The sequence below is a fragment of the Pongo pygmaeus genome, chromosome 6 (assembly GCF_028885625.2).
Source record: "Pongo pygmaeus isolate AG05252 chromosome 6, NHGRI_mPonPyg2-v2.0_pri, whole genome shotgun sequence".
Lineage (NCBI taxonomy): Eukaryota > Metazoa > Chordata > Mammalia > Primates > Hominidae > Pongo > Pongo pygmaeus.
Genome location: NC_072379.2, coordinates 100,552,209 through 101,705,641, shown reverse-complemented (window position 1 = coordinate 101,705,641; position 1,153,433 = coordinate 100,552,209). Strand labels below are relative to the sequence as shown.

Genomic DNA, 1,153,433 nt, shown 5'->3' with positions numbered 1-1,153,433 from the left:
ATGGGATTGCTGGGTCAAATGGTATTTCTAGTTCTAGATCCTTAAGGAATCACTACACTCTCTTCCACAATGGTTGAACTAATTTACACTCCCACCAACAGTGTAAAAGCGTTCCTATTTCTCCACAGCCTCTCCAGCACCTGTTTTTCCTGACTTTTTAATGATTGCCATTCTAACTGGCATGAGATGGTATCTCATTGTGGTTTTGATTTGCATTTCTCTAATGACCAGTGATGATGAGCATTTTTTCATGTCTGTTGGCTGCATAAATGTCTTCTTTTGAGAAGTGCCTGTTCATATCCTTCGCCCACTTTTTGATGGGGTTGTTTTTTTCTTGTAAATTTGTTTAAGTACTTTGTAGATTCTGGGTATTAGCCCTTTGTCAGATAAATGATGTACAAATTTTCTCCCATTCTGTATCACAAGGACAGAAAACCAAACATTGCATGTTCTTACTCATAAGTGGGAGTTGAACAATGAGAACCCATGGACACAGGGTGGGGAACATCACTCACTGGGGCCTGTTGGGGGGTGCGGGGCTCAGGGAGGGTAGCATTAGGAGAAATACCTAACGTAAATGACAAGTTGATGGGTGCAGCAAACCAACATGGCATGTGTATACCTACGTAATAAACCTGCAGATTGTGCACATGTACCCCAGAACTTAAAGTATAATTTAAAACAAAAAAAAAGCCAAAATTGACAAATGGGATCTAATTAAACTAAAGAGCTTCTGCACAGCAAAAGAAACAATCATCAGAGTCTACAGGCAACCAACAGAATGGGAGAAAATTTTTACAATCTACCCATCTAACAAAGGGCTAATATCCACTATCTACAAAGGACCTAAACAAATTTACAAGAAAAAAACAACCCCATCAAAAAGTGGGCAAAGGATATGAACAGACACTTCTCAAAAGAAGACATTTATGTGGCCAACAGACGTATGAAAAAATGCTCATCATCACTGGTCATTAGAGAAATGCAAATCAAAACCACAATGAAATACCATCTCATGCTAGGTAGAATGGTGATCATTAAAAAGTCAGGAAACAACAGATGTTGGAAAGGATGTGGAGAAACAGGAACGCTTTTATGCTGTTGGTGGGAGTATAAATTATTTCAACCATTGTGGAAGACACTGTGGTGATTCCTTAAGGATCTAGAACTAGAATTACCATTTGACCCAGCAATCCCGTTACTGGGTATATACCCAAAGGATTATAAATTATTCTACTCTGAAGACACATGCACATGTATGTTTATTGCAGCACCATTCACAATAGCAAAGACATGGAACCAATCCAAATGCCCATCAATGATAGACTGGATAAAGAATATGTGGCACATATACGCCATGGAATACTATGCAGCCATAAAAAAGGGTGAGTTCATGTCCTTTGCAGGGGCATGGATGAAGCTGGAAATTGTCATTCTCAGCAAACTAACACAAGAACAGGAAACCCAACACCTCATGTTCTCACTCATAGGTGGGAGTTGAACAATGAGAACACTTGGACACAGGGAGGAGAACATCACACACTGGGGCCTGTCGGGGGTGGGGGGCTAGAGGAGGGATAACATTAGGAGAAATTCCTAATGTAGATGACTAGTTGATGGGTGCAGCAAACCACCCTGGCACATGTATACCTATGTAACAAACCTGCACATTCTGCACGTGTATCCCAGAACTTAAAGCATAATAAAGAAAAGAAGGAAGGCAAGGAAGGAAGGAAGGAAAGGAAGGAAGGAAAGGAAGGAAGGCAAGCTGGCAAGAACACATAACAAATATCTGTGTGGCTTTACAAAAACACAGGAAGAATACATGAGAAATCATGACGTTGTTTACTCACACAGGATTGGCTAGAATGTGTGGAAAAAAGGAGAGAAGACAATTCCCTGAGTATACATTTTCAGATCTTTTTAATATTCTTTAATTTTTTCTTTTATCCGCTTTTAAGTTCTGGAGTACATGTCCAGGATGTGCAGATTTATTACACAGGTAAACGTGTGTCATGGTGGTTTGCTGCACAGGTCAACCCCATCACCTAGGTATTAAGGTCTAGCATCCACTAGCTGTTCTTCCTGATACTGTCCCTAATATTCTAATACTAAAGAAATGTAATTAAGCCAGCAAGGATGGGAAGGGGGTAGGGGGTGGGGAAGACTCATATTAAAAGTAAACTCATCTCTAAACCAGAAATAATAGCAATATCTATACAAGTAAATACATGTAAAGTACTCAGAACAGTGCCTACTACATGTAAACACTGAACAGGTGTTAGCAACATTGCTATTATTGTGTTAGTATATCAGGTACCTGGTGCTACCGGCAAAACCAGTTTATCATCCACCTGTCTCCAGTGTTGCTACTCAAAGTTTGGTCCTCGTTAGAAAGGCACATCTCAGACCCCACCCCAGACCTGCTGAATCAGAATCTGCATTTTTAACGGGATCCGCAGGTGATTCCTATGCACATTAAAGTGTAAGAAGTACTGGGCTACAGACAGGTATGTGACAAAATAATTTCATAGGATGGCAAAGGCCAAGTGGCAAATGAAGGACACCAGAAATACACGTCCCAGGAGCCCAACTCCTCGTTAGTAAATTACCCTGTTAAGATTTGTTTAGAGACGTTCAAAAGCGTGGAGAAAAGCAAATTTGGTTTCCTCAGCTAGGGACGCGGAGAGTTGTCTGGTGCCCTTGAAGAGATCGCCCTCGTGTGGAGTAGGGAGGGAATCTCTAGCCTTTCCTCTTGGATGAAGAACAGCACCAGCGCTCCAAGCCAAAGGCCTGGCCTAGGTTCTAGAGGTGGGGTCTCCTCGGCAGAAGCCTCTGGTGTCTGCAGGCGTGCATTTACAGCTTTAAGACCAAACAGCTAGTCCACCACGTGTCACTACAGTGTGCACGCGCAGAAATGCACAAAGCAAAAAAAAAGATGCTCTTAATGAACCAACTATAATCCTTGCTAAGACATACAGCCAGAGGGAAGTGTGTATTTGAAATCATTTTCTACCCCTCACCCTCTTGGAGCCCGGCACTCTGGCTGCGGTGCTGTCTTGTATCCGAGTTGTTAGAAGCAAAACAAGCTATTTCCTATCTAATTTTTTTTTAAGAGACGGAGTCTCGCTTTGTTGCCCAGGCTGGTCTCAAACTCCTGGGCTCAAACAATTCTCCCATCTTGGGGTAACATGTTATGTTATTCTACTTAATAAAAAGCAAAAGTTGTTTTATAAATTCTAACTTAAAAGCCCGGAAAATAACCTATCATGCATTGCCTTGATGTGCAATAGTCAATATTTGCAAAGTGTTAACCAAAGGCAGTTCATCAAAGATTTTTGAAAATTCAAAAAAAAAAACAACTCACATTCACATTGTCCTCAGGATTTCCTAAGTTTTCGAATGTTCCTGTACGAAACCGAATCCGAGTCTCTATAATGATTGTAATTGAAAAGGTAAGTCAGGGTTTTGTTTTTTTTTTTTTTTCATTTTAAAATCACAATATGCAATGTTTTCCACTTGAACGATATACCTTGTGTATTGTGCTTGCTTCAGCCTCGAGCCTCTACTAACGTTCCACCTCAAGGCGACCGGAATGCCACCTGGAGAAACTCCTGGGCGGTAGGGGAAGAAAGCCGGTCTCATCAGAGTACATTTGCGGGGCTTGACGACCAAGGTGTTAAATTCCAAACACACTTTGGAAAGTTCTAGGTGCTTGGGAAGACACCCGTGGGGCGGGGCGGGGCGGGGCGGGGCGGGGCGGGGTGGGCTCGGGTTACCGGGAGGCGTGGGGCGCGGCCGGCACTGCCCGCGGCGCCTCCTCCTAGAGCCTCACCTGGAGGCAGCGCGCGCGTCCAAGAGGCAGCGGCTGGGGAGCGCGGCGGGGCGGCTCCGCCCAGGGCAGCCCGGGCTGGTGAGTGCGCGCGGGCGGCCGCGGGGCCTGGGGTCGCGGTCCCTTGGGAGGGGGCTGAGCAGGGGCCTTCGCTGTCACCGCCTCTGCCCCTCTCTTCCGGGCTCCATGTCGCGCTTTTTCCCTAAACGAACAGGTGACAGGGCTGACCTGCCGGCACTCTGCTGGTCTATACGCCAGGAAGGAGAAAGTCTCACTCACGAAGCTCTTTCGTTTGCAACCCCCGTCCCCTCGCCCTCTGCAGCTCCACACAGCATTTTTACTTCACGTTTGCCTCCTCGAATCCCTTCGGTGCTAATCCAGCCCTTTGCCGTTTCCGGTTTGGGTCTGGCTTGTTTGTATCCAAATCGAATTACACAAAACCAGGCCCTCAGTTCTGCCTCTGGCCCTCTCTCCGGAGACCGGCCCTGCCTCCTCCTGTGCCGGGCTGGGCTTTCCCGGCATTGGCCGCCCGGAGACCCCAGGGAGCGAGGCTGTGGTCCCGAGACTGGGCCCTCCGCTCAGCGCCGGGCAAGGTTCGAACCCCGGGTCTCTGATTTCTCCGCTCACGAAGGGACTGCTCAGAGCCTAACAGCCCTAAAATTTGGTATTGGCCCCCTGCCGGGAAATCCTTCTCCCTACTAATCAGGCATCGCGGCAGGTGCTCTGCCATCATAGAGGCTCTGACACGCTGGACTCTCGAAGCTCGCGGCAGTGTTTATTTTTAGGAGAGATTTAGTTGATCGGGAACCAATTGACTTGGTTGACTGCCTCATCTAGTGCGCACCTGGGCCGGGCCCTGCCGGGAAGGCGTGCTGGACGTTCTCAATGAGCTCCGAGACCTACAGAAGAAACAGCTGCAAGGATCCGATCTGCTAGCTATGAAGAAAGCCTCAGATACGCTGTGGGTTGGGCAAAATTCTTTTCCTAGCTTCGATGAGTGCAGTGGATTCTAGAATTTAAACAACATTCATGGAGACTCTTAACAAAAAAATAGTAACCTTTTGCGGGGACAGACTGAGATTTAGCTTTTTCCTGTCTGAAAATTGAACAATCTGCACTAGATATAAAGGTATTATCTAAAGTTTAGGAATTTACAGCATAGAAATGCAGGGGAATTCGGAATATGCAATAGGAAGTATCAACCTTTTTGAAAATGAAATTTAAAATGTATTTTTGCGAGGCATCCCTTCTAATTACTGTAGTATTGCTTTGTATCAGAAGACTTTCAGGCAGAGGACAGGAGGGAGGAGAGAGAAATTCAAACTAATTTGCATTAGAAAGAAACTTAGGGTGAAGAATTCCCAGGTAAGGTTGCTATATCTCATATCTTAAGTGCACTGTTGGAAAGCTTTCTAGTCTATTAGGTAACACTTGAACCCCCAATTCTCTTACGTAGCATTTCTTTTTTTGTCTCTTTAACTACTCTGAAACTGTACAGAGTTACACTTTCCTCATTAATTTATGAGTGAAACCAAAAGAATTGACTCAATCCAACAAGTATTTGAGTGCCTTTCGCATAGAGGCGCTTTGCTAAGAACAGAAGAATGGAAGACTGAGGAAGTTTCTAACAATCAATGGATTGCCTTGTGCGGTGTAGATGCAGGTGTGCACTGCCTATTTAGTTGACAATCAAAATCAGTTGAGTTTTCATCTCATTCTAAATATCATGTGTTGCCCCCTGGTATCTTAATTTTTCTACCGTTGCAGGTAGTCTGCATTTTAGTAACCCAAGTGAAACAGTTTTCTAGGGAAATCATGATAAATGGGAAGTACGTCCATATTCCCAGGTGTTCTCATTATCATTAAGTTAATAAAGTTAAGAAAAATGAGATGATGATTTTCCTTTCTTTTGGTTTCAAACTAGTGAAATCTTGCACAAAAGACACAGCATGGTTAAATTTAATCATTTTGTGCTTCAGAGTACATTTTATGTAAGTCTATTCTTTTGGAGGATAGATCCAGTTTCATGAACTCATTTAATCCTTCTTTTGAAGACTAGTTCCAGGACCAACTTCATAAAATGTTTTATTGTAGGTACCAACAACTATTAACGTCATTATCTTCTCCCCACCTTCACCCTTGAAAACAATTGTATTCTAGATGACTATGAAGGAGGGGACAGGACTCTTTCAAAATCTGGAGGACACTAGGGACTTACCCCAGAAAAAAAATAAAAAAAGCACACCCATTCAAAATCTTGTACACCTTTCAGAGGATTCCTGGTGCCCAGGTTATGAGAGCTTGCTTCAGAACGGGTCAGCAAATTAGTCAGAGGGTAAGTAGATGGAGGGAAAGGGAAGTGAAGCAACGTGGGTAAATTCACAAATTGAGTGGGTATGACTTAATTTACTTTCAAATGGAATAAATACGTGGCCCCTTGAGTAAGTATTCTGTGAATGGGAAGGAATAATTGTATTATTTGTAAAAGACTAAAGACAGATTAGCCTAATTAAGTTTTTAATTGATCAAGATCAGCTCTTATCTTGAACATTATGAGTCTCTCATTTTTCTACTTTTCTTGCTGTTTTCAAGGCAAGTGCTCTAAGAGGGTTTGCTTCCAGTACTGATGATGCCCCATTTGGGACACAATTTCTCATATGCAAACTTGTATTCATGAATTGCTACATATGGGAATGGTTGAGTTCAAAAATTGAACTATAGCTTTCTCACACCCTAGCAGTTCACTCTTAGGAAGAAGATATAATTATATGTAATTAGTCTATCCCATGTAAGCCACTGTGATAGCGGTAGCTGTGCCTTGGAAGGGAGTGGGTTGGTATTAGGAATGAAAGGACAGTGTTAAGAAATATTTTGGACATAGCTTCTTTCAAAAAACAAACCAGCAACTGCTGAATTAACTTCCTTTTCTTCTTCTATACTTAGGGCCAAGGAGCAAGCTCACCCTTCTCCAGCTCTCAGCCCCAGTGATCAAGGCTTCAGTGAACTGCACTGGAGCTCCCAGCGGGGGATCTTGTCCCCTGTCCTGACTTTTGTGCTGCACTTTGGATCTGGGTAAGTAGACAGCCCCCTGGAACTAGTAAATAGGAGAGTGGGTCAGAGGTAGTGATGGATTTTATCCAGATCAAAAGATTCCTCAAAATTTCCAGAGGTCTAAATCACACAACACTATTTGGAAGAAAAGTATAAGAGAGAATGCGAGAACCATCACACCTTACACTTTTAACTTGGATCAGGATCAGCCTAAGATATCCTAAGTTATCAACCAGCTTTGACTTAAAGTATTCTTGAGTAGCAACTAGGTGGTGGGCCAACAACCCTAGAATGTACTTGATAGATGCTTATTGGGTTTGTAAATTAATGGAGATCACGGTTTTAAGCCAAGCTCTGCCACTAACCAGGCATATGATCTTGGGTAAGTCACATGTCAGTTAAATTCTTTGGACCTTAATTTTTCTATGTATAAAATGAGGGTGTTATATGGGACCCGTGGTTCTCAGCAACTAATGTATGATTCCATTGCATTTGCATTGCCTGGGAGTTTATTTAGAAAAAAACCCAACAGAGATCCTGATTAATTATTAATCAGATTTATTCTGAGGATAAAGTCCTTAGTGTTCCCTAGATTTTGAAAAAGACCTGTCCCCTCCCTCATGGCCCTCCAGAATATAATTGTTTTCAATAGTGAAAGTGTGGGCCAGGCTCAGTGGCTCACACCTGTAATCCCAGCACTTTGGGAGGCCGAGGAGGGTGTACCATTTGAGACCAGGAGTTCGAGACCAGCTTGGCCAACATAGCAAAACCCTGTCTCTACTAAAAATATAAAAATTAGCTGGGCCTGGTGGCATATGCCTGTAATCCCAGCTACTTGGGAGGCTGAGGCAGAAGAATCGAACCCAGGAGGTGGAGGTTGCAGTGAGCTGAGATTGCACCACTATACTCCGGCCTGGGCAACGAGAGGGAGACTCCGTCTCAAAGAAAAAAAAAAAAAAAAAAGAGTGATGAAGGTGGGGAGGAGATAATGGACTGGCATAGGCCTAGGCATCTTTATTTTTTAAAAGTACCTCCAGCAAATACTAATGTCCAGTCAGGATTGAGACTCACTGGGTTAAGTGATTGCTAAGAACTGATTCTAAGATTGTGTCATCTTAGGATGGAAAGCAGGCCCACAGAGTCCCTGTTAAACATTGCCTGGCCCAGCATTGCGCCTCCTCTGTGGTAACCAAACCTAAACATGCGTTTCTCAGAAGCAGTCCAGATCAAGCCATTTCAGGTTATTCAGGGGGAGCTGCTGTGCCTGCTCACCTTTTCGATATTCCCACAATCCTTTGCTGACTTTGCAGCACCCAGTAGTTTTTGATGGACTGAATTAGGTGTAAGTCTGCCTATCCAGGATGATCAGCTGTTCCTAAAGGTCCCCAGAGATGATAACATCTCTGCTCTGGGTATCCATGCCAGTGTTTAATAGCCTCTTGAAATTTTCTTCTTGAAGTGATCTGTGACTTGTTGAGGTGGGGAAGAAAGGTGTCAGCAGGGGATAAGCATGATCAACTTGACCGTAGCTGAAATGTGAGCTTCAGTGTCCAAACTGAGATAAAAAATGATCCTCACACCTTCTCAAGTAGTTGAAGACTATTGAGTTACCAGAACTGAAAGAGGAGAAAAAGAGCACATTGTTTACCTTAATTATTTCTTGGGACCTAATCATGTTGCCATTACATTGTAAATTCTTTAGATTTCCACACTTGGAAAATTCTTCTAAATTTAGAGTTAGGACTTACTAAATTGTAATCCATGAAAGGTATTTGTTTACTCTACTTTTCTTTTAATCTCCTACTACCTTTCATTTCCCAAAATACCTAGAAGACAAAAAACAGTGCGTATATGTGACTGTCAAATCGGTAAGAGAGACAGACATGAGGTGACCAAAAATGGAAAGGCATTAAGGAAGAAAAACTGACAAGGGTAAGAGGCACGTGGGTTACCAGGAGCTACACTTAATTTCTCTCTTTTCTTTCTTGATTAGTCTTATCTCTGCTATAAGCCTATTCTCAAGCTTGCCAAAATGCAGGCAGATCACCATGTCCCACCTGCTCCGTGTTGACAAATGTGGGCTTATGGCCCTTGATTCCCGCATGTTCCCTGCAGCCTTCCATACACAGTGCATGCAGTACTGTCTCCAGGGGTGAACTGGCAGCCTGGACACACTTGGTCTAATCCAGCATTGGCCAATCCCAGGGCCTGACTTAATTCTAAATCACAGCTTAGGTTGGAGCATATTTTTTCCTGGAGTGGAAAAGCTACTGGCGTAAAGTTCTTTACCTCTGTATCTCAGAGGACTGGCCTTTACCTGATGTCAAAAATCCAATGCAGACCTAAAAAACCAGCTCAGCCCCCACCTCTCCAGCCACCTAGAGCTGGTTGTACTCATTGCCAGTAAACAAACAAAACAATTCTAGGATTGGAGTCATTTTATATGTTTATTGCTGATCGTTATTCCCAAAGATTTAGTAGTATTGGGCACATGTTCTTTTGTTATTTCATAATTTATTCCTGACCTACTTCTTAAAATGAATTAAAGTAGGAAGAAATGTATCAGGAAAAGGTAGATTTGTCATAATTTCAACTCTACTGGAAACTTAATTATTACTAAACTCAATGGCCCATTTATGTGTTTATAAATAAAAATGTATCCTTACATACATCTAGTTTCTTGATAATAAGAATAAGGTTGTGCTAGTCCTTAGGATTATCATTAGTTTGCTTTTTAAATCTTTACTTCCAAAAAGCATTACAATTTTGCAAAATAATTAGAAACGGTAAAAATTTCTTAGCCAGTCCCTGTTTATTGAACACTTTTAACAATAATCTGAAAGGTAACAGGGTTTTCGTTGCTTCCTTTCTTGCTTTATTATTTCCTTCCTTTCTTCCTAGAGTCACTCATTATCCAACAAATATCTAATGAGTTCCCCCTATGCCCCTGACTTCATGTAGCTTACATTCTTATGAAGAGGGGAAGGGAGACAGAAAATAAAGAAGTAAACCATCATATAGGTTAGATAGTGTTAAGTGCTATGGAGGAAAATACAGCTAGAAAGAAGGTGGTAGAGGTGTTGGCTGTGACGTTTTTAAAAGAAGGTGGTCAGAAAAATCTTCCCCTGAGAAAGTGATATTGAGCATAGACCGGAAGGTGGTGAAGGAGGAAGTTACGAGTCTATCTGGGAGTAGAGCATCCTGGCCAGTGCAAAGCCCCTGAGGCAGACAAGTGCTTGGCATGTTCATAAAACAGCAAGGAGACCAACTGCGGTGGCTCATGTCTATCATCCCAGCACTTTTGGGAGGCCAAAGCGGGCGGATTGCTTGAGGCCAGGAGTCCAAGACCAGCCTGAGCAACATGGTGAAATCCCATCTCTACTAAAAACACAAAAATTAGCTGGGCGTGGTTGTGCACGCCTGTAATCCCAGCTGCTCGGGAGGCTGAGGTGCCAGAATCACTTGAATCCGGGAAGCAGATGTTGCAGCGAGCTGTGATCTCAGCACTGCTCTCCAGCCTGGGCAACAGAGTGAGACTCTGTCTCAAATCAGACAAACAGACAACAACAACAACAGACAGCAAGGAAGTCCATGTGACTGGAGCAGAGTGACAAGGTGGGAAGGCAAAGAAAATGACCACAGCAAGGAAAGGAGCAGTGGGCAAGAGTTTGAGAGGGTGCTAAAGATCACACAGGGCCCCTTTTCAGTGGGATACTTGTAAGGTGATGTGAAGATGGGGTTTCTTACTGTTTAGTTGAAACAGCAGCAGCCTGTGTTCTCTTTCTTCCTTGTTATACCTCCTGGATAGTCCCCCAGCTTTCCTTTCCTCTCCAAATTAGCCTCTTCCCATTCCTACTCTTGTGCTTCCTTTCCCCCAAGGCTGGCTGCAGAGAGGGCTTCAGTTTCCCTTTCTCCTTGTTGCCCTGAAGATAAGTCTGCCCCTCCTATTCTAAGAAATGTGCTGCTAGTTGCTAAAGAATAAAAACTGTCAGGTAGCACCCAACCCAATAGTCATGAAAGAAATCTTAATAAACTTATGCAAAATGTATTCTTAGTTTATACTGCAGACCAGTCACAAAGTGGTTGTGTTGCTGTTGAGCTTAGTTGAACCTGTGTGTTTTGTTGGGTCTGCACATTGTTTCATGAAAATGTGGATTGATTTCCAACATTTAAAAATTGAGAAATTTTTTATTAAAATGTATTTTCAAGTTTTCCTTCCAAATTCATGTTCCTGATAAAGTTCTAGAATAGGCAAAACTGATCTATGGTGATAGAAATCAGAACTACAGTTGCCGACACATCAGAGATTGACTGGGTAGGGACAGAAGGGAAATTTCTAGATAATGAAAGATTATATTTCTAGTAGTCTGAAATGCACAGTAAACTCATTAAACCATATACTGATCTGTATAGTTCACTATGTGTACATGAAATCCCAATATAGCTGGGTGCAGTGGCTAACACTTGTAATCCCAGCACTTTGGGAGACTGAGGTGGGTGGATCGCTTGAAGTCAGGAGTTCAAGACCAGCCAGGCCAACATGGTGAAACTCTGTCTCTACTAAAATTATGAAAATTAGCTGGGTGTGGTAGCACATGCCTGTAATCCCAGCTACTTGGGAGGCTGAGGGAGGAGAATTGCTTGAACCTGGAAGGCAGAGGTTGCAGTGAGTCGAGAGAGAGATTCCATCTCAAAAAAAAAAAAAAAGAAATCTCAATAGAAAGAAAATTTTTTAAAATTATAACTAATATTTTAACTGACAAATTATAATTTTATATATTTATGGATACAATGTGATGTTTTGATATATGTATACAATGGAGAATTATTAAATCAAGCTAACATGTCCACCAACCTGCTTACTTACCTGGTTTTTATAATTTGAAATTTACTCTTAGTTTTTTAAAAATATACAGTTGACCCTTTGTATCCACAGGTTCTGCAGATAGAGAGGGCCAACTAGGGACATGAACATCTGTGGATTTCGATATCCTTGTGGGGTCCTGGCACCACTCTCCTGTGGATATAGAGGGCTGAAGTCACGGTTATGATTTCTATCACCATAGATTAGTTTTGCCTATTCTAGAACTTCATATAGAACATGAGTTTGGAAGGAGAACTTGAAACTACATTTTAATAAAAACTTTCTCAATTTTTAAATGTTGGAAACCAATGCAAATTTTCATGAAGCAATGTGCAGACCCAACAAAGCACACAGTCCCGCTGCTGTGCAATCGCTCTCAAAACCTATTCTTGTCTATCTTAAACTTTGTACCCTTCAATCAACAATTCCCCATTCCTTCCCTCCCACCCATGACCTAGCCTCTGGTCAACACCATTCTACTCTCTACTTCTGTGAGTTTTTTAGATTCCACATGTAAGTGAGATGATGTGGTATTTGTCTTTCAGTACCTGGCTTTTTTCACATAGCACGATATCCTCCAGATTCATCCATATTATCACAAATGACATGATTTCCTTCTTTTTTAAGGCTGAATCATATTTCACTGTGTCTACATACCACATTTTCTTTATTCATTCATCCATTGATGAACACTTAAATTGGTTCCATGTCTTAGCTATTATGAATAATGCTGTAATAAACATGGGAATGCAGATATCCCTTTGACATATTGATTTCAACTCCTTTGGATATAAACCCAGAAGTGGGATTGTTGGATCATATGGTAGTTCTATTTTCAGTTTTCTGAGGAACTGTCATACCATTTTCCATAATGGTTGTACTAATATACACTCCCACCAACAATGTGTGAGAGTTCCGTTTTCTCTGCATGCTCACCAACAATTGTTATCATTCATCTTTTTGATGAAGGCCATTCTAACAGGTGAGGTTATGTATCATTGTGGTTTTAAAGTGCATTTCCCTAAATACTGGTAATGCTGGACATTTTTTCATGTACCTCTTGGCCATTTCTGCATCTTTTGAGAAATGTCTATTCTGGTCCTTTGCCCATTTTTTAATTGTGTTATTTGTTTTCTTGCTATTGGGTTGTTTGAGTTCCTTATATATTTTAGATATTAAGCACTTGTCAGATGTGTGGTTTGCAAATATTTACTCCCATTCTGTGGGTTGTCTCCTCATTTTGTTGTTTCCTTTGCTCTGCAGAACCTTAGTTTGATGCCATCTCATTTGTCTGTTTTTGCCTTTGTTGTCTGTGACTTTGGAGCCATAACCAGAAAATCATTATGGACACCATAATGAGACCCTTTCTCTATGAAGAAAAATTTAAAAATTAGCCAGCTGTGGTGGCACATGCCTGTGATCCCAGTTACTCAAGAGGCTGAGGCAAGAGAACAGCTCAAGTGCAGGAGGTTGAGGCTGCAATGAGCCATGATCACACCACTGCCCTCCAGCCTGGGTGACAGAGTGACATCTGTCTCAGAAAGAAAAAAAAAAAGAAAGAAAATGGCTGCTTCAGGAAATAGAACTAGAGTTGGGGAGAATAGGATGGAAAACTATTGCTTTTCATTATTAGTTCTTTCATAATACTTGCAATTTTATCATGTGTATATTATGTTGGAAAAAGAAATGACTAGTCAACCAGTAGATTCTCCTTTCATTTTTGCTTAGAGAACTTTTTTCTATTAAAGTATCTGTCATTCAAACCTAAGCACCACTTTGAATTACTGAGCTTTTTACCTCAAAGAAAATTCTAAAGGCATATCTTGTGAGTGTTAAAGATCTTTCAAGTGTTTCTGGCTGGAAAATAAATCTTGCTATTTATTAACTTAGGGAGTCACAGCAAATTACTGCTGGAAAGGATTCAACTTATTTAGTGGTATGGAATAATTTATCCGTGGCAGAGTGATTTTGAGCAGTAGTTCTGTATAGGACAAAGGAGGACTGGGGTATGGTCAAATAGCAAGAGCCCATGGCTGCAAATTGGAACCTGCATCCTGCCTTTTATGGACTTTAAAGATCTGATCCTACTTGACCTCTCCAGTTTTATTTCCTGTAACCACCCAAAGCACGATTTCTACCAGTACCTTTGGTATTCCATGAACATGTCATATTAGCGTTTACCTTTTCACATCTCTGTGCAAAATCACGTGCCTGCCTTTTTGCCTTCTATCCATTATTTGAGAGCCACTCAAATCCAGTATCCTCTCCAAAGCCATCCTCTGGAACAGCAGGCAGAAGCCAGGACCTTGGTCACCCTACTTAGATCAAGTAACTCGCCAGATGTCCCACCATAGTGGCAGAACCAGGACTTGAACTGAGGTCTATGTCATTCCATAGCCTGTACTCCCAGTTGCCATTTACAGATAAGGAAATTAGGGTACAGAAATCTTGTATATCTTGCCAAAAAACATGAAGCTCTAAAGTGCCAGCTCTGGCTGGGCGCGTTGGCTCACGCCTGTAATCCCAGCACTTTGGGAGGCCAAGGAGGGCGGCTCACCTGAGGTCAGGAGTTTGAGACCAGCCTGGCCAGCATGGTAAAACTCCATCTCTACTAAAAATAAAGAAATTAGCCAGGTGTGGTGGCGCGTGCCTGTAGTTCCAGCTACTTGGGAGGCTGGGGCAGAAGAATCGCTTGAACCCAGGAGGCAAAGGTTGCAGTGAGCCGAGATCGCACCATTGCACTTTAGGGTGGGCTACAAGAGTGAAACTCCATTTCAAAAAAAAAAAAAAAAAGTGCCAGTTGCAGCCTTCAAATACAGTCCTGAACCCTAGGCTCTGCATGTGATATTGCCTCTACAGATATTAACGTGTAAGAGTCCTTTGGCAGAGGAATTTAAGGGGAGTGGATAAGTATTGTTTTTGCCTCTGAAAGTAATGGCAAAAACCACAATCACTTTTGCACCAACCTAATATAAAAGAAGAGGGAAAGGATGGGCACAGCACAAGACTACATGCTATGGCAACCTTGGCCCCCGCCACTCACTCAAGATCATTCAGCCAACAAATGTCTGGTAGCCGGCTGCATGCCAGGCTGTGCACTTGATGCTCACAAATAACAGTCCTGCCCTCATCGAGCTTACAGTCTACATTCAAAACCAGCTTGCATAGGTCTTAGGGCCTTTTGCTCTTTCTACATATTGAGCCACTATAATTAATCAATGATAGTTAATAAGGGAAAACAGATAGATAATATATTCTAGTTATTGCTAACAGTCCAAAAAGTAATAAGAATGGAAAACAGCTTTTTCTTTTTTTTTTTTTTTTTTATTTATTTATTTTTTTTTTTGAGTCCTTATTTAGTTATTATCTTTTTTATTAGAAATATCTTTATAGAATTTTTCTTTTTTTTTTTTTTTTTTCTTTTATTATTATTATTATTATTATACTTTAGGTTTTATGGTACATGTGCGCAATGTGCAGGTAAGTTACATATGTATACATGTGCCATGCTGGTGCGCTGCACCCACCAACTCGTCATCTCGCATTAGGTATATCTCCCAATGCTATCCCTCCCCCCTCCCCCCACCCCACAACAGTCCCCAGAGTGTGATGTTCCCCTTCCTGTGTCCATGTGTTCTCATTGTTCAATTCCCACCTATGAGTGAGAATATGCGGTGTTTGGTTTTTTGTTCTTGCGATAGTTTACTGAGAATGATGATTTCCAATTTCATCCATGTCCCTACAAAGGACGTGAACTCATCATTTTTTATGGCTGCATAGTATTCCATGGTGTATATGTGCCACATTTTCTTAATCCAGTCTATCATTGTTGGACATTTGGGTTGGTTCCAAGTCTTTGCTATTGTGAATAATGCGGCAATAAACATACGTGTGCATGTGTCTTTATAGCAGCATGATTTATAGTCCTTTGGGTATATACCCAGTAATGGGATGGCTGGGTCGAATGGAATTTCTAGTTCTAGATCCCTGAGGAATCGCCACACTGACTTCCACAAGGGTTGAACTAGTTTACAGTCCCACCAACAGTGTAAAAGTGTTCCTATTTCTCCACATCCTCTCCAGCACCTGTTGTTTCCTGACTTTTTAATGATTGCCATTCTAACTGGTGTGAGATGGTATCTCATTGTGGTTTTGATTTGCATTTCTCTGATGGCCAGTGATGGTGAGCATTTTTTCATGTGTTTTTTGGCTGCATAAATGTCTTCTTTTGAGAAGTGTCTGTTCATGTCCTTCGCCCACTTTTTGATGGGGTTGTTTGTTTTTTTCTTGTAAATTTGTTGGAGTTCATTGTAGATTCTGGATATTAGCCCTTTGTCAGATGAGTAGGTTGCAAAAATTTTCTCCCATTTTGTAGGTTGCCTGTTCACTCTGATGGTAGTTTCTTTTGCTGTGCAGAAGCTCTTGAGTTTAATTAGATCCCATTTGTCAATTTTGGCTTTTGTTGCCATTGCTTTTGGTGTTTTAGACATGAAGTCCTTGCCCATGCCTATGTCCTGAATGGTAATGCCTAGGTTTTCTTCTAGGGTTTTTATGGTTTTAGGTCTAACATTTAAGTCTTTAATCCATCTTGAATTGATTTTTGTATAAGGTGTAAGGAAGGGATCCAGTTTCAGCTTTCTACATATGGCTAGCCAGTTTTCCCAGCACCATTTATTAAATAGGGAATCCTTTCCCCATTTCTTGTTTTTGTCAGGTTTGTCAAAGATCAGATACTTGTAGATATGTGGCATTATTTCTGACGGCTCTGTTCTGTTCCATTGATCTATATCTCTGTTTTGGTACCAGTACCATGCTGTTTTAGTTACTGTAGCCTTGTAGTATAGTTTGAAGTCAGGTAGTGTGATGCCTCCAGCTTTGTTCTTTTGGCTTAGGATTGACTTGGCGATGCGGGCTCTTTTTTGGTTCCATATGAACTTTAGAGTAGTTTTTTCCAATTCTGTGAAGAAAGTCATTGGTAGCTTGATGGGGATGGCATTGAATCTGTAAATTACCTTGGGAAGGATGGCCATTTTCATGATATTGATTCTTCCTACCCATGAGCATGGAATGTTCTTCCATTTGTTTGTATCCTCTTTTATTTCCTTGAGCAGTGGTTTGTAGTTCTCCTTGAAGATTTAGACCAATATCCTTGATGAACATTGATGCAAAAATCCTCAATAAAATACTGGCAAACAGAATCCAGCAGCACATCAAAAAGCTTATCCACCATGATCAAGTGGGCTTCATCCCTGGGATGCAAGGCTGGTTCAATATACGCAAATCAATAAATGTAATCCAGCATATAAACAGAACGAAAGACAAAAACCACATGATTATCTCAATAGATGCAGAAAAGGCCTTTGACAAAATTCAACAACCCTTCATGCTAAAAACTCTCAATAAATTAGGAATTGATGGGACGTATCTCAAAATAATAAGAGCTATTTATGACAAACCCACAGCCAATATCATACTGAATGGACAAAAACTGGAAGCATTCCCTTTGAAAACTGGCACAAGACAGGGATGCCCTCTCTCACCACTTCTATTCAACATAGTGTTGGAAGTTCTGGCCAGGGCAATTAGGCAGGAGAAGGAAATCAAGGGTATTCAATTAGGAAAAGAGGAAGTCAAATTGTCCCTGTTTGCAGATGACATGATAGTATATCTAGAAAACCCCATCGTCTCAGCCCAAAATCTCCTTAAGCTGATAAGCAACTTCAGCAAAGTCTCAGGATACAAAATCAATGTGCAAAAATCACAAGCATTCTTATACATCAATAACAGACAAACAGAGAGCCAAATCATGAGTGAACTCCCATTCACAATTGCTTCAAAGAGAATAAAATACCTAGGAATCCAACTTACAAGGGATGTGAAAACAGCTTTTTCAAATTCCTTTTAGGAAAGGCTGATAAAGCCATAAGTGAAAATATGTTTTTTCTGGGTTCTAATTCATGAGACTTTTGCTATTTGCTGTGTACATTATAGAAAAGTTCACATCCTGTTGCTCAGGGCAATGTTGAAAAAATTCATAGTAAAATTTATTTTTGTTGTTTATATTGAGTCCCATAGAGAAGTCATGTGAAAGATACAGTAAGCTTGGGCATGTGCTTGCATATTTGAGATTAAAAGGTTAATATATGGTTCACAGAGAAAAATACGATTTCAAAACTAAAGAAAAGCATTACTTTACTGATGATGGCTCTTAGTTTCAGACAACTGAATCCATTCTAGCTAGTTTAAGCACCAAGAGATTTAATTGGCATTTTGAAACTTGCCAGATACTGTTCCCAGAATGTTGTCACTGGAAACATTTAAAGATAAGGAAACATAGAAGCAGAGAATAGTATAGTTATTTCCAGGGACTGGGAGCAGAGAAAAATGGGGAGAAGTTAATCAAAGGAAACCAAGTTAAAATTATGCAAGATGAAGAAATCCTAGAGATCTACTGTACAGCATAGTACCTGTAGTTAACCACCCACTGCTGTACACTTAAAAATGCACTAACTGGCTGAGCACAGGGGTTTACACCTGTAATCCCAGTACTTTGGGAGACCAAGGCAGATGGATCACTTGAGGTCAGGAGTTCGAGACCAGCCTTGCCAACATGGTGAAACCCCATCTCTCGTAAAAATATTATACAAAAATTAGCAGGGTGTAGTGGCACACACCTGTAGTCCCAGCTACTGAGGAGACTGAGGCAGGAGAATCACTTGAACCTGGGAGGTGGAGGTTGCAGTAAGCCAAGATGGTGCCACTGCACTACAGCCTGGGCAACAAGAGCAGGTTTCAAAAAAAAAAAAAAAAAGTACTGGCAGGGTAGATCTTGTGTTCTTATCACAAAATAATAATAATAAGAGCAAAAGCAGACTTTTGGAGGTGATATATTTATGGCATAGATTCCTCCAAACTTATCAACTTGTATACACTAAGTATATACAGCTTTTTGTATGTCAGTCATATCTCAATAAAGTGGTTTAAAAGTTAATAAAGGTGAGGAAACTAAGACTCAGGCAAATTATTTTTATATGTTCATTCAGTAAGCATTTTTTAGCCCTAAGTACCAATCACTGTACAGAAATTAGTATTGCGTTTCTCCTTTCATGAGGCTCACAATCTATTTTCCCAGTAGGTTGTGCATCAGTCTCACTCCATGAGCTTTAAAAAAAATACAGATTCTAGAATTACTAAATTAGAATCTCTAGAGGGGGCCGGGCATAGTGGCTCATGCCTGTAATCCCAGCACTTTGGGAGGCTGAGGTGGGCAGATCACCTGAGGTCAAGAGTTGGAGACCAGCCTGGCCAATATGGTGAAAACCCATCTCTGCTAAAAATACAGAAATTACCCGGCCATGGTGGTGGGCACCTGTAATCCCAGCTACTTGGGAAGCTGAGGCAGGAGAATCACTTGAACCCAGGAGGCATAGGTTGCAGTGAACCAAGACTGCACCACTGCACTCCAGCCTGGGTGACAGAGTGAGACTCCATCTCAAAAGAAAAAAAAAAAAAAAAAAGAATCTCTAGAAGGCCTGGAAATTGTGGTTTTAATCTCCCCAGGTGATTGTGACATGCAAGCAAGGCATAGAAAACCCTGGTGTAGTTGACCCTGCCATAACAATGTAGAACGACTGAGACACTTAAGGTACAGAACCAGGGCTCTACCCTGATCATGACCTCCAATTCAGAGCATCCGCCACAGAACCACAGTGAATCTTCATTATTGGCATGCAGCTGACTTTGGCTCTTAGTCTGAAGTTTAAAATGTTGTTACCATTTTGTTATTTTTTTATTTGTAAATATTTATCATGGCAATATTTTATAAGTATCAGAGATGGTGTTTAAAGACTACTTTGAATAGGAGGCAGGGTTTGTGTTTTGTGAATATTTTTGGATAAGTCTCTTACCCCCAAGTGAGTGTAGGTGGATCCATTTTCTCATCTACAAAGGGAGAGAGTTACGATAAATTTAGATTTTAAAATCTATGATGAGGCCAGGCACAGTGGTTCACACCTGTAATTCCAGCACTTTGGGAGGCCAAGGTGGGCAAATCACCTGAGGGTCAGGAGTTTGAGAACAGCCTGGCCAACAAGGGGAAACCTCATTTCTACCAAAAAAATACAAAAAGTAGTTGGGCGTGGTGGCGCACACCTGTAATCCCAGCTACTCGGGAGGCTGAGGCAGGAAAATCGCTTGAATGCGGGAGGCAGAGGTTGCAGTGAGCCAAGATCAAGCCACTGCACTCCAGCCTGGGCAACAGAGTGAGACTCTGTCTCAAAAAAAAAAAAAAAAGTCCATGATGAAAAATGTTCTAAGTTACCTTCAAATTCCTCCCTTCCTGCCTGTGGGGAAATGGACCTTGAAGCTCTAGGTCAATTTGCTTTGCTGTCATTAGTATTTTGTGTTTGAGGACCTGCCAGAAGACGTGTCCCTTTAGGTGATCTTAGTAAGTGATTTTTCTCATGTAAGGATTTGTGTACTTTTACAATTTGGTGATTTATAATTTCAATCAGCACACTGGAAGCTCATTATCTGTCGTATAAGAGTCTGGTTATTTGATATCCTAGTGTTGGTTCCTTGGTTACTTTGCCTCTCTGCCTCTGATAAGATGGTTATTGATAGCCTTTGAGGCTTTAATTATTTAATCATTGTTGATGCAAATAAAAAGTCCCCCAAAAGGACAGCCTTTCATTACAACATCTTCTTCTCCTTTCCTTTCCCAGTTGAAACATCCTTGAACTACCAACCAGCTATCTCAAAAAGGACATAGATTATAGCCAGGGTGCCAGTATCTCAAAAATATTTGAGAATCGTCTCTTCTCTGTGTCTCTTCCTAACCTACAGAGTTAAGGTTGCCAGATTTAGCAAAGAAAAATACAAGATACCCAGTTAAAGTTGAGACAAAGAATACTTTTTAATATAATTATATCTCATGCAATATTTGAGACATACTAAAAGATTATTTCTTGATTATCTTATATGCAAATTTAACTGAGCCGTCTATATTTTCTCTGGCAACCCTACAGATAGTGCATATCTTAATGCTTTAGAAAATCCATTTAATGTTTTGAAATCTAAATTTGTTTGAGATTTGCTCCTAATTGAAACCCACAATGAAATGATTGTGACAGTTAAGACTGCATTTGCCTGAAGTATAGTGGATGTTGCACTGCCCACCTCCACACAACTCTCTTTTGTTGTGAGAACATAAGCATAGAAACAAGACTTTGCTTGAGAAACCTAAGTTAAATAGTACTCTTTTGTAATTTGTATTAAATATTTTGCAGACACACATAAGTAAAGATAGTGCTATAATGCGTTGCACAGAATTTATTTACACCCTATTTAGTTTTTTTCTTTTTGTTTGTTTGGGTGCTGGGTACATGGATGGGTGGGTGAGGGTGTTTGTTTTGCCATCTCCTGTGTCAGGGGTTTTGAGCCTTAGCTGTACAATAGAATCACCTGAGAGCTTCTTAAGCTCTCAATCCCTGTCTGCTTTGCAGACCAATTAAATCAGAATCCCTGGAAATAGACTTGGGCATCAGTATTTAAAGCTGCCCAGGTGACTCCAATGTGTAGCCATGGCTGAGAACCAATGCCCTAAATGAAAATGGTAAATTTGAAAAAGCTCTTTTTACTACTAAATTATGACCTTATATTTTAATCCTCTTCAAAACTGATTTCATGTACTTTTCAGTAAGCATCTTATGGCAATTACATTTATTATTTTGTATTATATATTCTATATATGATGTATAATATAAAGTTTATTTTAAAAAATGATCTCATGAGGCTTTAATCTTGTCACTGATTCAGTATTAATTTCTTCAACATGTATAATTGGTTTCCATTTTCAAATATTTCTTTGTGATTTTTCTTATGTATTTTTCATATGTATTTCTCTCTCTCTCAGATTCTAAGCCAGTGGTTCTCAACTTGAACTGCTCATTAGAATCATCTTAGGATGCTATAAAGAAATGCCCAAGCCTGCCTCCTGGAGGCCATGCTCTAGTTGGTCAGGTGTGGAGCCTAAGCATTAGTGTTTTGTAAAAATACCTAAGGAAGTTCTAGGTTTAGCCAGAGTTGAAAGCCAATGTTTTCAATATGTCAAGTACCTATCTAGCTGATCAACTGCATGTCCTGGGGAACTTTTAATACATAAATATAGCTTAACTTTTAATACATAAATATAATTAATGAAATAGAAGGAATTTTGAGGTTCTGGGAGAAGGAGAAATAAGGGCATGGTAAGTGACCACCCTCTTGCCTTTATACTCTCAGATTCATGGGTGTCATGAGGAATTCCTGATGTTGGGGATAGCCAAAGGACTCTTAAGACTAAAGATAAAGATGCCTAGTGTTTTACGTGTTTTCTCTGCTATGCTTCAGTGTAAACCATTCTGTTGGCCTGAAATCTCCAGAGAAGGTTGCCACATACATGGGTAAGAGACACACGCTTACATCCACAAGTAGTGAATACCCATTGTTCAGGCCTCACCCAATGGAAATCCTAACTGGGTAGGTTCAGGATAAGGCCCTGAACCCAGTAATTCAAGCCCTCCCCAGACCATTGTGGTGATTGGCCACATTTGGTCACCACTGCCTTGTAGGTGATAAAACATCCCTAGACATGATCATCATAATTCACCTGATTGACAGCTGAGCAAACTCCTGTGGGGTAACAGGAAAATCAATGATAAAACTGAGTTTCTGCAACAGGAGAAAAACTAGAGTCTTATTCTTATTAGACCTTCCTCAGGTCTACCTGTTCCTTTTCTCTTCAAGTGGCCATATGTAGGAAGAAATTACCTTTCTGAACTAGGACAAAAGAAGACTAAGAAGATGATACCTACAAAAAATAATAAAAGTTCAAAGCAGACATAATCTATAAGATGAAAGAGAGAAAGCATGGCATGCATTATCAATAATCATAACATACCCATTCAAAGATTTCATTCACCTCCCAGTTACTGAGCACCTGCTAAGATACAAGTACTGAGATAGGTCCTGGGAATTCAGAGTATGATATTGTCTCAAGGAATTTACAGTCTAGAAGAGGAGATCAACGATTCTATTAGAATAGAAGAATGGAAGCGTACACCAAGTAACATGCATAGGCCCATTTCATAAAGGATTATAAATGAGGGGAGACCTCACAGAGAAGCAGAAGACAGAACAAGGGTTTGGAAGATAGAATGATTAGGCTGTGGGGAAAATGGAAGGAGTGAAGGGAAAGAAACAACATCTCTTATTAGAATGAATTGAAACTCTGGATGGGCACAGAGGCTTAAAGCAGCATGGTATGTTGCCTGGATTACAAATGGTTTTATAATGCTGTCATGTAATGATCTGGAGGAGTTAGGGCAGGTGGAAGCCAGTGGTAGGGTTTGTGATGTGTCAAACTCCACTTGTACATCAGCCCAGTCATTCTTGTATTTTGATGAGTTCCTAGAGTGGCCCTAAAGAGCTAGATAAGAGGTGGCCAACCCACCTTGCTAGTCTGAAACAAAAAACATATCATCTTTATTTCTCAGGTTCTGCTGCAAAATTCTTTCTCCAGATTTACCATTTCTTAGTTCATATGAGCTGCTATAACAAAATACCACAGACAGAAATTTATAAACAATAGAAATTTATTTCTCACAGTTCTGGAGGCTGGGAAGTCCAAGAACAAGGCACCAGCTGTTAAGGGCCAGGTGTCTCTGCTTCCAAGATGGTGTCTTATTGCATCATCCTCTAGAGAGGAGGAACACTGTATCCTCACATGGCGGAAGGGACAGAAGGGATGAAAGGGGGTGAACTCCCTCTGCTAAGTCTTTTTATAACCTAATCCCATTCGTGAGTGTTCCAGAGCCCACATAATCAATCACTTCCTAAGGACCACACCTCGTAATACTCTTGTATTGGGGGTTAAGTTTCAACTTGAATTTTGAAAGAGACAAAAACAGTCAAACCATAACATTTTAATATCATCTTTGGTGGTACTTGGTTGCATTTGCTGCCAGAATTTCTTTTTATTATAGGCTCTTGAATTTTCAACCTCTTTGGACACAGGTATTTATTTTGCACAATATTTTGTGGTAGATCATACACAACCCTGATTTCAATTTGTTTTGTTTGATTTGAGATGGAGTTTCACTCTTGTCACCCAGGCTGGAGTACAATGGCACGATCTCAGCTCACTGCAACCTCTGCCTCCCAGGTTCAAGAGATTTTCCTGTCTCAGCCTCCCAAGTGTCTGGGATTACAGGCGTGCACCACCACTCCCCACTAATTTTTTTTTTTTTTTTTCAGTAGTGGCAGATTTTCTCCATGTTGGCCAGGCTGGTTTCGAACTCCTGACCTCAGGTGATCCACCCACCTTAGCCTCCCAAAGTGCTGGGATTACAGGTATGAGCCACCACGCCTGGCTTTGATTTCAATTTGAATGTAATTTCATTTTGATGAAAACCTGAGTTTTCACTGTGAAGGAGTTGTATTGACCAACATTAGTAGCCCTCACAATTCCACAGTCACCACACAAACACTTAACCATGCATTCATGTTAACCTCTGCCTGCTGTGCCATTAAATTCCTTCAGTTGGGAATACTGGCTTTAGTTGTTGTGCATTTAATATTTTATTATGAAGTATATAGTTCAAATGTATAGATAAGTACAATTATGTAACAAGCACCAGTTTACTTACTAAGCAGCATAATCAAATCTTCACATTTTGCTGTCTTTGTGCCAGTTCTTTTTTTTTTTACAAACTAAAACATTGCAGATACAGTTAGTAGAAGCCCTCTACTATCCCTTCTTAGTCTCATTTCCCTCTCTCTAGAGGTAACACCATCCTGATCTCATTATTTATTGTTGTCATGAGTGGTTTTATACCTTTACTACAAATATATGTAATAACATATACTATTGTTTTATGTTTTTAAACTTTAAATAATTGAATCCTCTCAGTATTCATCTTTGCCTTACATTTTTGTTGAAAATTGCCTCTGAGATTTATTGATGATGACACATAGATTTAGTGCATTTCTTTTAATTACTACATAGAATTACATTTATGAATATACCAAAATGTATTTTTTACTGCATACAGGTACTTTTCACTGTTATAAGGCTGCAGAAAACATTTTTGTACACAACTCCATATGCACAAATATGTTGTATTTTTATTCTTTAATCATTCTTTTACTCATATAAGTAGTATCACTATGTAGCAATGAAAAAAACTACCAGTCATTCTAATAATCAAAAACATGACAATGTAATCAACTTCAAAACAGTATTAGAATAGTGTGCTGATTTTTTTTTTTATTATACTTTAAGTTTTAGGGTACATGTACACAATGTGCAGGTTAGTTACATATGTATACATGTGCCATGCTGGTATGCTGCACCCATTAACTCATCATTTAGCATTAGGTATATCTCCTAAAGCTATCCCTCCCCCCTCCCCCCACCCCACAACAGTCTCCAGAGTGTGATGTTCCCCTTCCTGTGTCCATGTGTTCTCATTGTTCAATTCCCACCTATGAGTGAGAATATGCAGTGTTTGGTTTTTTTTCTTGTGATAGTTTACTGAGAATGATGATTTCTAATTTCATCCATGTCCCTACAAAGGACATGAACTCATCCTTTTTAATGGCTGCATAGTATTCCATTGTGTATATGTGCCACATTTGCTTAATCCCGTCTATCATTGTTGGACATTTGGGTTGGTTCCAAGTCTTTGCTATTGTGAATAGTGCCGCAATAAACATACGTGTGCATGTGTCTTTATAGCAGCATGATTTATAGTCCTTTGGGTATATACCCAGTAATGGGATGGCTGGGTCAAATGGTATTTCTAGTTCTAGATCCCTGAGGAATCGCCACACTGACTTCCACAAGGGTTGAACTAGTTTACAGTCCCACCAACAGTGTAAAAGTGTTCCTATTTCTCCACATCCTCTCCAGCACCTGTTGTTTCCTGACTTTTTAATGATCGCCATTCTAACTGGTGTGAGATGGTATCTCATTGTGATTTTGATTTGCATTTCTCTGATGGCCAGTGATGATGAGCATTTTTTCATGTGTCTGTTGGCTGCATAAATGTCTTCTTTTGAGAAGTGTCTGTTCATATCTTTTGCCCACTTTTTGATGGGGTTGTTTGTTTTTTTCTTGTAAATTTGTTTGAGTTCATTGTAGATTCTGGATATTAGCCCTTTGTCAGATGAGTAGGTTGTGAAAATTTTCTCCCATTTTGTAGGTTGCCTGTTCACTCTGATGTAGTTTCTTTTGCTGTGCAGAAGCTCTTTAGTTTAATTCGATCCCATTTGTCAATTTTGGCTTTTGTTGTCATTGCTTTTGGTGTTTTAGACATGAAGTCCTTGCCCATGCCTATGTCCTGAATGGTAATCCCTAGGTTTTCTTCTAGGGTTTTTATGGTTTTAGGTCTAACGTTTAAGTCTTTAATCCATCTTGAATTAATTTTTGTATAAGGTGTAAGGAAGGGATCCAGTTTCAGCTTTCTACATATGGCTAGCCAGTTTTCCCAGCACCATTTATTAAATAGGGAATCCTTTCCCCATTTCTTGTTTTTCTCAAGTTTGTCAAAGATCAGATAGTTGTAGACATGTGGCGTTATTTCTGAGGGCTCTGTTCTGTTCCATTGATCTATATCTCTGTTTTGGTACCAGTACCATGCTGTTTTGGTTACTGTAGCCTTGTAGTATAGTTTGAAGTCAGGTAGTGTAATGCCTCCAGCTTTGTTCTTTTGGCTTAGGATTGACTTGGCGATGCGGGCTCTTTTTTGGTTCCGTATGAACTTTAAAGTAGTTTTTTCCAATTCTGTGAAGAAAGTCATTGGTAGCTTGATGGGGGTGGCATTGAATCTATAAATTACCTTGGGCAGTATGGCCATTTGATGTTTTTAACTTACTGCCTTTCACAGAGGTCACCAGCAACTTCCCTCAAACAGACATGTAAGCCTCAACTCTGAACCATAGAATAATTTAAAGAGTAATCAACCATAAATATAGAATTGGAAATGAGGCTAATATAGCTTTAAGAAACATTGAGTCAATTTAAGGACTGATCGTACTCTTTTTTTCTGTTTCCTTGACATATAGCTGGTCAAAATTGACCTGATTTGCAATTCCTCTTATATGGACCTAGAGGGAACTCACTAGTATTTAGCCATTGCACTTAATATGAGCTTTTGTTAAAAGTACACACATTGACCATTTATTACCCTGGGAGGGAATAAGTCACGTTTATTTTTTAATTGATTTCGATTTCATTAATTACTGCCTCCTATATACAGATCAATACATTAGGTCCTCTAGGGCATCCAAAGAAAGCCTCAGAAGAACTTGGAACACCACAAAGAAGAGATGCTTAGGAAAAGTCATCAGTAGGATTTTGGCAAGTAAAATGGAGTTTTTCTTTTTTCCCCTAGTGACACTCAGGAAATGCTTGTCTCCGGCTGTTAATGAATAATTTCAGAGTACTATGGATCATGCTGAAGAAAATGAAATCCTTGCAGCAACCCAGAGGTACTATGTGGAAAGGCCTATCTTTAGTCATCCGGTCCTCCAGGAAAGACTACACACAAAGGACAAGGTTCCTGATTCCATTGCGGATAAGCTGAAACAGGCATTCACGTATGTTGCCTTTTAACCTTTTTCTGATATTGTTCAGAAAACAAAATTCTTCAATTGTGAGAGGCGCAAGGTCAAATGTGTAAAGAAAATCTGTTTGGTGAAGTGGAGAGAAAAATGAATGCTGAGCCATCATGGTTTGCAAAGCTGTTCACGAGGTTCAGTCAGTGTTAGATATTTGCACACAGGCTTCATCATGAATTTCACCATATTTATTGAATTCCTACTATGCCTTTTGTCTGTGTAAATGTTAACATAACCAACACGCTTTCTAATTCTCCACCTACCTTCAAAATACCTTTTGTCTCCCAGGAATATTCCAGCCACTCTCTTTTTCCCCATCCCTGACTCCTACCCTGTTTGGCAACATCTTGAATCACCAATTGGAAATTTTTCCAGATTGCTCCTGGGAATAAGGAAGGGAAAATGCTTTGGTCTGAATTCTACAGAGATGTTTCTCATTTGTAACTTTATCTCTGTCTGTCTTTGTCCTTTCAGATGTACTCCTAAAAAAATAAGAAATATCATTTATATGTTCCTACCCATAACTAAATGGCTGCCAGCATACAAATTCAAGGAATATGTGTTGGGTGACTTGGTCTCAGGCATAAGCACAGGGGTGCTTCAGCTTCCTCAAGGTCAGTAGATCTTTCTTTCTTCCCCCCCACCTTGCTGTCCTCAAACAATTGCTTGACCTTCTGTTTGTTTCATCATGATTGCAAATTCATAATTTTTATCATGTCTTTCTAGTAACCTTTACCTATCTAAAGGCATTCTTCAGAAACATGTAATCCTTAAACCTGTAATCTCAGCACTTTGGAAGGCCACGGTGGGAGGATCACTTGAGACTGGGAGTTGGAGACCAGCCTGGGCAACAAAGTGAGACACTGTCTCTACCAAAGAAAAAACAAACAAAAACAAAAAACATAGCTGGGCATGCCTGTAGTCTCAGCTACTCGAGAGGCTGACATAGGAGGATCATTTGAGCCGCGAAGTTCAAGGCTGTAATGATCATACTACTTCACTCCAGCCTGGGAGACAGAGTGAGACCCTGTCTCAAAAAAAAAAAAGCTCCAGGGATATTAATAGTAGAAAATGGTGCTACTATTTTGCAGATCAGTACACTGTTTGGGCATTATCTTACCACTTCTAAGTCAGTCACTCAAGAAACATTTTATTGTTGTGGTTGTTGTTAAGGTTTGTGGCTTCTGAGTCCATTTTCTAATTACAAGGGACCATGATATGCTAAATTTCTGTAGTATATTGCAGCAACTCTCTGGTTTTATATGTGATATAAGAACTTAAGAAAATATTCATTAACTTATTCATGTATTCTAAACAGTACATGTCTATTAGGCACCTATCTGGCTCACTGTCCTCATGGAGCTCACTAACCATCCAATCAAGGCATGAGATTGCTAAGCAGAAAAAAGCACATACAAAAATTTTAATTATAATGATAAGCCAAATGAAGGAAAAGATAAGGTATTGTGAAATAAAAATAGTGGATCTAGGGCCGGCTGTGGTGGTTTATGCCTGTAATCCCAGCACTTTGGAAGGCTGAGGTGGGTGGATCACCTGAGGTCAGGAGTTTGAGATCAGCCTGGCCAACATGGTGAAACCCCATCTCTACAAAAAATATAAAAATTATCCAGGCATGGTGGCATGTGCCTGTAGTCTCAGCTACTCAGGAGGCTGAGGCAGGATAATCACTTGAACCTGGGAGGTGGAGGTTGCAGTGAGCTGAGATCGTGCCACTGGACTCCAGCCTGGGCAACAGAGCAAGACTCTATTGGAAAAAAAAAATAGTGGATCCAGGAAATGAGGTTTGAGCTGAGACCTGACTCAGGTCAAGAAAGAGAGAAAATGCATTTCAGGCAGAAGGAATAGCGTGTGTGAAGGCACTGAGCAGGAAAAGAATTGGATGTGGTACAAAGAATGAATGGAAAAGCAGTGTTCCAGCAGTGTGAGGGAGCAGGCGGCAGTGGCAGGCGAGGTGGGCAGAGGTAGGCCTGCAGAGTCTTCTTAGGCCATTTTTGGGTTTCATTCTGAGTGCAGTGAAAAGCTATCGGCATTACTTTTTATTTAGGTTTTCTTTGTGCATAAGTCTTCTCACACTGCTAACAAAGACATACCTGAGACTTGGTAATTTATAAAGAAAAAGAGGTTTAATAGACTCACACTTCCATGTGGCTGGGGAAGCCTCACAATCATGGCAGAAGGCAAACGAGCAAAGTCGCATCTTACATGGTGGCAGGCAAAAGAGAGCTTGTGTGGGGAACTGCCCTTCATAAAATCATCAGATCTCATGAGACATATTCACTATCATGAGGACAACATGAGAAAGACCCGCCCCCATGATTCAGTTACCTCCCACCTGGTCCCTCTCACAACACATGGAAATTATGGGAGCTACAATTCAAGATGAGATTTGGGTAGGGACACAGCCAAACCATATCACTTTGTAAGAGGTCACTGAAGACTGCTGTGGGGGGAATGGATTTGGGTAGTGGGAGGGGCACCAGAATGGATGTGAGGAAACCAGGTAGAGGTGACAGCAGTTCATGGTAGGCAAAGGTGATAATGGCTTGAACAGCTGTAGGTCAGCTGGCCAAAAATCAATTCCCTTCTAGCCAGTTTCCAAAAAAAAAACTTGTCAAAAAAAAATCACTTCCCCTAATGATCAATTAGCTGAGCTTTTTGTTTTCCAAGTGACTGATTTACCATATTTATTAAATCTATTATACAACATCTTAAGGCAGATTTGGGACAGATTCCTACAATCATTTTGGTGCCATCACCCCAAGAACAGAGAAAGGGACAGATTCAAAGGCAGGGGCAAGGGCAGGGTGAGGAGCGGATAAGGGCTCAGTATCCAAAACAGGAAGCAGAAATCAAACTGACATTCAGTCAAGCTGGACTGACAGAGCTGCAGGAATGACTGCCGACAACCACGCAAGCTCACACTCAAAGAACTCCTCAGGATTCTGCCTAGTTGAATTTTCACAGTCATTCTGCAAACTTATTTTCAACCAGCTGACTCTTCCATCTTGAACTAGAATGGTGGCTGTAAGAATGGAAAGACTTTGGAAAGACATATGATATATTTTGTAGGTGAGATCAGCAAAACTGGCTGTTGGATTAATTTAGAAAGAAGGAGGAGAGTGTGTCAACAACAACTTTAAGGCAGCTGGGCTGATGGGTTGGATGTGTGGGGATGGTAAAGAAGAGGGATAGTCAACAATGACTTTCAGGTTGCTGTTTCAACCACCTGAGGGATGGAGGTGCCAATTGCAGACATAGTAAAGATGACAGGGCTGGGTGTGGTGGCTCACGCCTGTAATCCCAACACTGGAAGGCCAAGGCGGGTGGATAACCTGAGGTCAGGCGTTCAAGACTGACCAACATGGTGAAACCCCATATCTACTAAAAATACAAAATAAGCCAGGCATTGTGGCACACGCCTATAGTCCCAGCTACTTGGGAGGCTGAGGCAGGAGAATCGCTTGAACCTGGGAGACAGAGGTTGCAGTGAGCTGAGATCGTGCCATTGCACTCCAGCCTAGGTGACAAGAGCAAAACTCCATCTCAAAAAATAAAAATAATAAAAAAGATGACAGGAATAGGATTGACGAGTAAGTTTGATTATGTTAAATTTGAGATGCTTGTGAGATAGACAAGTAGATATTTCATGTTTGTATTTAATATATGGTGAGCTCAAAAGAGAGGTAGGGGCTAGAGATATCAACTGTGGAATCAGACCTATAGAAAGCATTTAAACCATGGCAATAGACCACGGCGCCTAGGGAGAGAATGTGCAGTGAAAAAAGAAGGGAGCTAAGATCAAGCTGTGTCCAACATTAAAGACCAAATACAGAAGGAGGAACCAGCAGAAGAGATAGAAAAATATCTGGAAAGGAAACTAGGAGTGTATATTATTACAGAAACAAGAGATTCTTTCTTTTTTTTGTTTTTGTTTTTGTTTTTAAGACAGAGTCTTGCTCTATTGGCAGGCTGGGGTGCAGTGGCATGATCTCGGCTCACTGCAACCTCCGCCTCCCGGATTCAAGCAATTCTCCTGCCTCAGCCTCCCGAGTAGCTGGGACTACAGGTGTGTGCCACCACGCCCGGCTAATTTTTGTATTTTCAATAGAGACAGGGTTTCACCATGTTGGCCAGGATGGTCTCGATCTCTTGACCTCGTGATCCACCCGCCTCGGCCTCCCAAAGTGCTGGGATTACAGGGGTGAGCCACTGTGCCCAGCCTAGGAAGAAATTATTTCAAATCAGGGAATAATTCAGTAGGTGGAACACTGCTGAGAGGCACAGATCATCCCACAATCAAATTTGCATTGGAAAGTTATTTTTCTGCTCATTATTAATGAAGATAGATAAATATGAAAAACAAAATATAACAAAGATAGAGATCTAAGAGAAAGTAAATACATTTCTTGTGATTGGTAAATAATTTAAATTACCAAAAAGATTTTGTGTTAAGCATGTCAGAGTGAAAGTATGCTCTTATCTCTAATTGTCTTAAAAATCCCTCTAAAATGACAATAAAAGAGGGGGAAATGGTATAAACTAGCAAAGAGGAAGAAAATGAGAGAGGAAACACAGTGGAACAGGAAAAATCTATATATAGCAAGCAGATGGACAAGGGGCAGCTGAATTATTAGAGTAGAGGAAGCTGAAATGTAGGTACGTACACTACATAACACTGGGAAATTGGAGGCTCCAAGTATTGTCAAAGCTGGAAGCCAGGCAGAAGGCTAAAAGCAAGGGAACTGGTTCAAAGTCTTTGCAATCAGTAGCATCAATACACTCAGGCTCCCACACTTATATGATGCAGTGGATGGTAGGATAAAAATACCAACAGATGTCAAGAAGGTTAACTAAAAGTCTGCACGCTGAACTGTGAGCCAACAAAGGCTGTTCCCTTCTCTACTTTACTTCAAAGTGCCTGCAAAAAAACTTATAGCCCAAAGCAGATGGTGACCTATAAAACACCTATAGTGACAAGTGGGGGTCCCCCAGTGAAGATGCTGGCTGGCAACCCAGTTGTCCCACAATAAGGCCCATCAGTAAACAAAGAGCCAATACACATGAAGCTTCAAGAAAGAGACGAAATCACACAAAAAAGAATTCATAAGGAACAGAAATAACAGGGCAAAATAAAAAACTTTAAAACTATAGTATCCTAAAAGAGATACAAAAACACATTGAACCTATAAACAAAAACAGGATGCTATTTTGAAAAGAGCATTCAGAGAACAATAAAGAGCTCATAGAAATTTAAAATATGATAACTAGAATAAATATTTAGTCAGGGTTGGAAGATAAAGTAGAGGGAATCTCCTGGAAGTAGAAGAAAAAGTAAGAGAGAAAACATAAGAACACCGGAGGATCAAGCCTGATGTCCCATCATACATCTAATAGGACTTCCAGAAAGAAAGAAGAGAGTAAACAGAAGGAAGAAATGATCAAAGAGTAATCCCCAGGATTGAAATACATGTGTTTTCAGACTGAGAGGAATCATTAAATACCCAGCACAATAAATGAAAAATAAAACAAGGTACACCATAGTAAAATATAGAATATCAGGGATAAATAGAGGATCTCAGACTAGAAAGAAAAAAAGTCACATAATGAAAAGCTGAAAAGGTAAACATAATGGAAAATTAAGTTTGCATCTAAAATTGATAAATTGAGAAACCATGATACAAACATATTTAGAACAAACCCCTGGCCTTCACCCACTAGATGCCAGTAATACTCCCACCCCCTATCCCCATCATGTTAATCAAAAATGTCTCCAGACATCCACAAATGTCTCCTGCCAGACGTGGGGGTGGGGGAGCGCTGTCCTTTGAGAATGCTGATTTAGGAAAATGGAGGTAAATAGAGAAAAACAGCTAAACAAGTTGGAAGTGATTGGCTCTGAGGAGCAAAACCTGGAGGAAGAGGGGTGAGCAGAAAAGAGCTGGCTTTTCCAGAGAGCCTTTGCTGCTTGGCTTTTTAAATCGTATGCATACATTTCTTTGCTAGAAATAAATTTTTTAACAACATTCGAGAGACCATGTTATTATACATGAAGTTAGGCTGCTTTCCCAACTCTTGTTTTGCTAAAGCTGTTTTCTCCACAGCATAACAGTGCATTAAATGAGTTTTCTAATTGTCCCAGAAATTTGGCTGAGCCCCCAAAGCTGAGAATAAAAAGAGCTTATTGCCTACACATTCTGAAGAGGGATGCCAGTCAATCTATCCCAAGCTATGAAGGAATGACCCAGGCTCTCTTGAGTGTGTCACTTTAACGGAATATATGAGAGAACGAGGAGACTGATTTGGAATGAGAATTTTCCAGGGAGAGGTTAAAACCCTATCCATTTCCCCTCCACCTGTAGTCAAGTAAGAAAGGACTACAAGAAAGCTACTCAGTGCTGAACAGCACCCTCTGGAGTTTGTGAAGACTGCTGCCTAATTCTTGCATGAAAAAGTACAGCTGCTCTGAAAACTAGTTTTTAAAAAACTTTCAAGAGAACCTGCACATGGATGTTTATAGCAGCTTTATTCATAATTGCCAAACCTTGGAAGCAATCAAGATGGCCTTCAGTAGATGAATGGATAGACTGTGGTACATCCAAACAATGAAATATTCAATATTAAAAAGGAATGAGCTATCAAGCCATGAAAAGACATGAAGGAAACTTAAATGCTTATTACTTAGTGAAAGAAGTCAGCCTGGTGTAGCTTACTACTGTATGATCCCAACTGAATGACATTCTAAAAAAGACCAAACTGGCCAGGCACAGTGACTCATGCCTGTAATCCCAGCACTTTGGGAGGCTGAGGTGGGCAAATTGCTTGAGCCTAGTTCAAGACCAGCCTGGGAAACATGGGGAAACTCTGTCTCTACAAAAATTAGCCAGATGTGATGGTACACACCTGTAGTCCCAACTACTAGGGAGGCTGAGGTGGGAGGATTGCTTGAGCCTGGGAGGTTGTGGCTGCAATGAGCCATGAACATGTCCCTGTACTCCAGCCTGGGTGACAGAGCAAGACCCTGTCTTTAAAAAAAAAAAAAAAGGGGGGGGGGGGCAAAACTTCAAAGACAGTAAAAATATCATTAGTGTCCAGGAGATGGGGGGAGGGAAGTATGAATAGAGCACAGAGAATTTCTGAGCGGTGAAACTACTTTATATCATACTATCCTGATGGCTACCTGTCATTGTACATTTGCATAGACTGTACCACACCAAGAGTAAACCTAATGTAAACTATGGACTTTGGGTGATAATGATAGGTCAATGTAGGTTCATCACTTGTAACAGATGTGCCACTCTGGTGGGGGATGTTGATAGTGGGGGAGGCTGTGCATACATAAGGGCAGGGAATATATGGAAAACCTCTGTATCTTTTGCTCAATTTGCTATGAACCTGAACTGCTCTAAAAAGTCTATTTAAAAAAAAAAAAGTCTAAAGGATGATGTGAACTGCCTAGGACAGCAGAGTGAGGGAAAGAGTCCCCTAGAGGGTATGACCTTCACTTCCAAAGTTTCTTGGGAGTAAAATGCCAGGCTTTCCCATTGAGTAACTGGAAGGTAACGAGACTTGGCTCATTTGATAGGTACCTGCCCAAGAAGACTGCCTACAGGATGAGCATACGCCAGCTGAAAGAACGTGGAAGGCTGTACCTTCTGATAAGAGTTGGACGAGGGATATCTAAGAGTCAGGAGGAGGGAGCATTACATAGGTTAGGGCATAGTAACTGGGAGTCCCTTATTGCAAAGGGGTCTCTAGAGAACCCACAAAACCACCCCATTGGAGAAAGAGCTTGCATTTGTGCATCAACACCAAATTACAATGACACCCACTAAGATAAGACATTTTTCTGCTTTTATCTAATTTGTGAAACAAAGCAGAAAAAAAAAATCACCCACTGGCAAAAAGGAGATGACAATGCAAAGTGTCTCAGCTTGGACTGTATCAGCACCAAGGTAAGATGATGTGCAGGATTGGGGTAGGGCAGGTTGCAGCTTAAATTAAGATGGGCTTCACTCGTTCATCAGAAATAAAGAACGAAGAGAAAAACACATGTAACCCCTCTGTGTTCTAATGATCCCCCATTTCTGTTTGGTTTTTAATCCCACAGGCTTAGCCTTTGCAATGCTGGCAGCTGTGCCTCCGATATTTGGCCTGTACTCTTCATTTTATCCTGTTATCATGTATTGTTTTCTTGGAACCTCCAGACACATATCCATAGGTAAAAGCTTATACTTGATATTCTATTACCTTTCCTTGTGTATTTCCAACCTCGCAATGTGCCAAAGAAATGGCATGGTCGTTATTAAAAATTGTCTTAATAACAACTTTTGTTACTGCATACACAATAGGTGTTTTAAAAACCTACACTCAGCTAGGTGTGGTGGCTCATCCCTGTAATCCCAGCATTCTGGGAGGCCGAGGTGGGCAGATCGTCTGAGGTCAGTAGTTTGAGACCAGCCAGACCAACATGGTGAAACCCCATCTCTTTGTAAAAATACAAAAATTAGCCAGGCTTGGTGATGGGTGCCTGTAATCCCAGCTACTCGGGAGGCTGAGGCAGGAGAATCGCTTCAACCCGGGAGGCAGAGATTACAGTGAGCTGAGATCACACCACTGCACTCCAACCTGGGCAACAGAACGAGACTCTGTCTCAAAAAAACAAAAACAAAACAAAACAAAAAAACACTACACTCCTCCCTAGATTTCTAGAACTTACAATTTTCTTATAATCTTGCGATAATAAAAAAGACAATTTTCTTGTGTAAAAGGGCAATTGTTGAAATCTGTGAAATGAGATAAATGCTTGATTTCATAATGTAATTTGCCAACATCTGGTTTTTATTTTTATACTAATGGTAGTACTTCAAGTTCCTAATCGCTATGCATGTATTTCATTTTTGTCATATTTTGGGCTCTGAATTGTACATATTTTCAGTTTATCAGAGGCATATGGATTTCATAATAGTTCTGGTGCTGCATAAGGCTACCACCTAACACACACATACTTTCCAGATATCTACTGTTTGGTAACAAATACCCCCAAAATGTAGCAGCTTTACAACAACAATCATGTTTATATCTTCCATAGTGCCTGCAGTTCAGGGCTTGGGAAGGGCTGGTCTGGGTAATTCTTCCTCTCTCCCTTTTTCCTCCCTCCCTTCCCTCTTCCCTGCCTTCCTTTCTCCATGCAGTCCCAGGAATTCTCCACTTGGCCTAGTTGGAGCTTTCTTACACATGGTGACTTAGGGCTTCAGCAGAAGACGGAAGCTGCAGCCCTTTTATTACCTAGCCTGGGAAGTCACACAACGTCACTTCTGCTGCATTCTTTTGATTACTAACAAGTCAAAGCCAACCCAGATTCAAGGAGAGAGAAATTAGATTCCACCTCTTGATGGAGAAATGTCAAGAGGAGTATGTGGATGAAAGATATTGCTATGTCTATTTTTGGAAAATACAGTCTGCATGTGCACACACACACACAGTTGCATGCGCACACACGCACACATATGGTTGCTTATACACCAGGGGCAGGACACTAAAGAAGGGAGCGTAGCCTTCCTTCACGCATGATTTCTTGACCTCACCTTTGTCTCTTGGTGTACTGGCAAAAACCATATCAGATTCTCTGAATTAGATAGTGTCCTTGAACCCTGAACAGGGATCTTCATGCTTCATTATTTCAGGTCCTTTTGCTGTTATTAGCCTGATGATTGGTGGTGTGGCTGTTCGATTAGTACCAGATGATATAGTCATTCCAGGAGGAGTAAATGCAACCAATGGCACAGAGGCCAGAGATGCCTTGAGAGTGAAAGTCGCCATGTCTGTGACCTTACTTTCAGGAATCATTCAGGTAAGGCTCAAAGATGGGGAAATGGACTGTCTCATTTGTTAACCTAACAAGTATCTACTGAGTGCTCTTGGCTGGTCTTACTACACGGTGGACGGGGTCAGCCAGAAAAACCCCAGAGCTCTGGGAGTAACTGCATACCAACCGCATGCCGTATTCACAACTATGAGTGACCAGCAAGCAAGCTTCAGGTGGGTGCTTTAAAGATCCCAAAAGCAAGACAAGTTTGACACGGCAGGATTGGTTAGTGCTGGGAGAGGACATTCCTCTCTGCTTAGAAGAAACAGCCAGTGATCATGATCATGCACTTTAGTCTACATGATGAAGCATGCCCCCAGCTCAATGAGAGACAGGGAAAGCATTAGTGTGGTTAATGCACTGTGGGGCACCAAGCCACTCCAGACCTTCCATTGTTTTCTGTATAACCAGTGGTTGATTTGCTAGCTACTTACCCGCTTGAGGTACAAGTTGGCAGTGTTAGAAAATGGTCCAGAGGCTGGGCACAGTGGTTCACACCTTTAATCCCAGCACTTTGGGAGGCTGAGGCAGGCGGATCACAAGGTCAGGAGTTCAAGACCACCCTGGGCAACATAGTGAAACCCCGTGTCTACTAAAAATATAAAAATTAGCCAGACATGGTGGCATGCACCTGTAGTCCCAGCTACTCAGGAGGCTGAGGCAGGAGAATCGCTTGAACCCGGGAGGCAGAGGTTGCAGTGAGCTGAGACTGTGCCACTGCCTGGGTGACAGAGCAAGACTCCATCTCAAAAAAAAAAGAAAATGGTCAAGAAATAACTTGTATATTTGCTGTGGGTCATAACTTCCTGACCTATCATGTGATTCATTTGTTTCTTTGTCATTAAAAAAAAATAGTTTTGCCTAGGTGTCTGTAGGTTTGGATTTGTGGCCATATATCTCACAGAGCCTCTGGTCCGTGGGTTTACCACTGCAGCAGCTGTGCATGTCTTCACCTCCATGTTAAAATATCTGTTTGGAGTTAAAACAAAGCGGTACAGTGGAATCTTTTCAGTGGTGTATGTAAGTAAGCAACTACCTGACATTCGGTACTTTTCTCTTTATTCCCCCCACCACCTTCTCTTCTGTATCTCTTTTTACTTTCAAGACTCATTTTTCTTTTTCTCCAGTAATTTCCATAAAAAGGGAAAAATTCATTTATTCTAAGGTTTTCTGAAAAAAGTGTTACAAAGAGGACTAAACCTTAAAATATTATTAATATGTGATACTGCGTACTTCACAAGGAATTTTTTGCTAGGTCTTTATTTGGTGACTGCACCATCACTCTGATTAGGTAAAGAGACACCTTTTTCTTACAACCAAATCATGGTCTTTTTGGAAACTAACAAATAATTTAAAGGCATGAAGGGAGAACGTATCTCTCTCAAAAGCTGCTAATTAAGGCTGGGCACAGTGGCTTACACCTGTAATCCCAGCACTTTGAGAGGGCGAGATGGGCGGATCACGAGGTCAGGAGATGGAAACTATCCTGGCTAACAAGTGAAACCCCGTCTCTACTAAAAATACAAAAAAAAATAGCCAGGCGTGGTGGCGGGCACCTGTGGTCCCAGCTACTCAGGAGGCTGAGGCAGGAGAATGGTGTGAACCTGGGAGGCGGAGTTTGTAGTGACCCGAGATCCCATCACTGCACTCCAGCCTGGGCGACAGAGCAAGACTCCGTCTCAAAAAAACAAAAAACAAAAAACCTGCTAGTTCAAACTGGCAAAAAAAAACAAGTAAGGCTATAAAACATTTAACTAACATGAATCTTTTAGTTATGTAGACCCCTTACCAAACACAGAGAAAATATAAATTATTTGCAAACACTTAAGGAACAATGGTAATAACTGATCATGTTGAAATCGATCGTGTGAAACTAATCACAAATTCGAAAAATTCAATGTTTTTTCACACAGTGCAATATAATAAAAAAATCAAAAACTAAACATAGCTTTAAAACTCCCATATATTTAGAAACCAAAAAACATTTCTAAATGACCCACGAATAAAGAGGGAATTAGGAAATAATTAGAATTAATTGACAGCAGAAGTACTACATATCAAAACCTCTGAGATGCTGTTAAAGCTATCCTTGGAAAAAGAGGCCTGTAGCCTTTGTAGGTATTTATGTGCCAGACACTGCTAGGTGCCAAGATGCAGCTGTGAGCTGAAAAGATCCAGGCCTTGCCCTCTGGAGCTTTCAGTCCAGTGGGAAGGTAGTAAACCATTAATCGCATACATGTGTAATCAATTACAATTTGTGTTGAGTGCTGTGAAGAAGAAGTACCAGCTGCTCTGAAAGTGAAATAGGGAGTTCTTTAGCTTAGGGGTCTAGGAAAGGCACTTTGACATTTAAGTTGAGTCCCTGACTGATTAAAATGGAATCAGACTTTAGGAATATTCTCTAAATAACAAAATTCTTAGTTTCCCATAATAGCTATTATCGTACTTCTTACTCTGAGACTTGTCGAAATGCCTTGTCACAAAGGAAATAAAACATACTGAGTACTCTAGGCATTGATAGGAAAGGGTGCATGGCCTGGGCTGAGTGGGAAGTCTACTTTATTGGGTTTCAAATGAGAACTGACCATATTTGAGGTGCCCAGTTGGTAACACTAGGATATAATTAAGTGGATTTCTTCTCTAGTTCTCCTAGGTTCCTTTCCCAAACATCAGCACTCTTGACTTCAAAGTCCTGCTAACAATAATTTCTCTCTCTTTCAGCTCCTAAAAGCTTTTCAATGTATTTACCTTTGGAGTACTTTGCTATCAACCCTTAATTCTTTCCAAATGCTCAGGACTCAGCTTCAGGGTTCCTTTTCTGGATTTTATAATATTACATTGAGATATCAGCATATGATAAGAATAATTGTTTAATAAGAATAACTATAAGGCTGGGCGCAGTGGCTCACACCTATAATCCCAGAACTTTGGGAGGCCGAGGCAGGCAGATGACTTGAGGTCAGGAGTTTGAGACCAGCCTGACCAACATGGTGAAACCCCGTGTCTACTAAAAATACAAAAATTAGCTGGGCATGGCGGCAGGCACCTGTAATCCCAGCTACTCAGGAGGCTGAGGCAGGAGAATTGCTTGAACCTGGGAGGGAGAGGTTGCAGTGAACCAAGATCATGCCACTGCACTCCAGCCTGGGCAACAGAGCAAGACTGTGTCTCAAAAATAAATAAATAAATAAATAAATTACAGCTATAAAAAAAAAGAGTAACAACTATAAAGTTGTAGACTGGGTAAAAATGCCTCCTAATTGGTAGAAGCTACAAAGAGACATTTCATCCTGAGAACTTTCAGCTAGAAATATCCAATAACGGAATGGCTGGTGTGAATTAGTGCACTAGAGTGTCTCTGTCTCTCTCAGGGGCGATTTCTTGATGTAAACATCCAGCATTCACTGTGTTACAGAGTACAGTTGCTGTGTTGCAGAATGTTAAAAACCTCAACGTGTGTTCCCTAGGCGTCGGGCTGATGGTTTTTGGTTTGCTGTTGGGTGGCAAGGAGTTTAATGAGAGATTTAAAGAGAAATTGCCGGCGCCTATTCCTTTAGAGTTCTTTGCGGTAAGTCACCTTTGGTCAGTGACCTATTCAGCTTCTACAACTGCATTTACTTATTTCTTTGAGGGATTTTGAAGTGGATGAAAGGAATTTTTTGCTCTCAATTCTGCCAAAAGAAGGTTACAATTTGTCAAAGAAATTTCACAAATTCATTGACAAGAAAGTAAAAAGAAAAAGCCTTAAAACATAGACACAGATGATTTTTTAAATTATATGTAAGACTATGCATGAAAATTTTAACATTAATTTATAAGTGATGGGATTATGGAGGATTTTCTCCTCAAATTTTTATTGGCTAATTGTTTTGTAATGAACACATATTACTTTAATAACCTAAAAGAAAATCCATTTCCATTTTGACAAAACAAAGGTTTCCAAACTTTCTCCATCCCTTGACACTCCTGAGCCAAAAGAAATACCTCACAGTTCCATTTATTAAGTAGTTAGGTCCAAACACTTTAATAATATTTATGATTAACAACTTTGTAGTTGTTTATAAAAATATGCACATAAATTGGAATAAAAATATTTTATTATGTTCTTAAGTAACCACAATTATTTAATCATGGAATGCGTATGCCTGATGGGAACTGCATAGATCCTCAAACGTCAGAATCAAAAAGGACACTGCTACCCTCATTTCCTGTTCACATGAATATGTATGTGGTTCCTGCTTTTTCATCACAGCAACCACTGAACACCTAGCTTTGCAAAGATACGGCAAAAAGAACACAGTGTTCAAACTGTGAACTACTGCCAACTAGAAGTTTGCACAGTGCCCAGTAGATGTCACTGTTTCACTGGGGACCTTTTAATATCCAAAGTGTCCCATAGAGTGCCCTTGGCACCCTGGGACTTGTTTGCACATGTGTGGGAGCTGCAAGGATAAGAAATGAAGAGTAGGCTAGGTATGGTGACTCCACATCTTTAATCCCAGCACTTTGGGAGGCCAAGGCGGGCAGATCACTTGAGGCCAGGAGCTCGAGGCCAGCCTGGCCAACATGGTGAAACCCTTTCTCTACTAAAAATACAAAAAATTAGATGTGGTGAAATGCACCTGTAATCCCAGCTACTTGGGAGACTGAGGCATGAGAATTGCTTGAACCTGGGAGGCAGAGGTTGCAGTAAGCCAAGATCGCACCTCTGCACTCCAGCCTGGGTGACAAAGCAAGATTCTGTCTCCAAAGAAATGAAGAGTACATTTGGGGGTAAAGGGCTGGCAAGATGGCCGAATAGGAACAGCTCTGGTCTGCAGCTCCCAGTGAGATCAACACAGAAGGTGGGTGATTTCTACATTTCCAACTGAGGAACCCGGCTCACCTCATTGGGACTGGTTAGACAATGGACGCAGCCCACAGAGGGCAAGCTGAACCAGGGTGGGACATCACCTCACCCAGGAAGCGCAAGGGGTCGGGGAACTCCCTCCCTTTGCCAAGGGAAGCTGTGAGGGACTGTGCTGTGAGGAACAGTGCATTCTGGCCTAGACACTATGCTTTTCTCATGGTCTTCACAACCCGCGGACTAGGAGATTCCCCTGGGTGCCTACACCACAAGATTCCCTTGGGTTTGAAGCACAAAACTGGGCAGCTATTTGGGCAGACACTGAGCTAGTTGCAGGAGTTTTTTTTCATACCCCAGTGGTGCCTGGAACGCCAGTGAGACAGAGCCGTTCACTCCCCTGAAAAGGGGGCTAAAGGCAGGGAGCCAAGTGGTCTAGCTCAGCAGATCCCACCCCCACAGAGCCCAGAAAGCTAAGCTCCATTGGCTTGAAATTCTCACTGCCAGCACAGCAGTCTGAAGTCAACCTGGGACGCTTGAGCTTGGTGGGGGGAGGGGGCGTCTGCCATTACTGAGGCTTGAGTAGGCAGTTTTCCCCTCACAGTGTAAACAAAGCCACCTGGAAGGTCCAACTGGGTGGATCCCACCGCAGCTCAGCAAAGCTGCTGTAGCCAGACTGCTTCTCTAGATTCCTCCTCTCTGGGCAGGGCATCTCTGAAAGAAAGGCAGCAGCCACAATCAGGGGCTTATAGATAAAAGTCCCATCTCCCTGGGACGGAGAACCTGGGGGAAGGGGCAGCTGTGGGCGCAGCTTCAGCAAACTTAAACATTCCTGTCTGCCAGCTCTGAAGAGAGCACCAGATCTCCTAGCACAGCATTTGAGTTCTGCTAAGGGTCAGACTGCCTTCTCAAGTGGGTCCCTGACCCCCGAAACTCCTGACTGGGAGACACCTCATACAGGAGATCTCTGGCTGGCATCTGGCGGGTGCCCCTCTGAGACAAAGCTTCTGGAGGAAGGAACAGGTGGCAATCATTGCTGTTCTGCAGCCTTCGCTGGTGATACCCAGGAAAACAGCATCTGGAGTGGATGTCAGCAAACTCCAGCACACCTGTAGCAGAGGGGCCTGACTGTTAGAAGGAAAACTAACAAACAGAAAGGAATAGCATCAACATCAACAGAAAGGACGTCCACACAAAAACCGCATCTGAAGGTCACCAACAGCAAAGACCAAAGGTAGATAAATCCATGAAGATGAGGAAAAACCAGTGCAAAAAGCTGAAAATTCCAGAAGCCAGAACACCTCTTCTCCTTCAAAGGATCACAACTCCTCGCCAGCAAGAGAACAAAACTGGATGGAGAGTGAGTTTGACGAATGGACAGAAGTAAGCTTCAGAAGGTGGGTAATAACAAACTCCTCCGAGCTAAAGGAACATATTCTAACCCAATGCAAGGAAGCTAAGAACCTTGAAAAAAGGTTAGAGGAATTGCTAACTAGAATAACCAGTTTAGAGAAAAACATAAATGACTTGATGGAGCCGAAAAACACAGCACAAGAATTTCATGAAGCATATACAAGTATAAATAGCAAAATCAATCAAGCAGAAGAAAGGGTGTCAGAGATTGAAGATCAACCTAATGAAATATAGCATAAGGACGAGATTAGAGGAGAAAAAAAGAATGAAAAGGAATGAACAAAGCCTCCAGGAAATATGGGACTATGTGAAAAGACCAAACCTATGTTTGACTGGTGTACCTGAAAGTAACGGGGAGAATGGAACCAAGTTGGAAAACACTCTTTAGGACAGTATCCAGGAGAATTTCCACGACCTAGCAAGACAGGCCAACAGTCAAATTCAGGAAATACAGAGAACACCACAAAGATACTCCTCAAGAAGAGCAACCCCAAGACACGTAATCATCAGATTCACCAAGGTTGAAATGAAGGAAAAAATGTTAAGGGCAGCCAGAGAGAAAGGTCGGGTTACCCACAAAGGGAACCCCATCAGACTAATAGCGGATCTCTCTGCAGACACCCTACAAGCCAGAAGATAGTGGGAGCCAATATTCAACATTCTTAAAGAAAATAATTTTCAAACCAGAATTTCACATCCAGCCAAACTAAGCTTCATAAGCAAAGGATAAATGAAATCCTTTACAGACAAGCAAATGCTGAGAGATTTTGTCACCACCAGGCCTGCCTTACAAGAGCTCCTGAGGAAGCACTAAATGTGGAAAGGAAAACCCGGCACCAGCCATGGCAAAAACAAACCAAAATGTAAAAAGCATCGATACTGTGAAGAAACTGCATCAACTAATGGGCAAAATAACCAGCTAGCATCATAATGACAGGATCAAATTCACACATAACAATATTTTTTTTTTTGAGACAAAGTCTTGCTCTTGTCCCCCAGGCTGGAGTGCAATGGCACGATCTCGGTTCACTGCAACCTCCACTTCCTGGGTTCAAGCAATTCTCCTGCTTCAGCCTCCTGAGTAGCTGGGATTACAGGTGCCTGACACCATGCCCAGCTAATTTTTGTATTTTTAGCAGAGACGAGGTTTCACCATGTTGGCCAGGCTGGTCTCGAACTCCTGACCTCAGGTGATCCGCCTGCCTCAGCTTCCCAAAGTGCTGGGATTGCAGGCATAAGCCACCACACCTGGCCCACACATAACAATATTAACCTTAAATGTAAGAGGGCTAAATGCCCCAATTGAAAGACACAGACTGGCAAATTAGGTAAAGAGTCAAAACCCATCAGTGTGCTGTATTCGGGAAACTCATCTCGTGTACAAAGACACACATAGGCTCAAAATAAAGGGATGGAGGAAGATTTACCAAGCAGATGAAAAGGAAAAAAAAAAAAAAAGCAGGGGGGTTGCAATTCTAGTCTCTGATAAAACAGACTTTAAACCAACAAAGATCAAAAAAGACAAGGGCATTACATAATGATAAAGAGATCAATGCAGCAAGAAGAGCTAACTATCCTAAATATATATGCACCTAATACAGGAGCACCCAGATTCATAAAGCAAGTCCTTAGAGACCTACAAAGAGACTTAGACTCCCACACAATAATAGTGGGAGTCTTTAACACCCCACTGTCAATATGAGACAGGTCAATGACACAGAAAATTAACAAGCATATTCAGGACTTGAACTCAGCTCTGGACCAAGCAAACCTAATAGACATCTACAGAACTCTTCACCCCAAATCAACAGAATATACATTCTTCTCAGCACCACATCACTCTTATTCTAAAATTGACCTCATAATTGGAAGTAAAACACTTAGCAAATGCAAAAGAATGGAAATCATAACAAACAGTCTGTCAGACCACAGTGCAATCAAATTAGAACTCACGATTAAGAAACTCACTCGAAACTGCATAACTACATGGAAACTGAAAAACCTGCTCCTGAATGACTACTGGGTAAATAACAATATTAAGGCAGAAATAAATAAGTTATTTGAAACCAATGAGAACAAAGACACAACGACCAGAATCTCTTGGACACAGCTAAAACTGTTTAGAGGGAAATTTATAGCACTACATGCCCACAGGAGAAAGTGGGAAAATCTAAAATCGACACCCTAACATCACAATTAAAATAACTAGAAAAGGAAGAGCAAACAAATCGAAAAGCTAGCAGAAGACAAGAAATAACTAAGATCAGAGCAGAACTGAAGGAGATAGAGACAAGAAAAACCCTTCAAAAAAATCAGTGAATCAGGAGCTGGTTTTCTGAAAAGATTAACAAAGCAGATAGACCATTAGCCAGACTAATAAAGAAGAAAAGAAAAATCAAATAAACACAATAAAAAATGAGAAAGGGGATATCACCACTGCTCCCACAGAAATACAAACTACCGGCTGGGCATGGTGGCTCACGCCTGTAATCCGAGCACTTTGGGAGGCCGAGGCAGGCAAATCACAAGGTCAAGAGATCAAGACCATATTGGCCAACATGGTGAAACCCCCTCTCTATTAAAAATTTAAAAAATTAGCCGGACATGGTGGCACATGCCTGTAGTCCCAGCTACTTGGGAGGTTGAGGCAGGAGAATCACTTGAATCTGGGAGGCAGAGATTGCAGTGAGCCAAGATCACACCACTGCACTCCAGCCTGGGCAACAGAGCGAGAATGAGACTCTATCTCAAAAAAAAAAAGCAAAAAAGCAATACAAACTACCATCAGAGAATACTGTAAACACCTCTATGCAAATTAACTAGAAAATCTAGAAGAAATGGATAAATTCCTGGACACATACACCCTCCCAAGACTAAACCAGGAAGAACTTGAATCCCTGAATAGACCAATAACAGTCTAGGACCAGACGGATTCACAGCCGAATTCTACCAGAGGTACAAAGAGGAGCTGGTACCATTCCTTCTGAAACTATTCCAAACAATAGAAAAAGAGGGAATCCTCCCTAACTGATTTTATGATGCCAGCATCATCCTGCTACCAAAACCTGGCAGAAACACACACACACACACAAATTTCAGGCCAACATCCCTGATGAACATCAATGCAAAAATCCTCAATAAAATACTGGCAAACTGAATCCAACAGCACATTAAAAAGTTTATCCACCATGATCAAGTCAGCTTCATCCCTGGGATGCAAGGCTGGTTCAACATACACAAATCAATAAACAGAGTCCATCACATAAACAGAACCAATTACAAAAACCACTTGATTATCTCAATAGATGCAGAAAAGGCCTTCAAGAAAATTCAACAGCCCTTCGAGCTAAAAACTCTCAAATGAGGTATTGATGGATCATATCAAAATAATAAGAGCTATTTATGACAAACCCACAGCCAATATCATACTGAATAGGCAAAAACTGGAAGCATTCCCTTTGAAAACCAGCACAAGAAAAGGATGCCCTCTCTAACCACTCCTATTCAACATAGTATTGGAAGTTCTGGCCAGGGCAGTCAGGCAAGAGAAAGAAATAAAGCGTATTCAAATAGGAAGAGAGGAAGTCAAATTGTCTCTGTTTGCAGGTGACATTATTGTATATTTAGAAAAACCGTTCGTATCAGCCCAAAGTCTCCTTAAGCTAATAAGCAACTTCAGCAAAGTCTCAGGATACAAAATCAATGTGCAAAAATCACAAGCATTCCTATACACCAAAAATAGAGAGCCAAATCATGAGCAAACTCCCATTCACAATTGATCCAAAGAGAAGAAAATATCTATGAATCCAACTTACAAGGGATGTGAAGGACCTCTTCAAGGAGAACTACAAACCACTGCTCAAGGAAATCAGAGAGGACACAAACAAATGGAAAAACATTCCATGCTCACGGATAGGAAGAATCAATATCGTGAAAATGGTCATACTGCCCAAAGTAATTTCTAGATTCAATGCTATCTCCATCAAGCTACCACTGACTTTCTTCACAGATTTAGAAAAAACTACTTTAAATTTCATATGGGACCAAAAAAGGGCCCGCATAGCCAAGACAATCCTAAGCAAAAAGAACAAAGCTGGACTCATCACACTATCTGACTTCAAACTATACTACAAGGCTACAGTAACTAAAACAGCATGGTACTGGTACCAAAACAGATATATAGACCTGTGGAACAGAACAGAGGCCTCAGAAATAACACCACACATCTACAACCATCTGATCTTTGACAAACTTGACAAAAACAAGCATGGGGAAAGGATTCCCTATTTAATAAATGGTGTTGGGAAAACTGGCTAGCCATATGCGGAAAACTGAAATTGGACCCCTTTCTTACACCTTATACAAAAATTAACTCAAGATGGATTAAAGACTTAAATGTTAAGACCTAAAACCATAAAAACCCTGGAAGAAAACCTAGGCAGTACCATTCAGGACATAGGCATGGGCAAAGACTTCATGACTAAAACACCAAAAGCAATGGCAACAAAAGCCAAAATTGACAAATGGGATCTAATTAAACTAAAGAGCTTCTGCACAGCAAAAGAAACTACCAGCAGAGTGAACAGGCAACCTACAGAATGGGAGAAAATTTTTGCAATCTGTCCATCTGACAAAGAGCTAATATCCAGAATCTACAAGGAGCTTAAATTTACAAGAAAAAAACAACCCTATCAAAAAGTGGGCAAAGGATATGAACAGACACTTTTCAAAAGAAGACATTTATGCAGCCAACAAACATATGAAAAAAAGCTTATCATCACTGGTCATTAGAGAAATGCAAATCAAAACCACAATGGGATACCATCTCATGCCAGTTAGAATGGTAATCATTTAAAAATCAGGAAACAACAGATGCTGGAGAGGGTGTGGAGAAATAGGAATGCTTTTACACTGTTGGTGGGAGTGTAAATTAGTTCAACCATTGTGGAAGACAGTGTGGTAATTCCTCAAGGATTTAGAACTGGAAATACCATTTGACCCAGCAATCCCATTACTGGGTATATACCCAAAGGATTATAAATCATGCTACTATAAAGACACATCCACACATGTGTTTATTGCAGCACTATTCACAATAGCAAAGGCTTGGAACCAACCCAAATGCCCATCAATGATAGACTGGATAAAGAAAATGTGGCACATATACACCATGGAATACTATGCAGCCATAAAAAAAGGATGAGTTCATGTCCTTTGTAGGGACATGGATGAAGCTGGAAACCATCATTCTCAGCAAACTAACACAGGAACAGAAAACCAAACACCACATGTTCTCACTTGCAAGTGGGAGTTGAACAGTGAGAACACATGGACACAGGCAGGGGAACATCACACACTGGGGCCTGTCCATGGGTGGGGGGCATGAGGAGGGATAGCATTAGAAGAAATACCTAATGTAGATGATGGGTTGATGGGTGCAGCAAACCACCATGGCACTTGTGTATGTATGTAACCTGCACATTCTGCACATGTATCCCAGAACTTAAAGTATAATAAAATAAATTTAAAAATTTAAAAAAGAAATGAGTATAGGTGTCTGATCCAAATTATAGCAACAAGTTCTAGCTATTGAAACAACTGGCTGGTGTAGCTCACAAGGAAGCAATACCTTCAAACTTTTTCTTTTCCTCAGTCTTGTCTACATGGCATTAGTACCTTTTAACAGGTAAAACAAAACAAAACAAAATATATCTCTAACAGTTTCAAAACCTCTTCTCTCACTGGGGCTAGGCACAGAGTTTCCGTTTTGACTTGGAGTACAGCAAGAGGTTCTGAGCACTTTTGCATGGGAAAGAAGTCAGGCAAGCCCCAATTATGAAGTAAATGACACAGCTTGCCTCTCCTGCTTTGGGTTACTAATTCTGTTTCCCAGATTCCCTTTAAAGACTCTTCCATGTTTCCCAGGGGAATGGTTTCCCAGAATTCTAGAAAGTTTAGGGACAGCATCTTTATGACTCCCTTTAAGTGTCAAATTTATTTTTTATTATAAAAATATTTTTTGAGTTTTGCATTCAATTTTATAATACATCTATTTGTCTTGATAAGAAAACAATGGTTTAAATTACTTACCACTGTATAAAATTATAGCTCCAGGAGCTTGAGCCATATATATTCTGTGGATTTGAATACTCTAGGCACTCCCCAGTTAGAGATGCACAAAAAATGCAATTAAGGGTGATGAAAATAATTGTCATCAACAGAAAAGGATCCTCCCATCAAAAGAGCCAGAATCACCCATGCCCCTGGTCTCCCAGGCTGCTGTTTCTGATAATAAGTTTACCTTATTATTTGTTTCCTGCAGTGGCCATCCTCAGGAGGGGCTGGCTTCCTTCCCTGGCCAGCTCTAACTTCTTCTCTGTTGGGTAACTCACTTAGAAAGCTCTATAGGCAATAGTTCCTGGGCATGGAGCAAATTGCTATCTCACCTTTTGTTATGTTTCTCTTGTAACTCATTAGGGATCGTACTTTACACCCCAAGTAAATCTATGCCCTGCCAATCCAGGATGGGCTTATGTAAAGTGACCCTCTGTTTGATGTACAGTTCTACCCTGACTTTGTAGCTGAAATGGGAGGAGACAGCTATGGGTTGCTGTTGGGGCCCTGTCACCACACTTGGGGCTGCTGTCCCAGAAACAGGATCACTAGGAGGATTCTAAATCCAGACGTACATTTTGTAATCATACAGTGTCATTGTACCACCCTCGAAGTACAGAGTTAAATATCCTTTATTCATAATATTGTGGCCAGAGACTCATTTCACTACCCTAAAGGTGAGGTCAACGTTTGAAAGGCTTTATGGCCTTTTTCTGTAGCAGTCAACTAGCCAGACACCTTAGTGTAGAAAAGGACAAAGCATGAAGAAAATGCCAGGTCATACACTGTAGAGTTCATTTTAATTATGTGGGGTAGGGTCATTAAGAGAAGTTAGAATTGTTGAAGCTAATGGTAAATCTTCTTTTTAAATCTGAGTGTTAAAAGTGAGAATAGATTTGACTTGACTAACATTATTTGAAGCTGATTTTTGCGGTATTTGAACATTCATTTCTAAAGATGCATTTGGATTTGTGTCTTTTTAGGTTGTAATGGGAACTGGCATTTCAGCTGGGTTTAACTTGAAAGAATCATACAATGTGGATGTCGTTGGAACGCTTCCTCTAGGGTAGGAAAGTAGTTTTAAGTAACTGTGTGACTGAAATAATCAATGGATCTATTGTCTCTAACTCTTACATTAGTTCTCTTACAATGAAAAATAATCTTTTTTCTATAAATCAAATAGCTGAGGGCTTTATGGGGGTTGGGTGCATTTTATTTTTATTTTTATTATAGTAAAAAACACATAACAAATTTTTGTCTTAACCTTTTTTTTTTTTTTTTTTGAGACAAAGTCTCACTCTGTCTCCTGGGCTGGAGTGCAGTGGCGCCGTCTCGGCTCACTGCAACCTCCATCTCCCAGGTCGAAGCGATTCTGCTGCCTCAGCCTCCCAAGTAGCTGGGATTACAGGTGTATGCTACCACACCTGGCTAATTTTTTTTTTTTTTTTTTTTTTTTTTTTTTTGAGATGGAGTCTCGCTCTGTCCCCCAGGCTGGATTGCAGTGGCGTGATCTCAGCTCACTGCAAGCTCCGCCTCCTGGGTTCTTGCCATTCTCCTGCCTCAGCCTCCCGAGCAGCTGGGACTACAGGCGCCCGCCACCACGCCCAGCTGATTTTTTGTATTTTTAATAGAGACAGGGTTTCACCATGTTAGCCAAGATGGTCTCAATTTCCTGACCTCGTGATCCGCCCGCCTTGGCCTCCCAAAGTGCTGGGATTACAGGCATGAGCCACCGCACCCAGCTAATTTTTATATTTTTAGTAGAGACAGGGTTTCTCCATGTTGGCCAGGCTGGTCTCAAACTCCTGACCTCAGGTGATCTGCCCCCCTCAGCTTCCCAAAGTGCTGGAGTGCTGGGATTACAGGTGTGAGCCACTGTGCCTGGCTTTTTTTTTTTTTCTTTTTTTTGAGACCAAGTCTCACTCTGTTGCCCAGGCTGGAGTGCAATGGCACAATCTCAGCTCACTGCAACCTCTGCCTCCGAGGTTCAAGTGATTCTCCTGCCTGAGCCTCCTGAGTAGCTGGGATTACAGGTGTGTGCCACCACACCCGACTAATTTTTATATTTTTAGTAGAGTCAGGGTTTCACCATGTTGGCCAGGCTGGTCTCGAACTCCTGACCTCATGTGATCCACCCACCTCGGCTTCCCAAAGTGCTGGGATTATAGGCATGAGCCACCATGCCCAGCCAATCTTAATCATTTTTAAGTGTACAGTTCAGTAGTGTTAAATATATTCCCATTATTGTAAAACAGATCTCCAGGACTTTTTCACCTTGCAAATCTATAACTCTATACCCCTTAAACAAGAGCTTCCTCTTTTCTTCTTCCCCGAGCCCCTAGTAACCACCATTCATCTTTATGTTTTTATGAATTTGACTTCTCTAGATGCCTCATATAAGTGGAATCATACAGCATTTGTCTTTTTGTGACTGGCGTATTTCACTTAGCGTAACGTCTTCAGAGTTTGTCTATATTGTAGCATATGACAGTATTTTCTTCCCTTTTTAAGGCTGAATAATATTCCATTGTGGATATATACTGTATTGTATTTCTCCATGCATCCATTGATGAGCATGTGGGTTGCCTTTACCTCTTGGCTATTGTGAATAGTGCAGCTGTGGATATGGGTGTGCAAATATGTCTTTGAGACCTTTCTTTCAGTTCTTTTGGGTATATACATGTAAGTGGATTGCTGGATCTATTTTTACTTTTTTGAGAGCCTTTCATACTGTTTCCCATAGTAGTTATGCCATTTTACGATCCCACCAATAGTGGCAAGTGGTTTTCTGTTTTCTTTTGTTCTCCTAAATTTAATAGTTTTAAAAATCTCTCCCTGAGTGACATGGGATTTAAGAGCAAAACAACCTAAATCCTATCCTGCCACGTACTAGCTGTGTGATCTTAAGCAGGCCACTTATCCTCTCAAAGCCTCCATTTCCTTACCTGCCAGGTAGGCATGGTAATTAATACTTATCTCAAGGGCAGTTGTGAGAGCTACAGGAGATAATGCATGCAAGGCAATGAGTGAACACCTGAAGACACAGTAAGCATTCAGGTCGTGTTAACTACTTATTAGTAATGGGTTTTAAGGCTGTTATTTCAATGAGTTTTTAGTTTCTAATCATGTTACTTCTTTGCCTCATCTATATTATCTAACTGTACACTTTTAAAACATATTATTGGCCGGGCACGGTGGCAGACGCCTGTAATCCCAGCACTTTAGGAGGCTGAGGCGAGCAGATCACGAAGTCAGGAGTTCCAGACCAGCCTAGCAAACATGGTGAAACCCCGTCTCTAGTAAAAATACAAAAATTAGCCGGGCATGGTGGCGGGTGCCTGTAATCCCACTCTTGGAAGGCTGAGCAGGAGAATCGCTTGAAACCAGAAGGCGGAGGTTGCAGTGAGCCAAGATCACGCCATGGCATTCTAGCCTGGGGAACAAGAGCGAAACACCATCTCAAAAAAAAACAAAAAAAAAACCAAACAAACAAAATACATATATATGTTAAAATCTACTTGTCACTATAATTTCTACTTAATACCTTCCTTTCCCTATTGCATTGTACTCAAACATACTGCTTCCCTTCTGTATGTGACAGCTTAACTAAAAAAAAAAAAGACCTTATGTTTCTGGCAACTGGCTACCCAGAGGAGACCTTATCTTTCTGGAACATTGCCCAAAACCAAGTAGGTAACAAATACCTACCTACCTATCTACATACAATCATACCATTTCAGTTACCTGTGAGTCTTATTGCTCCACTGATAACAGACTACCTCAAAACAGTGACTTAAAACAGCCACCATTAATTTGCTCATAATTCTTTAGTCTAGGTTAGGCTCAGTTGGGTGGTTCTTTGGCAGGTCTCACTTGGGGTTTGTTATGCATCTGCAGATGTCTGCAGGTGTGACTAGTGTTGGAGGATCCAAGAGGGCTTCAGTCATGTGTCTGACACCTCATCTGGAGTGACTGGAACAGGTGAGGGGTAGCGGGCATCTTCTCTACATCTGGTATCTCCAGCGGCATTGCCAGACCTCTTTACATGGTGGCCCAGAGCAACAGGAAAGAAAAGCAGAGAATTTACCAGGCCTCTTAAGGCGCTCATACGGCATCACTTCCACCACATTCTGTTGCTCAAAGCACATCACGAGGCCAGCCCAAATACAGCTGGAGGGGAAACAGATTCCACGTCTAGATTTGGGGAGAGACATGCACATACAAGTATGGGAGGAATGACTAGTGGCCTATTTGGAGGCAAACTACCATGCTTCTAAATACACATACCTACACATATAAATGCGTCTGCTGTAGACAAGCAGGTTCTTCATGGTTTTGTTGTACTTGGTAGATGAGCAGTGCATTTTGCAGTGCCCAGAAAGTGACAGTTGACTATTAAAGATCCCAATCATAGCACTATATCCTGTTTTCTTGTTCGTCTGTTTGTTTACTTTCCTTAACTTGTTCCAAAATATGTCCTTTTCTTATGTTCTTATTCCCTTAGGCTCAAACCTGCTGCTAGGCCTTCCCTCTTAGTTCATGCCTGTGCAGCAAAGAGCAGGGAAGGACAACAGGTTTTATAGTCAGACCCCCCCAGGTTTGACTCCCTGCTGCAGTTTGGGAAAATCACTTAACGTCTGTCAAAATCCATTTTTTCACCTATAAATTGGGATAATAGTAGAACCTATGTAATGGGAGTGCTGTGAGAGAAAATGAGACGACTTATGTAAAGCATATAGCAGGTAAACTCACCTTAACAGACATTAGGTTCCTTTCCCTTTCTTCGTCTGTTTCCTTACTTCATGATGTGAAACATCCCTTCCGTCACTGCGCTATGACATAGTCGAGAAATGGCTGTGGCCAAGCAGGTTCTTCATGGTTTTGTTGTACTTGGTAGATGAGCTGCTTGTCCTTGGACAAGTTGCTGAACCTCACTATGCCTCATTTTCTTCATCTGTAAAATGGGAATTATAATGGTGCCTAGTTCACAGGGCCATTGAAAACAATTAAATGAGCACAGAACCTGGCACAGAGAAGGCACATAATAAATGCTTGTTATTGTAATAATTATTAGTATCAGTTAAGTTATTGTTATTATTGTTTAGCCCAATGCCTTGAATTGGAGGAGAATGTCTGAAAATCCCTATTGCCCCTTCCCCCATAACATTCTAGGGAATCCCTATTCTGTTTCTTTAGGATAAGGATCCCAGACTACAAGTAGGTACCACAAAAGCTGGGTTCTCCATTGTGGGATTCCAGGAGTCACACTTTTATCTCCTCCAGATTCACAAGATTCCCAGGTGACACCCGAGGAGTATAGTCTTCTGCTGCTCCTTTCCCATGTTACAAACTCAGCTAATGGGATAAAAAAACACACACGCACTCACACAGGAAGAGGTAGCAGACTCGGAGTCCTTACATCAGATGACAAGGGGGAGAAGTATGTGGTGCCTAGCATTGCCAGGACATTAATTCTCCTCTAAGGTAGCCCTTAGACTACTCTCCTCCCCACCCCAAGACTTGGGTTCAGATGCCTGGTGGCATCTGAGCACTTTGCTGACCCTCTCTTCTTCCTGGTTTCTATGTCTTACTTACACTTGCCATCAGGGTGCCATGAGGTATGAGGTTACTCCTTTTATAAATAAAATGGCATCTGATCTCTTCTGATAACCCATCCAGGTAGAAAGCTGCACTTTGCAGTTTGAGCCTGAAAAGAACCTCTCTGTGTCAAGGAGGGCGCTCCTTTTTGCCAACCAGAGCAAATAAGTATCCAAGCATTCATTACTTCATTTGCAGATAATGCCCCCCTAAAATGCTTCCCTGCAGTCGCAGGGTTTTTTTTTTCTTTTCCCTTGTGGTCACAACACAAGTTAAAGGCAGCTTGACTTTTCAGGCTGCTACCTCCAGCCAATCCGGACACCAGCCTCTTCCACCTTGTGTACGTAGATGCCATTGCCATAGCCATCGTTGGATTTTCAGTGACCATCTCCATGGCCAAGACCTTAGCAAATAAACATGGCTACCAGGTTGACGGCAATCAGGTAAAGATAATCAGTTTCCTGCAGATGTTTCATAGCAGTACAATCACCAAGGTCTGGCTCATGCCTGTAATCCCAGCACTTCGGGAGGCCAAGGCAGGTGGATCATGAGGTCAGGAGATCGAGACCATCCTGGCTAACATGGTGAAACCCCATCTCTACTGAAAATACAAAAAATTAGCTGGGCGTGGTGGCGGGCGCCTGTAGTCCCAGCTACTCGGGAGGCTGAGGCAGGAGAATGGCGTGAACCCAGGAGGCGGAGCTTGCAGTGAGCCGAGGTCACGCCACTGCACTCCAGCCTGGGCGACAGAGCGAGACTCTGCCTCAAAAAAAAAAAAAAAATCACCAAGGTCGGTTATGGAAGGCACAAGAACTACTCTATCTTGGTAGAAAAACTTTTTGTACTGCTGATTGATGTATCCGAAGCATGTATTTATTCAATCTGCAATGTTATTCCTATTTTTGAAGCTCACAGCTTAGGATTAAATGTTTTTCCAGGGCGTTTTTGCTCCCCAGGAAGGTTTATCTTTGTTCGTTAAACATTGGGTATATGATTCGTCACTAACTCCACAATATTCTCTTTGTCACCTACTTTTATAACACAGCCACAGATAAGGTATTTAATCCAAACACTGTGACCTATAATGTTGACATAACGATGTCTATTTCAATACCTTATGTATTCTAAGGAGAAACTAGATGCTCCACATTCATCTGAGATGCGGTTGTCAAACTAGAAATACACAAAGTAAACCTAAGAGCAGGACTCACTTGCCCCAGGAAGACACTGGCATGTACTCATTTGTGAGCAATAGCCCAGGCATTAAAAAGATGCCAAGAGTCCTATACAACAATAACTTTCTCTTCAGTAAAAATAGTTTATCCCTTTTAGTGCAGTTTTCTTCTTAAGCGTTATTTATGTAGAGGGTGGGTTTGGAAAGGAGGAGGCTGAGCAGGGAGCCCAGCGTTTATCCCTGACAAAATAAAAATTCAAAGTGTTCCCCCCTCTAACTATAAAATATGCCATAATTCCTATTTTGAACTCATGCTAAACAAATTCTTACATCTGAAAGGAAAATGAAGAGATAGGCTGTAGTGCTGACAATGTGTATTAAATGGGCTATTATGCTTTTTTTCCTGAAGAATGACCTATCTCTTTTGTGTTTTGTTTCTACATGGGAAAGGAGCTCATTGCCCTGGGACTGTGCAATTCCATTGGCTCACTCTTCCAGACCTTTTCAATTTCATGCTCCTTGTCTCGAAGCCTTGTTCAGGAGGGAACCGGTGGGAAGACACAGGTGTGTATATAACAGGCCTCTAAGACCTGATGATATGGGTGGTAATTAAATTTTAATCTTTTGATTATATTCTGAACCCAAACAAAGCTACTCTGGCCTGCAGATCCATGCTCCAGTGAGCTGTATAGTGAATCAGAGAAAGGCATGATTAGTTGAAGTGAATCACAAGGAACTGAATCTATAGGAAAGAGGTATATTCTCCAGTTACATTGGAAAGTTATGCAACACTCGGCTACCAGTAAACCTCAAAGTTCAGACATGGAATGTTGTTATGAAAGCCTGAGACTGAGTGTGGGCAGTATGCCAGCACCATCCAGTAGAACTTTCTGCAATGATGGAAATGTTCAATATCTGCACTGTCCAATATGGCAGCCACTAGCAACATGTGGCTCTTGAGCACTTGAAATGTGGTTAGTTCGACCAAGACCTGACTTTTAATTTTCACAAATGTAAATGGCCAACCAGGCGCGGTGGCTCATGCCTGTAATCGCAGCACTCTGGGAGGCCAAGGCGGGCAGATCACGAGGTCAAGAGATCGAGACCATCCTGCCCAACATGGTGAACCTTGTCTCTACTAAAAATACAAAAATTAGCTGGGCATGGTGGCGGGCGCCTGTAGTCCCAGCTACTTGGGAGGCTGAGGCGGGAGAATCGCTCGAACCCAGGAGGCAGAGCTTGCAGTGAGCCGAGGTCCCACCATTGCACTCCATCCTGGCAACAGAGTGAGACTCTGTCTCAAAAAAAAAAAAAAAAAAAGTAAATGGCCACATGTGGCTACTGGCTCCCATACTGGACAGCAGACACTTAGCTGAACTCTTCTGGTGGCCCTTGTAGGTCTCAGGTTAGCACCAGACATCTTTCCTCCACCTCTGGAAAGGACATTTTAATTAGGATATTACAGCATTTCAGCTTCCATTTAAAAGCCATAAGAAGAACCAAAACTTCAGAGAGGGAGTGTGATGGAGCTATAGGTTATGTAGTGGTTTAGTTGATTTATTTGAATCCATATTTTCTTGATCTTCCCATAGTAATTATCAAAAGAATAAAACCAACTTATGCCCTGCCTCTTATTCCAGTCTCCTAAAAGCCCCTTCCATGTGTCTTCTCTCATTCAGCTTGCAGGTTGTTTGGCCTCATTAATGATTCTGCTGGTCATATTAGCAACTGGATTCCTCTTTGAATCATTGCCCCAGGTGTGTGTAATGTGGACGTGGGTGAAGTTTTTTTCATGTGTAGAGATTTTGCTATTTTATTTGTTTATGTTTTTGTGGCTATATTAGGGTTATTTACTGTAACCCTCACAGGATGGTATGAGAAAGGGCCAAGGCTAGGACCAAGATCCTGCTCTATAACCTACTGACAGCTGCCTGCAGGACCTGGGGAAAGCCATCTTAACTCCTCTGAGTCTCAGTTTCCTTATCTGCAAAGTCGGGGTTTGGACTTGCTGATCTTGAACGTCCCTTCTCTCTTTGACCTTCTATAACCTTATACTTTCATAAAAAAATCTGAGATGGCCTACATTCATAAGACATTTACATGATGACATATTTAATCTAGTAGAGATCAGAACCATATAGAGTAGAGAAGATCATAATGTAGAAAGACCATAGGTGAAATAATTCCTTGAGTACCAAGTTTAATTCTGAACCTCTTGGCCACCATGCAGGTTTGCTATTAGGATATAAGACTGATTTCCAGCCGGGTGCAGTGGCTCACGCCTGTAATTGGCACTTTGGGAGGCCGAGGCGGGCGGATAACCTGTGGTTAGGAGTTTGAGACCAGCCTGGCCAACATGGTGAAACCCCGTCTCTACTAGAAACACAAAAATTAACTGAGTGTGGTAGCATGCACCTGTAGTCTCAGCTACTCTAGTGGGAAGGTTGAGGCAGGAGAATTGCTTGAACCTGGGAGGCAGAGGTTGCAGTAAGCCAAGATTATGCTACTGCACTCCAGCCTGGGCGACAGAGCAAGACTGCATCTCAAAAAAAGAAAAAAGAAAGACTGATTTTCCAAGGCCCCTTTTAGCTAACCAGGTCCTGAAAATCCAGGTGTTCATGGCTTCAAAGCTACCATTGGTGCCATATAGGAAGTGAGTAGGGAGAAGGCATGGGGAGAACAGCAGGAGGACAGTGAGGAACCAGCAAAGGACACTCTGTGGACACAAGAGGAGAGGCATGGGGGATGTGCTCTGTTTCAGGCTGTGCTGTCGGCCATTGTGATTGTCAACCTGAAGGGAATGTTTATGCAGTTCTCAGATCTCCCCTTTTTCTGGAGAACCAGCAAAATAGAGCTGGTAAGTAACAAAGGTGATGGCTCTGTTAATATGTCATAGAGCAAACATGATTCGTGCTAAGAAAAATGTGAGAAAGATAAGTTAATGCAGTCGTTGTGTGCAGTATCCAATTAGGCAAGGTAAAAGTAGCATGTGTGTGTGCACACTTGCGTGTTTAACTCTTGTGGGATGTTTAACATGGTTCTCCATCAAGTTTTCTGTCTTTTGCTTAGACCATCTGGCTTACCACTTTTGTGTCCTCCTTGTTCCTGGGATTGGACTATGGTTTGATCACCGCTGTGATCATTGCTCTGCTGACTGTGATTTACAGAACACAGAGGTGAGTGCCTAAATTGGAATAGATGTGAGTGTTCCGGCAGAGATGACAATGTTGACTTTAAGTGTAGACCAAAGTTTAAGTTGGTAGAAGTGGAGCCCTTTGATGGTTTCTAGTTAGCGTGAGAGGAAGCTGTAACACTCATGTAGCCTGTTGACTAAATGAATAAAATGCCAATTTAAAAATTCCATATAATTTTGCCAAATGCTCTTCTATGTCACAATTTATGCTCCCATCAATGGTTATGTTAAAAGAGCCTAATTTCCATCATTGTTTCTGCCATTCCCGGTCTAGTGCTATGCTGGTTTATTTACCCTCTTGCAATTTGTTTCGGCACCACATACTGACATGAGTTTCAATGACATGAAGCAAACTCTGACGCCAAGTTATCGTATGCATTCCTTCCATTGTCCTTTCCTCCACCCTGAACCACTATCTCCTGTTATCTCTTCTCCCTAGTAGGAAGCTGAGCCCACTAGGGAAAGTATAAAATAAATTTTAAAAAAAATATGGTTGGGCGCAGTGGCTCATGCCTGTAATCCCAGCACTTTCAGAGGCCAAGGCAGGCGGAACACTTGAGGTCAGGAGTTCGAAACCAGCCTGGCCAACGTGGTGAAACCCCATCTCCGCTAAAAATATAAAAAAAATTAGCCGGGCATGGTGGCACACACCTATAATCCCAGCTACTTAGGAGGCTAAAGCAGGAGAATTGCTTGAACCCAGGAGGTGGAGGTTGCAGTAAGCCAACATCATGCCACTACACTCCAGCCTGGGCAACAGAGCAAGACTCCATCTCAAAAACAAAAAACAAAAAAAAAAAAAAAACTGTTTATGGGCTGGGCACAGTGGCTAACACCTATAATCCCAATTCCAGCACTTTGGAAGGCTGAGGTGGGAGGATCACTTGAGGTCAAGACCAGCCTGGGCAACATAGCAAAACTACATCTCTACCAAAACACAAACAAAAAAACACCTTTTTGTGATAAATCACCATAAAGATGAAAAGGAAACATTGTCATAGAAATAGCCTGGACTAGCCAGGCACAGTGGCTCTTGCCTGGAATCCCAGCACTTTGGGAGGCCAAGGCAGGTGGATCACAAAGTCAGGAGTTCGAGACCAGCCTGGCCAACATGGTGAAACCCTGTCTCTACTAAAAATACAAAAAATTAGCTGGGCATGGTGGCAGGTGCACCTGTAATCCCAGCTACTTAGGAGGCTGAGGCAGGAGAATTGCTTGAACCTGGGAGGCAGAGGTTGCAGTGAGCCGAGGTCGTGCCATTGCACTCCAGCCTGGGCAACAAGAGCAAAACTCCATCTCAAAAAATTTTTTTAAATAAAATAAAATGAAGAAATAGCCTGGACTTTAGTCAGGTCCTGGCAGCACCTTCTGTAAGCTCTGTGATTTTGCATACCTCTCAGAGCCTGTTTCTGCATCTGTAAAATGATACTAATACTTCCTACCTCATATAGTTACAATAAGGCTTAAATGACAAGGCCTACAAACAGCCAGCACAGTGCCTGACAAGTGCCACCCACTCTACCAATGCCAGTGCCCTTCCTGCTTTAACACAGAGGGAAATGAAAATGAAGCTAGTGTGGTTTTGCCTATGGTTGCAAATCACATGAAATCTTAAAGTTGACTGTGATGTGTTGAAAGGGCACTTTATGAGGATGTTGACCCCTTATCTGCAGGAGATCAGGATGCTCCCTACCCTCAAGGGTGGGAAATGAGCATTTTCATCATCACAAGTGACATAACAGAAAAATGTTAAGAATATGTGAGATTCTAAACTCAGGATAAGAATTTAACTACTTTTAATAACAAGTTCCAACACTGTTGCCCGTATTTACCTAAAAGAAGTGTTTCCCATTTTTATAAAGAACTTTATTAGCATATATAAGAGTTCTTTATCTCAGAACTTTGGTGAACATTATGGTTTTAAAATATCTATAACTTTTGGCTGGATGTGGTGTCTCACACCTGTAATCCCAGGACTTTGGCAGGCTGAGGCAGGCAGATCACTTGAGGTCAGGAGTTCAAGACCAGCCTGGGTAACATGGCTGGTCATCTCTACTAAAATTACAAAAGCGAGCCAGGCATGGTGGCGGGTGCCTGTAATCCCAGCTACTCGGGAGGCTGAGGCGGAAAATTGCTGGAACCCAGGAGGCGGAGGTTGCAGTGAGCTGAGATGGAGCCATTGCACTCCAGCCTGGGCGACAGAGTGACACACGTCTCAAAAAAAAAAAAAAAAAAGAAAGAAAGAAAAAGAAAAAAAAATCTATAACTTTTAACAACCTACAGTATAGAATTTGAGATTTTTTTTGTTGGTGGTGGTGTTTTTTGTTTTCTTTACTGAATAGGATTTTATGGTATCTTATCATAAATTTTATTTATTTTTATTTACTTAGCCTTTATTTTTCTAACACTAGAGAACTCACCTGAGTTATAAAATTTTTTTGTTTGTTTTCTTTTGAGACAGAGTCTTGCTCTGTCACCCAGGCTGGAGTGCAGTGGCATGATCTCGGCTCACTGCAACCTCCACCTCCTGGGTCCAAGTCTTCTGCCTCAGCCTCCTGAGTAGCTGAGACTACAGGCGCGTGTCACCATGCCCAGCCAATGTTTTGTATTTTTAGTAAAGACAGAGTTTTACCGTATCAGCCAGGATGGTCTCAATCTCCTGACCTCACAATCTGCCCACCTCGGCCTCCTAAAGTGCTGGGATTACAGGCATGAGGCACCGTGCCTGACCAGTTATCATAAATTTTAAAGTCCAGCAAGTTTGTTTTTTAATGCTCCAGTTTGGGCTGGGCGCAGTGGCTCACACCTGTAATTCAAGCACTTTGGGAGACTAAGGCAGGCGGATCATTTGAGGTCAGGTGTTCAAGACCAGCCTGGCCAACATGGTGAAACCCCATCTCTACTAAAAATACAAAAAATAGCTGGGTGTGGTGGCGCACAACTGTAATCCCAGCTACTGAATAGGCTGAGGCAGGAGAATTGCTTAAACCTAAGAAACTGAGGTTGCAGTGAGGCAAGATCACACCACTACACTCCAGTCTGGATGAAAGAGTGAGAGCCCATCACAAAAAAAAAAAAAAAAAGCTTCAGTTTGGGCAAACTGGTAAAACCCCATCCATACCAAAAATACAAAATATTAGCCGGGCATGGTGGTGCACACCTGTGGTCCCAGCTACTTGGAAGGCTGAGGTGGGAGGATCACTTGAGCCTGGGAGGCAGAGGTTGCAGTGAGCTGAGATGGCACCCCTACGCTCCAGCCTGGGTGACAGACTGAGACCCTGTCTCAAAGAAAAAAAAAAAGAATACTTCTCTTTCTTCCTCAAATAATAATTAACGGAAGTTGATATTTTTTATGTTCTATCCTTTGTTGGTGATTTTGCTGGATCTTTGTATGTTAGAGTTTAGGAGATCAGCCCTCAGATTATGTGTTTATTTTCAGCTGGCTTCTTCTGTAGTTAGGGCACACTTCTGGAGAGGAGTAGAGGTGCACTGGGTTTGGCCGTTTATTCAAAACCCTCATTTTCCCTCAGAGTAGGCATAGTTAAGAAACAATCATGGCCCGGCCGTGCTGTAATCCCAGCACTTTGGGAGGCCGAAGTGGGTGGATCACGAGGTCAGGAGATCGAGACCATCCTGGCTAACACGGTGAAACCCCATCTCTACAAAAAATACAAAAAATTAGCCGGGCGTGGTGGTGGGTGCCTGTAGTTCCAGCTACTGGGGAGGCTGAGGCCAGAGAATGGTGTGAACCCAGGAGGTGCAGCTTGCAGTGAGCCCGGATCACACCACTGCACTCCAGCCTGGGCGACAGAGTGAGACTCTGTCTCAAAAACAACAACAACAACAAAAACGACAAAAAAGAGACAATCACATCATTCTGCAGATAATTCCTGAACTCAGGCACTTGCATGTGTTATAAATGTGACAGAGGTTCGGCTTCTGCCCCCCAAAGCTCACAATTTGGTTAGCATTATAAAATTTTAAAAATTATAATTTCACTAAATAGATATTTGTTGAGGGCCTATTATATTCCCAGGGAGAAGCTAGACTCGAGGGACAGTGCAGTATATAAGATGTGGTCCTTCCCTTCAAAGGTTGCATTGTCCTAAGGATGACCAGACACGTAATCATGATGATGGTGTTAATAAGGACAATGAAGTAATGATGGCACAAATTATTATAATTACTTATGTGCCTGGCTCTGTGCAAAGATCAATGCTTTATGCCATTTCACATAACCTTATAAACCAATGACAATCAGCAACCCTGTTTCACAGATGTGGAAGCTGAAGCCTAGAATGACTGGGTAACTTGCCCAAGATCACAGTAAGTGGTGAGGCAATGACTCAGATGTGAGTTTTTGCAAATCCAGAAGCTGACAAATCAGCATTTTTTTTTTTAAGACAGAGTCATGCTCTGTCGCCCAGGCTGGAGTGCCGTGGCATGATCTCAGCTCACTGCAACCTCCGCCTCCTGGGTTCAAGCAATTCTCTGCCTCTGCCTCATCCTCTTGAGTAGCTGGGATTACAGGCGCCCACCACCACGCCCAACTAATTTTTTGTATTTTTTGTAGAGACAGGGTTTCACCATCTTGGCCAGGCTGGTCTTGAACTCCTGACCTCATGATCCACCTGCCTTGGCCTCCCCAAGTGCTGGGATTAGAGGCATAAGCCACCACGCCTGGCCTCAATCAGCATTTTATAATCCATCTTCAAAAAATTAGAATATAGGCCAAACACAGTGGCTCATCTCATGCCCATAATCCCAGCAATTTAGGAGGCCAAGGCAGGAGGATTGCTGAGGTGAGGAGTTTGAGACCAGCCTGGACAACATAATAAGACCATGCCTCTACCAAAAAAAAAAATTATTTTTTATTTTATTATTTTTAGAGACAGTTTTACTTTGCCACATGGGCTGCAGTGCAGTTGTACGGTCACAGCTCACTGCCACCTTGAATTCCTGGGCTCAAGGGATCCTCCCACCTCAGCCTCCCATGATGGGCACACACCATCACACCTGGCTAATTTTTAAATTTTTTGTAGAGATGGGGTCTCGCCATCATGCTCAGGCTGGTCTTGAACTCCTGGGCTCAAGTGTTCCTCCCACCTCAGCCTCCCAAAGTGCTGGGATTACAGGTGTGAGACATTGCATTGTGAGACCTACAAAATTTTTTAATTTGCAAGGTGTAGTGGTGCACACCTATAGTCCCAGCTACTCAGGAGGCTGAGGCACAAGGATCACTAGAACCTAGGAGTTCAAGGCTGCAGTGAGCCGTGATCAGTCCACTGCACTCCAACGTGGGCCACAGAATAAGATCCCATCTCTAAAAAAAGAAATAAGTAAATAATAAAACAAAAAAAATTTTTAAAGACTTAGAATACACAGTTATAAGTGCCTCAACAGGTGTAAGCAAGGTACAGTGTGATAAGCATAAGAGATGTCAAATAAAACCCCATGGGATTTCATTAAAAGAGACTTTCTTGCTCTTGGTGTCATTAGGGAAGTAGTAAGGACTTGGCCTTCACTGGGAGCAATAGTATTTAGACTTGCAGAAATGGTGTGCCAGGGCACTGCAGGTCGTCAGGAAGGCCTGTTCATCATCTACATTTGAAATCCTCATCCTTTGAGGCCCAGCTCACCCAGTCAGGGACCTCAACTTCCCCTGTGTACCCACAACGATGCTCTAATCCTTCCCCAGCACCTTTCATGTGTCCATCTCAGCTACTCGTGTACTTGTGATCCATGTGCCCATCCCTTACTCTGCTTCCCCTGTGGTACTGGATTGCAACACATGGATGGCACTTTGAGTCTCTTAGAGGTTTTCTCATAATTGCAAACTCAGCTGAGAGCCTTAGCCCCCTATCTGCAATATCAGTCCTCAGAGCCATATTTGTCCACAGATATCACTAGACTGTGAGCATCTTGTTTGTAGAAGTGATGTTCCTGGAGTCTAGTACCAGGCACATCATTTGTGTTCTCTGAATGCTTATGGAGGGAATCTACCCAGCAAAACAGCTAACACTTGTGTGGTATATTCTAATTTACAAAGTACTTTGACATTCATGCTAAGAAGCACCAGGACATAGTAGCAAAACTGTGGAATGTCAAATCAAAGACCTTGAGCCATATTCTGGCTCTGGCAGGCTTTCTGACATTGAACAACTTACCTAACCCCACTGAGCCTCAATTTCTCATCTACACGATGGCAGAATTGTTAATAATGTTAACTATTATTATAATATTATTAATGTGCCCAGTAGCATTGTTCAAAGTATATAATAACAGGTGTTCAAGAAGTGGTATCTGTCATTATTACAGTATCTAATTTGAGCCAGATGATCCTATAAAGAGTTAGGAATTAGGGGCAGGCACAGTGGCTCATGCCTGTCTGTAATCCCGGCATTTTGGGAGGCCAAGGCGGGTAGATGACTTGAGGTCAGGAGTTTGAGACCAGCCTGGCCAACATGGTGAAACCCTGTCTCTATTAAAAATACAAAAATTAGCTGGGTGTGGTGGTGCACACCTGTAATCCCAACTACTTGGGAGGCTGAGGCAGGAGAATTGCTTGAACCCGGGAGGTGGAGGTTGCAGTGAGCCAAGATTGCACCATTGCACTCCAACCTGGGCAACAGGATAAGATTCCGCCTCAAAAAAAAAAAAAAAGGAATTAAGGCTCTCAAAAAATAATGTTTAAAATCTATTCAGATTAAATTAAGTTAACTTCTATGCTAATTTGAGGTTTTCATTTTCTCCCCACACCCTCAAATGACTACTCCCCTATCATGAGTCAGTGATTCTTGCTAATGACAAACAAAAATTCCCTCTCCTACTTTAGAGGTAGAGCAGAAAGACAGTTCTGTCTACTGAGTGGCATGAGGAGAACTTGTGTTACATATATCCCTGGCATAACTTGAACTCTGCAAAATTCAGTGTTGCCTCCACCTCTAAATGCCCGAACCTTTTGTCCTGACCAGATAGTGTTTGTGTTATGGTGTTGGGGGGAGGGGACGTATAGGGTGTGTGATGTGCATCGTGTATGTGGTGTGAGGTATACGTGATGTGTGTGTGATGTGAAGTGTGAGGTGTATGTGATGTATGTATATGTGCATGATGTGTATGTATGTGTATTATGTGTGTGTTTGTGTGGTGTGTATGCATGTGTGTGGTGTGTGTATTGTGTCTTGCATGAAGGTTGTATATGCATGTGTGTATGTGTGTGTGTGGTATGAAGGGTATGTGATGTGTGTATTGTATATGGTATAGTGTGTGGCATGTAGTGTGGGGGTATGTATGCATGTGTGTGCATGTATGTGTATTGTGTGTAGTGTGTGCATATATGTGGTATGTACACGTGTGTGTAGCATGTGTATTGTATATTGCATGTGTTGTGTGTATGCATGTGTGTGTGTATATGTAGGGGTGTGTGTGGTGTGAGGTGTATGGTATATGTGTATTGTGTATGGTATTGTGTTTGGCATGTAGTGTGTGTGTGCTTTGTATGCATGTGTGGATGTGTATGCATGGTATATGGTGTGATTGTGTATGTGTGATGTGTGTGTATTGTGTGTGTTTGTGTGTGGTGTGTATGCATTGTGTGTAGGTATATGTATTGCGTATGTGGTGGGGTGTGTGTACATTGTATGTATGTGTGTGATATGTGGGGTGATGTGTGTGTATATTTTGTTTATATGTGTGTGTGGTGTACATGCATTATGTGTAGATGTGTGTATTGTATGTGTGTGTGGTATGTGGGTGTATATACATTGTATGTGTGTGTATTGTATATGTGTGGGAGTGTATATGTGTGGTATGAGGTGTATGTGGTATGTGTGTATTGCATATGTGTGTGTATGTGCATGGTGTGTATGCATGTGGGGGGGATGTGCATTGTGTAGTATATATGCGGTGTGTATGATGTGTATATGTGTGGTATGTAGTGTTGTGTGTGTATATTGTGTGTGATATGAGGTATGTATGTGTGGTGTGTGTACATTGTGTATGCATGTGTGTGGGGGTATGTATTGTGTATTATACATGTGGTATGTATGCATGTGTGTATGTATATGTGTGGTATATAGTGTAATGTGTGTGTGTTCTGTATGTGTGGTGTGTGTGTATTATGTGTATATGTGTGTGGTATGTGTGCATTGTGTGTAGGTGTGTGTATTGTGTATGTGTGTGGTGTGTGAGGTAGGTATTGGGATGTGTATGTGTAGTATGAGGTGTACATGGTGTGTGCGTATCATATGTGGTATGTATGTGTGTGTGTGGCATGTGATGTGTAAGTGGCATGAGGTGTGTGGGGTGTTATTAGGCTTGGAATGGCACTGGGAACGTGATATGTGTGGAGCCCTTCTGCAAAGGCACCATGTAAGGTTCAAGCATTCCCAAATGCACTAGCAAACCCCAACCTGACATAAACATACACAACCTCCTGTTGAAATCACACACTGTGCCTCAACACAATGATATTTAACACTCTTTATCTTCAGTCCAAGCTACAAAGTCCTTGGACAGCTTCCTGAAACTGATGTGTATATTGATATAGACGCATATGAGGAGGTAGGACCTTTTTCTATCACTTAAAAAGGTTGTAAGCATGTGATGTGCTTGGCTAAGTACTGTTTTTACTCAGGACAAAAAGTAGGGGTAAGGTGGGAGGTATAGTGGTCAAAGTGAAAAATCTGAGCTTTGATCTACTATATGGATTCAATTTTATAATTTATACTATGCATTAATTACTCAATTTCCAATATTTATTTTTCCTCATTTTTAATGGGGATAAATATATATTGTTGAAATTAAAGTATATATTTATACAGTATTCAAACTGAAAGGATGGTTTGTGTGTGCATGGTTTTTTTCTGATGAATGTATACCAATGGTAAAATAATTTTAACCATGTAAAATGTAGATGGTGAGACTGTGGAATTCTCCCACTTCATTTTAATGGTTAAAATTATGGCTTCAGATTTTCTTGATTTTGAACGTTCTTTTCTTCTGTGGAATCTCGAAGATTTTTACAAAATCTTTTAAAACTAGTTTTGTCTGTCTTGTCTTATGCTTGGGAAGAAAGACTCACTCTAAGGTATTAGGAAATGAGGAAATAAAATTCACTCTAAGGTAAAGGTGTTAGAATTGCTATATTTTTCCTCGATCCAAAGAATTATATGCAGGATTACTTGTTTCCAGCCTGCCTTCCAGAGTTCCACCAGGGTTCTTGATAAAATATTCACTCAATTTCACTTGTATCCATTTAAGCTCCTTCCTGCTTCTGCGACTCAAACCAGTGTAAACCTCTGTTCACTTTATTTACCTGCCTCTCACAGTCTGGGCAGCAGCCTTCCATCTCCTGTCCATTTTCTTTTCTGTTTTTGGGTATTTTTCAGTTTCTTCTTTGTGTTTAATGGTAAAAATAAAACAAAGACAGACTTTTAAAACAAATGGAAAGATGTGCATGTTTAAAAGATCTCTGTCAGTTCTCTTCTATTCAGAGCATGAGTAGATAAGAGTAACTTTTCTTTTCTTATCTTTTTTTTTTTTTTTTTTTTGGTCTGTGTGTGCTAGAGTGACATCATTTTAGCTAAGCCCTGAAAAGGGGACCTTAGCAACTTCTGCATTCATTTTCTATTTGGGGTGGGGAGGCTATGCAGTTTTGATTCTGAAATATTTCCATTTGTTAAATTCAGCAATATTTTACTCTTCAGGTGAAAGAAATTCCTGGAATAAAAATATTTCAAATAAATGCACCAATTTACTATGCAAATAGCGACTTGTATAGCAATGCATTAAAACGAAAGGTGAGTCATGAGAAATTGATTATTTCTGAGGATGGGATTTGTGGGTTGACAGGGATATGAGGATCACTAGTATACCCTTGTATATACTATTTCATTCTCGCTTTGTTTCTCTCTCTTATTGTAAAATATACATAACATAAAATATACTATTTTAAGCATTTTCAAAATATACAGTCCAGTGGGTGGCATTAAGTACATAAACATTGTGCAGCCATCACCATTGTTCATTCTCTCTTATTGTGTATATATATATATTACTTTTCAAACAAAATTTTAAGAAAAAATGAGAAAATAATTTTAGGTTTCTTACTCTTGGGATCATGTAGATTCCTTTGGTCACGTTTAGAACTCAACCCTACACCACCCTGTATATAGGAAAAGCTCCCTGTCAACCCACAGAGTCTCTTAAATATAACAACCTGACAGATCTGAGTTTGATAAAGACTACTCTAAAAATTGTCTTTAATGTTTTAGCTTCTGGTTGTCTTAAATAAAGACTGAGAATAAGAAAGACTACTAATGTAAGGGAGTAACCAGTTCAGGGCCTCTGAGGGAAAGGCAGTGCAAGGGTTGGGGTGATAATCTGACACAGAAAGCAGTTAAATGGGGAGATTAGAAGGGGAGTGGCATCGAGGTGGGTCCCTGAGAGCCATGAAGTGATTTTGCATATGTTGCTCTTCTGTAAAGACTGGAGTGAACCCAGCAGTCATCATGGGAGCAAGGAGAAAGGCCATGCGGAAGTACGCTAAGGAAGTCGGAAATGCAAATATGGCCAACGCAACTGTTCTCAAAGCGGTGAGTGGTCTTTTCATTGAAATGTTACCTTCTGTCTTGTTCTGCAATGTCCTCCATCTTTACTCATGACTGAAGTTTAAACACAGCACAAAGTTACTAAAAGAGGAAAGTTTAGAAACCACCTTAGTATGCTCTGTATTTTACAAGCACCTGATAAGGTCAGTTATGAGGCTGTTTCTGAAAAAAGTAAGGAAAACATCATTTTAAAAAATAAAAATTACACAATACCTTAACAGATTTTACCATTAGCACTTTGTCGTAGATTTATTCAGCTGATAGTTTAAAAAGCTCAAAGGTGGCTTTTGCTGTTCAGGCATGCTAATGTGTGACCCATCATACTAAAGTTAATGGAACTATTTTAGAAGTTAGCAGAAAATGGATAGGATAACTGAGGAGAGTGGATTTTGTTGGACAAGAAAAAAAAGGAGGAGAAGGAGAAAGAGAAAAGTTGACTTAAAATGGAATGTTATACATACATCCTTTTTTTGTTCAGTTACAAGGCTAGAATATGACAAATATTTTACAAGGGGTCTGGTAGAGTCAGTAGCTTAAGAATACACGGGCAGATTTTCCATTATAAATCTTTCTCACAACCAGAAATGTGAGTTGTTCATAAAATTCTGATTTGGTTTAATTTTGACACAGGATGCAGAAGTAGATGGAGAAGATGCTACCAAGCCTGAAGAAGAGGATGGTGAAGTAAAATATCCCCCAATAGTGATCAAAAGCACATTTCCTGAGGAAATGCAAAGATTTATGCCCCCAGGGGATAACGTCCACACTGTCATTTTGGATTTCACTCAAGTCAATTTTATTGATTCTGTTGGAGTGAAAACTCTGGCAGGGGTAAGCATCCTCTTGAATGAGTCATTTAACACCTCTATGCCTGGTGTCGTACTATCAGCAAAATCAGGGAGGTGGGCTAGGCTCTCTTTTCAACAAAAGATCTATCCCCTTTTGATTATGGAAAATTTCAAAAATATATAGAAGTAAAGATTTTAGTATATTGAACCCCCGTGAACTATCACTCAGCTTCAACAATGATCAATTTATGGTCAATCTGGTTTCCTTTATAGCTGACATTCACTTTCTCTTGTTTTATTTTGAAACACATCCCAGTCATAACATCATCTGTAAATATTTTAATGTGTATTGCTACAAGAAGATTCATTTTAGAAAACATTACTGTAATATGCTAGGCTACTCAGGAGGCTGAAGCAGGAGGATTGCTGAGCTCAGGAGTTCAAGACCAGCATGAGTAAACTAGTGAGATGCTGTCTCTAAAAAAAAATTGCTCTTTATTTTAAAATTATAATATCCTTTAAGTTAATGTAATAGTTTTATTATATTTAAGTAAAATTTAACAGTATTTTTGCTACCCCTAATTATCACCGTCCACATAAAAAGCAAAAGAAATACAAAATTATTTTTAACTGATTAGCTCAAAAATACATCATTATTGAAGCAAAGTAGCTCAAGTGAATGAATTAGAGTGTCTTCTATCACTGAAAAACATTGGTAAAAAGAGACTTTCATCTGGCACAGAGTAAAGAGAAACTAAATTTTATTTCAACATTATTACAGATTGTAAAAGAATATGGAGATGTCGGTATATATGTATACTTAGCAGGATGCAGTGGTGAGTATACCTCTAAGATGGGGTGAAGCTTAATATTTTAGTTTTGTTTCTCTTATTTAAATAATTGCACTTGGAAATGTCCTTAATTTTAATTATTTTACCAAAATGAAAATTATTCTTCTGAAAAATCACTCTAAAGCCAGCTTTGAAATTAGCCACATGGAGGCATTCATATTACAAGTTACTTGTGACAACCCTCCTGAACTGGAGTTGGAGGAAAGAAGCCAATAAGCCATCATTTATTATAATATTAATGGCTGCTATAAATATAGTAATTATAATATATACATTACCACAGTAGCAATTATCTAATGGCTGCCATAAACAGTTACATATAATCATTCAGGTTGCTTGTTTCTCTATCCAGTCATTTGGCAATACTTTGCCTGCTATTTTTGTTTTATATTATATTTTGGTTAAAACAATGCTTGAGGCCGGGTGTTGTGGCTCACACCTGTAATCCCAGCACTTTGGAAGGCCAAGGCAGGTGGATTGCCTGAGCCTAGGAGTTCAAGACCAGCCTGGGCAACATGGCAAAACCTCATCTGTACTAAAAATACAAAAATTAGCCAGATGTGGTGGCGCATGCCTGTAATCCCAGCTACTCGGGAGGCTGAGGTGGGAGGATGTCTTGAATCTGTAGGCAGAAGTTGCAGTGAGCCAGCATCACGCCACTACACTCCAGCCTGGGCAACAGAATGAGACTTTGTTTCCAAAAAAAAAAGAAAGAAAATGATCTTTTAAAAAAGGAACCAGGCGTGGTGGCTCACACCTGTATTCCTAGCACTTTGGGAGGCTGAGGCAGGCGGATCACCAGAGGTCAGAAGATCAAGACCATCTTGGCTAACATGGTGAAACCCAGTCTCTACTAAAAATACAAAAAATTAGCCCGGCTTGGTGGCACATGCCTTTAGTCCCAGCTACTCGGAAGGGTGAGGCAGGAGAATCGCTTGAACCCAGGAGGCAGAGGTTGCAGTGAGCCGAGATTGCACCACTGCTCTCCAGCCTGGGTGACAGAGTAAGACTCTGTCTCAAAAAAAAAAAAGTAAAAAAAAAAGTAAAACAGTGCCTGAGGCTGGGTGTGCGGCTCATGCCTATAATCCCAACACTTTGGGAGGCCAAGGTAGGAGGATCGCTTGAGTCTAAAAGTTCAAGACCAGCCTAAACAACATAGTGAGATCCCATCTTTATTTAAAAGAAAAAAAAATTAATAATTAAAAAAAGTGCTTGAAAATGAAATCTGCATAAAGATGCCACTTCTCACCTGTAAGATTGCCAAAAATCAAAAATAAATGACAACATGCTCCATAGGCATATGGTGGGAAAACAGGCTCTCTCAGACATTACTGACGGGAGCACAAAATGCAACAGCCACTGTGGAGGGCAGACTAACATTAGCTTTCAAAATTATAAGTTCATTTACCTTTCAACACAGAAAATCCAGCAATATGCTGCATATGTTCAAAATGACACTTGTATGTCATTGATCATCACAGCATTGTTATAAAACAAAAAACTCAAGTGCCAAACAAAGGGGACTAGTTAAATAAACTAGGAACATCTGTAGAATAGAATATGACGTAGTGGTAAAAAATTAAGCAAAAAGGGTTCAGAATTATCTATATATATTATATATAGATAACATAAATATATATATTTCCCACTTTTCTTATCCCCAAAACAGCATTTTATATATATATGTATATATATTTATATATATGTGTGTGTATATATATATTTATATATGTGTATATATATGTGTGTGTGTGTGTATGTATTTCCCACTTTTCTTATCCCCAAATATATAAAATGTGCTGTTTTGGGGATAAGAAAAGTGGAATAAGAATACATACTTATATTTATTTATATTTACATAGAGAAATCCTGGAAGAACACACAAGAAAATAGTTTCCTGGAATTGAGGGTATGATGGGTGGAGACAGGATTTGGAGTGAAACTTTTACTATAGCATTTTAATATTTAAACTGTATGTGCTTGAACGCAGGAGGTGGAGGTTGCAGTGAGCTGAGATCACACTACTACTCTCCAGCCTGGGTGACAGAGTGAGACTCTGTCTCAAAAAAAAAAAATGAAACAAAAAACAATAACAAAAAAAAACACTATATGGAACTTTTACTATTTTTTAATTGTTGAAGACTGATACCCAGAATGTGGACTAATTTTCTTTTCTTCTTTTAATAGCACAAGTTGTGAATGACCTCACTCGGAACAGATTTTTTGAAAATCCTGCCCTATGGGAGCTGCTGTTCCACAGCATTCATGATGCAGTTTTAGGCAGCCAACTTAGAGAGGCACTTGCTGAACAGGAAGCCTCGGCTCCCCCTTCCCAGGAGGACTTGGAGCCCAATGCCACTCCTGCCACTCCTGAGGCATAGATGAGGACCTCACCCTAGGATGGGGTTATAAGCCTCTCATGAAGTTCATAATTCACACGTTTTAAATACTAGACACTAGATTTTTTTTTCTAAGTGTGAATACTAGTAGTCGAGGCTGGATTTGGAGGGTGAATGACGCCTAGCAAGATGTATTATACTTGAGTTTTTTTAATTGAATATTTCAAAGATAAATTGGCCTTTTGCCTGCATTTATTATGGAGAGACATTTCTGCTACATTCTAGTATTATCTTTGCAAGCTAAGCACTGAAAAATTTATTTCAGTCAAGTATTTTACCTACGAATAAGATATTAAGTAGTGGTTCTTTGTTTTTGTACTTGTTGGTCTACAGATAAGTAGTGGTTCTTTGTTTTTGTACTTGTTGGTCTACAGACTGTCTATAATCAGTTATCTAACAGAAGACAGGAACTGCAATTTTCTAGAAGTTCTTGTTTTAAAATAACCTTTTATTTATTATAGAAGCAATATAAATGCATTGAGGACATTTTAAAAAAATAGACAAGCAAAAATAAGATAAAACATATTTCCACCACTCAGAGATTACCACTGTTTATATCCTTCCAGATCTTTTTCCATACATATACATTTACATTTTTAACCAAAGTAAGACCACATCTATAGTGTTTTATAACTGATTTTTCTTTAATCAACAATCTCTACTTTCTCATTCCAGCACATTTTTGACCTTAGCCCATATTTAAATTTCCCCAATTGTCCCCAGATTTGCAGTTGGTTTGTGCAAACTGATATTCATTCTATGACCTTACATTGCAACTGGTCATGACCTTTAAAGTCCCTTACATCTATCTTAATCTAGCACAGTTCCTTTTTTATGACATTGACTTGTTAAAGAGACTGGGGCAGCAGTCCCGTAGAATCCCGTCTTGTGAATTTGCCTAGCTTCTTTTTCATGGTGTTGTTTAACTTGTTTTTATATTGCCTGTACTACCTGCAATCTGGAAGTTATATCTAAAGCCTTTATAGGTTCAAGTTAAAACATTTTGTGCTAGATTATATCATAGGTAAGATACATGCTTCATATCGCATCACTTCAGAAAACATGTAATATCTAGTTGATCTACCATTAACTAATCTAGTGATCTAAGTTTGATTACTGGATCAGCATGACAGTCTGATCCTCCAGTTAGATTTTTCCCCTTTGTGACTACAGACTTATCTGTGTGGTATTCCTTTGGCATTGAATGAATTACCATTTACCCAGGAGTTTTAACATTAGGTGGTAATTCTTGCCTAAATCATTAACTTTGTTAAAGTTTGTGAGTTGGTTGTCTAGTTCTTTCATTTCTTCTGCGTTGTTAGTTGGTTGTTCTATGTGAACTAAGCTTTCCCTTCTCCACTTGAGCTATTTGGTCATTCTTACCTACAGTTGTACTAGAAGGGCAGGTTGAATGCTTTGTTATTTTCATTTAATTATGAACTTCAAAGTAAATAACTGGTTTATTAGATGGTGACAAATTAGTGGTTTTTTTTTTTTTTTAGATTTCTCTTTTCTGGTGTGATGGTGGTCTTGTGAATTTTTACAGTTTTAATGGGTTTCAATCCATTATGTTCTTTTCAATGCTCAAATTGTCACAACTGTGGCCAGTATAAGTCCTTAGAAGCTTTGCTATTGTTGCTAATCATGAAGTAGCATTAAAGACCATGTTTTTAAGACAACTAACCCCCAGATATAACTTAAATCTTCCTTAGAAGTTCATAACAGCTATCAGTTCATTATACATCAAACTCAATGTTCAGCCTAGGAGTAAGCATAATGCTCATCTTAGTCATTCCACAGAAACATGGAATGTCAAAGGTTGGAGGAGGATGCCTTTAAACCAGTTTGTCACTTTCAGTTGTTTATAATTACCAGCTCACTACAAATCAAAGCACAGGCATTAGCCAACCTGTCTAAAGCCTCCTCTGCTAAGAGTTCCTGCTGATAGTGAGTTTGTCTTTTCTTTAATATGTTGTCTTATTGACATCTTGTTATAGCTTTCATGAATAAGATACTGCCAGGAGAAAGTAGTCAGATCCCAGTAGAATTGTTAGCATGGCCTACTTGCAACCAAAGCCTGTGGTATGTGTTCATGCTAACTCCTATCAGGTTTCTCACTGTCTTTACTAATTTAATTCAAAATAAACTCCTCCTTTTAATCAAAACTTTAACTAATTCTAGAGTGAAATTTAGATTGGCTTAGTTATTTTCTTTGCAATCATCACATGAGATCATATACATCTGCATTCTGATACGGACTGCCTTCTGAAAGAGCATGTAGTTGTAGAACCTCAGCTTACACTAGAAACTTTTGTAAAAGAGCTAATATCATTTCAGCCACTTAAGTAGAATTTAAGGATTTTAAACTATGTTATAAAATACTTCGGCCAGGCGCGGTGGCTCACACCTGTAATCCCAGTACTTTGGGAGGCCAAGGCAGGCAGATCACAAGGTCAGGAATTTGAGACCAGCCTGGCCATCATGGTGAAACCCTGTCTCTATTTAAAAATACAAAAGTGAGCTGGGCATGGTGGCGTGCACCTGTAGTCCCAGCTACTCGGGAGGCTGAGGCAGGAGAATGGAATGAACCTGGGAGGCGGAGGTTGCAGTGAGCCGAGACCACGCCTCCAGCCTGGGTGTCAGAGCAAGACTCCGTCTCAAAAAAAAAAAAAAAAAAAAATTAATTGCACATTCTTTAGCACCAGCCTTCCACTTAGCAGATACTGTGGTTGATAGATTAAAAGTAGTGTACAGGCCGGGCGCAGTGGCTCACGCCTGTAATCCAGTACTTTGGGAGGCCGAGGCAGGCAGATCACGAGGTCAGGAGATCGAGATCATCCTGGCTAACACGGTGAAACCCCGTCTCTACTAAAAATACAAAAAAATTAGCCGGGCGTGGTGGCAGCCGCCTGTAGTCCCAGCTACTCGGGAGGCTGAGGCAGGAGAATGGCGTGAACCCGGGAGGCGGAGCTTGCAGTGAGCAGAGATCGCGCCACAGCACTCCAGCCTGGGGGACAGAGCGAGACTCCGTCTCAAAAAAAAAAAAAAAAAACAGTAGTGTACAAAAAAAGGTATTTGCCTGTTATACATTTGTATTTAACTTTTCTGTTGAACTTTTAAACTGTTTTGAATAGAATTGTTATGTATATTAAAAGCACAAGTCTTAAGGTGGGAAAATATATTTTTATCACTTAGCATCTGAGAACGAGTGCATTTCAAAATACGTTTCATCCATATGTAAATATGTCAGAATGTTTTACTCAGAATTATTTCATACAGCAAAAATTTCCTGACCTTTTTTGTCTTACAGTCTTGTCTCTGCCTTTCAAGGAAATAATATATAAGCCCACCTGTTCTTTCTGGGCCTTAATAGCTCCTACTGTATCTTCTATGTTTTTCCACCCTGATTCAAATTCAGGTTCATATTGTCCTATCAAAATGGGCATAATCTACATAATCTAAGCACTAGCCTTATTTTATGGCAATATATGGGAAAGCACTATTTTGAAGAAGGTCCCATAAAGAAAAGTCCTTTGACCTTCTGAAATCCTGTGCAGTATGACAGTGGTTGATCTATGTCTCATGAATCGATGGAATATGTTGGAAAACATTTGTGAACCAGGGCCCAGGAAACTCCAATCTATGTCTTAGACACTGATTCTGTATTAGTATATGACAGCTGATAATGGGATCCCAATTGCCAATCTCATCTGCAGTGGAACCCCAAGAAACTGTTAAGGGTATGGATCCTCTTCAAGCCCTGGAATAGCTCATTTTGTAGTTGCAGGAAACATCTAAAACATCCACTCTGTATGGTTTGATCCTGTGTCCTTACCTGTTTAGCAGAGAAAGACAGTACCACCCTCTGAGTGTACACTTTGAGAAAATGAGTCTGCTCTCTTGTGTGGATGAAGAAAAGAGAGGGTAGCAAACCTAGTGAATCTGTCCTGGGGTGGGTGGGTATGTTTTTTTGTGTGTGTTGGGGGGTGGGGATGTGCCCTTGTGTGGGGATGAGGGAGGGAAGAGTAAGTGGTGGGGAAGGCTGTATTATGTCTGCCCCTTTAAAGATAGTAAATCAATTTAAATTCTAAAATGAAACAGAACTTCCTTGGTGTGAGCCTGTATGCTTTACTGAGTGCAAAAAATGCTATTGGTCCTTTTTAGTGCACCTTACCTTTCAGGAGTGCCTTTAGGATTCAAGATGTTTAGATTCTTACTGTTTTGAATGCTCATAAAAGTTTGAGAATTGTAAAAGTATTACCGAATTCTTCAAGCATACAGCTAACCAAAATGCATGCAATGGTTTTGAAACTCCCCCAATCCCAACAACACAATGGTAAAAGTTAGCACCACACCAGGTAACGTGCCTGCTTAGTGACTTAGATTTTATCAAGTTTGAGCATCTTAAAACTCCACCTGGCCTTTGAGAAAGGCATACCAGGCTTTTCATTGTACTGGTGTATTGCATTTCACTTTACGTAACAGATAAACCTCAGAAGCATCATGAAAATTGAGTTTTTTAATAAACCTAATCACATTTTTAACACTAAGAAGTTTTTAAACAGGATTCTACAGTATATTTTTCTAAAGTCATAAATCCTTTGTATTCTAACTTATCAGCACCCTGACACGTGTGTATATATATATATATATATATATGTGCATCTACACACATGTATATAGACACATCTATTTTAGGTGGAGGAAGTTACTGGTAAATGTCTGTTTCATCTTTTTAAGTAGAGTACAAACATGCTGACCTAGGCAATGTTGATGCTACCTGCATAAATATGCCTTGACAGAAACACCCAAATTTTTAAAGTAGTCGATGTTATATTTGATGTGTGGCCAATTAGATTTTCCTTATGGACCTAAGTTAATTATCACGATAGTCACTCTGTATCGTTAGAACAGAGTGTGCTCAACATTATCTGAGTTGTCTTTAATTGGTATATATGAGCACGTGGCCATGACAAAGTGGAAAGACTTCAGAGTGTGTTCTAAATGTGTACATTTATTTAATCAAAACATTCAAAAACATACATCTTCAGTCATTTTCTTAAGTATATTTTATTGTAAGCATAACCTGAAAATAGTTCTATTTAATTCCTCAAGAAAAACTAGGGCAGGGTTAAAAAAAGATGAATTTTTCTGATCAAGTTCATAAAAATGAAAAATCAAGAATGTTGGTTGGACTTTATAAAGGGCTTTAATTTCTTGAAAACTTTCATAATTTTAAGTATTTCAGTGCAAAGCAGCATTTTCTATGTTGTCAATTTTTCTATTGTGAATTAAAAATGCATCCAACTCTTATTTTGCAACTTATTTATGAATATTGAACTTCAATAAAAATATTCATTATTGTGCTTTGGTCTTGGCATTGGGGGAAGGGGTAATTGTGGTAGAAGATAGGATTTGGTGGTGGTTACACAGGAGATAATTTTAAAGAGATCTGTTGAGGATTCTAATATAACCTTTATTTTTAAAATACCTCACTGTAGACCAGAAGCCTAACAGAAACTTTACCAAAATTTTAAATTAATTGGTAAAATGAAAGTAATCACTTTTCTGTATGAAGCCAGTTCTGGACTTTCTAAATTAGATCCTATGTACACACATTTTTTTTTCTTTTTTTACTAGTCTTTCACCTCTGGCTGAACATTTTTCTTTCTGCTTTATTGCACCACTTTACTGCCCATTAAAATCACTAATTCTTCCTGATTAATTTGAAATCAAATGGCAATGCAAAACATATATATCCAATGTTTCTCCTACTTTAAAAAAGCTTTGGCCAAAGCTTTTATTATTCAATATGGTGGTGGGAAACTATCATAATGCATGTGGTCATACGCCTAAGTGAGCTACTTTGATGTGGGACAGAAGCGGATAATAGGAGCATAGGTAATGGAGCTGACAAACTTGTACTTGAAACCCAGCTTTGCCACTACAAGTAAGTAGGAAAGTTTATGCATCCATTGGATGAAGATCCATTTGATAATCTTCCTCAATGGACAGATGGGAGGATACAATGAGAATTTATATGTAGAGCACCCAGCCAGCATATGCCTAGGATATAAGCCATCTAAGCAAGCGCTTTGTATGATGTGAAATCCTTAAACGGGTGTGGGTCAAAAAAACAGTCAAAATATATTCTAACAAGCTTTTCTGCCTAATAACATTAGAGATAACCTTTTATTATATTACAAGAAGAGATATGGAAAAAAGCATACAATTTTGAAGCCATTTATTTGTTTATGAAGTGGTTATTAACAAGTCTATATAAGGTTAGGATTCCAATTTGAAGTTTTCACTTGAAAGCCTTCAGGGTTCAGTTGTATGTCATGTAACGAGGAGTAGCACTGAATTTGGCATAAGACTTAATGACCTTATTTACAGCTTCCAAGAAATCCTTCTCGGTAGCGATTTTTCGCCGTGCTCTGATGGCAAACATACCAGCCTCTGTGCAGACACTTCTAATCTCAGCACCTTTCAAACAAAAAGAAAATAAACAGGCTTAATTAAAGCAGCCTGAGCAGACAGACCAGCAAATATAAGCAAGAACTTTCTACTTACCAGTGCTATTTGGACACAGTCGTGCTAACAATTCAAATCTGATATCTCTTTCAACACTCATTGAACGAGCGTGAATCTTAAATATGTGGGTCCGACCCTAAAAATGAGAGAATTGACAAATATTAAAATGGAAAAAAAATCACAGGAATAAAAAACTTCAAAAATCCCTTTCCTAAAATGAAATAGTTTTCTTACCTCTAGATCGGGCAAGCTAAATTCAATTTTTCTATCCAATCTCCCTGGCCTCATCAGTGCTGGATCCAAAGTATCAGGTCTGTTAGTGGCCATCAGCACTTTAATATTGCCTCGAGGATCAAAACCATCAAGCTGATTGATCAGTTCCAACATTGTTCTCTGCACTTCATTGTCACCTCCAGCACCATCATCAAAACGAGCCCCTGAGAAGACAAAAGGAAAGATAAGCTCTTCAAGTCCACTCAACAGTAGCACTATGCATGACCTGAAAGTACCATAAATCTCAGCTCAAATCATGTCCTCAGGAACAAGTGCACATCCCACTTTGAAGCAAATCCTGTAAGAACAGCCTGCTTTATACAAAACTAATTAGAAAGTGAATCTTTGCTTTCAAAAGTATTCATCACAGATTTACTTAACGTTTTTTAAACTGCCTATGGGGCAGTTTAGTGTTTTCAAAGTCTACCACATTTATTACTTAATTTGAACCTCTCAAAAACTCATGAAGTACACAAGGCAAGAATTATTCCCTTTACAAGATGAGCAAACTGAGGCTCAGAGATTAAAATAACTTGTCCTCAGGAGTTCGAGACCAGCCTGGCCAACATGGTGAAACCACGTGTCTACTAAAAATATAAAAATTAGCCAAGCATAGTGGTAGGCATCTGTAATCCCAGCTACTCAGGAGGCTGAGACATGAGAATTGCTTGAACCCAGGAGGCAGAGGTTGCAGTGAGCCAAGATCACGCCACTGAACTCCAGCCTGAGCAACAGAGTGAGACTGTTTCTTTAAAAAAAAAAAAGTCTAGATTTCATGGCTAATACTGTATTTCATCAAATCTGTGAAGCCAATAAGAACATTATTTTATGTGCACTAAGAAAAACAAATCACCGTCAATTAAATTATGCCCTAGTGCTTTCTTATGACATTAGATGATACTTCGCAATTTACGAGTTTAAAGTGTGGAAATAGGTGTTGTATGAATGAAATCAGATATAGATTGAGCATCCCAAATTTGCAAATGCAAAATCCAAAATGCTTCAAAATTTGAAACTTTGAGCACCAACATGATGCTCAAAAGCAATACTCATTGGAGCATTTTAGATTTCAGGTTTTCAGATTTGGGATACTCAATCAGTGTAATGCAAGTACTCCAAAAGCCAAAATCCAAAATATGTGAATTCCAAAACACTTCTCAAACATTTCGGCTAAGGGATATTCAACCCATAGCACAAAAATAAAGGCTTTGAAAAAATGGCAGTGGTATATAATGTGTCTTCTTGCCTTTATAGTTTAGCACTACTACTTATTAGATCTGTGGCGCCAATGTTTCAGAGCTCATAGAAGAGTTTGAGTTAAAATTCTGTACAAGATTAACATATCACAACATATCACTTTACAGCTTTCATGAAACTGAATCCTAAAGCAGTTCTCTAACGTATCATTCTCACCTCCAATAGCATCAATTTCATCAAAGAAGATAAGGCAGGCTTTTTTTGTTCTGGCCATTTCAAAGAGTTCACGAACCATTCGAGCCCCCTAACGAGAAAAATGATTTATTAATTCAAAATTGATTTTTAAATATTTTAAAATAAATAAAAAGTTATGCTTCAAACTTTTCAATATTTATTCCTAACAGTATTCTCACCCATTATTACCTAAATGTTTTTTATTTTTTTATTTTTTTGAGATGGAGTCTTCCTCTGTCGCCCAGGCTGGAGTGCAGTGACGCGAGCTCGGCTCACTGCAACCTTTGCCGCCTGGGTTCAAGCGATTCTCCTACCTCAGCCTCCTGGGTAGCTGGGATTACAGGCATGTGTCACCACGCCTCATTAATTTTTGTATTTTTAGTAGAGACGGGGTTTCAGCATCTTGGCCAGGCTGGTCTTGAACTCCTGACCTCATGTTCTACCCGTCTCAGCCTCCCAAAGTACTGGGATTACAGACGTGAGCCACTGCGCCCAGCTAATTTAATTTTATTTTTTATTTTTTGAGACAGAGTTTCACTCTTGTTGCCCAGGCTGGTGTGCAATGGCACGATCTTGGCTCACTGCAACCTTCGCCTTCTGGGTTCAAGCAATTCTCATGCCTCGGCCTCCCGAGGAGCTGGGATTACAGACATGCGCCACCACGCCCGGCATTTTCTATTTTCAGTGGAGACGGGGTTTCTCCATGTTGGTCAGGCTGGTTTCGAACTCCTGACCTTAGGTGATCCGCCCGCCTCTGCCTCCCAAAGTGCTGGGATTACAGGCGTGAGCCACCATGCCTGGCCTACCTAAACTTTTTTTAAAAAGACTGAAGTTTGCTCCCCAGTCCACCAAATTAATCTTGCCAGCCTTAAAATATTGTCATTTTCATGATTCTGTATCTATTAAATAGCAATAGGTTTCAGATCTGAAGAGGTCAAATTAATAGTTAAATAAAGGAACCATTCTAATTAGTAAAACTTGAGTAAATAAAATCATTTGATCTATCACTTGGAATTCCTGATCATTGAATTTGACTTTCAAGTTTTAGTTAGGGAATAAAAGGATACCTCAACTCATGCAGCTCCGTAGCTAATTCTTATTGTAAATACACGAATCATCAACAGGTTTCAGATACAATACGTATAGCCCTAGACTTATTCTCTAAATATATATATATATGTATATATATGTATATGTATGTCTACAAACATAAAAACAACCTATGTTCTCCCTTTCTCATTAGGACTGAAAACACTGCCCCTGAAGTAAAAGTATACTTTTGAATTCATTTACCAGGCATTTCCGTAGAAAAGCCACATCTGTAGAAAATGTCACCCTTTTGAGGAGGGGGCATACTGGTTAAAATTTTAAGTGGTTGCCTATTTCCAAATGACCACAAAGGCAGCTTCTAAACTACTAATTACAATCAAGAAATTTCAGGTCTCAGGCCAGGCATGGTGGTTCTTGCCTATACTCCCAACACTCTGGGAGGCCAAAGCAGATGGATCACTTGAGCCCAGGAGTTTGAGACTAGCTGGGCCACATGGCAAAACCCCTCTCTACAAAAAATAGAAAAATTAGCTGGGCGTGGTGGCACGTAGCCATGGTCTTAGCTACCTGAGAGGCTGAGATGGGAGGATCGCCAAAGACCAGAGAGGTAGAGACTGCAGTGAGCTGAGATCATGTCACTGCACTCCAGCCTGGGCAACACAATGAGACCCTGTCTCAACAAAAGAAAAAAGAAATTTCAGGTCTGGATCCCTCAATGCAGAAGTACCATTTTTAATTTCATTCATACTGTAAAATCTTTCACAAGGCTATATATTCTTTGATAAATTTACTTTACCTCACCGACGTATTTCTGTACAAGCTCAGATCCAATAACTCGAATGAAGCACGCATCAGTCCGATTAGCAACTGCCCGTGCACAGAGTGTCTTGCCTGTACCGGGTGGACCAAAGAGCAGCACGCCCTTGGGAGGCTCAATGCCAAGGTTCACAAACCTCTCTGGCTGTGATAGAGACACAATTTTCACACTTACCACTTCTGTATAACAAAAACCAGACTACTTCTACATCAACAAAGTGCTTTTATGTTTAGTATTTTATCCTGAAAACCATACTTTAATATTTAAATCAAAATTATTAAGTCCACAATCTACATACTTGAACTAAATAAGAAATTTTACTTATTCTAAGACATAAGTTCTAAACTAGACTCCTATCAATACATAAGCCTAAATGGCTTTTAAAAAGCACTTCTATTATCCAGTCTTAAAATATTTTCCTAATTTAAAAAAAATTACGGTGTTTAAGGAACAAAATTATCTGGTATTCAATATCGTAGTTTTCCATTATCCTCCCAAGTTTAACCTGCTTCAATTTAAGCCCCTTTCTTCTCGATGTCTTTTGAAGAACCAGTTTCTTCTATAATAGCCTGTAACATATTTAACATATTGCTAAAGGTTACAATGTGCCTCCTCTGTCACTGTAAACAGCAGATCTTTCTTTTTTAAATATACTTGACCACTCAATCCTTTTTGCTTGCTCTCCCCTAGAACTTACCAACTCTCCACACCTCCTCTCTCCACCCTCTCAAAAAATTCTCATTAGGGAAAATATTAAAAGCCATCTAATATACAAGCAATTTTAGTGCTCAATACACAAAAGACGTCTTTATACAATGAAATTTAAATACAACACTCAGCTACTTACATGAAGTAATGGGGTTTCAACTACTTCTCGCAGTTTCTCAATCTGTTCCTTACAGCCACCAACATCACTGTATGTGACATCAGGTTTCTCTTCCACCTAAGAGAGGGACAGAAATGTACAACATACAGTCACAGGCTTTTTGGATACTGTCCAAATTCAACAGAATAGACCTAATACCTTAAAAGAAAAACTCATAACAAGTGAGAATTTTAATAAAAATTGAATACATTGCCCAGTGCCCTGGAACTACTTGCTGTATTAACTTGTTATGACACTAATGAATGAAGGACAAACTAGTAAAATAAAGACAGGCTGAGACTCTGTCTCAAAAAAATATATATAAAATACTGCCAGGCTCAGTGGCTCACGCCTGGAATCCCAGCACTTTGGGAGGCTGAGGCGGGCCAAACACTTGAGGTCATGAGTTCGAAACCAGTCTGGCCAACATGGTGAAACACTGTCTCTACTAAAAAGACAAAAATTAGCCGGGCATGGTGGCGGGTGCCTGTAATCCCAGCTACTCGGGAGGCTGAGGCAGGAGAATTGCTTGAACCCGGGAGGCAGAGGTCTCAGTGAGCCAAGATCATACCATTCTACTCCAGCCTGGACGACAAGAGTGAAACTCCGTCTCAAAAAAAAAGACATAGCCTTCCTTTTCCCTCCCATAGTTTCTTACCTGCATCATGGTAACTGTTGGGTCAATCTTAGGAGGCAATGGAATGTGAATTTGATATTTATTTCTATCCACACTAAGGAAGTAAAAAAGATAGTCATTAATACATTCTTTAAGCTTTCAAAGTGGTTTTATGTTTAATCTTTTATCCCCAAAACCATACTTTAAGAAAACAAGAGAGAGACAGAGTCCCTAAGGTTATATAAAGAGAAATAAAGAGAGCATGAAACCTGAGGATACTAAACTACATGTCTAATGTGGCAAACAACATATCCAACAGCAACCAAACCCTTGAGGAAGGAGGGGAGATTTTTTTTTTTAATTTACTGAGTGAATTGTTATTGTATAGACATTGTATTCTATAATTGTATTCTATAGACATTAACACACTTAGCATCACAACTATCCTAAAGCAAGTACTCCCCCAACCTATACCATGTTACCTTAAATGGACTGGTAACCTCAACTCTGAAATTTGAAGCCATTCATAATAAACAACAGTGGGAGTAGGGGAGTCAGGGAAGCTGATGGGAAGTTAGGAAGCAGATGCAGAAGAAAGAATTTTCAACTATAGTACATTACTAGATCATCCCTTGGTATTCCAAGGAACTCAGTTCATTTATTTACTACAAAGCCAAGGATATGAATGTGAGACAGTATCCTTAGTGAAATAAAAGTATTTATTGTAAATAGAAATCTTACCCCACTCTCATCCCTTCTTCAATGTCAGTAGGTGCCACCTGATCACTAAGGTCCACCACAAACTTGGCAAACTGCTTTACATTGATAATGTATTTTGGGTCCTCCGAATCAGCATTGATTATCTTTGTACACCTAACACAGCAAAAAAGCTTGATTAGAATAAGGAACCTAAGCTACTAATAATAAATTCAACTAACTAGATTATATCCTGAGTGTGCAATATATAGGCATAAACTAGAACTACAGAAACTGGGACATTGTTAAAGATCCTTTTTTATACTCAACTCCAAAGGTCCATTCGACTTTAGCCAAGCCATAAAATTTTCAAATACATTCTCCTGGAAAATTAAACCCAAATATCTCATCATTAAGAAGTTCTCTGATTTCTTGATTTCCATAATTTGTATTCCTTTATTATTAGTGATGCTCCTGTATATCTTAAGTTGCTCTCGTTTTTATTTTCCCTACAAAAAGATGGTCATCTTGTCTTACACCAAATTCAGTAATAAATGGGTTTTCATTCTTTTCCTGAGTTTATACTTTAAATCCATTTTTCTTTTTTTTTTTTTGAGATGGAGTTTCACTCTTGTTGCCCAGGCTGGAGCACAATGGCATGATCTTGGCTCACTGCAACCTCCACCTCCTGGGTTCATGCAATTCTCCTGCCTCAGCCTCCCGAGTAGCTGGGATTACAGGCATGCACCACCATGCCTAGCTAATTTTGTGTTTTTTTTTTTTTTTTTTTAGTAGAGAGGGGGTTTCTCTCAAACTCCCAACCTCAGGCTAGTCAGGCTGGTCTCGAAATCCCAACCTCAGGTGATCCGCCTGCCTCAGCCTCCCAAAGTGCTGGGATTACAGGCGTGAGCCACCACACCCGGACTTTAAATCCATTTTTATTGTTTTTGCTACTTTTTTTCTTTTTTTAACTGAGGCAATAGAAGCTTTTTTGTTTTTTTTTTCTTTTTCTTTTTTTTGAGACGGAGTCTTGCTCTGTAGCCCAGGCTGGAGTGCAGTGGTGTGATCTCGGCTCATTGCAACCTCCACCTCCTGGGTTCAAGCAGTTCTCCTGCCTCAGCCTCCCAAGTAGCTGGGATTACAGGAACGCGCCAGCACGCCCGGCTAATTGTTTTGTATTTTTAGTATATATGGGGTTTCACCATGTTGGCCAGGCTGGTTTCAAACTCCTGACCTCAAGTGATCCACCTGCCTCGGCCTCCCAAAGTGCTGAGATTACAGGCGTGAGCCATTGCACCCAGCCAGTAGAAGCTATTTTTAACTTAATTATGTTCATTTCTGTATGGCCCGGTAAAAATGAATTTATAATGCCATGCACATCACAGTATAAAATAGTCAACTGCCTTTCCCCTTCTATAGTCTCTATCTACTAAAGAAAAACAAAAACAAAAAACAGAACTCACATTAGAAAGCTGCTACATAAGCCACAGCAAGAATTACAGAAAAATACAAAAATAGCCTGTGGAGTGTGCACATAGGTAGAACTAAAAGTAAGGTAAAGAATGCTTTGGCTTAGCTGGGTGTGGTGGGATGCACCTGTAGTCCCAGCTACTGGGGAGGCTGAGGCTGGAGGATCACTTGAGCCCAGGATGTCAAGGCTAAAAAAGAATGCTTTGTCCTGACAGCATAATTGTGTGAAGGACTCTGTTTTCTGTTACCAACCACGTTTGCTAGGGATGAAGAATTATACCTATTCTCTACCAAAACAAAAAAAGAGGCTGACCAAAAAACCTGAAAGGAAAAACAAGAACAATAAACAGCAATAATACCAAACCCTGGGGAGAGGAAGAATCTGATTTCCAGAGGTGACACATTACATTATTTTAAATGTCTAGTTATCACCAAAAAGTTATGAGATGCAAAACATTATGAAATGCATTTTCCCGTATGTATGACATCATGGCTCATACATAAGGGGAAAAAAAGCAGTCAATAGAAATTGTCCCTTAGGAAGCCTAGATGTTGGTGTTATTAAACAAAACTTTTTTTTTTTGAGACGGAATCTCACTGTTGCCCAGGCTGGAGTGCAGTGGCGCGATCTTGGCTCACTGAAACTTCCGCCTCCCAGGTTTGAGCAATTCTCCTGCGTCAGCCTCCTAAGTGTCTGGGATTACAGGTGCCTGCCACCACGCCCAGCTAATATTTTTATATTTTTAGTAGAGACAGGTTTCACCATGTTGGCCAGGCTGATCTCACACTCCCGACCTCAAGTGATCCACCTGCCTCAGCCTCCCAAAGTGCTGGGATTACAGGCATGAGCCACTGCGCCCAGTCAAACAAAAACCTTAAATCAGTACAAGAAATATTTTCAAAAAGCTAAAGGAAACCATATTTAAAAAGTTTATAGGAATGATGAGAAGAATGTCTCACCAATAGTGAATATAGATAGAGAAATTAGACTGGAATATTATTTGGCCCTAAAAAGTTCCATCCATTTTAGAATATGGATGAACCTTGAAATATGCTAAGTGAAGGAAGCCATGTACTATATGATTCCATTTAGATGATATGTCCAGGATAGGCAAATTCATAGAAACAGAAAATAGATTAATGGTTGTCAGGGGCTGGAAAGAGAGGGGAATGAAGACTGCTAATGGGTATTGGGTTTGTTTTTGGGGTAACAAAAATATTCTATTCTGGAATTAGATAGTAATGATCAATGCACAATTTCCTAGATATTCTAAAAATCACTAAATTGTATACTTTAAAAGAGTGAACTTCATGATATCTGAATTTTATATCAATAAGATTGTTATTAAAAAATTCATAAGCTGGCTGGGCACGGTGGCTCACACCTGTAATCCCAGCACTTTGGGAGGCTGAGGTGGGCAGATGGCCTTTGTCCTGACAGCCTAGGAGTTCAAGACCAGCCTAGGCAACATGGCAAGACCCTGTCTCTACTAAAAATTAAAAAAAAAAAAAAAGCCAGACATGGGGTGGTGTGCATCTGTGGTCCCAGCCACTTGGGAGGCTGAGGTAGGAGCCTAGGAAGCAGAGGCTGCAGCAAGCTGAGATCATGTTACTGCACTCTAGCCTCAATAACAAAGTGAGACCTTGTCTCAAAAAAAAAAAAAAAAAATTCACAAGCTAAAAATTACACATACACAAATTTTATCAAGAGTTTTAAGCAAAGAGTATGAGACTAAAATCAATGGAAACTTTTTCCAAATAATCTTTGCTTTCTTTAAGGCCTTAAAGGTATAATGGAAATATTGGTATATTTTATCTCCTAAAAATGTAAAACATTAGTACAACAAAAGGTACCAAGAAGTTAAAAGTGACTAGGGAAAAATACTTGTAGCATACTTAAGAAAAGATAATATGTACAATATATGAACTGTTTCTAAAAGTAACAAGAAACAACCCAAGAAGAAAACATGAGTAGTCAAAGAAATACAGATGTTTAGTAAACAAAAGAAGTAGCTATCATACTAGTAATCAGCACAGTACAAATTAAAATTATTTTCCCTCAAATGGCAAAACTGCAAAAATTGAAAACTGCGTATCTTACATTGATCAGACAAATGGACATTTGCCTCAAAGCCTCTTGATAAAAGCATAAACTGGCCAAAGAAATTTTCACAGGATTTTAAAACTATAATATCTTTGACCCCTAGAATTCCACTTGTAGTAAGCTAGCCTACAGAAATGTATGCACATACACTGAGAAACATTTAACATGAATATTCACTACAGCACTGTGTATAGTAACAGAAATTGTTACAGCCTAACATCTACACATTATGCAATTTTTTTGCAATTTTTTAAAAACATGAGAAAAAAGAAATAAGTATACCTATATTAAAGACAGAGAGTCCCAAAACATGTAGTTATGTCTTAAAAAAAAAATCAGGATATGTTTCTTTGCATGCAAACACAGGAAGATACACAGAAAGAGGATTAGGAGGGCCAAACTATTTCAGTAGTTATGTTTGAGGAAAGGGCAATAGGAAAGCAAGTATGAGAAGGGAGTTTTTCATTTCTTGCTCTACATCTTTTTGTATCATTTAAATCTTTTAAATGATTATGCCTTCATGTATTTTTGAATAATTGTTTAAGGCATAAAATTTTAACCCCAGTTTTGTAGAAAGCTTTATTTACTTGGAATTTGGAATAAAAATTATTTATGAACTATTGCATTATCCCTGAGACTCTAAGTGCTTGAAAATACAGACAAAGGTAAGTTGCCACAGAGCACCCATGCATACCTGGCAACCTGTAAAGGCTGTTCACTCTGGAGTGTCTGCTTATCTGCAGCCAAATCCCAGAGTGCTGGTGGGGCCAGGCCAGTGTCAGATTCTTTAATACCTACATAGAGAAAGATGACAAAATTTACTAAAATGTAATGCATCGCCCTATAATAAGCTTTCTAAACCTCAGCACTACTGACATTTTGCACTGAATCATTCATTGTGAGGACTATCATGTGCATTATAGACTGTTTAGTAGCATCCCTGGCCTCTCACCACTAGATGCCAGCAGCACCACCCTCTCTCAAAGTCATGACAATCAAGAATGTCTCCAGACATTGCCCAGTGTCCTCTGGGAGGGGTTGGGAGGGTGGGACAAAATCACCCCAGCTGAAAACTACACCCTGCCCTAAAGTAATTGTCAACCCAAAAATATGCCACATTTCACATTTTTGTGTAGGTCAAATATTATAAAACTTCATCATTCAAGTTCCCCCTAAAAAGTTTCCAACTTCCAGGAAAGAGCCCAATTACTTAAGCAAAACTATGTTGTGAGATCTTATTTTTATCCAGAAAAGTTTTTTGACTTGTTAACTGAAGTTTACTGAACTGGGTTTTGACCAATAGAAACATTACTGGCTTAGAAGATGATATTGTTTCTTATTTTTTAACTGCATAAGCATTAAACCTAGTTGTAAAAAGCAGTGAAAGATATGGTTAAACGAGATCTAATTTCTTAACAGAAAGGAAGAATAATGATTTTTTTAAATCCATAATCATGAAGGAGTAAAATCTGTATTTAAACTCTTGATATTATTCACACATTACATTTAAAGGAAGGAAATGGGAATTTAAAAATACATACCAGTGAGCTCATTAATTTTCTTGAGAAGTTGCTGAATGTCATCTTCAACTTGCTTGATCTGCCTAGAGTAAGTGCTCTGACCCTAGGTGATGAAGGTCAGTTTAGTTAGAATATCAGGATATCAACAATTTCTTAAAATTACAGGTAAAAATTATTTTTAAGTTACAATTTCAATAGCTATCATTATCCCAAAGCTTGTGAAGTAGAGAGGTATTCCTGACCCAATATTTCCCCCTAAATACACAATCCACTATTATGCAAGGTAACAAATGAAAATCATGGCCAGGCACGGTGGCTCATGCCTATAATCCCTGCACTTTAGGGGGCCGAGGTGGGTGGATCACTTGAGGTCAAGAATTCAAGACCAGCCTGGCCAACATGATGAAACCCTGTCTCTATTAAAAATACAAAAAATTAGCCAGGCGTGGTGGTGGGAGCTCCAGCTACTCAGGAGGCTGAGGCAGGACAATCGCTTGAACCCAGGAGGCGGAGGTTGCAGTGAACCAAGATCGCGCCATTGCACTCCAGCCTGGGTGACAACAGCGACACTCCGTCTCAAAAAAAAAAAAAAAAAAAAAAAATCGTGTGAAATTATGCAAAACTATCGATTTCTATGCATTAAAACTTCATTTCAGAACTAATTCAGTAATACTTGTTAAATATAGTAAACTTGTGTAAATGATTTCAAATATCTTTCAATACAGCATCACATTTTAATCACGAATAGTATTCAAATAATACATAAACTGAGACATGCCAAATACTTTGATCTATTCTATAAACTTCAGGTAGGTAACTTCATTTAGTGAAGATTACTATAAGCTGCCAGACATTCTCTTCTAATTATTTTGTTTCTTTTTATTTTATTTTTTGTTTGGTTTTTTAATTTTTGGTTTCTTAACTTCTTCTAATTATTTTGGAAGGACAATAACAAAACAGTTTTTATTTCAACATAAAACATCTATAGTTTGTAGACACTGAAAGGACTTACATAAGTTTTCAACAAGGCAATATCCCCCTCATCCAGAGCTGAAAGAAGAGAGACAATACATGAGATTCAAAAAGAAACTAGAATTAAAATTTTTTTAAAAAGAAAAAAAAGAAACTAGAGCTTTTTTTCTGTTCGATTCAAATTGTTTTGAGTGTCAAAAATCAAGCAAGATTATGATGATATAAATTCAATCAAATAGTTCCTGGACTCAAGTAATTTTTATCTAACTGGGAGGAAAACAGATTTTTAAAAGTACATAATATACATGATGACCTATTTTATATAGTACATACATAAAATACATCCATTAAGGATCTTGGTTAAATTATACCATAGTCATACAATGAAATACAGTGCAGGCCAGGTGCGGTGGCTCATGCCTGTAATCCCAGTACTTTGGGAGGCCGAGGCGGGCAGATCACCTGAGGTCAGGAGTTTGAGACCAGCCTGGCCAACCTGGCGAAACCCCGTCTCTACCAAAAATTCAAAAATTGGCCTGGCATGGTGGCGCATGTCTGTAGTCCCAGCTACTTGGGAGGCTGAAGCTGGAGAATTGCTTGAAACCAGGAGGCAGAGGTTGCAGTGAGCCCAAATCACATCACCACACTCCAGCCTGGGTGACCGAGAGAGACTCCATCTCAAAAAGAAAAAGAAAAGGAAATACAATGCAGCAATTTAAAATGATAACAGAACATAGACATAGAAAGCAATCCAACAAACGCTATTCAGTGAATCAGGTAGGTTTAAAAAAAAGGATATAATGTGCATATATTTTGTTTTTATATAAAAATCACTTAAAATACATGTGGAGAGTAACCTGAAATGGTGTTCTACGGTGATTATCTGGGATTTCAAGTGATTTACAGTTAATCTTTTCTATTTACAAATTCTGCATTTCTGAATTTGCTTAGTTGCTCAAATTTGTAATCCCCAAATCAATACTCATGTGCTTTCATGGTCATTTGCAAATAGCCAGAGTGGTAAAAAATGTAAGTTCACAACTAAGAACAAGTCACTCTACCCCCTTGTTTCAGCTTTCATACAGAGATGACCAGAAGATGGAGACTGTAGGGGAAATGCAGTGTAATCCAAGCAGTTCAGGCTCTGGGGCCAGGTGGACAGGGTTTGAATGCCAGCTCTGGAATCTGTTAGTGGGGTGACCTCAGCCAAGTCACTTAACACTTCTGAACTTTGTTTTCTCTTTTGTGAAATAAAGAAAAAAAGAATCTACCAGGATGAGTTGTTTTTAGGATTTAAGATTATAATCAGCCAGATGCTGTGGCTCACACTTGTAATCCCAGGCCGAGACAGGCGGATTGTTTGAGTCCAGGCGTTCAAGAGCAGCCTGGGCCACATGGCGAAACCGTGTCTCTACAAAAAATGCAAAAATTAGCATGGTGGTATGCACTTGTAGTCCCAGCTACTTGGGGGGCTGAGGCAGGAGGATCGCTTGAGCCCAGGAAGTGACAGCTACAGCAAGCTGAGATCGTGCCCCTGTACTTCCACCTAGGTAACAAAGAGAGACCCTGTCTCAAAAAAAAAAAAAAAAAAGATTATAATCTATGTGAGATGTATATATATATATTTCTCCTAGGATCAAGTGTTCAGTACTTCCTAATTCACCATTCACAGCAACTTTATAGAATATATCTATCATGAAAAACAAGAACCAATCATACAATCATATATATTTTAAGGAAAAAAACGGCAGGCCTTTTTCTTTTTTAACTAAGTATGAGTAGAGTATGCTTAGGTAACAGCAGCTAGACCAGGTAAGCTGAAGCATAGTATACACATTAGGCGGTAATAGGAAATTAGGTAGATGGAGGTTTGGAGCTCTAGTGAGGTAGACCATAAATTCCAGAATAAGGTAATTAGGGCCACTACAGTTGACATTATAGGAACTGTGCCTTAGGAAGAATTAGCTCACTGAGATATGAAGAACAAATTGGAGTGAGGCCATTCGGAAGTCATAAGAACCTAAATAAAAATGGTACCAATGAAAAGAGAAAGGAAGAGTTGGATTTAAAAAACACCCCTCAGAGGAAGAATCTACAGCACATGGCAAATAACTGAACGTGAGAAGCTGAGGGGAGAGGATTAAACATGATGCCCAGGCTTTGGACCTGGGTACCACACAACAAAAGTCACAATAGAAAGTGGTTAGCAGAGGGAGATACGAAGTTCAGTTTTAATTTTATTAAGTTTGTGGTACTGCTATCTGCACAGAAGAGTTAACTGCTATCCTTTGAAAGGCCTGCTTATAAGGTTGGTTCTTGGCTCTTGTCTGAGAACAATTTCAGAGGGTTCCTACCATTCCCAGAACTGAAAAAGGTGGTTCACTGTGCTTAAAATGTTTATACAAACTACAGAGTTTATGCAGAACACTTATCTTCCTTCAGGGAGTCTAGAATTTTGGTATGTTCTAGGCAGAGATGCCTACATTACCACCCCATAATAAAAACCCTGGGTGCCAAATCTCTAACAAGCTACTCTGGTTAGCAACATTTTACACATATTGTCACTACCTGTTGCTGGGGGAATTAAGCACATCCTGTGTGACTCCACTGGAAGAGGACCCTTGGAAGCTTGTGCCTGGTTTCTCCTGGACTTGGCCCCATGTGTCTTTTCTCTTTGCTGATTTTGCTTTGTATCCTTTCACTAAAATACATCATAGCCATGAGTATGACTACACGCTGAGTCTTGTGAATGCTCTTAGCAAATTACTGAGCCTGAGGTTAGGCATGAAGACTATCCAACACACCAGCACATCCTGATGCAGCATTCTAAAAGGCGGAGATAAATCTGGCTCTAGAGGTCAGATGCTAGCTTGAGGTTAAAAAGGTTGACTAGGGAAGCATATAGAGTCCAAGACCAGAATGGATGAAATTAACAGAAACAAAACTAGAGAAACCACGTGAGGACACAATGAAGGAAAGAAAAGAAGCAGGCGGATAAACGGGAAGGTTCAGCAAGAGAAACCAAGGGAAGCTCAAAGGCTCAACAATGTCAAAAACACAATGATTAGGATTGAGAAATACTAAAGATCTGGGAATTAAGAAACTACTGATCAGTTTCAACTGATTTATATAGATAGAAACTAAAGTGCAAGAAGTTTAAAAATAAAATAAGAGCCTGGCATGGTAGCTCACCCCTGAAATGCCAGTACTTTGGGTGGCCAAGGTGGGAGGATCACTTGAGCCCAGGAATTTGAAACCAGCCTAGGCAACATAATGAGACCCTGTCTCTACAAAAAAAAAAAAAAAAAAGTTTTAAATGAGCATGGCAAGGTGGTACACGCCTGTTGTGCTAACTACTAGGGAGGCTGAGGCAGGAGAATGGTTTTAGCCCAGGAGCTCCCAGCCTGCAGTGAACTATGATCGTGCCACTGCACTCCAGCCTGAGCGACAGTGCAAGACTGTCTCTAAAAATAAATATATAAGTAGTAAAGAAATGTACTGTGGGCGAATAGTAATAGCTGCTATAAATTGAGACGATCACTGTATGAGACACCGTGATTAGAGATACATATTGATATTATCTAATTCTATATAAACCTGTGAAGTAAATACAATTATTTCTACATTACAGACAGGAAAAACAGTTCCACAGAATTTATTAGACAAAACTCAAAGCCAAGATTCAAACCTAGGTCTTCCTAACTCCTAAGCCTGTCCTTTCTGCCACTTTTAGGCAGTGAAAGAAAAAAAGAAAATGACTTGTAACTTGGGAGAGCAGGAAGATTTTCTCAACTATGTTTTTAAGATAAAATGGATATTAGCATGCTTACAAGAACAAAAGGGAAAAATTCCATAGGACAACAAATAGAAGAGGTAGTGACTGAAGAAACAAAGCCCAGAGGAGGAAGGCATAAGGTCAAAGACAGAAATGGGGAAGGTTGCACATAACAAAAATTGATACCACTTCCTCTAAGGCAGGATTAAAACAGAAAATGGAAAATGTCAGAGAAGTTAAGAGAACTCTTAAGTGGATTCTCAATCGTCTCAGGAGAGAAAAAAGTCATCAGTCACGAAGAAAGAGACTGAACTGAGGACCTGAAAAACATGTAAAAGGCTTGAAATAACCACTCAAACAAAGTGAGCCAATAGGAGATTCACAAAAAGTTAACGGCAATTAGGACCAAGTTGAGATCTGAAAGCTTAAATTGAAAGTAACTTAATCAGGCTAGATGCGGTGGCTCACGCCTGTAATCCCAGGATTTTGGGAGGCCAAGGCGGGCAGATCACCTGAGGTCAGGAGTTCAAGACCAGCCTGGCCAACATGGTGAAACCCGGTCTCTGCTAAAAATGCAAAAATTAGCTGGGCGTCGTGGGGGGGGGTGCCTGTAATCCCAGCTACTTGGGAAGCTGAGGCAAGAGAATCGCTTGAACCCAGGAGGCGGACATTGCAGTGAGCTGAGATCACATCTCTGCACTCCAGCATGGGTGACAAGAGCAAGACTCCATCTCAAAAAAAAAAAAAAAAAAAAGGGTATGTATGAATAAACGCATAAGATCCTGTATACATGTTAGTCATAACTGTATCCAAGGAATAAATGTATTAATATTTTTAAAGAATAAAAAACCCAGAGAAACACACAGATCACTGTGCACAGATCAAATGATAAATCTCTGTGTCTAAGTTTTCCGATAAATACTGAGTATCTCTGACATTTTCAGTGTCCTAAAATATTTTTAAAAGAAACAGCAGAATGAGATGAAGGTAGAAAGGAAATGCTTTCTTTTGGGGGACAGTGTAAATGGAGAAGGGTGCTAGGAAGAGTTGAAGATGTTAAGAAAGGTAAAAGTAAGAAGAAACATAAGAAATACCAAAAGAACATTTAAAAATAGCTTAAGGAACAAAAGGAGAAACAGCATAAAGATGAGACTACAAACGGGACTACTGGGAAGAAGTTATATCCAAAAATGGTGTGCATATCTCATGCACTGTAAGTTAAAGTGTCAACTGGTACAATCTCCATGGAGAGTAGTTTGGCACTTACAAAATTAGAACTCCACTTCTAGAATTTATCCTACAATTTGTACTTGTGCACTTGGTAAAAGTTACATAAACAAGAGTATTCATTTTTTTAAATGTTTATTTTATGTACAAAGAACTATCATAGTTTTTCATTGGGTCGATGCCTTGGATAATCCTTTGAAGGAAGATCATTTACTCCAACTTAATGAAACCAATATCCTTCGCATACTGACAAAAACACTGGCGGCACATATTGAGGCCATATTTCCGGATCAGACCGTGCCGGTTTGAACAGACGCCGACAAGAGCGAGAACTCTGACCGAATTTTCGCGGGTGGCTCCAGCATAGCTTCTGGTGACCCATCTTGGTCTCAGAGTGCAACAAGGTAAAAGGTATTCATTGTTTTATAACAGCAACAAATTGGAAAAATCTACATGTCCATCAATAATAATTAAATACATTATTGTATACGCATAATACAGGATACTATGCAGATGCAGAGGAAGTGACATGATAGGAAAGTATCTCTAATATATATTAAATTTTTTAAAAATCAAGATGTTGAAGTATGTACAGCATGCTACATTTGTGTAAAAAAAAGGAATAGATAAGCACACTTGCTTGTATATGTATAGAATATGTCTAAAAAGATATGCAAAATAGCAACATTAGTTGTCTCTGTGGAGAAGTTGGTGGCTGGGACCAAGGATGCGAGGCTTTTCAAAGATATCTTTTCTGCCTCTTGAATTGTGAACCCTGTGAATGTATTATCTGGTCAAATAATTTTTTTTTTAAGAAAATTATGTCTCAGAATTGTGGCTACACAGTGACAGCTCCCGGCTGTCACAGGGGGAAGGAGGAGGAGAGGAAAAAGGATCAGGTGACCGAGCACCGCCAGGCAGAACTTTTCAAGGCCTATTAGGCCAAGCAGGCTGAGTGACTTCTTCAAGACCCGAGAGCTGAGAACGAATAAAAATTTCCATCAGCAGATAATACAGAACTTGTAGTGGATGAGGGAGACTGAGATGGCAGGCAAGTTATCCGGCCGGCGTCCAGACTAAATTACTAGGGGCACAAAAGGGCCAGAGCACAGAGCCAGGAGCGGGAATCCAGCTCCTCTCCAGTGCCAAGGCAGCTCCGCTCCAGTCCCGCCCCAGCTCCGAGCTCCGGCCCATGTCAACTGACCTCGGATGGGCTTGTCGTCCTTCTCATCCTCTTTGGTCTTCCGCTGATCGGCACCGAGGTAATCCGGCATTTTAGCAGCTCCAAAAGCCTCCGCTCCTTAATGATTACACAGCACCTTCCTTGCTTCCGGTGGTGTCTTCCCTTTCCCTTCCCCACCGGAAGTAGATTGGGCTCAGACAGACTCCTTTATGCAGGGCTTGAGAGTCCGGAGAGAGCCCTGGGGAAACGCTTTGGCACGCTGGTTTTTGGCCTGATTACCTGTGAGAAGGAAACTTTACAGTGTTTGTAAAACGCCTGGCATATTAGACACAATAAGTAGTGGCCACATCTACAAATATAGTGAAGGTAATCTATTTCTGGTAAAGAGTTAATATCCAGAATATATAAAGAACTCCTACCACACAAGAAAACAACCTGATTTTTTAAATGGGCAAACAACCTGAATAAACGTTGCTCCAAAGAAGATATACAAATGGACAACATCACTGTTAGGAAATACAAATCAAAACCACAGTTGGATGCCACCACATACCCATTAAGATAGCTATTATTAAAAACAAGCAAAAACAAAACAGAAAATAAGTGTTGGAAAGGATGACCCTTGGGTCCAGCCAACCCTTGCGTGTGCTGCTGGATAAAATGGAATCCTGGTGCACTGTTGATGTAAATGTAAAATGATAAAATGGTGCAACTGCTGTGGGAAACAGTATGATGATTCCTCAGGAAATTAAAAATAATTACCATGCCGTCTAGCAATTCGATTTCTGGATATGTATCCAAAAGAACTGAAAACAGGATCTCAAAGAGATATTTGTACATCCATGTCCATAAGCAGCATTAGTCACGATACCCATAAGGTGGAAGCAACCCAAGTGTCCATCTACATATGAATGGATAAACAAAACGTGATACACGCACGTGTGTTCACACACACACACACAAATATTTTTCAGCCTTAAAAAGGAATGAAATTCTAGTATAAGCTACAACACAGATGAACCTTGAGGACATTATGCTAAGTGAATAAGCCAGTCACAAAAAAAGACAAATACTATATGATTCCACAAATATGAAGTACCTAGAGGTGTCAAATTCCTAAAGACAAAGTAGAAGGATGGTTTCCAGTGCACAGTTTTCTCCACTGGCATAGAGTTTCAGTTTTGTAAGATTAAATGGGTATAGAGTTTCAGTTTCGTAAGATAAAAATAGTTTTGTAGGGTGGTTACACAATAATGTGAAGGTACTTAACATTTCTGTAAACTTAAAAACGGTGAAGATCGTAAATTTCATGTTATGTGTATTTTAGCACAATTTTTTTAAAAAACAAAACCCCCGGCCGGGCACGGTGGCTCACCCCTGTAATTCCAGCACTTTGGGAGGCTGAAGCAGGCAGATCATGAGGTCAGGAGTTGGAGACCAGCCTGGCCAACATGGCTAAACCCCGTCTCTACTACAAATACAGAAATTAGCTGGGCGTGGTGGCACGCACCTGTAGTCTCAGCTACTCAGGAGGCTGAGGCAGGAGAATCGCTTGAACCTGGAAGGCAGAGATTGCAGTGAGCCGAGATCAGGCCACTGCACTCCAGCCTGGGCGACAGAGCAAGCCTGTCTCAGAAAAGAAAGAAAGAAAAAAAAAAAACCCTATGACCTTAGAGTTAATGGTAAAATTGAATGGGAGGAGGTGTGAGGAAAAAAATATATTAATATGAAGAAAGTGGAGTCAGGTTACTTTGCACCTTGGAGTTTTAACAGTGGTTGCATTAATAGGGATCAGGAAGAGGTTTTGGGGCAGAAGATTAGTTCTTTTTTTTTTTTAAAGACGGGGTCTCACTGTTACTCAGGCTGGAGCACAATGGTGCGATCTCAGCTCACTGCAACCTCCACCTCCCGGGCTCAACGATCTTCCCACCTCAGCCTCCCTTAGTTCAATTTTTGAAATGTCAGTTTTGAAGTGACAATTTTATCATGCAGCAGATATACAGACCAATTAAATGTATTTAGTAAGTTATTTTCTAATTTACTAATTTCTGGTGGTCCTTGCTAAAGAGTGGCATATCAAGTTTATTTTATTGAACCTGTTTCAGATACTGCTGTTGGGGGTGAGCCTTTACCCACTGTTTGTTTTTGCTAGTTTTGCTTTTGACTGCAGTCTTAGAAGGAAGCATATAGTAGGAATACAATTGATTTTATTATACATTAAACAATTAAGTCCCAGTGTCCTATAATTGGGAATATCTTGAATGAAAACTTCATTAGAACAGGGTAAAAATATTACTGGCCTTGGAATACAATCTAACACACTAGAGAGAGGTTTCTTCTCCAAGTGAGTATTAAAAGATATAATGCAGGTAAATTAGTAATAGCACGACAAATATTAGCTGCTATTATCATCATCAAGTTAAACACAAATGTATCACAAATATACGTACGTAATTCTCCGCAAATGTATATACTAGTCGATACTAGTTCATACAGGTATTTTCATTTTTTACTTAAAAGTATAGCGCTCCTGGGAAAATCACTGATTAGGTTCAGATTAATATATAAAGCAGTAAGAACTTAAAGATAATATAAAAAGAGCTGCTTTTAAAGGTTATGTTCTATGTATTGCACTGGGACGTGGAATATAAGCCCTTTTACAGGAAAACTGATGCGCCTAGGAACCATTCTCTCGTGCGACTTGGTCTCCAGCCGGATCTCAGTCAGTATAGAACTAGGTTGCCGCACACGTTGGCGGGGGTGGGAGGGTGTGAGATTGGCCTCCACGCCACGAAAGATCTATCCCGGAAGTGCTTACTGGTCGTCTCCATGCGCCGGTTCCTGGGCGTCTTAGAGCCAAGGCGCGAGGCTCGGAGTGAGAGGTAGAGCTGGAGGGGACCCTAAGCGCCCTCCGCCCGGGACGTGAACCGCTGCGCCCACCGGGCTAGACCCGGCGCCATCATGCTGCTTCTGCCAAGCGCCGCGGACGGCCGGGGCACCGCCATCACCCACGCTCTGACCTCTGGTAAGTGCCCACCCAACCCCGGTTCCTTCTCACCTCAGCCGCCCCTGCCTCAGTCCTCCGCCTCGGCAACCCTGGGCTCTCTCTACCCTTGACGCTGGCGACTAGTCCCGGGGCCGTGTGGGGTTGCTCCGTGTTTTAAAGTAATCCTACCATAGATTAGAAGGAAGGAGGGTGAGGGGTGCCTTCCTTTTGCTCCTACCGTTGCTTCCTCCTCTCACCGCTGCTGACTCATGGATTGGGCTGAGCATTTCGGGACGGAACCCCCCAGTACCCCAGAAAGGTTCTCATAAGCATCTCCTTGCCTGCGGTGGAAAGACTACGCGCAGGGAGCACCCCACGTGCCTGGGGTCGTACAAAGCTTTGCTACTGGCGCCCTCTTAAACACCTTTCTCCCTCTCTACGTTTGCTCCGGCCTTGTTTTTTAAATGTCACAACTCAGACACCGCTTCTTATACTCGGCGTTCAAAGACTGTGCTGCTGAAAAGATCCGCGTAGACTTTGAAAGGCAGTTATTACAAGTGAAACTTGTCCTGCTGCTGTAGGTTTTAGATTTATGGCCCAGGACAGTCATGAGTATTGTAAACTAAAGAGTCTCCAGGTCCAGTGATCTACAGTAATTCCCATAGCCAGTCACATAGGCGCTTTTTGAATGTGATTTTGAACATAACCCCTGGTACGTGTTGCATTTGTGTGTCTCCATGTGCCTCTTACAACTAGAGGAAAAGGCTTAAAAGGCAGTGTTCTTAAAAGCCACACACCCATACTACACAGGTAGTACCTTTTTGACAGTGTTTTAATCCTTTCCTGTGTAAGGTGGAGGAAATCTTAAAATAAGTTGTTCAGGGATTTTCCTTTTTTGAATTGCTAATATACACATGTACAGTGATTTACCCCCATTTCCCAGGAATAGATGATACCTTTACTACAAGTTTGTAATTTCAGAGAGTTTCTATGGTCTCATTCAAGCTTCCTAGGAACTGAATGAGATAAATAGGTATTGTTCCCATTTTACAGGTGAAGACATCCTGATTCATTTCAGGTCACATAGCCACTGTCAGACTTAGTATAAAACCCAGAGTGTCTGGTTTCAGATTGAGAGCTTGTTCCATTACAGCTTAGCTGCATTAGTAAATCCCCATTTGCTGCTTGGAAAATTGCTTTCAGGACAAATTCTTGTTAGTGAATTCTTAAAATTTTTAAGAGCTATAGTTCAAGATTTTAATAATTAAGACAGTTTGAGTTGTCTGGGTGCGGTGGCTCACGTCTATAATCCCAGCACTTTGGGAGGCCGAGTGGGGTGGATCACCTGAGGTCAGGAGTTCGAGACCAGCCTGGCTAACAGGGTGAAACCCTGTCTCTACTAAAAATACAAAAAAGTAGCTGGGCGTGTGGGGCGCCTATAATCCCAGCAACTTGGGAGGCTGAGGCAGAAGAATCGCTTGAACTCGGGAGGCGGAGGTTGCAGTGAGCCGAAATTGAACGATTGCACTCCAGCCTGGGCAACAAGAGCAAAACTCTGTCTCAAAAAAAAAAGATAGTTTGAGTTGTTTTTAGATTTTTTATTTTTGGTGAGGCTAGCTCTTTGTGACAATTTATCACTATTTATTACTTTATTAAAATTATTTGTCTAGGCCGGGTGCAGTGGCTTATGCCTGTAATCCCAGCACTTTGGGAGGCCGAGGCTGGTGGATCACGAGGTCAGGAGATCGAGACCATCCTGGCTAACATGGTGAAACCCTGTGTCTACTAAAAATACAAAAAATTAGCCAGAGGAGGTGACGGGCGCCTGTAGTCCCAGCTACTCGGGAGGCTGAGGCAGGAGAATCACTTGAACCCGGGAGGCGGAGCTTGCAGTGAGCCAAGATCGCACCATTGCACTCCAGCCTGGGTGACAGAGCAAGACTCCGTCTCAAAAAAAAGAAAATTGTCTAGCTGGGCGCAGTGGCTCACGCCTGTAATGCCAACACTTTGGGAGGCCAAGGCAGGCAGATCACCTGAGGTCGGGAGTTCGAGACCAGCCTGACCAACATGGAGAAACCCCATCTCTACTAAAAATACAAAATTAGCCGGGCGTGGTGGTGCATGCCTGTAATCCCAGCTGCTTGGGAGGCTGAGGCACAAGAATCACTTGAACCCGGGAGGTGGAGATGGCATTGAGCCGAGATCTCGCCATTGCACTCCAGCCTGGGCAGTAAGAGCAAAACTTCATCTCAAAAAAAAAAAAAAAAAAGTAAAAAAAAAATAATTTGTCTAAAAGTAAAGTAGTTTGCAACATTTCTTCTTGTTCCTAACCTTACTCTCATATCCCCAAAAAAGTTCCGATTTATTGTTGACATTACTGAGTTTTTTTGGTTTTGTCAGATAACTGGAAGAGGTTGATTAAATACTCTTTAATACTAGAAAAGGATAATTTCTTGCTAACCCTCATGTAAACTGGATGACTGCAATTATTTTCTTAGTCGGTGGTTTTAAAAGTATATGCTGGTATCACTGTTTTGATTTTATTTCCTGAAAAAATTAATTGCCTTGAAACATATTTATTCCATGCAATACATTGAAGCCTCTCTTAACACTTTCAATCACAGCCTCTACACTCTGTCGAGTTGAACCTGTGGGAAGATGGTTTGAAGCTTTTGTTAAGAGGAGAAACAGAAATGCTTCTGCCTCTTTTCAGGAACTGGAGGATAAGAAAGAGTTATCTGAGGAATCAGAAGATGAAGAATTGCAGTTGGAAGAGTTTCCCATGCTGAAAACACTTGATCCCAAAGACTGGAAGGTATTTAATATCTGAAAATTTTGTTCAGTTAGATGCTTTGTTAGACATAGACAATTTTCTTGCGAGTTTTCCATTAATAAACATGTTTTAAGATGATTCAGCAAGATGACTATAATTTAGCATCTGTTTATTACTAAGTGTTGAGTGGGTTAGCACTAGCCATGAGATACTGTCTCTGCTGGAGAAATCCAGGAAGAGTTCACAGAAAAGATAATGTTTGCACTGGTCTTAAAAGGACAATTAGTGAAGCAGAGAAGTGAGAAAAGTATTCTGGGCAGAAGGAGTAAGATATACAAAGACACAAAGGAGTAAAAGAATATGTAGTGCCTCTTGAGGGATTGATAAGTCATATAGGGTACATGCAGTATGGTGATGAGAAATCTAGTGTCTTTAAAAGGACACTAGACCAAACTCTGTTGTGTCCTTTTTACACCATGCTAACGAAGGAATTAAAATTTATTTTGAGGACAGTAAGATACCATGAAAAGTTTCTTAGCTAATTTGAGAAAAGTAATTCCCTTGGCAGTACAGGAAATTGCTTGAAAGGGGGCAAGGGGCCGGAGGGGAAGTGAATGGTTTACTGTTAATAGCGCTAGTGCACTAAGGCAGACCTGTGACTGAATCCTTGAACTTACTATGTGGCTGGGTTTTGAGGAAGAGGGGTCAGATTTGCCTTTTTTTGAAGGTAGCATTAACAGGCTTTGGTGACCCTGGCTATGTGGCACAAGAGAAAGAGAAGTATTCAGAGGTCCTTCCCAGCATTAGAGCTTGAGTGACCTGCTAGAGTGTGTGGTCAGTAACCAATGCTGGGATGAGGATAAGAATGTTTGTGGGAGGTGCTGTTTGTGTCCAAGTTTGACTATGTGAAGACTGAGGTTTTGGTACCATAGTGGTGAAGCTGTCTAGTAGATGGTTAGAAATTGGTCTATGACTCCGAAAAGAGGTTAGAGCCAAAGACTTTTTGAAGTCATTGGCACATAGTGGTGGTTGCTGTGAGGAATTGAATGACAACAGCAAGGGACAAAAGTATAAACAAATAGATAATGCTTTAGTAGGTACTTGTATAATAGTTAAATGTGTATGCTGTGGAATTGGAGTGCCTGAATTCAAATCTGGTTCTGCCATTTGGGGCACTTGGACCTTGGGAAAGTTCCCAGATATGTGTGTACCTCATTTCCCTTGTTGCTACAGTGAGATTGACAGCTCAAAGGTTTATCTTGAGGATTAATAAAAGGATGCTTATAAAGCATTTAAGCTAGTACTTGCCGCACGATAAATGCCAAACAAATAATGGATAATAAGAGTTCCTATGTCATTGGTTGTTTAGAGGACTAAATAAGCTAAAGCGTATGTATAAAACATTTAGAAAAGTAAGCACTCAGAAAGTGTTAGCTGATTCTCCCACCACCTTATCCATTTTAAAAGAAAAAGACAACATTGAGGAGCATGGATATTTAAGGGGTAGGAAGAGGAGGAAAAACAGCAGAAGATACTAAGAAGGGTGACAGAAGTAGAAAGAAAACAAAGAAAAAGACACTTTGTTATTTGAAGAAATACTTCCTCAACATCAGGCACCGTATTCTTCCAGAAACTAAGGGAGGAGCAAGAGGGAAAAAGAGGCAGGGTGCAGTGGCACATGCCTATAATCCCAGCACTTTGGGAGGCTAAGGTGGGCAGATCACCCGAGGTCAGGAGTTCGAGACCAGCCTGACCAACATGGTGAAACCCCATCTCTACTAAAAATACAAAATTAGCCAGGCGTGGTGGCACATGCCTGTAATCGCAGCTACTTGGGAGGCTGAGGCAGGAGAATCACTTCAACCCAGGAGGTGGAGGTTGCTGTGAGCCGAGATCATACAATTGCACTCCAGCATGGGCAACAAGAGCAAAACTCTGTCTCAAAAAAAAGGAGGGGTGGGGAGAGTCACCTGTGTCACTGCTTCAGAAAGAGGTCAATCACATAACATGAAAAATTATTTTAAAAAACATTGGACCGGGCGTGGTGGCACATGCTTATAATCCCAGCTACTCAGGAGGCCGAAACAGGAGAATCGCTTGAACCTGGAAGGTGGAGGTTGCAGTGAGCTGAGATCGTGCCACTGCACTCCAGCCTGGGCAACAAGAGTGAAACTCCATCTCAAAAAAAAAAAACCATTGGATTTGGCAAACTAAAAGTTTCGGTGTCCTCATTGAAAGCAGTTTGAGTAAAATGATTGGGAAGGCAAGAGATTACAGTGGATGAGGAGTGATTAGGAAGTGATGAAGTAGGATCAAAGTGTAAAGTACTCTTTCAAAGCTGGGTAGTAAAGAAAATGAGAGAAGATAGTAACTTCAGGAGAAGGCAGAGTCAGGAAAAGACAGAACTGGGGAGTGTTGAGATCTATAAGAGGAAGAAGGTCTTTGGTATAGAAAGAAGTAGATTGTATCAGAGTAAGGTAGCAGGGTTCTTTCACTTGTTCAGTTTATTTTCATTCATCAAGTATGGATCAAACACCATGTCAGATACTGTTCTGGGTGCCGAGGATACTGTACTGAACAAGACAGTATTAATGCTTCCACACAGCTTATATTCCAGTGACATAATAAGTAAACAAGAACATGTAGCCATAAGTTCCATAGGATGGCCATAAGCTATCAACAGGTGCTAAGAGATAAAAGGGGTCTTTGGTCAAGTAAGTTTGGAAAATGCTAGGTTTTACAGGTTTCTGTTTGTTTATTTTTTAAATCTAATTACAGGACTTCTCAGAGCCTTTCTTAGGCTTTTGTGCATACAAATCATCAAGGAGGCTATATAATAGTCCATATTTACCTCTTTTTTTAATTTATTTTTTATTTTATTTTATTTTGAGACGGAGTCTCACTCTGTTGCCCAGGCTGGAGTGCAGTGGCGCAGTCTTGGCTCACTGCAACCTCCACCTCCCAGGTTCAAGCAATTATCTTGCCTCAGCCTCCCAAGTAGCTGGGATTACAGGTGGGCGCCACCACCCCCGGCTAATTTTTGTATTTTTAGTAGAGACAGGGTTTCACCATGTTAGCCAGGCTGGTCTCAAACTCCTGACCTCATGATCCACCCACCTCAGCCTCCTAAAGCACTGGGATTACAGGCGTGAGCTGGCATGCCCAGCCTATCTCTTTTTTTTTTAAAGACAGGGTCTTGGCCGGGTGCAGTGGCTCACACCTGTAATCCCTTGGCCCTTTGGGAGGCCAAGGCAAGTATATCACCTGAGGTCAGGAGTTTGAGACCAGCCTGACCAACAAGGTGAAACCCCATCTCTACTAAGAATACAAAAATTAGCCAGGCGTGGTGGTGTGTACCTGTAATCCCAGCAACTTGGAAGGCTGAGGCAGGAGAATTGCTTGAACCCGGGAGGCAGAGGTTGCAGTGAGCCAAGATGGCACCACTGCACTCCAGCCTGGGCAACAGAGCAAGACTCCATCTCAAAAAAATAAATCTTAAAATCATTAAAAAAAAAAAAAAAAAGACAAGATCTTGCTCTGTCGCCTATCCTGGAGTGCAGTGGCATGATCACAGCTCACTGCAGCGTCTACTTACCAGACTCAAGCAATCCTGCTACTTCTGCCTCCTGAGTAGCTGGAACTACAGGTACACACCACCACACCCAGCTAATTTTTTAAAATTTTTTTGTAGAGACAGGGATCTTACTTTGTTGCCCAGGCTGGCCTCATATTCCTGGGTTCAAGCAATCCTCCACCTGGGCCCCCAAAGTGCTAGGATTACAGGCATGAACCATGGCACCCAGCCTAATCCACATTTCTCAGCCTTACCTGACCATAGACCCTGGTTTATACAGAACCTCTTACTGGACTCCTGATGAAATGTCACTTTGGGAAATGCTGTATTAAGGTACCAGAACACAAGGGATGGAATATATTGGCTCCATTTCAAATTTGACTCCCTTTTGTGTTTTTTTTTCCAGAACCAAGATCATTATGCAGTTCTTGGACTTGGCCATGTGAGATACAAGGCTACACAGAGACAGATCAAAGCAGCTCGTAAGTACTTAGTTATTTTGAAATAATCAAATATCTTGTATAGGAACAGGCTGGCTATGCTTTTTAAAAGATATACAGTATCATAGTCTGCAGCCATAACTACATTTAACAGCATGTGTTATACTGTCATAACAAGCAAAAAACCACGGTCTCCCCTGCCTTCAGAATCAGAAGAAAGCAATCCATTTTACATATAGACTTTCCCGTTAGGGATAAGAAATTAGGATGGGTGTGTGTGTGTGGATACAGAATACTCCCCCAATGGCAAGCTTTTAAAAAATAATACTTCACCTCTCTTTAGAAGTATAGCAGCTGCACTTAGTGGATACTGCCTTTTTATTGTTTTTTGGTTTTTGGGTTTTTTTTAATGTTATTTTGTAATCTTAGGTCACACCTTTGTAGATATCACCCTGTCTTCTGTCCAAGAAAAGTTGTCTGATGTTTTATTGTTGTTTTCACTGACAAGGTTAAAATTTGGCATGGGACAGGGTAATGTTGGGACCCCAGTCTTCATATGCCTTATAAAACACCATCCCTTAATGCTCATAAATGTCCTATGCTTTGCAATCCTGTGGACATAATTTCTTATACACGTGATCAGTTCAACTGATTAATAAAGTTTAGTGAAAGAGATAAGAGGTGAAGGTGATCAGTTTTCTGTCTTAGGAGAATGTTCTGCCCTCCACTCTAGAGAATGGATATTGAGGTCAGAGAGGGTAAGAATGTGGCCACATGGAAAAGGAGTAGGGAGTCAGGGCCTGTCAAGAAGAGGAAGTATTATACGTGGAGGAAGATGTCTATGCTAAAAATTATTAGTCAGTACTTAGCATAGTAGATGAACTCAAAATTGTCCCCATTACTGCTTACATTTAGGAAAATCATAGGAAATATTTTTTAACAAAGTGAAGGAATTTATCAGATTATTTTAAACTGGATTTGTTTAAAGGCTGGCATGATTCTAGACAAAGCATATGGTAATGCATGTGAATAGTTATTCCAGTATACATAAATGCCAGAAAAGTCCATTTGCCACGCACAAGTGTTGGCAAAGTTTTACTATATGAAAGAATAGCATTGGCCAGGCGTGGTGGCTCACACCTATAATCCCAACACTTTGGGAGGCCAAGACGGGTGGATCACCTGAGGTCAGGAGTATGAGACCAGCCTGGCCAACGTGGTGAAATCCTGTCTCTACTAAAAATACAAAAAAATTAGCTGGGTGTGGTGGCGGGCACCTGTAATCCCAGCTACTTGGGAGGCTGAGGCAGGAGAATCGCTTGAACCCAGGAGGCAGAGGTTGCAGTGAGCCGAGGTCACGCCATTGCGCTCCAGCCTGGGCAACAAGAGCGACACTCTGTTTCCAAAAAAAAAGAATAGCATACAAATACCAAATATGTCTCAGTACAGATAAATTTGTTAATTAGAATTGATAATAGAACTGTGAAAATAGTTTGTGTTTTAAGGTGAAAGAATTCTTTGTTTCTCAAAAGATTAAAAATGTGCTATTAATTGTAAAAGAAACATTCATATGCTTCTGTTAAATCCACTTTCTATTTTTAAGACAGAATTTCGTACTTGTTGCCCAGGCTGGAGTGCAATGGCATCATCTTGGCTCGCCACAACCTCCGCCTCCCAGGTTCAAGCGATTCTCCTGCCTCAGCCTCTCGAGTAGCTGGGATTAGAGGCATGTGCCACCACGCCCGGCTAATTTGGTATTTTTTGTAGAGATGGGATTTCACCATGTTGGTCAGGCTGGTCTCGAACTCCCGACCTCAGGTGATCCACCCACATCGGCCTCCCAGAGTGCTGGGATTACAGGCGTGAGCCACCGCACCCGGCCTAAATCCACTCTTTTTATTGGCCTTGTAGAAATTGATTTTTAGCCAGGCACAGTGGGTCACACCTGTAATCCCAACACTTTGGAAGACCAAGGCAGGCAGATTACTTGAGGCTGGAGTTCAATACTAGCCTGGCCAATGTGGTGAAACCCCATCTCTTACTAAAAATACAAAAATTAGCCAGGTGCGGTGGCGCATGCCTGTAAGCCCAACTACTTGGGAGGCTGAGGCATGAGAATCACTTGAACCCGGGAGGCAGAAGTTGCAGTGAGCGGAGATTGTACCACTGCAGTCCAACCTGAGCAACAGAGTGAGAGAGTGAGACTCCGTCTCATTTAAAAAAAAAAAAAAGAAAAGAAATTTAGCTTTTGAATATGTATTCTCTAGCCAAAAGTTTTGCAGCACCAATGTAGAGATTGTTAACAATAAGGGTAATTCTAACTTACTCTCTACCACCCTTGTGGAATATTCCGTCAGTCTTTATTCAGAAAGAAACTGTCGTTCTCTTACCTCTGTCACTGTAAAACACAGTTGCTACTCATTGCTTTCTGAAAATCTATCTAAAAGTTAAAATGCAAAGTTACTCTTTGCAAATCTGTAATTCTTAGCACAAACAAACCTAATAAAAATGTAAATCTGGTACTATTTGAGGTCCTTTGAGTGCTTGTTTCATATTACAAGCAAAGTTTTATTTTTGTTGAGTATATTTTGAATGTCAATAATGAAAATTAATTAAGTGTGAAGTAGGAGCCGGGTACGGTGGCTCACACTTGTAATCCTAGCACTTTGGGAGGCTGGGGCGGGTGGATAACCTGAGGTCAGGAGTTCGAGACCAGCCTGGCCAACATGGCGAAACCCCGTCTCTACTAAAAATATAAAAATTAGGCAGGCATGGAGACGCATGCCTGTAATCTCAGCTACTTGGGCGGCTGCGGCACAAGAATCGCTTGAACCTGGGAGGCAGAGGTTGCAGCCAGCCGAGATCGCACCATTGCACTCCAACCTGGGCGACAAAGGGAAACTGTCTCAAAAAATGCCCCAAAAATACCAAAAATATTTGTCACTGTTTCTGAACCCTTGCAGTATATGTTGAAATAAATAATTTTATTATGCTCATGAAAAGATTTCTATAGGCCAAGCATGGTGGCTCATCCCTGTAAACCTAGCACTGTGGGAGACTAAGGCTGGTGGATCACTTGAGCTCAGGAATTCAAGACCAACCTGGACAACATAGCGAGACCTTGTCTCTCTTTGTTTTTTTTAATTAAAAAAAATTTTTTTTCAAGATTTCTTTTTTTTTCTTTTTTTTTTTCAGACAGAGTCTAACTGTTGTCCAGGGTGGAGTGTAGTCGCGTGATCTTGGCTCACTGCAACCTCCATCTCCAGGGTTCAGGTGGTTCTCCTGCCTCATTCTCCTGCCTCAGCCTCCCAAGTAGCTGGGATTATAGGCACCTGGCAACATGTCAGACTAATTTTCGTATTTTTTAGTAGAGACTGGGTTTCACCACGTTGACCAGGTTGGTCTCGAACTCCTGAGCTCAAGTGATCCACCTGCCTCAGTCTCCCAAAGTGCTGGGATTACAGGCATGAGCCACCGTGCCCAGCCAAAAGATTTCTGCAAAAATGTTCACAACAGGCTGGGCACGGTGGCTCACACCTGTAATCCCAGCACTTTTGGAGGCCGAGGCGGGCGGATCACGAGGTCAGGAGATCGAGACCATCCTGGCTAACATGGTGAAACCCCATCTCTACTAAAAATACAAAAATATCAGCCGGGCATGGTGGCCGGGTGCCTGTAGTCACAGCTACTCGCGTGGCTGAGGCAGGAGAATGGCATGAACCCGGGAGGCAGAGCTTGCAGTGAGCTGACATCACGCCGCTGCACTCCAGCCTTGGCAACAGAGCGAGACTCCGTCTCAAAAAAAAAAAAAAAAAGGTTCACAACAGCCTATTCACAATGTCCAGAAACTGGAAATCACCCAAATGTTTAATAACATGGAAATAGATAAGCAAACTGCTATATATTTTGGTGCAGTGGAATACTAATCAGCAATTTTTAAAAGAACAAATTGCCAATACACAGAAAAACATGGATGAATCTCAAACCATGAATAAAAGAAGCCAGACACAGACATACTGTAAGTTACATCTACTTGAAGCTCAAGAACATGCAGAAGTGGTGACAGGCATCAGAAAATGGTTGCCTTAGCTGGTAGAGGATGGGAGCCCAGTGGAAAAGGGTACAAGGGAACTTTTTGGATGATGGAAATGGCCTATATTTTCTTTTGGATAGTAGTTACATGAGTGTATATGATTGTCAGAACTCATTGAACTTAATGAATGCTTAAAATCTGGGCATTTATTTTATTTAAATTTTATCTCCGTTGAATCAGATAGATATGATGAAACAAACCAAAAATACCAGTCCTTGGAAATTAAATATATTCTTTTGAGCCTAGACAGAATTAAAAATTATGCTAATAGACTTCTTTTTTTCCACAAAAGTAAGATTACTGCTTTATCAAAACTTAAGGACTGGCAGCTAGATGTGTACCTTAAGTAAATTCATTGCCTTAACCTATTCTGTTACTTTTTTCAAAAGAGGGAAAAGATAAGGTGGAAATTCAATTCAGAGGTTTAAAAGAATAGCACAAAGGAAGATGTAGGAAGAAAATAAATAAGACAGTATCCCAAAATGGGTTTTATAAGAAGAATAAACAAATAAAAGTTAAGCATCCCTAATCCAAAACTCCAAAGTCCAAAATGCTCCAAATTCTGAGTGCCAGTATGACACTTCAAAGGAAATGCTTACTGGAGGATTTTGGATTTTCAGATTTGGAATGGATGCTCACCCAGTAAGTATAATGCAGATATTCCAAAATCTAAAACAATTTGAAATCCCGAACACTTTTGGACCCCAGCATTTCAGATACAGGATACTCAAAATGTAGTGAAATACACAAAGAGCTAATCATGGTGGCTCATGCCTTTGATCCCAGCACTTTGGAAGGCTGAGGTGGGTGGATTGCTTGAGCTCTGTAGTTCAAGACTAGCCTGGGCAACATGGCAGAACCCCATTTCTACAAAAAATACAAAAATTAGCTGGGCATAGTGGTGCGTGCCTGTGGTCCCAGCTGCTCAGAAGGCTGAGACAGCGCTTGAGCCCAGGAGGTCAAGGCTGCAGTGAGCCGTGATCACACCACTGCACTCCACCCTGAGCAGTAGTAAGACCCTGTCCCCACCCACCCCCACAAAAAAAAAAAAAAAAAAAAAAAAGGATGAAAAACATTAAAGTTACCAAAGAATTTACTCCTAAAAACAATTTTTAGGCCCAGATAATTTTTCAGGTGAATTGTTTCAAGTGTTAAAGAATTAAAAATTCTAATGCTGAATATAAACTTGATGTTTTATTTTGTAATTGGAGAATCGGTTAATCATAAACTGTTTTGGAATAATTCATTTTGTTAAATTGTAAAGTTTAATGTAATCTGAGTATGCAAAACCTAGCAAAGAGAGCCCAAAAAATCCTACAAACAATTCCTATTAATATAATGAAAAAAAAAAACAGGTAAAATGTTAAGAATAATAGCAAATTCGCTGGGTGCTGTGGTTCACGCCTGTAATCCGAGCACTTTGGGAGGCCGAGGCAGGCGGATCATGAGGTCAGGAGATCGAGACCATCCTGGCTAACACGGTGAAACCCCGTCTCTACTAAAAATACAAAAAAATTAGGCAGGCGTGGTGGCGGGTACCTGTAGTCCCAGCTACTCGGGAGGCTGAGGCAGGAGAATGGCGTGAACCCGGGAGGCAGAGCATGCAGTGAGCCGAGATTGCGCCACTGCACTCCAACCTGGGTGACAGAGCAAGACTCTGCCTCAAAAAAAAAAAAATAGCAAATTCAAGAAAAGGGAATTTTTATACACTGTTGGTAGGAATGTAAATTAGCATAGCCACTATGCAAATTAGTATGGAGATTTCTCAAAAAATTAAAAATAGAATTACCATATAGCCCAGCAGTCCCACTACTGGATATTTATCCAAAGGAAAAGAAAACAGTATGTCAAAGGGGTACCTGCACTCCCATGTTTTTATTGCGACTCTGTTTATAATAACAAAGATAAGGAATCGACCTAAGTGTCCATCAGCAGACTAGTGGATAAAGAAAAGTATATGTATACAATGGGATACCACTCAGCCATAAAAAAGAATGAAATGTCTGCAGCAATATAGATGGAACTGGAGGTCATTATGTTGAGTGAAATAAACTAGGCACGGAAAGGCAAATATTGCATGTTCTCACTCATGAGAACAGTGAGAGCTTAAAAAGTTGATCTCGTGGAGGTAGTAGATAGAATGATAGATACCAGAGGCTGGGAAGGGTGTTGGGGGGGAGAGGGATAAAGAGAGGTTGGTCAGTGGATACATACAGTTAGAAGGAATAAGTCCCAGTGTTCTGTAGCAGAGTAGGGTGATGATAGTTAACAATAATGTATTGTATATTTCAAAATAGCTAGAAGACAGAACTTGAAATGTTCACAATACATAGAAATAATAAACACTCAAGTTGATAGATACCCAAATACCCTGACTTGATCATTACGTGGTTTATGCATGTATCATGAATTATGCACAAAATGAGCCAGGCACGGTGGTTCATGCCTGTAATCCCAGCACTTTGGGAGGCCAAGGCAGGCGGATCACTTGAGGTCAGGAGTTCAAGACCAAGCCTGGCCAACGTGGCAAAACCCTGTCTCTACTAAAAATACAAAAATCAGCTGAGCGTGGTGGCAGGTGCCTGTAATCCCAGATACTCCAGAGGCTGACAGGAGAATCGCTTGAACCCGGGAGGTGGAGGTTGCAGTGAGCCAAGATTGTGCCATTGCACGCCAGCCTGGCCAACAGAGTGAGACTCTGTCTCAAAAAAAAGGATTTTGTTCATGTATTATGAACAAAATATCACATGTATGCCATAAGTGTGTACAGATACTTGTATCATGAAAAAATAGTGGCCAGACGTGGTGGTGCAGGCCTGTAATTCTAGCACTTTGGGAGGCCAAAGTGGGAGGATCGCTTGAGCCCAGGAGTTCAAGACCAGCCTGGCCAACATAATGAAACCCCTCCCCTACAAAAAAAAAAGAGCTGGATGCGATAGCTCACAACTGTAATCCCAGCACTTTGGGAGGCTGAGGTGGGCAGATCACGAGGTCAGGAGTTCGAGACCAGCCTGGCCAACATGGTGAAACCCTATCTCTACTAAAAATACAAAAATTAACCAGGCGTGGTGGCGCATGGCTGTAATCCCACCTACTCAGGAGGCTGAGGCAGGAGAATCTCTTGAACCCAGGAGGTGGAGGTTTCAGTGAGCTGAGACTGTGCCACTGCACTCCAGTCTGGGCAACGAGCAAAACTCCGTCTCAATAAATAAAGTTAGCAAGGCATGGTGGAGAGCACATGTAATCCCAGCCACTTGGGAGGCTGAGGTGGGAGGATCACGTGAGCCCGGGAGGTTAAGGCTACAGTGAGCTGAGATTGGGTGCCACTGTGCTCCAGCCTGAGCAACAGAGTGAGACCCTGTCTCAAAAAAGAATAAAATAAAATAACAAATGCAATTTAACAGTACACTAAAAGAATAATAGTGTTCATGAACACATAGAGTTTCTCTCAGGAATCCAACTTAGGAAGTATATTAATATAGCAGAATTATAGCTCAGATAATAATAAATCCATGTGATTCCCTGAGTAGGCAGTGAAAGCACATAGAATACAATTTAACACCCATTCTGTTTTGATAAGAATTTTGAAAAGAAATGTAGTTAATTCCCTACTTTGATAACTGTTTCAGGCCCACAGCTAGCAAAATTTTAGCTATGTGGCGTTAATGCTATTACCTAAAATCCAGGGGTGAAGCAGACTGCTTTTTATTTTTTATGCTATTTTGGGAGTTTGGGTCAGTGAGTTAAGTTATTAAATAAGAGACAACTATTGGAAAGAAGGAAATAAATATATTATTTGTAGATAATATAGGATCTGCCTAGAAAAGCAAAAGAGAGTTAAGTGACTAGACGCAAGAAAAATAAGCAAAAATTACACAGTTTTTGGAAGTTACGATCAAATATATTAGAAAGCTGTGGCAGTTTAAAGATAACCCCAGGGCAAGAATAAGTAGCCAAAACAAGCCCTTGTAAAATTTTCTATTATAAAGATAGTGTCACAAATCAGTGGAAAAGGGAAGGATTATTAAATGACAGTAAGATTTTGAAAAATGACAAGTTTAGATACTTTCTTGACTATATTAAAATTCCAAAAAGATTTAAAAATTTATTCAATCTATAGGAAATGTTAATGAAACCAGAACTATTGTCAGTACTAGAAGAAATTACAAAAGAAATGATCGGTAAATGTAAATAAAGATGACAATTTTTTTTAAAACATAAGTGTTAACAAAACGGGGAAAAATTATTAATAAACATAATGAATTAGGAGAGGCAGCATACAAACACAGGCTGAGGAGTCAGGCTGTCTGGATTAGAGCCCGACTTGGCCGGAAATTTAAGCAAGTTGCAGTGGTAGTGGCTACATAATGTCTCTGTGCCTCATTTTCCTCATCTATAAAATGGAGACAGTAATAGTACTTTCCTCATAGGATCATGGAGAAGATTAACTGGTAAACAGGCCTGGCACATGTCAACTGCTCTGTAGATGTTAACAGCTATCATTATTTATTGTAAGTGACACACAGAGTCAGAAGAAAAACTGAGACAGCCCCTCCTTTTTCCAGTTAAAGGATGAAAAACAAAAAAATTGTTGACCACCAGTGATAATCACAAATTTTAAATAATTAGACCTACTGTGGCTGAGGCTGTGGTAAAAGGATGTTCACGTAGGAGTATGAAATAGTATGCCTTTTGGAAAATAACTTGTTCCATTTCCATTCATGAAGTTCACTTCTGTGGTTATATCCTAAGAAGAAAGAATCCTAAATAAGGAAAAATACTTACATTTAAAATTATTCAAATTGGCATTATTTATAATAATGCAAAATTGGAAATGGCACAAATGTCCAACAGTAGAGAAATGCCTAAATTATAACAAATCTACTTGAAATACTGTATTAAGCAGTCATTTGAAAGAAAAATTTGAAGAGTTTGCAAGGAAAAAACCATGGAAAATGCAAATGCTATAATGTGAAGCTGAAAAAAGCAGAATATAAATTAGTACATACGATTACACCCGAATTGTTTTTTTTTTCTTCTTCTTCTTGACACAGAGTCTCACTCTGTCACCCAGGCTGGAATGCAGTGGTGCCATCTCAGCTCACTGCAACCTGCACCTCATGGGTTCAAGCGATTCTTATGTCTGAGCCACCCGAGTAGCTGGGACCACAGGCATGCACCACCACGCCCAGCTAGTTTTTGTATTTTTAATAGAAACCAGGTTTTGCCATATTGGCCAGGCTAGTCTTGAACTCCTGACCTCAAGTGATCCTCCCAGCTCGGCCTCCCAAAGTACTGGGATTACAAGCATGAGCCACCATGCCCAGCCTACACCTGAATTTTTTAAAGCATATGTTTAAGAAAAAAAAATGTCTATGCAGAAATACACCAAAATGTTAAGAGTCATTGTCATTGGTTAGGGGCACTTTGGCTAATTCTTAAAATAATTATTTCAAGCCAGGCTCAGTGGCTGACTCCTGTAATCCCAGCACTTTCGGAGGCCGAGACAGGTGGATCACCTGAGGTCAAGAGTTTGAGACCAGCCTGGCCAACATAATGAAACCTTGTTTCTACTAAAAATACAAAAAATTAGCTGGGCATGGTGGTGGGCACCTGTAACCCCAGCTACTCCGGAGGCTGAGGCAGGAGAATCACTTGAACCCGGGAGGTGGAGGTTGCAGTGAGCCGAGATCATGCCATTACACTCCAGCCTGGGCAACAAGAGCGAAACTCCGTCTCAAAAAATAATAATAATAAATCAGTTTCTCTATAATTTTCACATTGAATAAGCATATATTTTACTGTGGGAGAAAAGATTCTAATATTAGCCTTATGATTTTAGAAATGGTCTACATGTAGTTCATTCTTTAGTTTTGGTGCTTAAAGTGACAAATTATCTCAATCTGACTGGTTTTGTAGATAAAGCAATGGTTTTAAAACATCACCCAGACAAACGGAAAGCAGCTGGTGAACCAATAAAAGAAGGAGATAATGACTACTTCACTTGCATAACTAAAGGTAAGAAAATGCTTTAGAGTCAGGAATTTCTAATAGTAATTGTTATTTATTAATTGCTGGGATTGGGTTTCTTATGCATACTGTAGTTCACTCAACTATCCTTTGACATTTTAAAACATTTCAGTTATATCAAGTTCTTTCTAATCATCACCCCAGAGCCTCACGACACAAAGTGAGGTTTCCCCAGCCAGCAGCATCAGCAACACCTGGCAGCTTATTAGAAATGCAGTCTCAGGCCCTGCCCCAAACCTACTGATTAAAATCTGCATTTTAACAGGATCCCCAGGTGATTCTTATCAGAAGCTCATCCTACAGTTAATTCATGTAAGTGTTCTATTTAATGATGAGAATACTAAGATTTTTTTTTTTTTTCGTTTCAGATGCTTTATGGGACTAAACTGTTCCTTAGATGTTTTGCTAGCCTAGTTTAAATCAAGAAGTTGATTATATCCTAGTACAGACCCTACAGTTACTTATTGCTATTTACATACACATCACTAAGCAAATTATTGTAGGTTACCACCATTTCTAAATGTTTCCTTAAATGTGATTTTACATTTTGATGCTAATTTTTGAACAGTTGTATGCACACCGTTCAAATATACTCTTTGCCGGTTCTCTTACACAGTGCTCCAGAAGCCTAAGATCCTTCGATCTATTACAACCTTGGGATCTAACAATTAACTTACTAGCTATTTCTTTTTCCCCAGAGTCATCTTTTCTCTTGAGGGGTGGGTGATATTTATTGTTTTGTCACTTGTCTACTAGAAAAATAAAGAAGGAGTTAAGTCCAGTTATATCCAGTAGTGCTAAAGCTGTTGTTACCTAAATTAAATCCTCCCCAACTTGCAAACAGAATTTTCGAATATGAAAATTAATGACTTATATGTTTTAAGGAGGGAGATACTTGTTTTCTTGCAGAAAAAAATAGGTAAAGTTATGGTGATGTGATCTTAACAATTTTTTTCTCAGCTTATGAAATGTTATCTGATCCAGTGAAAAGACGAGCATTTAACAGTGTAGATCCTACTTTTGATAACTCAGTTCCTTCTAAAAGTGAAGCAAAGGATAATTTCTTCGAAGTGTTTACCCCAGTGTTTGAAAGGAATTCCAGGTGAGTTAAGGCATCCCTTTTGATCATAGTGCCCTGTTGGCTTGTTTCTTGTAGTCTTCCAGGTTTCTGCTCTTTCCCTCTGATAATAGCTTCATTTATAGATTATTTCCACTGTCTCTTCCTCCTCCTCCTCCTCCTCTGCAATATTGAGCCCTTCTGGTGAACTTAATTGTTCTCATTTATATTGCTTTCTAAACAGAAGTTCTACATTTGCATAGTAAAATTTCTGTACAATTTATGAGAGGTTTCTCTTTTAAATTTACTTGGGCTGAGCGCAGTGGTTCACACCTGTAATCCCAGCACTTTGGAAAGCCGAGGTGGACGGATCACCTGAGGTCAGGAGTTCAAGACCAGCCTGGCCAACATGGTGAAACCCCATCTCTACTAAAATACAAAAATTAGCCGGCCGTGGAGGTGCATGCCTGTAATCCCAGCTCCTCAGTAGGCAGAGACGGGAGTTTCGCTTGAACCCAGGAGACAGTGGTTGCAGTGAGCCGAGGACGTGCCACTACACTGAGCAAGATTCCATCTCAAAAAAAAAAAAAAAAAAAATTTTGCTTTGAGAGAAATAACAGTATCTGACTTTTATAGTGTGATTCTTACACTTAGGTGACAGTAATTTTCCATTCTTTGATTTGTTCTTTATCAATCGGTATACTACTCTCTTTGACTCATTGTCAGTTGAGAAAATCCTTTGTTCTTTATTTGATCATCTGATTATCATAAGGCTTCTTTGACAAAACATTATTTATATTTACGATTAAAGCATACATATTTTATTTCATTAAAGTTTGTTTTAAAATAGTGTGTACCAATATTATTTTACATCTTTTTTTTCCATCTGCATTGGCAGGTTCCCTTAAAGCACATCTTGGCTGCACATTGGAATTACCTGGAGAACAGGAAGAACTCCTGATGCCTGAGTTCCACCTGGAAAGATTCTGATTTATTGGTTTGAATTTCTGTGGGGATTTTTAAGGCTCCCTGGTGATTCTACTGTGCAGCCAAATTTGAGAACCACTTTGATTAGCGGTTTGGCGCCGCCTAGTATTTCCGCCATCCTTTCTCCCTTGGATTTCACCTGTTTTTTGTTTTCCTTTTTTATTTTGAGACAGTATCTTGCTCTGTTGCCAAGGCTGGAGTGCAGTGGCACAATCTCGGCTCACCGCAACCTCTGCCTCCCAGGTTCAAGCAATTCTCCTGCCTCAGCCTCCTGAGTAGCTGGGACTACAGGCATCTGCCACCACTAATTTGTGTATTTTTAGTAGAGACAGGGTTTCACCATATTGGCCAGACTGGTCTCAAACTCCTGGCCTCAGGTGATCCGCTGGCCTCGGCCTCCCAAAGTGCTGGGGTTACAGGCATGAGCCACCGTGCCTGGCCACGTTTGTTTTATAACAGTGCTGAGGTGGTAAAAAGGTGTAGTATATTTTTCTGTGTAATGATTTCACAGAGTAGAAAACATGGATCAGTAGCAGCTTCAGGATCCTTTTCAGCAGTGATCGATGAAGTGCTGAGCCGAGAAATCTGGCTCTAAGGGGAAGGTGGTGCTGGTGATGGGGTGGACATGAGTTCCCTCTGTGAATATTAACATTTTTAAAGGGCTAGGCCTACAGGTTGTTGTGCTGACTATTTAGGGACAGGAGCTTGGCAAAAGGGGCTAGCTGCCATTTTTTCTAGCCTGCCTAGCAGCTGCTATGGCATTGTATTTTATAGAACTGAAGGTAACCTGTGATTAGAAATCTGTCCCGTTGTTTCTCTCCTCACCCCAGTCTATCTTTGGCCTCACTTTTCGCACACCTGCGTTGTTTCATGCCCCACTGCTGACCTTCCAGCTCCATCTTCGAGTTGTAGAGCTTGTAGGGAAGGGAAATCAGAGGAATTAGTAAAAATTATTGTTTTTAATAAATTAAGTTGTTTGTTGAACTGTTGTACATAATTTTTGAAGAATTGTAAGAATATTTCCTTTGATATTTCAGATGGTCAAATAAAAAAAATGTTCCTAAACTTGGTGATATGAATTCATCATTTGAAGATGTAGATATATTTTATTCTTTCTGGTAAGTGAGTATACTGTTTGTATGATGCTGTCATTTTTTAAAAGGAAAAGTATTCAATAAGTACTTGATTGTTTATAAATTAATTCAGATGGGCAAATTGCAGAACCTTCACTGAAGAAAAGCACTCTGTTACCTATGTGATATTTACGCTTTTAAGATTTTCAGCCTGTTTTCTATTAATGAGATTTCTAGATATCAAGCACATGATAGTAGTAAAAAATGAAAATTGGGGAGTCATTTGAATAAAAATAAGTACATTTTTATTTAGTTACTTTCTACTAAAAGTACTTGAGTTCATGAGGAAGGAGACAGTGCTATTTGTCCCTGTAACTAATTCACTAATTTTTAATATGCACAATAGTTAGTGGCCATTTTATATGTGCTACATTTTCTCATCAAATGTCTAGTAAATACAAAAACATAAAATCACATAGAACAAAAATAACAAGATTTAGCTCTATCAGTTGTAATTGCTTTTACCTTCAGAGGATACAAACTGGAGATCAGATAACCACTACTAGGGTTACCTTCAGACTTGACGGACTAGCAAAATTGAAGGCAAGGAAAACTTAAAAATAGGTCTTGGTCAAGCGAAAAACCTAACAAAGAAGAGATAGCAGGGAGGTGTGGTTTTGATTATGGAGTGATGTGTGCATTTTAGATTTTCATACCAAATGCAGTGTCCTTAAAAAAGGAGAAAGACTTGATCTTAGTTCAATACTAGAAGGGAAGGAAACGTATCTATTAAAACAAATTCATTCACTTGCATTAAAAGGAATTTTTTTTCTTTTGTTCTGTCTTGATTGTGTATTATTTCTGTCTATATTAGGTATAATTTTGATTCTTGGAGAGAATTTTCTTATTTAGATGAAGAAGAAAAAGAAAAAGCAGAATGGTATGTATGCAAATCATTAATAATGGAAGGTATTTATTTGGTTCTCTGGTCTTTGTGATGATGTAAAAATATGTCACATAAATTTTCTTTCATATTTTCTCTTGGTACATCTTTTTTAAACAATTTTTTAATATTTTGAAATCCTTCCTCACAAGTTAAACTAGGTGGGCCCATATCAATAATTGGTTAGGATATGCTTAAGAAATTGCCAAGGAATATAATGTCAGATAGCTCAGTTCAGCAAAATCTTTTTCTTCTGGTTGCTTAACCTAGGTTTTATTAATTTTTTTTTTTGTATGTGTGCAGAAATGCTTTTGACATGAATGTGCAAAAAATAACCAAAATTAATATTAAATAGAACCACTGTTTAGGCCGGGCATGCTGGCTCATGCCTGTAATCCTAGCAGTTTCGGAGACTGAGGCGGGCGGATCACCTGAAGTCAGGAGTTCGAGACCAGCCTGGCCAACATGGCAAAACCCTGTCTCTACTAAAAATACAAAAATTAGCCAGGCATGGTGACAGGCACCTGTAATTCCAGCTACTCCGGAGGCTGAGGCAGGAGACTCACTTGAACCTGGGAGTTGGAGGTTGCAGTGAGCCAAAATCATGCTATTGCACTCCAGCCTGGGCAACAAGAGCAAAAGTCCGTCTCAAAAAAAAAAAAAAATCGTTGCTTAATGTTAGTAATGACACAGCATTTTAAACTCTAGGATGTTATTTACATATAAATATTTTATAAAATATTGCATTTTCCAGTCATAGCATCTATAAGGAGTAGTTTGTTTCCAATATTTTCTATTTTATAGTCGTGATGAGAGGAGATGGATTGAAAAGCAGAACAGAGCAACAAGAGCACAAAGAAAAAAAGAAGAAATGAACAGAATAAGAACATTAGTTGGTAAGTAGAATTGATTTTTTTTAAGTCCCCTAAATGTTAGAAATTCAAAATGAGATTAACTTTTTCTTTTGCTAGACAATGCATATAGCTGTGATCCAAGGATAAAAAAGTTCAAGGAAGAAGAAAAAGCCAAGAAAGAAGCAGAAAAGAAAGCAAAAGTAGAAGCTAAACGGAAGGAGCAAGAAGCTAAAGAAAAAGTAAGACAACATTTAATGAAGGTGGACTTTAAATGTTTATGAAATCTTTAATCTTCACTTTAATCTTCACATCTATTTTTTAAAAAAACTATAATTTGAAAGCAGAGGATTGGGTGCTACTGTGAATGAATCATGACCAGTTGGTATAATTGAGAGAGATCTTCCTTACCAGCAAGTTTTTATTGAGCAAAAAATTGTGTCATAATGCGTCCGGAATTGGTGGGTTCTTGGTCTCACTGACTTCAAGAATGAAGCCCTGGTTCCCGCTCGCGCCTCTCCCTCCACACCTCCCTGCAAGCTGAGGGAGTGGGCTCCGGCCTTGGCCAGCCCAGAAAGGGGCTCCTCAAGTGCCGCCCACAGTGCAGTGGTGGGCTGAAGGGCTCAAGTGCCGCCAAAGTGGTAGCCCAGGCAGATGAGGCGCTGAGAGCGAGCGAGGGCTGTGAGGACTGCCAGCACGCTGTCACCTCTCAATAAGTTCCTTTAATATTATGCTTATTTCTAATATGTCAATTTTACATTTTCTAATAAATGTTTATAGATCTTTACCAGCTGTCTTTCCGAGTTCATCCTTCAGTTTTCAATAAGTTTATGTTGCCTTTTTTCCTAATATAATTTATTAAAAGTTTAAATTTTTAAAATTATAAAACATTTAGGAATTTTACTGTACCTATTAAAATGATTTTACTCCCTTTTTTTAAAGCAAAGACAAGCTGAATTAGAAGCTGCTCGGTTAGCTAAGGAGAAAGAAGAGGAGGAAGTTAGACAGCAAGCATTGCTGGCAAAGAAGGAAAAAGATATCCAGAAAAAAGCCATTAAGAAGGAAAGGCAAAAACTTCGAAACTCATGCAAGGTATGTCAGACTGAACAAACACTAGGCACAAGTAAATCAAGTTGCTTATTAAGCAAAAATATTTCTTTTTTTTTTTTTTTTAGATGGAGTCTCGCTCTGTCGCCCAGGCTGGAGTGCAGTGGCGTGATCTCAGTTCACCGCAATTTCCGCCTCCGGGTTCAAGCGATTCTCCTGCCTCAGCCTCCCGAGTAGCTGGGATTACAGGCGCGTGCCACCACGCCTGGCTAATTTTTTGTATTTTTAGTAGAGACAGGGCTTCGCCATGTTGGCAAAGCTGGTCTTGTACTCCTGACCTCAAGTGATCTCCCCGCCTCAGCCTCCCAAAGTGCTGGGACTACAGGCATGAGCCACTGCACCCAGCCAAAATATTTCTTGAAAAAAAAAAATTATTTTTATTATTTATTTATTTATTTGAGATGGAGTCTCGCACCGTCACCTGGTCTGGAGTGCAATGGCACGACTTTGGCTCACTGCAACCTCCGTCTCCTGGGTTCAAGCAACTCTCCTGCCTCAGCCTCCTGAGTAGATGGGATTACAGGTGCCTGCCACCATGCCCGGCTAATTTTTTGTATTTTTAGTTGAGACAGTTTCACTGTGTTGGCCAGGCTGGTCTTGAACTCCTAACCTCATGATCTACCCATCTCAGCCTCCCAAAGTGTTGGGATTACAGGCTTGAGCCACCTGTGCCCAGCCAAAAAAAAATTTTTTTAATTAAGTTTTTGTTTCTGTTGTTGTTGAGGCAGGGTCTCACTCAGTCACTCAGGCTGGAGTGCAGTGGTGCCATCTTGGCTCACTGCAACCTTCACCTCCCCAGTTCAAGCCATTCTCATGCCTTGGCCACCCAAGTAGCTGGGATTACAGGTGCACACCACCACACCCTGCTAATTTTTGTATTTTTAGTACAGACCGGATTTCACCATGTTGGCCAGGCTGGTCTTGAACTCCTGGCCTCAAGTGATCCCCCTGCCTTGGACTCCCAAAGTGCTAGGATTATAGGCATGAGCCACTGCACCTGGCCAAGCACAAATGTATTTCTTTTCTTTACTATGCAAATGTAACTAAACAAGACAGAGCGAGTCTCCATCTCAAAAAAAAAAAAAAAGACATTGCTGAGATAACTGAAGATATGAATATAGACACAGTTTCAGAATATATATATATATGTGTGTATATATATATATATATATTTTGAGACAGAGTCTTGCTCTGTCACCCAGGCTGGAGTACAGTGGCGCAATCTCCGCTCACTGCAAGCTCTGCCTCCTGGGTTCACGCCATGCTCCTGCCTTAGCCTCCCGAGTAGCTGGGACTACAGGTGCCTGCCACCACGCCCAGCTAATTTTTTGGATTTTTAGTAGAGATGGGGTTTCGCTATGTTAGCCAGGATGGTCTCAATCTCCTGACCTCACTATCCGCCTGCCTTGGCCTCCCAAAGTGCTGGGACAGTTTTAGAATATTAACTTGTTTTTTTGTTTGATAATGGTAAGATGATTATGTTTAGAAAAAAACTATCAGGGTTGAAAACTGAAATATGTACACCTGAAATTTAGAAAAAGTTAAAAACAGCCGGGCGTGGTGGCTCACGCCTATAATCCCAGCACTTTGGGAGGCTGAGGTGGGTGGATCACGAGGTCAGGGGTTCAAGACCAGCCTGGCCAAAATGGTGAAACCCCGTCTCTACTAAATATAGAAAAAATTAGCCAGGTGTGGTGACGGGCGCCTGTAATCCCAGCTACTCGGGAGGCTGAGGCAGCAGAATAGCTTGAATCTGGGAGGTGGAGGTTGCAGTGAGCCGATTTCGTGCCGCTGCACTCCAGCCTGGGCGACAGAGTGAGACTCCATCTCAAAAAAAAGAAAAAGTTAAAAACACTTACATTGAGATAAAATTATATACCTGTTTAGTTGTCATTGTCTCTTTGTTTTTTCGAGACAGAATCTTGCTCTGTCGCCCAGGCTGGAGTACAGTGGTGCGATCTCAGTTCACTGCAATTTCTGCCTCTGGTTTCAAGCGATTCTCCTCCCTCAGCCTCCCGAGTAGCTGGGATTACAGCTTTGTAATTATGTTGATGGATGTATTTTTGAGTGTAGATATAAGATAATTTTTGTGTTTGTGCTTTTAGACCTGGAATCATTTTTCTGATAATGAGGCAGAGCGGGTTAAAATGATGGAAGAAGTGGAAAAGCTTTGTGATCGGCTTGAACTGGCAAGGTATACCTATGGAACTGCTATTGAAGTCTTCATCTGAGCTTAGGATAAAGTTTCATTTCTTCTTTTTTTTTTCTTTAGCTTACAGTGCTTGAATGAAACACTCACATCATGCACAAAAGAAGTAGGAAAGGCTGCTTTGGAAAAACAGGTAATAGAAGAACACGTCACTCCTACCTATATGTAGCATTTAATTCTGCTTTGACCTGTTTCTTCACCTAATATATAAGTCACCAAGTGCAAGGAGTATCTGATTTCTCTTTGTGTTTCCCACTGTTTTGTTGTTGTTGTTGTTTTGTGTGTTTGGTTTTTTGGTTTTTTGTTTTGAGACGGAGGCTCGCTCTGTTGTCCAGGCTGGAGTGCAGTGGCATGATCTTGGCTCACGACAACCTCCGCCTCCTGGGTTCAAGTGATTCTCCTGCGTAACTGGGATTGTGGGGGCACACCACCACACCTGGCTAATTTTTGTATTTTTAGTAGAGATGGGGTGTCACCATATTGGTCAGGCTGGTCTTGAATTCTTGACCTTATGATCCGCCCGTGTCAGCTTCTCAAAGTGCTGGGATTATAGGTGTGAACCACCATGCCCAGCCTGTTTGTTTTTGTTTTTGTGTTTGTTTTTGAGACGGAGTCTCTCTCTGTCACCCAGGCTGGAGTGCAGGTGGGGTTACAGGTGTGTGCCACCATGCCCGGCTGATTTTTGTGTTTTTACTAGAGACAGGGTTTCGCTCTGTTGGCCAGGCTGGTCTCAAACTCCTGACCTCAAGTGATGCGTCCGCATTGGCCTCCCAAAGGATTATAGGCATGAGCCACCATGCCCAGCCTGTGTTTTGTTTATGTAGTAAGTGCTGTTGTTGATTTAAGTTGGATTTAATGTTTATGGTTTTTACCATGCTTAGTGTTTGATTTGTGGTATCGATCACAATCATAGCTTTTGCAAAATCATCATTAGAAAAAAATAATTGTTTTGATTATTCCTTGAATATTTTCATAGGGTAATAACATTTAGAACCAAAAGAGATCTTTGTTCTGTCTAGTCTATACCTTTTATTTTACAGATAAGAAAACAGGCCCAGAAATTCAATTCAGTTCAACAAGTATTAGTACCTACTATATATAGCACTATACCTAGGTTCTTTTGGAGAAATGCCTAATGCTATTGCACCACAAAGGACTTATGCTGAGAAGAACCTGAGAAGAACCTTAAGGACCAAAAGATGGAGAGCCCATAGTAAATGCGGTGTAGGATAGGAAGGGCCACAAGTTTTAGTGACCAGGGAAGGCTCAGTGTAGTTTGAACCAGCCTGAAAGGAAGGACAGAGTTAAAATGAAGGTCAGAAGAATACCACAAACTATAAAATAGAAGTATAAAGTATGGTTCAGCCTTGGCAACATGAACAAAATCTCTACTGAAAATACAAAAATTAACTGGCATGGTGTCCTGTACCTGTAGTCCCAACTTCTCAGGAGGCTGAGGTTAGAGGATTACCTGAGCCTGGGAGGTCACAGCTGCAGTGAGCTATGATCACGTTGGTGCACTCCAGCCTGGGCCAATAGAGCGACACTTTGTCTCAAAAAAATAGACCAAAAAAAAAAAAAGGGTAGAAAGTTATGGGGAAAAGGAGTGGGAAACAAAATCAGTTAGGAAAAGCAGAACCAATGATCAGGTTTTTAATACCTTGTTGACTAGTTTCCATTACTGCAAATCTTTGATTAACGGAAGGTTCAACATTGTACTACTAATCTGACGTTTGTGGATAAGGTGCATCAGATAGATGTAACTAGTTACAAGAATCTTACTTTAAGAACCTGCACTATGAGCGTGGTGGCTCATGCCTATAATCCCAGCACTTTGGGAGGCCAAGGCAGGCAGATCCCCTGAGGTCAGGAGTTCGAGACTAGCCTGGCCAACATGATGAAACCCCATCTCTGCTAAAAATACAAAAATTAGCTGGGCATGGTGGCAGGCACCTGTAATCCCAGCTACTTGGGAGGCTGAGGCAGGAGAATCACTTGAACCTAGGAGGCGGAGGTTGCAGTGAGCCGAAATCACACCACTGCACTCCGGCCTGGGCGACAGAGTGAGACTCCACCTCAAAAAAAAGAAAGAAAGAAAAAGAACCTGCACTATGAACGTGATGATGGGAATCAAAAAAATTTTTCAAGGTTAGCATTATTGGGACTTTACTGGTTCTAAGGGATTGAAAGGGAGAAATGAGCCAAAGATGATAGCAGCTGACAGAAGCAACAAGGGCAAATAAAGGTCTTCTTTTTTTACTTGTGCATGTTTGAAGGTAGTCTAGAAGGAACAATGTAAATGGTAGAGCTTCAGAATAAAATAGAGGCCATTTTGCTATGCCTTCACCTTTTGGTAGAGAATAAATGAGATTGTCTGCAGAAAGGGTGAATATGAGTTTAAAGAGAGGTTTGAAATGGCCTTGTGGATGAATAACTCAGTGACCCACAGACTTGTCAATTAGTGTCCAAGGCTAATGGAAGTCACGTGACATGAGTACTGGGAAAATCAGGCAGGCTGTGGGCAGTTCTTGGTCCCTCAGGCAGACCTATGCAGACTGGAAGCCAGAGCACGAAAAGCCAGAGTGAAAAGCTGGTGCTTCTTTTTGGGTTGGCCTGAGAGGAGTATGGGGTCAGAGTGAGAATGACATTGAGAGTTGAGGACCACAAAGACCTAGCCAGGAAGAAGGTGTAGAATAGCAATACAATATACTTTTAAGTCCCTGACTTATGATATTTGTGCAGATAGAAGAAATAAATGAGCAAATCAGAAAAGAGAAAGAGGAAGCTGAGGCTCGTATGCGACAAGCATCTAAGAACACAGAGAAATCAACTGGTGGAGGTGGAAATGGAAGTAAAAATTGGTCAGAAGATGATCTACAATTACTAATTAAAGCTGTGAATCTGTTCCCTGCTGGAACAAATTCAAGGTACTGGTTTTAATGAAACTTTTCTTCAACTCACGCTGGAGCCTGGAGATAATGTAGACAGACTCCAAATAGCAGCACTTATTATCACAGAAACTTGCAGAGATAAATTCTATGCCACAGTAGAAAAGTGTGAAAAGCGAGGTGCATTTTGAAGCTGTCAGTCTTACCCATTGCATCAGTACACATGCACATATACATATGACAGAATACTTGTTTCTCAGGAAATTGAAGATCATGAGAAAAGTCTTGACTTATGTTGGCTTACTCTGTCATGGCTTGTGCTAGGGATTAGGTTTTCTGTAGTTTTTCTTTTACAGTTTTGCTCTTTGTTTCTTCCCACCTCAAGCTGGAGCTTGAGTTTAACTCCCAAGAAAGCCCTAGAGATCCAGTGTCCCTAATTCTATAGATGAAACCGAGGCTGTTTTCAGAATGATTGATCTTCTGAAGAAATGTATTAAACTGGCAGTACACACAAATAAGTGGTTTTATTTATGTTGATTTGTACACAGAATCTGTAAGATGTATGGACTTAAAACCAAGATTATATAGTTGATTTAAACATAAGAAAAGCAAAAACCGTAGTCCAGGCAACAGGAATTTATAGTAGCAGCATACATAGACCACCAATTTGAGCTCATTCTGTACATACTATAACCTTTCTGCAGTAAAAATCTAATGGTTTTTGTTTTGTTTTTCCTTACTACTATTATATTATTGGTATAATATATCCTATCAGATGGGAAGTTATTGCTAATTACATGAACATACATTCTTCCTCTGGAGTCAAAAGAACTGCCAAAGATGTTATTGGCAAAGCAAAGAGTCTCCAAAAACTTGGTGAGTTTTGAGAAGTCCATTTGTTACTTTAAACACCTATTTTTAAAATAACTTATGCAATTTAATGAAAATTAAATGAGATGATGTTAAGCATTAAATTTTTTTCATTTCTCAGACCCTCATCAAAAAGATGACATAAATAAAAAGGCATTTGATAAGTTTAAAAAAGAACACGGAGTGGTACCTCAAGCAGACAACGCAACGCCTTCAGAACGATTTGAAGGTAAATTTTGCTTTTCTAAATGTAGAAAATGCTAGCCATGTATCTGTGCTGCTTGGATGTACAAGACTTAGGGTCTGTGTTCAGAATGATAGGGAAATAAAATGTTTAGCAGACTGGAAGCTGTAAGCAAATATTTCCAGGGCAAAGATTTACTTCACCTAACCATTAAAAATGGAGTTCTTCCATTTCAGATGCCATTAGAGAAGGGGGCTGTGTTTGTTTTGCTTATCAGGTTTTACAAATCAGTGTTAGAGGATATTATTGGGACTAAAGAATAGTGTTTTATCGGGATAATTGCTTGATTTTGAGAAATGTACTGTAATTATATAAGAAAATGTCCTTATGTTTAAGGAAAAACACAGAAGTGTTAAGGAATAAAGAGGCATCATGTCTGTAACTTATGGTTCAAAGTATGTCTGTACATACAGAGAAAGAATTAGCAAATATGAAAATGTTCACGTTTGGGGAATGTAGACAGAGTATACAGGGATTCTTTCTACTCCTCTAAAATTATTTCAAAATAAAAAGTTAAAAATTGTTAGGGTTCAAAACCAGCCTGGGAAACAAGACTCTCAAAAAAAAAAAAAAAAGTTAGGGTTTGATATTATCTTGGGTGTTCTAATTTGATTACTCTAGCCCAATGCTTTTCATATTACAAATCATGACCCATCGCTGGGTCATGAAGTCAATTTAGTGTCTTGAATAGAAAATGTGTTACACCCATTATATAGGTGGGTATACTTGTGAAACTCTTGATGATGTGTGTCTTTGTGTTTGGGATGTGATATAAATTTTTTTCTTGCTATGACAAGGTTTGAAAGCAGTTTATGTGGAAAAAAGTTCTTTCACTTCATGTTTTCTGAGCCATCAATCCTTTCTTAAACTAATCGCAGAAAGATGCTTTTGAATTAATAAGCTGTTTCTTCTGAGAGTCCCAGTTTTACCTATAGTCTTTAATCTTATTATCCCAAAATTTCAACTTAAAAATATGAGACTTACAGTGTTATATAGGGGAGGAAAATCATTGCAAAAATCAGGGGTGACTTGTTTGGCTGAGTTAGGCATTATTTCAGTTCTTTTAATAAAGGTAATTAACAAGGCAGGGTTTCAGAACACCTGAAAGACACTTCTAAAGGAGTTTATTCTCCTGAACCTTTATCTCCACAAAATACAACAGGTATTAGCACACTAGTCTCAGCTCTTTCTTAGGGGGACTTGTTTCCATGTTGGAGGGAGGTGGGCCCTGATATTTGTCCAGTCTGCTTTCTGTGGAGAGGTGACCCTGTGAAGGCAAGAGTGACTGGCAGTAGTGCTATGTGGGTATGACCCCTTTGCCTCTTTTATGGAAATGGGAAGGCTCCTTCCTCTTCAGTTGTACCATTAAACAGCAAGCTGGCACCATTTTTTGAATAGTGATTTCTCATAGTTTTGCAACAGTATGTTTATTTTGGTATTGTGAAGTAATTGGAGAACAGCAGGAAATACTGCCATGTCACTTCCATCTTTTTTCCAAGAGAGGAAATAAAACCTATGGTATTTAGGGCTTTAAACCAATACAAGGAAATTCAACAAAAGACTTCCCAGAACTTAAAAGCTACCTTCAAAAAAGCTTCTTAGGCACCTTAGGTACCTTCAAATATTATACAGATTCTCTGCTTTGTTTTGAATAGGTGGTGGTTTTGTTTTTTTGGGTTTTTTTTCCTTCTTTAATTGAGAAGGAACTTTGGTTTCTAGGCTTAAATTTGTAACAGATCTCACAAGCCGCAGTTTCTAGTAGTAGTCAGGCTACTGGTAGTATTAGTCTGTGTTGTCACTGCATAGTCTGAAATAACTAAATTGCCAGAAGTCCATTAACTTAACCAAATCAGCTTTCTATCACTTAACATTCTCCTTTTACCTACACAAGTGGACTGTGTAATACTTAACATCCTTAAGATATTTGTTTCTGACACACATCTTAGATGTTTTCTGAAACATACAAGGTTTAGTTGAAGAACCACAATTGCAGTTATTGAAGTGTTCAGCATCGGCTCCCAAGATTTTAGCAGATGTGATGAAGAGACCACCACACTACAACACAATCTAATCTCAGCTTGCCTCTCCAGCACTGGTACTTTGGGCACTTGGCTTAATTTTGCTAGGTTTCCTTCAGTGTAAAACAAGAATGGTTTCCAGGGTTTCTATCCAGCAAAAGTTTAACTGTGAGGAAGCTCTTTTACCTATCCTGTAAGGAAGTAGATTTATCAGAACTCTTAATGAACTGTGATTGTGTTTCTGAGTCCAAGAGTCCAACAGTACTATAAATTTAAATATGGCTTTCCAGTCTGGTGAGTATATTACATTGATTTTTAAGAGATAAACAGTACAAGGCAGATCTTTACTATTGTGTTTTAAAAGCCTTTGAGATTTTCTGGGATGTGAGACATCTGAAATTTTTTCTCTTATTAACACTCAGAGGGCTATATGTATCACTCATCTCTACAAGTTTATTTTCAAAATGACACATCCCAGATTGAAATGGGCACTTAGCGAACACTTGTGGACCACAAGACTTGTCTGGGAACATGTTCAAAGACAGTTTTCAAATAAAAATTTTTCTTAAACAGGTCCATACACAGACTTCACCCCTTGGACAACGGAAGAACAGAAGCTTTTGGAACAAGCTTTGAAAACATACCCAGTAAATACACCTGAAAGATGGGAAAAAATAGCAGAAGCGGTGCCTGGCAGGACAAAGAAGGACTGCATGAAACGATACAAGGTTGCAGACTTAAGAGTTTATAGATTGTTGTATTTTAAATTGTAACTTGGGTTATATAGCTCATATTTTATGTCTATTAAGTGGTTAATATAGTGCTTATTTCAATACCATTAGTTACGGGGCCAATATTATTAGGAAGAAATGAACCACCTTAGAAACTTTCTAGGCCCTGACAGATACTGAAATCAGTTTATTTAGTACTATCTATCTTAGTTGTTTGAATTCTTTACACCAAACACTAGATTAAAATGTCTGTTTTTAAATTCTGACAACTTCTTAAATCACACCTTTCTCCCTTACTAGGAACTTGTCGAGATGGTAAAAGCAAAGAAAGCTGCTCAAGAACAAGTGCTGAATGCCAGTAGAGCCAAGAAATGACAATCTTTGTTGTGTGTGCATTTTTATAATAAAACTGAAAATACTGTAAACATTTTCATTCTTAAAATTATACTCATGGTAATAATTTGAAAGTATGCTGCTTCCAACGTAATTTCTCAGAGAACAAAGACTGACCATTAATACAAAACAACCTTCAGAGGGGTAGTCTTTTTATCCTTTGAAAGTATGATACATTTCCAATCGTTTGAAAGTATGATACAGTATTTAATTCAAATTTCCAAATATATATACATGTTCATTTTTATTTTTTTCTAGATCTGTTTTATAAATACATGTGTTCAAACAATCTTGATTAGGAGCATTTTAATCACGAAGCCAACACATGTTACTGCAAATCTGTTTAAAATCTGGTAGTTGCTCAATGGGACCTAAGGATTAAAAAGAAGACAGTTAATTAAAAGTACTTGGCGAACTTTTTGCACAGAAGAAAAGAAGCCAGGCTTACCAACAGCAGCAATAGCTGGACTCCTATTATAAATATATTTGGTACATACTTCTCGAATTGTCTCAGCATTCACAGCCTGAAATACGGAAGACATTGTCATTCAGCTTTTTGTAGTAAAGACAAAGTCTATATACCTGGAACTTTTTAAAACTAAAGCAAGATGAAAGATACATATTCTCAGCTTTTGTAACAAGGATCTTTTTACACATGACCCAATACTAACTCAGGACTACTTACATCAATTCTTGCTTCAAGCTCAGGGATGGGAATCCTTCTATTATAGCATAACATTTGCCTACCAATATCCTCACAAATTGGAGTTGAGCCTGTTTAAAGAGAAGGAAAAATTAAGTATTGGAATATAGATCAACCATATGAAAACAGAACCTATGTCTTTATTTTTACCATCAAGCTGCAACAACATGTTTGTTTTCAGAAGATTTCTGGCTCGTGCGACCTCACTTTCAGTGACACTTGTACAGAGTCGCATCCTAAAAAACATTTGGAAAAACAGTAGTAGTTGGAAAATGTTGTATTTCATGAGTTAATGACCTAAGAATGATGCCATCGTCTACACACAATATACAGGTGATTACAATTTAATTCCAATGCTAAGCAAAAGCTAAAATGATTATTTTCCCCAGTATTAATTTCTCAAAAATGATACATAAACATGCTTAATTACACATTAGCAGACAATGGCTTAATACAAATGGGCTGATCACATTTTCAGAAATGCTATAAGCATCTTGAGACTTCATGAGTCCTCATCTGTTGGAGTCTGATCTGCTATGGGTTAAAAGTCAGTGGGTCATTCATTGGTTTCTGAAAACAATGAGTAGAGTCTAACTTAAATCTAATTTTTAACTTAATAATTACATCCTAGTTGACTAGATTTAGAAAGATGTAAGCCAATTAAGAGTAGTGGAAGAAAGGAACCAGAGCTGAATGTTTTCCAAGAAGCTGTGAGCCTTTCTGCCCATCTACTGACTCAATATACTTTGTTTTCTTTTAGCAGTGGCAACTTCAGATTTACTTTCCCTTCAACCAGATTACGTTCAGAGATATTTTCCAAACAACTTCTAGTTGGCTTTTAAACTTTTAGGATCATCTTTCTGAATTAACCTGCTTCTGAAAGATTAAAACTTTCAGCCAGGTGTGGTGGCTTACACCTTAATCCCAGCACTTTGGGAGGCTGAGAAGGGTGCATCTCCTGAGGTCAGGAGTTGAGGACCAGCCTGGCCAACATGGTGAAACCCCATCTCTACTAAAAATACAAAAAATTAGCCGGGCATGGTGGTGCACCTGTAATCCCAGCTATTCAGGAGGCCGAGGTGGAAGAATGGCTTGAACCTGGGAGGCAGAGGCTGCAGTGAGCCGAGATGGCGCAACTACACTCCAGCCTAGGCAACAGAGCAAGACCTCATCTCAAAAAAAAAAAAGTTCTATAGTATAAATCAGCTTCACATCTTGAGACTTAGGAAAAACCAACTGCAACCTTTAAAAACATGGCAACTCCTGTTTATCTAGGTCTCTTAATTAAAAGGTAAAATTACCATAGATCACCATAAAGTATAAATAAAAAACTAGTTTAAAACGAATTAAAGGCAAAATTTAAATTTACTTAAAGCTATTTTCTCACCATTCTTTTTGAACAACATGTAGCATGTCTGCAACAGTGGATGGTTCACAAACCATATACAGTCCCCATAATCCTGTATCTGTGTAGGAAGTGTTGAAAGACTGAAAGCTATGGCAAAGATTGCCATGACAAGTGAGCTGGGCCAGCTTGCTAGATAAATTCTGCGAGGAAAAAAAAATTCCAAGAGAATTTTAATTACACATGTCCAAAATACAGGAAAAAAAATGGAGTATGTGGAAAATAGTGAATATCCGTAGAGGCTAAGTTTCCTAGTTTTATTCAACATCTCAGTAGCGGAGTTAAAATTCAGTATGACTAAGAATTGTGCTTATTATCTCACTTACCCAGTGCACCCCCTGAAGAAATTCATGTTATAAAAGCAATGAATCCTTATAATTAATGTAATAGCTATACCTACTTCTAAAACTAGATTGCTATTATCAACCCAATTTCTAGGGCTCTTGGCTACATACGCTTAAAGATTCAAAGTTACATTGCATATGAAGCTTAAGATTATTTAGATGAAATGTATTTTGGAGAAATCTATGAGTAAAGACAAATCTATACAATGTGTTTTGAAATAATTCCAACTTACAAAAAAGTTGCAAAAACAGTACAGAGAATTTCCTTTATCCAGATTCCCTGTTATTTTACCATGTTTCCTTTATTCTCTTTATACAAGTTTTTTCAACTGAGTATTAGATGTGATGCTTCTTGCCCCAAATACTTTAGTATGTACTTGTGAAAAACAAGGAAAATTAATTTTCTTACATCACCTTGGTATAGTTCCTCAGTATCTGTGGAGAATTAGTTCCCAGATCCCTGTGGATACCAAAATCCACAGATGCTAGAGCCCTCATGTAATATGGTATATGTAATATTTGCATATAAGCACATTCTCACTTTCTCCTGTATACTTTAAATCATCTCTAGGTAAATACCCAATCCATGTAAATGCTATGTAAATAGTTGTTATACTACATTGTTTAGGAAGTGACCAAAAAAAAAGTCCATACATGTTTAGTACAGATGCAACCATCCATTTGTTCCCCAAAATTTTCCACCTATGGTTTGTTGAATCCATGGATATGGAACCCACAGATATAGAGGGCCTACTGACTATTCAAATTAGGATATTAACATTGATATAGTACTTCTAGCTAATTCTTCTGTCCTTATTCAAATTTTGCCACTAATAAACTTTGTGGCAAAGAAAAAAACAAACTTTTTCTGGCCCACATGCAATCCAGGATCAGTTTATATTTTTAAGTCAGAATTCACAGTACAAGGCTCTATTCTGCCACTTTAAAAAAGGATTCTTACAAAGAACTTATATTTCAGAAAACATAATCTTCCATCTGTTATGGAAAATTTCTTTTAAAATCACTTACCATTCCTCCCCCAAAAGAGCGATCCCAGTTGCCAATCAGTGTGTTTGCAACCATGAGACAGATTGTATCTGGATGTGCCCAACCAACAGCTTCAACAGCTATTGCAAGGTGCGCCAAAGGCATCTTGTCATCCCTCACACGAATCTAGTTAAGATAAAGCAGGAGGACCTCTAGTTAAGATTAACATTATATAACATGCTTATTAACAAGAAAAAAAATCACCAGTCCCATTAATTGCAAAGTTAAAATGCACACCAGGATTCTACTTTGATTTTTTAACTATCAGGCCTCATTACATTGTTGAGTTTAATCTAGAAGAATTTAGATTAAATTAAGGAAAAATTACTTTTCCCAAAGCATTTTACTACAGACAGGCACCACATGGTTTACCTGGTCAAAAAGGGTTGCATCATTTCACTGGTAGAAATCAACCCTTTATGTTTGTCAATCTGAATTTTTCTTTTTCTTTCTTTTTTTTAAGACAGAGTCTCACTCTGTCGCCCAGGCTGGAGTGCAGTGGCGCCATCTCGGCTCACTGCAACCTCTGCCTCCCAGGTTCAAGCAATTTTGCCTCAGCCTCCCAAGTAGCTGGGACTACAGGCATGCACCACCATGCCCAGCTAATTTTTGTATTTTTAGTAGAGACGGAGTTTCACCATGTTTGAGCATCATCCTTAACATGGCAAACCAAGCCGCTAGTGGGGCTTAAAGCTAGTTGATAACTAGTAGATTCCCTGCACGTTCTGGCTCTAAGAGTTACTACCCTCCTCCCAAAACATACTGTGGGCAAAACTGAGCCAAGAGTAAACCTGAAGTGAAAGTCAAAATATGGAGTTTAAAAGATTACTTCTAGATATTACAATATGTAAATTGGCATAGTGCCAAAGAAAAAGCACAAAAAGACCAAATTATAAACTGCTCTTAAAACTTTGCTTCCTTTCAGACTAAAATGGAGAAATTTAAAAACAAAAAAAAAAACCCCTTGCTTCCTTAGGAAAGAAAAATACGTGGTTAAACAATACGACAAGGAAGGAATGTAAGCAAATGAGTACATCCTCTTCCCTTTTCCTATTATTCCATTCTATTCCTACTGGAAATATGCACATTTTGTTTACTTATGTGTAAATACAACACAAGGAATCCAAAAGGCTAAATACTAGCTGAGAGGCTTGCCCTACCTCACTTCCTGTGAATTTGCAGGGAGGCAGAGCTGGTATTTCTCCTTTGTGTGTGCATAAAGAGTCACCGAAATGAAACTTTGCTAAGTCAAGCAATTCATCATGGGAAACACCTAAATTGAAAGAAAATATTTTCACATGTATCTAGCAGCAATATAGTTTACAATAAACCCTAGGTGGTATAATGTGATGTACATTACACATGAACTGTCTACACTCACTAAAAGCCATTATTTAAGAGTAAGCTCACATAGCACACCTATTTCCTTGGTGTTACAAAGCTTGAGGTTGCACAGCTTTCTCATTTTGTAGAGCAAATGACAGTTTTCATCAACAGACCAGTGGATTCACAGCTAAGAAGAAGACAACTTGAAAACTCCACTTTTTACAAAATCATGTTCTATTAAATTATAAAAACTTCTGGGATCCAAACTAGCAAAAAATGCCACTTTTCAAAAAAAAAAAAAAAATTTTTTTAGTGGAAAATGCAAATATGGGCTCTATCTAATTTTTAAAAAGCTGGAGCTGGGCATGGTGGCTCACGCCTATAATCCCAGTACTTTAGGAGGCTGAGGTGGGAGGATCATTTGAATTCAGGAGTTCAAGACCAGCCTGGACAACATAGCAAGACTCTGTCTCAATAAAATAAATTTAAAAAGCTGGGTGCCATGGCTCACACCTGTAATCCCAGCACTTTGGGAAGTCGAGGTGGGCAGGTCACTTGAGATCAGGAGTTCAAGACCAGCCTGGCCAATATGGTAAAACCCTGTCTCTACTAAAAATACAAAAATTAGCTGGGCATGGTAGCAGGTGCCTGTAATAATCCCAGCTATTCAGGAGGCTGAGGCAGGATAATTGCTTGAACCTAGGAGGCAGAGGTTGCAGTGAGCTGAGATCACACCACTGCACTCCAACTTGGGTGACAGAGCAAGACTCTGTGTCTAAAATAAAATTAAATAAATAAATAAAGCTGGATACACAGATATACTTTATTCTCCACGCTCTGCTATCAGAACTCAGGAACAGGGCCCGGTACGGTGGCTCACGCCTGTAATCCCAACACTTTGGGAGGCCGAGGCAGGCGATCACCTGAGATCAGAGGTAGACCATCCTGACCAACATGGAGAAACCCCATCCCTACTAAAAATACAAAATTAGTCGAGTGTGGTGGCGCATGCCTGTAATCCCAGCTACTTGGGAGGCTAAGGCAAGAGAATCAGTTGAATCCGGGAGGCGGAGTTTACGGTGAGCCAAGATGATGCCATTGCACTCCAGCCTGGGCAACAAGAGCAAAACTCCATCTCAAAAAAAAAAAAAAAAAAAAAAAAAATAACTCAGGAACAAAACAGTGTCATCTAAATTTCTGAATACATCAATAGGTATCCAAATGCAAAATCTCAGGAATTACTTAGACTCTATATCCCTTACTTGAGACCCAAATTAAGATTCTTTAACTTAATTTATAATTAAAACGTTAAATTATAATTTTATAATAAATGAAGCTAGGATACAAAAAACTATTTGGCAAATAAAAGCTACACATCCTGAAGATTAACCTAGAAGAGATAAATGGTAGCCAAGACATAATTCAGAGGTCAGCAGAAACTTAAAACTGGCCTATTTCATTGAATTTAAGATGCAATCATTTATAAGGCACATCACTTATGCAGTATTTAAAATGAATACTAATTAATCTATAAGCCATTAAACTAAAGATATCTCAACTTTAGCTACGTCAAAATGAACCCATGAACCAAAGTAAAACTCATTTTGTCCATATGCCACCAACAATAGCAGAGAGGTCCCAGAAAGCTTGGTTGTTAAGGACCCATCTAACAAGTCTCCTGTCCCATTTCCAAGGCAGTTTCAAACACTTAAGCCCAAGTCTGCAAGAGCCAATTTAGAAACAATGTTACTCAAGAGAATTTCAGAGTGCACTTCCTGCCATGTACAATGAAGGTAGCTACAATGAATAACATGTTTGATGTTTAATGTTTTCATCTTCTCCATTACCCCCCAGGTAATTAGCTCAGAAATCAATCCAGAGAAACTAGAATTTTTAAATTATAATTTCTAAAAAGAAAAAAATTTACAACATGAAAGAACGCTTCGCTTTGCTCTAATATTAAAAAATACAAAGAAATGAAAACTGGAGACCAGGTGCAGTGGGTCACGCCTGTAATCCCCAAGCTTTGGGAGGCCAAGGTGGAAGGATAACTTGAGCTCAGGAGTTCGAAACCAGCCTGGGCAACATAGTTAAGAATCCATCTCTATTTCTATAAATATATTTTAAAAAGAAAAAAAACAACTGGAAACCAATTAAAATGTACTGCTGCCTAGATTCAGACTGCCAGGAAATCTGGCAATATCTGTTGTCAATTTTTGTTTTTTCATTCACTGGCTTCAAACGTGACCTCAAGGAAACCTTCTAAAGTCACCTGCATGTTTGGATTCCCATTCAACATTCTCATAGCTCCCTATGTGCTTCTCCTTCCCAAAAATTAGATCTATTAAATGAATGATTGAACGAATCAAAGAATGAACGTACCCATTCCATGCTTGAACAAGGACGAAGTTGGTTCTCAAGAAATAATTTAAAATCTCAAGAAATTCTCAAAGTACGGAACACTATCTTCCAACTCTCTCCCAGTTCACTCCTTTGCCCTTTTCTTGCACGTTCTACTATGTACACTTATGTAATTAAGTCCTTCTATAAATAAAAACTTTTTTTTTTTTTTTTTTTTTGAGACAGTCTCACTCTGTCTCCCAGGCTGGAGTGAAGTGGTGCAATCTTGGCTCACTGTAAGCTCCGCCTCCCGGGTTCAAGCGATTCTCCTACCTCAGCCTCCCGAGTAGCTGGGACCACAGGCGCATGTCACCACGCCCGGCTACTTTTTGTATTTTTAGTAGAGATGGGGTTTCACCATATTAGTCAGGCTGGTCTTGAACTCCTGACCTCGTGATCCGCCCACCTCGGCCTCCCAAAGTGCTGGGATTACAGGCGTGAGCCACCAGGCCTGGCCTAAATGAAACCTACTTTAAAAAAAAATAGAGGCAAAGTCTGGTTCCAGTGTTCCACATTCCCCTTAGACAATATCAAGTACAGTTATTTGCTATGTAAATAAAAATTCTTAGGATATCTCCCAACAGGATCAAACTAATAAGCATACCACTCCAACAACTGTGTTTAAAACATCTGTAGAAATTTAAATTGACTAACCTCCAGCAGCAGCAAGCACTATTCTTGGCCCCTTATAATGTGTGGTTATATAATCCACTAAGTCCTTACGACTTATAGATCTGTAAATGAAGTAAAACAATTTTTAAAGGAAACCAAAAAAAAACAGATCTTCACGTAATATACCTGAAATCAAATTGGACCATAACTGTATCCTAAAATGCAGTCAGAAATAGGATATAGGCAACACATCGAAGAACTTCAACTTTTTTACATCGAGGAAAAAATACACCATTACTGGTTTATTCCCGAAGTACCTATGAACTCACGTGCTTGGGAGCTAGGTGGGACTAAAATATAGCTAACTACAATTTCACTTAGATTACCAGGGGGAAAATTACTTTTTGAAACATACTTTTTGAAAGTCTGTAAATGTTAATTTTCAAAATTCATAAATTCCCTTATATACCAAGAAATTCTGTTACACCTACTTGATATTTTCAGTTGGTCCCAAAATTGTCCGTCCAAGTGCAGTATTTTGATAAGCTGTGGCATGAAGATAATCAAAAACAACTTCTTGTAAATTGGTTTCAACTTCCTGCATCTCTCTAAGGATTACTCCACGCTCACGTTCAATCTCTGCTTCTCCCAATGTGCTGTTTTGTATTATATCAGCAAGAATTTCTACAGCTAATTGAAAATAAAATATAAGAAAAAGCACCAGCAATCTTAACTTTCACTATTAAAATCTATTAAGCCAAAATCAGAAATCATGACACTGACCCATCACTCAATACTAAATGATTAGCCTAGGAGAAAAACATCAGATATACTTAAGAGGACAAAATTAAAATGTAACATATAAACCCCTATAGTACAAAAGATTTTTTCCTTGGGGAAAAAGTATAAATTTGCCATCACCTTGTAATGACTCTACCTACTTAAAAAATACTATGGAAATTTGCATATTAATAGATTGTTCTATATGAAAATTACAAAGTTATATATATTAGTCTGAAAATACCTAGCTAGCAATGTACAGAGGGTTCATATCACCCAAGTATTTACTATGCAAGTTCCCACAGCAATGACAGTGCTATGTTAAGAAGCAAAGAACTGGTCAGGCACGGTGGCTCACACCTATATAATCCCAGCACTTTGAGAGGCTAATATGGGCTTGAGCCCAGGAGTTTGAGACCAACCTGGGGAACATGCCAAAATCCTGTCTCTACAAAAAATACAAAAATTAGCTGTGTGTGGTGGCATGTGCCCATAGTCCCTGCTACTCGGGAGACTGAGATGGGAGGATGGGTGGAGCTCGGGAGGCAAAGGTTGCAGTGAGCTGCAATTGCGCCACTGCACTCTCGCCTGGGCAACAGAGAAAAGAATCCTTATAATCTAAAATATGCCCCAAATGAATCACAGAATTGTGTGTTCTCAAACCCTAATTTGCAAAAACCCAAAAGTGAAGTGGAAAATGTCCTATTAGGCCATTAAGCAATTTTATCAGAAAAAGCGCATACTTCTCCAAAAAAAAACTGTGCTTCATTCTTCAAGAATTAGTACATGGTTGCAATCATAAATCTAAATTTCATTAATACAATTAATGTTATAAAATAAACTTACAATCTTAAGTTTCTTTTTTTTCCCCTAAGGGACAAGGTCTCATTATGCTGCCCAGACTGGACTCAAATTCCTGGGCTCAAACAATCCTCCTGCCTCAGCTTCCTCCAAGTAGCCAGGACTAAAGGCATGTACTACCATGTCTGGTTTAGGTTTCATTTTTTACTCTACTATAAACTGTTGTTCCTTGTTTTAATTAAGTTCACTTTAAGGAGCACTGTCTCAAAACTGATTATGTTCAAATATTAAGAACATGACAGAACAAACTATTATAGTAAGCTGTGGCTGAGATCATGACCAAAAGGAAAAAATTATCTGTAAAACCAAATAAAACCCATCTGTCCAGATGAGAGAACACAGTCCAGTAAAATGGGTGAGAAAGAGCCTATAGACAAATGGAAGGACAAGAATTCCTGTGTGAAAATCCTCCTTTATGTGGGATTGGTGGTCAACACTGGTAGTTTCCAAAGGTGGGGAGGGGGGCTTCTATTTCCCAGTCTGTTTTAATCTGAATCTTTTTTTAAAAATGTATATTTAATATATGTTAGTATAGCAGCACATGTATTTAACTTACAAGTATACATACATTAAGGATATATGATCAACTTTCTTACCAATAAAAGTAAGTGATCATCATGCACACGTATGTTTGCTGCAGCACTATTCACAAGAGCAAAGACTTGGAACCAACCCAAATGTCCATCAATGATAGACTGGATTAAGAAAATGTGACACATATACACCATGGAATACTATGCAGCCATAAAAAAGGATGAGTTCATGTCCTTTGTAGGGACATAGATGAAGCTAGAAACCATCATTCTGAGCAAATTATCACAAGGACAGAAAACCAAACACTGCATGTTCTCACTCATAGGTGGGAAGTGAACAATGAGAACACTTGGACACGGGGTGGGAACATCACACACCGGAGCCTGTCATGGGGTGGTGGGAGCAGGGAGGGATAGCACTAGGAGATATACCTAATGTAAATGACGAGTTAACGGGTGCAGCACACCAACACGGCACATGTATACATATGTAACAAACCTGCACATTGTACACATGTACCCTAGAACTTAAAGTATAATAATAAAAAACAAAAATAAAAATAAAAGAATAAGTGATCATAAAAACCTGGAGACCATTAGTCTAAACATCTAATTATTACTTCATATACCAGGCTTCACACCCAGGGTGAAGGGTGAAAAACTCCAAATAAATCCCCAAAGTTGGAGCTGCTTCAGAGAGCACTTCCATTTTGTATTCCTCAGGGAGAGCCCCTCTGTTTTTCCACTGCCACTAACAGAGGCTCTGTCCTTCCCAGCTAGATGCCAGGAGAAAAGGGGGGGAAAAAGTCTTTGAACTTCACCCTTCCTTTTTCTGTTTCTCCTTTTTGCCTTCCCTGTTGTTCTGTGTAAATAAAGGAAGAAACTAGGCTGGAATGAACAACTCTTTAAAGAAGCTTGGCCTAGCCCTATGTTCTTGGTCCCTAATTAGTCCTGGAACAAAAACTGTCTCTATTGATTTTGTTATTCAAACCAACACATCCTCCATCGTTGCTGTCATTTTTGTTTTAATGCAAAAGTTAGGGTATCATATTAAGTATTTCAGTTATTTATAGGTGATAGATTTCTTATTTTATTGTTTTGACAAAGCAAATGAATCTGGTAAAAAGACACGCACTTGAGTCCACAGTAAGCCACCTGATAGCTATGTAATCCTGGGCAAGTCAGAGTCTGGGCTTCAATTTCCACAACTGCAAGGTGGAAACACCTATGCAGATCAAATGGATAATATATACACAAAAGTACTTGTGTTAAGTGCCATTTAAACATTATTAATGAAAGTCTATTAGGAATCCAAAATTGCAAAGTACTAACTACAACTACAGAAGGACCTTAAAGGTTAAAAATTTCACTAATGGCCATGCATAGTGGCTCACACCTATAATCCCAGCACTTTGGGAGGCCGAGGAGGGGGTGGGTCACTTGAGGTCACGAGTTCAAGTCCAGCCTGGCCAACATGGTAAAACCCATCTCTACTAAAAATATAAAAACTAGCCAGCTACGGTGGCGGGAGCCTATAATCCCAGCTACTCAGGAGGCTGAGGCAGGAGAATCACTTGAACCCAGGAGGCAGAGGTTGTAGTGAGCCAAGATCACACCACTGCACTCCAGCCTGGGTGACAGAGCAAGACACTCTCTCTAAACAAAAATAATGATTTTACCAATTAGTTCTAAAACTGCTAAATTTTGTTGTTAATTCTTCCATTGGGAAATGTTTTGTGTAATAACTTTTAAGAGAGTCAAAACAGTCTACAAACATGGTAACTAACAAACTGCTGTCCTGTCAAAATATTTTATTCCCACCAAATAATCTCTATTTTATTGCTACATATTAAGAAAAACAATCATCCATAATCTTACTATTTGTCATATTTAGAAAAAAAATAAGATCAGCTGTACCCTCACCCAGAATTCAGTTTCGCTTTTTCACATTTCTGGAACTTACTCTTTTACAACAGACATAATAAAAATAGTACTAAATAATTTCTGATTCTCATGAAAATTATATTATCTGCTGTATAAATAATAACAATACCTCTTGGCAAGTCTTTAGAGAATGCTTTGGCATAGTATACAGTCTGCTCTCTGGAGGTATAGGCATTGAGATGAGCACCCATATTTTCAATCTCAAGTTCCAGATCTAATTGGGATCTCTTCTTGGTGCCCTTGAAATAAAAGAAAAACAAATTATGCCACCTCCCTTTATCCTTCATCTATTCTAAATACTTCAGATAATGAATATGGAGGACATAAGTTCGTCTCATGCAGGGTCAAATTTGGTTCCTAAAGTACATCAGGTAGGGTATGATGGCTCACACCTGTAACCCCGGCACTTTGAGAAGCTGAGGCAGGCAGATTGAGCCCAAGAGATCGAGACCAACCTGACCAACATGGCAAAACCCTATCTCTACGAAAAAAAAAACTATATATATATAAATATAAATTATCTGTGTGTGGTGGCATGCACCTACAGTCCCAGCTACTCCAGAAGTAAATGTGGGAGGATGGCTTGAGCCTAGGAGGCGGAGGTTGCAGTAAGCAGATTGTGTCACCGCACTCCAGCCTAGGCAACAGAGCCAGATGCTATCTCAAAAAAAATTAAATAAAAAAAAAAAGGTACATCAGGCTTCAGAAATGGTATACATTCAGATGACTCCTGCATCCCAAGAGAAAGTTTTCATTTCAGCTTTACAAAGCAATTATCAGTACTTATTTTAGATACTGTCCTGGAAAAATAAACATAAAACATGCTATACTACTGAAAGAGCTCTCCCTGCCTCTAAAGAATGAGACTTTGTGCTTACTATCTCTTAAAGAGAGTGCATTTTTGTAAAGTCTTACAACTCGCCTTGAAAGCCATATGCTCCAGAAAGTGTGCTGTTCCATTGTTCTTCTCATTTTCATATCTACTTCCAGCATCAATCCAGAGTCCAACCTTAATGCAATCAAAGAACAATTAAATAAATCCATTTTATTTATTTGAGGTTGGGGGGAACAGTCTCCTTCCTTTTTCTGACAAATGCTTTCTGGTCTTAACACTAAGATTTTCTTGACCTGAGTGAATTGATAGTTCATTCCTGTGAACTATGAGATTTAAAAATTTTGATCAGGATACTGCTGGGTGCTACAAGTATCTACCTGCCACCTTCACTGAGGATTCTTTGCCCAACTCATTAATCCAGCCAATTAATAACTGTAGTATCAAGAACATCAGAGACTGTCAGAAAACTTCGGTTGAAATCCTGGCTCTGTCATGTATTAGCTGAGTTATCTGAACAAAACCATTTAACTTCTCTCACTTCCTTAACTATAAAACAGGTGTGAGGACGCCCACTACAAACAATTGCTTTTTAGCAAATAAGACATCAGTAAAAACACCTGGCAGAGTAGCCCTGCAAATATATCTCTTTCATTATTATCAATACTACTGACAATAAATAACCAATAATAAGCTACAAGAACAAGATGCAGACAATGCAACAGGACACATATACACCCTGTAACTAAGTACCACTGGAAGAAAAGGTTCACAACTCATGGAAATCTGTCAAGGCAAAATAACTGCCACCAGCAGTTATTTTGAACCACCAGCCAACGAAAAAGCTAAAGATTAAAATCGACAATTTGCTACGCTAAATGAAGAATCACTTAGAGAAGGTTGCCTGAGTCACTTACTGTGCATGTTGAGAGCCCAGAGTCTTCCGAAGCCACTCTGAGTCCGCTTTCTAAACATGTTACTCTTGTTTCAGGAACATTCAGAACAACTTGGGTAGCAGCCTGTGTACTTCTTAATCTGTTCTCTCCAAAATATGATGACTGGTTGGGGGTAGGAAAACACATTACTAATCTGATATTAAATGTTGCTTTTAAAACCAAATATATTTTAAATAGGCTGTCTCTATAAAAGAATCTTTCTTCTTGAATTTTGGTTCCACTGGGATCTCTGCCTGGCCTAGAAACATCTGTCACCAGCCACTGTCCTAAAGCCAGCAACGTGATTATAAACATGCCCTTCCCTCAGGAAGATGAGCAGTTATTATCATTACCCAGAGAGAAATTGACTTTATTTCACTACCTCTTCTAGAAATGTTTTATATTCATTACGGAGAAAACAAGCAGGGAAAAAAAAAAGAGAGGGAAAAGATGTAAAACTACCTACACACAAGACAGAACTGACACTCGGGTTTTCATTGTTCAAGAAAAGCAACAGGGTTTGGAAATGGTTTAAAAAAAAAAAAAGAGAGGATAGGAAGATGGGCCGATGTTCAAAATGCAAATGACTGGCTTTTCGGCCAGGAACTATTCGCCTTTCAGCAGTTTTTCTTTGCCCTTATACAAAAGTCTCACATCCCTTTGCTGAAAGTCAGAGACTCTCTCATGAGAAAAATGCAAATACATAAAAAATTTTACTTCATTGATGTCCAGGTTCGCGGGAAGCCCAGCTGAGGACGAAGTTCAGTCTTAGGCAAAAACAGAACTCTGGAGCGGTACCCATTTCACTTTTTAGTTTTCCCCAATTTGCAAGCACTACGTTTTTAGTGGTCAAACACGCACTCCTCAGTAGCTGGCGGGAGGAGCCGAAAACCAGGGTCATCCCACACGTCACTAGCAGGTCTCCCGGCGGGTGGCCACAAGCCAGACACCCCCGGCCAGTTCAGCAGCCCCAGGCCGCCAGGCGCCCGGCGGGTCCGGGTCGAGGAGGCCCTGCCCGACCCACTGTTCGGATCTGTGGCGCCGACTCTCACGTGCGCTGCGCCGGGTCTGGCGAGATCTCGAGGCCAGGGCCGGCCCGGAGGGAAGCTCACCCGTCCCGCAGCGCCTCGGATTAGGAGACTCTCGCTGAAACCCCAGAGCCGCCGCCGCGCCGCGGGTAACAACACCACTCGAGCCGCCGCAGCCGCCATTTCTGCTAGAAGGAAGTTAGAGGATGAAGGATGTACTTCCGGGGTCGCGACCTGAGGTCCCAGAGCAGGGAAGCGGGCTCCACCTTGTGGCCGTAATGGGAATGACACGCCTCGAAGCGGTCGTGAAAGCAATCAGGGCTCGAACATGATGCTGAGCGGTCTTTACCAAATGAGTTGGGGAATCTGTAGAAGCCCCTGTATCATCAGTTATTTTATCGATCGCCTACTAAGTGCAAGGCACAAATGCGGTGGAATGAAAGATAACCTGATGCAATATATCTCACTGGTGGATGGAATTGATTGAAAACAGTGGAATAATATTCATAAGTCACTGCCTTTAAAGGAAAAGTCTAGTGGGAGAGACAGATGCCGTGAGGGGAGGAAAAGATGTATCCGTGTTGACCACTATCCACTCTTCGAACCTCTACAATATGGCTCATCTCATTCCATAGAAATTGCCCTTGGTAAGGTCACTAATTGCTAAAAGTTGGACACTTTACAGACTTATGTTACAGTCCTGTTGGAGGATTTGACATTGTTTGCTTCTCTGAAATTCTCTTTTCTCAATATATTCTAGAGCTCCACCTCCTCATAGTTCCCTCTGCACCTTCTTGGACTCCTCTTTATTCACAGATCTGTTTTTTGTTTTTGTTTTTGAGATGGAGTTTCACTCTTGTTGCCCAGGCTGGAGTGCAGTGGTGCAATCTCAGCTCCCTGCAACCTCTGCCTCCCAGGTTCAAGCAATTCTCCTGCCTCAGCCGCCCAAGTAGCTGGGATTACAGGCGTGCGCCACCACGCCTGGCTACTTTGTATTTTTAGTAGAGATGGGGTTTCACCATATTGGTCAGGCTGGTTTCGAACTCCTAACCTCAGGTAATCTGCCCACCTCCACCTCCCAAAGTGCTAGGATTACAGGCGTGAGCCACTGCACCCAGCCCACAGATCTCTCAAGGAACTAAAAATTGCAAATGCTTTTCTAACTCAGGTAGATGTTATTGTGCTCATTTTGCAATTAAGACACTGAAGTCAAATAACTTGCCCCAGGTTACCCTGCTAGTAATAGGTTAATCCCAAAGACTGTGCTGTGAAACACTACATTTTGCCCTAAAAGCTGGTGTTTGCCAGGACTCTAAGCCTCTTCTACTGAACATTCTCCCTCTGGGCTTTTCCCTCCACTTCAGGACCTATCTGCCCAACCCAGGCCTTTCTCTTGAGTTCCAGCCCACTTAACCATCAACTACTAGGAAACTACACTTGAATATCCCATTGGAAACTCAATATCAACTTGTCCAAAGGGAATTCACTGTGGCCCCTGAATCTCTTCCCATATTTGCAATGCTAAACAGCCAATCATACCTCCATTCACCCAAAAATCCAAACCACCCGGAAGCTCCTCTCTTTTTCCATCTTCCACATTCAATTGATAACACCCCTTTCCTGCCTCTTCAATCTACTCCAGGCCCATTGTCAGTTTTTTCACCTTACTACCTATGGGATCTTTTACAAATGAAACTGTTACAGCTATCCCGTTATGAAGAATCCACCAGGGAGCACTTGGTCACAATAAAGTAAAGGGTCCTTAGCATGGCAGGTGGGGCCCTTCATGATCTGACTCCCATTTATCTTTCCAGACTCATCTCCCTCCACCTACCCGGCTGCTATGCTTCGCAGGTTCAGCCCACAAGACTCATGATGTAATGTAATAAAGGACCACCAAGGTTATTCTCTCATGTTTCTAAAACAAATGTGTGTTAACCAAAAATAAATACAAACATGCATACATATATACAAAAACATTTAGGTATAATCACAGGAAGCACCTAGGAAGTTTTAGCAAGAATTTGTATTCAATTCTAATATACTCCATGGTATTAATTTATTAGTCATTATTTACAGTCAATATCTTAGAACATAAAGCCTACAGAAATTAAGTGCACCAGAGTAGAGCCAAGAAATCAAAGTACTTTGACTACTCCCAAAGTAGCCCTACACCCACAACAGTATCCACAACTTCTTTTCTTTTTTTTTTTTTTTTTGAGACAGAGTTTCGCTCTTGTTGCCCAGGCTGGAGTGCAATGGTGCAATCTCAGCTCACTGCAACCTCCGCCTCCAGGGTTCTAGCAATTCCCTTGCCTCAGCCTCCCAAGTAGCTGGGATTACAGGCTCCCACCACCACACCCGGCTACTTTTTGTATTTTTAGTAGAAACGGGGTTTCACCAGGTTGGCCAGGCTGGTCTCCGACTCCTGACCTCAAGTGACCCTGCCGCCTCAGCCTCCCAAAGTGCTGGGATTACAGGCGTGAGCCACTGCACCTGGCCTATTTTAAATGATTTCTTAACTGACTGGATTTTACTGGCAGAGTCATTGCTATTTTTGTTGTTTGGAAATTTTCATCATGGATGTCATATTCCTTTAATTCTTTCATGTTTGAGGATGTCTGCTTTTATCTTTATACTTGAATGACATTTTTGTCTGGATTTAATATTGTTGGGTCACAGTTTCATTTTCTCAGAATTTTATAAACATCACTCCATTATGTTCTTGAGTTAAATGTTTTGGAGAAGTCTGAGGCTAGCCAGATTTTTTCTTTTTTTACCACCCTTAAATGTGACCTGTTTTATCTGCCTAAAAACCTAAAAAATTGTTCTTGAAGTTCAGTAACTTAACTAGGCTATATCTTAATGCTGAGTAATTTTTGTGTCATGATTTTTATCAAAATTTTCAAAAACATAGTATGTTTTCATTCTGCAGTTTCACTTCTTCCTTCATTTTAGAGAAAGTCTCTTTGAATACATATTCTGGCATTCCATTCAGTATGTTATCTTTTCAAGGACTGCAGCTCTCCTTATGCTGAATGACTTTATCTGTCCTTCATATTTATTAGCATCTCTCTAATTTTTTAAAGCTTTGTCATTTTCCTCTACTTTTTTTGTGATTATCTCAAGACACAAGTAGGCCTACACAAACATGCCCTACTAATTTTTGGCAAACGTGCAGAAGCAATTCAATAGACAAAGAATAGCCTTTCAACAAATGCTGCTGGAACAATTAGATGTTCATATCCACGGCTCCCCGCTCCCCAACTTCCAATGAACCTAAACCTCACGCTTTATACAAAAATTAACTCAAAATGAATCATGGATGCAAATATGTGACATAAAACCATAAAGCTTTTAGAAAAACACGTAGGATAAAATATTTGGGATATAGGAATAGACAAGGAGTTTTTAGACCTGATATCAAAAATATAATGCTTAAAACAAGATTAAAGCCAGGCGCGGTGGCTCACGCCTGTAATCCCAACACTTTGGGAGGCCGAGACAGGCAGATCACCTGAGATCAAGAGATCGAGACCATCCTGGCCAACATGGTGAAACCCCGTCTCTACTAAAAATACAAAAATTAGCTGGGCATGGTGGCACGCGCCTGTAGTCCCAGGTACTTAAGAGGCTGAGGCAAAAGAATCGCTTGAACCTGAGAGGCAGAGGTTGCAGTTAGCTGAGATCGTGCCACTGCACTCCAACCTGGTGACAGAGGAAAACTCCATCCAAAACAAACAAACAAACAAAAAAAAAACAAGATTAAAAGCTTTTGCTCTAAAAAAGATGCTGTTAAGAGGATGAAAAGACAAGCTACAGACTGGGAGAAAATATTTGCAAACCACATATTCAGCAAAGGACCTGTGTCTAAATTATGCAAAAAACCCTCTCAAAAACAGTGAAAAAAAAGTGGGCAAAAGACATGAACAGACATTTCACTGAAGGAGAAATACAGATGGCAGATAAGCACATGAAAAGATGTCCAATATTATCAATCACTACAAAATGCAAATTTAAATGATGAGCTATCACTACACATGTAGCAGAATGGCTCAAGTGAAAAACAGCAATAACACCACATGCTGGCAAGGAGGTCGAAAAACAAGATCACTCATACATTACTAGTGGGAATATAAAACTCCAGAGTAGTACAGCCACTTATTATACAATCCAGTAATTGAACTCCTGGGCATTTGTCCCAGAAAGATGAAAACTGAAGTTTACACAAAAACATCTACACGTATATTCATAGCAGCTTTACTCATGATAGCCAAGAATTGGAAATAATGCAAATGTCCTTCAACAGGTGAATGGTTAAACACACTGTGGTACATTCTTACCACGGAATACTACTCAGCTCTCAAAAGGAATGAACTACTGATAAATGCAACAACTTGAATGGGCCTCAAGGGTATTATGACAATACCAAAAGGTTATATGCTATATGATTCCATTTATATAACATTCCTGAAATGACAGAATTATAGAGATGGAGAATAGACTCGTGATCCCCAAGGGTTGGACTGGGGAGGGGAGAAGGGCAGGGACAAGAGGGAGATGAGTATGGCTATGAAAGGGTGGCATAAGAGGTTCTTGAAGCGATAGGACCATTCTCTATCTCAGCTGTGCTGCTAGTTACACGAATGTACACAGATAAAATTGCATAGCGTTAAATACACACAAATGAACGCACATAAAACTGGTAAAATACGAATCAGTTCAGTGTATCGTATCGACTTCAGTTTCCTGGTTTTGATATTGTTTCTATTCATGCAAGATGTTATCGTTGGGGCAAACTGGATGAAAAGTATATGGGATCTCTCTGTATTATTTCTTACAACTACAGGTGGACCTACAATTATCTCACAATAAAAAGTTTAATTAAAAGAAAAAATGAGGTTACATTTCCAAAACCTTTTTCTTTTTATGGGAAGGGGACAGTGGGAGAAGAATACTGCTTTCTATCTGTTGACCGTTATGTATTATAGTCATGCATCCAAGTACACACACACACACATCACAAGAGCTCTTACACAAATTGAAATAGGAAGAGAATCTCAGAATTGTTCATCTGGCCGTAACTAATAACATAATAAAGGGAACTGAAGATGAATTGGAGCAAAAAAATCTTTGCATGTTTCATAAAGCGTTTCTGATCCAGCCTTTTCTACAATGGTTGCTGGTGATGAGGGAGCGATTAGTGTGCTATGAGATGTGTAATGTGACAGTTTGAGTAGCTCCCTGTGTCTGACTGTGGTGCTGGCAGCCTTTGTGCACAGTCTGGTGTCATTGAAGTGCTTCGGCTTTACTCCTTTTTGTCTCCTGCCTCTTGATGGAGGTTACACTGAGTAGGAAGCAGTCCCTGAGTTGAATGTATAATCACCATGGGAACTGAGGCTACAGTTAATCCCTGGGAATGTGGCCCATGGCCCCCATATGCCTTTTGTCAAAATCCTTCTTGTGCACTGTTTTTTCCTTTTTCTTTTCTTTTCTTTTTTTTTTTTTGAGATGGGGTCTCTCTCTGTTACCCAGGCTGGAGTGCAGTGGCATGATCACAGCTCATGCAACCTCCGCCTCCCGGGTTCAAGCTATCCTCCCACCTCAGTAGCTGGGATTGCAGGTGTGCACCACCACACCTGGTTGATTTTTTGTATTTTTTGTAGAAACAGGGTTTTGCCATATTGCGCAGGCTGATCTCAAACTTCTGGACTCAACCGATCCACACGCCTCGGCCTCCCTAAGTGCTGGGATTACAGGTGTGAGACACTGCACCCGACCTTCTTGTGCACTTTTTAATGTTCTGAATGTTTCTGAGTTTGAGTGAGTGTATATGTCCCTCCCTATGTGTGTATATGCTTTACTGGTTAGCCGATTTGTCCTTGAGGACAGAAGCTGAAAAAAATATGGGCACTTTATGCAAACAACTTCACATCCTTCAAGCTTCTGCTCTGTGCCCATTAGAAACCAACTATTATATAATCAAGGATTTCTTTAAAACTCCCACTTATCCCCATGCAAGCCACTATATCTCTTCTATAGGAAACTAAGCCCAGCCTGTATGATACTAGTGAAACCTGATTTTTTATCTTCATCAACTTCATTTCCCCATGGTCTATGATGATCCCAAATTGTGAAGCTCTTTCTGTGCTCACTGGTCTTTCTGGGATGGTTGAATCATGAATTGTTTCCTCATTTTGTTCTCCAGAATTCCTCTATTTGGTGCTCCTTGACTGACCCTGGATTGATGTGTACTGAGAGTTTCTGCCCCAACTTCCATTCATTCCACAAACCTTCCTGGAGATTCTGTATATCTGTTGTGGAGACCAGCAGGGCCTTCTAGACAAGTATCTTGCTCTAGATGTCTCCAGGGTACCTTTAGCAAGAGGCTTGGTAAGGTGAAAGTGGGGGGAAGGGAACAGAGCCCAGATCTAATTTCATGAGGGAAAGCTTTAGTAAAGATCTCAACACAAATTTTCAAGAATACCAAATCGCTTGGGTCCCAAAATGCTGTTATTGAGATGAGTATAAGATTCTTACAGAAGTAAACCGAACCTATTTTCAACATCTGCTCAGTTGTTTGGTATCTGAAAACATAACAGGAGATTCAGAAAATGCAGGGATGGTGATTTTCCAATTAAGTAACCTAGAGCATTGTTTTAGTATTGACTTCCAGGGAGAAAAGGTAGTCTACTCAGTTCTATTATCTATCTGCCTGGATCACCTGCATGCATCCTCCTCTTCACTCCTGGCTGATTTCACTAGTTTTGGGTGGAGAGCTCTTATCTTGCAGTAGAAATTTAATGGTAAAAGTATTTTTTTTTTAATTCCCATCAAATCTATAGGGTGGCAAGAAACTCTTCTATTATTGATCTCTTTTTAGTTTTAGTTTGTGATAGGCAGAATTCTAAGATGTCCCCCAATAATCCAAGCCCCTTTATAATCCCCTCCCTATGGAATCTCATTCCTATGATTAGGTTACATTATACAGCAAAGGTGAAGGGATTTTTCAAATGTCAAGAAAGCTCCTAATCAATTGACTTTAAGTTAATCATCTAGGAGGTTATCCTGGGTGGACTTTACCTAATCAGTTGAACCCTTTGTTAGAAGATCTAGAGGTAAGAGATTCTCCCTGCTGGCCTTAAAAAAGCAAGCCACCAAGAGTTCTACAGCTGCCAGGAAATGAATTCTTCCAACAGCTTTGTGAACTTTGAAGAGGACCCCAAACCTTAGGTAAGACCGCTGCCCTGGCTGATGCATTGATTGCAGCTTTGTGAGACCCTGAGCAAAGGACCCATTCTCAGACTCTTGACCCATGAAAACTGTGAAATAATAAATGTATTGCTATAAGCAACTAGGCTCGTGTTAATTTATAATGCAGCAATATAGACAAATACCCCATTTAATCTCCAAAAGTGGCTGGGTGCAGTGGCTCATGCCTGTAATCCCAGCACTTTGGGAACCTGGGCGTGGTGGGGCGGCGAATCACTTAAGGCCAGGAGTTCAAGACCAGCCTGGTCAAAATGGTGAAACCCCATCTCTACTAAAAATACTAAAAAATTAGCAGGATGTGATGGCGCGCACCTATAATCTCAGCCACCCGGGAGGCTGAGGCATGAGAATCACTTGAACTCAGGAGGCAGAAGTTGCAGTGAGCTGAGATCGCGCAACTGCACTCCAGCCTGGTCAACAGTGCGAGACTCTGTCTCAAAAAAAAAAAAAAAAAAAAAAAAAACCTCCAGAAATGTGGCAGGCTGTTGCAGAGTGGCTGTTTTGTTACCTTGCTTTTATTGTCAGTCTCTTTCAATATGTCCTACCAACTAGACAGGGATAGACAGAAAAGAAAAAAAAATACCACTTAATATCAGGTTCTAAGCCTATATTTTGCATATCAAAGAAGTATAAATAGAAATTCTTACCTTAATCTCCCATTTCCTGCCCAAAATATAAGATTTTCCCATTTAATACAAGTCATTACCAGATTCTTTTTTGTTTGTTTGTTTTTTTGAAATGGAGTTTCGCTCTTGTTGCCCAGGCTGGAGTGCAATAGCACAATCTTGGCTCACCACCTCCGCCTCCTGGGTTCAAGCGATTCTCCTGCCTCAGCTTTCCGAGTAGCTGGGATTACAGGCATGCACCACCATGCCTGGCTAATTTTGTATTTTTAGTAGAGATGGAGTTTCTCCACGTTGGTCAGGCTGGTCTCAAACTCCTGACCTCAGGTGATCCACCTGCCTTGGCCTCCCAAAGTGCTAGGATTACAGGCATGAGCCACCAGGCCCGGTCATCAAATTCTGTTAATTCTACCTCCAAAATGTATCCCAAGTCCATCTTTTTCTTTCAATTCCCATTCCATCCTAGTTAAACCACCATCACTTATGACCCAGACAACTAAAACCATTTTCCTACCTGGCTTCTCAGCATTGTCTCTTTCCCTCCTCTAACTCATTCCTGACCAGTCCAAACTGATACTAAAATGCTGAAGGAAAGATTCCATCACTTCAAAGGTGCCCTATTGTCCAAAATCCAGAGTGATCTGGGCCCTCAAAATAATCTTTTTTTTCTTTTTTGAGACAGAGTGTTGCTCTATCACCCAAGCTGGAGTGCAGTGGTGTGATCTTGGCTCACCACAGCCTCCGCCTCCCGGGTCAAGCGATTCTCCTGCCTCAGCCTCCCGGGTAGCTGGGATTACAGGCACATGCCACTGCGCCTGGATAATTTTTGTGTTTTTAGTAGACACAGGATTTCGCCTTGTTGGCCAGGCTGGTCTCAAACTCCTGACTTCAGGTGATCTGCCTGTCTCAGCCTCCAAAAGTGCTGGGATTACAGACATGAGCCACCGCACCTGGCCTCAAAATAATCTTGACCCGTTTTTTTTATACCCCACAATTTTTTAGCCCTGCTGATTTTTTTGTTTGTTTGTTTTTCTCCACCTTTGCACATGTTGTTCCCTAAGCCTGGAATATTCTTCTTTGTCTACCTCTTACTCATCCTTCAAATCTTAGCTCAAAATAACTTCTACAGAGAAGCCTCTGCACATACTCTGTAGCAGATACTCCTGATGGCCCATCTACATCATGTGTACACAGTTAGTGCATCCACCCCTCAACCAGAGCAGGTGTGGCTGCTGTGAGCCACTCACACTTGCACACTTGCACCTTTCTTCAGAGCATAGACTTTGATTGATGGGAATTGCCTTGCTGAAAGATTCCTGGAAGTTTCTTCTAAGGTGGCTCTTCTAAGCCAATTATCGACAGATGTGGGGTAAAACCATTCAGCCCCCTTGTGTCTGAACGGATAGACTTGGCCCTGCAGTTCCTGCTCCAGAACTCCCTGTGGGGTCAGGCTGAGTCTAGAGTTCTCTTGAAACAACAACATTGCTCACATTCTTTTCCTGCCCTATCCTGCTGCCCTCACTCCCTTACAAATTTCTCCGGAGAGCCTGCCCTTCATGAATCACTGCATGAAAATGCCCACCCCAAATTCTGCTTCTAGAAAACCTACCTTACAACATCCCCGATAGAAATTATATTCTTCGGCCAGGCGCGGTGGCTCACGCCTCTAATCCCAGCCCTCTGAAAGGCCGAGGCAGGCAGATCACGAGGTCAGGAGATGGGGACCATCCTGACTAACACGGTGAAACCCCATCTCTACTAAAAATACCAAAAAAAAAAAAAAATTAGCTGGGCGTGGTGGCATGCATCTGTAGTCCCAGCTACTCGGGAGGCTGAGGCAGGAGAATCGCTTGAACCTGAGAGGCGGAGGTTACAGTGAGCCGAGACTGTGCCACTGCACTCCAGCCTGGGCGACAGAACGAGACTCTGTACAAAAAAAGAAAAAAAAGATATTCCTCATTATTTTCTCATATACACCCTCTTTTCCTTTATTGCACTTTTCAAAAATAGCAAGTTTATATCTGTTTGTGGATTTATTCATTTTTTCTGTTTGCCTATTAGCCATGAGGTTGATGAGCTGTGAGTTCTGTGAAGGTGGAGACCACACCTGTTTCATCTTCCTTTGTGTGCCCAGTATCAGCAGGGAGCTCAGAAGTCATTGAACGGATGAATGAAATTGTGAGTTTGGTGTCTTTCTTCAAGACGAGTATGGCTGGCATGGAGCTTAGATAGATCTCAAAGCCCCAGCCAGGCGGGGCACGGTGGCTCACGCCTGTAGTCCCAGCACTTTGGGAGGCCAAGGTGAGCGAATCACTTGAGGTCAGGAGTTCAAGACCAGCCTGGCCAATGTGGTAAAAACCCATCTCTACTAAAAATACAAAAAATTAGCCAGGCATGGTGGCGTGCACCTGTAGTCCCAGCTACTCGAGAGGCTGAGGCAGGAGAATTGCTTGAACCCAGGAGGTGGAGGTTACAGTTAGCCGATATCACGCCACTGCACTCCAGCCTGGGCAACAGAGTGAGACTGTCTTGAAATAAATAAATAAATAAGCCCAGCCGAGGTTTAGTCTTCTAATAGTATTCCCTGCATCCCTGTGGCTCCTATTCACTGGGACCAAGCTAGGAGTCTCTTCTCCCAGAAAACGAGAAATACACCCTGCACTAACAATAATGATTTCTGTGATTCTAATCAATTCATACGCCTGTATCCTATAGAGATTTTACAATAGTATGAGCCCTTTTGTCTCTTTGTTCATTCATATTCAGATCTATGTAACCCCTACTAGGTACAGGCACTGTTTTAGTTGCTGTTGCTATAGCACTGAACAGCAGACAGGACCCCTACTGTCATGAAACTCAGTGTCTACTAGGGAGGGGCAATCACTGACAAAGAAGCAAACGTAACAGGTAATGATGAGTGCTATGAGGAAAAGTAAAGAAGAATAAAGGATGCACTCTGTTAGACAGAGGGGAGGAAAACCCTCTTTAACTACAAGTCATTTGAGTTCAATGCTGCATTATAACACAATATATAGTCATAGAATAATAATATAGTAATAATAAGTACACTATATTTCTTTATGCATTTCTAAGTGGAGGCACTTAGAAAACAAGGCTTCAGGAACTTACTCTTGCTTCCTAAGTAGATACAGATGGGAGGAGAACACAGTTATGGTCAAGTGGTGGTATTTGTCTATTCACCTTATAGTGATGAGAAAACCGAAGTTCAGGGGCATTAGGCCACTTGCCCAAGGCATAAAATAAGTAAAAGTTTGAGCTGTGAACCTAATCGAGGACTTTCTGACTCTAAAACCCATTTCTTTTCTCCCATTAAATTTTACTCCCTCAAGTTACTACTACCACTCTTACTTGAGTAAATCTTTATACTAAATATGAGCTAAATATTTATAAGTAAGTTTTAATACCTAAGCTCCTGTGCTTTAATAAATGTCATAACTAGACATAAACCTTAAAGTTCTGTTGGTCTATATGAAACACTGTTAGTCTATGGTATTCTACTGAACATCTATAATGTGTTAAACATGGATCTCGCCATGAATAAAGGAAGTTCATTGGAGATGATATTTTGTTTCGTTTTTGTGTTTTTCTGGTTTTAATTGTTTTTGTGGTTGTGATTTTGTGGTTTTCTGGTTGTTAATTGATGACTGAATAAGTCAGGGCTTATAAGCTTAATGGTCTGTTTTGTTTCTTTGTTTGTTTGTTTTGTAGAGACTGGGTCTCATGATGCTGCCCAGGCTGGTCTGGAACTCCTGGGCTCATGCGATCCTCCTGCCTCGGCCTCCCAAAGTGCTGGGATTATAGGCTTAAGGCACCACGCCCAGCCTCGACAGTCTGTTTTGTGTCTGGGACAGAGTCATTATTAGTTATTTATTTACTTTTAAAATGTCAAGTTTATTTTATGCTTTATTGTTCTTAAAGCACATTCACATATATTATCTAGGTTTCTTTATATATCTATGTATTCGTGAGACAGAAAAAACAAGTATCTACATCTCCATTTTGTAGATATGGAAATCAGAGCTCTAAGGGCTTGCCCAAGTTTATATAATTAGTAAGGGAGAAATCCAAGAAGAGAAACTAAAGTTGTGCCTCTAAATCCAACGATGCTTCACTATCCACTCTGTTTCAGTCGGAGGAGGAAAAGCTGTATGCCCTAGAGGATAGGGGGTTTGTTCTAGAATGAGACGTTCCCTACTCCAGCCACTTCTAAGTCAGAGTCTGGTCTGGTGGCCAGGAGGTGTGGGTTGGATGAGATCTGTGGTTCTCATCTTGTGCCCCCTCGGAAAAGTAGTGTTGTGTTAACAAGGTGCCCTGCCCTGAGGCCTGTTTCCCAATCCAGATATTAAGCTAATGGATAAAATGTTTCTCCAGGAACTCTATTCTGATCCATGTCGAAATGCATGAACCTAGAGTAAGCAAGTCTTGGTAGCTTAATATTTTAAAATACCATCAAATGTTATTAGGAAACCGTCTTTTGTTTGTTGTCAATTTGTATCAAACAATTGGATTTCCTGCTGGACCAATTGTTCCGGGTTCATCTGATGGAATTAAATATATTGGTGTCTCCAGTCTCATATCCTTAAATCCATCCTTATCCCAAGAGTTTACAGTAACTCTTCATTCTCTTCAGGATAAAACTAAAAACTCTTCTTTTTTTTGGGAGGGGGGACAGAATCTTGCTCTGTTGCCCAGGCTGGAGTGCAGTGGCATGATCTCGGCTCACTGCAACCTCCACCTCCCGAGTTCAAGCAATTCACCTGCCTCAGCTTTCCAAGTAGCTGGGATTACAGGCATGAGCCACTGCACCCAGTCAAAACTCAAGTTCTCTAGCAGGGTCCATCAGGTTCCCATAACCTGGCCTTGCCAGCCTCCTGCCCCATCTCTGGTCACTCTCCATTTTTTTTGTTGTTTGTTTGGTTTTTTTTTTGGCTCTAGTCATGCACAGCCTCTTATACTCCAAGGTACACCCTTCCACAGCTTCAGCCTCTTTGCCTTTGCTTAAACCATCTCTGCTACCTCAGGGCTCTTCCTTTCTTGCCAAGCTCTGGGCTCTTCCTTTGAGATTCAGTTCTGGCAGCACATTCACCAGAAGGCCTGGGCTGATCCTAAGGCCAGGCTACAGATCCCTCCTGTGGGCTCCCATAGGCCTTGTGCCGTTACCATATTGTTTTGATTTTTAAATTTTCATTTTCATTCATTTATTTTTTAATTTGTAATACATTCATGTGGTTCAAAATTAAAAAGGCTCAAGAGAGTAAATGATAACATGCTTCCTTTTTACCCTGTCCTCTGGCCAGCTTTTTCCCTTATACAGAGGCAACCAACATTATCACTTATATAAGAATCCTTCCAGAGATTGACCAGTATATCTCACAAATGTATACGTACATTCTGTAAATTCTGTCTGTGCTTCCTTCCTTTCTTTCTTCTTTCCTTCCTTCCTTTCCTTTTTTCCTTCCTTCCTTTTACACGAATGGTATCATACCATAAAAAACATTCAGCTCCTGTGGTTTTTTTTTTTTGAGACAGAGTCTCGCTGTGTCGCCCAGGCTGGAGTCCAGTGGTGGCTCACTGCAAGTTCCGCCTCCCGGGTTCATGCCATTCTCCTACCTCAGCCTCCCGAGCAGCTGGGACTACAGGCGCCCACCACCACGCCCGGTTAATTTTTTTGTATTTTTAGTAGAGACGGGGTCTCACCGTGTGAGCCAGAATGGTCTCGATCTCCTGACCTCGTGATCCGCCCGCCTCAGCCTCCCAAAGTGCTGGCATTACAGGCGTGAGACACCATGCCCAGCCCAGCTCTTCTTTTTTAAAACAATATATCTAGAGATAATTCCATAACATAGGACAATCATAAAGATCTTCTTCATTTTAAATGTACAGTTATATAGGATTTCACTGAATTGATGCCCCATTCTTTGTTTAGCCAATCCCCAATTGATGGGCAATTAGTTTATTTCTAATTTGTTGCTATCGCAGGCAATGCTACAAGAGATGGCTGCACATATGCATCAGTTTGTACATGCCACATTATATTGACATGATCTTCCTACCAGACTATCTCTTGGCTTAGGCTATTGGTTCCTCTGAGACAAGAAATGATGCTTTATGCATCTCCCAATTCATCTGCTTCTAAGAGGGCGTAACATGCAGTAGGCAGGCAGTTAAAGTTGGTTAGACTGAAGGTGTTGTACAAGGAATCAGCTGATCTTCATGTGCTTTGCCACCCGAACAGGTCTGAGAATCACTAGACGCGTGGCCCTTTAAAGGTTTCTTCTGATTATTCTGTTTGCCTTCCTGCTCCCCCAATTCATTCCCTGCCCCTCTGTAACCTGATCTGTGCTCCCAGGTGGGAGCTGAGCCTTACTGACAGTGTAGTCTAGGTTCCCTGCCTCCAGCTTCCCTTGGGGTTTATCCAGTGGGAGGCACTCACAGGGGATGGAGGGCAGAAGACAGAGACTGAGGTACTTCTTCCTGTTTCTTCCCTGCCTCAGGGGCTGCATCTTCCTCTGCATAGGATGACAGTTCCCTCAGCTCCAGCTCTCACAGTGCTCACAACACTGTTTCCTGCCCTTGCCTTCAGAGCCAGGATAGTGACAGCCACCCTGTTAATCCTGGGTGCTTCCTTAACCCCTTGTGAATATGCCTTAACCATGCCCACATCCCTGTAAATGATCTCGTCAGCTCAGTTAAACTCTTCGTATGCGATTCTGTTTTCTGCCAGGACCCTCATAGATACAGGAATCCGGTGCAGTGGCTCACGCCTGCAATCCCAGCACTTTAGGAGGCCGAGACAGGCGGATCACGAGTTCAGGAGTTCGAGACCAGCCTGGCCAACATAGTGAAACCCCGTCTCTATTAAAAAATACAAAAAAAAAAAAAAATAGCTGAGTGTGTTGGCAGGTACCTGTAATCCTAGCTACTCGGGAGGCTGAGGCAGGAGAATCGCTTGAACCTGGGAGGCGAAGGTTGCAGTGAGCCAAGATCGTGTCACTGCACATCAGCCCAGGTGACAGTGCGAGACTCTATCTTAAAAAAAAAAAAAAAAAGAATATAACAATAGCCTCCGAACCAGAGATCCTACCACTCCATGTATTGGTAAGGAGAGAGTTTCTCAACTGCATTTTGAAATATAATAAAAGCTAGTGACACAGACAGTCAAATTATAACAATCCCCCAAAGCTTTATAACAATAGTAATAAAAAGTGTTGGAAAGACAACCTAAAAATCTCCCTTGTTCCACAGTAACTACTTTGCCAGCACCAGCATTTATGATTCAGCCTGAAAAATGCGGCACAAGGTTTAGAGAGTATTTCAATGGCTTCTGCCTAGAGGTTCTTTATCTCATTGAAGCAGCGGATAGAAACTGAAAAGACAGAACAAACAAGTAAGACCAGAAGGGTTTTGTGTGAATTAAGCAGTGTTCTGCATTATACATTCCTTACAGAGTATATAGTGTTTTCAATGTGTGCATTTCTTGCATAGCTGTTCATTAGTGGGCTGTAAATTGCTTTTTTTTTTTTTAATGTCTATACGTTGCCCTCCAACCGATTAAGTTGAAAATAGTGCTTTTTCCCTCCCCATGATTAATCACTGAGTAACAGCCTGAAGAGTCTTCAGGGCACTGAGATTGATTCTTTGTACTTGTGAGTTGTAAGGAAATCTGGTTAAAGTAAAACATAATGGCTGCAGATTGCAAGTTGTTCCGCTCATTAGTAAAGCTCCTGCTTTTGAAATTGGTGATTAGGATTTTCCTTCAGGGAGGATCAGGCTGCAATGTCTATGCACACAGTTTTTGCTTCTAGACATTAACCACCAAGAATATTAAAAGATATACAAAAAGTAGGCCTGTCACTTTGTCTCAAATCATTCAGCTTCTAACATAAGCAGAACCTTTCTCAGGCATAAAAAAAGAGAATGATTCATGAAATTCTTTCTCCACATTAAAAATAAAAAGATGAGGGGAATGACAAAGCAAATATTTCTTTTATTAGCAGCAAATAAATAGAACTTCCTTTGGGAAATATATGCCATATATACGTACATATGTGTATATGCACACACACACACACATATACACACAGGGAAAGTAAATCCTTTCTCATCTACAACTCTACCTAGAAATCTTTCTTTAAAACCAGTATTCATACAGGATTAAATTTAATAACATGTTTATTTTACTTGTTTTTAGATAATTTACTTGGGTTTACCTCACTTAAAATCTTATGTATGTATCTGTATTTCTCTTTTAAAATATTTCTTTTTTTCTTTTTTTTGAGATGGAGTCTCGTTCTGTCACCCAGGCTGGAGTGCAGTGGCGCAATCTTGGCCCATTGCAACCTCTGCCTTCCAGCACTTTGGGAGGCCGAGGCAGGCCTCCCAACCTCAGCCTCCCGAGTAGCTGGGATTACAGGTGCCTGTCACCATGCCCGGCTAATTTTTGTATTTTTAGCAGAGACAGGGTTTTGCCATGTTGGCCAGGCTAATCTCGAACTCCTGACCTCAGGTGATCCCCTTCCTTGGCCTACCAAAGTGCTGAGATTACAGGTATGAGTCACCGTGCCCAGCCTAAAAATATTTCATTTAGAACGGCATTAACATAGCAATAACAGAATGCCTTTAGTTTTAACTAGGTAGGGATGCTGCATTCACACATTTGATTAATGTACTCTCTTCTGGTTGATTAGAGAGATGAAAATATGAAAAATATGCCAATTGTTATGGTTTTATTATTATTATTATTATTTTGAGACAGGGTCTTGGTCTTTTGCCCAGGTTAGATAGAGTGGAGTACAATGGCACAATCATGGCTCATTGCAGCTTTGACCTCTCCGGCTCAAGCAATCGTCTCGCCTCAGGCTCCCAAGTAGCTGGGACTACAGACACATGCCACCACACGTAACTAATTTTTTATTTTTAGTAGAGACAAGGTCTTGCTATGTTGCCCAGGCTGGTCTTGAACTCCTGAGCACAAGTGATCCTCCAGCCTCGGCCTCCCAAAGTTCTGGGATTATAGGCACGAGCCACCATACTCAGTCATGTTATGGTTTTAAACCTCATAAAACCATAATGTTATGGTTTTAAACCTCATAAGCCTCAAATAATGGTCATTTGCTCATTCTTTACATTTATGTTTTGATTCCCATAACACCTTACTATTTTGAGCTCTATCAAGTGCATATGATCAACTTACTGCAAAGTGGTAGGATAATATGACTGTGTTTCTATGGAAAGCTAGGCCCAATTTATTATCATTATTGTATATCAAACTGTTATTATTATTGTATATACGACAATAGTTTATCTTAGTTTGGGCTGCTATACCAAAGTTGCCATATATTGGATGACTTAAACCCTGGTCCATGGCCTGTTAGGAGCCAGGCCACACAGCAGGAGGTGAGCGGCAGGCAGGTGAGCATTACTGCCTGAGCTTCGCCTCCTGTCACATCAGCAGCAGCATTAGATTCTCATAGGAGTGTGAACCCTACTGTGAACTGCACAAGGGATCTAGGTTGAGTACTCCTTATGGGAATCTAACCAATGCCTGATGATGCAAGATGGAAGAGTTTCATTCCCAAACCATCCCCCTTCTCCCTCATATTCCATGGAAAAACTGTCCTCCACAAAACTGGTCCTTGGTGCCAAAAAAGTTGGGTACCGCTGTCTTAAACAACATTTATTTCCCACAGTTCTGGAGGCTGAGAAATCCAAGATCAAGTGCTGGCAGATCCAGTGTCTGGTGAGGGCCCACTTACTGGTTTGCAGACAACTCTTTGTGTTGTATCCACACGAGGATGGAAGCTAGCTTTCTCCTGTGTCTTCTTCAAACAGCACTAATCCCATGATGAGGGCTCTACCCTCATGACCTCATCTAAATCTAATTACCTCTCAAAGGCCTCTTCTTCAAACACCATCACATTAGGAATTAGGACTACAGCATGTGAATGACACAAACATACAGTCCATAGCATCATTACTCAGTTTATACAGGAGTTTACAGTTTTCCATGAAACCTTTCTTTCCTAGTCCTTATAATTCACCTGATGATAAAGCTAATATTATCACTGCTGTCTTACAGATGAGGAAATCGAGGCTCTGAGAAGTTAAGAAACCACCTAAGATCACATAGCTTGTAAGAAATCAAGGTGTGTCCCAGCACGGTGGCTCATGCCTGTAATCTCAGCACTTTGGGAAGCCAAGGCGGGCGAATCACTTGGGCCCAGGAGTTCGAGATCAGCCTGGGCAACATGGGGAAACCCATCTCTACTAAAAAAACAAAATTTAGCTGTGTGTAGTGGTGCACGCCTATAATCCCAGCAATCCAGGAGGCTGAGGTGGGAGGATCACCTGAGTCTGGGAGGTGGAGGTTGAAGTGAGCTGAGATGGTACCACTGCACTTCAGCCTGGGTGACAGAGCAAGATCCTGTCTTTTAAGAAAAGAAAGAAAGAAAGAAATCAAGGTGAGATGCTTAAAAGAACCTAGGGTTCTGGCCAAATTCTCTGTTTCATTGACTCCACTATCCTAAGACATTATCTCACAAGATGACTACCTAAGGAATTTCATTCCCACAAATTGGGCCTTGAATCTGGTGATACTGAAGGCATAAGTTCATTTAACACAGTGAAGAAAAATGTGTTCAGGAAGACTCTCCACAAGATCCACAAGATATCATTCTTATTCTGTCTTAGAGAATCAATATAGAAGTAGGTGAAGTCTGTACTGGCATAGCACAACTTAGTGGGGTCTGGCATACTGGTCCTCAAAAAAAGAATGTTACCATTTGAATTACTAACACCATTTTCAGTAACTTTTTGTTTGTTTGTTTGTTTTGAGACAGAGTTTCACTCTTGTTGCCCAGGCTGGGGTGCAATGGCATGATCTTGGCTCTCACTGCAACCTCCTCCTCCCGAATTCAAGCAGTTCTCCTGCCTCAGTCTCCCAAGTAGATGGGATTACAGGCATGTACCACCATGCCTGGCTAATTTTTTGTATTTTTAGTAGAGACAGGGTTTCATGATGTTGGCCAGCCTGGTCTCGAACACCTGACCTCAGGTGATCCACCCGCCTCGGCCTCCCAAAGTGCTAGGATTATAGGCATGAGCCATCGCACCCAGCGTCATTTTCAGTAACATCTAAGTAGTCTTTATTAGGTAGACTACACACTTCTATCTTCCTTCATTTAATTATCTGAATAATCCTCTTAAGAATTCTTTGAGGAAGATATTATTGGCCCCATTTTACAGATGAATGCAAACCAATGCCTCAGCCAAGTAAAAATAAGAAAGCATTGTCTTTATGAATGAACCCTCAAAGTGAGGATCTGCAGAACTCTGAGCTTTGGAGGGTAAGATAAATTTCAAGATAACAAGTGGTAAGGATCCCCCACCCCCACCTAAGAAAGAACAGGGACAATTTTTCTCCAAATACTTGTTAGAACCAGCAGAAATACACCTTGATGGTAAAATGGTCGCTGTCTGCAGTCTGTGATTCAACTGTATGATCTGGATTCAACCAATCAGGAAACCTATTACACTATGGACCATTTGTGGATTTTGCTCTAAGAGCCTGTATCATCTCTATTCCCTGAGGCTCCATCCCAGAGTTGAACCCTTCTCTGTTAGATCAACATCCTATTCTCTGTTGGACAGTAAAGTCAGCCCAGTGCTCACTCTGTCTCAGACTGTGTTTTCTTTTAATGTTATTCTTATTCCTATGGTCACATAGTAATTCAAATGGATGACTTATTTTTTAAAATAGCAGCTAGTACACTTTCTAGTAAAGACTGATTTAGTTGGCCGAGCCTAGTGGCTCATGCCTGTAAAACCAGCACTTTGGGAGGCCGAGGCAGGTGGATCACTTGAGGTTAGGAGTTCGAGATCAGCCTGGCCAACATGGTGAAACCCCGTCTCTACTAAAAACATAGAAAAATTAGCCAGGTATGGTGGTGGGCACCTGTAATCCCACCTACTCGGGAGGCTGAGGCAGGAGAATCGCTTGAACCTGGGAGGCGGAGGTTTCAGTGAGCTGAGATCATACCACTACACTCCCAGCCTGGGTGACAGAGTGAGACTCTGTCTCACAGGAAAAAAAAAAAAAAAAAAAAAAAAGACTGATTTAGTCATCCATTTCCTCACTCACCTTTTGGATGCCTGCCTTGTGCCAGGAGCCATGCCAGACCTTGGGGGTCCAGAATGTTGACATGGAGCCTGTTGTCACAAGCTCATGCTCTAGTCAGGGAGGCAGACAGCAGATAAAGAATTCAAGTGCACAAATGTAAAACTGAGATTGTGACACGTGCTAAGAAGGAGAGGTGTGCATTCGGTGTGCTGTCAGTGTCTTAAATACCCACTGAAAAGGAATTTGGCCTATTCAGGGAGGTCAGGAAAGGCTCCTCTGAGAAAATGTCCTCTGAGCCAAGAAAGGAGAATGACCGTAGGCAGCAATGTAGGCAGAGGGTGCAGCAGAGGGTGCAGCAGAGGGTGCAGCAGAGGCTGTCAGCAGGGAAGAGGAGGATGAAGCAGTCGTGGAAGCCAGTGGGTGCGACTGGAAACGGGGCCAACGGGGTTTGGTGGGCCAGGTAAGGAGCTTAGTCATCATCTTGAGAGGTGACAGACCCAGATTGTATTGTACACGGGAACTCTGGCTGTTGTACATAGAAGATGGATGGAAGGATGCCAGAGTGAGTGCTGGTAGACTAGTGAGATAATGACTGCAATAGTCTGTAGAAGCATAATCTAGTCCAGAAGATGCTGATTTTAAATTGCAGTGTTAGAAAGTTCGTCTCAGACCTGTGTTCCACTACAGCTTATTTTCTAGTCACTGTTGTTTCCTTCATTCCTTCCTTCCTTCCTTCTTTCCTTCCTTCCTTCCTCCCTCCCTCCCTTCCTTCCTTTTTTTTTTTTTTTAACGGAGTTTCGCTCTTGTTGCCCAGGCTGGAGTGCAATGGCACGATCTTGGCTCACCACAACCTCTGCCTCCTGGGTTCAAGTTATTCTCCTGCCTCAGCCTCCCGAGTAGCTGGGATTACAGGCATGAGCTATCATGCCCAGCTAATTTTGTAATTTTAGTAGAGATGGGGTTTCTCCACGTTGGTCAGGCTGGTCTCAAACTCAAAACTCCTGACCTCTGATGTTCCACCTGCCTCGGCCTCCCAATGTTTTGGGATTACAGGCGTGAGCCACCGTGCCCAGCCCTTTTTTTTTTCTTTTAGAGATGGGGGGGTCTCACTATGTTGCCCAGACTGGTCTTGAACTCCTGGGCTCAAGTAATCATCCTGCCTCAGCCTCCTGAATAGCTGGGACCTGTAGGTGCCTGCCACCGCACCTGGCCCTTCATTATTTCCCTCTTCATTCAGACTTTTTTGCTTAGTCACTGTTGCTCAGTGTCACCCACAACAGGGCCTGCTATAAAAATAGTTTGAATGCATTAAGGAATAAAGGAATGGACAAAAGATTAGTCATTGTACCATCATTCTGCTTGTGAGAGAAAATGTTGCACTTTGGAGCAGTGCCATGTGCAAATACTAAATTTTTTTTTTTTTTTTTTGATACGAAGTCTCACTCTGTCCCCCAGGCTGGAGTGCAGTGGCGCAACCTCGGCTCACTGCAATCTCCGCCTCCCGGGTTCACGCCATTCTCCTGCCTCCCGAGTAACTGGGACTACAGGCGCCTGCCACCACGCCCGGCTAATTTTTTGTATTTTTAGTAGAGACAGGGTTTCACCGTGTTAGCCAGGATGGTCTCCATCTCCTGACCTCGTGATCCACCCGTTTCGGCCTCCCAAAGTGCTGAGATTACAGGTGTGAGCCACCGCGCCCGGCCATAAATTTTTTTTTTGTTTTTTGTTTTTGAGACGGAGTCTTGCTCTGTCGCCCAGGCTGGAGTGCAGTGGCACGATCTCAGCTCTCTGCAACCTCCACTTCCCGGGCTCAAGCAATTCTCCTGCCTCAGCCTCCTGAGTAGCTGGAACTACAGGCATGCACCACCACACCTGGCTAATTTTTGTACTGATGTTTTTGAAATTAGTGTCTTAAAATGTAACATGCTAACAGTGGCCCTCTAAGTCATGGGATTCCAGGTGACCACTGTTTCTTTCTTTGTGCACAAAGAAGACTGTGTTGGGTAAGAGCACATGCTCTAAACAGGCTGCCTGGCTTGAATCTGCTTTCTCCTTACCAGCTTACCTGGCAGGGCTGTTGGGAAAATTAAATAGGTTAATACACATTGTAGCACTGAGTACAGTAGTTGGCATACAATAAGTGCCCAATAAGTGGTTGTCATTATTTTTATTACTTTTTCTCCCAAATGTTGTTTTCTAATAAAAATATTATTATTATATGCAAACAAAGTTATTTTTCAACTAAAAGCATGATCAGTATTAAAATGTTAGCAGTGGTTGGGTGTGGTGGCTCACGCCTGTAATCCCAGCACTTTGGGGGCTGAGGTGGGAAAATCACTTGAGCATAGGAGTTTGAGACCAGCCTGGGCAACATAGTGAGACCTCATGTCTACAAACAATTTAAAAAAAAAAATTGCCGACCGGGCGCCATGGCTCACGCCTGTAATCCCAGCACTTTGGGAGGCCGAGGCGGGCGGATCACGAGGTCAGGAGATCGAGACCACCCTGGCTAATAAGGTGAAACCCCGTCTCAACTAAAAATACAAAAAATTAGCCGGGCGTGGTGGCAGGTGCCTGTAGTCTCAGGTACTCAGGAGGCTGAGGCAGGAGAATGGTGTGAATCCGAGAGGTGGAGCTTGCAGTGAGCCGAGATCGCGCCACTGCACTCCAGCCTGGGCGACAGAGCGAGACTCTGTCTCAAAAAGAAAAAAAAAAAAATTGCCAGGCAGGGCTGGGTGCAGTGGCTCACGCCTGATCCCAGCACTTTGGGAGGCCAAGGTGGGCAGATCACAAGGTCAGGAGTTCAAGACCAGCCTGGCCAACATCGTGAACCCCGTCTCTACTAAAAATACAAAAATTAGCCAGGCGTGATGGCGGGAGCCTGTAGTCCTAACTACGGGGGAGGCTAAGGCAGGAGAATCACCTGAACCTGGGCGGCGGTTGCAGTGAGCTGAAATTGCACCACTGCACTCACTCCAGTCCAGGTGACAGTGCGAGACTCCATCTCAAAAAAAAAAAAAAAAAAAAAAAATTGCCAGGCATGTTCATACATGCCTGTAGTTCTAGCTACTCAGGAGGCTGAGGCAGAAGAATCGCTTAAGCCCTAGAGGTTGAGGCTGCAGTGAGCCGTGATCACACCACTGCACTCCAGCCTGGGCAACAGGCCCAGAGATTTTTTGAGACGAGATTCTGTCTCAAAAAAAAAAAAAAAAAAAAAAAAAAATGTTAGCAGTACTTACCTCTGGATGCTGGAATAGATGGTAATTTTACTGCTTCTTCATACTTCAATGTATTTTTGTAAGTTTCCAAAGTAAACATGCATTACTTTACCATATAAAATGTTATTTTTAATTGTCTTCTTCCTAATTTGGATGACTGTCACCAGGCAGGTGGAAGAGTTAGAAAAACAACAACACGTGGTGCTGAAAATTTCCCCAGACGCCCCATCAGGAAGAAAGGATGACTGAGCCCAGTGACTTACTGGATCTGAGTTGGGCTTACCTCCAGCACAATGTTGACAAAATAAAACAGTACCAACGATGCCTACTTCTTATTACTTTTTAGCTCCCAAACATAGTCAAAAACAAGCTGGCAGCTGTGTTTTTTTTTTTGAGAATTGGCAATATTACAACACTAATCTACAACCTAAATTGAAACTCTGTCTTCAGCAAACTGTTAAATGCTAAGAACAGCTGAACTCTCCAGCTCTTTAATATATGAACATTCCAGATTAATTTAAAGCAATGACTTGTCTGCAACCCACAGCACTTTAACCCTGTCATTTGCAGCCTCCATTACCATTTACAAGTCCCCAGATCAAAATTTAACCAGATTTTATACACCTCAATGTGACCCTCAATTAAAGGCTTCAGAGTAGTTTTATTACCCTGATACTACTTCCAATATAAATAGGCAGGAGGAATAAATAGCATTCAGGAATTAGACCTGAAACTGGGTTGAAACAGGTATTCAGAAGGCAGTACTGGGAGAAAGGTGCAGTCAGAGAGACAGAACACACTACCCAAACCAGGTGAGGGAAGATCTTACTCAAAGTGACTGGGATAAACCAACTGGTGGGGGACAAGACCTGGAAGTCCAGAGCAAGAGATCCTTGAAAATCCAGGCAGTGCAACCAGGGAGGCTTGTTAGCAGGTGGTAGGACAGCAGTAATGGGCCAACCTAATGAGCAGGACTGTTGTCCTTGATCTTTTTTGTAGGGGTTGGGAAGTTTGACAAGAGGGTTGCAGAGAGAGACTCAGTACTGTGCAGAGCACCAAGACTCAGGACCATGGATACAGGGCGGAGTTCCAGTTCTCATAGCAGAAGCAGGTGAGCAGGAAAACCAGCAGCCTGCATGAGTGGACATGAAGGTCAGAATTGGCCTAAACACTGGCCCAGGGCTAAGCCACCTGGTGGGGAATGGGGCCTGTTGTGGGTGTAAGGTGGCATCAGACTTGGTAGGGAGAAAGAATTAAGTAGTTGGAGACTAGATAGAATCTGACATTGATAAAAATAGCAACTGCTCACTGAGCACCTACTATGTGTTAGAATAAGTAAGTTAGAATGTTGCATTCATTGTCACTAAACTTACAAAACCCCTACAAGGTAGTGATATAGTTTGGCTCTGTGTTCCTACCCATATCTCATCTCGAATTTTAATCCCCAGGTGTCAAGGGAGGTCCCTGGTGGGAGGTGATTGGATCTTGGGGGCGGTTTCCCTCATTCTGTTTTTGTGATAATGAGTTCTCATGAGATCTGATGGTTTTATAAGACAGTTTTCCCTGCTCTTGCTGGCTCTCTCTCGCTTGCCATCATGTAAGATGTGCCTGCTTACCCTTGGATTATAAGTTTCCTGAGGCCTCCCCAGCCATGTGGAACTATGAGTCAATTAAACCTCTTTTCTTTATAAATTACCCAGTCTTGGATATGTCTTCATAGCAGTGTGAAAATGGACTAATACAGTAGGTATTATTATTTTCATTTTATAAATGAGAAACTGGAGCTCAGAGAGGATAAATAATAGCTCAAGGTCATAGAGTTCAGAAGAGACGAGCTGAGGTCCACCTGACTCTAAACTCATGATCTTTCTACTACTCTATAAACACCTTTACTCCTTACTATATATAAGCCCAGTGGATTCCAAATGTTTTTGCTTTTAGAGGCAATGCCATGTAAGTAACATATAATTCATGTTAAAACAAGAACACTTTATTCATGGAAAATCAAGCTCAAGCCTCAAGCTGGTAGTATCAATAACATATTTTTATAATTCCATACTGTAGGTAACAGTGAAGTCTGTCATTAATTTAAGAAGGCATAAACAATCCTGGCCGGGTGTGGTGGCTCACGCCCATAATCCCAGCACTTTGGGAGGCTGATGTGGGTAGATTGCTTGAGGCCAGGAGTTCAAGACCAGCCTGGCCAACATAGTGAAACCCCATCTCTACTAAAAATACAAAAATTAGCTGGACCTGGTGGCACATGCCTGTAATCCCAGCTACTCAGGAGGCTGAGGGAGAAGAATTGCTTGAAACCAGGAGGCAGAAGTTCCAGTGAGCTGAAATCATTCCACTGCACTCCAGCCTGGGTGACAGAATGAGACTGCGTCTCCAAAAAAAAAAAAAAAAAGAGCCGATGCGATCAAATGGAAGAAAGGGTATCAGCCATGGAAGATGAAATGAATGAAATGAAGCGAGAAGGGAAGTTTAGAGAAAAAAGAGTAAAAAGAAACGAGCAAAGCCTCCAAGAAATGTGGGACTATGTGAAAAGACCAAATCTACGTCTGATTGGTGTACCTGAAAGTGACAGGGCGAATGGAAACAAGTTGGAAAACACTCTGCAGGATATTATCCAGGAGAACTTCCCCAATCTAGCAAGGCAGGCCAACATTCAGATTCAGGAAATACAGAGAACGCCACAAAGATACTCCTCGAGAAGAGCAACTCCAAGACACATAATTGTCAGATTCACCAAAGTTGAAATGAAGGAAAAAATGTTAAGGGCAGCCAGAGAGAAAGGTTGGGTTACCCTCAAAGGGAAGCCCATCAGACTAACAGCGGATCTCTCGGCAGAAACCCTACAAGCCAGAAGAGAGTGGGGGCCAATATTCAACATTCTTAAAGAAAAGAATTTTCAACCCAGAATTTCATATCCATCCAAACTAAGCTTCATAAGTGAAGGAGAAATAAAATCCTTTACAGACAAGCAAATGCTGAGAGATTTTGTCACCACCAGGCCTGCCCTAAAAGAGCTCCTGAAGGAAGCACTAAACATGGAAAGCCACAACCAGTACCAGCCGCTGCAAAATCATGCCAAAATGTAAAGACCATCGAGACTAGGAAGAGACTGCATCAACTAACGAGCAAAATAACCAGCTAACATCATAATGACAAGATCAAATTCACACATAACAATATTAACTTTAAATGTAAATGGACTAAATGCTCCAATTAAAAGACACAGACTGGCAAATTGGATAAAGACTCAAGACCCATCAGTGTGCTGTATTCAGGAAACCCATCTCACGTGCAGAGACACACATAGGCTCAAAATAAAAGGATGGAGGAAGATCTACCAAGCAAATGGAAAACAAAAAAAGGCAGGGGTTGCAATCCTAGTCTCTGATAAAACAGACTTTAAACCAACAAAGATCAAAAGAGACAAAGAAGGCCATTACATAATGGTAAAGGGATCAATTCAACAAGAAGAGCTAACTGTCCTAAATATATATGCACCCAATACAGGAGCACCCAGATTCATAAAGCAAGTCCTGAGTGACCTACAAAGAGACTTGGACTCCCACACATTAATAATGGGAGACTTTAACACCCCACTGTCAACATTAGACAGATCAACAAGACAGAAAGTCAACAAGGATACCCAGGAATTGAACTCAGCTCTGCACCAAGCGGCCCTGATAGACATCTACAGAACTCTCCACCCCAAATCAACAGAATATACATTTTCTTCAGCACCACACCACACCTATTCCAAAATTGACCACATACTTGGAAGTAAAGCTCTCCTCAGTAAATGTAAAAGAACAGAAATTATAACAAACTATCTCTCAGATCACAGTGCAATCAAGCTAGAACTCAGGATTCAGAATCTCACTCGAAACCGCTCAACTACATGGAAACTGAACAACCTGCTCCTGAATGACTACTGGGTACATAACGAAATGAAGGCAGAAATAAAGATGTTCTTTGAAACCAATGAGAACCAAGACACAACATACCAGAATCTCTGGGATGCATTCAAAGCAGTGTGTAGAGGGAAATTTATAGCACTAAATGCCCATAAGAGAAAGCAGGAAAGATCCGAAATTGACACCCTAACATCACAATTAAAAGAACTAGAAAAGCAAGAGCAAACACATTCAAAAGCTAGCAGAAGGCAAGAAATAACTAAAATCAGAGCAGAACTGAAGGAAATAGAGACACAAAAAACCCTTCAAAAAATTAATGAATCCAGGAGCTGGTTTTTTGAAAGGATCAACAAAATTAATAGACCACTAGCAAGATTAATAAAGAAAAAAAGAGAGAAGAATCAAATAGATACAATAAAAAATGATAAAGGGGATATCACCACCGATCCCACAGAAATACAAACTACCATCAGAGAATCTTACAAACACCTCTATGCAAATAAACTAGAAAATCTAGAAGAAATGGATAAATTCCTCAACACATACACCTTCCCAAGACTAAACCAGGAAGAAGTTGAATCTCTGAATAGACCAATAACAGGAGCTGAAATTGTGGCAATAATCAATAGCTTACCAACCAAAAAAAGTCCAGGACCAGATGGATTCACAGCCGAATTCTACCAGAGGTACAAGGAGGAGCTGGTACCATTCCTTCTGAAACTATTCCAATCAATAGAAAAAGAGGGAATCCTCCCTAACTCATTTTATGAGGCCAGCATCATCCTGATACCAAAGCCGGGCAGAGACACAACCAAAAAAGAGAATTTTAGACCAATATCCTTGATGAACATTGATGCAAAAATCCTCAATAAAATACTGGCAAACAGAATCCAGCAGCACATCAAAAAGCTTATCCACCATGATCAAGTGGGCTTCATCCCTGGGATGCAAGGCTGGTTCAATATACGCAAATCAATAAATGTAATCCAGCATATAAACAGAACGAAAGACAAAAACCACATGATTATCTCAATAGATGCAGAAAAGGCCTTTGACAAAATTCAACAACGCTTCATGCTAAAAACTCTCAATAAATTAGGAATTGATGGGACGTATCTCAAAATAATAAGAGCTATTTATGACAAACCCACAGCCAATATCATACTGAATGGGCAAAAACTGGAAGCATTCCCTTTGAAAACTGGCACAAGACAGGGATGCCCTCTCTCACCACTTCTATTCAACATAGTGTTGGAAGTTCTGGCCAGGGCAATTAGGCAGGAGAAGGAAATCAAGGGTATTCAATTAGGAAAAGAGGAAGTCAAATTGTCCCTGTTTGCAGATGACATGATAGTATATCTAGAAAACCCCATTGTCTCAGCCCAAAATCTCCTTAAGCTGATAAGCAACTTCAGCAAAGTCTCAGGATACAAAATCAATGTGCAAAAATCACAAGCATTCTTATACATCAATAACAGACAAACAGAGAGCCAAATCATGAGTGAACTCCCATTCACAATTGCTTCAAAGAGAATAAAATACCTAGGAATCCAACTTACAAGGGATGTGAAAGACCTCTTCAAGGAGAACTACAAACCACTGCTCAAGGAAATAAAAGAGGATACAAACAAATGGAAGAACATTCCATGCTCATGGGTAGGAAGAATCAATATCATGAAAATGGCCATCCTTCCCAAGGTAATTTACTGATTCAATGCCATCCCCATCAAGCTACCAATGACTTTCTTCACAGAATTGGAAAAAACTACTTTAAAGTTCATATGGAACCAAAAAAGAGCCCGCATCGCCAAGTCAATCCTAAGCCAAAAGAACAAAGCTGGAGGCATCACACTACCTGACTTCAAACTATACTACAAGGCTACAGTAACCAAAACAGCATGGTACTGGTACCAAAACAGAGATATAGATCAATGGAACAGAACAGAGCCGTCAGAAATAACGCCACATATCTACAAGTATCTGATCTTTGACAAACCTGACAAAAACAAGAAATGGGGAAAGGATTCCCTATTTAATAAATGGTGCTGGGAAAACTGGCTAGCCATACGTAGAAAGCTGAAACTGGATCCCTTCCTTACACCTTATACAAAAATCAATTCAAGATGGATTAAAGACTTAAATGTTAGACCTAAAACCATAAAAACCCTAGAAGAAAACCTAGGCATTACCATTCAGGACATAGGCATGGGCAAGGACTTCATGTCTAAAACACCAAAAGCAATGGCAACAAAAGCCAAAATTGACAAATGGGATCTAATTAAACTCAAGAGCTTCTGCACAGCAAAAGAAACTACCATCAGAGTGAACAGGCAACCTACAAAATGGGAGAAAATTTTCGCAACCTACTCATCTGACAAAGGGCTAATATCCAGAATCTACAATGAACTCCAACAAATTTACAAGAAAAAAACAAACAACCCCATCAAAAAGTGGGCGAAGGACATGAACAGACACTTCTCAAAAGAAGACATTTATGCAGCCAAAAAACACATGAAAAAATGCTCACCATCACTGGCCATCAGAGAAATGCAAATCAAAACCACAATGAGATACCATCTCACACCAGTTAGAATGGCAATCATTAAAAAGTCAGGAAACAACAGGTACTGGAGAGGATGTGGAGAAATAGGAACACTTTTACACTGTTGGTGGGACTGTAAACTAGTTCAACCCTTGTGGAAGTCAGTGTGGCGATTCCTCGGGGATCTAGAACTAGAAATTCCATTCGACCCAGCCATCCCATTACTGGGTATATACCCAAAGGACTATAAATCATGCTGCTATAAAGACACATGCACACGTATGTTTATTGCGGCATTATTCACAATAGCAAAGACTTGGAACCAACCCAAATGTCCAACAATGATAGACTGGATTAAGAAAATGTGGCACATATACACCATGGAATACTATGCAGCCATAAAAAATGATGAGTTCACGTCCTTTGTAGGGACATGGATGAAATTGGAAATCATCATTCTCAGTAAACTATCGCAAGAACAAAAAACCAAACACCGCATATTCTCACTCATAGGTGGGAATTGAACAATGAGAATACATGGACACAGGAAGGGGAACATCACACTCTGGGGACTGTTGTGGGGTGGGGGGAGGGGGGAGGGATAGCATTGGGAGATATACCTAATGCTAGATGACGAGTTGGTGGGTGCAGCGCACCAGCATGGCACATGTATACATATGTAACTTACCTGCACATTGCGCACGTGTACCATAAAACCTAAAGTATAATTATAATAATAATAATAATAATAAAAGAAAAAAAAAAAAGAAAAAGAAAAAGCATTCCTGAAGTGACAGGAACTGGTAGGAGCTTTGACATTCTTGCTGGTCATTTTGCTAACTCTGTAGAGATCTCATAAGTTAACGTCAGCTGGTAGCCATTGGAGCTTTATTATACAAAATTAGAGTCATTTTAAAACAAAGACTATATATTGTATGTTAAGGCAAACTGTCAACAGGCACAGGAATCCTGGTGGGAGGGTTTGAGGTCATGGGCTTCTAAGAAGCATCCTGGGACCCAGCCCCATTCTTCCCAAGCAAAACCAGCAGTGTCATTGCCAACTCCCCTAGCCAAAAAGTACAAAGCACAGCCTTGAGAGGGGAAGTGTCTTTACCATTTGCAATCCCAAATTCCAGGATCTTCGTTTCAAAATTGTATGACTACCTCGCCATGACCCTCTTCAGGGTGATGAAAGAAATGAAGCAGGGAGGGAACAGCCTGAGACTGAAGGGATTGAGACTGAGAGGTGAAGCCAGCTGGACTTCATGGGTTGAGTGGGGACTTGGAGAACTTTTCTGTCTAGGCAGAGGATTGTTAATGCACCAATAAGCACTCTGTGTCTAGCTAAAGGATTGTAAACGCACCAATTAGCACTCTGTAAAAATGCACCAGTCAGTGCTCTGTGTCTAGCTAAAGGATTGTAAACGCAACAATCAGCCCTCTGTAAAAATGCACCAATCAGTGCTCTGTGTCTAACTAAAGGATTGTAAACGCACCAATCAGCCCTCTGTATGCTGAACGCTGGTCCCCTGGGCCCCCTTATTTCTTTCTCTATACTTTGTCTCTGTGTGTCTTTCTTTTCCAAGTCTCTCATTCCACCTAAGGAGAAACACCCACAGGTGTGGAGGGGCAACCCACCACTTCATGTTCGGGTCCCCTTCCACGCTGTGGAAAATCCGTTCGTTTGCTCTTCACAATAAATCTTGCTGCTGCTCACTCTTTGGGTCCGCACTACCTTTATAAGCTGTAACACTCACCACAAGGGTCTGTGGCTTCATTTCTGAAGTCAGCAAGACCACGAACCTACTGGGAGAAACAAACAACTGCAGACACGCCACCTTTAAGAGCTGTAACATTCACTGGGAAGGTCTGTGGCTTCACTCCTGAAGTCAGTGAGACCACGAACCCACCAGGAGGAACAAACAACTCCAGACACGCCACCTTTAAGAGCTGTAACACTCACTGCGAAGGTCTGTGGCTTCACTCCTGAAGTCAGCAAGACCACTAACCCACCGGAAGAAACTCCGGACACATCTGAACATCTGAAGGAACAAATTCCGGACACACCATCTTTAAGAACTATAACACTCACAGCGAGGGTCCAGGGCTTCATTCTTGAAGTCGGCGAGACCAGGAACCCACTGGAAGGAACCAATTCCGGACACAAGACCAGCAGGTGCAACTCTGTGGTCTGATGAAATCAGATTTACTGACTCCAACAGAGGAGACAAGGAAGCATCTTTGGGTCCCCTCTGAAGGATGTGGAGGATGGCAGAAGGGAAGTGGGGATCACCTGTGCAGTGGGTGATGTTTCTTTTTCTTTTTTTTTTTTCTTTTTGAGATGGAGTCTCGCACTGTCACCCGGGCTGGAGTGCAGTGACGCGATCTTGGCTCACTGCAACCTCTGCCTCCCATGTTCAAGCGATTATCTTGCCTCAGCCTCCTGAGTGGCTGGGATTACAGGTGTGCACCACCACGCCCAGCTATATATATATATATGTATATATATGGAGAGATGGGGTTCTATATGTAGAGATGGGGTTTCTCCATGTTGACCAGGCTGGTCTCGAACCCCTGACCTTGTGATTCACTGGTCTTGCCCTCCCAAAGTGTGGGGATGATAGGCATGAGCCACTGTGCCTGGCCAGTGGGTAAACCACTGGTTTCTACAGTGGGTTTATGAGAAGTGGGGTTAGTCCAGGGGCTGGGTGCTGCCATGAGGTGAGGGGTGGCCTAGCAATTAGGATCCCCAGTGAAAGACGGGAATTATAACATGGTTTGGGAGCATCATTGGAAAGAAAGTAATAGTCCCTCAAAGAGGGGACAGTGTGGCATTGTACAGCTGCTGCAAGACCCTGGGACAGACAATGCTTTCTGGTAACTTTATGGCTGGCTTTGTCTTTCTTTGTCCTCTTCTTCCCAGCCTGACTCACAGCAGGGCTGCCTTGTTCTTCTGTTCAAGCTGATTTTTCATCTTTCAGTTTTGGAAACTGAAGGGGTGAAGTCATCTGAGGAGGAAAGCTGGGAGATTGCCTTTTGTCCTCCAGGGGCCGCTCTGGCCAACTGTGAAATCCAGATCTTCCTATCGTCATCATTGGCAGCTTTAGCCCTACATTCTGAAGCAATGTTTATATCATAACCCCAATGAAAGCATGCTTATAAATGTCAAAAACGTGGAGGGATATAACCTTCTGGATGACTGAACTGGACAATTTGTGAAACCTAAGTTCCCACCAGCCCCAAATGCTTTGAAGAAAGCAGCACCAGCCAGTGTCTTCTGATGCTACAGTATTCCCACCTCTGTTAAAACCAGATGGTCTCTCCCACCTCCAACACACTTCCGTATTTAAAACTCTCAACCAGCCTTCTAGTGCACTGAAAATAAAAGCCAGACTTCCCAACGATTGGGCTCTGCCTACCTCTCCAATTTGTTTCTGCCACTCTTCCTGTTCCTCCTGAGGTTCACAACTCTGGCTTTTCTGTTCCCTAACACTGACCTTGTTCCTGCACCCAGGTCTTGGCTAGAATGTGCTGGAATGCTGGTACAAAGATTTTGACCAGAGTAACTCCTTTTCTCATCCTTTGGGTCTCAGTTTAAACTTTATGTTTTCAAAGAGGCCTTTCCTGTCAACCCTATTAGTTCTCTTCTCTCCAGCCTGGTCTCTCCATCTCTTGCCTTATTTTTTACCTAATGGCATGTATCACTAAATTATTATTATTATTATTACTTTTTTTTTTTTTTTTGAGACAGGGTCTCCCTCTGTCGCCCAGGCTGGAGTGCAGTGGCACGATCTCGGCTCACTGCAACCTCCGCCTCCAGAGTTCAAGTGATTCTCCTGCCTCAGTCTCCTGAGTAGCTGGGATTACAGGCATGCACCACCATGTCCGGCTAATTTTTGTATTTTTAGTAAAGACGGGGTTTCACCATGTTGGTTAGGCTGGTCTCAAACTCCTGACCTCGTGGTCCACCCACCTTGGCCTCCCAAAGTGCTGGGATTACAGGCATGAGCCACCGTGCCCAGCCTTATTTTTTAACCTATTTATTGGTTTATTGTCTTTCTTTCCCATTAGAATAAGTAATCTCTGAAGACGGGGTCTTAGTCTGTATCACCAGCCTATAACAACATCTGGCACACAACAGGTACTCAATTTATATCTGTTGAATTAATGAATGAATATGTTGTGGGAAGTCAGGGACCCCAAACAGAGGGACCGGCTGAAGCCATGGCAGAAGAACATGGATTGTGAAGATTTCATGGACATTTATTAGTTCCCCAAATTAATACTTTTATAATTTGTTATGCCTGTCTTTACTGCAATCTCTAAACATAAATTGTAAAGATTTCATGGACACTTATCACTTCCTCAATCAATACCCTTGTGATTTCCTATGCCTGTCTTTACTTTAATCTCTTAATCCTGTCAGCTGAGGAGGACGTATATCGCCTCAGGACCCTGTAATAATTGCATTAACTGCACAAATTGTACAGCATGTGTGTTTGAGCAATATGAAATGTGGGAACCTTGAAAAAAGAACAGGATAACAGCAATTGTTCAGGGAATAAGAGAGATAACCTTAAACTCTGACCGCCGGTGAGCCAGGAAGAACAGAGCCATATTTATCTTCTTTCAAAAGCAAATGGGAGAAATATTGCTGAATTCTTTCTCTCAGCATGGAACATCCCTGAGAAAGAGAACACGCGCCTGGAGGTGTAGGCTTATAAACAGCACCCCCCAGGTGCGCCTGTCTCTTATGGTCAAGACTGCAAAGGTGAAATAGACTCCAGTCTTCCATAGCACTCCCAGGCTTATTAGAAAGAGGAAATTCCCACCTAATAAATTTTGGTGAGACCAGTTGATCTCAAAAACCCTGTCTTCTGATAAGATGTTATCAATGACAACGGTGCCCGAAACTTCATTAGCAATTTTAATTTCGCCTCTGTCCTGTGGTCCTGTGATCTCGCCCTGCCTCCACTTGCCTTGTGATGTTCTATTACCCTGTTAAGTACTTGATGTCTGTGACCCACACCTATTCGCACACTCCCTCCCCTTTTGAAACTCCCTAATAAAAATTTGCTGGTTTTTGTGGCTTGTGGAGCATCACGGAACTTACCGACATGTGATGTCTCCCCCGGACGCCCAGCTTTAAAATTTCTCTCTTTTGTATTCTGTCCCTTTATTTCTCAAGCTGGCCGACGCTTAAGGAAAATAGAAAAGAACCTACGTGAATATTGGCGCAGATTCCCTGATATGAATATATTTTTGTCAAGTGATCCTATTGTGTTGGCCACATCCAAGGGGACCAGGAATTACTATTCAAGTACAAATCATCCGTTAGGCTAGTCATGGTAGAGAAGCAGCCTTGGAGTGGTCTGCATGAAAAATTTGCCCAGCAGTGTGCTACAGATTGTAACTATCAGATTCGTATTCATCAAATTCATATTAAGGGCATTTTGAATCGAAAATATAGAGGGAAGGCAGTAGAAGTAAATAGCTGCACAGGGAGCAATAGAAGCAGAGTTAATGGAAAAGCAGATAGGGGAACAAATACAAATGTACGGCCTAAAAAATGGGGGTGTCACTGGCATTTGAACTAGCTCTTGGTTACCAAAGATGTTTGGGCCAGTTTGGGGTTACCAAAAATGTTTAGAGCTATAGCTGTATCCTAACTGCTAAGTATTTGTCCAGTTTTCTGTGAGGCCCTTACCTTATATATCTTTCAATAACAATAGATTTTTTTTTTTTTTTTTTTTTTTTTTTTTGCCATATGAATGAATACCTTATGGAGAAAAAATTGGGACCTAAAATGCCCTCAAAAGGCTAGGATGGCTGGGCACGGTGGCTCACACCTGTAATCCCAGCACTTCGAGAGGCTGAGGTGGGTGGATCACCTAAGGTCAGGAGTTTGAGACCAGCCTGGCCAACATGGTGACACCCCGTCTCTACTAAAAATACAAAAGTTGGCTGGGCCTCCTGGCGCACGCCTGTAATCCCAGCTACCCGGGAGGCTGAGGCAGGAGAATCGCTTGAACACAGGAGGTGGAGGTTTCAGTGAGCTGAGATTGTGACACTGCACTCCAGCCTGGGTGACAGAGCAAGGCTCTGTCTCAAAAAAAAAAGGCTAGGATGATGGACCTACTGTATTACATTAAGATTTCACAGGCATAAAAGCTCTCCATTTATGTTTAAAGAATCAACTGTACCAATATGAGATTAGTGGAAGATAGGACTAAACAAACTAAAAGCAATTTTTTTTCCCATAACTGCAAGTTCAGTTTATATAAGCAAATCAATAGTATGATGACTAAAAAAAGTAAGTCAATCTTAGGTGACTTTTGTAAAACTATAGTGTCCTATCCTGGAGAAGAGATCCTCCCTGTCCATTCTGCACATCCAGCTGCACATGAAATGGTGTTCAGCTCTTTCAGAGAAATTTTATGGGCGAGGCCCCAGGCTGAGTCTGTTTGTTTCACCTCTGGAATTCAGATAGGTATGGATGTGTCTAGCTGGCTGACAGACAAATGAGCCTCATGGGAGAGAAAGCGGAAAAGAATAGGCAGCTAAACGTGGCCGAGTTACAAATCCTTAATTGTTGATGGAAGGAGTTATCTGGGCATATGTTTTGCTTGTCACTTAAATTTATCTCTTGACTCAGACAACAATCCCCCCCACCCCGAAACCCACACTCCACACACAAATTTACACCTGATTCTTACAGAGAGAGGATGTAAGTAAAACTACTAAAACAGCAATTTCACCAAAACTCTTCAGGACTTTGGGGGCCTTGCGGGGTCTAAGCAACATGTCCTTGGTACTTGTAGAAAATAATTAACCATATGGGAATATGAGTGGTTTTCCAGCTTTGCCACAGAACTCTGACACATCTTGGGCTCTGGGGCATCAGTAATGGTACCCAGAGGCAGCAGAAGTGTCTGATGCAGGCCACAGAGCTGCAGGGAATGGTGATGCTGGCAGGCAGAGCTGGAGCAAGAGGCCCGCTGCCAACACTGGGAGCACTGGGAGCTTCCCTTGCAGATCGTGATGAACTCTGACATATCCAGAAATACAAAAAAGGGTCTGAAAACACCAGCAAATGAATAGTAATTCAAAGAAAATTGAGCTTGGAAAACAGAAAACAAGGAAAAATATGAGATGTCAGCTAAACAGTTAAACTGGGAATAATTGGGAAGTGGAAAGAAAAAGTGGAAAGAACATTTGTAAAGTGCCTGGTCTTCATTGATTTGTTCAACACTAAGCAAAAGGCTTCCACATTTCTTATCTCATTTGATTCCCATAGATGTAATTCCTTCCATTTTTTATTTTTTTTTATTTATTTATTTATCTATTTATTTATTTATTTATTTTAGATGGAGTCTCGCTGCGTCACCCAGGCTGGAGTACGGTGGCACAATCTCGGCTCACTGCAACCTCTGCCTCCCAGGTTCAAGCAATTCTCCTGCCTCAGCCTCCCAAGTAGCTGGGACTACAGGCACGTGCCACCATGCCTGGCTAATTTTTTTGTATTTTTTAGTAGTGATGGGGTTTCACCACGTAGCCCAGGCTGGTTGTGAGCTCCTGAGCTCAGGCAATCCGCCCGCCTCAGCCTCCCAAAGTGCTGGGTGGGATTATAGGCATGAAGCACCGTGCCAGGCCATTCCTTCCATTTTTACAAATGAGAAAACTGAGGCTTGGAGAGCTTGAAGAATATGCCTGATGTAATAATGTACACAATAGGTGGTTGAGATGGGAATTATGCCATATATTTAGCCACATGCTGCTACATGTTTAGCTACCAGCTGTCTGGGGAAAAAGAAGCCCTGGTTTGTAGTGTTTGCTGATTTCTGTGGTGTAAATATTTTTTTTATCAAGATTGGCTTCAAGCTCACAACGTGGCATCATTAAACACAGTGCTAGGAAGAGATGCACATAAACAACTCTTCCAAGTCAGTATGAGCCAACTCCAGTATACTGCCTTACTGACCCCCAAGTCCATGCTCTCCATCCCATCATGTTTCTTCTCAGGCTCAGACTTAGTCTCCATAGAGCAGAGGATGCAATAGTTGATGCCTGGGATTATATAAAAAATAGAATAGGGCCAGGCACGGTGGCTCACACCTGTAATCCCAGCACTTTGAGAGGCTGAGGCGGGTGGATCACTTGAGGTCAGGAGTTCAACACCGGCCTGGCCAACATGATGAAACCCCATCTCTACTAAAAATACAAAAATTAGCCAGGTGTGATGGCACACACCTGTAGTTCCAGCTACTCAGGAGGCTGAGGCAGGAGAATCGCCGGGAGGTGGAGGTGGCAGTCAGCCAAAGTCGTGCTGCTTCACTCCAGCCTGGGCAGCAAAGTGGGACTCCATCTAAAAAAAAAAAAAAAAAAAAAAAAGAATAGGCTGTCCTGAGGTGGTTGGCTTCCAACCCTAGCTCAGAGACTGCCAGGTAAAAAGTTGCAAGAGAAGAAGATTCATACATCAGATGAGAGTTTTCAGCGTTCCAAGCCTTGCTGCACATCAGAATCACCTGGAAAACTTATTAAAATACAGATATGAAGAGCACAGCATAGAGGTTAAAGTGCAGACTGGAGTCAGACAGCTTATGCTCAAATCTGGACCTTCCCTGACCGGTGATGTGACGTTGGGCGAGTTCCTTAACCTATCTGTGCCTCAGTTTCCTTATTGATAGATGATGATGATGATAATCATATTTACCTCACAGGATTATTGGGCAGGTTAAATGAGTAAATGTTTGTAAAGTGCTTAGAACAGAGTTTGGCCGATAGTAAACACTATGTAAGTATTAGCTGTTATTATTGTTATTATTACTGAGACCTCCTCTGAACTTAGGTCCATCTGTCTGTATTTTGAGCAAACTTCTCGAGTAATTTTTATGCAACCAGATGGGCTTACCCATAGACATCTGCAGAAACCATTGAAGTCTATGATTTTTGCTCTTTGGAGAGTTGAGCAGCTTCTTGTAGGAAGCAAGACCAACTGAAGAGGGAATCTCAGAACAATCTTTGAGAATCTGAGACATTCTGTAGGTTCACTGTGGTTGCCTTGGAAAACCTTTCACAAGTCCTCATACTTCCATAGAAACATCAGGTTGCAGGATACCATATACCCCTTATAAAGCGAAATAAGGAATAAATAAAACTGAATCCACAAAGTTTCATCTTAATGATGGCACAGAACATGAGTAGGGGTCATAGGTTAATTTGAATTTCTACAGAGCATTATCATTTCTGCTAATTTTCCCCTAATGTACATTTACATGCACATTATAAGACTATATTTCACTTTTGGCCCAGTTGGATATAGGGAATCCTTAGGCCTCTAGCTTTGCTCTGTCTCTAACTTCAAGAACTAAAATAGAGGCCAAGCCCAGTGGCTCATGCCTGTAATCACAGCCCTTTGGGAGGCCTAGGCAGGGGGATGGCTTGAGGTCAGGAATTTGATACCAGCCTGGGAAACATAGCAAGACTCTACAAATTTTTAAAAATTTTTAAAAACTTGAAAGCTCTATGAAATATTTAAAAATTTAAAAATTAAAAATATTTTTAAAAATATTTAAAAATATTTAAAAATTTAAAAATTAGCTGAGCATGGTGATGCATGCGTGTAGTCCCAGCTATTTGGAGGGCTGAGGCGGGAGGACCTGTGACCCAGGTGTTCCAGGCTGCAGCGGCCTGTAATTGCGACACTGCTCTCCAGCCTGAGTGACAGAATAAGACTCCATCTCCAAAATAAATAAATAGATAAAATAGAGAATAATTTGTTTTATAAGTGATTTAACCACCAGTCTTTGAGGCTGAAGAAACTCTGAACACAATGTAATACACAACTCTATCCACCAAGATGTAAATATATGTTACCTTGGGCCACCAAGATGGTGGTCTTTTGTGCATTAGTCTGCTCAAGCTGCAGTAATAAAATACCGCAAACTGTGTGGCATAAACCACAGAAATTTATTTTCTCATAGTTCTAGAGATCAGGGTGCTAGCATGGTCAGTTTCTGGTGATGACTCTCTTCTTGCTTGCCTACCGCCGCCTTCCCACTGTCCTCACATGCCAGGCAGGGAGAGTTAGAGTGGGGGAGTCTCTCTCCCTCTCTCTATCTCTTTCTCTTTTTTTTTGAGATGGAGTCTGGCTCTGTCGCCCAGGCTAGAGTGCGGTGACGTGATCTCAGCTCACTGCAACCTCCGCCTCCCAGGTTCAAGTGATTCTCCAGCCTCAGCCTCCAGAGTTGCTGAGACTACAGACGCCTGCCACCGTGCCCGGCTAATTTTTGTATTTTTAGTAGAGACCGGGTTTTACCACGTTGGCCAGGCTGGTCTCGAAATCGTGACCTCAGGTAATCCACCCGCTTCGGCCTCCCAAAGTGCTGGGATTACACGTGTGAGCCACCATGCCCAGACTCTTTCTCTCTTTTATAAGGCCACAGTACTATGGGATTAAAGCCCCACACTTATGACCTCATTTAACCTTAGTTATCTCCTGAAGACTCTCTCTCCAAATATAGTCACATTGGGGGATACAGCTTTAACATAGGAATTGAGGGGAACATAATTCAGTCCACAGCACTTGGTTTTCAAGGGAAATTTTGACTTTGGAAGTAAGGGTTACATTTAAAAATTTCTCCCCACAGGCTATTGTTAATTGCTAAATGGCATTTCTTTGGCAATTTAATGTCACATTAGACTTGTGGAAAGCAAGAAAGAAGATCGAATCTCTCCATCCAATAGGCATAAACCTGAGTCCTGCCTCCACATCCCACTAGCCTTAAGGAAAAAGCTAATTACCTCCGTAAATCTCAGCTTCCCCATCTATAAAAAGGGTGTAATAATGCTTAGTGCCTGAATTTGTTATGAGGATTCAATGAGAATTGTAAAGCACTTAGCATAGTGTCTGGCACATGGAAAATATACAGTAAGTGGTACCTTAAAAAATAAGCTGAATCTCAAATGTAAAATTCTAAACCAACACAGATATATAGTATAAAACAGCAAAGGAGCACACGGAGCTAACTACATCATGGGGAGTGATACATGATCAAAGACACACCGTAAGTTAACATCAGTAATTTAATTAACACCATAAACTAACATCTATATATTGCAAAAACTGTGACTTCATAAGTTTTCTAGGTGTGTGAAATTGACAGCCTCATTTCCACTGAAAGGAGGTTTTCAGCGTAGGTTTGTCCTTTGTACTTTGGATCAAGATAAAGGGAAGATACATCTGGAGCACTTGAGGGGTAGAGGGAGGGTATTTTTTATGCCTAAGAAGGAAAACTAAATGTAGATAGTTTTATGAGTTGTTACTCTGAATGGTCTATAAAGACAGAGTTGTTAAACAGCTACTATAAAATCCTAAAGTTGTCAGCCTCTGCCTAGAGCCATTCAAGGATGCAGAGCTCACAAATTGTGTGTGGCTGCTTGCCATCCACCCCAGTTAAGAGCTTCTAATCAGCAGATTGCTGTGTGAGGTAGCACATACTGTTAACTCCACTTAGAAACTGACTTTGAAGCAAGGTCAAGAGAGACGCTAAATTGCATGTATAATGAGCATCTGAGGTAGCCTCAAATTGAATCATCACACAAATCAGCCTCGTCTTTTTCTCCAAGACTCTGGATATCTTGCTGAACCATGAATTTCCTGTTGCCTTGTCCTTTACCTCTATCCCTCCCCACTTACCATCCCTACCCACCCCCAGGTAAGCTCTTCAGAATTCAGGGAATAGTCATTCATCTCTTTATTCAGTTCATAGATAGGAGTGTCTGTGCCAAGCACAGAAGTAGGTACTAGCGGTATAAATATGGATCACACAGTATTTGCATATGCATATTTGCATTCACATTCTGATTTGGGAAACAGAAATGGAAACAAATAGTCACAATGTAATTTGATAACTGTCAGGCCTCTGAGCCCAAGCTAAGCCATCATATCCCCTGTGACCTGCACGTATACATCCAGATGGCCTGAAGGAACTGAAGATCCACAAAAGAAGTGAAAATAGCCTTAAATGATGACATTCACCATTGTGATTTGTTTCTGCCCCACCGTAACTGATCAATGTACTTCGTAATCTCTCTCACCCTTAAGAAGTTTCTTTGTAATTCTCCCCACCCTTGAGAATGTACTTTGTGAGATCCACCCCCTGCCCGCAAAGCATTGCTTCTAACTCCACTGCCTATCCCAAAACCTATAAGAACTAATGATAATCCCACCACCCTTTGCTGACTCTCTTTTCAGACTCAGCCCACCTGCACCCAGGTGAAATAAACAGCCTTGTTGCTCACATAAATCCTGTTTGGTGGTCTCTTCACATGGATGTGCATGACAATGACTACTTTACAATTCTACAAAAGCACCAAGGCAGAGATGACCATTCTGCTTTGGGAAGGTGGGATAGCTTCTCAAAGGTGATGATTCTTGATTTGAGTGTTGAGGGATGTAAAGGCCAGGAATAAAACCCAAGCAGAAGAAAAAAACATGTGCAGAAGCTCAGATGTGCATGCAGTTGACATACAGGCTTCATGGTGAACAGGGAGGCTGAGGAGAGACTGTAATGGCAATAACATGTAAACATGAAATTCAAAGGTAAAATGTTTTGCCACAGTTCTAGCTCAATCTAGAGGTTACGGTATGGAGTTGAGATCTATAGACCTGTGCCTACTTATTAATGTTATACTAATTTGACAAATATTTTATATATCATTATCAGACTTCAAAGATTGCTTAAAGGAAACTGTGTTAGCTTTCTATTGCTGCTGAAACAAATTACCATCAACTTGGTGATTTAAAACAACACAATAGTTCTGATTGCAGACCAAAATCTGAAATCTGTTTCACTGGGCTACAGTCAACGTTCAGCAGGACTGGTTCCTTCTAGAGGCTCTCGGGCAGGATCTGTTCCTTGCCTGTTCCAGCTTCTAGAAGCTGCTCACATGTCTTGGCTCCAATCTCTGTGCTGTTGTCACATTGCCCCTTTCCCCCTTTGACCCTCTCCCTCCCTCTTTTAAGAACCCTTGTGATCACATTTAGGTCCCAGGTCCATCTGGATAATCCAGGCTAATCTCTCCATCTCAAGGTCTTTAATCACTCTGCAAAATCTCTTTCGCAATATAAGGCAGCATTCATAGATTCTGGGGATTAGGAAGTGGATATTCGGTTGCTGGTGGTGATGGGGATTATTCAGTTTGCTACAGAGAATAATATTCTTCGTCTCTGTTAGTGAAAAAACCACACTCACACAGAGTGCTTTTTTCCTATTTTTTTCTCTCAACAACAACAACAATCAACACAGAAGACTTCTGTGACCCCAAAGTATGTGAAGAATTCTCTCCACCAGCTAGCAAGCAATCAATTCTGTAGCAGACATCAGCTGCAATCCAATTCTGGATTATGTCTACTTGGAAATAGAGTCAGATCCCAGAGATTGAAAGCTCAGTCCCCAAGACTGCCTCCCAACTTCAGACACCAGTCACAAGTCCAGGTGTGCACAATGTCTGATCAACCAGCTTCAAGTTGGGGTTCCCACGACCCACTCTTGGTTTGATTAATTTACTAGAGTGGCTCACAGAACTCAGGAAAACACGTTTACTGGTTTATTATAAAGGGTATTACAAAGGACACAGATGAAGAGATGCATAGGGCAAGGTATGGGAGAAGAGACATGGAGGTTCCATGAACTCCCTGGACTCACCACCCTCCAGGGATCTCCACGTGTTCAGCTATCCAGAAGCTCTCCAAACCCTGTCCTCTTAGGCCTTCTATGGAGACTTCAGTGGATAGGCATGATAGTCAAATGTAATTGGACAAAAAAGGAATGATCTAGGCTGGGCACGGTGGCTCACGCCTATAATCCTAGCACTTTGGGAAGCTGAAATGGGTGGATCACCTGAGGTCAGGAGATCAAGACCAGCCTGACCAACATGGAGAAACCCCATCTCTACTAAAAATACAAAATTAGCTGGGCATAGTGGTGCATGCCTGTAGTCCCAGCTACTTGGGTGGCTGAGGCAGAAGAATTGCCTGAACCCAGGAGGCAGAGGTTGCGGTGAGCTGAGATCGCACCATTGCACTCCAGCCTGGGCAACAAGAGCAAAACTCCACCTCAAAACAAAACGAAACAAAACAACAACAACAAAAAAGGAATGATCCAATACTCATAGACTGAGTGGGAAAACTCAGCAAATCCTGTCTGTTTAGGTTCTTCTGGGCTCTTCTGCATGGCCTTCCTTCCTCCAGGGTATCAGGCAGGACCGTTTCCAAAATGAGGGTCTTATGACCCACAGTCAGATTAAAGTCCTGTCTTGGTTAGGTGAAAGGAGGGTAGAAGATCAGAGAGAGAGATTCTGTTCTCTGAGGCCTAAAGCACCCGAACATGATAACAAGGGCTATGGGAATTATGAGCCAAGAACTGTGTGTGTGTGTGTCTGTGTGTGTCTGTGAATACACACACAGAATGCTGGGCAGAAGAAGAGCTCAGAAGAATCTAAACAGACAGGATTTGCTGGGTCTCCCCACTTAGTCTATGATCATTCCTTTTTTGTCCAATTACATTTGACAGCCATGCCTATAATAAAATAATATCACGGTCCCCACATTGGAAGCATGTAGCAGATACATACCTGTTTGTGGCTGGGGACTTGGGAATTCAATTGTAACTGGTAAGTGCTGGGACAAGCAGCCCTCATTAATCACTTAATCTGTGGAGAATCAGATATACCTGAGGGGTTTGGTCTGTTCTTCGCAGGGAAGAAAGCAATAGTCTATTCTTCCTCTGCTCGTAATAAATGCCAGTCTAGTTGAATTAACATTGTGCTGGAAATGTGTTTGGCAATTTTAAATGAGTTGGAGGGCTCCGTCTAAAATTTATTGTTTTCTTCTTTCTTTCTCCTTTTTTTTTTTTTTTTTTTTTTGAGACAGGGTCTTCTGTTGTCCAGGCTGCAGTACAGCAGTACGATCTCAGCTCACTGCAACCTCTGCCTCCCAGGCGCAAATGATCCTCCCATATCAGCCTCTTGAGTTGCGGGGACTACAGGTGCACACCACCATCCCCGGTTTATTTTTGTATTTTTTGTAGAGACAGGGTTTTGCCATGTTGCCCAGGCTGGTCTCAAACTCCTGGACTCAAGCGAAACAGCCACCTCGGCCTCCCAAAGTGCTGGGATTACAGGTTTGAGCCACAGTGCCTGGCCTCCTTCTAAAATTTGTGTTAACTGATCACCGATGGCAGTCACATGACTGAGCATTGGAAGTGAAATTTTTGGTGTACAAATACATGAGGTTCATAGTTTCTGACTCTGGATTGGCTGTGTGTACAATTCAGAACATGTCAAAGTCTCAGAGCAGAACTCCTTTAGACCCAGGTAAGAGGACCCCTGCTCCAAGGCCTGCACTTGAGAACCTACTCTAGCCTCCATTGGCTGTGCCTCTCCCCATGTGTGCCAAGGGGACATGCATATTTGGAGTCCAAGCTCCTTCCCCAACCACTCTTCAGGTATCCAGGAATTTAGGGTCCTGTCCAAATGGTTCCAAGTCTGCTTCCAGGGCCTGTACCAACATGTTCCCCAGGTCCATCCTCCTAAGGTCAGGAGGCAACACTGCTGTGTGTACCCCTAGGTCCAGGGATGGCTAAGGGGCAGCTCTTTGTTGGGGATAAATGGTGCTACGGTCTGAATGTTTGTGTCCTCCAAATTCATATGTTGAAATCTTGACCCAACAGAGGATGGTATCGGGAGGTAGGGCCTTAGAAAGGTGATTGGGGATTAGTGCCCTTATAAAAACAGCCACCAAAAGCTCCCTTGCACCTTCCACCATGTGAGGTTACAGTGAGAAGTACTCATCTATGAACCAGAAAGTGACCCTTCACCAGACACTGAACTAGCCAATCTAGTGCCTTGATCTTGGACTTCCCAGCCTCCAGAACTGTGATGAAAAAAAATCCCTGTTGTTGGTAAACCACCCAGTTTATGGTATTTTGTTGTAGCAACCTGAACAGACTGAGACAGGCTGAACTTAGACAATGGGAAGGGTCTGCATGGATAACTTCCAGGCTGTCACTGAACAGGACAAAGCCTTGAAGACAAGAATTCTGAAGAGTCTGAGAACTCAGTCTAGCCTTATGAAGGTGTATCTGTCAAGGTAGCAGGACCAAATATCTTGTACTTAACAGTTGTTCAGCCTGCTTTATACACTTTAAATAACTAGACATGTGGGATGTGGGCTAGTACTCTTACCTCGGGTACTGTGCATGCGAGTGGCAAGCCTGGCCAGAGCTACACTCACTGCCACAAATAGCAACAATTGTCAGAGGTGGCCACATCCAACCAAGCGGCACAAGCAAATCACCATAATAGGAAGGAACTGAGTCAAGGTTCTTTGGGCAGTAGGCTGAATCTAAAAAGAAGACCAATTAATCTCAAATCATGAGGACAGCAATATCTATCTTAGGGCCTCAACATTCATGAAATAGTTTATTTACTTAGCTGGGGTGAGGAGAATAAACAAGATTTAATGCCTTCAACATTAAGTTAGTCTTCAGTGTTTAGATTTTGAAAAATGTCTGCTTCTTTTTCCTAAGTTCCAATCTTATGATAACTATGTAATTCAGCGGCATAAGAATGCTAGAAAAAATCTAAGAGAACAAAACAATGAGTGATTTTTCCTAAGTGGCATCCTTCCATGAAGATTCACACAAATCATGTCTTTTGAATCACTTAGGTATAGGTTGGATCCTTTCTCACTGGAGAAAACCAGGATGGATTTTCTCAAAATTCTCCCGGCTGGGATGTGAGGGTGATCTGGCTGCGACATCTGTCACCCCATTGATCGCCAGAGTTGATTCGGCTGATCTGGCTGGCTAGGCGGGTGTCACCTTCCTCCCTCACCGCTCCATGTGCGTCCCTCCTGAAGCTGAGCGCTGTCGAAGAGGACTACCATCCCCGATAGTGGAGGACCGGTCTTCGGTCAAGGGTATACGAGTAGCTGCGCTCCCCTGCTAGAACCTCCAAACAAGCTCTCAAGGTCAAAATTCTACCGGTTGATTTAGCAATGAATTTCTCTGGATAAACTAATTAACAAAGACTAAAACTGAAGTCTAATCATTTATTTATTTATTTATTTAAGAGACAGGGTCTCATTCTATTGCTCAGGCAGGAGTGCTGTGGCATGATCAGAGCTCACTGTAACCTCGAACTCCTGGGCTCAAGCGATTCTCCTGTTTCAGCCTTCCAAGTAGTTGGTGTGCACTACCACGCCTGGCTAATGGTTTTGCGTTGCTTTGTTTTTCTTTTAGAGATAGGGTCTTGCTATGTTGCACAGGCTGGTCTCAAACTCTGGCCTCATGCCATCCTCCTTTCTTGGCCTCCCAAAGGGTTGGATTACAGGTGTAAGCCACCACATCCAGCCTGAAAGTCTAATAATTCTTAATCATAAAATATGTATTGGCTACTGTAGTTCCTCTTTTACTAATTTCTTGTCGTTTTTTGTTTTAAAAACACGTCTAAACATTTGTTGTTGTGATGAAAAGTAGCACATTCACTTGTATTATCTTAGTGCTGGGTACTTACATGTTCTTGGAGGCACAAAATTTTTCAAGGTGGAATAGATGATAGATGGTAGACTAATCCCTTCACTTCTGAAGCTCTCCCCTGTATTTTTGCAGTTATTGATCCACATAGAAAATAGTATTTCTAAAAAGCTATAATTTATATTTTTTAAATCACCAAACTAATCAGCATTAGTTATCAAGTTTAACTACCTGGGTCTTACATTTTACATTTTCAAGACCATATCCTGAGTCTTCTAGATTAAAAAAAGAAAAAGAAAAAGAAAGAAATTGGCCAATTATTAGTAAGACAAATATTACTTTTCTCACAACGGAAATACTATAGTATCTGGCTAGCCTGTATTTTCCAGTTTCTGATAAATTCTAGATGAAATTCAAAGTGTGGTGTCACAATGACAGTATGTGAAATTACCCTTTTTTTTCCATTTTATTTTATTTTATTTTATTATTATTATACTTTAGGTTTTATGGCACATATGCACAATGTGCAGGTTAGTTACATATGAATACATGTGCCATGCTGGTGCGCTGCACCCACTAACTCGTCATCTAGCATTAGGTGTATCTCCCAATGCTATCCCTCCCCCCTCCCCCCACCCCACAGCAGTCCCCGAAGTGTGATGTTCCCCTTCCTGTGTCCATGTGTTCTCATTGTTCAATTCCCACCTATGAGTGAGAATATGCGGTGTTTGGTTTTTTGTTCTTGCGATAGTTTACTGAGAATGATGATTTCCAATTTCATCCATGTCCCTACAAAGGACATGAACTCATCATTTTTTATGGCTGCATAGTATTCCATGGTGTATATGTGCCACATTTTCTTAATCCAGTCTATCATTGTTGGACATTTGGGTTGGTTCCAAGTCTTTGCTATTGTGAATAATGCCGCAATAAACATACGTGTGCATGTGTCTTTATAGCAGCATGATTTATAGTCCTTTGGGTATATACCCAGTCATGGGATGGCTGGGTCAAATGGAATTCCTAGTTCTAGATCCCTGAGGAATCGCCACACTGACTTCCACAAGGGTTGAACTAGTTTACAGTCCCACCAACAGTGTAAAAGTGTTCCTATTTCTCCACATCCTCTCCAGCACCTGTTGTTTCCTGACTTTTTAATAATTGCCATTCTAACTGGTGTGAGATAGTATCTCATTGTGGTTTTGATTTGCATTTCTCTGATAGCCAGTGATGGTGAGCATTTTTTCATGTGTTTCTTGGCTGCATAAATGTCCTCTTTTGAGAAGTGTCTGTTCATGTCCTTTGCCCACTTTTTGATGGGGTTGTTTTTTTCTTGTAAATTTGTTGGAGTTCATTGTAGATTCTGGATATTAGCCCTTTGTCAGATGAGTAGGTTGCAAAAATTTTCTCCCATTTTGTAGGTTACCTGTTCACTCTGATGGTAGTTTCTTTTGCTGTGCAGAAGCTCTTTAGTTTAATTAGATCCCATTTGTCAATTTTGGCTTTTGTTGCCATTGCTTTTGGTGTTTTAGACATGAAGTCCTTGCCCATGCCTATGTCCTGAATGGTAATGCCTAGGTTTTCTTCTAGGGTTTTTATGGTTTTAGGTCTAACGTTTAAGTCTTTAATCCATCTTGAATTGATTTTTGTATAAGGTGTAAGGAAGGGATCCAGTTTCAGCTTTCTACATATGGCTAGCCAGTTCTCCCAGCACCATTTATTAAATAGGGAATCCTTTCCCCATTTCTTGTTTTTCTCAGGTTTGTCAAAGATCAGATAGTTGTAGATATGTGGCGTTATTTCTGACGGCTCTGTTCTGTTCCATTGATCTATATCTCTGTTTTGGTACCAGTACCATGCTGTTTTGGTTACTGTAGCCTTGTAGTATAGTTTGAAGTCAGGTAGTGTGATGCCTCCAGCTTTGTTCTTTTGGCTTAGGATTGACTTGGTGATGCGGGCTCTTTTTTGGTTCCATATGAACTTTAAAGTAGTTTTTTCCAATTCTGTGAAGAAAGTCATTGGTAGCTTGATGGGGATGGCATTGAATCAGTAAATTACCTTGGGCAGTATGGCCATTTTCACGATATTGATTCTTCCTACCCATGAGCATGGAATGTTCTTCCATTTGTTTGTATCCTCTTTTATTTCATTGAGCAGTGGTTTGTAGTTCTCCTTGAAGAGGTCCTTCACATCCCTTGTAAGTTGGATTCCTAGGTATTTTATTCTCTTTGAAGCAATTGTGAATGGGAGTTCACTCATGATTTGGCTCTCTGTTTTTCTCTTATTGGTGTATAAGAATGCTTGTGATTTTTGCACATTGATTTTGTATCCTGAGACTTTGCTGAAGTTGCTTATCAGCTTAAGGAGATTTTGGGCTGAGACAATGGGGTTTTCTAGATATACAATCATGTCATCTGCAAACAGGGACAATTTGACTTCCTCTTTTCCTAATTGAATACCCTTTATTTCCTTCTCCTGCCTTATTCCCTGGCCAGAACTTCCAACACTATGTTGAATAGGAGTGGTGAGAGAGGGCATCCCTGTCTTGTGCCAGTTTTCAAAGGGAATGCTTCCAGTTTTTGCCCATTCAGTATGATATTGGCTGTGGGTTTGTCATAGATAGCTCTTATTGTTTTGAGATACGTCCCATCAATACCTAATTTATTGAGAGTTTTTAGCATGAAGGGTTGTTAAATTTTGTCAAAGGCCTTTTCTGCATCTATTGAGATAATCATTTGGTTTTTGTGTTTGGTTCTGTTTATATGCTGGATTACATTTATTGATTTGCATATATTGAACCAGCCTTGCATCCCAGGGATGAAGCCCGCTTGATCATGGTGGATAAGCTTTTTGATGTGCTGCTGGATTCTGTTTGCCAGTATTTTATTGAGGATTTTTGCATCAATGTTCATCAAGGATATTGGTCTAAAATTCTCTTTTTTGGTTGTGTCTCTGCCAGGCTTTGGTATCAGGATGATGCTGGCCTCATAAAATGAGTTAGGGAGGATTCCCTCTTTTTCTATTGATTGGAATAGTTTCAGAAGGAATGGTACCAGTTCCTCTTTGTACCTCTGGTAGAATTTGGCTGTGAACCCATCTGGTCCTGGACTTTTTTTGGTTGGTAAGCTATTGATTATTGCCACAATTTCAGCTCCTGTTTTTGGTCTATTCAGAGATTCAACTTCTTCCTGGTTTAGTCTTGGGATGGTGTATGTGTTGAGGAATTTATCCATTTCTTCTAGATTTTCTACTTTATTTGCGTAGAGGTGTTTGTAGTATTCTCTGATGGTAGTTTGTATTTCTGTGGGATCAGTGGTGATATCCCCTTTATCATTTTTTATTGCATCTATTTGATTCTTCTCTCTTTTTTTCTTTATTAATCTTGCTAGCGGTCTATCAATTTTGTTGATCCTTTCAAAAAACCAGCTCCTGGATTCATTAATTTTTTGAAGGGTTTTTTGTGTCTCTATTTCCTTCAGTTCTGCTCTGATTTTAGTTATTTCTTGCCTTCTGCTAGCTTTTGAATGTGTTTGCTCTTGCTTTTCTAGTTCTTTTAATTGTGATGTTAGGGTGTCAATTTTGGATCTTTCCTGCTTTCTCTTATGGGCATTTAGTGCTATAAATTTCCCTCTACACACTGCTTTGAATGCATCCCAGAGATTCTGGTATGTTGTGTCTTGGTTCTCATTGGTTTCAAAGAACATCTTTATTTCTGCCTTCAATTCGTTATGTACCCAGTAGTCATTCAGGAGCAGGTTGTTCAGTTTCCATGTAGTTGAGCGGTTTCGAGTGAGATTCTGAATCCTGAGTTCTAGCTTGATTGCACTGTGATCTGAGAGATAGTTTGTTATAATTTCTGTTCTTTTACATTTACTGAGGAGAGCTTTACTTCCAAGTATGTGGTCAATTTTGGAATAGGTGTGGTGTGGTGCTGAAGAAAATGTATATTCTGTTGATTTGGGGTGGAGAGTTCTGTAGATGTCTATCAGGGCCGCTTGGTGCAGAGCTGAGTTCAATTCCTGGGTATCCTTGTTGACTTTCTGTCTTGTTGATCTGTCTAATGTTGACAGTGGGGTGTTAAAGTCTCCCATTATTAATGTGTGGGAGTCCAAGTCTCTTTGTAGGTCACTCAGGACTTGCTTTATGAATCTGGGTGCTCCTGTATTGGGTGCATATATATTTAGGACAGTTAGCTCTTCTTGTTGAATTGATCCCTTTACCATTATGTAATGGCCTTCTTTGTCTCTTTTGATCTTTGTTGGTTTAAAGTCTGTTTTATCAGAGACTAGGATTGCAACCCCTGCCTTTTTTTGTTTTCCATTTGCTTGGTAGATCTTCCTCCATCCTTTTATTTTGAGCCTATGTGTGTCTCTGCACGTGAGATGGGTTTCCTGAATACAGCACACTGATGGGTCTTGAGTCTTTATCCAATTTGCCAGTCTGTGTCTTTTAATTGGAGCATTTAGTCCATTTACATTTAAAGTTAATATTGTTATGTGTGAATTTGATCTTGTCATTATGATGTTAGCTGGTTATTTTGCTCGTTAGTTGATGCAGTCTCTTCCTAGTCTCGATGGTCTTTACATTTTGGCATGATTTTGCAGCGGCTGGTACTGGTTGTGGCTTTCCATGTTTAGTGCTTCCTTCAGGAGCTCTTTTAGGGCAGGCCTGGTGGTGACAAAATCTCTCAGCATTTGCTTGTCTGTAAAGGATTTTATTTCTCCTTCACTTATGAAGCTTAGTTTGGATGGATATGAAATTCTGGGTTGAAAATTCTTTTCTTTAAGAATGTTGAATATTGGCCCCCACTCTCTTCTGGCTTGTAGGGTTTCTGCCGAGAGATCCGCTGTTAGTCTGATGGGCTTCCCTTTGAGGGTAACCCAACCTTTCTCTCTGGCTGCCCTTAACATTTTTTCCTTCATTTCAACTTTGGTGAATCTGACAATTATGTGTCTTGGAGTTGCTCTTCTCGAGGAGTATCTTTGTGGCATTCTCTGTATTTCCTGAATCTGAATGTTGGCCTGCCTTGCTAGATTGGGGAAGTTCTCCTGGATAATATCCTGCAGAGTGTTTTCCAACTTGGTTCCATTCTCCCCGTCACTTTCAGGTACACCAATCAGACGTAGATTTGGTCTTTTCACATAGTCCCACATTTCTTGGAGGCTTTGCTCGTTTCTTTTTACTCTTTTTTCTCTAAACTTCCCTTCTCGCTTCATTTTCATTTATTTCATCTTCCATGGCTGATACCCTTTCTTCCATTTGATCGCATCGGCTCCTGAGGCTTCTGCATTCTTCACATAGTTCTCGAGCCTTGGTTTTCAGCTCCATCAGCTCCTTTAAGCACTTCTCTGTATTGGTTATTCCAGTTATACATTCTTCTAAATTTTTTTCAAAGTTTTCAACTTCTTTGCCTTTGGTTTGAATGTCCTCCCATAGCTCGGAGTAATTTGATCGTCTGAAGCCTTCTTCTCTCAGCTCGTCAAAGTCATTCTCCGTCCAGCTTTGTTCTGTTGCTGGTGAGGAGCTGCGTTCCTTTGGAGGAGGAGAGGCACTCTGCTTTTTAGAGTTTCCAGTTTTTCTGCTCTGTTTTTTCCCCATCTTTGTGGTTTTATCTACTTTTGGTCTTTGATGATGGTGATGTACAGATGGGTTTTTGCTGTGGATGTCCTTTCTGTTAGTTTTCCTTCTAACAGACAGGACCCTCAGCTGCACGTCTGTTGGAGTACCCGGCCAGCCATGTGAGGTGTCAGTCTGCCCCTGCTTGGGGGTGCCTCCCAGTTAGGCTGCTCGGGGGTCAGGGGTCAGGGACCCACTTGAGGAGGCAGTCTGCCCGTTCTCAGATCTCCAGCTGTGTGCTGGGGAACCACTGCTCTCCTCAAAGCTGTCAGACAGGGACATTTAAGTCTGCAGAGGTTACTGCTGTCTTTTTGTTTGTCTGTACCCTGCCCCGAGAGGTGGAGCCTACAGAGGCAGGCAGGCCTCCTTGAGCTGTGGTGGGCTCCACCCAGTTCAAGCTTCTCGGCTGCTTTGTTTACCTAAGCGAGCCTGGGCAATGGCGGGCGCCCCTCCGCCAGCCTCGTTGCCGCCTTGCTGTTTGATCTCAGACTGCTGTGCTAGCAATCAGTGAGACTCCGTGGGTGTAGGACCCTCTGAGCCAGGTGCAGGCTATAATCTCCTGGTGCACCGTTTCCTAAGCCCGTTGGAAAAGCACAGTATTTGGGTGGGAGTGGCCCGATTTTCCAGGTGCCATGTCACCCCTGGAAAGGCAACTCCCTGACCCCTTGAGCTTCCCGAGTGAGGCAATGCCTCACCCTTCTTCGGCTCGCGCACGGTGCGCTCACCCACTGACCTGTGCCCACTGTCCGGCACTCCCTAGTGAGATGAACATGGTACCTCAGATGGAAATGCAGAAATCACCCATCTTCTGCCGAAATTACTCTTAAGAAGCAAAGGAGTTTAATTTTTAGTTATTTTCTTGTGTCAGCTGTTTCCCACAGTTGCAAATACTATTCTCTAATGTGGAGACCTATACTGGTCTCCAATTTTTTTTTTTTTTGAGACGGAGTTTCGCTCTTGTTGCCCAGGCTGGAGTGCAATGGTGGATCTCGGCTCAGTGCGACCTCTGCCTCCTGGGTTCAAGTGATTCTCCTGCCTCAGCCTCCCGAGTAGCTGGGATTACAGGCATGTGCCATCACGCCTGGCTAATTTTTGCATTTTTAGTAGAGACGGGGTTTCTCCATGTTGGTCAGGCTGGTCTCAAGCTCCTGACCTCAAGTGATCTGCCTGCCTTGGCCTCCCAAAGTGCTGGGATTACAGGCATGAGCCATCATGCCCAGCCTGAATGTATTATATTTTTCAAAATTGCTAAAAGAATAGGTTTTTAATGTCCTACCACAAAAAAAAAAAAAAAAAGTTGGTGAGGTGATGGGTAAGTTAATTAGCTTTTGAATCATTCTACAATGTATAGATAGAGCAAAACCTCACATTGTGCCCCAAAAATATATAGTTCCCAATTATTATTTGTCAAGTAAAAATAAATTAATGAAGAAAAGAGTTTTCTTACCTATTAGCTCTGCTTTATAAGAAGAAGAGAAAGTTTGGAAAACTTTTTCTTAAATATCCCTTTCCTTCAGGGAGAACACTAAAATCACTGATAATACAATCTTGTCCTGAGTCCTTGACTCTGTACTTTATCTTTTCTTTTTCTGCCCTGCCAGATACTAAGAGGTTGGGGGAAAAAGTGGCTTTACACAGGGGTCAATAAACTTTTTCTGTAAAGGGTTAGATAGTAAATATTTTAGGTAGTATGGGTCATAAGTCTCTGTTGCAACTACTCAGCTCTGCTGTTGTAGTGCAAAAGCCATCAATATGTAAATGAATGGGTGTGGTTGTGGGCCAACAAAACTGGGATTTTAAGTAATTTTCAGTTGTCACGATATATTATTTTTCTTTTTCTTTTTTCCCCCAATCATTTAAAACTATAAAGGCCATTCTTAGCTCACAGAACAAGACAACTGATGGCAAACTTAAAACTATGAAAACACATGGCAGGCTGGGCGTGGTGGCTCACGCCTGTAATCCCAGCACTTTGGGAGGCCCAGGCGGGTGGATCACGATGTCAGGAGTTCAAGAACAGCCTGGCTAACATGGTGAAACCCCATCTGTACTAAAAATACAAAAAAAAAAAAAAAAAAAATTAGCCGGGCTTGGTGGCATGCGCCTGTAATCCCAGCTACTTGGGAGCTGAGGCAGGGGAACTGCTTGAACCAGGGAGGTGGAGGTTGCAGTCAGCCAAGATCGCACCACTGCACTCCAGCCTGGGTGACAGCGAGACTCCATCTCAAAAAAAAAAAAAAAAAAAAAAAAAAAAGAATTTAGCTGCCCAAGATCTACTGCTATTTGGAGTTATCTATAGATTCTTAATGATCAGGAGGACAATCTTTAATTTGACTGGGAGTGAATGCAGTCTTTAGCTGTGTCAACCTGAAATAATGAAAAGGGTCAGAATCGCGTTCTAAAGAGTTTATTCAAGCGAAAAGCTGGTAATAGCCATTCCAGGACACACCGACTCCAGAGAAATGGGGTCAGTGCTCTGAAGTTAAAATTAAGTTATTGCTTTTATAGGAAGAAGACAAAGAAATTTAACAGGATTACAGTTTCTATACAAAGCTGGTTTGGGAATTACAACACATTAATTCATTTGATTTCTTTTCCATACAGCTTGTTTTCTTTTCTTTATAGAGGATGTTCATTTTGTTTCCAACTTAAAAGAGTGTATTTAACATTTCATCTTAAGAAAATGAAATAGCCATTAAGTCTTCGTGTGGGAAAGGTAAGAGGGAGGCTAATCTATAATGAAGATCAACAATGGAGAGGGAAGAGGTTTTCCCTGACACTCTTCAGTCATTTACAACATTTTACAAAACAATACAGGTAAGGAAGAAGGTCTATAATTAGAGAAACAAAGTTTACAGCTGCCTAGTTACAGCTGTCTAGGATATAGCTGCTTTTCAGGCCCCATAATCACATTCTTTTAAGGCTCAAAATAATTTGGAGTTCCAACAACTTAGATTTCAAATTACTTATTTTCACAACTGAATTCTACAGGTGCCACTATAAATATAGACTAAATTAAAAATCCTCTAGAAATGAGTCCTCTAGTCCTCTGTGCTTCTAAAACTAGAGCTAGGAGAAAAAAAAACAGTGCTGATTACAGAACTTACCTTAAAACAATGCTAAAATTTAAGTACCACCTAATACTTTATTAAATGTTAAAATAATCCTATTTAATACAGTACTACTCTCCAAGAAAAAAGTTACATTGGCCACTGGTCACTTTTAGGGAATTGTGTATATCTGTCCTTCTTGACAGAATTAATGAACAACACAGGTAAGGAAGAAGGTCAATGATAGGTACAAAAAATAGCAAGTGAATATTTTAAATTGCTTCTTATTTAAAAATTAAGTAACAACTTAGAAGACAAATAGTTATTATTTTCTGAATGTCTGACTTCCTAGGGGTGGCATAAAAGGGAAGGACAAATAAAGCCCAGTGCAGCAGGCCAGTATCTAAAATTAAACCATGAGTAAAATGCTTAGGGTGCAATGTTCATTTTTTTTGTAAGGTGAAGCAAGGCAAGCTAGAGGTTCTGTCTGGAGTGATATAAATTATTATACTAAACAGCTTCTTTCCATTGTCTAGAAAAAAGCCAGCCAATTACACTTTAGAAGTCGTGTTGAGCTGAGATTCCCACATAATCCATAAAGTTGATGTAGTATTCCAGGAGTTAAGAAAGTATAAACGTTACTGTTTAATTAGTACAGCTTCAATTATACTGTCAGCGTTGTGTTAAAAGACATTCTTCCTGGACTTTTCTGGTGTACACAGAGATACGCTTTTCTAAAGCACCTGTTCTCAGTGAAAAACATCCTGTGAACATCTGTCTCTTTATAATGTCTGTATGATATGTATAGAAAATAGTGAGTGAATACTTTAGATTGCTTCTTATTTAAACATAACACGATATGTATAGAAAATAGTGAGTGAATACTTTAGATTACTTATTTAAATATAATACATAAGTGCAACACACTAGCGTAGGTAGTATCCTAGCTCAGAAAAAAACAGCTGTTAAAGACATTCCTTGATTGTACATCATGGAAACTTGAAAACAGATTGATTATTAAGTGATATTGGGGAATTGATGTTTTCTTAGGTTGAATGATACTGTGGTTATGAAGCAAGTGTCCTCAGTCTTAGGAGAGACAGGCTGAATTATTTAGGGGCGAAGCATTTTGATGTCTGCAACTTACTCAAACAGTATTACAAAAAGGCATATCTATTACCTGTATATTTAGATTTTTTTCACAATAAAGAATGGGAGTGCCCTTTCCACAAGATGGCACAAAAAGATAAGAAGGAAGCTCCTGCCCCTCCTAAAGCCGAAGCCAAAGCAAAGGGTTTGAAGGCCAAGAAGGCAGTGTTGAAAGGTGTCCACAGGCACAAAAAGAAGATCTGTATGTCACCACCTTCCCACAGCCCAAGACACTGCAACTCTGGAGACAGCCCAAATATCCTCAGAATGTAGCAGGACGAGCCACAGACAAAACTCCTCAGACACCGAGTTAAAGAAGGAAGGGGTTTATTCGGCCAGGGGCATCGGCAAGACTCCTGTCTCAAGAGCTGAGCTCCCTGAGTGAGCAATTCCTGTCCCTTTTAAGGGCTCACAACTCTAAGGGGGCACACATGAGAGGGTCGTGATCGATTGATCAAGCAGGGGGTACGTGACTGGGGGCTGCATGCACTGGTAATTAGATAGGAAGAAAATAGGATAGGGATTTTCACAGTGCTTTTCTATACAATGTCTGTAATCTATAGATAACATAACCAATTAGGTCAGGGGTCGATCTTTAACTACCAGGCCCAGGGTGTGGTGCCTGGCTGTCTGCTTGTGGATCTCATTTCTGCCTTGTAGTTTTTACTTTTTCTTTCTTTGGAGGCAGAAATTGGGCATAAGACAATATGAGGGGTGGTCTCCTCCCTTATTCCCCCTCTTTGAGACTCTCACATAATAGTGGGAGTTCTCACTTTCATTTTTACTATCTGTGTCTTCTTGCAAGACAGATAGATAATGATTCATATAGTACATTTGTGCTGAAGCATTTTGGTGAACTAAGGTAGCAATGAAGCTTTCTATCATTTGAAGAAGTACAGGTAGCAAACAAGGGAGCAGTAAGCAGGTTGCTATTACTATTATAACTCTTATTATAAGAGTTTTAATCCTCCTAGAGCTGGGAACTATTTTCTAAACACGGCCCCGGTATCAAATCCATGCCACACTTGCATGGGCACATGTGCCAGTTTTGTCACATCTCTAACTATGTCTTTAACTACTTGCCCTTGATTATCTATGTGTAGGCAGCAATTAGTAAGGTTAAATTTCCTACAGACCTCTCCTTCAGCTGCTAGCAAGTAGTCGAGAGCTAATCTATTTTGATAGATAGCATTTCTCATCTGAGTTTCTTGCTGGGCCAGAATAGTCAAGGCTCTGCCGGTTTTATTAGTTATTATTTTTAAGACAGCTTGTAACCGTATGATTCGGTTGATCATGTAAATGGGAGTCCGGTATCCTCACGAGCCATCTGGTGCCTAAGTAGCAGGCCTCTAACATTGTATGATTCTCTCAGGGGGTTACTTATCATTTTTTCAATTTCCTATAGCTATGCTTCTCTTTTCATGGGAAGCATAGACAGGGAAGCCTAGAAGTTCACCTGTTTTTATGGGCAGTAAGAAGAAAGATGGTTTAATAGTGCCAATAATACAACTACCTGCCTACTGGTTAGGTAATTTGGCAGAAGCTCTATGCATACATATGCAGTATAATCCAGTGGGGGCTATCCAGTCCCAGTGGGACTCCAGGTGGGTCCACATGGTCTGCAACTTTGGGAATTTACTAAATGGATTTCTCACTGTGTGATTTGAACTCCACCAAGTGACTATTTTTGTGATACCATTACACAGTTTCTGTCTCAGACAACTGTCATCCTACGGGGTGAGTGAATTCTTTTCCTTCTCTAGCTATGCAATATTGTCCAATAATCAAGGCTTTTAGGACCTAGAAATTATCAGGGTGATTCTTTTGAGCCAGGAATTCATCAGGAACTGGGTCTGTAGGTACTAATTCTCGGCCTTCCTATGGCCATTGATCGCCTATTACAGTTCCTCCACATACATAACATGAAGTGACATTGAGAGACTGGGCTACATGCTCGGCTAATTGCAAAAACAAATTTCTTGTTTTTCTTGGAATTTCTGGTACTGGCATTTAGTTCATCACAGAAAGTTTGAAACACTGGCTCAGGAGAGCGTTCGTAAACTTCTCAAACCAAGATATTTACTCGAGGATCCAGTCCGGCCCCGTCAATTCCTAAGGTCACGTGCTCCTTTTTTTTCCAGCGAGGATCAAGGGGATTGGTTATTACTAGCTCTAAGGGGTTACATTATCCCTTAGCACAGGAAGGGCCATTTTTTCCTTTCTGAAGGTGGACTGGATCCTTTTCATTTTTTTTTTTATCCAAGTGGCCTAAATGACACAAGACCAGTATTTACATTTATTTCTACACAGTCCTTATTTATGACAGATGTACTTATTTTCTGCCATATAGCCTCTTTTCTAATTAACAGAACCACATCTTATTCTTAACTTATTACTATTAATGACAGCACAGGCATCAAATTTCAAGGTGACTTGTTTGAGCACCCCTTTTTCTTCTGTTTTGGCTAACACTTTTCTCATATCGTTTATGAGCCTCCACCAGTCCTCAGTCCTTAATCTTATTTTAAAAACTGTGGTCATAGGAGGCTCAGATGGGTCATAACACACATCAGGTTGGTCATTTCCTGGGCTACACACCTTGTATAGAATAACATTATACAAACAAGTTCTTTTTAGAGTTCCAGTACACTTATAAAAATCATAAAATAATAGGACTGTAGCAACCTTTTGTCCTACCTAAGTGACTTGATGTGTACACTGGGAACAGCCCTCAGTCTGAGGAAAGTCAGTTGAAGTCCTTACTGTAAAAGTCCAAATTTTAAGGAAAATAAGTATCGCAATGAGTTTTCTCATGCTTCGGCCGTGCGTGGACTAGTCAGCTTGCGGGTGTGACTGCAGCAGGGCTTGTCGTCTTCTTCAGAGTCACTTTGCAGGGGTTGGCGAAGCTGCTCCCGTCCATGTACCTCTCACAGTCTACTGATGTTTAAGGATGGTCTCGGAGGTTGGGCCCACTAGAATAAACTAAGTCCAACACCTCTACACATTTATGTTCAACTGGGCTCTCTGATACTGGGAGCAAGGTGGTGGGGTTTAGGGTGTTGCAAACCTCAATGGTTATGTGGGGATTTTCATATAGCAAGCTTTGGTACTTGGTTAATCTAGCATTTGTTAACTAATGATGTCCTTTGGTAGTCATTAAAGTTACCACAGCATGGGGGGGCCTTTATATTCAGGTTTTGCTTAAGGGTTAGTGTATCTGCTTCTTGTGCTAACAGGGCCATTGCTGCTAGGGTCCTTAGACCTGGGGGCCAGTCTTTGGAAACCTTGTCTAGTTGTTTTGAGAGATGGGCCACTGGCCTTGGCCAGGGCCCTACAGTCTGGGTTAAAACTCCAACTGCCATTTCTTCTCTTTTTGACACATAGAGTGTAAAGAGTTTTGTCAGGTCAGGTCGCCCCAGGGCTGGGGCCGACATGAGTTTTTCTTTTAACTCATGAAAAGCTCGTTGCTGTTGGCTGTAATAGATGTAGTTTATCTAATCTACATTTTTATTAACTGTCACCTACCAAAATATTGACTCAAATCCTGCAGCTATTTGATTTCAAGCTTTAAATTGATCTCGTATTTCTCATGGGACTCCAATTGCGTCTAAATAGACATGAGAGTCGAAAGACCCAAAAGGGGCTTCTCTCACTTTATGATGTCTTATTTTTTTTCCTTCTGGTTGATGAAATGCCAGGGTGAAAGGGATAGCCAATTGGACTAAAGTACAACTGCCACTCCAGTTATTCGGCAGAGTGCCCAGTAAAGGTCCACCACAGTACCACCACACATCCACTCGGGGATGAACAAGGGCTGACTGATTGATAAGCTCTTGAAAATTCTTAAGCTCACCGCATCCTTTCAGGTCTCCAAGGAATGCTAAGTTTCCTCCCTGTCATGAGAGACACGAAGTGAACTTAGTGTTGGGAGACGGAGGCTGGATGGCCCTCGGGGGCTGACCCACAGGGCACTGGACTTTGGGATATAGCAGAGAGAGCTTGGCACAACTTATTACTCCAGGCTGTAGAATCCTGGAAAACAGCTACCATGCAGCCCACACCTGGCCGACTGGAGGACCACCTTAGTGGAAAGGGGACAATTTGGGCCTCTGGCCCTGCCATGTGCACAAGCATAACAATTGCTTTTGTTTAACGTGCAGATGGAATATTTGATCCATTTTAACCAGGCATTTGCATCTTGGTACCCTGTCTTAATTGCTAAAGTTTGTTTTAAGTCTTTAACTTCTATCATCCTCTAGTAAAATAAATGTATGGTTTTAGGAAATTACAAAACCGGTTGAGGCAGTCCATTCTTGCTCTTTAGTGGTCCACAGAACGTTGGACCAACTATGGCATGAAAGCTCTACATCGGGGGGCAAGACTCCTTGTTGGCACTGGGGTCTTTATCTATATCTCCCCGGATTAAATGGTCCTAGTTTACTAATGCCCAGCCTGAGGAGAGTCAGGAGGGACAGAAGTGCTTTTCTGAAGTAGAAAGCTGTCTTTGACTTGGCAAGTCCTCACAGGCCACGCTTCCACTCAAATGGAGTAGGCAAGTTCCCAAGACCAATCCTGTCAAGCTATTCAAACCAAGTCAAAACCAAAACCAAAGTGCCGATAAACGCATGCCGTGGGTGATCAGGCCACAGTTCCACTCAAATGGAGTGGGCAAGTTCCTAAGACCAGTCCTGTCAACCAATTCAAACAAAGTCAAAAACCAAAACCAAAACCAAAGTGCCGATAAAGGCATGCCATGGGTGATCAGGCTAAGCTTCCACTCAGAGTGGACAAGTTCCCAAGACCAGTTCCCAAGGCAAGCATTAAATGCAATAGTTTGAGGTGAAATCAACTTGGTTATGTTAATAACTAGATGGTCAGCAATAGAATGAGGAAAGAAGAAAGGGTAATAGATAGATGAAAAGAGTTAAATTTTTCTTAGCTTTAGTTTGGTAGGATTTTCCCCTGGGACTATGGCCTAGGACTCTGGAGGGGGTGGTGCTTTCTTGACTCAGGTGTGATGAGTCCATCCTTTTTTTTTTTTTTTTTTTGCTGTACGAACAGCAGTCTTAGTGGTTAGCAGCACAAGGTAGGGTCCTTCCTAGGCTGGCTCCAGTTTTTCTTCTTTCCACTCTTTGATGATAATGTGATCTTCAAGCTGGTGCTAGTTTACCAGAAATTCTAGGGGTGGTACATGTGCTAAAAGACTTTTAGTTTTTCTTTTTTGTGAGAAAGGAAAGTGGAAGATAAACCAAGTATATAATTTTTAAGAAATTGACCTTTTGCTTTAAATATGGGGCCCTTGGCAGTGGACTTTATAGTCCTTAGTGCCTTTTTACTGAGAAATTTCCTTTAGCACCTATTTTTATTAGTTTTTAAACCAAAGAAAGCCAAATACCATTTTACATTTAACAATGCTGCTCATATGATTTTTATACCAGATAAGCTAAATTTTATCTTTATATTAGTGTGTTATTAATGTTAAACCTAATTTTAATAAAACCTTGTAGACATATTTATTTAATTTTTAATGTTTGACTACAAGGTAAGATTTTATAGACTCTTTAACCTTCTGTAATTTTTGCTAAAGAGCAGGTTGGTGCTTTAAGAAAAACCTGTTATGCTTTTAATTTAATGTCCAGTTCACAGAAAAACTGGATGATACTTCTTTAACTTTAGCTAATATGTTTACACACATCATTTTCTTTACAATTAACATTTTAAAACTTGCTTAAACCTTCAAAACAATAATTTTTTAAAACTTTTTAATGCAGGTAAAAATGTACATTCTTAGGCCTCCTTATAATCCTTTTACCAAAGGTACATTTTACTTTTCTTATAGATCTTGCACATAAACTGTTTTCTTTTTTTTTTTTTTCAATAGTTTTACATTCAGGAGGCCTAGTTACTTTTAAATTATACAACATTTTTTGCATAAATTCTTTTTTATAACATTTTTCTTTTTCATGACTTTCGCAGATAATTCTTCGACATGCCTCAACTTTCTGACTTATTACAGGTATTTATTTCTTTAAACAACCAGTTAATTTATTTCAGGACAAGAATTTACCACATAATACTTTTTTTATATAAATTCCGCCCCCCCCTTTTTTTCCTTTTTTTTTCTTTAGGATACTTCTGAACTGGTGAGGTGCGATCACAATGAGATTTCCCCTGAAAGTTATTATTATTATTATTTTTACCTTTTTTGTTTGTTTGTTAGCAAAGCAGTTGCCGCTACAGATTGAATGCATTTGGGCCATCCACGGGTTACTGGGTCAAGGATTTTTGATAGGATGGCCTCAGTGCTTTTGGGATACGCCCTTGTTTACACTGACAACAAAGTGGTATTGGAGTGTTATAGAGTTACAGAGAATACCTTCAATTATTAATTATAGGTTTTAAATTTACCTTGGCTTTTAAAGGAATAGGGTACACTTTTTTTTTCTTAACTACTTGTGTATCTCTCTGACTTTTCCTTTTGCCTCTGTCTCTTCTCTCTCTGCCTCTCTCTTTCTCTCTCTCCTTAACTCCCTCTTTGTCTGTCTCTTCCTCTCTCCCTTTGTCTCTTTTCCTCTCTGTCTGTTTCCTTTCTCTCTCTCTGCTGTTCTTTCCCTGCCTCTGCCAGCCCCTTATGCTGCTGTTCTCTCAACCACTGTGTGTTGGGGGTGGGGGGTCTAAAACAAGCTGTAACCAAGTATCTATGTATGGAAACTGGTCTGGGTTCCCTGGCTTACAGGTTACCTTGTGCCATACCTTTGAAACAAGGGACTTGTCCAGGCTTCCTTCTAATGGCCAGCCTACCTCTAATGCTGGCCAGCCTATCTTACACAAAGTTTTAAGTTTTCCTAGTGTCATAGTACTCCATAGTCTCCTTTAAATTTTTTTTGAAAATTTTCAACATAGTTCCTAGTAGGGTGGGCTTATTTGTGCCTGACCTATGCTTCTTGGAGACAAAACACCACACACACCACATGCACACCAGAAAACAAAGAACAGGTAAAAAGGGCACACACACACACACTTTTGCAGTTTGCACCAAACCAAAATCAAAACCAAAATCAGAGTATCCAGAAATCCAAGCCAGGTCAAAACCAAAACCAAAGTATCCAGCAATCCAAGTCAAGTCAAAAAGAAAAACCAAAGTGTGGGTACAGGCACACCATGGGTGATCAGGTGACGTGTCCACTCAAATGGAATAGGCAAGTTCCCAAGACCAATCCTGTCAAGCTATTCAAACCAAGTCAAAACCAAAACCAAAGTGCCAATAAAGGCATGCCGTGGGTGATCAGGCCACACTTCCACTCAAAGGGAGTGGGCAAGTTCCTAAGACCGGTCCTATCAAGCAATTCAAACCAAGTCAAAAACCAAAACCAAAACCAAAGTGCTGATAAAGGCACGCCGTGGGTGACCAGGCTACGCTTCCACTCAAACAGAGTGGACAAGTTCCCAAGACCACTCCTGTCAAGCAATTCAAACCAAGTCAAAACCAAAACCAAAACCAAAACCAAAGTGCCGATAAAGACACGCCATGGGTGATCAGGCCACGCTTCCACTCTAACGGAATGGGCAAGTTTCAAAGACTAGTCTTACCAAGTTTTAGATGTCCAGACTCCAAGTGCCCATTCCTTCCCGGTGTTCAGCCACTGCGTTGATCCTCCACAGGGGCGTGCCACACACTGCTCTGGCAAGGCATCCTACCGGGGCAAATGCCTACCCGGGAGCACTCTCAGGATCCGTGTTGCTTGGGCCGGTCGGAGTCCCCTGCAGGGATGTTCCACAGGACAGGCTTATGCTGCCTAAGGAGCTGCCTCGACCATCTGCCAATCACCTTGCTTCCCAGTCAGGGAACCAAGAAATGTAGCAGGACGAACCGCAGACACAACTCCTCAGACACCAAGTTAAAGAAGGGGTTTATTTGGCCGGGGGCATTGGCAAGACTCCTGTCTCAAGAGCTGAGCTCCCCGAGTGAGCAATTCCTGTCCCCTTTTAAGGGCTCACAACTCTAAGGGGGTGCACGTGAGAGGGTCATGATCGATTGAGCAAGCAGGGGGTACGTGACTCGGGGCTGCATTCACCGGTAATGAGATCAGAACAAAACAGGATAGGGATTTTCACAGTGCTTTTCTATACAATGTCTGTAATCTATAGATAACATAACCAATTAGGTCAGCGGTCGATCTTTAACTACCAGGCCCAGGGTGTGGTGCCGGGCTGTCCGCTTGTGGATTTCATTTCTACCTTTTAGCTTTTACTTTTTCTTTCTTTGGAGGCAGAAATTGGGCATAAGACAATATGAGGGGTGGTCTCCTCCCTTAAGAAGAGCGTCCCCAGGAGAAACAAGCTTGACCACTATGCTATCACCAAGTTTCCTCTGACCACTGAGTCCGCCATGAAGAAGATAGAAGACAACAACACACTTGTGTTCATTGTGGATGTTAAGGCCATCAAGCACCAGATCAAACAGGCTGTGAAGAAGCTCTATGACACTGATGTGGCCAAAGTCAATGCCCTGATTAGGCCTGATGGAGGAAGAAGGCATAAGCTCCACTGGCTCCTGATTACAATGCTTTGGATATTGCCAACAAAATTGGGATCAACTTTGTTGCTGACCCAACAAAACTGGGATATTGCCAACAAAATTGGGATCATCTAAACTGAGTCCAGCTGGCTAATTCTAAATACATGTATCTTTTCGCCAGGTACATGCCTCTTTGTCAACTTCTGGTTGGGCTGGGGAGGCCATTCACAGGTATTGAGGTTGTGTAATAGGGCCTGGGCAAGACTCCTGTTCTACTTATCCTTTTGGAACACTCACTCTGCCACTCCACCATGCTTGATCACTCCAGAGATCTTTATGACCAGAGCTAGTTGTCCTAAGAAAACCAGAACTTGTCTCCATGGTAGAGGTAAGAAAACAGGAAGCTGCCAGGTGGCGGTGGCTCACGCCTATCACTTTGGGAGGCCCAGGCGGGCAAATCACTTGAGGCCAGGAGTTCGAGACCAGCCTGGCCAACATGGTGAAACCCCATCTCCACTAAAAAGACAAAAATTAGCCGGGCGTGGTGGTGGGCACCTGTAGTCCCAGCTACTCAGGAGGCTGAGGCAGGAAAATCTGGGAGGCATAGATTACAGTGAGCTAAGATCTGGCCACTGCACTCCAGCCTGGGTGACAGAGCGAGACTCTGTCTCAAGAAAAAAGAAAAAAGAAGAGGCTTTACAAGAACCCCTTCTTTTATCCCTGGAAGAGGCCATGTGTGAAACCAATGCCCACAGTTTGAAGGGCATTAGCATTCATCTCAGGGGAGTGTAGGTTGGCTGGCTTTCAGGTAGCACTTTGACCTCACACACCCACCTACTATGTCCAACTGGTCTGTCTGCTTCCCTCAGCCCTTACCCAATAAAGGACAAGGACTTAAAACAAAAAAGAGCGGGAGTGAGGGGAACAAAGGGCATCTTTTTTTTTGAGACAGCGTCTTGCTCTGTCCACCAGGCTGGAGTGCAGTGGTGCCATCTTTGCTCACTGCAACCTCCATCTCTGGGGTTTAAGCGGTTCTCCTGCCTCAGCCTCCCTAGTAGCTGGGATTACAGGTGCGCTCCCCTATGCCTAGTTTTTGTATTTTTACTTGAGACAGTGTTTCACCATGTTTGCCAGCCTGGTCTCGAACTCCTGACATCAGGTGATCCTCCCGCCTTGGCCTCCCAAAGTGCTGGGGTTACAGGCGTGAGCCACCACGCCCAGCCTTTTTTTTTTTTTTTGGGAAATGGGGTCTTCTCTGTTGCCCAGGCTGGAGCGTAGCGGCGTGATCACAGCTCACTGCGGCCTTGATCTCCCAGGCTCAATCCATCCTCCTACCTCAGCCTCTGGAGTAGCTGGGACCACAAGTGTGGGCCATCAAGGCTGGCTTTTTTTTTTTTTAAATTATTATTTGTAGAGATGAAGTCTTGCTATGTTGCCCAAGTTGGTCTCCAACTCCTGGGCTCGAAGGATTCTCCTGCCTTGCCCTCCCAAAGTGCCAGAATTACTTCTCTGTTGCTTACTCAAGAACACTATGAAGAACTTTTGAGTAGTAACTTCAACTTACCCTTTGGGTTTGTATGTATGCTGTTACTTTTTTTTTCTTCTGTTGCACAAAGGTATTATTCACCTTGTGCAGTTTCAGTTCCACCCAGGCGCCAGCAGCTCTTAATTACCCTTAAGTTCAGCAGCCACTCTAAGCTAGCCTGAGGAGATAAAGTCCACACTTGACATACAGTTCTTTACATTCTTGCAATGTCACACAGTCACATTCACTTTCAAAATGCAGAATAGTTTGGTTTGCATTTTTCTGCCAGTCTTATCTGCATTTAGAACGTGTGGCGCTGGTTTCTTTTTTGCCAAGATAACCCCAGAGACCAGCTTTTTTTTTTTTTTTGACCCCAGCACACCCCAGGAGGACTTTTATAATCTTTTTGCCCAAGCACCCATTGTTGAATTTTACTTAGATCTGCCTGTACTATACTTCTTGAAACAACTAATTTCATCCAGCAGTTTAAAAAGCAAATCCAGTAAGAAACTCAGAATCACAATTGTATGCTCTTTCGTAGTTATCCTAGCGTTAAAAAAGATGCAAATTTAGATAAGAACCGTGTGTACCAGGAGGCTGTGATATCATTTTAAAAGTAAATGAGCACACAGTGAACAACGCCGTGCTCCCATTAGTATTCAATACCTACTGTACAACATTTCAAATTACAGTTTAGTTTCTTCGCCACCAGGATCCTAGCGCCTTGGGCCGTTAAGTATTCAAATGCTTCTCGACTGTGATTGAAGTTGGCTGTGAGAGTTCGTCAATGGGTCTGCAGTATCCCATTTAGTTTTAGCAACTGTGGCTGGTGTCCAGGAATGTGTTCATGCGATCTGAAAGTAAGCCTCTGGCTTAGGACAGCGGGGGGAACCAATTTGATCTTAAGAGGGTCCCCGCACAGTGTTTGAGTCGCGAGGCGGGCCGGGGCAGGCCGGGAGAAGGCTGCCTGCTCCCAGGCGCTTCCTTTACCAAGATGGCTTCGGCGCCCCGGCCCACAGGGGCGGCCATCTTGGTAACGGCTGGAGAGGCAGCCTGAAGGAGGCCGCCGCTGGCCCTGCTGTCAGATTCGAAGGTCATAATAAGGGAGTGACCCGGCGACGACTCGCCCCAACGATGGCGAGGCGGCGAGCGCTGAAGCGCTGCCTGCAACTGCTGGCGTCCTCGGCGGAGCTGGCGCGGCGGGCTCGGAATCGGAAGAACCCGGGCGCCTACCGCGGACGCCCCTCCCGCTACGCGGCGGCGCTTTGCGCGGGGACTCTATGGCCGGAAGCCGCGGAACAGAGGCGGCGCGCGCTCCCGGCCACCCCAAGCGCGAGGTGAGTCCGCGCCCCCGCGCTCGCACCCCGCCCCTCTGGCCGCGAGCCCGCGGCCCGGGATCCCGAGTGCCCGGAGCTCCGTGGTTTCTGTGGGACCTCGCGGGAGGAGGTTTTCTCCCGCCTGCTGTGCTCTGTGGCGTCTCTGCTGCTCCTCCACCGTCTCTGGGCGGAGCAATCCACACTGCCGAGCCTGGGGTGGTTTGGGATTCTTCGGCGAAGTGCAGCGGGCTGAGAGTGGGTTTCCCGGTCCCCGAGCCCTCCCTCTTCGCGGAGATGCCGCACTTGTGAGCGACAGGGCTTCATTTGAATTTTCGCACCTCGCGAGTTGCGGAGCCTGCATCTCTGAAGCTGCCTGGGTGAAGAGCCACAGCATTATTTTTTTTCTCTTTGGGAGAGTAGCTGTCTGGGATCTGTTTGAGATCCTGTCTTGCCTGCAAATTACCAGGTTGCATCTTCACTGATAGGAATACATGTGGGTTTATCTTCTTTTGGTTGCGTGTAAATGAATGGGTCGACAACTTCCTCGGAGCAACTTACTGTTGCTTCATCTATAGTATTTATCCTCTAAAAATCCATTCCGGGTTTCTCCCCTTTTATTTTGGAATAAGTGTACTTATTTAACTATGGAATGGAAATGAAGAGCAAAAAAAAAAAAAAAATGGGGCTAGCTGGGGAGGGGTGGTGGAAGGCTGTGCTTTCTTGAGTTTTCTGTTCTGTGGTTGTTTGCTTCTTATAAATTGGGTATTATTGTGGGCTTTTCAGAACACGTATTCAGATAGGTTTTTGTTGTTGTTTTGTGTTTGTTTGTTTCAAGCTAGAACTCGATATGGTCCTGGTAGTTGATGTAGATACTCTTCCATGGGTTCCGGGATCACATGCATTCATTATACCTCAGTTAAACCTGGAAAATAGTAAGGGAGTGAGTAAAGTTTAACAGCCTTTTAAAAAGTCATTCCGTTCTTGTCTTTGCCTTTACTGTACGTTGTTATATATACATGTTATAATATGACTGACTCACCTGGTTGGCTTTGGCTTAGCATGAAATGTTTGCTACTTGATAATTCTGATTAATTTGTCCAGGAAGTCATTCCTGAGATGCAGTTCTTCAGACTGAGAAATAATTTCCATGTTTGTTAAAAAATGGAAATCTCTAACATTTCCATTTCTATTTTCAGTTACATTGGTTATGAATTAGCCGCAGACAAGGACATCGTTTAGAAAGAAGTTATGTAATCTTTAAAAAGAAAAGATTACCTATATCCCACAATAGTGTGATTTTTGTTGCAAGAAAATACTGGGTCTGTTAAAGAAGAAATTTAGGGTAAAAGTACTTATTTAAAATAATAATTTAAGAGAGAGATTGAGGGGTTAAATTTGTTTCAAGTCAACTGAAAATATAGTCAGGATTTTCAGAGATTTTATTTTGTTAACATTCTGCAGGCTTTCCTGCTACAAGAATTATGGTAAGTCTCCAAGAGATAAAAATACTTAGTATATTTCTCATACCCTTATTTTCACTCAGAATTCCAAATTATATTGTAGAAATTCTATGTTGCACAATTCTAATTTTAAAATTAGTCCAGTTATAACTATATGAAGAACATTTTAGCATAAGCATTCCATCACAGGGTTTTGGTTATACTTTAGTTGATACAGTCATCCTTGTGTTTGTTCGAAAGGGGTATTACGTTACTTTGAGTATTTGTGAGTTTGGTAAACTGAGGGGATTTTTATGAACATTTAGTCTGTGTTTGGAAAAGCAGTATTTGCCTTTAATTTTGTTGTTTTTGCTTTTTCTTTGTAGTGATGGATAGCTGTGGATATAGTGAGTTTTTCCATTGCTTTCTACGCTTTGTAAATAAGAATATAGCTATAGCTGGAGGACTGTTGATCTGGGCTTTTTACGTTGAAATGCATACACATAAAAAGTGTTTTCATTGAAGTATTATTAGGGAAATGAACTGTATGTATAATTAATCGTTAAAGAGCACTTTTATTCTGGAGGCCAGTGAGGGCATGCATAAAACTGGCATTAAAATATCACCCATGTGATTTCCAGCATAAGGTTCAAGTAATATTTCATTCTAACGCCTATACTACTGAATAATTCTGTCTACAATTTACAGTGCTTTGCTTGATTTGTCTTTTGAATTTATTAACCATTTATTGTGTATTTTAGTATTTTACTAACACACTTTGGAGACAGATTACATATGAACTCATATATCCCCAGGGGCAGTTTTATGTTAGAGATACAGTCTTCTGCCACCTCAGCTGGTTAAATAATGTATTATAACTTTATTATTTACAAAGCTCTTTCAAGTATTTTAAATATATGTATATATATAGAGAGAATTTGATTTTATAGACATAAATCTATGAGCCTTGTTCCACAGATGAGGAAAATAGGACGCCAAGAGCCTGGGAGAGTCTGGTGATTTGGCCAAGGTCCCTTAGCTCAGCAGCCCCAGCCTTCAGCAGAATATATACACTGAAGACTCTTGTTACAGCAGGGTTCCAATGAAGCGAAAGTGGAAGGGTGTGGATCAGCAAGCGTTGGTCAGCAACACACTCACAGATTGCACCCCTGCCTTTGGGTAACAGGTTGTGAATGGCCAGTGCTGTTGGCTCTGGAGGCACAGGTCTGGCATATAGATGGATCAGCATAATTCAGAATCTTGATTGAAAAACAACTCAGTTTGTGCCTGCTACCTGGAACAATCCATTTTTCCCCTTGAAGGTGCAGACTCTTGTGTTTATCTAATTTGGGCACCTTCCCAGATTAAGGGACAGTAATATATTGATTTAACACTGAATGCCTGTAGGCTTCTGCGTGATTTTGTAATCTCTCTCAATTACAAGAATGGATAGAGAAACACCAGGCTTTCTCATTGTCACTAGCACTGTTGAACTGGTCACATCTTTTTTTTTTTTGGAGACGGAGTCTCGCTCTGTCACCCAAGCTGGCATGCGGTGGGGCAATCTTGGCTGACTGCAACCTCTGCCTCCTGTGTTCAAGCGATTCTCATGCCTCAGCCTCCTGAGTAGTTGGGATTACAGGCATGTGCCACCACGCCCAGCTAAAACTGGTCATATCTTAATAGGACACCCGGATGACAGCAGTCATTAGTTTTGAAAGTTGTTATTTTCTGTATTTTGAAGGTCCTTCAATTACAAAGATGTTCAAGTTACTGTGTTTGTTCCTTCGGTTTGTTTAGAGAGCTCATGAAAAGCTCTCTAAGGAGGTACTCAGAGGCAGTTCTCAGAGGGGCTTGTGTTTTGGAGTGGGCATGATTGGACACTTGGAGTTTGGGGTGGAGAGAAAAAAACGTGGGCAGAGGTCTGAGGACAGAAAGTTAAGGCCATGTTTATGGGTCCTTTGGAATTGAAGCCACTAAGGAATGTTTTTAATTTTGTTTTCTCTTGAATTTACAGTCGGCCAATAGTCTTAAGAACCCTTAACTACGTAACAAGTAACTGCTCCTTGTTCCATAGGACAGAAACCCAATTCTTAGGAAGTAAAAGCGTAGTATGGTGGACAGAACCCCGTACTTTTTTCCTGACATGACCGTTGGTCGACCGTGTGATCTGGAATGGATGTTTACCTTTCTGGACTTCATTCTTATCAGCTGTAAAATGAGGATAGTGTTCTAGCTTTGAACTTCTCAAACTATCTGTGGTGAAATTATTTTTTGCCAGTCTGTCACTGACGTTACTAGAAAAATGATCCTGCACTTGGATGTCAGCAGGGTCTGACATCCAGCAACATTTTGATGCTGTGCAAGTTTGTAAGCACTTGCCCTCTGTTCATCTCATTGAGGACAGGTGGCAGTTTGTGGGCCATCAGTGGCTTCCAGACCCCACTCTGGGTGGCCCATCCTGGATGACCCATAGGACCCACCAGCTCATAATGGTTCTTCCAGTCCCCAGAAGAGTAACATGTGAGTTTATGGTCACAGATTCACAATAAAGAGTAGGATTAAAGGGAAAAAATGTTTATTTTCTCTCTTCCAGCATTTATTCACTTAATTTGTTCAGTTATTTTATTTGTGGCTACTTTACTCCTCTATTCTGTGCCTTCTCTCATTTTTTTTCCAAAGTGGGAATGACATAATATTTTTTCCAGATTAGGAATCCCATCTTTTTTCCATATTATGAAAACAATAAATGTTCTTTTAAAAATGCAGGAAAATTGCTTTTGTAAATAATTTTTAATCCAAATAAAAATGTATAAAGAAAAAAGTGAAAATCACCTATCCCACCACTTAGACATCACTGTTATCATTCCCCTTTCCCAGGCATTTTTACAAATACATACAAACATATATCAACACATATATTTTTAATGGGACTTTTTTTTAAAACAAAAATGAGATTTTTACAAAAAATACTGTTTTATAACCTCTCCCACCCACTTCGCAAAATAACATGGACCGCTTCCCATGTCAGTAAATACGGATTTCCATCACTTTGTCCTCCATATTTTGTTACATGGCTGTTTCCTGCACATCTTAGTGTTGATGTGATAAGAATAATTTATGTCAATCATTGTTTAAATGCTTCCTCTCTTATCTAACATGAAGCCTTACCTCATATCCACTCCAAAGTGATAAGAATTTCTGTGAACTTTATGAAGTGTTAAAACTCTGGAAGGATGAGGGGAATAATTCTGAAAAGTGTGTCTCCTACTTGAGCCCTCATATACCATATGATGAGAATGTCGTCTTCACTATGTTTAACAAGTGTTTACTGTGCTCCTAAAATGTACCCATGCCTGTGCTAGATCTGAGGTGAGTTGCATGTCAGATGAGTCTGTGTGAGACAGGACCCTCGGGCCCCTGAGAGTGTGTGGTGTCATGGCAGGAATTCCCTGCCCAGTGTCCCTGAGGAGCAGCAGTGCCCACAGCCCAGGGTGTTCCCTGTGGAGTTGGGGAGCTTAAGCTGCAGGCCCTCATTTGCATTGCCTCTGTCTAATAAATTTTTATCTTTGCATTCAAAAAAAAAAAAAAAAAAGAAAAGCTCTCTAAACTAAGCTGTCTATATATTCTGAACATATATGTGTGTGTGTGTGCATGTGTGTGTGTTTTCCAGAACGTTGTGGTATTTTGTGGTTAAAGTAGCCAATGAAAGCTTAAAGAGTTTCTGGACTCAAATTCATTTTTTTTTTTTTAAACTTGAAGCCAAACTAAGTAAAATACCCCACATAAAGTAAAATGTGTCATTTATCTTCCTATGCTGATTGTATGCCACTTCGGTTCCAAGTGTTTTTAAGCATAATTAGGGTGACAGCATGGCTGATACATAGTCCAGGCTCCATCATCAGCCAGAGCTAGATCCTTGGAATGTCATGTAACTCTCTGGCCTGACTTGCTTTACCTATTAGGTAAAAGGGTCACACAAGTGATGACTTCTGTCATGGAATGTTCAAGTTGGAAGGGACCTTAGAGGGAATGCACCTGGTCCAGTCTCTTTAATGTGCAGATTTTTAATTTCTGCTGTCACAGGAGTTTAGCCTGTCATGATTACCTCAAAATTGAAACATCGAAATTAGGCTTTTCCACCATTTCACAGATATGAAATACTTTACAATTCTTGGCTGAAAGTTGATTTTCTTTCTCAATCTTTCCTCATATAGTGTCTCACTTTTATGTGTAGACTAAATGCCCATTGTATATAAATGTACATGTGCTGTTTGGAGCCTGTTTTTTAGCTGGGTGAATGCTAATACTGGTGCACATATTGAATATCATCAGAATGAAGAATTTGATCTAATAAACTTTTTTGGTATTCTTAGCAACATTGTCTTAGTTAAGCCTGATTATGTATAGCATGATAATTTTTTTTCTTTTGCTTAGCCACCCGAATACCTTCACATCTTACTTTATAATCTTCATCTTCAATTTAGTTTAAACTGCACACATTTATAAATTTTGTTGAAGATATGACTATGCATTTATATGGTCACCTGAGGCATAGAATGATCAACCCTCCAGGTTTTCCCAGAACCAAGGGAGTTCCCAAGATGCAGGAATTTTTTTTTTTTTTTTTTGAGACAGAGTCTCGCTGTGTTGCCCAGGCTGGTGTGCAGTGGTGCAATCTCAGCCTACTGCAACCTCCACCTTCAGGTTCAAGCAGTTCTTGTGCCACAGCCTCCTGAGTAGCTGGGACTACAGGCGTGCACTACCATGCCTGGCTAATTTTTGGATTTTTAGTAGAGAGAGAGTTTTGCCATGTTGGCCAAGCTGGTCTTGAACTCCTGGCCTCAAATGATCTGCTTGCTTCAGCCTCTGAAAGTGCTGGGATTACAGGTGTGAGCCACCACGCCTGGCCTAAGATGCAGGACTTTAAATGTTAACACTGGGAAATCCTGTGGCAAACCAGATACGTTGATCCTGCTACCTGACAGTTTCTCTTTATGGGACTTGACTAGCCATTCTCCCCAGCTTGAAAGATAACATGTTAGGTGGTTTTATGCTGGATAAACTGAGACAACTTTTGAAAGCAAAGGAAATGTCTTCAAGGTACCATGTGTGTTTTGTTTATGTGACTAAAATATAGAACCAATTATTTGTTGATGGTTCTTTTCAGTGTAACTGTAAATTAGAAAAATTGAGTAATAAAAGTTACAGCATTTGAAACCTTCATGTAAAATTAAAGGGGCAATTATATTTATAAGAGAACTAGTATTTATTGAGCATCTCCCAAATACCTTTTACTTTGAAAAAGGGAAGAAAATTTTGTTGAAAGCCAAAAAAACAAAACAAAACAAAAGGCGAGCCTTGTCAGTGAGACCATAACTGTTTGCTAAATGCTACTAACTTTAGAACCTAGGTATCTACTCAAGATAAATTTATTGAATTTTCCTTGTAGATCCAACATGATTAGTGGAAAGAGCATGGGCTTTGGCATCTGGTCAACTTGGGTTTCATCCCTAGATCCAACTGTTACCAACTTTATTGCTTTATGGAAGCTATTAAACTCTGTGAGCCTCTTTTACATCACCTATAGCATGAGGATAATAATTATCTAAAGTGCCTGGTTCATAGTAAGTGCTTAGTAAATGATAAATGGACCAGGTGCCGTGGCTCATGTCTGTAATCTCAGCACTTTAGGAGGTCAAGGCAGGAGGATTGCTTGAGGCCACGAGTTCAAGGCTGCAGTGTGTTGATCAAGGCACCCACATATGGATTAGGAAAGCTGTATTTTGGGCATTTGTTACCATTAGTGTTTTTATAGCTCCCCTAAACCTGAACCTCCCAGTTATGGTGATCGTATCAGTTAGGATTAATTTGCTGTGATTTGAAAGATTGCTCAAATATGTTTTTCCTACACATGAAAGAAGTCCAAAGTTGGACAGTTCAGCCTTGGTATGGTGGGCCCTGAAGTCCTTCTGGCTCTTCTCGATGCCATTCCTTGGATGTGGCACCCTCCTGGCTCAAGATGGCTCCAGGTAGCCAGATGCAGGACAAATCGAGAATAATGCCTCTCTTTCCCTTAAGGAGACTTCTGGAAGCACCATAAAAGGCTCGTATCACATTGTTCAAAGTGTCACCAACTTGGCCATCCCTAGCTAGAAGGCTGGGAAATGTCATCATTTAGCTGGTGCATAGTTACCCTAAGTAAAACGGGTTCTGTTACTGAGAAGAAAAGGAAGAGAAGATTTTTTTTTTCTAAACACATGACAGATTAAAGAACACTAGATTTTATGGTAGGCATGTTTTCATCTTTACCACTGTGCTACCACTTTACCACATAGAATTTAACTACTCAATTATTCCCCAAGACTTTTCCATTTTTATTTATTTATTTTATGTTTATTTATTTATTCTTAGACAAGCTCTTGCTCTGTCACCCAGGCTGGAGTGCAGTGGCATGATCACAGCTCACTACAGCCTTGACCTCCTGGGCTCAAGCAATCCTCCTACCTCAGCCCACCATACCTGGCTAATTTTTGTGTGTGTGTGTTTTTTTTTGTTTTTTTTTTTTTTTTTTGTAGAGACAGAGTCTCACTGTGTTGCCCAGGGTGGTCTTGAACTCCTGGGCTCAAGTGATCTGCCTGCCTTGGCCTCCCAACATGTTGGGATTACAGGTGTGAGCCCCTGTACCTGGCCAGTTTTAATTTTTGTTAGCAGAGTTGGTGGGGATCTCCACTGTTGACTTTTGTCTCTCTGTCTTCTGGTCACTTTTGCTTCTATTATTTGACTCCTAGCAGGAGATCTTTTAAAAAACAATTAACTATATCCCAATGAAGAGTGATTAGGAGTTTAAGCTCTGGTTTTTTCATTTATTCATTCCATAAATATTGTGCACTCATTGTGTACAGGCTGCTTTGTGTTATTGACAGTGTGAATCATTACTGATTATATTTCCTTTTTTTGACTTGGCTTCCTGGGGGCACAGAGTCAAATTTGTGACTCAGTTGGATTGAGTACAAGACTTGCCCTGTCAAACTTTCTTTTTTTCTGTCACCCAGGCTGCAGTGCAGTGGCACGATCTTGGCTCACTGCAACCTCTGCCTCCCTGGTTCAAGTGATTCTCCCACTTCAGCCTCCCAAGTAGCTGGGATTACAGCCACTTGCCACTATGCCCGGCTAATTTTTGTATTTTTGGTAGAGATGGGGTTTCACCATGTTGGCCAGGCTGGTCTCGAACTCCTGACCTCAAATGATCCACCCGCCTCGGCCTCCCAAAATGCTGGGATTACAGACGTGAGTCACCATGCCTGGCCCCTGTTAAACTTTCTACCTAGCAATGTAGTTAGTCTTCCCATCCCACTGTATAGCAGTTTCAGGATGATGCTGCCTCTCTAACTTGGAGTGCTGAACAGAAAGTAAGAGTTGGCTTTACGGTAGGCAGCTGCCAGGCTAGCATAAATTCTGGCATACCAGAAAATCCCTTTGATCCTTCCTAAATGCCTGTCTTACTTTGTGCCAAATGACTAATGATTTAAAGCAGTGGTTCTCAACCCTGCCTGTATATCAGAAACACCCACAGAACTTTTAAAAGTTATCTAGAGAAACTGCCCCACCTGACATTTTGATTCAGTAGCCTCGGGTGTAGTTTAAAAAGCTCCACAGGGGAGCTCTTTCCTTTCGCTGCTGTGGCCGCAGCCATGAGTATGCTCAGGCTTCAGAAGAGGCTTGCCTCTAGTGTCCTCTGCTGTGGCAAGAAGAATATCTGGTTAGACCCCAATGAGACCAATGAAATCACCAATGCCAACTCCCGTCGGCAGATCCGGAAGCTGATCAAAGAAGGGCTGATCATCCACAAGCCTGTGATGGTCCATTCCCCCGCTTGATGCCGGAAAAACACCTTGGCCTGCCGGAAGGGCAGGCATATGGGCATAGGTAAGCGGAAGGGTACAGCCAATGCCCGAATGCCAGAGAAGGTCACGTGGATGAGGAGAATGAGGATTCTGCACTGGCTGCTCAGAAGATACCACGAATCTAAGAAGATTGAGCGCCACATGTATCACAGCCTGTACCTGAAGGTGAAGGGGAATGTGTTCCATGTGGATTCTCATGGAACACATCCACAAGCTGAAGGCAGACAAAGCCCTCAAAAAGCTCCTGGCTGATCAGGCTGAGGCCCGCGGGTCTAAGACCAAGGAAGCACACAAGAGCTGTGAAGAGCACCTCCAGGCCAAGAAGGAGGAGATCATCAAGACTTTGTCCAAGGAGGAAGAGACCAAGAAATAAAAGCTGCCCCTTTGTCTGTACATACTGGCCTCCGTGATTACATAGATCAGCCATTAAAGTAAAACAAGCCTTTATCTGCTTGCAAAAAAAAAAAAAATTCCACAGGTCATTCTGATGTACATTTGAGGTTTAAGGGCTTGTACCCATGTGGACTGGAAATGTTCTAGGGAGGATTTGCACTTTGTTCCTTATCTGTCACACACTGGAAATCAGATCTTTCTTGAAAACCTGTTTTGACCATGGAAAAAGCAGATGAGGGGAACAATATGATAGTAGAGTCACTCGGGTAAGAGAGGCAAGAATACTGAAATGCTTTAGGGGAAACTTAGTTACTCATGATTTATGTAGAGCTGGCCTTGCTTGCCTGTTTTGCCAGCTCCCATTGTGGGAAATTTTTCCTTTGAGCAAAAAAATCTGTTTAACTGGAGCTTCAAGCTCTGGGAAAAGTGCTGAGTCTGCATGTGGCCACCATTAGTATCATGAGTTTTCAGCTTCTGCTCCTTGGGCCAGTGAAGGGAGATAAAGGGAAGTCAGGTAGATTATTACTTTCAGAATCAGGAGACTATCAATGAGTCTTCTGAGCTAATGAGAGCCTTCTGGTGACTCCAGAAGGGTTAGTGAGGCCACAAGGAACTATGAGGTCGTGTAGGAATCCTGTTTTGAATTAAGAGTTCTGCACTTTGGGAGGCCAAGGCGGGCAGATCACGAGGTCAGGAGATTGAGACTATCCTGGCTAACATGGTGAAACCCCGTCTCTACTAAAAATACAAAAAAATTAGCCGTGCGTGGTGGCGGGCGCCTGTAGTCCCAGCCACTTGGGAGGCTGAGGCAGGAGAATGACGTGAACCCGGAAGGCGGAGCTTGCAGTGAGCCGAGATCATGCCACTGCCCTCCAGCCTGGGCGACTGAGCAAGACTCTGTCTCAAAAAAGAAAAAAAAGAGTTCTGTGAATTCCAAGATCAGGCCTTCTCTTACTCAAATAGAATAAAAACACATTCCAGAGTTTATTCTGTTTCAGTTTATTCACACCATTTCCCTCAGCTTCCCTTATCACATTAGTGTAGAAATGCAAAAATGGTATACATGTATAACCTACTATCTCATTAAAACTGTTAACTGTTTATAGCATAATAAAACAGTGGTTTAGTTATTGAGTGCTTACTATGTACTGTGTGCCAGAGACTGGGCTAAGAATTATGAAACAGGCTTAGGATGATAAGGGGCAAAGTTGGGAAGCATTTATTTTAAGATGTTTTCAATTCTTTTGCCCCATCTTCTGGTAATGTAGTTTTTCCTGATAACCCGTTCAAGTATATTTTAGTTATATTCATTTTTAATATGCTTTTATAATTTGCTACAAACTTTCTGCTATTCTTAAACAGAGGCTACTGAATTGAACTCAGGGAACTTAAAGTCCCTTTGAATCTCAAGATTCTGTTAAACTTTTGGGGATGTCTCTAGCCTCACTCTGACCCTGTTATTTACAGTGTACTGAAGACTCAGGAGATGGCTGAACAGGGTCTGATGTAGTCATGTCCTGGGCCTTGTTTTCCTGTAAAAGTCTCACTGTTTATTTTTTGTTGTTTACCTTTTTCTCACAGAGGATGGACCACACATGACACTGCGGGCAGAATAACATGTCTGCCCCTTTGCCAAATTCATTTGTGAGTGAATCAGGGGTTCAAGTAACCTCTCTAGTGACTTTGTTTCTTTCCATCACCCTCTCTGTTGCCATCAGGGCCCTTTAACTTGTTGGCTGAATTCAGAAAGTTCTGAGCTTTTCAGTGTCTCTGACCTGCTGGATCACAGGACTGTTGCTGTCACTGTGGACCGCTCAGCACCTAAGGAAAAGTATTCCTCACCATCTTGAGAATTTGGCCAGTGTGTTTTGGAAATGACTTATTCTAAAGTCTATACCATTTTCATTAATCAGAGCTGACACTTCTGTAAACATGATACTGAGCCAAAATCTATATGGTTTCTTATGATTTTTTTCCCTAATGGATTTTGAATCCCTAGAGGTCAGGGGTTCATATTCTCCACAGCAAACTGGAGAGCTAGGACTTAGATAAAGTAGACATTCTAACAATGTTTGTTAAATACGACTTTTAAAATATTTTAAGTGGAAGCCCTTACAGGTAATATCTGGAATCTTTTGAAGTTTGAAAATCTAATGGCTATTTGTATCAGATTTATATGTCCCGGCTCTTAATAACCTCCTAGCCTACGTGATAAACCTGTGAAATTGCACTTTCTTCCAGTAGATAACTGTGCTGTTCTCAGGTGAAATACTTTGCTTATCCCTTGCCAGTCCAGCCTGGGGAAGGCAGCTGGACCTGAGCTGGGAATTTTATTTGAGGGAGTGGAAATAGGAGGGGTTGGCCAAGGCTGAGTTAGAGGGGACAGCTCTTTAGTGGCCTGAGTTGGCTCTTTGGTGCAGCTGAAGATTGTTAGAATTTTAGAGGTAGAGAGACTTTAGAGGTACAGCCCAGTCCTCTTATTTTACAGATGAAAGTGAGCCTCAATGATGTTAAGTGACTTTTTAAAGGCTACAGAAGGCTGGGCATGGTGGCTCATGCCTGTAATCCCAGCACTTTGGGAGGCCAAGGCAGGTGGATCACCTGAGGTCGGGAGTTCAAGACCAGCCTGGCCAACATGATGAAACCCTGTCTCTAATAAAAATACAAAAAATTAGCTGGGTGTGGTGGCACTTGCCTGTGATCCCAGCTACTCACGAGGCTGAGGCAGGAGAATCGTTTGAACCTGGGAGGTGGAGGTTGCAGTGAGCCGAGATCGCACCACTGGACTCCAGCCTGGGCAACAAAAGCAAAACTCTGACTCAAAAAAAAAAAAAAAAAAAAAAGGGCTATAGAATTCAGTAGGGTCAAAGTTGGAACTGGACTGAAGTCAGAAAGAAGTGCAAAGTGTGCTTTTTTCCCTCTTTCTCTGTCCTATCCAGGAGCTATGAAGATATGTTTCTCCTTTCCGTTTCTTTACAGGTTATGCATTAAATTGGAAGGTTTTCTTTTTGTATACTTAATTATGAGATGGAGATAGTAGAGAGAAAGTAGTCCCATTTGGAAGCTTTTTTTTTTGGTTAAAATCTTGGCTCAGGAACAGTAAATGAACATTTAAGATCATCTACCTGCCTGGCCAACGTGGTGAAACCCCATCTCTACTAAAAACACAAAAATTAACCAGGCTTGGCGGCTCATGCCTGTAATCCCAGCCACTCGGGAGGCTGAGGCACGAGAATCGGTTGAACCTGGGAGATGGAGGTTGCAGTGAGCCGAGACTGCACCATTGCACTCCAGCCTGGGTTACAGAACAAGACTCTGTCTCAAAAAAAAAAAAAAAAGAAAAGGAAGGATCATCTGACATATTTAGGATGTATTTCAAGTTCCACAGGCATCAACTTACTGTTCCTCCTACCTTGTCCTCCCCCAGCCTTTTCTTTTTTGGTTTTCTTTCCTTTTCTTTTTTCTTTCTTTCTTTCTTTCTTTTTTTTTTTTTTTTTTTTTTTGATACAGCATCTTGCTCTGTCACCCAGGCTGGAGTGCAGTGGCTCAATTACAGTTCACTGCAGACTTGACCTCCTGGGTTCAAGCAGTCCTCCCACCTCAGCCTCCTGAGTAGCTGGGACTACAGATGCGCACCACCACACCTGGCCTGACCTTTTCAATTAAATACTTCTGTATATCATTTAGGTATAATTGATTATACCGGAAATGAACCTGCACTTTGTGCTTGCTATTTTTTTTAAGGTATTAAAGACATGATAACTATGTTATTTCAATAAGTATTTTATGCCTGTTTTCCAGATTTGCCGTAACATGATATTTTAATTTTATCACCCTAAGGATTCCAGTCATAAAAGGTATTCATAAATGGGCTTTGTTCTTAAGCCAGCTGTTTCTCTTGTTTTATTGTTTTTGATTCTAATGAAAGCTTTGCTTTCTTACTTACATATGTAAATATGGGGAAAACCTCTTATTGTAGAGGAAACTTCTAGAGTGTTTATGTATTTTGCTGACTTAAAGTCTGTTAATAGACTGTATCCCAAAGATTCAAATTACGTTTTACATTCTTTCCTCTCAGAACTATTTATTTGGGGCCGGACGTAGTGGCTCATGCCTGTGATCCCAGCACTTTGGGAGGCCAACGCAGGCGGATCACGAGGTCAGGAGTTCGAGACCAGCCTGGCCAACATGGTGAAACCTGTCTCTACTAAAAATACAAAAATTAGCTGGGCATGGTGGCGGGCACCTGTAATCCCAGCTACTTGGGAGGCTGAGGCAGGAGAATCACTTGAACCTGGGAGGTGGAGGTTGCAGTGAGCCGAGATTGCACCACTGCGCTCTAGCCTGGGCAATAAGAGCAAAACTCCGTCTCAAAAAAAAAAAAAAAAAACCAAACAAACAATTTATTTGGACTCTTAAATGCTTTTGGTTGGTTGGCATTTCTTTGTGAATTATTTGTCAAAATAATTTTTTGTCTATAATTGGATGAATGCTTTGTGATAAATTTAAAGTTTTAACAAAAGAAAATACTTTTCTTAAAGGATAACAAAACTTAACGTACTTTTATAGTTACGTAAAATTAAGGAAAGAAAAATGAAAAAAATTCAGCAACTTAGGCTTTTAAAGCCATATGAAATTCTAGAATGTTTTATCTTTCACCTGAAAAACAACTCAGTTGGATCAAAAGGTCCTATTTATCATATATTCTTTACTCTTCAATTTAAATTTTTTTTTTTTTTTTTTGTTTTTTGTTTTTTGTTTTGTGAGACAGAGTCTTGCTCTGTCGCCCAGACTGGAGGGCAGTGGTGCAATCTTGGCTCACTGCAACCTCTGCCTCCGGGTTCAAGTGATTCTCCTGCCTCAGCCTCCCAAGTAGCTAGGACTACAGGTTTGGGCTGCCATACACAGATAATTTCTTTTTGTATTTTTTTTTTTTTTAGTAGAGACGGGGTTTCGCCATGTTAGCCAGGCTGTTCTCGAACTCCTGAGCTCAGGCAGTCTGCCCACCTCGTCCTTCTAAAGTGCTAGGATTACAGGTGTGAGCCACTGCTCCCGGCCTCAACAATTTGCATTTTTTTTTTGAGGTGGAGTCTCACTCTGTCACCCAGGCTGGAGTGCAGTGGCACGATCTCAGCCCACTGCAACCTCCACCTCCTGGGTTCAAGTGATTCTCCTGCCTCAACCTCCCGAGTAGCTGGGATTACAGGCGTGCACCACCACTCTTGGCTAATTTTTTTTTTTTAATAGGGTTTTGCCATGTTGGCCAGGCTGGTCTCGAATTCTTTTCCTTGGCCTCCCAAAGTATTGGGATTACAGGCATGAGGCACCACAACTAGCCAGCAATTTCCATATGTATAGCACTTTGAAGTGCTAACTCATGGTCTCCTTGAATGACTAACAGACATTTAAAGTGACATTTAGGAGTTACCATCTTTATTGAACAGATGAGTAAGCCCAAGTTTAGAGAGGCTGAGTTACTCCCCGCAATCTAATATCTCTAGTTAATAGTAGAACTGGAGTCGTTTTTCTGACTCCTAACTAGTGTTCTTTCCACTCTTGTGAAGATAAATTATTTGGTGATATATATAGAGATTTATATGTACACATATCTAAATGTATATTATGAGTGTACATTCTATTTTTGATGCAATAATTGTTATTAAATGTTGTCATACTCTCAGGTCCTCTATATTAAGCTTCTGTTTGCTTTGTTTTCTTTTAGCTTCTTAGCAAAACTTGTTGTTTTGCTAAGTCAATAAAGTGTGGTAAGAATGAAGTTTAGTGATAACAGTGCAGTACTTTTTTGGTTGATGAATGTTGTATACATACCTCCCACAGAACATTCTCCCTCTTATTATCCAGTGTACTTCCTGTGCTTGGACGTATCTGCCCTCCCACTGGTTCCCTAAATGCCTCTGGGAGTAATACCAGTATTGCCTGGAATCTTATTGAATGTGAAGGATGGGAACAGTTTAATTTTACCCCCACTGAAGCCCTTTGCAGATATTTCAGTGAATTGACATAGTTTCATTAGCCATGTTATCTAGCATTGTATCAAAAGGGCCCTTTCTCTTCAATAAGGATAAGGAGAACAAATACAGAATTGTTAAGTTTAATGTTATTTAGTCAGAGATATCTGAAAATACACTTCTGAATACTTCCCAGATTTAACGTCAGCATCTTTGTTGTTACATAATGGACAGGAACTCAATTAGTATTTATTAAATGTCTACTCTGGGAATGATTTGCCGCTTCATAATTTATGAGTATGTTGAAATCCCAAATGTATGTTGTACTACTGTGATTTTTTTCTTTAGCTTTTTACATGATAAAGCAGTGCATTCAATTCTAGGCAGTTGGCAAATCTTAAATGTTGAAAAAAGAAAGCATGAAACATTTGCTTTTGAAATAGAGAATTCTTATTTTTTGAAAGCATTTTACCAATGTGTGCAGTTATTGAGAGAAAATATTTGTACTTGGCTGACTTGTCTTCACCAAATGTCACAGCTCAGACCTCTCTTTGGTTGGAGACATAGGGGTAAGTCCTTCTGCTGTTAAATAGGCAATTAATCTTCAAAAGCTGTAGAGCATGTCCTTGATAATTACTAGATGGAATTTATGTTGTCCTTTTTGTAATACATTGTTCTTTAAAAAAGAACATTTGTTTTATTTTTTATTTTTATTTATTTATTTTGAGACGGAGTCTCACTCTGTTGCTCAGGCTGGAATCTTTGCTCACTGCAACCTCTGCCTCCTGGGTTCAAGCGATTCTCCTGCCTTAGCCACCTGAGTAGCTGGGACTATAGGCATACACCACCATGCCTAGCTAATTTTTGTATTTTTAGTAGAGATGGGGTTTCACCATGTTGGCCAGGCTGGTCTCGAACTCCCGACCTGAGGTGATCCACCTGCCTCGGCCTGCCAAAGTGCTGGGATTACAGGCATGAGCCACCGTGCCTGGCTAGAACATTTGTATTTTATATTTATCACCTGTCACAGGGGTTTGTTACCTTTAAATTTTCTTCTGGATTCTAGTTTTCTAGAACAAATTTAGCATTTGGTATGTTTATAACTAGCTGTTGTTCACAGAGGGAAAGAGGATGAGCAAATTAATTATGCTTCTGATTATATTTAATTACCAAAAGCAGTGTTTTCACTCCTGTCCCAACATATTTATTTTTCAACACAAAATGCTATATTTCATCCATTTTGAGATAGACATTTTATTCACATTTTAACACCACTGATATCAGTATATGTCATGTATAACGTGTGACCTAACTATAATTGATAACATTTTTACTTCGTTAGTGGGACATGACACATCAGGGTGCCTTACAATTCATGGTATTTTTATTTATTTATTACTTATTTGTTTAGATTGCTCTTTCAGAATTCATGGATCTTAAATTGAATCAAAATCAGTACAATGGAAAGATCTTTATCAAGTTTTAAAGCACTTTTTGAAACACAGGTTGTTTACAATTTATGTGTATTCATGTACACATCTACTTTCAGTTGGTGTTGGCCTGAAATCAAGGGTGGATTATTTTCATTTACATTGTTAATTTTGGAAACAGTTACATAACAAGAAATAGTTTGAAATTTGCCACATTTAATTACAGAAACTCCAGCTAGATATGTTAAGGGGTTTGTCAAGCTTGAAAAGCTCAAAGCTAGTTAACACAGGACCATACAGACAACCCACTCTTCCTCATTCCTAGTTTTTCTGTCATTTTATCTGTGGTGTTTGAGGATGACTGTTGCGAGATTGTTGCTGTGTCCTCTACTGAGTGCCCAGAAGACACTGGGGATGAGGAGCGTTCTTGTGCGACCCACTCTCAGGCTGAGGCTCCTTTGTCACTGGAGCACCTGTTGGCAGAGCTTGTCATTTTGCACATTCACCAAATGGGCTTTGAGTATTTTTCCTCCAGAAAAACCAGTCCAGAGTTTCAAGGCTCAGGTTTTACGTGCTTCTGCTCTTTCTTGCCCTTTCAACAGTGCATCGTGTGAAATGGTGCTTCATAGTTTCATCATTTTGTATTGCTTTAACATCTGTCATGGATGGCAATCCATAATCCTGTGACTATACATTTCCCCATACCCCAAGGATATTACAGCGTGGCAGTTGGTCTCCCTGAAATGGGTACATGATACATCTGAGGAAATAGTTTCAGGCCATGTTTATGGAGCAGAAGAGAGTGTGGAGAGTGTGGGTAGGGTTAGAAACACAGACCCTATGAACCATCTTGCTGACCTTTGCCCTCAAGAAACCCTTTGGAGGTTTTTTCGTTTTGTTTTGTTTGTATCAGATTTTTTTGTTTTTTGTTTTTTAAAGAGCATTTCTGAAAACTGGACTTTGTGTGTGTTAAGGGAGGGGGTTTGTTAGGAGAGGATGGCTATTTGGTAATGAGACCTGTTTCCATAGATTGATTGGGGTGAAAGACTGAGTGGATGGGAGGTGAGGAAATGGAGGTCGTGTGAATAGACAACTTTGAAAAAGCTTATTATTTAGCGAGAAGAAAGATCACTGCACCAATTTTTTCTTTTATCTTCTTTTTGTTTCTTTTCTTTCTTTCTTTTTTTGAGACAGAGTCTCGCTCTGTTGCCCAGGCTGGAGTGCAGTGGCATGATAACAGCTCACTGCAGCCTCAACTTCCTGGGCTCAAGTGATCCTCCCCGTCAGCTCCTGAGTAGCTGGGACTACATACAGGCTTGCAACACCACAGTGGGCTAATTTTTTTTTTTTTTTTTTTGCCCCTAAAGCAGCCTGAATCCATTTCCTTTGGGTGTCAATGAGGACTTTCTCTTGGGTTCTTGCTTTCTCATGACCTCAAACCCTTCTCAAACTCACTGGGTCACAATCCACCTTGATTAGTGGTGCTGCCATTTCTGACTCTTCCCACTCTCCTCCCGACCAACCAGCCCTACAAAGTCCAAAATGTGTGACTATCCAAGTACTCTCAAGTCTTATTGATTCATTTTCTTTATTGTCTCTTGGATTTATTCTGCTTTTTCTCTTCTCATTGCACTGCCTCCTCATCTTTTGACTGGGTTGCTATTCACTGTTAAAAAGTGGGGATTATGATACCTACCTTGAGGGTCTGCTAGGAGCATGAGTTTAAATGAAATATGTGAAACATGTGGCATGGTGGTTCAGTGTTATTGGGTGTTCTAGGCTTCTTCTGTTTTCGTTCCATCCATCTCCCAAGCTCCAGTTTTTAGCCACTTCCTTTGTTTTTAATCCTGCTACCAGAGTTGTCTTCCCTAAGTACACCATTTTTTTTTTAGACGGAGTCTCCGCAGCCTCCGCCTCCTGGGTTCAAGCAATTCTCCTGCCTCAGGCTCCCAAGTAGCTGTGACTACAGGCGCGCACCACCATGCCCAACTAATTTTTGAATTTTTAGTAGAGACGAGCCTTCACTGTGTTGGCCAGGCTAGTCTCGAACTCCTGACCTCATGATCCACTCGCCTCGGCCTCCCAAATGGCTGTGATTACATGCGTGAGCCACTGTGCCCAGCCCTTAAGTACACAGCCTTTTAAGTGTGTTCAGTGTTTCCCCATTGCTTGCAGTGTAGCCCAGCCTCCTTAGAGGGAGTCCGTCTTTACTACAATCTAGTCCCATCTTTACTGTCTAATCTTTTAACCCTTTATAGTCTCGACTTTCATAAACCTTCCTTGCTTTTTTTTTTTTTTTTTCCCTTGAGACAGAGTCTCACTGTCGCCCAGGCTGGAGTGCAACAGCGCAATCTCGGCTCACTGCAACCTCTGCCTCTAGGGTTCAAGTGATTCTCCTGCCTCAGCCTCCTGAGTAGCTGAGATTACAGGCACAGGTCCACCACGCCCGGCTAATTTTTGTGTTTTTAGTAGAGACAGGGTTTCACCATGTTGGCCAGGCCAATCTTCAACTCCTGATCTCAGGTGAGTCATCTGCCTTGGCCTCCTAAAGTGCTGGAATTATAGGCATGAGCCACTGCGCCTGGCTCTTCCTTGCTTTTTATGTCCTAGATACATTAGACCACTAGATTTTGTTCAAAACCCTATTTTGATGTTGTCTTTGTGGTCTTTGAATCAAAGTGTCCTTTTTTCCTTTCTCCCTTATCCCTTCATTGTTTAAAACAACGAGCCAAACATTTATTAATGTATTTGGTAGAATTATGATATATATGTGTGTATATATACATACATATGTATATGTATATGACAAATACAGGTATCTCATAAGCTGTTTTATCATGACAAGGAGTAGCATGAGGTCACCTCTGCCATCTGTTGGACATATTATCTTTTTGAGAAGTAACTTAAACTCTCTAAACTTGTACATTTTCATCTGTTAAATGAAATGAGGTTCAGCTGGATGGTCATTGTTTCTGCTCTTTGTAAAGTCCTTGGCCTGAACTTAATTATAACCCAGAAAATGTGATTCTATGAGAGCTTACTCTCCGAGACCACTTTAAGTTCTAGAATAACTTAAAGAATTTAGCTATAATCCTAGCACTTTGTGAGTCCGAGGAGGCAAGCAGATTGCTTGAGCCCAGAAGTTCCAGGTCAGCCTGGGTAACACGGTGAAACCCCATCTCTACTAAAAAATAAAAAAGTTAGCCAGGCATGGTGGCACACACCTGTGGTCCCAGCTACTTGGGAGGCTGAGGTGGGAGGATACCCTGAGCCCGGGGAGGTTGAGGCTGCAATGAGCCGTGATTGAGCCATTGTATTCCAGCCTGGGTGACAGTGAGACCCTGTCTCAAAAATAAAAAAAATAAACAATTTAGATGTATGGCCGGTTAACAAGTTTAGGGAAAAGAATGAGCATTTGTGAGTGCCAAGTACCTTATGTACCTGTGCCATTTGATCCTTTCAGAGAAACCTCCACAGGTAGGTCGATAGTTTACCGGGAGAAAATGGAGGATGAGAAAGGGTAAGCTATTTGCCGCAAGTATAAATCTCGTTAGACTCTTAACTCTTGAGCTCTCACACACACAGCGATGGCTGAGCAACAGCGTGTGCTTTAGCTTTAGTCAGCTGGGGTTTCTTTTCTTCACAGTGATTCTTCTCTAGATTACAGACTGCTTACTCTAGACAGTTTGGAAAAAAAGTTTTGGTTCTGTGTACGTGTTCATCCTACGGTTTGTGTTTTTTCCCTTTCTTTCTGGGGCAGTATTTCCATTTAAACACCATTGTAGCCATAAAAATAATATTTGGCTTTCTGTTACTGTGCTCATTTCCTTATTTCCACTTATAAAATGTGCTATGTGTGTGCATTGTATTTAAACTAATGAAACAGAAAGCAAATGTTTAACAGAATAAGAAAGAAATGAAATTCATGGCAGATACTTTACTTACCACTTTTGTGTATCTGGAGTCCTGTATAGGTCAAAATCAGCGATTTTAATGCCTTGAGTTAAGCAGTAGCAGTAGTAGCAGGAATAACAAGGTCAGCAGCAACAGCTGACATTGATTGAGCTGTGATGGTGGGTTTATGTGTGTGTTACTATGTTTCCAGGTTCCTTACTTGTATTACAGGTCTTCTTAATAAACCTAGGAGGCAAGTAATGTTCTCTCCATTTTATAGATGAGGAAATCAGGGTACAGAGAGGGTGGGAAACTGGCTCAAGGTTGTATAGCTAGGATACATACTCACTGACTTGGCAGTTCTGATATATTTAAATGTATTTTATTGATCAGTTAAATACATTATTGAAATGTCTCTCAGTTAATGTGTTATCTCCTTTCCAGGGATTTGGACTGGCTGTACTTTCTGGGGGCATTGGTTACAGAATATCTTCAGTGTACATATGACTAAGCCTAGTGGTGTATATATTCGACTTGCTTGAATTACTAAATTCCCTCAAGGAACTGAAGCATTCCTTACTATGCATTGTTAACAATACTATTTTCTAAATACATGGATGAAAATATTATAGATTCATGAAGGTGCATTAATTTATTCTACAGAATGTCATTGAAATGGAAAATTTAATATGCTTACATGCTGGCTGGGGAAATATGTTGTTTTGGATTACAGGAGATAAAGGATTTTTTAAGGGCTTGGCAGTTATGTTAATAGGTAAAGCAAACATCCTTCTTTCTTTCGTGGTTTTTTTTTTGTGTGTGTGTGCAATGGCGTGATCTCAGCTCACCACAACCTCCACCTCCAGGGTTCAAGCGATTCTCCTGCCTCAGCCTCCTGAGTAGCTGGGATTACAGGCATGTGCCACCATGCCTGGCTAATTTTGTATTTTTGGTAGAGATGGGCTTTCTCCATGTTGGTCAGGCTGGTCTCGAACTCCCGACCTGAGGTGATCCGTCCGCCTCGGCCTTCCAAAGTGCTGGGATTACAGGTGTGAGCCACTGCGCCTGGCACATCTTTCTTATTTAGCAAGAAGTGATACTGTATTCTAAAATTGTGCCTTGCAAGAAGAAAGTTTCAGCTAATACAGACATAATATTTTTATAAGTTTAGAGAAATTTTTATTGGCTAACAAATAGTACCTTGTGTTATGTTTGAATGCCTTTACGTTCAACTCAGTATTTTTCCCCCTTGTTTTTTTTAGTTCTTCACCAAAGGACATGGATGAAAATGAAAGCAACCAGTCTCTGATGACAAGCAGCCAATATCCTAAAGAAGCAGTAAGAAAACGTCAAAATTCAGCACGGAATTCCGGAGGAAGTGATTCTTCTAGGTTTTCTAGGAAAAGCTTCAAACTGGATTATAGGCTAGAAGAAGATGTAACTAAATCCAAGAAAGGAAAAGATGGGAGATTTGTGAATCCGTGGCCAACATGGAAAAACCTCTCTATTCCACATGTTCTCAGATGGCTGATAATGGAGAAAGATCACAGCAGTGTTCCAAGTTCTAAAGAGGTAGCGCTTGGCTTTTTTGAGTGCTTTATATTTGCTCTTCATATATGACACTCTAGTTATTTGAGCCCTTATATATCATAAGGCATAGAATTAGGTCTGAGGAGATTAAGTGGATAGGTGTAACCTAGGCCCTAAAGTTCATCATTCAGTAACAGAGTACATATAGGAATAACCAACCCTGATCTGGTGGCAACTAGAGGTAGGAACAGAGTGCTTTAGAGGTACAAGAAAGAATGTGATGCTGACAGGCAGAGCTGGAGATGGCTTCACAGAGGAGGTGAATATTTCAGCTGGGCCTAGACAACTAAAAAGTATTTTGACAGTGATTTTCCAGGTAGATGATGGCATGAACAAGGTCATGAAGGTGAGACAGTGTATTACATGCTCTGCAAGGTAGTAGCCTGGTACGTGTGTGGAATATGGATCATGAGGGTGAAGGCATGGCCTAGAGTGCTTGGCTTTTAACCGTTGGATAAGGCTGCCAAAGCTGTGAAAGGGAGCTTCAGATGACCTTTCCAGACCTTGAAAAGTTGACTCTAGGTTCCTAGCCTTTAAATGTACTAGTTTTACTTAAGATGATTCTACTTGGCCTCCTCCTATTCTGTTAGAATAGATAGATCACAGTTTTAGGTTAAGTTGATTTCATGGTTTACACTGAGTATATCAGTATTTTTCATTGGTGAACGAAGTAAGTACTATGGCTGTGTCTCCTTTCCTTATATACCTCTCCCTCTGCCATGTTAACAACATCTCTTTCATCTGCTTGACTTTCTGTGTATTTATGACGATTATTTCCCTGCCTCCTATGGCCTCTCAATGCCATTTTCCTGAGGGAAAGACTCTCAGGTGGTCGTTCAGCACTGGGCTGTAGTCTGAGCTGATGCCTTCCCAGGGTCTCTGCCGACTTCCATTCTAGGGCACCCTTCACCAGCCTCCTGGGCTGCCTTGTGTCTTCTATGGTAGCCCTTATTATCTGCATCCCACTTGTTCCTCTTTCTGTGTCATTTTCTCATTTTGGTGGAGCATATTTTCAGTGAACTTCCTGAGAAAGGGTACATGGAAAGTAAGTTTTTTGAAATCTTACTTGTCTGAAATGTCTTTATTCTCACTCATAATTGATAGTTTGGGTATAGAATTTTTGTTTAGAAACAGTTTTCTCTCAGAATTTGAGAGTATTGCCTCCATAACTTTATTTCTAGTATGGCTATGGGGAGGTTCAGTGCCATCCTTACTCTTGATCCTTTGAACAGGCCCTTTGTTTTCTCTCTAGAGACTTTGAGAATCCTCTCTTTGGCACCAGTGTTCTGAAAATTGCCACGATGTATAGTTCTTTATTTATTCATTGTGCTCTGTGTGTGGTGGGCCCTTTCAGTCTGAAAATCCATTTCCTTCAGTTCTAGGAAATTTCGTCTGTATCTTTGAAAATGTCCTTCCCTACATCTTTTTATTCTAAAATGACTATTAGTTATAGTAGTTCTATTTTGGACCTCCTGGATCAATTCTCTGTAATTTAAGAAAATTTATTCTATGTTTTATCTTTTTAAAAATATTACATGGCCAGGTGCAGTGGCTCATGCCTATAATACCCACACTTTAGGAGGCTGAGGCAGGTGAATTGCTTGAGCTGAGGAGTTCAAGACCAGCCTGGGCAACATAGCAAAATGCCATCTCTACCAAAATAAATAAATAAATAAAATAAAATACAAAAAATTAGCCAGGTGCAATAGAGTGTGCCTGTAATCCCAGCTACTTGGGAGGCTGAGGCAGGAGAATCACCTGAGCCTGGGAGGCAAAGGTTGCAGTGAGCCAAGATCACGCCACTACACTCCAGCCTGGGTGACAGAGCAAGACCCTGTCTCAAAAAACAAAATAAAACAAAAAAAATTGCATTCTGAGGAGTTGGCCCCTGGGAGGAATGATGCTAGGTGCAGATGCAGTGTGGCTTTTGATGGTGACTTATGGACAGTTGTGTCCCAAAGGAGGGATGAGAATAACTGCTGAGGTCCTAAAGAGCAAGCCTAACTTCAGCCATTGGCACATAGGCATTAAACGGAAACCTGGAAGTTGAAATGATAGAATCTTACTTGTCTAGACTAGCTTTATGGTTTTATTACTGGTAACGTTTTTATCTGTTGATTGAGTGCAGATTTTTGGAGACCTTTTAAAGGTATAGAGAATCGGCTTGACATCAGTGCACATGGAGCAAGTTTTAAAGAAGCAAAGAACTCAAAATTCATGCTTGGAGAAGTGCAGGCAGACCTGATTTCCTAAAGACGTCTAGGGTTTTTAATGACCACAGATAGCAAGCAAGCAAGCATGCAGCTTATATTTCACATATATGATAGGGTCTCACTCTGTCACCCAAGCTGGAGTGCAGTAGCCCTTTGAGGCTCACTACAGCCTCAAACTCCCGGGCTCTAGTGACCCTTAGCCTCCCGGTGGTTTTTGTACACAGCCTGATGGAGTTTCATGGCAGAGAAGATTAATTAAACAATGTCTTTCAATTTTAATAAATTTCAGCAATTCAAAAACAATTTACATTCTGAAAAATTTCCTCAAGAATTTGTTTCGTTTTTATTTATTATTATTATTATTTATTTATTTATTTTTTTTGAGACAGAGTCTCACTCTTTCTGCCCAGGCTGGAGTGCACTGGCGCCATCTTGGCTCACTGCTACCTCTGCCTCCCGGGTTCAAGTGATTCTCCTGCCTCAGCCTTGTGAGTAGCTGGGACCATAGGCGCCTGCCACCACGCCTGGCTAATTTTTTTTTGTATTTTTAGTAGAGATGGGGTTTCACCATGTTTGGCCAGGCTGGTCTCGAACTGCTGACCTCAGGTGATCCACCCGCCTCGGCTTCCCAAAGTGCTGGGATTACAGGCATGAGCCACTGTACCTGGCCCTGTTTGTTTCATTTTTAAACCTTGTGTCTCATAGAGTCGTAGGGATGACTGAAAATGTTACCATATACAATTTTTTTATAAAACTAGAAAATATGAATACTCTGATTGCAACCATTCATAAAATAGAACTACAAGTACAGATCATAATGTTAACAGTGGTTATAATATCTGCACGTTGATATAATGATGGCAACTATTTATATTTTTCTGCATTTTCCACATATTAAGAGCATTTTCTCTTATAATCAAGGAGTTTAAAAATACTAAGCCATTTTGATAGATCTTATACTCTTAATACACATGGCAAAAATGTCAAACATTGGCATCAATAGTGAATTGAATTGGAGTTATTTTGGTAACACATGTATCTTTATTCAGTGTTCACATATATCTTATAAATGTGAAAAAGAAAAATGTTATTTTTTAATTAAAAAAATCTGAGTTGCAGATTACAGTATAAGTAGTAAAGTTTTCTAAGATGGTGAAAATGTACCTTCAGTTGGAAGAAAAGTATTACCTTGTCTTCTTTAAAAGTGATATTTTAAAAACATGGTTTAAATGGATTTGAGTCACATCTTTCTTTTTGTCTCATTAATACACACAAACACATACTCTTAAAATAGTAAGTATGTTAAGAAGATATGAGTTTCATTGTTTAATTTTAATGTAAGTTAATATTTATGCCATCGAAGGAGCATGGCTTAGTGAAAGAGAGGTCTTTTGAGTCAGGAAGACCTAGATTTCACTCCTGATTGGGTACTTACCTCTTGCATGACTTTGGCAAGTTTCTTAGTGACCCCAGTCTGCCTTGGTCTGGTCATCTGTAAAATGGCAGTAATATTTGCTTCACAAATTTAGATGACACAGTATACCTAAAGCACCTTGCAAAGAGTAGCTATTGAATGAACGTTAGTATTTTTCCCTTTTCCCGAGAAAAGTAAAACATTAACTAGTGTTCTGGTTAATTATGAGTCTTGGGATTTTCCATTTTGCAGCTTTCAGAAAGGAAGACCAGCCAAGAAAGTCTTGATCTAGCCATGAAAATGCCACGTGAGTGATTAGTTTCCTCAAGTAAACAAGAGTCCATCCTCTCCCCACCCCTTTTTCTATATGCTTTTTCTTTCTTCCTTTTTTTTTTTTTTTTTTAAGACGGAGTTTTGCTCTTGTTGCCCAGGCTGGAGTGCAGTGGTGTGATCTCGGCTCACTGCAACCTTCACCTCCTGGGTTCAAGCAGTTCTCCTGCCTCAGCCTCCGAGTAGCTGGGATTACAGGTATGCACCACCATGCCTGGCTAATTTTGTATTTTTAGTAGAGACAGGGTTTCTCCATGTTGGTCAGGCTGGTCTCAAACTCCTGACCTCAGGTGATCCACCCGCCTTGGCCTCCCAAAGTGCTGGGATTACAGGCGTGAGCCCCTGTGCCTGGTCTATTATTATTTTTTAATTATTATTTATTATTATTTTTAAATAGAGACAGGATCTCACTATGTTGCCCTGCTGGTCTCAAACTACTGGCCTCAAACAGTCTTCTAGCCTAGGCCTCCTGAAGTGTTGGGATTACAGGCATGTACCACAGCACCAGCCTCAAACTTTTAAAAATAGTTTTATTAACATGATATAGGCTTCACATATTTAAAATGCATAATTTAATGAGTTTTGACATACGTATATACCCATGAAAAGATCACCACAATCAAGATAATGAACATATATATTATCCCCAAAAGTTTCCTTGTGTCCTTTTGAAATTCATATCCCCTTATTCTCCCAACCTAGACCCCAGGCTGTTACTTTTTACAAAAACATGTTATTAAATGAGATTTAATGAGAGGAAGTATGGTTTACTACAGTGGGTCTGGCTGGGTGACCTCGCCTGAGTGCTGTAACTTCCCTAATTCATTGTGTTCTTACCTGTAGAATGGAGCTGGTTTATAGGACCTACTTCCAGTGTTGTGGTCGTAGCCAGTAGCAGTTAGTACAGTGTCTAGCACATAATAAGCACTTCATAAACAGTAGCTATTGTTAATAGTATTTTGTTTTGTGTTATGCTAAAGTACTTGATACATTAGGTAGTTCATCATCATTATGTGCCCGATATGATGCCAAGTACGAGTACGTAGTAGGTACTCAGTTTATATTCATTCCGTCTCCCTTTCCTCATTAATTCTGGATAAGTATACCTCTTGGCATATGTCATTGTTCTCTAACCCTAACTACCAAATTTAAGAACTGATTGAAAGTTGACATTCATTCATTTACTCATCCATTCAACAAATTTTGTTGAGCACATGCTGTGTTTCATTAATCAAACTGAGCACTGAATGATTCCACCTTTCATAAGACATGGGATAAATTCTGTGTACATATAACCAGAATATCCAGAGGAGATGTGTGAATAGGGGGACATGGAACTTGAGAGGCAGGAGTGAGTGCTTCTAGCTGTGGGACTCAAGAGATGGCCCAAAGGGATAAGGGGGAAGGTAATTTAACCTGAGAAATGGGATGAGTACCGTGCAGGGTTCTTGAGCTCAGTCTAGGAGTGGGAAGCAGTATCCATGTAGGTGGGGCACAGCACATGTGGAAGAGGAGCATGAAACAGCCCGATAGAATTGGGGCAGTCCCTGGGCAGCTCATTGCTGGGCTGAGGAGGTGAGACAGACTTTGTCAGGCAGTAGAGAGCCAGTGGAGATTTTGCAGCAGAGGAGACTTAAGTTATACCTTAAGTTGGCTGTTTTTGAGGTGGCTTTTGTGCATGGATTGAGTTGACAGGCAGATAGTTGAGCAATCTGGAGAGCTTTGAATGTCTGAATATTTCTTAGCATCTTAACTAGGTTAGTAGCTCCACAGAAATGCAAAAGGGTTGGAACTTGCTTGCTTTTTCTTTTGGGCTACTTGTAGAGTGCTTATTATGTCCCAGCCACTCCTAATTCTGTCCTCACAGGAATGAAGCTAGGTACAATTATTACACCCGTTTTCCAGATGAGGAAACTAAAGGTTAGAGTGGCTAAGAGAAACCTTTTTGTCCTCCACCTGTGCTGCTCCTTCTCTTCCTGTCCAGGCCTTCTTCCCATTCAGACTCACTCTCCCATTGACCTCTCAGTTTCCCTTCACCAGCATCTCCCCATCTGCCCTCTCTTGTCTGTGTCTACCGGTGTATCCTTTGCTCAGGTCCTCATCTCTTCATATCCTGGCAACTGTTGTGACACTCTCCATGCCATCATTTGGACTCTAGAATTGTTTTATCTAAACATAATTGGGTCATGTCTGTGTGTATGTGTGTGTGTGCACACGCGTGTGCACATGCATGCATGTGTACGTGTGTGTGCACGTGTGAGGGCAAAAAGATACTTCCTAGGCCTGGCATGGTGGCTCACACCTGTAATCCTAGCATTTTGGGAAGCAGATCGCTTCAGCCCAGGAGTTCGACGCCAGCCTGGGCAACATGGCAAAACCCACCCTGTCTCTACAAAAAAAAAAAAAAAAAAAAGGTGCTTCCTCATTGTCTTAGAGTGAAGCGTGACACTCAAGGCTCTTACTGTGTTCCCATCTTTATAGATTTAGTTTGTCCCCTGCCCTCAAACACCACATTCCTGTTTGGCTCTGTACCTTTGCTTGGGTAGTTTCTCTACTTGAAATGCCCTTCTTCCTTTTCTCTGCATCATGAGTTTCTCATCATTCTTCAGGAACTCACACAAGTCACTGTGTCTGTGATGCCTTTGGCAACTGGGCTCTTCATTCCTTCTTATCAGGCTATAACATGACCTGTATTTTAACTACTTCTCCAGTACCACACCCTTTCAAAGTTGATTTAGTGGCAACTTGCAAACATACATAAAGCAGTAAAAAAAGAAATGGATGAGGTATAGAATTACTATACCTAGCCAGTCTAGGAGCAAAATGGACTATTAGACTAGAAAAATAAAGCCAAGAATAAAGTTAATATAGAAATACACATTCCATCATGTGCTGCACATTGCTGCAGGTGGCCTCAGCTTTTCCTCTGAACTTCCTAGTTAAAGAGAGAAGTAGCATGAAATCTTAAGAGTTTTCCCAGTGACAGAAATGACAAAGCCAGGTGCTCTGGAGAAGGAGAGTTTTTCCTGAAACGAGATGGGAGAGAAATGTTTCTGGGGTAAGTAGGAAGGTGGAGGTGGTACCAAGTCTGCAGCCTGAACACATACATGGCGAGTTTCATGAGGTGGCTTCCTATGAGAGACCTCCATGCAACTATATAGCATGGTACCAGAGCACAATTCAGTAAAAGAGCTTTATAAAAGCCAGGATTGTGATGCTGCAACCTTACAACTTTTTGTTGGCCTAGCTTAATCCAAGTATAAAATGTAGAATAACCAAGGAATAATACTCTTCACGCTTTGTTATAGTTATTGTTTTATATCCATTTACGGCCCCCCTTATCTCAGTGATCAGCTTCTCACAGGAAGGGATCATATTCACGTTGGTTTGATTAATGGTAGAAAATCAGAAAGGTAAGGAATGAGGAAAACAATTTATGACTGTGATTTGTCCAGGAATCATCACAGCGCTCCATTTTGAATTATAGGTACTCAGAAAGTGAGATTCAGGCCAGGCACAGTGGCTCATGCCTATAATACCAGCACTTTGGGAGGGCAAGACGGGATGATTGCTTGAGCCCAGGAGTTCAAGACCAATCTGGGCAACATAATGAGACCCTATCTCTACAAAAAATAAAAAATTAGCTAGATATGGTGGTGCTGTGTGCCTGTGATCCCAGCAGAGAGGTTGAGGTGGGATGATCACTTGACCCTGGGAGGTTGTGGCTGTAGAGAGCTCTGATTATGCCACTGCACCCCAGCCTGGGTAACAGAGCGAGAGCCTGTCTCAGACAAAAAAAAAAAAAGAAAAAGAAAAATATCAGATTCATGATTCATGTCTGAGAGCCAAGAGCTACAAATAAATGGTCATAAGCTTTCTTTACTATTTCCAGGGACTGACCTGCTTTTAAGGCAGTTTTTAGCAGCAAATACATCAGCTGAGTAGAATGGCAATAGAAAAATGACTGCATCTAGGCCAGTCTACTTCTGGCACTACTGAAGAGAACCTTTAAAAAATTAATACATTTAGCAGCACTCAAAGTTTTAAATTTAATTTTCTCTTTTGCATTTGGGAGGAAGAAGATTACCATATTATCATGATTATTAAGTCAGATTCAGAAAGAAGTATGCATTTTCAAGAAAAAAGCAAAAGTGTAGCAAGTTTATTGAATGACTGTAGTTCTCTGAAAATAGCTCTTCTTGCCATTATTTAGGTCAAAATGTGGACTATGATGATATAATACTTTTTTTTCTAACTACTCTTTTGTCTTGCTTTCTTTATACACAAAGGAACTTGACAAAGAACTCCCAGTGCTTAAGCCATATTTTATCACTAACCCTGAAGAAGCTGGAGTGAGGGAAGCTGGCTTAAGAGTCACATGGCTGGGACATGCCACGGTAATGGTGGAAATGGATGAGCTCATATTTCTCACGGATCCCATCTTTAGCTCTCGTGCTTCACCATCGCAGTACATGGGTCCAAAGCGATTTCGTCGTTCCCCGTGCACAATAAGTGAACTCCCTCCAATAGATGCGGTCCTTATCAGTCACAACCACTATGACCATCTGGACTACAATTCTGTCATTGCTTTGAATGAGCGATTTGGTAATGAGTTGAGATGGTTTGTGCCTTTGGGTCTCCTTGACTGGATGCAAAAATGTGGCTGTGAGAATGTGATTGAGTTGGACTGGTGGGAGGAGAATTGTGTCCCCGGACATGATAAGGTCACCTTTGTTTTTACACCTTCCCAGCACTGGTGTAAAAGGACTCTAATGGATGACAACAAGGTGCTATGGGGCAGCTGGTCTGTCTTGGGGCCTTGGAATAGATTTTTTTTTGCAGGAGATACTGGTTATTGCCCTGCTTTTGAAGAGATAGGAAAAAGATTTGGACCTTTTGACCTTGCAGCTATTCCCATCGGAGCTTATGAACCAAGGTATGTAGACTTCCAAAGAAAACATTCCTGCTACGTGATAAATTAACTGAATTTAAAAGTAAAGCAATTATGATTTTTGTGACACTGTAATTTATGATTTTAATGGTGGACTTTGTTATACATGATTGGGGGTTGGTAGGTCAGATTCAATTAGATTTTATTTTTAAATATTTTAAATTAAATATTTTTTAAATTGACAAGTAAAAATTGTGTATATGATGTGCAACATGATGTTTTGATATATGTATGCATTGTGGAATGACTAAAACTATTTTACATGTGCATTATCTCACATACTTATGTTTTTGTGGTGAGAATTAAAATATTTTAATTATAGTCGTATGAGTTAAAAAAATTACTCAAAATCAGGGATGATGTTACCATAAGAAAGGGATCAAGGTTTAAAGAATTACTTTACCTAGCCAGAAGTTCACATACCATTCAACTAAACTGGTGAGCCAGTAATAAAACCTACTCTTGTTCTTTCACATGGAGAATACTTTCTTTATATAACCACTTTTTGCTCCATAACTTGAGTGCCCCAATCCCCTGTCCTATAGCTCTCCTACGTTTAGCAAAGAGAAAAAGCAAGGAATTGGCCTATAGCATTAGTCTCTGGTGAGGGACTGAAGTTAATCTGGTCATGGTGTTATTGTACTACTCACCACTCATCCTTCAACCTTGACATACTATTGACCTATTTCAGAGCAGCGAAAGGTCACACTCTCATTGGACACCTAGGAGACTCATCCACTGTCTTTGTTTTCCTTAATATTCTCTGTTTAGGGAAAAGAGAAGTGATTTCAAAGAATTTAGATTTCAGTCAACTCTGGTTTATATGTGCAAATAAAGAGAAAACAAAACACTAATAGTAACAAAGCAATGGATAATTTAAAAAATATTTTATTATATAATGCATGGACAGATACATACAAAAACATTTTGTTTAGGTAATTCCATAAGCGGAAGAACAAGTATTTCTCTAATACATAGATGAATTGAATGAATCTAATCTTTTGTTTTCATCTGATTTTGTTATTTGCTAAATTTTTACATTCACTAAGACGATTTTGTCCCTATTTTTATTTACTAATGCTTATTTATCCCTTTTTGTTTTTTGCTAGTTTCCTTATTTGGAGGGGCTAGATATTTTTACCCTTTTTTGGTTCTTGATAATTATTAAAATGATTACAAATCAGTATTGGTGCTTGAATTTTACTTTTCTAATTAAATAGTTATAATTCTAATGAAACCTCTCAAAACCTGTCAATTTATATTTTTAGAACTGTTACAAATCAATTATGTGTTTGTAACATAAAATTGGTCTTTACTCGATGTATGTTCCTTTTTTGGTTGGTTGTTTGAGATGGAGTCTCACTCTGTTGCCCAGGTTGGAGTGCAGTGGTGCGATCTCGGCTCACTGCAACCTCTGTCTCTGGGTTCAAGTGATTCTCCTGCCTCAACCTCCCAAGTAGCTGGGAATACAGGCACCTGCCGCCATGCCTGGATAGTTTTTTTATGTGTGTTTTTAGTAGAGACACGGTTTCACCATGTTGGCTAGACTGGTTTCGAATCCTGACCTCAGGTGATCTGCCTGTCTCAGCCTCCCAAAGTGGTAGGATTACAGGCGTGAGCCACAATGCCCGGCCTGATGTATGTTCTTAATAGATTAGAACATCTTTTATTTGTTATGAAAATAAGTTTTCATATGTAGTAATATATAAATTTGTCACATATATTTGTGATGATAAAATGTGTACAACCAAATTTACTCACATAATCCCCCTTTCCTGCTTGCATTGCAGGCAAACAGGAAACAACTAAGATGAGAAAAAGACAAGGAGGCCATTATTTGCCCTAAGAGAGTTAAATTGTGGTAGCCTCTAATGTGTAGTCTGTTTCTTTGGTTACTATTAACAGCTTTAGAAATAAGATATTGAATAACGCTTGAGAGTGCTCTATAAATTTAAGATGTTTACACCGAAAACAACTTTCAGTAATATGCTTGGAATGTTTCATTCTTACTTTAGGGAATCTCCTGTCACCAGGTATTCTATCCAAGTCAGTTAAGATTTTAAGTTTTTATTTTAATTGTTATATCACAGTAAAAAATTTAAATCTATTTCAGGTGGAAAGGAATATATCTATCCCTTTGATTTGCATTAGGATTTAAAAAAAATCAAGAGAGAAACACCAAAAACCGTTTTCATCTTTCCCTGAATTCCAAGAGTCAGGAGATATGGCAGAACAGTGCTGCTCTCATTTGCTGTTGAGGAGAACACAGTGGCTTTGTTTTCAGCCTTCTGTAGGACCCAGCAACTCCTAACAGTAAATATCTGTTGCAGATGGATAAACTTCTCCATGATGTCTTCTGTAAAGTGTGGAAGCTCCTGTGCTGAATCCATGTCTGTTGGTCTTCACTGTAGTGTTAGTTGTCACTGGCAGACTAGGATATAAATAATGTGAACACAGTGTTGTTCTTCCTCCTTGAAACTGATGGCTTGGAAGGCAAAGGATTTGCTTGTAGACAGTACACTTTCTCCTTTATATCAGGAATAATACGTCTTTCTTCTGAAAGTGTTGGTTTTGTTTACTGTTTTGGGAGAATTCTATGAAAGTAGATGATGTTCTTTATGCTTTCCTAAGCCTTGTCTTGTTTAATCCTCACAATACCCTCACATAGTGGGGTAAAATTTATATTTCACAGACAAAGGAATAGCAGCTCAGAGAAGTTGAACAGGCTTTCCAAAGGCATTCTAAGAACTGCAAGGCTGGGATTCACACCCAAGCCTTCTGCCTCCTGAGCCCTCGCTCTTCCCGAGACATTAGGCAGCCTTTCATTATTTCCTTAATCATTTACCCATTAGTCTGATCTTCTTGCCAAACCGAACACCTCATTGTTCAGTTTTATGATTAAATAAAATTTCTTGAATAGTAATTGGATATTTGGCTCCTGGTCTTTAAATTTTATGTACTAGTTTTTGTTTATTTTTAGCAAGTTTTTACAAATTTGTATCAGCAGGACATACAAATTCTTTTGTAATTGGAGCTTTGGTTTTTATTTCTTTACCAATTATTCAGTTTCTTTGATTCATATCCAGGACTGTAAAATATCTACTTCTAAAGGTAACAGTGAGGCAGGACTTATTTCCCAGTCTCAATTGATAAAGTAAAAAAACTGGCAGCTGGGCGTGGTGGCTCACGCTTGTGATCCCAGCACTTTGGGATGTGGAGGCAGGCGGATCACAAGGTCAGGAGATCGGTACCATCCTGGCTAACACGGTGAAACCCTGTCTCTACTAAAAATACAAAAAATTAGCCAGGAGAGGTGGTACGTGCCTATAGTCCCAGCTACTCGGGAGGTTGAAGCAGAAGAATTGCTTGAGCCCAGGAGACGGAGGTTGCAGTGAGCTGGGATTGCAGCACTGCACTCTAGCCTGGGCGACAGAGTGAGACTCATCTCAGAAAAAAAAAAAGAAAAAAAGAAAAAACTGGCAAAAACCAGCAGATGGTGACAAAAGTGATCCCTAGCTGCCCTCATTGCTTATTAGCCTAAGACACTCCCACCATCACCATGATAGTTTACAAATGGCCATGGCAACAACCTAGAAGTTACTGCCCCTTTCCATGGCAATGACCAAGAAGTTACCACCCCATTCCTAGAAAGTTCTAAATAATCTGCCCTGCAATTTGCATTAACCCATTCCCTAATTTACATATAATTAAAAGTGGGTATAAGTGAGTGTAAATACAGTTACCAAGCCCTCATATGTTGCCAACTCTGAGTGCACTTACTGCCTATAACTTAGCACTGCTCCGCAAGGAGCAGTATCATTTAATAAAAATTGTTGGCCAACACCACTGGCTTGCCCTTGAATTATAATTATTTCGTTTGTGAGGCCAAAAACCCTCCTGGGCTAAGCCTCAATTTTGGGGCTCGCCTCCCCTGCATCATCAGTAAGTTGTATCTTCAGATAGATGCAGTAAAATCAAAATATACATGAAACAAAAATCTCACTATTCAGAGGGGAGTTTGCTTGAGACTTACTTATTTTATAGCAATTTGTACAAAAAAGACTTTTGCTTGTTTTATTTTTCAGCAGAAAGTGTACTAAAGGGAGATGGTTTTGCCTCCTGTGACTTATTCCTGTGCAAAATTTGTTTTGTTTTTACAATCTAGCCTTGACCTGGCCTTCAGACTTGGTTTTTAGCTCATCCTCCCCAAAATTGCATGTTTTATCCCAGTGGTTCTTAATTCTCAATATCCATAGTCCTGTGCAGAATCTTAAAGTTTGGTTAAGTGAAACAGATTTTAGAATTTAGTGTATATCTCAAAGGTCAGAATTAAGAAATTGCCATGTTTCATCAGGTGGTTTATGAAATACCAGCATGTAGACCCAGAAGAAGCTGTAAGGATTCACATTGATGTCCAAACAAAGAAATCTATGGCAATTCACTGGGGAACTTTTGCCTTAGCAAATGAGGTAAGTTTGATTGCAATAAAAATAACTTTGTGTGTTTGACCAATGATAGGATTCAGGCGTCACTGTTCCTTAGTTTTCAGACCCAAGACTCTGCAATCAGATACTGCACAGTCATCACAGTCACTGCATGAATTAGGGTGGTAAATCATACTAATTAGTAGAACAATACACACATATACAGCCAGAAAAAAAAACACAACCTCATTGTGTTTTCTTTTGGCTTATTTCTGAAGTTAGTAAAGCTTGTATTTGTATAACCAAAAATCTGTATGTGGTCTGGAGATGAGAAAAGCAAGCCATCATGTCTTACCCCTCAAGGAGGCTCTCATGCTAGCAGAAGACAGAAGTCATGTATGTGATACAGATGTTAGAAGGGGAAAGTGCTGTAATGTGGAACAGATGAGATGGTCTCAGAATCAGGATGTTTGCTGATGGCAGGGATCAGAGAGGGCGTGATGGAATAAGTGACATTTGAACTTGGCTCTGAGAGAGCAGGGACGAAGGCATTTTCAGAGGAAAGGGCAGAGCATAGGCTCAGAGGCAGCTAGTGTGGGGAATACTTGAATCAGTTCAGCAGGAGAGTGGAGGGCAATAGGGAGAAGTAACGCTAGTGTGGAACTTTCTAGAAATATATTCAGTAAACATTGACTCAGTGTCTGCTATGTGCCAGGCATAGGGATAAATGTGATTTTATTCCTAGATTAAAACAGAAGAGCTAATTTTTCCTTAAGGCAGATGGACCCTAGAACTCTGCCACTAGCCTGGGTTCTGGGATCAAGCAGAGGATAGTATAAAGCTTTCTCTCCTTTCCTGGATCCAAGGTCTTCTCTAAACAAAACTTAGAAATGTATGGTTAGGCCTGGCACGGTGGCTCACACCTGTAATCCCAGCACTTTGGGAGGCTGAGGCAGGTGGATCACTTGAGGTCAGGAGTTCGAGACCAGCCTGGCCAACATGGTGAAACCCCGGCTCTACTAAAAATACAAAATAGCCAGGCGTGGTGGTGCGTGCCTGTAATCCCAGCTACTCGGGAGGCTGAGGCAGGAGAATCGCCTGAACCCAGGAAGTGGAAGTTGCAGTAAGTCGAGATCGTGCCACTATACTCCAGCCTGGGCAAAAGAGTGAGATTTGGCTGGGCACCTGTGGCTCACACCTGTAATCCCAGCACTTTGGGAGTCTGAGGCGGGTGTATCACCTGAGGTCAGGAGTTCGAGACCAGCCTGGCCAACATGATGAAAACCCATCTCTAATAAAATTAGCTGGGCGTGGTGGCAGGCGCCTATAATTCCAGCTACTCGGGAGGCTGAGGCAGGAGAATAACTTGAACCTGGGAGACAGAGGTTGCAGTGAGCCGAGATCATGGCACTTTCTTCCAGCCTGGGTGAAAGAGTGAAACTCTGTCTCGAAAAACAAACAAAAAAAAAAGTGAGACTCTGTCTTAAAAAAAAAAAAAAAAAGTGAGACTCTGTCTTTAGAAAAAAAAAAGTGTGATTAGGACTTGGCTTCTTTACTTTCTGTGGCATCTTCCACATCCCAGAGCCTCTCTGCAGGAACTCAGTGTTTTCTTGCGGTTTTAGTTACTCCTCTGTCTCATTTATGGCCTGCCCTCTCCCAAAGATGCAGTCTGTTCCAGAATTACCTAGTACACTGCCTGCCCATTCCCCCACTCCCTAATCAAAATTCCCATGCCATGAGGTAGCAACCCTGAGCCACAATGCAGCAATTCTTAGCCACTGTTGGGAGAAGGAATAGAATAATGACTAACCATAGGGTTGTGGGGAGGATAAATGAGAATATAAATGTGGGTGTGTAGGTGTGTATTTGGAGAAGGGAGAAGTTTGAGACTGGTTTCCAGTGCCATACCACTATATTTAGTGACAATTTCTTATTCCATCTATATATGTGTGTGTGTACGCACATATTCCATATGTATATTCCATATATATGTGACTTAGATGAAGTAATGGTATTTTATTAAACCTATGCAAAGAAAGGAATCAAGGTTGACTGCTAGATTTTTAGCTTCAATAGCTGGTTAGACAGTTGTGCTCTTTACTGAGATGGGGAAGATGACAGAGGATTAATAAACCTGTCTTCGAGAATTATTGTGTTATTCAGGATTAAAAAACCTGTCTTCGAGAATTATTGTGTTATTCAGCCTTCAAGAATTATTCCTGTTACAAACCTAACCTCCATCTTTATTTCTTAATGAGAATGTTAATAAAAACTCATTTAGCTTTCAGCAATTTGGAATCTGTTCATGTTTTGATGTAGAATAAACCTCATAACTATGAGTTGAATTATAAAGCAGATATAATCTTCAGAGAGGCTATGTTACCCATTACTTCTTTTTTTTTATTATACTTTAAGTTCTGGGATACATGTGCAGAATGTACAGGTTTGTTACATAGGTATACACGTGCCATGGTGGTTTGCTGCACCCATCAACCCGTCATCTACATTAGGTATTTCTCCTAATGCTATCCCTCCCGTAGCCCCCCACCCCCTGACAAGCCCCAGTGTGTGATGTTCCCCTCTCTGTGTCCATGTGTTCTCATTGTTCAACTCCCTCTTATGAGTGAGAACATGCGGTGTTTGGTTTTCTGTTCTTGTGTTAGTTTGCTGAGAATGATGGTTTCCAGCTTCATCCATGTCCCTGCAAAGGACATGAACTCATCCTTTTCTATGGCTGCATAGTATTCCATGGTGTATATGTGCCACATTTTCTTGATCCAGTCTATCATTGATGGGCATTTGGGTTGGTTCCAAGTCTTAGCTATTGTGAACAGTGCCTCAATAAACATAACGTGTGCATGAGTCTTTATAGTAGAATGATTTATAATCCTCTGGGTATATACCCAGTGATGGGATTGCTGCGTCAAATGGTATTTCTGGTTCCAGATCCTTGAGGAATCGCCACAGTGTCTTCCACAATGGTTGAACTAATTTACACTCCCACCAACAGTGTAAAAGTATTCCTATTTCTCCACATCCACTCCAGCATCTGTTTCTTGACTTTTTAATGATCACCATTCTAACTGGCATAAGATGGTATCTCAATATGGTTTTGATTTGCATTTCTCTAATGACCAGTGATGATGAGTTTTTTTTTTCATATGTTTGTTGGCTGCATAAATGTCTTCTTTTGAGAAGTGTCTGTTCATATCCTTTGCCCACTTTTTGATGGGGTTGTTTGTTTTTTTCCTGTAAATTTGTTTAAGTTCTTTGTAGATTTTGGTTATTAGCCCTTTGTCAGATGGATAGATTGCAAAAATTTTCTCCCATTCTGTAGGCTGCCTGTTCATTCTGCTGATAGTTTCTTTTGCTGTGCAGAAGCTCTTTAGTTTAATTAGATCCCATTTGTCTATTTTGGCTTTTGTTGCCATTGCTTTTGGTATTTTAGTCATGAAGTCTTTGCCCATGCCCATGTCCTGAATGGTATTGCCTGGGTTTTCTTCTAGGGTTTTTATGGTTTTAGGTCTTATGTTTAAGTCTTTAATCCATCTTGAATTAATTTTTGTATAAGGTGTAAGGAAGGGATCCAGTTCCAGCTTTCTGCATATGGCTAGCCAGTTTTCCAAACACCATTTATTAAATAGGGAATCCTTTCCCCATTGCTTGTATTTGTCAGGTTTGTCAAAGATCAGATGGTTGTAGATGTGTGGTGTTACTTCGGAGGCCTCTGTTCTGTTCCATTGGTCTATATATCTGTTTTGGTACCAGTACCATTTTGTTTTGGTTACTGTAACCTTGTAGTATAGTTTGAAGTCAGGTAGCATGATACCTCCAGCTTTGTTCTTTTTGCTTAGGATTGTCTTGGCTATGTGGGCTCTTTTTTTGTTCCATATGAAATTTAAAGTAGTTTTTTCCAGTTCTGTGAAGAAAGTCAATGGTAGCTTGATGGGGGTAGCATTGACTCTATAAATTACTTTGGGCAGTATGAGCATTTTCACAATATTGATTCTTCCTATCCATGAGCATGGAATGTTTTTCCATTTGTTTGTGTCCTCTCTTATTTCCTTGAGCAGTGGTTTGTAGTTCTTCCTGAAGAGGTCCTTCACATCCCTTGTAAGTTGTATTCCTAGGTATTTTATTCTCTTCGTAGCAATTGAGAATGGGAGTTCACTCATGATTTGACTCTTTGCCTGTTATTGGTCTTCTGCTCGCTTTTGAGTTTGCTTGTGATTTTTGATTCTGTATAGGAATGCTTGTGATACATTGATTTTTGTATCCTGAGACTTTGCTGAAGTTGCTTATCAGCTTAAGGAGATTTGGGGTTGAGATGATGGGTTTTTCTAAATATACAATCATGTCATCTGCAAACAGAGACAATTTGACTTCCTCTTTTCCTAATTGAATATGCTTTATTTCTTTCTCTTGCCTGATTGCCCTGGCCAGAACTTCCAATACTATGTTGAATAGGAGTGGTGAGAGAGGGCATCCTTGTCTTGTGCTGGTTTTCAAAGGGAATGCTTCCAGTTTTTGCCCATTTAGTATGATATTGACTGTGGGTTTGTCATAAATAGCTCTTATTATTTTGAGATATGTTCCATTAATACCTAGTTTATTGAATAACTTGAAGGGCTGTTGAATTTTGTCGAAGGCCTTTTCTGCTTCTATTGAGACAATCATGTGGTTTTTGTTATTGGTTCTGTTTATGTGATGGATTACATTTATTGAGTTGCGTATGTTGAACCAGCCTTGCATCCCAGGTATGAAGCTGACTTGATCATGGTGAATAAGCTTTTTGATGTGCTGCTGGGTTCGGTTTGCCATTACTGAGGATTTTCGCATCGATGTTCATCAGCGATATTGGCCTGAAATTTTCGCTTTTTTTTTGTTGTGTCTCTGCCAGGTTTTGGTATCTCTGCCAGGTTTTGGTATCAGGATGTGGTATCAGGATGATGGTGGCCTCATAAAATGAGTTAGGGAGGATTCCCTCTTTTTCTATTGTTTGGAATAGTTTTAGAAGGAATGGTACCAGCTCCTCTTTGTACCTCTGGTAGAATTTGGCTGTGAATCCGTCTGGTCCTGGACTTTTTTTGGTTGGTAGGCTATTAATTGCTGCCTCAATTTCAGAACTTGTTATTGGCCTATTCAGGAATTTGACTTCTTCCTGGTTTAGTCTTAGGATGGTGTATGTGTCCAGGAATTTATCCATTTCTTCTAGATTTTCCACTTTATTTGCGTAGAGGTGTTGATAGTATTCTCTGATGGTAGTTTGTATTTCTGTGGGATCAGTGGTGATATCTCCTTTATCATTTTTTATTGCGTTTATTTGATTCTTCTCTCTTTTGTTCTTTATTAGTCTGGCTAATGAATCCAGCTCCTGGATTCATTGATTTTTTTGAAGGATTTTTCGCATCTCTGTCTCCTTCAGTTCTGCTCTGATCTTAGTTATTTCTTGTCGTCTCTGCTCGCTTTTGAGTTTGTTTGCTCTTGCTTCTCTAGTTTAGTTGTGATGTTAGGGTGTCGATTTTAGATCTTTCCCGCTTTCTCTTGTGGGCATTTAATGCTATAAATTTCCTCTACACACTGCTTTAAATGTGTCCCAGAGATTCTGGTACATTGTGTCTTTGTCCTCATTGGTTTCAAAGAACATCTTTATTTCTGCCTTTTGTTATTTACCCATAGTCATTGAGGAGCAGGTTGTTCAGAAGCAGGTTTTTCAGTTTCCATGCAGTTGTGTGGTTTTGAGTTTCTTAATCCTGAGTTCTAATTTGACTGCATGTGGTCTGAGAGACTGTTATGATTTCCTTTCTTTTGCATTTGTTGAGGAGTGTTTTACTTCCAATTATGTGGTCAGTTTTAGAATAAGTGCGATGTGGTTCTGGGAACAATGTATATTCTGTTGATTTGGGGGTGGAGAGTTCTGTAGATGTCTGTTAGGTCTGCTTGGTCCAGGGCTGAGTTCAGTTCCTGGATATCCTTGTTAATTTTCTGTCTCATTGATCTGTCTAGTATTGACAATGCGGTGTTAAAGTCTTCCACTATTATTGTGTGGGAGTCTAAGTCTCTTTGTAGGTCTCTAAGAACTTGCTTTATGAATCTGGGTGCTCCTGTATTGGGTGCATGTATATTTAGGATAGTTAGCTCTTGTTGCATTGGTTCCTTTACCATTATGTAATGCCCTTCTTTGTCTCTTTTTGATCCTTGTTGGTTTAAAATCTGTTTTATCAGAGACTAGGATTACAACCCCTGCTTTTTTTTTGCTTTCCATTTGCTTGGTAAGTATTCCTCCATCCCTTTATTTTGAGCCTATGTGTGTCTTTGCACATGAGATGGGTCTTCTGAATACAGCACACTGATGGGTCTTGACTCTTTATCCAATTTGCCAGTCTGTGTCTTTTAATTGGGGCATTAACCCATTTACGTTTAAGGTTAATATTGTTATGTGTGAATATGATCCTGTCATTATGATGCTAGCTGGTTATTTTGCTTGTTAGTTAATGCAGTTTATTCATAGTGTTGATGGTCTTTGCAATTTGGTATGTTTTTGCAGTGGCTTATACCGGTTGTTCCTTTCCATGTTTAGTGCTTCCTTCAGGAGCTCTTGTAAGGCAGGCCTGGTGGTGACAAAAATCTCTTAGCATTTGCTTGTCTGTAAAGGATTTTATAGTTTGGCTGCATATGAAATTCTGCGTTGAAAATTCTTTTAAGAATGTTGAGCTGGGCATGGTGGCTCACGCCTGTAATCCCAGCACTTTGGGAGGCTGAGGCGGGCAGATCATGAGGTCAGGAGTTCGAGACCAGCCTGACCAACATGGTGAAACCCCGTCTCTACTAAAGATGCAAAAATTAACTGGATGTTGTGGCGCACGCCTGTGATCCCAGCTACTCAGGAGGCTGAGGCTGGAGAATTGCTTGAACCCGGGAGGTGGAGGTTGCAGTGAGCCGAGATTGCACCACTGCACTCCAGCCTGGGTGACAGAGCGAGACTCCATCTCAAAAAAAAAAAAAAAAAAAGAATGTTGAATATTGGCCCCTACTCTCTTCTGGGCTTGTAGGGTTTCTGCTGAGAGATCTGGTGTTAGTCTGATGGGCTTCCCTTTATGGGTAACCTAGTCTGATGGGCTTCCCTTTATGGGTAACCTGAAGTTTCTCTCTGGTTGCCCTTTACATTTTTTCCTTCATTTCACCCTTGATGAATCTGACGATTATGTTTCTTGAGGTTGCTCTTCTTGAGGAGTATCTTTGTGGTGTTCTCTGTATTTCCTGAATTTGAATGTTGCCCTGTCTTGCTAGGTTGGGGAAGTTCTCCTGGATAATATTCTGAAGAGTGTTTTCCAACTTGGTTTCATTCTCCCCATCACTTTTAGGTACACCAGTCATGTGTAGATTTGGTCTTTTCACATAGTCCCATGTTTCTTGGAGTCTTTGTTCATTTCTTTTCACTCTTTTTTCTCTAATCTTGTCTTCTCGCTTTAATTCATTGAGTTGATCTTCAATCTCTGATATCCTTTCTTCTGCTTGATCGATTTGGCTGTTGATACTGTATATGCTTAATGAAGTTCTCTTGCTGTGTTTTTCAGCTCCATCAGGTCATTTATGTTCTTCTGTAAACTGTTTTTTTCTAGTTAGCAATTTGTCTAACCTTTTTTCAAGGTTCTTAGCTTCCTTGCATTGGGTTAGAATACGATTCTTTAGCTCGGAGAGGTTTGTTATTACCCACCTTCTAAAGCCTGCTTCTGTCAATTCATCAAACTCATTCTGTGCCCAGTTTTCTTCCCTTGCTGGTGAGGAGTTGTGATCCTTTGGAGGAGAGGAGGTGTTCTGGTTTTTGGAGTTTTCAGCCTTTTTGTGCTAGTTTCTCCCCATCTTTTTGGATTTATCTACCTTTGGTCTTTGATGTTGGTGACCTTCAGATGGGCTCTATGAGTGGACGTCCTTTTTGTTGATGCTGGTACTATTCCTTTCTGTTTGTTAGTTTTCCTTCTTACAGGCCCCTCTGCTACAGGTCTGCTGGAGTTTGCTGGAGGTCCACTCCAGACCCTGTTTGCCTGGGTATCAACAGCGGAGGCTGCAGAACAGCAAAGATTGCTGCCTGTTTCTTCCTCTGCAAGCTTTGTCCCAGAAGGGCACCCGTCAGATGCCAGCCAGAGGTCTCCTGTATGAGATGTCTGTCGGCCCCTACTGGGAGGTGTCTCTCAGCCAGGATACACAGGGGTCAGGGACCCACTTGAGGAGGCAGTCTGTCCCTTATCAGAGCTCGAATGCTGTGCTGGGAGAACCAGTGCTCTTTTCAGAGCTGTCAGGCAGGGACGTTTAAGTCTGCTGAACCTGCGCCCACAGCACCCCTTCCCCCAGTTGCTCTGTCCCAGGGAGATGGGAGTTTTATTTATAAGTCCCTGACTGGGGTGCTGCCTTTTTTTTTTTTTTAAGAGATGCCCTGCCCAGAGAGAAGTCTAGAGAGGCAGTCTGGCTGCAGCGGCCTTGCTGAGCTGTGGTGGGCTCTGCTCACTTTGAACTTCCCAGTGGCTTTGTTTACACTGTGAGGGGAAAACTGCCTAATCAAGCTTCAGCAGTGGCGGACGCCTCTCCCCCTACCAAGCTCAAGCGTCCCAGGTCAGGGTCAGACTGCTGTGCTGGCAGTGAAAATTTCAAGCCTGTGGATCTTAGCTTCCTGGGCTCTGTGGGGATGGGCCCCGCTGAGCCAGACCCCTTGGCTCCATGGCTTCAGCCCCCTTTCCAGGGGAGTGAACGGTTTTGTTTTGTTGGCATTACAGGTGCCACTGGGGTATGGAAAAAAAAAAAGCTCCCGCAGCTAGTTTGGCGTCTGCCCAAATTGCCACCCAGTTTTGTGCTTGAAACCCAGGGCCCTGGTGGGGCAGGCACTGGAGGTAATCTCCTGGTCTGCTGGTTACGAACACCATTGGAAAAGTGCAGTGTCTGGGCTGGAGTGCACTGTTCCTCCCGGTACAGTCTCTCATGGCTTCCCTTGGGTAGGGGAGAGAATTCCCCAACCCCTTGTGCTTCCCGGATGAGGCAATGCCCCACCCTGCTTTGGCTCACCCTCCGTGGGCTGCACCCACTGTCTAACCAGCCCTAATGAGATGGACCAGGTACCTCAGTTGGAAATGCAGAAATCACCCACCTTCTGTGTAGATCTCACTGGGAGCTGCAGACCAGAGCTGTCCCTATTCAGCCATCTTTTTTTTTTTTTTTTTTTTTTTTTTTTTTTTTGAGATGGAGTCTCATTCTGTTGCCCAGGCTGGAGTGCAGTAGCATGATCTCGGCTCACTGCAACCTCTGTCTCCTGGGTTCAAGCAATTCTCCTGCCTCAGCCTCCCAAGTAGCTGGGATTACAGGTGCCAGCCACTATGCCTGGCTAATTTTTGTATTTTTAGTAGAGATGGGGTTTTGCCATGTTGGCCAGGCTGGTCTCAAACTCCTGACCTCAGGTGATCCGCCCGCCTCAGCCTTAACTGGCGTGAGCCACTGCACCCAGCCAGTTACCCATGACTTCTAAACACTTTAACACTCTTTGCATATATGCTGTTATAGTAGCTGCCTCGTGTAATATAAGCAGATTAAGGATGTCCTTAACTTAGCAATACTCTAAAATTGCATATATGGCAACATCTAATTTATCTAGGGAATGATGAGTGGATTTCCTACATATATTTAAGCACTAAAACTTAAATTACTAGTTTTGATGGAAACGAATTTCAAGCATTACATAATATGTACATTGCCTTTCAAGTGATCAGGGTCTTTATTTTGAATATATTCTATTGTTGTATATCATGAAACTGACCCTTTTAGGAATTTACAAGTTGTGTGTGGCTAGCTGCCTAGACCCTAGTGGATCCAGAGTGCTCGGAGTCTTCTGCTTTTCCCATTTACTCATATTGATCTCTGATCTACTGTCTTGCTTTATACATAGTTGTTTTGTCCCATGGTTATGGGGCATTTTTATCTCCCTTCTGGACTAAAGTGCTTGGACTGTGAGCTCTCAGTCACTCAGAAGCCTTTCAGACCTGCCTCCAGGGTTATCTTCCAGATGGTTGAAACAGCGAAGAATTGATCTGTGAAGAAACTCAGAAAGATACTGCTAAATCTAGGCAGATTAAAGACAGAGGGTCTACTGCCAACTCTAACATATCAGAATTCTCACTAAATCCACACATCGCCCTCCACACTAAAGTTATAGCTTAGCAAATAAGTTACTGATGTAGGGTGATTCTGTGAGTGTGTATTGTTAGCCCAGACTTGTACAGCATGGGAGAAAGAGAATTTAACAAAAGAAGTTATTTTTTAATGGGAAAAAAGCTCATCATTTCGAAATCTCTTAAAATAATTTAGGAAATTATTTCAGGGGAAATTTCTTGACTTAGGGTATAAAGTTAAATTTTATTAGTAATATAATTAGTGATCTTTTTTCTTTATATATAAAATAGACTAAAAGTAAATTCCTGTTATCAACTCTCCATTACTAAGCGGTTAGCTCTAGGAATATTGGGTAACCAACATACAGTTAAAACCAAACTTACTCAGTAGTCAGTTGAAAGGTATCCTTTATCTTTAAACATAGCCATAAAACCTGGAACTAAGCAAGGGGGAAAAGGATGACCTGTGTGTGGCCAATAACTGTTACCAAACCTGTGCATTTAAGGGCTCAGGAAGCTTGCCTGGTTTTCCTTGCACATCATTGGCTGTCCCTTCTTATTTTCGGTTGCTAGTCCCTCCTCTCCGCTTGCTCTGAACAGTGCTTGCCGTAGGAGTCAGTCCACGGACCTCTGCTCTTCTGTAGTTGGTTTCTCCCTTGGGAATTGTATCCAGTCTTATGGCTTCAAATACCATCTATCTGCTGTTCCTCTCTAGCTCAGATGTTTTCCTTCTATGATCCACATTTATATATCCAACTGTCTCCTTCACATCTCCACTTGGATATCCATTAGGTACCTAGAACTAAAGTCTGAAATTAAACTTTCTCATCTTCCCTCAAGCTTACTTTTCAAACATCTCAGTAAAGGGTGACTCCCATTTAGCAATTCCTCAGGGCAAAATCTTAACTCCTCTTTGCCACACACAGCTCAACCTTCATATTCTCTGGGATCCTCTTTCATTCTGTAGACTGTGGTTTCTGTATGTGACTAGACTTTTTGAGGATAACAACCCTTCTTCAGAAAAACAATTTGCTCTAGCATTTGGTTACACACACACATACCACAATTTGATTTCTATATTTTTCAAAAATGTTAGTAACATGTAATTCTCTAATAACATCATCTTTGGCACTGATTCCATCTAGATTGGAATTTCATATGGTGAAACCGTGATGATTTCATGTAATCCAGTGATGTTCAAAGTAAGATGGCACCAAATTTGACATACATGGTGTTGGCATGATTTCTCTCCAACCAAATACCTTTCTGTTGACTTAATTCATGACTCAAAACTATTAGAAAATGTGATAGACCCATTTGCTAATGCTTCAATTAAAAGAAAGGGCCTTATTCTAACTAGGCATCTGTTATTTTAGTTTGAACTGTTATTTGGAAAATCTCCCAAATATATGTTTAATCTTTTTCTATTTTTCTTCTTTCTACCTTTGGCCAGCATTACTTAGAGCCTCCAGTGAAGCTGAATGAAGCTCTAGAGAGATACGGACTTAACGCTGAAGATTTTTTTGTCTTGAAGCATGGAGAATCAAGATACCTAAATACTGATGATGAAAACTTTTAATAAATGTGAGCACAGGCACTTTTAATGAAAAAGGCATCATCTAAGTTTAAAAACAAATGAAAAGACTTAGAAATTCATGAATATTGTGACTATTTTACATTTGGAAACAACTTCTGCAAGTTTATGTTTTATGTTTTGTGTGATAACTTGCTTCCTAATATGATCAGCTCATGTACACTATGAGAGAGTTCAGGGGTGGGTCATTTAAATAATGAATTGGCTAATGTGGATTTTAAATTTCATATCATGATATAAGCACTGCAATGGAAATGTTTTTACTAAAGCATTATACTTTTGTGGTACTAGAATTTCCTGAGGTGAAAAACTGATATTGAAGACTCATTTTTCTTTTTTCCATTCTTCAGGACCTTCAGCAAGGTGAGTCAAGGCTGTCTACCTACCTAGATTTTTTTCAGAGGCCTACAAATACAAGTATCTTTCTTATATGCACATTATAATAAATGATGAAATTCAGTCCAACATGTTTATTATAAACATAGCAATTCTTGCTCTATCAAATTAGCTTATATGCCAAATATTAAATATGGTTTATTTCGGTAAGCATAAAAACATAGGGGCTATCATTTTTAAAGACTTGATTTTCTCTATTGTGGTAAAATATATAAATACGTATTTGCCATTTTAAACATTTATCATTTTAACCATTTTTAAGTGTACAGTTCTTTCGCATTAATGCACCTATGACCACCATTCACTTAAATTTTTAAAAGACAGAACAGTATATTCTTTTTTTCCTAGAGCCTTCAGATGAGAGGGAACAGTATATTCTATTGCACGTCTACAATTCCCAAAAGACCTCTTACTTTGGGAAGCCAAGGTGGGTGGATCACTTGAACCCAGGAGTTTGACATCAGCCTGGGCAACATGGTGACCTCCCGTCTCTCTCAAAAAAAAAAAAGAAGAAAAAGCCAAGTGAGGTGGTGTGTACCTGTAGTCACAGGTACTTGGGAGGCTGAGGTGGGAGGATCACTTGAGCCCAGGAGGTAGAGGTTGCAGTGAGCTGTGATTGTACCACTGCACTCCAGCCCGAGTGACAAAATGAGACCCTGTCTCAAAAGAAGGCCCTCTTCTTAGCTGAGCAGAGGAAGGGAAGGAGTGTGGCTATAAGAATATGATTTATGCCATTTTCTGTTTTTAAATCTAGAAGATCTTCTAAGCACAAATATAGCTACAATGAAATATTTTACAGACAAAATGTTAATAGACCATATTCTTTGAATTAAATTTGTTTTTAATTTTCTCTACACATTTTTTTTTCCTGGAGTCTCTTAGCTCTAAATATACCAATCAGATTTATAATTTTTTTTACCTGATTCAGATGTCTTATATTTTTATATTAAATGAACCTTAAGCATGATTCTTTTGGTAAGCCAGTATGAATACCAGTGGTTGGGGGGGGAAGTCAGTTGACATAAGATTTAGTCCTAATAAGGACTCTGTATTCACTTGATTATTCTGACCCTTCCTAAGGGAGGGAGTTGGATTAGATACCACTGGAGGCCCACTCTGTATTCCTAATCCAGTCTCAGCACTTTATTCATACAAAATAATCAAAATAGGTTTTCTACACCAAATGCTACCCAGGCAGTGCTCTATAATTTATTTGCACATGTGTATGTGTGGTGCCACGTTAGCCACTAAATCTGAACTTTTACCCTGCTTTCATCATGGATTTTTTGTGTAACCTGAAACAAGTCACCAATGCTCACTGTGCCTGTTTCCTCATTTGCAACAAGAGGATAATTCCGACCTACCTCTGAAAAATGTGTAGAATAAATGAGTTTTTAAAGCACTTTAGAAAATATAAGGGAGAAAATGATTTCTTAAGATATCACTGCCTAATACAGACAGGTATATTTGAAAGCTAAATACAGGTTAATGCTTTTGATAATGTATTGTTCCTGTTGCAAATTTAAGCATTATATATTAGGAGACTAAACATTGAAAACTTTATTTCACTGATTTTTAAATTGGAGTAATAGCCTAAATAAGTGTAAATAATCTTTATCAAAATTTAGTGTTTATCTACAAAGATGCGAATCAGTCAAGGGGAAATGTGTATGCAATGTGTGTGTATATAATGTATGTAAATGTATGATTTTGGGGTACTAAAGCACAAAAAATCCCCCATAAAATAAACCTTCCTGAAAAGACTGATCATAAACTTTTTCACTCCAAGCAGATGTGAATCAAGATGTTAGGTTTATGGTGGGTTAGCTTTGAGGTATGTTGCCCTAATACTAGCCAGCGTTGTTGTAGCCATATTCCTTGCTGCTGCACGCCGAATTGAAAATCCATCTCTTACCTCTTCTCTATGAAGCAAGCCAGGTATGTCTTGCTTAAGTATTTCTTCTCCATGAATGGCCTTAACATTATTTTGTATTCATGTGTACTGTTTAACTGAGGGTCTCGAAGCACTTTAAACTGTTGTGTTCTATTTCCACTCGTCTGGCCTGCCTCATTTTTCTAGGCCCTTTCGTAAGCTGTAATTTTTTATTACCACTCACGTTCCTTCTACACTGACACTATTCATTAAGAACATCAAGCTTCATCTCTGCTTACAGAATCTCACCTTATTGAGTGGGTTCCACTTTATTTTTCATTTGTTATCTACATTTTGAAGGGTTTATGTGCAAAGTGAAAACAAATTTTGAAAAATAAGACAAATCCATTCTCTTCTTCAATTCAGTCTAATATGCATTGTAGTGTCTTTTAGTCAGTCTTATCCTCTAAGTCAACTTGATTTTCCTCTTTGTGAATACCCATAGCAATATGTATAAGATTTTATTGAAGTTTCCTGTGATAACTGAGGAACACTTTGCTATGCCTCACTGCCCAATAGGGTGGGTCATCAATTAGGAGAAATCCCAAATTATAAAAGCCAACATATGCCGTGACCTACGTAGGGAAAGATGTATTTGTGCATCTTCTTTCTGGGTAGTTAAAAATTACTCCCTCTTTTCTCTAGCATTTTGACATTTCAGACTCAATGCTCTGATCTCTAGGGAGTGTGATTATTCAAACTAATGAGAGAGGACAAGAAGACACAGTTTTAGAATCCACTGCTGCTAAAGCACATTAAAAACAAATCCTGGTTTTTAATGTATGCATATTTTCATATTTAATGAATATGCTTTCACTAAATAGGGAGGTAGATTTGAAAAAACTTATAAAGAAATGTGCCTTTTGGGGAATGAATACTTTTGTTCATGTCTAGCCCACTGGGAATTTTGTTTTCACCTTATACTGAGCCCTTTTTCTAATGTAAAAATATTTCTTCCAAGTTTGATTTCTGTATCAGGGTAACATTGAGATCACACATATTTCTGTTTGAGGATTTGTGACTTCCTATGGAAACAGTCTTTTATCTATGTATTTACAAATGAAATTTAAAGTATTCTTAAAGCTTTGCCTTAAATACTGCTTGCATACTGATTTACTTAATGCTAAGCATGGCAGGGGTTATAAATTTAAATATATAAGACCTGGCTGAATCCCAGATGTATCAATAAATTGTTATAGTAGCTTATGGAATAAAAATACTATTAAAGATAACAAATTTTCATACATTGTATTTTTAGTCAAGTAAAATATGGATGAAAATAAAGTACTGTCAAGGGAAAAAATATGTATAACCTTGTAAGTGATTTTTCTCCTCTTTATTAAAAAAAGATTATACAATTTGGGCTCATAATAAAAAATTCAAACAGTAGAACAGTGTGTATGTAGAAGGCATTCCCCACTCCCACTCCAGGAGTTTGGGTATCATTCTAGAAGTGTTCTGTCAATACATAAGCATTTTTCATTCAAACACACACGCACACACGGGATCCCATATTCTTCTATAATTTTTGTGTTTTAAAAAACCACCGTATTTCATAGATATCTTTCCATTTAAGCACATTCGGAGCTCCATCATTCTTTTTTTTTTTTGAGACAGAGTTTTGCTCTTGTTGCCCAGGCTGGAGGGCAATGGCGCGATCTCAGCTCACTGCAACCTCTGCCTCCCGGGTTCAAGCAATTCTCCTGCCTCGGCCTCCCAAGTAGCTGGGATTACAGGCATGCGCCACCATGCCCAGCTAATTTTGTATTCTTAGTAGAGACAGGGTTTCTCCATATTGGTCAGGCTTGGTCTCAAACTCCCGATCTCAGGTGATCTGCCCGCTTCAGCCTCCGAAAGTGCTGGGATTACAGGCAAGAGCCACCACGCCCAGTGCAGTCTTTTCAAAGACCAGATAATTTATTTAACCAACTGTCTAAAGATGGACATTGTGATTGATCACACTATTTTATATGTAACATTGAATGGAGTGGGTGAGTCCTAGGAAACATTCTCTCCTAAAAGTTTACATTTTTCATTGACTAGAAGTGACCAAAATAGATTCTACTGATGAGAAAAGACTTTTGAAAGCAGTATGGTCAGGCTGGCAGGTGAGTGGACTCAGGAGCTTAGGATTTCATTGCTACTAAAAGAACAAGACTATTCAGTTGTGAAACAATGATTTAGTCAAATACTGATGCTGTCTCAGATGAGTAACTGCAAATCACTTCAGAAGGTAGAAGGGTAGCTTAAATGTGAAAAAGGTTACTGCCACTTCATGTAGGGAAGATAACAAGCATTTGCAAATAGCAAAATAGAAAGAAATAAATGGTTTCAGTACAAGCTGTTATACTCACTTGGCATCAAAATAGTCCAAAATAAATCTGAGAACCATGGCAAGTTATAGCTGTGTTAATGATACAATGTGATATTTACTGTTTAAATTCAGCAGCTGGGAGAATCCCCTTATATGGAAGACAGAAAATACGTTTATATCCAGACTGCATTACTCTTTGGAAAAATATGACCAATCAGATTTTGGGTATTATTGTTACAACCTTTTCCTTCACCTCTGCATCATGGTGATCAACTAAAGCTCTAATTTTCTGGGCACATTCTTCTCCATGTAACAGGAAAAACAATGAACCTTCAGTGAAAGTAGGCTGCACAGCTAAATGGCCTTCTATTTTGAGGCAGTTATTTATATTCTGAAATAGTGTAAGTACTCGAAGAAGAATCTCCTTTGCTACGTGGCTGTCATAAAGGGAAAGGAATGATGAATCCACCTGAAATATGAAACAATGAGTATTATTTTATAATATATGAAAACATTTTTCATGTATATTTTAACATTTTAAAACTGCATTGAATAACTCACATTTTAAAATTTTAAAATTCACATTTAAAATGTATCTCACATTTAAAAAATTTTGTCATAGAAAACCCAAAATTGCATAACTTAGATATATAAAATCTTATGTACCCCCACACTGTATACTAATGGAAAAAAGGGAGTGTTTTAGCTGGAAAAATACTATTTCCTTGGAATTTTCGAATGTGGTTATTTGGGAAAAACCACCATTTTCTTTTTTAAGATCATACGGTTTTCATGGGAACTCATTATTTCATCAAACATTTAGTGCCCATACACCACAGGGCACAGAGCTGGGTGGGGAATAGGTATGAGCAGATGAATACGATGGTTCCTTTTCTACAGGAGTGGAGTTCCATTCTATCCCAGCATTCAGAACACTTATCACAGCTTTTAATTACCTTGTTCACTTGTTACATATTTTTGTCTCTCCACTAGACTGTAAGCTTCATGAGGACATGTACCATGTCACGCTGTGCTCACTGGTGTGTCTCATCTAGCATATGCTGGGGACTCAGTACTGCTGTTTCAGTGGATACTAAGATACATGTAAACACAAACAGTTCAAGTATAAAATATGGGATGGCACAATTGTACCCACAGTTGGGTAGAGAAAAAAGTTGTAATTTATTGTTGCTAGGGTGAATTTTTAAAAATGTTTTTCAAAAGTAAAAGAGGCTCATTGCAAAAAATTTAGGAAATTCATACATACAAAATGAATTTAAAAAAACCACCTTTAATACTGCTCCTCAGAGAGAATCCCTGTTAACATTTTAGGCTAAATCTTTCCAGATCTGTCTGTCTGTTCAAATGTATATATGTGTATATTTACAAAATAATTATATAAGCTATTTACTTGGGCACGGAGAAGTCCTTCTGTCATGGCTGGATTTTCAGACAAATTCAAAAGCAGTTTCAAAACTTGCACCTGAAAGAAGATGATACTGGCTTATCTCAGACTGGCAAGCATGAATTTTCTCTCTCAGGCATGCTGTTCTCTCACCATGTCTTCCTGTTAAAAGTCCTGCCTAAGCTTCCAGGCCTGGCTCAAATTCTCTCTACTCCAGGAAACCTTCTCTGTTCATTCTACTTTAAAGGTCTCACTCTGAACTCTTGTAACACTTGGCACCACTCTTAGAGAACCTATCACAGAACAGTGTTATTTAAACCTCATTTTTCCAATTACACCATTAGGGAGATAGAGAGAATATTGCAAATGTCTTGTACCACTCTTAGAGAACCTATCACAGAGATACAGGTTTTCTATCACAGTGTTATTTAAACCTAATTTTTCCCAATTATAATGTCAGGGAGATAGAATATTGCAAATGTCTTCACAATCTACCCCCAACTCACATGCACATCTGAACAGATGGTAAGCTTAGCATCTGTTAAATACACGATCTTCATTATGATTACTGGTAAGTGAAGTATGGCCAGGTATGATGGTGTTGGCCTGTAGTCCTAGGTACTTGGGAAGCTGAGGGGGGAGGATGTCTTGAGCCTTCCCATCTCAATGATGTTCAAGTTCAGGGATGTAGTAAGCTATGATTGTGCCTGTGAATGGCCACTGCACTCCAGCCTGGGCAATATAGTAAGACCCTTAGACCCCATCTTCACCCCCCACAAAAAAGAAATAAAGAAATATAATTTTTAAAACAACAACAAAAAAATCTCTCAAAGCTCAGCTCATTTCTACTTAAACTATAAAAATTTTGGAACTGTTTGGTTACCAAGTCTAAATAAATAACAATATGGCCCCTTTTGGTAAGCTACCATGAATTTTTGAGGTCATCTTTTAATGTGAAAGTGTTTTACAATCATATAAACAAGCACAGTGATAAAAACTGATTGATTGGTTGATTGATTGAGATGGGGGTCTCACTATATTGCTGAAGCTGGTCTTGAACTCCTGGCCTCAAGCAATCCTCTCACTTTGGCCTCCCAAAGTAACTAGGATTACAGGCATGAGCCACCATGCCCAGCAATGATATAAATAATAAGCAAATAACTGTTATCTAATGGCTGACTAGCTAAAATATCAGCATTCTTATCACTTATGACTGAAAAGTCAGTAATAACAAGACTCAAATAGAATACCTCTTTTAAAAACAAAGGCCATGTGAAACCATACTTTCTACAAGATACCTGGAACTAAAATGAGCATAGAGCGGGGTACTAACTCAGGGAAATGTGACAAATGTGCTCTTCACTAGAGCTGGGAAGGAACCTGGATATTATTTTAGAAAAATTTTTTATTACAAAGGCAACAGATGTTTACCATAGCACTTTCAAAAAAATAGAAAACCACAAAGAAAAAGAAAATTTACCCATATTTACGTAACAAGAAATGATCACGATTAAGTTTTGGTGTTTTTGGCCAGGTGCGGTGGCACATGCCTGCATTCCCAGCACTTTGGGAGGCCAAGGTGGGCAGATCACTTGAGCTCAGGAGTTCACGAGCAACATGGGCAACACGGCAAAACCCTGTCTCTACAAAAAATACAAAAATCAGCCAGGCGTGGTGGCATGTGACTGAAGTCCCAGTCTTCTGAAGTCCCAGGGAGGCTGAGGTAGGAGGATTGTTTGAGCCTGGGAGCTCAAGGCTGCAGTGAACAGAGATCATGCCACTGCAATCTAGCCTGGGCAACAGAGTGAGATTCTGTGTCAAAAAAAGAGAAAGAAAAGTTTTAGTATTTTCTTTTTGGTCTTTATGCATATATCCTGTATACTCACAATTCCTTTGATCATGTTGTAGATACTAATTTATTTGAGGATGACATAATACTTTGCTTAATTTTACTGTTTTTATCAAATATTTCTTTATTTTTAGAAAATTACTACTTGGTCATGATAAAAATTTTAAGTAATGCAAAAGAGAACAAGGTAAAAACAAAAGCCACCATGCTTTTGGCCCCTTCCAATCCTCAGCAGTGACCACTGGTAACATTTCTTGAATATGCAGAGATTGTCTTTTTCAAACAGATGCTCTTAATAAATTAAGGCCTCTGGGGGTGAGAGAGTAAAGGAGACTTCTGACCCTTCTTTAGTGCAGTCCGTGAGGGTCACTATCAGATCTCATCTGGCCTGACTGGCTATCAGCAACACTAGGAATAAGTGTTAGGAAAAAAACACCTGGCTCCAATGTCAATGAAGTTTCAATTAGAAAAACAGGAACAGGAGGTATGAAATAGGATGGTCCTGAACTTACGAAATAAGCCTGGATGAAGTAAAAATCTAAGACCCACTAATAGTCAATGAGGGCAGGTATACAACCAGGGAATAGCAACAGCAATAGCTATTTGGTATCCTGTATTAAAATCTGATGTTGCTATTCTTTGTAGAAGGGAGTTAAATATGAGAAAAAAATACATATACAGTTAGAATACAACTACAGATTAAACAAATATATGGATTTTGGTTTGAAACCATATTAAGACATGTTTTTTTTTTTCCTCGTCACATGCACCATCTTGTGGTGACACTAGGACATTTTAAACCATTAGTTTTGTTTTCATTGAGGATGTAACAAGCACAGTTTATTTATGTTAATCCTCCACTATCTGCATTATCAATCAGTGGTGTACCCAAAAGGTTATTACAGTACAGTGAGATCCCTGACTTAAGCAAAATAAGATATTTAAAAATTCATTTTAGTGGTTATTTACTAAGAAAATACCTAAATCAGACACACTTTCCCACTAACAAATGGATGACTATCCAAAAGTTCATTTGCAAGTTGGAACTTTAAACTCAATTTTTATGGAAAATCAATGTTGTAATTGGGTATGTTACAAGGCAGACCAAGAACGCAAATTTTCTATCCTAGAAATACTGTACTAAGCAATGTAATGGAAAAACACAACACAACAAAACAAAAATAGAACATAATGTTGTGGTGTGGGTCATCTTTTAAAAAGTCAAAAAATATATGAAAACACAGATGATGTCTGAGACAGATATATACAGCCCCAAGGCCAGACTCGCCTGGCTGAACTCAGCCTGGCTCTGGACTCAGAGTTCCTCCTGAGGTTCTGGGTAAAGCAGCTGCAGTCAGGCAGAGGAGAGACTTCTCCTACAGTGGCAACAACATAGAGTAAAGAGGGAAGGAGTTTCCCCAGGGGTTCAGGGGCTGGAAGTTATCTTGTTCCACTGGAGGCAGACATGTTGATGGATGTTGGAAACTGCCTGGGAATGGTGCAATATTGCTAGAAGACGACTCTTACATTTAATTTTCAATACCTTTTGGTACATCTTGGATCAGATCCAAACAAGTTTGGCTATTGGAAAAGAGGAAAGTCCATGTACAAACACCTTGGAAACATAAAAGCAGGACTACAGTAAGACTCCTGTAATCACATCTTGATAACCTCAAAAATAACTGCAGTGATGTTGAATATTTGGAGTATGGCTTCACATTTGGTCTTTCTAAAATGCTTATGCATTTGTCTCTCAACTGTTCCAGAGAACACAGACTAACATGGTAAAAAGCCTTGATGAACAATCCACCCAACTTATCAGAACTTTTAATTAGCCTACAATCTATTTTTATGCTTTTTCTTGAAAAATGGCAATTGATAAGAATGCACACTAATATGAGAGATTTACTTAAGAAACTTTTTATAGGGCATCTCCTAAGGTCCTACTTAATTCAGCTCAGTATCTGTTGCCTCTTATATCAACCTAACTGGACAGAGTGAAGCACTGAGACATCTTTCATATATTCAATTCACTTCATTTACTACAGTTTAAAAGTTGTTTTAGAAATATTTTTCAACAAATAACTGAATCAAAAAAATGATTTGTTAACCCTGAGGTAAGCAAAATATTCAACTAACCACTACTATTACTCAGACTCCTTTTAATCACAATGTTCCTATATTTGGTGGGGGGAAGCTAGCTTCTCAGAAAACCAAATGAACAGGAATCTGTTGATAAGTGAAAGAACAGATGGTTTTCACAAGTTAATTTTGCAATGGAATATTTGGGACTAAAAATAATATACTTTCTTGGGACCATGTGAGTTTTTAATAAATCTTCCTCTTTGAGGCACATCAACTTAAGATAGGTGGCCTGCAAATACTATTTCAATGTTAATAAGCTTGACACAATAGCTCTTCATACCTTCGTGTTTCCATTTCCAGTAAGTAACACCTGGAACAGGTCTGTAATGTAACTGTGAAGCATGTGCTGGTGGTCATTGGTAACAGTCATGTTTGTCAACAATCTCAGTCCGGCCAGCTGCACAGCAGAGTTCAGAGGACCAGAGAATACATCCTCACAGACTTGACTGATGTATATCTGAAGGCAGGGGATGAAAATGAGCATCTTAGAATCTCCAAAATTTTTCTACTGAACAGCCACTTTTCTGCACAGTGGAATAGGGCTACTGCTCAGGATGGAACCGACTCCTCAAAAAATACATTTCTTTTTTTTTTTTTTTTTTTTTTTTGAGACGGAGTCTCGCTGTCTCCCAGGCTGGAGTTCAGTGGCGCAATCTCTGCTCACTGCAAGCTCCGCCTCCCGGGTTCACACCATTCTGTCTCAGCCTCCCAAGTAGCTGGGACTACAGGCACCCACCACCAGGCCCCGCTAATTTTTTTGTATTTTTAGTGGAGACGGGGTTTCACCATGTTAGCCAGGATGGTCTCGATCTCCTGACCTCGCGATACGCCTGCCTCGGCCTCCCAAAGTTCTGGGATTACAGGCGTGAGCCACTGCGCCCGGCCAAAATATGACATTTCTATCTGGCCCTCAAAAGTTGTTGACTTTTTAAAAGCTTCCTTTGGTAATTCCAGGCACAGTGCTTAGCATTTTACAAATACTCCTCATTTAATTCTGAAGACAACTCTAATGAGTTGGGTGTTATACTATTACGGCTATCTTGCAGACAAGGACTTTTAAGTCTTTAAAGAGCTCGAGTCCCCTGCCCAATGTCAGACAGCAGGTAGGGATGCAATAGCCAAGCCCAGAGATCATGCTCTTAACACCAGTGGCCTCTCCCTGGTTGGAGGCCTCCCATCTTAGTCCACCTTTCTGTTTCAACTGGTCTGCGCACACTGGGATCAGGGAAGAAGATGTGAGGCCATTTTGTATCACAGTAAGTACCTTAGCAGTAGGGTCTAGAGAGCTACATCATTTAGGAAGTAAAGAATAGGAAGATAATGTGAAACAGAATCTTTCCCTAGAATTAATCCTATCAAAAGTAAGCAGAACAAAATTATACTTGGCCTAAGGTTCTTATTTACCTAGGTATATATATATATAATTCACCCCTTCATAATATTGTTAACTATCACTGGTAAAAAGTAATGCAATGCTGTAGTACTCTTGTATCATACATGACACAACTAAACTCAGTGTGATGGAAACTTTTCTGAAACTCTCCTTTCTGTGTCTGGCCATGAGCTTTCTTTTTTTTCCGGGGGGCCAGGGTCTCACTGCCGCACAGGCTGCAGTGGCACAATCTCCGCTCACTGCAGCCTTGACCTCCCAGGCTCAAGTGATCCTCCTGCCTCAGTCTCCAGAGTAGCTGGGACTACAGACATAAGCCACCATGCCCAGCTAATTTTTGTATTCTTTGTAGAGACAGGGTTTCACCATGTTGCCCAGGCTGGTCTCAAACTCTTGAGCTCAAGTGATCTGCCTGCCTCAGCCTCCCAAAGTGCTGGGATTACAGGTGTGCACCACCATGTCCGGCCTGGCCATGAGCTTTCTAGCTTAGAAAAATGATGTTTTACAGATAACTGCGATTCACTTAAGCAAATCTGAACTCTACCAAAAGTTCTAACTGCTAAGAAAATTTTCCTAATTTGAAGTGGTAAGTTACCAATTGTCCCATAAACAATTATTAATTAAAAAAAAATCCCAAATGTGTCCATGTTACCATAGAAACTAAATGGCAGTAAAGCAATGAGAGATTAAACTTTTAATCTAGTTTCAAGATCTAAATTACATTTATTTTTAGAGACAGGGTCTCACTCTGTCATCTAGGCTGGAGTGCAGTGGTGTGATAACAGCTCACTGCAGCCTCAAATTCCCCCTGTCTCAGTCTCCTGAGTAGCTGGGACTACAGGTGCATGCCACTATGCCCAGATAATAAATTTCTTTTTTTTTTTTTTAGAAATGGGGTCTCACCCAGCCTGGTCAACATGGTGAAACGCCGTATCTATTAAAAATACAAAAAATTACAGGCATGGTGGTGGGCACCTGTAATCCCAGCTACTCAGGATGCTGAGGCAGGAGAACTGCTTGAACCCAGGAGGCAGGGCACCAAGAGCGAGACTCCGTCTCAAAACAAAAACAAACAAACAAAAATAAAGAAATGGGGTCTCACACTATGTTGCCCAGACTGGTCTTGAACTCTTGGCCTCCAGCAATCTCCTGTCTTGGCTCCCAAGTGTTGGGATTACAGGTGTGAGCCACCACACCTGGCCCTAATTTACGTTTGAAAGTCAACTGGTTCTCTTTGGTTACAATTTAATTATACGTCCATCCATCTTTTAAAAACATGGCATTTATTTAGCTCTGTATAAATCATATACTTCTGTAAGATGCTGATGTCTTTCAAAGCATTTCCTAAAATGTGTGGACTGTTTACATCCTTATTATATCTGAATCTTTTTACCATTTCAATTATAATAACAAGATTACCAAATGGACCAGCTTAGTTATTCCTGCAGCTGTGTCCACCTCATCTTGTTCTGTTCTCTTGGAATTCTCTCCTTCCCCAACTGTACCTGTAGGGTAACATTCTCAAGAGCCAGGTCAGACTCCAACCTCTTACAGAAACTTTTGGATCAAATCTTTCCTTTCTACGTACTCAATCATGTTTTACTTACATTTTTCCTTAAAGGACTGCATTATGTTCTGCCTTGACTTACAATTATTTAAGGACTTGCCTTATCCTTCCTTCCACCTTTCGTAGAACAAGAGTTGCATCATGCTCATTTGTATACTCTGCACCACAAAGCAGGAGTTTGATAAATATTGAATTGAAATAACATAATTTCCTAATATTGCATTTTTCTGCTGACATTATCTGACCCTGGCCTGGTTCCTTTAGCACCCTTAGATTAAACTGAACCCCAACTCCAAAAGTCTTGTTGGGTGCAAAAGTTAGAAGCAGCCTGGCCAGCCTCCTTCAGTGGAATATGAAGGAGCCCTTGCAGATTTTGATTCCCACTTTAGAGCTTTTATCTAGATGACCATGGCAACTGAACAGAAGCTGATGAGAGCTGTTAGAGTGTTTGAATTTGGTAGACCATAAGTCCTGAAACTCAATCAGATGTTGCAGTACCAGTTCCAAAAGACCATTAGTTGTAATCAAGGTTCATGCGTGTAGTGTCAACCCCATGGAGACATACATTTACTCTGGTATTTATAATAGAAAACCACCTTATTCTATGCTCAGATGTAACTGGGGTAATGGAAGCTGTTGGAGGGAATGCATCTACTTTCAAGAAAAGTGACAGTTTTCACTACCGGCACAATCTCTGGGAACAGATCACACTGTTTACAAACTGCCTGAAAAACTGGACTTTAAACAAAATGCTGCCATTGGTATCCCATATCTTACTGCATATCGAGCTCTGATTCACAGTGTCTGTATGAAAGCTGGAGAGTGTTCTAGTTCATGGGGCTAGTGGAGGAGCTGGAGTAGCAACATGCCAAATTGCTAGAGTTTATGTCTTAAAGGTTTTGGGCACAGTTGGTACTGAGAGGGACAAAAGACTTTTGCAAAATGGAGCCCACAAAGTGTTTAATTACAAAGAAGTTAACTATGTTGATAAAATTAAGAAATGTGTGGTAAGAAAGGAATTCATGTGATTATTGAAATAATAGCTAATATAAATCTTAGTAAAGATGTGAATTGTTTGTCATATGGAAGATGAGTAATAGGTGTTGGCAACAGTGGTACCATTGAAATAAACCCATGGGACACTATGGCAAAAGAGTCTAGTAAAATTGTCGTTACTCTATTTTCCTCAACCAAGGAGGAATCTCAGCAATTTGCAGCAGCCTGTCAAGCTGGAATGGAAATTGGTTGGCTGAAACCTGTAATGGGTTCTCACTATATGTTGGAGAGGTGGCCCAGGCTCATGAAAATATCTCTCACGGCAATGGGGCTACTGTAAAAATGATTCTTCTCTTTTGATGATTAATTCTTTCATGGATTTCAGAGGTTGTCTTTTGCCCAGTTTTACTTACACAATCTTTTGTTTAATTAACATTCATTTGATCCAGTGAGTTTCTTATGTGAAAAAAGTAAGATTTTTCTTTGGAGAACTGAGGAAGTAGAGTAAAATTTATTTTATGGCTGGCAATATTTTTTTTTACCTTCTATTTCAAATCAGGAAACCTTCATAGTACAAAATAGCATGCTAGTGGTCTTTTGGCATTGGAGTGCATTCCAGAAATTCTTAACTGATACTTGATTAATTCTATACCTTTGATTAAAACATGCCAATTCAAAATAAGTGTTCTCAATTTCCAAGGACTTCCAATCCTACTTACTTTTATAAAGGTTTTTTAGTCTCTGATTAGCCATAACTGTATTGGACTCTAAAGATTTTCTGGACTAAAAAAAGACCCCTATTCCAAACTAATCTCATCTGGATCTATATGTCTTGTGGAAGGGCAAGAACACATAATTTCCAGGGCACTTTGCTAGTTTTCCAATATTTCCCCAAATATTAGAATATCCACTTCATTGGATATTCTAATTGATTGTCAATGACCCCATATATTCTGTGAGGACAGCAGCCTTATCTTTGGTATGACACTTGGTACATAGCCTCCAAACTGGTAATACTTCTTGACTGATCAGATTTTCAAAGTAGATTTAGAGTTACCTGTTTGTGTGATGGGAGTCATATATTGAAATTAATAAGCTCACCAATTTGACACATTAAGAATGGTCTGCTTTTGCTTCATAGCATAGTAATCTGTAATTCTGTAGAAAATTAAATTTTCTAGTCTATATAGTACTTGCCTCTCATCACTTCTGCATAGCTCCTCACAGTTACTGCTTAACAGTGTTCTGGGCTGGAAGTCTTTATCTAAACTAAATACAGAGATTACCTCTTACAAATCTTGCCATCAACATTATATTCAAGGAAATAAAGTTTGGTTATTTGTTGTTTTTTTCTTCATATGAGCACATCCTCCTGTCTCTTGTTTCGTGATTGTCTTGACCTGATTTGTTCTGTTGAATGACAATTTCTGGTTTGAACACGGGAGTCCTGTTTCAATAATAAACAGAAAACACTGCTCTTTTCTATAACCAAGGGGTATCACTGGGTTCTGGCTATATATGCCATGGCTGAAGTGTTTTAACCGTTGGCATTTACCAAGTTAACTATTTTTTTTGCAGGTTAACTGCCTCATAAATAACATTTTTGAAAAAGCATTAAAGCAATGTCAGTAATGTAGGTTAGCATTTTATGTGCATCCTAAAATGGAGGATTTCTCCCCATACAACAAGATAAAGGAACAGTTATTCTGTAAAAGTCAGTTTAATCTATTTGCACATTTGCCTCATCCATTGAAAGAGCTAAAGCATACAGTGACTTAACATTTCACAATACACTCATATAGTACACTTAATTTCAAAGGCAAAACTAGCCAAACTGTATGCATTAACAACCATATTTATGAATATGTAGCATCGCATATGCTCCCTGAATGAATCTCTTGTAATACTAGTTCTAGTTCTAGCACAAAGTCTTGTCCCAACTTTCAGCCAACTATATTCACTATTTGGTTGGTGCCTACAGCCTTAAGGCTATTACTGTCACCAATGCCTGTCCCTGATGTAGAGGATAACCTGTAGAATAAACAAGCATTATTTTACTGAAACAAAAGTCTTATTGCACCTCTTATTGGCTAGTTCAGGCCCCTCCCTCTTCTGTCTTATTCTCCATTCCTCTAAAGGTAATCCTTGGCTGTAAAATTACAAAGGATAGTCTACTAAAGTTTCATTACTCATCTTTTTGTTATTTTCTCTTTTATTTATAGAAAACCTTATACATTTGTGATTTTCAGTCAACTTACCTTTATCTTGATTTGATTTTCAACATTCACACTCAGGTTATTTAGTGCATTTAAAGCTTTCTCTTTAGTACTCTGGTTGGAATGGTTGATTTTGTTTGCAACAATTGGAATACCACCCAATTCACGAATAATAGCCTACGAGGGGGAAAAAAAAACAGGACTGGGACTTCAGTATGCATCTCCATTCACTGAATTCTTTGCATCCACAAATACAATTAAAAATGAACGGCTTTTTGGAAATATCTTTCCCATATACAAATATTTAATTCATATTTTAAAAAAATCTCACTACCCATACTTTTATAGGTAAAGAAAATCCATTGAAAATAAGATTATTAAGATATATAATTATTTAAACTACAGTGTTGAGAAATACAATAAAAATTTATAGAGATACTATAATGATCCTGAAGCAACTTACAAATAAAATTATTTTTCTTTGAGATGAGTTATATGACTTCTCCATTATAGGCAAAACTGGAAAAGTGTTACAATTTAGAATACTAAAGTTAGTGTTTTGGATTTAGAATACTAAGGTAGTATTTTGCTAACATGTATTATTTGAAACACTAATCCCTCCAAATGTTAAGAGATGTTCCATAAAAATAAGGGGGGGTGGTTTCCCATGGTTATGTAAGTTTAGGAAAATCTGAGTATAACAAAGTAAGCATGTTTCTTTAATATGTCCATGTGTACCGGGAATCTTGAAGAGGGGTGTGCTGACAATAGTATGTCTAAGAACTAAACACAAAAAAAGGGTCATTTTTTCAGCAGTGGAAGTGGTGGGAACGTACTGATATCTTGCAGAATCAGGTTCCACACAGTTTGAAAAATGGTACCCAGGGCCAGGCGCGGTGGCTCACACCTGTAATCCCAGCACTTTGGGAGGCCGAGATGAGTGGATCACTTGAGGTCAGGAGGTTGAGACCAGCCTGGCCAACATGGTGAAACCCCATCTCTACTAAAAATACAAAAATTAGCCAGGCATGGTGGCCGGTGCCTGTAATCCCAGCTACTGGGGAGGTTAAGGCAGGAGAATCGCTTGAACCTGGGAGGAGGTTACAGTGAGCCGAGACTGCACCACTGCACTCCAGCCCGGGCAACAGAGTGAGACTCTGCCACAAAAAAAAGAAAAAAAAAAGAAGAGAAATGGTACCCAAATATTCAGAGGGAAAATAATCTGGGATGTCTTACAGTTAGTTGCAATACTATGTTACCATGTGCTTTTGGCTCAAACATTGAAAGAATTAAATTGCTTTAATTCTTGTAAGAAAAATATGCTAAAAATTATTCTTGTCAAGTGAAGACATGCTATTCTAGCAGGAAAAAAGAAAAAGACTGCCATCATCTACTTCTTAGAAATAGCTCAATACTCCATTTTACCGTTAAGGGTGATCTTAGCGTTAAAAGAGAAATAAACTTTCCCTTTACAATTTCAAGTTCTTTCGAAGGACTTGCAGTTACTAGAAAAGTTTTTTTTTTTTTTTTTTTAAACTGTATTGTTAAAGCAGATTAAGGTACTATAATTGATGGTGAGGGCACTGACCCTCACTGCTCAAGAAAGTACTTCTTCTCCAGTGGGTACTGGCCTACTCTGACTACAACTTATTTTAGAGGAATACAAAATTATGCCATCAGAAATACTCCTTTAAAGGCAGGCTAACACATTAATCACTAGCTATTGTTTTTGCTTGTCTAGTGGCTCTCTTTCCACGGGGGCAGATGTGGCATCTCCTCTGTCCCACACAGTCCCTGCTGGGATTGTTTTCACTTGTATTCACAGCCATCCCTGCTACTTAGCTGCAGGATGCTCATGTGAACCAGGCCTCAATAAACATGGGCCATGGTCCCTCGACTGATCCAGAAATTGCCCCGGAGATTGATCCAAAGGGTTAACACTGGATCCTAGAAGAACAACTGTACCTTTTGGATAATGAGCTACAGAGATGAAGGCTTAGAGAGGCTAGTGGCTTTCTTTCAACCCTGGTGAAGAAAACCACTTTGTGGCCAGAAAGATAAAGACCAATACATAAAATTGAGCGGCCATAACTCTGGGAACTCTGCAACCTTGAACTGGACTCAGTTGTGCCTGAAATCAATGCCATTCTTCGCTGTCCAAGTTAGCGGAGCTCAATATTTTCCCTTTTAGGCTTAAAATAATTTAAGGTGAATTCTGTCATTTATAACTGAAAGAGTACGTAATGCACAAAGATTCTCTATCTCCCTATATGTTTATAGAGCTTTACAGTAAACCTTGCCATTCTGGAGAAAGCTGGGCTAAACTATAAATTCAAAATAATTTTGTACTTATGACAATGTTAACAAAGGGCATTGGCTGAAAACAATTACAAAATTTTGTTTTAACTATTTTTTCATGCTGGAGGGTTGTGAGGAAGAGTAGGAAGAAGGACATGTTCAAATTAAGCTCTTTAGTCTTAGTGTTAAGTCTCCATTTGCAGGAGCCATTTGCATTGATTAGTGGTTATCAGAGTGTGGTCCAGGGATCATCAGCATCGGAATCATACTCATAAGACCTATATACAATTTAAAGTATGTACTTAAATGTTAGATGCATTCATTGTTTTACTGAAGCACTGCTGAATTTTAAATAATTTAAAAGGCCATGAAATGCTAAATGTTCATTAGATACACTTACGAATGTGATGCCAGTGACCAACTTCATAGGGATCTATAATCACATTAATAATCATCTCACTATTAGGCTGTGTTTTTCAGAAGTAAACAAACATTTTGTTTTAAGTATAAGTAGCCACATTGCACAGATGAGGAAACTGAGGGTCTGAGAGGTTAAGTAATTTATTCAGGGTCACAATTACTGCTAGTGTGTAAGAATGGAAAGAGCCTGCTTGCTGAGTTGAGGTACTTACTTGGTTAACTGAAAAGGCTGCATTGTTACCCAAAGTAATCAAAGCTCTTTCAATAATTACAGGATCCTCAGTTGACTCCAGCAGGTAAAGGAGTTTCTGAAGTTGTTCAGCATTTAGAACATCATCATATGAACCATCAGTTAAGTCTTCTGCATAAGAAGAAAATTATTTGAAGTTAAGCTAAAATCAATAGGAGGTTATTTTTGAGACAGGCTCTCACTCTGTCACCCAGGGTGGTGTGCGGTGGCACAATCATGGCTCACTACAACCTTGATCTCCTGGGCTCAAGTGATCTTCCCGCCTCAGCCTCCCAAGTAGGCAGGACCTGTGGTCCTAGCACATGCACCACACCCGGCTAATTTTAAACATTTTTTGTACAGATGGGGGTCTCACTATGTCGCCCAGGCTGGTCTCAAACTTTTAACCTCAAGCAGTCCTCCTGCCTTGGCCTCCCAAAGTGGTGGGACAACAGTATGAGCCACTGTGCCCAGCCTGTTTAAAATTTTAAAAACAATATCGAATACATACTTGTACGGCCGGCACAGTATTAAGCACTTTACATCCTTAGGAAGAAGATACTTGTAGTACTCTCAAATTACAGCTGGGAAGTGTAGGCTTATAGATTCCAAGAAATTAGCCAATGGTCACTTGGCATATGGCTGTTAGTAAGACACTTCATGCAAATACTAAATACCTCAAATGCTGATCACATTTTCTGTTTCTCCTTTTAAAAACCAGGTACACACATCCAATGAACACTTACCTATAAAGGGATTAATTAGGAAATATGATTTGCATTAAGCAGATCTTTTCTGAGCACATCAGATAGAAGGAAAGCTATGAGAGTAAGCCAATCTTGTTGCTAGTGTGGCATTTTTGTTTGATTTATACAACAAGGCATGATGACTAGGATCCTAGAATAATAGTCCTGATGGTGGTGATGACAAAAGAAAAGCTGACATTTTGAGGAAGAGCTAGGATAGCCAAATGCTGGATCTGCTCAATGATGTTTAAACTTATGGCTTTACCTTAAAAAAAAATCCTCTTTACAGAAATCACCACAGGAAGAACAGAAGCCATTTTATAACACTCTTACTGGGGTGGTGGGGGGAGGGGAAAGGGTAGGTGAGGAGGTTACACAATAAGTGTTATATGATCTCAAATCTGTGTTTTTTCTTAAAACACACAAAATTGTTAGGCTGGGCATAGCAGCTCATCTCTGTAGTCCCAGCACTTTGGGAGGCAGAAGAATCACTTCAGGCCAGTGGTTCGAGACTAGTCTGCACAACATAATGAGACCCTGTCTCTATTAAAAAATAATAATAAGTAAATAAAATTGTTAAAGGTGGTTATTTCTGGGTAGTGGGATTATGAAGGACTTTTATTTTCTACCCTGTACTCAACAGTACTTTTTTTTTTTTTTTGCAATAAACAGGTACTATTTCTGTAACTAAAATAACTAAGTATATTGCTCAAAGAAGAATCACACACACACACACAAATAAATAAAATAAAGGGACAAGTATAGATTATACATGGGAAACAATATGTGGTACATGATATATAATATGTGATGCCCTGAGGAAGCCAAATAAGAAATGTTAAGAAAATGTCACAGCTACAAAGCCAGAATATTCTCACTACCAAGTCTTAATCAAGACCTTTTACTTTTGAATACACCATCGGCCTCATTAACACCTTATAAAATCGGGTTTCACCCAAAGAATACTTGAAAAGATAAAGGAAAGAATGATAAAAACACAGCTTTTTAGAACAGAAAGAATTTGGGGTTCATTCAAACCTCTTGTTTTACACAGGAAGAAACTGAAGCCAGGATTGTTCAAGGATCTGCCTAAAGTCACAGGGGTAGCTAGTAGCAGAAACCAGAGAAATGAAAAATCAAAGTTACAAGTAAGTCACTTACTATTTTTTGGGGTCTCAGTTTTCTCATCTGCAAATAAAAGGGTTGGCTTAATACTGTAACTGGCTCCAGAGTTTCCTACACAGCCCTGAAGTTGTATGATTTCATATACACATGCATACATACATGTGCACATGCATGGCAGAAATGTGATAAATTTAACTCATCCATATTCGAGATATTTCAAAATCATACCACTTTGTTATATGTTATCTCATGAAGTCATTTTTAAAAAGCTTATAGACTGGGTGCAGTGGCTCACGCCAGTGAACTCAGCACTTTGGGAGGCTGAGGCGGGCAGATCACTTGAACTGAGGAGTTTGAGACCAGCCTGGCCAACATGGTGAAACCCCATCTCTACTAAAAATAGAAAAAAATTAGCCGGGCGTGGTGGAGGACGCCTTTTAATCCCAGGTACTCAGGAGGCCGAGGCAGGAAAATTGCTTGAGCCTGGGAGGTGGAGGTTGCAGTAAGCCGAGATTGCACCACTGCACTCCAGCTTGTGTGACAGTAATGAAACCTTGTGTTTTTTTTTTTTTTTTTTTAAAAAGAGAAAAGCTTATAGATGTATAAATTCTTTATAAATAGCCATTGAAAATTTTTCTGGGGATTAAATCACTAACGATAAAATTTCACGGCATTGTATCACAGAATTCTCACTTGGTGGGAAGAGGCACAACGTGGTAGTTAAGACTAAGCCAAGGCTATGGGGTCAGGTTGTCTAGTTCAAATTCCCAAATAAGCTACTTACCAGGTAAGAGACTTAGGCTCTCTCAGCCTCAGTTTACTCATCTGCTAAGTGGGAGTTAATAGTGCCTACCTCAAAGCACTTTTGTACCTAGAATATTTAGAGTGACTAGTATGTTATTTTCATTAATGTGACACACAGCTGATTAATAGCAAAAGTGGCTTTAGAATCCAGATCTTTTTACTCCTACATTACTCTTTCCTCTCAACCATTATTCCTCCTAGTATATTAAAATAATGAGCCTAGCTGGGTGCGGTGGCTCACACCTGTAATCCCAGCACTCTGGGAGGCTGAGATGGGCGGATCACGAGGTCAGGAGTGCAAGACCAGCCTGGCCAAGATGCTGAAACCCTGTCTCTACTAAAAATACAAAAATTAGCCAGGCATGGTGGCACATGCCTGTAATCTCAGCTACTCGGGAGGCTGAGGTAGAAGAATTGCTTGAACCTGGGTGGTAGAGGTTGCAGTGAGCTGAGATCGCACCACTGCACTCCAGCCTGGGCGACAGAGCAAGACTCCATCTCAAAACAACAAAACAAAACAAAAACCATGTATTACTTTTTAGTAAAGAAATGTAAAACTTAAAACTCTAAATATTTTACAGGAGGGCGATCATCAAATACTCAGCTCTTCCACTGGTGAGTTTTTGGACTGCTATTACACAGGTGAGGAGTCAAACGTGTTCTACTTTCCATCTAGCTTTGTGCCAACAAGATTGTGAAAGAATCTTAGGCTCAGTGGTTTGTGGTCTCCTCCAGTAAATCAAGGAGAAATTACAATTCTCAAAGGCAATGAAAAGTAACTACCACATTATAACGTAGCAAGACAAATTTCAAGATAACTGTCATGGTTCAGAATCTTTCCAACTGGGAACACAATATGCCTGTTTATGTAGTCTTAGGCCCTTCAGTAAAATTATCTTCTCACTATAGGAACTCCTAGTTTTTAAAGTGAATTCCTAATTTTTAAAGTTTTTATAGCTATCATGAATGATATATATTTCTTGAAACAGGGTCTCATTCTGTCAAATAAAATATTTTCAATTAAAATTTTGAATTGTTACTGCATGTATACAAGAAGTTATTGATTTGGGTATATTTACTTGTACTCAAGATATTTTATTAAACTCATTGCTTCTAGTAGTTAGTTAATTCTCTTGGATTTTTCCAAGTAAATCATTATGCCACCTACGATTATAATTCTGCCTCCAATATTTATGCATGTTGCTTTTTTCTTATCAAGCTATGACTCCAGAAGAACGTTGAATAGTAGCTGTGATAGCAGACACCCTTCTCTTGTTCTTGAGTTTGATAAGGATGCTACTAACTAGTGTGTCTATTAAATACGGTATTTGCTTTTGGGTTTTGATGGATGTACTTCATCAACTTAAGAACATTTCCTTCTATTTATTCCTAACTTGCTGCAAGTTTTTATCAGAAATCATAAAATTTTTTTTTTTCCCGAGTCTTCAGCTATGCAAAGAAATAATATTTTAATGCCTTTTTATTATGAGGTCATCATGTGGCTTTTCCTTTTTCTAGTATGACTCCTCCTTCCATGTCCATTTGGCCTTGGTATATTATTACTTTAATCCCCTGATAGATTTGACTTGCTAATATTTTAAGATTTTTATATCTTTATTCATAGTTGAGACAGATTTACAGTTTTTCTTACTATCCTTGTCAGGTTATGACGTTAGATTGTTGGATGAATTGGGACTGTTTCCATCTTTTTCAATGCTCTCAAACCACGTTAGTACAAAAATTATTTTTATTTATTTTTTAAGACAGAGTCTTGCTCTTTTGCCCAGGCTGGAGAGCAGCGGCACAATCACAGCTCACTGCAGCCTTGACCTCCTGGGCTCTCCCAAAACAGCCTCCTGAGTAGCTGGGACTACAAGTGCACACTACCATGCCTGGCTAATTTTTCTATTTTTTGTAGAGATGGGGTTTCACTATGTTGCCCAGGCCGGTTTTGAACTCTGGGCTCAAGCGATTCTTCCACCTCAGCCTCCCAAAGGGATTAGAGGTGTGAGTTTAAAACAAAGAAAAGATCGCCACTGCACTCCAGCCTGGGCGACAGAGCGAGACTCCGTCTCAAAACAAAAACAAAAACAAAAACAAAACAAACAAAAAACAAAGAAATCTTCTGAAATCTAAGCGTGATGATGACTGTATTAGTCCATTCTCATGCTGCTATGAAGAACTGCCCGAGACTGGGTTATTTATAAAGGAAAGAGGTTTAATTGATTCACAGTTCCGCATGGCTGGGGAGGCCTCAGGAAACTTACAATCATGGTAGAAGGGGAAGAAAACACTTCCTTCTTCATAGGCAGCAGGAAAGAAAAGGAGTGCACAGCAAAGGGGGAAGCCCCTTATAAAACCATCAGATCTCCTGAGAACTATCACGAGAAGAGCATGGGGGGGGAGGGGAACCGCCCCCCGATTCAATTACCTTCCATCGGGTCCCTCCCACAATGTAGTGATTATGGGATTACAATTCAAGATAAGATTTGGGCCGGGCACGGTGGCTGACGCCTGTAATTCCAGCACTTTGGGGGGCTAAGGCAGGCACATCACCTGGCCAACATGGTGAAACCCTGTCTCTACTAAAAACACAAAAAAAATTCGCCAGGCACATGGTGTGTACCTGTCATCTCAGCTTCTCCGGAGGCGGAGGCAAGAGAATCGCTTGAACCCATGAGGCGGCGGTTGCAGTGAGCTGAGATCATGCCACTGTACTCCAGCCTGTGCGACAGAGTGCGACTCTGTCTCAAAAAAAAAAAAAAAGATGAGATTTGGGTGGGGACACAAAGCCAAACCATATCGATGATGAAATGAGCATTTCTCAAGTCTTCTTCAATGATAAAGGTGTAGCTTCAGGAAGAAGGGACTGTGAGCAAATTATTTTTTAAGCTGCCTTACCTAAGATAACGATGATTATGGGAACTGGTAAGTTTAAGTTTAAAAGACTTTGTCCACATTCATCAGATTGAGTCAGTATAACTGAGAAGATATCTGAGTCCAGGACACCTTCCCAATGTACTTATACAAAAATATCTCTGACATGGGCAAAGACAACAAATTAGGCTTTGTAAATGCTATGATTTGAATGTCTCCTGCAAAACTCATGTTGAAACTTAATTCCCAATGTGGCAGTATTGAGAGGTAAGGCCTTTAAGAGGTGACTGGATCATGAGGGGTCTGTCCTCATGAATGAATTAATCCATTCATGGATTAATAAGCAGGACTGGTGGCTTTATAAGAACAAGAGACCTGAGTCAGCATGTTAACACACTTGCCCCTCTGGCCTTGGGATGCCCTATGCCACAACAAGAAAGCCCTTACCAGCTACGGCCCCTCAATCTTGGACTTCTCAGCTTCCATAACTCTAAGAAATAAATTTCTTTCCTAATAAATTACCCAGTTTCAGGTATTCTATTATAAGCAACAGAAAATGGACTAATACAGTAAGGGTAAATACAAATCTTAAAAAAAAAAAAAAAAGCTGAATTATACCTAGTGGCAAAAGTGAAAGAGACCTTCCCCTTCCATTCCCTTTTTCTTAAAGCATTCCCTCATGCAAACTTGTAATTAAAAATCCTTTATTGGCCAGGTGAGGAGGCTCGATCCTGTAATTCCAGCACTTCGGGATGCTGAGGCAGGAGCACTGCTTGAGCCAAGTTCAAATCAGCCTGGGCAACATGGTGAAAACTCGTCTCCTAAAAAAATAGAAAAATTAGCCAGGTGTCGGTGTGCACCTGTAGTCCTAGTTAGTTAGTGGGGTGAGGTGGGAGGAGCCCAGGGAGGTGGAGGCTGCAGCTGTGATTGCGTCACTGCATCAAGCCTGGGTGACAGAGTAAGTCCCTGTCTGAAAACAAAACAAAACTCCTTTTTCTGTTTCTTTGATACAAATGTAAATCTTTTTAAAAGTGAAATAAGCATTTGGCCAGTTTTACAGCCCAAGAAAGACTTTCTTAAAAGCTTTGGAGCCTACTGTTTGAAAGCGTACTCTTTGAAACCTACTCTTCCAGGAAGATAGAGCCCCAATCTCTCCAACTCTGTGAGTTTTTAGCCTGGGAACCTGGTTCCACATCATAAAGATATTTTTATTTTTCCTCTGGATAAAGGCAATTAGATAACAACCACCCCACTTACCAGTAAATTTAGGATAAACTACATGTAGCAAGTGGTACTGTCAAGTCCTCTTACTTAAGGACAAATTGTTTTTTATCTTGAGAACACGTATGTAATATGCAATCAGTTCTATCTGTCCAGCTACATTTAAAGGAATTAGAATTCTTCCTGCTATCCCATTAGCAAATTGCCCGTGATGTGTGAGGCAATCCAGTTTGTGCTTATTCAACAATGAAACTGTTTAGCTCTCTTCTACAATTGTGGACAGGAGTTTCTTGGATGGCAGATATGATATTTTAAGTTATTTCCCTAACATCTTCCATGATGTGAAACATGCCTTTGGAGGGTTTTAACGTACCGATCAACTTCTGGACAGACACCGAATCACGCATTTGTCCGCTGGGAGGGTGTGTCTCGCGGAGACAACTGTTCCCATTTCCAAAACACACACCAGGCAGCGAGGTGTTGGACCACTGTGACTCCCAGGTACCTCCCCTCTGAGGCCGGGCCGAGCGACCGCACAACTGACCCTCTGACGTCCCTTCTTCCAGGGCACCTGCAAGCAGAGCTTGACCTATGGCTCTGGGCCCCTCAACAGCCCTTCCACAATCGGGAGAACCCCTTTAGTTACACAAAGGCCCGGAGCAAGCTTTAAAATGAGGCCATCAACAGCTTTTTAAGAAATCTAATCCTCCGCTGTGACGCGGAGCTCAGGCAGGAAAGCCAGGGCAAGTTTTCATACCAGTATAATCAGCAAAGGGGCGGCGGGGGCGGCGCAGCACCCTGCACTCACACAAGTACTGCCTCTCCCTCTAGCTCGGCTCCTCATTTTACCCCAAGCACACGCAAGCCACCACCCCGGCCTGGGGAGCCCCCCTGCCCAGTCCCCGCCCACCTGCCGGGAACCCCGCGGTCCCACCTGCGGACTTCGAAGAGCGTATCCCGAGCTCGCGGTCGCCCCGCCGCCGACCCCGGGTCAGCCTGTAAATGCAGTAACAGGCGCCGGCGCCGAGCAGCAGGCCCGCCGCCACCCAGCCCGCGCCCCGGGGGCCACCCATGCTGCCGCCGTGGCAGAGCCGCAGCGCCGGGCCAGGGCAGGAGGCTCGCGGGGGCCAGAGCGGAGGTCTCCAGCGAACGCGGGCCTAGCCGCCACAGCAAACGCCACGCGACCTGGGTGTGGAGAAAGGAAATGGGGTCTGAGCTCCGCCTCCCGGAAACGGCCTAGCTCAAAGCCTATAATCGCCCAATCCAGCCCGGCGCGTTTCGGCGGTTTCTCCCAGGCGAGGCGGTGCGGTGCGGGGCGCTGGACACCGGGAGAGGCGGCTCGGACGGTGCGCCCCACGCGGAGACGCCGGGGCCCGCAACCCACAGCCGAGCTTCCTGTCGCTTCTCCCGGGGCGTGAAGCAAGCCTTCCTCCCTCCTGCTCCTGGCAGCGGAGCACGGGGCGGTGCCACGCCCAGCCCCGCCCCCTGGTTGCCGGGACAACGCCCGCACGCGCCTGGCCCCTAGTCCCAGAGCTGGGAGGGTACTATCGCAGCTTCTCCGTCAGGCCTCGGGCCATGGCGTCGCTACGCAATGCCAACCCGAGGCTGAAGAACTACTTCAAAGAGAACTACATTCCTCAGGTCTGCGAGGTACTGGACACGCGTGAGAGCGGATACAGACCGACGGTGGGGAGTTACAAGGGGGAGGAGTCAGGAAAGACTTCCCGGAGGAGGGACTAGGTTTCGGGGTTGGGGAGGAGTGGAGGGAAGGCGGGGCAGAATGCGAGAAAGTGAAGTCAAATTCGAACTTGTAGGCGATCTGGGCTGTAGACGCTGATTAGAGAGAAGACAGAGGGTGATGGTGGCTGCACGTGGGGAATGAGTGACATCTCCCAGGGGGAATGAGCACAAGGCCCAGATGGGAAACCCCAAACTCAGATTTTAAGGTTTGGACAAGAAGTGCCTGAGGAGTGGAGGAGTGAGAAAGAAGTACCAGAGAGCCTGAGGAGGAAAATCAGCAGACTGGCATTACGAAGAATGTTGTCAGAAGTAGGGAGTAGGCACTAGTCACCTAAGATAAGGAGCTGAATTCTGCCCAAGGTGAGCCTGAGGTTTCCATGGAGCCGTGAGGGCAGAAAATAGATGGAGGTTAGCTAAGGGGAGAGTGGAAGCTGAGACCTTTGGTCAGTGTAGTCAGCCCTTTGTGAAGGTAAGGCCTTTGTGAAGGCAATCTCAACCAGGATTGCCTTTAGACAACAGGAAGGACTGCCCTCCTACTCCCATTGTAATAGGAGAGAAGGAAGACAGGAAGGGGATAGACATTAGGTTTTGTAGGTTTGGGGGTAGGAAGCTGAGAACGTTTGCCTTTGTTGACCTCTTTTTTTCTCTACAAATAGTTGGTGAGATATTTACCAAGAATGTGCATGTTTGAGTGGGGATGGGGCTGTTGGTGCAGTAGGAGGTTCGAGCAAAGATACGTTATGTGGAGAATGAGGGAGAGAGATGTCTAGGGAAAGAAAGAGGAGGTCCCACCTGAGGGTAGTAACGCTCCTAGGCGGTTGGAAGGGCAATTTGGTAGAGACCCCCCACCCCTGTCTCCTTTTTGGATGGTAATTGAGAAATATTTATTAAGATGTTAAATACATGTACCCTTTAACCAAGCATTTCCACTTCTAGGGATCTACTTTAGAGAAATACTTGCACATGTGTTCACGAGGATGTACAAGGATATTCATTATAACTTTGTTTCATAGTAAAAATAGTAAATGACCTAGAGTGACTAAGCGAATGAGGCATTATGTAGAATAAAGTATATCTGTACCTACTAAGAAGAAATGCCCTCCAAGACATATTATTATTATCATCATTATTATTGAGACACGGGGTGTTGGTCTGCCACCCAGGCTAGAGTGTAGTGGCTCTATCCTAGCTCACTGCAGCCTCAAACTCCTGGGCTCAAGTGATCCTCCCACCTCAGCCTCCCAAGTAGCTAGGACTACAGGCATACACCACATGGCTGGCTCCCAACACATATTATTAAGTAAAAAAGAAAAAGTGCAAGTTGCTTAGCAACTGTCCATTCTGCTCTAGCTGTCCATCTGATTTCATATATGTTGTATATGTGTTTATGTACATATATGTGTATATATCTATCTTTAAGACAATAGTGCATGCATAGAACCTATGCCAAACTGTTAATAACAGATGTCTTGTGGAATGGTTTTGGGGGAGGAGATGGAGAATTCTAACTTTTTACTCTGTCCATAGCTGTATTGTTTTAATTTATTACAGTGAGTTTCGTGTTGTACTTCTATACAATTGTGCTTGAAAATATGTAGGGAGAATGGTACCCATCTTCCCAGTTGTGTGATTTTCTCAAGTAGCAGTCAGTAAATCAGATGAGGTACAGAGATAACCAAGTTGACTTCGTCTGGAATAGGAATTTGCCAGGCACATATTAATAGAATGGAAAGGCAGTAGGTTAGGGAGCTAAGCTCCTGAGTATCTGAAGTGATGGGCCAAGGACTCTAAGGACTCAGTGGGAAATGAGAAAAGGATATCATACTGATACATGGACAGAAAGTGAAGACTCCTCTAAGAGGTGAGTGAAGAGAAGTAGAGGGAGTAATTAAGTGAGGGAGCTGGAAACATAGGAGGTGGGGGTCAGAAAGTGGAACGTTTATATTTACAATTCAGGGTGCAGCCATTCTGAGTGATGGCTCAGTCTGTGATATGGCGGTGGAGCAGGTGGCAGAAATGGACTTGAGTTGAGAGTCAGGGTACATCAAGGAAGGGATGGCCTCTTCTCATCTAGGCCGCCAGTTACTATAACATCATAAAGCTGCAATGAGGCAGTCCCCAGTTCCCCCTCTGGGTGAAAGCATTCCTTCCTTACCAGCTTGCCACATTGTTCTGCACCCATAGAGGAGGCCCTTACATGCATTCTCCATTGTCTAAGATCATGTTCTCCCGAGGAGTCCTTCACTCACCTCTGCTACCACACTAGCAGCAAGTGCAAAGGAGCAATCTTCTGGGCCCCACACACCCACCTTAAACTCATTACCCATTTCTCCTAAGAGAATATCAAGATGAATTCCATTCTGCCTCATATCCTGTCTGTACATTTATTTATCTGACTCAATTTCCCAGATGGGTTTTATACTTTTTTTTTTTCTTTTGGAGATGGAGTCTAGCTCTGTCGCCCAGGCTAGAGTGCAGTGGTGCCATCTCAGCTCACTGCAACCTCCGCCTCCTGGGTTCAAGCGATTCTCCTGCCTCAGCCTCCCAAGTAGCTGAGACTACAGGCACCTGCCACCGTGCTCAGCCAATTTTTGTATTTTTAGTCGAGACAGGGTTTCACCATGTTGGTCAGGCTGGTCTCGAACTCCTAACCTCAGGTGATCCACCCATCTCAGCCTCCCAAAGTGCTGAGATTACAGGCATGACCCACCATAGCGTGACCCACCATATCTGGCAGGTTTTATACTTTTCTAAAACCCATCTTCTGCAAGCTTTGGAATACATAAATAACCTTTCATTAAAGTTTTCCCTGTATATTTAACCTCTTCTGAATTTCATCTACCTGTCCTAAATAAAACCTGATTTTCTACCTACAATATCATTTTCCTGCAAATCTCTTGAATAGAGACTGATTTTTAAAAAAATCAGGCCTGGCTTAGTGGTTCATGCCTGTAATCCCAGCACTGTGAGAGCCCAAGGCAGGTGGATTGCTTGCCAGGAGTTCAAGACCAGCGTCGGTAACATAGTGAGACCCTGTGTGTACAAAAATTAAAAAAAAAAAAAAAAAAAAAAGCTAACTCGTTGTAGTGGCTCACACCTGTAGTCCCTGCTACTCATAAGGCTGAGAGGAGAGGATCACTTGAGCCCAGGAATTTGAGGCTGCAGTGAACTATGATCGCACCACTGAACTCCAGCCTGGGTGATGGAGCAAGACCCTATCTCTAAAAAAATAAAAAATTAAAAAACATTTTAAACAATCCTGCTTGGTCCCCTGGGCTTACTGAATCTGTTGATAGATATTTTTCATCCATTTTAGAAAATTCTTGGTTCTTTTCAAATAGTACTTCTATTCAGTTCTCTCTTTTCCTTTTGGAACTCCAATCGTACATATGTTAGCTTTTTTTTTCTTTTTCTTTACCTTGTTCTACATGCCTCTTTTGATCTCTTCTGCTTTTTCCCCATTTTCTTCTTTTTGAGCTCAAGTTTGGATCTTTTTCATTGATGGTTTTCAAGTTTACTAATTTTGCTTTGTGCTGTCTCCAGTCTACTTTTAAATATATCAAATGAAATCTTAATTTTAGACATGTTTTTCAGTTCTAGAATGACAATTTGATTTTTAAATAAATTCTGATTATTAGAATTATGCATCTTTTCATTCATTTTGCCTTTTTCTGTTTTCTTTATTTGTTCTCTCCAAATCTGTTAAAATTTGATCCCCAGTGTTGGAGGTGGGGCCCAGTGGGAGGTATTTGAGTCATGTGGGCAGATCCCTCAAGAATGGCTTTGTGCCCTCCCCTGTGATAATGAGTGAGTTCTCCCTCTATTAGTTCACCCAAGAGCTGGTTGTTTAAAAGAGCCTCCCTCTAGCTGTTTCTCTTACTCCTTCTCTTGCCGTGTGACATGCTGGCTCCCTTTGCCTTCTGCAGTGAGTAAAAGCTTCCTGAGGTCTTCGCCAGAAGCCGAGCAGATGCTGGCACCATGCTTCTTGTACACCCTGCAGAACCCTAAGCCACATACAACTCTTTTCTTTTTAAATTACCCGGCCTCAGGTATTTCTTTATAGCACTGCAAAATGGATTAACACACATGTTGATGGTTGTTATTTTAAAATTATTGTTTGTTGCTCATACCTGTAATTCTAGCACTTTGGGAGGCCGAGGTGGGTGGATCACTTGAGGCCAGGAGTTTGAGACCAGCTGAAACCCTGTCTCTACTAAAAATACAAAAATTTGCCAGGTGTGGTGGTACATGCCTGTAATTCCAGCTATTTGGGAAGCTGAGGCATGAGAATCGCTTGAACCCAGGAGGCAGAGGTTGCAGTGAGCTGAGATCACACCATTACACTCCAGCCTGGGTGATGGAGTGAGAAATAAATAAAATAAATACATAAAATTAAATCATTATTTGTTAACTTGAATATCCAGATCATTTGTGGGTCTGCTTCTATTGCTTATTTTCTTCTGTTGATAATTCAAGACATTTTCCTGTCTTCGTACATACCTAGTAATTTCTTATTTTTATTGGACATTGTGTGAGAAAAGAACAATAGAAGCTCCAGATGATATACTCTTTCACCAGCAAAGGTTCGTCCTCTCCTCTGTATAGGGTACAGAGCTCATGACCTCAGTCCAGGAAGGGACTGATCTGTGTTGAGCTTGGACTGTGGATTTATTTGGGTTCGGTTTACATCTGGTTCATCCCTGTTCCTCAGGCATAGCTCTTCTGGGCTTTTGATTGAGAAGCTAGCCAGTCTGTGTCTCCTCAGACTGAAAGATTGTGAGAGATTTGGTTCTGCTCTTCGGAGGTATTTAAGCTTAGCTCTTTAGTTTCCCTTGTAGGCCCTCAACTTTTATATATATATAAACGTATATATATATTCCCCAATTTAAAACTTTTAAAAGTAAACTTTAATATCAAAAATGCAAACTTGGGGAGGGCATAAAAATCACACACAAGGCTGCCACTTCACACTTGGAGGGTTGCACAACGGCCGGGCAAAGGAGCTCCTCACTTTCCAGATGGGGCAGTGACCAGGTAGAGGCGCTCCTCACTTCCCAGAAGGTGCGGCGGCTGGGCAGAGGCGCTGCTCACTTCCCAGACGGTTGGGCAGCTGGGCGGAGGCGCTCCTGTCTTCGCAGACTGTGGGGCGGCAGGACAGAGGGCCTCCTCACTTCCCAGAGGAGGGGACAGCCAGGCAGAGGCGCTCCTCACTTCCCAGGTGGTGGGGCGGCCAGGCCGAGGTGCTCCTCACTTCCCAGACGGTGGGGCAGCAGGGCAGAGGCGCTCCTCACTTCCCAGATGGCGCGGCGGCCGTAGGCCCTCAACTGTAAAATCTGGCAAGTACATTGAAGGTTATGCTGGCTGTATGTTTGAGGCAGGCTTCCTCTTCCTTCCCTGAGATTATGAAAGACTCACTCTGCCTTGTAGAAGTTGATGTTCTAGCTCCTCAGCCTCCTGTGTGAGCGCTCCCAGAACTCACTGCCTTATGGGAGACAGTGGCCACACTTGGGGCACCTCAAGTTTCTAACCTGTCATATTAGCCCCGTGCCACCACCATAAGTCTATTGGTTTCTCTTCCCATTTGTAGACTTTCTCTGCATGGGCCCAGCCCTGTCCTCTTTCCTATCCAGAGCTGGCACACGTTCCCAGGGAAAAAAAACAGCTGTGCATTGTCAGCTCACTTCAGAAAATTTTCCTTCCCCTGGAGTTCCATGGCTCTCCAATATCTTTTTTAAATGTGATTTTTGTAATGTGTCTGTTTTTTTCTAGTTGTTGTAGCAGGATCATTGGACCATGGTGACTTTCCACATCCTACTGAGATATGAAATCCTATGGAGACTGTCTTGTTTCACTCCTCAGTTTACCTCAGATCTAGAGATAGGTTAGGTGTCTTCCTTGGCTCCCCATTTCCACTTCCAAACTACATATCTTCCCTCCTTTTTCTAAAGTCTCAGCTTCTTTGTAGTTCATAACATCAGATTTAGCACTCACTGTCTTCATTATGTACCAATCTCTATGTTTTGTTGGTAGCATTAGCATCTGGCTCACCATCTTCCTTTCTCTCTACTCCTGTCATTGTTCTTGTGGCTGCAGTATTCACAGGGATGTTCCGTTCACATCCTTGACCTTTCTTCCAGTTATCTTTGCTTCACCATTCCTCAGTCATGTCCTTCTATGGTCATACTCTTAACCATTTTGTCCTAAATTGCTGTACCATCTCTGAAATCTCCATTTCTTCATCCACTTATCTCTTAATTTCTTAGCTCACTCACATTGGAGCTTCTACACTAGCACTTCTTCAACTGACTCAAACCACCATTTCATTCAATTATCTTTGCACTATCAAATATTACTCTTATGTCCTCATTTCTCTCTTTACCCATCTTAGATTCCTTGGTTCATCATTATTGTAGATGTCTATTACCTAAATGTCTTTACAACATTTAGTGATTTAAAATAACAGTATTCATTTTATTATTGCCTCTCACAGTTATGGGAGTTGACAGAATGTTATTGCTTGAGATCTCTCATGCACTTACATGTCAGAGTGGCTGAAGTTAAAATCATCTTGAAGGCTTCCTTACTTACATGCCTGGCAGTTGATGCTGGCTGTCGATGAGGACCTCTCCTGAGACTGACAGTTAGAACATCTATGTGTAACATCTCCATGTGGCTTGAGCTTCCTCACAGCGTGGAGGCTGGGTCCCGAAACAGGTGTCCAAGAGACAGAGCCAAGTAAAATCTCCTTTTATAACCTAGCCCCAGAAGTTACTCAACATCACTTTCACTGTATTCTCTTCATTACAAGTGGACTATTAAGACTAATCCATATTCAAGAGGAGAGGAATTAAACCCCACCTCTTTATGTAAGAAATATCATTTGCAGACATGCTTTTAAAATGCCACCGTCATTATGATCACTTTCAAATACGATTATCTCCTTTACCTGTTTCTCCCTCTGTCCTATTGATGTGACAAACACCTATCCCTGGTAAAACTCAAATATCCAGCAGTCCGTGCTTACCCCTGAGCAATTGAACATTATTTAAAGGAAGAACACACAATTAAACTGACTTGTGTCACTTTAAATCCAATCCTCAGTTGTCAAATGGGCTCTCAATATCCATAGTCCTACATTTCCTAGTATTTTCAGTTTCTGACTATTCCATTACACCCACAGTGAAAGAGTAGACAAAAAAAAAAAAAATCCTTGGGAGGCCGAGGTGGGCAGATCACCTGAGGTTGGGAGTTCAAGACCAGCCTGACCAACATGGAGAAAGTTCGCTAAAAATACAAAATTAGCTGGGTGTGGTGGCGCATGCCTTTAATCCCAGCTACTTGGGTGGCTGAGGCAGGGGAATCTCTTGAACCCAGGAGGTGAAGGTTGCGGTGAGCTGCGATCACGCCATTGCACTCCAGCCTGGGCAATGAGAGCGAACTCCATCTCAAAAAAAAAAAAAAAGTCCTCACAAAATTCTTCCACTGAATATTAAAAAATCAATTGCATTTCAATTCACTAGAACCAAAGTTTTAAATAGTAGCTTTTAAAAATTACATTCATAGGCCGGCGCAGTGGCTCACGCCTGTAATCCCAGCACTTTGGGAGGCTGAGGCAGGCGGATCACGAGGTCAGGAGCTTGAGACCATCCTGACTAACACGGTGAAACCTCGTCTCTACTAAAAATACAAAAAAAATTAGCTGGGTGTGGTGGCGGGCGCCTGTAGTCCCAGCTGCTTAGGAGGCTGAGGCAGGAGAATGGCGTGAACCTGGGAGGCAGAGCTTGCAGTGAGCCGAGATCGTGCCACTGCATTCCAGCCTGGGCAACAGAGTAAGACTCTGTCTCAAAAAAAAAAAAAAAAAAAAGAAATTACATTCATAATAGCCACAAAAATATAAGGTTTCTTAGGACAAGATGTGAAAGACCTGTTTGGAGGAATTTGTAAAATTTTATTGAAAGACGTTTAAGGTGACCTAAAGAAATGAAGTACTCTGCCGTGTTTATGAATGGGAAAATAACAACATGTAATGTCTTCCCAGAAAATGTATAAATTCAGTGCAATTTTAGTTAAAGTCTAAAATTTTTTTCCCTATAAAACTAGACAGCTGATTATAACACTGCAGAAATATTGAGGAGGGGAAAAGTAGCCCTTGACACCTAGAAGCTGGACTGGTGTCATGATCTAGACCTTGGCATTGCTTTGGGCTAGCATGGTGTTAAGCCTTGTCAGTGCTGGAGGGACCCTGGAGGGAGATGGGGCTTGACTTCCTGGTTCCTGTGTGCTTCCTCACTTCTTGTTCACATGACACAGCTTCCAGGAGCATGTGTGTGGTGCACCCAGTGGTGCCCACTCTTCAGCAAGTTTTGCTCACCAGCCTCAGCCCATTGGCACCCCAGCAGGGGGCGTCTGCTCACTAGTGTGAGCTGGTGGGGTCCTGTTCACCAAGCCTTGGACCATCATGGCTGAGAACTATCTCTGTCTCAGGGCAACCTAATGGACTTCCCCACTACACCTCAGCCACACTCCACATTCTCTGAATCTCAGCCTTGGGGAGGTGGCTGCCTCCTTCCAAGGTTATTTCATCTTTGGGTACTCTGTCTGAGCCACAGGGTGTCCTTTAGTGTTCTCTTTTGCTCTCTCTTAGTAGTTACTCTCTTTTTACTAGTTAGAAATTCTTTAAATTGCATTCTTTATTAGAATGTATTTATGAGATAGAATAAATGTTCTTTATTCAAAACACGGGTGTGATTTCTGTCTCTTGACTGGACTCTGAGTGATACAGGAGGATTAACTGGAGAGAGACATGAGAACTTTCCGGAGAGTTGGAAAGAAACCACACCCGGGGTGTGGGTATTTTCATTATCAAAATTATACCAATAAGATTTATGCATTTGAAATAATATAAATTTTACCTTAAATTATAATTGAGAATAGGTAGAAATGGGTAGATATATAGATGATACAAAAATCACAGAATAATTATTGTTGAAACTGGGTGATAGGTACATAAGTGTTCCCTATACTACTGTTTATACATGTTTGAAATTTGAAAATCTAAAATGAAAGATAGTTATGGGTAGGCTTTTTTTTTCAGAATGTGTGTAGCTAGGGATGGATGGAATGACAGCTTTGATTTGGCTGTGTGTTCATTTTCTGTTTGTTTGGTGTATCAATTATCTATTGCCCTGTGACATACAACCAGTTAAAGCACTTGGTGGCTTACAACAACAGGAATCACTTAGTTTGCTTAAAAATTTGAAATTTTGGCAAGGTTTTGCAGGGGGTGGAAGATCCGCTTTTAAGATGATATCTTCTTTTGCATGCCTAGCAAGTTGGTGCTGGCTGTTGGCTGGGAGTTCAGCCAGGACTGTGAACCAGTAGGCTTGGTTCCTTTTCATCTGTACCTGCCCATGGGCTGCTTAGACTTCCTCACAGTATGGTAGCTGATTTCTAAGACCAAACCTTCCCAGAGAGAACCAGGTAGAAGTTATACCATTATTTATGACCTAGGTTTGGAAGTCAACATTATTTTCACTTAGATTCAAGGGGAGGGAACGTGGAACCCATTTCATGATGGGAGGTATAACAAAGGCACATTGCAAAAAGTACATGGAGGATGGGAGATACTATCATGGCCATTGTGGAAAATACAATCTGCCATACTTGGCTTGTTCATATAAGGGGAGTCAGATCAAGTTAGATCTCAAAGCAGTCTCTAAAAACATATAGATCACAACAGCATCACTCAGTAAGTGGATCTCAATTACTGTAATTACTCCCTTTTCTTCTTCCTTTCCCATGTTCTCCAGGAGCAGATGTCTACTGGGCATTTACAAGTTGCCTACATAGCATCTACTTCCCTCTTCCTAATATTTCCTACATTCTTATTCTATATGCTGTCTCTTTCCTCACCTAGCCCATTTGCTTCAAGAAAACTGTCTATCCCCATCTCTGGGGTTGGACCCCAACTGGCTTGCAACAACCGGTGCATTCAGTTTCCCTGGCCATTATGTTTGTGATGACAGGGAGGCAGAAGGTATAGGGTCATGGGGGAGGGCAATATGTAATCCAAGCTGATTTGGATCAGGATGCTGGTTGGATATACCCTCTCTGGATGTTGATGGGGAAGCACTTAATCCTGGGAACATTGGCAATTACCTGTGTGGCCACAAGGAGAGAGAATTTTAGCATGAAGTAGATTCCACAAAAGGCCAATTGGGGAAATGGAAAGAAACCAGGCCCTAGTGACATCAGTGAGCCACTGGATTAAACCCACACTGAAGCTTCATCTACCTTTGAATTTCTTGTAGGAGCTAATAGAGTCCATATTAAGTTGAGTTTGTTACTTGAAACCTAAAGCATCTGAAGCAAGATGAGGGGATTATTTCTTATTTGTAAGACCTTCCTAGGCCCCACATGATGGCTCATGACTGTCATTCCAGCACTTTGGCAGTGTGAGGCAGGAGGATTGCTTGAGGCCAGGAGTTTGAAACTAGCCTGGGCAACATAGTGAGAGACTGTCTTTACAGAAAAAAAAAAAATTGCCTAAGTTTGATTCTAGGCTTCACCAATTGTTAACTGGGTGACTGAGAAAATTTCCAAATCTCTCTGCTTCAGTTTTCTTTATAGTAAGATTCCAGATGGATGTGATAGAGGGCTTTATTTTCTAGAGTGGGAGGAAGAGCCATTGTGAAAGAGAAAAGTAGGAAAAGAAAATAGCAAACTGTGTCCTCAGGCAGATCAATTTAAGTAAAGAATACAGTAATCCCTCAGTATCCATGGGGGATTGGTTCCAAGACCTTCCTTGGAGACTGACGTTGGAGAATGTTCAAATTCCTGATAAAAAGTGGCATGGCATTTGTATATAACCTATACACATCCTCTTCTATACTTTAAATCATCTTTAGATTACTTATATCTAATACAATGTAAATGCTATGTAAGTAGATGGTATACTGTTTCATTTAGGGAATAATGACAAGAGGAAACATTCTGTATGTGTTTAGTGCAGATGAAACTTTTTTTCAAATATTTTTGGTCTGTGGTTGATTGAATCTATGGATGCAGGACCCATGGATATAGAAGGCCAACCTGCGTAGGAAAGGTGAGGATCTGAAAGTGGACTCCGTTATACTATTCTTGCCCATGTAATCCTTCAAAAGTCTTTGTGGGCTCTTGGAGATTCACATGCCCAGCTTAAAGACTACTGGATTCTATGTTCAATTCAAGTTAAACAAGTAACTTAATTTTTTGAACAGATGAGGCTCTTGACACCAGCCAGTCTTTTTTGTCGGGGAACAGCAAGAGTGGTCAGCTGAGGGGGATACACTAGGACATTCTATCAGCAAATATTTGCTGGGTCTCTACCACGTGCTAGTTGAAAACACCTCAATGGCTTCAACCACTTGGAGCTGTGACTCTGAGGCTGTCTCTAGCCTGAGCTTGTCTCCTGAGCTCTCTGAGCATTTATCCATTTGGGATGAGATTATACGTTGATAATACCTTTTGGGAAAACAGTTTTGAGATATGTATGAAGATCTGTAATATATACCTTTTGATTCTATATTTTCATAGAAATCTATCTTGGAGAAATAGAGATGAAGATATTTACATTTCATCATTAAGATTCAGGAAAAATATATTTTAGAAATTCAGAGGTTTTTTTTTTTAAGTCACCTGAAGATAGGTAGAAATTGTAGGAAAACTAAATATTGCCTTCCAATCCCTCACTCTCCCTGTATTCTTCATTTCTGTCTCTCAGAACTCTGAGATACTCTTTCCACCACTGTGGGAATTAGCTTAATGTGCCCTCTATTTTTGGATATACTCCTTCCCAAAGGCATTTGTGTTTTGAAAGAGATTATTAAGATAGGAGCTCACATAAATAAATAAAGCCTTATTGGTAGACCTTCAGACAGTGGGTCATCCAGAAATAACATAGAAACCCTGGTTTCTCCCTCAATTTTCTACTAGGTAGAAGTCAGTACATTGTTTACGGACAAACAAGGACTGCCCCACAGGGACCAAAGATGAGTTAGATATTATGGTCTACAAAAACATTAAGCAGATACACCTAGTGATTGTATCTGAGAGGAAGAAAGTACTTTTCAAATGGTGAGCTCCAATTTCAGTTTAGCATTTAGGGAAGATGAAAAGAGTTTGCAAAACCAGATCTGTTCAGCAGAGGGGGTCCTCAATCTACAAATCATGGTTTTAAAGCCAATGTTGTTGTTTTTTTTTGGTAATTATGATTTTTCTGAGAAGTTTTTATGTTTTATGTTTCTTTCAAGATTAAGTTGCCAATCAGGTTTTTTTTTTTTTGAGACAGAGTCTTGCTCTGTCGCCCAGGCTGGAGTACAGTGGCACGATCTCGGCTCACTGCAAGCTCCGCCTCCTGGGTTCCTGCCATTCTCCTGTCTCAGCCTCCTGAGTAGCTGGGACTACAGGCGCCTGCCACCATGCCTGGCTAATTTTTTGTATTTTTCGTAGAGACAGGGTTTCACCGTGTTAGCCAGGACGGTCTCAATCTCCTGGCTTTGTGATCTGCCTGTCTTGGCCTCCCAAGTGTTGAGATTACAGGCGTGAGCCACCGTGCTGGGCCAGGTATTTTTTTTTAAGAGACTAATTGCTGCACGTATTTATCAGAGATGCAAGAATCAGGAATTACTGATTCTTGAGCAAGGGACTGCCCTGCCCATTTAGGAGAGGAGGAGCTGGATACACTAACTCATTTTGCTGGACCTTGGGCAGGAAGGTTGTGGCTTTGCCGGAGGACAGTTATCTTTGCTGAATTCCCTCAGCCCAGCCAGGCAGTTTACACATGTAGTTCCTGAGGTAAATCCACAGGACACTAAACAAAGAAAAGCACATGATTTATTATTTTTCCAATAACAATTTTCTTAGAGGGGATGAGACGGCTGGGACTGCTTCCCCACTGGGACAGGCCCAGTCCGGCAGGTATCAGAGTCCCTTGTCTCACTCTTACCTCATAGAGCCTGCTGCTCCTCACCTGTCCTGTCCAATCTGCTTTAAAAACCTTCAAGTCTAACAAAAAAAAAAAAAGGAAAAAAACAAAAAAAGCCCCCTTCAAGTCTGGTCCTGAGGGGCATCTTCCTCTTCCTGGGGTCTCATCTGAATGTTGAAGCTAGTTGGCCTCTTTCAGTAATCTTCCAGAATATTCATTTATAGAGTTTCTAAAATAAAATTTTGACACCATCTATTTCAATGTTAAAAAGACATAAAAGCCCCTTTATTTTCAAAATTGTAACTTACTAACTTCCATAAATACAAATTAAGATATCTCCCAAAACAACAGCGTGCTACCTCCATCTCCATCCCACAGGGGGATGGCGATCATTTGTGAGATACTGCTTTAGATATGTTTCAGAGGTTGGGGTAGGGGATAGGGAAATGGAAGGGACTTTGAACAATGTTTTTCTGTTTCTTCACCTGCTGAAGGCTCCCCAAGTATTTGATAATCACTTTTATCTCTGTACTTCTGGAGTAATTATTTTTTATATTATAATATTACTATTTCAGCCCTCAGCATATTTCACTATGTTTATCTGAGTATCTAAAAAGCTAAACAATACTTGCTCTCTTAAGTGTCTTACATTTGTTTTTGTGTGTCCACCAAGGGTTATAATAGTTACTATCTTGCTATTTATATTTGAACTATTGGTCTATTCAGTTCTCTCCTAGCCATTTTCCACTAAATGCTTTTGTCCTAACATCTTCCATTAGGTGTGGTTTAAGTCAGAGTCAGTCTCTGTCTTTCTCTGTCAGTCATCACACTGGACTTTGAGTGGTATACGGGAATATTTTCAATTTCTTTTCTCTATGTCCAAGTGTTTTCCTCTAATGAAGGTGATAATTAACAGCAGAATGGTTAAAAATGGTGACGGACCAGGCACAGTGGCTCATGCCTGTAATCCCAGCACTTTGGGAGGCTGAGAGGAAGGAAGATCACTTAAGGCCAGGAGTTCAGGACTAGCCGGGGCAACAGAGTGAGACTCCATTTCAACAACAAAATTAAGTGAGTTTGGGGGCTATTGCCTGTAGTCCTAGCTCCTTGGGAGGCTGAGGTGGGAGGATTGCCTGAGCTCAAGAGCTTGAGATTACACTGAGTTGATTGTGCCACTGCACTCCAGCCTGGGTTACAGAGCAAGACCTTGTCTCAAAAAAAAAAAAAAAAAAAAAAAAAAAAATATATATATATATATATATATATATGTAATAGCTTGTTGTCATTATCTGTTGAGTGTCTATTTTGTGCTAGACACTGTTCAAAGCAGTTTTTAATTTTCGTGATAGCCCTATAGCGTATGAACCTTTATTATCCCCCTTTTTTAAGGAAACAGAAACAGAGACGTAATTTGTCAATGGTTGCATGGTAGAAGATTGCAGATCCCAGACTTAAACCAAGTGGACTCCACGCTTTGCATTATCTTGCTCTTTGAAAGATAGGTAGCAGGAGAAAGGAGTGGAAGCAACAGTCCTGGTTAAACCCATGTTTGTCCTTAGGACCCAGAACATCCTTCAGAATAGATGAGAAATATTGGGAACTGAGTGTAGGGAAGTAGAGCCAAAAGAAAGTGAGGATTACGTAATTGCTTTGTGAATTTACAAGCTTGAGAGAGCTAATCCAATAATTAACTCATGGACTTTTTTGTCCTTGATTGTGTAAGTTTTTACTGAGAATATTATTAATAATAAGGCCCTGATTAATGTTTTTGAGAGTCAAACATTAATCTTGTGGGAATGTTTCTTTTGCTTCTGCTTACAATAAAGACTAAGTTAATGGTTTTGTGATTTTTATTTTCACTGGGCAGGAAAAAGCTATTGATTCACTAACTGTGCTGTCTTATTGGCATGTAGCTATGCACTGTTCCCTCATTAATACAAAAAATATCATGCTGTGCTATTTTGTCCAAGGGAAAAAGACAAACAGTGAGATTTCTTTCTCTATTATTATTTTTTGAGACAAGGTCTTTCTCTGCCACCCAGGCTGCAGTACAGTGTTGTGATAATAACTCACTGCAGCCTTGAACTCCTGGGCTCAAGCAATCCTCCCACCTCCCACCTAGCAAGTAGCTAGGGCTACAGGTGCATGCCACCATGCTCAGCTAATTTTTAAAACAATTTTTGTATTTTTTAGAGATGGGGTCTCACTGTATTGCCCAAGGTAGTCCTGAACTCCTGTCTTCAAGCAAACCTCCCACCTTGGTCTCATAAAGTGGTGGGATTATAGGCATGAACCACCACACCTGGCCAACAGTGAGATTTCCTATGTGAAAAGTGTGCATTTCACCTCTGCTAGTTCCATATGCCTTTATTAGCATTTCAGAGACTTATCCTCTCAACCTGACTTCTGCAGGATAGCTTTTCAGGAAAAGTAGTTTATTATAAGTGGAGCTTGGAAATATATATAATCAATTTCTAACATACATTAACCAGATCTCAGCTTTTTAAAAAATGTACCATAAAGCTGAACTTCATTTAGGCACACATTCTCAGACATCAGTATGCATAGGAATCACCTGGGGAGCTCAGTAAAATGCAGGTTTCTAGGCCCTATTCTCAGAGACAAATTCATTCTCCAGGTGATTCTGATGTAGATGTCCTCAGGGTGCCAGAATAAGATGGAGAAAAGGATGTAGAGTGAGGAGTACAAAAACTCAGTACTCTGGAGACTCAGGCACAGAAGTGCTGGAGAGCAGATGGGCTTTTCACCAAGGATATTGAGGGAGCTGTGGGAAGTCTGATTGGCCTCCAGATAATAGATGGCTTCAGCCCTTTTTGTTAGGTCCCTGTAGGACCCACTCTTGCTGGCTCTTTAGGTAATAGATGACTGTTCAAATTCAGGTTGCAATAGTGGTGAGACCGTTAGTCTCCTGTGCAACTATAGTCTCTTGGTTTGGGGGAAAAGGAAGTCAGTCTGCAGGTGGCTGAGCACGTCTAAGCAGTTAGTATGGGCTTGGTCTGAAGGCAGAGCTGGAGAGGGAGAGGGATCTAAATCTTACCATTCTGCCATTCTCTAAAGGACTGAGCTTCCTGCTTGCAGGCTGTACACTAAGAAGAGGAGCATGGAGCTATTGCAAAGGGGGAGATTGTTATTATCCAGGGTCCAATTAGGAGAAATTACCCTTTTTAGTTTTGGAGGAACAGTATGAGAATTGCTGAGAGTCTAAGACAAGACCCCAGGCCTAGATCTGCTGACACTTGGCCTATGGAGGTAGGGCGGACTGCTCTGTGTAACTCAAGTGATGGAGTTATTTTGTTCTGGAAATAGAGGATCAAGAGAAAAAGCCAGCAGGAGTGGGTCTGAAGCATCCCGACCACCCCCAACATGCACACTAGACCCCACCAGAAAACAGTGGACAACAAAGGGAAAGAGAAATGCCAATGGAGAATTCCAGGTCGTTTCTGTGGGAAGTGTGCTGCAGACCTTTTCATCTGTCTCAAATGGAGAAAACATCAGTAATTCTGTATATCTTGCAGACACTTTTAACAAGAAGTTTCTTCTTTTGGGGGGACCTCATAAGGAAAATGTGACAGCAGCGACTTTATGAGTTCCATATATGTGCTTTAAACAGTATCTTAGATCCAGCAAGTCCATTGTTTCCCACCTATGTGTACTGAGCTACAATTTTTCAAATGTGTATACTCTGTAGATGTTGTGAATGATAAAATACAAATGTATTTTTAAGAGTTCTTAAATTCACTTATTTTAATGGTGGATTTTCTCAATCTCTTTGATGATTGATTGCCAAAAATGGCAAAACAAAAACAAAACAAAACAATAAAACAAAACAACCCCCCCCAAACCCCAATGAGCTTCTCATACTTTAAAAGGCTAGAAACCCCTGATGTAAAGCATCATAGTTATGTCTTCAGATTGGCTATAAAGAACTTACTCCTCACATAATGCAAACCCTCATGGTACAGTGACTTTATTGTATTGTTTATGATGGATTTTTAGAAAGAGGCAAGATCAACTGCATTTTTGTTTTACTTTAGCAGAATATTAACACTGAATAAATACAGAGGGGTATGTAAAAACACATTTACTTTAAAACTGTCACATTATTTGACTTTTTAACTGTATAAGAAAAAGTTTGCTGCTGCTAGAGTAAACAGACAACCCACAGAGTAGGCGAAAATCTATACATCCAACAAAGGACTAATATTCAGAATCTACAAAGAACTCAAACAAATTAGCAAGAAAAAAGCAACCCCATCAAAAAGTGGGCTAAGGACATGAATACACAGTCCTCAAAAGAACATATACAGATAGCCAACAAACATGAAAAAATGCTCAACATCACGAATGATCAGGGAAATGCAAATCAAAACCACAGTGTGATACCACCTTACTCCTGCAAGAATGGCCATAATCAAAAAATAAAAAAAAAAAAATAGATGTTGACGTGGATGCAGTGAAAAGGGAACACTTCTGCACTGCTGGTGAAAATGTAAACTAGGCTGGGCATGGTGGATCATGCCTGTAATCCCAGCACTTTCAGAGGCTGAGGCAGGCGGATCACCTGAGGTCAGGGGTTCAAGACCAGCTTGGCCAACATGGTGAAACCCTGTTTCTACCACAGATAGAAAAATTAGCTGGGCGTGGTGTTGGATGCCTTAATCCCAACTACTCAGGAGGCTGAGACAGGAGAATCGCTTGAACCCAGGAGGTGGAGGTTGCAGTGAGCCGAGATAGCACCATTGTACTCCAACCTGGGCGACAAGAGTGAGACTCTGCTCAAAAAAAAAGTAAACTAGTAAACAGTGTGGAGAGTCCTTAAAGAACTAAAAGTAGAACTACCATTTGATCAGTAGTGGGATAGCAATCCCACTATTGGGTATCTACCCAGAGGAAAATAAGTTATTATACAAAAAAATACTTGCACACACATTTATAACAGCACAATTCACAATTGCAAAAATATGAAACCAGCCCAAGTGCCCATCAATCAATGATTGGATAAAGAAATTGTGAGATATATATATCACATCATATATATATGATGCAATATGACTCAGCCATGAAAAGGAACTAATTAATGGCATTCACAGTAACCTGGATGGAACTGGAGACCATCATTCTAAGTGAAGTAACTCAGGAATGGAAAACCAAACATTGTACATTCTCACTCATAAATGGGAGCTAAACTATGAGGATGCAAAGACATAGAATGATACAATGGACTTTGGGGATTTGGGGGAAAGGGTGGGAGGGGTTTGAGGGATAAAAGACTACTAATTGTGTTCAGTGTACACTGCTCAGGTGATGGGTGCACCAAAATCTCACAAATCACCACTAAAGAACTTACTCATGTAACCAAACACCACCTGTTCCCCAAAAACCTATAGAAATAAATAATTAAAAAACAAAAAAACCCAAAACAAATTGAACAATAAAAAGTTACCTGCTGCTTAGTAAAAACATGAAAATTCAGAAACATTGATGCCATTTCCCTTTTTTTCCCTAGGCACTGTTATGTGGTATACTTGTTACATGTCCTGAGGATCCGCTGAGGTATTTAGAGGGAATGATCATGGTTATAATCAAAAGTGGTCTTCAGAATCTTCTTTGGTAAGTATTGTTTTGATTTGTGATAGGGAAATATTTTATTTTGAAGGAAAACTTTTATTGTACAGTAACAAAATAAGGTCTTGCCAATGAATGCTTCCAATCTCAAGATTGTTAAGGAATCCCTCCACAGCCTTTTCAGTTTCAAAGACGCAAACCTGAATAATTTGCCCACTGGTTCTCAAGCTGAGAAATACGGTGTATTCTCATCAGTAACGTGTTCATAGGGCCAGTTTATTTCAAGTTGGGAAAGAGGAAAGGGAGGCATATCCTCCTTTGGGGGACACAACAATATCTTGCGAGAGTAGTTTGAAAAAGTCCTCCAGGTGATTCTGATCTGCTTCTCCTAAGGGGAAATGTGTTTTCCTTCCCCTCCCTTTCATTCCACCTACAAGAATCACTGATTTAATTATGGAACTAACTAACTAATTAATGAAATTAATTTTGACTGTATTTTATGATGTTATTAAAGGGATATGTGCATTGCTCCATCAATGAAATCAAACATTCGAAGATTGTCTGAAACTTACCTGGAACAACTTTTTGAATTGGATGATCAGCTGGTAATTATTAGTAATCAAGAATACACAAATATATATTTTAAACTTTGATGGAATTTTCCAAGTAAATTTTATATTTATGGGAGGTGTGAGGTCAGACTGTTTTTGGTGTTGGGGGCACCGAGAAAAGTGAAGGAATAGCCACACACGTACACAGATGCATGCAAAGCCACATTCATAGTAACCTTCCCAAATTTCCAGAAAGTATTTACGAGGGCATTTGTTCCTTCTCTTTCTGATAAAATCTTTCCATTAAGTTTTCCCCCTTTCCTCTTTCTCCTCCTTCTCCTCTCATGCATCTTTATAAAGATAAAAATAGCATTATGGAAAGCTTTACAAGAGGATGTTTTCTTTCCTTTCTAATCTGCTTCCTTCTGTGTTCCAGTCCACCGCCCATTCTCTCTGCTGTCTGCCTTCTCAGATTAGGTTACAGGGAATCATGCTCGTAATGACATGACCAAAACATTATTGACAGCCAACTTAAAAGCCAGATCTCATTGTTACTGCAAACCAGTGCCAGCAGCTAGTTTTGATCCTGTAAAGAGGGCAAGGAAGTAATTCAGGACATGAAGACTTTAGAACAAAGATCGTTTAAGAGAGGCTAACAGAGCAAAAGGCACGTGAAGAGAGAAATACTAACACAAATTAGATATGTGTGGAACCATGTGTGATACCTCTCTTTTTTTTTTTTTTTCCCCAGACGGAGTCTTGCTCTGCTGCCCGGGCTGGAGTGCAATGGCATGATCTTGGCTCACTGCAACCTCCGCCTCCCGGGTTCAAGCGATTCTCCTGTCTCAGCCTCCCAAGTAGCTGGGATTACAGATGCATGCTGCCATGCCACTAAAATATAATTTTTTGTATTTTAGTAGAACTGGGGTTTCACCATGTTGCCCAGACTGGTCTCGAACTCCTGACCTCAGGCAAGCCACCTGCCTCAGCCTCAGATTACAGGTGTGAGCCATTGCACTTGGCCCGTGCATGATACCTCTTGATTACAGGGCTGTTGTCTGGTAGGTCCAGGCAGGACTTGGAGTTGCTACTGAAGTTGGATGTTGAAAAGTGGAATCAAAGCCATGTTCAAGGTGGGGGCTGAGAGGCAAAAATAATTTGAGGCATCTGTTTAGAAGGATGGGTGGAGAGTAACACTGGATCCTAATCAGTGGTCTGCAACAGAGAAACAGAATTAGAGGGATGAGATGATTTTGAGGTACCAGTACACTGGGCAGAACCCATGTGTCCCATCCTACTTGATCTGCATCATGGTGTGTAGGTGTTTTTACTGTACTTTATTAACCACAGACTTTTGATCTATGGAGTGCAGATATCTGCAAATTACTGTGTTTTTGGAGCTGTTTGGGGACAACCTCAGGAGCTGAGGGAGAGGCCTAGGGGACAGGATTCTGGGTCGTGTATGCCTACTCCTATACTCCAGAATAGTTTTGGTTTCAGTATGATTTTTCTTGAGAAAAGCTCAATAACCATTGCTAAAATATACTAAAGTTTTTGAAAACCACTGATTTAGTGTGGTAAACCCTATTGTCAATATTATGACAAAGACCTTATATAAAATCAGGCTGTGTCCAGTGTCCAGCTAGGAGCCCATAGGGAATCATTTAAAAACTGCAGAGAATTCCGGCCGGGCGCGGTGGCTCACGCCTGTCATCCCAGCACTTTGGGAGGCCGAGGCGGGTGGATCACCTGAGGTCAGGAGCTTGAGACCAGCCTGGCCAACATGGTGAAATTCTGTCTCTACCAAAAATGCAAAAATTAGCTGGGCGTGGTGGCGGGTGCCTGTAATCCCAGCTACTCGGGAGGGTGAGCCAGGAGAATCACTTGAACCTGGGAGGCGGAGGTTGCAGTGAGCCGAGATCGTGCTACTGCACTCCAGCCTGGGCGATCAGAATGAAACTCCATCTCAAAAAAAAAAAAAAAAAAAAGAAAAGAAAAGGAATTGTCAGAGATATTTCATGATGTTGAAAATGCAAAAGTTAAAATATTAGAAGCTGATCCAAACTTAAGAGTTATGACAGTTTGCCAAGGTATAGAAAAGGTGCCCACTTCATATAATAAGTTGGAAACAATAGAAATGAGATATGACTTTGCAAAAGCAATGACGAAAATATTTGTTAAGGTTAGACATGAAAATGTGAATCTCCAAGTGTCCTGGGGTTGCTTGTTAGAGGGCTCAACCTAGGTTGGATGTACATTAATTTCTCCTCCACCCTCAGAGAAAAATGAAATTTTTTTTTTTACAAAGAAGCAAAACACTTTAATCCTCAATATTTTTGACATTTTAAAGTATATACATTAAGCCAGGCACAGTGGCATGCACTTGTACTCCCATCTACTTAGGAGGCTGAGGTGGGAGAATTGCTTGAGGCCAGGAGTTTGAAACCAACCTGGGCAACATAGTGAGACCTCATCTCTTAAAAAAAATGTATAGTATACTAAATTAATAATTGGTTTTACTTTTTTTATATGCCTTTCCTATGTGGTTTCCCATACTGTTATAATTGGCAGTAAAATGATTTTTAATGTTTTAACAAAAAACTTCAAAGGTTATGAATAACTATAATTTTTCCCATTAATTATTGATTGCTTAATTGCAGGGTTTTTCAGTCTTATACTACACAGTTCTGCACAGTGAGGACTGCCTATATGTGCTGTTAAAGTGATCTAAATATGTCCTGAGAAGGATTCTGTACTTCTATATTTGAGTTCTTGTGGAAGAACTGCAACCTAGCTTAATAGGTAGACAAGATTGAAAACCTAACTGGGAGTATGTGCCTGTGTCAATAGCTGAGACTTGGCCAGTCCCAGTAGCCGTACTTTAACCATTCATACACTACTGAGTGTTCAAACTGTGTTCAACCAAGGAAAACATCAATCTGTAACCAGTCCAGCTGTTCTGTACCTTACTTCCAATTTCTGTATATCATTTCCCCTTTTTTGTCTATAAATCTTCCACCAGGTGGCTGCGCTGGAGTCTCTGTGAGTCTGCTGTGATTCTGGGGGCTACCTGACTTGCAAATTGTTCAATGTTCAATTAAACTCCTTTAAATTTAATTTGGCTAAAGTTTTTCTTTTATCAGATGGTGTCAGAAATGGGATCTGAAGTAGAGCTTCTATCGACCCCAGGAGCGCTGAGTGAACTGAACAAGCAAGGTACCTGCAGGACCCACTTGTGTTCACTGATCTCTCAGAGCAGCTGGGGATCGTGGGTAAGCTCTCTCTTGGATTTCAGAGCTCCATGGATTTGTGTTTTGAGCTCTCCAAGTTTCTTTGAGCAAATTTCTGATCCAAACAGGGTTTGGAAGTCACGACAGAAACTGAGCTGGGTCCAGGAATGGATTTGATCTGGGAATTAATTGGCTTGGATCCAGTTAGAGGTCTCTTACACCTGACTGGTTCAGAAAGGAACTGATAGTAAGCAGTAATATTACAGGGGTTATAAAACTTGGCTTTTGAAAATTCACAGGGATTTTTATGTTCTACCCCTTTGTTTCATTTTTCTTGCATGCTTAGGTAGGAAAAATCATTGGCTCAGTTAATCAAGAGACCCTGAGAATCAAGCCAATATTTTAGGTTAAAATGAGATCCTTAATTTCTGGAAAACTAAGTTCCTTCCAGCTTATACATTAGGCCTGGGAGGCAGCATAGTCTTAGAGAAATGGCAAAATCTTACTAAAGATAACTTACAGTGGAATGTTCCAAATGAACAACAATGCAATGAAGTGTGTTTAAAAATGAGGGCTCTCAGTAAAGTCTCTTTCAGTTAAGAACAGGTTTGGCACTATGGGATGTTAACTGCTATTCTCTTTTGATTAATCTGTCTTGTACTTTTTGCTGATGGCTGTAGGTGACAGTATTAGGCATGTACAGGACCATGGGACATGGGAAGCTTTTTTTCCCCAAAAGGGGAAACTTGAGAGCTGATGGGATTGCTGGAAAAGATCCCTTCACTACTGACAAGTGGCCGCCTGAACTGAAAAGTTCAGTGTCATTGCAATGAGTGGGTCTTGCTCTAGCCTCCCTGAACTCTTCACCTTCCCCACCTCGCCACAGGCAATACTTTTCTTTCTCTACCTTTCCTTTCCTATCTTTTCTGTTACTCAGGGCAACCATCTTGCCCAGAGACCATGTGTTGAAATTCCTAGTTGGAGGTTGGATTAAAGATGACAGGGGCCATCTGAAGGCAAATTTAAGCCTTACCAGTTTGATACTGGGTGCTAAGCAGAGTGGCTAATGTCTATGTTTTATCATATGTGTTTTGTTCTGGCCAAAACGAAAAAAGATAATTTTCCTTTGTGATGCAGCTTGGCCCCCAGGGCGATGGTGTGGCAAGCTGGGACACTAGGGCTTCTCAGGGAAAGGGAAAGAGAGCCCAGAAGCCTGGCATGCTAGTAAAAGGGTAAGAATTTCTTACCAGTCAGATTTCTGGATTTTTTCCTCTTTTTCTTTGTGCAAAATGGTTAAATGAATCATAAAAATTACTCTTATCTCACATGTAAAGTTTTGATTCATATGAAAAAGAATTCTGAGGCTTGTCTTAAGCTGTAGTGAATCTGATGTGCTTTGTGTGTCTTTCTGTATTGTTCTGTCATAAAGAGGGGTACGTTAGGATAAAATGTATGCCCAAAACCTCATAAGCCTGTTGTTCAAGATGACCCAGCAAACTGGTCAGTTATGTGCTTAGGAGCTTGACCCTGTAGCCACATGGCTATGCTTTCTCTTTTCACAATGGTGGCCTGGGTTCAGAGTTCAATCTGTAGCTTAGGGGTGAGCCTTTTTGATTGATATTTGGGTGACCTTTGCCATTTTTTGATTCTCTTCCCCTCCACGAACTGTCTTGAATTTTCCTTTCTCAGAGCATCTGTGAGGTTACCTTGGGTAAAGTTTAAAAGCCAGAAATATCAGCTCTTTGGCCTGGCTAAAGTCGGGTAATAAGAAATCTTAAAAGGACTTTATTAAAGAGTGCTATGGTTAAAAGTCAGCTTAATTAAAAGTGGATATTCAAGCTCTCACAGCCTGGGACTCCTTGGGAAAAACAGGAGGCACCAGAGACCCTTTCTTGGCCCTGTTCTTCCAAGGACTCCACCCCAAAGCCAGTAATCTAATTAAGAAACTTAAAAACTGGCAAATGGAAAATCTTACAACTACTGTAGTAATCTTTGGTTTGTCTGTATAGTTACATATGTGTTGTGTGTGTAATGTTTGTATAAAAGAACTCTAATTAATTGGTTTAAACAAAAATAAGTGCTTAAATATTTTGAAAGAAGAAAACTGTAATGCCTTTTAGTTCATGTAACTTTGGTCATCTTTGGGAAATATAAACAGCTTTAAAGATTATTGATAAAATAAAGACATTTAGTCTAAATTATGCAGGTCAAATATTAGGTTTGCTTAATATTTTTAAGGCCATAAACTGCTTTGACCTTTGAAAATTGTTCAATTTATTTTGGAGACATTACATTCTAAATAAGGTCTGGGGATATGTGGAATTAGCCATGCCACCTAGCTATGAAAAGAAGGTTATAAAGAAAAGAGATTTTATATAAGAAAGGATCTTGTAGAGTAAATTCTTGTCCTAAAGTAAAATGACTGGTTGTTTAAAAAGACGGTTGTTTAGGACAAGTCAGAAAGACCAAGCATGTTGTAGATGGTCTGTGTAAGTCGTGAAAGGATTCATAGAAAATTTATGCACCAAAAGTGAAAGTTGCTAAGAATTACCATTATAACATGTGATTGAGACTACTGAAAAACTAGGTTTACATGCAAGGTGTGTGAGGAAAATTAAGCATGTTTTTGTTAAGAGATTATAAGAATGCATGGGAATGTAAATTTTTACCTAGCTTAATGGGTTAAAGGATTGTTTTAAATTAAATAGAATAAAGCTAAAGGTTTGAACAAGTTGTGGAAGGTTTGTAAAAATTAACTTTGTAAAAGAAATTCTATGTGTGAAAATATTGACTAAATTTAATGGTGTATTGTTCAGTTTTTCTGTAAATTGAACATCAAAATAAAAGCACAATAGGGTTTTCTTAAAGCACTAATCTGCTCTTTAATAAAAATTGGTAAAGGGTTATAAAAGGTTTATGAAAATCTCACCTTATGGTCAAACTGATTAAGATTAGATAGATTTGTCTGTGAGGTTTTATTAAAAATTGGGGTTGACATTAATAGTCCACTAATGCAAGGGTGAAATTTGGCTTTCTCTCTTGAACAAGATTTTCATGTAATATTAAAAGGTAGTGAAAGATTTTTGTTTTGTTTGCCTTTTAAATACACCATCAAAAAAAAAAAGGAAGGAAAGACAAAAGACAGATTGTTTGGAAAGCTGAGTCTTCCCTCTATCAATGAGTAAAGGTTTTTGCCTTTAAAAAATTTTTCGAGTCATCATTTTGGCTAAATGAGTGACTTACGATGACCTGGAATTCTAGTTCATAATATCAAGTGTTTTAAAACTTTATATATATATTTATATTTAATAGGCTTCCCAAAATTAAATTTCAGCTTTAAAATGGTCTTTTCTGACCTCTAAATTTGGAATGCTACAGAGGGCCCCTGAAGCATCCAAAAGAGAGGTAAACAGAATTATTTAACATGTTAAGTTACATGGGAAGCATTGTCAAGATAAAAATAATGTTCAATCTTCAGGTTATATTTTAGTGAATGATATTAATGTATGTTCTAAAATTGTATGGGGCCAGGCACGGTGGCTCATGCCTGTAATCCCAACACTTTGGGAGACCGAGGAAGGCAGATCACCTGAGGCTAGGAGTTTGAGACCAGCCTGGCTAACATGGTGAAACCCCGTCCCTACTAAAGGTACAAAAAGTTAGACAGGCATGGTGGCAGGTGCCTGTAATCCCAGCTACTTGGGAGGCTGAGGTGGAAGAATCACTTGAACCCAGGAGGCGGAGGTTGCAGTGAGGCAAGATCATGCCTCTGCACTCCAGCCTGGGTGACAGAGCAAGACTCCATCTCAAAAACAAACAAAAAAACTGTATAGGATTTATAAAATTCTAATATGTCTGAGTCTATACTATCAACCATAATTATAGTTATTATGTTAAGTTATTGTATATCACAGAAATAACCAAACTTCCTTGTATAGAACTGCTAACCCAAGTAAAACAAAAAATTAATTAAATACCAAGAAAATACTTTGCCAAGATTTTCATGTTAAATCAGCCGATACTGAAATTGATTAGATATACAATTTGAATTCCATAGTCTAAGTCTAATTACCTCTGATAACCATTAGTTATAAGTGCTATGAATTTAAATTGGAGAAACAACTGGTATTCAAGAGGACATAAGTCCAATATTAAGCATAGACTCATAGAAGACCAGGAAGGCCATCTTGTCCTTCCTGAGCCCTTAAAGCTTTTGTTATTAAAGGCTCTGCATTCCATGACTCATCATGGAAAAGATGAAATCATCCAAATTGAATATATTGATATAATGACTTATACATTTCAAAAATAGTTTAAAACCAATATTTGGTTCCATATTCCTCGGAAGACAACAAACCTTCAGGTACGTTTGGGTATCAGGTACGTTTGGCTATCCAATGGGTCATTTAAACATTTATAAAGGGAGTTCATTCAACTGTCATTTTTAATGCATTTTTATGCTACAGTAATTATTATGCCACAGTATATTTTCACCAGGTAAAGAAAGTTTTTCTGGTTCACTGAGGATAATCAACTGCTTCACAATCTAGAACCTGAAGACTGGATCTTTTGAGAACATCAGAGAAAGACTGTGTTTGCCATCCACACTGCAACAAAACTTTGGAACCTTGAACTTTGAGTTCATAATCTCACAACTGAGAAGGGTCCCTCCAGACTCTTGGAACTGTACACCCATTGGAACCCTTAAGGTAAAACTAACCAGGAAAGTTTCTCCCCAGAAGAAGATGGCATCCTTGATGTAAACAGCTTTTCCTGAGATCACGGATCAAGACATCTACTATTGTGAGACTCTTATCTTTGAATATTTTTTCCTTATTTATGCCTCTACAGCCAATAGAAATGACGAGGGGGTCTATTATGTGCACTTATAGGGTATACTTTTATTCGTGAAGGATTTTGCACCAGCCTTGTACATGAATAACTTTATACTTTGATGGATAAAAGATGAAGGCCCAACGTAGGTGAGAAACTTTAATGGTATATATGTCGCCTCATAATTAGTCAAAACTCCTCTTAACCCACATCATGGGTTAAATAGAACATTGCCAGGAGGCCTTCACTCTTCTAGAAGGACATCATTTGTTAGGTCCTTTTTCCATGGTTTAGAATAAAAGAGGCAATACTTAGAAATGTATCCCTCATGATAGGCTGTATAGCAGATTCTAATGTAAAGCCTATTGTTACACAACAGACTTTAAATTCTCTTGTGAAAGTTATGCTAAATAATATAATTGGCTAAACAGAAAAGTACCTGTGCAGCTTCTGACATTTGTGGCCTATGGAGAAATACATCAAATGTAGATTATAAAAATTCAGTTGTAGATGATTAATGAAAAGACTACTTAAAGCAAGTAGACTCTTTATCCAGCTTATTCTTTAATCTATTTAATTTTAGGTGGTTTGGTTTATGGGTACCCTGGGTAAGGAGCATACTCTAAACTCTTGGCATTATCCTCCTGAGAGTCATAATAATAGTCTCCCTGGTGCACTGTATTCTCTCGAAGGTTTTAAATCTTGCATGCAGCCACCTCTAGAATGCCAAATGGTCTCTCTTCAAATGGAAAGACAAGAGCTGAAAGAAATGTGCGACCATGAGGCTACTATAACCTATGAATGACGTGGTGAGACTGGAAACCCAAAATGATGGTAACTGAGAGTGGCACTAAGGCCCTAAGTTTTGGTCACACTTTCATCTAAGTGAGAACCTGACCAAAAAGGGGGAATCTTTTTTAAACAAAGTTGTGGGAGGCCACTGTTTTGGACTAAGCTCATTCACTAGGCCCCAACAGGCCAAACCAAACTAAAATGGGGTCACTTATGCTAAATGTGACATAATCAAACTAAGACTTTATGGAAACACATAGATCATAGAACAGACTAGGTTTTGTTTTTCTCCTGTAAATAGGATATTCCAGCATAAAAAGGTACCCATAAAGGGTCCCTCTACTCATACTTGTTTTTACCTTTGCAAAACTCAATATTCTACTGTCTCCCAGTGTGTTTCAAAACCAAATAAGTACTTTTACAATGGTGATAGTGGCATTGATAATTAAAGTTTTGGTCAGTCTCTCAAAATTGAGAAAATGACCAAAAGGGGGGAGTTGTTAAAGTGAACTAAATGTGGCCTGAGAAGGATTCCCTGCTTCTATATTTGAGTCTTTGTGGACGAACTGCAACCTAGGTTAATAGATAGACAAGACTGAAAACCTAACTAGGAGTATGCACCTGTATCAATAGCTGAGTCTTGGCCAATCCCAGCAGCCATACTTCAACCATTCATACACTGCTGAGTGTTCAAACTGTGTTCAAATAAGGCAAACACCAATCTGTAACCAGTCCAGCTGTTCTGTACCTCACTTCCGATTTCTGCACGTCATTTCCCTTTTTGTGTGTATTAATCTTCTTCCACCACATGGCTGCGCTGGAGTCTGTCTGAATCTGCTGTGATTCTGGGGGCTGCCCAATTCACGAATTATTCATTGCTCAATTAAATTCCTTTACATTTAATTCGGCTGAAGTTTTTCTTTTATCAGTGCCTATTTATAAAGGATAAATATGTCTCTACTTAAAGACGAGTGAATACAGGAAACTGTGAGTAAGCCAAATAGTAAAAGAAAACGTAGGAACTGCTTTCATAACAGTAGAAGGAAAGACAATTTCATTGTTTCAAGCGTTCCAAGATGAAAGAATCAACCATTGTTAGGAGGAAATGAACTTCACAGACTTGGTTCTCATTTCTTAGGAAATGAAATCTCCAGATGGGCCTTCTAACTACAAGAGAAAGCATATATAAAATTTTAAAAATCTTTTTATTATGGAAACATTTTAATATAACACAAAAGTAGAAGGAGTACCATAATGATCACTCATCATCTAACTTGAACAATCATCAGCATTTTACCAATCTTGTTAATTTATTCTCTCTTCCTCCATTTTTGCTGGAGTATTAGAAAGCAAATCCCAGAAATTATATTATACTGTAGTGTGCATCTCTAATAGGAAATTATATTTTTAGAGAATAGAAACACAGTGCCACTGTCTTATGAATAAATAACTATAATTCCTGAATGCCATCTAGTCCTGATTATATTCAGATGCATATTCTATATTTTAGTTTCCCAGATTGTCTCAAAAATGTCTTTTTACATGTGGCTGTGTTCCAATCAGAATCTATACAGAGTCTACATATTGCACTTGGTTGTTATTTATCTAACGTCTCTTGTAATGGACAGGAATTCTCCTTGTCTTATTTTTTCTGCATGCAACTTACTTATTGAAGGAAACGGGTAATTTGTCTTGTAAAATGTCCCACGTTCTCAATGCTTCCTCTAGTGTCATTTTACTTACTCTGTTTCCTGTATTTCCTGCAAGCTGATAGTTAAATCTAGATGCTTGATTTCATTCAGGTTCCCCCCTATCAACTTTTTGTGTAGACAGTAATATTGCATAGAGGTGTTGTGTTTTTCCTAGTGCATCACATCTGGAGGCACACATGATCTGGTTGACCCACTTTTAATGAATCTTGACTCCTAGAGATCTTAATATCATTCCGTATTAGTTGTATCCTACAATGTGCATATAATGATTTCCGAATAACATTACCATAGAACCACTAACAAAAAGACTACTGAATGCAGTTTAAGAAGATTATGCAATTCTTTTTGCTTTTAAGATGTGTATATTCAGGTTGGGCGCGGTGTCTCACACCTGTAATCCCAGCACTTTGGGAGGCCGAGGCAGGTGGATCACCTGAGGTCAGGAGTTCAAGACCAGCCTGGCCAACATGGTGAAACCCCGTCTTTACTAAATATGCAAAAAAATTAGCTGGGCGTGGTGGCACACGCCTGTAATCCCAGCTACTTGGGAGGCTGAGGCAGGAGAATTGCCCAAACCCTGAAGGCTGAGGTTGCAGTGAGCTGAGATCATGCCATTAGACTCCGGCCTTGGCGACGGAGGTGCCATAATAAACATATGTGTGCATGTGTCTTTATAGTAGCATGACTTATAATCCTTTGGGTATATACCCAGTAATGGGATTGCTGGGTCAAATGGTATTTCTGGTTCTAGATCCTTGAGGAATTGCCACATTGTCTTCCACAACGGTTGAACTAATTTACACTCCCGCCAACAGTGTAAAAGCATTCCTGTTTCTCCACATCCTCTCCAGCATCTGTTGTTTCCTGACTTCTTAATGATCTCCATTCTAATGGGCATGAGATGGTATCTCATTGTGGTTTTGATTTGCATTTCTTTGATGACCGGTGATGATGAGCTTTTTTTCATATGTTTGTTGGCTGCATAAATATCTTCTTTTGAAAAGTGTCTGTTCATATCCTTTGCCCACTTTTTGATGGGGTGGTTTGTTTTTTTCTTGTAAATTTGTTTAAGTTCTTTGTAGATTCTGGATATTAGCCCTTTGTCAGATGAGTAGATTGCAAAGATTCTCTCCCATTTTACAGGTTGGCTGTTCACTTGGATGGTAGTTTCTTTTGCTGTGCAGAAGCTCTTTAGTTTAATTAGATCCCATGTGTCTATTTTGGCTTCTGTTGCCATTGCTTTTGGTGTTTTAATCATGAAGTCTTTGCCCATGTCTATGTCCTGAATGGTATTGCTTAGGTTTTATTCTAGGGTTTTTATGGTGTTAGGTCTTACATTTAAGTCTTTAATCCATCTTGAGTTAATTTTTGTATATGGTGTAAGGAAGGGATCCAGTTTCAGCTTTCTGCATTTGGCTAGCCAGTTTTTTCAGCACAATTTATTAAATAGAGAACCCTTTCCCCATTGCTTGTTTTTGTCAGTTTTGTCAAAGATCAGATGGTTGTAGATGTGTGGTGTTATTTCTGAGGTCTCTGTTCTGTTCCATTGGTCTATGTATCTGTTTTGGTACCAGTACCATGCTGTTTTGGTTACTGTAGCCTTGTAGTATATTTTGAAGTCTCCATGATGCCTCCAGCTTTGTTTTTTTTTTTTGCTTAAGACTGCCTTGGCTATGCGGGCTTTTTTTCAGTTCCATATGAACTTTAAAGTAGTTTTTTCCAATTCTGTGAAGAAAGTCAGTGGTAGCTTGATGGGGATAGCATTGAATCTATAAATTACCTTGGGTTGTATAGCCGTTTTCATGATACTGATTCTTCCTATCCATGAGCATGGAATGATTTTCCATTTGTTTGTGTCCTCTTTTATTGTGTTGAGCAGTGGTTTGTAGTTCTCCTTGAAGAGGTCCTTCACATTCCTTGTAAGTTGGATTCCTAGGTATTTTATTCTCTTTGTAGTAATTGTGAATGGGAGTTCACTCATGATTTGGCTCTCTGTTTGTCTATTATTGGTGTGTAGGAATGCTTGTGATTTTTGCACATTGATTTTGTATACTGAGACTTTGCTGAAGTTGCTTATCAGCTTAAGGAGATTTTGGGCTGAGACAATGGCTTTTTCTAAATATACAATCATGTCATCTGCAAACAGGGCCAATTTGACTTCCTCTTTTCCTAATTGAATACCCTTGATTTCTTTCTCTTGCCTGATTGCCCTAGCCAGAAGAACTTCCAAAACTATGTTGAATAGGAATATTGAGAGTATTGAGAGAGGGCATCCTTGTCTTGTGCCACTTTTCAAAGGGAATGCTTCTAGTTTCTGCCCATTCAGTAGGATATTGGCTGTGGGTTTGTCATAAATAGCTCTTATTATTTTGAGATATGTTCCATCAATACCTAGTTTATTGAGAGTTTTTAGCATGAAGGGCTGTTGAATTTTGTCGAAGGCCTTTTCTGCATCTATTGAGATAATCATGTGGTTTTGTCATGTGGTTCTGTTTATGTGATGGATTATGTTTATTGATTTGCATATGTTGAACCAGCGTTGCATCCCAGGGATGAAGCCAACTTGATCATGGTGGATAAGCTTTTTGATGTGCTGCTGGATTCAGTTTTCCAGTATTTTATTGAGGATTTTTGCATTGATGTTCATCAGGGATATTGGCCTAAAAATCTCTTTTTTTGCTTTGTTTCTATCAGGCTTTTGTATCAGGATGATGCTAGCCTCATAAAAAGAGTTAGGGAGGATTCTCTCTTTTTCTATTGACTGAAATAGTTTCAGAAGGAATGGTACCAGCTCCTGTTTGTACTTCTGGTAGAATTTGTCTGTGAATCTGTCTGGTCCTGGTCTTTTTTTTGGTTGGTAGGCTATTATTGCTTCAATTTCAGAACCTGTTTTTGGTCTATTCAGAGATTCAACTTCTTCCTGGTTTAGCCTTGGGAGGGTGTGTTTGTCCAGGAATTTATCCATTTCTTCTAGATTTTCTAATTTCTTTGTGTAGAGGTGTTTACAGTATTCTCTGATGGTAGTTTGTGTTTCTGTGAGATCGGTAGTGATACCCCCTTTATCATTTTTTATTGTATCTATTTGATTCTTCTCTCTTTTCTTCTTTATTAGTCTTGCTCTCGGTCTATCAATTTTGTTGGTCTTTTCAAAAAACCAGCGCCTGGATTCATTGATTTTTTTGAAGAGTTTTTTTGTGACTCTGTCTCCTTCAGTTCTGCTCTAATCTTAGTTATTTCTTGCCTTCTGCTAGCTTTTGAATGTGTTTGCTCTTGCTTCTCTAGTTCTTTTAATTGTGATGTTAGGGTGTCAATTTTAGATCTTTCCTGCTTTCTCTTGTGGGCATTTAGTGCTATAAATTTCCCTCTATGCACTTCTTTAAATGTGTCCGAGAGATTCTGGTACATTGTGTCTTTGTTCTCCTTGGTTTCAAAGAACATGTTTATTTTTGCCTTTATTTCGTTATTTATTTAGCCAGTAGTCATTCAGGAGCAGGTTGTTCAGTTTCCATGTAGTTGTGCAGTTTTGAGTGAGTTTATTAATCCTGAGTTCTAATTTGATTGCACTGTGGTCTGCGAGACAGTTTTTTGTGATTTCTGTTCTTTTACATTTGCTGAGGAGTGTTTTACTACCAATTATGTGGTCAATTTTAGAATAAGTGCGATGTGATGCTGAGAAGAGTGTATATTCTGTTGATTTGGGGTGTGGAGTTCTTAGATGTCTATTAGGTCCTCTTGGTCCAGAGCTGAGTTCAAGTCCTGGATATCCTTGTTAACCTTCTGTCTCGTTGATCTGTCTAATGCTGACAGTGGGGTGTTAAAGTCTCCCATTATTATTGTGTGGTAGTCTGAGTCTCTTTGTAGGTCTCTAAGGACTTGCTTTGTGAATCTGGGTGCTCCTGTATTGGGTGCATATATATTTAGGATAGTTAGCTCTTCTTGTTGAATTGATCCCTTTACCAATATGTAGTGGCCTTCTTTGTCTCTTTTTGATCTCTGTTGGTTTAAAGTCTGTTTTATCAGAGACTAGGATTACAACCCCTGCTTTTTTTTTTGCTTTCCATTTGCTTGGTAAGTATTCCTCCATCCCTTTATTTTGAGCCTATATGCATCTTTGCACATGAGATGGGTCTCCTGAATACAACACACTGATGGGTCTTGACTCTTTATCCAGTTTGCCAGTTTGTGTCTTTTAATTGGGGCATTTAGCCCATTTACATTTAAAGTTAATATTGTTATGTTTGAATTTGATCCTGTTATTATGATGTTAGCTGGTTATTTTGCCTGTTAATTGATGCAGTTTCTTCCTAGCATCGATGGTCTTTACCATTTGGCATGTTTTTGCAGTGGCTGGTACTGGTTGTTCCTTTCCATGTTTAATGCTTCCACCAGGAGCTCTTGTAATGCAGGCCTGGTGGTGACAAAATCTCTCAGTATTTACTTGTCTATAAAGGATTTTATTTCTCCTTCACTTATGAAACTTAGTTTGACGGGATATGAGATTCTGGGTTGAAAATTCTTTTCTTTAAGAATGTTGAATATTGGCCCCCACTCTCTTCTGGCTTGTAAGGTTTCTGCCGAGAGATCCGCTGTTAGTCTGATGTGCTTCCCTTTGTGGGTAACCCGATCTTTCTCTCTGGCTGCCCTTAACATTTTTTCCCTCATTTCAACCTTGGTGAATCTGACAATTATGTGTCTTAGAGTTGCTCTTCTCAAGGAGTATCTTTGTGGTGGTGTCTGTATTTCCTGAGTTTGAATGTTGGCCTGCGTTGCTAGGTTAGGGAAGTTTTCCTGGATAATATCCTGAAGAGTGTTTTCTAACTTGGTTGCATTCTACCTGTCACTTTCTGGTACACCAATCAAACATATATTTATTTGGTCTTTTCACCTAGTCCCATATTTCTTGGAGACTTTGTTCATTTCTTTTCACTCTTTTTTCTCTAATCTTGTCTTCTTGCTTTATTTCATTAATTTGATCTTCAATCACTGATATCCTTTCTTCCACTTGATGGAATCGGCTATTGAAGCTTGTGCATGCATCATGAAGTTCTCATGCTGTGGTTTTCAGCTCCATCAGGTCATTTAAGGTCTTCTCTACACTATTCATTCTAGTTAGCCATTCATCTAATCTTTTTTCAAGGTTTTTAGCTTCCTTGCGATGGGTTAGAACATGCTCCTTTAGTTCAGAGAAGTTTGTTATTACCCACCTTCTGAAGCCTCCTTCTGTCAACTTGTCAAACTCATTCTCCGTCCAGTTTTGTTCCCTTGCTGGTGAGGAGCTGCGATCCTTTGGAAGAGAATAGGCCCTGTGTTTTTTGGAATTTTCAGCTTTTCTGCTCTGGTTTCTCCCCATCTTTGTGGTTTTATCTACCTTTGGTCTTTGATGTTGGTGACCTACAGATGGGGTTTTGCTGTGGATGTCATTTTTGTTGATGTTGGTGATATTCCTTTCTGTTTGTTAGTTTTCCTTTAACAGTCAGACCCCTGAGCTGCAGGTCTGTTGAAGTTTGCTGGAGGTCCACTGCAGACCCTGTTTGCCTATGTATCACCAGTGGAGGCTGCAGAACAGCAAATATTGCTGCCTGATCCTTCCTCTGGAAGCTTCGTCCCAGAGGGGCACCCGCCTGTTTGAGGTGTCTATTGGCCCCTACTGGGAGATGTTTCCCAGTCAGGCTACATGAGGGTCAGGGACCTGCTTGAGGAGGCAGTCTGTCCATTCTTGGAGCTCAAACGCCATGCTGAGAGAACCACTGCTCTCTTCAGAGCTGTCAGACAGGGACGTTTAAGTCTCCAGAAGATGTCTGCTGCCTTTTGTTCTACTATGCCCTGTCCCCAGAGGTGGAATCTATAGAGGCAGTAGGCCTTGCTGAGCTGCGGTGGGCTCCGCCCAGTTTGTGCTTCCTGGCGTCTTTGTTTACACTGTGAGCTACTCAAGCCTCAGCAATGGCAGATGCCCCTCACCCTGCCAATCTGCAGTGTCGCAGGTTGATCTCAGACTGCTGCGCTAGCAGTGAGTAAGGCTCCATGGGTGTGGGACTCACCAAGCCAGGCGCGGGAGGTATCTCCTGGTCTGCATGTTGCTAAGACTGTGGTAAAAGCTCAGTATTTGGTCAAGAGTGCCCCGTTTTTCCAGGTACGGTCTGTCATGGCTTCCCTTGGCTTGGAAAGGGAAATCCCCTGACCCCTTGCACTTCCTGGGTGAGGCGACGTCCTACCCTGCTTCAGCTCGCCCTCTGTGGGCTGCACCCACTGTCCAACGAGTCCCAGTGAGATGCACCAGATACCTCAGTTGGAAATGCAGAAATTATCCGTCTTCTGTGTCGATCTCGCTGGGAGCTGCAGACCGGAGCTGTTTCTATTTGGCCATCTTGGAAGCATGCCCAAAAGTATTCTTTTACAGACAGGGTCTCACTCTGTCACTCTTGCTGGAGTGCAGTGGCATGATCATAGTTCACTGTAACCTTGAATTCCTGAGCTCAAACAATCCTCCTGCCTCTGCCTCCTGAGTAGCTGGGACTACTAGGTGTGAGCTACCATACCTGGCTAATTTTTTTTTCCTTTGGTACAGACAGAGTCTCGCTGTGTTACCCCAGCTGATCTCAAACTCCTGGCCTCAAGAGATCTTCCTACCTCAGCCTCCCAGAGTGCTAGGATTACAGGCTTGACCCACTGTGTCTTTTAAAATAATAAAATAAAATATAAAATATTTTAAAATAATGATATCACAGAGGAGCACCGTGTAAAAAAACCCTAAAATGTAAATGAAAGATGTGGATTTGAAAAGTCTTACTGATGAACAAAGTTTAACTATGGAAAGGAAACTTAATCTTAGGACCCTTAGGGGCTGGAGTTTTAATCATTTGGGAGAGGCAGACAGTGCCTGTGACCCAAATAAGAATCAGTTGGTTGATAATCAGTTGGTTGATCCTGTATCCTTGTTGGCTCGGCAAAGGTATTTCATTTCTTTTGAAACTGAGTACATTACTGTTATCTGATAAGGCATCAAAATAAACATTACTGTAATCTGGAAGGAGTAAAAAATAGTAAAGTGTGGAAATAATGAAGATATGAACTAGATTCATGTTGTTTAGGATAAGTTTAAGTGTAACATATAATAATAATGATGTGATATTTATGTATATTCTGTCTGCTGTTGCATTTTAGGTGTTGTAAGGAATGGCTTTGTAAATTGTAATTGTAGTTTAAATTATTTCAGGGACTTTACTTAATGAAGTTGGTAACAAACATTAGCATGTTTAAGAAACATTGAGTTTCCAAAATTGTTTTTATTTAGATATGTGTTTATTGATAAAAAGCATTAAAGTACAAATGTTAGTGAGTGTTTCTGTCCAGGCACAAAAGCCCTTTAGGTATTAAAGACTCTTTTGGGCCAGGCACTGTGGCTTGTGCCTGTAACCCCAACACTTTGGGAGGCCGAAGTGGGCAGGTCACTTGAGGCCAGGAGTTCAAGAGCAGCCTGGGCAACATGGTGAAACCCCATCTCTACTAAAAATACAAAAATTAGCTAGGTGTGGTGGTGCACACCTGTAATCCCAGCTACTGAGGAGACTGAGGCATGAGAATCGCATGAACTGGGGAGTGGAGATTGCAGTGAGCCAAGATCGTGCTCCAGCCTGGGTGACAGATTGAGACTCTGTCTCAAATATAAATAAATAAATAAATAAATAAATAAATCAGTAATTTGCAGAAGATCAAGAAATAAGAAAAATGACTCATCATGAAAAATTCAACACTTCATACCATGCCGTGCTGCTATATATAAAGATATGTTCTCTCTGTATTAAAGATATGGCTTCTTTTTGCTATTGTTATTAACTTTTAGGGCTTTTGAAAAATAAAAAAAAAAAAATCAGAGTTGAGAGGGATTTAAATTAGGCATATCCATTCAACACATATTTATAATCCCCATTCTGTTTTGCTAGTATTATTCTAGAACAGTGGTCACCAACCTTTTTGGTACCAGAGACCGGTTTCATGGAAGAAATTTTTTCCATGGACTGTGGTGGGGTGGTGGGGGTGATTAAGGGATGAAACTGTTGTACCTCAGATCATCAGGCATTAGTTAGATTCTCATAAGGAACGCACAACCTAGATCCTTTGCATGCACAGTTCACAGTGGGGTTCGTGCTCCTGTGAGAATCTAATGCTGCGGCTGATGAGGTGGAGCTCAGGAGGTAATGCTCGCTTGCCCACTGCTCACCTCCTGCTGTGTGGCCGAGTTCCTAACAGGCCATGGACCTGTACCAGTCTGTGGCCTGGGGGTTGGAGACCCCTATTCTAGAATGATACTATGTGGGATATAAATGAAGCTCATTAATGAAGTAAAGGCATGGTACTTTATAATATGGTGAATTGTGTTAAGACGATTTCATATATAATCTTTTGATTCGCAGGTTAACTGAGCAATAAAGGGAATTGCTTGCCAGAAGAAAAATAATATTACAATATGCTGAAAGCTAAAAATTATAATATAAAGTTAATGATTTACATTTATTTTACATTTAGTTCTTACCAGATTCTTAATACTTTACTAGGTACTTTAAGTATTTTATAGAACTGAAACTTTTTTTCTATAGCTGTTGTTTAAATGCATTTTTTTACATATAGTAAATGGATATCTTACAAAATTAAAAATTAATGGGACCAATTGCTACTTATATTAAAGAGCCATAGATTTGGTGTCTGTTAAGTCAACAGTAATGATTCGTAATAGTATTTCATTATTTTTTCATTTACTGCAACACTTCCCCAGGTCTCACCAGCCTGGGATATAAGTAGAGCAGTGTTAATAGGAATATCCCAGATTTCACTGCCTCTAGCTCCTGTCTTCGTAACACAAGAGATCAGTTTCCCCTTCAAGTTCTACCCATTTGTGTCTGGGAATCCCAAAGCTATCCCATGTGAATTCAAGAATTCCTCCTAGTGTCTGTCTGGAACCTGTGAGGCCATCTGAAGGGGAACCCTAGAACTGCCACTCTGGTCTTCCTAAGAGCCCCAATGTCTGCCTGAGCTGGTGTTCCAGGCTGTACACCTGCAAATCCTTAAGTGCCAAATACTCTTCCTTTCCCTTGGCCTGCCAACTTTACTCAGACCACACTGGTTGGTCACACTTTTCACAAGATGCTGTATTTTGCTGAAGACTGCTAATAACTCAAACTCATGCTTCAAGACTAAAACCACATTTGTTTACCTGCCGAAATAGTACCACTTTGTGGCAAAACTTAAACTTTTAATTCGTTTTCCCACCAGCTTTGAAAGGAAATACCTCTCAGTAAAATTTTAATTTGAAAGATTGTATTATTTCAAAAAGTGGCATAATGTAAGACTTTTGTAATATTTTTTGTATCACATTAGTTTAAGTTTGCAAAATTTAAAGTCACATTAAATTTGATGGCCTTTTGCTCTGTGTGCTGTACAGTAGTGGGGGACACGCTGAGAGGTGACAGCATGCTGGAAGCCCTCGCAGCCCTCACTCACTCTCGGCAACTCCTCTGCCTGGGCTCCCACTTTGGCGGCATTTTAGGAGCCCTTCAGCCCACTGCTGCACTGTGGGAGCCCCTTTCTGGGCTGGCCAAGGCTGGAGCTGGCTCCCTCAGCTTGCGAGGAGGTGTGGAGGGAGAGGCATGGGCAGGAACCGGGGCGCATGTGGTGCTTGCAGGCCAGTGCGAGTTCCAGGTGGGTGTGGGCTCCGTGGACCCTGCACTCCCAGCGGCTGGCTGACCCCACTGGCCGGGGCAGTGAGGGGCTTAGCACCTGGGCCAGCAGCCGCTGTGCTCAATTTCTCACCAGGCCTTAGCTGCCTTCCCGCAGGGCAGGGCTTGGGACCTGCAGCCTGCCATGCCTGAGCCTCCCTGCCCGCCTTCCGTGGGCTCCTGTGCAGCCCAAGCCTCCCCGACGAGCGCCGCCCCCTGCTCCACGGCGCCCAGTCTCATGACCACCCAATGGCTGAGGAGTGTGGGTGCACGTTGCGGGACTGGCAGGCAGCTCCACCTGCAGCCCCAGTGCGAGATCCACTGGGTGAAGCCAGCTGTGCTCCTGAGTCTAGTGGGAACTTGGAGAACCTTTATGTCTAGCTAAGGGATTGTAAATACACCAATCAGTAGTCTGTCTCTAGCTCAAGGTTTGTAAACACACCAGTCAGCACCCTGTGTCTAGCTCTGGGTTTGTGAATGCACTAATCGACACTCTGTATCTAGCTACTCTGGTGGGGACTTGGAGAACGTTTGTGTCCACACTCTGTATCTAGCTAATCTGGTGGGGATATGGAGAACCTTTGTGTCTAGCTCAGGGATTGTAAACACACCAATCAGCGCCCTGTCAAAACAGACCACTCGGCTCTACCAATCAGCAGGATGTGGGTGGGGCCAGATAAGAGAATAAAAGCAGGCTGCCCCAGCCAGCAGTGGCAACCTGCTCTGGTCCCCTTCCACCCTGTGGAGGCTTTGTTCTTTCGCTCTTTGCAATAAATCTTGCTACTGCTCACTCTTTGGGTCCATACTACCTTTATGAGCTGTAACACTCACCGCGAAGGTCTGCAGCTTCACTCCTGAAGCCAACGAGACCATGAACCCACCAGGAGGAACGAACAACTCCAGACGTGCCACCTTAAGAGCTGTAACACTCACCGCGAAGGTCCGCAGCTTCATTCTTGAGCCAGCGAGACCACGAACCCACCAGAAGGAAGAAACTCTGAACACATCCGAACATCAGAAGGAACAAACTCCAGACATGCCGCCTTTAAGAACTGTAACACTCACGACGAGGGTCCGCGGCTTCATTCTTGAAGTCAGTGAGACCAAGAACCCACCAATTCTGGACACAATGCCTTTCCTTCACTTTGTATTGCACAAATAGTGCTGTGTGCCTCATAGGAGCAGTTCTTTTGGATTCTGCCTGCAGTTCTTTCTTCCCTAAGACTCAGACCCCCAATTCAGGTGGCAGAGACAGATGCCATGTGGCTCCCCACCCCTATCCCTGTTCTTGTTTTTCTTTCAGAGGATAGGAAAAGAAAAAAGAAAACAGAAACAAAAAACAAAAAAACCTTTCTTAGTCTCTTGTCTGTCAAAACAAAAACATTTAAATTGACTTTTAGAACTCTGTGTATGTGAGAGAGAGTGTGTGTGTGTGTGTGTGTGTATGAGGGGGATGGAGAGAGACAGAGACAGACAGAGAGAGAGAGAGACAGCAGAGAGAGAGAGAGAGGGTCTCACTCTGTTGCCCAGGCTGGAGTGCAGTGGCACAATCATAGCTTGCTCACTGCAGCCTCTATCTGAGCTCCAGTGATTCTCCGACCTCAACCTCCCAAGTTGCTGGTACTATGGGTGCATGCCACCACACCCAGCTAATTTTTTATTTTTAGTAGAGACAAGGTCTCACTATGTTGCCCAGGCTACTTTTTAAGTCCTGAGCTCGAGGGATCCTCCCACCTCAGCCATCCAAAGTTTTGGGATTGTAAGTGTGAGCCACCATGCCTGGCTGACTTTTAGAATGTAATATTAGACAGGCCCAGGTAACAGAAACCATTAGATTTAGGCCAATGTTATCCCACCTCCACTGCACACCTCATACTTATTAAATGTTGAAAATATAGAAAAGGAGAAGGAAAAACTAAAACTTTTTTTCTGTAGCTATTGAAATCCTCACATCAACTGAGTTTGCAATGCAAATATATGGTCCTTGTCTGGATTCTAGTTTCAACAAGCCGTATAAGACATTTGGAGGCCAATTCCAGAGAGTTGGCTATAGCATGGGTACAATGATATTAAGCAATTACTATTAAGTGTCTAAGGCAGGATAATGGAATTGTGGTTGCAAAGAAAATGTACTCATTTTTTAAGAGATGGATATTATAAGATTTGGGGGATGAAATGTCATGATATCTTAATTTATATACTTTAAAATAGAAAAAGCAAGTATGGCAGAATGTTGACAATGTTAAACATGGACTGTGGGTATTAGGTGTTTATTTTATTTCTCTGTAAGTTTGAAATTTTAAATCTTATTTTCCTCCAACCCTGGCAGAGGAATGAAATTTTTTTATAAGCTTTTTTTTTTAGGACTGGGTTGTAATCATGCTACATATAATATCTTTTCAAAAAGAAATCAGTTTTATATTTCACTTCTTTTTCTCTCCTAATCTATAAAAATATGTTTCCTTGAAACTAGTGTGTGTGCTATTGTATGCTGCTGGAACTCAGCTTAAAATTTGGGCCTTAACACTCTTCTGTCCCCAGTGTACATGAGGAATAAGACATACTCTCAGTCATAATAGTGACTAACCACAGCAGTAATTCCTAGAGAGGGTAAGAGTGGAGGGCTAAGGAATCTTGGGAAGTGAGCCTGGGTAGTTTACAAGTTTCGCAGGTGATTCCAACTGGCTTCTTGTAGGCCACTGGCCTAAAAAAGTAGTGTTAAACCCTAACTTAATACTATGAAAAATCTTTTGCAACTAATTCATTATTTATTTACACATTCCCACTCTTTAACTTTAAAAATCATCTCTTATGGTAGAATTTTTTCTTTTATTTCCAGACTAGAAATTAACCTTACAGTGTACCTGTACTCTCAGAAATCGTATTGTGATGCACTGTCCATTCCTCCCTCACTTTGTTTATAACTACGGGTGTCAGGGGACAGCAGCACTAGTGGTGTGAGTGTTATGTGAGGGTACTCTGAGGCCATCTGTAGCCAGTGCTAACTTGCTGTTTATCCACTGACTTGCCCACAAAGTTGTTACCAGAATCCTTTGCCCTCCATCTGTGGTAGTCAGATGGCAGAGAATTGGCTTGCATCTAAGCAGTTTTCTAATTCTGTTGATGGATCAATACATATATATTTGTTGAGCTCCTACTCTGTGCAAAACACTGCCAGCTGGAATTAAAAGGTGAGAGGAAGAATATTTTTCATTCAGAAGCGGTTAAACAATATGCAGCGACTATGAAGGGTGGGAAGCCATTGGCTGGAGTGTGGGTGGTGGAAACGTAAATGGAGGAAGTGAAGTCATGTGACTAAGCGGTCCAGACATGTGCCCAGTGGTTGGATTGGCCAGAGATTCCTTGGAGCTGCAGTGAAGTCAACACATCCCCACCCCCAAGTGGGGAATGGGGCATTACTGGGCTGGAGTCGTCTTGCATGTTAGTCCCTTGGAGATGCTCTCTTAAACTTGCTTTTCCCTGTGAAGAAAATAAGAGTATACCAATAATAATAATAATAAGGAAAAATCGTGATTTTAATTGTTTCTTTCTCTCCTTCCTTCCTTTCCCCTCCCTCCCTCCCTCGCTCCCTCCCTCTCTTCCAAACTGGGAGAACAATAAATGTAAAGTTAAAATAAAAATTTTTGAAGAGAAACTCTTAAAAAATGAATATTAGAACAACAAAAATTCTGGTGTATTATAAATCATGAATTAATGAGGATTTAAATTACTTCTTTCAGTAATAGAATAGAAAATACTTTTATGCTGTTTTAAAGAGTTGATCATCAGAAAAGAAAACCTGAGTTCAAATGGTACTTGCTGAATTTTAATAATTCTTTTCAAAGTCATTATTACTATAATGTTTTGAACTATATTCATTTGGTCATATACTCATATTTTTATGACATATCATTTACTGTAGTTATTTATTTAGGACTTTTCAGGTAATATCATCTAAAAAGAATCAAGCTCATGAAATTTAGGGACCTACAACAGTACTGAAAAATTGTAATGTTAATGAAATTTGTCTGCCTCTGCCACCTCATCCCCTTCTTGGTTTTTATCCTGCCTGCTGTAATATCCTCAATACTCCTTCTTTACTCATCTGGATTCCTTTCTTCTATAAAAATCTGAATTTAGTGAAGAATGACTTGAATCATTTATGTTTTCCCTCACTGTAGGCATAATTTGCATTTAATCTCCATCAAAAGTGAGGATTTTCACATGGCAGGGGTCCTATGGGCCTTTCTTGTATGCCTAAAATAAATCTATGATGAACATGTGTATGCCATATCTGTTAATTTAACAAAGTATTTACAGCAATATGCAAAGGAGAAAACATTTGCCTTAGAAAAGTGGAATTCAGAATTCTTGGCTGTTGGTATAGATTTGAACCAAACTTACCTATACACCAAATAGATGTGACCATATGTTTGTATATCTATATAGTAAGCAAAGTGGCAATAAAATAAGAGGAAAACACCATTAACACTTAACAGTAGCCATGTGCATATAATACATATGTTAGTATAATAATATCTTTACTTATTAAAGAATGCACAGAAGGTGTAGATGATTTCAGTTAGCTCTTGCCACATGTTATTGTGAATAGCTGTAAGTGATAAATTTGCATCTCTTTAAGCATATTCCACAGTTTAGACTTCTAATTTATGTGGTTTTCCTATTCCTGCTTGGTAAATGAGGAATTCCTCTATGTTGAAAAGAGAATCTCAGTTTATATCCTTGAAAAAATCATTCTGTTTGATTCAGAATGATTCAGAAAATCATTCTGTTTTAATAGTGAACAGCAGAACTGCAATTCTATACTATTATAAATATAGCTTATCATAACAATGCCATGATGCTTAACTCAAAATGCTTCAAACTAAGTGAGATATAATGGGAAAATATATTAAGCTGTTATTTTAACTTAAAAAAATAGCTTATAGACATACACAAAATTCCAAAACGTAAATGGTATATAGTTATTTCAGCCCATTCCTGTCTCCAACTGCCCAATTCCTTTCCCTCTTGGCATCCATTGCTCTCTTTTTCTTGAGTATCTTGCAGAGGTAGTCTGTGCATTCCATTTATTTCTAATATTTGTTATTTCAATTATTTATTTACTTTAGATGACTCCGGAATTGATGATAAAAGCCTGTAGCTTTTATACTGGACATTTAGTAAAGACTCATTTTTGGTAAGAATGTGATTTTTACAATTTCTTCATCTTTGAGTTTTTATTCTTGATATTCATATTCTCCGTGCAAAGTAAAATTCACTTTTGGCCAGTTGTGCTGATTTTATCTGTCTAATCATGTTTCTACCATTTTGTATTATATATTTCTTTTATATTTAATCAGCTTTTACTTAGTTAAAATATGTATTTTACTTCTTTAAGGTATAACTATCTTTTCTTAAAAAATAAAACTTTAAAATTAAAATATGGTTAGTTTCACAGTCCACTTATCTGAAACCCTTGGAGCCAAATATGTTGTGGAATTTAGATTCCTTTAAAAAAAAGACATCATTAGGTGGTTCTTTTGGTAAATTGGAATTATGAAAACATGATTTTATCCCATGATTTCTTTATTTTATCCAAAAAGAAATATGACTCATATAGTCTCCATTTTTCTCTATAACTCTTAGGAATTCTTCAGGTCATACCCAAGTTGTAGAAGTTTCTTTTTATGCTGTGGCTTTTGAGGTCATAAAGGAGATATCATTCTTTGTTCACCTTAATTTATTTACTGATATATTGCCCTAATATCAAAATATTATTTTAAAAAAAATGTCTTCTGCCTGCAGCACTTGGAGAGACATAGCTCGTACAGATGAAAATGTCGTCCTGGCTGAAAAAATGAACAGAGCAGTGACATGTTACAATTTCAGACTTCAAAAATCTGTATTTCATCACTGGCACTCTTATATGGAAGACCAGAAAGAAAAACTTAAAAGTAAATTCTTACATAGTAGCAATTACTTTTTGTATCCATTTATTGAAATAATAAAAAAACTAACAGTTAAGCATACTTTGTATACTTAGAGAACCTACCATTTTTATGTCTAGATAATTGTCATGAAATGAAGGTAGAGCTGCTAATTTAAAAATACTTAATGAGATTTGTCTCAAAGGATTTTATTTTAATAGAAAACATTTAAAATCAAATCTTGTGTGCATTTGTGTGTATGTATACATGAATATAAATAGAATCTACTATGAGCTTTTTTACATAATAGAGAGCTGGATGGGTTCCAAATAGTATGGACAGGTACCAAAATTGACTATTTTTGTAAAGAGGTTTATGCTTTTTACAAATATTATATTTAATGTATATATGACAAAACTTAAAAATAAAAATTATCTTCTCTTAAGACCTTGGGGGTTATACTGAGTGGGTGGGAGGTACATTCATGTGATCCATGCCCACTCAGTATAACCTCCAAGAGCTCTTGCCTTCCAGTTAGATTTTTTTGCAACTCTCCTGATAATAACTTATTTATGACTGTTGCAAACCAGAGAATCATTTCTTTTTGACTGGCTTTGGTTGGTACCTCAGTTAGAGTGGACCCTCCGAAGATTTTAACATTAGTGTAATGAAGGGTTAGGAACTGGTTAATCATAGGACATAAAATTAAATTCAAAGGCATTGGATCTAAATGCTACCTTATGACTGTATTTCTTATGAAAAAGTTTAGAAGTTCTGGTTTTACAAAGAACAACCTTGTTTAAAAAAAAGAAATGATACATGTCTTGACATTTCTATTGCAGCTATTACATCTTAATTTCTAAGGGGCAAAGGTGATGTTTCCAGGTTAATAAAGTCTCGAGAGTACTAATGCTATCAAAAGTAATTAATTTCAAGTGTAAATAAAACCAAACAAAAACGATGGGATGTGACATTGTCTCATAAACATGATAGACCATTAAATCACTTTGTGTTTTTTGGAAACAGCTATACCTATTAATATATACAGTAATCTAGTAAATTTCCTTCAGATATGCTATTGCGGATACAACAGATCATCTATTGTCACAAGCTAACCATTATCCTAACAAAATGGCGGAATACAGCAAGACATAAGAGTAAAAAGAAAGAAGATGAGCTGGTATTGTATATTGAAACAATTTTTTAAGAATCTGAATTTTTCAGTTGTATTCATGTTGCCTCAAATAATAATGCTGTGTGTGGAAAATACTAAAATCCTGAATATTGTCTACTTTTGATGGGATTCTTGTTTTTTTTTAATATGTATTTTTTTGGGACAGAGTTTTGCTCTTGTTGTCCAGGCTGGAGTGCAATGGTGCGATCTCGGCTCACTGCAACCTCTGCCTCCCAGGTTCAAGCAATTCTCCTGCCTCAGCCTCCCGAGTAGCTGGAATTACAGGTGCCTGCCACCACACCCAGCTAATTTTTTTGTATTTTTAGTAGAGATGGGGTTTCACCATGTTGGCTAGGCTGGTGTTGAACTCCTGACCTCAGGTGATCTGCCCACCTCGGCCTCCTAAAGTGCTGGGATTACAGGCGTGAGCTACCGCGTCTGGCCGGGATTCTTGTTCTTTAACTTAATAATTTAAAATTTACTTCAGCTATTAGTATATCATTACTTAATATTGGTTTAGTATGCTCAGAGTAACACTATGATCAGATGTAGAAACATGCTGGATTTTTTTTCTGTAGTTACATTATTTAGTAGGAGATATTTTATTAATATTCTTTGAAATACAAAGTAAGGGTAGATAGAAAAGAGAATGTGGGGTGAAGTTAAATCCACTTCTTCTGTGGTTGCCCCATGGATCAATGCCTCTACTCACCTGAATTTGGTTCAGATGTTGAGACTGACAATAGCACACATGCAGCAAAAGAGTATGAGGAGATTTATTACTTACATATGCTTAAAACAGTGCTACAGCCTGTGCTGAGCTTTAAACATCTCAGAGGTTACTTGAGATGCTCTCTAGAAGTTTATAATCTATAGGTTTTGAGCTGGTGGTCTTGTAGGCTGGTTCTCTAGGCTTTGCCTTTTGCAAACTACCTTTTCAATATTACCAGTGAAACAGCTCTACTTTGGGTACCTAACACTATGTTAGTCTGCTCATTCACTGCTTTTCACCAGTCTGTATATTAAGCTAGTGTTTTGATAACTGCCCTCTATGCCTGATCACTGATTGTCTAATAGTGAAATAGGTAACTGTACATGACCAGTCCCCCGTTGTACACCCCCTTCAGCTAAACATCCCTGAATATAAAAATTAGCCAGGCATGGTGGCGGGCCCCTGTAATCCCAGCTACTTGGGAGGCTGAGTCAGGAGAATCTCTTGAACCCTTGAGGTGGAGGATGCAGTGAGCCGAGATCACGCCACTGCACTCCAGCCTGGGCGACCAAAGTGAAACTCCTTCTCAAAAAACAAACAAACAAAAAATCCCTGAGAGCAGGCAGTATTGTTCTCTTAGTATTCTCCATATGCTGAACATAATGTTTTGCACACAGTAGTTGATATATATTAATATATATAATATATGTTATATGTACTATAATAATATCATTAAGATATATGTATATTATATATATTATATAGTTAATTGTGTGTTTAGAGAACTTTTTTTCTAGATATATGATTTATTGACCTAACAATCATTCTATATTCACTTAAATGGAGTGAGGATGGCAAGTGTATGCTGGGAGCAGAGGCAGGGAACACCTGTGTGTCAAGCGCTCCACATGTGTTCTTCCTCAGGCTCTAATATGTCTGTGTATATATACACACACACATACATACATACATACACACATATACATACACATATATATATTACATCAATATATATTACACCAATATTGTGTATATGTTTATGACTGAAATACTTACTACCTTTATTTATTACACAGTTTTCAGAAGTGTATCAAAAGTTAAAATGGGGACTTCCTGTGACAATAAATTTGGCAATTTCCAAAATACATTACTTCTGACTTCCCTTTTTTGTTATCTGTATGTTAATCACCTTCACTCCATGCACCAATTACTAGTTTTATCATTGCCAGAGCCTTGACTTTGTGGTCCTCACTTCCTCATCTGTGAAAGAGGAGACTAGATCAGCCTTTCAAGATGGCTGCCTGTGCCAGTGTTTTATGACAACTAATGAAAATGATCTGTAATACTTTGGTGGTTCAGAGAACATTAAACATGCTTATGAAAAATTATAGTTTATGTAGTAATGATGATGATCATAAATAATGTTTAATTGGTCCTATTCTTGTGTCAAGCACTGTGCTTTGTGTCTGTCATCTCTCTTGACCGTTAACAGCAATTCCATGGAATTTTAAAATTATTTTCATTGCAGATATTAAAACATGAACTTCAATTGAAAAAATGGAAAAATAGGTTAATACTCAAAAGAGCTGCTGCAGAAGAATCTAATTTTCCTGAACAAAGTTCTTCTGAAGTCTCTCTTGTAGATGAGACTCTAAAATGTGACATTTCACTGTTACCTGAAAGAGCAATATTACAGGTTTGTATGAATTCCGTATATATTAGATACTATAATCTGCCAGGTGTGGTGGTGCATGCCTGTAATCCCAGCTACTTGGGAGGCTGAGACAGGAGAATTGCTTGAACCCAGGAGGGAGAGGTTGCAGTAAGCCGAGATCACACCATTGCACTCCAGCCTGGGCAACAATAGCAAAACTCCATCTGAAAAAAAAAAAAAATATATATATATATATATATATATGTATGTATGTATGTATGTATACACTATAATCCTACTCTTGATGTATTGCATTCAGTTAGAATAAGGATATTTTTGCCCATTATTTCTTCCTTTACAAATTACCTGCTCCTATCTTGTCTGTTTTTACATTGTAATTCCTATAATTTTCTTACTGGTTTGTAATAGCTCTTTATATTGGCAATATTAGCCCTTTGGAATATATTTGGAAATTTTTTCCCCCACACTTGATGTTTGCTTTCAGTTTTGCTTGTGGAGTCTTCTGGTGACAGAATTTTTTTTTTTTTTTTTTTTTTTTTTGAGATGGAGTTTCACTCTTGTTGCCCAGGCTGGAAGTGCAATGGTGCAATCTCAGCTCACTGCAACCTCCGCCTCCTGGGTTCAAGCGATTCTCCAGCCTCAGCCTCCAGGTAGCTGGGATTACAGGTGCCCACCACTATGCCCAGCTAATTTTTCCTTGTATTTTTAGTAGAGATGGGGTTTCACCATATTGGCCAGGCTGGTCTCAAACTCCGGACCTCAGGTGATCCACCCACCTTGGCCTCCCAAAGTGCTGGGATTACAGGCATGAACTACCACACCTGGCTGATGACAGAAATTTTAAAGCTTTATGTAATAAAGTCTGTCATCCTTGCCCTAATTATTTCTCTCTCTCTCTCTCTTTTTAACTTTTATTTTAGGTTGAGGGAGTACATGTGAAGGTTTGTTATATGTAGGTAAATTGCGTGTCATAGGAATTTGGTGTATAGATTTATTTTGTCACCCAGGTTATAAGCCTAGCATTCAATAGATACTTTTCCAATCCTCACCATCCTCCCACCCTCCACCCCCAAGTAGATCCTGGTGTCTGTTCTTCCTTTCTTTGTGTCCATATGTACTCAGAAGTTTAGCTTCCACTTGTAAGTGAGAAGGTGTAGTATTTGGTTTTCTGTCCCTGTGTTAGTTTGCTTAGGATAATGGTCTCCAACTCCGTCCATGTTGCTGCAAAGGACATGATCTCATTATTTTTTATGGCTGCATGGTATTTCAATGTATATATATACCACATTTTTAAAAATCCAGTCTACTGTTGATGGGCATTTAGGTTGATTTCATATCTTTGTTATTGTGAATAGTGCTGTGATGTGCAGCAAAGATGCGTGCGTGTGTCTTTATGGTAGAATGATTTATATTCCTTTGGGCATATACCCAATATGGGATTGTTGGGTTGAATGGCAATTCTGTTTTATGTTCTTTGAGAAATCGCCAAACTGCTTTCCACAATGGCTGAGCTAATTTACATTCCCACCAGCAGTGTGTAAGCGTTTCCTTTTCTCTATAACCTTGCCAGTATCTGTTATTTTCTGACTTTTTAATAATAGCCATTCTAACTGGTGTGAGATTTACATTTCTCTAATGATTGGTGATGTTGAGCATTTTTTCATATGCTCATTGGTTGCCTGTATGTCTTCTTTTGAGAAGTGTTTGTGTGCTTTGACCACTCTTTTAATGGTGTTTTGTTTTGTTTTGTTTTGTTCTGTTTTGTTTTGTTTCGTTTTTTTTGAGAGGGAGTCTCGTTCTGTTGCTCAGGCTGGAGTGCAGTGGTGCGATCTCAGCTCACTGCAGGCTCCGCCTCCCGGGTTCACACCATTCTCCTGCCTCAGCCTCCTGAGTAGCTGGGACCACAGGTGCCCGCCAACACACCTGGCTAATTTTTTGTATTTTTAGTAGAGATGGGGTTTCACCGTGTTAGCCAGGATGGTCTCAATCTCCTGACCTCGTGATCCACCCGCCTTGGCCTCCCAAAGTGCTGGGATTACAGGCGTGAGCCACCGTGCCCGGCTAATGGTGTTTTTTTGTCTTGTAAATTTGTTTAAGATCCTTATAGATTGTGGATATTAGACTTCTGTTGGATGTATAGTTCACAAATGTTTTATCCCATTCTATAGGTTGTCTGTTTATCTGTTGATAGTTTCTTTTGCTGATAGAAGCTCTTTTGTTTAATTAGGTCCCATTTGTTAATTTTTGTTTTTGTTGCAGTTGCTTTTGGCATCTTCATAATGAAATTTTTGCCAAGTTCTGTGCCCAGAATGGTATTTCCTAGGTTATCTTCCAGGGTTGTTATAGGTTTAAGTCTTACATTTAAGTCTTGAATCTATATTGAGTTGATTTTTGTATATGGTGTAAGTGGTCCAGTTTCAATATTCCGCATGTGGCTAGCCAGTTATCCCAGTATCATTTATTGAATGAAGAGTTCTTTTCCTGTTGCTTGTTTTTCTTGATTGTGCAGATGTCTGGCATTATTTCTGGGCTCTTTATTCTGTTCCATTGGTCTATATTTCTGGTTTTTTTTATACTTTAAGTTCTAGGGTACATGTGCACAACGTGCAGGTTTGCTACATGTGTATACATGTGCCATGTTGGTGTGCTGCATGCATTAACTCGTCATTTACATTAGGTATATCTCCTAATGCTATCCCTCACCCCTCCCCCCACCCCACTACAGGCCCTGGTGTGTGGTGTTCCCCATCCTGTGTCCATGTGTTCTCATTGTTCAATTCCCACCGATGAGTAAGAACATGCGGTGTTTGGTTTTCTGTCCTTGCGATAGTTTGCTGAGAATGATGGTTTCCAGCTTTATCCATGTCCCTACAAAGGACAGGAACTCATCCTTTTTTATGGCTGCACTGTATTCCATGGTGTATATGTGCCACATTTTCTCATTGATGGACATTTGGGTTGCTTCCGAGTCTTTGCTATTGTGAATAGTGCCACAATAAACAAATGTGTGCCTGTGTCTTTATAACAGCATGATTTATAATCCTTTGGGTATATACTCAGTAATGGGATGGCTGGGTCAAATGGTAATTCTAGTTCTAGATTCTTGAGGAATCGCCACACTGACTTCCACAATGGTTGAACTAGTTTACAGTCCCACCAACAGTGTAAAAGTGTTCCTATTTCTCCACATCCTCCCCTGCACCTGTTGTGTCCTGACTTATTAATGATCGCCATTCTAACTGGTGTGAGATGGTATCTCATTGTGGTTTTGATTTGCATTTCTCTGATGGCCAGTGATGATGAGCATTTTTTCGTGTGTCTGTTGGCTACATAAATGTCTTCTTTTGAGAAGTGTCTGTTCATATCCTTTGCCCACTTTTTGATGGGGCTGTTTGATTTTTTCTTGAAAATTTGTTTAAGTTCTTTGTAGATTCTGGATATTAGCCCTTTGCCAGATGAGTAGATTGCAAAGATTCTCTCCCATTCTACAGGTTGCCTGTTCACTCTGATGATGGTTTCTTTTGCTGTGCAGAAGCTCTTTAGTTTAATTAGATCCCATGAGTCAATTTTGGCTTTTGTTGTCATTGCTTTTAGTGTTTTAGACATGAAGTCCTTGCCCATGCCTATGTCCTGAATGGTATTGCCTAGGTTTTCTTCTAGGGTTTTTCTGGTTTTAGGTCTAACATTTAAGTCTTTAATCCATCTTGAATTAATTTTTGTATAAGGCGTAAGGAAGGGATCCAGTTTCAGCTTTCTACATATGGCTAGCCAGTTTTCCCAGCACCATTTATTAAATAGGGAATCCTTTCCCCATTGCTTGTTTTTCTCAGGTTTGTCAAAGATCAGATAGTTGTAGATATGCGGCATTATTTCTGAGGGCTCTGTTCTGTTCCATTGGTCTATATATCTGTTTTGGTACCAGTACCATGCTGTTTTGGTTACTGTAGCCTTGTAGTATAGTTTGAAGTCAGGTAGTGTGATGCCTCCAGCTTTGTTCTTTTGGCTTAGGATTGTCTTGGCAATGTGGGCTCTTTTTTGGTTCCATATGAACTTTAAAGTAGTTTTTTCCAATTCTGTGAAGAAAGTCATTGGTAGCTTGATAGGGATGGCATTGAATCTATAAATTACCTTGGGCAGTATGGCCATTTTCACAATATTGATTCTTCCTATACATGAGCATGGAATTGTTTTCCATTTGTTTGTGTCCTCTTTTATTGTGTTGAGTAGTGGTTTGTAGTTCTCCTTGAAGAGGTCCTTCACATCCCTTGTAAGTTGGATTCCTAGGTATTTTATTCTCTTTGAAGCAATTGTGAATGGGAGTTCACTCATGATTTGGCTTTCTGTTTGTCTATTACTGTTGTATACAAATGCTTGTGTTTTTTGCACATTGATTTTGTATCCTGAGACTTTGCTGAAGTTGCTTCTCAGCTTAAGGACATTTTGGGCTGAGACGATGGGGTTTTCTAAATATACAATCATGTCATCTGCAAACAGGGACAATTTGACTTCCTCTTTTCTTAATTGAATACCCTTTATTTCTTTCTCCTGCCTGTTTGTCCTGGCCAGAACTTCCAATGCTATGTTGACTAGGAGTGGTGAGAGAGGGCATCCCTGTCTTGTGCCAGTTTTCAAAGGGAATGCTTCCAGTTTTTGCTCATTCAGTATGATATTGGCTGTGGGTTTGTCATAAATACCTCTTATTATTTTTAGATACATCCCATCAATAACTAATTTATTGAGAGTTTTTAGCATGAAGCGCTGTTGAATTTTGTCAAAGGCCTTTTCTGCATCTATTGAGATAATCCTGTGGTTTTTGTCTTTGGTTCTGTTTATATGCTGGATTACATTTATTGATTTGCGTATGTTGAACCAGCCTTGCATCCCAGGGATGAAGCCCACTTGATCATGGTGGATAAGCTTTTTGATATGCTGCTGGATTCCATTTGCCAGTATTTTATTGAGGATTTTTGCATTGATGTTCATCAGGGATATTGGTCTAAAATTCTCTTTTTTTGTTATGTCTCTGCCAGGCTTTCGTATCAGGATGATGGTGGCCTCATAAAATGAGTTAGGGATTGTTCCCTCTTTTTCTGTTGATTGGAATAGTTTCAGAAGGAATGGTACCAGCTCCTCCTTGTACCTCTGGTAGAATTTGGCTGTGAACCGTCTGGTCCTGGACTTTTTTTTGGTTGGTAGGCTATTAATTATTGCCTCAGTTTCAGAGCCTGTTGTTGGTCTATTCAGGGATTCAACTTCTTCCTGGTTTAGTCTTGGGAGGGTGTATGTATGCTGGAATTTATCCATTTCTTCTAGATTTTCTGGTTTATTTGCGTAGAGGTGTTTATAGTATTCTATGATGGTAGTTTGTATTTCTGTGGGATCAGTGGTGATAACCCTTTTATCATTTTTTATTGTGTCTATTTGATTCTTCCCTCTTTTCTTCTTTATTAGTCTTGCCATTGGTCTATCAATTTTGTTGATCTTTTCAAAAAACCAGCTCCTGGATTCATTGATTTTTTGAAGGGATTTTTGTGTCTCTATCTCCTTCACTTCTGCTCTGATCTTTCTTATTTCTTGCCTTCTGCTAGCTTTTGAATGTGTTTGCTCTTGCTTCTCTAGTTCTTTTAATTGTGATGTTAGAGTGTCAATTTTAGATCTTTCCTGCTTTCTGTTGTGGGCATTTAGTGCTATAAATTTCCCTCTACACACTGCTTTAAATGTGTCCCAGACATTCTGGTATGTTGTGTCTTTGTTCTCATTGGTTTCAAAGAACATCTTTATTTCTGCCTTCATTTCATTATGTACCCAGTAGTCATTCAGGAGCAGGTTGTTCAGTTTCCATGTAGTTGAGCAGTTTTGAGTGAGTTTCTTAATCCTGAGTTCTAGTTTGATTGCACTGTGGTCTGAGAGACAGTCTGTTATAATTTCTGTTCTTTTACATTTGCTGAGGAGTGCTTTACTTCCAACTATGTGGTCAATTTTGGAATAAGTGCTATGTGGTGCTGAGAAGAATGTATATTCTGTTGATTTGGGGTGGAGAGTTCTGTAGATGTCTATTATGTCTGCTTGGTGCAGAGCTGAGTTCAATTCCTGGGTATCCCTGTTAACTTTCTGTCTCGTTGATGTGTCTAATGTTGACAGTGGGGTGTTAAAGTCTCCAATTATTATTGTGTGGGAGTCTAAGTCTCTTTGTAGGTCTCTAAGGACTTGCTTTATGAATCTGGTTGCTCCTGTATTGGATGCATACATATTTAGGATAGTTAGCTCTTCTTGTTGAATTGATCCCTTGACCATTATATAATGGCCTTCTTTGTCTCTTTTGATCTTTGTTGGTTTAAAGTCTTTATCAGAGACTAGGATTGCAACCCTTGCTTTTTTTTGTTTTCCATTTGCTTGGTAGATCTTCCTCCATCCCTTTATTTTGAGCCCATGTGTGTCTCTGCATGTGAAATTGGTTTCCTGAATACAGCACACTGATGGGTCTTGAGTCTTTATCCAATTTGCCAGTCTGTGTCTTTTAATTGGAGCATTTAGCCCATTTACATTTAAGGTTAATATTGTTATGTGTGAATTTGAACCTTTCATTATGATATTAGCTGGTTATTTTGCTCATTAGTTGATGGAGTTTCTTTCTAGCATCGATGGTCTTTACAATTTGGCATGTTTTTGCAGTGGTTGGTACCAGTTGTTCCTTTCCATGTTTAGTGCTTCTTTCAGGAGCTGTTTTAGGGCAGGCCTGGTGGTGACAAAATCTCTCAGTATTTGCTTGTCTGTAAAGGATTTTATTTCTCCTTCACTTATGAAGCTTAGTTTGGCTAGATATGAAATTCTGGGTTGAAAATTCTTTTCTTTAAGAATGTTAAATATTGGCCCCCACTGTCTTCTGTCTTGTAGAATTTCTGCCAGAGATCTACTGTTATTCTGATGGGCTTCCCTTTGTGGGTAACCCGACCTTTCTTTCTGGCTGCCCTTAACATTTTTTCCTTTGTTTCAACTTTGGTGAATCTGACAATTATGTGTCTTGGAGTTGCTCTTCTCGAGGAGTATCTTTGTGGCATTCTCAGTATTTCCTGAATTTGAATGTTGGCCTGCCTTGCTAGGTTGGGGAAGTTCTCCTGGATAATATCCTGAAGAGTATTTTCCAACTTGGTTCTTCTCCCCATCACTTTCAGGTACACCAATCAGACCTAGGTTTGGTCTTTTCACATAATCCCATATTTCTTGGAGGCTTTGTTCATTTCTTTTTACTCTTTTTTTCTCTAAACTTCTCTTCTCGCTTCATTTCATTCATTTGATCTTCAATCACTGATACCCTTTCTTCCACTTGATGGAATCGGCTACTGAAGCTTATGCATGTGTCACGTATTTCTCGTGCCGTGGTTTTAAGCTCCATCAGATCATTTAAGGACTTCTCTACACTGATTATTCTAGTTAGCTATTCATCTAATCTTTTTTCATGGTTTTTAGCTTCTTTACAATGGGTTCGACCTTCCTCCTTTAGCTCGGAGAAGTTTGATCGTCTGAAACCTTCTTCTCTCAACTCGTCAAAGTCATTCTCCGTCCAGCTTTGTTCTGTTCCTGGCGAGGAGCTGCGTTCCTTTGGAGGGGGAGAGGCTCTGATTTTTAGAATTTTCAGCTTTTCTGCTCTGTTTTTTCCCCATCTTTGTGGTTTTATCTACCTTTGGTCTTTGATGATGGTGACGTACAGATGGGATTTTGGTGTGGATGTCCTTTCTGTTTGTTAGTTTTCCTTCTAACAGACAGGACCCTCAGCTGCAGGTCTGTTGGAGTTTTCTGGAGGTCCACTCCAGACCCTGTTTGCCTGGGTATCACCAGCAGAGGCTGCAGAACAGTGAATATTGCTGAACAGCAAATGTTTCTGCCTGATCGTTCCTATGGAAGCTTCGTCTCAGAGGGGTACCCAGCCGTGTGAGGTGTCAGTCTGCCTCTACTGGGAGATGCCTCCCAGTTAGGCTACTTGGAGGTCAGGGACCCACTTGATGAGGCAGTTTGTCTGTTCTCAGATCTCAAACTCCATGCTGGGAGAACCACTACTCTCTTCAGAGCTGTCAGACAGGGACATTTAAGTCTGCAGAGGTTTCTGCTGCCTTTTGTTTGGCTATGCCCTGCCCCTAGAAGTGGAGTCTACAGAGGCAGGCAGGCCTCCTTGAGCTGTGGTGGGCTCTACCCAGTTCGAGCTTCCAGGCCACTTTGTTTACCTACTCAAGCCTCAGCAATGGCGGGCACCCCTCCCCCAGCCTCACTGCTGCCTTGCAGTTTGATCTCAGACTGCTGTGCTAGCAATGAGGGAGGCTCCGTGGGCATGGGACCCGCCGAGCCAGGCACAGGATATAATCTTCTGGCGTGCCGTTTGCTAAGACCGTTGGAAAAGCGCAGTATTAGGGTGGGAGTGACCTGATTTTCCAGGTGCCGTCTGTCACCCCTTCCCTTGTCTAGGAAAGGGAATTCCCTGACCCCTTGCACTTCCCGGGTGAGGCAATGCCTTGCCCTGCTTCAGCTCTCGCTTGGTGGGCTGCACCCACTCTCTGACAAGCCCCAGGGAGATGAACCTGGTACCTCAGTTAGTGAGATGAACCCAGTACCTCAGTTGGAAATGCAGAAATCACCCGTCTTCTGTGTCACTCACCCTGGGAGCTATGACTGGAGCTGTTCCTATTCAGCCATCTTGGAACCTCCCCCCACCCCCTTCATTTCTGTTTTTGTAACAGAACCATGTTGTTTTGATTACCGTAGCCTTATATTGTAGTTTGAAGTTGGGTAATGTGATGTCTCCAGCATTGTTCTTTTCACTTAGGATTACCTTGGCTATTTGGACCCTTTTGTGGTTCCATATGAATTTTAAAATAGTTTTTTTCTAATTCTGTGAAAAATGTCATTGGTAGTTTGATAGGAATAGCATTGAATCTGTAAATTGCTTTGGGCAGTTTGGCCATTTTAACAATATTGATTCTTCCTGTCCATGAGCATGGATTGTTTATCCATTTGTTTGTGTCATCTCTGTTTTCTTTCTTGCCGTGTTTTGTAAATCTTGTTGTAGAGGTCTTTCACCTCCTTGGTTATAGCTGGTTATAGCTGTATTCCTGTTTATTTTATTCTTTTTTTGTGGTTATTGTGAATGAAATTGAATTCTTAATTTGGCTCACAGTGTGGATGTTGTTGGTGTATAGGAATACTACTGATTTTTGTACATTGCTTTTTTTTTTTTTTTGAGACGAGAGTCTCACTCTGTCACCCAGGCTGGAGCGCAGTGGTGTGACTTGGACGTACTGCAACCTCTGCTTCCCGGGTTCAAGCAATTCTAATGCCTCAGCCACCCAAATAACTGGAATTACAGGCATGGGCCACCGAACCCAGCTAGTTTTTGTATTTTTAATAGAGATGGGGTTTAGCTATATTGGCCAGGCTGGTCCGAACTCCTGGCCTCAAGTGATCTACCTTCCTCAGCCTCCGAAAGTGCTGGGAGCCATGAGCCACTGTGCACAGCCAGTACAGTGATTTTGTATCCTGAAACTTTGTTGAAGTTGTTTGTCAGATCAAGGAGCTTTTGGGCAGAGACTATGGGGTTTTCTAAGTATAGAATCATATTGTCTGCAAACAGGGAGTTTGACTTTCTCTCTTCCTTTGAGTGTCTTTTATTTCTTTCTATTGCCTGATTTCTCTAGCTAGGACTTCCAGTACTGTGTTGGATAGGAGTGGTGAGAGAGGGCATCCTTGTCTTGTTCTGGTTTTCAAGGGGAATGCCTTCAGCTTTTGCCCATTCAGTAGGATGTTGGCTGTGGGTTTTTCATAAATGGCTCTTATTATTTGAGGTATGTTCCTTCAGTGCCTAGTTTGTTGAGGGTTTTTAACATGAAGGGATGTTGAATTTTATTGAAAGCCTTTTCTGCATCTATTGAGATGATTGTGTGGTTGTTTTTAGTTCTCTTTATGTGGTGTATCACATTTATTGATTTGCATGTATTGAACCAACCTTGCATCTTAGGGATGAAGCCTACTTGATCATGGTGGAAAAGCTTTTTGATGTGCTGCTGGATTCGGTTTGCTAGTATTTTCTTGAGAATTTTTGCATCCATATTCATCAAGGATATTGGCCTGAAGTTTTCTTTTTTTGTTGTATCTCTGCCAGGTTTTGGTATCAGGATAATGTTGGCCTCATAGAATGAGTTAGGGAGTCATTCCTCCTCCTTAATTTTTTAGAATAATTTCAATGAGAATGGTACCAGCTCTTCATTATACATCTGATAGAATTCAGCTGTGAATCCATCTGGTCATGGGCTTTTTCTGTTTGGTAGGCTTTTATTACTGATTTGATTTTTTTGTTTGAGACAGGGTCTTGCTCTGTCACCCAGGCTGGAGTGCAGTAGTGTGATCATGGCTCACTGCAGCCTGAACCTCCCAGACTCAAGCAGTCCTCCCACCTCAGCCTCCAAGTAGCTGGAACTACAGCCATGTGCCACTATGCCTGGCTAATTTTTGTATTTTTCTGGTATAGAAAGGCCACTATGCCTGGCCTTTTTACAATCTTACTGTCATCACTTACTCGTTTGATTTTGGAACTCAATATTAGTCTGTACAGGGATTCAATCTCTTCCTGGTTCAATCTTTGGAGGTTGTATGTTTCCAGGAATTTATCCATTTCTTTTAGGTTTTCTAACTTGTGTGTATAGAAGTGTTCATAATAATCTCTGAGGGTTTTTTGTATTTCTGGGGGGCCAGGGGTAATACACCCTTTGCCATTTCTGATTGTGTTTATTTGGATCTTCTCTGTTTTTAAAAATTAGTTTATCTACCAGTCTACCTTGTATTCTTAATTCTTTCACAGAAAAAGCTCCTGGATTTATTGATTTTTGTATGGTTTTTTTTTGCCTCTTAATTTCCTTTAGTTCATCTCTGACTTTTGTTATTTTTTGTTGTCTTCTGCTAGTCTTGGGGTTGGTTTGTTCTTTAGTTCCTCTAGTTGTGATATTAGGTTGTTAATTTGAGATCTTTCTAACTTTTTGCTGTGGGTGTTTAGTGCTATAAACTTTCCTCTTAACAGTGCTTTGGCTGTGTCCCAGAAATTGTGATACCTTATATCTTTTTTCTCATTAGTTTAAAAGAATTTCTTGATTTCTGCCTTTATTTCATTATTTATCCAGAAGTCATTTAGGAGCAGGTTGTTTAATTTCCATGTAATTGTATGCTTTTGATTGATATTCTTATCATTAATTTCTATATTTATTGCATTGTCTGTGAGCTTGATTGGTATGATTTTGGTTTTTGGGAGTTTGCTGAGAATTGTTTTATGTCCAATATGTGTGGTTGACTTTAGAGTATGGACCATGTGCAGATGTGAAGAATGTATGTTCTGTTGTTTTTGGATGGAAAGTTCTGTAGATTTATATTAGGTCCATTTGGTCAAGCATTGAGTTCAGGTCCTGAATATTTGCGTTAGTTTTCTGCCTCGATGATCTGTTCAATAGTGTCAGTGGGGGTATTCAAGGCTCCCACTATTATTGTGTAGTTATCTAAGTCTCTTTGTAGGTCTCTAGGAACTGGCTTTATGAATCTGGGTTGGGCGCATATATATTTAGGATAGATAGGTCTTCTTGTTGAATTGAGTCCTTTATCATTATTTAATGCCCTGCTTTATCTTTTCTTGATCTTTGTTGGTTTGAAGTCTGTTTTGTATGGAAGTAGAATAGCAGCCCCTGCCTTTTTATGTTTTCTTTTTGCTTGGTAAATTTTTCTCCATCCCTTTACTTTAAGCCTAGAGGTGCCAGTGCATGTGAGATGGGTCTCTTTAAGACAGTATACCATTGGGTTTTGCTTTCTACTCTGTGCCTTTTAATTGGGGGCATTTAGCCCATTTACATTCAAGATTAGTATCGATACATGTGGATTTGATCCTGTCATCATGTTGTTAGCTGGTTATTATGCAGACTTCTTTGTGTAGCTGCTTTAGAGTATCACTTGTCTATGTACTTAAGTGTATTTTTATAGTTGCTGGTAATGGTCTTTCCTTTCCATATTCAGTGCTTTCTTCAGGACCTCTTGTAAGGCATGTCTGTTGGTAACAAATTCCCTTAGCATTTGCTTGTCTGAAAAGTATTTTATTTCTCCGTTGTTTAGGAAACAGCTTGGCTGGATATGAAATTCTTGGTTGAAAATTATGTTTTTAAAGAATGCTGAATATAGGCCCCCCAATCTCTTCTGGCTTGTAGGGTTTCTGCCAACAGGTCTGCTGTTAGCCTGATGGGGTTCCCTTAGCAGATGACCTGCCCTTTCTTTCTAGCTGCCCTTTTTTTTTTTTTGAGTTGGAGTTTCACTCTGTCATCCAGGCTGGAGTGCAATGGTATAATCTCAGCTCACTGCAACCTCCGCCTCCTGGGTTCAAGCGATTCTCCCACTTTAGCCTCCTGAGTAGGTGGGATTACAGGCATGTGCCACCACGCCCGGCTAATTTTGTATTTTTAGTAGTGACGGGGTTTCTCCATGTTGGTCAGGCTAGTCTCGAACTCCTGACCTCAGGTGATCCACCAGCCTCAGCCTCCCAAAGTGCTGGGATTACAGGCGTGAGCCACTGCTCCCGGCCCTAGCTGCCTTTTTTCTTTCATTTTGACCTTGGAGAATCTGATGATTATGTGTCTTGGGATGGCCTTCTTTTGTAGCATTTTTCAGGAGTTCTCTGCATTTCCTGAATTTGAATGTTGGCCTCTCTGCAAGATTGGGGAAATTTTCATGGACGATATCCTGAAATATGTTTTCCAAGTTCCTTGGTTTCTTTCCCTCTCTTTTCTCTTTCAAGGATGCCAGTGAGTCATAGATTTGGTCTGTTTACATAATCCCATATTTCTTGGAGGTTTTGTTCATTCTTCTTTATTGTTTTTTTCTTTATTTTCATCTGACTGAATTATTTAGGAGAGCCAGTTTTCAACCTCTGAGATTCTTTCCTCAGCCTGGTTGATTCTGCTGTTAATACTTACAAGTACGTTATTGTGTTTTTCAACTCTATCAGATCAGTTTGTTTCTTTTTTTTTTTTTTTTTTTTGCGACAGAGTCTCCCTCTGTCTCCCAGGCTGGAGTGTAGTGGTGCTATCTTGGCTTACTGCAACCTCTGCCTCCTGGGTTCAAGCGATTCTCCCACCTCAGCCTCCCAAGTAGCTGGGATTACAGGCATGCACCACCACACCCGGCTAATTTTTTTTGTATTTTTTAGTAGAGATGGGGTTTCACCATGTTGGCCAGGCTGGTCTCGAACTCCTGACCTCAGGTGATCCACCCACCTTGGCCTCCTAAAGTGCTGGGATTACAGGCGTGAGCCACCACGCCTGGCCTGTTTCTTTCTTATAATGGCCATTTGGTCTACCACCTCCAGTATTGTTTTATTGTACTACTTAGATTTCTTGGATTGGGTTTTAACTATCTCCTGTATGTTGATGATCTTCATTCCTATCCTTATTCTGTATTCTACATCTGACATCTCATCCATTTCAGTCTGGTTAAGAATCATTGCTAGGGAACTAGGGCAATTGTTTGGAGGTAAGAAGACACTCTGGCTTTTTGAATTGCCAGAGTTCTTGCACTGGTTCTTTCTCATTTGTGTGGGCCGATGTCTCTTGAATCTTTGAAACTGCTGTCCGTTGGATGGATTTTATTTGCTTTTTTCTTCTTTGATGCCCTTGGGGTTTGATTATAGAGTAAGGTGGTCTGTTGACTGGCCTTGATTCTAGTCTACTCCTGGATCTTGAAGGACCTCCCACCTCCAATTACTCTCTCTATGCCCATGTTTCTTTTGTTGGGTGTTCGGTTGCACAGGGCTGAATCAGGCAGGGGCTGCAGTTGGCATACAAGCCATATCCTTGCCAGGTCAGCCCTAATCTTCTGTCTGTGTGCTTCCTGGGAAAACATCAGATTGCTGGGGAACACAGATTGTAGAGAGGAATGAAGCTGGGGACCAGCCTGTCTGGGCTCAGCATGGAGCCAGGAGAACCACTGGAACATGGGAAAGAGTGAGTGGGTGAGTGCCCCCAGGGAGATTCATACTCTCCACAGGGACCTATGCAAAACTGGGAATGGCAGAATCACCTTGGTTTCCCCCCAAACTCCCCTACTGCACTATAGACTGAGGTAGAATTCAGGCAGAAGTGGTACTGCTGGGTTGGAAGCTCTAATGGGTGTAGCCCATCTGGCTATGAGAGGCAAGGGTGGGTGGAGTTGCCCACCCTGCCATCCAGGTGTTTCCAGGGCAATAGGAGGCTGCACTTCTCAGCAAATTCTAGCAGAAGTAGGACTGCTGGTCTGTAGGCTGTAGGAGGCATGGCTTACCTGTCTGCTGGTGGTGGTGGTGGCTGGGGACGCTCACCCTGCCATCTGGGTATTTCCTGGTACAACAGGAAGCTCTGCCCTCTAGCTGAGTTCACATAGGAGTGGGAACACTGGGCCAAAAGCTCTAGCAGGCATTGTCTGCCTGTTTACCAGTGGCGGGGGTGGGTGGGGTTGCACACTCTGCCATACAGGTATTTCCCGGGACAACAGGAAGCTGTGCCCTCCATTCAAGTTCATACAGAAGCAGGGCCACTGGGCTGGAAGCTCTGGCACCTGGTTACCAGTAGTGGGGTGGGGGGGGGGGTCATGGGCTCTGCCTGCCATCCAGGTGTTTCCTGGGCCAACAGGAAGGTATGCCTTCTGGCTCAGTTCACACAGAAGTGGGGCTGCTGGGCTGCAAGCTCTAGCAGGTATTGCCAGCCTGGCTACCAATGGTGTGGGCAGGTGTCTACTGTCCAGGTGTTTCCTAGGACAGCAGGAGACTGCACTCCCCAGCTGAGTTCACACAAAAGTGGGACCACTGTGTTGCAAGCTCTAGCAAGTGTTGCCCAGCGGGCTCCAAGTGGCAGAGTTGGGTTGAGTGGCTGGCTCAGTAAGGGCTGAAGCAGGACTGCTGGGCTGGAAACTGGTGCCTAGCCCTATCCGGCAAGGAAGGGTGGAACAATTTTACTGCTTCCAGGTACTGCTACTGCAGCCTCTATTGGGGCTATAGTGCTGGTGCTGTTCTGCTCCAGGGCCCAAGCCTTGTAGAGGTCCCCTTGCACTCAGGAGTTGCCCCTCAAAAATGTCTGACTGGCTTTCTGCGTCAGTCTAAAGTGTGGTAGCAGGGTGTTGGGGGAAACCAGGGGGATTCTCCCATTCCGAGTCTTGCACAAGTCCTTGTGAACAGTGTGAATCCCCCTGGGGACTCTCACCCACTCACCCTTTCTCATGTAGTGGTTCCCCTGGCTCCATGCTGAGCCCAGACAGGCTGGTCCCCAGCTTCATTCCTCTCTGCAATCTGTGTTCCCCTGCTGCCTTGATGGATCGAATGTGATTTCTCAGATGGTTGGCCTGCAGGGTCAGTGTTCACTAGCCCTTTTGTTTTCTCTCGGTGAGAGTGGCACACATGAGCTGCTTCTAATTCGCCATCTTGGCCCCTCACCTATTTGTCTTTTTAAATGTCGTATTAATATGTCATTCTTAGTTGTTTTTCTAAGCCATATCACACTCCTTCCTACACTCATGCAGCTATCTTTTTTTTTTTCCTGCGAACTCCTATGCCTTTGAGTGCTAATGTTCCTTTGTTTATCAGTGACTGCTCTAGGATTTAAAATATGCATTTTAGATACCATGGACTGTCTTCAAATAATGTTATGCCACTTTACATTAAAGGACCTAACAAGAGTATGCTTTTATTTTCTCCCTCCTGTGCATTGTGCTATTATTGTCATTTATTTTGCTTTTATAGATTTATAAACTCGACAGTATAATTTATTTTTGCTTTAAATAGTCAATTATAAGCTGGGTGTGGTGGCTCACGCCCGTAATCCCAGCACTTTGGGAGGCCAAGGTGGGCAGATCACCTGAGGTCAGGAGTTTGAGACCAGCCTGCCCAACATGGTGAAACCCTGTCTCTCCTAAAAATACAAAAATTAGCTGGGTGTGTTGGTGTGCACCTATAGTCCCAGCTACTCGGGAGGCTGAGGCAGGAGAATCTCTTGAACCCTGGAGGTGGAGGTTGCAGTGAGCCGAGATCGTACCACTGCACTCTAGCCTGGATGACAGAGTGAGTCTCTGTCTCACAAAAGAAAAAAAAATCAATTATATTTTATCCAGCATACGTTTTTCATTTTTAGCAATCTCAAACTTATAGGAAAGTTGCAAACACAGTACAAGGAATGTTTTTTCCTGAATAATTTGAGAGTAAGTTGCCAACATGATGCCATGAATATTATTGATGTATTTCCTATAAACAGGGCATGCTTTTACAGTTGATCATCAAAATCCTCCCAATTCAGGTTTCTTCAGTTGTCCCAAAATGTTCTATCAAGAGGACCCTGTCCAGTTCATATGTTGCAATTGGTTGTCATGTCTCCTTGGCCTCCTTCAGTTTGGAATAGTTCCTCAATCTTTCTTTAATTTTCATAACCTTGACATAAAGATTAGGGATGTTTTATTGTAGGATGTCTCTCAATTTGGGCTTGTTTTATGTATAATATCTGCATGAGTAGACTAATGTTAGGCGTTTTTGTTAGAAAGACCATAGACGTGGTCTCCTGGCATCATCTCAGTGGCACGGGACTTGGATTTGGGCAGTGGACTTCTTCTTGGGCTCCATCTATCACCAGCCTTGGGCGCCAATACCCTGCAATAAGCCATGCCTCCTCATTGCCTTCCTTTTCCCACTTGGGCTCTGATATTTCACTCTGGGCCATTCCTCCTGGGAGACACCCTCCTCACCCTTCTTGAGCTCCAAACCCTGTGCCAGGATGGCCCACTGATTGGATACCCTCCTTTCCATACTTGTTCTGATATACCTGCCCTGGGCCACTTCAGCTCCTCCCATACCCTTCATCTGGCATGGATGTCTATTCTGCTTGGCCCAATCTAATGACTGTAGGATTGAACTCTATGGGAAGGAGAAAGGAAAAGGGTAACGGAAGGGGTTCAATTATTTTTTAAAGAAATTAAAACCCCAGAAAAACTTATTTTATATTTCTCCACAAATTGTTCATTTTTTGTGCTCTTTTTCTTTAGATCTGAGTTTTCATCTGGAGCTATTTTTCTTCAACATAAAGAACCTCCTTTAACATTTCTTGAAGCACAAGTCTGTTAGTGCTAAGTTTTCTCAGTTTTATTTTTCTGAAAAAGCATTTTGCCTTTATTTATAGAATTCTAGGCTGACAGGTTTTTTTAAGTTTATTCATTCTATTTTAAGATATAATTCCATCATCCTCTGGCTAGCACTGCTTTAAATCGGTTAGGGGCTAAATTTTTTTTTTCTGCTTTTGTAAGTAATGTGTCTTTTTTTCTTCTTGCTTTTAAGCTTTCTTTCTTTATCATTGACTTTTGAGCAGTTTGATTATGATGTGCCTTTATGTGATTTTCTTTATTCTTGTCCTATTTGGAGTTCATTGAGCTTCTTGGATCTGTGGGTTTATATTTTTAGCAAATTTAGAAAGTTTTCAGCCATTATTTCCTCAGCTATTTTTCTGTCTCCTTCTTTTTGGGGCTCCAGTTATACAAATATTACATAACTTAAATAACTTAATATTGTCCCATAGGTCATTGAGTTTCTGTTCATTTTTTGTTAGCCTTGTTTTTCTTTCTGTGCTTCATTTTGAATAGTGATTATTGCTATTTCTTCAAGTTTAGTAATTTTTTAATGCAAGTGTCTGATTTGCTTTTAGGCTCTTCCAGTGAACTTTTAAATTACAGATATTGTATTAATCTCTAGAAGTTTCCTTTGGTTCATTTTTAAAATCCCACTTCCCTTCTTTTTAAGTTCATTTTTTTTCTTTGTGTCCTTGAACATTTTTATAATAAGGGACTATTTTAAAGAATCTGTTTACTAGTTCTGTTATCCTTGCAGTTTCTCTGTGTGTTTCTATTTTTGGTTTCTCTCTTACTTATTTGTCACGTTTTCCTGCTTCTTTACAAATCTAGTAATTTTTTATTATATGTTGGATAATCTTATAGGTTATATTGTTGAGTGTCTAAATGTCTCTTCTTTGAAGAGAGTTGAATTTTGTGCTGGTAGTCAGTTAATTTACTTGAAGATAAGTTTAATCTTTTCCATTTATATTTAAGCATTTTAAGGGAAAATCTAGAGTAACTTTCACACTAAGGTTAGTTTATCTCTGTTTCTATCATGGACATTTCTGGGTCTTTATTGAATGCCCCAAGTATTCAATGACACATCTCCATTTTGGTTTGTTTTAACTTATAAATTTCTCAATCCTGTATGAACTGTACTAGTGACTCAGCTTACAGGTCCCTGATACATGTTTTGTCCCTGGTAGATATTTTTTGTTCAGCTTCATGGTGTCTCAATCTGTGCATACACAGCTTAGAATACAGTCAAAGACTCAAGAAGATCCATATGCGTATTTCTCAAGCTCTCATTCTGTGTAGCTCCCACTTTTCTGCCCTAAAATTCCAGCAGCCTCAACAAACTTGAATTCCAAGATCTGTCTTCTTGGCTTAGTGAGACTGTCTGGCACCCCTTCTATCATAAGTAGCTAATATACGCCCCCAAGTAGTAAACCTGGGCCATCATAGATCTTGTGTCATTTTTTTTCCCCTTCTTTTGGAGATCACAATACTGTGCTGCCTTGTTATCCACATCTAAAAGCAGTTGTTTCATATATTTTTTCCATTTTTAATATTTTATATTGGGAAAGATAGCCTGGTACCAGTTACCTTGTGGGTGACTGTTTATAGTTTTCTGAACTTGCATGGTAGCCAACTTCAGCCATAATAGTTTCTGACTGTCCTTCTATGGGTCTCTTCTTTTTTTTTCAATTTCTTACAGAGTCTGTCTAAACTCTTATTCTGAACTGAATGTTGTGTTCCCTCAAAATTCACATGTTGAATCCCTGGTCCTCAATGTACTATATTTGAAGATAGGGCCTGTGGAGAGTTGATAAAAAATTAAATGAGGTCAAAAGGGTGGGGCTCTAATCCAGGAGAACTGGTGCCCTTTTAAGAAGAGAAAGAAACACCAGAGCTCTCTCTCTGCCATATGAGGATGCAATGAGAAGGTGGCTTTCTGCAAATCAAGAAGAGGGCCCACAGCAAGAAATGAATTGACCAGTTTCTTTATTTTGGGCTTCATAGCTTCCAGAACTGTGAGATATGTTTCTGTTGCTTAAGCAATCCAGTCTATGGTATTTTTTTTATGGCAGCCTAAGCAGACTAAAACAACTCTTTAATTTTCATCATGCTAAATCCTCCACTTCACTGCTCTTTGCCTTTACTTTCCATCCTTGTTCACTGAGAAAATATATGCCATCAGGTAGGAACGCCTTCAGCTTTCTTTCTTACCTCCTTCCTCAATCCTGTTTTTCTGATGTCCCTACCCTCTTTTCAAATGTACCTTCATCTGTACCTACTTTTGCTTCCTTTTCTGTTCTCAAGAAATTTTGCCTATATAATGTGCAGTATTTATATCAGATGCTGTTATTTAATTTCTGCCATAGGTAGTGATATTGTCTACTTTTGGGCCATTATTAATATCAGTTCTGAGTAAATGAAGTGTAGTTGACAGAAAGCTGTATAATTAACTTTAAATACAAGATTATTTGTCAATATAATTTTTGTTGCCTCTTAACCAAGGTACTCAATTGTTGACCTATACTGAATCATACCTGGAGGTCTAGGACTATGTTCCTTGATTTACAGGCATATGTAAAATATTTATCAAGTAAGTGAATATATCATAAGATTTAAGAAATTAACAAGTTAGTTGAAGGAGTAATGTCTCCAAACTGGCAGAGTAGAACCAATCTGGCCTTCACTCTCTCCCTCTGAAAATGAGCACCAGGATTATCACCATCAGTATCCCAGAACTCAGGTCTGAGGCTGAGTTGATTCCTGGGTGTACAAAGAAATGAAAAACTCTCAGCAGACAGTAAGAGAAATGGACTGCTCTGTGATGCACTCCTCTAATTTACCAGGGACCATGCAGAAAATTCCTCTTTAACTCAATTTCCACACTGGAAAAAGTGAAATTGAGGCAGCTAGCCAGCCTCCCCACTGTCTTGAGTTTCTTTGCAGGAAAACTGTTCTTGTGAAGGAACAAGAAGCATAGTGAGTGCCTGTAGGGAGAAAAACCCCTGAGAGCGGTTAGAGACAAAGAGCAACCCCAGCCCTTGAAATTCTGCTCTTTATCTTAGCCAAAGGAGACACTAAATCAGAGTGGCTGTTCAGCTGCACCATGCTGTAAGAGGCACACTCCATGGGTCCTCTGGGCACAAACCTCTAGCCAGTGTTCTTCTCACACAGTTGGACTGTTCCCTCTGGGGCCTCCTCCGCCACCCTATGATGGTCAACACTGAATGTTTGCGAGAACTGAGACAAACCTGGATGGACTTACAGCACCATCTAGTGCTGTAAAGGAGGTAGCAATCTAGCATTAATGGAACTCAGCAGGAAAACTGCAAAGAACCTCCAAACAACCGTATCTTAGAAAAAGCAGAACAAGCTAGACAGCAAGACTGAAATAAATTACTAATTCTTCAGTGCAAAGCCACAGATACACATTCATAAAAACAGCAAACAGGGAAGCATGATCTTCCCAAACAGACAAAGCAAGGAGCTAGTGATTGATGGTAATAAGATGGTAATGTGTGAGTTTTCACACTGAGAATTCAAAATAACAGTTCTAAGAAAACTCAGTGAACTCCAAGATAACACATAAAAGCAATTTATAAATTTATCAGAGAAATGTAACAAGGAGATTAAAAACTTTTTAGTGTTTTAAAAACTCAAACAGAAGAGATGGGCATGGTGGCTCAGGCCTGTAATCCCAGCACTTTAGGAGGTCAAGGCAGGTGGATTACCTTAGGTCAGAAGTTTGAGGCCAGCCTGGCCAACATGGTAAAACCCCATCTCTACTAAATAAAAAACTTAGCCAGGTGTTGCACACGCCTGTAATCCTAGCTACTTAGGAGGCTGAGGTACAAGAATCACTTGGACCCAGGAGGCAGAGGTTGCAGTGAGCCGAGATCGTGCCACTGCATTCCAGTCTGGGCCACAGAGTGAGACTCTGTCTCAAAACAAAAAAAAATGGCCAGGTGTGGGGGCTCACACCTGTAATCCCAGCACTTTGGGAGGCCAAGGCAGGTGGATCACGAGGTCAGGAGTTTGAGACCAGCCTGACCAACATGGTGAAACGCTGTCTCTACTAAAAATGTAAAAATTAGCCGGTATGGTGGCGTGCGCCTGTAATCCCAGCTACTCAGGAGGCTGAGGCAGGAGAATTGCTTAAACCCAGGAGGTGGAGGTTGCAGTGAGCTGAGATCACACCACTGCACTCCAGCCTGGGCAACAGAGTGAGACTCTGTCTCAAAAAAAAACAAAACAAAACCCCAAAACAACAACAACAACAACAACAAACACACTTAAACAGAAATCCTGGAACTCAGAAATGCATTTGCTGAACTAAAAAATGCATTAGAGGCTCTCAATAGCAGAACAGATCAAGCAGAGAAAAGAATCAGTGAGTTCAAAGACAGGCAATGTGAAAATACACAAAGGAGAAAAAAGAAAAACAATGAAAAGGAATGAAGAATGCCTACAAGATATAGAGAATAACCTCTAAAGAGCAAATCTAAGAGTGGTTGTCATTCAAAGGGAGTTGAGAAAGAGCAATGGTTAGAAAGATTATTTAAAGAAATAATAACAGAAAACTTTTGAAACCTGGAGAAAGATATAAATATCCAAGTCAGGAAGGTCAGAGATCACCAAATAGATTCAACACAATTAAGTCTACCACAAGGCATGTAATAAACTCTTAAAGGTCAGGGTCAAAGAGGATTCTAAAAGCAGCAAGAAAAAAGAAGGAAATAACACATAAAGGAGGTCTGATTTGTCTGGAAACAGCAAACAGTGGAAACCATATAGGCCAGGAGGGAGTGGGACAACATGTTCAAATTGCTGAAGTAAAAAACTGCTAAATGAGAATACTACATTCAACAAAGCTTTCTTTCAAACATGTAGGAGAGATAGTCTTTCCCAGACAAGCAAAAGCTTAGAGAATTCATCAGCACCAAAGTCATCTTAACAAGAAATGCTAAAGGGAGTTCTTCAATCTGAAAGAAAAGTACACTAATGTGCAAAAAGAAAACAGTTGAAGGTATAGAACTCACTGGCAAAAGTAAGTATTCAGACAAATTCAAAATCTTCTAATAGTGTGTCATGGTGTATAATCAACTCATCTCTAGTATGAAGGCTAAAAAATAAATCTATTGAAAATAATAATTATAGCAACTTGTTAAGATATAGACAATATAAAAATATGTGAATTCAGACAACAAAAAAAGTGGTAATTGAGTTAAAGTGTAGAGTTTTAAAGTTTTTTACTTTGTTTCTTTGTGATCAAAGTTCAGTTGTAATCTGTTTAAAATAACTTGCCATTTCTATAAGTTTTTTTTGTAATTCTCATGGTAATGACAAAACTAAAACCTGTAATAGATACACTCAGAATAAAGAGCAATGAATTAAAACATTACCACCAGAGAAAAGTAAGTATTCAGACAAAGCACAAAGGAAGACAGTAAAAAAAGGAAGAAAGGAGAGGAGTTTCAAAACAACCAGAAGACAAGTAACAGAATGGCAGTAGTCAGTCCTTACCTATTGTATTAGGGCCCTCCAGTGGGACTGAACCAATAGGATATATGGATATATAAAAGGGAGTTTATTAGGGAGAATTGGTTCTCATGATTATAAGGCGAAGTCCCACAATAAGCTATCTGCAAGCTGGGGAAAGAGAGAAGCTAATAGTGTGTCAGTCCAAGTCCAAAAGCCTCAGAACTAGGGAAGCTGACAGTACAGCCCTCATTCTGTGGCCAAAGGCCCAAGAGCCCCCAGGAAGCCACTGGTGAAATTCCCGGAGTCCAAAGGCCAAAGTACCTGGAGTCTGATGTCCAAGGGCAGGAAGAGAGGAAGCAAGTGTCCAGCAGGGAAGAAGAAAGAGAACCACAAGATGCAGCAAGCAAATTTATCCCACCTCCTTCTGCCTGCTTTGTTCTAGCTGTGCTGGCAGCCAATAGGATGTGGCCCACATTGAGGGTGGTTCTTCCTCACCCAGTCCACTGAAACAAATATCAGTCTCCCCTGGCAACACTCTCACAAACACAATTAGAAACAATACTTTGCCAGTCGTCTAGGCATCCCTCAATCCAGTCAAGTTGACACCTAATATTAACCATCACACCTATCAATAATAACGTTTAATATAAATGGACTAAATTCTCCAATTAAAAGGCAATGAGTGGCTGAATAGATTTTTGTTTTAAAGACGCAGATATATACTGCCTACAAGAAACCCATTTCACATATAGGCACATATAGACTGAAGGTGAAGTGATAGGAAAAGATATTCCAGGCCAGGCATTGTGGCTCAAGCCGGTAACCCTAGCACTTTGGGATGCTGAGGCAGGTGGATCACTTGAACCTGGGAATTTGAGACCAGCCTGGGCAACATGGTGAAACCCTGTCTCTACAAAAAAAAATACCAAAAAAAAAATGTAACTGGGTGTGGGGGGATGTGCCTGTAGTCCCAGCTACTCAGGAGGCTGAGGTGGGAGGATTGGTTGATCCCAGGAGGTTGAGGCTTCAGTGAGCCATGATTGTGCCACTGCACTCCAGCCTGGGTAACAGAGTGAGACCCTGTCCAAAAACAACAGCCAACAACAAAACAATATTTCACGTAATTGGAAACCAAAAAAGAGCAGGAGTAGCTATGCTTATATCAGATATAATAGATGCAAGTCAAAGACTGTAAAAAGAGACAAAGAAGGTCAGTGTATAATGATAAAGGAGCAACTCAGTAAGAAGATATAACAATTGTAAATATATGTGCATCCAATACTGGAGCATTCAGATATGTAAAGCAAACATTAATCTAAAGGGAGAGCTAGATTGCAATACAATAATAGTAGGGGACTTCAACACCCCACTCTCAGTAATGGACAAATCATGCAGACAGAAAATCAATAAAGAAACATTGGAGTGATATTACGCCCTAGACCAATGGACCTAACTGACATTTACAGAACATTTCATGTCACTGCTGCAGAATATACAATGTTTTCTTTAGCATGTAAAGCATTCTCCAGGATAGACCATATGTTAGGACATAAACCAAGTCTTAACGAATTCAAAAAGTTGACATTACATCGAGTATCTTTTCTGATCACAATGGAATAAAACTAGAAATAAACAGCAAAAGCAACTTTGGTTTTTTATTGTTTTTTAAAAATTCATTCAATTTTTTTTAATTGAAAAAATAGAGTCAGGGTCTTGCTCTGTTGGCCAGACTGGTCTCTAACTCCTGTGTTAGCAATCCTCCTGCCTTGGCCTTTCAAAGTGTTGGGATTGGATTACAGGTGTGAGCCACCATGCCCAGCCTAAACATGACTTTGGAAACTATACAAACACATGGAAATTAAACAACATACTCCTGAGTAATTAATTGGTCAGTGAAGAAATTAAGATGAAAATTTTTAAATATCGTAAGTTAAAAAAATGAAAATAAAAACACACCAAAACAACATACCAAAATCTATGGGATACAGCAAAATCAGAGCTAAGAGGGAAGTTTATAGCAATAAATGCCTATATCAAAAAAATAGAAACACTTCAAATAAACAACCTATTGATGCACCTCAAGAAACTGGAAAATCAAGAACAAACCAAACCCCAAATTAGTAAAAGACAGGAAATAATAAAGATCAGGGCAGAAATAAATTAAGACTGAAAAAATGCAAATGATCAACACAACAAAAAGTTGTTTTTTTGAAAAGATAAAATGGGCAAATCTTTAGTTAGACTAAGAAAAAAAGAAGACCCAAATAAAATCAGAGACAAAACATGAGACATTGCAACTGATACCACAGAAATACCAAGGATCATTAGAGACTGTTGTGAACATCTATGCCAACAAATTGGAAAACATAGAAGAAGTGGATACATTCCTAGATACATGAAGCCTGTCAAGATTGAACCATGAAGAAACAGAAAACCCAAATACACCCATAGCAAGTAATGAGATTAAAGCAGTAATATAAAGTGACCCATTAAAGGAAAGCCAGGCCTGATGGCTTCACTGCTGACTTCTACCAAGTATTTAAAGAATAATTAATACCAATTCTACTGAAACTATTCCAAGAAATTGAAGAGGAGGTAATATTTTCAAACTTGTTCTATGAGGCCAGCATTATCCTGATACCAAAACCAGACAAGGAGACAACATGAAAACCACAGGCTAATATCCCTGATTAACATAGATGCAAAAATCTTCAACAAAATACTAGCAAACAGAATACAACAACATGGTAAAAAGATCATTCTCCATGATCAAGTGGGATTCATCCCAGGGATGCAAAGATGGTTCAACATACACAAATAAATAAACATAATACATCTCATTAACAAAATCAAAGACAACCATATGAACGTTTCAATAGATGCTGAAAAAGCATTTAATAAAATTCAACATGCTTTTATGATAAAAAAAAAAACCCTCAACAATTTGGGTATAGAAGGAACAAACCTCAAAAAATAAAGACTGTATATGGTGAACCCACAACTAACATCATACTGAATGAAGAAAAATTGAAAGCCTTTCCTCTAAGATTAGGAATAAGGCAAGGATGCCCACTTTCACCACTTTTATTCAACATAGTACTGGAAGTCCTAGCCAGAGCAACTACGTGAAAGAAAGAAAGGGTATCCAAATTGGGAAGGAGGAAGTCAAATTATTCTTGTTCACAGAGGACATATTATATTTTTAATTTTAATTATTATTATTATTATTTGTAGAGATGGCGTTTTGCCATGTCACCCAGGCTAGTCTCGAACTCCTGGGCTCAAACAATCCTCCTGCCTCAGCCTCCCAAAGTGCTGGGATTACAGGCAGGAGCCACTGTGCCCAACCTAATATTATATTTACAAAAACATGAAGACTCCACCAAAAAACTGTTAGAACTGATAATCAAATTCAGTAAAGTTGCAGGATAAAAAAATCGGCATATTAAAATCAGTAGCATTTATATATGCCAACAGCAAATAATTTTGAAAAGAAATCAAGAAAGCAATCCCATTTACAATAGTTGCAAAAAATATAAAATATCTGGGAATAAATTTAACCAAAGAAGTGAAAGATCACTAGAAGGAAGGCTGAAACACTGATGAAAGAAGTTGAAGAGAACACACAAAAAATGGAAAGATAGCCCATGCTCAGGGATTAGAAAACAGTCAACAAAGTGAAGAGGCCACCAACAGAATAGGAGAAAATATTTGCAAATTGCCCACCTGAAAAGGGATTAATAACCCGAATATATAAGGAACTTAATAGCAAAGAGAACATAAAAAGAACAAATAATTTGATTTTGAAATAGGCAAAAGATCTGAATAGACATTTCTCAAAAAATGACATACAAATGGCCAAAAAGTATATGAAAACATGTTCAACATCACGAATCATCAGGGAAATGCGTACCAAAAGCACAATGAGATATCATCCTTTATCAGAAAGACAAAAAATAACATGCTTATGAGGATGCAGAGAAAGGGGAACATTCATACACTGTTGGCGGGAATGTAAATTAGTACAGTGATATGGAAGACAATGTGGAGGTTCCTAACAACTGGAAATAGAACTGCCATATGATCCAGCAATCTCACTGCTGAGTATAAATCCAAAAGAAAGGAAATCAGCATACCAAAGATATCTCACTCCCATATTTATTGCAGCACTATTTACAATGACCAAGAGTATCTGTCACCGTAAGTGTTCATCAACAGATGAATGGATAAAGAAAATGTGGTATATGTACCCAATGGAATATGATTAGGCATAAAAAAGAAGGAAATTCTGTCATTTGCAGCAATATGGATGGAACTGAAGGTCATTATATTAAGTGAAATAAGCCAGGCACAGAAAGACAAATATCACATGTTCTCACTCATTGTGGGAACTAAAAAAGTGGATCTCATGGAGGTAGAGGGTATACTGGTGGTTACCAGAGTCTGGGGAAGGTATGGAGTATGGGGGGACAGAGAGTGGTTAGTTAATGGGAACAAAAATACAGTTAGATAGAAGGAATAAGAATTAGTGTTTGATAGTACAGTTGGGTGACTATAGTTAACAATAATTTATTGTATATTTTAAAATAGCTAGAAGAGAAGAACTGGAGTCTTCCCATAAAAAGATAAATGTTGGAGGTGATTAATATCCCAGTTACCCGGATTTGATCATTACACATTGTATGCATATATTAAAATATCACGTGTACCCTCAAAATATGTACAACTATTATGTATCCATTTTAAAAAAGAAATTACTTCATGGTGTTCTAATCCAATGTTAAGAAAGATGGTGCAGATCTATAATAAAAGCATGAATGTTTTCCCCAGCCATTCATTTTGTGTCTGAAAGTAAAATCTCTAAGCAGTTCTTGATGAACAGACATAAATGGCAAGCTTTCAATAACTATAAAAATATTCTAGTGCTGGTTGGAACAGAAGAATAAAGGGATAAGGTTTTGGAAAATCTTAAGGCTTCACGTTTTTTATGAACACATCATCTTTTTATGGATCTCTCGGTCTAGTAATTCTCAAATATATCAGTGAGCACTGTCTTCAACTACCAATATAATAAAATATAACCAATGTTAAGACTTAAAGAAATAAGGGCTATTTGTTTCATATTACACAATGTGCAGAGAAAAGCAGTCCAAGGCTGGTCATCCACAATACCAATAAAAATGAAGTCTTTCTATCTTGTTAGTCCACAGTCCTTAGGATCTTCTTGCTTGTCTTATGATTGCAATATGTCTGTTCCACCTCCAGCCTCATGTTCTTTTACCAGGCCAGAGAGGGGAAAAAGCACAGTGGTAAAGGCAAGATGTTTGTTGATTTGTTTATGAGGAAATCCAAAGTTTCCCCAAATTCCCACAGTCAGGAATTTCATTGATGTGTTTTAGGTTAGAACTTTGTCACAAGGCCCTGTTAAACTGCTGGGGAGGAGAGGACTTTGGGTGGAGTTTGAGTGAGTTAATCAGTATAGTCTGTCTCACTGAATGTGGATTTGAACTGCCAGTCATCAGTATCTAAAAGGGCATTTTTCCTTGCCAGAAAAGATGTTGTTTGGGTTGCAGTAATAAGGCAAAACAACAACAAAGGAACAATCACAGCAGATAAGAAGTAAACAAGTGTTTAATAAGTCATTATATCAGTGCTGCAAAGGAACTCTGGTCTAACGCTCTTTCCTATCCCAGACCCCTATGGTGAACAATTCAGAGACCAAAAAAGCCAACTACTGAAGAACCACAGCACCCACATTCTAGCAAATCATTTCGTAATGGGATCCAGGGCCTAGAAAAGCTTGTATATGGAAACAGCAACCATTATGACAAACTGTGAACTTATGTATTTTCTCAACAGCAATCTTTTAGTTTGACAATATATTGATTAAAAGTCCAGGCTCAGGACTCAGGGAGAACTGGGTTTAAATCCAGTCTCAACTGTTTACTAGCAATATGACCTTGGGCAATTTCAGCCCTCTTGGCCTTTGATCTTCAAAACTACCTCACCCCCATTTTCCCACCAAACCCTAAACTAATAGCAAAGAGTTTGGATTAATCTAAGTTTTAGGTTCACTTTGGGAAAACCATTTCAGAATATGGGAAATGTGTAGAATTGCTGGGGAATGTTGCTCAGGACAGTGGAAATCATTGCCAGTTTTTGCATTTTAAAGATTACTTTCTGCTATGGTGTTATGGATTATGACTATGCTTTTATTTATTTATTTATTTATTTATTTATTTATTGAGACAGAGTCTTGCTCTGTCACCAGGCTGGAGTGCAGTGGCGCCATCTCGGCTCACTGCAACCTCCGTGTCCTGGGATCAAGCGATTCTCCTGCTTCAGCCTCCCCAGTAGCTGGAACTACAGGTGCACGCCACCACGCCTGGCTAATTTTTGTATTTTTAGTAGAGACAGTGTTTCACCATGTTGGCCAGGTTGGTCTCAATCTCTTGACCTTGTGATCTGCCTGCCTCCGCCTCCCAAAGTGCTGGGATTACAGGCGTGAGCCACTGCGCCTGGCCTATTTTTTTTTTTTTTTTTTGAGATGGAGTCTTGCTCTGTTGCCCAGGCTGGAGGGCAGTGGTGTGATCTCAGCTCACCGCAAGCTCCACCTCCCGAGTTCACGCCATTCTCCTGCCTCAGCCTCCCGAGTAGTTGGGACTACAGGCACCCGCCACCATGCCCAGCTAATTTTTTGTATTTTTAGTAGAGATGGGGTTTCACCATGTTAGCCATGATGGTCTCGATCTCCTGACCTCGTGATCTGCCTGCCTTGGCCTCCCAAAGTGCTGGGATTACAGGCGTGGGCCACTGTGCCTGGCCGACTATGCTTTTAATGCCTTCTTTCACCCCAGCTTCCCCCATGCTCATGGGAAATAAAATAGAGCCCTTTGAGGCCCAGATTTATAAAGTCTACCAGAGTGCTCAAACCATAGCATGATCAAGCTAGAAGAGAGCTTAGAGATGTTTGTGCTAAGCTTTTACCTTTTACAAGAGGGACAGCTGTGGATCTGAGAAATTTTATGTGCGAATCTGAAAGAGCCAGTCTCTCAAGATGAATTTTGAGTACCTAACTGGGCTGAAATTTAAAATAGAGTCAGGTGGCCATTTGCTGACTAGAGCTCACACAGATACTCTGAGTTCCCAGAAAACCTACACATCTGCTTAACTTTGGGGTTGTCATAGCTAACAGTTTCTCTCCACATGGCCTGAACCAACCAATAGAGTGTAGCCTGCACTGACCAATCAGAAGTCAGCAACATTGACCAATCACAACTCAGCAAGTGTCAACCAATCAGAACTAAGCCAGTTTGAATCCTGTATTTGCATAAGAGGACCTGAGTGGAAAGCTGGGTGGGAACTTTAACTATAAAAGCGAAACCTTCCTTTTTTCTTTTATGTATCTTTTGTTTCCACTGAAGGCTTTGTCTTCCCTGTTTGGAAACTGTTCACTGGAATAAAGTCTCTCTTCTCTAAATTCCTTTTCAGATAACTTTTTTCACATCTCCAAAGTCAGATAACTACAAAACTGAGGGCAGGACCTGGTTTTTCTGTGTCCTTGGCTAAGCTTATAGCCTCTATATCTTTCTATTTTTTCCTCTTGGAGAATTCTAAAGAAATAGAATATATATTAATATTTCATTCATGAGACAAAAAGCAATAATTAGGAATATTATACACCTGTTTAGTTGTCCTGTCCTTAAAAAAACAAGGGTAACTTTTTTAAAGTTACTAAATCTTGGTATGACAGAAAAAAAACCCAGTATTATTTTTATAGATATCCTCAAAATTTCCCCAAATAATGTGCAGAATGTTCATTAAAAAATGCACAAGTAATAAGAGTAGATTTATATAATAGCATATAAACCTAGAATTTAATTATTCTAAGACTAATATCTTGAGTGATTGGGTTTGTTATGCTTATTAATGTATAATAGATTTGCAACATTAATTTTTTAAATCATACTTTTTAAATGGCATTTAATCTGGTTCACTAACTCTCAGGGACTTGAGAAGGAAAGGTGTGAAAACAAAAATGTGATGTGAATTTGGTCTGAACCTTATTTAAAATGTTTATAAGTGTTAGTTTTTTAAATAAATTGAGGTTTTTTATATACAGGCTGTTTAATGTTTTGAAGGAATAATTGAAACAAGCAATTTGGATTGGGATGCAATTTGAACTTTCTTGGAATACACATAAAAAACTGTAGTCTTGCATTTTAAGTTCAGTTACATCAACTCATGAAAACAAGTCAGGTTCTGTTTTGCAACCAGTTTTCTTAGTATCATTTACCCGTTAGGAAATGCTGCTTAGTTAGCAGATGGTAGGGCTCATACACTATCAGTCAAACTGTTGGCCAAACTTAGAGCTAGTGGGAGGGTTGGCAAAGACTGTTTTCCGTGAAAATACAAGTTTGTTTTTTTTTCCTTCTGTGTAGTTTGGCAAGCAACACAGAGAAAAGCCTTATGCTGATGCATTTGGAAACTCTAAAATAGTTAAGTAATGCAGTTTCTTAAAATGTAAAATTACTTGATTAGTTTAATAATGTAAGTGTTGCTTTAGGGTTGTCTTCATTTTAAACAACTACTTCTTGTTTGTAAAAGATATATGTCATGTGGACTTGCAAACGGTTATAAAATCACCTTCAGATTTTACTGTGTTGATGACTCATTTTCTCACTTGGAGAAGAAAAGAAACCTGGATAGCTATTAAAACTAGTACCATGTTGTAAAAGAGCCAGATGGTTCAGGCCTGTTTGATTAAATTACTTGGAATTACTTGTAAAACAAAAGAATATTCCCAGTGACTTTTCAGATCTATGTTTTGATAACCTCAGGGGTCAGTCTGACCTTATTTCACCAATGCAGACAGTGGTTCCAGGTTTCATAGCTGTGTACTGTGTGAACTTCAGATAAGGAAAGGTTCCACAACCACATTGCTCTATCAAGGAAGTATGTGGATGTTGGCTCAAGTTGTGGTGTGGGTGAAAAAGCAAATGAAACAAAACATCTAGAAGTCACTTTGGGAACAGTTTATTTTTGGTGGAACATTGCTCTACCCATAGACCTCACTTTCATCACTTTAGTCTTAATCGCTGTCTCTGTTAAAGTGTTTACAGGCTGGGCGTGGTGGCTCATGCCTGTAATCCCAGCACTTCTGGAGGCACAGGCAGGTGGATCGCTGGGGTCCAGAAGTTCGAGACAAACCTAAGCAACATGACAATACCGTGTCTGTATGAAAAATACAAAAATTAGCCAGACGTGGTGGCATATGTCTTGTAGTCCCAGCTACTCGACGGGCTGAGGTGGGAGGATTGCTTAAGTCTGGGGAGGTTGAGGCTGCAGTGAGCTGTGACCGTGCCACTGTACTCCAGCCTGGGTGACAGAGCGAGACCCCATCCCCCTCCCAAAAAGGGAAAAAGTTTACAAGTGATTTTGATCTAAAGTTTTCATGACTTTTAAATTGCAGAAGCAGTTCTATTAATTTTAGCAGGACCACCCTTGCGAAATGATCTAGCATATGAAAGACAAAAAACTATACCACAGTAAGAGGCAGCCACATGGAAATGGGGAGAATGTGCCCTGGATTCTGGGTGGCCGCTTCTGTCACTAGCTGTGTGACAGCTATGGCTGGGCATGCTGCTTAATCTTTTTGTTTCTAAATTGTCTCATTTGTAAAAAGGAGATGATAGAGAGTTTAAGTTGAGAGTAACAAGATGTGTTTGGAAAGGTGGGTTGGGTCTGTGTTGTTGAGGCCTTGAGTATCCACTTAGCAGATGGGTTTTAACCAGTAGACAGTGAGGGACCACTGCAAGCCAGTAACGTGATGGCAGACTTATAAAGCTGTTCTTTTTCCCCCTTCACTGTTCTTCCTTCATCCTCCCCCTGCCCTGGGTGGGTCAAGGGGGTTGGATGAAGTCTGGAGGTAGACAGATTTCTCTAAGAGCATTAGGATAGTATCAGTGGGAAATAAAAAGGACCCATGTGAGAACCAAAGCATTAACAGAATTCTGGGACCCATAGTATGTGGAGTGAAAGAATGAGTGAGGAGGCTGATAGGGCAGCATTGAGACTGGGTGACTGGAGGGGTAGGAGGCTCAGAAATAATGCAGTCAGGAGCAGAGCCAGCTTCTTTATTGATCTTACAGGCATGACTCACACTGCGCACCACTTATTCCTGACTCATGCTTCCTGTCTTGCTAAGTATTTTTCTTTCCATACCATACAATGTTCCATTGGAATGGTTGGTGGAACCTAATTTATTTTAGCAATTTACCATCTGTTTCAGGTAGCTTGTGATTTGCATTGAAGCAATTTATCAATTAACTCAAGAGTCCGTGTTTTATGTTCCAAAGACAGCCCTCCTTTTATTGCACTACAAGGTAACATTAAACAGGAGAGAACTGCCAACTTGCTCTTTCCCATGCCTTCCCTGGTCCTATGATCTTAAATTTCTTTCTTTCTATTGATTTATTCCTTCATGTCTAAAAATGTGTTTGACTCACTCCTTTCCTATAAATCATTTCTCAATGCTGCTCTCTAAGTATTCTATTTTTCTCCTGTTACGTGTTGGTAGACTTCTTGACACTACCTCCCACCTGCCCATTGTGACACTCAAAAACTGCTTTAAACAGTCTCTACCTGGGTGTTCCAAAGGCACAAGCCAATTCATCATTACCAAAACAGAACTCATCATTTTCTTCCTCCAACCTTCCTTTTCCCCTATATCCTGTCCAACCCTCTCTCTTGTATCCTGTTTCTCAATGAATGGCACTATCATCTACTCAGTTGACTTGGCCAGAATATGGAAATATCTTTGACTTCTCTCTTTTACCCCCTACTGCATATTTTTTTCTTTTTAGCATGTAATTTCACTTTCTTTCTTCTCTCCATTCTCTCTGGCATTCATTGTCTATTAGTGACATTACTGTCAAATTCAAAGCTGCTGAATTTGTCTTCTGGCATCTACTCTTGACTGTTGACTTTGACCACCTGACTTATTTTTCATTTGCCCACCAGAGTTGTCTTTCTCAGATAACATTTATTCATGTCACTTCCTGGTTAAAATCTCTCCTGAACTCTGTTGGCTTTAACATGCTGCATGAGGTATTTCCAGTTCTAGCCTCCACTACCTCTCAGCTTCATTCTCCATCATTGCTCCAAAGGAGCCCTTGGCTGTAGCCATGTGGAGTTACTCCCTGTTACCCAAGTTCAAGGCACCTTCTCTGGCCATATGCCTTCACCCATCACGTGCTCTCTTTGTAGGCTCTCTTCTCTTCTTCCTTGCCCTACTCAGTCCTGCTTAGGCTCAGCTCAGATGTCATCTCTTCCAGGAAGGCTACCTTTGATCCTCTGTCCTCTCTCTCAGTCTTGGTTAGTTACCCTTCCTCTCTGTTCCCAGAGTCCCTCTTGAGATACTTTTTACTCTCCTATAATGGCCTATTTTGTGTTTTCTTCTTGGACTATATGTGCCTTGAGGACAGGGACAGTGTCTTACCTGCTTTGAATTCACAATCTGTAGATGCCCAATAAATGTTGGTTGAATGATTGAATGAAAAATGATGTTTTCTTTTCAGCTCCACTATTACAAACTTGGTCTCATCAAGGTCCCAGGAATTTCTTAATCATCAAATCTGATTGCCTATGATCCCTTCTTGTCTTGCTTTTTCAGTAGCACTTGATTCTGGGCTTCTGTGGCATGACATTTCCTGTTTCTTTTCTCTGGGAATTATTTCTCTATCCTCAGGATAGGTTTCTTGCTCTCTCCTCACACCCAGATGTTGGCTCTGGTCTGACTGTACCTCCAGATGTTGGCTTTGGCTCTCTCTCTTTGCCCTACATTCTCACTAGGTCATGGCAGTCACAGCTAGGCTTTCACCCACCACTCTCTGGTGTTGGCATTGCTTTGGAATCATGATAAGGATGTTTCCAATTTACCTATTATTTGGAAACTTTAACCTTTTAAATCTTGATGAATGTGAAGCCAGTGCTACTTATGATGTGCAGTAATGTTGGGAGGGTCAACTGGTTTTGGGGAAAGAGAAACTTAATTTTAGATTCACTGAATTTGAAATGTCAATGAGACATTAAGTTAGAAGGTCCTAGAAGTATCTGAAAAGTAAGAGTCACTGAATTCTACATATACAGCAATTTTAGAGTTATGTGATCCAACCTCTTTTCCAGGAAAATATTCCTCACAGATGTTCTTGAGGTTTTAGAGGGCACCCTCTTCCGTATCTGAGTTTGGAACCAATTGAGAAATAGGTGGAAGTGGACATATTATCTGATACAGCTGATAGGAGACTATGACTTAAGATCAGTGACAAAGGATACTACTTCATTCTTTCATTCCTGAATCAAATAGACTCGCCCCTCGGTCACTGCACAGCTGAACAACTGCAGGCCTCCCTATGCTGCTGAGAGCAGACCAGGATGCATGCATCTTGCATTCAGGTCAAGGCAGGGTGGAGCAGGAGCTGAATTGCAAGCCTAGCTCTTTCTCCCAAACACTCCTCCTCTTCTCCTGGGAAGATATGAGGGGGAGAGAGAGAGAGGCCCAGAGTGTTTCTAAAGTGTTTCTAGGTAGAGATGTGAGGCCAAGGCAATGAAAAATCTCCATTAGCGGTAATGTTTATCCAGCATTTGGTCTAGTATTTTCTGTGCTGGAGAGTCTGTTGACTTTGCGATGCATTCTGTTCTGTCTTGGGAAAGATTAGATAATTAGAAAGTTGTCCTTCAGATCAAAGCAGAGAAAGCGGCCTCCTCATTATCTTTTGTTTCTAGTTCCTTCTTCTGCATTCACAAGGAAGATCAAATTTGTCAATTATTCATGCAAAGCTTTCATTTTATTTTCTAGTGCTTTTGTGGTTACTTGTTCCCAGTTTACTCAATTGTTTGTTCCTCTGTGAGTTTCTAGTCTCAGCCCTCCCTGTCCCCATCCCTGCTACTCCCTTGGCTGCTGTCTTCTAAGAATTCTCTGTTTGTAGCTTCCTCATAAAGTGGGCTGGGCCATGTTTTCTCCCTCATTCTGAGTGGTCTCACCTTCTGAAGGACAAGGAGCTCTCCAGGTTATAGCTTGCCTGGATCTCTTCATACTCTTATACTGAGCTCCCTCATTATTATGTCTGGGGTTTCTCTTTAAGTAGCAATGTGAGAGAAAACTACACAAGATAACGTGAATATGTAACCACATGATTTATTACTTAACATAGTCAGATCAGAATCAGTGGGATAAGCAGCCTAGGGTGTCCCTTGAGCACCCAGGTTCAAGTTAATCCTTTTACATGGAAAGCACTTTCTTCCACATAGAGATACCCAGGTCATTTAAGACTCTACACCAGTTTTGGTTCTGCATCATGAAAGAGTTCTTTGCCTGAGCAGTAGGGAGTAGAGAATGCTCTGTGCTGAGACTCCTAAGTCCCCACTGTGTTCTTGGCTATATTCATTCTTGGGGTTAAAAGAATGTACACCGTTCTACATTTCTGCCCTCTCCCACTTTGTTTTGTTTTTCTTTTTCCCTTCAATATGGCTGATCTGTTTGGGTTTTTCCAAATTTTCTAATTTATCTTCTATTTTCATTACCATTTTTGCTGCTGCTCTGCATCTCCTATACAATGGCTTCCTTCTCCAATTAGTTCTTCATACTCAGCAGTGTCTGGAGATAGAAAAAAATATTCCAAGTGTGATCTGATTAGTGCAGCATCCAGTGCAAGTATCTTCCCTGCCCCTTAAAGTGGACATTCCTGAGCCTATCTTTACCCCTCATTGAAGCAGTGCTAGCTAGACTGACCACTGACCTGCAATAGCTTCTTCAGCATTAATTCTCTCTGGAAACTCATCCTCAGTGACAGTACTCCCACCTGGTTTTCTGTTTGCCTTTTTGATCACTTCTTTTAGGATTCTTTTAGGATAACATATCCCCATTGCTTTCTTGTATCATGGTGTTTGTAAGGACTCTGTCATTCTTTCTCTGTTCTTCTCATTCCATCTTCACTCCCTGGGTGATTTCAAATACATGCTTTAGGTTATAGTTATATGCTGTTTACTCACGATTGCCAAATCTGTGTATCTCCAGCCATCTCTCTCTTCTAAGACCCAGGTCATTTAACAATGCCTGCTGGGTAACTCCACTGGAATATTTCCCAGCATCTACCCGCTAGCATGTTCAGCTTGAAGCCATCACTTCCCCACCTCTCTTATGGGACTACTCCCCACCCCTCTGTATTCCTGGGCTTTCTTGGTAAATGGTGTCATCACTTGTCATCCAAATTAGAATTGTGGGAATCATCCCAGACTTCTCCTTTTAAAAAAAATTCTCCACGTCCCATTAGTGATTAGTGTATGATACCCACTCAAGATGCATTTTCATTTAGGAATAAATATAAAGTGGGATTTCACATTATTTCAAGTTTTGCCATATAGTGAGGCTTATGTTTTTATTTCACTATTTTAAATCCACCAAATTCAAATTCATATAAAATGCATCCACACTACCCTAAGAACTATGCTTGGATTTTTGCTATTAGTTATCTCATGTAATCCTCCCCATATCTTTGTGAGGTATGTTTTTTTTTCTGTTTTGCAAATGAAATAAATGATACTTGGGGAATTAGGTTAAATCACAGTGGTAGGGTTGAGTTTGCCCTACTGTATAAGCCCTTTTTACTTCATAGAGAGTGTGAATTATACTCCCTAATACATGTGGGATTTTTATTTACAATTTTTAAATTTCAATAATTTTAGGGGTACATGTGGTTTCTGGTTATATGGATGAATTATATACTGGTGAAATCTGAAATTTTAGGGTACCTGTCACCTGAATAGTGTACGTAGTACACTATTTTTTTATTCCTCACTCCTGTCTCGCCCTTTCCCTTTCAGAGTCTCCAGTGTCTATTATACCACTCTGTATGCCTTTGAATACCAATAGCTTAGCTCCCACTTACAAGTGAGAACGTACAGTATTTGGTTTTCCCTTCCTGAGTTATTTCACTTAGAATAATGGCCTCCAGTTCCATCCAAATTGCTGCAAAAGACATTATTTTTTATGGCTTAGTATTCTATGGTGGGTATGTATGTGTGTATATGGTGTGTATGTGTGTGTGTGTGTGTGTGTATATCACATTTTCTTTATCTACTCATTAATTGATGGGCACTTAGTTTGGTCCATATCTTTGCAATTGTGAATTATGGTGTGATAAACAGAAATGAAGCTAAATAGTTACAACCAACTGATCTCTGACAAAGCATACAAAAAAATATACTCCCTAGTACTTGGATGAAAATAAATGTTACATTTATTCCTTTACAATAGGCCCATCTGCTGCATGTCCCCACCCATTTAACCAGTAAATTCAATCTCAATCATCACATTCAATTCTAATATCCTTCTGCCCCTGCTGCTTGGTTATGCAAGAGTCTTAGAGGTGTCTCACAGCCAAAGCACCCATGAAGAGAACTGGACTTGAGTCCACATCCACATGGGCGGCTGTGGCTGTGCTCACTGCCTAAATCGATACAGTCCCTTGAAGGCGGGAGACTCCATGATTTCTGAGCCCAGCTTGGGCGCAGGGACCATGGCCTCAAGGCAGATCTTTTGATCATCAGTTGCCATGGCTTTCTGATGGTGTCCATTAGAGGGCCTGCCACATTTTAGGAAGGTCTACATGGGAATGTGGCACAAATATCTGTCATGAGCCTCCATTCCTTCCCGAAGTCTCAGCAACTTTCCAACCTCCCCATCCCTACACACCAGCAACATTTTTCATAGATTGGTCCAATTTCTCTCTTGAAGGCTAGGTATTTTGTGGGGTTGGTTTGGCTTCTGATGGTTGTCAACTTCGGCTTTTGGCTCTGCCACGTAAATGCCATGAAATGACTCAAATATTAGCACATAAACCTTAATGTCTTCCCATTTCTTCTGGCATCCTAAAGTAAAGAGAACAGGCAAAAATGAATGTTTCAATAGATTATTTGGAAAGTGCTATGATGTCTCCTACTAAATGTATTGATGGGGGGGCATCGTCCCAGGTTCCAGGGATGTGGGGTGTGGATTACTGAGTATCTCCCATGCATTCTAGGCACTGTTCACACATGCTCAACATGTGTTATCTTGTTGATACTCACCCATTTTATGAGTGAGTATGCCCATTTTATGAGACAAAGGCTTGGGTCATAGCAATGTAGTGGTGAAATTAGCATTTGAGATTGGGTTTGTTTGAATCTAAATGTTGTTTTTTCCCCGAGTATATGATAATGCCCATCCTTGAGCTTGTGTTGAACCAAAACTCTGAGGTCTTTATCTGAACTGCTGACTGGATGTTCTGCCTTATGTCACTGCTAATCTCAACCTTAGCATAACAGTTTCTGTTATTCCTGTTCAATTTCATCTTGTTGATTTTGGTTCTGATTCCAATATTCAGTGAGTCAGCTATGTCTTCCAGCTCTATGGAATTCACTGATTTCATAAACATGAATATAGCCTTATCCATGTAGAAAAAAAGTATTGAACACAAATCCCATTCACTTCCCCTTTCTGGGGATCTTCCTGCTGCCCCTGAGTTGTAACATGCTTCTATGGGTTGTTAGTTATCTATCCACAGTTTGTACCTTCCCACAATATCTTATATTATGTGGAATGTGGAGTGGTTTGTTTGCTGGTTGGAAGCTCACTCAGAAGCATAGCCACCAGGGTGGTATGGGTTCTGGATAGTATGAAGTGCAGACTGTCACATAGCTGGATGTGCTAGGACATGGTCTACAGAGAATTTGACTATATACTCCAGGGGTTCCACCAGATGCATGCTGGCCAGGTGGTAAGCATGAAAGAATTCTAAACTGGTGGGAATCCTGCAGATAGGTAGAACACAGTGGTGTGGGTATGAAGCCATCAACACATGGTGATCTTAGTGACAGGCAGGTGATCAGAGACTGGGTGATCAGGTGTCAGGAGTGAAGGTCTGTCTGCAGGGATAAAGGAGAGAGAGACCAGCACAAGCAATGCAGGACCCCAATCAAGGGTAGGGTTGCCAGAACTAGCAAATAAAAATAAAGGATTCCCAGTTAAATTTGAATTTAAGATAAAGTTGTTATTTTTTAGTGTAAGTATGTCCTGTGCAATATGTGGCATATACTAATACAAAAAATTTATTTGTTCTTTATCAGCAATACAAATTTAATTGGGCATCCTGTATTTAAGGAAGCAACCCTAACCCAGATAGAACTAGAAAATGGTATGCAGTTAGATTCCCCCATCTTTAAATTAAGATAATAATTGGCACATAGCAGGGTTCTTCTAATAATTAAAATAAAATGCTTAGCACGCAGAAGTGCACAACAAATATAAATCCCTTTTCTATCTCCATACAATTGTTATTTTCTTTCCCTTCTTATTGAAAGTACAGCATTGAAAAAATATCAGTTAAGTAGTTATAATAAATAAAACATCATATAAGCCCCAAGAATAAATGAACTGCCTTTGATCTGGGACATCAATCTTCTCTTGCCTTTGGACTCAGATTTGTACTGGAACTATGCCACCAGCTCTCTGGGGTCTCCAGTTTGCCAACAGAAGGTCTTGGACTTCTTGGCCTTCATTATTGCATAAGCCAAAATTCCTTTAAGTAATTATCTTTCTCTCTCAATATATATCTAATGGATGGATGGATAGATAGGTAGATAAATAGATAGACAGATAGTTATATATATCTTCTTGGTTCTTTTTCTCTGGAGAACCCAGACTAATACAGATTTTGGTACCAAGGGTGGTTCTATAGGAACAGAATTTTAAGGATGTGTTTTTAGAATTGGTTTTTGGGTTCCTAGAATTGGCTTTTTAATGTGATCAGATTTAAAGATGCAAATGACTCTTTTTTCAGTGCTAAAAAGAGCACTGATGTTTCACGGTGTTATCTGGCAATAGAGATATGCCAAATATCTCCATTGGATGTTCCCAGTCAACCACTTATAAGAAGCAAGGAGCTGATAATTGTGCATATGATACTCTCAAACATTTCTGGAAATCAAATGAATATAATTAGGTTGGCTTGTTGCTCCTAATGTCACGAACCAAGTATTGAAAGAAAAGAAGGAGCTCAGGAATTCAAATTCCCAGCTCAAGTACTGCATAAATAACTGAAAGCTTCCACATGTGCCCCGAGGGAGAGTCTTATCTCCTTTAGCCACAGGGCTGAGATTCCTGAAAATCAAATGCAGAATCTCATCCTGTGACCCAGTTTTACAGTTATCTTATCCTGTGACCCACTTTTATACTCTATAAAGTGAAGGCGTTGACTGGGAAAGAATGGGTTTCTCGCTGGGTGCCGTGGCTCATGCCTGTAATCCTAGCACTTTGGGAGGCCAAAGCAGGCAGATCACTTGAGGTCAGGAGTTTAAGACCAGCCCCGGCCGACATGGTGAAACCCCGTCTCTGCTAAAAATACAAAAATTAGCTGGGCATTGTGGTAGGCACTTATAAAACCAGCTACTCTGGAGGCTGAGGCAAGAGAATTGCTTGAACCTGGGAAGTGGGGGTTTCTGTGAGCTGATATCACACCACTGCACTCCAGCCTGGGTGACAGAATGAGACCCCACTCAAAAAAAAAAAAAAAAAAAAAAAAAGGAAAAAAGAAAACCAGAATGGGTTTCTATAAGTTGGAATGGGGACTTGTGGGAAGACCTTGATGAAACTGAGGACATCAAGCCTCTAAGTTCTGGTGAGTCTTCTTTGCTAGTGGAAAAGGCAATCCTACTGCTAGTGGAAGTGGCCTCCCCACTCCCAGTGCTAGTGGCTTCTCCACCTCAGAACGTGGTTAATGCTACACTGCATGAGGAAATTGTAATGGCCTCCACTGAGGCAGTTGCCAAGCAAGACAATATTGATTTTTCTTAGAACTCACCCCTACCACCCCTCTTTGCTTCTAGTCTTATAATTAGACTCAAGTCCCAGCAGGCCCTTGAAGGTGTGGGACAAAATGTGGCCCATGAGAAAGTGCACTACACTCCAAAAAAACTACTTGAGTTTTCTAATTTATACAGACTGAAATCTGAAAAATATGTGGAAATGGATAATGAGGGTATGGGATAATGGTAGAAAGAAGATAAAGTTGGAAGAGGCTGAGTTTATTCACATGAGTTCTCTAAACAGAGATTCTGCATTTATATTTTGGCACAAGGAGTTAGAAAGGGCTCTAAAGCTTGTATTAGTCTGTTCTCATGCTGCTAATAAAGACATACCTGAGACTGGGTGGGTAATTTACAAAGGAAAGAAGTTTAATGGACTCACAGTTACACATGGCTGGGGAGGCCTCACAATCATGGTTGTAAATGAAAGAATAGCAAAAGGACATCTTACATGGTGGCAGGCAAGAGAGCTTGTGCAGAGGAACTCCCATTTAGAAAACTTCACAGCGAAAGAAATGCCTCAATGGGTCCATGCTCCTGGAATTCACTGGTTTTTACAGTGAACACAGTTACACTGTAGTTTTTACCACTATTCTGAAGTAGCTGGTTTGATAGAATGGTGAAGTGGCCTTTGGAAGACTCAATTCCAGTGCCAATGGTGGGGGAGTACCTTGCATGGCTGAGGCAGAGTTCTCCAGGAATCTGTATATACTCTGAATCACAGTCCAATATATGATACTCTTCCTCCCATAGTCAAGATTCTTGGGTCCAGGAATCAAGGGTTGGAAATGGGAGTGGCATACTCACTATTACCCCTAGTAACCCACTAGCAAAAACTTTTTTTTTGTTGTTTCCATAAGCTTATGCTGCTAACCTAGAGGTTTTGGTTCAAAAAGGAGGAATGTTTACACCAGGACGCACAATGATAGTTCTATTGAACTAAAAGTTAAGACTGCCACCCAACCACTATGAACTCCTCATGCCCCTGAATCAACAGGCAAAGAAGGAAATTACTGTGTTGGGTGGAGTAATTGACCCTAACTATCAAGGAGAAGTGGGACTGCTACTCCACAGTGGAGGAAAAGAAGAGTGTATCTATATGTGCCCGGGATCCAGTGTTTGAATTCTTGGCTGTAACCCAGCATTGACCTCATGATCTGCCCGCCTTGGCCTCGCAGAGTGCTGGGATTACAGACCCATATGGACCTGTATAGTCAAAATAATATTTTGGCTTTTAATGGAATTTGGGAAACATAGTTGCTATAGACTGAATGTTTATGTCCCCCAAAACTCAGACGTTGAACCTAATCCCTAATGTGATGGTATTTGCAGGTGATGTCTTTGGAAATGATTAAGCCATGAGGGCAAAGCCCTCATGAATGGGATTAGTGCCCTTATAAAAGAGATCCCAGATTCTCCTTGGTCCTACTGCCATGTGTGGACACAGTGAAATGACTGTGTATAAACGAGGAAGTGGGCTCTCACCAGACACTGAATCTGCTGGAGACTTTATCTTAGGCCTCCAGCCACTAGCACTGTGAGAAATAAAATCCTCTTGTTTATAAGTTACTCAGTGTATAGTACTCAGTTTTAGCAACTCAAATGGACTAAGACAATAGGAGAATGCTCTTTAGGATACTATCTTCTAGAGAAAGTATGTCTTCTTTGAGAACAAGTCTGTGGGATGAGAGACTGGCCTGTGTGGAATGCCAGAAAAAGAGGTGGGTAAGGGGGGCATTTGCACAAGAAAGGTGCGCAGGCAATGGGAGATGGGTACATACAGGGGAACAGATCGAACAAGTAAAAATTTTAGGAAATTCAGAGCCAGATTTCTTGGACTAGAAAGTATTTACCAGTATAAAAAGGAAGAACATTAAAATGGACCCTTTTAAACAAGTTATTTGTTCTTTCTCTGTATGCTCAGAAAATTGGTTCTATATTTCTACTACTTTTCTGTGCTGCCACTTCTCTTTTCTAGTTGCTTTTACCTCTCTGAACATAGGACTAATTATAATACTTCCTCTGTCTTCAAAAATATCCTACAAGTACAGTACAGGTACAAAACTACAAGTACAGCTTTCAGGCCACCCGACCCAACATAATACCTTTCCAAGGCTTGTTGGCCATTTCAACAACTCATTTAATTGCTGGCATTTTTCTTGCCCTCCCAGTACATACAGGCAAAAAGTGAAGTCTTTACTTTCTTTATCATGTTCTTTGACACACAAAAGGTTTTCATTTTGATGAACTCTTATTTAGTTTTTCCTTTGTTGCTCTTGCTTTTGGTGTCATATTCTTTGTTAAACCCAGGGTCATGAAGATTTATTTATCCCTATTTTTTTCCTAAGAGTTTATGGTTTTAGCTCTTTTTTTTTGAGATGGAGTCTCGCTCTGTCGACCAGGCTGGAGTGCAGTGGCACGATCTTGGCTCACTGTAAGCTCTGCCTCCCAGGTTCACGCCATTCTCCTGCCTCAGCCTCCCAAGTAGCTGGGACTGCAGGTGCCTGCCACCACACCCAGCTAATTCTTTGTATTTTTAGTAGACCCGGGGTTTCACCATGTTAGCCAGGATGGTCTCAATCTCCTGACCTCGTGTTTCGCCCACCTCAGCCTTGCAAAGTGCTGGGATTACAGGCGTGAGCCACCGCGCCCAGCTGGTTTTAGCTCTTATATTTAGGTCATTTATCTCATTTTGACTTCATTTTGCTATGTGGTGTGAGGTAGAGGGTCCAAACTCATTCTTTTACATTTGGATATCCAGTTATCCCAGCCCCATTTATTTAAAATACTTTTTTTCCCCCATTGAATGTTTTGCCACCCTTGTTGAAAATCAGTTGGCCATGATGTATGGATTTATTTCTGGTCTCTCAGCTCTATTCCACTGGTCTATATGTCTATCCTGTACCTTGATATTTTGATTACTATAGCTTTGTAGTAAGTTTTCAAATCAGGAAATGTGAATCCTCCAACTTTGTTCTTTTTCAAAATTGTTTTGGCTACTTGGGACTCCTTGCACTTACTGCAAATTTGAGGGTCAGTTTTTTCATTTTTGCAAAAAGAGACTGAAATTTTTATAGGGATTACATTGAATCTATAGATCACTTTATGTAGTATTGACATCTTAGTCTTTTTATTGTTCATAGGGTCTGTTCTTTGGATATTTGATAGAATACTCTTATAAAACTCTTGGCCCATGTTTGTTTGGTGTTTATTCAGAGGCAGATTTTAAATTCTGATTCAATTTCTGTTATCATTATTATGTCTTCCAATCCATGAACATGGGATGTCTTTCCATTTATTTAGGACTTTTTACATTTTTTTACAGCAATGTTTTGTAATTTTCAGTATACTAATCTTTCACCTTTTTAGTTAAATTAGTTAAATTTATTCCTAAGTATTTTTATTAAAAAGTGAGATTATTCAATAAAATATTTCAGGCATGCAAAGAAATTTAATGAGCAACTGTACACTCACCACCCAGCTTAAGAAATATAACATACAATTAAAGCCTCCATGACTGCATTCTCTTTTCTCCCTCAGAGGTATTTGCTGTCTTAAATTTAGTGTTTATTATTCCCTCATATAGTATGGTAGGTAGAACATTACCCCACCCCCTACAAAGATGTCCATATCCCAGTTCTCAGAACCTGTGAGTATGTTACCTTACATGACAAAAGAGTCTTCTCAGATTTGATTAAGTCAAGAATTTTGAAATGGGGAGATTATCCTGGATTAGCTGGGTGGACCTAATAAAATCACAAAGGTATTTATAAGTAAAAGAGAGAGGCAAGACTTCTTAGAATGCATTTCTCCGAGGGCCAGGTAAGCCCTAGCATCTCCAGCTTTTATGACCTAGACATGTCTCCAAGGTCCTGGGACCCATTTCTTATTGAAATGTAAATTAGGGATCTTCCTGACACCTTGGGATCTTGACTAATCCAGGCTGTGACCATTTGACTTTCTTGGGGAGGTAAGAGAAGTTTTATTATTCTTTTGGATCAGAGCAATTAACTGTTTGTCAGACAAATAACTATTTGTCTACGAATAACTACAGATCTAATTTCAATTGTATGTGGAAAGTAAAATGTTTGTAAAGTAAGTGAAGGGTAAAATTACCTATCTTTATATCACGTAGATTTCCATGCCTCTGGAGGCTAGTGCTTTTTACAGGAGCACTGAGAAATTGAAGACATTTCCTTGCATTGATCTATCAAGTATTGAGATCGTTTTGATATTATCTTTCATTATGATTGTGGATTTGTCAGATTCTCCTTGTCACTTTGTGGCTTTGTTATTAGATGCTTGCATAGTTAGGATTGCTATAATCTCTAGTGAATTGCTATCTTTAATTATTATGTAGTCACCCTCTTTGTGAGATAAACTTTAAAAATCCAACTAAAATGCAATGCAAAACTGAAGGGTTCTTGTATCAGTTCAAACCCCGAGATTGTGCCAACAGACAAAACGCTGTCTTAATGAGCGCCTGGGTGCAGGCAGGCTGAGGCCTAAAATGGCGTCAGCACCAAATGAGTACGGGGCAGGGGTTTTATAGTCTCCTGTAAACAGGAAGTGTCCCAGTCTGATGTAACTGCTATGTGGTACCTGGATGGCCTCTTTCTCAATCTTCAGGGGTACGTGTCTTCCAGCCAGAGTAGGTGTCTTCTGGCCAGCTCTCTTCCTGCTTCTGCTATCTTGCTGACTCACGCTGCTGGCACAAGTGGCCTTGCGCCTTGGGACTGGGCCTGAGAAGGGAGGAGTTATTCATTCCTTCAAGCTTTCAGGCCCTGGGGAGAATCCTTCATTCCTTTCTATTTGGTTATAGAGAAAAGGGAAAAGGGGTGACTTTCTTAATAACTACTTTAGGCATGACATAGGGGGTGGCGTGGGCACCTTGGAAAAAGAAAACCTTAATTTTTTGGATATTCTTGAGAGACGGGTTGGTATCTATCTTGTCATTGTAGCAGGAGCATTGTCTGGATTGTCTGGCAGTTAACTGTAGTTTCTTTTTTTTTTTTTATTATACTTTAAGTTTTAGGGTACATGTGCACAACGTGCAGGTTTGTTACATATGTATACATGTGCCACATGTGCCATGTTGGCGTGCTGCACCCATTAACTCGTCGTTTAACATTAGGTATATCTCCTAATGCTATCCCTCCCCCATCCCCCCACCCCACAACAGGCCCTGGTGTGTGATGTTCCCCTTCCTGTGTCCATGTGTTCTCATTGTTCAATTCCCACCTATGAGTGAGAACATGCGGTGTTTGGTTTTTGTCCTTGTGATAGTTTGCTGAGAATGATGGTTTCCAGCTTAATCCATGTCTCTACAAAGGACATGAACTCATCATTTTTTATGGCTGCATAGTATTCCATGGTGTATATGTGCCACATTTTCTTAATCTAGTCTATCATTGTTGGACATTTGGCTTGGTTCCAAGTCTTTGCTATTGTGAATAGTGCCTCAATAAACATAGTTAACTGTAGTTTCAACAAGAGTTTTAATGGCTTTTATTATCAGTGGGCTATCACAGGGGAGAAACAGGAGGAGCCCAATGATGAAGATTACTGTCCTTACCAGCATTTTAAATCCTTCTAAATTAGAGAACCATCTTCCTAGAATGTTTGCCAGGTCCCATCCTTTCCGGGTTTGGACTGGTACATGGGCTACTTTTCTGATGTTTGAAGCGATTTCTAGAACTGCTTTTCCATTATCGTCTATGTTAAGACAACAATTGGAGACATTAAAGTTAACACAGACTCCACCCTCTTCTGCTAGTAAGTAGTCTAGTGCTAGCCTGTTTTGATAAATTGCCACGCACTTTTTTGTCGTTGTGCGAGCATTTCCAGGACTGAGGCGGTTTGGTTACTGATTATCTCTAGAACAGCCTGTAGTCTTAATTATTCTATTTAGCATATATATGGGAGTGCGATAACCCCATGAACCATCCTCCGCCCAAGTGGCAGGACCATAATATTTGATGATCCATTGCAGAGGCCACTCGTCCTCTTGCCATCTTTGGCTTCCTCCTACCTTTAAGGATCGTTTTTCTCTGTTTAAGTGATCATACACAGGGACTCCGTGGGCATTGGGGTTTTCCCACGTAAAGGCAAAGAGGTTTTGGGAATCAGGGTTTAAAGGAATTGTGAAAAAACCATCCTTTAGGTCTAGAACAGAAAAATGGGTGGTATTGGAGGGAATTGCAGAAAGTAAAGTATATGGGTTAGGAGCTACTGGACATACTGGGAGTACAGCTTGGTTAATAAGCCTGAGGTCCTGGACTAAGTGATAAATTCCATCTGTTTTTTTAACAGGTAGAATTGGTGTGTTAAAAGGGGAGTATGTTGGGTGGAGTAGGTGACTGGCGAGGAGGTGAGAAATGATAGGCTTTAGGCCTGTGAGAGCTGCTTGGGGGATGGGATACTGCTTCTGTGATAGGAACTGGGTGGGCTCTTTAAGGGTAATGCGGACAGAAGTGTGGTGTTTTGTGGCTGAGGGTGTGGAATTACCCCAAACATGGGGGCTAACTACAGATGGGGGATAAGGAAAGGTTGCATGTTTTAAGGTGGGAGGTTGGAGTAGAAGAAAGAAGCCCCAGAGGGGTCTGGGTTGATGCGTTGGGTACTATGGAGAACGTGGAAATGGAGAGCAGTGGGGAGTTTTGAAAGGATGCCTTGGAGCAGAGTTGGGCATGAGGGCAGGACTAAGAAAGAGTGAGTGAAGGAAAAGGTGTGCAGGGAGCAGAAAAGTGGAGGGGGGAGCTCAGGATTTGGAGGCTTGTTCATCAACTCCCACAATAGAGACTTGGGAGGACTGGGTGGGTCCTGAAAAATTAGGGAAAGCAGAATAGGTTGCCCTGGTATTAATTTTAAAAACATACTGGCCTACCTGCCACCATCAGGGTTACCCTTGGCTCGGATGAAGCGATGGTAGTTGCTGGGGTATCTGTTTCAAGGCACCATCAGTGTTCAGCGGCAAGGCCGATGAGATCTGAGTAGGAGGTTTTGGTTGGCTCAGGAAGGGATGGGGGTGGTCCTTGCAGGGGCCGCTCACAGTCTAACTTCCAGTGGGGTCCTCCGCAGAGGGGGCATGGCCTGGTGGGCTTACCTGGGTTTGGGCGTTGTGTGGGCCAGTGGCCTTCGTTGCCGTACTTGAAGCAGGCGCCAGGTGGAGGTGGATTGCTAGGAGGCTTCTGTGTGGAGCTGTGGCCCCATGGGCCTGCAGGGCCCCTGATGGAGGAGGCAAGCATTTGAAACCCTGCCTGTTTTTGCCTTTTACTTTCCTCATCACGATTGTTAAAGACTTTGAAGGCTAAATTAAGAAGGTCTCGTTGCGGGGTTTGAGGGCCATCGTCAAGTTTTTGAAGCTGGCGCTGAATATCGGGGGTGGATTGGGAGATGAACTGAAGGTTTAAAATATCGGTTCCTTCTGGGCTGGCTAGGTCTAGATTGGTATATTTTCTCATGGCTTCAGTTAAACGAGAGATAAAAAGGGCTGGGTTTTCGTCAGGACTTTGGGTGATTTCTGAAAGTTTTTCATAGTTTACCACTTTATGGGCAGCCTTTTTCAGTCCTGCAAGGAGGCACACAATCATGTGGTCTCAACAGCAGCGTCCAGAGGCCCCATCTTGATAATCCCAGTGGGGGTCCTGGTTGGGGACTGCCTTTGCACCAGTAGGCTGAGCAGGAGCTTGGTGATGAATTGTATCAGCATGTGCCTGAGCTAGGGTCCAGGTATGGCCCCAGTCTTCTGGGGTGAGGGTGGAAAACAGGATAATGTAGAGGTCATGCCAAGTTAGTTCATAAGACTGGGTGAGGTACTGAAACTCTCTAACGTAAGAGGTAGGGTCTTCTGGAAATGAACCGAGTCTTTTGTTAATTTGAGAGAGATCACTGAGGGAGAGGGGAACATAAACTTTAACAATACCTCCAGTTCCTGCTACTTTCTGAAGGGGGCACTCTAGCACAGGGGCTGAAGTAAGGGTGGGGCATGGGCCAAAGATGGCGCCTGAGCAAGTATGGGTGGGAGAGAAGGAAGAACCTGGAAGTGGTTCCTGCTGAGGGTTTGAAGGGGGAAGGAGGGTTAAGTTGATAGGCAGTGGAGGATAGATAGGGGCGTAAGGTGGTGGGATGGGTTTACAGGCTTCAGGAGAAGGCAGTGAGGAAGGAGAATGAGTAATGAGTACAGGCAATGCTAGAGTTGTCCTGAGGAGAGGACAGTGTAGGAAAAGAAGTGGATACTGCTGATTGGGAAGATGGCGACTGGGAAGATGACGGCTGAGAAGATTGCAGCTGAGAAGATAAAGAGGAGGCTTGGGGGGTTAAAGAAGATGGTTGAGAGGGAGAGGCAGGGGCTGGGAGGAGTGGACAGCAGTCTGCTGGATCTAACGGGGAAAATATGTGGAGTTGGGAGGAGAAAGGTGATCTGGGTGGCGAGAATAGAGGAGGATTTGAACAGGCGAGCAAGATACAGAGGTCGGGTTGTGATCTGAGTGCAAAAAGGGCTGGACATAAGGAGTTTTTCCCCACTTCTCCAGTCATCAGCAATAATTGCTTAAATCAGTTAAAATTGTAAAGTTGAATGTTCCATTTGCGGGCCATTAGGACCCATTATTCAATTCGTATTGTGGCCAGTCTGAATTGCAAAAAAAGACGAGGATGGTTATCTTGCCTGAGGCCTAAGGTTTGCAGGGTTTTTTTTTTTGTTTTTTTTTTTTACGGACTCTCACTCTTGTCGCCCAGGCTGGAGTGCAGTGGTGTGATCTTGGCTCACTGCAAGCTCTGCCTCCCGGGTTCACACCATTCTCCTGCTTCAGCCTCCTGAGTAGCTGGGACTACAGGTGCCTGCCACTACGCCCGGCTAATTTTTTGTATTTTTAGTAGAGCCAGGGTTTCACCGTGTTAGCCAGGATGGTCTTGATCTCCTGACCTCGTGATCCGCCCACCTCACCCTCGCAAAGTGCTAGGATTACAGGCATGAGCCACCGCACCTGGCCAGGTTTACAGGTTTTTTATGAGGCAGCCTAGACGGCTGTTTTTTGGAATGGAGGATGGGGAGTTTCCCATAACTGAGGATAGGCTCGGGAAAACAGGGAAAAAGGAGACCATCCTGGATGGTGGAGGGAGATGATGAAAGGAGCGATCGTCACCGCTGCCTTTTTCGTTCCCGGAACATGATCAAATGGGTTAGAGGCGTCCCTCTAAGACCAGATGATCAGCGAGTGCCTGGCACACGTCGGAGCCTTCTTGGACCAATGTTGGATTTTTGAACTAGAGAAACCAAGAGAGGCTGTGTGGATTTTTCCCTGTTAACCGGGCTCCCGGGAAACTTACCAGTAGGTGAGATCAGTGACTGATGTGCATGCGCAGAGAAGCAACTGGAGGCTGAGGAGCTTTCTTTGTCCAGCTGCTGTGGCCTGCTTTCTGGGGTGGAGGGGTAGGTCGATGGGGGACGAGGACCGGAGCCCCTCCTGGGTTTCGGCACCAGATGAAAGGTTCTGGTATCCATTCAAACTCTGAGAGCGTGCCAACAGACAACACGAGGCAGTGTGGAGCAACCTGCTGTTTTAATGAGCGCCTGGGTGCAGGCAGGCTAAGGCCTAAAATGGCGCCAGCACCAAATGAGTACGGGGCAGGGTTTTATAGTCTTCTGTAAACAGGAAATGTCCCAGTCTGACGTAACCGCTATGTGGTACCCAGATGGCCTGTTTGTCGATCTTCAGGGGTACGTGTCTTCCAGCCAGGGTAGGTGTCTTCTGGCCGGCTCTCTTCCTGCTTCTGCTATCTTGCTGACTCACGCTGCTGGCACAAGTGGCCTTGTGCCTTGGGACTGGGCCTGAGAAGGGAGGAGTTACTCGTTCCTTCAAGCTTTCAGGCCTTGGGGAGAATCTTTCAAAAACAAAATGAACACAAATAAAAGGAAGGCTGATAACCATCATTTTACTCCTTACTTCCATAAGTCCAACATTTTAAAATTTCACAAAGAAGTGAAATCATGGAGAATTTGTCTTTCTGTGCCTGGAAGAGTAGATTTTAAATGTTTTCTTCACACACAAAAATGATAATTATGTGAGGTGGTGATTTCTTAATTATTAACCTGATTTAATCATTCCACATTATAAACATAAATCAAAACATCACATTTTACCCATAAATGCATTTTAATTATTATTTGTCAATTAAAAATAAAAGTAAGAAAAGAAAATAGATAGCTACATTAATATTGGGGGAAAACATTAAAGCAGATTTTAGTGTACCCATTACCAAGTAGTGTACTATTTATTGAGTTTTTAAATCTACCCCCTTTTTTCTACTTTCATGTTTTAGATGATATACATTCTATTTCTATGATTTTACTGGTTACTTTTAAATATTTTCAACATGTTGTAGAAGATAACCATTCTATTTCTACTATTTTACTGGTTACTCAAATATTTTTAATGTGTACATTTATTAATAAGGCCTAAAGTAGATTAATATTTATACTTTCTTCTTGAATAATAATTGAAATTTAGAACACTAACTCTTGATTACTGTCTCTGGTGTTAGAGTGTTATTATTATCTAGTGTTTTTGTTCCATCTTATTGTTCTATCCCCACGTTTGTCATCATGATACTGTTTTATGAAGTTAATGGCTTTACCCATATACTCATTAGATTTTTTGCCCATTGTTATATTTGCATTTCATGCCTTTCTTCTGATTTCAGTGTTCTTTAGAAGTTCTTTTGTGAAGGGTCCATTGGAAGCAAACTCTCAGTCTATGTCTCAAAGTGTCTTTAAATTTTTTTTTTTTTTTTTTGAGATGGATTCTTACTGTGTCTCCCAGGCTGGAGTACAGTGGCATGATCTTGGCTCACTGCAACCTCCGCCTCCCTGGTTCAAGCGATTTTCCTGCCTTAGCCTCCCAAGTAGCTGGGATTACAGGTGCATGCCACCACACCCAGCTAATTTTTGTATTTTTAGTGGAGATGGGGTTTTGCCACGTTGGCCAGGCTGGTCTCGAACTGCTGACCTCAGGTGATCCGCCCACCTTGGCCTTCCAAAATGCTGGGATTACAGGTGTGAGCCACTGTGCCTGGCCTTAAATTTTTTAGAGACAGAGTCTTGCTATGTTACCCAGGCTGGCCTTCAATTCTTGGGCTCAAGTAATCTTGCCTCAGCCTCTCAAGTAGCTGGGACTACAGGTGTACTACCATGCCTGGCAAAAAATGCCTTTTTTTTTTTTTTTGAGACGGAGTTTCGCTCTTATTGCCTAGGCTGGAGTGCAATGGCACGATCTCGGCTCACTGCCACCTCCGCCTCCCGGGTCCAAGTGATTCTCCTGCCTCAGCCTCCCGAGTAGCTGGGATTACAGGCATGTGCCACCACGCCCGGCTAATTTTGTATTTTTAGTAGAGAGGGGGTTTCTTCATTTTGGTCAGGCTGGTCTCGAACTCCCAACCTTAGGTGATCTGCCCGCCTCAGCCTCCCAAAGTGCTGGGATTACAGGTGTGAGCCACTGTGCTCAGCCAAAATATGTCTTAATACTCGTTTTTGAGTTGTAATTTACTTGCATATGGTATTTCACGTTGATAGTTTCTGCTGACTTTCACCTTATGTTGTTCTGTCTATGTGACAGTCTTTTGTAAGTAATCTATGTCCAATTGCCTGAGAAATTTTCCTGTGCTTTGGCCTTTTGCAGTTGCACTATAATGCCATTGATATATTTTCATTTTCCTGCTTGGAACTTCTTGTGCTTTTTGAATCTGAAAAGTGTTGCCTTTCATCAGTTCTAAAACATTTTAGTCTGTGGTATTTTTAAATTTTGCTTTGATTTTATTCTCTTTATTCCTTCCTGGAAATTCTGTAAAGATGTATGTTGGACCTTTTCATGTTATGTAATGTGTCTCTTAACATCATTTATATTTTTCATCTCTTTATCTCTCTACATTTTATCCTGTGTAATTTCTTCAGGTACATATTCATTTGTTGATTCTCTTCTTAGCCGAGTCGCATCTGCTATTTAACTCACCCACTGAGTTTTAAATTTCAATAATTATATTTTTAATTTTCGTGATTTTATTTGGTTCTTTTACAGATCTTCCCAGTCCTGTTTTGACATTTGTCTCAAGAGTTTTATTTTTCTTTTTATGTCTTCATCACTTTAAAGGTTTCTTTTGAATCTTGTTGGAGTTTCTTTTCCTCGTGTGTTTTGCAGTTTTTGATTGGGAGCTTGTTTTTGGAGGGCTTAATCCATGGGTATCTTGTAAGGCCTGGCTTGAATGTGTCTGTGTCTCTTTAGAGAGAATGGTATTTATTTCTGCCAAATGTCCCAGAGTTATTACCAGTGGAACCTCTTTGCACATTAATATATCAAATCCAGTTACAAAGGTAATAAATTCAAATTGGATCCCAGGCATGATAAAATTTAAATCCCAACACACGTAATCACTGGCCTTTGGTTACAAACTGTTTTTTTTTCATTCATTTTTTTTTTAAATGAATTTATTATTATTTCTGTTTAACCCAAATCGAAAATGGTCAATATGGTTACAAATTCTTTGAGAGATTTTATTTTATTTTATTTTTTGAGACAGAGTCTTACTCTGTTGCCCAGGCTGGAGTGCAGTCGCATGACTGTGGCTTACTGCAGCCGCAGCCTCCCAGGCTCAAAGAATTCTCCCGCCTCAGCCTCTAGAGTAGCTAGGACTATAGGTGTGCACCACTATACATGACTAATTTTTAAATTTTTAGTTGAAATGGGGTTTCACTATGTTGCTCAGGATGGTCTTGAACTCCTGGGCTCAAGCAAGCCTCCCACCTCAGCCTCCTAAAGTGCTGGAATTATAGGTGTGAGTCACGGTGCCTGGCGAGAGATCTTTTTGATACCAGGCTAGATACCTTAGTTTTTCTTTTGCCAATAGGTCGATTTCTTTTCTTTTCTTTTCCCTCCCCTCCTCTTCCCCACTCTGCTCCCTTTCCCTTCCCTTCCCCTTTTTGGATAGAGTCTCACTCTATCGCCCAGGCTGGAGTGCAGTGGTGCAATCTCATCTCACTGCAACCTCCACCTCCTGGGTTCAAGCAGTTCTCCTGCCTCAGCCTCCCGAGTAGCTGGGATTACAGACGTGTGCAATAATTTTTGTATTTTTAGTAGAGACAGGGTTTCACCATGTTGGCCAGGCTGGTCTTGAACTCCTGACCTCAAGGAATCCACCTGCCTCGACCTCCCAAAGTGCTGGAATTACAGGCGTGATTTCTTTCTAACTGTTTCATAATCCTGGATTTCTCTCTCTCTCTTTTCTTTTTTTTTTTTTCTGACTCAGTTTCAATTACAGTCACGCATTGCTTAATGATGGGGATACCTTTTGAGAAGTGTGTCATTAGGTGATTTTTGTCATTATGTGAACATCATAGAGTGCTACACAAACCTAGATGGTATAATCCAGTATACACCTGGGTTGTATGGTGTAGCCTATTGCTCCTAGACTACAGGCCTGTACAGCATGTTACTGTACTAAATATTCTAGGCAATTGTAGCACAATGATATGTATGTATTTAAACATAGAAAATGTGCAGTAACAATGTAAAAAAACATTAAAACTGGCACACCTATATAGGGCACTTATCAATGGAGGACTAGAAGTTGCTCTGAGTGAGTCAGTGAGTGAGTGTTGGGTGAATGTGAAGGCCTAGGATATTACTGTACACAACTACAGATAGAGTACTATACTTTATAAACAGTGTACACTTAGGTTACACTAAATTTATTTAAAAATTAAGTAATTGTGCTATGATATTACAATGGCTATAATGTCACCAGACAATAGACATTTTTCAGCTCCATTGTAATCTTATGGGACCACTGTCATACATGCATCCCATCATTGACTGAAATATCATTATGCAGAGCATGACTGTACCAGCTTTGTACAGGCCTGGTGACTTTCTTATGTCTCTGCATGGCCAGTAAAATCTGAACCCATTTTATTATGAAAAGCAGCAACCATCTTAATTGTTCCTCCCTCCCAAGCAACTATAGCATGAAGCACCTTATTATCAGTCTGGGTTTATAAGGATTGGGTCCTTGCATATTTATTTTACTTTCTTGACAACTGAATTATGTTTTTTAAAAATGTTTCTTTTAGCATTTACTGATGTTTTGTGCCAGCAGGATTTCCTGATTTTTTGGTCTACCGCATTTCCAGAAGTAGAAGCCAAAATGTGTTTAGTGCTCTTTCCCAGAAATCCTTTTTTTTTCTTCTCTGAGGAGTCCTGTATCTTTAGAAGGAATGTAGTTCAGTTCAACAGACAGTATTGATTGCCTTCTATGTACCAATGACTATTTATGGAAATCATTAGTTTTCTAGCAGAATTCTATCTTCATTCAAAAAATAAAACAAATATGCTTATCTTTCTCACCATCCTTCTGCAACTATCAATTAAAAGGATTACATTATATAAAAGGAGTCAGCAGGTAAGTTCCAGTACTTTAGATAAAACTCCTATATTCAGATAAAATTCTAGCACTTAAACTCTTGCTATTTGCAAAGTATGGATTACCTTATTATTACTAATGCATGTGTGTGTGCACACACATGCGTGCACACACACAGACAAAAGCTAAGTGGACAAGTTACATCAGAGTTCACATTTTTCAAAGTTGTGTATTTTTCTTTGTGTTTAGATTTTCTTCTACCTCAGTTTAAAAGATGTGATAATATGTGGTCAAGTTAGTCATGCCTGGATGTTGATGACACAACTAAACTCACTGTGGAATGCTGTAAGTAGATACTAACTGAACTGTGTCTTTACACTAGTTCTTAAAGGAGAATGGACTGCTGTGAGGCCAGCTGTTGTGGGGACACCTTCTTCCATGCTCTGTGGTCACCAGCAGCAAGTGAATTTTGTTTTCTTTTGTCCAGGCACAAGCCTGGGGGAAGAGATAAAAAAGATAATAATGCTATTTCAAGAGACACATCATTAGTATTTTAAAATGTAAATGGTAGATATAAATTAATATCATTTTTGGATTGAAACAAAGCTCCATTTTATTGGATAGTTTGTACTCCATTCTGGTATTATTACTGTGTGCCTACTTCCTTTTCATGAGCATAGACTATATGTTGAGTCCATGACTATGGGAAAGATGTTTAGGGTGTGAGGTGTGCAATGGCCTTTTCATAACCCATAATTTTTGGAAGGGTTAATTCCATTAAAAAGAGAGGATTATGCTGGGCACAGTGGCTCATGCCTGTAGTCCCAGCACTTGGAAGGTCAAGGCAGGCGGATCACCTGAGGTCAGGAGTTTGAGACCAGCCTGGCCAAAATGGTGAAACCCTGTCTCTACTAAAAATACAAAAATTAGCTGGGCATGGTGGCAGGTGCCTGTAATCCCAGCTACTCAGGAGGCTGAGGCAGGAGAATCGCTTGAGCCTGGGAGGTGGAGGTTGCAGTGAGCCGACACTGTGCCACTGCACTCCAGCCTGGGCAACAGAGCAAAACTCTGTATCATTCAAAAAAAAAAAGAGAGGATTGGCCGGGCACAGTGGCTTACACCTATAATCCAAGCACTCTGGGAGGCCGAGGCAGGCAGATCACAAGATCAAGAGATCGAGACCATCCTGGCTAACCCCATCTCTACTAAAAATACAAAAATTAGCTGGGCATGGTAGCATGCACCTGTAGTCCCAGCTACTCGGGAGGTTGAGGCAGGAGAATCGCTTGAACCCGGGAGGTGGAGGTTGCAATGAGCCAAGGTCACACCACTGCACTCCAGCTTGGCGACAGAGTGAGACTCTATCTCAAAAAAAAAAAAAAACAAAAAAAACACCAGGATTACAAGGATGACCTTAGTGTACCTGGGTGAAGGTATGCAAAATTGATAAGAGCAGAGGTTTTTAGAGTGGCCAGGGCTGATTGATAGATAATATTGCTAATATTGTCAGCTAACAGTTTATATTTGTGAACACCCAATTTCCTGTGAACAGGCAATTTCTCATTGCCTTCTGAATAAAGTTATTGTTTGTGCTAAAAATGCTGATTATAATTGTGTCACATGTGAACACTCACAAATAAAAGCAGAAATAGGAGGATGGAGCAACATACAATTGTGGAAAGAGAAATTTGCTGAACATAAAGTGGTGTAACTTCCTATCCTGGCTTCGTTCCTCACTGCCATGTGCTTGTAATGCTCTTGGTCTTTATCCAGTGAGGTCTCTGGGCAGAAGTGTTGGCTTTTTCTAACTCCTGCCAACTTCTGCAAGACATTTCATTATCTAAATATTGTATATATTCTTTCTCCTCCAGACCATTTGGATTCATTTTTTTCTTCTTTATAGGTTTTCCAAAGGAAAAAGCAACATCCCCAAATATCTGTAACATAATTTAGAGATTTATTACTTTAAGCCAGTGGTTCTCAAAGTGTGGTCCTGGAACCAGTAGTATCAGCATCACCCAATACCTTGTTGGAAATGCAAATTCTTAGGCCCCATCCCAGACCTACTGAGTCAGAAACTCTTAGGGTAGTAAACAGTAATCTGTTTTAACAACCCACCTAGATGATTCTGATGCAGGCTAAAGTTCGAGAATCACCGTGTTAAACCAAAAATAAAATTAAGACAGGAACACCTAATTTGTTAGCTAAGATAGGTTTGGTAAGATGAAATCAGTTCTTTTCTTGCCATTGTTGCACAGAGTGAGAGTAGTGCAACCAAGAATGGGATGGTGTCCAGATGCGACGCAAAGATGTTGAGTTAACTTATGAAGCTAGAGCCCCTGACACCTTCTCAACTCCTTTTAATTTCTTTGAGTTAAATTTTAGAGCTTCTACAAAATGGCACCAGGCCTCCTATTCATAGGTCAGTCTGGAGCACGTGATATCAGTCCTTCAATCATTAGCAATAAGGAGGGGTCGTGAAGTCAGCTATTGACTGGACTTTAGACAACAGGGAAAATGTTGCCACTGAACATTGGTTGATGGCATAAATGACCATGTTTGTTGATATTAAAGTATCTTACAAGAAACAGATAAGAGAAGTTGTTGGGGGATGTATGCTTATTTACTTATTTTTTATTGTTGGCTGAGACCTCTCCCCAATGTCTCTTTGGAATGAGAAACACAAACATGTTTCAGGTTAAAAAATAGTACTGTGACAAAAATAGTACATAAGTGCCAGCCTAGGAGTTCATATTAGAAAATGCCAGAGTGTATATGTTTCTGCATGCATGCAGACACACTAAGAATGTCAAATATGATTTATGTGTTGTGTATTTTAGTCCTGTTCCATGCTTTTTAAAATTTATGTACTCCATATTTTGTGTGCTTTGTCGTGTATTTTTGAAGTAATAATAGTAGCTAATATTTCTTATATGCCAGATGCTACACTAAGTAATTTATTTGCATTTTCTCAGTTTGTCTCTGCAGCCTCCTGAGTTAGGCACTGTTATTTTTCCCATTTTACAGATGAAAAAAAACTAAGCCTTAGTTAAGTCATAGCCAACATGGTTAAATGGCTAGGATGGGATTCAAATTCTGATTTGTCTGACTACAAAGTGTGTGCTCTTAATTATCAACTATTTATAAGGGAATGCCAGGTCTGCCATTTGCCTTTCCCCTAACTGGCAGCATAGAATTTCTCCTCTTAAGGTTCTTTTACAATGATATAACTTTGAGCTCTGAGACCCAACTCCCATAAAACGCTTGGCATTAACGAGTAATATTCATGAAGGGTTTGGGTCCAGTAAGTCCTCTAGATACTGTGCATTTTGTCCCTGAATTGAATCAGCCAATCAGAGAGCAGCACACTTGGACTCTATTGCTTTGGATTTTCTCTTTCTGAGTTGTGCTTTTTTGCCCTGAATTCAGCTTTTGTCCAGTGGTTTGTTGTATGGAAGTCACTCAATTTATTTAATCTGTCTCCTATCGAAAGACATTTAGGTTGTTTCCTATCTTTTGTTAATAAAATCCTGTGGTGAATATCCTGTTTCTCAGTGTTGCATTGTATACGTGTATGATTATATCGGCAGGATAAATTCTTAGAAGTAGAATTGTTAAGGCAAAGGTTGGATTACATTTATAATCACAAAATTGGCCAGGCATGGTGGCTCATGCCTGTAATCTCAGCACTTTGGGAAGCTGAAGCAGGTGGATCATTTGAGATCAGGAGTTCGAGACCAGCCTGGCCAAACTGGTGAAACCCTGTCTGTACTAAAAATACAAAAATTAGCCAGGCATGGTGGCAGGTGCCTGTAATTCCAGCTACTTGGGAGGCTGAGGCAGGAGAATCACTTGAACCCAGGAGGCAGAGGTTGCAGTGAGCCAAGATCGTGCCACTACACTGCAGCCTGGACAACAGAGAGAGACTCTGTCTGAAAAAAAAAAAAATATATATATATATATAGTCACAAAATTGTATGGAGTTACGGAGTACCTTTTGCCCCCAAATTTCCTTAGCTCCATCTATTTTTTTTTTTTTTTTTGAGATGGAGTTTTGCTCTGTCACCTAGGCTGGAGTGCAGTGGCACAATCTCAGCTCACTGCAACCTCCGCCTCTCAGGTTCAGGCAATTTTCATGCCTCAGCCTCCCAAGTAGCTGGGTCTACAGGCGTGTGTCACCACGCCTGGCTAATTTTTGTATTTCTAGTAGAGACGGGGTTTTGCCGTGTTGGCTAGGCTGCTCTTGAACTCGCAGCCTCAAGTGATCCGCCCACTTTGGCCTCCCAAAGTGCTGGGATTACAGGCATGAGCCACCGTGCCCAACCTCATTGTGGTTTCAATTTGCATTTATCTGATAATGATGCGGAGCATTTTCTCATCTGTTTCTTGGCCACTTGTGTTTCTTCTTTTGAGAAGTGTCTGTTCATGTTCTTTGCCTATTTTTATGGGGTTGTTTTTGCTTGTTGATTTAAGTTTCCTATAGATTCTGGATATTAGGCCTTCGTTGGATGCATAGTTTGCAAATATCTCTCTCATTCTGTAGGTTGTCTGTCTTCTCTATTGATAGTTTCTTTTGCTGTACAGAAGCTCTTTAGTTTAATTAGGTCACATTTGTCTATTATTGTTTTTGTTGCAATTGTTTTTGGGGACTTTCTCATTTCTTAATGCATTTTGTTTATTCTTTTTAGATTGATTTTTCCACAGTGAAAAATGTGATTCCAGATAAATATATAGTGTCTACTTTGCAAAGGTGGCGTTTAAATGTGCTGCGTTTGAATTTTCGTGGTTGTCTTCTCCGACCCAAAACTTTCAGATCTGTCAGTAAGTATGTTCATTACAACTATGTATCTTGTTTTCCTGTATTACAATTAAACAAATATACAGAAAAGGTCATAAGGATACCAATTATAACCATTTAAAAAGTGTATAATATAGTACAGCTCTTACTGTATTGTGTGCCCTGGGAGTTGGTTCTTTGTCTATTCTTTTTTTTTTTTTTTTTTTGAGACAGAGTCTCACTCTGTCTCCCAGGCTGGAGTGCAGTGGTGCAATCTTGGCTCACTGCAACCTCCGGCTCCTAGGTTCAAATGATTCTCATGCCTCAGCCTGCCGAGTAGCTAGCTGGGACTACAGGCATGGGCCACCGTGCCTGGCTAATTTTTTGGTATTTTTAGTAGAGACAGGGTTTCACCATGTTGGCCAGGCTGGTCTCAAACTCCTGACCTCAAGTGATCCACCCGCCTCGGTCTCCCAAAGTGCTGGGATTACAGGCATAAGCCACTGTGCCCGGCCAGTTCTTTGTCTATTCTTGACTACTCTTTTGGGGTCTAGTATTTGTATTTCTATGGATCATCAATTTTTTCTACTAAAAAATATAAAACATATTCTTATTTTTAAAAAACTAACAATAGACAGTAAAGCCATCTTTTTTCACTTCCCTCAAACTTATTCACTTACTCAAAGGCATCCAATGTTATTAGTTTTCTGTCTTACTAAAATACATTTCTATATATATGATTAAAAATACACAATTTTACAACATGAGTCATATTGTTTTATATTTTCTTTTATGTCCTGAAAATCTTTCCATGTCAGTACATATAGATCCACTAAATTATTTTTACGTACTGTAAAATTATTTTCTATGTTATAGATGTAACACACTTTATTTAACCTTCTTCTTTTTGATGGACATTGAGATTATTTCCAATTTTTTCCAGACTGACTGCTTTGTACTTCCATTGTGATATTTGTCTTTAACCTATATATCCTTTAACCTATATATCCTTTGAGGTGCATTTTCTATCATATAAGTATTTCTGGAAATGAAATAAACAATATATTTCAAAAAAGTATACATTCATATTGACTCCAGATAGAATGTCATATACATGTACAAATACCAGTTGGATAAGTCTAAAGATATTAAAGGGTAAAATGAAGTTGCATGAGAGAGCTATATATTATATATAAAATCTAATACCATTTGTATATAACTTTTCAATTTGCAAAATTATATATATTTTTACCTTTAATTTTGAAATGATTTCAAACAATATATATTACTATAGATTTTTAAGTACACACACATATAGTGACATATAAAAAGCATGCATGAGAAAGAAAAACTCCAAATGCAAGACAGTGGTTGTGCAAATGGATAGAGAGAGTTTAATGGAATGGGGAAGAAGTACACAAGGAGTTTCAACTGTGTCTGTACATTTTTTAGTGAAAAAAGAAATTATGCAAAATGGAATAATTCTGATTATTGCTGGTGCTACACAAAGCTGTAGTTTTTTGTATGATGTTATTGTATCTGACCACGTATTAAGCTCTCTTCTTGGTTTTAATAGTTTGTCAATTGATTCTCTTGAATTTTCTAGGTAGACTGTCATATCTGGGAATACTGACAGTTTTATTTTCATTCATGCCTATTCTTATATCTTTTCTCTTTTTCTCATTTTATTACATTGCTTAGGACCTTTTTTTGCAATGTTGAAAAGTAGCAGGGATATTCAGGAGCCTTGTTCATGGCTCCTTTTTCATATTTTTCATGAAAATAATGTTAATATTGATACGTCTTTTAATTTCTGGGATACATCCTGTATGTGGATATAATGCTGTTTTTACCTTTACAGCAGCTGTGTCCTGCATGTTCCTCATTCTCTCTGGTCACATCTGCCTTTGGATTTTTAGGAACTGTTTGTTTCTGATCCACCAAGGCCATTCTTGCTTTGTCTTCCACGCATGTTATAAATTTTTGAAAAAAAATTCATTCTTGGATTTTGGGCAGGTGAGAGAAGCTGAACATGTGCTTAGTCTGCCATTTTTAACCAATTTATTATGTTTGTAGTAGTAAAAAGTTAATAAAATAATTATAAACCTTAAAGTGTTAGCCACCCAAATTTGCCCTCTCTGTTTTATTATTATTATTATTATTATTATTATTATTATACCTTAAGTTCTAGGGTACATGTGCACAACATGCAGGTTTGTTACATAGGTATACATGTATCATGTTGGTTTGCTGCACCCATCAACTCATCATTTATATTAGGTATTTCTCCTAATGCTATCCTTCCCCCAGCCCACCACCCCCAACAGGCCCCAGTGTGTGATGTTCCCCGCCCTGTGTTCAAGTGATCTCATTGTTCAATTCCCACCTATGAATGAGAACATGCAGTGTTTGGTTTTCTGTCCTTGTGATAGTTTGCTGAGAATGATGGTTTCCAGCTTCATTCATGTCCCTGCAAAGGACATGCACTCATCCTTTTTATGGCTGCGTAGTATTCCATGGTGTATATGTGCCACATTTTTCTTAATCCAGTCTATCATTGATGGGCATTTGGGTTGGTTCCAAGTCTTTGCTATTGTGAATAGTGCCACAGTAAACATATGTGTGCATGTGTCTTTATAGTAGCATGATTTATAATCCTTTGGGTATATACCAAGTAATGGGATTGCTGGGTCAAATGGTAATTCTAGTTCTAGATCCTTGAGGAATCGCCACACTGTCTTCCACAATGGTTGAACTAATTTACACTCCCACCAACAATGTAAAAGCATTCCTATTTCTCCACATCCTCTCCAGCATCTGTTGTTTCCTGACTTGTTAATGATTGCCATTCTAACTGGCGTGAGATGGTATCTCATTGTGGTTTTGATTTGCATTTCTCTGATGACCAGTGATGATGAGCCTTTTTTCATGTGTCTGTTGGCTGCATACATAGATATCTTCTTTTAAGAAGTGTCTGTTCATATCCTTTGCCCACTTTCTGATGGGTTTGTTTGTTTTTTTCTTGTAAATTTGTTTGAGTTCTTTGTAGATTCTGGATATTAGCCCTTTGTCAGATGAGTAGATTGCAAAAATTTTCTCCCATTCTGTAGAAATGGAGCTTCTATTTCTCTGATGGCAGTTTTTTTTCCCATGCAGAAGCTCTTTAGTTTAATTAGATCCCATTTGTCAATTTTGGCTTTTGTTGCCATCGCTTTTGGTGTTTTAGTCACAAAGTCCTTGCCCATGCCTATGTCCTGAATGGTATTGCCTAGGTTTTCTTCTAGAGTTTTTATGGTTTTAAGTCTAACATTTAAGTTTTTAATCCATCTTGAATTAATTTTTGTATAAGGTGTAAGGAAGGGATCCAGTTTCAGCTTTCTACATATGGCTAGCCAGTTTTCCCAGCACCATTTATTAAATAGGGAATCCTTTCCCCATTGCTTGTTTTTGTCACGTTTGTCAAAGATGAGATGGTTGTAGATATGTGGTGTTATTTCTGAGGCCTTTGTTCTGTTCCATTGGTCTATATATCTGTTTTGGTACCAGTACCATGCTGTTTTGGTTACTGTAGCCTTGTAGTATTGTTTGAAGTCAGGTAGTGCGATGCCTCCAGCTTTGTTCTTTTTGCTTAGGATTGTCTTGGCAACGCAGGATCTTCTTTCATTCCATATATACTTTAAAGTAGTTTTTTCCAATTCTGTGAAGAAAGTCATTGGTAGCTTGATGGGGATGGCATTGAACCTATAAATTACCCTGGGCAGTATGGCCATTTTCATGATATTGATTCTTCCTATCCATGAGCATGGAATGTTCTTCCATTTGTTTGTGTCCTCTTTTATTGTGTTGAGCAGTGGTTTGTAGTTCTCCTTGAAGAGGTCCTTCACGTTCCTTGTAAGTTGGATTCCTAGGTATTTTATTCTCTTTGAAGCAATTGTGAATGGGAGTTCACTCATGATTTGGCTTTCTGTTTGTCTGTTAATGGTGTATAAGAGTGCTTGTGATTTTTGCATATTGATTTTGTATCCTGAGACTTTGCTGAAGTTGCTTATCAGCCTAAGGAGATTTTGGGCTGAGATGATGGGGTTTTCTAAATGTACAATCATGTCATCTGCAAACAGGGACAATTTGACTTCCTCTTTTCCTAACTGAATACCCTTTATTTCTTTCTCTTGCCTGATTGCCCTGGCCAGAACTTCTAATACTACGTTGAATGGGAGTGGTAAGAGAGGACATCCTTGCCTTGTGCCGGTTTTCAAAGGGAATGCTTCCAAATTTTGCCCATTCGGTATGATATTGGCTGTGGGTTTGTCATAAATAGCTCTTATTGTTTTGAGATATGTTCCATCAATAACTAGTTTATTGAGAGTTTTTAGCATGAAGGGCTGTTGAATTTTGTCGAAGGCCTTTTCTGTATCTGTTGAGATAATCTGTGGTTTTTGTCGTTGGTTCTGTTTATGTGATAGATTACATTTATTGATTTTCATATGTTGAACCAGCCTTGCATTCCAGGGATGAAGCCGACTTGATTGTGGTGGATAAGCTTTTTGATGTGCTGCTGGATTCAGTTTGCCAGTATTTTATTGAGGATTTTTGCATCAATATTCATCAGGGATATTGGTCTAAAATTCTCTTTTTTTGTTGTGTCTCTGCCAGGCTTTGGTATCAGGATGATGTTAGCCTCATAAAATGAGTTAGGGAGGATTCCCTCTTTTTCTGTTGATTGGAATAGTTTTAGAAGGAATGGTACCACCTCCTGTTTGTACTTCTGGTAGAATTCGGCTGTGAATCCGTCTGGTCCTGGACTTTTTTTGGTTGGTAGGCTATTAACTATTGCCTCAGTTTCAGAGCCTGTTATTGGTCTATTCAGAGATTCAACTTCTTCCTGGTTTAGTCTTGGGAGGGTGTATGTGTCCAGGAATTTATCCATTTCTTCTGGATTTTCTAGTTTATTTGTGTAGAGGTGTTTATAGTATTCTCTGATGGTAGTTTGTATTTCTGTGGGATCAGTGGTGATATCCCCTTTATCATTTTTTATTGAGTCTATTCGATTCTTCTCTCTTTTTTATTAGTCTTGTTAGCAGTCTGTCAATTCTGTTGATCTTTTAAAAAAACAAACTCCTGGATTCATTGTTTTTTTTTGAAGGGTTTTTTGTGTCTCTATCTCTTTCAGTTCTTCTCTGATCTTAGTTATTTCTTGCCTTCTGCTAGCTTTTGAATTTGCTCTTGCTTCTCTAGTTCTTTTAATTGTGATGTTAGGGTGTCGATTTTAGATCTTTCCTGCTTACTCTTGTGGGCATTTAGTGCTATAAATTTCCTTCTACACCCTGCTTTAAATGTGTCCGAGATTGTGGTACATTGTGTCTTTGTTCTCGTTGGTTTCAAAGAACATGTTTATTTCTGCCTTCATTTCATTATTTACCCAGTAGTCATTCAGGAGCAAGTTGTTCAGTTTCCATGTAGTTGTGCGGTTTTGAGTGAGTTTATTAATCCTGAGTTCTAATTTGATTGCACTGTGGTCTGAGAGACAGTTTGTTGTGATTTCTGTTGTTTTACATTTGCTGAGGAGTGCTTTACTTCCAATTATGTGGTCAATTTTAGAATAAGTGTGATGTGGTGCTGAGAAGAATGTATATTCTGTTGATTTGGGATGGAGAGTTCTGTAGTTGTCTGTTAGGTCTGCTTGTTGCAGAGCTGAGTTCAGGTCCTGGATATCCTTGTTAACCTTCTTTCTCATTGATCTATCTAATATTGACAGTGGGGTGTTAAAGTCTCCCCTTATTATTGTGTGGGAGTCTAAGTCTCTTTGTACGTCTCTACGGACTTGTTTTATGAATCTGAGCACTCCTGTATTGGGTGCATATATATTTAGGATAGTTATCTCTTCTTGTTGAATTGATCCCTTTACCATTATGTCATGGCCTTCTTTGTCTCTTTTGATCTTTGTTGGTTTAAAGTCTGTTTTATCAGTGAGTAGGTTGGCAACCCCTGCTTTTTTTGCTTTCCATTTGCTTGGTAGATCTTCCTCCATCCCTTTATTTTGAGCCTATGTGCGTCTTTGCACATGAGATGGGTCTCCTGAATACAGCACACTGATGGATCTTGACTCTTTATCCAATTTGCCAGTCTGTGTCTTTTAATTGGGGCATTTAGCCCATTTATATTTAAAGTTAATATGGTTATGTGTGAATTTTATCCTGTCATTATGATGTTTGCTGTTTATTTTGTCCATTAATTGATGCAGTTTCTTCATAGCAGTGATGGTCTTTATAATTTGTCATGTTTTTGCAGTGGTTGGTACTGGTTGTTTCTTTCCATGTTTAGTGCTTCCTTCAGGAGTTCTTGTAAGGCAGGCCTGGTGGTGACAAAATCTCTTGGCATTTGCTTGTCTGTAAAGAATCTTATTTCTCCTTCACTTATGAAGCTTAGTTTGGCTGGATAAGAAATTCTGGGTTGAAAATTATTTTCTTTAAGAATGTTAAAGTGCAGTATTTGGGCAGGAGTGCCCCATTTTTCCAGGTAGTCTGTCACGGCTTCCCTTGGCTAGGAAAGGGAAATCCCCTGACCCCTTGTGCTTCCTGGGTGAGGCGATGCCCTGCCCTGCTTTGGCTTGCCCTGTGTGTGCTGCACCCACTGTCCAACCAGTCCCAGTGAAATGAACCAGGTACCTCAATTGGAAATGCAGAAATCACCTGTCTTCTGTATCGATCATGTTGGGAGCTGCAGACTGGAGCTGTTCCTATTCGGCCATCTTGGAACCCCCCTTGTTTCTCTGTTTTTGTCTGTCCCTCTTTCCCTATAGGTATATGTGTATATACACATATATACACATATGAAATATACATAGAAAATATACTATTAAATACATCTACATTTTCTGAAGGAAGGAAATGGACTCAAGTTGCAACATTCAGGGTTTCAGTTTGACCTAAGATTTTCATGATAGCAATGGTAGTTGAACAGTGGAATGAATTTCTGAGAAATAGCAAGGCATGCTTATCTGGAAGCTTTTGTTTATTGAGATACATTTTATGTAACATAAAATTCACCTTTTTACTCCATTTTAAAGAGTATGATTCAGTGTTTTTTATTATATTAACAATGTTGAGCAACCATCACTATTTAATTCTAGACCATTTTCATCAGCCCAAAGAGGAAGCTCATACCCATTCTCCCTTTTTTTTCTTTTCTTGCACAATTGCTCATTGAGGAGGCTCCCATATATTCCTACTTTGCTGAGTGTTATTATTATAAAAGCCTGATGGGATTTTGTCAAATGCCTTTTCTGAGTCAACTGAAATGGTTTTCCCCTCCTTCCTTCTGTTAACATCGTGTATATTACATTGATTGATTTTTTTTGTCTGTTGAACCACTCTTGAATGCCTGAGATCAGTTTTGCTTGTTCGTACATCGTGGTGTATAATCCTTTTAATATGGTGCTGGATTCTCTTTGCTAATATTTTTTGAGGATATTTGCATCTATATTTAAAAGGAATATTACTCTGTAGTTTTTCCTTCTTGTGATGTCTTTGGCTTCCTTATCAGGATAATATTGGCTTCATCGAATGAGGTAGGAGGTATTTTTTTCCTTCTATTTTTTGGGAAGAATTTGAGGATTAATGTTTGGTTTAAAGTTTGAGGATTAAATGTTTGGTAAAATTTGCCCATGAAGCCGTCTGGTCCTAGGCTCTCTGTTGGAGGGTTTTTTTGTTTGTTTGTTTGTTTGTTTGTTTTGAGATGGAGTCTCACTCTGTCACCCAGGCTGGAGTACAGTGGTGCAGTCTTGGCTCACTGGAACCTCTGCCTTCTGAGTTCAAGTGATTCTCCTGCCTCAGCCTCCTGAGTAGCTGGGATTACAGGTGTGTGCCACCACACCTGGCTAATTTTTGTATTTTGAGTAGAGAGAGGGTTTTGCCATGTTGGCCAGGCTGGTCTAGAACTCAGGACCTCAAGTGATCCACCTGCCTCAGCCTCTCAAAGTGCTGAAATTACAGGCATGAGCCACGGTGCCTGGCCTTGTTGGAGGTTTTTTGATTACTGATTTAGTATTTTTACTTATTATAGCTCTGTCTAGATCTTCTGTTTCTTCTCGAGTCAGTTTTGGTAGTTCATGTGTTTCTAGGAATTTGTCAGTTCCATGTAGTTTATCTAATTTGTTGGGGTACAACAGTTCATAATATTCTCTTATGATCCTTTTTGCTTCGGTAAAGTCAGTACTAATGTACCCACTTTCATTTCTAGTTTTAATAATATTAGTCTTTCCTCTTGTTTTCCTGGTCTGTCTAGGTAAAGGTTTGCAAATTTTGTTGATTGTTTCAAACAACCAACTGTTTGGTTTTTTCTTCATTGTTGTAAAAAATATGTAACATAAAAATTACCATTTTAACCACTTTTATGTGTACAGTTCTGTAGCATTAAGTATATTCACATTCTTGTGCAACCATCATCACTGATGCATTTCCAGAACTTTTTCATCTCACAAAACTGATAGTTTGTACCATTAAGTACATTAAATACTAAATCCGCTTTTCCCCCTCCTCCTAGGTCCTGGCAACCACCATTCTACTTTCCATCTCTATGAATTTGATGACTCTAGGTGCCGCATATAAGTGGAATCAAACGATAATTGTTCTTTTGTACCTGGCTTACTTCACTTAGCACAATGTCGTCAAGGTTTACTCATTTTAGCATGTGTCAGAATTTCCTTTTTAAGGGTAAATAATATTTTATTGTATGTATATAACACATTTTGTTTATCCATTCTTCCAATAATAGACAGTAAAGTTGCTTCAATCTTTTAGGTATTGTGAATAATACTACTATAAATATGGATATTCAAAAAAAACCCTTATTTTTATTAATTCTCTATTTTCTATTTTCTATTTTGCTTATCTCCACTCCAATCTTTTTTTTTTTTTTGGAGAGAGAGTTTCACTCTGTTGCCCAGGCTGGAGTACACTGGCATGATCACAGCTCACTGCAGCCTCAACCTGTTGGGCTTAAGTGATCCTCCCACCTCCCACCTAAGTAGCTAGGACTACAGGTGGCCACACCTGGCTAATTTTTAAAAAAAAAATTTTGTAGAGACGGGCTCTGACTATGTTACCCAGGCTGGTCTTGAATTCCTGAACTCAAGTGATTCTCCTGCCTCAGCCTCCCAAAATGCTAGGATTACAGGTGCGAGCCACTGCACCCAGCCCACTTCAGTCTTTATTATTCTGGTTGACTTGGGTTTTGTTTGCTCTTCTTTTCTAGTTTCTTCAGGTTAAAAGTTAGGTTATTGATTTAAGAGCTTTCTTTTCTTTTTTTTTTTTAATTAACTTTTATTTATTTAGAGATGGAGTCTCGCTCTGTTGCCCAGGCTGGAGTGCAGTGACATGATCTTGGCTCACTACAGCCTCTGCTAGTAGAGATGGGGTTTCACCATGTTGGCCAGGCTGGTCTTGATCTCCTAACCTCAGGTGATCCACCCGCCTTGGCCACTCAAACTGCTAGGATTACAGGTGTGAGCCACTGCGCCCAGCCATAAACTTTATTCTTAAGAGAAATTTCAGGTTCTCGCAAAATTGAGCAGAAGGTATAGAGATTTCCTATATATCTCCTTCCCCCACACATACATAGCCTCCCCACTCTCAACATCACCCACAAGAATGACACACTTGTTACAGTTGGTGAAGCTATATTTACACATCGTTATCACCCAAAGTCCATAGTTTATATAGGGTTCACTCTTAGTGTTGTATATTGTATGAGTTTGGACAAATTTACAATGATAGGTGTTTACCATTATAATGTTGTGCTGAGTAGTTTCATTCCCATAGGAATCTTCTGTGCTGTGCTTGGTCATCCCCCCTCACCCTGCTAGCTCCTGACAACCACCAATCTTTTTATTGTCTATATAGTTTTGCCTTTTCTGGAATGTCATATAGTTGGAATCATACAGTATGTAGCCTTTTCAGATGGGCTTCCTTCAATTATTAATGTGCACTTAAATTTCCTTTATGTCTTTTCATGGCTTGATAAATCATTTTTTTAGTGCTGAATAATATTCCATTGTCTGAATGTACCACAGTTTATTAATTCACCTATTGAAAGACATCTTGGTTGCTTCCACGTTTGAGCAAATATGAATAAAGTTGTTATAAACATTTATGTGCAGGTTTTTATGTAGACATAAGCTTTCAACTCCTTTGGGTAGATACCAAGGAACGTGATTGCTGGATTGTATGGTAAGAGTATGTGCTGTTTTGTAAGAAAGTGCCAAACTGTCTTCCAAAGTTGGCTGTACCATTCTGCATTCTCATCAGCAATGAACGAGAGTTTCTGTTGCTGCACATCCTCATCAGCAATGAATGGGAATTCCTGTTGCTCTACATCCTCATCAGCATTTGGTGCTGTCGCTGTTCTGGATTTTGGCCATCCTAATAGGTGTGTGGGGGTATCTCGTTGCTGTTTTAATTTATATTTCCCTGATGACATTTGTTATGGAACATCTACTCATATGCTTCTATCTTTCTGGTGAGGTGTCTGTTAAGGTCTTTGGCCCATTTTTAACTAGGTTATTTTCTTATTGTTGTGTTTTTGTTTTTGTTTTTGTTTTTTGAGACAGAGTCTTGCTGGTTCACCCAGACTGGAATATAGTGGTGCAATCTTAGCTCACTGCAACCACATCTCCCCAGTTCAAGCAATTCTCATGCCTCAGTCTCCTGAGTAGGTGGGATTACAGGTGTGCACCACCATGCCTGGCTAATTTTTGGACTTTTAGTAGAGACGGGATTTCGCCATGTTGGCCAGGCTGGTCTTGAACTCCTGACGTCAAGGGATCTGCCTGCCTCAGCCTCCCGAAGTGTTGGGATTACAGGTGTGAGCCGCCATGCATAGCCCGGATTGTGAGGTTTTAACCACTATACATAAGATGTATATGTTTATATATGTATCTGAGGTCAAGATAGCCTGTAAACATTTTCTTTCTTTAAATTTTTAATATTTTGTATCTAAAATATATTTCATGTAGTATTTTTCTGGAAGTGTACTTCTTAGTACAGTTATCTTCATCACAGAAACAACTGAGCATTCAAGCCTGAGTAGACCTTGATTTTTTTTAAGGAAGCAAATGTAATGTCTGTCTTATCTTGGTAATATTTTTAATTTACTGAAAATTATTTAATCAAACCCATTTTAATTCCAGCAAACTTGAGTGTATCAAAGATAAAAACCATTCTTAACACATGGACACATAGAGAGGAATGATGGACACTGGGGCTTACTGGAGGGTGGAGGGTGGGAGGATGGAGAGGATCAGCAAAAATAACTAACATGTACTAGGCTTAATACCTGAGTGACTAAATTATCTATACAACAAACCCCTGTGACACAAGTTTACCTATATAACAAACCTATACATGTACCCTTGAAATTAAAATAAAAGTTAAAAAAAATTCTCAGAGATGTTTTAGCTTTTCCATTGTCTCTCCTGCCTCACTCCCAACCCCTACCCCAGCTAAGATCAGTTCATCTATTGGTGTGTTGAGAATTACACACATTTCTGGGAAGATTCGTTTTCTGACTGTTAGATTGAAGATAAATATTGGCTACTCTTTTGGGCTGTTTGGCTGACTGAACACAACAGTTGTAATCCTTATGCCAGTAAAATTTCAGAAAATGAACTGTAGAATGTTATCTTAAAATATTTAAGGCTGGGCACAGTGGCTCGTGCCTGTAATCCCAGTACTTTGAGAGGCCAAGGTACGCAGATCACTTGAGGCCAGGAGTTTGAGCCCAGCCGGGCCAACATGGCGAAACCTTGTCTTTACTAAAAATACAAAAATTAGCCAGCTGTGGTGACATGCGACTGTGATTCCAGCTACTCGGGTGGCTGAGGCACGAGAATTGCTTGAACCCATGAGGTGGAGGCTACAGTGTGCCAAGATCATGCCACTGCACTTCAGCTTGGGTGACAGAGTGAGACTGTGTCAAAAAAAAAAAAAAAAAAAAAAGGCTGGGCGCGGTGGCTCACACTGTAATCCCAGCACTTTGGGAGGCCAAGGCGGGCGGATCACGAGGTCAGGAGATCGAGATCATCCTGGCTAACATGGTGAAACCCGATCTCTACTAAAAATACAAAACGTCAGCTGGGCGTGGTGGCGGGCTCCTGTAGTCCCAGCTACTCAGGAAGCTGAGGCAGGAGAATTGCTTGAACCCGGAAGGTGGAGGTTGCAGTGAGCCAAGATCACACCACTGCACTCCACCCCGGGCGACAGAGTGAGACTCTGTGTCAAAAAAAAAAAAGAAAATAAATAAATCCTTAAAAGGCAGATGAGGGCACAGAGTTACAGAATTTAGACAAGTAGATCCTCATTACTGGCCGGGCACAGTGGTCCTGTAATCCCAGCACATTGGGAAGCCGAGGTGGGCAGATCATTTGAGGTCAGGAGTTTGAGACCAGCTTGGCCAACATGGTGAAACTCTGTCTCTACTAAAAATATAAAATTTAGCCAGGCATGGTGGCGGGCACCTGTAATCCCAGCTACCCAGGAAGGTGAGGCAGGAGAATCACTTGAACCCAGGAGGCAGAGGTTGTGGTGAGCCAAGATGGTGCCATTGCACTCCTGCCTGGGTGACAGACGGAGACTCCAACTCAAAAAAAAAAAAAAAAAAAAAAAGGATCCTCGTTGCTGAATCCCTTCGATTTGCCAATTTGCCAGAGCAGGAGACTCAGATTTCTCAGAAACAGACATGAATTGATCCAGGGCGTAGGCTCCAGAGGATGGAATGGTGAATGAATGAAAAAGCAGTGCTGCTTAACGTTAAATATCTTTCTCAAGTAACTAGGCATTAGGTCACAGCCAACTCAGGACTCAGGAGGACTCTGTTTATAGTAAATCTTGTTTACTTCAGAAAAATCAGAGAATCTTACGACTAGGAAAGGGTTTTTTTTTTTAACTTATTTTATCCAAATATCCAAGTGATATATACATTCAAATATGTATATCTCAGGATAGTAGTATTTTTTACTACCGTAAAATATACTGATTTTTGTAACCTTGTGAACTTGTATTGTCTGTCGTAAAAAAGAGACATCCAAAGGCAAGTTATAAGAGTAACTATCAAGTAAGAAATTGGTGGAAGAGGAAGTGTCTAATTGTTCATTCCATCATGAATCAACTACACTTCCCTGAAAAAGTTTAACTCTGATGTAGAAAAGGGGCAAATCTTAAGATTTGAAAATCCACTTCAGTCTTGACCCTGAGAGGTGTTAGCAATACCTACTGACTTACTTTTGGATGGCCTGGATTAATTTCTGTTTTGATGTGTTCAGGAGCTTTATTTCCAAATGCATCCCTGGGGATTAAATTGAATATAAAAATCAACCAATAAAATCCCTAACTAGCCTCTAAAAATTATACCAGAGAACAACTTGGGCCCTTTCTCTGTATCAGGTTTCATCTCATTTCATTCCAGAATCCTCTTGCTTCCAGTGTGATTCTCTTGTCACACCAGGCTTTTTCCATCATCAAATCTTGGCTCTTTCAGGTCATGTGTCCTTAAAATTCCACTCTGAGGCTCATGAACAATAATAAATGAATTTGTAAATAAATGAACTTGTTACATCTCTGGTAACATTTGAAATGTAATAGCTGGCTTTCATGCCTCATAGTGAACAACGTAGGGATTTGCATGGAGAAGTAATGTCTCTAAGTCCCCACCTCTGACCCAGACCACTGGACAGAGTGGTTAGAACCTCACAATCCAGTCCAGGCTCAGTGGCTCATGCCTGTAATCCCAGCACTTTGGGAGGCTGAGGTGAGCAGATCACCCGAGGTCAAGAGTTCGAGACCAGCCTGACCAACATGGCAAAACTCCCGTCTCTACTAAAAATACAAAAATTAGCTGGGTGTGGTGGCGGGCGTCTGTAATCCCAGCTACTCGGGAGGCTGAGGCAGGAGAATCACTTGAACCCGGGAGGCGAAGGCTACAGTGAGCCGAGATTGCAACACTGCACTCCAGACTGGATGACAGAGCGGGACTATCTCAGAATAAATAAATAAATAAATAATAAATAAATAAAATAAAAATAGAACCTCACAATCCAGAGTTATTTACTGAAGCATTAGCTCTGGCAATTCTTCTGGCTTCCCAGTCTCTTTGTTTCCTATATATAAATACAGATCTAAATGTCTTGGACAAAAGACTTTCTCCTGCCAACTACCCTCACGAGTGCTCCCCCACTTTCCTGGTACCTGCTCCTTTTTGGGGTTTGGTTCTGGAAGTTCTGGTGCCAGACAGTCACGGACAAGGGTAACTTTTACAATGCTGTGCAGCTCTGCATAGCAGAAAGGGCTTAGGCAGATCTGAATCCTGGCCCTGCCACTTGCCAGCTGTGTGACTTTGTCCAAGTCACCTAAAGTCTCCACCTTGATTCCTCACCTATAAAAGGCAGACAGTATTACCTACCTCAGAGGGATTTTGTGAGAATTAGAAGTAGCATATGTGAAGCTCTTAGCACAGTGTCTGGCATGTAGCATGTGCTTTAAAAGTGCATGGCTGAGTGTGGGGCTCATGCCTGTAATCCCGGCACTTTGGGAGGGCGAGGTGGGTGGATCACTTGAAGTTAGGAGTTCAAGACCAGCCTGACCAACATAGTGAAACCTTGTCTGTACTAAAAATACAAAAATTAGCCAGGCATGGTGGCGAGCACCTGTAATACCAGCTACTCGGGAGGTTGAGACAGGAGAATCGCTTGAACCCAGGAGGCATAGGTTGCAGCGAGCTGAGATTGGACCACTGCACTCCAGCCTGGGCAACAGAGCAAGACTCTATCTCAGAAAAAAAAAAAAAAATGCCTAATACTATTTGTTATATACCATCTTCCATGCTTTGGGAGTTTGTGCAGGTATCAGATAAGGTGGTTATTTGCTAAACTTTGTAGGAATACCTTGGTACAATAAATGAAAATGTATTCAACTCAGTATGAAAGGAAAATGCATATTAAAAGGAAAAAGTAGTATCTCACTAAGGACATGCGTATATTTCTTTTCGCTTTATTTTTCTCTCTGTAGAATATGACTATCTAAATGCAAACTGATGGGATCAGGGTCTAAAATCCTCCACTGATTTCCTCTTTTGCTGGTGATCTAGTTCTCTAGGTGAGCTCATTCTAACCTGCAAACCCAAATCAGGGGACTTCTTTTGGGCACCACCTCCTCCCTCAGTGGCCTCATATTATTTCCTATATTTTATTCTGTCTTCATCCCAAATACTGCCCCCAAATCCTAATTTCATTCTTTATTTTATGCTCCTCGACATATTAGCTTAGCAGGAAGGGCCCTTTCTCGCGGACAGGTGGATTCCCAGTATGAACCCTGCTCAAAACAAAAACAAAAACAAACAAACAAAAATGGTGTTTCCACATTCACCAGTATTTATACCACTTCAGGGCTCATGCTTCACACCATCTACAGCTGTTAATCAGGGTCCTAGCTTCCAACCAGCTTCCAATGTAATTCTCACATTCTCTACTTATTGTTTGTGACAATTCTTTTTCAGGTCTAGCTTGACAGTACTTTGCAAGGATCAGTGAAGAGTGGTTGAGAATTTGGATTTATCAGGACCTCATTTTGGAATGCACAGAAATCAGAAATGGAAATTTATTTAATGTATAAGATGACTTACTGATAAAAAGTAGAAGGGTAGGGAATGACATTTTATTATAACAGCATTTGTATAAAATCATTTTGATCATCTTTAGGTATGCACAAACAGCTATTGAAAGGCATGTAAACATGAACCAAGTTTTTTTTTTTCTTTATTTTCAAAAAGCAGTAAAAACATTTATACAGGACATTATGAAAGTCTAATGCCATCATTAGGACCCAACTGCTGCAGGTTACCAGTGTGGAATTGCATATCACCAGATGCTCTTCCACAAATGGACAGGCAAGCAGAATGACAGTATTCCCTTGATTACTATAATAGTCACAATAATACTTATCATAATTAAAGAAAGCTTCCTTTAGCTGGATTACCCTGCATAAATAGGCAACACAGTTAATTAAATGTAAACATATGTTTTCTAATACCAGTATAGAAAATACAAAACTAATTACAATCAGAACAATTTCTACCTTATCCCAGTATAGTAATTATTACGCTTTGCTTCTTTGCGGTGTGATCTCTATGTTTTTTTTCCCATTCATCATCTTCTGTGTCTTGGTCAAATGACTCAGGATATGCTGGTAACTTGTCTTTGGGGCATTCTTCATAGTAACTTCTAATATATTTTCCCACAGACCATCCTTTGTATTCTTCAGGCATTTTGCATTCCAGGCCATTAAAATGGACATTGTAGTGGTGCTTTAACCAGTAGTAGAGGTAGTGAATGTTGTAGTCACATCTCCAAGGGTTATCTCTGAGCCACAAGAGTTTCAAAAAATACAAGTCTTCTAATACACCATAGTCAAAGTTTTGCAGACTGTTGTTTGATAAATCTAATTCTTCTAAATGTGTGAGCCCTAAAAAAGCAGCTGGAAACAGAAAATATTTATTGAGCCTGAGTAATTGAGTTAATACAGTGTATGGTATATTGAAAGGACAAATACAAATTTTAAAAAGAGGCTTAATTTTCCCTTTTGAAAATAAAGATATTTCTTTTCCTTCCTTTTTCCCAGAGCTTTTACTTTAAAAAACTTTTAACTATAAGTAGTTTCTCGTCTCTTTGAAATGTCTTTAAATCCTTTTGAAGACTAGATAGGCTTTTTGTCACCTTTATGATGCAAGAATGTCTTTTCCAAGGACCTGGGAGCTATCTCTTTGAAATGTAAACATCAAGGAAGATGGTACCTCCATCTCCCAACTCTGGTGGGAGGGTGGGGTCCTAACTTTGGTGAGATCTTGCTTCCAGTTGCAAAACTACCTCCTGTCATGAAGATAGAAATTTATTTTTCTCTGAATAAGGCCAATAAGCTAACACAGATGATCACCCCATTTACCAGGTAAAGTTAGGATGAATTATGTGTGACAAAAGGTGTTGTCAAATCTTCTTCCTTAAGGACTTGTTATTGTTTGTCCTGAAAACATGTATGTAATGGGTGGTATCTGCTTGGCTACATAGGGGTGAGATTCCTGTAATGGGTGGTATCTGCCTGGTTACAGAGGGGTGAGAGTCTTTGCAGTCTCTTAGTGGATTACCTGTGATATGCGTCACATTCTGGTTTAATGCTTAGTCAATAATGAAAGTGTTTTCTTTCATTACTACCTTTGTGGAGAGAATTTCTGGATTGAAAGAAGGTTTTGTTTTTAATCCTATTTCTCCACTGTAAACATGTCTAAATGCAAAATTGTGAAATATATTGTTACTCAAAGCTTTTCCCTTGATTAGTTTTACTAGAATACAATATTCAGTTTTAAGTTAGCTTTAAAAAATGTATTTTGGGCTCTTTTTATTTTTATTTTTTTGGTATTTACTTGGGAAAAAAAGATGCTACAAAAAAGAGACATGAATTAAGAAAATATTTCACATGTAAGGCAAGTGCAGATAAAAATGAAAAATGTGCCGGGTGGTGATCTGACAGTTCCTGGGATATCAGTAACCCTGAAAATGCCTAGAAAACAACCTTTTCCCGGTGTTGGGGGAAGGGTTCTATTCCTGTAGAGTCCAAAAACAATTTTTTCCAACATTTTGAAAACATCTGGTTGTATTTTGGCAAACTATGGTAGCTATCAGCTTTGAATCCATATGTATTTAATTTTGCTGGAGGTTGGATAATTAAAACCAATATAAAATATAACTGAAAATAAAACAACAAAAAGCTTTTTTCCCCGTCTAAGAGCAAAGAAATCTACACCTGGGTTATCTGTATTCCAGTTGATATGGACCAGCCAGATGTTCCAGAAATACTCACAAATATTTTGTTTCTATTTCAAACATTATCTCATTATTGTTTTAAAATACTCTTGTAGAGCATAGCGTCCTTATTTTGAATTAGGAAAATATGTGGTCATACCAATCTATTAACTATTTTCATATTATCTGTTCTCAGAAAAAACCCATAATTCCCCCTTAAAAAAATAACTTTCTATTTTGGTACCAAGCAATGTCTTGCGGGTAGGGGACAAAAGATCAGCCCTTGTGCTCTGAAGATACTGGATTTTTTCTATTTGCTAAAATTCTGTGAGTCAGTGATCTCACAGATTTACTTTTCTCAAGACATTAGACTTTGAGATTAAAAGCATTTGTAAACATTCCTAGATTTTATTTTGAAAGTGTTGTATATTGTTATTTAAACCATATATATTCAGGCACTTGAGAAAACTAGTTTTCGTGTTTCTTAAAGGAGGTAAAAACCCCCTAGTAGGGTATCTTCTTTGTCTTTTCCACAACAATGTCTGGCATTTTATATGATTGTTATTCACGTCTTTTAAAGTCTGGCAACTCCGACTGTATTTGTATACTTACCACAGCAAAAATCATTCAAGTAAGTCTACTTGCAGGGTTTCATCTCAAAGACCCTGAAATATAGGAGACCTTTCATTTTAAAACTTCTTTAGGTCATTTTGCCTTAACTGCTGAGATACGTTTTTGTTTCAAAAGAACTTTTTTTGTTCTAGGAAGGTGCTTGGCATTTGGTAGGTGCTCAGTAAATATTTATTAACGTAGAAAATACGTTCCTGAGATTGAATAGAACAAAGGGGGAAAAAAAGAGTACCACCGCTGATGGTAGAGACCATTTTGTGTCAGCAAGGAACACACATTTGGTGAATAAGATTAAAAGGCCTTCAGGGGATCCTAAGGACAGAAAAGGAATCCCTGCAATTATGGAAATTCCACAACTGATGAAAAGTATCAGTTATGGGAAACATGTGAAAAACATCAGTAGAAGCAAGGCGAGTCCATTTTGCACTATTATCTATCTCTTTGCATTGTCTTCTCATTTTTCTCAAGTTTTCTTTGTATACTAGTTTTGTTGTAAGTAAAACATTGCCACATTGTTACTCATTACTTTAATACATTTAACTTAGGACATATAATAACTATTATAATCTTTTTTTTTTTTTGAGACAGCTTTAAAACTTGTTTGCATTGATAGTTGGTAAACTACAGTTTTGCTTGTGGATGACAGCAGAAGGAAATTAGACACTTGCCCAAGGATCTTTGGAATGGCTTTTGCTTGTCCTGCGATTCTTTAGTTTGTAACCACCCAATGGGTTCACCTTGTCCGCTGCCTAGACAGAGTCGATTTATCAAGACAGGGGAATTGCAATGGAGAAAGAGTAATTCGTGCAGAGCTGGCTGTGCGGGAGACCAGAGTTTTATTATTACTCAAATCAGTCTCCCCGAGCATTCAGGCATCAGAGTTTTTAAAGATAATTTGCTAGGTAGGGGCTTGGGAGGTGGGGAGTGCTGATTGGTCAGGTTGGAGATGGAATCATAGTGGGTCGAAGTGAGTTTTTCTTGCAAGAAAGGGTCTCCACTTCCAGATTCTTTACCCTGTACCCTGGCTTTGTGGACATGACACTGGCTACCAGTGACTGACTTGCACACTAATATAATGCTAACTTCATTTGGGAGAAGGGTGTCTGTAGTATTCTTATTTATTGAAAAATGAAAATTGCTTTTCACTTCACAGTTCAAACATACTCCCAAGTTAGCATCATCTGTAACAGGCTAAGGTATAAGTGTAGCATACTGCTGTCCCTTGGGAAATTTTAAAAAATTATGCTTTTCTAATTTTTAAAAAGAGGTTAATTCTAAAATATGCCCTTGTGGCTCCAGAATGTTCATTCTAATTTTTCACTTTTATTGTGTTAAAATTCTAATGTTCTATTAATGGTATTAGATTATCACAAAGAAAAGCAGGGGAAACAGTTGTACTCAAAATGTTTATAACATTACATTACATTATTAATAATTTTAATAATCATTTTCATAGTTAAAACTTTTCAAATTGAAGTAGCCTAGTGAAGGCACTTGTGTTATATATGTTATAAATCTGGTCAATATTGCAGTAATTCTCAGTTCTTTCCAAATCCGATGTGTTTACTTAATTTACCAAGCTCATTTTCGCCAGAGGCTTTGCTTAGCAAATGGAGAAGAGATTTGAAGGATGGGAAAGAGAATTGGTCTTGATCTAGAACTAGATATAATATGTCTGGCTCCGGTTTGAGCACATTTTATCCTAATTTATGAGTTTAGTGCTTAGCAGTTTGTTTCTAATTTATTCTAAACAAGATGGGGCTTAATGAATAGCAAATTCAAATTCCAAATTTGAATTTCCCTTTAAAAATCGCTACATTTAGGACGGGCATGGTGGCTCACGCCTGTAATGCCAGCACTTTGGGAGGCTGAGGTGGGCGGATCATGAGGTCAGGAGATAGAGACCAACCTGGCTAACACAGTGAAACCCTGTCTCTACTGAAAATACAGAAAAATTAGCCGGGCGTGGTGGCGGGCACCTGTAGTTCCAGCTACTTGGGAGGCTGAGGCAGGAGAATGGCGTGAACCTGGAAGGCAGAGCTTGCAGTGAGCCGAGATTGCACCATTGCACTCCAGCCTGGGCAACAGAGCGAGACTCCATCTCAAAAAAAAAAAAAAAATTTCACTACATTTGCCCAGGCGCGGTGGCTCATGCCTGTAATCCCAGCACTTTGGGAGGCCAAGGTGGGCGGATCACCTGAGGTCAGGAGTTTGAGACCAGCCTGACCAACATGATGAAACCCCATCTCTACTAAAAATACAAAATTAGCCAGGCATGGTGGCATATGCTGGTAATCCCAGCTACTTGGGAGGCTGAGGCAGGAGAATTGCTTGAACCCGGGAGGCAGAGGTTGCAGTGAGGTGAGATCACACCATTGCAATCCAGCCTGGGCAACAAGAGCAAGACTCCATCTCAAAAAACAAAAAAACAAAAAAACCCCACTTCATTTTAGTATACTGTTGACCATTTGCCATATATTACTTTAAAAATCTATTCTATAACACACTATTTGGGCTAACTGAATTAAATGGTAGTAATATGTGGTATTACATACTTCATAATGCAGCATTTTGGCAAGTATTTATCTGAGTGCCAAACAACTCCTAGTATAAGTGTCATGTTTAATTAAAATTTGTACTTTATTATTTAGTTCAGTTACTTTTAAACTAAATTTACTGTGTATAAGTGTTGCCATAGAAAAAAATCACAGAACACTTGCCACCCATTGAAGGGGCTATACAGGGGAACTTACCGGGATCGATGAATTCAATGCCATTGCTGCTGAGGTTTAATTTCTTCAGCTCATGAACATCTTCAAATTCCTTGGGTCGAAGTTGGTTGATTTTATTGTATGACAAGTCAAGTTTAACAATATCTGGTGGGATGTTGTTTGGCACTTTTTTCAACTCTGGAAAATTTAATAATATTTACGTTATTATGCTCTTTTTGCCCCCATTTTCTCAGTCACCATTATATCTGTATGATTGAAGAATCAGCTCTTAAAGAGAAGGGGTAAAGGGATATCTAAAGCCAAAGAAAGTCAGTATGAAACAAGCCTTAGCATATGCTAAATTCCATCAAAGCCCAGCAAAGCCTCCAGTGACTTCCCATCTAATTGTGATGAAAGCCAGAGTCCTCACTAAGGCCCTATAAAGCCATTAAGACCTATAGGTCATCCTTGTCACCAGAGTCAGCACCTCCTAGGTTCTAGAAAGCAGCCTGTTTATCAGGACTTGCTTATTGAACCCACATCTGCTGGGCTGGACATGAGGGTGGATGACAGAGCAACCACTGTAGGGCAAGCTAAAGTGGGTTAACCACAAATAAATGGGTAGAAAAAAATGTTTATGAGAATACCCTGACACTAGGCCTAGGCAATGTGGCAGATCTGTGGGTGCTGGAAAAAGAGTATAAACTGCAGAATCCATTTTGGGATTGTCAGCAGCAGTCCTGGGTAAAAATAGCATCCACGAGTAATACCAGGAAATGCAAAGCAAAGGCTTTACTAGTGTGGCTTAGAAAAACACAGGAAAATCTCATTTGCTGTGTTGATAAGTAGAAAAATTCTTTAGTTCTTTTACCTTAGAACTTGAATGAGAATTGCAAATATTGCAAATATTGATACAAAGTGTTTGCTTTTGATAAAGAGTATATAACTATACATTTCCCCAGACCAGAAGGAGAATTTGATCAATGCCCCTATTTCTAGTCCAGGTACTATGTGGTATGCACATTTCATATATACTGCTACCCCAAATTCTTGGTAAATGCCTCAACAAATACCATATTTACTTGATTATTACCCCTTACAAGCTTGCTCCTCCTCCAGCCAAATCTTGTTGATTTTGAGGAGGAAATTAGGAAATTTCTCCAGGTAATTTCCCCATTTAGCAGGCTATATTGGTTGACAGCAACCTCAGAACTACTCTGAAAGCTTGTAATAGTAAGAAAAGAGACATAAATGGCCCTGTTTATTGCACATATAAAATTCTTAACTATTGTTCAAGCTGTAGTAAAATTGTGCCCTTAACTTCGGAGGCAGCTAAGGGTAATTTACCTGCATAATTCTCCCCCATCTGATATTCGAAGTAAAATAACTCCTTAAAAATGGTAAACTATTGTGGTCAATGTGAAGCTAAAGCAGTTTAAAAACTGACTTTCACGTATTCTTGGAAAATCCATTTACTTCAATATGGCATAAATATGCCTTTCAATTAGTCTCACATTTATTGCCTTTGAAACACTAGGATTTCTTGGCAAAGTACCTGTTTCTCAGTGAATAAAGCTATTATTTCTTTTTCTTGCCATTAGATATTTAAGGCAAAAATACATAGTGATCATTGAGGTCTGTGTGGTTGAATGGGCACATATTAGGTCCCCTATACATACCATCTGACTCATTGCAAATCAGCTGGGCAAGGCTCAACTCCGAGTTGGGGAATCTGTATGCAAGTTCTCTATGTGTGACCATGTATATGTGGTATACTTGTACAGAGCCTCAGGTTGTCACACTTCAATTCTAGCCATGATTTTTAACTTCTGTGTATTTTCACTTTCAAAGGTTGCTTAAATTATTGCTTTGAAAGAATAAAGAAGAGCAGTCCAGTTATCATCATCAATCTAAAGCACATGGCTCTGTGGCAGGCACTACCAAAGGGAATTTAATAAACAAGACTCTTCCCTTTGAATTTATGGGAATCAGCAATATAACAAAAAATGAAAAATAAATGATGAAATGAATCACTAGATTTATATAAACCATAGTGAAAGCCATTTGTACTGATAGTATTAAAAGACAAAGCTACCCTTCATTTTTTTTTTTTCTTTTGAGACAGAGTCTTGCTCTGTCGCCCAGGCTGGAGTGCAGTGGCGTGATCTCAGCTCACTGCAACCTCTGCCTCCCGAGTTCAAGCGATTCTCATGCCTCAGCCTCCCAAGTAGCTGGGATTACAGGTGCCTGCCACCATGCCTGGCTATTTTTTGTGTGTGTGTGTTTTTAGTAGAGATGGGGTTTCAACTTTATGGCCAGGCTGGTTTCGAACTGCTGACCTCAAGTGACCCTCCTGCCTCGGCCTCCCAAAGTGCTGGGATTATAGGCGTGAGCCACCGCACCTGGCCTACCCTTCGTCTTATAATCTAAAATAATAGGCTGTGAATTACATAGTCACTAACACTTGGAGGAACTTAAGTTGTTCTTTGATGACCTAATATTATATATGCTAAGTGTGTATGTCATGAAACCTTATTTATACTGTGTTTCAGTAAATAATGTGTATTTTTAAAGCAGGGGGTATGAATTTATGGGGCATTTCTGGAAGGTTGTATTTAGACAACAATAAGTTGAAGAAAGCAATAAAAATATATTTTTATAAGCTGATGTTTTTCAAGAGAAAAATATGGGAAAAAAGGAAAAAAACACAAAAGCAGAAATAGGCTCATTGGGGGAGGGAATGGCCCAAGAGCATAAAAGCAGTGAAAAAGAGATATTTCCTCACATGTTATCTCTTCTTAGAACACAGTGTAGTCTCATTGTAGAAGTTTTACATCTTGTATAGATGGTATTTTTCTCAGATAATTAATAAACTTAATACTATTTACTTTTCTCATTTACACCTGATACAGCAAGTGCAAATTCACTGTAGCTTGAGGTTAGATCCTCAGCAATATCAAGTATTCTAACTAAAATCTAGGAGAGTAGCTTCGTATTAGTATTAAAAATATATAATTCCAGTTTTCAATCTAAGCACCACAAAGGAAATTCTAATAAACATGCTCTTCAGCATGAAGCACTAAGGACTCACCATAACAATATCCGGGAAGTTCTACCCACTCTGGCTACAGAAAAACTACATTTACTTACTCTTCGAAATTCTCTAATGGTTGCATTGCTGAGGCAGCTGATTGTTTGAATATGCTCAGATTAATTCTGGAAGATTGCAGGGTGAAGTAGAGAGCTCATAGGCTGTGGCTCAGGTAGACCAAGATTCACTTTTTAGCTTTGCTACTTACCTATGAGATCCATGGTCAAGTGACTGAACCTCTTTGAGCCTCATTTTCCTCATCTGTAAATGGGAATGTTACTATCTTCCTGGAAGTTGTAGACAGCGTGTGTGTGGGTACCTGGAGCCTAGAATGGCATGTCCCAGGTTATGAAGCTGTATGTAACTGCTCTCCTATGGCACTGAATTATATACAGTTCATAGGGTGTCTTGGTAAGCAAACCTCCCTGTGCCACATGGCCACTGTGGGATCTAACCAGGTGCCATCTTTACAGTTGGGGTGGGGGGGCAGGGGAGCGGGACGCTGGGGCAAGGCTTGAGCATGACTTTGCTGGTAAATGAGCAAATTTACTTCTGGTTCAGGTTGCCTGACAACATTAATAAATTCCTGCCTAACATTCTCTCGAGAGGAGCCACGGCCTCCTCTCTGAACTTCCCCTTTCTCTTGCCCTTAAAGAAACAAAACACGGCAAAATTTCCCAAAATAAGTGGAAGAAATGATACTGTGCTCTATATGAACCTCACTTAATGACATCTGGCTTTAATTTAATATTACAAATAAATTATTAAACCATGCCAGAAATGAAACATATAGACATTGTTACATGGTTCGTTATTGTAGTGTAGATTAGCAGTTCCCAGACCACTCTTTGAGGACATCAATCTTCACTAACATGTCAAGAGCATGACTAAAATCTCCCATCTGTTTTCTTAGCTCATGACTTTATCTTGCATGTGCAAATCCTGCATAATACTAGCACAAGATTGCATCGGTTGCAAAACCCAGTAATGATTTGCAGGAAGCAGGTAATATTCTAGAAAGATTTCCTTAGTCTCATAGTTCTCAGGTTAAATATTTTAAATTTAGTTCTTTAAATTTTTATTGTTTTATTCTGGGTAATTTGGAAATAATTAAGATATAGGACGTTAAGAGGCATTTATTAAAATCAGCTACTCGAGAGGCTGAGGCAGGAGAAGTGCTCGAACCCGGGAGGTGGAGGTTGCAGTGAGCCAAGATTCCGCCACTGCACTCCAGCCCAGGCATCAGAGTGAGAGTCCATCTCAAAAAAAAAAAAAAAAAAAAGGAGCATTTATTAAAACCTTGGGACTAAGTGATAAGAAATACAGAAGCGCCATCATTTTCACTCTGTCTCAGAGTGCTCTCACAGTCCTGTTCTGCAGATGTTTTCTCTTTGAGGTGATCTTCTCACAGATGCACACCATGTTTTGACTTTAATCGGTGTAAGTCAGGTTATATAGATGGCATTTGCACTTATTTTCATACCCCTTGGTTTACCTACCTAAATTAAATTGGAGTTAAGATGAAAGGAATTCCTTACAGTGACAGCTTGCGATGTGCAAATGAGTAGAACCCAAATGGCTGCCCTCCTGAGGATATCTCCTTCCCTCCTGTCATTGTCCTTTAATTACCAACTGCCTTGAGTCTGGACCCCAGAAAAACTTGGGGTAAATTCCATTGTCACTAGGGAAAGATTTCTGTTGGAAGTGACATCAAGAATTCCAAGACATGGTGGGGTGTAGGGAGGATTATAAGATTCAAAGAGCATTTCAAGTTATTCATGAAAATGAAAAAGTAAGAAAAGTACAAACCTTTCCTTTTGCAGTCCAGTGTTTGTATAGGAAACACGTAATTGTGGCAAAAAGTTGAGTCCACCTCAGGCTTGATGACTGGGGGTCTCCCTGACACTTGGGGTTTCGGGTCCAATTGTTCCTTTTCTTCTTCATTACACAACTGTTCAGATTTTATCTGCCGCAGTTTTTTATTTTTTTGTTCTTGTGGACTTTCGCACTTGGCGTAATTCCCCAAATTCCGGTTCCTGGGAATCTGCAACATTGAAATAAGCGTTTCTATCTCACAAGTACAGTGCCAGGGGTTGTCATAAAGACGCAGGTAGCTCAAGAGAGGTGTGTAAACGAACACTTCCTCCGTCAAGACTTTGATCTGGTTGTGCTGTAGTAAGAGGGTGGTGAGTTTGTTTAAACCAAAGAACGCCTCACTCTCAATTTTAGATATCTCATTCTGCTGCAGATCCAGGCTTTTCAGCTTTTTAAACTTGGAAAACATGTTGTTCTTCAATATGCGGATCTTGTTTCTTGCTAGCAGCATGTGCAGCAAATCCTGAGGCCAACCAGATAGCACATAAACTAATTTTCTTTCTTGACAATCTAAGTATTTCTCATGGAGATATGTGTACACGTCACACGGGAGGCCTGGTGCGTAGCGTTTGACCAGGTTGGAGCCTCTCCGGCCTCCACCCGCCCGGCCATGATTCACTCGGCTTCTCACGGTGCTTGGGCTTGCTTTGCGCAGCTCAGCAGCTTTGCAAAAGCAGAGCAAGATTACAATGGTAACCACACGCATCCTGACATCCAGCTGGCCCCAATTACTTCGTGTTACAGATGGAACAATGAAAGTACTTCTTTGAAATCCAAGTTTGGGTAATCTTAACTAATGCAGTTCTGGAACAATGAGATCCAGCTGGGGTACGTAGAGTCCCTAGGTTGGAAGAGAAAAATATATATAATAAAAGTTAAGGCCCATTGCAAGCACTGTATTACTGACAAGTAAGAACAGACTTTTTAAGGCAAAGGACTTCTAGTTCCACAGAACAGTGACGTAGAAAGCTTCTTCCCCTCTTAATTGCCTGGGTTAGAGGCCGAATGTTTGTGCCCTGAGTTTGAATCAAGGCTCTCTTACCTGCTTAACTGTATCAACCCAGGTCATCTTCAGCATCTGTAAAACGGGACCGATGATACCTCCTAATATTGTTGGGAGGATAAAATAGGCTCATGTGCATAAGATGCTTCACAGTGGCCACCCCGGGAGAAGTGGTCACAAATGTTAGGACTCAGCATGATGAAAACTGAAGCCTGTAGTTCATCATCACATCGGATTTAAGAAATTAAAATAATTCTCCTTCTTTTAAAAGAACACAGCCTTGAGATGCACACACAAGGGTAGGACTTGAATGGTTGTCTTCCTGAGCTTTTTTTTTCTATCCTTTTCTGTCTCCCAGTCACCAACCATGTTGGGTGTGGGCTCCAGAGATGCTTGGAGTAAATGGCACTGTCCTTATCATCTCCTGCATTTCTTGGCTCAAATATTACCTTTTCAGTGAAAACTTCCTGTTCAGCCCTATTTTAAATCACACTTCCTCCAACTTGTTGGGTGCTCCCAATCCCTTTTCTTGTTTTATTTCTTCTCCATAGCACTTACCACCGTCTGTCAAAGTAGATACGGTATTTAACTTCTTTTGTTTACTGTTAGTCTCTCCCCGCTAGAAAGTAGACTCCTTAAGGGAAAAGATTTTTGTCTATTTTGTTAACTGCTATATTTCCTTGATAAGTATTTGTTGAACTGATGAATTACTCTCAAATAACTATTCTGGCCAGGTGCGGTGGCTCATGCCTGTAATCCCAGCACTTTGGGACGCTGAGGCAGTCAGATCTCTTGAGCCCAGGAGACCAGTCTGAGCAGCATGGGGAAACCCCGTCTCTACAAAAAATACAAAAACTAGCCGGGCATGGTGGTATGCACCTGTAGTGTCAGCTACTTGGGAATGGGAGTGGGGGTTGCTGAAGCGAAAGGATCGCCTGAGCCTGGGAGGTTGAGGCTGCAGTGAGCCAACATGGTGCCACTGCACTCTAGCGTGGCTGACAGAGCGAGATCCTGTCTCAAAAAAACGAAACAAACAAACAGAATAACTATTGTATTCTGTAAGAACATTTATTTCGTAAACTTATATTGCTTGGGAAATCTGTTTTCTCCTTAATAAATATTATTGAGGACTTCCAGGGTGTGCAGATTTTTAACAATTCTTTTCATTTTTTTAAAATTCTGAAAGTATTTCTGGTTTGCATATATCACTTAGGATGCAGTCCATCCTTGGCAAAGGAATAAATATTCAGAATGGGTTTATAACTACTAACATGTCTGTTGTTATTAGCGTGGGGCTATGTGGTTATGAGCAGCAAATGTGTTTTCTATTCGTTGTGACAGTTTGAACACCAGAATCAACCTCTTGCCTGGAGTTTTCCTGCTTCATGGGGTCTCCGCCTAGAATGCCTTCCCTTTTCTTTGCTTCAAGCCTTCCTCCCAATCACTGGTTTGTGTAGCCTCCCTAGCTGCTTCTCTTCTGTCTCAGATTTGGAATTTTACTTACTGTCTGCTGAGATTCAGGGCACTTGTTGTGAAACACTTTGCCATCTAGCTATTTGTATACATGTCTCATTTTCCCTGAGAGATTATAAGCTGTGCACTGGCCTCTGGTCCCAGAGCTAGTCACTTAGCCTCTCTGGCCCTCTACTTCTCTGTTTATAATTCATTATAAATTTTATGTAAGTCTGACCTAAAAAAAATCATGTCAACTATTCTGTTTATTATTATACATGCTGAATTATTTATGATATACATGTTGAAGTATTTGGGGGGAAGTGTACTGGTGTCTGCAACTTACTTTGAAATGCATACAAAAATAAGATGATTGAGGGATATATATAGAGATGAATGAGTGGGTGAGTATGTGATAAAGCAAATACAGTAAAAGATAAATTAGAATCCAAGTAGTGGTTATATAGATATTTATTGTACAATTCTTTCCACTTTTGTGTATGTTTGAAAATTTTCATAATAAAACGTTAAATGAAAACAAAAAAATAAAAAAGCAGGTACAAAAAACCAGGTTGGTTTTCTTCAAGTGCTTTCAAGCTAAAAGCTCTAAGTATATAGTGTTTTTCCCAAAGTAATATTTTTCTCTTTTCCCCTTACTCCTATAATCCTCAAACAATAATAAACATGTCTATATATTTTAATTCTGATGCCCAAAAAAGCCATTTTTCTGGGAAAAGAAACCATATACTTAGAACATGTTACTTGCCAAGGTTTTTGTTTGTTTTCTAATGAATACATTGCGTTCAATGTAGGATAGAAAAACTTTGTTTAAACATTTGCAATATGTAGTTTAGTGATGTGTAACTTATGTGATTTAGGCCACTGTAGGAACTTGCAAGAGCTGAATGTCTCTGACTGCCCAACATTCACAGTGAGTATAAGCAACCATTTTTACTGCTGTTTATATAGATTGACTTGCTACATTGGGGTGCCAATACACAGAATAGATGCTTGTGTGCTTATTTGGGATTCAATGTGGAAAAAAGCAAACTATGTTAAACATTGACAAGAAATTTCACTCCATCTGTACAATGCTAATATTAATCATGTAGATGTATGCTCAGTGTTGGAGCCTCTGGCAAGTAGAAATTCTTCAATGAATACCCAAAATGAACTGTATTTATATTTAATGGTATGTGTGTATGAGACAGAAAAAAATTGGGCCCCAGTAGACATGATAGGCTCATTTTATCTTCATGGCTATCAACAGCTGTGTCAAAGAAGATGGAAATGAATATGTTTCCCTAGTTGCTTTCTTTCTGGTTCCTGTCTCCAGTCTTTCCCTCTGTCCCCAACCTGTCTTCCATTCTGTGAGCACTTTATACTCTTTGTAAAAGGCAGATATGACTACTTCACTCTCATGTTCCATCAGCTACACACACTCCTGTCATCTACACAGTTGGATAAAGCCAAAGCTCTTTAATATTACTCTGCCTTGAAGACCCTCTGTGGTTTTGCCTCTGCCTCCCTTTCCAGCCTCACTTGCTTCAGTTTCTGTGTACACACTAATTTGCAGCTGCTGAGTTTCCTTTTCCTGCATGCTCCAAGTTGCTCCTTGCAGTTGTGCATTTGCCTTTGCTTAGAATGCCCTTTCCCTTTGTCCCCAAGTGGTGCTTTCCTCTTTATCAGGCTTTAAGTCTTATTATCACCTCTTCTACCAAGACATCACTGGCTCCCAGGGCTGGGTTCACTGCTGCACCTCTAGGTTCCTATGATAAGTATCCTTAACCATAGGGTTTCAGCTTCCTCCACTAGCCTAAGAGACCCAAAGGGCAGGAGATGTATCTTATTCTTTGTGGTAGTCATAGCACAACAGCACGAACTTTGGCATATTATATTCAATAATATTTAGTGAATGCAACTATCTGGAGATGCCAAGTAGGCAATGGACAACATTGACTAGAATTGAGATTCCATCTTGGGTTGATATCTATGTATAAGTCATAATTAACATTATAAGAGTGAATAAGATCAACTTAGAAGGTATGAGAAGAGGAGCAGACTTAAAGTTGAGCCTTATGGAATGCTGACTTTTAGGAACAGAGGATATTCAGAAGGAATAGTAAGAGAAGTAGGTTGACAATGAAGAGGTATCACAAAATGAAAGTGAGTAAAGAGTTTCAGAAAGAACCAAAGTGAACAGGTAAGAAAAGGACTGAACAATGCATTGTAGATTTGAGAATCAGAAGGGACTGCCAGTTATTGCTACAACAGTTTCAGTGGGATATTGGAGCAGAAATCTACTTGCAATGAATTGTGAAGTGGATAAGACGTCAGAAGGTGAGGCATTAGGCATAAACTGATCTTTCCAGAAAAGTGTCTTAGAGAGTGGTAGAAGGAAAACAGGGGCAGGGAAATGGAAACAGGTTTATAGAGGATGATGGAGAGTCAGCTGAAGCAACTCACGGAGCAAGTCCCTAAGGAGAAAGGAGGGAATAGGAGGAAAAGCCTGGCTGTGGAATGCCAATCACGAGGCACCAGCTCCACCATGAAGGCCAAGCCCTCCTCGCTGGTGAAAAGACTGCATGAATTGGCCCCTCCCTGCTACCTCTCAGCCTCACTTTTACAGCCTCATCTTTCTAGTTTTTGCTTTCAAAATTCTACTCTATTTCAATACTGAACCACTTGAAGTTCCCTGTTCATGTCATGCTATTTCATTGTGTCTTTGAACTTGTTTTTCCATCTGCCTAAATGACTACCCTTCCCTCCCCACCACCCCTAGCCCAACCTGGCTAACACCTGTTCATTCTTTAACACACTCTTCAATGCTATTGGGTCTTTCCATTCTCTTTTTTTATTGACCTTTAATAAACAGCTTTATTGAGATATAATAAATTTATATTTATATTGAGATTAAATTTACCCACTTAAAGTGTACAATTTCATGGTTTTGGCATTTTTACAGAGTTGTGTGACCATCACCACAACCAACTTCAGAACATTTCCCTCACCCCTAAAGGAACCCATGCCCATCAACAGTCACCCTTCATTTTCTCTCAACCTCCAGCCCTATGCAATTCTGTTCACTTTTTGACAGTTAATTTCTAACTTAATTTAATTTTTTTTTTTTTTGAGATGGAGTCTCGCTCTGTTGCCCAGGCTGGAGTTCAGTGGCGCCATCGTGGCTCACTACAACCTCCACCTCCCGGGTTCAAGTGATTCTCCTGCCTCAGCCACCCAAGTACCTGGGATTATAGGCACGTGCCACTGCACCTGGCTAATTTTTGAATTTTTTTTGTAGATGTGGGGTTTCACCATGTTGGCCAGGCTGGTCTCGAACTCCTGAGCTCAAGTGATCCACCCGCCTCGGCCTCCCACAGTGCTGGGATTACAGGCGTGAGACACCGCGCCCAGCTGACAGAATTAATTTGTCCCTCTTCTGAGCTACATATGGTCTCAGTACTTCAACACAGATACTTCACACTGTGTATTACACTTACGTTTACATATATATCTCCCGTTTTAGAAATGAGCACTTTGAAAATCCTCTTTTAGTAATTTTTCCCCATGAAATCCATCCCTCTATTTCCACAGTAAAACATATTTTCAAAACATGAAAGGCGTTATACACAAATAGAATGTGTACAGAAAAATGTTAAGACCCTCAGAACTCCTCCACTCCTTACCTCAACACACAGAGTCAGCATTTAAATTAGTTGTTTAATCCCTGTCCAGCAGAACATAAAGAACCACCATAGACTGTAAACTAAGCATCTTCTCAGTGGCTTGTACTTTAACATAAATAAGCTGTTTCTTTATGTTCAAAAGTACCCTTAAGGGTCGTCCGCAAGAAATGGAGGCATAGACAGACATGTCAAAGATGACATCAGAGAAAAAATGTTCTGCTTTCTCTGGTTGCACTCTTTCTCCGGTTGCACTCTTTCTCCACTAGCAAAGTGAACGTGGGCTCCTTCATGAAGAAGGATTTTAAATCTTGACTACTACATTCTCCAGATGTCTGCCTGTTGTTATAACGAAGTTGTTTGTCAAATGGATTTACTCTTTCTGTGGATGTTTTAGCACCTACTATGTTAAATGTGTTCTGCTAGGTGTTGGAGGGAATTAAAAAACTAATCATTTTTTCAGTTCTTGTCCTCAGGGAGCTTCAGTTCTGTACTTGAGTAAAATATCATATTCTTTGAGTTTGGCCCTCTAATAGGGAAGTCAAAACAATGCCATCTGCATTGAATTTGTGAACATCAAAGTCTTGTCTGATTTTGGAGTCTAATAATATACAGGGCTGATAATTTTATCCAGCTACATTTTGCTATTGTTTTTCCCTTTGAGACATAGACGGGGACACAGGCTTACATTTAAGGAGTTGGGTAACATTCATTCAAAGAGCTTTGATTTCTAAGCTTGTCCTATGAAATACATTACATTCAGAAAGATTTGAGTACATTGTGGACAAATTCATAAGTCATTCTGCAATGTAGGTACTCAGTTTTTGCATTTATGTGTTCAAACATTTGGGGATTAAATCTTGAGTTCTTTTAAGTACTAAGAATGGGAGTGGTCTCAATTTGTTTGGATGTTCAAGCTTCTTTAGACAGGAAAATGTAGAGAATGCATTACCTCCTCATCTCAATCTGAGAATGGGAGCAGTCTAATTTTGTTTGGATGTCCAAGCTTCTTTAGACAGGAAAATGCAGAGAATGGATTGCCTCCTCATCTCAAATAGAAAGTCAGATTTCTTTATGGTACATAAAGCTACTCCACCTTCCTCTTCCTGGTCCCCACATTTTCATCTTCTTTGTGGCTGCCTCTCTGAGGGTGTTTAAGTGAGCTCTTTCTCCTTTCTTTGCCCCATCTCATTTGCATTTTGCCAAGGTCTTTCAACAAGTGTATAATCACTTTGATACTTCATTGGCATGCCAAACGTTTTCAAAGACAGATTTTCATTGTATTGAAATACAGTGCCACACATTATGGTTATTCTCTCGATTCTTTTTGGAAAAATTGTACTGTACACATTTTATCTATCCATACCTATTCAAATCCTTCATTTTGGTGATGGGGCATCTAGAAAAATTGCTGACAGCTTGAATACTATAGTTAAGAGTAGTGTTTATCAAAAGCCTGCACTGGCCTCTCATGCAGCATGGGTGCATAGAACCTTCCCTATAGCAGAATCACAGAGATTTACAGCTTCAAATAGAATCTAGTGTTCTCTTTAAGGTGTGGTTTGCTGCCCCTGTAAATCAACCAATTCCTATCTGAGTGTGACAGATGCTCTGACCTGCAGGATTTTATTGTTTTAAAAATCCATGACTACTGGAAATAGTAATGAACGGAATGTTAAACCTCAATGATCCTGCTGAAAATAAGCCTTTACTATCTTTAGTGGTGTTAGGAGTGGTCATATTTCTGATGCAGAATTCTTCTCAGAACCACATCTTCTAGCCTAGTGATGATTTACCTCTTCCAGACAGATAGATACCTGCAATGGTCTATTCTTTTCAGGACTGATGTAGCGTCAAACATTGCATGCACCACTAATACTTAAACTGGCTGCCCTGTTGATGTTCCTGGGGAGATTCATCAATCATTAAATAAAAACCTGCTGCTACTCATTGTATTTTCTATAATGTTACCTATACAAAAAGCAGCTTGTTGAAGTCAAAGCTTGCAATTCATCTGGTCTTGTAAATTTCAACTTAGAATCTGTGCTTGAAACCTCTGTTTTTCTGTCTCTCTTATTTCATGGTCCCACTACTCTCTTACTTCAGTTTTCAGCTTTCTGGGGGAAGGATGCTTGAATCTTTGAGATCCTCCCCCACCCTACTCCCAACATTGAATCTCCTGCCCAACTGGTATGTAGCCTATATTTTATTTTAGCCATCTCAAACTTACCATAAATCTGGTGAAAATCTGTTCAGCTATTTAAAATATTTAGTTAACAGAACCACAGAAGCTTAATTATACACACACATCTATGTATAAATGTATATGTGTATAAAAATGGACCGTTACTAAAGTTCCATTGTTGAGAGTGTTTAGTATTCCTGTCTTTCAGAATAATTTTAATAAGTTTAAAATGGATCAGTTTTTAATTGCTTTCCTGCATATGAAGTCAGAAGTGTTTGACACTTTGACATTTGAGCTCAAATTTCTTGTGACAGAGTTGAACTTGCCTGGGTTCACATTTTAATCAAGTGTCATTGTGATGGAATGAGACTTGATTTCCAAGGAAAGGGAAAAGGAGGGAGTAATGATGCTTTGAGCAAAAGCATTGGCTTCTATTTAATTTCATTTCAACCTAATAGCAGATAAAGAATATGAAGAAACCAACTCTTGCATGTATTTTTTTCTGGAACAGGAAGAGGGATAATAGAAAGATAATGGGGAAATTGCAAAGCCTGCTATAATTTGATAAGCGTCTTCCCTCTGTTTTTCATGCAGGATGAATCAATGAGACACATTTCTGAGGGCTGCCCGGGGGTCCTGTATCTCAATCTGTCTAACACAACTATCACCAACAGGACGATGCGACTCCTGCCGAGGTAATGTTTGTGTTATTTGTATGACACTGAAAATAATTATGCTCCCAAAGTCTCTGGCTTGCTCTAGCATTCTGCAAGGGCAGTGCTCCCTTTATCAACACCCCGCCACTGTGGCACTGCTATTCTGATAAGGGGTCTGCTGCTTTCAAGTCCTTAAGCTGGTACCTGAACTGGTCTGCCTTGGCTAGCATTTTTGTGACTCTTATAGCAATGTGCCCAGTAGCTTGAGTTAGACTTTGCCTGTTTCTTTCTGGTCCCCCATTCTGGGCATTTGAGCTTTCTGGCCCTTACATTCCAGTCCAGTCTGGTGTCTGGGACCTTTTTTTTTTTTTTTTTTTTTTTTTTTTTTTTGAGACAGAGTCTTGCTCTGTCGCCCAGGCTGGAGTGCACTGGCATGATCTCAGCTCATGGCAACCTCCGCCTCCTGGGTCCAAGCGATTCTCATGCGTCAGCTTCCTGAGTAGTTGGGATTACAGGTGCCCACCACCACACCTGGCTAATTTTTGTGTTTTTAGTAGAGATGGGGTTTCTCCATGTTGGTCAGGCTGGTCTCAACTCCTGACTTCAGGTGATCTGCCCGCCTGGGCCTCCCAAAGCGCTGGAATTAGAGGCGTGAGCCACCACACCCAGCGGACCTCTTTATAATAGAATGCCAACATCCTGATTACCAAACTTTGAACACTTTTGTCCCAGATCCCTGTTCCCATGCTCTGGCTACCTGTTGAGACTCCCACCACCTCTAGGGAGCTTGACACTGGTTGTTTTTTGACCGTTTATGGAGTGTTGACAGCATTGGACATGAATATTGCTTCTCTTTTTTGGAGGAGAAGGGACAGAATAACAAAAGAGTTGACAGAATATTCAAATTTATAAAAAATTTTTCTTTTTAGTTTGTTTTCAAACAGGGTCTTACTCTGTCGCCCAGGCTGCAGTGCAGTGGTACAATCATGGCTTATGGCAGCCTCAATCTCCTGGGTTCAAACAATCCTCCCACCTCAGCCTCCTGAGTAGCTGGGACTACAGGAGCATGCCACCATGCCCAGCTAGTTTTTGTATTTTTCTGTAGAGATGGGGTTTCACCATGTTGCCCAGGCTGGTCTCAAACTCCTGGGCTCAAATGATCTGCCCACTTGGGCCTCCCAAAGTGCTGGCATGAGCCACCATGCCTGGCCCAATTATTCTTTATTTTCATTACAGAAAGGCCAGTCAGGAAGGGTATATGATCACACTAGGAGAGATTCAAATTTGACTTTGGGAAAACATTTCTCAAACTATTGTGAAAGAATGAACTATTTTTGAGAATATAGCTTTTTTAAGCTCCTTTGAAAAATAACAGTGATGAGACATTTAGAAAAGCTTACACAGGCCAGGCACGGTGGCTCACGCCTGTAATCCCAGCACTTTGGGAGGCCGAAGCGGGCAGATCATGAGGTCAGGAGATTGAGACCACGGTGAAACCCCGTCTCTACTAAAAAATACAAAAAATTAGCTGGGTGCGGTGGCGGGCGCCTGTAGTCCCAGCTACTCGGGAGGCTGAGGCAGGAGAATGGCGTGAACCCGGGAGGCGGAGCTTGCAGTGAGCCGAGATTGCACCACTACACTCCAGCCTGGGCAACAGAGCGAGACCCCATCTCAAAAAAAAAAAAAAAAAAAAAAAAAAAAAAGAAAAGCTTACACAGAAAATTCTCGGTGATAATTTTCTTTATCTTCTGACTCTAACCATTTTCTGCAAATGTGCCAGCCTAAGCAGTGGCACCATATTTTCTATTTATCCCACTAATTAAGCTGCCACATTTTTAGTCAAATAAAGCTTTCCCTTTGAAATTTCTTCTGATGCTCTTACACATAGTCTTCCTCCTGCCAGGCATTTAATATACATTTGCTTATTTTAGTGTGTTCATGTATTTTTACTTAAATATATAATCAATCTAGAATTAATCTTGATAGATGAATGAAGCGATGATCTAAATCAGGGGTCAGCAAACTACAACCCATGTGGCCCAAGGCCTGTTTTTTTGCAGTACATAAGCTAAGCATAGTTTTACTTTTTTTTTTTTTTTGAGACGGAGTTTTGCTCTTGTTGCCCAGGGTGGAGTGCAATGGCGCGATCTCAGCTCACTGCAACCTTCGCCTTCCGGGTTCAAGCAATTCTCTTGCCTCAGCCTCCCAAGTAGCTGGGATTATTTGGGTGCCACCACACCCGGCTAATTTTGTATTTTTAGTAGAGAGGGGTTTCTCTATGTTGGTCAAGCTGGCCTCAAACTCCTGACCTTAGGTGATCCGCCCTCCTTGGCCTCCCAAAGTGCTGGGATTACAAGTGTGAGCCACTGCGCCCAGCCTAGTTTTACATTTTAAATATTGTTAAATAGGAAACCAATTATTTCAGCATCATTTATTGAATAAAATTTTTATCAAATGATGTGTGATTCCTTCTTATATATCTAAAATTCTTTTTATTTATTTATTTATTTTGAGATGGAGTCTTGCTCTGTCGCCCAGGCTGGCGTACAGTGGCGCAATCTTGGCTCACTACAACCTCCGCCTCCCAGGTTCAAAGCAATTCTCCTGCCTCAGCCTCCCGAGTAGCTGGGATTACAGGCGCCCGCCACTATGCCTGGCTAAGTTTTTCGTATTTTTAGTAGAGATCGGGTTTCACCATATTGGTCAGGCTGGTCTTGAACTCCTGACCTCGTGATCCGCCTGCCTCGGCCTCCCAAAGTGTTGAGATTACAGGCGTGAGCCACCACGCCAGGCCCAAAAATTATTATACAGGCAAGAAATTCTTAAAACTCATTACTTTCTAACATTTTTCTGCATGTTACTTTATCTGTGTTCTTGTAGTTATTTATGTCCGTTGTATCTCTACAGTGAAAATGCTACTGCACATTTTTTCCCAGCTGTGTGTTTGGTGACCTCTCATTGATAGCTTGGAATTGGCCAATATGGAAGTATTCTATACCATGGAAAACATCAAACACTACAAATTGGGGCTTGATTTATTGTTCAGTTGATTGTTTAGACTTAAAGTGATAGAGAACACAATGAATGAAGCAAATTAAATTTAAAAGTAGGTCATATCTGTAGCCACAACATTGTGAAATAGCATAAAATATTGAGGAAATATTCTCTCAATACTTGAAAACTATTCTTTGATTTAGCAAAGAAGGCATTCACATCATTGACAAGCAGATTTTGGACATACCTCTTTGACATATATGACTTGTGTCTTATTAATGTTAATAAAATAATTAATATTGGAACTGTAATCATTCTTCAATTTTTTTTTTTTAAATTTTCTTTTTCTTTTTTTTTTTTTTTTTGAGACGGAGTCTTGCTCTGTCACCCAGGCTGGAGTGCAGTGGCGCGATCTCTGCTCACTGCAAGCGCCGCCTCCCGAGTTCATGCCATTCTCCTGCTTCAGCCTCCCGAGTAGCTGGGACTACAGGCGCCCACCACCACACCCAGCTAATTTTTTTTTTGTATTTTTAGTAGAGACAGGGTTTCACTGTGTTAGCCAGGATGGTCTCGATCTCTTGACCTCTTGATCCACCTGCCTCGGCCTCCCAAAGTGCTGGGATTACAGGCATGAGCCACCGCGCCCAGCCATCATTCTTTAATTTCAACCATTGGTTGGCTGGCTACATTTATAAGAGTTTCATTGACAAAGGTCAATGAAAACATTGTGTGAGAATTGATTGGCTATGTGGAATTAACAGTAAAGAATATGGTATGTTTTATCATTTGTAAGTTGCATGCTACACATCCTTTATATCTGCAAAATAGTAAAATATAAAATTTTATAGTAAATGCACATACATTTATATGCACACTTTTTTTGGAAAGCCAGTCGTTAGATACTTATCAGTAAACCAATAATTAAACTAGGAGCTAATTTATATTTTTGCATTTGCATGGTTTGATTTCTTTCCTTTTAAAAGTAATAAAACAAATATGGTCATGAAATGACTTCTAAATAAGAATTTGGGAAAAGTTTGTATAATTTGATAAGTATTGTTTTAACTTTCTAAACCAACTATTCTATATTTGCTTTCCTCTTTCACCCAGTAATGTTTATTTCTTTATTTATTTAATTGTTTTTTTTTGAGACAGAGTCTTCCTCTGTTGCCCAGGCTGGAATGCAGTGGCACGACCTCAGCTCACTGCAACCTCCGCCTCGTGGGCTCAAGCAAGTCTCCTGCCTCAGCCTCCTAAGTAACTGGGATTACAGGTGTCTGCCACTACACTCCGCTAATTTTTGAATTTTAATAGAGACGAGGTTTCATCATGTTGTCCAGGCTGGTCTCAAACTCTTGACCTCAAGTGATCCACCCACCTTGGCCTCCCAAAGTGCTGGGATTACAGGCGTGAGCCACCATGCCTGGCCTTGACCTAGTGATATTTAGAGCAAAATTTTTGGTTCTAGGTAGTTGAAGTTTCTTCAATTGAGCTTCTGCTTTTAATTAGGCACTCTGGTCAAGAAATGTGGACTGAATTATTTCTACTTTTTGGAATTTATTGAGATTTCTTGGTAGACTAGTTTATAATTAATTTCCAAAAATCATCCATGGATGCTTGAAACAGAGCGTCTTTTATTTTTTATTCTTATTTTTTTTGAGATGGAATCTTGCTCTGTCACCCAGGCTGGAGTGCAGTGGTACGGTCTTGGCTCACCGTAGCCTCCGCCTCCTGGGTTCAAGCAATTTTCTTGCCTCAGCCTCCCAAGTAGCTGGGACTACAGGCATGTACCACAACACCCGGCTAATTTTTGTATTTTTAGTAGAGACGGGGTTTCACCACATTGGCCAGGCTGGTCTCAAACTCCTGTAGGTGATCCACCCACTTCGGCCTCCCAAAGTGCTGGGATTACAGGCATGAGCCACTGTGCCCGGCCCAGTTTCTTATAGAGAACAAAATTTCTGTGTGTATATACATATAAATTCTTGATACGTCATTATAATAGTGATATATTAGTTGCCTATTATGATTAAGCTTCTCTTTATTTTGATGTTATTTTACAACCTTATTAACAAAGGTTAATAAGCATCATGTTTCATTACAGATTATAGCATTTATTCACATAAAATGATATTCTTTATGCTGGTTGATATTTCTTTGCCTTGAATTTGCTTTGTTTTGAGACGGAGTCTCACCCTGTTGCCCAGGCTGGAGTGCAATGAAGTGATCTCAGCTCACTGCAACCTCCACCTCCCAGGCTGAAAGGATTCTCCTGCCTCAGCCTCCCGAGTAGCTGGGATTACCGGTGCCCGCCACCACGCCAGGCTAATTTTTGTATTTTTAGTAGCAACAGGGTTTCACCATGTTGGCCATGCCGGTCTCGAACTCCTGACCTTGTGATCTGCCCGCCTCGGCCTCCCAAAGTGCTGGGATTACAGGTGTGAGCCACCACACCCAGCCTGAAGTTTTTAACTGCTATCAACATAGTTAACCTTTGTTTTCTTTTGCTTGTTCTTTTTGTGGAATAACTACATTTCTCTGTATTTTTAATCTTTGTGATGCAGGATTTTAGGTTTATCTTTTATATGTAGCATGTAGCTAACTTCTATTTTTAAATTCATTCTCTTTGCCTTTTTAAGAGAGCAGTTTAAAAGATCAATATTTATTGTCAAAATTGAGTGTATGGGCCATGTGTGGTGGCTTGCTGTAACCCAGCAGTTTGGGAGGCTGAAGTGGGCGGGACTGCTTGAGCCCAGGAGTTTGAGACCAGCCTGGGCAACATGGTAAAACTCCATCTCTACAAAAAAATACAAAAATTAGTGGGGTGTGGTGGCATGCACCTGTAGTCCCAGCTACTCAGGAGGCTGAGGTGGGAGGATCATTTGAACACAGAGGTTGAGGCTGCAGTGAGTCATGATTGTGCTGTGACAGAGTAAGACCCTGTCTCAAGAAAAAAAAAAAAAGTGAGTGTATGGTTTTATTTTTATCATCTTGTTTTATGTTTTAATTTTTATGTTACTGCACTGTACTCAGTATTTCTGTCTTTTGCTCTGTGAACTATGTTTACTTGTATAATCTGAAGGTATTCAAAAAGTACATACACATTCTGTTGTGTATTCTAATTAGTGGCTATTGGCATGTTTTTAAAAACATACTTTAACAGGCATTTATCTAATTACCAAAGTCAAGATGAAACAATAACTTTTGACTCCTCCTGTGGTACACAATGATCTAATACATTTCAATTGTCCCTCTACTTCTCCCTTGAACTTGACACCCCTGCACACCTACTCCCCTGTATGAACACACATATTATTTGTGGTTTTTGCTAATCATTTAACTTTCTTTTTAATATTGAATTGTAGTGTTTGCACTCAATATTGTAATTATATTTATAATGAGTATGTAGTCTTAACTCTAGGCCATTCATTGATGGTCTTTTTTTCTCACAACTTACTTATTCTTTAGCCTTTTGATTCATCTGATGATAACTGGAAATATAATTTTAAAAATCTTTTTTCAGTAAAGATGCATGAGAGTCAGATATTTTAGCCATTGATCTCTGAAAATGACTATTATCTTGGAGGATAAACAGAAACTTCTCTTCATGTATAGTTCTTGAATCATGTTCTGTATTTTATCTTTAAAACCCTAATGTTTTAGATATTGGTCCATAAACTTTGATATTTCAGGTTATAGAAAGTCTGAAGCTAGCATGATTTTTTGTTCCTTTGTTGGTAACCTATTTTTTCCTGCTAAGAGATGCTTGCAAGACTTTCCTTTTCTCTAAGAAATTAAAGACATTTCCAAGCTTAATTGTGTTCCTTCAATTAATTTTTCCTGGTACATTTTAAACCTTTTGAACACTAAAATGTATTTTTTCTCAGCTAGGGAAGGCATTTTTATTCTTAATGCTTCTATGCATTTGTTCAGAGTTTATCACAAGAATCTCCTTTTATTTTTAGATCCGATTTTATTCCTGTCCTTCAAAGTTGTCTCTTTCATCATTTTTATCTCTATATGCCTTTCCATTAGCATACTGCCTTCTCTGTAGCAGTAATTCTTGAAATATATTTTAGGAACAGCAGTGTTCTGGTAAATGCTTAACAACTGGCTGGTGGCAAGGGTGAGGAGAAGCACCAATTCCTAGTGTTTACTGATTTCTGTGGTGTAAATAATTCCACTGTGGCTGATTTTAAGCTATCAACACAATGTCACTGAATGTGGAGTTGGGAAGAGATGCTAACAATCAACTCCCATGAGCTGCGCAAGCTGGCTCCAGTGACCACTGTGGGAGGTCCCTGAGGTTTCTCTAACACTGTTTCAGGAATTTCTTAAGGTCCTCCAGTCCTGTAATATTGAATACCACTCAGTACTTTCTTTAGGCATTCTGTACTGTGATATATAAGTGTGTGTATATATGTGTGTATGTGTATATATATGAATATATGTACATGTATGTATGTGCATAAACATAGAAAAAGAGTATTATAAAATCCATAAATCATTGGTGAAAATCTGAACTTACAAAGTGGATGATTTGGGAGCCGTTTTTTTGTTTTGTTTTGTTTATAGACAGGGCCTTGCTCTTTCACCCAGGCTAGAGTATAGCTCACTGCAGCCTCAAACTTCTGGGCACATCCAGCTAAATTTTAAAAATCTTTTGTAGAGACAAAGATCTCACTATGTTCCTCAGGCTGGTCTCAAACTCATGGCCTCAGGCAATCCTTTTGCCTCAGCTTCCCAAAGTGCTGGGGTTATAGGCATGATCCATTCTGTGTGACCCAGGCTGTAGTTTATATCACATTACAAATTATTTTTTAACTTAAAACATATTTATTTTCAATCATACATTGAAATAGCTTTTTTTTCTCCTTAGAAATTGAAGGTAATATGACAGCTATGCATATCTTCTTAGGGACATTTATTTTACCAATGAAGTTATACCTTTAGTAGGCAATAGAAAAGTAGGACCCAAAATAAGAATTTTGTTTGGCTTTTCCTTCTAGTTCTTGCCATTGAGAGAATATTCAGAATAGATACTACTTGATACTGATTTTTTTGCCATATAAAAAAGTATACTAAGTTATCTATGATAAAAATACATTTCAATGATTCTCTGTATTTGCTCTATTTTCCATTGTTTCAAATATGCTTGGATACGCAAAAATGTTCTCGAAACTGTAAATAACCAGATAAATGTTGGTTGTTTCTGCTGTCATTCTCTCTTCATTGCTTTTAGTATTTCTTTCCAAAAAAAGTACTTGCCAAAAGAAAAATGTAATTTGTTTGTCCTTGGCAACAATGATTTGCCAGCTTTTTATTTGAATATTTTTTCTCACTTCTTTGGGGACTTGTTCAGTTTTCTAAAGTTGAAAATGAGGGCTGCCTAAAGCTCATGCCCATTCCAGGAAATTTGTTGCCTCTAAATGTTTCCGGAATTAAACACTTTCTATTTATTCCTATTGTCACAACCTAGGTGGCACTCTCAGCACCTCATTTGGCACAGTATCCTGGTGGTGCTGCCTCTGGTCTCTCCTCCCTTCAATCTGCTCTGTCTCACGCTACAAGAAGTGTCATCCTGGAACAATCTTCTTATCATGTCTTTGACATGCTCAAGGTCTAGGTTCTTCCCTTACTCTCCGTTAACATTATCCAACCAAACTTCTCTGCCTAGGTTTCCCAAGAGAAGCCCTTAACTCCAGTCATCTGATTGCTGCATGCTTCACATTCTCTATAGCTGCAGTGCCTTTCTCCTTCTCATGGCTGATCTGCAGCCTTCACACCTTAAGTCTCGCCATCTACCAGAAGTCCGCAGTGATTTTTCCTTTTCCTGAATTATAATAACATTCATTCACTTGTTCACCATGTATTGATCAACTAGTATGTGTAAGGTGTTGTGAACATACAGTGCTGAGTAAAGCTATTATGATCTTTGCTCTTTAATTGAGTCTTAAATGCTATAGTGGAGTGGTATCCAATTGTTTTTTATATAGATGAATTGACCTTTCAATTGGCTTGGAAATTTCTTATTATCAGGAACTATCATGATCTATAGTCTCACCAGTGCCCATCAAAGTGGGGCAGACAGAGTAAGCTGTTGTCTTGGCTGGACAACTTCAAGGTCTACCCTGTAAATAGAAGGCCAGATCACTCCATTTAGGTTTTCTGCAGAATTCTATTACTTGAAATGCTTCTGTGAAACCAGAGAGCCCAACACTCAACTCAAAATAATCCACATGCAAATTTCCTCTTTTACAGAGTAGGCCTTGTCTTGGTGATTTTTTTTAAGAGAATTTTTTATTTAAGTACATACTTTTCCATTCATTTTAGTAGTAAGTCCTTCAGGTGTTAGAAATTTAACACAAATGACTTCAGTTCTTTAATGGAAAAAAACCCAAAAGAAAGGAGAAAAAAAAAATCTTTGTAGTTTCTATAAGAATTGTAATTTCTCTAAAGATTACAGTGGTAGCAGAAAAATAAATAAATCACGAAGAGAGGACTCACACTCCCCCCAATAAGAAACAGTTATCAAATAATTAGAAAAAGATAAAAACAAGCTGTAAACATTGCCTCAAAGCAGAATTAGAATTACCAAATGTTCTCTGGGCTGGGAAAATGATGAATCAGATCTTACTCATGTAGGGGACACGCATCTTTGCCAAAATTCAAAATAAAGAGTATCAGTATTGCACAAAATTTGCCACCTGTGATTTTGCTGTCAACTGACACTTTTCCCATCCCTAGCAGCTTTAAGTCTGCAGAACTGTAAATCCCTAGAAAGGCCTACAGGGCCACCCAAGATTCCTGAGCTTTGCCTTCAAACTGATTGTTCCATGAGGTTCCACTGTGAAAAGAGCTATCCAGAGATTTTCAATCCAGGAGTCACTTAGTCTAATGAACAGCCTCTTTTATCTAAACCAGAGGTTCTTAGCTGGGGAGCAGTGGATTCCCCCAAGAGAATCAGGGATAGAATTCAGGAGATCCATGAATTTTAATGGGGGATATAAAAAACTCATCTTGGCTAGGTGCAGTGGTTCACGCCTGTAATCCCAGCACTTTGGGAGGCTGAGGTGGGCGGATCACCTGAGGTCAAGAGTTTGAGACCAGTCTGGCCAACATGGTAAAACCCTGTCTCTAATTAAAAATACAAAAAAAATTAGCCAGGCCTAGTGGTGGGTGCCTGTAATCCCAGCTACTTGGGAGGCTGAGGCAGGAGAATCACTTGAGCCTGGGAGGTGGAGGTTGCAGTGAGCCAAGATCATGCCATTGCACTCCAGCCTGGGTAACAGAGTGAGACTCCATCTCAAACAAACAAACAAAAAAGAAACTCATCTCTACTTTTATTAAGTGTAATTGAAATGTACATAAAAACTACAGAAGTATTAGCAGTCTCTGGGACATTTTTACTCATATAAATCACAAATATATTCTTATCACATTTCAATTGTTTTAAGTATTTCAAAATATCACTGATACTTCACAATCACAGCAGTTATTAGAACTGCCACAAAATCTTACTTAATATGTTAATAAAGAAGCACATATATTACTATTCTACTCATTTTTTTATTTGATAATTATGTATTTCAATATAAGTGCCTGTTTTTCTAATCTTATATATTTTATTTTATGCATTTAAAAACATTATGCCAAGAAAGGGGCCAGCGACCTCAGCTGACTGCCAAAAGCCAAAGGTGTCTGTGACATTAAAAAAAGTTAAGAGCTCCTAGCTCAATTCTCATTTTTGATATTTGTTAACTGATCACATGGATTTAAAGAAATTGAATACTAGGTGTAGATCGAAGTATACATTCAATGTGAAATCCTTCAAACTCTTGGAATTATTGTACGCACCACTCTTGGAGATAAGTATCCATTTCATTAAATGGAAGAATAATACAAAGTCCATAAAAATAGTTAATGTGTTACTATCATTTCACATAGTAGTAGCAATAATATTGCTTATAGTTTTAAATCTTCTACTATGTCCCTGCTGATTTTGATTCTTAAAATCACCCTCAAGATAATACTGTTACTTCTGTATTCTCATTTAATTGTCACATCTTTAAAGGGAACAAGCAGACCAGATTACATCCATGTTCCAGATGAGAAAACTGAGGTTCAGGAAAGCTGGAGGCCCCACAGTTGATCAGTGTAAAAAAAAAAAAAAAAAAAAAAAGATAATATTTTAATCTCCACTTAACAAATGAGAAAACAATCTCTGAGAGGTTAGGGAGGTTGCAGTAAGTGTCAGGGCTTGGATTTACATCTCATTTGGCTGGATTCAAAAACCTTGTGTATTTTGCACTGTGTCATGCGGCCTGCCTCACAACTCCTTTCTACAGATTATAGAGCTGAAGGATTGCTAGAAATGACACCCTGGTGTGCCTCTCCCCACCCCAAGAAAATTGTACTCAGTTGAATCACAGGGTTTACCCAAGGGAGAGGAAGATAACGCATTTCCAAAACTTTAGCACAGCTCAGTCCACTCGACAGCCCCAAGAGAGGGGGTGTGTCTTTGGGATATTAACACTGCTTTCTCCTTCAGGCCCTGCCCACCTAGTCACTGATGAGTCCAAAGCCTTCCCCCTTGCTCTGTCGAATCTCACATACACAGCCATTCCCAGATCGGGATGTGTGTTCTGAATCAAGTAATTCGCTATGGAATGCAAATCATTATATCATATAGATGTGTTTTTCAAAATCTGATTAATGGTCAGTGCTTGTATATCTTATTTCCCATTTATGGGAAGGTAAACTTTATTCACCTGTGTGATTTTGAGAGGCAGAGAAGCATTTTCTCCTCACTTTTCATTCTTTTTGCTTTCTAATTTGCTATTAAGCTGTTGCAGATCACAAACTAAGAGCATGATTGCTAATTCCATTAGAAGAGCAGATAGTAGTGGGAGTCCTTGACCTCTTAAAAAGTGCCAGGCTTTCTGGGCACGGTGGCTCACGCCTGTTCCGAGCACTTTGGGAGGCCAAGGCAGGTGGATCACCTGAGGTCAGGAGTTTGAGGCCAGCCTGGCCAACATGGTGAAACCCTGTCTCTACTAAAAATACAAAAATTAGCTGGACGTGTTGGCACACGCCTGTAATCCCAGCCACTTGGGAGGCTGAGGCAGGAGAATCGCTTGAACCAGGGGTTGGGGGAGCGGGGAGGAGGTTGCAGTGAGCCAAGATCTCACCATTGCACTCCAGCCTGGGCAACAAGAGCGAAACTTCGTCTCAAAAAAAAAAAAAAAAAAAAAAGTTCCAGGCTTTGGAGGGCTTGGGAAATTGTCCATGGAGTGTCTTCAAACTGCGAGCCCTAGTTATGGTAGTACAGGCTCATCCTAACTACCCTCCTTTTTTCTGGAAGCTGTCATTTTGGTCATTGTGGTAATACCATATTTAATCTGTTTCAACTCCAGCGAGATTTATAGTCTCTGATGTTGCTTTTAATTCTTCTCATGTGTTGCCCACTTATTTGCAAACTGGTCTTCTTAATCCATGCTTAAACTCTGCATATCAATTAGTCTTTCTTTAACTATAAAAATGAAACTGTCACAAACTCATGCATATTTAAACCTATTTTTTAAACTCATTTGCTTATCAGATCTATTTTAAGAGCATGGTCATATTCGTTTTTGCCTTCTGTCCCAAATCCTCACTCTCCTATAACAGTCTCCATTTAAATGTTTACAAAGGATTTGTCCTTTTATATATTTTGCACATTATTTTGGTACTCCAGAGATAAAACCTAAAAGCAACAATAAACTCTGCAAATTTGGTTTCACTTCCAAACGATATGATTGCCTCCCCCACCTCACACACACCAAAAAAGCTTTATCCCAGTCAACTTTCTTAAACATCTAGGCAAATATTATTGAACTATTAATACTTTCACTTGAAATGTATTACAATGTATTAAATGTATTATGTGTTACCTTATATAACACTGTAGTCTCCTTTAATTAACAAGTAGAGAGTTAACAGTAAGTTAAACATTGAACATCTGCAAGAAGAAGAGTTGAATTTACAGTTTTCTTTGTCATAGTGGCTTAAGAAAGATTTGAGAGAACAACTGAAGTATAATACTTTCCTTCCTCTCTTTCTTGCCTTGTCTTTTCAGGCACTTCCACAACTTACAGAATCTTAGTTTGGCTTATTGCAGACGGTTCACAGACAAAGGCTTACAGTACCTGAACTTGGGGAATGGATGCCACAAGCTCATCTATCTGGACCTCTCCGGCTGCACCCAGGTTTGTCTTTCAGTCTTCTCTTTGCTGCGGTGTGTGAGGAAGTTCTGCAGAGAACGGGCTGCATTCAGCCCTCACGTTATACTAATGCTGTGCACGGACTGCAGCACACTTTTCAGAGGTTTTAAATTACATGGCCCCAGCTGCTGACATTTTCCCCAGGATCGCTACTATAGGCTCTTGGCTTCCTTCCACTGGAGTGTCACACAGACAAACAGGCAGAGCTCATTGGATGAAGAAACAGACCACTTTTGTGGAGACAGTCTGAGCACAAGTCTAAAGCAGAGTCCAAGTCCTGAAAACTCTGGAGTTGCTACCAAGACACAAACAAAGAGAATGTTTTGAGGGAGAATTTTGCACGGGATTCCTGAAAAGTCAATTAACTCCCACATGGGTTTTTTTGGGGGTAAAATGCTATAAGTGATAAATAGGAAAAGAAAATACAACAAAAACTTGTAATTTAAAAAATTGCATTACACCGTTGGGCTGAATAACATGAAGATTTGAGATCTGCGTGGGAAAATATTTTAAGTTTGAGGGAACAGGACTTGGAAAGTTGGGCAGAAAATTGGATCAAGTTGTGGAGGATAGGGCATGGCACTTTGGAAGTAGCTACTGCCTCATTGATAGTTTCTTCTGCTTTAACTTCAAAAGATTTAAGCCATAATTCTTTTAACTTATTTTCTTCTGCCTCTCTGTGTATTTTATTAATTTGGTTTCATAGTATGTTCATTATTCTATGAGAATAATATAATAGCACAGGTGAGAACTGGCTGAAATATTGATAGTTATCATTTCTTGAGTCATTACCGTATGCCAAGCATTGTGTTGAGTGCTATACACAGATCAGATTTACTTCTGATACAATGCTGTGGTGGTATGTATTTACTATGCTTATTTACAAATGAAGAGACCAAGGCTCAGGGTGGTTGAATAAGTTGCCGAAGTTTGCACAGCTGATGAAAGCACGTGGTACTAGTACAGTTTTAAGCATCTGTTGGTAGGTACTGGGGCAGGCAGAGTTCCCTGGGATAGCGGGAAATACAGGGGCAGCACGGGTTTCTCCCCCAGCGTTCTTGAATGGATAGAATTCTTACCTAGTCACCTCCACTGACATCTTGTGGTATCCTGATGCACTGGGTGGTCTGGAGGGAGCTGGGGCAAGGAGGGGAGGATTCTAAGTTAGGGCTGTAAACATCTAACATTCATATTTGTTTAAAACTGATCTGCTGATGTATAGCTTTTTAAACATCAACATCTACCATAACTTTGACTGAGATGGCATTGACGTTCTCCTCAGCATGACTGAATTTTAGAGCGGCTTCTTACTGACTGTAGGCCCTGACTTCTTGTTTTCTTGTTTCTTAGAGCACTTGTTTTAGAAAACTTGGAATTGTAAGTTCTTTCTCTGCCTACCTTGAGATATCTTTTTAACAAAAGCTTCTTGACAGTTTTACAACTCAGGAAAGTCTTCCTCAAGGACCTGGGATCTATCCCTTTGATATATAATCATCAAAGAAGATACCTCTCAGTTCCTGTGGGTAGGTAGAAGACTCACTTTGATGGACACCAATTAGCAAACGCCAATGGCCCAATCACGGAGAAAAATATTTGCAAACCCAGGAACAACTTAATGTGCTTGACATATCCCACTGATAAGCCTCCCCCTTAACTGTAAATCCTTCAGTACTTTTCTAACTCGCCCTTGTGCTTAAACCCTCCTCATGGTATGACTTAACTCCTTGTTCTTCTCAGTTTCTCAATTACCATGAGGCAATTATTATAGCAACAACACACAAATGTATACACAAGTGTCCTAAGGATAAATATTCTCAGACACAGTAAAGTTGAAATGAGAGGCTTCAAATCTATGACCTACTGCCCAGATATTCATACAAAACACACATAATTGGAGGACGTGGAGCAAGATGGTGGAACAGAAGGCTCCACCCATTGTTCCCTGCCTAAGGACACCAAGTTAACAACTATCTACAGAGAAAAACACCTTCGTATGCTTTTAGGCTGGGCGCAGTGGCATATGCCTGTAGTCCTGGCATTTTGGGAGGCTGAGGCAGAAGGATCACTTGAGGCCAGGAGTTCAAGACCAGCAACATGGTGGGACCCACGTCTCTACCAGAAATGCAAAAAATTGGCCAGGCATGGTGGTGCGTGCCTCTGGTCCCAGCTGCCTGGGAGGCTGAGGTGGGAGGGTTGACTGAGCTTGGGAGGTTGAGGCTGCAGTGAGCTGTGATCCCACCACTGCGTTCCAGCCTGGGAGAAGGAGTGAGATCTTGCCTCAAATAATTAAGTAAATTTGTTAATGCTTTTCTCTTGCACACCTGTATTTTGTTAGGAGTGTTGGCTGTCACCCTTATGGGTGAAAAAAGGTATCGTACCTTTCTGCCCCATGGTACTAACAGGACAGAGACCTCAAGTGTCTAATAGCTGCTTGGTGGTGGTAAGGGGCAAGAGGAGCAGTGCATGGGGATTCATGTGGTGTCTAAGAAGGTGGCATCCAGCAGGGCATAGGCTGTGTACAGTTGAGAGCCCGTGACAAACTGTAAAACAGAGATTGGAGCCCGAGCCACCCTGAAGCACACACCACGCCGAGAGCTTTCCCAGGGCATCGCATACAGCACTCCATGTGAATAAAGACCCCCTCTCCCCAACACACAAAGAAAAAAAAGAAAGAAAAAGAAAAAACACCTTCATAAGAACCAAAAATCAGACGAGCAGTCGTACCTGGTTTTAATTTCATATGGCTGAAAGAGTCACTGAAGAGATAGAAACAATAGTCCTGAATCGCAAGTGCCACCCCTCCAGCATGGTGCAGAGAGCCTCTCTGGGCGCTGGGGAAGGGAAAATACAGCAATTGTGAGGCATTGAACTCAGTGCTGTCCTGTTGAATCAGAGAGGAAAACTGGACCAAACTCAGCTGATGCCCACCCACGGAGGGAGCATTTAACCCAGGCCTAGACACGGGAATTGCCAGTCCCAGCAGTCAGAACTTGAGTTCTGCAAACCTCACTACCGAGGGCTACAGTGCACTGTGCCTCCAGGTAAACTTGAAAGGCAGTCTAGGCCATCAGGACTGTAACTCTTAGGCAAATCCTAGAGCTCAACTAGGCCCAGAGACAGTGGACTGAGGGGTACATGACATACTGAGACACCAGCTGGAGCAGCCAAGGGAGTACTGGCATTGCCCCTCAACCAGCCCCAAGCCGCACAGCTCATCGATCCAAAAGAGACCCCTTCCTTTCCCTTGAGGAGAGGAGAGGGAGAGTGGGGAGGACTTTGTCTTGCATCTTGGATACCAGCTCAGCCACGGCAGGATAGGGCACCAGTCAGAGTCATAAGGCCCTCGTTCCGGGTTCTAGCTCCCAAGTTGCATTTCTAGACACACCCTGGGCCAGAAGGGAACCTGCTACCTTGAAGGAAGGGACCCAGTCCTGGCAACATTCATCACCTGCTAACTGAAGAGCCCTTGGGCCCTGAATAACTAGCAGCAATACACAGCTACTACATTGAGGGCCTTGGGTGAGCCTCTGTGACTTGCAGGCTTCAGGTGAGACTCAGCATACTACCAGCTAGGGTAGCTATGGGGCAAAACTCTTCTGCTTGAGAGGGAAAAGCAGTGGGGACATTGTCTTACACCTTAGATACCAGCATGGCCACAGGAGGGTAGAGCACTGAGGCAGGTTCTTGGGGTCCCCGATTCCAGGACTTGACTCTTGTATGGCAATTCTGGACCTGCCCTGGGCCAGAGGGGAGCCCACTGCCCTGAAGGATGAGTCCCAGGTGAGGCAGCATTCACCACAAGCTGACTTAAGAGCCCTTGGGCCATAAGAGAACATCATTGGTAGCCTGGCAATACTCTTCATGGCCTGGGGTGGCGGTGGCTACAGGGTAAGGTTCCTCTGCCTTTGGAAAGGGGCGGAAGAGTGGGAAGGACTACATCCTATAGTTTGCATGCCACCTCAGCCACAATGCAGTAGAACACCAAGTAGACTTCTAAGGTTTTTGACTTTAGTCCCTGATTCCCAGAGGGCACCTAAGGACTCACCTGGGGTCTGGGGGACCTCGCCACCCTGAAGAGAAGGACACAGGCCTGGCTGGCCTTGCCACCTGCTGATTGTAGAGCCCCAGGGCCTTGAACGAACAATGGCAGTAGCCAGGAAGTGGTTACAGCAGGCCTTGGGCAAGAGCCAGTGCTGTGATAGGTTCAGGTCTGACCCAGTGCAATCATAGTGGTGGAGGCCACAGGGGTGCTTGTTTCACTCTACCACCAGTTTTCACTCTACCACCAGTGGCTCAGAACAGAGAGAGAGAGACTCTGTTTGGGAAACAGAAGAGAAGAGAACAAGAGCCTCTGCCTGGTAATCCAGAGAATTTTTCCAGATCTTGTCCCAGACCATCAAGGTGGTACCTTGACAAGTGTGCAACAACCACAGCATTACTGGGCTTGGGGTGCCCACTAAAGCAGATACAGCTTAGATTACAACACTCAAGTCCTTTCAAATATCTGGAAGGCCTTCCCAAGAAGGATGGCTACAAATAAGCCCAGGCAGTGAAGACTACAATAAATACCTAACTTTTCAGTGCCCAGACACTGAAGAATACCAGCATCAATACCATCCAGGAAAACATGACCTTACCAAATGAACTAAATAAGGCACCAAGGGGCAATCCTGGAGAAACAGAGATATGTAATCTTTCAGACAGAGAATTCAAAATAGCTATGTTGAGGAAACTCAAATGAATTCAAGATAACACAGAGAAGAAATTCAGAATTCTATCAGATAAATTTAACAAAGAGATTGAAATAATTAAAAAGAAACAAATTCTGGAGCTGAAAAATGCAATTGGTGTGTTGAAGAATGCATCAGAATCCTTTAATAGCAGAATTGATCAAACAGAAGAATTAGTGAGCTTAAAGACTGTTTGAAAATATGCAGTCAGAGGAGACAAAAGAAAAAAGAATGAGTCTTTATAGCAGCATGATTTATAATCATTTGGGTATATACCCAGTAATGGGATGGCTGGGTCAAATGGTATTTCTAGTTCTAGATCCTTGAGGAATCACCACACTGTCTTCCACAATGGTTGAACTAGTTTATAGTCCCACTGACAATGTAAAAGTGTTCCTATTCCTCCACATGCTCTCCAGCACCTGTTGTTTCCTGACTTTTTAATGATCACCATTCTAACTGGTGTGAGATGGTATCACATTGTGGTTTTGATTTGCATTTCTCTGATGGCCAGTGATGATGAGCATTTTTTCATGTGTCTTTTGGCTGCATAAATGTCTTGTTTATTGCGGCACTATTCACAATAGCAAAAACTTGGAACCAACCCAAATGTCCATCAATGATAGACTGGATTAAGAAAATGTGGCACATATACACCATGGAATACTATGCAGCCATAAAAAAGGATGAGTTCATGTCCTTTGTAGGGACATGGATGAAGCTGGAAACCATCATTCTCAGCAAACTATCGCAAGAACAGAAACCAAACATCGCATGTTCTCCCTCATAGGTAGGAGTTGAACAGTGAGAACACTTGGACACAGGGTGGGGAACATCACACACTGGGGCCTGTTGTGGGGTGGGGGCACAGGGGAGAGATAGCATCAGGAGATATACCTAATGTAAATGACAAGTTAATGGGTGCAGCACACCAACATGGCACATGTATACATATGTAACAAACCTGCACGTTGTGCACATGTACCCTAGAACTTAAAGTATAATATTAAAAAAAAAGAATGAAAAACAATGAAGCACACCTATGGGATCTAGAAAATAGCTTCAAAAGGGCAGATCTAAGAATTATTGGCCTTAAGGAAGAGGTAGACAAAGAGATAGAGGTAGAAAGTTTATTCAAAAGGAAATAACACAGCCTGGCCAACACGGTGAAACCCTGTCTCTACTAAAAATATAAAAATCAGGCAGACGTGGTGGTGGGTGCCTGTAATCCCAGCTATTCAGGAGGCAGAGGCAAGAGAATTGTTTGAACCCAGGAGGTGGAGGTTGCAGTGAGCCAAGGTTGTGCCACTCCATCCAGCCTGGGCAACAGAGCAAGACTCAGTCTCAAAAAAAAAAAAAAAAAAGAAAAAAATCAAACAAACAAACAAAAACCAAAGAGATATAATACCAGCGAACCTCCAGAAACCTAGAGAAGGACATAAATATCCAAGTACAAGAAGGTTATAGAACATCAAGCAGATCTAACCCAAAGAAGACTACTTCAAGGCATTTAATAATCAAGCTCCCAAAGGTCAAGGACAAAGAGAGGATCCTAAAGGCACCAAGAGAAAAGAAACAAATAACATACAATGGAGCTCCAATACATTTGGCAGCGAACTTTTCAGTGTAAACCTTACGTGCCAGAAGAGAATGACATGACATTTTTAAAATGCTGAAGGAAAAAAAACTTTTACCCTAGAATAGTGTATCTGGTAAAAATATCCTTCAAACATGAAGGAGAAATAAAGACTTTCCCAGACAAAAGCTGAGGGACTTCATCAACTGTCCTGTACTACAAGAAATGCTAAAGGGAGTACTTCAATCAGAAAGAAAAGCAAGCAATAAATAATCACCTGAAGTTGCAAAACTAACCAGTAATAGTAAGTACACAGAAAAACACAGAATTTTATAACACTATAACTGTGGTGTGTAAACTACTCTTATCCTAAGTAGGAAGACTAAATGATGAACCAATTAAAAATAACTACAACAACTTTTCAAGACATAATCAGTACAATGAGATATAAATAGAAGCATCAACAAGTTAAAAAGTGCGGCAGGGGGACAAAGTTAAAGCATAGTGATATGGTTTGGCTGTGTCCCTGCCCAAATCTCATCTTGAATTCCCATATGTTGTGGGAGGTAGTTGAATCATGGGGGCAAGTCTTTCCCATGCTGTTCTCATGATAGTGAATAAGTCTCACAAGATCTGATGGTTTTATCGGGGGCTTCCGCTTTTGAATCTTTCTCATTTTTTTCTTGCTGCCGCCATGAAAGAAGTGCCTTTTGCCTCCCGCCATGATTCTGAGGCCTCCCCAGCCATGTGGAACTGTAAGTCCAATTAAACCTCTTTTTCTTCTCAGTCTCAGGTATGTCTTTATGAGCAGCATGAAAATGGACTAATACACATAGAATTTTTATTAGTTTTTGTATGTTTATTTGTTTGTTTATGCAAGCAGTGGTAAGTTGTTATCAGATTAAAACAATGGGTTTATAGGCTAGTATTTGCAAGCCTTATGGTAACTTCAAGCCAAAAATCACACAGTAGATACACAAAAAAGTAAAAAGCAAGAAATTAAATAATATCACCAGAGAAAATTGCCTTCAGTTGAAGAAGACAGGAAGGAAAGAAAGAAGAAAAAGACCACAAAACAACCAGAAGACAGATAACAAAATAGCAGGAATAAGTAGGTCCTTACTTATCAATAATAATATTGAATGTAAATGGACTAAACTCTCCAATGAAAAGATATAGAATGGCTGAATGGATGAAAAAACAAGATACATTGATCTCTTGCCTACAAGAAACAGACTTCATCTATAAAGACACACATGGACTGAAAATAAAAGAATAGAGAAAGATATTCTATGCCAATGAAAACCAAAAAAGAATGGGAGTCACTATACTTATATCAGACAAAATAGGTTTAAGACCAAAACTATAAGAACAGACAAAGAAGGTCACTATGTAATGATAAAGGAGCCAATTCAGCACGAAGATATAACAATTTTAAATATATATGCACCCAACACTGGAGCACCCAGATATATAAAGCAAATATTATTAGTGCTGGAGAGAGATGAACCCCAATACAATAGTAGCTGGAAACTTCAACACCCCACTTTCAGCATTGGACAGATCTTCCAGACAGAAAAGCAACAAAGACACATCAGACTTAATCTGCACTATAGACAAAATGGATCTGATAGATATTTACAGAACATTTCATCCAAGAGCTGCAGAATACACATTCTTTTCCTCAGCACATGGATCATTCTCAAGGATAGATCATATGTTAGTTCACAAAACAAATCTTAAAACATTGAAAAAAACTGAAATAATATCAAGCATCCTCTCTGACTACAATGGAATAAAACTAGAAATTAACAGCAAGTAGAATTTTGGAAACTATACAAATACATGGAAGTTAAACAATATGCTCCTGAATGACCAGTGGGCCAATGAAGAAATTAAGAAGGAAATTGAAAAATTTCTTGAAACAAATGATAATGGAAACACAACATACCAAAACCTATGGGATACAGCAAAATCAGTACTCAGGGAATTTTATAGCTATAAGTGCCTACATCAAAAAAGAGGAAAAACTATAAATAAACAAACTGATAATGCATATTAAAGAACTAGAAAAGCAAGAGCAAACTAAACCCAAAATTATTAGAAGAAAAGAAGTAAAGATCAGAGGAGAAGTAAATGAAACTGAAATGAAAAAACCAATACAAAAAGATCAATGAAATGACAACAAAAAAAGATCAATGAAACAAAAAGTGGGTTTTTGAAAAGTTAAACAAAGTTGACAAATGTTTACCAAGATTAAGAAAAAAATGGGGAGGAGCCAAGATGGCCGAATAGGAACAGCCCCAGTCTACAGCTCCCAGCATGAGAGACGCAGAAGACGGGTGATTTCTGCATTTCCATCTGAGGTACCGGGTTCCTCTCACTAGGGAGTGCCAGACAGTGGGTGCAGGACAGTAGGTGCAGCGCACCGTGCGCCAGCCAAAGCAGGGCGAGGCATTGCCTCACTCGGGAAGCGCAACGGGTCAGGGAGTTCCCTTTCCTGGTCAAGGAAAGGGGTGACAGACGGCACCTGGAAAATCAGGCCACTCCCACCCGAATACCACGCTTTTCCAACGGGCTTAGGAAACGGTGCACCAGGAGATTATAGCCCGCACCTGGCTCGGAGGGTCCTACGCCCACAGAGTCTCACAGATTGCTAGCACAGCAGTCTGAGATCAAACTGCAAGGTGGCAGCAAGGCTGGGGGAGGGGTGCCCGCGATTGCCCAGGCTTGCTTAGGTAAACAAAGCAGCCAGGAAACTCGAACTGGGTGGAACCCACCACAGCTCAAGGAGGCCTGCCTGCCTCTGTAGGCTCCACCTCTGGGGACAGGGCACAGACAAACAAAAAGACAGCAGTAACCTCTGCAGACTTAGATGTCCCTGTCTGACAGCTTTGAGGAGAGCAGTGGTTCTCCCAGCATGCATCTGGAGATCTGAGAACGGGCAGACTGCCTCCTCAAGTGGGTCCCTGACCCCTGACCCCTGAGCAGCCTAACTGGGAGGCACTCCCCAGTAGGGGCAGACTGACACCTCACATGGCTGGGTACTCCTCTGAGACAAAACTTCCAGAGGACCGATCAGACAGCAGCATTCGCGGATCACAAAAATCCGCAGTTCTGCAGACAGTGCTGCTGATACCCAGGCAAACAGGGTCCGGAGTGGACCACTAGCAAACTCCAACAGACCTGCAGCTGAGGGTCCTGACTGTTAGAAGGAAAATTAACAAACAGAAAGGACATCCACACCAAAAACCCATCTGTACATCACCATCGTCAAAGACCAAAAGTAGATAAAACTACAAAGATGGGGAAAAAACAGAGCAGAAAAACTGGAAACTCTAAAAAGCAGAGCACCTCTCCTCCTCCAAAAGAACGCAGTTCCTCACCAGCAACAGAACAAAGCTGGACGGAGAATGACTTTGACGAGTTGAGAGAAGAAGGCTTCAGACGATCAAACTACTCCGAGCTACAGGAGGAAATTCAAACCAAAGGCAAAGAAGTTGAAAACTTTGAAAAAACTTTAGACGAATGTATAACTGAATAACCAATACAGAGAAGTGCTTAAAGGAGCTGATGGAGCTGAAAGCCAAGGCTCGAGAACTACGTGAAGAATGCAGAAGCCTCAGGAGCTGATGCGATCAACTGGAAGAAAGGGTATCAGTGATGGAAGATGAAATGAATGAAATGAAGCGAGAAGGGAAGTTTAGAGATAAAAGAATAAAAAGAAACAAAGCCTCCAAGAAATATGGGACTATGTAAAAAGACCAAATCTGCGTCTGATTGGTGTACCTGAAAGTGACGGGGAGAATGGAACCAAGTTGGAAAACACTCTGCAGGATATTATCCAGGAGAACTTCCCCAGTCTAGCAAGGCAGGCCAACATTCAGATTCAGGAAATACAGAGAACACCACAAAGATACTCCTCGAGAAGAGCAACTCCAAGACACATAATTGTTAGATTCACTAAAGTTTAAATGAAGGAAAAAATGTTAAGGGCAGCCAGAGAGAAAGGTCGGGTTACCCACAAAGGGAAGCCCATCAGACTAACAGCTGATCTCTCAGCAGAAACTCTACAAGCCAGAAGAGAGTGGGGGCCAATATTCAACATTCTTAAAGAAAAGAATTTTCAACCCAGAATTTCATATCCATCCAAACTAAGCTTCATAAGTGAAGGAGAAATAAAATATTTAACAGACAAGCAAATGCTGAGAGATTTTGTCACCACCAGGTCTGCCCTAAAAGAGCTCCTGAAGGAAGCACTAAACATGGAAAGGCACAACCGGTACCAGCCACTGCAAAATCATGCCAAAATGTAAAGACCATCGAGACTAGGAAGAAACTGCATCAACTAACGAGCAAAATAACCAGCTAACATCATAATGACAGGATAAAATTTACACATAACAATATTAACTTTAAGTGTAAATAGACTAAATGCTCCAATTAAAAGACACAGACTGGCAAATTGGATAGAGTCAAGACCCATCAGTGTGCTGTATTCAGGAAACCCATCTCACGTGCAGAGACACACATAGGCTCAAAATAAAAGGATGGAGGAAGATCTACCAAGCAAATGGAAAACAAAAAAAGGCAGGGGTTGCAATCCTAGTCTCTGATAAAACAGACTTTAAACCAACAAAGATCAAAAGAGACAAAGAAGGCCATTACGTAATGGTAAAGGGATCAATTCAACAAGAAGAGCTAACTATCCTAAATATATATGCACCCAATACAGGAGCACCCAGATTCATAAAGCAAGTCCTGAGTGACCTACAAAGAGACTTAGACTTCCACACAATAATAATGGGAGACTTTAACACCCCACTGTCAACATTAGACAGATCAACGAGACAGAAAGTTAACAAGGATACCCAGGAATTGAACTCAGCTCTGCACCAAGTGGACCTAATAGACATCTACAGAACTCTCCACCCCAAATCAACAGAATATACATTTTTTTCAGCACCACACCACACCTATTCCAAAATTGACCACATAGTTGGAAGTAAAGCTCTCCTCAGCAAATGTAAAAGATCAGAAATTATAACAAACTGTCTCTCAGACCACAGTGCAATCAAACTAGAACTCAGTATTAAGAAACTCACTCAAAACCGCTCAACTACATGGAAACTGAACAACCTGCTCCTGAATGACTACTGAGTACATAACGAAATGAAGGCAGAAATAAAGATGTTCTTTGAAACCAACGAGAACAAAGACACAACATACCAGAATCTCTGGGACACATTCAAAGCAATGTGTAGAGGGAAATTTATAGCACTAAATGCCCACAAGGGAAAGCAGGAAAGATCCAAAATTGACACCCTAACATCACAATTAAAAGAACTAGAAAAGCAAGAGCAAACACATTCAAAAGCTAGTAGAAGGCAAGAAATAACTAAAATCAGAGCAGAACTGAAGGAAATAGAGACACAAAAAACCCTTCAAAAAATTAATGAATCCAGGAGCTGGTTTTTTGAAAGGATCAACAAAATTGATAGACCGCTAGCAAGACTAATAAAGAAGAAAAGAGAGAAGAATCAAATAGACGCAATAAAAAATGATAAAGGGGATATCACCACCGATCCCACAGAAATACAAACTACCATCAGAGAATACTACAAACACCTCTACGCAAATAAACTAGAAAATCTAGAAGAAATGGATAAATTCCTCCACACATACACTCTTCCAAGCCTAAACCAGGAAGAAGTTGAATCTCTGAATAGACCAATAACAGGCTCTGAAATTGTGGCAATAATCAATAGCTTACCAACCAAAAAGAGTCCAGGACCAGATGGATTCACAGCCGAATTCTACCAGAGGTACAAGGAGAAACTGGTACCATTCCTTCTGAAACTATTCCAATCAATAGAAAAAGAGGGAATCCTCCCTAACTCATTTTATGAGGCCAGCATCATCCTGATACCAAAGTCTGGCAGAGACACAACCAAAAAAGGGAATTTTAGACCAATATCCTTGATGAACATTGATGCAAAAATCCTCAATAAAATACTGGCAAACCAAATCCAGCAGCACATCAAAAAGCTTATCCACTATGATCAAGTGGGCTTCATCCTTGGGATGCAAGGCTGGTTCAATATACACAAATCAATAAATGTAATCCAGCATATAAACAGAACCAAAGACAAAAACCACATGATTATCTCAATAGATGCAGAAAAGTCCTTTGACAAAATTCAACAACCCTTCATGCTAAAAACTCTCAATAAATTAGGTATTGATGGGACGTATCTCAAAATAATAAGAGCTATCTATGAGAAACCCACAGCCAATATCATACTGAATGGGCAAAAACTGGAAGCATTCCCTTTGAAAACTGGCACAACACAGGGATGCCCTCTCTCACCACTCCTATTCAACATAGCGTTGGAAGTTCTGGCCAGGGCAATCAGGCAGGAGAAAGAAAGAAAGGGTATTCAATTAAGAAAAGAGGAAGTCAAATTGTCCCTGTTTGCAGATGACATGACTGCATATTTAGAAAACCCCATTGTCTCAGCCCAAAATATCCTTAAGCTGATAAGCAACTTCAGCAAAGTCTCAGGATACAAAATCAACGTGCAAAAAACACAAGCATTTGTATACAACAATAATAGACAAACAGAAAGCCAAATCATGAGTGAACTCCCATTCACAATTGCTTCAAAGAGAATAAAATACCTAGGAATCCAACTTACAAGGGACGTGAAGGACCTCTTCAAGGAGAACTACAAACCACTGCTCAAGGAAATAAAAGAGGATACAAACAAATGGAAGAACATTCCATGCTCATGGGTAGGAAGAATCAATATGGTGAAAATGGCCATACTGCCCAAGGTAATTTATAGATTCAATGCCATTCCCATCAAGCTACCAATGACTTTCTTCACAGAATTGGAAAAAACTACTTTAAAGTTCATATGGAACCAAAAGAGCCTGCATCGCCAAGTCAATCCTAAGCCAAAAGAACAAAGCTGGAGGCATCACACTACCTGACTTCAAACTATACTACAAGGCTACAGTAACCAAAACAGCATGGTACTGGCACCAAAACAGAGATATAGATCAATGGAACAGAACAGAGCCCTCAGAAATAACGCCGCATATCTACAACTATCTGATCTTTGACAAACCTGAGAAAAACAAGCAATGGGGAAAGGATTCCCTATTTAATAAATGGTGCTGGGAAAACTGGCTAGCCATATGTAGAAAGCTGAAACTGGATCCCTTCCTTACACCTTATACAAAAGTTAATTCAAGATGGATTAAAGACTTAAACGTTAGACCTAAAACCATAAAAACCCTAGAAGAAAACCTAGGCATTACCATTCAGGACATAGGCATGGGCAAGGACTTCATATCTAAAACACCAAAAGCAATGGCAACAAAAGCCAAAATTGACAAATGGGATCTAATGAAACTAAAGAGCTTCTGCACTGCAAAGGAAACTACCATCAGAGTGAACAGGCAACCTACAAAATGGGAGAAAATTTTCACAACCTACTCATCTGACAGAGGGCTAATATCCAGAATCTATAATGAACTCCAACAAATTTACAAGAAAAAAACAAACAACCCCATCAAAAAGTGGGCAAAGGATATGAACAGACACTTCTCAAAAGAAGACATGTATGCAGCCAAAAGACACATGAAAAAATGCTCATCATCACTGGCCATCAGAGAAATGCAAATCAAAACCACAATGAGATACCATCTCACACCAGTTAGAATGGCAATCATTAAAAAGTCAGGAAACAACAGGTGCTGGAGAGGATGTGGAGAAATAGGAACACTTTTACACTGTTGATGGGACTGTAAACTAGTTCAACCATTGTGGAAGTCAGTGTGGCGATTCCTCAGGGATCTAGAACTAGAAATACCATTTGACCCAGCCATCCCATTACTGGGTATATACCCAAAGGACTATAAATCATGCTGCTATAAAGACACATGCACACGTATGTTTATTGAGGCACTATTCACAATAGCGAAGACTTGGACCCAACCCAAATGTCCAACAATGATAGACTGGATTAAGAAAATGTGGCACATATACACCATGGAATACTATGCAGCCATTAAAAATCATGAGTTCATGTCCTTTGTAGGGACATGGATGAAATTGGAAATCATCATTCTCAGTAAACTATCGCAAGGACAAAAAACCAAACACTGCATGTTCTCACTCATAGATGGGAATTGAACAATGAGAACACATGGACACAGGAAGGGGAACATCACACTTTGGGGACTGTTGTGGGGTGGGGGGAGCGGGGAGGGATAGCATTAGGAGATATACCTAGTGTAAATGATGAGTTAATGGGTGCAGCACACCAGCATGGCACATGTATACGTATGTAACTAACCTGCACATTGTGCACATGTACCCTAAAACTTAAAGTATAATAAAAAAAAAAGAAGATGTATTTTAAGAAAACATGTACTTTCTAAAAAAAAAGAAAAAAATAACACCAACGTGGTGCATGTATACATATGTAACAAACCTGCACATTGTGCACATGTACCCTAGAACTTAAAGTATAAAAAAAAAAGAAAAAGAAAAAAAGAGAGAAGATCCAAATAAATAAAATCAGAATGAAAACTGACACATTACAACTGTTACTGCAGAATTCAAAGGATCATTAGTGGCTAGTATGACCAACTATATGCTAACAAATTTGAAAATCTGGAAGAAAGGGACAAATTCCTAGACACATACAAGCTACCAAGATTAAACAGGGAAGAAATCCAAAATCTGAACAGACCAATAATAAGTAATGAGATTGAAGCTGTAATAAAAAGTCTCCCAGTAAAGAAAAACTTGGGACCTGATGGTTTCACTGCTGAATTCTACCAAACATTTAAAGAAGAACTAATACCAATCCTACTGAAACTATTCTGAAAAGTAGAGGAAGAAAGAGTACTTCCAAACTAATTCTATGAGGCCAGTATTACCCTGATACCAAAACCAGACAAAGATACAGCAAAAAAAAAAAAAAAAAAAAAGGAAAGAAAAGAAAACAAAACTACAGGCCAATATCTCTGATGAATATTGATGCAAAAATCCTCAAAAAACTACTAGCAAACCGAATTCAACAATACATTAGAAAGATCATTCAACATGACCAAGTGGGATTTATCCCTGGGATGCAAGGATGGTTCAACATATGCAAATCGAGCAGTGCGACACATAGCATCAACAGAATGAAGGATAAAAACCATATAATCATTTCAGTTGATGGTGGAAAGCATTTGATCAAATTCAACATCTCAACGTAGCATTATGGAGCAGGAGAGAAAAAAAATTAAAAAAAATTCAATATCCCTTCATAAGAAAAACCCTCAAAAAACTAGGGATAGAAGAAACATACCTCAACATAATAAAAACAATGTATGACAGGCCCACAGCCAGTATCATACTGAATAGGGAAAAACTGAAAGCCTTTCTTCTTAAGATCTGGAACATGATAAGGATGCCTGCTGTCACTACTGTTATTCAACATAGTACTGAAAGTCCTAGCTAGAGCAATCAGACAAGAAAAAGATATAAAGAGCATCCAAATTGGAAAGGAAGAAGTCAAATTATCCTTGTTTGCAGATGATACAATCTTATATTTGGAAAAACCTAAGGTCTCCACAAGAAAACTATTAGAACTGTAAATTCAGTAAAGTCACAGGATAAAAAATTGACATACAAAAATTAGTAGCATTTCTATATGCCAACAGTGAACAATGTGAAAAAGAAATAAAAATGTAAACCCATTTACAATAACCATACATTAAGTTAAATAACTAGGAATTAACCAAAAAAGTAAAAGAGGTCTATAATGAAAACTATGAAACACTGATGAAATAAATTGAAGAGGACACCAACAATTGGAAAAACATTCTGTCTTCATGGATTGGAAGAATTGATATTATTAAAATATCCATGCTACCCAGAGCAATCTACAGATTCAATGAAATCCCTATTAAAATACCAGTGACATTCTTCACAGAAATAGAAAAAACAATCCTAAAATTTATATGGAACCACAAAAGACCCAGAATAGCCAAAGCTATCCTAAGCAGAAAGAACAAAACTAGAAGAATCACATTACCTGACTTCAAATTAACAGAAGTAAAGTAAGCAAAACAACATGGCACTGACATAAAAACAGACACATAGACCAATAGAACAGAATAGAGAACCAGAAACAAATCTATACACCGACAGTGGACTCATTTTCAGCAAAGGTGCCAAGGCCATACATATTGACAGTCTTTTCAATAAGTGGTGCTGGGAAAACTGGATATCCATATGCAGAAGAATAACACTATATACATAATGTATGCAAAAATGAAATCAAAACGGATTAAATACTTAAATCTAAAACCTCAAACTTTGAAACTACTGCAAGAGAACATTGGAGAAAATCTCCAGGAGATTGATCTGGGCAAAGATTTCTTGAGTAATACCCCACAAGCACAGGCAACCAAAGCAAACATGGACAAATGAGATCACATCAAGTTGAAAAGCTTCTGCACAGCAAAGGATACAATCAACAAAGTGAAGAGACAACCCACAGAATGGGAGAAAATATTTGCAAACTACCCATCTGACAAGGAATTAAAAAACAAAATATATAAGGAGCTCAAACAACTCTATAGGAAAAAATTCTAATACTTTGATCAAAAAATGGGCAAACGATGCAATAGACATTTCTCAAAGAAAACATACAAATGGCAAACAGGCATATGAAAAGGTGCTCAACATTATTGATCATCAGAGAAATGCAAATCAAAACCACAATGAGGTATCATCTTACCCCAGTTAAAATGGGTTTTCTCCAAAAGTTAAGTAATAACAAATGCTGGTGAGGATGTGGAGAAAACAGAACTGTAGTACACTGCTGGTGGGAATGTAAATTAGTACAACCACTATGGAGAACAGTTTGGAGGTTCCTCAAAAAACTAAAAATTGAGCTATCATATGATACAGCAATTCCACTGCTGGGTATATACCCAAAAGAAAGGAAATCAGTATATCAAAGAGAAATCTGCACCCCTGTGTCTGTTGCAGCACTGTTCACAACAGCTAAGATTTGCAAGCAACCTAAGTGTCTATCAGCAGATGACTGGATAAAGAAAATGTGGTACATATACATAGTGGAGTACGATTCAGCCATAAAAAAGAATGAGATCCAGTCATTTGCAACAACAGGGATGGAACTGGAGATCATTATGTCAGGCACAGAAAGAAAAACATCCCCCATCACTTATTTGTGAGATGTATTAAAAAAAATTGCATATTCTCACTTATTTGTGGGATCTAATAAAAATCAAAACAATTGAACTCATGGGCATAGAGAGTAGAAGGATGATTACCAGAGGCTGGGAAGGATAATGGGGCTTTGATGTTGAGGTGGAAATGGTTAATGGGTTATAAAAAAAATAGAAAGAATAAGATATACTATTTGATAGCATAACAAGGTGACTATAGTCAATAATAACTTCACTGTACATTTTAAAAGAACTTGAGTGTAATTGGGTTGTTTGTAACTCAAAGTATAAATGCTTAAGATACCACAGTCTCCATAGTGTGCTTATTTCACATTGCATGCCTGTATCAAAACATTTCATGTAACCCATAAATATATACACCTACTATGTACCCACAAAAATTAAAAATAAAATAAATACTGCAAAACACACATAATCTGTCTTTAAATTTCGAGCCAATATGTAAAATTTTGGAGTTTTCACAAAACATTCTAAGATTTCAAGCTTCTCTTTAAAAATGGGAAGAGCTAGCAGAATTGGACCTGCATTTCCATATGGCCACAATAGGCTGGAGCTAAGTCAGCCTCACTCCCTCCCTCAAGATGGACCACTGTTTGCCAGCCTCTCCTCCACTCAGTAAGGTCAGCACAAGCATTCACACCTGGACTGCTACCACTTAATCGCATTGCCTGCCTGGCCTCAGTAAGTATTTGAGTTTCTAAATAGGTAAAGAATTGAATTCCTTTCCTAATTACTTCTTAATGTGTAAGCCTCAAAACACAATGAAGTTAGTATTTCACATCATTATGCAAAACAATGTTAGTTTCTTTCATTCATCCCTTTTTCATTTCCATCTGTTCATTTAATAATTCAGTAGTATTTACCTCTAAGTGTCAGGCACTGTTTCAGGCACTAGAAATTGTGGAGTTTGAAACTGAGCCCCTTTAGGCCCAGTGAGAGTAAGAAATGGGTTCATCATGAAGCGCAGATATCTTAGTAATTGCTGCTGCTGTAGCTTCTTGAAGAACCGGTGAAGTTTGAATGTTACTGCTTCTGAGTGACTTATTAAGTCTTTTGTGGAGGCCCTATCCACCTCTTCAGCTCTGGGTGTAGTACAAAAATAGCTTCATAGAAGGAAAATTGACAATTCATAGATTTTTAAGGTTTTCACCTCGAAGAGGTTCTCTCTTGGAAACTAGAATCTATTTTCTTATTATAAATTTGGAATGTTGTATTAGGAAGTTATATGTTAATATATGTGACCAAGAAAAAAGGTCTCAATAAAACAAAAAGCCTTGAGAATAGGAGCTTATACCTAAATGCTTTTTGCTGGCGTTTGTTGAGTGCCTGATGCATACTGGGCACTGTGATGAATAAAACAGCCTCCCCATCCTTTAGGAGCTCTGGATTAACGTAAACAAAATTTGTCACGGACTAAACTTTAATGACCGCTGCTGTTGTCCAAAAACAGGAAAAATGTATTTATATGATATTATGAAAGAAGTTTAACTATATTTCTTAGAAAAAATAAATGATGATGGAGAGCTGCAATAAAAAGTGAAAATCAATTACATATGTTTTAGAAGTATTCTGCATTATTTTGGGATTATTTTATTATTTTATTTAATTTTTTTGAGATGGAGTCTCACTCTGTCACCCAGGCTGGAGTGCAGTGGTGTGATCTTGGCTCACTGCAGCCTCCACCTCCTGGGTTCAGACGATTCTCCTGCCTCAGCCTCCTGAGTAGCTGGGATTACAGGCGTGTGCCACCACGCCCAGCTAATTTTTGTATTTTATTGGCCAGGCCGGTCTCCAACTCCCAACCTCAGGTTGCCCACCTTGGCCTCCCAAAGTGCTGGGATTATAGGCATGAGCCACCGTGCCCAGCCTCTTTGGGCATTAGATACACACTGTAGGTTCTTTAATTAACATGACTGATTTTCTAATGAATATCATAACTTGCAAATGTACTTAACATGTACTGGTATTAGTATTTTCCCATGGCTACTAGTCATTTGATCCAGGCCTGGTCAATCATAAATTCCATCTCCAGGGGTTAAGATTTGTCCAGGAAGGGCATGTAACCCTAACAAAACCATTCAGAATCTTTCGGATACTTAACATTGGGAAATATAAATTCTGTGCTCCCTGAGGTTGCAGGGCCTGGAGCGTATAGGTCTAGGCCACTTCGTGGTTCTCTTCTCCAGCAGCACAGAGGAAATTTGTTTGCTGTGGGAGAGAGAATGAAATGTTCACAAAGAAGCCTACCAAGAGGGAGAGATGATATGTTTGAAGAGAGATGATATGTTGTTTAACTGGACTTGCGATTGAAGACACCATTCATTCCCATTCTAGCTAAGTTAGCTTATGTTGGGTCTCCATCATTGCAATTGAAAGAAACTGGTACAACTCTGGTGAGTCTGTAATTTCTATTTAGCTTTCATTTGGGGTTTAAAAGAATACTTCCAGACTGTGCATGGTGGCTCACGCCTATAATTCCAGCACTTTGGGAGGCCAGTGGACAGATGACTTGAGGTCAGGAGTTCGAGACCAGCCTGGCCAAAATGGTGAAACCCTGTCTCTACTAAAATTACAACAATTAGCCAAGTATGGCGGCGCAAGCCTGTAATCCCAGCTACCCAGGAGGCTGAGGCAGGAGAATCGCTTGAACCCGGAAGACGGAGGTTGCAGTAAGCCGAGATTGTGCCACTGCACTTCAGCCTGGGCGACAGAGTGAGACTCTGTCTCAAAATAAATAATTAATTAAATTAAATTAAATAGATAAAAATAAAAGAATACTTCCAGATGTGCTTTAGGGAGAGCCTTACTCGAGAAAATCACTGAAGTGCAAGAGAGAAAGTTGTGAAGGTTTCTCACCATTATTCACATGCTCATATTTGACGATGTATCTGAATTTGTTGCTTTCAACATGCTTGTGATTGACCACAGAGCAATCCTTAACATCCAAGATGCCAGAAAAAATCTACTTCCCACTTTGCTGGCACTGACAGTTGGGACCTAATGAACAAAGAAACTTCCCTAATGACTTTTTTGGGGTAAGCTTAGCCAAAATATAATACAGAAAAGTGGCCAGGCACGGTGGCTTATGCTTGTAATCCCCACACTTTGGGAGACTGAGGTGGGAGGATTGAGACCCAGGAGTCCAAGACCAGCCTGAGCAACATAGGGAGATCCTGTCTCTACAAATAATAAAAAAAGTTAGCTGGGCGTGGTGGCACATGCCTGTAATCTGAGGCTGCAGTGAGCCATGATCGCGCCACTGCACTGCAGCCTGGTTGACAGAGTGAGATCCTATCTCAAAAAGAGAGAAGAAAAGAAAAGTATACAAAGTTCTATGAACATTCATGTACGTTGCTTTTGGTGAACACAGCAGACATTTTTGTTGGATATATATATGTTTGTGTATTTATATATACATGGATATATATGTATACACACAATATATACATGGGTGTATATATACACATATATATATGTATGTGTGTGTGTATATAGGAGTTGAGTGGCTGAGTTGTCAGGTGTGTTTGTTTGGCTTTAGTTGATATTGTTAGTTTTACAAATTGGTTGTGCCAATCCTAATGACACTTTTATGATTTAGAAAACTTAAGAGATGTGGTTTCTGCAGGAAAGCTGATGCTGTGGCTCCCCATACTTACTCCCTATTTTCACCCATGTAATTAATTTTTATAGCAATGCTATAAGTATATTACAAAAGGAGTGGGAGAACAGCATTCAAACTTGGAGTGGGTTTTTATGCTGATAAGTATTCATTCCTTCTCAGAAACTAGCAATAAGTATTAAAGTCATCTTATATTCACTTCCATAGTAACTAGGTTTCACTCAATTCTCCTTTTTTCAAATATTCTTTGATCAAAGTGTCAGAACTCAATAAGGAATTTCTATGGTGACTATTCTCACTAAAAGAAGTTAAGAAGTTTAAAAATACTGTGTTTCCTCTGCAATATTGTGCAGGAAAGAAAAAGAACTCAAGGGAGAAAAACATAACCAGGGATTTCTATTTTATTTCACATTGGATTTATTTTGTTTATTTTGGAACTCAGATACCAAGAGCAGATTTAATTATACTCCTCAGTTCATGGCAAACTTCCATAATCAGTCTGTGCAAGGCCCCTCTCTTGTTTAATTTTATTTCCTTTTGTTCATATTTCCCATTTATATTCCCCTCCCCCTACACAAGCAACCCCTCTAATTTGTTTTATATGTTTCCTTGAATCTCTATGCATTCTTGTGTTCTCATAAATTATATTGTGCTATAGATATTTCTCTTTTCCTACTTTTAATAGTATTTGTTAAATTGCCTCTTTAAGTTACCTCCTCATCTCTCAATCCCTTAAGCACAGAGGGCCCCAGGGTTCAGTCCTTGATCCATTTCCCTTCTCCGGCTATACCTACTCCCTTGATGATCTCATCTTGTCTCATGGCTTTATATCACCTACAATAACAAGCACTCATATATATATAAAATCATATATATACACACATATACCATATTTTCTCATATAGATACACACATATACATATATAGGTATTTAAAAGTATATGTATCACGTGTATATGATTTATATATCTCCAACGCAGACATTTCTCTCAAAATTTAGACTCTTGTATCTTAAAAAAATAAAAATAAAATTCCTGCTCCTTGCTCCACCTACAGCCCTCCCCATCTCAGTTAATGGCAGCTCCATCTTTATAGATGCTTAGGCCAAAAATCTTGGCACTATCTATTATGGATTGATGGAATCCATTGTTCATTGATTGAATGAACAACATTTATATGTTGAAGCCCTAACACCCAATAGTACCTCAGAACATGACCTTATTTGGAAATAGGGTAATTGCAGATGTAATTAATTCAGATGAGGTCATTAAGGGTGGACCCTAATCCAGTATGATGGCTGTTCTTTTGCAAGAAGGAAATGTGGACACAGACACAAGCATACAGGGAGAATGCTATGTGAACCTGAAATGGCCAACTGTAAGCCAAGGAGAGGGGCCTGGGACAAATCCTTCCTCACAGCCCTCAGAGGGAACCAACTTTGCCAACACCTTGATCTCAGACTTTGTGCCTCCAGAACCAGAGAATACATTTCTGTTGTTGAAGCCATCCAGTTTGTGGTACTTTATTACAGCCTATCTAGCAAACTAAGACATTACCCTTGACTCTTTTCTCCACATCCAGTCCACATCCACTCTGTTAGGAAGTGCAGTTGAGTATTCCTGTAGAATCTAATCAGGATCCAACCACCATCTCCACAGCCACCACCCCAGTCCAAGTCACCATGATCTCTTGCCTGGTTATTGCAATAGCCTCCTAACTGGCCTTTTTGCTTTCACCCCTGCCTCCTGCAAGTCTACTTTCAACATAGTATCTAGAGGCATCCTTTAAAAACCCAAGTCAATGTCCTTCCTCTGCTTAAGTACCTGGCAAGCCTTCTTATTCATTTAATAAAAGAAAAGCCTTGGAAGGACCTACAAGGCCCTGAGAAATCTGTCTTCATCTTCCAGTTGCCCCTTTGACAGCATTTCCTGTTCTCCTTCTTGCCAACTCTGCTCCAGCCACACTGGCTTCTTTTCTATTCTTCAAAAACATAAGCAGGCTCATGCTGCAGGGTTTCACACTGGCTGTTCCCCCTGTCTGGAATCTTTCTACAGATATCTGCATGGTTAACTTCCTCTAAGTCTTTCCTTAAATATTCCCATGAATGAATGGATAAAATGTACTAGCTAAAATGCTCCAAGGAGATTCACATTAGTTCCCAGTTCATTTCAGAGCTCTCTAAAATATGTCCATGTTTCTCTTGGAGTCTCAGAATGGAAAATATGAGTAGGAGAAAGAGTTTTAATGAGGAGAACAAAGCTATCCTACTTGTACATGAGAAAGTGCCAATTGGGAGGGTGATGATTCCTGGTTTTACTTTCCCTTTATCTTCTGCTCTGTTTATGTGTTAACTCCAACAATTCTCCCATTGACATTATCATGGGGTAGCCACTTTCCCTACAGATTCATGTATCTTCAACTGTGTGCAACAGTGGCTTATGGCCCTCTGCAGGAAGCCAGGCATGGAACAACCAGACATGCTGGGAAGCAAGGCTGAGGCCCAGTCAAGCTCAGGCTCAAGCCCAAATGCCTAGAAACCAACAACTCTGAATGTGGAGTTGGAGAAGAAGCTGGATGAAAAGTGAGGAGTTTGGACCATGTTTCAGATTTATATGTTTACATTTAGGATAGTGAAACCAGACAGTAGGGGAGCTTGCCATAGGGGTTTCTGCTTCGGTGCCTCCCCTGTTCTTCATTTCCAGCCTCAGTTGTTTCACTAGGCTCACCTTTTGCCCTCCGCCTGGACATCCTGCTACTGTCCCTTTCCTCCATTCACCACATTAACTTGCACTTATCCTTCAAGGTTCTGTTCAATCATAGCCTTCCCTAGAAGGGCCTCGCAAAGCCGTTCCTTGCCCTATTCCAAGCTGGGTTAGTATCCCTCTTGTGTAAACTTTTATCATTGTACCTTTCACTAAGCATCCTCTACATATTCAATTATCTGCTTGCTTGTCTGCTCTCCTTCCCAAGGTGAGCTCTTTGAAAACAGGGATGGTGCCTTATATAATTGTGTATCTGTATCCTTAGCAAATAATACAATACCTGGCTCATAGTAGGACTTTGACAAGCTTGACAAATGAATGAATGAGACTGGCCAATTTCAGGGCATGCCTCCCCAGGTGCTTCAGGTGGAAGCTCAGGATGCCTGTTACATAGTGGGGAAGTTGGTAACTTGCTGGAGCAAGGCTTGATGATCTCTTTTCTTGGTAAGGTCAAGTCTGATATTTCTTTAAATTTATAGGAAGAAAAGTGCCTAGGAAGCTATGAAATATAAAGTGAAAGTATTTTCTCGCTCTCTCTCTCTTTTTTTTTTTTTTTAAGAGACAAAGTCTTTCTCTGTGACCCAGGCTGTAGTACAGTGGTGTGATCATAGCTCACTGTAGCCTCAAACTCCTGAGCTCAAGGGAGCCTCCTGCCTCAAGCCTCCCAAGTAGTTGGCAGTACAGGCACATGCTACCAAGCCTGGTTAATTCTTTTCAAATTTTTTTTCTAGAGACGGGTCTTAATATGTTGTCCAGGCCGGTCTCAAACTCCTGGGCTCAAGCAATCCTCCCACCTCAGCCTCCCAAAGTGCCAGGATTACAGGCATGAGTCACCATGTGCGCTCTATTTTTTCACCAATTATATTTTAATCACTATACACAAATCAACAAAAAATGAAAAGGGACAGTATTCTAGGAATGTTCAAATGATTATAATACTCAATGCAGTACTAATGGCTTATCAGTTCTTGTACTGTTAAATCTCTCTAGAGCCCACGAAACTTAAAGGTAGGCTGTACAAACTGCAAACTGGAAGATTCCAAGGTCATTTCAGTTCTCTCTAGGTTACATAAATTCCAACCTTCTCCTTTCAGAGAAGCAGAGATCATGGAAGGCCTTACTTGTTCACCCCTGGGATTTGTGTTGGAGGTTGGAGAAAGCCACATAGGCATGTCCAGGGATGAATGTACTAGCCAAATTGAATAGAGATTGCATAAGCAAAGCAAGAGTCGGGGGTGGAATTTCTTTGTCTCTTTCTTTTCTTTCTTCTTTCTTTCTCTTTCTTTCTTTCTTCCTTCCTTCCTTTCTTTCTCTTTCTTTCTTTCTTTCTTTCTTTCTTTCTTTTCTTTTCTTTCTTTCCTTTCTTTCTCTCTCTCTCTTTCCCTTCCCTCCCTCCCTCCCTTCCTTCCTTCCTCTTTCTTTTTCTTTCTTCCTCTCTGCCTCTCTTCTCTCCCTTCCCTTTTCCCCTCCCCTTCTTTTCCCCCTCCCCCAATTCCCTCCTCATGCTTCTCCTTTCTTTCTTTTTTTTTTTTTTTTGAGACGGAGTCTTGCTCTGTTGCCCGGGCTGGAGTGCAGTGGTGTGATCTCGGCTCACTGCAAGCTCTGCCTCCCGGGTTCACGCCATTCTCCTGCCTCAGCCTCCCCAGCAGCTGGGACTACAGGTGCCCACCACTACGCCCGGCTAATTTTTTTGTATTTTTAGTAGAGACGGGGTTTCAGTGTGTTAGCCAGGATGGTCTCAATCTCCTGACCTTGTGATCCACCCGCCTCGGCCTCCCAAAGTGCTGGGATTACAGGCATGAGCCACCTCGCCCAGCCTCTCCTTTCTTGAAGTTAGGAGACCTGGGATCTATTTCTTGTTATGCTACTAACCAGTTATGCGACCTTGGAGTTACTTGGTTTTCCTGCCTCAATTCCTTCACCTGTAGAACGGCTAGGCTGGGCTAAATAACCTCTGAGGTCTTTTTCAGCTTTAGGATTTTGTGTTTCTATATGGTAACTAGAGAAGATAACCAAAAAAGGAGCAAGATTGGAGAAAAAAGAATAATGAATCTTATTTTGGAAAGGCCAAATTTCAGGTTCCTGTGATACATCTGGGTATAAATGACAAGAACAAATTGGAAGTAGAAGTCTGGTCCTTGGAAGGGAGCTGGGAGTGAAGGTATAGATTTGGAAGTCTGTTAATAAACGTTAATTGGAACAACAAGAGTTTTGTGACCAGCTAAACCAGTTGTGAATGAACAGATTATGATCAAGATGAACTGGAAACAGTTAAATTCAAAATTGTAATGCACTTATATTTGGCTGATTGCATTTTCCTTTATTCTATGGAATAATAAAGGGCAGGAAAAGTCTGACTTTTTAGTGTTGGCTGAATTCTATGGTGTAAATGCTCTCACCATGGCCTATTTTAAGCTACCAACAGGAGGTCACTGAACAGGAAGTTGGGAAGAGATACGCAGTAGCACATTATTATGTAATATTCTAGAGAAACGATAGACATTAATATCCTCAAGAACATAGATAATGCTAATGTGGTAAAATAATGAGGAAGTGATATATTTTGAGTATGTACTACCTTGGTTTTTAATATAAGAATATCATTTGTGAAAACTATAAAGTGCTATACTGCATATGGTTAAAAAATTGTTGCATTTTGTATTTGAAAAAATATGTGGTTTTAAGTATCATTTAATAAGAAGGAGTTCTAGTGAAAAAGTAGTCATGAGTCAAAAAAATCACAGTGCAATTCCTGCTTTTTTGGGTCAGTTATTGTGCCTCAGTTTCCCTGTTAGAGGAATGCTTTATGTCCTTTCTGAACCAGACTTCAACCTGTGTTGAAAAAAAATTGTAGAATTTATGAAAACATTTTTATATATCTTGTAACTAGGACTTATATAAATTTAAATGGTTGTTAAAATTATTCATTGGAACATAACAGAGCTATGTTCATAGTGAAAATTAAAAATTAAAGTAACAAACACCTATTGTTTAACATCCACAGCTTAATATAATCTCTTTGTAGGCGAAATGTATAAGGATGTTTATTATATTAAGTGGTAAAAATGAAACATCTGGCAAAAATTTTTAGATCTTGAAGAATCAGATGACAAAGTGATGAGTCTCAGGGAAGTACTTCATGCCAGGACAAAGCTAAAGAGCTAAAGATCATGTTTCCTATTCCTGAGAAAAAGGTTTGAAAAAAATTTTATTCTTTCTGGAAACATACTTACTTTGATTTCTTCTTCTCTTCTCCCTATCTTGTGAAGTGACACAGAATTTCGTGAACTGTTCACAAAACTCTATTTTGGTCTTGGACCTGGGTGAAGCATGTGGTTAGAACTGTAGCTGTAAAGCCACCATCTAGTTCAATAAATCTAGACAAACCAAGTAGCTCTGTGGATCATTGTGTTGTAAGAAAAAAGTATTATGGTTGTGATTCTGTCAGTAATACAAGGGAAACTATGAGCAATTTGGCCACTGGTTGAGGAAAAGAACCGATTAGTGTATTCTAGACAAGAATGGCAAAGTTTAGGATGGATCAGCCTGCTTCTGACAGATCCCAGCTCTGAGTCATTGTGCAGTAAATGCACACAGAGTTGGCAAGCATGCAAGCCTTCCTGGCATCTGTAGGCTTCACTCAGCTTGTGTCCTGGTTCCTCACTCACACTGGAAAATTAATTTTTTTTTTAATGTTTGGTTGTCCAGTGTTTTTATATAAGTATGGCAATGTTTAACAACTGACCATATTGACTGCCATCCCTTTGAAACTACTAATTCTAATTTATATTCTAAAAACAATTCATTCAACAACTACTTGGTCTATTAACAAACACTCTGCACCAGGCACTGTGCTGTACTGTAAAGGATACAGTTATGGCTAAGATGCTGTCCATGCTTCTTGGCAGGGATACTAGACATGTGTGCAGGTAACTGTCATATAAAGCAGAGAATATAAAATGCAGAGAGAGTGTAGACCACAGGCTTTGGTGCTCAGATATAAGAGTTAGAAACATGTCTACCTGAGGTGATCAGGAAGGGCTACCAGGAAGAAGTGCATAGTGAATGGATAGGATTTCCGACCATAGAGATGGGGATGGCTGTGAACAAGATATAGACCTAGACAATACAGGATCATCTAAAGAGGGGTTGGCAGGACCTCAAGAAAGACAATTACCAGACCTCTCTTCCTGTCCCTATAGAGGACATGGTATTTGAGAGTCTGTCAAACCCTCGTAGCACAGTCCCTAGGAAGTGTTGCTATTAAAGATGCTTGTGGTGCATTTGAATGCAATAAAACAATGTTCCATAATAGTTTTGAAGGAAAGCTTTGTTTTTCTCTCCAACAGTTCATTCTACTTGCTAAGTCAGGCTCCTTTGAGTTCACTAAGAGGACATGAAGAATATATGGATATGACTAAAGTCATCACACTACCTATTAGTCATTGGATGCAGTGCTGTGAGAATGTGAGAAACAGCTGGAGGTGGTACAGGAACACAGCATGAGCCATGTCTATCTCAGATGGATATTTCTGGCTGCCTTAGAGGGTCTGGCTCTGCATATGTGTCTTTTATATGCTGCTGAGCTAGCTGACTCACAGGCAGTGTTGTAAAGGAGGAGTGGGAAGTGGAAGCTTCATATGATGTTATCATCCCTGTCACTAAGTCTCTTCCTTCTTTTTACTACCTTAGAGCGGCAGAGGGATCTGAGCTAGTCCTTTGTGCTTTGCACTTTGGTCTTCAGTAAGTATGTGGCTCACTGACAACTCATTTCCTTTACAGACAGGTCTGTCTTCTCATGATGATGGGTTGAGACCCACCCAGAGGCAGCTGGAGAGAATTTTCCTGTGATCACCAAAGCTCCTCTGCCCGCATCAGCAGCAGTAGCTGTCTGCTGGGACTTGTGGTTGGAACACCACTGGTGAGGCCAAGTTCCTCAACTTCCCAATCAGTGGGGGCTTAACCAGCAAAGGACAGGGTGGCAGGGCTCCAGTTGGTGTCAAAATGGAAGCCAAAATCACTTTACAACCAAACAGGGATCAGATCTCAGGTGTAAAAATCCTACACAGAAAATGCACAGATATCAGCTGTGATGAGACCTGGAATTTTAACTTGGTAAAATATTTTGCTTTTTCCTTTAGAGAGGAATTTTTAATTTCAGACTTATATCTCCATTATTTTAGGAAGAGAAAGGACAACTAATGGTTGCTTGGCCTAAAAGATTCTGGGAGGAATATGTGAGTCATAAAATATTAGCCAAATATCTTTTTGGATATTCTAATATAAACTGTGTAGGAAACTAAGGACTTCATGCCAGGACAAAGCTAAAGAGTCCTTCTCAGAGCCCTACCCCCCACCCCCAACTTTCTGGATACTAATCTTATTGGTTGATAGCACCAAGTTTTGGGCTGTGTTCTAAGGAATCACCCAGCTGTGGCTGCTTTTTGCTATCGTTTTCCCTCTTGTTCAGGAAATCTTGTCATAACGTGTTACAAAGACAGCAAGAGAGAAAAGATTGTATATTTTATGGAAACCATTATTAGAGATAACTAGTGTTAGGGTTATGAACTAAGGTCTGGAATAAGGGAGGGAATTTAGAATTGTCATAAAAAACAACAAAGGCTGAGTTCTTGTCCTTTGCAGGGACATGAATGAAGCTGGAAATCATCATTCTCAGCAAACTATCACAAGGACAGAAAACCAAACACTGCATGTTCTCACTCATAGGTGGGAATTGAACAATGAGAACACTTGGACACAAGGCAGGGAACATCACACACCAGGGCCTGTCAGAGGTTGGGGGACTGAGGGAGGGATAGCATTAGGAGAAATACCTAATGCAAATGACGAGTTGATGGGTGCAGCAAACCAACATGGCACACGTATACCTATGTAACAAACCTGCACGTTGTGCACATGTACCCTAGAACTTAAAGTATAATAATAATAAGGAGAACAAAAAACCAAACGCCACATATTCTCACTCATAGGTGGGAATTGAACAATGAGAACACGTGGACACAGGAGGGGGAACATCACACTCTGGGGACTGTTGTGGGGTGGGGGGATGGGGGAGGGATAGCTTTAGGAGATATACCTAATGCTAAATGACGAGTTAATGGGTGCAGCACACCAGCATGGCACATGTATACATATGTAACTAACCCGCACATTGTGCACATGTACCCTAAAACTTAAAGTATAATAATAATAAAAAAAGAATGTTAAAATAGGATATCAGTATTATTATTAAAAAAAATTTAAAACAAACAAAAAACAGTTCTCAAACCTGGGGTTCTGTGTCATAATAGGAAGAGGTGGCCTCTAGCCCTGGCTCTGCCACTGCTATGTGACTCAAGATAATCCATTCATTCATTCATTCAGCATTTCTGAAGCACCCACTCTGTGTCAGACACCATGTTCAGCACTGGGGCCACGTTGTAAGGAATAGATAAAGAACCTGTTCTCCGATCACACAACTTCTCTGAATCCCATTTCTTTGTTTGCAGTAAGAGGGCTGCACTACAGTGAGTTCTCAAGACCCCCTACCCCTGCTTCTTGATTCTTTCCCATGGGAGCAAAATATGCCCAGAAGAACAATAACAGGAAAAGTGATACCAATATTACATGCCAGACATTATGCTAGCTAATTACTTTTATATACATTGCCTCATTTTGTTTTCTCAAGAATTTCCCAAAATGGGTATTATTATGCTTATTTTCCAGATGAGGAAACTAAGAGTCGAGAGGTTAAGCTGCTTTTTGTTATAAGCAAGAAAGAGGTAGAGCCAGACTCAAAACCAGCCCAGCTAACTCCAAACGCAGCATCCTTCTCTCCTCCTCTGTTCATGTTTTGAAAAGCTCATTCATCTCCCCTGGACTTTGCTCTGGGATACTTACAAAAAGTTTACTCAAGAATTCGTGGCAGTACAAAAAAAAACAAAAACAAACAAAAAAACCACCTCATTCTTGCCTTACCAGTCTTCTACTAGCTTTCCCTCCTTCCTTACCTACTCAACTTTTCTTATTCATCCCAAGAGTGATCCTGCCACTTCAGCCAAGACCAGCACTCCCACTGCTTTGCCTCTGCTTGTGCTTACCTTCCACCTGGAATCCTTTTCTTTTCTTTTATTTTGAGACAGAGTCTCGCTCTGTTGCCGAGGCTGAAGTGCAGTGGTGCGATCTCAGCTCACTGCAAGTTCCGCCTCCCGGCGATTCTCCTGCCTCAGTCTCCTGAGTAGCTGGGACTACAGGCGCGTGCCACCATGCCTGGCTAGTTTTTTTTGTATTTTTAGTTGAGATGGGGTTTCACCATGTTAGCCAGGATGGTCTCAATCTTCTGACCTCGTGATCCACCCACCTCAGCCTCCCAAAGTGCTGGGATTACAGGCGTGAGCCACTGCACCCGGCCTGGAATCCTTTTCAGTCTTGTCTGTTGCCAAACTCTGCACTCTTTCCCAGACTTTATCTTACTCCTAAATTTAATTCATTCATCCCCTCATAGTTGTCCAACGCAGTAGGAAATTCAAAAAAAGAGTACCTGAGCATCTCTTTGAAGGAAAATAAGGCACACACAGATTGCAGGAAGAGTTATAAAGAGTCATGGGCCATTTATTAGTTAGTGTTTCCCTGAAAGGAGAGGTCTATGGTAGGAGATGATTCAAAAACTGTCCAAGGGCTTCCTTATACTATCTTTTCCCCAAAGATGCCTTTTTCTGTTTCTCTTTTTCTGACTATACATGGTCACTGTAGAAAACTTGAAAACTATCCTCCACTCTTCAGAGATAATCACTATTAGCATTTGGTGTATTTCCTTCTGTGATGGTTAATTTTAAGTCACCTTGGTTAGGCTATAGTGCCTAGTTGTTTGGTCAAACACCAATGTAAATGTTGTTGCAAAGGTTTGTTTTGTTTTTATTTTTAAGATGAGATAAACATTTAAATCAGTAGACTTTGAGTAAAGTCGACTCCCCTCTGTAATGTGGGTGAATTTCATTCAGTTGAAGATGTTAAGAATAAAGACAGGTCTCCAAGACTGAGGTTTCCTGAAGAGGAGACAATTCTGCTGCAAGACTTGCAATGTAGAAATTCTGAGTTTCTAGCCTACTAGCCTGGTATACCAGTTTCAGATTTGCCAGCCCCCACAATCACATGGCCAATTCCTTAAAATACATTTCTCACTCTGTCCCTTTCTCTCTCCATACACACACACATACACACACTTAGATGTGTGTGTGTGTGTGTGTGTGTATGTATATATACTTGGATGTAAGTATATCCTATAGGTTCTGTTTCTCTGGAGAACCCTGACTAACATACTTTCTTTTTGTTCTTCATTTCCTCCCGATTAGCACTTTTCAAACTGTCATGTCTATGTGTAAATCACCTGTCTTGTTCAAGTGCAGCCTCTAAGTCAGTGGTGGTGGGCTAAGATTCTGTACTTTGAACAAGCTCCCAGGTAATGCCTATGCTGCTGGTCTATGCACCACATTTTGTATAGCAAGGCCTTATATAATCAACTTTTTCTTTTAAATGATATCATGAGCTCAGTTATTCTCCTAAAACATTAACTTGTAACTGTATTGCACTCCATCATACGAATTGCCATAAATTTGTTCAGGCTTTAGAAACATATTTCCCAAAGTCTCTTTAGAAAAATTGTCCAAGTATAATCCCACCCAAAGGGCTGGCTTCTGTAGCACAATAGAAAAACACTAGAAATGTAGAAAAATTGTCCAAATATAATCCAACCCAAAGGCCTGGCTTCTGTAGCAAATCAGGCCTGTATGCTCAGCCCCTGGTTTCAAGGGCTTCCCTTAGCATTTTTTTCTTTTCTTTTTATTTCGATAGCTATAAAAATTCCACTGGCTTTTGTCTGGGTGCTCATATTATTAGTGTCTGCTGAGAAGGGGAACCTACTGAATAGACATGGTTCTCAGAAGCCATTCATACATTCCTCCATTTGTTCATGTAATAATATTACTCAATTATCTCATCAGTTGTTATAGGCACCATGCTGGGAGCTGTATACAGGGGATTCATTTAATAACTAATCAATCATAAAATGAATATAATTGTAGTTATGATAATTACCTGGTGATGTAAGTATATAACAAGAAACTGGTCTAATCTAAGGGTCAGGGACACTTCCTAAGGAAGTGACATTTGAGTTGAGCTCTGGTTGTCCTGGGGCTATGACACTCAGTTCCCTAACTTTTGGCTAGTCCTTTCTGAATAGGTGGAGGCTCTGATGACAGAACCTTGGAAGCCACCTTTAGTGAGAGGTGGCGCACGTGAAGTCTCCAAAGGTCTCCCTAGAGGTCCATTGTAGCTGCTGCTCCTCATTCTCCCTGTCATACTCTTCTGGAGATGACCCTTCAGGGGAGTTCCCCTTCTGTCTGCTTCTGGGCAGCATCTCAATTTCCCTTTACTGAATCTGAACACAATCTGATTTCCTATCTGTGTCCATTTGTTACAGGAAATGCAGTCTAAATAACATATTATCTTAAGGTAATTCATTATAGGCAAATATTTTGATCTTTGAATCAGTCATTATTTCAGACACTCTCTGCCACTGCTCTTTCCATTAATGTGGATAATGATAGTTGAAAAGAAAGAAATCGGTACTACAAAGCTACAGTAATCGAAACAGTATGGCACTGGCATAAGGATAGACATATAGAACAATGGAGTAGAATTGACAGTCCAGAAATAAATCTATACATTTATGGCCAATTGATTTTTGAAAAGGGTGCTGAGACCATTCAATGGGGAAAAGAATACTTTCTTCAACAATTGGTGCTGGGGCAACTGTATATCCACATGAAAAAAAAGTGAAGTTGGACCCCTGCCTCACACTATGTATAAAAATTAACACAAAATGATCAATAACCTAAATATAAGAGCCAAAATAATAAACCCTTTTGAATAAAAAATAGGAGGTAAATCTTCATGACCTTGGATTTGGCAATATATTCTTAAATATGACACCAAAAGCATGAACAACAAAAGAAAAAATAGATAAACTGAACTTCATCAAACTTAAAAGTGTTTATGCATTGAAGTACATGATTTTAAAAATGAGAAGACAACCTACAGAATGGAAGATAATTTCAAATCGTACATCTAATAAGGATTTGGTATCCAGAATATATGAAGAATTCTTACAATTCAACAACAAAAAGACAAACAACCCAACTGGAAAAAAAAAAAGGCAAATAACTTGAATAGACATTTTCCCAAAGAAGATATACCAATGGCTAGCAAGTACATGAAAAGATACTCATATCATTATTCATTAAGGGGATGCAAATGAAAATCACAATGGGGTACCACTTCAAGCCCACAATGAAATTTGTTTTAATGGGAAATAAGTGTTGGCGATGTGGAGAAATTGGAACACTTATAGATTTGTGGTGGGTAGGTAAAATGGTGCAGCCCCTGTAGAAAACATTTTGGTGGTTCCTTAAAAATTAAGCATAGAATTACCATATGACCCAGCAATTCTCCTCCTAAATATATACCCAAAAGAATTGAAACATGATATTCAAACAAATAGATGTACATGCATGTAGATATTCAAAATATCCAAAAGATGGAAACAATCCAAATACCCATTAACAGATTAATGGATTTTTAAAACATAGTTTTTCCATTGAATAGGATATTATTCAGTCATAAAAAGGATTGAGGTGTTCATGCATGCTACAATGTGCATGAACCTCAAAAACATTACACTAAGTGGAAGAAGCCAGGAACAAAAGGCCACATATTGTATAATTCCATTTATATGAAATATTCAGAATAGGTAAATTTATAGAGACAGGACACCGATTAATGATGCCAGGGGCCAGGAGGAAAGGAGTATAGGCAGCAATTGCTTAATGGGTACAGGATTTCCTTTTGGGTGATGAAAATGTTTTGGAACTACATATAGGTGCTGGTTGCACAGCATTATGAATGATTAAATAACTTATGTAAGTGGTTAATTTTTTTTAATTAAAAAAATTTTTTTTAAAGAGACAGGGTTTTGCTGTGTTGCCCAGGCTGGCCTTGAACTCCTGGCTGAGGTGATCCTCCTATCTCAGCCTCCCAAGTTGCTGAGACTACAGGCATGCACTGCTGCATCTGGCTTACGTGGCTTATTTTATGTTATGTAAATTTTACCTCGATAAAAAATTAAATAATAAAAAAAGAAATCAAGACTAGATTCTTTCCCTCTTGTGTCTGCCATATTTTATGGTTAATTTTAAAACATAGTAACAAAATTATGATGTATCTTTGGTTATTACTCCCTTGGGTTTTTATCATGCTAATGCATTCTCCCATTATTTTCTACTCTGTACAATTCAGATTTCAGTCCAAGGCTTCAGGTACATTGCAAACAGCTGCACTGGAGTTATGCATCTTACCATTAATGACATGCCAACTCTGACGGACAACTGTGTAAAAGTAGGTAGTTGGGAAGTACCTTTTCTTTTCTGTCCCATGAGATAGGTATATGTTCTAATGGCTTGAATTACTGAAAAATATGAATGGACTTTTCATTTTAGTTATTTTTAAAATAGTAATAAAATCATTTAAAAGTTTCCACACATGCACATACCCTTGAAAACATTTGAATCCTTAAATATCCTAAGAAACCTTGTTTCACAGTTAGGATTTTTTTTAGTGATGTTATAGCCTAAGCACAAACTTTGAGTTTAGTTCTCCATGCTAAGCTGCCAAATGTAGTAATTTTTTTCAGTAGTCCATTTCTCATATTTTCCCATACTCTTAGTACATGATTTAATTCTGATTCCTCCACATTAGTCAAATGTAGGTGTATTAAAATGTATTGAAAAATCCAGTTTTCTTTGAAATTAGGAAAATTAATAGTTAACATGTCTGTCTCTAATATATTGAAGAAAAAAATGACTTCATTACCTTGCTAAACCTGTTCTGTACACTTGATTAATTTAATCATTTTTTTCTTCTGAAGGCTTTAGTTGAAAAATGCTCTCGTATTACATCGCTGGTTTTCACTGGTGCACCGCATATCACCGATTGTACTTTCAAAGCTCTTTCTACTTGTAAACTCAGAAAGATCCGATTTGAAGGTCTGTTATATTAAAAATGTGGTTCAGCATTATCGTTTACTTTTACTCTTGTGGCATTCTAAATACAATACTTGTCTTTTCTTCTGTTTTTTAAAAACAGGAAATAAAAGGGTTACTGATGCATCCTTCAAATCTGTAGACAAGAATTATCCAAATCTCAGTCACATTTATATGGCTGACTGCAAGGGAATAACAGACAGCAGCCTCAGATCCCTTTCACCTTTGAAGCAACTGACTGTGTTGAATTTGGCAAATTGTGTAAGGTAATGAGTCATTCAGTAATATATTCAAGAAACGTTGATTATCTAGTATGTGCCAGGTTCTCTCCTAAGGAACTTATGGTTCGTAGGGTAAACATGAAAGTCAAGAGTCCACGTGTTAGAGGTAAGTGCAGAGTTCTGTGGTTATAAGAAAGAGGGGCTCCCAACCCAGGTTGATTTTATGGGGTGTAGGTGGAGCTCAGGATATGAGGAATTATGGACCCTTGTAAAATTAAGGAAACTCACAGGAATACTTACAGGCTACCTTTCCTATTGAGGGTTTCCATAGCTAGTTCAGTTAACATGATCTTTTCCCACATGGACTTTCTGACTTGCTTATGAAGAACCAATCTCATTGAAGGTTTTCCTCTTGGGTACTGGTTAGATTTTTCCTCTGTGTAGAATTTCTGACAAATGGACAGAGGGTGGGTTCTTACTGAAATCCTTTCTTTAGCTGGGCCACTATTGGACTATTCTCCTGGTATTCTCAGGAGCAAATTCTGTTTTGTTTTGTTTTGTTTTTGAAACAGAGTCTCGCTCTGTTGCCCAGGCTGGAGGGCAGTGGCACAATCTCAGCTCACTGCAACCTCCGCCTCCCGTGCTCAAGTGATTTTCCAGCCTCAGCCTCCTGAGTAGCTGGGATTACAGGTGTGTGCCACCCCACATGACTAATTTTTGTATTTTTAGTAGAGAGAGGGTTTTACCATTTTGGCCAGGCTGTTCTCGAATTCCTGACCTCAAGTGATCCACCTGCCTCAGCCTCCCAAAATACTGGGAATACAGGTGTGAGCCTCTGCACCCGGCCAAGGATCAAGAGGTTTCTTGCTGAAACCCGTTACCCGGTGGGTAGCTCAGACTCTTACCTATGTAGAATTCTTATAATCTTATAGGGCCAGATAATAACAAAATAGCATTTGATCCACAAAATAGTACTTGATCCACATTGAAGTTGGCTAATATTTGGGAAAGCACAAGACAGCATAATAATCTAAGCTACACAGAATCTTTTATTTATTTATTTATATTTTTTAGAGACAAGGTCTTGCTCTGTTGCCCAGGCTGAAGTACAGTTGCACAGTTACTGTAACCTTGAACTCCTGGGCTCAAGTGATCCTCCAGCCTCAGCCTCCCAAGCAGCTAGAACTACAAGGCACACTCCATCATATCCAGCTAATTTTTGAATTTTTCTAGAGACAAGGTCTCACTATATTGCCCAGGCAGGTCTCAAACTCCTGGCTTCAAATTATCCTTCCACCTTGGCCTCCCAAAATGCTGGGATTATAGGCATGAGCCACTGCACTGGCCCACTACACAGAATCTCAACCTATGTTGCCTGTTATTAAAATGGGGAGGCAGCATGGGTCATTGGGAGCTGGGGGAGATATAAGGGTTTGGAATGGGAAAAACCTGGATTAGGAAATGAGGGCTCCAGCCAAGGGCCAGTGAAGAATTAAAGCCTCCTGCCAACAGCCATGTGAGTGAGCCTGGAAGCAGACCCTACAGCCCCAGTCAAACCTTCAGATGACTGAAGCTCCAGCTGGCATCTTGACTACACACTCATGAGAGACCCTGAGCTAGAACCACTCTAGTTCACTTCTAAATCCCGGAGGTCCAGAAACTGGGAGATAATAAATGTTTGCCATTTAAGCCACAAAGTTTGGATCAATTTGTTACATAGTAATAATAACAGTGAGACACACACGCACACACACACACAGTACATACACAAGTGTGTATCAACTAATTCTATCTGTACGAATATGTGAAATAAAACTGAATTTCATTCTTGTATTTCATGCAGGCTTCTGCAGGTTAATTAATCTTTTTTTTTTTTTTTTTGAGATGGAGTCTCACTCTGTCACCCAGGCTGGAGTGCAGTGGTGCGATCTTGGCTCACTGCAACCTCTGCCTGTTGGGTTCAAGTGATTCTCCTGCCTCAGCCTCCCAAGTAGACAGGTGCCCACCATCATCCCCGGCTAATTTTTGTATTTTTGTAGGACGGGGTTTCACCTTGTTGGCCAGGCTGGTCTTGAACTCCTAACCTCAGGCAACCCACCTGCCTCAGCCTCCCAAAATGATGGGATTACAGGCGTGAGCCACTGCGCCTTGCCTAATTAATCTTAAATGGAAGTTTTCTGCCTCCAGAAGTAGAGGTGACGAGACACTTCAAAGGGCTCTGCCAAAAATATTCAGATCCTTGATTAAATATATTTTCAATATATTGCTGAGCTCACGAAGAGTAAGAGAAATATCCAGTAGCTCTGAATCCCCTGATTCTTTTCTACTCTCTCAATGAACAAATTCCTTGAGATGAATAGTGAATAGCCAGCAAACATAAAAGGTTGAGCAGCTCTGAGCACAAATTTTATGACAATTGCCTTTGAGAGAATCAGCTCTGAGCAAGACTCAAAGTAGGGAGGCAGAACCTGACTTCTGCAGGGTTTGTACCTCTTTAAGAGGGACAGAGTGGTCTCAGGTAGGTAGTTCCTGAGCTCCTGGAAGAAGTTAGCACAAAGCTTCTCAGGCTAGAGATTAAGATCAAATAAATAGATGCTCAAACTCAAAGATTGTCAAAATGCGCAAAGATACAAGTCACCATGAGAAAGAGTCACAGAAACGGCAAAATACATTTGACCTTCAGGTAATTCAGATACAGGAATTGTCAGACATGGATTGTTAAGTAAACATGTATGAAATATTCAAAGAAATAAAAAATGGAATCAGAAATATGAGCAGACAACCAAACATGATAAAACAATTAGATTTATCTGGGAAAAAAACCTAACTTTTAGAAACAAGTGATGTAATATAGTTATTGAAATAAACAATGGAATGCTGATCAGCAGATTAGAACTCACAGAGGAGAGAAGTATAAAGCTGGAAGATCATTCCGAAGAAATGACAACAGAGGGAGGATGAAAAAGTATAACATATAGGGTAAAAAGATAAAGCTTAGTATCAGAGTTTTAAGATTTTAAAATGTATATATAAGAGTTAAACCTAAAATAGTAAGTTGGATAGTTAAAGAATATATGTTTTTCTCAAACACACATCAATCCTTTAAAAAATCATCCATGGACAAAATTTAAAAGCAAGTTCTAGCAACTTTCAAACTATTTTTATCAACAAATGGTATTCTCTCACTACAAAGCAATGGGAATCAGCAACAAAAAGATAAATTAAAAATACGTATTTAAAAGAATTTAAAAGTAAAAATCCTAAGTTGTCAGAATCACCTGAGGAGCTGAATAAAACTATAGATGCCCGTCGGGCGTGGTGGCTCACACCTGTAATCCCAGGACTTTGGGAGGCCCGGGTGGGCAGATCACGAGGTCAGGAGATCGAGACCATCCTGGCTAACATGGTGAAACCCCATCTCTACTAAAAATACACAAAATTAGCCAGGCATGGTGGCAGTCGCCTGTAGTCCCAGCTACTCGGGAGGCTGAGGCAGGAGAATGGTGTGAACCCAGGAGGCAGAGCTTGTAGTGAGCTGAGATCGTGCCACTGCACTCCGGCCTGGGCGACAGAGCGAGACTTGGTCTCAAAAATAAACAAACAAACAAACATACAAAAAAAACTATAGATGCCGAAGCCCCACTTTAGAGCTATTGAGTCTGAATCTTTAGGGATGAAACCCCAGCTTGTGTATTAAAAAAAAAAGAAAAAACACAGCATGGATAGTTTTGGTATCCAGGTTTGGCTCTAACTGCATTAACCAATTAATTTGGATCATTACCTCAGTAATCTTTTCCATTGACTTTTAATCCTTTCTTGACTATAATATGAATTTCTACACACACACACACACACACACACACACACATACACATACACACATCCTTAACTGCTTTCCTAGGTGCTGGCACACTCCCCCTCTTATAGGTGGAAGGTTGATGGGCACAGCAGGCATCACATCCACCTACTATGGCTCATTCAGCTGAAACAGGATATCTTTTGCCTTAACTGCTCAGTTCTTTGCAAATCTGAACAAACAGAGGGTGTAACGGATGTCAGCAATCAGCATGTTTTGCTCCCAATGTTCTTCCCATCTGTACGCCCACCTGTAGAGCTGTTGTGAAACTGCCTCTTAGGATTGCATTGGTGGAAACTCCTGTCCTGCTTTATTTGCTGAAATGCTTCTTAGAAGGATCTGGTGGTTCTCAAATGGAATTAGAAATGAAGATCCCAATGGAAGACAGGGAACTGATGGGCCAAACAGACATCCAGCCATTTATAAAGCAAGATCAACATGGTAGGGGTATGGCAGTGACACACAGAAGAAGTTTCTGATTAGGATAGTTTGGGAAGGCTGAGGTCAACGTCTTCTTCCAGCATCAGGTTTTCTCTGATTCAGAAGGAAAGAAGCCAAAGGTCTCATGTTGGGTTTCCTATCCAGCAAATTGACCTTGTATTTAGTGAAAATTCCTCCAAAATCATGGCAGTAGTTTGACTGTTAGTCTTGGTTCTCACTCTCCTAAGTTTTGATCTTTTTCTTTTGCAGGAAATGGTATCAGGGACTACTTAACTTGATCACTTTTTAACCCAAGAGAAAAAGACCTTGAGGGCCATCTGTCTTATTAAAAATTATGAACAAAGGAACAGAAATAACATTTTAATTAATACTTCTCCCATTCCTCTCATTTATACATTTTATTACATTAAAATCTATATAATCAAATTTGGTTTTAAAACATTGACAAAATACCAGTATGTAGATATTAACTTGCTATTTTAGAAATATATTGGGTATGGTAGCTATTACTTTAATACTATTCTATATGTTTATATATAGAATCACATGTAAAGTTTTTCTCACTCTTTCCTACAGAATTGGTGATATGGGACTAAAGCAATTTCTTGATGGTCCTGCAAGCATAAAGATAAGAGAGCTAAATTTAAGCAACTGTGTGCAGCTAAGTGATGCCTCTGTTATGAAACTATCTGAGCGGTATGATAAAACAGTCTTTTACATCATATCATTAGTATTGTATATTTGATAACAGGAGACATGAGACACCTAAAAGCAAAGATTTCATGACATTTGGGGGAACATCAGAGATGCCCAGAAGCTGGTTAAATGTTCAGTGAAACCATGTGAAAGACATTGAAGTCATAGATTGGACCAATTTTTAAATTATATTATTATATTTAAATTACATCTGAGAGGGAGTCGTTCCTGAAATGATGAATAACTAGATGTGGGTGGCTTCCCTGTACTTTTTCAAGGAGATTTTCTCTAATCTCCCTTTTCAAGGAGATTATCTTTACTCCAGCATTTCCCAAGGGGTGTTCTGGCTGGTTAGTTTATTCTTGACTCCCCTCTTGTCAGAGGTCTTGTACAATTCCTGTAGCAAACTTGTAAGGGATAAGTAGGGTTCTTAACTTGCACTTTTAATGGTCATTCACTGTGGTACTTACATGATAGTTTTTGATATGTGACATATTTTTTCCTTATTAGAAATTGCAATATGAAACTATATAACAGAAAGAAAGTCATATAATAATCTACTGCCCTTTCATGCAACTTCGTAATGTCAAATTACTTTCTACTTTTAGTCTTACTTTTATGTTGAGTAAAGGAAAATCTTTGCTTCAATACCATTTGTTTTCCCGAGATAGTTTTTATATGAAGAAATTGCTTACTGACAATATGATTGACAGCTAAAATTAATTCATGCTACTTTCTTTTAGTTGCCCTAATTTAAACTACTTGAGTTTACGAAATTGTGAACATTTGACTGCCCAAGGAATTGGATATATTGTAAACATCTTTTCCTTGGTATCAATAGATCTCTCTGGAACAGACATCTCTAATGAGGTAAAAAAAATTCAAAACAGTACAATGACTTTTATTGTTTTCTATAATACAATTATTTGCTATTTTGTAAATAATGGAGAGAACAATGATATGTTTTATTTCTTATTCTATTATAAAAGTTAAGTTTAGGGATATTGTTTCTAGAAGGGTGATAGAAAAGTTTCTTTGTGAATCAACAGTCATGTTTCTGTTTAAAAAATAGCAAAATACAGTATTTTGAGGAAAGTCATGACAGATCAGAGTATGTCATGATAATTTGAGATTTGTTTCATTATAAAGTTTGGTCAATGTGGAGATAATATATGTTAGATGGCTTAACTATATTTTTCTTACGGATTGCACATTTTATGAGACTACCTGAATGTCTTGAGATCTGTCTTTAGTTCAAGACTAAACTCTAGCAATGGCCTCAACAAATCTACAAAAGGATATGGAATTCATTTCCTGCAAGCTGCTGATTGTATTCATCAGGGTTGAGACTCAGGCCACATCCATCTTATCCCTCTGGGACTGCCCCATTTACTAATCAAAAGGAGGATAACCCTGAGAGATTTGCCATGTTTCTGAAAGAACTAAATGGGCTATAGTTATATAAGGAATATATGGACTTCTCTTGAAAATCATGCATTTGGAGGGATATAGGAAGACAATATCTTATATCCTATATCTTTCCTATATAGGAGGGATATAGGAAGATATAGGGAGGTAAGGATCCCTCCTCCATCTGCTTGCTAAATCCCTATTCATCCCTGAAATATCAACTGTCTATGAGGGCCTTCTCTGGGAAGCCCTACCTTGCAGGCAAGCACTGGAATTTCTCTGTTTGCATCTCCAGCCCCAGTGCATCCTTTAACATAAACTGTTTCTCACTGCATTGCAGACATCTGTTATGTGTTTATCCTTTGTCAACATTCGGTGGGGTCTTTTAAATGAAGAACTAGATCTGTTCTTTGGTCTAGGTTCTTTCCTTTCTTTATCTATGAATGAACTTGGATTCAGCCTCCTTTCTGCTAGATGACCTCCTCTTCCCTTCCATATCATCCACGAGTGATATGAGATTGTGGGTAGGGAGCAGTACCATGGAATCAACTCATTATGGCAGGGTCAGTGTCTGTTCTTCTCAATGTTGTCTTCTGTCCAAGCTGCAATTCACTGAGATGTATGAGGGCCCATTTGGTGTTTAGTTTCCCGTCCAGGTGGATCCCTGATGTCTCTTCCTTGTTCCAACTCCAAGGCCCCTTCAAGTCTTCAGGCTTCCCTGTCATGTATGCCTTGCTCTGGGCTCCTCTGGGTCTTTCTGGGTCATGGAGATCCTGTGAGGCTGTCTTAGGTCCACAGTCCTAGATACCTGCTGGAGACATTTTCTTGCTTCCACATCATGAATGTGTTTGCCCTCAAACTCATGACTCACCCTCCCCTTGCTTTGCTACAGGGTGACTCACACAAGTCAACTAGATTCCATGTTAGGGTTGATACTTGTGAGACATTTGTGAGTTATTAAAGGGCCAGTAGAAGGGACATTCCAGGGTTTTCCTCTACCTTTCTTTGCATCATCACCATCAGCTGCATTTCCTTAGTGTTCTACTCCCCTCTGAACCACAGGCCTGCTGTGGTTCCAGCTTCCCTGAATGACCTCAGCCTCTGGGCTTCAATAACATCTTATCTTCCCATTGTCCTGTCAGCATAGGGACAGTAGTGGCTTCCTACAGCTGCTAAGTTCTAGATTTTGTCACTGTCCCATTTGGCTTCTCAGTTTCTCTACCACCTATATAGCCACTCCCCCATTAAAATTAAATCTCCTCAGTTTTGCATGCTCAGGGTTGTTTCTGCTTTTCCCATTGACTCTTAACTGATACAATGACGAGCACAGGAACACTCTGTCTTATTGCTTTTATCAACCCTACTGGGAAAGGTGGAATGGGTTCCCATCTACTTAGGCCCCCAAGCCTACCTGGGGGTTCCAACTTTCTCTCTAGGTGGATAGAGAGTGAGAAGGTCTAGAACAGACCCCCATATGATGAATTTCTCAGCATTTGCTTCCCTCTGGCTCTCCCCTCCCCTCCTCTTTTCCCCTGTCCTGTCCTTTCCTCCTCTCCCTTCTCATCTTCTTCCCCTCCACCTCCTCTCTCCCCTCTTCTCATATTTGCTCCTTTCCTTTTGACATAGATTCTTTTCCTAATCTGGGGGTGGAAAAAATGTTCCAACCGATTACATGGTTTTGAAAAATGTTATGCCCCAAGTCTTTCAGGGCTTGGGCTTTGAAGCTTAAAGGCCCAGGATTTTTATCCTGTGTTCTTTTGTAAGAACCTTTTCCTGACACATAGGAGTAGAATCGCCAGCTGTTGTCTGAAGGGTCACAGAGTGACAAGAAGTAGAGAATCAAAGCACATTATAAAACACATCAAAATATAATTCCCCCACAGCACTTACCACAAGGCTGAAGTGCCTGGGGGAATATTTGTTGACTGAATGGAGTAAAGGTTAAAATGCTTTATTTAGTTTTTAGCATTTGAGGAAAGCTCAGATTTTATTTTTAAAGACTGTATATTAAAATTTTATCTACAGAGGACAAGTTAAAAATTTAGGAATATAGGCCAGGCACGATGGCTCATGCCTGTAATCCCAGCACTTTGGGAGACTGAGGCAGGCAGGTCACTTGAGCCCAAGAATTTGAGACCAGCCTGGGTAACATGATGAAACCCCATCTCTACCAAACATACAAAAATTAGCCAGGTGTGGTGATGTGCACCTATAGACCCAGCTACTCAGGAGGCTGAGAGGTGGGAGTATGGCTTGAGCCCAGAAGGTTGAGGCTGCAGTGAGCTGTGATTGTACCACTGCACTCCAGCCTGGGAAACCTGGGCAACAGAGTAAGATCCTGTCTCAAGAAAACAAAAAACAAAAAACTTAGGAGTATAGCCTCGAGTTCTAGTCTCTGTTTTTATTTTCTTCTGAAGCATATATGTAATTTAAGAGAATTGTAAATGGATATCTATGGGGAGGTATACTAATTGTTTTCTGCTAAAAGATTGAAAAAAATAAGTCTTCTGTTGTTTTCTTCCTCCAAGTCAGTTAAACTCTGATCTAAAAGGCAAATGATTGACAATTACATTGCTACAACCGCTGAGGAAGCTAACCTCAAACAGTCAAGTTAAAATGAGTCAGCCCGGATGTCAACTTGGGCAGCTAAACACCAGCCTGATTGATTATAGGTCTGAGTAACTGCAAATTTGACTACAGACGTAACAATCAGGATTTAAACTCTGGAATGTTACAGATACCCACCAAAGATCAAATGTGACCAGTTGTGCCATTTGGGAGAAAATTTCCCATGTTTTCTAATAATTATGTTCATTCTCAATTCTTAATGGTGAATTTTCAGTTAGAATCGCACTACTCATTTAGTTAACAAGTATTTACTCTGACTACATTGTGCTCAGTGCTGAGAATACTGGAATGAACAAAACAGATATGATTCCTCTTCCTAGTACTTACATTCTAGTGGGAAGACAGGAGTAGGGCAAGTGGTTACAAAGTATGATGAGTGTGAAAAACAGAGAGGGGAAAGCTAACCTGGCTCAGAGATTCTTTTCCCAGAGAAGAAAGGGTGTTCTGTGAGCCAAAGAAGCAGCCCGCGCAAAGGCATAGAGGTTTAAAAGTGTGAGATATCAAGAAACCCACACATTTGGGTATGGCCTGTTGGCGAGAAGTATGGTGAGAGATGATATTTGAGGGGTAGACAGGGGTCAGGTCATTGAGGGCCCAGAGGCCACATTAAGGAATTTGATCTCTGCTCTTTGGGCCGTGGAAGGACATTCAGTATTGTCGGTTAGAACAGTAACATGGTCAGATTTATATTCTGAAAAGGTCACTTCTATCTGCTAGACAGATATGGGAATCATAGATGCATAGTGACCAATTATCAAGTAGTCATCCAGGTGAAAAGTTATGAACGCCTGTGTTAGGGAGAGGGCAGTAAGCATGTAACAAAGTCAGCACAGTTGGGAGACACTGAGGAAGAAGAAACAACGAGATAGAGCTCAACTGAATGTGAGGATAAGGAAGAGAGGGAGTGAATCAAGGATGGCACCAGATTTTTGGCTTGAGCATCTGCATAAAGGATGGTGTGCCTTCCTGAGCCGTGTCCCTTGCACAGTCAGGGAGCAGGTTTGCTGCAGGTTGGGAAAACGAACATGTTTGGTTTGATTCACTTGCAAGACAGCTTTATAGAGATGTTGCTCAGGAAGCTAATTGAAATTCACACCTCAAAAGTAGAAGAGCTCTTTGGGGTTGGAGAGGCTAAAGGGACATTGTGTTCTGAAAAATCATGAAAACTCATGAAGAAGTTGATCAGCAAAGGCAAAAAGCCAGACATTTAGAAATCCAGAAAGATGTTTATTGGAGAGAGCTAACTTAAATGGGGAAAGCAGAGAGGAGAACACAGTTATTTCAAGATTTATGTTTCTTATAATAATCTTATTCTCCTCAGTTATTCCTATTGTGGAAAATAGTGAATCATTTATTGTATCATCCATGAATAAAAGTTGTTTAGGAAGTTACCTACCAAGTACATATTAGGGAAAGAGGAAATATGTCAATTTGCCTCTTCTAATATAAACAGGATAGGGTTTCTAAGTGGGAGAAATAGCTTACTAATGTGATAATATCTTAAGGTATCTTTAGAAATCTTTAATCTCCTACAGCTTTTCAAAATGTTCACTTAAATGGGCTATTATTCATTCCCTTCCTGCTGCAGAGGATTATTTGAATATGAGGTTATATCTCCATGTATATGGAAAAATATTTCCTGCTAGTTAATTGGATTATCATTTACTAAAGACCACAGGATCCATGGTGAGGGCAGTTCAGTCTGTTACTTAAGTTGCCTTAGTCACCGCCATATTTGTTGTTTAAAGGAAAAGTGAGTCACAGCAGTGTTCCAGACAGTGTGCTTAGACAGTGGTTTAAGAAGACTCTTTCATTTGCTTGATTAGAATTTTTTATTATGAGTATAAGATCTCGAGCGTCTGCTATGTAGATAATCTCCTGGAGTCCCCTCACTAGAATATCAGATCCATGAAGACTGAAACTTTGTTTTGCCAGAACCCTGGGAAGTAGTAGCCACTAGATTAATTGCTCATTGAATGAAGGAAAAAAATGCTAGGCTCTAGGATTAACAAATGTGAGTAAGACCTATTTTCTGCAGCCCAATTTGGAAGGGTGAGTGTGGGGAATTTAGATGTGATGGGGCAGGCATAGTGATAGAGGTGAGGAGAGGAAAGGATCTCTTAATTCAGCCTGCCCAACACAGAAGCATGTGAATGTATCCTTGTTCAAGGAACTTGATGTAGCTTAGTCCTGCTAGAATACACTATATAAAAAAGAGACATCATGGAGGGAATGTCATGCTGTGTCAAGGAGATTGGACTTGAACCAATGGGTGATGTGTAGGGGAGTCATAGTCATAGTCAGCCTTCCATTTTAGGTAGATTATTTGGGTTGTTCTCTGGGGGACAGACTGAAAAGGAGAAGGACTGGGGGCAGGGAGGCAAATAGGAGGTATTTTAGTAGTTAAAGGAAGAGATGAGGAGTTCTTGAACTAGGTCAGAGGCTAGAACAAGCATGGAAAGGACATATTAAAGAATGTTTAGTAGCTAAAACTGAAAGAACTTGGTGATTGATTATTGTGGAAAATAAGGACCTTGGTGGAGGGATGGGAGGATAAGAATTGACTTAAAAGTTCTGGCTTTGGAATAAAAAAAAAAAAATTGGCCAGGTGTGGTGGCTCATGCCTGTCATTCTAGCATTTTGGGAGGCTGAGGTGGGCAGATCACTTGAGCTCAGGAGTTCAAGACCAGCTTGGCCAACGTGACACAACCCCATCTCTACAAAAATACAGAAAAAAAAAAAATTAGCCAGGCATGGTGGCATGCACATGTAGTCCCAGCTACCTGGGGGGCTGAGGTGGGAGGATCACTTGAGCCCAGGAGGTCCAGGCTGCAGTGAGCCGAGATTGTACCACTGCACTCTAGCCTGGGTGACAAAGTGAGACCCTGTCTTAAAAAAAAAAAAATTAAAAAAATTTTTTTTTAATCTGGCTTTGAGTGGATGGAGGTCCCACCTCTAAAAAGATAGGTAATATAGGAGAAATAACAGGTTTTGAGAGAACGATGGTTTTAGTTTTATCAGATTGAGTTAGAATCTGTGGGATATTCAGGCCAAAGGATTGGGAGAGAAATGATTACCGTACCTGCAGATGGGGGAGTCATTCTCATGGAGGTGTAAATGTGGCCAAGATCCTCAAGGAGGGTGTAGGGGCATGAGGAGAAATGTACTCCCAGGAAGAATATAGCAGAACATCAGTGTTTAAGGAGTGGAAAGAAGAAGATGAATCCATGAAGGAGACTAAACAAAGAAGGTCAAAAAGATTGTAAGAGAACCAGGTGATGTAGTCAAGTGTGGAGTGTAATGGGAATAACAACAGTGTCTAATAAAACCAAGAAATTAAATCACAGAAAGATGAAAATTAAAGAAAAATTTTTTTAGAGACAGGGTCTCACTCTGTCCCCCAGGCTAGAATGCAGTGGCACCATCAAAACTTACTGCGGCCTCGACCTCCTGGGCTGAAGCAATACTCCTGCTTCAGTCTCCTGAGTAGCTGGGACTATAGGCAAGTGCCACTACACCCAGCTATGACCAAAATTTGAAAGAACATTTACTGTTAATTAAAGAAACCCCTGTCTACCACTCCAGGACCACCTCATGCCCCTACTCTGCTCATTTCCTTTCCCTCAGCTACACTGCTTTCATTTAGCTCCTCAAACAAGCCAAATCCCTTCCTACCTCAGGACCTTTCTGTACGTTACACCTTCTGCCTGGGTCTGTGACTCCTTCCGTTCTTCATGTGCCTGGGTAGGGGCAGATGCTGAGCAAGTAATCACTGATGATAATGACAAAAAAGCATCTTGACATAAGTTAATAGTGCCAATTTTTATATTAATGACATTATTTTTTCTATTGTAAATATTGGTCATGTTGTCCATAATTATCAGAAAATCACACTTCTCAATCTAGATCATTTCAAGGCAATATCAATGGGTTTGTATTATGGATTCATTCTTTAAGAAAACATAAATCATATGGTGATGTTAATGTCTCTAGATTTTTAAAAAATAAGTGTTGTTTAGTTCCTAATGTGCTATATATTATCTCTGCCACATTACAGCATAGTTCCCTAGAGAAGTGTTACCTATTACTATTATCACAGTAATAATGGGTCTTAAATTACGGATAGCATACAGATTATTTTCAAATTGAATTGCAAAAAGAAGAACTCTAATTGAATATAGGCATGCCATTTCCATGTTAGTTTTAATTGTATGTGTTATAAGGCTATCTAGTTTCAGCTATTTCTAGCCAAAAAATCTATTACTAAATACTATACTAGAATAGAAAGGAGCCAATGTGAGAACTTTAATAGTCATTGGTAGAGTCTAATCATCTCTTATAACTGCCCATCTGCCTCCTCTCCATCCCCACTGCCCCTGGCTTAGTTCAAGCACTATTTCTCATACTCACCTAAGCTTCCAGCATGCAAATCTTAGTCTGTCTATAAAAACACACACAGACCAGTGGAACAAAATAGAGAAACCAGAAATAAGCCCACACATTTATAACAAGCTGATTTTTGAAAAAGGCACCAAGAACACACATTGGGGAAGGAACATTCTCTTCAACAAATGGTGCTGGGAAACCTGGATAGCTACATGCAGAAGAATGGAACTAGATTCCTATCTCTCACCGTATACAAAAATCAACTCAGAATGGATTAAGGACTTAAATGTAAGAGCCAGAAATATGAAACTATTTGAATAAAGAATAGACGAAACACTTTAGGACATTGGTTTGGGCAAAGATTTTTTTGGATGGTACCTGAAAAACACAGGCAACAAAAGAAAAAAAATAGACATGGTATTACATCAACCTAAAAAGCTTCTGTACAGCAAAGGAAACAGCAGAGTGAAGAGACCACCTATGGAATGGGAGAAAATATTTACAAACTATGCTTACCTGACAAGGGTTCAATATCCAGAGTATACAAGGAACTCAAACAACTCAGTAACAGAAAAACAAATAATCTGATGGGCAAAAGACCTGAATAGATATTTCTCAAAAGAAGATATACATGTATACGGCCAACAAGTACATGAAGAAATACTCAACATCATTAACACCAGGGAACTGCAAATCAAAACTGCAATGAGCTATTGCCTCATGCCAGTTAGAATGGCTATTATCAAAAAGCAAAAAGTAGCAAATGCAGGTGAGGATGTGCAGAAAGGGGAACTCTTATAGACTGTTGATGGAAATTACAGTTAGTACAGCCATTATGGAAAACATTATCGAGGTTCCTCAGAAAATTAACAATAGAACTATCATATGTTCTGGCAATCCCACTACTTGGTATATATCCAAAGGAAATGAAATCAAGCCAGGCACAGAGGCTCATGCCTGCAATCCCAGCACTTTGGGAGGCCAAGGCTGGCAGATCACTTGAGGCCAGGAGTTCAAGACCAGCCTGGCCAACATGGCGAAACCTCGTCTCTACTAAAAATACAAAAATTAGCTGGACATGGTGGTGCATACCTGTGATCCCAGCTACTTGGGAGGCTGAAGCATAAGAACTGCCTGAACCCAGGAGGCAGAGGTTGCAGTGAGCCCAGATAGTGCCACTGCACTCCAGCCTGAGTGACAGAGTGAGACTATCTCAAAAACAAAACAAAACAAAAATAAAAACCACAAAGGAAATGAAATCAGTATGTCAAAGAGATATCTGCACTCCCATGTGCACTGCAGCCAATATATACAATCTTCCTAAGTGTCCATCAATGGATGAATGGATTAAAAAATGTGATATATATAGGAAAATAGAATACTATTCAGCCCAAAAAAGAGTGAAATCTTTTCATTTGTGACAACATGGATGAACCTAAAGGACATTGTGTTAAGTGAAATAATCCAAGCACAGAAAGACAAATATCTCATGATCTCACTTATATGCAGAATCTAAAAAAAAAGGGATCTCATAGAAGTAGAGAGGAGAATAATGGTTACCAGAGGCTGGGGAGGGAGTGGTGAGGGGAGATGAGGAGAGGTTCGTCAATAGGTACAAAGTTACAGTGAGATAGGAGGAATAAGTTCTGGTGTTCTATTGCACAGTAGGGTGACGGTGACTATAGTTAACAATAATGTATTATTGTATATTTCAAAGTAGCTAGAAGAAGGGATTCTAAATGTGCTCACCACAAAGAAATGATCAATGAGGTGATAGGTATGCTAATTACTCTGATTTGATCATTACACAATGTTTACATGTGTTGAAACATCACACTGTATCCCATAAATAGGCACAATTATTTTGTGTCAGTAAAAAACAAACCTTAAAAAGTATCTGGCCGGACACGGTGGCTCACGCCTGTAATCCCAGCACTTTGGGAGGCTGAGGCAGGCGGATCACGAGATCAAGAGATTGAGACCATCCTGGCTAACACGGTGAAACCCCGTCTCTACCAAAAATACAAAAAAAAAAATTAGCCAGGCATGGTGGCGGGTGACTGTAGTCCCAGCCATAGGAGGCTGAGGCAGGAGAATGGCGTGAACCCAGGAGGCGGAGCTTGCAGTGAGCCGAGATTGCGCCACTGCACTCCAGTCTGGGCGACACAGCAAGACTCTGTCTCAAAAACAACAACAACAACAAAAAATACACACACACACACACACACACACACACACACACAGACACACATACATACATATATTCTGAGCCTATCACTCCCTGGCTCAGAGTTCCTTGGGGACTCCACACTGCTTACAGTATCGATGGGCTGGTGGACCAAGCTCTTCCCAAGGCGGCCCTTGGCCACCCCTGCAGCCCTACTTCCAGCTGACTCCCGCCTCTCATCCTCAGCTCCAGAGACACAGAACTGACTCTCCTACAGCTCCTCAAACATGCCGTGTTCTTGTTTCCCCGTCTCTACAAGTTATTCCCTCTGTCTGAAACACCTTCTCCCCTACTTGTCCACCTAGTAAATTCTTCTTTTTTTTGTTTGTTTGTTTGGGTTTTTTTGGATAAAGAGTCTTTCTGTGTCACTTAGTCCAGAGTGCAGTGGCATCATCATAGCTCACTGCAACCTCAACCTTCTGGGCTCAAGCAATCCTCCTGCCTCAGCCTCCCGAGTAGCTGGGACTACAGGCACACACCATCACGACTGGCTGATTTTTCAATTTTTCTTTTGTAGAGATGGGGTCTTGCTATGTTCCCTGGGCTGGGCTGAAACTCCTGGGCTCAAGTGATCCTCTTGCCTTGGCCTTCCAAAGTGTTGAGATGATAGGTGTCAGCTGTCATGCCTGGCCTTGCTTATCTCTTAAGTTTCAGCTGTGGGGAAGCTTTCCTAGAATTTCTGGGCAGGCTTAGGATCTCCTTCTTTGTATTTCCACTGCACTTTGTATATGTCTCTACTGAAGCAGTCAGCTCGTTATATTCTAGTGTCTGTTCCATGCCTGTTTCCCTATAGCACTGTAAGCTTCCCAAGAGCAGAGACTGGACCATCCCATCTTTGGGATGCCTAGCAAGATGCCTAGTTCATAGGAGGCACACAAAATGTTTGATCAGTGAGTGAATGAATGAATCTGGCACCATTTCCTTCCTCTTAACCAAATACTTAAGGCTTCTTTAAATTCCACATTGTCTCAGCTATGCTCTGGGCTGGAGTGGAAGCACTTACAGCTGCGTGTCTTAATCTGATGATACACTTGCAAGAGACCACCCATCTGCATGGAACACACACACAAATAAAGCCTGAGTCCAGTGAAGCAAAACCTCCAAAGCAGGAAACACATGAAATCACTTGGGATTCAAGAAATAGGAAGAATGAGAGTTGAAAGGAAGCACAGTAGTTCAGAGACAAGTGGATTTGCCATGGATTTTCAAAAAGCACATAACAAGAAGTCTGCCCAGTTATGGGCTTTTGGTTTCTTTCATATGGAGCTGGACCTCTCCTAGTCCTCCTCAGGCCCTTCTCTCCAGCCAGTGGCCTTATATGACTATGTTGGTCCCATCAAGCTAGTGATAGTGGTTCCTTCTCACAGAGGTTATGGTCCGTTGTCTCCTGTTTCTAGCAAAGTGCCTACTAAAAACACTGCAAACAGAAGTGACCAACTTGAGCCTGTCACTTCCCTCAAGATGGATCTTTGGCAGCATGACTCTCCTGTCTACCTCCATCAGGTAGAAGGCAAGCAGTCTCAAGGCAAGTTGATCTACTTCCAGGTAACAGAGATGCCAATTTTCCTTCCTTCTATAAGCATCACAATACAGAATCTATGTCTGTGGTGTTCAAAGCTTGCTTTCCTTTAGACTTGTAGGTCAATAAATTAGGTCAGAGAGGTTGATACATTTTAAAATGAAATATGATTACAAAATTCATACTAACAATTGATTAAGTAGAAATAAACAAAAATAATTGAGAAGACTAGTAGTTCCAGCTACCGAGGAAGCTGATGCTGGAGGATCCCTTGAGCCCAGCAGTTTGAGATCAGCCTGGGTGATACAGCGAGACACTGCCTCTTAAAAAGTAAAATAAAATAGGCTGGGCACAGTGGCGCACCCCTGTAATCCCAGCACTTTGGAAGGCCAAGGCAGGTGGATCACGAGGTCAAGAGATCGAGACCATCCTGCCCAACATGGTGAAACCCCGTCTCTACTGAAAAAAAAACAAAAATTAGCCAGGTGTGGTGGTGTGTGCCTGTAGTCCCAGCTACTTGGGAGGCTGAGGCAGGAGGATTGCTTGAATCCGGGAGGGAGAGGTTGCACTGAACCGAGATCGCGCCACTGCACTCCAGCCTGGTGACAGAGCAAGACTCTGTCTCAAACAAAAACAAAAACAAACAAACAACAACAACAAAAAACACAAATAAATAAAATAATTGAGAAGAAAAAGTACATTGTATTTATAAAATCGTAATTACTAACTAGAGTAGAAAAGGGAAGATCGCTTGGGAGATGAAGAGAAATTTTTGAGAACATTGTACATGACAGTATTATCAGTGAATTTAGAAAGAGGATGTGCTAATTGAGATAATACATATTTCCAAGTATAACTTTTGTTCTTTATTTCTGAAAGAATGTGGTAGGCAATACCAAACAGAGCAAATCTTTCAGAAAGAAGCATGTGAAATGTAAATCCCGATTCAAAGAATTCCAAATGAAAATGCATTTCATCCAGAAATTCTGAGAGTATGCCAGCAAGATAAGAGAAAATTGAGTCCGTATAAATAGATAATTTTATAAGTAGACCAATTCACTCAACAAATATTTACTCATTGTCAACTATATATCATACACATTGTTAAGTTCTGGGAGTACCAAACTGAAAGAGTACTGGTCTCAAGGTACAGTCTAATGGCAAAATAACAACAACAAGAAAAGCAACACCACTGTATAGTTAAAAGTTACTAAAAGCATGAATTAGAGTATGGGTTCATGTCTTGGCTGGTGCCACGGCACTTTGAGACCACAGGCAAGTTACTCAATTTCTTTGTGCCTCCATTTCCTTCTCTTTAAAATGGTGATTATAATATTACCTACCTCACAGTGTTGTTATGAGGATTAAGTAAGGCAATGCATGTAAGCTGGCACATGGCAAGCACTATATGCATCTTAGTGATTATTTATTTGAATTATGACATAATGAGATTTGTTTGCTGAAAAGGAGATGGAGGCATTGCACCACAACAGCACAGATGAGTTAGAAAATGAACACTTGGCTGGGCGTGGTGGCTCACACCTGTAATCCCAGCATTTTGGGATGTCAAGGCGGGTGGATTACCTGAGGTCAGGGGTTCGAGACCAGCCTAGCCAACATGGTGAAAGCCCATCTCTACTAAAAATACAAAAATTAGCTGGGTGTGGTGGCGGGTGCCTGTAATCACAGCTATTTGGGAGGCTGAGGCAGGAAAATCGCTTGAACCCAGGAGGCAGAGGTTGCAGTGAGCTGAAATCACACCATTGCACTCCAGCCTGGGTGACAAGAGCAAGACTCCGTCTTAAAAAAAAAAATGAACACTTGTCTCTGTTGTCTCTGTGGAGGAGTCAAGGGAAGCTTTTCAGCTTTTGAGGTGCAGCTGAAAGCTGGAAGAAGAAGCAGGTGATAAGGCCTAGAGGTATAAGGAGGGTTATGTGTTGGGATTCACAGATGACTCAGTGCTGTCAGAGCATGGCTGGAGAAGAGAGGGGATGTGGTGGGAGATGAGGCTGGAGAAAGAGATGGAGGGCAGAATGTGGGTGGCCTTGAGTGCCCTGCACAGCAATTCAGGCTACATGCAGTATGTAGTAGGAGCCATTGAAGAACTCTGAGTAGAAGAACAGGACAGATTTGTGCACAAGAAACATAACTCTGGTGGCAGTGTGGATGATCTATTGAAGAAGGGATGAGCAATTGCAATGATAGCTAGAAATAATGAGGTTTTGATAGTGGCAGCAGAGGGGGCAGATTTGAGAGATATTTAGGAGGTGGCATTGGTGGGGCTTAGTGATTGGCTGAATATGGGGAACAGGGAGGCAGAGAGGAGACATAGATGATGCTCAGGTTTTTTAGTTGGTCAGTTGTGAACATGGTGGTGCCATGAGCCAGGAAAAGAACCTAGGAGAGCAATTAGGGCACGGAGACAAGATACTGAATTCCATTTTGGACATGTTTAATACTAGTACTAGCACATCTCTCTAAACTATGGGCCCCTTTGATTCTGGGTGACAGAGAAGACAAACACCCATCTGACTTTTGCAATCTTTGTTTTTGTTTTGTTTTACTTTGCTTTGTTTTCCTCAGGATATCTGGAACCATAGGAATTCAGTGTGTTCAAATTCAAGCATTTCTGAAAGAAAAGTTACACAAGGATTTTCAATACCATCCCCCTCCAATTTTATCCCCTCTATCACAGCAAAAACTTATACTCTGTTTTATCCTTAAAAACAAACAAAAAAGGCATGAAAGAAGCCTTCTTATGTTTACTGACTGTCGGGGGCCTTTTTAGATTTCCCGTGATCTATACCCCCAGTAACTACATCCTGGAGTCCTGGGTGCCCCATTCCATCTTATTTCATAGAGTGCATTTTCCAATATCCTGAATTCAAATATCAAATACCCTAGGTTATATAGATTTCCCATATAGAGAAATGGGAGCCCTATAAAGAGGGTCATAAAGGTACAAAATGCAGAGGAAGGAGCCATTGTATTTAAATCAAAGGAAAGTCCATCGCGAGCATTCATCTTTCACAGACTCCTGACTGAAGCTAGCAGAAAGAATAGGAAGAGCTCAATGAAATCTCATGGCTTCCAGTTTGAATTCTAGTCCTCTGAAAGTAACAGTGCTGAGTTAGAGGTGCCTATGACACATTCAGATGTCTAGTTATCAGTTAGAGAACAAGATCTGTATCTCAGGAGAGAGATCTGGGCTAGACCTAGAGATGGCTGAAGTGGTCAAAGCCATGGATGAGAGACAGAAAGAGAAGAGAAGGTCAAGTTTCAAGCTCCAGGGAACATCAGTATGTATTGAATAGATTTGGAAAATGAACCTACAAAGGAAACTGAAAACGAACATCCAGAGAAGTAGTTGGAGAAAGAGGTCAGAGTAATATAATGAGAAACAAGGAAGATGCTATTTCAAAAAGCAGGGGATGGTCAGCAGAGTCAAGCTTCAAAGTCGGGTCAAGTAATATGAAGATAGAGCAGTATCCATCAATTTTTGTAAAGTAAAACTGTTCATCTATGTATATAATACTTGTACATGTTAACATTCATAGCTGAGTACTTTGCTTGAATATTAGTGCATTTGTGCTGATAGTTTGTTTAGAATAGAAAGTAAACTAACCAGAACTGTGTAGCTTTGTATAAAGAAATAAAACCTAGTGTAAATATTTTATATAATTCTTTGTTGATATACTAAAATATTCAATAACAGACACGTATTGGGTATTTCCTCCAAATTATGCTATTTTCACAAACACTAATAATACAAAAAGAAATATGGATAATGAAAAAACATATTCATATCATTGCCCACCCTCCAAAACGTCCATTTCTTTTCTTTTTTTTTGTTGAGACAGAATCTCCCTCTGTTGCCCAGACTGGAGTGCAGTAGCGCAATCTCAGCTCACTGCAACCTCCGCCTCCTGGGTTCAAGCAATTCTTCTGCCTCAGCCTCCCGAGTAGCGGGGACTACAGGCGTGTACCACCACGCCTGGCTAATTTTTGTATTCTTAGTAGAGACGGGGTTTCACCACATTGGCCAGGCTGGTCTCCTGACCTCGTGATCCACCCTCCTTTGCCTCCAAAAGTGCTGGGATTATAGGTGTGGGCCACTGTGCCCTGCCCAAAACATCCGTTTCTTTTAATACACATATACATACACTATACACACACATATGCAGATGTGATTTTTCTTTTTTTTTTTTTGGAGACACAGTCTCACTCTGTCATCCAGGCTGGAGTGCCGTGGCACGATCTTGGCTCACTACAGCTTCTGCCTCCTGGGTTCAAGCAATTCTCTTGCCTCATCCTCCCGAGTAGCCAGGATTACAGGCACCTGCCACCATGCCTGGATAATTTTTGTATTTTTAGTAGAGATGGGGTTTTGCCATGTTGGCCAGGCTGGTCTTGAACTCCTGACCTCAGGTGATCCACCTGCCTTGGCCTCCCAAAGTGCTGGGATTACAGGCATGAGCCACCGCGCCCGGCCTGCAGATGTAATTTTGTGTACTGCTTTTTGAACCTAAGTATGGTACTATATATTCTTTATAACAAACCCTTCTCATGTTTGCAGAATATTCTGTGTATACTATAACATCTCAACAAATTACTTTTTAAATAAAAAGGGGTAAATATACCTCTTCTAATAAAGAGATCTATGGTAGTCATCTTCTGAACCAAGTGGCCCAACAGCATCACCAGTTGTGGAACAACTGGACATATGTGCCTCCCAATAGGATGCTATAATAATTCAGGAGTATTTTTGCAAAAAAAGTTTACCTTGAATCTAATCATAAGGAACAATTAGACAAATCCAGAACGTGAGACATTCTGCATAATAACTGGCCTAGACCCTTAAAAAAAAGTCAATGTCTTAAAAGAAAAATTTAAAGAAAAAAAGACTAAAAAGACATGATAACCAAATCCAATGCACAAATTGGGTCTTGGATACAAAAAATTTGAATGTTGACTTTGTACTAGATATTATGGTATTACTGTTAATTTTCTTGGGCGTCATAATACTATAGATGTCTATACTATATATGCATAATACTACATAGTTACATAGGAAAATGTCCTTATTCCTAAGGAGATGCACATGAAATATTTAGGGATAAAGCATCATGATATCTGAAACTTATTTTCAAGTAGTTCAGGGAAATTTATGTATATTTGTGTGTATATATATGTGAGTATATATATATATGTAACTATATATATAAACTATGCATATGTATATAAAATTTTATTCATACATACATATGAACAAAATATATATGTTCATATACACAGTCAACTAAATAAATGTGGCAAAATGTTTATAATTGGTGAATTTATGTAAAGTGTATGTCAGTATTCTTTATAACCATTCTTTAAACCTTTCTGTACATTTGAATATTTTCAAAATAGAGAGTTGGGGAAGCATGTTTTCTGTTTGTTGGTGATAGTCTAAGCCAGATGTAGTATGACTCAGCTGTATAGTAAGTACACACCACACACACACACACACACATACACACACACACACAGCATTCCAACATTTGGTAACTAGTTCATTGCCATTGTCTATGTACATCAGCTAAACAATTCCAGATGAAAAAGTGTGGGGAAAGTGTAGTGTTCAAGGATTTGTCTGCTCTCAAATGTCTGTGTGCATGTGTCTGTTCCTGGCAGTGTTCCATCTTCCCTCCCACTACTCCCAGTGACCCCAAACTGAACTACTTCCCAACAACTCACACTTTCCACATGAAGTCTCTGTCCATGCTATTTCTTCAGCCTGAAACACTGTTCCCATTGTTTCACTTGTCAAAATGATACTTAATCTTTAAGGCTTGATTCAAAATCTCCTTCCTCTGTGAAACTCTTTTCTAGACTGCCACCTCTTTCTTCCAACTGGAAGCATTCATTCCCTGCTGTGTGGTCCCTATAGCTCTCTTGAAACACATACTTCATTCTTTCTGTAGAGAATGAGTTGGTACATAAGGAACCTCATTATAGTGACTTATGTACCCACTCATATTCCCTAGAGAGAGAAAGTTCTGTTTAATTCTGTTGCATAGGATGAAGTCCAGATTCCTTAGAATAATGTACGAGGTTCTTGTGACTTGGTGCTTGCTTCCTTTTGAGCCTTATGTCTTGATATGCCCCTCAATGAACGTGATACTGGAGCTATAATGAAGCCAATTTTCCACTCAGGACTCCTGGGCCCCTGAAGGACTTCAGGCCCCTTAATTCCATTAGCGATGGAGGAGCAAAGTGCTCCCCAAGATTCCTGTGAATTTCTGGTGCCTCTCATTCTCATGCAACTTGCAATGCTGGTGACTTCCCCAGGCCACCACTCCAGCTGCTTTCCTCTGCACTTCAGCTGACCATAAAATGTAGTCCCTTTTTATGCTTTGGGAAAATAAAAACAAAACCTCTCTCCAGCAAAAGCATTCATGAGTTTGGCTGACTTATGAGGGAGACCAAGGATGATTTCCATTGCAGTGATGCCACAGCTTTCCTGAAAGGTAAGCATCGATCTGCCCTTTGCCCCACTGAGACCAAGTCACTCTATCTTGCTGTTACCTCTTGCCTCCTCATTTTTGGCTTGTCTTCCCACTCCACTCTTCCCACTCCACTCTTCCTGTCCCTCCTAGGGCTAAAACCTTGGCATCGGAAATCTGTAAAATGTAAATGTCACTTGTTTCAGAGAACACCTCCTAATTTGGAGCATTTATGAACCTCACAGTGCCAAATAGAATATTTACCTTGCTGGCTCTGACATTCTTTAGGTCACTAATCTAAAAAGTTTCTGAGAAAAAAAAAACACACACATTAAAAGTGAATCCTGTTGCCTGAAATATTGTATTTCACTTATTAGACAGTGAAATTCACTGGCCTTCTGTAACCAGCATGAGGCAATTTTTAGTGGAGGCCTCATCTCTGCCGGCTCGATTTGTTGCTGCTCAGTTACAAAGATGTGTTTACTTACAGCAGAAAGGGCTTCTAGTTACTTATCTAACACATGGGCATGGTGACATCTCTTGCTCCCCATTTTGCTAATATTTTTGTCATCAGGGTCTGAAGTTGCTAACAAAAATATATTAAAAGTGAGTAATATCTATATTCATCTTGGACTGAAGGATGCTATAGGAATATTTTCTGAGTTTTATTTACTTGTACAATTATTACATCAATCTTTTTTTAAACATTTTTTATTGAGACATAATTCACGTACCATAAAACTCACCAATTTAAAGTATACAGTTCAGTGGTTTTTAGTATGTTTGTTTGTGGTGGAACCACCACTAGAATCTAATTCCAGAACATTTTCTTCACTCCCAAAAGAAAAGCCCTTCCCATTAGCGGTCACTCCTTATGCCTGTCCCACCCTGAGCCCGCTCTAGGCAACTGCTAATGTACTTTCTGTTTCTATATATTTGCCTATTCTGGACTCTTCATACAAATGGAATCAAACAACATGTGGCCTTTTGGGTCTGTCTTCTTTTACTTAGGATGATGTTTTCAAGTTTCATTCATATAGTAGCATGCATCAGTACTACTTTTATTACCAAATAATATTCCATTGTATGGACCTAACATATTTTATTTATCCTTTCATCAACTGATAGGCATTTGGGTTTCCACTTTTTTATTTTCTTTTTAGTTGACACATAATAATTGTACATATTTGTGGAATGCAGAGTGTTATTTCCTTATGTGTAATGATCTAATCATGGTAGTTAGTATCCATCACCTCAAATATTTATCATTTCTTTGTGTTGTGAGCATTAAATATCCTCTCTTCTAGTTTCTTGAAAATATGCAATAAATTATGGTTAACCATAGTCACCCCACAGTGCTGCAGAATACCTGAACTCATTCCTCCTATTAAACTATAATTTTGTAATTGTTAACCAACCAATCCCCATCCTCCCTCCCTGCCACTCTTCCCATCCTCTAATTCCCACAATTGTACTCTACTTTTTCTTAGCTCTCACGAGTGAGGACATGTGGTAGTTATCTTTCTGTGCTTATCTTGTTTTGCTTCACATCATGTCCTCCAGGCTCATCCATGTTGCTGCAAATGACAGGATTTCATTCTTTTTTGTGGCTGAATAGTATGCCATTGTGTATATATACTACATTTTCTTTATCCAATTGTCTTTTGATAAACATTTGGGTTGATTCTATATCTTAGCTATTGTGAGTAGTGCTGCAGTAAACATGGGAGTGCAGGTATCCCTTTGATATACTGAGTTCCTTTCCTTTGGGTAAATACCCACTAGTGAGATTGCCGGATCATATGATAGTTCTGTTTTTAGAGAAATTTCTATGCTGTTTTCCATAATCGCTGTATTAATTTATATTTTCACCAACAGTGTATAGGAGTTCTCTTTTATCTGCATCCTCACCAGCATTGTTATTTTTGTCTTTTTGATAATAGCCATTCTAACTGGGGTGAGATGACATCTCATTGTGGTTTTGATGTATGTTTCCCTGATGATGATTTTTCATATATTTGTTGACTATTTGTATGTCTTCTTGAGAGGTTTGGAGGTTCAAGCAGGGGAGTGCAGCTACTTGTATACCCTAGACCAATAACCCATCCTCCTCTATCAGGGTTGGCTATCCTCTTTGACCCAGCACGCAGCTTTGGGGAGGGACACACATGGAACAGTGAGGGAAGAAGGGGACACCTGCCTAGCCAGCCAGATCAGCCGAATCAACCCTGGCAATCAATGGGGTGACAGATATCACAGCCACATCGCCCTCACATATGTCTTCTTTTGAGAAATGTCTGCTTTGTTCCTTTGTTCACTTTTTAATCAGATCATTTGTTTATTTGCTGTTGAGCTGTTTGAGTTCCTTGTATATTCTGGATGTTAGTCCTTTGTTGTATGACTAGTTCACACATCTTCTCCCATTCTATAGGTTGTCTCTTCACTTTGTTTATTGTTTCCTTTGTTGTGTATAATCTTTTTAGTTTGATATCATCCCATTTGTCTGTTTTTGTTTTTGTTGCCTGTGGTTTTGAAGTCTTAGCTGTATAAAATCTTTGCCAAGATCAATGCCCTGAAGCATTCCCCCTATGTTTTCTTCTAATAGCTCTATACTTTCAGGTCTTATGTTTAAGTCTTTAGTCTATTTTGAGTTTATTTTTGTATATGGAGATACAGGAGTCTAGTTTCATTCTTCTACATACAGATATCAAGTTCTCCCAGCACCATTTATTGAAGAGCACCATTTGTTGAAGAATGCATGGATTTTATTATAAATAGTGCTGGTATAAACATTCATGTACAAGTCTTTGTAAACATATGTTTTCACTGCTTTTGGGTATAAACCTAGGAGTAGAATTGCTGGGTCATATTATAACTCTATGTTTAATTTTTGAGGAAATGCCAGACTGTTTTTCAAAGTGGCTGGCTCATTTTACATTTCCACTAGCAGTATATGAGAGTTCCAGTTTGTCCACATCCTCACCAACGCATTTTATTATCTGTATTTTAAATTATAGCCATCCTAGTAGGTATGTTGTGGTATGTCATTATGCATTTATCTAATGGCTAATAATGTTGATCAATTCAATTTTTAGGCCATATGTTTTAATGAACAATTACAGTGATGAGACATGGCATTCTGTTTTAATATTTTAATTTTTAATGATTTTGAATAAAGTAGTAAGCATATATGCTGTTATATGTCATATTTAGCAAATGCACTTCATTTACAGCTCATCTAAAAAATTCTAACTTGACTACATAAAAGTGAAATCTAAGTGAAAACTTCAGAGATAGTTTCATAGGATAAATTTTGTATAGGATACTAAAACATACTTAGCTATTATCAAGTATAGGGTAAAGAGACAAACTTTGCATCTGTTACTTGATATTTGTGTTCAAACAATTTGGATTCTATTGGGGAATATCTAAACTCTTCCAATTCTTTTAACATGAATAAAATAGCATCCACATCTGGAACCCAGACCACATGTGATGGCTCCACAGGATTTGGTCAGACTTTGTTTTGAAACTGGGAGGCAGAAAACATAATGTGTTCCTAGCAAAAGAATCCACAGTCAACAATAAAATTGAAAGAATGAGGTTGTGTAGAAGAAAAAGATATTCCTGAAGAAACTGAAGAAACAAACAAAAACTTATGGCACAGGAATAAATTCAGCATAAAATAAATGCAAATAAAAGTTATTAAAAAGTTAAAAGAATTCACAGATTTTATTTTGGAGTGGTATGCAATACCATTAAAAGAAATTAGAAATCATAGTTTAAGCAGAGGCTTAAATAAAACACATTTTTCTTAATACAGGCTTTTTTTTTTTTTTTTTTTTTTTAATGAGAAGGCCCAATCTGTGCATTGGGAATTAAAACAAAACAAAACAAAACAAAACAAAAAAAACAAGATATAATATTTGCATAGCTCATTTTAAATTGTGGTCCAAATGTTGTATTTAAGATCGATAAAATATAAACCAACCCTGCAAATAAAATATAAAAAGGACAAATCTATGTGTCATTTCTGGTATTTTCCCTGCCAGCCAGCCCTGGAATCATAGAATGGCGGGGGGTGGGGGGTGGGTTGGGGGGTGGTGGGGGGAACAACCCTGCTCTTGTCCACCTAGTTTAGGAAGTACATTGTATGGGATTACATAAAAGTAATGTGATCCTGATTGAAAAACAGAAGGATGGCATCAATAAGCCACATTAGTCAGTTCCTTATCTGAGTGTTGTGCCAGTAAATTTGGGGAAAAAGTACTGAGAAATGGGACAACACAAGCACACATAAAAAAAATTAAGGCTGAAAGTGCAATCTGTTTTTTTAAATTAAAAAAATCCAAGGCCTTTAACCTGAAAAAGAAGTGATCTATGACTGAATGATTATCTGTCTCTAGGCCTTTATATAAAGATCTATTCTCTTCCTCTTCAAGGGACTAATCATTATAAAATGAGCTAAAGATTTTTAGATGTTTTGGTTAGGCATAAATAAAAATATATTAATAGGTTCTTTATCCACATGAAGTGTCTTCAAAATAAATTAGTAAGTTGGATTTGTTTATATTGATTCAGATATTTATCTGGAAACAAGTGGCAAGATAGTAACCTCCTAAGGAGTTTTCTGACTCTGGGATTCCATAAAAGCTTTTGTAAAACATCAGAGACAACCTGAAAATTTTACTTAATGGCATTGCCTAACCTAAGTGGTCTTATGATTTGTTAAGTGTAAAGAAATATGACAGCAGCTAAAATTTTTTAGTTTTCGTAAATGGTTTTTTATGTTGTCAGTTTGTATAAATGGTTATTGGAACTATATATTCCATACTAAATGATAATCACAAAGTGATCTTTATATTAAATATTTTTAGGGTTTGAATGTGCTTTCCAGACATAAAAAATTGAAGGAACTTTCTGTATCCGAATGTTATAGAATCACTGATGATGGAATTCAGGTAAGATCATTAAGATCATCTGTTAAAGAATTAAGATTGAAATTTTTCAAAAAACGGATTAATTCACTTTATTTCTTATTTCCATAGGTTTTTGGGGAATGGGTGGTGTTTGGTTACATGAGTACGTTTTTTAGTGGTAATTTGTGAGATTTTGGTGCACCCATCACCTAAGCAGTATACACTGTACTCAATTTGTAGTCTTTTATTCCTCACTCACTTCCCACCCTTTCCCCCAAGTCCCCAAAATCCATTGCATCATTCACATACCTTTGCATTCTCATAGCTTAGCTCCCAATTATGAGTGAGAACATACAATGTTTGGTTTTCCATTCCTGAGTTACTTCACTTAGAATAATGGTCTCCAATTCCATCCAGGTTACTGCAAATGCCATTATTTCATTTTTATGGCTGAAGAGTATTCCATACCACAATTTCTTTATCCACTCATTGATTGATGGACATTTGGGTTGGTTCCCCGATTTTGCAATTGCGAATTGTGCTTCCATAAGCATGCCTGTGCAAGTATCTTTTTCATACAATGACTTCTTTTCCTCTGGGTAGATACCCAGCAGTGGGATTGCTGGATCAAATGGTAGTTCTACTTTTAGCTCTTTAAGGAGTGTCCACACTGTACTAGTTTATATTCCCACCAGTAGTGCAGAAGTGTTCCCTTTTCACTGCAACCCTGCCAACATCTATTATTTTTTGACTTTTTGATTATGGCCAGTCTTGCAGGAGTAAGATGGTTTTGCCTTGTGGTTTTGGTTTACATTTCCCTGATCATTTGTGATGTTGAGCATTTTTTTTCGTATGTTTGTTAGACACATACAATATTAACTTTAAATGTAAATGGTCTAAATGCTCCAATTAAAAGACACAGACTGGCAAATTGGATAAAGAGTCAAGACCCATCAGTGTGCTGTATTCAGGAAACCCATCTCATGTGAAGAGACACACACAGACTCAAAATAAAAGGATGGAGGAAGATCTACCAAGCAAATGGAAAACAAAAAAAGGCAGGAGTTGCAATCCTAGTCTCTGATAAAACAGACTTTAAACCAACAAAGATCAAAAGAGACAAAGAAGGCCATTACATCATGGTAAAGGGATCAATTCAACAAGAAAAGCTAACTATCCTAAATATATATGCACCCAATACAGGAGCACCCAGATTCATAAAGCAAGTCCTGAGTGACCTACAAAGAGACTTAGACTCCCACACAATAATAATGGGAGACTTTAACACCCCACTGTCAACATTAGACAGATCAATGAGACAGAAAGTTAACAAGGATACCCAGGAATTGAACTCAGCTCTGCACCAAGTGGACCTAATAGACATCTACAGAACTCTCCAGCCCAAATCAACAAAATATACATTTTTTTCAGCACCACACCACACCTATTCCAAAATTGACCACATAGTTGGAAGTAAAGCTCTCTTCAGCAAATGTAAAAGATCAGAAATTATAACAAACTGTCTCTCAGACCACAGTGCAATCAAACTAGAACTCAGGATTAAGAAACTCACTCAAAACCGCTCAACTACATGGAAACTGAACAACCTGCTCCTGAATGACTACTGGGTACATAACAAAATGAAGGCAGAAATAAAGATGTTCTTTGAAACCAATGAGAACAAAGACACAACATACCAGAATCTCTGGGACACATTCAAAGCAGTGTGTAGAGGGAAATTTATAGCACTAAATGCCTACAAGAGAAAGCAGAAAAGATCCAAAATTGACACCCTAACATCACAATTAAAAGAACTAGAAAAGCAAGAGCAAACACATTCAAAAGCTAGCAGAAGGCAAGAAATAACTAAAATCAGAGCAGAACTGAAGGAAATAGAGACACAAAAAACCCTTCAAAAAATTAATGAATCCAGGAGCTGGTTTTTTGAAAGGATCAACAAAATTGATAGACCGCTAGCAAGACTAATAAAGAAGAAAAGAGAGAAGAATCAAATAGACGGCAATAAAAAATGATAAAGGGGATATCACCACTGATCCCACAGAAATACAAACTACCATCAGAGAATACTACAAACACCTCTACACAAATAAACTAGAAAATCTAGAAGAAATGGATAAATTCCTCGACACATACACCCTCCCAAGACTAAACCAGGAAGAAGTAGACTCGCTGAATAGACCAATAACAGGCTCTGAAATTGTGGCAATAATCAATAGCTTACCAACCAAAAAGAGTCCAGGACCAGAAGGAGTCACAGCCGAATTCTGCCGGAGGTACAAGGAGGAGCTGGTACCATTCCTTCTGAAACTATTCCAGTCAATAGAAAAAGAGGGAATCCTCCCTAACTCATTTTATGAGGCCAGCATCATCCTGATACCAAAGCCGGGCAGAGACACAACCAAAAAACAGAATTTTAGACCAATATCCTTGATGAACATTGATGCAAAAATCCTCAATAAAATACTGGCAAACGGAATGCAGCAGCACATCAAAAAGCTTATCCACCATGATCAAGTGGGCTTCATCCCTGGGATGCAAGGCTGGTTCAATATACACAAATCAATAAATGTAATCCAGCATATAAACAGAACCAAAGACAAAAACCACATGATTATCTCAATAGATGCAGAAAAGGCCTTTGACAAAATTCAACAACCTTTCATGCTAAAAACTCTCAATAAATTAGGTACTGATGGGACGTATCTCAAAATAAGAGCTATCTATGACAAACCCACAGCCAATATCATACTGAATGGGCAAAAACTGGAAGCATTCCCTTTGAAAACTGGCACAAGACAGGGATGCCCTCTCTCACCACTCCTATTCAACATAGTGCTGGAAGTTCTGGCCAGGGCAATTAGGCAGGAGAAGGAAATCAAGGGTATTCAATTAGGAAAAGAGGAAGTCAAATTGTCCCTGTTTGCAGATGACATGATTGTATATCTAGAAAACCCCATTGTCTCAGCCCAAAATCTCCTTAAGCTGATAGGCAACTTCAGCAAAGTCTCAGGATACAAAATCAATGTACAAAAATCACAAGCATTCTTATACACCAATAACAGACAAACAGAGAGCCAAATCATGAGTGAACTCCCATTCACAATTGCTTCAAAGAGAATAAAATACCTAGGAATCCAACTTACAAGGGACGTGAAGGACCTCTTCAAGGAGAACTACAAACCACTGCTCAATGAAATAAAAGAGGATACAAACAAATGGAAGAACATTCCATGCTCATGGGGAGGAAGAATCAATATCGTGAAAATGGCCATACTGCCCAAGGTAATTTATAGATTCAATGCCATCCCCATCAAACTACCAATGACTTTCTTCACAGAATTGGAAAAAACTACTTTAAAGTTCATATGGAACCAAAAAAGAGCCCGCATCGCCAAGTCAATCCTAAGCCAAAAGAACAAAGCTGGAGGCATCACGCTACCTGACTTCAAACTATACTACAAGGCTACAGTAACCAAAACAGCATGGTACTGGTACCAAAACAGAGATATAGATCAATGGAACAGAACAGAGCTCTCAGAAATAATGCTGCATATCTACAACTATCTGATCTTTGACAAACCTGAGAAAAACAAGCAATGGGGAAAGGATTCCCTTTTTCATAAATGGTGCTGGGAAAACTGGCTAGCCATATGTAGAAAGCTGAAACTGGATCCCTTCCTTACACCTTATACAAAAATCAATTCAAGATGGATTAATGCCTTAAACGTTAGACATTTGTATAGCTTCTTTTGAGAATTGTCTGTTCATGTCTTTAGCCCACTTTTTGATGGGACTGTTTGTTTTTTTCTTGCTAATTTGTTTGAGTTTGTTGTAGATTTTGGATTTCAGTCCTTTGTCAGATGTATAGATTGTGAAGATTTTCTCCCACTCTGTTCATTGTCTGTTTACTCTGCTGACTGTTTCTTTTGCTGTGCAGAAAGTTTTAGTTTAATTAAGTACAAATTGAATAAATTTTGTGGGTCACATTAGAAAAAACAGAAATGGATTGGAAATGTAACAACACATATGTGATCTTAGTTGAACCAAGTTCACCTCCAGGCTCTTAGTTAGGTTTCCACAGCCAAAGTGATTGAGATTTATTTTCCCATTTTTCCCTGTCTACTCTCTCCCTTCCTCATGTGAGATTCAAAATAAACAGGAATATTTTACATGGAGAGCGATGAACTGTAGTGTGGTAAAAGTCTTCTCATATAAACAAAGTATTCTGTCGATAGAAATGTTATATGATCTAATCATGAAAGTTGGGGGAGTTTGAAAAGTTATGCCAGATACTCAACAATTAGGAACTTAAGTTACTCAAACATAGTTCCTAACATCCTTTATGGGAATGGAAAGCATGAGATAAGTAATTGGCTAGGATAAATGATTACATGCTCAATTGATTCTTCAAGAGCTTGCGAGAAAAGTAAAATTCCTAGACCTAATCTTAAGTGATATGTAGGAAGTCATAAAGTACATATTGTGAGCAAGCCACAGTGTAATTTTTTCATCACTTTAAGCATATCAATATGCTGTTAGAAAAAACCCCAAAGTCATGTGTCATACATGTATTGAACAAGAAGGGAAGCAGTAACCTAGGAATGCAAGCACTGAAACACATTGGAAGTTCTAGATAAATGTGCCTTGAGAGTTTAAAACCCCAACCACTCATAAAAACCGGAAGCTAAAGCAGGAATAGAAAGAGAGGGAGAAAGAAAGAGAAAGAGAGAGAGAGAGAAAGAAAGAGAAAGAGAGAGAGAGAGAAAGAAGAAGAAGAAGGAGAAGGAAGAGGAGGAGAGGAGGAGGAAGAAGAAAAGAAGGAGGAGGAGAGGAAGGAAAGGGAAGAAAGGAAGGGAGGGAGGGAGGGAAAGAAGGAAGGAAGGAGGGAGGGAGAGGGAGGGAGGGAAGAAAGAGAGAAAGAAAAACCTATAAAAGGGTTTATCCCACAAATAGGAAGATAATGCAATAACAACTGAGAAATCCACAGAGCATGGCAAACCTGAAATTATCTCTGTCAATTTGAAGTAGACTTTCCAAGAAGTGTTAACATGACTAATAGGAGAGTGTTAAAATACCATCCCAACTAGTGGGCTGTAGAGGATTCCAGGTCAAAAGATGCTCTAGACCTCTAGCATTGAATTCTAAACTTCTGGAGTTGAAAGAATCTTAGAAACATCTAAAGCAACTCCCTAATGTTAAGGCAGTAAGAATAAAAAATTACCTCAAAGGCCAAGAGGGCTTAAATGACTGGCCCAAAGTCTTATACCTTCTCAGCAAACTAATTCAGTGACAGTTTTATGGAAATGAAAGGTAGAAACGGAGAACTGCTGTTCTGAATGGTTGTTTGACAGCTTAGTGAGAAAAAATGTTTTCAAATTATTTTTGCTGTTTCTCACTGGGTCTGCTGTTTCTCACTGGGAACAATGTAATCATACTTAAGGGAATCTGCTTTAAGGAGCATTAGTGTCACATAATGTCAATTTCCCCCAATTTTAGACCGGGGATACTAATGTTCTAAGAAGTCCCTAAGAAATCTGCCTGGTAGTATATTTAATAGTGTAGAGTTAAATAAATGAACACAAAACAAATATCCCAGAGAGGACTAGAAACTTCCATATTGGAAAGATTGTAACTCTTTAATAACAAAAAGGGTTACGAATCATTTAGATGTATGTAACCTACTAAGAGAAAAAGTTGAAAGATTCCTCTAAAGTTAAGCCATGGTTTACCTGCTGCAATTAACTTAAGGGTTAAACATGCATTTATACAAAGCTTTATCTATGAATATGATATAGTCAGGCTTTCAAAAGATCTTTGACAAGGTGATAGACTAGACAAAACAGTTTAAAATATTAACATTTTTAATACTGGGTTATATTTCTCATATGGTGATCAATTATATTTGACCAATAACTAGAAATCATTTAGAAATATTGAAACGTACCATGGTGATGACATAGCCTCTTAATATGCATCATTGATTAATTTTTAGATGCTCCTCTCATCCTTGCGATGAAGGAGTATTGGCCAAAGTTTTGTGTTAAGTATCAGGAGACCAGTGTTTTCTGTCATTCTTTTTTGATTCTATGGGGTCCAGACATTTTTCTTTTCACTCTTTGGAGCCTAAAAATTGTACTATTTTTAGGTGCTCTGAGATTGTAGATGAAAGCATTTACCCATTTGCTAACTATATGACCATACAGCTGAGTTCTGGCATATCTTTAAAACAATTTAATCTTTTACAAACTGACATGTATTTATTTTCAGTAATCTAAAAGATTAGTTGTTCTATTCAAATTCATGAACAATAAATTTTTCTTTTTTTTTTCTAAAAAAACAAAACAAAACAGGATACATGTGCAGAACATGCAGGTTTGTTCCTAGGTATGTGTGTGTCATGGTGGTTTGCTGCACCTATTGACCAGTACTCTGAGTTCCCTCCCCTCACCCTCAACCCTGAAATTTTTCTTTTTCATCATTTCTCATCCTTCTTTTTCTCCTCCCTGCTTTTGGCACGTGTGTGTCTGTGTTGTGGCTTTTAACCAGTTTTACCTCTTCCAAGGTTCATACTTCTGGGCATATGGTAATCTTTCCCCTTGCCTCCTCCAGCCCAATTATTAAGTCCCAAAAGGCAACAGACAAAGCTGGGGGAGGAGAAAGTGACTTACAAACTAATTTCACAATTCCTTACCTGGATTTAAAAAGAGAGGGAAAGAGAATAAAATAAAGTGAGTAAATTGAGATGTTTAGATTATCTGCACTTTATCAAGAATGCTCTCTCGTTACTTAGAAAAGGTAACTATAGGAGAGATTCTGTTTTTAGCACAAGACATTGAAAATTTACACACTACATAATTCGCTTAATGAGAAAAAAATGAATAAATTTTTTACCCTGGTTAGGTTTTGCAAGAGTTGTGAACATAATAAGAATAAAAAATTACCTCATTTTAGTGTTTAGTGGAAACCATAGCACATGCAGAGTCAGTGTCTGGAGCCTCAGATGTATTGACTTTTAGGATCTGGCTTTAATTACTTTCTCCAACGTTAGTTCTTTTCTGAGAACAACAGACATTCAATGATTATGTTACACTAAAATTATTTGGTGCTCTTGAAAGGCATTTTGGAGAAGATGTTTGATGCAGCTGTAACTGAGCATTTCTTAAGAAATCGTTTTCTTGAGGATTTTATGAGGTCAGTTAAATAACAGACAGCCAAGTATGGCAAAGAAATTGGCTTAAATGCAGTGTTACAGTTCAGACATATTAGAAGTTCCATCTTAATAAGTTGTTTTGATAGAACCAATGGAATAAATCCAATTATTTACTCTGGTTGCTTTTTTTTTGAGACGGAGTTTCGCTCTTGTTGCCCAAGCTGGAGTGCAATGGCATGATCTCGACTCACTACAACCTCCGCTTCCTGGGTTCAAGTGATTCCCCTGCCTCAGCCTCCCAAGTAGCTGGGATTACCGGCATGCACCACCATTCCTGGCTAATTTTTTGTATTTTTAGTAGAAATGGGATTTCACCATGTTGGGCAGACTCGTCTCGAACTCCTGACCTCAGCTGATCCACCTGCCTCGGCCTCCCAAACTGCTGGAATTATGGGTGTGAGGCGCTGCGCCTGGCCTCTGGTTGCTTTTTATACTCTTCATCTAGTTTGCATTTCTCATTCCTCTTTCCTAGAATGAAGCATAATATAAATACATTTATATAATATCCATACACACGAATGTGTATTTTTTATGCAGATTATCTCTAAATGAAAATCTTGCAGCTAGACAAAAATTTCTAATTATTTCAGTGTTAGTAGGTTGAGGTAGTTGATTAAGAAATGTCTGGCCGCTAATGTCATTAGCAGGAGAAAATCAGGTTTCATTAGGATACACCAGAAGGACTCACAGGTGTGTATGCAGTGAAAGTGTGCATATATGTGTGTTTACATGCAAATATATGTAAAGGTACATCTATGTCTAGTATATGTAGGTAAATTAAATATATGTATACACCTTGGTATATATTAGATCATATACATATGTCAATGTGTATATGTATTTATTACACCCAAATTGTGTATAGAGAGACGCTATATGATTATACATTTCTAGGCTAAAACCAATAGATGATGGCCAGTATTCAAAGCAGATAATAAAAATTGGTTTGTTGGTCAGGTGCAGTGGTTCACACCTGTAATCTCAGCACTTTGGGAGGCCGAGGTGGGTGGGTTACCTGAGGCCAGGAGTTTGAGACCAGCCTGCCCAACATGGTGAAACCTTGTCTCTACAAAAATACAAAAAAATTAGCCAGGCATAGTGGCGCACACGTGTAGTCCCAGCTACTCCAGAGGCTGAGACAGGAGAATCACTTGAACCCGGGAGGCGGAGGTTGCAATGAGCCGAGATCGCACCACTGCACTCCAGCCTGGGCGACAGAGAGAGACTCCATCTCAAAAAAAAGAAAAAAAAGAAAAAAAAATTGGGTGTTAAAGAATTACCTTTTTGTCTACATTTTATTTTAAAAATTAATCATCTATTTAAATGACAAAGCTCTTTTTCCTGTGGAAGTGTGTGGATTAGCTCTCTGATAGCAAAAGTAATAATATAATTTAGGGAATGTGGGACTAGCTGTCAAGAGTCCTAATTTTTATTCCAATTCTGCCTCTTACATGGCCACATTTTCTTAAGCAATTCACTCAGCCCACAGCGATTCATTCCCCTACAGTGACTGCAATGCAATTCACTCAGCCCACAGCGATTCATTCCCCTACAGTGACTGCAATGCAATTCACTCAGCCCACAGCGATTCATTCCCCTACAGTGACTGCAATGCAATTCACTCAGCCCACAGCGATTCATTCCCCTACAGTGACTGCAATGCAATTCACTCAGCCCCCAGCGATTCATTCCCCTACAGTGACTGCAATGCAATTCACTCAGCCCCCAGCGATTCATTCCCCTACAGTGACTGCAATGCAATTCACTCAGCCCCCAGCGATTCATTCCCCTACAGTGACTGCAATGCAATTCACTCAGCCCCCAGCGCTTCATTCCCCTACAGTGACTGCAATGCAATTCACTCAGCCCACAGCGCTTCATTCCCCTACAGTGACTGCAATGCAATTCACTCAGCCCACAGCGCTTCATTCCCCTACAGTGACTGCAATGCAATTCACTCAGCCCACAGCGCTTCATTCCCCTACAGTGGCTGCAGTGCAATTCACTCAGCCCACAGCGCTTCATTCCCCTACAGTGGCTGCAGTGCAATTCACTCAGCCCACAGCGCTTCATTCCCCTACAGTGACTGCAGTGCAATTCACTCAGCCCACAGCGATTCATTCCCCTGCAGTGACTGCAGTGCAATTCACTCAGCCCACAGCGCTTCATTCCCCTACAGTGACTGCAATGCAATTCACTCAGCCCACAGCGCTTCATTCCCCTACAGTGACTGCAGTGCAATTCACTCAGCCCACAGCGATTCATTCCCCTACAGTGACTGCAGTGCAATTCACTCAGCCCACAGCGATTCATTCCCCTGCAGTGACTGCAGTGCAATTCACTCAGCCCACAGCGATTCATTCCCCTGCAGTGACTGCAGTGCAATTCACTCAGCCCCCAGCGATTCATTCCCCTACAGTGACTGCAATGCAATTCACTCAGCCCACAGCGATTCATTCCCCTACAGTGGCTGCAGTGCAATTCACTCAGCCCACAGCGATTCATTCCCCTACAGTGACTGCAGTGCAATTCACTCAGCCCACAGCGATTCATTCCCCTGCAGTGACTGCAGTGCAATTCACTCAGCCCACAGCGATTCATTCCCCTACAGTGGCTGCAGTGCAATTCACTCAGCCCACAGCGCTTCATTCCCCTACAGTGACTGCAATGCAATTCACTCAGCCCACAGCGATTCATTCCCCTGCAGTGACTGCAGTGCAATTCACTCAGCCCACAGCGCTTCATTCCCCTACAGTGACTGCAATGCAATTCACTCAGCCCACAGCGATTCATTCCCCTACAGTGGCTGCAGTGCAATTCACTCAGCCCACAGCGATTCATTCCCCTACAGTGACTGCAGTGCAATTCACTCAGCCCACAGCGATTCATTCCCCTGCAGTGACTGCAGTGCAATTCACTCAGCCCACAGCGATTCATTCCCCTACAGTGACTGCAGTGCAATTCACTCAGCCCACAGCGATTCATTCCCCTACAGTGACTGCAGTGCAATTCACTCAGCCCACAGCGATTCATTCCCCTGCAGTGACTGCAGTGCAATTCACTCAGCCCACAGCGATTCATTCCCCTACAGTGACTGCAGTGCAATTCACTCAGCCCACAGCGATTCATTCCCCTACAGTGACTGCAATTGTGAAGCAGACAGGAGCTTGCACCCTAGAGCAGGGGTAGGCTTTTTTTTTTTCTGTAAAGTTTTGAAGGGTCAGGTAGTTTCTGTTTTAGGCTTTGCAAGGCATACAGTCTCTGTTGCAACTTCCCAGCTTTGCCATTGAGCATAGAAACAGCCATAGACAATATGTAAATAAATGAGAGTTGCTGTATTCCAATAAAACTTTATTTATGGACACTGAAAATTTGAATTTCATATCATTTTCACATATCATGAAATATTATTCTTCTTTTGCTTTTTTTTTCAACCATTCAAAATATATAAACACTATTCTTAGAGTGTAGGCCATACAGAACTACAGGTTAGCTGGGCAGGCGGACAGCCACTGTCAGTGAGCATTGAGCCTGTGGCTGTCATAAGCAAATGCTCTTTGTGCTCTCTACCCTGCAGCCTGGTGGGCTGGCTGTGCTCCCATAGGTGGCCTGTAGCTGTCCCAAAGTTCAGCCACTTTGGTCATGTCCATTAAGCTTAGGAACGATTCTTAAGCTTTCTTAGTACAACACTGGGATATTATTTGCAATTAGCAAGTTGGAAAGAGCTTAGATGATTAATTAGGCTGCTCCATACCTTCATGTAAGATCATGCTCAAACCATCTCATTTCAGATTTTGGTTTTTTGAGACGGAGTCTTGCTCTGTTGCCCAGGCTTATATGGAGTGGCACGATCTTGGCTCACTGCAACCTCCTTCTTCCAGGCTCAGACGATTCTCCCACCTCAGCCTTCCGAGCAGCTGGGATTACTGGCATGTGCCATCATCCTCAGCTCATTTTTGTATTTTTAGTAGAGATGGTGTTTCACCATGTTGGCCGAGGCTGGTCTTGAACTCCTGACCTCAGGTGATCTGCCTGCCTCAGCCTCCCAAAGTGCCAGAATTATAGGCGTCAGCCACCATGCCCAGCCTCAGATTAATTAATTTTGTGAAAATGTGACCATCTTGCTCAGTGATTGAACACAAAACATTTTGGATTAGACTTTCCATGTAGAGGACATGGATAATCTGTTTGTTTTTTGAAAACAGAAATCATTATAATTTTTTTTTTAAATGATGAGGCTAGGTTTAGTGGGTTAGGCAGATATATAAGCAGAAAAATTCAATACTATGTGGTGGTTGTCAGCTAATAACAATTTAGCCCTTACTACATGTCAGGCACTGTTGTATTTTCCATGTATTAATTTGCTACTTTATGAGGTAGGCAATACTTTTAATTCCATTTTACAAACTGGAGGTTCCAAGAGGTTAAAAACTTCTCCCAAGTCATGAAACAAGTAAGTACATGAGCTAGTGTATAAAATGTCTAATTCCAAAAGGATGCTTTTAGTCATAATGCTGTGATAAAGGTATGTAGGAGGCTATGGGAGGATTCAGGCAAGGTACCTAATCCAGCATGGGAATGCCAGGGAAGTTTATCTGTCAGAAAAATCACTTTAACAAGGAATGTGGAAGTTAGATTGAAGAGCAGAAGGGGAAAAGGAGAGTGAAGGTAGGAATATAAGAGGTTTTTGTTGTAGTCCAGGGGTGACAGGATAGCAACCTGAACAAGGGAAGTAACAGGGAGGCTGGGGAGAAGGAAATGGATTAGGGAACATTTAGATAGCAAAATCCATGAAACTGTTGACAGTTCAGATGAGGGATGAGTGTGAAGATGTGGTTAAAGACGATGTCCATGCATCTGACTTGGCTGCCAGGAATGTTGGTGGTGTCCCCACTTTCAAGTGCTATGAACTACCAAGATCTATTCAGTATTTTGGCACTTACTGTTGTCAAAATTTCTCTTCTTGTGAGTGTGTGATTTATAGGAAATATATATATTTTGGTCTTTGTCCACAGTCCTGGCATAGAGCTCCTTAAAGGGCTTGTAACTTTCTGAGCAATAGGGGTAATAAGTATCTTTTGTTCTAATATTTGGTCTTTGACCATGGTTCCTGATGCAGAACTCCTAATTCCTTGGAGTTTCCTGGGTGTATCTTCTGTTCTAATGAGGTGACTCTTGGTGAGTTCTTGGTTGGGGGCTGGTCATGAGAAAGGCCAGGCCACGATTAGAATCTTGGAACTTTCTGCTCCATTCTCCATCCTTTGGGAAGGGGAGAGGGGCTGGAGATTGAGCTAATAATTGATGGTGTCTACATGACGAAGCCCCCATAAAAATCCCTGAACTACAGGGTTTAGAGTACTTCCAGTTGGCGAACACATCCATATGCCAGGAGAGGGGTGCACTCCAACTCTGTGGGGACAGAAGTTCCTGCACTCAGGACCTCTACACCTAGCCCTATGTACCTTTTCATCTGGCTGTTCATTGGCATCCTTTATTATATAATAAGCTGGTAAACATGTTTCCCTGAATTATTTGAGTTGTCCTAGCAAATTATCAAGCCCAAGGAGGTAGTTATGGGAACCCAAATATATAGCTGGTTCATCAGAAGTCCAAGTGACAACCTGGGACTTGCGATTGACATCTGAAATCTACTGGGATTGAGCTCTTAACCTGTGGGGTCTGTGCTAACTCCAGTTAATGTCAGAATTGAATTAAATTGTAGAACATCCAGTTGGTGTCACAGAATTGGTCAGTGTGTAGAAAAACCCACACATCTGGTATCGGAAGTGAAGTGTTCTGGAAGTATTGAGAGTGGTGTGACTATAGAGAAAAAAAACAGTTTTTTTTATACGGCATGATTTTGTCTGTGTTTCTCTAAGCTCTCTTCACCCCTCCACTCTTACGACACAGTCTTTTAGGCATTCTCTCTCCCACTCTATCTCTAGGTTTGTGGCAGCCGCAGGAAGGCTAAGGGAGCTCTGTTTGAATTTGTTTTTACTCTACCTACAAGTAATTTGAAGGCTGTATTGTTCTCTTAGTTCTAGTAATGATGAAATGTATGGGTCCTGTGCAGTTTTATTTCTTTTCTCTTTATATTTTCTGGTTTGGAGGGGAGGCGAAGATTCAGACTTAGATAATCGTCATTGTTCTCCAAACCCAAACATAGCTCCCTCTTGTCTTTTATTAACTATAAAAGATAATTAACAAATGACTCTGAAATTAATTATGAAAAAGTATCTCTAATAGAGACAGTTAATCTGCTTTTTAAAGCCCTGAAACCAGAATGCAGTGGGTAGTATTTATAATTACACAAAAGAAGGAAGTCTGTGGTAGTGGTTCAGCCTCATCTGCTCTCTTCTCTTTTCTGCCTGGTTTGTGGCTTATATTCTTCACAAGCTGGTTTACTAATATCTTGCAGATGGCACCACTGATGAATTTTAAGGGTGTAACCTAGGTCAGCACCTTGTTGTCTGATGATCACTTAGGTATCTGACTTCGGCTTATGGAGTATAAATGGCAGTAGAGATACTAGAACCTCCACTTCTCTCATTGTCCTCTTCAGACCCCGTCTTTTTTGAGACCCTCAATCTTGCTCTAGCTGCTTCACATTGGATTTTTAAATTTTTATTATTTTATTTTTTTTTATTAAGATAGAGTCTCGTTCTGTCGCTCAGGCTGGAGTGCAGTGGCACGATCTTGGCTCATTGCAACCTCCGCCGCCTGGATTCAAGCGATTCTCCTGTCTCAACCTCTGGAGTAGCTGGGATTACAGATGCCCATGACCAGGTCTGGCTAATTTTTTGTATTTTTAGTAGAGACGGGGTTTCACCACGTTGGCCAGGCTGGTCTCAAACTCCTGACCTCAAGTGATCCACCCGCCTTGGCCTCCTGAAGTGCTAGGATTACAGACATGAGCCACCATACCCAGCCTTTCTTTAAAAGCTGTGGCAGGTATTTTTGTGTTTTTGTTTTTGTTTTTGAGATGGAGTTTCGCTCTTTTTGCCTAGTCTGGAGTAGCGTGATGTTGGCTCACTGCAACCTCTGCCTCCTGGGTTCAAGTGATTCTCCTGCTTCAGCTTCCCAAGTAACTGGGATTACAGGCATGCGCCACCATGCCCAGGTAATTTTGTATTTTTAGTAGAGACGGGGTTTCAGCATGTTGGTCAGGCTGGTCTTGAACTCCTGACCTCAGGTGATCCACCCGTCTCAGCCTCCCAAAATGCTGGGATTATAGGCGTGAGCCACCTTGCCCGGCCTACCACTTGAAATAACATACTCCTTCTCTCCCTTAATCTTCATAACCTTTTATGTTACATTCTCTTAGATTATAAACTTTTGATTTTTAAAATTTGCCCTTTGGTAACATTTATCTTGATTTACAAATAGAAAAGGAGGTAGAGGAGGAGGGATTTGGAATAAGGGACTGGGAAGGGCGGCAGCCATGTGGCACAATCATAAGCTACTTCATAGTTGGGAGAACAACAGAGCAAGAGTCATTGCTGTTCATTTGACTTTTGGTCTGACCCAGGAATGCTCAGTAAGTTGGGTGGCTCCAGGCATACTCTAAGTGGAAACTGAGGGTTCAGAGTTCTGAGTCTTGTACTCTGGACTATCTGTGCTACGGAACTGAAACCCCTAGAATTTGTATGGAACATCTACAAGGATACTCAGGTCAGAAACGCCCAGGAGTACCTACCTCATTCAGCAACAGTCCAGTCAAAATCTTCCTCCCCGCCAATGGCCTATGACCAGCCTGTTCCAGACATTCCTGTCTGGAGTGTAAGAAGGGTTGAGTTCATGTGCTCTAACAGCAAGAACTGGATTATTCTCCAGTGACTCTCTTCTGATCTTAAATACTTACTTTGAATCACTAAACTTTCTAACTAGTTATAAATGTTGTTTGTGCAAGATTCTCATCAATCATTCTCATCAGTTGATAGACTCCACCCCCTGGTGCTCAACCAAAGCTGATTTTGGTAGCCTTTGACACATACTGACTTGTAATGCCAAAGATGGATTAGATGTGTTGGCTCCATGTAGCAACAATTTTTTTTAAAGAACTCAACATTGATTTCTATTTGTTTTCCAAGATTAAGTCATTCAGTAATTATCAAAGCATGAGATTTCAATAACTCCACCTCTTCTCTAGGGTTACAAGTTGTGTTTATGGTTCGCAACAGAAGCAACGGAGGACTCCTTTCCAAAATGACTTTAATCATTGGCCTTTGTTGCAGCAGAAGCTCTGAAATCTCTTGTATGGGGAGGTGGAACATCCAGACATTTGGATCTTTTGTCTCTTGACCATATTGCTTGGCAAAGTCTCTCTTCTCATCCAATACTCCAGGTTATGATTAGGAAATAATTGACTAAACTGTCTATGATGGAGATTCCAGAGGGTCTCTGGTTTAGAAGTGTTTTACAGGGTATTGGGAGAGGAAACTAAGGAATTCCTCTGGTAGAATGAAGGGGAGTGGGGATATCTGGTACCTTGTGGAGAAAGCAACCCCCTACAAAACCTGGAATAATTAAGAGTTTTACTATGGAAATCTGTGCTGCTTGGCTATCCATGCCAAGGATAGTTTCCTAAACTTTATAATAGAACAACATACCCCTGGAGACCCAAGACACCTGGAATCAACTGGGAGTCACAGATGAACTCTTGCCAAGATACCCAGGCATTATTCTTTCTTCAAAGCCTGTGAACAAAATAAATAAACAGTATTCTTTGTGGCTCCTGACACTAGTGTGTTTCTAATTGTGGGGGCAGTTCAAAAGAATTAGAAATTTGCTAGACTTCAAAGGATGTGGGATTTGACAGTTTGTCAGTTTCCCATTGTCTGTAAGGTTCCGAGGGATACTGGAGTCATGGGTACTATGTTTTCTTGGCTGAAAAACAGCTGAAGCTGAGAACACCCCACACCAGTCCTGGCTTCTTGCCCACTCCCATTGGGGAAGAACCACTCTCAGACAACTAAAGCACTGCTGAACTTGCTAAATTAATGTGCACATCTGTTCTTTTCATGTTGAGCATCCACAGAACAGAACTAAAAGAGAATGTGTTAAAAGGAAGATAATCCGTAGGAGCCCTCTACCACTCTTTAAGCTGCCCCTGGAACATTAGTTTATCCTTTGTAAGATGACACTTGCCAAAAGTTAAAAAAAAAAAAAAAAAAACTGTCAGATTGTCTGAAGGCAAAAATAAAAAAACAGGGAAAATAAACATCAGAATGTTTGCTTCTTTTGTTTTTAAACCTATGTTTAGGTTTTTGATATGTTTTTGATCCCTCTTCTATGTGACACAACTAGGCTTTGCTCACTGTGCCTTGCCTGACACAAACCAAGGGCCTGTGGCATGTCTCACAGGAGCTATGATTTCTCCATGTTATAATTTGTAATAACCCTCCCTATCAATTCCAGTTAAATTGTGTTCGTTATAGTTCCTCATCCTAAAGCCATACATCATAGATAGGATCATTCCAGGATCTGTCTGGTTCACAGACAAAAGCCAGGGTCCATGTCTTCCAAGTGCTTTTGGAATACACATTTTCTTTTCATCTTCTAATAGGCCTATGAGATAGGTAGACAGTTATTTTCTTTCTCCTCTTATATATGAAGAAACTTGAGGTTACATGACTTGTTCCTGGTCACATAGATAAAATTTCAGATTCCAGGCCCTTTTTTTCCACTAGACTGGTAGCCTCCCTTGATTAGATCACCTCTTATTCTATTATGTCTGCAAATGGGAGGTGAAAGCAGTACTGATAATAGTTCATGAACTCATTATTTCTTAGAGATCCTTAAATAGAAGAGGTCATAGGATGGTGTGACTGTCCTTACAGTAAACATTATGAGTTGTCATTTTCTTGGGAAAGACTAAGAACAAAAAGTGAGGTGGCTGGCTGTGCAAATAGACACCCATCAACTCTTTCAGGCTGATTATTTTAGCTTAAGGAATTCCCCCGCCTTTCTTGCCCCACAGAGGACCCTGGACTAGTGCCAGGTAATTGGACCACTAGGCACCCCTTTTTGAAATAAACTTAGAGAAATGTAAAAAGTGTGGGTTATGCCACAGGCAACAAGAAAAATATCTGATTGCCCTTTGGGTAATTCAATCCTGGTTCATTTTTATTTTGGAGAGAAAATCTAAAACCTGAAGCTGTTCTAAAATTTTTCTCAACAAATTCTAGTTACCAAGTACAATTCAAAGATATTTTGTTTTGGTCTTTTCCTGGTCATCTTTCCTTTTGGTTTTCCCAATATACATTCTCTTTCACTGCTTACCCTTTCTGTTCTTTAATTTCTTCCAATTTGCCTTCTTTTTATGCATCTGTCACATTTTATATGTTGAAAATAATTCCTTTATTTTTACAAAATGCTCAGGATCTGTGCAGCCAGTAAGCCATCAAGATTTACTGGCAACCAAAGGTGTGCTGTTGGGTAGGCGTCTCCAGAGAAAGCATGTACTCCAGCAAATGAACAACACAATTTTTTTGGTGTGACGAGAAAATATTAAAAGTTTTAGAAATGTCAGATTTATTTATCTCATACATTCTATTTTATATGTTTAAATATATAATATATATTTGAATAGTTTTATGCCTATATAATTTACAAAGTACATTAATATACATTTACTGAAAGTGTATGCTCAAAATATTTTTACTATGCTAGGCACAGTGGCTCACACGTGTAATCCTAGCACTTTGGGAGGCTGAGGCGGGCGGATCCCTGAGGGCAGGAGTTCAAGACCAGCCTGCCAACATGGTGAAACCCCGCCTCTACTTAAAAATACACAAATTAGCTGGGCGTGGTGGCAGACACCTGTAATCCCAGCTAGAGGCTGAGGCACAAGAATCTCTTGAATCCGGGAGGTGGAGGTTGCAATGAGCCGCGATCATGCCACTGTGAAAGGGGCCAGCCCCTCCACACCTGTGGGTATTTCTCGTCATGTGGGACAAGAGACTGAGAAAAGAAATAAAACACAGAGACAAAGTATAGAGAAAGAACAGTGGGCCCAGGGGACCAGCGCTCAGCATATGGAGGACCTGCACCGGCACTGGTCTCTGAGTTCCCTCATTATTTATTGATCACCATTTTCACTATCTCAGCAAGAGGAATGCAGTAGGAGAGCAGGGTGATAGTGGGGAGAAGGTCAGCAAGAAAATGTGAGCAAAGGAATCTGTATCACAATTAAGTTCAAGGGTAGGTACTATGCCTGGATGTGCACATAAGCCAGATTTTTGCTTCTCTCCACCCAAACATCTCAGTGGAGTAAAGAATAACAAAGCAGCATTGCTGCCAACATGTCTCGTCTCCCGCCATAGGGCGGTTTTTCTCCTATCTCAGAATTGAACAAATATACAATCAGGTTTTATACCAAGACATGCTGTTCCTAGGGACAGGCAGGAGACAGAGGCCTTCCTCTTATCTCAACTGCAAGAAGCCTTCCTCTTTTACTGATCCTCCTCAGCACAGACCCTTCACGGGTGTCGGGCTGGGGGACAGTCAGGTCTTTGCCATCCCACGAGGCCATATTTCAGACTATCACATGGGGAGAAACCTTGGACAATACCCAGCTTTCCAGGGCAGAGGTCCCTATGGCTTTCCACAGTGCATTGTGCCCCTGGTTTATCAAGACTGCAGAATGGCGATGAGTTTTACCCAGCATACTGCCTGTAAACATTTTGTTAACAAGGCACATCCTGCACAACCCTAGATCCCTTAAACCTTGATTCCATACAACACATGTTTCTGTGAGCTCAAGTTTGCGGCTAAAGTTACAGATTAATAGCATCTCAGAGCAAAGCAATTGTTCAGGGTACAGGTCAAAATGAAGTTTCTTATGTCTTCCCTTTCTACATAGACACAGTAACAGTCTGATCTCTCTTTGCCCTACACCACTGCACTCCAGCCTGGGTGACAGAGTGACACTCTGTCTCAAAAAAATATATATTTTTTTTACTATGGTGTTCATGATTTAAAGAGTTTGGCAATCAGAGCCACAGAGAAGCAGTGCATACAAATAATAATACTAGCTACTATCTACTGACTGCTAACTATGTGCAAGGTACTGTTCAACTGCTTTATTCATATTAACTTATTTAATCTCCCCAACAACTCTATGAAGTAGGTGCTACTCCTCATATTAAGCTACTCCTGTGTTATTCCCACGCCACTGATGAGAATATTGAGGGGTAAGAGAGGTTGAGTAACTTATCCAGAGACACAAAACATCTCATGGAAGGATTTGAACTCAAGCCAGTGGGCCCTCAGACTGTGCTCTTAACCAACCCTGTATGTTGCCTCTGGCAGTTACTGAACCGAGTGAGAAGGACTGGGCTTAGTATTCTGAGGGCCACATATGGAAGCTCATTCTCCTCACTCCTGTGCTGAGAAGCATTCTTCATTCATTTTGGATACTCTCTCATCTTGAACTAATTCTGTATGCCAGATGTTGGCAAAGATAAATTAGACATGAATTCTACCCTCAAGAAGCTACAGTCAATGCAGAAGATAAGACACTTATATGAATAACTATAATACAAGCAGAAAGTGAGAAAGTTGCCTGGGCATAGTGGCTCATGCCTATAATCCCAACGTTTTGGGAAGCCAAGGAGGAAGGATCACTTGATGCCAGGAGTTCGAGATCAACCTGGGCAACATAGCGAGACCCTGTCTCTATAAAAATTAAAAAATGAGCCAGGCATGGTAGCATGCACATATGTGGAAGGCTGGGGTAGAAGGATCATTCAAGCCCAGGAATTTGAGGCTACAGTGAGCTATGATCATGCTGCTATGCTCCAGCCTGGGCAACAGAGCAGGACCCTGTCAAAAAAGAAAGAAAAGCTTATAAGAATTTGAAAGCGCATCTCTTCCACAGAGAATTGGGGAAGCCTGTAGAATAAACCACACTTGAGCTGGTTTGAAGCCAAAATTTATCCCTCAAATCACCATCTAATTTTGTAACAAATTTCATCATGAAAGTGTCTTTGGAAATATTTGTTTTGGTCCTTGGCCTTATCCCCCTTTCCCTTTCAGAGTTCTCCCCATGTTTTAAAACAGTGAGCTCCTCTGAGGCTGGGCCTTCACTAAGCCTTGCTCAGCCTGGTTTCCCTGGCAGGGAGGGTGGGAATGCAAGAGTGGCATCTCCAGGAGGGGCAGCTTCAGGCTCTGCAGAGTTTAGTTGTGGTGCCAGGCCATGACCAGTCCCACTTGCTCTGATGCCCAGTGGGAACAAGGCCATTGTTGGTGGAGTGTAGCTCTGCATCTCATGGGATATGCGATGGAGATATTTTGGGCCTCAAATATGAGGCCCAAGAAACTGAAGTTTTTGTATTTAGTGGATATCTTAAAATTGTGGAAGTTGCATTTTAGCCTTTGGGGCAGGCAAAAATGTCTTCATTATAGAAAATGGTTCTTGACAGCACATTTTTTCCAGAATTACCAACAAGGAAAAACTCCCCAACTTTGCAGTAGAATTAATTGGGACCTAATGAGGCAAATAGTCAAGAGATGGTGTTATGAGTATGCAACATGAAGTGAGCTTTTCTAAGGCTAGAAGCTGCCACCTGTCAAAATGGTTTAAATCAGGATTTTGGCAGAAGCACATTATTGTGACAGTCAATAAATATGAGTGAAATTCGGTCTCCTCTACGTACCCTATTTAGGAATGTAGTCATTAAGCCCCTACACCGTGACTCAGCTCAGAAGACACAAGAAGGAATGATCTAACTCGCTAAGAGATATGGAAGTTTTCTTCTAGATTGTTAACCCACAGCAAAATTGGCTGATACATGGGAGAGGAGCCAAACTTGATAAAGTTTGCATTTTATCTCTGTCTTTGCTGTAAAAAATTTTGACTTGGAAGAAATTTAGTGTTGCATTTTCCAAGAAAAGAAAATCAGCAGTATTGATAGAAGTATGATTCTGCAGCACTGGAGCCAGAAGTGTATATTGTAATCTTATCTGTAGGGGGGGAAATGGAATTTCATGAGTGATTATGTTGAAACATGCTTGCAGATTTAAGTACTTAATATGACTTATATGTGTTTAAAGGAAAACACGAATTCTAAGAGAGGAAAAGTTCTGACTTTAGGTCGCCAGTCTGCCACTGATTTAGCATAAAGCCTTAGACCAATTTTTGTGCCTCAGATTTTCCATGGATGAGAATGGTACCATGAATGTATCATAGACCTTGTAATCATTTTTAAGTTAGTTTTAAATTTAAAACCTCTGAGAACATTTGTCTTTAAAGAATATTAGAGCTTTTAAAAAGGCATAAGGCAGAATTGATTCGAGCAGTCTAAGACATTGGCAAATGCTACTGAAGAGGGTTTTCAGACACGAAGAGCCTTGAATCTCCCTTTAAAGCTTGTTTCATCTTTCAATAAATTATTCTTATAGTTTAAATATTCTTTCTTGCTTTAATTTTTCTCTGGTTCATCTAACTGTCCATTCTCTCTAACAATGTTAATGTCTCTAACAAGGGAAAAACAATGTCACCTTACTCCTTGCAACATAAAAATTCTTGTATTATTAAAAGAGACTTCTTAATTTTCTTGAAGACATAAAGGATCAGTGAACCAACTAGTATTTACTGAGCACTTACTGTGTTCTAATATGATGTTTGGGAAAGGGATATGAAAGCTAGCAGATTTCCAGGCAGTACAAGGGGCTTATTGCATTCTTATTGAATCTCCAAACTGAGATTCAAGGCCACTGATTCCAATAATTCAAAGGTAGCTTCCTTTCTGTACCTCCTTGGGTGTGCCCCACTATGCTTGATTATCTCCAGTGACAGGTCCCAAGCTATCTCCTGACAAGCTGCCCCTTCTAATTTTTACCGTCATGTAGTTGCCAGACAAGACAGATTTTCATGCAATACAGGAATGAGTCAAATACCCTAAGTGCTGAATCAGTTGAAAAAGACAAGTTCTGCATGAGATCAAAGAATGAATCACTGTTGGCTGTTGTGGTCAGGAAAAGATGATGACTTAGGGTTAAATAACCAATATCTTTCAGTTTTTCTCAAAGCACAATACATTTGTGCATCTTTGTTATTATTGGTGTCATGTGCAAATCCTGATAGTAGTTAACATTTATTCTTTTTAATGGCTTACAATTTTTAACTGACAAATAAAAATTGTATATATTTATGAAGTACAACATGCTGTTTTGATACACACACACACACACACACACACACACACACACATTGTGGAATGGTTAAATCAAGCTAATTAACATTCATCACCTTACATACTTATGATACTTTTTATGGTGAGAACATTTAAAATCCATTAGCAAATTTCAAGTATACAATACATTGTTACTAACTGTAGTCATCATATACAATAGATCTCTTGAACTTTCTCCTCCTAACTGAAAAAAAAATTGAATGTTTCACAAATCTGTGTCATCCTTGTTCAGGGGACAGGCTAATCTCTGCATTTTTCCAATTTTAGTATCTGTGCTGCTGAAGTAAGCACTTGTTAACTTTTATGGGGTGCTTACTATGTGCCAAGCACTAGCCAGTGTGCATACTGCCTCTCAACTAACACAGTATATAAAATCTTAGAGATAGCTAGAGAATCTATTTTGTGCTAAGAGCCACATCACATATATATATATATATATATATATATATATATAATTTCATATAATCTACACAACCACTCTTTGATATGGGTATTATTATCACCATTTACCCAAGGAGACACGGGCTCTCAGAGGTGCACTAACCCACAGTAGCAGAGCCAGGCTTCTCACCCCACTCTGTGTGATGCCACAGTCCTAGTTTTAACTGTTAGGCTACACTGCCTCTCCTGGAAATCTTCCCTACTCTGTTAACTTGCTAAAGAAAATAGCTGGCTAACTAGTTCCAAACTTCCTTAGGGCTAAAACAAGAGTAAATTGGCATAAGCAGTGGGAGAGAGGCCCACTGGCGGTTTTACCTCTAAAGTCATTCTGATGCCCATGCACTGACCCTTCTCTCATTCCTGAGAGGAAAATAATATGTAGTCCAGTGGACATCCATTTTTATATATAAATAAGAAGTATCTTTAGTAACCCATTAGGGTTACTAAAATCTAGTACTTACAACTAAAATTAATGGTGAACTATCATTTACTGAGGTCTCTAACTTTGTATTCTAAGAGGAGCTGCTTCATAATGAGGCAGAATTCTTAGAGTGATTGAGCACATGTAGATAATTATAATAATTCTCACATTTTGGGGGAGGAAATTTCCTCCTTTTCTTTTTCTCTTCTCTTCTCTTGTCTTTTCTTCTCTTTCTTTCTTTTTTCTTTCTTTCATCATGGTTTCCAATTTCTACTCCTATTGCTTTTTAAATATATTTTTACAATTACAGTTAAGTTTACTGTTGTGGATTGTTTTGTTCTTGTATAACTGCTGAGTTGTAAACTTTTAAGTGTTATTTCCTCATGGATTCTTATCACTGAGTTATTTTCTAACTGAAAAGTAGGAATGAAAATTAAGAAGTATTGATATAAAGGGAATGATTTCCAGGCCTTTTTCTAGTCCTAGATATTTCAGGTGAACATTTCAGCATTTCAAAACAATGCTAGAGAGTAGATATTATTTTCCCTAAGTTAAAAAAGAGGAGCTGGGCACAGTGGCTCATGCCTATAATCCCAGCACCTTGGGAGGCCGAGGAGGGTGGATCACTTGAGGTCAGGAGTTCAAGACCAGCCTGGGCAGCCTAGAGAAACCCCATATCTACTAAAAAAAAAAAAAAAAAAAAATTAGCCGGGTGTGGTGGTGCACGCCTATAATCCCAGTAGGCACAAGAGGCACAAGATCACTTGAACCTGGCAGACAGAGGTTGCAGTGAGCTGAGATTGCACCATTGCACTCCAGCCTGGGCAACAGAGCAAGACTCTCAAAAAAAAAAAAAAAAAGGAAACTGAGGCTCAGAAAGATAGTAACTTGCTAAGATTTCAGAAATAATAAATTGTAGAAACGAAAGTAAAACTCGGGTCTGTCTGATTCCAAAGAATCTGTTCTTTCCATTACATTCCACTGTCAATCTTGAAGTGTCTGCCATATAATCTTACCCTCAGATTTCTTTTCTTCTACTCATTACTGACCATATGAGTCAAATTTCATTAGACCTAACTTCAAGAAAACCAAATTTTGTTAGCAGGTATTTGAATATCACTAAGCTGTTAAGCTGCTTTGTGAATATCTTTTGCTATAAACAGATATTGGATGTAACATGGGTTTTTTAAATTATTTTTTTTGGGCATCAAGATCTAACATCTGTATTTCAGGGACTGAAATGTACATTTAATAAGCTTCTATAAGTAAGACAGTTCTAGATGACTAAAGAAAAGAAAAAATTTGACCTTGGAATTTTTTGCAGGCATTCTGCAAAAGCTCAGTGATCTTGGAACATTTGGATGTCTCTTATTGCTCCCAGCTGTCAGATATGATTATCAAAGCACTGGCCATTTACTGCATTAACCTCACATCTCTCAGCATTGCTGGCTGTCCAAAGGTATGTGCAGGAATCAGGGCTCAAACACATCCAATTTAAGCACTGCCAAGGGACAAGGCAGGACAGCGATCAGGGCTGGACTCAGAATGTGTTTTCTTTGCCATGGTTGAGGTATTCATTGGATTTTTTTCTTGTATCCTCAAATTGGAAATAGCTTATGATTCCACTGGTGTCAAAGTAGAATTTTCCAAAAGTTAAAAACATAATTCTCATACAAATATAAACATGTGTCAAAGATTTCTTTAATTCACTAATGAGAGAACCAACAAAATGACAAAGCCAGTGCGTAGAGCACTTGAATGAACTTAGTATTTGTAGGAACTGATGAAAGAATGTTGCATTAAGAGTGTTAGGTTAGATCTAAAAGTGTTTTACAAGTTATTAAATCCATAACCTTGGGGTTACAGTTTCTACCAGATACAAATAATTTGCATCTTTCCTGGACAAAAATATAACAACATATAACTTCATTGAGCTAGGGCCTTAGTGGACAGTAAATAGTATGTCAAACAAAGGCATGATTTCCTATAGAATTCTCCAGGTAGGCCTGTTAAACAGTGTTCCAGTTTGACACTCCAAGGACATACCATCATCTTTTGTGTTATTTTCAAGCGTTTTATAATTTTTCTGGGACCTCTGTATATAAATGAAGTAAGTACTCATTATGCAAAATTTGGACTACATATAAAAGCTTAAGGGAGAAAGTAAATCACCACCTGGACATAACCATTGCTGGTATTTTATTCTTCTAGATTTTTTTCTATGCACAAAGAGATTAGAAATAGTTACAGAAAGTTTGTGTTTTGCCTTGTTTTTTAAAATAATAGAATCATACTTTCCAAAATACATTGTAACCTACTTTTTAATATACTATGGACTTTTCTCCATGTAAAGAACTAGAGATCTCAGGTTCTGGATTAATAATAGTAGACTGAATATACACATATAATTTTGTTCCTCTTGAAACCCTACCAAAACTAGAGATGAAGAGTGAGGGCCCATATGGATAAGGAAAACAGGAGAGGAGATAAGAGCAACAAAAATTTGGAAGCTTGAAAATAGATGGACTAATTTAGCAGACCAGAGACTCCTTTGAATCCTAAGCCAACAGTACAGAAAGCTGGGAAAAAAAAAATCTGATTTACACCACAATCTTCAAGCTTGGGAGCACTGTGTACCTTTGGAACTGGGTTAAGAGTGGGGATGAAAATGAGGGAGACTGAGTTAGAGATTCTTAAGAAGTAGATAGATCTCTAGATTCCAGCCCCTACTCCATAAATCTGGGCAACTGTCTCTCCCCACCCCAAACAGAAGCCTGGAGATTTATTTCCTAAATTCTGGTTCTTCATCCCTGACACTATTGATATTTTGGACAAGAAAATTCTCTGTAGTGGGGTGTGTGTGTGTGTGTGTGTCCCGTGCACTGTAGATGTTTAACAGCATGCCTGCCCTCTACTCACTATATGTCAGTAGCACATTAGATCCCATCGCTCCAGACCTTACCACATGTTCTCTGGTGGAGGTGAGGGCCAAAATTGTTCTTGAATTACCCACTACTCTAGAGATACTGAAACAGAGGGTTGCTAGGCTAACTAAGTGACTCAATGCTGAGTGCAGAGATATTCAAGCACTTTTTCCAACTGAGCATCAAGAACTTGGCTGCCAGATCTTTTTCTCCAGGTGGGAGATTGGTAGCCTTTTCTCTGGGAACCCTGAGTAGCCCAAGATGAAAGACCTAAAATGACTGACAGGGGTGGTTCCCAACAAATAACCCACCTAGATCATCCTTCATTGAAGCTTACAGTAGAGATGCATGTACTCACACCTTCCGATTAGTTTTTAGTCCTCCACTCTTAATCATGAACAAAAGGATTACCAGACATAAGAGGAAAGTCTCTAAAGTGGAAGATATTGATCAACACAAATTAACAGCAAAAACGTGGAGTTAGCAAAATATGAAGAAGGAAGAAAATTAAGAAATTTTTTTGAAAATCCTCAGAAATTACAAGGTTATTAACAATCGTGTTCTCTTCTATTGTGCACACTGAAGGCTTTTGTTTACTGCAGCATCACACCAACTCTCAAGATGCCCTATGCTTTATTTAATCTAGAAGTTCAGCTTCTATGTTGTATGGTTTGTATGGTTAGCTAATTGTGCTGCAATAAAAAGGAGGAGGCAGCAGGGAAAAAGATGTGGTAAACCATGACAAAACTAAGCCAAAAAGTTCACGGCAAAATTATTTTTGTTTAATAATATACTTGTTTAGAACTAGGGGAACCAGATGTCTTTCTGGTCAGCATCATCTGGTTCTATTAGTGAGCTGGGTCAAGGGACCCAGAACACTAGCAGCGCTGACCAACTCATTCTCTGCAGCTTAAATAGTGATAGTTCACCGGGATTCTTGCGTTCATAGCACACAGACATATGGGCAACACATGGCTTAGTGAGAAGTGAGAACTGCCCTGGCTATAAAGCAGGCACAGATGGAGACTGGGTTTCTTAGTGGCTCTAAAGCAGAAAGTAGGAGAATGAGAAAAGAAAAGGCTTCAGTGCAAACAGAAAATAGGGCAGAGGATTTTGTTTGTTTGTTTGCTTTGGTTTTTTGTTTTTTGTTATGAAGGCTGAGAGAATTCCTTCTGTAAACTGTGCATGGCTATTGTCTTGCAGCCCAGAAGCTAAGGGGGATGTTAAACAAATATACATGAAATGCATCATTCTGTATCAAAGGTTTAGAGGGAGAAAGAGGAAGAAGGAAGAGTCAAGTATTTTAGAACGCTGATACAAAGGAGTAGAAAGGTTTAGCTTTACCATCTGAATTGTTCTGGTCAGACTGTGGGTCAGATGAGTATCCTGATTAAGAAGATGTGGGGACCATCATCTGGACCAATCTGAATACTCCTCAACTCACCCTGAATTCATAAGGCTGTGGTCCAGCCTAACATATTCCACTTATGTTGATTTTGATGAGCCGTAAAACACATTGGTGTCTGGTTCATCATTCTATGCCAGGTTTCCCAAAAATCCACAAGTGAATTTTGAATGGTCACCTTATCTATCCCCAGAAAGGCCAGCTTTTCCTTGCAACCACCTCACCTCGAAGGTCAGTCAGTAGTACTGTGACCTCATCCTACTCGACACTAAAATGCCAAGGAAAACAAATATAGCTACAAATCAGAGGAAAAGCTGGTTGCTCTGGGGCCAGTTTAAAGCACTCAGCAGTGCACTAGGCAGTGGTTAACACTGTCACTTTCGACCCTCATGACTGATGTGAAGTGGGAGTTAGTAATGATTAGAAAGAAAAGGGGGTGGGAAATGAGAAAAATTAAAGCAAAGTCCTGAACAATGACAAAATGTCTCTGCAATGCACCTCTGAGAGGGATAAGGTAAGCGAAAGCAGGCCAGTGCTTTAGAAATGCATTTCTGTCCTACAAGTGTAGGTGATGTGAAGCAGGTCCACTGTGCACTGGTTACCAACTTGTCTGAGTCTGGTGAGACAGGACACATTCATATGCAAAAAGCTTCATGAAGCAGATTTACAGATAGGCGGCAAGTGACAACAGAAGCCGAGGATTCCTGGAGGGCCTGTTTCCCAAGGCTCAGGAAAGCTGCTCAAGGTGGATGAAATCTCAACTGTAAATGTTCCACTTGCACCGCAGCTGAGGGACTCTGGAAGGTGGACCATCTTGGGTTTTATAACCTTGGGTTCACTTGACCCACTGGGCTGAAGCATGGAAAGATGTCCTGTTTCTAGGGGGAACTGGAACAGAGCCTGGCTGTTCCAGTCAGTACGCCCTATCCTCGGTCTCAGGATGTTACATCCCCAGCACATTCTATAGTTATTCTTGAGAATGACAGTCTACAAAAGGGAGAGAACTGGGTGTGCCCAAGGCTACTTGAACTGTCCTGCAGGTGAAATACATCTGAGAAGGTGACTGAGCCAGGTCACAAAGCCTGGCTGCTCTCCCCTAAGGCCCCGGGCTCAGCTAAAGCTGCACAAACTTGTGAGCTGGGCGAAATCCCCAGGGCATGCACAGAATTTCTCTTATACTAATATGGTAAAACATTTTACCCAAAAAGTTCATTATTTGGAGAAATGTCTCCAGACCACTGAAACACTGAGAGATGAGAGTAAACACTATTTTTTGTCTGTTTTAAATTACCCTCATTTTACAGATGGGGAAATTAGGAGTGGAAAGGCATAGAGTACTGAGCAAATAGGATTTAGTGAGGTAACTTTATTCCAATTCTACAGACTTATAATGTAAAGGGAGAGGAGTAAGAGATTTGCTAATTCTGGGATTCCCCATGACAATCCTACCCTTTTCAACCTTTATTTTCTTAGTGCAGCTGGCTAACATGTTTGGAAACTCTTTCAGCTTAGAGGTTTTAAAATGACCATAAGGAAAATCAATTAGAGGTTTCGAAATGGTCATAAGGAAAAGAAATCATCACAATTGCTTCAAAGAGAATAAAATACCTAGGAATCCAACTTACAAGGGACGTAAAGGACCTCTTCAAGGAGAACTACAAACCACTGCTCAATGAAATAAAAGAGGATACAAACAAATGGAAGAACATTCCATGTTCATGGGTAGGAGGAATCAATATGGTGAAACGGCCATACTGCCCAAGGTAATTTATAGATTCAATGCCATTCCCATCAAGCTACCAATGACTTTCTTCACAGAATTGGAAAAAACTACTTTAAAGTTCATATGGAACCAAAAAAGAGCCCACATTGCCAAGTCGATCCTAAGCCAAAAGAACAAAGCTGGAGGCATCACGCTACCTGACTTCAAACTATACTACAAGGCTACGGTAACCAAAACAGCATGGTACTGGTACCAAAACAGAGATATAGACCAATGTAACAGAACAGAGCCCTCAGAAATAATGCTGCATATCTACAACCATCTGATCTTTGACAAACCTGACAAAAACAAGAAATGGGGAAAGGATTCCCCATGGATGAAGCTGGAAACCGTCGTTCTCAGCAAACTATTGCAAGGACAAAAAACCAAACACCGCATGTTCTCACTCATAGGTAGGAATTGAACAATGAGAACACATGGACACAGGAAGGGGAACATCACACACCGTGGTCTGTTGTGGGGTGGCGGGAGAGGGGAGGGATAGCATTACAAGATATATCTAATGTTAAATGATGAGTTAATGGGTGCAGCACACCAACATGGCACAAGTATACATATGTAACAAACCTGCACGTTGTGCACATGTACCCTAAAATTTAAAGTATAAAAAAAAAAAGAAATGATCAATGGGTCATATTTTACCATATATTACAAAGGATGAGATTCTTGGCACATAGTATTGGCTGATCTACTGCTATGTAACCAGTCACTCCCAAACTCAGTGGCTTAAGACAACTACCATTTTATTTTCTCACAAACCTGTGGGCCAGGAATTTGGGCTGGTTTTGGCTGTGTGGTTCTTCTGACAGTGGTTGGCCCCAGGGTTGCCCAGGCAGCTGCAGTCATCTCTTTGCAGTCATCTCTTGACTCCCCTTAGAGCTGGTTGGCCTAGGGGACCCAGCTGGGACAGCTTCCTCCTGCTTCATGTGGTCTCATCCTCCAACAAGCTAGCTGAGCTGCTTCAAGGGCAGTAACACATTCCAAGAGGCTAAGGGCTAAAGGTAGAAGCTGCAAGGCATCTTGAGGCCTGGCTCAGAAGAATATGACTTCTGCTCCATTCCTTTGGTCAAAGCAAGTCACAAGGTTAGCTTAGATTTAAGAGGTGAGGAAACAGACTCTACTTCTTGCTGACAGTAGCTGCAAAGCATTTGTGGTCATTTTTAATCTACCACAGCTATATTCTCACAAATAAATGAAAATAATACAATAGAGCTCTTAGGAAATAGCCAAATATAGCATAATATAACATAATATGCAAGAAGATAATTTCCTAAGAGCCTCTCCCTCTCTTGGAAATATATCTAATATATATTATATATTAGATATATTTATTATATATAAGATACATATATATTATATATTATATATAATATATATTATATATAATATATATTATATATAATATATATTATTTTATATATATAAGATATATATTAATATATTTTATATATATATCATAATATATATATATATGAGACAGGGTCTCACTCTGTCTCCCAGGCTGTAGTATAGTAGTGCAGTCACAGCTCACTGCAGCCTCAACCTCCCAGGCTCAAGTGATCCTCCCACCTCAGCCTCCTGAGTAGCTGGACTACAGGCATACCCAGCTAATTTTTGTATTTTTTGTAGATATGGGGTTTCACCATGTTGCCCAGGCTGATTTCAAACTCCTGGGCTCAAGTGATCCATCTGCCTCAGCCTCCCAAAGTGCTAGGATTACAGGCATGAGCCACCACACTCCGCTTATATTCAAAATATGCTTTTATATTTAAAAGCCCTCCCACAGTTCAAGGGTTTAACAAAAAGCTAGAGCAAAAACTTGGACTCTCTTTTTGGCCTGACCTTTAAAGCACATTATTTCTTACTGCATTAGATTTTCATTAGTTAATATCTCATGAAACCAACTATTATTAACCTAAAAGTTCATTTTGTGGATTATTCAGCCCCTTTCTTGCTGTCCATCTTCAAGGCAGTTTTTTCTTGGGATCGTCACCAGAAATGCTAGTAAAATTACCTGACTTCTCATATAATCAAAACAGGAATTGGTGGAGAGGGGGCAAAGGGGAGAAGAAACAAAAGTATAATTCAGCAAACTGAAAGCCAACAGTCAAGTTCTCTTTTGTATAAAGAGGTCCTACTAAAAAAAAAAATCGCATATATTAATGGCAAAGGAGATGAATAATCATAATTATAGCTACCATTTATTGAGTGCTTACTTTATGCTAGTCACTGGTCACATACATGTTCTCCTTTAGTTCTGTGGCAATCTTGGGTAACCATTCTACAAATGGGGAAACCGAGGCTCGGAGAATTTAAGCAACTTGCGTATGGTCACAATTAAATAGTGCCAGAGCTGGGGAATTCAAATCAGAGAAAATACTACTAGTAAACAATGTGGAAAAAGATCCAACATAAGAAAGAAATCCAAGTTAAAACATTATTATTTGAGGTATCATTTATTACCTACCAAATTGCACATTTTTTAATGGTAATGCCCAGTGGTTGGCAGGGGGTCAGTGAAAGTGGTCCTTATATTGTAGATAGCATTATAGATGGGTATAATACTTTTGTGAAGCAATGTGAAAATTCGTAAACAAGAGCCCACAAAAGTGGTCATACCCTGTCTTAGTCCGTTTTCTGTTGTGTATAACAGAATACCTGAAACTGGGTAATTTATAAGAACAAAATTTAGTAATATTACATTTCTGGAGGCTGGGAAGTCCAAGGTCAAGGTGGAGCATTTGGTGGAGAACCTTCTTGCTGGCAAGGACTCTCTGCAGAATTCCAAGGCAATGCAGGGAATCACATGGCAAGGGAGCTGAGCATGTTAACGGGCTAGTTCAGACCTTTCTTCTTCTTATAAAGCCACCAGTCCCACTCTCATGATAACAGGTTAAGCCACTGATGAGAGCAGAGCCTTCATGACCCGATCACCTCTTAAGGGCCCCACCTCTCAATACTGCCACATCTTGGGTTAAGTTTCAACATGTGTTTTGGAGGGAACAAACATTCAAACCATAGCATACAAATCCACTTTCTGAAATCTATCCTAAGGGAAACAGTCCAAAACTTGGAAAAGACTATATTTATGAACAGTCATCAAAATGTTATTTAAATAGTAAAAACTTGAAAACAACGGAAATGACCAGAAATATGCAAATGATAAACTAAACTACATCTACTAAATAAAACATTTTATAATAATTAAAGATTGTAAATATGAAGACTGTGAAGTAGTATAAGAGTGCACTAGGAAAAACAAAAAAGCAAGATGAAAGCGAGGTTTGGTGGTGAGCAGCTATGGTCCCAGCCACTTGGGAGGCTACGGCAAGAAGACAGTCTGAGCCCAGGAGTTCCAGGCCAGCCTGGGAAACATGGTGAAACCCAACTTGGAGAAAAAAAAAAGGCCGGGCATGGTGGCTCACCCCTGTAATCCCAGCACTTCAGGAGGCCAAGGTGGGCGGATCACTTGAGGTCATCAGTTTGAGACCAGCCTGACCAACATGGTGAAACCCTGTCTTTACTAAAAATACAAAAATTAGTTGAGCGTGGTGGCGGGCACCTGTTATCCCAGCTACACAGGAGGCTGAGGTGGGAGAATTGTTTGAACCTGAGAGGCGGAGGTTGCAGTGAGCCGAGATTGTGCCACTACACTCCAGCCTGGGCAACAGAGCAAAAAAAAAAAGAAAGAAAGAAAAAAAAGAGGATGCAAAATAAATGTAATTACTGTATTTACAAATCTGTTAGTGGGGATAGGAATGAGAAACTAGCAAGAAATACTCCAGAACATTAAAAGTAGTTATGTTAAGGTGATAAATTTGTAGTTGCTTTCCTTTGCTATTATTGCTATTTTTTTGGCAATGTGCTTATATTATTTCTAAAATATAAAATAATTTCATTTAAAAATAAACCAAAACATTTTTTCAAGGAATCAAAAGTAGTTGTGTTGGAAGTAACATAATCTGCCCAGTGAGGCTGGGACCAGGACCTTATATCTGGGAGTTAAAAATGTAGCAAAGTTATTTCCATCTCTAGTTCCCAGCCCTTAATCCATAACTCCCAACAACATCACGTCAGTCATTGAACAACTTGAGCTACTGATCTACAGGAACTGTCAGGCTCCTTTTCAGCTCTCATAGTATCAAACCAAACCTGCTACTCTGAACTCCACCTCCCCTGGACTTTTCCATCACTTTGTTGTCCTTCCTTTCTTCTACAATTCTGTGGGCTTTTTTTTTTCTTTTATCAATGACATCAGATCCTCAGAGATCAACCTAGTATGGCAGGAATGTCTGAGGCATTTTTGTGAGAGTCAGTTGTAATGTTTAACCTTGGTCCTGAGCGTATTCTGGAAACAAAGCATGTTTAGACAATGACAACATCTCTTTTTCCAAACTTAAAAAGTATATGTTCCAAACTGAAGTGCTTTTTCTTTTAACTTTATGTTAAAACAAGAGCCAAGCCTTATGGCGTATGTTTTTCAGAATGTTCAAACATTTAAAATAAGAAATTGAATCCAGTTGGAAAAAAATTCCTTTGGAGAGAGTAATCTAGTTGATTCTGCAGCAAGGCTCAGTTTAGCTATAAATTTGAAAGCTAGTCCTGGAGTAAGTGAAATACTCTAAGTAGTATACTTGAATTACCTCTGTAGGACATCTGGGCAAAACTGTAAGATGTTGGAACCCTTGGCAGGATATTTCAGAGTGGGATTTGTGTAGTCTCTGTGGCTTCTGCTTCTTTCTCCTCTTGCTTCCAAACATCTGTCTCACCTACTTGTCCCTTTCCAGAACCAGGTTACTCCATCTTTTTTACATCTAAACCATCAGTGATGTCCAGGTCCCTTCTCATAGTAATATGAGCCTGTCTGCAGATTAACTTTGGGAGATATATATTTTGTAGTTTTGTAGCATGTAATGTTATTAAACATATGTTTTTAAATTGATGATGCCTTAGAGAGGATTTTAAATTTAAAGCCAAATCCCATCTCTATAGCATTTCGTAAGTTGCTCATATTGGTGTGACAGGTATTACTAAAAAATTTTGATGAAGTTTTCCATCCAAACCAGAGGACTCTTAAATGAAAATAACAGCAAAATCACAACTTTTTTTGTGTGGGGGGCGGGGCAGGGCACAGGGTCTCGCTCTGTCACTGAGGCTATGTCACTCAGTGCAGTGGCGTGATCTCGGCTTACTGCAGCACTTGACCTCCCAGGCTCAAGCAATCCTCCCACCAGAGCCTCCCAAGTAGCTGGGACTACAGGCACGTGCCACCATGCCCAGCTAATTTTTGTATTTTTGGGAGTTTCACCATGTGGCCCAGGCTGGTCTCAAACTGGGTTCAAGCGATCTGCCTGCCTCAGCCTACCAAAGTGCTGGGATTATAGGCATGAGCCACCGTGCCTTGCTAAGATCATAATTTCTATTGGTGCTACTTGAGGCAGATATTTTACTGTTCTGACCTTATTTGGAAACAGTTAAACAACTCACTTGAATTGTAGGCCCATTATGTGACAAGCTGGGTGAAAGAGAATATGCAAGTGTCTGATTTTGTTACTCTATTTGTTATGAATTGAATGTTTGTCCTCCAAAAATTATTATGTTGAAACCCTAACTCCCACTGTGACAGTAATAGAAAGTGGGGCCTTTGGGAGTAAACAGATTTAGAAGAGATCATAAGGGTAGAGCTCCCATGATGGGATTATGACCATATAAGAAGAGAAAGACTACAGCTCTCTCTCTCTCTGCCATGTGAGAAGATAGCAAGAATGGAGGCATCTGCAAATAAGGAGGGACTTCCCAAGACACCAATTGCAGGTACCTCTATCTTTGTCTTGATCTTGGACTTCCCAGCCTCTAGAACTGTGAGAAATAAATGTTTGATGTTTAAGCCACAGTCTGTGGTAGTTTATTATAGTTGCCCAAAGTGACTAAGGCACTGTTCTTCCCTGAGATAGTGTTTGAATAACCAGTATTTACTTTGGCTCTGTGTTCAGATTACTGACTCAGCGATGGAGATGTTATCGGCAAAATGCCATTACCTGCACATTTTGGATATCTCTGGTTGTGTCTTGCTTACTGACCAAATCCTTGAGGACCTTCAGATAGGCTGCAAACAACTCCGGATCCTTAAGATGCAATACTGCACAAATATTTCCAAGTAAGTATGTACCTGACTATGACAAACTTTTGAGAACTACTTTCTGAGAAAACATAGTATATGGATGGCTATAAGGTTCATAATACATAGCAGCTTTCAGTGTTAGGAAGTTTCATTTCATTTTATTTTTTGCCTAATTGAAGTTATCATTGTGAGTTGTTCTAAAATGGCCTTTGTGGTTTCCTATCCCTTTTCCAGTAGGCCTTTTACTTTAAGCATCTTCCCTACCTTGACTAAGCAGGTGTCCAAAGCTTTAACTCTAGCTCTTCCTCTGCTCATTTCTCAACATACAGTCCATTCAGTTAATCTCCCCTAGAGGATTAAGAGAATCATCTGATTAAACCAGCTCACAAGTTTTTGCCTCTTGACTGAGGGCAAAAATGTGCAAGTATTTTAACTGACCTGATAAAGTAACATATGAAATGCTTAAAATGAGAATCCTTGACCATTCCCTGACATAGAAAGTAAGGTTCTATTGGGCAGATGTGAAAAATTAATACTATGAATTAATATTATCAAAGTATAAAGTGTACAGTGTGGCTCAAGCATGTAGATTTCTCAGAGGAACTTTCTTAATTAAGTAGTTATGGCATGAGCTGAACCATGAGCCCTGGTTTCTTGAGGCCTGAGGAAGAACATGGTTTCTTATCCAAGGAACTGTGTGTTAAAATGAAATGGAAAAAAGAAAGAAAAATTACTTGTAAAATAGCCATCCCCACTGGGCCCAGGCCTGCAGGGGTAGGGCAGCCAGCTGGAGTTGGATCAGAGAGAAGGGGGTAGGTCCTTGAAAATTTTTGAGGAGGGGTGGAGACTCAACCCTTCCTGATAGGTCTGGAGATAACTCTGATATGAATACTACTAACCTCATTTAAAGGACATACAATGAAATAGGGTCCTAGGAGTCTCTGCCAAACTTGTTAGATTATTAATAGACAACTTTTGGCAAGATGACAGTGAATGAATAACGTGTTACTCAAAGGAGTTTAGCTTCTAATTTTTTGATTGTATTTTGCCAATCACTATTTATAAGAGGTAATATTATTGAATTTCTAATAAGTAAGATTCTAGAATGAATGGAGACTTTCTGGCAAGGGGCTCTTTGAACCTAATCATGGTGTGATGCTATGGTTTGAATGTGTTCCCCCAAGTTCATGTGTTGAAAATTAATCCTTAATGCAACATTATTGAGAGGTGTGACCTTTTCAGAGGTGATTAGGTGATGAGGGCTCTGCCCTCATGAATAGACTAATGCCGTTATCGTGGAAGTGAGTTAGTTATCATGGGAGTGGGTTCCTGATAAAAGGATGAGCTAGGGCTCCTTCTCTCCTGCCATGGGATGATATTGGACTTCCCAGCCTCTATAACTATGAGAAATAAATTTCTTTTCTTTATGAATTACCCAGTCTGTAGTAGTCTGTTATGGCAACACAAAATGGACCAGGACATATGGGACACTGAAGTGTGATTAATACAGTGACTGGTCAAGAAGACCCAGGATATCCAGTAACATCCGAATCCTGCCTTAACGGCTCAGTCTTCTTGCTAGGTCCCTAGATTTAAAAAACATACGTGCAAAAAAAAATAAAACAAGGCATAGTAAGACTTCACTACTAGCTGAGCTTTGTCCCAAAACCCCAATGCAGAACTCTAATTAACCAGCTATAGCTGTGAAAAATTCCATTGTCTAAGCCATGACAGCCGAAGGCCTATTTTGTCTTCTGCAATCAAACTTGGCTGTCCCTATGCACAAGAAGCAGGCAGAGACTTGGCCCTAATGCTTAGAAAGAGGCTGGTTTGGTGTGTGCACTTCGTTGTCTAAAGAGGCCACACCACTACCTTTTAGTCTCCCTGAAAGCTCCACCCTTGCTTAGCTCTAGCAGGAAAGAGGCCTAGAATCCCTTGATTCCATCTTTGTCTAGCAATGGAAGAAAGACAGTCCTCACTGCAGAGTGGCTTGGAGAGTCCCAGTGTTTGGACTAGTAAGGCTCCAGAAACATCCGTCTTTATGTCCAACATCTAGGATAGGGTGCTACTTGTCAGTTAGGGAGCTCCTGAAATACTCTGGCCTCAAATTTTTTGATTAGAGAAGTGGTAAGGGGGTCTAGTTGCATGCAGCTTTCTGTGATCAGCTCTGGGGGCTCTATGGAGCAGCTTCGTTTTGCATTTAGATCCTTCAGTGGAGTTGGAAATGCACAGTGTATATAGACCCTTCAAAACTCAAGCCCTTGATGATCTCTAATCCCTTACCTATGCTCACTCTCTAATCAGGGCCAGTGTGGCTCCCTCAACTGCAGAGGCTTTGTCTTGTCTGGGTGAAACAGAACCTTTGGCAGGTGGGATAAGAGAGATTTTTCTGGCTTGGGAAGAAGCTCAATGACTTTGAATCACAAAGCAATGCTCTCCACATGCTTGATTCCATTTTGAACATGAAAACAATGTATGATGCAGCCCTTAAGATCCAATTACAGCCATCAGAAGAGTCTGTTTTATACATAAATTCCCTTATACTCAATGGAATCTGAAACTACTGCGCCAGCTTTGCAAATCAAAGATGTCTGCTCAGCTCACCCTTTCTGAACCAGAGGAGTAGCAAACTTTTGGTCAATGAGCAAATTGGCTGTAGCCCTTTTGCAGGAAAGTTTCCTGCAGAAGATATGGCTGGCATTCTACCAACCCCAGAGTCTGAAGGGTTTCCAGGAAGTGACCCCAGAAGCACCGTGTGGATGCAAGATAAAGCCTCCTTTATTTCAAGGAGGAATAAGTAACAACTATGATCAGAAAACATGACAAGCTATTTGTATTTGAAGCAGCTGTGACAGCCAGCCATTCAACTTATGGCCCTCTGTGGGGAAAGGCAACAAGGTAGAAGGAGTGAGAGAGAGGAAGAAAGACCCTCACAATGGCCCCCACAACCCAGGAGGGCCTGAACCACAGAGAACCTGAAGAATCACTAATTGTATAGTTAGCGAAAAGGCTAATCCAAGAACAGAAAACCAAATAATGCATGTTCTCACTTATAAGTGGGAGCTAAACGATGAGAACACATGGACACATGGATGGGAACAACACACACTGGGGCCTGTCGGAGGGTGGAGGGTGGGAGGAGGGAGAGAATCAGGAAGAATAACTAATGGATACTGGGCTTAATACCTGGGTGATGGAATGATCTGTGCAGCAAACCACCATGGCACATGTTTACCTATGTCACAAACCTGTACATGTTGTACATGTACTCCTGAACCTAAAATAATAGTTGGAAATAAATTTTTAAAAAAAATAAAGGGAACTTTCTGATATATTTCTGTCTGGAGCCCAAAACCTTCAATTCTAGAGAACTAGTGGAGAAAGTCTTAGTGGCCTTCAGAGCCCCAAATCACAGTATGAAATTCCTGGAAGGCCTTCTTTAGCAGTTGCTAGAAGCTTAAACTTGGACAGTCCCTACTGCTCAGGCATTCTAGGAGATCTGTGTTGCTAAAAAATAGAACTCTTACCAGAGTTCTCCTCTCTAGCTCATGGAAAGGTTCAAGCCTTTATGATGTGGAGCTGTTGACTTTTATTATCAGTATGAACAAATAATGTTATTTAACAATTATTATTTGCCACGTACTGTGCTAAATCCTATTTTACAGATATTATAGAATCCTCACAAATACATTTTGTCATCAAAATGGATAAGGAAACTGGTTTAAATAGGTTAAATAATGTGCCCACAGCCACACAAATAAGGAGAGCCATACTTTGTACCTAGGTCTTAATCATACTGTTTTGCTGTTTGCCTTTATATTATATTCTCAAGCTTTTAAAAAGCTCTGACATTCAAGGGATGTGGTCAATAAGGGTAGACACGTGCTCTGTTGTGCCCAATTTATGTCTGATGCACAATAAGAGAGGCTGTGGATTATGAGCAATCCTTGGTGGTGGCTCCAACGTTCCCTTTTTTTGCCTACTCAAGAGATTAGAAGGAAATGTGAGCTAGGGCACACAGTGTTACTACAGGGCTAACCCTGAATCCCTTTTAATTTATAAGAAACGAAAATCACTAACAAACTTCAGTACAGTGTTATTATTAACCATCTAAAGTGAAATGTTACAACTATGACATATCATGTTTGAAAATCACTGTTCTATACTGATCCAAAGAAACCTCTCTCACCAGGATAAATGAGTAATGATGACTAACCATTGCAGTAGATTGGTTCAATTCCAAAATCATTTCACACAGGGTCTCACAGTCACTTAGGCCAAAGCAGAATGGAATGCAGTCAAAGAATTCCATATGTGCTCTATGGAATTTAGAACACACAGTGGTTCCTAAGAATACATGTTCTTTTCAATATTTCCTAGCTCCCATGTGCTGATCATACTACAGCATCAAGCTATTAAGAGAGAAAGGGGAGGGGCAGGAGAGAGAGAGAGAGAGAGAGGTTTCTCCCAGAAATATAGTTTCTACATTTTTAACTTTCCTGATACCATTCAAAATACATGTGTAAGAGCTTCTGCACAGCAAAAGAAAAATCAACAGAGTAAACATAATGGGAGAAAAATATTTGAAAATTATGCATCTGACAAAGGTCTAATATCCAGAATCTTGAACTTAAACAAATCAACAAGCAAAAACCAAATAACCCCATTAAAAAGTGGGCAGAAACATGAACGGACACCTCTCAAAAGAAGACATACAAGTGGCCGACAAACATATGAAAAAATGCTCAACATCACTAATCATCAGAGAAATGCAAAATTACCATCACAATGAAGTTATCATCTCGCACCAATCAGAATGGCTGTTATTAAAAAGTCAAAAAATAACAGATGCTGGTGAGGATGTGGAAAAAAGGGAATGCTTTTACACTGTGATGGGAATGTAAATTAGGTCAGGCAAAATGGAAAGCAGTACAAAAACTTCTCAAAGAACTAAAATAGAACTACCGTTTCATCCAGTAATCCCACTACTGGGTATCTACCCAAAGGAAAAGAAATAATTCTATCAAAAAGACACCTGCAGTTGTATGTTTATTGCAGCATCATTCACAATAGCAAAGTCATGGGATCAACCTAAGTGCCTGTCAGTGGTGGATTGGATGAAGAAAATGTGGTACATTCAGACCATGAGGTGGTACATTCAGACCATGGGATGCTACACAGTCATAAAAAATAATGAAATCATGTCCTTTGCAGCAACACGGATGCAGCTGGATGCCATTATCCTAAGTGAATTAACAGAGAAACAGAAAACCAAATACTGCATGTTCTCACTTAAAAGTGGGAGCTAACCACTTGGACATAAAGATGGAAACAATAAACACCGGGAACTCCAAATGTGGGGAGGCAGGGAGGATGGTGAGGGTTAACAAAGTACCTACTGGGCATTATGTTCACTATTTGGCTGATGGATTCAATAGCAGCCCAAACCCCAGCATTATGTAATATACCCACATAACAAACCTGCACATGTACACCCTGAATCTAAATTTTTTTTTTTTTTAAAAAGGTGCATGTGTGCAAACACACAGCTACATAGGATGCTATGATAAAGAACTCAGAAAAACCTTCTGGCAGTCACTTGCCAATCTCTTCTCTTGGCAAGGTCCTGGGTCTTAGGATAGTCAGTCCGTGTGAGGATGTCAAAGGTGGTGAGGACAGCTAGTCATGTCATGGCTAAAGATTTTCTGAAGGGCAGGAAAGAAGTGGAATAGGGAATAGTCTATACTAGTATCCATAGCTCTCTAAAAATAATCCTAGATTTGCTCCAGGACAGATTCATATTTTCTGTTTTTCCCTAGGATCACCCTTGCTGTGAAAGCACTTCAGACTAAAACAGGCCCTAAAGACACACCAGGTGGAGGAAGCCTTAACCTCCCAGAACTTGAGTCTGGAAGGAGAGTGGGTCTGAGATCTGATCCTTTGCTCCCCTCCAGTCAGTAAGCATCACTTCCAATAGTCAGGGGACCCACTGATGTTTGGTTTCACTAAAGCTGTCTGTGGGTGGACTGGAGAGCAGAGCTAGGGTAAGGGGGACAGGGATTAAGGAATGAGCACATTAAAGAAATGCTTATCCCAGTGGGCACTTCACCCATGGCTGGGGTTCAACATGCAGCTCATTTCGATTCTGTCCGATCACACTGCATTAAATGAGTAGTCTCCCTGTTCACTCACTATTTTCCTTATATTAAGGAGTCAGCATTCTCACCTTCCTTTTTCTTGTTATTTTCTCAAACCCCTACTACTTGCTAATTGTTTTATATCACAATTACCATCTAATTTACCCTGGCTTGTAGCTGACTGAGCAACCATAGGACTCAATATTTACACTTTCCCAGACTTAGCATTAGTAGTACTTATCCTCTTACCCGTTATCTAGAACCGTAAAAACTGTTGCTCTTTTGACATTAAAGGTAAGATGTAACTTGGTGAATTAGGATTTGCAAATCTTTTACTCCCTAAAACAAGCATTTCCTTTTCCTATAGGTCAAGATCATTGTTGCCTCTAACTGTGCTACTCTTGTACTACAGTGAACATCAGTGGCATTGAATGATTATGAACAACTGTGAACTGCAGTGTGTGTCCAGAACTCTGGTGTTTGGGAGGCAGGGGGCAGGAGGGTGTTGGAAATAGGAACATAAGAATGCCCCTTCTAGACCAGCAAACCAGCAGAAGCCAAGAGGGTTAAAGGACTTCCCTTCTTGGTGTAAGCTGCTGAAATCTCTCGTTTGAGCTATTCATGATGAGTTTCAGGGAGATGCAAAGAAATGTAATAAACTCTTAAGTAACTTACTACCTTCTTAAACAAAAGGAAAATAACAAAGTTTAAAATTATAAATAATTAATGCCCTGAAGCTATGTAATAGAAATAAATTAATTCTATGATCAACTTCCTGTAGATGTTTAGAGGAGGAGAAGACTGGGTTTGAGCCATTTCCAAGGAGGCTGGATTGGTTTGGAGTTTTGAAAAATGGATAATGTTTAGACTGATAGAGATGGGTGAAGGGTAACAATGGAGCCTTGCTGTTTAGGACACTGTTTACCCACATGAAACTGATGGTGCTAATGTTATATGCCTCAACATTTGGTATTATATTTCAGTAAGTCTTAGGGGGAAAAATGTTCAGAAAATGTGTTGAAAGATATGATAATCTCACCTTCATAGAATTGAAAAGGGAGAAATATCATTAGGAGAATAATATGGGAAAAGCAAAAGATATAAACCCACTACTTTTGCATAGTAATGTTCTACTTTGAGGATATATAAAGATTATATAAGAGGTTTAAAATGCAGGCTAGCACCTTAAAAAAAGATAAAAAAATTAACAGAATGCAAAACATTATCTTTGACAATAAACTTACCATTTTCAAAACTGAGAATAAATATTTCTCTGAAGAGAATAAACTTGTTTGTCAAGTTTTAGTCCATAGGGATTGGTGGCTCCAAACTAGGAATTAGTATATGATAATTGCTTTTACTCAATTTGTTTTTTAAGTTTGTAGAAGTTTTGTGTGAGAGCAAATAATAAGCTAAAAAGCAATGTGCTTAGAGACAGAATTAGCAATGCTTTGGTTACCTCCCTGTTGAGTTTGGTTACAATTATTTTAATACATCTAAAGTTTGATTTAACTGAAACAGCATTTTAAACTGGTATCTCTGTGTTGTTGGTTTTTTTTCTTCCTATTTCATTGCCTTACCTGAACTCATATGGCCAATCAGCACAAACTTAACTCGAAGTGTATGGTAATGCCAGCTCCATATCAATGACTCAGTTTCCAGACTTTTGCAATTAATAACTCAATGTAACATATAGCAAGAGTGGGGAAGGTAGTGCCTTCATGGGTAAACATCATAGTTACTCATTTCTAATCCTACAGAAGTGGTCAATTACTCATCTCCTTTTTAGTACTAATCTCGTGATTCAAACCAACTTTCTAGGAAAGGAAATTCTTCCTTCTGTCCTCAAAATGGCTTTGTTTTCAAGTTAGACGTACTTTTTTTCTGATGCATTCTTTACTTTCTTGTTTCCTGCTAAGACAGACTATAACAGTATTTTTTAATCATTTTGGTCATGGACACCTTTGAGTCACAAACCTTCTCATAAAAATGTGTATTACAGACAAAACTGCATGAACTTTCAGGGAGTTCATGGACCTCCCTGGGTTCAGGGAGTTCATCCATGTAGTCAAAAGGGACCTGTGAACTCTGGGTTAAGAGCTCCTGGCCTGGTGCATGGTCAGCCTTCACAGGTAGGCTGGTTAGGTTACTCCCTCATCAGATAAACTAGAAATACCAAGGAAGGGGCTTACTTAAAGCAGTATAAATAAATAGAGGCCTCAGTGTTCCTCTTCCATGGCGAAGTGTAGTTTCCTTACCCATTCACTGTATCTGTTAATTTCTGAACTGGCTGAATCAGAGCTACTGAGGCTTTGGGACCCTGTTTATTTGTACACTTACCCATATCCTCACTCTCAGCAAGGCAAGAGAGGTCTCATGTGAATTCAAATTGTGACAGTGAATTCTCTAACTCCAAATTTGGTTGAGTTTGAAAATTTTGCACTAGGGATTACTTCTGCAACTAGCTAATGCTAAGCACTGTTATTACAGGAAGGCAGCTCAAAGAATGTCATCTAAAGTTCAGCAGCAGGAATACAACTCTAATGACCCTCCACGTTGGTTTGGCTATGATAGGGAAGGAAACCGTGTTACAGAGCTTGACAACATAACGTCATCTAAAGGAGCCTCAGAATTAACAGTGGAAAAGTCAGCATACAGCAGCGAAGACCAAGCAGCGTGACCTTCAGCCTCAAGCAGGAAGAACAAAAAATCAAGAACTTGGCAAATTTTCTTCATTTGTTGCAAGTATGTTTACTAGCTGAATCTCAATAACAATGTAAACAAGCAACAAACCATCTTCTGATTCTTATTCCAACTACAAATATTTCCAAACACATCAGTAGTTCTTCTGTCTAAATATCATGATTTAAAAAAGAAGCCAGGCCAGGAGCAGTGGCTCACACCTGTAATCCTAGCACTTTGAAAGGCCAAGGTGGGTGGATCATAGGTCAGGAACTCAAGACCAGCCTGGCCAACATGGTGAAACCCCATCTCTACTAAAAATACAAAAATTAGCCAGGTGTGGTGGTGGGTGCCTGTAATCCCAGCTACTCAGGAGGCTGAGGCAGGGTACTCGCTTGAACCTGAGAGGCGGAGGTTGCAATGAGCCTAGATCACTCCACTGCATTCCAGCCTTGGCGACAGAGCAAGACTCCGTCTCCAAAAAAAAAAAAAAAAAAAGAAGCCAAATCAAGTAGTGACTACACAAAATTTCTGCCTAAATTTAATCAAACCAGTAGTTTTGATGAGATTATAAAATCTACAGTTATATGAAACAACCCTGAGAGATGAGACTTTTTTGACAAGAAATTAAGAAATTTTTCTTTAGAAAGGAAAAAGAAAGCAGAGATGGCCATATGTCAAACTAAGAGTTTGAGCCAGGGCAATAACTTTAAGGATCTGTGACACTTTTTAAGGCTTTATAAAGAATACAGACATATATTAATATTTTCAAAGGAAATGTGGCTTTTCTGTGGTTTCCAGACATTTAACAACAAAAGAGAACTAAATGCCGCCAATTAACTCTGGACTTATCTCAACATTTGACTTAGTCGGGGCAAATTAAATAGAAACAAGAACTATCTGAATAGAAAGAATGTCCATGCAATGTCTCAGAAAGATATCTCCTTAATCAAATTTGCACAATGGAGGAATTCTTAAACTACGCTATGCCAAAAAAGATGCTCCCTCAATTTTATGCTAGGAAGTATGGGTTATTAGTTGCATATCTACATATTGGTTTTTAATAAGCTTTAATCCGTGGGTTTTAGTATATGTGCTGCCGAAGTGAGCACATCTGTGAGTTTTTACCATTATTTGATATTATGTAACACTGATGTTGACACAGTCCAAGACAAAGTACAACTCTGTTCTGACTGCCGCAAACAAGCTGTGTCAGCAATATCAGATCAGCCTTTTAACCTTTCTATTTCCTCAATTACTTATCTCTCACGTGGAGTTAATTCTCTTTTTGTATCCCACAAGTTTCAAATAAGGATTAAAAACTTAAGATAAAGCATCGTTATTTTGAAAAGTTTTAAAAAGATTGTACAAAGTATTATTATAGGCTACCTTGTATTAGCTAAATGCTTTTAGTAATTCTCCCCCACTGAGGATGACTTGAAAGTTTTTGAAATAAGGTAATATTACTTAGCTGTGGAAAGGTTCCTAGGAGTGCGCACACAGGCAACAGAATCATTTGAGTGGGAAGTTTTAGAACCATAGCCAAGAGACATAAGATGACATAAGAGTATGATTTTAACCTAAATTTGGAATTCTGGCAGCTGCATTAAAGATGTTTTCAAAAATCTGATCCCTAAGTGCTTCATGCACACCACTGGTGGAACTTTTGAAAGAGGCAATTGCTTTCTAAAGGAATGACACCTGCACTGGGAAGACCCCGGTAAGAAACACACTCTGTTATGTTCTCCAGAAACCTAGCAGGTTGCTTTACATTCAGAGCTTGCTCCAAAGCTCTTTGAGTAACATCCTCTCTTAAACAAGAACAGAAGACACATTCATTCATTCTGGGGAGACAAATTTTACAGCTACATAAATGAAGAAAAGGAGTAGAAAAAGTGAGCTATGAAAGGAGACCAAGAATAGGTATACAGGTAGAGAAATCTTTTAAGTTTTCAATGCAAACTACTCAAAACATTAAAGATATTAGTTAGGTCTTTAGCCCTTAAGCATTTCATATTCATAGGTCTGTGTCCAAGAGAGTAAAATATGGCAGCTTTCTCTTTTTGTCTGGGACTTAACAATATGATCCAAATATGTACAATTCCATTAATAGCTTTAAATATAGTTGACTGCTGTTATGCTTATGACTTTTCTGGCTGTGGTTGGCTAATTTATTTTTAGTCATGAAAATGTTTATATAATTGCATGAGGGTGAAAAAAGATTATCAAAATTGCCTCACTGCCACACAGTTTCCTCTACTTAATAGTATAACACACTACAACCATACCAAATATACCAATGTGTGAGTATCTTTCAGACTTGTATACATTCTGATTTCATGAAGGGTGAACTAAAAGGAGACTCTGAGATATTCTACAAAGCTGACTTTTGTTTCATAAATAAGAAGTTAAAAACAGAACTCTAAAGAAATGGAATATTAATGAAAAGGAGGCTGGGCACAGTGGTTCATGTCTATAATCACAGCACTTTGGGAGGCCAAGGCAGAAGGACAACTGGAGGCCAGGAGTTCGAGACCTGATGAACATAGTAAGACCCATCTCTATAAAAAATTAAAAAATTAGAGCAGGCATGGTGGCGCCTACCTGTAATCCCAGCAACTCAGGAGGCTGAGGCAGGAGGATGCCTGAGGCCAGGAGTTTAAGGCTTCAGTGAGCTATGATCATGCCGCTGCACTCCAGCCTGGGCAACAGAGTGAGACCTTGTCTGAAAAAAAGAAAAAGATCATCATAAATAATAATATTTGGAAAGGTTTATTAAAAATTAGTGTTTAAAGATGGACTTCTCCTGGCCCGGTGCAGTGGCTCACACCTGTAATCCCAGCACTTTGGGAGGCTGAGGCAGGCAGATCACATGAGGCCAGCAGTTCAAGACCAGCCTGGCCAACATGGTGAAACCCATCTCTAGTAAAAATACAAAAATTAGCTGGGCATGGTGGCGTGCACCTGTAATGCTAGCTACTCTGGTGGCTGAGGCATGGGAATCGCTTGAACCTCGGAGGCAGAGGTTGCAGTGAGCCAAGATTGTGCCACTGCACTCCAGCCTGAGTGGCAGAGCAAGACCCTGTCTCAAAAAAAAAAAAAAAAAAAAAAAGAATTGACTCATCTTAATCATAAAAAATACAATCCAAGAGATTTAGGCCATTCTTGTTTTGCTATAAAGGAATACCTGAGGCTGGGTGATTTATAAAGAAAAGAGGTTTAATTGACTCACGAGGTTTAATTGGTTCTGCAGGCTGTGCAAGCATCACACGGGCATCTGCTTGGCTTCTGGGGGAGGCCTTAGAGAGCTTTTACTCATGGCAGAAGGCAAAGTGGGAGCAGGCACATCACATGGCGAGAGAGAGGGGGAAGATACTCACACTTTTAAACAGTCAGATCTTGCAAGAACTCACTATCATGAGGACAGAACCAAGAAGGTGGTGGTAACAATTAATGAGAAATCTGCCCACATGATCCAATCAGGCCCCACCTCCAACACTGGGGATTGCATTTCATCATGAGATTTTGGGGGACAGATATCCAAACTACATCACCAAGAGATAGGTCTGGTCTTATAGTATAGTTATAGTGTTATATAACTTATTTGTTTATTTATTTATTTTTCTTTATCATTATTATACTTTAGGTATATCTCCCAATGCTCTCTCTCCCCCCCCACCCCACAACAGTCCCCAGAGTGTGATGTTCCCCTTCCTGTGTCCATGTGTTCTCATTGTTCACTTCCCACCTATGAGTGAGAATATGCGGTGTTTGGTTTTTTGTTCTTGCCATAGTTTACTGAGAATGATGATTTCCAATTTCATCCATGTCCCTACAAAGGACATGAACTCATCATTTTTTATGGCTGCATAGTATTCCATGGTGTATATGTGCCACATTTTCTTAATCCAGTCTATCATTGTTGGACATTTGGGTTGGTTCCAAGTCTTTGCTATTGTGAATAATGCCGCAATAAACATACGTGTGCATGTGTCTTTATAGCAGCATGATATACAGTCCTTTGGGTATATACCCAGTAATGGGATGGCTGGGTCAAATGGTATTTCTAGTTCTAGATCCCTGAGGAATCGCCACACTGACTTCCACAATGGTTGAACTAGTTTACAGTCCCACCAACAGTGTAAAAGTGTTCCTATTTCTCCATATCCTCTCCAGCACCTGTTGTTTCCTGATTTTTTAATGATTGCCATTCTAACTGGTGTGAGATGGTATCTCATTGTGGTTTTGATTTGCATTTCTCTGATGGCCAGTGACAGTGAGCATTTTTTCATGTGTTTTTTGGCTGCATAAATGTCTTCTTTTGAGAAGTGTCTGTTCATGTCCTTCGCCCACTTTTTGATGGGGTTGTTTGTTTTTCTCTTGTAAATTTGTTGGAGTTCATTGTAGATTCTGGATATTAGCCCTTTGTCAGATGAGTAGGTTGCGAAAATTTTCTCCCATTTTGCAGGTTGCCTGTTCACTCTGATAGTAGTTTCTTTTGCTGTGCAGAAGCTCTTGAGTTTAATTAGATCCCATTTGTCAATTTTGGCTTTTGTTGCCATTGCTTTTGGTGTTTTAGACATGAAGTCCTTGCCCATGCCTATGTCCTGAATGGTATTGCCTACGTTTTCTTCTAGGCTTTTTATGGTTTTAGGTCTAACGTTTAAGTCTTTAATCCATCTTGAATTGATTTTTGTATAAGGTGTAAGGAAGGGATCCAGTTTCAGCTTTCTACATATGGCTAGCCAGTTTTCCCAGCACCATTTATTAAATAGGGAATCCTTTCCCCATTGCTTGTTTTTCTCAGGTTTGTCAAAGATCAGATAGTTGTAGATATGCGGCGTTATTTCTGAGGGCTCTGTTCTGTTCCATTGATCTATATCTCTGTTTTGGTACCAGTACCATGCTGTTTTTGTTACTGTAGCCTTGTAGTATAGTTTGAAGTCAGGTAGTGTGATGCCTCCAGCTTTGTTCTTTTGGCTTAGGATCGACTTGGCAATGCAGGCTCTTTTTTGGTTCCATATGAACTTTAAAGTAGTTTTTTCCAATTCTGTGAAGAAAGTCATTGGTAGCTTGATGGGGATGGCATTGAATCTGTAGATTACCTTGGGCAGTATGGCCATTTTCACCATATTGATTCTTCCTACCCATGAGCATGGAATGTTCTTCCCTTTGTTTGTATCCTCTTTTATTTCATTGAGCAGTGGTTTGTAGTTCTCCTTGAAGAGGTCCTTCACGTCCCTTGTAAGTTGGATTCCTAGGTATTTTATTCTCTTTGAAGCAACTGTGAATGGGAGTTCACTCATGATTTGGCTCTCTGTTTGTCTGTTGTTGGTGTATAAGAATGCTTGTGATTTTTGTACATTGATTTTGTATCCTGAGACTTTGCTGAAGTTGCTTATCAGCTTAAGGAGATTTTGGGCTGAGACAATGGGGTTTTCTAGATATACCATCATGTCATCTGCAAACAGGGACAATTTGACTTCCTCTTTTCCTAATTGAATACCCATTATTTCCTTCTCCTGCCTAATTGCCCTGGCCAGAACTTCCAACACTATGTTGAATAGGAGTGGTGAGAGAGGGCATCCCTGTCTTGTGCCAGTTTTCAAAGGGAATGCTTCCAGTTTTTGCCCATTCAGTATGATATTGGCTGTGGGTTTGTCATAGATAGCTCTTATTATTTTGAGATACGCCCCATCAATACCTAATTTATTGAGAGTTTTTAGCATGAAAGGTTGTTGAATTTTGTCAAAGGCCTTTTCTGCATCTATTGAGATAATCATGTGGTTTTTGTCTTTGGTTCTGTTTATATGCTGGATTACATTTATTGATTTGCGTATATTGAACCAGCCTTGCATCCCAGGGATGAAGCCCACTTGATCATGGTGGATAAGCTTTTTGATGTGCTGCTGCATTCGGTTTGCCAGTATTTTATTGAGAATTTTACATCAATGTTCATCAAGGATATTGGTCTAAAATTCTCTTTTTTGGTTGTGTCTCTGCCCGGCTTTGGTATCAGGATGATGCTGGCCTCATAAAATGAGTTAGGGAGGATTCCCTCTTTTTCTATTGGTTGGAATAGTTTCAGAAGGAATGGTACCAGTTCCTCCTTGTACCTCTGGTAGAATTCGGCTGTGAATCCATCTGGTCCTGGACTCTTTTTGGTTGGTAAGCTATTGATTATTGCCACAATTTCAGCTCCTGTTATTGGTCTATTCAGAGATTCAACTTCTTCCTGGTTTAGTCTTGGGAGAGTGTATGTGTCAAGGAATTTATCCATTTCTTCTAGATTTTCTAGTTTATTTGCATAGAGGTGTTTATAGTATTCTCTGATGGTAGTTTGTATTTCTGTGGGATCGGTGGTGATATCCCCTTTATCATTTTTTATTGCGTCTATTTGATTCTTCTCTTTTTTCTTTATTAGTCTTGCTAGCGGTCTATCAATTTTGCTGATCCTTTCAAAAAACCAGCTCCTGGATTCATTAATTTTTTGAAGGGTTTTTTATGTCCCTATTTCCTTCAGTTCTGCTCTGATTTTAGTTATTTCTTGCCTTCTGCTAGCTTTTGAATGTGTTTGCTCTTGCTTTTCTAGTTCTTTTAATTGTGATGTTAGGGTGTCAATTTTGGATCTTTCCTGCTTTCTCTTGTGGGCATTTAGTGCTATAAATTTCCCTCTACACACTGCTTTGAATGCATCCCAGAGATTCTGGTATGTTGTGTCTTGGTTCTCGTTGGTTTCAAAGAACATCTTTATTTCTGCCTTCATTTTGTTATGTACCCAGTAGTCATTCAGGAGCAAGTTGTTCAGTTTCCATGTAGTTGAGCGGTTTTGAGTGAGATTCTTAATCCTGAGTTCTAGCTTGATTGCACTGTGATCTGAGAGACAGTTTGTTATAATTTCTGTTCTTTTACATTTGCTGAGGAGAGCTTTACTTCCAAGTATGTGGTCAATTTTGGAATAGGTGTGGTGTGGTGCTGAAAAAAATGTATATTCTGTTGATTTGGGGTGGAGAGTTCTGTAGATGTCTATTACGTCTGCTTGGTGCAGAGCTGAGTTCAATTCCTGGGTATCCTTGTTGACTTTCTGTCTCGTTGATATGTCTAATGTTGACAGTGGGGTGTTAAAGTCTCCCATTATTATTGTGTGGGAGTCTAAGTCTCTGTGTAGGTCACTCAGGACTTGCTTTATGAATCTGGGTGCTCCTGTATTGGGTGCATATATATTTAGGATAGTTAGCTCTTCTTGTTGAATTGATCCCTTTACCATTATGTAATAGCCTTGTCTCTTTTGATCTTTGTTGGTTTAAAGTCTGTTTTATCAGAGAGTAGGATTGCAACCCCTGCCTTTTTTTTTATTTCCATTTGCTTGGTAAATCTTCCTCCATCCTTTTATTTTGAGCCTATGTGTGTCTCTGCATGTGAGATGGGTTTCCTGAATACAGCACACTGATGGATCTTGACTCTTTATCCAATTTGCCAGTCTGTGTCTTTTAATTGGAGCATTTAGTCCATTTACATTTAAAGTTAATATTGTTATGTGTGAATTTGATCCTGTCATTATGATGTAGCTGGTTATTTTGCTCGTTAGTTGATGCAGTTTCTTCCTAGTCTCGATGGTCTTTACATTTTGGCATGATTTTTGCAGCGGCTGGTACCGGTTGTGCCTTTCCATGTTTAGTGCTTCCTTCAGGAGCTCTTTTAGGGCAGGCCTGGTGGTGACAAAATCTCTCAGCATTTGCTTGTCTGTCAAGTATTTTATCTCTCCTTCACTTATGAAGCTTAGTTTGGATGGATATGAAATTCTGGGTTGAAAATTCTTTTCTTTAAGAATGTTGAATATTGGCCCCCACTCTCTTCTGGCTCGTAGAGTTTCTGCCGAGAGATCAGCTGTTATTCTGATGGGCTTCCCTTTGAGGGTAACTCGACCTTTCTCTCTGGCTGCCCTTAACATTTTTTCCTTCATTTCAACTTTGGTGAATCTGACAATTATGTGTCTTGGAGTTGCTCTTCTCGTGGAGTATCTTTGTGGCGTTCTCTGTATTTCCTGAATCTGAATGTTGGCTAGCCTTGCTAGATTGGGGAAGTTCTCCTGGATAATATCCTGCAGAGTGTTTTCCAACTTGGTTCCATTCTCCCTGTCACTTTCAGGTCCACCAATCAGACGTAGATTTGGTCTTTTCACATAGTCCCACATTTCTTGGAGGCTTTGCTCGTTTCTTTTTACTCTTTTTTCTCTAAACTTCCCTTCTTGCTTCATGTCATTCATTTCATCTTCTATCGCTGATACTCTTTCTTCCATTTGATCACATCGGCTTCTGAGGCTTCTGCATTCTTCATGTAGTTCTCGAGCCTTGGTTTTCAGCTCCATCAGCTCCTTTAAGCACTTCCCTGTATTGGTTATTCTAGTTATACATTCTTCTAAATTTTTTTCAAAGTTTTCAACTTCTTTGCCTTTGGTTTGAATATCCTCCCGTAGCTCGGAGTAATTTGATCGTCTGAAGCCTTCTTCTCTCAGCTCGTCAAAGTCATTCTCCGTCCAGCTTTGTTCCGTTGCTGGTGAGGAAGTGCGTTCCTTTGGAGGAGGAGAGGCGCTCTGCTTTTTAGAGTTTCCAGTTTTTCTGCTCTGTTTTTTCCCCATCTTTGTGGTTTTATCTACTTTTGGTCTTTGATGATGGTGATATACAGATGGGTTTTTGGTGTGGATGTCCTTTCTGTTTGTTAGTTTTCCTTCTAACAGACAGGACCTTCAGCTGCAGGTCTGTTGGAGTACCTGGCCGTGTGAGGTGTCAGTCTGCCCCTGCTGGGGGGTGCCTCCCAGTTAGGCTGCTCGGGGGGTCAGGGGTCTGGGACCCACTTGAGGACGCAGTCTGCCTGTTCTCAGATCTCCAGCTGCGTGCTGGGAGAACCACTGCTCTCTTCAAAGCTGTCAGACAGGGACATTTAAGTCTGCAGAGGTTACTGCTGTCTTTTTGTTTGTCTGTGCCCTGCCCCCAGAGGTGGAGCCTACAGAGGCAGGCAGGCCTCCTTGAGCTGTGGTGGGCACCACCCAGTTCGAGCTTCCCAGCTGCTTTGTTTACCTAAGCAAGCCTGGGCAATGGCGGGCACCCCTCCCCCAGCCTCGCTGCCGCCTTGCAGTTTGATCTCAGACTGCTGCGCTAGTAATGAGCGAGACTCCGTGGGCATAGGACCCTCCGAGCCAGGTGCGGGATGTAATCTCCTGGTGCGCCGTTTTTTAAGCCCGTCGGAAAAGCGCAGTATTCGGGTGGGAGTGACCCAATTTTCCAGGTGCCGTCTGTCACCCCTTTCTTTGACTAGGAAAGGGAACTCCCTGACCCCTTGCGCTTCCTGAGTGAGGCAATGCCTCGCCCTTCTTCGGCTCGCGCACGGTGTGCGCACCCACTGACCTGCGCCCACTGGCTGGCACTCCCTAGTGAGATAAACTGGGTACCTGAGATGGAAATGCAGAAATCACCCGTCTTCTGCATCGCTCATGCTGGGAGCTGTAGACCGGAGCTATTCCTATTCGGCCATCTTGGCTCCTCCCTCCTTATTTGTTTATTTTAATTAATTTTTTTTGAGATGGAGTCTCACTCTGTTGCCCAGGCTGGAGTGCAGTGGTGTGACCTCGGCTCACTGCAGCCTCTGCCTCCCAGGTTCAAGCGATTCTCCTGCCTCAGCCTCCCAAATAGCTGGGATTACAGGGATGAGCCACCATACCCAGCTAATTTTTTTTTTGTATTTCTTGCAGAGATGGGGTTTTACCATGTTAGCCAGGCTGGTCTCAAACTCCTGACCTCAAGTGATCCATCCACCTTGGCCTCCCAAACTGCTGGGATTACAGTCATGAGCCACTGTGCCTGGCCAGCATTATATAATTTAAATGTTCCAGGAATAGAGACATTTGAAAGAAATGGAATTCATAAAATATCTTTATACAGTATACCTTTATAAAAATCTATCATACATCAGGCTATAAAATAGCTGTTTCTTTCTTCCTAATTAGCTATATCTTAAATTACACAAAAGATATTAAGAATCAGTAGCAACTGCTTCACATATGTGTTTTTTATTTATAGCTTAAATTTACATTGATGCCATAAAAGGTGCTAAGTAGAAAATCTGTCATGTGAGAGCTACATTATAAAGAATTCTAAGCTAATTGTCCCCGCATGATGAATGCCTTTGTATATCTCCTTCCCTTGAGTGGGAGTGAAAACTGAATGTGATGGGCCATCACTCCTATAAATGTTACATTATATGGCAAAACAAAGGTTATCCTGGGTGGGCCTGACCTAATCAAGTGAGCCCTTTAAAGATATGTATTCTTCCAGCTGGCTGCAGAAGAAGTCAGATATTCAAAGCATGAGAAGAACTCAGTGCATCACTGCTGGCTTGAAGATGGAGGGGCAACATGAGAAGGCATGTGGGTGGCCTCTAGAAGCTTCGAGTGATTGCTGGCTGACAGGCAGCAAGAAAATGGAGACCTCAGTCATCCAGTCACAAGGAACTGGATTTTCCCAATAATCTGAATGAAGTTGGAAGTAGATTTCTTCCCAGAGACTCCAGATGAGAACTCAGCCTGGCCAAAATCTTGATTCTAGCCTTGTGATTCCCTGAACAGAGAACCTAGACATAGCTGTAAATGAGTATTATTTTATGCTGCTAAATTTGTGGTAATTTGTTACAGAGCAGTAGAAAATGAATACAATAGCAAAGTACAAATTTTGAAAAAGCCTCCCAAAACAGTTCACCAGTATTCATTCTCAATTTGTTGTTTTCAACCTTTATATGAACGGTGGGATTTACATTTTTGTAGTCACAGATCTGTGAATCATTGTTAAAAATCATAAATCCAACTCAAATCAGTCTTAGTCCTGCAGTTTCAGGGACTGAAACCAGCTTTGCCTTCTAAAACTTACAGTGCCTTCTGGGGCATCAGCCTTAATCCATTTTTCATGTTTGCTTGCTTGATTCATGAGTCCTAAAATACAAAATTGCAAAAAATTATATCAAGAGCATTAATTGACCACATAGATCCTAGCAACACATCTCTAAAACTGAAAAACACCTTAGAACATCAAGAATCTTGGTAAAGACAGTCTGAACTGGGAAGGAGTTGCAAAGAGGTTATCTGGGCTTGCTCCCCTCCATTCATTTTCTCAGAACAACCCTGAGAGGGAGGCTACTCTGTGTTTTGTTTTGTTTTGTTTTGTTTGAGACAGAGTGTCGCTCTGTTGCCCAGGCTGGAGTACAGTGGCACGATCTCGGCTCAATGCAGCCTCCACCTCCTGGGTTCAAGCGGTTCTCCGGCCTCAGACTCCTGAGTAGCTGGGACTACAGGCACACGCCACCATGCCCGACTAATTTTTTTGTATTTTTGGTAGAGATGGGGTTTCACCATGTTGGCCAGGCTGGTCTTGAATGCCACACCTCAGGTGATCCACCCACCTTGGCCTCCCAAAGTGCTGGGATTACAGGCATGAGCCACCATGCCCAGCCTACTCTGTATTTTTTTTTTTTTTTAAGTAGAGACAGGGTTTCACCATGTTGGTCAAGCAGGTCTCGAACTCCTCACCTCGTGATCCACCCGCCTCGGCCTCCCAAAGTACTGGGATTACAGGCATGAGCTACCAAGCCTGACCTCTGTTTTTTATTTGTACAGGATGAGTATCCTTTATCTAAAATGCTTGGGACCAGAATTGTTTCAAATTTCAGATTTTTTTTTTTTTTGAATATTGGAGAAGACATACTAGTTGAGCATCCCTAATCTGAAGATCTGACATCCAAATTACTCCAATGAGCATTTCCTTGTTTCATATTTTGGAGCATTTCAGATTTTGGATTTGGAATGCACAACATATATTATTTTTAAATGCAGTCTTTAAAAAGAGCTTTACTGGAGTATAACTGACAAGATAAACTACATGTACTTAAAGTATACAATGTAGTAAGTTTTGACATAGGTAAAAATCTGTGAACCATATTTCCTTAATCAAGATAGTGAACATATTCATCACTCCCAAAAATTTCTTTGTAGTCAAGTGCAGTCTTTCCCTCATGCCCCTCCCTTCCTGTCACCCTCCGACCCCCACCCCCTTCAATCACTGATCAGCTTTGTGGCACTATGGATTAGTTGCTTTTTCTAAAATCTTATATAAATGGTATAAATGGAAGTATACAGTTATGCACTCTTTTTAAAAAAATCCATCTTCTTTCATTCAGCGTAATTGTTTTGAGGTTCATCCACAGTGGACCATGTATAGGTAGTTTCCTCAGCGCTTGCTCATTAGTACTTTGCTGACTGTTCATGGCACTCTCTGCAATCCCCTCTGTGCAGCTTGTTCCCCTCCGGAACTCTTTCTTATGAACTCTGGGCAGCCCTGTCTCCCCAGAAGCTCAGCTCAGAAGCTCAGTCTCCTCCACTCAGGGAGTCTGCTGGGCTTTGCCTGTGCAACCTCTCCCTGCCCTGCAGCCTGGAAACTCTTTCAAGGTCATAGGCTGTGGCAATCACAAAGCTCCCCTCGTTTGTTTCTCAGATCTATTCTTCTAGTTCTACGTTTTCTTTACAAATCAAAGTTATAAAGGTGTTATATCTCCTCTGGAGTTCCACTGCAGTTCTGGATTTAAGAAACCAGTCAAATTGAGACAGAACAGGGACCGCCTGTAGGGGCCTGTGGACTCTTCTCAAGCACAAAAATTTACAACAAAAAAAACAAAACAAACAAACAAACAAAAACTTGGGTTCATTAAAAAATTCCAGGCACCTACCTAAGTAGCCTTAAAAAGCAAATGAGCAGGCAGGCAAGGTGGCTCAGGCCTGTAATCCCAGCACTTTGGGAGACCAAGACAGGCGGGTCACCTGAGGTCAGGAGTTTGAGACCAGACTGGCCAACATGTTGAAACCCTGTCTCTACTAAAAATACAAAAATTAGCCAAGTGCAGTGCCAGGTGCCTGTAATCCCAGCTACTTGGGAGGCTGAGGTAGGAGAATTGCTTGAACCCCGGAGGCAGAGGCTGCAGTAAGCCGAGATCATGCCACTGCACTCCAGCCTAGGCAACAAGGATGAAACTACGTCTCAGGGCAAAAAAAAAAAAAAAAAAAAAGCAAATGAGCAACTTAATAACCAACAACAACAAAATAACAGCTTAAAACAATAGCCAAAAAGGTTAAAATAGATGTTTTGTTTTCTATAAGAACCAAAGACAAAATCTGAACATATGTCTCTGAGTTGTTTCTCAAAAACCTGGACCCCAACACCAAACAGATCTGCTGGCACATGGACTTCAGATAAGGGGAAGCTAAAGACTAAACTCTGACCATTGTACATTTCTCAGGGGCCTGGAGGAGGTCACACCCACGAGCCAGAACTAACATTCTTTTCTGCGGATCCCAAATTTTTAGATAAAGCTTCACTTCCTTAACCAATCAGAAATCAAAAAATCTTTAAATCCACCTATAACCTGCAGCCCCCCTGCTTCTAGCTGTCTTTCCTTTTTAGGTCAGACCAATATGTAGCCCCCATGTATCAATTTATGACTTTGCCTATAACCTCTGCCTCCCCACCTTTATTTTATTTTATTTATTTTTAAAAATTTTCCATAGGTTTTGGAGGTACAGGTGGTGTTTGGTTGCATGAATAAGTTCTTTAGTTGTGATTTGTGAGATTTTGGTGCACCCATCACTTGAGCAGTATACACTGCATCCTATTTGTAGTCTTTTATCCCTCACCCCCCTCCCAACCTTTCCCCCAAGTCCCCAAAGTCCATTGTATCCCTCTTATGCCTTTGCATCCTCATAGCTTAGCTCCCACATATCAATGAGAGCCTATGATGTTTAGTTTTCCATTCCTGAGTTACTTCACTTAGAATAATCGTCTCCAGTCTCATTCAGGTCACTGTGAATGCTGTTAATTCATTCCTTTTTATGGCTGAGCAGTATTCCATGGTATATATATATTCCACAGTTTCTTTATCCACTTGTTGATTGATGGGTATTTGGGTTGGTTCCTTGATTTTGCTATTGCAAATTGTGCTGCTATAAGCATGCCTGTCCAAGTATCTTTTTCGTACAATGACTTCTTTTCCTCTGGGTAGATACCCAGTAGTGGGACTGCTGGATCAGATGGTAGTTCTACTTTTAGTTCTTTAAGGAATCTCTACACTGTTTTCCATAGTGGTTGTACTAGTTTACATTCTCACCAGCAGTGTAGAAGTCTAACCTGATCACCACATCCACACCAACATCTACTGTTTTTTGATTTTTTTTTTTTTTTTTTTTTTTTTTGAGACGGAGTCTCGCTGTTGCCCAGGCTGGAGTGCGGTGGCGTGATCTCGGCTCACTGCAGGCTCCGACCCCCGGGGTTCACGCCATTCTCCTGCCTCAGCCTCCCGAGTAGCTGGGACTACAGGTGCCCGCCACCTCGCCCGGCTAATTTTTTGTATTTTTAGTAGAGACGGGGTTTCACCGTGTTAGCCAGGATGGTCTCGATCTCCTGACCTCGTGATCCGCCCGCCTCGGCCTCCCAAAGTGCTGGGATTACAGGCGTGAGCCACCGCGCCCGGCCTGATTTTTTGATTATGGCCATTCTTGCAGGAGTAAGGTGGTATCATATTGTGGTTTTGATTTGCATTTCCCTGATCATTAGTGATGTTGAGCATTTTTTCATATGTTCATTGGCCATTTGTATATCTTCTTATGAGAATTGTCTTTTCATGTGCTTAGCCCACTTTTTGATGGGATTGTTTTTTTCTTACTGATTTGTTTGAGTTCGTTGTAGATTCTGGATATTAGTCCTTTGTCAGATGTATAGATTGTGAAGATTTTCTCCCACTCTGTGGGTTGTCTGTTTACTCTGCTGACTGATCCTTTTGCTGTGCAAAAGCTCTTTAGTTTAATTAAGTCCCAGCTATTTATCTTTGTTTTTATTGCATTTGCTTTTGGGTTCTTGGTCATGAAATCTTTGCCTAAGCCAATGTCTAGAAGGGTTTTTCTAATGTTATCTTCTAGAATTTTTACAGTTTCAGGTCTTAGATTTAAGTCTTTAATCCATCTTAAGTTGATTTTTGTGTAAGGTGAGAGATGAGGATCCAGTTTCATTCTCCCACATGTGGCTAGCCAATTATCCCAGCACTATTTGTTGAAAAGGGTGTCCTTTCCCCACTTTATGTTTTTGTTTGCTTTCTCGAAGATCAGTTGGCGGTAAGTGTTTGGGTTTATTTCTGGGTTCTCCATTCTGTTCCATTGGTCTATGTGCCTATTATTATACCAGTACCATGCTGTTTTGGTGACTATGGCCTTAAAGTATAGTTTGAAGTCAGGTAATATGATGCCTCCAGATTTGTTCTTTTTGCTTAGTCTTGCTTTGGCTATGGGGCTCTTTTTTGGTTCCATATGAATTTTAGAATTGTTTTCTCTAACTCTGTGAATGATGGTGGTTTTTTGATGGGGATTGTGTTGAATTTGTAGATTGCTTTTGGCACTATGGTCATTTTCACAATATTGATTCTACCCATCCATGAGCATGGGATGTGTTTCCATTTGTTTGTGTTGTCTATGATTTCCTTCAGCAGTGTTTTGTAGTTTTCCTTGTAGAGGTCTTTCACCTCCTTGGCTAGGTATATTCCTAAGTTCTTCATTTTTTTTGCAGCTATTGTAAAAGGGGTTGAGTTCTTGATTTGATTCTCTGCTTGGTTGCTGTTGGTGTTTAGAAGAGCTACTGATTTGTGTACATTAATTTTGTATCTGGAAACTTTGCTGAATCCTTTTATCAGTTCTAGGAGCTTTCTAGAGGAGTCTTTAGGGTTTTTGAGGTAAACAATCATATCATGAGCAAACAGTGACAGTATGACTTCCTCTTTACCAATTTGTATACCCTTTATTTCCTTCTCTTGTCTGACTTTTCTGGCTAGGACTTCCAGTACTGTGTTGAAGAGGAGTGGTGAGAGAGGGCATCCTTGTCTTGTTTCATTTCTCAGAGGGAATGCTTTCAACTTTTCCCCATTCAGTATTATGTTAGCTGTGGGTTTGTCATAGATGGCTTTTATTACATTGAGGTATGTCTCTTGTATGCCGATTTTGCTGAGAGTTTTAATCATAAAAAGATGCTGGATTTTGTCTAATGCTTTTTCTGCATCTATTGAGATGATCATGTGATTTTTGTTTTTAATTCTGTTTATGTAGTGTATCACATTTATTGACTTGCATATGTTAAACCATCCCTCCATCCCTGGTATGAAACCCACTTGATCATGGTGGATTGTCTTTTTGATATGTTGTTGGATTCGGTTAGCTAGTATTTTGTTAAGAATTTTAGCATCTGTGTTCATCAGGGATATCAGTCTGTAGTTTTCTTTTTTGGTTGTATCCTTTCCTGGTTTTGGTATTAGGGTGATGCTGGCTTCATAGAATGAATTAGGGAGGGTTCCTTCTTTCTCTGTCTTGTGGAATAGTGTCAATAGGATTGGTACCAATTCTTCTTTGAATGTCTGGTAGAATTCTGCTATGAATCAGTCTGGTCCTGGACTTTTTTGGTTGGTAATTTTTAATTACCACTTCAATCTCCTGCTTGTTATTGATCTGTTCAGGGTATCTAATTCTTCCTGATTTAAGCTAGGAAGTTTGTATCTTTCCAGGAACTTATCCATCCCATCTAGGTTTTCTAGTTTATATGCATAAAGGTGTTCATAGTAGCCTTGAATGATCTTTTGTATTTCTGCCCCCATTTTGTTTCTTATTGAGGTTATTTGAATTTTCTCTCTTTTTTCTTGGTTAATCTTACTAATGGTCTATCAATTTTATTCATCTTTTCAAGGAACCAGCATTTTGTTTTTCTGTATTTTTTTGTTTGTTTCAATATCATTTAGTTCTTCTCTGATCTTGGTTATTTCCTTTCTTCTACTGGGTTTGGGTTTGGTTTGTTCTTGTTTCTCTAGTTCCTTGACGTGTGACCTTAGAATGTCAGTTTGTCCTCTTTCAGTCTTTTTGATGTAGGCATTTAGGGCTGTGAACTTTCCTCTTAGGAGGAAAGGTGGCCTTAGGTGGCCTTTGCTGTATCCCAGAAGTTTTGATAGGTTGTGTCACTATTGTCCTTCAGTTCAAAGAATTTTTAAATTTCCATCTTGATTTTGTTTTTGACTCAGTGATCATTCAGGTGCAGGTTATTTAATTTCCATGTATTTGCATGGTTTTGAAGGTTCCTTTTGGAGTTGATTTCCAGTTTTATTCCACTGTGGTCTGAGAGAGTGCTTGATATAATTTCAACTTTCTTAAATTTATTGAGGCTCATTTTGTGGCCTATCATATGGTCTGTCTTGGAGAAAGTTCCATGTGCTGTTGAATAGAATGTGTATTCTGCAGTTGTTGGATGGAATGTTCTGTATATATCTGTTAAGTCCATTTGTTCCAAGGTATAGTTTAAATCCACTTTTTCTTCATTGACTTTCAGTCTTAATGACCTGTCCAGTGCTGTCAGTGGAATAATGAAGTCCTTCACTATTATTGTGTTGGTATCTGTCTCATTTCTTAGGTCTATTAGTAACTGTTTTATAAATTTGGGAGCTCCAGTGTTAGGTGCATAAATGTTTAGGATTGTGATATTTTCCTGTTGGACAAGGTCTTTTAGCATTATATAATGTCCTTTGTCTTTGTCTTTTTTTTTGTTTTTGAGACGTAGTCTCCCTCTGTGGCCCAGGCTGGAGTGCAATGGCATGATCTCGGCTCACTGCAACCTCTGCCTCCTGGGTTCAAGCAATTCTGCCTCAGCCTCCCGAGTAGCTGGGACTACAGGTGCCCGCCACCACGCCTGGCTAATTTTTATATTTTTAGTAGAGACAGGGTTTCACCATGTTGGCCAGGGTGGTCTTGAACTCCTGACCTCAGGCAATCTACCTGCCTCGGCCTCCCAAAGTGCTGGGATTACAGGCATGAGCCACTGCACCTGGCCCCTTCTATGTCTTTTTTAACTGCTGTTGCTTTCAAGTTTGTTTTTCTGATATAATAGCTACTTCTGCTTGCCTTCGGTGTCCACTTGCATGAAATGCCTTTTTCCACCCCTTTACCTTAAGTTTATGTGAGTCCTTATGTGTTAGGTGTGTCTCTTCAAGCAGCAGATAGTTGGATGGTGAATTCTTACCCATTCTGCAGTTCTTATCTTTTAAGTGAGCATTTAGGGCATTTACATTCGATGTTAGTATTGAGATATGAGGTAGCATTCCATTTGTCATTTTATTTGTTGCCTGTGTACTTTGGTTTTTTGTTTTTGTTTTTTAAATTGTATTTTTGTTTTATAGGTCCTGTGAGATTTATGTCTTAAAGAGGTTCTGTTTTGATGTGTTCCCAGGATTTGTTTTAAGATTTAGAGCTCCTTTTAGCAGTTCTTGTAGTGGTGGCTTGGTAGTGGTGAATTCTCTCAGCATTTGTTTGTCTGAAAAAGACTGTATCTTTCATACACAATGCCTAGTTTCGCTGGATACAAAATTCTCGGCTTATAATTGTTTCGTTTGAGAAGGCTGAAGATGGGCCCCAATCCCTTCTAGCTTCTAGGGTTTCTGCTGAAAATCTGCTGTTAATCTGATAGGTTTTCCTTTATCAGTTACCTGGTGCTTTTGTCTCACAGTTTAGATTCTTTCTTTTGTCTCAACTTTGGATAACCTGATGTCAATGTGCCTACGTGAAGATCTTTTTGCGATGAATTTCCCAGGTGTTCTTTGTGCTTCTTGTGTTTGGATGTCTAGGTCTCTAGCAAGGCCAGGGAAGTTTTCCTCAGTTATTCCCCCAAATATGTTTTCCAAGCTTTTAGATTGCTCTTCTTCCTCAGGAACACCAATTATTCTTAGATTTGGTCATTTAACATAATCCCAGATGTCTTGGAAGCTTTGTTCATATTTTCTTCTTTTTTCTTTGTTGGATTGGGTTAATTCAAAGACCTTGTCTTCAAGCTCTTAATTTCTCTCTTCTGCTTATTCAATTCTATTGCTGAGACTTTCCAGAGCATTTTGCATTTCTATAAGTGTGTCTGTTTCCTGAAGTTTTTATTGTTTTTATTTATGCTATCTATTTCATTGAATATTTCTCCCTTCACTTCTTGTAGCATTTTTTGGATTTCCTTGTATTGGGCTTCGTCTTTCTCTGGTCCCTCCCTGGTTAGCTTAATAACTAACCTCCTGAATTCTTTTTCAGGTAAATCAGGGATTTCTTCTTGGTTTGGATCCATTGCTGGTGAGCTAGTGTGATTTTTGTGGGGTTGTTAAAGAGCCTTGTTTTGTCAGAAAACCAACACAGTTTTCTGGTTCCTTCTTATTTCGGTAGTCTCTGTCAGAGGGAAGGGTTAGGGCTGAAGGCTGTTCAGATTTTGTCCCATGGGGTGTTCTCTTGATGTAATACTATCCCCCTTTTTCTATGGATGTGGCTTCCTGAGAGCCGAGCTGTAGTGATTGTTATCTCTCTTCTGATCTAGCCACCCAGCAAGTCTACCAGGCTCTGGGCTGGTATGGGGGTTGTCTGCACAGATTCCTGTGATGTGAACCGTCTATGGGTCTCTCAGCCATGGATACCAGCATAGTATTTCGGGTGTCTCTTGGGTCCTGTAGGAGCAATCTGCTTCCTTCACAGGGTCTGTGAGTCCTCTTAGGTTTCCTGATTTATTCCTATGGTTGTTCTGGAGCTAAAATTCATGATGCGAGCCTCTACACGCTGCTTTGTCTGTCCGAGTCAGAGCTGCAATCTAGTCTTGCCACTCCCGGCCACCAGGCTCTCTCCACCTTTAAAAACCCTTACCTATAAGCCATCTGAGAGTTCAAGTGTTAAGTATAATCTGCCTGATTCTCCTTGCTTGGTCCCTACAAACAAACGCTTTCCCTTCTCTTGCTGCAAGCCTTGGTTTAGATATGGTATAGATACGTAGTCTTATTACGCTGGGCGAGTGGACCTCCATTTGGTTCAGTAACAAAATCTGAACTGAGGAGAGTTGTGATTACACTATTGCATTTCATCATAAATATTTTCCTTGTCAAATCCAAGCACACAAAATACAGAATGATCCTCTTCCTCAGTACAGTTTTTCCCTCTGTTATAATAGTACCATGATATTCTCAGCTGAAGAAAAGGTGCTAGATGCTTTCTACCATCTGATCTTTTTGTCAGGTGCTTTTCTGATGCAAATTATTCTCTGAATTCTTATCTCTCCCTTTCACTCTGAGCCATAATCTTGTCTATGTCCTGGAGCTCATTGCGTTTTTCCCAGAACACAGTTGAGTATTCAAGGACCTCCTGTAAGCTTTTTCCCTCTTCTTCTCTTGCTATATTTTCAATATCACAACCCTGTTTTAATTAGCTTTGATAAGCTGGTTAAAATCTCTTAGTTCAATTGGTAAATCCCTGTGTTAACTCTAACTCTTCATCAATAAGGGGTTCAGCTTATTTAAGCTGTTCTTTTTCTGTGCCTATGCTGCATTTGGTAGGTCGTGATTTTGAGGTACCTTGCACCCAGTTGCTTTTCTGTAATACAGAGTTTCTTTTTCTAGTGATTAAAATAAATGTTGGGCCAGATGCGGTGACTCATGCCTGTAATCCCAGCACTTTGGGAGGTCAGGGCGGGTGGATCACCTGACGTCAGGAGTTTGAGACCAGCCTGGCCAACATGGTGAAACCCCATCTCTGCCAAAAATACAAAAATTAGCCGGGCGTGGTGGCAGGTGCCTGTAATCCCAGCTACTTGGGAGGCTGAGGCAGGAGAATTGCCTGAACCTGGGAGGCAGAGGTTGCAGTGAGCCGAGATTGTGCCATTGCACTCCAGCCTGGGTGACAATAGTGAAACTCTGTCTCAAAATAAAATAAATAAATAAAATTTAAAAATAAAATAAAATAAATGTGGAGGAAAGAACTGGAAATCCTGAAATTTTTGTTTTTTCAACTTTTTCTTCTTTTTTAATACCATTTAGCAACAATAATAAAACATCAATAATAGTAAGGCTTTTCTAAATATCTGAGATCTCTTCTTTAATATGTTATTTATCACCTCCCCAATAATATATTTCTTACTTACTTATGGAGTGAAAAGCCTTCAACCTATTTCCTTTTGCAGCAATAGAGGCCAAGCACAGTGTTACTGCTCTCAAGAAAAAGAACACACAAGCAATTTCAGCTTACAGACAATACTCAAAAGGGAGGACAGTTTATAAAATTCCATCTAGGTTGCTTGAAAATAGCTTTCTCTATCTTGCCAATAAGTAATTTACTGAAACTTCTTTGTACTTTGACCTGAATCTGTGGAGACTCTATTCTGTTAATAATTTGTAAAGTTTATAAATTCCTTCCTACAAAAGTTTTTCAACATATATTGGAATTTGGGGTTTCAAAAGCCTTCCTCCTTATTTACTTCCCTTTGCCAATTAAAATCACACACTGTTTCTTTGACCAAGAAATGGGAAAATGACTACTCTATCCCTATACAGTGTGGCTTCTACTAAGTGGGAGGAAAGGCTTCCTAGGACATGTGTTTAACTCTGTAATTTGCTCTCGAAACTCCTGCCCCAATGTACCCAAATATATGAATCTCTATGTTCTTTTTATTTAACCCAAAATATACCTGATCTATTCTGCAAAAATATCAACAAAGACAGGGATCCAGGAAGTAACTCGCAGAACTGTCTTGTTTAAAAACAGGATTAATAAGCTTCTTGGTAAGGTGAGCTTCTTCCTGCCTCCCTCCCCACTCCCACTTCTAACCCTGTAACATTCTTTGTTTATGTACATTTGGTTCAGAGGGATACTTCTGCTGCTGCCTTATTATTAATAATAGCAGATTAAACTTCAGTGCATCAGGGTTGGAGGATTCTCTTTTATACTACAAACACTTTGGGCCACCCACTATAGGAAGTGCCATGCTAAGTATATTAGGGAGGTTCAAAAGATGTAAAAAGACATGCCAGTGCTCTCACAAAGCTTACCAACTCACTAGGAAAATAAATCATATACTATGAAACAACATGAAAGTAATTACTCTGAAATTTTATTATTTTTAACACATACATTTCACAAACAAAACCTTTAACACCACATACAATTCCATAACAAAATATTTTAATTTTGACAATGTTCTTTTTTGTTTGTTTGTTTTTTGAGACGGAGTCTCGCTGTGTCACTCAGGCTGGAGTGCAGTGGTGCGATCTCAGCTTACTGCAACCTCCACCTCCTAGGTTCAAATGATTCTCCTGCCTCAGCCTCCTGAGTAGCTGGGACTACAGCCGCGTGCCACCACGCCCAGCTAATTTTTTTGTATTTTCAGTAGAAATGGGGTTTCACCATGTTACCCAGTATGGTCTCTATCTTCTGACCTCATGATCTGCCCGCCTCGGCCTCCCAAAGTGCTGGGAATACAGGCGTGCACCACAGTGCCCAGCCTCAACGTTCTTTAACTTTTTACAATCTTCTCTCAACAAAAGTGTAACCCAAGATACCTTGACAAGAAATCTTCCAGATAAAAAAATATTTTTGAGCTAGTTTTAATGATGCCTATCCACTAAATTTTCTCTCAAATACTTGCAATAATAATAAAGTCAACAGTACTCTAGGCAAGAGTGTACTGAGGAAGTATACAATTAATCAGTTCTTCCCAAAAAATAATCGTAATAGTTTCTTCCTCAAATCTTTTCTTCTGCAATGTCTAATCCCATCCATTGTATTTTTCATCTCAGACATTGTAGTTTTCATTTATAGAAATTCAATTTTGGTCTTCTTTTTATATCTTCCATGTCTTAAGTGTTTGAATAAGTGCAATACAGTTATAATAACTTTTATTTTCCTTCTCTGCTAGTTCGGTCATCTGTGTCAGTTTTGGGTTAGTTTCAATTATTCTCTTCATTATAACTCATGGGTTTTTTTGCCCTTTGCATGTCTGATAATCTTTGATTCAATGCTAGACATTGAAACCACCTCTGCAAAAATCATAACTGAGAAAATTATTACAGTGAAAGAGATCTGACATAACCAGCTCCATCTTGCTTCTAATCACCAAGCTGTCCTTGTTCATTTCTAGGTACAGGCTGAACTAACTTTTGGGAGGAACTTAGTTTATAGTTTAGCTTTGAAACTAAGACAATAACAGCCATTTCCCAAACAAACTCCCTGCCTGCCTGGGGACTAGACTCCCTTTTCAGGACAACAAATCAGCCAAAAGATTAGAAATTGTGGTTTAGGAGTCATGCAGCTAGAAGCTGCAAGATTCTAAACCTCCCCAAATTGCTCCTGTGGATAACACCACTATTGTAAAACCTAAGATCAGTGCTTGAGATATTTTGCAGACCCTAAACTCAGTCGATCGGCTGGCATAACCCAGATTGATAAACTGGCTCATCTGATCTTGTGGCCCCCAGTCAGGAACTGACTCAGCACAAAAGGACAGCTCTGACTCCCTATGATTTCATCTCAGACTGACTAATCAAAACTCCTAACTCACTGGCCCCCCATCAAATTATCCTTAAAAACTCAGATCGTCAGATTCTCAGGGAGACTGATTTAAGTAATAATAAAACTGGTCTCCTGCATAGCCAGCTCTGAGTGAATTTCTCTTTCTCTACTGCAATTCCCCTGTCTTGATAAGTTGGCTCTTTCTAGGCAGTGGGCAAGGTGAACCTGTTGGGTGGGTTACAACATTGTGAATTTTACTTTGTTGAGTGCTGGATATTTTTGTATTCCTGTAAATCTTGAGCTTTGCTCAAGGACGCAGTTAAGTTACTTGGAAATAGTTTAAGCCTTTCATCTCTTGCTTTTATAATTTGTTAGGCAATTATAGAGTGGTGCTCAGCCTAAGACTAATTGTTTCCTACTACTAAATGCTCTACCCAATGCCCCATGAGTTATGATTTTCTTTCCAGTCTGGTGGGAAGAACAGGCATTATTCCTGGACCTGTGTGAGCACCAGGTTCTATTCCCTCTGGTACTTTGTCTTATGAACCCTGTCTTGATCTTTATCGACTCTCATCTTGATCTCCCTAACTCAGGGAGTGTTCTAGACTCCAGAGCAATTCCGTTTTCCTGTACTGGAGCCTGGAGACTCTCTCAAGGCAGTAAGCAAGACTCATCTTTTTTGTTTCCTGTATCTGCTTAATTTTTAATTTTTTTTGTCATTGTTTCAGGTAGGAAGGTAAGTCAGACCCTTTAACTCCATCCTGCCCAGAAGACTTCATTATTTCTCTTTCTCCCTCTCCCTGACTTCTTTCCACCCTCTTTTTAAACTTATTTTGAAATAATTTCATACTCACAAGAAGTTACAAAAACAGTAGAGAGGTTCTGCATACCCATCACTCAGTTCCCCTAATAGTGACAGCTTCTGTAACTATACTGCACTATCAAAACCAGGAAATTAGCTGGCAAATTAACTGGACTATAGACCTTACTCAGATTTCACCAGTTTTTACATGCATTCATTTTTTGGGTATGTCTTTGTATATATACTCATGACATTTTAGGTATCACATATGTAGATTCATATATAACCCATCATTTTAATCAAGATATGGAACTGTTCTGTCACTACAAAGGAAGTCCCTTGTCATGTCCCTTTAAAGTCATACTCTCCTTCTCCTTCCCTAACCTATGGCAACCACTTGTCTATTCTCTACATCTTTAATTTTGTCGTTTCAAGAATGTTATATAAATGGAATCGTAGAGTATGGACCATTTTGAGATTGGCTTTTTTCACTCAGAATAATGCCCTTAAATTCCCTTCAAGTTGTTTACATCAACAGATTGTTCCCTTTGTTGGTGAATTACCTTATGTGGACATACCATGAGTCATATGAACAGTCAGTCATGGAAGGATATTTAAGTCATTTCCAGTTTTTGGCTATTACAAATAAAGCTGTGAACATTTGTGTACAGGTTTTTGTGTGAAGATAAGTTACATTTCCTCAGGATAAATGCCCAGGAATATAAATGCTAGGTGATTAATGGTAGTTTCTTTTTTTTTCTATTTTTTTAAGAAACTGCCAGACTGAATTATACAGTAGCTGTATCATTTTACATTCCCACTAGTAATGTAGAAGAGATCCAGTTTCTCTGCACACTTGCCAGCATTTGAATAATCAGTATTTTTAATTTTTGCCATTCTAGTAAGTATGTAGTATTTTATTCTGGTTTTAAAGTGCATTTCCCTAATGGCTAGTGATGGTAAATATCTTTTTATGTATTTATTTGCCATCATATATCTTCTGTGGTTGCCCTGTTTCTTAAAAATTACAAGATTAAACTTTTGTGTGCATGAATCATGTTTTCTTCACTACTGGGGATAGTTCACTTAGGATAAGGATTTGGCTATGGTTTAATATTTCTTGAATGACCAAAATAAATACAAAGACAATAATAAAACAAAACCCCACAGGCATCACAAACAGAACTCATAATGCTGTAAGATTGGGGCCTGCACTTTGAACTCTAGCCTAGGGATCAGCAAACTATAGCTCACAGGCCAAATCTGGCCAGGGGCCTGTTTTTGTATGCCCTGAAAGCTAAGAAGGGCTTTTACTTCTTTTTTTTTTGAGATGGAGTCTCTCTCTATCACCCAGGCTGGAGTCCAGTGGCATGATCTCGGCTCACTGCAATCTCTGCCCCTGGGTTCAAGCAATTCTCCCTGCCTTAGCCTCCTGAGTAGCTGGGATTTCAGGCATTCGCCACCACGCCCAGCTAATTTTGTATATTTGGTAGAGACAGGGTTTCGCCATGTTGGCCAGGCTGGTCTCTAACTCCTGACCTTAGGTGATCCACCCACCTCGGCCTCCCAAAGTGCTGGGATTACAGGTGTGAGCCACCGTGACCGGCCGGGCTTTTACATTTTTAAAGGGTTATTTAAAAACAAAAAAATATATGCAACAGAGTCCATATGTAATCTGCTTAGTCTAACATATTTACTATATGGTGTTTACAGATAAAGTTTGCAGATGAATGGAAAGAAAACCTGATCTTCTTTTTTGGGGCAAACATTAACAACATAGACCTCTGATTACCCATGATACTCTTAAGATCTTACTCTTTAACAAAAAGGTGGGGAAATAAAAACACCATAAAAGCGGCCGGGTGCAGTGGCTCAAGCCTGTAATCCCAGCACTTTGGGAGGCCGAGGTGGGCGGATCACGAGGTCAGGAGGTGAGACCAGCCTGGCCAATATGGTGAAACCCTGTCTCTACTAAAAATATCAAAATTAGCCGGGCATGGTGGTGGGCGCCTGTAGTCCCAGCTACTCAGGAGGCTTAGGCAGAAGAACGGCTGGAACCCGGGAGGCAGAGGTTGCAGTGAGCCGAGATGGCGCCACTGCACTCCAGCCTGGGTGATAGAGAGAGACTCCGTCTCAAAAAAAAAAAAAAAAAAAATCACCATAAAAGCACTATGACTTGAAAACAGTTCCTACATTAACTCCCTGTCAAAGTACTTTTAAGCAGATAGCTATAAGCCTTAGAGCATTCTTCATTCTGTTATTGAATTTCTTCCATGTGGTCCTGAAATATATATACATTGCTGACAAATTCATGTGCTATAAGCTTTGAAAAACCAAAAACTTTAGTGGGTTCTAAAATCAGAGCTATTTCCAAGAGTCAGTCATATCAAAAGACTGGATTTTTCCCGATTTGGAGAGAAAACAGTGTCTCTAGATTTTTAAAGTGGCATCTTATGAGCTTAGTCCCATTTCAACCTCTTTTCCAACCCATGAACGAGTATTCCATTATAAATAACAATTACGAGGGCAGCCGAGATGGCCAAATAGGAACAGCTCTGGTCTATAGCTCCCAGTGTGAGCGACGCAGAAGACGCATGATTTCTGCATTTCCATCTGAGGTACCGGGTTCATCTCACTAGGGAGTGCCAGACAGTGGGCGCAGGACAGTGAGTGCAGTGCACCATGTGGGAGCCGAAGCAGGGCGAGGCATTGCCTCACTCGGGAAACGCAAGGGGTCAGGGAGTTCCCTTTCCTAGTCAAAGAAAGGGGTGACAGACGGCACCTGGAAAATCGGGTCACTCCCACCCTAATACTGCGCTTTTCCAACGGGCTTAAAAAACGGCGCACCAGGAGATTATATCCCGCACCTGGCTCAGAGGGTCCTACGCCCACGGAGTCTCGCTGATTGCTAGCATAGCAGTCTGAGATCAAACTGCAAGGCAGCAGCAAGGCTGGGGGAGGGGCGCCCGCCATTGCCCAGGCTTGCTTAAGTAAACAAAGCAGCCAGGAAACTCGAACTGGGTGGAACCCACCACAGCTCAAGGAGGCCTGCCTGCCTCTGTAGGCTCCACCTCTGGGGGCAGGGCACAGACAAACAAAAAGACAGCAGTAACCTCTGCAGACTTAAATGTCCCTATCTGACAGCTTTGAAGAGAGCAGTGGTTCTCCCAGCACGCAGCTGGAGATCTGAGAACAGGCAGACTGCGTCCTCAAGTGGGTCCCTGACCCCTGACCCCCGAGCAGCCTAACTGGGAGGCATCCCCCAGTAGGGGCAGACTGACACCTCACATGGCCGGGTACTCCTCTGAGACAAAACTTCCAGAGGAATGATCAGACAGCAGCATTCACGGTTCACGAAAATCCGCTCTTCTGCAGCCACCGCTGCTGGTACACAGGCAAACAGGGTCTGGAGTGGACCTATAGCAAACTCCAACAGACCTGCAGCTGAGGGTCCTGACTGTTAGAAGGAAAACTAACAAACAGAAAGGACATCCACACCAAAAACCCATCTGTACATCACCATCATCAAAGACCAAAAGTAGATAAAACCGCAAAGATGGGGAAAAAACAGAGCAGAAAAACTGGAAACTCTAAAAAGCAGAGCGCCTTTCCTCCTCCAAAGGAACGCAGTTCTTCACCAGCAACAGAACAAAGCTGGACAGAGAATGACTTTGACGAGTTGAGAGAAGAAGGCTTCAGAAGATCAAACTACTCCAAGCTATAGGAGGAAATTCAAACCAAAGGCAAAGAAGTTAAAAACTTTGAAAAAAATTTAGATGAATGTATAACTAGAATAACTAATACAGAGAAGTGCTTAAAGGAGCTGATGGAGCTGAAAGCCAAGGCTCGAGAACTACGTGAAGAATGCAGAAGCCTCAGGAGCCGATGCGACCAACTGGAAGAAAGGGTACCAGTGACAGAAGATGAAATGAATGAAATGAAGCAAGAAGGGAAGTTGAGAGAAAAAAGAAGAAAAAGAAATGAACAAACCCTCCAAGAAATATGGGACTATGTGAAAAGACCAAATCTACGTCTGATTGGTGTACCTGAAAGTGACGGGGAGAATGGAACCAAGTTGGAAAACGCTCTGCAGGATATTATCCAGGAGAACTTCCCCAATCTAGCAAGGGAGGCCAACATTCAGATTCAAGAAATACAGAGAACACCACAAAGATACTCCTCGAGAAGAGCAACTCCAAGACACATAATTGTCAGATTCACCAAAGTTGAAATGAAGGAAAAAATGTTAAGGGCAGCCAGAGAGAAAGGTCGGGTTACCCACAAAGGGAAGCCCATCAGACTAACAGCTGATCTCTCAGCAGAAACTCTACCAGCCAGAAGAGAGTGGGGGCCAATATTCAACATTCTTAAAGAAAAGAATTTTCAACGCAGAATTTCATATCCATCCAAACTAAGCTTCATAAGTGAAGGAGACATAAAATACTTGACAGACAAGCAAATGCTGAGAGATTTTGTCACCACCAGGCCTGCCCTAAAAGAGCTCCTGAAGGAAGCACTAAACATGGAAAGGAACAACCGGTATCAGCCGCTGCAAAATCATTCCAAATTGTAAAGACCATTGAGGCTAAGAAGAAACTGCATCAACCAACGAGCAAAATAATCAGCTAACATCATAATGACAGGATCAAATTCACACATAACAATATTAACTTTAAATGTAAATAGACTAAATGCTCCAATTAAAAGACACAGACTGGCAAATTGGATGAAGAGTCAAGACCCCATCAGTGTGCTGTATTCAGGAAACCCATCTCACGTGCAGAGACACACATAGGATCAAAATAAAGGGATGGAGGAAGATCTACCAAGCAAATGGAAAACAAAAAAAGGCAGGGGTTGCAATCCTAGTCTCTGATAATACAGACTTTAAACCAACAAAGATCAAAAGAGACAAAGAAGGCCATTACATCATGGTAAAGGGATCAATTCAACAAGAAGAGATAACTATCCTAAATATATATGCACCCAATACAGGAACACCCAGATTCATAAAGCAAGTCCTGAGTGACCTACAAAGAGACTTAGATTCCCACATAATAATAATGGGAGACTTTAACACCCCACTGTCAACATTAGAAAGATCAGCAAGACAAAAAGTTAACAAGGATATCCAGGAATTGAACTCAGCTCTGCACCAAGCAGACCTAATAGACATCTACAGAACTCTCCACTCCAAATCAACAGAATATACATTTTTTTCAGCACCACACCGCACCTATTCCAAAATTGAACACATACTTGGAAGTAAAGCTCTCCTCAGCAAATGTAAAAGATCAGAAATTATAACAAACTGTCTCTCAGACCACAGTGCAATCAAACTAGAACTCAGGATTAAGAAACTCACTCAAAACTGCTCAACTACATGGAAACTGAACAACCTGCTCCTGAATGACTACTGAGTACATAACGAAATGAAGGCAGAAATAAAGATGTTCTTTGAAACCAACGAGAACCAAGACACAACATACCAGAATCTCTGGGATGCATTCTAAGCAGTGTGTAGAGGGAAATTTATAGCACTAAATGCCCACAAGAGAAAGCAGGAAAGATCCAAAATTGACACCCTAACATCACAATTAAAAGAACTAGAAAAGCAGGAGCAAACACATTCAAAAGCTAGCAGAAGGCAAGAAATAACTAAAATCAGAGAAGAACTGAAAGAAATAGAGACACAAAAAACCCTTCAAAAAATTAATGAATCCAGGAGCTGGTTTTTTGAAAGGATCAACAAAATTGATAGACCGCTAGCAAGACTAATAAAGAAGAAAAGAGAGAAGAATCCAATAGACACAATAAAAAATGATAAAGGGGATATCACCACTGATCCCACAGAAATACAAACTACCATCAGAGAATACTACAAACACCTCTATGCAAATAAACTAGAAAATCTAGAAGAAACGGATAAATTCCTCGACACATACACCCTCCCAAGACCAAACCAGGAAGAAGTTGAATCTCTGAATAGACCAATAACAGGCTCTGAAATTGTGGCAATAATCAATAGCTTACCAACCAAAAAGAGTCCAGGACCAGATGGATTCATAGCCGAATTCTACCAGAGGTACAAGGAGGAACTGGTACCATTCCTTCTGAAACTATTCCAATCAATAGAAAAAGAGGGAATCCTTCCTAACTCATTTTATGAGGCCAGCACCATCCTGATACCAAAGCCGGGCAGAGACACAACAAAAAAAGAAAATTTTAGACCAATATCCTTGATGAACATTGATGCAAAAATCCTCAATAAAATACTGGCAAACGGAATGCAGCAGCACATCAAAAAGCTTATCCACCATGATCAAGTGGGCTTCATCCCTGGGATGCAAGGCTGGTTCAATATACGCAAATCAATAAATGTAATCCAGCATATAAACAGAACCGAAGACAAAAACCACATGATTATCTCAATAGGTGCAGAAAAGGCCTTTGACAAAATTCAACAACCTTTCATGCTAAAAACTCTCAATAAATTAGGTATTGATGGGACATATCTCAAAATAATAAGAGCTATCTATGACAAACCCACAGCCAATATCATACTGAATGGGCAAAAACTGGAAGCATTCCCTTTGAAAACTGGCACAAGACAGGGATGCCCTCTCTCACCACTCCTATTCAACATAGTGTTGGAAGTTCTGGCCAGGGCAATTAGGCAGGAGAAGGAAATAAAGGGTATTCAATTAGGAAAAGAGGAAGTCAAATTGTCCCTGTTTGCAGATGACATGATTGTATATCTAGAAAACCCCGTTGTCTCAGCCCAAAATCTCCTTAAGCTGATAAGCAACTTCAGCAAAGTCTCAGGATACAAAATCAATGTACAAAAATCACAAGCATTCTTATACACCAATAACAGACAAACAGAGAGCCAAATCATGAGTGAACTCCCATTCACAATTGCTTCAAAGAGAATAAAATACGTAGGAATCCAACTTACAAGGGACGTGAAGGACCTCTTCAAGGAGAACTACAAACCACTGCTCAATGAAATAAAAGAGGATACAAAGAAATGGAAGAACATTCCATGCTCTTGGGTAGAAAGAATCAATATGGTGAAAATGGCCATACTGCCCAAGGTAATTTATAGATTCAATGCCATCCCCATCAAACTACCAATGACTTTCTTCACAGAATTGGAAAAAACTACTTTAAAGTTCATATGGAACCAAAAAGGAGCCCACATCGCCAAGTCAATCCTAAGCCAAAAGAACAAAGCCAAAAGAACAAAACTTCAAATTATACTACAAGGCTACAGTAACCAAGACAGCATGGTACTGGTACCAAAACAGAGATATAGATCGATGGAACAGAACAGAGCCCTCAGAAATAGCGCCGCATATCTACAACTATCTGATCTTTGACAAACCTGAGAAAAACAAGCAATGGGGAAAGGATTCCCTATTTAATAAATGGTGCTGGGAAAACTGGCTAGCCATATGGAGAAAGCTGAAACTGGATCCCTTCCTTACACCTTATACAAAAATTAATTCAAGATGGATTAAAGACTTAAACGTTAGACCTAAAACCATAAAAACCCTAGAAGAAAACCTAGGCATTACCATTCAGGACATAGGCATAGGCAAGGACTTCATGTCTAAACCACCAAAAGCAATGGCAACAAAAGCCAAAATTGACAAATGGGATCTAATTAAACTCAAGAGCTTCTGCACAGCAAAAGAAACTACTATCAGAGTGAACAGGCAACCTACAAAATGGGAGAAAAGTTTTGCAGCCTACTCATCTGACAAAGGGCTAATATGCAGAATCTACAGTGAACTCAATCAAATTTACAAGAAGAAAACAAACAACCCCATCAAAAAGTGGGCGAAGAACATGAACAGACACTTCTCAAAAGAAGACATTTATGCAGCCAAAAAACACATGAAAAAATGCTCACCGTCACTGGCCATCAGAGAAATGCAAATCAAAACCACAGTGAGATACCATCTCACACCAGTTAGAATGGCAGTCATTAAAAAGTCAGGAAACAACAGGTGCTGGAGAGGATGTGGAGAAATAGGAACACTTTTACACTGTTTGTGGGACTGTAAACTAGTTCAACCCTTGTGGAAGTCAGTGTGGCGATTCCTCAGGGATCTAGAACTAGAAATACCATTTGACCCAGCCATCCCATTAGTGGGTATATACCCAAAGGACTATAAATCATGCTGCTATAAAGACACATGCACACATATGTTTATTGCAGTACTATTCACAATAGCAAAGACTTGGAACCAACCCAAATGTCCAACAATGATAGACTGCATTAAGAAAATGTGGCACATATACACCATGGAATACTATGCAGCCATAAAAAATCATGAGTTCATGTCCTTTGTAGGGACACGGATGAAATTGGAAATCATCATTCCAGTAAACTATCGGAAGTACAAAAAACCAAACACCGCATATTCTCACTCATAGGTGGGAATTGAACAATGAGAACACATGGACACAGGAAGGGGAACATCACACTCTGGGGAGTGTTGTGGGGTGGGGGGAGGGGGGAGGGATAGCATTAGGAGATTTACCTAATGCTAAATGACGAGTTAATGGGTGCAGCACACCAGCATGGCACATGTATACATATGTAACTAACCTGCACATTGTGCACATGTACCCTAAAACTTAAAGTATAATAATAATAAAATAAATAACAATTCCATTGTATGTTATTACCCTCTGTCCTTTAGACAAGCTAAGAACTCTTTCCTGACTTGGTGGTTTATTTTTATCCCAAATGAATTTATGTTGTATATGCTTTATATTTCCAGTTTTACTAAAATGAGGTAAACCCAGTAGTGCTAGCTTCCCTACTATCCAGACAATGACAAACACCAATTCGTTCACTGGCAACACACTTTACCTCTAATATTCTTTGAACATTTAAACATCTAAATTGTGGAGTTGTAAAGACCAAAGGACTTTGTACCACATGCATACCTGGGCTTGGAGACTTGATGTTTACCACAGTCAAGTTTCATATCTAAGTTGATGAAACAAGTCTAAAACCTAATAGAGAAGCCAACTTATTAGAAGCATCTTACCTAAGCCACTCACAACATGTTAAATTTGCCACACATGGGTAGAGGACAAAACTTAGAATCAAGACTCTCATAAAGATTAGAGAATGCAGCCCCAATACACACTTGTGCATAGCTTTTTAGTAGGTAAATGTTTCAGCCTGAGAGTCTCAGGTTTCCTTTTGACCTCAGAATAGCACATAATACGTGTAAATCATGGTAGGAATTATACACCTGAGTTATTTATCAGTGACAGCAATAGCAAAGGAAACCATTGAGCAGGAAATCAAATAAATAATTATAGAGCTGACACATCAAAACCCTGTGGGAAGCCGGAACCTAAGGGAATAATTTTACTGGCATGGCTTCTTGCAGAGATTATCCAGAAGTCATGCTGCAGATAAAATCCAGGCTCTTCGCAATAAGAGTATTTCTATTTTTATCCCTCATGGGCTCTATGAGGAAGGCCAAGATGAGCTGAGCTCAGCTGCCTATAATAATAGCTCACATATAAAGCTGCTCATTATTTCCAAAATTTGGTTTCAGATTGGAAATCTCCACAGAAAAAAGCAATCTGCCCTGATTTTCTAGGCCTCTTAAATTATTTCATCCAGTTGATACATAAGGCCTGTGGCTGACTGGGTACCAAACAGTTTTAAAACCAAAATGAAATATGGAAGTTTCTCTTAAACCCAATCACCTGTTCATACTCACAGCTCCCTCCAGAGACTGCTGCTCTCTTTACCTGAGGTCCTGTTGCATTATTACTTTAATGGATTTAATTTGCTATCAGAGACAACATACAGATCCATCTGGGGACCAGCCTCATAGGATAGTCTGTGCTACTCTGCAAAATGATGCTGGATCAGTACCTAGATTCTTCCACTGTGAACAGGAAATAAACTCATCATTCTGCGATTTGGCCCTTCCTGGTTCAGGAGGTGGGGCCGGAATATAAGCCATAATAACAAGTAACACACAAAAAGAACTCAATAAGCTAAGGCGCTTCATAATAACCAATGAGGTAAGCATGCATCTTCCTCATAGCATTCATTCGTCTTTAGCTTCAAGCAAAAGTTACTGAAGGCCTATTTATTTGCTGAGTTTAAGATAGCTCACTATGGAGTCCAGGACCCTGTACTCCTTCTGCTGAATTACTGCAGTAACCTCCTAAAAAGCAAAAGTCGTTTTTTAACCCTTCATCCACCATTGTTCTTTCTCATCTATCCCCACTCAACATTCAGAGTGATCTTTCTAACACTCAAATCTGATTATGTGAACCCCAAGTTAAAACCTTCCAAGGGCTTCCCAATGCTCTTAATATAAAATCCAAACTGTCCCATATGATCTGACCTCTCCCAAACTCTCCAGCCTACTTTTATGCCACTTTCCCCTTTACTCTCTATACTTTGGCCATGTTTGACTTCTCTCACTTCCTCACCCCTGTGTTCTCACAGTACAATGTACATACATTTATAATAACGTTGATCCCACTGTACTGTATTCTCTGGTTTGCCTTTCCTCACTAGAATGTAAGCTCCTCAGAAGGCAGTGAGACCATGCTTTATATTATCCTTGCACTCCTAGTTTCTGGCAGTGTTGACTCAAACATTTGTTGAGTAACTGAGCAAATAAAGAAAAATAGAGAAGACAGGAGAAGGAGGAGGTAGGCTAGGGAAAGATAATTTTGTTTTTAAACATTAAGTTTTAGGTGGCACTGGTTTAGTGGAATAGAAATGTACAAGAACAATAGAGATCAGGTCTGCATATATTGACTTGGAAGTTATGTACATAGAAATAATGACTGAAGTCATGAGAATAGTTTTAAAACTAAATCTAAATTTTAGAAAGGCATATGATTCTATGAATAAATGAATAAAAATATGACAAAATAGCTTTAGCTTATAATTCAAACATGCTTACATATGCAAATAATTTTGGTTATGCTATGATTCAGAGCACAGTTAAACAAACTTGTATTATTGTTTTAGATTATTGGGACCAAAAATAGGTAACTCTCTTGGCTCCTTATCAAATTCAGGACATTAGATCACAAGTTGATTCTCACTATATTTGATATCCAGTCACACACTGCATAACAATGTTTCAGTCAACGATGAACTACAGAAATGATGGTTGTCCCATAAGATTATAATAGAGGTAAAAAACTCCTATCACCTAGTGACTTCGTAGCCATCCTAATGGTCGTTTAAACGCAACGCACTACCCGCATTTGTGGTGATGCTGGTGTAAACAAACCCACTCCACTGTCATAAAAAAGTATGGCACATATGTTATGTGTAGTTCATAATACTTGATAATGAGAATAAATGACCGTGTTACTGATTTACGTATTTACTATACTTTTTATCGTTAGAGTGTATATCTTCTGCTTATTAAAAAAAAAAAAGTTATGATACAACAGCCTCAGGCAGGTCCTTCAGGAAGTATTCCAGAAGAAGGCATTATCATCACAGGAGATGACAGCTCCATGTGTGTTATTGCCCCTGAAGGCCTTTCAGTGGGACAAGATGTGGAGGTGAAAGTGATATTGACGTTCTTGACCCAGTAAAGGCCTAGACTAATGTGTGTGTTTGTGTCTTCGTTTTTAACAAAGTTTAAAAAGTAAAATAAAAAAAAATTAACAATTTTAAAAACAGAAAAAAGCTTACAGAATAAAGACAGACAAGTATATCTCTACAGCTGTAAAATGTGTTTGTGTTTCAAGCTAAGTATTATTACAAAAGAGTCAAAAAGTTTTTTATTTTATTTTTTTCTGAGAGGGAGTCTCGCTCTGTTGCTCAGACTGGAGTGCAGTGGTGCGATCTTGGCTCATTGCACCCTCTGCCTCCTGGGTTCAAGGGATTCTTTTTCCTCAGCCTCCCGAGTAGCTGAGATTACAGGCGCCCGCCACCACGCCCGGCTAATTTTTGTATTTTAGTAGAGACGGGGGTTTCACTATGTTGGTCAGGCTGGTCTCGAACTCCTGACCTCAAACAATCTGCCTGCCTTGGACTCCCAAAGTGCTGGGATTACAGGCTGGGATTACAGCCACCGCGCCCAGCCTCAAAAAATTTTTAAAAATGTAAGTTTATAAAGTAAAATGTTCTTTGGGAAGTTGAGGCGGGAGGATCACTTAAGGCCAGGAGCTGAAGACAAGCCTGGGAAACATAGCAAGGCCTTGTCTCTGCTAAAAACTTTTTAAAAATTAGCTGGCATGGTAGTACACACCTGTAACCTAGCTACTAGGGAGGCTGAGGCAGAAGGATCACTTGAGCCCAGAGTTTGAGTTTATAGTGAGCTATAATTGCACTCCAGTCTATGCAACAGAGAAAGCAGCTGTCTCTAGAATAAATAAAGTAAAAAAGTTACAGTAAACTAAGGCTAATTTATTATTGAAGAAACTTAAAAATAAATTCAGTGTAGCCTAACTGTACAGTGTTTATAAAGTCTATAGTAGTAATGTCCTAGGCCTTCACATGCACTCACCACTCATCATACTGACTCACTCAGAGCAACTTCCAGTCCTGCAAGCTCCACTTACGGTAAGTGCCCTATACAGGCATACCATGTTTTATCTTTTATACCATATTTTTACTGTACCTTTTCTATATATAGATATACAAATACCATTGTGTTACAATTGCCTACAGTTTTCAGTACAGTAGCCTGCTGTACAGGGTGTAGCCTAGGAACAATAGGCTACTACACAGCCTCGGTGTGTAGTAGGCTGTACCATCTAGGTTTGTATAGGTTCACTCTATAATGTTCACATGACAACAAAATTGCCTAATAACACATTTCTCAGAATGTATCTCTGTCATTAAGTGACACATGACTGTACTTAGATTTTCATCAAATTTTCGCCACATAACTATGAGTTTGCCCATTAGGCAGCATGCAGTTATATCTGGGAGTGTATAGGTATTATTTTTATTCCTGTTATGTTTTTTGTTAATATTCTATGAATTTTAACAGACAACTTTCTTAATTTTCATGACGTATAACATGAATACCTAAAACTGAAATTTGATCTTATGAAGACCACCCTCCCCTACTCCCCAATTCTTCCTTTTTCTAGTCGGCATCTCATGGGTTTAGCTTGTAGCATTCATCCCTATACACGGTCTAATTGCAATGTCCTCCTTGATGCCATTCTGGTAAAATTTAAAGGAAAACTTCACCAGCATTAATTTTTTTATTCATTAAAACAACAAACCTTGGCCAGGCGCAGTGGCTCATGCCTGTAATCCCAGCACTTTGGGAGGCCGAGGTGGGCTGATCACCTGAGGTCAGGAATTTGAGAGCAGCCTGGCCAACATGGCGAAACCCTGTCTCTATTAAAAATACAAAAAAAATTAGCCGGGCATGGTGGCGCACGCCTGTAGTCCCAGCTACTCAGGAGGGTGAGGCAGCAGATCGTTTGAACCCGGGAGGCGGAGGTTGCAGTGAGCCAAGGTTACATCACTGCACTCCAGTATGGGCAATAGAGCAAGACTCTGTCTCAAAAAGCAAAACAAAACAAAAAAAAACAACCAATGACAAACCTTAAAAAAATAGTATCAGCCACCAGTGTAGCCAAATATAATGAAAAATGTACAAAAATGATTCACATTTGTGGGACTAAGAATTTGTTGTTCTGAAAGAGCAAGTTTAAAATGTACATACCAAACAAAATTCCGATTTACTCCAGTCATACGAAGTGAGTTTTAAATTTTGCATTATAATATATGTATTCAGTTTATTTTTAAGTTCAAGAATTAGAAAGCAGGTCTTCTAGAAAATTTAAAAATCAATTTTACCCAATGACAGGACAAATGAGTGTTCCTAAATGATTTAATGAGGTCTTTTTAAACAAAATGTCTGCATCATATTAATGATAAGCAACTAGAAGAAAAAAAGATGTCAAACATGAGGACGTAATGATGGAAAAATATAAAAAAGCTAAAATTTCTGTTAAGTGTACCACATTTCTACTTATGTATGGAGAATGGCTATTCATCTGACAGAGCAAAATGCAGCCTCCTTACCAGTCACTGTTACAACATCATCTTTACGAGCTTCAGCCATTTCCTGAACATGGACTTCTGAGTTCACATCAACCTCTTTCCCTGATAACTGCAAATGAGCTTGAAGTGAAGATGGGACCTTGACAATAATAGAACCTGTAATAAATATAATGGAGAACTTAGTAATATAAAGAAATCAAAAGTACCAGAGTCTATTATAAATTTGACTGAAAGGGTAGCATTGCCCCTGGGACACTGTTTTTACTCCTCAGCGTACAGTATTTATTTAAACCTTTTCCTTATTCCCAGGTGCCCAAAGTTTCCTTACTCTCAAGGCATTCACAGTAACGTCTGTCAAGAATATGGGTTATTAGCACATTATTAACTACTAGTTCTTCTTTTGCCGATAGTCCTACACAGCTCATCCAACACCAGAAAGTGAGTAATTTACTACACATGTAGCTTATAGATAGGATTTACCATTGAGCATCTAATATGAGCCAGACCCCTAATTACATTATGTTTTAATCCCCATATTAACTTTATGATGTATTATTATCACCCCGATTTTACAGATAAGAACTTGCTCAAGTTCCCACTAGTGCTAGTGCTGGAACCCAGACTCAGCTCAATAATTACAAAGCCCATGCTTTTTTTTTTTATTACACTTTAAGTTTTAGGGTACATGTGAACAATGTGCAGGTTAGTTACATATGTATACATGTGCCATGTTGGTGTGCTGCACCCATTAACTCGTCATTTAATGTTAGGTATATCTCCTAATGCTATCCCTCCCCCCTTCCCCCACACACAACAGGTGTGTGATGTTCCCCTTCCTGTGTCCATGTGTTCTCATTGTTCAACTCCCACCTGTGAGTGAGAACATGTGGTGTTTGGTTTTTTGTCCTTGCGATAGTTTGCTGAGAATGATGGTTTCCAGCTTCATCCATGTCCCCACAAAGGACATGAACTCATTCTTTTTTATGGCTGCATAGTATCCCATGGTGTAAATGTGCCACATTTTCTTAATCCAGTCTATCACTGTTGGACATTTGGGTTGGTTCCAAGTCTTTGCTATTGTGAATAGTGCCACAATAAACATATGTGTGCATGTTTATTGCACATGTGTGCATCTTTATAGCACCATGATTTATAATCCTTTGGGTATATACCCAGTAATGGGATGGCTGGGTCAAATGGTATTTCTAGTTCTAGTTCAAGATCCCTGAGGAATCGCTACACTGACTTCCACAATGGTAGAACTAGCTTACAGTCCCACCAACAGTGTAAAAGTGTTCCTATTTCTCCACATCCTCTCCAGCACCTGTTGTTTCCTGACACTTTAATGATTGCCATTCTAACTGGTGTGAGATATCTCATTGTGGTTTTGATTTGCATTTCTCTGATGGCCAGTGATGATGAGCATTTTTTCATGTGACTTTTGGCTGCATAAATGTCTTCTTTTGAGAAGTGTCTGTTCATATCTTTCACCCACCTTTTGATGGGGCTGTTTGTTTTTTTCTTGTAAATTTGTTTGAGTTCATTGTAGATTCTGGATATTAGCCCTTTGTCAGATGAGTAGATTGCAAAAAATTTCTCCCATTCTGTAGGTTGCCTGTTCACTCTGATGGTAGTTTCTTTTGCTGTGCAGAAGCTCTTTAGTTTAATTACATCCATTTGTCAATTTTGGCTTTTGTTGCCATTGCTTTTGGTGGTTTAGACATGAAGTCCTTGCCAATGCCTATGTCCTGAATGGTATTGCCTAGGTTTTCTTCTAGGGATTTTATGGTTTTAGGTCTAACATGTAAGTCTTTAATCCATCTTGAATTAATTTTTGTATAAGATGTAAGGAAGGGATCCAGTTTCGGCTTTCTACATATGGCTAGCCAGTTTTCCCAGCACCATTTATTAAATAGGGAATCCTTTCCCCATTGCTTGTTTTTCTCAGCTTTGTCAAAGATGAGATGGTTGTAGATATGCGGCATTATTTCTGAGGGCTCTGTTCTGTTCCATTGGTCTATATCTCTGTTTTGGTACCAGTACCATGCTGTTTTGGTTACTGTAGCCTTGTAGTATAGTTTGAAGTCAGGTAGCATGATGCCTCCAGCTTTGTTCTTTTGGCTTAGGATTGACTTCGCAATGTGGGCTCTTTTTTGGTTCCATATGAACTTTAAAGTAGTTTTTTCCAATTCTGTGAAGAAAGTCATTGGTAGCTTGATGGGGATGGCATTGAATCTGTAAATCACCTTGGGCAGTATGGCCATTTTCACGATATTGATTCTTCCTACCCATGAGCATGGAATGTTCTTCCATTTCTTTGTATCCTCTTTTATTTCATTGAGCAGTGGTTTGTAGTTCTCCTTGAAGGAGGTCCTTGGCATCCCTTGTAAGTTGGATTCCTAGGTATTTTATTCTCTTTGAAGCAATTGTGAATGGGAGTTCACTCATGATTTGGCTCTCTGTTTGTCTGTTATTGGTGTATAAGAATGCTTGTGATTTTTGTACATTGATTTTGTATCCTGAGACTTTGCTGAAGTTGCCTATCAGCTTAAGGAGATTTTGGGCTGAGACGATGGGGTTTTCTAGATATACAATCATGTCATCTGCAAACAGGGACAATTTGACTTCCTCTTTTCCTAATTGAATACCCTTTATTTCTTTCTCCTCCCTGATTGCCCTGGCCAGAACTTCCAACACTATGTTGAATAGGAGTGGTGAGAGAGGGCATCCCTGTCTTGTGCCAGTTTTCAAGGGGAATACTTCCAGTTTTTGCTCATTCAGTATAATATTGGCTGTGGATTTGTCATAGATAGCTCTTATTATTTTGAGATATGTCCCATCAATACCTAATTTATTGAGAGTTTTTAGCATGAAGGACGTTGTTGAATTTTGTCAAAGGCCTTTTCTGCATCTATTGAGATAATCATATGGTTTTTGTCATTGGTTCTGTTTATATACTGGATTATGTTTATTGATTTGCATATGTTGAACCAGCCTTGCATCCCAGGGATGAAGCCCACTTGATCATGGTGCATAAGCTTCTTGATGTGCTGCTGGATTCAGTTTCCCAGTATTTTATTAAGGATTTTTGCATCGATGTTCATCAGGGATATTGGTCTAAAATTCTCTTTTTTTGTTGTGTCTCTGCCAGGCTTTGGTATCAGGAAGATGCTGGCCTCATAAAATGAGTTAGGAAGGATTCCCTCTTTTTCTATTGATTGGAATAGTTTCAGAAGGAATGGTACCAGCTCCTCCTTGTATCTCTGGTAGAATTCGGCTGTGAATCCATCTGGTCCTGGACTTTTTTTGGTTGGTAAGCTATTAATTATTGCCTCAATTTCAGAGCCTGTTATTGGTCTATTCAGAGATTCAACTTCTTCCTGGTTTAGTCTTGGGAGGTTATATGTGTTGAGGAATTTATCCATTTCTTCTAGATTTTCTAGTTTATTTGCATAGAGGTGTTTATAGTATTCTCTGATGGTAGTTTGTATTTCTGTGGGATCGGTGGTGATATGCCCTTTATCATTTTTTATTGCGTCTATTTGATTCTTCTCTCTTTTCTTCTTTATTAGTCTTGCTAGCAGTCTATCAATTTTGTTGATCTTTTCAAAAAACAAGCTCCCGCATTCACTGATTTTTTGAAGGGTTTTTTGTGTCTCTATTTCCTTCAGTTCTGCTCTGATCTTAGTTATTTCTTGCCTTCTGCTAGCTTTTGAATGTGTTTGCTCTTGCTTCTCTAGTTCTTTTAATTGTGATGTTAGGGTGTCAATTTTAGATCTTTCCTGCTTTCTCTTGTGGGCATTTAGTGCTATAAATTTCCCTCTACACACTACTTTGAATGTGTCCCAGAGATTCTGGTATTTTGTGTCTTTGTTCTCATTGGTTTCAAAGTACATTTTTATTTCTGCCTTCATTTCGTTATGTACCCAGTAGTCATTCAGGAGCAGGTTGTTCAGTTTCCATGTAGTTGAGCGGTTCTGAGTGAGTTTCTTAATCCTGAGTTCTAGTTTGATTGCACTGTGGTCTGAGAGACAGTTTGTTATAATTTCTGTTCTTTTACATTTGCTGAGGAGTGCTTTACTTCCCACTTAAGTGGTCAATTTTCAAATAAGTGTGGTGTGGTGCTGAGAAGAATGTATATTCTGTTGATTTGGGGTGGAGAGTTCTGTAGATGTCTATTAGGTCTGCTTTGTGCAGAGCTGAGTTCAATTCCTGGATATCCTTGTTAACTTTCTGTCTCGTTGATCTGTCTAATGCTGACAGTGGGGGTGTTAAAGTCTCCCATTATTATTGTGTGGGAGTCTAAGTCTCTTTGTAGGTCTCTAAGGACTTGCTTTATGAATCTGGGTGCTCCTGTATTGGGTGCATATATATTTAGGATAGTTATCTCTTATTGTTGAATTGATCCCTTTACCATGATGTAATGGCCTTCTTTGTCTCTTTTGATCTTTGTTGGTTTAAAGTCTGTTTTATCAGAGACTAGGATTGCAACCCCTGCCTTTTTTTGTTTTCTATTTTCTTGGTAGATCTTCCTCCATCCCTTTATTTTGAGCCTATGTGTGTCTCTGCACATGAGATGGGTGTCCTGAATACAGCACACTGATGGGTCTTGACTCTTTATCCAATTTGCCAGTCTGTGTCTTTTAATTGGAGCATTTAGACCATTTACATTTAAAGTTAATATTGTTATGTGTGAATTTGATCCTGTCATTATGATGTTAGCTGATTATTTTGCTCATTAGTTGATGCAGTTTCTTCCTAGCCTCGATGGTCTTTACAATTTGGCATGTTTTTGCAGTGGCTGGTACCAGTTGTTCCTTTCCATGTTTAGTGCTTCCTTCAGGAGCTCTTTTAGGGCAGACCTGGTGGTGACAAAATCTCTCAGCATTTGCTTGTCTGTCAAGTATTTTATTTCTCCTTCATTTATGAAGCTTACTTTGGCTGGATATGAAATTCTGGGTTGAAAATTCTTTTCTTTACGAATGTTGAATATTGGCCCCCACTCACTTCTGGCTTGTAGAGTTTCTGCCGAGAGATCAGGTGTTAGTCTGATGGGCTTCCCTTTGTGGGTAACCCGACCTTTCTCTCTGGCTGCCCTTAACATTTTTTCCTTCATTTCAACTTTGGTGAATCTGACAATTATGTGTCTTGGAGTTGCTCTTCTCGAGGAGTATCTTTGTGGCGTTCTCTGTATTTCCTGAATCTGAATGTGGCCTCCCTTGCTAGATTGGGGAAGTTCTCCTGGATAATATCCTGCAGAGTGTTTTCCAACTTGGTTTCATTCTCCCCGTCACTTTCAGGTACACCAATCAGATGTAGATTTGGTCTTTTCACATAGTCCCATATTTCTTGGAGGTTTTGTTCATTTCTTTTTATTCTTTTTTCTCTAAACTTCTCACTTATTTCATTCATTTCATCTTCCATCACTGATACCCTTTATTCCAGTTGATCGAATCAGCTACTGAGGCTTGTGCATTTGTCACATAGTTCTCATGCCTTGGTTTTCATCTCCATCAGGTCCTTTAGGGACTTCTCTGCATTGGTTATTCTAGTTAGCCATTCATCTAATTTTTTTTCAAGGTTTTTAACTTCTTTGCCCTGGGTTCAAACTTCCTCCTTTAGCTCAGAGTAGTTTGATTGTCTGAAGCCTTCTTCTCTCAACTCGTCAAAGTCATTCTCCGTCCAGCTTTGTTCCGTTACTGGTGAGGAGCTGCGTTCCTTTGGAGGAGGAGAGGCGCTCTGATTTTTAGAGTTTCCAGTTTTTCTGCTCTGTTTTTTCCCCATCTTTGTGGTTTTATCTACCTTTGGTCTTTGATGATGGTGACGTACAGATGGGGTTTTTGTGTGGATGTCCTTTCTGTTTGTTAGTTTTCGTTTTAACAGTCAGGACCCTCAGCTGCAGGTCTGTAGGAGTTTGCTGGAGGTCTACTCCAGACCCGGTTTGCCTGGGTATCAGCAGCGGAGGCTGCAGAACAGCAGATATTGGTGAACAGCAGATGTTGCTGCCTGATCGTTACTCTGGAAGTTTTGTCTCAGAGGAGTACCTGGGCGTGTGAGGTGTCAGTCTGCCCCTACTGGGGGTTGCCTCCCAGTTAGGCTACTCGGGGGTCAGGGACCCACTTGAGGAGGCAGTCTGTCTGTTCTCAGATCTCCAGCTGCATGCTGGGAGAACCACTATTCCTTTCAAGGCTGTCAGACAGGCACATTTAAGTTTGCAGAGTTTTCTGCTGCCTTTTGTTTGGCTATGCCCTGCCCCCAGATGTGGAGTCTACAGAGGCAGGCAGGCCTCCTTGAGCTGCGGTGGGCTCCACCCAGTTCGAGCTTCATGGCCACTTTGCTTACCTACTCAAGCCTCGGCAATAGTGGGCGCCCCTCCCCTAGCCTCGCTGCCGCCTTGCAGTTTGATCTCAGACTGCTATGCTAGCAATCAGCGAGGCTCCGTGGGCGTAGGACCCTCCAGAGCCAGGCGTAGGATATAATCTCCTGGTGCGCCGTTTTTTAAGCCCGTTGGAAAAGTGCAGTATTAGGGTGGGAGTGACCCGATTTTCCAGGTGCCATCTGTCACCCCTTTCTTTGACTAGGAAAGGGTATTCCCTGACCCCTTGCGCTTCCCGGGTGAGGCGATGCCTCGCCCTGCTTCAGCTCACTCTCGATGCGCTGCACCCACTGTCCTGCACCCACTTTCCGACACTCCCCAGTGAGATGAACCCGGTACCTCAGTTGGAAATGCAGAAATCACCCGTCTTCTGCGTCACTCACACTGGCAGCTGTAGACTGGAGCTGTTCCTATTTGGCCATCTTGGCTCCACCCCAAAGCCCATGATTTTAACCACCATGGTATTTCACACACTCCTACCTCATCGTAGTACAGGACTTGTGACCTCATTATTATAACACAACTAGAACACTGAGCTCTTGTGCTTTCAGATGTGCCTTGTGTATAACAAAAAATAACAATAGAAAAGTATTATTTGAATTCCAACTCACTAATGTTTCTTTTGAGTAGATTACAGGCTTTTGGATACCTAAGGTAAGACACTCAACCTGTATTTCCACACAACCTGGCTGTAATTCAAGCTTCTAAAGGAGTAAATCAGGAAAAGTACTCTGTTAGGTATGGCATCATTTTTCAAATTATGTGGGTTGCAGTGTAAATTCACCAACACACTCCTATTTCAGAAGTTTTTCTTCCTGTTTTTCATTAAATAAAGTAGGTAAAAGGCCCCTGCCATAAAGCATTAACCCCACCTCTGTGGACAAAGATGGTCAGGATGGGGTTTAGAATGCATTTACTTATGGGTCGTGGTTTTCCTTCCAATCTGGCTAGTGTCAGCTTAAGCTTCCTTAAGTAATTTCTTGGTCTTCCTAACTGGAGCTAGAAGTTTGAGATAAGCATGATGAACTGTTCTATTCTAAAAAAAAATTAGGGGACAATGCATATTACTACAACTAGTTTATTTTATTAAGAAATAAATTGCAGCCAGGCACAGTGGCTTGTGGCTGTAATCCCAGCACTTTGGGAGGCCAAGGTAGGTGGATTGCTTGAGCTCAAGAGTTCGAGACCAGCCTGGACAACATGGTGAAACCCTGTTTCTACCTCCCCCAGCTCAAAAAAAACAAAAAAAAAACAACAACAACAAAAAACTGGGTGTGGTGGTGCAGAACTGTAGTCTCAGCTACCTGGAAGGCTGACCTCCCAAGCTTAGGCAATCCTGATGAGGCTGCACTGAGCCATGATCTTGCTGCTGCACTCCAGCCTAGGTGACAGAGTGATACCCTGTCTCAAAAACAAAAACAAAAAACCAAATTGCTTTCCAGGGTTCAAATGTAAACTACAGACAGGAGATTCCCATAACAACATATGAGGGCTTTAGGAAAAAACAAAACAAAAACAACCCTGGAAGATTTCAGGATAAATAGACGACACGTTTTTCTATCAAACATACTTTCAAAAGTAGAAAATCATGGATTTAAAAAACTTTTTTGTAGGGCTTGATATGTCTAAATGTATCAAGTTTCAAGTGTGCTAACTTTATGAACACTTGTCTCTGTTCTTAAATGCATAACATGATCTTAAATTTTTCAGATCTTTAAAAATGTTAAGCAATGCAAAGATTTCTACCCCATCTCCCTCCACATCTTTAAAAGCCAAAAACCACCTACCAAAACTCCATTACTGTTTGTGAATGAAGAATTTTGATGACTTGAAAACCTTCCTAATGTCCCATCTTTAACACTAACTTTTTTAGAAAGGAGAGCTCTTGTTGTGTTCTTTAACCTCTTTTCACTTCATAAACTTCTTCATGGTTGACATCAGTACTATCCTCTTAAAAATTCAAATGTGAACTAACAGCGTCATTTATTGAAGGCATATTATGTTAAAATTAGTGATTTTCCCAAAGACAAAATGTTAAGTGGAAAAGTCAGTACTCAGATTCAGGTGTGACTCCCAGGCCCAAGCATAGCCTGGAATGAATTAAGAAGGTCACCATATTAATTTTCATAAGGTGAAAGAAAACAAGCATTATATATTTTTCCACATCACAAAATGGTGAAGACCTAAGAGACTCAAGTGGCTGGCTCTGAACCCTACAGCAAGACAGTGGCAGAGTTGGAATGGATTCCAGATGTCTTTGCTAACCATTAAGAAAGAGTTACTAAATAACTTTCCATTACTCTCAAAAGTTACTGTTCCCAAGTGTATTGAGAATTCGGAGATGTGAAGTAAGACAGAAATCTTTGTTTTCAGTTGTCTTTAAGCTTTTGCCAGTAACATGGTCCCAGTAGAAGAAAACATAAAACTGTAATCCTAATCAAATTTTACAACATCAAATACTATTTCAATAGTTTCAAATACTATTCCAATATTGTTCCAGCAATATTCCAAATAATACTAAGAAATATTTTAAATGAATAAAGACTAACAATCTTCAAAAGTTTTACAGTTTTCTGTTTGTTTTATTTTGCCTACTGTGCAAAACATTAAATTATTTGTATGTAACAGCTGCTTATTCAAAACTTTGTTCTTACTCTGTTACTAGTTATATTAACAATATATCCCTTTTCTCCTTGGATCTTTGTAATAATGAAGTACAATTATATGACTTACATGCCATTTATAATTTTCCCTGAAGAGTATTACCTGCAGCTCTCAGATTTAGTGAGGACATAAGTTTATCTTATTTTAAAGGGAGAAAATATGATATTGAGAAGTCACACCGGTGTATCAGCAATAACTGAGGTTTCAGACCTCTGTGTTTTGCAGTTTTGACACTGACAAATTCTAGAGATGGATTAAAAAAAACTATTAAATTAATATGGTAAAGAAACTACTAATAGCAGGAACAATCAGTCTCTGTGAGGAAATATTTTCCTTGTTAAACATCTGGCCAACATGCAAGAGCTGCTAGACTATTTTTAAAATTTTTTTATACAGAGCTACAGTTCTTAACTTTCTGCAGCCAAGCCACTTCAGCCCCTATGGCCAACCTACTTCACCCAAGCCACTTGTCAACACATATATGTACATCCATGTGTGCAGAAGAACAGACAAATTCATATTTAGCTTTCAGATGAAAAGTATACCATTTTAAATGAAAGAGTTGGACTCAGAATAAGTTGTGTCAGAAGTTAAATGATAGAGACATATCATAAGTCTTGATACTTCAAGAGACTAAGTAATCACTTTAGAGGACCTTCCTGTGTGATACCTTTATTTAAGGATCACACTTTGAAAACTGTTACTCTACACTGATTGCCTGAGAAGTTCCTTTTACAGGCTGACAGAAAAGCTTCCAAAAGAGTGTATGGCAGCGTTTTTCCTTCAAAGATTATTCTATTTCAGAATAGAATAAACTGAAAAATCCACAGAGTAACATTTAAAAATTCCATAATAACAGTCAAAATATTACATTTTTGTTTGTACTACAAAAGGAAAGATAGTCTGCATGGCCATCTATCCCACAAGTTGTAAAGATCACTGGTCTAGAAAGCTAGCAGACCAGTGCCTTCAAATCAGGTTCTATCAGAAGATATTTTCTTGAAATCACTATGTCAGTATAGATAATTTGACCATCTGTTTCCTGAGTGTTACATAAACCTTCTTTACATCATATGTCAAAATAAAACATTCCAGTTCACTAACCTTTAAGGGATTTCAATTCCACTTTCCCAAGTTGGCTGACATAAACATCTATGGCACCCTGATTAGTTGAGGCTTTTAGACATCCAGAAGATGAATCTAGGAAGAAGAAAAAACCATAAGTAAAATAATTCTTACTTGATAAATGGAATTACAAACTTGAAATAAAAGGCTCTGCTTTAGCATTAGGATAAGGGGCTAAGAATCTTGCAAGTTTTAGTATTTTCCTCATAACAATGCCATTGTTTGCACTTAAACGTAAACAGTATCAGAAACCTGGAAATCTATTAAACAACTAATTTAAAAATCTTTATCTATATTAACTTATCTCTAAACATTTACTCTAAAACTTAATGAGTAGGAAGGAGAGTCTGCAAGTAATGGTTCCTTTGACCACTAAGCATCATTGATATATTTAGTTTTTTATCATGTTGATACATTTAGTAAACTTTCAATAATTACCAAAGAATTCTACCTCATGTATAGTCACATACAAGCAGTAGCAAGGCTAACAAAAATCAAAACCTCTCATAATTTCTCCTTGTAGCAAATTTGCTGATACTAAGAAGTGCTCCTAATAGTAAAAGATTACTCTACATAAAGTTGTTGCATTTCTTTTTTTCTTTTCTTTTTTTTTTTTAGAGACAGGGTCTTGCTATGTTGTCCAGGCTGGTCTCCAACTCCTGGGATCAAGCGATGCTCCTGGGATTACAGACACAAACCACGGTTCCTGGCTTGTTGCATTTCTTTAAGGGGCAGAAGGGCAGGGTGGAATAATTTGAAGAATAGCTTGTTTATATCTAATAGTTCTTTTCAAGTTTCTGGAATTGAACAGTTATCTTTAAGTGAGGATAAGAAAATAATAATTAAGGTAACCCTGATTTGACATTCAAATTTCCCTATGTCGTCGATGACCCCACTTTTGAATCAACCAGTATCTCAAGTTCAAGGGAAAACAGTCAAAATAAAGAAGTAAGGAAATGAACTTGAAGAGTTAGTGCTAAGTGGTTTTTCCTTCTTCTCTTTCTCTCATGGCAATTGAATCTTTAATTTAATATTCTATCTGACTGCCTGGAGAAGGCCAAAGCATATTCTTTTTAGAGAGGACTCTTAAAAAGCGTATTTTATCAGGAGCTTTTATTACTTCAAAGTGGAAACAAAGTAGGGAGTGTGGTGAAAACTATGCCAAAAATTATACTTTTTACAAAACAGAGAGAGAAAACATTGTGTGTATATATATATATACTTGTGTGTATATATATGTGTATGTATATACATATATACACATATATACACATATATATACACATATATATGTGTATATATATGTGTGTGTGTATATATATATACAGGAGCCAACATTTTTCTTTTAAAAAAATGTTAACTGACTTCAAACAAAGACAGTAAATTTGGAATAAACTGTTTAAAATCTGGCTCCAAGATCATTTATAATAATTTACTTCCAATCTATACTGGAAAATGCCCTTTATCAGACTCAATTTATTTAGTTTTCAAGTGTCAAAAGTTAACAGTGACGTTGGGAAATGAAACCCCTAGAGATAAATGACACAGAATAGCTGGACAAAATGAACATTTCACTGCTTACGTACCAACAGAAACTCCTTTTTAAACCTCTTACCACATCCTAAAAGAAGACAAGTAAAAACTACATTATGCTAAAAAAAAGAAAAGTGTAATACACAAGGTGTGTATTATTCCAGTTTGAACAAAGTTAAATAGCTGAAACATTAGTGTGATTTCTCGCTTTCTCAAGGAGGGAAAAAAAACACACAGAATTTTTATGTGGCTCATAAATAATACTTTCATTTATTTTTCCCTCCAAATGAGAAATAAATGACAGCTAAATAATTATATCCCAGGCCACAAAGTAATTATATCCTCATGTTATCTGTATTGATCTCTAACGATGGCTCATCCCTTGGAGGCTGTCAAAAAATAAAAAAATGAAAACTCAAGGTGTTTTCAAAAAAGAAGGCAAAGGTGATATTTTAAAACTATGCAGCAAAACAAGTCCTCCTATTTTTTTGTTTAACACAAATTATCAGAACTAAAATTAATTATCAAGAGTAAAATTAAGGCTTCATCCACAGAATTTCATTCTTTTGGAGTTTACATAATGGAGAAATTCTATAGATCTGGGAGAAAGTCCTGTAGATCTAATGTATAGCACAGTGACTGTAATTAACAATACTGTACTGTAAACTTGATATTTGCTAAGAGAGTAAATCTTAAACATTTTCATCATACACAAAATGGTAATGAGGTGAAGTGACAGATATGTTAACTAAACGGACTGTGGAAATCATTTCACAATATATATGTATATCAAATCATTATATTGCATGTATACCTTAAATATATACGGTTTTGTCAATTATGTCTCAATAAAGTCAGCAAAAGCAGAAAAAAAAAAACCACACACCACAAAAGAAACTAAAATAAATCTACATTGTAACGTGATTAGCTCAGTGCTTGGCACATGGGCACTGAGTAAATGATAGATATTTTAAAGAAAGGGCCAGGTGTGGTGGCTTATGCCTGTAATTCCAGCACTTTAGGAGGCTGAGGCAGGAGAACTGCTTGAAGCCAGGCATTTGAGACCAGTATGGGCAACAAAGTGAGACCTTGCCCCTATTTTTTAAAATAATAAACAAGTAAATAATGTTAAAAGAAAAATCAGTCAGTATAGTTGGTCATATTAATAAAAGAAAAATGATCATTTCAATAAATTCAGGAAATGTGTTTGACAAAATTCAACACTCATTCACGATCAAAGAAAGTAAAAAAAGAGAAACTTTTAAGCAGACAAGGAATAAAAGATTACTCTCCCGATCTGATAAAAGGCATCTGTTAAAAATCTATAGCTAACATCACACTTAATGCATTCCCCCTAATATTGAGGACAAGGATAGGGATCAAGTGCAAGGAATCACACTCTCATCACTACAATTCGACATTATACTGAAGTTCATAGCTAGTCTGATAAGGCAAGAAAAAGAAAAGTAATAAAGATAGGAAGGAAAGAGGTAAAACTCTATTTGCAGATGAAAATGTCTGCTCAGCTAGAAAAGGATTCTAGATTCGAGAAAACCACTATTAGAATAAATTTAGCAAGGTCACAAGATACAAGGTCCGTTTATAAAAATCATTTGTATTTACATATATCAGCAGTAGACAATTAGAAGCAAAGTCTTAAAAACTGTCTCATTTATAACAGTGTTAAAAACACAAACGAATTTAACAAAAAAATGTGCCAGACCTCTACATTGAAACTTACAAAGCAATGCTGAGAAAAATTAAAGAAGATCTAAATAAATGGAGAGAGCTACCTACCATGTTCATTAATTGGAAGATACGATGTGATTCAGTGCAATCCCAAACAAAATCAAAACTGTATTTTTTCGTAGAAATTGGAAAATCAAAGGACCTATTATATCCAAAGCAATCTTTAAAAGGAACATATTTGGAAGACTTCAACTACCTGATTTACAGACTTACCAAAGTTACAGTAATCATGATATTGTGGCACTGGCATAAGGCTCACCAAATAAATCAATGAATTAGGAACAAGAGATCAGACATTGAGCCACACTTATAGTCATTTGATTTTAGACAAGGATGCTAAAGTAATCCATCAGAGAAAGGAAGTTTTTTCAACAAATGGTCATATAAAAAAATTTTAAAACTGACAATAATAAATGTTGATGAGGATGTGGAGCAACTCAAATTCTCATACATTGTTGATGAGAGTATAAAGTGGAACTTTGGGAAAAGGTCTGGTAGTTTATCATAAAGTTAAACATAGAACCTACCTAGTCAGCTCAGCAATTCCATACGTAAGTGTTTACCCAAGAGGAAAAAAAATATACATCCATAAAATGACTTACATTAGTATATTCATAGCAGCTTTATTTACAGTTGCCAAAAAATTAGAAATAGCCCAGGTGTCCATTAACAGTAGAATGAACAAATTAAGCCTTCTAACAGCCTGCTTTCACTTCTGGTACATTATGAAATAACAGCTAGGTTTTTCTTTTAAAATATAAATTATATATCACTTCGCTAACATCCTGTTGTAGTTGGAATAAAGTCTGAACTCTTACCCTGTCTACAAGGTCCTAAGATCTAGCCTTACTTACCTCATATCCTACCACTTTCCTCATAAGCCAGCCTTCTATCCCTTGAAAATAATAAACTTCCATTTTCAAGGCCTGCACTTGCTGTTCCTCTACCTAGGGAGCCTGCATCCAGAACTTTATATAACTCTTTCTCATTTTTCTGGCTTTAGTTTAAATGTACCCTCTCCAGACCACCCCCAATTGCCTAACTGAAGTAGCTTTCTTTTTCCCCGATCTGTATTCAGTTACCCTTTCTTATTTCTTCATTGTACTTACCACAAACTAAAATTACCTTTTGTTATTTATATGCTTGTTGTCTTTCTTCCCAGGGCTCAGAGAAGGTGAGGTCTCTGAGCACAGAAACTATGTCCTGTTGACCAATATGTTCCCTAGTACCTAAAAGAATTCTTAATACATGGCAGGTACTCAATAAATACATGTTGACTAACTAGTTATTAGTATTCACAAGGTTGTCTTCAAATGTTAACACATTTGGAGCCCAATAAACAGTGACATTATTTATATCTTTCTTTCAAGGACTTAATTTAGATATTTGAAGAATTCAAGAAATTTGTAAGATCTTTTTTTCTTTCTTTTCTTTTCTTTTTTTTTTGTCTTCAGAGAAGTTTAGCAAGAAATATAAGACATTTCTTAATACCAGCTCAGGCAATTTTCTTTGAGTGGACATAATTAGTACATTGGTTCTGCCTATATTTGACTTGTGATCCTATCAAGTTCATCAGTTAAACTGTAGAATTCATTTATTCTAATAAAGTCATCATAAATATACCCATTTTTAAAAGTGGACAAAATACACGAACTAGTAGCTTAGCACGTACCTACTGTGATGTTACCCATCTTGCTTTGTAATGTTATATTACCTGCAAAAAAGAAAAAGATACTTTTATGTACTAGAGACAATCTAGAAAGGAACTGTGATACATAGCAATGCTAAAACATGGATGAATATCTACAATGTTATTTTTGTTGGCAATTTTTCCCAATATCACAAATCCAGTCAAAGATTGAGCTGTAGTTCTGAAATAACTAGCCTTAGGTATCTCTGCAAACCTTCTTTCTCTACTACCAAACCTTAAGCTTTTATAGCATAACTACAAATCACCATAACTGCTGGCACAGAGGAAAAACAATACTTCTAAAACCCGTAAGTGAAAAAAATTACTGAAATGTAATCACTATACATTTTCAACCTAAATATCAATGTATTTATCAGACCACACAAAGTGAAGTTTTCAACCAAGTAACACTAAAATATGGTATGGAAAAAAAGAATTATTTTTCGGGCCACTTGCCATGTCTATTAGATTAAAAGTAGTTTCTGGGCCAAGAATTAAAGTGGTTTGAGATAGGAATAATGAATACATGGAGGTATGACTAATAAAACAGAAAAAAGAAGCTTCAAAGGTTTCCGTCTTAGTGAAAATGTGTTTTCCATGATAAGTATGGAATATTGCGACCATTCTTCCCAGCCCCTTTCCCCAATACCAAAAGTAGTAGGATTATTCTTCATATGTGTGTTTGTATGTGTTTATTCTACTGAAAATATAAGCAATAATGTTATCTCTTCTAAAATAATTCCAAAACTACACTAAAAAAGTAAAGGAATAACTTTGGCCTCAGAATTAATCTTCAGTAAACTCATTTTATCTCATTTCATATACCTTATGAATACTGACTTGTATCATTATCTGGGAAAAAGCAAAAAAGGCACTGGATTCATTTACTCAATAGCCAGATCCGCCTAATTGCAAAAATCCATCTTAAGGTCTAATATACCATCATATTTCCTGTGAGTATATGAACAAGGAGTATATCTGTGTATGAATAAAAACTTGGTTTGTGTACTGAAGCTTATAAGATTACTAATTTTTTTTTTCATATTTTAGATTCAGGGGATACACGTGCAGGTTTGTTACCTGGGTATACTGTGTGATGTTGAAGTCTGGGGTACAAATGATCCCATCACCCAGGTACTAAGCATAGTACCCAATAGTTTTTCAACCCTTGCCCCGTCCCTCCATCCCCCATCTAGTAGACTCCAGTTTCTATTGTTGCCATCTTTATGTCCATAATTATCCAGTGTTTACCCCCCACTTATAGGTAAGACCATGTGGTATTTGGTTTTCTATTCCTGTGTTAATTCGCTTAGGATAATGGCCTCCAACTGCATCCATGCTGCTGCAAAGGATATAATTTCATTCTTCTTTATGGCCGCATAGTATTCCATGGTGTATATGTACCACATTCTCTTCATCCAGTCCACCACTGATGGGCACATAGGTTGATTCCATGTCTTTGCTATTGTGAATAGAGCTGCAGTGAACATGTTGCGTGCATGTGTCTTTTTGGAAGAATGATTTATTTTCTTCTGTGTATTGGGATTGCTGGGTTGACTGGTAGTTCTGTTTTAAGTTCTTTGAGAAATCTTCAAACCGCTTTCCACAGTGGCTGAACTAATTTACATTCCCACCAACAGTGTATGAGTGTTCCCCTTTCTCCACAGCCTTGCCAGCATCTGTTGTTTTTTTACTTATTTTTAATAATAGCCATTCTGACTGGTGTGAGATGATATCTCATTGTGGTTTTGATTTGCATTTCTCTGATGACTAGTGATTTCGAACAGTTTTTCATGTTTGTTGGTTTCTTGTATGTCTTCTCTTGAGAAATGTCTGTTCCTGTCTTTTGCTCATTTTGAATAGGGTTATTAGTTTTTTGCTTATTGATTTGTTTAACTTCCTTGAAGATTCAAAGGAACAAAGGATATTAAACCTTTGTCAGATACAGAGTTTGCAAATATTTTCTCCCATTCTGTAGGTTGTCTATTTACTCTGTTCATAATTTCTTTTGCAGTGCAGAAGCTCTTTCATTTAATTAGATCCCAATGAGGCAAGTCTAGGAGGACAGGAACCACATCTTTCTTATTTAGCTTCATATCTGGGAACTTTGCACAGTGCATAGTACACAGTAAACACAATTATTTTGTGAACAAATAAAAAGTTTGGAAAAGTAGGTAAAGAGCAACCTGTGGTAGAATCACAGAGTGCTAAGTCTACTGACTATCCTACACCAAAAAAGTCAGTGAAGAATTTCAAGATGGATAAAAATATAAGAAAACCATGCTTTAAGGAGATTCACCTAGTGTGAGACAGTGGGTGTTTCCATACTTAGCATTCTCTTTACTGCTTGTTGTGGTTTGAATGTTCCCACAAAAGTTCATGTGTTGGAAACTTTGTCCCCAGTGCAGCAATACTGTGAGGTGGGACCTTTGGGAGGTAATTGGGTCATGAGGGCTCTGCCCTCATGAATGGATTAACCCATTCATGAATCAATGGATTAATGGGTCATGGAGGGAGTGGGTTAGCTATCACAAGAGTGGGTCTGTTATAAGAGCCAGTGTGGGTGTCTCTCATGCAGCCTCTCTCCATGTGAGGCCTGTGCCACTTCATGACTCTGCAGAGCCCCTATCAGCAAGAAGGCTCTCACCAGATGCGGCTCTTAGACCTCAGACTTCTCAGCCTCCAGAACTGTAATATATAAACTTTATAAATCACTCAGTCTCAGGTATTCTGTTACAGCAACAGAAAACAGACTAAGACAATGCTCTACCTCCTGAACAATAAAAGATGAAGTAGACAGGTCCCTGATATTCGTAACTTTATTAATAAAGAACTATGATAAAGTTTTACAGTCATTTAGCTAGTGAATCCAGTCACCCACTCATCAAGGCAATGGAGCTTTATTGTTTTACACTAGTCTTTAATAATGCAGTAAAAATTTACAATTTTTTTAAAATAAAAATATGGTCTTTCTCAAAAAGCCAATCATTAGTGCTTGTCATGAAAGTGAGGAGGTCTTCAGAAAATAATGATTCTTTGAACCAGAAAATAGAAGTTTTAGATCTATACAAAATGAGGATTAGTTAATTATAGTGGGACCTATAGAGTCTCAGATAACATTCTTCTTGAATGTTTGAGTTCTACTGTATACTAAAAGCAAAATGGAGCAACAACAACAAAAACCCATGGAATTAAGGAATCGTTTCAAATGCTGTCTAGTTATAAGTAACACTTCGAAATATTTTTGTCAATTCTAAATAAAACAGTAAACAAAAACTTATTTTCAACTCAAGTCAAAATATTTAGAAAATCTCTACCTTAAACAGAAATATTCTAAAGTCATTAGAAAACACAAAATGGATGTCTTGCCTCAAATGCATAGTGGAATAAAGTAGTATATTTAAAAGTATACCAAGCAACAAAATGGGCATTATTAGCAAAATTTTCTATATTTTGATTTCACCTACTTCATCTCCAATCACTGAAAATAATAAATTAATTATTTGAGAGGAGTAAATCTTAGTAAAAGCTTCTTTCCAATAAAGCAGACACCAGATGGTCTGTAATAACTATGTGTGCTTACCCTACTCTCAAGTTATATAAGTTTTCCACAAATCCCAGTATTTGAGAAAATAGATAGTTTTTCTTAGCTTGTAACCTTTCATTCTAGCATGGTCAGAGGAAAAAAAAATGTAATCAATTTAAAGATAAACACTGGTTTATTTTTCTTCACCAAAAGAAATGTGATTATGGTTCAAGCACATATAACTCTTAAAATCCGAACAGAGTAATCAAGTATCCTTAAAGATTAAGTCATTTTATGGTTTTTGGTGGGTAGGGGTGGGGAGGTGGGAAGGGAGACACTTGTATTTGCAAGCCACAGTGCTAAATGCTAAGAATATAGAGATGAATAAAACATAATCTTTGCTCTTGAGGAGTTTATAATTAGGCAAGGATTTATAGAAAACCAGAGATGAGGCAAGATGCTTTAGCTGAGTACCGAAAGATTAAAAAAGTCAACAAGATTTTTAAAAAGCTAGGAAAAGCATTTCAGGCAGAATATAAACAGTATGATCAGTATGATCAAAGGTTCTGATCAAGAACTCAGAGGTATAAAACAGGTAAAAATGTGTATAGGAAAAAAGACTAATTCTGGAAGACAAAGCATACAGTCAGAAGAGGGAAAAGGGAAGTTGCGCACGTCACTAAGGCAGTAGAAAACGGTCCGAATAAGAGAATGACATGTTCAATGTGCATTACTAATAAACTACTATAGCTGCAGTGAGGAGAAATGGATCTGAAGAAGGCAAGGCTGGAGGCAAAGTTATTGCTAGTATCAAGGTAAGAGGTCAAAAGGGTCTAAAACAGAAGTGTAGAAATTAGCAGGAAAAAGGTGAGATAGATTGAAAAAATATTTAGGAGGTAAAACCTGCCTAAACTTGGTAGTTGATTAGATGCAGGAGATGAGAGAGAAACAGAAAGTTAAGACCACTGCCAGATTTATAGCATGGGAATTGGGAACATGACAATATCAGAAACAGCAAATAAAAACAAGGGAAGAGGACATATTACAGATGACGTTCACGGACTGGGGAAGAAGGGAAAAATGGTAGAAATGTGGAGTTTGAGATGTCTATGAAGATCCAAATGGCTATGTCTACCTGCCAGATGGATGTATAAATTAGTCAGGGCTAGAGACATACATTTGAATAATCAGATTTGAAACACCCTTGTAAGGGTAGTTCAGACTCAAAAGTATATAAGATGCCCTAGGAAAATATGTAGATAAAGAACAATAGGACAAGGATGAAATCCTGGAGAATACCAATTATCACAGAGGTGGAAAGAGAAGGAATATAGAGACATTTGTGAAAGAGCAATTATAAATATATGATAGAGACTGCCAGTGTCCATTAATATTTGTGTGCCTCTCTTCTTCCATAAGAGTACTGCTAAACTACATATCTCAGCCTTTGCAGTTAGGTAAAGCCATTTGAAAATATTTTGTCCAAAGATCTATGGGCAGAAGTAATATATGCACTTCTAGGCCTGGTTTCTGAAACTTCTTCCATGATCCTCTGTGCTGCCTCATTTTTTATGGAAGACTTGGAAGCCACAAACTGAGGAAGCCAAGTCTCTGAATGTCTCTAAGGAGCTGCACTTAGGACAGACACTGTAGTAAATGTCAATATTTTGTGTCAGAGGTCTAAACCCTGAAAAACCTACATGGTTTGCACCACAAAAAAAAAGCTGTAATTCCTTTCTAGTATTTCATATAAAAAAGTTGTGGCCAGGTGCGGTGGCTCACACCTGTAATTCCAGCACTTTGGGAGGCCGAGGCGTGCGGATCACCTGAGGTCAGGAGTTCGAGACCAACCTGGCCAACATGGTGAAACCCTGTCTGTACTAAAAAATATAAAAATTAGCCAGGTGTGGTAGCAGGCGCCTTAATCCCAGCTACTTGGGAGGCAGAGGCAGGAGAATTGTTTGAACCTGGGTGGTGGAAGTTGCAGTGAGCTGAGATCGAGCCATTGCACTTAAGCCTGGGGGACAAGAGTGAGACTTCTCTCAAAAAAAAAAAAAAAAAAGTTGTATGTGTCCAGATTCGAAATTAAGTATCAAAATGATAATCAAATTAAAACTTCATAATGACCTAGGCTAGGAATAAATACTAGAATTTCAATAAAACATTTTCATGAATGTCGTGAAAAGATCTATTTAATCCAATAAAAGATTCTGTGTTTTAAAATTGTATATTATTTCTGACTTTCTAAGTTTACAAACCAGATTTATAAATTTATCAGTGACTACAAGTCCTTCTTAAAGCACATTGGGACATTTCTTCTGAAATTTTGAGTGCTATCAAAGTTATCACCTGTGTTTTGTACAGTTCATGTAAATTGTACTTCTTGAAAATTTCAAAAATAAGTAGTTACTAAAGGAAAAGTTTATGCATTATGCCAAATATTTGAAGAACAAAGGACTTTTGAAGTGCAGAGAAAATGAGAGAACTAATACTTAGCAATTTATCTATCAAGATATGTTTCCAAAGAACTTAAAATAGAGCCTAATTTACATAGGAAATCTAAATATTTAAAATAGAGTTTTATTCATTAGTCACCGTTCCAGATCATAACATAAGTTTTTAAAATACACAAAAACAAGTAACATGAACACTCTTACATCTTAATCGAATCAGTTTGTTTAAATCATAGGTTATAAATAAAACCAATCCTAGCAAACCATTTCAAGGAAGTTTTTCATTGTCTCCAATAGAGTCAAGAAAAACCATATTTATATTTAAAACTGTATTTTGTAGAATACATATAAATATATGCATGTATTATACATGCACAGCATTCTTCAAAAAGTATCAATATTCAAATATCAGAATTTAATAAAATATTATTCATATAAAACCAAATTTAATTTTTGATTATTTAGAAGGAAATCAAGATAGTAAACTGTCATAAAATTTTACATCTAAACACAAGCTATCCAAGTACCTATTCTCCCACTAGATTCCCATCGCCAGAAAGTGAATATTTAATAAGTCAATGAATAAACTGGTTTTTTTGTAGTAGAAGGCATACACACTTAATAGATGTGATTCAACCAACTATACAAATAGGAAATATGACTAGTCAATTAGCTTACTCAGTTTCTTACATATAAAATATAGTTAGCTATACTTAAAAATTTCACTTGAAAAAACACTTAGGATAAATTATTTTCTTCTCTATCCATAGGAATCAACTTGCAAGGCCAGGAAAGATATATTGCTCCTTTCATTACTGTTTTCCTCATTAATGGGCATGCTCTAAGTACTCGGCACTAGTATGTTAGATGTTGCTTTGCCATCAGGGTATATAAAAAAAATTGAAAATGCAGACAAAAAATAAATTTCATGCTCTTGCTTCCTTTCATGGAAGACTTAGAAGCCACACACTTAAGACAGCACCATCACTTTTATGGAAGCAGTCCAGTTCCTGAATGCTACCATGGAGCTAAGCCCAAACACTGTATGGAACATCTACATTTTCGGTCATAAAGCACGATAAATGTCCTAAAACTCAAGGAACTTATAATGTAGAACATAGCTGAAGCAGTGCATCTGTGTTATAGTACTGTCTTCTTGGAGGAAACATCTTTAGAGTGAGCCAGGAAGCCCTCAAAGTGATGATGGAATTTGCGGTTGCAGTCAAGTTCACTGTTTAAAAACCCCTCCTAGAAAGCCAAGAAACTAGGATCAAATCCTTGCTATTCCACTAATTAACTTGTGGAGTTGAGAGTAAACAATTAGACATTTCTAAGTCTAGTTTTCCTCATCTGTGAACAGCCAATTGTTCATTAAGTAAAAGGGGCTGGCCAATTTAGGTACTCAATACATGTTTGCTTTCAACCACCCACCCACCCACCTACTGGCGCAAAGGCTCCAAACTCTACTTGTAAATCTACCAAAAAGAAAGTTACTGCATTATATTTGTGTATAAATGGTTTTTACAACATCTATACGTTGGATTTTTTTTTTTCTGCTCTCTCTGGAAAAAAATTGGTTTAAGCCTTGCTTAAGAAAAAAGAAGCTAATGTAAATAAATCCTGACCAAGAACGCACATATTCTCAGTTTGTTTTCTGTAAGTCACGTGTTTAGAAATAGCAATGTATTTTCCCATAAAAACAAGTTTTAAGATTCTTAAGCCAGTTTATTTAAATATAGCCAAAATATATACCTAATTTGTGTTACATAACCATCAGCATTTAGCACAAAGAATTCATTGAAATATATATCCAGAGTTCTAGGTTGGGAAGATCTTGGCAGAAATAATTCCCACCAAAATTCCAGGAACTAGAAAACTGGGACTTCCTTTCACCAGCCATGACTCTAATCTTCTCACCCACCAGGACATGAGACTAAAACACTGCCTGCTCTCCTGTACCCCTCCCATCCCAAACCCCAGACTACAAACTCCAAAAGCATGTTCATACAATCCCTTAGGACAAGGATGGAAATAGAGGTGACAGGGGAGAAGAAGGCAAGAAACTTAGATGTGTCTGAAGGGTGATTTTTTAAAAGTCGAGGCACTGGGGTGTGTCCATGGAATTAAGAGGGGTTTCCTGTCTTAGTTCTCTCTTGTATATGCTGAAAAACCAAAGCAGAGTGAGGGCCAAGGACTAGGTGGAGAAAGCAAGGCTGAACATGGAAGCTTTTCTACAGTTACTTCTGTGAAAGTAACTATAATTTGAAACTGGATTAAATTTTCCCTTCCCCTACTCCTTCTCATTGCTGTACTAGTATTACAAAAAGAAGCTGTGAGAAACATCTAAAAGAGTTCTTTGCATTGAGGCAGGGTGACAATGGACCACTAGAAATGAGGTGGGAAGTAGCATCTCAAAGGGGATGGTAGTGACTGAGAAAATAAAGTAGATTTAATCCTTCTACTCTACTCTGAGTTCTTTAACGACAGGTTTCACCTCCTGCCCAACTTTGCACCCTTGGTGCCTGGAAATCTGGCTCACAGTAGGTGGTCAATAAATGTGTCAAATGAATGAATAAATATAACTGTAGTAGATGCTATATTCCTCATCCAGATCCCACATCATAACCGAAGGGCTTATTTTCCTAGCTATTGGAATACTGCTGGAAGACAGCCCTCAGCTGTCAGCCCTCTTTGGGAATTACCTAGCAAAAAGGAGTCACTTCGGCTCAAGATCATACTCCTTCCTGGGGCAGCTTGCATCTAATGATTGGGGATATAAATGTCCAGCTCCTCTCACCCCAACTTGAGACAACTCTGAGGGACCATCCCAGCTTCAGAGCTCTCCGTGTGGGTTAATGAAACTGTATCACAGTCCAACTTCTCCCATGGAAATCTGGCTTTCTTCCTTTACATGGCATTGGTCCCAAGAGGCCTCCCTAGTAAATTCGCTATGCTCAAATTTCCATTTCAGAGTGTCTGCTTTCAGGGAAATTCAACCTGAAACAATAGTCCAAAAGAGGACCTAGATTTAAACCAGCTAAGGAAAGGTATCTGTTTTCATATTAAAGGTCAGTAAATATAAAAAGGTTTTATTAAGGCTAAGGAATTAACTCTTTCTTTTCCAGCACTGTATTTCCATTTTAGCTACTTTAAGTAATCAACAGACCTAGAGTACTTTGAGGACTGCTTCAAAAAAGACCACCTGTTTTACTACTATGTAGGCAATTAATGATAAACTGTACCAAATTCAATTTATCTAACTTAAAAGAATGCAAAAAAAGAAACATTATGAATTTAGTGTAAACATGGTATAAAGCATTGCAGAGAACAGACTGCTTTTCCTGTGGATGTTAATCCACATCTGACTTGATAAGGAATTGTTTCTCCACTAAAAGCTACTACATACATTAAGCACAGTACTTTTCATTATGATTAAGATAGTTAGAAATGCAATGCTTATACAAAAGTCACTTTTAAAGTATGAAGAGTTACAAATTACCAGATCTACTTAAGGTACAACTGAATAAAAAATAAATAAATGAATAAGTAACAAAACCATTTGCTTCATCTGGATACAGCTCCATATGTACTTAAGCTATTTTGGGCTCAAATAATACCTTAATCTTCCAAGAATGCTTGAGGTTTAACCATTAAATTGAGGCTCCAGAACTATTTCAAAAATATAAGTATGCTTTTTAAAATTTTTTTTTAGAAGACTACTTGCCAAATTGCTACACAGCATGATTAGCACTAACCATGCTTTCTAATGCCACTCTATAACTCTTGCTCACAACTAAAATCTGAGGGTTTTGCCAGAGTGTACAGATACCAATATCCAGCTTTACTATAGAGGTGAAATGAGTGGACTATATATGGAAAAAGTCCGAATCTGTACTTCCTGGAATATGGCTCAAAAGGCATTTAGCAGATGTTTTATACTGGATTAGTGATTATTAATTCTATCTGTATATATTTCAGAAAACATACCTGGATTTGAATCATCTGCTCTGTGGAAATTCAAGAAGCAGGCTGAGTGACACTGAACACCAGCATGCCCTTTGCCATATTACCTCATCATTATACTCTTATTTTCTTTCAATAATGCAAACATTAACTATGTAATATTTCTTGCAGAGACAGGATTTAGAAACCACAAGAGGATATTTATCAAAGAAAATGGAAACAACAGAGTGCTGAGAAAACCTGGTGCCAGTACAAATGCATGCAAAACATTTAAAATAAAATTAGTATCAGAGTTGCTATAATTACATTCCACCAAATGTTTCATTAATTTAACCCTCAGCTTTCTTATGTTAACATAAAAGCAATCAGTCAGTACCCATCTTTACCTAACACTGCTTTTACTTCATCTCCTGCATGTATTTCCTTGCTATTTGTTTCCTATTATAAGAAAACACAGGCTGGACGCAGTGTGGCTCACACCTGTAATCCCAGCACTTTGGGAGGCCAAGGGGGTGGGTCGCTTGGGCACAGGAGTTTGAGATCAGCCTGGGCAACATGGCGAAACCCCATCTCCACTAAAAATACAAAAATTAGCCTAGCGTGGTAGCGCACACCTGTAGTCCCAGCTTCTCGGGAGGTTGGGGTGGGAGAATCACCTGAACGTGAAAGGTGGAGGTTGCAGTGAGCCAGTGTCATGCCACTGCACTCCAGCCTAGGCAACAGAGCAAGACTCTGTATCAAAAAAAAAGAAAAAAGAAATACATTAAAAATTAGACTTACTATTAGTTCCATATATAACAGCATAATCTTTAATCTCTTGCCCAGATAAAATTAAATTAGCTTTATGAGTCATTTTATTTTTATGGTTTTTTTAAAAAAAGATGGTTAGTCTGCATTTCATTATTTAAAAGGCCAGTTTCCTGATCCTTTTTCAACTACAGAGTCATCTCTTAAAATTTATGCTATGTGGAAAGTCTCAGATGTATTATGCCTTTGTCAGCTTACCATGAACACTTCCTAATGTAATATCTCCAGCAGCAGAAGACAGAAATGATGATTCTGTATAAAGATACTTGGCTTTCAGCAAACCATCTTCGGTAGATACAGTAACAGAACTTCCCTGCAGTTTATCTATGGTCACAGCCTAGTAAGAGAAAGACTAATCAGTTCATTATAAAACAAAGACTGGTAAAAAGCCAAAATGCTACCTGTGGAATCAGTGGATAACTACATAAAATGTTACTACCTAGTACACAATCACTTTATTGACTCTGATTCCCTACCTCTAATTACGAGATTCTGAGCAATAGTGCATTCTCTGCAGAATATGGAATAGATCCAAATATTCCCCCATTGACTTAGGTCTCCTTTAATTTCTCTTAATGTTTTATATGTCCTATATAAAATTCTTAATCTTTTATTAGATTTATTCCTTTTAGATATTTTTAAGTGCTATTGTACAAGGTATCTTTTAAAATTTCATTTTATCCTAATTGACTTTGTATTTGATCTTAATCCAATAACTTCACTAAACTCACTAATCCTAATAATTTCTCTGTACTTTTAAAAATTATATATGGGTTATTATACTGTCTACAAGTGATGGCTTCATTTCCTCCCTTCCAATCCATATATTAATACTTTTTTTCCTGCTTTTTCTTTCTTTTTCTTGCCTTAACCATCTGTCTCAGGCCCCCAATTCAACAGTGAATGGCAGCTAGCAGAAGAAATGGGACAGCAGACATCCTTGTCTTATTCCTGTTCTCAAAAGAAAAGTTTACAACATTTCACCATTAAGCATGATGTTTGCTATAGATATTTTTTAAATAATTTTTATCAGATTAAGGACATTCCCTTCTATTTCAACTTTGTTTTATTGCTTTTGCTATTTAAATCATGAATAGGTTTTGAATTTTAGCACATACTTTATCTGATTCTATTGATTTATCATGATTTTTCTCTGTTAGTACATTAATGTAGTGAATATACTATTATTTCTAGAACTTTTCCACTTGACATCTAATAAGGCAGTAGCTTTCCACCAAACTAAATGGAAGGAATTTAAATTTACCTATTTAATGACAGAACAAAAAGTAGATTTAAAAATCAATATCTTCCTGACAGAGGTATTGCTATAAATTTTCTTTTCTACATGAAAAGAAAAATTTTTCACTTAGTTATTATGAATATATATAAATACATATATATAGTTCTTACAAATAATGAAAGCCAAGTTTTAAGGAAGTACTGTGGCTTTGTAGCCCAGACTGAGAGGAAAACTGACAACTATGTCATCAATTCACCAAACAGATGAAATGGGTTTCTGTGTTCTCTGTTAAGTTATAAAACTAAACTTAGATACTGAAATTAACACAATTTAAAAACAGTCATGTAGAATAATGATGCTATTATTTATAGTGCTCATTTGATTCTCACAATCTTGTTAAGTGGACAAAGCAAATATCACCATCCTGTTTGCTGAATAATGAAACTCAGTCTCTGGGAAGCTAACTGGTAGGTCTAGAACCCATTCAGTTATCGTTCCTGTGATTCCTTTACCTTTATCATCATCATCGTGGTAAGCATTACATTAGACTTAGCTATGTGCCAGACGTTGTTTTAAGTATTTTACCTGTATTAACTCATTTAATCCTCTTAATAGAGGATTTTTGAGTTAGTTCTATTACTATTACCCAATTTTCCAAAAAACTGAGACACACAGAGGTTAAGTAATTTGTCCAGTTATAGAGCTTAGTGAATGGTGGAGCCAGAATTCAAACACAGGTAGTTTGGCTCTCAGTATATTCTGTGCTCTTAACTAATTCACTATGTTTGTCTCTCAAATATCCAAATCACATTTCTATGAAAGTTGTGTATTAAAAGTTAACAGATTTCACAAGTATTTATTTTATGTTTTATAAAAACTACAAACTTAGAAATATACATTAAAAATCAATACTATACGTAATAAAAATAGAAAAAAAAACCTAGACTGATTCTTTAGTACATAACAAAACTCAATCAAGAAATAAAATTGTATAATAGCAAGTAAAACACATGAATATTCAATAAACCATAAACATTGGAACAAATAAATAACTGAGAGGAAACAGTGGCCAAGATATTCAAAGTAGCAAATGATTAAGATATTAAATTCTTTGATACTTATATTTGATTGTAAATGTTACAATATTCTAGTAACTTATTTCAGTAACATTAGCCATCATTTACTGAGTTTGAAGGGGCTGTAAATTTGTCTAATTTCCCTCTTGCACCTCCAAGACTACAGCAATCTAAAAAGTAAAACTAAATGCCATCTCAAAAAAGCTGCAGCATAAGGCCACACAGTGTCTTTCAACACTTTCCTAGTTTAATTTACAGAGTATTTTTAAATGTTTAGGTTTAAACAACCTCCCACGGGGTCTAAGAGAAAGGTGATGGAAGATAAAACAACAGAAACAATTACTGTTATAACCTACCTTGTTTAATTATGCCAACAATAATCTACATATAAAATATGCTCACAACTCCTCCCCACCAACTCTCTGAAAATAAAGCTGACCATGGAATATAGCAAATTTGTAGGAAGGTGATGGAAGATAAAACAACAGAAACAATTACTGTTATAGTCTATCTTGTTTAATTATGCCAATAATAATCTACATACAAAATATGCTTGCAACTCCTCCCCACCAATTATCTGAAGATAAAGCTGACCATGGAATTTAGCAAATTTATAAGAAACAAAAAGGCTCTTGCAAATTGTGTAAGTGTAAAATAAAAGGAAACTTTTTCTCAAAGACACATTATCAATCACATTTTTTAAATGACAATTTATAATTCCAAAATTATACCTTTACTCTTAATACTATGCTAAATAACCAAAAGCTACAAAAGGAGTTGATTAAAAAATACAAACTATCTTCCTATAACAACGAAAATCCCAATAGCTACTAAAAAAAAAAAGCTGTGAGAGAGCAGTTAAGCTATCTAATGGTGCCACCTTGTGGAAAATACTGAAGAAAGTTGAGTTTTGAAACATCCTTCAATTTGCCTAAAGGCGAAGTAAAAAGGTCTTAGAAAATACTCAAATAAACCTAACACAAGAAAAATCCAATCCAGTTACTGGTGATATTACTTAATGATCTATTTTAATCTATGATCATAAAAATAAAAATCTTTTCAGAACTAGAGTTAAATAGTAAGCATGTAAGTTTTTATTGATTCCAGACTAGGAACTAAGTAACTGTCAAAAGTATTAAACCACAAACTAAAACTTAAGTTGTATATTATTTCATCACTTCAGTTTCAAATTTGAATTTACTTATGAACAAAAATGCATTAAAAAGGGAATGTTATGCTACGAACTTTGTAGAACCTACCCACTTGGTGAGCCAAATGGAAGCAAAGTTGCAATTACTAAAAAAAAGAAAGTTTCAATCTTACACTTTTGTCTGATGCATGAATATCTATATTTCCATAAACTGTTCCCAGACAGATCACTTTGCCTCTTTTTGTTTGAACATGCAATTTTTGACCCTGAAAGACAAATTAAAAAATACATAACAGTGAAAAAGAGAGTAAGTTTGACTTATACTAGTGAAACATTTTCAATATTTCTGTATTAATACTGACAAAGCAACAAAAGAACAATAAGGAATGAAATAGAAACTCACTGCTTCGAATAACAACATCAACTGGAAAAAAATGTCAACTGCTGTTAAAGGGATTAAATAAGCCACTTGGACTCAAAGGGAAAAACAAGAGATACTTGGGTATTCTGGTAGCTTCACTGAAGAAGGACTTGGGAATCAAAAATCACTGTGACCAGCTAACTAAATATCCACAGTGATGAAGATGACAATAATAATCAATTACTATTCATCATTAATAACAATAATAGTTATCACTTACTTGGCATTTTCTCTGCACCAGATACCATGTTAGCTACTTCACATGAACTATCATTTAATCCTCACGACAAACCAGAGAGATAAGTATTACATTTTTCCCATTTTACAGAGGAAGAATGCCAAGATTCAGAAAGGTAAATCACTTTATCAGGGTGACACAGAAAAAAACCCAAAATCTAAAGTAACAATTAGAATCAAGCTCTGTATGATTCCAAAACCCACATGGTTAATGCTGGACAGGTCTGAAGGACAGAATACACATTAGGGTAACAGCCCACTTAAACCTTCTAGCACGACACATTCCAGAAACTAAGTAAAAATGCCTCCGAGCACAAAACAGCAGTCACAAGCCAGTTAGCCTATTCTGCAAGACAGAAAACAAAAGTATGTGTATGTGTGTGTGTGTGAGTGACTTGATTTTGGACTTGGGAACTATGGCAAACACTACTATTGGCTCATCAAAATCCATTTTTTTCCAAAGTAAAAGCAGTATAGCTTGACCCATGGCAAGACCACATTTTCCAGCTTCCTTTACCTCTTAGGTGTTGTTGTTACCAACATAACGTAAGTGGAAATGCTATATGCCGTTTCCAGGTTGGTGCTTTTAGAACAAGTGTGCCTTCTCTGTGAGCTTCTCATTCCACCAAGTGGGTCCAGAGTATAACAAGGCTCGAAAAGATGGCAGAGCCGGAAGACGGAAGGAACCTAGAATCACTGAATGAAAAAGACCCACCCATACACCTGGACACAAGTAAGAAATAAACTCATATTATATATGAGCCATTAGATGTTTGGTCTATTGCTGTTTTTTTTGTTTTTGTTTTGAGACAGAGTCTTGCTGTATCGCCCAGGCTGGAGTGCAGTGGCGAGATCTCGGCTCACTGCAAGCTCCGCCTCCTGCGTTCAAGTGATTCTCCTGCCTCAGCCTCCCACGTAGCTGGGACTACAGGCGTATGCCATCACTACAGGTGTATGCCATCACGCCAGGCTAATTGTTTGTATTTTTAGTAGAGATGGGGTTTCACCATGTTGGCCAGGATGGTCTCGATCTCTTGACCTTGTGATCCACCTGCCTCAGCCTCCCAAAGTGCTGGGATTACAGGCATGAGCCACTGCACCCGGCCTAGTCTGATTTTTTTTTAGAGTAGTTTATTTTCCCTTAATCATTATATATGTCTTTAGTTTTGTTACATAAAGAGATATGGATCACTTGAGCCCAGATGTTTTCCCTTAATCATTATATATGTCTTTAGTTTTGTTACATAAAGAGATATGGATCACTTGAGCCCAGATGTTTGAGGATTCAGTGAGCTAGGATCATGCTACTGCACTCTGGCGTGGGTAACACGTCAAGACCCTGTCTCTTAAAGAAAAAAAAAATCTGTATTATAGCATGGTTAACTATGTTATGCCCAGAGACATGAGTCTGAAGTCAAATTATATTTAGTATACTCCTTATCAAATATGTGATAAACCTTGGAAAAGACTATCCCCAAAGCACTTGTTTTTTTTAATTTTTTAATTATTTTAATTATATTTATGTACAGAAAATGCAGCAGTGTACATTTAACCCAGTTTAGTGGCAAGTTCTTTAGCCTTTGCCTTTTCGAGCTTGGCAATGTGAGCCACAGACTTGGGACCCAGGACATTGCCATCCCAGTGACAGTGGATCTCATCGTATCTGGCATTGTAATTGGTCCTGATAGCTTCCACCAGCTTAGCCAAAGCTCCTTTGTCTTCTGAGTTAACCTGTGTGAAGTCGACAGTAGTGTAGGTCTTCCTGTGAACTAGACGTCCCAGTCTTGCCTTCCCCTCGATAATGCAGCAAGTGGCCCCCATTTTATGACACAGGACAGGCAGGAAAACAGTCAGCTCAATGGGATCCATGTCGTGTGCAATCACCACCAGCTGAGCTTTCTTGTTATCCACCAAGGTGGTGACGGTGTTAACTCCTGCTTGAAAGACAGGTGGTCTCTTAATGGGGAGGTCCCCTTTGCCCACAACTCGGCCTGGGCCAACAGCCTCTGCTTCTTCTCTTGCTTTGTCTCTGGTCTGTATTTGTGGGCCAGCTTAAGCAGCTGAGTAGCTGTTTGGCTTTCCAGGGCCTGGGTGAACTGGTTAATCGCAGGAGGCACTTTCAGCTGCTTATAGAGTATGGCTCTCTGCCATTGCAACCTGATATAGCGGGGCCATTTCACAAAGCAGGTGAGGTCTCTTTTGGGCTGGATGTCCTGTCCAATGCCAAAATTCTTAGGCCTTTTCTCAAAGAGGGGATTCACCACTTTCTTGGCCTCCTGCTTCTTCACAAAAGCAGGGGCCAGAGCCAACTTCTTCCCCTTGGCCTCCTTTCCTTTCGGCATCTTGGGCAACGGGAGGAGCACACTTGTTGTTTTAAGTCAAGAACTCTTAACCAAGCTCACATGAACTTACAAAATTATAAGCAAAATTTCATAGACATGCATTTTTTTCTTAAGGAGACAATTAGATTTTCTAAGAGGTCTAAGGTTCAAAAATAGTTAAGAGCTACTGTTATAATTTAAAGCTCATATAATTCCCAAAAAAATGTGAAGTTGATTATAGAATTTTTAAAAACATAAAACCAAATAGTTAAATGTTTAAATAAATCAGAAATTATTTAGAAAATAAATTATAGTGCATTTAAAAAATGCAAATGTGTGACATTCAATTAGTTAAGGGTCTGTTGCCTAAAAAATTCACTTATCTTATTCCCTAAGGATGCTGTACAAATGTGGTCTTACCATATGTTTTGTCTGGACAATAAAGAAAGGTGGAAAGAGTATGAGCTTGGAAATCGGAAAGACCCAAGGTCAAATCCCAGCTCAATTTTTTTTAGCTATGTGAACGCAAGTGAGTTCCTCAATCTCTTGGTGCCTTCTAGTTTCTTCCTTGATAAAATGGAGAAAATTCAAGGATTAAATGAATGTTTAGCTAAGATTCCTGGTACATAATAAGGACTTATTAACAGTAGTTATTATTATTGCTATAAAAATTTTATTACGTAGGGCCGGGCACGGTGGCTCACGCCTGTAATCCCAGAACTTTGGGAGGCCAAGGTAGGTGGATCATGTGAGGAAAGGAGTTCAAGACAAGCCTGGCCAACATGCCTGGCCAAAATTAGCCGAGCTTGATGGTGGGTGCCTGTAATCCCAGCTACTCGGGAGGCTGAGGTGGGAGAATCACTTGAACCCAGGAGGCGGAGGTTGCAGTGAGCCAAGATGGTGTCATTGCACTCTAGCCTGGGCAACAGAGTGAGACTCTGTCTCAAAAAAAAAAATTTGTTTTTTATTATGTAGATCAACTATATTTCAAGTCCTTAAGTTAATGAAAGAGAAACATATTAACAAGTGACCACTAATTCAAGGTAACGATATTGTTAAAACTTAAACCAGATATTTTACCAAAGTGTTCTCATTTGTGAATTGAAGTTAGTTAAATCCTATGATCTCAAGGATAATTCTCTTAACCCTTGGTATACCATTAGTATCCACAGGCGTAATTTTTCATGAATTTCTTGTTTTGAGCTATTTTATTTGTAAGAACTCATATTTCATGATTTCTGTTATTTCTTGGGAGGTCTTTCAAGGAATAAATAGAAAATGTACTTACTTTTAAAAAAATAGAACAAAACTCATTCTATCCTGTAATTACCATTAATTGGTCCACTGGACTTTTCTAAATCTGAAATACATTATGGGATAATAGTATTCTTATTTTTAATTTTTTTTTTTTTTTTGCTAATTCATCATCCTAGGAGTTATTTCATCATTATTCATAAATTATTCCCAACTATGTTTTCTAAAAAAACTAAACTAATAAGAAAACAGAAGAATGATGGATTTGCATAAAGCAATCGTTCTCAACTGGAGATGATTTTGTCTCTAGAAGACATTTGGCAATGTCTGGAGACATTTTCCCTTGTCACAACTGAGGAGCATGCTACTGGCATCTAAAAGGTAGAGGCCAAAGATGGTGCTAAATATCCTATACTGCACAAGACAGGCCCCCACAACAAATTACCTGACTGAAAACGTTTATATTGCCAAGGCTAAGAAACCATTTTTAATTTTATGCCTACAATGGCATAAAAGAAGAAAATCAACAGAGAAAGATCTTTCAGAACTATCAGATTAATCAAAACATAAATGCAGAGACAGCAGTATACTAGATTCTAATTTTGATTGTGAAATTGGAAATCTCAAACTCTTGAGTCTTCAGAGGACAAGTCTAGATTAGTTTTCTGAAACTTAAGTATCAATGACTGAACAAAATATTTCTAAGGACAAAAAAGAATTATGATATCCTCACCTAGTCATTCAACATGAAGACCTTATTGCACAATCTTTTACAACAAGAATCTGAACCAACTTATTTTGCTAAAAGGACTTGTGATGGTAATGTTAATCTTTTATGATATTTGTGCCAAAAATTTATTTGAAATGATTCATATGTGGACACATGCTGATGGCAGATACGCAAATAAAGGTGGATGAAAGAAAAAATATGTAAAAATTAAAAATGCATCACATTATTCTAACTAGTGTTTAGAAATCTAAGCATGAAAATATTTTGCAATTATGAAGCAAAGATGACTGACTTCAACAAAATTGCATGCTTTCAAAGTTCACAAAAGTATCAACTTTTGACTATGCAAATGCAAGAAGCACTAAGAGTAACGATAAGCTAGCACCTATCAGAGAGGTATTTCAAACTACTTACAGCTGACACCAGTCTAATCTTTAAAAAATTAAATATAGGTCAATCATGGTGACTCACACCTGTAATCCCAGCACTTCATGAGCTCAAGGCAGGAGGATCACTTGAGCCCATGAGTTCAAGACCAGCCTGGGCAATACAGTGAGACCCTGTCTCTACAAAGAAAACATTAAAAAGAAAAAATTAATTACAGCTGGGCGCAGTGGCTCATGCCTGTAATCCTAGCACTTTGGGAGGCCAAGGCAGGCGGATCACAAGGTCAGGAGATCGAGACCAGCCTGGCCAACATGGTGAAACCCTGTCTCTACTAAATATACAAAAATTAACTGAGTGTGGTGGTGCATGCCTGTAATCCCAGCTACTCGGGAGGCTGAGGCAGGAGAATTGCTTGTACCAGGGAGTCAGAGGTTGCAGTGAGCTGAGATTGCACCACTGCACTCCAGCCTGGTGACAGAGTAAGACTCCATCTCAAAAAAAAAAAAAATTTAATTACAAAACAAGATGAATCATATGTTACTTTGCACAAATAACTACTTAATCCTTAAGTAATGAGCTACCTGGTACATTAAAAATGTGATTAAAGTAATCTAATATTTAAGCACATTTATAATGCATAAGGATTCTTCCTTACTCTTTAATAAAATGGAAGAAAATCATTTGTGGAAACTAAAATTTCTTTAGTAAGATTTCAGAATACTAGGAAAATACTATTAGTTTCACTGTATACTTTGAAATTAAATCAAAAAGAAATTTGAGGCAAAACCTCAAAACTGCTATAACCTCTGTACTTTACTAGAACTGATTTCAAGGCAAAATGTTTGCCAAGGACTTTCTGAGAGATGAATAAATGACAATGTTCTGAAAAACAGAAGAATCTCTTGAGTTTGATAGTATGATTCATAGCTTAAGGGTTTTAAAAAAAAATAGTGAAATAAAATTAGAAAAATGCTATACCTTAACAGACTGCAAGATGCTAGTCCCATGCTCTGTTTCAATTTTGCAATTATCACACTCAATACTTTGAACTTTTACACAGCCAGACCCTGATGACTTGATATCTAAACCTAGAAGTGAAAAAAAGAAAAAAGCAAGTTAGTACTGCAGTTTATAAGCTCCAAAGCATTTTAGTACCCCTAGAAACCCAACTCCTCAGTTATGTCCATAATATTGCTGAATCCTGGAAAGTGCATACTGTAAAGGTAAGGGGTCTTCTACCACGGCAACAGGACCAAATACAATAGCCTTTCTGCCAGTTTTTAGAAACAGAGCAGTTATTTCTACTGGCCTAAATCATCTAAAGAGAACTAACGTAGATGGGAAGTAAAGGAGACTACAATTCTGTTAAGAACTCCTGTGAAAGATTGTAGAAGCCTCTTCCCCAGTATATATGATCATGACTTAGAGGTTTTCAAATCCTATGTCTAACCTTTCATACTTAAAAAATGAAAATATTACCATGCAACTATATCACAAGGTATTTGAAGTAATTTTTAAAAAATGGGAACAACTTTGAAAAACCTAATATATACTATTAAAACTACAAGATTAGGCCATGAGCAGTGGCTCATGCCTGTAATACCAGCACTTTGGGAGGCCGAGGAAGGATTGCTTGAAGCCCAGGAGTTCAAGACCAGCCTGGACAACGTGGCAAAACTCCATTTCTACAAAAAAACAAAAACATTAGCCGGGCATGGTAGCATGCACCTGTAGTCCCAGCTAGTCAGGAGGCAGAGGCGAGAAGATCGCTTAAAACCGTGAAGTCAAGATTGCAGTGGGCCATGATTGTGCACCTGTACTCCAGCCTGCGTGGCAGAGTGAGTGAGATGCAGTCTCAAAACAAAACAAAACAAACAAAAAAACCCACAAGATTGTGGACAAATGGCAGTGGTATATGAAGAAAGTTTGGAAAATAAGGAATCACAAATGCCATCCTTGGCTGTCTATTTAAGATGTAACTGCAGGCATCTCTGTATACAAATTTTAAAAATTAAAAACACTGAAATGTAATTTGGAATTAACATAAATATTGATGATTTCTCTTAAAGTAGGCAAGACCTGCCCCCCCCACTTGATTCCCAAAACCACAAATAGTACCAAATCCTATATATTCTATGTTTTTTCCTATATACATATCAATGATCAAGTTAAATTTATAAACTAGGCATAGTAAGAGATGAACAACAATAATAATAAATCCAGCAATTATAACAATATACTGTAATAAAAGTTATATTACTGTGATCTGTCAAAATATCTTAATATTTTCCTACAACAGTTGAGGCAGGTAACAAACTGAGACAGCCAAACGGTGGATAAGGGAGGACTACGGCATCTACTATTTGGGCAGCTGTAAGCATTATAAAAGATGATCTTAAAAATGCTAAATGCTATTATTATTACTATCATCATCATCATCAATATCTTCCTTCAGTCCCAGGAAGAACGACAGTCTGGGGAGCCCTTCCTAGAAAAGTGTGTGTACACAGTGGCTTGCCATTTAGGAAAACCTAAGAAAGGTATCTTGCAGGCATTATTATTGAAGCTTCCTAGGCAGGCTTACCATGTGTTTTTCTTCAAAGCTTGCTACGCATGGAAAACTTAGGCCAAAAAGAATGGAAACATAACAGTAAGAAGCTGGGCGCCCGTCTAAAACCGAATACTCAAACCAGGTGATACCCGGAACATCCTATTGACAGGGCTGTTTTGGGACAGACCCCCAGGCTGTGAGCAAGGGGAAATGTAGATGGACTGCCATACCATTGAATGGATCGTCAAGAAACTTCAACCTTGAAAAATAAGCCAGTTTGCTAATGACAACGGGATAAAGGAGAACACAAGCGGCTCCAGAAACAGAATTTGACCTGGATTATACCAAATCATGTTTCCATTCGATGTATAAAATTTCTATAATTGGGAACCTAATTTTTAAATACTACTCGGATACTCAAGAATAGAACAGAGGAAAAGGTGCATTTCCGAAGGGGCCAACTGTAAATTAGGTTTAGAAAGCCAGGACCAATTAAAAGTGCACGTCGACCAAATTTAGTAAGTTCACTGTGCGTTCCCTGGGACCCAAACCCGTTTTCACTTCACTTCACTTGCCAAACTTCAGGGGCGCGTTCACCTCCACGGACGCCTGGGGGTGGATAGTATCAGACACAATGGCCATCTCCTCCAGATCCTCGTCGTACTTCACCAGCAGGCCGTCCAGGCCCCGCGCGCCGCCCTCCAAGCCGCACACCGCTACCAGCACGCGGTCGCCATCCGGGTAGGTGAGGGGGTCCAGGGGCCTCACGGCCAGGTGGCACGGGAGCCGCGCCCGCAGCCGACCGAACGGGCTCACCTGCAGGGTCCACTCCTTCAGAGTCCGGCGCGCCGGGCCAGGCGGAGGGACCTCAGTCTCCGATCCGGGCCAGCGCTCGCCCCCACCTGAGCTGTACGGCCTGGCTTGGCAAGCCCAGCAAGCCCAGCAAGCCCAGCGCCCAGCGCCAGCCCACAGTCGGACCTGACGGAGACAGAGACGGAAGCAGCCAAGCTCCCAACCTGAGCAGGGGGCAAGCATGGCGCGCCTCTCTCGCCAGTCCTCAGAACACTTCAGCCACAGAGAGGGTCACTTGCCACGGCCAATCGACCAGGCCACTGTGCCGCCTCAAGTCAAACAGGAGATGTAAGTCAGGGTTTGCTGCAACAAGAGCGAGCCGGTTGGCTTGACTAGGCGATTTAAACGTCAGCCGTGCAATCCCCAGGGGCAAGTTGGGATTTGAAAGCTCTAAACTCTGACCCGGACCCCTTGCCTAAGTACGCCCCCTTTCGCTAAGGCCGACGGGATAGGTAGTTCTAAAGGGGTGGAAAGTCGCAGAGCTCCGCCTCTTAGAAACGACATATCCCAGGAGGCAATGCGCAGGGGAGCACGGGTAAGAGGGCAGGTGTTAGAATCGCTGGAAAGGCGGGCGCCCTTTGTCTCAAGACCATTGGCTATTGGAGGGGCGGTACATGGGCGGGGCAGTACATTCCACTGGCCAATGGGAAGCACGGAAGGGGCAAGCTGCGTGGTCACCTTGGATACCAAGGACGCGACTTCTTGTTTGGAGAGGGTGGAGCTTTGGAGTGAGACCCAGGAGGCCAAATCCCAAAGAGAAAAATAGGAGCCTAAATAAGGATCAGGACCAAGGGAAGGGGTAAGAAACTGCGCTTTTTAAGATGACAACTAGGTGCAAACTAGGAGTAACCTCTGTGGATGTCAAGATCCAAGCTTCACTAACCTAGTGCCGGGCATCTCCAGGGCACGGAGAATGCCTTGGCAAGAGAGTAAAGAGCAAGATTGGTGCTTTTTGAGGGAATTGCCTCTTTGGAAGTGTATTCCCTCCTATATTCCAAATATAGGAATAGAGTACATGCTCCGTCCTGACCCTAAGTGACCTTACTTTGGGTTTTAATTTGCTCACTTTAAAAATATAGATAATAATACCTTCCTTGCCTTGCCTCAAAGGGTTTTGTAAGGATCAAGTAAGAAAATGGGACCGTGCTGCACAGTATACAAAATTACCGTTTAAAGTACTGTATTTTTATTTCGACGTACTTAACATTGATTCTGAGTTACCAAGAAAATTATGAGAGATCAGAACTTGTTTTGAGAATAGGATTGATCTCTTTTTCTACAAATGATCCTCAGTTTTGGAGTGAGAAAAAAAAAAGACACAAAAAAGAGAGTCACCATGGTGTGGTGGAAAGAGCAGGGACAAGGGTCAGATTATTTTCCTGGCTCTGCCACTGCTTCATCTGTGTCACCTAGACCTGTTTCTTTAGTTTTAAAATGAAGAAAGATGGTTCTAAATGACCCTATAAGAGGTGTGTGTGTGTGTGTGTGTGTGTGTGTGTGTGTATGTGTGTGTGTTTACCTTTTATAATTCTATGGGCAGTAAAATAATGGGAACAGAAAGATTTATTTTCTTCTTTCCTGCCTGGTTTCTCTCTCCCCATCTGTGCCCCCACTTCCTCCTAAAACGTATTCCCTAAATTATTTAGCCAAGACACCTGCAAACACTAACATTTCATAAAATGCAAGTGCCTTAAAAAATTGAAGCCCTTACCCAAGTACAATGACCAGAATTCTTGGGACTATCGTGATAGATAGACTGGGCTAAAGTTCTCATGGGTACAAGTCTCAGGTTCTCTGCTAGCCACTACCTTTTTAAAAATTCAGTGTTTTCTTAAGTTATCATTGCCTCTTTTCTGTCCTTCTAGTCCTTCCTCCCTCCTTATTCTTCTTTCGGTGAAGACTCACTCATTATAGGTGCTAGCTCAGGTTCAGCAAGGGCCCACTGCAATAGTTCTTTTCTTGTCTTTGTGTTTCATCAGTTACAATTGTTCAGAATAATCTTCAAATTATTTTTTATGAAAATTGACAGGTGTAACTTTGAAAAGAAATTTGAAAAAGGCACTGGTTTAAGGAAGTTGAGAATGTACTCAAATTTTCTGTAGAAGCACTAGACATTTTTAGATTAAATATTAATTCTTAATAGTTAATTCTGTGTGTATGATATTTTTTCCTTTTCTGAGACAAACTAAGTTAATGGAATTGGCAACTGAACTATAATTTTCTATGTTGCATAATCATTATTTTACTTTTTCAAATAAAAACCAAATAGAATTGACTGAAAATTTACTTTGCTGATCACACAAGGTTGAAAATGGAGAAAATTATTAATATTAAGATTGGTATAAAATATTTAAAGTTATAGACACTTAAAAACAGTATAATGAGTATCAGATCTGTCCACATATCAACAGTGATTAATAAAAGTTGTATCTTCCATCCATATGACATTATAATTGTCAAACCATGTTCACATGCGTCATCTCACTGTATACTCACTAATTAGGAGGGAAATTATTCTCCTCACACTATAGATGAGGAAACAGATTCAGAAACATTAAGATTAAGCAATTAGAAGGTCTGGCCCTTTTATCACTCTACTAAAACGTCCTTCTATTTTCCTGACATCTTTGAAGAAAAAATGAAATTATTCACCTCATAAGTAGAAAATTATATACAACTTTTTTCTCCTTATTTAGAGTTTGTTTCTAAGATATTTTCACATCTTAGTTTTAAAAAGCTATTTCCGTGGTCATGAACATATACTTCTGGTAGGAGTGTTAAGTTAGTACAAAATTTTTAGAGTTCAATTCAGCAATCAGAATGAAAAGCTTTTTCTGTGACTCAGAAATTGTTCTTTTGGGGATGTAAGCATAAAATTAGGGATGCTCAAGGAATTACGTTTTATAGGGTTACTTGTAAGAGAAAATAATTGCATCAATTTAAATGCTTCCTGGCCAGGCACAGTGGCTCATGCCTGTAATTTCAGCACTTTGGGAGGCTGAGACGGATGGATCACCTGAGGTCAGGAGTTCAGGACCAGCCTGGCCAACATGGTGAAACTCCGTCTCTACTAAAAATTAAAAAAATTAGCTTGGCGTGGTGATGGACGCCTGTAATCCCAGCTACTCAGGAGGCTGAGACAGGAGAATCACTTAAACACAGGAGGTAGAGGTTGCAGTGAGCCAAGATCACACCACTGCACTCCAGCCTGGGCGGCAAGAGTGAAACTCTGTCTCAAAAAAAAAAAATGTTAAATGCTCCCAAATAAGACAGTATTACATAAATTAGTATATAGCTGATATATTATGCAACAATTTGAACATTATATCTTGATATGGGAAATATTCCATATATAAAGTGAAAATAATATATACAAAAGTGCACATATAGTATGATCTCAATTGTGTAATAATAATAATAAATTTAACATAAAATTATACTTTACAGAAACAATTCCAGAGGGATATATACCACTTGATAACAGTTGTTATCTTTAAGCAGTGATATGATGAGTGGTTACTGCAATTTTTTGTGTGTTATCAATAGTGAAAATATATTACATTTATAAGAAAACAATTTTAAAGCATTTCTTAGCATATATTGTTTCCTAAAACTGACTCAAATAATCAGATGGGCAGAAGATTTCTTACCATCTAGATATAAATGTCAACGAATATTTTATTTAATGATTTATGTTCAATAAATGGACAGCAGAGGTCACAAGAGAGTTTTCAGAAGAAAAGGTAACCAAAACAAAGAATTCAGCAATTTAGCTTAAGAGAAAAGCCATAAGAATTTAACTTTCTGAATTATAAACTATTTAAAAAGAGATATATCTTATGACTTCTATTATTCTTATGAAATATTAATAAACTCAACAATCTTAACTAATAACTATTAACATTGAGAAGTATTTAATGAATATATATAGGTACTAATTCTATTTGAAATCTCTATGTGAAACTGCAAATAGACACAGTTTTATTTCTTCCTTTCTAATCTGTATGGCTTTTCTTTCCTAGTGTTATTGCACTGGCTAAGACCGCCACTACAATATTGAGTTGGAGTGGCAAAAGCAAAAATCCTTGATTTATTTCCTATTTATGAGGGAAAACATTGGGTATTTCAACAACAATTAGGAAGTTAGCTGTAGATTTTTAAAGATGCCCTTTAGCAAGTTAAGGAAGTTTACTTTCTAATTTGCTTAGACTTTTTATCATGAGTGAATGTTGCATTTTGTCAAATGCTTTTTCTGTATCTATGAAGATGATCACATTGTTTTTCTTCTAATTTATTGATATGGTGTATTACAGTGATTGTTTTTCAAGTGTTTCATTCCCTCAATAAGCTACATTTGATCATGTTATTGTCAGGGAGTTTTGGGTTGTCAATTTCCTGACCAGAAACCTCTGTGGCCACAGCACCTTTGCCTGAATTCTTGTCCTGCATCCAGGAAGAATGAGGTACACAGACAAGTGAAGGGTGAACAAGACAAAGATGAGCTTTATTAAGTGTTACAAGAGCTCAGAGGAGACCCACAGTGGGTAGCTCCTCTCTGTAGGAAGATCATCTGTCCAGCATTCAGTTCTCATTAGAGAGGAGGCCCTGGAGAGGGTAGCTCCTCTCTACTACTGGTTGTCCCCATGTCTGCAGCTCTCAGTGGAGAGGAGGCCCTGGAGAGGGTGCCTCCTGTCTGCTGGCAGATTGTCTCTGAAGCTCTGGGCAGAGACAGTAGCTCCTTTCTGCAGCTGGTCCTTGTGTAGTCTGTCTACCCTCTTCGTCCTTTGGCCATCCTCTGCCCTGCTCTGGCTGAGTCCAGGGCTTTTATGGACCTCAGAGGGAAGGAAGTGCATGCTGATTGGTCCATGGGCAGCCATGGGCTGCTGGAAGAGGCCCCATGAGTCCCCAAACTGGTATGCAGGACTGGCAGTTGGCCCCCAGCCTTCAGGCCCTCCCTGGACTGAAGGTAAGGCCTTACTGGGGATCTGCCCCCTTCTGCCCAAAAATCTGTCTGCCTCCTGCTGCCATTCATCACCCCAAGGCTCAACCCCAACCCCACTCCAAGATCTGAGCCAGCTCCAGGAGAGGAGAGAGGTCAGGCAGCAGGAGCAGACACCTCAAGCCTGCAGGGATCGGGGGGCCTTCCCAGGCCCCAGAGGGTACAGGCTGCAGAGATGCCTGGGTCCCGTGGGTGAGAGGGCAGTGGCAGCTGCACCCAGGGAGCTCCCGCAGGCCAACTCAGCAGGGGCGGGATTCCCCAGCTCCTGCCTGCTCCATGTAGTGGGAGCCCCAGGTCTGCAGATGCTGGTCAGGTGGCTGCAGCTGCACCCAAGAGGGCAGATCCTGCCTGTTCCCAGCCCCACTTCAAGAGCGCAGGGAGGCTCGGATCTACAGCTGCAGTTTGGGCGGCTGTAGCACCATCCAGGAGGGTGGGGCTCCTGACTGCCCCATGGAGTGGGAGGCCTGGGTCTGCAGTCCCAGCCTTGCCTCCCTGCTGCAGCTAGCGTGATGGCACCAGCCACTGCCATCATTATCTTTTCTATAAATTGCTAGATTCAACTTGCTAAATTTGTGAGGATTTTTACATTTTATTTTCATGAAGGATATTGGTCCAAAGTATTCTTTCATGTCTTTTTCTGGTTTTGATATTAGGGTAAAATTAGAAGGGCAAATGTTGCCTCTTTTATTTTATGGAAGATTGTTAGAAAATTGTTAATATGGTTTAGTTTTATTTATCCTGCTCAGAAGTCAATATGCTTTCTTTGTCTAAAGTCTCCAATTTATAAACCTTCAGCGTTTCCTTGCTCTTTCTATTCTTTACTTTTGGAGCTCTCATTTAGACATATATTTTAATTTCTCATTCTGTCGTCCATATCTCTTAACTGTGTTTATATGATTTATGCCTCTTCATCTTTTTGTATTTCATTCTGGATGATTTCCTCAAATCTATGTTCTAATTCATTAATTCCTTCCCAATCTTTGCTAATCCATTGTTTAATATCTGCATTGAATTTTTCATCCCAATGACTATATTATCATTTCTAGAATATTTATTTGGTTCTTTAAAAAATCTGTTTTCTCTTATTTTAAACTTCCCTGTTTATTTTACTGTGGTTTCTTTACCTTCTCTTGCCTTTTTAATTATTTTAAACATACTTATGCAAAATTATTCTAGTTATGAGGTTGCTGTTTCTCTTTTGCTACATAAACAAATTCTGTCTCGTGGTTTATTTCTTGTCATGGCTTATAAATTTTTATTTATAGCTCATCTTCAGCGGGAGTTCTCTTTTCTGAAAATCCTTTACATTCTAGATTACAATAAAATTTTTCTTGTTCCCTGTAGAACAATTTTGGATTTGCTTCAGTCAGAACTCGACCAATTTCCATGGTCGTGGGCCAGGTTTTCGATTTTTATTTTCTTTTATTTTTGCTTCATTTCCTTCTGTGCGAAGTAATTCATTCATACAAAAGAATAAAGTATGAATAAAGTCTAAAGAATAATAGTAAAAAGAACATCTTTATGCCTAACACCCAGTTTAAGAAATAAGACATACCAATAAGTTTCAGTTTCCTTTTTTCTTTTTTCCTCCTTTATCTTCTGGCTTTCACTTAAAAGCAGGCTGAATTGAGAACTGTGTAGAAGAAAAGGGGCTTCTGCCACATAGAAATTGTAGGGAAATCCCAATTTTTTTCTTTTCTTTTTGGTCTGCTGGCCCTGCCACAAGGCCAGCTCCAAACATAGATTTGCACTGCCACTGCCAGGCTGTGAGGTTTCCTAAGAATAAAAGAGAACACTGTCTCTCTGAATAGAGGAACTGGAAAGAGAGTGTGTGGGGGAATCCCGATACTCTTTCTCTTTTTTTCTTGATATTTTACCTCAAGGGCAGCCCCAACTACTTAGAAGTGAATGGCAGCATAAGGCAAAATCTTTAAGACAGCCTGATCCTTTTGGCCATAACAAAGGGGGCCCACAAAAACTGTAAAGTGTAGGAGAAATCCCATGTAGGAGAGAACTGGAGAAGGTGATCCTAATTCTATGTTTGAAACTACGTAAGTAACAGGGTCAGCCCTACTGCTGCACAAACATGGAGTACAGTAGGCCCCTCTTATCTTTGGCTTTGCTTTCTGAGGTTTCAGTTTCCCATGATCAACTGCAGTCTGAAAATATTAAATGGAAAATTCTGGAAATAACTCATAAATTTTAAATTGCACACAGTTCTGAGAAGCATGATGAAATCTTGCACTGTCTCACTCCATCCTTTGTGCAGCCTATCCACACTGTCTACCCTACCCACCCAATTGTCACTCAGTAGCTTAGTTGTTTTGGTTATCAGATTTGCTCTTGTGATATCTCAGTGCTCGTATTCAAGTAACCCTTATTTTACTTAATAGTGGCTCCAAAGCACAAGAGTAGTAATGCCAGCAATTAGGACATACCAAAGAGAAGCCGTAAAGTATTTCCTGTGAGTGAAAAGGTGAAACATTCTCAATTTAATAAGGAAAGAAAAAAACTATATGCTGAGATTGCTAAGATCTAAGGTTAGAATGACTCTTCTGCCTGTGAAATTGTGAAGAATGAAAAATAAATTAGTTCATAATGTATATAGAGTTTGGTACTAATCCTGGTTTCAGTCATCCACTGGGGATCTTGGAACATATCCCCCATGGATAAGGAGATACTACTGTAATCTCTACTGATCTGTCTTCAAGTTCACTGATTCTTCTCCGTGCTCAAATCTACCATTGAACCCCCCCCAGCGAATTTTTCAATTATTATAATTTTCTACTTAGGAATTTCAATTTGGTTTCTTAAAAATTTCTACTTATTGATATTCTCTGATGAATTATATTGTACTCTTCTTTAATTCTTTAAACATGGTTTCCTTTCATTCTTCAAACATATTTATAATATCTGCTTTGAAGTCACTGTTAAATCAGACACCTGCCCACTAGTCATTTAGTAGCCATCTCAGTTATCAGATCAACTGTTGATGTGTCTCAGTGCTTGCATTCAACTAACCCTATTTTACTCATAAGGGCCCCAAAGTACAAGAGTAGTGATGCTGACTACTTGGATATACCAAAGAGGAGCCATAAAGTGCTTCCTTTAAGTGAAAAGGTGAAAGTTTTTGACTTAATAAGGAAATAAAAAAATCATATGATGAGGTTGCTAAAATCTATGATAAGAACAAATCTTCTATTTGTAAAATTGTGGAGAAGACAATTTTGTACTAGTTTTGCTGTCACATCTCAAACTGCAAAAGTTATAGCCACAGTGCCTGTATAGGATATATAGGGTACTATCCACAGTTTGAGGCAACCACTGGAGGTCTTATAAATGCATCCCATGCAGATAAGGGGAGGACTACTCAAGAAAGCATAGTTAAGGCTTTGAGAAATGAACTATGATAAAAATACCACAAAGGTCTCAGAACAACTCATGAGTGTTGCATGTAATGTACAGACCCAAAGAGCATAGCAAAGGCTTTGAAAACTAAATATTGGAATTACTGTCCCTGAAGGCGTGACAGAACTTGTGATCTGAGCCTAACCAGATTGATTACTTACTAAAACAAACAAACAAAAATCAGTATCTTTAGAAGATTTTAACAGGACCCAGAGCTTCATAGCCAGCATACAAATGAAAATCAGTATCTTTAGAAGATTTTAACAGGACCCAGAGCTTCATAGCTAGCATAATTTTTTTTTTTTTTTTTAAACGGAGTCTCACCTGTCATCCAGGCTGGAGTGCAATGGCGCAATCTCGGCTCACTGCAACCTCTGCCTCCCAGGTTCAAGCGATTCTCCCGCCTCAGGTTCCCAACTAGCTGGGAGTACTGGCGCATGCCACCACACCCGGCCAATTTTTATAGAGACGGGGTTTCACCATGTTGGCCAGGCTGGTTTCAAACTCCTGACCTCAAGTGATTCTCCCACCTTGGCTTCCCAAGGCTGGGATTACAGGCGTGAACAGCATAATAGTCAAATTGTCCATCTTAAAATCCCAAATTACTCAACATATCAGAAACAGGAAAATCTGGCCAAAATTTTCAAAGGAAAAGTTACCACCCCCAAATTATCAAAGACTATTTAAAATAGCCAAAAACCTTGAAACAACCCAAAGGTCTCTCAAATGTGAGTGGAAAAGCAAACTGTAGTACATCCACATAATGGAATGCTGCTCAGTAATAAAAAGTGACAATTGGTACACACAACAAAATAGATAAAAATCTCAAGAACAGGCCGGGTGCAGTGGCTCACACCTCTAATCTCAGCACTGTGGGAGGCCGAGGTGGGCTGATTACTTGAGGTCAGAATTTCGAGACCAGCTTGGCCAACATGGCGAAACCATGTGTCTACTAAAAATGCAAAGATTAGCCAGGCATGGTAGTGGGCGCCTGTAGTCCCAGCTATTTGAATGGCTGAGGCAGGAGAATCCCTTGAACCTGGGAGGTAGAGGTTGCAGTGAACCAAGATCGTGCCACTGCACTTAAGCCTGGGCAACAGAGCGAGACTCCATCTAAAAGAAAACAAAAACAAAAAACAAAAAACAAAAACTCAAGATCATTTTACAAAGCGAAAGAAGCTATACTCGAAAGATTACATACTCTGTGATTCCACTTATATGATATTCTGGAAAAGGCTAAATAAAAACGATAGGGAGCAGATCACTTGTTGCCAGGAGTTACGTGTGGAGGTAAAGTTTGACTACAAAGGGGTACTGCATGAAAGAATTTACTTTGGGCCAGGGGAAGGGAAAGAACTGTTCTGCATCTTGATTACAGTCATGGTAACTTGCATACAAGCATTTGATAGAATGCACAGAACTGTAAACAAAAAGAGTAATTTTTACTCTATGTAAATTTAAAAGTGAATTTCAAAAAATCATGCATAAAAAGAAAACACCATCTGTGAAGCAGATGACCTTACAAGTGAATTCTACCAGACATTTTAAGGGAAATAATAATACCAGTTTTACATAAACTGTCTCAAAAATTAGAAAGGAGAGAACTCTTCCCAACTCACTTTATGAAGCCAGTATTGTCTTGATAACAAAATTAGACAAAAATATTGCCAAAAAAGAACTAGAAAACAATCCCTCATGAACACAAAAGCAAAATCCTTAACATTACATGAGCAAATCAAAATCAATAATATGGGAAAAGGATAATGTATCATGACCAAGTGGGGTTTATCTCTCGAATGCAAGATTAATTTTATGACCAAAAATCAAGCAGTGGACGAGGCGTGGTGGCTTATGCCTATAATCCCAGCAATTTGGGAAGCCGAGGTGAGAGGATCACTTGAATCCAGGAGTTCAAGATCAGCCTGGGCAACATAGTGAGTCTCGGTCTCTACAAAAAAAAAAAAAAAAGAAAGAAAGAAAAAAATGAGCCAGTCATGGTGGCACACACCTGTAGTCCCAACTACCCAGGACACTGAGGCAGGAGAATCAGTTGAGTCCAGGATGTCAAGGCTGCAGTGAGCTATGATTGTACCATCACACTCCAACCTGGGTGACAAAGTGAGACCCTGTCTTAAAAAATAAGTAAGTAAGTAAATAAATAAAATTAAGCAGTGTAATTCACCACTCACAAACTAAAAAAAGGGAAAATGTGATTGTCTCTATAGATTCTTTTATTATCTCAATAGATTTTTTTTAAAAGTGTTTGGTAGGCCGGGCACGGTGGCTCATGCCTGTAATCCTAGCATTTTGGGAGCCCAAGGTGAGTGGATCACCTGAGGTCAGGAGTTCGAGACCAGTCTGGCCAACATGGTGAAACCCCATCTCTACTAAAAATATAAAATTAGCCGGGCGTGGTGGTACACGCCTGCAATCCCTGCTACTCGGGAGGCTGAGGCAGGAGAATTGCTTCACCCCAGGAGGCAGAGGTTTCGGTGAACCAAGATCACGCCACTGCACTCCAGCCTGAGTGACAGAGCAAGACTCCATCTCAAAAAAAAAATAATTTTTTTTTGGCAAAACTCAGTGCCATTCCTGATAAAAACTCTCCACTAACTTGAAAGAGAAGAGAACCTCCTCCAACAACAGGCATCTGTGAAAAATTTACACTTAGTGCCACACTTTAATAATGAAAGACTGAATGCTTTCCCTTTAAGATCTGGAACAACTTTTGTTGTTGTTGTTGTTGTTGTTGTTGTTGTTGTTTTGAGACAGAGTCTCACTTTGTTGCCCAGGCTGGAGTGCAGTGGTGTGATCTTGGCTCACTGCAACCTCTGCCTCCCGGGTTCAAGCAATTCTCCTGCCTCATCCCCACTTAGTAGCTGGGACTACAGGTATGCGCCACCACACCTGGCTAATATTTGTATTTTTAGTAGAGACGTGGTTTCACCATGTTGGCCAGGCTGGTCTCGAACTCAGGTGATCCACTTGCCTTGGCCTCCCAAAGTTCTGAGATTACAGGTGTGAGCCACCGCGCCCAGCCTGGAACACCTTTATTTATTTATTTATTTATTTTTTACCACTTTTATTCAGCATTGTACTGGAGGTCCCATACAATGCAATTGGACAATAAAATAGCTTCTGGTTTGGGGTTCTTCGTGTAAGGAACTTGGTGCTACTCCATCCTAACAAATAAAAAGCTGAACAGACTGAAAAATCAATTACATATGCTTAGGTACACACACACACACACACACACACACACACACACACTCTCACACACACATATATGCTTCTATATGAGTAAAATTAATGACAGCAATGATATAATTGGCAGGAGGGAGTAATTATGATTATTGTGTTATTATAAGGTGAAGCAGTACACAATCGTCCCTTGGTATCTGTGGAGCATTCATTCTAAGACCCCTGTGGATACCAAAATCCACACATGCTCAAGTCCCTCTGCATACCCTGCATAAGAGAAAAGTTGACCCTCTTCACTGGGGGATTTTGCATCCTGCAATCTGCATTTGGTTGTGGATGCAGAACTCTACAAGAGGGAGGGTTGACTGGATTTATTGAAAAAAAAATCCTTGTAAAAGTGGACCCATGATGTTCAAACACATATATTGCTATAGCCAAATGTAGTGTCATTTGAAAGTGGACTAGGAGTAGTTGGAAATTAGTACTGCAAATTTAGGGCTACCGCTAAAAAAAAATCATAAATCAAATGCTAAAAAGGAGAGAAAATTGAATCATATAAAATGCTCAGTTAGAACCACAAAACAGAAAAAGAGTGGAAGACAAAAATAAGAACAACAAGGGCAATCAATAAAAAATAGTAACAAATATGATGGATATTAATCCAACTACAGCAGATCCTCAAATAATGTTGTTCAACACTGTTTTATAGTAATATTTATGAAAAAAATAAATTTCTGGCTAAGGCCACTCTGTGTGTGTGTGTGTGTGTGTGTGTGTGTGTGTGTGTGTGTGTGTGTCTATGGGGTATGCATGTTCTCCCTATGTCTGCCTGGGTTTTCTCTGGGTACTCTGGTTTCCTGCCACATCCCAAAGATGTGCATGTTAGGTTAATTGGAGAGTCCAAATTGTCCCTGTCAGAGTGAGTGTGGGTTGGGGGTGTGTATGTGTGTCCTGCAATGGAATGGTATCCTATCCAGGGTTGGTACCTGAGCTGCTGGGATAGGTTCCAGCTAGCTGAGACCCTGAACTACAGTAAGTGGATTGGTAAATGAAGACATAAACAGATACAAATTATTGCAAAATAAAAATTCATAAAGTATGTGATAATTATGCAAATGCACAACAATAAATGCAGTATGAAAGCACTCAGCAAGCCCACCATATTTGTTATTGTTTGTTTTTGAACTGCATAGTGGTAGACAGTGCTTCTCACAATGTTCCCTTTGCAAATATTTATTCCTTGATTTAACCCATCACAACTACAACCACCATTGCTCACTGGTTCACCAAAAATTGAGTAAATAATTATCTTGTTTTTCTTAATCTTTCTTAAATATATGTATAGTCCACATTTATTTCAATTTGTAATGTTAGAAGTGTTTTGAGTCTTTATTTAGAAGTTTGGGCCAGGTGCAGTGGTTCACACCTTTAATCCCAGCACTCTGGGAGGCCATCGTAGGTGGATCGTTTAAGCCCAGGAGTTTGAGACCAGCCTGGGCAACATGGCGAAACCCCATCTCTACAAAAAATACAAAAATTAGCCAGATGTGGTGGTGTGCATCTGTAGTTCCAGCTATTCAGGAGGCTAAGATGGGAAGACTGTTTGAGCCCAGAAGATTGAGGCTGCAGCAATAGAGTGAGACCTGGAAAAAAAAAAGAGAGAAAGAAAGAAAGAGAGAGAGAGCGAAAGAAAGAGGAAGAGGAAGAGAAAAGAGAAAAAAGAAAGTTGGTAGTGTTTTTCCATAGGAACTTGTTTATATCAGTTAGCCTATAGTAATACTGGTTTTGTTATGCATTGTTTTGCTTAAAGTCTCAGTTTCTAGGAGCCTGTCAACAACATTAAGTGAGGACTTACTATATATCAGTAATCACTTTGAACCACAATGATAAATGCACCAATTAAAAGACAGAGATTGTCAGAGTGGATGAAAAAAACAAGACCCAACCATAGGATGTCTACAAGAAATCTACTTTAAATGTAAGACATATAAATTAAAAGTAAATAGATGAAGAAAAATATACCCTGTTAACACTAATCAAAAGAAAGCAGAAGTAGCTATATTAATTTCAAACACAGTTGACTTCAAAAAAGGAAAGTTATCAGTGATAAAGGCATTACATAATGATAAATGAGTTAATTGTCCAAGAAGATGTAATAATCCTTAACACATCTGCACCTAACAAGAGCATCAAACTAGGTGAGACAAAACTGATAGAGCTGCAAGAAGACATATTTAAATCCACTATTATAATTAGAGACTTCAACATCCCTGTATCAGAAATGGACAGATTCAGCAGGTAGAAAGCCAGTAAAGACATAGATGAATTTAACAGCATCATCAATCAGCTGGATATAATGGACATCTGTAGACTACTTTATCCAACAACCACAGAAAACACACTCTTTTCAAGCTCACATGGAACATTCTCTAAGATAGACATATTCTGGGCCATAAAACAGCACTTAACAAATTTAGGAGACTAGAAATCATTTAGTGTCTGCTCTCTGTCTACAAAGGAATTGAAAGCAACAAAAATATAACCAGAAAAGTCCCAAAGTATACAGAGATTAAACAACACATTTCTAAAAATACATGAGTCAAAGAAGGAATTTCAAGACAAATTAAAAAATATTTTGAGGCTGGGCATAGTGGCTCATGCTTGTAATCCCAGCACTTTGGGAGGCCAAGGCAAGAGGATTGCTTAAGCCCAGGAGACTGAAGTCACAGTGAGCTATGATTGTGCCACCACCTGTCTCAAAAACAACAACAACAACTAAAACCCTTTCAATTCAATGAAAGTGAAAACAACACATCAACATTTGTGGAATGCAGTGAAAGCAGTGTTTAGAAAGAAATTATGTAGTATTGAATGCACATTTTAGAAAAGAAGAAAGATCTAAAATTGTTTCCACTTTAGAATACTAGAAAAAGAAGAGCAAGTTAAATCCAAAGTAAGCTGAAGAAAATAAATAATAAGAATTAGAGCAGAAATCAATGAAATTGAAAACAGGGAATCAATAAAGAAAATAAATGAAATGAAAAGCTGGTTCTTTGAAAAGATCAATAAAATTGATAAGCCTCTAGTGAGGCTGATTAAGAAAAAAGGCAGAAGACACAAATTACTAACATCAGAATGAAAGGGGGGACATCACTACAGATCCCATGGACATTAAAAAGATTTTAAAAAGGAATACTATGAACAACTCTGTATCTACAAATTTGATAACTTAGAAAAAATGGACCAATTATTTGAAAGATATAACATGCCAAAATCCATATAAGAAGAAATAGACTCTCTGAATAGGCCTATATCTATTAAATAAATTGAATAAATAATTAATAACCTTCCAAAATAGAAAGCACAAAGTTCAGATGGGTTTACTGGTGAATTCTATAAAACCTTTAAGGAAAAAATTGTACTAATTCACTACAATTTCTTTTGGTAGATAGAAGAATACTTCTGAATCACTCTGAGGCCAGCATTATTCTAATGCCAAATCTAGACAAAGACATTAAAGAAAACAAAATTATGGACCAATGTCTCCCATAAACACTAAGTGCAAAAATCCTCAACAAAATTGAATCAACAATGTATAAAAATAATTATATACCACCACCAAATGGGATTTATTTCAAATATGCAAGGCTGGTTCAACACTCAAAAATCAATAGATGTAATCCATCACATCAACAGGCTAAAAAAGAAAAATCATATGACCATATCAATAGATGCAGAAAAATTATTTGACAAAATGCAAAGCCCATTCATGATAAAAAACAAAAACTCTGAGTAAACTAGGACTAGAAGGGAGCTTCCTCAACTTGCTAAAGAATATCTGTATAAAACCTGTAGCTAACATCATACTTAAAGGTGAGACACTAGAAGCTTTTCCACTAAGATCAAGAACAAGGCAAAGATGTCCCCTCTCACCACTCCTTTTCAACCCTGTGCTGGAAGTTATAGCTGATGCAGTAAGACAAGAAAAGTAAGTAAAAGATATAGATTGGGAAGAAAAAAAATAAAACTGGCTTTATTCTCAGGTAACATGATTGTCAGGTAGACAAAGAATCAACAACAACAAAAAACTCCTGAGACTAGTAAGTGTTTATAACAGAGTTGTAGGATGTAAGTTTATTTTGCAAACATCAGTCACTTTCCTACACAGCAGCAATGGACAAGTAGAATGGGAAATCAAAAACAAAATATCATTTCCATTAGAACTCCTTAAAGTGAAATACTTAGGTATAAATCTAACAAAATAAAGATATATAAGGAAAACTACAAAATTCTGATGAAAGAAATCAAAGAACCTAAGAAATGGAGAGATATTTCATGTTCATGGAGAGAAAGACAATATTTTCAAGATGTTAGCAGTTCTTCCCAAATTGATCTGTAGATTCAATGCAATCCCAGTCAAAATCTCAGCAACTAATTTGTGGATGTCAACAAACTTATCCTAAAGTTTATTTGAAGAGGCAAAACACCCAGGATAGCCAACCCAGTATAGAAGGAGAAGAACAAAATTGGAGGACTGACACTACCCAACTTCGATACTTACATATAACTCAAATATATGCAGGTTCTGTTGTCTTAGTTCAGGCAGCTGTAACAAAAGTGCAATAGACTAGGTGGCTTAAATAGCAGAAATTTATTTCTCACAGTTCTGGAGGCTGGGCATTCTCAGATCACAGTATTGCTGGTGATACTGACCATGCTGGCATGGTCAGTTCTGATGAGGCCTTCTTCCTGGTTTGCAGACAACAGTCTTCTTGTTATTCCTCATATGGTGGAGATAGAGAGGAAGGAAGCTATAAAGCTATACTAATCAAAACAGTATGGTACTGGCAAAAGAGTGGACAAAAAGGTTAATAGAACAGAATAAAGGGTCCAGAAATAGACCCACATAAATATAGTCTGCTGAATTTTGACAAGGAATAAAGGCAATACAATGGAGTAAAAGATAGTATTTTCAACAAATGGTGCTGGAGGGGGGCAGTTGCAAAAAAAAAAAAGAGGTATTGGAAGAACTGGACATGTACATGCAAAAAAAAAAATAAAAAGAATCTAAACACAGTTCTTACACTCTTAACAAAAATGAACTCAAATGGATTTTGACCTAAATGTAAAATGCAAAACTATGAAACTTCTAGAAGATAACATAGGAGAAAACCTAGATGACCTTTGGTTTGGTGAATACTTTTTAGATACAACTCCAAAAGCATGATCCATTAAAGAAATCATTGATAAGCTGAACTTCACTGAAATTTAAAAGTTCTGCACTGTGAAAGACAATGTCAAAAAATGGGAAAACCCACAAGCTGGGAGAAAATATTTGCAAAAGGCACATCAATAAAGGGCTATTATCTAAAAATACAAAGAACTCTTAAAATTCAAAAACAACAACAAAAAGATTTAAAAATGGGCCAAAGACCTTAACAAAAATTTCACCAAAGAAGATATACAAATGGCAAATAAGCACATGAATACATGCTTCACATTGCAGGGAAATGCAAGTTAAAAACAACAGTAAGATACTATCACACACCTATTAGAATGGTCAAACTCCAGAACACTGACAACACTAAAAACTGACAAGAATGTGGAGCAACAGGAACTCTCATGTATTGCTGTGAAAGTGCAAAATGCTATAGTCACTTTGGAAGATAGGCAGCTTCTTACAAAACTAAATATACTCTTAACATATATCCAGCAATCATGCTCCTTAGTATTTACCTAAAGGAGGTGAAAACTTATGTCCATACAAAAATCTGCACATAGATGTTTAAGCAGTTTTATTTATGATTGCCAAAACTAGGAAGCAACCCAGATGTCCTTCAGTAAGTGAATGAATAAATAAACTTTGACACATCCAGATGATGGAATATTATTCAGCAATAAAAAGAAATGAGCTGTCAAGCCATAAAAAGACATGGAGGAAACTTAAGTGCATATTACTAAGTGAAAGAAACCCATCTGAAAAGTCTACATACTGCATGACTTCAGCTATATGACATTCTGGAAAAGGCAAAACTGTGGAGACAGTTAAAAAAAGATAATGATCGCCAGGGAGTTTGGGGTGGGTGGGGAGAGACGCATAGGCAGAGCACAAAGGATTTTTAGGGCAGTGAAAATGTTCTGTATGATACTATAATGATGGATACCTGTCATTATACATTTGTTCAGATACCTAGAATGTACAACACTAAGAGTGAACTCTAACGTAAACGATGGACTCTAGGTGATTATGATGTGTCAATGTAGTTTCATCAGTTGTAACAAATGTGCCACTCTGGTGGAGGATGTTGATGATAGAGGAAGTTATGCACATATGGGAACAAGGAGTATGCTGGAAATCTCTGTACATTTCTCTCAATGTTGCTATGAATCTAAAACTACCCCCACTTCCCAAAAAAATAAGTCTTAAAAAATTCACTTTAGAAAAGAAGTAAAATTGTCTTTATTCACAGACAACATGATTAAGTAGAAAATTGTAAGACATCTATTAAAAAGCTACTAGAACTAAAATGAAATTTTACAAAGTTATAGGATACAAGGTCAAAAACAAAAATCAATTCTCTCTCCTTCCTTCCTTCCTTTTTTTTTTTTTTTAGAGACAGAGTCTTGCTTGTCACCCAGGCTGGAAGTGGCACAATCTCAGCTCACTGCAACTTCCCCCTCCTGGGTTCAAGCCATTCTCCTGCCTCAGCCTCCCCAGTAGCTGGGATTACAGCCATGCACCACCACACCCAGCTAATTTTTGTATTTTTAGCAGAGACGAGGTTTCACCATGTTGGCCAGGCTGTTCTCGAACTCCTGACCTCAGATGATCCGCCTGCCTCGGCCTCCCAAAGTGCTGGGATTACAGGCATGAGCCACCGTTCCTGGCCAATCAGTTGTATTTCTAAGAACTAATAACAGCATTTGGAAACTGAAATCTTAAAGTCACTTGCAATAATGTACAGGATATGTAATAATTAGAGATAAACAACAAATATATTCAGATTCTGTTGTCTTAGTTCAAGCAGCTATAACGAAAGTACTATAGACCGGGTGACTTAAATAACAGAAACTTATTTCTTACAGTTCTGGAAGCTGGGCATTCTGAGATCACAGTATTGCTGGTGATACTGATCATGCTGGCATGGTCAGTTCTGATGAGGCTTTCTTGCTGGTTCGCAGACAACGGTCTTCTTGTTGTTCCTCACATGGTGGAGATAGAGAGGAAGGAAGCTGTCTTCTGTATCTTCTTTTAAGGCCACTAATCCCATCGTGAGGCTCCATACTCATGACCTAATTACCTCCCACAGGCCCCATCTGGAAATATCATCACACTGGGGATTGTGAACTTTTGAAGGACGCATTCAGTCCATAGCACTCGTCCTCTGAAAAGTATAAAACATTACTGAGAGAAATTAAAGCAGAGTTAAATAAGTAGGGGGAAATACCATATTTAAGGAAAATCTAATTCAATATAAGATGTCAAATCTCCCCACATTATTTTTAGTAGACACGTTAATATATTGATATCAATATTGATATATCTATATCACATTGATATATTGATTGATATATATTGAAATATTGATTCATCACCATCCCAGTCAAAATTCCATTAGCCTTTTTTTTTTTTATACTTTCAGTTCTGGGATACATGTGCAGAATGTGCAGATTTGTTACATAAGTATACACGTGCCTTGGTGGTTTGCTGAACCCATCAACCTGTCATCTACATTAGGTATTTCTCTTAATGCTATCCCTCCCCTAGCCCCGCACCCCCTGACAGGCCCTGGTGTGTGATGTTCCCCTCCCTGTGTCCATGTGTTCTCATTTTTCAATTCCCACTTATGAATGAGGACGTGTGATGTTTAGTTTTCTGTTCCTGTGTTAGTTTGCTGAGAATGATGATTTCCAGCTTCATCCATGTCCCTGCAAAGGACAAGAACTCATCCTTTTTTATGGCTGCATAGTATTCCATGTTGTATATGTGCCACATTTTCTTGATCCAGTCTATCACTGATGGACATTTGGGTTGGTTCCAAATCTTTGCTATTATTAACAGTGCTGCAATAAACATACATGTGCACATGTCTTTATAGTAGAATGACTTATAATCCTTTGGGTATATACCCAGTAATAGGATTGCTGGGTCAAATGGTATTTCTGGTTCTTGATCCTTGAGGAATCGCCACACTGTCTTCCACAATGGTTGAACTAATTTACACTCCCACCAACACAGTAAAAGCGTTCCTGTTTCTCCATATCCTCTCCAGCATCTGTTGTTTCCTGACTTTTTAATGATCGCCATTCTAACTGACGTGAGATGGCATCTCGTTGTGGTTTTGATTTGCATTTCTCTAATGACCAGTGATGATGAGCTTTTTTCATATGTTTGTTGGCTGCATAAATGTCTTCTTTTGAGAAGTCTATGTTTGTATCCTTTGCCCACTTTTTGATGGGTTGTTTTTTTCTTGTAAATTTGTTTAAGTTCCTTGTAGATTCTGGATATTAGCCCTTTGTCAGATGGATAGATTGCAGAAATTTTCTCCCATTCTGTAGGTTGCCTGTTCAGTCTGATGATAGTTTCTTTTGCTGTGCAGAAGCTCCTTAGTTTAATTAGATCCCATTTGTCAATTTTGGCTTTTATTGCCATTGCTTTTGGTGTCTTAGTCATGAAGTCTTTGCCCATGCCTATGTCCTGAATGGTATTGCCTAGGTTTTCTTCTAGGGTTTTTATGGTTTTAGGTATTGATGGAATGTATCTCAAAATAAGAAGAGCTATTTATGACAAACCCACAGCCAACATCATACTGAATGGGCAAAAGGTGGAAGCATTCACTTTGAAAACTGGCACAAGACAAGGATGCCTTCTCTCACCACTTCTATTCAACATAGTATTGGAAGTTCTGGCCAGGGCAATCAGGCAAGAGAAAGAAAGAAAGGGTATTCAAATAGGGAGAGAAGAAGTCAAATTGTCTCTGTTTGCAGATGACATGATTGTACATTTATTTATTTATTTATTTATTTATTTATTTTTATTATACTTTAAGTTCTAGGATACATGTGCACAACGTGCAGGTTTGTTACATATGTATACATGTGCCACGTATACATATGCTGCACCCATTAACTCGTCATTTACATTAGGTATATCTCCTAACGCTTTCCCTCTCCCCTTCCCCCACCCCACGACAGGCCCCGGTGTGTGATGTTCCCCTTCCTGTGTCCAAGTGTTCTCATTGTTCAGTTCCCACCTATGAGTGAGAACATGCGGTGTTTGGTTTTTTGTTCTTGCGATAGTTTGCTGAGAATGATGGTTTTCAGCTTCATCCATTTCCCTATGAAGGACATGAACTCACCCTTTTTCATGGCTGCATAGTATTCCATGGTGTATATGTGCCACATTTTCTTAATCCAGTCTATCACTGATGGACATTTGGGTTGGTTCCAAGTCTTTGCTATTGTGAATAGTGCTGCAGTAAACATATGTGTGCATGTGTCTTTATAGCAGCATGATTTATAATCCTTTGGGTATATACCCAGTAATGGGATGGCTGGGTCAAATGGTATTTCTAGTTTTAGATCCTTGAGGAATCACCACACTGTTTTCCACAATGGTAGAACTAGCTTACAGTCCCACCAACAGTGCAAAAGTGTTCCTATTTCTCCACATCCTCTCCAGCACCTGTTGTTTCCTGACACTTTAATGATTGCCATTCTAACTGGTGTGAGATGGTATCTCATTGTGGTTTTGATTTGCATTTCTCTGATGGCCAGTGATGATGAGCATTTTTTCATGTGACTTTTGGCTGCATAAATGTCTTCTTTTGAGAAGTGTCTGTTCATATCTTTCACCCACCTTTTGATGGGGCTGTTTGTTTTTTTCTTGTAAATTTGTTTGAGTTCATTGTAGATTCTGGATATTAGCCCTTTGTCAGATGAGTAGATTGCAAAAAATTTCTCCCATTCTGTAGGTTGCCTGTTCACTCTGATGGTAGTTTCTTTTTCTGTGCAGAAGCTCCTTAGTTTAATTAGATCCCATTTATCAATTTTGGCTTTTGCTGTCATTGCTTTTGGTGTTTTAGACATGAAGTCCTTGCCCATGCCTATGTCCTGAATGGTATTGCCTAGGTTTTCTTCTAGGGTTTTTATGGTTTTAGGTCTAACATTTAAGACTTTAATCAATCTTGAATTAATTTTTGTATAAGGTGTAAGGAAGGGATCCAGTTTCAGCTTTCTACATATGGCTAGCCAGTTTTCCCAGCACCATTTTTTAAATAGGGAATCCTTTCCCCATTGCTTCTTTTTGTCAGGTTTGTCAAAGATCAGATGGTTGTAGATGTGTGGTATTATTTCTGAGGGCTCTGCTCTGTTCCATTGGTCTATATCTCTGTTTTGATACCAGTACCATGCTGTTTTGGTTATTGTAGCCTTGTAGTATAGTTTGAAGTCAGGTAGCATGATGCCTCCAGCTTTGTTCTTTTGGCTTAGGATTCACTTGACAATGTGGGCTGTTTTTTGGTTCCACAGGAACTTTAAAGTAGTTTTTTCCAATTCTGTGAAGAAAGTCATTGGTAGCTTGATGGGGATGGCATTGAATCTATAAATTACTTTGGGCAGTATGGCCATTTTCACGATATTAATTCTTCCTATCCATGAGCATGGAATGTTCTTCGATTTGTTTGTATCTTCTTTTATTTCATTGAGCAGTGGTTTGTAGTTCTCCTTGAAGAGGTCCTTCACATCCCTTGTAAGTTGGATTCCTAGGTATTTTATTCTCTTTGAAACAATTGTGAATGGGAGTTCACTCATGATTTGCCTCTCTGTTTGTCTGTTATTGGTGTATAAGAATGCTTGTGATTTTTGTACATTGATTTTGTATCCTGAGATTTTGCAGAAGTTGCTTATCAGCTTAAGGAGGTTTTGGGCTGAGATGATGGGGTTTTCTAAATATACAATCATGTCATCTGCAAACAGAGACAATTTGACTTCCTCTTTTCCTAATTAAATACCCTTTATTTCTTTCTCCTGCCTGATTGCCCTGGCCAGAACTTCCAACACTATGTTGGATAGGAGTGGTGAGAGAGGGCATCCCTGTCTTGTGCCAGTTTTCAAAGGGAATGCTTCCAGTTTTTGCCCATTCAGTATGATATTGGCTATGGGTTTGTCATAAATAGCTCTTATTATTTTGAGATACGTCCCATCAATACCTAATTTATGGAGAGTTTTTAGCATGAAGGGCTGTTGAATTTTGTCAAAGGCCTTTTCTCCATCTATTGAGATAATCATGTGGTTTTTGTCATTGGTTCTGTTTATATGTCGGATTACGTTTATTGATTTGCATATATTGAACCAGCCTTGCATCCCAGGGATGAAGCCCACTTGATCATGGTGGATAAGATTTTTGATGTGCTGCTGGATTCGGTTTGCCAGCATTTTATTGAGGATTTTTGCATCGATGTTCATCAAGGATATTGGTCTAAAATTCTCTTTTTTTTCTTGCATTTCTGCCAGGCTTTGGTATCAGGATGATGGTGGCCTCATAAAATGAATTAGGGAGGATTCCCTCTTTTTCTATTGATTGGAATAGTTTCAGAAGGAATGGTACCAGCTCCTCCTTATACCTCTAGTAGAATTCGGCTGTGACTCCATCTAGTCCTGGACTTTTTTTGGTTAGTAGGCTATTAATTATTGCCTCAATTTTAGAGCCTATTATTGGTCTATTCAGGGATTCAACTTCTTCCTGGTTTAGTCTTGGGAGGGTGTATGTGTCCAGGAATATATCTATTTCTTCTAGATTTTCTAGTTTATTTGAGCAGAGGTGTTTATAGTGTTCTCTCATGGTAGTTTGTATTTCTGTGGGATCAGTGGTGATATCCCCTTTATCATTTTTTACTGCATCTATTTGATTCTTCTCTCTTTTCTTCTTTGTTAGTCTTGCTAGTGGTCTATCAATTTTGTTGATCTTTTCAAAAACCAGCTCCTGGATTCATTGATTTTTTGAAGAGTTTTTTGTGTCTCTATCTCCTTCAGTTCTTCTCTGATCTTAGTTATTTCTTGCCTTCTGCTAGCTTTTGAATGTGTTTGCTCTTGCTTCTCTAGTTCTTTTAATTGTGATGTTAGGGTGTCAATTTTAGATCTTTCCTGCTTTCTCCTGTGGGCATTTAGTGCTATAAATTTCCCTCTACACACTGCTTTAAGTGTGTCCCAGAGATTCTGATATGTTGTGTCTTTGTTCTCATTGGTTTCAAAGAACATCTTTATTTCTGCCTTCATTTCATTATGTACCCAGTAGTCATTCAGGAGCAGGTTGTTCAGTTTCCATGTAGTTGAGCGGTTTTGAGTGAGTTTCTTAATCCTGAGTTCTAGTTTGATTGCACTGTGGTCTGAGAGACAGTTTGTTATAATTTCTGTTCTTTTATGTTTGCTGAGGAGTGCTTTACTTCCAACTATGTGGTCAATTTTGGAATAAGTGCAATGTGGTGCTGAGAAGAATGTATATTCTGTTGATTTGGAGTGGAGAGTTCTGTAGATGTCTATTAGGTCCACTTGGTGCAGAGCTGAGTTCAATTCCTGGATATCCTTGTTAACTTTCTGTCTCATTGATCTGTCTAATGTTGACAGTGGGGAGTTAAAGTCTCCCATTTTCACTGTGGGGGAGTCTAGGTCTCTTTATAAGTCTCTAAGGGCTTGCTTTATGAATCTGGGTGCTCCTGTATTGGGTGCATATATATTTAAGTTAGCTCTTGTTGAATTGATCCCTTGACCATTATGTAATGGCCTTCTTTGTCTCTTTTGATCTTTGTTGGTTTAAAGTCTGTTTTATCAGAGACTAGGATTGCAACCCCTGCCTTTTTTTGTTTTCCATTTGCTTGGTAGATCTTCCTCCATCTCTTTATTTTGAGCCTATGTGTGTCTCTGCACATGAGATGGGTCTCCTGAATACAGCACACTGATGGGTCTTGACTCTTTATCCAATTTGCCAGTCTATGTCTTTTAATTGGAGCATTTAGCCCATTTACATTTAAGCTTAATGTTGTTATGTGTGAATTTGATCCTGTCATTATGATGTTAGCTGGTTACATTGCTCGTTAGTTGATGCAGTTTCTTCCTGGCCTCGATGGTCTTTACAATTTGGCATGTTTTTGCAGTGGCTGGTACCGGTTATTCCTTTCCATGTTTAGTGCTTCCTTCAGGAGCTGTTTTAGGGCAGGCCTGGTGGTGACAAAATCTCTCAGCATTTGCTTGTCTGTAAAGGATTTTATTTCTCCTTCACTTATGAAGCTTAGTTTGGCTGGATATGAAATTCTGGGTTGAATTCTTTTCTTTAAGAATGGTGCACATTGGCCCCCACTCACTTCTGGCTTGTAGAGTTTCTGCTGAGAGATCCACTGTTAGTCTGATGGGTTTCCCTTTGTGGGTAACCCGACCTTTCTCTCTGTCTGCCCTTAACATTTTTTCCCTCATTTCGACTTTGGTGAATCTGACAATTATGTGTCTTGGAGTTGCTCTTCTCGAGGAGTATCTTTGTGGCATTCTCTGTATTTCCTGAATTTGAATGTTGGCCTGCCTTGCTAGGTTGGGGAAGTTCTCCTGGATAATATCCTGCAGAGTGTTTTCCAACTTGGTTCCATTCTCCCCGTCACTTTCAGATACACAAATTAGACGTAGATTTGGTCTCTTCACATAGCCCCATATTTCTTGGGGACTTTGTTCATTTCTTTTTACTCTTTTTTCTCTAAACTTCTGTTCTCACTTCATTTCATTCATTTGATCTTCAATCACTGATACCCTTTCTTCCAGTTGATCAAATCAGCTACTGAAGCTTGTGCATTCGTCACGTAGTTCTCGTGCCATGGTTTTCAGCTCCATCAGGTCCTTTAAGGACTTCTCTGCATTAGTTATTCTAGTTAGCCATTCGTCTAATCTTTTTTCAAGTGTTTTAACTTCTTTGCATTGGGTTCAAACTTCCTCCTTTAGCTCGGAGAAGTTTGATCGTCTGAAGGCTTCTTCTCTCAACTCGTCAAAGTCATTCTCCATCCAGCTTTTTTCCTTTGCTGGCGAGGAGCTGTGTTCCTTTGGAGGGGGAGAGGTGCTCTGATTTTTAGAATTTTCAGCTTTTCTGCTCTGTTTTTTCGCCATCTTTGTGGTTTTATCTACCTTTGGTCTTTGGTGATGGTGATGTACAGATGGGGTTTTGGTGTGGATGTCCTTTCTGTTTGTTAGTTTTCCTTCTAACAGTCAGGACCCTCAGCTGCAGGTCTGTTGGAATTTGCTGGAGGTCCACTCCAGACGCTGTTTGCCTGGGTATCACCAGCAGAGGCTGCAGAACAGCGAATATTGCTGAACAGCAAATGTTTCTGCCTGATCGTTCCCTGGAAGCTTTGTCTCAGAGGGGTACCCAGCCATGTGAGGTGTCAGTCTGCCTCTACTGGGAGATGCCTCCCAGTTAGGCTACTCAGAGGTCAGGGCCCCACTTGACGAGGCAGTCTGTCTGTTCTCAGATCTCAAACTCCATGCTGGGAGAACCACTACTCTCTTCAAAGCTGTCAGACAGGGACATTTAAGTCTGCAGAGGTTTCTGCTGCCTTTTGTTCGGCTATGCCCTGCCCCTAGAGGTGGAGTCTACAGAGGCAGGCAGGCCTCCTTGAGCTGTGATGGGCTCTACCCAGTTAGAGCTTCCAGGCCACTTTGTTTACCTACTCAAGCCTCAGCAATGGCGAGCGCCCCTCCCCCAGCCTCACTGCTGCCTTGCAGTTTGATCTCAGACTGCTGTGCTAGCAATGAGCGAGGCTCCGTGGGCGTGGGGCCCTCCAAGTCAGGTACAGGATATAATCTCCTGGTGTGCCATTTGCTAAGACCGTTGGAAAAGCGCAGTATTAGGGTGGGAGTGAGCCGGTTTTCCAGGTGCCGTCTGTCACCCCTTCCCTTGGCTAGGAAAGGGAATTCCCTGACCCCTTGTGCTTCCTGGGTGAGGCGATGCCTCGCCCTGCTTTGGCTCACACTCGGTGGGCTGCACCCACTCTCCTGCCCCCACTGTCCAACAAGCCCCAGTGAGATGAACCCGGTACCTCAGTTGGAAATGCAGAAATCACCCGTCTTTTGTGTCACTCACGCTGGGAGCTGTAGACTGGAGCTGTTCCTATTCAGCCATCTTGGAACCACCCCCTGATTGTACATTTAGAAAACCCCGTCATCTCAGCCGCAAATCTCCTTAAGCTGATGAGCAACTTTGGCAAAGCCTCAGGATACAAAATCAATGTGCAAAAATCACAAGCATTTCTGTACACCAATAATAGACAAACAGAGCGCTGAATCATGAGTGAACTCCCATTCACAGTTGCTACAAAGAGAATAAAATACCTAGGAATCCAACTTACAAGGGATGTGAAGGACCTCTTCAAGGAGAACTATAAACCACTGCTCAAGTAAATAAGAAAGGACACAAACAAATGGAAAAACATTCCATGCTCATGGATAAGAAGAATCATTACTGTGAAAATGGCCATACTGCTCAAAGTAATTTATAGATTCAATGCTATCCCCATCAAGCTACCATTGACTTTCTTCACAGAATTAGAAAAAACTACTTTAAATTTATTTGGAACCAAAAAAGAGCCCATATAGCCTAAACAAAAAGAACAAAGCTGGAGGCATCATGCTACCTGACTTCAAACTATACTACAAAGCTACAGGAACCAAAACAGCATGGTACTTGTACCAAAACAGATATATAGACCAATGGAAGAGAACAGAGGCCTCAGAAATAACACCACACATCTACAACCATCTGACCTTTGAGCAACCTGACAAAAATAAGCAATGGGGAAAGGATTCCCTATTCAAGACATGGTATTGGGAAAACTGGCTAGCCATATGCAGAAAACTGAAACTGGATCCTTCCTTACACCTTATACAAAAATTAACTTAAGATGGATTAAAGACCGTCAGGCTTTTTAAAAATAGGAATTGACAAGCTGCTAGCTTCTCAATTTGGAAATGCAAAGTATCTAGTATAGACAAAACAATTTTGAAAAAGAATTAAGTTTGAGGACTTATAATACCTAATTTTAAGACTTATTATAGGCTGGGTGCAGTGGCTCATGCCTGTAATCCCAGAACTTTGTGAAGCTGAGGTGGGCAGATGACTTAAGGTCAGAAGTTCCAGATCTGCCTATTCAACATGATGAAACCCCATATCTACTAAAAATACAAAAATTAGCTGGACATTGTGGTGGGCACCTGTAATCCCAGCTACTCTGGAGACTGAGGACAAGAATCACTTGCACCTGGGAGGCGGAGGTTGCAGTGAGCCCCGAGATTGCGTCACTGCACTCCAGCCTGTGACAGAGCAAGACTCTGTCTCAAAAAAAAAAAAGAAAAAAAAAAGAGAGAGAGACAGAGAGACTTAGTATAAAGCTACAATAATAAATACTATATTATACTAGTATAAGAATAGACACATATGGAACAGAATAGAGTACCAAAATAGACCTACATATATTTGGCCAACTGGTAATTTTTAAAGGTGCCTTGAGAATTCAATGGGAAGAAGATTTTTTTTTCAACAAATGGCAGGAATAATTGTATATATATGCAAAAAAATGAACATCAACCCTTACCATACACAAAAAATTAATTTGGAATAGATTAAAGATCTAACTATAAGAGTTAAAACTATAAAATTTCTAAAAGGAAATATAGGAGAAAATCTTGTGACCTTGGGTTTAGCAAAGATTTTTTTAAATTCAGGATAATCTGTAAGATTTCTTTTATAAAATATAAAAAGTGTGAACCACAAAAGAAAAAAACAATAAATTGGATTTCACCAAAATTCAAAAGACACTGCTAAGAAAATGAAAAGGCTAGGAGACATTGAGAGAAAATATTTGCCAAACATATCTGGTAAAGGATTTATATCCAGCATATACAAGGAACTCTCACAACTTAATAATGGGAAGGCAACCTAATTATTTTTAATGGATAAAAATATCTGAACAGATACTCTACCTAAGAATATATATAAATGGCAAAAAAGCATATGAAAAGATATTCAACATAATAATGCCATTTTGGAAATGCAAATTAAAACCTTGAGATACAATTTCACTAGGATGTCAAAAATTTGAGATACTGATAATGCCATGTGTTAACAAGGATGTGGAGCAGCGGGAACCCTAGTATGTTGTTGGTAGGAATATAAAAAGGTACAGCCACTTTGGGAACCAATTTGGCTGTTTCCTATAAAATTAAATATATGTTTAGATTATGACCCAGAAATTCCACTCTTGATATTACCCAAGAGAAATGAAAACTTGTAGTCACATGAAGACTTGTACTCAAATGTTCATAGCAACTTGATTCATAGTAGCTAACAAACTGGAAACAAATCAAATGTCTATCAATTGGTGAATGGCAAATAAAATGTGGTTTATTTATGCAATGGAATTGAACTCAGCAATAAAAGGAGTGAAATACTGATACCCACAACAATGTGGATGAATCTCAAAAACCTTACACTAGGTGATACAAGCCAGACACATCTATAATTCTGTTTTAGTTTGATCTTCTATGAAAAAGTACTGTAGACTGTGTGGCTTTTAAACAACATAAATGTTATTTCTCACAGTTCTGGAGACTGGAAGTCAGAGATCAGGGTGCCAACATAGTCAACTTCAGGTGCAGGCCCTCTTCCAGGTCGCAGACTGCCAACTTCTCATTGTAGCCTCACATGGCAGAAAGCAAGATAGCTCTGTGGCCTCTTGTTACAAAGGCATTAACCGCATTCAAGAGGGTCTCACCCGCATGGCCTTCCACAGGTCCCATCTCCAACTACCATCACGTTGGGATTAAATTTTAACATATGAATATTGGGGCGGGGGACATAAACATTCTGTTCACAACAGATTCTCTTTACATGAAATTCTAGAAAAGGCAAAGCTACTGATGGTTATCATGTGCCAGTGAGAGGGGGGTAGGAATGGGAGGGGATAGGGTGAGGCACTGATTGTAAAAGGGCATGAAGAAATTTTTAACTTTATTTATTTATCTATGTGTTTAGAAAATGCCTCAGGTGGAAAGAAGTTTTTAAGAGTGAGGGAAACGTTTGTGGTAGTGATCACACAACTGTCAACATTTGTAAAATCTCATCAAATTGTACACTTAAACTTGTGAGTTTTATTGCATATGAATTATACCTCAATAAAGCTGATTTAAATTTTAAAAAAACCCCTTAATTCATGATTCCCTTTCCTCTCCTCCTGGACATAAGGCCTGCATTCAGGGTCATTAGATAGCACCGTGGTTTCAGGCTGGTTGTCTGGCCGACGGTTGGTGTCTGACCATGCAGGCTCCTCCTGAGATGTGCATCCACCTGGGTCTCAGATGTGGGTCTCAATGCTGGCATCTTCTGAGAGTTCTGCATCCCCCCCGGGCTCTCAGTTGTCTGGTCCACAAAGCTTTCTGGAGCAGTGTCCTTTCATCCCAGTTTCAAGGACTTTTGTAGGGTAGTGCTCCCAGCCAACCTCTGCACCTCTCCCATGCCACTCTGTGACTTCTCTTGGGCCCTCTCTGCCTAGTCATCTATGCTTCATCACATAAAGTAATGAAGATGGTGATGGCTCTGGAACCTTGCCACTTTTTCCAAGTACCACCTGGGAAAGGAGGCACATTACCCCCTTGATATTCTTGAATGTTCAGGTTCCACCATTTCCTTACCTAAGACTTGTCCTGGGTAGATGAGGTACCTCAGAGGCTTACACTAATTTGTTTTTCTCACCAACTCTCTTTGTTCTCCAAATCAGAGAGATTTATGTATTTATTTTTACTTTTAATTTCTTCTTCCAATGAAAAGGTAGGAAAATTGGCTTGGTAAATATTATTCTAATTCTATAATTAATGTCAGAGCCGTTACCTTCAAAGGAAGAAAATAAATTGAGTAAGGGATGCTGCCCGAGGAGAGAGAAAGACTAAAGTGGAAATCTGCCAAGGGCCAGTGAAAGCCTGAGACAGGAAATACTTATGCAACAAAAAGAGGAGGCTATGAAATTTGTAGACATGGGAGAGGAAACTTTGCCTACTTCACTTATTATCTAAAGTGGTTCTTCGCCTGACTTAGAGTTGACTTGTATTTTTTAAAAGTCTTTTCTTTAATGGTGTTGCTCCTTTCCCCTGATCCAATAGCCAATGTCCTATACAGCATTTCTTATCCCAGATTTAAATGTCTCACAGTGAGAACTGAAGATAAGGTCTTTTAAGGCTCTTACACCAAAGCCTAAAGGAGTGCTCTGGGACAAATTCATGCCGAAAAGGACCCAGATCATCTTTTCCAGCCTATAGATAACTGAAATATTTGGTCTGGCTCCAGGATGACCTCTCTTTATTTGTTCCTTGTGAAAATAATGTAAGGTACATTATGTATGAAATAAAAAGAACAAGGCACTGGTGGGAGGGAGCTGACATTTATCGAGGCCAATATGCTGAGATCTGGGGAGACATGCATTGTCCAATTTAATCCTCACAATGACACTGAAATCATCTTGCAGCTTACGAAACAGCTACTAAGAGGTTGCATACTTTGCCCAACGTCACCCAGGAAGGAAAGGAATGAGATTCAAGCCTAAACTGATGAACTTCAAAGTAGTTCTTTCCGTTACCCCATGCTGCCATCCTGGTAGACTAAGTAAAAACCACTAGTCTCAGTTTTAGATAAAAGAAGGAGCAAGGAGGAGGAGGAGGTGGAAGAAGGGAGGAACCTGGCTAGTAGAAATCAGTGGTGGGAAGCAGTGATAGTCCATATTTCATGGAGTTCTTTGCTAAGCAAACAGATCCATCTAGGTCCACAGTTCCTACTATCCAGGATGTGAGAAAGAGGAAGAGGATAAATGAAAAAGCAGGTTAGCAAGATATATAGACTAGTATTGTAATGTTATACACATGCTTTTTGGTATCGCCTTTAAAAATTCCAGCAAGGAGGACAGTGGGACTTTTCTTTCTCTCTTTTTTTTTTAACAATAAAAGACAAAATTTAATTTTAAAAATTAGCAAAGCATCTGAACAAATATTTCACCAACCCAAATGTACAGATGGCAAAGAAGTGTATTAAAAGATAATATCAATCATTAAGAAAATGAAAATTAAATGTGTAATGAGAAACACTTTAAGATATAGCTATTGAAATGGCTAGAATTAAATACACATATACATTTACATGACAATATGAAATGCTGGCAAGGGTGTATTACAAAAGGAACCCTCACTCATTGCTAGTGGAAATGCAAAATGCTTCAGGCATTTTGGAAAACAGTTTGGCAGTTACTTTTAAAATTTAACATACACTTGACATATGACCCAGCATTTTCACTCATAGATACCTTTGGAAGGGAATTGAAAAATCAAGTTTACACAAAAATGTATATGAGAATATTTATGGAGCCTTACTAAAAATCACTAAAAACTGGAAACAACCAAGATGCTCTTCAGTTGGTGAATGGATAAACAAATTGTGGTACAATCATAAACTAGAATACCATTTGGCAATTAAGATAACTGTTGATATTCATACAGCTAGGATGACTCTTAAATGCATTATGCTAAGAGAAAGAAGCCATATCCAAAAGCTGACATGTGATATAATTCCATTTATATGACATCCTGGACAAGGCAAAATTATAGGAACAGAGAACAGGTCAGTAGTTGCCAGGGGTTGGGGGAGGTCCGAGGGGTTGACTATAATGGGCTGTACAAGATAATTTTTAGGGTAATGGAATTGTTCTATGCAGTACTATGGAAGAAGACATCTGACTTTATACATTTGTCAAAACTCACAAAACTGAATTTTATTGCATTCAAGTTTTTTTTTTTAAATTATACTTTAAGTTCTAGGGTACATGTGCACAACGTGCAGGTTTGTTACATATGTATACATGTGCCATGTTGATGTGCTGCACCCATTAACTCATCATTTACGTTAGGTATATCTCCTAATGTTGTCCCGCCCCCCTCCCCCACCCCATGACTGCCCCCAGTGTGTGATGTTCTCCTTCCTGTGTCCAAGTGTTCTCATTGTTCAATTCCCACCTATGAGTGAGAACATGCGGTGTTTGGTTTTTTGTCCTTGTGGTAGTTTGCTGAGAATGATGGTTTCCAGCTTCATCCATGTCCCTACAAAGGACATGAACTCATCCTTTTTATGGCTGCACAGTATTCCATGGTGTATATGTGCCACATTTTCTTAATCCAGTCTATCATTGATGGACATTTGGGTTGGTTCCAAGTCTTTGCTATTGTGAATAGTGCCGCAATGAACATACGTGTGCATGTGTCTTTATAGCAGCATGATTTATAATCCTTTCAGTATATACCCAGTAATGGGATGGCTGGGTCAAATGGTATTTCTAGTTCTAGATCCTTGAGGAATCGCCACACTGTCTTCCACAGTGGGACTTTTCTAACATGCACATTTTCATAGCAAGCAAGAGGAGTGGCCTCCAGTGTGACGATTCTAGATTGCACCCAAACAGGCAGAATTTCTACTTTACAGACCTTCTGGAAGACTATCAGCTTTAGACCTACCTGGGCATTCCAAATCTCTTACAGGATTTGGAACTCTTAGGCTCTGCTCACTGCTAAATTATTTGGAAACTAATTAAGGGAACTGATAGCGCCTTTCAGTCACCTTTTGAATTTCTGAAGCCTGCCTAAACTTGCAGAATGACTGTAAATTATTGCGGATATAAGAACAGTGTTTCTCGCCACACTGTGTATATGTGAAGGTTGTCCTTTTGTTTGTAACTATAGCAACAAGTTCTATAGCCCACTGTTTTGCTCAGCTCAGCCTTGCCACCTTATGGACTGCCTGATAATTGCTGCTCAACAATAATTTGTCTCTAACTGATTTACACTGTGTTGGCTTGCATTTTCTAAAAGAGTCCTGGCCTTAACACTGTTGCAGTGACAGAAGTCAAATTGTGTCAGCCTGCCTGTATTGTTGATCCTGCTTTTGGCTATTGAAGGCCAAGAGGAAAGGGCTTTGCTAAGACCACAGAGAGAGTCTTGTATGGTATAATAGGAAAGAGTGAGGGATTTGGAGCCAGGTGACATGGGTTTAAATAAATACTGCCAATCCTTGCTGTGTGATCTTGGGCACATCATTTATACTCTCTGATTGTCAATTTCCTCCTGTACAAAATGGAGATAATTCTTATGGTATGTGGTTGTTAGGACAAAGTGAAGTAATACAAGGGAAAGTTTTGTTTAAATTGTGAAGGGTTATATAAATATTATTATTAGGTGCACTGAACAAGAGTGCTTGCATGCTGACAAGGGCAACCAGGAGGGTGTGTTGGAAACGCATCATGCCTGTTTCTATGGCAGTTCTGCCTCATGTAAGGTGCTGCCCCATCATCAGCCCACGTGCTATACCTACTCAGAAATGAGTAATACAGAGCTTGTTTTGATTATGTAGGTTTCTGAGAAAAAAGGGAAAAAATATATAAGATGCTTTAAAGAGAGAGTGAGGAACTTTTCTTGGGTCTGTGGTTGGGATATGGTAGGAGTGGGCAAAGGAAAGCAAGGGGATGGTGAAATGAAGGAGAAGGCCTAGAGCTCTCTCAGCACCCTTCCATCCTTGGGAGGTGTGCTGATTCTGTAATAGAGCCTTGGGTTCTCCACCATCATGTTGCAATTAACAGATTCCTCATGGATTACACATGCATATAATCTAAGAGGTAACTGTTTAACATGTCTGAACATTAACTTTAAAGGCCAGATATGCACTTGAAGCTTTCTTTCAGAGTTTTGCTATTTGTGTGTTTGTGTGGTTTTATTTGAAGGTAGTTCAAACCCCATTGTTACTTTAACACTTCAATTATGAGGCAATTTTTATTGTACATATTTACTGCAAGAGTTTTCATTTTTCCTTTAAGATTCTTTTTGTTTTTCCTGTAGGATTCTTTTCTTTTCAGGATTCTTTTTTCGAAAGTCCTCTTTATCATTCCTTTTAGGAAAAAAAAAATGTTGTGATTTGATTTTTTGGGTCTTTGAATAACAACATTTTTACTTTCTTTTTTAAAAAAAGCATCTCCATAAATATATATACCTACTATGTACCCACAAAAATAAAAATAAAAAAATAAAATATATATCTATATCTTAAAAGATGTTTCAAGTCTAACATTGTCTTTGTATGGTAAAAATGAGCATTGTATAATTGTACATAGAATATAACATCTAGGCAGGAATAACTGCAATCATTTTATCTGTGGCTTTTAGGACTATTAAGTTAGTTCCATCTGATTTTGTTGTTGTTGTCCATTAAATGGATCTGAGGTATGCCTCATGTCAGATTGGCTGCCCAATATTCTGAGCCTGTCATATAGTGGACCAGAGGCCCTGTAGGATGAGCCTTAAATTTTATAGACTTTTAATGTTATCTCCAAAAGATAATATACATATAATTATCAGAGATACACTGACAGAATTGAAGGCACTTGTCATACAACTTTATACCACAATTTTTGTAACCCTGTTTTGCAGTTTCTATGTTTTTTAACATGTTAGGAAACTAAAACAAAACAAAACAAAAAAATGGAAGTGTCCCAGAGTTCTCCCTTCCTCCAAGGGGTCAGCTCTGAGTTCCTGTAGAAACATGTTGTAATTAACCTTGTAGAGCAATGGGCTGCTGGGGGAAGGAGCACCCAATCTTATCTTCAGGGCAGTCAGAAGAGCCAAGTCACAAAAAAAGAACACTCAGGTTCTGTGTGGGACTTGGAGAGAAATAAATCATGTTGAACTTTACATTACACCCTGCTATTTCTAAAATGAGCAAAACCTGTGCTTGTTTAATGATGAGTAATATCGAAAGACAGTGTGGTTTTTTGCTACAGCTTTCTTGAAGCATTGCCATTTTATTGTCCAAAAGTCACGTTGTTTGTGTATCCTGCCCCATTCTCTGGAGCATGCAGTATTTGGTTTTTACACATGCTCCTTGTAACTATCTAGAAATGTTTCCTTAAGAATTCAAAATAAAAAAAAATGATGATCACCTATGTTTCGTTTGAAGAAGAGGAATTACTGATGTGTATTACAAAACAAGGGGTACCCTGCAATGTTTATTGCTTAATTATTCTTTGTGAAGCTTCCTATTTTGGCTTATTCATGTCCTCTGCTTTCTTAAAATCCCCTTAAGCCCACATCCTCTTCTCTTCAGACTCCTACAGCATCTCATGGTACTGCCTTGCCTCCTTCCAGTGGGGGCTGCTTCTCTGCAGAACTTGCTATGCCAGTGGTGCTCCCTGTAAGTGTGCAGTGTGTGGCCACCCGGTTTCTGTGGTTCAAGTTATCATAGCACCAATTTCAGTGAAAACATTTAGAATTTTATGTCTGTGATTTTTTTATTAACTTATCTTGCTGCCAGTCTCTGGGTCCCCTAAGGTCAGGAACCTTGTCTGGTCTTGCTCACCACAGTACCTATCTCCTACCCATAGCACAGTGGCTGGGTCCCAGCCTCCAGATTGTTTCCTTGCCTCTAAATTCACACCTTTTCCAAGCCATTGTTCTCATTGTCAGCAATATCTTTACAACTCTGCCATGGCTCCCAATGCCTAGAGTTCAAGTCCCAAATTCCAGGCTACCAGTTGCTTTTTCAGCCCTATCTACTCTCCTAAGAACATTGCTTTTTATTTGGGCTTATTTTACCTCAGTTTATGTGACAGAGAACTAGTTCTTTCCCTGCCTTACTTTCTCTTCAGATTATACATTGTTTGCATATTTGTAAATTCTTTATAGGAAAACTCAATGAATATTTACTTAATTGATTTAGGCATTCTGGAGATATAAGTCTCTAGAATTACCATACCTGATAGCTGTGTAGGTCTTCCTATGCCAGGAATTTAAGGTGTTATATTAAACATTCTCTGTTTATATCACCGTAGCCTGAGAATATACTTTATTCTATTATTTTATTTACAGCTGTCAATCATATTGCCTGCAATATGGAACCATTAATACAATGGGCTTTGCAATCCCATATATTAACTGTCTTTGGATATTTGTTTGTTTGTTTGTTTTTTGTTTTTTGTTTTGAGACAGAGTTTCACTCTGTTGCCCAGGCTAGAGTGCAGTGGCACTATCTCGGCTCACTGCAACCTCTGCCTTCCAGGTTCAAATGATTCTCCTGCCTCAGCCTCCTGAGTAGCTGGGATTACAGGCTCCCACCACCACGCCCGGCTAATTTTTGTATTTTTAGTAGAGACGGGGTTTCACCATGTTGGCCAGGCTGGTCTCTAACTTCTGACCTCATGATCCGCCCACACTCTGCCCCACAAAGTACTGGGATTACAGGCGTAAGCCACCGCACCCGGCCAGATATTTGTTTTATCCATTAAACTTTGTTATCTGGTTAAGTCCTTTCCTGCCTATTTAATTAGATTAATTAGTGTTTTTTTGTTTTAATTCACACAGACTTTTTTTATATTTGCCTCTGTTGTATTTTCTTTCACTACTCATTCTTCCTGTCTTTTCCTTTTTTAAAAAACACGTTATTGAGGTATGATTGATGTATAAAATACCGTACATATTTAATGTGTACATCTGAATGAGTTTGGGGATAAGTATACACCCATGAAACCATCAACCATCATCAATCTCATAAACATCTATCACCTTCCAAAGTTTTATCCACCCCCTGTATTATTATTTTTGTTGTTGCTTTATCATAAGATCTAATCTCTTAGTAATTTTAAGTATACAATAGCGTATTGTTAGCTACTGGCACTATGCTGTCTAGTAGATCTTCAAAACTTATTTATCTTGCATAGCTGAAATTTTGTACTCTTTAACCATTACTCCCGAGTTTCTCCTACCCCAAGTCCCTGGCAACCACCATCCCACTCTGCTTCTATGAGTTTGACTACTTTAAGTTCCATATATAGGTGAGATCATATAGTATTTGTATTTCTCTGTCTGCCTAAATATTTCATTTTCTATCCATGATGTTACAAATGGCAGAATTTCCTTTTCTATGGCTGTAAAATGTTCCATTGTATACATATATCACAATTTCTTTGTCCATTCATATGTCCATGGAAATTTATGTTGTTTCCATTATCTTGACTTTTGTAAATAGTGATGAAATGAACGTGGGAGTGCCAATATCACTTCGAGATCCTGATTTTGATTCATTTGGATATATAGCCAGAAGAATTGCTGGATAATAAGGAAGGTTTATTTTTTACTTTTTGAGGAAACTTCATACTGTTTTCTATAATGGTTTACCAACTTACATTCCCACTAACAGCATACAAGGGTTCCTTTTTCTTCACATTCTCATCAACAATTATTATCTTTTGTTTTTTCAATCATAGCCATCCTAACAGGTGTGAGGCAACATCTTATTGTGGTTTTGATTTGCATTTCCCCAGTGACTGGTAATGTTGATGACCTTTTTATGTACTTGTTGGCCATTTGTATGTTTTCTTTGGAAAAATGTCTATTCAGCTCCATTACCCATTTTTTAATGGGATTATTTGAGTTGTTGCTATTCAGTTGTATAAGTTCCTTGTATGTTTTGGATGTTAACCCCTTGTCACATATATAGTTTGCAAATATTTCCTCCCATTCCATAGGTTGCCTTTTCATTTTGTTGATTGTTTCTTTTGCTGTGCAGAAGTTTTTTAGTTGGATGTCATCTCACTTTATTTTTCCTTTTGTTGCCTGTGCTTTTGGTGTCATATCCAAAATATAATCACTAAAACCAATGTCAAGGACCCTTTTCCTATGTTTTCTTCTAGGAGTTTTATGCTTTCAGATCTCATGTTTAATTCTTTAATCTAGTTTGAGTTAATTTTTGTGTGTGATGTGAAACAAGGGCCTGATTTCATTCTTTGGCATGTGGCTATCCAATTTCCCTAACACCCTGTATTGAAGAAACTATGTTGTGCATTCTTGACATCCATGCCAAAAATTACTTGACTGTATATGCATTGGTTCATTTCTGGGCTCTCTATTTTGTTCCATTGGTCTTTTTTTTTTTTTTTTTTTTTTTTTAATGCCAGCACCATACTGTTTTGATTACTATAACTTTGTCCTGCAATTTGAAATCAGAACGTGTGATTTTTTTCTAGCATTGTTGTTCTTGCTCAAGGTTGGTTTGGCTATTTGGGGTCTTTTATGGTTCCATATAAATTTTAGGATTTTTTTTCTATTCCTGTGAAAAAAGTGCCATTGGAATTTTATAGGGATTGCATTGAACCTGTAGATTGCTTTGAATAGTAAACCATTTTAACAATATTAATTCTTCTAATCCATAACATGGGATACCTTTCCATTTATTTATGTCTAATTTCTTTCACCATAGTTTTATTGTTTCCAGTGTACAGATCTTTCATGTCCTTGGTTAAATGTGTGTCTAAGTATTTTTATTCTAAAGGTTAAAGTTTTTCTGATGATCTCTATCAGAACTCTGTTGTAGTGTCTTTTAGTTGCTTCCCTGTGTAAATACTTTACTTGCTCTAAAATATTTAGAATGTTTTCAGAATAATAGAGATTGAAAACTTTAGCAAACGTAGGAATTTGTACAAATTCAGCATGGTACTTATCATTTGTTGCCTAGGTAAGCTGCATCGTATTTAAAGGTGCAGTGCTCTGAGAAATTGTCTGAACCTAAGTTTTCAAAGTTAATACCATCTTGATTATAAAGATTTCAAGGCCAGGAGTGGTGGCTCATGCCTGTAATCCCAGCACTTTGGGAGGCCAAGACAGGTGGATCACCTGTGGTCAGGAGTTTGAGACCAGCATGGCCAACATGGTGAAACCCTGTCTCTACAAAAAATACAAAAATTAGCCGGGTGTGGTGGCACACACTTGTAATCCCAGCTACTCTGGAGGCTGAGGCAGGAGGATCACTTGAACCTGGGAGGCAGAGGTTATAGTGAGCAGAGAACGCACCACTGCACTCCAGCGTGGGAGACAGAGCGAGACTCTGTCTCAAAAAAAAAATACACATATATACCTATTTTAAAATAAATAGATGTACTATACTATGCAACCCTTTTGTAATAGCAGAAAACTGGAAATATTCAATATGTTTATAAATAGGAAATTGAGTAACCTATGGTGCATCTATGCAAAGGAGTGCTATGCAGCTATGAAAAGGGATGAGGTCTATCTCTGTATATTCCTATAAAGTTCTTTAGGATATATTTTTAAGTCTAATTGTCTAGGTTTTGCTTCAAAATAATCTAGAGAGTTCAGAGGGGAAGTGGAAGGGTTATAGATAAAATTGCTCATGAATTGATATTTGTTGAAGCTGGTTAATGGGTACTTGTGGAATCATTGTACTAATCTGCTACTTTTGTTTATATTTGAAACACTTTTTCTTTCTTTCTTTTTTGTTGTTTTTTTTTGAGACAGAGTCTCGCTCCGTCTCCCAGGCTGGAGTACGATGGCGCAATCTCGGCTCACTGCAACCTCCACCCTCAGGGTTCAAGTGATTCTCCTGCCTCAGCCTCCCAAGTAGCTGGAATTACAGGCACATGCCACCATGCCTGGCTAATTTTTTTTGTATTTTTAGTAGAGATGGGGCTTCACCATGTTGGCCAGGCTGGTCTTGAACTCCTGACCTCAGGTAATCCACCTGCCTCCGTCTCCCAAAGTGCTGAGATTACAGACGTGAGTCACCATGCCCAGCCTTTGAAAAACTTCTTAATAAAAAAGTTAAAAATAAGATATAGCCTAATGTTCTGAAGGAAATATTTTTCTGGGATATTCATTCACATTTAATATCCATGAAAGGATTGAGTGTACATATTTTAGTTTATTCACAAAACAAATTTAAATACATAGCCAAACCAGTTTTAGCTGCTTGAAGATTTAAGCAATAAACTGTGATTACCTAGCAAATATAAAGTATTGTAATGCCATAATAATAATAGTTATTTTAAAAAAAAACACTTTAGGGCATTGAAAAAAGCAAACATGTGTTAAAGAAAGGGAAGTCAAATGATACCACTGGCTATTAACATCACATAACAACAGACAATCAGATATTTGGAGCCTCCTGATGGAAGTATATGTTACCACCTCTGAAGTATTCTTGTAGCAGCAGGAAGAGGAAAACAAGTGCATGTATAATTTACAGCTGGCAGAAAATTAGAGATAGAGTGAAGCTCAAATCCCAGAGGCATTATCACATTTAATCTGCACATCTTTTTGAAACATAAAAATTAGTTGTTGTTTTGTTTTACTAATTTTACCCCATTTTAGAGAGGAGTAAATTTAATGAATAAATGATATGTCTGTGACCACCTGACTAATACATTCAAGAACCAGATCCTACCAAGCCTTCTGGCTTCTTATGATGGAACGTGCTTTCCATGTTATAGAGTGAGGCTCAGTGTCATCAAGGAACAGCCAATCCAGGAAGATTTACATGAGAAATGATACATATTCAGCAGAAGATTCAGACCTTAAAAGCATGACAATTGCAGTTATCTTCTCTGGCAAGAGAAGAGTGTAAGTGTAATGTTCTGTTGATTCAGTGAGGATTCATGGATTTCAGAGATCAAAAAGAGCTGATGATGATATTGGCATTCTCTTATGCAATGGAGGCACTTTACTCGCTCTCTCTCCAGAAGGGCAGTCATCCCGATGTCACCAAACTGGACCAGCGGAGGCCTTGCTGACTAAGACAGAGTCCTTTTAGAAACTGTTGTGGATCTATTTGAATACATGACCAAATCGATGGCTAATATACAAGGCCAGCTTCAGCCTCATAGATATATGACCTATGCAGTCACACAAGGACCTGCTCTCAGAGGGGCCCTGCACTTGGTTTAATGCCCTGCTGTTACCATTTTTAAATACTTAAAATTTTATTTTTGAGCTTGAGTTTTGTAAATAAAGTCTGTTGGAACAATTGAACATTCACATGAGCAGCACAGATAGGCCAGGCAGCAGTGTGCACATGCACAGGCCTGAATCGATGGCTGTGGCAGAGGGTGTGGGTGCCAATCAAGTAGGCCTGTGGCCTGGTGCTCAAATGCATGCATCAGGGCAGTTTGGGGTATCACAGAGTCCCAAGGCAGCCAGGCCAGCACTTGAGTGCAGATTGGCAAAAGCAATGGCAGTAATAGCAGCAGAAGCAACATGACAGCAAAAGTAATAGGGACAGCTACATCAGTGATGGCCTCAGGAGAAAGAAGAGGCCTGCATGGGGACAGTTCTGGAACCTATCATGGGAGGCTGGTCCCCAGCACCTGTCTCTGTGGTATCTGCACATATAATAAGGAAAGAAACTATTGGCACTCATGCAGAAAACTTTTTTAGTAAAATATTACAAAATAAAAGCAAACACACAGACATTGCAATAAAACATGTCAAGGAGTTATTAGAATTCTTCAAAGAGTTTAAAATCTCCAGTTTTGAAAATTGCTATAATATTGCAAATCAAATATACATAAGTTTAGGAATAGAAATTAAAGGTGATCGCATGTGACAGAAAATAATACTTTTCTAAGCCTGAATAAAGCTTATGAAGCTTTGAATAAATGAAGTATGAACAAGAAAGACCATTTTAAGTTTTTTTTCTTTGTAATTGAACATACAACAATAGAATGCATATAAGCAAGTATTCTTGTGTATATACAAAATATAAAGCCACTTTTGGATTATTGCACAACCTCCAGAAGTTACAGGAATTGTCAGAGGAAACATTAAAATGAGTGTTGAATAAATGTAGATTTAAAATTAAATTCACAGAGGAAGCTGATTTTTATGAAGAGTTAAATCTTTTTAGAAAATTGTCCTATGAGAATCATCAGCTCAAAAGGTTATATTTTGAAATGATATATCAGAAATTTATTTAAATGTTATCACAGCCTATAAATATTCTTATAAGCTTCAGTGAAAGATGCATGAGCAGGAAGATTCTTCTCAAATTAAAAATTGCCAAAAATTATTTATGATCTTGCATCTCCCAAGAGCAGCTCACATCACTTTCAGTTTGATCAATTAAAAATGAAATTACAATGAGTATAAATTTTGATGATCTAGTAAATTAATTTGCAGAAAAGTGAGCCAGAAAAATCTTATGATCAATCAAGATATGACATTATTGTTTTTTTATTATATAAAATTGTGACATCAAAAATATTTTCTTAGGATTCATTGCTATTCACTTAGTTTTTGTTGCTATTCACATATTACTATTACCCCTATTATATTTTATAAGTAATAAAATATTTTTAAAGGGAAAACTTTTTATATATTAGTAACTTTCAGAGAACATTTTTCTGACATTTTGACAAGGAATCCCAGATTTGTTTTTTTGTACTGGGTCCTGCAAATTATGTAGGTCACCCTGCCAATATGATTTGAGGAAAAAAATGTTCGAAGCTGGTGTTAGCAGTTGCCCACAGCAATTACAGTAGAACCTCAGTTTTGCTCCTGTGGGAATTTGGTTTTGAATAAATTAACTTTCCAATAAGGAGTGAATGAATTATTGTTACTGCACTGATTTAGTATTAAGCATTTTATTTCTGAAAATTCAGGTAAACTATTTGCAATTGTAATATTCTTTGGACATTAGAAGAACAGCAGAACTTGTTTGTCCCGTTGGCAATTATTTTTAGCACACATTCTAAGTATGTTATTTGCTAGGTGTTGAAGGTATATGGGTAAATAAGAATATAGTTTCTGTTCTAAGAAGTCCAATAAGGTAGACAATATGAAAAATAGTAAATTACAATACAGTGTTTTAAGCACTTTTCTACAGAAATATGTACAATGTATAGATTATAGCGGTATCAGAAAGCAAAGTGTGCTTTCTGATACCTCTATAATAGGATAGCTGGAGAGGTTTCTGACTTCTTGTTTCGTAAATGTCTAGGATGATACTGACTTGCATTCTCATTATAATTCATATATATTTTACATATATAATTCATATATATATTTTATTTTCCAATTAATGCAACAGTAGCATACTTTTAAAAATAAGAATGATTGATTTGAATGCAACAATAGAGAGTATCTTTGCAAAAAAGCAGTCTTTTATAATGAGATTATAGCTAACTTTTCTGATTTGTAGTTTCATTGAAGAATAGCTTATTCCAGTTTTTTGCTTATTTTTATTATTTTCCATTAATTTTACTTTATAAGTGAAGACACTCCTAAATAGCCACATATGGATTAATTTTATTTTAGAATCGTGAAAAATGGAAGACAGTAGCACAGACACAGAAAAAGAAGAGGAAGAGGAGAAAGATGAAAAGGATCAAGAGCCCATTTATGCCATAGTGCCCACAATTAACATTCAAGATGAGCGGTTTGTTGATTTATCTGAAACTCCAGCTTTCATTTTTCTGCATGAGGTATATTTTTCTTTATATGTTACTACAGTAAAACCCAACTCAACATGTACTTAAAAATTCAAATGAAGCCAATATCATTATCAAAATTCTTTATTACATATATCCTGTAGGTGATATTTACAACTTGATACACTAAAACAAAATGGTCCCTGCCTTTTCTTCCAAAAATTTATCATGTAATTCTGAACCAGTGCAGTAGTGTAGGTTCTGATACTTTCGTAGCATAAGTATTTGCATATATATTCAGTCAGTTACATACATTTCATGGGTTGGTACATGAAATAAAGAAGATTTCTTTTATTATTGCATATACTACATTTGCTTCCATAAAATTAAAATATCTTGTCATATAATGATAGAAAGAATATATATTTACCTAACTAACTATAGTTACTGCAATGGAGCACTGAAATCTGCTGTTTTCTGTCAGCAAACAAGCAAAAAGGGGAATATGATGAATTATATATTCTCATTATGTGAACTTTAAAAAGCAAGATGAACATTTAGGAAATACCCATATATGAAGAGAGTTTTTTTTTTTTAAACTAATGGCTATGTATTCAACTGTTACCTTGTCATGCCTGAGCGCTATACTCTAGAAAATGATTTAGAGGACATTTGAATTTCAGATGATAAACTTTATATAACTGAATAAAACATTCTAAGAAATTTGATAGTCATAGTAAAAAATAAGTTTAAAAAGTCTTAAAGCAAAAGCAGAGTTTATTATAAACCAAGAAGCAAAACCAAAATGGAACAGAATGCAATAAAAAAGTAATTTTAAAAATAATAGTGTTATATATGTGTATACAGGATCTAAATTGCTAAATTGTTCACTTTTTCTACAGTTTTGACTTTTTCTTTTATTTTGACATAATTTCAGATATATGGGACAGTTGCAAGATTAGTGCAAAAAATTTGCATGTATCTTTAACCCGGATTTCTCAGATGCTAACATCTTACCACATTTGCTTTATCCTTGTCTTTCTATCTTCTTGTTCTCTCAACCTCTCTCATTCTCTCTCTGAAGACACGATGCCCCTTTATACCTAAATGCATCACGGTGTTTCCTAAAAATATATTCATTCTCTTAATCACAGTACAATTATATCAGGAAATTAACATTGATGTAATACCATTTTCTAATCTACATACCTTATTCGCGTCTTGCCAGTTGTCCCAATAATGTTCTTTATAGCAAAAGAAAATTCTAGATTATGTATTGCATTAAGTAGTCATCTCTTTAGTCTCCTTTAATCTAAAGGAAATTCAGGATTTCTTTAGTTTTCGTGATATTGACACTTTGAAGAGAAGAGGCTGGTTATTTTGTGATTTTTTTCAATTTGGATTTTTCCGATTTTCTCATTATTAGATTCAAGCTATGTATTTTTGGTAAAGATATAAAGACGCAATCTTGTATCCTTCTCAAGTATCTTCTACCAGGAACACATGACGTTGCCTTGTCCCATTGCTAGACTTGTTCATCTTGATCACTTGGTTAAGGTGGTGACTTCCAGATTTACCTTCTATTTATTTTTCTGTTAGAAATTAATAAGCACCTCAAGAAGAGATACTCTGAGACTATGTGGTTGTCTTACTCCTCTTAAAATTTTCACCTACAAGTTTGGGATTTATTGGTGATACTTACCCAGATCAACTCTTGTTATGATGGTTGTCAAATGGTGATTTTCTAATTCCATCATTTCTTCTATATTTATTAGGTGGCTTTCTACTATAAGGAAGAACTTTCTCTTCTTTCCTTATTTATTCATCTTTTTATCCGTGTGGACTTATGTTTCTCACTGTCATTCCTCTTCATGCTATCATTGTCCCACATTTGGCCAGTGTACACCCTTCAGGTAGGCTCACTTGTCCTTCTGATATGCTTCTGTGATTTCTTCTGCACTTCCTTACTTTCTGGCACAAGAATGTGTTCTGGGCTCATCTTGTATTTTCTTTGCTCCAGCCCTAGAATCAGCCATTTCTTGGAGGATCCCTAGTTACTGTTACTGGAGAATGATATTTGGAAACCAGGATACTAATGCTGAGCATGGTCATTGCTCCTAGAATGTCATAGCTTCTAGCCCCTCTCAGTGGACAGAGCTAGGAAATAGATTCATGAATATTTATATCCACACAAATTTAAATCTATTTCTACATCTATCTTTATATATTTTTAAATCTAACTTTTATTTTAGATACAGGGCATACATGTACAGGTTTGGTACATGGGCATATTGCATCCAGGTGGTAAGCATAGTACCCGGTAGGTAGTTCTTCAACCCACACTCCCCTTCCTGCCTCCACTCTCTAGTAGTCTGCAGGGTCTGTTATTTGTTCTCATGTTTTTATCCATGTGTGCTCAGTGTATAGCTCCCACTTATAAATGAGAAAATGCTGTGTCTGGTTTTCTGTTCCTGCATTAATTCACTCAGGATTATGGTCTCCAGCTCCTTCTATGTCTCTGTGAAGGACATGATTTCATCCTCCTATATGGTTGCATTGTATTCTGTGGTGTATATATAAAACACACTTTCTTTATCCAATCCCCCACTGATGGGCCACTAGATTGATTCCACCTCTTTGTTATTAATAGTGTGGTGATGAATGTATGAGTGCATGTGTCTTTTTGGTAGAATGATCTATTTTCCTTTGATTTTATACCCAGTAATGGGATTGCTGAGTTGAATGGTAGCTCTGCTTTTATTTGAGAAATCTCCAAACTGCTTTCCACAGTGGCTGAACTAAAGAGCCTCTTCACAGCAAAAGAAACTATCAACAGAGTAAACAGACAATCTACAGAATGGGAGAAAATATTTGCAAACTATGCATCTGACAAAGGTCTGATATCCGGAATCTATAAGGAACTTAGACAAATCAACAAGCAAAAAACAAATAACCCCATTTTAAAAATAGGCAAAGGACATGAACAGACATTTCTCAAAAGAAGACATACATGTGGCCAACAAAAGTAGGAAAAAATGCTCAGCATCACTAATTATCAGAGAAATACAAGTCAAAACCACAATGAGATATTATCTCACACCAGTCAGAATGACTATTATTAAAAAGTCAAAAACAACGGATGCTGGCAAAGGTATGGAGAAAAAGAAATGCTTATCTTTGTATTTTTAAAACCATGATTTCCTTCCTCTAATCTTAATATTTTAAGTGAAGAGTTCACATTTCTGTCAAAATCCATCATATGTCGAACTTTGCAATAGAATTTCTACCTCTCCAGCACTACCCTTAATAATCAAATCAAAAATAAGGCTAAACTTGTGTCATACATTTGTTTGATATAGTAGCTACCAAAGACATTGACTCAACATACACTTATGCTGTAAGCTCATGCATTTTTAGTTCTGACATAAGTTGTTTGAAACCCAATCATACCCGATCTTTGTACTAGTTAAAATAACTCCTCCCCATGTGGTTGAGATATAACCCACTTGTTTCTCATTCTGCTAATCCCAAACCAAAAACACCCCACAGCTCCTGACCATGATAAAACTTAATGGTCAACACCAGAGTCATATAAATAAGTTTCCCCCTTCTGGCGTGTTTTCCTTAAACCAGCCAATCCACAACTCCTGTGAGAAGACTGGAGGGATTAATACCCATATACCTTAATAAAGGTGAGCTCCCACAGCTGCTGTCTCACTCCCCACCCACTGCTGAGCTCCCTGCCACCCCCAGACTTATCCGCGCTCCCCATCAGCACCCTAAGCTGTCAGATCTGTAAGTAATAAATTTTTTCTGTTTCATGAGTTTGGTTTCACCTTCTCATTGTTGTCATTGTGTCTCACCTGACTGACACACAGGAACCTGACGCCCCGCCCGTCAGGGCTCTTCTTAAAAGCAGCTATCTTGGCTTATAGCCACTCTTCACAGAGTGACCTTAAGACCAGTTTATAAAGAAGCCATAACAGTAAAAATCACAACAACTTGAGTTTATTTGTAGCAAAAGTTATGCTCATAGTAAAGATTATCTTCAAGGTTTTCTAAGCCAAAGATTAAGGTTTGTTTTGCAAAATTAAAGAACTTAGGACAACTTCTCATGCATATTGATCCTCAATCTAACAATTAATAAATATTTCAAGAATGTCTCAATATACATGGATGCATAATTTATAGTTATTAATTGCTGGGTATAACAGGCCTCTGATAATTATATCCAAGAGCTTTCAATAATAGTTTCAAAGAACTGTGCTACCTACCCTTTTGAGTAGTATCAATATCAGCAATTTTACTGCCTGAGAACTCCTCCTCAAAGCAGTGATAAATTGCAAACTTTTGGAATATTCAGAATTATTGGCTTCAGAAAACGTTATTTCCATAACAACACCACTAAGATACTGTTCCTAATTGGCATCTGTAAATTTATTTTCTAATTCTTTTAGGATTACTCTAAAATTTATGGGTCTCACAAGTTTTTAACATACTGTGTATAACCTACTTTATCTTCCTTCAGTTGTCTTTGTCTTTTAACCTACTTTGTCTTCCTTCAGTTGTTTAAACGGAAACTGTATCTACAAAAATGGCAAAAGTGCAGATGACAACTGAAGAAAAGCAGTCAGAAATCCAGTTCCAAGGGTCCAGTTGCTTGGCATAACATTGGAAAACACAGAAGCTGTTTATATCATTCGTTGTTATTAATGCTAGTTGCACTGTTGTCCCAGCACTGCCAAGTTGCAATGCATGGGTGTCATGCTCTCATCTCATATTGCCTGAAGAATGTGTTCAGTATGACATTCACAGGCCTCTGCAATTTATACCCAAACTACTTTCACAATCTAGTCATTCACTTAGATTCTCAGGATCTACTCTTTATGTTGTTCCCCTCAGCAGGGACTCTCCCACATTTAGAAGGAGTAACTTCAGATGTCTAAGGAAACTGGCATAAATTCAAAATACATGATGTAAGATCATGGCTATCCACCAATCTGCCTAGTCCTATTGCCTCCATTGCTTTTAAGCTATGCCATTCGTACTAAAAAACCAAACAAAATGCTTGCATAGACTGTACTTTGCAACCCCTGGGTCTGTTCCTAACCTTTGAGATCCTGGCTCAAATCTCATGTCCTTCAGGGAACTGCCTGAGTAGCCAGCTCACAGGGGTTTCTCCAACCTCTCAACTCTTCCCACATCACTTGACTAATCAGCATAAAATAGTTTGCATAGAAAATGTAGAGTTCCATTGAGAACACGTGGACACAGAGGAACAGCACACACCAGGGCCTGTTGGGGGGTTGGGGGCTGAGGGGAGGGAAATTAGAGGACAGGTCAATAGGTGCAGCAAACCACCATGGCACACGTAGACCTGTGGAACAAACCTGCACGTTCTGCACACCTATCCCTTTATTTTTTTTAAGAAGAAAAAAAATTTAGAGTTCTCCACTGACATTATGATCACATTAAGCAATAAGACCTAACAGGGCAGGAACTACACTGTGTTAATTCACTCCTTGGAATGAATGTTCAAAGTGATGCTTGGGGCTGGGCGCAGTGGCTCATGCCTGTAATCGCAGCACTTTGGGAGGCCGAGGTGAGCAGATCACCTGAGGTCACGGGTTCCAGACCAGCTTGGCCAACATGGTGAAACCCCATCTCTACTAAAAATACAAAAATTAGCCAGGTGTGGTGGTGCATGCCTGTAATCCCAGCTACTCAGGAGGCTGAGGCAGGAGAATTGCTTGAACCTGGGAGGCGGAGGTTGCAGTGAGCCGAGATCACACCATTGCGCTCCAGTCTGGGCAACAAGTGAAACTACGTCTCAAAAGAAAAAAAAAAAAAAGTGATTAAGTGATGCTTGGAAACCAAGCCACACAACTCCCATCAATGGGATGTGTGGGTTAATGTGGGACACCTGCTCCCCAAATTGGCCATTGCTGCCTAATTATGAGGCCTGGTACTCCAGACTTTTTTTTGTCCTATTGGATATTTAATCCTGTCCCATTTTCTTTATATTGTTAATTTTTTTTTGTTAAGGTATAACATATAGAGTAAATCTCACAAATATTAAGTGTACAGATCAGGTTTTTTACGTATGCCTATAACCAACATGTCCATAACTGAATTTGTCATTGTTCTCCCAATCATCTGTATTCTCTTTGTCAGTTTGAGAGTTAAATATCTCCTTTAAATATGTATCTCATTGATTGATCTCTTCTCCCACCATATTCTCAGTCTGATCAGGATCTCCTTCCAGGAACCTAAGGTCTCCCTTGAGACCTTCCCAGTCATTGCTCCCACCCAAGATAACCACTATACTGGCTTATCATATGTTAGTTTTTCTCTTCTTGAACATCATATAAATGGAGTCATACAGTATGTTTTTCTTTGTGTCTGGCTGCTTTTGCTCACTTTTATAGCTGTGAGGTTCATTAATAGCATTATGCATGGCAGTAGTTCCATTCTTTTTTTATTGCTTCTTAGTATCCTGATGATACAGGACAGTCAAGCCCCCAAATTGAGGCTTGCCCTTGAGAGGGCTGTGGTGTTAAACAGCAACTTTTATTGAAGTGGCAGTGAACTGCAGCAGCAGAGGTTCTGATCCTTGTGGAGCAGGGCTACCCCATAGGCTGTGTACCCGGAATAGTAGCTCAGAGGCAGTTCTGCACTCAAATTTATAATCCACTTTTAACTAGATGCAAATTAAGGACTGGTTTATGCAGAAATTTGTAGAATGAGGGTGGTAACTTGCAGGTTGTCGGGTTGATGCCATGGAAAGGGGCAATAACGTCCCGGTGTTACCATGGCAACAGTAAACTAACATGGCACATTGGTGTCTAATGGGGGAGGTGCTTCTGCCTCACATCTGTTTTAGCTAGTCCTCAATTTGGTGTGATGTCCAAGCCCCGCCTCCGAAGTCAAGTTCTGCCTCCTACCTCACTACTGTGTAAATGTACCATAATTTGTTGATCCATTCTGTTTTGTTTACAAAAATGGATTATTTCCTGTTTTGAAGATTATGAATAAGGTTCTGTGATCATTCTTATGCAGGCCTTGTACTTAAGAATGAACTTATCTTGGGTATATACACAGGAGTGGGGTTAATCTGTCATAGTCTAGGTTTATATTCAGCTTTAGTAAAGACCTTCAATCAGTTTTCCAAAGAGGTTGAACCAGCACACACTCCGATGGGTATTATGTTAGATGCTGTCACATGTCCAGGGTTAATATAAGTGATAGCTTTCATGGTATTCCCTAGTTAGGATTTCTACTTCTATCTGTATGTGCTTATGTAAAGCAGCACTGTGACCTCACAATAAATGTGACCTCACTTGTCAAGGGTCAGTGTGTCAGACGCTGAACTTTTCCAAGACTTGGAGGCCGTAAAATCATTTTTGTCTTAATGCTGTGAGCCAAAATCAAAACATTAAATTATTTCACCTAAGCGAAATAATTGGCTCTTTGCTTTTTACCAAGGGCCAGGCATCTCCTCCCTTCTCTTTATTTCCTGAAAATAATTATTGTGCCAATCATTGTTAAGTAAGTCTTTGACCTGACTTAGCCAAGGGGTGGAGAAAAGGAGGCATAGGAGCATTGCATTTGGGAGGCATAAAAGGGAGAGCAAACATTGTAGGGAAACACCGAGGAAGTAAAACTATGAATCAAAATAGAATATGAAACTAAAAGTAGAATGTGGATGTATACAAATCATCATAGGCAATGATGAAGATGGATTAAGTTTGTCAATATATGACCTTTTCATGAAAACAGGTTATATATAAAACTATGAGTGGTTGTACTTCTTACAAAATATGTAATAGCAGCATTTGTGTCCAAGTTTCAGTTGCATGTCAGATTTGATGAGTACTAAGATGTCAAGAACCTTGTGAACAATAATTTTGGACATTAAGTCTTAATCTATTTAAAAGATAAAAGATACAGCATTCACTACGTGCCAGGCACTGTGCTAGATGTTTATAATTATTATTGCTAAAGCTACTGAAATTCATCCCTTCAACTCCTCCTTGGTTTTGAGCACCTCCTGTGTACTGGATTGTGCTAGATACCATGAGAATTTATGGACGTAAAGCATAAAAAGGTTCCAATTCTTTAGAAGCATTATTTGTGAACAAGAAGATTGAAATATTAAATGTCAACAAAAGGCATATGATTTTGGACCCAGAAGATACAAGCAGTGTTATCAAAAGGAGGCCCAACTGCTGTGGGATGAGATGGTCTAGAAAGACGTTTAAGGCAGTAAGACATGAAGGGGGACATTGCATCCATATACACAGGGTCCACTATGAATCTGGTTTTTTGCCCATACCCATGTATGCACATACTTGGAATATCTTCATGTAGATGACCCCAAAGTACCTCAAACTAAACATACTCACAGCTAAATCCATTATCCTTCTCCGGAACCTAACTCTGCTCCTGGGTTCTGTCAGTTGGTTCTCTCTTGGTACTATCTCTTGAATTTGTGTTTTCCATTCCTACCATCTCACCAGTTAGAATGCCATTTCAGTGATGAAGATGTGAAGAGAGACTGCACAGTGGCAGTGGAAATGAGGAAAAAAGGAGTGAATACATTTAGGAGAGATATTAAGGAAGTATAAAATTCTATAGCCTTAGTGTCTGAGTGGATGGAGTGGGTGAGGAAAGGATTCTAAATTGATGCTTGGCATTCTGATTTGGGAAATCAGCCAAATTATGGCACCATACATAAGAGTTCAGAACAAGCAACAGGTCTGAAGGGAATGTCCAGTATGTGGATCTGAGCCTATGGGGGAAGTCTCTGGCTAGAGGTGTAGTAGACACAGTAGGTTCTTGATACAGTATTCAGAATGCCTTCTGAAAGAATTGCAGCTTGATACCTATGTATTTTTAACAACACAGTCTACCACTGTGTATTGAAAAAAAGATGCTGCCATTGTTTACCTAATTTCATATTTGTAAAATTATCTTTTTTTATGAGGATATTTACATATTCAAAAGATGCTTTATTTTCTATATATTTTGTTCTCTTAAGGCTGGTACCAGATAAATAAATGTTGGTTTTTTAAATAAATTTTTTTTGAGATAACGTCTGTCTCTGTTGCCCAGACTGAAGTGCAGTGACACAATCTCAGCTCACTGCAACTTCTTCCTTCTGGGCTCAAGCAATCCTCCCACCTCAGCCTCTGGAGTAGCTGGGACCACAGGCACATAACACCAGGCCTGGCTAATTTTTGTATTTTATGTAGAGATAGAGTTTCATCATGTTGTCTAAGCTGGTCTCAAACTCCTAGGCTCAAGTGATCTACCCACCTCGGCCTCTCAAAATGCTGGGATTACATAAACCCCTGCACCTGGCCTAAAGTTTTAATTACTGAATGTATTGGTGCTTTGCCGACGCTACTAAAGCTTCATTTATTTTGTAGGTTGGACCTTCTATAGAGTTACTAATGAGCTTGAGATAATCCCTAATGACATTTCAATTTTTTTTCAAGGAATTAAATATTTTCTTTTTTTTTTATACCTTAAGTAACTGGTCATAAAGAGGAAAAGATAAGAACCCCACCCTCAAGGAGCTTACGAAATAGTTTCAAGTGTGTAAACTTACTTTTCAGAATGATTCTGTAACAGGAGTTTTGAGATATTGCTATTTCCATCTTAAAGATTCTGGAAGATTGAGACTCGTCCTGGGTTACACATCAGGGTGGAATTTGGAACCCAATCTTCCGTTTCCTGCTTCAGCATGCATTTCACTTGACATTGTTCACTTGACATTCACACATTTAAACACTGCTATTTTAGGTTTTACAATTTGACTTTTAAAGTAGACTGTGTATTAAAACAAAGATAAATATGTACACACTGTTTAAATATTTCTAGTATGTTTCCCCAACCTCTCCTTAGTTATCACCCCTCACTAACAGCTGTACTTATAGGCTGTGCTTTAAAAAATGACTAAGTTTCTTTTATAAACCTTCCTGCAAATCTTGCTATTATTGGCATGTTTTCACTTTTCCTTCAGACATCCAGGCACCCTTGCAAGAATAATTTTTCAAGATTTTCTTTGGCCGTCAAGAATCTTTAAAGAGACGGATAGTTTATTGAACAGTACAGATAGGTTTTATTGTTCCCATATTTTTGTTATTATTGTTTTTACTCTGACAGTGGGGTGGAAATTTAAAAATTTTTCCAGTATGGAAGAAGACCTTGTAATGCACTTAAATATTTGAGATATCAACATTCCTTAAATCCATTTACAAAGATTGAATATTGACGCTAAGATTATAAGAATACAGGCCATATTCCACTTTGCAAAGTAGATTAATACCCCTCAATTCAGTTAAATTGTACACTGCAGAAGAGGTCAGGGTAAGAGGAAAGAAGGCACTGTGTTAGGGTGTCCTCCTCTTGGCACCTTTAAAGTGATAAACATGGAGATTGATTTTGGCCAGGAATCTGGGGTATTGTCAGACAACTCTATTTGAACAACTGTGCTTAGTGGTAAGAGGAGTCAGAAGGATGTTGAAAAGGGGACAGAGAAGAAGAAAGATAAAGAAAAATTGGTCCTTTACCTCCTCACATACAACCTGTGAGATCATCTTCCTTTACTCATTCTGAAAAATCTTTCCTGAGCATCTACAATATGCCAGACCCAAGGCTAGGAATGGGAGGAAAACGCAGCAGTGGCCCTACCCTCAGTGGCCCATCTGTCCCTCTGTTTGTGTGGTTTATTTGCTTCTCTTCTCCTTTATCCTTTTCTAGTTCTTTACTGACATAATGAGATCCTAGTTTGCATGTGTATGTGCATGTGTGTTTAATTACATAGTTAATACAGTTTTAATCACCTCTTTATTTTTCATTGATTGTTTACTACCGTTGTAGCAACTTGATTAAATATTAAAAATAATAATCTAAACTTTGATACTGGCTTTCTAAATAGTCGCTGAACAGATGTTGCTCTTCAAAATAAGTACTAGGAGAAATAATAGTATTTTCTCCTTTGAGAGAAGGTTGGCTTTAGAAAGCTGGTGGCTCTTAGTAGGTGAATGTGCATCTTGTAAAACAGTGCCTTTAGTAATGCAATCACTATTTTAATACATTGGGGACTAAAGATGGAAGCTTAAGGATTAAAATAAAATACGTTTTTCAACAAAAAATGTATTACTATATAGGTAGACAGAGGGTACTGTTGTCTGTTGGGTAGATTCCTTGGCAAATAAACAGAAGGGAGTAGGATTGGGAATTTGTCCATCTGGTAACTGATTTACGGGTAAATCAGTTAAATGAGTTAGCAGGAGTCAACCCAGAAAAGTTAGCTAAGACAAGACAATTACTAAAGTTTTCATTAGGCAAGCAAGATCAGGTTCTCAATGGTCAAGCAGTGAGATGCAAGCCAGACTGGGAAGTTAAGGAACAGAGTATCAGGGAATCATAATAAAATTGTAATAAAATTTATTCAGCCATGGGGCTAATTTTATTTATATAAAGCTATTTTAATATATAAAATATATAGATAGTACAAAATCTAGAAGGTGCAGAATAGTAAACAATGAAAAGTCAGCCTTCTACCCCATTATACAATCTAAACTCCCCCTCCCAAGAGGCAACTATAATTAACAATCTTTTATATAGCCTTGTAGAACATCTATGCACAAAGAAGTAAGTCGTAGTATAATATACACTGTTTTTTTCACATATTTATACAATTTTTATTTTTTTCATTGTATAGTATTTCAAGGCATGAATGGAACATGCTTTTTAAAACTAGTTCCTTATTATGAGACATTTAGGTCATTTCCAATCATCTGCTATTACAGATAATGATAGTGACTAACTTTATACATGCATCATTTAATACTGGAGTAGTCATCTTAAAAGGTCAAATTCCTAATAGTGGGATTGCTGGGTCAGTGGATTTGCTGATTCAAAAAAAACCTTTGTGATAAAATTATACTATTTTAACTGTTTTTAAATGTACCATTTGTGTTAAGTATATTCACATTATTGTTCAACTAATCTCTAGAACTTTTTCATATGCAAAACTGAAATTCTACACCCATTAAACAACTCCCCAATTCCCCTTTTCTCCTACTTTGTTTCCGTGAATGTGTCTACTTTAGATATACCTCCTGTAAGGAGAATCATACAGTATTTGTCTTTTTATGAATGGCTTATTTCACTTAGCATAATGTCATCAAGGTTAGTTCATGTTGTAGCATGTGTCAGAATTCCTCTCCTAAGATGGAATAATAATTCATTGTGTGTATACCTATATATACACACCATATAGATACAATATACCATATATATGCACCACCATACACAGGCACACCCCCCCCCCATATTTTGTTTATCCATTCATCCACTGATGGATACTTGGGTTGCTTCTACCTCTTGGCTATTGTGAATAATGCTGCTATTATGATAGGCATGCAAATATGTCTTCAAGATCTTGCTCTAAGACCAGGTATGGTGGCTCACACCTGTAATCCCAACACTTTGGGAGGGTGAGGCAGGCAGATTGCTTGAGCTCAGGAGTTCAAGAGCAGTCTGGGAAACAAAGTGAGACCCCACCTTTACAGAAATACAAAAATTAGCTGGATGAAATGGTGTGTGCCTGTGGTCCCAGCTACTTGGGAGGCTGAGGTCAGAAGATGGCTTGAGCCTAGGAGGCAGAGGTTGCAGTGAGCCGAGATCACTCTACTGCACTCCAACCTGGGTGAGAGTGAGACCTCATCTCAAAAAAAAGATCCCTCCTTTAAAAATTTTTGGATATATACCCGGAAGTGGAACAGCTGAATGATGGGTTATGGGTTTGTGTATTTAAAAATTTTGTTTTTATTGCCAAGGTACTCTTTATAGACGTTATAGCAATTTGCGTTCCTACCAGTAATAAATGAGTGTCTCAGTACTCATACCAGCACTGTGTGCCATCTAAGTTTTTGACCATTGTCACTCTGATAAGGAAAAAAATTGTTATTTCATCATAGTCTTTTAAAATATTTTTCTTAAAATAAGTGGAATGGAGTTTTTCATACGTTTACTGTTTAAAATGTATATGAATAGGAAATTTGAGATATAGGAAGGTACACAGATCAGGGGATAATTGTCATTGAAATGATAGTTTATTACTGACAGTTCCTGAAGGAAGGAACACATCATGTTATAGTGGTGAGTAGGGTGTCACATGGCAAAGTAGTGGGGTTGGTCAGAAGACAGAGGGAGAGGGTTGAACTGTGGGCAAGAGCCTTTATTATGGTTTTCAAGATAAGGAATAGATGAGGTGGGGGTAAGCAGGCTTAGGATTGGCTAGTTTGAATAATTTCACTGGGCTCTGGGCCCATTCATAAGGTCTGTCCCTAGTTGTCTAGAACCTGGCACTGGGGTGATAAAGGTCAGTGGGGGTGTAGACTCTGGATTAGTTGGCATTTGAAAAGTGTGCCCTCAGGAGGGAGGAGGAGATGAAGAAGGTAGGTGACTCAGACATAATATATTATCAAGTTTTCCAGAACAAAGTGTATGCAGGCCACGTATGTAGGGCAAATGTTAAAGCAGCAACTATGCAGAAGCTAGAAATGTAGAGCCTTAGTACGTGTAGGGTCTTAGTACAAAGACCCACTTGTAATTATTTTTTGTGTGAATTCTGCTCACATTTTTTCCCATTTTTTCCACTGGGAAGTTTAGTTTTTTCTTGTACATTCATAGGAACTCTTTATACATTTAGAAAGTAGGCCTTTGTGTACAACATGCACTGCAAAAATCTTCCTGTGAGTTTATTGTATTTTGTTTGAGTTTGCTTATGATAGTTTTTTTCCCCTATGTGGAAATTAATTTTTTTATATGCTTGAATGTATTGACCTTTTCCTTTGCAGCTTCAGGATTTTGTGTCATACCTTAAAGACTTGTTTTTCTGAGGTTATAAATACGTCTCCTGTGTTTTTTCCTAGTACTTTGATGGTTTGCATAATCATATTTTCACCTTTGTTCCATCTGGTATGTACATTGATGTAGGGGAAACAAAAAGGAGATATAAGCAACAAGGTTAGACCCTAATGCCAAGTTATTACCTTCTGGGGCAAAATTTCTTTACCTCTTTTCAGCCTATACAATCCAGGTGGAGACAAACAGATACATCTGAGTAGCAAAATACAAAATAAAGAGGCACAAGAATTACCTGACATTAAACCTCAGATTAGGAAGATAGGAATTCTGCTGTCTATAAAGGCTACAACTAAGAATGGACAGGCTCAAAATATCTTAAATCTTAATGATTTGGAAAGAAAAAAACCCTGATCATTGGGTGGGAGAGTGATTGAGTAAAAATGGGTCTTAGGTCTAGCTTAGTATGTTCTAGCTGTGCAAACTTCAAGTCATTTAAGTTCTCTGAAACTCACTTTATACTAATAAAACATTTTTCAGCTCATAATACTTCAGGGATACTTCACTGCCTACCATGATTGTTTTACCATCTTTTAAAATTGCTTTTATCACTTTTTCCCAGTGGCAGTCTTACACAGAAGCACTATATATAAAATAGATTCGAGGCCAGGCATGGTGGCTCAGGCTTGTAATCCTAGCACTTTGGAAGGCCAAGGCAGGTAGATGGCTTGAGCTCAGGAGTTTGAGACCAGCCTGGGCAGCACAGTGAGACACCATCTCTACCAAAAAACAAACAAACAAACAAAAAACTACAAAGAAAAGACTACAGGTAGCATGGTGGTGCACGCCTGTAGTCCCAGATACTAGGGAGGCTGAGGTGGGATGACTTGAGCCTGGGAGGCAGAGGTTGCATGAGCCAAGATCAGACCTCTGTACTCTAGCCTGGGTGAAAAGGCCAGACCCTGTCTCAAAGAAGAAAAAATTTGGATGTGGTGGATATAGAGATGAGGGATGCAAAGTGAAGGCTCCTTGTTCTCCCCTTCACCCTATCATCACCACCAACCCCACCACTCCCAGGCCCCCCACCTCAAGGAACCACCGGAGAAACCCCTGCTCTGTACAGATAATTTGTGAACTGAATAAAACCGAGCCTTCTCCCTCCAACCTAAAAACCCATCTCAACACAGCCTAAAGGAAACAGAAAGCCTTGGAAAGCAATATGGCTATGCTGAAGTCTCCTTCAGGAAATGGAGGCATGACTTTCACAGCATATCAAGTGGCAAAACTTCCCCAAATTCCTCATCACAGCAGATGCCTCTCCCACACCTCTTTCTTCCTCCTTTTAAAATCTCAGAAACAGGCCTTCCCACCCTCAGGCTATATATTTCTTCTCTGTATCTTTGTCCATCTTCTCCTTGATCTCTTTGGCCATTTCATTATTTTGTAAAGCAGTCTTCAGAGTTCTTTCCACTTTTCTTTCCCACCCAGTATCCCATCATCACCTCATAGGTGCAGACACAGAACTGAGCAATTAATAGGTGGCAGAGGGAGATTGTAGATACTTAACTTTGACATTTTCTTTGCCTTATTATAAGGATTAAATGTCACCATCTTGACCTCACAGTCAAATCCCTCTACAATCTGATCCATCATTTCTTTCTCCCATGCTCCAGCCAAATTAGACGTATTATTGTTTTCCTAACTAGTGCCTGGTTTTCCACCCTGCTGATGTCTTTGCTCATCCTGCACCCAGGCCAGGAGTGCTTTCTTCCCTGTTTCTCTGCTTCAGAATGCTACCCATCTTTCAAGGATAGCTGAGATCTCATCTTTTCTCCTGAAGCATCTCCCTTCCTGACAAAATGTGATCACTTCTGCTTCTGCATCCTCTCCGCATAGTGCTTGCACTTACCTCATGTCACTTATTTTCTTTCCTGTTTTTCAAGCTAGTTGACAATAGCTTTAGGAACATTGAGAACAGGAAGCACATAGTATTCTTTTTGGTGCTCCTTGTGAACTCTTAGCTCACTGTTTTGCCTATAGTTATGCTAAGATTTTCAAAAGAGCAAATATACCCAGTAATTAGTAAAGCCGCTCGCTAAAATGATCACATTACTGCATCACTGTTTTAAAGGAAACTTAAGAAATTTCTTCTGGATTACTGAATGTATTTCCTATATCAAGCCAACCTAAGTTCTTAGTGATTTAAAGTTTAGACCTATCGTACATCTCTTCCAGTTTTATTTTGGCAACTGAGCCCCCAAAGGGATATGTGATAGGCAGGCAATGATTTTCAAATATTTTTTGAAAGATAAAAAATCCTTTGCTTCAAGTGAAATTAGAAATGAAACCTCATGATACAGAATAAAAGCAGAACTATTCCAGCTAAATAGTGTTTCACACATTATACATTCTCCTGGCTTCTTTTCCAACCCCGCTTCTTTCAGTGTTTTGAAAATATGTCTGCAGGAGCTTAGGGTCTCTGGAGACACAGTAGGGTCTCGACTCTAGCAGCGCAGCATGTTAAATACCAACCCTGCTTTCATCATGAAAGTATTGGTCTTTCCTATCCAACTTTCATAGTTATCCATGATATCAGGGCCTTTCTAGGTTTCTAATAGTTGGCTTCATCAGGTTGAATAAATTTATTCCATATATTTATTCCACCATTTGGAATAAATATATTCCAAATAAATTTATTCCACCAACACAATTTACTTGTAAATGACACATTCTGAAAGAATTATTTTATCCAACAAATGAAAATAAGGACTTTGCTGTTTACACAAAAAGTCTTTGGCTTCCAGAGAACTTACAAAGTCTTTGTGCTTAAGCAGAATTTGTTCATCAGCAAATTCTGCCACGTAACCAGGGGAGTAGAATAGTGTTTGGAGAGTGTAGGAACTTGTTTGCCCTTTCTGTCTTGGTGGTTGTAAATTTTGACTTAGCTGCAGGAAGAAAATAATTTTTAACCACTAGGTTAAGTAGAGACATTAACACACTTGAAAATATATTAATTTTTGAAATATCTCCTGTTAGCAAAATAACATATAATTGTTTTGATAAAATACAGAAAGAGATGTTTTACCTTAAGCTGAGATACAACTGGAATCATTTTCTGCTTCCTGGATTCACACAGAAAGTCATGGGGGGATGAGACTTAGGTTTACTATGTGTATTTATTACCCATGGAAAATTAGTCCACTTCCTGACCAAGGATGTCAGGACAGCTGAAAATGGATAATTATCTACAAGTGAAAAACAGTTTGTAGATAACAGAGGCTTTTTTTATTTTCCAGGGAAGATTATTACTGAGTATAAAGCATTGCCTCCTTATTCCAGCATTAATCATAGCAAACAGAGATGACGTTGGAAATGCTCCTAGGGAAGTGTCCAGCCCATGGTTGGCGCTCAGCAAGTAACAGCTGTTTATCATTATCAGTATGCAGAAACAAGAATCTCTGAACAAAAATTGAAACAGGTTAGAGTCACTGAAAAAAATATGATATTACATTACTGAATGTGACAGAAATATAAGCAAATAATTTTGTGGACCGTTTGATAAACTTTTAAACATAAACACAAGTTGCTTGCCTCTTGCAGAAAATGGGAAAGTGATATGGTTTGGCTGTGACCCCACCCAAATCTCATCTTGAACTGTAGATAAGAACTTCCAGATCTTGTCCAAAACTATCAAGGTAGTATCTCAGTGAGTCTGCAAGAACCACAGTGTTTCTGTTCTTGGGGTGCCCCCTAAAGCAGATATGGCTTAGATGACAATACCCAAGTTCTCTTTCAAATATCTGGAAAACCTTCCCGAGAAGGATAGGTACAAACAAGCCCAGACTGCGAAGACTACAATAAATACCTAACTCTTCAATGTCTAGTTGCAGACAAACATGCACAAGTGTCAAGACCATCCAAGAAAACATTACCTCACCAAATGAACTAAATAAAGTACCAGGGACCAATCCTAAAGAAACAGAGATATGTAACCTTTCAGACAGACAATTCAAAATAGTTGTTTTAAGGAAATTCAAGATGACACAGAGATGGAACTTGGAATTCTATCAGATTAACAAAGAGATTGAAATAATTAAGAATCTGTTGATCATGAGAGAAGTGCAAATCAAAACTACAGTGAGATATCATCTCACCCCAGTTTAAATGGCTTTTATCCAAAGGACAGGCAATAACAAATGCTGTGAGGATATGAAGAAAAGGGAAGCCTCATACACTGTTGGTGGGAATGTAAATTAGTACAACCACTATGGAGAATAGTTTCCAGGTTCCTCAAGAAACTAAAAATAGAGCTACCATATGACCAAGCAATCCCACTGCTGGGTATATACCCAAAAGAAAGGAAATCAGTGTATCAAAGATACATCTGCACTCCCATGTTTATTGTAGCACTATTCATAATGGCCCAGGTTTGGATACAACCTAAGTGTCCAACAGATGAATGAATAAAGAAAATGTAGTACATACACACTATGGAGTACTATACAGCCATAAAAAATAATGAGATCCCATCATTTGCAACAACATGGATGGAACTGGAGGTCATTATGTTAAGTGAAATAAGCCAGGCACAGAAAGATAAACTTTGCCTGTTCTCACTTATTTATGGGAGATAAAAATTAAAATAATTGAAATCATGGAAATAGCAAGTAGAAGGATGGTTACAAGAGGCTGGAAAGGGTAGTGGGGAGGGCAGGGTGTAAGTGAGGATGGTTAATGAGTACAAAATAAAAATAATGAACGAGACCTACAATGGGGGACTACAGTCAAAAATAATTTAATTGTACACCTTAAAATAACTAAGAGTATAATTGGATTGTTTGTAACACAAAGGATAAATGCTTGAGGGGATGAATGCCCCTGATAAACACTTCATCTGAATTACATTTAAAGGGGTTTCATTGAGCAATGAACAATTCACGAATCAGGCAGCCCCAAAATCACAGCAGACTCACAGAGACTCCAGGGGTGCCTTGTGGTCAGAACAAATTTATAGACAAAAAAGGTAAAGTGACGTATAGGAATTGGAAGTGAGGTAACAGAAACAGTGAGATTGGTTATAGTTGGGTGTTTGTCTTGTTTGAATGCAATTTGAACACTCAGCAGTCTGAGTGGTTGAAGTATGTCGCTGGGATTGGCCAACACTCAGCCATTGTTATAGGTGCATACTATTAAGTTAGGTTTTCAGTTTTGTCTGACTATTAACCTAGGTTACTGTTCATCCAGAAGGACTCAAATGTAGAAGTATGGAGTCCTTCTCAGGCCATATTTAGTTTGCTTTAACAATTCCCCACTTTTGGTAATTTTCTCAATTTTGAGAGATTGACCAAAACTTTGTTCATTGATGTTACCATCACTATCATAAATGAACTTACATAGTTTTGAAACCCACTGGGAAACAGTAGAACAGTGGGTTTTGCAAGGAGGGAATAAGGACTGAGTAGAGGTTACTTCCTTATGCTGGAACATCCTGTTTACAGGAGAAAAAACAAAACCTGGTCTGTTCTAGGAGCTTTGTGTTTTCTTAAAGCCTTAGTTTGATTATGTCACATTTAGCACGAGTGACTCCATTTTAGTTTGGTTTGGTTTGGTTTGTTGGGGCCTAGTACATAAGCTCAGTCCAAAATAATGGCCTTCCATAATTTTGTTTAAAAAATTTCCCCTTTTTGGCCAGGGTCTCACTTAGGTGAGAGTGTGACCAAAACTTAGGGCCTTAGCGCCACTCTCAGTTACCATCATTTTGGGTTTCTGGTTTCAGCATGTCATTCATAGGTTACGGTGTCCTCATGGTCACACATTTCTTTCAGCTTCTGTCATTCCAGTTGAAGAGAGAGCATTTGACGTTCTAGAGATGGCTGCATGCAAGCATTTAAAACCTTTGAGAGAATACAGTGCACCAGGGGGACTATTACTATGACTATTGGGAGGATAATACCAAGAGTTTAGAGTATGCTCCTTACCCAGGGTCCCCATAAACCAAACCACATAAAATTAAATAGATTAAAAAATGAGCTAGAAGAAGAATCTACTTGCTTAAGTGGTCTTTTTATTAATCCTCTACAACTGAATTTTTATAATCTACATTTGATGTATACCTAACTTAATAGTATGGACCCGTAACAATAGCTGAGTGTTGGCCAATCCCAGAGGCCATACTTCAACCACTCATAGATGCTGAGTGTTCAAACTGCGTTCAAAATAAGGCAAATGCCGAGCCGTAACCAGTCTTATAGTACTAGTTTCTGTTACCTCACTTCCGATTCCTGTACGTCACTTTACCTTTTTTGTCTATAAATTTGTTCTGACCATGAGGCACCTCTGGAGTCTCTGTGAATCTGCTGTGATTATGGGGGCTGCCTGATTCGCAAATTGTTCGTTGCTTACTTAAACTGCTTTAAATTTAATTCGGATGAAGTTTTTCCTTTATCACCCCAGTTACCCTGGTGTGATGATTATGCATTGCATGCCTCTATCAAAATATCTCATGTAGCCCATAGATATGTATACCTACTATGTACCCACAATTTTTTAACAAGATCATTAGTGTCTCTAAGGAAAAGGGGAGTAAAACTAGTCTCTGCCCAACTCAAGGTTTATAATCATAGCAAACTAGTACTCTAATGAATTTAAATGACCACAAATGATTCCTCAAACTTGGGCAGCACACTGCTAACAAATGAAAAGGTTTTTTGATCTGTGCCCTAGTTCATTTTATTTTGCTATATGCATATGTGTATCTACTTATGCACAGGTACACACACACTCACTGTAATTACATCACAACACCCCACTCTCATAAGGTGGTATCTCCAAGAAGATGCAGTATTTGAGGCTTCAGTCAGTCATCACCCCCTCATTTTGCTGTCAAGTGTCTTCCTAAGTTAAGAAAAGTTTTGTAGAATACCATTGTGTAACACCATGATGATTTTTTAAGATATCCAGTAACTCAACAAAAATACCGTTGCTGGCAGAAGCAAGGAAAAGCAAATCTATATCTAACATAATCTAAAATAAGTATCTATTGCAATGGGAATGAATCTCTGCCCTCACCATAAAATGTCACTGGCACCTCTCGAATGACATCATTACAGGGTGGATGGGTGGGATGCAACTGTGCTGGCTCCTCCTCATCTCCAACTTCTACAAGACCAGCTTGTGCCAGGACTGTTTCTGTAAAAGTCTGCTGCACATAAACTTACTTACTAGGTTATCTAATCCCATGGATTCATTGCCATGGGATTCCACATTTCTCAAATGTATTTCTGAGCCCTAGATGTCTTTCCTGAACTTCAGACTAACATTCAAATGCCTATATCCACTTGGATATCTTTGAACTTATAATGTTCAAAACTTCTGATTCCAGCCTCCCACCCCACTCCCTTCCACTCCTCACACACTTTCCAGACAGGCTTCCCCTGCATACTTCCCCATTTCTGTTCCTGGCAGCTCCATCCTTCACAGTCGCTCAGACTAAAATCTTGTGGTTTTCTATAATGCCTCTAATTGTTATTATCTACCACTGGCTGACCTTTGATCAGCAAATTTTGTCACATCTACCTTCAAAATAGATGTATCTCAGTGCAACCTTTCATCATGCTTTCGTCATCACTTACCAAGAATATTGCAAACATTATCAAACTGATGTCCTTGCTTCAATCCTTGTTTCCCTACAGTCTGTTTTCTACTTGGCTACAAAAGGGACCCCTTTAAAGCTGGTTGAGATCATCTCTTTCCTCTGCTCAAAACCCTTACGGCTCTTATCTACTCAGTGTAAAAGGCATAGTCCTTACCATGGCTTAAAGGCCTAGGTAATCCGGTATACCACTCTTATCCCTTGTTCATCCCCAACCACCCAAGCTGTCTCTGATCTCATCTTCTCACCACCGCAAACCCTCTGCTGTTTCCCACAGACCTCTTTGCTGACCTTCAAACATGCTATCCACTCTTCCAGGCTTGGGGCTTTTGCACCTAATGTTCCCTTTGTTTGAAACACACTTATTCCAGACATCTGCCTGGTTTGTGCTCTCATATCTTTAGGTCTCTGTTCAAATTTCACCTCCACAGACAGGCCTCTTCTGACTGCTGTATAAGAAACAGAACCCCCTTTTCTACTACTCCCTTATTCTCCTTAATTTTTAATGGTATTTATCGTGTATTTGTCTCCTCTGATAAATATTTACCATATATTTGTCTCTAATACCCGCTGCATGAGTGTAAGATTTTTATCCATGTTGGTCGCTGATAAATCTCCACGCTCCTAGAAGACTGACACATGGTGTGCACTCAATGAATAATCGATGAATGAATTAAGGCTAACTTTACCCCAGCATTTCTATCTCCATAAGTCTGAGTTCTAAGACATTTCTGGCTTCTCAACTTTAGTTACCATGAGCTGCTATTGAATGTAGGTTTGTGTTAACTAAGCAAGCAAACTATTAGACTCAAACATGTCTTCTCAAGATAGCCTGTTGAATCTATAATTTCTGGTAAATATACCTATACCAGTAAATTCAGTCACATCTAAAATTATTTCTTCCTTAGTCAGGCAACCTCAGTCTCTCTCTACATGTCTTCTCTAGCCTTCTGCTGATATAAGTTAGCAAAGTTGTGCAAAGCCTTCTCTTTCCATTAGACTTTAGAATTGATACCGGGGCATGCCCTGATGACAAATCTGGAGATGCTGATGAATGGGATGAAGGAGCCTAAGGGAGAATTTGGAGTGTTCCCCCAGGAAAGAAAGCAACAGTGCCCTCCAGCAAGAGGACATCCTCATCAATGTCAGGGGAGGGACTACTTCAAAAAGCAAGGGGAGCCCACTCATGTTTGGGAATTCGGGACACTCCAGGTTTTCAAAGTATACCCATTTCCTCTCATTTCCACCTTTTCCAGTCAATCAACAAAGGAGACTTGGCAAGCTTATGACTTAGCAGACATTGTGGTCTGGCAATGCACAGAATGAAATTCAAGTTGGGAATTGGCCACCTCGGCTTGTTACCTCTGAGGAGAGGGACAGGATTGAAATTGAAGGTGGTTTGTGAAGGAGTCTTTATTTTAATCTGTAACTTTTTAAAAAATTAAAGGATTTATGGATTTTATATTAAAATTAATTTCAAAATTATAAGCAGTATGAAAAATACTGCTTTTTTCTTCAGGAATTCAGTAGGGTGGAACAATCACTATTGGGCAGGTACAGCAATATGCCTCTGTGTGACATGTCCCCACAGGCATGTTCCTAGGACCCCTTCTAAAAGTTTGCCACTGTTACGTTCCCAGTCCTATAGTATACAGTAAGTCCTCACTTAACATCATGGATAGGTTCTTGGAAACAGCAACTTTAAGCAAAAATAACATACTGTATGCCATAGGAACTTCATTCTTGTTTATGTCAATTAGCTTATGGTAAAATTGGTTTTGTTACATGGTATGTTGTTTTAATGTCGCTGTTTCCGAGAACCTATCAACAGCGTTAAGTGAGGACTTACTGTATTTGATCCTGTCTTGCCATATTCTCCCTGGCTGTAATTGCTTCTCACCTATGTTCGCAATCTCTCATATCCTCAGATTTGACTCTACCCACGACTTTCCCAGTCATAACTGTGGCCTCTTTAGACTACAACTCTTTCTCTGTGGCAACGTATTATTAATCACTTTGAATAACAATACTCATGTCTCAAATTTCCTTTACTCCTATTCAAACAGATTGATTTCAGGATAGAACTTAGACAATATTGAATAATATATAATAAGGAATATATAGGATGGCATAAGATCAACGAGAGGTGCCAGGACCCCACCTACTGTCATCAGAGAACTCTGCCTATAAGAGATAACTATTTAGGGCCTGGCGCAGTGGCTCATGCCTGTAATCCCAGCACTTTGGGAGGCCAAGGTGGGTGGATCACGAGGTCAGGAGATTGAGACCATCCTGGCTAACACGGTGAAACCCCGTCTATACTAAAAATACAAAACAAATTAGCTGGGCTTGGTGGTGGGCACCTGTAGTCCTAGCTACTCGGGAGGCTGAGGCGGGAGAATGGTGTGAACCCAGGAGGCGGAGCTTGCAGTGAGCCGAGATGGTGCTACTGCACTCCAGCCTGGGCGACAGAGCAAGACTCCGTCTCAAAATAATAATAATAATAATAATAACTATTTAGGATGATGATGATTTTTTTTCTCTGTCACCCAGGCTGGAGTGCAGTGGCGCGATCTCCACTCACTGCAACCTCTGTCTCCCAGGTTCAAGCAATTCTCCTGCCTCAGCTTCCTGAGTAGCTGGGACTATAGGTGTGAGCCACCACACCTGGCTAATTTTTGTATTTTTAGTAGAGATGGGGTTTCACCTTGTTGGCCAGGCTGGTCTTGAACTCCTGACCTCACGTGATCCGCCCATCTCGGCCTCCCAAAGTGCTGGGATTACAGGCATGTGCCGCCACACCCAGCTGGTAATGATGATTTTTAAATATGTATGTTCTAGGTGCTTTATATATGTTATTTAATCCTCTCAATAATTTTATCAGGCAGATTCTATTACTATTCGTATTTTATAATTGAAGGAACCAAAGAATATTAAGTGACTTGCCCAGGATCGTACAGCTTGCAAATAGTGGAGCTGAAATTCAAACCAGGAAGGGCAGCTCCTGAGTTCATGCTGTTAATCATGGGTGATAAGACAAAACCCAGTGAGGAAAGAGGACGGCATTCTATCTAGATCAAGGAAACAGTATACTAAAGGCAGTGAAAACATTAGAAAACATTGTTTGAGTACAACAAGGCGTTTAGTATGGCAGAAGTATAAGTAGTGGTAAAAATCAGTTCATGAGGGGACTTATTTGCCAGATTTTATCTTGTAGAAAATAAGGCGTTGTTGGCCAGGCACGGTGGCTAATGCCTGTAATCCCAGCACTTTGGGAGGCCGAGGCGGGCAGATCACGAGGTCAGGAGATCAAGACCATCCTGGCTAACACGGTGAAACCCCGTCTCTACTAAAAATGCACAAATTAGCTGGGCGAGGTGGTGGGCGTCTGTAGTCCCAGCTACTTGGGAGGCTGAGGCAGGAGAATGGGGTGAACCCGGGAGGCAGAGCTTGAAGTGAGCCGAGATGGCGCCACTGCACTCCAGCCTGGGCGACGGAGCGAGACTCTGTCTCCAAAAAAAAAAAAATAAATAAAATAAGAAAAAAAAAAGCATTGTTGAAAGTTTTAAGCAGGACAATAACATGATCAGAATTGTACTTTTGAACAATCCCCCTGGTAGGGATGAAAGTTGGACGGGAATACACTGAAACCAGAGGTACAGACTATTCAGATGTGTTTGTGTTGTCCTAAGGAGATGAAGAGGGCTAACCAGAGCAGCAACACTAATAACGGAAAAAGAGGAGAGGAAGTTGAATGCCACAAAATGAAACTGAAACTTTCGTATTTCAAATGTTTCAACAGTATTCTAGAGGGAAGTAAGATAATAGTGTTCCTCTATTTGCCTCTGACTTCTTGTTAATGAAATAGTACTCATTAAAGTCTTCAGAGTCACAGATATTGTATAGCTTAGGTAAGCATTTTACAACTTTTCAGACACAAGTAAGTACATAAATATTATTTTACAACCAACAATATTTAATATTTCCACATTGAAGAATAGATGTGATAATTAAATCTTTTATAAGGTTTTAAAAAGACATGAAACATAAACCTAATTATACATAAAAGAATTTTAAACAAGAGCTTATTGTGATGACATTACTCATAACTTGTACCTTTAAAACCTTTTCTTGGGTAGCTATTCAAAAGTAAAGACCGCAAATTTTGTTGCTCAGATTTCTTATGTATTGTATATTTAAGCTCTTTATTTATTGAACAGATGTGTCATTAATTCATTTGGACCATTACTATTATCAGTAAAATTTGATTATTTTTTCCCTCAGTCATAGGTAAATCAGCTCCACCTGGAATTTCTAAGGACCCAGTTTTAGTCAATATTTTCGAGGAATGATGACATCAGAAATAAAGTCTTAATTAAGATAACAAATATTAGCCATCAAATGGAACCAAGACAAGATTCTAATGTTTGTAAACAGTCAATCCATATTTATGAACATTAGCATATATTAGTGAATAGTTAAGGCAAAAGTTTCTAGCAGATATAATCTATTTCCATCAACATGTTAAATATTATAAAAGTCTAGAATTATTGGTAACATGAAATGATTCCAAAATGGAATTTCTGTGTTACAGAATTTACTAGAAAAGTGCTGTGAAAGTATAATGAAAAATAAAATGATCCCTTGAAATAATGTGGAAAGATACAACAAGCTTTTGAATATTTACATGGATTAGTGAATTATTTGCCAAGTTCTCCTGAAGTTATACCTAGTTCCCATTAAATCAATGGACACTGTGTATATGAGCATATACCTTTCTTTAGAACTGTGTTTTGTGATAAGTCCATTTTTACTCACAGGAATTTACTTAAACTTGTACATATATTAATTATATATACTAAATGAAAATGACCTTATCTGAAACAAATACATTGTATAATATCAAAACGTTTTTAGTCTTTTTTAAAAAGCAAAAAGTGAAAAACAATGTCAGTTACATCATTTACATTTGGTATCCCACCTAATAGATATACAGCTTTTGAAATCTACAATATTTTACATTTTGGTCATCATTTAATGCTATTTGCATTTCTCTTTAACATTTTAATAGTATTTGTGATATATCATGTTTAACTGAAAGCTTTGGGTTATATATTTTAAAGGAATATCTTACTTTTTGACTAAATAGTTCTGTAAGGGCCTAATATTTGAAAAATTAGCTTGTTACCTGAAGCAACTATCCTCCTTAATCATTTTAAAATAATGGGTAAAGATGCATCTTTGTAAATATATTTTGAAAACTTGGTTAGTGTATTAGAAACAGACACCAGAAATTTTAAAAAATTATTTCTAGGACTGGCATACACTACAGTGAAGTACTTCAAATGTTACTCTAGAGCATTTTTAAAAATATGCAGAATACTGCTGTTCTCTCTGAGATGATCCCTTTTTACAATGATGAAATTAAACACATTTAAAAAGTCTTTTAAATATTATATATAGCATTCCAGAATTGATGAATTATAAAAATTACAGATATTTCTGTTTGGGTAAAAATCTATCTTTTAATTTCTGATAGTAAAATAAGCAATCTACCAGTCAGGGTTGAAATATATAGTATTTGAACTACTGTTCTATATACTTCAAAATTCATATTTTCTATTTGTCCTAGAGAAACTTAGCCTTCTATGAAGTGAATCACTTAATGATATCATAGCTTTGCATATAAAATTGGCCTCAGAGTATTATAGCCTGTAAGTAAATGCTTCATTACCCACGTATCCCTACCCACCCCCCCAAAAAAAACCTACCAGTAGTCTAGTACAGTAGTGAGCAATCTTAAATTAAAAACTATTGTTCACACAGAGCAGAGGAAGATAATTTTCATGTTAAAGCAGTTTTCAACATCAAGCATCTAAGGAGTTATAAACTGTAAATGAATTACCTTTAAACCCTGGTCTTCACGGTTACATTGCTTTCTGAATGCTTTTTGGGGTGACATTATGCTACCACATTTTTAAACGGTTTAAATGACAAATATTTTACATTTCATGAATGATAGATGAACAAGTTTAATTATATATATTAGTTCCCTTAGTCTGGGAACCAAAATGCTGTAGGGTCGTTCTGTTGCAAAGTAAATGCTATAGATTAAGTTTGTCTCAGAATGAAGATTACCCAAATAATTATAGCCTGAAAAGAGTGATATACCTTCAGATGTGCTTAAATCACGGCCCAAATACAGATTACTTTGTGTAGAATCCAGCCTACTGAATAAATTTATTATTTTTTTGTTTGAGACAGAGTTTTTCTCTGTCACCCAGGCTGGAGTGCAATGGTTCAGTCTTGGCTCACTGCAACCTCTTCCTCTCAGGTTCAAGCGATTCTTCTGCCTCAGCCTCCCAAGTAGCTAGGATTACAGGCATGTACCACCATGCCTGGCTAATTTTTGTATTTTTAATAGAGACAGCGTTTCACATGTTTGGGCAGGCTGGTCTCAAACTCCTGACCTCAAGTGATCTGCCTGCCTTGACATTCCAAAGTGCTGGGATTACAGGTGTGAGATACCACACCCAGCTAACAATTATTTTTTAAATGTAGCAAGTAATACAAGCAATAGAAAAAGTTTCAATTAATAGAAATGAAAAGAATTATAAATCTAATGTATAAATCTCAGTATTCCTAATTGCTTGCAAGTGTTCATTGGATAACAGCATAACCACAAAGGACTCCTTTAAAATGCATTGTTTTTCAGCTTTATTTCAAATGCTGTGTAGCATAAGAACCTAGCAGTCAGACATCATTTTTTAGCTATGAAAAATATGAAACAAGGCATATTCTAAAGTGCTGAAGGAATTAATTGCCCTATTAGATAACGAATACCTGGAGGAATGAACAGAGTGATTTATGGCTTAAAGTGCTTGGGTCTGATCATCATCTTAGCCTCTTTGAAGGAGGACTTGTAGCCACCAGGGTGTGCCTCACTTACACCAGGCCAGGTGCCCCAGAAAATCCCATTACGGACACCTCTGTATTTTTGGTGATAATATTTGCCATTTAAGTTTGCAGAAAGACATGCATCAAACCACCAGCCTGAGCTGTAGTACAGCCCACAGTTCCCAGAAGGATATCGATCATTGTCTTTATCTGGGGTGGTGAAAAACTTCAGATCATGGTTGTAATGTTTGTTGAAACGTAGTGCATCTCCAGCTGTGCCATTATAGTTACCAACATGTAAACGATATTTGAGAAACTCATTAGCCACATAAAACTGATCATACAAGGCATATAGTTTGACACCATTAAAGTCTTCAAGATCTATTCTCAGAATCATTTCCTTACTCTTGGTCAGAAGATGAATTTTGTCATTCCCCAGCCAAAATTCCCTTCTGAGGTTTCCAAAGCCTGCTTTGTAGTCTTGCCACGTTCTGGTGAAGTTGGTGCTCCCATCGAGACGTGTCTGCAGCACTGTCCAGCCTCCCCCCATGGTCTCCATGTCACAGTAAACTTCAAAGCTACTATTTTTGGGATCAGGTGTAACTCTGTAGGTCTCACTGCTTCTTTTGCCTATTGCGTAGTAGTCAGAGCAATCTTTATATATTAGATGTTGAACTGAAGGGGGAATAAAAGGAAGGTATTGGATCTTGTTAATAGAAACCATGCATCTGAAGAATTCTTTATATGTACAAAAGCAGTTTGATAATCAATGGCAGTAATGAAACTTTACTAAATTACTTGAACCTGTTTAGCAAATGCTTAAGGCCTCACAAGAAGAATCTAATGTTATAAAGCAGAAAGGACCTCTAATATACTCTTGGTTGGTAGTAATAATGACAGCATCAACAGCAAACAACAATAAGAAAATAATAAAAGTACAGTTTTAATAATTTAATATTATGTAGTGAGGCCTACCTATACGTTCTAGGCATGCTGCCAGACTGGGTAACATTTTCATACTGAATCTGAACATTGACCTTACGATGTAGGCATTACTGCCAGTCTGCATGTGAGGATATTTAGGCATAAAGATCAGTGGCTTGCCCAACTTCACCTGAGCTTTAAGTGGCAAAGCCAGGACACTAACTCAGATCTGGCTGGCAGCAAAGCTTTGTTCTCATAATCATTGCATCCCTTGGTCCTAAAAATCAGATGATTCTAACTCTCCTAGAACTGTATTCCTTGCATACAGAGGAAGCACAGGCTTCTATTTTCTTTCACCTAAAGGGGCTGATAGCCTCTACTGTCAGAAGGTTTTATAGCATATATTCCAAATGATGTGTTAAAATCCTAATGCATAGGATTGATCATAAATTCATATTTATTTTACTTGACAACTATATAAAGAAGCTCAAGTGAAAAAGAAATATCTTTTTCAATGATATACCAATATTCTTATTCTGTATCTATTATCTAGGAAAGTACTTAGCCACTATTTCACATGTTGGGTTTCTAGAAAGAAACAACAGGTGACTATATTGAGGATAAGCATAATAATCAGTTAACAAAGTTCTGTATGAATCAGACAGATATTTACTCCCAGATAGTTTTTATTAAAATGTGTGACAAATAAGGTAAGTTTAATATGAGATACCCTAAGGCATAAAAATCTATTCCTGTATATTTAGAGCTCAGAATATTCAGTTATTTCCCCCAAAATGTTTAGGAGAAAAATAGACAATAGCCTTGTTCATATCATGACAAGTTGCCATGCAGCCTCTAATCTAATGTGTACCCACTGATGTCACCTAAGCAGTGAACCTTGGATTCCCAGTGTGCCAGGTATATTCAGATGCAGGTTGCCAGGAGTATTACCAATAGAAGTCCTTGAAAATATGACCCTTCCCTCCTTCACTGGCAGATGCCCTGGGGACGGAGCATGCCTAAGATACTGTCTCTAAATGAAAGTGATCTCTGCCCTGTCCTTTCAACCTCACATTCATGGTAAGTAGAGGTCTAAACGCGGAGATGGCTTTCCAAAGTATAAGGAGACAGTCAGCAACAGCGGTCCCAGTGACTCAGGTGAAAACCCAAGGTTTGGGGAGCCAATGCCACTGTTAGTTCGTGGGTGGAGTAGGCGATTAAGTCTGTGGAATTTCACATGTATTTATTAAAGTTAATTCAAGTAATTTGGATGGTGAGGATGGGTTCTACTTCTTGAATTCTAACTTCAGGTAAAAGAGAAATATGAATATCTTCCTTCCCTTAGTGGCATGCCAAAACTCTCCCCTTAAAATATTTTTTGTGCCACTAGGTCTCAAAGCAAAAATTTGTGCGCACATATGAAACTGCCTTTATTCCATCTGTAAACTCTCCCATTTTCTCCAGATATTTGGGATTAAGAACTAGATTACTTGCTAAAATCTTTCAAAGACCTCTTTAGCCATGAGAAGTGGCAGTCAGCCAATCACAAGAAAAACTGATTTCCAACGAACAAGGCACAATTGTGAACATCACCTTATCTTTATTGTTTTCAAACACCTCAATGAAGAGACAAGTTAAATGCACTAAAACATCAAGAAATTCTCTCTACTTCTGCTTGCAAGTAGGTCTGGCATTAACAAATAAGATCTAAAAATTGAAAGTGACTTCCAGTGGATACAGAACTAACTATGATTTTTGTAATTAGGTCATATTTATGTGGTCATATTTGAGAAGATATTTATTTTTTCCTGTGCACCTTGATAAATAAGACTTAATCTGTCATCTATTTAACTTACTGACTCAGGTTGATGTTTATAGATACTCTCTAGCTGTATAACATTTATGAACATATGATAAGAAAACATTATTATACATACCTGGACGTGACTGTATTTGTTCTTGGCTGGGACACTTTGAACATTTGCCATCCAAACTATTGACAACAAATGTTAGATTTGCCACTTTGCTGTCAACATAATTTTCTATGTTGTTCATATTTACAAGATTCAGCTTTTCCAGGCGACCATGAAGTACATTGATCTCCTCTTTGGCATTCTTTAGCTCAGAGGACAGCTTGTTAACCTCACTCTCTAATTCTCTAACTCTGTTATCACCAACCTCTCCCGGGGCTCCTGTACTGGGTAACAGCAGTCCGTCTCTGCCTGGGTCTCCGTTGTCATCAGCCTGCAGCTTGCAGTCTTGGCAAGATTTCTTTAGACTATTTACAATTTCCTTGAGGTTCTGGACTTCTTTGAACACCTCCTCGATCCTGCTGAATTGCTTCGGGAGCTGAATAGTCAAGGGGGGCAGGCTTACCTGGTAGGGGCACTCCCCTGCCTCTTCGCATTTCCCTCTGCTTTCTAGTCTCACTGGGCAGACGTCCTTTGCTCTTTCATCTTTAATTTCCTCTGTTTCATTGTTTGCCACAACCAAAAAACCGTAAGTGGCAAGAACAGCTGAGCTCAGCCAGTACCAGTTAGCCAGCTTCATCTTTACAGTGCTGCTCACCCCAGCAGGGAGTGTGCCGGGCTGGAGCTGCTTTAATAGCGGCAGCTGCCTGAGTCAGGCTGTCTGTGTTCCCAGGAAAGGGTGGGAGCGTTTGCATCACAAGTTTTAGAAACGCACAGGAAGAGGAGATAGCCCTCATCAAACGCAGTTTGCCAAAAACTGTAACTTACTCTCAATAGAAATAATATGCATTGAAATTATTATAGTCAAATGTACATAGTCAACAAGATTCACTTTCATAATGTATTTTATGAAGCATAAGAAAAGTCTTGCATTTCTAAAATAATTTGGTATACTTACGCTTGAAGTAAATAATTATACATAACTTCACTGGAAAAAGTTTTTAAAGATAAAAAGTAAGAGCTAGTTATCCAAACTGTCTATAGAACAGAAACGTTACTAAAATGAAAATGGTCCTTTTTCCTTCTTAGAATGGGGCATTGGGGAGCCTGTATTTTCTTCATGTTGGACTTTCAGGTGAAATCTTAAGCACTTTTAGAAGTTTCTAAGTGTAACAAAGTACAGCTTTCTGACTATTGCAATTGACTTTTGCTTCATCTACTTGAAAAAGAGAAGAAAACTAGTGGAGAAAAAAGTGCTACTTTCTATTCCTTTGTCCGTAGCATAGTGTATATAAATGTCTAAATGCCTAAGACCCATTTAAAAGGACATAATTGTCTTTCATCAAAACCAGTAGCTGCCTCCTTTGCCCTTCGACATTTTGGTAATTGTACTGTCATCTTCCACAGCTGCTCAAATGTGAATCTTTGAGCTATGCCAGTGTCTGTCCTGAACTTCTCTTGCCTACAGCATCTTTGCCCTTTCTTTCAGCAGGTAGCCCTGGCAGGCGGGCCTCTTGCTTTCTGTCTCCACGCTGCTTCTTCCACCTGCTCTCTGGGCCACTTGGTATATCAGCTTGTTCCAAACATGTAGCACTAATGATAATAGTTTTCTAACTTTCTCTTCAGAGGCTGAAGGCAGGAAAGAGGAACAGCTTCAGTTAGAGAAACCACCTCCTTTTGTTTTGCATATTGACATCTCATAAGATTTCTTGTTTAAAAAGCATTTTTTGCTTTAAAAATAATTTCAAAATGACTGACATGGGCAAAAATCTAAATGTTTTATTGTATTACTTAAAACACTCTGTAGCCTATCTCATATTTATTTCTTTAACCTGATTTCCTATGACTTTTCTGTATATCCCCTTAATTTTAGCCAAATCCTATTCACGTTCTCAAAATTTTGGCAGACTCTCTTTACACTTCCATGACTGTATTTATTCTCGCATACTCAGGAGACCTGGCTTCCAACCCTAGAACTACCTCTGATCATGTAAACAGATCATCAACTTTACTGAGGCTTTTGTTTCTGTAGCTATAGCGGAGGAATTTTGCTATTTCTTCCCTCATACAGGAATGATAGTCATGCAAACTTGGAGCACTTGGCTGGGCGTGGTGGCTCACGCCTGTAATCCCAACGCATTGGGAGGCCGAGCAGGTGGATCACCTGAGATCAGGAGTTTGAGACCAACCTGGCCAACATGGTGAAACCCCATCTCTACTAAAAATACAAAAAAAAAAAAAAAAAAATTAGCCAGGTGTGGTGGCGTGTGCCTGTAATCCCAGCTACTCAGGAGGCTGAGGCAGGAGAATCACTTGAACGCAGGAGGTGGAGATTGCAGTGAGCCTAGATCGTACCACTGCACTCCAGCCTGGGCAATAAGAGTGAAACTCCATCCCGCAGCCCCACCCCTCACAAAAAAAGAAAAAAAAAAACTTGGAGCACTTAAGAAAAAAAAAATGCAGTGTATAAATGTAACATTCTTCCCAAATAAATTTGTCAAATATGTTCTACACACCTTATGACTTTTTTCTTCCATCTTCATATAGCTCTTTCAAAAATTGTTTTTCTCTTCATTCCATTCAATATATCCAATTTTAGACAAAAACTTTTTAGCTAAAAATATCTATTTAATCCCCTAACTCCTAACCTCATTTCTTTCTCCTCACCTATTTTCAAGCTGTGACACTTCCCTGTTGGGAGGTAAGAAATAAATGAAACAATAGATAATTTAAAAAAGGAGAAATGGTGACAACATAGATTTAAAAAAACACATTTTGTAAAGCAGAAATATATAGGAATGATATTTAGTTCCTAGTCCTTAAGGATATTGTTAAATGTCCTTGACTGACTAGAGTATAAATCCCTACATTTAGTTAGTAAAGTATTTATTAAGGATCCTCTGTATACTCAGCACTATGCTAGAGCTATATAAGATGCGTGCCATAGGCACTTTCATTCATTTATTCCTCATACATATATTGATATACTATATATTTATTCATCATAAATTAACTCTGCGCCCTCTGCATGCAAAACCACTATTCTAGGCACTTGGGCCACACTGGTGAACAAATCAGACAAAAATCCCTTTTTCCTTCTTAGAAAGGGGCATTAAGGACCTGGTATTTTCTTCACATTGGACTTTGAAATGAAATCTTAAGTACTTTTTAAAGTTTCTAAACCTAACAGAAGTACAGCTTTTGGACTCTTGCAGTGGGCTTTCGGTTCATCTGTTTGAATCAGAAATTTGCGTGTCAAGCACTGCTGCTAATTTTTGGCTAGTCACACCCCAGTTAACCAAGGGCCAATGGCACAGTTTCACCTAAAAAGCTTGGATGTGCTTTGAGAACTGGCTTCTGTTCCTTCAGGATGCATAAAAAATTCCCCGACATAAGGGTAGAGAACTCCTCTATTGACCAGTTTCATTGACACTGATAGGTGATCTGCTAGGTTCTGGGTTTAGAAAGTCATTTGGCCACTGACTGGAAGGCAGATGCTGAGTGACTACTGCATGAAAGAGGCTCAACTCCCCTAATGAGTGTATAACTCATGGAGGGCAGAGAGTGTTGTACCTCCTCTACGGTTCCTACCTGCACTTACAGATAAGAAAAGAAAGGGCTCAAAGCAATAAATGACTTGCCTGGTCATTTTACAGTTTTCAGTTTTGGTTTTAGAGTTTTTAAGAGACAGCTGGAATTTGAACCTGTATCTGATTCGAAGTTCATATCTTTTCTCTTTGCCACATTGCCACGTAGGAGGAAAGATAACATGGGGAGGGTATGTGAGAACTATGTGGAGAGCCTGTGCTTAAAGCAATGCTTAGATCAATGGGGAGCCACTAAAGGTTTTTGAGCAAGGAAAATAAAATCCTTCCCCCCACCCCTAGGACTACTTTTAGGAATGAATCTTCTGCTGCAAATCAGTGGGAAATGGCATTTTAGGTGAGAGCTAGTAGTGTAGTAGCAGGCACTAGATAAGAGGTGAACCAGTGTGGAGGCAGGAGGGGTAGGAAAGGAGATGGAGGCATTATTGCCAAGGCGTGATAGAAGCCATGGGATCTGATAAGTGGTGAGAACTGGAAAGAGAGGGAGAACTCTGAAATTTGCCTCTGATTGCAGTTAAATGACAGCATGCTAATGACAGAGGCAGCAGTAGGTTGGAGAGAGTGTAGTAGTATTTCTGTTTTCAGTACATTGGGTTTTAAGTATTGACGAGCCACCAAATGCAAATATCAAGCAAAGAGTGGCACATCTAGGTATGAATGTTGACATAGAATAGATGTGGATGTTAATTTGAAATCACGGGAATCAAAAGGATGGTCAAAGAAATAGGACGAGAACCAGGAGAGTACAGGAGCGTCATGAATACCAGGAAAAGAGAGGGTTTCAAGCAGGACTAGGCCATCAGAAAATCGAAACCTGAAGAGCTGACTTGTCCTTCACTACTAGGAGTTCCCATCTCATGACCTGACCTTCTGCCTCTTCCCTCTTGCTGAAAGCCCTTCTGGATTCTCTCATGCTGAGTCTACCCTGACTCCTGGTATCGGCTGCTTATTCCTCATGGCGGTGTCAGAATCTTCCTTTCTACCCCGAATCTGTCCTTGACCCAGCACTGACACATTACACTCACTCACAGACTTGTTTTTCAGATTTAAACAAATTATTTAACATCAATACATGGTGAGATTTTAAAGTAGCAAAATTTATTTCTATAAGCCACATATGAAATTTTACTTTCATTAGTCTATATTCACATGTTCAGACTTCCTTTTTGCTTACACAAAGTATATTTAAGAGAAGATCTGCATTTTCTGTAACTGGATCAGATTCCTAAAGTAAATTTTTATTTCCCCTAATACAGTTTTTTTTTTTTTCAAGGAAACCCTTTGTGTTTCCATTTGTACCAAAAGAAGAAAGTAAATTTAATGATAGTCATATTTATAGTATTGAGAGCCTTTCATTGATATTAAGCTTATTAATTTAACATTTGTAGTTTCTGATTTATTAAACTCAGGAACCTTTAATTGCTCTTTAAAGAATATGTGCTTTTCTGATAAGAAAATTAAAACATTCACTTTTTAAACTACTTAATTTGAAATATCAACAGTAAATATTTATTTTAATATTCCTTACAGGTCTTAGTCCTTTTTCATTATAAATTTCATGAAAAGAACTTTAAAAAATGATTTCCACAACCCACAGAACAAGAATTGCCTGACTTTTAGTTAAAGCTAGAATAATAGTTGGTAGGTTCTGTTGTATGACTTGCAGGTACTTCATTCTGGCATAGATGAGAGATTCAGACTAGAAATCTTCCAATATGGACCTACAATGAAAGATCTATTATGGGAATCCTTAAGATTTCTGGATCAACTGAAGTATAGGGCAGAAATATACAGATATCCACTATTAATGAAACTACAGAACATAGTTATCCAATATGCTAATGGCACAGGTCTTATGTGGGAGTATCCAGGGCTTCTCAGATTGAAACTTTATGGAACTGGAATATTCCACAAGAGTCTCAGAAAGTTCATCAGTCAATACCTATCAACAAAATCAATTCTCATGTACTCCACACCAAGCCAGGGATCATGAAGGATCCAAAAGGTTAATGGGATATGACATCTAATTTACTATCATTTCCCTAAATTTCCAGAGACTTAGGAAGTTTCATATAGCCAGCCAGGTGCGGTAGCTCACACCTGTAATCCTAGCACTTTGGGAAACTGAGGTGGGCGGACCACTTGAGGCCAGAAATTCAAGACCAGCTTGGGCAACATAGTGAGACCTTGTCTCTACAAAAAATTTAAAAATTTGATGGGCATGCTGGCGTGCGCCTATGGTCCCAGCTGCTCAGGAGGCTAAGGAATTTTTATTTCTTGTATTTGAGATTGATCTTAAGCTTCTTATATTCCCAAGACAAAACAAATAATAAAATCAAAGTAAAGAAATTAGGAGAAGCAAATTGTGGCTTTCTATATCTTGCCTTCATTTCTCATATTCGTGGTAGTTGTTTCCTATAAAGTCACTGTGAATACTGAATTAGCAAATACTGAACCATTGCTCCTAAGGTTAGGTTTCTAAGAGCCTCTGGTCACATCATTTTTGTTAACCAATCAATATATAACCTTATTTTAAGTGTGTTTCTGTTTAAAGACACACTTTTTAACATATATTATTTATTCATTAATGCAGAACTCATGGCCAGCAGAACTATAATTCAAACCTGAAAGAAGTTTATCTAATATATGTGTTTTCTCCATAAGACACATCACAGCCATCTGGAGCTTAAGAACTTGGGCATGCTGGCTCAGGCCTGTAATCCCAACACTTTGGAAGGCTGAGGTGGGTGAATCACTTGAGCTCAGGAGTTTGAGACCTGTCTGAGCAACATGGTGAAACCCCATCTCTACCAAAAATACAAAAAATTAGCCAGGCATGATGGTGCACACCTGTGGTCCCAGCTACTGGGCAGGCTGAAGCAGGAAGATCACTTGAGCCCAGGAGGCAGAGGTTGCATGAGCTAAGATCGTGCCACTGCACTCCAGCCTGGGCAATACAGTGAGACCCTGTCCCCAAAACAAACAAACACAACAACAACAACAACAACAACAAAAACCCTCTATAGCACTTCAACACTATGCTCAGGGGCCATTTTATTTTATTATTTCTTAAAATGTCTTTTCTTTCAGCCACATTCTCCAGATGAGTCAGAGGCCATTTTAAACAGTGAAATCACCAATAAAAAGCACAAGAATGTGACAAACAAGGCATTAATTAAATAGACTGCAAAGTGGACACCAGTTTACAGTATGAGATCTAAAAGAAGGCAGAAAGTTGCCTTCTTTGACTTCAGCTGGGTATATATGTATTTGGCAAATCAACATATTTGCCACGCTATGCATGTCCATAGATGATCCACAGGTCCCACAAGTATTAATTTTGGGGTTACAAAGAAATTTTAGAGAGTAGGCAAATCACCAAGACAAGATCCATGAATAATGAGGATTGCCCATATATTGTTACAAAATCCAGGGCTTTTAAATTCTTGAAACTGCCTATCTATTTATTCTAATATGTTTAATTTGTTTTTACCTGCTTATCACTTGTGTTTTTGGGGGGTTTTGTTTATCTGTCTTTCTTTGGCATTTTAAAATAATATATAAGCAGGCGCAGTAGCTCACACCTGTAATTCCAACACTTTGGGAGGCCAAGGCAGGCAGATCACTTGAGGTCAGGAGTTCAACCATGCCAGCCAACGTGGTGAAACCCCATCTCTACTAAAAATACAAAAATTAGCCGGGCGTGGTGGTGTGTGCCTGTAATCCCAGCTACATGGGAGGCTGAGGCAGGAGAATCGCTTGAACCCAGGAGGTGGATGTTGCAGTGAGCTGAGATTGCACCACTGCACTCCAGCCTGGGTGACAAAGCGAAACTCCGTCTCCAAAAAAGAAACATATATATATATATATACACACACACACACACACACACACATGAATTTATATAATATATAATCTATTACATATTTATATATTATATGTTATATAATGTCATGCCATATAGAACATTGTGAAATGTTATATAATCCATTAAATATAAGTTTAATCATAAAATATAGCTTAGAAATTTGTTTTAATATTTCAGTTTATTCATAATAATAGTGTTGCTTAAACAATTAAACTATTATGGTAAAGTGAAAATATTAAACTTCTAATTCCCCACTAACTAAATAATTTCATGCCAAACGCATGTCTTTTAAATGCTGGCCATTGCATTCTTTGAAATTCTTTTTTTTTTAAAGATTCTTAACTTTATCTTATGAGACATAGATGTCGTCATGTGAAATCTCAATAAATGTTAATTGAAAGGCCATTTCCACTGTGCTGGTAACTAAAGAAAATTTATTAAATGGAGTAAATGTTGTAGTTCTAACAGTTAACATTGAAATACGTGGGTATCTCCTCATCTAAGTTCTTCTAAGGAAGTCTTTTAAAACATGATTGAAAGTATAGCATTCTGAGGTATAGCATTATCTTATTTATTTTTTCTTGTTCTGCTTCTAGTTTGATATTTTGTATGATTTAAGTCATTTTCTGTTATTTGCAGTGAAAACTTTTCAGCGTAGAAAAAACTACTTCATGATTATTATCAACAGATGTAAAATTGCTTGGCCCTTATTTTGTTTATTTTAAACTACCCACCATTATTTGACACAGCTTTTTCTGCTTGTGTATTTAACACAAAATTATTTTGATAGTGTTTATTTGTAGGCAGTATTTTGACAATTGATACAAATTTCAGCTGCAACAATTGCTATTGCACAAGAAAACAGCAAAATAGACACAAATTGTCAGTCATATATAAATATAGATTTAAAATAAATCATTTATTACTATGATCATCTCAAAAAATAGAAAGATATAATAGAATGAAAAGAGCCTTAGCGTAGTAGTCATTGAATATATGTTCTTAGTGAAGTGCCTTCCAGTAACTGTCTTGCCACTGAACTAAGCCTTAACAAGCCAGGCCTTAAGTTTCTTATCTGTAATATGAGATGGTCAGATTAGAGATCTGTAAGGTCCTTTTCAGGTGTAACATTTTATGATTCTAAATGTTATTAATTAGAAGCAATATAATAGCAAAGCAGATCATCAAGATATAAATTCAGACTGTACTTTAAATCATTAATTCTCCTAGAAAATGTACAGATCTACCTCTTTTTAGGTATTCATTGATTCAACAAACACTTACTTTGCATTTATTGGACTAGGCTGTATACTAGCCCTGGGAATAACAAGGGTGAAAAACGGACACATCCTTGACTTTGTGGTGTTTTAAGTTGTAGATGAATGCATTTCAAGCCAGACCCAGCCTTGGGCACAGGCAACATGTTTGGCCTTATGTGGGGTTCAGTAAGGACACCTTTTCTGAACCTCTCATTCCCTTTCACTTTGCCACATCATTAGGTTCTCCTTTTGCTAACTCCAAAATGGACACTTTTAGAGTCATTAATTCCAAATTAGACCACAAAGTTGGCACAGTATCTACAGTCATGAGTCTATTAATGACAGGAATGTGTTCTGAGAAATGCAATATTAGGCAATTTCTCTTTTGTGCTAATATCATAGAGTGCACTTAAACCTAGATGGTATAGCCTACTACACATATAGGCTATGTGGTATAGCCTGTTGCTCCTAGGCTACAAATCTGTACAGCATGTTAGCATGTTACTGTACTGAATACTGTATACAACTGTAACACAATGGTATTTGTGTATCTAAAAAGAAAAGGTACTGTAAAAATATGATATTATAATCTTATGGCACCACCATCCTATATGTGGTTCACTGTTGACCAAAACATCTTTCTGCAGCACATGACTATAACTACTGCTATATTAGATATATGCTGCCTGGGCAGAGAAGAGAGCTTCCTGTTTCTGTCCTTCATTCTGTTTCTCTTTGTCTTTTAACCTACTTCCCTAACTACTGCCATTCCAAAATCTCCCATATACAAATCAGAAAAATGAAGGGTCTCACTCTGTCACCCAGGCTGGAGTGCAGTAGCATGATCACAGCAGCTCCCTGTGGCCTTAACCTCCTGGGCTCAAACAATCCTCCCACCTCAGCTTCCCAAGTAGCTGGCACTGCAGGCATATGCTACCATGCCCAGCCAATCTTTTTAAGAGATGGGGTCTCATTATGTTGCCCAGGCTAGTCTAGAACTCTTGGGCTGAAGGAATCCTCCTTCAGCCTTACCTCCCAAAGTGCTGGGATTACAGGCATGATATCTGGGCAGGTACACAAAGCCAAACCACATCATTTCACCTCTGGCCCCTCCCAAATCTCATGTCTCTCTCACATTTCAAAACACAATTCTGCCTTCCCAACAGTTCCCCAAAGTCCTTAACTCATTCCAGCATTAACTCAAAAGTCCAAATTCAAAGACCCATCTGAGACAAGGCAAGTTCCTTCCACCTATGAGCCTGTGAAATAAAGAACAAGCTAGTTACTTCCAAGATACATGGGAGCACAGGCATTGAGTAAATACACCCATTCCAAGAAGCAGAAATCAGCCAAAACAAAGTAGGTACAGGCCCCATGCAAATCCAAAACCCAACAGGGCAGTCATTACGTTTTAAAGCTCCGAAAGAATCTCCTTTGACTTCATGTCTCACATCCAAGCTACACTGACACAGGGGTGGGCTCTCAAGGCCTTGGGCAGCTCCACCCCTGTGGTTCTGCAGAGTACAGCCCCTGCACCTGCTTTCATGGGCTGGCATTGAGTGCCTGCGGTGTTTCCAGGTGCACGGTGCAAGCTGTTGGTGGATCTACCATTCTGGGGCCTGGAGGACGATGGCCCTCTTCTCACAGCTCCACTAGGCAGTGCTCCAGTGGGGACTCTGGAGGTTCCAACCCCACATTTTCACCCTGAACTGCCCTTGTAGACGTTCTCCATGAGGGCTCCACCCTTGCATCAGACTTCTGCCTGGACATCTGGGCATTTCCATACATCCCTTGAAAGCTAGGCAGAGGCTCCAAAACCTCAACTCTTGCCCTCTGCACACCCACAGGCCGAACACCACATGGAAGCCATCAAGGCTTGGGGCTTGTACCCTCTGAAACAACAGCCCATGCTGTACCTTGGCCCCTTTTAGCCATGGCTGGAGCTGGAGCAGCTGGGACACAGGGTGTCACGTCTCGAGGCTGCACAGAGCAGTGGGGCCCTGGGCCTGGCCCACAAAACCATTTTTCCCTCCTAGGCCTCCAGGCCTGTGATGAGAGGGGCTGCCGTGAAGATCTGTAAAATGCCCTTGGAGACATTTTCTTCATTGTCCTGACTATTAACATTCAGCTCCTCTTATGCAAATTCTCACAGCTGGCTTTAATTTCTCCCCACAAACTGGATTTTTCTTTTCTACTACATAGTCAGGCTGCAAATTTTCTAAACCTTTATGCTCTTCTTCCCTTTTAAATATAAGTTCCAGTTTCAGATAATCTCTTTGTGTACACATATGAGTGTATGCTGTTAGAATCAGCCAGGGCACATCTTACATGTTTTGCTGCTTAGAAGTTTCTTCCACCAGATACCCTAAATCATCTCTCTCAAGTTCAAAATTCCACAGATCCCTAGAGCAGGGGTGAAATGCCACCAGTCTCTTTACTAAACCATAGCAAGAGTGACCTTTACTCCAGTTCCCAATAAGTTCTTCATCTCTATCTGAGATCTCCTCAGCCTGGACTTCACTGTCCATATCACTATTAGCATTTTGATCACAACCATTCAACAAGTCTATAGGAAGTTCCAAACTTTTTCTCATCTTCCTATCTTTTTCTAAACCCTCCAAACTCTTCCAACCTCTGCCCATTACCCAGTTCCAAAGCTGCTTCCACATTTTTATTTATCTTTATAGAAATGCCCCACTTCTCTGGTACCAATTTTCTGTATTAGTCCATTTTCACATTGCTATGAAGAACTACCTGAGACTGGGTAATTTATAAAGAAAAGAGATTTAATTGGCTCATTGTTCCACAGGCTGTACAAGAAACATGGGTAGGGAGGCCTCAGGAAACTTACAATTATGACAGAAGGCAAAGGGGAAGCCAGCATGTCCTATATGGCTGGGGCAGGAGGGAGAGAGTGTGAAAGGGGAAGTGCTACACACTTCCAAACAACCAGATCTCATGAGAACTCACTATCATGAGAACAGCAAGGGTGATATCTGCCCCCCTGATGAAACCAGCTCCCACCAGGTCCCTCTCCGAACAGTGGGGATTACAATTCAGCATGAGATTTGGTCAGGGACACAAAGCCAAACTATATCAATCTTGTAATAGTTTTTAATCTTTTAAAATTGTGAAGTATATTATATATACATTAAAGTATAAATGTATAATTCAGATTAAATACCCAAGTAACCACCACCCAGGTCAAAAAAATAAAACATTAGCTCTCAGTAATTCCTCTTATCCCCCCTTCCCCCCTCACCCACTCTAACATAGCGACTATCCTAACTTTTATTATCATTTTTTTCTTGTGGTTCTTCATAGTTTTACCACCTAAGCATGAATCTCTAAACACCCTCCTTTTGCTGTGCCTGTTTTTTAAACTTGATGTAAATAGAATCATACAAAACGTATTTTTTGTGTCTGGATTATTTAACTCAATGTTATATTTGTAAGAACCATTGACATTATTGCATGTATTTTTCTATTGTATGTTTAGTCCTCTATTTGTTGTATCTCCAATTGACGTTAGGATTGTTTCCAGTTTTCAACTATTACATATAATGCTACTTGAGCATTGTTGTACATGTCTCTCCATATACTTGTACATGCACCTTGAAGGGTTATTCACCAAGAAATGGAATTGCTTTGTTACAGGGTTTGTGCTGCTTCTACTTTATTTTTTTATTTTTATTTATTTATTTATTTTGAGACAGAGTCTCACTCTGTCACCCAGGCTGGAGTGCAGTGGCGTGATCTCAGCTCACTGTAACCTCCACCTCCCGGATTCAAATGTTTCTCCTGCATCAGCCTCCTGAGTAGCTGGGATTACAGGCGTGCTTTTCCATGCCTGGCTAATTTTTGTATCTTTAGTAGAGATGGAGTTTCACCATGTTGGCCAGGCTGGTCTTGAACTCCTGACCTCAAGTGATCCGCCTGCCCCAGCCTCTCAAAGTGCTGAGATTACAGGTGTAAGCTGCCACATCCAGCCTATTTACTCTTTTAAACACTAACTTCAAACAAATAGCCAATGTCATGCTTAATTGTGAAACTCCAAAAGTGTTCCCATTAAAATCAGAAATAAGGAAAGGGTGCCTGACATGAACATGATCATTGCATATAATTCATTTTCAAAAAATGAATTATATGCAATGCACTTAGACAGAAAATGATGCATACATATGGGAAAGAACAAATGACCGTTGTCTGTAGCTGACATAAATGCCTACATAAAAAATACAAAATAATATTATAGTACAGTAAGGTGACCATTTTCAAAATAAATATACAAATATATAGATTTCCTAATTAATAATAAGTTCAAAAACATATTGAAGAAAAATATATAGCTTTCCTATTATAATAAGAATAAGCTTTCCTATTTAATAAGAATAACAAGTTCAAAAACATATTGAAGGCTGGGCGCTGTGGCTCACGCCTGTAATCCCAGCACTTTAGGAGGCCGAGGCGGGCGGATCACGAGGTCAGGAGATGGAGACCATCCTGCCTAACATTCTCCCACCTCAGCCTCCCAAAATACTGGGATTACAGACATGAGCCACCTTGCTCTACCCATAGTGACGTTTTGATACATATAATGTATAGTAATCAGATCAGGTTAATTAGCATAGCTGTCATTTTCAAACATTTATCATTTCTTTTTAATTATTATTTTAAATTCAGAGGTTGTATGTACAGGTTTGTTACACAGGTATACTGCATAATGCTTGGTTTGGCTTTCTCTTGAACCCATCACCTAAATAGTGAATATAGTACCCAATAGGCAGTTTTTAAACCCTCACTGCCCTCCCTCCCATTCTGAAGTCCCCAGTGTCTATTGTTTCCATCGTCATGTCCATGTGTACCCATTGTTTAGCTCCCACTTAGAAGTTAGAAAATGCAGACTTTGATTTTGTTTCTGCATTAGTTCACCTAGGATAATGGCCTCCAGCTGCATTCATGTTGCTGCAAAGGACATGATTTCATTCTTTTTTATGACTGCGTAGTATTCCATGGTGTATATGTACCACATTTTCTTTATCCAGTCCTAATGGATGGACACTTAGGTTGATTCCATGACTGCTATGGTGAATAGTGCTGCAATAAATTTGAGAGTGGAGGTGTCTTTTTGATAGAATGGTTTCTTTTCCTTTGAGAATCCCAGTAGTGGGAGTGCTGGGTCAAACGGCAGTTCTATTTTTAGTTCTTTGAAAAATTTCCATGCTGTTTTCCATAGGGGCTAAACTAATTTACATTCCAACCAACAGTGTATAAGGATTCCTTTTTTTCCACATCTTTGCCAACATATTATATTTTGACTTTTTAGTAATAGCCATTCTGATTGGTGTGAGATGGTATCCCATTGTGGTTTTCATTTGCATTTATCTGATGATGACAAGCATTTTTTCATATGATTGGTTACTCATATGTCTTCTTTTGGGAAGTGTCTGTTCATGTCCTTTGCCCACCTTTTAATGAGGTTATTTGTTTTTTGCTTGTTGATTTAAGTTCCTTATAGATTCTGGATATTTGTCCTTTGTCAGCCTGATAGTTGGCAAATATTTTCTCCCATTCTGTAGATTGTCTGTTTGCTCCATTGATTGTTTCTTTGCTGTGCTGAAGCTCTTTAATTAAATTTCATTTGTCAATTTTTGTTTTTGTTGCATTTGCTTTTGAGGTCTTAGTCATAAATTATTTTTCTAGTCTAATGTTTAAGAGTCTTCTTTTAGGATTTATATAGTTTGAGGTCTTACATTCAAGTCTTTAATCCCTCTTGGTTAATTTTTATATATGATGAGAGCCAGGGGTACAATTTCATTCTTCTATATATGGCTAGCCACTTTGTCCAGTACCATTTTTTTGAGTAGGACGTCCTTTCCCAATTGTTTATTTTTGTCAGCTGTGTTGGAGATCAGTTGGTTGTAGCATATGGCTTTATTTCTGAGTTCTCTGTTCTGTTCCATCGATCTGTGTCTATTTTTGCACCAGTACCATGCTATTTTCATTACTACAGCTTTGTAGTATAGTTTGAATTCACAAAATGGGATGCCTCTTGGTTACACGAACTTTCATCAGGAGGCACATGATATTGGTTGTCTCCCTTTTAGTGATGTTACCTGCTATTAATAATCCTTCCCTGGGTCTATTAATTCATTAGGAATATTAAATGACAATATTATAATACTATTATTTTCTCTTCATTTATTAATTAGAATCCTTCTAAAAAGAGAAGCTTCCACTCAGTTATTTGGTTACCCTGTTGTAGAGGCATGATAAATACTTGATTTTCAGGTTTTCAAAATGATTAATTGATTCCCCAGTATCCTTCAAAGGTGAGAGGTGTTGTGGGGTGTTTGTTTTTTTGGTGTTTTTTTTTTTTTTTTTTGAAGTATTACTGTGAACTCCTTTATTTAAACATAGTTATCCCCATCCTTTATAGTTGTTAGCTCATTGCCAGTCCTCCTGGCCCATTTTTTGGGTAGTGGGAGCCTTTTGACATGACTCCAAATCCCTTTGACATGACTCTAGTAGTCTTGGGTAGATGTTTTGCTTTTCTAATATGATAGAAGCATTGGAGGCTCATTTGTTTCCATGCTCAAAACTTGGAATCAGTCATTTCTCCAAAGGAGCCTCCCCTTTTTCTTTAAGTGGGAAATGGTATTTAGAGACTAGAATCTTGGAGTAAGTGGTACTCATTGCTGCTAGGTTAATCTTTGTTTCTATGCCTTTTTAATGAACAGAACTAGGAAAGATAGATTATGTATACATAAAATATATCATAATATTGCCGATTCAAAGTCAGTAATTACACAGGGAATTTATTTAACCTCTTCAGTCTTACAGATGTCTCTTTTCTCCACATCAAAATCCTGATTTTCAATGACATTATGTAATTATTAATTTACTTTATCCCACAGTGTACACATAACTGTTTCAGAATAACACTACTACCAACAATGTGATTATAAAAAAATAGTTGCAGGTCTTTTTGTGCTTGGGGCAAAATCTACTTAGGATTCCTATTCAAATTGGAATGGTTCCTTCCCATGAAGTTATACTTTGATACATAGTTATATTCAATTGGTTTATTTTTTTCTAATTCTAATAATTGCTTCTTAATTTAATAAAGTACTACATTGTTAAACAAAGTATATTTTAAGAATTCTAGTTTGTATCCCTAACTCCACCACCCTGTTTCCTCCCTCTTCCTATAACTCGTTTTAAGGTTTATCCTTTCTTTATATTTATAAATAGTCTTTTTTCAACTCATAGTATAGCTTCTGTAATTTAGGAAGATTTGTGCTTTTGTTATAATGGTTATTTTTATATTCATACCATTATATAATGCCTTTGTCCCCTCTTTTTTGTAATTTTGACCATTATCTCTTAGTTTTATACAATAAGTTATAGTGAAATTAGCTTCTTCCCTCTCCATTCCTCACAGCATTAATTTGACATAGTATTCTTCTTTGGATAGTGTCCACCCCCAGATGGTGTTTTATTCCTGCCAACCTAGACTACCTAAAGTTTTCTAAATGTGCTTCACACTGCCTCTATGCCATCGGCAAGATTATGTTATTCATTTATAAAAAAAAGTTACTGATTGACTAATAGAATCAAGTCCCTACAAAGCCTCAGGCCAGCTTTGTGACCTTGCTCAAGTTTCTCAACCATCTTGAGTCTGGGAATATAATGGTGAAAAAAAGATGGAAATGGACCCCTCTTAATGGAATTGTCAGTCTTCCATCTCACCAGAAGCCAGAAATTATGCAATTTCTCAAGTTTATTTTTGTCTGGGTAGCTCCTCTCCTAGAATCCCTAGTCTGCTGGTGCTTAACTTGCCTGGAAATAATTTTCTCATTTCTCTACATTACTGGATGTTTACTTCCTATTTGGCTCAAACCTTTGCTAAAATAACGGCTGGGAAAAGTTGTTCAGATTTGTCTGCATTTCCCTTACAAATTATAATTTGCTTTTTTGTCAAAGCTCATAAAGTACAGTGCCAAAGGGATCATTAACTGCAAGGATAACATATGCAGATAAAAGTTTTCATGTTAACTGAATGTTTCCTGTTTTTCAGCCCTAACAACATTTAGCTGACCAACACATTTTCTCACAGTGTCTTCATAATCTTTTTAACCTTTTTTTGTTCCACAGTGTATGTTTTATTGTATTGAAGGTACATATTAATATCCAAGTAGCAAAATATTTTGATTAGTGAACAAAGGATCAGATTCATGTTTATATGATCTTTTCATTAAGTTATCAAAGGTTAATATGGAAACAGTAAGAAAATCTCTAGAATTTTAAAGTATTAAGTTCTAAACCTCAAATGATATGGTCATATAGCCTTATGCTCAGGTAGGTACAGAGATGGGCAAGAGAGACAGACACAATCCCAAGGAATAAGACATTCCAAAAAGCTTGTGCAACAGTTTTAGAACCAGGGAGCCATTCTTTCAACAAGGTGAATGACATTTTCTACACACACACACACACACACACACACACATATGTATACATATATGTGTATGTATATGCATATATGTATACATATATATAAAAAATAGAAATTCAGCTACATATTCATTTATGTTTTAGAAACAAAGCCATGACATTATAAGTATATACGAAAATATATACATATATGTGGAAAATGTCAGTCAACTACAACTTCGAAATATTTTCTACATATATATCCCTGTTAACTATATATATATATATAGAGAGAGAGAGAGAGAGGGAGAGAGAGAGAGTTATATAAATATATAGTTCTATATGGGTGTAGTCATGTGTCACTTAAGAAGGATGTGTTCTGAGAAAAACATTGTTAGGCTATTTAATCATTGTGCAAACATCATAGAGTGTACTTACACAAACCTAGATGGTATAGCCTACTACACACTTAGGCTATATGGTGTAGCCTATAGCTCCTAGGCTACAAGTCTGTACGGCATGTTACTGTGCTAATATTATATGCAATTGTGATACAATGGCAAGTATTTAAGTATCTAAATGTATCTAAACATAGAAAAGGTACAGTAAAAATATGATATAAAAGAAAAAGACATACCTGTATAGGGCACTTACTGTGAATGGAGCTTGCAGGACTCAAAGTTGCTCAGAGTGAGTCAGTGAGTGGTGAGTGAATGTGAAGGCCTAGGACATTACTGTACTGTGCTATAGTGTTATGCAACTGTCAGTATAATAAGTTTGTTTACACCAACATCACCACAACCACGTGACCAATGTGTTGTGCTACAATGTCAGGACAACTACAATGTCAGTAAGCAATAGCAATTTTTCAGCTCCATTATAATCTTATGGAACCATCATTGCACATGTGGTCCATCATTGACTGAAATGTCATTTTGCAGCACATGACTGTATGTATGTATGTATGTGTGTATATTTATATACCTATATATAAATTATAACCTTTGTAATTTATAAGGTTATAATTTATATATAAATTTTATATATTAAATATTATATGCAATAGATACATATGTATGTATATATAAATTATAAAGCAAGGTCCCAATCTCAAATGCCCACAAGGCCCATAAATATATCATGAGTGAGTCAAATAGTTGTCTTGGTATGTGTGCACACATTGAATGAACGGGGCAGACTGTGCCCCTTTTTAAAATGGTACTGTTATGGTAGCTCTGAAAGTCATGCTGCATTTGCAAGAGTGAATCCAGTGGAATATGAATCCAGTGTCATCAAACATCATAATTTTTGAAGAAAAGTGGAAAACTCAGATTTTTATGGTAAAATCTACCAATTCTCTCTTTTTTTTTTTTTTTTTTTTTTTTGGCAGGGTCTCACCCTGTCACCCAGGTTGGAGTACAGTGGCACAATCACAACTCATTGCAGCCTCCATCTCCCAGGCTCAAGCGATCCTCCCATGTCAGCCTTCTAAATAACCGCCTTTTTTTTTTGTATTTTTTGTAGAGATGGGGGTCTCACTATGTTGCCTAGGCTGGTCCCTAACTCCTGGGCTCAAGTGATCCTGCCTCCTCAGCCTCCCAATGAGCTGGGATTACAGACATGAGCCACCATGCCTGGCCCCAATTTTTAAGTGTTGCCAATGAATTCTCTATTTTTTTAAAAAAACTTGCGCACACTAAAAGCACCTGCAGAGTGTATTTATACTGTTGGTTGTTAATTTGTAATCTGTGGCATGAAATACACTACCACGACATGAGTAAGGTCTATTTTACATATTTTAAGAGATTTAAATACTATCTTACCTTCTTTTTCTGATATAGAAATCTATAGAAATTGTTTATATATCCTTAAACTGTTATAAGCTATCAGTAATAACTGGAAATGTGGCATTTCCATGAAATGAGGCAATTTATGTTTGCCAGAAAACACATTAAAATATTTTGTAATGGTCAATTTTGTGAACTAGAAACAGCTGTGTTTGGTGAAATGTTTGTTAGAATCTATTTTTTAGACTTAAAAAAGTTTTCTTTCTACTTTGCTTAGGTATCAAAGTCTGGTATCAAATGAAAAATTTAAAATTATACTTTGTTATGTATGGTTCTATCTGCTTTTTAAAAAACCAAGATAAGCTGAAGAATTGTGTCTCTAAATATCATACAAAACAGATTTCTTGGAAAACTGTTAATTTCTGAATATTCCCACCCTTTTCCAAGGAAATTCCGGGATAATCTGTTATGAAATTATGATGAGTAATAGCCATTTCTGTTACAAGTCAATTATAGCATTTAAAGAAATTTATAAGGTTGCTAACTGGTTCACATTAGTACATAAACTAAAAGATTCTGAGGCTCTAACTTTAGAACTTTTAAATGCAACACTTTATTATCGGGGGAACCAGCCCCCAGTATTTCAACGTAGGTTCTTTTCTATTTTCCCTAAGTATCAGCTGGTCTGAGAAACAGAGAAAGAGTACAAAAGAAAGAAATTTTACAGCTGGGTCTCCGGGGGTGACATCACATGTTGGCAAGTTCTGTGATGCCCCCTGAGTTGCAAAACCAGCAAGTTTTTGTGACGGACTTCAAAAGGGGAGGGAGTGTATGAATAGGGTGTGGGTCGCAGAGATCACAGGCTTCAAAGGTAATAAAATATCAAAGGGCAGAGAGGCAGAGAGAGATCATAAGGCCAGGGCAAAACTAGAATTACTGATGAAGGTCCATGTCCTGCTGGGCACACATTGTCATTGATAAACATCTTTTTTTTTTTTTTTTTTTTTTTTTTCTTTTATTATTATTATTATTATTATCATCATTATTATACTTTAGGTTTTATGGTACATGTGCGCAATGTGCAGGTAAGTTACATATGTATACATGTGCCATGCTGGTGCGCTGCACCCACCAACTTGTCATCTAGCATTAGGTATATCTCCCAATGCTATCCCTCCCCCCTCCCCCCACCCCACAACAGTCCCCGAAGTGTGATGTTCCCCTTCCTGTGTCCATGTGTTCTCATTGTTCAATTCCCACCTATGAGTGAGAATATGCGGTGTTTGGTTTTTTGTTCTTGCGATAGTTTACTGAGAATGATGATTTCCAATTTCATCCATGTCCCTACAAAGGACGTGAACTCATCATTTTTTATGGCTGCATAGTATTCCATGGTGTATATGTGCCACATTTTCTTAATCCAGTCTATCATTGTTGGACATTTGGGTTGGTTCCAAGTCTTTGCTATTGTGAATAATGCGGCAATAAACATACGTGTGCATGTGTCTTTATAGCAGCATGATTTATAGTCCTTTGGGTATATACCCAGTAATGGGATGGCTGGGTCGAATGGAATTTCTAGTTCTAGATCCCTGAGGAATCGCCACACTGACTTCCACAAGGGTTGAACTAGTTTACAGTCCCACCAACAGTGTAAAAGTGTTCCTATTTCTCCACATCCTCTCCAGCACCTGTTGTTTCCTGACTTTTGAATGATTGCCATTCTAACTGGTGTGAGATGGTATCTCATTGTGGTTTTGATTTGCATTTCTCTGATGGCCAGTGATGGTGAGCATTTTTTCATGTGTTTTTTGGCTGCATAAATGTCTTCTTTTGAGAAGTGTCTGTTCATGTCCTTCGCCCACTTTTTGATGGGGTTGTTTGTTTTTTTCTTGTAAATTTGTTGGAGTTCATTGTAGATTCTGGATATTAGCCCTTTGTCAGATGAGTAGGTTGCGAAAATGTTCTCCCATTTTGTAGGTTGCCTGTTCACTCTGATGGTAGTTTCCTTTGCTGTGCAGAAGCTCTTTAGTTTAATTAGATCCCATTTGTCAATTTTGGCTTTTGTTGCCATTGCTTTTGGTGTTTTAGACATGAAGTCCTTGCCCATGCCTATGTCCTGAATGGTAATGCCTAGGTTTTCTTCTAGGGTTTTTATGGTTTTAGGTCTAACATTTAAGTCTTTAATCCATCTTGAATTGATTTTTGTATAAGGTGTAAGGAAGGGATCCAGTTTCAGCTTTCTACATATGGCTAGCCAGTTTTCCCAGCACCATTTATTAAATAGGGAATCCTTTCCCCATTTCTTGTTTTTCTCAGGTTTGTCAAAGATCAGATAGTTGTAGATATGTGGCATTATTTCTGACGGCTCTGTTCTGTTCCATTGATCTATATCTCTGTTTTGGTACCAGTACCATGCTGTTTTGGTTACTGTAGCCTTGTAGTATAGTTTGAAGTCAGGTAGTGTAATGCCTCCAGCTTTGTTCTTTTGGCTTAGGATTGACTTGGCGATGCGGGCTCTTTTTTGGTTCCATATGAACTTTAAAGTAGTTTTTTCCAATTCTGTGAAGAAAGTCATTGGTAGCTTGATGGGGATGGCATTGAATCTGTAAATTACCTTGGGAAGGATGGCCATTTTCATGATATTGATTCTTCCTACCCATGAGCATGGAATGTTCTTCCATTTGTTTGTATCCTCTTTTATTTCCTTGAGCAGTGGTTTGTAGTTCTCCTTGAAGAGGTCTTTCACATCCCTTGTAAGTTGGATTCCTAGGTATTTTATTCTCTTTGAAGCAATTGTGAATGGGAGTTCACTCATGATTTGGCTCTCTGTTTGTCTGTTATTGATGTATAAGAATGCTTGTGATTTTTGCACATTGATTTTGTATCCTGAGACTTTGCTGAAGTTGCTTATCAGCTTAAGGAGATTTGCGGCTGAGACAATGGGGTTTTCTAGATATACTATCATGTCATCTGCAAACAAGGACAATTTGACTTCCTCTTTTCCTAATTGAATACCCTTGATTTCCTTCTCCTGCCTAATTGCCCTGGCCAGAACTTCCAACACTATGTTGAATAGAAGTGGCGAGAGAGGGCATCCCTGTCTTGTGCCAGTTTTCAAAGGGAATGCTTCCAGTTTTTGCCCATTCAGTACGATATTGGCTGTGGGTTTGTCATAAATAGCTCTTATTATTTTGAGATACGTCCCATCAATTCCTAATTTATTGAGAGTTTTTAGCATGAAGGGTTGTTGAATTTTGTCAAAGGCCTTTTCTGCATCTATTGAGATAATCATGTGGTTTTTGTCTTTGGTTCTGTTTATATGCTGGATTACATTTATTGATTTGCGTATATTGAACCAGCCTTGCATCCCAGGGATGAAGCCCACTTGATCATGGTGGATAAGCTTTTTGATGTGCTGCTGGATTCTGTTTGCCAGTATCTTATTGAGGATTTTTGCATCAATGTTCATCAAGGATATTGGTCTAAAATTCTCTTTTTTTGTTGTGTCTCTGCCAGGCTTTGGTATCAGGATGATGCTGGCCTCATAAAATGAGTTAGGGAGGATTCCCTCTTTTTCTATTGATTGGAATAGTTTCAGAAGGAATGGTACCAGCTCCTCCTTGTACCTCTGGTAGAATTCGGCTGTGAACCCATCTGGTCCTGGACTTTTTTTGGTTGGTAAGCTATTGATTATTGCCACAATTTCAGCTCCTGTTATTGGTCTATTCAGAGATTCAACTTCTTCCTGGTTTAGTCTTGGGAGGGTGTATGTGTTGAGGAATTTATCCATTTCTTCTAGATTTTCTAGTTTATTTGCATAGAGGTGTTTGTAATATTCTCTGATGGTAGTTTGTATTTCTGTGGGATCGGTGGTGATATCCCCTTTATCATTTTTTATTGCATCTATTTGATTCTTCTCTCTTTTTTTCTTTATTAATCTTGCTAGCGGTCTATCAGTTTTGTTGATCCTTTCAAAAAACCAGCTCCTGGATTCATTGATTTTTTGAAGGGTTTTTTGTGTTTCTATTTCCTTCAGTTCTGCTCTGATTTTAGTTATTTCTTGCCTTCTGCTAGCTTTTGAATGTGTTTGCTCTTCCTTTTCTAGTTCTTTTAATTGTGATGTTAGGGTGTCAATTTTGGATCTTTCCTGCTTTCTCTTGTGGGCATTTAGTGCTATAAATTTCCCTCTACACACTGCTTTGAATGCGTCCCAGAGATTCTGGTATGTTGTGTCTTGGTTCTCGTTGGTTTCAAAGAACATCTTTATTTCTGCCTTCATTTCGTGATGTACCCAGTAGTCATTCAGGAGCAGGTTGTTCAGTTTCCACGTAGTTGAGCGGTTTTGAGTGAGATTCTTAATCCTCAGTTCTAGCTTGATTGCACTGTGATCTGAGAGACAGTTTGTTACAATTTCTGTTCTTTTACATTTATTGAGGAGAGCTTTACTTCCAAGTATATGGTCAATTTTGGAATAGGTGTGGTGTGGTGCTGAAAAAAATGTATATTCTGTTGATTTGGGGTGGAGAGTTCTGTAGATGTCTATTAGGTCCGCTTGGTGCAGAGCTGAGTTCAATTCCTGGGTATCCTTGTTGACTTTCTGTCTCGATGATCTGTCTAATGTTGACAGTGGGGTGTTAAAGTCTCCCATTATTAATGTGTGGGAGTCTAAGTCTCTTTGTAGGTCACTCAGGACTTGCTTTATGAATCTGGGTGCTCCTGTATTGGGTGCATATATATTTAGGATAGTTAGCTCTTCTTGTTGAATTAATCCCTTTACCATTATGTAATGGCCTTCTTTGTCTCTTTTGATCTTTGTTGGTTTAAAGTCTGTTTTATCAGAGACTAGGATTGCAACCCCTGCCTTTTTTTGTTTTCCATTTGCTTGGTAGATCTTCCTCCATCCTTTTATTTTGAGCCTATGTGTGTCTCTGCACGTGAGATGGGTTTCCTGAATACAGCACACTGATGGGTCTTGAGTCTTTATCCAATTTGCCAGTCTGTGTCTTTTAATTGGAGCATTTAGTCCATTTACATTTAAAGTTAATATTGTTATGTGTGAATCTGATCCTGCCATTATGATGTTAGCTGGATATTTTTCTCGTTAGTTGATGCAGTCTCTTCCTAGTCTCGATGGTCTTTACATTTCGGTATGATTTTGCAGTGGCTGGTACCGGTTGTGCCTTTCCATGTTTAGCGCTTCCTTCAGGAGCTCTTTTAGGGCAGGCCTGGTGGTGACAAAATCTCTCAGCATTTGCTTGTCTGTAAAGTATTTTATTTCTCCTTCACTTATGAAGCTTAGTTTGGCAGGATATGAAATTCTGGGTTGAAAATTCTTTTCTTTAAGAATGTTGAATATTGGCCCCCACTCTCTTCTGGCTTGTAGGGTTTCTGCCGAGAGATCTGCTGTTAGTCTGATGGGCTTCCCTTTGATGGTAACCCGACCTTTCTCTCTGGCTGCCCTTAACATTTTTTCCTTCATTTCAACTTTGGTGAATCTGACAATTATGTGTCTTGGAGTTGCTCTTCTCGAGGAGTATCTTTGTGGCGTTCTCTGTATTTCCTGAATCTGAATGTTGGCCTGCCTTGCTAGATTGGGGAAGTTCTCCTGGATAATATCCTGCAGAGTGTTTTCCAACTTGTTTCCATTCTCCCCGTCACTTTCAGGTACACCAATCAGACGTAGATTTGGTCTTTTCACATAGTCCCACATTTCTTGGAGGCTTTGCTCATTTCTTTTTATTCTTTTTTCTCTAGACTTCCCTTTTCGCTTCATTTCATTCATTTCATCTTCCAGGGCTGATACCCTTTCTTCCATTTGATCGCATCGGCTCCTGAGGCTTCTGCATTCTTCACGTAGTTCTCGAGCCTTGGTTTTCAGCTCCATCAGCTCCTTTAAGCACTTCTCTGTATTGGTTATTCTAGTTATACATTCTTCTAAATTTTTTTCAAAGTTTTCAACTTCTTTGCCTTTGGTTTGAATATCCTCCCGTAGCTCGGAGTAATTTGATCGTCTGAAGCCTTCTTCTCTCAGCTCGTCAAAGTCATTCTCCGTCCAGCTTTGTTCCGTTGCTGGTGAGGAACTGCGTTCCTTTGGAGGAGGAGAGGTACTCTGCTTTTTAGAGTTTCCAGTTTTTCTGCTCTGTTTTTTCCCCATCTTTGTGGTTTTATGTACTTTTGGTCTTTGATGATGGTGATGTACAGATGGGTTTTTGGTGTGGATGTCCTTTCTGTTAGTTTTCCTTCTAACAGACAGAACCCTCAGCTGCAGGTCTGTTGGAGTACCTGGCCGGCCCTGTGAGGTGTCAGTCTGCCCCTGCTGGGGGGTGCCTCCCAGTTAGGCTGCTCGGGGGTCAGGGGTCAGGGACCCACTTGAGGAGGCAGTCAGCCGGTTCTCAGATCTCCAGCTGCGTGCTGGGAGAACCACTGCTCTCCTCACAGCTGTCAGACAGGGACATTTAAGTCTGCAGAGGTTACTGCTGTCTTTTTGTTTGTCTGTGCCCTGCCCCCAGAGGTGGAGCCTACAGAGGCAGGCAGGCCTCCTTGAGCTGTGGTGGGCTCCACCCAGTTCAAGCTTCCAGGCTGCTTTGTTATGTAAGCGAGCCTGGGCAATGGCGGGCGCCCCTCCCCCAGCCTCGCTGCCGACTTGCTGTTTGATCTCAGACTGCTGTGCTAGCAATCAGCGGGACTCCGTGGGCGTAGGACCCTCTGAGCCAGGTGCGGGCTATACTCTCCTGGGGCACCGGTTCCTAAGCCCGTCGGAAAAGCACAGTATTCGGGTGGGAGTGGCCCGATTTTCCAGGTGCCGTCTGTCACCCCTGGAAGGGGAACTCCCTGACCCCTTGCGCTTCCCGAGTGAGGCAATGCCTTGCCCCTGCTTCGGCTGGCGCACAGTGCGCTCACCCACTGACCTGCGCCCACTGTCTGGCACTCCCTAGTGAGATGAACACGGTACCTCAGATGGAAATGCAGAAATCACCCGTCTTCTGCGTCGCTCGCGCTGGGAGCTGTAGACCGGAGCTGTTCCTATTCGGCCATCTTGGCTCCTCCCCCGATAAACATCTTAACAGGAAACAGGGTACAAGAGCAGACAACCTGTCTGACTAGAATTGGCCAGGCTGGAATTTCCTAACCCTAGCAAGCCTGGGGGCACTGCAGGAGACCAGGGCATATTTCATCCCATATCTACAACTGCATAAGACAGACACTCCCAGAGCAGCCATTTTAGAGGCCTCCCCCTTGGAATGCATTTATTTTCCCAGGGCTGTTCCTCATTAAGAAAAAGAATTCAGTGATAATTCTCCTGTTTGCTTTTGCAAGAAGAGAAATATGACTCTTCTGCCCGGCCCTGCAGGCAGTCAGGCCTTATGGTTATCTTCCTTGCTCCCTGAAATTCACTGTTATCCTGTTCTTTTAGGATGCCCAGATTTCATATTGTTCAAACACACATGTTTTACAAACAATTTGTACAGATAATGCAATCATCACAGGGTCCTGAGGTGACATACATCCTCAGCTTACGAAGATGACGGGATTAAGAGATTAAAGTAAAGACAGGCATAGGAAATTATAAGAGTATTGATTGGGGAATTGATAAATGTCCATGAAATCTTCACAATTTATGTTCTTCTGCCGTGGCTTCAGCCAGTCCCTCCGTTTGGGGTCCCTGACTTCCTGCAACACTTTATAATACCCATTTAGTTATCTTTAAACTTCTATTCTTTTGCTCACCAAAAAGTGTTTGTTAGGATTCTAATACTCAGGTGTTGAATTTTCTGCTTTACTCAGGGATTTGAATCTCTTTGATACTTAAATTTGGCCCACCAATCTACTGAAGTGATTTCTGTTGAGTAACTATAGGCTGAGTTGTGTTGTTGTTGGAGGCAGATCACATTGAGTTGCAGACTGTATTAGTCCAGATTCCATTGCTATAAGGAAATACTTGAGACTGGGTAACTTACAAAGAAAAGAGGTTTAATTGGCTTATGGTTCCACAGGCTGTACAGGAAGCATGGAGGCATCTGCTTCTGGGAAGACCTCAGGGAGCTTTTACTCATGGTGGAAGGCAAAGCAGGAGCAGGCATCTTACCAGGCAGGAACACAAGCAAGAGAGAGAGGAGAGGGAGGTGCTACACAATTTAAACCAACCAGATCTCATGAGAACTCTATCACGAGACAGCAGCAAGCGGACAGTGCTATACCATTCATAAAAGATTCACCCCCATGATCCAGTCACCTCCCATCAGACTCTACTTCCAACACTGGGTATTAGAATTCAACATGAGATTTTTGACAGGGACACAGATCCAGACCACATCATTGACTTTGCCTGGGTAGAAGTGTCAGGAGGAAATGTTTGACAAGTTTTCAATTCAAAGGCTTTTAATATCCATTCCAAACTGTATAGCAAGTGTGTATTCTACGTACAGTCAACCAGTCCATATGACCCATGATAAATATCAAATTTATGTTCTTTTTCCTTCATACACAGGCATGCACATATACATACTGTTTAATCTGCTGGTATTAGTTCTATGAGTGGCCCAAATCACATGTGGATGTGGAAAGGGAACACCACACATTGAGATTTCCTTTGGTGATATGCTCAACCCTTCATGCTGCACCCCCACCCTGATACACAGCCATAGAGTCTTCAGGCATGTGCTGAGCACCTGGTGTGTGACATGTACCGTGCAGGGTTCTTAGGACACTAGAATGATCCCTGGCTTCAGAGCACTTCCCATCTGATGGACAGACATGTGAGCATGATTTCAACACATAAAGATAAGTGCTCTCATGGAGGAATGCATGAGAGATGGTGGCCTGATTCATTCAACATTTTCAAGTACCTGAGTGTCAGGCAGTGTTCTAGATGCTCAGGATCTATCAAGTGAACAAAAGAGCCAAAGATATTCTGCCCAAAATGAAACACTTGCAGAAAACATAAAAGGGTTCATACCTGAGTTCTGAGGTTTGCCCTGCATTTACATGACAAATGAGAATTTCAGCGAACAAAACTGAATGGCTTCTATACACTAGCAATAAATGAGCCAAAAAATGAAATTGAGGGGAAGATTTCATTTGCAACAGAATCAAAAAGAATAAAGTACTTGGGAAATAATTTAACAGAGTAGACTTGTCTAAATATGCGGCCAGGATTTCAAGCCCCCTTACCAGTGAATTAGCAAGAGTAGAACTCAAACATCCTCATATTCTGCTCCCAAGTTCCATTTTGTGGTATCAGTGGGGAAGTTCAAGTTGCAATTTTGAGTTCTTGTTCTTTTTTAAAGACTACTTCTGTGAGTAGCCGTGAAAGGCTTCACTGTTCATCACAATCTGCCTGGCAGAAAGGGAAGTGAAGGGCGCTCGGGGATGCCTCCATGCTAAATGCACTATTACTGATGAATACTGGAAAGAATGCTGGGTGAAACAGCATCTTCAAAACATGAAGGTGGGGTACCAGAGGTCCCAGATTTTGTTGTGGGGAGCACCTCTGTCCCCACACTGAAGTCTTGCAGCCTAGAGCTGGGGTATACTGACAGACAGCTAAGAAGGGAGGTGCTCTCAGCACATAAAAGGGGTCCTGAAAGGTGGGTGTCCACTACTACTTGGCAGCATAGAAAGCAGCCAAACCCAGGGATCCAGCCCACTGTTCTCTGGGCTCACCCACATTTACAATGACAGCCCCTTAGGACAAGGTCAGGGAAGTGGCTTTTGTCTGTGATCAACAAAGTGAAGTAACAAATGACCAGCTATGGACATCTTCTTCATACATGTGTAGCCCTTGTAGGAGAGATGCTCTGGTCTCTAAGGCCCCAGGCTCCATTTCCAGTTTCTCACTGCCTGAGCCCACTCCAGGCCTTTACAGGTGCACTGGTGGTGGAGCCTCTGCCTAGGAAGGATTAAACACTGATTAGTCTGTCACATCTTGCAACAGAATTCCTTCTGGTACCCAGGCCACTCCCTGCCTCTTCTGGTTAATGTTTTGTGACTTTATTCTAGTGGTTTTATCCTGGCTCTGTTTCCTGACTCCAACTGTGTTCTGATCCTTATGTGAATACGCTTCACGGCTTTGGCCCTGTTAGGTTCTTTGCTCTTACCATTGGTTCAGTCTTTGAAGTTCTGACGGAGGCATATGGGTTTCAGTCTGGCTCATTTCCTGCCTCTTGGGCTCACAGCCACTCCAACCTGCTACCATCTCCCCCCAGGATCCTTGGAGGTAGAGAGGAAATAATTTTAAACATGGGTTAAATGATTGTTAAAGGTCTAAGCAACTGCAGTTTCACTAGGACAAATGTGGGTGCCTTAAAGGGAATGACACTTATTGGCATGGATGTGTTTAGGCACGCTTTTTATTTATTTATCTTAAAATTATTGCAACTTTGAAGTCATACATGTGGCTAAGCACCTGCATTACTCACCCACCTTGCCCATCGCATTTGCTCCCTTAACTCTTGGGAGGCCCCGTTTGCCTCCTTTGACCTCCCCCTCACATTCCTGTGGTGGCCACCAAAGAAGGAACAAACAGCTGTGAGAGAACAGTCCCAGAGTTCTCTGCTCATCCTGTGAACCTTGCCAACCACACAGAAGGCAGAAGAGCTGTGAGCAAGACAGCTAGTTTTGTAAGGCACACTTTGCTCTTCCAGGCCTATGGACAGGCCAAATTACCTTGCTCTGCTCCATCTCTTACATTTGCCTTATGTGACAGATAAATTGCAGTGGAAGTGAGTGAATAAACATGAATTCTTTTAACTGCATCATTGGTTTTAAGATAAGCTTAGATCAACAACAGTTAATGGAAATTATTAAACACTTATAGGATGTCAAATTATGTGTGAGGACTCAAAGATGAATAGAGCAGGGTTCCTGTCATCAAGGAGTGCACAGTCTAATGGGGGGGTAAATGTTTAAACATGTTGACCACAGTGTACAATGTGTGCAATAATAGAAGCATCTGAAAATACAGCAGCAGTAGGGAGAACTAATCGATTCTACCTGGAGGTGTCACTTGAAGGAGCCACAGGTGGTGACCACTGAGATGCTTTAAAGGAAGAATAGGAGTAATAGGAGTGTTCCAAGTAGATAAGAGAGAAAAGAAATTGCAGATAGGTAGAAATAACATGTAAAAACATGGTATGGTTTAGGAACTGTATTAGTTTTCTGTTGCTGCCATAACAAATTACCACAAACTTAGTGGCTTAAACACAAATTTATCATCTAATAATTCTGTAGGTCAGAAGTCCAACCTGAGCCTCAGCTGGCTAAAATCAAGGTGTAATCATGGCTACATTCCTTTCTGGAGACTCCAGGGGAGCATTTAGTTGCTTGCCTTTTCCAGCTTCTGGAAGCCACCTACGTTCCTTGACTCATGACTGCCTTCCTCCATAGTCAGCAACAGTGGGTCAAGTCCTTCTCATATTTCAGATCTTTCCTCCTTCTCCTTTCATTTCATGTCTCAAATCCAGCCAGGAACAATTCTCTGCTTTCAAGTACTCACATGATTGGATTGGGCTCACCTGGTTAATCCACAATAATCTCCCCATCTCAAGGGGCCATTCTTAATCATATTTGCAAAGTCTCTTTTGTCATGTGAAGAAAGCCATCCACAGGTTCCAGGGATTAGGACATGCACATCCTGGGGGATGCAGGGGATTATTCTACCTACCATAAGAATTGTAGTTGCTATTACAGAACCGAAAGCATCATGGGAGATAAAGAGAGGGAGGAGACAGGTTTGGAGGAGGCGGCAGCTACCAGATAATAAAGACCCTTGTATACCATGTTGAGGAGCCTAGACTTAATTCTGAAGGCGATGAGGTCCTTTGAAGGGTCTAAAGCAAGGTGAGAATTGTGTTTTGATGGAGCATTCTGCTGGCAGCGTGCAGGACAGACTCAAGGAAGACAAGTGAGGAAGTCCTCAGTCAGTTTACTAATTTATAGTGTACTGGCAGTCTGGTTACTACAGGTTGGTGAGTGATGAAAGGGGAGGAAATGAAGGGACAGAGCAGAGACTACTCTTTTGAGAAGAATTGAAATGAAAAGTCAAGGAGAGAAAGAAGGTAATTAAATGGGAGCACTATGCCCAAGGTGGATTTTGTCTTGTTTGTTTTTGAAATGAGAGAGATGAGCAAATTTATAGGTTGAAGATAATGATAATGATTATAATGAAATAGCTAACACTGATTAAGACTGTATTTGTGCAGTAAGATACTATACTACATATGTACATTGATTCATTTTTTCTCTTACAACTGAAGAGACTGAGGCAAGGACTAGTTAAATATCACTTCAAGTTACATAGTTTTAAAAAATAGCAAAGCTGGCCAGGCATGGTGGCTCACACCTGTAATCCCATCACTTTTGGGGAGACCAAAGCAGAAGGATTGCCTGAGACCAGAAGTTCAAGACCAGCCTGGGTGACGTAGTGAGACTGCATCTCTACAAAATATTTTAAGAAAACCTAGCGGGGCATGGTGATGCACACTTGTAGTCCTAACTACTTGGGAGGCTGAGGCAGGAGTATCGCTTGAGCCACAGGAGTTCGAGGCTGCAGTGATTTATGATTACACCACTGTACCCCAGCCTGGGCAACAGAGCAAGACCTTGCCTTAAAACAAAACAAAACAAAAAAAACTAGCAGAGCTATAATTCAAAACAAAATCCACTTGACTTGTGATATACTTGACTACTAGACTATGCTAGCCAGTAAAAAAGAAGTAGGGCCGGGCGCAGTGGCTCACACCTGTAATCCCAACACTTTGGGAGGCCGAGGTGGGTGGATCACCTGACGTCAGACGTTCAAGACAAGCCTGGTCAGCATGGTGAAACCCTGTCTCTACTAAATATACAAAAATTAGCTGGGCATGGTGGTGGGCACCTGTAATCCCAGCTACTCAGGAGGCTGAGGCAGGAGAATCGCTTGAACCCGGGAGGCGGAGGTTGCAGTGAGCTGAGATTGCGCCATTGCACACCAGCCTAGGCAACAAGAGCGAAACTTCATCTCAAAAAAAAAGAGGAAGGAGTAGAGATTAAAAGGAGAGAAGCTATCCCTGATGACTCAATGCCTAGGAAAAGGTAGGAGAGCATATATTTGAAAGCACAGGTGGAGGAGAAAAGGAATATGTGGCCTAATATTTTCTGTGAATGAGTTAGGTGTGTGAGAAAGCTAAAGCTTGAGATAACCTATGAGAAAAGTCAAAGGAAGCAGTGTTGAGAGCTCAATGCATTTGGAAACTACTTCAAATGGCTGTGTTGTTTATTTCCAGCAGTGAGAGGGGAGCAGGCGAAAGGGAGATAAGAGTGGTAACCATTTATGCTTTCACATTTATATTACATTCCAAAGCATGCCAGCCATTTCCCAGAATGAAGCCAACCCACTTGGTAATGTCAAAGAAGTCACAAGAACAGGGTAGGCAAATAGCTATGATCACCTTGGACAAATCCAGGTTCCCTGCACACACCCACGCAAACACCTAATTGTTTCCTCATGCTGACCCCCTTCCAGATAAACTCACTTGGTGAAAGCTCTTACTGAGCTATTACTTTCTTGAAATGTCCTAGAATTTCCATTTTTGAAATTTTTTCCATATTATTACATGTCATCCATGAATCATGAACTCTTTTTAAACTTTATCTCTAGAGTAAATGTTTCCTTCCAGTCACATAATTGCCAGCAGGGCAATTCAGTAACACAGAATCTATTGTGAAATCATATTTATGAACTTATGACATTATATCTAACCTTTCATTGTGTATGCTCTTTGACAATTTAAGATTGAACTTTGTGCTATATTTCTTAGATTCTACATTTTTGAAACATGACAAACTTGAGTTCTGTACCTACTTGTATCATGCAATGTGAAAATGCAACCATTTTCCATGTATGATATTGTTTATGAGTGAAGCATTTTTATCTGGTAGAACTTAGATTGACCTGCTTAAAGAGACAGTTTATAATTTCACAGAAAAGTCACTTTTTGATGAATGTTGATATCTATATTATGATTTTTTATGTTTAAGGCAGCTAAAATCTATTCTCCACAGTTTAGTTTTTTTAAGAGAGTTTTTTTTTTAGAGGAGACTGAAATAACAAAGTTTATCAACTAACATTCTGAACATCTATGACTTTACCTTTTCCAATTTATGTAGAAACTGCAAGAACATATCAGGTGTTTTACCCTGTCAGCTTTCTTTGCAGGTTTGTAAGGCACCAAAGGCCAGCAGAATGATAGAGACAGAAAATAGGAAAGAAAACCTCTGTAGTTTTCCTGCTTTTCTGTGGCCATAAAACTAGCCAACATGTATCCTTGGCCCACCTAAAATTAGGCTTCAAACCATTGCTGTTTTTTTTTTTTTTTTTTTTTCTGAGACAGAGTCTTGCTCTGTCGCCTAGGCTGGAGCGCAGTGGTGCAATCTCAGCTCACTGCAGGCTCCACCTCCTGGGTTCATGCCATTCTCCTGCCTCAGTCTCCCGAGTAGCTGGGACTATAGGCGCCCGCCACCACGCCCGGCTAATTTTTTGTATTTTTAGTAGAGACGGGGTTTCACCATGTTAGCCAGGATGGTCTCGATCTCCTGACCTCGTGATCTGCCTGCCTCGGCCTCCCAAAGTGCTGGGATTACAGGCGTGAGCCACCGCGCCCAGCCACCATTGCTGTTAAAGATGGGAAAATACAGTTGAGCATTCACTAAGTCAGAGCTAGAATCTGCCTATATCTACCACTAGGACCTGATCACAGTACTCTCTAAATTCCAATTCTCTCTAAATTCTGCTCTAATTCCCTCTTGTTTACAGCGATAGTCTGCAAGCACATTTTTAATAGCCTTTTGTTATTAAAAGTAATACATATTGGAAAAATTAGAAAACACAGGCAAGCAAAAATAAAAACATAAAAGCAGCACATTCTTACTACCCAGAGCACATCATTTTAACATCTTAGTTCTTATCCTTCTGGATCTCTATATATTCACATACTCATATGTAAAATAAGATCATCTTCTATGGACAGTTCTTGCTTTCTGGCTTAACAAGATGCCTCAGCTTCACTTTGTGTCTTCCCTGTACCAGACCTGAAATCAACCATTTATAACACTTGCTGCTTCCTTTTAGTGGGAAATAAGATTAAAGACCAAAATGTATTAGGGGTGCTCATTGTTGTTAATGTGGCATTGTTTCTAGACCATTATATATTTTTTAACCTTTAAGTTTAGTGGTACAAGTGCAGGTTTGTTACACAGGTAAACTTGCATCATGGAGGTTTGTTGTACAGATTATTTCATCACCCAGGTATTAAGCCTAGTACCTATTAGTAGTTTTTCCTGATCCTCTCCCTTCTCCTCCCTTCCACCTTCTGACAGGCCCCAGTGTGTGTTGTTTCCCTCTATGTGTCCATATGTTTTCATCATTTAGCTCCCACTTATAAGTGAGAACATGTGGTATTTGATTCTCTGCCCCTGTGTTAGTTTGCTAAGGATAATGGCCTCCAGCTCCATCCATGACCCTGCAAAGGACATGATCTCATTCTTTTTATGGCTGCATAGTGTTCCATGGTGTATATGTACCACATTTTCTTCATCCAGTCTGTCATTGATGGACATTTAGGTTGATTCCATGTCTTTACTATTGTGAACAGTGCTGCAATGAACATACGCATGGATGTGTCTTTATAATAGAATAATTTATATTCCTTTGGGTATATACTCATTAATGGGATTGCTAGATCAAATGGTATTTCTGTCTTTAGATCTTTGAGGAATTGCCACTGTCTTCCACAATGGCTAAAATATTTACACTCCCACCAACAGTGTATAAGCATTCCTTTTTCTCCACAACCTCACCAACATCTGTTTTTTGACTTTTAAAAGATTTTTATTTTTAGTTCTGGGATACATATGCAGGAGGTGCAGGTTTGTTACATAGGTAAATGTGTGCCATGGCGGTTTGCTGCACCTACCAACCCATCACCTAGGTATTAAGCCCAGAATGCATTAGCTATTTTTCCTAATGCTCTCCCTCCGCCAACCAATAGTAGCCATTGTGACTGGTGTGAGATGGTGTCTCATTGTAGTTTTGATTTGCATTTCTCTAATAGTCAGTGATGTTGAGCTTTTTTTCATAAAATTGTTGGCATTGGCCACATGTATGTCTTCTTTTGAAAAGTGTTCATTTCCTTTGCTCACTTTTTAGTAGGGTTGTTTGGCTTTTTCTCGTAAATTTACATTCCTTATAGATGCTGGATATTAGAGCTTTGTTGGATGCATAGTTTGCAAAAATTTTTCCCATCCTGTAGGTCATTTACTCTGTTGATAGTTTCTTTTGCTGTGCAGAAACTCTTTAGTTTAATTAGATCCCATTTGCCAATTTTTGTTTTTGTTGTAATTGCTTTTGGTGTCCTCATCATTAAATTTTTGCCTGTGTCTATGTCCTGAATGGCATTGCCTAGGCTGTCTTCCAGGATTATTACAGTTTTAGGTTTTACATTTAAGTCTTTAATCCATCTTGAGTTAATTTTTATGTATGGTGTAAGGAAGGGGTCCAGTTTCAATCTTCTGCATATGGCTATCCGGTTACCCCAGGACCATTTATTGAATAGGGAGTCCTTTGCGCATTGCTTGTTTTTGTCAGGTTTGTCAAAGATCAGACAGTTGTAGGTGTGCAGTCTAGGCTATTTAATGGACAAAGCTAGGAAAAAAAATTTTAAGCATGAGTTAATACTTGTATTTGCAATTCAATTTTAACTTTGTAGTGTTTTCACTAATTTGATTTTACAATTGTATCTCTTTTACACAGAAAATTGATTTCTAATATAATTGACATTAAAATTAAGTTTTCTTGAGTTTACCATAAAAATCACTCTTTTAAAGTGTTTTTAATGGCTTTTAGTATATATACAGAGTTGTATAATCATGGCCTAATTGTAGAATATTTCCGTCACACCAAAGAAACCTTGTGCCCATTAAAAGTCATTCCCCTCCCACCAGTTGTCTTATGTGTAGGAAACTACTAAATCAACTTTCTGTCTCCAAAGATCTGCCCACTATGGATATTTCATATAAATGAATAACACAATATGTGGCCTTTGGTGTCTTGCCTCTTTCACTTAGCATATAGATTTCAAAGTTCATCCATGTTACAGCAGGTATCAAGACTCCATTCCTTTTTATGACTGAATAGTCCATCCTATGGATATATATTTTGTTTGTTCATTTGTCAATTGATGGACATGTAGGTTGTTTCTTTTTTTTTTTTTTTGCTACTATGAATGATGCTGCCATATTCGTGTCCAAGCTTTTATATGAGCATATGCCTTCAATTCAACTGAGTACGCTCTTTGTTTTTTCACGTGGATTTGAGTTATTCTTCCTTCTTTCCAGCATGAAGAGCTTACTTTATTATTTCTTATAAGGCAGGTGTGCCAGCAATGATTTTCTCTATTTTGGTTTATATCGGAATGTCTTTATTTCCTCTTCCTATTTGAAAGATATTTTTGATGGATATAGGATTTTTGGTTGACAGGTGTGTGTGTGTGTGTGTGTGTGTGTGTCTGTTTTTTCTTCACTTTAAATGTGTCAGCCACTGCCTTCTGCCTTCCATTATTTTAGATGAGAAGTTACTCTTACTGTGATTCCCTTGTACATAATAAGCTGGGGTTTTTTGTTTTGTTTTTTGCTGCTTTGGAGGTTTATCTTTATCTTTGGCTTTCAGCAGTTTGTGATGTATCTGAATGTGAATATCTTTTTGTTGATTCTACTTGGGATTCTTTGAGCTCCTGAATATGTTTTTATCCCATTTGCAATTTTTTTTATTTAAGTATGTTTTCTGTTCTCTTTTTCTGTAGTTCTCCCATTACATGTAATTTAGTGGGCTTAATGTTCTCCATTTCTGTGACAATCTGTTTGTGTGTCTTCATGCTTTTTCTCTCTGTTATTCAAATTATATACAGCAGTCCCCCCGCCATCTGCAATTTTATGTTCTGCGGTTTCAGGTATCCGTGGTCAACTATGGTCCAAAAACATTAAGTGGAAAATTCCAGAAGTAAACAATCCATAAGTTTAAATTGCATGCTATTCTGAGTAGTGTGATAAAATCTCTCATGGTCCCACTCCATCCCACCTGAAATCATCCCTTTGTCCAGCATGTACACACTGTGTATGCTACCCACCCATTAATCACTTAGTGCCTGTCTTAGTTACCAGGTCCACTGTTGCAGGATTGCTGTGCTTGTGTTCAAGTAACCCTTATTTTACTTAATAATGGCCCCAAAGCACAAGAACAGTGATAGTGGCAATTTGGATACGCCAAAGAGAAGCCATAAAGTGCTTTCTTTAACTGAAAAAGTGAAAGTTCTCAATTTAATAAGGAAAGAAAAAAAAGTTTGCTGAGATTGCTAAGATCTACAGTAAGAACAAATTTTATCTGTGAATTGTGAAGAAGGGAAAATAAATTTGTGCCTAGCATAAGTGGGTTTGGTACTATCCATTCAGGGATCCTCCTGGGGTCTTGGAGCACATCTGCCATGAATAAGTGGGCACTACTGCCTTCTCTACTGATCTACAAGTTTACTGATTCTTCTGCTTGCTCAAATCTACTGTTGAACTCCTCCAGTGAATTTTTCAATTATGATTTTCTACTTAGGAATTTCAGTGTAGCTCCTTAAAAATTTCTTCTTATTGCCAATCTCTATTTGATGCATTGTCATCATATTCTCCTTTAATTTTTTAAACATGGTTTCTTTCATTCTTCAAACATATTTATAATATTTTCTTTGAAGTCTTTGTTAAATCTAACATCTGCATCCTCCCTGAGAAAGTTTCTGCCTGTTTGTTTTTTTTTTTCCGTGCAAAAAGGGACTGGGGATCTCACTATGTGGGATAGGGTCATACTTTCTTGTTTCCTTGCATGTCTCATAATTTTTCATTGAAAATTGGACATTTTAGGTCATATATTGTAACAACTCTGGATTCTGATCCTTCCCCGGCTTATTGATGCTGTTTTGTTCTTGTTATTGTTGTTCATCTATTTATTTGTTTAGCGACTTGGCTGGACTAATACTGTGAGGTATATTTTTCCCCCGCAGTAGGCAGCCTCTGATGTCTCTGCTTAGATGGTTGTTCCTTGTTTTTTTGTTTTTAAACTTGAGTTCCTGGGGGTTGCCCTGGGTCAGTCACTGATCGGTCAGAGGTCACACTTAAGCCCCCTGAGCCAGTAAGGTTTTCATCCTTTTCCATTGGGTCTGTGTGTGGCTTGGGAACAACTTTTGAAGTTCGAGGAGTTTATATATCTGCCACTTTTAACTCAGGGACTGATAGCTTGGAAGTACCCTGTCTGGTTGATCTTGGGTGGTCACAGCCGTGGGCTTTTCCACAGTCTCCTGGACCACCAGTATCAAGTGTGAATTTTTTTTACTGTCCCTTGTCCCAATTTCTGTGTTAAACTTCTGCTGGTCTGCATCTATTAGCATCACAAAACTATTACCCTACTCTGTTAGCCCTTATGATATCTGTTTTTCTATGTCTGTTATTTTTTACATTGCTCTGGGACATGAATATCCTACACTCTGTTCCAAATAAAGTCAAAGGCAGGGCTGCAGAGCTGCAAGTCCTCACAGCTTGCTCAGCCCCCAACCTGGTTAGAGCCTCTGTGTTACTGAGCAGGAGCTGGGGATATGGGGAACTCTGATCTGTTTTGTTTGCCCTGCCCAGGGTCTCCCTGTAGAGCAGGACATTAGGGAGTGAGTACTGGTACTACCGAACAGCTACAGCTGCCCATGGGGAAGAAGGGGAGGATGAGTGCTGAGTGCTACCATTTCTTAGATCTTCACCTGGGATAGATCCTGATCTTCAGCAATAGGAAAGTAGGGGACATGGGCACCTCACTGGCTGCAAGCCTGCCCAGAATAGTTCTGAAACCTGAAGCTAGAGGGATGGATGCAGCCCATGGTTCAAATGCCACAGTTTCTTGCTGACCTTCAGTAGATTTTATTGAATAAGTGTTTCTCAATTTATTATATAACCTTAGGTCAATTTCCAGAGACTTTAAATGGTTGTCTTAGATTATTTTGACCAGTTAAATCAACGCTTCAATGCTTCTTTTCTTTTTTTTTTTTTTTTTTTTTTTTTTCTTTTTTTGAGACAGAATCTCACTCTGTCACCCAGGTTGGAGTGCAGTGGCATGATCTCAGCTCACTGCAACCTCTGCCTCTGGAGTTCAAGCAATTCTCCAGACTACAGGCATGCGCCACCATGCCCAGCTAATTTTTTTGTATTTTTAGTAGAGATGGGGTTTCATCATGTTGGCCAGGCTGGTCTCAAACTCCCGACCTCAGGTGATCTGCCCACCTCAGCCTCCTAAACTGCTGGGATTACAGATATGAGCCACAGTGCCCGGCCAAATCAATGTTTCTTTGAAGGAGAGAATTCATCAAGCTCTTCATCTCACCATTTTGGAAGTCCCACCCACCCCCTGGATTGGTCTGTAATTTATAATTTTACTTATTTGCTTTAAATCAGCAGCCCCCAACCTTTTTGACACCAGGGATCAGTTTCGTGGAAGACAGTTTTTCCGTGGGGCAGAAGGAATGCTTTTGGGATGGAACTGTTCCACCGTTAGATCATCAGGCATTACATTCTCATAAGGAGTGCACAACCTAGATCCCTCACATGCACATTTCACAATGGGATTTATGTTCCTGTGAGAATCTAATGCCACTGCTGATTTTTTAGGAGGCAGAGCTCAGGTGGTAATGCTCACTTGCCCGCTGCAGCCCAGTTCCTAAAGCCCAGGGGCTGGGAACCCCTGCTTTAACTTGAAATATTAAAACATTGCAAAATGCTAAATACAATCATTTGCTTAAAATAAAACTACAGAATGTAGTTTCAGTATTCTGTCATTTTTTTTTTTTTGTATCTATCTCTTCAAACTTTGACCTACCTTAAGGCAGAGGCTATGTTATATTCATTTCTGTTTTTATTATGCAGGGAGCATTAAGTAGGAAGTAATGGTCTTTTTAGCTTAAGAACAAAACTAAATACTATCTGTTTTTTTGAATATTTGAGTCCACAATTACCTTACCCAGTGGTTTACCTTCAGAAGATGGCTAGTTAGCTAGTTACTAGGCTAGCCTCTAGTTGGTCTTCATTGTACACATATACATACAAACACACACTCACATATTTACCTTTTCATAATCTTTTCCCAGCAGCTTTTCTCTTTTAAGTGTGTCCATTTGTAAAGGCTTTTTTTTTTAATTTATTAGATTTTAAAGCCATAGTAACTATGGTCTGTACACTTTGGGAAACCAATGAAAATGTTTGAAACAGGAAATAAATAATATATTGGCTAAAAAATACTGCAGAACCAAAATAAATATCTGTAAAATGTAACACTAAGTCGACTTACCAACAGCAACTCAACAGTTAAAAAGTTACAAATAGACCGGGCGCAGTGGCTCACGCCTGTAATCCTAACACTTTGGGAGGCCAAGGCAGGTGGGTTGCCTGATCTCAGGAGTTCGAGACCAGCCTGGGCAACACGGTGAAACCCCATCTCTACTAAAATACAAAAAATTAGCCAGGTGTGGTGGCATGTGCCTGTAGTCCCACCCACTTGGGAGGCTGAGGCAGGAGAATTGCTAGAACTCGGGAGGTAGAGGTTGCAGTGAGCCGGGATTGCGCCACTGTACTCCAGCCTGGGCAACAGAGCGATAATCCATCTCTGGGGGGGAAAAAAAAGTTATAAATAAATTATATTTAAGGTGGCATATGAATAGATTTTAAGATATTTGATATAGGTAGAGTATCCTCAAAGGTCTTAAAGATCTTGTTCACCATATTTCATCCATAGATTAAAAAAATAATTAGGGTTGTAGGGATTGGAAGCCAGGCCTGGCACCAGATAGTATGGCCCTCATGAAAGATCCCCAACACTTTCACAAAGAAGAAATGGTTTCATAATGCATTTAACATTTTTCTACCCTGATGTGGGTAGAAAGACCATGAAACCCCACTGTATAGACTCAGACTTTTGCATTTTGATAGCTGCATTCATTTGCTAACAAATATGAGCAATTTACCTAGCACCTATACTGTGCCTCGGATTCTAGTAATATTTGGCTGAGGATACAGTGAAGGACAAGGTAATCTGGGCCCTTTCCTCATAGGTCTTATATACTAGCTGGGGAAGTATAAAAATGTTTTTAATAATGTAAGTAAATTTATTCTTACAGATTGTAATGTTATGTTACGAAGCTCAGCATTCTTTAGCAGTAGGAGCAATACATGTGGTTATCTTCTTTAGATCTGGAAGTCAGAGAAGGCCTTCTTATGAATTCATATTTGGAGTGAAGTGAGGGGAATGAGGAATGACTAATCAGAGGCCCTGGAGAAAAAGAGAGACTCATACATCTGTGGAAATCAAAGGCAGCCAGTGTGGCAGAAGCACTGAAGCACTGGGAGCTTAAAGAGGGTGTTGTGAAAGGAGGCTGTGGGGGTGTTGGGGTCAAGCAGGACCTCAAGGTCTTGAATACCAAGGGTCTTGAATTTTATTCCACTTGAAGTGTTTTGAGCACCCAGCATAACATAACCTTGACTAATTTTTAAAAAGATCTCCCCGGCAGAAGGGCAGTTAGGAGGTTTTGTAATGGTCCGAGAGATGATGAGACTTGGGCCAGTGGGATCAGGGAAGGGAGAGGAACGTGGATGAATTCAATAAACACTTTAGAGGTAAGGGCCAGGCTTTGACGCCTGTAATTTCAGCACTTTGGGAGGCCAAGGCAGGTGGATCACCTGAGGTCAGGAGTTCAAGACCAGCCTGGCTAACATGGTGAACCCCCATCCCTACTAAAAATACAAAAAATTAGCTGGGCATGGTGGTGCATCCCTGTGGTCCCAGCTACTTGGGAGGCTGAGGCACAAGGATCACTTAAACCCGGGAGGCAGAGGTTGCAGTGAGCCAAGATTACACCACTGCATTCCAGCCTGGACGACAGAGTGAGACTCCGTAATAAATAAATAAATAAATGTAAGAACAACAGGGTTGAAAAACACAAATATTCTCTTTAGTTCTATTTTGATACTGTCACTAGCAGTTGAAGTCAAACCTAATACAAATGCTCATTGCATTATGATTTTAGGATGGTAAAACTTCAGTGTCTGATGATGTTTTATGATGTCTGTTAACTAATTATCACCTAACTCAGAGAACAGATCAAAAGTCATTTTAACTAGAAATAAAATGGGAATAAATAGTACGTCTTTATGCATTGGAAAACTTACCATGCTTCTTTGACAGCAGAGGCAAAGGCATCACGGTACAGGGGAGTGACCGTGGGCTTTTGGAGCTGAACCACTTGGGTTTAAATTCTCACCCTGCCTTTAACTAGCTCTATAACATTGAACAAATCATTTTTCTAAACTTTAGTTTCAAATGGAGATGATAATCTTTATTTCACAACATTTTTAAGAATGAAATAACTGATGGGCAACACATACTCTAATAGCTGTTCAATAACCATTCATTTTCTCAACTTACAAATAGCCAACATATAATCTACACTACTCAGATTGTTTGTTAAACCTTGAAATTTTTTTTAGAATTAGAAGAATTTAACTCAATCCTCTCAATTTCCAGACAAAGAAATAACAGCCTAGGGAGATGAAAAGACTTGCCTGAGGACACAGAATGTACTGGAGGCAGAATAGAACTAGCACTATTTTCTCCAAACACCCGGCATGTTTCCAGGACACTACATTGCCTCATATGTATCCTCTAATGTTTAATGGAGGATTTTATAAGATATCCATATATCCATTCCATCCCCTGCTTAAGCCTAAAGAGAATGGTTATTAACAGTGACCTTATGTTCTCTTTGCTAGTTACATGCTATGGGAAAACTTCCTGGAACCAGAATGGCAGAGTTAAAAGCCAAGTATACCTTGCTGCATGACGCCGTGATGAGGTATGCAATTTACCAACATGGAGACATGATTAATCATCTTTAAATTTCTTACTGGTGATGAGACCTGTCTTCATTTGCATTCCCCCATAAGCAGACCCTGAGGCAAGGATTTGCGTTCAGGTAGTTGGAGAAGTGATACGAGAAAGCATCGTGAGAGAGTGGGGAAGTGCGGCTAGGAAGGAAGGAATCTAGCCTTGAGCGGGCCATGTTCATCTGCAAGTTTATATGATGGGCTACTGGGGCTCAGCCTCACAGAGGAGCCTCTGAGTGGCTCACCTCAGCACTCTCCCACTGAAGAGTGGGGAAACTGGAATATTTGCCCACCAGTTTCCACCACTCATTTATTACAAATTACTTCCAGGGAGATTAGCTCTTGGCACTTCTAGCTTGCCCTTTGACAAACCAAGCAAACTTTGATGGCCAGAGACAGCTCTCAGGCAGAGGGACACAGGTGCTGCTGGTACATATGGTAACTGTCCCCTAAAGCTGCAGGTGGGCAAGAGGATTCTGGTGGGACACTGACAGTCTCTGCATAGGACACACCTGCAGGACTCTTCTCCCATGTCTGTTCATCACTCAGAGGTGTAGATTCTCCAACAACCCCAGCCTGAGTCTGCTGAGACCCTGTCTTTACTTCTCACCTCCTCCCCATATCACAAGCTACTTACACCTTGCAAGTCCCACTCAGCAACAGGTCAGAAGAACAGGCTACCACAGAAGAGTCCAGCAAGCCTGCCTGAGCACTGGCTATTAGTCACTGGGAATTAAGAGGGCAGGGGAGTGAAGAAAGAGGGAAAACCCTAATGTGCTGTGATTCTTTACCACTCCCAAGCCTCTTTCTTTCCTTCTCCCCCATCTTGTCTCATGGCCTTGCATCGTGTCTTCATCAAAAGCCAAGGAGCAACAGCAACAGATAGAAACTCCATGCTGCCTCTCCCCAGCCATCCTCTCCCCGCAATTCCCAATCACTTCTCCTTCTTATCTTGCCCAGAGATATTTGGCTACTTTGAGGGTAAAAGCATGAGGGAAGAGTGAACAACTTGGAGAAGAGCAGAGCTGCATTCCTATGCAAACTTCAAGGGCACCCAGGTTCCTCACACCCCTCCAAAGCCCCCAGCCTTGGTTCCTCATCCTCAAGCCCAAGCCAAGTCCTCACCCCTACACCTAATGGAGGTTCCATTCCCCTGTAGCTGGTCACGCCAGCCAGTGTGTTCTCAAAGTTCTCAAGGCTCAGGAATTTTGAGACTTTAAGTGGAAAGTCTGGAGTAATCTTTTACAACATACTTCACACTGCTTAACTGAGAGGAAATGCCATGCAGTTCTCTGGGCATCCCTCCGATCCTCTTTGCAGATACAAGGAATATCAGAGTTTCCTGCCCTCTGGATAGCTCTTCTTTTTTTTTTTTAGACAGAGTCTCCCTCTGTCACCCAGGCTGGAGTGCAGTGGCCTGGTCTCGGCTCACTGCAAGCTCCACCTCCCGGGTTCATGCCATTCTCCTGCCTCAGCCTCTTGAGTAGCTAGGACTACAGGGGCCCGCCACCACACCCGGCTAATTTTTTTGTATTTTTAGTAGAGACGGGGTTTCACTGGGTTAGCCAGGATGGTCTCGATCTCCTGACTTTGTGATCCTCCCGCCTCGGCCTCCCAAAGTGCTGGGATTACAGGCGTGAGCCACAGTGCCCAGCCTGGATAGCTCTTATCTAGAGCCCAGTGGAGATTTGCAGGGTGCTTTAACTTAACTTCCTCCTCCCTTGGCCCACAACTCAGCTCCCTGGCCCCTAGTGACAAGTAGCAATGCAGGACCTCAGCTATGGCATTATTTCTTCCTCTTCCAGGTTGTGTTGCAAAACAGTTAACTTCCCTTATGCTACCCACATTTTACATCTTGACCACTTAGTTCCCTCTAATGCCATTGCAAACACTCACCATTCTCTCCTACTCCCAATGCCTGGCGAGTGGGAAAGATATGAAGTAGACTCTTCATTCGTGCTGCTAGGACTGCAGCTGGGCAGATATAGCCTGGAAATATTGAACTGAAACTGAGTGAGTCTTCCATAGAAACCATGTTATAAGAGTTGTTAAAGTCTCTTCTACTGGTATCATGTTTTAAGTACATGTGGGTAAGTTACGATTTGTGTTCTGGCTGGAACCCTACCAGCCTGTCCTTTCTGTGGAAAAACAGGCACTGTAGCCTGGTCCAACAGCTTACAATTTCAATAGCTGAAGCCTGACCTATTAAAGAGATCAGATAACTTTAGATTTACAAAGTTTATTAGCATACATGGAAATTGAATTATAGGAGAATAATTCCAGCTTTCGTTAATGAAAATTATTTGAGTTATCATTGTAACTATTGTTGTAGCTATTTGGTACCTAACATCATGCCTGGAACGTGTTATGTCCCAGTAAATGTTTTGCTAGATGCTATTGAGCAAATGACATTATAAAACCTGGGAAAATGGATGTATCTGTACTGAATTGAGAATATCACAAAGGTGAGGCAGACACAAGGTTACTTCAGTTGAGATTAGGCTTGATCAAGTCATTGGGTGTGTCTGCAAATGAGCTGGATCTTGAAGATTTCTCTTGGTGAGGACAGTTGGTGGGGAGCACACATCAAAAGAGAGCTCTGGCTCTAAAACAGGAAGTGGTGAGGGCTTACTTCAAATAGGGGAGGTAGCTAATATAAGGGTTTCTGGGAAATAGGAATCATATCTACTGGTAAGATTGGGGCTGATGCTTGCTGATGCTAGCTTGCAGCATAGAGGAGTTCTACAAGATACTGGAGATTCCACCATGTCCTTTTTCTACATCCTCTGACAGATGTTTAGTCCTTTTCCCTACATAGGGCCAAGGTCATAGAATATAACTGGGGTTGTAGGAATCTCCCTCTACTGTGACCTTCAAGTCCAGCTCTAACCAGTGTCCAACTTAGAATCAGAAATCTATAAATTTATTTATATTCATAATTGTGTATGGGAATTTCTCTTCTTAGTTTCCTAATAAAGTGTCATTAGAAAAGTTTCTGTTTTTTCTTAGTTCACTAAGTGGGGAGAGATTTTCCTACAATTCTGTTACAAGAATTCAAGGGAGCTAGGGTTGTTTGGGGAGTTCAAGGGAAAACCTCCTCTTTCCCTATCATTTATCCCCTTCTAGTAAGTCATAATCATTCTTCAAAGTCAAGTGCAAATGTCACATTCCCATTGAGCGATCCTTTCTCTGTTGTCTCCTGCTGTCTTGATCTGGACACCAGCGGTAGTACTTGTCATCTGATATTCCTCCCCATCTGCCAGATTATAAGATTCTTGAAGCTAGGAGCTAAGCCTTATTCACCTCTTGCACCTAGCATAGTACAGTCATCTCTTGGTATCCTTGGGGGATTGATTCCAGGACCTCCTGCAGATACCAAAATCCATGGATACTCAAGTCCCTGATAAAAAATGGTATAGTATTTGCATGTAACCTAATCACATTCTCCTATATACTTTAAACCATTTCTAGATTGCTTGTGATACCTAATACAATATAAATGCTATGTAAATGGTTGTTATGCTGTATTGTTTAGGCAATCATGACAAAAGTCTGTACATGTTCAGTAAATAAACAATTTTAAAGTAAACATTTTATTTTGGAATAATTTTAGATTCATAGAAAAGTTGCAAAAATAATATACGAAGTTCCCATCTATCCTTCACCCATTTTCCTCTAATGGGAGCATCTTACATAACCATGGTCCATCAAAACTAGGAAGTTAACATTCGTATATTACTATTAATTAAACTCCAGATTTTCAACAGTTTTTCCACTAATGTTCTTTTTTTGTTCCAGGACCCAATGCAGTATACCCCACTATATTTAGCCCTCATCTCTCCTTGATCTCTGTGACAATTTCTCAGTCTTTCCTTGTTTTTTAAAATCACGTTGACATTTTTTGTTTTTTTGTTTGTTTGTTTGTTTTTTAGGGTTTTTTTTTTTTTTTTTGAGACGGAGTCTCACTCTGTCGCCCAGGCGGGAATGCAGTGGCTCAATCTCGGCTCACTGCAAGCTCCACTTCCCGGGTTCACACCATTCTCCTGCCTCAGCCTCCCGAGTAGCTGGGACTACAGGTGCCTGCCACCATGCCCAGCTAATTTTTTGTATTTTTAGTAGAGACAGGGTTTCACTGTGTTAGCCAGGATGGTCTCGATCTCCTGACCTTGTGATCCGCCTGCCTCGGCCTCCCAAAGTGCTGGGATTACAGGCATGAGCCACTGCGCCCGGCCATGTTGACAGTTTTAAGAGTGCTAGTCGGGTATTCTATAGAGCATTTCTCAGTTTGGCATTTTTCTGATATTTAGACCAGTGTTAGGTGTTTTGGAGGAGAATACCACAAAGCGGAAGCAGACTCAATTTTTTAACAAAAATTTTCCCTCGTGGTTGGTTGAATCCACAGATGTGGACTCATGGACATGAAAGGTCAACTGACTTGGCACAAAAATGTCACAGAGTTGAGCTGATCCGAGGAGTGGGGAGCAGCTATCCTCACTAGACCCCCACAGGAGCCACCGAGGGTGTACATGTCTCATTACATGAGTCTCTGTTTTTCATGTAACCCAGCACACAAGAGTCAGAGGTCCAACTGCTACAGAACGCCAAACGTTTCACTGAGCAAATACAACAGCAGCAGTTTCACCTGCAGCAAGCTGATAATTTTCCAGAAGCATTCTCCACGGAGGTCTCTAAAATGAGAGAACAACTTCTCAAGTATCAAAATGAATATAATGCAGTGAAGGAAAGAGAGTTCCATAATCAGTACAGATTAAATAGGTAAGTGCACAATTCTCTCCAGCACACTGAAAAGTCTTTTCCTCATAAATAGAAAAAAATCAGATTAAGTTGGAGGTAATTGAAGGAGTAGGAGATAGCAATACGATGATGATTGCAAACCTAGTTCTCTTGAATCCTTAGAATGGAATGGGAAGTCCCTGAACAAGAAAGTTACACTTCTCGAATAAAAGCTCAGGTGACAGAGATGCCTGCTGTGTTTTTCATGTCAGGAAAGCCATCTCATTGAGAGCTGCAGTCAAAGAACACACTCCACCAAACCAGTTATTAGCATTCCCTTGCCCTTCCCCTGCCCTGGCAGTGGCCCCTCATCCCGTGACTATAGCAGTACCAGAGCACGCATCTGCATGGTGAGTGCTTCTCCCCACATGCATTTTCCAAACAAGCCTCCATGAACCAAGGGTCACATCTCATCTGGCTCACTCTATTCTTCTAAGAGAGCAGCAACAGGACCACATATGCAAACTTCATCTCCTACTACTAGATTATTCCTCAGGATCAAGGAGAAAAGGTATATCCTTTTGGAAGACACATTTACTTATCCAAATTTAGAGGACGTCATTTAGTGAACTAAAGCAGACATTAAGTGCTAAAACGGGAAATGTTATTTTCAAAATCTCTTCTAACATTCCCCCCATGGAGTAGCAAGTCACTGGAGGAGTTTGTTCTGCAAGTCATACTATTTACATTGAATTTGAAAATGATTGCAATTCAAGTTTTCTGCTGTGGTGTGCTGTGTGCTGTGCCTGGGTACAGGAGAGAAAGCAAAACCATTTCTCCTAGAGTTTGTTACCATTTAAGGTGGCAGAACTTTCTCTGGCTATTTTTAAGAGTAGGTGGACTTCTGACAGTGCAAATATAATTCAGTCCTTCCTAGAGATAAGCAAGTGACTTGAGCAACCTCTCGAAGACCTTGTAAGCCCTGTGTTTAAAATCCTCTCTTTGGGGCCTATTTTTTCACTGGTGGTGGGTGGGGGTGGGGTGTGAATAAAGAAGGTAAGTTTAATCAAGAGATCCTATTCAGGGGGGAAAATTGGAGGTTTTTTTGTCTTTCAATCTAAACTTGTTTCAGGCTTACCAGTGAGATCTATAAAAAGAAAGCTCAGCTATTTCTGTGCTCTGTAAGTGCTCTTTCAGTTGAGAAAATAATGAAATTAAAACAATTGGTGGTTGTTCATTAGCATTGAAAATATGAATGCTTGACATTTCCATGAAAGAGTAAGAAGAAAGTAAGTCAGTTGATATTTAAATTGTTTAAAATTTCCAACTTTTCCTGCCAAAAGAAAAAAACAAAAACAAAAACCAGAACTGTTGCCCTTTAGGTATAGACAGGCAAATTATTCACTGAGATGGGAAGGAGACAATGCATACTGACCTGCGGTGAATAAGAACATTCAAAATGCACATTTGCAGAAATGTTTAGTGTGTATTCTTTTTGAATTTATAATGTATCATTCTTAAGCTTGAGAAGATTCCCTTGCATTCTCAAATATTAACAGCTAAAGAACTAACAAGCTTATTTTCATAAAAGTAATGGTGATGCCAAAAGAAATACCAGTAAAGAATGAAGGGCTATGCATTTCATTGGCTTAACATATTTAGTATCACAGTCATGCACCACATAATGGTGTTTCAGTTAACAATGGACTGTCTCTATGGTGGCGGTCCCGTAACATTATAATGAAGCTGAAAATTTACTTTTGCCTAGTATTTACTATTCAATACATTTTATTTTTATTTTGGAGTGTACTCTTTCTACTTATGAAAAAAATATTAACTGTAAAACAGCCTCAGGCAGGTCCTTCAGGAGGTATTCCAGAAAAAGGCATTGTTATAGAGATAACAGCTCCTAAATACCTTCCCGTGGGACAAGATGTGGAGGCAGAAAATAATGACTTTGATGCTGACCCTGTGTAGGCCTAGGCTAATGTGTGTGTTTACGTCTGTTTTTGTTATTGTTGTTGTTGTTGTTTGTTTGCTTTGAGACAGAGTCGTGCTCTGTCGCCCAGGCTGGAGTGCAGTGGCGTAATTTTGGCTCACTGCAACCTTCGCTTCCTGGGTTCAAGCAATTCTCTGCCTCAGCCTCCTGAGTAGCTGGGATTACAGGTGCCCACCACCACGCCCAGCTAATTTTTGTATTTTTAGTAGAGACGGGATTTCACCATCTTGGCCAGGGTGGTCTTGAACTCCTGTATGTCTTTGTTTTTAACAAAAATGTGAAAGTAAAAAGAAATTTAATTAAAAACCTTATATAATAAGAATACAAAGGAAGAAAATATTTTTACACAGCTCTACATTGTGTTTGTATTTTAAGCTGTGTTATGAGTCAAGAGCTGAAAAAAGTAAATTTTGTAAAATAAAAAAGTTACAGTAAATTTATTATCAAAGAAAAATATTTTTTATAAATGTAGCCTAAGTGTACAGTGTTTATAAGGTCCACAGTAGTGTAAGTAACATCCTAGGTCTTCACATTCACTCACCACTCACTCACTCACCCACTGACTCACCCTGAGCAACTTCCAGTCCTGCAACCTCCATTCATGGTAAGTGCCCTAGACAGGTGTACCATTTTTTATCTTTTATGCCATATTTTTACTGCATGTATTCTTTGTTTAGATACACAAATACTTATTGTGTTACAATTGCCTACAGTACTCAGTCCGGTAACCTGCTATGCAGGTCTATAGCCTAGGTGCAGTAGGCTTTACCACATAGCCTAGATGTGTAGTAGGCTACACCATGTAGGTTTGTGTAAGTGCACTCCATAATGTTCACACAATGATGAAGTTGCCTAACGACACATCTCTCAGAATATATTCCCATTGTTAAGCAGCACATGACTGCACATGACACAGAAACCAATTCCCTCCACACCCTCCCACTGATCTCCTTCCCCCTGGAAAAAGTAGATATTTCCATCCCCACATAAAAATAAAGAAATGAAGCTAATGAGAGAAAACTATTCATCCACATATACAGATGATATTTGTCAGACCAGCACAACAAACTCTTATTGAGTGTCTAGATAATAGAAGCCCAGATAACTAGCACTCCTCCACCCCAATATCTTCAGGAACTTCTGAATCATTGGCAACTGCTAAGAACAACATATTGTTCAAATACTCTAGAGAAAGGATTTTACTGTGTAATTTTGTCAATTTTTTTGTGTATGTTCACATAACATAAATCTTTTAATGTTAATAAGTCTAATTATCTGGTTGGTTAGTTGGTTAGTAATTAAATCTATGTTGCAGTAGTTTCTGTTTCTGGATTAATATTTATGACTTGATAAGTATGCAGTTCAGGAAATAATATGTAATCTATTTAAAATTAAATTAATACATTGTAAATAAATAATAAAGTAATTAAATACTGTTGAACTTATTTTTTGAAACAAAACAGGAGTACTTACCTCTCTAAACAGTTTGAAAAGATTTTTCAGTACTCTCTTCAACCTCTTCCTTGCCTTGACTGTGTTATCTTTTGGGGTTTCCCTGTTTTCTAGTAATTCCTAAAATTTGGACAGCATATACGTTATGTCTTTCATGCGAAATCTGACGCATTCTGACCAGTCTTGGTCAGTTGGGGGAAACAAGGCTGTGGTGAGCTCGCACTGTCTGTTGCACTGTGAACATGGAGAGTGGGAACACTCAGGCCGCACACGTGCAAGGCTGTCCTGACGTGACCCTGACCTTAGTGACTGTTTAGTCTCCCGTGGCTGGTTCCTGTGGTCCCTGTTGCACATTCAGGGTTTATTAGTTGTTTTCCATTCTTGGTCCAGTGATGATAGCAAAGTTGGAAGCAAGAAACAACAGATCTGGTAACAAAGGAAAGGAGGAATGATCTTAGCAACACATCTGGAATTCCAGAAAATTAGAATGTGACAGAAGAGGCATGTAGGTACTCAGGAGTAGTCACAAGGAAAAACTCATAGCTAGAACAGATTTTACCTTAACTTAAAAAAAAAAAAAAATCTTTGCTCTTCTTTGGCAACAAATATCTTAGAAGAACTAGCTTAGAACAGGTTTCTCTGAATGTGTTTCTCATTACTCAAAGAGAAGCACCTGAGACACTTGTTTAAAAGGAAGATCCCATCCAAAAAGTAATGATTATGATTTTTGCCCCAGCCCACCGCCCCCACCCAAAGTGACATTTGCTTATGTGACTCTGACTCACGTCATAGTTAGAGGACCATGGGTTCCAAAGGTTGTTCTCAGCCCTGACTGCAGGTCAATCACCTGAGTCTCCTCTCAGTGATCATTCAGTCTATGCATAAACACTTCCGGTAACAGGAAGCTCTCAGCCTCCCACAGAGGTTCATGCCAACTTTGGAAATGCTCCTACACTTAAATGTTGTTGGATTTATTTATAAACCTACCTTCTTGCAACTTTCACCCATCCATGCTGTTTCTACTTCTGTGGTGAATGATGCCTCTCACACATGTCAGCATATCCGGCTTCCTGCATTATCTCTTCACCCATAGATCCTTAAAACCAAAAGCCTTTTGACCTTGCTTTAGACAGGAAGTAAATCCTAAGGAGCTTTGATGTCGAAGCACCCCTTAGTCAGGAAAGCTGAAAAATGTCAGATTTAAGTTTTAATGAAAGTTTGAAAGGTTAAGAGTTAATACATACCAGGAGGCACAGAAACAAAAACATGTTTTTGCCCTAGTAATCCCATGCAAAAGTGATAACCCAAAAGGAGAGAAAAAGATATAATGCACAAAGATATTGATATTTATGAAAGTGAAAAATTGGAAGCAATCTGAATTCTAAAAAAATGTAGAATATTTAAATAATGCATTCCAGAAATACCTTGATACTGAACCTCTGTAGTCAGAGCTGTATTTGTGTGTCAGTTTAGCTTTGACTGTGTGACTTTGGAAAAGTTGCTTAACTCCTCAGTTTCTTCATTTGTACAACAAAAATAACAATTCCTACTTAGCAAGGTTGTGAATTTTAGATGTGATGCATTTAAAGCACCTGGCACACAGTATGTTCAGTATATGCCAAATAATATTTAAGATTATTTTATTATGGTACATCTACCCAGTAGAAAACCTTGAAAATAGCTATTATTATAAAGTCTGTTTAGCAACTTAGGAAAATATTTTAATTAAATGTTAGGTAAAAATGGATTCAACCACACATATACATTTAAAATAAGTTTATTAAAAGATAACAGGGAAAATAAAAATGATCAACCATGTATGATGGAGTAGGATTATAATCTTTAAAAATAGAAAAGTACATTCCTTTTAGAGGAAATAAATCAGTATTTCTTAATAAAAAAAAATGTATCATAGAAATGTAAGTTTTAAATGTCCTAAAGAATTAGTCATTTTGTTTGTTTAAACATAAAAATATATTTAAAGAAAAGACCATAAGTCACATCTTGTGAAAGAACTTGCTGTCACCATTTTGAAACTCAGAAATACTCAGGTTGCCTTTATAACCAAAAGATAGTAGCACACTACCACCCCCTGGTGGCAGCATGCCCAAGGTGTAGGATCAATACCTGGGAAGTAAAATATCGCTAATGTATATGCAAGCTCTAAAAGCAAAGGCATAACTATTTAAAGATCTAAACTCAGCTTCAATTTATGGTCTAGACAACTAACCTATATTAAATTCAATGTGACACATGTATTACAAAATTCATCTACATTATTGCAAATAAAATTTCATAAAAATAACATAATCCCATTAAAAAGTGGGCAAAGGACATAAATAGACATTTTTCAAAAGAAGACAAATGGCTAAGAATCAAATGAAAAAATGTTCATCACTAATCAGAGAAATGAAAATTAAAACCACAATGATATATCATTTTATACCAGCCAGAATAGCTATTATTAAAAAGATAAAAAATAAGATGTTGGTGGAGTGCTGAGAAAGGGAACACTTAGACATTGTTGCTAGGAATGTGATTGGTACAAGCTCTATGGAAAACAGTGTGGATATTTCTCAAAGAACTAAAAGTAAAACTACTAATCAATCTGGCAATCCTACTACTGGCTATATACCCAAGAAAAAGAAATCATATCCAAAAGATACCTGCACTCATAAGTTTATTGTAACACTATTCACAATAGCAAAGATAAAGAATCAACCTAAGTGTCTGTCAAGAGATTGGATAAAGAAAATGTGACATATATATACAATGGAATACTATTCAGTCTTAAAATGAAATCATGTCTTTTGCAGTAACATGGATGGAACTGAAGGCCATTATCTTAAGTGAAAAAAACTCACAAACAGAAAGCCAAATAGCACACGTTCTCATAAGTGGGAGCTAAGTAATGTGTACACGGGGACATACAGTGTGGACTAGTAGATACCGGAGACTTAGAAGGATGGGAGGGCAGAAGGAGGGTGAAGGATGAGAAGTGACTTAATGGGTATACATGTATATAATTTGAGTGATGGTTGTACCAAAAGCCCTGATGTCACCACACTGCAATATATCCATGTAACAAAACTGCACTTGTATCCCTTAAATGTATACAAATGAGAAAACGTGGTGTACGTGTGCTTTTAGCTCATGTTCCTGGATCTATGGGCTAGTGGGATCTGGTTATTTGTTATAACCAGTGGACATAATTGTCTATGTATTCATTTATTTCATATGATTTTCCAAGTGTGATCAATACAAACTTTAAAATCTTTCCATATTGGGAAATCATATGACTTCTTTGGCACTTAATAGTCATTAAATGCAGAATAGCAAGAAAAGTGAAAAATATTTCTCTAGATTTCTTCAGGAAATCTTGTCGATAAAACAGTTCAAAATATGGTTATTGGAAGAAATACGCAATTATATCGAACTTATTTTGTTTAGAACGTTCAAGCTATTTGAAGCAATTTCCAAAATGTCATTCTAGCATCGTGTCCTCTCATCTTGTTAAAATAAAAATATAAACTTTTTTTGTATTTTCTCATGAATAAGTGAACAAAACCATATGTTCCCATTCACTGTCTGTACTTTCTAATGTTTTTATTTCTTTTGTTTGTTAATCTCAATTTACAATGATGACTGGCTTTTAGAAAAACTGACATTTCTTTCTATAGATGCCAAGTATATCCAATTGATTGATGGGATTATTGAGTTTTGACTATGTCCTTAACTGATCTTCTGACTTCTGGATCTGTGCGCTTTTGATAGAGGGATGTTGAAGTCTCCAGCTGTGAGAGTGGATTCATCTACTTCTCCTTGTACTTCTATCAGTTTTGCCTCATGTATTTTGATGTTCTGTTGTTAGGTGCAAATATATTAAGAATTCATTGGCGGGGCACTGTGGCTCTCACCTGTGATCCCAGCACTTTGAAAGGCTGAGGATAGTCAGATCACGAAGTCAAGATCAAGACCATCCTGGCGAACACGGTGAAACCCCGTCTCTATTAAAAATACAAAAATTAGCTGGGCGTGGTGGTGCACACCTGTAGTCCCAGCTACTCGGGAGGCTGAGGCAGGAGATTCGCTTGAACCCAGGAGGCGGAGGTTGCAGTGAGCCGAGATCACACCGCTGCACTCCAGCCTGGCGACAGAGTGAGATTCTGTCTCGAAAAAAAAAGAATTAATTAGGTCTTCTCAGAGGATTGACTCTTTTATCATTATATAATGCCCCTCTTTGTCTGTGATAACTTTTCTTGCTCTGAAGTCTGTTCTGTCTGAAATTAATTTAGTGACTCATCTTTCTTTAATGTTAGTGTGGCATATCTTTCTCTATCCATTTACTTTTAATATATATGTGTCTTTATATTTAAACTGGATTATTGGCAAACACAGCATATAATTCGAGTCTTGTTTTTGTTTGTTTGTTTTCTTTTTGGGTCCATTGTGACAATCTTTTAACTGACATTTAAAATGATTACTGTTGTAGTTGGGTTAATATCTTCTGCCATATTTTTACTGTTCTCTATTTGTTGTGCTTGTTCTTCATTCCTGTTTTTGTTCCCTCTTTTTATGCCTTTTGTGGTTTTAACTAAGCATTTAATATAATTCCATTTTCTCTCCTTTCTTAGTATATCAGTTCTACATTTTTTTTTACTTTAAGTGGTTGCCATGAAGTTTGCAATATACATTTACAACTAATTTAAGACCATTTTCAAATAACACTATACCACTTCAAGTACTTTTTAAATAACCAGATAGTCCTATTCCTCCTTCCTATCCCTTGTATCATTGCTGTCATTCATTTCACTTACACATGGGCATACATAAATATATATGCATATGTAATTGAATACATTGCTGCTATTATAAATTTGAACAGTGTTATCTATTATCTCAAGAATAAGACAAAAGTTTTTCTTTTACCTTCACTGATTCCATCTCTAATGCTCTTCATTTGTATAGAACCGAGTTTCTGACCTATATAATTTTCCTTCCCTCTAAAGAGCTTCCTTTAACATTTCTTGCAAAGCGGGTCTATTGACAAACAAATGTCCTCAATTTTTATCTGAGAAAGGCTTTATTTCTCCTTTGCTTTGGAGAATAATTTCACAAGGTACAGAGCTTTAGGTTGGTGGTTGGTGTTTTTTTCTCTCAACACTTTAAATATTTTACTCTACTCTCTTCTTGCGTGTATGGCTTCTGAGGAGAAATCGGATGTAATTCTTTGTTCCTCCATAGGTAAATGTGTTTTTCCTCTAACTTCTCTCAGGAATTTTCATTATCTTTGACTTTCTGTAATTTACATATGATATGCCTAAGTGTTCTTTGAGCTTCCTAGATCTGTAGTTTATTTTCCTGCATTAATTTGAAGGAAATTCTCAGACATTATTGCTTCAGGAATTTCTTGTGTTCCTTTCTTTCTTCTCCTGGTATTCCTGTTATGAGTATTTATGCCTTTTGTAGTTGTCCCAGAGTTCTTGGATATTCTGGTTTTTTCCTAGTCTTTTTTTTTTTTTTTTTTTCAGTTTGGGTAGTGTCTAGTAAGAGATCCTCAAGCTCAGAGATTCCTTCCTCAGCCAAATTCGTTCTGTTAGTAAGCCTGTTAGAGGCATTCTTCATTTCTGATACAGTACTTTTGATCTCTGGTATTTTGTGTGTGTGTGTGTGTGTTGTTGTTGTTGTTTGTTTGTTTGTTTTTGAGACAGAGTCTCACTCTGTCCAGGCTGGAGTACAGTGGCACAATCTCGGCTCACTGCAACCTCTGCCTCCCAGGTTCAAGAGATTCTCCTGCCTCAGCCTCCTGAGTAGCTGGGATTACAGGTGGCCGCCAACATGCCCAGCTAATTTTTGTATTTTTTGTAGAGATGGGATTTCACCGTATTGGCCAGGCTGGTCTTGAACTCCTGACCTCAAGTTATCTGCCCGCCTCAGCCTCCCAAATTGCTGGGATTACAGGCATGAACCACCACGCCTGGCTGAGTATTTCTTTTTTATTATTTCTTAGAATTTCCTTCTGTCTACTTAAACTGCCCATTTTGTGATTGAGTTTATCTGTTAGCGTTCTTAGCCTATTAGTCATAGTTGTTTTAAATTCCTGATAATTCACACATCCCTGCCATATCTGGTTCTGATGGTTGCTCTGTCTCTTCAGACTGTGTTTTTTGCCTTTTAGTGTGCCTTGCAGTTTTTTTCTTGATAGCCAGACAGGATGTACTGGGTAAAAGGAACTGCTTTAAATAGGACTTCCGGAACATGGTGGTAAGGTGTGGAGGGAGGGGAGCATTCTACAGTGCTGTGATTAGGTCTCAATAGCAGAGGTCATATGTAACGGGAGCCCACAGGAGCCAAAATTCTGGGGGAAGGGAACCTTTGGAGCTGTGATTCTCTAGAGAATTAAAAAGTCTCTTTTGCTCGCTCGCTCTTGTGCTCTTTCTCTCACACAGATGTTAGTAAATTTGAAGATAAAAATTGTCCAATCTGAACAGAGAAAAAAAATTTGAATAAAAATGAATAGATCCATGGCCGGGCGCAGTGGCTCACGCCTGTAATCCCAGCACTTTGGGAGGCCGAAGCAGGCCAATCACCTGAGGTCAGGAGTTCAAAACGAGGCTGGCTAACATGGTGAAACCCTGTCTTTACTGAAAATACAAATACTAGCTGGGCATGGTGGCATGTGCCTATAGTCCCAGCTATCCGGGAGGCTGAGGCAGGAGAATTGCTGGAACCCACAAGGTAGAGGTTGCAGTGAGCCGAGATCATGCCACTGCACTCCAGACTGTGGAACAGAGTGAGACTCCAGCCTGGGGAACAGAGCGAGACTCCATCTCAAAAACAAACAAACAAAAAAACAGGTCTATAGGCATCCATGAGACAATAACAAAATATCTAATTTATGTCACTGGAGTTGCAGAAAGAGAAGAGAAGGTATATGATTATGAAAAAAAATTGGAAGAAGTAATGGCTGAAAACTCCCCATGTTTGGTGAAAGAAAAGCCCACAGATTCAAAAAGCTCAATAAGCCCCAAACAGGGTAAACTCAAAGAAATATGTTCCAAATGCATCACAGTAAAACTTGAAAATTAAAAATGAAGAAAAAATCTTGATAGAAGCAAGAAACAGGCTTCAAGAAAGATGCTCATGTTTATAATTTTGAAAATTAAGTGAATTGAAATGCCATTACCAAAAGAAGGAATAGAAAAACAGTAGGTTTCAGATGGGAAGATAATGAGTTTTAATTTGAGGGGCCTTTGATATACACAACTGGAATTGCCCAGTAAGAAATTAAACATAAAAATTTGGAGCTCCAGGGAAATTCTGAACTGAAAATAAGGATGTTCAACTCATCACTGTAACTGGCACTGTGGAAACGGTATACAGAATAAGAAAAGGAGAAGTTAGGCTTCAGCTAGACTATGCAATAAGAACAAATCTTAAAATCTCGCAGAAGAACTCAATGGAATTTTGTTTCTCACTCATAGCACAGTCCAGTGCAAGTCATGCAGCCACCTCTGTCCTTAGCTTTGCCAGCTGGAGCACGTGCCTTCCAAGTTCAACATGGCTGGAGAAGACATTTGTTACTTACTTCCACTCACCTTCCTTGGGCAAATTAGTCCAATGGCCCCAATCCAAATGCAAGGGAGACAGTGAAATATAATCCCCCTGTGTGTCCAGGAAGGGAAAATGGTGCAGCAAACAATGGCAAGGTGTCTGTCACAAGGGCCAAAGGCAGATCCTTATAAACTTAGCCAATGACAGGATAGAAGTGTAGACAAGGTGTGCCCACCTGGACTGCTTATGAGTTCATGTTACAGTTTTAATAGCTTGTAGTGGAAACAAAAGTAAAAATAATTGTCCTCAAATACCCATACCTAATAACCACTTAGACTTGGCTCCTGGTCTAAGTCTGCCCTTCACCTGAAATATTCATTCAGTCTCTTATGTATCCATGTCCCTATCACATCTGGATCTCTGTAAAGTTTCTTCTGGCTCTAGCATTTGTTATACCTCAGGAATGCAATTGTCACACAAAACTGAAACTGAGCTCTTTGAATAACCCTTCTTCACACCTTTGAACACTGTGGACTCTTCCCTTCTGTGATTTCTGTGAGGGTTTTCTGCAATCTGGATGTAGAAGAATGTGGTACAATAGGTCATTCTGAGTGACGATCTATTTCCATATGCATGCCCGTATCTCATTCAGCACATACATTATTTTAAATAATGAAGATGGGAACAAAACTAATTTCAGTTCCATTTATTCATATTAATTTTTACTGGATGGCAACTATATGCAGGTACTTTTTAAGACAATGATGATGCAGTGGTAAACTGGGAGCTAGGTTTTCTAGTGGGGAGATGTGTAATATAATGTCAGGTCATGATGAATACTGTATAGGAAAGTAAAGCAAAACAAGGAAAGAGTTTTGAGGACTATTGGTAGTGTTTTAGATAGATGGCCAGGCACCTCTATGAGAAGGTGATATCGGTACAGGTCTGCATGAAGCAAGAAGTGAGCTATGCAAAGATCTGTGGCAAGAGCATACCAGCTGGAGGGATCAGATAGGGCAAAGGCCCTGAGGTAAAATCAAGCTTGGCAAGAAAGCCATTGTGACTGGTGCCAGAGAGTGGCAGGCTGTGAGACTAGAGAGGCTGATGAGGCAGGGCCATGTAGGTTTGGGAAAGCAGTTCAAATTTTGGTCCAGTTGTGATGGGAATTTATCAAGCAGGGAAGTGAGGTGATCTTACTTACATGTTAAAAAATCACCGTGGTATGGGTGGAGAATTGACTTTAATGGGCAAAGGTGGATGCAGGCAAAGTAGGAGATCGATTGGGAGGCTGTAGCAGGAATCCAGGCAGGCACCCGCCCATTCCAAGTGACATGAAGGAGAAAAAGCCCAGAGCCTGCTGGGAAGGACCCTGTGTCCCAGGGGGGGAGGCCTGTGGTCCCCAACATTTATAATGTGCTGAGATAACTCCTCTAAGTGGGTGTGTGTTCACAAAGTTGTGGTGGGAGTCCTGGGGAGGAGGAAGCACCCCAATGCACCTGTGATTCAGGAAAGCCATCATAAAGAATGGACACCAGGTTGCCTGGCAGAAAACATGGGAATGACATTCTGGGATGAGAAGATGGCAAGTTGTTATTACAGAAAGAGCTTATTTCTTTGTAGTTTTTCAAACTTGATTTTTTTTTTTTTTTTTGCAGCTTAAAGGAAGAAAAAATCATCATAGTAAAAGAATTTGAGAAGATACCAAAGCCAGGAGTAAGTCTTAGATGATATAGAGTTTCTTAAATACAGCTGGATTCAATCATCCCTTTTTATAAATATTAATGTTTATCACAACCACCATAGCCTGAAACATTTTAAAGATTCTAAAGTCTTAACTGTGAATGATGCTGAAAAGACTAGCTACATAACTTCTGGAGTAAATATAAGTGATGCCTATTACAGACTTTAGCAACCTGGCGTCTAATTTAGGCTGTATTTAGTTGGACAATATCTGCTTTGTTTCCCGAAGAAAAAAAGATTCTGTGGTTGACACTAAAAATATTATCTTGCTATAGCTATTACCCTCATAGCTCTCTGAACATCTCAAGTTATTACAATACATTTTTACAAAGAAAATGTATCACTTATCTATTCCTGCCTAACAAATCATCCCAGAACTTAGTGGCTTAAAACAACAACCATTTCATTTTTTCACAGTTCTGAATTCTTCTGGTCTGAGCTGGCCGAATTGGGGCTGGGTAATCTAGGATAGCTCCATTCATATACCAGCCATTTGGCAGGCTACTTGGTCTAAGGTCACATGACACTAGCTGGTCACATGATGGTGGAAGGGTTTCCAGCCTCAATAAAGAGCAAACTCCAATATGTAAGACCTTTTTGGGCCTCTGCTAAAATCATTTTTGGTAATACCCCATTGGCCAATGCAAGTATTATAACATGGGCAAGTCTAGAATCAAGTTGGCCCTACCTCTTAATGGGAAGAATGATGAAGACAATGCAAAGGGACATGCATACCCTGCAGATAGGAGGAATTTGTGGCCACTTTTTACAGTCTATTATAGAATGTAAATAGAATGATCACCATACTTTGCACTCCTTCCACCTTCTGATAATCCAGAAGTGTGTTGGTGGTGGTTTAATTCCAAGGCCAGCTCACAAAAAAACCTGTTTAGCATAGAGTAAAATACTATTAATTCAAATAAGTATGCCAAACCATCATTTACAATACAGATTTTATGGGAAAAACATTTTGAGTTTTCATTCAGATCCTAGGATCACCAATGATGCTCTCACCCAGCAGTGGTGGGAAGAGGGAGCTATGCAGAAAGCCCAGGGCAGGCTAAATAGACCCAGCACTTAGTCATTAGTAAGAGTAACCTGTAGACCTTCTGAGTGTAAGAAGGCTTCTCTCCCATAAGTCAAACCCTCCCCAGGTAATCAGACATGAGACAAAGATCTTTGATGATTCTGGGGTAGATAGATGGTATTTGGGGAGAATGTGCATGAGCTAGAGAAGTAATATCAATAAGAAAGCGGGAGATTAAGGAATGCAAAGTGTTGGGTATCCAAATATGAACACCTCTGTCTTTAGTTCCCATGTGACTCAGGTTAACCATAAGTCAGATATTCAAAGATTATTTGCATCTGATTTTGTCAAATCACAAAGCTACTAGAAAACAGACTGTACATTTTTTTTCACGCTTCTTGGTATGAAATAAAAATTAACACATAAAATGAAACGTTTTTAAATGTAGGAGGATAGAAAAGAGCACTAATAAAAGAATTCAAATATAATGTTGTGTTTAATTATACCTGCAGTATCATTATCATGCCTTTGTTAAAGATGTCAGAAATCATAAGTTGCATTTAGCTTTGTGAGAAATCATTTAACCTTGTGAGAAATCATTCATGAACTTCAAAATAATCAAAATGGTGAGTGAAATTAGTTTTAATTCAGTTTTTAGGTAGATAAATGTTTGCTCAGACTATATAACCTAATCATCTTCACGACTTTTAAAGGAAATGGAGAAGAAGATGAAAATATTGAGAGAAAGCACTGAAGAATTACGTAAAGAAATAATGCAGAAGAAATTAGAAATTAAAAATTTACGAGAAGATTTGGCATCTAAACAAAAGCAATTACTAAAGGAGCAGAAGGAACTAGAAGAATTGTTGGAACATCAGGTCACCCTAAAGGTGTGCTACTTACCGTTGATATTTAAACGTTGTGCCTTGTATGGATGAAAAAGTGTGTGATATCAAGAGTAACCAGCAAGGTTGGATAAAGAGGGGTATTGTCTCACAAACTGAAATGTCTGCATTGAGATTGATCCTATCAAACTAAATCTAGGCTCTGGGAATTCACAAAAGACCTTAGGGTGTTTGGGAGTATCACTCTAATTTGGAGCCCTCACCCCGCGGAAAAGGTCTCTCCTGACCTCACCAAACATTTTTGGACATTAGAAACAAGTGTCACAAACACAATTGTTTCCTTGAAGAACAACCATGGCCAGGCGCAGGGGCTCACAACTGTAATCCCAGCACTTTGTGAGGCCAAGGCGGGTGGATCACCTGAGGTTAGGAGTTCGAGACCAGCCTGGCCAACATGGTGAAACTCTGTCTCTACTGAAAATACAAAAATTAGCCAGGTGTGTGATGGTGGATGCCTGTAATCCCAGCTACTCTGGAGGCTGAGGCAGGAGAATTGCTTGAACCCGGGAGGTGGAGATTGCAGTGAGCTGAGATCGCGCCACTGCACTCTAGCCTGGGTGACAGAGTGAGACTCCCTCTCAAAAACAACAACAACAAACACACACACACACACACACACACACACACACACAAAACCAAATGTCCTAACCTCTCACATATATTTGTATTACCTTATCCTTGTCTGATTGCATTCCACGTCCTCTCACTAGAAAAGGGATGAAAGGCCTGTATTTATGTTTTAGGAGATAATGAATTAAAATTCATTTTACTTTGAAAAATGTATAAATAACTCTCAAAACAGTTTAAATAACCTAGAGTTGTTTTAAAAACATCTGAAACTCATTGGCTTAGGGGATAATGGTGATACATTTTGACCTATTTTTCTATAACAGTTCTGGAGCAGTCAGCCAAGATGTGCCCAGCTGCTGTCCAGAACGTAGGACCCTAGCAGAGATGGATTTAACAGGAACCCAGTGAAGCTTAAGCTTCAGGCCCCTCACTTGCATGAACCTCTTCCAAGATGCTGTACCTAAGTTAGCATTTGTAATTTTTTACTCATTCTCTTAACGTGGGCCCCCCAGATTGTACAAGTTTCAGCCCTACAAAATTTGATCTGCCCAGGACTGAGCAAGATCCCACAGAGAAATGTCTCGCCCACCACACTGCAGTGACAGATTCAACCTCCCTGCATGTGTGTTATCCCTGGCTCTAAAGTCCAGTGACAACCTCGGGCAGGAAGGGGCTTTTCTATAACCCTTGCTGAGTATGTAAGACTCTTGAGACTTCAACTGAACCTCCCATGAATCCACAGAGCATAGTGGGAGGTGTGGTGTTAGACAAACTTAGCTTCTGAGCTTGGCCTTGCCGCTTACTAGCTGTGTGACTTCGGGAAACTTATTTAACTTCTTGTAGCATGAGTCTTAGGCAGGGCTCCCCAGAAACAGACCCTAAGACAACTACTAATGGAGGGAGAGCTCTAAGGAGAATCCTATAGGAGATGGAGGGAAGCAGGATAGAGCTGGGGAAGAAGCTGGGCCAGAAAACAGCTGCTTCAGGAGAACTCTAGTCTCAGCCTGATCCCAAGGATAACTCAAGAAGTCATGAGTTGCATCACAGAGGCTGTTGCACCCAGAGGTGGGGGTGGGGGTGTCTGTTAGATCACCACATCAATTAGTCATTGGTCGCAGCTTGCTCCCCTCCTCCCTCCACCCCCTGGCTCCCATTCCCTGACAAGGCAGCTCTGCTCAGCCAGTGACAATCTGATGGAGAGGACATTAAGCATGATCCATTAGCAGTCACCCCTGCAGCATCTGAGGGATGGGTGGGCAGATGGGCCCTGGCTTATGATGGTTCAGTTTATGATTTTTCTACTTTACAGTGGTGTGAAAGCAGTATGCATTTAGTAGACACCATGCTTCAAGTACCCATGCAACCATTCCATTTTTCATTTTCAGTATTGAATAAATTACATTTATTGTACAGTATTCAATATGTTATGTTTATTTACTTTGTGGCACTCAACACTTTATTATACAATAAGCTTTGTGTTAGGTGAACTGTAGACTAATAAAAGTGCCCTGAGAATGTAGGCTAGGCTAAGCTATGATTTCAGTAGGTTAGGTGTATTAAATGCATTTTCGACTTAAGATAGTTTCAACTTACAATGGGTTTATTGGGACGTGACTCCATTGTATGTGGAGGAGCATCTGTACCTCCATAAAGGGAATCTGGGCAGAGGACCAACAGTATTTGCTACACTCAGTTACCTCCTCTTCAAAATGATAACAAATATAGCTCTCTTACAAGGTCACCGTGAGTATTAAATGGGATAATTAAAGCACACAGGGCAGATGGTAAGTATCTACATACTGTAGTTCCTTTCTCTCTCATATTTAATTTTCTTGTCTTAATTGCTTCTAGCCAAAGACCACATAATTTAACATGATTTCGTTTCTTTACTAGGATGAAGTAGCCCACCATCAAACCATTCCAGTACAAATTGGAAAAGAGATAGAAAAAATAACACGCAAAAAAATGTATGATTTAATATTTTTACTTTGAATCCCTGCCAGTCCAAGTTATGTGTGCACACTAGAACAAGAGTACTAACCATTGGACACATTAAATTACTATGATAATTTTAGAAATTTCTGCTTTGGGCCGTGTCTAGGTTGTTTATATCAAGTTCTTTAAAAGAAAGTAATGCACCAAATTACTATCGTTCATAATATTTATGGCTTAATTATGGGTCAAGATTCTGTTTCCAATTTATAAGTCATATTTTTATGGAGAAGTTCAATTGACTTTAACAGAGTGGTGCATGGGATAAATTATGTGAACTGGTTAGAATTTCATAGTCTAGAAGTATATCAGCCAGGCAGCAGCCCAAAGCCCAAATAATAGTAACTCCCCACTTTGCCACCCATTCATGTGTATAACACCCCTCAGATATTCAGAGTAGATTGGGAGGCAGAGGTCATTGAGGAAATTCTCAGTGTTTAGAGGAACCAAAAAAGATAAAGATTTTAAGTGAAGATACACAAATTCTGGAAAAATAATATAATTACTCTAGTGACTAATCTTAAGAGAAAAGGGAAAAATGAGGCAGGCACTAGTAACTGTTCTAAAAACTAAGCTCACCAACATCAAAGTTGAGAAACTCAGGTCAGTTCCAGGAGGCTGGTCAGGATGAGGGTTGAATCACAGGAGATGGTAGCAAATTGGGATCTGCAGAGAAAGTCGGGAGGCTGGGCAAATTCCTGCCTTCCGTGGCGCTCAGTGGAGATACCCTCCAAGTCCCACCCATCTGTGGTCTTTACCCACTGCTGAGATCATTGAATTTATGACTATCTCTTCTGCTGCCTGGTTAGAAAGCAATAGGTAAAGCCAGCATGGCCTCAAAATAAGGCAAGTGTGTGTGTGTGTGTGTGTGTGTGTGTGTGTGTATCCCCTACAGAGAAATGGAAAAGAAAAAAATTGTCTTGGAACAAGAAGTCAAAATGCTAAATGACTCCCTAAAGAAAGTTGAAAACAAGGTTAGTGCTATAGTGGAAGAGAAGGAAAATGTAATAAAGGAAGTTGAAGGCAAACGAGCCTTACTTGAAATCAAAGAACGAGAACATAACCAATTGGTCAAGCTATTGGAATTAGCCAGAGAGAATGAAGCAACTTCATTAACTGAAAGGTTAGTTATATTTATGTATGTTGTGTTCTGTCATCTAAATTTTTCTTCAATTTATATTTGAGAATTCAAAATATTATCTCACTTTGGTGTTGAGTCAATAAATATTTTAAGATAATTTTAAATCAACTTTTACCATTAATATATTATCAAATAAAGCACTTCGAAGTATTTTTTGATACTTTACTCAAATTTTCTCAATTTTCTCTTACCAGATTTTCAGGATAAAATCTGTTGTGATGTTGTAAGTTTCTGAATGTGCCTTTGGAAAATTTGTCACTGGAGTATGTTATGTTTAGTTCAGGGATTTTGCCAACAAATGAATGATACTTCTTAGGCCATCTTGACTTTTTTCTAATAGAAGCAATTTCATGGTGTAATTCCCTAGGAGAGTTTTACGTCCTGCTTTTTTGTTTGTTTTTTGAGATGGAGTCTTGCTCTGTCGCCAGGCTGGAGTGCAGTGGCACGATCTTGGCTCACTGCAACCTCTGCCTCCCAGGTTCAAGTGATTCTCCTGCCTCAGCCTCCCGAGTAGTTGGGACTACAGGTGCACACCACCACGCCCGGCTAATTTTTTTTTTCTTCTCATTAGAGACAGGGTTTCACCATGTTGGCCATGTGGTCTCGATCTCTTGACCTCGTGATCCACCTGCTTTGGCCTCCCAAAGTGCTGGGATTACAGGCGTGAGCCACCGCGCCCAGCCTATGTCCTGCTTTTAAGTAAAATTTCAGGGAAACTGGAGGCTTCTATCTCTGCCAATCTGTTATTTTTTGGGGGGGTGGGGGTTATAAGACTGCAGTTCTAAATGATACCAACTCACAAACCTCGCTGCCTTTGGCATTATTTACAATTTATGATTCCAACATGAGAATAGTCATGTGTGTATATACTGAGCATGCTGTCTTTTATTAAACTTTTAAGTTCAAGGTTACACATACAGGTTTGTTATAGGTAAACTTGTGTCATGGGGGGTTGTTGTACAGATTATTTTATTATCCAAGTATTAAGCCTAGTACCTATTATTTTTCCTAATTCTCTCCCTCCTCCCATCCTCAACCCTCCAAAAGGGTCCAGTGTGTGTTGTTCCTCTCTATGTGTCCACGTATCCTCATCATTTTGTTCCCACTTATAAGTGAGAACATGTGATATTTGGTTTTCTGTCCCTGCATTGGTTTGCTAAGGATAATGACCTCCAGCTCCATCCATGTTCCTGCAAAGGATATGATCTCATTCTTTTTTATGGCTGCATAATAGTCCGTGGCATATGTACCACATTTTCTTTATCTGGTCTACCACTGATGGGCATTTAGGTTGGTTCTATGTCTTTGCTATTGTGAATAGCACTGTGATGAGCAAACGTGTGCATGTGTCTTTATCATATAACACTTTATATTCCTTTGAGTATATACCCAGTAATAGGATTGCTGGGTCAAACGGTAGTTCTGTTTTTAGGTCTTTGCCAGAAGAGATTGGGAGCCAATATTCAGCATGCTGTCTTGATAAGTTTTGAAAAACATTTAGGACAGCTGATAACAAAATCATTTTCATCTTCTTCCTTTACCGGGAACAGAGGGATCTTGGATCTCAATTTACGCAACAGTCTCATTGACAAGCAGAACTACCATGATGAACTTTCTCGTAAGCAAAGAGAGAAAGAACGAGATTTTCGAAATTTAAGAAAGATGGAACTGCTCTTGAAAGTGTCCTGGGATGCACTTAGGCAAACTCAAGCACTGCATCAAAGGCTTCTATTAGAGGTGAGGGCTGTAAACTACCATCTGATTTTTAAGCTCGGTGCTAACTTTTGAAGTAAAAATATTTTAGGAAGTTGTTTTTGCTGCCAATAGAGAAGAAGAAAATACAAGTAACAGAGAAAAGGTAATTTTCAAATGCAACAAGCCTATTATGAAATCTATAGTCCTATAATGTTTCGTAATCTCATTTTGCTAACCCAAGATTAGAGAAATGTCTTGTTTGGATCAGTCATCCATCGGCCTGACCTGGGGAAATGACTAGACTATCCAGTTCTAGAAGAGCTAGAGGGTTCACTGCAGAATGGGGCCAAGTGGATCATTATTTTCACCAGTTGAAAGAGTCAGATCCGGCATGGTGTCATGGCAGACTGTAACAGTGAAGGACTAGATCAAACTATGTAGATATAGACGATCAGCAGCCTGTACTTCCGACTAGGCAAGGGCAATCCAGAACCCAATATCAGGCTGCCTGGCTAATTCTGTGCAGGGTCAGAGGTGTACTCCAGTCAGAAGATGCTCAAGACAACTGTTACCTGCCTCTGTGTTCCCAAGTGAGGGGTCCTGTTGCCCCTGGCTCTCTTTTCTCTCAGAGGGTACTCCCTGTGGTAAATGACCAAGCACCACTGAAAGGGCAGAGGATCCTTGAGAGGGCTGCAGCCTTGTGCTAGAGCCTTCCTTGAGCGAAAAAGGGGTCAGTCTCTGAGATGAAGCAGCTAGGTGTATAGAAACCTTCCCCATTCTCTTCAGGACTGTCATGCTCCAGAACCTTATGGAGGGTCACGACCTAGAAATCTGAACAGGAGTTTCCAGCTGTGGTAGACACCTCTGATCCTAACCTATGCCTAGTTCTCCTCTCCTCCTGGGCACATAGAAAGTTTATACTTCCTTGCACCCTTTGCAGTTGAGCAGGGTCATATAACTCATTCTGGCCAGAGGATTGTAGACAAAAGTGACACATGTCACTTCCAGCCTATAACATCTAATTGCCAATGTGAGACCCTCCAGCTGTTTTTTCCCTCTCCTGTGGTAATTGTGGAAGTGCATGACGCCACGGAGGTGCTGTAAAATGGGAGCAGCCGGGAATGCTGAGCCAACAGTGGTCTTAGAGTCCTCTTGATTGCCCACAGGCTTTGTAGGAAACAGCTTTGCTTTGGTAGTTCGAAGCCATGATATTTGGGGGTTGTTTATTTCTGTAGCATAGCTTAGCCTGTCCTGACTGAAAGACCAGCCTTAAGCAACATGTGTGAAAAAATTGGTTAGGGTTATAAGTGTTACGAACAACTAGGACTTGGACTTCGTCTTGCTGTCAAATGGCACTTATAATCTTTTCAAGAAGTTCTCTGGTCGGGCGCAGTGGCTGCCGCCTGTAATCCCAGCACTTTGGGAGGCCGAGGTGGGCAGATCACCTGAGGTCAGAAGTTCAAGACCAGCGTGGCCAACATGGTAAAACCCTGTCTCTACTAAAAATAATTGGTCAGGTGTGGTGGTGCACGCCCATGATCCCAGCTACTTGGGAGGCTGAAGCAGGAGAATCGCTTGAACCCGGGAGGCGGAGGTTGCAGTGAGCTGAGGTTGTGCCACTGCACTCCAGCCTGGACGACAGAGCCAGACTCCGTCTCAAACAAAAAAAGGAAGTTTTCTATCTCAGTGAGGCAAAATGTACTTTTATAGTCTTTTGCAAAACAAACATGTATGTTCTACTATATATGTGTTTTCACAAATAACTATTTTATATAACTGTTATACATAGTATATTTATGATATATATACTTCTTATTTAATCATTTTATTGCAATTCCAACAGGTATATTTATTTGTATCACTCTGAAATCTCTTTAACTCTAGTAGTGCTTTTTGCCTTAAAAGATTATTTTGTCTGATTTTAGAATAATAACATCAGTTACACTATCTTTTGGTGTGTTAGATTCTACATGGTATTATTTACTTTCTTTTTTTTTTTCTTTTTCTTTTTGGAGACAGTCTTGCTTTGCTGCCCAGGCTGAAGTGCAGGCATCATCTTGGCTCACTGCCATCTCCACCTCCCAGGTTTAAGCAGTTCTCATACTTCAGCCTCCCAAGAAGCTGGGATTACAGGCATGTGCCACCATACACAGCTAATTTTTGCATTTTTAGTAGAGACAGGCTTTCACTATGTTGGCCAGGCTGGTCTCAAACTCCTGACCTCAAGTGATCCATCTGCCTCGGCCTCCCCAAAGTGCTGGGATTACAAGTGTGAGCCACCGCACCCAGCCCTATTTACCGTCACTCTTTCTGTGTCCTCATTTTGGTGTGTCTCATATACACAGCACATACGTTTCAAAATCTAGTCTGATAAGTTCTGCCTTTTTAAATTCTTGTATTTAGTCTAGAAATTAATACTTAATGTAATTGTGGATATATTTGACCTTATTCTGTGATGTTACTTTTGCTTTCTCTGTGTCCCATCCGCTTCATGTTCCATTTTCTCTCCCACATTTCCTTCCTTGGGATTAATCAACGTTTCATATTGTTCTGCTATCCTTGTTTTAGATATGCATCCGTTAGTTTTACATTCTATTTCTATTCTTTGGGTGGTTACCCTGAAGATTACAACAGTCATCTTTGACTTAGTAGAGTCAAATATAAATTATTTGTATTTTTACTACTATTCCAAGACAGTGCTAATACCTTTGATGATTTTAACTCTACTAACCTTTGCAACTCTCATGCCCTCAAACATATTTTCATTCCAACTTTCCAAGTTATTCTTGTTGGAAGCATTGGTTTACTATAAGCTACTCCATCTTAGCCCAAAGCACAGCATGTTAGGATGTTAAATTGGAACCTTGGGCAAACACAGACCCTGTGGCCACCCCACCTCAGTCATAGTAAGATTATAGTAGACCACAGGTATAATGTCCATTCAAAGTACTGATGGAAACCTCAGTGTGATGAGTAAGAGACTCTTAAAACCAGCAAGTGTTGCTTGTACTAATAAAACAATTCCTGTTTATTGATCAAATAACTGTTCAGTAAGATTTCTTTAAACAATGGGATAAAATGTATAATTACCTTTAATAACCAATTTTGGTAGTTATGGTAGTAAGTAAAGTTAATCCATTCAATATGCTTCTAATGCTGAATCATCAAAGCATTCTTAATATTGAAGTGTAAGGTAACCTAAATAGAAGCAAAAATTTGTCTCATAAATTAATACTTCTTAGCTCAAGAAGGGTTATACATTGGTAAAAATCACAAGATTGGTTCTAAAAGACTACACACAAAAAAACAGACTTAGGTTCACTTCTACCAGAAAATCTAGATTAAGTACCATAGAAGGGACACATAAACCTAATACACAATGTAATCCTACTAGTTCCACTTCTAGTTAAAATAGAAAACGTTGTGATGGACCATCGTTTCTGCTATACCAGCCAGAAAGAAATCAATAAACTAAAAATCATGTATTTTTAAGACACATATGCAAGTAGGAAGTAAATTCCACAAAGGCATCATCACTTTCTGGTGAGCAGAAACAGGTGGCCTTTTGCCTCCCTGAGACATTTGCCAACTCTAGACTTGGGCAGGTGGAAGATTTGCCCGCCATAGGCAGAAAGATTTTGCTGGGGTTAGTCAAAACCATCAGAGCTTTTAATGACCATGTGCGTTGGCATGACAAAGTGGAATGAATTACTTAAGCAAAGACATCATACTCTCATGTAATATCACACATTACGGTATACCTCTGCATTTAAACATGGCTCTTATTGACTTCCACTTGGCGCTGAAAAGAAAGAAAACCATGATTCCTAGGATTTTGCTCTGACACCATCATGTTGTAGGGGTTAGAATATCATGAGTCTGTAAAGTTATTCGCTTTCTAAACATAAGATCATGTCCAAGATTGTGACAATGACAAAATCCTCTTACCAAGTGAATATGACACTTTCTATATACTTTAATTATAGTTTTCTAGCAATTTCATCTCCCTTTGCTGTGATTTAAAAGTGGTTCTGCATTTTTCTCTCTTCATGACTCATTTCAGTGTTGAAGGCAATGATAACAACATACTATACTGAGAAGAGCTTCACCTTTGAGTCAGGCACAGTCAGGTTCAGATTCTAGATCCACTGAATTCCTACCTATGTTACTTGTTTCCAAACCTTTGAATTGGGATTATTGCAAAAAATGAGTGACTACAAATGGGAAAGTGTGTGGTACCGAGAAGATACTCAGTAAATGTTGCCTTCCTTCCTTTATACATATGAACTCTTTGAAAGGCTATAAAGGAAATGGTATAGTCAGAATGAGACTGTGAATATGGCTATTTTATTCATATGGAGAAGATGACATCATCAGGCCCTACTGATAAACCCCGCAAATGCCTCTCAGTACCCACTCTGCATTACCTAAATGACTGCAGCTGTACGCCAGCTGTTCTCCATAGGTCCAGCTCCTTTCATGTCCAATTTTTCCTCCATTTTGCTAACAAATTTATATTCTTAAGTGACACATTCATGTGTCACTCACCTGCTCAAGACATTCAATGGATCCTTAATTCACATAATCACAGAATGAAGGAACCAAGAGGAATCTTAAAGATCATACTATAAAAGCAAACAGGTTTCATCTCAAATGCCAGCTCCCTCCATTTGGGGGTAGCTCCCTGTAGTGATGATAATGCAAAGGAATTTTTTTTTTTTTTGAGACAGAGTCACACTCTGTTACTGAGGCTGGAGTACAGTGGCACCATGTCGATTCACTGCAACCTCTGTCTCCTCAGTTCAAGCAATTATCCTGCCTCAGCGTCCTGAGTAGCTGGGATTACATGCACCCACCACCAAGCCCGGCTAGTTTTTATATTTTTAGTAGAGATGGGGTTTCACCATGTTGGCCAGGCTAGTCTCAAACTCCTGACCTCAGGTGATCCACCTGCCTCGGCCTCCCAAAGTGCTGGGATTACAGGCGTGAGCCACTGCGCCCGGCCCAATATTGCAAAGGATTCTGAGACCCAGTGCTGACTTGTCAGATAGGAGCTCTGTAGTTGATTGGTGATGTCTGCCCCAGGCATAGAAAGATTGTCCATGTATTTCCCATTCCTAATCAAGTCATCTTCCTAATCAAGCACTGTTTCTTCAGCCAATTCTTTTGATATATCTTCATACCCCAAGTAACATGTTTATGATGCTGCTACTTGAGTTTTCAGTTATAGACTTGATCTTTGTACTTATCACTATAAAAGATGAGGATTCAGCCCTCTTTAGACCCCTGTTCATCACACATACATTTCTTGTCCCTCTGTACACACGGTATTCTCATGTCATAATTTTGATTAGTTCAGAATTTGGTATTCACATTATTATGAATATATAAAGGCTATTCGTGCCTGAGCCATGTGATATATATTATATAATTATCCTTCCTTACCAAATTTTGTATTCCCAGGAATTTATAAACATCCTGTTTTTACACTTTTATAGTTTTTGGTGTGCTTATTAGTTCAATCCCAAATTCTTCTCCAATTATATAAATCTTCTCTCAGTATATTAAAACACATTTGATGGCCTATTCATTTACTATTCTTGAAGAAATCTCTTCTAAGCCTCATCATTGACCTCTAGCCAAAGACTAACAGGAATACATCAGCAGTTGAATGAGCTGAGTTTATTACATATTGCAGCAAGGGAGAACACACACCATGGAGAATTGTAGGGAGTCTCAATAGAGGGTATTAGAAAGGACTTACAGGATTTGTGTCATGTGACTTGAGGAACGGTTTAAAGAAATGAGACTTTGCCCTGAATTTGGATGTTCTCAGGAAATGAGAGTAATTCTGTGGTAGAGTATCTTAAATTTTACCTAGAAAAAGAAAAGATTAGATGGAGACTAAAGCTGTGATTGTTAAACAAAGCTGTACAAGGAGAATTTATGGTATTTTGTGGCTTGGACAATGTTCATGTTTTTGTCTGTGTTCAAATACAATTATGGAGTGGCCTTGTTTTTGTCCTGATCCATCATGATTACAGAGTGGCTTTGTCTGAAGTTGATGTTCTGGGCAATTGTTTATGTTCAACAGGAGAATACCAAGGCCTACCTATGCGTACCAGTTCTGCTCCTGGATATCAGGGGCTGCCTTTTTCTTTCTCAGCCCTCTGACTTGTTCCAAAGTAGTCCCATTTCTCTATGTGCTTACTGCACTGCTCTCATTCTAGGAGCCTTACTCCATCATCTTGGTGATGCCCTTCACCTGTCTTCCGACTCTATTTCATGGGTCTCATCTATTTTATTCTCTTAGCTTACCCCCTTTTGGAGGAGGGGACATGTCTTCCAGTAGCTTCATGAGAAAAATGTTAGTGAAAAAGTAATTGTTTAAGACTTTGTGTGTTGGAAATTGTATGTCAGAAGACCTTGCATGCTAAAAAATATTTTACCCTCACACTAGCCATACAGACAATTAATGCTTTAATTGGATATGGAATTTTAGGTTGGAAATCATTTTCCCTCAGGAAGAAGGCATTAGATTAACTGTCTTCTAGCTTCACTATTAAGAAGATTTGATGTCATTCTGAATATTGATCCTTTATTTGAAGCCATTTTTTTTCCATGCTGGGAATTTATAGGATCTCTTACTTGCCTCCAGAATTTTTACATTTTACAATGATGTTCCCATTGTATCCATTGTGTAGGGCACTGAATGGGTTCTCTGTCTATGGAAATGTATGTCCTTCTGATACTTTGTCTTGAATTATTTAATTTTGTCCATTTGATTTTCTCCGTTCTGTCTTGGATTCCTTTTACGCAGATGTTGGACCTTCTAAAACAGTCCTCTAATTTTCTTGTCTTTTTTCTTTTATTTTCCATTCTTTTTTGTCATTTGACTTGCTAAAAGAGAAATTTCCTCAAGTTTTCCTTTCAACCCTTCTACTCTTTCATTATGCTATCATACTTTATATTTCCATGTGCTCTTTTTGTTCTCTGAATGTTTCTTTTTCATAGTATCTTTAATCTCTTATCTCATTGAGGCTATTAATGATAGTTTCTTTTTTCTTCTTCTTGTCCTAAATAAGACTTTTTCTCCGTGATTTTTCTGTATTTTTCTTTTTTTGTTTGTTTTTGTCTCTTTCTTATTAGAAACTTTCCTCCAATGTATGGTAATTCTTGGCTATCTGCTTATATTTAAGCATGGGCTGCTATAAATCTAATTGGAAGCTGTCTGTGATGGTGAGGCTTGTCACTGTAGTTTGATCTGACTGGACACAAAATATGTGAGGCATGGCCTTTGACCAAAGAGGAGTTTGCAGTGGAATGCGCCCAAGTTGTTCAGATTTTAACAAATATTATAAAAGCTATTTGTATTATGACACTACTAGCTATTAAGTCCACAAAATAGCACCCATAGAATAGAAAACTAGCAGAAATTAAAATGTATTAGAATCCTTTTCCTTTGTTGATTTTAAGAAAAATCTGTTTTTTTCTAGTACAGTTTCAGTGAGAGACTAACTTCCTCTTTGACCCTGTGATTTATAATTAGCCCAGCCACTGCCCACAGCTGGCAGTACTTGAAAACAGGAGTGGGTCAGGCCAGGGACTCCCAGCCCAAGTGAACATTTTTTCAGACTTGCATGCAATCCAAAACTAAAAGAGATAAAAGGTAAACATGAAGAGCTCTAGCTATTCTTCAGAATGTATTTTCCCCCAGAGATAGCTGTTTGATTCTCCTATGGCATTTGACTTGTACATAGAGACTCTCCCAGAAACTCAAGGTACAAGCCTCATGAAAGGTTGGAACGCTTTAGAAAAATATCAAAGTGTTAAACTGAGGTTCACTGATATCAAATAACTGGGATATTTACAGCAACAAATAATGTCTAATTTCTTAACTTTTATGAAAGTTACCGATGATTATTCATGCATTGAAAATGCCTGGAAGAACAGACACCAAAACTATTAATAGTGACTCCTGGGGAGTAGTACTTGAAGTAGCAGAGGTAGGAAGCAGATTTTTTTTTTTTTACTTTACACATTTCTGTTGTTTGGTCACAATAAATACATTTTTAAATGTGAAATGCTACACTATAAAAACTAAAAGAACTATCATAAGCTTACAAAACCTGATATATGCAATTTGGGGCTCAAAAGAAATGGAAAATATCTCAAGTAACTGCAGACCATGTAATTAGAACTTTGATACTTGATAGTTATTTTCCTCCCACATTAATGGAGACTTCAGTCTAACTCCAGCCTATTTTCCAGATTACCTTAGGAAGGTTTCCTTTCAAAAGAAACACGTATTAGGTTAGGTTTGCAATTTGGCCTCAACGAGTAATAGAAACTCAACTATAATGATTTTGCTAAATAGGGAGTTGTTTTACTCACTTAATAAAAAGAGCACAGGTAGGCACAACAGGTTATTTCACATAATGAAAAGTCTAGAATCCTTTTAGCTCCCCTTTCAGTCAACCTTAGTGTGTACATTGTTTCTCCATGGTCAGAAAATGGCTATTCTACCTTTAAGCATAAACTGGCAAAAGGAGGAGGAAGGGCAACGAGCAAAAGACATACATGATTGCTGGCTTGGCCAGCTCCTTTTAACAGGAAAACAGCAACTTTCCCAGGACCCCTCCTCACAGACTTCCACTTACATTTCATTGGCTTGTCTTAGCTCATATGGGCACCCCCAGCTGCAAAGAAGTGTGAGGACCCCTGGATACATTGCAGCTCTGAAGAAAAAAGAAAAAAAAAAAAAACAGCATTCTGTTGCTGTCATGGTTAATAGTAAATGTCAATTTGATTGGATTGAAGGACACAAAGTATTGATACTGGGTGTGCCTGTGAAGGTGTTGCCAAAGGAGATTAACCTTTGAGTCAGTGGGCTGGGGAAAGCAGACCCACCCTTAATCTGGGTGTGGACAATCTAATCAGCTGCCGGTGTGGCTAGACTATAAACAGGCAGAAAAATGTGAATGAGAGACCGGCCTAGCCTCCCAGCCTACATCTTTCTCCCGTGCTGGACCCTTCCTGCCCTCGAACATCGGACTCCAAGTTTCTTCGGTTTTGGGACCCAGACTGGCTTTCCTTCCTCCTCAGCTTGCAGATGGCCTATTGTGGGACCCTGTGATCCTGTGAGTTAATACTTAATAAACTCCCCTTTTTATTATATATATATATATACACACACACTAATAGGAGATATATAGATATATGGAGTTACAAAGAACCCTGACTAATAGAGTTGCTAAGATCAAGGTGGAGGGTAGCTATTGGCTAGGCAACCAGGAGGCTCTGCTACCAATGGCTTATCATGTCACCTCTTCCACAAGCCAAACCTACCTAATTCCTGCCTGAAACTAGAGTGCTGGGCTTTACGGAGAATTGAAAATGGTATCAGAGAAGCAGTAGCCAGAGTTCAAAAATGAATACAATTTATTGCAGTATTGTTTGTGTTTCAAAATATTGGAAATAACCAAAGTGTCTAGACCTCAAGCCAGAAAAATCTGTCAAGAGCCTTTAGTTGACATACTAGCTAGTGAGTGTGTTCTCATCATATTTTCTGTCAAAACTTCATAAGGGTTCCTGGTCCCTGTTATTCATGTTTAGATCTGCCTATATCTGGGAGCTGAGCATGAGGACAGCCCACTCCAGGCACACCTGTAGCAGAGAATCAGACAGGGACCCAGGATGTTTGCTGGAGTTCCTCTATCCAGGAGGTCTTAACTTGACTTTCCTAAAGGAGAAATCAACTCTTCCTTGATATTCATTCACATCTTCCAGGAAGGCTTTCCCAATTATTCAATTCTATACTGAGTTCTCCCTTTTCTGATCTGCTGTAGCACTTTTATGTTTGTTAAGCCCACAACATTCTGTATATTGTCAGACATGTTTCACAAGACCACATCTCATTTTCCTAAGTCCAGTGTGTGCATCTCAAGAGCTAGTGCTCCAGGGTAGGAGACCCAATGGAAAAGCAGGACATGGACACCTGAGGGTACAGAAGGTGCTACTGAAGACACCCTGATTCATGGATGATGGAGCATCCAAAGACACACTTTAGTAACTTTAACATAGCAGCATGATCCTCAAAAAGATCCTGTTAAGTAACCTTCAAATCACTAGACAGTGTGATATTCCTTTCTTGGGTCTAAATTTTGGCCAGTACTCAACCTTAGGGCCTAACAAGTGTGTGCTGTCATAGTAGGAACTGAACCACATCAGATTGGAGTCAAGTGCTTTTGGTGTAAATAGCCAACTCTAAACTTGCTCTAAGTCAAGTAGGCTGGAAGCACCCCAAGATGACCCTCCCTGTAGCCTTGAAAGGTACCCTTTCCCCATCAGCTGCCACATGTCCTCCTCTCTACTCTCATCTTCATCACAAAGAATCTGACAAGCTCATTCCTAATAGGGCAACAAAGACTTAAAGAGTGAGATTTGCCTTCTCCCTAAAGTACGTCAACACAGGAGAAAAGTGCAAGCCATTACAACAGAAATGTAATAGTGAAATTTTAGGTATCAGCCAAAAAGTTGAGGCTTTTCTTTTGTGTAAGAAATTTCCAGCTACTAATCAAATGACTATATATAAGTAGCAAACTATCCCCACTATTATTAATAAATTACATATTTTTCTTTATCCTATAAGATTTCATAAATGTACTCACATTTTATAATAACTATAATTTGAATAGTCATAGTATATTCATGTCTCCAAAGTGCTGGGTCATGAGTTAGGCAGATCACGGGTTCCAAGTCTACCTCCCTGGGTTTGCACCTGCACCACTGAGGCAAGTTGCTTAAGTGTGTTTGTGCCTCATTCTCTTCATCTGTACAATTGGAGAAAATATTCCCCACCTCATGAGGGGTATTGTAACGATGAAATAAGATCGTATATACAGGCATTTAGAACCTTGCTGGACACTTAGTTTATGTTCAATAAGTGTTAGCTATTAGTAAGATTTATTTCTAAATAATAAACATTTGCAGCTGGCAAATTATAGATTTTTGGCAGGTCTTCATATTTTAATTTCCCATGGCTTATAAAGAATATTTGGTATAAAGGGAAGTTATTATAAGATTGAGACTCGTGATTTGCTCAGCATTTTCAAAAAGTGTGTGATGAGGTTGACTACATGGCAGTGAATTTTATTTATTTATTTATTTATTTTCAGACAGAGTCTCACTCTGTCACCCAGGCTGGAGTGCAGTGGCACAATCTCAGCTCACTGCAACTTCTGCCTCCTGGGTTCAAGCAATTCTCTGCCTCAGCCTCCCAAAGATTTATTTCTTACATAAATGCGTGTTTTAAATTTTGATTTCCAGATTGAAGCTATCCCCAAAGATGATTCTACATTATCTGAGAGAAGGCGAGAGCTTCACAAGGAAGTTGAAGTAGCTAAGAGGAATTTGGCCCAACAGGTTAATATCAACGCTCATATAAGCTTCTATCTAAGAAGGGTTCTTACAAAGTTGTGCTTTTAACTGTGCTCCACAAAACCTTATCAATAAGAGAGTCATCAAAGAGAGTATGATCCTGCTTAATGTGGGCATATTTCTTCATCTCAAAGTCCACTCCAATCCTACATTAAATTTGAGAAAAAAGAATATGTTTGAACCACAAAAAGTATTCAAAGGAATGAGATTTTTAAATTATGGGCTGTTGATTACATTAAAAGTAAACCACAGATGTTTTATTTCACCAATGTCTAATTTCAAATTTTCTTTCGTTTTTATGTCTCTTCTTTTTCTTAGTCACTTGAAAATAGTCTGAATACGAAAAGGTTCTATCATGTTAACCCACTGATTTTCACATTATTTTAGAAAATAAAGGAAAAAAATGAAGCTAAAACACCATTACTTTCTTTTTTATTTTTTATTTTTTTTATAGAGAGGGATCTTGCTATGTTGCTCAGGCTGGTCTTGAACTGCTGGCCTCAAGTCATCGTCCTGCCTCAGCCTCCCAAAGGCTTGAATTACAGGCATGAACCACCACACCTGGCCTGTTTAAAAAAATACATTTTGTATAGGAAATAAAAAGGTAGTCTAAGATACTAGCTTTATTGTATTCCTTCAAACAAATAAGTTATATTATCTGTGTTTTTTTCAAAAGAAAATTATATCAGAAATGGAGTCTAAGTTAGTAGAACAACAACTTGCAGAAGAAAACAAGCTTTTAAAGGAGCAAGAAAACATGAAAGAGCTAGTAGTCAACCTTGTCCGCATGACTCAAATCAAAATTGATGAAAAGGAACAAAAGTCCAAGGATTTCCTGAAAGCTCAGGTAACTGCATTTTTTTAACCATTCATTGATAACTACAAGAGTTCAGGGTAGCCTCATTATAATGCAACGTGCATTAGGACGTGGATGAAGCTAGAAACCATCATTGTCAGCAAACTATCGCAAGGACAAAAAACCAAACACCACATGTTATCACTCAGGTGGGAATTGAACAATGAGAACACATGGACACAGGAAGGGGAACATCACACACCGGGGCCTGTTGTGGGGTGAGGGGAGGGGGAAGGGATAGCATTAGGAGATATGCCTAATGTAAATGACGAGTTAATGGGTGCAGCACACCAACATGGCACATGTATACATATGTAACTAACCTGCACATTGTGCACATGTATCCTAGAACTTAAAGTATAATAAAAATATATAAATATTAAAAAAAGAACTGGAAGGAAACTCAAAAAAAAAAAAAGAAAAAAGAAAAGAAAGCTATACAATTGACCCTTGAACAACATGGATTTGAACTGCATGTTCAAACACAGATTTTTTTCAACCAAATGCAGATCAAAAGTAGAGTACTCACAGAATACAAAACCTGCAAATATGGAAGGCCCACTTTTCTTACAGGTGAGTTCCACAGAGCCAACTTTGGGACTTGAATATGCTTGGATTTTTGTATTCTCAAAGGGTCCTGGAACCAGTTCCCTATGTATACCAAGGAACCACTATAACTGTGCCTCTCCTTCAGGTACCAGTGACTATAAATCTTCCCTAAATGGGATTCAATCATGCACTGAAAGATAGTCCCAGGATTCAATTAACAGTAGTCAACAATTTAGATGGGAAAGGAGATCATTGACAATGAGCAGAGGATTTGAACAGATGGCAATTTCAGTAAGAATATAGTGGGTGCCTCCAGTGGACAGAGCTGGCAACTGCATAGGCTGCAGATATTTAATTTTCACTCCCATCTCAGACTCCACTGTGATTTGTCCAGGAACAACTTAAGAGTGGTAGCATTAGGTAACTGTCCCTCCCAGCTTCAGCAAGACAGCATCATTTAATCGAATGCCAGATACCCTTAGTTGCTGCATCACACCATGATTTTCCTGGGCCTCCTACAGAGTGCCAGTGCAACATTCCCCCCTAAAATCAACAATAAAACAAATGGTAAAGCAGCCCTCCTGTCATGCAAGCTAAAATTCTACCATTAGAATCATTTATTCCATATAAGGATTATGTCCAGATCATGCCCAGAGACTCCCTGTTAAAAATAAACAGGATATTACATATTACTAAAATAGAAGAATTTATCAGGCCAGGCATGGTGACTCATGCCTGTAATCTCAGCACTTTGGGAGGCCAAGGCGGGCGGATCACTTGAGGTCAGGAGTTTGAGACCAGCCTGACCAACATGGTGAAACCCCATCTCTACTAAAATACAAAAATTAGCCAGGCATGGTGGCAGGTGCCTGTAATCCCAGCTACTTGGGAGACTGAGGCAGGAGAATCGTTTGAACCTAGGAGGTAGAGGTGGCAGTGAGCCGAAATCGCACCACTGCATTCCAGCCTGGGCGACAGAGCCGAGACTCCCTCTCAAAAAAAAAAAAAAAAAAAAAAAAATTATCACATTACCCAGATGTGGTCTGTTTGGTCTGTTTCTAAGCACATCCTTTGTTCTCATTCTAAGTAAGTATTCACATGGAATGGTATTTCTTCTCGTTCTGCAGAAAGAGCTCACTCACACCAAAGCATTAGTGAGCAATGAGGTATGATGTAGATTTTTGCAAAAAAGAGGAGAAGATCTACATTGCACAACCCACTGCAGGCACTTCACATCCCCCTTTCACTGTTTATTTTTCTACTTTAATATTTAAGAAACTAAAAGAAGTTCAGCATGGCTGGCACATGGGAAGATGGGGAGAAAGGATGTCAAATAGTGAGACCAGAGAGCAGGACAAGTCAGATGATGAAAGTCACTTAATCCATGTTAAACAATTTAGATTCCATCACGAAGGCTGCAGCAACAGTGAAGTTCATGGGGTAGTTGGGTTTCACTAGGTAAAGAAGTGGTCAGAGAGGACTGGATGAAAGAAAGGCAGCTGCAAAGCACAGGGTGGCTGAGTGGGTAAGATGCAGGAGCAGGACAAGGAGAGGAGAGAGGAGAGATGTGAGATCATCTTGGGCCAGGAGCGGTGTCTCACACCTGTAATCCCAACACGTTGGGAGGCCAAGGCGGGTGGATCACCTGAGGTCAGGAGTTGAAGACCAGCCTGCCCAACATGGTGAAAGCCCATCTCTACTGAAAGTACAAAAAATTAGCCTGGCATAGTGGTGGGCACCTGTAATCCCGGCTACTCAGGAGGCAGAGGCATGAGAATCGCTTGAACCCAAGAGGCGGAGGTTGCAGTGAGCCGAGATTGCACCACTGCACTCCAGCCTGGGTGACAAAGTGAGACTCTGTCTCAAAAACGAAAAATAAAGAATAAGAAGGAAGGAAGGGAGGGAGGGAAGGAAGGAAAAGAAGGAAGGAGAAAGCCATCTTCACCAAGTCAGGATCTGGGAAAACTTGGTGTTGGCTGGGAAGATCCCACTCAAGTGAGTCTTTCCTAGTTAGAAACTTCCTCCCTTTTCTCTTTAGAAATTACAGAAACACTAGAGGTATACTTATTTGTTATAAGAAACACTGATCTGTTTTACGAATTAGATAATTTTCAGTTAATTTCAAAAACTGATATACATGTATATATACGTGTGACTAATCTATGTAAAGCAGACCTCATTATTAAATGAGGTAATTTGTATTAAACCAAAATAGACAATTATTCTTGAGATACAGAAATTGATAAAGGACAAATGTTTATCCCTTGAGTATTTTTAGCATTAGGAATTAGTGTGTTAAACATTACCTGTACTTAGCTGCAATTTCCATAAGAAGGCAGTCAATCTTAATATTTTATGTTCACATCGCATCCACATCCCTAAAGACGAAGGTGAAGAAAAAAAACAATGTCGCTATCACCCCCAAGACAGAATAGATGACACTACATTTTCCCATCTGTTTTATTATTCATGTGTACAGTTACTTAAATATTCGTTTCTTCTAGAACAACATTAGAAAAATGCTACACATCAATCTCGGCTCTATGGCTAGTTTCTTTCAAATCACTCATACCAAAAGGGCTTTGCTCTCAGTTCTTGAGAGAAGGCTGACAAACTTTCCTCCAGTTTCTACCAGCAAATCCTTCATTTTTGAATATGTTTCTTATCCCAGATGCAAGAACCAGTATCTTTCGATTTGAAGAACATAACTAGTGTATTTAGCACTTGATATATTTTTTAGAACTCTAGAAATATAACTGCTTTCTTTTAAAATATTTATGTGTAACACCTCCTTACAACTGATCTCAATATGATGCCTTATTGTGTAGGAAAATACCCCACATACAAAAGAATGGAAAGCACTTTAAAATCATTGCTTCAGTCTCTGACAAAACACCACAGAGGGTTCAGTTTATAACTCTCACCAAAACTTACTAGGAATCTTCTTCTCTCATCTATTTTCCATAAACTACGCTCAACCAGTCCAGCTGTACGGTTCAAAATCACTCTTCCTCTCTCTCAAAAGTTCTCCAAACTTTTCCTCAAACCCAAGCCATGCAGGCTCTTTGCGTTTTCTCTTCTCTTGTTTGTTCTCTTCCTTAGGTAACAGTTAACAGTTTGTCTTAGCCAATGTGAATCAGTTCAGCTAGCCAGGGAATTTTCAGATCTCCTTTACCCTTCACCCTGATCTGTACAACCCAGCAAGCCAAGAAAGATTTTTTTTTTTTTTTTTTTTTTTTTTTTTTTGGAGAGACAGGGTCTTACTCTGTCGCCCAGGCTGGAGCGGAGTGATGCAATCATGGCTCACTGCAGCCTCGAATTCTTGGGCTCAAGCAATCCTCCCACCTCAGCCTCCTGAGTAGCTGGGACTACAGGTGCACACTACCATACCCAGATCATTTTTTTATTTTTGTAGAGATGAGATCTCACTATGTTGCCTAGGCTGGAGAATTGTCTTTAATGGAAGGGAATGATGTGGGATAAATCTGGGAGTGTTCATATGTTGTTATTTATTTCACGGTTTTTTTGTACATTTCAGCAAAAATACACCAACATTGTTAAAGAAATGAAAGCAAAGGATCTTGAAATCAGGATACACAAGAAGAAAAAATGTGAAATTTATCGGAGGTAAAGTAATTATGTGGTGTTTTATCTACATAGGTGAGGGAAAAAAAACCTGATGTTTATTTCATAAGTTTCAGTAAACACTTTGTATTTTTACAGACTGAAAGAGTTTGCTAAACTGTATGACACCATTCGAAATGAAAGAAACAAATTTGTTAACTTACTCCACAAAGCTCATCAGAAAGTAAATGAAATAAAAGAAAGGCATAAAATGTCATTAAATGAACTTGAAATTCTGAGAAATAGTGCCGTTAGTCAAGAAAGGTAAGTGTTATAATAACTATTGGCCTTTCAAAGGCTTGTTTTCTGATTCATTTGAACTCTAAAAATCCTGGGGATAATAAGACAGGAAAGAGGCAGAGGCTGCAATGAGCCAAGATGGTGCCACTGCCCTCCAGCCTGGGTGACAGAATGAGACCCTGTCTCAAAAAAATAATAAAAATAAAAAATAAAAAGAATAGTATTTTAGAAAGCCAGAATTAGCCAGAAAAAGCCCTTGTTTAAACATCTTATTTTATAGATGATAATCTATCATGCTTCTACTGTTTGGGAGTCATTTTTTTAATGAATGAAAAACCATAACATATAACTATGCTTACTATGATGATTTCCACCTGCCCAATTAGAAAGAAAAGCACAAATCTAATAATTGGGATTGGGAAGTTAGAAAACAATCAAATCGTTTGTTCACCAACATCCCCTGGTTGTAGATGTAAAGCATCTAATGTGTTGTGGGAGGCAATACATTATAGCAGATTGGTGAAAGAGGTGGTGTCCAGACTCAAATACCACCCCTGCCACTTATTACCTGTGTAACCTTGGACAAGCTGCCTTGTCTCTCTGAGCTCACTTTCCTTATCCACACGAACAGTCCTTATTTCATGCGACATTTTACTGTGAAGTGAGCTAATTCATATAAAAACACTCAGAAGAGCGTTTGGCAAATGGTTGTTTTCTTCATTTATTATTTACCATGTGCCACGATCTGCTGGACTCTTTCACCTATGTTAGTAAACAGTACACGATCAGGGTGTAATCTAATTTTCTGATGGCCATTACTGCCCAGTTTCCTTCAACAAAGCGATTATAAAATGGCCTCATTTCAGGGGTCGGGGGTGGATGAAAAGAAAAATATGATTTCCTAATCAGGTTCTCATCCAACTTGAAAATAAAATACATTTATAGAGGACATGCATTCATTCAGCATTTACTGTGGCCACAGGCTGAGTCAGGCACCACCTTATGTCCAATGGACATTATTGGATATAACCATCTCTGTCCTCAAGACAGCAGTCTCCTGAGAATGACAATAAATGAATGACTGTAGTCTCTCGCTTTGATAAAGGGGGGCAGCAGAACACTGGGGGACAAAGGAAAGATGTTCTAATCTGGAGCAGAGAAAATCTGAGACCTGGAAGGATTATGAAAATTCCTGAAGAGTATCATAAGATGAATATCATTATTACTAGTATCATTTCAAGGGCTACACTAAAGCAAGGTCTGCTTTGACAGTGCTTGTGTTTCAGAAGCCTTCATTCCTTTTAAATAAACTAAAGAATATTATAATCTTACCCATTGTCTTATTATTTTAAAAGAAAGCTACAAAATTCCATGCTGAAACACGCCAACAATGTTACCATCAGAGAGAGCATGCAAAACGATGTGCGCAAAATTGTATCAAAACTTCAGCAAATGAAAGAAAAGAAGGAAGCCCAGTTAAATAACATTGACAGACTTGCCAATATGATCACAATGATCGAAGAGGAGATGGTGCAGCTTCGCAAAAGATACGAAAAAGCTGTTCAGCATCGAAATGAAAGGTAAAAACCAGGTGTGAGAACAGAGCACCAGGGATCCAATTGAGGAATGTCACCTCTTTTTCTATCTAGGCTTGACAGTGAATAGTGAGGGAAACGTGATATTCAGGTTGCATTAGCCTTTGGAGAGAAGGGACTGTGTGTTGCTTCCCTGGAAAATAAGAAACACTGTCCTCACGCTGGGCACAGTGGCATGATCCCAGCACTTTGGGAGGCCAAGGTGGGTGGATCACTTGAGCTCAGGAATTCGAGACCAGCCTGGGCAACAGGGTGAAACCCCATCCCTACTAAAAATACAAGAAATTAGCCAGGTGTGGTGGTGGGTGCCTGTAATCCCAGGGATTCTGCAGCATGAGAATCACTTGAACCCGGGAGGCAGAGGTTGCAGTGAGCCGAGATCATGCCACTGCACTACAGCCTGGGCAACAGAGCAAGACTCCGTCTCCAAAAACAAACAAAAAAAAAAAAAGAGAGAGAGAAAGAAAGAAATACCGTCCTCATAAACCGGCAAAGAGGAGGGGTTTGGGAAAGTTGCTTGCTTTTGAAGATCAATGTCCTTTCCTAAGTGGTCATTCAGGATGCCTCTTATAACATCAGATTCTTTCAGCATAATTGACATAAATAAGTGTGGAACTTGTACCCAATGTTGTGGTAAGTTTGGTCTTACTATATTTAGCTATTCTCCTAGTTCATTTGCTCAGCAAGTTAGTAAGACCTTTAGGAGTAGCATTATTTCTTCCAGGTTGCAGTTATATCATTAATCAATGTTTACTTCAGCAGTTTCTCCCAAGTTACTTGTGCTCTGAGAAATTGGAATGTGAAATTTGCAAAGCCCTGTGATAATGACATCTTGTATCAGATTTTTTTAAAGCAAACTTTGATTGTGTGCTATTCTGTATAAGGCATTAGAGTGCTAGACCTTGAGAGTACAAAAAAGTGGTAAAACATTGCTCCTGGCTTCTGTTGTCAAGAGAACTTGATCTTGAGCCTTTGAAAGGAAAACAGACAAAATATAGAGCTGGGATTAGCCAGGTACAACCACATGCATGCATGTTTTGATGAAGCGGAGTCATAGATAGAAGCAATTAAAGGAGGAACTCTGAAATAGCGGATATGCATAGTGTGTGGGAAGACCTTTAGGGTCCTTTGAAGAACAGCACATTTTCAAAGGGCTGGTAGGTTTTTCTCCAGGGGAGAAAAAAAATGCTATTCAGCTCCTGGCACGAACCAAAGCGTTTGGACAAACAGTGTGCACCCAGGTGCCACTCAGATCAGTGGTGCATGATCGGTCATGTAGACCAGAGCTGCTGGGGTTAGAACATTCTTTCTTTGTTTCCTCCTCATATTCTCCGTTCAAGGAGGGGTCTTTCTCCTGGCATGATTACAAAGGATAGATTTTTGCCTGTTTATGGGGAAATCACAACCAGAAATATTCAACTTGAGAAGAAACTAATGGGCCTAGCAACTTAATATAGAGCAGGCTCACATCAGAACTACATTCCCTGGCCCCCTGCCTGTGTGCTTCTGGCCAGGCCTTGGTTGGCAAGTCTAACCCGAGAAAAGGATCTGCAGAAAATCAGACTATATGGGTTCACTTTGTGCATTGGGAATGACATTCTTTCCCACCCCAGGAAAACCTTTGGGACTTTCAGAGACACTGTGGCTAGCCAACCACATGGTCGGCCTCAAAGTTGAGAGGCTCAGTAACCCTCCTATCCCTAGAGAATTCCAAAGTGTGGATGTAATTTAACTAGAAAGCCATTGGTGACTATCTGTGATCCTCTGGAAGTATGCTATGTTGATGTATATCTTGCATCCAAAGCCAGAGGGAACCACAATGACTAGTAAAACGGTGGTCTCAATGCCCACTTAGCCTCTGCCTCTGAATTTGACCATAGTGGCGTTCAGCTGATAGAGCGGGAAGAAGAAATATGCATTTTTTATGAAAAAATAAATATCCAAGAGAAGCTGAAACTAAATGGAGAAATTGAAATACATCTACTGGAAGAAAAGATCCGATTCCTGAAAATGAAGATTGCTGAGAAGCAAAGACAAATTCGTGTGACCCAGAAATTACTGCCAGCCAAGAGGTCCCTGGATGCCAATCTAGCTGTGCTCCAAATTCAGGTGGGTGAGTGACCACAGCACACTTCCTCAGACCATTTATTTTTTTCTGCCTCTATTAGTTTGTGGATGAGTTCTTACATGTAAACCAAGCCATACTATTTCTGGGACCTATAACAATCCATCCATCTTGTTTAAAAATACACTTGAATGCTACTCTAGGATGGAATCTGTGCTTCAGGCATCCAGGCTACACATTGTCTTTTTTTCTTATGAAGCACTTTCTGCCTTTCTTGGAATTTGAAGCCTCCCAGGACTTATCTCTAGCTCAGCTTCCTCATAGCTCAAACTTTAGTGATCTAGACTCTCACTACCCTCAGCATAATTATGTCGTTGCTGCTTGCTGGACAGATCTTGAGGATGAGCCAGCACTCTTACTTTTGATACTCTGGCCCCTAGAGCAAGAGATTGTCTGGAGATTGTTGCTTATTAGTAGTTGTCAGTCACATATAACTTGACTCTTTATTAACCACTGTAGTTCTATGATAGCTTAGTAACCTGGCCTCTGACATGGCCTTTTTAAAAGTGGAATAAATCCAAAAAACTAAAACATGAAATAACAAAATAAATAAAATGTGAATATAAAGCTACTTTCTTCACATGTGTTACTTGGGGTTTATTCTTCATAGAATTTTTTTAAAAATTAAAATAAAAACTGTGTAGCCTAAACTTGTTCCCACTGACCGATGTAGCAGGAACAAATTCTAACCTATAATATATTTTTTTAAATGTCAGGTTTGCGCTTGGATTTTTTTTCCTGATAAAAAGTTAAGACATTTGGTGAATGAAATTTTGTAAAAGTATAAAAATTATAAAGAAGAAAATAAAATTCTACCCCCAAGATACAATTACTATTAAAATTATCAAAAATCTGGGAGACATCTTGTCATTTATTTTCTAGGTATACAAGTAAATGTTTTTCATTAGCTCATGCCCTAGACAGTTTTAGATCCCCTTCTTTTTTTTTTTTTAAATCATGTGAAGGGGATTCATAGGATTTCATGGTACTAGATGATAGATCTGCTTTCATATTTTGTGCCATTTGAATGTGTATATGCTGTGTAGATAATAGCCTCTTTCAGTTTGCACAAATATGCCAATGTTCTGATTCCAAGTTTGTTTGTTTGTTTTTTTTTAATTTAGCCTTGAGTTCTTCCACTCATTTGTTCAGTAAGTGTAGTCAGATTCAGATCGATTGGCTAGAAAGTCCCCCTAAACTTCCACAGGCCTCCCCAGGCTTCCTGCGGCTCTGACTCCTTCCCACAAAGGTTCATTTGAGGGATCACCCATCAGCCTGCACACACAGTGCCTGTGCCACTTCTGTGCCATGTCCGCAAAGGCACGGAACTCACCCGTTCCTCAGGCTACACCTACACAAGACCATTCATGCGAGGCCTCTGTGAACAGACTTTATTAAAGATGTGGGGCAATGGTATGTGGGGTTACATTACAGAAATGCAAAGCACTTCAATTAGATGTCAGACATCCATGCTCTTCTTGGGGGCACTCTATCACTGGAGACGCTTCCCTGAGCACTAATACCCTGTACCACACCCTTGCCTAGCTCGATTTCACTGGCTTCTCTTTCACCTCCCCTCTCCCTCCACAGCCTCCTCATCCCAGATTGCCCCCAGGAACTCCATGCTTGCCCCCACTCCATTTTACAGAAGAATTTGGCTCTCTCCAGCTTTTTCCCAAAATGAAGCTTTGGGTCCATCTTTGCCCATCCTAAACTATCAAGATGCAGAGCAACACAAAAGAACTTTAAATTCAATAAAATCTGCAACAGAATAATTTCCTCTCTATTGTATAAGCATATTCTTTGTGTTCACTGCAAATCAATACTTCCATTCAGTGGATAAAATTGTTCTTAGAAAAAAATTGTCATTTTGTTTTATAAACCCTATTATCTAGTATGAAATGTAGATTCACTTTTACCCAAGAAGGAAATATTATGCATTTCATAACACTACACTCCCTGCCTGATGGTGAATTTTGATCATTTTGATTGCACATGAACTGAGACATGCAGTCTGTGTTATCGGTTATCTGCTCTACCGGAGTGAATTCTGATTATCTGCTCAGCACCAATCATGTGTACCCTTGAAGGATGTGATGTGAAATTTCTAGCTTCAGGCAAGCCATTTCTGTGCCCTGTTCTGCAGTGTCAGATCCCGGTCATATCCTGTCATTTTTTACAGCCACAGTGTCTTGGGTTTTTTGTTTTTTGTTTTTTTTTAAGTCTTCTCCCTTTTTTGCATCATTTTCAGAATTCTCTTAAGGTTTGCATTTTTTTCGGTTGTCCATAACAGTTTTTAATTATCCAACAATCGAATCCAAGGATTATCATGAGTCTGTTCTCCTGGTTCCTATAATGATAGCTCAATTTTAGGAAGTCTTGTGAACTATTTTGGGACACAAGGACACTATTTTACATAGACAGAGTAAACAGTTTTTCCTCAAATGCCAAGGGAAAACTAAAATTGAGACACCCCTTTATAAGCAAGCACTGTGTTTTTGTTTCTTATTTAGTTTCCTAATTAAGAAAAGGGAACATTAAGTATTGTTAATAATAAATACAACAAATGCTTGATTATGTATGTATGTATACTTCAATTCCATATTAAGGACATTTAAGGAATGTAGATACAGGAAAAAGAAAAATGTTAAATTATTTGTCACCATTTATAATTCTTTTTGTAGGGAGGAGGAGCATAAATTAAATTTTAAAAATGCTACCTGTATCAGTCTTAGACATGTTGTAAAATACCATCAATATATTATCTCATAAGATGGATCAACCCCATGGCACTGAGCCTTTTCTTCTCACTTGACAAGTGAGGAAACTAAGGTTTAGAGAAGATAAATGATTTACCTGACATTACACAGGTATTCAGTAGGAAAAGTGAAAATAATGCTTCTTGGTTGTCACCATGCTCCGTATCTGTCTCCCTATAAAACAAAAACTAAGTGTGGCTACCATTCCTATTTAGGAGTAGCCATGTTTCTTCATTCACCACCAAAATCTCATTGATTCAACAAATGGAGTTGATACATATGACACTATATTAGGGATTTAGCAGAAAAAATATAAATAGCCCAAGCTGTTCCTCACAGAGTGTACATTAGGTAGATTCAATAATTGAGAACGTTTTTCTCCTTCTTTGGGAAGGCATTAAACCTATTGCCAGCCAAGTGTTTTGAAATGAAGTCCAGTGTGTTGTATGCGACTTACCCTGGTCTCTGTAACAACCTGCAATGAAGAGGTGAAGGCTGTGTATTAGTTCATTTGCATTGCTGTAAAGGAATACCTGAGGCTGGATAACATAAAGAAAAGAGGTTTATTTTGGCTCATGGTTCTGCAGGCTGTGTAGGAAGCATGTGCCAGCATCTGCATCTGGTGAGGGCCTCAGGAGGCTTCCAATCATGGTGGAAAGCAAAGGGGGAGCAGGCACATTGCATGGCTAGAGAGGAAGCAAGAGAAAGAAGCAGAGGAGCCAGGCTGTTTTTAAACAACCAGATGTCACTTGAATTCATAGAGTGAGAACTCACTCATTATCACAAGACAGCACCAAGCCATTCATGAAGGCCCCATCCTGCCCCCATGACCCGAACACCTCTCACCCAGCCCCACCTTCAACATTGGGGATTATATTCATTCAACATGAGATTTGGAGGGGGACACATCCAAACCATATCAGGCTGTATACTTGGAGCCCTGCAACCACACAGCATCCCATGAACATGACACAAAATGGGAAGCAATCAACGGCCGCTTGTGAAATCAGCTTTTTCTATGACCCAGAAGGCACTGCCTCACCTCATATGATCAATTATAGACATCATTGTCACAGTACCATAAATGAGCAGAAATGTCACTTAACCAGGTCCCAGCTGATGGGGTGTTAAGAAAACAGAGTTCTCTTCTACCCTTGCCTGGGTTGGTCCTACTGAAAAACTCTCAAGACCCTGGGCAATGTGATTTTCAGATTTATTGAGCTAGAGAATTCATTTTAAAGTTAATGTTTTTTTCTTAATAGTTTTCACAGTGTACAGACAGAATTAAAGACCTGGAGAAACAGTTCATAAAGCCTGATGGTGAGAATAGAGCTCGCTTCCTTCCAGGGAAAGATCTGACCGAAAAAGAAATGATCCAAAAATTAGACAAGGTAAACATTATTGCTTAAAATTGCATCTGTTAGCCCCTCGTTGATGTAGTTTCACAGATACCTATGGTACTGTTTCACATTATGCTGACAGACCTATCCTTCATTATTCTAGTCACTAATATAGTCCTTTTGTTGTAATCTAGTCATACATTCTAAGCTTGATTTAGACACTTGCCAAAAGAAGTTCCAATCCAGTGGTTTCGAGATTCCAAAGGCACCTTTCTCTCATGACCCAAAGGAGTAATTCTGGCATCTTAAATGGATTAATTTGTCTTCCTGATGGGAACACATCAGAAGAATGGTGATGTGGATGCTAGATAGAGCTGAGGGGGCCATACTCGAACTCCCAGAGGTATCTGCAGGGGCTGGGGCAGGGAAAGTCTTAACCCAGCTCTAAACACTTTCCAGAGGTATTTTGTGGGGGGTAGGGGGAGATACTGCTCTAATTAGGAAATAAGACTTTGTCTTAGATGACTTTTTTTATTCCTCTTGAAACAATTTTCAAACATAGCTGGAACTACAACTGGCCAAGAAGGAGGAGAAGCTGCTGGAGAAGGATTTCATCTATGAACAGGTCTCCAGGCTCACGGACAGGCTTTGCAGCAAAACTCAGGACTGCAAGCAGGACACACTGCTCTTAGCCAAGAAGGTAGGCCTGAGACCCTGCCTTTTTCCCTTCTGCCCCTGCTCCTTTATTACCTTTTATTTTCCACAGACCAATAGATTTATCGAGAGAAGCACTGGAGAGATTAGGCTTTATGACTAGGGAAACTTAGAAAAATGAAAGGATGACTCAGAGAATTGTCCAAAATGTTTCAATCTTATTCCCTGAATTAATTCACTTCACAGTGGCAAAACCTAGCCTTTTAAATGACAGTATACAAGTTTCACTTAGCAAGGCAACTACCCAAATATGACAGTTATTATCTTTGTATTTCGTGCACAAAGTTAAATCCTTTTTAGTTCCTTTTAAGTGGAGCGCCTCACTTATCCAGTGATCTTAGTAGGGACGGCTCCAATCCAGAACTTAGCCAGAACCCAGAAATTGAAAGGGACTGTTAAAGAGAAATGCAGTCACACAACACCCAGACCAACTGCACCATGGAGGTGCCCACCAGGCACCACTAGTGAGGAAAGGCCAGGAACACAGAACCCCCTGATTTAATAAGTGTAAGAGACCAGGATGGCAGATCCAGAGCCTCAGGGTCGGGGTGGGACTGCTAGAAGCTGCACTGAAAGGAGCAGCCAGCAGAGCCCCTAGAAGTCCCCCTGGACTCCCAGCATGTTGTATGCTAGTTACCCTGGTCTCTGTAACAACCTGCAATGAAGAGGTGAAGGTTGTGTATTAGTTCGTTTGCATTGCTGTAAAGGAATACCTGAGGCTGGGTAACTTATAAAGAAAAGAGGTTTATTTTGGCTCATGGTTCTGCAGGCTGTGCAGGAAGCATGGTGCCTGCAGGTCTTGCCAGGCTTCCTGTGGCTCTGACTCCTGCTTCCAACAAAGGTTCATTTGGGGAATTGCCCCATCAGCCTGTACACTCATTTCTGCGTCATGTCCGTGCAGGCACAGGACTCACTCCTTCCTCAGTCTACCCCTACACAAGACCATTCATGCGAGGCCTTTCATGTATACCATAGAGCCATCAGAGGATTGGCCACTCACCTGGCCTCTGGGGTCCCCTGGAGCATCCCATCAGCACAGAGAGTTCAGCCAGTCAACAGTAATTACTGAACACCTGCTATGTGCTACTCTCATGCTAGGCATGAGTTCAGAAACAAAGAGGAAGGGACACATTGTTTACACCATAGGAAGCTCATAGGGTCTAGTAGGGGGAGACAGATGAAAACAGATAACGGTAATACCCACACCAGAGACTGTGGGCTCCTGAGGGCAGCAACTGTTCCTCGTTCTTAATTTCTCCAATGCCTAGCACGTACCAGACTCTAGAAAAACACTTCAAGGATGAATAATAATCAGTTCTGTTCTAGAAGCACATGTGGCACACTAAACAAGAAATGACTGTAAATCTTAGACTATCTTTGCAATTTTTATTTGACTATTACGCTTCTGCTCTGATGACTTCCATGAATAGACTAATCAGGCCAGTGGCAGGTGTGCAAATCACAACTTGGCCTCACAAACTAAGGTATAAAGTTGTGAGTCGCACATCTGCCACTGGACTGATGCTAAGGCTTAGTTAAGCTCATGCACTTTGCCTGAATTAGCATGTCTGATATTCCTTTAAATAAATGTTGCCTTCCTTCCTTTTGCAAAATGAATTTCCCTTTCTTTGGGGGAAGTCATTTTTCACTGAGGCCTGACTTATCAAAGCTGATGGCAGTCGCCTGGAAGGCAACAGTAATGCTAGAGAAATGTACATAGCGGCCACTTTCCATAGCCAGGAAAGCTCCAGCACAGCCAAGTCCTAGTCTAACAATTATTCTCCCCTTTCCTTTCCCTAACTTCCATGCTCTCCATTGGCTTCTTCCTCCTCCCCAGCTTTCACTGCCCCCCTCCATTTAAAATGATAATCTCATAGTAGGCAGAACTGGAAAATAGAAAGACATTCAGATTCCACATCTATGATTTATCAAAACTAGAAAATGACCTTGAGAAAGATGGATAAATGATCTTAAAACTCAGCTTTCTCATCTGTGTAATGGGTGTGATAGCCGAAGTTGTTGCAAGTATTACATAGTCGAACATATAAGTGACCTAGCCACATTCAAAAAGATTGCACATCTCCTCAAGTGTCTCACTTCTCCTAGATAGCTTATGGCGCCTCCTGCAAATTTCCCAACAGAAATGGGAGCAGAAAGTGGGAAATCTCAGTTAAGACTTGGAGCAACCCAGGATAATACGAAACTTTGTTTTCTAATTTATGGAAGAGAAGGGAAGTTGGCCAGTTACACAGACGGACACACACACTCAAGTGTGCAGTGGTTGCCATCCCATTACTGGGTATATACCCAAAGGATTATAAATCATGCTGCTATAAAGACACATGCACACGTATGTTTATTGCCACACTATTCACAATAGCAAAGACTTGGAACCAACCCGAATGTCCATCAATGATAGACTGGATTAAGAAAATGTGGCACATATACACCATGGAATACTATGCAGCCATAAAAAAGGATGAGTTCATGTCCTTTGTAGGGACATGGATGAAGCTGGAAACCATCATTCTCAGCAAACTATCGCAAGGACAAAAAACCAAACACCACATGTTCTCACTCATAGATGGGAATTGAACAATGAGAACACATGGACACATGAAGGGGAACATCACACACCGGGGCCTGTCATGGGGTGGGGGGAGAGATAGCATTAGGAGATATACCTAATGTTAATGACGAGTTAATGGGTGCAGCACACCAACATGGCACATGTATACATATGTAACAAATCTGCACGTTGAGCACATGTACCCTAGAACTTAAAGCATAATTTTTAAAAAAAGATGAGAAAAAAAAAAAAAGTGTGCAGTGGTTGAGTGGAAAATGACTCCCCCCAAAGGAAAGGAAATTCATTTAAAAAAGGAAAGGCAGCAACATTTAAAGAAACATCAGACATGCTAATTTACTCAAAGTGCATTAGTTTATCTAAGTCTTAGCATTTCTTATTTTATGAGTTAAAGTTGTGAATTGCACCAATGCTGCTGGACTGTTCAGTCTGTTAGTGGAAGTTGTCAAAGCAGAAGCACAGAAGCCAAATAAAAATGGCAAAACTTACGACTCATTGAAGTTTTTAGTGGTAGTCATTTTTATTCGATACATGCTTCTTAAAAATTAGTTCAGTATAGAAGAGTCATAAAAACGTATATTACCTACCATTAAGGAGGCAAAATTTGTATATAATAATCAGTTATTACATTTTCAGAGGCAGGTAAATCACTAGCAGCAACATTTCTCTAAACAGAGGTACAGATGTGACCAGAGATGCTCTATTAGGAGAGGAAGGTATTCAGCATTAGGTGTAGTATTTGGAAGCTCATTTGCATGTCCCAGTTTATCCTGGTCCAAGAACAAAGAATGAAACAAACTAAGAGTTCATTCATTCCTTCATTCAGAAAATATTGAACTTTAATTTGGGGGGGTGCCTCTTATATTCCAAGCACTCTCCTAAGCACTGGGACTATGATGATGAATAAAACAGTCCTTGTCCTCATGAAGAGTACATTCTTATGGGATGACAAAAATAGTGAAACACATATATAATATCAGCAGTGAGACAAGATGTGAAGAAAAAATAAGGCAAGGTAAGAGGAACTAGTGAGTGTTGCCAGGTAGAAGATATCACCACTGAACTGCCCCACTATGGCCATCAGACTAAAAGATTCTACCATTTATGAGACGGAGAGCTTACAGGAACCCCTAATTCCAGTTTTACTTCTTTCCTGCCTCTTGAGATCTTTTTTTTCTAATTAGTCTTATCTTTTAACTGTATTAATGCTAAATAGCTGATATTAATAGGTTAAAAAAAAAAAAAAAGTCTGGTCGCAGTGGCTCATGCCTGTAATCCCAGCACTTTGGGAGGCCGAGGCAGGCAGATCACGAGGTCAGGAGATCGAGACCATCCTGGCTAACAGAGTGAAACCCCATCTCTACTAAAAATACAAAAAAAATTAGCCAGGTATGGTGTTGGGCACTTGTAGTCCCAGCTACTCAGGAGGCTGAGGCAGGAGAATGGCGTGAACCTGGGAGGCAGAGCTTGCAATGAGCTGAGATCGCGCTACTGCACTCCAGCCGGGGCAACAGAGCGAGACTCCGTCTCAAACAAAAAAAAAAAAAAAAAAAAAGAACATCCCTTCACCTCTCCTTCTCACCTCTTAAAAATGGGCACTAAACTATTCTCCTCAATGTTATTCACCTTGAAATCCAGTAACTAGATAAACAAATCCTTTTCTTGTTCTCTCCTTGTCCTTACTTACACAGCCAGGGTGTTTGGCTCAATATCTGCAGTCTCTTCCAGTTCTTAATTTCTGTGAATTCCAAGTTAGACCCTCCTTCCTTCAGACAAAAATGCACCCCGCCATTATAGACAGCCAGCAGCCTGCCATTTTAAGTCTTCGTGGACTGTATACATAGACTAAGCCTTGGGCTCTTTAATTCTAGATGAATGGCTACCAAAGAAGGATAAAAAATGCAACTGAGAAAATGATGGCTCTTGTTGCTGAGCTGTCCATGAAACAAGCCCTAACCATTGAACTCCAAAAGGAAGTCAGGGAGAAAGAAGACTTCATCTTCACTTGCAATTCCAGGATAGAAAAAGGTCTGCCACTCAATAAGGAAATTGAGAAAGAATGGTTGAAAGTCCTTCGAGATGAAGAAATGCATGCCTTGGCCATCGCTGAAAAGTCTTGGGTAGGCTTTGGCTCCTGTATTGCATTTCTAAGGGGTGCCAGCAGGGGTTGCATTCAGGGGGTCAGTTATCCCACAGTATAAGAAAAATTTCCCCACTCTACCACACACAGTCCCAACAGTCATTAGAAGTGTATTTAAGATATTCTATGATAAGTCAAAGTGCAGTAATCCAGAGTGCCACAATACTCACTGAAGAACACTTAGCAAGCACTGGGCCCACCCCACAGCCTTACATCCTGGGCTGCCGAGGCTGAACATCATGGCCTTCCACCAGCATAGCGATGACCAGGCTGGCATTGGCCTTGTCCATAAGTCTCCAATCTCTGTCTTGGCACCTCTGCTCACACCATACCTGACTGTTCCATGTTCATCTCCTGTGGCCTCCACAGCATACAGTGAGGCCTCCACCCACATTTTAGTTGCCATGCCTTCTGCAGATGCTTGATGTACATCATAGGCCTCAGTGCCACCCCTTTCTTTTCCCACCTTAGGCCTCTGGCCTAAGACTAGGTCTATTACTGACTCCCCCTGCAAGTTAGATAGCAGATCTTCTGTCTACCCCCATGACCTGTCAGTATTCTTAGACTGGAATTAGGCATCTCTTTCCAAGGAGTCTACATCCTCCAGATGTACAGCTCACTCAGATTGCCAAGTGGGTATCACCGAGAGGGTCCCTATTTGCTCCTGAACTCAAGACAAAACTGCATTCAGAACACACTAGGAATACCTGAGCAGAAGTGTAAATTACATGATTTATAATTTCCACACCACCTGGGACTGTTCCTTTCAGGGCATTCAGATTTTACCTGTGGTGTCCCACTGCCATTTATTAGAGGGCTTTTCAGTGCAGTAAGTGATTACTCTATTTTCCAGAGGCACAGACAAAATCTTGAAAACGTTGAGGCTCAGGGCAAAGCTGGTGACCATTTTCCTCCTCTGGTTCCACTTTACTCCTCTATCTCTTCCATTGTAACATTTGCTCACCAATGACTTACCAAAGGAAATATGTTGCTCTGCCTTTGTCAAAAACAGGGAAATAATTAGTGCTTGATGACAGATATTGAGGTGGAAACATAGTTAGGACCCACAAAGCAGTCTTTGAAAAACCCTAAACTCCAGGATTAATGTGATGCTTAAGCAATACAGCCCATTCCAATGAGGTGTGGGTGTGTGTGTGTGTGGTGTGATTCCACCCTCCTACCCTAAACCCCAGGAATAATGTGATGCTGAAGCAATACAGCCCAGGCCAATGAGGTGTGTGTGTATGCGTGTGTGTGTGTGTGTGTGTGTATGTGGTGTGATTCTACCCTCCTACCCCTCCCATCCCTCTGGGGAGTATGGGACCTAAGGATAAAGTGACTTCACCAGAGTTTTCAGAGAACTGAAAAGGAAAAATCATTCTTTGCAGGAGTTCTTGGAAGCAGATAATCGCCAGCTGCCCAATGGTGTTTACACAACTGCAGAGCAGCGTCCGAATGCCTACATCCCAGAGGCAGATGGCACTCTTCCTTTGCCAAAACCTTATGGTGCTTTGGCTCCTTTTAAACCTAGTGAACCTGGAGCCAATATGAGGCACATAAGGAAACCTGTTATAAAGCCAATTGAAATCTGAATATGTGAACAAATCCAGGCCTCTCAAGGAAAGGACTTCAACCAGGCTTCCTTGTACCCACAGGTGAAAAATGTGAGCATAATACTTCTAATATTATTGATAAGTAAGGTAACCACAATTAGTCAGCAACAGAGTATAACAGGGTTTCTATTTACCCACCAACTACTATACCTTTCATGACGTTGAATGGGACATAGAACTGTCCTACATGTATGTCAAAGTATATATTTGAATTGCTTATATTTTCTTTTTCACTCTTTATATTGAGTACATTCCAGAAATTTGTAGTAGGCAAGGCGCTATAAAAATGCACTAAAAATAAATCTGTTTTCAATGAAGTACGGAAACGGACAGAGTGGTCTTTGTTTATTAAAGACAAAACAAATACTGTTCAATATACACACTTTAAAAAGAAAGAATGGCTATTTGAAAAGGAAAATACCTCAAGTATTGCAAAGGCATAACTCACTTTGTTGAATAAGAAGTAGCACTTAATCTTGGTAAATCTAAATTACGTAAAGTAGTGAAGCTTGTCATGGCTGTTTGCATTTTTTTCATTTTTTTTTTGACAAATAATAATTGTACCTACTCATGGGGTACATAGTGAAGTTTAATACATATAATGTATAGTGATCAGATCAGGGTAATTAGCATATACGTTCAAACTTTATCATTTCATTGTGTTGGGAATATTCAATATCCTCCTACCTATTTGAAACTATATATTGTTACCTATAGTCATCCTACAGTGGTATAGGACATAGGACTTATTCCACCTATTTCACTGTAATTTTGTGCTTATTAACAAATCTACCCCTATTCCTTCCTTTCCTCATCCTTTCCTCTAACCTTCCCAGCCTCTTATATCCGCTGTTCTACTTTTAGCTTCCACATGAGTGAGAACAATTTTTAGCTTCCACATATGAGTGAGAACATGTGGTGTTTAACTTTCTGTACCTGGCTTATTTCAATGAACATAATGTCCTCCAGTTCCTTTCATGTTGCCACGAATGACAGGATTTTGTTCTTTTTTGTGGCTGAATAGTATTCCGTTGTGTATGTGCATATGTATGTGTATATATGTGTGTGTATGTGTGTGTGTGTATATATAGCTCCCATTTTCTTTATCCATTTATCTGTTGTTGGGCAGACAACTAGGTTGATTTCATGTCTTGCCTATTGTGAATAGCACTGCAGTAAACATGGGGGTGCAGATGTCTCTTCAATATTCTGATTTCCTTTCCTCTGGATAAATTTCCAGTAGGGAGATTGCTGGATCATATGTTCGTTCTATTTGTAGTTTTCTGAGGAACTTCCATATCATTCTTCATAGTGACTGCACTAGTTTACATTCTCACCAACCGTGTATATAAGAGCTCCCTTTTCTCTGCATCCTTACCAGCATTTGTTATTTTTTAACTTTTTGGTAATAGGGGTGAGATGATACCTCATCATGTTTTTTTAAATTTCTATTTCCCTGATGATTAGTGATGTTGAGCATTTCTTCATATACCTGTTGGCCATTTGTATGTCTTTTGAGAAATGTCTGTTTAGGTCATTTGCCCATTTGTAAGTCAGATTGTTGTTTTTGTAGTGTTTTTTGGTATTAAGATATCTGAGTCCCTTATTTATTCTGAATATGAATCCCCTATTGGATGAGTAGTGTGCAACTATTTTCTTTGATTCTGTAGGTTGTCTTCACTCTGTTGTTTCCTTTGCTGTGCAGAAGGTTTTTAGTTTGATGTAATCTCATTTGTTTATTTTTGCTTTTGTTGCCTGTGTTTTGAGGTCTTATTCAGAAAATATTTTCTCAGGCCAATGTCCTGAAGCATTTCTCCTATGTTTTCTTCCAGTAGTTTTATGGTTTGGGGTCCTATATTTAGGTCTTTGATCATTTTGAGTTGATTTTTAAATAGGGTGAGTAGTAGAGAACTAGTTTCATTCTTCTGCATATGGACCTCCAGTTTCCCCAGCACCATTTATTGTAGAGACTGTCCTTTTCCTAATGAGTATTCTTGGAACCTTTGTCAAAAATCAGTTGTCTATAGATATATGGATGAATTTCTTGATTCTCTATTTTGTTCCATTGGTCTATGTATCTGTTTTTATCCCAGTGTCATGCTGTTTTGGTTACTAGAGCTTTGTAGTATATTTAAGATGTGGTAGTGTGATACCTCCAGCTTTGTTCATTTTGTTCAGGATTGCTTTGGCTATTTGGGGTCTTTCGTGGTTACATACAAATTTTAGGATTGTTTTTCCTATTTTTCTGAAGAATGCCATTAGTATTTTGATAGTGACTACAATCAATCTGTTGATTGCTTTGGGTAGTGTTGTCATTTTGTTTTGTTTTATTTTATCTATTTTATTTTATTTTATTTTATTTTATTTTATTTTATTTATTTTGGGAGACAGAGTCTCACTCTATCACCCAGGCTGGAGTGCAGTGACATGATCTCAGCTCACTGCAGCCTCCACCTCCAGGGCTCAAGTGATCCTCCCACCTCAGCCTCCTGAGTAGCTGGGACTACAGGTGCACACCACCCCACCCAGCTAATATTTTTATTTTTTGTAGAGATGGAGTCTCACTAGGTGACCTAGGCTGCTCTCAAACTCCTGGCCTCACACAATCCTCCTGCCTCAGCCTCCAAAAAGTGCTAGGATTATAAGTATGAGCCACTACACCCAGCCAGAATGGCTATTATTAAAAAGTCACACACACAAAAAAAGATGTTGGTAAGGTTGCAGGAAAAAGGGAATGCTTAACACTGCTGGTGGGAATGTAAAATTAGTTCAACCACTTTGGAAAGAACTAAAAACAGAACTACCATTTAACCCAGCAATCCCATTACTGGGTATATACCCAGGGAAAATAAATTGTTCTACCAAAAGGACATGTGCACTTGTACATTCATCAAAGCACTATTCACAATAGCAAAGACATTGAATCAACCTAGATGCCCATTAACATTGGACTGGATAAAGAAAATGTGATACATATACACCATGGAATACAGCCATAAAAAGGAACAAAATCACATTCTTTGCAGCAACATGGATGCAGTTGGAGGCCACTGACCTAAGCATATCTGAAGCAGAAAACCAAATACTACATGTTCTCACTTAAATGTGGGAGCTAAACAATGAGTACACATGGATATAAAGATGGAAAAAACAGACTATTGGGGAGAAGGGGGGGGGAGAGTTGAAAAACTATCTGTTGGGTACTATGCCCACTATCTGGATGATGGGATCATTTCTACCTCAAACTTCAGCATTACATGATTTACCCATGTAAGAAAAAAATCTTCTTTAAAGGTTCAGTAGAATTCAGCAATGATGCCATCTGGATTTTTCTTTGTTGGAAGACTATTTTATATTTTATTTTAAATATTTTATTTTATTGTTTTGAGACAGAGTCTCGCTCTGTCACCCAGACTGTAGTGCAGTGGCCAAATCTTGGCTCACTGTAACCTCTGCCTCCCAGGTTCAAGTGATTCTCCTGCCTCAGCCTCCCAAGTAGCTGGGATTATAAGCGTGCACTATCATGCCTGGCTAATTTTTGGAATTTTTAGTAGAGATGGGGTTTTGCCAGGCTGGTCTCAAACTCCTGGCCCTGAGTGATCCACCTGCCTTGGCCTCCCAAGGTGCTGGGATTACAGGTGTGGAAGATGTTTTATTACTGATTTAATCTAATTGCTTAGTATTGATCTGTTCAGGTTTTCTATTTCTTCCCAACTCAACCTTGGTAGATTGTATATGTGAAGGAGTTTATTCACTTCCTCTAGGTTTTCTAACTTGACATATAGTACAAAGCACCCTGGAATTATTTTTTGTATCTGTTGTGACATCCCCTTTTTTGCTTCTGATTTCATTTATTTGGGTCTTCTTTTTTCCTTAGTCTAGCTAATGGTTTGTTGAATGTGTTTATTCTTTCAGAAAACCAACTTTTTGTTTTGTTGATCTTTTGTATTTTTTTTACTCTCAATTTATTTCTACTCTAATCTTTATTATTTCTCTCTTCCTACAATTTTGACTTTGATTTGTTCTTGATTTTCTAGTTGCTTGAGGTATATCATTAGGTTATTTGAAATCTTTCTAGTTTTTTCATGTTAAGTATTTGTTGCTATAAACTTGCCTCTCACTACTGCTTTTGCTGTGTCCCATACGTTCTGGCATGTTGTGTTTCCATTTTCATTTGTTCCAAAGACTTTTTAAATTTCTTCCTTAATTTCTTTCTTCTTCATTTTGGTCATTCAGGAGCATGTTGTTTAATTTCCATGTATTTGTATAGTTTCAAATGTTCTCATTATTTATGTCTAGTTTTATTGCATTATGGTCAGATATTTGATATGATTTTGATTTAAAAAATTGGGTGCCCGGCAAGGTGGCTCACACCTGTAATCCCAGCACTTTGAGAGGCCGAGGCAGGCGGATCACTTGAGGTCAGGAGTTTGAGACAAGCCTGGCCAACATGGTGAAACCCCGTCTCTACTAAAAATATGAAAATTAGCTGGCCATGGTGGCGCATGCCTGTAGTTTCAGCTACTTGGGAGGCTGAGGCAGGAGAATGGCTTGAACCCAGGTGGCAGAGGTTGCAGTGAGCCAAGATCGCACCATTGCACTTCAGCCTGGGCAACAGAGCAAGACTCCATCTCAAAAAAGTCTCCATCTCAAAAAAAGTCTCTTTTTTTTGAGACTTGTTTTATTTCTAACCTATGGTCAGTCCTGAAGAATGTTTCACGTGCTGATGAAAAGAATGTGTATCCTGTATTTCACCTGTTGGGTGAAATGTTCTATAAATGTCTGTTACGTCCATTTGGTCCATGATATGGTTTAAATCCAGTTTTTCTTCGTTGATTTTCTATATAGATTATCTGTTCAGCACTGAGAATGAGGTGTTGAAATCTCCAACTATTATTGTATTGGGGTCTATCACTCCTTTTAGCTCTAATATTTTCTTTATATATCTGAGTGCTCTGGTGTTGGGTGCATATATATGTATAATTGTTCTATTGCTGAATTGATCCCTTTATTAGTTTATAATGGTCTTCTCTGTCTCTTTTTACAGCTTTTTGACTTGAAGTTTGTCTTGTCTCATATAAGTATAGCTACTCCTGCTCACTTTTGGTTTTCATGTGCTTGAAATATCTTTTTCTATCCCTTCATTTTCAGTCTATGTGTGTCTTTACAAGTGAGGTGAGTTTCTTGTAGGCAGCATATAGTTAGGTGTTGGTTTGCTTTAATCCAATTAGCTACTTGATATATTTTATTTTTTTAATTATAATTTTATTTAATTTTTCCATAAGTTATTGGGGTACAAATGGTATTTGGTTACAGGAATAAGTTCTTTAGTGGTGATTTGTGAGATCCTGGTGCACCCATCATGCAAGCAGTATACACTGCACCATATATGTTGTCTTTTATCCCTCGCCCCCTCCCACTCTTCCCCCCAAGTCACCTAAGTCCATTGTATCATTCTTATGCCTTTGCGTCCTCATAGCTTAGCTCCCACATATCATTGAGAACATATGATGTTTGGGTTTCCATTCCTGAGTTACTTCACTTAGAATAATAGTCTCCAGTCTCATCTAGGTCATTGCAAATGCTGTTAATTCATTCCCTTTTATGGCTGAGTAGTATTCCATTTGTGTGTGTGTGTGTGTATGTATGTATGTATGTGTGTGTGTGTGTGTATACATATATATAGATATAGATCACAGTTTCTTTATCCACTCACTGATTGATGGGCATTTGGTTTGGTTCCATGATTTTGCCATTGTGAATTATGCTGCTATAAACATGCATGTGCAAGTATCTTTTTCGAATAATGACTTTGTTTCCTCTACGTAGATACCCAGAAGTGGGATTGTTGGATCAAATGGTAGTTCTACTTTTAGTTCTTTAAGGAATCTCCACACTGTTTTCCATACTGGTTGTACTAGTTTACATTCCCACCAGCAGTGTAGGTGGGATTCCCTGATCGCCAAATCCATGCCAGCATCTACTGTTTTTTAATTTTTTTGATTATGGCCATTCTTTCAGGAGTAAGGTGGTATCACATTGTGGTTTTGATTTGGATTTCCCTGATCATTAGTGATGTTGAGCATTTTTTCATATATTGGTTGGTCATTTGTATATCTTCTTTTGAGAATTGTCTGTTCATGGCCTTAGCCCGCTTTTTGATGGGATTGTTTGTTTTTTTCTTACTGATTTGTTTGAGTTTGTTGTAGATTCTGGTTATTAGTCCTTTGTCAGATGTATAGATTGTGAAGATTTTCTCCCAATCTGTGGGTTGTCTGTTTACTCTGCTGACTGTTCCTTTTGCATGCAAAAGCTCTTTAGTTTAATTAGGTCCCAGCTATTTATCTTTGTTTTTATTGCATTTTCTTTTGGGGTTTTGGTCATGAAATCCTTGCCTAAGCCAATGTCTAGAAGGGTTTTTCCAATGTTATGCTTTAGAATTTTTATAGTTTCAGGTCTTAGGTTTAAGTCCTTAACCCACCTTGAGTTGATTTTTGTATAAGGTGAGAAATGAGGATCCACTTTTATTCTCCTACATGTGGCTAGCCAATTATCCCAGCACCATTTGTTGAAAACGGTGTCCTTTCCCCACTTTATGTTTTTGTTTGTTTTGTCAAAGATCAGTTGGCTGTAAGTATTTGGGTTTATTTCTGTGTTCTCTGTTCTGTTCTTTTGGTCTATGTGCCTATTTTTATGCCAGTACCATGGTGTTTTGGTGACTATGGCCTTAAAGTATAGTTTGAAATCAGGTAATATGATGCCTTCAGATTTGCACTTTTTGCTTAGTCTCGCTTTGGCTATGCGGGCTCTTTTTTGGTTCCATGTGAATTTTAGAATTGTTTTCTCTAACTCTGTGAATGATGGTGGTTTTTTGATGGGGATTGCAGTGAATTTGTAGATTGCTTTTGGCAGTATGGTCATTTTCACAATATTGATTCTACCCATCCATGAGCATGGGATGTGTTTCCATTTGTATTGTCTATGATTTCTTTCAGCAGTGTTTTGTAGTTTTCCTTGTAGAGGTCTTTCAACTCCTTTGTTAGGTATATTCCTAAGTATTTTTTTTTTTGCAGCTATTATAAAAGGGATTGAGTTCTCAATTTGATTCTCAGCTTGGTTGCTGTTGGTGTATAGAAGAGCTGCTGATTTGTGGACATTAATCTTGTATCTGGAAACTTTGCTGAATTATTTTATCAGTTCTAGGAGCTTTCTGGAGGAGTCTTTAGGGTTTTCAAGGTAAACAATCATATTGTCAGCAAACAGTGACAGTATGACTTCCTCTTTACCAATTTGGATACCCTTTATTTCTTTTGTCTGATTGCTCTGGCTAGGACTTCCAGTACTATGTTGAAGAGGAGTGGTGAGAGTGGGCATTCTTGTCTTGTTCCAGTTCTCAGAGGGAATGCTTTCAACTTTTCCCCATTCAGTATTATGTTGGCTGTGGGTTTGTCATAGATGGCTTTTATTACATTAAGGTATGCCCCTTGTATGCCAATTTTGCTAAGGATTTTAATCATAAAGTGATGCTGGATTTTATCAAATGCTTTTTCTGCACCTGTTGAGATGATCATGTAATATTTGTTTTTAATTCTGTTTATGTGGTATATCACATTTACTGGCTTGTATACATTAAACCATCCCTGCAACCCTGGTATGAAACCTACTTGATTATGGTGGATTCTCTTTTTGATATCTTGTGGATTTGGTTAGCGAGTATTTTGTTAAGGATTTTAGCATCTACGTTCATCAAGGATATCGGTCTGTAGTTTTTTGTTTGTTTGTTTGTTTTGTTTTTTTGTTTTGTGGTTGTGTCCTTTCCTGGTTTTGGTATTAGGGTGATGCTGGCTTCATAGAATGAATTAGGGAGAGTTCCTTCTTTCTCTATCCTATGGAATAGTGTCAAAAGGATTGGTACCAATTCTTCTCTGAATGTCTGGTAGAATTCTGCTGTGAATCCATCTGGTACCGGACTTTTTTGTGTGGGTAATTTTTTTTTTTGACAGAGTTTCACTCTGTTGCCCAGGCTGGAGTGCAGTGGTGTGATCTCAGCTCACTGCAACTTCTGCCTCCTGGGGTCAAGCAGTTCTCCTGTCTGAGCCTCCAGAGTAGCTGGGACTACAGGCATGTGCCACCACACTCAGTTAATTTTTGTATATTTAGTAGAGACAGGATTTTGCCACATTGGCCAGGCTGGTCTCAAACTCCTGACCTCAAGTGATCCACCCGCCTCGGCCTCCCAAAGCGCTGGGATTACAGGCATGAGCCACCGCACCCGGCCTTTTGTTGGTAATTTTTTAATTACCGTTTCCATCTCGCTGCTTGTTATTGGTCTGTTCAGGGTGTCTAATTCTTCCTGATTTAAGCTAAGAAGGTTGTATTTTTCCAAGAATTTATCCATCTCTTCTATGTTTTCTAGTTTATGTGCATAAAGATGTTCATATTAGCCTTGAATGATCTTTTGTATTTCAGTGGTGTCAGTTGTAATATCTCCTGTTTCGTTTCTCTGTGTGAGGTTATTTGGATTTTCTCTCCTTTTCTTGGTTAATCTTGCTAATGGCCTATCAGTTTTATTTGCCTTTTCAAAGAAACAGCTTTTTGTTTCATTTATCTTTTGTATTTTTGTTTGTTTCAATTTTGTTTAGTTCTGCTCTGATCTTTGTTATTTCCTTTCTTCTGCTGGGTTTGGGTTTGGCTTGTTCTTGTTTCTCTAGATCTTTGAGGTGTGAACTTAGATTGTCTGTGCTATTTCGGACTTTTTGATATAGGCGTTTAGGGCCATGAACTTTCCTCTTACTACACGTTAGGTGTATCCCAGAGGTTTTGATAGGTTGTGTCATTTATTGTCATTCAGTTCGAAGAATTTTTTATTTTCCATCTTGATTTTGTTTTTGACCCAATGCTCATTCAGGAGCAGGTTATTAATAACCATGTATTTGCATGGTTTTGAAGGATCCTTTTGGAATTGATTTCCAGTTTTATTCCACTGTGGCCTAAGAGAGTCCTTGATATAACTTCAATTTTCTTACATTTATTGAGGCTCGTTTTATGGCCTATCATATGGTCTGTCTTGGAGAAAGTTCTAGGCACTATTGAATAGAATGTGTATTCTGTGGCTGTTAGATGAAATGTTCTGTATATATCTGTTAAGTCCATTTGTTCCAGGGTATAGTTAAAATCCATTGTTTCTTTGTTGACTTTCTGTCTTGATAAGTGCTGTCAGTGGAGTATTGAAAGTCCCCCACTATTACGGTGTTTCTGTCTATCTCATTTCTTAGGCCGATTAGTAATTGTTTTATAAATTTGGGAGCTCCAGTGTTAGGTGCATATATGTTTAGGAAGTGGAGCATTTAGGCCATTTACATTCAATGTTAGTATTGAAATGTGAGGTACCATTGCATTCATCACGCTCTTTGTTGCCTATGTACTTTTGGGACTTTTTTGTTTTTTAACTTGTATTTTTGTTTTATAGGTCTTGTGTGATTTATGCTTTAATGAGATTCTGTTTTGATGTGTTTCCAGGATTTGTTTCAAGATTTAGAGCTCCTTTTAGCAGTTCTTGTAGTGGTGGCTTGGTAATGGCGAATTTGATCAGCATTTGTTTGTCTGAAAATGTCTTTCCTTCGTATATGATGCTTAGGTTTGCTGGATACCAAATTCTTGGCTGATATTTGTTTTGCTTGAGGAGGTTGAAGATAAAGACCCCCAATCCCTTCTAGCCTGTGGGGTTTCTGCTGAGAAGTCTGCTGTTAACCTTTCTAGGTTACCTGGTGCTTCTCTTTCACTGTAGCAGGACGAGCCATAGACAAAACCTCTCAGACACCGAGTTGTAGAAAGAAGGGCTTTATTCAGCTGGGAGCATCGGCAAGCTACTGCCTTAAAATCCGAGCTCCCCGAATGCACAATTTCTGTCCTTTTAAGGGCTCACAACACTAAAGATTTCACATGAAAGGGTCGTGATTGATTTGAGCAAGCAGGCGGTACGTGACGGGCTGCATGCACCGTTGGTCAGAGAGAAGCAGAACAGGGCAGGGAGTTTCACAATGTTCTTCTATACAGTGTCTGGAATCTATGAATAACACTGGTTTCTAAGTTATGAGTTGATTTTTAACTACTGGGTTTAAGCCAGGCAGGCCCAGGCCTGGTTTCGGGCCTGGCACCAAGCTGCCTGTCTTTGGTTTTACTTCCTTGTTTTTTCTTAAAACAGGTACTGAGTATAAAACAATATAAAACAATATGAGGGGGTCTCTCTCTTCCCTCATCACAGATCTTAAGATTCTTTCCTTTGTCTTAACTTTGGATAACCTGATGACAATGTGCCTAGGCAAAGATCTTTTTGTGATAAATTTCCCAGGTGTTCGTTGTGCTTCTTGTATTTGCATGTCTAGGTCTCTAGCGCGGCCAGGGAAATTTTCCTCGATTATTCCCCTAAATACGTTTTCCGAGCTTTTAGAATTGTCTTCTTTCTCAGGAACACTGATTATGCTTAAGTTTGGTCATTTATCATAATTCCAGACTTCTTGGAGGCCTTGTTTGCATTTTTTTTCTTTGTCTTCATTGGATTGGGTTAATTTGAAAACCTTGTCTTCGAGCTCTGAATTTCTTTCTTCTACTTGTTCAATTCTATTGCTGAGACTTTCCAGAGCATTTTGCATTTCTAAAAGTGTGTCCAAAGTTTCCTGAATTTTTTGTTTTTTCTTTAAGCTATCTATTTCTTTGATATTTCTCCCTTCACTTCTTGTATCATTTTTTGGATTTCCTTGCATTGGGCTTCACCTTTCTCTGGTCCCTCCCTGATTAGCTTAATAACTAACCTTCTGAATTCTTTTTCAGGGAAATCAGGGATTTCTTCTTGGTTTGGATCCATTGCTGGTGAACTAATGTGATTTTTGGGGGGTGTTCACCAGCCTTGTTTTGTCATATTACCAGGATTGGTTTTCTGGTTCCTTCTCATTTGGGTAGGCTCTGTCAGAGGGAAGGTCTAAGGCTGAAGGGTATTATTCAAATTTTTTTTGTCCCAGGTGTACCCTTGATGTAGTACTCTCCCCCTTTTCCTGTGGATGTGGCTTCCTGTGAGCCGAACTGCAGTGATTGTTGTCTCTCTTTTGGGCCACCAGCGAACCTACCTGGCTCCAGTCTGGTACTGGGAGTTGTCTGCACAGAGTCCTGTGATGTGAACCATCTATGGGTCTCTCAGCCCTGGTTACCAATTCCTGTTCCAGTGGAGGTGGCAGAGGGTGCAGTGGACTCCTTGGGGGTCCTTAGCTTTGGTGGTTTAATGCTCTATTTTTGTGCTGGTTGGCCTCCCACCAGAAAGAGGTGGCACTTTCCAGAAAGCATTAGCTATAGTAGTGTGGAGAGGAACCGGAGGTGGCCGTGGCCCTAGAACTCCCAAGATTATATGTCCTTTGTCTTCCGCTACCAGGGTGGGTAGGGAGGGACTATCAGATGGGGGCAGGGCTAGGTGTGTCTGAGCTCAGACTCTCCTTGGGCAGGTCTGGCTGCAGCTGCTGTGGTGGAGGGGGGCGAGATTCCCAGGTCACTGGATTTGTGTACCCAGGAGGATTATGGCTGCCTCTGCTGAGTCATGCAGGTTGTCAGTGAAGTGAGGGAAAGCCGGCAGTCAGAGGCCTCACCCAGCTCCCATACAAACCGAAAGGCCAGTCTCACTCCCACCGTGCCACCCACTACAGCCCCAAGTCTTGTTTCCAGGCGGAGGGCAAGTTGGGCTTGAAAACCTGCCCAAGGCTTTCTACCTCCCAGCTGCAAGAGAAAAGGGCTTTAGTTCTTTCCCCGCCTGTGAAGTCTGCAAGCTAGTTTTGTGCCCTCCCCCGAGTTCTGGCCAGGAGGCTTCTTCCCCGTTCAAATTGTTACAAAGTTCAGGTAGAGAAGTCCTTCTCCCTGTAGAGTCTTACCTCCTGCTCCTCTGGCCGCCGTCGTGATGGATCCCTGTGGTGCCAGGCAGGAATGGGCTGCTTGCGGATCCAGAGAGCTCCCAGTGCCTTTCTGCTACTTCCTCTACGCCTGTATTTCGCTCAGCTCGACTCTCTAACTTGGCTCAGCTCCAGGTAAGGTCGGGAACTTCTCCCACAAACAGACCTTCAGCTTCTCCAGTGGGGGTGTGTGTCCAGGAGAGGAGGGTCTCCGTTTCCCACTTCCACAGTTGGGGCACTCACAGTATTTGGGGTGTCTCCCAGGTCCTGCAGGAGCAGTCTGCTTCCTTCAGAGGGTCTGTGGGTCCTCTCAGGATTGCTGGTCTGTTCTTGTAGTTGATCTGGAGCTAAAATTCATAATGCAAGCCTCTGCATGCTGCTTTTCCGGAGCTGCAGTCTAGTCCTGCATCCTGTCTGCCATGATCCACCCACTGAGTCTACATATTTTAAATGGGGGATTTAATCCATTTACATTTTAGGTTATTATTGACAGGTGAGGACTTACTCCTGTCATTTTATTGATTGTTTTCTGGTTGTTTTATTTATTCTTTGTCCCTTCCTCTTATTTACTTTTGTGGGTAGATGGTTTTCTGTAGTAATAAGGTTTGATTCCTTTCTTTTCGTGTATTGGCTCTACTGATGAGTTTGCCAGTTTTGCATGTTTTTAAATTTTTTTTTCTGTAGAGACAGGGTCTCACTATGTTGTGCAGGCTGGCCTTGAACTTGTGGCTTCAAGTGATCTCCCCACCTCAGGCTTTCAAAGTGCTAAGATTACAGGTGTAAGCAACCATGCCCAGCCAGTTTCACATATTTTCATGACGATGGCGATTGTCTTTTCACTTCCGGATGTAAGACTCCCTTGAGTATTTCTTATGGGATTTCATGTAAGGCCAGTCTAGTGGTGATAGTTTGTCTGTGAAATATTTTATTTCTCCTTCATTTCTGAAGGATAGCTTTTCTGGATATAATATTGTTGGCTTTTTTTTTTCTTTCAATACTTTGAAGATATCAACCTATTCTCTCCTAGTCTGTAAGTTTTATGCTGAGAAATCTGCTATTAATCTAATGGGGTTTCTCTTATATTTGACTTGACAGTTTTCTCTTGCTGCTTTTAGCATTCTTTATTGTTGCCTTTTGACAATTTGATTACAATGTGCCTTGGAGATGACCTGTTTGGGTTGAATCTATTTGTGGTTCTTTTAGCTTCCTGGACCTGGATGTCCACCTCTCTCTCATGACTTGTGAAGTCTTCTATTCATTACATATGTTTCCCTCACCTTTTCCCTTCTCTTCTCCTTTTGGAATGCCCATCATATGATTATTTGTTCACTTAATAATTTTCCATAAATCCTATAGGCTTTCTTCATTATTTTTTATTCTTTTTTGTCTGCCTGTATTATTTCAGAATACTTGAAGTTTAGAAATTCTTTCTTCTGCTTCGTTTAGTCTGTTGTTGCAGTCTTCAATTGTGTTTTTCATTCATTGAATCCTTCAGCTGTAGGATTTGTTTGGTTCTTTGTTGGATTTTCATTCAAATCATGAATTGTTTTCCTGATTTTGTTGAATTATGTATCTGTATTCTCTTCAATCTGAGTTTCCTTAGGATTATTATTTTGATTTTTTTTGGCATTTCCTATATTTTGTTATAATTGGGGTCTGCTACTGGAGAATTGTTTTCCTTTGAAGGTATCATGTTTCCTTACTTTTTCATGTTTGATATGTCCTTACATTGATTTCTATGCATCTGGTGGAAAAGTCAGCTCTTCCAATTTTATGGAGGTTTCATAGGGGAAGACTTATTTGTATAAATGAGTTGTGGAGTGTCAGTTCAGTGGAGTGCATTGGCCTTCATTCTAGCTGGAAGGAGTAGTGTGCTATCTTTAAAGTTTCTTCAGCTGCAATCCACACTAGTGATATTTCTCAGTGGCCTAGGTTGAGAGAGTTTGTGGCAACTGCCGTGGGCTCACTAGGCTGTTTTTCAAGTTGAGGGCAGATGCATGCACATGGTGGATCAGCCAACTTGGAGTCTGGATTGCTGAAGTTGGAGCCATGGAGCTTTTACTTTGGCTAGGAACATGGGCATGTGGTTGCTCAGTCAGCCTAGGGACGTTTCTGCCAGGGGCAGCCAATGGGGCTGTTTCTCACACCCTGAATGCAGGCACAATGCTGCTTGGCTGGCCTAGGGGCACATTTGCTGAGAGTGGCCTACAGGGCTCTTTATCATCAGGCCTAGGGCACAGGTGCAAGTCTGCTTGGCAGGCCAGGACATGTGCCTATGAGGAGTGGCCCATGGGGCTGTTTTTCAGGCCTGGTATGCAGAGGCACAGCTGCTCAGCTGGCCTGGAGGCATGTTGGGTAGGAACGCCTCACAGGGCTGTTTCTCAGACCTGGGACATGGTCATACAGCATCTCAGCTGGCCTGGGTATGTGTCTGCTGAGGGTGGTCCATGGGACTGCTTCTCTGGCTCAGGACACAGGCATATAGCTGCTCAGCCAGCCTGGGAGCAGCCCATGGAGCTGCTTCTCAAGCCCAGTATGTGGGTGCAAGGCTGCTCAGCTGGCCTGGGATCATGTCTATTAGGGGTAGCCCATGGGGCCATTTCTCAGGTCCAGTTCGTGGGCACAGAGCTGCTCAGCTGGCTTGGGGGTATGTCTGCCAGGGGTGGGCCCAGGGCTGTTTCTCAAGCCCATGATGTGGCTGCATGACTGTTTAGCTGGCCCAGTGGTGTTTCTGGAGGGAAGGGGGTGAAAGTATCTTTATTTCATGCTGGTAGCTGTTATGAATTTTATTTTGCAAGTCTAGGAGTGAGAAATATTCCATCCCTTTATTTTACTAAATTCATCTGTACAAGGTCCTAATCCTGCCAGATTTAAAAGAAATTTAATGTCTCACAGCCTAAATCTTACCTGCTTGGTGAGTCATAAAGCAATTACTTGGGAGTGCCTTTGAAAATAAGAAATACTGCATATTTAAACATAGTTCTTGTATTGTAGGAATTAGTAACCTCATTAGGGATTCAAAAATACACACAAAGGAAGTTTGAGCAACCTAAGAATTGGAAAACTAACATCACAAAGGGAAGGATAGTTAAATATTACAATGCATGGTACTGGCTCAGAAGGAAGATGCCACCAGGTGCTAGAATGACCTGGATCACAGAACTGTTTATCTGACCCTTAAGCATGAATAAGATTTTAACAGACAAGGGAATCCAGGTGTGGGAAATAATAACCTAAAGAAAGGCTTGGAACTAAGACAAGAATTGTATTCGAGGCCCAGTGAACTGACCTGGCTGGAAGAAAATTTTCATGTTATACAAGGCAGGAATTTGGGACACCTTGAATGTCAAGGAGTTTGAATTTTCTCCTGTAATGAATAGCAAGTTATTAAAGGATTATGAGCAGAGTGACCAGATCAAACTAGTGCAGAGTGACTAGATCAAACTAGTGTTTATCTCAAATATGTTTCAGATAATTTTAGACCTTAGGGAGCAACTAAAACAATCCAGGTATGCAAAGAAATGAATGAAAGCAGGGATTGAAAGATAATGACCTTATCAAGAGAAAGAATCAGCATTGCATTGACTAGGCTCCAAGATTTTGAGTATTGGTAACAATGAAGTATTTGACCAAAAAGGGTAATTCTATAAGAGAGGACAATTTTTAGAACAAAATGATTTTAGATGGGAAGTTGAACGATCATACCAGCTAATGATATTTATAATCATTAAAATCTCAAGTTCAGTCTGAAGACAGAAAAGCAAAGGGTTGTGGGCTGACCTTGGGCTGCAACTGTATTTATTTATGGGTTAGAATGAAATCACTATGGAAAAGCAAAAAAAAGAAATGGTACAATGAGTTAGGTGTCACATGGGGGCCTTTGGAGAAAATGTTCATAGACTCATGATTCTTGGCTTCAATAAGATGGCTACATTCAAAAAACAGGGAAAGTCAGGCCAAAACTTTGTTTTCAGGTTTGGCTTTTTAATGACAAAATATTCCTAAATCAATCAACCTTTTATAAATAAAAAAAATTAAATACGTTTCATCTGAATTCACAAAGACAAACCCTGCTGCAAATACTAAAAGTACAAATTATTCTGTACTGGACATGGCAAATCTGATTTAGTACAAATTCAGTTTTTAAAAGGAGCCTCTTTCCAAATAGTGTTCTTATGTAACATTTAATTTTTCTGCCTATTATTTCAATGACACACCTAGTTTTTGCTTTTCTAAGCACTGTTCCCTACATTTTTAAAGCATATTTTATTTCAGAGTGCAACAGAAACTAGCTTATGGCCTATTAAGCTACTAGGAAGAGCATTGTTTATGCCACTGTATGCCGCCTTAGGCTATTTATCATTTCTCTACACTTGATTGCTCACAATTGGAATGTGATACAGCAGTTCTGTCCGAACGTGTACCAACCTGAAACTCAGATGGCTAAACAATTTATTTTTGTTCCCAATTTCAAATATTGTTAAAGAATTCTCAAAGGAGTAAGGTTAATGAGCAAGATTAAAATGGCAGCAGCAGATCCAATTGCATTTTCTTTTTCATAAGCCTAAAAGCATCGTGGTGTGTTTCAGAGCTGCTTCCTCTACAAATTCTGCATCCACATTGTCACGTCCTTCAAAAGGATACAGGGCTGGAAAAAAATGGGAAGGGAGCAGGGAAAAAGGGTTACCATGGGGCCGTGAAACATTTATAACTTTGTGCTCACAGCTCATTAAAATCATAATGGTATTTTAGTAAAATGAATTTTTTAAGAATGTGTTCTTAAATTTTATTAAACTTTAGCACCAAGAACATTTGCATCAACCAAATGGGCTTTAAACCTCTTGACTCTTTTAAAACTTCAGAGGTGATTATTTGGTAATTTACTCTAGGTAGTAAATTGGGTACTGCTAATGTAAACCAATTGCTATAAGGGCCTACTTGTATGTTAAAAGGATTTTGGAAAGAAAACAGTTCAAAGAAGTGAATAGGGAAGGACTGATGTGTCAAGGGAAAAGTGGAAAGACCCTGAGAACAGGGGAGTAAATTACCTTGATTGGAGGACTCTATATCTGTCAGAATTTCAATGAAGTAGTTCAGAGGCAGAAATTCTACACTGAACGATGACTTGTCAATCATAGAATTCCGAGGCTAAAAGGGAAACCACTTCTGGTGTAAGTTGGTTCTCCACAATAAGCACAATTTTAAAATACAGATATGTTGTCACGGGCAAACAGGATCCTAAAAACATTTAGTTGGCTGTGCTTTCAGAGAAACGCACCTGTTTCTTATAGTTCTGAAGCAGTCGCGTCACGTGGTTCCGTGAAATGATGTTAGAACTCATAGGATGATCCCAAAGTCTACAAATCTTCTGACCAATAAGCTATTATGCAAATTGAAAAAAATGTAGAGAATATACCACACACTATATTAAGTAAACATACCTTATATCTATTCATAATTTTAAAAGTATTATTCCAAAGTAGCTGGTTAGTCTAAGACAGGCCCTTGATGATTAAGGACCCTTGAAGAAATGCCATGTTCCTGTGAAGTTTCTATGAGGGAGTAAATACTCTCTCAAATGCTACATTGAGGAAAGTGGTTTATACACTGATGTTGCCAAACCCTTTTACTGAAATGGAGTTTATCTGCTGCTCTTCAAAACGAGAGATGGGCATGCCAACTCTGATGTTTTGACAGGAATCTAAGCGGTGTAGGCAGGTTTATATCAACTTCTCTGCCATTGTCTTGCCTAGAAAATTTTAATTCCCTAAGAGTACTGGGGAAATAAACAAATTTGGAGACCAAACTAAATATTCAGCAATGTTTCCCAGAGAGATCTAGCTATGGAAAATATGCTTTGTTTTCTATTCTTGCCTTTGCTTCAGTAAGCCTGTGAATGAGGGGGAAGGGCTACTACAGAGCAGGGGGATTAGGTCCAGAAAGGCAAGACAGCCGTTCGTGAGAGGACAGCGCCAGAGGTGCAAGTGTGCAAGGCGTGTACACAGCAGATGGAGATGGCTAAGGCTCTTCAGGTCAGGAAGTTTGCAGAGTTAGAGGCTCGGAAGACCTTGCTGTGGAATTTCATGTTTTCATAGTATCTCTGACTCCGAGTGTTGATATTCCCTCGTGTTTCTTGTTCTTCCTTTGACCTAGGAATGTCTTCCTACCATGGTGGAAATGCAGTAAGGGGAAATACAGTTCTAGAACCTTCTGTCCTCACCTGTATTCAAATGTATCCAAGTTAAATCTGTTTAAATGCCGAAAGCACGTTTCCCCTCTCCCTCCCTCTCAGACTCAGATGTAAATATTAGTGTGGTTTCCTAAGAGGCAAAAATGGCTTAATGTTCTCACTGGACTGTGCCAAGGCAGTGCAGAGCCAGAGAGCAAGTGCTTTGTAGGCCAAGTGGGAAACAGCTGACAGAGGGCTGGGGACGGGTGGGATTTCTTGGAAGCGTTGAAAAGTGAAACGATTCAATTGACTTTAACCCAAAGCAAGTAAATGCTCTTTTTGCAAGAAGAAATTGAAGGAGGGTCATGCCAAAGCTTAGGGAGAAAATAAAATGTAACTCAGGATTACCGGAGGAAGCCGCACAATGATACTGAATTTCAGTTTTTCATTTTTCTCTGTATTGTCCAGATCTACAAGAAAGTTAGAGATTGGCAAATGAAACAAATACCCATTTTGATACTTCAGCAAGTTAATATTAATACTTGAGTGGTTCATCTTGATAAGACATATCCCAACTGTGTATTCTCAAGCTAATCTAACAGCATTTTGGAAATTTTACTCTGACTCTCTAAATAAAAAGGGATTTTTCTGTAACAGGCTGCCAGGTATAAAGCAATTTTATTGACTAACTTAAAACAGAAGGTACCTTGAGGAATGACAAATGCTTTCATATAAACAAAAATCATCTTAAAATACAATTGAATAATTTGAGTGATTATACTACAGAATTTAAAGTTCAAATTCATTTAATTGCCCCTCTCGATAATTTTCCTTGCATTTCTAGTCTAACTTTGAGATGACAGAGTTAATCAGCTGAAAGTAAGCCATTTCGTGACATTTTCTTGAGAAACAAGCCTGCAGAGGTTCCTAGCCTCAAGTGCCCTCTTGCACAGAAAAGGAATCTAATAGTTGTATGTGGATTGAAAAGTCCCTTAGGACCTCATGAAGGGCTCAGAAACTTTAAATTGGCCCAAAAGATGATTACAGGGAATGGATTGTGCTCACAGGACCAGCTGTATAATTTGTGGGGCTCAGCACAAAATGAACATGAGCAAGCCCTTGTTCAAATATTACTAAGAATTTCAAGATGTAGTGCAGCATTAAACTGAGCAGGGCACTCTTCTGAGTGCAGCCAGGCTCTTTGTGACTGCACAGGTTGCACACCCAAGAAGCTAGCCCTGGTGGTGCTCAGGCTGGAACTAGCACTCTGGCAAACTCAGGGCTTCTTACCTTTCATGAGCCTTATGACAGCTGTTTCAGTGAGAAGCAACACTCCACTGTCAATGCAATGCAGCAGGTTATGCAAAGGGAGACACTGGACCCCAAGGATGGTGTGCAGAGTATGAAAACCTAGAATGAGAGATCCGGAGGGTAAACGCAGTTAGCCAACATCTCCAGCAGCCCCCGGGAAATGGATTAGATCATGTTAATAAAGCACTTAGTTCAGTGCTTGGTGCCTGGAACCAACTGAATTTCTTGAAAACAAGGTCCAGGTTTCCTTCTCTGTATTATTCATAACTAAATATCATGCTGGGTCTATAGTAAGTTTCCGGTAAGTATACATTCCTTGCTCCTTGGGTCTCTTCCTGCACAAAAACAGAGCAAGGCCTGCTCAATGGTTTTACAGTTTGATATGTTTGTGATTCTACAGTAAGATAGCAAAAGAGTACAGAAGCATTTCAGATTTCATATGTCCAGACTAAAAGGTTGTTGGGATGAGGACCATTTTGCTGAAGGGAAACAAATTTGGACCAGAAGGCAATAGTTTATATGGCTTATCTCTGGGTATGCCCTAGAGAAAGGCTTTTAGAGTCTACTTGGACTAAAGTATAGAAAAGAAAGAATTAAGACAATATGGCCAGAGAGCAAATTTAGAGGAATTCAATTGAGAGGCAGGCATTCTCAAGCCTGTCTCATGGGTAGAGCTACCCACAGAAACCCAGATCTCTAAGTATACTACTACTGACCACAGATAAAAACATCATGCATGGGAGAAGGTATCAGACCAGGAGAGAATCAAAACAGCTCTCTTGGAAGTGATGGCATTTGCGGGGAGCTTCAAAGGACAGATGCAATTCCTATAAGTGGAAATGAGTGGGGACAGTAGAAAAAGCCAGGTTTGGCATGAGCAGCCCTAGGTCAGAATCCGGCTGTATTACTCACCAGCTGCAGGCAACTAAGCCTTTCTGAGCCTCTATTTCTTCATCTCTAAATTGGAACCACCAGTACCTTTCCCACAGGGCTGCTTTGAGAACTAGAGCCAGGTCTGTGAAGAGCCTAGCATGCAATATAACAATAGCAACCCATACTGGACATGTACCAAGGCTTTCAACCTGTGTCCTGGCTCATCTGATCCTCATACAAAAGTATGGGGTGGGAATTACTAGATTCCCATCTCATAAATGGAAAAACCAAAAGCCAAGATTCACAGGAGCTAGGAAACTTGCCCAGGATCACAGAAATAATAATGTGTAAGTTGAAATTTGCATCAACTGTGTGATTGTATGGTAGGCGTTCAACCATAATATCACTGTTAATAACTGGCAGCTGTGTTAATAGAACATGAACAGAGGTCCGAAGATGAGAAAGCATAGGGCATATTCAGAAAATAGTATATGATCCAGCTGGGTTGGAATCATATTAGAGGAGAGAAAGATTAAGAAGTAAGGTTGGAAAAGCTAATTTATTCAGCACATCCCTTCCACATACCTGGCAAGGGACTAAGTATAAAAATAAGCAAAACAGGCACAATTGCTGCTCCCATACACCTTGCAGCCTGCTAGGGGAGGCAGACAATCAATTACAAAAAAATAGACATTTTAAAAAATGTGACCAGTTCTGTGCTTATGAGTGCAGGTGACAGAGGTTGAATGCTGAATGACAGAGATTTATTAATTTGAGAGACTTTGAGGAGGTAATGAAAGTTTTTAAGCAGGACAGAAGATTTACCATTGGGATATTAACATGGCAACAGGCAAAGAATGAGTTGGAGTAACAGTTTGCTACAGAAGGTATGAAGACCTGTAGAGAAGCTATTGCCTGAACGTGGATAAGAGGTAATGGAGGCACTGAATCAGAGAGGCATGGTAACATGTACAGGCTTTGCAACTGATTGAATGTGGGAATGACAGAAGAATCATAGCCTACTCTTGGGAAGGTACCTGACAAAAGGATGATGCCCAGTGAGCAGGGCTTGGATTCAGAGAAATCATGGGATTTTCTCTCTCTAAACACATGAATCACAAGCCATGGGGCACAGTCCTAAGTCCTTGTAACATCAAGGGTCAGATGAAGTACAGGCTCTGCCCACAAGCATGTGTTTGTTAATGGGCTAACAGGACGAGTCCACTAGCTTCCCTGAGTCCAAAAAAACTCCACTATTTTACTAGTTAATTAACAACAAAGTTTTTCAAATGGATTTGGAAATTCTTCACAAAACTATTAGTAAAAAGTTACAAAATTATTTCTGAAGAAAAGTTTACACTAGATTATTGATCATATTGATTTTCTGGATTCAAATTTCCCTCTCCAGCCCTGTGTTCATATCCTAAAGATCCCTGATGACCCTTCATCCTCTATCCCCAGGGCACAGTCCCAAGTTCAGGGACCCGTTCTTGGCCTCTGTACATCAGCTCTGAGCAACAGAGCAAATTGGCTATAATTAGTCATCAGCTCCACCCAACTTTAGTCCTCATCTTCCAGGGCTCCTGGCCTCCTCTAGCCAGCAAGTGCAATACAGTTCCTTTTTTTAAAAGCAAATGCCCTAGCTCTAAACCCTGACTTCCTTCTTGTGTTCCCCATTCTCCTCTTAACTTTAACCAATTCATGTTACAAGTCTCTGACAATCGTAACTCAAATAGTCCTCATTAGTCCAATAGGCCTGGAAAGCAAGCACATTTACGCATGCACATATAGAAACACCCTGAATTCATACAAGCATGCACACACACACATGATCCAGTGTCACCTCCCCCCCTCTATTTCCATGTCACATGATGGAAATAAACATTTAAGAGAAAAGGAGAGAGCATGGAATACTATGCAGCCATAAAAAAGGATGAGTTCATGTCCTTTGCAGGGACATGGATGAAGCTGGAAACCATCATTCAGAGCAAACTGTCACAAGGAAAGAAAACCAAACACCGCATGTTCTCACTCATAGATGGGAATTGAACAATGAGAACACTTGGACAAGGGGTGGGGGGAACATCACACACTGGGGCCTGTCGTGGGGTTGGGGGAGGGGGGAGGGATAGCATTAGGAGAAATACCTAATGTAAATGACGAGTTAATAGGTGCAGCAAACCAACATGGCACATGTATACCTATGTTACAAACCTGCACGTTGTGCACATGTACCCTAGAACTTAAAGTATAATTTTAAAAAATGAGAAACACCTTTTCCTTACCTGACCCACAGACACAAGCCATAAGTCTACTTATAATAATTCTCGGTCACTATGGATAACATCTTTGTTTTCCCTCCTTATCACTGTGAAGGAATGTGAGTTGGGTAGAAAGTGGATTTTTATGATCTCCAGGCATAACAATGTCCCCAGTAAGTCAGTTTCACTTATTTTCAAAAGCAGCTTGAATATCTGTAATGAACAAATCTGAAACTGTCAATCCATTTCCCTACCAAATTTTGTGTGTTAACAACAAACAATTAAGAATTTAAGCCACAAAGGTAGTTTTCCTGAAATCCTTCACTCTTTCTAGGATGTACCTCATAACTCATATTCCATTGGGATAATTTTAAACCATCCATTCCCCTCACGAATGGTCCCTTTCAACTCCTTTTGTACTGCCACTACAGACAGACATTAAATAAGGTGGATGAAGAATGAAGGATTCCAAACCGTATCAGATGTGTCATAAATGCAGAACAGCACATGCTGTAGGGATTCTTTAGGCCCATAAATAGCCCATGTTTCAACATCAACTAATTCAACTGGAATATAAAATTCAAGAAGCAGCACGGATTTTGGAGCCAGACTGCCTGGATTTGAATATCAGCTCTGTCACTTAATAGCTATGCGACTTTAGGCAAATTACTTAACCTTTCTGGCCTCAGTTTCACCATCTATAAAATGGGAATAATATTAAGTGGAACCACATGAAAGTGCCATTTTTGTTGGCCAAAAAATGGTTGGACACTGACAATTTAATGTGGTCCAATTTAAGTTTCTACCAGTTACAAATTTTATGAAAATTAAGTGTACTAATTTGTGTGTACTTTCAACAGTACCTGGCACAAAATGAGTATCATATATATGTTGGTCTAAAATGAAGGAATGAACAAATGATGAATGGATGAATATATATGAATGAAGTAACTAAAAATCAGCTGATATGTAGTTACAGCTATCATAAAGTTTAACACTCATTAGAACTTATATGCAATAATAAATCCATTCATATACAGGCAACTAATCTTCAAAAGCACCAAGAACACACAATGGGGAAAGGATCGTGTATCTCTGACAAATGGTGTTGGAAAAACTGTCCATAGGCAAAAGAATGAAATGGGACTCTTATCTTTACCATAAACAAAATTCAACGCAAAATGCATTAGAAAGTTAAACATAAGACCCGAAACTGAAAAACCCCTAGAAGAAACATAGACGGAAAGCTTCTTGACATTGGTCTTGGCAATGATTCCTTGAATATGACATCCAAAGCACAAACCATGAAAACAAAAATATGTAAGAACGACTACACCAAACAAAAAAACTTCTGCACAGCAAAGGAAACGATCCTGGGCCTGTTGTGGGGTGGGGGGAGGGGGAAGGGATAGCATTAGGAGATATACCTAATGTAAATGACGAGTTAATGGGTGCAGCATACCAACATGGCACATGTATACATATGTAACAAACCTGTGTGTTGTGCACATGTACCCTAAAACTTAAAGTATAATAATAAAAAATATATATATATTTATATATATATAAAGGAAATGATCCAAAGAGTAAAGGCAAAACCTACAGGATGACAAAAAGTGTTTGCAAACCATATATCTAACAAAGAGTTAATATCTAAAACATATAAGGAACTCAAACCTCAATAGCAAGAAAACAGCCAGATTAAAAAATGGGCAAGGGACTTGAATAGACATTTCTCCAAAGACTGCAGACAAATGGCCAACACTTACATGAAAATATGCTCGACATCACTAGTCATCAGGGAAATGCACATCAAAACCACAATGAGATATCACCTCACATCTCTCAGGTTGGCTACTATCAAAAAACCACAATTTAAGTGTTGTCAAAAATGTGGGGAAATTGGAACCCTTATACACTGTTGGTGGGAATGTAAAGCGGTACAGCCACTGTGGCGAACAGTATGGAGGTTCCTCAAAAAATTTAAAAAAAAAAGAATCAATATATGATCCAGTAATCTCATTTCTGGATAAATATCCATATGAATTGAAATCAGGATCTTGAAGAGATATGTATATACTCCCATGTTTATCACAACATATTCACAATAGCCAAGATAGGGAAACAACCTAAATGTCCATTGACAGATGAAGAAAGTGTAGAATTTACAATGGAGTATTACTCAGCCTTAAAAAATGAAATCCTGCTCCATGTGACAACATGGATGAAACTTCAGGTCATTACACTAAGTGAAACAAGCCAGTCACAGAAGGACAGATACTGCATGATTCCACTTACATGCAGTATCTAAAGTAGTCAAACTCATAGACACAGAAGGTAGAACAGTGCTTGCCAGGAACTGGGGAGTAGGGGATAAGTAATTGCTGTTCAACGGGTATAAAGTTTCAGCTATGAAAGATGAGTAGGTTCTAAAGACCTGCTATCCAACATTGTACCTATATTTAACAATACTGTATTGTGCATTTAAAAATTTGTTAAGAGGGTAGGTCTCATGTTAAGTGTTCTTACACAATAAAACAATGAACTGATATGTAATGAGCACAAGACAGTTTATAGGTAACAGGGGCTTATTTCTCATAATGGATACTGATTTCTATGTACATCTTCCCAACTAGACTCTTACTAATCTTTGTAATTGCTCTAGTTTCTAGTACATTACCTGTCATGTCATAGTTGCTCAACAAATGTTTGTTGACTAAATGAACAAATGACCAATTAAATGAATGACTGCATATACATCTCCCCAGGATGTTTTGTGGCCTGACTTGATCCTATTTAAAAATTCCAAGGGAATTTTTTAGCCTCCAAGCACATAAGAATCAGTTCAATTCTTGGCACTGACCCACTTCCCAGTGTTAATCTTCAGACATCTCAATCAGATAAACTAGGCCTGGAGACATCAGAGACAGAGCTCCCTGAATTAGCTCTACTGGTTCAAATTATCCTAGAAAGCTGCATGGGGTAAGCCTAGGTTCCCTAAAGTTAGTAATAAGCTACATCATAGTTTAGTAGTCAGAGGAGCTCTGGTCAGCAGAGACCAACCTAAGGGCCCATCACTCACAGTGACACCAGATACACAATTTCTCATACACGAGTCTCATCATCAAACTTATAATGTACCAAAGGCAAGGGCCCATATGAAGAAGAAATAAATTTATTATGCCAAAGGACGAAAGAGCCAACACTTACCAGGAGGCAGAGGTAAAAACAAACTGTTTGTAGCTTCCAGAATCCTGGTCATGATGTGAAAAACTGCAAATTCAGCAGCACTGCCACGACTATTGCTGGGTAAAAAAAACAAAGCAGCATGTCAGCCAAGGAGCTCATCTGTGACGCTTCATTTGTCCTAAGCAGTGGCTTTGAGTACTACACAAGGGTTCATGCTAATCATGAAATGCTATGCCTTGTAGAAAGCCCCATAAATATGACTGTGACCATCAGCCTAATGCCTAGAATTTAATCAGAGTAGGAACATATGTTACACATTGTATTAAGTGAAATTCCCCTTCTTGGCAGTACTGGGCTCATTTGTCCCTCCCCTGTCACCAACCATGTGCCAGGGAAAGAGGATGGGTAAAGTAACAGGGGCATAACTTTTTTTTAATTTTAGCTTTTATTATACATTAAAGGGTACACATGCAGGGGGGCGTAACTTTAAATGCTGAGTATAGAATTAAGCTAGATGGTGTTGAAGCTGGTGAGAACTGATTTGAACTAGTACATTTCAAAAGGGTTTTGCTACAACAGAGTTGTTTCCACTCTTTGTACACCATGATAAAAGCGAGAAATACTTGCGTACAAGTGGAGAACCCAGGAATGAAGATTATGTTTCCTCCAAATGGTTTCTATGATGTGGCAAATGAGATCCAGCTGGAAGGTGAAGACAGTCCATTAACCATTGCTCCATTCCTTCCCTCAAGGGCCCCACAGCCAGGCCTCCACAACTCAGATAAGCATTTCAGGGCAGCTGGCATTCAGGCTGCATCCAGACACACAACTAGCCTTTCTGAGGTCAATTCTGAAGCACTGAACCCAAAATGGAAAGACTGAAAATGTGCACCAGAATCTAACAAAGCATCCTCTGTTTGTGTGGGCAGTGCCCCAGCTCAGCCTCCCCAGCCCAGCTAACTGGCCCCACCACTCACACTTACAGACCCTCATCCATCAGTGAAGGTAAAGTGCTACAGGGTTTGCTCTAGGCCTGTCACAATGCAAGAGCCAACAGTGGACAGTCAGAAGAAAAGAGACACAGAATGGAGGTCATGATCATGAGCTGTGAAGTAAGACTGGTATCAAGTCCAGATTCTATACATTACTAGTTATGTAACCCTACACAAGTTACCCACCCTCTCCAAATTGCAGTGTCCTCATCTGTAAAGTGAGGGGAAATATTTCATAGGGTTGTTGTAAGAATTGGTTAGCACACTGACTGGAGCTAATCAACCAAAGTAGGTAGCCCTCTTTGTCTTAGAGCTTTATCCAGAAACCCATTCTAACGCTGCAATGAGTTTGCCAGCAGAAGAGCAGTCCCTATGGAGTTGTTATCAGCCACGAATCCACACATTGTGTGGGCTAAAAACAGGGCAAAGCAGAAGGATCTCCATAGACTCACAGGCAAATGCTATCCTCAATGATACAGAGCCTCAGTTTCTCTTTGGCTGAAATCAAGTAAGTTAACATGTAACCAATATAATCAGGTTCTGCAGCAACTTCCTTGGATATATTTTAGAAAGGATGCCAGCCACTCTCCTTAGACGGGAGCAGAAGGCATGACTAGTGGCTGCTGGGCAGGGGCAGGGAGATGTGGCCTCAATCAGTGACTGCTGAGTCAATGTCAGGGACCTTGAGTTTTCTGAGACTTCATATGTATAGTTTCTGGGCCTATTGGTTCTACAGGCTGTTAACACAAACTAGTGTTAAAACTTACGTTATTAACAATGGAGAAAAATGACGCTTGAATGGAAACCCTTCTTAGCACTTTGGGAAGTAAGATTTCAAGTCAACAGAAATAAAGGTGATAGGTGGATATGTTAAATCACTGTGTGTTGTGAGTTTTTTTTAAAAAAAGCAAGTTAATGTCAACATGGGGAGGATCAGTAACACATTCATCAAGTGAGTTCCTTGGTACAGTTCTATTGAGAAGGAGACTTAAGAAAGATTCAAATTCCTGATTATAAATATCACTACATAAGAATACTAACCTCTCCTAATATATTAAATACTATGGAACTCAAACCTTACTATAGAAATGCAAATATATTATGTAGAAACAACACTAATGGCTGCAATAAAGGCAGAAAACTTGAAAATTAAACATGAAATGATTAAATCAGGATTACAGCTAATACATTTAACAAATCTTCCAGAGTTCAATGGAAAAATATATGTTCACACACTGGCTTATTTGCATACTGGTCTCATACAAATTTGAAGAAATAATGGAGTGTTCTTTCTCCTTCTGTGCAAACATTTTTTTGAATTTGTCAAACATTATTTCTAGATTCTAAGCAAGATCAGGCCTCAACTCTATATGCTTTTTGAAAGACTCAAGACAAACTTAAAATTCAATCTAGTCATATAACTACTATTTACACATACAGTGGTGTTACTAATCTGGATCACAAAATTTCAGTAAGTGGCTACCAGGTAAGGAACTGCCAGTCTCAGTCTCACATGGTAGTATTCATACAAGTGAGCTAGAATCTGGCTTAGCTAGGCTACTGGAACTAATTAAGATTCGAAGTTCAAGTTCTCTCATGTCTGCATAAACCTCCATGTAGAGAAATCATCTCTTACTGTTTAATAAGGAGCTGGAAGTTGCCAAGACAAAATATTAACATTTGGCAAACATATTAAATTCATTGTCCTATGCATCCATGGGTATATAATCAGTATTTGAAGGGAGGGCAATAAACCACTTTCCAAACCAAATGCTCTTTGTTTATGGTCCTTATTTCCCTTTTCTCAATCTATAGCACCAAATACTGATTTAAGAACGGGATATCTCCAAAAATCTAATTTGAAAAATACATAAATGGGGTCACTGAACCACACTTTCAGAACTATATGGGTAGTGGGGTGAAGGGACATATGAGGAGAATAAAAAGCAAGACCAACCAGTTTTGAAATGTAGTCCAGAACCATCTGTTCAATTTTCTTCTTTTCTACACCCTGTAGGTGTCTCAAAAAATGGTCTTTTAGCTCAGACACCATCTGAAAACAGGATATGCATTAGATAAGTCACAGCCTACCCACTCATACCTGCAACTGGTTTGAATTAGATCCACTTATTAACATTCCTCATCAATATAAAAAATATTGGATCTGAAGGTCCCATCAATGGAAATGCATAACTCTCAATATTTCTCTGGTGAGCATAAATAAGGGGTCCCCAACATTTGCCTCAAAAGGAATTACTTATGATTCACCCAAAGCCCCGTGAGCAACTGCGAGTAAGGCTCTAACTCTGACGAGAATCCTCCAAAGAAGACAGTGAAAGTCACCAACTTAGAAGTCACAGGCTTTGGGATCTACCAAAGGATTAAAGTCTACTTCTCCTACAGTCCTGGGGGATTAACAGGAACAACTCTATACATAGAATGACTGAGACAATGGGGGCAACAGTTTTGGGTGTTTTGGAAGGACAGAAGCAGGAGTAAAAGGGAAATAATCAGGTACTTCCCTCTACACAGTGGCCACAGACACTCAACACAGCCCCTTGACATGCAAAGGTAATGAAATATTCATTCTGGTGCCTCCAAATAGGTTTGTTTCTATACTCGCTTTGTTTGATCATCCTTGGGCCTCCCTACTTCTCCAACCATTAGCATTCCCAGCCCTCCCTACCTTTTGCTTTTCTCTCTCCTCCTCCCTCCTCTCCCTTTTGCCTAGACAACACGCTCAGCAAAAACAGGATGCCAGAGCCATGTTTGTGCCAATAAACAGCCCAAGGGAGTTGTACAGCTTATATCACCCATGCACACATCTTCTATTTTAGCAGGTTCACAATGCAATACCCCGAGTAAAACCAAGTCCACAACCTTCAGGGCCAAGACATAATGGTATCTTAATTCAATTCAGTCTCATGCATGTGCCAATTAATTTGGCTTTAAATAAAAGATGCTTTCTGTGTAATACATAGTGCATACTTCTTTGTGCTTTTCAATTTTTCCATGAAGATAAAAATTAAAATCACCCATAATCCTACCACCCACATTAACAATTGGGGGTTATTTTTTTCTTCTTCCTGGTGTGCACACCCATTCTAATGTTGCATGTTTGTCGTGTAAACATTGTTTGCCATACTTTTTTTTTTTTTTGCTCTGTCACCCAGGCTGGAGTGCAGTGATGCGATCTCAGCTCACTGCAACCTCCACCTCCTGGGTTCAAGCGATTCTCATGCCTCAGCCTCCCAGTAGCTGAGATTACAGGCACGTGCTACCACGCCCAGCCAATTTTTGTATTTTTAGTAGAGACGGGGTTTCACCATGTTGACCAAGCTGGTCTCGAACTCCTGACCTCAGGTGATCCACCCGCCTTGGCCTCCCAAAGTGCTGGGATAACAGGTGTGAGCTACAGTGCCCAGCCATGTTTGCCATACTATTTTAATGGCTGCGCAATATTTAATTTTATAAAAGTACTATAATTATTTCCTTCTTGTATATGTGAGATTTTTCTTTTACTACTGTTGGCATATCTAAACTAACCTCTCCTAATATATTAAAAACTATGAAACTCAAACCTTACTATAGAAATTCAAATATATTATGTAGAAACAACACTAATGACTGCAATAAAGGCAGAAAACTTGAAAATTAAACCTAAACTAATTAATAGATTATCCCATTCTTAAGTCCACATGGTATTAAAAAATATGTTATTAGGCTTTCCAGATGTCTCTTTAATCAGCTTTTTAAAGGTTTTGTATTTATTTACAAATTCTGCTTTTCAATTAATTTATTTTGATTCATATTTCTTTGGTCATCCTAGTATTATGACTTCTTGAGAAAAAGTACTTTGTTCTGTTGTTTTTTTGTTGTTGTTTTGTTTTGTTTTTTGAGACGGAGCCTCCCTCTGTCGCCCAGGATGGAGGGCAGTGGCGCAATCTTGGTTCACCGCAACCTCCACTTCCTGGGTTCAAGCGATTCTCCTGCCTCAGCCTCCTGAGTAGCTGAGATTACAGGTGTGCACCATTATGCCCAGCTAATTTTTGTATTTTTAGTAGAGACAGGGTTTTCACCATGTTGGCCAGGCTGGTCTCGAACTCCTGACTTCAGGTGATTCGCCCACCTTGGCCTCCCAAAGTGCTGGGATTACAGGCATGAGCCACTGTGCCCGGACTGTTCTGTTGTATTTGAAACCCCAAATACAAATGCCACAAAGATGCAGCTCTTTCCTTTTTTAAAGCACTCTCAACGCTATACACTCCTTTTATCATGGTTTGTAAATTACATATGTATTGGTGTGATTCATGTGTGTCTTCCCCCTTTGACTACATATTCCAAAAGGGCAGAAATCATATGGGTTGCTTACCACTGGGCACACAGGGTCCATAATGCTGGCAAAACATACTTGTGCAAAGAATAAAGAATAAGATCAGAATGAGAAGCCCACTGTAACCCTTTCCCCTTGTCTTAGGGTCCCTTGTTTGCCAGCCCCTAAAGAACCCACGTACCACTTACCAGCCCCATGAGCAGCCGCTGGTGGCTGTCTTCCTCCTGCAGGAGGGGTGTTAATCTTGGCCCTGAAATGAAACAGAGCAATAGTTAGGTTCTGAACAGTTTTCAGGAGATGGATTAGAAGGAAAAAGAATCAGCCTGGGTTTCCCTTCTCTGAGTCACTGAGAAAACATAACACAGGATGAAAATTTTTCATCACCTAAGTGTGACCTAGTCCTACAAGGTGAACTTATCAGAGCCGTGTGAAACAGGGAATGACCGAGAAAGGAAGAAAACAACACATTCCTCAACCCCAGTAGGCTCTAGCTTTGATTTTTGTTCAACACTAAAACTCACTGCTAAGAACCTCTGCTCCACTGGAAACAGAGGGACTTGGGCCTTCTCTTAACCCTTCTGGGGTCATAAATTGAGGGAACAGGGCTCGGTGGAAAGACTGCATGGCTCCCTTCTACTTTCTGAACCCTGTAGTTCAGTAGCCTTGGAAGTTACTGAGCTGAGGGGGCCAATTACTGCAGCAAATAATACTAACTGGCACAAGTTATCAGACTACAAAGGTAGCTAGGAAAAGGTGGAAAAGTGATATGTTAAATCAAATGGTACTTTCTCCACCATGATTTGCAATGCACGCTACAGTGTAGTGGCCCTAGGGGCAGATAAACCCAGTCTTGCTGGAAAATCTGCCCAAAGCGCTTCTAACATCTTTGTATTCCATTCTTTTCTTCTTAAATACTTGAGATCCAGTGCCAGGCAAGAGGGCAGAACCACCCTGCTCAGTGGGCTGGCAACTCCTTCTGGGAGGGCATCGATATCTCTTGACCCCCCGGGATAAATCTTCCCTGGATCCTACACACCCCTCTTGATTGAGATGAAACAATTTAACATGTGAATCCAACAGCCCTGCATTTCACAGAATGTTCTGTTTCAGGCAGTGACATTCTTTATGGGGAACTAGTATACGCAAAGCACGTGCAAGGAAAGGGAAGAGTTTCCTAAAGTGCATTAAGAGAGACTGACTAGTAACAGGATGCAAACGGCCCTGACACATACAGTAGCTCCATAAGCAGGGCAGGAGGGGTGGCACGACAGAAACCTCAACCAGACCAGAAACATTCCCTGTGTTGCAAAACCCCCAGCAATGCAAGGATGATAAGCCTGAAACACACACACGCATGCCCCTGTCTGGCAGGGCAGATCCCCTGGCTTCAGGGATTGATGGCCTGGTAAGGCAGAGGCTGGTTCCTCCCTGGCTGGTCAGTGAGCCCAGGCTCTGTCAGCCTAAGCTGGATGACAAGTGCACTGTCACAGTTCACTGTGCTGTGTGCATAGCTGGAGGAGGTGCAACAATGCACTGTATAAAATAGTTTCCATTAGAATCGCCCAACATCCAAGCCCATAAAACAGGAGTGGGATATAAAAACAAAAGCTTATTTAATGAAGACTGACCTTCATGAGTCACAAACGTGTTCTTCTGGCAACTACAAATAGGCCTGTGACTGAATATGCTCAGCATTCCCCTCCCCGGTTTCACTTGGCCAAGTCCCCTTTGTTTATCAAGACTTAACTCACCTGTCAGCCCTCTGGGGAGCCTCTTCCAACCTCCCTCCCTCCTCCAGCCATCCCCGCTCCGAACCTAACCTCTCTCTGCACCTACGGATTATGTAATACCTGTCATTTGGTTTAGAAGCCACACGTTAACATTTCTTCTTTACACACTAAGGAATAAAGCAGCCACCTCAGGTACCCTCATGTACTAAGCACTATGTTAGGTGCTATCTGCATTACCCCAGTTAAGTCTCATTTTCTCCTCACTCCCCTGAGGACAGTGCACAAATGGGTAAGTGACTTGGCCAGGAGCACATGGTTTGCAAGAGGCCATGCTGGAATGTAAGTCCAGCTCTGTCTAGCTCTCAAGCCTGTGCTCTTTCCCCCAGAACCACACTGCTTACCTGGAAGCTCCTCATCTTTATGCCTCTAGGACCTGTGTGCCCAATTTTTAACCCAAATGAGAGGCACAAACAAGGCAAGACCCGGTAGGATCAGACAGCTAGAAAGCAAGCAGCACCAAGCCAAGGGAAATGCCAAAATGCATCCTGTGGGCACAGCCAGAGGGTAGCTGTGTATGACAGGAAATAAGGAGAACCGCAAGGCCATCACCCAGGGACTCCCACCGCAAAAGCACATTCAGCAGCTGTCCCCGGAGGTCCTGGTGCCTAGACAGACATGGGAAGAGCCGTGCAGCCACTCTAACAGCAAGATATTAAAAGGTGCTGCCTGCACCACACTACTGGAAGTGATTTTCTTGCCAACCCACAGTGGTAAGAAGAACAGTGCTACAAACAAAACACTGACTGGAACCCAGAAGGCTTTATTACAGATCTTTTCTTACCCAAATTTCTTGCTTCTAGGTTAGAAATCACCCTACGAAGAAATTAGCCATGTTATTCACAGACAGCATTGCTTTTAAAAAATTTAAAGCCACACCATACAAAGATATCCTCCTTTAAAAATTCATAAAAACCACTGTAGAAACTATTCTGAGGCTGCTGAAAACCTCAAAAACTTTGATCAATGTAGTGAAAGCCACACTAGGCAATTAAAAAATCTCAAAACCCTTTAGTGCCAACAACGGCAATAATTTAGAACAATTGTAGCTCTCAGTTATTGAAAATAATGGGGACAGAAAATAGAACAGAGGTTGGAATGGGGCCTATACTTTTAGTACTCTGAGATGACTCATATATCCAGAAAATAGGCTTTCAAAATAAAAGTGAGCTCACCAGCCCACTGACACTTAAAAAAAAAAAAAAAATCAACCTACTATTTGCCTTTCTCTCAAAATGCTCATTAATAGGAAATTTCTTTACCAATTATCCATCATAAACATCTATCCGCAGGTTACAAGTCTATAAGGTTCAACATATAAGCTTTTCCCACTAGAAATTCCAGCACCAAATTCCAGAATAGGGTCCAAGTGGCTGCATTCATGAAGCTGACAATATTATTTTGCTGGGGATATGCAACAAAAGTAAACTACTTCTATAAAAGGTAGCCAATAAAACAAAGTAATTGTAAATGTTAACCATCTTACAGATATGATAACCTCTAATTTCACTTACTTTACTGCATTATCAAGAATATTCCTCACATACGCCGTGGACCTTCTTTTTCCTGTTTTCTAGGAGTGAGAACACGTCAGGAGTGGAAGGTAAAGGTTTTATCGGTGACTTTTCACATCAAGGATATAATGCAATACAGTTAAGAGCATCAGAGAGAAGAAATATACTTTCCAGGTAATCAGAACACCTAGATTTTTTTTAAAGTTTTAAGAAACATTTTATTCTGAAACAATTACAGATTCACAGGAAACTGCGAGTCAACTATATACTATATACAACAACAGTAATCTACATGCAGCGATACTAGAGAGAGATCCAATGTACCCTCCACCCAGTCTCCTGAGTGCTTATATCTTACCTAACTAGAGCACAATATCAAAATCAAAAATTGACATTGGCACAATGTGTGTGTGTCATTCTATGTCACTTTATCATGTTTAGATTCATGTCCCACAATGTACCACCACAATCAACATACAGAAGTCTTTGATCACCCCCAAAGATTTCCCTGGGTCACCCCTGGAGAGTGAGTCACATCCACTATTCTCCCTCCAACTACCCCAACCCCTAATGACCACTAATTTGGGAACACCTAGATTTTTTAATATCAATTTTTAACTACATAAGTAACCTGAGAACACATGTGAGACATGGATATTAATCATACTTCTACTATGAATGTGCTGTGTGTCCCCTTAAACTTTCTGTTTTCAGTTTCCTCCCCAGGAGAACAGAGATCATAGAAGCATCTCTGACTATTGAGGTCAGTAACGACAATGTTCAAGTCCCTGGCAATTGGGAAGAATGCTGCACATGGAAGCCAGCCTTATGATTTAAAGGCATCACCTGGATCCAGTCCACTAGGGCTGGCTGCTGGCTTTGTTCTCACTGACCCACTCATACCTCTTCAGAGATCAGGTTGTGCCACTCTCTCCTGACCACACTGTTGTTATAGTGGAAGTGTGGCTTGGCGTACTTAACATATTCTAGGTTGGAGTTCAGTTTTTCCCAGTAGCCCTTAAAGCTGAGCACCTAAAGGAGACAAAAACATCAGCGGCCTTCAGAGGCAGGCCCAGCGGCCCAAACCACCCAGTGAGTATCACGCAAGCCTTATTTCCCGAGCTCTCACGGCCCACATTTCTGAGTGAATACTTTGTACAGAGGATGGCATTCTAGACCCAATAGGGATTCTAAAATAGACTTAAAGAATCTTGTTTTCCCACTTCATTTTCTGTCTTTTTGTTTTGTTTTTTTGTTTGTTTTTTTAAACCACATACAGAACTGCTGCTCACTTCCCAAAACCAACAGGACTTCCCCAGATTGAGGCTTAGCAGGGAAACCTGTATTAAACACATTGAGTCATTTCCTCCCTTGAGACCCATTTTTATGACTTAGGTGGTGTCAACAGTGCCATGTTCACTAAGAGAAAGTTCATTAACATTTGGATAAGTGAAGTAGGCGTACTTTCCTGCTAAACTTATTTACTGCCAAGGACATTTTTCAAAACCTAGGAATCAAAAAAAGATGAAATGAACTAATTTTACATTGTCACATACATCAAAACAGAATTAGTCAGCATTCTATCTAAATCTTTGAATTATTGATATAATTGTACTACCCTGAAGCAAGAATGTATCCATTATATTCATTTTAAATAATAAAATGCAATGTTAATACATTCTTAGTGTTGGCGAGGCGCGGTGGCTCATGCCTGTAATTCCAGCACTTTGGGATGCTGAGGTGGGCGGATCACGAGGTCAGGAGATCGAGACCACGGTGAAACCCCATCTCTACCCAAAATACAAAAAATTAGCCAGGTGCGGTGGCGGGCGCCTGTAGTCCCAGCTATTCGGGAGGCCGAGGCAGGAGAGTGGCATGAACCCAGGAGGTAGAGCAAGCAGTGAGCCGAGATCACACCACTGCACTCCAGCCTGGGTGACAGAGCGAGACTCCATCTCAAAAAAAATAAAAATAAAAAAATACATTCTTAGTGTTGAAGGATATTCTGACACAACTTGGTTTTAAACCAATAAAGGTAGACTTATGATACTTTTTACCAAAATATGTACATTTACAAATGATTTGACTGGGGCCAGAGATGTAATGTGTGGTCATAAAACTAAGTGAACTATTGCCTGCCAAGGTGATAGACTTGGCTGAACTGCAAGAAAAATAAGAAAACTTAAACAAACAAACAAACAAAAACACCTCGATCAAGAAAAATGCCCTCATGTTAAATTATAGCACATTATTACCATTTTTATTCAAAAGACAGTCATAATTGGTTTGAAATGTATTTTGGAGTATCAGTAAAGTAAGCAACACAATATTAAAACTTGCTCTTTCAGAAGCCTGAAATGCCCATCCAGCCAACATCCCTCCTCCCAGAGACAGAAAAACTCTTCCCAAGAAGTCTCATGTCCAGGGGAAAACATGAATCAGATCCCACTCCTCACTTGACTCACCTCCCTCGTCTTTTCTTTCCCTTTCCATTTATTTATAATGAATGTACACTTATCCACCCTTTGGGTCTTCTTTGTATTTAAGGAAAAAAAAAAAAAAAAGACAAGACAAATCCTGCAGACGTTTGACAGAATTAGGTCCCTGACTGGAAGTCTCTAAAGCTTTCTTGCTGTCCTAATCTGGGCTCAGGCACAGGAGTGCCAAAAGCCAGAAAACTCATTGGTGTTGTGGTGACATCTAGTGTTCAGTTGAGCTATTAATTCCTCCTGCTTGGCCACAGGAGTCCTACCCACGCAGTTCACCCAGACCTTGCCCAGGACAGGATATGGGAGGGGAGAAACTCAGATGCCCTCTACCTGTCATCTGGCCCCATCCCCTCAAGTCAAATGCTATCCTGTTGTTAGAAGTCCTCACTCACTGCAGCTCCTAAGAAAAGATCTCTCCCAAATTACCTTCCTTCTCACTCCATTTACAAAATCCCTTTCCTCATAACCTTTTAGGGAGGTAGGCACATTTTTCATAGTTTTGTTTTATTTTAAATTAACAAATAATTGTATATATTTATGGGTTGCGATGTGGTGTTTCAATACATGCATACATTGTGGAATTATCAAATCAGGGTAATTAGCATAGCCATCTGTCCGCTAAGAAGAAACAGATCAAACAGAGCTCGCCACATGTCCGTGGACAGGCTTTCCAGGGGTTCCAGCACCCACTGCCTGAATGTAAAATAGAGCATGTGTTTGTATGAGCGCTCTTCTGGGGAGATGGTCTATAGCTTGCACCAGATTTTCAAAGAAATCCATGGCCTAAAATAGACTAGAGTTAGAAGGAAAAGGATCTGAATTTAAAATAAAACAAAAATTAAAACTTACACTTAAGAAATACTGTTAGCCAAACATCCCAAAAATATTTTCACATGAACTTACATGTTTGTTTTTCAGGAGGGGGGTCACTGGCCTAATATAGATATTAGATATATCTATAATATCTTACAGATATTAAGATGATACAGAAAAATCTATATATTTCACTATTTGGTAACCACTAGAGAAGTGATATAACCTTTTTCAGTTAAGAAATGCAGCCATGTGTGATAGGTCATGCCTGTAATCCCAGCATTTTGGAAGGCAGAGGCAGGCGGATCACAAGGTCAAGAGATCAAGACCATCCTGGCCAACATGATGAAACCCCATCTCTACTAAAAATACAAAAATTAGCTGGGCATGGTCGCATGCACCTGTAGTCCCAGCTACTTGGGAGGCTGAGGCAGGAGAATCACTGGAACCCGGGAGGCGGAGGTTGCAGTGAGCTGAGATGGCGCCACTGCACTCCAGCCTGGCGAAGAGCGAGACTGTCTCCAAAAAAAAAGAAATGCACAGAGATCATTCTAAATTGGAAAGTGTATTTGGAAACCTGGAAAACAGACACAGAACAGGGGTGGGAAATGGATTTGAGTCAGTGAAGGACAAGGAAAGGATGTTCCAGGTGGGACTCTTAGGGTGTGAGCAAAGACAGAGACTAGAAGATGGATTTGGGGCTCAGATTTGAGCCAGAGCATTAGAGTCAACAGCACTTCATTCTCTATGGTGAAGACAATAGCCTCCAGCATGTGCAACTCCCAGCCTCAGCTGCCCATTGGAACCACCTGGGTCCCATCCCCAGTTAGATTTAATTGGCTTGGGGTGTGCCTGAGCCTTATGAGTTTTACAAGCTCCCTCAAGTCATCCTAATGTTCAGCCAGGACTGAGAACAGTGAGCATGTTCAAGTAATCCCGGGCACCCCACCCTCAAACACTTTACTCAGTCTATACACCTCTGGCTTAAAGGCTATATAAATCACCAGCTGTCTAAAGACTTCTGATTGTGTGGTTTTAAAATAGGAGATATAGTTAAAGAGGTAGTTAGGGCCAAATCTTTGAGGGATTCTGAATGCCAAGGTGACACCAGCATGCTCATTATCCCAGAGAATAAAGGATCTCCCACATAACGTTTTAGATGTTGTAACCCAGAATGGAGGGGAGGGGAAGGGAGAGTTGAATCTGCACAATCCCAAGAGCCAAGACACACCATCACACCACTATGCTCTAGGATGAGCCTGGTCAAGAAACAACAGATGCTGGTGAGGCTGTGGAGAAATAGAAATGCTTTCACACTGTTGGTGAGAATGTAAACTAGTTCAACCATTGTGGAGGACAGTATGGCGATTCCTCAAAGGCCTAGAACCGGAAGTATTATACCATTTGACCCAGCAATCCCATTGCTGGGTGTATACCCAAAGGAATACAAATTCTTCTATTATAAAGCTACATATACATCTATGTTCACTGCAGCACTATTCACAATAGCAAAGAAATGGAATCAATCCAAATGCCCATTAATGATAGACTGAATCAAGAAAATGTGGTACATATACACCATGGAATACTATGCAGCCACAAAAAGGAACAAGATCATGTCCTTTGCAGGGACACAGATGGACCTGGGAGCCATTATCCTCAGCAAACTAACACAGGAAGAGAAAATCAAACACCACATGTTCTCACTTATAAGTGGAGCTGAACAATGAGAATACATGGACACAGGGAGGGGAAAACACACACTGGGGCCTGTTGGGGGGTTGGGGGAAGGAGAGCATCAGAATAAATAGCTAATGCGTGCTGGGCTTAATACCTAGGTGATGGGTTGAGAGGTGCAGCAAACCACCATGGCACACGTTTACCTATGTAACAAACCTGCATGTCCTTGCACATGTATCCTGGAACTTAAAAAAAAAAAAAAAAAAAAGATGAAGCTGGGAGCACAGGAAATCACTGTCAATCAGCTAGCACTTATCCAACAAAGCAAATACTGTACTCATCAGGAACAGCACCACCACAAAATGAAAGCCACAACTGCCCAGGAAGCCCATCACCAGCTACTTGAAAAGAGCTAATAAAACTTGAAAAATAAAACACAAAAATGCTGTATAAGAAACATACCCAGCTGGGTGTGGTGGCTCACGCCTGTAATCCCAGCACTTTGGGAGGCCAAGGTGGGCGGATCACAAGGTCAGGAGATCGAGACCTTCCTGGCTAACACAGTGAAACCCCGTCTCTACTAAAAATACAGAATTAGCCGGGTGTGGTGGCGGGCGCCTGTAGTCCCAGCTACTCTGGAGGCTGAGGCAGGAGAATGGCGTGAACCCGGGAGGCAGAGGTTGCAGTGAGCTGAGATCACACCACTGCACTCCAGCCTGGGCGACAGAGCGAGACTCCATCTCAAAAAAAAAAAAAGAAACATACCCATGCCGGGTGCAGTGGCTCACACCTGCAATCCCAGCACTTTGGGAGGCCAAGATGGGTGGATCACTTGAGCTCAGAAGTTTGAGGCCAGCCTGGGCAACATGGTGAAAATCCGGCTCTACTAAAAGTGCAAAAAATTAGCTGGGCATGGTGGTGTGTGCCTGTAGGCCCAGCTACTTGGAAGGCTGAGATGGATCACTTGAACCTGGGGAGGCAGAGGTTGCAGTGAGCCAAGATCATGCCACTGCATTCCAGCCTGGATGACAGAATGAGACTGTCTCATAAAAAGCAAAGCAAAGAAAAATACCCCTGAATTAGAGACAATGTTAGAAGCAATCAGATCCTCAAGGAATGACCTGGAGCATTTTCCTACATAAAGGGGAGTTCTTTCTCTTAGGATGACCTGAAATAATTGCCAAACACAGCCCATCACAACTATTCACTGAACAAAAGAACCAGTGGGTTACATTAAGGAATTGTTTCCCATTTATGATTTCGATTGCCAATTGATCCAAAAACAAACAAACAAAAAGCTCTGTGGTACTGGCTCATCTGCAAATTACTGCCAGAAAAAAAATCTGCCTTTCATTTCTAAAAGGCCCTCTGGCTTTGGTCCTACTTCTGCTGATTAACCAGCATCTTCTTTCAGAGAAGGCAGCCAACTCAAAGAGAACCCTTTCCTCTGTGTGCCAGGACTCAACTAGCACAGCTAAAGCATCATCCAATTTGGCTCTTCAGTGGATTCCATCTCAGTATCAGCTTTTACTTACAACCCAGAGAAACACAGTGACCCACTACCTCTAAGCACTGACAGAATAAATAGAAAATGTTTGTGTGTACATAAAGCTAGAAAGGCACTAAACTAAGATGCTCTAAACAGGAACACTCATACACAGGGCAAGTGACCAGAACTCCTGAGGCTGCCCACTTAAGGAAACGCATGCTGCAATTTCAAAGTCTCCTGAATATAAATGGACTTGCTTCCCCAATATCTAGCAAAAATTGCCACTTACTTGCCCATCTGGGTAGTTCTATTAGCCATTTTTAATGGATTGGATTTTTTTCTAAAAATGAAATCACTAAATATGGCTCTAAACTATTCCATCTCACAATCAGCTTATGCCCTGAGAAAGTCAATGCTAAGCTCTTTCCCTCCTCTCAGTCTTGAGAATGAAAAACACCTGTCCCCAACCAAAACTATGAATAAGACCAGCAGAGTGTAGTAGGTGGTAGAAGAGGAACAGAAACAAGAATCCTCCATCCTGGGTCCATTCCTCAATTTCATCATCTAGGAAGTTGCCTGAAGACACCTCCATTGCTACAGAAACAACAGGAATGAAATCACTAGCCTCAAGCTCTTTTTTTGTTTTTGTTTTTTGAGACAGAATCTCCCTCTATCACCCAGGCTGGAGTGCAATGGCGCAATCTTGGCTCACTGCAACCTCCACCACCTCCCAGGTTCAACCAATTCTCCTGCCTCAGCCTCCCAAGTAGCTGGGACTACAGGCACCTGCCACCATGCCCAGCTAATTTTTGTATTTTTAGTAGAGATGGGTTTCACCGTGTTGGCCAAGCTAGTCTCGAACTCCTGACCTTAGGTGATCCACCCACCTAGACCTCCCAAAGTGATGGGATTATAGGCATGAGCCACTGTGCCCAGCCAGTATCATCTTATTTTTTTAATCTATGCTAATCTACCTCTAATTAGTATTTCTTTGTTGCATCATAAAATTAAGGTTTATGGTATCCACTGGCCTCACTATAATTAACTGTTCCAGAAAATATGTGCAAACTGAACTTGGGAAATCAGTATTTCCCACATAACCAACTAACACTGCTATTGATGCTACATCTTTGTCAAAGCAACAATTTTTTAAAATTGTAAACTATTATATTGTAGTTATACCATTACTTCAGACCGCTAAAAAACTTTTTATTTAAGTGATCATGGTTGTCTGTATTGTGGGGGTCAAGTCTTTTGTGTTTCACTAAGCAATCAATTACATTCATGCTCTGCCCAATTAAAACTTTGTGTTTTGTTTGTGAGGTGGAGTCTTGCTCTGTCGCCCAAGCTGGAGTGCAGTGGCACTATCTTGGCTCACTACAACCTCCACCTCCCAGGTTCAAGGGATTCTCTTGGCTCAGCCTCCCGAGTAACGGGGGGGGGGGGGTGGTTACAGGCGTGCACCACCACACCTGGCTAATTTTTGTATTTTCTGTAGAGACACGGTTTCACCATGTTGGCCAGGCTGGTCTTGAACTCCTGGCCCCAAGTGATCCACCCGCCTTGGCCTCCCAAAGTGCTGGGATTACAGGTGCGAGCCACCGCACCCAGCCTAAAACAGTTTAACACCAGTGAAGAAGCAGATAAACAAGTCTCTGAATGGAGAGCAGCCCAGGTATAAACTACTCTTCTCCCAGTTGCTCAGGGGCATCAGACCACTGATAGACATTGGCAGTAACACCCTCACATCTGAGTGGCCGTAAGTAGAAAGGAGCAGTAAGTTTTTGTCCTTCCCAGTCTCTGAGTCAGGTAATCAACAATCTCTAGCAAGTGATGAAATACACTACAGATGTCTAACTTAAAAGACTGTGGTAAAAATATCCCATTCCTCCATTTGTAGCGTGCTCATCTTTTATCTTTATATTTAAGCTATTTTCCATTTTTAAAAATCCATACATGCTTCCTGTGGTTGAATAGTTTTAATGGTTTTTATTCTCATAAAATCAAGGGCAGGCCAGGTGTGGTGGCTCATGTGTATAATCCCAGCACCTTGGGAGGCTGAGGTGGGATGATCTCTCCAGGCCAGGAGTTTGAGATCAGCCCCAGCAACATACCAAGACCCTGTCTCTACAGGAAACAAACAAACAAACAAAAATTAGCCAGGCGTGGTGGCATGTGCCTGTGGTCCCAACTACTTGGGAGTCTAAGGTGGGAGGATTGCTTATACCCAGGAGGTCGAGGCTGCAGTGAGCCACTATGGCACCACTGAACTCCAGCCTGGGTGACAGAGGGAGACCCTATCTCAATCAATCAATCAATCAAAAATTTTAAAAAATAACAATAAAATCAAGGGCAATTTTTAGCCTTTTATGAAAGTTGCTGTCTCCCTAGAGCAATCCATAGTTTACAAAGGGATAAAATCATTCTTAGGAAGGACACTCTTAATGACATTCCTTTTAAGGCAAGCACCTTGTTTCAATATATTTCCTGTTTAGTGTTTTTAAAATGACTTTGAGAACTATTTATAAGATGAGGAAGTCCTTTGTCTCTCTAGGGAAGATTTTCTGATTTAACTGGTTTATCCTGCCCAAGATGTTCATATAGGTCTTAGTCTGTTACAGCAGGTATACCAAAATACCATAAACTGGATGGCTTATCAACAAATTTATTTCTCACAGTTCTTCAGACTGGAGTGCCCAAAATCAGGGTGTGGTCAGATATGGTGTCTGATGAGGGCCGACTTCCTAGACTGCCATGTGTTCACTGTAACCTCATGTGGCGGGAGGGCAAGTTGGCTCTGTGGGGTCTCTTCTATGAGGGCACCAATTGCAATCACCAGGGCTCTGCCCTCAGAACTAATCACCTCCCAAAGGCACCACCACCTAAAACCATCACCTTGGGGGTCAGGACTTCAACATAAGAATCCTGAAGGGATGTAAACATTCAGACCATAGCAATATTGCAATTTATTAAACATTTGTATAGTGTTCCACTTTATACTAAAAGGAAGTGCTTCAGAATGCAGACAGAACAGGAGGAACGTACCTATCCAGTTCCCACACACACATCCCCACGCCCCTCTCCCCCCTTGACTCCTTATCAGGGCACTCATCTACTAAGGAGAAGAGAAGTAAGTGTGGTCAGAGTAAACAGGGGTATCTTGGTCCTCAAAGAAAGAATGTGGAAGCAAGCACACACTCTTATGTAATTTGTGATTCAGGTCATGAGTGTGCAGAGCCACCTCCTATTGGGTAAGTATGGCAAGAACAATCACATAACTGAGACTAGGGAGAGAGGAGCTGAGGGTGGGACATGCTCATGCAACCAGCTCCATCCCTCTATAATTAAGTTGGGACTTGGGGTAGAAGAAGTAGGTTAAAGGTGAAGGTAGCAGCTTGGAGTGAGTGAGTGGTATTATGCAAGCATAGTTGAGGAAACAAATGAGAAATAGCAGGATCAAGTGTCCTGGGAATGAGAATCTCCTGGTTAGAGTCTCCCATGCTGAGCATTTCGGATAGGTGGAGTTGGTCAAACCAAACCCACTACTATCTTCTCCTGAGTCCAGGGCTAGTCCCAGCAATACACCTCTGCCTTCCTTGATGGATCATGGCTGTGTGCAGAGGGTCACAGAGAGATCTACAGTGCCTCATACTTGTCCTCAGTATTAATAACTACTAGCAGATGAATACATGTGGAGCCAAAAGAGCCCCCAAGCATGTGTGGAAATGGTGAATGGGAAACAACTGTCTGCAGAGCCAAATACGAAAGCTATGGGTAGAGGACAAAAACGTGAGGAGAAAGAGGGAATGTAAAAGGAGGACAGAAACACATGGAGGACATAAAATACTCCATTTTACACACACCCACACACGGAAAACAAACAAGTCAGTGCAAAAAAGAAGCGACTTTGTTCCTAAGCAAAGCTAAATCATATTCTCAGAAAACCTAATAGGTAAGTTAATAGGACCTTTCCGTCACTCTTTTATACTTAACTTTTTAAATGAAAATACACAATGTTGATAAGGATATAGTAAAACTGGTAAACTCATAAATCCCTTGTAAATGTAAATTATCCCTTGTCAGGCCTCTGAGCCCAAGCTAAGCCATCATATCCCCTGTGACCTGCACGTATACATCCAGATGGCCTGAAGGAAGTGAAGAATCACAAAAGAAGTGAAAATGGCCGGTTCCTGCCTTAACTGATGACATTCCATCATTGTGATTTGTTTCTGTCCCATCTTAACTGAGCGATTAACCTTGTGAAATTCTTTCTCCTGGCTCAGAAGCTCCCCCACTGAGCACCTTGTGACACCGGCCCCTGCCCATAAGAGAAAACCCCCTTTGACTGTAATTTTCCACTACCCACCCAAATCGTATAAAACAGCCCCACCCCCCTATCTCCCTTCGCTGACTGTCTTTCTGGACTCAGCCCACCTGCACCCAGGTGATTAAAAAGCTTTATTGCTCACACAAAGCCTGTTTGGTGGTCTCTTCACACAGACACATGTGACATTTGGTGCCGAATTCCTGGGACAGGAGGATTCCTTCAGGAGACCGGTCCCCTGTCCTCGCCCTCACTTCCATGAGGAGATCCACTTACAACCTAGGGTCCTCAGACCAACCAGCCCAAGGAACATCTCACCAATTTCAAATCAGATAGGCAGTCTTTTCACTCTCTTTTCCAGCCTCTCTTGCTACCTTTCTATCTCCCTGTCCTTCCAATTCCAGTTATTTTTCCTCTCTAGTAGAGACAAAGGAGACACATTTTATCTGCGAACCCAAAACTCCCGTGCCAGTCACAGACTCAGGAAGATAGTCTTCCCTTGGTGTTTAATCACTGCGGCGATGCCTGCCTGATTATTCACCCACACTCCATTGGTGTCTGATCACCATGGGGATGCCTGCCTCAGTCATTCACCCACATTCCCTTGGTGGCAAGTCAACTGTGGGGATGCCTGCTTTGGCTGCTCACCCACATTGCAGCCCAGGGCTGCTCACTACCCCCACCCCTTCTCCGTGTCTCTACCCTCTCTTTTCTCTGGGCTTGCCTCCTTCACTATGGGCAACCTTCCACCCCCCATTCCCCCTTCTGCTCCCTTAGCCTGTTTTCTCAAAAACTTAAAACCTCTTCAACTCTCGCCTGACCTAAAACCTAAGCGTCTTATTTTCTTGTGTAACACCACTTGGCCCCAATACAAACTTGATAATGGTTCTAAATAGCCAGAAAACAGCACTTTTGATTTCTCCATTTTACAAGACCTGGATGATTTTTGTCAAAAAATGGGCAAATGGGTCTGAGGTGCCTGACTTCCAGGCATTCTTCTACACATTGGTCCCTCCCTAGTCTCCGCTCCCAATGCGACTCATCCCAAATCTGTCTTCTTTCTCTCCTGTCTGTTCCTTCAGTCTCCACCCCAAGCTCTGAGTCCTTTGAATCCTCCTTTTCTACAGACCCATCTGACCTCTCCCCTCCTCCCCAAGGCTGCTCCTCGCCAGGCCAAGCCAGGTCCCAATTCTTCTTCAGCCTCCACTATCCTACCCTATAATCCTTTTATCACCTCACCTCCTCACACCTGGTCTGGCTTACAGTTTCATTCCGCCACTAGCCCTCCCCTACCTGCCCAACAATTTCCTCTTAAAGAGGTGGCTGGAGCTAAAGGCACAGTCAAGGTTAATGCTCCTTTTTCTTTATCCAACCTCTCCCAAATCAGTTAGTGTTTAGGCTCTTTTTCATCAAATATAAAAACTCAACCCAGTTCATGGCCCATTTGCCAACAACCCTTAGATGCTTTACTGCCCTAGACCCAGAAGGGCCAGAAGGCCGTCTTATTCTCAATATGCATTTTATTACCCAATCCACTCCCGACATTAAATAAAGCTCCAAAAATTAGATTCCAGCCCTCAAACCCCACAACAGGACTTAACTAACCTCACCTTCAAGATGTACAATAATAGAGTAGAGGCAGCCAAGTAGCAACATATTTCTAAGTTGCAATTCCTTGCCTCCACCGTGAGAGAAACCCCAGCCACATCTCCAGCACACAAGAACTTCAAAATGCCTAAGCCACAGTGGTCAAGCATTCCTTCAAGACCTCCTCCCCCAGGATCTTACTTCAGTGCCGGAAATCTGGCCACTGGGCCAAGGAATGCCCATAGCCTGGGATACCTCCTAAGCCACATCCCATCTGTGCAGGACCCCACTGGAAATCAGACGGTCCAACTCGCCCAGCAGCCACTCCCAGAGCCCCTGGAACTCTGGCCCAAGACTCTCTGACTGACTCCTTCCCAGATCTTCTCGGCTTAGCGGCTGAAGACTGACGCTGCACGATCGCCTCGGAAGCCTCCTGGACCATCACAGATGCTTTCGGCAACTCTTAAAGTGGAAGATAAGTCCATCCCCTTCTTAATCAATACAGAGGCTGCCCACTCCACATTACCTTCTTTTCAAGGGCCTGTTTCCCTTGCCTCCACAACTGTTGTGGGTATTGAACGCCAGGCTTCAAAACCCCTTAAAACTCCCCCAACTCTGGTGCCAACTTGGACAACATTCTTTTATGCACTCCTTTTTAGTTATCCCCACCTGCCCAGTTCCCTTATTAGGTCAAGACATTTTAACTAAATTATCTGCTTCCCTGACTATTCCTAGGTTACAGCCACACCTCATTGCTGCCCTTTTCCCTAATTCAAAGCCTCCTTCGCATCCTCCCCTTGTATCTCCCCACCTTAATCCACAAGTATAGGACATCTCTACTCCCCCCTTGGTGACCGATCATGCACCCCTTACCATCCCATTAAAACCTAATCACCCTTACCCTGATCAATGCCAAGATCCCATCCCACAGCACACTTTAAAAGGATTAAAGCCTGTTATCACTTGCCTATTACAGCATGGCCTTTTAAAGCCTGTAAACTCTCCTTACAATTCCCCCATTTTACCTGTCCGAAAACCGGACAAGCCTTACAGGTTAGCTCAGGATCTGCGCCTTATCAACCAAATTATTTTTCCTATCCACCCCATGGTGCCAAACCCATATACTCTCCTATCCTCAATACCTCCCTCCACAACCCATTATTCTATTCTAGATAATCCTAGTTGACCCCATAGATCCTAAATCCTTTCCCCACTCTCCTTTCCATTCCTTAAAAAACAGCTCCCACACTAGCTCTCCCTAACTCATCACTCCCTTTTCATTACACACAGCCGAAGTGCAGGGCTATATGGTCGGAGTTCTCACACAAGAGCCAGGACTGTGCCCTGTAGCCTTTCTGTCCAAACAACTTGATCTTACTGTTTTAGCCTATCCTTCATGTCTGTGTGCGGCAGCTGCTGCTGCTTTAATACTTTTAGAGGCCCTCAAAATCACAAACTATGCTCAACTCACTCTCTACAGTTCTCATAACTTCCAAAATCTATTTTCTTCCTCACACCTGACGCATATACTTTCTGCCCCCCTCCACTACCTCTCAGCAAGCCGAACTCATTGCCTTAACTCAAGCCCTCAATCTTGCAAAAGGACTACGCATCAATATTTATACTGATTCTAAATATGCCTTCCATATCCTGCACCTCCATGCTGTTATGTAATAGGCAAAAAGAGGTTTCCTCACTATGCAAGGGTCCTCCATCATTAATGTCTCTTTAATAAAAACTCTTCTCAAGGCCACTTTACTTCCAAAGGAAGCTGGAGTCATTCACTGCAAAGGCCATCAAAAGGTGTCAGATCCCATCGCTCAAGGCAACGCTTATGCTGAAAAGGTAGCTAAAGAAGCAGCTAGCATTCCAACTTCTGTCCCTCACTGCCAATTTTTCTCCTTCTCATCGGTCACTTCCATCTACTCCCCCACTGAAACTTCCACCTATCAATCTCTTCCCACACAAGACAAATGGTTCTTAGACCAAGGAAAATATCTCCTTCCAGCCTCACAGGCCCATTCTATTCTGTCGTCATTTCATAACCTCTTCCATGTAGGTTATAAGCCGCTAGCCCATCTCTTAGAACCTCTCGTTTCCTTTCCATCGTGGAAATCTACCCTCAAGGAAATCACTTCTCAGTGTTCCATCTGCTGTTCTACTACTCTTCAGAGATTGTTTAGGCCCCCTCCCTTCCCTACATATCAAGCTTGGGGATTTGCCCCTGCCCAGGACTGGCAAATTTATTTTACTCACATGCCCTGAGTCATGAAACTAAAATACCTCTTGGTCTGGGTAGACACTTTCACTGGATGGGTAGAGGACTTTCCCACAGGGTCTGCGAAGGCCACCGTGGTCATTTCTTCCCTTCTGTCAGACATAATTCCTCAGTTTGGCCTTCCCACCTCTATACAGTCCAATAACAGACAGGCCTTTACTAGTGAAATCACCCAAGCAGTTTCTCAGGCTCTTGGTATTCAGTGAAACCTTCAGACCCCTTACCATCCTCAATCTTCAGGAAAGGTAAAATGGACTAATGGTCTTATAAAAACACACCTCGCCAAGTTCAGCCTCCAACTTAAAAAGGACTGGACAATACTTTTACCACTTGCCCTTCTCAGAATTCAGGCCTGTCCTCGGGATGCTACAGGGTACAGCCCATTTGAGCTTCTGTATGGACGTTCCTTTTTATTAGGCTCCAGTCTCATTCCAGACACCAGCCCAACTTGGACTGCGCCCCAAAAACTTGTCATCCGTACTATCTTCTGTCTAGTCATACTCCTATTCACTGTTCTCAACTACTCATAAATGTCCTGCTCTTGTTTACACTGCTGGTTTACACTGTTGCTCCAAGCCATCACAGCTAGTATCTCCTGGTGCTATCCCCAAACCGCCACTCTTAACTCCCTTTTAGAGTGGATAGATGATCTTTGCTGACAGGATACACTCCAATACTTTCACCCTGACGAAGTCCTATTCTTTACTTTTATACTCATTCTTATTCTTGTTCCCATTCTTATGCCACCCTCTACCTCTCCCCAGCTATCTCCACCACACTGCCAATCTCACTCTCACCTAGCCGTTTCTAATCCTTCTTTAACAAACAATTGCTGGCTTTGCATTTATCTTTCCTCCAAAATCGCTGAGGCCTCAACTTACTCATTGCAACAACAACAACAAAAAAAGAGAGGACTCTGTATATTTTTAAATGAAAAGTGTTGTTTTTTACCCAAATCAATCTGGCCTGGTATATGACAACATAAAAAAACTAAAGGATAGAGCCTAAACTTGCCAGCCAAGCAAGTAATTATGCTGAACTCCCTTGGGCACTCTCTAATTGGATGTCCTCCCAATTCTTAGTCCTTTAATATCTGTTTTTCTCATTCTCTTATTCGAACCTTGTATTTAGTTTCTCAATTCATCCAAAACCATATCCAAGCCAATCATTCTATACGACCAATGCTCCTTCTAACAACCCCATAATATCACCCCTTACCACAAAATCTTCCTTCAGCTTAATCTATCCCACTCTAGGTTCCCATGCTGCCCCTAATCCTGCTCGAAGCAGCCCTGAGAAACATTGACCATTATTGCTCTATATCACCCCCAAAAAATTTTTGCTGCCCCAACACTTCAATACTATTTTATGTTATTTTTCTTATTAATGTAAGAAGACAGGACTGTCAGGCCTCTGAGCCCAAGCTAAGCCATCATATCCCCTGTGACCTGCACATATACATCCAGATGGCCTGAAGGAAGTGAAGAATCACAAAAGAAGTGAAAATGGCTGGTTCCTGCCTTAACTGATGACATTCCACCATTGCGATTTGTTTCTGCCCCATCTTAACTGAGCGATTAACCTTGTAAAATTCTTTCTCCTGGCTCAGAAGCTCCCCCACTGAGCACCTTGTGACCCCCGCCCCTGCCCATAAGAGAAAACCCCCTTTCACTGTAATTTTCGACTACCCACCCAAATCCTATAAAATGGCCCCACCCCTATCTCCCTTCGCTGACTCTCTTTTTGGACTCAGCCCACCTGCACCCAGGTGATTAAAAAGCTCTATTGCTCACACAAAGCCTGTTTGGTGGTCTCTTCACATGGATGCACGTGACATCCCTTTCATTGAATATCAATTTATCATAAAATAAGAATCAAATGCTATAAAAATTGTCATAGCCTTTCACCCAATGTTACTTCTGGAGTAACATTCAGGAGTTCGAGACCAGCCTGACCAACATGGTGAAACCCCGCCTCTACTAAAAATACAAAAATTAGCCGGGCATAGTGATGCACGCCTGTAATCCCAGCTACTCAGGAGGCTGAGGCAGGAGAATCGCTTGAACCCAGGAGGCAGAGGCTGCAGTGAGCCGAGATCGCACCAAAGCACTCCAGCCTGGGCAACAAGAATGAGACTCCATCTCAAAAAAAAAATAAAAATAAAAATAAAAGAAAAAGAAAAAAATTCACTGCAACATTATTTCTAATAGCAAAAAGAAATTTTTTTAATGGGGGCTAGGGACAAACTAAATGTCCAAAAAACAGAAGAACAATTGAGTTAAGGCACTGCAACCCAGCAGGGCATGGTGGCTCATACCTGTAATACCAACACTTTGGGAGGCCGAGTTAGGAGGATGGCTTTAGCTTAGGAGTTCAAAACTAGCTTGGGCAACATAGTAAGACCCTGTCTCTACCAAAAAAAAAAAAAAAGTTTAAATTAACCAGACATGATGACATGTACGTGTAGTCCTAGCTACTCAGGAGGCTGAAGCAGGAGGACTGCTTGAGCCCAGGAGTTCAAGGTTGCAGTGAGCTGTGACTGTGTCACTGCACTCCAGCCTGGGCAACAGAGTGAGACCCTACCTCAAAAAAAGAAAAAAAAAAAAAAAGTATGACATACTTATTGTGGTGTTTTGTATGTATTAATTTTCATCCACCCACTCCTGGTTCATAATGCCCATAACCTTTGTTACAGCCTGATGTTATAATATTGGGTGTTTTAGGCTTCGGGACCAGGACTAGTCTCAGGAAACTCTCTCTCTCCTGCCTTCCTTTCACCTGCCCTAAGGCAGGACTCTCCCATCCACCACTCCCCACCACCACCCCCTGACCCACCCCCCTGCCTTTCTGATTCCAGATCTTCAGACCCTCCCCTAAGAGGGTCCCGCCTCATACCCTGGAGGGAAGGAATGCTTCCATAAAAATCCCAGAAGACTGGGTTGGGGAAGTTTCCCCATAGCTGAACAGGTGGACGTTCCTGGAGGGTGGTGAATCCAAAGAGGGCATGGAAACTCCACGTCCCTTCCCCTATACCTCACTCTATGCGTCTCTTCATCTGTTTCCTTTGCAATATCCTTTATAATAGGCCAGTGAACATGTTTCCCTGAGTTCTGTGAACCACCCCAGCAAATTAATCAAACCTAAAGAGGCACCGTGGGAACCCCAACTTGAAGACAGTTGGTCAGAAGTTCCAGAGGTCTGGACTTGCACCTGTGATCTGGGGGTGTGGAGGGTAGTCTTGGGGATTATGCCCCCCAACCTGTGGGATCTGACACTGTCTCTGGGTAGATAGTGTCAGAACTGAATTAAAGGACACCCAGCTGGTGTCTGCTGCTTGATGCATGAAGAATTCCCACACATTTGGTAACAGAAGTGTTTTTCTGTGTTGATGATTATTGTTGCAGTGTGAGAGAGAGGGAAAACACAGTTTGGACAGAGTTTTTCCTCACACACTTACTAATTTAAAATAATAAAAAGAAAAAGACACTGCCATCCAGTGGAATCCTATGGAGTCATTAGAAATTATAAGTTTACATAGCAACATGAAAAAATGTTTACAATAACATAATTTCTAAAATTTATCTAATATCTCTAGATCACAATTACTACTGGGTAAAATATGCATACCTATAACAAAGGCCAAGAGGAAATGGGGGAGAAGAGACAGTTGGTACATTAGGAACTGTAGAATTATGGATGATATTTCTTTCAAAATTTTTCTTCAATGGTTTGTTGTCCATTAAAAAAATTATGGTCCGGCATGGTGGTTCACACCTATAATCTTAGCACTCTTAAGAGGCTAAGGCAGGAGGATGACTTGAGGCCAGTAGATTGAGATCATCCTGGCAACATAGCAAGACCCCATGTCTACAAAAAAAAAAAAAAAAAAGAAAAAATAAGAAACTGGATGGGTGTGGTGGCTCATGACTGTAATACCAACTACTCAGGAGGCTGAGACGGGAGGACTGCTTGAGCCCAGGAATTAGAGATTATAGTGAGCTATGATCATGCCACTGCACTCCAGCCTGGGCAACAAAGGGAGACTCCATCTCTAAAAATAAAATAAATAAAAACACATTATGGATTTGGTAAGACTAGTGGAAAAGGTAGAAACAATAAACAATAAATAAAATGAATGGGTGGAATCTTTTAAAACACCTTTTAAACTATTAATAAAACCTTTCTTTTCTCTTCATCTTCATATGTTAGTAGGACTTCACAGCAGTCCCATGCTTTTGCCTGGAAACACAGATCATCAGTCTATTTTTAAGGGATTCTTCTTAGGACCAAAACCTAGAACCACTAACCTGGCCCCTGATCTACCCTCTCTTGCCCCCAGTGAATCACTGTGACCTCAAATGCCACAGCCTTCCCCCAGCTGTCCAGGCCCGGCCTGCCCTTCACAGATACAAAAGAATCAAATGGAAATAAAAGGCGTCAGCACCCTGAGCTCTCTGCTGCCAGAAGTTGAGATTTCCCAGCCTACCTCAAGCTATGATTAACAGGAGGCAATGCTAAATGCCAAAAACAACAAAGGAGCTTCAAGGAAACTGTGCTAAAATACTCCCCCTAGTTTTAACTACATACGTATCCTTTTCTACTCACTCCACCCCATTCTCCTATGGTACTCCAAAACTATTGTGAAGCCACCAGGTTGCAGAAAGACACTAACAGCTACAGCTTAATGTTCAGAGGTTGATGGAGACCACATAGTGGACCAATACAGATCACTCTTGAGAAACAAAAAAGCTGTTTTTAGAACCAGAAGGAAATTAGATAATCCTAGCCCACATTACTTAATGGTTTTAAGACTGGAAATTGTGTGTGTGTGTGTGTGTGCATGTGCACGTGTGCAAGCTCATTTTGAAGGCGTAATAGTAAGATAAAGTAAAAGCAGCTACCAGCCTCTCTAAAGATCATCTATAAGACCTCCCCTACTACAGCCTGGTCTGAGGTACAGTGGCAAGTGCTGGTTCTGGAAGGTTTAAGTTGAGCACCGTAATTCTCTCCTATCTTCAGGAAACTTCCTTCTTCAAAGAGCATTCCTGAGAATTGCCATAATATCGTACTCAGTGATCACTCACCCATGTAGGAAGGATTCTCCAGAAAACCCACCCTACTGCCTTGCCCTCCCCTCCCCTCCCCTGCCAATTTGCAATCCCTTTTGGAACCACCATAATACTCAGGCAGCAAAGCTTTAGTCATGTGTCTGTACTTTTGTTTCTCGCTGTAAGGGACCTACCTTCATAAGAGGCAATGCAATGTCTTCTGTCACAAGAGTTATTCCAGGAATTTCCTATAGTGGGGAAAAACACACACACACAGCTGCTCAGTGTATGAACTACCACTAGCTCAAGCTTTCAGGGAGTGTTTTCTGCACAGACAGAAGCTGAGGGCAGCTTCCAGTTTCTAACCTCTACTTTAAATAAACCTTGGAGGACATAAATAACAGTGAATATAGCCTATCTCTTGCCTCAGGAAGGAACATATTCTTTAAAGTCACAATTATAATAGGTGACAGGGTCTCTAAAGTAAAGGGAAAGACTATTACAAAGAAATAGAGAGCAAATAGGATATTTTTATACATTTCTATTAAAGAACAAATGAGGCAAATTATGTTTGCACCAAATGTAATGATAAAGGGGAAATGTTTCATTATCAATACTCCTTCCTCTCTCTTCTTTCACTTAAATGTATTATAGTTGGCCCCTACCTCACTAGAAGGAACCAAGACTAATGGGATTCTTGCATGACTTGACTGGGTAATTTTTCTGTAACTCATTGTCCTCTGTAATTTCAGAGGTAGGAGCCCCCCATAAAAAAGTTTCTGCAGCAGCCAGGCGCAGTGGCTCGCACCTGTAATCCCAGAACTTTGGGAGGCCAAGGCTGGCAGATCACTTTAGATCAAGAGTTTGAGACCAGCCTGGCCAACATGGTGAAACCCCGCTCTACTAAAAAAAAAAAAAAAAAAAAAAAAAAAAAAAAAAAAAAAATTAGCCAGGCATGGTGGCGGGTGCCTGTATTTCCAGCTACTCAGGAGGCTGAGGCAGGAGAATCACTTGAACCTGGGAGATGGAGGTTGCAGTGAGCTGAGATTGCACCATTGCACTCCGGACTGGACGACAGAGCAAGATTCTGTCCCCAAAGAAAAAAAAGAGTTTCTGCAGTGCTATCATCATGGCAAATCTGAAAGGTGAACAATTCATTTCAAGAAGGGCAAATGATAGCATTCTGCTAACTAGTGAGCGTTAAAACAGAAATTTAATAAAAGGATAAACTTTCAAGATTGCCTTTTATTCACTATTATTTTGAAAAGTGTATCTGTATGTTAATTATGTAATTAGCCTCTCATCTGGTCAAATCAGCTTTCATTTCCTTAAAAAAAGTAGATAAGTGTTTAAGAAAATATTTTAGGAGATGTAATGTAGAAATAAAAATTGATATTTGTCTATAATTTAAATGACCGAGATTTTACTAATATAGAATATTCCTGTAAAAAAGGGTAACATAGTGACAGAGAAATAAATTTTCAGAACATGCAAACAACTAAGTTCTTCATGTGACAGTTGAAAGCCGTGATAAGAATCTATTGTGTGCTTCATTTATCACTACAGAGGATACCTCAAAAAAACATTAAAATTTCATTACAGTTTTGGTTATAAATAGCATTTTTAAAGAGGTATAGTTGTTTGCAAAACATAATTCAGGATTATCTATGTGTAAGGGCATCACATTTTCAATTATCTTAAAAAAATCCAAGTCAGTTGTTTCCTACAAAAATGTGAAATCCATGTTTTCTCCTGTGGAAACTTTTTATTAAGGTTGTAGCATTAAGAACATTTGCAGATAAGAGAAAAATAAATGATTTGCATCACAGCTAATGATAAGCATAGACTGATAGATTTTCAAGATTAGAAGAGACCTTTAAGGTAACCTAGTCCAACCACAAGAAGTTTAAAGCAACATGGCAAACCCCAAGATTAGTTCAGTACAGGGAGGTTATAACCACAGGTTTCTTTATATCGCTCTTCTTGGACTTCCTGATGTCACCCTGTGCGTGTCCACAATAGCTGCTCCGCCCTGCACAATCTTGAGACGTGCAAAAGGGAAGCGTTATCCTCAGGGTGATATTCTCACACCACATCCAATTAACATGTGGCTCAGTCTTTTAACACAACCCTGGGAACCAGTGGTCCCAGCTGCCTCCTGGACACTTTGAACACAGGACATAACAGCAGGGGGTTGGTAAGGGAGGGAGCGGAGATGTGCATTTCCTGACTCTGGGGTGGTGTAACCTGCAGACTTCCTGCCATATGACCACAGGGTCTGCATGTCTATTCACATGTGTTCCGAAAGAAAAACGTGGGCGCCTAGAGAGGGAACAAGTTCAGGCCTTTCTTTCCCTTAAATTCTAAGGTGGGGCATAAAAATCTAATAACCACGACAGTAAAAGACAAAGAAAAGGCCTTTAGGAAAGCACTGCCACTGTGCATACCAAAAATTTAGAAATTAATCAAACACACTTGATACATCTTTTTTAAGGACTATATTTAGACAGGGTCTAAATATAAAGTGTCACCATTTACCCTAGTACATATTTTCCTATGACTGTGTTATTTAAATTCAATTTATTTTTCTAAATACCTTTTTGATATAAACTTCTGCCTCAAAAGCAAGCATGTAGTTCTAATATCTAAATAAGAAACATGAGGCAGAACTTTTTCAGGCACAGCCTATGTATGGGTTTCACTTGCTGGGCCAGCAAAGCTCTGTCTACTGTACTATATTCAAGACAAAATGAGCAGTGTTTTAGCTCAGCACATCCTAATTTAAAAGGAGGGAGTCAGAACCGACAGGGAGAAAAAGTCAATTGGGGTGAATGCACCTAAGATTGCTGACTTTTACTGATCCTGAAGCTCTAGAGTTATTACAGACTTTTTAATAGGGCTAGAAAAAGGGGTCATGAAGGTCCTTATCTACCAAGTATGATAGCAGCAATCCACCCATTCCTCACTTATATAAACCTAGTACATATTTTAATCCACTCTAGTCACTTAGAAAATAAAAATACCATGATAGAGGTTTAGTTCTGCCTGGTAATAGGAAGAATAATAAATACCCTGTATACCTGCTCCTTTGGTTTTACTGTTTTTATACAAATACTTTTGGCCAATAGCAGGGATTTGCCATTACTTTTCTGCCAAAAAAAAAATCCAACTGAGTTCTTTATCAGTCAAAACAGTAGTGAAATCACGACCTTGATGGCTATAAGAGGGGTGTCCAACAACTGACCCACAACTGTGAATTGATTTTATTTGCATACAGCATACACAGTGTTAACTTACTGTATTCCAAATGAGCACTGAGGAATATGGCAATAGTTTGTCCATGTTACTTGTCTCTGAATATACACTCCAGTATGAAGAAGCTGAGTAGATTTTTTTAAAACGGGGGGAAAAAAGATGTGGTTTAATAAGATGATGACAGCATTGTAATTCAACCAAAACAAGCAAACCAACAAAGTTTTCATTGTCTTATCCCTCATCCTCAAAACGGTAACCATTATGATTTTATCTACTGACTAAAATGTTCAGGTTCTGCTTTTTACAATGAGAATAACTTAGTACCATATCTACCCAAATGACATTATATCACTTCATACGAAACCAGCCAACACAAAACTGGGCTAAGAAAGTTACATCTTACTGGAAAAAAAATTACTAATAAGGTTATAGAATCAAGATCCTATCTTGTATCTCATCAATCTCTGTACAGCCACAGCTTCTTAGAAAACCACAAGAGAATTAAATTTAATTAGCTGCTGACTCCGATATGGAGTTTTTTTTTTTTTTAATGTGCTCCAAAGCAGCATTTGGACAGGTTGAGGCATTCACTATCAATTTACTGCTTTCCCTCAAGCAAAAAGGTCAAGTATTCAACTTAAGCTGCAACATCAGCAACACTTACCAATTATAAATTCCTGAATGAGGTCAAATGAATGGCAGGCAGAGACATTCTCAGAAATCCATTGAATAATCTTTAAAAAGTCAGACAGAACTCTGTTGGTATTTAAATCTGCTCTCTGCCCCCACTACCAAAGAAGTACAAATATACATGAATCTTTTGCATTCTATACCTATTTTAGAATTGCCTAAGAATATACTCACTTCTACGCTATCTTCAAGATACATAATGCAATTCTGGGTAGGTAAAACAGTATTTTATAAGTGAGATCCTTTTTATACATCTTTTTAATAAATCTCCTTGGCTGGAAACCAAATAAATGTTCTTCAACCTAACATCTGTGCAAGAATAGGGCATGTTATAGCAAAGCACCAGTGGAAAGAGCTGTGGGATACAGGAAAAAAAGCAAAACAAAACCACTAGGCTTGGGGGCAGCAGAGCTGGGTGTGAATTCCAGCTGGGTCCTGGGTGTGAATACGGACACACCAGTTAACCTTTGTGAGCATCACTGTACTGCCTCCTGAGGGAGGGATAATCCCTGCTATACCATCAACTCGCTCATCTCCATAATCATCCTCACCTGCTAGAGGAATGTTTACCGTCTCAGCACTGACAGATATTATAAGGCACGTCTAACCATGGTGCACACTTGCACTTCTGCTCCTACCAGTAAGCTGTTTAATTCAAAACTGATTTATGTTATTGTACTTATTTTCAAAATTAGGTAATACAATATTACTATCGACAAGTAAAATGTGGATGCAGAGAGTGTCGTTGGGTCAGTAAAAGTTGAATGCTTTGTAAAGAGTCAAAGGCATGTCACTAAATCACTAGAAAACTAGGTTTAGGGGAAACAACTAAAAAAGATTGGGTAAAAAATGCCTGGTATACACAGATTGCTTTGTAAGGGTCCTTAAATTACTATATCTTTAGAAATAAAAATTTTTAAAAAGTAACAGGAAGTTAGAGGTAACTCATTACTAGTGCTTTTATGCATGAAAAATGATGTTGAACTTCAATTAGCAGATGCGCAAAGAAAGGCTTGAGTCAAAACATGGGTGAATAATGTACATTGTTATGTTTCAGGTTAAAATAAAACGTCTAATGTCTCTTTTTTTTTTTGTAGTTAACCAGCCACTCTTTTATCTTAACCACATCTGATAAAGAGATTTCTCTGACTTCACGGGATAGCTGTAAAATAACACAGAATGCGCGTGGAAGTACTTAATAAATTCTAATGTGAAATACAAACGTAAGCTATTTTTATTACAAATGTAATAAATATCTGCCACCAGATTTTAGTCCTTTTGATAATTATAGATCAAATACAGACCAGGAGAAAAAGTAGATATTTAAGAAACGCATTATTTACTGAGCTCTTCATTGAAATATTACCGACATAGCTAAACTTTTATTCCCAATATGGAAAAGGGGGTACCCAAAAGAACAGAAACACCCTGAGTGTTAGACCTGGTAGGGATCCATAAAAAAGCAGCGCAAAAGATGACGATGTCAGCAGCAAGGCCATACACCTCAATTAATTGTTACTAAATAAAAATAATCCTGACCATTTTCAACCACAAAATAAATATGTTCAGTTGTCTATCTGCCCATTTTAAAACATGAGCTATCTTCTCACCTGGCCTTCCAGGAACTGCGTGCCTTGACCGCAGTAGAGCGCACAGTGCAACGCGGCCATCTTCTCACAGTCTAAGCGAGTGTTCTGCAAAAGCTGTAATAAAGACGACTGGCTGAGCAGTGCTCTATAGAGCTTTCCAGAACAACAATCCAATACCAGGGACCCTGACAATGACTGTAAAGGGCAATGAGGTAGCATATCAATCATTTCATTATTTCCTGGCAAAAAAAAAAACAAAAAAAACAAAACAGCAGATCAGCAAATAAAAGAAACTCCTTTCACCCAAACATAGATATTAAAGTCAAAACAAACTCAAATAGGCCACCTCTACAAGAGAAAAACTATAGCCGTACCTGTCAGAAAGAGATTGTGGCAGATCAGGTCTGGATGTTGAACATTAAGTAGGTGGAAGAAATGACCAGGTAAGTAAACAGCCACATAATAGTCTATAGAAGAGAAAGATTTACGTCATCTACATGTGGTAAGAGCTGCACAGGTACAGAACATCACATTACCCCTGCTTTTCTCTGAATATCTCAAAAGGCAAAAGTTTTACCAATGTAATAAGCTATCTAATGACAGCGCTTTTTTTTTTTTTTTTTTTTTTTGAGACAGGGTCTGACTCTGTCACCCAGGCTGGAGTAGCGGTGGTGTGATGTCGGCCCACTGCAGCCTCAAACTCCTGGGCTCAAGTGATCCTCCCCACCTCAGCCTCCCAAGTACCTGCGACTACAGGCCTGTGCCCACAACACCCCACTAATATTTTCTATTTTTATAGAGATGGAGTCTCACCATGTTGCCCAGGCTGGTCTTGAACTCCTGGGCTCAAGCAATCCTCCTGCCTCGGCCTCCCAAAGTGCTGGGATTACAGGCATGTTGCGCAGGCTGGTCTTGAACTCCTGGGCTTGAGCAATCCTCCTGCCTCAGCCTCCCCAAGTGCTGGGATTACAAGCATGAGCCACCATGCCCAGCCACATTTCTCTTACTAGGTAAACCTCATTTATTTCCATCTTTAGCTAATTTTCTTCAGATATTTAGCTATGGTTATCTTAATTTATACCTGCAGTTTTGTTTCTAAGTGATTTGTGGCTTTATGTGAATCTAAATGATCTCAGAGCAAATCAGAATAAAAAATACCAAGTAACACGAATTATTCCTTAATCTGATAGGCTGGAAATAGCCTATATTGGGAATTTTCTTCATAATTTCTGCCAGTTTCGGGAAGCTCTAAAATTTTGTTGCCCATGTTCGTCCACTGATCATCATTATCATCATCAGTAGCAGGAGCATTTTGTTTAGAGAACCTTTAAATCGATATTCATCAGAACAATCTCTGCAGACACACTGACACTTTGTGAAGTACTAATTTATTTCCTTGCATATCAAGCTGACTAGAATTCACACCTTCAGTCCCTGCACTAGATATTTTTGTATCAAGAACATTTGTACTCAGATGGAGACAAGGTATAAAAAATAGGTTTCTGGAGAATGGAAGGGTGGAAGTAGCCCTTGCCAATACTTTTTCTAGGATCTTAGAAAACAGAAATTCACACAGTAGTAATTTTATATAGATGAAACATTCAGATTATAAGTGAGCCAGCTAGACTCCTTTTCCTAAGAAGTGAAGGAACACATGCTAATCATTTGCATAGAAGGCATTCTGTGGAAAGGAAAGAGGATATAGAACTCAAACCAGTTGACTTAGAAGTGTCCTTTCAGTCAACGTGGATTAAATGACGCTAAAGTGCTTAGCACAAATGGTTGCAATCATCTTATTATAACAACACTTTACTAGAAAAACACAAACAACAATATAGTGGGACATAATGGAAAGGGTATCGGCATCAAATGACCTAGTTACCTCCCAGCTGTACCACTTAACTAGTTAATTAGGATGGCACTATGTCCGTGGGGAGGTGGCATTTGAAAATATATGACAGTGATTTGGGTTGTCACATCATTGAGGTAGTGAGAGGGAGATTCCTATTTGGCATTTGGTGAGTGGGCTCTAGGGATGGATGTTCAGTCCCTCAATGAGCAGGGAATTTTTGTCTCACCAAAAGGGTCAGTAGTATCTGTGGTAGGCTGAATGATGGCTCCTGAAGATATGCACGTGCTAATCCCCAGAGCCTGTGAATAAGGTAAAAGAGACCTTGCAGATGTGACTAGGATCTTGAGACGGGGAGACTATCCTGGAATATCCAGGTAGACATGGGTAGGCACAAAAGTCCTTATGAGAGGGAGATTTGACTAGAGAAGAGAAGACGACCATACGATGAGGAAGGTAGCTGGAATGAAGTGGCCACAAGCCAAGAAATACTAGCCTCTAGTCAGGGGTGTCCAATCTTTTGGGTTCCCTGGGCCACATTGGGAAGAAGAAGAATTGCCTTGGGCCACACATAAAATACACTAATAACAGCTGATAAGCTAAAAAAAACTAAAACCTCAAAAAAAAAGTTTTAAGAAGGTTTACAGATTTGTGTTGGGCCACATTCAAGCCATCCTGGGCTGTGTGCAGCCCATGGGCCAAGGGTTAGACAAGCTTCCTCTAGAGGCTGGAGGGAGGACGCAAGGAACAAATTCTTCCCTGGAGCCTCCAGAAGGCACTAGTCCTGCCCACACTTTCCTTTAGCCCCTTCAAGACTCATTTTGAACTTCCAACTTTACAGAACTTTAAGAGAATATTTGTGGTGTTTGAAGTTCTAAGTCTGCCATAATTTGTTACAGCAACAATAAACTAATACAGGATATGCTAACTAGCCTGATTTGATCCTTCCACAATGTATATAGGTATCAAAACACCACATTGTACTCCATAAACATATACAATTACTATTTGTCAGTTAAAAACAAAATAAGGTAGGGTATTATTTTTATTGGCTGGGCACGGTGGCTCACGCCTGTAATCCCAGCACTTTGGGAGGCTGAGGCAGGTGGATTTCTTGAGGTCAGGAGTTCGAGACCAGCCTGGGCAGCATGACAAAACCCCATCTCTACGAAAAATACAAAAAATTAGCTGGGCATGGCAGCATGCACCTGTAATCCCAGCTACTCAGGAGGCTGGGGTGGGAGGATAGTTTGAGCCCAGAAGGCAGAGGTTGCAGCGAGCCAAGATCATACCACTGCACTCCAGCCTGGGCAACAGAGCAAGATCCTGTCCCAAACAAACAAACAAAAAAGTTTGCTAGGAAGATTTGATGAAAGAACTCTGTATAAATTTGTTATATTTTATTTGCTGACTTTTCTAATAAATATCTTATATGGAGAAGAAAAGGTACTACACATAAGCAGAGGCTATATGTACATTCATATGCCACATGTAAAATGGATACTTCTTATAATTTAAAGAAAATACTTTAGTCACTTATATTTAGTTAAAACTTTAATGTTTGAAAACATTTAGACTGAAGTTTTATATTTTTAAAAATATATCAAAAATGCTATAAGATAAAAATCAAATTCTATGAATAAATATTTTTAAATGAAGTACTCTAGGATTGTAACACTGACAACACTATCTTTTCTAGTTTGGGCAGTTATGTTGCATACCGTTTGGGTGACTGATGGGATCATTTCACTTCATTTTCTCTCAGTTTACTCTGGATTGCATTACAGAAAAATACTAGAACAACACCTCTAAACAAAACACTTGATAAAGTTTTAGTTGAAATAAAATGCTAAGAAAATAAAAATTACAAAATGTTTAAAGAAACTATTAATAGGCTAGGCACAGTGGCTCACACCTGTAATCCCAGCACTTTGGAAGGCCGAGGCGGGTGGATCACGAGGTCAGGAGTTCAAGACCAGCCTGGCTAAGATGGTGAAACCCCGTCTCTACTAAAACTACAAAATAATTAGCCGGGTATGGTGGCATGCGCCTGTAATCCCAGCTACTTGGGAGGCTGAGGCAGAGAATTGCTTGAAGTCGGGAGGCGGAGGTTGCAGTGAGCTGAAATTGCACCACTGCACTCCAGCCGGGGAGACAGAACAAGATTCCATCTCAAAAAAAAAAAAGGAAACTATTAATAATCTAGTGTCCCTGATAAAAGACACTGAAGTAAGCCTAAGCACAGAGCTCACTTTCTGAGCCTCAGTTTCATTATCTGTAAAATGGGGATAATATCACCAATCAGAATTGCTGTAGAGAGCAAGATAACAAGTAAAACACTTAACATATAGTATTCATTAAATAAATAGCAGCTCATTATTTATAAACATATCTTTCTTACATAGAAGTGTCTGGGGTTCATGAAATTTTCAAAAAATTATTCTTTAATATTTTAATCAATATAAGCCCAATTTAATAGGGTGACAGTCCAGGGAAATTGCATGTAATAGCAAAAAATATATTACTCAAACAATATTCTTGTCATAAAAATTACCTGTACAGCAGTTTTAAACTGGGCTATGATTTTGTGCCTATAAAATATGCTTAAGAAGGAAAGACAACATGTTTAAGATAGCCTATTTTTACAAAGCTTATATTTCTGGCCTCTCCACACGCTGAAGACCACAGATTAAATCTTGCCTGCCCTTTGCAAGTCATTCCCAGGGGTAAAAAAAAGCAAGGATACCTTTGCCCTCACAAAGTGCTGTTTTCTTAGTGGAAAGTTTCCCACATCACTCTTGAGATGGGATGCTGATAAAGCATTGCTGATAAGAATCAAGTCCCAGACCCAGGAAACCTTCTATAATATTCATCTCTCTTATCACAGGAAGCAGTAGAACCAGGCTTCCCTAAGGCAATTTTCCACAAATTCAGAGATCATGTTAAAATTTGCCCATACTGGCTCACTCAGCCTAAGTATCCAACCTTATCAATGGTATCATTCAAAATAAAAATAACTTTGCTCAGTTTCCTCACATTGCACTCTCCCAAACATGCATCATGACAGTGGATGGACTGTGGAATAGGGATGGAAAAAAATATCAAAGAATTACATGCTCTAAACCTGAAACTCCTTTTTTAAAGGAAATGTTCCATATGCCATGTTCCATATGTAAGCAAGTAAACCATTACTTAGTCTTCTGCTAAACTTTGTGCCCCACATCCTAACTGGCACGGAAAAGCAGCTTTCAGGGGGGAGGTACAACAAACCCTTTCTTTATTTTCCTCATTACACTGAGGTTCCCTTCGCCATATTTACTCAATGAAAACAACTCAAGCTGATCCATAAATCATTAATGGGACTCGGAAGCTTTTCAAGATTAGCAACAGGAAATAGAAAATTTCCCAGGGGCCCCGTCCTCTCTATAATCAAGGGATAACATGATGTATTACTTCTCATGGGCTATTTGGGAACATCTCATACAAGTTATCATTTTTATGTTAACAAATAGCTTTTTAGCCTGCTACCAAAAAACATAAAAAGCTCACGGCCTAGGTTCTCTAAAAAGGGAAGATGATACATCCCCCAACCCTTTCAAGCCAAAGGCTAAGGAGTTGAGAGGGAAGGGTGTGTTCCAGAGAAAATCTTCTCTCCTCAGACTTCAAGTGGGTCATTGATTGTCATCACAATCCAAGTCTCAAAGAGGCATGAGAAATGGGATAGTATAGAAGGCTGTGGTATACCATGCCTAGGAACAAGTGTTCAGAGCAGGGGGTGTGATCTCTCCATCACTCACCAAGGTTGAGAAAAGTAATGCCCTTTGTCACGTGTGAGCCAACATTCTCAAGAGAAGTGGTGAAGGTCTTGCTGTGTCCTGCAAAGAGAGAACATGAAGCCAGAGAATGTTAAACAAAGAACTGGAACTCCACCCAAGGCAGTGACTATGTAACACACTATATTTTCAGTGACCATGCAACTCGTAAGCGGGCATCTTCAGACTTCTAGATTTCATGGCTCCCCTCATTCTCCAAAAACCAGCATTGAAGGCGGATAATCTGAGTGCAGTCACACTCCAGTAGTTGTTCTGAGCTTATTATAATCTTAGACCATGACAGGTGGATTGTTCAGGGAGGAGAGGATCTGAAGGAATTTACTTAAAGATCCAAGAGATAGAGATGACCACATAGCTCATTGGCCCACATTCCTCAAGGCTCACCGCCACACACGTGCAGTCATTAAGACCCTCTGAGACGACTCCAAATCACTTACAAATCCCACTTTTAGGTAGGAAGGGAATTAGCCGAGCTAATAACCTCAGTATATTGGCCTTTCCTCTCTACTTTCTAACTCTTAATCTTCAGAAAAGTTTTATTTACTGCCTTTGATCAATAGATTAACCATTAGAAAAATGTATGAAAATTTTCCACAAAAATCTCAAACTTATACAACTTAAGTATGAATAGTATATATGTCTAGTTCTGAAGTTACTTTAGCTTCTCCATTAAGTTATTAAACTTTTTTACCTTGATCTCTAACCTGAGGAGGTAATATCAGGTCCATCTATAGAATAAGCAGCTCTAGTGTGGCTTGGCATAATTTTTTTTAAATATTGGAAAAATTTTCATCTTTAAAAAAATTTAAATACACCCTATAGTATATACTGCACAAATACTCATTTTAAGGAATTAAACAAGCAAAACAATTACTCCTTAGCATGGTTCAAACTAAAACTACTACAGGGCACACTGTGATCGACTACAGAACCAGGAGAAATTAGTTAGGCATTTGACTGCTTCTCCCTAGACTGTTTATCAATATCTTGGCCCATAGATGTGTGAAATGGAATAAATGTATCTTAGATCTAAAACCTGTTGAGGTCTGAGATCATGGACGCTTTTAACTGAAACCTTATGTAACTCTGTAAGTTAAATCGATAGATATTTTCCAAATAGCAATAACTAAAAAGCAAATAAACACACTTTGGATAAATACATTCCTTAGGATTGGTCCACAAGCCTAGAAAAATATATAGGCCAGGATAAAAATATATGATATATAAAAATAACTAGCTAACTTGATATTCACCATTGGCAACTTTCTTCAGGAAACATGTATCCTGTAAGTATACAGATATAGAATGAACTGATAAAAATTGATTCCATGGTAATAATACTCTCAGCCGGGCATGGTGGCTCATGCCTATAATCCCCACACTTTGGGAAGCTGAGGCGAGTGGATCACTTGAGCTCGGAAGTACACGACCACTCTGGGCAACATGGTGAAACCCCATCTCCACAAAAAATACAAAAATTAGCTAGGCATGATGGCACACGCCTGTAGTCCCAGCTACTTGGTGGGCTGAGGAGGGAGGATCACTTGAGATCATAAGGTTAAGGCTGCAGTGAGCAGTATGCATGCCACCGCATTCCAGCCTGGGTGACAAAGGGAGACCCTGTCTCCAAAAAATTACTAATAACACTGTTAAGAGCTATCTAATTTGCTACTATTTGGAAAAAGTTATTATGTAAAAGTAACAAAGAAGACATGAAAAAGTACCTTTATGAATGTAAAACACAGAATATGTGATTTGTTCCCAAGAGGCACACTTCGGGCTGTAACATACACACAAACTTCCTAGAAGAAAAAGGATATTTAGTAGAGTTTGACAGAATCTATGTCATAAATAAAGTTTCCTAAACCACTTAAACTTACTTCTACTCCTTTAGATGTCCTGTCTCATCTTACCTCATAGATTATTCCCAAGTCCTAGAAGTGGGTCTATTAACAAATTGCTAAGAAATTTCAAAGCAGTAATTTTTTAGTGCACACTATATAGCAACATATTGTGGCAGGCTATTGAAGGATAGGAAAATGAACACAGATATACTCCTGCATATGAAATAATGGGGTTCTAGACAGTTTCCAAAGCTTCATGAGATTCTCCTAGTAAGCATGCATTGTCCTTCTTTATCTAGCTTGTCACCTTCCAATTATTACTAACAGCTATGAACACCAGTTTATCAAAAATGTGTTCATTTCACAGAAAGTTACCAGTCTCCAGTTAATCTTGATTGAAAGGCAAAGTGTGATCTATCTTATGGGTCAGTGAAAACAAATGTGGCATGTGAGTCCATATCCATCCATAACTGAGTCACTGAAGGCATTGGCCCAAGGCCAAAGGAGAGCTCTTGGCATAGAGTGGCCTTTCCAGGTGAGTTTTGACCCCCTTCACTTACCCCATCACTCCAGAACACCCTCAGCTTTCCCCACCTCTCTCAATGCGTGAAACTGTACATTATCTCTAGCAGCTGCTGCTGTATGGACTAATGTCCATCAGTGACCTACATACAATTGACGACAGTATGCTTAAACAGGTATGTCTATCATTTATGTGATTAACTGAAATAGGAGATTGACAGGTAGAAAGTAACTTGACAAGGAGTCAGGAAACCTGAGTTCTAGCCCCAGAGCTAATGTTAACTAGCTGTGTGAATTCAATCGCTACTCTACTTCAGTGGATTTTAATGTTTCCTCTACTTTCCTTCATTAGTTTCTTTATCAAAGAATCATGGTAGAAAAAAAGTCAGTTTCCCCTAAGAGGGCTATTCAAGGACATTTATAAGCATTCTGTTATAATATTTATCAATTGTGACTTTTTAATGACATTTAACACTGCAAAGTATTGTCAGCAGTACATTTTATTGCAATTACCTTAAACACAAAATAGTAAAAAAGAATAACTTCATCAGATAACATGGTAACAATTCTATTAGATGTAAAATGACTGTTATGGTTACTGAGCACACAATAACAACTTTTCTTTACAATTACAGCTGACTCACGACTCACTGAGAATAAAAGTAATCTATCACTAAAGTATAAACAAAATAATAAGAGTTACAAAAGTCTCATATACCACTTGGACTGCTTTCATACAGTAAACATTATCAGCAAAAAACTACTTGTTTATCCATTCTTTTATATACTATAATCACAAGGAACATGAAATTGCTTAAAAAAAAGACAGACTTTAGACTCTCTAGTAATAAATGAAAATTAAAAGAAGGCACCATAATTTTCCTTTAGAAGTAGTTTTTTAAATGATAATGAAATACTGTCAAGGGAGCATGTGCTTCTTACACAATTCTCAAATAGTAGTGAATGAGTCAACTAACACAATATCTCAGAAAAATTCTTTCACAGAGGATTAAATATATTCATACCTGTTCACCCAGTAATTCTTTTAGGATTCTATCCTGGGAAATGAACATGACAGCAACACAGATCACAACCTCCATTCTAGCAAATTATCTGCACTCCATCCTTTAGAGAAAGTTTTTTTTTTCTCATTTTGAAAAAAAGTGAGATGTAGAATAAATGTACCTAATTACATATTCTGAGAACCATATCCAGAACTTATAAGCAAATATTTCCAAATTGTTAGGTCATGCTTAGTTGCCCCACCCAATCCCAAAGGGAAAAAAAGACACAGCAAGTTGAAATGGTATGTACACAGGCTCTGTGAAGCTATCCAACAGAAACTGTCTTTGACAATGGAAATGTTACACACCTGTATAGTCCAATATGGTGGCAACTAGCCACATGTAGTCATTGAACACTCAAAATGTGGATAGTATGACTGAAGCACTATTTATTTGAGACAGAGTCTCACTCTGTTGCCCAGGCTGGAGGGCAGTGGCGCAAACATGGCTCACTGTAGCCTTGACCTCCCAGGCTCAAGCAATCCTCCCACTTCAGCCTTCCAAATAGCTGGGACTACAGGCGTGCCTGGCTAATTATTTTATTTTTTTAAGAGATGGAGCCTATGTTGCCCAGGGTGGTCTTGAACTCCTGGGCTCATGTGATCTTCCTACTTTGGCCTCCCAAAGAGCTGGGATTACAGGATTTTTTTTTAACTTCTATTTTCAGTTCAGGGGTACATGTGAAGGTTTGTTATATAGGTAAACTCATCACAGGGGTTTATTTTTACAGATAATTTCATCACCCAGCTATTAAGCCTGGTACTCAATAGTTATTTTTTCTGCTCCGCTACCTCCTCGCACCCTCCACCCTCAAGAAGACCCCAGTGTCTGTTGTTCCCTTGTGTTCATGAGTTCTCATCATTTAGCTCCTACCTATAAGTGAGAACATGAGGTATTTCGTTTTACCGTTCCTGCGTTAGTTTGCTAAGGATAATAGCCTCCATCTCCATCCATGTTCCCACAAAAGACATGATCTCATTCTTTTTTATAGCTGCACAGTATTCCATGGTATGTATGTACCACATTTTCTTTATCCAATCTGTCACTGATGGGCATTTAGGTTGATTACATGTCTTTGCTATCGTGAATCACGCTGCAATTGACATTTGCATACGTATGTGTTTATGGTAGAATGATTTTTATTCCTCTAGGTATATACCCAGTAATCAGATTGCTGGGTACAATGGTAGTTCTGCTGTTAGCCTTTGAGTAATCATCATACTGCTTTCCACAATGGTAGAACTAATTTACACTCTCATCAACAGTGTATAAGTCTTCCCTTTTCTCTGCAACCTTGCCAGCAACTGTGGGGTTTTTTTGTCGTTTTTTTTTTTTTTTACTTTTTAATAATAGCCATTCTGACAGGCATGAGATGGTATCTCATTGTAATCTCTATTTGCATTTCTCTAATCCTCAGTGATACTGAGTTTTTCACATGCTTGCTGGCCACATGTCTTATTTTGTAAAGTATCTGCTCATGTCCTTTGCTCACTTTTTAATGGAGTTGTTTTTGTCTTATAAATTTAAGTACCTTGTAGATGCTGGATACTAGGCCTTTGTCAGATACATAGTTTGCAAATATTTTCTCCCAATTCTGTAGGTCATTTGGTTTACTCTATTAGTTTCTTTTGCTGTGCAGAAGCTCTTGTTTAATTCGATCCCATTTGTCAATTTTTGCTTCTTTGTGATTACTTTTGATGTCTTTGTCATGAAATATTTGCCCATTCCTATGTCTAGGATGGTATTGCCTAGGTTTTCTTCCAGAATTTTTATAAATTTTGGGTTTTACATTTAAGTCTTTAATCCATCTTGAGTTGATTTTTGTATATGTTGTAAGGAAGGATTCCAGTTTCAATTTCTATATATGGCTAGCCAGTTATCCCAACACCATTTATTGAGTAGGGAGTCTTTTCCCCATTGCTTTTGTCAGCTTTGTTGAAGATCAGATAGTCATAGGTGTGCAGCCTTATTTCTGGGTTCGCTATTCCATTCTATTGGTCTATGTGCCTGTTTTGGTAACAGTACCATACTGTTTTGGTTACTGTAGCCCTGTAGTATAGTTTGAAGTTGGGTAACATGATACCTCCAGCTTTGTTCTTTTTGCTTAGGTGTACCTTGGCTGCTCAGGCTTTTTTGGTTCCATGTGAATTTTAAGACAGTTTTTTCTAGTTCTGTGAAGAATATTGACAGTTTGATAGGAATAGCATTGAATCTGTACACTGCTTTGGGCAGTACGGCCATTTTAATGATATTGATTCTTCCTATCCATGAGCATGTTTTTCCATTTCTTTGTAACTTTTGATTTCTTTGAGCAATGTTTTGTAATTCTCATTGTAGACATCTTTAACTTCCCCTCCCTGGTTAGCTGTATTCCTATGTATTTTATTCTTTCTGTGGCAATTGTGAATGGGATTGCCTTTCCGATTTGGCTCTTGACTTTGCTCTTGTTGGTGTAAAGAAATGCTAGAGATTTCTGTACATTGATTTTGTATCCTGAAAGTTTGCTGAAGTTGTTTATCAGTTGAAGGAGCTTTTGGGCTGACTATGGGGTTTTCTACAGAATCATGCCATATGCAAACAGGGATAGGCTGACTTCCTCTCTTCCTATTTGGGATGCTGTCTTGCCTGATTGCTCTGGCTAGGACTTCCAATACCATGTTGGATAGGAGTGGTGAGAGAGGACATCCTTGCCCTGTGCCAGTTTTCAAGGGAAATGCTACCAGCTTTTGCCCATTCAGTATGATGTTGGCTATGGGTTTGTCGTAGATGGCTATTATTTTGAAGTTTTCCTTCAATACCTAGTTTATTGAGAGTTTTTAACATGAAGGGGTATTGAGTTTTATCGAAAGCCATTTCTGCATCTATTGAGATAAACATGGTTTTTGTCTTTAATTCTGTTTATGTGATGAATCACATTTTTTGAATTGCATATGTTGAGCCAACCTTGCCTCCCAGGGATGAAACCTACTTGACTGTGGTATATTAGCTTTTTGACATGTTATTGGATTTGGTTTCCATGTATTTTGATGATTTTTGCATCAGTGTTCATCAAGGATACTGGCCTGAAGTTTTCTTTTGTTCTTATGTCTCTGACAGGTTTTCAATATCAGGATGATGCTGGCTCCATAGAATGAACTGGGGAAGAGTCCATCCTCCTCAATTTTTTGAAAGCGTTTCAGTAGGAATGGTACCAGCTTTTCTTTGTACATCTGGTAGAATTCAGTTGTGAATCCATCAGATCCTGTGCTTTTTTCGGTTGGTAGGTTATGTATTACTGATTCAATTTGGGAGCTTATTATTGGTCTGTTCAGGGAATCACTTTCTTCCTGGTTCAGACTTGGGAGGCTGTATGTGTCCAGGGATTTATCTGTCTCTTCTAGGTTTTCTAGTTGGTGTACATAGAGGTGTTCTTAGTAGTTTCTGATGATTATTTTTATTTCTGTGAGGCCAGTGATAACATCCCATTTGTCATTTCTAATTGTGTTTATTTGGATCTTCTCTCTTATCTTCTTAGTCTAGCATGGGTTCCTGGAGTTGTGCATTTACTCACCACTTCACTGGGTGGTGGAAGTTCCCCTGGCTCTGTGTCACTCCTAGGTGGGCTGTCATCCTGCCTTGCTTTTCGCCATTCTCCATGGGTCAAGTTGTTTCCTGGATTAGTCCCAATGTGAACATCTGGATGATTCAGTTGAAGGTGCTGCATTTACTTGCCCCTTCCCTGTGAGAGTGGCATTTACACTTCCCTGTGAGAGTGGCTCACATTAGCTGCTTCTACTCAGCCGTGGATTTTTTTCTTTAATTTTAATTAATGTAAATTCAAATAGCCACATGTGGCTATTGGCTACCATATTGGACAACACAGCTCTAGAGCACTGGTTCTTAACCCTGACAGCACATTAAACTTACTTGGGATCACAGATGCCCAGGTTCCACCTCAGAAGAATTAAGTCAGAATCTCTGGGGGGGTGAGACGCAGGCATTTGTAATTTTTAAAGCTCACTAAATGATTCTAACGTGAACCCAGATTGAGAACCACTTTTGAAATCGGCAGATTTGGATGTGAATCCTGCTTCTGGCTTACTAAGTCTATTGCCTCAGGCAAGTTAATTAAATTATCTAAGCCTCAGTTTCCTCATCTGTAAATAAAGAAAATATAGAACTTATTTCATAGGGTTCTTGTGAGATAATTAGATAAGATATTGTGTATAAAGAGATTGTTATTGTTAGATTGTTAGTTGCAAAGAAGTTATATCTGGCTATAAAGGTTAGCTGGTGTTATTATTCCATAACAGTCTTGCTGCTATTTACAAGCTGGGGAAGCATGCTCTTAAGGGTGTATCCAGAGATGTTTAATGAAATTCATCAATGATGAAGATAATATCTCAACATTGGCTAGCCTTGGGGAAACCATTTGGACAATGAAAACTACTGTGGACAAAGTTTTCCAAGGGAAATTATGTTATTGGAGCAATTATTAAAAGGCTCTATAAAGTGCTAAAACATAGGCCTAATCGGGAACTTGTGAAGAGCAACTCTTGCAGTTATATGAATAGGAAGGAGAATTTACACACTTCCCTACTCACTACCCTCCCAATAGGTGGTGCACAAGAATTACAGCCACTGACTTAGAACACACAAGAGCACTACAGCTTCAGAGTTGACTATTAGGTAGGGAAACAGTAAAATACGCTTTCAATGCTTAGAAAGTCTGATTTATCCTTTTTATTAGAAAAATATATATAAACTCATGTTAAATAATACACAAGCAGCCTGACAGCAGCAGTGGCAGCAGCACTTTTGCCCACCACCAATCTCATGAGCACGCCCATCACCCAGATTGTAACATCTAGTTCCTTGGAAGACAGCCATCTTTATTTCTTAGTGCTGGGAAATTCAGGACAAATGTTTTCAAGAGTATAAAAAGTAATGCTGAAAGGACAAAATAGCTTCTGATGACCAAAATGTGATAGCAAAATGTCAAATATTATTATATCATCATCATTAATGTAAATAGTTGAAATAAGTTTGTATAAGGGCCTAAGTCCATCAGCATTCCTTTCATGAACCACAGTTTCTGGCCTCCATGCCAGTGAAGAATTCAGCTTTCTACTATAGAGGGAGTCACATTTAGATTAGACTCTTTGCTTCCTTCTCCTATCCTATTTTGCTGGAATAGATTTTGTTTAACAACAAAGGTAAAAAAAAACACTTTTGAAGAGTAATATAGGAAACACATGAACAATTTCTTAGTCAGAAAACAAAAGGTTGCTTCTCTGGCTTGTTTCATCTTAAATCTGGAAGCATCTCATTTGAAACAGGTTTTTTTTTATTTTTTCACAGCTGATTGTGAAGAGTGAAGCTTATTTTCTACCCTTCCACACACTGCCGAGAAGAGGAAAAACAGACTCTTCCACAATTTATGTCAGATAAACCTAACATTTTATTAAATATGTCATAACTAGCCCCATTTATAACTTACAGCTAGTAATGTTCACGAGAAATTCCTGTGGAAATAGAAAAAGGAATAAAAAGCTGCACCGGATTAAAGCCAAAATGATTGTTCATATCCAATAGATTTAAAGCAAAGTACCAGGGGCCAAGTGCGGTGGCTCACACCTGTAATCCCAGCACTTTGGGGAGCCGAGATGGGTGGATCATCTGAGGTCAGGAGTTCGAGACCAGCGTGGCCAACATGGCGAAACCCCGTCTCCACTAAAAATCCAAAAAAAATTAGCCAGGCATGGTGATGTGTGCATGTAATCCCAGCTACTCGGAAGGCTGAGGCAAGAGAATCTCTTGAACCCGGGAGGCGGAGGTTGCAGTGAGCTGAGATCGCTCCATTGCACTCCAGCCTAGGTAACAGAGCAGAGCAGGACTCCATCTCATTCATAAATAAATAAATAAATAAATAAATAAATAAATAAAGCAAAGCACCAGGGAAGAACCCACCCTGCTCCCTCCATGTGAGCTCCAGATCCCATCCCACCTTCTAAGCAAATTCACTATACCAGTTATCCTCTCTGCTATGTATTGTCCTGTTTCCTCTCCACTCAATATATGCTGTGAGCATTCGAACATCCTAGAGTCTGTACTGTCTTAAAATATTCCCTAAATCCTATTTCCCTTTCCAGCTGCTGCCTCTGTCACGTCTACACATGCTGCTATGACTTTTTTCAATTCCCATATGCCACTTAACCCAGCAGAGTCAAGATTTCACCTCAATTCCACAACACAAACAGCTCACAGTAATCTTCATGCTACTCGACACAGTGGACTCCACCTCTCACTACCTATTCAGTCATTTCTTTGTGAAACTACCCTGTGCCTTCAGCTACTACAATACCATACTTGTTTTGGTATTCCCTTTCTCTCTCTCCAGACATTTTTTTTTCCTTTTCCTTTGGATGTTCCACCTAACCTTTATATATTTATGTTCCCAGATCTTATTCGTAAGTGTCCTCCCTCCTGACCAAATACTCCCTCCTATGGCTTCAAATGCCAGCTGTATTCTAACAACTTCCACATTTATTCATTGCCAGTCTTGATCCCTCTTCTAAACTCCAGATCTTTTAGTCAACATGTCTAAAACAAAACTCACAATCTTCCTAAGCTCCACCAAAACCCCTATAACCTCAGTAAATGACACTACTGTTCACTCATTTGCTGATGCCAGAAACCTGAGAACCATTCCTCTAATTTATAGCAAATTATCTTAATTTCATCTCCAAAATGCATCCCAAACCCATCTAGTTCCTTCCACCTGTACTGCCCATCCTAGTTCACCCTTATTTCAAACATAGGACTAGACTTAACTGCTCATCTTCCCACTTTTTCTCTTGCCTCCTCCAATCCATCCTCCATCTTTTTTCTTTCTTTTTTTTTTTAAGACGGAGTCTCACTCTATTGCCCATGCTGGAGTGCAGTGGTGTGACCTCAGCTCACTGCAACCTCCGCCTCTTGGGTTCAAGCGATTCTCCTGCCTCAGCCTCCTGAGTAGCTGGGACTACAGGCACGTGCCAACTCACCCAGCTAATTTTTTTGTATTTTTACTAGAGACGGGGTTTCGCCATGTTGGCCAGGCTGCTCTCAAACTCCTGACTTCAGGTGATCTGGCCACCTTGGCCTCCCAAAGTTCTGGGATTACAGACGTGAGCCACCGTACCCGGCCCAATCCATCCTCCATACAGCAGCCACAGTGATCTTTTGAAAACATGTATCTAATCATGTTACTGCCTGCACAGATGCTTCAGTGAAGGAGTATCAGTGAATCCTAAAACTGACAGGTGAAAAGCTGAGAATAGAATAGTCACGTGGTGACAAAGTACCATCCTATAAATTACTAATTCAGAGGTTAAAATGTGCCCTCACAAGGGAGACATACAGTGGTTACCACTTAACCAAATGACCAGACTTAGCATCACTAACAGTAGGATATTCTGACATTATAGGCCTCCTGATCTGATAAAAATGAAGTTCACAACATCATCTGTGAAGTATTCTCACTAAAAATGCTTAGCTTATGTCTAACTGTGCCTTTACTCAGTTGTGTGTAGCTTCCAATTTACAGGAAATGTATAGAGGAAAAAGTTAAATGCCTATGTAAGTAAACAATTGGATAAATCCAGAATGTGGATCATTCTACAAGACAAATGGCCTGGACTTTTCAATATGTCAATGAAAAGAAAAGAAAGGCAGGGAGTAGGACATGAGAATTGTTGCACATTAACAGACTATGAAGATTTAAACGGCCAAATGTAATGCATGAATCTTGATGGAATCCTGACTTTAAAAGTTATATACATACATATTTATTTATATATACACATACATGACATTTTTCTAGAAATTATGAAAATTTGAATAGAAAATAAAGTTTATTGATTAATGTGATTAATTTATTTCAGTAATAAGTGAACAGATTATGTAGAAGAATGTCCTTAATCAAAGGAGGTGTGTACTGAATTATCTACTGGTTAGGTGTTATGATGTCTGCAACCTATTTTTGAATGGACTTGGTCAAAAAATAAAATGATACATATATATATAGTGAGAATGATAAAGCAAATACTGTAAATGATATGATTGTATCAGTAAAAGGTAAATGGATGTTGATTATATTTTTGAACTTTACAGTGAGCTTGCGCATTCTCAAAATAAATTCTATAGTAACAAAAAATACCCTTCAATGACTTCTCATCACTCTTAAGATAAAGTCTAAAATCCTCCCATGATCCACAAGGTCCCACATAGCCTGACCCCTGCCTACCTCTCCAGCTTTCTCTCTCTCACTTACTCTACTTCAGTGACATGGTCTTAGTTCATACATATCCTTCAAGTCTCTACTGAAATACCACCTCCTTGAGCTCCCTCGGACTGCTGTATGAAGGGATGAGTACAGCTGAGGGATACCTGGGATGGACAGGAAAAAGGGGAATGGATTATGCAGGAGTGAAGTGGGAAAGGGGGCCATTTTCAGGACTAAGAATGGAATGGGATGGAATATCTTGGAGGGAGGCAGAAATAAGGATGGACTGGCTGAACTAGAACATGGTCGAAGATACTAATATCTTCTATTAAACGTCCATCATAAGTTTTCATGACTTCCTATTAATGCTCATTCATAATATGATTCTATTTAAATACTAAGTGTACACTTATGTAATGTCTAAAATCTGTGCCAAATAGTAATCTTTACGCTAATAAAGATTAGGGCAGTTTTACTTATCATATCCCCAACACCTAGCAAACAGTAAGTCCTCAATAAATGTTGGCCTAATGGGTGAATATCCCACAATAATTTGGCTTTAAAGGAATACAATTTTAGTCCAAATGCTACTTAACTCAAGTAGTAAGTGTCCATTAAAGTTGGGATATTAAAAATGGCTATTACATGTAGTTATCAGAGCTGATTATTTAGACGATTATTAAGGTTAATGAGCAGTTTTTCATCAGATTTATTGAATGTAATCATATTCAGCTTCTCTCATCTTTAGGTATTTTTCTTTACCCTCTCCATTTTTTCTATCTATAAAAACTGGTATTAAGGAACAAAATATTTCACATTAATAACTTTATGTCAAGCTCTGATTGTTACATCGGTAGGCTGCAGCATGGCTCTTAAAGCCAGGTACATAAGTTTAGAACCAAACACATCAGTAAGCCTGACATAGAAAGCATAGCCATCGCTGTTTGCCATTTGTTAAAAGATGAAGCAGGTGAGAAAATGTAGATTGGTTAAATACAAATCCATTTTCTCTGTTAGAACCATACAAATAATAACTATTAGAAGAATAACTCTGCTGTTAAGAATAACTGTGGCTTCCTCAATACAGACAGTGTATATTTAAAATTAATGAAGATGATTTGATATATGACAATCCATATGATCACCAACATAAAAATGTAGCTCTGTTCTATTTTCAGACTCCATATAGCTAAACAATGAGTAAATTTTGTCTAGAACTCAAGTACGGTTGAATAAATTGATAAATACAACCCTAGTTTACCTGTATGGTTGGTAAAAACACACAGAGTCAGGTGTTTGGAAAATTTATCTCGGTCTTGATGATAATCACATCCAAAGTTGACAAGTCTAAGAACATAAAGAATGAGAAATTATTGAATGCATTTAAAAATACATCCCTTCATAAAGGATGTAACCACTAAATAATATACCCACAGAAGTAGAAACACATTCCTGAGAAATGTAAGTAGATAACTTTTTTTTGGTTAATAAATTCTGTAGTTTTTTCAAAATACATGGTATATAAATGGCATCAGCCTGACAACAAGGAAAAAATATTACTTTCATCTTACATTTTTATAACTTTTCTGATATAGAGTAATGCACATACTAGTTTCAAAGTAAGCACAGCTAAATGTTCATATATGATGAAATAAAGCTAGTGAAATACTTAACGGTTCAGGATTATCATTACTCTAATTTAGGAAGATTTTCATGTCTTCTACATATCGATGGCCTTATGCTTATTTTTTCAGAAGCATCTCATGTTCCCACTACATGTAAAATAGAGTGGGAAAAGGAAAAAAAACCTTGTCTTTTGTGTAAAAAGGAAAACAGAAAAAAAAAACAATTAATTCAACTGAGCTACAAGTGGATTGACCTGTGACATCCTCTTTGATGGCAACAAAAAGGGTTTTGATGTTTGATTCTCAATGTAGCTCTCTGACCCATCGAATCCCTCTATTTAATCACAGGGAGAAGGGTATATCCATATACCAAAATAAATGGAGATGCACTACAGAAATAAACGGCTAAGAAAATCAATACAATTGACCTTATATGTAAAATCCTGGGTTCGTGCTTGATAAAGTTGTTTATATTTGCTATGGAGAATGGGAATACAAAAAAAGATGCGCACAGAATATCAAACTCTCTTTTTATCTGCATAGTATAATGTAGGAATAAACATAATCATTTTGCCCACAAGTATCTATAAAAATTAGTGACAACCTATGAATAACTTACTTAAATCCTGAGTTGCTTAATGATATGTCCAAGGGTACTTCAAACTGTCAAAAAAATCAGAAGAAAATGAACCCAAAATGACAGTAAGTGATGACAGTTCTGAAAACCAGAGCAAGCCCAAGTAAACCAGAAAAATATTATGCTTGCCTAATAATGATATTTAACCATCATTGTCTTCAGAGGTTATTATACTCCAAACCCATTGCATAGAAAGTCCATTGAAAATACTCTGTAATTTACATATAATCAAGAGCTTGATGTTTATTTATTTCTTAAAGGGCTAATGCTTGACAAACTTTGTCTTAGATTTGAATATCAAAAACAGGTTGTACAATAGGCCAATTGGAAGCAACCATCTTTTACAAGACATAGATGACTGAGTAAGGAAGGAAGGACTGGGTGTCTTTAGAAGGAGAGCAGAGGGCAGGAGGGGTAAGTGCAATTCTTGCAATGGCATAACAATCTGTATTAGATAGCAACATTAGTCCTACTCAAGAAGAATAGGCCGGCATGGTGGCTCATGCCTGTAATTCCAGAACTTTGGGAGGCCAAGGCAGGTGGATTGCTTGAGGTCAGAAGTTCAAGAACAGCCTGGCCAACATGGTGAAATCCCATCTCTACTAAAATATAAAAATTAGCTGGTCATGGTGACAGGTGCCTGTAATCCCAGCTACTAGGGAGGCTGAGGCAGGAGAATTGCTTGAATCCAGGAGGCAGAGGTTGCAGTGAAGAGAGATCATGCCACTGCACTCCAGCCTGGGCAACAGAGTGAGACTCCGTCTTAAAAAAAAACAAAAACAACAAAAAAAAAAACACCATATTGTTCATCACAAAGATATTAAGAACACTTCACCACAATTCTAATTTTTTTTAAATCTTTTTTTTAAAAATTCAAGTTCTTAAATTGAAATTTTCCTATTTTTAGAAGTTTTTTTCCACTGATACAACACAATGCTAACATTCCAAATAGCTTTTTCAGGGGTAATGCTAGATTTTGGTTAAACTATACCCTCTCATTGACTTGTCTCTTTATTCTCAAATCCACCATCCACACAAGTCCTTTTGGGTCAAATAACTTGTAACCCCTTAAAGCTATCTCTTACAGACCCCATCATTTATTAGGTTGGTGCAAAAGTAACTGCAGTTCTTGCCATTACTTTTAAATGATTAGAAACCGCAATTACTTTTGCGCCAACCTAACACCTTCTACTAATCCCCACTTACACATTTTTCTTTGATGTGAAGCATTCAGTTACTGGACATTTCTGGTGTGTGTTCTTCTAATGACCTACATTAACTGGATTTGTTATAGAGTGGAAGCCTGGAGGTGGCAAGAACTAATTTTACTTGCTCATACGAGTGACTAACACAACCATCAGGAATGCTAAAGCGCTGCTTATGATAACAATTCTCTTAAAAGAGAGTAATCTATCGGCTGGGCGCAGTGGCTCATGCCTGTAATCCCAGCACTTGGGGAGGCCGAGGCAGGTGGATCATGAGGTAAGGAGATCGAGACCATTCTGGCTAATACAGTGAAGCCCTGTCTCTACAAAAAATACAAAAAAAATTAGCTGGTCGTGGTGGCGGGTGCCTGCAGTCCTAGCTACTCAGGAGGCTGAGGCAGGAGAATGGCGTGAACCCAGGAGGCAGAGCTTGCAGTGAGCTGAGATCACGCCGCTGCACACCAGCGTGTGTGACAGAGTGAGACTCCATCTCAAAAAAAAAAAAAAAAAAAGAGAGTAATGTATCATAAACTTTCCTGTAGGGTGATCATTTTCTGGACTTACCATTAAGTTATACCTCTCATCAGCATAAAACTGGATACATTTTAAGATACTCCTTGATTTCTAAAAGAGAAAACACAATGGCATATTAAAAAACCAGGAAAAAAAGAAAAAGAAGCAGTCAAGAAGCAAACAATAATGAAAATCTTTTCATTATGTTTAATAAAACTTCATGACTATTTCCATCAATGAAAATGTAGTGATTAGTGAAATGCAGTAATAATAATGTCAAAATCAAATTGTTCTTATAAAAAAGAGTGATGGGGCCAAGCACTATGGCTCATGCCTGTAATCCATGTTTTAGGAGCCTGAGGCAGGTGCATCACTTGAGCCCAGGAGTTCAAGGCTGAAGTGAGCTATGATCACACCACTGCACTCCAGCCTCAGCAAGAGAGCAAGACCCTGTCTCTTAAAAAATTAATATTTTTGTAAAAGAAAAAAAAAAAGGAGTGCCCATGAGCTAGTTTTTTACCTTCAGGTCAAAGTAGTATAATCTCTGTTCTGACATATCCCACTGAGCCCAAACGAAATCCTCAGCTATTCTATCTCTTGGGAGATGGCCAGAATTTTTAATCACCTAAAAATGCAAAAAAAAAAAAAAGTATGAATAACTTTTAAAGGAGAACATATCTGGAATTCATAATTATTTTCCATATCTATCTTTATGATACATGTAAATATTTCCACAGTTCACTGTTAGAAGCTCCCCACCCCTAGTATACACAGTCTTTCCAGAAATGTTTTAAGACATCATTTCATTGCCTCCTCTTCTTCCCACGTATAATATATGATTTTATTCTTGCTCTTAGTTTAGCAGACAGGCTGAGGCTGTTGAAGACAACACCACACCTCCCACAAATCAATAGCTGCATTAATAGAAGATTCGGAACTTACTGTTCTGTACCTAACTCTCTTAAGTCAAGCCTCTGTAGACAAGAGCCCTCCACTACCAAAGACAGAGGCTGTGATGCCAAGGAAAAACTCAGGCCTGACAGTGGAAAGTAGTAGGCAATGACCCCAATTTGGCCATAAACCAACCATGCAGCTTTGGGCATGCCTCTCACCTTTATGTCTTCCATGATGAGTATGATGATATTGCCCATCTCTCAGCAATACTTACCTACTCATTCTTCAAGACCTGACTTACACATTGTGCTCTACACAAAGCCTTCCCTCACATCCCCGAGATGTAGTATAATCCTCACCTGTTTTCCTATGGTGCATTGGCACGCTGCTTTGACAATTACATTTTAATTAATGCTATAAGCCTCCCCCAGTGAGTACGCACTCTTCTACAACATGTTTCTATTACCAATGCATTGACTGTTTCTAGCATGTAACAGTGCTCAAGGAATGTTTGTTTGGAAGGTGGAAAATGGGCCAGGCACGGTGGCTCATGCCTGTAATCCCAGCACTTTGGGAGGCCGAGGTAGGTGGATCACCTGAGGTCAGGAGTTCAAGACCAGCCTGGCTAACATGGTGAAACCCCATCTCTACTAAAAAAAAATACAAAAATTAGCCAGGCATGTGGTGCATGCCTGTAATCCCAGCTAATCGGGAGGCTGAAGCAGGAGAATCGCTTGAACCCAAGAGGCGGAGGTTACAGTGAGCCGAGATCCCACCACTGCACTCCAGCCTGGGTGACAGAGCAAGAGTCCATCTCAAAAACAAAACAAAACAAAACAAAACAAAAAACAACAACAACAAAAAACAAAGGCAGAAAATGAAATAAGGTGTGCAGGAGTAAATTTGAAATATTTGTTTACTAAGTAACAAAGTCAGAACTATGGAACATTAAAATCAGGAGATTCTAGAAACCATCCAATTCAACCCCTTAACAGGTAAGAAAACTGAGGCCCTGAGCAGTTAGATTAGGCTGCATAGTTAGTTCTGCAAGGTCTGGAATCCATGTCCTGGAATCCTCCCAGTGCCCTTTCAGTGCATCAGCTGACCTCAAAATAATTTAACAGAAGCAGTTAAGAATTAACTTTCCTCAAAATGCTTATTAAGCAAAAGTAATCTACATTGAGATAGATGAGTAAAGAATAAAGACAGGTTGGGGTAGAAGAAATGAGGAAAAAAGGAAACACCAGAATGGTCCATATTCATGCCTAAACCCTCCCTAATCCTAATAGGGATTTCTCCACCCATGGTAACTTGCAACTTGAGGGGGACCATGTGGCATAAAGAGTTGTAAACCACTATTTCCTGCTTACCCTGTCCATTATATTTAGACAAGAGGAAAATGATGCCAGAGAAAAGATCCAAGAGGACCTGTCTGTCTCTAAACCTTGGACAATCATTTTTCTGAAATTTGTTGAGTTGGAGTAGATCTGAGAACTGTTCCAGGTAAAAGTATGTACTAACAAGAAAATGAATGTCAGACTGTGGCATACCCAGGTTCAAATCTCAATTTTGTTCCTCTCTAGAGTCACCTCACCTCTGTGAGACTTGGTTGCTGTCTTCTCTGTAAAAATAGGGATAAGCCTAATACCATCTCTATCATGCAGGGATGTTGCAAAGAATATGTGGAATTGCATATTCTTTGCAACATCCCTGCATGATAGAGATGGTATTATGCTGTGTGAAGCTGTCATCTAAGCCTTTAAGAATGAAGGCAGAAGTACTTCTTGGAAGAACACATGTGAATTAAGGAATGCTGAAGCTGCACCATCCTGAATGGCAGAATCTTTTCTGGGCTGCTGACAGGTGTCCCCTCCATCACTCTTCCCAGTGTGTGTCTGTCTGCCTCTCTCTCTCTTTTTGCTCTCAAGCCCTCTTCTAACCAGCCAGTCCCCTGTCTATGCTCATTCCCAGTTCCTGACCCCAACTTGCTTATTTATTTCTCTTCTAAATTCTCATCACTGGCTTTGGGATTCAGCCTTGATCTTTCCTCTTGGGCTTGACCCTCTTCTGACTCCTGGCCCTGTCTGTCCTTGTGCTCTCATCCACTTAACCCCTGCAGGACAATGGTAGCCCAGAGCTCCAGTGACATACTTTCTCCTGGCAATTTTCCAGCCAGGCTTCTTGATTTGAGGCTTTCAATAGCCGATACACAATTGATAAATTCCATTTTCTGTTTCAATTTGTTCATTTAACTTTAAAATCTTCAGAGAAACGTTAAAATCTTCAGAGACAATTTTGATGCAGACTAAATATTGAAGAAAATCATTTTTAATATCAATAACATATTAAGATCCTATACAAATTATCAAGAAAAAGACAAGCCAGTAGATAAATAGATAAGGATGCAACTAAACAATTTTCAAAAAAGCAAATCAAATAGCCAGTAAGCTTAGGAGAAGATGCTGAAATGCATTAATATTAAGGGAGATACAGACTAAGATAATATGCTATCAACTTAGACTCATCCAATTGGCAATTTTTTAAAAGGTAAATATACCTTTTCGTGATATGAATTGAGGGAACATGTACTCTTAAATATTGTTTCTAAAACTGTCAATTGTTAGAAGTTTTTTTGGAAAGCAATCTGGAAAAATCTGTTGGAATTTATTAAACGCATGTACCCATCAAACAATCCATCCCTGAGGATTTAGCTCAAAGAAATATATGTACCAATACATAAGGCTATAGGGAAAAAAAAGTTTCAGATGATTTATAATTCAAAAGCAAAAACAAAAAACTGGCAATTTAGTGAATGTCTATCCGCACCAGGGACTATTATCTACTTCTAAAGAGACTGAATTGGAGCTATTCTAGTTTACTTGTAGGTAATTCCACAAAGCTGAATGAGTAAGAAATGAATAATAAAACCCTGGGTGGGTCAGAGGTGGGGGTAGGAGATTAGTATTAGTGTGGAAAAAAGTATGATACATACCAGGTTGTGAACAAAAGAGAGTAAAAAAAAAAAAAAAGTACATGTGGAAAATAAGCAAAAAAAAATATACTCTATGAAACCCACATATGGCATGATACATAGTATGACTGTATATATGGTATAAATATATGGCATGATCCCATGATATGCATATACATACATATAAAAATTAGAGTAAATAACCAATTAGTTATATCTCTATTTTAGTAACCCATAGGAATACTCCTGATCTTTTTACCTGCTAAGCAAAAAGCAAACACAAAAGCAGCAGGTAAATATATGTATTATGATTCTACTTTGGTAAAAACAATTGAATCCCCACATATGTGCATCTAACCTTGCATAGGTTTGCACAAGCAAGATAAAAGCTGTGGAAAGACACACAGGCTGTTATTAGCTACCTCAGGATACTGAGATTGAGGGTTGAGGTAGAGAAAAAGGGGATAATTAACTTCATATATATTTGTATCATTTCACACATTAAAACAGCAAGTCTATACTTCAAAAGTCATCAAATAAAGAAAACATTACATATCAATGACATTAATTTATCTTTAGCAGTCTAGTAATGTACTCCTTTGTGGAAAAAAAAACTATGAAGAGAAAAGAATTTCAAATCTTTACCACTCTATTTCCATCTTCTTGGGCGACATGGATACGAAATTGTTCAATATCTTTAAAAGAAAAACAAAGAAAGATAATTTAACCTTACGGAAATATATGAGTACTATTTTTGCCTAACTCTTGTAAAAACATTGTTATAAAAGCAATGCAGATTGAACAACTGGCCACAAAAACAACACTATCACAAACTGTAATCTCACAACAGAGGCTCAAAAACTTTTTAAAAGCCATTTTTCTCCATCCTCCCTTTACGGTTAATTTCAAGTCCTGCATTTATTCTGCTCCTCAATATCAACAATACATGAAACATTTAGTCCTCCTGCTTTCCTGGGTTCCCTCAGCAAGTACTTGACTCCCCTATACCATCAGTGTTGTATAGGGCTAACAAGGGCTTACTTAGCAGAGTTTATTCTTCAATTCCCAAATACCAAACACTTGTTTATATGAACATACCAGATAGAAAACTCATTATACAAGGCATTTTGGGGAAGCATTTTAATAGAGGTCAATTTCACATGAACAAAACCCTGAACACTAAAGTCAATCTGTGTAGATGGTCTCTTTCTATCAGTAACAATTTGAATTCAGCCATATTTACCTTCTGCTGGTCCTAGTTACAAAACTGAGCAAGAGCGTAGAGACTGAACAAAGCCTTACCCCTCAAGCCTGTCCTTCCAACTATAAACTAGCAGTTTCATCTTGTAATGCAAAAGACAGCTTACTAGATAAGCTCCACCAGTAAATTCTGCCCTTCCTCTCCCTCTCCTAACTTGAAATCATCATGGAAGGACATAACCTTTTATGTCCTAAACTTATTTGCCTCTACCTGAACTTGTCTAAGTTAGTAGGTCTTCTCAAGTTCTGCCATGGGATTCTTCTAGCTACTAAAATCTTCCCCTCTCCATCCAAGCATCTCCATATTATAGTTATCCACTATTACAGACATCCAAAAGACAGATGAACTAAAAATGACAAAAATGACCTATGCAACTATTCTACAAACATTCTACCATGGGACAAAACTGCAGATCCACGTATGCAAGAGCCCATCATTCCCAAGATGAGAAAGCTGAACAGAGCCAAAGGGAACAACACTTGGGGGCCAAAGGAAAAGCCCTTCTCAAGGAATTCCAGGTCTCATATGGACATCAAAGCTTAGTAGACCCTCGACAATGGCAGGTGGATATCTAGAAGATTCAATCGTGTCCCACACTAGGAGACGATATGCCATTCATGAAATTCCCATATTCCACCTAAAGATACACTTACATTTCTCTTCTGAAATCAGTAACAGACGGTTCTCTGGAAGAGGATGACTTTCAACATGTGGGTAGAGAAACTGTAAAAAAGAAATTAATCATAATTGTAAGCAACTATCTTGCTTGAACAAATATTTCCAAAGTTGTGTTTGATGACTGTACTATTACATACCATTGAAGAAACTGGGAATCACAGAAGAGTTTAGGGGAATCACCGGCACACACACATTGCAGGTCAAAGCAAGCAAGAAAACAGAACACTTTCAGAACCTCAGTTTTCCAGAGGGGAATTGATCTCAAATACAACACTATCTTCACTTATTTAAACAGTGAGGCTTCTGGCTGGGCACAGTGGCTCACACCTGTATCCCCAGCACTTTGGGAAGCCAAGACAGGCAGATCACTTGACCTCAGGAGTTCAAGACCAGCCTGGGCAACATGGCAAGACCGCATCTCTACAAAAAATACAAAAGATTAGCCAAGTGTGGTGGCATGTGCCTGTAGTCCCAGCTACTCAAGAGGTTGAGGTGGGAGGATCACTTGAACCCAGGAGGTGGAAGTTGGAGTGAGCCAAGATCATGCCACTATACTCTAGCCTAGGTGATAGAACAAGACTGTCCAAAAATAAAGTAAAATAAACAGTAAATGTTAAGGTTGAAGCTATTTCTAGGGATGGTACTTCCTATTTGGAATATTTGATTCTGAAACCAATCAGAAACAATGCAAACAACATTTATACAGAATGTTCTATTTCACACACACACACACACACACACACACACACACACACACAGTGGTCGATATAGTCGTTGTGCAACAAAACCTTGTATATAATTTGAGAGCCAAGTAAATATATTCCCCACGACAACTTCCAAAGTCCCACATCCAAGAGACAAAGCTCAACATAACCAGAACTTGTCAAGAAAGAACAGTGAGTCATGGTGTCACTTGAGTTGAGGATTTACAAGCCTGAAAGCATAGAACAACTGTCACCAGGAAGAAAAGGCTTAAATCCACCCCATTCCTCCTTCTCTGTGCTCTCCCATATAAGCCCACCACTATGTGTCTGTTTGCAGGACAAAGCAGGCTGCCACCAACACAAGTCCTGACCCCGTCAGCTGTGATAATGAGGAAAAATTGGTCACAGGATGACTCAAAAGGGCAATTGTAAACCAGCGATTTCATTTTGCAGCATGAAAGACCCGTGAATTTTGTTCTTTTCCTCACCCAAAACTTGAAAGTAATATAAAAGGGCACAACTTTTATGTCCCAATCTCCCAGTTATTAGTCTCACTAAACTTAGGACTATTTTTTATTATTTCCTAGTGTCCTACCTTTGCATAATATCAGATTAAAAATAGTACTAGTCAAATTTTGGAACATTTACAGTTGAGTTCCCTTTTAGAAATGAAAAGCAAAACATATGCTTCACAGCAATAAAGTCAAAATTATAAAATAGCAATGCAGAATTCAGCTACAAAAATAATACGGAACTAATTGTCTCATAATTTGTAAAATGTCACACATCAAACAAGATACTTTGTATACCAGAGTTGAGGAAAAGCAGAGATGAATGACACCACATATAGGATGGGAGAACAAATGTTCAGTGCCTCAAAATATGGAGATATCTGCTGCTATGGAAGATGGTATGGCCTCCAGGTCTACAGAGGTGGCCAGGGCATGCCTGCTTAGGAACGTGACATGGACTGAGGTGCTGAAGAGGTGTAACTGCCAACCTCTAAACCTCTGCCTGGTCTTCCTGTGACAATCAGGGAGAATATTATTTTAAAAGTCCCGTTTAGGTAGGTGTTGTTTTTCTTTCTATTATAAGGTGGTCCTAGAGTAAGGCCTGGAAGGCAAAAGTAGACAGGATTCAGACACAGCTCTGCAAAAGCACTCACGGTTATTTTATTTTATTTTATTTTTGTATTGTAAGTAGGATTCTATGCAGATTATATTTACTTCGAAAAATTTATCTTCACAAATATGGAGCTAGACTTAGAATGAATATTGGTCTTTGGAGGTCTGTAGTCTCGGTGTGTAGAGGGTGTGTAATTACCCACTGGAACTATCTTGAAGACACACCTTGTGCTGGAAGGAAACACTCAGAGGGTCCCGGATTGGGATCCAAGCCCCACCTGCCACTGTCCTGCTGAAGTTCCTCTGTGTAGGTGGTCAAGACTACACATGCAGAGTTAGGGAAATGTGCTACTGGAGATCATCATGGATGTTTTTGTAAGAAAAAGGAAATTGATCTCAGGGCAAGACCAACTCAATGGACAGGAGATGTCATTTCTCTAGCGGCAGGAGGGAGAAGGCGGGGATTTGCCACTGGGGTTTGGAGGAGTTTCTCTCTCCAGAGGCATAGACATGGGGGGCAGAAGGCAGGGCTAGGGACTGAGATGGGTCCACAGAATTAGTACAAGTTTTACTTTATTTGGGTTGGGACTTTTCCTTTGGCCTATAGATGCTGTCCTGCTCCACGTACTTCTAACTTTTTTTTTTTTTTTTTTTTTGAGATGGAGTTTCGCTCTGTTGCCCAGGCTGGAGTGCAATGGCACGATCTTGGCTCACTGCAACCTCTGCCTCCCAGGTTCAAACAATTCTCCCACCTCAGCCACCCAAGTAGATGGGATTACAGTAGCACACCACCACGCCCAACTAATTTTTATATTTTTAGTAGAGATGGGGTTTTGCCACATTGGCCAGGCTGGTCTCAAACTCCTGAGCTCAGGCAATCTGCCCTCCTTGGACTCCTAAAGTGCTAGGATTATAGGCATGAGCCACTGCGCCCAGCCACTTTTAACTTTTTTAAACTGAGTTCACATAACATAAAATTTACCATTTTAACCACTTTAATATATACAATTTTTGGTAGATTTTAATATATTCGCAATGTATACAACCACTTGTTTTTAAAAACTTTCCCCTTTCTATGCTCCAATTCCCTTTAGTTACCCCAATTCTTCAGTCATGTCTCTACCATCTATACGGCCCTAACAAGATGCTAAGGAAGCCAAAGAACAGACCAGAAAAGGGAAGTGTGCTCTGTCCCCAGCCTCCCCACACTGATGACAGTGTAGACGGAGTAGCTTCCTAAGGGTAGGAGAATGCAGCTTGGGAGCTTCAGGCCAGGCCATATCTGGAATTGAGGAGCGACCATAGTGCTGTCAGGAGTGGCGGGGAAATGCGCAGCTGAAAGGACTGGCTGACAGGGGAGGACCCTGGACAGAGAGAGACAACTCTCTCCCCTAACCCACTGGAATAGGGAGGCCCATAGGGTGGAGGCTGGTAGGACAAAAAGGCAGATACTTTTGAGTGGTGCAAATTGACTCTAGCTAGACCAAAAGAAATGATATTTTGACCCTGTAACAAAATGTGAAATTAGGCGAAAGGAAATTATGCTGTAGCACTGTGTGAACACATACAGTTGATTCAAATTATTTGCAGTAGTTATGTTCTGTAAAGTCACCACAAATGTCGTATACTGAATACTGAACCACTGTTTCTAGGGAAAATACAAAGGGAGTTGATCACAATCCTGAAAGACGCAATCCCAAATGCCATAATCCTAACTATTGAAATCCCAAAAGATCAAAATGCCAAAAATATAATTCTGGAAGAAAATATTTTAAAAATTATTTAAAAGATGTATTGACATTTTTAAAAGAAGAATTATCTGAGAAGCAAAACACAAAAGAACACTTCATAGTCCACTTTATACAATAAAATAGGCAATAATAACATACACAGTTTTGAAAGTATAGACACTCGTGTATACTAACTATCCTGTGATCATGACTTTTGGGACTTTAGACTTTTGACCTTTCAGGATTTCAACATTCAGGATTATGGTGTTCAGGATTGTCTTTTGGGATTATGATCCAAACCCAAACAAGGATAAATTCTTGGAAGCCTCTAGTCACAACATGTTTGTCAACAGATTAGTATATAACTTTGTTTTGTGTGTTTCTATTTAAAGACACTCCTTAACCTCATGGCCAACAGCATAGTAATTCATGCCTGAATGAAGCTTATCTGAAACACATATTTTCTCCCTAAGGCATCTGACAGCCTTCTTGCACTTAGGAACACTAGACAGTGCCTCAGCGCTATTCCTGGAAGCCGTTTAAACAGTGAAATCGCCAGGAAAAAGCACAAAAATTGAAAGATGGAACTAGGCCATGAAAACAACTGTCATTTTAGTATGAGAGCTAAAACAAAAAGGCAGGGCATCGCCGTGTTCAACCTCAATTGTGAATGTGCATGTTGGATGACAAATTCTTTCACCACTCAGCATATATCTGCAAATGACTGACCAAGTACTATAAGTGTTTAATTTAGGGGTTACAAATAAATTTTAGGAGTAGCAGAATATGCAAATATGGAATCTGCAAATAATGAGGAATGACTGTATCTATGCCACCTACATTATACATGCAGTTTCTGCATCAACTCATGAAGTTGATAAATTCAGGGATTAAGCCATTTAATCATAGATACTTAATCTGTCAACCATGCAAATACATTACATTGACCATTTTAAAGCTTACCTTAAATGTGTTTTAATATTTGACATTTTATCATGAGAAAATATTACATTACTATGAAACAAACAGAGTTAGTGGAGCTAGCTTCGAGTTCTTAATTTCAATGCTTGCAAAGAAAGAGCGGATACTTCCAGCCATAGTAGTCTACAAGACTGTTCTGAGGATTAAATATGACAGAGTGAAAGTACTTTGTAAACCCCAATTCTTCTAGGCTGCACGCCTTTTGATTAATGAGGTAAGTGATAAATGGCATGCTTACTTACCTGAACCCAAATATAGCTATCCACAGCCTTTAGAACCTTCACATTGTTAACAGGGTGGATTTCAACCAACAAAGTCAAGCACTTTGATCCTACAGAGAAAAGAAGGCTTTTAGTAACGAACATTATAATATCACACATTATTTTTTCCAAAGCAAGGAGGAAGAACAATTTCCGGTAAACCCTACTACAGTGACTATAAACTAATAAAACAATTCTACCACCATCCTAAAGTCCTGTGAGGAGACTGAAACTGTAAATCTGTTCCCAGTTCTACTCTCTAGGATGTGTGGTGGCTCCAGGACCCCAAAAGAGCAATCAGCCCAGCAAAGGACCTGCCTTCCACACCCTCAGGAACCCTGAAGAAGCTGCATTTTATTATGAAAACCACAGGATACTCAAGAAATGCAAATGTGAAAAGGGAAGTCTTTGAACAGCCCTGGAAACAACAGTAGATACAAGGGAGACAAGTTTCAGGTTATAAGAATTCTGCATTTACAGAAAAGCATCATATTTAAAACACAAGTGGCTTCTGAAATCAAAGATCACTGTATATTACTTTGCACTCTCACCAGCAACATATAAGAGGGCCTAATGGGTTTCTAATGGATATCATTTTTCCCAATTATCACAATTCTATGATTTGCAAAAGCAGACATGTCTGAACTTTCTGAAAATACAAATATGCTAACTATTGTATTAGCTATTCTACCAGGGGGAAAAAAAGGTGATTTTCTTAAAGTTTGACTTTAAAGTTTGACTTTGACATTTCTACAAATTCAACAGAGACACAGAAAAGATCTCAAGGGAGAAATCAACGTGCACAGAGTGAAGAAGTTGTTTGTACTCACTCCATGCCATTTTTAGCATAGCTCCACAAGCCCTCTAGGCTTTTAAGTCTAAACAAACACAGTGCAATTCTGTGTCACTCCAATTCGGCAGCACAATGGCAAATATGGTTTGTGTAGGAAAATAAAAAGATTTCTGATACATGAACATGTTAAGGCTGACAGTATCTATCAGTAGGATACAGGCTGGGTTTCCCTCAGGGACAGTGGTACAGCACTGACAATGACCCACTTACTTCTTCAGCGTCACATCTGAGCAAATGCCATAAAATACAGCAATCAGGAGGAAGTCCATGGACATGGGCTTCCCCGCATGGAGTTACAAAGATATCTAAATTTAGGTCAAGGTTCCCCCTCCCCCAAGATTACACCATAGAGAAGAAGGACTGGCCTTATATTTGAGCTTTTATTGAGACTCTAATATGATCCAGTGTCTCTCAGTGACTTCACTGTGAAAAATAATATACAATTTGGGGATGGCACAGAAGCGTGGAATTTAATCAGTGTTAGTTTTCAATATTTAAGAAAGCAACCTGATAGCACTGCTTTATTTTTTGAAAAAAGCAAAGAACGTAAAACAATTTCTGAGCTATGTCCTAACAACTGGAAGGTCTGGATCTATCTATAAACATGCCTTTTAAATATTACTTGAAAAAGACAGTGAGTTATTATATTGAATCATATAATATACATACTACAGAACAAATGGAAATCCAGTGTTTGCTGAATGGGTGCTTGTGGCTTAGGATGAAAATCCTAGTGACAGGATCTTACAACCAAGGGTATGGATGAGTTACTTTGGGAATCTGCTTGATGACTCAAAAAATGGCTCCAGGAATAAGAAAGACATTGGTGTCAAAGATATTTGTGAAGAAAAATAGAATAGAAATGCTCTGTTGAGAGGTGAGTATGTGGGCGGGCGGGAAATGAATTTTTCTTGTTATCTTAAATGTGTATGACTAAATTAGTATATTAAATAGCACAAGCTGACTTTTTTTTGACCTAAAAGTATGTGTGTGTGTGTGTGTATGTATGTGTGTGTGTATATATATATATATTTTTTTTGACCTAAAAGTATGTGTGTGTATGTGTGTGTGTGTATATATATATATTTGTTTTGTTTTGTTTTGTTTTTTACAAGACTGAGTCTCACTCTGTCACCCAGGCTGGAGTGCAATGGCACAATCTCAGCTCACTGCAACCTCCGCCTCCTGGGTTCAAGCAATTCTCCTGCTTCAGCCTCCTGAGTAGCTGGGGTTATAGGCACCCGCCACCACACTCGGCTAATTTTTTTGCATTTTTAGTAGAGATGGGGTTTCACCATGTGCCAGGCCAAAAGTTTATGTATTTTAACTGCGGGGGGGAAAAAACCTTTTGGGGGAGATAGAAGAAATTTTCTCATTAGAAAAATAATCACAGCCAGGCATGGTGGCTCACACCTGTAATCCCAGCACTTTGGGAGGCTGAGGCGGGCGGATCATGAGGTCAGAATGTTGAGACCATCCTGGTTAACATAGTGAAATGCCGTCTCTACTAAAAATACAAAAAAAAACCTCGTCATTCAGCATTAGGTGTATCTCCTAATGCTATCCCTCCCCCCCTCCCCACCCCACAACAGTCCCCGACGTGTGATGCTCCCCTTCCTGTGTCCACGTGTTCTCATTGTTCAATTCCCACCTATGAGTGAGAACATGTGGTGTTTGGTTTTTTGTCCTTGCGATAGTTTGCTGAGAATGATGGTTTCCAGCTTCACCCATGTCCCTACAAAGGACATGAATTCATCATTTTTTATGGCTGCATAGTATTCTATGGTGTATATGTGCCACATTTTCTTAATCCAGTCTATCATTGTTGGACATTTGGGTTGGTTCCAAGTCTTTGCTATTGTGAATAGTGCCACAATAAACATACGTGTGCATGTGTCTTTATAGCAGCATGATTTATAATCCTTTGGGCATATACTCAGTAATGGGATGGCTGGGTCAAATGGTACTTCTAGTTCTAGATCCCTGAGGAATCGCCACACTGACTTCCACAATGGTTGAACTAGTTTACAGTCCCACCAACAGTGTAAAAGTGTTCCTATTTCTCCACATCCTCTCCAGCACCTGTTGTTTCCTGACTTTTTAATGATTGCCATTCTAACTGGTGTGAGATGGTATCTCATTGTGGTTTTGATTTGCATTTCCCTGATGGCCAGTGATGGTGAGCATTTTTTCATGTGTTTTTTGGCTGCATAAATGTTTTCTTTTGAGAAGTGTCTGTTCATATCCTTTGCCCACTTTTTGATGGGGTTGTTTTTTTCTTGTAAATTTGTTTGAGTACATTGTAGATTCTGAATATTAGCCCTTTGTCAGATGAGCAGGTTGCAAAAATTTTCTCCCATTCTGTAGGTTGCCTGTTCATTCTGATGATGGTTTCTTTTGCTGTGCAGAAGCTCTTTAGTTTAATTAGATCCCATTTTTCAATTTTGGCTTTTGTTGCCATTGCTTTTGGTGTTTTAGACATGAAGTCCTTGCCCATGCCTATGTCCTGAATGGTATTGCCTAGGTTTTCTTCTAGGGTTTTTATGGTTTTAGGTCTGACACGTAAGTCTTTAATCCATCTTGAATTAATTTTTGTTTAAGGTGTAAGGAAGGGATCCAGTTTCAGCTTTCTACATATGGCTAGCCAGTTTTCCCAGCACCATTTATTAAATAGGGAATCCTTTCCCCATTTCTTGTTTTTCTCAGGTTTGTCAAAGATCAGATAGTTGTAGATATGCGGCATTATTTCTGAGGGCTCTGTTCTGTTCCATTGGTATATACCTAATGCTAAATGACGAGTTAATGGGTGCAGCACACCATCATGGCACATGTATACATATGTAACAAACCTGCACATTGTGCACATGTACCCTAAAACTTAAAGTATAATAATAAAAAAAAAAAATAGCTGGGCATGGTGGCACACGCCTGTAGTCCCAGCTACCTGGGAGGCTAAGGCAGGAGAATCGCTTGAAACCAGGAGGCGGAAGTTGCAGTGAGCCAAGGTTGCGCCACTGCACTCCAGCCTGGTGACAGAGCAAGACTCCGTCTAAAAAAAAAAAAAAAATTAGCCGGGTGTGGTGGCACTCATCTGTAGCTACTCGGGAGGCTGAGGCAGGAGAAGCACTTGAACCCAGGAAGCAGAGGTTGCAGTGAGCTGCGATCACACCACTGCACTCCAGCGTGGGTGACAGATGAGGCTCCGTCTCAAAGAAAAAGAAAAAGAATCACCATATATTTGGCTTTTTTTTTTTTTTTAAAGCAGGAATTTGTACCCAAAGGAGATAGCCAGCTATCAGCTAGATTTTCTTACCTTTAAAATGGGAAGATCTTTGAAGGCAGAAAACACCTTTCTACACTAATTTTTCCCTTCTGGAGTACAACCCAGACATTTGACTAATATTACTAGCATAATAAGAGTAAACCTTTGCAAACAGTAATTTCTCTCAATAACATACCATGTGCTTTCACAGTGAAAAAGGAAGCATTGTGAATTAAGATTCTAGAGACATCAAGTTCTAGTTTCAGTTCTGCCATTATGCTGGTATTTACTTCACAGCAAATCACCAAGCTTTCCTAGGCCTCAATGCCTCATTATTAAACATAATAAAATATGCAGGGCAAGGTGCTCACACCTGTAATCCCAACACTTTTGGAGGCCAAGGCAGGAAGATCACTTGAGGCCAGGAATTTGAGACCAGCCTGGGCAACATCGTAAAACCCCATCTCTACAAAAAAATGAAAAAAATATTAAGAACAAGCTGGACATGGTGGTGTGTGCCTATAGTCCCAGTTACTCAGACGGTTGAGGTGGGAAGATTGCTTGGGCCAGGGAGGTTGAGGCTGTAGTGAGCCATAAGAATGTCAGTGCACCCCAGCCTGGGCAACAGAGCAAGACCCTGTCTCAAAAATAATCAGAATAAAATGAAAGACCAAAGAACCAGATTACTTCTACAATCCCTTTCAGCCATAAAATCCCATTATTCTATGAGGTGCTAAATTAAGAATTTTGATGGCCGGGAGTGGTGGCTCACACCTGTAATCCCAGCACTTTGGGAAGCCAAAGCAGGTGGATCACCTGAGGTCAGGAGTTCGAGACCAGCCTGGCCAACACAGGGAAACCCTGTCTCTACTAAAAATATAAAAATTAGTCGGAAGTGGTGGTGGATGCCTGTGGTGCTGGCTACTCAGGAGGCTGAGGCAGGAGAATCACTTGAACCTGGGAGGCGGAGGTTGCAGTGAGCTGAGATCGCACCATTGCACTCCAGCCTGGGCGACGGAGCAAGACTCCGTCTCAGGAAAAAAAAAAAAAAAAAAGAATTTTGAGAATCAAGATATCAGTGGAGACTGGACACAGTGGCTCATGCCTGTAATCCTAACATGTTGGGTGGCTGAAGTGAGCTCAGGAGTTCAAGACCAGCCTGGGCAACATGACTAATCCCCTCTCTGCTAAAAACACAAAAATTTAGCCAAGGGTGGTGGCGCACACTTGTAATCCCAGCTACTCGGGAGACTGAGGCAGGAGTATCGCTTGAACCTGGGAGGTGGAGGTTGCAGTGAGCTGAGATCACACCACTGCACTCCAGCCTGGGTGACAGAGCAAGGCACTGTCTCAAAAAAAAAAAAAAAAAAAAAAGATTATCAGTGGAGACTGGGAGACCATCACTGAAGGGGAAGACAAGACCAGGCAATATCTGGATACCAGAACGAGAGACAGCAGGATCAGGCAGACGGATAGACATGACATGAGGAGAACGGAGGTGAGCAAAAGACCATGGTGTGATCCAGGCACATGCTGTGAAATGGTGACAAGGATGGGAGAGTTCAATATGGCCTGGTTCTGAAGGAGCTCTGGTTATTCAAGCTCTTGAACCAAATCACAGCTTCACAGAGCATCTGTGAAACTTGACTGTCTATGATGGTGAGAAGGAGCTCTGGAAAATCTCAGTGGCAATGGGGCCCCTGACCCATATGGTCACCCCAATTGCTGCCCAGTGGGAATCTGCTGTGACTTGTGGCAAATGCAACTACACAGGGGAGGATGAAGGGGACAGCCAGAGCCTGGTTTCCTATGGAAGTCCATTTTCTCAGTAAAATATTCACTCTGCCATCTCTACAGCCAAGAAAAGGAGCATTATTGATTAAAAAAAGAAAAAAACTGCATTGTAAAGTATGTGGATCAAAGAACCCTGTTTACAAAAAAATGGTACAATTTGTCTCATCTACAGTGGAAAAATCTTATTTTAAGCAACAGTGTTAAACCCCACCTGAGACAAACCACATCTTATAATCAAATGGCTTGTAAGGCCATTTGATGGACAGACAAAATAAACGTTTCCAAAATATTCGTTCAAATAAAACATTCTAATAAATCCTGTAGTGCTTTCTGGTTACATCATCTGAAATCTTTACTGAACAAAATGAAACCTTCCCATGATGAGCAATACCTTTCATATACTGATGACTCCTAAATGTGTCTCTCCAGCCCTGACCTCTTACCTGGCCTTCTGACTCATCTCCAAACTCCACCTCACATCTCCACTGGGATGTCTATTAGGCATGTCAAACTGAGCAAGTCCAAAATGAAACTCTTCTTTCCTGCACCTCCCATACACACATATACACCCACATGCCCTTCTACCTGTTCTAGCCAAAAACTTTAAAGTGAGTCACGCATGACTTGTCTCTTTTTCTTATGTTCCCATCAAATCCAGCGGCATACATGCATAGATATATATATATGTTTTTGTTTTTTTTTTTTTTGAGACAGAGTCTCACTGTGTCACCCAGGCTGGAGTACAGTGGCGTGATCTCTGCTCACTGCAACCTTTATTTCCTGGGATCAAGCAATTCTCCCAGTCTTGCCACCTGTATTCTCCCAATTACAGGCGTGTGCCACCACACCCGGCTAATTTTTGTATTTTTAGTAAAGACAGGGTTTCACCATGTTGGCCAGGCTGTTCTCAAACTCCTGACCTCAGGTGTTCCACCTGCCTCAGCCTCCCAAAGTGCTAGGATTACAGGCGTGAGCCACTGTGCCCAGCCAAGCAGCCAATCTTGACAAGTCGATCTTTCGAATACATCCAAACACAGCCACTTACCCCTTGCTCCACTTTACCAGTCCAAGCCATTAGACTATAATAGTTCTCTCCTTGCCCTGCTGCAGTCCATCTTCCATGCAGCAGCTACAGCAATCCTTTTATGAAGCAAGTTAGATCACGTCCCTGCTCAGTATGCGTATCTCTTCCCATTTTACTAGGAATGAGGGCCACACCTTTACAATGGCCTCCTTGGGTCTATGTGATCCGTCTGCACCTCACCTCTTTTTTCCTTTGCCCTCAGTTCCTACCACTCTGCCCCTTGTTCACTCCACTCATCTCACCGACCTCCTCACTATCCTTGAACAGCGAGTCTACCAAGTATAGTCCTGTGATGACTGATCTGCCAGAAATGTGCTTTCTCCATAGCCTCATGCTTGTTCCATCCCCACCTTCAGGTCTCTGTTTAAACATTCCCCTAATGGCCTTTCCTAGTATCATTCCCCAAATAAATTAATTGGACTCAAATCTCTGCTTCAGGCACAGTTATGGGGAAATTCACACTAACATAAGAACTTAACTCAGGGAGCAATATAACTCTAGGATCACTCCAGCCAGCATTGGCATAAGGGACTGGGAAGACTGAAGCAGGGAAGAAAAGTACACCAGTAAATGGGGCATTATCAAATTAGTGACCACCTTGGATTTTAAGCTGCTTGGAGTACACCTCACAATTACCCACTTTAGAGACGGAAAGGAAGACCATTTATCTTTCAGTTCCTTGCCACCATTGGTCATGGGTTATTCTCCTGGGCATCATGCCCAACCATACTTCCAAGCTGTACATGTGTAGGCAGTAAATAGATTTTCCTAAGCGCCCTTGGCAGAAAGCAAGACACAGGTAGGGCAGCTGAGGTGAGGCACTGTCAGACTATATCTAGGCAGAGCTGGCCAACATGGTAAAGTTGTGAGGTATCCAATATAATAACTAATAATGTTCATTGCACTGTTTTTAAAGATGCAAGCAGGTCATCTCACTATAAGTGCATCAAACTTAAACAAGACTGAGCAAGCATCCCTGAATAGATTTTAATGTTGCAATCAGGTAAAGTTTAAAATTGGCCTGAAAGTAAATTTTATAATCTACATAATCATAAAGGACTACTGTTCTGTGTGACAGTCAGGCATAGATGGTGAACAATAGATAGATGTAAAAAATGTAGTTACTACTCAGTTTCCCAACATAATAAAGAATTTTTAAGGCTAAAAAAATAAGGCTCAAGAAGAACTGGGAGGCACAGGAGCCAACCCAAGTTTCTATACAGATGCCCACCCTCACCACCTCCAGGAACACAGCAGCTAGGCCTTTCCTCTTCTTGGAGAAATGGGTCTATTGCCCAAAGGTCGCAGCCATATCCTGGGGTTTTGCCCATACCCTTGTTTTAAGGGTCGGAACACCGAAGTCCCAGATCATATTTCACTTAAGCTATTCCAGTTCCCTCTCCTCTCCAGCAAACCCTGCGCTTAATTCTAAAAGGAGCAGAGAGTGCTGACAGTACTGGGAAAAGGAGGACATGGCACCAAAGACGGAAGGGGTTGTTCTCAGTATATCATGGCAACGGGAGGGTAAGGATGAGCAATACAAATGATGAGATTTCAGGTGAGCCTCCTGCCCACCAAATCTCCCATAAACAATTTTACTGAGGCCCCCAAGAAGGTCCCTTGCAGACTAGGCTCTGGGGAAATGTGTGTCATGAGAAGCCTGGGAGTGCCTCACAAGCCTCATGTGGAAAGTAAGTACAAAGGGTTTTTCCATCACATGCAACGGCAGGAAAATACATCTGAGTGGGAACTATGCTAACAAAAGAAGTAATTTAAGAAGGAATTTAAGTGTCAAATAAACAGAACAGATGGAAAGCACCTGGGAGCAGAATAGTAAGAGATTGATAGGAGACCCACTAGGCCGGAAGTTGACCAATGGTAATCACAGGCTGGCTCCAGCCCACAGGTGGTGATTATTGTCCCAAGTAGGATTTTTAAATATATTCAAGCCAACATTTACAAATTCGTTCTTTACAAAAAGCTCCAGACTTCCCTTGATAAATTGAAAAGCCAGTTCCACTGGACTTGCTAGTGACAACAAAAAGCTAGAGCTGAGTAGTGGCTCCCCTTCTTGAAAGTCCCCCACGGGGCATCCCCACCCTACTACTAGTCCCTATATCTCTTGAACTTTTTTTTTTTTCCATTAAAGAAAAAAAATATTTCTTGGTTTCTGTGTTAAAAATGGAAAAAAAAAAACAAAGACATTCTGCTGGTCACTTGATTTTTTTCTTACATTCAATCTGCTTCACATATTTACATGGTCTCTCTGGCCAATGTATGCATTTGCATTTGAAACCTTAGACTAGACTGAAAGCCCCATGAGGGTAGATGCTATATCTCTCTTACACACCCTTGTATCTCCAGCACCATGCATAATGCCTGACCCCCAGCAGGCACTCAATACTGTTGAGTTATAGACAGAGGGATGACTTACAGCACTTTTTAAAAGGTGGTGGGGAGGGGCTAGGGAGCATCACATAGCTGCAAAACTATAAAGTGGGCCTTAGCAAATGAGCAGAATTAATCTTTAGTACTGGTGTAGTACTTACAATGTGTTAGGTACTAATCAATACTTAACCAGATATAAGAAAAGATGCATTCTTGACTTTCCCAATCTTTTATACCAACATCTGACCATAGGTTTCTACTTCAGCATTTATTTAGCCTGCAGGTACTAATTACCATCTTAATACTTCTGCTGAATCACTGTTAGATCATTGTCTGTACTTTTCTGTTTGCTTGAAAAAAAATTTTTTTTAAGTCTTTTTCATGCTTGACATGACCTTTGCCTTTTATTCTGAGATACGATAAGGCTATTCCTAAAGATGCCTGAAATTTTATTTGGTAGTATAATAAATCATCTACCAATAACCTTCATCTACCCATAGGTACTAAAAAGTGTAATTTCATTACCTGGTTGAAGTTCGTTCCTTTTTCCTTCTTTAGTAGACTGAACTAAACTTGCAGCTAATGGAAAAACAAAAACAAATCCATTAGCAATTGATCCATATGGTAGCTTGTTAAAGTTTACCAGTTTAAACCTGAAATAGATGAGGGCTCAAAGGATATGTCAACGGAAGATAAGGGCAGAACACAAAGCATTCTTTTTTGTAGGTATACCCTCCATATTCTTTATTTCAAACTTAACTTCTCAAGAACATTTCTTTCCTAGGAAATTATTGTTATATAATAATTTAATACTGCAAAAATCTAATACTATGAAACTCTTGAAAGATGTAGTTCAGTTCTTGACATGTAGCAATAAGAGCTCAACTTACCAAGCAAAGTTCTTTCACTGTTGACAGAGCAACTGAAAACTTGCAAGTCTTTCTCAAAGGTATACAGAAGCTATTGAAACAAAAGTATTTTTTAATTTGAAGTTTCATACATTAAATAACAATTGTATGAACATAAATTCCCATTAAGCTCTGTGCTAAGTATTACTGGGGCAAAATATTTCAGTAAAGAATCAAACTAGTTTAGCTATGCTGACACATTCCAGACTACTCTTTACCAAAAAAAAGTTTGCTATTGTAAGCCATGTTGGCACTAATATTTAGCCATGAGACAACCAAGTATAGTGGTTAACAGCATAGACATTGGAGCCCAGCTAGATCCAGGTTCAAATCCTGACTCTGTCACTTGCTAGCTGTGTGACCTTGGATAAATTATTCAGCTTCTCTATCCCCCCATCGGTGAAATAGGAATCATAACATCTACTCATTGGATTGTTAGGGGGATCAAGTGAGATAATCTATATGAAGCACTTAGTGCAATAAGCACTCAAATGTTAGTTATTGTAATTACTGAGGTAATTAATTACAAAATAATCATTAGTTTTCTTAGCCACTGTCACAAGTGCATCTCCCATAGGCCTTTCATATTTAGAGGACTGGGAAGGTAGTCTTCTTTAATTTTTTTTCCTTGTTGTTGTTTAAAATGTTCAAAATATTGCAAGATTCCATTTTCTTGAATATTAAAGAAAATGAAAATGCCCATGCAGGAGGATGTGATGTAGAAATTGAGGAACTAGAGAACACCAGTTCTATTAGGCAGGCTCTCTTAAAGAACACCCAGAGGATAAGGGAAAGAGACAGTCTTAGACCTCAGAAGAGAACTGACTAAGAGAAACAGTAAATAGTGTAAGTATTAAGAAGGTTACTAGTATCTGCATACTAAAAAAGTATCGAGAACACACCAGACCCCTATAGCTAGAAGTTGATGGGAAAAGCTGGGAAAGTTAGGGAACAACTGATTACAGAAAGTGAACTTTCAGTTAATCAGGTACTGAATTCATGTGAGAATTGTCAGTTTCCTTTGACTCTTGCTCTAACTGAGGGATTCTAAATTATTACTAAGAAGAATCTAATTCTAAATTATTACTAAGAAGAATGGGTACATACACTTAATTTTTAGTTTGTTATCTTTTAATTACAAAGATAACATAAGTATAGTCTCAATGTTTAAAAGATTCAAACACTATCAAATAAAAAGTCAAAGCCAGCCTGGACACCACGACAAAATCCTGTCTCTACAAAAGTTTTTTAAAAAATATGCCAGGCATGGTGGCATGCCTGTAGTCCTAGCTACTTGGAAGGCTGAGATAGGAGGATTACTTGAGCCCAGGAGGTCAAGATTGCTGTGGGCCGTGATTGTGCCACTGCACTCCAGCCCAAGTGACAGAGCGACACCCTGTCTCAAACAAAAATAAAAGGTCAAAAGAAATGACAGTCCTTTACACTCAGCCAATCCCAACTCTCTTCCAAAAGGAAGCATGTTTATAAATTTTCTATATTTATGCACTTATATTACACAGTTACATTGCAAGTTTTTTAAAAACATAAATGGAATGTATTATTCTGACAACTTGCTTTTTTCAAGTAACAATATGTTTTGGAGAGCCTTCTGTACCAGTACATTTATAGACTTCTTAATCCTTTAATAGCTGTATCAATTTCCAAAAACTTACTGATGGGCATTTAGTTTGCCTCCTACATTTAGGTAATATAATAATCCAATGAACCTTTTACATAAACCTGTATGAATTTGTGCAGATATTTCTGTAGAATCAAAACCTCAAAGTGGAATTTCTAGGTCAATAGGTGTGCAAGTATCAGAAGTCTTTAACTCCAAGCATCAAAAAATCTTCCCCGACTAGCTTAGTCAAAAAGACAATTAGAGGCTCATGAAATTGAACAGAATGGGGTGTTACTTCAGTATTGGCTTGATCCAGAGCTGGAAATATACATTCTCCTAGCTTTCTGGGTTCAATACATTTGTCAGCTTCCACACAATAGAGCTCCAAGTTCTATTCCCCAAAGCCACAGCAATTCCAACCCAGTGAATTCACTTATCATCGAACCCAGTGGAAAAGAGGAGTCCATGTCCCAAATTTCCAGCAAAGTATTCTCTTGTATCCAACCAGTTTAGGTCATATTCACTCTTGTATGCACTACCAGGGAAGTCCTACATGACAGAAGGTGGGAGAAAGAGGTGGAAGAGGGTGAAGAAGGAAAGCTATTGGGACCGTGCTTATGCTTATCCCATTACTTATGCTAATGGGAAGCATAAGTAATACACTGCTTCCCATTTGCATATTGCAGGGTAAGACCATTAACTCAAAACTTGAGGTGAGGGGTGGTGGGGCAAAGTGGAGTCAACCCACTTGTCCCTATTGCTCCCACCAAGTACAGTTTTAAAACCCGGGACATATATTTTTTAAGTTTCAATGACGACTCTGAAATGCCGAGAGAAGGCAGCAGACTCTTTAGGGACCTCAGATCCTGATGAATGACATAGTGGTAAGTTCCCTGGGTTTTCCTTTTGTGTCATATAGCCTAGACTCAGAGCTAAAGAGGTGAAAACAACAGAAATACTGATGGGAGCAGACAAAAACAAACACACACCCATGCTCTCTAGCCAAAGGAACTGGAAAGGGGAAACATAGCTAGAGAGAAACTTTTTTACTATAACCACCCTAACTCCAGCCAAACACCACAAAAGAAAATGCAACCCCACTCCCATCTCTACCAGCAAAGGCTGCATGGGGAGCTTACACTCCCACCTTTGCCCAGCTGTAACAAGGCAGGCTTCCCCCTTCTGCGAGAAGAGTATCAAAGAAGACCAAGTAGGAAATCAGGACTTTCATCCATTCCCAGTGGTAAACAAGCTTTCCCCCACCAAGAGTGCCAGCAAAGCCACGTGGATCCTGGACTCCCACCCAGACCCAGTAGTAAAGAGTTCCCTTTCCACCTCCTCACTGGGATGGTTTCCAAGGTGGCTGAATGGGAAATCAAAACTTCCACTACCACCCAATGATAATGAGGCCTTCACCTACCTTTCCCCCATCCTGCTCCTCTGCTGTGGTATCAGTGGAGGCCAAGTGGGGAAACTGAAATCCCACCTTCTGTCTAGCCATAACAAGACACTTCTCTCCACTGGGGTGTCCAAGTAGGCCAAGTGGAGAACCTGGACCTTCCCCTGGCACAACCTAGCAGTAGTAGGTTGTACCACCAACCCCACTAATTCCCCAACAGGTAAATTATCACAGGAGGTATGCTAAAGAGAAGACTTAAATAACATCCAGAGTTTCATAATGTAGTACTCGAAATGTCTAACATACAATAGAAAACCTCATGTCATACCAAAAACCAGGAAGATCTCAAACTCAATGAGAAAACAATAGGCACAAGCACTGAGATAACAAAGATATTGGAATTTTCTGACAAAGATTTTAAAACGGTCATAAAAATGCTTCAATAAGTAATTACAAGCATGCTTGAAGCAAATGAAAAAAAATCTCAGCAAGAAATAGAATATATAAAGAAAAACACAAATGGAAATTTCACAACTGAAAAATACAATTACCAATTTTTTTTTTTTTTTTTTAACAAAACCTCCATGGGTAGGCTCAACAACATAGTGGAGAGGACAGAAGAATCAGTGAACTTGAAAACAATAGAAGTTACCTAATTTAAACAACAGAAAATCGAAAAATAAAAGAAACAGAACCTCAGAGATCCGTGAGACTATAACAAAAGATCTACCATTCTTGTAATCAGAGTCCATAAAAAGAGAAGAGAAACAGATTGGAACTTTAAGAAAAAATACTTGAAGAAATATTGGCTAATGACTAAAAATGTCCCAAATTTGGCAAGAGACTACAGATTCAATAAGCAGAATAAACCCCAAACAGGCAAAATCCAAACAAATCCACACCAAGACACAGCACAATCAAACTTCAGAAAACTAAGGAGAAAGTAAAAAATTTTTTCAAAATCAGCAAAGAAAAAAGTGACATCTATATTGGGGGGAGAAAAATTCAAAAGACAGCAGATTTCTCATGAGAAACCAGAGAACCCAGAAGGAAGTGGCATGTTTTTCAAGAGAGGAACAAAAAGAACTATGAATCCTGAATTCTATACTTGGCAAAATTATCCTTCAGGAGTGAAAGAAAAAAAGACATTCTCAGATGAAGAAAACTATGAAAATTTGTCATCAGCATACCTACCCTAAAAAAATGGCTAAAAAAAGTTCTTGAAAGAGAAAGGAAATGATAAAAGAGGAACCTTAGAACATCAGAAAGAACCATGGAAAGAGCAAATATATAGGTAAACACAATAGACTTTCCTTCTCCTCTTGTGTTTTCTAAATTATGTTCAACAATCAGGGCGAAAAGTATAACATTGCCTGATGTGGATCTTAAAGAATGTACAGGAAATATCGAAGACAATCAAAAACACGGAAAGGTAAAGAGACTCAAAAGGAGATAATAGTTCCACACGTCATTCGAACTGGTAAAATTTCAACACCAATAGATCTTGTAGAGATGGAACAACTCTTTCTCAATTGCAGTGGTAATTACAGGAATCTACACAAGTAATGAAATGGCATAGAACTATATGCACACATTCTACCAACATTAATTTATTGGTTTTAATATATTAACCTATAGTTACACGAGATTTAACAATTGAGAGAAACTGAGTGATGAGTACACAGGACATTACTGTACTAGTTTTATCAAATTTAAAAAATAAAAACTTTTAGAGAAGGATGGGTAAGCATTAAGACCCAGACACTGTTATCCCATCCTGAAGCTCAACTACCAAGAGAAAGATTTTTTTTCTCTCTTGATGGCACCATCTTTCCTCATGGTGGCACCTTTACAAGGAAAAATATAGTATTTGAAAAGAATTTTAGGCCGGGCGCGGTGGCTCACACCTGTAATCTCAGCACTTTGGAGGCTGAGGCAGGCAGATCACGAGGTCAAGAGATTGAGACCATCCTGGCCAACATGGGAAACCCCATCTCTACTAAAAAAAAAAAAAAAAAAAGAAAAAAGAAAAAAATATATATATACACACACACACACACAAAAGATTAGCTGGGTGTGGTGGCACACACCTGTAGTTCCAGCAACTTGGGAGGCTGAGGTAGGAGATTTGCTTGAACCCAGGAGGCGGAGGTTGCAGTGAGCTGAGATGGCGCCACTGCACTCCAGCCTGGCAATAGAGTGAGACTCTGTCTCAAAAAAAAAAAAAAAAAAAAAAAGAAAAAAGAATTTTAAAGCCCATCTAGATTTGGTATACAAATCCATTCCTTCAATAAAACCATCAAAAGGTCAGTAAAAAAAAAACATATGGGCTGTAAGGGTTGTGCTTATGTGGAGAAGAGACGGGAGAAGGGGAGGGTTTGTTTAGCGACTACGGTTCAGAAGAAAAATTTGCCGTTTACAAAGCTAGTTTAAATTTCCTATTAATTTATCCTTTGGCGAAGTTATTTTCTGGACTAACTTTCACATTTTGGAATTCAAAGCAGCTTTGTCACTGGAAAATTTTTGAAAAACAGCCACTCTGGAGGGAACCTATCACTATCAATCCATTGAAAAACATTCACTGCACTCCTACCACTCACAGGCAGTAAGCTAAAGGTAAGGGGGATGAAACACATTGGTATGCAAAGCGCTCCTACTGTCAAGTGCTCATAGTCTTGGGAGAGAGGAATATGACCACAAAAGATAGCAGCAGTCACCACAACTGGATTGACAGAAGACAGACTATGATGTCTCCTCTCAACCCACCTTTTTAGAATACATGCCACACAGAAATTAAGCTAACAATTGCACTGAAAACTTGAGATTTTATTCTCTTTCCCTAGACTGTGTATTGTGAAAGAGTTTATGTTGATCATCACTGTGTCTCCAGCACCTGACAGAGAAAACACTCAATGCTTATTTGTTGGATCAGTGAATGGGTGAATGAATTAATGAATAAAGGTGAAAGTGGTGGAAGAAGGGAAGAGAGAATTAACCAAGCAGCATATTGGAACCCTGAAGAGTAAGGTGACCTGTAAGAAATTTGTAATGGATAAAGGACATTTAAGTTCAAAGATGTCTAATATTCAATTCTAAATTGTTTTTACATAGGCACAAAATTACTGCCTCCCATTTGCTCCCAGAATTAGACAAAGCCTGTCACATCAACCAACGCCTTATGTGAGTAATTTGGGGAAAAAAAATAAGGAAAGGGGATCCTTGTCTGGATCACTAAGAAATAATGAGAAACAAGACACGTGAAGGTTAAGCAGAAAGAGTCAGAGGTCATTATACGATGACCTGGGAGTACACAAATCTCAAGGAAGACACTGGACCTCCTACTTTCTTACAGGATATTGAATAATTTGTTTGGACCAATTTTACTTAAATCTCAAAGGTCTAAGAGACTTCACCTCACTTTTTGGTCCAACAGTCCTTGCATTTTTTTTGTTTAAGATAACAGGACCAAGAGATCGTTAAAGGAGAAGAGAAGGAATGCAAAGAAATATAATTTTTTAGAAAATAAAGTTGGTATTCCCACTCCTAGATACACACACAAAAGAATGACAAAATAGCTATGTATACAATAGTGTTCATAATAGGCAAATATTAGAAACAGATGCCCATCAACAAATAAATGAATAAATGAATAAATAAATGAATAAAACTGTTGCATGTACTGTGATAACTGATTACAAGAATTGGAGTTATTCTGTCATACTCAATCAAGTTAAATCAAGAGATCAGGAGAGGAAAAGAGAAGCACACAGGGCACAAGTGCCTGCCCAGGTATTGTGCAAGCCAGCTGCCAAAATGACCAAATGCCATAAACTTAAGAACAGCTTCACCTAGTAGCTGCTGAAACAAACTGCCATGGCTCTAAAACTAGTTTTACCTACTGCTTTCACACACCGAGATCTTGCCAGCTCCTGGAAACTTTCCTATTGCCAATGAGTTTTCTTTCAAAGCCATGTGTAACATTTCTCTTTCTGATAAAACCCCCAACCTTTCTTAGTTCTTTGGACATACCAAAGACTACCCTGGTCTGTGTGTATGCCTCAAATTGCAATTCTGTTTTTTCAAATAAAATGTTTAGAGAAAAAGAGAAAATAAAGTTAGAATTTATATCTAGAAAAAGGAGGAGACAAAGAAAACTCTAAAGGCGGTAAAGTAACCAATGAGTAATCTATGATTTTTACCTCATTTTGTCTGGTTTGACAATCATATAATCCAAAGACGACATTTCCCTTATCATCCTAAAAAAAATTAACCAGATGTTTATTAAATATCATTGTTTAGGAAGTTAGAATGTTACCAGTTTTAAAACCAACCTGCAATAACTCAATCTTAGCAGTAAGCACTCTAAAAGAAGCTTTCTATGCCTGTCAGAGGGGGACTGAATCCAGTTCAGCTAGTCATTTGGGCTCAAAGAATGAAATGGATCAACACTGTAGAGCTCAGTGAGTTTGGGGAACTGTCTAGTAGGACTGAGCATGGTGAAGGCGTAAATTTTTTTATACTTCCACTTATGTCTTTGAAAATATACACATATGACAGATAATAGGGATGGCTAGGACAAGTCCATAACATTCTTATAAGTAAAACATTGTGAATCACACAATTCCTTAAAGGTAACATTCTAAGACACAACTTAAAATAATTATTTTTACTTTAAAAAGCACAGTGATATAATTGTGCAAAGCAAACTGGCCATTTGAATTATTCATATGTGCTTATTATAGTAAAGTTAAATTTTCCTTAGAACATTTGACATTGAAAACACATTGTTAAATAACAATGCTTCAGGTGCCTGTAGTCCTAGCTACTGGGGAGGTTGAGGCAGGAGCTCAAGGAACCTACTTGAGCCCATGAGTTTGATGCTGCAATGAGCTATGATTGTGCCACCACACCCCAGCCTGGGTGACAGGGCAAGACTGTTTCTAAAAACAAAATAATAATAATGCTTTAAAAGTCCTAACATATCTACGTCTGAAGAGAGTAATCATATTTAATATTTTCTCCAATGATAAAATGTTAACATATTAATTAGGTTTAAACATTTTTACTTGGCATTTTTTGTCCAGAAAATGAAATTGTTCATTAATTCAAAATTTGAGTATTATGTCAGATATGCCCGTTTAGTTTTATTTTAAAATGAAGAAACATTTAATACTAAAAAAAAATTTTTTTTTTTTTTTGAGACAGGGTTTCGCTCTGCCACCCAGGCTGGAGTGCAGTGGCACAATCTCAGCTCACTGCAACCTCCACCTCCTGGGTTCAAGCGATTCTCCTGCCTCAGCCTCCTGAGTAGCTGGAACTACAGGTGTGCGCCACCACGCCCAGCTCATTTTTGTATTTTTTGGTACAAACGGGGTTTTGCCATGTTGGCAAGGCTGGTCTCGATCTCGTGACCTCAAGTGATCTGCAGGTTGCAGCCTTCCAAAGTGCTAGAATTACAATTGTGAGCCACCATGCCCAGCCTAATACTGCTAAATTTCAATCACTTTATTCAGTCTCACACACACAAAGTCATATGTTAAGATTAAATGCCAACAAGTTTATTCATTACCCTTCAACAAGATACAGTATAGAATTCTGTAAAAAGAGAATATAAATGATCAAAAACAGTAAATTTTACATCTTACCACAATACAAAAGAATATAGACATACCTTATAGGTATAAATAATATTTCCATTTCTTTCAACATTTAACACACGTAAGCTCTCATAATCGTTTTCTAAAACATCTGAAATGATAATAGGAGGTTAATACTCAGCAGAAGATGGTTAGAAACATATCTAACCAATATATTAGTGAAGGAAGCCAAATATAAATATATACTAATAATTCTATTATATAAAACTTAAAAACAGGCAAAACAAATCTCTTTTATTAGAAGTATAAACAGTAGTGACCTTTAAGGAAGGAGAAAGCCATAGTCATTGAGAGGTATCTCAAGCGAGCCTTGTTAGGTGTTGGTAATGTTAAATGTTTTGGGTATACTGATACACTCTGCAATAACTCACTGAGCTGTACACTCTTTTCTGTGTGAATGTTATACAATAAATTTCAAGTATCTATTAGTTTTTGCTTTATGCATTTTGAGGATACATCATTAAGGGCATACGAGTTTGAAATTGTTATAGCCTCCTGGTAGATTAACCACTGTTAGGTTCTAAGCTGAGCTGCCAGGTGTCTGAGTACTCAATTAAAACAAGATTAAAAAGTTAATATTAACTTTTTAACAGTCAAGCTTTTAATCACTTACTGTGATGCTATAAAGCAAGAGGTTAACAAGAGAAAGTGCTAATGTCCCTGGTCTATTTTCTCCCCATGGAATGGTGCCGTTAGCCAAGGGTCAGGTGAATCAGCACAGATATGGAGCTCTCTTCACTATCGAGGGACCCTGCCAAAAAGGTTCCTGCAGTATCATGGATACAGGGGCCGAGGGTAGGGAGAGGGAGAAGAGCTAGGAGTGGAAAAGTATTTCACTGGAGTAGAGAAAAAACAGTCTTTGAAGCTCCCCTCTCCCCGCTGCTAAGGTGGTTTTAGTGGTTTAGAGGCTACTGAGAAAGGTCTCTGCTAAAGGCCTCTGATAAAGAGGCCTCTAAATGAAGAACCCGGGCTAGGGATGCATCTATCTATAAGAGTATGGCTGGCCAGCGGGGCCTGAATCACAGTCACAACTCATTTCAGGGACTACAGGGCATTGGCCACACACCAAGTCAGATTTGGGGAGGGTAGCTTTCCCCCATAAGGCCTGTCAGATAAAGTCTTTGTAACTGCACATAGTTGGGTGTGAAAAATTACACATAAGTTTTTAAAATAGGAGCTGGATTAGCAACCCTTTATTCATTATACAATGTCCTTTATTTCTAATAATTATTTTTACTTTAAGGTCTACTTTGTCCAATACTAGTATAACTACATCAGCTTGGTTAGTGCTTGCATAACTTTCTGTTATTAATCTTCCTGTGTCCTTATATTGAAGATATGTTTTATAAGCAGTATCCACTTGAGATTTTTTCCTCCAATCTGACATTCTTAATCTTTTAATTGGGATATGTAGTCCATTTACATTTAATGTAATTACTAACATATTGGGTTGATATTTATCATATTGCTATTTGTTTTCTATGTGTCTCACCTGTTTTACTACTCTTCTGGACTAAGTTTACTATTTCATTCTATTACCTATTAACTTGTCAGTTATATGTTTTTGCTATTCTTTTATTAGTTATACTAAAAGTTAAAACATGCATCCTTGACTTATTATGTTTTAGTATTCTGTGATGCAAAAAAAAATCTGAAGCAACTGAAACTCTCATACATTGTTAATGGGAGTATAAATTGGAAAACTGGCAGTAGCTAGTGAAGCTGAACACATGACTCAGCAACTGCACTTGTACATATATCTTCAAAAGAAATATATACATATATTCAGCAAGGGACACATAAGAATGTCTATAGTACTGTGGTACATTATTGCCCAAACCAGAAACCCAAACTATCCATGAAGTGAAGAATGAATAAATTGTGTTATATCCAAACAGTGGAATAGTACAAAACAATGAATTAATATTCTGCAATAACACATATGAAACTGAGCAAAAGAACCTTCCCCACCACCAAAAGAAGGTACAAATTGTATGTTTCAATTCATACACAAGTTTTCAATAATGGGCACAACTAATCTACAGTGTTAGATAAGTGACTGTTAGAAAGGAGCATGAAGGACTTCTGAGGTTCCATTAATATTCTCCTTCCTGTTCTGAGACTTAGTTGCATAACTGTGTTTCACTTGGTGAAAATTAACTAAGCTGTGAACTTTAACTTGTGTCCTTATCTATATGAAAGCCCTATTTTGCTGAAGGATATACAGACTCTTTACACAAAACATTTAACTTATAAGTTAACTGACCATCTTTCTTCTAAAATTTTAGGATATTTCTCCTAATTCTACAGTTAAAGGATTTAAACACTGGTAGATTCAGCATTGTACTTATCACTAATTGGGCAGAAGTGTGTACTTTCCCAATTTCCTCAAAAGTTATCCAAAATTATGGCCGGCACAGTGGCTCACGCCTGTAATCTCAGCACTTTGGAAAGCTGAGGCAGACGGATCACTTGAGGCCAGGAATTCAAGAGCAGCCTGGTCAACATAGTGAAACCCAATCTCTACTAAAAAATACAAAAAATTAGCTGGGCACAGTGGTGCACACCTGTAATCCCAGCTACTCAGGAGGCTGACAGGAGAATCACTTGAACCCAGGAGGTGGAGGTTGCAATGAGCTGGGATTGAGCCATTGCACTTCAGAGCAAGACTCTGTCTCAAAAAAAAAAAGAAAAGATAAATTGCTTAAATTTGATTAATTTTTCCCATACAGGAATAGTTTTTACATGTTAATTACATTGATTATGACAAATTCTAATATTCTGACAAAACATATCTGTAACTCAGCAAATTTCTATCTGTATTCCTAAAAGGAAAAGACAAGATAAAAAATAAAGATAATTGGTGAGCTGGACACCTGCACTGGAGCTGGAGGTGGGAAACATTTAGAGAGAGGAAGAGCAGGTTTCACTGAGAACTTAGACATCATCCTGAGATGTCTCTTCCCCACCCTTCACAAGCAGCAGCTTCGTGGGTCTCCTAGGGGCAGGGCAAAGGGATAGGGCAAAGTGTTTTCTATACATGGGTATAAACATTTGTCAGTATACTGACATGTATATGGAGCTGTCAGACTCACTTCACACTGAAGGATAATAAGGATAATAATTTGGTCTCTTAGGAGACTAGGATTTAAATAATCAGTTTATGGGCCAAGCATGATGACTCATGCCTGTAATCTCAGCACTCTGGGAGGCCAAGATGGGAGGATGGCTTGAGCTCAGGAGTTCAAGACCAACCTGGGCAACACAGCAAAACCCTATCTCTCAATAATAATAATAAGTTTATGGCTAAGTAGGCCTTCACAATTTAGAGAGTTCTCATTTCTATCTCATCTCCATTGTATAAGGTATTCCAGGCCTACCCTACTATACTTCTCAATGAGATAATGATACTTGACCAATATACAGTGAAAAGGTGGCATAGACTGAACTCAAACCTAGAAAAAGGTAAACAGAACAATGGGCTGAGTGTTCTGTATGAAGCTTACAATGAGAAAATGGGTAATTACTCAAAAGTCCTTTGAAAGGTAGATATTGTAGACATCTGAAGAGAATTTCAGTGAGTTGTTTCATCCTGTACATGACTCAAAACTTCTGGAATGCAATGTGTCAATATTTTGAGAAGTATTTTTTTCTTTCAAGATTATAAGTATGCTAGGAGAGATCGTCGCAAAAGTACACTTAAAAGGTTTCGGCTAAGATAAGAACTCCTTTACAAGAAATCTTGCTAAATCCAATTTACTTGCAAAAGCATATCTATTTTCAGATTACTATAATACTAAGAGAAAAAAATTCTCCAACAAACGCAGATTACAATAAATGGCACATTTTTATCCCATTAAACTACTCTGGCTGTCTTAAAATCATTAAGGGAGCTTTTAAAAGAACACTGATGCCCCAAGCCATACCCAGGATATTCTGATTTTATTGAGCTGGTGTGGAGCCCACTCTCTGGTGTATATGTATTTGTTTTAGATTCCCTGGGTGATTCTAATGTACAGCCAGGGTTAAGAACCATTGAACTACAAATGTACATTACATATTAAGCAATATTTGTTAGAGGGCATAACTTGGACCATCTTATAATATAACCATGGTAGACAGAGAGTTGAAAGAAATAAAAATAATGTTTTCATGGGAACATTAGGTAATAACTGCAGGGCTGAATAACCTGCAGTTAAGTACACAGTTCACATTTCAAGGACATGTGAAATAGACAAATTTGGTAATGTTGCAAATCCAGAGACCAATGTCTCACCACATAGTATTAAGCCATCGGCTCTTCCTCCCTGGACTAGTTGCCCATGTTTTAACACACCCTTTTAAAAGAAGTATTCAGTAACCTCTTTGCTTATTCATTCTGACTCTTCTCCCAGTAGTTCATCACTGGAAAGTCCAGAGGAAGAAGTTTTGCAATTTCAAATGAGGAAATGTGGTTTAATTTCACAGTTTAGTATACTCACTGCTCATGAATAAAACAATGTAGCATTTTGATAGATACTTGCATAGGTAAACCTATAAAGAAAGGAGAGTACCTAAATACTAAAGGTATTGGCAAGGCATAGCTCTTGTAAAACAAAAGCTGGTTGGCCAGATATGCTCATGCGTTTCAATCTATTCTTTGTCAAACAAAAGTGATTTCACTTTACAGGAAGAGGGTTTCTCAAATGTATACATTTTATCCCAAACTGCTATGAGACAAAAATTAAAGTATTTGTCTTTCCAATGACCATACTTAAGGAGAAAAATGTCATGCAGCCTTATACAAAATTTTGAACTAGTTCCTAATACATACATCAAGAGGTGATAAAATATGATTATACCTATAACATTCCTATTCTGTAAATAATTCATATAAATCCTCAGGCTCAAGATGACCAGTTATTATAATTCCTAAACCTATGCAGTAAACATTATGTGATTTATATTTCATATTCTGAGTAAAATGAAGTTAAGAGAGAGATGAGAATTAGAAAAGGAGACTAGGAAAGAATTAGTGGAAAGAAAAGTAAAAAGGACAGATACTGGCAAGAAAATAGTAAAAAAAAAAAAAAAAAAAGTGAAAACAATGTGATTAAGGTAACCCTCTGGCCCCCAAATCAATCTAGGAATACATAGGAGGCAACAAAAAAAAGTATTATTCTCGAATCAGTCACTTGGTAAAATATACCACTTCCCTGGCAAAGATTACAATATTTGAAAGACAAGTCAATCTGGTGTATCATAAATCCAAGACTAATAAAAGCAGGCAAGAAAATCTACATCCTTTCCAGTCTTAAATATTGACATTCAAATGTTAGAAAACTTACATATTGCAGATCTTATTTTCTTGAAGATGTGATCAATCCCAACAAGGGATTAAGCACGGGATACAAAAGTCAACATATAAGACCTATCTACTATAGTGCTACATACCAGCAATAGTTACAACATGTCATGTTTTTAAGTGTGCTAGTTATGAGAGCAACAAAAAAATAACCTAGGATGAAATCTAGCAAAACAGGTGCAGAACCTTCATGGAGAAAATTCTAAGACTTATTAAGAGTCATTTTAAAAGATCTAAATAAATAATGAGCTATATTTTGTTCATAGTTGGGAAGATTCAATATTGTAAAGATGCCAATTCTCCCCAAGCTGATCTATAGAGGCAATGTGACTAAAGGAAATCCAAATTAACTTTTTTTGTAAAATCTGACAGGCAGATTCAAAAATATATATATGAAAAAGCAAAGTGCATACAATAGCTAAGACACTCGTGAAGAATACTAAGGTGAGGGGACTTACCCTACCAGTTATCAATACTTACCATAAAGCATAGTTATTAAGATGTTGTCATGGCCGGGCATGGTGGCTCACACCTGTAATCCCAGCACTTTGGGAGGCCGAGGTGGGCGCATCACCTGAGGTCAGGAGTTCAACACCAGCCTGACCAATATGGTGAAACTCTGTCTCTACTAAAAATATAAAAATTAGCTGGGCATGGCAGCATATGCCTGTAACCCCAGCTACTTGGGAGGTTGAGGCAGGAGAATCGCTTGAACCCGGGAGGCGGAGGTTGCAGTGAGCTGAGATTGCGCCACTGCACTCCAGCTAGGGCGACAGAGCTCGACTCTCAAAAAAAAAAGTTGTCAAGTTGAGATAATGAAACAAAATGAACTCAGAAAAGGAGACCTACATAAGGAAGCTTGATGTGACAGAAGTGGCTTTGTTGTGAGAACTAAAAGGACTATTTGGTTGATAATATTGAAACAATTAGCTATTAATATATTTTTTTTTAAATTGGACTCCTATAAATCACATAAAAATAAATTCTAGGTGGATTAAAATCAAAAGGTGAAAAAGTCATAAAGCTTCCAAAAGTTAATATTAAAAATGTCTTCATGACTTCAAAACAGGGAGGATTTAAGAGAGCTGAAAAGGTACAAACTATAAAGAAAAATTCCTAATTTAGACTACATTAAAATTAAGAACTCCTGTTTATCAAAGGCACCATCACAAACAGAAACAGAAGGGACAGACTAAGAGAAAAATATTTGCAACACATGTGATAAAGAACTATAATCCCAAAAACATAACCCCTAAAATAATCAATTAAAAAAAATAGGAAAGTGGACAAAAGGATGAATAGGCACTTCACAGGCAGGGAAATTCAAGTGGCCAGTAAATACATAGAGATGATCAACCTCGGAGCACAATGAAATAATTAATCCTACCAGTTTGACAAAAAAAAAAATTAAATCTTGAACTGTCGAGGACTTGTGAGGATAGTGAGTATCAGAAACATTTCCACACCACAAGTCACAGTGTTAATAAGTACAACACTTTGGAAAACAATTTGGCACTGCCCAGGAAAGACGAAGATGTGCACAGCCCATGACTTAGCAACTCCACTTTTAGACATACATTCTAGAGAAACATACGCCTGTGTGCACCAAGTGGTTAGTAAGAGTACTGACCATACAGCAAACCCCAGAAACCCCCCCAAAAGCCACCCACTGGAAAAATAAGTTGGTTTCCCCAGGAAGCACTCTGAGACAGAGTTTAGTACCCAGTATGTTCATCAGGGAGTGCTCAGGAAAGTGGGATTAACACCCTTAAGAGGAAGGAGAAGGAAGCAAGTCCTGGTAGGGTGAGAAGTCCAGTAGCAACGCAGGCACAATATCCTCAGGTGACCTTGGGTCCCCCAAAGAGGAAGCTTCAGAACTGAAATGGAGTTGTCCCATGTTCGGTCAAAATGGCCAGGGCTTTAAAGCCCACTCAATCTCATGTGGTCCATACCCAAAAGGAAGTGAAGTTGGGTAGGGCAGCCCTCTTGCCAGGCAATCCCTGAAGGGGCTGACAGCTGAAGACTGCCTGCTGACTATACTCACAGCACCCGGGACAAGCTCTTCTTTGAAAGGAAAATCTAAGGGGTGCATCTCCATGTCCACCATTGTGTTGAATTCACACGATGGAACACTATATAGCATTAATTAATACAAATTAATAACCTGCAGCTAGCCAGTCAATATGGGTAAATCTCACAATATTGAGAAGGAAAATAAGCAAAAGGAATGCACACAGTATGCTTTAAAGTTCACAGGCAAGCAAAATGAAATATTTTGCCCATACATATAGGCTAAAACTACAAATAAAGTCAAAGTAATGTTAAAATATAAAAATGTAAATGGTTGCTAACCTAGGAGGTGAGGATGAGAGAAAGAAATAGAATCAGAAAGGAGCACATAAGAGACTTCCAAGGGTCTTGACATTGCTCCATTTTTAAGCTGGGTAGTGGATACACGGTTTTACTTTGGTGGTTTTTTTTTTTTTTCTTTTATCATTTACAGCTACCTGTTAAAATATTCTTTTATGTAGTTGTTTTGATTTTTAACAAATATCTTCTTTTATTTCAGGAGAAACTGTTTTCTCAAAAGTTCAACCCAGAACCAGGAGCAAATGCAGTAACCAAATCTGTTCTCCTTCCTCCTTGACCCCTTGTTGACCAAAATGCTTACAGGCACAGAATTTCCATGGCTGACTCAGCCCAGCTCTCTGTTTTGCCAGGAATATATCATACATATCTCATGAGAATTACTTAGCACCTCTAAGAAAACTTCAATTGTATTTGTTGATGTAAAAACATTAAGGCTTCAAATTTAGAAAGCAAATATGCATAGAGGAGGCATTACAATGGTATAGTAATTCATAATTTACATTTGAAAAGCTAGAACTTTAAAAGGATAATGATTTCCACAAATGTGTGTAGTAACTGCTGCGCTAGAAATGAGACAGAATCCCAGATTTCCCTGCCACTGCTATAAATAACAGAACAGGAATTAATTTGTGTAGGGGTATTTTTGAGGTACCACCCACTGGTGATTATCAGAGGTGATAATTCTCTTAGTATAACAGGGCTAATATCTTAACAAGATATTTGCTCTGAAAGAGCAAAATACTACCAGTATCAGAAAAGCTAGTATTTCCAGAAAGTACCTTCTGAGGACCTAGGGCTATCTGTTGTTTAGTGGAAGGTCAATACACAAGTTTATATTTATTCAGATGAGCGAAAGCTACAAGGAAGCCAGGTCCCAGTGGGTCACACACAGCTTTTCAAGCACGACACACATTACGGAAACATAAGACTGTGGCATTTCACACTTATCTAACTTCTCATTTGCGGACACCTGCCATTTAGCAAAATAAAGTGGGAGTCCAGAAAAAGGAGTACTTGGTGGTAGAAGACAGAGCTGTCTGTTGTATTTCAAAAAGTTAAGCCTTCAAAAACTTGTCAGACATTTGGGCGCTTTTTTTTTTTTTGAGACTGAGACTTACTCTGTTGCTCAGGCTGGAGTGCAGTGGCGAGAGCTCGGCTCACTGCAACCTCTGCCTCCCAGGTTCAAGCGATTCTCCTGCCTCAGCCTCCCGAGTAGCTGGGATTACAGGCGCGTGTCACCACGCCCAGCTAATTTTTGTATAAAATTATTCCTTGACCACCCTTTCCACCTCGAAAGAAAGTAAAGCCTTACTAAGCATGACACTAATGCAAACGCAATGCATATGCTACACAAACATATAACTCCTTATTTGGAGCTAATAATATTCCAAGCCAAGGAAACCTACAAATAATTTCGCTATAGTCATAGGAGAGTGTGAAGATACAAGATAGCAACTTGATATATAACTCACATCAAGAAAACTTTCACCAGTGTTTAAGGGAAAGGGGTTGTAGATGTGGGTCATTTAATACCCACTTCCAAATTCACTGAAGTGGACAGCGCCCTACACACAAGGTGAGACCTACAGGCATCATTGCTTTGAGGCGGCATTTAAGCTCTGAAGCTCCAACATTTACAGAAGACTTTAAAAACTTTGTGAGAAATCACAAAGTTCCCCTTCTTTAAAACAGATCAGTGCTGGGAAGGCTCAAAAGTCACTTTCACTCCCTTACCGAATCATCAAAAAGCCCGGAGGTGGCGAGGCCGAGAGCCCAGCATCTCGCGCGCAGCCCCAGCCTGCACAGGTGCGGAGCTCGGGGGCGGCTGGGGGCTCTCGCCCCGCCGCGCGCAGCCTGGAGGCGGCCCCTGCCCTCTCGCGCCTCACCGCCGAGGCCCATGTCCCCTGAGCCACGGACATGGTTCAACAAACACATAAACACGTCTCGCAAATGTGGGGACAAACTGTTCCACTGTTAGGTATAGGGTGGTTTGCTTGGTCGTCACGGATTCTTTCTCAAAACGTGAAGCTTCCAGGAGGACCCCTGTCTTGGCAAAGCCCCTGCGCTGCCGATGAATCCCCCGGGAGGTGGGATGCGACCGCTGAGCTGAGCACGACCCTCTGCCCTTGCCGTGAGGTGATGCTGAGGGAACCGCCAGCGGCCCGGCCCCTCTGCCAAGGGTGAATTTCCGCGGGCCGGCAGCGAGCCAGGCGCCTCAGGCCCCACGGCGACCTGGCCCGGGCTCTGCCCCCAGACCTTCCGCCGTGGCTGGGTGAGGGTGGCAAAGCCAAAACAGCCCTCTGAGGAGGGGAGCGGCGCCCCCGCACCAGCCTTCCCAGGGCGGCGACGCCCCGGGTTGCTCCCCGCCGGGTCGGAGTCCGGAGGGTATGAGGGACTCCCACTCCCCGCCCCCTCCACCGCCCAGCCGCGCGCCTCCGGCACCTGCGCCGCCGCTTCCGGCCCCGCTGGCCTCCGACACTGCCCGCTGCGCCCGCAACCACGGGAGCACGTCCTTCCCGAGGTCGAAGTCGGCGACCAGGCGGAGAGCCATCGCCCGGACACGACCACCGGGCGGCTCTGGGGCCCCGCACCGCGGGCATTCCCGGCCCCGCGTGGCCGCCTCGCCCTCGCGTCCCCGCGCCCGCCCCCTCCTTCCTCTCCCCCGCCCCCTGCTGCTTTCGGTTCTGCGGCGCCCTGGCCTGAGAAGCCCCGGCACCACCTCCTCCCGGCCGGCGGCCCTCAGCCGCCGGCGGCCCGCGCCCGAGCCGGAGCCGGGCACGGCGGGTAGCGGTGGGGCGGGGAGGACCGGGCGCTAGGACCAGGCCCGCCGGGGCAGGAGGCCTCCGCGCGCACCCTCGGGGCTGAGGATAGAGGGCGCAAGGACGTGGGCGCCTCAGGGCCCTGGCGAGGCCGCTAGCCCAGTGGCTTCCAAACCTGGAGGGTCGGCCTATTTTCTTTATTCTCCTAGTGCCTCCACTATGCAGCAAAGTGTGGAACCCACTTGGCTTGAGAGAGCTGGGTCCTCTGGAGCAGTTCAGGGTCACCACAGAAGTAGGCCGTCTCTTGGGCCTATTCGCTCCAGCTTCGAGGTGGTGGTGCTTTATTAGTGTTATTAAGGTAATGAGTAGCAACTGGGAGCGTGTGACGAAGGTGATCCTATTGTAAGAGAAACGCTAAAAAGGGTTAAAGAGCTTGATACAAACAGCGTCCTTTTTGCCTTTTAACTCTAGTGCATCTCATTTGATGCCTTGAGACATGAAAACTGAATCTTAGGTCTCCACGCAAACCCTCTGCCTCCCACCAGGGGCTAACAGAGCACTCTGGAAGGTGCTCGACAATTACTGAAGAATGAGTGAATACAGTAATAAAGAATGCTTTTTCATATGTTTCCCGAAATTAAGGTCTGAAAACTACTTGTATTGACGTCATCTGGGATACTGTTTTTTTTTTTTTTTTTTTTTTTTTTTTTTATTATTATTATTTTTATTATTATTATTATTATTATTCTACTTTAGGCTCTATGGTACATGTGCACAACGTGCAGGTAAGTTACATATGTATACATGTGCCATGCTGGTGCGCTGCACCCACCAACTCGTCATCTAGCATTAGGTATATCTCCCAATGCTATCCCTCCCCCCGTGGGATACTGTTTTACAATGCAGACTCCTGATCTCTAAACCTGGACAAGACCAGAAATGTGCATTTTACCCAGAGCCTCTGGTGATTCTTAGGCTTACTAAGTTTGAAAACTACTCCAACTAAATGTAAAAGAAAGTCTTGAATTTTTTTCCCTCCTAGAGACATGTTTCTCCAACTGAGGTAGTGGATGATTTCAGGTAGAACTGCATTACTCACCACCATATACAGAGGAAAGTCCTCCCACCTGGGAAGTGCATGCAGATTTAAGATAAATGCCTAATGAAGCTGCTAATATTATCAGTGAATTAAAGGAAGGCTACTGGAGCCCCCGAGGAGCTAATGCAACTACTATTTTATATCAAATAAGCTTATTGCCTTTGTCATACAGAAACACTGTTTGCCAATTTTTTTAATTCAATACATTTCCATTGTTTTTATTTTTGCAGTTAACTTCTATTTTTGCCAGGCAGAACTGATTTTATAGTCAAGCAGTGATCATATAAAAAATTCTCTTCAAATTAAGTGAAAAAGCCAATGTAAAGAAGGTGAGAAATAATAACATAATAATAGAAAGATGTGGCCAAAATCATGAGGGTGCTATATGAAGGCATGTGTATCAGTTAGGATTAGATTCTCCAGAAGTTAATAAGAACTCAGATTAACAGTAAATTAAACACACAAGTTTTATTCTGTCACCTATCTGGAGGTAGGCAGAATAAAGCTCTTAGGGCAGGTTCCTGAATTTATCAGGGACCCAGGCTCCTTCCAGTTCTTTGCTCCACCTGATCTTGAGTGTACCCTTGTCCTCATGATCAAAGAGGGTTGCAGAAGCTTCAACTTTCACGTCTGCATTCCAGAAATCAGAATGGGAGGAGAGGAATAAAAAGAGGATGCTACCTCTCTTTTAAGGATACTTCCCAGAAGTTCTACACAACATTTCTAGATATGTTTCACTCACCAGAATTTAGTCACATGGCCGAATGTAGCTTTCAAGGGAGGCAAGGAAATATACCTGGCCAGTGATGTGCCCAGATAAAAATCAGGACAGTGTTACTAAAGAAGGTGGGGAAAGTAGATATTCAGAAGCAATTAGAGATCTCTGTCAGAGTATGATACCCAATTCTGGCCACTGAGTTGTAAGGAAACCTGTGCTATGACAGATTTCTCCATTCTTAAAACAAGAGACATGGGAAAAGATGGTCCCTTTCAGTCTTTATTTCGGGGTCTAGATATGATTGCTGGAATTTCAGCCATCTAGCACACTGAAAATGGAGTCATTGGAGTCAGGAGAGTCCAGAGAACTGCAGAGAAGAGAAACCTTGGTAAATTATTTTTGGAGCCATCCTCTGCCCTTTCTGATATTAGAGATGTTGAATTTCCTATTGTTTAAATGATATTGAGTCAGACTTTTATTTTACTTGCAACCAAGGGTTTCAATTTTTAAGGAGTGACCATTTCAAAATTTAGGGCACAGGCCAAAGAGCACTATAATAATAGGTTTTTGTTTGAACACTTACTAGAACACATTCTATATTTTGTATTGTTAACATAAAATGAAGTTATGTTGAGGGAGTAGGCTTACAGGAAAAAGCTCAGATAAGCAAAAAGAGTTTGTTGCAAAGCCCTGAAAACCTAAGGGCCTCTGGATTAGATCACCTGAAAGTCATTCTACGTATTATGTAAGCCATTTTGAGTTGGGTTTTCTGTTACTTGTGCCAAAAGCATCTTAAATCGGGGATTTTCAAACTTTAATGAGCATTCAAATCACTTAAGGATCTTGATAAAAGGTAGATTCTGATTCAGCAGGGTGAGGTGGTGCTGAAGAGTCTACATTTTAACGAGTTTCCAGGTCATGCCAAAGCTGCTGGTCCACAGATCACATTTTGAATAGCAACATTCTGCTACTTAATGTGAGGATCTTTCCACCTCTGTATTGCTGCCTCACTGTCCACCATAGAGAGGACCAGGTGAGGATATGCATGAAATGGCTAGCTTTGAAGATATACCAGAGCTAAAGGTCTGTATCTGAGGAGAAACCTAAAATGGAGGTAAATATTGATTCCAGAAGTTTGAACCATGCCATGAGTCACAAGTTCTAGTAACAAGCCACAGAGAATCAGTAAGCTAAAGGGAGGAGATAAAGGTGCTTACACTATAGTAGAGATGCAAGCACAAAGCAAGAAAAGAAGTGAAGCAATGCAGTGAATCAGAATCTTCAAAATTATGATTCTTGTGCACACTGAAGTTTGGGAAGCACTGGTCTAGCTATCTGGTACTTTAAATGGAGGTGGTTTTCTTTCCTTCTCTTTGTGACTGGATTAGTGAGTTTCAAGCCTGTGTTGATTTGTTGCAGAGCAGAGACCTCACCAAGATGCAGTAGGCAAGGGGGTAGAGGAATATGAGTCCTCCAAAACACTTACTCTGTGCACAGCACAACACAGTGATCCTAATAAAATAAATAGGCATCCTAAATCAAGGTGATCTACTTTACATATGTTCACTAACTTTTCAGTGTTCTTCTTAGTATAATTTCAAGAATAGTATTAAAGATTTATACAAGAGAAGATGAAAACAGTTGTGGTTTTTCTAGAGAATTTTTAAAACTACATAAGATGTTCAAGATGAATAATTCCTGAATTGCCAGTTCCAAGTGCTGTTATAATAAAGATGTCTTTGCAGTCATTTCATAGCAGTTTTTAATTCTGTCCTAAAAATGAAGCACATTGACACCCTACATATTTTCTTCATCTAACAGTTTTATTTAGATATGTTTTAAAATAGAAGATATAGTCCTACTTCTTAACAGTTACAAGTGGAATTCCAAGGACTATCCCAACTCCTAACTGTTAACAATAGTTTTCTGTGGGGAATGTAACTCAGTGAAGGTTGTTTGTTGTTTTTGTTTTTGTTTAACCTTAGGCACACATTAGCTTTTCAATTTTAAAAACTAGCTTAATTTTTAAAAATGTAGCTTCACTCAGATTTTGACTATAAAATTATTGTTCAGCCTTTAAGGGACCATCTTCCTGACAACTTCTGCTAATTTTTGTCCTGTGTAGTTACATAGATGGCTACATGCTTAGGGCCATCATATATTGTTGCTTTTTGTTTTTGGTTTTTTGTTTTTTGTTTTTGAGACAGGGTCTCACTCAGTTGCCCAGGCTTGAGCACAGTGGCACAATCTCGGCTCACTGTAACCTCCGCCTCCCGGGTTCAAACGATTCTCCTGCCTTAGCTACCTGAGTAGCTGGGATTACAGGCAAGCGCCACCACACCCAATTAATTTTTGTATTTTTAGTAGAGACAGGGTTTTGCCATGTTGGTCAGGCTGGTCACGAACTCATATTGTTTTTATTTGTTTTCTTAGAAAGCTGACACTGAGTTTAGCAATGATTAATAGAATAACTCTTTAAATCTGCTTGGTTATTATTTATGATGTTAAAGTGAAAGCACTCATCCTGAAATTTGTTGAAAAGAAGACTGACACAGATTTTTTTACGGAAATTTTCTATGGAATGATAGCCCTATGACTTGGCAGGAGATAAAGAACTGCCATTTAACAAGATGGGCTAGATAACAATTCAAATATTCTAAAGGAACTATATCTGATTTAATCAAAGGAACAAGGAAGAACTGAGGTGAAAATAGAGTACTAAATATTTCTGAGAGTAAGAATGCTTCACTAAGTTCCCTTTAAAGTTTTGTTGATGAACAAGTATTAACTGTATGGAATTACTATATCTCAAATAGAACAATGGAATGTACAAAATATAAATAGATCATCTGAGAAATACATAATCATATGAAAGTTATGTTGCCATCTATGATAACTCATTTCACAGGATAAATGAATACATGGATTTTAGTATCATTTGTAATGACCAAGAAAGAAAGGATGTTATATTCTATATCAGTCAGAAAACACTCCATTTTAAGTGGCTTGATTCTTCTCTTATTAAAACTGTATCATTTTCAAACAGAAACTTAATCTTATGACTTCCACATAAATGTTCTTCCCCTTTCCTCCTTTTCCTTCCACTTTTCACACTTTATTCCTTCCCCTTCCCCTTCTAAACAATTCCATCCTAAAACTGCTAGATTAGACAAAGAAAAGCAAGCCTCTGCACAGGGGTTTGGAGCAAGGTGTTGACCAAAATTTGGATGTCAGAACTCAAGCAGGGAGAAGAGGTTACCCTTGGGGGATGGTGTGGGGACCAGGGAATGGTCACCCAGCATGAGATGTCAGAGTCTAACTAAGTAGGGTGAGAAGTGTGTCCATGTGGGCCATGCAGGTGGATGAGTGGGCAAGGAGTGGTTGTCCAGCCTGGGGTGTCAGATTTCACGTGGCTTAGAGAGGGCATCTGCCAAGGATGGGAGTGGGAGCTGAGACGAGGTTGAATTATTTAAGTAAATATATTAAGAATAATGTGAGCCATGTCTCTCACTGGCAGGCAAAAGAGTCACAAAAAAGAAAAAAAAATAGCTGTAGTGTTGGATTGGAATTATAAATATTGGGGTAAACATAGTTTTTATTTATTTATTTATTCATTTTTGAGATGGCGTCTCGCTCTGTCGCCACGCTAGAGTGCAGTGGTGCGATCTCGGCTCACTACAACTTCTACCTCCCGAGTTCAAGCGATTCTCCTGCCTCAGCCTCCCGAGTAGCGGGGACTACAGGTACGTGCCACCATGCCTGGCTAATTTTTGTATTTTTAGTAGAGACAGGGTTTCACCATGTTGGCCAGGATGGTCTCGATCTCTTGACCTCATGATCCACCCACCTCTGCCTCCCAAAGTGCTGGGATTACAGGCGGTGAGCCACCGTGCCCAGCCAACATAGTTTTTAATACACAGATGATGACAGGGAGATAGAGGGGTAGATATCATAATAAATATGCATATGCATGTATGCACATACACACATATATTCTTTAGTTCTGTCCACTGAACATCGGGGAGCAGCAATGCCCCTATATCAGTCAACACATCTGGCACAAAGAAAGATGAACCTGGAACACCCTGTAGTGCCAGAAAGCAAGAACATGCTCAACGAACCATGAGGACATGTCAGAAGGACACAGGAGCCAGTGTGAATGAAACCCCTGTCGCAAAAATTATAACAGTGAGAAAATTATGACAGTGAAAGAGATCTGAGCTAATTGACTCCATCTTGCTTCAAACCTCCAAGCTGTCTTTGTTCATTCCTGGATGTAGGCCAAACTAATTTTGAGAGGAACTTAACTTTAACTTTGAAACAAAGATGATAACAGCCTTTTCCCAAGACATACCCCCTTCCTGCCTGGGGACCAGACTGCCTTTGTAGGACAAGTTAGATACAAGATCAGAAATTATGGTTTAAGAGTCATGCAGCCAGAAACCCCAAGATCACTAACCCCCTCAATTGCTCCTATAGATAACATCAGTATTGTAAAACCCAATATTGGTGTTTGAGGTCTTTTTCAGACCTTGTACTCCATGGATCAGCTGGTCCCACCCAGATCAATAAACTGGCTCATCTGGTCTTGCGGCCCCCACCCAGGAACTGACTCTGCACAAGAGGACTCCTTATGATTTCATCCAACCTGACCAATCAGCACTCCCCACTCCCTGTCCCCCAACCCGCCAAATTATCCCTAAAAACCCAAGTCCCTGATTTGAGTAATAATAAAACTTTGGTTTCCTGTTCAGCCAGCTCTGCATGAGTTGAACTCTTTATTGCAATTCCTATGTCTTGATAAATCGACTCTATCTGGGCAGGGCAAAATCAACCCATTGCGCTGTTACATGAAGAAGCTTCCAACTGGCCAGATCTGGGACAATTTGAACATCAAAATACACAATGGCAATAAAGAAGTATAACCTATTAAAACAAGAAACCATAAGTCCATAGGAATATAGATACATATATATGTATATGCATATGATATCTGTGTATATACAGATATATGCATTAAAATATATACATATATTAAAATACATGTAATATATGTATTAAAAATACATATATATACGTTGAAAGTTTGAGGAACAGGACATCTAGTTTCCAAATACTATCCCACAAAATACTTATTAAGCCTGCTATATATCACTTTAATTAAGTGAACATCATCAGTAATAGGAAAAATGGAAATCATAGGATACAACCTCTTCCAGAAATGAATAACCTTAATCTAATCATGAGGAAACAGCAGACAAAACCAACTGAAGGACATTCTACAAAATAACTGAACTGTAATCTTTTAAAGTGTCAAGGTCATGAAAGCCACTGAAAGACTGAGAACTGTTCCAGAAAGGAGACTAGAGAGACATGGCAGCCAAATGCTCCACATAATCCTGTCCTGGATTCTTTTCCTACAAAGGAAGGGGTCTGAGGATTAGGTGGTAGTACTGAATCCAGGTTAGTTCCCTGATTTTGATGTTTGTACTGTGGTTATATAGGAGAATGTTCTTTTTTTTTTTTAAATAGCTTTTTCATGTCAGATGGGTAATGTCCGAACATTGTACCAAGATTCGAGGGTGGCACATGTCACATATGAGCACGTGAACACCCGATCATCACGCTTATGAACTACGAAAGGATCAAAGAATATTCCTGTTTGTACAAAATACATCCTAAAGTATCTGGGAGTAATGGGACATCAAATCAGCAGTTATTCTCAAATAGTTCAGAAAAAAATGTTTCCTATATTAAACTCCCAACTTTTCTGTAAGTTGTGATTGTTTCAAAATGGAAAAAAAAATTTTATTTTGAGACAGGGGCTCTCTCTGTCACTGGAGTGCAGTGACGTGATCACAGCTAACTGCAACCTCCACCTCCTGGGCTCAAGCAATTCTCCCACCTCAGCCTCCAGAGTAGTTGGAACTACGAGTGTGTACCACCATACTCGGATAATTTTTTAATTTTTTTGTGGAGACGGGGTCTCACTATCTTGGCAGGCTAGTCTTGAACTCCTGGGCTCAACTGATCCTTCCTCCAGGTCCTCCCAAAGTGTTGGAATTACAGGCAAGAGCAACCATGCCTGGCCTGAAATAAACATATATACTTTTTTCTTTTTTTGAGACAGAGTCTCACCCTGTCGCCCAGGCTGGAGTGCAGTGGCGCAATCTCGGCTCACTGCAACCTCCGCCTCCTGGGTTCAAGCAATTCTTCTGCCTCAGCCTCCTGAGTAGCTGGGACTACAGGAACATGCCATCGTGCCCGGCTAATTTTTTGTATTTTTAGTGGAGACAGGGTTTCACTGTGTTAGTCAGGATGATCTCAATCTCCTGACCTCGCAATCTGCCTGCCTCGGCCTCCCAGATTGCTGGGATTACAGGCGTGAGCCACTGCGCCCAGCCGAAAAATATTTTTTTAAATCATAAATGTTATCAGAAGGACTGGGTATTTCTGAAGTCTCATGAAGTTTTCTTCTTTTTCCCCCACATAAGGAACTATCATCTTGTATTGTGCTGTAGGCAAACTTTAGTAACATAGGTAAGTTTGATTTAAAACACTGAATTAAAAGATGCAAGGGCTTTACATTAGATTGCATTTTCCCCCCACTGTACTGCAAACCCATAATGAAATTAACCGCATTTATTGGCCTTGTGCTGTATGAATTTAATTCTCCAAAACTGACTGAAATAAGCCATAGTCAAATAACAGGAGAAGCTTAATGAAAAGTGTTATTTTTACCTTTTAAATGACTATCCTTTCCTCTATAATAAGAAACTTCCATTAACTGGTCTTAGGAAAAAAATTACTAAAATCAAACTTTTTTTTGCAAAATAATCATATGACTTAATTGCACAGGGAAATTGATGACAAGGAATAAATAATATCTATTACAGAAATATTTTCATTAAAATATACACATTGACTTCCTGAAATCCTTTGTGAATTTCATGAGTAGCACTTAGCCATTTTAAAAGAAATGTATGACAGATATTTGTGTGTGTGGCAGATTTTTAATGTCCAACTGCCATGAGTTCTGTATATAGATTTTTTTTCTCAAATTTCTAAACACAGTGGAAGCCACCAGAGAGAATATCTGAAGCAATTCATTAAAATCTTGGCAGCCAGACCCCAGCTCCCACTTTACCTGAAAGCTCCCTTTAATGAAGCTGAACTCTGTCCCAGCAATTCCCTCCACAGAAGACCTACTGTCACCACCTATGGAGGGGCAATTCCTGGAGGAACCAAGTCAGCCAATCGAAGGTCCTGAATAAGCAAAAACTAAGTAAATAAATTACCATCTCAAAAGTGATGGGTTAGTGTGCTCTCTTGAATGCCCCGTAGGAAAATAAATTTGATTAAAATTAAATATTTTGTTGTAAGATGTAATGCTCAAATTCAGGGGATTCTGGTGTCCCTCTGGAGAGTGTCAGTTGTGGGGGGAGGAGGGAAATGCCAGCTGTCCTATGGCTGTTGAATCACAAGAGCTTATTTTCTTTGATGGGATTTTACTTTGAAAATATGTTGTAAGTGATCATAAATGAAGGATGTGCCTCCTTGCTAAGAACATTACATTTTTCTGCATTTTTCACCTGTTTGTGGCTTTGCATGTTGTTTTTTTCACTGCTGTTCCCTCCAGCCGGTTTTGATAATGAGGGCTGGGAAATTTTTCCTGATTCCATTGCTCCACAGGAGCCTCTTGCCTCCCTCCGGTCTCCTCCCAGTGGCTATCTCTTTGGTGTCTTTGTTCTCAGCACAAAATAGTCCCTGCTAGCATTGATCAAACTTCTGTGAATACACACTGACTCATTAGCTACTTAAAGATCTTCGTTAAGCAGCTTCTTTTTTAAAATTTCAATCGTGGTTTATTTTTTATTTATCATAGCATGAATCACAATATACAAAAGAAACCTGACTTAACATGGGGTATAAAAGAATTACCATATCATAGAAAATTGTTTTGAAAAAGATTTTACTGTGCAAAAAAAAAAAAGCAAACCTCTGAACCTTTCTTTACATGAATGCTAATAATACAGATGACTTTAGAGAAATTGAAACTAGCCCAGCCTGTTCAAAAGGGGATACTTTCATCACCAAAACGGCCACAGCTCAGCTCTCTTAAAACTCGTTATTTTCTGAAAATAATCTGTAGAAGTATTGAGATTCGTAGGTAATCTTTTAAACATTTTATGAAGGATTCCATTAGTTTCCCTCTTATGTTTAATTTTTTGAACTATGTTTAATTTAAACCCTCTTCATTCTCAAAAATCTACATCTTTCCCAGATTTTAAAAGGGCCTACCTCCTCCACCACAGAATTTTTCTTTAAGAAGACAATCAGCATGTCTGTCTTTTTAGTCAAGATCCATCTCTGGGTCTGCTAGAAGAGAGACTATGGAGACAAATTAGAGCCCATGGGAAAGCGATATCTCTGTCCCCTGCTTGGAAGCAGCATGCCATCAGAATGCTTAGTACTAATAGCAAACTGAACCCTGTAATGTGTCACCTTTCTCTTCAGGGCCTCCAGCTTTCCAAATGTCCGTCTTATCTGTGTCCACCCCCGGGAGCAGATAGTACAGTTTCCCATGTTCTTTGATAGTATCAAAACTTTGTCACTTAAGAAAAAGCCTGATATTTACACCAGGTTGGCCAAATGCTCAGCTGAGTCTCAAGAGGGTAAAGAATTTCAGGCATTTAAAAAAAAAGAAAAGAAAAAGGCCAGCAATAGAGTCATGTATTTAGTACTTGACTCAGAGTTAACAGGCCTGGATTCTTGAGGCAGCCCTGGCATGAACAGGCTTTGTGACCTTAGGCAAGTTGCTTAACTTTTCTGAACTTGGTTTTCTCATTTGTAAAATAAAAGAAGTTGAACTATGATCCCCAAGGCCCCATTTGCTTATCAACAGTGCTGATTCTTAACTATAGTAGCAATAAGATCATCAAAAAAATTCACTTCCCAATCCCTGTCACCAAGTTCATATGCGGAGAGACAGAGGGGCTTAGGAGAAAACTGCAACCTAGTAACCAAGGAAACATGAAAATTTTAACAGTGAAAGACATCCTGTGTAGCAAATTCTACAAAGTGAACCAGGAAAATAGAATTAAGGATGAAAAAATAGGCTGGGTGCGGTGGCTCACGCCTGTAATCCCAGCACTTTGGGAGACTGAGAGAGGCGGATCACAAGGTCAAGAGATCGAGACCATCCTGGCCAACATGGTGAAACTCTGTCTCTACTAAAAATACAAAAATTAGCTGGGCATTTTGGCATGCGCCTGTAGTCCCAGCTACTCGGGAGGCTGAGGCAGGAGAATTGCTTGAACCCGGGAGGCAGAGGTTGCAGTGAGCCAAGATTGTGCCACTGCACTCTAGCCTGGTGACAGAGCAAGACTCCGTCTCAAAAAATAAAACAGGAAGTAGTAGGGAGAGTTTTCAGAAACTCTCTTCTACTCCCTAACTCACCCTCAAAAATCAAATTGTAGGTTTCCCCACAGATCTCTGGAAAAAAATGCTTGATAGTTCTCTGGGGTAAACTCTTCTATTTGATCTAAGATTCAGGTAGTGTTAACTTTTGCTTCAAATGCCTTAGTCAAGATTGCTTTTACTGTTAGAAAAATCCTAACTCCTTACATACTGATTATATGCAATCTAGGTAAGCCAAGCCTTCTGCCCTGTTTGCCTTTCAGAAGTCTCTTTCATGTATGTAGCTGAATAGTAATCTCATAAAATAATATTGGAATGAATAAAGACCCAGATGTCTCAGGTCGTTCCATCCACACAGTTTCCTCTTTCTCCTTCCTATATTTACATATTAATTTTAAGTCACAGGTGAAAATTAAAGCCTGCTGTCTCTCAGTCTCTCTTTGATATTGCAAAGAAATGTTACAAAGCTTCCTAAGGGAAGGTTTCTTGCAGGAAATAGTGACTCCCAGTATGATTAGTCCCCAAATCTGCCTGCTAGGCTGAGTGAAGAGGACTGAAATGCTCTGTAGGTCACAAGGTCATAAACCTCAGGAAGCTGGCCACACTGTCAGGCATTCTCCGCCAAGGACTGGGGGATGTGGGTTCCTATTAGAAGCCAGGTCACCACCAGCTGAAATTGAAACATACATCATAGTCACATCCTGTTTAAGTGAAAGCCAACTTCTATTTCCTGGAATTGCTTTTTATCTGAGGAGAGGGAGTGATTGGGGTGTAGTTAAGGGTAGCTAAGTTGCATCTCATCCCTTGGAATGGGAAGCATGCAGATTAACAGGGGATGTTGGGGACTGCTCTGGAGCATCTTGTCTCTCAGCCATCTCTAGCACACGTCTCACCCTCCCTTGTTCACCTCTCCCAAGTTCTTGTGTGAGCATTCTGGGCGCAGGGAGGTCAAGAGGAAAATGGGGGAAAGTAGTGGGAAGGGTAAGTGAGATGAGAGATGGTAATGATAGGGATCAAATCCTTTTTAGGCCTCCTGTCCCTTGTTTTTCCATCTTGGAGATAGGCTCAAGCTCCAAAATTGAGGGCTACAAGAGCAATAGAGAGAAGCTTTGTTTTCATGGCTGGCACAAAATATGAACCACAAGTTAGAATATCTCCTATTTGAGCATTTATCTGGAATGAGCTCTGAATCCCAGAGGAGGAGTTTCTCCTCCAAGATACAAGTCCTGAACTGGCTCAGAAAGAGAAGCACCCTCTAATGAGTTGGTGGGATAAGCTTTGTGCTGTTTGTGATCAGCCACTCCCCATACTGCCCACAGGCTGGCCAGCCCGTCCCAACTTTGCTATCACCCTGTGGAATGCCAATTCTAAGAGGCACCTGTATAGAGGGCTTGTTAAAACACTGATTGCTAGGCTCCACCCCACAGCTTCTGATTTGCGTCTCTAACAAGTTCCCACGTGATGCTGATGTTGATGATGCTGAACCACACTTGAGAACCACTAGCCCAGCACATAGTAGGCATTTAACCAACATTTGTCATTCATTTCACAATGGGAAGTCAAGGATGAGTGCTGTGGAACTGAAGAAAATAGGAATCATCGCATTCTGGATCTCTGAGTTTATAAGTATTTGTTGTATGTTTCCTGTTTCCCACACTGTTCATGCAATTTTCGCAATTTTCAGGAAACAGCTGTTGCTTTCCACCTTGAAAGACAATGAAAACTTAATAATAGGTAAAACGACATTTTGGAAGAAACTGACGTACCTTATATATCTGGGACAGCCTTGCCTCTTACATAATTGACAGTAGACATTGTAGGGATTATGTAAATTGACTTGATTTTCTTTTAAATCTTTAGGAAGACATCAATTAAAGAGGTCTAAGTGACTTGCCAAGCTTTACACAAAAACTTTTTTTTGGTCATAAACAAACATTTCTGACCTGAAAATTTTTTTTTCTAACTCAAGTGATCACTTTTGATCATGAGTCAGAAAAATATTGGGGCAATGTGGGGTTTAGGATTGCTGCTTACTTCATGCCATTTCTTCAGCTCATCTCCTTTAGCTTCAAGGCTGAACACAAATGAGTTAAAAGGAAATGGATTACTTAAAACCTACATTTGTGGCTCATTTTCCATTCACCAAACTCTCTCCTCCTTCCTTTTAGACATACACACTTTGGGAAAACCTCACAGAGCATGAAGAGCCAGCTCTTTTTTTTTGTTTGTTTTTGTTTTTGAAAACAGTCTTGCTGTGTCACCCAGGCTGGAGTGCAGTGCAGTGGCGGGATCTCAGCTCACGGCAACATCTGCCTCTGAGGTTCAAATGATTCTTGTGCCTCAGTCTCCCCAGTAGCTGGGCTTATGGGCGCACCCCACCAGGCCCAGCTAATTTTTGTATTTTTAGTAGAGATGGGGTTTTGCCATGTTGGCCAGGCTGATCTCAAACTCCTGGCTTCAAGTGATCTGCCTGCCTCGGCCTCCCAAAATGCTGGGATTACAGGCCTGAGCCACTGCGCCTGGCAGAGCCAGCTTTTATTTAATGAAACTGAATAATGTGTATTCATCAATATATCGATAACTGGAATTAAGATTTGCAAGGACCACTGCAACAACGATATATATTCTTGCAACTATACTTCTCCATGCTCAAAAAGCTTTATAGGCTTTCAAAATGAATGCCTATAACATCCCTCTGAGGTAAATGAGGAGCAGGTGTAATTATCTTCTCTTCACAGATGGACAGGCAGACACAAAGGAATGGACTGAATCAGCCAGGAAGGGAATCAAGGACCTAAATAATTCTAATACAATCTGCCTGTCTTGTCAGTGCTACTTTCCTTCGATGCATGAAAATCTGTATTGTGGGAAACTCTGAAGGTATTGTTTTTGTATTTTTTAGTGATGTAAGAAACAAAACTCCGCACGGACACCTAAAGAGAGGAAGTAATGGGACTGGTAAATATGGGTGGCAGCAGGGCAAGTCTATAAAAATCAAATTTAATTTTGCTGGATAATATGATCAAGGCCCTTCAATGCTGGATTCCATCAGCATCTGATCAGCCAGCAGCATGCTGCTATTTACATAAAAGCAGGCAGAGAAGGGGTAATATTAAACTAATAGACATTATCGTATGGCTACAAACCTCTAAAAGTATTCAACATTTGGGAAGTACTAAGCAACTGGAAATTTTTTCAATGACAATAGTTTTCAGTGCAGCAGGCTTAGAAATCTACTGTCTCTGGCCAGAAGCCAGATTGCTGACACAAAACAGCAGAGCCACAGACCCCAGGGAGAGGAGAATAACAGCAGCCCCAAAACTGGCACTACTAACCCTGTTTCATATTATGCTCTTTTGTTAAGAAGAAATTCATACTACAAAAACAGGGTCGTTTAGGAATTATACGTTTTAATGATCTCACCTTTTAAGCAATGGACACATTGACAGGATCATCAACCAGAAGGCCTGGAAGAGTCTCCACGCTGTTGCCTTCCGCGTGGCCCCTCCACATACCCCAGCATCTGAGGTCGTCTGGCAGCAAAATCCCCAGCTTACCAGAGACCTCATTATTCCTGTCCCTCAGACACAGTAACCTCCTCAAGGCCAGCGACCTCCGTGAAAGCTCTCCTGCCCAGATGCCTCCATCCCAGAGGTCGTGAGACTGCAGGAAATGAAAGGCTGCAGCAGGGAGAGGCCTCAAACTACAATGGTTTGGGGTTTTCCTTTTCTATAATACTGTTCTTTACCAAGTGGAGTACATTTTGAAGTGCAGAATTCAATTCAAGGATAGGACAGAAATACACAAAATTCTCGAGAGAGCCAGAGATTATAATATGGGTAAACTGCTATTCTAAAAGGTATTAGGGTCCAGGCATGGTGGCTCATGCCTGTAATCCCAACACTTTGAGAGGCTGAGGTGGGTGGATCACTTGAGTCCAGGAGTTTGAGACCAGCCTGGGCAATATGGTGAAACCCCATCTCTATAAAACTACAATAAATGAGCCCAGCTGGGTGGTGCACACCCATAGTCCCAGCTACTCTGGAGGCTGAAGTGGGAGGATCGCTTGAGCCTGGGAGACAGAGGTGGCAGTGAGCCCAGATCATGCCACTGCACTCCAGCCTGGGCAAAAGAGTGAGACCCTGTCTCAAAAATTAAAAATTAAAAAATAATAAAAAGTATTAGCCTTAAAGTTCAAACAATAAAAATAAAGGAAGGGCCTTATCTACACAGTTCCTTCTAATATTTTGAGGTGGATAAGGTAACATAATACATATACAACTACCTATGAAGACTGATTATGTAAAGATATAAATAGGTATTTAGAGGGAGAGTTACTGTTCTAATAAAATAAAACTTAAAGCTTAATCAAACACATCTGATGTTATACTTAGTTGTTTGTGTTACATGGTAAGAAGATACAGCAATAAGGAGATCAGTGAAATGACTGGAATTAGGGCTATTTTATACTGCCTTAGGTTTTTTCAGGAGTTTTGTTGTTGTTGTTACCTTGACAGTTGAGAATCTTTACACCAGCAATATTATTAGTCCATCAATCAATATTACCAGCTTTCCATAATACCATAAATTTTTTTGATGATCATCATTCACTAAGATATATTCACACTGGGGGGTAAAAAAACAGGGCTGAATCCAATTTCTTTTTACCCAGAGATTTCCTTGTTCCTCCCCCACAACTTCTGTCCATGTGCATCATGGGTCTTCATTCTGCCAGCTCTCACTATGTACATTAGCAATTTTTCTTAAAGTTGTCAGGTCAAAAAAAATCATCTAAAGAAAAAACAGGCTGGGCGCGGTGGCTCACGCCTGTAATTCCAACACTTTGGGAGGCCTAGGCGGGCGGATCACGAGGTGAATAGATCGAGACCAGCCTGGCCAATGTGGTGAAACCCCGTCTCTACTAAAAATACAAAAATTAGCTGGGCGTGGTGACATGTGCCTGTAGTCCCAGCCGCTCGGGAGGCTGAGACAGGAGAATCACTTGAATCTGGGAGATGGAGGTTGCGGTGAGCCGAGATCACGCCACTGCACTCCAGCCTGGCGAGAGTGGGACTCCATCTCAAAAAAAAAAAAAAAAAAAAAGTAAAGAAAAAACAAACAAAAAACTTTCAGGGCCATTCAATTAGCTAAATCAGAATCTTCAAGGGAAAGGCTTAGAGAATCTGTATATTTAACAAGCAGCACAGGTAATTCTTATTAAGTGAGTTCAGGCAATACTGTACTATAAGGTCCATATTTTCTGAGCCAAAATCAGAGCTCATGGATTTTTTTTTTTTAACTAGTTAGTGAACTTATTTACAAAACAATCTCCTAAGATATACTTACCTCAAATACTTTTATAAATGAGATGGAATACAAATAAATGGTTTAAAGATTATAGATATTAAATTGCATTTTGGCATATTTTATAAAACTTCTTTTTTTCCCCAAAAGAAGAAGATGGCTCTACCTGAAATGAGAACCGTCTTGAATGTATAGCCCCTTTCTGGCCAGGAGTTCTGAAGTGGCAGGGATCAATGCTCAGAACTCCCCAGGGGAGCTGGGTACTGGTAGGTGAGACAGTCAATCCTGAGCAAGGGGGTGCGGGGCTGGGAGCATGACGGGGAAGAGCAGGCCAAATCTGTGGCACAGAAAAAAGGAAAGGAGAATAAAAACAGATCGGATCCCAGGAATCTGAGAGGGAAAGGGATAAAACACATCAAAATTAAGGAAGGGGCTAAGACTGTGTTGGTGGTGGTGCAACCACTAGGTATTCACCACCTTCCACAGAATATACCCTCTGAAGCTGTGACTACTGTCATTTATCCAGTGTACCCTTTGGATACAAAATAGGGTTAGAGAAGACAAACACCATGTCTTCAGTTTCTTAAGTTCTTTCCCTAAAAACAACCAAAGCAGATTTATTTTCAGTCACCTAAGATATAATTGGGTGTAAAAACAGCAAGATGGACTATGCCCAAAGAAATATACATTCCCCTAGAAAGGAAGAAAGTATTATTTATTATGTACTTGTTCTATGTTAAGTACTGTGGAAGGTACTCTGATGTGTGGGTCTGATATTCATTCCACAAATTCTTCTCAAGGATCTATCAGGTGCTAAGCACTGGATTAGGAGCTAAGAATGTAGAACAAAAAAGGGATGGTCTGTGCCTTCATGAAACTTACAATCTAGGGAAGACAGACATTTAAAATAAACATATATGAGATCTCAAATGGCAATAAAAAATAAAAATAACTAACATAAAGACATAAATGTGAGTTGTGTGGTGGGTTTAAAATGTATAGCCATATCCCAGATGTGCTGGAATATACCTTTAACTTTTCTGATGGCATTCAACTTAACTCTTGCATCCCCTTTCTGCTAATGAAAGGAAAATTAACTCAGTCTTGTCATTTGAAGATAACTTAGCCTCTTTCAGTATAAAATGATTAAGTATTCAAAGTTCTCCTCTTCCTTCTTCTGTTTCCCTTTTTCGTGAGGATGGCCCAATTTCCTCCAGAAAGCCTTAACTATCCTCCAGCATCAGGGCACAAGGGGCTTCTACGGTGTGGTTGTCCACATGGCCCTTGCTGGGTCACATACGTGCATCAGCTGAGGTGCAGTTTATCACAAGTGGTATCTGGCATTCATTGCTGGTGTTCATGGTCTCTGCCATTGCTTCCAGCCCCAAAGTCCACACACGCCATCTTTCCTAGTTCCATGGACACCTTGGTATTTTTCCACTACCCTCAAATCCCTCAGGACTCAGAACCTTTCAACAATTTCCCCACACTATCCTGGAATGTGCAGGGTTCTGTAACACTGTCCTCGGCCCATCTGCATTTCAAACTTGAGATGCTCCTAAATAAGTGCGGTTATTACAGTTACCTCCTTTGGTTTTGCCCCAACAGGAAACAGGGTGCCAGGGGCTTCTCTTCAGTATCTACTAGCATCTGTACTCTCACCTCTTCTGAATCTCTTCTTCCTATCTATTTGGAGGACTGACCACACTGTTAATACAACAAGCCTATGAAATGAAGAAATAGCCCAAACCTCAGTTAAGGGTGAGAATCAAGTAAAGAATGGCATACATATGGGGTAACCTTTGCCCAGGAACCTAGTTCTTCTTCCCAGGGGAGGAGAAAAGGGGAAGGAAGAATTGAATTTGACTTGGTGCTTGGTCAGAAGAGAAAATGTTCCCATCTGGAAATGAATATCACAAATTGTCAAATGTATATTTTCCTATTCCCAGCTGGAAACCATGCTTGTGGTTTTATACAGAACTCCCTTGTGCTCAAAGTTACATTCATGCACTCCTGACTTTTCTAACTATAAAAATGTCAAAGTCTGCTACAGTTTCATCCTGACAATTGCTGGGAAGGAAAAGTAGAGGGTATTCTGAAAAGATACAGCAAGAGGTCCAACTTAGATTAGAGAACAGGAAGGGATTGGCGCAAGAGAGACAAACTTTCTCAGCCTGATAGCAGCTAACCCAGTCACAGCGCCCACAGGCAGCTGGGATCCACCAGATATGCTGGTTTCTCTGACTTCCATTTGTTATCATTAGTGTCCAAAATTAACCAGCAAAATTAAGTGAAATCTGATAATAATATGCATGAACATTTCCTTTAATGTTTCAAGCTGGCTTTTAACTACACCAGGGGCATGAAAGCAGCAAAATCCAGACTACAAGGAAAGCTACAACTCAAAAATCTGTTTTCTTCAACAAATAAATTACAAGGAGAATACAGAGAGAGAAGTAACATGTAGACCAAGGAGAAATCATCACAATGTGTGGCACTGGAGCCTGATTTTCTTTAAAGTAACTTTAAAAGTTGGTGTTTTTAGAACAATGGGAAAATTGAATACTGATGGCCTATTTGATGATTGTATGGAATTTGCATTACAATTTTGGGTATGATAATTAATCTTGTGGTTATGTTTTTCTGAAAGTTTTTTAATCTTCTAGACAAATATGCTTCAATGACCAGGCACGGTGGCTCACACCTGTAATCCTAGCACTTTAAGAGGCCAAGGTGGGAGGATCGCTTGAGCTCAGGAGTTCGAGACCAGCCTGGCCAACATGGTGAAACACCGTCTCTACTAAAAATACAGAATTAGCCGGGTGTGGTGGTGGGCGCCTGTAGTCCCAGCTACTCGGGAGGCTGAGGCAGGAGAATGGCGTGAACCCGGGAGGCGGAGCTTGCAGTGAGCCGAGATCGCGCCACTGCACTCCAACCTGGGCGACTGAGCCAGACTCGGTCTCAAAAAAAAAAAAAAAAAAAAAATTAAGCCGGGCGTGGTGGCGCAGGCCTATAATCCTAGCACTTTGGGAGGCCGAGGTGGGCGGATTGCCTGAGCGCAGGAGTTTGAGACCAGCCTAGGCAACAACGGTGAAACCCTATCTCTACTAAAATACAAAAAAATTAGCCAGGCCTGGCGGCGTGTGCCTGTAGTCCCAGCTACTCGGGAGGCTGAGGCAGGAGAATCACTTCAAACCAGGAGAGGGAGGTTGCAGTGAGCCAAGATCACGCCACTACACTCCAGCCTGGGCAACAGAGCGAGACTCCATCTCAAAAAAAAAAAAAAAATTACAAATATTAGCCTTCATTGTGGCGGGCGCCTGTAATCCTAGCTACTCAGGAGGCTGAAGCAAGGGAATCGCTTGAACCTGGGAGGCGGAGGTTGCCGTGAACGGAGATCGGCCGAGATCACGCCACTGCACTCCAGCCTGGGCGACAGAGCGAGACTCTGTCTCAGAAAAAAAAAAGAGAGAGGAGAGAATATGCTTCAAATATGTAAACATGAAATGATATAATGTCTGTAAGTTGCATCAACATAATACCAATGACAGAGTGGATGAGGGGATGGATAGGAGAGGATTGGCCTCAGGTTGATGGATATTGGGGCTGAGTGGTGGCTACATAGGAATTAATTATGCTATTCTATCTACTTTTCTGTGTATTTAAAATCCATCACAATTAAAATTTAAAAATAAAAAAACAAAAATAAAATCTGCCTTGTAATTCTGCTCTTCATTCACGACTATGTGAATAGACAAGTACCACTAGGCACAGTGTGTCAGTGGAAAATAGTTGTCATTTTTCTTTATGACTATGTATTAATATACACACACATATGCATTTAGTCTTACATACACTTACTGCCTGTCATCAGTCCAGTGTCATTCAATGGACCTAGGTTCCTGGGTTCCACTTTACTGCTTCCATATTTGTGTGTCTTCAAGCATGTAGTTCATGTTTCTCACTTTGAACTCCAAATGGTGGCGTTGTTGCTTTTAGGGTGGTATTGGGAGAACTGGTGATGGAACATTTAAAATAGTTTAGCATTATGCAGTATAATAGAAGGATGTTAGGGACTAGGGCTGGTTTAAAATCTGTTATTAGTCCTGGCTCAGCCATTGGTCGGTCATGTGAGGGTGCAAGTTGGATAGCTCCTTTAACTTGGTTAGTTCTCAGTTTCTTTACCTGTAAATGAAGTGCTGAGCCTGCTCTCCAAGGTCCTTTAGGCTCCAGTACTCCATGATTCATTAAATTTTATTACAGAATATTATAAAAGCTTATCATATAAAATATATTGCTTTTTTGCTCATAAAGGAGAACGTGGTATATATATAGATAGCCTGAACAGCATAAGTTAAATATATTCTGTTTTTGTTTTTGTTTTGGTAGAAAGTGATTCTTAGTCTTCTATAAATAAAAAAAACAGAATAAATAATATTTAACAGCAAATGACAATAAAAGTTAAGTTCATATCACACTGTAAGCTAATCAGGGTTATGATTAGGGCTTCAAGACTGAAATTATATGGGAACATAAAAATTAAATTATTCTTATTAATATCCATCAACACTAGAAAAAGGTCAAGGAAACATTTTTTAAAATAAACCAACAACATAATGGTTAAAACCGAAAGAAATGATGATAGCAGCATTAACAATATTAATAATTGTGGTAGCAAATTTTTATTTCACTCTTGGTGTAATATAGTAAGCACTATTTTAAGCAGTTTGCATACATTCAACTTGTTTAATTTTCATAACAATCTTAGGAGTGGTTATTATTATTTTCCTCATCTCTAAAGTGAGGACCCTTGCCCAAAGTTATAGAGTCGGTTTACCTGCAGGGTGTTCTGTGAGTATCAGATAATATTTGTGAAATAGTGTATATGAAAATGCTTTGTAAGCTGGACATGGTGGCATGTGCCTGTAGTACCAGCTACTTGGGAGGCTAAGGCAGGAGGATCACTTGAGGCCAGGAGTTTGAGGCCGTCATGAGCTATGATCGAATCTGTGAATGGCCACTGCAATCCGGCCTAGGCAACGTAGTAAGACCATGTCCCTTAAAAAAAAAAAATGCTTTGTAAAGTGTCAAATGCCAAACAGATGTTAATTAGCATTATTAGAATTAGAGGGAAGTTTAAATGTTTTAAATATGTTTAATAATGTAAGAAGAAAAAATAAAATATTTTTAAAACATTGGAAAATCTCATTGCAAAAAGAGACAAAACATGCCTAATGAAATAATAGACTAGGCAATGATCATCAATGGCAGCCAAGGCAACTAGGCAAAAAGCCAAAGGCAAACTTTATAATGAATGCATCTGGTGAAAACTCTTAAACCCGCTAATAAATGTTAACACCAAAAAGAGAGATAACCAGACATTATGCCTTCTGATGGAGATACGCAACCCCACCCTTTGATGAAAAACCAAAACCTGAATCTGATCAAGATCCTAGACCTACCTCTAGTTTGCAGGAAATACTGGGGACAGAAGTACATGAAACTGTTGCACAAACCAGAAGAAAAGAATCAGCCAAATCCAGAATATGGGAATCATTATAGGACAACTGTCCTTGTTTCTTCAACAAATAAATTCCAAGGGGAAAAAAAGAGCAGAGAAAAGACTTGTTGTTTTAAAAATATTTAAGAGGAATGTCTAAAATGTATTGTGTGTATCCCTTGTTTGTATCTTTTCATTTTTAAGTTTCTTAATGGTGTTTTCTGAGTATTGTAAACCACTTTATTGGGGGTATGATTGGCACACAAAATGCTGCACATAATTAACGTATACAGCTTGATGAGCCTGGACATAAGTATACATCTGTGAAACCATCACCACAAGCTATGCCATACACATATCCATCACCTCCAAAAGTTTCCTCCTGCCTTCTTTATTTATTTATTTAGAGTGTGTGAGTGTGTGTGTGTGTGTGTGATAAAAACACTTAGACCTTGTTTGGATCTTGATTTGAACAAATCTATTGTTTAAAAAACTATGGGAAATTTAAGTACTAACTGGATTATTTAGTGATACTAAGGAATTATTGTTATTTAAAAATGAGATATAGCATTGTGGGGTATTTTTGGGCAAGGCCTTACCTATTGGTGTTACAGACATATTTACATATGAAATAATATATTTGTGTTTAGCTTCAAGAAATTTAGTGTGGGAGGGAAGTGAGTATATAGATTTTAAAAGACTGGGCATGAGTCAATTATTGTTAAAGCTAGGTAATACGTACATGAGATTTCATTATAATACCCTGTCCCTTTTCATATATATGTTAATTTTTCTATAATAAAAAGACAAGAATATAAAGACAAACAAGATGAAATGGTTAAAAATAGTCCATAGAAGCAGAAAAGAATATTATTATTTTGAAATTGAAGATACTGCAGCTAATTTTCACTTTCTGTAGGTGAAGTGAGAAATTGCATTGGGAAGTACTCTTTTAAAAAAGACAGAACCGTTAGGGATTTGTCAACTTTGTTTCCCTTTCTTTGTTTAATTTAGGAATTAAGAATTTTTTTTAAAAGTCTACATAAATCTATTATTTAACAAAGACATTTCCTGAGCACACACTAAATGCCAGACTCTTGTCTTACTGTATATATTTGAGGAATTTTAGTTACAGTGTGAAATCCAGCTGGAGATGCCAAGACAACACCCACAAAGCAATTAGAAATCAGAACAGGACAACATTGTAACAAAGATAGCTAGCTACTCCCCAGATTTGTGCTTCTCTTCCATAGGGAAGAGTAGTTCCAGGGATATAGACACCCAGCCAGGGGGTACATTTCCCAGCACAAGGTGGAGCCCTGTGCCTAGTTCTCACCAGTGGAAGTGTTATGACATGCCACTTCTGGACTGAGGTGGCAAAGAAGCAGATAGACTGTCCCTTCTTTCCAACATTCAGCAAATACCAATGCCTGGGGCAACTCTGGGAGCTTTGTGTTGAAGATGGCAAAGCCTGCATCACCCTGAGTCTCTAAACAGCTGCAAAAAGCACAGCGCTCCTTTTCCCCATCCCTGCCCCCAAAGCACCATTAATTATACACTCTCACCTGTGATCAGCAAGTATAACTTCTACGGTGCTAGGCCACTGAGATTTTGGGTTTTTATCTCTTATAGAGGTTAGTTCATGTATCAATTGCTAAGTGGGATGTTACAGTGTATATTTGGAGATTAAGAAATCACTGCAATCATAAAATGTTTCGGGGGAAGGTGGAGCTTGAGCCGGAATTTTTTTTTTTTTTTTTTTTTGAGACAGGGTCTTGCTCTGTCACCCAGGCTGGAGTGCAGTGGTGCAAACTCGGCTCAGCTCACTGCAGCCTCTGCCTCCCGGGTTCAAGCGATTCTCATGCCTCAGCCTCCTGAATAGCTGGGACTACAGGCGTGCACCACCATGCTCAGCTAAGTTTTGTATTTTTAGTAGAGACTGGGTTTCACCATGTCGCCCAGGCCGGTCTCAAACTCCAGACCTCAAGTGATCTGCCCACCTCAGCCTCCCAAAGTGCTGGGATTACAGGCATGAGCTGGCACCCCTGGCCTTGAGCTGGATTTTGAACAATGAGTTGAAAGTGACTAAATGGAGAGGATGGGGAGTGAGTGGGTACCAGGATAAGGAACCAACATAAGAACCACAGCACTAATTCACATGCAGCTAGAGGAGAGTGAGACCATCTTGATGAGTAGGTGCAGTTGGGGAACAAGGGAAATAAGGATGAAGAGGCAGGATGGAATCAGAGCATGGAGATCCTTGATAATTCAGGATCTGATTCAATGATAACCACCTCTAAATTAAAAGGATGAAGCTTCTGGAGTAAAAGGATGATTTATGAAAGGTCTGTATTAGCAAAATCAGTGAGACAAAATAAAGCAGATGGACCTGAGAGAAAAAAGATTAGGCTACATGACTGGCTAAGAGGATGTTGCAACAATCCAGTTCTGATATAATTAGAGACCACATTGGCAAACTCAGTAGAAAGGAAGGGTGAATGTAATCATCATCTTAAAGAACAAATCCACAGGGATTGACAACAGAGAAAAAAACACGAACTCAAACGTTTATTAAACCAGAAGTGTGTCTAGTCCTAACACCCAAAATTGTGAGTTCTATTATTTGGGGTATTATTTAATCTCGTTGAGTTTGTGTCTTCTGTCAAATGAGAGGAAAGAATCAAATGACCCAAAAGTTCTTTTCACCTATAAAAGTCTATGGCTGTAAAGTCATGAGTTAAAAAAAAAAAAAAAAAAGAGTAAATGACATATTCAGTAGGAGGAGGCAAAGAAGGGGGAGTGTACCAATGTATGACTGAAACATACTTTATTTGAACTGGAACTGGTCCTGGTCCTCTATACTGGATGTTTGAATTGTTACTAATATTTTGTATTACAAACAATGTAGCAATGAATGATGCGAAAGTACTTTAACTTTCCTAGATTTTCAATTACACCTGGTTTTAAGAACTAAGTCCTGGGCTGGGCAAGGTGGCTCACACGTGTAATCCTAGCACTTTGGGAGACCAAGGTGGGAAGATTGCTTGAGCCCAGGAGTTAAGAGGCCAGCCTGGTTAATACAGTGAGACCCCATCTCCACAAAAAACACAAAAAATTGGCCAGGCATTGTGGCATGTGCCTGTAGCCCCAGCTACCCAGCAGGCTGAGATGGAAGGATCACCTGAGCCTGGGAGGTCAAGGCTGCAGTGAACTGTGATCTGTGGGTGACAGAGTGAGACCCTGTCTCAAAACAAAAATTAAAACTAAAACTAAAAACTAAACCCTGAATATGATAACTTGCCACAACAGTTACACTAGATGCAGTATTAATTCCCTCTTAGAGATAAAGATAACTAAAGTTTATTTCCTAATTATAAAGATTTAAAAATGTGAAAGTATTTGGGGGAAAAAATGAAGACTTCGCAAATATAAAGTATTAACATCAACTTTGTTATTACCATCAAGCACAGGTAACACTGGCTACTTTTTTCCCTAGATAACTATGTATAAAGTAGCATTAAAATGTGTTTTGGGGTGGGCACAGTGGCTCATTCCTATAATCCCAGCACTTTTGGAGGCCGAGGCAAGTGGATCGCTTGAACCCATGAGTTTGAGACCAGCCTGTACAACATATCAAAACTCTGTCTCCACAAAAAAAAAAAAAAAAAGCACAAATTAGGGGAGCATGGTGGCATGCACCTGTAGTCCCAGCTACTCAGAAGGCTGAAGTGGGAGGATCACTTGACCCCAGAAGTTTGAGGCTGCAGTGGGCTGAGATCACACCACTGCACTTCAGCCTGGGTGACAGCAAGACCCTGTCTCAAAAAAAAAAAAAAAAAAGCTTTAGTTTTCTTTTTTACAATTACTCTTAGGCTTGTTTCATTTCATATTACTTTATAAACAGACCCCTAGATGAAACTGTAAGTAAACTAAGAAAGTGAGCACTACTTACCATCCTGAAAATAACAACTAATAAGGGCAAATAGAAAGTACAGTCTCTGACACTCAATCGTTTTCTGGTACTCCACCATTGCCTTGCTATGTATCAAAGAAAGATACCACCTAGCCAGTATGTATTTCACAAGCTTATAAGGATCTTTAGACAAGCTATATAGACAGTGCTAGACATGGGTTCGATTATACTACAGAATGAAGACCAAGATGGATGAAATCAAAGAAGAAATTGGTTCACAAACATATATCGGACAAGAGACTGATATCTAGGATATATAAATAACTTCTATAACTCAATAACAAAAACATAGAGCATTCACTAAAAAGTGGGCAAATATTTTGAACAGACACTTCACAAAGAATGGTCGATAAGCATATGAAAAGTGCTGAACATCATTAGTCATCAGGAAATGCCAGTTAATACCACAATGAGACACCATTATGCATCCACCAAAACAGTGAAAATTCAAAAGACTGACAGCACCAAATGTTGGCAAGAACGTGAAACAACCAGAACATTCAGACATTGCTGGCAGAAGTATAAAGTGGCATACTCATTTTGGAGACAGGCCTGGTAGCTTCTTATAATATGAAGCACACACATATTCTATGACCCAGCAATTTCACTCCTAAATATTCAAAAGAAATAAAAACATAATGTCCTCAAAAATACTTGTATGGAAATGCTCTCAGAAGCTTTATTCATCATAGCCGAAATCCAGAAGCCATTCAGGTGTTCACCAATAGGAAGATGGATAAACCAACTGTGGTATAGTCAGATAACAGAATATTACTCAACAACAAAAAGGAACTATTGATGCACACAAAAACATGGATGAATTGCAAAAACATTATGCTGAATGAACAGTCTTACCCATAAAAGCGCATACTTTATGACTCAATTTATATGAAGTTCTAGAACAAGCACAGCTAATCTATCATGGGAAAAAATTAGAACACTGTTTGCCTGGGGCTAGGGGAGGGTAAGAGAGGATTGACTGCAAAGGGTCAGGGGAAACTTTCTGGGGTGATAGTAACACTCTGTCTTGAGAGGGCATTAGGATACACAGGTGTATACATTTATCAAAACTTGGCCAGGCACAGTGGCTCATGCCTATAATCTTAGCACTTTGGGAGGCCAAGGTGGGAGGATCACTTGAGCCCAGGAGTTTGAGACCAGCCTGGGCAACATAGTGAGACCTCTGCTCTACAAAAAAATAAAAAATTAGCCAGAGGTGATGGCACGTGCCTTCAGTCCCAGCTATTCAGGAGGCTGAGCTGGGAAGGATCACTTGAGCCCAGAAGGTTGAGGCTGCAGTGAGCTGTGATCGTGCCACTGCACTCCGGCCTGGGAGACAGAGTGAAACCTCATCTCAAAAAAAAAAAAAAAAACACCTCAGTGACTGGTAAGCTTAATATTTATACAGATCATATTACTTGAAGAGAAAAAAGAGCAATACAAAAATCTAGTTAAAGGCCGGGCACGGTGGCTCACACCTATAATCCCAGCACTTTGGGAGGCTGAGGCGGGCAGATTGCTTGAGGTCAGGAGTTCAAGACCAGCCTGGCCACATGGTGAAAACTTGTCTGTACTAAAATACAGAAGTTTGCCGGGAGTGGTGGCACGCACCTGTAATCCCAGCTACTAGGGAGGCTGAGGCAGGAGAAAATTCCTGTTCTGATCAGGAAATTGTTAGCCATGTAAGCCTTTCCAAGCCTAATAGGCTTCTCTAGGTCTGGGAGGGACTTGAAAGCAAAATTTAATTTGATTTGAAGTGACCTCATGGCGAGAGAGCTGCAATGAATAATTGTTCTTATGATGCCCAACTAACACTGGGCTCTTTAAAAATATGCCTGCATTTATTTGTGAGTGTCCACTTCTGTGCCTGTTGATGAGGTCTTTGAGAGGCAGCATTCCAATGGAGTTAGGGCTGTGCAGCTGCCACTGTGACTAAACAGCAGAGAACACTCCAACGTACAAGGGAGCAATTTCAGGATCACTCCCCCTCCTCCAAGCAGAATCTTTCCCATTCCCACCCCCCCACCCAATCTGAAGTACACATAAACACAAACACATTTATACGCTGGGAGCTCCTGCTGTGTGCTGAGATCTCAGTGTGTGCTGAAAGATCTCCTTCCATACTGCAATTGAAAGCTGTCCCTTTTCCCAGCTACTGAAGGCTACCCCTTACGCTGAGCACAACTTTACAGCAGTATTTCTCTCTCCTCATACAAAAAGTCGGATAACCAAAAAGACACTGAAAGAGAAGAAACTAAAAATTGCCTTTTTAATATGCTATTTCTGTCTTAAATTCACAAAAACAGAAGCCTCAAAAATTATGTGGAGTCTGAAAACTAGGAATCCTGATCTGGAAACTGAGGTCTAACGTTGCCAATATTTGGATGGAGGTGAGCTTGCACAAGATCTATAAATTGTTACATTTAGCAGGTACAGGCCTGAACCAACAATGACAGTTTTTTCTATGGAGAAATATAATCTGATTGTCAAATAACCAGTTTGCAAATTTTGGAATACAACTCATTCGTGAACACTCTAATTCGATAAATTGTAATGTTAAAATTACAGGATAGATTATCATTTATATTTCAAACCAGTGTCCATTTTGCTGTATGATATTTGGTAATCTAATCATTAAATGTTTGTCGAGCATTTACTATGTGTCAAGCACTATGCTAGGCACCAGGTATAGGGAAGTAAACAAAATGGACATGATCTGTAATGTTACAGGATTTATTATCTAATCTAGATAAAATAAGCACCAAATTAATACACAATTAGAAATTATGACAACTGATAATGAAGGGAAAGGGTCAATAAGAAAGACTCCTAAAATCATAGCAGGCTTTTCTGAGGAGACATTTAGCTGAGAAATTAAGAGTAAGTGAGAATTAACCTCAGGAAGGGTTAAGGAAAAGACATTTCTGACAAAGGAACGTTTCCCAAAGCCTTGGAGTAGGAAAGCATGTCGTTCCTTCAAGAGTTGAAAGAAAGGCCCGGCACGGTGGCTCTTGACTGTAATCCCAGCACTTTAGGAGGCCAAGGCGGGTGGATCACCTGAGGTCGGGAGTTCAAGACCAGCCTGACCAACATGGAGAAACCCTGTCTCTACTAAAAATACAAAAATTAGCTGGGCATGGTAGCGCATGCCTGTAATCCCAGCTACTCGGGAGGCTGAGGCAGGAGAATCTCTTGAACCCGGGAGGTGGAGGTGCAGTGAGCGGAGATCGTGCCATTGCACTCCAGCCTGGGCAACAAGAGCGAAACTTCATCTCAAAAACAAAAAAAGAGTTGAAAGAAAGCCAATCTGAGCAAAGGAGAGAAGCCCAAGATGATGTTGGGAGAAGAGGCAGGAGCAGACTCTACAGAGCTTTGGAGAACGTGTTAAGGAAACTGCAGGTTCTAATAAATGCGATGGGGAGCCCAAAAAGAGGGAGTGATGCCATTTGCACTCTTAAAACCATCTTTCAAAAGGCCGGACATGGAGAATGGATTAAATGGAAGCAAGAGTCATGTCTCTTTCTCTGTAAGCTCCCCATTCAGAAAAATGACAACTTCCAATTTACAACCATGTTAATGTAGCATACTTAAAGTTATTTCTTTAAAATAATTACAAAAACTTAACATCCCGGCCAGGTGCAGTGGCTCACGCCTGTAATCCCAACACTTTGGGAGGCCGAGGCTGGCGGATCATGAGGTCAGGAGATCGAGACCATCCTGGTGAATATGTGAAAACCCATCTCTACTAAAAATACAAAAAATTAGCTGGGCGTGGTGATGGGTGCCTGTAGTCCCAGCTACTTGGGAGGCTGAGGCAGGAGAATGGCATGAACCCGGGAGGCAGAGCTTGCAGTGAGCCGAGATAGCACCACTGCACTCCAGCCTGGGCGACACAGTGAGACTCCATCTCAGAAAAAAAAAAAGTTTAACATCCCACACATTTTTTGCTTACTAGGCAACTCTCTCCCAAGAAAATATACCACCACTAAATAAGTGAAAACTGCGATCTTTTCTATTCGGGCAATATAAATTCTAATATTCATTGAGAATGAAGATAAATTACCATTCAAGACAGAGGAAGGGGTAAAAATAAATGTCTTTTTATGTGACATTGCATTCAGAATATTATCTCTATTTTATAATCAGAGGAAACTCTGCATTTCATTGAAGTTACTGGGACAGAAACAGCCAGAAATAGATATTCTGCATTCTTGACTTTATTCTGTTTTTGTTGCCTAGTACCATTTCTTCCTGTGGAGCATGTAAGAGCAGCAGCCAGTCCTTTTCATCATTTGCATCAAATTTGAATGTAGGCTCCTGGCAAAAGTGAGTATGTATGTAACTGGGTAATATAATACTTTTCTTTTTCCTTTTTGTGGAGAACGAGGTATCGCTATATTGCCCAAGCAGGCCTCAAATTCCTGGGCTTAAGCTATCCTCCCGCTTCTGCCTCCCTAAGAGCTGGAATTACAGGCATGAGCCACCGCATCCGGCCTCCAATACTTTGAAAATAATAGGATCTTCTCTTACTGCTCTGAGAACAAGTTCCTTGACAAGTTATTTCATGCTATTCATTTCAGGGGAGAGGGCTGAAAATAAGCATATCTTAAGAAATACAAAGACAAAAGAAATGCTCAGCTTCTTGCATTCAAAATAGGATCATGTAACAATCTAGGTTATCTTCCAAATACCTTATTTCCCCCCCTCTCCCTGACCAAATCCACAAGGCTCATTCTCACCTCCTTTTTGTTTGTTGACTTGTTTTACATGATGTTGATATAAGGGTTCATGCTTTATGGAAGTAGGATGCTACTTTAGGGGAAGCAAAAGAAAAGTTTGCTTCTCTCAAGTCCCAGGAAATTGTGAAAAGAAGAAAGAGAAGTAGCAAGAGAGCAAAAGAAAAGAAGAGTTAGTCAGACATATATTCTGATTTCCCCTCTCGGTGAATTGGATTAAATCTGTGGTTCTCAAACTTTAATGGGCCTCAAATCACCTACAGTGCCTTTTAAAACACAGTTGTCAGAACCCCACCTCCAGAATTCTTGATTCATTAAATCTGAAGTAGGACTTGCATATCTCACAGGTTCCCAGATGTTGCTAAGGCTGCTGACCCAGGGACCATGCTTTGAGAAGAAATCCAAATAATGTGTTGGATTTCAACTGTGTTGAAGAAATCCAAATAATGCCAAGGTTAAAGGAGTCTCTTGTCCTTGATTTTTTCTTTTTTTCCCCCCTTGATTTTCATGTAGTGCTCAGGAAAGAGATCATCACACCTGGTAAGCAGCCAAATCTCCCCGACTCATCCTACATCAGTGGGGACATAAACCACAACCCTCTTCCCTTCACACCAGGGCATCTTCTTATGGACAGAAACAGGATGGGTGAGGGCATCTCAGAGACTGATCATTTTTTTCCTAGAAAGACACAGCATTCCTTAGGAGACTGTTTCAGTCCCAAAATCTAACGACTCTTAAAACACTGGACAGCTGGTCAAGTTTCTTTCCCTTTCATTCCCTGTGTCAGGTTTCATAAGGCCTTCTGATTCCCTCTTCTCTTTCTCACAGACTGCAATGTGAACCTGTTACAGGAAAAGGGTCCGAATCCAGACCCCAAGAGAGGGTTCTTGGATCTTGCGCAAGAAATAATTTAGGGCAAGTCCATAGAGTAAAGTGAAAGCGAGTTTATTAAGAAAGTAAAGGAATAAAAGAATGGCTATTCCTCGGGGCTGCTGGTTGTCCATTTTTATGGTTATTTCTTGATTATATGCTAAACAAGGGGTGGATTATTCATGCCTCCCCTTTTTAGACCATATAGAGTAACTTCCTGACGTTGCCATGGCATTCGTAAACTGTCATGGTGCTGGTGGGAGTGTAGCAGTGAGGACAACCAGAGATCACTCTCATGGCCATCTTGGTTTTGGTGGGTTTTAGCCGACTTCTTTACTGCAACCTGTTTTATCAGAAAGGTCTTTATGACCTGAATCTTGTGCCAACCTCCTATCTTGTCCTATGACTTAGAATGCCTGACCATCTGGAAATGCAGCCCAGTAGGTTTCAGCCTTATTTTACCCAGTTCCTACTCAAGATGGAGTTGCTCCAGTTCAAATGTCTCTGACAAACCCAGTTGACATGGTAGTGAGCCATCTTCAGTAGTGTGGATGATGACGACAACACCTTCCAAATGGTAACACCACAAGTTAGAAGCAGCCTTGGGTCTAGACACTGCCAAGCCACCTTACAGACCTTGGACTTTTACTTGTTTGTCATTGTATGTTGGGCCCATTTGATACAACAGTCTAATCTATATCTCAGTCAGATCAAATGGAATGAGAGGCATAAGTGATGTGAAACTAATACATGAAGCCATTGCAGTGCTTACAATTATAACATCCTTTTCCTATGTTATACTCTTTTTTTTTTTTTGAGATGGAGTCTCACTCTGTCACCCAGGCTGGAGTGCAGTGGCAAGAGCTCAGCTTACTGCAGCCTCTGCCTCACGGGTTGAAGCGATTCTCCTGCCTCAGCCTCCTGAGTAGCTGGGAGTACAGGCATGCACCACCATATGCAGCTAATTTTTGTATTTTTAGTGGAGACAGGGTTTTACCATGTTGGCCAGGCTGGTCTTGAACTCCTGACCTCAGGTAATCTGCCCGCCTTGACCTCCCAAGACACTGGGATTACAGGTGTGACTGCCGCACCCAGCCTTTCTACGTCATACTCTTATTGACTGATGGTCAGTGATCTCTCAAAATACTACACTTATTTTTTTTTTTGAAAAGGAGTCTCGCTCTGTCACCCAGGCTGGAGTGCAGTGGCACGATTTTGGCTTACTGCAAGTTCCACCTCCCAGGTTCACGCCATTCTCCCACCTCAGCCTCCCAAGTAGCTGGGACTACAGGTGCGTGCCACCACGCCTGGTTAATTTTTTGTATTTTTAGTAGAGACGGGGTTTCACCATGTTAGCCAGGATGGTCTCGATCTCCTGACCTTCTGATCTGCCCACCTCGGCCTCCTAAAGTGCTAGGATTACAGGCATCAGCCACTGCGCCTGGCCACAATCGTACACTTTTGAAAGATTTTTATTATCAACCTTTCACTTCTAAGGTTAACATTTATGAATTAACAGGTATGATTTGATTAAAGTAAAAATGCAAAAATTATATCCAGTAGAATCCTGGGCCAACATACTTAAGAATAAATAAATAAATATATTTGTGTATGCGTGTGTGTATCCCTGAAATTTTATATTTGTATACATATGTATATAATAGACACAGGTGATTTTTATTGAATAAAAAATCTTATATAATAGATACAGGCTCACATTCTTACACATTTAATAGTCAAATATTTTTTAATCAAGTTGCTTCCTTTGTAAACTCAATATGCACTCAGATTATGTTAAATATTCTTAAAATTTCCATTTTTTCCAAAATAAAGTATTTCTTGTAATAAAAATTACCTCCTAGACATTGGGGCTATATCAGATACTATATCAAAGCTAAGATTCAGTCCTGAATGAATGCCAGTTTTGAAATATTTTTCACTGTAGAAGTCACTGTCCTTCAGAATATAAGTCACCAGTAAGTGCTCCAAATTCCTTTCTGAACTGTCATCTCACTGATTTAGTTATACCAAGAATAAAACAATTTGAGAAACAAATATACATCTCAATTTATCTCATCCCTCAGCCAACAATATAATATGATTTTGTACCTCCCTCCATTCAAAGCACCAATAGCCAGAGAGTCCTCTTTCCAAAAGAACAAACGTACAAACAAATGTAGCTTAAAAAGTAAAATAAATACTCATAGCATCATCAATAAAAAATTATAAAAACAGGGCAAATTTTATTTCAAACATTTTACAGTGCTTTTAAATATTGTTTCAGAAGGAGGAAATAAGCATATGTATTCTGCTAAGATCTAATGCTTCAGAAACCCACAAAACAATTATTTTATCACCCTAGCCAGCTACTGATCATAGACATGGGATCAGATGCCATGATAGAGACCAAAACAATGAACCTTTGTGACCAGCTACAGGACTACAGCAAACCCAGAGACACTGACATTGCCTGGAAACCAGTGCTCAAGACAGAGCCTGTAGTTAGAAGTCAAAAGAGCTTGCATGAGTTATGGAGCACACACATCCAGGAGTTCAAAGCAAGCCTTGAATCACATGGATAACGAAGGCCAAAACAAAGCGTAGAATCAAGACAAGAAGGGCCAGGTGCGGTGGCTCAAGCCTGTAATCCCAGCACTTTGGGAGGCCGAGATGGGTGAATCACAAGGTCAGGAGTTCGAGGCCAGCCTGGCCAACATGGTGAAACCCCGTCTCTACTAAAAATACAAAAAATTAGCTGGATGTGGTGGCGGGCACCTGTAATCCCAGCTGCTCAGGTTGCTGAGGCAAGAGAATTGCTTGAACAGGCGGAGGTTGCAGTGAGCCGAGATGGCGCCACTGCACTCCAGCCTAGGCGACAGTGGGAGACTCCGTTTCAAAAAAAAAAAAGACAAGAATTTAGAACCATGCATATGAAGCCCCACACTGACTGTCCTGTCCGTTAGTCATTTGAGTGAATATAGCTGCAGCAAGAATAGTGTGTGTTAGCTGCAGATAAATTAGTCCCAGCTATTCCTTCCATCATAGTAATTCCCAGACATTGGGAATTACATATGCCATTTATTTTTCCCACTATCCACAAGGACTCAGGAGGAAAGCCAGATTGGTTATAAACTAAATAAAGAACTTATATTTTATCTTCATGTCTAAGTTGCATTGTGAGTCAAATTCCCACCCTGCTAATAGCTAATGAGCAATTGGCTGGACTTCAAGTAGAATCAAAGAACAAAGTAAGTCTGAAATTTGGCATGGGAATCTCCAGCTAGCCAGAAAAGTACCAGGAGACAAAATTACACATTAAAAAAACCCATGATTTTATTTTTTACAGCTTTATTGAGATATAATTCACAGACTGTACAATGCACCCACTTCTAGTACATTCACAGATTTTTACATCTACCACCACAATCAATTTTAGAACATTTTCATTACCCAAAAAAGAAGCTCCACTCCCCCCACCGTCATTGCAGGCAACTGCTAATCTATTTTCTGTCTGTATAGAGTTACCTATCTGGGCATTTCATATAAACAGAATCACACAACATATGGTCCTTTGTGACTAGTTTCTTTTACTTAACTTGTTTTCAGGGTTCATCCATATTGTAGCATGTATCAGTATTTCATTTCTTTTAATTCATAAATAGTATTCTATTTTATGGACATACAGCATCCATCCATCAGTTGATGGAAATTTAGGTTGCTTCTACTCTTTGACTATTATGAATATCACTACTATGAGCATTCATGTATACTCTTCTATGGACGTATTTTTTTGTTTGTTTGTTTGTTTTTGTTTTGAGACGGAGTCTTGCTCTGTCGCCAGACTGGAGGGCAGTAGTGCGATCTCGGCTCACTGCAACCTCTGCCTCTCGGATTCAAGTGATTCTCCTGCCTCAGCTTCCCAAGTAGCTGGGACTACAGGCATATGCCACCATGCCCAGCTAATTTTTTTTTGTATTTTTAGTAGAGACAGGGTTTCACCATGTTAGCCAGGATGGTCTCGATCTCTTGACCTCGTGATCTGCCTGCCACGGCCTCTCAAAGTGCTGGGATTACAGGCATAAGCCACCATGCCCGGCCTGGACATATGTTTTAATTTCTCTTGGGTATACCTAAGAGTAGAATTGCTTGATCATATGGCAACTCTATGATTAACTATTTGAAGAACTGCCAGACTGTTTTCGGAAGTGGCTGCACCATTTTTCACCCCACCAGCAGTGTATGAGGGTTCCAGTTTCTCCACATTCTCATCAACACTTGTTATAATCTGTCTTTTAAATTATAATACCCCATCCATCTTTCACAAAATCTTACACAGCTCTTCTGGCTCTTTGGACCTGTTCATTGAACTAGTTTCCTGGTTAGAGAAGCCCACTTAGAAAAGGCAAAATCGGCAAGCAGGAAAGAAAAGGCCAGAGCTGGCAAAATGTCTAGGGGAAAAGAGGGGATGAAGAATACATAAAGCAACGCCCAGTCTCCCCTGAATATAAACACAAAAGAGGCCTGGCATTGCAGCTGCTTCTACTTGAACTCATTCCAGGAATGACTAGGGCAGGATATGTAGGTAAGAAAAGATGAGCAAGAGTTGGAACATCACTCAAATTAACTGGAGAGGGAATATGGAGCCAAAGTTAAGCTCAAACCATTCTCTCCCCAACTCCTATTTGATATTTTTTCACCAAATAGCACATACTGAAATGCTTTGGGGGTCTCTTCTACCTTTAAAGTTCTATAATTTCATGATTTTCTTCCTGTAAGTATACCTTAAGTTAATTGTGCAGTGTATCCCTTATATAAACAGAAGACTGTCTCAATAAGATTCCTTTTAAATGTTTTGAATGAATTTTTAAAAATATTTTTACTTTTACTGTTTCCTGAAGCTACACTGTCTATAGCACTGGTATTTCCCAGAAGTCACTAAAAGCTCCTGAAAGTCCAACTGACAGAAAAGATGGATTTGATTAAAAGGAAAAAACACAGAATATAGTCCTTGGAAAGTATGCTGATTTGTTATTTAGCCAGTTAGAGAATTGTGCTGTTTTGCTCTTGGGAATTGTACCATGGAATAAAATAATTTTGTTGAACTGCAATATAATTACAACATCTGAAAATACAGGAAAAGATGAATTAGAAAGATGGAGGATTCAAAATAAGGAGGACCAATTCCAAACAAAATACCAAGCAACCAAATTAGATGATATTAGAAGGTGTTACGCATGCTCTTCCTTATTTAACATGGAAGGAAATTGCAAGAGTATTGCACTAATAAGGCACTTCCTGGGCCCTAAAGTTACTAGTTCTTCAATTCAACAGATATTTTTGTGCACCCACTATAAGCCGGGGACTTGGCTTGTCTCTGAGGCTGCCAAAATAAATAAGACAGCCTCTGCCAGAGAAGAGCAACAGAGGGCTCACCCTCTGCTAGGCAAATGAAAACTTGTTATTCAGCTGCAATACCCTGAGATCATTCTACAGCTATGAGAGGAAAGAATGAGAGTTGAAATTGTGAAAAGAAACGATCTACAGTTACCTAAGCTGGGGGTGAGAGGAGAACCTGGAGAGGGGTGGCAAGGGAATTGGAGGGAGAGGACCTGATTCACGAACTCCACCTTGTAAACAACTAGCAGGATTTCACCAAGCAGAGACGGGCAACAGGCATTTGTGGAAAGTATTGTAGTGTCACAGCAAAGGTTTTGGAGATCCATAAGTTTTCACCATATCAAACTATCAATAGTCAACAATTTTTTGGCCTAGAAAAATATATATTCATATGGTTCAATCAAAAACAAAATAATGTCCTTGAGTGTGCCAAGTGAATGTTTAGAAACTGTAGGAGAATTAGTTAGAAAAGTAGTTTGAGTCAGAGTTGGAAGAGCTTTGAACTGAAGTAGTTTCACCTTTATTCTATAGGTGATGGAGAAGGCAATTCGTAAAATAACTTTGAACAAATAACCAATAAATGTTAAGTTTAAATGTTCAAATAATTTCAAGTTTAAAGAAAACTATGTCTCATTTTCAGTGCCACAAAGGAAAACAATTTAATGTTAACATTCAATGTCAACAAGGACTCAAGAAAACAGGATGTTTCCCTCCGTGGCTGGGTGTGTAAATTGGAATAAACTTTCAGGAAGGCGATTTGAATACACCGTGACCTAGCATTCCACTTTGAAGACTTTATCCCAAAGAAAAAGTCATGGATATTAAAAACAAACAAACAAAACAACTTGGAGGCCGAGGTGGGTGGATCGCTTGAGGCCTGGAGTTCAAGACCAGCCTGCCCAAAATGGCAAAACCCTGTCACTACTAAAAATACAAAAGTTAGCCAGGTGTGGTGGCGTGCACCTGTAGTCTCAGCTACTCGGGAGGCTGTGGCAGAAGACTTGCTTGAATCCGGGAAGCAGGGGTTGCAGTGAGCTGAAATCACACCATTGCACTCCAGCCTGAGCGACAAAGCAAGACTCCGTCTCAAAAAAAAAAAAAGTTTAGCCACCAGGATTTCCTTGATGTTCTACAGTAGAGAGTTGTGTAAATAAAACATGAATCATCCTTATAATTGAACATTATACAGCTACTTTAAATGCTTAAATAAATATTTAATGACATGGAAATGCTCATGAAATTTTGTTACATGAAAAAATTAGGTTGCAAAACAGTACACGTATCAGTCAAGGCTCTTAAGAACTAGATCAGACTGACTAGTTTGAGTTTCAGAGCTACCATTTATAGTCATGGGACCTTGGACAAGTAACCTAATCTCCCTGTAACTGTTGTATCTATAAAATGGGGATAACACCAGCCCATAACTCATTGGAGTTTTGTAAAAGATTAAATGAGTTAATACACATAAAGTCCTTAGAAATTTGCCTGACACATAGTAAGCACTACCTAAGAGTCAGTTATTGTTAATATCATTAGTATTTGTTACCAGTGTGTTAAGTCAACTTTGAAGCTAATTTAAGAAGCAAAGGTGGGAAGAGAACTATCCAGGCAAGAACATACCCAAAGCCTTCTGCAGAGCTGGTCCATGAAGTCACCACTCCAGCTGCCAAGCACTGACCCCGTGGCTTGCACTGCCAAGTCTTTGGGAGCTGGACACTGCATATTGCCTCAGAACAGCTGTGTCTGCTGCCACTGGAAACCGGATGCAGCTGCTATTGCTGCTGTGGCCCTGGCCAGAGCGGATTCTGCATCATCCCTGCTGCTTTGAGTCACCAGGCCCTGAACCAAAGTCAACAGAGGATTCATCTGCTTGGCTGCACCAAGTCCCCAAAAGCAGCCAAAGAGGTTGAGAAAAAAATAGCATTGGGTGTTTTTATTCTATAGAAAAGGCAAATTTTGGCCAGACATAGTGGTTCATGCCTGAAATCCTAGCACATTGGGAGGCTGATGCAGGCTTGAGCTCAGGAGTTCACGACAGCCTGGGCAACATGGCGAAACTCTAAAATATACAAAAATTGTATATTTTACAAAATACAAAAATTGGCCGGGCGCGGTGGCTCATGCTTGTAATCCCAGCACTTTGGGTGGCCAAAGTGGGCAGATCACGAGGTCAAGAGATTGAGACCATCCTGGCCAACATGGTGAAACCTCGTCTCTACTAAAAATGCAAAAATTAGCAGGGTGTGGTGGGGCGTGCCTGTAATCTCAGCTACTCGCGAGGCTGAGGCAGGAGAATTGCTTGAACCCAGGAGGCGGAGGTTGCAGTGAGCCAAGATCACGGGCCACTTCACTCCAGCATGGATGACAGTGCGAGACTTGGTCTCAAAAAAAAAAAAAATTAGCTGGTCATGCTGATACACACATGTAGTCCCAAGCTACTCAGGAGGCTGAGGTGGGGAATTGCTCCAGCCTGGGAGGTTGAGGCTGCAGTTTGAACCATGATTGCACCATTGCATACCAGCCTGGGAAACAGAGCGAGACCCTCTCTTTAAAAAAAAAAGAAAGAAAGAAAAGGTAGATTTTACTTTATAAGATGGGGGAGTCAACAAACTTAGAAAGCAAATTTATACATTAGGTAATTTAAAAAAGATTAATGATCCTTTTTGGTTTTAAAAATACAGATACAATATGAATGTGTATTTTCATGTAAATAAAGAAAGGAGTAAAAGGATACACATCAAATTGTTCGTGATTTATTCTGAATTGACCATTATGGCTGATTTGAGTATTTCATCTTCTGTCTTAACTTTCCAAATCTTTTGTGACATAGAAAAAAACAAGACTGAGCAATATAGATCTCTATTTTTGAAAGAGAATTGAGTGTTTCTTAGATATAGCTATGGAATAGAAAGTGGAAGACTAGGTTCCGATGGACATTGTTATCTTAGAGCAGGACTTTGCTACTCCAAGTGTAGTCAATGGACCAGAAATATTAGCTTGACACAGAAACATATTAGAAATGCAGAATCTCAGGCCCCGTCCCAAATTTAATGAAAGCAAAGAAAGAAATGAATCAGCTGATATTTGAGAAGTATAAGCAACAAGGCTTGACAATGTGAAGAAACTCATAAAAGATTACAAGCCTTAAAAACATTTCCAAATTTAGAAGTAAGCAGGGTCATTAACAGAAACGAATTACTGGAACAGGAGCCAGTTTTTTGTTGTTGTTTTTGAGACAAGGTCTCAGTCTGTCTCCCAGTCTGGAGTGTCGTGGCACGATCACAGCTCACTGCAGCCTCAACCTCCTGGGCTCAAGTGACACTCCCACCTCAGCCTCCCAAGTAGCTGAGACCACAGGCACACACCACCACGCCCAGCTAATTTTTCAATTTTTTGTAGAGACGGGGTATCCCTTTATTGCCCAGGCTGGTCTCGAACTCCTGAGCTCAAATGATTCTCCCAAAGCACTGGGATTATAGGCGTGAACCTCTGTGCCCGGTTGGTTTAGACATAAAAGGTTTGACAATTTGAAAGATGGCCCAGCAAGGGAAACATAAAATTAGGGCCAATAAGAAATGTCAAAATTAGGCTTATAAATATGAGCATAATCTAAGACAAGGAGACAACGGAAGCCATAACAGTTGATATGACTTCTAATGGAGAACATGCAAAGCAAGATAAGAAATCCAAGCAAGATCCTTTGGTAATGTGTATATTTTGGAGATGGGGGAGAAAGAGAAGTCAGAAAATGAATGGCCAAAACTAACATCATCAAGAGATTAAAGTGTCAAAGAAAACGAACGACAAGTATTTCATTGTTATTCAATTCTTTCCTCCTTTCGTGACAAATTATGAGTGGTTTACACAATTATACTTACACTTAAAAGGACAGTAATGGATTAAAATAGATCTCAATTCTAGAAACATAGAATGGTCAAAATGTTTGGGAGGGGGAGGATATGAAAGAGAAGGACACTAATGCCTTGGATGTTATAATAGGTCTCATTATTGGAAGATATCAAAAAGTTCATAGCTTTTTTTTTTGTTTTGATGAAAATTTCACAATTTTTATAGTGCTGCAAATCAAATAAGACCACGACTTATCTTTGTTTCATTCATTCATTCAGCTAACATTTATGGAGCACTTGCTACAAGCCAGGCACTGTTTGGGGTGTTGAGGATACAGCAGTTAACAAAACAGACAAGACCCCTTGCCCTCATGGCCTTCGTTCTAGAGGGGCAGACAGACAATAAACAAAGGAAATAAGTAAACATATTGTGTGTCAGATGGTGATAAGCACTATAGAGGAAGGGATAAAAGGTGGGGTGAGAGCTGTCATTTTAAAAGACGGGACAGAGAAGACCACTGGGGAGATGATTAGACCTGAAGGAGGTGAAGAAGCCACTTGTTCAAGTACCTGAGGAAAGAGCATTTCACAGCAAGGCTCTGAGGCTGACGTGGCCCTGGTGTGGTCAAGGAGGCCAGTATGGCTGTGCTGAGGGAGTGAGGAGTGGGCAGGAAAAGAGGACAGAGGAGTAAAGGCCTTCGGAGGTTTTTGAGCAGATAAGTGACATCATCTGACATGGATTTTATCATTCTGGCTGAACCTATTCATCTATCTATCTACCTAACTATCTATCTATGAATGATATATCTATACCTATATTTATATAGATATAGATGTATTTTTTTGAGACAGGGTCTTACTCTGTTGCCCAGGCTGAGTGCAGTAGAGTAATCTTGGCTCACTGCAGCCTCAACCTCCCAGGCTCAAGCAATCCTCCCACCTCAGCCTCCCAAGTAGCTGGTACTACAGGCACATACCATCACAGTCAGCTAATTTTTTTTTTCTCTTGTAGAGACACAGTCTTGCTGTGTTGCCCAGACTGGTCTCAAAGTCCTGGACTCAAGCGATCCTCCCACCTCAGCCTCCCAAAGTGCTGGGATTTCAGGTGTGAGCCACCATGCCCACTGGTTGCTATTTTAAGAACAGATTGAAGTAGGAAAACCAGATAGGAGGCTATTGTAAATACTTAGCCAAGAATAATGGTGACTTGCACCAGGTAACTTTGACAGTTTTATCTTTTTCAGATAAGCACCTTTTTTGTTTTTCTTCTAGTATATCCTAAGAAAGTGGGATGGGAAGAGGGATGAGAGATTGTGTGTGTAGCAGAGAAAGAAGTGCAGAACTCTCAACTCTTCTAGTTACATAATTCTATGTATTTCACAATCATCCTCAGCTACACAGAATAAAATGTGTAAGCGACTTAAACATTTAATATGTCTAAATATTTAAGTCTTCTAAATTATCACAGCTTCAAGGAAATGTTAAAAACAAAAACTAAAAACCATTATCATCACTATGTCAATAAACGTATAGTTAGGCCAAGGTAACCATAAAAGAACCTGATCATTTATTTTAAAGACATGAGCAATATATTTGAAATGTAGAGTCACTAAATAATGAGTAGTTCTGAAAGGTGTAATTTTAAACCTTCCACTCTTTCAATGCTATAATTAAAACAAAAATGAAGCAGAATCTAGAGAGTCCACACACAGACTTGGATTACATCAGGATATAGAATTTGCTTTTTCTATGGATCCAAGACCAAAGGCTTCGTTTATTTGCTAAAGATTAAAAGGATAAACCATTATTTCTCATTTTAAAGTACACAGACAACCAAGTCAAGTTAAATGTTGATTCAGAGAAGAGTTGTCAACACTGCATTAATATTACCCTAGTTCTGTAGGGTGCTTTATTGTTTACAAAGCACTTTAACTACCATTACTTCATTTGAACCTCACAATAGACCCATCAATATCATAATTCTTAACTTATAGATGAAGAAACCCAGTCTCAGGGAGGTTAAGATACTTATCCAAGGGCATCCAAGCCACTAGCAAGAGCCAGAGCTGGAAACAGAACCCTCACTTCCTAGTCCACTGCTTTTTTTTTTTTCCCCTTCATTAAATGTATTTTAATGCTATAGCAACTATCTTTCAGGATCAAGATAAAAGGCATTTCAGAAATATTTAAGATTGCTATTATTTAGCAATTAACAACATAAATAAAACAAATGTCATTAATGCATTAAATCATATACAAACCCAATAAAATTATAGTATTCTTTCAAATTCATTATCTCCTTCAATGAAACAAAGCTTTCTATGCCAAGTTCCAGCTTAGGAAGGATTTGTCACAAAATAAAAGTACATTGTCGATCTAAGGAATAGGATCAAAAGGACTCTGAAGAGTAAAGTGGTGGAATGGCGACCTAAACACCCAACACGATGGAGTCCACTGCTTTTTATACTGTGTCTGCAAGACCAAAGGTAGAAAGCAGTACCTATGGAAAGGTACCAGCTTGGGAATAATAGTCTTATGGTAAATATTGCTGTCCCTATTTAACTTTGGAAAAAACAAGGAACAGAGGTTTGTTCTAGGTAAACAGTGGCTCTTCAATTATTCAGGAGTGGCTTGCCATTTAGGCTTACCTTGATCTTTTTCACTACTCTCTTTTACGGCTCTGGCTTATCTCCGGCCTGCTGGTTAGCACCTCCACCAGAGGGCAGGAAGAACAGAAAGAGAAGCATTGCAACTGGTTTGATCAAAAAGTTGCAATAAGAAGACTTAGGTCATTATCTTAATTTACTCTTTGGAGTCTTTCTAGATTTCAGTTACTAATGTGACCTTTGCCAACATTCTTCTAGATAAATCTAGAATAATCAATGCAGTAAAATGATTTCCTATAAATAAAAATAATCTACTTCTAATTGTATTGTTCAATATTACATATACTGAACCTTATATAACATTTAAATTTATTTAGAACTTATTACATGCACTAACTTTGTATAACATTTTTAACTTGTTTGGAATTGGTATGAACTTCTCCAAAGGCATATCAAATGCTCTGGAGCTTAGAAAATAAAATCTATCCTGGCCAGGCATGGTGGCTCACACCTGTAATCCCAACATTTCGGGAGGCTGAGGCAAGTGGATCACCTGAGGTCAGGAGTTCGAGACCAGCCTGGCCAACATAGTGAAACCCTGTCTCTAGTAAAAACACAAAAATTAGCCAAGCGTGGCGCTTGAACCAGAGAGGCAGAGGTTGCAGTGAGCCAAGATCGCACCACTGCACTCCAGCCTGGACGACAGAGTGAGACTTCGTCTCAAAAAAAAAAAAAAAAAAAAAAAAAGAAAGAAAAAAAGTCTCTTCCACAGCAACTTCCTCAGCATTTCAAACAACAATCAGGGACTTTTGTTGTTGTTAAGGGCAGTCTTCTAGGCTTCAAGCACCAACAGATGTTCCCTCCTTCATGGCCTTGAAGGTTGTCAGTTTGCATTTATTAGAAGTGCAAAGGTATATTAAAATAAAGAACAGCACATTTAGAATTAAGGAAAGTCTGGATCATTTAGTGCTCTGATTCCAGGTGACATCTGGCACCCATTACAGTACCAGTGCTTTACTCTGCATGGAGAGAAAGTGCTGGAGTGAAAGTCTGGCCCTGGAGGTGCAAGAAGGTGCCCTACTGTGCTGCTTCTGCCTGACATAAGCCTTGAGGGGCCGAGGGTGTGGTTTTTGTATTCCTGTGGAGTGGTTCAGGCTGACCTCAACTGCATGAAGGACCTCTACACAATGAGTACAGACTAGGGTACTTGATAAATCTTTGTGGTATGGATTTTGCTATTCAAACCAACCTGGAAATTTTCAGGAAGCTCAAGTCATTAATGGGTGGAAACAACCTGGAAACTGAGACGATGCTAGTCAATAAGGAAGACAGGTGGAAAAGGAGGCATGCAGTTATTAGTGGAAAGCTGTCAAACATGGGGACTGTCAAAATGTGTCCTCCACTCGAAACATCTCTTTTTTCAGGCAGTGCCTATTTTGTGGTCAGTAGGGAGGACGTGGTGTATATGCTAGAGAATGAAAAAAATTTAAAAGTTTATGGAGTAGGCCCAAGACACATACAGCAAGTATCTCTAGGCCACTGTTCAAAGGATTCCTGAAGTCCCCAGCTCACTCTCCTTAAGCCATAAGTATGACTCATCTGACAGGCACACAGCTTCTAGGTTTGTCAAGTGGCAGCACTTTGAAGCACTTTACCCACCTGCAGTAGGGCCCATGTGCGCTCAGTGTGCATTTTCGGAGCTGGCACCTTGAACTGGATGCTGTGCAAGCACCATTTGTTTGCCAATAAGCTTGACACGGGCAGTGACCTCTTTGCCATACAGTGTTTAGATGAGCATCTGAGACATACTTTGGAGACTTTAAAACACTGGTCACTATAGGCAGTTTTAGGAATAAGAAGAAGAATGTGCAAAATTGACACTTTCTGGTTCCTCTTATTTGTCAATAAGCACCAGGAAAATTGTATAGGGCCCTCTTTAGAGCAAGGATTCTAAGTCTTCGTGTCAAAGAAGCTGCCTGGTTTCTGCAGAGCACAATTGGCTAGAAAGTTTGGAGGATTAAACGTTCATCTAGAGTTAACGTGAGGGGGAAGTATAATAAAAGTAGCTGTGAAGCCAGGGCAGGTAGCAAGTCATTCTGAAGAGAATGGGCTGAGGTGGCTGGAGAAGAGGCTGACACAAAACAATCAGCCTATTGAAAGAGCTCAGGGGCTGGATGCAGTGTCTCACCCTTGTAATCCCAGAACTTTGGAAGGCTGAGGCAGGAGGATTGCTTGAGCCCAGGAGTTCTAGTTGCCAGCCTGGGCAACATAGGGAAACCCCGTGTCTACAAAAAAATTTGTAAAAAATTAACTGTGCATGGTGATGTGTGCCTATAGTCCCAGCTACTCAGGAGGTTGAGATGGGAGGATTGCTTGAGACCAGTAGATTGAGCCCCCAGTGAGCAGTGATCATGCCATGGCACTCCAGCCTGGGTGACAGAGACCCTGTCTAAAAAAAGAAAAGAAAAGGCGAGGCACAGTGGCTCACGCCTGTAATCCTACCACTTTGGGATGCTGAGGCGGGCAGATCACCTGAGTTCAGGAGTTCAAGACCAGCCTGACCAACATGGAGAAACCCCATCTCTACTAAAAATACAAAATTAGCCGGGCGTGGAGGCACATGCCTGTAATCCCAGCTACTCAGGAGGCTGAGGCAGGAGAATCACTTGAACCCAGTAGGTGGAGGTTGTGGTGAGCTGAGATTGCGCCATTGCACTCCAGCCTGGGCAACAAGAGCAAAAACTCTGTCTCAAAAAAAAAAAAAAAGAAAGAAAAGAAACAAAAAGAGCTTAGGGACTTAACAAAGTTAGAAGATTTCACCTGTGCCAAAATTATTTAGAGAATTTTAAATGTGACAATTGTCCTGGTATGAATACATTTACAGCAACAAATAATCATAAAGATACAATTTATCTCATATATTTGTTAAAATAGAGATTTGATTTTACTCTAAACGATCCTTGTAAATAATTTCTTTTCTGCTATACCATTGTGCTGTGTAGTGTGTCTCTGTATATCTCAGAAAGCTTAAAATTGGCTTGATTTAACAGTAAAGAATTTTTTTTTTAATTTGAACTAACAATTGTCATAATTAATCTCATTTTAAATTAGTCCATGTTGAACTTTTCTGGACTATTTATGCATTGATTATTTTAGCATACATTTACAGAATGCCTACTGCGTGCCAGGCATTATAATAAGTGCTGAGGGAAAAAGATAAAGAAGACGCAGATCTTTCCTCTAGAAGGTCTCAGTCTAGAGAAAGACAGACAATTGCATTACAGAGCAGTGAAGAAGTAAGATTTAGAGTAAGACGAAATATGCAATGGTGTATGCATCAGAATACGCAACAGGCATAATGGCTTAACACCAAACTGGAGGAGTGGGTACAAATCAAGAAAGGAGATGGTCGCTGAGTAAAGGATGAATAAGAGTTTCCCACATGAAGTGAGGAAAGTCAGTCCAAGAAAGAGGTGCAGTATCTGCAGAGGTATGAAAGTGTGATGACAAAGCGAGGTGAGTTTAGGGAAGTAAAATTGGTTCAGCATGACCAAGAATTTATATTGGGCCGGCACAATGGCTCATGCCTGTAATCCCAGCACTTTGGGAGGCCAAGGCAGGCGGATCACCTAAGGTCAGAAGTTTGAGACCAGCCTGGGCAACATAGTGAAACCTTGTCTCTACTAAAAATTACAAAACTTAGCCAGGCATGGTGGTGAATGCCTGTAGTCTCAGCTACTTGAGAGGCTAAGGCACAAGACTCGCTTGAACCCAGGAGGTTGCAGTGAGCCGAGATCACGCCATTGCCCTCCAACCTGGGCAACAGAGTAAGACTCCGTCTCAAAAAAAAAAAAAAGTTATGTTGAAGCGAGGAAGCATGCTGGCAGATAAGGCTACACAGAAGGGCAGATGTCAGATGATGAAGTACCTTTTAGGTCATGCTAAAGGTTTGAATTTTATTCCGAAGGCAGTGGGAATTCACTGAAGGTGTTTTAACAGAAGAAAGTCATGATCACATTTGTGTTTTAGAAGGTCAATTTGTTGGCAGAATAGAGAATCAATATTGGAAACAGGGAAACCAGTTAGCAAGCTGGTGCAGAAACTCAGGTAAGAAATCACAATGGCCAGGTCTTTCTGGTCATGGTCATTATAAATGCTTGTGAAAACGTTTAATCTTCTTCACTGCAGTAAAATTCAGATTAAAACAAATAATGCTCATTCTTATTTTTGAGTCCTAATATTTTAAGTTGAACTCTTCCCACCCTCTTGAGAGCAAAATATTCTAATAGTCTCATCTCAATATTTAGTACATCTTTTTCTGAATCATAAAACCACCATTTGTTAAGAAGGTAACAAAAAAATGGGGATGTGGTTCTTTAAAATTACAGAAATTTCATATATCTGCACCATAATCTACTACACCTGTTCATACACCCACCTCCTGCCCTTATTAATAGTCTTTTGCTTTTACAATTTTCCATTCAAACCTCATTTTTAAAAACTAGGGTGACCACCAAATTGGGCGAGTCACTTTTACAGTCAATTCTTCTGGTTAGTAGAATTTCGGTTCTCAGTTTTGTTTTTAAATAGTAAGAGTTATCCTAAGTGTCCAAAAATGTAGTTGAGTAGTATCATCAACCTTCTTAAGCATATCAGAAGGATGCAAGGAATTTTAATGCAATATTAATTTAAATTTAGGACTTGAGTCGAGTACTATGATAGGCGTGATTTGAAGTAAAATGTAATCACAAATGTCAATTTGCCTAAGATTGAATCAAATGGGAAAGGCATAACTCAGTAGACGTTACGGAGATAAGTTGTAAACAATACTGCATTAGTGGGAAACTTCTGCAAGTCTATTAAGTTCATTAAATGAGACATATTTAGGCATGCTTTTAACTTGAACCTTTTGTTTTCCCCATATGCCTTGAATTTAATGCTAAATTACTGTTGTCATAATAAATATTTATAAATCTATTACCAGTGGCACTTAATGGTAAAACTAAGAAATGATGAGAAATAGAGTTTGGGAAATTCCTCACTCCACTAACAACTTCATAAGGAGAGATTCAGAATTTCCAAGACAGAAATTTGGGCCTTGGTTTATATAATGGATTAGTTCCTGTAATTTGAATTTATAGGAGATTACTTTGCTCAACTCCCTAATATTGAGAAAGTGAAGACTAGAGAATTTTCTGATGCAACCAGTGTGACAAAACTTATTGGTAACTGCCCTAGAATCTGGGACAGAGGTCTTCCCAAGCATCCCTGCCTTCTTTTCCAGGATCTTATAACCAATTTAGTTAAGGCAGAGAGTTCTTCCTAGAGAAGGAATTCTTTTTTTTAATAAAGTTAGTAATCATACTAACTTTATAAAATCGTACTATAAAAAGTATAAAAATTATACTATATTTTCTATAAATTCTGATAATAATACCTCTATTTAGTATACCCATGGGAAAATATATTCAAGCAATTCATCCATGAAGTTTGAATTAAAAGGGTTTGGAGGTTGTGTGAGGACATAACCTGAATTGATCTAAAGAGTTAAACTAAAAATAATCTGGAAGATTTTTTTTTTTTTTTATAAATAGCAATGAGACTAAGCTGACCATGTCTTGCTGCTCATAGACTTAGAGATCCCATTTTAATAACTGAATGGGGGTAATGGGTAATCAATCAGATGTCTAAGCTGAGTTGTTCTATCTTGCCCTGACTCAAGGGGGTCTAAAGCCCAGCCACTTCTAATTTGTGATTTTGGAAGTTCTAATTATGGTATTACTTTAATTATTTAAAATTTCCAGCAAAGGGAAAGTGGAGGCCTTACAGGAAATTGCACCAGAGGCTTTCAGTGGAGCCCCAAATAGGAACATTCCCTGTCTCATCTTCTTCCATCAGTATGGACTGTAAAAAGAAGTGGGGAGATTGTTATGCTAAGGACATGACATACAAGAGTCCTTGGACTTATTGAGAGTCTTGGTCTCCACACACAATATTCAATTAAAATGGAGAAAGATTTGGCTGCTTAATGGTGTTCATTTTCATATGGGCTGGGTGGGGTCCTCATGCCAAGGGAAGTCTAAGCTATAAAACAATTACTCAAGCTCTTGTGGCTGAGCCATTATTGTCCAAGAATCAGGCTATTCATTAAAGAAATCTTACCTTTTGAGTCCTAGTCACACTAAAAATCCCTTTCATTAAAGTGGTGGCAACTCCTCATCAATAAGGGAAGGGAACTGACATTTGTGCACCTGCAATATGTTTTGCATGTTTCCTCATTTTCACAATAGCTCTGTCAGACATGTATTACTGCACTTCACAAGAGAAGGAACAAATTCTAAGAAAGGAAGAAAGTGACTCCAGGTCACTTTCAGAAGACTGATCTGTCTGAACTCCAGATGAGCTGTCTGAACTCAGAGTTCAAGTCCATTCCACCATAGTCTGCTCTTTACCTGGTATAAGAAGAGCCAGAGGATCCCAAAACCTCCATTCAGAGTGAAAATATATTGTAAAATCTCGTATCCTTTGGGTGTGACGACAGTTGGCCTTGCTGTGATGCCATATTATGCCCTGTGCATTTTATCTGCAAAATCTGCTGGCTATACCAAAGGGCCAGAAAATATCTCCAGCTATGATTAACTAACTCTAGGGTGGGTGCTTAACTAAGAAATGCAATTTGACTGCCAGGCGCAGTGGCTTACGCCTGTAATCCCAGCACTTTGGGAGGCTGAAGCAGGCGGATCACGAGACCATGAGTTGGAGACCAGCCTGACCAACATAGTGAAACCCCATCTCTACTAAAAATACAAAAATTAGCTGGGCGTGATGGCACATGCCTGCAATCCCAGCTACCCAGGAGGCTGAGGCAGGAGAATTGCTTGAACTTGGGAGGCAGAGGTTGCAGTGAGCCGAGATCACACCACTGCACTCCAACCTGGGCAACACAGCGAGACTCTATCTCAAAAAAAGGAAAGAAAAGAATTGCAATTTGATGATGCTGGAAACATTTGTTTCACAGCTATCCAACCAGACCTAATCCCAGCTTCATTGTTTTGAGATTGTCAGATGCCAAAAGTAGTGAAGACAAGGGGCCAAAGCAGATGTTACAACAAATTAACAAGGGATGCTGCAGGTCAGGAAAGAGTTGTAAGTGTTTGAGGCGTATGTTCAAGTCATCTAACCTCATTGACTAAAAAAGGCTGTCAGAAAGTGAAGAGCCACAGAGGCAAGACAGCTGAGCTCCCAGCAGTATCTGGCTTTATCATCACTAGCTTCACTGCTGTCTGGCTAAGCGTTTGGGCTGGCTTTCCCATGCAATGGGATCGTGTAAGATGGAACATTAGGTCATGTCCAGTTTACCAGATCCTGTCAAGTATGTTTTACATTTAGAAAAAGAGGAAGAATCTCTGGGCCCCCACCCCCTTAAAAGGCCACAGAACAGCCAGCCTAGGGTCAATTAGAATGACAGTGTCTTGTTTTTGTTTACCCCACATACATCTCTGGCACTACATAGGCCACATTTTTTTTTTTTTTTTTTTTTTGAGACAGAGTTTTGCTCTTGTTGCCCAGCCTGGAGTGCAATAGCGAGAACTCGGCTCACTGCAACCTCTGCCTCCCAGGTTCAAGCGATTCTCCTGCCTCAGCCTCCCGAGTAGCTGGGATTACGGGCACCCACCAACATGCCCAGCTAATTTTTTGTATTTTTAGTAGAGATGGGGCTACTCCATGTTGGCCAGGCTGGTCTCGAACTCCTGACCTCAGGGCACCCACCCACCTCTGCCTCCCAAAGTGCTGGGATTACAGGCGTGAGCCACCGCACCCGGCCCATGGGCCACATTTTTATATTACTAAACTTGGAATAATAGTAGTAGGGTATTTTTTCAGCATATTCACAAAGTTAAATATTATAGACCTGCCTAACTGTGAAGATTCATACACATTAGATACATTCAGTGCGAATTATCTCCAAAATATGCCTATTATGAAATACAATGGTGTATTAAAGGGTCTTCCAAATAAATGTGTTAAAATATAAATACGTAAAAACTGAGAAGTTTTACCAAAAACCAAAGGACGTGCAAACAGTATTTTAAGATGGGGAAAAAAAATGTTCACCATCACACTGATAAGAAAAAAGATGTGCAAAACAAAATTGCAATGAGATCATTTTTTTTTGCTTCTAATATTTAAAAAATTACAGTATTCAATGCAGGAAAGGGTACGGTGAGGATAGACTTTCTTGTATTCAACTGGTAAAAATATAAATTGCTATGAGCTCTCCAGAAAGAAATTTGCCAGTATATTTCAAAAGCCTTAAAATGTTCGTACTGCCTCTGAAAGTACAATGGTATTAGAAATTCTCAGGCAGGTCCAATCCACCTGTGTTTTAACAAATGATCCAAGTGATTTTAATGAACACTTAGGTTTGAGAACCACTGCCCTAGGGACTCTCACCCAGTCCCATGGCTTAATGGCTATCTGCTAGATTGAATGTTTATGTCCCCCCAAAATTTATATATTAAAACCTAATCCCCAATGTGATGTTATTTAGATGTGGGGACTTAGGGAGGTGATTAGGTCATCATGGTGGAGCACTCATGGCACTAATCTGTTATAAAAGGAACCTCAGAGAGCTCCTTTATCCCTTCCATGATGTGAGGTTACAGCGAGAAGGCACAGTCTATGAACCAAGAGGCAGGCTCTCACTAGACACCAAATCTGCTGCTGCCTTGATCTTGGACTTCCCAGTCTCCAGAACTGAAAGAAATAGATTTCTGTTGATTATAAGCCAGCCAGTCTACGGTATTTTCTTATGGCAGCGTGAACAGACTAAGATACCATCTCTAGGCCGATGGATCCTAAATCAACATCTGTACCCCACATATTTTTTCTGAATTCCAGGCCCAAATAACCAACTTCCCACTTGATATTTCCATTTGATATGTCATAAATACTTCAAAATAAACATTTTTAAGATTAAGTTCAGACAATTCTCCTTAAAATCTTCTCTACCTCCAATGATCCCAATCTCCACAAATGACACTATCAATTCTACTCAAGGCAGAAACCTCAGTGTTATTCTTGACTCCTCTCACTTTCTTCCACCTCATCCCTATATCCAATCAAGCACAGTCTCCTAAAGATTGAGATATTACTGTGCATCGAATTGTGTTCTCCCAAAATTCATATATTGAAGCCCTAACTCCTAAAATAACTCTGTCCGGGGTCTTTAGGAGATTATATAATAAGGCAAAGGGTGGGGCCCTAATCCCATGGGACTGTGACCTTATAAGAAGAGAAAGAGATTTCTCTGTTTTGCTTTCACCCTGCCATATGTGGCCACAGCAAGAAGATATCTGAAAGCCAAGAAGAGAGCTTGACTGACCCTGCCAGATGTTAATCTGGGACTTCCAAACTGGGAGAAAATAAATTTCTATAGTTTTGCCACCTGTCTATGGTATTTATTATGGCTACTTAAGAAGACTAAGACAGATATCTATAAGCTGTCCATTTCTGTTCATCTCCACTGCTACCATCTTATAGATGGAAACTCCGCAGTTTCCCTCTAGATCAGTCTCACACTCTTCAAATCATTCTCTATACCCAGCTAGAGGGATATCATCAAGTCAGGTTTCTGTTTAAAATCCTCCAATGGCTTTCCATTGTCTTTCAAATACGGCCCAAATACTTAACACAGATATGTCAGGATGCTACAAGAAATATTAAGTGGTGGTTCCCAACCCCACTCTGGTACACTGATCCCTTATCTCTCCTCCTCTAAATACTTGCTGCCCTTGGTATTTGCATCATTTCACCAGCAGGGTCCTGGTCAGCCTGCTCTAACTTGGAAAATATATGGCTCCCCTCCGCAGTCCACTTGGGATCATCTTTAACTGTGAGACTGTGCTCAGGTCCAACTCTCAGGCACCCCATGCAGACCCTGTACTATAATCTTAGTCAGTGAGTATACTGTCCAAATTTTTCTAATGTCTAGCTTATTAATTTTTTGTTTTAAACTTAAAAGCCAAAAAATGTAAATTTCTGTTCTTGGCTTTCTTTGGGATACTTCCTTTGCCTCTTAGGGAAAAATACCCCTTGGCTTACAGCCCAAGTGGTGGAGGGTTTAAGGTTTACGAAGTTCTGGGATTAAAAAGACATCAGTTAGGGCTGGGCACAGTAACTCATGCCTGTAATACCCTGTAATACCGGTGCTTTGGGAGGCTGAGGCAAGAGGATCACTTGAGGCCAGGAGTTCAAGACCAGCCTGAGCAACATAACAAGACACTATAGCTACAAAAAATTTAAAAATTAACTATTCATAGTAGCAAAGACAGGGAATCAACCTTGGTACCCATCCATAGTGGACTGGAGGATAAAAAATATGGTACATATATACTATGGAGTACTACACAGCCATATAAAAAAAAACCACACACATACACACAAAATCGGCTGGGCACGGTGGCTTACACCTGTAATCCCAGCACTTTGGGAGGCCGAGGCAGGTGGATCACTTGAAATCAGGAATTCAAGACCAGCCTGGTCAACATGGTGAAACCCCATCTCTACTAAAAACACAAAAATTACCTTGGCGTGGTGGTACACGCCTATAATCTCAGCTACTTGGGAGGCTGAGGCAGAAGAATCACTTGAACCCAGGAGGCAGAGGTTGCAGTGAAGCAAGATCGTGCCACTGCACTTCAGCCTGGGTGACAGAGCGAGACTCTGTCTCAAAAGAAAAAAAAAAAAGAACAAAATCATGTTCTTTGCAACAACATGGATTCGGTTGGAGGCCATTATCCTAAGCAAATTAATGCAGAAACAGAAAACTAAATACCCTATGTTCTCACTCACATGTGAGAGCTAAACATCGGATGTATAAGGACATAAAGACAGAAACAACAGACACTGGGGACTACAAGAGTGCGGAGGGAGGGTGGCAAGGGCTGAAAAACTACCTGTTGGGTACTATGCTCACTACCTAGGTGATGGGTTCAATCATACCCCAAACTTCAGCATCATGCAATATACTCTTGTAACAAACCTGCACATGTACCCCTTGAATTTAAAATAAAAGTTGTTAAAAAAAAAAAAAGTTAAATTAGCTGGCCATGGTGGCAGCCTATAGTCCGAGCTACTCAAGAGGCTGAGGTGAGAGGATTGCTTGAGCCTGGAAGTTTGAGGCCGCAATGAGCTATGCAATGAGCCACTGCACTTTAGCCTGGGCAATAGAATGAGACTCTGTCTCTAAAAAAACCCATCAGTTAGTACTCTACAAATTACCTTAATGCATTGGCTAAAATGTCCTATACTATTTGGCCTCTATGTACAGCTCACCACTCTCTTCAGCTTTATTGGGGGAGAGCCATGTGGACTTTTAGTTCCTGGAATAGACTGTGCTCTCTCCCACCTTTTGGCCTTCACACATACTGACCCATCTACCTGGAATACTTTTTTTTCCCCTTACCTCTGACTGTTCACTCTCCATGTCTCCATCTAAATATCATTTCCTTAGGAAGAACATCTTCAACCACATTTATATAAGATTAGGTCCCCTGTCAAACATTCCCAGCATACTTAGAATTTCTTTCAACCTGTAATTTATGCATTTATTATTACTTACAATTATTTGTTTAATATCTATCTGCCTATGTCTAGTGGAACTTAAGCTATAAATTCCATGTGTCTGTTTTGTTCTCTAAAATAATCTCGGTGTCTAAAACATACTAAGTGTTCAGTGAGTATCTATGACTGACACCAAGGTTAAATTATTTTTGTGTAGATTTCAGAATTAGGGTTCTCATACCACATCTGTTTATCTGCAGTATCCTAAGATTGAAAAATATGTTGTTAAAAAAAGTTGCAAATGCAAAGTATTCTGAATGGATCAGAATTTTATCAATATTATGCAACCAATACAAATCGGGAATAAACTTGTTTGCTTACATATAATCATTGCCCATATACCGTAGTTTTACACTTTCATCTCCGTCAAAATAGTCTCATTGTTCTCATGGAACTCAGGCAACAACTTTAGAATCAATAAATGGTATATATTTGAACTTGATCAAGTACAGGTACAGTAATGAAATACTATTTCTGCATAAGATTTCACTTGAAAAGAGAGCTTGAAAGCTACTTTAAACAGTGGCTTTAACTCCTAGAGAAAGCAGAAACAGGACTTTTACAATAAGGTTGGAAGAAGAGTCTAGAGTTCTGCTTTACACAAAGACCTGTGAGACATCTGCGGGAGCATCATTATTTTTATCTGAGCTGTTTTGCGGCCAGCTGAAACATTTACAATAATACTCCTAGTCTTAGTTTTTATTATTCTCTATTACCCTTATCCTACATAATCTTTCCTTCTCCAATTTACACAACCAAGATACATTTCTCAATGGGCTGGAGAAAAGGAGAGGAAGGATTAAGGGAGGAGGAAGGAGAGCCCTAAGGGAAAGAGCTGGGCCTCAAGCATCTCCTAGGCAACCTGTAACATGGATTTTCCTGCCACAAATCTTTTCACTTTTCTACTTTACAACCCAGTAAGAAATATTAAGTATATGAGACTCCATGTCATATTGGAAATGATACTAGGTTTGTTTTCTGTTGCTGTTGTTGTTGTTGTTGTTTTATCGAGTCTCGCTCTGTCACCCAGGCTGGAGCGATCTTGAGTCACTGCAACTTCTGCCTCCCAGGTTCAAGCAATTCTCCTGCCTCAGCCTCCCGAGTAGCTGGGATTACAGGCACATGCCACCACGCCTTGCTGATTTTTGTATTTTTAGTAGAGACAGGGTTTTACCATGTTGCACAGGCTGGTCTGGAACTCCTGACCTCGTGATCCGCCCGCCTTGGCCTCCCAAAGTGCTGGGATTACAGGCGTGAGCCACCGCGTCCAGCCATGATACTAGTATTTATGTCATCTTCAGGACGACTGTGGTTTGAATCACATTAATGAAATAATTTAGCTACAACAGTGATTCTCTGAAGTCTCGACAGAGAATCCATTACTAATCAACTTCCAGACCTGAGTCATTGAATCTATTACTAGCTACCAACAATGTAACAACTTCACTTGGACATCAAATCCAACGTGTCTCAAATGGAACTCATTATCTTACTCCACAGATTGGTTTCACTTCTTAATTTCCCTGTGTGAGCTAGTGCTACAGTCATAATCCCAGTCAGGCAAGCTTACAACCTAGCAGCTATCTTTGACCTCTCTCTTTTTCCATTCTCACAGTACAGGGAAGAGGGAAGGAATTAGGATCTGCTGTCTGTTCTACCCACTAACATGGGCTAGACACTGACATCAGAGTTGTCAAGGTGTAGACCAAGGTCCTTGTGGGTCAGAATGCCCTGTGGCTCTTGTTAAAAATGCAGACTTCTCACCACACTTCAAACCTACTCAATCAGCGTTGGGTTGGGGAACTGACATTTTCAATTAGATTCCCAGAAAGCTTTTAAGGCCAACTAAAGGGAAGCAGTACTCTACAGGAAATGACCCAGTTATAGAGAGACACATGTGGAGGAGCAGCAAGGTCAGTAAGGCACCCTGTCCAAAGGGCACAATAAAGATTCAAGGGGAAGCCCTTATGTCCCAAGCAGGTGGATGAAACATAGAAGCAGAAAATTGGTAGGTAAGGGGTCAGCCCTTCTTTTTTTTTTTCTGTCGCCCAGGCTGGAGTGCAGTGGCATGATCTAGGCTCACTGCAACCTTCGCCTCCCAGGTTCAAGTGATTCTCCTGCCTCAACCTCCCAAGTCGCTGGGACTACAGGCACGTGCCACTACACCTGGCTAATTTTTTATTTTTTGTAGAGACAGAGTTTCATCATGTTGGCCAGGCTGCTCTCAAACTCCTGACCTTAGGTGATCCCACCCGCCTCAGCCTCCCTAAGTGCTGGGATTACAGGCTTGAGCCACCACGCCCGGCTGGGGTCAGTACTTCTAAGCTCACATTTACATCTGTTTGTGAACAGCCTTCACCAGGGTAGGGCAGGAGAGACTCTAGTTCCCCAAAAGTTAGACCAATCAGAACAAGTCATGCCAGAGCCTACTTCTGAGCATTAAAGCACACAGGGGAGGAATAGTAGCAACTCAGGTAACAATGCGGCATTCCAGGGTTATCACTGGCTGGTTGGATCCCAGCTCTCTTTGACAAGAAAGAGACTTAGGGAACAATACAGAAAGCAGGGGGCTAGAAGGAATCATTGAGGGTTTCATCTGTATCAGCCAGGATTTGGTTGCCAATAAAAGAAACCATTTTAGCTACTTTAAACTTACAGAGATTTAATATAATGAACTAGGAGCTTTCAAAATTACTGGAAAGGCTGGGGAAACAGGCTCCAGGCTGAGCTTCCAAGAATAATTGCCAGAAGTGCCTACCAAGGTAGCTATTTCCTGTGCCACCCTCAGAAAACTGAGGACTGATCAGAAAGTACTTCAGCCTGGCGACAAGAGCAAGACTCCATCTCAAAAAAAAAAAAAAAAAAAAAAAGAATGCCTAACCTCCTGGGAATGCAGCCCTGTAGGTCTCAGCCTTATTTTACCCAGCCTCTCTTCAAGATGGAGTCACTCTGGTTCAAACAACTCTGACAATGTCACCTTTGTACCACTTCTCTTGTCCAAATATCATATTCATACGTCTGTTTGGCAGAGGCTGGGTCACATATGGAATCTGACAGAGTCTGAGAAATGAAGGCTGCAACTCTCTGTCCTGTAGCACGCTACAAAGCAAAGAGGGGTAGAGTTGTATAGGCCATATATGATATCTCTCTAGGCATCTAGTCAGCTATAAGTTTCTCCACTAGAATGAAAGTTATCAGAAGCCAGGGACCTATTGTTTACCATTTTAGGGGCCCCAGTACTTCACAGAATGTCTGATGAATAGTAGGAGTGTTGTGGGGATGAAGAAGGAAAGAAGGAAGCAAGGAAGGAAAGAAGTTCAAGATTAGGTCAGAGCAGAGTCTACAGGCAGAAAACAGGAAACTCAGTTTTGATGGTATTTAAAACCTAAAATGAAATGAAGCAGGGATGGACACTAATAATTCTTCTTTCCTAGCAGTGTTTGCTTTTAGTCTGTTTCTCTTCATTTCCATGCTGATGAACTTAATACAGTTGAAATTCCTTAAGTCTAGAAAAAATCAATTGTCTCCTAACTGGCACCTTGCCCAATTTATCCCCATTCTTCCCCATTCTAGTCCATTCTACACACATCAATCTCTGGACTGGGTTTCCTAAAACATGATCTTCCAACTTTTTACTTGCAAACACTTCTAAAAGAATTTTGTAAAGCTTATGTCCTCTTGCACATTTTTAAGCTGACATCTAAAATTCTTCATCCCATGTTAAAATAGTTGCAAAGGATGTAACTTCCAGTGTTCTGTAAATATTGTCATTTTAAAATAAAAATATTATAGCACTTTAAAAAATATATCTAATATAATCTAAATACCACATCATCCCTTTTTTAAAAATACATGAACAAGCTGTTCTTTAATAATCAGAAATTTTGTATTTTTCCTTTTTCTCCTTGAACTCATATTTCTATTCTGCTTCCACCAAAAAATTGTATCCTAGTATGACATTTTTATTCCTAAAAGTCTTTTTATCAATTATCTTAATTATCACAATAAAAGTATATATGTTGAAATTACTTCCTGTGACCATGAAGCTATGTTTAAGAATTATCCTGGATTGAGATATCATCTCAATTATTATTATAATACTATTGACAAAAACAACATGAATGTATTACAACTGTTGATAAATAATTATTAAACAGAAAAAGTAAAATTTTATTTAAATCTATCTCTTAACTAGCTGGATGGAGCCTGGCTAGTTTTGCTAAAATTAGGTCAGGTATCTTAGACAAAAATTACTTACTATATTGAGACATGGTTCAATCTGTTTCATTCCCCCCCCCCACCTTTTTCTGTTTTATTATTAATGTAAATGTTGGGAGAATTTGTTTGCATAAATAAGTAGGTAGGAATAGAAACAGTGCTCTCAATTCTTTGCACTCTGTCAGAATCATGTCAAAAATCTTGGGGCAATCTAGTATCAAAAATTATTTTTTAATTATCTATCAGGTGATGACTCAATTGCAGACGTTCCTACAAAGATCTATAAATTGCTTATTAATAGCAAACTAGGAAACCATCTAATTGCAAAAGAATTTGTTATGCATTTATTAATGTGACACCAAACATGGATGGAATTGGAAGCAATTATCCTAAGTGAAATAACTCAGAAACAGAAATTTAAATACTCATGTTCTCAGTTATAAGTGCGAGCAAAACACTGGGTACACATGGACATATGGAGTGGAATAATAGACATTGGAGACTACAAAAGGTGGGAGGGTGGGAGGACGATAAAGGTTATTACCTACTGGTAATAACCAATAGGGTAAATGAGGTATCCATCACTTCAAGAGTTATTCTTTCTTTGTGTTACAAACATTCCTATTACACTCTTTTAGTTATTTTTAAAAGTACATTAAATTATTGTTGACTCTGGTCACCGTGTTGTACTATCAAGTACCAGATATTATTCATTCTAACTATATTTTTGTAGCCATTAACCATCTCCATTTCCCCCACCTCTGTGGCCCCCACTACCCTTCTCAGCCTCTGGTAACCATCATTCTGCTCTCTATCTCCATGAGTTCAATCATTTTAATTTTAAGCTCCCACAATTGAATGAGACCATGCAAAGTTTGTCTTTCTGTGTCTGGCTTATTTCACTTAACATAATGACCTCCAGTTCCATCCATGTTGTTGCAAATGACAGGATCTCAAGGAATCTCCATTTTTAACAAGCACTCCAACTGATTCATATGCAGATGGTCCTTAGATTCTACTTCAGGAAACATTCACCTAAAGGGGGAGCATACTGGAAAATGTAAAAGTTGAAATTTGCAGAGGCGGTTTATAAAACGAAAAAATTAACAACTAGGGTGTGTTAATTAAGCTGGATTTGGGGCAAGGAGAACCACTACAAAGTGCATATGTATGAATTCAGTGTCAATTTAAACAGAAGCACAACTTTGCCTACAGTAGTTATTCATCTCCAAGGGATCTCTGAGGTCCGAAGGTGAGCTCACCCTATGCCCTTGAGTCTGGTGCTCTCCTGGGGACAAAGAGGATCCGCCGAGCCGCCTTACTATTCTTGTAACAAAACATTTTATGTACTAAAGAAGGGCTAAAGACATCACACTATATAAGCTACTTTACAGGCTAAACAATTTGAATTAAAGAGGAACCTGATTTTAGCAAGCTCTTTACTGTCCAAGAATGCCTGGAGTTCTTTAAAAAAATTTTTTTTAACAGGTGGAGTTGGGGTGCTATAAAGAAGATAAATCAATATAAAGTGACACATTGTAACAGAGAGAAAAACATCTCTACATTTACATTTGTTAGTATTTATTGGTTTGGTTTTTTGGGGGGGGCAGGGGGATGGAGTCTCGCTCTGTCACCCAGGTTGGAATGCAGTGGCATGATCTCAGCTCACTGCAACCTCGGCCACCCGGGTTCAAGCAATTCTCCTGCCTCAGCCTCCAGAGTAGCTGGGATTACAGGCATGCACCAGCATGCCCAGCTAATTTTTGTATTTTAGTAAAGACAGTTTCACCAGGTTGGACAGGCTGGTCTCGAACTTCTGACCCCAGGTGATCCACCTGCCTTGGCCTCCCAAAGTGCTGGGATTACAGGTGTGAGTCACTGCGCCCAGCCACGTTTGATAGTATTTATTCACTAGTGTTCGTAGTATAGTTGTGCTGTAAAATAAAAAACAGTAACAGGCTGAAATAAGAAGTGACAAACTCTTAGGGGTAAAAGAATTTCTGGTAAACATTAACTTATTAGATTTGTAGTATATGTTTTTCTACTTACATTTAGAATTACTAAAATATTATTTATCTACATATAAATATATGTTAAAATTTTTTATAGGAAAAGTATAAGGTCTTTATAAACATTCAAATTCTCCTAACCTATAGAGTGGATAATAAACTGATTATTGTGTTTTGTTTTGTTTTTTAGAGACGGGGTCTTGCTTTGTTGTCCAGGCTAGAGTGCAGTGGCATGATCACGGTTCATTGCAGTCTCAATCTCCTGAGCTCAAGCAATCCTCTGGCCTCAGTCTCCTGAGTAGCAGGGACTACAGGAATGTGCCACCATGCCCAGCTAATTTGGGCGTCCCACTATGTTGCCCAAGCTGATCTCGAACTTCTGGGCTCAAGCGATTCTTCCACCTAGACCTCCCAAACTGTTGGGATTACATGCGTGAGCCATTGCACCCAGTCTAGGTGATTTTTTTTTTTTTTTTTTTTAAGATGGAGTTTCGCTCTGTTGCCCATGATGGAGTGCAGTGGCGTGATCTCGGCTCACTGCAAGCTCCGCCTCCCGGGTTCACGGCATTCTCCTGCCTCAGCCTCCCGAGTAGCTGGGACTACAGGCGCCCGCCATCATGCCCGGCTTATTTTTTGTATTTTTGGTAGAGACGGGGTTTCACCGTGTTAGGCAGGATGGTCTTGATCTCCTGACCTCGTGATCCACCCGCCTCGGCCTCCCAAAGCCTAGGTGATTTTTTTTAAACATTTTGTTCTTAAGCATTGCAAACATATGCAAAAATATACTAGTACAATGAAACTGCTCAAGCTTTCGATCCTTAATTTACTTCTGACACTGGGGATTTTTTCTTTCTTTCTTTTTTTTTTTTTTCCAAATTCAGCTGTGTATACATTTTTGTTTGTTATATTTTATCCAGCATTTCTAGCTGTATGCTGGAAAGTCTATCTATATATGTCTAGTATTATTTCATCTGTATTCCCCGCATTGCCCTCTCCTCCTGTCACTGGATTATGTTAAAGCAAATCTCACATCATCATTTTTATCCTTATTATTTTAGCATATATCTCCAAAAAGTGACTTTCTAAAAAACATAACCACAACATGATTATCATACCTAAAACATTAACAATATGTGACTTTTAAAATACCCTAGAGCTTGCACGTCCAAAGGAAGATTCTCTTCAAAGAGAATCTTAAAATGCTATAATTTCCCAAAACGTTTTTGGATACCTCTCAGGATTACTTTCAGGACTAGCAATATATTAAGTATCCCGAATGGTGACAAATCTTCACTCTTCAAGGATAGACTGGACTTGAAAATAGCTGAAAAGTCTTTAGGAATAAACCCTAATGAGCGGTTGGAGTAATCAGACTGGTTTTGTTAGAGAGTAATATACACAGAGGCACAAGGTGTGTCCATTTCATGAAAGGAGTCTGATGCTTGTAAACTAGCTCAAATTACCTACTGGATGACCAGAGATGCTAGGCTAGAGAAAGAGGACCTCTATTGCATCAGGAGCTGAAGCAGGAGTGGATCCTAAGAGGAGAAGGTGAGAGGCAGCTGAAAGAACCAGCCAACTGGCAAGAGGGAGTTATGCTTAATCTTTGTACCCTAAATTCCAGTGATTCCAGGCCACTTTCTGGGTTTATCTTGCATTTCAGGCCTCCTTCCTTTTGCAAACAATGTTCCCTGTGATTGGAATGCCTACTTCCGCTGGGTGGACCCACTGGATGAATCTCTAGTCATCCTTTAAGATCTTGATCAAGTATTATCACATTATTTGACTCTCTGGCACAATAAGTTGTTCCATTTTCTGGCCCAGTTGTACTTTGTAAATGTCTCTTTTAACATCTCTGGACTGTTTCATATTATTCAGATTTGTATATATTCCCCCAATAAGACTGGGAGTTTCATTTTTGTATCTTTGGCATATAGACACTGACTGGCACATCGTGTAGCTTCAGTAATCATTTATTACATAGATATGATTAATAATCTGCATATCTTTATATGGGTTAGATCCTGAAATATCCTCATAATATAACAAAGCAGTTGTGGGCTCTAAACATTATAGAACAAAGCAAAGAAGAAAAACCTTATGCAAGAGCAGTTTTTGCAACAGAATCCGTAGAAGTTTCAGATCTTCACAGTGGAAAATTACAGCACAGAATTGCCCAAAGATATGTTGGCGATTTCATTCCCTCTCTTTTTTTTTTTTTTTTTTTTTCCGAGTCGGAGTCTAGCTCTGTCACCCAGGCTGTAGTGTAGTGGCGTGATCTTGGCTCACTGCAACATCTGCCTCCGGGGTTCAAGCAATTCTCTTGCCTCAGCCTCCCAAGTAGCTGGGATTACAGGTGCCTGCCACCATGCCCAGATAATTTTTGTATTTTTAGTAGAGACGGGGTTTCACCATCTTGGCCAGGCTGATCTAGAATTCCTGACCTCGTGATCTGCCTGCCTCAGCTTCCCAAAGTGCTGGTATTACAAGCACAAGCCACCGCGCCTGGCCCTTTCCCTCTCTTTTTAAAAATACATTTTTCAAATCCATTTTTTTGAGATTAGACTTATTTTATTTTTCTTTAAGGGATTAATGTTTGAAAAGTTAGTGAATTAAGGCCAGGTGCAGTGGCTCACACCTGTAATCCCAGCACTTTGGGAGGCCAAGGCAGGCGGATCACGAGGTCAGGAGTTCGAGACCAGCCTCGACAACATAGCGAAACCCTGTCTCTACTAAAAATAAAAAAATTAGCCAGGCATGGTGGCAGGCACCTGTAATCTCAGCTACTTGGGAGGCTGAGACAGGAGAATTGCTTGAACCCAGGAGTCACAGGTTGCAGTGAGCCAAGATGGTGCCATTGCACTCCAGCCTGGGTGACAAGAGCAAGACTCCATTTCAAAAAAAAAAAAAGAAAGTTATTGAATTAAGTACAAATTGAAATTGAGTTCAAACTTAGTTGATTCACATTTTTCTTAAAATAGATTTAGAAGGCAGAACACAAAGCATAAAAATAAATCATCTGGCCGAGCGTGGTGGCTCACACCTGTAATCCCAGTACTTTGGGAGGCCGAGGCAGGTGGATCACCTGAGGTCAGGAGTTGAAGACCAGCCTGGTCAACGTGGTGAAACCCCGTCTCTACTAAAAATACAAAAAGTAGCCAAGCATGGTAGCAGGCACCTGTAATCCCAGCTGCTTGGGAGGCTGAGACAGGAGAATCGCTTGAACCAGGGAGGCGGAGGTTACGGTGAGCCAAGATTGCACCACTGCACTCTAGCCTAGGCAACAAAGAGCAAAACTCTATCTCAAAAAAATAAATAAAAGTAAATAAATAAATCATCTACTTCAGAGGAAATAGATGACTATCAGTCATTGTGTTAAAACTATAGAAATTTGATACAGTTCAAACTAACATTTAATATGCTGTCTTGTCAAGACCATTCATATACTCCTCTTTCACTCCCACCTTCTGCCCTAGATCAAGAACAACCCCATTCACTCCTAATCAAATGACCAACCTGGCCTTTGGCCTTAATAGGAAGTAAAAGCGTCTCTTCTGGCATTGTATCAGTGGTATGTGCCGCACCTACCACACCTGCAGCATAGTCTTAGGATGAGGAAGAAGTTTGTGGGTAGCCCAGGTGGGTAGAAAGGAGATAGAGAGAGCCACTTGTAAAAAACAGTTTCATCTGATGTCACCTGTTCTTGGCTGAACCTGAATTTTATCAAGACCATAAAGTCCTCTGAGCCCTAGCTGGCTCACAACATATTTTCAATCTAGTTTTTTTTTTTTTTTAATCACTAAGTCCACAGAAATTTTTACAATCCTTGTCAGGTGGTAAAATTCTATTAAACCATGTTTGTATGGAAATAACCTGATTTGGATATAGAAGAAACAGAATTGAATTAGTTGAGCAACAGGTTTGCTTGGTTCTCATGGTTACATTGCACAACCTGGGCAAGGCATCCCATGACATAAAAGATTGTTATAATTCAACCCGGAAATCCGGCCAGACCTCCCAGGTACTTACAAAAGCAGTTCAGCCTCCACAACATAGGAATGATTTCTCTGATTTCATGACACATGGCCTCTTGGATCCTGTGACCATTTCTCAACTGGAGAACATATTAAATAAATTAGCACTTGCTTTTTGATAATTTCATAAAGAAAATTTATTGGTTTTCTAAAAATAAAAACAGAATCCAAAATCATAGCTTAAAATGAATGCGTGAACACAAAGGTGAGAACATAGAAATGATGCAACAAGTAACAGTACCATTTGTATTTTGTTTGAAAGAATAGCATATTTTAATTATTACATATAAAAAATTTCACATTCCTAATAAAGAGGGTAAAAGTGAAACATTCAAGACCTCCTTTTATCCTTTTTTGTCTTTTTGAGACAGGGTCTCTTGCTCTGTTGCACAGGCTGGAGTGCAGTGGCATGATCACAGCTCACTGCAGCCTCAACCTCCCAGGCTCGAGCAATCCTTCCACCTCAGCCTCCCAAGTAGCTGGACCTACATGCAGGTGCCACCACACCCAGCTATTTTTTTTATTTTTTTTAGACAGAGTTTCATTCTTGTTGCCCAGGCTGGAATGCAATGACGTGGTCTCAGCTTACTGCAACTTCTGCCTCCCGAGTTCAAGCGATTCTCCTGCCTATGCCTCCCAAGTAGCTGGGATTACAGGCACCTGCCCACCAAGCCCAGCTAATTTTTTTGTATTTTTAGTAAAGACGGGGTTTCACCATGTTGGCCAGGCTAGTCTCGAACTCCTGACCTCAGGTGTTCTGCCTGCCTTGACCTCCCAAAGTGCCGGGATTACAGGTGTGAGCCACCATGCCCTGCCAGTGAAACCCCTTCTCTACTAAAAATACAAAAATTAGCTGGGCGTGGTGGCTCGCGTCCCTAGTCCCAGCTACTTGGGAGGCTGAGGCAGGAGAACCGCTGGAACCAGAATCTCAGAGTGAGCCGAGATCATGCCACTGTACTCCAGTCTGGGAGACAGTGAAACTCCATCTCCAAAAAAAAAAAAAAAAAAGGAAAGGAAAATAAAAGAGTCAGGAAAGTAGCACATTTTAAAATGAGTCTAATAGTGTTATGTAGAAATAATATAAAATTTAGTAATTATGAGGTTATCCTTCCTTGGTTCTCAGTATTGGTTAGGGCTTAGTTATAGCAATGTTTCTGCTTTGACTTTTCACATTTAAAAATGTACACATTTTACAGAAATATAAGAAAAACAAATGCTTGTAGATACGGTACAGATTAATTGGAGATTCCAGGAAAAGCAACCAAAATCTTCAAAGGACATATAATCAGACCTATAAGAACAAATTTTAAAAACTGAGTTTCTGCTCTACTCTGCATTTCAGAACTGTTAGCATGAACTGTGATAAAACAGAAAGCTTTTCAGATGAAGCCATGCAAATATTTATAGAATCAAAGATAATTTGGACTATAGTATCTAATAGTAATAATAGATATTATTGGCTTCATGAATATAATCTGCTAAACACTTTATTATTACTTTTTTTTTTTTTAAGATGGAGTCTCGCTCTGTCCCCCAGTCTGTTAGTGCAGTGGCGCGATCTCGGCTCACGGCAAGCTCCATCTCCCGGTTTCACACCATTCTCCTGCCTCAGCCTCCCGAGTAGCTGGGACTACAGGCGCCCGCCACCGCGCCCGGCTGATTTTTTTTTTATTTTTAGTAGAGACGGATTTTCACCGTGTTAGCCAGGATGGTCTCAATCTTCTGACCTCTTGATCCACCCATCTCGGCCTCCCAAAGTGCTGGGATTACAGGCGTGAGCCACCGCACCCAACCTTTTTTTTCTTTTTGACTGAGTCTCATTCTGTTGCCCAGGCTGGAGTGCAGTGGCGCAATCTTGGCTCACTGCAACCTCCACCTCCGGAGTTCAAGCTATTCTCCCGCCTCAGCCTCCCGAGTAGCTCGGACTACAGGCGCATGCCACCACGTCTGGCTAATTTTTTGTATTTTTTTTTAGTAGAGACGGGGTTTCACCGTGTTGGCCAGGATGGTTTCAAACTCCTGACCTCAGCTGATCCACCCACCTTGGCCTCCCAAAGTGCTGGGATTACAGGTGTCAGCCATCGCTCCCGGCCCTGTGATTTCTTACAACGGTGTTTTGTAGTTCTCCTTGTAGAGATCTTTCACCTCCTTGGACTTATTCCCAGGTATTTTATTCTTTTGTGGATATTGTCAATGGGATTGTATTCTTGAGTTGGCTCTAATTTTTAACATAATTGTTGTGTAGAAATGCTACTGATTTTTGTACATTTAATCTTGTATCCTGAAACTTTACTAAAGCCATTTTCCAGTTCCAGGAGTCTTTTAGCAGAGTCTTTAGAGTTTTCTAGGTATAGAATCATATCGTCTGCAAAGAGAGATAGTTTGACTTTTTCTTTTCCTATCTGAATGTCTTTCTTTCTTTCTCTTGCCTGACTGCTCTGGCTAGTATTTCCAGTACTATGTTGAATAGGAGTGGTGAGAGTGGGGATTCTTGGTGAGAGTGGGTATCCTTGTCTTGTTCTCAAGGGGAATGCTTCCAGTTTTTGCCGGTTCAGCATGACGTTGGCTGTGGGTTTCTCAGAGATGGCTCATTACTTTAATGTATGTTCCTTTGATGCCTCTAGCCTGTTGAGGGTTTTTTTTATCATGAAACGATGTTAGATTTTATCAAAAGCTTTTTCCATGTCTAATGAGATGATTATACGGTTTTTGTTTTCAATTCTGTTTGTGTGGTGAATCACATTTATTGATTTGCGTATGTTGAGCTAACATTGCATCACAGGAATGAAGCCTACTTGATCATGGTGAATTAACTTTTTGATGTGCTATTGGATTTGGTTTGCTCATATTTTGTTGAGGGTTTTTGCATCTGTATTCATTAGGAATACTGGCCTGTCGTTGTCTTGTTTCCTTGCGTCTTTGCCAGGTTTTGGAATCAGGGTGGTGCTGGCTTCACAGAATGTATTAAGAGGGAGTCCCTCCTCCTCAATTTTTTGGAATAGTTTCAGTAGAATTGATACCAGCCCTTCTTTGTACATCTGGAGAATTCAGCTGTGAATCCATCTGGTCCTGGGCTTTTTTGATTGGTAGTTTTTTTATTACTGTTTCAATATTGGAATTCAATATTGGTCTGTTTGGGGTTTCAATTTCTTCCTGATTGAATCTTGGGAGTTTGTGCGTTTCCAAGAATTTATCCATTTCTTCTAGGTTTTCTAGTTTATGTGTGTAGAGATGTGCATAGGAGTCTCTGAGGATCTTTTGTATTTCTTTGGGATCAGTTGTAATGGCACCTTTGTCGTTTCTGATTGTGCTTATTCTAAACTTATTTCTAAGCAGGGCTGAAAGGTGGCAATATTAGCCCCAACTACTAGTATTGTTCAGTAAAAAGCATTTTATTCCTTACTCAATAGGTGCTTACTCTAAAAAGTAAATACTTGTGGAGAAAAAAGTCTTTTTAAAATTATTCATACTTAAATGAAAAATATTTAATGAGATAATCACTTTTCTCCACTCTTAATAGCTAATAGTAGTTGTTTTGGTGGGGAATGTGAGGAAGAGGGGTAGAGTAAATTGGGAGTACTAAAATTTCCAGGAGTGGCCAGGCTGAGCCGGGCATCAGAGTGGGATTACTGTCACTTAAAGGGCATGGTGGGCACATTACAATTTGTTCGGGTACTTCACATGGCAGTAGCCATTCCCTTGAGAGTTTGGTAAGGCTCCCCATTAACTGAATTTTGTCTAGCTTGTCCCAGTGGCACAGCAAGCACAGCCAGGAGAAATGTGGTGGATTGTATATGGTAAATGCAAAGATGAACTTCCTGATTATAAGGCTGAGAAACGCTGGAACCAGCTCCTTAGAGGGAGTTTGTAGAATCTGCATCCTGGAAGAAGTGGCTCTCTCCCAGGAAAAAGTTCTTTGATAGAAGGCGGCTTTGTGGAGTGTGTACACTTCACTGGACATGACTGAAGATAGTAGGGGAGGATGAGCTTTGCTTTGAATGAGAAGCAAAGGAGTTGCCTTTTTTTTTTTTTTTGAGACAGAGTTTTGCTCTTGTTGCCCAGGCTGGAGTGCAATGGTGTGACCTAGGCTCACTGCAACTTCCGCCTCCTGGGTTCAAGTGATTCTTCTGTCCCAGCCTCCTGAGCAGCTGGGATTACAGGTGCCCACCACCACGCCCGGCTAATTTTGTATTTTTAGTAGAGACGGTTTCTCCATGTTGGTCAGGCTGGTCTCGAACTCCCAACCTCAGGTGATCTGCCCACCTTGGCCTCTCAAAGTGTTGGGATTACAGACGTGAGCCACTGTGCCAGGCCAGGAGTTGTTAAAAATGAAATACCATGAGTAAAGTATTCATTTCTGTCCAAAGCAAAAAGACCCTATCACATTACAAATGATTTTTATTCTGCAAGAGATCTAGTAAACAGACCATCTAGAGAACCTTACAGTTCAGGCTTACAGATCTACTAATATTTCCTTTTAATGGGCAACTTCTTGTAATTGTTTTTGATAACAAAAGTACTTCCAAATGGAAACTGGTAAAGAACAGGCTAATTTTGGGGAACTGCATACTCCTAAAATACACCTTTGTGATTTCTCTAAACTCCCATGTTGCCTTCAACAGTTTATAAGCATATGACAGGAAAATAGGGGAACTACGAGAGATGTGGGTGGGGAGCCCAGTATAGCACAAACACCTGGATCTTGTTCACTTCGTTCACTGATGATTAGCCCACTGCCAGCAACATCCTTCTCTCCAGATATTATCACAGCATCCTCTTCTTTACTTACTAAAATGTGAATACCTACAACACACTTAACAAAGAATTCAATTGAACTAATACTTTCACATCTTATCCTCATGTGAAAGCACATTAATATTATTGTACTTCAGTTTCTACATATGTAAAATTGATGTGCTGGAGGAGTTTGAACGAACTAGATGATCTGTGAAGTCTCTTTCAATTCTAAGGTTATAAGTTTCCTTTTTTTTATTATTTTTGAGACGGAGTCTCGCTCTGTCACCCAGGCTGGAGTGCAGTGGCACAATCTCGGCTCACTGCAACCTATGCCTCACGGGTTCAAGCAATTCTCTACCACAGCCTCCTGAATAGCTGGGATTACAAGCGCCCACCACCACGCCCAGCTAATTTTTGTATTTTCAGTAGAGACGGGGTTTCACTGTCTTGGCCAGGCTGGTCTTGAACTCCTGACCTCGTGATCCACCCGCCTCGGCCTCCCAAAGTGCTGGGATTACAGGTGTGAGCCACCACGCCTGGCCAAGATTATAAGTTTCTATAGTCTTTCCAGGCTGACAGTGCTGCTTTTGGACTATGGAGTTAGATCTGGCTCTGCCACTTTCTTAGTGAGCGACTTTGGGGAGGTTGCCTAACCGCCTTTGGAAACAGTTTCCTCATGTCATTGCTATCATTATCACGCTCACTTGGTGCACTTTGTTGGCCAAGTTATTTAACTTGAGATGCTGTGGATGGGATTAAGAACGCACAAAGGTTGCCCGGGCGCGGTGGCTCACGCCTGTAATCCCAGCACTTTGGGAGGCCAAGACGGACAGATCACGAGGTCAGGAGATCGAGACCATCCTGGCTAACACGGTGAAACCCGTTTCCACTAAAAATACAAAAAATTAGCCGGGCGTTGTGGCGGGTGCCTGTAGTCCCAGCTACTCCCAGCTTCTCCGGAGGCTGAGGCAGGAGAACGGCGTGAACCCGGGAGGCGGAGCTCGTAGTGAGCGGAGATTGCGCCACTGCACTCCAGCCGGGGCAACAGAGCGAGACTCTGTCTCAAACACACACACACACACACACACACACACACACAAAGGTTGAGCATCCCTAATTTGAAATCCAAAATTCTCCAAAGTCTGATACACCTGACCCAAAGTGATGGATCACAGTAAAAATGCAGGCATACAACATAGAGTTTATTCAACGTCTCCAAGGGAAAAAAGACCCTTCCACCCCAGTTCAGCTGCAATATATATTTTCTGTGCATGACCAAATTCCTCCATGAAAGCACACCCATAAAATGTAATAAAATGGCACATGCGCAGGCTGGATGTGCCAACAGCCGGTTCCCCAAAATGCTCTACATGTAGTAAAGACCTACATGCATTGCTCCTTGTGTTTTCTTGTTTATTTTCTACCCTGTGGTGTAAAGATATTGTTGAAAAAATGTTCAAAAGGCCTGCAGATACCAAAAAAAGAGGAAGCATTTATGTTTATAGGATAGCACAGAAAGTCAAGCTGTTGGAGAAACTGGACAGTGGTGCAAATGTGAAACATCTTAATAGAAGAGTATGATGTCAGAATGACCACCATATATGACCTGAAACAATAGAAGGATAAACAGTTGGAGTTTTATGCTAAAAATAATGAATAAAAATTACTAAAATCAGGAAAACACTGCATAAAACTAAAAATAATGATCTTGATCATGTATTGAAAAATTGGATCTGTCAGCAATGCAGTGAACACTTGCCACTTAAAGTCATGCTGATAATGAAATGAGCAAAGACTTATCATGACGAACTGGAAATTGAAGGGAACTGTGAATATTCAATATATCTGGCTGCAAACATTTAAGAAAAGACACAACATTAATTTTTTTACAATTTGAGGTGATAAAGCATCTGCTGATCATAAAGCAGCAATGATTGGCAAGCATGCCCAAGTTATCGCTGATGAAAATCTGACACCAGAAAAAGTCTATAATGCTTATAAAACATCACTGTTTTGTGTTACTGCCCCAGGAAGACACTGACTACAGCTGATGAGAAAGCCCCTGTAGGAATTAAGGATGCCAAGGACAGAATAACTGTGCTGGGATATGCTAATGCAGCATGCACACACATTGTAAACTTGCTGTGACAGGCAAAAGCTTATGTCCTCACTATTTTAAAGGAGTGGATTTCTTACCAGACCATTATTATGCTAACAAAAGTACACAGATCACCAGGGACATATTTTCTGATTGGTGTTCCAGATGTTTTGTACCAGAAGTTCATGCTCACTGCAGGGAAGCTAAACTGGATGATGACTGCAAGATTTTGTTACACATGACAACTGTTCTATTCACCCTCCTGCTGAAATTCTCATCAAAAATATTTATGCCATCTACTTTCCCCAAAATGTGACTTTATTAATTCAACCATGTGGCCAAGGTATCCTTAGATCAATGAAGAGTAAATACAAAAACACTTTCCTGAACAGCATGCTAGCAGCAGTGACAAGAGGTGTAGGTGTGGAAGGTTTGCAAAAGGAGTTTAGCATGAAAGATGCCATACATGCTGTTGCCAATGCTTGGAAGACAGTGACTAAAGATACAGTTTTGCATGCCTGCAGCCTCTAACCTGTGACTATGTGCAGTGATGATGATGATGAACAAAGTATTGACTTTGAAGGATTTCATGTCAAGTGAGGAAAACATGAATGTCTGACCTCCTTATATATGCAAAATAATATACCTTCAGAATGCATCAGTAAGCTGGAAGAAGTAGATATCAAAGAAGCTTTTAACATTGATAATGAGCCTCCAGTTGTTCATTCATTGACCACTGGTGAAATAGCTGAAATGGTTCTGGATCAAGATGATCACGATAATAGTGACAATGAAGATGATGTCATTAACACCAAAGAAAAGGTGCCTATAGAAGACGTGGTTAAAATGTGTGATGGATTATTGAAGGACTAGATCAGTGTGCATTCATAATTGAACAAGAAATCATGTCAGTTTATAAAAGGAAAGAGAAAATTCTAAGACAAAAAGCCATTGTTAATGAGACAGATAACTCTGGAGGAAATTTCCTAAAAAACCATTTTGCAGATTGCCTCCCTATCCCTAGAGCACCCACCTCCTGGTCCTTCAAGTGCTTCTGATGTTTCTTCTCACCTAAAAATAAAATAAAATAAAATAAAATACCTGTACAGTGACTTTTTGTTTTGTTTTTTGTTTTTTTGAGACAGAGTCTCGCTCTGTCACCCAGACTGGAGTGCAGTGGTACAATCTTGGCTCACTGCAGCCTCCGCCTCCTGGGTTCAAGTGATTCTCCTGCCTCAGCCTCCTGAGTAGCTGGGACTACAGGTGCGCACCACCACACCCTGCTAATTTTTGTATTTTTAATAGAGACAGGCTTTCACCATGTTGGCCAGGATGGTCTTGATCTCCTGACCTCGTGATCTGCCCCCCTCGGCCTCCCAAAGTGCTAGGATTACAGGCGTGAGCCACTGCGCCCGGCATACAGTGACCTTTTAATCAAAACACAGCATCATAGGTTGCGACGGCAAGCCTGCTGTTGTTTGTAGTTGCTGTTGTTTAGCAGCCAGTACAGGTATTCTGGTGATGCAACTGTGCTGCTTTGTTATTCTGAACACATTATTTTTCACTGTATTAATGGTAAGTCATTTTTTTTTACTGTTAAGTATTTATATGTGGATAAGTATAAGAAAATGATGGCTTTTTGGTAGCATAGAAATTCAGAGTCAAGAACAATGGTGATGCCAAACAACCACATATTTCCACATGAGTGGCTGAGACAGTGACACCTTTGTTTTCACATGGTTTAATGTATACAAACTTCGTTCATGCACAAAACTATTTAAAATATTGTGTAAAATTACCTTCAGGCTATATATATATATATATATATATATGGTGTTTATGAAACATAAATTAATTTTGTGTTTACACTTGGGTCCATCCCCAAAATATCCCAATTACGTATATGCAAATATTCAAAAATTTGAAAAAAATCGAAATCTGAAACACTTCTGGTCCTAAGCATTTTGGATAAGGGATATTCAACATGTAAAATCTATTTAAAATGTTGGGAGGCCGAGGTGGATGGATCACCTGAGGTCAGGAGTTCAAGACCAGCCTGGCCAACATGGTGAAACCCCGTCTCTACTAAAAATACAAAAATTAACAGGACATGGTGATGGGCACCTGTAATCCCAGCTACTTGGGAGGCTGAGGCAGGAGAATTACTTGAACCCGGGAGGCAGAGGTTGCAGTGAGCCGAGGTCATGCCACTGCACTCTAGCCTTGGAGACAGAGTGAGATTCTGTCTCGAAACAAAAAAAAAAACAAAAAACAAACTACTAAAAATGTCCAGCATAATGCCTCATACTGTCTCTCATAGGAAAGCCTCATTAAAGTTAATGTCATCCTTTTTGCTGACTGTCTTTGGAGAGGCTCCTCATCTATTTCAAAGTAACATCACACAAAACTTACCACAAAAACAAGGGACAGGAGTTGAGAAAATTGTTAGGTTTATGCTTTGGAGTTAAATATAGGTCTTGCATTTCAACATTTTATTTTTCATCTTTTATTAACCATTATGATCAAAACTACCTGGCATGTACAAAACTATGGACTATGGAGTTAGATCCACATGGACTACCTGGCATGTATAAAACTATGGACTATAGAGTTAGCTGTCTGGGTTCCCAAAGCCAATGTTCAAAATAAATACATATGAACTTGACCAGAAGCACTTGCTTTTATCAGAAACACAAATGGCTGGTTTAAATAGCCAGATGCATTTTATGAGAGTCTGAAATTTTTTCTGAATTTTTTTTGGGGGATGGAGTCTCGCTCTGTCACCAGGCTGGAGTGCAGTGGTGCGATCTCAGCTCACTGCAACCTCCAACCCCCTGGTTTAAGTAATCCTCCTGCCTCAGCCTCCCAAGTAGCTGGGATTACAGGCACACAGCACCACACCCAGCTAATTTTTGTATTTTTAGTAGAAATGGGGTTACACCATGTTGGCCAGGATGGTCTTGATCTCCTGACCTTGTGATCAGCCTTCCTTGGCCTCTCGAAGTGCTGGTAATACAGGCGTGAGCCGCCGTGCCCGGCCTTTTTCTGGATATTTTAAATCCCTTGCCTATTATTATTTTAATTGTTTGTATTATTAGCAATATAAAATGTTCTTCCCTAACTAGACTCATGTAGTTTTCTTTTTTTTATTTAGACAACAAATATTTATTGAACAACCATAATATGAAAACAATGACAATAAAGATGAACATGGTTATTTCCCTTTGAAGATCTCATTATGAACAAGCATGCAAAAAAAAAGGAAAGATCATTTTGTGACCAATTACTGTGACCAATTATTTTGGAATTAGGATGTGTGTTTAAAGGCATAACGTGTGTGAATAATTTTGAGATGAGCAGTTAGGGAAAATGTGACTATAATTCATCCCTATAACTTTACAAACTGTGTTTATTCCTGTTGCATCTTACAATGAATGCGGTGCAGTTCCTTCTATCTGAAAAGCACGGATGGATACTAGTCAAACATGCATTCACTCCAAATACAGCTTGCTAGTTACAGAAATAATTTTAAATAATAATTTAGAAAACATACAAGTGAGTACTACACTTCACAAAAAATCTTTCTCAATAGGTATCTGAATAAATAGTAAAAAAAAAAAAAAATCTGCCCCGAAGTTATTTATGTTTTCAAAACAAAAATAATACTGTTTTAAAGTGCTAAAACAAAGACACAAATTAAAGAAGAGACTTCATGGAACTCTCAAGCTCTCTATTAGAATCTCTGCAGGAAGAGTCATTCTACTGAAATGGTAACCTAAGCTATCCCAAAAAATTCTCATTTTCACTACCATGTTTTAAATTTCTCCATAAAATTTACCACAGTTGTCATAATACATATGGCAGCTGATATGGTTTGACTGTGCCCCCACCCAAATCTCATGTTGTATTGTAACTCCCACAATTCCAATGTGTTGCAGGAGGAATCTGGTGGGAAGTAATTGAATCATAGGGGCAGGTCTTTCCCATGCTGTTCTCATGATAGTGAATAAGTCTCACAAGATCTCATGGCTTTAAAAATGGGACTTTGCCTGCACAAGTTCTCTCTTTGCCTGCTGCCATCCACTTAAGATGTGACTTGCTCCTCCTTGCCTTCCACCATGATTGTGAGGCATCCCCAGCCATCTGGAACTCTAAGTCCAATAAGCCTCTTTCTTTTGTAAATTGCCCAGTCCCAGGTATGTCTTTATCAGCAGCATGAAAACGGACTAATAAGGTAAGTTGGTACCAGTAGACTGGGGTGCTGCTGAAAAGATACCTGAAAATGTGGAAGCAACTTTGGAACTGGGTAATAGGCAGAGGTTGGAACAGTTTGGAGGGCTCAGAAGAAGACAGGAAAATGTGGGAAAGTTTCAAACTCCTTAGAGACTCGTTGAATGGCTTTGACCAAAATGCTGATAATGATATGGACAATGAAATCCAGGCTGAGGTGGTCTCAGATGGAGATGAGGAACTTGTTGGGTACTGGAGCAAATGTGACTTTTGTTATGTTTTGGCAAAGAGACTGGCAGCATTTTGCCCCTGCCCTAGAGATTTGTGGAACTTTGAACTCGAGAGAGATGATTTAGGGTATCTGGCAGAAGAAATTTCTAAGCAGCAAAGCATTCAAGAGGTGACTTGAGTGCTGTTAAAGGCATTTAGTTTTATAAGGGAAGCAGAGCATAAAAGTTGAGAAAACTTGCAGCCTGACAATATGATAGAAAAGAAAATCCTATTTTCTGAGGAGAAATTCAAGACAGCTGCAGAAATTTGCATAAGTAACAAGGAGCTGAATGTTATCCCCCAAGACAATGGGGAAAATGTCTCCAGGGCATGTCAGACGTCTTCATGGCAGCCCCTCCCATCACAGGCCTGGAGATTTAGGAGGAAAAAGTGGTTTCATAGGCTGGGCCCAGGGTCCCCATGCTGTGTGCAGCCTAGGGACTTTGTGCCCTGTGTCCCAGCTGCTCCAGCTGTGGCTGAAAGGGAGCAATGTAGAGCTCAGGTCATGGCTTCAGAGGGTGCAAGCCCCAAGCCTTGGCAGCTTCCATGTGGTGTTGACCCTACGAGAGCAGAGAAGCCAAGAACTGGGGTTTGGGAACCTCCAGCTAGATTTCAGAAGATGTATGGAAATGCCTGGATGTCCATACAGAAGTTTGCTGCAGGGGCGGGGCCCTCATAGAGGACCTCTGCTAGGGCAGTGTGGAAGGGAAATGCAGGGTCAGAGCCCCTGCACAGAGTCCCTACTGGGGCACTGCCTAGAGGAGCTGTGAGAAGAAGGCCACCATCCTCCAGACGCTAGAATGGTAGATCTGCTGACAGATTGCCCCATGCGCCTGGAAAAGCAGCAGATACTCAACACCAGCCCACGATAGTAACCGTTAGGGAGACTGTACCCTGCAAAGCCACAGGGGCGGAGCTGCCCAAGGCCATGGAAACCCATGTCTTGCATTAGCATGACCTGGATGTGAGACATGGAGTCAAAGGAGATCCTTTTGGAGTTTTAAGATTTGACTGCCCCACTGGACTATGGACTTGCATGGGGCCAGTAGCTCCTTTGTTTTGGCCAATTTCTCCCATTTGGAATGGCTGTATTTACCCAATGCCTGTACCTCCATTGTATCTAGGAACTAACTAACTTGCTTTTGATTTTTTTACAGGCTCATAGGCAGAAAGGACTTGTCTTGTCTCAGATGAGACTTTGTACTGTGGACTTTTGAGGTAATGCTGAAATGAGCTAAGACTTTGGAGGACTGTTGGGAGGACATTATTGGTTTTGAAATGTGAGGACACGAGATTTGGGAGGGGCCAGGGGCAGAATGATATGATATGATATGTCCCCACCCAAATCTCATCTTGAATTGCAACTCCCACAATTCCCATGTGTCGTGTGAGGAACCTTTTGGGAGGTAATTGAATCAATGGGGGCAAGTCTTTCCCATGCTGTTCTTGTGATAGTGAATAAGTCTCATGAGATCTAATGGCTTTAAAAATGGGAGGCTGACTGCATAAGCTCTCTCTTTGCCTGCCACCATCCATATAAGATATGACTTGCTCCTCCTTGCTTTCCGCCATGATTGTGAGGCATCCAAAGTCCAATAAACCTCTGTAAGTCCAATAAACCTCTTTATTTTGTAAATTGCCCAGTCTTGGGTATGTCTTTATCAGCAGCATGAAAACAGACTAATACAGCAGCCTATCATAATGATTAAGAGTACTGTGTAGAGCCTCCTGGATCATTTAGATGAACATACTTTGATTTTCAATGTGAGTGAAAGAGGAAGCATTAGAGGGTTCAAGTAGAGAAATGAAGTGATCTGACTTATAAAAGGATCACTGGATGCTCTGTGGAGAATAGATAGCACTGAAGCAAAGACAGGAACAAGAAGACCAAGCAAAAAATGGTATAATCAAGAGGTGATGATGATTTGGAGCTGGGAGTGGCAGTGGAGGTAGCAGGCAGTGGCATTCAATCTTTAGCATCTGAGGCAAAGACAGCAAACAGCCTATAGAGAATGTTCAACCAGCTTCCACAATTACAGAAGGTCAGATCCCTTTAATAAATCCCTTTCTTAATAAATAGAAGAGGGAGAGAGGAGTGTGGGGGGGACAGGAATAGAAGATGGGAAGGGAGAGGGAATATTTATGTGTATATATATATATATATATATATATAATACATATTATCTTTATGTATGTATGTATCTCTCCTCATAATTCTACTCTCTGGATCCTGAATGATACAGGAAGTGAGGAAATAAAAGAAAGATAATCTAATCACTGATTTGCTGGGAGTAGGGAAGTCTAAAGGAGATGGAAGAATTAAGCATGACTGAATTGGATGACTGGATGGATGGTGGTGGCATTCATGACTCATGTAGTTTTGTTGAAGCTTTTTACTTTTAAAGTGCATATCGTCACCTTGCTATAGGTAAAAATTATCTATAGATTTTATGAAAATTTTAGTTGAATATAGAATTTAATGTGTATACATCTCAGAGAGTAAATTAATAGTAAGTATAACCCTTCCTTAGGCCAGGTGGATATGCACGTTATATATAAATACTTAAGGACCATCTAAAGATGAGATATGTTCATGAAAATTCTAGGGCATGTACAGAACAGGCATATATGTCATAACATCGGTAAGTACTGCCTGAATAAATGAAAATAAGAGATCTCAGAAGGTTTGTGAGTCTTAAAAATGTGTTGTATTCAATATATATATATATGTTTTGTTTACTACATGGGATACTCCAAGAGGCATAGAAATTACTAAGTCTATTACTGTTCACATCACCCCAAAATGACAAAGTCAATCTGCATTTCTTCAGCTTTCATAGAAATCTATTTAACATTATGTTCTTAAACTTTTGCCAAAAGCCTATGTGGAAATGACCACGTGAGGAATGCTTTGGTATTTTTTATAAAATTGCAATTTGATGATAATTGTGTTTGTTCAGCATCCTTAACAAGATCTATGTAGTAAATTCTTGTTAGAGTTGAATGCTAGGCAATATTTCTTTCTTTTTTTTTTTGAGATGGAATCTTGCCCTGTCACCCAGGCTGGAGTGCAATGGCATGATCTCAGCTCACTCCAACCTCCTCCTCCTGGGTTCAAGCAATTCTTCCTGCCTCAGCCTCCCAAGTAGCTGGGATTACAGGCACCCGCCACCATGCCCAGCTAATTTTTGTATTTTTAGTAGAGACAGGGTTTCACTATGTTGGCCAGGCTGGTCTCGAACCCCTGACCTCAGGTGATCTGCCCACCTCAGCCTCCCAAGCTTTTCTGCTAAATTTTAACAGCTATTCACACTTAAGTTTTCAGGTTAGAAATTCACTATCCCTACACCTTCCAGTCCTACCACCCTATTCCTAAACTGAATGTTGTTCTTTTTCTCTTGTATTTTTTTTAAAAAAATGCCTCTATATTTTATTACAAACTACTTCAAATCTTTTTAGAATGAATACAGATAAATAATTATACATTGTGAAACTTAATCTAAATTAAAATTTTCTTAATTTAGCAGTTCTTATAATAGAAGCTAAAATTATGTCTGGGTACGTGATGTTAAAGCTTAAATTTGAAGAAAACTCTTGATAAACAATACTCTAACAGAAGAGGTAAATGCTGGGAATGTCTGTTTATTTAGTAATCTACTGCCATACTGTAGTGGCAGTATATGGTTGTTAACGTCAAACGTGTCAAACAACTCCGAATGGAAATATGTCCACCGTTAACAGGATGCCACGTATTCCAAATACTCTATTTCTTTAGTTATTGCTATAAATCATTTTGTTTTACACCAAAATTTTCAAAAATCTTAATTCTTCCCTGGATTTATGGTAGAAAAAAAAAATCTGACATATTTCTGGGTGTGGTCTCTGAAGTTTTTATCTGGATGTAGTCTTGTGAGGTTGATTTTGATTAACTGAATATTTGAAGCCATCTTGAAATATGATCCTTGTCGGTCCAAGAGCTATGTAAATTTTTGTTATCCTTGAGAACACCCCAATGATCACTTTATTGGAGCATTCTCCTTGACTCAGCGTTAGTGACATGCATGCGTCAGAAGGGCTTTAGGTAGAGAAGCCACTGTGTAAGAACTAGAGCACCTGTGCAGTCACACGTAGACATTTCCGTGATACTCTTTGGTTCTAATAAAATTAGAAGTCAAATCTTCCGATCACATCATCTGTGAGCTCTGAACTGGCTACATATGAATAAGAGAATATCAAGCATTAATACGAGTGGTGGGAAGTATAAATGCAAGAACAAAAATGAGAAGAAAGTGCCCTCTGAGTGCTGACACCAGATCATTTTTGGCCTCTCTTTAAGCTAAGCCTCTTCTGGGTCAGTTCCAAGAGCACCATGAAAGAAGGCCGGTTCTAAATTTAATACTCTGCTGATCATTTAATCATTTCATAAAAATTGAATGATCAAGTGATTGAAAATAAATGGGCCGGGCGCAGTGGCTCACGCCTGTAATCCCAGCACTTTGGGAGGCAGAGGCAGGTGGATCACGAGATCAGAAGATCAGAGACCATCCTGGCTAACATGGTGAAACCCCGTCTCTACTAAAAATACAAAAAATTAGCCGAGTGCAGTGGCGGGCTCCTGTAGTCCCAGCTTCTCCGGAGGCTGAGGCAGGAGAATGGCGTGAACCCGGGAGGCGGAGCTTGCAGTGAGCCGAGATCGCCCCACTGCACTCCAGCCTGGGCGACAGAGTGAGACTCCGTCTCCAAAATAAATAAATAAATAAATAAAAATAAAAATAAATAAATAAATTACCTTCATTTTCTTTTTGGCTTTCTATTCAGGAACCCGTGTTACTTAAGGAACTCTATTCTTGCAAAAGAAAGTCAATCATACCCCTGACTTTATCATTAAAACACATATATGTGCTGAGAGAAGTATGCTGGTGAGGAATAACTGAAAGATATGATATCAATTCATTTCTTTAGATAAGCAGTCACAGACACGGATCAATTTAGCCCATGGAATTATTTTGTTTGACCCACACAGTATTTAAAAATAATTTAGCCAACACTGAAAAATTGAGGTGTCAGATATAGAAGATCTGGCAACATTGTAATGGTATCCCCACACAGCAACATCTGCTGGAGCTAAAACATGGCTGCTGCTCCATTTAGTTAGGGCCGGGGTTTTCCAGTGGTCACAATCCACATACACACACTCACACACACGCACATGCACACCATCATCTCACAGGCAGCAGGCTTTACTCACTAAATTATTTACCTGCCCCCTGTAGTCATCTGCATTTGTGATTCCTATAAATATCCTAGTCAGTCAGATCAGCAGAGAACTGCATGCCAGGATCACATTATGCTGCTGCCGTTTGTGTCAGTATTATTTTTACCAATTTCACTCTGGTGGTTTTCATCAGCCTATATTTAGGGATGTTAGAAAACAACCTTAAAACCTCTGTATTCAGCTATAGTTAGTGTAGACTGCATGTTCTTTACAAAGCAGTATCTTCTGTGAGAACCTTTAGGAGAAATTTTCTTCTGGCTTTATTAAGAGTACTAGTTACGCTTGTCCACAGCAATTTGTTTGCTTTTCTCTCATAAAATGTGTATCTTGTGTATCTCATCAGCTCAGTCTCTTCTTACAGATTGCTAGAAAGTCTAGAGGCTAATTTGCAGCCTATTCTTAGCAAGTGTATAGGGCTCAATGGTGTATGTGCACTCTTGGCTGCATCTTATACCAACTCTTGTTCTTCACTTCAGTCTTTTCTCTCACTGTATTTAAAAAGCAACATCATATTTTAATAGAAGAAAATAAAAAGAAGACAGCAAAAAATGAAAAACCTAGAGAATTCTTTTTACTATTTAGTTTTTAAAGAAAAGTAATACATAGCGATAGTTAGAAGATTCAAATAGTATAAAGAATAAATTAAAAATCTTTCCCCCTGTTCCTTTTCTTAAAGGTAACCACCTGCAGGCACACACACACACACACACACACACACACACACACACACACACACACACACACACACACACATTTATATTTACATATCAAAGCATTGACATATCATCAAGGGAGCAAAAGAAGTTCCCTTTCAAATTTTTAGCATTTTATGGGAAATAGTTTAGGTATATTTTTAGGAATGCTATTTTCTTGCTCTGAATATTATAATTATTTTATAATAATTCACAGTACTAGATTTTCTTTCAAGTGAAAAAAGATTTCACAAAAATATTATTTATAGGACAATTAGGAAAATAAATTTTATAATACTAAAAAGTTACTCTTGTTTTCTGGATCTGCAAAATGACAGTATGATTATGTTTCAGTGATGGAGTCCTTGTCTTTTAGATAAATGTACTAAAGATTTTCAGATAGAATGTGCTACTTAGGACTTCAAATAATCTGAAGTATAGAGAAAACAAAATTAGTCAGTTGATAATTGTTGAAGCAGAACAATACATATATGGGCTTTATTATACTGTTCTAGCAGAGTATATGTTTGAAATCTTCCACAATAGAAAGCTTAAAAACTTCATAGGCATATTACATTTATTTGAAATGTGATAAAATTGAGTTCTTAAAATATCACCTATAACTTCTCTGAATATTTATTTTTCACACTACCCAAGAAAAAAAGTTTTTCAAATTATAGAAGATACTAGTTTACAATCCCAGAATGCAGTTTTGTTTTTTTTTTTTTTGAGACGGAGTCTCACTCTGTTGCCCAGGCTGGAGGGCAGTGGTGCGATCTCGGCTCACTGCAAGCTCCGCCTCCCGAGTTCATGCCATTCTCCTGCCTCAGCCTCTCAAGTAGCTGGGACTACAGGTGCCAGTCACCACGCCCGGCTAATTTTTTGTATTTTTAGTAGAGACGGGGTTTCACCGTGTTAGACAGGATGGTCTCGATCTTCTGACCTCGTGATCCGCCCACCTTGGCCTCCCAAAGTGCTGGGATTACAGGCGTAAGCCACCGCGCCCAGCCCGAGAATGCAATTTTTTAATAACAGTTTTGTCAAACCATAATTCACATACCATGAAAAATGCACCTTTTTCGAGTGTATCTCCAGTGGTTTTTAGTATTTACAGAGTTATGCAACCATCACCACCATCTAATTTTAGAACATTTTCATCAACCCAGAAACCCCATGCCCGTTAGCAGCCCAGCACTGCAATTTGATTGCACTGTCATCTGTCTTTTTTTTTTTCTCTACTCTTCTGGGCTGATATTAATTATCTTTAAAGCACTTGTCCTATCAGAAGAGTAAGATCTCAACTGTGGCAATTCCTTTCTTCTTACCTCTTCATCACACCCATAACACAAAAAGAACAGTCACCTACAGTAGGCTGCAGTGAGTGTTCCCAAGTATAGGCTTCCTAAAAGAGGATTATGTAGGGTGTGGCCATATGTCATGCATTGGCCAATGGAGTGTGAGCAGACATGATACACAAAATGTCTGAGCAGTAGTTTCGTAAGACATTGTGAGTTTCTACCAGCCCTCTTGTTTTCATTTGGTTAAAATGTCAACCTTAATTTCACTTGTGAACGTGGTTATCCATTGGTGGCAGCCTGGTTATTCAGTTGCTTGATTTTTTGGGTGGGAAGGGAACAGGAGTGTGGGGTGAGGGTGTCTGCTATGCTTTTCTCATTGAAAAAATAAAGGAAGTCATGCTTTTATCCTGGTTCCACTTCCTGTTTATAGGCTAAAGATGGAGCTGTCATTATGCTGTGGAAATGGCTTATATACTCTTTTCCTTTCACTCTTTCATGAGCAGGATATGGCATACAGGGATTTTTGCTTAGTTCTGGGATGTTAGAATGTTTACACGTGAACAACTATAATCAAAAGTGAATTTCAGGGTAAGTTGGTATGGCTTTTGTGGAAGGCAATTTGGTAGTATTTAAAAGAATTTTTAAAGATACTATTTAACATAAATTATAGAAATTTATTCTATAGAAACACTTTTACATTTATTCAAACATCTATAAGTAAGAGTATTCACCAAAATGAAAAGATTTAAATGTCTTTCAATAAGAGTATGGTTTAATAAGTTATTGTACATACGTATTGTGAAATACTGTATGGTCTATTATTTTGAAAAAGATGTAGATTTATATGTGCTGAAACATTTTTAAAACCCTGTATGATTTTCATATATTTACACAAACATATGTGTTGACACATATATACATATGTGTGCATGTATAGATATATACACATACATATATATGTACAGAGATATATATAACATTTATAAATGTTTTAAAAACAGATTAAAAAGTATCTGGAAAAATCATATTAAAGCAGAATTGAACGGGAGGTTAAGAGAGATTTTCATTCTTTATGTATTTTAAGTTTTTTAAATTTTATTTATTTATTTTTGAGACAGAGTCTTGCTCTGTCACCCAGGCTGGAGTGCAGTAGCCCAAACACAGCTTGTGCAGCCTCTACCTCCCAGGCTCAAGTGATCCTCCCACCTCAGCCTCTCAAGTAGCTGGGACTACAGGTGTGCACCACCATGCCTGCCTACTTTAAAAAAAATTTTTTTTTTGTAGAGGCAGGGTTTCCCTATTTTGCCCAGGTTGGTTTTGAATTCCTGGGCTCCTTCCTCAACTTCCCAAAGTGTTGGGATTACAGGCATTAGACACCATGCTCAGCCTTTACATTCTTTAAAAAACTATTTATAATGAGTGTATTTTACTTTATTTTGTTCATTGAAAATACATGTAGAAAGTGAATGACCACTGGCATCACTGAGCTGGGTGTGGTGGTGTGCAACTGTAGTCCCAGCTACTCAGGAGGCTGAGACAGGAGAATTGCTTGAACCCAGGAGGCGGAGGTTGCAGTGAGCTGAGATCACCCCACTGTGCTCCCGCCTGGGCGACAGCAAGACTTCATCTAAAAAAAAAAAAAAACCGCAATATGATCTATGATTGCACACAAGCACACTGTTTTTATCTAAGTAAATCTGAAGTGATTTGGGGGGGATTCTAATAGATTTTAGGGTCTTCACGTTTTATTACATAGCAAGCTCATTTCTATTTAGATAGTGTGTTTACTTATTTAGACGGTATTATGTTTAATATGGCTGGGTGAGGGCTGACAGTAGGAAGGCCTCCTCCAGCCACTCCTTGGCACTACCTGTTTCGTCACATTGGGCAAATTATTTTAATCTCTTGAAGCCTCAGTTTCCTCCTCTGTAAAATGATGTTAGACTATGTAATTTTAAGAAGTTTCACTCAGCTTTCAGATACTATAATCCTGGTATTTTGTGACATCCAAAACTCAAATGAGGAAAACATTAGTTAGAGGGGCATGGTTATTAATTGTGATTTGTGACTGCACCTTACATAAACTCTGGATTTAAAAGATGCTATTAATTTTACATTTCCATTAACAGAAGGGAATTGTATTGTGAATCATCCAGAATAGCATAATTTAAAAGTCATTTATAGTTAACCTTAGAATATCTTAAAGTATCAGATAATTTCTGAGCAAATATAATAATTTTTATCATGTTTTAATATTAAAATGATTCTCCATTCTCTAAGTGACATTTGTAGGCAATATGATAAACCTGTAAATGTTTTGAATAAAATTTAAAAATGTAGAAAGCTAAAAGTTGACTTAACCTAGAAATGTGTTACCAAAAATTACAAATACCTTGTTCAGTGTTGAAACACTACTGTGAATATATAGGCAGCACTTCATGGTGATTAACAACACCAATGTTACTGTCAGACAGACCTGAAGCTACCTCGTATAAGTTATCTAAGCTCTTTGAATTTTAGTTGCCATATCTATAAAACGGGACTGAAACACTGTACCTATTTTGTAGGAGGTGATTTGTAACAGGTGATTTGAAAATTAAATTAAATTAAATTATAAGGCTGGGTGCAGTGGCTCACCCCTGTAACCTCAGCAGTTTGGGAGGTCGAGGTGGGCAGTTCACCTGAGGTTGGGAGTTGGAGACCAGCCTGGCCAACATGGTGAAACCCTGTCTCTACTAAAAATACAAAAATTAGCCAGGTGCAGTGGCATCACCTGTAGTCCTAGCTGCTTGGGAGGCTGAGGCAGGAGAATCACTTGAACCTGGGAGGCGGAGGCTACAGAGAGCTGAGATCCCATCACTTCACTCCAGCCTGGGCTGTTAACAGAGCGAGACTCTGTCTCAAATAATAAATAAATAAATGAGATAATATAAGGAAAGCACACAGTACAGTTTTTGGCATATAATGTTTGTTCAAAACAGCTGATTTCTTTCTCTTTTTTTTTTTTTTGTCCTTAAACACAGTATTTACTCGACTCTTCACTTACAAATAATATACTGGTATATTGTTTAGTATATGTTCTAAATCGAAGGTATCATAGGCTTTATGATTAACAGTTCAAATTCTAAAATTTAAATGCCTGTGTCTAAATGTCAGCTCTGCCACTTGCATGCTATGTGACCTTGGATATCTGTAAATTAGAATGAATGATAACTAATTCATAGAGTTGTTGTATGTATTAATTCAAATGAAATAATGCATATAAAGGATCAAAAATGTTAGCTACTCTTACCATTCATTAACTATAGAAATCAATCATCTAACATTGCATATAGTGGCAGACCAACATACAACAGAACATTGTTCTCTTTCTACTTCTTCACCACTCCTGCCTTATTTTGGTCTGCAAAATATCCTAAGGTGGAGGTACATCTTCATTAGGCCATGGGATCCTTTCTTTGATGGGACTTTAACAAGCATCTTTGAAGAAACACTCATGAAACTAAGTTTATAACAATGACTTTTTTTGTTAAGTGATGAACCCAGCAATATCTGTTTTGCTGCCTTTTAAAAAAGTCTAACGAGCTTACCTGTAGCAAATAAAAACACAAAGAGCTGACCCAAGGACATTGAAGGCAACTTCTCAACAGGGAAATCTAGACAAAAATTATTATTATTATTATTATTATTATTATTATTATTCTTGAGACAGGGTCTCACTGTTGCGCAGGCTGGAGTACAGTGGTGTGATCTTGGCTCATTGCATTCTCTGCTTCCCAGGCTCGGGTGATTCTCCCACCTCAGCCTCCCCAGTAGCTGGGACTACAGGCAAGCACCACACAATCAGCTAGTTTTTAAAAAAATTTTTTTACAGAGATGAGGTTTCACCACGTTGGCCAGGCTGGTCTCAAACTCCTGGACTCACGCAATCTGCCTGCCTCAGCCTCCCAAAATGCTGGGATTACGGGCGTGAGCCACAGCTCCGGCCTCAGTCTAATTAATTTTAAAACCTCATCATATTGGCAGCATTCTTTTTCAAAAATGATAACCTTTGTGTACACCAAATGCAGAATAATCCATTCATTTGTAATTATTTTCTTAAAACCTGTATTATGTTAGTAGATTCCTACCCATTCTTCAAAGCACAGCTAAGATAATATCTCCCCTGTGAGACTGGCACCAATATTTCTTCCATTTCCCAGAAAGAACTAGTCCCTCCCTCCATTTTTACTTAAATGGTAACTCAGAATTAGCAGTATTTATTTATACAGCACTTAACATCAACAATCATTTCCTTGTTTGTTTGTTTTCTCCTGTTGGAATGGAGCTTACAAAGGATGTCTTATTCTGCAGAATATTCTTTATATTTAGTTTTGGTCCAACTGATTTCTATTTTGTGTTTGGCCTGCCCTCCTTTGTAGAGTCTATGCTTTTCCCATTTAGGACATCTTTCCCTTTTTTGAAAGAAAGATTGAAACTACAACTTGGCTTCTTGACTCTGTCAATTACATGGCTTATGTATTCATTTTCTAAACTCATCTTGCTTCTTAGCACACATTTATTTTAGATGGTGACTTTTTTTTTTTTTTTTTTTTTGAGACAGGGTCTTGTTCTGTTGCCCAGGCTGGAGTGCAGTGGTGTCGCAGCTCACTGCAGCCCCGACCTCCTGGGCTCAAGCAATCTTCCCACCTCAGCCTCCTTGAGTAGCTAGGACTACAGGCATATGCCACCATGCCTGGCTAATTTTTTTATTTTTTATTTTTTTGTAGAGATGGGTTTCACTCTGTTGCCCAGGCTGTTCTCAAATTCCTGGGCTCAGGCAACCCACCCACTACAGCCTCCCAAAGTGCTGGGATTGCAAGTGTGAGCCACCACGCCTGGCCTGATGGTGACATTTTTAAAAGCCTCTTGGCTTTCTTTAGTTTGGAAATTGAGGAAGAGATGGTTAGTTGACTCTTATACTCCCTCCCTTGTATGACAACAGAAACTCCAATTTTCAGTGAGCAATTGATGACCCAAGGAAAAGACTACTTTTCTCAGCAACTCCTGCAAGTGAGTATGACCCTGTAACTAATTTATTGCCAATGATAGATGCGTGTCAATGCCCTCCACCCAAAAATCACAGGAGTATGCTAGTGGTTGAATAAGGTGGGTTTACTGCTTGTTGTTATAAGAGAGAACACGCACCATGGGGAACTATGGGTGTCTCAGTAAAGAGAGTATTAGAAAGGCTTTACGTAAGATTTGCCTTGCTTTAGGTGGTTTTAGGAAGGGCTGAAGGAACTAGGGCTTTACTCTGGATTGGATGCCATCAGGAAGCAAGGGCATTTCTGTGATTGGGTATATTAAAACATTGTCGGGGAAATGAAACATAGTTAAAGCTGTAATTGGTAACAAACCATATTAGGCAAAATAGGGAGATGTTTGGTCACTTTGCAGTTTGGACAATGTTCATGTTTTTGTCTGTATTCAGGCATAATTATGGTGTGGTTTTGTGTTTATATCGATCCATCATGGTCACAGAACGGCTTTGTCAAATGTTGGTGCTCTTTACAATTGCATATATTTAATAGGACAACACCAAGTTTTACTGTGACTGCTCGGGCAGCTCTTAGATGTCAGGTGCTGTTTTTCTCATTCGTTTTTTGAGACAGGGTCTCGCTCTGTCACCCAGGCTGGAGTGCAGTGGCACACTCACAGCTCACTGCAGCCTCGACCTCCTGGGCTCAAGTGGTCCTCATACTTCAGCCTCCCTAGTAGCTGGGACTACAGGTGTGTGCCACTACACCCGGCTAATTTTTGCATTTTTTGTAGAGACAAGGTTTCACTATGTTACCTAGGCTGGCCTTGAACTTCTGGGTTCAAGTGATCCACTCACCTTGGCTTCCCAAAGTGCTGGGATAAGCATGGTGAGCCACCGTGCCTGGCCATGCTTTTATCTTTCTTATAGGTAAGCAAAGTATGGCAGTTCATGGAAACCGTCTTTATAAGACAGCTGATGGATCCTTTGCCCCCGATTATTCTTTTCTTCCTTCAGACAGACTAGAATGTGGTTGTGATGGCTGGAGTAGCCCAGCTGAAACAAGAGGTGACCTTGGGAATGGAAGCTACAAGAGTCCTGGGCCACCTCAGCTCTAGACTAGACTAAGCCATTGTTTTTTGTTTTTTGTTTTTTTTTTTACTCACAGCTGAAGCTATTCCCAACTGATACAGGAATCTAGTGGTAAGTTCTTTTTTCAGTGGGTTTAAGGTTGGTTTCGTATCTTTAAGCTGGACAGATTGTCAGATAAATGACTTAAGTGTCAGAACTAATTACCTTTGTACAAACGGAAGGACATCATGAATCTGTATCATTGTAAGTTAAAATACTATGACTTGATGATGAATATTTGCTGAGATACTGTGACTTTTCTAATATATAATGATAATAACAGTAATGCCACTTATATTCTCCACGGCTGTTGAGATTAACACTTTTGGCCATAGTACATTGATTTAGGTTTTAAAACATGACACTAAAAAGACTAAAATAATTAACTTAATTAAAAGTTTAAACATGAGAAAAAACAAACTAGTTAAATTTACTCAATTTGGTCAAAATATCTGTTTTAAATCTGCTATATCCCTTGATAGTTTTCTGTTACCTGAAGATATTTTCAAGTTCTCTTTTTATTTTTTTAATTACAGACATACATAGTTGTTTTATAGTCTGTGGATCTGTTTCTAATATCTGCTGTTTCCTTTGAATCTTGCTTACAGGGCCAGACTTCCTTATGTACCTCAATATCTTTGTGCATTGCTCATTGTAATTGAAAATTTGTTTTATTTTTATTTTGGGGGGGGTTAGGCTCCATTCTACAAAACAGAATGAAAAGGCCAAGACGGGTGAATTACCTAAGGTCAGAAGTTTGAGACTAGCCTGGCCAACATGGTGAAACCCCGTCTCTACTAAAAATACAAAACTTAGCCACGCATGGTGGCAGGTGCCTGTAATCCCAGCTGCTCGGGAGGCTGAGGCAGGAGGATCACTTGAACCCAGGAGGCAGAGGTTGCAGTTAGCAGAGATCACACCACTGCACTCCAGCCTGGGCGACAAGAGCAAGACTCCATCTCAAACAAAAAAACAAAAAATCAACCCTGGCCGGGCACAGTGGCTCACGCCTGTAATCCCAGCACTTTGGGAGGCTGAGGCAGGTGGATCATGAGGTCAGGAGATCGAGACCATCCTTGCTAACATTGGTGAAACCCATCTCTACTAAAAATACAAAAAATTAGCCAGGCATGGTGGCGGGCACTTGTAGTCCCAGCTACTCAGGAGGCTGAGGCAGGAGAATGGCCTGAACCTGGGAGGTGGAGCTTGCAATGAGCTGAGATCGCGCCACTGCACTCCAGCCTGGGCGACAGAGCGAGACTCCATCTCAAAACAAAAACAAAAACAAAAAACAAAACAAAACAAAACAAAACCCCATTAAAAAATGGTCAAAGGATGTGAACAGAGACTTCTCAAAAGAATATACACATGTGGCCAACAAGCATATGAAAAACACTCAGTATCACTAGTTAATAGAGGAATGCAAATCAAAATCAAAACCAGGGTGAGATACCATCTCACACCAGTCAAAATGGCTATTTTTAAAAAGTAAAAAAATAACATGTTGGTGAGGTTGTTAAGAAAAGAGAATGCTCATACACTGCTGGTGGAAATGTAAATTAGTTCTGCCACTATGGAAAGTAGTTTGGAGATTTCTCAAAGAACTTGAAACAGAACTACCATTCAATCCAGCAATCTCATTACTGGGTATATACCCAAAGGAATATAAATTATTCTACCATGAAGACACATTTCCTATCTCAAAAAAAAAAAAAAAAAGACACATGCACTCACATATACTTTGCAGCAATTTTCACAATAGCAAAGACATGGAATTAACCTAGATGTCCATCAACAGTGGACTGGATTAAAAAAATGTGGTACATATACACTGAGGAATACTATGGAGCCATAAAAAAAGAGTGAAATCATGTTCTTTGCAGCATGGGTGCAACTGGAGGCCATTGTCCTAAGCGAATTAATGCAGGAACAGAAAACCAAACCCCAAATGTTCTCATTTATAAGTGGGAGCTAAACAATGAGTACACATGGACACACAAAGAGGGGAAAAACAAGACACTGGGTTTTACTTGAGGGTGAAGGATGGGAGGAGGGTGAGAAGTGAAAAACTATCAGGTACTATGTTCACCACGCGGGTGATGAAATCATTTGTACCCTAAATCCCAGCGACAAACAATTTACCCATGTAACAAACCTGCATGTGTACCCCCTGCACCTGAAAGAAAAGTTTGAAGAGAAAAAATTTACTCTTACATTGTAAGTCTTGAAATATTTCCTTTAATTATTTTTATTGCTTTCTGTGCTTGTATTTTAGAGGTCAAGCTTCTTTCATTATATTGTAAATGCCAGCTTTTTGTGAAATTTTTTTCTTGTCTCTAACGAATTCATAGACATGAAAAAAAGAACTATTGTTTGACATCATATAGTAGCTTATGTTATTATCTTTTTCATGAATGTGCCTTATTTCCTCTATTAAGTATTAAACGCCTAAAGGAAATCATGTCTTACACATCTTTGCATTCTCCATAGTATCCCACTCAATATTGGTAGGTTAATTGTGTTTCCAAAGTTTTGTGAAACTTTGTGACAATTATTTCAAGCATAAAACCAGTTTAGCAAGCATCGTGAAAAATAGAACACACTAATATGTATGGAATAACAGGAAGACATTGCCACGCTATGGTTTTCCTTCCTATATGTACTCTACATTTTGAGTGTGCTAGATACTTTACAGATTGCAGAGCTGATTTTCATGAAGTTAAGATTATTCAGTGCCTGAGTATCCAATTTGAAGACTACCTATGTGTTTTAGGCATTATATTTCCCATTAATACCTCCAGTGAATGTCAGCTGGGAAAATGAGAGGAAACTCAAGTTAGCTGATGGAAGCTTCCTATTAATAGCTCTGTAGAAAAGTATGGTAGGGAGTTTAAAATTATTATTGAAGATGAAAATGAGAAAATACCCATAGATCGATTAGCTGTACTTGAGACGTGTTTATTTAAACATGTACATTCTAATGATAGTATTCTTATTCAGAGAGACCTTTGATAAAAGAGAACCTAGATGAGACAACAAAGTAATTTTTATATCCAGTGACCATACACTCCTGATTTTTCAGAACAGTTCCCATTTTAAATATTATGTCTGTTATTAATGCCCAACGTTTCCTACCATGTATCCTGATTTATGACATAAATATGTCGCAATATTTATAGGAACATTTAAGACACTTTTGAAAAGTCTCCTGGTGAACTTCATCTAGGTACTTCCAATAGACATTAAGTGGATTTTAGCAATTGCTCCACAATCCTTCCTAAGAAATTTTACAACTTCATGTAAACATATAGAATAAAACCTCTTGTGCTATCCATTTGGGGTTAATGGAACCACAGTTCATTCGGTGGGAAACAGAATCATGAGTCCTCCCTCTCAGCCTCTTCACCCAGTAAGTCGCTTCTTATAGATTGAATGTTTGTATTCCCCTCAAATTCATATGCTGAAGCTCCAACCCCCATTGTGATGGTATGAGGAGGTGGGGCCTTTGGCAAGTAATTGGATTTAGATGAAGTCATGAGGGTGGAAGCCCCATGATAGGATTAGTGCCCTTATAAGAAGAGGAAGGGAAACCAGAGCTCCTTCTCTCTTTAAGGATACAGTAAGAAGGTGGCCATCTACAAGCCAGGAAGAAAGCCCTCACCAAGAATTGAATCTGCTTGTACCTTGATCTTGGACTTTCCAGCTTCCAGAATAATGGGAAATAAATGTCTGAGTTTAAGCCACCCAGGCTATGGCATTTTGTTAAAGCAGCCCGAGCTAAGACTTTTCTATATCTTGTACCATTCCTTCCCTATTGGCCTCACCATTTATCCTCCACAGTAAGCCAGAATGGTCTCTGAAAGAGTAAATACATTCATGTTATCTCCGCCTTAAGATAATCTTCCGTGACTCCCATTGCTGCAGCAGGGGGAGTAAGCTCAAAAGTCTGTGGGGATAGCTAGGTAACCTAAATATGGAGGGGTGAGCCTGAGGAGACAGAAGACTAGAGAATGAATGTCTTTTTAAAGACATTCAAATTCAAGAAAAAAAACCTACACCAAACAAAGAATATTTGTGGGCAAGATTTCCTCCTGTGGGGTGAGAGTTTTGATTATTTTAACTTGTTAGCATGGTAGAACAAGTATCTTCATTATCTGGCTACTATAAACATACATCATCCTCTCCAATTATTCTCAGTTGTGTGCTCCTCTCTGAAATTGCCAAGCATTTTTGCCCATGCCTCTTCCTCTGTCCAGAATGTCCTACTGGTGAATTTCTACTCATTCTTGGAGGCTTATTACCTCTGAGAAGTTTTCCTTGATATACCTAAGCTGAAATTAGTATTTTTCTTCTGCATTCCAGAACACATATTCATATGCTGTTTAGATATACAACTTATCTCACTGCTGTAATTAGCTTTTATGTCTGTTTCATCTAAACACCACACACATAGCTCATGGTGAGTGTTGAATTCATCTTGGTGTCCCCAGCATTTTACATGGTACCTACGCACAGGCACTTGGAAAACATGCTGGATAGACAGATGGCCTGCTTAACTAAATGAAATGATTGATCCAAACAGTATTTTAGAAGAAGTGCAGTTTTTTAACATTTCAAGTGTACAGAGTAGGTCCACCCGCCTACAAAGTGTTGCCAAGTGGAAGCCAGTGTCAGAAATGTATTAATGACAGACAAGTCTTAGGTATGATTGGCATACTCATTCATGTGAAGAAATGAAGCCAAAGGAAAGCACCCTTAGACCAACCTTCTTCCCTCCCCAACCACATGGAAAGAGCTTGCATGCTAATGGTCAAAAGTTGGAGCTGGGAGTCAGAGATTCCTGATAGAATTTCAGCATTACCATCTAGAAACAGTGAAGCTTCAGGCAACTTACTTAATCTCTCTAAATCTGATCATCTTGTTTGTAAAATAAGCTTGATAATAGTACTTAATGAGAGAAAACATGTAAAGCATTTGGTATAGTATCTGGCACACAGTAAGCACTCAACGCATATTGATAATTCTGGTAGGATGGTATTTTGAGATATTCACATTTTTTCTCCCTTCATTTTCCCCTTTCTTTCTACATCTCACAAAATTCAAAGAGCTAGCCGTTTGTTCACTGTCTCAGGGGAGGCATTACAACATGGTAGAAAGACGACAAGCTTGTAAGTTTTCTGCCTTTTATTTCCGAAAGTCCTGGAGAGGTTGAGAAGATTCAAGTACAAAGTATCATGGCCAAAAGTGAGGAGAATTTCCCCAAGACAAAAACAAAATATCTGCAGGCTGAAGATGAAGAACAGGAGGTCTACAAATAGGTCTGTATTTCTAGGAAAAGAGGAAACTTAGGCTTTGCTTCCTGAGCAGAGACTGGTGGAAAGGTGCAAGCCCAGTGAAGGAATAACTACATGGTACGTTGGGGCAAACAGGGACAGAAGCAACCTCACAAGAATTTCCATACTCAAGTGCCTCATGAAACAGCAGGATTCCTGTGCTTCTGGGGTATCATGTAAGCAAAAGACAACGTTTAGACCTAAAGGAGCCATGCTTTATTAGTTACATATTCTGTATAACAAATTACCACTTGAAAACTTAGTTAAAACAACAAACATTATCTCACATAGTTTCTGTGAGTAGGGAATTCAGGAGCTTCTTAGCTAGGTTGTTGTGGCTCAGAGTCACTCATGAGGTTGTAGTCAAAATATCAGCCCTGGCTGTAGTCATGTGAAGGCTTGACTGGGGTTAGAGAACCCACTTCTAAGATGGCTCATTCACATAGCTGGCAAGTTGGTGCTGGCTCTTGGTAGGAGGCTTCAGTTTCTCACCATGTGGATCTCTCCATAGGAATGCTTGAGTATCCTCATGAAAAGTAGCTGGCTTCACCCAGAGAGAGACATTCAAGAGAACAAGTCAGACATCACCATGTCTTTTCGGATCTAGTGTCACAAGTCACGCACCATCACTTCCCTGAAGTTTATCACAAAGACCAACCTTGGTATGACATGGGAGGAGACAACACAAGGGTGTGAATATCAGGAGGTGAGAATCACTGGGGGCTATCTTGGAAGGCACCACACATGACAAATGGGGTGGCAATTGTCTCAGTTGTACTGCTTAATTAGCTGGACAAGATGCCATAATAATACCTGGCAACTTGGCCATGTGTAAGGGACCAGAACCTAGAATAACTGGGGGAGGAGAGAAGGCGTAAGGGATTGCTCTTTTTTTTGTCAGTCTGGTGAGATTATAGGCACAAAACAGAATTTAAACAATTAGAGAAAGTAATGTATTATTTATTGCACATTTTAGTTTATGAATAATAGTAGCAATTATCATTATTATTATAAATGAAGGAGTAGCTGTATTTTTGCATCATTTTTCCCAAGTGGTTCAGGGTGACTCCAGTTCCACTAGGTCAGTAATTCTCAATCTTGCAAATATAATAGAATCAACTGGGAATAGCTTCTGATTTAATTGATTTGGAGCAGGGCCATGGAGCTTCCGATTTAACTGATTTGGAGCAGGGCCTGGGCATCAGTATTTTCTTAAGCCCCATAGGTGATTCTAATATGTAACCAAGATTGAGATCCAATGCTTTATGCAAATTCAAGACCTTCTTGCTACTTCAAACATCTATGATTCTATCAGGAGCTCGCCATATAGGAAGCTGGCTAATTCTCCCTATTAACTGCCTAGGGTTGTTTTCTTCATAAACACTGGAAACACTTGTCAGTAACATTCTACTTGACAGAGCAGAGCAAAGGCTAAATTTTGCTAAAAACAAACAAAACACAACCAAGGGGATCTCAGCTGGCATTGTATTCTCTAACATAATGCAACTCTGCCTCTTGTCCCTATCATCTTCAGCAACTAGTCAACATTTAAGCCTTGCACATCAACTATAATCTCATAATCTCTCTCCCTTTCTCTCACACACATGCACACCTCCATGCTTCCTCCTCTTTTATTTTATTCTTATTTGACTTCTTTAAGGTATCTGACACTTAAAATATATTTATCTCCCTGGACTTACAGGACCTATCTCTAGTTCTTTCCCTACTTCTCTGACAACTTCTTATTGTCTTTTGCTAGCTTCTCTTTCTCTACCTGCCTCTTAAATGATAGTGTTCTCTAAGATTCTGTTCCTTGTTCTCTTTTGATCCCATTCTATATTGTTTTCCGTGGGCAAAACTCACTCCCAGCGGTTCCATCTACCATCTATTTACTGACAACTCCAAGATCTTTATTTTCTAGTCCATACTTTTCTTGTGTTCCAGACCTGCATTTGTAGCTTCCTGTTAATTAAGTTACCTCAAACCCTGAATGCTTCTTCACACCACCTCTCGAACTGCTTCTCCTCCTTTAATTCATATCTGATTGAACAGCACAATACTTCTTATTTTTTAACCTGATGATTTTATTTGCTTGTTTTTCCCCCAGCTTTATAGAGATATAATTGACAAAAATTGTATGTATTCAAAGTGTACAATGTGATGTTTTGATATATGTATACATTGTGAAATAATTTCCACAATCAAGCTAATTAACATATCCATATAAGCATATGGAGAGATCTACTCTCTTAGCAGGCACCATGCTTCTAATCATTTAAGATAGAAACCAGGAATCACCCCAGAACAGAGGTGCAGACTGCTTATTTACTAAACTTGTTTTTATTTGGTACAGGAGGTACTTTTAAAAACTTTGGGCCAACATTTAAGATTTGGGAGATTTCACATAAGAATACAGGTTTAGGCTTCTCTTTAAAAAACAGAAGATGATGAGGCAACACTACACCCTACCTGCATGGAACAACTGGCTAGAGATGAGCAGCAGATGAGCTCCTGGTTCATGTAGTCTTCATAGTGACCATAAAGGATGCTGAAGCTCCTTTCATTCATTTATATACACTTGCCTGGCTCTTGAATATATCTGAGATTGTGACTTCTCTCCTTACTCATAACTCTCACCATACCTCCCTCTACAATTGATTAGGAAGCCCTACAGATTCTAGCACTTCTCTAATCTGTCTTCCTCCTCTTCATCTTGATTGCTACATTCTTAGTTCAGGATCTTGACTTTGCTTATATGGAGTATGTAACAGTCTCCTTCTAGCTCCATCATTAATCCACTGCTGATAAACCAGTAAAATGAAGTGATGTTATTATCCTGCCTAAAGGCCTTCACTGGTTCTCTACTACCTACAAGATAAAGTTCAAATTCCTCTAGTATATGGTACCAGGCCATCCCTGCCCTGATCCCTGCCCACCACTCCAGCCTTATCTCACTTCACTCCCACAGTAGGTAGTCTACGCTTTACCCCTGCCAAACAATTCTGCTAACCAGGTGGATTATTTCAAATCTCTGAATCATGTTGCTCTTTATGCCTTAAAAAATATCTTAATGCTACCTACCACCCACTTGGCCCACACAACTACATTCTTAACTTCAGAGATTTCGTTCAAGTGTTACTTTAAAGACTTTTCTACCTCATTCCCAATCTCATAGGTAAAAAGACCATGACACTCCCACCTCCATCCCCCCCACCGACCCCCGTCCCCTCTAAGACTGCTATCCTGGCGACTATAATATATTATTGTATCTACTTGTTACTTGTTTGTATTCCTTTCTATTAGAAGGCAAATTCCTTAAAAGTAGTGGCTATCCCTTATATATCCTTCTATTTCTAGATCCATGCTTAGTGCATATAGCTGCTTAATAAATATTGCCTGAATGAATTAAGGATTACTTCAAATGATTACTTGCAAGTCAGTTGTTGTCTTAAATAGGTGGATCATCTTTCTGTAATCATGTTTATACTATATCACGGATCTGCTTTTACTCAGAGATTATACAAGGGTAAACATTTTAGCTCAGTTCAAGCAAATTAACTCAATTTTTGAAACAGTAGGAGTTCAAATCAATGACATATATTTGTGTTAACAATGTTTCACCAGTCTTATTCTTTTTTTTTTTTTTTTTTTGAGACAGAGTATTGATCTGTTGCCCAGGCTGGAGTGCAGTGGTGTGATCTCGGCTCACTGCAAGCTCCACCTCCCGGGTTCACACCATTCTCCTGTCTCAGCCTCCGGAGTAGCTGGGACTACAGGCGCGCACAGCCACGCCTGGCTAATTTTTTGTATTTTTAGTAGAGACGGGGTTTCACCATATTAGCCAGGATGGTCTCGATCTCCTGACCTTGTGATCCACTGGCCTTGGCCTCCCAAAGTGCTGGGATTACAGGCGTGAGCCACTGCGCCCGGCCTCACCAGTTTTATTATTAAGAAAGATATCACATATTGCCCCTAATACCTGGGGGCAATATGATTGATAAATAATTTTATAATTTAGGCTATTATACCATATGTAGGAGACATACCAGTGTGACTTATGGGTATGGCTTATAAATAACACTAGGTTAGAGCTGTCAATTCTCTTAATGAAGAAAAGAATACAACAGAACTTGGCCAGGCACAATGGCTCACACCTGTAATCCCAGCACATTGAGAGGCTGAGGCGGGTGGATCGCCTGAGTTCAGGAGTTTGAGACCAGCCTGGCCAACATGCTGAAACCCCATCTCTACTAAAAATACAAAAATTAGCAGGGCATGGTGGCGGGTGCCTGTAATCCCAGCTACTCAGGAGACTGAAGCAGGAGAATCGCTAACCCGGGAGGCAGAGGTTGCAGTGAGCTGAGATCGTGCCATTGCACCCCAGCCTGGGCGACAGAGGGAGACTTCTTCTCAAAAATAAATAAATAAATAAATAAATAATAAATAATAAAAAAACTATATATATATATATATACACACACATATTATATATATAGAGAGAGAGAGAGAACCTAATATGTGCTGGCACTGTTTTAAACTCTAGAGATGCTGCTACCTTTCTAAACAGGCTGAAGGGATGAGGGAAGCCAGTACAATATACCAGGCTGGAAAACATGAAAGGGAGCCCAGGGTTGATTATGTAGCATGTCAAAACAAATGTCATTTTGCTGAGGAATTGGACAATTTTTTTTCACCAGTACCAACCCATATGTGGCGGCCCTGCTCATGAAGTTTAAATTTTAGTGTGTCTGTAGGGGTGAGGTAAAGGGCAGGTCAGCAGGCAACCAAAAAATAAGTAGTTGTCCAGGGATCAGTGAGTCCCCTAAGAAAAATAAGACAGGGAAGAGATATGAGGAGCACTGGGGGACAGAGGTACAATTTTAAATTGAGTGATAAGGTAAAGCCTCACTGAGCAGGTGGCATTTAAGCAAAGAGCCGAAGGAGGGGAGGAAATGAGCATGTGGATACCTGATGGAAGAGCATTCCACAGAGAAAACAAACAGCAAATGCAGACAAAGGTCCAGGGGTGGGCATATGCTGGAGCTTGCGTGGAAAAGCAGGGAAGCCAGTGGTTAGTGGGCAGAGCAAGAGAGTGGAGAGCAGAACAGCAAACAATAGATTCAATTACAGAGGAAATCTAGGAAAAGAAAGGGGCTGGGTCAGAATATGTAGGGTAGTGTTTCCCTAGGCTAACAGACCCAGTGCCCCTTTTATATAATAAATATTTTATACTTTTCCCTTCATATGCTGAAATTAAATTTACGGATATTATAACTATGTACAAAACTAACTTCAAAATAACTAATATAATGCTAAACCTGTAATATAAATGAGAAATGCATGAAAGCAATTTATAATAATATATATTTTAATATGTAAATGTGCAGACATGAACACCATAAAAGATATAATGAAATAGGTGTTTACACCTTTATGTAGAATCACATAAGTGTGGTAGCTACAAATGCAGACTGATAGAGGAATGTTGACTTCTTGTCTCAAATGCCATGAATAGTGAAGCTGATGCTGTCTCTGACATGTTTTTCCAGAGTAGCAAACCTCTGATAAAATTCTGAACAAAATACCATTTTCCCTCAACTTACATCACAGTTACATTTCTGGAAAATCAAGTGTACATTAAAACTATGCTAAAAATATTTTGTGTTTATATATATATGTAATTAGTTTCTAGGCTCAGATATTTATAAACAGGTTTTTCACCTTCAAAAACATCCAAAGGGCTATTCAAAAGCCATGCAGAAGGCACATGAGAGAACTTTTTGCGGTGATGGGAATGTTTCATGCCTTGATTATTGTGGTGGTTACACAGATCTATAAATTTGTCAAACATCAAATTGTACACTTAAAATGGGTACATTTTACTTTTTATAAACCATACCTCAAAAATGGATTATTATTATTATTATTATTTTTTGGAGACAGAGTTTCGCTCTTGTTGCCCAGGCTGGAATGCAATGGCGTGATCTCGGCTCACTGCAACCTCCACCTCCTGGGTTCAAGCGATTCTCCTGCCTCAGCCTCCCCGAGTAGCTGGAACTACAGGCATGCACCACCACGCCCATTTAATTTTTTTGTATGTTTTTAGTAGAGACGAGGTTTCACCACATCGGCCAGGCTTGTCTCGAACTCTTGACCTCAGGTGATCCGCCCGCCTTGGCCTCCCAAAGTGCTGGGATTACAGCGTGAGCCACCACGCCTGGCCAAAAATGGATTTTTAAAAAACTCATACAGGAGGATGAGGGACAATTCTTTATAGTGAGGGAATATGTATAATGGTCTAGCAGCCCAGACCCCCACATACTCAATGCTACCACTTAATTATGGTACAACCAAAAATACTCCCACAAATTTCCAAAACATACCTTAGCAATACCACTTCTACTGAGAATATTGCACGCCATCTCTTAGTGAGATGGGAAGCCAACTGGAGGGTTCTGAGCCGAGAAGTGAGGAGACCTGACATGTTTTAAAAGGACTGCTTTAACTCTTTAAGGCAGAGGCAGGAAAGGGCTGATGCAGAGAGACCAATCAGAAGGCTATCATGAAAGGCAGGTGAGAGATGATATTGGCTTGGACAAAGGAAGTTGCAGTGGTCATCATGAGACATATCAGAAAAGAACTTCAAAAGCTTCGGGTCCCAAAAGACATGTTGGAAACAGAAAGAGTTCAAAAAATGTTTATTAGATTACAAGAAGTAAATAGTAATTTTCAAGATTCTCAACAATCCTCACATAACACTACTTCATTATTCAATGAAATTAAAAAACACTTTGGGATTCTAGCTATGTCATTTTACATCCAAATATAATGAAACGTTATTTTCTGGCAAAATGAGATTCAGCAAAAATGTCCTTTTGAAAAATGTTACCATAGGCTGGGCGTGGTGGCTCACGCCTGTAATCCCAGACTTTGGGAGGCCAAGGTGGGACCTCAATCACCTGAGGTCAGGAGTTTGAGACCAGCCTGGCCAACATGGTGAAACACTGTCTCTACTGAAAATACAAAAATTAGCTGGGCATGGGGGTGAGCGCCTGTAATCCCAGCTACTTGGGAGGCTGAGGCAGAAGAATCACTTTAATCCTGGAGGTGGAGGTTGCAGTGAGCCGAGATCGCACCACTGCACTCCAGCCTGGGTGACAATAGTGAAACTCCGTCTCAAAAAAAAAAAAAAGTTACCATAGAAAAGTATACTTCCCACACTAAAATTTAAACTTAATAAGCAGGGTTGCAACATAGGAAGGTTCTGGTGATATACTTTATCTTGGCTATTTCTGTGATAATTTAGCTCTTGCAATACTTTGAGTTCAGTGTAATGAATATCAGTTCATCATTTGAGTTTTTCAAAGTGTAGAAGTTCAGAAAATTATGCTGGATTTGTCTTAAAACTAGAACCTATTACACTGAATTTTTTTAAGCTCTGAGATGGCAGATAATTTCTTCCAATTTGTCCTGTTCTCTTAAAATTGGAGGATAGTTAATTGAGGGTTTCAGTTAGTTAACCTCAGGTGAACTAAAGTTCTATGCTTAGTACTTCAAATCTTTCCTTTAAAAATGTCAAAAGTTTTTATGTATGTATAAAATGATTTCTGAGGTTTGCTTTAAAATAATCCAGCGGGGAGAGAGTGGAAGGGATTTAGATGAAACCAGATTGATGCTGTATCGATAATTATCAAAGGATGTTCATTTTACGATTCTCTTTACTTTTACACATTTGATATTTTCCATAACAAAAAGTTTTGTTTTGTTGTTGTTGTTGTTTTGAGACAGGGTCTCACTCTGTTGCCCAGGCTGGAGTGCAGTGGCGTGGTCAAGGCTCACTGCAGACTCAACCTCCCCAGGCTCAGGTGATCCTCCTACCTCAGCCTCCCAAGTAGCTGGGCTATGGGCGCATGCCACCAAGCCCAGCTAATTTTTTGTAGAGATGGGGTTTCACCATGTTGCCCAGGCTGGTCTCGAACTCCTAGACTCAAGCGATCCACATGCCTCAGCCTCCCAAAGTGCTGAAATTACAGGCGTGAGCCACCATGCCCGGCCTTCGCATTCTTTAAAAGTTTTTCTTTCTTTTTTTTTTTTTTATAATTAGTGTATTTTACTTTAGCTATTTTGTTCACTGAAAATATATGTAGAAATTGTGGCCAGGCACAGTGGCTCACACTTGTAATCCCAGCACTTTGGGAGGCCGAGGCAGTCGGACTGCTTGAGGCTAGGAGTTTGAGGCCAGCCTGGGCAACATGATGAAACCCTGTCTCTACAAAAATACACAAAAAATTAGCTGGGCTTGGTGGCATGTGCCTATAGTCTCAACTACTTGGGAGGCTGAGGCTGGAGTATTGCCTGAGCTTGGGAGGTTGAGGCTGAGGTGAGCCAAGATCGCATTACTGCACTCCAGCCTGGGTGGCAGAGTATGACCCTGTCTCAAAAAAAAAAAAAAAAAAAAAAAAAAATTAAATGCAAGGTCTGAGATTTAGTATTTTTTGAGTAACTACTATGTACCAGACTTTTACTATGAACTTGGGAGAGATTTATTAGCTACAGGGATAGATCTCTACATTAAGGAGCTCATAACCTAGATATATAAACAAACCAGTATAAGGCAATGTAAGGGCTAAAATATTGTGTTAAATATATAAAGTGTTATAGGAGGAAAGAAAGAGAGAAATAGGCAAAGGGCTGAGTAGACATTCCTCCAAAGATATACAAATAGCCAAGAAGCACATCAAAAGATGCTCAACATCATTAATCATTAGGAAAATGCATATCAAAACCATAATGAGGTACCACTTTGCGCCCAGTAGGATGGCCAAAAATTTTTAAAAGGAAAATAATGAGTGTTGGCAAGGATGAGAATAAATTAGAACCCTTGTATAATTTCTGGTGAGAATGTAAAATGCAGCTTCTGTAGAAAACAGTTTGGTTCTCCACAGAAAACCATGATCATAGGAACACTATTCACAACTCCTCAAAAGTGAACACTGCCCAAAGTCCATCAATGGATGAAAGAATAAACAAAATGTAGTATATACTTATAATGCAATATTATTCAGCTTTAAAAAGGCAGAAAATCCTTTTATACGCTATAACATGGATGAACCTTCAAGACATTACACTAAATGAAATTAGCCAGTCACAAAAAGACAAATAAATGTGAGCCCACCTATATGAGGTATCTAAAATAGTTATATTCATAGAAACAAAGTAGAATGGTAGTTACTGGGAGCTAGAAGGACAGGGAAATGAAGGTACATTGTTTAATGAGTATACATGTTCAGTTTTGCAAGAAGAAAAGATTCTGGAGATCTGTTGCACAACAATGCAAATATATTTAACACTAATGAACACTTAAAAATGGTTAACATAGTAAATTTTGTTATGTGATTTTACCAGAATTTTTTTAAAGGCAAGATACTACTCAGCATAAGGTTATACATGCACTGGAACAACAAAAATTCTAAATACAAGATAATGGTTATTTCTGGGGAGAAAAAGGAAGGACTCTATAGGCATCTCAACTCTATCCGTACTGTTTTCTTACTGAAAATCTAAGGCAAATATGAAAATATTAAGATTTGAAACAAAACATTAGGCAAGTGAAAGAAGCCAGACACAAGAGGTCACATACTATTATATATGTTTCCATTTATATGAAATATACAGAATAGGTAAATCCATACAGACAGAATGCAGATTGGTGATTGCCAGGATGTTAGGGGGAGGAAGGAGTAGGGAGTAACAGTTTAATGGGAATAGGGCTTTCTCTTGGGGACATGAAAATATCTTAGAACTAGATAGATGTGGTAGTTGCACAATATTGTGAATGTACTAAATGCCACTGAATTGTTAACTTTAAAACGGTTAATTACATATTATATAAATTTCACTTCAATTAAAATAAACTAAGGAAAGGGAGAATTTCAAGAAGGAATGGTATTCACTGAAAAGGGTCAAATGCTGCACAAGGGTTAAGAAGGATGTACACTAAGAGGTCATGAGATTTGGCAAGTAGGAAGTCCTTTAGGAGAAATGTGCCAGTAGTCAGACTGTTGTGGGTTGCATGAGATGGGCAGTAGTTTGTGGGAGTCTTGAGCATTTTGTAGGATAAGGAGAGTCACTGAAGGGGAAAAGACTGACAATAAAGGAGAGGAGATATTTGTACAGCAAGAGTAGGAAGAGACATAAAAGGGTAGAGAGGGTCAACAGAATCCTAATAGTGGAGAGAAACGAGTAAGTTATAGGGGTAAATTTGTGATTTCCCAATTTCACTTGGAAAGGAGAAACTGAGTTAAAACTTGATAACTCCATTTTTCTAAGAATGAAGAAGCAGGGTATAGGGCTTGAAGAGAGTGATAAAGCCATGGGAGCTGACCAAAAATGGATAAAAGAGTTCTCTGAGTAGCTTTGAGGGCTTTAGTAGAAATCGTAAATATCTCCCTCGCACACACTAACCCGCAATTAAAAAGTTCAACTGTTAAAGGTATTGCATGATTAATAGTATGTCTCACAAATTGCTCATTAAAAATAAAACCACCGCCTAGACTCATCTGTGTGACACATGATACTGGATTTGTGAAATATTATGAATATACTTAAAAATAGTATTCATGTAACACATAACAGAAAGATCACTCAGTGAGAACTACAGAAAGAGAGCAAATTGGAATCTACTGAAGAAATATTAAATACCATTCAGCTAGAAAAAGAAATGAAATATCTCTAGGAGACAACTTACTACTGAAGAAAGATATAAATAAATATTTCACCAGAATTTTGAAATAATGGAACTATTTAAAAATTGATAAGGACAGGGCAGTTAATGATTGCCTTGATAAATTACATAGCTAATTTCTTTGAAAAAAAAAAAAGGATATGCCCTAAAGTTTAAAATAAACTATTTTAAAAGTATACTTTTAAAAAGCAACTGGTAGAGTATATTAAATGGAAATTAAAAACAATTTTAAAACCATAAAACGCTAATTGAAAACTAAGACTAATCGTAACTAGCTATTAACAGTAAATACCTTTTAACAAATTTTCAACTACTGAGCCAGGTGCAGTGGCTCATGCCTGTAATCTCAGCACTTTGGGAGGCCAAGGCAGGCAGATTGCTTGAGCTCAGGAGTTTGAAGCCAGCCTAGGCAATGTGGCGAAACTCTCTACAAAAAATACAAAAAGTAGCTGGGTGTGGTGGCGTGTGCCTGTGGTCTTGGATACTTGGGAGGCTGAGGTGGGTGGATAACTTGAGTCCCAGAGGTCAAGGCTGCAGTGAGCCATGACTGTGCCACTGCATTCCAACCTGGGTGACAGAGTGAGAGACCCTGTCTTAAAACAAAACAAAAACCAAAGTTTCAACTACTGAATGAACTTGAATATGACTACAAAATTGGCAGGCGCCTGTAGTCCCAGCTACTCGGGAGGCTGAGGCAGGAGAATGGCATGAACCCGGGAGGCGGAGCTTGCAGTGAGCCCAGATCGTGCCACCGCACTCCAGCCTGGGTGACAGAGTGAGACTCCATCTCAAAAAAAAAATAATAAATAAAAGAAATGTGATATTCACTGACAAGGTAAGGTAACCATCAAATGATGACATATAATATGCACATTAGGTGCCTTCTAGAATTCTATGGGCATTAGAAGATTTTTGCATAATATTATAGTGATTCTTGGAAATGAAATTTCCCTTTATAGATTTTAGTTTAGACTTGTATAGCTGCTAATGACACCAATTATTTGTTTGACTATAGGCTAAATAACAGAGTTGAAAGAAATCTCTGCTTTCTAGTTGCCAACACAGAAACATGAAGTGCAAGATTTTCACAGAATAGTGAATATGATAAAAATATAAAATCATACTGGAACTTTAAATACAATTTTTTAACTGCAGTACAATATATCTAACATAAAATTTATCATTTTAACCATTTTTAAGTGTATAGCTCAGTAACATTAAGTACATTCATATTGTTGTGCAACCATCACCACTAACCATTTTTTTATCATCTCAAACTATATATTTTATTTATTTATATTGTGGTGAAAAACACATACATTTGCCATCTTAACCATTTTTAAGTGTATAGTTTAGTAGTATTAAGTATACCTGTATTCATTCATATTGTTGTGAAACAGATCTCCAGAACGTTTTTATCTTGCAAATCTAAAAATCTATGCCCATTAAACTCCCCTTTTCCCTTCTGCCCCCAACCCCTGGTAACCACCATTCTATTTTGTTTCTATGAATTTAACTACTTTAGACACCTCAAATAAGTGGAAGCACATTTTTTTTTTATCTAAAATATTAGCGGTCACTGAAGAAAAGGGATTTTTTGCTTGTTTTGTTTTGCTGATAGTTTGGCCTGACCTCAATCAATAAAGTGAATGAATTTTATATGGCACAATTATATTTCATAAGCCTTGTTAATGATCCATTCCTGAATACAGAAACCAAATGTCATCATGTTGAAAAACCACTAATTAGATGGTCAGGTAGTATTTGACTTTGAAGTCATTTATAAAATTTTAATTTTTCTTTGAATGTTAAATGAAACAGCATAAGAAGTATGAGATAGAAAGGTTAGAGAACAGGGTGGATTTAATGACTGTATTCTCTTGCAGTTAGCATTAATTGTTACTGTATGCAGCCTTTGTTGTGTAACACTCTTAAGTTCTCACTGAGTGTAGAATTACCTGGGTTTTAGTTCTAGTTCTGCCATCTATGTGATCTTGGGCAAATAATTTTATTTCTCTAAAGTTATGCATTATTATCCTTACTAGTGTTCTAATGCATATATAAAGAATATAGGGTTGGGTGCGGTGGCTCATGTCTGTAATCCCAACATTTCGGGAGGTTGAGGCGGGTGGATCACCTAAGCTCAGGAGTTAGAGACCAGCCTGGCCAACATGCTGAAACCCCGTCTCTACCAAAAAAAAAAAAAAAAAATTAGCCAGTCGTGGCAGTGCACACCTGTAATCCCAGCTACTCGGGAGGCTGAGGCAGGAGAATCACTTGAACCCTGGAGGTGGAGGTTGCAGTGAGCCAAGATTATACTACTGCACTCCAGCCTGGGGACAAAGAGAGACTCCTTCTCAAAAAAAAAATAATATAATAATACCTGACCTACCTACTTAAGGGTAGAGTTATAAGGATAAACAGGATGTGATATATGAAAAAGCTCTGAAATATTAAGCTTTGAAATATACATTAAATATTAGAGAGATTTCATCCCTTCCAAACTTCTCTCCATTTTTATGTGTCTTTCTTCTGAAAATTTTATGTTACTGTAGGAAACTAAAAAGTTATGCTCCCTTACTGCCAGTTTCCTATTTATTAGATGACACATTTCAACAAAAAACTCAGATTAAAAAATGGTCAACATTTGCTGTGACTATGGCCAGGAAGAAGGAATAAAAAGGATACCAGGAGAAACAAGAATTTCCCTAGTTTCTCATTCACTCTCTCATAACCTCCCACCCAAAAGTCTATCTTAAATATAGTTTCAGAGTATGGAGAGCACTGAGGAATGTAGAATGAAATCACAGGTTAATATTAGAAGTGCCATTGTGGGAGACTCTCAGGAATGGTTTCAACCTTCACCTGCAGTTTCACTTAAATCACACCAGGTATGGAATCATTGTGACTCAGTGGTTTATGCAACAATCTGGAAACTCAGGACCTGTAAGCTTTGGCCATGTGTCTGACATTTGTTTCCCACAAGTGAGCTAATCATGTTCACTCACTGTGCTTCATTTAGCTTTTATCTACTAATGAAGAAAATGATATGAAATTACTTCCCAGGGTTGTAAAAAAAAAAAAAAAAAAAAAGAACAGAACTCACAAAGAGCTATAAAATGCTGTGAAAGCCATAATAAAGGTAGCTTTTATAAGTATAGATGTGAAAACACCCCAAAAGTTAAAATTTCCACACATTTAAAGCATTAATTTTACCTGAGCTAAGGGAAAAAAAGGTAATATGAACATGAAACAAGTAGATCATCCTGAAACCTCTTTTCGATTATTAGTTTTAAATTCCTTCCCACTCAGACCTTCACAAAAGTAGTAAGAAGAGAGATTTTTTTAAAAATGAAATTTACCTTTCTTCTCATTCCTCCTGTATTTACCCAAAGTGATGTAGCTAGTGAGTAGGAAAAGGGCCTAAAGAGATGAGGAAGGAGGTAAAAAAGCACAAGACCCAGAAATCATTAACTGTCTTTAACCAGTTCTTATTTTGTGTTTTGCTTTTCTTTTCTTTTTGAGACAGTCTTGCTTTGTTGCCTAGGGTGGAATACAGTGGCATCAGAGCTCACTGCAGCCTCAACCTCAACCTCTGAGGTTCAAGCAATCCTCCCACCTCAGCCTCCCAAGTAGCTGGGACTACAGGTATGCACCACCACGCTTGGGTAATTTAAAAATTTTTTTTGTAGAGATTGGGTCTCACTGTGTTGCCCAGGCTGTTCTCAAACTCCTGGGCTCAAGCAATTCTCCTGTCTCAGCCTCCCACAGTGCTGGGATTGCAGGTGTGAGCCATTGCGCCTGGCCTATTTTGTGTTTTCTATGAGTAAGTATACAGTACACCACTGCTGAAACATTATCTCATTAAGCCAGCACCAGGTGGCTTTCTTAAAAGAGGAAACTGATGCGTAGACAGGTTAAGCGACTTACCCTGAGCAAGAAATGGAACAGGTTTTTGAACCTTCATTTCTCTGACTTCAGAGCCCATGCTGTTTATTACTGCCCTATTCTGTTTCAAGAAAAGCAAAATTTACTTATGGAATAAATGTCAACTGAACCTCTCCTGAAAGTTTATCGGAAGTCAGGTTACTCTGGAGATTCTCCCCATCTCCCCCATGGCCATATGGGTTATGTTGTGACATACCCGCATATTGCTGCATGTCTGCTTAATGTTCTTTTCTTTCCTTTAAATTTTCTTTTTTTTTTTAAATTTTATAGATACAGGGTTTCGCCATGTTGGCCAGGCTGGTCTCAAACTCCTGGCCTCAAGTGATGTGCTCGCCTCAGCCTCCTGAAATGCTGGGCTTAACAGTCGTGAGCCACTGAGTGCATCCTAATGTTCTTTTCTTAATCAGATTCTTTATACTTTCTACTCTCTCTCAAGGCTTCAAATCGCTAATTCTACCCCATGGCATACATTCAGCTTCTGCCCTTGCTGCATAATGACTTACTCTTTCTAGGTTTCCAAATTCAGATTCCTAAGAGTGGAATCTGGCCCAGACCATCTTCTTATACTAGGACATAGGTTGCTGGCCAGTCTGTATGGGCTGATTAACTTCTCAACTGCCCAAACACGTGGCTGTGATGGAGGATAGGCAGAGCAGTAAATTTCCCTGAGACTATAGTATAGGTAGGTGAGCTTTCTAAAGCTGGACCTACCATGTGCCATTTTTAAAAATCTCCCAAACAAGATCTGCCTCCTTCCACCCAGCTTTTTTTCTGAGACAGGGTCTTGCTCTGTTGCCCAAGCTAGAGTGCAGTGGTACAATCATGGCTCACTCCAGCTTGGAACTCCGGGAATTAAGCAATCCTCCTGCCTCAGCCTCCTGAGTAGCTGGGACTACAGGTGCATCCCACCACACCTGGCTAATTATTTTATTTTGTAGTGACAGGGTCTCACTATGTTGCCCAGTCTGGTCTTGAACTCTCAGGCTCAAGTAATCCTCCAGCCTTGGCCTCTTGAAAGTGCTGGGATTACAGGTGTGAGCCACTGCACCGGCCTCCTTTTCCTTTGATTTGCCTGATTCTATTAAAGATACTGCCATTTTTCCCACAACCTGCGTTGAAATTCTACAAGAATTTTAAAATTCAATAGATTTAATTTTGTTGGAAAAGTAATGCATGCACATGGTAAAATATTCATAATAAATGAATATACAGGTTGGAAATTGTCTCCTTTCTACCAAAGATTCTCAAGATCCTCCTAGAGGCAACCATAGCTAACAGTTTTTAAGGTATTCTTCAGAAAAATTCTATGTATGTTCAATTTAAATTATTCTCATTTAAATATTGTATAACTGGAAGAATACTATAAACACAATGTGTGCCTTGCTTTTCTCATTTACAATATGCATATCTTCGGTCCTAGTCCATGTTAGCATACATAGATTTTTCCTTCTTTTCTTTAATGGCTTCACAGAACTTCATTGCATATATGTAATTTTGTTCTTTAACCAGTGCCTTTTTTTTTTTTTCTTGAAACAAGTTTTCCTTCTGTCTGTCACCCAGACTGGAACGTAGTGGTGTGATCATGGGTCATTGCAGCCTTGACCTCCTGGGCTCAAGTGATCCTCCCACCCCAACCTCCCAAGCAGCTGGGACCACAGGCACATGCCACCATGCCTGGCTAATTTTTTTCATTTTTGTAGAGATGAGGTCTCGCTATGTTGCCCAGGCTGGTCTTAAACTCCTGGGCTCAAGTGATCCTCCAGCCTGAACCTCCCAAAGTGTTGAGCTTACAGGTGTGAGCCACAGTGTTGGGACTTCAGCCTTCTTTCCTGTTCTGTAAATCAGTCACCCCCCAGTTCTATGAGTTCTTTAAAGTCTCTCTCACCTCCATCTGTGTCTTTGTATTTGCATTTGTTACTTTTTTTTTTTTTTTTTCTGAGATAGTGTCTCGCTGTGATGCCCAGGCTGGAGTGCAGTGCCACGATCTCCGCTCACTGTGACCTCTGCCTTCCAGGTTCAAGTGATTCTCCTGTCTCAGCCTCCCGACTAGCTGGGATTACAGGCACACATCACCACGCCTGGGTAATTTTTGTATTTTTAGTAGAGACAGGGTTTCACCATGTTGGCCTGGCTGGTCTCGAACTCCCGACCTCAAGTGATCTGCGCCTCGGCCTCCCAAAGTGTTGGGATTACAGGTGTGAGCCAGGGCACCCAGCCTACACTTCTTACTTTTTATTTTATTTTTTTTGAGACGGAGTCTTGCTCTGTCAGGCTGGAGTGCAGTGGCGTGATCTCAGCTCACTGCAAGCTCTGCCTCCTGGGTTCATGCCATTCTCCTGCCTCAGCCTCCTGAGTAGCTGGGACTACAGGCTCCAGCCACCATGCCCGGCTAATTTTTCTTATTTTTTTTTTTTAAGTAGAGACGGGGTTTCACCGTGTTAGCCAGGATGGTCTCGATTTCCTGACCTCGTGATCTGCCCGCCTTGGCCTCCCAAAGTGCTGGGATTACAGGTGTGAGCCACCGCGCCTGGCCACTTCTTACTTTTATTTTTGTTGCTTCACGTATTGGCTCCTAATATCTCTCATTCCCTTCTCTCTCATTCACAATTTATCAGAAAAGTACCAGATTACTATTTTCCTCATTTCCATAATTTTGCTTCTATCCTCAGAAACCTCTTGTGGCTCCCATGCCTACAGTATCAACATTCTCCAGAGCCTAGTCTACTTTGGAGTTTTCACATCTATACAAATGTTCTACTTCAAACTTCTGCTTTGCTGTCTTCATGCTTATCACTTCTCTTGCCTGGGTGTTCTACTTCCTGTTCAAACCTAATTTAACTTACCCTTCAAGGTCTACCTCTGTGACCACCTCATGCTGACAGCCCGGTCCACAATTCTCTCTCCTCGGAACTGTTAAATCACTCATTATCTGTATCACTCTTTCACATTTATTAACTTAAAGTAACTAAGAGTTTATTGTTTTTCCCGTCTCCTGAACTAAGATATTCATTCCTTAGGAGTAGGAGCCATCTCTATAACATTTTTGTATCTGACACACACAGCATAAACCCTCATATGTTGATATGTTAAAAAGCCGTATGTGGATTGAAACAAGACCTAAATGTATTAAAAAGAAGAAAAAGCCACTTTGAGAGGCCGAGGTGGGTGGATCACGAGGTCAGGAGATCGAGACCATCCTGGCTAACATGGTGAAACCCGGCCTCTACTAAAAAAACAAAAAAATTAGTCGGGCATGGTGGCGGGCGCCTGTAGTCCCAGCTACTCAGGAGGCTGAGGCAGGAGAATGGCATGGAACCCAGGAGGTGGAGCTTGCAGTGAGCCGAGATCACGCCACTGCACTCCAGCCTGGGCGACAGAGCGAGACTTTGTCTCAAAAAAAAAAAAAAAGAAGAAGAAGAAGAAGAAAAAGCAAGAAGAAGAACAACAACAACAACAAGGAAGAAGAAAAAGGAAGAAGAAGAGGAAGAGGAAGAGGAAGAAAAGAAGAAAAGAAGAAGGAAGAAGAAGGAAGAAGAGGAAGAAGAAGAGGAAGAGGAAGAGGAGGAAGAGGAAGAGGAGGAAGAGGAAGAGGAGGAAGAGGAAGAGGAGGAAGAGGAAGAGGAGGAAGAGGAAGAGGAGGAAGAGGAAGAGGAAGAAGAGGAAGAAGAAGGAGAAGGAGAAGGAGAAGAAGGAGAAGAGGAAGAAGAGGGAGAAGAAGAAGAAGAAGAAGAAAGAAGAAGAAGAAGAAGAGGAAGAGGAAGAAGAAGAAGAAGAAAGAAGAAGCAGCAGTAGCAGCTAGCAAGGTACCAAGAAAAGCACTGCTAAGCCTTTCCAAATAACTGAAATCCTGGCTGGGCTTGGTGGTTCACACCTGTAATCCCAGCACTTTGGGAGGCTGAGGCGGGTTAATCATTTGAGGTTAGGGGTTCGAGACTAGCCTGGCCAACGTTGTGAAACCCCATCTCTACCAAAAATTCAAAAAAATTAGGCGGGCGTGGTGGCAGGCACCTGTAATCCCAGCTACTGGGAGGCTGAGGCAGGAGAATCACTTGAACCCAGGAGGCACAGGCTGCAGTGAGCCGAGATCATGCCACCGCACTGCAGCCTGGGCGACTAAGCAAGACTCCATCTCAAAAAAAAAAAAGAATTGAAATCCTTGGAGATAGTTTACATAAATTTTCCCAAACCTAGCAGTAGATGCCAAAGGTAGCCGCTGAGAACTCAAGAAACTCTCAAGTGTTGCAAGAAAGAGAGAGAAGCTTGCCAGTAAGAGGAAACATTTAAAAAAAGACTAAACACACCAGCCAAAATGGGACTCAGTACCTTAAACAAGTAACACTTCTTACCCAACACTATACCAAACCGTACTAGACTGTTACACAACTTGTTCAGCATATCATCTTTACTGATCATTGTCTGGTTGGTACATTCTTTTGAACCATCAAAAGCAGACGCACTTCTGATCATCCTTCCATTTCTCTGCCTACAGTCGAATTTCTCTCCCATTTCTGAGGGAAAAGGGCCGTCTACAGTCAGCATGATCAAGCCCTGATTCTGGCATTTCCTCACATCCCGTGAAACTGAGTCTCAGTATCTGGTTAAAGTAAAATACTGCGGGCCCTTTTTTCAAATAAAGTTTACCTTAGAAATTAAACTATTTCTCTAAGTGAATTTTTGAAATACAGAGCAAAACTGTATCTCTTTGCATGCACACACCTATATAAATGCATAGGAAAAAAATTTGTAAGGGCATAACTTGAAGTGCATTTTTTTCTTTTCTTTTTCTTTTTTTTTTTAGAGACGGAGTTTTGCTCTTGTTGCCTAGGCTGGAGTGCAATGGCGTGATCTCGCTCAATGCAACCTCCGCCTCCTGGATTCAAGCAATTCTCCTGCCTCAGCCTCCCAACTAGCTGGGATTACAGGCATGCGTCACCATGCCTGGCTAATTTTTTGTATTTTTAGTAAAGACGGGGTTGGTTTCACCGTGTTGGCCAGGCTGGTCTTGAACTCCTGACCTCAGGTGATCTGCCCGCCTCAGCCTCCCAAAGTGTCGGGATTACAGGAGTGAACCATCGTGCCTGGCCTTTTATTTTTATTTTTTGAGACAGACTCTCGCTCTTTCACCCAGGCTGGAGTGTGGTGGCACGACCTTGGCTCACTGCAATCTCCGCCTCCTGGGTTCAAGCGATTCTCCTGCCTCAGCCTCTGGAGTACCTGGGACTACAGGTGTGAATCACCACACCCGGCTTTGTATTTTTAGCAGAGACAGGGTTTCACCATATCGGCCAGGCTGGTCTCGAACTCCTGACCTCAAGTGATCCGCCCAACTCGGCCTCCCGAAGTGCTAGGATTACAGGCGTGAGCCACCGCGCCTGGTCTGAAGTGCATATTTCTGGAGTGGATGTATTAGTTGGATTATTTTAAGAGAAATATTTTCCCTTTTTTGAAGAAGTAAATAAACTATATCCTGTTACACCTATTTTCTTTTTTTTTTTTTTGAGACAGGGCCTCACTCCCGTCGCCCAGGTTGGAGTGCAATGGTGTGATCACAGCTCACTGCAACCTCCGCCTCCCGGGTTCAGGTGATCCTCCCATCTCGGCCTCCCAAAGTGCTGGGATTACAGGCGTGAGCCACCGCGCCCGGCCTACACCTATTTTCTTCAATGAGTTTTTCACTAAATTCCATAGTGCTCCTAATTTTCATCTGAGAAAGTATTCTACCACTGATATTTCCTATTATAACCAAATTCCCTGACCAATCTGCTCTGTAAAAAATTTTGTGGGTATAAATGACGAAAGTCAGTTCATGGATCAAATCCTTCAGTTCTGTCACATTGTGAGAGGCCACTGTTGTTAAAGTAAAATAACTTGTGTTCTAGTTACGGCTCTGCTAAGAATACGCTGGGGGATGTCAGGAAGTCGCTTTATTTGTAAAATGATGAGTTAGACCAGAATATATTCTCTGATAGAAGTTTACAAAGACGAATAAAGATTTATAGGCCAGGCGCGGTGGCTCACGCCTAAAATCCCAACACTTTCGGAAGTTGAGGGGGTGAAGATCCCTAGTGCACAGGAATTCGAGATCAGCCTGGGCAACCTAGTGAGACCCCCTTCTCTACCAAAAATAAATAAATAAATAAATAAACAAATAATAAATTTTAAAAATGTATTAGCTGGGCTTGGTGACGTACTGAGAGGCAGGAGGATCCCTTGAGCCCAGGAGTTCAAGGTTGCAGCGAGCCGTAATCATAGCACTGCACTTCGGCATGGGAGATAGAGCAAGACATTAGCTCTAAAAAAAAAAAAAAAAAAAAAAAAAAAAAAAAAAAATTAATAGATTTATAAAGTCCATTCTATGGAGGAAAGTCTCTTATTCAGTTATGAACTGCTGCGAACCTAAAGGCAGGAAGGCAAATTCCCTTCAGTTCGGCAAACACGAAGACTCCACATTCGCGTCGTCTGTGAAGAAGGCACTCCGAACCTCAGGCGGCTCACTCGCTAGGTTTAAGAGGATGAGCAAAGAATAAAAGTCCTCTCACCCAGGAAGCGTTTCGCTTCCCTTAGCTGGAGCCACGCTCCAAGGTGCCAAAGCCTAACTGCTGTCCACTCTCACCAATCCGTCAGCAAAATGAGCATCTACCTGCTGCGAACGTGGCGGTGACACTACTACAGTTCCCAGCCTGCCTCCCGCCCGCCCCCACTCCTAGACTCCACAGGCTATGACTTGTAGTCCCAGCCCACGGCTGGCGGCGGTGCGGGACTCCTGAAAAGTGCTTTTCCTCCCTAGTAGGCGGTGAGACCGCAAATTCCAGCAGAATCCTACTCTGACCCACCAGGGCTTGCCCCGCTCAGAGTCGCATTCCCTCCTCCAAATGAACCAACTCTCCACCCAATGCTACTCCGACTTCTGAGCACCCCGGGCGGGGCCACGCCCCGGAAATGGAGTCAGCTCTCCAGGCCGCCTGCTGAAGTGCCTTCCAGCCACTCCAAGCGGGGCTGGGGCCGGCGGGGCGGGCTTGGGGGCGTGGCCGGGAGGCGGGCGGGGATGCTTCAGCGGGAGCAGCGCTTGGGGCGGAGCTGCAGCGCGAGGCCGCGCATCTGGGTGGCGGCGGGGACGCGCATCTGGGTGGCGGCGGGATCGCGCCCGTGGGGAGAGGCGGCTGCGGCTGCGGCTGCTGGTGGTGGGTGGGGGGGAGGAAGAACCGGGAAGGGGGGGCAGGGCGAGCGGAGACCTAGCTGTGTTCCTGAGGCGGCGGCGGCGGCCGCGTCTCCGACGGAGGAGGAGGGCGGGGAAGGAGGATGGAGCAAGCTGGGGGTTGGGGTTGGCGCTAGCCGCAGCGGCTCGCCTGGTACTGTGGGAGAGCGGCGGCTGCTCCTGGAAGTTGTGGTGTCGGGAGCCCAGCCGGTGCCGCCGCAGCCGCCGCCTAGGGCGGTGGGGAGGAGGAGGGAGCCGCGGGGCTTGGCGGGGGTCGGGAGGGAGGGACGTGCTGGGGGAACGAGCTGGGGAAGACGGAGCGGGTTCTGTGCCGGGCGGGCGGGCGGCGGGGGGGCCAGCGACCGCAGCCGGGGGAACGCGGGAGGATGGAGCAAGTGGAGATCCTGAGGAAATTCATCCAGAGGGTCCAGGCCATGAAGAGTCCTGACCACAATGGGGAGGACAACTTCGCCCGGGACTTCATGGTGAGTCTCTCCCCTCGCTGTCGCCTTTTCTCGCCGGCGCCGGAGCCCATCGCCGCCTCTCCCGGCCGGGCCGCCTGTGCTTTGTGTACCTCTGTGAGGAGAGGGGCGGAGGGGGCGCGCACCAGCCGGGTGGGCCGGGTGGGCCGGGTGGTCTCGGAGGCCAGCGGGAGGCGAGAGCGCCTACCCCCGTAGCCTCCTTTCTTCTCCCATGGTCGCGACCCCCGCGCGGGCGCCCGGGACGCGAAGGGAGCGGCCGCGCGGCCGAGCCCGCAGCCTGCACCGCGGCTCGCGACCACCTATTGTTTACCGGGCCGGGAGCCGGAGGCGAGTGGGTGCAGGCCGGGGGGGGCTCGCGTTTCCACACCTCCCCGCCCAGTCCGCTCCTCCCAGGAGGGTCGAGGCAAGGTATGTGGCTGTGACCGGGAGGAGTGCAGATCGTGGCTGACAGAGGAACGGGGGGATTGAGGTTGGCACTAACTCCTGGGATCCCTTTGCTCTAGCTGGTCTCAAAGCGGGCAAGGTAGGACTTCGGCCGTTTCTGGGGTCGCAGTCATGATCTCCAACGCTTGGGAAAGGATTGCCCATAAGGAATCTCATGGGTTTACTAATTTCCATTTACCCGCGTCCCGCCTCTCCTCTCCTGAGGCCCAGGTTTGAGGTGGTCTTGGGGTCCGTGTGACTATAGGTTCAGGGGATAAGTGTGGGTGGGGGGATTATCCTGAAGGAAGCCGACTTCGGACTCCCCAGGGGATATTGCCGAAGGCGGAGGGGATGTGACTATCACTTCCTATCCGGGGTGGGGGTGGGGAACTTGGGAACAATAGTCCTGGTGGGGCGGAGGCGACGCTACGGGCCGAAGCCCTGAACTGGGAGATAACCTTCCCAGCGCCCCCCCCCCCCGCCTCCGCCACCCCCCACTTTCCGCCCTCTGCTTGTGCAGGCAGTCTTGAGAGGAGGTGAAGGTTAAAAGTCTTGTTCATGAAATTGCTCTAGATACACTATTGCTGTAGCTCACTATGAGGGGGTCAGATCCGAAGGCGTGAGACCAGAAGTCGACTTCCTACGTTACCCACCCCCCCAACCCCCGCCCCTTTTATTTTTCTGCTGGACAATGTTCCCTCTAGGGTTGTTTCCCGGCTTAGGAGGCGGTGGTTGCGGCTGCTGCTCCTACGGATATTGCGCAAGACTGGGGCGTTGGAAACCCTGTAGGTCTGGGGAATGGAAAAGGAAGTGGGACTTTGGGAAGTGGTTGCTCCTTAGTCTTGGCGGGGTTTGGGAGTGGGAAATCAGCTGGGGAAAATTTTTATCTTGGGTAAGGTACACCTCGAAGAATAATCACTTAACTCTGAAATCTGATTATGAGAAGGATACACAGTTAATATCTGTAAAATGAATGGGCAGCAAACATTGGCTAGTTTTTATTTTTTATTTAAAAAGTACAGTAGTTTTTATGGTGGAGGTGATATGACTTAGTAGTGAATACTTTTTCACGTTTTGAAGAGACTGGTCTAGTAAAGCTTTAGCGTTAAATTTTTAACAGCTTATAAAATAGGCCCTTGACCATACTTAGTATTATACTAGTATCGTTGAGCTTTGTGATTCCCGCCTCCCCACACCAGTAATAGAGGATGGAAGTAAAGTTTTCTCAGTATCTTTTGAAGATTGAAAATATAAGTTAAATAATCTAACTTATTCCTTATTAAAAATAAAAATATTGCTTATATTTAAACATTTGCTCTTGATATTTAGCCTATGTATTTTTGAAAAATTACTTTTTGATCTGAAAGGGTTAAGGAAAATAGGGCATTTTCCCTTTTTACTATTGAGAGTTTTTATTGTCTTGGTATCTTTTGAATGGTGTCATTTACAGCAATTGGTTGGAGTCTCCTTTTTACTACTTTCTAGCAAAAGTAGAAGAAAATACTTGAAATATTTAAGATGTTTTTCTTAAATATTTAAGAAGTTTTTTTGGTTTTTTTTGTTTGGTTGGTTGGTTGGGTTTTTTTTTGAGACGGAGTCTCGCTCTGCGCTCTGTCGCCCCGGCTGGAGTGCAGCGGCGCAATCTCAGCTCACTGCAACCTCTGCCTCCCAGATTCAAGCGATTTTCCTGCCTCAGCCTCCTGAGTAGCTGAGATTACAGGCACATGCCACCACGCCCGGCTAATTTTTGTCCCAAGTAGCTAGGACTACAGGCGCAAGCTACCACGCCCTGCTAGTTTTGTATTTTTAGTAGAGATGGGATTTCGCCATATTTGCAGGCTGCTGTCGAACTCCTCATCTCAAGTGATCCATCTGCTTTGGCCTCCCAAAGTGCTGGGATTACAGGCGTGAGCCACCATGCCCGGCCTAAAACTAGTTTTTTACCGTCTTACTTTGGTTATGGAAGAAGAGATGGTGTGGTCCCTGGTCATTTCTTGTTTGCATGCTAGTCACCTTGTTATCCCTAGGCATATACCGTCAGGAAGGAGCATTGTTTGGTGATGCGGGCCATCAGGACAGGTGCCCAGCCTCTGAACTCCTGTACTGGAGAAGTAGCCTTAGGGTTCATGCTTTGGGGATGAGTCAGAGATTCCTATTGGAGAGTTCATTTCTTTCTTTCTTTTTTTTTTTGAGATGGAGTCTCGCTCTGTCGCCCAGGTTGGAGTGCAGTGGCTCAATCTCGGCTCACTGCATCCTCCACCTCCCAGGTTCAAGCGATTCTCCTGCCTCAGCCTCCTGAGTAGCTGAGATTACAGGCGCGTGCCACCACGCCCGGCTAATTTTTGTATTTTTAGTAGAGATGGGATTTCACCATATTGGCCAGACAGGTCTTGAACTTTGATCTGACTGACTTTGTGATCTGCCTGCCTCAGCCTCCCAAAGTGCTAGGATTACAGGCATGAGCCACCGAGAGTTCGTTTCTCAAAAGACTAAATGAGTTTCCTTTTTCTTCCATGATACCTAGGTATAGCTAGGTGATTCTACATTAGAGATTTGATGACTAAGGCTATTCTTTTATAGGGCTTTTTTTTTTTTTAATTTCCTGACTTGATAAGCAATAGCTGTGATTAAGGCAGCCGGTAGTTGGTGCTGCTTTTTCCCCTGACTGGAAGGCTGGAGAGGAACTATGTTCTCCTGGCATGGAAAGAGAAAAAAAGATTAGCTTATAGATTCTATTATTCTTAAATTCTGATATCGATTAAAAATGCATTTTTAAATCTTAACATTTTATGACTGAGCCTTAGAGATAATGTAGCTGATAACTGTTCCATCATAAAATAATGTTTATTCCAAATTTGGAAATTAATAGAATAATAATAATGTCTTAAACTTAGACCACAGTTCAAATGAACACTCCACTTGCCTGACTGGTGATGATGCTCTTTTCGCTCTATCCAGCAGTCCTATAGTCCTATCATTTAAAGGCTACCTCTGTTAATATATTTTGGTTTTGTTTTGTTTTGTTGTTTTGTTCTGTTTTTGAGACAGGATCTCACTCTGTCACCCAGGCTGGAGTGCATGGTTGCGATCCCGGCTCATGGCAGCGTCAGTCTCCCTGGGCTCAGGTGATCCTCCCACTTCAGCCTCCAGAGTAGCTGGGGCTACGGGCCCGCCCCACCAAGCCCTGCTGATTTTTGTATTTTTTGTAGAGACAGGGTTTCCCCATGTTGCCAAGGCTGGTCTCGAACTCCTGGGCTCAAGCAATCCACCTGCCTCAGCCTCAAAGTGCTGGGGTTACAGGTGTGAGCCACCATAGCTGGCCTACTACTTGGTAACTATCTTATATCTTAATTTCGTTTCTTTATGGTTGAGTATTTAGGTCATTCTACTTTCTGCTGTTACATATAGTAATTCTTTGATTAACATTTTTGCTGAAACTTTGACATTTTTCACTGTTGCATAAGATAGCTTCCCAGGAGTACTAGGTAGACGTATATAAACATTTAATACATGTTCATAAACTTGAAAAAGTTTTGTCAGTTTATACAACTGTCGTAATGTATGAGTGTTCATATTATAATTTTCTTGATCTTTATTTGATGGTTGAAAACTGATATCTTGTTTTAACTTGAATTTCTTGATTACTATTGAGGATAGAAATTTTCCACCTGTCATTAACTATTCTATGAGTGTCTATTCCTGGCCTTGGTTGTGCCCCATACTGTTAAAGAGGAGACAACTAAGGTACCCAGACTGTGTAGAATTATGTTGCCTAGATGGTTATTTGCATGTTGAAAACATGATAATTTTGCTAATAAATTAGCAAATAGCTAATTTGTGGCTGATCCAGAATTTGATCTCAATTATCTCTACTTTTAGTATTTACAAAATGAGAGATAAATGTATAAAGTAGGGTGGTGCACATTCATGTTTGACAGACCTACGTTTTACTCCACACAGACTCCTTCTGATGGCTGGGGATTGGGGAGGTGGTCCTGGACCATACTTTGAGAACCAGTGAGCTAATACATGGTAAATGATAAAGGTAATGCTGGGAAAGTTAGGTAGAGGTCTTTCGGTGAAGGATCTTGTATTTATGCTATACTTAGATTTTGTTCTACAGACCGATAATAGCAATTCTGGACAGTCTGCATTGTAACTCCTAGAGTCATGGAGAAAGTAGGGAGGTGTTAAGAAAATAGACATGCTGGCCCACTCCAGCGTCATTCCCCCACCCTCACCTTCTCCAGCCTGCTCCTTGAGTTGTACTCTGAACCTTCACTTACTCAGATAGGTTCTGGTAGAAAAGGTGAGAATCATTAGTCTGGGTTTCTGGAGCACTACTGAGTCTTTTAAGAAAGGTAAACAGTCATTTGTGTTTTACAAAGTTGAATCTGATAGCAGTATGAAGGGTGGCATTTTGGAAGCTGTTGAAATATAAGAAGTGAGATGTGAGGGCCTGAAGTGAACTGAGATGGGGAAATAGAGTATACAACACATCTGATAAGAATTAAGAAAGGAGTCTCAATGATTCATTAGATGTGGGTAGTAAAGAAGAAAAGAGTATAGTATTATGACTTGCAAAATGTCTAGCTTGGTATCTGTCACCCAAGCTAGAGAATACCATTTGGTAGAGTAAGGAGTGAGGGAGGAGTAACAAGTAGAGGAGACCAAACAACATTGTAGGAGGAAGTTTCAGGGGGAGAAGAGGATAAATTTAATTTTCAACATGTTAAAACTGCGGTGCCTCTGAGACAGCCAGTAGAAATGTAGAGCTCAAGATTTCTGACAGGATGGAGTTAAAGATGTAGGCATCATCCTATAAGCATGTAGGAGATAGTTGACAGCATGGGAGTGAATGAGCTTATTCCAACAAACTTATAGAGTGACCAGCTTTAGGTTGAAGAACATCAGTCTTAAAATAACAGCCAAAAGAAGGATATACTAGTGATTGTTCCTGAGAAGGTGTGGTCAAGGAGGAGGGAGGAGAACCAGAGATATCAGAAAAGCCAGGGAGAGTTTCAAGAAAGGAGTTATTACCAGAGTCAAATAATGCTGGGAGGACTGGTAAGGTGAGGTTGAGAAAGTACCCATTCCATTTGGCACGGAGGAGTGCTTTGGTGACTAGAAAAAGCAGTTTGGGTTGGGGTATGGGAAGAAGCTAGATTATAGAATGAAGGGTGGGTTTAGTGTCTTTCCATTTTTTTTTAACGTTTTGAAAGTAGATGGTAGGAGCTAGAGGAAGACTGGTTGAAGGAGAGTGTGCCCCTCCCACTGCCTTTTTTTTTTTTTTTTTTTTAAAGAGAGAACTAGAGAATATTTTTCTTATTATTTCTTGTCTATGTGTATATCCTCTTTAGCCTGGAAAGATCTTATGTTGCAGTCTTGATAAATATAAAAATTTTCATCATTTGTTTATTCAGTGTTGTGGCTTATAGGTTTAAAAAAACGTTGAGATATAAGTACCTACCATAAGATTTATTCATTTAAAGTCTATGATTCACTAGTTTTTTATTACATTGATGAAGTTATGCAACAATAACCATAATCAATTTTAGACATTTTCTTCACTTTGTGTACCCATTAGCGGTCACTCCCCGCCTTCCCATAAGCCCCAGGCAACCATAAATCTACCTTCTGTTTCCATAGATTTAAGTATTCTGGACATTTTATATAAATGGAATCGTACAATATGTGGTGTTTTGTGACTGACTCCACCTAACATGATGATTTCAAGTTTCATCCATGTTATAGTATTGATCAGTAGTACTTTTGGCCTTTTTATGGCTGAATAATATTCTATTGTATAGATACCACATTTTGTTTATCCATTCATCATGTTGATGGGTATTTGAATTGTTTCCACTTTTTGGCTAATGTGAATAATGCAACTATGAGCATATGTTTACAAGTTTTTGTGTGGACATATTTTCAGTTCTCTTGGGTATATATCTAAGTGTAGAATTGCTCAGTCATGTGATAACACTGTTTAACATTTTGAGGAACTGCCAGACTGTTATCCAAAGCTGCTGCACATATTACATTCCAATCAGGAGTATATGAGGGTTCCTGTTTCTCTACATCTTCACCGATACTTGTTGCTGTCTTTTTGATTATAGGCATCCTACTGGGTGTGAAGTGGTATCTTCTTGTGGTTAGCTTGTAAGATTTCGTGTGTCTTAATTTGTCTTTCAAAGCTAGAGTGATAGGAAATATTTTCCAGTCCTTGCATTTGAGCTAATCTTAGTGCTTACCCAGTGCCACTGGTTTAGTTATGGTTTTCTTATCCGTCCTTTGATGAGTATTCACCTAAACGGATTTACATCAACTAACTTCAGAAGTGGAAGTGAACTTTTAAGTAACTCTCCAGACATGGTTCACTGAGACAGTAAACTAAAAATTTACTTTAAGTGTTCTCAAGAATGTTTTACTGTATTTACTTTCAAAATATATTAACTTTTTTCCATCAATATTTGACATTTAACTTGGAAAAAGGATTTTTAAAGGATGAAACTGAAAGTAAGACATTAACATTTAGGTGGATGTAGGTTTTTTGTTCATATGTTAAATACTTCTGTGTTTCTATAGCACTCAGTTCATTAGATTCATAAACATTTACATTTCTATCTTCCCCAGACTGAAAACCTCCCAGGCTAGAGACTGGGACTTAATTATCCCTGTATCCCCATTACTTAATATAGTGCTTGGCATTTAATAGGCACTAATGTCCATTGCGTGTGCAGACATTGTAGACAAACTTAATGCTGTAAGACAGATTTATTCTTCAGGTGAATTCTTCAGTGGTCCAAGGGTTTGCCTTCTAGACGACCATGAGAACTGCTTCTTCCCCTCCTACACAGATGTGCTCACATAACTCATTGTATTTTCAGTATCCACTGAAAAAGAAAATACAAGATAAGAGCTACATTGAATTCAAATATTTTAAATAAATATGATTTTATTAGCTGCAGTTTCTTAAGGTAACTTCTGTACTTGTGCATCCCACACCCCATGGATCATACTTTGTTGACATTGTCTTAGAGTATTAATAAAATGTCTCCTTTTAAACTTTTGGCTTTGGACTTAATAAAATCAAGATATCATGTCATCGGTATCTCTTCAAAAATGGTGAATTTGTGGGTATTTAGAGAGTGATTACAAGTGATATCTGTTGTTCTCTACTTGCCTCTAGTTTCTTTCCTCATCCAGTCCATTCAACATATCATACTCACTTTCCTAAAATACCACTTTCAAGTGGCAGCATCTGTAGGCTAATGGAAACCATACTGGTTGTACAATCAGGAGATGGGGGCTGCACTGGAAGCATGGTTTGATTTTCATTATAAAAAAATAAGTTAAAAAAACTCATTGCTCCCTTTGATGACCATTACAATTATTGGAAATTTTAAATGTGTATTTTGAAAGTCAGTTCAAAACATATGATCCAAGTGCTGCTCCTTTTTCAAACTGTAATTATGTCTGTCTCTCTTTCAGAGAGATTTGATTCCCTGATTTTTCCCTTCTCAGCTCCCTCCAATTTTAAATATATATATATATTTTTTAATAATTAAAAAAAAATACCTCACCTGGAAGTTTTCACCCAATTTTGTAACTTTGGTCCTAGTTGAGAATCACAGGCCTATAAGATAAAGTCTGTACTTCTTAGCCTGGCATTCCAGAACCTTCTTAACATAACGTCACAGTACCTTTCCAGTGTTAAACTTCTATACTCTGTGGTATGTATCCTCTCTTCTTTTTGAAGGAGGCTATTCCTGGTCCTTGAGCATACCTACTAAATGAATGAAATCTTGCTATCTGTGGTTGTACTGTTGAACATACTTTTTCCCTCAGAAAGCTTCCCTTTTATTTATTTATTTATTTTTTTATTTTTTTGAGACAAAGTCTTGCTCTGTTGCCCGGCTGGAGTGCAGTGGCACCATCTCAGCTCACTGCAACCTCCGCCTCCTGGGTTCAAGCAATTCTGCTGCCTTAGCCTCCTGAGTAGCTGGGATTACAGGTGCCCGCGACCACACCCCGCTACTTTTTGTATTTTTAGTAGAGATGGAGTTTCACCATGTTGGCCAGGATGGTCTCCCCTTTTATTTTATAAACCAGTACTTGGAAGATGAGAAAGCTAAAAATTTAAAATGACTTCACCAAGTTCACCAAAAACTCAGAAGCAAAAATGTGATTAATTCTCACCTTCTAGAATAAATATTTTAGCACAGTTTATCTTAAGGCACTTTTTCTCCTTTGTAAAGTTTGATCTTTAATATCACAAGAAAAAAAGCCTTTCATTAGATTTGAGTTGAAAACTTGATAAGGTAAATCAGGTGATATGCAATTTCTAAACCACTAGTCTTTTCCAAATATAAGTTGAACTCCTCTTCCAGCATTTTATATTTCCTGTAATATTTAAGTTTCTTTAGATTCATGCAGTCAAACCTTGACAATTATCTCCTTCCTTCTGAAATCACACAAAAACCTTGTTTGCATTTGTACAGTATTGTAGGGTCTGTAGCTGGCCTATGGCAGATATAAGAAGCAAACAGTAGTTGCTCCCTAAAAGTTTTTTTTGGAGAAAGTGGAATGTGGACTGTATTAGTCCATTTTCACACTGCTATGAAGAGCTGCCCGAGATGGGTAATTTATAAAGGAAAGAGGTTTAATTGACTCACAGTTCAGCATGGCTGGGGAGGCCTCAGGAAACTTACAATTGTGGTGGAAGGCGAAGGGGAAGCAAGGCACCTTTTTCACAAGGTGGCAGGAAGGAGAATGAACATGGGAGGAACTACCAAACATTTATAAAACCATCAGATCTTGTGAGAACTCACTATCAGGAGAACAGCATGGGGGATTATAATTACATAGGGATTATAATTCAAGATGAGATTTGGTGGGGACACAAAGCCTAGTCATATCGTGGACCATGTTAATCTCAGGGGCTTTGGGAAGTGTGCTAATATCTACATTTCCTGTAATAACTTTTATATCTAATCGGCATTTAAAAAGCTATTTTAACAACATTTGAGTGACTGTCCTGATAGGCTCTAAAGGAATGCAAAGATTTGTCTCTGTCATCCATCCATGGTCTCTATCATTTATCCATTCATACAGAAGGTATTTATGGAGATACCTGAGTGCCCACTGTGCCCTAGGTACTGTGTTTTTGAATTGGCCGTTGAAAATATGGCAGTACTCTGTTCAGGAAGTTTACTAACTGAACAGACCTGTGAGAAGCAGTGGGACTTTTCCTGGGGGCAGTGGGTGGGCTTCAGGGGAATCTTTGAACCCTTTTAAATTATATGTAATTTTTTTGTGTGTAAGCCCATTTTAGGGGGAAGAAAGTTCATAGCTCTTAGTTTCTCAAGGGGTTTGGGTCCCTTAGACTAGTGGGGAGATAAGGAGTTTAGGAGCTATACGGTCATTAATTTCTATCCAGGCCCTGCTGTGATTCTGAGCAGATTATCTAGAGAAGTTGGGGCTCTAATTCATACCTGGAAAGAACAAGATAATATATGTAAAGTTTCTAACATAGTATATGGAAGGTAGTCGAAAGAATTTGAGATGACATATTGCTCCAATGAAAGTATATTCAGAATATAAACCAGAGAGACAGGAGAGCCTAAATCTGTCTGAGTAGATCATGGACAGTTTCCACAAAGATGCTACATTTGAGCTGGTTTTTGAAGGAAGAGTTTGTCAGGTGAACTAGGTGAGTAAAAGGCAACAACACTTTCAAAGACTTGGAGATAAACAGAGATAGAACTGTGGGTTTTAGATGGGAAGAACAGGGTCAGTGTGTATAAAATAAGCAAATCTTATGTACCCAAATAATAGGATTTCCAAAGGAATATCAGCTTAAATGCTATTATGACATTGGCCTGTGTTCCTGAGTGTTTTGATGAGGAGTGTTTTGATGTTCCATTATTATGGCATAGTTGTTTGATCTTACAGTAGGACCTTTTAAAAATCGAGTCCTTGTCACATGGTAAATGTTCTTAAATCTGGTAATTTTACTTTATCTCAGGTATATAAAGTAGTACTCTCTCTGTTTACACAGTTCTTAGATGACTAGATTAGTGTTTTTCATTGGCATCTATCAGATATGTTAAAAGTGCCCTGTAGAAAGAAATTACATTTAAAAAGCCTTCAGGACTAAGGCAGCTTATTTATAATGGTGGGTCTCTTGCTTAGTTTGGATTCCTCAGCGAATTGAGTTTTCCATAAGATGACTCTGAAGAGGTTTTGAGACTGCATTTGTGACCAGAACCAACGTGAGAAAGGAAAGGAGTTCTAGGTCACATGCTACAAAACCATGAAGAAAAACTTCTCTAGACACCTTCTTCCCCACTGTGTATGTTGGTTTTACTCCTGACGTCATAAACTCTTTAGTGTTAGAAGGAACATAAAAACTGTTTAGAAATTAAGGAGCTTGTTACAGGTCTTGCCATAGAAAGGTGGTGGAACTGGGTTAGAAAGCAGATGCTTTTTCTATGACATGATGCTGCTTAGGCCAACATTTTCAATCTTAGAGAAAAAGTCAATAAAGCCCCACTTCCTACCCCCCTAGAGTAGAGCATAAATATCCTCAAAATTACAAAAAAAGTTTTCTGTCAGTATAGATTTTGGTTGCAGCCTACTTCCAAAAAGTAACTTAAGTGAAGAAAGAATTTATTGCAATGGAATACTGCCCTTGAGCAGGTTGAAGCATCAGAACCAAGAAATAGAGAGCCTGGGTGACTCCTCTCTCCATGCCAGCCTCTGTGTCTTTCTATGGTTTTCAAGTTTCCATGTCTCTGGGGCTGCTTGGATACTTCTCTTTGCTTCTTTGCACACCTGCTTTACTCTTACCTCTCTCTGCATTTTGACTTTCACTGTTTTGGCCTGCATGTGCTGAATAAAGGCATCACTTATGGTAATCTAACCTGTCTCATTCACTTTTATCTCAGATTATGGGAAGAGCTCAGAATGACTAGAATTGCTACATCTTGTTTTTCAATTTCCTGAAGAAAATAACCAACTTGCCAGTGAGATGGGTGTTGTATAAGGTGGTGAGCTTATTCATATGTGTATGGAAGGAAGGAACTTTTTTTAGAGAAAGGAAGGGATGGCTTGATAACTAGGCGGGCAGCCCAAAGAGTGTCTAGTAGAGAATCCTTGAAGCAAAATTGAAAAAAAATTTACTATTTTAAGGTTTCAGCCCCATATGAACTCCACCCACCTTCTTTCAGAGATGGAAAAAGAAGCACAAAGAGTCCTTGTGACTTGAGAGAACAATTTGTTGGCTCTGGCAGAGCATTATTTCACATTTACAGTTAGACATTAAACATCAGGCAAAATTTTAAGGTTTCTGTGTAGCAAACTAAAATTAAGATTATCTATAAGCTGCTTATTTATGGTACCTAATATTTAAATTATAATTTTTCGACATTAAAATATGGAACCTTCTTGCAAGGAAATCCTGTTTTAAAGTTTGGGTTTTTGTTTGTTTTTTGTTTTTGTTTTTGTTTTTTGTTTTTTTAAGAGATAGGGTCCTGCTTTGTTGCACAGGCTGGAGTGCAGTGGTGTAATCATAGCTCACTGCAGCCCTGACCTCCTGGGCTCAAGTGATCCTCTCACCTCACTCCTGAGTAGCTAGGACTACAAGCATGTTGCCACCATGTTCTACTAATTTTTTTACCTTTTCTGTAGAGACGAGGTCTTACTATGTTGCCTGGCTGGTCTCAGACTCCTGGCCTAAAGCAATCCTTCCATCTTGGCTCCCAAAGTGCTGGGATTATAGGTGTGAGCCACTGCGCCTGGCCCTAAAGATCACTTTTATCAAAGTAGACACTATGATTTACTCCCTGATCGTATGTCAAAAATATATCACTATCTGAAAAACTAACATATTTTCTTCACAATAGATTTTGCATTATTAAAATTAACCTAACTACAGTTCTTTTAGTTCATTAATTGTCTAAAATTTATGTGTTACTATATTCATTGTGTTTGCCTGGCTATCAGCGTGCCTGTCTTTGTGCCTGTGTGTCTGCCTGCCTGCCTTTGTGCTTCCCTTTGAAATTCTATTTGCCTACTCACCTTTCTCTACGTACTCAGTCAATTGGTTGTTTGTGCCCAAGATTTATTAATGTGTGTTAACGTGTGGATAGTAGAGATAGACTGGAAGGTACTTTGTAGTTTAGAAATGTCCTGTAATTTACACCTAGTTGTTTGTAATTCATCTAATACGGTAAATAGATTATACAAGGCGACTTCAAAAAGCTCATGGAAAAATGGAATTAAGTAAATAAATGTTATTTATTAATAAATTTATAAATAGATTAAAATTAAAATATAAAATTAATTTCTCAACATAAACGCCATCAGTTTGCTTTTATAAGTGATGACACACCAACCATTTTGTTTATCCCTAAGAACTGAGTGTCCTAGAAATTTAACCATTTCAATGCAGTTTTTTTACATTATTAACTGAAGAGTAATGAATGCCCTTTAAAGATTTTTTTGAGATGAGGAAACAAAAAGAAGGCAGAAGGAGCCAAATCAGGACTGTAAGGTGGATGTCTAATGGTTTCCCATCTGAACTCTCACAAAATTGCCCTTGTTTGATGAGAGGAATGACCAAGAGGCATTTTTGTGGTTCGAAAAGGACTCTCTAGTGACGCTTTCTCGGATGTTTTTCTGCTAAAGCTTTGGCTGACTTTCTCGAAACACTCTCATAATAAGCAGATGTTGTCTTTCCTTGGCCCTCCAGAAAATCAACATGCATAATGCCTTGAGCATCTCCAGAAACTGTTGCCATGAGCTTTGCTCTTAACTGGTCCACTTTTGCCTTGACTGGACCACTGCCACCTCTTGGTAGTTATTGCTTTGATTGAGTTTGTCTTCAGGATCATACTGGTAAAGCCATGTTTCATCTCCTGTTATAGTCCTTTTAAGAAATGCTTCAGGATCTTGATCCCACTTGTTTATTTATTTATTTATTATTTTTCATTTTGTTTTTGAGACGGAGTCTCACTCTGTCACCCAGGCTGGGGTGCAGTGGCATGATCTCTGCTCACTGCAGTCTCCGCCTCCTGGGTTTAAGCAATTCTCAGCCTCAGCCTCCCGAGTAGCTGGGATTACAGGTGTGCGCTACCACACCCAGCTAATTTTTGTATTTTTAGTAGAGACAGGGTTTTGCCATGTTATCCAGGCTGGTCTGGGACTCCTGACCTCAGGTGATCCACGCGCCTTGGCCTCCCAAAGTGCTGAGATACAGGCATGACAGTTTAAAATTTCCATTGAAAGCTCTGCTCTTGTCTGTAGCTATCTGGGTGCAATCGTTTTGGCACCAATTGATTGGAAAATTTGTTCAGCTTTAATTTTTCAGTCAGAATTGTGTAAGCTGAGCAACTTAAGATGTCTGTGGTGTTGGCTATTTATGCTGTTAATTGCAGGTTCTCTTCAGTTAGGGCAAGTGACAAGATGAATTTTTTTCTCAAAAATCAATGTGGATGGTCTGCTGCTACAGGTTTCATCTTCAACATTACCTTGTCCTTTCTTAAAAAGAGGCATCCATTTGTAAGCTGCTGATATTTGGGGCATTGTCCCCATAAACTTTGCTTCACCATTCTTCCATCCAAGCTTTACCATAAATTTGATGTTTTGTTCTTGCTTCAGTTTTTTAGCAGAATTCATGTTGCTCTGATAGGGGCTCTTTTCAAACTGATATCTTGTACTTCTTAGTGCTTCAAATGAGATCCTGTTCATCAGACATGTTATAAGAAGTTAGTATGACTTTATTTTGGTGCAAAACAAAATTGAAATCCATGCATAATTTTTTTCATAGTACATATTTTCCATGAACTTTTTGAAGACCCCTTGTATGAATGCCAAGGAGAAACATAGGGTGGGTGGATATTAGTAATAGGATTTTGCAACTGCAATAATTAAACACATTCAAATATTTATCTCCACACCCATTCACTGACATTGTTAGATGGTGCACAAAAGTAAAAAGTTTAGTTTTTTAAATTACTTTATAATTTAGATAGAAGATTATTAAAATTCATTTTTAAGAAACAGAGTCTGTCTCTGTTGCTCAAGCTTGAGTGCAGTGGCACAATCACAGCTCACTGTAGCCTCAAACTCCTGAACTCAACAGATCCGCCTGCCTTAGCCTCGTAAGTAGATAGGAGGACTACAGGCATGAGCCACTGCTCCCTGGTGTATTACTTTTAAAGTATGTATTTTGTTTTTAAATGCAACTTAAACGAGAAGTACAGGATGAATATTTAACCAATACATTTAATTTCTTGTCATTGCTTTATTAGATGCTGTTTTTGTATTGTTTACAAGGTCTCAGCGTCATATGATATTTTCAAATATGTTCTAAAATGACCTCATCATTTATTTCTCTAGTTGTTAAAGAAGGTATAGAGGTTTTATCATTTTTTAAAATAGGATGTAGGTTGGATTAGATCTATAAATTATTATTTGCCTTTAAAACAGGTTATAGATAAAAGAGGGAAAGGTAATCTGGTGATACTACTGGGCAGGAGTCTTAATTATTTAAAGAGGGTGTAAACAAAGGAATGTACAATAGTAAAAATAGGCAGGGAAGAAAAGACCTGATGGAAGTAACATATCTTTGTTAGGAATTTGAGTGTCTAGCATTATAGTGGACAGTCCAATGATATGGTTTACAACAGTTATATAGGTATTAGATCTGGCCATTACTTACTATGTAATGTTGAGTACATGATTTGAACCACTCTCAATCTTAGCTTCTTTATCGTTAAAACAGAAGTAGTTTGTAATGTTTGAATTAGTAAGAATAAAGGACACAGTGTCAGATGTGTCAGAAGGAAGCATGATTAGGGCATTAAGTGAGAAGTTAAATAAATGGGAGGGGAAAAAGGCAACCCCTTGCTCTTTTTCTCTTTTGGACGTTTTTGGTGACAGAGACAAAAAGAATGTGTATAGTATATTTAATTATCTGAAAATACAGAGTTGAGCATCCCTAATCTGAAGTTTAAAATGCCCCTACATCCAAAATTTTTTGAGTGCCATTATGGTCTGAGAGCAGACATTGTGTATGATTGCTGTTTTAAATTTGTTGAGGTGTGTTTTATGGCCCAGAATTTGGTCTGTCTTGTTGAATGTTTCATGTAAACTTGAGAAGAATGTGTCTTCTGTGGTTGTTGTCTTAGGTAGTCTATAGACGTGCATTATATATCCAGTTGATTGATGATGCTGTTAAGTTCAGCTGTGTCTTTACTCATTTCCTGCTTGCTTCATCTGTCCATTTCTGATAGAGGAGTACGGAAGTCTTCAACTATAATAGTGGATTCAAATATTTCTCCTTGCAGTTCTATCAGTTTTGGCTCACATATTTTTATGCACAGTTGTTAGACACACACAGATTAAGGATTATACTGTCTTCTTGGAGAACTGATCTTTTTATCATGATGTAAAGCCACCCTATCCCTGATAACTTTACTTGCCATGAAATCTGCTTTATCTGAAATTAATAACTAGTCTCACTTTATTTTTGTGTTAGCTGATATTTTTTTTCCATCCATTTGCTTTTAATCTACATGTGTTTGTATATTTAAAGTGGATCTCTTGTAGACAGCATATAGTTAGGTCTTGGTTTTTAATCTACTCTGACAATCTTTTAATTGGTACATTTAGACCATTGACGTTCAAAGTGATTACTGATAGCATTGGATTAATGTCTACCACATTTGCCACTATTTTCTGTTGCCATTGTTCTTTGTTCCTATTTTTTTTTTGTCTTCCACTCTTTTTCTGCCTTTTGCAGTTTTACTTCAAAATATCATATGACTGTCCTTTCTTAGCATGTCAGTTTTACTTCTTTTTTTTTTTTTACTTTTTTTTGTTGTTGTTCTTTTCTAAAGAGACAAGGTGTTGCTTAGTTGCTTAGACTGGAATGCAGTGGCATGTCATAGCTCACTGTAACCTCAAACTTCCGGGCTCACGTGATCCTCCTGCCTCAGCCTCCTGAGTAGCTAGGACTACAAGTGTGTGCCACCAACCCTCAAGTAATGTTTTTTATTTTTTGTAGAGAGAAGGTCTTACCATGTTGCCCATGCTGTCAAACGCCTGGCCTCAAGCGATCCTCCTGCCTTGGCTTCCCAAAGTATTGAGATTATAGGTGTGAGCCACTGTGCCTGGCTGGGTGTTTTTACTTTTTTAAGTGGTTGCTCTGGCATTTGCAGTGTATATTTCCAGCAAATCCAAGTCCATTTTCAGATAACACTGTACCACTTTATGGATGGTGAGATTACTTTATAATGACAAAATAATCCTAATTCTATCCCTTGTATCATTGCTGGCATTATCTCACTTACAAATAAACATACACACGCAAGCATACATAACCAAATACATGTTTGCTGCTATTTTAAATAAACTTATCAGATCAATTAATAAGAAAAATAAAAGTTTTAATTTTACTTTCATTTATTCTTTCTCTCATTTCTTCTTCCTTTCTTTATGTAGATGTGAATTCCAGACTAGCATAATTTGTTTTCTCTCTAAAAAATTTATTTCAACATTTCTCACAAGGTAGGTCTGTGGCAACAGATTCTCTTAATCTTTTGTGGGGGACAGGGTCTTACTCTGTCTGTCACCCAGGCTATAATGCAGTGGCATGATCATGGCACACTGCAGCCTTGACCTGCTGGGCTCAACCAGTCCTTTTGCCCTAGCCTCCAGAGTAGCAGGGACTACAGGCATGCACCGCCATACTCAATTAAGTTTTTTTTTGTTTCTGTTTTTGTAGAAACGAGGTCTCACTGTGTTGCCCAGGTTGGTCTTGAACTCCTGGGCTCAAACCATCCACCCACCTCAGTCTCCCAAAGCATTAGGACTACAGGCATGAACCACCTTGCCCAGCCTTAATTTTTGTTTGTTGAGAAAGTTTTTATTTCTCTTTGGTTTTTGAAGGATAGTTTTGCAGCGTTCAGGATTCTAAGTTGGTGGGTTTTTTCTTCTCAATACGATATTTTGTCACTCTCTTCTTGCTTGCCTAGTTTCTGAAACACAGTCAGATGTAATTCTTATTATACTTGCTCCTCTGTAGGTAAGATGATTTTTTTTCCTCTGGCTTTTTAAATGATTTGTTTATCTTTGATTTTTTGTAGTTTGAAAGTGATATGCCTACATAATAGTTTTTCTGGCATTTATTCTGATCAGTGTTCTCTGAGCTGCTTGGATCTGTGGTTTGGTTTCTGACATTATTTTGGGGAAGTTTTCAATCATTATTTCAAATATTTATTCTGTTCCCTTCTTCTCTTTCTGTTATTACCTTTATGCATATTTACATCTTTTGTAGTTGTCCCCACAGTTTTTGCATATTCTGTTCTGTTGTTTCAGTTTTTTTCTAGTCTTTTTAATCTTTTTTCAGTTTTGGAAGCTTTTATTGAGATATCCTCAAGTTGGGAGATTCTTTCCTCAGCCATGTCCAGTCTACTAGTAAGCCCACCAACAACATTCTTCATTTTTGTTACAGTTTTTGAAAAAAATCTCTAGTGTTTCTTAGGCCGGGCACGGTGGCTCATGCCTGTAATCCCAGCACTTTGAGAGACAGAGGCGGGAGATCGAGACCATCCTGGATAACACGGTGAAACCCCATCTGTACTAAAAATACAAAAAAATTAGCTGGGCATGGTGGTGGGCGCCTGTAGTCCCAGCTACTGGGGAGGCTGAGGCGGGAGAATGTCGTGAACCCGGGAGGCGGAGCTTGCAGTGAGCTGAGATCACGCCATTGCACTCCAGCCTGGGCGAAAGAGCGAGACTGTCTCAAAAACAAAACAAAACAAAACTCTAGTGTTTCTTTTTGGTTATTTCTTTGAATTTCTATCTCTTTGCTTATATTGATTGCCCATCTATTCTTGCATACTGTCTACGTTATCCGTTAGAGTTCTTAGGATATTAATCATAGGGTGTTTGTTTGTTTGTTTGTTTGAAACAGGGTTGTGCTTTGTCTCCCAGGCTGGAGTGCAGTGATACTATCATAGCTAACTGCAACCTCCACCTCCTGGGCTCAAGCAATTCTCCCACCTCAGCCTCCCCAGTAGCTGGGCTCACAGGCATGTGTCAACATGCCTGGCTAATTTTTCATATTTTTTTGTAGAGATGGGGTTCCGTCACGTTGCCCAGATTGGTCTTGAACTCCTGGGCTGAAGAGACCTGCCTACCTCTGCCTCCCAAAGTGCTCGAATTACAGGCATGAGCCACGCAGAGCCAAGGTCTCAGTCTTTCAGTGAGCTTGTTTATGAATTTTGAACTATATCCTGTTTCTCAGCACCTCACCCCCAGGATGGCTTGAATGACCTATAGTTGGGTATTTCCCTTACCTCATGTAAATAAGGCTCTGCTAAAACCCCAGCAGGTTAGGCTCAGGTTAAATCATTTCTCCGTAGGGCAGACCTTGTTAAGAAGAATGGAATATTCGGCCAGGCACAGTGGCTCACACCTGTAATCCCAGCACTTTGGGAGGTTGAGGCTGGTGGATCACAAGGTCAAGAGATAGAGACCATCCTGGCCAACATGGTGAAACCCCGTCTCTAATAAAAATTAGCTGGGCTTGGTGGTGTGTTCCTGTAGTCCCAGCTACTCGGGAGGCTGAGGCAGGAGAATTGCTTGAACCTGGGAGGTGGAGGTTGCAGTGAGCCGAGACCGCACCACTGCACTCCAGCCTGGTGACAGAGCAAGACTTCATCTCAAAAATAAAAAAAAAAAGAAGAATGGAATATCCTGGTGTGTTGCAAAATGGCTCCCCTTTCTCCTGCTGCTGGAAGCATGAGGGGATTTTTCTCTGATACTTACTATGAGAACCTGGTAGAGCTCCTGGAGGTAAAAGAAAAATGTGGGGTCCCCTTCTGATTGGGTATACCAGGAGTTTTTGTTTGTTTGTTTTTGTTTGTCTTTTTTTAGAGTGGTCTCGCTGTTGTCCAGGCTGGAGTGCAACGGCACAGCCTTGGCACACTGCAGCCTCAACCTCGTGGCCTCATGTGATCCTCCCACCTCAGCCTCCCTAGTAGCTGGGACTACAGATGTATGCAACCACACTTAGCTATTTTTAAATTTTTTGTAGAGGTGGGGTCTCACCGTGTTTGCCTAGGCTGGTCTCGAACCCCTGGGCTCAAGAGGTCCTCCCGCTTCCACCTCCCAGAGTACTTGGATTACAAGTATGAGCCACTGCATCCAGCCTCCCTGGAGATTTTAACCCTCATAGTTGTTCACACTGAGCCTCTAGCAATTCATCAGTTACAGTTCAGGTTTCTTATGGAAGTTTGCTGTGTGAGTGTTTCTGCTCTGATTACTTGTGATTCTCCGTATTCACCTTCTGTCTCTCCAGTTTGGAGGCAGCTGTTTGACCTGTGACTTAACTTCTCTTACAGATCTAAGAAAAGTTGTTGATTTTTCAGTTTGTTTAGCTTTTTACTTGCTCTTAAGATTGAATGACAGATTTTTTTTTTGCATTTTTTATTGTGATAAAATGTATTAATACAAAACATTTATCATTTAAGTGTACAGTTCTGTGGCATTAGGTACATTCACATTGTGCAATTAGGACTCTTAAAAGGAAAAAGTCACATACTGTTAGAAGGGTCATACAAGGCTTTATAGAAAGGATTTTTAAGATGAGCTTCTATATATCAATTAAAAGAACATTTCAATAGAAACATGGGCATATGGTATGATAATTACCAGAAGAAAAATGCAAATAAGTGCTGAACACAGGAAAAAAATCATCAACGTCTCCAATAATCAGAAAAATGGAAGTTAAACATCATTAACTGTTGGGGGAGTAGCTACCAAATTTGATAAAAACTCAAAAATTCATAATAATTCAGAAATTGAGAATAGCGGCTGGGCGTGGTGGCTCACACCTGTAATTCTAGCACTTTGGGAGGCTGAGGCGGGCAGATCACCTGAGCTCAGGAGTTCGAGACCAGCTGGGCCTGGTGGTGGGCGCCTGTAATCCCAGCTACTTGGGAGGCTGAGGCAGGAGAATCGCTTGAACCCATGAAGTGGAGGTTGCAGTCAGCCGAGATGACACCACTGCACTCCAGCCTGGGCAACAGAGCAAGACTCCATCTCAAAAAAAAAAAAAAGGAAAAGAAAAAAGAAAGAAAAAGAAAATGGTAAGGATATAGAAAACTAGTGTTTCTAGGTCCGTTAATGGGAGGGTAAACTGGTGAAGCCTATTTTGGAAGGCAGTTTGGCCACTTCTAATAGAATTGATAAATGTACATACTCTTTGACCCAGCATGTCAACTTTAGGGATCTTTCCGTAAAAATACTTGCATACGTGCATAAAATAGTGTGTCCAAGTATGCAACAATTTTTGTGAAACAACCTAAAATAGCTATTAGTAAGGAGACGTTGCATAACTGGTTACCTAAAAGGAAACAGATGTGGAGGGGAGAGAGTTTTGCTTTTTCATTTTATACCTGTAGGCAGAAAAGAGTAACATAGCAGGCCTAAAACTGCTATCCTTAGAAAGGCCTGCTTACAATGTTATCCCTTGGCTGGTGTCTGGGAACTTAGACTTTTGGGAGAATTTCCATTATCCCCTGATAAGAGTGGTTCACTGTGCCCAAACTGTGCAAACAGTGTGGTTTATGGGCTGGGCCCAGTGGCTCAATCGTGTAATCTCAGCGCTTTGGGAGGCTGAGGCAGGAGGATTCCTTATTTCTTATTTCTGCAGGAATTAGAGGGTCGTGTGTAATTTCATTAGAAGAGGATTTTTGAAAGCTTGTGCCTAGTTTCTTCTGGACTTTGCCTCTTGTGCCTTTTTCTGTGCTGCTTTCACTTTGTATCCTTTAGCTGTGATAAATTATAGCTCTGAGTATGGTTATATTCAGTGATATGTTGGATCACTTGATATGCTGAGTTTTTTACATGTGTGTATTATCTGACCTCTTTATTGTGCACATTTTCCCTTGATGGTAAAAGAGTGAAAGCTTTCCTTGGTAACATTGTAGGTGACATAATAAAGAAGTAAATCAGAAAGTGAGTGTCTTTAGGTATGTTATTTAGGACAAGGAGATACTACTTTAGGTAAATTATTTTAAATTACACTTCCAGTTTTCATTACCTTCATATGTCAATAGGATGCTAAACCACAGATGGTAAATTTCAAATAGCATTTTAAGTTTATGCTCTCTAGTTTTATAAATTATATTACATAAATTTACTGAACTGAATGTGAAAATAGGGTGCCAATTCACTGACTATGTGATGTTCTGAATGGGTTATCAATGTCTATTATGTCTAGCAGACTTGCCCTGCCTTGTTGAATGTGTATTTGGAAGACACTAGGCTCTGTGGGGGAAGAAAAAGAAATAGGTTATTGTCTGTGAGGCAGTGAATTATAATCTTGGGTGATGGCAGCATTGGTAGTGATGGGATAAAATGTGTAAAAATGATGGATATAAAAGGCAAGAATGACAAGTACTATATGACTAGGACATGTTTTTGGAATATATGCCTCATTAGAGCAGGGGTTTTGTCCTATTCATCTCTTATCACTAGCACCTGAAATAGTCCCTGGGTATAGGATAGGTTAGGTGGAGTTAATGTGAAGCCAGTCATCATCATAAAAGTGATCATTGAGTTTGAAGAGGAAGTTCTTTTTATTATAAATCTCTGAATCCAATATGTCAGCAAACTCAAAAATATTTTTTGGGAATATCATAACAGTTAATTCGTGAATAGGTCAGAACTTTCTAATGTTGTATGAATATTATGTGACCTGGTAATGTGAGATACTTTAATGGCGCTTGCCTGCAACTAGCTGTTCTTTTTGATACTGGATAGGACATTTAATTCTGTGCAAACAACTACAAAGGGTTTCTTTCCCTTAAAAATTTTTTTTAATTGTGGTAAAATACATGTAACATAAAACCTATCATCTAAGTCATTTTTAAGTGTACAGTTCAGTAGCGTTAAGTACATTCACATTGTTGTATAACCAATCTCTAGAACTCTTCTCATCTTGGAAAGCTAAAACTCTGTTCCCATTAAACCACCCTCTTTATTCCAAACTCATTCTTCTCCTTCCTCCAACCTCTAGCACCATTCTATTACACTTTCTGTCTGTATGGATTTGACAATTCTAGGTGCCTCATATAATTAGGATTATAAAATACTGTCTTTTTGTGACTGGTGTATTTCAGTTAGCATAATGTCCTCAGGGTTCATCCATGTTGTAGTGTGTGTCTTCCTTTTTAAAGGGTTGAAAAATACTGCATTGTATGTATATACTACGTTTTGTTTATCTATTTGCCCATAGCATGACACTTAGGCTGCTACCACCTTTTGGCTATTGTGAATGCTCCTGCTGTGAACATGGTTGTACAAATATCTGTTCGAGACCCTGCTTTCCGTTCTTTGGGGTATATACCCAAAAGTGGAATTGCTGAATGATATGATAATTCTACTTTTGCTTTTTGGAAGAATGATATTATAATTCTACTTTTGCTACTTTTTTGAGGAACCACCATACTGTTTCCTATAGTAACTGTATCATTTTACATTTCACAACAGAGCACAAGGGTTCCAGTTTCTCCATATCCTTGCCAATACCTGTTATTCTGGCTTGTTTTGTTTTGTTTTTTGTTTTTTGTTTTATAGAGATGAAGTTTTGCTATGTTGCCCAGACTGGTCTTGAACTCCTCAAGTGGCACAAGCGATCCTCCTGCCTTGGCCTCCCAAAGTGCTTGGGTTATAGGTGTGAGCCACTGTGCCCAGCCTATTTTGGTTTTTTGATAGTAGCCATCACAGTGGTTCGAGTGGATTGCTAAGTCATATAGGGATGTAAAATTGTGTCTGTTGAATCATCTATATGAAATACTTAATAGGAATTGAAGCTATTAAGATTTTGATGCCTGTTGGAGATTATTGGTGACTTGCTAAAAGTAATTTTAGTAGGGTAATAAAGGAAAAAATGAAATTTTCAGAGGGTGCAGGAGTTAGTGGTTCACCAGGAAGTGTAGTTTCTCTTTAGAAAGTTTGGTCAGCTGACCACAGCATTGTGGCAGTCTCTGGCCTTGCAAAAATAACTTTTTTCCATATGGTGGTCAATAAGTATTGAGCTCTGTTAAACTACACAAGTGACTCTTTTCCTGTGCTATATTTGTTTTTGCAGAGAGAAGTGTGAATTCTGAATCTCTGCTACTAATTTGGGAGTCTTTGTTTTATTTTTGTAATTGGAGGTAAAGAGAATTGATGTAATTGTGGCTTAATATGTTAACACTAGAACTTAATATTCTCAATTTTACTGTATGTTTTTAATTAATTAATTAATTAATTTATTTATTTATTTTATTTATTTATTTTTGAGATGGAGTCTTGCTCTGTCGCCCAGGCTGGAGTGCAGTGGCACGATCTCGGCTCACTGCAAGCTCCGCCTCCTGGGTTCATGCCATTCTTCTGCCTCAGCCTCCCAAGTAGCTGGGACTACAAGTGCCCACCACCACGCCCTGCTAATTTTTGTATTTTTAGTAGAGACGGGATTTCACCGTGGTAGCCAGGATGGTCTGAATCTCCTGACCTCATGATCCGCCCGCCTTGGCCTCCCAAAGTGTATTTATTTATTTTTTGAGACAGAGTCTCACTCTGTTGCCCAGGCTGGAGTGCAGTGGTGCAGTCTCGGCTCACTGCAACCTCTGCCTCTTGGGTTCAAGCGATTCTCCTGCCCCAGCCTCCCGAGTAGCTGGGATTACAGGCACATGCCACCACACCCAGCTAATTTTTGTATTTTTAGTAGAGATGGGGTTTCACCACCTTGGCCAAGCTGGTCTCAAACTCCTGACCTCAGGTGATCCACCCACCTTGGCCCCAAAGTGCTGGGATTACAGGAGTGAGACACTGCACCGGCCTGCTGTATGTTTTTATTATATACTATGAGATAATGAGATTAGTGATGGATTGCTTTGTAATACTTTGGGAGTCTGGGTTTGGCAGAGTGTGCCCCTATGAAGACTAAGTGGGACTATAGTGATTGTGTTTTCTTAAATCAGAATCAGGATGCATAACCAGATGAAGGAAGACATAGTCGGGAGCCATAGTTTTAATATCTAGATTTTGGAATTTTAGGGTAATTTACTGTAGGGACAAAGTATTTGAAATTGGGATTGGCGGAACATCAGTGGAACCAGCGATTGCTAAGTTTAATAGATAGAGGGACATTAGATAATGGATGATGAGGAAATGGGTAAAAGAAAGTGAGGGCCTTGTGAGTTGAAACAAAAATAATCAAACCTGGAACACTTTCCATTTATTGTATTAGATATCTTCATTTCAATAAAATTAATGTATATGACAAAATTTTATTGTCCTCCTAGTTCAAGTGGGATTCTACTTTTATTTCCATAAAAATATACTTTCAGGATAGGGAAAGGGTAAACTTGCATTATAAGTTTGTATTTTCTCATGAAGGGACAGGAGAGAAGAAAAAAAATCATTTGCTTATTGTCTAGGCTATGCAAAAAAAAAAAAAGCCTTTTTTTATTACATTTTTTCATTTAGTTTATGATTTGCCATATTTATAATTTTAAAACATAAAGTCTGTAGTACAAGGTTTTATTTAAAAACATTCTCAAAATCAAGGACTATTGCTACACGCATTCAGGGAAGATTATCTAGCTATATTGGAGAGATCTCCTTCGCTAGTAATTGATGAAACCTAGGAATTGAACCCCAGCTTCTCTGACTTAAAGCTGCCCTATTGTGAAGTAAAAATGAAGTGTAAGCAATATATTCTTAAGTATACTGGTCAATTCTGATTTACATAGAAGACCTAACAGTTTATTTACTCCCTACTATTTGTTATGGGATTATGCTGATAGTAGCTATTACTAATTAAGAAGATATGGTCTAAATCAGGGAATTCATGTTCTATCAGGGATGGCATATGTGCATATCTAAATAATTACTGTACACTGGGATATGTTCTAGATAAGAGGTGTATATAAAGTAGATAGAGATGAGGAAGTGGATGATGGGCCTGTATGCCAGTACTACTATCAGGAAAAATTTCATGAAGATGATTTCTGTATTGGGCTAGTAAGAAGCAGGGAGTTTGCTTGGCAGACAATTAGGGGAATAAGTGAAGCATAGATTTTGACATGAGCAAAGCACAGAATCATTTTATTACTCCAGGACTCATAAGACTGGCCCTATTTACTTCAAAGTTACTTTCTTTATTATCAATCCTGAGTTGGCTTCAAATGAGGAGGCATAGCCATGTATTTCTGAAAAAAAAAAAGGGAGAGAATTAGTCTGTTATGCAGCAGTGGGTGAACAGTGAGCAAAGATAGGAAGATGAATTTTGATAGGCAGAGTTACATATTTTGCAACTAAAGGTAGACATTGCAGTTGTATAGTTGAAAGACCCTTTGGTTATTTTAGCTGCTTATAACCATTATCGATAGTGATGTGCATTTTTTCTTTTTTTTTTTGAGATGGAACTCTGTCGCCCAGGCTGGAGTGCAGTGGTGTGATCTCGGCTCACTGCAACCTCAGCCTCCTAAGTAGCTGGGACTGCGGGCACACGCCACCAGGCTTGGCTAATTTTTGTATTTTTTAGTAGAAATTGGGTTTCACCATGTTGGCCAGGCTGATCTTGAGCTCCTGACCTCAAGTGATCTGTCCACCTTGGCCTCCTAAAGTGCTGGGATTACAGGCACGAGCCACCATGTCCAGCCCATATGCATATTTTTATGTAAGTATGTTTGTAAAGTTAGAGATAAAATAGTGATAATACAGTGTTACTTTGAGATAGTATAGTGTTACTTTGGCTGGTACTCTAATTTTACTGTATGCCGCTATTAATTTATAGCTGGGGTTTTAAGAAATTTTGGTTTGGTTATCATGCAACTTGTAGGGTTAAATTAATACTATTTAAGATGGTGTGGTTTTTCTGACTGAGGACAGTTGAAATTTTCAAATATAAAGCCAGATGAATTTATTTATTTAACAATGGTTATTGAATGTGAACTATGTCCCAAACCTGCTACCTTTTAAAATTCAGATGAATTCTCCAGTAATTGCCTCAGAAATTTTCCGGAGCAATTACGTAAAAGGAGTATGATTTTATGGGTTAGGTAGCCTTAATATTTTGCCACAGTATAACTCTTAAGCTTAAAGTAATTTCCATTTTTATTTACTATACAAAGTATAGTTTTAATATTTGTATATTCTTGTGTGCATATTTACTAAAAGTTGTGTCTTATGAAACTCATACTGTGTTTTGTTGTTGTTTTTTGTTGTCATTGTGTTTTTGTGTGTGTGTGTGTTTGTTTGTTTGTTTTTGAGACGGAGTCTCGCCCTGTCGCCAGGCTGGAGTGCAGTGGTGCGATCTCAGCTCACTGCAACCTCCGCCTTCCTGGTTTAAGTGATTCTCCTACTTCAGCCTTCCGAGTAGCTTGGATTACAGGCATGCGCCACCATGCCCAGCTAATTTTTGTATTTTTAGTAGAGATGGGGTTTCACCATGTTGGCCAGGATGGTCTCGATCTCCTGACTTCGTGATCTACCAGCCTCGGCCTCCCAAAGTGCTGGGATTAGAGGCATGAGCCACTGCACCCAGCTGAAACTTGTACTGTGTTTTAAGTGTTATAACATTGAGGAATTTGAGGCAGTGGTGTGTGGTCTAATAACAGAGCATGAGAGATCTTCAGCTTTGATACTTAATTTGTATATATCCCATCTTATTCCAAAAGGAATTTCAGTTAGCTTAATTTCCATTTTAGTGCTGTTTCTTTTTGTGTTAATTTATTGTTTTATTAATTGTGCTGATTTAAAATCCAGCCAACAAATTAATTTAACGCTTGTCTGTCTAAATGTATTTTCACTTCAAAGTCTGTTCAGTGAATATGAAGAGAATTAGCTGTATTTTTGCTAATAAGATTTGCTGATAGGGTGAAGAGCGAGATAGAGGAACAAATCAAGGATGAGTGTTAGGTTTTTGGCTTGAACTACTGTTGAATGGTGGTGCTATTTGGGCATGTTTGTGATGCCCATTACACATCCAGTGGACAGGCCAATAGACAGCTCTTTGACTCTGGAGAGATTTAACAAACTTTAAACATTCTCAGGAGCTTAGATGAACAATGAATTGTCCCACCCTTTTAAGAACTAGAATCTTGGCACACAAATGGATGTCTTGAAGTCACATTGCATGTGATTTTGAAGGCTTTTGAGAATCCATTTATTGATTTAGGATTAGGGGAATACAAATTTAGTGTTTTAAGAAATAAAAAACTGTTTAAAGCAAAGTGAATATTAAACTCGAATTTTGTTTACATCAAAAATTCTAAGTATTGAAAATGTTTCTCTGACTTGTCTGAGAAGGCTTAGTAAATAATTCTTCAATTTGTAATGAGAGTTTTGCTTTGCATTAGCTATTGGTCTATAAAGTCCAGTAAGATAGTCTAATCTCTGCCTTCAGTTTTATAGATTAGTGGACGAGACAGACAAGTACTGAAATACTTACGAAATACTTTTCACAAGTGGCAATACAACAATGTGTTATGGACTCATTGCAGAAGGCTGAGGAACAGTAAAGGAGGGAAGGTTCAAGAAAGCCTTCAAAAAGGAAATAACACTTTAGCCAGAGCCCTGCTCACCAGTAAGAGCAAAAATTGTGCAACTTTGATGTTTAAGAAGTGGAGGGTTACTGCTAGTAGTAGTGGTGGTGAGTAATTCTATATGACTGAAGCATCAAACTCTAATAAGAGCATTATAAAAAGAGGCTAGAAAATTGGACAGGCAACATTCAACATATCTTATAATTAAAGATTTGGTGGTTTATGTTAGAGGTGATAGACACATAGGAGAGTTTTTAAATGTGGGACTAAAATGGTCAGACTTGACTTTTTAGAACAGTAATAAAGGAGTGCAGTTATTTTTGGAATTCATTTATGTGACTTTTTAAAGACTTCTGGGGTAGGCTGGTGCAGTGGCTTATGGCTGTAATCCCAGCACTTTGGGAGGCTAAGGTGGGCAGATAGCTTCAGTCCAGGAGTTCGAGACCAGCCTGGACAACGTGGCGAAACCCCATCTCTACAAAAAATACAAACAATTAGCCAGGCGTGGCGGTGCGTGCCTGTAGTCCCAGCTACCCGCTAAGGGACGCTGAGGTGGGAGAATCACCTGAGCCCAGGAGTTTAAGACTGCAGTGAGCTGTGATTGCACCACTGCATTCCAGCCTGGGCAACAGAGTGAGTCACTGGCTCAATAAAGATCTTTAGGGTAGACTTAATTGCAAATGCTTTCTTAAAGGATTTGTTTGTTTGCTTAGCTTTTTTTAAAAAAGTCACACATGATAAAGGGTGTGGTGGGTACCTATAACTTAATACGGACATCATTTAGCTATATTTTTGCCCAGTTAATATAGTAAATGATTAAAAATTATTTCTTGCTTTAGGATTGTATGAAATAATTAAATTACATAATTGAATTATTTTATTAATGTTTAGTGCTATTCTCATACAGTCTATGAGTAAGGTTTCTTAGTATATTATGTTTCTCAATAATACAGAATTTTTTTGTTTCTTTCCTAGTAATAGCTTCATCAGAGACAATAGAATAGTGGTCAGGAAGTTAAAATAAAATTATATGTGTAGATACTTTCTGTTTCATAGAGTTTAAATGAACTTTGGTGCTACTTCTATTCAAGAACTATTTAGACATTAATGTTGATGTGTTAAAAAAAAAAAAAAAACCTGCTCTAGGCCAAATCAGATCTTAATCTGGCGGTAATTTTGTACCCACAGAGTTTATTGTTTAACAGGGTAAATTAGATGTATTCTCTTTATATATTTATCATAAGAGTAAGAAATGTAAGTGTTCTAAGAGTACATATAAAGGTAAAACAATTCAGAGGGGAAGATTATGTCTGGATGAAGGGCATCAGAAACACTGTAGGAGCTAGGGCTTAAAATTAAAAGATAAGTAAGATTTGGAGGTGTGCAAGTGGGGAGACCACCAACAAGCAAAGAAAAAGCATACACAAAGACGCAGAAAAATGATTATCATGGGATTTTTTTTTTAAGTAGAATCTTAGCAACTTTTAAAAAGACAAATTATCAGGCAATTACCACCTCAGACCTACTGAATCAGAAACTATTGGGATGAGGCCCAGCAATGTGGCCCTCCAGGTGATTCTGAAGCACACTCAAATTTGACAAACTGCTTTGCAATTTCAGGCAGATAAATTGACCTGGAATATGCAACTCTTTCTGATCTTTGATCTAGGAAAGGTTTTAAAGAAATAAATCTGAAGTAACAACATTTAAAGAGTTCCAGTAATTAGTTCAGTAATAATAGTTAACATTTATTGAGCCATTTTATGTACCAGACCTTTTGCTGAGTGAAGGTTATTATCTCAGTTTTATAGATGAGACACAGAGAGGTTAAATATATTAATTGTCACACAGCTAAGAAAGTACCAAATCCAGAATTTTAATTTATGTAGCTTACTATAAAGCTGACATTTGTTGGTGGGAAATAAGTTCCAACTTGAAGATACCTTTTTAAAGTACAAAACAAAGTTTTTACTTGTTTTATGGACCACTTTTGTATCTCTGATGGGCATGAAAATGGCTAAGAACACTACTTTTTTAGATTTTTATTTTAATAGAGCATTCTCCATTTTGAACTTTAATATAGAAAGCATTTTAAGAAATGGCGTGCTAGGCATTAAGAAAACTGGATAAATGAAAATCCAAACTTAGATAAGTATTTGGACACAGAAGTTCTCAAGGTTCATTATGAGAAATGTAAAGTCATTTCATATAAAAGCTTTGTTTTGCACATTTCTCAATAACATAATTTGTTATGTAAAAGAAGAAAAGTTTGGAGTGGGCTAGGCATGGTGGCTCACACTTGTATTCCCCAGCCCTTTGGAATGTTGAGGCAGGAGGATTGCTGGAGCCCAGGAGTTCGAGACCAGCCTCCGCAACATACATGGGGAGACCCCAGCCCTACAAAAAATAGTAATAATAATTAGCTGGGCGTGGTGACATGAGCCTGTGGTTCCAGCCACTTTGGAGGCTGAGGCAGGAGGATCATTTGAACATGGGAGTTTGAAGCTGTAGTGAGCCATGATCATGCCACTGCATTCCAGTTTAGACAACAGAGTGAGACTCTGTCTGTGAATGAGTGAATGAATTAATGAAAAAGAAAAAGCTTAGAGTGATTGTACCAGGCATTCCTGAGGTACATTCACATTTTATAATTAAACTCAACCACTCTTTGTACTTATATTTTTTCTCACTGACATTGACCTAAGATATATTCCTTTCCCCTCTGTGTTTCTGCAACTATTTAAGTTGATATCCTTCTCTACGTCAGATTCAAATATAATATTTTAAAATGCACTGATACTATAAATATCTAAAAATACATCTTTTCAGATGCTTAATCTTTGAGCAGAGAAAATACAAACATTCTAATTAAATGTGCAAGATGTGTATATAAGTAACCATGAGGATCTTTGTTAATATGGAGTAACGACATCATAAACAATCTTTTCTACTTTCCTTTTTTATTTACGTTCAATTTTTTGAACAGGCAATACAGTCATACAATCCAAAAGATATGAAAAGACATAATAGTAATGTCTCATTCCCATCCATTTCCCTTAGGTACCCATTTCCCTTCCCCACAGACACATACTTTGTTAATAGTTTTTCTTCCAGAGATGGTATATGCATATGTACAAGCAAATGCAAATGTTTTTCTTTTTAACACTAGTAGTAATATATTACATATATACATACTACGCTGTGTATATAATATAATGTACACTATTATGTTTCCTGCTTTTTACATTTATACTTAATATGTATTTTTCAGATATTGTCATCTTACTGTATATAAAAAGCTAACTCATTTGTTTTTCAGCTCTCTCATATTTGATGGTATGAATAAAACAAATTTAGCCAGTTTTGTATTAAGAGGTTTCTTTGATTGTTTGTAGTTTTTTGCTGTTACTAACAATGCTGCAGTGGTTGGGCACGTGGCTCACACCTGTAATCGCAGCACTTTGGAAGGCTGAGGCGGGTGGATCACCTAAGGTCGGGAGTTCAAGACCAGCCTGGATAACATAGTGAAACGCTGTCTCTACTAAAAATACAAAAATTAGCTGGACCTGGTGGCACGCATCTGTAATTCCAGCTACTCAGGAGGCTGAGGCACAAGAATTGCTTGAACCCGGGAAGTCGAGGTTGCAATGGGCCGAGATCGCACCACTGCACTCCAGCCTGGGCAACAGAGCGAGATCCTGTCTCAAAACAAACAAACAAAGTGCTGTGGTATGTAACTTTGAATATAAATCATTTCATGTGTGTCCCATTTTTATCTGGAGGACAAAGTTGTAGAAGTACAATTCAGAGACAGGGTCTTGCATTGTTAAGCAGGCTGGTCTTGAACTCCTGGCTTCAAGCAGTCCTCCCAAAGTGCTAGGATTACAAGTGTGAGCCACCATGCTCGGCCCCCACTTGCTTTTGAATACAGTTTTTCCTCTGACACATGTATACATTTGGAGAACTCTATTACCACAGGAAATCACAAGAAATAGCATCATAAATGTGGGGAATTTTACTTTGACATTGTGCCAGTGCAGATAAGATTCTAGTAAATCTTCATCATAAAGAAAAAAATGTATTCCTGTTGTAGGTCTCTAGTATTGTGATGATAAAATTTACTAGTTTTTCAAAGAAAAAGAAAGGTTTATAGACAGTTTTAGTTCCTTAAATATCAGTATCACAAGTAGCAAAAATAAAGTAGTGAGAAAGTTAGATTTTATCAGATTTACTTTTCATTTTATTTGTATTTAATAATTTGTTGAATGGTAAAACCAGAATGCTTTCAATATGTCTTGAGGCCTGAAAGAAAGTTCCTTTGAAATTAAATTTCAGCAGTGTAGTTGTGTAGAATTTGAACAATTCACAATACTGACTTTCAGTGCTTCTGAAAGCAGGAAGTGTATTACTGACACGCAGAAATATTCCAGCCCAAAGAACATCCCTACTGCCATATGTGGTAAGAATTTGTCACTAACCCACAAACTAGTTCTGTAATGCAGTGAATAAGCAGAATTGGTCTTTGTTGGACATTTCCAATTCAATATGAAAGAACTTTGTTTTGCAATGTCTTGTAAGTAATTATTAGCTTATGCCTTGGGAGAAAGCCTGGCACATCATGGGTGCGTGCTCATGGTTTATTGAGAGAAGAAATAAAGAAACCTGTACATAATTCTTTTAGGCATGATTTTAAAACTTAGTTATTGTGACCCTTAGTTAAAACACTGAAATTACTCGAATATGTTAAAGACTGAGTTAAATATTCTGACTCAGCTTATTAATGATATCTTTAAATTATATTACTTTTATTCTGTTTTCCCTCTTTGCTGCTCATGTGAAATAAACATGAATCTTATGTTTGCACTTATGCTATAAAAGAAATTATCCTTGGGGTTAATTATTAAGGGATGGGGAAATTAAGAGCTAAGAGACAGGAAAATGAGTTGTGAGGAATTGGGGTCACCAGATTTCATTAAAAATTTTAAAATATCACTTTCTCTAAACTTTAATTTTTATTTGTTGTATTTTAAGCGGTTAAGAAGATTGTCTACCAAATATAGAACAGAAAAGATATATCCCACAGCCACTGGAGAAAAAGAAGAAAATGTTAAAAAGAACAGATACAAGGACATACTGCCATGTAAGTTGGAAATGCTCTTGATAAAATACATAGAAATGCTAATTAGCCTTTTGTAACCTAACTAGTTTTATTCTTCCTGAGTTTCACTGTTAAGGAAGTAGTAATTAACCTATCTTTCAAAGTACATGAAAAGATAATAATTCGTAATTGTGCTTTTTGTTTTTCCTTCTGATCCTAATTTTTGTTTAATTTTTTTCCTTTAAGTCTCACAGTTGCTCTAATACTAAATTACTTTTAAATACTGTAAATCCAAGTGAAAATTATCTTTTGTCAACTCTGTTCAAAGACGTTATTTCATTAAAATAATAAAGACAACTGAATACATTTTATAAAATGCTAACAATATTGATTTTTCATATGTCTATACATAAGAACCTTAATTGATTAATTATGCATGAGAAAATGAAGCATAGGATGACTCAAACATCTGTGTCTACTATTCTCAGCAGTCTGAATATGTGTCTCTAAGTATATGTCTTAGACTGATTGCATTACATTCTAATTATTTATTTATTTATTTGTTTGTTTGTTTGTTTGTTTAGAGGTGGGGGTTCTCACTGTGTTCTCCAGGCTGGTCTCAAACTCCTGAGCTCATGTAATCCTCCCACCTCAGCCTCCCAAAGTGTTGCGATTACAGGTGTGAGCCACTGTGCCCTGTCTGTATTCTTAAATAGCACAGTTTTCTGGCAAAATAACTTTAACTCTGAAAGTATACTTAAGGTGTGCCATCACTTTATCCAGTAAAAGCTATACGTCATACTTGCTATCTTTTAAAGCTGCCAGTCGTTTTTCTTTCTTCGTAAGTATTTTGAAATATCTACATTCCATTACATCATTTCCTCAATTCTTATTCAGTCTTAAAGGTTGTTCTCTCTAAAATGCCCTTAAAGTTCTTGGTGACTTTTTTTTTTTTTTTTCGTGACAGAGTCTTGCTCTGTAGCCCAGGCTGGAGTGCGGTGGTGGGATCTTGGCTCACTGCAACCCCCGCCTCCCAGGTTCAAGCGATTCTTGTGCCTCAGCCTCCTGAGAGCTGGGACAGCTCTAATACAGGTGCCTGCCACCACATCCAGCTAATTTTTTGTATTTTAGTAGAGACAGGGTTTCACCATGTTGCCCAGGGCCCAGTGGCTTTTTAATTGCCAGATTTGGTGGTCTTTTTTTACTGTTTATTCTAACAGGAAGAATATTGATTATTCAAGAACGTTGAACTATTTTGATGCCATTGATCAATCCCTATTTTTGAAATTTTCTTCTTCCATGATAACTCTTTTAAAACACCTCTTCCTTCTCATCTCTTTCCCTCTTTTCTCCACTAACTTCTTTGCCTCAATTTAATCCTCCATCCTTTTGTTGTTCTACATTATTATCAGCTGTGGGATGTGTGGATAGCCTGTGTTGGCAGAATTAACAGGTGGCAACATAACATAATGGTAAAGTGTTCTGATTCTGGAAGTTGAAATCCTGACTCCACCAGTTGCTAGCTATATGACCTTGGACTGATCCTCTCTGTGCCTTGGTTTTGTCATCCTTAAAATGGAGATTATAATAATACTTTTTAGGATTATTTGCACAATAGACAGGTTAATATTAAATGCTTAAAAGTGTACCCAGTGGCCGGGCGCGGTGGCTCACACCTATAATCCCAGCACTTTGGGAGGCCGAGACTGGTGGATCACGAGGTCAGGAGTTCGAGACCAGCCTGACCAACATGGTGAAACCCCATCTCTACCAAAAATACAAAAATTAGCCAGACGTGGTGGCACGTGCCTGTAATTCCAGCTACTCAGGAGGTTGAGGCAGGAGAATTGCCTGAACCCAGGAGGTGGAGGTTGCCGTGAGCCGAGATTGCGCCGTTGCACTTCAGCCTGGGCGACAGAGTAAGACTCTATCTCAAAAAAAAAACAAAAACAAAACGAAACAAACCAGTGTACCTAGCACATAGTAACCAGTCATTACGCTTTTGCAAAATACACTCCACTTTTCTCACCTGTTGTCTTAGTCTGTTCAGGCTATTACAGAAATACCATGAACAGGGTTGCTTATTAATAACAGACATTTTTATCTTCAAATTCTAGAGACTGGGAAGTCCAAGATGAAGGCACCAGCAGATATGCTGTCTGGTGAAGGGTCACTCTGGCTCATAGATGGTGCCTTCTCACTGCACCTCACATGGTGGAAGGGGCAAACAAGCTCTCTCAGGCCTCTTTAGTAAAGGCTGGTAATCCCATTCACAAGGCATGACGTAATCATCTCCTAAAGGCCCTACCACTTAATACTGTTGCATTGGAATTTATGTTTTAACTTATGAATTTGGGAGGGACACAAATATTCAGACCATAGCACCAGTCTGCCTCAGAATAGGGGATGACATGGCTTTCTGGATACTTTGTATTAAGCAAGATAATCTTAAGGTGATCCTACATTGCTCTGGAATTATTCATGCACACATTCAAAGAATTAGCCTGTCCACTTTCTTTTTCTGTCATCTAGCCGTAGGTGTCTCTTTTCATATGATGTTTCATTTTCTTCTTTGTTTTTGAAACAGTGTCTTGCTCTGTTGCCCAGGCTGGAGTGCAGTGGTGCGATCTCTGCACACTATAACCTCTGCCTACCGGGTTCAAGCTATTTTCCTGCCTCAGCCTCCCGAGTAGCTGGGATTACAGGAACCCGCCACCACATCCAGCTAATTTTTGTATTGTTAGTAGAGACGGGGTTTCACCATGTTGGCCAGGCTGGTCTCAAACTCCTAACATCTGGTCATCCGCCTCCCTTGGCATTTACTCATTTTACAGAAAGCTCTGAGGGTGTACTGTATGCTGGGAATGCAACAAAAAACAAACTGGCAAAAATCCCTGCCCTTGAGCTTATATGTTAGTCAAGGCGATGGACAATACATATTAACATATATGGTCTGCCATGTGGTGGTAATTAGTGTTATTGAGAATATAGTTTGAATGAGGGATAGGGAGAAAGCAAAGAATAGAAGGGGAAGTTTACAGTTTTGGCTGGGGTAGTGGGAAGGGTTAGTGGTGTACTGTTAAACTGGTCCTCTGAAAGTTCTGATTTGTATTGTTTGCTGATTTCTGTGATAAATGGATTATTTACCATAATCATCACAGCAGAACTCTGAGGTAAGTACTGTTATGTGCCATTTTGCAAACAGGAAACTGAGACAGAGAGGTTAAAAAGCTTGTCACACAGTTAAATATTGTGGGGTAAGAATTTAAACGCAGGTGGTTTTAAAGCCTTCACTAGGGTGATTTTGCCTCTCAAGGGACACTTAGCAATGTCTGGAGAGATTTGGTTGTCACAACTGGGGTATGGGAGTGGACAGGCTGCTAATGGCATCTAACAGGTAGAGGCTAGGAATACTGCTACACACCCTGCAGTGCATAGGATGCAGCCCCCTTCTCCAAACAAAGACTTCTCGCCAAAATATATGAGTGTCAACATTGAGAGACCTTGTCCAAGAGCTTGAGTTCTGAATCACTGTGCAGTAATCAGAGTGACAATGCCTTTTTTCCTTTAAGTTATCTAAAGTTTGATAAGTAGGTCTCCAGTAAATTTCTAGTTATTTTGATTTGGTTTTTTTTTTTTTTGAGACAGAATCTCACTCGGTCACCCTGGCTGGAGTGCAGTGTGGGATCTCGGCTCACTGCAAACTCTATCTCCCGGGTTCAAGCAGTTCTCGTGCCTCAGCCTCCCAAGCAGCTGGGATTACAAGCGCCCGCCACCATGCCCAGCTAATTTTTTGTGTTTTTAGTAGAGATAGGGTTTCACCGTGTCGGCCAGGCTGGTCTCAAACTCCTGACCTCAGGTGATCCACCCGCTTCGGCCTCCCAAAGTACTAGGATTACAGGTGTGATCCACTGCACCTGGCCTGGAAATTTATATTGAAAGTAATTGTACTGAGAGATATGTGCTTATTTACTGTTAGATAACTATTTAATTCATTGCCCGGGCACAGTGGCTCATGCATGTAATCCCAGCACTTCAGGAGGCCAAGCTGGGCAGATTGTTTGAGCTCAGGAGTTCAAGACCAGCTTGGGCAACATAGCAAAACTCAACACACACACACACACACACACACACACAGATTTTTTACACACACACACACACACAAATTTGTTGGGCATGATGGTGCACACCTGTGGTCCCAGCTACTCAGTAGGCTGATGTGGGAGGATCACTTAAGCCCAGGAGGGCAAGGCTGCAGTGAGCTATGATTGCACCACTGCACTCCAGCCTGGGTAACAGAGCGAGACTCTGTCTCAGAAAATAAGACGGAGAAGAATTTAATTCACTAACTTTCTTTGCATGTTTTAACATGTGCAGTGCTTGCAGAAATAGAATTTTTAAAACAGGTTTGAGGTATAATTTACATACCCATGAAATTTATCCATTTTAATTGTGCAATTCAATGATTTTTTTAAAGTAAATTTATAGAGTTTTGCAACAATTAATACAATCTAGTTTTAGGACATTTCCATCACCCCTAAAAGATCTGAGTCTTCAGCCCTGGGCAGCTGTTAATCAGCTTTCTGTCTGTATAGATTTTCCTTTTCTGTGAATTTAATATAAGTGTAATCATACAATATATAGTCTTTTGTGTCTAGCTCTTTTCTTTAACACTTTTTTTTTTTGAGATGAAGTCTCATTCTCTTGCCCAGGCTGGAGTGCAGTGGCACGATCTCGGCTCACTGCAACCTCCGCCTCCCAGGTTCACGAGATTCTCTTGTCTCAGCCTCCTGAGTAACTGGGATTACAGGCGCACACCACCAGGCCTGGCTAATTTTTTGTGTATTTTTAGTAGATACAGGGTTTCACTATGTTGGCCAGACTGGTCTCAAACCCCTGACCTCGTGATCCGCCCGCCTCGGCCTCCGAAAGTGCTGGGATTACAGGCTTGAGCCACCATGCCCAGCCTCTCGTTAACACGTTTTAAAGATTCATTCACGATGTAGCATGCATCGATAGTTCATTCCTTTTTGTTGTTGAATAATATTTCATTGTATGAATGATGAACATATTGAATAATGCTGCTATGAACATGTCATACAACTCTCTGTGTGGACCTATGATTTTGTTTCTCTTGGATGGATAGCTAGCAAAACCATGGAAAGGAATAATTGTTTTCATTTTTTTGATATTTAGATTATTTCTAAATATGCTTAATAAGAGCACCAATCTGGCAGGGTGAGGTGGCTCATGTCTGTAATCCCAGGACTTTGGGAGGCCGAAGCGGGCAGATCACTTGAGATCAGGAGATCAAGACCAGCCTGGCCAATACGGTGAAACCCCACCTCTGCTAAAAATACAAAAATTAGCCAGGCATGATGGCACGTGCCTGTAGTCCCAGCTACTTGAGAGGCTGAGGCAGGAGAATCACTTGAACCTGGGAGGCAGAGGTTGCAGTGAGCCAAGATGGTGCCACTGCACTCCAACCTGGGTGACAGAGCCAGACACTGTCTCAAAAAAAAAAAAGAGCACCAATGAAGAATATTAAAACAGCCACCCAAGTTCTTTCTCGCTACCTCTAGTTCCCGGCGCTTTGCCGGGTGTTAATGGTGGCCCAAAATCATGGGTGCTGTGGCTTTCTCCCTAAGGTGTCACAGGAGCTACGGGTGCTGCTTAACAAACTGCAGAAGATGCAGGCAGGTGAAGGACACCCAGTCTGCTGTGGCAGTGGAATGTGGCAGAAAAGCTAGCTGGGAGGGCAGGGAGCAATCCTGGAAGGCCTGGCTGACCCCACCATTGAACAGGGTTTGGTGTGTCATTGCTTTTAGGCCTTTTCAGTGGACAGAACTGGGGTGGATATACACTCATTTATTTGAAATCATGCATTTGTTCCATACTCCAATTGCAGCCCACCCCTTCTTTGCTCTATGGTCGAGTGAGTGAGAACAGGCGGCTACATTTTCAGCCTTGTTGCTCACCGCTTCCTTCTTCCAGTAGTCCCATGTTGCTTCATACCTCTTCAGTACATGTACTTATTTAGACCCAGAGCCTTAGCTTTTAAATCAGACAGCCCCAGTTTCAAATGTGTCACTGCCATCTTGGTTTTGTGATTTGGGCATACCTCTATCTGTGCATAGCGATAATAACTTCTATCTCCATGGGTGTGTGGTGAGGATAAAATTCTGTGCTTAGAGGAAACGTTCATTCCATGGTAGCTATTTTTTATTAATTCTATACCTTTGAACCTATTATGCTACCTATAATGCCCTATTTTTTTTTTCTTTTTAATAATTGGCAAACTTCTCATTCCCTGAGACCCAGCTTGTCACACCTCTGAAGACTGCTGATATCCTCAAGATGTTCCTTACTCCCTTTCCTTGCTACTACTTTACTATGGATATATGAACAACATTATTGTGCTTATTACATGCAATAAATATTTATTGGATGAATGATACTAAAATTCACATTTAAAATGCCAAAATCAAAATATACATGATATGCTGTATAAGTAGCATAATGTTGATTTTTAAATCTAGTGTGCTGTGGGTACATAGTAGAAAGCAGTGACTACCAAATTTGCCTGTGTTTTAGAATTTAAATGGGGAGTTTTAAAAAGGGTATTTCTGTGCCCCATTTTTAATTTACTGAATTAAACTTACTGCAAGATATAGTACTCCAGAAATCTTGGATTTTAATTTGCTTTCCCCAGCTGTTGAATGATTGGGGATAGATGAAATAAGATTGGCAAAATGTTGATAATGAAGCTGGGTAATGGATATACAAAGATTCATTATACTGTTCTATTTTGGTGTATGCTTAAAATTTTCCATCTTAGAAAATTTTTTAAAAAAAGAAATTACCAGCCTGCATGTAGCCAGCCTGGCACCAGTCCTAACTATCATTTGGGAGCCACTATTCTCATTTGGATTTACAGTCACCAGAAACTTTACTGAGGACCCAGTGGTAAACCAGCTATTGTATTCTGCCTTGAGATACTTTGAATAGAGGCTAATATGCCATATGAATAAGGGTAATTAACTGAGACCCCTTATTACTGGCAAACATGGTAAGGGGAAGCTTCCTGTAGTTATTCAGCCATCATTATCCTAACCACTGAATATTCTATTTTCATTTTCCAGAGTCATAGCTTTTTTTTGTATGTGTATTTCCTATCCCAAATGGCATATAAAAAGGGGGATGGGACATGTAGGGTGGCGTGAAATAAATGACAGAGCATTGACAAACATATTGTAAACATTCTGTTTCTTAGAATACAGTGAGGAGATGAATAATTTTCACCAGAAGCAAGTATATCTTCCTTATATGTGTCTTCTACAAATTTCTAAAGAAGACTTTTTTAAAAGTAAATTTATCAATTAAATTAGCAGAACTGGGCCTTTAGTGCTATGTATAAAATTTGAGCCAATGAAAAATAAATTAGTTACTATTAGTTGTTCTTTAATACTTTGCTAAGAAGTTTATTCATGTCTGTTAACATTTCCGTATTTCCTTTTGTATTTTTACTGCCTTTGATACTCATTCATGGATTAGAAGGGATTATAATGTGATAATAATAATGGCATTTTACATGTTATATGTTATGGTCCCTTCTAATCCAGAAACAATGAATACTACTAGGCAATTCTACTTCTTTAGGATTTCAGAATCTGAAAGCATCTAACCTCAAATACTTACCACTATAAAAGGGAAAGGCAGTAACTTTCCCTTTGGTAACCAAGCAATACCATATTAACCAAGTGACCAAGGTTAACATCACAAGTACTAAAGCATATGTATATCGTGTATCCTCTGATGTGTTGTACTGAGAAGGACACAATATCGTTCTGTGGTATTACCAAAAATTCATAACTTCGTTCCAGTCATTAAAAAAAAATCAATCAGAGAAACTTTTTTAGATTGAAGGAGACTAAGAAGAAATAAAAATTATTATTATTATTATCCTGAGATGGAGTCCCACTCTGTCACCCAGGCTGGAGTGCAGTGGCGCGATCTCGGCTTACCACAGCCTCCGCTTCCTGGGTTCAAGTGATTCTCTCGCCTCAGCCTCCCGAGTAGCTGGGATTACAGGCATGCGCCACGATGCCCTGCCAATTTTTTTTATATTTTTAGTAGAGATGGGGTTTTGCCATGTGGGCCAGGCTGGTCTCAAACTCCTGACCTCATGTGATCTGCCCACCTTGACCTCCCAAAATGCTGGGATTACAGGGGTGAGCCACTATGCCTGGCCACTAAAAATTAAATTTAATATGAGATCCTTGCAAGAGAAAAAAGATTAGAAAACAGTGATTTGTATAATCTTGTTTAATTAATAGTTTTATAACAGTGTTAATTTTGTGGTATTATTGATCATTGTCCTATGGTTATATAAGATGTTACTATTGGAGGAAGCTCAGTGAGAGGCATATGGGAATTCTCTGTACTATTTTTACAGTTTTTCTATAAATCTAAAATTAATTCTAAATAAAAAGTTTTAAACATCAGCACAAACTGGAAAAAACTATTTGCACTTCCTGTGACAGAGGGCTGATTTTTTCTTTGCAAATTGGAGTCATTCCTCCAATTTGCAATTTGTCCTACTGATCTCATAAAAATCAGTAGGACAAAACAGACGTGGAAAAATGGGCAAAGGATATAAACAAGTGGTTTATGGGAAAAGAAGTACACAGAACCAATAAGTATATTAAAACATACAATCCTTTGCATAATTCAAGAAATGGAAATTAAAACAAGATATTTTTACTTTTTGGTTTGTCAGTGATGAAAAGTTTGGTAATACCCAGTCACCCTTATTACATAACCCTGTATAAATTGTTTCATACCTTTTAGAAGGCAAGTAGCAATTCCTCTGTTAGGAATTTACCCTATAGCAATGCTGGTAACAGCTATATATACATTAGTGTTCATTGTAGTAATGTTTTTAATAGGAAAAAAATGGCCTATCAGTAGAGTAGCTAAATAAAGAATGAAACGTTCACATGATGGAATTCTCTGTTACACTAAAAAGAGTGAGATAGCCTAGTGCAAGCTGAGTGCAGTGGTTCACACCTGTAATCCAAACACTTCGGGAGCCTGAGCCAGGAAGATCTGTAGCCCAGGAGTTTTAGGTTCGAATGAGCTATGATCGCACCACTGCACTTCAGCCTGAGTGACAGAGTGAGACCTTGTCTCTGTATTTTAAAATAATAGTAAAAATAATAAAGTAAATCTTTTTGTGCTTTGGGAAGAGTTCCAGGATATACTATAAACTGAAAAGTAGTGATACAGAACAGCATGTATAGGATACTTGCATTTGTGTAGTAGTTTTTCAAAGTATGTAACTATATGTGTAATAAGTACACTTGGAATGGGAAAAATAACTTTAATATAGTATCTTGATGGGAGAGAGCCCTGGAATTGAAGGGCAGGAGAGGCTTACTTTTCATTTTATACCTTTCTTTAAGGTCTAATTTTTTAAAATTATATACATATTCCTTTAAAAAAATCAATAAAAACTTAAAAGAAAAATATACTTCATAAAATTTTGTTTTGTTTTTTTACTCTATTACCTAATAATAACTATTATTAGCCAAGAGCAGTGTCGAACACTTTTTATATATAATCTCAATTCATTAATTTGTTATAATTTACTTTTTATAGTTTCTTGTGAAATATGAAAGTTAGATTTTTTAATAAGAATTTTAGCATATGGGCTTGTGTATCACTGGTTAGTATTCATCAGCCACTTGGTATGTTTGTTAAAAGCTGCAGAGGCTGAAACCCTAGACTCTGTTCTAGTAAATCAGAGATAATGTTCTGAAATTTGAATTTTAAAAGAGTTCCAGAGATGATTCTTATTGCAACTTTAATACACTGCTTTACGTCACTGGTGGTGGTGTGTTTTTTGTTTTGTTTTGTTTTGCTGTTGTTGTTGTTTTGTTTTGTTTTAAGACAGAATCTCGCTCTGTCGCCCAGGCTAGAGTGCAATGGCGCAATCTTGGCTCACTGCAACCTCTGCCTCCCAGCCAGGTTCAAGTGGTTCTCCTGCCGCAGCCTCCTGAGTAGCTGGGATTACAGGTGTCTGCCAGGTGGTGGTTGTCTGAAAATTTATTTCATTTCCTTTCAGTGTAATGTTGGAAATTACCCTGCTGGTACCTAGAGTCCATTTTCATCCATTGTTTTTTAAAATAAACGTTCTTAAGCTGTCTATTTAACCTTACTTATGCTTCATTAGAAAATACCTGTGTGTCAACCATACATATTTTATGAATTTTTTTCTTGTAGTTGATCACAGCCGAGTTAAATTGACATTAAAGACTCCTTCACAAGATTCAGACTATATCAATGCAAATTTTATAAAGGTATGTACTAACTTTAAATGGTGTTTCTCTGCCATATTTCTTCTTTCCCATGGAAGTCTTACCTATTACTAAATTATTTTCTCAGTTATCCCTTTGGGTTTATGTGCACAAATGAACATCATCATTCCCTGTTGGTGACCCATATAGGTTGTTTCCAAATTTTTTAAATGATAATGTTGCAGTAAACATCTTTGTTCTTTTGAATAATTTCTTAGGATAAATTACTAGGGGTGGGATTACTGGATAATACTGATTTAAAATTCTAGAACATAGCTTTAAATGTAAAACTTTTGGCAGTTGTCACTGTTTCAGGTGGGCAACCCAAAATCCAAGATTAAATAGTCTCTTTTATAACCTTTGTTTGGATACCCTTTGAAAAGCCGTCAAGTTCTTTTTTTTTTTTTGTGACGGAGTCTCGCTCTGTCGCCCAGGCTGGAGTGCAGTGGCGCTATCTCGGCTCACTGCAAGCTCCGCTTCCCAGGTTCACGCCATTCTCCTGCCTCAGCCTCCGGAGTAGCTGGGACTACAGTTGCCCGCCACCACGTCCAGCTAACTTTTTGTATTTTTAGTAGAGACGGGGTTTCACCGTGTTAGCCAGGATGGTCTCGATCTCCTGACCTGTGATCCACCCGCCGCTGTCTCCCAAAGTGCTAGGATTATAGGCGTGAGCCACTGCGCCCAGCGTCAAGTTCTTTATGGTTATCAATAGAGATAGATGCAAAGTGCCACTTGATTCAGTTTAAATAAAAGGCTTTTTTTCCATCAGCTAATCTGTGTTTTTTCATCTTTCAAGTGATATGATGGTATAATTTTCATTTATTTTATATATGGTGTTTATACATATTTTCATATGTTTTTGTTGATAAAAATGTTAACTGATAAAAGTTTATGTGAGGCCGGGCACAGTGGCTCACGTGCGTAATCCCAGCACTTTGGGAGACCTAGGCGGGTGGATCACCTGAGGTCAGGAGTTCGAGACCAGCCTGGCCAACACGGGGAAACCCAGTCTCTAATAAAAATACAAAAATTAGCCGGTCATGGTGGCGCATGCCTGTAATACAAGCTTCTCAGGAGACTGAGGCAGGAGAATCGCCTGAACCCGGGAGGTGGAGGTTGCAGTGAGCTGAGATCGTGCCAATGCACTCCAGTCTGGGTGACAGAGTGAGACTGTCTCTCAAAAAAAATAAAAAAGTTTATGTGGTAAAATTATTATCTATGTCAATATTCAGCAGTCATGGTTTTAAATAAAAATTTCTTTTTTTAACAAAGTTAAAAACCAAAATGAATACATTAAATAAAAACTAATAAATTGATAGTTTGCTATTTCAGATGTTGTCAATGTTCATATTCTTTTATAAGGGTGTTTGTTAAAAGTACTGTTTTTACTTATGCTTAATGGCACTGATTCATTGTATGAGTCAGTTATGTGCCAGTTTAGTATTTTAGTCAGTGACCCCGTTTGGTTTATATTCTCATGTTCATTATTAAAAACCTGTATAGTAGATGCTTGATAAACTTTTGAGTTGAATAGATAATGGAAGGTAGCTATGGAAGAAACTTAAGAAAGAACTCTTCACTAGTTTTAGTATTGTTTTAGAATCAGAGCATGCTCTGTATTTCTGCCAGTTAGCTCTGTTGAGTAGGTATTAGGGCTTTTGTTATTAATGCCTAGATAAGTAATAATTTTTAATTAGCATAAGGCGGTTCTTGAATACCTATTCTGTGCACCATATCCAGTAAACACAAAGTAATAGCAGTCATCAAAAGCTTAAGTGAATTGAATATATTTTGCCATGCTTTAATATACTATGAAAGACACATTATTTGGAAATGGTTTAAGTTAAAACAACAATATTACTAATACAATTTGCCTTATATTTTGGGTAATGAAATATTTTTGGTAATCAAAATAAATGTGAAATTTGCTTTTAACCATTTTTAGGGCGTCTATGGGCCAAAAGCATATGTAGCAACTCAAGGACCTTTAGCAAATACAGTAATAGATTTTTGGAGGATGATATGGGAATATAATGTTGTGGTAAGTAATTTACTTTTCACAATAAATTTTAAGAAATACTTACGTAATGTCATAGGATGTTTTACTGAATAAGGAATGAGGGGATTTTTTTAAAAATCCATAATTATGTTTACTTATTGCTGATGTTTACTAAAAAGAGGGACCCATTTTTAGGATGTCTCATTAAATTTTTACAAACTAGGCTAAATATTTTAAGAAGAAGGTGTGATAATAATTTAAATCTTGTCTTAAGTCAGTAAGTAATGATACAGCCTATCAAACAACTTATAAAAAGCAGAAAAGGATTAGTGCTCTAATAGGTCAGTAAAATACTTGATAGTACAGTTATACTCATTTGAGTCCCTCTTTCTCAGGAAAATATATATAAACACATAACTATAAATAAACTATAAATATGCAGTGTAAGAAAATTTCATCCATCCGTGGAGTTCATTCAGTGCCCTCTTGTTCTTTTGGATGAAGGGAAATAATATGTCTTTAGATTTAGAAGCAGAGAAATTAGTTAGAGTACTGCAAAGAGCTACCCTATACTGCTCTGTAGTATTCTTGAAACCTAACCATGTGCACTGATACTTTTCATTGTGTGGATGTGGAAAATCAGTAATGTGAAACTTTCATTTTTGTCTTACGGCTTTTTAATGGAATTGTAATGATTCTAAAGCATTGACATCCTCTGGTCTTTGAAAGATTAATAAAAGGGGGGAAATTTTCCAGTTATTTATATTGCTGTACTTCACTTTAAAAACTAGATGTGCTTGGGGATTGAGAAAGAGCATGAAGAAACTTTCTGGATGATGGGAACATCCTGTATCTTGATAAGATTTGTGTTGCACAGATATGTGTATTTGTCCAAACTTGGAGAATGTTCACTTTAGGATTTGTGCATTTCATTATATGTAAAATTTGCCTCAAGGGAAAAATACTGGAAACAATATAAAAATTATGTTCTAGATTGGCCGGGTGGGGTGGCTCATGCCTGTAATCCCAGCACTTTGGGAGGCCAAGGCGAGCAGATCACGAGGTCAGGAGATTGAGACCATCCTGGCTAACACGGTGAAACCCCGTCTCTACTAAAAATACAAAAAATTAGCTGGACGTGGTGGCGGGCGTCTGTAGTCCCAGCTACTCGGCAGGCTAAGGCAGGAGAATGGCGTGAACCCGGGAGGCAGCGCTTGCAGTGAGCTGAGATAGTGCCACCGCACTCCAGCCTGGGCGACAGAGCGAGACTCTGTCTCAAAAAAAAAAAAAATTATTGTGTTCTAGATAATAATATGCATGCTGAAGTATTTTGGGGAGAGTGTACTGATGTTCACAACTTACTTTGAAATGCATTTTTAAAATAAGATGGATTGATAGAGGGATAGCTATGTGATAAAACATGGTGAAATGTTAATGATAGAATATAGGTTATGGCTATACAGTGTTTACTGTAAAATTCTCAACTATGCTGTGTGTTGGAAAGTTTACATTATAAAATGGGGAAAAGCAGATGTGATCAACTTTTAAAATGGTGTTAAACGCATTCAATATTTAAATAATTATAAATGTATTTTTAATTAATAGTGCTATTTATAATTAGGTAAATATCCTAAAAGTTATATTTTAATATAATTTCAGAAGTCACAAAGTAAATCTGTAAGATTTACATGATTTAATTCAAACCAAAAACATCATGTTAATTGGAACCAATTTAATTTGTTGCTGTATACTTAGCCCTTGTTTGGAAAGTCTAATTTTGATAATTTCTTTAACTTACACATTTAATATTGAAATTACTTTTTTAGGCAAGCCAATTATACTTCTCAGGGTGCAAAATTCTTGAAATCTGTATTTTATTAGAAAGTAAAATTGTGTTTAACTGATACATTCTTTATCTCACTCCCCACCATCACTTTTTAGATCATTGTAATGGCCTGCCGAGAATTTGAGATGGGAAGGGTATGTATAATCTATTCCTCTTACTATTTCATTTTTAGGGATAAATATTCTTGGTCTTTTATTATTATAGTCTTAACATAAGCTGTTAATGTAGATACTTCTTTTATTTTGGGGTTCTGCTGTTGCTTTTATTTCATACAAGGGACAAAATAATCTCTCAGGCATGTTGTTTTCTTTTATATTTTGTAAGTATGTTTTATCACACACAGGCATACCTCAGAGATATTACAGGTTCAGTTCCAGACCACCACAATAGCGCAATTCAAACAAATTTTTTGTTTTCTTAGTGCATATAAAAGTCATATTTATACTGTATTGTAGTCTGTTAAATGTTCAGTAGCATTATACCTATAAAACACTTCATGCCTTATTTTATTTTTTTATTTTTTCTAGACAGAGTCTCGCTCTGTTGCCCAGGCTGGAGTGCAGTGGTACAATCTTGGCTCACTACAACCTCTGCCTCCCAGGTTCAAGTGATTCTCCTGCCTCAGCCTCCTGAGTAGCTGGGATTATAGGCGTGTGCCACCACACCCGGCTAATTTTTGTAGTTTTAGTAAAGATGGGGTTTCACCATGTTGGCCAGGCTGGTTTCGAACTCCTGACCTCAGGTGTTCTGCCCACCTCGGCCTCCCAAAGTGCTAGTATTACAGGCGTGAGCCACCGCGCCTGGCCTTCCATGCCTTAATTTAAAAATAATTTATTGCTAAAAAACGTTAATGATCATCTGAGCCTTCAGCTAGTTGTAATCTTTATGCTGGTAAAGGGTTTTGTTGACGTTGATGGCTGCTGACTGATCAAGGTGGTATTTGCTAAAGGTTGGGGTAGCTGTGGCAATTTTTGATAAAATATAAGACAGGACCAGGAACGTTAGTTCACATTTGAATCCCAGCACTTTGGGAGGCGGAGGTGGGAGGATCACTTGAGCCCAGAAGGTTGAGGCTGCAGTGAGCTATGATTATGCCACTGTACTCCAGCCTGGGCAGAGGGAGACTCCACCTCTAAAAACGGAAAATAAGAAACAGTGAAGTTTGCCACATTGATTGTCTCTTCCTTTCATGAAAGATTACTCTGTAGCATGCCATGCTGTTTGATAGCAACAGCAGTTGCTGTTCTACCCACAGTAGAACTACTTTGCAAATTGGAGTCATTCCTTTCAAACCCTTCCACTGCTTTATCAACTAAGTTGATTTAATGTCCTAAATCCTTTGTTGTCATTTCAAGTGTTCACAGCATCTTCACCAAAAGTATATTCCATCTCAAGAAAGTAGATTCCATCTCAAGAAACCACTTTCTTTTCTTATCCATAAGAAGCAGCTCCACATCCATTCCAGGTTTTATAGTGAGATTGTGGCAATTCATTTCCATCTTCAGGCTCCACTTCTAATTCTCTTGTCGTTTCCACCACATTTGCAGTTACTTCCTCTACTGAAGTCTTGAACCTCTCAAAGTTACCACAAGGGTTGGAATTAACTTTTTCCAAACTCGTGTTAATCTTGATATTTCGACCTCCTCCCACGAATCATGAATGTAATTAATAGCATCTAGAATGCCAAATCCTTTCCAGAAGGTTTTCAGTTCACTTTCCCTAGACGCATCAGAGTAATCATTATTTATGACAGCTTTAGCTTTACAAAATATGTTTCTTAAGTAATAAGACTTGAAACTCGAAATTACTCCTTGATCCATGGGCTGCAGAATGGATGTTGTATTAGCAGGCATGAAAACGTATTAATCTCCTTGTACATGTCCATCAGAGCTTTTGGGTGACCAGGTGCATTGTAAACGGAAATATTTTGAAAGGAATGTTTTTTTCCAACCAGTAGTCCCCAGTAGTGAGCTTAAAATATTCATTAAACCATGCAGTAGGGATGGGCGGGGGGTGGGGTTGAAAAAACAAAAACATGCTGTAAACAGATGTGCTGACATCCAGGCTTTATTCCATTTATAGAGGACAGACAGAGTACATTTGGCATGATTTTTAGAGCCCTTAGGATTTTCAGAATGGTAAATGAGCATTGGCTTCAACTTAATGTCACCAGCTGCATTAACCCCTAACAAGAGAGTCAGCATGTCCTTTGAAGCTTTGAAGCTAGATGTTTGACTTCTTTTCTCTAGCTCTGAAAGTCCTAGATGGCATCTTCTTCCAATATAAGGACGTTTCATCCATACTGAAAGTATCTTTTAGTATAGCTTGTTTCATCAGTGCTCTTAGCTTAGATCTTTGGATAACTTGCTGCAGCTTCTACATCAGAATTTGGTGCTTCATCTCGCACTTTTATGTTATGGGGACAGCTTCTTTCCTTAAACTTTGTGAACCAGCCTTTGCTAGCTTCTAACTTTCCTTCTGCAGCTTCCTCACACTTTATAGAAATGAAGGGAGTTAGTGCCTTGCTCTGGATTAGGCTTTGGCTTGTAGAAATGTTGTAGCTGGTTTGATCTTCTATCTAGACCACTAAAACTTTCTCCATGTAAGCAATAAGGGTGTTTGACCTACTTAATTTTTGTGTGTTTCCTGGAATAGCTCTTTTAATGTCCTCCAAAAACTTTTCCTTTTTGTTCTAAATTTGGCTGTTTAGTACAAGAGGCCTACCTTTCTGCCTATCTCAGTTTTCAACATGCCTTCTTTACTAAGCTTAATCATTTTTAGCTTTTTTATTTAAAGCGAAAAGTTTGTGACCCTTTTCACTTGAATACTTTGAGGCCATTGTAGGGTTATTAGTTAGTCTAATTTCAATATTGCGTCTCAGGAAATAGGAAAGCCCAAGGAGAGGAAGAGAGACTACAAAAACTTGTCAATGGAACAGTGAGAACACTCACAACATCTGTTAAGTTTGCCATTTTATATGGGAGTAGTTTGTAGCACCCCAAAACAGAGTAGTAACTTCAAACATCACTGATCAGATTACAATAACAGATATCATCATAACGAAAAAGTTTGGAATACTGCAAGAGTTTCCAAAATGTGACACAGACCTGAAGTGAGCATATGCTATTGAAAAAATAATATGGGTATACTTGCTTGGTGCAGGGTTGCCACAAAACTTCAATTAGTAAAATATGCAGTGTCTGAGAAACACAGTAAAATGAGGTATGCCTGTACTTAACAATAATTAATTAGGTATCGTTACTTAGTAATCTTCAAATATTCAATGGTGTTGTAACTAGAATGCCATCTATGGACTGAAATAGGTATTTTTAAATAGGAATAAAATTGAACAAGTGGAAATACATTTTAAAAATCTGGTTATCATTAATATATGGTTTGAATTTTTGTTTGTTTGTTTGTTTTGAGACTGTGAGACAGAATCCTGCTCTGTCAGTCAGGCTGGAGTGCAGTGGCGCGATCTCGGCTCACTGCAACCTCCATCTCCCAGGTTCAGGCGTATTTCCTGCCTCAGCCTCCTGAGTAGCTGGGACTACAGGCGCCTACCACCATGGCTCAGCTCATTTTTGTATTTTTAGTAGAGACGGGGTTTCACCGTGTTGGCCAGGCTGGTCTCGAACTCCTGACCTCAGGTGATCTGACCGCCTCTGTCTCCCAAAGTGCTGGGATTACAAGCATATAATCACATGTAATCCACCACACCAGGCCTGAATATTTTGATTAGTCTGTTTGTTAATACCAGAGTATGTTTTGTTTGTTTCCTATCTTCAAAACTGAGAGAAGATAATTTCTTACCCTGATTTTCTAACATTGGTATTTTTATGCTATGTCGAAGTAAAATTTATTTCAAAGCTATTCTGGTATCCTACAGCATCATATTCTGTCCTCACTGTAGGAGGTAATGATATATTTACAGATAATTTGTATTTAAATAAAACTTATAAAGTGTGGTCTTCTATAAATATGACATACAAATCAAACTTACAAATTACATAGTGATTTTATTTGAAGTTTTTTAATACTAATGTAGTTAATATATTTAAAATTATCTTTAATTTGTAAATATGTTAATTTTTTCAGTAAGCAATATATTGCAAAATATACATCTTTAAGTTATATTACATAAATAGTTGGGAAGCCTTAATTTATTCCATTACCCCCAACTATTTCCTATATCAGTATTAAGTAATTTTGGACAGAAAGTGAATAAAATGAGAAAATATAAAAACTGAGAAATTATTAAGTAATCAAGTTATCTATTTAAGGGTTGTCAATATATACATTAATATTATTAATCAATTGTCTTAGAGAATTTAAATGTCATTCTCCTAATGTTTTAAGTTACTGTTAAGGTTTAGGATGTATTCTCTTTTCATTATATTAGTAAGCTCATAATATGTATCAAGTTATTGATGAAAAATCAAGTAGTATTGAGTACATAATTTTTTGAAGCAAAAGGTTTTTGTGATTCACTGTGTCTTATTAGTAATAGATTATGAGTGAGTTAGGAACTATGAAATTATCTGATAACCTTGACTTTGATCTTGACTTTGAATGTGATCTGGTGGAAAAAGCATAGATAATTAAATCAGACAAACCTACCTTTTACAAGCATTTTGACTATGGTGCAGTACAATTCACTCTGAGCTTCAGTTTCCTCACATTTGAAAGGAAATAATACCCACTTTGCAGTGTTAGAGATTATGTATATATGATATTTAACACATAGTTTTTGATATCATTATTAGTTTTATACCAGGAATATAAGTACCAATATAATCTTATTACTGCTCATCTGAATGAGGGGCATTGTTAGTCACACCGCTTTCTATTCTTTACTAAATTAATCTCTTACAACTTGTTTTCTGTTTCAAGGTATTAAAGTTTTATCAGGTAAAAGATTTTAAAAAATGTGTTTTAAACTCTCAAAAATAATTTAAGGTCCAAGTGTAGTGGCTTACACCTGTAATCCCAGCTACTTGGGAGTCTAGGGTGGGAGAATTGCTTCAGCCCAGGAGTTTGAGACCAGCTTTGGCAACATGGCAAGACCCCATCTCTGTTTTTTTTTTAAATCTTTTTTTTTTGTGGGGAGAGACAGTCTCGCTCTGTCACCCAGGCTTGAGTGTAGTGGCACAATCTCAGCTCTTTGCAACCTGCATCTCCCAGGTTCAAATGATTCTCATGTCTCAGCCTCTTGAGTAGCTGGGATTAAAGGCATGTGCCACCATGCCTGGCTAATTTTTTTGTATTTTTGAGTAGAGACAAGGGTTTTGCCATGTTGGCCAGTCTGGTCTTGAACTCCTTGCCTTAAGTGATCCATCCACGTTGGCCTTCCAAAGTGCTGGGATTATAGGCATGAGCCACCACACCCGGCCTCCATCTATTTGAAAAAAAAAAAAAAAAATTAGCCGGTTGTGGTGGCACACACCTGTGGTCCCAGCTACTCAGGAGGCTGAGGTGGGAAGATCACTTGAGCCCAGAAGGTAGAGGCTACAGTGAGCCGTGATTGCACCACTGCACACTCTAGCCTGGGTAACAAAGTGAGACCCGATCTAAAAAAAGAGAGAATTTAATTTTATCATTTTCTGTAAACATCTCTTGGAAAATGAGATTTGGAAGTTACCTGTGTTTTTAAGCCTCTAAAATGTTAGCTAACCCAACATACCAGACAGTTCTACTTTGTTTCTCTGTGAGCATTACTGTCAACTTATAGTTCATTCAGCCTATAGGTAATAACTCCATTTACTGTATTTGGAACTGTGAGGATTTAATTAGGAATTCGTTAACCAATGCATTTCCCACTGCTGAAAAGGTTTATTTAAGCTAGATGGTCACTTAGAGACTTTGATTTTATTGGGCCTTGATACAAATTGCATCATTTCTCAATATCTGAATCATTCTATTTTCCATAAAGTTAGGCTTTTCATTCACTTACCTGATTTTCTAAAATGATGAGGTGCTTGATATTAGAAACTGATGAAAATTTATCATTCTTTTTCTATACCTGTTTAAAATAGGAAGGTAAGAGGAGAAATTATTTGACTAAACTTTCTGTAATCTCTAATAAAATTGGATAGTTAAAATAATACATCATGTTTGTGTAGGTGTTTTACCATCTGTGGTACATTTGAAATATACTCTTATTTAACAAACATGCAACAACTCTGTAAGATAAGGATTATTATTCCTATTTTTACAGATAAAGAAACTAAAGGTCAATAAAGGAGTAGAATTAGTACTTGCAAAATTCTTCTGATTCCAAGTAGAATACTCTTTCCACTTCATCACATATTTTACATTTAATGAGAATTCAGCCAGATATTTGTAGAGATTGTCATATTACAAGCAATACAACTTGCCTAGCAACCTTTATACCAAATACCTCCTTGTACCAGACACTTTTTTAAAATTAGTTTTTCTTATTTAGAGGAGGATCTTTGGTCTACTCTGTAGACCTGGCAGATAGCAATGAAGAGTTATGCACTTAAGTCAGTAAGGTTCTTATGACTATTCTTGGAGAAGACACAGTAGCCTATTTTTTAAAACAGTTGGGTAAATCTAAGCTCTCAGCTCCATGCCTGCTAATGTGGGTTTTTCTGTTTTGGGGAAGTAGAAGTAAGCAGAACCCCAGGACACAAAATATTTATAACAGTTTAAGAAAAACTTACATGAATTACTTACTAATTTTTTTTTTTTGGATGACAGAAAAAATGTGAGCGCTATTGGCCTTTGTATGGAGAAGACCCCATAACGTTTGCACCATTTAAAATTTCTTGTGTAAGTATCCATTTTTCTAAACACTTTTTTCAGAAAATTGGCATGCTAAACTGATGAATAATTAAATTATAATGTGGTATGAACCCAGGTGTATAGACGCCAAGGACTCACAAACCTATGTTTACATTTAAAAAAATTATTTGTTTATATACTGCTTTTAAATTTGGAAGCTTTTGGGATGACTTCATAAATGCATATTTTCCTTGTATCTTACTATATTGATTTTGTGTTAGTCTTTGTATATCAATTGATAGTAGGTGTTTAAATGTAATTGAAGTAACTGTGCTTTTAATATTTGGAAATAGTGTATTCATTTCAAATTGATCAAATGGGAAAGACTTGGTAACTGGACTATAGTGTATCATATTATCCCTTCATATCTAATTGTGCTCTCAAAAATTGTTATAATTATATATAAAGATAAGTTTAAGACCTACCGTACTGGAAGTAAAGATTGGTCCTGTGTGGTAGATTATTTGATATGAAACTTAAAATGTTTTCTTAATATGTAATGACCTCTGGAAATGAATTAAATTCAAGCTCAAAAGCTAACACAGCAAAAATCTGAGAAAATGAATAAAAAAACAAAAAGTGAAGGAAATAGGAGTAGGAAGAAGAAAGGCATGAACAAAAAGAAGGAAAATATAAGTGAATTTTAAAATAGAACCAACAGTTTTCTTTAGGTGCCATAAAAAGACTGTAATTGAACATAATCTAAAAATCAATTAATTTAGGCCAGGCACGGTGGCTCATGCCTGTATCCTACCACTTTGAGAGGCCAAGGCGAGTGGATCACTTGAGGTCAGGAGTTCAAGACCAGCCTGGCCAACATGGCAAAACCCCTTTTCTACTAAAAATACAAAAATTAGCTGGGTGTGGTGGTGGGCGCCTGTAATCCCAGCTACTCGGAAGGCTGAGGCACGAGAATTGCTTGAATCTGGGAGGTGGAGGTTGCAGTGAGCTGAAATTGCACCACTGCACTCCAGTCTGGGCGACAAGGGTGAAAATCCATCTCAAAAAAAAAAAAAAAAAAATTAATGAATTTGCCTATATTAGGGTTCTCCAGAGAAGCAGACCCAATAGAATAAGAGTGTGTGTGCATGCGTCTGTGTGCATGTGTATACATTTAAGGAGATTTATTATGAGGAATTGGCTCAGGCAGTTATGGAGGCTGGCCAGTCCAAAATCTGCAGGGTAGGCTGGAGATCCTGGAGAGCCAATGCTGCAGTTTCAGTCTGAATGCTAATAAGCTGGAGACCCAGGAGAGCTGATGTTCAGTTCTAGTTGGAAAAGTCTGCTGTAGAATCAGGATGAGCCGATGTTGCAGATGAAGGCAGCCTGCTGGAGAATTCTGTCTTGCTTCAGGAGGCTGGTCTTTTTGTGTATTCAGGCCTTCAATAGATTGGATGAGCCCCAACAACATTATGGAGGACAGTTTGCTTTACTCAGAGACTACCAATTTAAATGTTAATCTATCTCCAAAAACAGTCTCACAGAAATAACTAGAAGAATGTTTGACCAAATATTCTGGGCACACTGTGGCCCAGCCAAGTTGACAGATAAAATTAAATATCACATTCCTTATTCAAAGTTTCTTGTTTTTGACTTTGTTTTCCATGATTAAACGAAATATAATTTCTGTGGTTTTACTTGTCATTGCTGAGTTCTTGAACTCCATAATTTTATGACTTAGTTTTACTTATGACTTCTGAATTCCTCTCATACATACCCAAAGTTTAGTGCTTTCTAGGTTGACATAAAAAAGGACAGGACTGAATCTGTATTATGCAGTCTACTTTATAAATCAATGTTGTTTTTATAATATTAACTATAACTCACCATTGAACTTTTTGGATGTAGTATTTAGTCAATATTCTTAAGGTGCTGATTAGAATTAACTATTTGTGGGGTAAATGTAAAAATTTTAGGCCAGGTGCAGTGGCTCACACCTGTCATCCCAGCACTTTGGGAGGCTGAGGTGGGGAGGATTGCTTGAGCCCAGGAGTTTGAGACAAGCCTGGACAAAATAGTGAGACATTATTAACATTTTTAAAAATGTTAAAAATCCCACTGCATTTCATTGTATTTGGCTTGAATAATACCCAATACACACCACACTGTCTACTTCAGTGAGGAAACACCAACCCTCCTTCACCAATCCAGAAAGAAATCTGTAATATTAGATTCCTCAACAGTGTAGAAACCTAGTTCTGTGTAGTATGGTTGTTTTGGACATCTGTAAATTTATTTTTAAAGTTTTATTTGTATATATCTTTTTGAGACAGGATTTTGCCCTGTCACCCAGGTTGGAGTGCAGTGGTCCGATCATGGCCCACTGCAGCCTCAATCCCCCAGGCTCAAGTGATTCTCTCACCTCAGCTTCCCGAGTAGCCGGGGCTGCTGGCATGGGCCACTACTAATTTTTGTCTTTTTGTAGAGACGAGGTCTCCCTGTGTTGCCCAGGCTGATCTTAAACTCCTGAGCTCAAGCAGTTTGCCCGCCTTGGCCTCCCAAAGTACTAGGACTACAGGCCACCACACCCGGCCAAACACTTGTAAATTTAGATGTAATAAGATAACTATAGTGAATATTATAATTCAAGAGAAAATACAGTGGTTAACATCAACAACAAACCAACTTGAAATTTTTGAACATTTGAGAGTCAGGAATAGTAAACAATTTACAATAATGGATATAAGGAAGAATGCAGTAGTTTTATAATGTACAAAATGAATTGATTCTTGGGGGATGTTTTTTCAATTAAACTAAAAGATATATCTTATAAACAGTTCACAAAGAAAAAACAAAACGTGGAGAAAGATTTATTAAAAAGAAAACAGTAGATAACTTGAAAGGTCTCTAGATAAGTGGTTTGGTTTGATTTGATTAGTAACAACTGGTTTAATTTGTCAGCGTCAGGACTGATCCATGCTGAAGAAATATTTTCTTTGATAATTTAAAAATGGAAGGTAATTTGTTTGTCTTGTAATTGGTTCAGACAACTCGGGATTTGTTATCATTGACTTAACTGCAAAGAAAAATCAAATTTATAAATAGCATGTTGGTAAAAATATTCGTAGTAAGTCATTTGACTACTTGGCAGTCAGAGTTTGAGACTGAGAAATGACAGTCTTTTCTAGAGCTCTCTCTCGATGTGGGATGAGGACAAGGGTAAAGTGGTGGTGAAAGGTTGAAGACTAGTTAGCAGGAGCTCAGTCACATGTTGCCACATGTAACCACTTAGACTGGATGTCAGTACACTACCCATGGCTCAGATCTAGCCCACTGCCTGTTTTGTAAATAAAGTTTTGTTAGAACACATCTGTGCACATTAATTTATGAATTTGTCTATCACAATAGCAAAGTTGTGTAGACAAAGACTTTGTGGCCCAAAAAGCCAAAAATATTTACTATCTGGTCCTTTACAGAAATATTTGAAAAAGTTCAAATATTATTTGAAAAGTTCAAAGTAAATTACTATAATTTTAAAAATTAAAGCAGGTATAATAGTATTGTTTTTATTAATAAAACAACATATACTGTTGTTCTTCATAATCCTTGTTCTAAACTATCTGTAGTTTTAACCAGTAAGGCAAAAAGAATAATTTGCTTAGTGATAGACTGATGTAGATTAATACTTTGAGTAAATCACAGTAAGAGACCTTTAAAGTGCTTATGTTATCAACAACCACAATAATAATAATAATTTGGGGTGTTCTTCCCTCTTGCTTCTTCAGTTGCTATCCAGTTAATTGAAACTTGAATGTTAGGGAAAATCATGTGTTATGGAAAGGTAAAATGGTTGAAGATAGGATATGGTGGTTGGTACTGAGGAATGACATTCTGTTTATATTTACATGATTCTGGGGGTGGTTACTACTTTGCAGATATTTTATTGGGTGATAGATGCTGAAATAATTCATTTAGACACTTTTTTTTTAGGTATAAGTAAAACTTACAAAAGCAAATTAATGTTTTTTCTTTACTGACTATACAAATTTTTTTAATGGAATTTTTTTTTTTTTCCAAGTTTCTTAGTATAGTAGGTAACTTGATTCCCAAATTCACTTTTCTTATTTGTACATATTGTTTGGGTCTATCTGTTAGGAGACTTTATCTGATAGGAGACTTCATTTTAAGGTTTTTTTTTAAATTTTTTTTTTAGTGTTTTGTTTTTTGTTTTGAGACAGGGTCTCACTGTCACCCAGACTGGAATGCAGCGACGTGATCGCAGCTCACTATATAGCCTTGGCCTCCCTTCTGGGCTTAGTGATCCACCTACCTCAGCCTCCCAAGTAGCTGAGACCACAGGCCTATGCCTCAATGCCCAGCTAGTTTTTGTATTTTTTTGTAGAGACAGGGTTTTGCCATGTTGTTCAGGCTGGTCTTGAACCCCTAGGCTAAAGCGATCCGTCTACCTCAGCCTCTCAAACTACTGGCATTACAGGTGTGAGCCACTGCCTAACTTTTTCAAGACTATTTTTTTTAGAGCAGTTTTAGGTTCACAGCAAAATTGAGAGGAAGGTACAGAGATTTTTTATATACACTCTGTCTCCACACATGTAGCCCTCTCATTATCAACATTCCCTACCAGAGCAGTCTCTTTGTTACAATTCACAAACCTACACTGACAAGTCATTATCACCAAGAGTTCACATTTTACATTAGGGTTCATTCTTGGTGCTATACATTCTGTGGGTTTGAAGAAATATATGATGATGTGTATCCACCATTGTAGTATCATACAGAATAGTGTCATTGCTCTAAAAGTCCTGTGCTCCACCTATTCATGCATTCATCTCACCCCCTTCCCATCCCTAGGTAGTCATTATTTTTACTGTCTCCATAGTTTTGCCTTTTCCAGAAGTCATATAGTTTGTTTTTGTTTGTTTGTTTGTTTTGAGACAGAGTCTTGCTCTGTCGCCCAGGCTGGAGTGCAGTCGCACTATCTCAGCTCACTATAACCTCTGCCTCCGGGTTCAAGCAATTCTCCTGCTTCAACCTCCTGAATAGCTGGGATTACAGGTGTACGCCACCACGCACAGCTAAGTTTTGTATTTTCGTAGAGATGGGGTTTTACCATGTTGGCCAGGCTGGTCTCGAACTCCTGACCTCAAGTGATCCACCTGCCTCGGCCTCCCGAAGTGCTGGAATTACAGGCATGAGCCACTGCTCCCAGCTCAGAAGTCACATAGTTTGAATCATACAGTATGTAGCCTTTTCGGATTGGCTTATTTCACTTAGTAATGTCCATTTAGGGTTCATCCATGTCTTTTCATGGCTTACTAGCTCTTTTTTTCCTTTTATTATCATTTTTAATGGACACATAGTATCTATACTTATTAATGGGGTACATGTGATTTTGGTACATGTATATATAATTTAAAATGTGGAGTGATTAAATCAGGATAATTAGCATGTCTATCACTTCAAACGTTTCAAATATTTGATGACTTTTAGAATTTTTTTATAATTATCAGGTACATCTGGAATTTTAAAGGTTAATTTTATATTGTGGACTTTGATACAAGTATTTTATTTGTTTTGATATGTCTTTTTGTTTTAACGTTTTCACTGACTTAGAAATGTTTCTCTTTCTTTAGGAGGATGAACAAGCAAGAACAGACTACTTCATCAGGACACTCTTACTTGAATTTCAAAATGTAGGTACTACCATTTATAGACTATCTCTAAGAATAGTTTTCAGGCTGGGTGCAGTGGCTCATGCCTGTAATCCCAACACTTTGGGAGGCTGAAGTGGGAGGGTGACTTGAGTCCAGGGGTTCAAGACTAGCCTGGGCAACATAGTGAGATCTTGTGTCTACAAAAAGAAAAAAGTTAGCCGGGCATGGTGGCATGTGCCTGTAGTCCCACTCACTCAGAAGGCTGAGCCCGGGAGGTTGAGGCTGCAGTGAGCCATGATTGTGCCACTGCACTCCAGCCTGGGCAATAGAGTGAGACTCTCAAAAATGGTTTTGAGAATAGAGAATAGTTTTCAAAGAGAAGATATAGAGAGGGAGGGGAGCATGGGCTGAAAAACCACCTATTGGGTAGTATGCCCACTTCTTGGGTAACAGGATCATTTGCATTCCAGACCTCAGCATTATACAATATACCCATGTAAGCTGCACATGTACCCCTTAATCCAAAATAAAAGTTGAGGCCAGATGTGGTGGCTCACGCCTGTAATCCCCAACACTTTGGGAGGCTGAGGCGGGTGGGTCACTTGAGGCCAGGAGTTCAAGACCAGCCTGGCCAACACGGCGAAGCCCCATCTCTACTAAAAAATACTAAAATTAGCTGGCCGTGGTAGTGCACACCTATAATCTCAGCTACTCGGGAGGCTGAGGCACTTGAATTGCTTGAGCCTGGGAGACAGAGGTTGCAATAAGCTGAGATGGTGCCACTGCACTCCAGCCTGGGCAACAGAGCAAGACTCTGTTTCAAAAAATAAATAAATAATAAAATAAATAAAATTTTTTAAAAATAGAAAATATAATACCACTACCTAAATGTTTTATTTGGTAAAATGGGTTTGCTAGAAAATTATTTTGCTTTATATCTGCAAAATACAAATAATATATATAATATATATTATTATTTTGCTTTATATCTGCTTTATAGTTTTTTGTCAGTAAAAAAAGTATCAGCAATTTTTATTTTTAAAGCATGTGAAGTTAATTTTTGTCTTTGCAAACTAATCAACTTTTAGCTACTAAAAAAATAGAACAAGCTATATAAATAGTATACTATGTTATTTAACATAATTAATGAAATTTGTTAATTTTTTAGTTATGAAGACGAAAATGAGAGTATAATATTTAGTGTCTTGACATTTATGCTTATCACATTACATAATAAAGTAATATTAATTGTAACATACCCTAAATTTATTAAATTTGGAATAGTTATACCTTCTTTGCAGCAAACATTTTTACTCTATTGTAGTAAGCAGGTTATTGCATTGTTTATGTAATTATTACCCTGTTTTACTAGTTTACAATTTGTTAAAGAAAAGTCACTATCAAAGCTAAGTCTTCATTTAGATATATATTGTTTTTAGTTGAAACCCCCCACAGTGCCCCGACTTTTTTTTTTTTTTTTTTTTGGCAACAGGTTCTCACTATATATTGCCCAGGCTGGACTCAAACTCCTGAGCTCAAGCAGTTCTCCCATCTCTGCCTTCCTAATATCTGAGACTATAGGCATGAGCCACCAAACCCAGCTAAATTTTTTATAGTTTATAGAGATGGAGTCTTGCCATGTTGCTCAGGCTGCTGTCAAATTCCTGGCCTCGAGTGATCTTGCCTTTTGCATTGGCCACCCAAAGTGTTGGGATTACAGATGTGAGCCACTAAGTCTGGACTGGTTGCTAATTTTTTAATCTACGGTAATAATAATAAGTACCTTAATGAATTTCTGTAGTAGATCAGGCATCTTCATTCTGCCAACTGCATCATATCCAGATACTGTTATGTCTGCTGCACATAGATGAAGATACAGAAGCTTTAAGAAGTTAAATAGCTTACCTGAAGTTATTTAGGCAATGGCCAAAGTAGAATTTGAGTATGGTTTGCTTAGATTCCGAGTATTGCTCTTTCTGTTAAACACCTGCAATAACCATTCTCAAAACATTTGACATCAGTACTCCTTTACATTCTTCAAAGTTATTGAGGATCCCAAAGTTTTTGTTTCTGTGGGTTGTATCTTTCAGTATATACTATATTTGAAATTAAAACTGAGAAATTTTTTAAAAACATGAATACATAAGCATATATTGTATTGGCTGTTAAAGAATAAGGCAAGTAACATTTTAGTATTATTCTGAGAATTATTTAAAGCTCATAGACTCCCTCAAAAGGGTTGAGGGGAGCGGGTACACAGACTGTATATTGAGAACCACTAATCTGTAAGAAGGCTAGTGAGTTTGGGATTGGACAAATTCATCTCTCCATTCTTTTTCAGTTTAATGTTCTGTTAGTCTTCTGATTACAATGGATACTACTCTAACCTACTCTAACATGGTGCTTACGGTATATTGCTCATCCATTTAATAGTGTGGATTAGTTAAATAGTATATATAGTGTAATGTTTAAAGTACATGCTCTGGAAGTAGAACTGCCTGGTTTAGAGCCCACACTTGAATTTCTTAGGAAAGTTTGGGCAAGTTATTTTATCTGTATATCTCAGTTATAAAATGAGGATGGTATTAACAGTACTTTCTTCATGGAAATTAAATTGTTACATGTGAAGCCCTTAGGTATTTGGCATGTGTTACAGTCAATAAGTGTCGGCTATTATTTATTTGGGTTTTTTTAAAAGCAGTGCTAAATGCCACACAAATTTCTTAGAAATGGCAGTTTAAATGAGCTGTGCAACTTTAAACTTTGCAAAGTATTTTCATAATTGTTGACTTTCTGTTTTTCTTGAAGGAATCTCGTAGGCTGTATCAGTTTCATTATGTGAACTGGCCAGACCATGATGTTCCTTCATCATTTGATTCTATTCTGGACATGATAAGCTTAATGAGGAAGTATCAAGAACATGAAGATGTTCCTATTTGTATTCATTGCAGGTACAAAAGAATTTCCCAAGTTTATAAATACATTATTTTTATTTAAGTTTGATGTTACACAAGGTTTTATTTCTGCATTAATATGATAGTAATCTTGAATTTCTCCTAGCCTTGATATAATGTTTGGGACTGGGGCCTTGTAAGTTGATGTGGTCTCATTTCGTTTAGAGTATTGTTGCATTAAAACACAGGATCATCTATTTGAAAATAGTATTCACATGGTGGGAAGCTATAGAACATACTCTTTTTACTGTTCACTGATTAGAGCATATAATCTCAGATCCTCATCATACTCTACTTTTTAAAGTCAGTATAGTAGTATTTTCTTTTAATCAATTTGCCTGAAACAATGACCAAGCAATTTTCATTCCTGATAAACACTGACATGAGATTTTTAAAAACAGGATATCGCTCTGATGCCCAGGTTGGAGTGCAGTGGCACAATCATAGCTTACTGTAAACTCAAACTCCTGTCCTGAAGTGATCCTTCTGCCTCAGCTTCCCAAGTAGCTAGGACTACAGGCGTGTGCTACCACACTGAACTAATTTTTTTTAATTAAAAATTTTTTTAAGAGACCAGGTCTTGCTCTGTTGCCCAGGCTGATCCCAACTCCTGTCCTCAAGTGATTCTCCCACTTTGCTCTCCCAGAGTCTTGGGCTTACAGGCGTGAGCCACTACGCCTGGCAACATGCCTTTCTTTTTTTAATATATGTAAGATGTACATACATAGGTCTTATTGATCTAAGATATATCAATTCTAAGACACACCATTATTATGTATATTAACAGTAAAAAAATCACTGCCAATTATAAGGAGAAAATGTCATTTGTAAGAAGCCATTGGTGGTAAGATACATACCAATCTCAGAGCTGTTACATTGAGATTAAAAAGTGTGTTTTAGATGTGATGAAAAACTAAATGCTGTTTTTATTCTTGGGGAACATCAGTTTCCACGTTTGCACCACTGCCTGTCATATCATGAAATTTTATAATTTATAGCTACTGAAAAATTTAAAGCAGGAAGCCAGCATTCTTGTAGTAAAGTAATATAAACTATTGATACACATTTACTAGACATTTTTTATTATGTTTTATAGTAGATTACTTCATTATAAGGATTACATAAACTTCAATGATTACTGACCTAGTTAAGCTACCTCTGAATGTGAAAGGACAAGTATAGGTGCACCTACTTTAAATTGCACAATAGAAATCTTTTCATTTATTCAAATAATATTTGAAGTTCAGTTAGGTTTTGCAAAATTACTCGTTTGGATGTGTTGAGAAATCATGTAAACTCTGCCTTTGACTTTGGGGGAATGAATATGAGATTTGTTTATTCTTGGGGGGCAGTTAATTTTGTATTCTAGAAGGGGGGTTAATTGTATAATGTATTTTAGCTAAGAGAAATCAGTTTAAGATAACCAACTTTTCTTAATCTAACATTTTGGCTTATTTCTGTCATCTGGTCATTCTCATGATACAAATAATACAAAGCTAAATACATAATACATAGGTAATATATTAATATGTAATACAAAGCTAAATATACGTAATACATATGCACATATATGTATATGTATACATTATATGTAATACATAAAACAAAGCTAAATTTGTATTATGGATTTAGCGGTGTAGTGGAAAATACCCCTTTAAAAGGAAAAGCACAAAACTGAATTAGTCAAGAAAATACTAAATGTTTGCAATAAGTGTCATGGCCAGATATAATGGCTCAGTGCTTTGGGAGGCCGAGGCAGGATGATTGCTTGAGTCCAGAACTTTGAGGCTGCAGTAAACAACGATTACACTACTGCACTCCAGCCTGGGTGACATAGTAGACCCTATCTTTTTTTTAAGAAAAAGAATATAGGTGTCATTATAATATGGGTGATACAGGATATTTTGAAACCTAATTTTTGGAATTTCATTATATAGGTATGGGTTTCTACATAGTAGAAGCTACTTGAATCCTTAGACAGTTTTTCTACTCTGAATTTTTAGTTTACATTAGATTCTTCTAAAGACCTTACAGTCATAGTACTTACTTCTAAGACTGCTATCAATTTATTCCTCTAAGGGACTTGTTATCTGCATTCACATTTGTTATAAAAAGTAAATGAGATTTTTCAAACTTAGAGATTTTTTTTTATTATTTACATAGTTAAAATATTTTTTCAGTGGAGTTGAAGCACTGAAGATAGTTTTCTTATTCACTTGGTTTGATCGTAATGCTCATAATTAATGAAGTAAAAGGGCTACTTTTTATTCATGGGCCAGGAAAGTAACTTGCTGGTGGAATCAGTTAACAACTTGGTTCATTAAAACTATTTTTTTCTGTGGTTAATTCAGTGGTTAGTTGACCATTTAATTAAGTAGGATTGACCAGTTAAAAATAAACAATATGTTTAATTATAGAATTAAAAGATAAAGAAATTGCTTTCACTTTGACTTCTTTTAGTTAAAATAATTTCCTGTTCAATCATAAATCCATTTGTATAGGAAGGCTTTTCATCAAAAACTAAATTGACTGTTAAATATTTTTAGACAATCAAAACAGTACATTAACTGTAATGACTTAGAAAACACATCCATAAAAGCAAGAAAATTCTTTTGCTTTCCACTAGTTCCACTGGAGATAACCATTGTTAAAACTCGAGAATGCATCCTTTCAGTGTGTGTATGTGTACATACAGTATTGTTTTGTTTTATTTTGTTTGACGGAGTTTCGCTCTTGTTGCCCAGGCTGGAGTGCAGTGGCACAATCTCGGCTCACTGCAACCTCCGCCTCAACTATTTTAAACAGCAGTTTAAATGCTTAGTGGCCACTCTATTTTTTTGTTTTTAATTTACTTTAGTGGCCATCTTATTGTTAAATCTTTGAGCACATCTGCAATTATTAGGACAAAGTTATTATTGGATAAATATCCAGAAGTGAGATTTCTTGGTCAAGGACATAAACTTTTAAAGTATTTTAATTAGTATTTTTTAATGTGTTACCCAGAAAATTGATGCTACTTAATTCTGCCACTGGCAGTATGTGAGAGTACCTGTTTCCCTATACCTTCCCCAATACTGTGTGTTATCTTTTTGTTTGCTTTTTTTTTTTTTTTTTTTGGAGACAAGAGTTTTGCACTGTCGCCCGGGCTGGAGTGCAATGGCACGATCTCAGCTCACTGCAACCTCTGCCTCCTGGGTTCATGCGATTCTCCTGCCTCAACTTCCCGAGTACTGGGATTACAGGCACACACCACCACACCCAGCTAATTTTGGGTATTTTTAGTAGAGACATATGTTTCACTATGTTGGCCAGACTGGTCTTGAACTCCTGACCTCATGATCTGCCCGCCTCCACCTCCCAAAGTGCTGGGATTACAGGCGTGAGCCACCGTACCCAGCCTTTGTTTGCTTTTTAAATTTTTTTTTCTTCCTTTTTTTTTTTTTTGAGACGGAGTGTTGCGCTGTCGCCTGGGCTGGAGTGCAATGGTGCGATCTTGGCTTGCTGCAACCTCCGCCTCCCGGGTTCAAGTGATTCTCCTGCCTCAGCCTCCCGAGTAGCTGGGATTATAGGCATGCGCCACCACACCCGGTTAATTTTATAGTTTTAGTAGAGTTGGGGATTCTCCATGTTGGTCAGGCTGGTCTTGAACTCCCGACCTCAAGTGATCCACCTGCCTCGGCCTTCCAAAGTGCTGGGATTACAGGCGTGAACCACCACACCCGGCCTCATCTTTTAATAATTATACAAGTTCTTTATATATTGAGGACATTAACTTTTATTTAGTCATGTTGTAAGTACCATGGTTTTTCCTGTGTTTTGCCTGTTTGCGATACGTAAGTTTCATTTTGTCATGTCAGATTTCTTAATGGTTTTTGTCCATTGAGATATTTATACATAGAAAGTCTTTCCCTAACACAATAGTGTATATATTTTGCATATATTTTTAGTACTTTCATAGATTTACTTTTTAACATTTATCATTGGGTAAATATCCAGTATGTTTATATCATATATATATATATATATATTTTTTTTTTTTTTATCCACCTGGATTTTTTATGGTTAAGGTGTGTGATCAGAATTTAATTTTTTGCTCTTCATTGATAGCTAACTTTTCGTTTGCCACTTATTGAACGGTCTAATCTCTGGAGAATTCACTGTTATGTAAGAAATGTTACATGTACTCAGATCTGTTCCTGAACTTTCTATTGTGTTTCATTGATCTGGTTATCTGTATCTTTATATTGTACTTTTAACTATCAAATTTTAGATATATATAATTTATCCCAGTAACTCAACTAAAATTCTATAAATGTTTTGATGCACAGAATTCACAAATGTAACAACTAAAAATTAATATAATTGATTATGTTTATTATTAAGAGTTTTTAAAAATCTTTCTAGGTTGTTTATAGTGTACTCTTATCAGGAATTTTAGGTTACATGTTTAACAAACTGCTGATAGGTATACATTTCAAAATACGCATTAAAATGCTACACAACTTTGTGGGGGTTTTTGCCAAAGATTATTCTGGTGATGTCAGTAACATCTTATAATTACTCATAGTGATTTTCAATTCTAAGATGCATAAGCCTTTCTCCAGTTGAGAAGCAATTACTTTAAAATACTTTTGTCGTGTGTTTCTTTCTTTCTTTTTTTTTTTTTTTTTTTTTTTGAGACAGAGTCTTGCTCTGTCGCCCAAGCTGGAGTGCAATGGCGTGATCTCAGCTCACTGCAACCTCCACCTCCCAGGTTCAAGCGATTCTCCTGCCTGAGCCTCCCAAGTAGCTGGGATTACAGGCGCCCACCACCACACCCGGCTAATTTTTTTTTTTGTATTTTCAGTAGAGACGGGGTTTCACCACGTTGGCCAGGCTTGTCTCCTGACCTCAGGTGATCCGCCCTCCTTGGCCTCCCATTGTGTTGGGATTACAGGCGTGAGCCACTGAGCCCAGCCTGTCATGTTTTAAAATAAAAAAACCTATGGTATGTTACTCTACATTCCCTAGCTCCCATTAGTTTTTTGGGATATGAGAGCGTATCATTGTCTTGTTCTTCTGATGAAATCACTGCTGTTGCTCAATCCATTTTCTAGGGCTTATAGCATTCTTCACCTTTCCTATACCTTCTATAGATTGAAATGATGTACCATTTCCTCCTGTACTCTAAAACAAGAGCCATCTTTTTTTTTTTGAGTTGGAGTTTTGCTCTTGCTGCCCAGGCTGGAGTGCAATGGCACGATCTTGGGTCACTGCAACCTCCACTTCCCCGGGTCAAGTGATTCTCCTGCCACAGCCTCCTGAGTAGCTGGGATTGCATGTGTCTGCCAACATGCCCAGCTAATTATGTGTTTTCAGTAGAGACGGGGTTTCACCATGTTGGCCAGGGTGGTCTCAAACTCCTGACCTCAAGTGATCCACCGGCCTCAGCCTCCCGAAGTGCTGAGATTACAGGCGTGAGCCCCTGCGTCCAGCCACAAGAGCCATCTTGAACATAGAGTAAATGTCTCTGTAAGACGTTGTTAGCTAGTCACATTTTCTGATGTAGCATTAGACTTCGAGTGACAACTTAGTAGCTATTCTGTGTGTCACTTACTCTTGGAAGTTCCTTAAATTAATTTTTGTTTTTCTTTTTGAGATGAAGTCACACTCTGTTACCCAGGCTGGAATGCCTTGGTGCCATCATGGCTTACTGCAGCCTCGACCTCCCAGGCTCAAGCAATCCTTCTTCCTTGGCCTCCCAAAGTGCTGGGACAACAGGCATGAGCCACTGCGCCCAACCCCTTAAATGAAATGTTTAAAAGATAGACAACAGGCCCTCCTTATTCAAGACTTCACTGTCCTCAGTTTCAGTTACTCATAGTTCAAAAATATCAAATGGAAAATTTCAGAAGTAAACACTTTGTAAGTTTTAAATGCTGCACCATTCTGAGAAGTATGGGGAAGTATGTCCTGCTTGAGAGATAAATCATCCCATGGTCCAGTGTGTACACACTGAAGACTCTACCAGCCCATTAGTCACATAGTAGATACTGCAGTTATCTGATGGACTGTCATGGTGTCCCAGTGGTTATGTTCACATGACCCTTATTTTACTTATAATGGCCCAAACCTCAATAGTAGTGAGGTAGTGAGTAGTGATAGATTGTTACAATTGTTCTAATGTATTATTAGTTATTGTTGTTAATCTCTTGTTGTGCCTGATTTATAATCAACTTTATCATAGGTATGTATGTATAGGAAAAATCATAGTGTATATGTATATGTATTCTATGTAACAGATGTTGCCATGAACACACTGTAAGTTGTATTTTGTTTACTAAGTAGAATTTTGTTAAACTTCTTAAATGATTTTTTGTTTCTGAATATTAACGTCTATCCACATTTATTTTATAGTTGTTTTATCACAAAAATCAATTTTTTTTCAAACTTTATATCCTTAGTGCAGGCTGTGGAAGAACAGGTGCCATTTGTGCCATAGATTATACGTGGAATTTACTAAAAGCTGGGGTAAGAATAATTTTTTGTAGCATTATGTCCAATTGATCTATTACGATTTTCAAACTTAATTATAATTGCAGTAAATTATAGTGTATATTTTATTATACATGTTATTTTTTCCAAAGTAGTTTTATTAAGTAAGAAATAAAGGTAGTGAAGGCCGGGCACAGTGGCTTACGCCTGTAATCCCAGCACTTTGGGAGGCCAAGGTGGGAGGATCGCTTGAGCCCCGGGGCTCAAGACCAGCCTGGGCAACATAGGGAGACCCCCGTCTCTAAAAATAATTTAAAAATAAAAATGATTAAAAAAAAGAAATAAAGGTGGAGAAAAGGTATAATTGCTGCATATTGTCTTGATAGGATGCATTGGGCAACAATGTGACAGTGTTCTAGGTGAGTGAATACTTGCATTAGAATATAAACTGTTACTGACTTTTCCAATACTGAATTTTCATTGCCTTTTTTTTTTTTTTTTTTTTTTTTTTTTTTAATTGAGATAGAGTTTCACTCTTGTTGCCCAGGCTGGAGTGCGATGGTGCGATCTCAGCTCACTGCAACCTCCGCCTCCTGGGTTGAAGGCATTCTCCTGCTTCAGCCTCCCTAGCAGCTGGGATTACAGGTGCCTGCCATCACGCCCAGCTAATGTTTTATATTTTTGGTACAGACAGGGTTTCACCATGTTGGCCAGGCTGGTCTCGAACTTCTGACCTCAGGTGATCCACTTATCTCGGCCTTCCAAAGTGCCGGGATTATAGGCGTGAGCTACGGTGCCTGGCCCATTGCCTTTTATGTTTATTCTAGGTATAAGTGTATTTCACTCAGTATGTATTTATGCCTGCTGGAGACATTATAGTATTGTAGTCTATGAATGCTGACTCGAGCCAAATTGCCCAGATTATAATTCTGGCTTTCTCATTTCCTAGCTGTGGGATCTTGGTCAAAATACTAATCCCATAGTGCCTCTATTTCTTTATCAGAAAATAGGGGTCATAGTAGTAGTAATGTATAAGAATTAAATAAATTAACTTTTGTGAAGTTCTTCAGAACTATCTGGTAAATTGTAAGTACTCAGTTTATTGTTAGTGTTGATTACTGTTGCTGTTGTGATTGTTGTTCCTACTACTGCTTTTTCCAAGAAATAGTGTTTGATACTGTGGATGATACAGAGATAAATAAGATACAGCCTTCATTATAGATTTGAAAAACAAGTCTCTTCATTATGTATACACTTGATTCTTTTGCTGGTTCCATAATGTGTTCATTTCTAGAGAGGCGCCTTTAATCCTTCATAGCTTTATAGTTTCCATGAATTGTTCATCTTTGTCTTGTACAGAGTAGAAGTAATAAAATGTTTATTTCTTCTTTTTCTTCCTTCTTCCCCTTATTTCTCTTTTTTCCCTGCCATCTCTCCATTTTTTATTGTTGCAAGGAAATATTTACATGTTAAACAGTTCCTTAAAAAGCCCTCTGGGGTTAAATATTTTTTTCCTCAAAAACTATAATCATCTAATTCTCAAATGAAAATGCTTAAGTGAACAAAATTTAACTGGAATTCTTCACATTTTAACATAAAAGTCAAAGATTAAAATTGGAATGAGAAAGGACACGTAAATGAATGCTAGCAAACAAAACAAACATCTGGTCATTTTAAAAGTTGTGTATTTTGGCTAGGTGCCATGGCTTATGCCATAATTCCAGCACTTTCCAAGGCTAAGGTGGGCGGATCACCTGAGGTCAGGAGTTTGAGACCAACCTGGCCAACATGGTGAAACCCCATTTCTACTAAAAATACAGAAATTAGCCAGGCGTGGTGGCCGGCGCCTGTACTCGCAGTTACTTGGCAGGCTGAGGCAGGAGAATTGCTTGAACCTGGGAGGCAGAGGTTGCAGTGAGCCGAGATTGTGCCACTGCACTGCAAACTGGGTGACAGAGCAAGACTCCGTCTCAAAAAATAAAATAAAAGTTGTGTATTTTGAACATAGTTCTCTTTTTTTTTTTTTTTTTTTTTTTTTTAGATGGAGTGTCACTCTGTTGCCTAGGCTAGAGGGCAGTGGTGTGATCTCGGCTCACTGCAACCTCTGACTCTCAGGTTCAAGCGATTTTCCTGCCTTAGTCTCCCGAGTAGCTGGGATTACATGCATGCGGCACCATGCCTGGCTAATTTTTGTATTTTTAGTAGAGATGGGGTTTCACCGTGTTTCAGACTGGTCTCAAACTCCTGACCTTAGGTGATCCGCCTGCCTTGGCCTCTCAAAGTGCTGGGATTACAGGCATGAGCCGCCGCACCCGGCCTAGGTTAAGTCTTCATGTAAAAATCTTGGCCGGGTGCGGTGGCTCACGCCTGTAATCCTAGCACTTCGGGAGGCCAAGGCGGGCGGATCACGAGGTCAGGAGATCGAGACCACCCTGGCTAATACGGTGAAACCCCGTCTCTACTAAAAATATTTTAAAAATTAGCCAGGCATAGTGGCGGGCGCCTGTAGTCCCAGCTACTCGGGAGGCTGAGGCAGGAGAATGGCGTGAACCCGGGAGGCGGAACTTGCAGTGAGCGGATATCACGCCACTGCACTCCAGCCTGGGCGACAGAGCGAGACTCCGTCTCAAAAAAAACCCCAAAAATCTTATGATGTATATAAGGACTTCCAAGCAGCAAACCTGGAAATCATTTTTAGCCCTTCCATCTTAATCACTCCAAAATATTCTTGTTGATAACAGTTATGGTATTTCTGCTTCTGTAAACCACCACCAGTTTCTCACTCTTTCAGACTGTCCTCTTCCCTGATACAAAAATTATGTGAATATCAGATCTTCTCATGTCAACATTGCCTATTGCAGTAGTCCCAATTCCATATACACAAAAGAATCGTCTAGGTCGTTTCATAATTAGTTCCCCAACTTGGAGCCAAAGGATCTATATTTTTACCTAGGTCTTTTAGCTGGTCCTTATATAGCCAATCCAGGAGATACTGGCCTATAGAATAAATTCAGTCTCTTTATTATGTTCACAGTCTGATCCCAAATATCCTTATCTTCTCTCCTCCTTAGAGTACCTTCTCCTTCTTTTAGTCTTAGGCTTTATTTACATCAAACTTCTCAATTCCCCACATAGATTATACACTGAATCTGCTGTGCTTATGTATATTTCCTTCACTTTTTATGGGATAACTTTCTTTTGATATCCAACTATGTCATAGCTCCACACACTCAACAGTTAGCCACAGCCTCTTTATTCCCTGTATACTGCAGTCATACTTTGGCTGGACATAACTGTCTCCCCAGCTTGAATGCTGAGGGTCAAGAACAGTTTTGTTTCCACAGTGCCAAGCACAGTGTCTGAGATACATTAAGTGGTGTTCAATAAATGTTTGCAGTAAACCAGGAGGTATTTAAGTTTTATGTGAAAAGCTGAAGAATATTTTACTATTTTCTGAATAGATATACAAAGTTTATGTATTAAATTTTCTGTTTTAGAAAATACCAGAGGAATTTAATGTATTTAATTTAATACAAGAAATGAGAACACAAAGGCATTCTGCAGTACAAACAAAGGTATAGTTGTTTGTTTCCCTTTATAAACTATTTTATAAATGCTTTCTTCTTTTTTAAAATTTTTGTTTGTTTGTTTTTTAATCATTTTTCTCCTTCATAGGAGCAATATGAGCTTGTTCATAGAGCTATTGCCCAACTGTTTGAAAAACAGCTACAACTATATGAAATTCATGGAGCTCAGAAAATTGCTGATGGAGTGGTAGGTATTCTTGGTCTATTAATTTTAGGAAACTTTTACTCTTTGTTAAGATGTAATATTTAGCCCTTTTTTTGGTCATCTTGTGTTTTGTCTAACATGAGAAGAATATCCAGGACACTTAACATTTTTACTTAAACTCATTTCCTTCTTATTTGTATCTGTATTATGATGGCTATTTAATGACTCCAATATAAGGTAAATTATGTTCTAAATGAAATAAAGTTAGGAAAGATCTCATGTCAAAAATCATATAATTTGTTAATGTTTTACTTTTTAAAAAAATAATTGCATTGTTCTCTTTACTCTTCCCTTCCACCCCCACCCAAGTAATTCTGCATTGATTCTACTTGAATTTCATTTTGTATAAAGTGTTTTAGTTATTTGTGTACATGCTGTTCTTTTCTTTTCTTTTTTTTGAGACAGAGTTTCACTCTTGTTGCCCAGGCTGGAGTGCAATGGCACAATCTCAGCTCACTGCAACCTCTACCTCCCAGGTTCAAGTGATTCTCCTGCCTCAGCCTCCTGAGTAGCTGGGATTACAGGTGCACACCACCGTGCCCAGCTAATTTTTGTATTTTTAGTAGAGACGGAGTTTTGCCATGTTGACTAGGCTGGTCTCGAACTCCTGACCTCGGGTGGTCTGCCCGTCTTGGCCTCCCAATGTGCTGGGATTACAGGCATGAGCCAACACTCCTGGCCTTGTGTATATGCTTTCCAGTTAAGCAGAATTAAAGAGCCATAGTTAACTCCCTTTTGTTGTGTTGTAATTCGGTGTTATTTTAGCCTTATAACATCTTACTGGATATTCAACTTCTAGACCTGACAAAAACACTGTATTCTCTTAGTGTTCTCATTTCTGCCTTTGTTTTCTAACCAATTGTCTTTTTTCACTTCTGTATATAACCACCTTGTCCCTGAAGGTGCTGAGCTTTTTTTTTTTTTTTTTTTTTTTTTGTAGAATTTGTTTACATCTTTGTCATTGAAAACCAAGTATGAGAAAATAAGTTGCAAAATTTATAACCTTCATTTTCCTTTTCTCCCTTTAAATGGTTTTGTCAGTTCCCAGAATATTTCTTTGAACTTTCTTGGTTTTCCAAATGACAGATTTATTACCAAATGCTGATCTCAGTTTGTTAGGATAATCTAATATTGGTCCATAAGTTTTAGGAAATATGCATTTCTTTTATTAGCCAAGTGCCAATTTCACATTTTTAAGTTTTATGTGACCTCATTCTTATTCCTTCATTAACATAGGAATTATTGTGCAAGGAAATCCTCCTACAATGCCTTTAGCTTAATTAAATCCTATTATGACATGCTCGGAATCTAGCCAAATATTTTATAGTGTAGAATCGAATGTGTTTTTGTTTCGTTTTATTTTGTTTTTTGAAATGGAGTTTCGCTATTGTTGCCCAGGCTGGAGTGCAATGGTGCAATCTTGGCTCACCGCATCCTCCACCTCCCAGGTTCAAGCAATTCTCCTGCCTCAGCCTCCCTAGTAGCTGGGATTACAAGCATGTGCCACCACGCCTGGCTAATTTTGTATTTTTAATAGAGACGGAGTTTCTCCATGTTTGTCAGGCTGGTCTCGAACTCCCGACCTCAGGTGATCCGCCCGCCTCAGCCTCCCAAAGTGCTAGGATTACAGGCATGAGCCACCGCACCCGGCCTCAAATGTGTTTTTTGTTTGTTTTGTTTGATTGGTTTTTTGGTTGTTTTTTTGGTGACGAAGTCTCACTCTGTCACTTAGGCTGGAGTGCAGTGGCGCAATCTCTGCTAACAGCAATCTCTGCCTCCCGGGTTCAAGCGATTCTCCTGCCTCAGCCTCCTGAATAGCTGGGATTACAGGCATGTATCACCATGCCCAGCTAATTTTTGTATTTTTAGTAGAGATGGGATTTTGCATGTTGGCCAGGCTGGTCTCAAACTCCTGACCTCAGGTGATCCCCCTGCCTCAGCCTCCCAAAGTGCTAGGATTATAGGTGTGAGCCACTGTGCCCGGCCAAACATTTATATTATTTTGTATGATTTAATCTAAGTTGAGATATTTAATATTTCAAAAAGCTGAGTAGGCTATAAACACTTTTCTTTAATTTTGGGGGGTTTTTTTTGAGATGGAGTCTTGCTCTGTTGCCCAGAATGGAGTGCAGTAGCGCAGTCTTGGCTCACTGCAACCTCTGCCTCCCGGGTTCATGTGATTTTCCTGCCTCAGCCTCCCAAGTAGCTGAGATTACAGGCGCCCACCACCATGCTCAGCTAATTTTTCTATTTTTAGTAGAGACAGGGTTTCACCATGTTGGCCAGGCTGGTCTTGAACTCCTGACCTCAAGTGATCCGCCCACCTCAGCCTCCCAAAGTGCCGGGATTACAGGCATAAGCTACTGCACCCAGCATCTTTAAACTTTAATTGAAAAGTATTTCTGTTTTATTCCGTGAATTCAAGATTAATTTCAAAGCTAAAGTTTTTATATCTGGAAATACAGGTTTTTAGGCTGGATGCGCAGTGGCTCATGCCTGGAATCCCAGCACTTTGGGAGGCCGAAGCAGGCAGGATCACCTGAGGCCAGGAGTTGAAGACCAGCCTGGCCAACATGGCAAAACCCCATCTCTACCAAAAATACAAAAAAGATTAGCCTCCAAGACTCACGGGTACACCATCTTGCTGAGTTTATTTTTTTATAGAGACGAGGATTTACTATGTTGCCCAGCCTGGTCTCAAATCCTTGGACTCAAGCAATCCATCCACCTCAGCCTCCCAAAGTGCAGGAATTATAGGCTAAAGTTCTTTTATTGCAATATTGAGTGTTTGGGTTTTGTTTTGTTTTGTTTGAGATGAGGTCTCGCTATTTCGCCCAGGCCAGAGTGCAGTGGAACAATCAGGGCTCACTGTGCCCTCAATCTCCCGGGCTCAAGCTTTCCTCCTGCCTCAGCCTCCCAAGTAGCTGAGACTATAGGCACGTATACCACACCTAGCTAATTTTTAAAAAATTTTTTTTGTAGAGATGTTGTCTCACTATGTGCCAGGTTGGTCTCGAGCTCCTGGGCTCCAACAGTCCTCCCCCACCTCAGCCTCCCAAAGCACTGAGATTACAGGCATGAGCCATTGTGCCCAGCTATTGTTGTATTTTTTAAAGCTTTTAACTATATTTAAATAATCTCCAGAAAATATGTGATAAATACTGCATCACGTTTTCATTTTTTTCTCATTAGATCAAAGTCTGATCTTTGTAAGGTTTTATTCCATTGAATCAATCCTTTTTTAATACCCTGAAATCTATAGTAGGATTATAATTCTATCATAGGCTCTTTCTAATAGGTCAGAGCTTTACAGGAATATAATAAAAAAGTCATACTTTGTAGGAGATGAGATGAAATAATACCCATAGCAGATGAGTAGTTACTTCAAACCCACTTCCTTACCTCACTGCATGGTACATAGTAGACATAAACTAAATGTTTGAGAGAAATCTCTCCATAGATGAATGGATAAATAGTAAAAAAACAGATAGAAGAAAAGATGGATTATCATTCCAGATAACTTTTTAATATTTTCTTCTTAAGAAATCATGTTTTCTGTAAACTTGTAAATATAAGTGACTCTTTTTATAGGATGGCTGTCTGTGGTTGCAGACCATAAATCTTAAAGAAAATGTGGAATCTGAAAAATTGAGAAAAATCATCTTAGAACTGTGTGGTTGAATAAAATGACTTGAAAGGTGTATTTACTATTTAGAAGCTATGCTGTGAGAAGTAAAAATAAGTCCCCACTTACTACTTTTCTGACAATTTAGTTAATCGGTTAAAGTTTTGTTTAAATGTTCTGCGTTCCAGTATTATTTCTGTAGAAATTTTAGTTTGATATACTAGTTGGTTATTTAAGACTTTAAAATAAATAGTATTTTTTAGAGATATTTATAACTACGGTGACTTCCTGGAGTGAGAGATCTAAAGAGAAAATTTATTCTGTAAGCCTGTATCATATTGACTGAGAATTTAGAAGTACCTTAATAAGCAAACATCTGTTAAGTTGTGCAGTGTGCCTTTTTATCTTGTATGTAAAGGACACTGTTACAAGTACTGTCAACACCAGTATTTCAGTTCTAGAATGATTAAGTAATAGCAATAATAGTTTGTGTTATGGTCCTTTTATTGTGTTTGTATAGTACATTTTAGATGTGATAATGAATTCTGGATTTTTTTTCCTAAAATATAATTTGTTTATTTTTAAAGCACCCTGATTTATAATTTATTTTCTTCTGCAGCTGATAATATTCTTAAATATTAGATAATTTGTTTCTTAATGTTTTTGTAGCCTTTCATAAAGCTGTTATATGGAAAATAACAGTACACAAGATAACTTTAGAAAGTTCTGTTTAAAACAAGAGAACACAGGCTAGGCGCCGTGGCTCATTTCATGCCTATAATCCCAGCTCTTTGGGATGCCAGGGCAGGAGAATTGCTTGAGACCAGGAGTTTGAGACCTGCCAGGGTGACATAGCGAGATCCCATCTATACAAAACAATTTTTTTTTAATTACGTGGGTATGGTAGCACGTGCCTGTAGTCCTAGCTACTTGGGAGGCTGAGATGGAAGGATTGCTTGAGCCCAGGAGTTCAAGGCTGCAGAGGTATGATCATGCCACTGCATTAGATTATTTAATTCCTAAAATTCTTTTCCATTTCAAAAGTTGGTGATTGCTTCAGCAAGTTGTATGCATGACAAATGTGGACTCAAAAATTATAGGCAATAAAAGAGAGTCAGAAGATGTAGGTGTGTAGGAGACGAGAACTAGGAAATCCGAGAAGAACATTGTGAAGTCCAGTGACCAGGAGGTTTTGTTCATGCTGTTTAGGTAGTGGCTCTTTATCGAATTGCAGTTCTGCATTGCCACATTGATTCCTTTCATCAGAGGAAACTCAGTATGTTCTGAAAGCTAATCTCTCCCAGAAGCTCTCTTTTGGTTCTTCCTGTTAATGGCTTCATCATGCTCTTACCCAGAATGAGGAATCCTTCATGAAACCTTTACTTTGTCACATGCAGTGTTTGCCTAAAATGTCCTTACTATCTCTTCTCTTTACCCTTTCACCTGTTTTCCTTCTTCCAATCCTCATTCTTTTGTTGTCAAAATCTTACCAATCCCTCAATGCCATTCTACGTTTTACCTTAATATTGTCAACTTACTTTTTCTCAATTATATTCTTAATATTCTCAACTATAACTTTTTTTTCTGATTTCATAGCTTCATAGTACTGATTATGCCACTTTGGGGCTGTAGTATTACCCTTCTACTTTTTTTCTGGGGATTTTACCAGACTACATTTTGAAGTTAAAGATAATACTATGTCCTTCTTACATTTTAGTATCCTCTGCATTGCTGACTTTGTTCAGTGCATTTCACTAGATGTCCACATTGCCTTACCTGCAGTTCCAAAATCCAAAGAAAACATAGTTTTGTTTTGTTTGTGTGAATTCAATATTACACTCACTTGGCAACAAAATATTTCATTGACATGACATGAGTTTATGTGTGCTACAAAAAAAAAAATGCCGTTTTGTAGGTTAGAAACCATTCAAAAGAAGGAGTTTCATATGGTTTGCCTTTAATTTTTATGTAACCTACTTAATGCACATTTTGGTACAAAATATCAAGTGTTACAGAATTATGGTTATATCATTAATGGAAATAATAAGCAGATGATCAATAATATGTTGGGGTACTTTTTTTTTTTTTTGAGACAGAGTCTTGCTCTGTTGCCCATCCTGGAGTGCAGAGACACGATCTCAGCTTACTGCAACCTCTGCCTCCCAGGTTCAAGTGATTCTCCCGCCTCAGCCTCTCAAGTAGCTGGAATTACAGACATGTACCACCACGCCTGGCTAATTTTTGTATTGTATTAGAGACAGGGTTTCACCATGTTGGCCAAGGCTGGTCTCGAACTCTAGACCTCAAGTGATCCACCCGTCTCAGCCTCCCAAAGTGGTGGGATTACAGGCGTGAGCCACTGCGCCCAGCCTAGGGGGTACCTTTTTGGTGCAGAGTCTCTAAATTCTGGTGGTACCTGAGGATCTGAAACTTTGGCGACCAAAAGTCCTGATTTGCGTGAGGCACAGCAGTTCACACTAGTTGTCTAGGTATAATAATTAATAATGCTGCTTTTTCATTCTCAAAAGAGCCCTGATTTAGACAATAAATTATATGGTCACCCTACCTATAGCCAGATATTTCTGCACCAAATGCCTCGATTCTGGTGGGTGGCTTTAATTAAGGATGAGCACTTTAAGTTTTATGACATAACTCTGTTGTTCTTGTCAGGAAGTGAGATATATAAAACTATTAATTCATCAGATTATATATAAAGAGATAGAGTGCACTGAAAATTGCTAGGAAGTTGAGATCTCTAGTTTTTTAGTTGGAAATAATTGAAGTAACAGACAAGCTGTCATGATGGACATAGCAGAAGTGCCTTTTAATTAAAAACAATGATAACAACAAAACAAAATGCAGCTACAGTTTCAGAGTTCCTTAGTTGATAGTATATGTAAAGATGGCTGTTGTCTAAAATTATCTGAGATGTTGGCAAGGGTGAAAATCATTCCTGTCTTCTGGACATAACATACCCTAGAATTAAAATACCCTAGCTAGATAAATATGAGATATGTTGACAGTGAAACTAATTCAAGGCAGTATTTTCATTTCACCGCTCCCCTATTCACAGTCCGAAACCTAAAGTTCTTATACCTGTATTGACTCTGAAACATCAACGTTAATGATGTTATTGATCCTTGTGACCAGCAAGAACCAAGGATATTCCTGGGATGGGCTCTGTCTGCCTTTTTGAGGTCCATTTGGGTAGCCAGTGATATAGAAGCTATATTCCCTAATGGATTAGAGCACTCCACATAGTGACAGAGTGAGAGTGAGGCAAGAAATGGTTAAAATGAATCCTAGGACCACCAGTTTAAAAGTACTAGGTAGTAATGGGGAGTCATAAAAAGATACTCCATTACTCGGTAAATGGTATAAGCCTTATTTGTTGGCTTTTTTTTCTCTCTGCATATATTAAGTTCCTAGTGGTAGTGATGGTGGGGTGAGGGGATACTACGTTCTTTGATCCACATTATCTTGGGGAATCTGTTTTTTTACAGTAGCATTTGAGATGTGTTGAAATGCTGCTGTACACCTTGATCTTTCCAGTAACTGTGATGCACTGTTTTTTTGATACAATCTCTCCATTGAAGTCTGGTCCTTCAGGCTAAAATATAGAGCCAGAATATAAGACTTTTTTTTTTTGAACTTGGCAAAATTGGCATTGTTTTAAGGATTGAAAAGCACAGAAACAATTTAGTTGAAACATGAAGAGGAGAAATTATTCTTCTCTTAACCTTAGTGAAGTATTTTTTCCCTTGGCAGAATGAAATTAACACTGAAAACATGGTCAGCTCCATAGAGCCTGAAAAACAAGATTCTCCTCCTCCAAAACCACCAAGGACCCGCAGGTATTGTATGTCTTTGAACATTTTCTTTAAAAGCATACTTGTTTCTACTCATTGTTATTTAAAATGACAAATTCTGAATATTTCTAAATTACTTTTTAACTTTTATTATTATTTTGTTAGGATGTAACATACGTATGACAACTGATTTGTTACTGGTTTATTAAAAATTTGGTTTCATTTTGGATAAAATTTCAATAATATACTGTAGCAGAATGTGGATACTACCATGAATTGACTATAGTTTATGTTTTGATATGTGATATAACTAAAGTTTTAGTTCTAAAGATTCCCATTTTTTTCCTGATGACTAAATATGCTTGCCAAAAATTGCATGCATGTTGAAGAAGTGTGAAGATATTTAATAATGTTACTAGCAAAGATGAGTTTATTTCTTTAATTTTTCTTGCTTTTCTACCAAGCTCATTTATAATAGTTAAAATCATATATATTCCTATCTTTCTTTTCCTTCCCTTCTTGTTCAGGGTAGCTGCTTAGTCAGTAACATGGTAGTATGGAAAGAATACAGAGTCAGAAGAAGATAGTTTCAACTCCTTTTTAGCCATTTAGCTCTGGGATCTAGGATTAATTTACTTAATCCTGGGGAGAAGGAGTTGTTTAAGTATTGTCCTAAGGATTAAATAAAAAACTATTAGAATATTTTATAGTGTCTTTCTTGCACATAGATCTGCCAAAACTGATTGACTTCCCATCAAAATAAATTCTTTTATACAGGATACACCAATTGTTTCCATCTTAAAACTTTGGGGAACGTTGGATCAGATGGCCAGGGTCATGTCTTAGCATTGAGTTGCTAATTCCAAGAGATCATTCTAATGAAATCATCTCTCTCAGCAAAAGAAAAAGCCTGCAGCTTCCCTCAGTGACTGAAGGTTTGGTTAGAATCCCTGCACACCACAGGAGCAATTTACTCTCATTTTGACCATGCAAGATTCTAACTGCCTGGGAAGGAAGCTGCTGAGTACAGACAGAGGCAGTATACTCTGGTATAAAGAGGCTTTTTACATAAATAGGTCCCATTCCAAATTTTAACTTTAGCATTTGCCACTGAATGAACTTTGACAAGCCACTTCTCTGAAAACACTTTACTTCATTGTAGTGAGATACAGTACTCGTATTCTCCGTTGTTAAAAATTAGTGATAATGTATATAAAGCATGTAGTTACATGCCTGGCCTATAGTAACAGATTTTTTAAGTGTGGTGGTAATTATAGTCTCTGGAATACCTTTGCATAGTTCTCTGAGGAACCTCAGGAAGCCTATATATAGATGAGGTTAGGTCTCAACATTTAAATGTTCAAGATGTTAACTGTGTGCTAACAAAACTTATAGTAGTTCTTTCCTGTTCGATTTCCACTTTGGTACCCACCAAAACAGGTTGGCATTTTAGCCATCTGTGGAAGGTAGCCAGTTGAAACCTATAAAATATTAGTTCTCTAACTTCTCTGTTCCACATAGGAGCCCTAGAATCCTAAAAGAAACTACTGGCCCTAAAAAAATTAAGGAACATTTTTGCTGCCCGGTGTTTTAATTTGGTTTTTGAGATTGAGCCAATATAGAGGTTTTCAAAGTCTACACTGATATTTATGATTTGTATGTTCTTCTACCTCTAACTACATGTAGCAGCAGTCTCTTCTTAATTTTACAGGAAAAGAGTAGAATGTCTGAATTTAAAGCTTTTTTCCTATACCTGTTCAAAAGTTTTACTTCTGTTACTCTCTAATAAACAAAAAGATAATAAAGAAAAAAGCAAATGAGTATTAAGAAAAAATATTCAACTCAAGACAGATTTTTATTAGGCATACATTCTCAAAGTTCTTTGTGTGTGATTTTATAATACATGCATAGGTCACCTTTTTTCTTCTTCATGTAATGGAGTCAAATGCCAGAATGTCATTATTTTTGACAAAGAGAACCTTGTGACTTCTAAGTTGGGATGAGTTTTAGAACTATTATAAATTGTTCCAACATAACTGAAAATAAAATCACAAAATCATAAGATAGATAACAAGTAAAATAGTATATTTTGTTTTTCAGTATGGCTACAGTAAACACATTGTTTGTTTAAAGTACATGATGGGGCCAGGTATGGTGGCTCACGTCTGTAATCCCAGCACTTTGGTAGGCCAAGGCAGGCGGATCACGAGGTCAGGAGTTTAAGACCAGCCTGGCCAATATGGTGAAACCCCGTCTCTACTAAAAATAGAAAAATTAGCCAGGCATGGTGGCACGCACCTGTAGTCCCAGCTACTTGGGAGACTGAGGCAGGAGAATCGCTTGAACCCAGGAAGCAAAGGTGCCAGTGAGCCAGGTTCGCGCCACGGCACTCCAGCCTGGGTGAAAAAGCAAGACTCTGTCTCAAAAATAAAAAAACAAAAATAAAGTACATGTTGGCTGGGCATAGTGGCGCACGCCTGTAATCCCAACATTTTGGGAGGCTAAGGTGGGCAGATTGCTTGAGTCCATATATATATATATATAACAAAATGTGTGTTGTGTGTATATTTTATTTTATTTATTTATTTATTTATTTATTTTTACTTTTTAAACGTTTTTGTTAAAAATAAGACACACACACACACGTTAGCCTAAGCATACACAGGGTCAGGATCATCAATATCACTGCCTTCTACCTCCACATCTTGTCCTGCTGGAAGGTATCAGGGGCAGAAACACACATGGAGCTGTCATCCCCTATGATAACAGTGCCCTCTTCTAGAATACCTCTTGAAGAACCTGCCTGAAGCTGTTTAACAGTTAACTAATTTTTTTAACAATTAGAAGGAATACACTCAAAATTAACAACAAAAAGTAAGTACATGGCCAGGCGCCTGTAATCCCAGCATTTTGGGAGGCCAAGGCGGGTGGATCACCTGAGGTTGGGAGTTCGAGACCAGCCTGGCCAACATAGCGAAACCCTGTGTCTACTAAAAATACAAAAATTAGCTGGGCACTGTGGCGGGCACCTGTAGTCTCAGCTACTTGGGAGGCTGAGGCAAAAGAATTGCTTGAACCCGGGAAGTGGAGGTTGCAGTGAGCCAAGATTGCGCCACTGGACTCCAGCCTGGGTGTGACAGAGCAAGACTCCATCTCAAAAAAAAAGTACATAAGCCAATAACTATTTTCTTTATCATTATTATCAAGGATTATGTCCTGTACATAATTACATAACGCTATGCTTTTATATGACTGACAGCATAGTAGCTTTGTTTATACCAGCATCACAACAAACATGTGAATAACGCATTTTGCTACAAATTCATGGGAATTTTTCAGCTCCATTATAACTTTGTGGGGCCACCATGGTATGTGTGGCCCATCATTGACTGAAACATCACATGACTGTACATGTCTTTCAGTCATTTTTAATATTCCAATTGTTTCTGTTTTATTTTGTTTTGTTTTCAGACAGAGCCTTGCTCTGTTGCACAGGCTGGAGTGCAGTGGTGTGATTATGGCTCACTGCAGCCTCGACCTCAATTGAACCTCCCACCCTAGACTCCCAACTAGCTGGAACTACAGACACACACCACCATGCCTGGCTAATTTCTGTATTTTTTGTAGAGATGGGTTTTCTCCATGTTGCCTAGGCCAGTTTTAAACTCTTGGGCTCAAGGGATCCACCCATTTTGGCCTCCTAAAGTGCTGGGATTGCAGGTGTGAGCCGCCATGTCCCACCAGTATTCCAGTTCTTCTAGTTCTTAAAAGTGAACAGAACTAGGAATGATTGGGCATTTGACAGAAGCCCCTAATATGAAAAAACAGAGGAAATGGAGACAATACAGAGTAAAATGAAAAAGATGGGGGGGAAAAAAGAAACAATAGTCCACTTTTCTCAGTCATTGGGAAATGCTGCAACCACGAAATAAGAACTGTGGGTAATAAGTAAGAAGGTCTTAGAAATTAATAATATAGGCCAGGTGCAGTGGCTCATGCCTGTAATCCCAGCACTTTGGGAGGCTGAGGCCGGCAGATCACAAGGTCAGGAGTTTGAGACCAGCCTGGCCAATATGGTGAAATCCAGTCTCTACTAAAAATACAAAAAAAAAAAAAAAAAAATTAGCTGGGTGTGGTGGTGTGTGCCTGAAGTCCCAGCTACTCAGGAGGGTGAGGCAGGAGAATCGCTTGAACCCGGGAGGCAGAAGTTACAGTGAGTCGAGATCGTGCCACTGCTCTCCAGCCTGGGCAACAGAATGAGACTCTTAAAAAAAAAAGAAAGAAAGAAATTAAAATACTATAAATTTAAAAATTAAACAGAAGTTTGGAAAATAAGGAACTATTTCAAGAAAATGAATGGATAAAGAGAAAGTAGGAGAGAAAAGATAAGGAAATTAGAAAGCAAAACTAGAAGATCTGTCACTGTAAAACCAGTATTTTACAGTCTAAAAGGAGAGTAGGGAAGAAGAAATTAGAAAAAAAAAAAAAAAAAAGAAGAAGAAAAAATGTATTAGAATTAAAGGGCATAAATTTTTATATAGAGCGTATATACCAAGCTTTAAATATGATGGATAAAAATAAAATTGTTTAAAAAATATAGTTTTTAAAGTTACATTATGAAATTATAGAACATCCAACATAAGGACCTTGCTGAGGTTTAGAGTAAGATAAAAATAATTCTGAAATTTGGAATAAGATTTTTTTTAAATTAAAAACTTTGAAAATACTCGATTAACAAACCCATGTATCATACTCGATGTCTGTCAAGCACTGTTCTAATTGTTGTTCAGATGTTAACTCATTTAATTCTCCTAACTACCCTGTGAAAAAGTTACTGTTAAGGATATATGGGGTTTGTTAATCAAGTAAATCTGTAAAATACTGGTCATGAGGCCGGGCATGGTGTTTCACACCTGTAATCCCAGCATTTTGGGAGCCCGAGGAGGGCGGATCACTTGAGGTTAGAAGTTTAAGACCAGCCTGGCCAGCATGGCCAGCATGGCGAAACCCTGTCTCTACTAAAAATACAAAAATTAGCCGGGCGTCATGGCGCATGCCTGTAATCCCAGCTACTTGTGAGACTGAGGCAGGAGATTCGCTTGAACTTAGGAGGCGGAGGTTGCAGTAAGCTGAGATCGCACCACTGCACTCTAGCCTGGGTAACAGAATGAAACTCTGTCTCAATAAAAAATATGTAAATAAAATACTGATTATGGAAAAGTGGGAAAATACACGTAGGGAAAATAATGCACCTCAATTTATATCAAAATTTTATCTCGTCCTTTTAAAACTCATATTTTCTATTTGTATTATAATATGTTCTTAGGATAACCTATTGGTCTTTGCATATGCTTTATAAATTGTAGGAGGTGTCTGCAATTATTTTTTGTTTTAGATCGCAAAAATTTCACAGCTACTCTTTCAGATTAAGAACCTACTTGTAGGCCAGGTACAATGCCTCACACCTGTAATCCCAGCTCTTTGGGAGGACATAGCAGGTGAATTGCTTGAGTTTAGGAGTTTGAGATCAGTCTGGGCAACATGAACATGGCAAAACCACATCTCTACAAAAAATACAAAACTTAGCCAGGTGTGGTAGTGCATGCCTGTAGTCCCAGCTACTTGGGAGGCTAAACTGGGAGGATGGCTTGAGCCCTGAAGGCAGAGGTTGCAGTGAGCCAAGATCGTGCAACTGTACTCCAGCCCAGGTGGCAGAGCAGGACCCTGTCTCAAAAAAAAAGAAGAATCTACTTGTAAAACTTGAACAGATATAGGAATATCTTATGAGAGTATTGCTGTCGTTTTAATATGATCAGTATTCTGGAGATACTCATTTATCTTCTCATGTCCTATTCTAGGAATGTGGGAATGTGTCTAGAGAATCTGAACTTCACAGAGTCTTTATTTATTTATTTATTTAGTTTATTTATTTTGAGACAGAGTCTCGCTCTGTCACCTAGGCTGGAGTGCAGTGGCGTGATCTTAGCTCACTGCAACCTCTGCCTCCCGAATTCAAGTGATTCTCCTGACTCAGCTTCCTGAGTAGCTGGGATTACAGGCACACGCTACCATGCCTGATTAGGGTTTTGTATTTTTAGTAGAGACGGGGTTTCACCATGTTGGTTAGGCTGGTCTCAAACTCCTGACCTTGTGATCCGCCCGCCTTGGCCTCCCAAAGTGCTAGGATTACAGGCGTGAGCCACCATGCCCAGCCCACAGAGTCTCTTTTAAGGGGAAACCTAGTGTACCATGTGATTACTGCCAGTTATCTGGTTGGATAAAAAAAATGGTTGATCACGGGGCGGGTTGGGGGGGGAGGAAAAACTCTGAGGTGGCGTCCAGTGGCTCACCCCTGTAATCCCAGCACTTTGCGAGGGCCGAGGCAGGCAAATCACTTGAGGCCAGGAGTTCGAGACCAGCCTGGCCAACATGGTAAAACCCCATCTCTACTAAAAATACAAAAATTAGCCAGGTGTGGTGGCATGTGCCTGTAGTCCCAGCTACTCAGGAGGTTGAAGCACAAGAATTGCTGGAACCCAGGAGGTAGAGGTTCCAATGAGCCAAGATGATGCCACTGCACTCCAGCCTGGGTGACAGAACGAGACTCTATCTCAAAAACAAAAACAAAACACAAAAACTTGAATATACAAGCCCTCAAGAAGTTTGCTTCATATAAAGTTCTTAAAAAGCAACAAAGCCTGGGCAACATAGTAAACCCTATCTTCTTCTTTTTTTTTTTTTTTTTTTTTTTTTTGAGACAGGATCTCATTCTTTCACCTAGGCTGGAGTGCAGTGGTATGATCACAGCTCACTGCAGCCTTGACCTCTCCAGGCTCAGGTGATCCTCCTACCTCAGCCTTCTTAGTAGCTGGGACTACAAGCACGCACTGCCACACCCAGTTAATTTTTTTGTATTTGTTGAAGACACAGGGTTTTGCTATATTGCCAAGGCTGGTCTCGAACTCCTGGGCTCAAGTAGGCCACAGTGCCCAGCCGCCATCTCTCTCTCTCTCTCTCTCTCTGTCTCTCTGTCTCTCTCTCCCTCTCTCTCTCGCTCTCTCTCTCTTTTTTTTTTTTTTTTGGAGACAGTCTCGCTCTGTCGCCCAGACTGGAGTGCAGTGGCGTGATCTCAACTCACTGCCATCTCCACCTCCCGGGCTCAAGCAATTCTCCTGCCTCAGCCTCCCAAGTAGCTGGGACTGCAGGTGTGTGCCACCACACCTGGCAAATTTTTGTATTATTAGTAGAGATGGGGTTTTACTGTGTTGCTCAGGCTGGTCTCAAACTGCTGAGCTCAATTTATCCACCCACCTTGGCCTCCCAAAGTGCTGGGATTACAAGCGTGAGCCACCATGCCTGGCCCCCATTTCTTTAAGGAAAAAAATAAAGGCAACTAGAGGGTATAACCCACCCGAACAAAGGAGTATACCCAGAAAGAGGAAAATGAGACCTGGGAAACAGGAGAATCTGAAACCAGAGAGAACATTAGCTCTGTGGTGGACTAGGGAACCAGTAGTCCACACTGGAGCAGGAGGCCAAAAGTTACTAAGAAGGATGTCTGTGGTATTGATAGTTACTATGTGTGCTTGTCATTATTGAGAGGAGGTATATCAATCTGCAAGAAAGTTAGAAGAAAAGCTGAGTAACTGATGATGCATAGAGAGCTAAGCCATCAGAAATCCAAGGCAGTCATTAGGGGAAAACAAGACACTATAGAAGAAAAGATATGAAATCATGGTGTCATAGATGGGAATATTATCTGCAGTCGTACGACTGAGGTAATGAAAAATTACAATATAACAGTATTGGAAAGATAGAGAAGGACACTCCCACAGTAGGAAGTCAGTAGAAAATGTGTGAAACAAAGATCAAGAAATAACTTTTGAAATAATCTGAAATACAGAGGTGTAAATTTTAGAAGCAGCTATAAAAAAAAATTGAAAGTGGATGCCTCTGGCTAACAGGAGGGCTGCGGGGCAGAGACTATGTTTTTCATTAAAAGTCTTGTGTTTGACTTTTTAAACAGTATATGTGTATTACCTTGATGAACATTAAATTTTCTTAGTCTGAAAAACTACAGTTTTTATTTGCAACCAGATTGTAATGGCTCTTACTATGCTAGTCTTAGCTACATAATTCTCAGGTATCAACTTGTTTAACAGTCTTAAAATGCCCTTTTTAAATGTTCGTTTTTCAGTTGCCTTGTTGAAGGGGATGCTAAAGAAGAAATACTGCAGCCACCGGAACCTCATCCAGTGCCACCCATCTTGACACCTTCTCCCCCTTCAGCTTTTCCAACAGTCACTACTGTGTGGCAGGACAATGATAGATACCATCCGAAGCCAGTGTTGCATATGGTTTCATCAGAACAACATTCAGCAGACCTCAACAGAAACTATAGTAAATCAACAGAACTTCCAGGGAAAAATGAATCAACAATTGAACAGATAGATAAAAAATTGGAACGAAATTTAAGTTTTGAGATTAAGAAGGTCCCTCTCCAAGAGGGACCAAAAAGTTTTGATGGGAACACACTTTTGAATAGGGGACATGCAATTAAAATTAAATCTGCTTCACCTTGTATAACTGATAAAATCTCTAAGCCACAGGAATTAAGTTCAGATCTAAATGTCAGTGATACTTCTCAGAATTCTTGTGTGGACTGCAGTGTAACACAATCAAACAAAGTTTCAATTACTCCACCAGAAGAATCCCAGAATTCAGACACACCTCCAAGGCCAGACCGCTTGCCTCTTGATGAGAAAGTACATGTAACGTGGTCATTTCATGGACCTGAAAATGCCATACCCATACCTGATTTATCTGAAGGCAATTCCTCAGATATCAACCATCAAACTAGGAAAACTGTGAGTTTAACACCAAGTCCTACAACACAAGTTGAAACACCTGATCTTGTGGATCATGATAACACTTCACCACTCTTCAGAACACCCCTCAGTTTTACTAATCCACTTCACTCTGATGACTCAGACTCAGATGAAAGAAACTCTGATGGTGCTGTGACCCAGAATAAAACTAATATTTCAACAGCAAGTGCCACAGTTTCTGCTGCCACTAGTACTGAAAGCATTTCTACTAGAAAAGTATTGCCAATGTCCATTGCTAGACATAATATAGCAGGAACAATACATTCAGGTGCTGAAAAAGGTAATAATATACTGTCAAATACTTAAATTTCTTTCCTATGTGCCAGTCACTGTTTTAAGCACTTTAGCTATATTGATTTATTATGTTTTATTCCACACTATACCGTAGAACCTACAGCAAAATCTGTCTTAGATACTAATTTTTTAATATAAGCTTTTAATTTATTGTTAACAATTTGGTCACATTATATTACTGGGTTTTGTGTTTCTAAAATATTTTAGTAGTTATAACTGGATAACTTATTTTCTTTTTTTCTGTATTATAGATCTTAGTGTTTTTGTATCGGTCAAAAATTTATCTGACTGTATTAGAAATAATTTAGGGAAGAATCACTTAAAATAACAGTGGCAAAAATACTGTAGAATGTCTTGATTGGCCATATAATGTTACTCGTTTCTCCTAAATATTTAGTCATTTTTTACTGTTCCTTTAACTGCAGATTACATTTTTTTGTTTGTTTTTACTATCTTCACAAATGCTTCCAAATATGGCTGCTTCCAACCCTGAGTTTAACCCAGGAACAATACTGCAAACTGCTCAATTCAGTAGTGAGTGGGCTATATGCATACCTACTCATCAAAGCTATTATTTAAAGAGTTATTATTTTTTTAGCACTCTTAGCATTTCAAGATAATGCATGCACTCAGTTCCCAAAGTGTATTATTGCTTCTTGAAACTCCTCTTTGATCTGCTGAAAGTAATGATGGCTACCATCTTAAACAGACCCTAAAGTTGAGAGTAAACATATAAATTTGAAAGCTGTTTATTGATATATTGATTATCAGTGGTCACTTACCTATCAGTGAACTTTGGTAGTGACACATACAGACTGGTTTTTATAATGTGCAGGCAAAATAAGTACTGTGACCTTGAAAGATTTTTTTTTTTTAGACTTGCACTCAAAAGATTTTTTTTTTTTTTTTTTGAGTCTTGCACTGTCACCCAGGCTAGAGTGCAGTGGCACAATCTTGGCTCACTGCAACCTCCACCTCCCAGGTTCAAGTGATTCTCCTGCCTCAGCCTCCCAAGTAGCTGGGATTACAGGCACCCACTACCACGCCCAGCTAATTTTTATGTTTTTAGTAGAGACGGGGTTTCAATATGTTTGCCAGGCTGGTCTCAAACTCCTGGCCTCAAGTGATCTGCCCACCTAGGCCTCACAAAGTGCTGGAATTACAGGTATGAGCTACCACACCTGGCCTTGAAAGATTATTTTCTATTTCTGACCCATTATATACCACCCATACTGTAGTGCTTTTATTTTCTCTCACACATACTGTATTTTTTAACTTGAGAGAGTGTATTTGGTAGACTAGATGACAGTCTTTTTGAGACAGAGTTTTGCTCTTGGTGCCCAGGCTGAAGTACAGTGGCGCGATCTTGGCTCACTGCAACCTCCGCCTCCCGGGTTCAAGCAATTCTCCTGCCTCATCCTCCCTAGTAGTTGGGAATACAGGCATGTGCCACCAGGCCTGGCTAATTTTTTGTATTTTTAGTAGAGACAGGGTTTCACTGTGTTAGCCAGGATGGTCTCGATCTCCTGACCTCGTGATCCGCCCACCTCGGCCTCCCAAAGTGCTGGGATTACAGGCGTGAGCCACTGCGCCCAGCCAGGTGACAGTCTTAAACTATTTGCTTAAATTACAGAATTCTCTTTTCTTGATTTGTTTTTGTTTTATTTGAAGGATCTTTAGAAGATAATGAATAGTATAATGTTACTTACCAGTTTACCATAATTTTAAACTGCTAATGTCTTTTGTTCCTCAGCTTCAGAATTTGAAATATAACTGCCCAGCTGTAACTATATAAGAAAATATGCAGATAAGAAATTTTCATTTTGGGTTTTTAGTATATCAAGCATGTGGTATTGTACCTAGGAAGTTTTATTGTTTTTGTTGTTGTTGTTGTTGTTGTTGTTTTTAAAAACAAAAAACCATTACTGGAAATAGGATTTGGTGAGGGCCAGAAAGGTGCATGATATGATATGCTCATTAAAAGTTACTACTGCATGATGAGTCTGTTGGTGGCTCATGCCTGTAATCCCAGCACTTTGGGCGGCTGAGGCAGGAAGTTCACTTGAGCCCAGGAGTTCATAACCAGTCTGGGTGACGTAGTGACACCCAGTCTCTACAAAAGATAAAAAACTAGCCGGGCGCGGTGGTGCACACTTGTGGTCCCAGCTACTCTGGAGGCTGAGGTAGGAAGATCACTTGAGCCTAGGAGCTCAAGGCTGCAGTGAGCCGTAATTGCGTCCCTGCACTCTGCCTGGGCAACAGTGGGAGACGCTGTCTCAAAAAAAAAAAAAAAAGAGTAAGATATAGCTAAAAGCACCCTACTATGTGCCAGCTCATTTCTGTTTGTTTGGTTTTGTATTTCAAAGAAAAAATCACTTTACTTGTGATTTCTGGTTTCTTTTTACTCAACCTTAACTATGTTATTGGTTTGATATTAACCGAAGATTCTCCTGTGTGTAAATGTTCTTTGTTGCAGCATAACTACAAGTAGTCTTATTTTTAATGTGTTGCCAAATATTTGCCATATGGATTATTTACTTTATAGATTGTTTATTTACCTTATAGATTATTATTTCCTTTGTAGATCATTATCTTATAGAACCATTGGCACCAGAATTAGAGTTTTGGGGGGCTTTTTGGTCCTAGAACTTGTTAGTGAATTACAGTCATACATTTCTTAATGGCAAGGATATGTTCTAAGAAAAATATGTCATTAGGCAGTTTTGCCATTGTGTGAATATCATAGAATGTATTTACACAAACCTAGATGGTGTAGTATATACTACACATCTGGGCCATACGGTGTAACCTCTTGCTCCTAGGCTACAAACTTGTATAGCATATTGCTGTACTGAACAATTGTAACGCAATGGTAAGTATTTGTGTATCTAAACATAGAAAAGGTACAGTAAAAATGTGGTATCATAATCTTACAGGACCGCTGTTGTTTATGTGGTCTTGTTGATGAAAACGTCATTATGTAGTGCATGACTGTAAAGGAATACTTTTGTATTGATACCTAAAAAAACTTTTGCATAAGTTACTGCCTGACAAAAATTCTTAGCTATCAATTCTAATTTCAGTCTTGACTTAGGCCTCCTGAAAGATTTCTCAGATTCAACTATAGAAGTCCCCGTACAGTGTATGATTTGCAAAAGCCTATGTAAAATATGCAATATCTGGTTGGATAACCTCTAAAACAAAAGTTTTTAACAGGAAAGGCAATCCAAAGTTCCAGGGAGAAACATGCATTTGCAAAGCAAGGGCCACGCTTAGAAAATAAAAGTTTTTAAGGGTGAGAACTGCCATGAGAGAAAAAGCACAGAGTTTCTGGAAGATAACTGATAGAAAAAGGGCTGAACTACCCTTTTTGTTTTGTTCATTTAATTTAAGAAATGGTACCAGAATGCCAAGATTATATGTCCCTTCCTTCCAACAGCCATCTCTTCACTGTGCGCTGTTAGTAGCAAGAGGGCAAGGAGACATGGTGATGACTCAGACTACCACTACTGGATAAGGTAGATAGTTCTTTAGTGGCAAGAGAGAGTTCTGGTACTCTTGGTAGATGTATCAAGTATTAGACTGGAACTCTTCTTTCAGGAGGACCCAGAAGCTGTATTTTCTTGTGTCTCCAGCTAAATAAATGTAGGAGGGGCAAAAGCAATCATACTCACCTCATGCGTGTTGAAAATTGACAAGACCTATGCATAGCCATCAGGTGTGGTAAAATAGCAGAGTATCATGGCAGAACTGTGTGTTCATTTAAGAACAATGGGCAAGGCTCAAGACAAAATAATACAGGAACGTCGCATTTCTTTTTCTTTATCCCACCCTCCCCAACCTGAGAGTTCACACACAGAATTGTATCCTCATATTTTCTTTCTGTTCCTCCAGTGAAAACTCAAAGATCAAATACACTCATTTACCTTAAGCCATAATAAAGCTAACCAATGAGGCTTACTTAATGCACTATCTTTCCCAAGAGCTAATTTTGTTTTTACTAGTGAAAAACCTGTATATAGCTTCAGTCAGCATTCTCAAAAGTACAGCCATGTGCCACTGTACACAAAATCTTTAGCAATAAATAAAGATTTTTTAAAAAACTTTAATAGCTATATCTTTATCTGTTTTGGAAAAATAACTAGTATTTCCAATGTTTCAGTTATTGCTGTTTAAGACATGACTGAGGTACACAGTTAAGTTTAAAATGAGTCAGATTTTAAAAGTGAATAGGACACATGTTACATAGTATGGCAAAAATCATGAAAGGTGTTAAGCAATTGAATCCTGTTGGGGAAACACTGGCTTAGGCGTTTCATAACGCAAATGACCAAAGCTTTCCTTTTTGGACACAAAGCATCATCAGTAAGCTCAGTAGAGAAGTCACTTGCCAGCTGACTTCTCTACTGAAGATTCCCTTCAGGCTTGGAGAACTGAATGACGTCTGTAGAGTGGCAGGAAAGTCGTGGGAGAGAGTCATTTTCTGTATACAGTATCTTTGCTCAATAAGCATAATTCTTCTTGATAATGAGTGGAAAAAGTTTCTTGCATTTTTTTGCATTTTTAAAAACTGATCTAGATACTTGTGACAGGAATGTTTAGAATGTCAAGAAAGCTCTCTGATTTTGTTTAGATGACATGTTAATTTGTCTAAATTTTTATGTGTTTAATTTAGATGTTGATGTTAGTGAAGATTCACCTCCTCCCCTACCTGAAAGAACTCCTGAATCTTTTGTGTTAGCAAGTGAACATAGTGAGTGTCTCTTTTGCTTTTACATTTACTTCATATTCTAATAATAAACTCCAAAAAACATGCCTGATTTTAATCTATTAGCTATTGTGCTGCATAATTAAATTCAAAAACAAGTAAATTGATGTTGACATGCTTTTAATTCTTTGAAAAATGCTTTTAAATTATATTTTTTACTTGCTAAGATCAATAGAAATTACTGCATTTATGTTAAATATCAGAATTCAATTCATTTAAATGTAATTATAGGCTGGGCATGGTGGCTCAAGCCTGTGATCCTAGCACTTTGGGAGGCCTAGGCGGGTGGATCACCTGAGGTCAGGAGTTGGAGACCAGCCTGGCCAACATGGTGAAACCCTGTCTCTACTAAAAATATAAAAATTAGCTGGGCATGGTGGCGGACGCCTATAATCTCAGCTACTTGAGAGACTGAGGCAGGAGAATGACTTGAACCCAGGAGTTGGAGGTTGCAGTGAGTCGAGATTGCGCCATTGCATTCCAGCCTGGGCGAAGAGCAAGACTCTGTCTCAGAAAGTAAATAAATAAATAAATGCAATTACAAAGCCAGGTGCAGTGGCTCATACCTGTAATCCCAGCACCTTGGGAGGCTGAGATGCACTGGTCACCTGAGGTCGGGAGTTCAAGACCAGCCTGACCAACATGGAGAAACCGCGTCTCTACTAAAAATACAAAATTAGCTGGGTGTGGTGGCGCATGCCTGTAATCCCACCTACTTGGAAGACTGAGGCAGGAGAATTGCTTGAACCTGGGAGGTGGATATTGCAGTGAGCCGAGATCACACCATTGCACTCCAACCTGGGCAACAAGAGCCAAACTCCATCTCAAAAAAAAAAGAAAATGCAATTCTAAGTGTATTTGCAATCTGGTGTATTTTCATTGATTAAAAATAGCACTTATTGACTCACGCCTATAATCCTGCCACTTTGGGAGACCGAGGTGGGCAGATCACGAGGTCAGGAGATCAAGACCATCCTGGCTAACACAGTGAAACCCTGTCTGTACTAGAAATACAAAAAATTAGCTGTGCGTGGTGGTATGCACCAGTAGTCCCAGCTGCTCGGGAGGCTGAGGCAGGAGAATCGCTTGAACCCGGGAGGCGGAGGTTGCAGTGAGCCGAGACCATGCCACTGCACTCCAGCCTGGGCAACAGAGCAAGACTCCATCTCAAAAAAAAAAGTAGCACTTATTTACGAAAGCATTAATTGCTTTCCTTAGGTTTAGGTCAGTAAACATTTCTGTTGGGTGGGCGTCACTGGATTGGTGTTAACTGAAAGACACTTGACACCACTGGAGTAGACTGGGCACATTGGCTCATACCTGTAATCGCAGCACTTTGGGAGTCCAAGGCACGAGGATTGCTTGAGCCTAAGAGTTTGAGACCAGCCTGGGCAACATAGTGATACCTCCTCTCTTCTAAAAATAAAATAACTATCCAGTTGTGGTGGTGAGCGCCTGTAATCCCAGCTGCTTGGGAAGCTGAGGCAGGAGAATTGCTTGAACCCAGAATGCAGAGGTTGCAGTGAGCTGAGACCACGCCATTGCATTCCAGCCTGGGCAACAAGAGCAAAAAACTTCGTCTCAAAAAATAATAATAACAACAAAAAATTAGCCAGACGTGGTGGCATGTGCCTGTAGTCCTTGCTACTCAGGAGGCTGAAGAAGAAGGATTGCTTGATCCCTGGAGTTGGAGGCTGCAGTGAGCCATGATTGCACCACTGTACTCCAGTTGGGTAACAGAGTGAGACCTCGTCTGGGGAAGAAAGAAAAAAAAGACCACTGGAGTATCAGAACTGGGAGAAAGTGATGATACTTTAAAACATTGATAATATACTTCTCCCTATTAATCCTCTAAAAAAGAGTGCAGAAACAGCTTGATTGTATTTACAGTGTCTCATGCTCAGTGGAGGTGCTCACTAGTCTAAGTACATTTTACCAATATATTAATTTTGACTGATTTTTGTTCTGTTTCGTTTTGTTTTCTTTTTATTTATTTATTTTTTATTTATTTATTTTTTTGAGACGGAGTCTCACTCTGTCTCCCTGGCTGGAGTGCAGTGGCGTGATCTTGGCTCCCTGCAAGCTCCGCCTCCCGGGTTCACGCCATTCTCCTGCCTCAGCCTCCCACGTAGCTGGGACTACAGGTGCCTGCCACCACACCCGGCTAATTTTTTTGTATTTTTCTTTAGTAGAGACAGGGTTTCACCGTGTTAGCCAGGATGGTCTCCATCTCCTGACCTCGTGATCTGCCCACCTCAGCCTCCCAAAGTGCTGGGATTACAGGCGTGAGCCACCACGCCCTGCCTCGTTTTGTTTTATTTTGAGATGGAGTTCCACTCTGTCACTCAGGCTGGAGTGCAGTGGCATGATCTGGGCTCAAGCTGTTCTCCTGCCTCAACCTCCTGAGTAGCTGCTATTAGAGGCATACACCATCACTCCCAACTAATTTTTTTTTGTATTTTTTTATTAGAGATAGGGTCTCACTATGTTGGCCAGGCTGGTCTCGAACTCCTGACCTCAAGTGATCTGCCTGCTTCGGCCTCCCAAAGTGAATTTTGACTGATTTTAAGATAAATGTTAAAGAGCCGAGCACAGTGGCTTATGCCTGTGATCACAGCACTTTGGGAGGCCAAGGCAGGTGGATCTCTGTTCCATGTTGCCCTAGGAGTTTGAGACCAGCCTGGGCAACATGGCAAAACCCTATCTGTATAAAATAAAAAATTAGCCAGGCGAGGTGGTAGGCACCTATAGTCCTAACTACTCAAGAAGCTGAGATGGGAAGATTGCCTGAGCCTGGGAGGTTGAGACTGCAGTGAGCCGAGATCGCGCCTGGTAAACAGAGTGAGACCCTGTCTCAACAACAACTAAAAAGAATGTTGAAAGCAGTGAAGCGGTATACTTCACTTGTCTAAGTCTGTCACATTATCTATAGATTAAGCAGTATACTTGACTTGTCTGTCACATTATCTATAGACTATAATAAACTCTGATGACTGAATTTATTTACTTAGGTTTTGAAGGAAGGAAACATAAAAGAATGTTCTCAAATTAATAGAAACTACAATTTTTTTTTTAGAAACTTCAGAAATATGCTTACCCAGAAACTACAAAATTTTTGTGGAAGCGATAGTTTCTAAAATCTTTAGGATCTGTTTTTTGTATTACTTTAATGCAAAGAAATTTCAGAAATTCAAGGTGTTAATAACGGTAAGATTTCATTTTTCTCAGATACACCTGTAAGATCGGAATGGAGTGAACTTCAAAGTCAGGAACGATCTGAACAAAAAAAGTCTGAAGTGAGTCCTTTTGGAATTGGAACAGTTATAGCTTAACATTTCTACTCTTGTTAACTAATCTTGCAGTTGTTGAAATAGCTGTCATCTTAAGATCGTTAAATATAGTTTGTAATTTTTGATCGGCATTTCTTATACTAAGATTTCAGATGAAAAGCCCATATAAAAGGTAGGGTCTGAAATTTTTTAAAAGGGTAACGTGATCTACATACAACTATCACTTTATTGTTTTCTCAAGCTGTTTTTGAAATATGTAAATTATGTCATGTTTCAAATAATTTTGAAAGTATGAATGAAATAGGAGTTACTATTTTCAGGGTCCTAATTCTTTCTTCCATTTCTAGATGCTTCCCATTATAACACTAGGCACATAGTCGCTTCTTTTGTTTTTTTCTGGCTACCTGGCATTTCTTTGACATTCGAGAAATGTTTTGGCAATTAAATATTTTGAGGGCGTGGCATGGTGGCTCACGTCTGTAATCACAGCACTTTGGGAGGCCAAGCAGAAGGATCACTTGAGCCCAGGAGTTCAAGACCATCCTGGGCAACATGGGGAGACCTTATCTCTACAAAAATTTTTAAAATTAGCCAGGCGTGGTGGTGCATGTCTGTGGTCCCAGCTTTTTGGGAGGCTGAGATGGGAGGATTGCTTGGGCCCCAGAGGTCAAGGCTGCAGTGAGCCATGATCATACCACTGCACTCCAGCCTGAGTGACAGAGTGAGACCCTGTCTCAACAACAACACATTTGTCCATAGGAGATAACATTTTTTATTAACATAATGCTTTTTATATTTTCTCCTATACTTTAATATCTCTGAAATTTAGCTACATCTTATATTTGACTTTAAGATATGATGTAGTTTAATTGGCATATAAAATACAATAATGATATAATTAGTAATAGTGGCTGGCAAAACACAGCTGTATGTTCCTTCATGCAGTAGCCCATGCTTTTCAGTGCTCATCCAGAAACATTTACTCCAAGTAGTAACAGCGTAACATTTTAAAATTTTAAGCCTAATTAAAAAACAATTGTTCGCTTTTCCTCTGATGCTGAAAATGATAGGCCTTGATTTCTTGGGATATATACCCATAACAGACCCAGCTTTCTATTATTTGTATATAAAATGAATGTATTGTATGTAATAGGTATTGAATGTCTTCCTTGTAGGGCTTGATAACCTCTGAAAATGAGAAATGTGGTAAGTTGTTAAATTTTTTTTTTCCTTTTTACTATAGATTTTATTGATTAATTTCTACAAAATAACATGCTTCATAGTTCATGCTATATAGTTATTTCTGCATGTGAAAATGCCTAGGACAACTCTTCTAGAAGCTTAATATTGTACTATAATTCTTCCAAATTAATTATTACCACCAGATAGTAGTATTGATCTGGAAAATCATGGGAGCATTTACTATCAATAGTTACAGGCTAATGGGAAAGAGATTTTTTAAAAATATTTTTCTGTTTTTAAAAACACCTAGAAGTTAGATCCCGACTTAAATAAATGCCCCAAATTTACCTACATGATGGAATTGGTTCTGTAGAAACCTATTGTTTTAGAAATCTTCCTTTTAGTACTTTTTCATTTATTTGTGAAGACCAATAAAATTGTGAAAGAATGAATGAATTTTAGTAGTTAACATCTTTTGTTACTAATCTTAAACATTGGTAATTAAAGAGTAAACTACAATCTAAACAACATAAAACTTTAAAAGTGGAGTTATTAGGCCTGGCGTGGTGGCTTACACCTATAATCCCAGCACTTTGGGAGACCCAGGCAGGCAATCACCTGAGGTCAGGAGTTCGAAACCAGCCTTGAGCAACATGGTGAAACTCCGTCTCTACTAAAAATAAAAAAATAGCTAGGCGTCATGCCATCTACCTGTAATCCCAGCTACTAAGGAGACTGAGGCAGGAGAATCCCTTGAACCCAGGAGGCGGAGGTTGCAGTGCGCCAAGATTGTGCCATTGCACTCCAACCCAGGCAACAAGAGGGAAACTCCGTCTAAAAAAAAAAAAAAAAAAAAAAAAAAAAAATGAGTTATTATTTCAAGGTGCAAATAGTTCATTAATTAGCCCTGACCTTGTTTTTTTTTTTTTTTTTTTTTTTTTTTTTTTTTTTTTTTTTTTTTTTTTTTTTTTTTGAGACAGAGTCTTGCTCTGTCGCCCAGGCTGGAGTGCAGTGGTGCGATCTCGGCTCACTGCAAGCTCCGCCTCCCGGGTTCACAACATTCTCCTGCCTCAGCCTCCCGAGTAGCTGGGACTACAGGCGCCCGCCACCACGCCTGGCTAATTTTTTTGTATTTTTAGTAGAGACGGGGTTTCACCATGTTAGCCAGGATGGTCTCGATCTCCTGACCTCATGATCGGCCTGCCTCGGCCTCCCAAAATGCTGGGATTACGGGTGTGAGCCACCATGCCCGGCCTGACCTTGTTGATTTCTATACAAAGACATTTCAGTTGCAATTATTCCCTTAGAACATAGGCATATAGTATAGCTACCTTAAGGGAATGCAATATGTCAAGACCTAGATTTATGAAATAAGAATAACGAGAATCCTCACATTGCAGAAGTACTCACTGCAGATTTCTGTGTGACCACAATAATACCTGACATGATTTTCTGTGCTCACTACACTTGTATTTATATTGTTCTTGACCTGTAAAATTATGGTGCCCAGGAGAGAAAATTTTCTCTTTTCATGCTTGCCAACATTTAAAAAATTAAAGAGTTATATATACATGATGCTACAAAGGATGGTGATTAACAAAGCCTTTGTGTTGCTACTTAGATCATCCAGCAGGAGGTATTCACTACGAGATGTGCATAGAATGTCCACCTACTTTCAGTGACAAGAGAGAGCAAATACCAGAAAATCCAACAGAAGCCACAGATATTGGTAATTTGTTTAATAAATAATTTTTAGTAAGTAGTTAACACTGGCAGGAATGAGAAAAGCTCATTTGCCATTGTGAAATGACACTTGCCAAGAATGAAACATGATTTTCCAAAGTTGCTTGGACTAGTCATAAAATAAATGAAATACTTAATTCTATTTCACATTAAGATTAAAAACTAAAATAGAAAACTGCAGTATATAAAAAAAATTTTGTGTTGGAAAGACTAAATTATCATGGATGTTTTTCTTACATTGTGATAAAATTGGTTTTATTTCCAGCATAAGATTTTTAAAAGAAGCAATCATTTTCAGTTACTCCAAATAAATTTACAATTGTTTTGCATTTACCAAGTTTTGTTTGGCTTAAATTCTAAATTGCCTTGTGGAAATTTATTTGTTCCAGAAAATGAGAATGTCTGTGGACATGGTTTTTAGTAGTTTGAAAGTATTTCTGAACACTGACTAGTTATTGTGGTGTTTTCACTGTAGGTTTTGGTAATCGATGTGGAAAACCCAAAGGACCAAGAGATCCACCTTCCGAATGGACATGATTCAGGGAGCTAAAAGACACTTTAAGTTATACTGGAAAATTCAGGTGCCACTGAAAGCCAGATTTATAGTATTCCATCTTTAATATGTGGGACTAACAGCAGTGTAGATTGTTACCTTAATATTTTTTGCTGGGACCATCTACCTGCCTTATACTACACTTAGGAAAAAGTATTACATATGGTTTATTTTGAAACTTCAAGTATTATTGCCTTAATGTCTCTTAACCCTGTTACACGCTGCTTGTAGACATGTTAATATAGTAATACTTTTATGATATATTGAGTTTAAGGACTACTCTTTTTCCGTTTTATCATGTATGCATTATTTTGTATATGTACAGGGCAAGTAGGTATATAATTTGATAAAGTTGCAATTGAAATATTATTAACAGAAGATGTAAGAAATTTCTGCATGGTCTAAATCTTTGTGTACTTTATTTGTAAATTATTTGCCCTGGAGTTTTAGAAAATAGTTTCTGAATTTTAAACTTGCTGGATTCATGCAGCCAGCTTTGCAGGTTATCAGAGATCAAAGATTGTAATAATAATACATTTTGTAAATTGTAAGCAAAAAGTTATTTTTATATTATATACAGTCTAATTGTTCATCCTAATTGTTCCTGTTTTCATCTAGTCAGAGATTCAGTAAGTGCCTTGGAACAATATTGAATTCTCTTAGCTTGTGTGTGTTTCTTTAATATTTGAACTCAACTGGGATTAGAAGACTATCAAAATACATGTATGTTTCAGGATATTTGACCTGTCATTAAAAAAACAAACAATTTTACAGTGCCTACTTGTTGCCTTTGCTTTTCATTTCTCATTCCTAGGATATTGGACTTAACTATCAGCCTTCTTGCTGGCTCAGTCTTGGTATGAAATGAATGTGAATGGGGTTTAATTTCTTTTTTTTTTTCTTTTTTTAGACAGAATATTGCTCTGTCACTCAGGCTGGAGTACAGTGGTACCATCTTGGCTCACTGTAACCTCCACTTCCGAGGTTCAAGTAATTCTCCTGTCTCAGCCTCCCAAGTGGCCTGCCACGACACCCGGCTAATTTTTGTATTTTCAGTAGAGATGGTTTCACCATGTTGGCGAGGCTGGTCTGAAACTCATGAACTCAGGTGATCCACCTACCTTGGCCTCTCAAAATGCTGGGATTACAGGCATGAGTCACCATGCCAGGCCTAATCTCTTAATTAAGGAATAGAGAGTACCTTCTGCAAAAAAACATGGCTCTGCCGATTCTAAATACTTATTGCCCCTAGGCATTCCTCATCCTTATCATTATTAGCCTACCAAAGTCCTAGTAGAAAACCCAACAGAGGGGGTCAGACCGGGTGGCTCACGCCTGTAATTCCAGCGCTTTGGGAGGCCAAGGCAGGCAGATCACTTGAGGTCAGGAATTCAAGACCAGTCTGACCAATATGGTGAAACCTCATCTCTACTAAAATTACAAAAAAATTAGCTGGGCATGGTGGCACATGCCTGGAATCCCAGCTACTCAGGAGGCTGAGGCAGGAGAATTGCTTGAACCAAGGAGATGGAGGTTGTAGTGAGCTGAGATCACACCACTGCACTCCAGTCTGGGCAACAGAGCAAGACTACATCTCAAAAAAAAAAAAGAAAAGAAAACCAAACCAAGGGGATGTTGGGAACGGGAAATGGTTTCTTCTCATCCCATGACTGGAGCACAGATTGCATTCCTCAATACTAAGTCTGAATTTTGACAACCGTAGATTGGAATTGTTGGATATCTGTATTTTCCCTCTGCATACAAAAGACTGAAGAAATAGTAAAACTAAAGTACATGGAAAACCTTATATGAGTAGAAGGGGGATTGTTGTGGAGGAGAAAGTAATACTACAATTTCATGTTAAATTTGTTTTAAAGCTAACTGGTCTTCATGTTGATCCCTTAGGATTTTTTTTTTTTTTTTTTTAAACGGAACTTTGCTCTTGTCGCCCAGGCTGGAGTGTAATGGCACGATCTCGGCTCACTGCAACCTCTGCCTCCTGGGTTCAAGCAATTCTCCTGCCTCAGCGTCCTTAGTAGCTGGGCTTCCAGGTGCCCACCACCAAGCCCAACTAATTATTTTTGTATTTTTAGTAGAGACGGTGTTTTGCCATGTTGGCCAGGCTGGTCTTGAACTCCTGACCTCAGGTGATCTGCCCGCCTCAGCCTCCGAAAGTGCTGGGATTACAGGCGTGAGCCACCACACCTGGCCAATCCCTTAGAATTTGAAAATATTCTGTATGCTTTGGTAATAAGGAAGTGATAATACAGTGGATGCTTGACATTTTCAAGACACAGGCACTCTTGTAATAGATCTATTCCTAATATAATGTAAACTGAAATAAAAGCATAACTGAAAAAAATTTCAGCCCCTTCACACACTTGATGAGTTATCGTAGAGTACTAAAATCATAAGGATTTTTGTGGTTGGGATGGGGTTTCTTAGAATACCTTCACTGAAGTATACATGTATTCAGAATTATGCAAAAATTGTATTAATTGCCAGGCGCAGTGGCTCACGCCTGTAATCCCAGCACTTTGGGAGGCTGAGGCGGGGGGAATCACCTGAGGTCAGGAGTTCAAGACCACCCTCAACATGGAGAAACCCCGTCTCTACTAAAAATACAAAATTAGCCGGGCGTAGTGGTGCATGCCTGTAATCCCAACTACTCGGGAGGCTGAGGCAGGAGAATTGCTTGAACCTGGGAGGCGTAGGTTGCAGTGAGCCAAGATCACACCATTGCAATCCAGCCTGGGCAACAAGAGCAAAACTCCATCTCAAAAAAAAAAAAGAAAAAAAATCATATTAATCATCATAAAGAATATCACC

General features: G+C 39.8%; 13 protein-coding genes, 2 long non-coding RNA genes, 2 other non-coding genes and 5 pseudogenes across 48 annotated transcripts; 10 read left to right on the top strand and 12 right to left on the bottom strand.

The window, feature by feature from the left end:
- Positions 1-27,234: 27,234 nt before the first annotated feature.
- SLC26A5 (solute carrier family 26 member 5) lies at positions 27,235-74,270 on the top strand. Of its 2 annotated transcripts, XM_054494992.1 has the most exons (18): positions 27,235-27,386; positions 27,882-28,021; positions 35,536-35,646; positions 37,112-37,278; positions 38,149-38,313; positions 40,709-40,861; positions 50,647-50,729; positions 55,557-55,704; positions 56,886-56,999; positions 58,115-58,192; positions 59,197-59,292; positions 59,505-59,611; positions 68,121-68,190; positions 69,336-69,428; positions 70,116-70,223; positions 70,869-71,069; positions 71,808-71,862; positions 74,065-74,270. In XM_054494992.1, the coding sequence occupies exons 1-18, from the start codon at positions 27,235-27,237 to the stop codon at positions 74,256-74,258; spliced, it is 2,235 nt and encodes a 744-aa protein (XP_054350967.1). In that variant the 3' UTR covers positions 74,259-74,270. The 2 variants fall into 2 exon arrangements, with proteins under 2 accessions (XP_054350967.1, XP_054350968.1); XM_054494993.1 differs by lacking the exon at positions 59,197-59,292.
- Positions 74,271-80,503: 6,233 nt separating this feature from the next.
- On the bottom strand, positions 80,504-102,181 carry PSMC2 (proteasome 26S subunit, ATPase 2). 3 transcript variants are annotated; one of them, XM_054494990.2, is made up of 13 exons: positions 101,868-102,181; positions 98,831-99,088; positions 92,665-92,702; positions 91,674-91,755; positions 90,827-90,926; positions 86,604-86,735; positions 85,905-85,977; positions 85,229-85,324; positions 84,361-84,525; positions 82,497-82,584; positions 81,045-81,247; positions 80,850-80,946; positions 80,504-80,762 (listed from the first exon to the last, which is right to left on the bottom strand). In XM_054494990.2, the coding sequence occupies exons 2-13, from the start codon at positions 98,898-98,900 to the stop codon at positions 80,605-80,607; spliced, it is 1,302 nt and encodes a 433-aa protein (XP_054350965.1). In that variant the 5' UTR covers positions 98,901-99,088; positions 101,868-102,181; the 3' UTR covers positions 80,504-80,604. The 3 variants fall into 3 exon arrangements, with proteins under 3 accessions (XP_054350965.1, XP_063523763.1, XP_054350964.1); XM_063667693.1 differs by having other exon boundaries at positions 102,034-102,144; XM_054494989.2 differs by lacking the exon at positions 101,868-102,181 and adding an exon at positions 101,260-101,625.
- LOC129040445 (small ribosomal subunit protein uS14-like) lies at positions 97,165-98,821 on the bottom strand (annotated as a pseudogene).
- On the top strand, positions 101,513-134,108 carry DNAJC2 (DnaJ heat shock protein family (Hsp40) member C2). The gene is made up of 17 exons (XM_054494984.2): positions 101,513-101,834; positions 104,420-104,610; positions 108,549-108,624; positions 118,595-118,693; positions 119,666-119,807; positions 121,787-121,867; positions 122,697-122,762; positions 123,570-123,661; positions 123,737-123,858; positions 124,559-124,708; positions 126,829-126,917; positions 126,996-127,065; positions 129,675-129,859; positions 130,596-130,696; positions 130,812-130,919; positions 133,526-133,680; positions 133,984-134,108. Exons 1-17 carry the CDS (start codon positions 101,771-101,773, stop codon positions 134,056-134,058), a joined length of 1,866 nt encoding a protein of 621 aa, XP_054350959.1. The 5' UTR covers positions 101,513-101,770; the 3' UTR covers positions 134,059-134,108.
- A 103-nt stretch (positions 134,109-134,211) lies between these two features.
- PMPCB (peptidase, mitochondrial processing subunit beta) lies at positions 134,212-149,043 on the bottom strand. 2 transcript variants are annotated; one of them, XM_054494988.2, is made up of 13 exons: positions 148,911-149,043; positions 147,781-147,921; positions 146,954-147,040; positions 146,141-146,270; positions 142,405-142,603; positions 141,956-142,035; positions 138,736-138,848; positions 137,558-137,701; positions 136,167-136,327; positions 134,930-135,015; positions 134,762-134,850; positions 134,525-134,600; positions 134,212-134,447 (listed from the first exon to the last, which is right to left on the bottom strand). In XM_054494988.2, the coding sequence occupies exons 1-13, from the start codon at positions 149,007-149,009 to the stop codon at positions 134,383-134,385; spliced, it is 1,470 nt and encodes a 489-aa protein (XP_054350963.1). In that variant the 5' UTR covers positions 149,010-149,043; the 3' UTR covers positions 134,212-134,382. The 2 variants fall into 2 exon arrangements, with proteins under 2 accessions (XP_054350963.1, XP_054350962.1); XM_054494987.2 differs by having other exon boundaries at positions 134,212-134,600; positions 148,911-149,037.
- A 55,060-nt stretch (positions 149,044-204,103) lies between these two features.
- On the top strand, positions 204,104-287,831 carry NAPEPLD (N-acyl phosphatidylethanolamine phospholipase D). Of its 8 annotated transcripts, XR_008503633.2 has the most exons (8): positions 204,104-217,284; positions 239,558-239,867; positions 248,132-248,778; positions 253,148-253,262; positions 264,825-264,955; positions 265,257-265,328; positions 285,924-286,017; positions 287,380-287,831. XR_008503633.2 is itself a non-coding variant. In XM_054494962.2 (6 exons), exons 1-5 carry the CDS (start codon positions 217,082-217,084, stop codon positions 264,948-264,950), a joined length of 1,401 nt encoding a protein of 466 aa, XP_054350937.1. In that variant the 5' UTR covers positions 204,104-217,081; the 3' UTR covers positions 264,951-264,955; positions 265,257-269,798. The 8 variants fall into 8 exon arrangements, 6 of the variants coding, with proteins under 6 accessions (XP_054350937.1, XP_054350936.1, XP_054350940.1 ...); XR_008503632.2 differs by lacking the exons at positions 285,924-286,017; positions 287,380-287,831 and adding an exon at positions 265,710-269,798; XM_054494962.2 differs by lacking the exons at positions 285,924-286,017; positions 287,380-287,831 and having other exon boundaries at positions 265,257-269,798.
- LOC129040440 (large ribosomal subunit protein eL19-like) lies at positions 226,348-226,997 on the top strand (annotated as a pseudogene).
- On the bottom strand, positions 268,616-292,608 carry ARMC10 (armadillo repeat containing 10). Of its 8 annotated transcripts, none has more exons than XM_054494979.2 (7): positions 291,831-292,584; positions 291,270-291,467; positions 284,107-284,255; positions 281,219-281,353; positions 275,288-275,464; positions 271,020-271,091; positions 268,616-270,077 (listed from the first exon to the last, which is right to left on the bottom strand). In XM_054494979.2, exons 1-7 carry the CDS (start codon positions 291,967-291,969, stop codon positions 269,823-269,825), a joined length of 1,125 nt encoding a protein of 374 aa, XP_054350954.1. In that variant the 5' UTR covers positions 291,970-292,584; the 3' UTR covers positions 268,616-269,822. The 8 variants fall into 8 exon arrangements, with proteins under 8 accessions (XP_054350954.1, XP_054350956.1, XP_054350955.1 ...); XM_063667689.1 differs by lacking the exon at positions 268,616-270,077 and adding an exon at positions 272,494-272,825 and having other exon boundaries at positions 271,018-271,091; positions 291,831-292,338; XM_054494981.2 differs by lacking the exon at positions 291,270-291,467 and having other exon boundaries at positions 291,831-292,608.
- Positions 278,373-279,384, top strand: LOC129040438 (quinone oxidoreductase-like; annotated as a pseudogene).
- Positions 292,196-562,102, top strand: FBXL13 (F-box and leucine rich repeat protein 13). Of its 5 annotated transcripts, XM_063667682.1 has the most exons (22): positions 292,196-292,582; positions 311,128-311,231; positions 311,701-311,791; positions 314,881-315,009; positions 337,147-337,214; positions 337,823-337,971; positions 339,015-339,124; positions 341,359-341,526; positions 397,693-397,788; positions 402,132-402,264; positions 431,700-431,752; positions 437,284-437,384; positions 450,457-450,586; positions 485,924-486,022; positions 486,552-486,669; positions 486,770-486,932; positions 491,761-491,880; positions 492,624-492,750; positions 515,416-515,499; positions 540,072-540,206; positions 550,853-551,016; positions 559,608-562,102. In XM_063667682.1, exons 1-22 carry the CDS (start codon positions 292,472-292,474, stop codon positions 559,795-559,797), a joined length of 2,643 nt encoding a protein of 880 aa, XP_063523752.1. In that variant the 5' UTR covers positions 292,196-292,471; the 3' UTR covers positions 559,798-562,102. The 5 variants fall into 5 exon arrangements, with proteins under 5 accessions (XP_063523752.1, XP_054350931.1, XP_054350932.1 ...); XM_054494956.2 differs by lacking the exon at positions 314,881-315,009 and having other exon boundaries at positions 292,390-292,546; XM_054494957.2 differs by lacking the exons at positions 314,881-315,009; positions 540,072-540,206 and having other exon boundaries at positions 292,415-292,546.
- LRRC17 (leucine rich repeat containing 17) lies at positions 417,833-450,662 on the bottom strand. The gene is made up of 4 exons (XM_054494970.2): positions 450,527-450,662; positions 428,301-429,207; positions 423,443-423,598; positions 417,833-418,740 (listed from the first exon to the last, which is right to left on the bottom strand). The coding sequence occupies exons 2-4, from the start codon at positions 429,070-429,072 to the stop codon at positions 418,343-418,345; spliced, it is 1,326 nt and encodes a 441-aa protein (XP_054350945.1). The 5' UTR covers positions 429,073-429,207; positions 450,527-450,662; the 3' UTR covers positions 417,833-418,342.
- Positions 453,338-636,722, bottom strand: FAM185A (family with sequence similarity 185 member A). Of its 5 annotated transcripts, XR_008503635.2 has the most exons (11): positions 635,887-636,580; positions 633,739-633,848; positions 627,584-627,676; positions 624,143-624,281; positions 613,178-613,219; positions 608,203-608,298; positions 598,080-598,214; positions 570,719-570,780; positions 562,404-562,524; positions 545,619-545,919; positions 523,124-523,156 (listed from the first exon to the last, which is right to left on the bottom strand). XR_008503635.2 is itself a non-coding variant. In XM_063667687.1 (9 exons), exons 1-9 carry the CDS (start codon positions 636,344-636,346, stop codon positions 453,355-453,357), a joined length of 1,215 nt encoding a protein of 404 aa, XP_063523757.1. In that variant the 5' UTR covers positions 636,347-636,602; the 3' UTR covers positions 453,338-453,354. The 5 variants fall into 5 exon arrangements, 4 of the variants coding, with proteins under 4 accessions (XP_063523757.1, XP_054350953.1, XP_063523758.1 ...); XM_063667687.1 differs by lacking the exons at positions 523,124-523,156; positions 545,619-545,919; positions 562,404-562,524 and adding an exon at positions 453,338-453,432 and having other exon boundaries at positions 635,887-636,602; XM_054494978.2 differs by lacking the exons at positions 545,619-545,919; positions 562,404-562,524 and having other exon boundaries at positions 521,102-523,156.
- Positions 538,075-538,176, bottom strand: LOC129041764 (U6 spliceosomal RNA). The gene has a single exon (XR_008503919.1). It is a non-coding gene; the product is annotated as a U6 spliceosomal RNA (small nuclear RNA).
- CCDC146 (coiled-coil domain containing 146) lies at positions 550,929-811,011 on the top strand. Of its 2 annotated transcripts, XM_063667681.1 has the most exons (19): positions 550,929-551,016; positions 679,974-680,140; positions 754,179-754,261; positions 758,859-759,068; positions 771,687-771,744; positions 773,512-773,688; positions 776,167-776,240; positions 777,161-777,388; positions 778,957-779,143; positions 790,430-790,525; positions 791,217-791,387; positions 795,484-795,572; positions 795,669-795,833; positions 797,165-797,389; positions 799,285-799,513; positions 803,551-803,679; positions 804,191-804,328; positions 808,801-809,049; positions 810,458-811,011. In XM_063667681.1, exons 2-19 carry the CDS (start codon positions 679,985-679,987, stop codon positions 810,659-810,661), a joined length of 2,868 nt encoding a protein of 955 aa, XP_063523751.1. In that variant the 5' UTR covers positions 550,929-551,016; positions 679,974-679,984; the 3' UTR covers positions 810,662-811,011. The 2 variants fall into 2 exon arrangements, with proteins under 2 accessions (XP_063523751.1, XP_054350926.1); XM_054494951.2 differs by lacking the exons at positions 550,929-551,016; positions 754,179-754,261; positions 758,859-759,068 and having other exon boundaries at positions 679,980-680,140.
- LOC129040439 (large ribosomal subunit protein eL8-like) lies at positions 629,583-630,410 on the bottom strand (annotated as a pseudogene).
- FGL2 (fibrinogen like 2) lies at positions 705,575-712,053 on the bottom strand. Its single transcript, XM_054494971.2, has 2 exons — positions 711,380-712,053; positions 705,575-709,193 (listed from the first exon to the last, which is right to left on the bottom strand). The coding sequence occupies exons 1-2, from the start codon at positions 711,990-711,992 to the stop codon at positions 708,487-708,489; spliced, it is 1,320 nt and encodes a 439-aa protein (XP_054350946.1). The 5' UTR covers positions 711,993-712,053; the 3' UTR covers positions 705,575-708,486.
- On the bottom strand, positions 790,991-802,764 carry LOC134739878 (uncharacterized). The gene is made up of 3 exons (XR_010126964.1): positions 802,746-802,764; positions 794,252-794,323; positions 790,991-791,106 (listed from the first exon to the last, which is right to left on the bottom strand). It is a non-coding gene; the product is annotated as an uncharacterized LOC134739878 (long non-coding RNA).
- Positions 811,012-826,575: 15,564 nt separating the features above from the next.
- Positions 826,576-931,549, bottom strand: GSAP (gamma-secretase activating protein). Of its 4 annotated transcripts, none has more exons than XM_054494958.2 (31): positions 931,346-931,549; positions 921,204-921,280; positions 919,732-919,788; positions 912,495-912,564; positions 912,130-912,183; positions 902,206-902,294; positions 897,400-897,469; positions 896,131-896,180; positions 892,141-892,245; positions 891,672-891,731; positions 889,885-889,928; positions 888,902-888,987; positions 877,690-877,767; positions 875,930-876,007; positions 870,658-870,750; positions 870,305-870,522; positions 868,669-868,738; positions 868,047-868,129; positions 864,944-864,997; positions 845,945-846,073; positions 845,042-845,100; positions 844,312-844,343; positions 841,929-841,990; positions 839,365-839,460; positions 837,047-837,117; positions 836,437-836,531; positions 830,072-830,191; positions 829,190-829,251; positions 827,891-827,992; positions 827,661-827,760; positions 826,576-827,260 (listed from the first exon to the last, which is right to left on the bottom strand). In XM_054494958.2, exons 1-31 carry the CDS (start codon positions 931,452-931,454, stop codon positions 827,169-827,171), a joined length of 2,565 nt encoding a protein of 854 aa, XP_054350933.1. In that variant the 5' UTR covers positions 931,455-931,549; the 3' UTR covers positions 826,576-827,168. The 4 variants fall into 4 exon arrangements, with proteins under 4 accessions (XP_054350933.1, XP_063523755.1, XP_063523756.1 ...); XM_063667685.1 differs by lacking the exon at positions 931,346-931,549 and adding an exon at positions 927,014-927,031; XM_063667686.1 differs by lacking the exons at positions 919,732-919,788; positions 921,204-921,280 and having other exon boundaries at positions 931,346-931,545.
- Positions 931,550-939,019: 7,470 nt separating this feature from the next.
- Positions 939,020-939,125, bottom strand: LOC129041848 (small nucleolar RNA U13). The gene has a single exon (XR_008503979.1). It is a non-coding gene; the product is annotated as a small nucleolar RNA U13 (small nucleolar RNA).
- A 35,846-nt stretch (positions 939,126-974,971) lies between these two features.
- LOC129041571 (beta-1,3-galactosyl-O-glycosyl-glycoprotein beta-1,6-N-acetylglucosaminyltransferase-like) lies at positions 974,972-976,973 on the top strand (annotated as a pseudogene).
- A 72,081-nt stretch (positions 976,974-1,049,054) lies between these two features.
- Positions 1,049,055-1,151,380, top strand: PTPN12 (protein tyrosine phosphatase non-receptor type 12). 2 transcript variants are annotated; one of them, XM_054495099.2, is made up of 19 exons: positions 1,049,358-1,049,475; positions 1,081,105-1,081,241; positions 1,082,544-1,082,652; positions 1,092,895-1,092,971; positions 1,094,914-1,095,009; positions 1,096,909-1,096,947; positions 1,103,537-1,103,608; positions 1,109,212-1,109,271; positions 1,112,041-1,112,183; positions 1,118,630-1,118,696; positions 1,122,158-1,122,235; positions 1,122,336-1,122,434; positions 1,129,846-1,129,931; positions 1,138,084-1,139,054; positions 1,143,744-1,143,821; positions 1,147,065-1,147,132; positions 1,148,302-1,148,332; positions 1,149,930-1,150,037; positions 1,150,527-1,151,380. In XM_054495099.2, exons 5-19 carry the CDS (start codon positions 1,094,986-1,094,988, stop codon positions 1,150,586-1,150,588), a joined length of 1,986 nt encoding a protein of 661 aa, XP_054351074.1. In that variant the 5' UTR covers positions 1,049,358-1,049,475; positions 1,081,105-1,081,241; positions 1,082,544-1,082,652; positions 1,092,895-1,092,971; positions 1,094,914-1,094,985; the 3' UTR covers positions 1,150,589-1,151,380. The 2 variants fall into 2 exon arrangements, with proteins under 2 accessions (XP_054351075.1, XP_054351074.1); XM_054495100.2 differs by lacking the exon at positions 1,081,105-1,081,241 and having other exon boundaries at positions 1,049,055-1,049,475.
- LOC134739879 (uncharacterized) lies at positions 1,049,633-1,054,378 on the top strand. The gene is made up of 2 exons (XR_010126965.1): positions 1,049,633-1,049,995; positions 1,050,600-1,054,378. It is a non-coding gene; the product is annotated as an uncharacterized LOC134739879 (long non-coding RNA).
- Positions 1,151,381-1,153,433: the final 2,053 nt, after the last annotated feature.

Coding starts and splice junctions, on each gene's coding strand:
- PTPN12 (XM_054495100.2), top strand. CDS start 1,049,377: ATGGAGCAAGTGGAGATCCTGAGGAAATTCATCCAGAGGGTCCAGGCC. Junction 1,103,609..1,109,211: donor CACCATTTAAAATTTCTTGT/GTAAGTATCCAT, acceptor CTCTTTCTTTAG/GAGGATGAACAAGCAAGAAC. Junction 1,118,697..1,122,157: donor GGAATTTACTAAAAGCTGGG/GTAAGAATAATT, acceptor TTTCTGTTTTAG/AAAATACCAGAGGAATTTAA.
- DNAJC2 (XM_054494984.2), top strand. CDS start 101,771: ATGCTGCTTCTGCCAAGCGCCGCGGACGGCCGGGGCACCGCCATCACC. Junction 101,835..104,419: donor CACCCACGCTCTGACCTCTG/GTAAGTGCCCAC, acceptor TTTCAATCACAG/CCTCTACACTCTGTCGAGTT. Junction 119,808..121,786: donor GTGTTTGAAAGGAATTCCAG/GTGAGTTAAGGC, acceptor TTGATATTTCAG/ATGGTCAAATAAAAAAAATG.
- PMPCB (XM_054494987.2), bottom strand. CDS start 149,009: ATGGCGGCTGCGGCGGCTCGAGTGGTGTTGTTACCCGCGGCGCGGCGG. Junction 142,604..146,140: donor CTCTAAAGACTTGCCAAGAG/GTATTGTTATTA, acceptor ATTTTCAATTAG/CTGTAGAAATTCTTGCTGAT. Junction 134,851..134,929: donor CATGTTGTTGCAGCTTGATG/GTAAAAATAAAG, acceptor CTCTTTAAACAG/GCTCAACTCCAATTTGTGAG.
- LRRC17 (XM_054494970.2), bottom strand. CDS start 429,072: ATGCGTGTGGTTACCATTGTAATCTTGCTCTGCTTTTGCAAAGCTGCT. Junction 423,599..428,300: donor ACTGGACTGCAAAAGGAAAG/GTTTGTACTTTT, acceptor TAAATTTTCCAG/AGTTGAAAAAAGTGCCAAAC. Junction 418,741..423,442: donor CATTGAATTCATCGATCCCG/GTAAGTTCCCCT, acceptor TTCTGTTTCCAG/CTGCTTTTTTAGGGCTCACA.
- FAM185A (XM_063667687.1), bottom strand. CDS start 636,346: ATGCTTGCCCCCTGCTCAGGTTGGGAGCTTGGCTGCTTCCGTCTCTGT. Junction 627,677..633,738: donor GCATCTTGCAGTCTGTTAAG/GTATAGCATTTT, acceptor TTTGTCTTTCAG/GGTCAAAAATTGCATGTTCA. Junction 624,282..627,583: donor TTCATGCATCAGACAAAAGT/GTAAGATTGAAA, acceptor TTCTCTTACTAG/GCTGTGACCATAGATAAACT.
- SLC26A5 (XM_054494992.1), top strand. CDS start 27,235: ATGGATCATGCTGAAGAAAATGAAATCCTTGCAGCAACCCAGAGGTAC. Junction 27,387..27,881: donor AAGCTGAAACAGGCATTCAC/GTATGTTGCCTT, acceptor TTGTCCTTTCAG/ATGTACTCCTAAAAAAATAA. Junction 59,612..68,120: donor GTGATTTACAGAACACAGAG/GTGAGTGCCTAA, acceptor CTTTATCTTCAG/TCCAAGCTACAAAGTCCTTG.
- NAPEPLD (XM_054494962.2), top strand. CDS start 217,082: ATGGCGAGGCGGCGAGCGCTGAAGCGCTGCCTGCAACTGCTGGCGTCC. Junction 248,779..253,147: donor ATCGGAGCTTATGAACCAAG/GTATGTAGACTT, acceptor ATGTTTCATCAG/GTGGTTTATGAAATACCAGC. Junction 253,263..264,824: donor CTTTTGCCTTAGCAAATGAG/GTAAGTTTGATT, acceptor ACCTTTGGCCAG/CATTACTTAGAGCCTCCAGT.
- PSMC2 (XM_054494990.2), bottom strand. CDS start 98,900: ATGCCGGATTACCTCGGTGCCGATCAGCGGAAGACCAAAGAGGATGAG. Junction 82,585..84,360: donor TACAGAAATACGTCGGTGAG/GTAAAGTAAATT, acceptor TTTTCTCGTTAG/GGGGCTCGAATGGTTCGTGA. Junction 80,947..81,044: donor TTAGCTTGCCCGATCTAGAG/GTAAGAAAACTA, acceptor TCTCATTTTTAG/GGTCGGACCCACATATTTAA.
- GSAP (XM_054494958.2), bottom strand. CDS start 931,454: ATGGCTCTCCGCCTGGTCGCCGACTTCGACCTCGGGAAGGACGTGCTC. Junction 868,739..870,304: donor CGCAGTTCCTGGAAGGCCAG/GTGAGAAGATAG, acceptor GACTTTTTAAAG/ATTATTCAATGGATTTCTGA. Junction 839,461..841,928: donor AGCGGCTGCTCATGGGGCTG/GTAAGTGGTACG, acceptor TCCTGTTTTCAG/ATGGTGTCTGAGCTAAAAGA.
- ARMC10 (XM_063667689.1), bottom strand. CDS start 291,969: ATGGGTGGCCCCCGGGGCGCGGGCTGGGTGGCGGCGGGCCTGCTGCTC. Junction 281,354..284,106: donor CAGCCTTTTCAGTTAACCAA/GTAAGTACCTCA, acceptor TCCCCCTCGTAG/GCTATTATTCGTGAATTGGG. Junction 272,826..275,287: donor CTGGAAATGGAAACACGAAG/GTATGAAGAGCT, acceptor TTTTTGACACAG/AATCTCACTCTGTTGCCCAG.
- CCDC146 (XM_063667681.1), top strand. CDS start 679,985: ATGGAAGACAGTAGCACAGACACAGAAAAAGAAGAGGAAGAGGAGAAA. Junction 776,241..777,160: donor AAAATAACACGCAAAAAAAT/GTATGATTTAAT, acceptor TATCCCCTACAG/AGAAATGGAAAAGAAAAAAA. Junction 790,526..791,216: donor AGAGGAATTTGGCCCAACAG/GTTAATATCAAC, acceptor TTTTTTCAAAAG/AAAATTATATCAGAAATGGA.
- FGL2 (XM_054494971.2), bottom strand. CDS start 711,992: ATGAAGCTGGCTAACTGGTACTGGCTGAGCTCAGCTGTTCTTGCCACT. Junction 709,194..711,379: donor ACAAATACAGTCACGTCCAG/GTATGTATAATA, acceptor TTCCCCCTTCAG/TTCAACATCTAATATATAAA.
- FBXL13 (XM_063667682.1), top strand. CDS start 292,472: ATGGCGTCGCTACGCAATGCCAACCCGAGGCTGAAGAACTACTTCAAA. Junction 337,972..339,014: donor CCAGAAAGAAAAACTTAAAA/GTAAATTCTTAC, acceptor AATTTCCTTCAG/ATATGCTATTGCGGATACAA. Junction 437,385..450,456: donor ACGATGCGACTCCTGCCGAG/GTAATGTTTGTG, acceptor TTGTCTTTTCAG/GCACTTCCACAACTTACAGA.